General features: G+C 46.7%; 1 protein-coding gene and 2 pseudogenes across 1 annotated transcript; 1 reads left to right on the top strand and 2 right to left on the bottom strand.

The window, feature by feature from the left end:
- Positions 1-116,767: 116,767 nt before the first annotated feature.
- LOC147725655 (uncharacterized) lies at positions 116,768-117,790 on the bottom strand (annotated as a pseudogene).
- An 11,323-nt stretch (positions 117,791-129,113) lies between these two features.
- On the top strand, positions 129,114-676,853 carry LOC147725653 (matrix metalloproteinase-21-like). Its single transcript, XM_086964337.1, has 7 exons — positions 129,114-129,505; positions 336,651-337,398; positions 438,836-438,975; positions 510,480-510,621; positions 621,007-621,267; positions 649,922-650,094; positions 675,110-676,853. Exons 1-7 carry the CDS (start codon positions 129,335-129,337, stop codon positions 675,431-675,433), a joined length of 1,959 nt encoding a protein of 652 aa, XP_086820463.1. The 5' UTR covers positions 129,114-129,334; the 3' UTR covers positions 675,434-676,853.
- On the bottom strand, positions 187,381-187,827 carry LOC147725654 (cytochrome c oxidase subunit FA4 pseudogene; annotated as a pseudogene).
- Positions 676,854-1,005,708: the final 328,855 nt, after the last annotated feature.

Below are 1,005,708 nucleotides of genomic sequence, written 5' to 3'. Positions count from 1 at the left end.
CAATCCAAGTGACCTTCTTGGCCCCCAGTCCACCCACGCAACCTACAGGAAAAAAAGACATTAGTTACACAGCCTGAAATGTTCCACACCAATCCCCTTCCTTTACGAACACACCGCTCACAGCACCTAGATTTTCACCTCCCAACCTGCCGAATCCTATCCCAGGAAAAACTCAGCCGAGCTGCCGCTGTCGCCGCCCCTATATGGAAGGAATGCGTCCCAAAACCCGCCGGGTCCAGACCCAGGTGCCTCAATGCCATGCACAGAACCGCCAATAACTGCCCTGCTGTCACGTTCGCCCCAGACGCGAGACAAAAAATCTCACCACTCGCTGTTCGAGTGTTCAATAGAAAAGTCAGCCATTCAGCCACTGGGCACACACGCCCGCAACCATTCACACACAGCCAAACCCACTTTCCTCTCCCCAATTGATCCGTTTTAGACTGCTCCAACCAAATCCCCAGACGCCCCGCATCCAACCTGATCTCCTCATACCTTCTGCCACACACCTTCCGCATACCAAGCAACTCAGAGACCCAGAAAGCCCCAAAAAACATCCATATCATGCACAAACGGAAATCCCGAACCTCAAAACCATCATAACAACACAGCGGCAAAGCCTCAACCAATCTGACCAACAGATAAAACATAATCGCCTCCCTCAACATCCCTCCCCCTTCTCTCCCTGCCCCAACCTCCGAGTACCCTACTTATAATCACATCTTTTGTATGGTCAAAACTAAAAAACAAACAACAGTAAAACAACACTCCCACCAATTTTACCGTAATCGTCGCAGACGTCAGTCCTTTGTCAATACAATGCAATACAAACTGCAACACTCCTTGTTCCACACTTGAGTGATCTCCAAAAGCAGAAGCCCAGCGCCATCTCATAAAGGATCCAAAATCTGCCCAACCCAGTCGGTTGGTCTGTCGTGTAGTATCGGCTATAGAGTTCTCGACCAGGCCTATCACCCTCACTCCCCAAAGGCCCAGATGCCGTCCAGCAGCTCGGTCTTGAACCGATCCGCTCCTGGTGCCAATTGCCGGAACCACTTCCACTGCGAACGAGACAAAGCATCCGCAATGTCATTATTCGCCGCGGGGACATGCTTGGCTCGAAAAACCACATTAAATCTCAGACATTTCAACATGAAACTCCACAACAAATGCAGCACTCTCATTTCTTTTGCCCTCTGTCGGTTGACCAACTTGACCATGGTCATGTTGTCCACATGGAACAGCACTGACCTGTTCTGAAACTCGGACCCCCACACCTCCAGTGCCACCAACAAGGGAAAACATTCCAGAAACGCAATGCTCCTCCCCTGCTTCACCCAATGAGCCGGCCATTCTTCAGTGCACCACCTGCCATCCCAGAAGATCCCAAAAACCGCTGCCCCGGCTGCATCAGAGTAAATTTTCACTTGCCAAACCATCCTCTCATCATCAAAATCCAGTGACCCCCCATTGAAATCACTCAAGGACGTCAGCCATGTCCTCAAATCTGCCCAGACCCCCATGGAAATCCGGATCTTGTGGTGTGGTAAAACTGCCCCCGACATGACCATGCCGAGCCGTCTGCAGAACGTCTGTCCAGCCCTCACCACCCTGCATGCGAAGTTCAGGAAACCCAGGAGTTGTTGCACCACTCTCAACACGATCCTCTTTTTCCCAATTGCCCACAAAAGGCACACCTGTATCTCTGACACGTTTGTGTCAGGGAGTCGAGCGATCCATTGAATGGAGTCAAGCTCAATTCCCAGGAATGTCAGGCTGCAGCTAGGTCCAGCTGTCTTCTCTGGCGCCAAGGGGACTCCGAAATGCTGTGACATCTCCTGGAATTGTCACAGGGCCCTGCCACAATCCCCAGAATGGGCCTTCCCCAGAAAGAGGAAGTCGTCCAGATAGTGAGTAACGTCCCGATGTCCGCTGATCTGTGTAAAAGCCCAATGCAAGAATCTGCTAAACATCTCGAACAGCGCGCAGGAATTCGCACACCCCATGGGCAAAACCTTGTCCACATAGATGGCCCCCGCAAACTGCATCCCCAGTAGAGAGAAATCCGCTGGGTGTATTGGCAGCAGGCGGAAAGCGGATTTCACATCACACTTCGCCAGTTCCGCCCCCGGCCCACACACCCGACTTAAACTCCCCCCGGTTTGTCATCCACCTTAGGTCTGTCCTTCGTTAACCCTTCAACATCCCTCACAGACCCTGCCCCTACACCCACCGACCGGCAAGCCTTCTTCCTACTCCCTTTTGGCCTGCCATCCCAATATGCCCACCAAGCCCCCTCACCTGACAACAACAAGTGCGCCTCTCCGGACCGCCCTTTGGTGCTGGTGGCCATGGTTCGCTCCCCCTTCGCCTTGCCCATCGCTGGCTTAGAGGCCTGCAAAACACCAACTCCACTGTTGCTCTTCACTCCCCCGTCCTGTCATCGTCATCCCTCACCTCCCCGTCTTCCAGCTCCTTACTCTCCTCATCATGATCCAACTCCACCTCAGGCTCCCCATCCACAGGCGCCCACAACACCTCTCTCACCGCTCTCTTCACCCCCTTACTCTTTTTGGCACTCAACACACTCCCACTCGCCACACAGAACGCTGTTGCCCACTCCTGCGTTAAGGGGATGGCCGCTGCAGAACCCCCTGCTGCTTCAAGCCGACGTCCTGAAGCCACCTTGCACCCCGCCGTGCCACCCCGCACTCCACCGACCTCTGCCAGCTTGGATCCCTCCTACCCACCGGGTCGCTCCAACCTGGACGGGCCCCGGCACAATCGAGCCTCAAAGCTGTCTTGGCTGTCCCTACCTTGGACTGCAGCCCCCTGCTGCTGCCCCCCCACCTACCCTTATCTGCCCTTTCCCTCTCCTCCTGCTATGCCCACCTTTTCTCCTCCGAAGTGGGTGTAGGGGGCCCCTCCACCTCATTATCCCAGACCGCCCCCACCCTAGTCGCATTTAGCTCTGCCCAATGTGCCTCCATCTGCTGGACCAAGAGGCGCTGCTCCCTGATCCTGTCCTCCCTGGCCAAAGCCTCCCACCGGGGGAGGTGGAGGGGCAATAGCCCTGGGCCCCCCTACCAGGCTGCAGCATCCCTATCACCGGTGCCATAACCTGACTGGAGTCTCCCCTCTTACCCCCTTCTTTGCCAACCACCCCATGAGTCCCCACCACGCCCCCCTCTGGCACGGGTGTACTCACTCTCGACCCCATAGAGAGGTCAATGGGAGTGTCCTCCCATTGCCCCATATCATCTTCCAAAACCACCTTGTCCCCCCTGAAAACTGGTGCCTCCAAGCAGCGACCCCGGGACCCCCCCTACCCCATAAACCACATTGCCTTGCCCATGAATCAACAACGTTGCCGCCGGGCCAAGCAGAGGCCCCGCTGCCTCCTCCTGTTCCATATCCTCCTGTGCACGTCCCATGCTCCCCTTCAGCAGCTCCCCTGTGGGGACCGGCACTATCAAGGGCCCTTCCGCCCCCGGCGCCAAAAACTTGAGCTGCGGGAATTCGAGCCGCGAAGGCAGGCTCTTACGCCGGCCCCGCACCCAGGCTCCTTCTTCCCTGGGCCCCTCCCCCGCCCGACGAGCCTCTGCCCAGCGGCAGCGGCTCATCAAGGCAAGCCACTACTGCCGCCGAAACACCCGTGGAGGCCTCCCGCGGGGCACGCGACATCCCTACCCACGCCTCACCCAGCACGCCCGGCCGGAGGAGGTCCTCCCGGCCGGCGCAGCCCAACAGCCTCAGGGCCTCCCTCACCTCTTCCGCAGAAACCGCCGTCATGCTGGAAAACCTCTGCGATCTCGCCCGCAATGCTGACGCCCGCAATGCTGACGCCCGCTACCACCGGCCAGTGGCTCCGCGATTTCTCCTCCTTGCCCTACACACACCTAACTGGGCCTACTCCTAATCCCCTTTGCTAACTACACCCTCCCAAAGGTGCCGAGAATGCAGGAAGAAGAAGTTGCCTTCCTCCCCTGCATTCTTATATCCACCCCCTAAACCCCACCCCTTGACCCTGCCTGGTCCTCCCCTGCGCGAAAGACCCCGGGGGAAGACTAGTCTGCGACTGTGCTTCCCCCGGGGCCCACCATAAAGGACGTCCCAGACCACAGAAAGGCTGGCTCCTCAGAGCGCTTCAAGGGGGTGTAGCATGGTCCCTCCACCATCACAGCTGCTACAATTATGCATTTGACAACCCTCCCAATGGCACACCTGGATTGTAAGATAGGAGTGGGAGGGGTGATGGGGACAAGCACTGGGATAAAGGCGCACTGAACCCCCCAGAACTGTCCATTCATCCTTATTCAGCACTGCAGCATCACATGCCAACAAAGGAGGGGGACCATGCCCTCCCCACCAGCTCTTGTCTGGTATGTGTCAGGTGTATGCTAGAATATGTAACTGCTGTCTATATTATATTATGTACTTGTTAGGTGCCTGCTGGTTTATGTAGCTGCTGTGTGTTATGCTCTGATTTTTTAATAGCTCTTTATTGTCTTTTTATTTTTTTTATTCCACACTAACGTAAGTCAAGCTTAAGTTTTCGTCATCGTGAACACAAAGGCCTGAGCAACTGTTGTCTGTTATGTGGATGCTGTTTAAGTTCTGTTTTTGATTTATATCTGTTTTATCTGTTTAGTGTAGTATGAAGCAACACTTTTTATATTATGTAGCTTCATAACATGTCACTGCTGTCTGCTATGTTGTGTAGCTGCTATTGCTTTTTAATCTGCTGAACATGTTATGTTAACACGCTATGTGCAACTGAATAGTGCTTACCATACAGATCAGTCAAAAAGCGCTCTTACTAACACCGATCTTGTATTTGTTTTCAGCCCCACACCTTCCGAACAACTCCCCCTAACTCACACTTCAGTCAGACAGGGATAGGAGAGAGCCATACAACGAAGAGACATAGCAGGGAAGAGACTGAGATAAGAGGCAGAGTACGTTGGGCAGCAGCTAAGAGAGGACAGGGAGGGGGATACAGGTGGCAACGTTTTGAGTGACATGTGAGTGACAAATAGGGGATTTGGCATTGGTGGCATGGTGAGCAAATGAATGATGGATTTAACCCAGATCTCTTGAATGGTGGTGAATGTTTTGATTTGTTCTGCATTCTGTCCATCAATTGTGTGTCTTTTGCTTTCTCACCCTAAGTGCGCCAGGTATGCCCAGACGTGGGTCCTGGGCTCACTGTGCCACTGGAATCAAGCTATCCTGGCTGAAGAGGGGTGAAAACCTGAAACCGGTCCTAGGATGCTTGTTTGCGGTCCAGGTAGGACCTGGCTTGGCAGTTCGAACTGGACTGTACCCATGAGGCACAGGGTCAAGACTGATTTGCGTATGGACCGGTCTAAACTGGGGTGGCATGGTGAGAAAAACAATGATGGATTTAACCCAGATCTCTTGACTGTGAGTGAATGTTTTGATTTGTTCTGCATTCCGTCTATCAATTGTGTGTCATTTGTAACTTGCTAGGCATCGATGGCTGAATTTGTTTGCAGTGGCATTCAAAGAGCCTTCCAGATGTTGAACCACCAGAAATATGTGATGACGTTCCAGCCATCTCCTGATGTGAAGAGCCTCTTGACATAGGGTGCACAACATCACCCCATCCTTCTTGTTGCAGTACCTCTTAAGAGCAAACACGTAAGGTGGCAGCCTGCTGTTATGGGATTCTAAGAATGTTAAGAAAGATCCTTTCCTTGCTACCCTTCTCTGCTAGAAGACTGCTGGTACAAGTGTTGATCCTGTCATGCCTTGACTATGCTAATGCTTTATATCTGGGAGCCCTACTCACCACCACCCAAAAATTTCCGATAGTGCAAAACTGTGCAGGAGGTCTGCTTACAAATACTTCCAAGCGCCTATCAGCACTCTCAGGCAAAGGTCCGCCAATTATTAGCTCCATTATTCAGCCCTATTGCTCTAATAGGTCTCTAAGATCAGATAATAAACAATTGGCAGTAGTCGCAAAAATAAGAAAAATATGAAGCGGAGGGCGTAGCTTCTCGTACAACGCCACAAAACTATGGAATCTTTTGCCTCTTGGTATTCGCCTTGAGCCAAATTACCTGACCTTTCGAAAGCAGTTAGAAACGTATCTGTTTCCCTAACTACCACCCAAACTGAAGCTGCACTGCTACTAGCGCTGGGATGCCTTCGGGTAGCCATGCGCTTTAGAAATGCCTTTTCATTCATTCATTCATTCATTCATGGTGGTGGTGATGTCCGTAAACACCTTGCACTAGGCTTCACTTGATGAAAGAAAGAAAGGCTTTATATGCCAGTAGGATCTCTCTCAGTACCGACGGATTGATGTGGAGCGGAGATTCCACCAGAGATCAGAGGCCTCTGATCTCCACCTCTCCTGTCGTGTTGTTCCTACTAATTCGTAGGATCTGCGCAAGGTTCGGACAATATAAACTAAGGGCTTGGTGTTGAGATTGATTCCAGACACCCCCAAGGGATATGTTGGCCTATAGATCAGCTAGCTCACAGTGCCACCGTAACCCCCCTAACCTAACAGGGAGCAAATGGTTTCTGGCAACTACTGAACATGACAACCCTGATTCCTCAGTAATCATGGAAACAGTACAGTACCTTTCGCTCAGTCACTCATGCTTACTTTTTCTCAGAGAAATATACAGAGAATGCGCAGTGGGACGTTTTCAATCATATTTATTGAACCAACGTTATTCTCTTATAAAACACATGTGCTGCAATGATTAGGAGACAGAAACAGAGGAATGTGAATATAACCACCAAAAGCATAAATAGTAAGTAGAGTTCTACCATGGTGCTAAATGAATGTATATATGCAGGCAAATTAACAAGGTGGTAATCTGGCGTACTCCTACGATGGGGAAGAGTGAAGGAACCCATATTGGTCACAAACTGGACACCCCTCTCGACATGTCAGGCCACTGCATGATGATCTCCCAGCATGCACGGACCCTCAGTGTCAGTGGAAGTACCTCCTCTACTAATCTATCAGGATGCTCATCTTTTATAATAGAGAGCAGCCTTGTGATGCGCGTATGGATTAGTGATGTTGTGGATATACATAGTCCTGACGCTCCATGGATGAAGATTGTGCTGACATTTGTACACAGTAAAGAATGAGACCTTGTACATGATGTTCAGGGTGTTGAGATAATGTTGCACGAAGCTAAATGTAAAACAAGTTTAGTTTCAGAGAAACTAATCCAACATTGTCGTGCGTGCAAATGTATGCAAAAGGTCCCAGCTTGGAGACTGTTGTTCATGAGAACAATGTATGAAATAAGCTTGTTTGCTACATGGGCTCACCCGGGAATATAACACTCCCAAGTGGCTGCCCCAACCCAGAAGTGCTGCATCTGTCTCTACCTTGAGCTCTGGGTGGGGAAGAGAGAGGGGACTGCCGTTGACCCAATCAGTGTTACGTGATCCACCACTGCAGGTTGTTTGAAGTTCTGTCCAATATGTGGACAAGGCTGCAGAGATTTCCCTGATGCTGTACCCACTGGGTCTTCAAGCCCCACTGCGGAGCCCGCATATGCCATATTTTCCCAACAGGAGGAAGAAGGTGATGATACCTAGCAGCCTCAGAGTCAGTCTCACCAAAATCCAGGATAGAGGCTGAAACATGAAATTTATAGCCCAAATATCCTGGACTCGGTGTTCGGAAGGATAAGCCCAAAACTGCACTGTATCCATAAAAGCTCCAACGAAAGGGTGAGTTTGAAAGGCTGTCCGGAGTGACTTTGGCATGTTGACAGTGAACCCTAGCGAATGCACTAAGCCGGTAGGTGGGAAACAACTACCTGCCTTCAACAGCCAATCATCGAGGTAGGGGAGACAGGAACCCCTGACCTTTGCAGATGTGCTGCAACCACTGCCATCATCTTGGTAAACACCCAAGAGGCCCTGTTAAGGCCAAAGGGGAGCATAGCGCACTGATAATGCTCCTTGCCTACCATGAACCACAAGCAACGTCTGTGTGCAGGCAGGATGAGAATGTGGAAAAAGGTGCCCTATAAGTCTAACACTACCATCCAGTCTCCAGGGTCGAGAGCTGATAAGACCTGAGCCAGGGTGAGCATCTTGAATTTTTCCTTTTTCAGGAAGTTATTGAGGAGGAGCAGATCTAATATAGGAAGAAAGCCTCCATCATTCTTTGGCACCAGAAAGGTGCGGGATTAACAACCACGGCCTACATCTCTCTTGATAGCTCCTCTGGCCAAAAGAGCCAGTACGTCCTGTAGCAAGATCGCACGGTGGTCATTTGTCAGCTGATCCGGGGACAGAGGAAGTGACAGCGGAGTTTGTTGGAAGGGCAGGGCATAACCGCGGTGGACAATCTGGAGCACCCAATTGTCTGTCATAATCTGCCGCCATCTGGGCAGATGGTGTCAGGTTCTTCCACCAAGAGGGTGCCAATGCTGGATTAAAGGCACACCAAAGAGACTTTGTCTGTGTGGCTGCCAGAGGGGGAGTGGACTGGGCGGACCTCTGGCATTAAGGACCACGAGGCTTGTGGGAATCATGCCCTCAGCCACAAAAAGACTGAACATGCTGGCCATGGTAACTAGGGGGAATGGACATGGTTGATAGCCACTGCCATAGTCACGGAAGGGAAGTGAGGTGGAATGCAGCTGTTGCGGGTCAGTATAGGTATAGAGATTCTCTGATCCTCTCCATTTGTGTTCCTCAGCGAGCCACTCAGTAAATAGGGCTTGATTTCCAATGCGATAGTGTGGGCCTGGTCAGCACCGAAAGTGACATCTGTATTGGAGTCAAGAATCACGATGGGCTTGTCACCGCCACTGGAATGGTAGCTGGAGGAGGTCGCATCTGGGACTGATCCGGTCCCGCTAACAGATCCTAAGGGGTCCACTAGTGCCGAGAGCGGACCCGCCAGCAGGGCCCGAGTCAAAGGCCCTCTCTGACCCATGGGACCTGAAAGTGCACCAGTGTGATTCAGCTAGTTAAAAATGAGGCTCATTTTGTCATAAAACTCTTATAGTAGGGCGGAGATTGCCCCGGCTTCAGAAAAATCGGGAAAGCGCAGAGCGGACCCAGTTTTTGACGCTGGCTACACAGGAACCACCTGTGAGCAAAGTTCGGATTTCTGGAACTGTTTTCTTGCATCCTCTGAATAATGGAAGCTATGCAGAGAAGCAAAGAGTGCTTCGGCCTCCTGGACTTCTTCTTATGGGAGCGACCTGAAGAAGTCTTAGAGTGTGATGTGGATCAAAGCAAGTAACTCCGGGACTGTTCCCGAGACCTCATACCCGAACGGGTCTTGCAGCAACGCGGAGTCGCATGGCGAGCAGCCGCTAGCTTCATGGCCTGCTCGTGGATGGCCTTGGGGTCATAGTCTTGCACTCTGCACACAACACAAAGTCGTGGTCCCTCTCAAGGCACCACAGACACATCAAGAAGGGTCTGTCAAAGATATCGGTCAATGACAGGCTTTGCAAGGTTTGAGCCTGGTGGGTCTCTTTGGGGACATCTAAAAAAATAGAAAAAAGGCACACTAGTGCTCGACAAAAGTGTCAAAAGAAGTCAGTCAAAAGGTGCCTGAGGGGAGCTCCATCTGGATCCATGCTGACTGACCAATAAAAAAAGGTGCCTGAGTGGAGCTCCATCTGGATCCATGCTGACTGACCAAAACAAAAGGTGCCTGAGGGGAGGTCCATCTAGATCCATGCTGACTGTCCAAAAACAACAGGTGCCTGAGGGGAGCTCCATCTGGATCCATGCTGACTGACCAAAACAAAAGGTGCCTGAGGGGAGGTCCATCTAGATCCATGCTGACTGTCCAAAAACAAAAGGTGCCTGAGGGGAGCTCCATCTGGATCCATGCTGACTGTCCAAAACAAAAGGTGCCTGAGTGGAGCTCCATCTGGATCCATGCTGACTGACCAAAACAAAAGGTGCCTGAGGGGAGGTCCATCTAGATCCATGCTGACTGTCCAAAAACAACAGGTGCCTGAGGGGAGCTCCATCTGGATCCATGCTGACTGACCAAAACAAAAGGTGCCTGAGGAGAGCTCCATCTAGATCCATGCTGACTGTCCAACAACAAAAGGTGCCTGAGGGGAGCTCCATCTGGATCCATGCTGACTGTCCAAAACAAAAGGTGCCCGAGGGGAGCTCCATCTGGATCCATGCTGACTGTCCAAAAACAAAAGGTGCCTGAGGGGAGCTCCATCTGGAGCCATGCTGACTGTCCAAAACAAAAGGTGCCTGAGGGGAGCTCCATCTGGATCCATGCTGACTGCCCAATAAAAAAGGAACTGAGGTTAGCTCGCTGGGGTGGCGTGTATATAGGCGGAGGACACATCACTTCCGGCACTTTTGATACCACGTGTACCCTACCCATTCCACCTACCAGCACTGAAGGGGATTGTTCAAAACATTTCTAGGCCCAGTATGATTCTAGGGAATATTCTTGGAAAAGAAATCTGTGGCTGGAGTCTCTATCACATTAAAGAGGGGTGAGGAAAGTAGCGCCATAGGAGAGGGATGTAATAGGAGTGAGACAGTGGCAGAGTAAAGTGAAGAGAGACAAACAGAAACGTGAGAACAACAGGACAGATTACTAAAGAGAAAAGACACATGGGACACAGGAAAGAAAATTCTGTTTCTCTGGTGAGGTGGAATGTTAGTACGTCCCCTGTGATGTTTTTAAAGCTCATTTTCGAAAATCTAATATTTTATATAGCTTTTGCCACCATTTCTGACCATGGTTTTACTTGGCAGGCCTAGTCCTTGCAACAAATCATTATTGTGTGTCTCACTTTTGGAACTGAATACAAATCTTCACACTTAGGCACTTGCATACAGAGTGCGATCCATTGAAAGGCGTGCAGATCAGAAATTACCCGCCTGAAGCAAAATTAAAAATGCATGTGGTTACTAGGTGGAATAGTCTTTCTGCGATGAGAAAGAGGATATTTGCTCTTGATAGTATCATTAATGCTGCATTATCCTTCAGTCAGTTCTATGCGGTTTTTTGAGGACATGAGAGCCGAACATGGCTCAGACCTATAATTATTCACGTCTCCCCTACATGAGGGAGTACTTGATGTCCACAAGAGTTAACGGGACGTTCCAAATGGATCACGCTATCGGAGACACAATGGGCCCGATTCACAGAATGAACTTAAGACTCAATCCTAAACTTACTACTATTTTGGTATTCACAGAATGCACTTACTACTGTTGGCATTCACAGAATGAACTTACTACTTTTGGTATTCACATAAGTTAGGATTTTGTCTTAAGTTTGTCTTAACCTCATCAGCGCGGCGCAAATTCGTGCGCTGTGCTGAACGTTCCATTGGGCTTATGGACTCATGACGGAACGGTTCCGTCATGAGCACAGGCCAACCGATGCTCATGACGGAACCGTTCCGTCATGAGCATCGAAGGGGTTAAGACAAACTTAAGACAGACTTAAGACAAACTTAAGACAGACTTAAGACCGACTTAAGACAGACTTAAGACAAAATCCTAACTTAAGTCTGTCTTAAGTCTGTCTTAAGTCTGTCTTAAGTTTGTCTTAAGACAAACTTAAGACAAAATCCTAACTTCTGTGAATACCAAAAGTAGTAAGTTCATTCTGTGACTACCAAAAGTAGTAAGTGCATTCTGTGAATGCCAAAAGTAGTAAGTGCATTCTGTGAATGCCAAAAGTAGTAAGTGCATTTTGTGAATACCAAAATAGTAGTAAGTTTAGGATTGAGTGTTAAGTTCATTCTGTGAATCAGGCCCTATCTTTGCTTCCAATTGAACCTGAATCAACCCATTGAAGGTTCTTTATTGATTGACCCAAAGATCTCAGTATCTTGAGTGGGACATCCTTTCTGAAGTGACTCTCCACACCCCAAGAACCGTTTGGTGGTGTTACTGTTGCCATGATGAAGCCCTGTTTAGTTAGAGAAACGAGTTGGCTGCACGTGTACAAGCCAATAAAGAAGATCCTTATATATCATCTGAAGACTCAAGAACATTCCTTTGGCCATTTGACTGCCTATTTCTGCTGGCTCTCTTTTTGGTATATTTTAAATCCCTTAAAAGAAGTGTAAGAGCTTTTGGAGCCATTTTAAATTTTCCCAGAAAAATGATCTGGCCAGTCACATGCTACATGCTCCTTGGTGATTCCGATACTAAATGAATTGCTACTTACCTCTGAGTCAAATAATTGAATGTTGCACTGTCAGAGAAGTTGAAGAGGAACAGGACATTGATGATGGCAATGAAAGCCATGTTGATGCTGCAGTACCTCCACAGGAGAGTACCTACAACAGCCATAAATATGTCATTAGCTTGTAATGTTGAACTGAAAAGAATCTTGTATATGTTTGATTTGAAAACATTGAAAACCATGGCATTTTAAGTAGGCAACCATATTGTATCCTTGTTGAACATTGCCTTCTTAGGGGAAATAACTCAAAAAAATTTGCTTTTTCGTTCTAGTCTTTGCTGACTCTCTCTGCATGACCTTAGGAATGTGGGCACCTTGCCCTTGTTCTGCAGAGGGAAGGTGAGCAAGCCTGCCTTGCCCACACTAGGCAGGGTGTGCGCATGCAATGGGTTTTGGTGCCGAACCTCCGTTAGCCACATAAACAGGTACCCCACACACACAGGGCGGGTACGACACTGGCAAGTAGTGGGATGTCGCATTTAGGGTGCCATCCACTGGATAGCCTGTCAACTGTGTATCAAACCTGCCATCGCTGGCCTGAGGGGAGCCATTGCGACCCTGCGAAGGTTGGAATCACTTACGCCTTAGCCCAACCTTGAGTGGGCCATCCTTATAATGAGGGCACCCCCCTCACCCGGGAAGCCCTGATGGATGCAGGTGGGTGTGGTAAGTGGAAGGCCGGCGGGTACATATGGATGTTGCCTGCCCAGGTAGTGACAAAACCCCCATGGGTGACTTCCCCTGCCTTGGAGTTTGGCTCATCCCAGGAGGATGCGTGCACCTTCCTACACAAGCTAGGTAGAGGCGCTGACACGGCGTCCTGGAAAATGGACTAGTTTGCCAATGCAGACAAGGGAGTGCGCACAAGCCCATGTGGGAGGTCAACTATGCACCCAGCCTGCCATTACAGACCTGGGTGTATGCACCGGCCCTTACATTGTTTCGAATACGTGCCTAGCCTACCGTTGCAGGCTTGAGGTAGTGCCCTGACCCCTATGGAATTTTGGATAGGTGCCCATCTGGCCATCGTGGGCCAATAAGTGCATACCTGATTTCCCGGTTTGCTAACACCTGGGTCGGCCTGCTGTTGCAGGCCTGGGTCCGCGCATTTGTGCCCACAGTGCTAGTAGGATGCCCGGTACGCTGTCGCAATCACACCCATATAGAGTCAACCTTTGTCTGGCTGACGCATGCAGGGGTGTGTGTGCACCTGCACCTAAGGTGCTAGGGGCCTGAGAAACCTAGTTCACCCTTCCATCTCAGACCGGTGAGTGTGCACTGGCATCTATTATGATTAAACTCGTCAGCAGCCTGCCATTGCAGAACCCTGTGTGTGCGCACCCACATCTATGGTGCCCGTGATTGCAGGTGCTGCCTGCCAGGGGGGTGCGCAATGACCCCCGTATTAGTTAAACTTGTGTCCAGCCTGCCGTCGCAGACTGCTGTGGGCGCCCTCGCACCCTGGTGCTGCGGACTATGTGTCCAAACTGCCATTGCAGGCGAGTGTGCGCACTAGCGCACGTGCACCCGGCTAGTGAGGAATACCTGTGTGTGTTTTCACTGACTATGAGGCTCGCTCTTCCCTTAAGTTAACTTTGGGAAGTAGTTGACACTATTGCAGGCTACAGTAGTGGATTGCAGTGGAGCAGCCTCATGATGTTTCCTATCAATGGATTCGTTGTGCCAAACCCTTTCCTGTGGTAAAGGTGGTTCTGGCATAACACGCTTAGAAAAGCCACTTATAGAATATGGCCATTTTTATGGTCTCAGAGTCACGTGTGCTGTGGTGCCTGGCTCCAGTGGACACTGGGGTCAGGGAGCACATCTGTGCATTCCCCAGAAACAGCAAAAAACCATGGAATACAATGGGAAGGACAGACCTCTGCTGTTTGAAGGTCGGATGGATTAGATAGGAGAGAGAGGTTTTGACACTTGGCCACTAGGGGCCCGATCATGGCCCCACTAAAGATTAAGATCTACATTCTACTTCCAGGACCCCATTGCAGACAGGCCTACAATTTAGGGGAGGCGTCTGTGGTTCAAAGGGAAACCCTTAAACACTGGTAACTTCGAAGACACACAGTAGTATAACTATGGGTGGCATCTATCAGCACGCAGTGAGATACGCTTTTGGGGACGCGGGACGGAGAACCTGGACTGTTTGGTCCACACTGCCAGAGAACTCTGTTGTGCACATGGAGGATTACTATATTTGTAAAGAAAAGGGTACCCCGACTAATATTCCTGAACCGGGGCAAGTAAGTCAGATGTGAGAAAAACACGTTTAGGAAGATAAAATAATATTTCTGGACCTAAAAAACATGCACAATGCAATGCAATACAATATAGATGCAGCCTGTCAAATTCAAGATACATAACTAATGATTATTTTATTTTTATTTTATATATGAATAATTTGTATTCAACTCTGAATCTTCAAGACACTGTCCGGAAATTACACTTTTTAGAATTCTATTGCCTAATACAATTCTTATCACTGTGTTCTCATTTTTATTACTTGTTTTCACAGTTTTGAATTCCAAAATATAGATAAATTCCTAATTAATTGAATAAAGTAACACATTTACAATATAGAAACAACATTCAATAATGGCATGGCTATAAATTTTGTTAGATCCAACGTGCGTTTCGGCTGTAAGCCTTCATCAGGAAGCCATGAATATGGTTCAGTTAGAACCTTGTTGTAAATATGAGGCACTCTGACATCTAATTAGAGCAAACGACTGTGGCAATACTGCCAGTCTGTGTCTACTAAAAACTTTACAGGCCGTTTTTGAGCAATGAAAATGACCAAAGTTGATCATGTTTATGGATATAAGGTAAAGTAATTATCCACCAACAATTGCCTGGTGCATCAACACGGATGAACCTGTTAGAATTCTGATGTTAATCGCGCCTCCGGGATATAAGTACGATATAGTTCAATCTCTGGAGGGCGGATAACGTGTAAATCGGGTTCTCCGTTGCACAAACAATGAATAGCATAAATGCTAGTTAAAAATTGGGCCACAGGCACTGAAAAAGGTAATGGAACCGGATGCCAAGTAATTGTGGGGACCGTCTGACAAGAGCAGTCCGACTGTCCGAGCATAAATAGTGGAGATCTGCCTGTTCGGGATCACAGGACTGTGGGTAGCATACTTCTTCTACTCGTCTCTCTCCGTTTCTATCGCACATGAAGGATTACTGCCATTGAAGGGGACCATGTGCCCTTTCTGGACAGTGGATAGCCGGGGTTGAAGACCTGCTGAAGTGTGGCACCCTGAAGTGTGCTCTCCAAGGGCCCCCCTGCGGGCCTTCTGTTCTCTCTGGGATATCAGGTAACCCCGGGTGGAGACCATCGCTCCGCCCGTGGAGTGTGCGGAGATTTGCCTCCTCTGCGTTCCACAGAGAACGCAAATCTTTGCACACTCCGCAGCATAGCAGAGTGGGCCAGCCCCGCCTTCACTTCCCTATATTAATTATGAATTATACAACTAAAAAGTCCATTTAAACCACTTACCTGAACTGTGGCGTCCCCAGGCTGCTCTCCTCCTCTTCGTCACCGTTTCTGCTAATTCTTGCAAAAAATGCGAATGCACGCACATCCGCACATCTTGTGAGAAATGCGCATGCGCAGTTTTCGCAAGAATTAGAAGAAACGGTGACGAAATGGAGGAGGGCAGCCCGGGGATGCCGCAGTTCAGGTAAGTGGTTTAAATTTACTTTTTAGTTGTATAATTCATTTTAATAATATAGGGGGGTGGAGACGAGGGTGTAGCGGGGCTACACAGAGGGCCACGGACTTTGTTCATACCGCCGTGGCCCTCCGCGTAGCCCCACGCACACTATGCCCAGGGTTAATCTCAGGGACATCAAACATCTCCTGCAAGGGACCAGCACCATCTACCAGACATCTGGAGTGATGTGCCCTCTCAAGTGCCCAAATGAGGTACTAAATTGCAACAGGTAGTGCGGTGTGAGCATGGATCTAAGACTTGTGCCTAGAGATTGGATTGTTTAATGCAGAGCCCCAGAAATCCTGCCTGCATCTAAGGTATGTGGTTCCCATATTGCAGGAACCCTTACACTCATAAGCATCTTGTTGGTGGTGAGCAAATTCACCAGTTGCAGGATCCAAGGTGACCCCCTTTGTCGATTGTGTTGCGTCTCTCTTTCGTGCGACACGCCAACTGCATGCTCATTGCATGCGGTGTCCAATTCACAGGGTGCAAACTGTACACCCTGAAAGTGGGGGTCTTCCTGTAATAGTGCCTAATTCTAACTCATGTGGCTCTGCTGAACTTGCATCTGTGTGTGTGTTACCAGACTGGTCTAGCGCTACCTGATCATCGTGCACTGGACGTGGTGTCTCCTTTCACAGAGAGGTACGTACCTTTCAACTATTCGTTGTGTGTGATGGAATTGCCTGGTGCAACCCATATTAATATGCACCAGTCAATGTGCCTCATTTACGGGGAGGAACGGAATTTGTAACTCATGTTTGAGACCTGAAGTGTCTGGTGAGACTCATACTAATGTGCACCAGATGCTGTGCCCGGATTGCCTGGGCATGACCCTGATCATCGTGTACCTGCCGGGTTGCCTCCTCCTACCTAGAGACCCCTTGTGGCATACATTGGTTGCCCCCTTTTTGGCCCTCATCGCAGAAGACCAATGGTCCTCTTCACACCTGGCCCCTCCCAAACAGCTTAGCACCAAATAGGAGCAAGAACAATTGACTCGGTTGAAGGAACGCTTCAGAGACTGTTCGAGTCTAGAGACTGCGTGACTCCATTGTGTTTTGAGTCTTGTGGGTGAACTTCCTGAGTGGCTCCTAAACTCCCCTTGTTTAAGTCTACCTCTAAATTAAAACTTGCTACATATTCCCATCATCTTCCCGAGGACCCAGAGTAAGTGAGTTTGACCGCTTGTGGCCTAGTATCCGGAAAGTGGGGTGGGTAATCTTCCATCCGGGGTTCTAGGACAATCGAGGTGAAATGGATGGAGGCGGGAAGCTGGGGCTACAGAGTCTGCAGTGTTATCCATTGACCTGCCGGATACTAGTGGCACTGCATTAGAGTCCGTACGGAATGTGCTGAATACCTGTCGGACCATAGATTGGTGTGGAGAGAGTTTGTAGTCAGTGGCGCAACCATGCCCGAGCTTCAGGTGGGGATAACACTCCTTGCGAGGCTGTCCCTAGCACTGGTCGCACACGGTGCAACAGTCTTTTTTGGCACCCCCTCCCCCACTTCCCCTTTTCTCCATGAATTCCCTCACTACCACACACTAACAGTGCACCTCATCTCTCTATAGCACCTTTCTGACGAGCATTTCATTTTTTATAGCGCTTCCCACTCAGTTCTGTGATCTGTATGGTAGTTCAAGTTCAAGTTCCGGAATTTGTATAGCGCACTACTCACCCAGAGGGTCTCAAGGCGCTTGTGGGAGGGCGCTTTGTAGCAGACACATTAACCCTCTGCACTGTCCTGTGTAGGTGACAAGAGTGCCCATGTAAGTGCACAGTGAGCGATGCAACAGTGTGAGAGTAGGGTAAGAGGAGTGGCTGCAGGGTGAGTTAGGTGCCCATATGAATTTGAGTGAAGATGTAAATGCAGAGTGAGATTAATGAATGCATGGTTAGTGATAGGCTTGTTTGAGTGAGATTGCAGTTGAGCAGTGAGGTGGACTGGTGGGTGTAATGTCACATGAGTGCATGGTGAGTAGTGTGCTCGTGTGACTGCAGGGTGAGGTACAGGATGAACAGCGTAAGTGCATTGTGAGTACAGAGTGATTTTGTGGTTCTTCCACGCTATAGGATTTTGAGAGACCTTTCTCAGTCTGGTTCAGCTCCTTTATAAGGTGCCAACAATGAGAGTACAGACGGGTCCTTATATCTCAACCCTCATCAGAGTGAGGCAGGGGACCAGAAAGGGGTGTCCACTATCCCTGTTGCTATTCTAACTGGCCATTGAGCCGTTGGCAGCAGTCATTTGTGAGCGGTGGATGGGTTGTGGGATTTCGTTGGGTGATGGTGTACATAAGATTTCTCGCTATGCTGATGACCTCCTCATACATCTCAAAGACATGCATTCAATTCCCGAGAATGTGGCATACATCTTAGGTTAATTTGTGGACCTGTCTGGGTTAAAAGTAAACGCGGGCAAGTCCTGCCTTTATCCGTTCAACAGGGCATGCCCCAAACTACAATACACACTCAATGGTGTTGGCATAGACTGGCAGATGGATTCCTTTCGCTATTTGGGGGTCTGAGTTTATCAGCAGCAGACTGACTTGCTAGACTGTAATTTTGGTAGATCGGTTACCTCGATTAGCTCCCAAGTATCATTTTGGGGCACACTTCCCTTGACGGTCATGGGCCGAGTGGCCTTGGTCAAGATGGTCGTTTAGCCAAGGCTCTTGTATTTTTTTACTAATCTACCCCTATACATATCACCACCTTTTTTCTGATCTCGGAAAAGATTGATAAGGGAATTCATTTGGGGAGCATATCACAGCAGGGTCGCCCTCCGGAATCTCTACCTGCCGACAAATCAGGGGGGCTTGCATTACCCAACTTTGAACAATACTACATTGTGCCACAACTTCAAAGAATGACTTGGTGGCTTGCCGTGCTCTACCTATCAGACAAGCCAACACACGCACCACCCTTATCGCATCAATCTCTTCTCACATTATTCCACCCATACGACAGGCTGAGGGCCCCAACCCAGGTACTGCTTAACATAGTTTATAGATGTTACCGCAGAAGCTTATACATTAAAAGAGACACAAAACTATACACCCCTGCACTACCACTGTTAGGCATATCCAGAGGTCCCACAGCTATCCCAATTCACGAGATGCGGCACTTGAAGGAGGCTGGGATTCTTGACATTGGCGATTTTTATCATGAAAGCAGTCTCATGCCATTTGCCTCCCTAGTGGCAGGTAATGGAGTCCAGCCAGGCCATGTTCCTCATACACCACATGATAATATCAGCACTGAATAAACATTGGAGGGATATGTCTAGCGAACCCCCAACGCATCTAACTATTCAATACTTGCATGTCATACGACAGGGACGTCACCTCACTGGGTGGTTTGCGACATCCCTTAGGCATCACACGCAATAGTGCTACTTCCATTAAGCATGAGCTGGCAGAGAGACCTTCAGCGTCCTTTTCAGACTCTGAATGGATCAAGGTGATGGAAGGTCCCAACAGTGTTCCGCGTTATATGCGATTTTGCCTAATCCAATACTTCATTTCACAGAGAGCATATCTCACTCCAGCAAAGCGCACAGATTTAGGATGCCCGCCCTGCCATGCAATTGATGCTGACCGGCTCAACATGATTTGGAGCTGCCCAAATCTAAGCGGCCATTGGGAATCAATGGCTGCCTCCTTAAGTTCTGTACAGACCACACCGTGCCCCTATGCTGGAAAGCTTGAATTCTGCACATTTATAGTAAAACCAAGAGCCAAAAGGTGACTTCCCACTCTATCGCTTTAGAGCTGATAGTAGCCAAGCGTTTGATTACAAAAAGGTGGTGGTCCTCAGACCCCCCTCGTCATCGCTTGGAGGCGCTCCCTTCAGGTGTGGGCCAAGGCCGAAAGTGTTGCGTTGCGCAGAGAGGGTGCGCCGGGGTTGCGTAAAACACGAATTGCTATATCCTGGGACACGATTATGCAAGAGCTACAGGAGTTAGATGTCACAACTGATTTGGGGTTTGCGGCCATGCCGAACACGCATCCAGACTAGGTTCTATGGGCCTCATTTATGAAAAGTGACGCATCGCTGCGTGAAAACAGCGATGCGTCACTTTTCACTGCGCACTCCTTGCGACACCAATGATGCATCATATTTAATGTATGACGCATCATGTCGCAAGGACTTACTGATACATCAGTATTTCTGAAGTATCTGTAAGCGCAAAAGTGACGCATTGCTGGAGTGTGTCACAAAAGTGACGCAACTCCAGCAATGCGTCCTTTCACATGGGGATAGCCCCATGTGAAAGGACCTGCGTCAGTCTTACGCCTGCGGTGAGGCAGGCGCAAGATTTTGACGCATCAGCATCCTAAAAGTGACGCAGTGAAATCTCATAGATTTCACTGCGTCACTATTACGAGGCTTTTTGCGGGGGAACGCCCCCTCTGCTTACATTATACCTGACGCAGGTATAATGTGGCGCAGGGGTTTAAAAAGTGACGCATCTACCTAGATGCGTCACTTTTTAAATATGGTGCAACAAGGCGCATATTTTACGCCGTTGGTGCGTCACAAAAAGTGACGCACCGGCGGCGCAAAACTGACGCAAGGCCTCATAAATAAGGGCCTATGAGCGCACTGCCACGGTCCATTGCCATTACAAAAGCAGAGTTGGTACCCCAGATTGAGTACCCTGAATACAAACTTAGTAGATCTTACGCGCTGGGAAGTAGAGGTACACTTCTGGCTGTTGTTGAAGGGTGCTGAGGGGCGGGTCACCTGGACCCACAGCTGGTGCTATGTTACATAAGACATACAATCCTAGTTATGTTTGAGTTGTCCCCAATATTATTCCCTGTCTCCCAAGTTAGCAGCTCTCACTATAGTGTGCTTACTGCCACTCACTTGTCAGATCGAACAGTAGGAAGTCACTACCTTTCATTCTTAGCATGCAGGAAACTTGTATGAGCCACAAGACAGTAGACGAATTGAGGTAAGCAATGTCGTATAATACTGTGATAATTACATATGTAAGGGACATGAATGTATTTGCTTCAGCCTACTTGTAATTTGCACTGCATTGCAAATATTTGCTGTGTTATTTGTTATACAGAAAAACAATAAAAACAGATTGAAACTGAGTGCAGAGTGATCACTGTGAGTACAAGGTGAGCGGGGGAATAGTGTGAGTGTAGAATGGTGTGAGTGTATGGTGTTCAGAGTGAGTGCATTGTGATCTCTGTGAGTGCAGGGTGAGCACGTGAATGGTGTGAGTTTATGGTGGTCAGAGTGAGTGCATTGTGATCACTGTGAGTGCAGGGTGAGTGTGTGAATGGTGTGAATGTATGGTGGTCAGTGTGAGTGCATTGTGATCACTGTGAGTGCAGGGTGAGCGCGTGAATGGTGTGAGTACATGGTGGTCAGTGTGAGTGCATTATGATCACTGTGAGTGCAGGGTGAGCGGGTGAATGGAATGAGTGTATGGTGGTCAGTGTGAGTGCATTGTGATCACTGTGAGTGCAGGGTGAAAGGGTGAATGGTGTGAGTGTACGGTGGTCAGAGTGAGTGCATTGTGATCACTGTGAGTGCAGGGTGAGCGGGTGAATGGTGTGAGTGTATGGTGGTCAGAGTAAGTGCATTGTGATCACTGTGAGTGCAGGGTGAGCGTATGAATGGTGTGAGTGTATGGTGGTCAGTGTGAGTGCATTGTGATCACTGTGAGTGCAGGGCGAGCGGGTGAATGGAATGAGTGTATGGTGGTCAGAGTGAGTGCATTGTGATCACTGTGAGTGCAGGGTGAGCGGGTGAATGGTGTGAATGTATGGTGGTCAGAGTGAGTGCATTGTGATCACTGTGAGTGCAGGGTGAGCGGGTGAATGGTGTGAGTGTATGGTGGTCAGAGTGAGTGCATTGTGATCACTGTGAGTGCAGGGTGAGCGGGTGAATGGTGTGAGTGTATGGTGGTCAGTGTCAGTGCATTGTGATGCTGTGAGTGCAGGGTGAGCGTATGAATGGTGTGAGTGTATGGTGGTCAGTGTGAGTGCATTGTGATCACTGTGAGTGCAGGGTGAGCGGGTGAATGGTGTGAGTGTATGGTGGTCAGAGTGAGTGCATTGTGATCACTGTGAGTGCAGGGTGAGCGGGTGAATGGTGTGAGTGTATGGTGGTCAGAGTGAGTGCATTGTGATCACTGTGAGTGCAGGGTGAGCGGGTGAATGGTGTGAGTGTATGGTGGTCAGTGTGAGTGCATTGTGATCACTGTCAGTGCAGGGTGAAAGGGTGAATGGAATGAGTGTATGGTGGTCAGAGTGAGTGCATTGTGATCACTGTGAGTGCAGGGTGAGCGGGTGAATGGTGTGAGTGTACGGTGGTCAGAGTGAGTGCATTGTGATCACTGTGAGTGCAGGGTGAGCGGGGGAATGGTGTGAGTGTATGGTGGTCAGAGTAAGTGCATTGTGATCACTGTGAGTGCAGGGTGAGCGTATGAATGGTGTGAGTGTATGGTGGTCAGTGTGAGTGCATTATGATCACTGTGAGTGCGGGGTGAGCGGGTGAATGGTGTGAGTGTACGGTGGTCAGAGTGAGTGCATTGTGATCACTGTGAGTGCAGGGTGAGCGAGTGAATGGTGTGAGTGTATGGTGGTCAGAGTAAGTGCATTGTGATCACTGTGAGTGCAGGGTGAGCGTATGAATGGTGTGAGTGTATGGTGGTCAGTGTGAGTGCATTATGATCACTGTGAGTGCGGGGTGAGCGGGTGAATGGAATGAGTGTATGGTGGTCAGAGTGAGTGCATTGTGATCACTGTGAGTGCAGGGTGATCGGGTGAATGGTGTGAGTGTATGGTGGTCAAAGTGAGTGCATTGTGATCACTGTGAGTGCAGGGTGAGCGGGTGAATGGTGTGAGTGTATGGTGGTCAGTGTCCGTGCATTGTGATGCTGTGAGTGCAGGGTGAGCGTATGAATGGTGTGAGTGTATGGTGGTCAGTGTGAGTGCATTGTGATCACTGTGAGTGCAGTGTGAGCGGGTGAATGGTGTGAGTGTATGGTGGTCAGAGTGAGTGCATTGTGATCACTGTGAGTGCAGGGTGAGCGGGTGAATGGTGTGAGTGTATGGTGGTCAGATCGAGTGCATTGTGATCACGGTGAGTGCAGGGTGAGCGGGTGAATGGTGTGAGTGTATGGTGGTCAGTGTGAGTGCATTGTGATCAATGTGAGTGCAGGGTGAGTGTGTGAATGGTGTGAGTGTATGGTGGTCAGTGTGAGTGCATTGTGATCAATGTGAGTGCAGGGTGAGCGCGTGAATGGTGTGAATGTATGGTGGTCAGAGTGAGTGCATTGTGATCACTGTGAGTGCAGGGTGAGCGGGTGAATGGTGTGAGTGTATGGTGGTCAATGTCAGTGCATTGTGATGCTGTGAGTGCAGGGTGGGTGTCAAAGGGGAGGGCAAGAATGAGGAGTGAGTTGTCTGAATGCAGGGGGCATTCCCAGACACTTGAAGTAACTCAGCATGTTTTTGGCGGCGGCGTAGGGTTTCAGATAGAAGCTAAACTATTGCTATTATAGCATTAATCGGGGATCGAGGGTGGAGGAAATAAATAAGATGCTGATCCTGCAATAAACTGCCAGTCTTGTGATTAGGTTGCCAGCTCATTATTTTGATGTACCAGTACAAAAATAAGCAGTCACCTAAAGCCGTATTTTCAGAACTTATCTGTGCACACTTCGAACAGCAAATATAAATAGAAAGCACTTTTAATTGTGTTCTAGGGCTGCCTGAATGATCCATGACTGATAATTAAAGTGAACAAAGACAGAAAGTCACATTACAAATGAATACATACTTTTTAATGTATAACTTTATTTAGTGTCAAGATGAAGTCTTTGCAGGCTCTTCAACCCGTTGAGTGCTCATGACAGCACCCCGCCGTCATGAGTCATGGGCGGCGTGTGCTCAAGACGACGTGGTGCCGTCATGCCTCTGCCGCTCCGCCCATGCAGGACTAATTCACCACCTGTGCGGGCAAACTAATGAGCGAGTGCAGTCATGACGGCACTACGCCGTCATGAGCACACGCCACCTGTGACTCATGCCGGCGTGATGCCCGCCCCCTAAACCCCCGCGCCGCAGCAGAGTTTGCGCTGCGGCGCAAGGGTTAAAAACTACATGCCTGGCATTTTTCTTTTGGCAACCCTACTTTATATTCCTTTTCATGAAGTGCATTCTCACACCTCAGCAGTAAATATAAAATACAAATTGAAGGAATAGGCAGAGTGGGGGTCTATGGGGCACTGGAACCAGAAAAAAAACTAAGCCTCGGTATCCAGTTTACAGAGGTATGTAAATATGCTAAAGGTCTTTAAAGACCTGTAAAAAACGCAGGTGTTCCGGAGATAAACCTCCAGACACTTCCAAGCCAGGCCAACAGCAGCTCAAGCTGCAGCAGCCCAGGCTGGGAGACATGACTGGGTTGGGGGGGGGGGGGCGGCTGAAGCCCTTTTAGCCCTATGGGTGTTGTGTGCCTGTGGGAGCGATAGTGTGCAAACCACCTGAGATTCATGACACTGGGCGCCGGTGCCACGTTATACGTTGATTTCATGCTAAAAGCATAATTCATTTGACATTCGTTTTTTTTTATTATTATTTTTTATTATTTTATAAAGAATGCAATCATATCCATTGACATTAGTTTTATCTGCATTACTCCAGCCTGCAGTGCTGCTGAAAAGGGTTCTCATTTTGTGTATGTACATATTTTGTATTTCATTGTGAACTCGGTTGTGTCTTGTAACTGTGTGGAACGTTATTATCAGGATTGCCAGAGTGGTCCTGGGGTGGACAGCTTGTCGCATGCACACCGGTAGGCTCTCTGTGGCCCAGGGGGGAGGGGTGGGATTTAGATTAGAAATGGTTGCCAATGTGTATATTATTGATATCATAACTGTACGTGTGTGCCTGCTTGTAATAATTCCAAATGTTTTATGCCCAAAACTTTCTGATGTTCATGTTTTAATGACTGAATAAGTGTGTTGAATACAAGCATTTTACATACATCCTGTGTGAACTCTCTTTTGTGACGCTCAGTGTCTTTATCGCGACTGACTGCTGTGCCTTTGCTTCACACATTGCCTCTGGATTAAGCCTGACTGCTCAGTGCCAAGCTACCCATGAGTGAGCACAGGTTATACAGCACATGTAATCCCCCACCATTGATGGAGAGGTAGGTTCCGCCTGGCTTGGGGCATCGACTCAGCCAACCAGAAAGTGCTGGTTCCAACAATCCTAGGTCAAAACATGGGTTTAAGGAACAACATGCAGCTGATATACATGTTCAGGAACTGGAATTAGAAATACAGCAAATAATGGCTAAAACAATTTCTTGCACAAAATATTATGAGGATCGAACACCAACACCCCTAAAAAGTCAGGATCTGACCTCTGAAAAGAGATTCTAGAAAGATAAGAGGAATCAGAAAAAACAAAAAAGTCTTCCTAGTCTGAAGAAGATAAGTACATTGCTGAAGGTACAGAGAATCACACAACTGAGGTCTCTCTAGGGTGGGGGTCAACTCGACAAGCCATCCTCTCCTTTCACAATTACCCCTGAAGTATCTCTGTGGAACCCCAACCTCTGTTCCCACTGAACAGCAACTTAGCAAGATTGGTGACATCATTCGCAGCAGGTTGCAGCCTAAATCCTGCATAGGTTGATTTGCTGACCATGATAGAAGCAAACCACTGCAATTGTTGAAGAAGGTTGAAACTCACATGCTCACTAAACAGACATTAATTTTCAACATTTTAAGGAGTTGTAGCTTATATCTCCACTTATGCAGCACAATGTAGGTCTTTTCTGTGAGTTACACTTTCACGGTTCTCATGCAGCTTGTTTGTTCCGTGCTCGGCTTGTTCTTGGGCTCTTAGAGCCAAGCCTGACCCCTGGCTCGGCTCTTCCCATAAATTCTAGGGCTCTTCAACGCCTACTGGCTACATGCAAATTAGATACTCTGGTTTATACTAGATCCATTTCTGACAGCTAAAGGCATCACAGCAGTGGGGTTGTGAACCCACTTCCTTTTGCAGCTTAAATGGGTGTGTGATGATACACACAGTTAATTATGAGCATTTCCTGTCTGCAGCTGCAGGCCAAATTCCTTGAAAATGCAAAAATATGGGACACAGATAACAGAGGTCTAGCAAGGAAAGTTAATTACAACAAAGAAATGAGAGGGAAAGGGAAGGAAAGAACGGGGGCGAGGGGGAAGGGGAAGAATGAAATAAAAGGCATATGAAAGTAAGTAGGAAACGGTGATGAGAAGGAAGGGTAAAACGGATCATAGGGTGGATGCAAGAGCGAATGGACCGAAGGATGTAAGGATAAAACAATATTTGCATGAGCGAGAGAAAGAAAATGGCTGCATTGATAATGGAGTGGATGAATGGGTGAATGGATGGATGCCACCCTGGATGGAGGCGTGAAAAGATGGATTACTGGATTGATAGCCAGAGGAAGATTTGGTGGATGGATGAACAAGAATGGATGGATGGGTAAAAGGATGTATGAGTGTTTGGAAGTGTGAGAGGGTGGATGGATGGATAGATGAATGAAAAACTATCAATGAAAGGGTGGATGGATGGAATGGTGAAAGAATAGATGAAAGTATCAAAAGATGGATGGATGGATGTGTACATGAAAGGGTTAGAGATGAACGAGGGTGTTAAAGGCACCTCATCTAGAGTGGGTGGGCTTACTCGCTTCACTCACCCAATGGCATTCAAAGTGTGGATCAAAGTGTGGGGGGAGGGATATTTTAATTTGCTGGCTACACCCTTGCACCTCAAGACTGGGTAAATGGCGGTGCTGCCAAGGTACTAGAAAGTGCAACCTCCACTAATAATAACTAGCCGTGAAGAGTCTGAACACTGCACCCCGTAGAGCAGTGTGCTACCTGTCGATCAGTAGGCGCTATACAGACGCTGATAATACACACCTGGCATTGGTTTAGCATCAATCAGTGAATGAGTGAGCGAATAACACGTCTGTTGAAATTGGCTCGCAGTTGAAGAGGCTTCATGAGTAATCCTCGGCCACGCTCCGGGGGCAGTGGGATGGTGATACCAAGAAAGGAGGCCCGAGGGGGCTTCTAGGAATATCAGAGGTGGGCGCTGTGCCGGATGACACAACATTCCTCAGGTCGTGCCAAGGGACCTCCCCCATCCTCCCCGGCGTGTCTTGCTCCGGGGTGGGAGCGGGGTTCCCAGGCTCTGGCTTGCACCTGCGTAAGGGTGAAGCCTCGGCCTGATGGAGCAGACGATAGGAGGGATGAGAGAAGCGAAACACAGCCGGAGGGGCCGCGGAGAGGAGGGGCGGCGGCGCACTGAGAGCAGCTGAACGACCCTGCCCTATGCAGTAGCAGAGCTGCTTTTTATAATCTTTCATTTAATCTAACTTTTCACTTCCTGACGTTCCTTCTTGTCATGTTTCCCCTTCATACACACCTTATCTTTAAGGCTTCCCTACTTGCCTCTTCCTTCAGTTCTTTTTCCAATCCTACCTTTGTCCTACTTACCTTTTACCCTTCATTCTTTCCAACGTTCTTTGTATTATCTTCATCTCTTTGTCTTTCACTTCCTTCCATTCTTTCTTTTCCTTACTTTCTTTCTCTTTATATCTTCCCCACTTTCTCTATTTTACCACTTTATTTTGTGTTAGATCTTCTCTGTCTCTTTACTTATGTTTTCTTCCTTTTGTTGTTTCTTCCTATTTCGTTTCTCATTCTCTCCTTCTTCGTTTCTCTTTCACTTTGTTTCTTTTGTTTCTGTTTCGCTTCCTTTATTCATTCACGTCTTTCCATGTACTACTTTCTGTTCCTTGTGTTCTTTCTTACTGCTTCTTTCACTTTCCAGTTCTCCCTCTCCTTCTTCTCTTTCCTTTCAGTTGTATTCCTCCTCCCTTCATTTCTTGTCTCTTGATATATTCGCTCTTGCCTTTCTCTCTTTCTTCTCCGATCCCTTCTCCCTGCTCGCCCTTGCGGTCAGTGGGCGGTCAGCTGTCACTGGACAGGATCATTTAAAGGCACTGTGTTTCATTGACACCACTTCTACTGCACTCGAACTAGACTACAGAGTGGCTCCCTCAGGCGTCGGACTCGCCATCGTTAGCGAGAAGAGCCGTCCAGCAGTGCTTAAGTTGTGCCAGGGCCCTGCACCCGCCATTGCCCCTGCCAGCGCTGCCAATGACAGTGCGGACACAGCTATTAAACATCACATTCTTACAAGTGTGACAATGTAGATGATTCCAGGCGCCCACCACTATAAGAATGGTTTGGGCGGCAGGTATCCGTCCTTTATAATGTACATTGAGTTAGTAAACAACCTCGGTTTGCCCATTTCTAAATTAGACAAACAGCGCCGCCATGTGGTAGACTGTCAAAGGGCTAGTGTTGACAAGTTCCGGTGCTGAGTACCAAAAATCACCGGCTCAAATTAAGCACTGCTGTCAAGGTTTATGCAGGTGGCAGTAGTTAGAAATGCAAATAAAACCTGATATAGTAACTCATTTTAATGTCCAGTGGGTGCTTTTCCATTAAAGATGAACAGGTCTTTAATTTAAATGTGAGTGAAAGCAGCAGTTAAAAGTACTATATGCTAAATTACGACCTCAAACGTCTATAGCGGTTAAGTGGTAAGGCACAACTTTTCTATAACATTAGTCTTTCAGGCAGTGCTAACCCATTGCCAGGGCCACTGGAATTATGCAGCACGGAAAGGTCAAATTATGTGGCAGTGTTGACTAAATTATTCAGCAAGAAAAAGGAAATTATACAGCACATTTTGTGTTAGTATTACTTCATTATTTCATACTTGTTAAGCTTGTTAATACTATCTGAGCATTAGTTGTACGCCATTAGTACCAGTTTAACATCCAAATATCGCAATAAGCAACAGAAAGGTGGCCAGTCAACCTTTGCAAACAGCCTTCCATGTGAAGCAACACGTGTTCCTGTGTTTATATTAACGTTTGAACTGTTTGACATAGAAACTGTTAAAATCTGCAGATTATGCGGTGGACGATGGATTATTTTGCAAATCTCAAATTATGAGAAAATCGCTATGACCGAACAATCGCATAATTTCAGTGGTCCTGCCTACAGCGATGTCCTCTGGTCAAACTTGGAGGATTGATTGCAGCAGTTTTCAGTTTCCCTGCCACGTTTAATAACAAAGTCTCAGAAAATGGGAAAGAGGTGGCAGCCAAAGGCAATAGGACGATGCATGTCTGCCCATCTCTTTCAGTGTACTTTGGCTTGTGTTCTAACCTGTATAGATTGAAGGGCAGAAGCCCCTCCTGACAACTCTCAAGTGTAAAAGTAGCAGACATCCTGAAACCAATAACCTGCCACCAAGTCCAATGTAGAGCTTAGGATGCCAAGGTCATCAGGGAGCTACAGAGGAGCCGTTGTCCACACAGCACACAGTCAAACATTTCTAGGGACAAGTTAAGGAAACAAGAGGCTCAAATGTTCTCAGAAATGCAGACAGAATGTGCCCAAGAGGAACTTCCGCTCCGCCGACCTCGCCGAACCCCCAGCACATGCAGAGCAAGGACGGGTGAAAGAACCTTCTCCTACATCACAGATGAGACTTGGAAGGAGCTACCGATCAACATCAACGACAGAGGGAGAAAGAAACACTAACACAGGAGAATCCATTTAACATTTGTATACATTTTTTGACCAAAAGCAATATAAACATAATTTGAAAATCAAAAAACCGTAGTGCATTGTGTTCCAAGTGAGAACGGGAACCCAAAGTTAAGTGACAGTGTGAAACCGTTTGTATCACAGCTACACAGCACCTTGAGCATTGAAGGTGTGGCCAGTCATGAAAACAAGCATTGGCAAAGCCAATTAGTCTTAAATATTGGAGATCTATCGACTTTGTCAATATTTTTAGCCATGGTGTCCCGCAGCGCGTCTCCTGTGCGGCATGGTTGAAAGTAAAAAGAAAAAAAGTGCTATCTCGCAGCCAGTGTTGCTCGCATCATACTGCTTTTTTTTTGCTTGTTTGCATCCCCATTCTTACACAGCCTTGAGGCCCACAACCCGGAGGTCAGGCGGCGATAAGAATGAAAACTTTCCACTTCCTGGTAATATGTAGTCAGTGTAACCCTCCCTCTTAATTATGTGCTCTTCTGCTTTTCTGTAGTTCCACCCCATAAACTCCCCAAACCCCTACAGCATGACCTCAACTCCCCCCCCTCCCTTCCCAGACTTCCACCACCCACTCAGGAGTATTCACCTCTTTCTCTTCTATGGGTCCAATCAGGAGTCACCATCTAGTTTCTACCTAGTTTTGCGACGTCCCTGGTTCTGTGCTAGGGCCTTCCCCAATGTCCTCTAATTCTGCCTCTTCCTCTTGCAGTGCGCTGCCTCTCAGGGCTTGGATCAGTGTCTCCCAAGCCGCCGCAGTGTCCAATGCCCTATCAGTCGGTTTACGGCGCGCCATCTGGTATCTGTGTGTACTATCACAAGTGGCCCATTTCAAGAACTGATTAGCCCATCTCCTATGTGTGGGACCTACTCTCGCCTTCCAGTGACATGTGATTTCCCTTTTGGCTACCAACAAGCCCATGTCTATAAATTTGCTCGTAGTTTTGTTTTTAGGCGTGTGGGGAAACCAGTGCAACAAACAGACTGCTATATCATACTGAAATGTCCTCTCCGTCACCTCCTTCAAAGTGTCGCCCACCTCTTGCCAGTATTCGCGGAGGCTAGGGCAGGACCATAACATGTGTGCCAGCTCCGCTCCCTCGGAAGCACATCTCGGACATTTTGCATTATCCGTTCCGAAGTATTTCTTAATTTTCCCCAGTGTTAAATATGCCCTGTGCATCACATAAAAATGGATCTGCTGAAAGCGCGCGTTTCTCGTGCTGTTTCTGGCCCGTCTCACTAAACCGGCCCAAGTCGTTTCTGGGATCTCCCTGTCCAGATCTACCTCCCATTTGGCTTTCAGCGCCGACAGTGGTGGCAAATTTTCCCGCAACATTCTCGAGTACAGACAAGTCACTGCTTTATAGGTTCCGGCTGCCATCATAGTATATTGGCAGGCCATAGTTGTCTTTGGTTCTACAAGACCTTCCCTCCAATGCGCTTGAATAGCTCTAATCACAGCAGCGTGCACCAAGTATCCACCCCTAGGCAGCTCATATCGTTCTTGTAACTCCTGATACGGGATCAGTGCCCCATCCTCGTAAAGGTCGCCCACCACCTGTACCCCTGCTTCTTCCCAGCACTGCAGTTGGGACCAGCCCACGCCATGGGGGAGTGCCGTCAGCATACCTAAGGGAATCTCCGGGGCATACGGGTGCTGCTCTCCCGCCCTACGCCGAGATCGATCCCAGCAGAGTTTGAACGTTCGTTCCTCGGGTGACAGATCTCCCCGTGCTATTCTCTGCTGCAAAGCTATGAAAGCTAAAACGTGGCGCGGAGTGCCCTTAGTTCTTTCGCATTCCGGACCACGGTATACTCTCTCCACCTCCTGTGTAAAGATCTGCAGTTGTGCAGCCAAATAGTAGAGTTCAAAATCGGGTGCCGCTAGACCTCCCTCATCTTTCGGGCGGGTGAGTGTCGCCAGTGCAATCCTACGTCTGCCCGTCCCCCATATGAAGGAGGTCACCTGGGATTTCAGCTGAGAAAACAGGGAGCGAGGAATCCAAACAGGGAGGGTACGAAAGAAATAAAGGAGATGCGGCAGGGCAATCATTTTCAATAAGGAAATGCGCCCCGTGACTGTCAGGGGTAGCGTGGCCCAAAAGGCCATACAGCCCTTCAGCGCTCGTAAGCATCTGCCTATGTTGCCCTCTAGCGCCATGTGGTAGATATATACCCCTAAATATTTCAAGCAAACAGGCTCCCATCGAAGCGCCGGCCGGTGGTCGGGCCGTGCTGTGTTCCGCCTCAGGGGGAACAGGCAGGTTTTCGACCAGTTGACCTTTAGTCCTGATAGGTCTCCGAATCGATCCAGTAATCGTTCCGCCCCTTCCAGCGCTTCCGTCCCGTTTTCCAGGAATAACAACAGGTCGTCCGCGTACAAGGAAATGTACTGTTGCCCTCCTCTGCTATCTATTCCCCGAAAATGCTTTCCCGTGCGGGCTTCGGCCGCAAGGGGTTCAATCGCCAGGGCGAACAAAAGGGGGGACAGAGAGCAGCCCTGCCGGGTACCCCTTTCCACCGGATACTGATGTGAAACGAGAGACCCTATCCGCACTCTAGCTACCGCTGCCGCATATAGTACTTGCGTCCATCTGATGTATCCTTCCCCCAGTCCAAAATGCCCCATGACCCTATATAAATAAATCCACTCCAGGCTATCAAACGCCTTCTCTATATCCACCGATAAGACCAGGGGCGTCTGTGCTTCCATGTGTGGGCTGTCAACCAAGCATGAGAGTCTCCTTATATTTACTGTTGTGCTCCGAGCAGGTATAAACCCCGACTGGTCCTCGTGGACCAATTCGGGCTTGTGCTGTAGGAGCCTCTCTGCCAGTATGGAACTTAAGATCTTGTAGTCCGTGGTCAACATGGACAGTGGCCTGTAAGAGGCCGGGTGCACGCTCTCCCTCCCTGATTTTATTAGTGGAATCACTAAGGCCTCACGCATGGATTGGGGGAGTTGACCGGTCTTCTTAACCTCATTGTATACCGTCTGTAACCTAGGCGCCAATAGGTCTACGTATGTACTGTAAAATTCAATGGGTAGCCCATCCAGGCCCGGCGTTTTATTGCGAGCCATCCATTTGATTGCCCCTCTAATCTCACCTAGTTCTATATCCCTTCCTAGTGCGGTCGCCTGTTCCTCCTCCAAGTGTGGTAACTGAAGATCTCCAAGAAAGGCGTGTATATCGTCCTCCCGCCCCACTAGTTCACGGCTATAAAGGGTCGTGTAATAACTCTGAAAACAGTCCAGTATCCCCATCTGGGAATATTGCATTTGTCCGTCTGCCCCTTCAATCGCCAGTATCGGAGAGCTACGCCTGGCTGGATCAGCTAGCCGCGCAAGTAAATCTCCAGCCTTGTCCCCCTCCACATGGGCCCGAAGCATAAATGCCATATAATCGAAGCTGCAGAGGCGTTCCACCTCTACCGCCACTGCCTCCTTAGCCGAATTGACCTCTTCCTGCAAGTCAGGGTGCCCCGGCCTAGCCCTCTCAGCGTCCCTCAGTGTGGCGTCCACCTTCCGTAGATCCTCCAACAGTGCCCTGCGCGCGCCCACGTGTTTCCCCATGCACTGGCCCCTAACCACCACTTTAAAAGCGTTCCATTCCGTCGCCCTGGAAGTCGTGGACCCCTCGTTTTCCCCGAAGTATTGGGTGATTCCCTCCTCTAAGTCTGCTCGGAAGGGCGGATCTTCCAATGTTTCGGGTCGCAGTCTCCAGGTCGGGACCCGCGATACCTCCAATACCCAGCCCAGAGCAAGCAGCAACGGATTATGGTCCGAGATTGTCCTAGTCAGGTATTCGGTTCTTACCACCGTCTGCCCGACCTCCCTGGAGCACAACATTGTGTCGATGCGGACATGTAGGTCGAGGAGGCTCGAAAAGAACGAGTAATCTAGCTCCGCAGGGTGTTGTACGCGCCATGCGTCCACCAAACCCCACCGGTCCTGCCAATCTAGTCTTCCCTTCGTGAGGCGGTGAACGGGGGAATCTGCCAGAGGCGGGTGGGATCTATCCAGTGCCGTGTCCGCTACAGAGTTGAAGTCCCCCCCAATTAGGATCGAGCCTTTTAGGAAGTGTGCCAGTGACCCCGATAGACTAGTGAAAAAGGACACCTGATCAGTGTTTGGTGCGTAAATGCTACACAGTATAATGTCCCTGCCCCTCAACCTGCCCTCCACTGCCACATATCGTCCCTCAGGGTCTATTATGTGCCTGGTCGCCTGGAATGGGACCCCCGCTCTGATCCATACCAATGCCCCCCTAGCAAACGCTGAATAAGCGGTGTTAAATATCTGGCCCCTCCATCTCTTTTGTAGCGCTATCCCTTCCTGCTTTGTGATGTGTGTCTCCTGTAGCATAGCAATGTGTACCCCTCGACGGACCAGGTAAGCGTGAACTTTGTGTCTTCGTGCCATTGAGTGCAGCCCCCGCACATTCCAGGTTATACATCTCACCTCATTTACGCTAGTCATTGTCCCATAGCTCGTAGTTCAGTTCTCGTCACTGTCCTGTGTTATTGTGAGTGGTGAAGTCCCCCCAAAGAACCTTCCAAACGTCTGGCATAGTATTCCCCACCTGTTTCTGCGTTAACCTTTGCCCAAAAATCAGAACAACCCCAACAATACCCACTACCACCCCCCCAGAATAGGCCCCAATGTCAAACTATCAGTACCCATCCAAACCAGATCAATCCCCTCAACTGCCAGACTAATTCACGGTCGTAACCGTGAGCGCCTTAAGGGCAGGCGGGTTGTGGCTAGGACCAAAAGTGGAAACAATCGCCCTCCCCACCCCCACGCAGTAGCAGCGATCTGATCACCCAATCCAAGCCCCCCCACAGCAATACCTCACATTTCACGCCTTCCTTCCTCAGTAGGAGTGTCCCTCTAATGGTCGTTGCACATCAAATGTTCAGGATCTCTTCCGAGGTTTGTGGAGTCACCAGCTGGCCTCTGAAGCTGCATGTCTCTGAGGCCTCAGACTCCGACCCTGTGTCCTTTGTCTCCGAGTGCGAACCCCGCTGCGAGTGGGAGGCGTCTGCATTCGACATCAATTCAACTGCCAGCAGTGCAGCCTGTCTCTCCGCCTCTGTTTGAGACACCGATGGTTTTTTCGAGCCTTGTCGTCGCCATCGCAGCCTCTGTGATTTCCGTGTCTGTGTCTTCGCTCGCTCTCGCTTCTCCCGGATTTTGGCGCCATCCGTGCCCGCTTTATATGTTTCCCACCAGTCCCAGGCATCCGCCGACGTAGGAAAGAAGTGTGTTGTATCATCCAGAACAACCCTCAATTTGGCCGGGAAGAGCAGGGATTATCGAATTCCCTCAGTTCGCAGTTCCCGTTTTATGGACAGAAAAGAGGCCCGCAGCTTCTGCGTCTCAAATGTATAGTCCGGAAACAAAGTCACCTTACTGTTTGCCACTTGGAACGGCCCCGCTTCTCGGGCCCGCTGGAGCAGGAGGTCCCTGTCCCTGTAGTGTAACAATTTGGCCACTACTGGTCTCGGAGGCAAGCCTGGCTTGGGGGGTCTAGCCGGAACTTGGTGAGCTCGCTCCAGGGTAAAGAATAGCGATAGTCCTTCCGGTGCCACCGTAGTCTTGAACCAATCGTCCAGGTACCCTACCATATCTTCCCCTTCAGTTTTTTCCGGCAGCCCCACTATCCGGACGTTACTGCGGCGACTTCTATGCTCGGCATCCTCGGCCCTCCTCTCCAGCGTTTGTATGCTCTCCAAAGCGTCCGATAACGGTGCTTCCATGGTTTTGTGGGCCGGGGCTAGGACCTCTAAAGTGTCTTCCGTTTCTTTAACTCTGTCCTTAAGTTTGTCGTGGTCAGCTCGCAGGAGCCCCAACCCCGTCACCACCTGCGCAATGTCCTGCTGCAAGGCATCTCTGGTTGCAGCAATAGCCTCAAGGATGCGGTCCTGAAGTTGCTGTAGGTCCGATGGTCCCGCAGTGCCGCCCTCCAAGGAGTCAGTGGTCGCGGCCCCCTCGGTTTTGCCTTTGGTTTTCCCCATGGCGTGACAACTGTAGACGCCTGGGTGTCCGTAAACTGTGTTAGTATCCGCCCGTCCGCCACAATTTGCTTCTCCTTCCCCGCAGCTCGCCAGCGCCGCGGCCGGCACGTCACCAGTGAGGGTCGTCCTCTCCCGCGAGCTCAGCTAGGGCTTCGTGGCTTCCGTGTCCTCTCCAACCCTTTGTCACCGTCACTGTAGTAGCGCCAGCCACTGTGCGCTCGGTTCAAGCACTCCCCTCAGTGTGCCTCCACACCGGATCGCATAATTCTTTTCCTTAATACATGGGTCCGCATTCATCTCCGTCCAATGCAGTCAAAGGAGCTTTGGGCCCAAGTCTCATTCCTGGCGCTACAGGGGCCTGCACTCCGATGGCGTCTCCTCAATAGGGCGGCCCCCCGTGCCTTCGCCGCCGGCTTCCCCCCAGGGCCGCTCAACAGGGCAGAGGGTGCGCCGCAGCCGATCCCAAGTCAGGCCTATTAGTCAAGCTCCCGACGTCGGAGCCACTCCGCTCCCACAGGAGACCAGCCAAGCCCTGGATAGCGCCGACCGCGCTCGCTGATCCGCCACTTATCTCCAGCGCGGGCCAGGGATCAGGAGCCTCCACTGGGGGCCAAGTCCGCGAGGTCCCCTCACCGCTGGAGAGTTTCCCCGGAGGTATCCGGGTTGCAGGATCCAGGCTTCGCGTGTGCCTGTATGGCCCGGGCGAAGATCCCGCGAGGCCAATTCACTCAGCCTCCCCACTCGGTCCTCCACAAATCACCAGTGTTCGCTGGGCTGCCTCCGAGCCTCCGAGCCTCCGAGCCTCCGATAGTCCTCAGGGCCGGTATCCAAGGGCAGAGCCTCTCTCATGCCCCAGTGCGGGCAGCGATCCCCGCATCAAGCGCGTTGTCTCCTGCTACAGCATGTCGGCCCCATGCTCCCCTGCCTCGCAGAAAAAGTCATCAGGCGCCTCTCTCGGCTAGGGCCGTCGTATATGAACTCCGCTCTGCCCTCTCTGCGAGCTGGGAGCCTTATCGACCCTCAGGGACCCCTCGATCGTTCTACAGCCGCTTGGGGGGCAGCCGCCACCTCGAGTAAACCCCATCCCGCCAGGGATCGGGCAGGATTACCATCTCCTCCGCCTCTCAGCACCTCGCAGCACCCTCTATCGCCTTCTCAGCGCCGGAGTCCCAGCCCGATTCAGGCTGAAGCCCGGCAAACCCTCCAGTCAGCTCTGGGCTTACTGCAACCTCGCCCAGTCTCTCGCGTTGCGGGCAGGACGCTTCACCCGGCTGCACCGCCGATGATGAGGCACCTCCTTCGCAGTTATGCTGCTCCGTCTCCTCCGATCACAGCACCAGCTGCCATTTTGTGCTCCGCCGTGCTCTGGCCCGCGATGGTCCTGTACCCCGCTGGCAGGCTAACACTCCGCTTCTCTGTCCACCCGACGCTGCAGTTACAGTTCGTATTGCCTCCGGACTGCTTGCGGGGGCTTTCGCGGGTGTCTCCGCTTCTTTTAGCAGGTTGATTACGGGGATCGGGCGCGGAGCTCCAAGCTCACGTCGCCATTCCCTTCGGATCCATAGCCACGCCCCTCTTGCTTGTTCCAGCCATGCTACACACAAACCGAGCTGCTGTACAACATGGTTAAAAAACATTGACAAAGCTAATAGATCTCGCACAAGCAAGACGTACTGGCTTTGCCAATGCTTGTTATCAAAGCACTCTTCTCAGCACAATCAGCTAGCATTCCCACCCTCGCCCCTCTCCAGCCAGAAATACAGATCTCGAAAAATGGTGGGCTTGGGCATATTGAGTGCAAACTATTAAAAATGCAGTACCCAACTTTGCTCTTACAATGATCACACGAGCTACGTATCTCTTTCCACCTTGCCAGAGAGAGGACTGTTCTCTAGAATGGACGGGTGCCAGTTTACAAGAATATAGCACTTTACAATGTGGATTTTACACCGTGATGCATTCACAACGAGGTCGTTACAACGACTGCGTTGTTACAATGCATTGCCATTACAACGTTAGTTGTTACAACGACTTGCGCTAGATGGTGCGCTGGACTTAGGAATGGTATGATTTACTGTTCCAACTCCAGTGTGTGCAACAGGAGGGAAGGCGTTGGTATAGTAATTCATACTATTCCTTAGTCTAGCGCAAATCGTTGTAACAACTTACGTAGTAATGGCACTGCGTTGTAACAACGCAGTTGTAGTAATTACTGCGTTGTGAATGCATCACGTTCTAAAATCCACGTTGTAAAGGTTGTTTCCCAGTTAACACTGCCAGACTAGGGGGAGGAGCTTCGCGGGCAACCAAGATGGCCGCGTAAGCTCGGAGCTCCACGGACCTTCCGATCCTCCTCATATATCCTGCTTGCTATCCTGTTCCACGAGGGTGGATTCTTATTGCTGATGGTCTACTGAGGCGAGAACTGCTTTCCGTTTTCGAATCGGTGGTTCCTGCGCTGAGCGAGTGGAACTCCGTGCCAGTACTGTGCCATTGTCTCTCCGGTCTCCGCCGCTCCGCACGATTGATCTGCAGAGTGCCTGCCTGTCGCCTCTGCTGGCGGAGTCCCAGTGCCTGCAGCGCGTTCCTACGCCGGCCTGATCTAAATTTCCAGCCCGGACACCCCACTCGGCTCGCTGGGTTCGGGCTTGGCTGGCACAGCCCTTTGTCCTCATCGGAACCAACATGGCGGGCAGAGGTGACCCCGACAAGACATCGAATAGAGGAGTCCGCGGGAAATCACAGTCGCAACAGAGCAAGATTGAACGCTATACCCAGCCGAAGACCCCGCCTGTTACGGGACCCTCTGCCAAGGGCCTTCCACCTACGGGCTCGCCCGACGGCTCCGAGCCTACCCTGAGCGACATTATGGGAGCCATCACCAGTTTTCGGGCTGACATGCAACAGCAAAATGAGATCTTGGCCCACAAGGTGGATACTATGGCCGTTGACCTGACTCTCATTAGAGCCGATCTGGGCAAAACTAATGATAGAGTGAAAACGTTGGACATTAAGACCTCCAGCCTGACGGCCGATGTCTCGGACCTGCAAACTGAGGTCCGAAACCTGCGGATGACCGCTGATCAATTCTCGAGGAGGCTGGAGGACTTTGAGGGACGTGCCAGGCGGCAAAATGTACGCATTGTTGGTGTCCCGGAAGGATCGGAGGAAGCGGCGACGGACCTCTTTGTTGAAGAACTGATAAAGTCCCATTTGTCACCGTCTGGCCTTAGTAACTTTTTCTCTGTGGAGCGTGCCCACCGGGTGCCGGGCGGCCCGCCGAAGACAGGCGTGGCGCCTAGACCCATTGTGGCACGACTTCTCAACTTCCGCGACCGGGACGCGGTCCTGAAAGCATCCAGACGACATGGACCGCTTCAGTACCAGAACGCCGAAATTCATTTTTATCCGGACTTTACCAGGACGGTACAACGGCAGCGCCAGAGCTATGCCGGGGTGAAGAGAAGATTGCGAGATATGGGATATAAATATTCCATGATGTTTCCTGCCAAACTCCGGATCGAACATGAGGGCGACGCCCTGTTTTTTGACTTTGCCGAGAATGTGAGTGACTGGTTGGACACATTGTCGCCGCATCGAGACGCCCGAGATGACCATGATGGAGGTGCGGCTGGTGGCCCGGATCTATGAGACTTGGCTCTACAGTAGGGACACCGACGTTCGGTGACCCCGCTTCATTAGACTGTCGGGTATCGTTCTTTTACCCTGTTGGCTTTCCTGTTGATACATGGAGGGTGGCGGGAGGAGTTCGCGGGGATTCCTTACTCCTCTGGGTCTCTTTTTGTAGAGTAGTTTCTGGGGCGACAGGCACACTGCTGGTTGGGGGGGCTTTTTAGTCTAATGCAGGGGTGCAGGGTGGGGGGTGCAACTATGCAAGTTTATTTGTTTGTTCGTTCTTTCTCTTCTCTTTCCTTCAGGCAATGGATCGTTTTTACTGCTGTTTACTTGATGTCTGGGTTGGCTGGGATTGGGTGGGACGGGTTGCGGGACGATGGGGGGTAGGAAACTGAAAGTGATCAGTTGGAATGTTAATGGGTTGGGTGATCGAATTAAGAGAGGGGTGGTGATTCAACTGCTTAAACGACATATGCCCGATATTGTGTTTTTACAGGAGACGCATTTGGTAGGCAACTCTTGTAAGGCCCTTAATCGTAAGGGCTACAAGATGGTGGCCCACTCTGGGTTCTCTTCGGGCTCCCGAGGGGCGGGTGTCTTGGTGCGTGCGTCCCTTCCCCTGGAGATAGACGTCACTGTGATTGATGAGAGGGGACGCTACGCCGCAGTGGCGGGGAGGTGGGAGGGGTGTTCCCTAGCGCTACTTTCGGTTTATGTTCCCCCGGGCCTGCAATCTAGTACGTTCCAAGACCTTGGTGCCGCCATATTGTCTCTGCCCGCTGGCCTATTGATAATGGGGGGTGATTTCAACTCAGTCTGCTCTGGCTCCCTTGACCGCCAACCGCCGAGAGATCTCCGCAGTTCCCAATTGTGGTTGCCTTCCTTCCTTGATTCTATGGGTTTGGTGGACAGTTGGCGACTGCTACATCCCGCGCTCCGCCAATTTTCCTTCCTGTCGAGTGCCCACGGCAGCCTTTCCCGTATAGACTATGTACTGACCCTTGCCGCGCATGCATCTGCCGTGTCTGAGGCCCGCTTTCTGGCACGGGGTATTTCGGATCACTCCCCGCTGTGGGTCTCGTTTGATTTTACCATCGCGCTATCTGATCGTCCGGTTACGGTGAATCTGTGGTATTTCCGTAATCCCAAGACTCGGGCACTCCTTGCTAAGGCCATCGACCTCTATTTCTCCGAAAATGTGGGCTCTGTTGGCTCGGCTATCACCTTGTGGGAGGCTTTCAAGACTGTGTTGAGGGGTGAGGCTCTTGCTCTCATTGCCGAGGCCAGGCGAGTCAGAGATGCCGACCTCGCGCGTATTGAAGACGAGGTCTTGGACCTCGAGTCCCGTTTGGGGCCCGAGCCCGACCCCTCTCTCTTGCATGACCTTTCCCTTAAACAAGCGGAATATCACGATCTCGCCACAAATGTTGCCCTTACCCTTGCCAAAGAACAACAAGGTCGTATTTACGATGTTGGGGACAAGGCCGGAAAGTTGCTGGCTTGGCTGGACAGGCGTGAGAGGCCAGCCGTGTGGTACCCGAGATTCTGGGCGACGACGGTGTGGCCGTCACGGACCCGAGTGCCATTGTCGAGTCCTTTGCGGATTATTTCCGGGGTGTCTACACTTCCAACTCCGACCGCTCCGAGGCTGACTCGGCTGCGTTCCTCTCGACGATTGACCTTCCCTGTCTCTCTGAAGATGACCGTGCCGACTTAGATCGAGACATATCCGCTGAAGAGGTCGCCTTGGCGATCCGTGCGTTAAGGTCGGGTAAAGCAACCGGCCCCAATGGTATCCCGGTCGAGTTATATAAAATTCGTCCGGATGTGGTATCCCCGCACCTGCGGACTATGTTTTTGAAGGCACGGGACGAGGGCCTCCTCCCCTTAGATCAGCGGCTAGCCACCATCGTGGTTATTCACAAAGAGGGCAAACCGAGAGATGTGTGCCGATCGTACCGCCCCATCTCTCTCCTCAACGTGGAGCCCAAGATCCTGGCTAAATTACTCGCCAATCGGTTGATTGGAGTCATTGGCGATTTGGTACACCCTGACCAGTCGGGCTTTATTCCCCGCCGTAACACTGCCCTTAATCTGCGTCGGCTGCATGGTGTTATGGCCAGAGCTCACACCCTGAACGAACCGGCGATACTTGCCTCCCTTGACGCCACGATGGCCTTTGACTCCCTTGAGTGGAGTTATCTTTGGGCGGTACTAGCGAAACTTGGCTTTGGACCGGGCTTCCTGAGTTGGGTGCGACTTCTCTATGCTTGCCCACTGGCTAATGTCACAGTTAATGGCCGCGTGTCGGCTTCCTTTGCCCTTCACCGGGGTACCCGGCAGGGCTGCCCCCTGTCACCTCTCCTCTTTGCTCTGGCTCTGGAGCCGCTTGCGGCCATGCTGCGTGTACACCCGGACTTGCATGGCATAACCTGGGCCCCGGGCTTTGAGGATAGAGTTTCCCTATACGCAGATGACATCCTGCTTTACCTTACTTCCCCCAACAAGTCGCTCATTGTGGCATGCGACGTGATCAGACTGTTTGGCCGCCACTCTGGCCTGATCATCAATTGGGCTAAATCTTCCCTTTACATTCTAAAGGGAGACACGCCTCGCCTCCCTAGAGGCTGCAATATCCAGATGGCCGGTCAGGGCTTTAAGTACCTGGGAATTTACATTTCCGGTAGTCCTAAGGCGCGATATGATCACAATCTCCTTCCCCCTCTCCAGCGCCTACGGAGAGATGTGGAGAGCTGGCGCAAGCTCCCGCTCTCTCTCCTGGGCCGGGCAGCTTTGTTTAAAATGATGTCTTTGCCCAGATTTCTGTATGCCCTATAGAACACTCAGGACCCGGTTCCGGCTCGCTACTTTCGTGAAATTGAAAGCTTACAACGCGCATTGCTCTGGGAGGGTCAACCCCGTGTAGCCATCCAGAAGCTCACATTGCCGTGGTACGACGGGGGCATCGCCCTACCGGATGTGCGTCGGTACTACTGGTCCTCCCAGCTCACTGCAATCAACCATGGTTTCTATGGCCCCGTGGATAGTCCAGGTTATGCAATGGATAGATGGCTTTTGCGCGGTGGTAATTACTATCGCGCCCTTTACTCTAGATCCTTCGATCGGCGCCTGTCGGGCCCAACCAAAGCAGCGGTTCACACTTGGCGGACGATTACTAAAGCACAGGGTTGGCAGGGCAGACTGACTAGATTTACCCCACTGTACGACTCTGATATTCTGGGCAGGCTATAGCACATCAAGGGCTTTGACAAATGGGACCTCATAGGTATCTCCAGGGTGGACGACATGGTTATTAAGGGCGAATTCAAGACCTTTTCTCAACTGCAAGCCGAATATCAACTGGGTGGTTCGGAATTTTTCCGGTACGCTCAGCTGAGGCATGCGTTGCTCTCTGCCGGCCCGGCGGAAGGTGAGATTCCCGAAAGTTCCCCCTTGGAGGACAGGATTCTGGATGGCCATATGCCTGACAGTGCTATTTCACTGTCCTATAAAAAGTTGATCAATGTTCGAACTGACCTCCTCCTGTGCTTGAGAGATCAATGGATGGCGGACGGCCTGGAACTTGACGACGAGGACTGGCAGAGTGCGGTGGCCTCCCCTAAGGAGGTCGCTATCTCCTCCCGTCTTCGCCTGGTACAATTCAAAATCCTCCACCGGGTATATGTTACCGGCCCCCGTCTCTTGCGTATGGGATTTTCGCCCGATGGCCTTTGTCGTCGTGGTTGTGGGGCGCTTGCAACCTTTATGCATATTCTGTGGGAATGCCCCGTCATTGCCCCTTATTGGGCGAAAGTGCACCGCATTATGGGAGAAGTGACTGGTGTGGTCCTGGCAGCGGAGATGCCTTCTTAACGTCTGGGAACCGACTGATTGTAACACTGCGCAGACTCGTTGGACGACATTGGGTAATATGATTGCCAAGCGTGATATTGCACAAAAGTGGGGTGCTGCTGCGGCCCCCCTGGTGGTACAATGGAAAGCCAACATGGACTGGTGCATGTTCAGGGAGAAGACGGTTTATACTGCCAGGGGGAGGCCTCAGACATGGAATAAAGTATGGGGGGCATGGAATGCATACAGGGGAGATGTGTGTCTGCCACCGGAACCTGTCCCACTGGATGAACAACTATCACTATAGCCTGTAACACCAACTGTTTTCTGCAGTTTCTATTTCTCCTGATCTTTCCTCCCCCCCCCCTTCCCCATTCTACCACTAGTTCTTTCAACGAATCTCTACCTGTCCTCCCTTGCCTTTGACCGACTCCTATACATCTCTGTTGTTCCATTGGCAATCTTTCGCGCCTTTTGGCGTTTTCTTTCTTGGTTCAGTTATCTTTCTTATTAAAATGAAAAAAACAACCTGCAATGTTCTGATGTGAATAGCCTTGCACTGTTTTCCTCCTGAGTCTATGCTGCCTTGCCTCCGGGATGTTAGGCTGAATAGCTGTGTGCTCTTTCATAATAAAGGTTTTAAAAAATTTTTTAAAAAAAACACTGCCAGACTAAAAGGCCTGAGCAAAAGTGCAATGCGCACAACAAATAAACACACACACCCTATTAGCAGGGCGATGCAGATGAATTAAGAATGCACGTGACAGCCAGTGAACCAACTAAAAATACCAAGTGCAGTTCCTGGGACAGTCGAGGCTTGGGCAGGATGGGGGCGTGGGGGCAGTGGGTGAAATTCACTCTATGATATGGAGTTTGTTAATGAAAGTATGTGACTTATAAATATGCCCAAACTCTGAACTCAAGAAGTGGCTGTCCATCCCTGTCATAATGAGACAGCTCCTAATTTGTCACTCGACGGTCAGGTCTATTCGAAGAGATGCACTGCCTTTCCTGTGGTTTCAGAGAGCCCATGCTTCGAAGACACGTACGCATTAGCAGGGTGTAGCCTGGATGTTGCCCCACATAGTTGGGGAATACCCACGGTCCTTAGACATGGAAGTAGGTAACTTCTGGGCAACACAAGAATGCCTTATGAAGTCTTATAACTTTGTGGTGTGCCATATTTCACTTTATGTTCGGATATAAATACTACTCTTTTCATAAAAGCAAGTATCTGGCTGGAGATTCAATGATTGTGGTTGCAGAGTGCATTTAGAGTCTTGTGCCCTGCAAACATCACACCTACCTCCCCTAAGAAGCCTTGGACGGTCTGACCCACACTGCCACTGACAGTCAAATGCTGATAGGATAGTGCTTGGCCCAGTTAATCATAGGTAAAAAAAGAGATTTCTCCTGGGACTGTTTAGTTACCCTGTAATCAATATTATTGATGGGTAATACTCCTGCTAATGATCTCTCACTCTTTCATATCCTTCGTACATTCATCACATACTCAGTTCCTCAAAGGTAGATTATTAAAATCAATTTAATGACAGAACTGATTTGGAAAAACACAGTATATCTTTAATAAAAATCCATAATGACATATAATACAAAAATATATAATAAATATAAATAACAATTAAAAAGTCCTATTGACAGGAAGATATGACGGTGCATGAAATTAAAAACACAAGTTTGTGTGCAATAACAATGTACAATTTAGTTCTGTCATTAAATTGATTTTAATAATCTACCTTTGAGGAACTGAGTATGTGATGAATGTAGAAAGGATATGAAAGAGTGAGAGATCATTGGCAGGAGTATTACCCATCAATAATATTGATTAGAGAGTAACTAAACAGTCCCAGGAGAATTCTCTTTTTTTACTTACCAGTGGTACCACTTCTCTTGTGTGTGGGGTCGCTCCCATCTTATATTTTCACCAGTTACTCATAGCCCTTAGTAGGTCGGGCCCTGGGACATCAGAAGTAAAAGGCCCGCCCTGAACGCCCACCGTTGGGCCCAGAAGCCCCGCATGTCCTGTGGTCTTCTGAAAGGAGTTCTGACACTAGGCTACCTCCAGCATTCCTTCTCAGCTCTCACTGGGCTCCTTCACTCAAGGTGGTTTCAAGGCAGCTCTACCTAGCGGTTACTGAACAGTACACCGCCATGGAGAGTTGGCAGTCAGTAAACCCAACACTGGAACGCAGTAGCACCTATTGGCCTCCACTAGTGTGGAATCTCCGCAGTGATTAATGCAAAGTCTTGGCCCTTTGACTAAGGGTTTCTGCCCCACAGTTACTAGTTGCCGCTCTGGGGCTAGTTTCAGTCATTTGTGCGTATTCCTCCTAGACTAGCCATTCCACAGTGTTGTTCTCAAATGCCTGTAGGAATGATGAGTGGGGTTAGTATCACTGTGAGGAAGATGTGAAAAAAAGAAAGGCCTCCCCACACAGCTACCACTCAACTTCTTGGGGAAACACCTCTGTGGAAGATGGAGTAGGAAGTTAGCAAAGACTTACCCTGTGCTTCAAAGGTCCTCTCTGTCAACTAGCTTCTACACACTAGAGTCTGGTCCATTTCACAGGACCTAGAAAATGCTTTGGAAAAGTCCTGTGATTCACAATACTCTCTGGCATGCCGTCTCCAACATCCATCTTATACACTCTTCGTACATTGGTGATCAGAATTGGATTTCTCTGTTGGCACAATCGAGTACAGAAACATACTTCTGGGGAGAGGATGTAGCCAGGGCCGGTGCTAGGCATGGGCAGCGTGGGCAGCTGCCCAGGGCCTCGCACCAGCATGGGGCCACGCACTGGTGATGTGTCCAGTCGGTTCCCTGGCGATCCATTTCAAAGAAAGGTGTCACCTTTCTTTGAAATGGAGGGCCCCCCCTCCCTTGGCCTCTCAGGGATGGTATCTGGATACATAAGGGAGGGAGACGCTCCCTTCAATTGAAAGGAGACCCATTCACAGACCCTGTGGGAGGCCCATTGTCCATCATTTTGGCGCCCCCATAGTTTTAACTTTTAGCCCACAAGCGATTCTCACACCTATCGGACTGAAGGTGTGAGAAATGCTTATGGGCTCAAAGTTAAAACTGTGGGGGGCGGAGGGAGGAGCTTAGCGCGCATCCAAGATGGTCCCGTGAGCAAAGTGCTCCCGGGACCCTCGCCGCCTCCAGCATATATCCTGTCACGAATCCTGATACAGACGACGGGTTATCACGGACATGACCCTGCTGACATAAAAGCTCTTTTCAGGAATCGATTTGGATGCCGGGAACCGGAACTCACTCTACTCCGATAGTTGAAGGCCTACACCGAGGAGCAGCCGGGACTCGAGTCCCCGAGATACCCTGGAGGCAATTGAACAACAACGGCCAGTGGAAGTCGACTGATGCCCTTGATGTACTTTCGGTTTCGTTTTCTGGTTCTTGTTTACTGAAACCGGCTGCCCTCTGACTTTGTTGGCCCATGGTCTAATTGGATTGTACGCTTGCATGCTGCGCCTCGTCTTCTGACTTTTCTCAGCTTGATTCGCGAGGAGCCATTCACACCAGATCCCAAAGGCCCCTTCGGGGCGCGTCGCTCAACATGGCGAGCAAGCCTAAAAGTGAGAAACGGACGACCAAGACCACGCTCCGAGGGGGTGCCATTCAAACCAATATCATGGATCGCTACACTCGCCCTAAAGGATCCCCCAGTGGTATTGGTAAAACCTTGGACGAGCTTGGAGATGGCTCCCCAGTGACGGAGGAGTTGACTTTATGAGACGTCATGGGCGCCATTGCGAGCATGAAAACATCCATGGGCCAGCAATACGAGACATTGGCCTTAAAGCTTGAAACAGTGGCTATTGATGTCAACTTGATCAGGACTGATCTGGCGAAGACCAATGAACGGGTCAAGTCTTTGGATATCAAGACCGCCAGTCTTACAACCGACATGTCCGATCTCCAAACCGAGGTTCGTAATCTACGAACCTTGAATGATCTGTTTGCCCGCCGGCTGGAGGACTTCGAAGGTCGTGCAAGGCGCAACAATGTACGTATCATTGGTGTTCCGGAGAAGTCCACTGAATTGACGACGGATCTCCTTGTGGAGGACCTGATACTTAATTATCTCGCCCCTAAGGGCCTCAGTAACTTTTTTGCGGTGGAGCGTGCACACAGAGTTCCAGGCGGGAAACACAAACCAGGCGCCCCACCACGGCCCATAATAGCCAGAATTTTCAATTTCAGGGCTAGAGATGTCATCTTGCAGGCATCGAGGGCTAATGGCCCCACGAAATTTGAGAATGTGACTGTCAGATTCTACCCTGACTTCACTCAATCTGTACAGAAGCAGAGGATGGGATTTATGGGGGTGAAACGGAGACTGAGGGACATGGGCTTGAAATACGCTATGCTCTTCCCTGCCCGACTACGTATTGAATATAATCAATGAGCGCTCTTTTTCGATCGCCCTGAGGTTGTTGGTGACTGGCTGGATACTCTACCGACGCATCGAGACCGCACGGAGCAATCTGGAGGTGCAGATGGTGGCCCTTTGGAACAGGAGGAGTGAGTGATGACAGGTGCGTGCTCTACATGGACTTTGCAGCAGTGGTTTGTTGACTTTTTGTGTTTGTAAATATAATGGTATATACCCAGAGGCGGCAGGGAAGACGGGACTCTTCCTCCTCCCGGGGTGTTTTTCTCTCTTTTTGTAGACTAGTTTCAGGTCAGGGCGACAGGCACACTGCAAGTTGGGGTGGTTTTTTGGACTAACGCAGGGGTGCAGGGTGGGGGGATGTGTTCCGGGGTTTTCTTGGGGGCGGCGGGGGGAACTTAGCTTTATTTTGTATTGTTTCAGAGGCAATGTATCACTGCATAATTTGACTTTTGTGTCCTTTTCGTTTTTGGGGGGAATCCGCCTTCATTATTGGGATGGGGGGTAGGGGGTTGAGGGTACTAAGTTGGAATGTTAAAGGCTTGGGAGACAGGATAAAACGGGGGATAGTGCTACAGTTTTTGAAACGTCTTTTCCCTGATGTAGTGTTGTTACAGGAAACGCATTTGATAGGGAACACATGCCACGCAATGAATAGGTGAGGTTATCGTCTAGTCGCGCACTCGGGATTCACCACTGGGTCGAGGGGGGCTGGTGTCCTTGTTAGGAACTCCCTCCCCTTGGAAATAGATGATACTATCCTAGATGATAGGGGACGATATGCCGCTATCACTGGCAGATGGGAGGGGAAGACGATTTCCATACTCTCCGTGTATGTTCCGCCAGGTTTACAAACTGCGACATTTGCTGACTTGGGGAAAGTGGTGTTGGGGTTCCCCGAAGGGATTTTGGTTGTGGGTGGAGACTTCAACTCTGTTGTTTGTGGTAGAGCGGATCGCAGCCCCCCTAGGGATCTTGCGAGATCGCAATCCTGGCTGGGTAACTACCTGGAGACACTGGGTCTGGTTGATTGTTGGAGGCTGATGCACCCTGGACAGGCACAATACACTTTTCATTCAGGTGCACACGGGAGCCTCGCTAGGCTTGATTACGTCCTTATGCCGGCGGCGCAGACAGTCTCGGTGAGAGAGGTTAGATACCTGGCCAGGGGTATTGCGGACCATTCCCCACTGTGGCTTTCCATTGATATTCAGCTGGGAGCCAGGGGTCAAGTGGCCCCGATTAATCCCTGGCATCTCCGTAATCCTAAAACCAGGGCGGGCGTGGTCAGGTCCATTGATCATTATTTCGCTGAAAATGTGGGGTCGGTGTCCTCCTCCATTTCACTATGGGAAGCCTTTAAGACAGTAATCCGGGGTCAAACTCTGTGGTTGATTGCCTGTGCTAAGAAAAGCAAGACTGAGGAGGTTGTACGACTGGAGGCTGAAATCACTGCCTTGGAGAAAGAGTTGGAGTCTGGTGCCACACAGGATAAGCTGCATGCTTTAAACCTCAAACAGTTTGACTATAGAGCCCTGGTGACTGATGCTGCCAAGGCCATGAGTCGTGAGCAACAGGGGCGACTGTATGATGTGGGAGATAAAGCGGGGAAGTTGATTGCCTGGTTGGATAAAAAGGAAAGACTGAACCGTGTTGTGCCTGTTATTGAGAGTGCGGATGGAGTGCGTATTGTTGATCCTGTGGAGATAGTGGAGGGTTTCACATGCCATTTCCAAACGGTGTATGCGCCAGACTCAGACAGACCGGAGGAGGACTCGCACTTATTGCTTAGAGATATCACATTGCCTTGCTTGTCTGATTCTGACAGAGAGCTTATGGAGGCGGAATTTTCCAACGATGAAATAGCGCTCGCTATTCGCTCCATCCGCTCGGGAAAAGCTACGGGCCCAAACGGTATTCCTATTGAATTGTATAAGCTGTGTCCGGACAAAATGGCGCCGTATCTCCGTGAGATGTTTCTGGAGTCGCGAGATGTCGGGTCCCTTCCTCGAGACCAGATACTTGCGTCCATTGTTGTAATTCATAAAGAAGGGAAGCCCCGGGACCTATGTGCGTCCTACAGATCGACATCACTTTTGAATGCCGAACCTAAGGTCTTGGCAAAACTGCTAGCAAACCGGCTAATAAAGGTGATTGGCGACCTAATACACCCAGATCAGTCCGGATTCATTCCTCATCGCAATACCGCGCTGAACCTGCGTTGTCTTCATGGCGTCCTCGCGAGAGTCATTACGTGAGCCGGCCATCTTGGTCTCCTTGGATGCCACGATGGCCTTCGACACTGTGGAATGGCCATACTTGTGGGCAGCTCTCGCGAAGTTCGGTTTTGGCCCAGGGTTCATCGGTTGGGTCAAACTCCTTTACGAGGAGCCGCTGGCCCAGGTGGTGGTTAACGGCAGGGTCTCGGAGTCCTTTGTTCTCGGGAGGGACACGAGACAGGGATGCCCTTTATCTCCACTGCTCTTCGCGCTTGCCTTAGAACCCCTAGCTGCTTGGCTGCAGTGGGAACCATCGCTTAAAGGCATTAGATGGGCCCCCGACTTTGAAGACCGCATATCACTATATGCGGACGATATCCTCCTATACCTCACTTCCCCTCGGAAGTCACTGGGGGTACTGTTTGACGTACTTAGCTCATTTGGAAAGAACTCCGGCCTAGTGATTAACTGGGCTAAATCTAGTGTTTACTCACTCACTGGGGAGGTACCACCCTTGCCGCGTATCTGCCCGATACAGATATCGCAAACCGGCTTTAAATACTTGGGGATTTACATATCGCTGGACCCTGCGGTTCGATATGAACGCAACCTGCTTCCTCTGCTTCTTAGGCTCAAATCCGATGTAGCGGCTTGGTGTGGCCTGCCGTTGTCCCCGGTTGGGAGGGCAGCTTTATTCAAGATGATGTCCCTGCCCCGATTTCTATATGCTCTCCAAAATACGCTCGACCTCCTACCTGCCAGTTATTTTCGCGAGATAGAGAGCCTACAGAGGCAGCTGATATGGGGCGGGCGTCCTCGCATTGCCCTAGCGAAATTGACATTGCCCTGGTACGATGGGGGTATCGCGTTACCGGACATCAAACGTTATTACTGGGCATCCCAATTGAGTGCAATCAACCATGCAATGTACGGCCCTATGTCAAACCCTGCATTTGAAATGGATAAATGGCTGCTCCCGGGAGGGAACTACAACAGGGCGCTATACTCCAAATCGACTGGCAGGAAATTAACGGGACCCACTGGGGTTGTGGTGCGGGTGTGGTGTAGCGCGAACGTAGCTATGGGGTGGTCGGACAGATTGACTCGAGCGACCCCGCCCTACATTGCTGATAAATTGGGTAGTCTGTGGACAACTAAGGGCTTCGAGAAGTAGGATCTCATTGGCATCAGTAAGGTCGGGGATCTCTGGGTCAAAGGTAGGATCAAGACCTTTGAGGAACTGCAAGCGGAATACGCGCTCAGCGATAGGGAAGATTTCCGTTATATGCAGATCCGACACGCACTTGGTTCGGTTTTCCCGGCCGGAACCTCAATCCCGGAGTCTTCTCCTCTTGAGGATAGGGTGCTTGACGGACACGTCCCGGACAGCACTATTTCCCTAATATATAAAAAACTTATTAATGATCGAACGGATATACTCCTGCAGCTTCGGGAAGCTTGGACCAGTGATGGACTGGAGCTGGATGATGAGGATTGGCAGGCTGCGATATCTTCTCCTAAAGAGGTCGCGATTCCGGCCCGTCTCCGGCTGGTGCAATTGAAGATCCTACACCGTATCTATATAACAGGTCCCCGGCTGCTGCGTACGGGTTATTCTGTGGATTGGTTGTGTAAGTGTGGGTGCGGTATGATGGCTACCTTCCTCCATATCATATGGGAGTGCCCGGATGTGGTGTTATTTTGGAATCGGGTGCATGCTGTGATGGAGGAAGTTACGGGAGTCTCGCTATTGCCTAAAGCCCGACGATGCCTACTGAATGTGTGGGAACCAAATGATTATAATGTGGCACAGACGCAATGGGCTACCCTTGGGAATATGGTGGCTAAAAGGCACATAGCGCAAATGTGGGGGTCTCAAAGAGCACCTACGATCTCAGCTTGGAAAGAAAACATGGATTGGTGCATGTTTAGGGAAAAAACCGTGTATGTCGCACGTGGCAGACCCAAGAAGTGGGGGAGAATATGGAATCAGTGGAACCTATATCATGGGGAGATCTGCACTCCTCCTTTCGTGGATATCCTGGAAATGTCGCCGTCCCCATAGCCCAACATTCCTTGTACTGTGTAGATTCTTGCTGATGTTGTGATTGCCTGCTCCCGGACCCCGCTCCCCCCCCCTTCCCATGGCTTCATCTACTGACATCTGCATATATTTCTCTTGATACGGCTCTTCCCCTCTTGGGAAGGACACTCACCATATAGCCCCTTTTTTGCCTCGCTTTTCTTTTGGTTTGTTTTTATTGTTTATTTATATATGTTTAAAAATGTAAAACCTTAATTTCATCCTGCGTAATATCCTATGCTTTCAAGAACAATATGCTGAATCGCTGCCGGACCCCCGGGTTGTCGGCTAAAGAGCCGTGTATCAGTGTAATATTATGTTACTGTCTCGTTTTAGCGACTGCCGGCCCCTGTATTTGTAGGCCTGCAAATGTATTATTGCAACTGTAAATAAAGGTTTAAAAAAAAACAAAAAAAAACCGTGGGGGGCGACAACATGATGAACAATGGGCCCCCCAAAGTGTCTGTGAATGGTCTCCGTGCAAGGGGCCACTTATCTACATTAGAGGGGCCTCACACATTTTCTTTTAGCCCAGGGCCTCGCAAATCCTAGAACCGGCCCTGGATGTAGCCTTATGGTTAGAGCGGTTAAAGAGGTCGACCTAGAAGCTGGGGAACTGGGTTCGAGTCACCGCAACAACGCTCAACATCCTGTGAATCTGGGCATATCACTTAATCTCCCCGTGCCTAACAAAAATGAATGTGTCCTTATGTAATGCAACTGGTGCTCATGTAAAGCGCTCTGATACTCGATATCTCGGGTCTAGATTGAGCTAGATAAAAATCTGGGACAAAAAAAATTCCCATGTTATGTTATGTTATGAGATTTGTAAAGCACACAGCTGCCCCAGCAAAGGGGCACCCCGGCGCTAATCCTGAGTAAAACGAAACTGAGAACAGAAAGGACACAATTATTTTAAGGGAATAGATGAGTTTTGATGGCTTACCTGAATTAATACAGCTCCTTTATTTCTCGAATATGGAGTGTTCCATAACTTTGCTGCTAAGAAGCGGAAGGAATGTCCACTGGCTCTGCTTCGCTTGAACCGGGGGATCTCAACCAGATTCTGGCCAGCTGAACGTAGGGCCCGCGTAGGCACATACATCTTCAGCAAAGGCCTCAGCATTTTAGGGGTCGACTGTTTTAAGATTTTAAATGAGATACACAAGACCTTAAACTGTATCCGCTGGGCTACTGGAAGCCAGTGGAGTTTCCGGATGGTTTTGGAGGTAGAACTGAAACGAGGCAGGCCTATTAAGGCTCTAGCAGCCGCATTTTGAATGCGTTGCAGACGGGCAATTTCCGCTTTATTGGTACCGAGAAGCAGAGAGGAGGCATAGTCCAATCTGGACAACACCGTAGATTGAACAATTAGTTGTCTGGTAGCAGGGTCAAAAAATTTCAAAACTGCTTTCAAACTACGTAGTATGCCGAAGCAAGTAGCGGCGACTTTTTTTGTTTGGGTGCTAAAACTTAATGCTGAATCTAACCAGACTCCCAGGTTCTTAACTTCTGGCTTGGGTGTAGGAGCTTTCCCCAGAGTAGAAGGCCACCAGTGGTCTCCCCATAGTTCAGAGTTTCTACCTACCAATAACACCTCCGTCTTGGCGGCATTAAGTTGTAGGCAGTTGGCTGTCATCCACTCTGCTACAGCAGCCAGGCCTGCATTAAATTTGAGATGATCCATAGCAGTACCTTCCGATAGGGCGACCACTAGCTGCGTGTCGTCAGCGTACGACACGATGTTAAGGTCCCACGCTTTGGCGACAGCAGCCAACGGCTGAACGTACAAATTGAACTGGATGGGGCTCAATGCCGAGCCCTGAGGAACCCCCTGCTCAATGGAGTACGCCCTAGAAAGGAAGGGAGGAGTGGAAACACGAAATGATCTGTTGGTTAGGAAAGACCTAAACCAAGCAAGAGCCATATCTGTGATCCCTGCCTCTTCAAGCCGGCAGAGCAGGATCTGGTGGGAGACAGTGTCAAACGCGGCACTGAGATCCAGTAGGATCAGTGCCGCCGTTTGGCCCTGGTCAAGAGAGGCCCGAAGATGCTCCGTCATAGCCAGGAGCGCCGTCTCCTTGCTATGACCGGCACGAAACCCGTGCTGAGTTTCATCCAGAATGTCATTAGAGTTTAAAACATTGGTAAGGATGGAATTTACATGGGCCTCAGCAATCTTAGTGGCCCAGGGAAGCAACGATATAGGTCTAAAATTTTCGGGCTTCCGAGGGTTTAAGGTGGGCTTTTTTAGAATAGGAGAGACCCATGCCTGTTTCCACTTAGCTGGCACAGTTGCGGCTGAAAAGGAGTCATTAATAAGGCTATGTAATGGGGCAAAACAGTACAGAGAAGAGTCTCTGAATTGGGCAGGCTTAAGGGGGTCCACCGGGGAGCCCGATTTAATAAGCTTAGTTAGCTGATCGAACCTTTCATCAGAGATTTCGAGGATAGCTGATAACCTAGAGACAGAACTGAGTCTCGTGTCTAAGCCACAGCAGGGCTGAGTCTCAGGAGTGAAGGCTTGATAGATGCCCCGGCTCTTCTCCACAAAGAAGGAGGCTATCTCTTCACACTGAGCCACCGAAGTAACAATATTGGCAGCGGGTTTCTTTGTGTTAAGTTCCTTAAGAATTTTAAAGATCACCTTAGCCGGATTCGGGCTGATTTTTATTTCGGTGGCATAGTGTTCTGCCCGAGTCCTGCAGATGGCTTTGTGATATATCTTAAGTTGTTTTAGATAGCAGGCCTTTTTCTCGGTGTGCATTGCATTCTACTACAGATTTATAGTGATCAAACATCACATTCATAGTGTGAAAATATATACAAAATCCATGGCTCCCATGGCTGGAATGAAGGTCCGCCTTTGTAGGGACTAACAAACAATTTATCCAGGAGAAGCCAGTAGACAACTCTCCCAGTGCAGGCAACAGGTATAAAAAGGTCTGTCCCGAAGTATATTCTGTCGCAGCCACCACTGTCATTCCTCCCCAGCACAGAGACTTGAAGGAAAAGGAAGGGTGCACACGATGCGCCTGGGACGGCGGGATTTTTGATCTCGTATTTGATTACTCTAGATCTAAATCCCCACTTAGGTCGACTGAATCTTTGTTGCCTGTCATAGAGTAAAAAGCAATCCACTACCAGGTTAAGCAAACTCAAAAGTTGGCACGACTCTGAAGAATCACTTACCACGAATAAGTTTAAAAAGGTTTATTACAAAGCCAAAGATAACTGGAGATACAAACATCTCAATATAAGGTTCAAAAGGTATACTGGCACCAACACAAACATGAATTCTCTGAATGACCTTAGGCGACAGAAGAAAATTACCAAAACCAGTTCAAATACCAACAGGTTGGCAAGAATAGACACAAGTTGTAACTTAAGCGTCATTTACAAAAGAGGAAAATTCGGGTTAGACTGTCCCTACACTAGACTAGGTGACATCCCTACTTAGCAGGATTTTATCCTAAAAAGGTGTCAGCCGTGGTGACTTCCAAAGAAGTTCACTCACTTTCCCTTAGTCTCTGGTGTAAATCTGTGCATCACAGTCATGTCCTCTCTTCCTACCCATCCGCTCTCTAAGGGTCCTCAGGCCATCTGCTCTGCCTCCACCCAGGGGTGCTGTCCCTAATGCAAAAACCCAATTACAGTTGAAACGCCCCTTAGAGACGCCCATCACGTACACCCCTCACGTGGTTTCGGTTCTGGTTTCTTCCATGCTGATACTCCTCTGGGCCTTTCATTAGCGTTGACCTTGCTTCCCAGGCTTCTTCTCCGGCAAGCCGGTACCCCCCAGGAAATTCCTGAGCCCTCCTCCAGGCCCGTGCCTGTCTCCCAGAACAGAGCCCTATTCATTATTTTCCTGATTGGAACCCCCTCGTGTGGAAAAAGGTAGGGCTGATGACCTTTTTCAGAGTTGCCCGGCGTTAACCACCTCTATACCCACTCAAGTTACCAAACAAAGAGGCAGGCGCTGGAGACTGGAAGGCAGGAAACAGAAGTTTTATTCCGACGGAGCAGAACACATCAAATCAGACAACAAGGTATCTTCTCGAGGTGCTCCAACCGCATCTCTGAGGCCTAGCCTCTTATACACAAGTTTATTGTTTTATTACGTAAAACACATCTCTGTCAATACTTTGAAGTACGGAAAGACATCCTCGGAATCCCCGCTTCAGGCCCGTTCCCACACACATTTACAGTTGAAGTCCCCACCCCGGTCACAACAGATGATGATTATCGCGCAGCTGGACATTCCGCCGATTCACGGAATGTATGTGGTTGATCGGATCTCATGGGGTGGGGGCTTTGATCAACTCGTGGATCCTTTGATGGGGGAAGCTTCCTACTGTACAGGGGGGGGGGGCAATGAACAGTATCCGCAGGGCCAGGTGGCGGCCTGGGAACGAGTAGGACAAACGGGCTCACAGGAAAAAGGGGGTGTTATCAAAGGATCCGGGACCATGAAAGGAATGGAGGGAGGTGTCGCGCTGGGAACAGGATGGGGTTCCGAGGCAGAGCTGCGCTGAAGAGGGGTTTATGACCTAAGGCATGTGAGAGCGGGGGCTGTCAGCGTGCGGGGGATGCTTGCGAGGTCAGGAGAGAGAGAGAGAGACGCGCTGGCTATCAGCGATGGGCAGAGAGGCCATGGTACTCAAAATGGCTGCCGCTTACGCACACGAATGGGCTCGAAAAGGGGGCAAGATGGCGCCGATAATGTTGATGCTGCAGCCTAAGTTTTAACAGTCCTCCCTTTTCAACATATCTAGCCAGCTTGTCTACTTGATATCGATCTTCATTAAATTCCTGACCTCGGCATCATACAATGCTCCCATGCGTTCATTTCCAAAGTCCACAGTCTTAGGGCAAATACAATTCGTACATAATGAACACAGAGGCGGCAGGCATTGAATTCCTAAGCATAGTCCACATATTACAACTACAGGAATCAGAATAATGGTAAACAGTCTCCAGCCCCAGTTCTTAACAGTACTCCAGAACCATCCACCAAGCGACCATTCTTCCTGCTCCGGGTGGACTTCTGAAGAGAGTCTGTGGAGATGTTCGATGGCCTTGTACACTGAGGGTGAATTGTCCGGTATATATGTACAGCAGCTGGACCCAATAATGCGACATGCTCCACCACGGTCCGCAAGAACCACATCTAGAACAAGGCGGTTCTGGAGAGCCACCAAGCGGACCGCTTGAAGCTCGGCGGTGTTGTTAGCAAGGATACCAGCTGTGATGTTCATTGTTGTTTCGACTGCCTGAGTCAGATGTCGGATGGCACGGCTGTTTGCCATCGGGCCCCAGAGTGGAACAAGTCCCTTCATAGCATCGAGGAACTGTGCTCCTGTTGAGTCGGCTTGTTCAATGTCCTTGGCTCGTTTTTGTCTATGGTGATTCGCTGGAGCCACATAAGTCGGAGGAAGGATGAAGGAGATGAAACAAGTGCCCCCCCAGCCTTTGGGGAGCCAGGTGTAAGCCTTTGTGCCGCAGACGAAGTACGTGTTTGGAGACGATACGAAGGAAGGTGGATCGGTGGAGTCCAAAGTTCTGGTAAAACGGCAAGCACTGTGGCCTACCAGCTGTGTCCCAAGCCCTTCTATGCACATGTGGCCTGTGACGTTGATGACAGATAGAGCCACAGTCAGGGTGGCAGCCGTTCGTTTCCGTAGGTAGGAGAAAGTGGGTCTGGTTGGATTGTTGAACACCTGCATTTCAATTCGTTCTTTAGCAGGGATGTCCAAGTGGATAGAGTCGTTGGAGGTCTGCGGGCAGAAGTGAGTCTTGGTTTTGTTTCGCCAGACCTCATGAAAGAAATGTGTCATGGTTTTGCTGGAGGTGGCATTGTCCTTATAGCTTTCTTGCAGGAGGATCAGCCAAGCAAGGCAGGAGCCGTGAATTGAGAAGGGTGAAGGGATGAAAGGTATCGAATGTCCAGTGGCATGGGGTAGCAACCCACAGATCCAGCAGTTGGTGGCATTGGTGGCAAGATTGTGCTGGTGCAGCAGCTGTACAAAGGAGTTATTCCAAAACTCATTTCGCCTCTCTCTGAGTTGAGGAGAGAGCGAAATCAGATAATGTTCCTTCATGGTGGTAGGCTGTGCAGTGGTCAGGAATGTTTCATGAGCAGGTGCATTTTCTTCCACAATCCAGAGGGTGGTCATGAGGAGAAAGCAGAAAAGGATTGAGATGAAAAGTGCAATTGTCTTTGAGCTGTGGAGTCTGTCTGTTTTTGGGTTTCTGTAGTGGGTATTTCCAGTTGCTTCCATCATCTTCTTATTTGGCGCTTCCATCATCTTCTTATCTGGCGCTTCCATCATCTTCAAGGTGCTCGGTAGCGGGCAGAACCACAGACTTCGTTTGGTTTCTCTCCGGGTGACCCTTGGTGGTGTTTAGGTCACCGTTCTGAGATTTAACTTAGTCCGTGGTCTACTTAGCCGAAGCTCCCTCCTTTCGACGCAGGAAATACCCTTCTCTGGATGGCACAGTGGGATCAGGGAATTTTGCAAGTTCAAGTGCCTCGGTATCGGGATAGCAGTTCAGTGATGGTCGGTCTTTGTTCAGGAGCTCTTCCTGGTTGTCGATGTTTTCTGTTGTGGCCAGGGTCGAGGAGACCTTCTTGCAGTGGTGCGCGTGCAGCCAGTGCCGCTTCCCCTCCACTCGAAGAGCCGTCCGGGTGGTGATCAGTACTTGCCAGGGGCCCGTCCACCGGGGTTCCAGACTCTTCGCCCGTTGAAAATTCCGGACTAGCACATAGTCCCCCGGTTGGATGTCGTGGCCCGGACCCCTGAAAGCATCAGGGATGGCCTGCTGCACCTGCTGATGAATGACAGACAGAGTTTCAGTCAACTTATACAAATAATCAGACATTAGGACGTCCGGGACGTCATGAATGGAAATCGGTTTTGGTGCAGACCAGACGCTCATAGGTCGGCCGAAAACGACCTCGTAAGGTGTCAAGTGGTGTTTGGTGGGGGTGGAACGCATCAATAGCAATGCCAGTGGGAGAGCGTCTGGCCATTTCAGTCCTGTGGTAGCCACTATCTTGGCCAGTTTTAGCTTTAGTGTGGCATTGTGCCGCTCGACAAGTCCAGCAGACTGGGGGTGGAAGACTGCGTGGAACTTTTGCTTGATACCCAGCCCCTGTAAGATGAGCTGGATGACTTCGGCTATGAAGTGGGGGCCGTTGTCGCTCCATAAAATTCGACAAAGGCCGTAGCGAGGGAAGAATTCTTTTAACAGTACTTTTGCAGTGGCCATAGCAGTGTTGTCACGGGTTGGGTAAGCCTCCACCCACTTGCTAAATGCGCATACCACAACAAGTACGTATTTCAGGCCTTGGCATCTGTCTAGCTGGATGTAGTCCATCTGTTGGACTTCAAACGGGTGATTTGGGACCCCAAACCCTCCCCGGGGTACCACAGTTCCTTTCCCGGGGTTATGTTGCAGGCATATCAAGCATTGTTGGACCAGACGTTTGGCGGAGTCTGTGATTTTATCATTGTGCCAAACTCTGGAGACAAGTTCAATCATGGGGGCTGATCCTATGTGAGCAGGGGAGTGTGCCATAGTCAGTATGGGAATCAGGTATGAGTCAGGTAGCAACCATTTGTTTGTGTCCTTTGTCCGCCAGCAGCCTTCGTCGTCTTTCAATCCCACCCGTGCCCATTCAGTCAATTCGTGTTGTGTGCTAGCCATTTGAATGTCTCTAATAGTGTCCCTAGCGTCGGTCCATTTTTCTGCTTGTGACCTGGTCACGTACATACGTGTTGTCGTCCTATTTTCAGCTGTCGTTCGAGTAGTGAGGTCGGCTAGTGCATTTCCCTGTCCAATAATGTCTGTCACCTTCTTGTGTGCCTGGCATTTGATGACCGCAAGTCTTTTGGGGAGAAGGACAGCTTCGATCAAGGCGGAGACTAGATCTCCATGTAGGATGGGAGTGCCGTGTGAGGTCAAGAATCCCCTTTCCTTCCAAAGGAGCCCAAAATGGTGAACCACCCCGAAGGCGTACTGGCTGTCGGTGTAAATGTTCGCTGTCGTTCCTGCTGCTAGGATGCAGGCTCGTGTCAGGGCAATCAGTTCCGCTGCCTGAGCAGATCGTTACGTGATGCGGGCTGTCTCGACTACAGTTCGAGCCTTGGTGACTGCATAGGCAGCTGAAGTGGTGCCATCGGGGAGTTTGATGCAAGAGCCGTCCACCCACAGCTCTCCATCGGGGTCAGGAAAAGCCGTGTCTCTGAGGTCAACTCTACTTCTAGTCTGTTCGTCCGTGAGGGTCACACAGTTGTGTACAGGGGGCACATCAGGATCATTCTCTGGTAGGGGTAACAGAGTTGCTGGGTTCAGGGTGGTGCATCTTTTCAGGGTGATATGGGGTGCAAGCAGAGTCAGTTCGTATCCAGTCGTGCACTCGTCAGGTGTTGTGTCTTGGTCTGGTTCAGGAGGGTGTCAACTGCATGGGGTACTAGTACCGTGAGGGAATTCGAGAGCACGATCCCCTCACTCTGTCGGATTGAGATAGCAGCGGCAGCTACAGCTCGAAGGCAGGCAGGTAAGGCTCTGGCTACAGGGTCAAGAGTGGCAGAGAAGTAAGCGCACGGTCGTTGCTTTGGGCCAATGGACTGGGTCAGGACAGATAAAGCGCACCCCTCCCTTTCGTGAGTGTAGAGGGAGAAGGGCTTTGTGTAATCGGGGGTACCTAGGACAGGGGCCGAACAAAGGGCATCTCGTAATTCCGTGAAGGAGGATTGGCATTCAGTGGTCCAAGGGAGGGGGAAAGGGACATCTTTGGCTAGCAGAGAAAGCAGCGGTTTCACAATGAGGCTGAAGTTTGGCAACCACTGTCGGCAGAAGGAGGTGAGGCCTAGTAGGGAGCGAACCTGTTTCTGAGTCTTAGGGACAGGGGTTTCAAGAATGGTTTGGATCCGGTCGGGAGTAAGTTTCCTTCCGTCTTTGGACAGAAGGTGGCCTAAGTAAGTGACCTGGGGTTGGCAGAATTGCAACTTCTTTTTGGAGACCTTGTGGCCATTTTCCGCAAGGAAGTGCAGGAGTTGAATGGTGGCTGTGACTGCTAGTGGAGTGGTGTCAGCTGCCAAAAGGATGTCATCGACGTATTGTACTAACACCACTCCATCGGGTAACTGGACTTGATCCAGCTGTCTCTTGAGGGCCTGGCTGTAGATGCTGGGGCTTTCCGTGTAGCCTTGGGGTGCTCGGCAGAACCTATATGAGCGGGCTTTTAGGGTGAAGCCGAAGAGATATCGGCTGTCTGGGTGGATGGGGATAGAGAAAAATGCGTTTTTGAGGACAATGACAGTGAAGGTGGTGGCAGTAGAAGGAATCAAAGTCAGGATAGTGGTGATGTCTGAGACCACGGGGTACTGGGGTACAACCACTTTGTTGATCTCTCGAAGGTCAATGATGAAGCGGTATGCTTTCTCATCTCCCTCTCCTTGTTTCTTGATGATGGGCAACATAGGGCTGTTGCAAACATTGCTAACCACTTCCTCTACCACTCCTGCGTCTATCAGTGACTGAATAATCTTTGCCAATGCCTTCTCGCCCTCGGGCGATATCCGATATTGTGGAAGTTTTGGGAGTATCGTGTCCGGTCGGACAGTAATGTGCACTGGGTCAATCATCATGCGCCCTACGTCCGAATCTATCTTGGCCCACAGATACGGAGGCAGAGTGTCAAGCAGGGATGTGTCAGCGTCAGTGATGGAAAACATGCGTCGGGAAGGGCAATGTCTAAGCAGAACGGGGTTGTCGTACAGGAAAACTCGAACTCCGTCTTGGGAACATCTAATGGTCGCTCGGAAGTGTTTCAGTAAGTCAAGTCCCATAATGGCGTCAGGACTATTGGAGGAAAGCAAAAACGTTGTGTCAGTGGTGTTGTTTTCTAAGTCGAAGAGGATCGGAGCGGACAAAGGGTTAGTGGAGGGCGTTCCATCGAAACCTGTCGATGTTATAAGTGAGCCAGACAAGGGTGCCCTTGGAATCAGTCGTTTAGATAACGCACTACGTGTTGCGCCAGTGTCTACCAGAAATGGAGACTTTGTACCCAGGACCTTAGCAGTGACATAAGGGCCTTGCTGGTCAACATAGAGCTCGACTGGATCCCTCCCTTGCCCTTGGCAGTCCTATGCGAAGTCGTGGGCATCGTCGTAGTCAGATTGCTGGTACTGGTTCTGTCTGGGTCGGTCAAATGTATTTGGTCTGCTTGATCTATCGTTAGTCGTGTCATTTGCGGGCCCTCGTTGCTGTCCTCTATTTCTCGGTCCACCTGCTACGTCCTTGGGGTCCCTATTTCGGATCATTTCCAAAAGAACCGGGCACTGAGATTTCCAATGGCCGGATCCTTTACAGAAAGCACACTGGTCCTCTCTAATGTCTGTACGTCCAATGTGGGGAGTCGAGGTGCAGTCTTTAGGAGGTGCGGTCTTAGGGACATTCGTCTGATAGTTTCCTTTGTATTGGTCTCGTCCTATAGTCACCCCTTGCAGTTGTGCAATCATCACCCTCTCTTTCAAGTCTTTCTTCTTTTTCTCTGTTGCTCTATCGTTTTCATTTTTCTGGTGTTCGTAATATTGGGCCATCTGAAGGATAGCCGCAGGTTTGGAGGCTGCCCAACTACTCTCGCTGGCCTGCAGTTTCTGGGAGACCTCCGGTGACAAACCCTTAACATAATTCTGGACAAACAGATGGTGTCCGGTTGCAGTGGTCATGTCCTGGCCGCTGTAATCGGAGAACACCGTTTCAAACCGGGAGAAGTAGTCCGATATATCCTCCTGGGGTTTCTGACGACAAGCCGTTACTATCGACCAGTCCACTTTCTTTTCTGGAATCAGGGTTTTCAATTTCTGTACGATTTTATCTGGGAGGTCTAAAATGGATTTCAAAGGTTTCTGTCCAGGTTCCCGTTGTCTGTCTATGCCATCGAGTTGTGACCAGGTATGTCCAAACAGCTCAAGGTGGTCGACTTTCCGGATTTGCTTCCACACATCAGCTGGTAGACATAACCCGAAAAACAAGTCGATGTCAGCCAGGGTCATGATTGTTGAACCTAGGGCTGTACCTAGTTCGGTATAGAAGGCCGTGGGGTTTTTACGTAAATCAGGCAGAGATTTCCGGAACGTCAGAATATCTTGCCGATCCCATGGCTGGTAGACCCAGTTGTACACTACCCTCCCTCTTGCATCTTTGTGGTTGACGTCATCGTGAGTTCCTTCACCTCGTGGAGGAACCCAGTAAGGGGCAGCCTCTCTTATTGGCATCATGGCGTTAGCTCGCTCAGTTTGTGGTTCGGTTGCTACGGGTGTCGTGGGTTTAGCTTCCGATTCCTGTTCAGTGAGGTGGCGGAAAACCTCAAGCGTACGCGTAAGGAGGTCCGTCACATCACACTCGCCCTCATCCCCGATATCGACCTTCCTGTACAGAGTCGTTAGGCTCTCGGGACCTTTGTCTCGATATCGGTCCTCGTATGCGTTCAAGACGTGATAACACAGTCGTACGGTAAAATGTCGTCTGTGACTCCCTGCATACGAGTTGAACATATCCGTGATGTACTCTTCACTTTCCTTTCTTTCTACCAATGTCCTCACTATCTTGTCAATCCCTGCTCGCTCATCCTTGCTTAATCTGTTTGTTCTTGCGGAATCAGCCTTTCGGGTCTCAGGGTCACCTAACGCTGTCGCTTGTGTTGTATCTAATACAAGGAGTTCGGCCGGCACAGAGGCCATGGGGGCCGAAGCTTTGGTGCTACTCTCGTTTGTGTTTGGGGGTAGCGAGGGCTGTGCTAAGGGTTGGGAAGGGGCATATGGAGGGGGCATGTAGATGATTGGAGGGCCTAACAAAAGATCATCGTTGACCCGTTGTTTCAAGGGCAATTCAGGATAGAGCGTAGAGGGCGTTCTAACCGGACACTGGTTTGATGTTTCTGCCTCTGGTTTCTGTTTGGCTTCCTCTCTTTCCTTAATCTCTTCTTCTAGTTTCTTAGCAGCTAGGTGGGCTGCCTTTCGCAGCTCTTTTCCCAACCTACTCTCATTTCTCTTTTTACGCTGTTCGGTTTCTTTGCGCCACATGCCGAGACTATCAAGCATAGTGGGCGTTGTCTTGTGTTTCCCAAGGGCTGTTTCTAGCGCGCTTATTTTATCCTCATCAAAGGACCCTATCAGTGGCCACTGACTTTCTCGATCCTTTTTCGTATATTTATGCCACAGCTTGCTATACGCTATAGCGGTCAATCCATGCTTCATGAACATGTCCTTATTAGGGGTGCCTTCCAGTGGAGCTGGATGGTTCACCTTTAATAAGCGGTCCGGGCTAAACAGGCTACCAATCAGTGGGGAGAAGACAGCCATGACGGATTACAATAGGGACAAAAGTCTGCACTACCTATCTTATCACTGCGTGCAAAGACTAGACAGAATATTTCTATTCTTCGTTGTTTGCAGGCGGTGAATACCTCAAAAAGAACCAATATCGAACAGTCAATGTTCGGTCAATCAAACAATCAATGGGGAGAATAAGTAGGCACGACGGGTTACAACGGGGACAAAAGTCTGCGTTACCTACCCTTTCACTAACTGCAAAGAGAGAACCTGTTCTTCCCTGTTTGCAGACAGAGAATCTCCAGAAAACAATCCGCGAACAACAGTTCGGGCCAAACAATCAATCAGTGGGGGAGAAAAGATAGGCACGGCGGATTACAACGGGGACAAAAGTCTGCGTTACCTATCCTTCACTACTTGCAAAGAGAGAGCCTGTTGTTTCTCCGTTTGCAGACAGTGAATCTCCAAACAAATCAACAAAAGAGTAATACTAGTATTTTCCAAACAATCAAACAATCATTTCGCAATTCGTCGTGTTTACACGACCTTACCCGGACCGCTTGGACAGTTTCTTGTCTTCCGAATCCAGCGCCCGATCGTCCTCTATTCTTCGTGATCCTCGCGGCACTCCTGATGGTTCCCAGTCAGGACCGTAGATCACTCGAGAGAGGTCTGTTCAGAACCAGTGAAGTTCGGATGATCGGCTGTCAGACGAGGGTCTATCGGACAGGAGCTCTCCCGATCGTTGCAGTCGTTCACTCTGTCGTCGGGACCTCTCCCACTGGATCCACGAGTCGCTGATGGGCCCCACGTTTGGGACGCCAATTGTGGAAAAAGGTAGGGCTGATGACCTTTTTCAGAGTTGCCCGGCGTTAGCCACCTCTATACCCACTCAAGTTACCAAACAAAGAGGCAGGCGCTGGAGACTGGAAGGCAGGAAACAGAAGTTTTATTCCGACGGAGCAGAACACATCAAATCAGACAACAAGGTATCTTCTCGAGGTGCTCCAACCGCATCTCTGAGGCCTAGCCTCTTATACACAAGTTTATTGTTTTATTACGTAAAACACATCTCTGTCAATACTTTGAAGTACGGAAAGACATCCTCGGAATCCCCGCTTCAGGCCCGTTCCCACACACATTTACAGTTGAAGTCCCCACCCCGGTCACAACAGATGATGATTATCGCGCAGCTGGACATTCCGCCGATTCACGGAATGTATGTGGTTGATCGGATCTCATGGGGTGGGGGCTTTGATCAACTCGTGGATCCTTTGATGGGGGAAGCTTCCTACTGTATAGGGTGGGGGGGGGCTAGGTGGCGGCCTGGGAACGAGTAGGACAAACGGGCTCACAGGAAAAAGGGGGTGTTATCAAAGGATCCGGGACCATGAAAGGAATGGAGGGAGGTGTCGCGCTGGGAACAGGATGGGGTTCCGAGGCAGAGCTGCGCTGAAGAGGGGTTTATGACCCAAGGCATGTGAGAGCGGGGGCTGTCAGCGTGCGGGGGATGCTTGCGAGGTCAGGAGAGAGAGAGAGAGACGCGCTGGCTATCAGCGATGGGCAGAGAGGCCATGGTACTCAAAATGGCTGCCGCTTACGCACACGAATGGGCTCGAAAAGGGGGCAAGATGGCGCCGATAATGTTGATGCTGCAGCCTAAGTTTTAACAGTCGCACCTGTGAACAGACACTCTTGAAGTGGGCCCCAAATTCCGGCATCCATCTTATCTTCTTGCTCATAAAACTTCAAGCTTAGTTCACAATTTATGCTTAACAAGACCCAATTCCAACGAACACGTGCAGATCAAACGAAACGGCCTTATCTCATCCGGCCAGTTAGGATTGCATGAAATGGCCTGTGCACTCTATGAACCCTCGTTCTTAGTTTAAACAATATTCTAACTTATTTCACACTCTGGTTACATATAACACTTCTATAAGACTTATGATTTCAATTCTATGATTAATAATGGTATACATTGGGACATCAATACTCCATATCATGTGAAACTGTAAAGTACATTCTCTTCTCTTCAGCAACTGCCATGTGGCCTACACGTCCTACGTTTAGCAGCATTACATTTTGTCTCTTACCAGTCACATAATATGAACTTAATATCAGCCTAACATTGTTAACACACCTACATTAGTTTTGCACACACATATATGTATTATATAATGATTAAACACCCTCATCGTTATGCATTACTGTAAATTTAACACTCTAATACATTGCTTGATTATACTGGTGCACTTGGCCTATAGATATGGTGCACTTCTACGTTCTTCTTAATTTGCGCTCTCTCACGCCCTTCAAAGTTCATACAGCCCCACCTTGACTTCCAATGTCTCAAGATAATATTTTTTTGAGACATGGGAACTCAATATTAAGATCCAAACTCTTCTTTTAGTTATTTCTCTACTTACCCTTGCTTAACTTCTAGATCCCCTCCACATATCCAGCTTTGATTTATATAAGAACTCCTGCCCTTTTTTGGTTGAGTCTGTCCTGGTTGCACCATCATACCAGGGTGTGGATAGGCGCCGATGACAAAGCATAGCACTATGAAGTGAGTGAGGCGTCTACTCCAAAACCTTTGGATTTCCCCCACGACTAACCTTTCTGGCTAGTTTATCCTCGCTGCCCTTTTGTGTTTGTGAAGGCCTGGCACTGGTGTGGCACTGGCTGGGACGCTGGCACTGTGTCCCTCTGTGGCGTCCATGCCTCTTTGCTATAAATAGTGCCCCAGCTCTGCTCCTCCTGGCAGGTTGTGCATTCTCAGTTCTAATAATATCTGCGCATTCCTTTCACCTGCACTTGTTTTCACAGAGGCCTTGCAGGGGTAAGGACGTCTTCAGCAGTGATGGCTGGACATGGGCCAGGTGGGAGTTGAAGGCGCCTTATCTCCCTTCTCTGGAAAATGAAATATGTTTTTCACGTGAGTGAGCTTAGGAAGGAAAGATCGTTTTCACTTTGTTGCTGAGAAAGAAAGCTCTGGAAGAAGCAGCCCAGGGCAGGACTGAGGACCAGTCATATATGTTCGGAGCATGCAGATGTGTTGCAAAGGAAAGAGGGATTTAAAGGGACAGGAGGAGGGATGCCCAGCAGAGGACACAGCTGGGTGAGAGATAGGACAGGCTGCGAGGGCGACGGACACAGCCCCTCCTGTGAAGGCTCAACCAGTGGGTGTGACGCCAGAACCAGATTTAATTACAAACAGTTCATATTGAGAATGAGGAGACTATTGACACACCGGGTAATTTAGTTGGGACACACCGATTTTCGGCAGTCCAATTCGGATAGAAACTCCTTTTAGTGGTCAATTTGGAACTATATCCAGCACTTCGAACGAGAAGCACTTCGAATGACCTTTGCCATGTGACACCCTCTTAACTAACCTTCACGGAACAGGCACTTGAGAGCAAGGCAGCCACTCCGAGCAGCACTGCCCAATGCCACAACCATCCGAGGAGCCTAGAAGCCGAGGGCAGTGGGCCAACCTTGGGGACAGGCCCACCTCCACTCAGAACTAAGAGGGCAAAACCCCCGATCGGGTAACAGGGGACAAAGGGAAAGAGTCCGCAGGGAAGGATCCATCCAAAGCACTCCACAAGCCACCTTTGGAGAGGACTCCATCCTTCCCAGGATGACGTCAGCAGAGGTTTAAGGGACTGCCCAGAGCGAGCTATGAGGAAGGGGTCAATGCTGAAATGGTGTAATGCGGACAGCTCAGGTCTCACGCCCCGAGCGTGAGACTCACCCACACATGGCCACTCATTAAGCCCCTCTTGGCTATTATCAATGGGTTCACTGAATTGAAGAGAGGCCTGCAGCGGGTTAGCATCGTTGAACTGTCCCCTTATTCACTCTTTGTACAGATGCCTGCTCTTCGACCTGAAGCTCTTTGGCAGGTGTAGGCAGAGGCAGCATGAGGAACACTCCTTTTTAGGTGGGTGTGCACATGTGATGAGAAAAGGCCGTCATTCACAGGTCAAGAGAGCCATGGCTGCTGTGGATTGAACCGTTCACCACATCCATGAAGGCACAGTGTGAATGACACTCAGACGGACCAGCGGCAGAAGAAAGCAGTCCCAAAGGTCCTATTTGTAACTCTTTGGATACATGTTTATACACATGGATGCATGTGGTATTTAATGATTTTCTTGAATTATTACAGTGCAAATCTTCTCCCCGCAGGGTGTGTCAGCGACAGTAACCAGCACCAAAATCCTTCCCTACAAAGATAATTGGTGACATATCATTTAACAAAATACCTATCTGTGGGCTTTAAGAAAGAGAAATAACAATACACCCTTAAATACCTATTGATGTAAACATAAACATTTCACAATCAAAATATCAGGCCTACTGCATTAATCATAACTTTTCATAATAAATTGATCAGATCTATAGCATCGGAAGTAGTTTTTCATAGTGATCCAATCAGGCCTGCAGCTGGTATCATGGGGATGTCAACATGGCCAACTCAGACCTACTGTGAAGGTTATAACCTCCCCACAAAGCAACCATCAGATATACAATAATACAATTACAAAATGGGCAAAATGCAGTTGTCAAAACAATATAAATCCCTACAAATAGAGTCTTTAAAGGATTACCATAGTGCAAATCATCAAACCCCCATGGTTTGTTTGGGTGAGTCACCAACACCAAAACTCTTGTCGAAAACTGTTCAGGGTTTTTTTTTGGCAAAACTCAGATATCAGGGGCGCACTGCCTCAATTTCTACGTTACAGTGTGTCGTTAGGATAATCGATTTGTAGTGCGTAAATAGCAGGTGGAAAACACCCTTAACCGCCTAATGAGTCAAAGACCATACAATAATTACACAGCTGTGCTCTCGCAACTACAACAAGGTATCATAAATTTAAGTACAATGACAAAAAGTAAACAAATAAACAAAAGCAGATTCTTTAGTGTGTTTCTTGTCCCAGCAAGATGATGATTTATTGTGTCCAGACTTGAGGAATATCACAGTAAGCCGACACGTGTTTCGTCGTGTGCCGTTGAGTCAACTCGACTCTTCAGGGCTAAGACTCGACTCAAGATTGTGATTTGGAAATGGTCTGGAACTAGTAGTTGTGTTCTACGTAGGTAGATTTAGAGAGAGACAATGAGTTTATTGGAATCGGATTGATAAGTAAGTAGGAATGGAATTTCCAATGGAGTCAGATGCAAGATGTTGTTCTTGCCGTTCATGGTAGACGGCGACCGGGAACTAACAGAGGAGGGATACCGCACTACCGCATACCGCTAAAACAAGAAAACGAACCCGTTTTCTGGAGCATTTCGACTGATGGATCCCCTCCCGGTTAATGCCTGAAACATACCCGTATTCAGCGCCTTAATTTTGAAGACTGTAACACACCCAATAGGACGGATCACAGCGGCAAGAACAACCTCTTGCATCTGACTCCATTGGAAATTCCATTCCTACTTACTTATCAATCCGATTCCAATAAACTCATTGTCTCTCTCTAAATCTACCTACGTAGAACACAACTACTAGTTCCAGACCATTTCCAAATCACAATCTTGAGTCGAGTCTTAGCCCTGAAGAGTCGTGTTGACTCAACGGCACACGACAAAACACGTGTCGGCTTACTGTGATATTCCTCAAGTCTGGACACAATAAATCATCATCTTGCTGGGACAAGAAACACACTAAAGAATCTGCTTTTGTTTATTTGTTTACTTTTTGTCATTGTACTTAAATTTATGATACCTTGTTGTAGTTGCGAGAGCACAGCTGTGTAACCAAAACTCTTGTCCATTAAGATAATCTCGAGATTTCATGTAACAAGATACCTGCCTCCCGGCTTTATCATTGCGTCTTATAAAGTGTGCGTCTACCCCCGGAGGAGGGGGGGGTTCCGGCATGCTAGCCAAGTAGTCAGTGCAGACTCTAATCTAAAACAAACAGGTCGTAAATCCCTTGCGAAAAACCTTGTGAGAGAGGAGAAGTTTTGCAGAGACTCTGGGAAGATCATTTTTTAAAGCATCCATCGGGCCAAGATGCAAATTGTATTTGTTAGTATCAACTTGATTTTGATACAGTAACTTTTATTTGTAATGTTATTGGCTGTTGCAAAAGCTTTTTGTTTGACATGGTCAGGGTAACCTCTTTGAGCAAAGCGTTGACGAATATTAGCTTCTTCCTAAAAGTCAGGGTCTTTATTGCATATCCTGCGGCCTTTAACATTTCACCAAAGCTAATATTATGTTTCTGATGTATTGGGTGTGCTGAACTTGAGGGCAGGATACTGTTAACAGAATTGGGCTTTCTATGGATTTTTTTTAATAACTTCTTATCCTCAATGTAAAAAATACAATTCAAAAAGTGAATCATATTGTTGCTGAATTACAATGTTAATTCTCACAACTGCCTCACAGTGTCCTAAATCACTACTCAAATTATGATATGTGGTGCTGTGTCTGCTAGTCTGCCGCCCCATCAATGTGCAAAGTACCTCGAAGAGAAGAAAAAGGTGAGGGAAAGTTGGCAGAGCCTCACAAGAGTAACACCATGGGAGGTTACTGGCTGGTACTCGCCTGTGACCTCAGGTTCTCATCATTAGCATCTGCCAACTGTAAGAAATAATGAGTAGATAGTGCAGAAAAAGAAAAACCCATAAATGTGGTGTTTATACTAAATGTGACCCTATAGGGGCCCCAGGGATCTAGCGTGGAAACCCGGTATCCCCTAGTTTAAAAACAAGCTAGACAACACTGGCTATACTATTTTATTCCTTGCTGTGTGTCTGCTCAATTACAGCCAACATGTTTCATTGCCTTACAAAATTTGGAGGCTATTTCATCAGGGTTATGGTCAGTGTCTTCACTGCACCTCTTTTCTCTGTTTATTGTACCTGCAGGGAACAGCATACCACATTTCATCAACATATATACCAGACAGGCATCAGATTAAAAATATATAATATATCTGTGGGGAATCGAAGATACCACGTGTGGTGTATTTACCGGGTAGTTGCCACTCTTCGGCATACCTGCAACCCCTTAGAAGAAACTGATACACACCCTGTAAATTGTTTACAGGTCCCGTTTTGGCCGCTGCAATAAGTCAGTCTGTGTAAGAGAGATGGAGAAATTATTGCCAGTCTTATCACCCTCCTTGAATATTCATAATCCCCTCATCACTTTCATCGAGCCCTCAGGTCAGGGTGTGCCAAACGCTCTAACTCACACTGTTAGTTACTACTCTATGTGTGTCTCCCATTTATTTATTTATTTATTATTGACATTTATTGAGTGCATGGCTACCCCCAACGGGGGTGTCCCGGCGCTGAGGACCCGGTACGAAAGAAACCAAGGTTTAGCAGCTGTAGAATAGAAATGTCTTCAGTTTGCTCCTGAATTATGATTCTGCGTCAGTCAGGCGGAGATTAACTAGTAGGGCATTCCAGAGTCTGGAGGCCACCACAGCGAAAGCTCTGCCACCCTTTCTGGCTAGATAGAATCTGGTGGGGAGCAGGAGACGGAGGTGGTTAGATCTAAGGGCACGTGACGAATGGACTATCTTTAAGCTTCGTCTGAGATATCCAGGACCCTTTCCATTCAGTACCCTGAAGATAAGTACCAGGGCTTTAAACTGGATACGTGCTGCAATAGGCAACCAGTGAAGGTTCTTCAGATGAGGCGAGATCGAATGACGGTATGGGACCTTACAGATCAACCTGGCCGCAGCATTCTGCACGATCTGTAGCCGGTGTAGGAGGTAGGCTGGCACTCCCACGTAAAGGCTGCTTGAATAGTCCAGGTGGGAAGTGATGAGAGCATGAATTACTGTCTTCATTGCCTCCAAGGGGAGGTAGGGGGAGATCTTTTTTATCATATGTAGTTAGCCAAAGCAGGCCGAGGTAACTTTGTGAATTTGAGTTTTATAGGATAATTCGTTGTCGATTTGGACGCCAAGATTGCGTGCAACTTTAACCGGGGACGGAGGAGGGTTCAGCTCTGATGGCCACCACTTGGCAGGCAGTAGGGGGATCAATTGGTTAAAAAATAGCACCTCAGTTTTGTCGGTGTTAAGTTTTAGCGTATTCTTAGTCATCCATGTGACAATGTTGGAGAGACATGATTTAAAATTCTCCAGTCCATGGTCCGAGTGGTCTCTGAAGGAGAAAATAAGCTGCGTATCGTCAGCGTAAGAGACCACTCTGACCCCAAATGCCTCTATCACCTTAGCCAGGGGTGCCAGATAAATATTAAAAAAGAGAGGACTGAGAGCTGACCCTTGAGGGACGCCACAACTGAGGGGCTTTTTATCTTTGGACAAGAAGGGTCGACACCACACCTGTTGAGTTCGGTCCATCAGGAAAGATGCGATCCAGGCCAGAGGGGTGTCACAGATCCCAATATCATGGAGCCTATCCAGCAGTTTGGAGTGGGAGACCGTGTTGAAAGCTGCGAACAGGTCGAGGAGCACTAACATGGCTACGTCTCTCCTGTCCACACTTTCTCTTATGGTCTCTGTGACCTCCAATGTTGCCGTCTCCGTGCTATAACCGGACCTGAATGCGGATTGTGAGTCGTTGTAGTGTAGTTCCTATTTTCCCACTAGGCCCTGCGCATTGGAATAACATAAACAGTAGTATCGACGTAGAAGTGCGGATCTTCCAGGCCTCCACTGACTATGCTAAACTTAATTGGGTTTGTTACCAACTAGCTCAGAGGTCACTGGAAACTTTCTTCTCTGAATAGGAAGTGATCAGCTTCCTTGGTACAGACAAGAAGGGATTTAGTTTTCCAACAACCGTGCAACATGACAACTTTGCTCCTCAGATAAGAGTCAATCTCTAGGGTCGTGTGAAACAATAGACAGTTATTTTACTCAGTCAGTAGTTGTGCAGTTTACTTTCACAAAATGTAGAGAATAGAGAGACGGGCGTTGTCAATAAAGGGTAACATTTATTGAACAGTCTTTCTTCTCGTACAAGAGAAATGAATTGCCACAATTGCAAGACTTGTTATTATAAAAAGTACGTACAGTAAGATGAGTATTGCGAAATAATACTGTAAAAGCATTGATATGGTTTCTTAGCCATACAATGGTTTAAAATGAATAAAACATATATACATTCATGTATACATTAGGCTAAAATACTCAACTGGTGCTTCTAACTATGCCTACCCCAGTGTACCTGACCTAAGCCTAATACTTGGGAGGGGAGTAAGTAAGTAGCTTTAAGTTAAGTTGGTTTTGCCAAGGTTTGCTTCAAGAATTCTCCCTAAGGGTTTAGTCAACACCATACCTCTGGAATAGAATGATGGAGGTCTGGTATCTCCTTCAGGGAACTCGATATCCCAGTCACTCGCAAGAGTAGGCTGGAAACGCTGGAGCTGGATTTCTCGGCAAGAGAAAAGACAGCGTCTTTCTCAGCGCGTCGAGGAAGAGGAGGGGCAGCGTCCATGGGCAGCTTGCATCTGCTGGGCTCTTGCAGGGGACGGCTGTTCAGCTCCTAAGTATACCACACCATCTTTCGCTCGTTAGTAGCGATAGCAGTAGTGATAGCAGCGATGCTATCATCAGCATAACGATTCAGAAAAGGGGGTGGTGATGAACAGAGTGTCTGAATTAAGCAGACCACTCTTACCCAGTCCAAAGATCAGGGCTTGATCCATCACCGTTATTTATCTCACTGAACCATCCCAGCTCAGAACCTGACTATATGCAAATCAGTCTGTCCCTGGCCCAGTGCATCATGGGAACAGGGCAGAGTAAACTACCAAGCCAATTCTTCACCAGAAAGGAGACAAGCTACCGGGGACCGGTTTCTGGCATTTCAGCCGTCTTCGGCCCGGCTTGCTTGAATCCTGATGGTGCAGTGAGAAAGGGACTCATGTCTGAGTATACCCTGCCACACCTATAGTGGCCAAAAACGATTCAGAAAAGGGTGTGGTGATGAACAGAGTTTCTGAATTAAGCAGGCCACTCTTACCCAGTCCAAAGATCAGGGCTTGATCCATCACCGTTATTTATCTCACTGCACCATCCCAGCTCAGAACTTGGCTATATGCAAATCAGTCTGTCCCTGGCCCAGTGCATCATGGGAACAGGGCAGACTAAACTACCAAGCCAATTCTTCACCAGAAAGGAGACAAGCTACCGGGGACTGGTTTCTGGCATTTCAGCCGTCTTCGGCCCGGCTTGCTTGAATCCTGATGGTGCAGTGAGAAAGGGACTCATGTCTGAGTATACCCTGCCACACCTATAGTGGCCAAAAACGATTCATAAAAGGGGGTGGTGATGAACAGAGTGTCTGAATTAAGCAGACCACTCAAGCCCTGATCTTTGGACTGGGTAAGAGTGGTCTGCTTAATTCAGACACTCTGTTCATCACCACCCCCTTTTCTGAATCATTTTTGTCCACCATAAGCGTGGAAGGGTATACTCAGATGTGAGTCCCTAGCTCATTGCACCATCAGGATTCAAGTAAGCCGGGCCGAAGACGGCTGAAATGCCAGAAACCGGAAAAATACCCGGTAGCTTGTTTCCTTCCTAGTATAAGAATTGGCTTGGTAGTTTGGTTTGCCCTGTTCCCATCATGCACTGGGACAGGAACAGACTAATTTGCATGTAGCCGGGTTCTGAGCTGGGATGGTGCAGTGAGCTAAAAAACGGTGATGGATCAAGCCCTGATCTTTGGACTGGGTAAGAGTGGTCTGCTTAATTCAGACACTCTGTTCATCACCACCCCCTTTTCTGAATCATCATCAGCATAACAGCAGCAACTTCAGCGAGACAGCTTCAGCGTTTGCTTAAGGCAACGTTGGTAATATTTATACCTGAAAGGTGCCTTGTTTGACGTAAGTTTTTGGACATAAGACGTCAATAAAGATGTCACTAGGAAGTGATCGTCTATCAGTGCTCATTAGAGTTCTATTACTAATCAAAACATAGCACGCGGGGCTTTCCCAGGTTGCTGAGTTTTTATCTTGTTGAAGAACTCGGAGTGTTAATCTAGGAATCTTAGATAGTAACTTCTGCTATGTCATTGCACTAATTAGCTGCAAAGGAAGTGGCAGAGGAAGCGATTCTGAAATGTGGCTCTGTTCGTGTGAGGCCAGAGACGAGTTTCTGAATATTGCATTTGATCGGTTATGCCAATATAGGGGTATAAGGGGATTATAGCCGCATAGGGGCATACGGTCACAGTATCGATCAGGGTCCTGGATTAGAACGCAACACCCACTCCACGAATTCATGTCCATCAAATTACTAAAACTAGAGCAATAAGATGCACGTGTAACATTGCCCACCCCAAAACACATATATGCATTTGAAATAGGCGTATTTGTAATACGTGAAAATGTAGGTACTGTACGTTTTTGAAGCATAGAAATCATTCAAAATTATAGCACATGAAATCAATGAACGATTTTGCAAAAAGAATTACACATGAAATATCTCTGAATACAGAAAAGAAGGGCGAGATAATTTCATCACATATAAATGCATTGCAGTAAAATGTGCTAAAGGCTGGTGTAAAGTTATTATGTCTCTAGATGTATCTAAAAATAGAAGTAGAAGCTTCTGTTCTCTATGAATAGTTCTACTTTAAGCAAAGAATTTCTCGTGCCAGAAAAAAGGTAAATATTAAAAAGTGTTTAATTCAAAAGAATTATTGCTTGAACGGGGAAAATAGAGTTCCAACGCTTTTAGCAGTTTTTGTTGTTAAAAACTGAAGGCCGAATTCAGAGTTCACGGGAACGCTGTGTGTCGGAATGCTTCTCTAAAGTTATTGTTTCTGTTCGGGTGAGAACATCATATCAGACAGGCTCTCAAAGAATTGGTCTACAAAATCAGGTGACAGTTCGACCAAATTCGATAGTGCTGTAACTTGACAGGTGTGAGAATGATTGCTGTCATCAAAGGCTGGATCAGCAATGTTCACAGAAGGTCGTACCTGGGTGATGTTGCTTTTGTCACTCGCTCCACTGATACCACCTAGTCGTAGTACAGGAGTCTCAACGAATGCCGTCATCAGGATTGGTAGCCGCTGGGGACAACACAATGCGTGAGCCGTTATCGGACTTAGCAAAGTATCGATATCCATTGGTACTGCTGATGGAAGTGCAAGACAGGTGTCCAACACTTACTCATCTCCGCATAGCATACATCGAAGTACAGGTAAGATGCAGTTTTGCCATATAGGTCTGAATGAAAGGAACCAGGTCATGTTTAGATCTCTCAGCCTGGCCAATCCAAGGACTCTAGTTATTCTGTCCCGGTAGCGCACTGCTAGGATTGTTTCTTCCATTCCCATAGGAGTCATGTCTGAGCTATGGCTTGCCATATTGGAGCAGGAGGGTCAAAAATAAAATGCCTGCTACAAGTCCCAAAAATAGGGGTATGCCGCCAAAGACTGAATGGACAAAATTGGGAACGATTCCCAGAATTGCTTGAAATGGTGTTAGCAGTCCAGTAAAAATCGTCTTAAATATGCCTGGGATGCCTGTGGCACTAGACATGTTAAGGAGTTGGCTCAACATTTCTACGAAATGCACGGGGCAATTTGTTGATAAAAGGTCATGAACCTCCGTAGCTGTCCTTGCAACTAGGAGATCATACGTCTCTTTTGATGACGTGATGGGCACTGTTGTCTGCAACAGCACAGACTTCATTTTGCTTAAAGTATCAATTCGTATAGAAGAGAAATGCAGACGAGGCCAGATGGGAGTCTCTATGTCTCCAGGGCCGCTCGGGAACAATGCTTGCATACAGCATTTGACCATGGAAGTTACGCTTACGAGATACGCTTTTCCTGGCAAAAGGCCACAACATCTGTGATCCGTTCTTAGAATGTAACTCCCATTCGCTAGTTGCATAAAGAAAGGCTCTATCTGCGTTGCAGGTGTGACAAGCTGGTGGCATGAAAGGTTGTTAGAATTACCTTCACAGGCTCTGTGTAAATTAATACCCTGGCACAAAAGTATACCGCTTAGTGAACGTTTACAGTTTTCACCACTAAGAAATACATTTTTGTCGCTGTCACTGTAGCATGAATGTGTGTATGGTAATTTCCATGCTGACTTAACATATCCTTTACCTAATCGTTCATACTGGCCAGTAGGTATGTATTCAAGGCACTTTTTAAATCGGAAAGTTGTTATGGGAATAGTGATAATTCCGTGTATTATCCATTCAATGACAGGACTTTCTGACATTGTCAATGGTAATCTCTCAAGTTTTTTGATGCTCAGGATTGTATAGTCTGCTCCTTTCTGTGCCAAGCTGATTTGTTTATCAGTAAGGTTAAAAATGGAAAATAATGACGTTGTGTTGATTAAACGCCAAGGCACATAGCCTGAACGAAGATTTTGCAGCGTCCAGCCTAATTGTACAATAGAACGTAATTGTGACTGGCCATGCTGTAACGTTAGCAAGTCTCTGTCTATTATATCCAAGGCAGAGGATACAATATTGTCCAACGAATATATTCTGGAGGACAGAGTCATTAACCCATTGTCCACTACAGAAAGTGATTTTTCCAAATTAATACGGTCAATTTCTCGTATTTTTTCTGCTGTTTCAATTTGTGTGACTTTCCAAGCCTCGTTGTATGCAGCATAGATACTGGTCGCTATGAAACGCTTTGACGCTGTTTGCGTGGTCCTATATTAAAATCGCGCAAATCAGCACCCTCTTTAAGTAAAGACAAGTGTTGCTTAATTTCAGCCAGTGTGGATGATCCTAGCCATTCGAGGCATAGTTTCCTTACACTGTATGTTGTTACTATCCCTGGATGTTGTCTCTGGGAGCATCTTGGGTCTTGTCTGGTCATTTTTAACCCCTGCGTTTTATTCAGGAATCTATCTTGACAGTTGATTGTGTCAGTAGGCCAGATTAACCACTTTTTCCAATCAGGATGTGTTCTGTTTAAATGTAAAATTTTATATACGTCTATCTCAATATCTGTTGTATTTTCAGGTATTGGTTTTGGAATAGACGGTTTGTTAAGGTCTTTAATCTTAGCTAGGCCAAGACAGGATGTTTGGTGAATTGTGTCATTTAAAAACATCATTTGTTCTGGTATCATGCAGGTTCTGAATAATGCTTCTAGGCCTTGTACCTGCCAATCTTTTGTGCCCCAAATGGTTTTTGTTTCAATGTTATTTTTCCAATAATCAAAACCAAATGTCATCATTTTTTCATAAAATTCTTCTGAATATATCAATTTAGTGTTTGTCAGCATTGTTTTCAATCCTGTTTTATCTAACAGTTTGTAATAAAACGTTTCTGCATCACTGGTGTTAAACCCTGAGAAGTACTTGAATTTCTCAAAGAATGTTTTAGAACTGCTTTTAGGTGGAGTAGCATAATGTTCCCATTGATTATACTAAAAAACATTTCTAGGCTGTGCAGACTTATGCAAGTAATGATCGCCATAATGTGTAAAACAGAACATTTGTTCATAAGTAGACGAACCTTATAAATAATCATGTTCTGTGAATCTAGCTGACATTACTAAATCAGACATCATGTTATTAATACTGTCAAAGTCCCAATCATCAGAAAATGTACTAGGTTTTACAAAGTCACTTAAGGAAATCTTCAGTTGATGAGGATACTTCAGGATCTCGACCGGACCATAGATCTCATAATCAGTTTTCTCCCATACTACCCCACCGGGTATTGGAATGGCTGTGACATTCACTGTTGACAGTTCTCTTTTCTTCACGTGGGATGATTTGTGTGGTTTGAGGACTAAGTTGATGTTCTGACTTACTGTGTCCATTGTATTGTAATAAACTTTCCTAAAATTAAAACTAAAATTAGGCATAGCAGGAGTATAAATACCCCCGAAATAATCCAATGCTCAAACAATGGTGCATCCAGATATACTTCTTTGATTTGTTGAACAAGTTCTGTTGCTTTTTCTTTAAAAGTCTTTTTTGTTTCTGGCATCACTTCGGGGTTGCTTTGATCCTCGGAAAAGTTGTCGCAGTCGATGAAATAACCAGAGGCAGTTCTGTCAATTGTTGGAATTGTTCTTTCAATTTGTCTTTCGGTAGCACTTTCTGATGCCACATCATTGTAGATTGGTGTTTCTTGACGAACTGTTTCAATCTGTGTCTCAAGAGGCACGAGTTCCATGGCATTATTGCATAGTCCCTCTCTGTGCACTGCAGGCTGATCGAATGTGATTAGTCTTTCAGTTTGAACCTCTTGGATTGTTGCAAGTTTGGGTATTCTGTTGTTTCTCGGGAGTCCACTGGGCCTACTGTTGATTATAGGCCACATGCTTGTGGTTTTACCAGGTCGATTGATACAACTCTGTTCTCCTTTTTACCAGCAAGGGGCGGTAGTACTACTGATCTTGTTCCGGTGACTGCCAAGACAGGTACTGCTTTTCTGTAAGAAGGCCCAAATTCCTTCTTCACCGCTATTTTTTCTCTGACTAGATCCCCAATCTTTGGAATCCAGACAGGCCTTGCAGGGGCTGTTGCTTGTGGTGCCTCGTCAGTGGTAGCTGGCTGTTGCTTTAACTTTATGTTGCTTAAGGATTTTCTTGTTTCATTCAAGTCCTGTAAAACAGCCAAACGATCTTTGATGTCAAAGTCTGTTTTCTTATCTTCTACCACTGATACTTGACTATCTAGGTCCTGAACTCGCATTCTAGTTCCGAACAATAGTTTGTATGGGCTGAAACCTTTTAGAGAATTTCTTGGCAAATTATTAAGACTGATTTGGACACTTATTAAATGTTTGACCCACCCAGCACCCGAACCTAATACCTTCGCTGTTATAGATTGCTTTATGTCCCGGTTTTTTCTTTCTACCACACTATTCCCTTCGGGGTGTGACGGACAAGAATACCGCAACCCAACACCCATGCTGGCCATGGCCTCCTTATAAGCTCGAGAGCTGAAAGCAGGACCCTGGTCAGAATGGAACATGGCAATTGCGTATGTGCCGATAAAGACTCGCAGATCTTTTATAACCGTTCTGGCGTCAGCCGAGCGCTGGGGCCACATTTTTTAAGTGTGTTTAGCCTTAATGTTGTACAATGGGACGCGTTTCTCTTTTTTGATAGTGCAAATAGATTGCCTAATGCTTTCTATTAGGGCTTCTGACACTACACTTGCCGGTTCTCCACTGCGATCTCTGTTGCAGTCTTCACAGTTTTTTGCAAAGTCATGAATACCTTCACTCATTTCCGTCCACCAGTGCTCTGATTGCAATTCTCTCAGAGAGTCCCTGATTGTTTGGTGTCTCAGACCCAACCCCATATGTGCTTCCTGTAATAGGAAACCTCTCCGGTTCCTGTTTGGAATTACCCTATCCCCCACTCCAGGGATTCGAGCAAAAGGAACGGAGTTTGCATCGATTACGTATGCATAATTGAGTGGATAGTTCACGGGTAGTGCTGCACAGTCGCCTTTTACGGACGTTTTGACTGCCAGCATGGTTTCCCCGTCTATGTATTTTTCTGTACGCTTTTTTGTGGCTACTGAAGCCGGTTTAGTTGCTTCCGCCGTGGCTGTGTTAGCCAATGAATTCCCTGCAACGTGAACGCCATCACGTTGAAGACTCTGTGCGTGTATCACGTGAGTCTTTTGTAGTTCTTTCTGTAAAGGAGCTACCTGGTTCCAGAGCAATTTATGCTTTATTGTGGCACCTGTGTCATCTTTGTAATCGTTTTCAATCCAGCTCTGCAACTTATTATTGTAAGAGTTGACGCATAAATGAGAATCGCACACGATTAGTGTCGGGAATTCACGTTCTGCATTTTCGAGCGCCATCTTTAAAGATCTGATTTCAGCTCTCTGAGCCGAACAGTTTCTTACTGATTCAGTTTTTGTTATTTTCAGTCTGAATTTACTGCACAGCCAACGACCTTTAACAATCGCATAGGCTGCATTGTAGGATTTGTTCTCTACGTTGAAATGCTGTACAAATCTATCTGTATAGAATATACAGGCGTACTGTGGGAGAGGCAGAAGTTCGATTGGCAGAGGATATTCTTCTTCATATTCTAAATCATTCAGCTCTTCGAATTGCGGGGCGAAATAGTATTTCACATCTTTCGATCCAAGAGAATCTACATACTGTATCCATTTCGGATCCAGTGACACTGTAGGCAGGTTTACTGGGCTGAATAGCGCCTCAAAGGCGGATTCTGCTGTGAGGATATTAATCCGTTTGCTGTGTGCTAGTTCTCGTTCATTGGCTAATGCAATTTGCACTGCTTTCACAGTATTTTCTGTGTGACTGAATGTTTTTTCTGCTTGTATGTACAAGTGAGATTTAATTGAAATCGGTACCTTTTCTCCCTCATTAGAGGTCAGGTACATGAATCCGCATCTTCCTGGGATGACTCGGATTATAAGATTGCGTGTGTTGTCACGTGTATCTAATTTTGTTTTTGCTAACATGTCTGTTTGCAGTGATCTCAAAATTTCTGTGTGTTTTTGAGTCCAGGTGATTTGTTTAAAATCAGGTTTGATTAGTTCGTAGAGAGGTTTAACCCTCTCTGCGTAATTTAGAATGTAAGTTCTACCGAAATTCAGAAAGCCTAGAATCGATTGTAAATTCTTCAGCTTTTTTGGAGCTTGAAGTACAGCGCACTTCTCTAAGAAGTTGTCCGCTAGACTTTTCCCTTCACTTGATAATTCGTATCCTAAAAATAATACTGTCAGATGGGCAATTCGAGACTTTTTAAAGTTGAATTTGTAACCCTCTGCTGCGAACCCAAGTATAATGGTGTTCACTCTTTTCAAGTGAGTATCCAAGTCATCATCTGTGAGATAGATATCATCTACGTAAGATAATGCCTCATCATCATATATTTGTAGTAACTCCGTTACTCTAGCTGAGAATAGTCCTGGGCTGTTCTTGAACCCCTGTGGGAGCCTACAGAAATTTTTCTGAGACCCCATTACGGAGAAAGCGGTCAAATACCTGCTTTCTGGTGCAATGTTTTGACAAAAGAAACCATTAGATATGTCTAATGTCGTTTTATATTTTTTCCTAATTATGTTGTTCATTAGTGCAGCACTATGCGAATTTTGTACTGCAAAAGTTTTGCAACATGCATTAAGGTGTCTGTAGTCCAAAACTAGACGATATGAATTGTCTGGCTTGGAGACAGGAAACAAAGGATTGTTCATTTGAGAGGTGCATGTTTCAATCACCCCCTGGTATTCAAGTTGATCTAAGATCTCCCTGACTTGTTTTTTAGCTTCTTGCTTAATGGAATACTGCCTTTGGGCAGTTGGTTCACTTTATAACTGGATTTTGTGAGGAGGTGAGTCCTCATCCCATCCTACATGATTTTTATATAATGCCGGTGCCTGGGCTACTGCCCATTTCCTTGCATAAGTATATTTTTTGTGAATCGGAATGTGATTCGAGAAGGCAGGCATAATCATTTCTTCGCCACGAGGGCACTCCCTGACAAACTCTGGGGGCCAATCCTTTTCAGCTAACAGAATATCATAGCCTTTTGAGAGTTTATCCCAAAAGAGACCCTTTATTTTCCTAGTCTTATCACCCTCTATACGCAATGTTATTTCGTATATCTTATGGGGCTCGCTAAGTCTGGTGTCGGCAGTTTCAACCTGAATGTGTTCATTCGTGTCCATTGTCTCCAGATGACTCATCAAGATCTTGCGGGCTATACTGATTTCTGCTGCACTGTCTAGCATTGTCTGTGCCCACTCCTTGTTTTTCAACTGTGTCCTCAGTATTCTCGGCATGGTTGATTACTCTAATACTGGCTACCTTTTTTTTGGGAAATTGAGATTTTTTACTCTGAGCAGGTTCCTTGTCTTTGGACTTGGTGTGCTCTCCTGGGTCTGACCGTCCTCTTCTTTCCGATTTCTGCAAAAAAGATCGAGAGGGACGTGTATCAATACTTTGATATCTATCAGGTTTTTTCAAATTATCCCTATTTCTAAGGTTATATCTTTTCTCAGAGGGCTCCCTCTGGGGAGACTGGTGTTCTCGAGTCGGAGTTCTTTCCCCCCGTCGAGGAGACCTTCCTCTGGACTGGAAAACTTTTTCCTAGGGAGTGGATTGTTTATTTCCATCCCAGCTCTTTTTAGGAGTGTTTGAATTATTTTTAATAAATAATTTAACTAACTCTCTATATGCTTTTGTTAATTCTCTTATGTTAACTAAGAGTTCTTCTTTTGAAATTTTTTCAATTTCTGGATGTGGTGTGTAGCTGGCTAGAACAGGCCAAGTTGCTCCTGGTCTACCTAGTGGACCGAGCCTGGTAATATGATCATTATGTTTTAGGGCGCCTTTAAACCAAAGTAAATGTTCTTGGTATTTTAATGGGATTTAAGTCTCCTCGAAAGGAGCGTACTCTTCCGGTGGAACTCCTACTACATAGTAGTGGAACTCGTGTGTTGCGGCGTTTGCCGCTGGAAATTTTATCCATGAATAGAATACCTCTGTCTGCCGATATTCGTGTGCCTCTATCACGAAGACGACTGTGCCACCTTGTGTGGTCAGTCCATTTTCTATAAGTTTTAAAGTTATAGATTTTCTTAAATGTGCCGGGATGATTATTGCACCCGGTTCAGTAGTACCGTCAGGACCCTGCTGAGTCGCATCTGCTGCGGCATCAGCTCCGTTGTTTAACACTGACATTTTATAAATGCAGGTTTTGCAGAGTAGGTCTCCAAGGAGACAAAGATTAGGTGCACAATATTTTGGAACACTGTATCCTTCAACGTTGAATAAACCAGAGCTTTACATAGGAATTTCTTCCTACTAAGGTCGGGCGGATTTTAACCTTTCACCCACTCCAGACGTCTATTGGAGTATTTACGGGAGAAAGGGGTCTGTGTGAAAAATGCACGACTGAGTTACTCTAACGTCTTGCGTTAGTTTATCACCTTACCAAACGTTGGGCGCCATGTAGTGTAGTTCCTATTTTCCCAATAGGCCCTGCGCATTGGAATAACATAAACAGTAGTATCGACGTAGAAGTGCGGATCTTCCAGGCCTCCACTGACTATGCTAAACTTAATTGGGTTTGTTACCAACTAGCTCAGAGGTCACTGGAGACTTTCTTCTCTGAATAGGAAGTGATCAGCTTCCTTGGTACAGACAAGAAGGGATTCAGTTTTCCAACAACCGGGCAACATGACAACTTTGCTCCTCAGATAAGAGTCAATCTCTAGGGTCGTGTGAAACAATAGACAGTTATTTTACTCAGTCAGTAGTTGTGCAGTTTACTTTCACAATATGTAGAGAATAGAGAGCCGGGCGTTGTCAATAAAGGGTAACATTTATTGAACAGTCTTTCTTCTCGTACAAGAGAAATGAATTGCCACAATTGCAAGACTTGTTATTATAAAAAGTACGTACAGTAAGATGAGTATTGCGAAATAATACTGTAAAAGCATTGATATGGTTTCTTAGCCATACAATGGTTTAAAATTAATAAAACATATATACGTTCATATATACATTAGGCTAAAATACTCAACTGGTGCTTCTAACTACGCCTACCCCAGTGTACCTGACCTAAGCCTAATACTTGGGAGGGGAGTAAGTAAGTAGCTTTAAGTTAAGTTGGTTTTGCCAAGGTTTGCTTCAAGAATTCTCTCTAAGGGTTTAGTCAACACCATACCTCTGGAATAGAATGATGGAGGTCTGGTATCTCCTTCAGGGAACTCGATATCCCAGTCACTCGCAAGAGTAGGCTGGAAACGCTGGAGCTGGATTTCTCGGCAAGAGAAAACACAGCGTCTTTCTCAGCGCGTCGAGGAAGAGGAGGGGCAGCGTCCGTGGGCAGCTTGCATCTGCTGGGCTCTTGCAGGGGACGGCTGTTCAGCTCCTAAGTTCACCACACCATCGTTCGCTCGTTAGCAGCGATAGCAGTAGTGATAGCAGCGATGCTATCATCAGCATAACAGCAGCAACTTCAGCGAGACAGCTTCAGCGTTTGCTTAAGGCAACGTTGCTAATATTTATACCTGAAAGGTGCCTTGTTTGATGTAAGTTTTTGGACATAAGACGTCAATAAAGATGTCACTAGGAAGTGATCGTCTATCAGTGCTCATTAGAGTTCTATTACTAATCAAAACATAGCAAGCGGGGCTTTCCCAGGTTGCTGAGTTTTTATCTTGTGGAAGAACTCGGAGTGTTAATCTAGGAATCTTAGATAGTAACTTCTGCTATGTCATTGCACTAATTAGCTGCAAAGGAAGTGGCAGAGGAAGCGATTCTGAAATTTGGCTCTGTTCGTGTGAGGCCAGAGACGAGTTTCTGAATATTGCATTTGATCGGTTATGCCAATATAGGGGTAAAAGGGGATTATAGCCGTATAGGGGCATAAGGTCACAGTATCGATCAGGGTCCTAGATTAGAACGCAACATCGTGAAGGAGATCATTTGACTCTAAATAGTCGGAGAGTTTTTCTTGGACGAGTTTTTCTAAAATCTTTGCTGGTTTGGGGAGAAGCGATATTGGGTGATTATTGCTGTACACTGCCGGGTCCGCTTCTGACTTTTTCGGAAGAGGAATCAATATGGCCTGCTTCCATGAATCCGGGAAATGACCGACTGAAGGGAGGCATTCCATAATGTTGCCAGGAGTTGCACTACAGTTGGCGCCACGGCAGTGAACACCTGGGCGGGCATGGGATCTAACGGGGAGCCTGACTTACATTGCTGTATTTTTTGCACGGCCATATCCACTGAGATAGGTTTGAATGTGCGCAACCTTTTGTCACTAGTGGGAGTGTGGTACAGGGGAGAAATCGCTTCACTAGACCTACCAGCAGTGTAAAGGAGGAAAAGACAGGGCTCAATTGTGTGAGAGAGGTCCGCTGGTTTGGTAAAGTTTTTCACGATTTGATAAAGCATTTTTGTTGAGTTATCAGCGGTATAAATTTTGCTAGAAAATATTCTTTCATAGTAGTTTGTTTAATTTTGTGGAACTTTTTTAGGGCATCTTTGTACGATGTTTTAGCGGCAGGGTCATAGGTGCGACGCCATTGGCGTTCGAGCCTTTTACATTTACTTTTTTCTTCCCGGCGTGTCTGGGAAAATCAAGGCGCAGAAGGTTTAGTCCTGGCCGAAGAAAGAGTAATTAGGGGGGGCAATGGTCTCTATGGCTGTAGTAAAGTGCTGGTTGAGTTTCTCGACGTCGGCATTCAAGTCGTTAGAGGGTTGCCAGTTTAGCGTAGCCAGTGCGGGTTCGAGCGTATCACACGTGACCTTATACCACTTTCTTCCTACGTTCTTTGTCCTGCAATGGGGGGTAGGGAGGGGGAATGTCTTAAGGTTAAAAGGGATCAGAAAGTGATCTGACCATGTCAGAGGAAGTGGTGCTAGGGTGGTAAGGCCAGGAAGGTTAGAGAATATAAGGTCCAGGGTGTGACCCGCTATGTGGGTGGGACCATGTACTTTCTGGTCAAGATTTATACCCGCCATAGTTTCCACTAGGGACCTAGCTTTTCCGCAGGTATTGTCGTCGATATGCAAGTTAAAATCACCAAGAATAGTGAAGTGAGGGTTCTTTAGGGAAAGATCTGCCAAGGTCGCTAGTAAGTCTGTAGTGTATATGGGCTGAGTGTTGGGCGGATTGTAAATCAGCACCTCTGCACAAAAAAGGTGCGAAGCCTTGGAAATGCCGAAATAGATTGATTCAATCGGCCCAGTTTTAACTAATTTCCTGGATGTTATCTTCCAGTGCGCCTTAAGAATTATGGCGATCCCCCCTCCCATTTTTGTGCCAGGTCTATTAATCCCGACGAGTTGGTAGTCAGAGGGGACTGCTAGGGTGATGTTTGGGTTGGAGGTGTCTTTTATCCATGTCTCCGTTAGGAACATCACATCCCAGGAGTTGGAGGCAAGGGAGAGCCAGATGTCACTTGCATGCTTTGTCAAGGAACGGCAATTGAGAAGACACGCTTTGAGTTCGCGTGGGAGTGTAGGGCATGGTCCTTCTGTAATATCCCATCGCAGGCGTGGCACAGGCGGGGCGAGGGAAAAGGAGCAGTCCTTACATATAAACTACTTACTCAGCAGTACGGGGTTGCACTTGGTGTGATTGCCTTCGGTATTGGGTCTCAGTTCAAGAAGTTTCATTCTAGACCAGTTGCGATTCTTTATAGAATGGATTTGGGCAGCATGGTGACGCTGGACGCGGCACAGGCGCGGACGGGCTTGCCTTTGGCGCGTCAGCGGCGCGCCTACGCGCCCAGGCCCCTGGCTCCACCCTCCCAGCATTCAGAGTCTTAATTGGTCGCCCTACCCTCCACAACAATCGGGACAAGCCCGTGGTGGACCGGGGTAGGGGCAGTGAAGTTGTTACTTGCTGGCGTTACGAGTGGGCAGAGAACCGGCACATATACAGGTAGGATGATTACACAACAATAATTTTAAAAGGAGCAATGTGAAACTAATTTTAAACAGAGCTGCGTGAGCCGATCACCTTCTGCAGCAGCTAGCGCAACAAATTGCTATTGCGCCTCCACACCGAGCAGTTCGCGATCACTGCCTTAAGTGCACACACGCCCTGGCCCCTGGCTCCACCCTCCCAGCGTTCAGAGTCTTAATTGGCCGCCCTACCCTCCACAACAATCGGGACAAGCCTGGGGTGGACCGGGGTAGGGACGGTGAAGTTGTTACTTGCTGGCGTTACGAGTGGGCAGAGAACCGGCGCATATACAGGTAGGATGATTACACAACAATAATTTTAAAAGGAGCAACATGAAAGTAATTTTAAAAAGAGCAGCGTGAGCCGATCACCTTCTGCAGCAGCTAGCGCAACAGATTGCTATCGCACGTCCACAGCGAGCAGTTCGCGATCACTGCCTTAAGTGCAAACACGCCCTGGCGCCACCCTCCCAGCGTTCAGTCTTAATTGGCCGCCCTATCCTCCACAACAATCGGGACAAGCCTGTGGTGGATCGGGGTAGGGGCGGTGAAGTAGTTACTTGCTGGCGTTACGAGTGGGCAGAGAACCGGTACATATACAGGTAGGATGATTACACAACAATAATTTTAAAAGGAGCAACGTGAAAGTAATTTTAAAAAGAGCAGCGTGAGCCGATCACCTTCTGCAGCAGCTAGCACAACAGATTGCTATCGCGCGTCCACCCATATGTCGGCATGTGGCTCTTTCTACAATTGGTGCTCCTTAATTCTCATGCAACAATAGTGGGATACCCTCTGTCTTTTCTGGGCATATCCCTGTCACCAGGTGCGGGCTACAATCATTCACTGCCAATCGTAATACTCCACATTGTATGTACACTACTGAAAGGCTATCGTTATTAATATCGCACACTCTGCCCGGTGCTTTCACGCTACCTGATAACCCGATCGGGGGCGGTATCAACTCGTCTCATAAAATAGTACTGGATGCCTTCAGTACTCCGGGGACTGTTGCCGTTATAGATTCACCCACCCCAATGCAGGCGAGGGATTGAGCCTCGGCCGCACACCCGTGTTCAGTCCTCTAGTCCCTCTCTATCGAAAAGACTCAAATCTGCTTTGTTGTAAAGAGCCCAATGCTTGCGCTGTGTCTGTGTAAGCTTTGATGCCTTGAAGGGTCTCATCAATGTGTTTTCCGAAGAGATTTTCTCAGTCGTACGGCATGTCTATTATTTTTGCTTGGACTTCTGGTCTAAACGAAGTGGCTTTAAGCCATCCTTGTCTTCGTAGTGCCACTGCACCTGCCATTTGTCTGAATGCTATAGAAGACATATCCATCGCAATATCTATAGATTCGGATGCCGCTCTAGAGCCATCTTGTATTATGGCAGCAGCTTCTTCTTTTTTATCTTCAGGCAAATGGGCCAACAATGGTGCTATATCTGACCACATTTGCCGATTGTACCAATTTATGAGTGCTAAAGCATTCGCGGCTCTAATGGAAGCTACTGCCATCACAGCAAAGCGCTTCCCCACACCATCCATTTGTCTTCCTTCTTTGTCAGGGGGAGCTGCAGATGTTGAAACTGGATTTTTCGACTGTCGTTGTGCAGCTTGCATTACCACGACTCTGGCCGCGGATGCCCAATTAAGCATGCTGGAGAGGATTCTGGTGCCCAATACTTTTTCTCAATCTTGGGTACCGAGGCTGCAACTGAGGCCGGGTTTTTCATAAGTTTTAATCCCTCTTCCCAAATGTACTCGATAATAGGTATTGCTCTGATGATTTTTGTTGACTCCTCTTTAAAATCATAGAGAAAGCATTCCGTTTCCCTGCACTGGAAGTGGAAGTTCAAATCTTTTCGAGGCTTTTTCCATAATATCATGGAATCCTCCAATGTCCAGTGGAGGGGAGTTTGCTGGGTACGGCGATGGAGACGGCGTAGTAGGAAGAATATACTGATCCCATTCTATCCCAACTGGACTTTCCTATAGAAGTTCTCCTTCTTCTGGTTGTTTTCCATCACTGTCTGCTAAATCAACTCTAATTGTTATAATTGGAGGAGATCGAATCTTTTGAACTGAAGGTGGAGGTTGAGCTACTTGAACTTGAGTAGGACTGGCTGAAGTCTTCGAGGCTGGGGCGTTAGCTTCTGGAAAACGACGGTAGTAGTCGTTAATCATGTGACATAAATCAGTCACGAGAGAAATTGGCATTGAGACAGACTCTTCTCTCACTTCAGGATGTACTTCTTCCTCCTCCTCATAAACATAGGATTGTTGAAATGACTCATATCTTTTTGATTCAGGCACTGGACGATCCTGGAATGAAAACACCTCTCGAACTTCCTGATATTCCTCATCATCAGTTTCCTGACTTTTTATTTGAAGCTGAGAAGGGCTATAAGCCACTCCCGTTGACTCCTCATCCTCTGACTGCAATTCCAGCAGACTTGATGGAGGAAGCAGTGAATTTTTTGTACAGCCTGTGAAATCCGCTGATTTCTTCACCGTCGACGAGTCCGTCGAAGGTGGAAGGGACTTCAAAGTTATTGATGACTTTGCCTTTGGGGACTTAAAAGACGTTGTCGATGGAGCTGTTCCCGAGGACGACGAAATACGTATTATCGTTGACGAGGTAGTCGACGCCAACGGTGCCGTCGACGAAGATGTCGTCGACGTAGTCGTCATCGAGGTCGACGAACCTTTCTTCGATAACGTTGTTCTAGTTGTCGACGCAACTATTGTCGTCGAGATCGTAGTCGTCGACGAAGTTGTCGTCGACAGTGTCATCGACGAAGTTGTCGTCGATGGTGTCGTCGACGTTTTGTAAGATAAAGAACAAAATTCTTTGGTTGGCGCACAGGCTTTTAAGTGATCAATTTGTGCTGGTGGAGCGTGCTCCAGTGGTATCACTGTCTCCCTCTTAGAGTGTTGCACCTACAAAGATTTGAAGCATCCTCTGTGTAGAGGATGACCCTCTGGGCACAGCATATAGTTCGCTATAATGCGTTCAAAGTTTGTTCAAATATTTAAACCAGTCAAGGTGCACTTTTCAAAGTGTTTATTTGGTTGAAGGTAATTGTTGTCCTTAGCTTCAAAGTTAACTTCTTTTCAACATTATTCTCATGTTACTTCATGTTCACGATTTTTATGAGATGTTCCCAATGCATTTCGTGCACAGGGTGCACTTCATCAGGGGAATCTAAACAACAAAGATTACATAATCTCAGTATGAGGATAACTTCCTACTAAGCATGTAGGTAAACATATTTACATCATCCATACAAAATTAAAGCATCAAATAGAAAGACATTCTATATCCTATTGTTATTGACAAGCGAGATCTTTTCAGAATCAAAGCATAAATAAAGTTGTTGCTTAATGGCTAAACAAGATGTTAAAGGGTTCAGATTGTAAACTCCCTCACCCGTGTGTTGTTATTCTAAAAACCGATCAGACTATTCTTGGTATATAGCATCAAGTTTAGAAATGATAAACGAAAATAAAGATGCCCATTAGTTCGTGTTCGAGAAAATTGAAAGAAATGTGCGCCACGATCTATCATTAGTGAAACAAGTGAGATGCGTGCTCGTGCGGAATCTCCTACCTTCTAATCATGCGAATATAGAGTTGAGTTTGTCCGTGTTCATGCCGAGCTCAAAATGCGAACCGGCGATTCAAGCGATGTGGGTGTGTTTGGAGGTAAAAATAAGAATGGCTGTGGACACTCAGAGTGATCGCCATCTTGGAATGGTGAAAATCGTGCATTACGGAAAGGGTGGAAACAGATGAAGGAAAGAAATGTGATTAAGTGCCATATTGCAGTGAAGGAAATTTGGAAAACGTTAATATATAGAAGAATCTTAAAGATATGATGGGAAAGTGAAAGGAAGTGCAAACAAACATTTACTAGGTGAATTACCCTGTATTACTAAATCTGGGGATACCAACGTAGATGAAAAATAATAGTGATGAGCATGTGAGAAATTCAATGGCAAAACCAATAAAAAGGAATAACTGAATAAGGTTATTATACTGTAGTCACGCCTTAAGTCATACTGTCTATTTATCAAGTTATAGGTAGCAAGAGAATTCTACTCGGTCATTGAGCCCATTTGGTTTCATTGCATTCAAAAATATATCCAATGATTTTCTCGTTGTAATAATGTTCGATTCATGTCTCTGCCCGGGATTTTAACAATAGCTTCCAATATTGCAAACTTTAGTTGGCTGATATCGTGGTGTCTTTAGTTAAAGTGAGTAGCAACACTGGATCTCAAGTTGTTGGTTCTGATATTGCTCTTATGTTCAGATATTCGCACTTTAATTTTCCTGTTCGTTTTTCCCACATATATGAGTCCGCAAGAACATTTCAGATAGTATATGACATTTTGTGTGTCACAAGTTGCTGTAGTCTTTAGTTTGATCGGAGTCCCTCTCTTATAGGGTGTGTCATGGTATCACCCCGTATTATATTATTGCAACTACTGCGATTATAGCAAGGTATTGTCCCCTTGTGTTTAGGTGTCTCAATGCCTCCGGTGTGTTTTAAAATGTCTTGTATATTTTTACTTCGGGTATACCCAAATGTGGGTTGTTGAGCAATTAATTTTTGGAAATCTGGTTCATTAGTGAGCAGTGGCCAGTGTGTTTTGATGATTTTTTTGTATTGGTAGCTCGTGGTCGAAAATTTGGATATTATCACTGTTTTAGATGATTTATCTTTTATTGTTGGTTGTAGAAGATCTTTTCTAGTCTTGGTGATGCATTTTTCTAATGCTTTGTCCAGGATTGGTTTAGGATATTCTCTGTCCTCAAACCTAGCGATCATGTTTTTCAATTGTACTTCCAGTTCTTGTTTTTCAGATACTATTCTTTTCACTCTGTATAGCTGCGATGTGGGAAGATTGTTCTTGAGTTATGTTTGGTGAAAACTCCTGTAGTGGAGGAGATTATTTCGATCTGTTGTTTTTTTGTATAAGGTAGTCTCAATCTTGTCTCCTTTCCTTGTGAGTTGAACATCCAGATATGCTATGGTTTTGTTGTCTATGGTGTGGGTGAAATGAATACGATTGTTTATCTCATTAAGTTGATTCACTGATGTGAGTAGGTCTTGCAATGTCCCTTGCCAGAGTACAAAAATATCATCGATGAATCTGAAAAAGACTAGAGCGTGTTTCTTCCTGGAGTCTTGATTCAAAATGTACTTATTCTCAAAAATGTTCATGAAACTGTTCGCATATGCTGGGGCGGCACAATTGCCCATAGAAGTTCCTGTGAGTTGCAGAAAATGTTCATTCTCCCATCTGAAGTAGCTTTGATATAAGCTGAAGGCAAGTAGTTCCATTAAGAATATCTGAAAGTTTTGTTCAAGGTTAGATGACATGAGAATCTCCTCTATGGCTTCTAATCCTAAATTGTGCAGTATTGAAGTGTAGAGGGACTTGGCGTCAATGGTACACATCCAGATCTCTTGATCCTTCTGTAGTTGGACGGTGGACATTTTGTTAATGAAATCTGTTGTGTCTTTGATATATGTATTCATCTTTGTTATAAACGGTTGAAGATGAGTATCTAGAAATTTGCTAATGGGTTCATGTAAACTGCCTTTAGTTGATACAATGGGACGAAATGGTGGGTTGGTAGGGTGCTTATGCATTTTCGGCAGCATGTAGATAACCGGTGTTTTGGGATTGTCCTGTGTGAGATATTTTTTGGTTCTGTTGGTGATGATACCATCATCCTGGGCTTTCTGTAAAATTAGTCTCAATTGTTCTTGATATTCATGAGTGGGGTCTTGTCCCAACTTCATGTAGGTCTCTTCATCATATACATGTTGTTGAACTTTGGTTCTGTAAAATGTAGAGTTCATAACAACCAGAGCTCCCCCTTTGTCTGCATGTTGGCATATGATGTTGGGGTTCTTCCCCAAATTTTGTAGAGTGTTCCATTCTTTTTTAGACATGTTTTGTAGTTTGCTTCGTCGTTTGAAGTTTAGTTTGTTGATGTCATTCTGCACTATTTTTTCAAAGTTGTCAAGAGTCTTCTGACTTACTGGTGGTTGAAAAGTGCTCCGAGGTCTTAGTTCCTTCAGTTGGTCATCAGGTTCTTTAGCAGTTAATGATAAAACATTCTCAAAGTAGTTTCTTTAGCGAAGGTTTCGCATCAACTTAAATAAACTTACATCCAATTCTAGTTTGTCAGTGTTGGAAGTTGGAACAAAAGATGATCCTTTTTGCAAGCTATTTAGTTCCATTTTGTTCAACTGGTAGTCTGAAATGTTAATTACTAGTTGTTTTGTTTCTTCGGTTTGTTCCGACGATTCAGTTAAACTGGCTGTATGATGGGTGGAGTCGTGCTTCCTTTCTCTTTTTCTTCTCCTGGGTCTGTGTTTACTGTGCCCAGAGGGTCATCCTCTACACAGAGGATGCTTCAACTCGTCGTCGACGTTTTCACAGGAATCAGTGCCGGCGACACCCCAACTTTCGTAGACGGAGCTAAAGACACCTCCCTTGATACTGAGGAGTGTGAGGAAGAGAAGATGAAGAGGCTTCTTTGTCTTTGGTTTTTTGCTTTTTTGGTTCCACTTTCTCCTCAGGAGCAGAAGACTTCCTCTTCTTGGAAGACTGAATATCAACTTCTTCCTCAGAGTCAGAATCTGAAGTGGCATTCTTCTTTTGAAGCCACAATAGTAAACGGGCCTCCCTGTCTCTCAAGGTTATTGCCGAAAAGGTTCTACAGTGCTTGCAGTCTTTTGGCACATGTTTAGGGTGGAGGCAGTACAAACAGTCCTGGTGTGGATCCTCAGAATACAGTCTAGGTTTTCCACAGGATCTGCAAGGCCTGAAAAACCGTTTTTTAGAGCTTTCAGCCATAGTAGGTAAGAGAAGTAACACAGTACCTTAAATCCAGCAGAAAGAACTTTCAGTTGAAAAGGTGAAAAGTTCACACAGGAACAAAACTGAGCAGGGATCAGGGAGACTCCTTCTCACAAGAAGGCGGTTGGAAATCTGAGGTATGATGGCTCTGCTTGGGAGTGTGATGTCAGGGCTGGCAGTTGATTGGCTTAGTTTTGGACCAAATAATGATGAGGTTTGGTTACCAAATAATATGATTCTCTATGGGATTTTTTCTATGCAGTGTTCTAATACTGCTATGGTCATCTTGTTACTGTGAGACTCCCACCATGACAACGGAGAAGATACAAGCATGTGAATCTATGAAAGATTCAATACTGGAGAATCATCCATTCCACTCCATACCAATCTACCCTACCCTACTCTACCCCAAACGTCCATACTAAAATCTACCCCATCCCATCCGCCCCACTCCATTCGACTCCATTCCAATATACTCTACCTCACTCCAATCTACACTGCCCTAACCCAATCCAACCCACTCCATTCCAATCAGTCCCACACCACTCTATCCAACTCCACTCCAACCCACTGCACTCCAATCTGCCCCACTCCAAACGAATCCACTCCTATCTATCTCACTCCAATGTACCCCACTCCACTCCAGTCTACCCCACTTAAATCCAGTTGACCCTACCGTAATCCACCCAAACTATCCCACTCTAATCTACCCCACTCAACCCTAATCTACTTCACTCCACTCCAATCTACCCCAATTCACTGCACTTCACTCTTCCCTAATCTATCCCCACTCCACTCCAATCAACCCCAATATATCCCACTCCCATCTACCCCACTCCACTCCAATCTACCCTACTCCACTCCAATCTACTGCACTCCTCCACTCCATTCTACCCCATCTCCTCCACTTCAATCTGCTTCACTGAACTCTATTTTACCCCATTCTATCTCAATCTACCCACTTCAATCTACCACACCCCATCTCAATCGACCCACACCACTCCAATCTACCCCACTCAACCCTAATCTACCCCACTCCACTCCCATCTACTCCTCTCCAATCTACCCCAATCCATCCCACTCCATTCCTCCCCACTCCACACCAATCTGCCCCACTCCACTTTACCCCATTCCAACATTCCATTCTATGCCAATCTACTCCACTCCAATCTACCCCTTCACACCCTATACCAATAACTTGTTGCTGGGCAGCTGCCACACTGGTGTGTAACACGGGTAAAACACATTGCCAAAGCCATTAGCTCTCGCATAGGCGAGATATATTGGGTTTCCAAATGCTTTTTTTCTATTTTGTTCCTGCACTGGCACCTTCGTTCTCTTAAAGCGTCAGTGCTAAACGTTTTTTGATGGGGGGGGGGGGGGGGGTCGGGGGGCGGGGGTTTAGGAATATTAGAATTTCCCTTTTGTTATAGTGAACCAGTTCGTTTTAGAACCTTCGATGTTACTGCCAATAAAAAAGAAGTGAACGTGGAAGCAGTAGAAATGTAAAAATTGAGGCACTCGCTGTCTCAGAGCACCTGTTTACTTCTGAGAAGGCTCATATTCTCTAAATTAAAGTATGCACTGTCTCCTGCTAAGAAGTACGTCTCTGTCCTTCTGGAATGAAAGAGGTGATAGAAGGTGGAAGGATGATTTAATAATCTCTGGGGCACCTTTCCCCTATTTCCCCGGCTGTTGCTCTCTCTGGCCGTCCCAGATGTTCCTCCCACCCTATGGTTACTCCCCTGTACCTGCCACGTGTGTTTCCCAGTCACTGCCGGGTGGGTGAGCGGGGGGCTGAGTCCTGAGAGGGTTAAGGGCCTCTTACATCACTGGTTGTGGACGGACTCCCGCCCCTTGGAAGGAGCCTCTGGTGTGAAAAAGTGTCCGCAGGGCAGGAGCTGCTCAGAACCGTCCAACGCGCAGTGAAGATCCGCTGCAAGTAACCCCGAGAGCGCTGCGAGCCGGGCCCTTCCTGGCCAGAGAGGTGAGGGGGTCGCAGACTCTACTCCTTAGCCTGGCTGACAACGCTCCTCTTACAGACCTGCGCAGACCGAGGCACAGACAGGTGAGACCGTAAAACACCTGCTCTGCCTAATGGAGCTCGCACCTTATGGCCACTCTGCTCCCATACAATTAAAGAGGGGGGGGGGGGGCGATACACAACCTCCTGCCCAAGATTAGAACTGAACCCACGGCGTCAGAACTCTTCACAATCCATGAACTTTTTTTATGGTTCTTGAACTTGTTTGTTTGATTGTTTTTGTTGTTATGATGTTGTATGTGTCTCTTGGTCGAAAAGTATTTCTATGTCTGTTAATTGATTGTCGGTCTCTCCACCTCTCTCATTCTCTTGGGCTCTCAGAGTACCTGTCTGCTGCTGAAGAGTATGGGTACTCCGAGTGAAAGTATTGCATCTCTACTAAGAAATACCGGCCGGCCCCTTTTCAAATGACATCGGTGCGGGTACGGAGTACGCGTGAGCCCCGGCCCACTTACAGCAGCGCCCACATGCTATTCCAGAACCCTGCTTCGGTGCACGCTATGCCCTGGAGCCGCCCGATAGTTCGAGTGTGTCCGCCAGGCAGGGCTGTAGACCTGTACACAGCCCCTGCTTCACCCGCCAGCCACTGGCGAGTGGGCAGGATGGGGCGATGCGCTCTTTTCTTTCGGCCCCGCAGACGAGCCGCGCCGCTGAGTGTAGACTCATTTGAAGGGGGTGCGATGGGGCCAGAGAGTTACAATCCTCTCTCCAACGCCTGCTATAGCGCCGAGCGGTTCCACACGAGCACACATCGATAGCTCACTGTGCTCCTCGAGATGATGGAGACAACGAATACAATGATGCACAGCACAAGAGCAGCCGCGAAGCTAGCACCAGAACAGACCATATCAAGCAAGATGGGGACAAGAAGAAGACGCGAACAACCTGCCGGTATTTACACGCCAAACACCTGCTGAGCTCTCCCTAAGCCCCGAGCCTGCGGACCCAAGGTCACACAGACCGCTGCCGGAGGCGCTGCGCGGGTTCCAATCTGGGGCCAGAACTTTACACGTCTGTAGTTCTACGACCGAGACACTCGTCTGAGAAGAGGCACTACCAGCCGACGCATCTCAGGGGCCTGGAAGTTACATGGAGGTCTCTACAGCAGGCTCATTAACCTGCTCAGCTAGCAATCTGCAGCCCCCACGTGAGACACTGAGGCTAGACCCAGATGTAGCCAACAGGACCGTTAACAGACCGAGCATCGTAACCTTTCACCTGATGATCTTACCCATACGGTATGGCAAGTTGGTTCAGAAGGTTAGCATACGTGTAGGTATGCTGGGATCTGAACCCCTGGCCTGAAGCCTACACGCAGGCAATGGCAACAGGAACTCCAACCCGCTCGGCTGGCTTTCTTAGACTCCGTCAATCGTGGCAGTGCGTCCTGCACGCGGATCTATCTCTCCAGCGCGTGCTGTGCCAGCGATCCACCACGCGGTGCTCTGCAGGAGATCGAAAGAGATCCTCAGCAGGTGCGACAACCACATGAGCCTCCCTAAAAGGTATCTGATCTATGACACGACAGTCACACAGATCTCTGCAGCAGGTGGGTTATCCGACGAGTTATCTCGATGCCTTCTCAAGGTTAGGGCATTGCAACAGGCGCTTTGACCCGATACGTTTTGATCCGCAGCCAAAACTTGTGAAACGAAAAGGAAAGGCAGATCACCGCGGCGGCTGCGCGGATGCCCACGCCTGCCACTTGAGGGTCGCACCCACGCACATTTCTGCAGGAGGGGGGCTCACAGTCACAGGGATCGCTGTGGACCTGTCTTGCCGTCTCCCCTCTGAGCACGGCTCATTCTTTCTGTTTCGCTCTGATCTGTCGAGAGTCCTCTTCTCCTCGCACCATCTCTTGATACTTTCTGGTCCACCCCCCCATTCCATGAACCTGTTTAGATCTCCGATGAATGCCTGGCTTGGCACTTTCATGGCCGTCACTGTCACACCCTCTCTTCCGATCACCTCCCCTTGAGACTCGCGCACTCTTCTTCTCTAGTAATGCATAACTACTACACCATTCATCCGATCGCCATGAAACTTTGTGAAGTTGTTGAGTACACTCCAGCGAAGGTTTCTGGCAAAAAAAAAAAAAAAATTGTTAAATATCGGCCCCCTGGGGCCCTCATAATCTTTCTAATACTGAACGTTTACAGTTTCCGGTGCAACTCGTTTTTGCAATGACCATCAACAAAGCACAAGGACAATCACGGCAAGTGTGTGGACTAGATTTGGACAATCCGTGCTTCCCACATGGACAACTGTATGTGGCCAGCTCACGTGCCGGAAAACCTTCCGATTTATTCGTGTACGCACCAAACGGAAAAACAAAAAATACTGTGTATCCACAAGCACTCGAATAACTAAATAGAATTAAAACAACACTTCAAAATGTTTTCCATATTAAAATGAATAATGTTATGTTATGTTATAACAATTTGTTATGCGCACAGCGACTCCAGCGAAGGAGCATCCCGGCGCAGAGTTATAAATAATAAGAATAAGTTTCAATAAAAATGACACAATGTAAATTGAATGTTATCATAACTAGTTTCCTTAAATTTCCTTTCTTCTGAGATCGCAGCAACGCGTGACGGGTAAGCTAGTCCGATATAAAGAAACACGTTTCGTAATTTCAAAAGCCGTGCCTCGTCGTCCCTCTATGAAAGTGTACTCATTCTGGAAGGAGTTATTGTTACTCGCATGAGGCATTATCATACTTTACAGAAAGAACACATTTCACAACAAGATAGAGTTTTAGAATGAAGAGGAACTCTGGAAATATAGATCAAGTTGTAATGGCAGCCAGTGAATCACTTGCTTAATAAAAGCTGAAGAGCGGTGCCCCTTTCCCTCCATTCTCTCCCCCTCGATCATACAACCAGGGCAGGCCAGCTGGCACCTGTCCCCAGGTGCGCTTAATGTGCCGCTGTTAGATAACACTTAGTGGACATCACTCCCACAGCCATAAAACCACTTTTAAATCTGTTCTGTCCACGTAAAATTCAATCCTGAACAGTGCGTCCCACCACCACCCATTTGATTTTACGGCCCCCTCTCTGCCTCACTGTGAAAAGAACAATGGATCCGATAACAACTCTGCAGACCCTCCTTCCTTCCCCGCTCTGAAGACTTCCAAACTTCCAAAGCAGCTCATGCTGGTTCCTGGTGACAAGCGCTCCCATGAAGGAAGCTCTGCCTGGGTTGAAGTCAGGTCCCATGAGTACTGGTGCTCTCTTCCTTCTAGGAAAAGTGCCGGTACTCAAGGGGAGAAAAGGAAAAAGTGCCGGTACTCAGTACCGGCAAGTACCGGCCCATTTAAAGCACTGGGTCATACAATACAGAAGACGTAGGAAGCAAGGTGACGCAAGTGACGCCACTGACCTGGTAGAGGATACGGTTTACAGGTGATAAGACCAGCCTGGAGAAGATGCTGTGGGTGTTGTCCCCATGCCTGCAGAAGATGCTGTGAGTTTTGCCCTTATGTCTGTGGAAGGTGCTGTGCGTGTTCCCCCATGCTAGTAGAAGGTGCTGTGGGTGTTGCCTTCTTACATGTAGAAGGTGCTATGGTTGTTCTTCCCATGCCTGTAGAATATGCTGTGGGTATTACCCCATGCTTGCAGAGCATGCTCTGGGTGTTGTCCCCATGCCAGAAGATGCTGTGGGTGTTGTCCTTATGCCTGTAGAGGATGCTGTGGGTGTTAACCCCATGCCTCCAGAGCATGTTGTGGGTGTTGTCCCCATGCCTGTAGAGGATGCTGTGGGTGTTGTCCCCATGCCTGCAGAGGATGCTGTTGGTATTGTCCCCATGCCTCAGAAGCATGCAGTGGGTGTTATCCCCATACCAGTAGAAGATACTGCTGGTGTTCTGCCCATGCCTGAGGGAGGTGCTGTGTGTCTTGTCCCTATGCCTCCAGAGCATGTTGTGGGTGTTAACCCCATGCCTCCAGAGCATGTTGTGGGTGTTGTCCATATGCCTGCAGAGTTGTCCCCATGCCTCCAGAGCATACTGTGGGTCCTGTCCCCATGCAAGTAGAAGATGCTGTGGGTGTTGCCTCTCATCACTTGTGTTCTATTATATATGTTGTATGACCACTTGGTAGCTGGCCATTTGATGTGAGCAATATTGGTGTAGAAAGACATATTTTGTGACTTTATTGGGTGGTGCAGCGATTAAGTCCACCTAGCTGACACTATTTCTTCTGTTTGGTGTTGTCCCCAGACCCGTAGAAGGTGCAGTGGGTGTTGTCCCTATGCCTGAAGAAGAAGCTGTGGGCCTTGTCCTTATGCCGGTAGAAGGTGAGGCAGGTTTTGTCCTTATGTCTGAAGAAGGTGCTGTGGGTATTGCCCCCATGCCTGTAGAAGGTGCTGTGGGGGGTGTTCCCTTGCCCAAAGAAGGTGCTGTGGGTGTTGTATCTATGCCTGAGAAGAAGCTGTGGGTGTTTTCCAGATGCCTGTAGATGGCGAGGCAGGTTTTGTCCTTGTGGTTGTCGTTCTTATGTGTGTAGAAGACGCTGTGGGTTTTGTCCCCATGTCTGTAGAAGATGCCGTGGATAATGTCCTGTGGTTGCAGAAGATGATGTGGATGTTGTCCCTATGACAGTAGAAGGTGCTGTGGGTCTTGTCCTCATACCTGTAGAAGATGCTGTGGGTGTTGTGCCCATTCCTGTAGAAAATGCTGTGGGTTTTGGACCCATGCCTGTAGGAGAGGCTGAGAGTGTTGTCCCTATGCATATAGAAGGTGGGTGTCGTTCTTATGTGTGTAAAAGACACTGTGGGTGTTGTCCCCATGCCTGTAGAAGGTGCTGTTTGGATTTGTCCCCATGCTGTAGAAGATGCTGTGAGTGCTGTCCCTCTGCCAGTCGAAGGTGCTGTGGGTGTTGTTCTCATGTCTGTGGAAGTTGCTGTGTGGGTTCTCCCCCATGCAAGTAGAAGGTGCTGTGGGTGTGGTACCCAAGCCTGTAGAAGGTGCTGTGGGTGTTATCCCTATGCCTGTGGAAGATGCTGTGGGTGTTGTCACCATGTCTAAAAAATATGCTGTGAGTGTTGTCCCTATGCATGTAGAAGATGCTGTAGGTTGTGTCCCTATTCTGTAGATGCTGTTGGTGTTGTTGCCATGCCTGTAGAAGATGATTTGGGTGTTGTCCCCATGCCCGAAGATGCAATGGGTGTTGCCACATGACTGTAGAAGATGCTGTGGATGTTGTCCCTATGCCTGTGGAAGATGCTGTGGGTAGTTGCCCTATGCCTGTAGAATGTGCTGTATGTTGTTCTTATTTGTGTAGAAGGTGCTGTGGGTGTTGTCCCCATGCCCGTAGAAGAACCTGTGGGTCTTGTCCTTATGCTTGTAGATGGTGAGGCGAGTATTATCCCAATGCCTATAAAAGGTGCTGTGGGCATTGTGCCCATGCCTGTAGAAGGTGTTGTGGGTGTTGTTCCCTTGCCCGACAAAGGTGCTGTGGGTGTTGTCCCTATGCCTGTAGAAGAAGCTGTAGGTGTTGTCCATATTCCTGTATAAGGAGAGGCAGGTTTTGTATTTATGCCTAGTAGAAGGTCCTGTGGGTAGTGTCCCCATGCCTGTAGAAGAGATGCTGTGGGTATTGTCCCCATGCCTGTAGAAGGGGCCGTGGGTGGTGTCCCCATGCCTGAAGAAGCTGTTGTGGGTGTTGTCTCCATGCCTGTAGAAGAATTTGTGGGTGTTGTCCATATGCCTGTAGAAGGTGAGGCGGTTTTGTCCTTATGCCTGTAGAAGGTGCTGTGGGTAGTGTCCCCATGCCTGTAGAAGATGCTGTGGGTATTGTCCCCATGCCTGTAGAAGTGGCTGTGGGTGTTGTCCCCATGCCTGAAGAAGCTGATGTGGGTGCTGTCCCTATGCCTGTAGAAGGTGCTGTGGGTGTTGTTCCCTTGCCCGAAGAAGGTGCTGTGGGTGTTGTCCCAATGCCTGTAGAAGTTGTGGGTGTTGTCCATATGCCTGTAGAAGGTGAGGCGGTTTTGTCCTTATGCCTGTAGAAGGTGCTGTGGGTAGTGTCCCCATGCCTGTAGATTGTAGAAGATGCTGTGGGTATTGTCCCCATGCCTGTAGAAGTGGCTTTGGGTGTTGTCCCCATGCCGGTCGATGATGCAATGGGTGTTGGCACATGACTGAAGAAGATGCTGTGCATGTTGTCCCTATGCCTGGAGAAGATGCAGTGGGTAGTTGCCCTATGGCTGAAGAATGTGCTGTGTGTGTTTTTCTTATTTGTGTAAAAGGCTCTGTGGGCGTTGTCCCCACGCCTGTAGAAGATGCTACGGCTGTTGTTCCAATGCCTGTACAATATGCTGTGGGGTTTGTCCATATGGGTGGAGTAACCAAAAATGGAGAGCAAGGGTTTGAAGGGGCGAGTCCTTACCCCTGAGGTATAATCAAATAAACAACGAGGACTAGCCCACAGGATTGAAGAGATGGGATCTGGTTAGTATCCCATGTCACCTGTAAATGTAGCTGTGTCAGCTAGGCACAAACAGTCTTTGTTTAAAAACCCCTCACACACCAACCTGGTTGGTGTCATGCTTCATCATCGGGGTCCAACCAGGCAGCAGAGTGCCGCCTGGTTGTGCTTCAACGCCTGACTACAGCGGAGCAGGTGTCGTGCAGTAGTGTGAAGTGGGTGATGGTGAGTGTTAAAATACACCTCTGGGGATCCTTGCCTTATTATTTATTGGTGGCGGGCCAGGGTGTGGATAAAAAACTATGTGTTGCAACTAGTAGTAAAAAAATTATGATTACTCAGTTGTCTTTAGGTCGCGGTCTACATGTTTCAGTCCCTGTAGGATCTGGACGGGACTTTCTTCAGGACCAGAATAAGTGAGTGGCAAAAAGGAGGGCCACGTGTTTTAATATCCAACACACGCGCTAAGGTGTGTGAAAAAAGGTAGTGGGCGCGTCTGCCAGTTACAGGCGCCTTCGTTGAAGCGAAAAAATCCTGTAGGAAGGAAACAGAAAATGCACATCTAGGCGTTAACGAGGTTGCAGCGAACGTGCATTAAGTAGGTTACTACAGGTGTTCTATAGCGTGCGTTGTGATTGCTGATATCAAGAAGGACAGGTGACAGTGGGAAAAGCACAGCACGTTGTGAGTGTTGGCATGCCTGTGCTGTGGGCTGTAGAAGTGGCGCTATAGGGCCTGGTGGGTAATCGTTGTGACCTACATGCCATCAAAGTCTTAGCCGTAGTGATGCCGTCATCTATGGCGGCTGGCCCCTGCGCCACCCAAAATAAAGTGCATGGGCTTGTATACTCATATGTGCAACATATTTGCGCTGTTGTTGCAAAGGTGAGACTCACATACAATTACAAATTACGTGGTGACGAACACACATATAAAAATTATGATGACGTGCTCATACGTAGTGACAAGCACACATATGTATATTATGGTGAGACACACAAACAATTAAAAATTGCCAAAACGTGAATGTATAGATAGTTACATCGCTAGATACGAAGATCCAGAGAATCGGGGCACAGGGGGGAGTCACTCCTGTCACTATCTACGGATAGATGAGCAATATGGGAGTACGTGCTGTGCGCTCGGCAGGCGTTAGAAACAGAATCAGGGCGGGATGCGAGACCTTACTTGTGTCTAGAGAATGCTCCACTGGAATCCTATCCGAACAAAGAGGACTACAGAAAAGAATGCAACAGGCTCCTGAATGACACCAAGAACTTCAGAAGGCTAACAGAGGATCCAAGTACCAAACTGAGAGCCACCATTGCCAGCCTAATTGAGGACGCAGGGGGGAGTCACTCCTGTCACTATCTACGGATAGATGAGCAATATGGGTGTAAGTGCCGTGCGCTCGGCAGGCGTTAGCAACAGAATCAGGGCGGGATGCGAGACCTTACTTGTGTCTAGAGAATGCTCCGCTGGAATCCTATACCATATCCCTCCGTGGCCCGGCTGGTGTTGGGCGGCCGGTGGAGACCGAATAAGTAGCGGCCATAGCCGGGGGCTCGGGGGAGGTAACTCGATGGCGCGCATGCGCGGTGTACCTGTGTGTCGGGCGCATGCGCGAAGTGAGACACTTCTCGTTGGTGCATGCGCGTTGTCCTTTGCAGTGATCAGAGCGCAGGTTCGCGACTGCTGTAGGGACAGGGAGGTGTAAACTCTGTTTGCCTAAATCCAATGATTACTGGGGCAGAAGAGTAAAATGATTTAAAAGAGCTATTACAAGAAGGGGAGGAACTGGATCGCAATGGGATCTCAGATGCTGGGGAAAAGGGGTGTCAAAGGCGGCAATAAGGGGGCCTCACTGAAAGAGGAGTACTAATTCAAGGCGCAATAGGAAAATTGCCTAGTTTCTTGTCTATGGAGATATGATGAGACCGTGGCTGGGCTTAAGCAGTAGTCAGGCAGCCTGCATGTGCAGATGAGGTCATGATGCATAAAGGCACATCTCAGCAAATGCACGGGGGATCATTGCTCAGGGATCAGTAGCATTATAGGGGGGGGGTTAAAAGTAGTATTATTAGTGGACATGGAAGCTGTCACCATCAATGCAGGCCTCGGTGTGCATGAGGGGTTCGGAAGGGGTGGTGCACATCACTGGTCCGATGGACCAGTATCAGAACAGTGGTTAATGGTTACTGAGACTGTTCCATGGTATGTTATCATTAAGCCCACTCTGGTGGGTAGACAGACGGTAGACCCATCGCTGGTCCTTGTTAAGTAGTTTCTCATGGACATTAGCAATGTTTGGGTCAATGCTTTCGATCACAACCCAACGCATGTCGTTTGTGGTATGGCCCATTTCCAGGAAGTGATTGGTGAGTTTAGTGATGTTTTTCTTACACCGGATAGTGCTGCGGTGCTCACATATACGGGTCTTGATTTTCCTGCTGGTCATGCCAATGTACCACAGATTGCACGGGCAAGTGATGCGATAGATCACGTGTGTTCTGTTGCAGTTGGTGTGACTGCGCAATTCCCATTGTTCCCCTGGTTTGAGGAACAGGGTTTTGGTGGTGGTTGTAAGATGGCAGACACTGCAATCTCCGCATGCGTAGTGGCCTGTGACATTGGGAAGACCCCACATGTTGGTGATTGTCTGTTTGGGCTGCGATGAGTGTCTGGGTCTTGTTGACACTATGGCGTCCTTTATTGATCTGTCTTTTTTGTGTGAGATCAAAGGGTGGTCCCATTGCAATTTCCCAGTGTTTATGATATTCCAGTGTTTTCTTATAATTTTGGATACATGGATGGATACTGTGTTGAATGTGGTCACACAAGTAAGAGGCGGGGCCCTGGTTTCTCTTGTGCAGGTTTCGATCAACCTCTCACGGTTTTGGTTTCTTGCACGCTTCTGAGCTTTTTCTGTGATTCTTTTGGGGTACCCTCGTTGTTCGAGTTTCACACTGAGATCCTTGGCTTGCTTCTTATAATCTGTGGTTTCACTGCAGTTACGTCTGAGTCTCAAGAACTGGCCGTAGGGGAGGTTTTCTCTTAGTGGCCGTGGGTGGAAACTAGAGGAGTGTAACAAAGAATTACGGGCTGTCGGTTTGAAGTGAGTTTTGCTTTTGAGTAGGCGCCCGGATGCTTCTATGTCTAAGTCCAGAAAGGTGTTTTTTTCTGCATTGAAGCTGTGGGTGAATTTTAAGTTGCAGTCGTAGGTATTGAGCCATTGGCAGAAGTTGGTTAATGACTCCGTATCCCCCTGCCAGATCATGAGGATATCGTCTATGTATCGTTTATAAAACATGATCTCCGGGAATTTTGGCTCATTGTTATCAAACAAATGTACGGACTCAAAATGGTGTACATATAGTCCCGCTATGCTCGGGGCAAAAACACTGCCCATGGATGTACCATACGTTTGTAAGTACAGCCTGTTTTCGAATTCAAAGAAATTGTCTTTGAGGGCTAGTTTGGCACAGTCCCATATGAATTTGGGAGAAGTGCGGTAAGGCCAGGGAGCGCTAGCTAGGGCAGTGTCTAGTACTGCAAGGGTGTCGTCCTGTGGTAGGCTGGTGTATAGGCTTTCCACGTCTAAGCTGACCAACAGGGAGGTGGCCGGGTTGTACCTCAGTCCATCTAGGAGTTTGAGGAGATCCTTGGTGTCTTGTAGATAAGTGTTGGTAGATTTCACTAGCGGCTGTAGGAAGAAATCACAGTAGCGTGAAAGCGGTTCCAAAAGGGAGCCAATGCCGGAGACGATTGGTCTACCGGGCGGAGGGGTTTGATTTTTGTGTGATTTCGGGACGATGTAAAAATAGGGAATTTTCCCTTCAGTGGTGGTAACGAATTTTGCTTCACTTGATGTTATAAGATCCGCTGATTCTGCGTCCTCAATTAGGCTGGCAATGGTGGCTCTCAGTTTGGTACTTGGATCCTCTGTTAGCCTTCTGTAGTTCTTGGTGTCATTCAGGAGCCTGTTGCATTCTTTTCTGTAGTCCTCTTTGTTTGGATAGGATTCCAGTGGAGCATTCTCTAGACACAAGTAAGGTCTCCATCCCGCCCTGATTCTGTTGCTAACGCCTGCCGAGCGCACAGCACGTACTCCCATATTGCTCATCTATCCGTAGATAGTGACAGGAGTGACTCCCCCCTGTGCCCCGATTCTCTGGATCTTCGTATTTAGCGATGTAACTATCTATACATTCAAGTTTTGGCAATTTTTAATTGTTTGTGTGTCTCACCATAATGTACATATGTGTGCTTGTCACTACGTATGAGCACGTCATCATAATTTTTATATTTGTGTTCGTCACCACGTAATTTGTAATTGTATGTGAGTCTCACCTTTGCAACAACAGTGCAAATTTGTTGCACATATGAGTATACGAGCCCATGCACTTTATTTTGGGTGGCGCAGGGGCTAGCCGCTATAGATTACGGCATCACTATGGCTAAGACTTTGATGGCATGTAGGTCACAACGATTACCCACCAGGCCCTATAGCGCCACTTCTACAGCCCACAGTACAGGCATGCCAACACTCACAACGTGCTGTGCTTTTCCCACTGTCACCTGTCCTTCTTGATATCAGCAATCACAACGCACGCTATAGAACACCTGTAGTAACCTACTTAATGCACGTTCGCTGCAACCTCGTTAACGCCTAGATGTGCATTTTCTGTTTCCTTCCTACAGGATTTTTTTGCTTCAACGAAGGCGCCTGTAACTGGCAGACGCACCCACTACCTTTTTCCACACACATTAGCGCGTGTGTTGGATATTAAAACACGTGGCCCTCCTTTTTGCCACTCACTTATTCTGGTCCTGAAGAAAGTCTCGTCCAGATCCTACAGGGACTGAAACATGTAGACCGCGACCTAAAGACAACTGAGTAATCATAATTTTTTTACTACTAGTTGCAACACATAGTTTTTTATCCACACCCTGGGCCGCCACCAATAAATAATAAGGCAAGGATCCCCAGAGGTGTATTTTAACACTCACCATCACCCACTTCACACTACTGCACGACACCAGCTCCGCTGTAGTCAGGCGTTGAAGCACAACCAGGCGGCACTCTGCTGCCTGGTTGGACCCCGATGATGAAGCATGACACCAACCAGGTTGGTGTGTGAGGGGTTTTTAAACAAAGACTGTTTGTGCCTAGCTGACACAGCTACATTTACTGGTGACATGGGATACTAACCAGATCCCATCTCTTCAATCCTGTGGGCTAGTCCTCGTTGTTTATTTGGGTTTGTCCATATACCTGTAAAAGGTGCTGTGGGTGGTGTCCCCATGCCTGTAGAAAGTGCTGTGGGTGTTGTCCTTTTGCCTGTTGACGATACTGTTGGTGTTGTTCCTATGACTTTAGAAGATGCTGTAAGTGTTGGCCCTCTGCATATAGATTGTGTTGTGGTTGACGTTCTTATGTGTGTAGAAGACGCTGTGGGTTTTGTCCCTATGTCCGCAGAAGATGCCATGGATATTGTCCTATCGCTGCAGAAGACGATGTGGATGTTGTTCCTATGCCAGTAGAAGGTGCTGTGGGTCTTGTCCTTATACCTGTAGAAGATGCTGTGGGAGCTGTCTACATGCCTGTAGAAGGTGCTGTGGGTGTAGTGTCCATAGGTGTGGAAGATGCTGTGGGTTTGTCTCCATGCCTGTAGAAGATGCTGTGCATGTTGTCCCTAAGCCTGTAGAAGATGCTGTGGGTAGTTGCCCTATGCCTGAAGAGTGCGATGTGTGTATTATTCTTATTTGTATAGAAGGTGCTGTGAGTGTTGTCCCCATGTCTGTAGAAGAAACTGTGGGTCTTGTCCTTCTGCCCATAGAAGGTGAGGCGGGTATTGTCCCCATGCCTGTAGAAGGTCTGTCCAAAGTGTTGTGCGTGTTGTCCTCATGTCTGTGCAAGTTGCTGTACGTGTAGTCCCCATGCCTGTAGTGCTGCAGGATGTAAAGAAACCAGAAGCGGATGAGTGGGGCAACGGCACCCAAGCCATGGAGTATGCTCTGAAACTAGAAAAGACAGTCAAACAGGCAGAAGGTCTTGTCCTTCTGCCTGTAGAAGGTGAGGCGGGTATTGTCCCCATGCCTGTAGAAGGTGCTGTGGGTATTGTCCCCATGCCTGAAGAAGTGCTGTGGGTGTTCTTCTCTTGCTCGAAGAAGGTGCTGTGGGTGTTGTCCCTATGCCTGTAGATGAAGCTGTGGGTGTTGTCCATATGCCTGTAGAAGGTGAGGCGGGTTTTGTCCTTATGCCTGGAGAAGGTGCTGTAAGGTGTTGCCCACATGCCTGTAGATGCTGCTGTGGGCGTTGCCCCGTGCCAGTAGAAGGTGCTGTGGGTGTTGTCCCCATGCCCGTAGAAGGTGCAGTGGGTGTTGTCCCTATGCTTGTAAAAGACGGTGTGGGGGTTTTCCATATGCCTGTAGAAGGTGAGGCAGGTTTTGTCCTTATGCCTGTAGAAGGTGCTGTGGGTGTTGTACCCATGCCTGTAGTAGATGCTGTGGGTATTGTCCCCATGCCTGTAGAAGATGATGTGGCTGTTCCAATGCCTGCAGATTATGCTGTGGGATTTGTCCATACGCCTGTAGAAGGTGCTGTGGGTTGTGTCCCCATACCTGTAGAAGGTGCTATGGGTGTTGTCTTTATGCCTGTAGACAACACTGTTGGTGTTGTTCCTATGCCTTTAGAATATGCTGTGAGTGTTGTCCCTGTGCATATAGAAGGTGTTGTGGATGTCGTTTTTATGTGAGTAGAAGACGCTGTGGGTTTTGCCCCCATGTCTGTAGAAGATGCTGTGGATATTGTCCTATGGCTGCAGAAGATGATGTGGATGTTGTCCTTATGCCAGTAGAAGGTGCTGTGGGTATTGTCCCCAACCCGGCAGAAGATGCTGTGGGCGTTGTCCACATGCCTGTGGAAGATGCTGTTGGTTTTGTCCCCATGCCTGTAGAAGATGCTGTGAGTGTTGTCCTTATGCATGTTGAAGGTGTTGTGGGTGTCGTTCTTATGTGTGTAAAAGATGCTGTGTTTTTTCCCCCATGCCTGTAGAAGATGCTGTTTGGATTTGTCCCCATGCTTGTAGAAGATGCTGTGAGTGCTGTCCCTCTGCCAGTCAAAGGGGTTGTGGGTGTTGTCCTCATGAATGTGGAAGTTGCTGTGCCTGTTCTCCCCAAGCAAGTAGAAGGTGCTGTGGGTGTGGTAACCATGCCTGTAGAAGATGTTGTGGGTATTATCCCTATGCCTGTAGAAGATGCTGTGGGTGTTGTCACCATGCCTGAAAAAGATGCTGTGGGGTTTGTCCCTATGCCTGTAGAAGATGCTGTGGATCTTGTCTCTATGTTTGTAGAAGATGCTGTGGGTTTTGTCCCTTTCTTTGTAGATGATGTTGATATTGTCCCCATACCTGCAGAGGATGCTGTGGGTGTTGTCCTCATGTCTGTTGAAGTTGATGTACGTGTTCCTCCCATGCCTGTAGAACATGCTGTGGGTGTTATCCCTATCCCTGTATACGATACTGTGGGTGTTATACCTTTGCCTGTATAAGATGCTGTGGGTGTTGTCCCCATGCCTGCAAAAGAGGCTGTGGGTGTTGTCCTTATACCTGTAGAAGATGTTGTGGGTCTTGTCTATAAGCCTGTAGAAGATGCTGTGGGTTTTGTCCTTATGTTTGTACTTGTTGTTGGTGTTGTATCCATGCCTGTAGAAGATGTTGTGGGTGTTGTCCTCATGCCTGTAGAAGATTCTGTGGATGTTGTCCCCATCCTATTTATCAAAAGAGGGGGCTCTAGGACCTATTCAAAAGGTCTGCTGACCTGTGCTCCCAAAGTTAAACTTATACCAAAAGGGAGTCACCGTTCCTAAGTAGAGAGAGAAAAAGAAGGGAAGTAAGAGGTATTCTCGTCATGTGCTACTCTACTTGTGGGGGGCAGTGTGTCCTCATCTTGATGCCCTCACACACCCGAAGGATGTCATGCTTCATCATTGAGCTTTTGCTCCTCGTCAGGCTGGCGCTACAGTGCCTTACGGGTTTCCCGAAGGGTCTCTTTTTCGGAGATCTTTTGATGAAGCGGTATGGGTGCGTGGGTGTAAGTGGCAGTGAAGTCCTAGAAGGTGTATTAAAAATTAGCTGGAGGGAGAGTGATACAATTTTATTAAGGTGATCCGTCTGTCCTTATTAAAACACAGTGTATGTTGCTGCTTTTAAGGGGTATTATGTCCCTTGGTAGCTGGGTAACTATATGTCCCTAGGGGTCATATGTTCTGGTAAACATGTTTTGTGCTTTAATGTTCTCAGTGGGAGATCCAGGGCGCTTCGTCAGGACCGAGTGAGAAAGTTGTATCTACAGTGGCCCGGAAATTTCGGTGCCCCCAAATAAATGAAGGGAGTAGAACTTCTGAAACGACAAGAGTCCAGAAACAAAGATACAGTTTACCATTAGGGTATCTATACCAATGGAAGTTTTGCTAAGGCCTGGGTTCTCCATTGGAGGACCAGGTGCCTGTAGTACCAGGTGCTTGTAGTTTGTAGCGTGATCATTACTGCTAACAGTCGTGTTATATATACGTGAGCTAAAGGTGCTGTGTCATTCTAGAAATTATTAATAGGGAAGTTATAGCTCAGTGACAGACAGACACATATGATCAATGATTATTGCCAAGAGAATGGTGTCAGGGTTGTTCTCTGTATCAGTATTTTTATTTGTAAAAATGCCCTGGTTTTATCAAGTAGTGGAAAAATGGAAAAGGTTATATTATCCAGTAAGCCTGTGAACCTTTTAAATCTAGGTAATTGATACCGTTGGGCCCAACCATTGATGGCAAACCTCAAGACGCTGTGTTTATATGCACAAATGCTTAGATAATATATCTAATCCTATAGTAGGTAGAGTAAGATCCCATGAGATCAGTGAGGGTCTCTTGAGAGCTGTAATGAAAAAAGAAAACAAAAAACCACATGTGACATTTTGGAGGGCTTCCATAGGCTCTAAGGTATAACCCACATCTGGTTTTTCAAATGAAGGGAGGGGATGCAGCCATGTGCAGTATCTGTCTGGGACCGATCTTACATCTTAGTTACCCATGGTTCTCTCGGTGCATATGTGCTATGTCGCCTGTGTGTGGTGTCGTTCTTATGTGTGTAGAAGACGCTGTGGGTTTTGTCCCCATGTTTGTAGAAGATGCAGTGGATATTGTCCTATGGCTGGATAAGATGATGTGGAAGTTGTCCCTATGCCAGTAGAAGGTGCTGTGGGTGTTGTCCCCATGCCTGTAGAAGATGCAACGGGTGTTGCCACATAACTGTAGAAGATGCTGTGGATGTTGTCCCTATGCCTGTAGACGATGCTGTGGGTAGTTGCCTTATGCCATTAGAATGTGCTGTGTGTGTTGTTCTTATTTGTGTAGAAGGTGCTGTGGGTGTTGTCCCCATGCCTGTAGAAGATGGTTTGGCCCTTATGCCTGTAGATGGTGCTGTGGGTGTTGTCTCCATGCCTGTAGAAGGTGCTGTGAGTGTCGTCCTTATATGTGCAGAATATGCTGTAAGTTTTGTCACTATGCTAATCCTTTTTGGGTTCCAGCGTGGCCTGCTACTCTCCGAAAAGTTCTACAACACCTCATCAGGGGAGTACGCGCTATATAAATGCAAACCCTTCCTTCCTCCAACCTACCACTATCCTTTTCATATTTCCCTAGACTAATTTACCACTAATCTTTTTCTGGTTTCGGAGTAGCATTCTACTTGCAGAAAAATGCTTCTATACCTCATCAGGGGTAACAAGCCCTATATAAATGCAAACCTTTTCCTCTTCTATCCTTCTCGATTCAAATAACAGACTAACATATCCACCGCTCAAATTAATCTCATATTTCACTATACTAAATTCCCCACTAATCCTTTTTGGATTCAGGAGTAGTGTGCTACTCACGGAAAAAGCACTTTGACGCCTCATCAGGGTTAATAAGCGATATATAAGAACAATTGTTACTAACCTGTAAACAGGTGGTTCTCCAGTATTGGTGTCTTTCATAGATTCACATGCTTGAATATTCCCCGTCGTCGGAGTGGGAGTCCCACGGTAAATAAAATAGCAATAACATACTCATAATATGTATATGGAAAAACATAACAAATGAAATACACATTATAAAAGAGGCAGTAAATGCCTAGACCTAATTCCACATAGGAATACATGGAGAGAGAAAAAACACATGTAGTCTATTCCTGTCATTATGTTGGTCCAAACTGTAGCCAATCAGGCACCAGCAGCCCTCCAGAACCTTCTCCTCAGAGCTCAGTACCTCAGATTTTCGTAGCACAAGACTGACCATAGAGTCTATGAGGAGAAGAGAGCCTCTGAGGGGAGGAGGGTGGGTCGCATGCTAATCTATGAAAGACACCAACACTTGAGAACCACCTGTTTACAGGTAAGTAATAATTGTTCTTCTCCAGTATTAGGGTGTCTTTCATAGATTCACATTCTTGAATATAGAATACAAAGCAGTAATAGCCGGAACAGGCTTCCATAGTCATAATACACGTGAACAGACCTATAAGACCAAAATATATAAATATATATATAGTCATGAAAGTCATAACAGTAAAATGGTAAACCATAATGGAGGAGGGAAGACAGAGGCTCACCTTATTGAAAAAGATTGCGAAGCACAGCCTGTCCTACTGCAGTATCTGCTTCATTGATGGCACCCAGGCAGTAGAGTTCCGTAAACGTGTGCCTGCTGGACCACGTGGCTGCTCTGCAGATCTGATGCAGCGGTACACCGGCGAACAAGTCAGTTGAAGACGACATCGCCCTGGTGGAATGGGCCCACACTGAAGACTGTAGAGGCTTGCCTGCCTTTTGATGGCAGAAAGCAATGGTCGAGGAAACCCAACGAGCAACAGTAGGTTTGGTAACTGGACGCCCTTTGTGGAAGCGTCCATAAGCTATGAACAGTTGATTAGATTTGCGAAAAGGGGCTGTTCTGCTGATGTAGAACTTTAGGCACCTTTTAATGTCCAAGGAGTGCAAGCGCTGCTCCGCTGGCGATTGTGGGTTAGCAAAGAAAGTCTTTAAGAAAACAGGTTCGTTGATGTGGAAATCCGAAGGCACCTTAGGCAGGAAGGTGGTATTAGTGCAAAGCACTACGCAGTCTGGCTGAAATTGAAGAAAAGGAGGATTTATAGTAAAAGCATGAATATCACTTATGCGACGTGAGGATGTCAGTGCAAGGAGAAGAGCAACCTTCCAAGTGAGAAACTTCAAGTCAGCCTTGTGTATAGGTTCGAATGGTTCCTTCATTAGTTGTGCTAACACGATTTTAAGGCGCCAAGAAGGAGGAGGGCGCCGAATTGGTGGGAATTTGCGGAACAATCCTTTGAAAAATTGACGCATAATCCTGGAAGAACAGAGTGAGGTGGAGCCATCCCGGCGGAAGCGGGAAATTACCGCCAGAAAAACTTTCAAAGTTGAATGAGAAAGCCCGGACTGAGCCAGTTGTAAAAAGAACGGGAGGAGCTGCGCAGGCGTTGAACGAATGGGATGGACATCAGCAGCTGCACACCAATGGCAGAATATTTTCCATTTAAGCTTGTAGGTTTTAGCAGTGGACGGAGCTCTGGCCTGAGCGAGAATGTCTCTACAGTCTGGCGGGATGTTTAGATGGGCAAATTCAAGGTGCTCAGGTTCCAGGCTGACAAATTCAGAGAAAAGGGGTCCGGGTGGCAAATCTGACCCTTGTCCATCGTGAGGAGGTCCATCCGAGGATGAAGAAGGATGGGCTTGCACTGGGATAGAAGAAGTCGCTCCGAGAACCATGCCTGTGGAGGCCATTTGGGAGTGATCAGAAGAATGTGGCAAGGCTGTCTTCGCATCTTCCACAATACTCGGGGCACCAGAGGGATTGGAGGAAAAACGTAAGCAAACAGATTGCACCAGTTCATCAAAAGGACATTGCCCTGTGATGCCAGCTTGCATAAGACGGGCATTTCTGGTTCTCTGGTGTGGCAAAGAGATCCAGTGACGGACGACCCTATCGCCAAAAAATCAACTCGAGTGTTGGTTGATGTAACTCCCACTCACGGGTCGATGACGTGGACCTGCTGAGGGAATCCGCTAGGATGTTGGAGACACCTGGAAGATGAACTGCGGTGAGAGCGATGCGGTGACTTAGAGCCCAGTTCCAGATCGACTGTGCCAGTTGAGACAAGATTGGAGATTTTGTTCCGCCCTGCTTGTTTATATAACGCATGCTGGTTGTTTTGTCCGTCTGAATAAGGACTGACTCCCCTTGAATCAATGGATGGAATGACTTGAACGCTAGAAAAATGGCCATCAACTCCAGCCTGTTGATGTGCCAGGCTCTCTGAGGCAGAGTCCACTTGCCCTTTATGGATAGGCCTTGAAGATGTGCACCCCATCCTTCCAACGAGGCGTCCGTCTTTAGAGTAAGGTCCGGAGTGGTGGAAAGGAACGAAGTCCCTGCCGAAAGATTGGATGGCTGCGCCCACAATTTGAGAGCCGCCCTCATGCGAACAGTAACACAGACTATGTCGTTGAAGGAACCGGTGACTTGACGCCACTGTCCATCCAATTCTTCTTGAATGGGGCGTGTCCGTAGTCTGCAATTTGGGATCAGTGCGATTCACGATGACGCCATCCCTAGAAATGACTTTAATAGACGGCTTGAAACTGACTGTTTTGTTCGTAGAAGAGACACCAATTGAAGAATCGTTTGTTGACGCTCCTGAGACACAAATGCTTTTGCAAGAGTTGTATTCAATGTGGCCCTTAGAAAAATCTTGCAGGGAGCTGGATGTAATTGGGACTTTTCGGTGTTGATAGAAAGTCCGAGGGAGCAAAATACCTCCTGACAAAGGCATGTATCCTGAAGCAGCTGCATGCGAGATTGTGACTTTAGGAGACAGTCGTCCAGGTATGGAAAAATTTGTACACCCTGAAGACGCAGATAAGCTACCACAGGAGCTAACACCTTTGTGAAGACGCGAGGGGCGGAGCGTAGGCTGAAAGGCAGTACTTTGAACTGGAAGTCCCTCCGTCCCACGCGGAATCGTAAGTACTTCCGATGTCGTGGAAGAATAGGGACACAGAAGTAGGCGTCTTGGAGGTCGATAGTTGCCATGAAATCTCCCATTGAGAGTAAGCGCAAGATCTCCACCAGCGTTAGCATGCAGAAGGATTGGCACTTGAGATACTTGTTGAGTGCTCGCAAGTCCAATATCGGCCGCCAATTCCCATTCTTCTTGATGATAAGGAAAAAACGGGAATAAAATCCCTTCCCCCTTTGAGACTTGGGCACCACTTCGACTGCACCCTTCTGTATCATAAGGCGAACTTGATAGAAGAGTTTGTTGATGTGGGCTGGTGGTAGGCCGGAAGGTGGAGTGGGAGGAGGAAGTTTGATGAATGGCCCTTCTCTACAATGTCCAGAACCCAACGGTCCGAAGTGATGGAGGACCATTGAGAAAAGAACAGGAAGATTCGACCTCTAACTATTTGGGATAAAGGCAAGTCATTGTCTCTTAAGAAGATTTCCCCCTATAGGTCTTAGAAGACTGCTGACGGGAGGATTGTTGCTGGTTATTGGAGTAGAGTTGGTTGCCTTGGTTGTAGGAGCGATATTGATTGCTTCCTCCTCGAAAAGTAGAATAGGTGCTGCGTCCTCGTGCACCCCGAAAGGGCTGTTTCCGAAATTGTAAAGTTCCTAAAGAGCGAGCAGTGTCAGTGTCTTTTTTGGTAGATTGCAATGCCTCATCAACAATGTGCTCCAAAAAGTGACTCGCCGTCATACGGCATATCCAGGATCTTCGCCTGTACCTCTTGGTGAAAGGATGTGGAACGCAACCAACCTTGCCTGCGTAGAACGGCCGCTCCAGCGAGCTGCCGGAAACCAGTACAGGCAATATCCACTGCACAGTCGATAATCTCCTCCGATGTTCTCTCCCCTTCTTGGAGAAGTTGTAAGGCTTCCGCCTTGGAAGCATCTGGAACCAAAGCCACAAAAGCAGTCATGTCTGCCCACACCTGGCGGTCGTAACGCCCCAAAATGGCCAAAGCATTGGCCGTTCTCACTGTGGTGGAGGCCATTGTGGAAAACTTACGGCCTATAGCGTCCAGGCGACGACTTTCGCGATCTGGTGTGGCAGTAACAGCAGACGCAGGGTTCCGAGAATGAAGCTGAGCTGCCTGCGTAACCACCGAATCTGGGTTCGGCTGTCCAATGAGGCACGCTGGAGAGCCGACAGGCGCCTTATATTTCTTTTCCAATCGGAGCATCTGTGCCGGTAGTGAATTTGGGGTCTGCTTCAATTTCACCCCTTCAGACCAGATAAAGTCAACAATTGGAATGGTATGGACTTGTTTGAATGGTTGGTTCTTAAAATCATAGAGGAAACAATCCTCTTACCTCTGGACTGTTGGTAACTTGAAGCGTTGAGCCGCCCTATCCATCAGCTGATGGAAACTCGCAATGTCCACAGGAGGAGAATCTCCTGGCGTTACCAAAGAGGGGGACGGTGTCTGAACTTAATAGTCATCCCACTCCGCCATATCCTCATCATCATCTCGAACCTCACCATCTTCGCGGTCTGGAGGAATTTCATCCTCGTCGTCGGCATACACAGTCGTGTGTATCCGAACTGAAGTTTGTATTTGAGGAGCATAAGTTGGCAGAGGCGACAGAGGAGCCGAAGCAGGTACTGCAACAGGCTTCAGGACAGAAGGAACTGCAGGTACCTGTGGAGACGGCGGGAAACGCCTATTATAGTCGTCCAACATATGCTGGAGATTAGAAATGAGCGACCCAGGGAAAGTCGCAGTAGGAACTTGAACAGGCGTTTCCTCCTGTTGGAAATATTGGTCCTCATCATCATTATTATAATCCTTGCACTTGATGACTAAATCAGATGGACTACGTGCCGCTCTAAAGGACTTGTGTACATCTTCCTCCAAATCTTGGTCCGAATCCGTGGCAAACAAGGGCGAAGGAGGCTGTGGATCACTGGTGATAGAAATCTGGTCAATAGGCACCTTGGGGCGCTGGTGAAGTGGGTCGACAGTGGTTGATCCAGTGGATGACAGGGGCAGCAAAGGCAGAGAGGCAAATGCAGAAGAAGTCGTAGACGGAGCCGACAACGACAATGGAGTTGATTGAACCAAACTGGAAGAATCCGTAGTCGACGGCATCGTCGTCGATGGCAATGGCGCCGTCGACGGAATTTTCGTCGACGGAGACGACGAGGAAGATGACTTCTTCTTCGTCGACGGAGCGGTCGTCGAAGGAACGATCGTCGACGGAATACTCGTCGACTAGGCCGTCGACGAAGCTGATTTCTTAGCACTCTTTGTCAACGATGATTTGGTCGTTGACGACGAAGCAATCGGGATTACAGATGGCACAGTCTTGAAACTGAGGGTTACCTTCGTCGACGACGGTGACGTCGACGAAACAGCCGTCGACAATCCTGAAGCAGACGTCATCGTCAATGTCGTCGCCGACGAGCCGGAGATGGCAGATTTCGTCGTCGGGACGACCGTCGACGCTGAAACATGTTTTCTCACAAAAACATGAGAAGGAGACGCAGCAGACGCCTGAGAGCCAGGTCTCGTGGGCGTGGAAGTAGTAGGAAGAGGTGAAGACACTGCAAGGGCCAAAGAAAGAGGCAATATCTTCTTCTTAATAAATGGAGAAAGAAACTCCTGCACACTACTACGTTTTGAAGCTGCTTGGGAACGACCAGAAATGAGACTTTCAGCATCAGAAAGTACATTATCCTTACCCTTAAGTCTCTGAAGCCACAGCAGGAGACGGCCTTCTCTGTCCTTTAGAGTCTTTGTAGAAAAAGTTCTACAGAGCTTACATTTACCCACATCATGGTCGGGGTAGAGACAGTACATACACATACTGTGTGGATCTTCTGAATAAAGGCATAGCTTTTCACAAGAAGAGAAAGGTCAAAAAAGATACTTCTTACTTGAAGACATGCTGAAAACCCAGGAAAACCTGAAGGAGTAGAGAAAAACTGAGCAGAGCTCAGGGAGACTCCCTTTCACACGACGTGAGGTAGAAAATCTGAGGTACTGAGCTCTGCGGAGAAGGTTCTGGAGGGGTGCTGGTGCCTGATTGGCTACAGTTTGGACCAACATAATGACAGGAATAGACTGCATGTATTTTTTCTCTTTCCAGGTATTCCTATGTGGAATTATGTCTAGGCATTTACTGCCTCTTTTATAATGTGTATTTCATTTGTTATGTTATTACATATACATATTATGAGTATGTTATTGCTATTGTATTTACCGTGGGACTCCCACTCTGACGACGGGGAATATTCAAGCATGTGAATCTATGAAAGACACCCTAATACTGAAGAAATTAAGTTACGATACATCTAAAGCTGTTGCTGATTTATTCCAAGATATTTCACGCCACCATAAACAAGCTATATTTCTTTACTATACTGATACCACCTCATCCATGGATTATGTTCAGTTACCTTTTCATTTTATGTAGATTGATATATACTTTTCCACTCTCTTTAAGTGTCCTGATAATGTACTGTCTAATTACTCTGCAACCTCCCAACAGATCATTCATTTGTGACGATGATTCCCTTAATATTTCTATACCTCGATGCATGATCACAGTAATAGTTTTCCATTTTACAATCCAGTATGTGGGAGTGGTGTCTCGTTCCAGGACCAGGGTCTCTTTATGCTATTTTTTTTAATTTCTAATGTAGTCCAGAGACATCAGCCCACAAGTTTTCTTTAATTATTGTGTGCAAATTATCGAATGTCGAACACTACAGCATCACCATGAGCCCTTTTATACCATGTACTTTCAGTATTTTCACAACCAAACATGAGATAATTGCAACATTCCAAGATCAGGGGTCCTTCAGAGTATTTCTTTTATTTCAATTGTAGTCCTGAGACATCGGCCTACAAGTTTTGTAATTCAACACCTTAAATTGTTATGCATGCAATCTTCGATTGTCCAATAATACCATACCATTTTGAAAATCAATGTTGGAAACTGGGTTACTGTCTGAGAGGGTGAAACCCTACTAAAGCAGCAGCCACAATTTCTGGCAGAGTGAAGTCACAAGTGTCCTGCCCTCATGGTTGCTGGAGCGATAACAACACGGGTCAAGGGAGCTATTTCAGAACCGTCTTTTTCTCTTTAATAACAAACTTTTAACTGCTCTTGTATCACATGTGTATCCACTTTCAGCGAGCGGCCACGCCTATGCGGAGCCTCCGCGGAGCGGGATGACAATTCCTGCAGGGTCCTAATGACCTGACAGTACTTCTCCCCTCAGTTTAACAGAATAACAACATGTAAAAAAACTACACCTCTCAGTTAGTCTTCTAGGCGGATGCCCATGCTGACCGGACTACAGCTGGGCTAGAGTTGTCTTCATACAACCTCTCGGGGAGCACCCGGGTGTCAGGAGTCGCAGAAGACAGAAATGAGACTCATCAGTCATGGTTAAATGGGTCTGAAGAATGACTAATTCGTTTGAAGTGGGACACATCTCTGGGGATGGATTTCCCAGTTAGAGAATCAGTGACCATAGGCTAGATGTAGGTAATTTGGATTTACCGATTAATAAATACCGAATTTTACCAATTAGGTATTTATGAATCTGTTAAATCCAATGTAGGTAATAATTCGATAAAAAATACCGAATCCGTAGGATTCGGTATTTACCGAATCGGTATTTACCGATTCAGTATTTGCCATTGATTCCTATGGGCCTAGTGGCCCATAGGAATGAATGTCAATTACGAATCCTTAAAGCCCTGTGGCACTGTTTACAGTGCCACCTACATCTTAAAATACAGATTTGGTAATTTTACCGAATCAGTAAATTTACCGAAACGGTAAAATTACCGAAACGGTAAAATAACCGGTTCTGTAGTTTAAGATGCCCTACATCTCAGTATCCAAAACACCGGTCGGTAACGGCCGAAAATCGGTATTTTCGGCCATTACCAACCGGTATTTGCATACCTACATCTGGCCCCAAATGTCCTTTTCTCCTCATGACTTGTTGAGGGTCTTTGGCAAATGGGGTTTAATATTTCGTTCTTTGTTTTTGTTTGACGAGACCCAGTGCCCTTTAACAATGGCAATCTCTTGAGCTTGAAGTTACATGGTCCACATATACTTCAATTTTCTCTTTCCTGTTCCTGCGTGAGTCATTAGCTTAAAGCTTCTGAGTATCCATTGGCCTCCTAGCAGTCCACTCAGAAAGACTGACCAGGATTTCCCAGGCAAACATGACAGTGGCTGAGTTCTAGGCGGGTGTGGAATGAGGCTTCTAACGATAGGCATTCAGAACATGGCACAGTGCTGGATTCAACTGGATCTTCTCGGCAGATGGTCTCTGAATGGTTTCTCCATCAAGCTTATGAACCATTAAGCAACACCACTGGCTTGGGTCCTGTTGGGTTACACCCATTTGAGTTAGGAATTCTTTGCTGGTGAATGGAGGTCTGACTTTATTGTTTGAGGAATTCCCAACATAGCAAAGATGTCATCTAATATTGTGATGAGTGTTTCATGACTTGCTGATGAGATGGGCTCAACTAGTGTAAAACAAGAATATTCCTCGACCAGGACCAACAGGTATTGTCCATCAGTTAGTGGTAAAAAAAAGAATTGATGCCAACCTCATGCGCCATTAGGGCGAGCGCCACAGTGATACAGGTGGAGTCGCCTGACAAAGTGCTACAAATGAGAGAAATGGAATGTGCAGTGAATCAACATAAAACACAACGTGAAAGAGGGTCTAAAGGGGAAAATAGTTTAATGACCTAAGTGCACCCTATCCCCTAGTCTAACTCACAAAAACACAGAAGGGGTGCTACTGGTCTAAATAGGCTAGAGAGTGTCTGCTTTCTCATAAAGGGTGTGTGTATAAACTAAAGAGTGAAAAGAGGAAAAGGAAGAAAACCCATCAGCCCACCCATTGGCAGAGCTTCATCATCTGGGATTTTAAAGTACGAGTTGGTATCCACTAGGTTACTCACTATTAGTATCGTGAGAGAACCCTAGTATCGGATCCACTAGTGATGGAAAGCCAAACAGTAATTGTGTTTAAGAGCTGTGGGAAAAAGTTGCAGTGCTCAAAGAATATGTGCTAGTAGAAAAAGTGGTGTTAAAATTGACTAACATGGTGCCTAAGAACAAATTTTATTATGATGGTCACCATGATGACAAGTGTAGATAGTGTTTCAACAAATACTACTATCCTGTTGGTAAGTTAACTGGTCGACATGTTTCAGCCAAAAATGGCTTTCTTCAGGACCTATGATAACAACACTACTGCAACTGTAACCCAAGTATAGTGAGAACTAAATACCATGCATGAATGATTTTACCTACCATCTGGCGAGGTAGTAAATGGTAGGCTCTGAAGTTATGGTTATAAACAGTGTATACAGACACACAGTGTAACAGATGAAAGCAACATGTTATAATGAAGACATATAACAGCCAACGAGACATTGCTCATTCATTATTTCTTGTATAACCACTCACCAAAAATGTACTTGGGAGTGGCCTCACCTCGCCTGGCACTCGCTCAGGTAATGAGGCCCGCTCTGAAGAAATGGAAACAAAATACCTTTTGAGTCACTTTCATGGTATAGATTCACTTCATAAAGATATCTCCTGGTGTCAAAAATGGGCATAAAAAAGACAGCGGTTCTCAGCTACCCTAGCAAGCTGATGATTGATGATGTTAAGTATTAAAAGTTGATAAGACCAAGAGCATATGCAAAATTGCCGCATGGCAGTTATATCGTTTCAAATCTACAAGTGTCCGAGTAAGCACTTTTGACTCAGTCCTACGCCATGGTTAACAAGACCTGATATCAAATGGTTAGATTAGGTAATCAGTTATAAGTGTGTAACCAAGGTGTGGAGCGAAAAGGAAAAAGAAGCGCTAAAAAGACCGATCTTAAATGGAGGGTCCGTAGTTCTACCAGAAGTGCTAGGGAAATAGCAATAAAGAGTCCCCCAACAACAACTTTGAATAAATGGACCTCCAAAGGCCTATTCTGAAGGTGCCATAAGCCGCTGCACTCACCTGTCCGTCGGTACCTCGAACCCCTACTGAGCTGAGGGGAAGGAGACATGATGGACAGGGCGGGCCACTTAAATGCAATATCTGCGGACTGCAGAGGAAGCGTGTGGTTAATAGTTACCGCCTCCCAAGGCATGCCTCAATGCCGTACTGTTCTAATGCCGGCAAGAAGAAGCGGACCAGAAAGAGTTTTATTCGCCCGCAATGAAGCACTAATGAAGATAGGCAAAAGTATGTAAGAAAACACCTGATAGGTCTTCATCGTCAAGGGGGTGTTACCACACTCTCTATTGGTTCAGAGAATAGCCAATCAGAGACTAGCCTTCGCCAAATGGCTCCATCGGAAACCGGCAAGGCGTCCCGAGTCTACCTCACCCCTCTGCCCATAAGCAACTCAAATGTTTTACAATTGTCATGACAAAAACAAAATGAGTACAAAATCATGAAGCTGTCGCCCGGAAAGAACCTACAATGGTAGGCAAAAGGCGCGCGAGCACATAACCAAAGGGACTGCATCGTCAGAACCGGTACACCCGCGCTTGGTCAATTCCGGACGCTTTGCCGGTTCTAGATTGAGTCGTCTTGTAATGAGAAGGCTCTGATTGGCTACTTACTTAACCTATGTCAAGGCTGCACTTAGGTCCAGGAGAATAATAGCCGCCGAACCTCCTGTGTCCATAATTTCTCTGGTTTCCTCATTGACAGCGATCAAGGCTTTCTCTGTGCCCTGCTGGGGTCTAAAACCGGTTTGTGTGGAATGAAAACAGCTGATCTCTTCCAGATATGAGGACAGTATAACATTCACATGTTTCTCTGCGATTTTTGCAATTCCTGGCAACAAAGAAATGGGGCCAGAGTTGGAGAACACTTCTGGGTCGGCTCCTGTCTTTTTCAGCAGTGTTCTGATCATGGCTTGCTTCCATAAAGATGGAACCATGCCTGTTCTTAAGGATAGGTTGATGAGTTCTAGAATGGTGGGGGCAACTGTATGGGAGACTAGATTTAGGACGGTAGGTGGAGCCATGTCTTTTGGAGATCCTGACTTTAATTTATTCAAAAGAATTATTAGGGAGTCCAGGCCCATGAGAGGGAAGCCTTCTAACATGGTTGCTAATTGTCCCCACTCATTATCAGTCTGGGTGAGAATATGCGTGGTGGTAGGCGAAGGAACGGTTAGATAGATGGATTGAATTTTTGTATGGAAAAATTCGGCAATGTCATTACAGCGTTTGAATGTATCAGCTACAGGGGGTGCTGGTGGTGTCGGGTAGTTATTGTTTTAAAAATCCTAAACATTTCTCTTGGGGCGTTGGCGGCTCAGGAAATTTTTGTTTCGTAGAATTTAGCTTGGGTTTTTCGGATGTATATGGATTTATTTAGTGCATCATATTGTATGTGAGGACATACCTGCATGAGCAGGTATGCCCCTGTGATGTTTAGTTCTATTACTACATATATTACAAGTGAACAGGGAGGCTATCTTAAAGTATGTACTGGGTACGGTCAAAACGAGTTATCAATCTACATAATGGCTTCTCTGAAATCTATGGTGTTTGGTATCAAACACCTTGTCTTATACCAGTACTAGATTTACTGAGATTCACCTAGAGGGCACCTTAGAGGTGCCCTCCTAAATCCTTATTAATCTAATAGTGTGCTGTCTGACCGGTCTCTTCCAGCCTTCCATCACAGACCCCCAGCAAGTGAGAGCCCACGCTCTCAGAAGGCCATGAACAATGCCTGCTCTGGCAGGTGTTACCACCTCCTCCAGCAGGAAGGCTAGTGAATTAGCATGTCAAGGCCGGAGGCTTCAAAGGTCTCTGCCGCCTCTGATATGCGACCCTGCCTTCCCCCAACCTTTGGGAATGCCACCCCCTGCCCTGAGGTCCATTTGGCACTAGGTCAGGCAAGCCATTAGATAGTCAGTAGGCGTGTTGCACTGCCAAGCTGGACACACCTCTAGTGTGAGCAGCTTGAAGTGAACACAGAAGAAAGGATTCCACCATCCTGTGTGTTGTGGAATTAGGAACTCTGGGACAGGGTGATGCCCATTCCCCACAGGAAGAGGTCATCTAGGATGTGTAGCGACCCCAGGGGTAAGTAGCCCATTGCTACTACCCTTCAGTCCCCTTAGCACTCTTACATTGAGTATTTAGGTGGCCCCCTGACAGCAGGACATCAGATTTCTCTGCTTGAAGAAGAAAGAAGGACAAGGAAGAGCCTATGAAGCGAGAACTTGGGACTGCACCACCATTTGACGAAAACCCCTGCCTTGCTGTGGACATGGACAATTGCACGGACCCGGCTTATCCAGAAACGGGTGTCACCTTCCAAAGCTGTGGAGGAGCAAACTACAACGTCAAAATCATCTCTGCACCCAAGCTCCACAGCCCGAGCCTAAGTGAACCTCACGGTGCCAACGGGGTCCAGAGATCCTCTAAAGCCGAGTCTGGCTTTGGGTTTGGCCAGACTGGTCCCAACTGCAGCCTCTTTCTGCAGGAAACTGAGAACCGCAAGAGCCTCCTGCAGCGTGACCCCACTCAACAAAGCACCACTGCACACGAGCTCCCCAACCCAAGTACCAGTGAACAGACTGTGTCCCTGAGTGCCAGAGACCCTTGAGATCTGAGCCCCTCTGTGGGTTCAAATAGACTGCACCCCAGTCCCTGCTTACAGCCTCTTCTCATCAGGACAGTTTCACATTGACTTGAAAAGGGCATCCAACGCTGAAAAGCACCTCAGCACCCAGACGCCCGAGCCGACCGAGGTGACCTGTTGGTGCTGTCTTGGACCTTGCCCCCTACTTACCTTAAATCCAGAAGAACAGTCCTGTAAGTCGTTGACAACTGAACATATACAATGTATGTTTCTCGCTTATGATAACATTACCACTTCAAAGCTACAAATACAAATGTATTTTTGTATACTTAAAGTGACAACTCGAAAAGCACTTACCTAATTATGAGGATCTTGGTGTCTAAATTTATATAAAAATCAGTGTAATGTTTATAAATTGGTGTCAAATATCTTTGAGCGTGTGTCTCGCTTACTGACTGTGTGTGCAACAAGTGCTTAACACTATCCTCTGATAAGCCAAACTGTTCACCAACACTACCACAAAAGAGAGCATTTGGGATTATTATTATAACCCCTGTAAACAAATAAGGTCCACCTGGACTCTGCACAATGTCTCATTTTGGTGCATTATATAGAGAGCAAGCTTCCTATGCCTGCTCTATGGGCTGCTTAGGGCCTACCCCTAAGGGTGACCTTATGATTTTAAAAAGAAGGTAAGCCTGTTAAAACTAAGGTTTATTTAACCAGATCGAAATGGCAGTTAAAAACTGCACACAAAGGCTGCATTGGCAGGCATGAGACATAATTGAAAGGCTACTTAAGTGGGTGGCACACCCAGTGCTGCAGGTCCACTATTAGAATGTAATGTACAGGTCCTGGGTACCTGTAGTACCACTGCACTAGAGTCTTTCAAGTAAATGAAATGTCAATTGGCTGCAAGCCAGTGCTACCATGTTTTAGGGAGTGAGCTCATGCAGTGGAGCACTGGTAAGTAGTTGTAAAGAACACAGAGTCCTATGGCCAACAAAAACGAGATTAGCAAAAATGGAGGCGTAAGGCAAAAGGTTTGGGGGGTGGGGGGTGGGGGGGGAAGACATCCTATGGCTGCCAGGTCCAACAGTAGCCGTCAAAACACAGCACATTTCAGATAGAGCTCAACCTAACTTTGCAGCACATGCTGTTCTTACTCCATCTAACTCCACCATGTACGTTTCAGCTCCTATCTAATGATTACATCAACCATTGGCTAAATCAAAGCAATAAATGCCTCCTCTTTTCAGAGATTCACTAATTGCTTCAAATCGATCCACAGCATTACTTTGCCTGATGTAGTTTGTGTTTTATTCTACTGTATGTTTTATCCAATATCTGTATTCAGCATGACCCCTGGAACGAGGAAAAATTCAAATTAACTAATGATATGAGGAGTTTATACCCCATCTCGCTCTTGCCTGCACCTCCAAAAATCCTGGAGAAACCTTAAAAGGAAAATCTTTTATTGATGCCTGTGACATTCTAGATTCCTTGCAGAATGGCTTCAGAAGTGGCCATAACACGGAGACAGCGCATGTGGCCGCCACTGATAGCTTTAGGCACCAGGTTGGCCAGGGTGGGAAGGCTGTCCTTGTGCTGCTAGATCAGCAGCCCTTGACACTGTCTCACCTGCGCGCTGGTACAGCGTCACCATCAGACAGGTGTAAAGAGGAAAGCCCTTAATCTTCTCAATTCCTTACTATAAACAGGGTGCAAGTGGTCAGTTGTGTTGGCTTTAAAGCTAAGGCTTTTAGTCTTCATTTGTATGTCGCCCCGCTCGCTGAGCTAATCCGTTTGTTTGGCTTTCAAGCACTGTCTTATTCGGAGGACATGTAGATCTATAATATCTATCTCAGACGACCTGCTCATAGCAGCCAACACATTTAATCACTGCATGACAAGAATAAACATCTGCGTGAAGGAAACATTTCTTAAACTGAACATTGAGAAAACAGATGCTGGTGTTCCGAGGACAGGACTCCACCTGGTCTGGCAGCCAGAGGAATGCGGCCCTCTACCATCTGCAGCTAAAGAGGCTAAAAATCTTGGAGTGGGGTCTGATACCCTTTTGAATTTTGAGTTGTAGGTCAATCGACCACTGGCACCTGTGTCTACATTATTAAGACTCCTAAGAAGATCTTTCCTTTTTCCTGTTGAACTCGGCCATGTGGTGGTCCTTTCTTTAGTATTGTCTAGACTTGACTACATCAATGTCCTTTATTTGAATATCATTGTCTCCTCATTGAACAAGCTGTAAGTGATTCAAAACGCTGCTGAATGCATTATTCTTTTTTTCCCTAAGCATGCATCGGTTAGACCGGGTATCAAGGCGCTGCGTTGGCTCCCAGTTAGGAAGTGCATCTTCTTTAAGGCTATCAGCTTAGTCTTTCAAGCCGTCCATCATAAAGGGTCTAAACATTTCTCAGCCCTGTTTAACTGGTATATCCCGGGCAGGTCCCTCAAATCCTCGTCTGGTAGGAAAGTCAGTATCCCGGTAGTAGTGGGCCTGAGCAAGGTCTACCAGTGCTAGGGGTTCTCCCTTCTCTGCACAGAGTCCTCAGACCAATAGAAAGAAGTTGGCACAGAAACTGGAATAGAAAAGACAGAGTTTATTAAACCTCATGAGGTGGACCTACATTCACACAGCACCCTTTGGTAATGTATGAAGTAGCACACTGAATGGAAGGAGCTTGGTCCTTTTATACTCACACAGAGGCTCAAATGAAGGCGGTACAAGTACAAAATGCTGGTTGTAGGTACATATAAGGTCATACAGAAAGTGTACAGGCAACAAATGGGAGGAGCTAACACTTTGCTAATTCTAGTGGACACATCCTGACAGTTACAGACTACAGCAGCTGCAAGCTCAACTGAGAATGTGCGAAGGTGGAAAATGCTAAATATATCTCGTCTCTAGGCAGATTTCAAGAGCAGTTAACAGAAAGGTAGGACAGAGCACATGGCGAGCACATGGCAAACAAAATGGCTGACTAAAATACAAAATGGATTCCACAAAACGGACAAGATAGTCTCTAAATACAGGATGTCTTCTGCTAATGCTTAACTTAACTGCTGCCAAATTACAACATCCCTAGATTTTGAAAAGCTAGAAGGGCTGGCCGGTCTTTCTTCGGGCTGCTGCCAGGCTCTGGTATTCACTGCCTAACCAGATTATCAATTTGGATTTTTTTTTCTATGTGTTAAAAATCTCTGAATACTTGGCTTTTTCCAACTTAAATCTCTTACGTCTGCTGTGGTTGTGCTCTGTTTCTGGTATAGCGCTTATCAACCCTCAGATTTCATACGTTTTATAGATTTTTTTTACATTTCACTGAATCTATATTCCATGAAGTCCTGCAAAGATAACTATCATGTCATATCTTTTCCCACAGGCCGCCTGACGACATTCCCGGTTGGAATAGAAAGTGACATTTGCTGCTTCAGAGCGAAACCAAGGATACGACAGAGACTCAAAAGTGCTCCCACAAGCTCATTGAGTCAGACAGACAACAAGAGAATAAAGACGCCTACCATTTTCCAGTAATTCAGAAGACGACAGGCACCCTCTGCCCAAGACCTTTCGTTTCTGTAACAGCACTGTATTTTAACGTGGATGTCAGAAATGAGTTTCCAAGGTGTATATAAACTGGGCCTTCTGGTTAGCTCCCTACTGCTGCTGCCTTCAATGCATGGAGAAAGACCAGATAACAGACGGGACCACTCAGATTTCCAGCCAGTGGGCAGCAGGCAGACATCCTCAACGCTGATGCAGAAATTTGCCCAGGTGGGTCTTGTGTTTTATTCCTTAAACTCAGAGGGCTGGGATCAATGCCTCACAGTCAGAGTGAGGGAGATAAGAAGGGGTGTTGGGTATGAGAGTCAATATTCAACTCAGGCATATACTGAGCATATCACGTAAGCTTCCAGCTGTGGGTTGAGGCCATCTATTTCAGAAATGCAGGAAACCTCTGAAAACGAATCTCTTAAGATTGGATTGGACTAAGCCCTTGTCAGGACACTCTCTTTCATGTTGACTAGACAGGCAAGTACTCTCTAATCTGTGGTTTTTGTTTCATCGTTTCTCAATCTCTGGTCATTATCTCTGCAACAAAGGCTGCTGGCATTCTTAATGATCCACGTCTGACCAGAGGAAACTGCTATACTTTTACAACTACAGCATTCCTTCCAATGTGGAGAATGCCATAATAAACATATGTTTTGTGTTGTGCAAAACCATTTTGAGGATAACTATTTGATTGGTAGAGACTAAAGTGAGAAGCCTCTTTCATTTATTAATGAATATTTTTATAGGTCGTTCCGTAGTGGCAAGATCCAGAGGTGCTGATAGAAGTATAAGCATGTCAATTGATCAATAAAGTGTCTCATAACTGCAAAGGCCACTGACTATATCTTGACTATTGCAGTTGCGGCTGGCATGTCCCGAGGGTGGTGTATACAACAAAATAAAAAAAGCACTTACCTTTTCCCGGAGCGCAACGTCCTCCTCGATCCTTCTCTCCTCGAGGCAGGTAGCAGGCAGGCTCCCAACTTCCAAGCCAAAACTGGCGCTTCTCCCATGCAGGTTGAGAGCAGTGCTTGGATTGGTGGGAGCGGCCTCTATGAGAGCTCACAAGAGCACTAGAGGCTTTTGCGTTCTCAAACCCAGCTATCTTAAAGACAGCAGGGTTAGAGATGCTTAAAATGTGAATGCCTGGCTGGCCATCGTAAGATGGCAGGCAAAATAGACATGCAGATTTTAAACTCTGGAGCGCAAAGCTACCTGCTGCCACTCGGCAGCAGTGGCCTACCCCATCGTGACGCTTAGTTCTGGATGGGTCAGTTACTGAAAAATAAAATGTTCATAAATAAACTTTATTACCATTTTATTTTTCAGTTCTGGCCTTGGAGTTTTGTTTGTGGAGCGAAGATCCTCTGCTCAAACGGAGGAGCCGCCCGGCACTATTCCTGTATCATTCGAATCCTTGGAAAAGCCAAATAACCTAGTAGCCATTGATCGTTTGGTGAACTACAAATCGCTTTTTCACACCTAAGGAGAGACAACAGGGAGCCCATGTAGTTGTGTATATGGATGGATTTGAGCATGCATGCATACTCCCAGTGCAAAACTCAGCATTTGAATGATTAAAAGGATCTGTTGTGTAGTTCCTACTAATTCGTAAGATCTGCGCATTGTTTGGACAACAGAAACTAGGGGCTTGGTGTCAAGACTGATTAGGGCAAACCCCGCAGGATATGTTGGCCTATAGAACAGCTAGCTCACAGTGCCACTGTAAGCCCCCCTAAACTTACCAAGGAGCGAATGGTTTCTGGTAACCACTGAACATGACAACCCTGTCCCCTCAGGGATTGTGGAAACAGTGTAAGGTCCTTTTGCTCAGTCACTCATGCTCACTTATTCTTAGAGAAATATATAGAGAATACACAGTGGGACATTTTCAATAAATATATTGAACCAACTTTACTCTTGCACAAAAGGCGTGTGCTGCAATGATTATGAGACAGAAGCAGATGAACGTGATTACAAACACCTAAAAGCGTAAATAGTAGACATAGTTCTGCCACGGTGATAAACAATGGAAATATGCAGGCATATAAACCAGGCAGCAATCTACCGTACTCCTAAAATGTGAACCATACTCGAAGTGTACCTAGTGTGTGTGTAGGAGTAGAGCTAAGAATCCTCCATGGGACAAACCAACCCCATTACCTGATGGGATAGAGTGAAGGACCCTGTCTTGGTTATGAACTGGACCCCCCTCACAAGATATCAGACCGCAGTGTGGTGATTTCTCAGCCTGTGAGGACCCTCAGTATTAGCGGAAGTACCTTCTCTACTCATTTATCGGGATGCTCATCTTTTATAATAGAAATATGCCTTACGATGGACCTATAGATTAGTGATATTATGGATATGTAGATAGCCCTGTGGCTCTGTGTATGAAGATAGTGATGACATTTATACATGGTGAGCAGCAAGACCTTGTACATGATGTTCACGGTGTTGTAATATTGTTGTGCGATGCTAGATGTGTAAACAAGTTTAGTTTCAAGTAAACAAATCCATCATTGTCGGGAACCCAAATATGTTCAAAAAGTCACAGCTCAAAATGTTATTTGTGAGGACAATGAAAAAAAAGCTGCTTCGCTACATGGGCCTAACCTGGGAATATAACAGGCACATCATTTAGGAGTGAGAGTCCACTGATTGACCTCAAGTAAGGAATCAGCAGTACTTTGACGATGCCGATTGGAACAGGATCTTGGTGCCCTTGGACATAAAGAGAATGTGCAAAACCGAGCCGGTATAAGAAGGCACTAGAACTGTGATGATAAGGTTTTATACTGATGTGGGGACATTCAAAGTCTGCAGGTGGGGTTGTGTGAAGCTGCAAGTTTGTCAGTTTCTTACAACACTGCTTGGTGGTGTAAATTTCACGGCATATTTTTCCTGCAAAAAATATTTTGTTGTGATATTTTTCCTGGAAAACATGGATATTCAGGAATTTTCATCTAATTTTTTTAACTTTGTGGAAGTTGGCAACTTTTTAAAATAATCTTCCTAAATTTGACAGAAGAGTAGCTCACCCCTAGTTTGGCTTCCATCATTGTTATCATAACGGACTTACTTGACTCTACTGTATTTCTAACGTGAGAAGTTTGTTTAAATATCTTTGTGTAACACAAGGTATTTTAGAAAAATAACATAGGACCTTTCAAAATCTTTTGACGTACTTGCAACTGACACACAGGATTAGCAGAAGCTGCAAGAAACACTTAAAAAATTATGTTTATAGGAGTAAATATTACAAATATCAATGGGAGAAGTTGAGATGTAGTAAAACAATGTGTTTGTAGAGACACCCTGGTCATATGACTTAGCTAGGAAGAAAGAGAAAATGGAGACAGATTGAGACAATATATGTTAGAAGTATGAGAAGTGAGAAACCTCTTGTTCCCCTTGGGTTCTATACTTAGGTCAGCGAGCATGGCTCAGCGCGACATGTCCAAGGAGTAACCTGAACCTTGCACAAGGATGGTAGCCATAGGATGATCTTTAGTCTCAGCATCCTTTGAACCTCAGTCCTACTCTGAGGTCAAAGTGCTGCTGCTCACTCGAGCACATCAGCAGAAAGGACAAAAAGCAAGGCAAGCGAAAGTCGCGAGTTATCCTGCCGGGTTGGACTCTGCTCCAGTTAATAGATGATCTCATTGGTGCTTGTGTGACTGAGTAACTGGTGTTGGCCTTCGCTCACTTCCCCTCTCCTCACTCTACACTTCTGGCTGCAGGACTTTGGAAACTGGCGTCGTGTGAATGGTTTGATCATGGCCTCCATGAGTCAGAGGGGACATTAGTCCTAAGTCGTGGTGCCTGTTCTCTTTGTCCTCTTGTGCCAGTAAAGTACATGAATCCGCTTGACAGGCTGAGACAAGGAGGGCCACAGGCTTGATAGATGATTACATTGAGCTGTCAACCAACTTGGAAACAGAAGCTCGATCGTAGCAGATCATCCTCTTCTGCGAATGGTATCCCCTGGCCCATGTTTGCTAACTTGCCGGAGCAGAAAGTTAAGCGATGAAGAACTTAAAAGTTCTCAATCACGTTTTCATAAAAAAGAATAGAAATATATAACCTAGAAGCCACGAGATTATGTTCATGTAAAGATGAATAAAGAAAAAGTGATGAAAATAGCCATTTTAGTAATATTGGTAACAAAACGGCCAAAAAACAATCTCTTGGGGAAAAATGGGCCGAGCAGAAAACTGTATCACTATGAACTATTTTTCAGCAGGAGAGCACCAAAACCAGATGTTAGATGTTCTACTGAACGCACTAAAGCTTGATTGGAGCTTTTGTATTTGCTCATTCTTACATCTCCTCATCATCTGGTCTGTGCCCTTTTTTTTTCTAATTGTTCTTGTCTCTGCCATTATTTTGTTAGCTAAGTATAGTTTTCTGACTCCATATTTGCGTAGCATCAAATCAGCTCCACTGCTCATCAGCACCTCTGGTACTTCACACGTTTTCTTCATCACACTCCACGGCTTCTCCTCTCTAGCTAGGCTCTCCCGGGTACAACAACACTCAAGGTACACGGAGGACTCTCGCGGTGTGGACTGCGGCTAAGTACCAAGTGAAAAGGTGGCTATTGCGACCAAGTGTAGGTGACCCGCTCAGCACGCCTGATCATCCCTAAGCTGTCACAAAAATGGGCCTTGTAGACAAGGTTACATCTCAAGTATGACAGAAAGTCACTGGGTGATCTTTTTAAGTTTGAATACTCCTTGTTGCAGGATTACGCTTTCATCCTTACCAGTGGACAACGGCAGCAACGTTGCAGTGGGTTCAACGATTCCCAAAACAACTGGGGCCTCAGTTAGATCTTCAGGTTACTCCTCACAAGAGTGGTGGGAATCCCTTCCGACGAAATATAACGGGATTTTTACTTCAGCAGAAGGGATGGGATATCCGTCACCGTTGTGATGGAGTAACCCGTCCACCAAGATCTAAATCAGGACCATAGTTTATCATTCGACAAGCGCCAGTCCAAAGTGCTGATATACAATTTTATTAGTGAATAGCCACATGCTACCTAGTTAAGGTTTGGAAAGACAATTTCTATATCTAACTGGGCACCTAACCTCAGGCAGGCTATGTGAGGTATGAGGGCACCAACAGGTTTTGCCCAATTGTGAGAAAACATTAACAATGTTTACTGGAGCTAACTGGAGCGATGGCTATTCCCACTCTTCATCTTATTCTTTGCCAATCCAAAAGAGTTGCAATATGTTAGTTTCTGGTGAAAGAGATCACAGAGCGAAAACAGAGATACTGGAGAGTGCCACTCAGTTCTGCTGGTCATGAACTTCTCAACTAGTTATACACGTTATCTAAACGAGATAAGACTGCTAGTGCCTATGAATTATCCTGCATATTACTCTATGCACATAAATAACCTACAATGTAGTTTCTGTTTATCTCTAAATTATGACTCTGAGGAGGTGGTATTTTCTCAGGTAAAGTGGATTATCTGATATTTCTGAAATTGAAAACATCAATAGGAATTTAATGTCCTAAGTATGTTGTAGCCTTTTCCTGTGTCTCTCCTATAGTTTTACATTCAACTACTAATGTGTGTGAAAAGAGGGGCACATTTAACAAATAATCACGCAACGCACCAAGGCGCCTAGCTGTGCTGCACTGCGCTGCTAATAGAGAAATGTGCTGTACTTATCAATATACAACTCATTCCTGTAATTTTTCAGCACTGGCTCACAATGTGCTGCACAGCGCCACCGTAGACACCCTTGCACCATAATGCAAGAGTGCCTGCTTTGTGAAAAAGCAGCAATTCTCTTGTAAATACCAAACTGCTCGGCGCAAAACGCCTCTAATTCACTTTGTTGTTATCTATCAAATAAAGAGGCAGGCGCTGGCAACTGAAAAGCAAAGAACAGGTTTATTGCTCCAGAGGAGAGCACATCAATTCGGACACACAGAATGTCTTCAGGAACTGCCTCTCTGTGGCAGTGCTTCTTATACCCTGTTACATTGGTTTATAGCGTGGTTAAACATTCCTGACAGCAGTTTATTACATGTTCAAACATCCTTTGAATTCCCGCGTTCAGCTAGTTCTCACACAATTCCAGCATCAATCGTCCCTCCACCCAGATCTAACAGATGATCGCTATCTCGCAGCTGGATATTCCGACAGGATCTAAAAACATGTGGGATCGGTCAGATCTAAGGGTTTGGGTTATCGATTAAGTCAGGGCCCTTTGTTGGTGAAACATGTCCAGCTATGTGTAGGCAATAAACTATGGAAACAAACAAGAGTTACCTGGTCAGATCGCTTACCTAAGTGTTGTGTCATGCCCAAAAGACCACTAGACCAACATGTCCTCACAGTGATAATACTGGGTTAGAAAAGTTCCCATCAGCCCACCCTTATTGGCGGAGTGTCGTCATGTGGGATGCAAACCATGAACCATAGTTTCTCCCAATGCACCTGGTAATGATGCGGAGATAGGTTCTGGACGGTGTTGTTCTGAACCACAGTATTTCAGAGGTAGGACCGATGGAGTGCAGTGCTCGTGCAAAAAGAAACAGTAGTGAATAAAATTGGCTCCTGAGACAAAAAATATGTTTATTCAGTATTGTCCAGGGTCAAGAGTAAAAACAACGCCGCTTAGTCTAAAAAATAACTATGTCATGGCGTAGTGCGTGGAGGTCGACATGTTTCAGCTGGGAGGACCACTAGTCCAAGCTTTCTTCAGGACCATTAGATGTTACGCATCTGCACTGTGTAAAACATAAAGTGTGTGCACATTTTGGATTAATCCTACCAGATCTTTGAGCCCAAAGTATTCCCTGGTGTTTATCCAACTGGTCGTGATTTTCCTAAAGTGGAAAAAAGCGATGTGAGAGGCATTTGTGATATAATGGAAATTAAAAACACAACACAACAAAGATAGGCAGGGCGGCAGAAAACTATTCTCCGCCTATCAAAAGTTACATAGGTCTCCTGATTTGGAACTGATTCAGTTACACAGTATTAATTTATCTATGTTCTACTCACCCAACAATCTGTGGGAGAACACCTCACCTCACCCAGCACCTACTCGGGAAGAAGGAGGCCCGCTCTGTTAGGGATGGAAAAGTACAATGACCTCAGATGAAGGTTCTATTGAGGTACAGAGTGAGCATACTCTACTTATCCATATGTCTATACTAACAGATACTAGTTGATTAAAAAGAGAGACTCAACCCAAACAGAAGGCATGGTCATGACCAGGTTTGAGAATGATGCTGATTGTGAATGGTTCTGTAGATCAGCTATAGATACTGACTAAACCTATAAAAAACAATGTCTTGAGAGCATAGTATAGAAAAGACCAAAGGGTCTATATTGGTGCATACAGGACAACAAAAGTTAAAAATTAAGTAAACAGGGCTTCAGGTGATATTCCTAATTGCTAGATCTTAGGTTTGCAGGGAGCCATACCTGTCCGTCGGTACCCCAATGGCCAGCGTCCGAGTGGGAGTGGAGGGGGTTTGAACTGTGAAAACCTCCTTGTTAAATACCCACTTTAATTGGTCAATTAGCGCGAAAATCGGCACTTTTTATGGGAGGGCAATGTCTATTGGCTGGCGCTGCCTGACTATCATCTTCATTCGCAGCAAACGCTAAACGTGCATGTGCCGGTGATTAGCCTCAATCCTGCGCGCTGACACTCTAGCGCGATTTGTATTTTGAGCCGAATTCGATAGATCGCGCATGCGCCGAGGGGATAATGCATCGCGCATGCGCAAGGCGAAGACAACGCTCGCGTGTGACAGCGGTAGCGGCCGCACTGCAAACTTGTGGTGCGCATGCGCAGAGCGAACAACATCGCCCGCATTCGCTCGCGCTGTAATAGCTTTATTTCTTCTCTGCGCATTGCCATAGTGTTATTCTCGCCCTCAATTGAATGTATTTGCACAAGAGGACGTGTTAAAAATGAGCTATATTAAACATATAATTAACAGGCACGGTGTATGAAAAACGAGCCTCATGATTAATACTATGCATTGAAGCATAACAGTAATACAATTTGAAGGTTGTTAATCCACACACGGGGGGCTCAGAGGTTAGTGTATGACCCACAGGTATGTTTGTTGTGTGCGTAAATGACTGGTTCTGGAGTGCATATTCCAGATATATAGGGCAACACAAGTATAGGAATGTAAACCTAGCGAGTGGCTAGGGGAAGATGTAATCCCATGATACCTAATTGTATATGTCTATCAGTAATTGTATTGAATATAGTCCAAACTTCAAAAACACTGTATGTTTAAGAGGGCAGATAGGATGTTGTAAACGCAACCTTAGTAAGTTATAAGGATGCCCAAGGTATGTCGTCATTGAGCCCCCTGGAGTCACTTTGTAATTGGAAAACCCATTTCTGCTCTCTTCTGAATAGAAATTTCGAGACATCAGTTATATGGGTGGGGATGTATGGATGTTCTAGAACCACCCATCTCATGTCCTCTGCTGTGTGTTTGCAAATCAAAAAGTGATTAGTGAGTTTAGTTGCCTGTTTGTGATACCTAATAGTACTCTTATGCTCTCCAATCCTGAGTTTGATTTTTCGAGTTGTATACCCAATGTATCTGAGAGAGCAAGGACAAGTGATCATATAGATCACGTTCTCTGTATTGCAATTAGTGTGTTTCTTAAGGACCCAAGTCCTCCCCGAACCTAAATCAATAGTGTTGGTTTTACTAGTCTGGGGACAGACGCTACAGGATCCGCATGGATGATGGCCAGTGACCGGAGGAAGATCCCAAAGAGTGGTTGGTCTTGCGGTATTCTGTAACCTGGGTCTCGTATGGACCAACGTGTCGCGTAAGCTTGGTGCTCTTTTAAATGAGAAGAGAGGTAAGGGGATGTTGGCATTCGTAGTATTGAGAATACTCCAATGTTTTCGCACCGCTTTCTGAAGTCTGTTGGATTGTGCGTTGAAAGTACTCACAAATGTTAGTCTCTCAAGAGGTGGTTTTGGAGGACGTCTCTCCAACAGTGCCTCACGATTGTTGTTGGAGGCCCTTTTCCATGCTCTTTTCACAAGATGTTTTGGATATTCCCGTTCCTGTAGTTGGTTGGAGAGGGTCTTTGCGTGTTTTTTAAATAGCGCCTGAGATGAACAGTTCCTCCTCACTCTGAGGAATTGCCCCACGGGGAGGTTTTCCTTCAAGGAGCGTGGGTGGTGGCTATTGAAGAGCAGCAGAGAATTTCTCGCCATAGGTTTGGTGTATAATTCGCTCTGTAGACTGCCAGCCTCACAAAAGATGGACAAGTCTAAGAATGAGAGTCTGACACGACTATGTTCCAGCGTGAATTTAAGGAACTGATTACGTTCGTTCAGCCATTGATGGAAGGACTCGATCTCGCTCTCGGTGCCTCGCCATACCATTAAAATGTCATCTATATATCTCTTCCATAGTACCACTTGGTGGAAGAAGGGATTACTATGGTTGAGAACGAGATCTTGCTCAAATTGATGAACATAGAGGTTGGCGAGGCTAGGGGCAAAAACACTCCCCATCGATGTCCCGGAGACCTGTAGGAAAAATTGTTCCTCAAATTTGAATTTTTTTTCTTTCATTGCTATTTCAGCACAAGCAAGAATGAAGTTCACAGGAGTGATACTGTCCAACTCTTCCAATGATAGAAGGTGTCTGATGGTGTCCAGAGTGTCCTGCTGGGGTATGCAGGTGTAGAGGGACTCGACATCAAAGCTGGCTAGTAGGTCGGTCTCTGCATGGAACTCAATATCAGGTAGTAATCGAAGCACATCAGCAGTGTCTTCCAAATACGTAGGCATTTTCTTGACGAGAGGTCTAAGAAAGACATCTACGAAGGTTGACAGAGGCTCTAGCAGAGAGCCAATCCCGGAAATAATGGGACGTCCCGGTGGTGGTCTGGTGGCCTTATGGATCTTAGGTAAACAATAGAAACCAGGTGTGACCGGGTTCACTGTTACCAAAAATCTTGCCTCCTGAGATGTGATCCACCCTTCATTCAGTCCTTCATCCACCAGATTTTTAATCAATGATAGTAGACGAGGGGTGGGGTCTTCAGACAGACGGCGGTAGAATTGCTGGTTGTCTAGTTGTCTAAGACACTCTTGTCGGTATTGGGCCATGTCTAAGACTACCGTCGCACCCCCTTTATCTGCCGGTTTTATTATGATTGTCGGATCTTTAGTGAGACTGGTGAGGGCCTGTCTTTCTGCTTTGGAAAAATTCTGGAAGGTTCCGGACTCCATATCTTGTATTTGTGCTACGTCATATCTGACTGCTTGCTCGAAAGTGGTAACAAGCGATGGCACTTGATGACTCAGGGGGGTAAAGGTGGATTTTGGTCGCAACCCGGTGTTCCTGGGTTCATCACTGCTACTGTCAGGAGTTTCAGTTCTATTCCTGAAAAAGAAATGCAAGCGCACCTTGCGAAAGAATTTTTCAAGTTCAGTCCTCGTCAGGAAAGGGTCCCCCTTGTTGGTGGGGACAAAGCCTAGGCCTTTTCCCAAGACTGTCTGTTCAGCCGGTGTCAGAGTACGGGAACTTAGGTTCACTATTAGATCCCGCTCGTCTCTGCACTGTTGCTCTGTTGAGCTGCCTTCCTGCTCCGTGTGTTGGGAACTGTGATGTCGGGGTCCCATTGAACCGTTTGTTGTCCTCTTCTCTTGCCTCGGTTTTGTCCCCGGCCACGTCCTAAAAAAGACTGGTTAGGGAAAAACTGGGGAGGTTGTCCAAATGGATTCATTTGTTGCGGGAATGGTGGTGGAGGTTGAAAACCCCACGGCCCTGGATGCCACCAAGGTCCTGAGTGCTGATAATTTCCTGGGTATTGATTGTACATACCTCCTCTCTGTCTACCGCCCCTTCTAAAGGGTCGTTGTTGTTGCCCATCCAAACCGGCAGATGTACTTGCTCGGTTAGATGTATCTGAATCACTTGACTCGGATCCAGAGGTAGAGTAATTTGACCCGTATCGTTTATCCTTGTTATTAAACCCTGGGGGTTCATAATTGTCACTAGTATAGGGATAGACTTTGGTTAGGGAGAAGCGTTCTAGATCTTTTTTGAATTTCTCCATCTTGCTAGTAAGTATGTTGTCTTTGTATTCTTTGTTAGCTTTGTTAGTTTCATCCATGCGTTTTTTGAACAAAGTACTGCAAGTGGCCTTAATCTGGCCCTCTAGAGTCTGGATCTCTCTGAGGATGGCGTCCGCCACCCTCTTGGCCGTGTTGATTTGGTCTCTAATAGCGTGGCGCTGTACGCGAGATTGGCTCATATTGATCATCAACACGGCCAAGAGGGTGGCGGACGCCATCCTCATAGAGATCCAGACTCTAGAGGGCCAACAAAGCTAACAAAGAATACAAAGACAACATACTTACTAGCAAGATGGAGAAATTCAAAAAAGATCTAGAACGCTTCTCCCTAACCAAAGTCTATCCCTATACTAGTGACAATTATGAACCCCCAGGGTTTAATAACAAGGGTAAACGATACGGGTCAAATTACTCTACCTCTGGATCCGAGTCAAGTGAATCAGATACATCTAACCGAGCAAGTACATCTGCCGGTTTGGATGGGCAACAACAACGACCCTTTAGAAGGGGCGGTAGACAGAGAGGAGGTATGTACAATCAATACCCAGGAAATTATCAGCACTCAGGACCTTGGTGGCATCCAGGGCCGTGGGGTTTTCAACCTCCACCACCATTCCTGCAACAAATGAATCCATTTGGACAACCTCCCCAGTTTTTCCCTAACCAGTCTTTTTTAGGACGTGGCCGGGGACAAAACCGAGGCAAGAGAAGAGGACAACAAACGGTTCAATGGGACCCCGACATCACAGTTCCCAACACACGGAGCAGGAAGGCAGCTCAACAGAGCAACAGTGCAGAGACGAGCGGGATCTAATAGTGAACCTAAGTTCCCGTACTCTGACACCGGCTGAACAGACAGTCTTGGGAAAAGGCCTAGGCTTTTTCCCCACCAACAAGGGGGACCCTTTCCTGACGAGGACTGAACTTGAAAAATTCTTTCGCAAGGTGCGCTTGCATTTCTTTTTCAGGAATAGAACTGAAACTCCTGACAGTAGCAGTGATGAACCCAGGAACACTGGGTTGCGACCAAAATCCACCTTTACCCCCCTGAGTCATCAAGTGCCATCGCTTGTTACCACTTTCGAGCAAGCAGTCAGATATGACGTAGCACAAATACAAGATATGGAGTCCGGAACCTTCCAGAATTTTTCCAAAGCAGAAAGACAGGCCCTCACCAGTCTCACTAAAGATCCGACAATCATAATAAAACCGGCGGATAAAGGGGGTACGACGGTAGTCTTAGACATGGCCCAATACCGACAAGAGTGTCTTAGACAACTAGACAACCAGCAATTCTACAGCCGTCTGTCTGAAGACCCCACCCCTCGTCTACTATCATTGATTAAAAATCTGGTGGATGAAGGACTGAATGAAGGGTGGATCACATCTCAGGAGGCAAGATTTTTGGTAACAGAGAACCCGGTCACACCTGGTTTCTATTGTTTACCTAAGATCCATAAGGCCACCAGACCACCACCGGGACGTCCCATTATTTCCGGGATTGGCTCTCTGCTAGAGCCTCTGTCAACCTTCGTAGATGTCTTTCTTAGACCTCTCGTCAAGAAAATGCCTACGTATTTGGAAGACACTGCTGATGTGCTTCGATTACTACCTGATATTGAGTTCCATGCAGAGACCGACCTACTAGCCAGCTTTGATGTCGAGTCCCTCTACACCTGCATACCCCAGCAGGACACTCTGGACACCATCAGACACCTTCTATCATTGGAAGAGTTGGACAGTATCACTCCTGTGAACTTCATTCTTGCTTGTGCTGAAATAGCAATGAAAGAAAAAAAATTCAAATTTGAGGAACAATTTTTCCTACAGGTCTCCGGGACATCGATGGGGAGTGTTTTTGCCCCTAGCCTCGCCAACCTCTATGTTCATCAATTTGAGCAAGATCTCGTTCTCAACCATAGTAATCCCTTCTTCCACCAAGTGGTACTATGGAAGAGATATATAGATGACATTTTAATGGTATGGCGAGGCACCGAGAGCGAGATCGAGTCCTTCCATCAATGGCTGAACGAACGTAATCAGTTCCTTAAATTCACGCTGGAACATAGTCGTGTCAGACTCTCATTCTTAGACTTGTCCATCTTTTGTGAGGCTGGCAGTCTACAGAGCGAATTATACACCAAACCTATGGCGAGAAATTCTCTGCTGCTCTTCAATAGCCACCACCCACGCTCCTTGAAGGAAAACCTCCCCGTGGGACAATTCCTCAGAGTGAGGAGGAACTGTTCATCTCAGGCGCTATTTAAAAAACACGCAAAGACCCTCTCCAACCAACTACAGGAACGGGAATATCCAAAACATCTTGTGAAAAGAGCATGGAAAAGGGCCTCCAACAACAATCGTGAGGCACTGTTGGAGAGACGTCCTCCAAAACCACCTCTTGAGAGACTAACATTTGTGAATACTTTCAACGCACAATCCAACAGACTTCAGAAAGTGGTGCGAAAACATTGGAGTATTCTCAATACTACGAATGCCAACATCCCCTTACCTCTCTTCTCATTTAAAAGAGCACCAAGCTTACGCGACACGTTGGTCCATACGAGACCCAGGTTACAGAATACCGCAAGACCAACCACTCTTTGGGATCTTCCTCCGGTCACTGGCCATCATCCATGCGGATCCTGTAGCGTCTGTCCCCAGACTAGTAAAACCAACACTATTGATTTAGGTTCGGGGAGGACTTGGGTCCTTAAGAAACACACTAATTGCAATACAGAGAACGTGATCTATATGATCACTTGTCCTTGCTCTCTCAGGTACATTGGGTATACAACTCGAAAAATCAAACTCAGGATTGGAGAGCATAAGAGTACTATTAGGTGTCACAAACAGGCAACTAAACTCACAAATCACTTTTTGATTTGCAAACACACAGCAGAGGACATGAGATGGGTGGTTCTAGAACATCCATACATCCCCACCCATATAACTGATGTCTCGAAATTTCTATTCAGAAGAGAGCAGAAATGGGTTTTCCAATTACAAAGTGACTCCAGGGGGCTCAATGACGACATACCTTGGGCATCCTTATAACTTACTAAGGTTGCGTTTACAACATCCTATCTGCCCTCTTAAACATATAGTGTTTTTGAAGTTTGGACTATATTCAATACAATTACTGATAGACATATACAATTAGGCATCATGGGATTACATCTTCCCCTAGCCACTCGCTAGGTTTACATTCCTATACTTGTGTTGCCCTATATATCTGGAATATGCACTCCAGAACCAGCCATTTACGCACACAACAAACATACCTGTGGGTCATACACTAACCTCTGAGCCCCCCGTGTCTGGATTAACAACCTTCAAATTGTATTACTGTTATGCTTCAATGCATAGTATTAATCATGAGGCTCGTTTTTCATACACCGTGCCTGTTAATTATATGTTTAATATAGCTCATTTTTAACACGTCCTCTTGTGCAAATACATTCAAATGAGGGCGAGAATAACACTATGGCAATGCGCAGAGAAGAAATAAAGCTACTGCAGCGCGAGCGAATGCGGGCGATGTTGTTCGCTCTGCGCATGCGCACCACAAGTTTGCAGTGCGGCCGCTACCGCTGTCACACGCGAGCGTTGTCTTCGCCTCGCGCATGCGCGATGCATTATCCCCTCGGCGCATGCGCGATCTATCGAATTCGGCTCGAAATACAAATCGCGCTAGAGTGTCAGCGCGCAGGATTGAGGCTAATCACCGGCACATGCGCGTTTAGCGTTTGCTGCGAATGAAGATGATAGTCAGGCAGCGCCAGCCAATAGACATTGCCCTTCCATAAAAAGTGCTGATTTTCGCGCTAATTGACCAATTAAAGTGGGCATTTAACAAGGAGGTTTTCACAGTTCAAACCACCTCCACTCCCACTCGGACGCTGGCCATTGGGGTACCGACGGACAGGTATGGCTCCCTGCAAACCTAAGATCTAGCAATTAGGAATACCACCTGAAGCCCTGTTTACTTAATTTTTAACTTTTGTTGTCCTGTATGCACCAATATAGACCCTTTGGTCTTTTCTATACTATGCTCTCAAGACATGGTTTTTTATAGGTTTAGTCAGTATCTATAGCTGATCTACAGAACCATTCACAATCAGCATCATTCTCAAACCTGGTCATGACCATGCCTTCTGTTTGGGTTGAGTCTCTCTTTTTAATCAACTAGTATCTGTCAGTATAGACATATGGATAAGTAGAGTATGCTCACTCTGTACCTCAATAGAACCTTCATCTGAGGTCATTGTACTTTTCCATCCCTAACAGAGCGGGGCCTCCTTCTTCCCGAGTAGGTGCCGGGTGAGGTGAGGTGTTCTCCCACAGATTGTTGGGTGAGTAGAAAATAGATAAATTAATACTGTGTAACTGAATCAGTTTCAAATCAGGAGACCTATGTAACTTCTGATAGGCGGAGAATAGTTTTCTGCCGCCCTGCCTATCTTTGTTGTGTTGTGTTTTTAATTTCCATTATATCACAAATGCCTCTCACATCGCTTTTTTCCACTTTAGGAAAATCACGACCAGTTGGATAAACACCAGGGAATACTTTGGGCTCAAAGATCTGGTAGGATTAATCCAAAATGTGCACACACTTTATGTTTTACACAGTGCAGATGCGTAACATCTAATGGTCCTGAAGAAAGCTTGGACTAGTGGTCCTCCCAGCTGAAACATGTCGACCTCCACGCACTACGCCATGACATAGTTATTTTTTAGTCTATGCGGCGTTGTTTTTACTCTTGACCCTGGACAATACTGAATAAACATATTTTTTGTCTCAGGAGCCAATTTTATTCACTACTGTTTCTTTTTGCACGAGCACTGCTCTCCATCGGTCCTACCTCTGAAATACTGTGGTTTAGAACAACACCGTCCAGAACCTATCTCCGCATCATTACCAGGTGCATAGGGAGAAACTATGGTTCATGGTTTACATCCCACATGACGACACTCCGCCAATAAGGGTGGGCTGATGGGAACTTTTCTAACCCAGTATTATCACTGTGAGGACATGTTGGTCTAGTGGTCTTTTGGGCATGACACAACACTTAGGTAAGCGATCTGACCAGGTAACTCTTGTTTGTTTCTTCAGTTGATAAAGGGGTTTGAGTTACCGTGGTCGTTAAACTTTCCCCTTTTGACCCCCCTACCTTCTTTTTTCTAAGGCAATAAACTATGTCCACAGGGGTCAGTTAGTGCCTGGGACCAGGTTGAGTAGCCAGGTGCAGTGGAGGAGGATATCAAAGGGATCTGTCCATGCACGGGGGATGAAAGGACAAGTGGGTTTGGCACGGGAAGTGACTCTGGGGCATGGTTGCGTTGAGGAGGTTTTACGACCCAAGCATGTGTGCTCGGGTTTAGACAGCGCGTGCAGGGCCGGACTGGCAAGCCTGGGCACCGGGCAATCCCCCGGTAGGCTGCCAGGGGTGGGGGCCGGTTTTTTGGCCGGGGGCCGGTTTTGTTGCTGGCGGCCGATTTTTGGTGTGGCGAAAATCAGAGAATTTCGCTCACAGTAATCACTCATTATCCCTCGTGTCTGCTGGTCCCGCGCTCCGTGGGGGCATAAAAAAGCACAACTATCACCAATCTCTGCGGAGTGGATTCTGTACTACAATGATCCATAAACATAATGCATTGGAGAACCAACTGTGCAACGTTTAATAGGGGCGTACGCAGCACGCAGACGTCTCTGCCGCGTGCCTTGCGCAATAAAACGTGCGCGTGACCCCATGAGCCCAGGGCAGGTCGAGAGGAGCAATCCAGAAGTCAGCCAGAGTCCGTCTAAAATGAGTCGACTCGAGGTAAGGCAGCCCCCCTTAATTTAATTATTTCTAGCCCTGGGCTCTGCCTGTCCCTGCTGCCGCCCGCCGCAATCAGATTCCTAATGGCAATGTGGACTGGGGCGGGCCGGGATTAAACAAAAGGTATAACCCCCGCACCCCACAGCGCTGTCCCGATAACTCAGACGAGGCTTCTAATACTCCTCTTGTGCCTGTGCAAAGTCGGCCTGTGCATCGGAGCTACATGTGAAAGCGCTGCACGTTAACGGTACCATGATTCAGTGCTGTGTGATATCTTTTTGGCATCCCATGAACCTGAAAAGCAGGAGCAGCAGAGGCACGGAGATGAAATAGCAAACGAAGCCGCTGCATCGAATGTACTTTGACTTTCTCATAAGGTATGACGGTATCAATGTCAAATACATTTGTTATTACAGTGATGAAGATGATTTGAGGAAGCGGCCCTGGGGTTATCAGGCACAGCCTGTAAGTAAGAAAAGACAAGGATAGGACGTTATCTCTTTTAAAATCAAGTACATTTAAAAAAAAGAGTAATTTAACTGTAAGAAAAAAATACTAATTCCCGGCCCAGGCCCAGGGCCTCGGCCTATACTTTTTTGTTTAACCCCCGGCCCGGTTCGGCGCAGGCAGCACAGCGCACTTCTAGCACCCTGGCCCCCTGAGTGTGACTTCACTAATTTAAGAGTAAAGCTGAAATCTGTGATCTCAATCATTTCAGTGCAGCTAGTTCTGCATGATTATTATTTCAGCGAGTTGCCTCTTTCTCCATTTTAAATATTTTGTCATAACTATATTGGGAAACGTCATGCTGCTGTGCTGATTAAAGACTGTAGCGTTGATAAATACTGCACCGTGGTTACCGTTTGTCTGGGAACTAAAATCAACCCTGGCAAATATGTTTAAATCAATTGCACCGGGCCAGGGGCCGCAGAGTTAGCTTGGGCAACATTTCCCGGAGAGTTTGGGTGGGTTCGCCACAATAAAAATGGGCATAGTGATGTTCTCCAATAAACTTTGTTGTTCACCTTAAATGGATAAAAATATACAGAATTTGTAGCCAGATCTGGAGAGAAGCCTATGACGTTTTCCAAAAGTGCAGAGTCCACTACTTTATTACATGGGAGCTATATTTATCCAAAGCATGAAGTCTCGTGTGAGTGTACCATTGAGAAAATAAAAGTGACAGGTGAAATTGAACTGCATGCACAGAAGGCAAATATTAATGGCCCAGGAGATGCCATCCCCGTTTAATGCAGTGTTTCCTAATGAATATATTATTATACAACATCCTACACTGAAAAAAAAAGCACGAGTTTTAAATTGTGTCAGGACACAAGGCCCATCAGTGTACCTGTGCCTAAAGAGACCATAGTCAACTTGCGTTAATAATATGATCACAAACATGCCAGCGTTTCAGGGGCTCCCACCTGTTAGGCTTGATCACTGAATCACAAAACGATCAGTGCTGCCCACTGTGGCACAAGAGACAGCTCACATTGCCAGGGTGCTGGTCAGAGTGCCATGGTTGTTGTTCGCAATGCTAGGGCTGGCCGAGGTTATTCATTATAGAGGCAAACTCTCATATAGTTAGCAATTACGTTAAATGTATTCACATGATGCAATGATCTACAATTTCACAGAATGGAAAGCAGATATTGCACTGACAGTTTACTACGTTCATGCCAGCAATCACATTGTAGGGTTTGTAAATCACCATTGACAAGCCATTATCCACATTGCCAGCATATGAACAGTACCAGTGTCATGCCAGACATATTCCATATAAGGACCTGCTTCATTTTGGTTTTCTGTGGTCTCCCCTTCCAGTCCACAGGCCTTTACAATCCATTATGGACCGTGGTGGACCTCGGTTTACCTGGGGGCTCTTGAGCCCCAAGGGGGAAAATAAGGCATGCTTATTATGGCTGGTCTGTGAACATGCCCCACTGACTGGCATGTTCCCTGGACCATCTGTCCATTTTGAGGGGGTGGTGCGGGCCGCAACCAAGTTGCTACAATGCTGAAACTGATCTGTAGTAACTTTTGTTTGTCTGACTAGACACCCTTCATTGAGGAGATTGCTGTGCCTTTGCCATCTTGGAAACGGACTGCAGCATGTGCTTTGGGGGAGACCATGACCACAAAGTTATTATTTTTGCTGGAAATGGCTAGAATATTCATTTAAGGTCTATTTTTCATATTTATTAAACAGCAAATTAGTTAGTAAAATTTGATTTGCAGAAGATATTTAGGTAAAGGCCATTTGAGAAAGTTATGTTTTCCCTGTCTGTAGTTTCTGGAGGCTGATATCCATTAGCCTGCCAGCAACTGCCCAGTAAGTACATCACCTTAATGAGGTGTGTAAAAGTTTCCCAGAGCCGAACAATTGCTTAGGATTAGTGACAGGATAGACTGAATGTGAGACATTGGTCCATGAAGGACAGTTGGGGTGGGCGCAGGAACTTTACTAACTTGCAAGGGATAGAGATTAGGTCTCTACATTCATAGTTTAGTATATTGAGAGAGAAGGGAAAGACTATTTCTTTACGACCCTCACTAACCAGGGTGGCTCTGAATCAGTTGGGAGGGAAGGTGCCCCCAAGAACTGGTTTGGAGTAGATTCTAGGGTGGTGGCTTCTCATTTCCCTCGCTGCATCTCTGGGTGGAAACAAGAGCTCTGTAAAAGGGAGAAAGGGTTACCCCATTTTGAATTTTAGGTGTAAGGGGCACTGTGGGAATGTTTGCAGTAGGGCAAACGGGTACTGCTGGTGGGTAGGTTTGTCCCTGGGAACGTTTTCCCCGTTGGTTAGGGAGCCAAGGATTCACCCCTAACTACTGGCTAGTGTGAATCATAATAGTGGCACCCTAAGCAGCCCTCCTCAGACCAGGTTTTGGACCTGTGGAAAATCAGCGGAGGACTGGACCTGCTGTCTGTAATCTGAAAGAAGCCCTGAAGGGCTAGACCTTATCTCGCTTGCAACGAGGTCAAAGAAGCATATGCCAAAGGGTTATGAGGTTGACTTGTTCTCGGACATTACAAGCTGCAAGAGGGCTTTTTTCAAGGAGTGACCATTTGGCCAGTACCAACTGGATATGGACTGGACCTTGTTAGTGGCCTCTGTTGAAGTGATTCCTGGCCCCTAATTGCTGTCCTTTAGGTACTCAGAGCCTTAGAGGTGACCTAGAGGAGCTTCTCCAGAAACCCTGCAAAGTTGGGTCTCTGAACATTTTTGGACTTCCAAGACCTCTAGATCTGTTGGTGGGGGTCCTCACAGTAAAGATGTTCATTTTATTGCACCTGCCTCTGGTAGGGTTTCAGGCTTGCCCTGCTGGAGGCTTTAGAGCTCCATAAAAAGTCAGAAGTCAGGCAGTAAAACCTTTGACCTGGATGAAGTGGCTTGGTGTATCTGGTCATCGTGGTCTCCCCGATATCAAGCCTAGGTCTAGGTCGACCACTTCTATAGGCTATCATGGGTGCTTTGTGCTTTTAGGTACTATTTTTACTTATCCTCTTCGCCGCGCCGGACTTAAAAAATTACGCGTGCAGTTCGGACAGCCCCCGGCTATCTTCCGCACATGCCCACTGTGACGTCAAATGGCCGGGGGCCGTCCGACGCATCAACAGAGGTTAAACATTTAGAAATTGGCATCTCCGGATCCACTTGATGAATGTTTGTTGTTTTGGTGTCATTTTGATCATTAAAACGTACTCAATTTTTCTTAATTGGTTTCAGTCATTTTATTGTTTCATGTTTGAACTTTATTACTGTTTTGATACTGCATAATTACTCCTCTGTACAATAGCCACCTGGGGGTTAAGCTCAAGTGAATTTAATGACTTTAGGGTTCACCCTGACAATTGTGTTATTTTTCCTTGAGGTGGGTGACAGTCCACCACAAACAATAATCTACTACTTTCTTACAGTAAATAGGTAGGGATCGATTTAGCATTCTTAACTCCACATCTACATACTTTGAAGAAGCATAAATATATATTGTCAAGGTATATATATGTGGAGTTAAATATAAAAAATGCTTCCCTATAGATACCTACTTTCACAAACCTTTGGTTGTCAAAATCAGTATTTTGATATTGGTAGTATAAATCTGCTACACTGCATTTACTAGCTTATAAGGCATACCCAATTAATTTCAGAATCTGGGCTAATTAACGTACATTGGTGCTGGTGCATACCCAAGCTGATGAGAAGGGGACATATCAAACTAGATTAAATTAAATAATAAAATAGTTTGAGCTTGCTACAAAATACTTTGTAAATCAATGTATCTGTGAAGGTGTACTGTAAATTGCACCAGTTGGTTTAATTATATTCTGAATGTTTGTGTTAGCCGTCCATGAAGTAGTGGATGATTTTATTAGTGTCTATCAGAGCTAGAATCTTCAAATGATACTGTAAAATGTATCGTTTAATTAATTGTTTTGCATACTGTCTCATGGATAGACCCACCTCCCTTCAACCTTTTGCCCTTTGTGACAGTCAAGCTTACCTTCTTCCTTTGTTAACTCAGTGCAGTGCGGGCAGGATGTTCATGCGACAGCTGTTTGAATGTTCTCCATCCGCCACCACTCTATTGACATTTTACTGTTTGTAAGATGTGTTATTCAAAATGGCAAAGAGACAGATGCCTGATAGTGCATACACTTCTAAGCTCACTCTCAGTATACCATTGCAGCTGCAGATAACTGTATATTCTCATCAAAGACTGAGGGCCACACTTATCAAGGTTTTGTGTCGCCCTTTTTTGGAGTTGTATATAGCACGAACTCAACTTGAAGGTATCAGACTGCTTTACATGAGCACCAGTTGTGTTGCAGACATACACATTCATTTTGTTAGGTACGGGGCGATTATGTGATTTACCCAGAATCACAGGAGGCTGAGCAATGGAGCTGGCAGCCCTTTGGTTCCTCCTCTCAAGGCCCATGGGCCACCACCCCAGCAGTGCAGTACTGACCTCACACATGATCTCAGGTCAGATTCTGTATAAATGGGTTTTCTTTTTGTCAGGTGGAGTTTGTGTGTGTGTCCATCTCCGAGCAGGGTCAGCCCAGCTGAAATATTCAGATCCAGCAGGCAGGATATGTGTGCTGCTCCCTTTGGTGGTGCTGTGCTGCTTGACTCTTGGGGGCTGTAACTGGGGCGAAGGTTGGAGTCAGCAAGTCTGCTTAATATATATTTTTCAGCACAAGGCTTGTGCTGAACAATATATTTTAAGCAAACAACAGGGCTTTCTAGTGTGTTTTTTGGTTTGTGTAACACAACTGAGTCCTTTTGTGTTGTTTGCCACTGGTGTTGTTGCCACTGGCACTTGCCACTTAGGCTAACATGTACATTTCTGGGAGCCCTCAGTGAGTTCCCTTGACACTGGCTCAGTTGGTTCGTGACCTCTATATTTTTTTTGATTGTCCGGATTTCAGTCCGGATTTCACATGAAAGGAGTTTGCGCTGTTAAAATGTGCACACTTTGGTGTTCAGTGGATGGTTCACTTCTAAAAGATGCAATCGGCCACAGTGATGGTACAGTAGCTGCAGATCCCAGTGTGTAGTCTGACAGAGGTTTTCGAAAGAGACTTGCTGTTTCATAATACCCAATTCTTGTGTGTTCTATGATGTTTTGTTTTCAATGTCTAAGGAACAGATTATCCAGCTGAATAGTATTAGTGTTTTTTGGCCTCAGAAAGCTGAACGACTGGGTCTGCCTTGCATTGATTACAATCTGAAACAAATTAGCTGCACAGAGTTCTCTACAGAAGGCACAGTGTTAGGCAAATTACATCACCAATCCTCTGATGACATCACAGAGTTGATCTCTGATCCCAGCCCAAGCCCTTCAACAGCCTCCTAGTCCTACTTGCACCTAAGGGCCCGGGGCAGCAAGGGCAAGATGTGGAAGCTAGAAATGCTACCTCACGCGGTGTGAGTGTGTGTCTATTGGCTCCCTTCACATGGTCACCCGGGAAAGAGCTATTCTCATAGTGCTAGACAAGGTGAGCTAGAAACCCTTGCACAGAGCAGCCTTCCAGCTTGTGTGTGTAGGCTCTGCATTGCTGATGTCCATAAAGCGGGTTGCAAGCAACCTCCCTAGGAAATTAGTGGTAGCCTCTGAAGCTTTTGCTATAGTGTTTAGGGTAGAGAAGGGTGTGGCTCTCAGGCTACTTGCCAGCCATACCTCTCCTTGCTTATGCCCCTTCTCCTCCTCTCTCTTATAGTGAAAAGTTTTAAAAGTCTTCAGGTATGGGGCACTTCACACACTAATAGGCCCTTTAAAACATTCCGTAGTTTCTATTTCTGCCTCCCTTCTTCATTACCCCTTGTGCAGGGGTAGAAACCAACAAAGGCAGTGCCACACCATGAGTACCCAAGGGCAAGCCAGGGGTGGGAGCTGCTACTCCTGGCCAATGGCCACCCCTAACTGAGTTTCATTCTTACCAGCCAGAGTCTCTGAGATAAGGTACTTATATTAACTCACCTGAAAACGTATGGTGGAGATCAGCATTTGCTATATAACAAGCAATGACACCATTCAAATCATTGTGTTTTGTGCTAAAATACCAAGCTCATAACAGCAAATCTCCCAGTGACTGCCATGCAGCAAATGAACTCGAGTTTTGAATAGTGTTTAATTACCGTCACTGCGTTTAAGATTTAATAATACTGTGCTTTCAAAGTTAATTGGCATAAATCTTTATTAAGTGACTTTAGCCTTAAGCATATATTCTGCATGCGAATTTCATAAAGTTACTTGGTTGGCTTATCTGGAAAAAATGCAATTGAAGATGTGAAAGGAGATGTATTATAATCAACAGTTAAGGCTCTCTGTTTAAATAACGGCAGGAAGGTGTGGAATTGCAAGTGAACATTGTTAGAGCCTTTCTCGCACAGCCTTTGGGTACTAAGGCATTGTAGCACACAGAGCATAGAAGAAAGACAATTGGGAGCCAGATGAGGAACAAATTGTGCTGCAGTGATAAGGCACTGTGACTTACGAATGATGGGTGGTTCTAGTGTACAATGGCACATGGATATGATTTTTAAAACATGGCACATGGTTTAATAGACTTAATATTCAAGCTAAGAATGTTGCCAATTTTGTACATATTCTTTCTAGCTGCCAATTTAAAGTTGTATGGAGAAGGAAGCTTTACATTAACCATCAAAAACACTACATCTATTATTACAAAGGGGAGTAGGTCAGGTTTCAGTATGGTTCAAGTAAGTGGGTAGAACTGATTATATGTTCAAGGTCTGTTAGGTGCTTTGTTTCTCCCCTGACTACTGTATTAACGATGTATAATGAATTAACAAGGATGGCATGAGTAATTTGCATTAGATTTAACACATAGATTCAGAAATATCTGCTTTATAAGGGCGCCTGAGTAGTTCTTCTGTGCACCAAAATATATGTTGGACTCGGGCTGCCAATTTCTGGTAAAAAACACATAAATTAAGACACACTGTCATATTTTCTTCATGGACTGAAAAACAACGTAAGTAATTAATCCCATGATTGAACATGGAAAGGACACTAACTGATGATAAATGCCTGCATTCTAAACTGCATCATTTTCATACGGTACTCAAGGAGATATAGAAGGAAGCTATCTCAGAAAAAGTCCCAGCACCATTAGCAGATGTAAAATGTTTTTTAGATACATATTGCTCATACTGACTGCTGAGACATGGTTAGATAAGTCCTTGTCGGCCTCAGATTCCTCCAAATTAAAATCCGGTTTGATCTGCTTTATTACATCAAAAAAGGCCATTTTTGTTGGCTCTTAGGGCTCAGTGAACTTTACACCACCAACCAGTGCTGAAGTGCTTGCGCTTTCCTTTCAAACATGGTAAAATTGGCTTACACCGAATTGGCAAGTTCAACACCCCAAACTCCCCCTAGTAGAGGTTGCTCCCTGCGCTTGCTTGCTACACACCATGTGGGGGCTAGTCTCACTTTTACTTTGTTCTCTCTGATTCACAAAGTGTGTTTATTTTTGGTGCTCTCTGAAACAATGTCGATGGGTACATATGACTGGGTGGGTAACCTGGTGCTCCTTAAGGTCATCATCTACTATTTACTGTGCTTTGAAAGTTGATACAATTGAATATGTAATGAAATATGTGCTGTAAAATTCACCATTTTGGTCTGTCGTTTTCTAAAATTTTCTAGGGGGGAGAAGCCCCCCAAACCCCCCTAGTAGGGGTCTGGCTCGCTCGCTGCGCTCGCTCGCTACGCGCTAGACGGGGGCTGGTCTGGCAAAATTTGCCAGGGCTGCTTTCAATTTCCAGTCCGGCCCTGAGCGCGTGGGGGATGAAAGCGGGGTCAGGGTGACACACAAGTTACTAGCAATGAATGAGATGGCCGCGGTATCTAAAATGGTTGCCGCTTACGCGCTCACGGAGGCCTATGCTAAGCAAGATGGAGCCGGCAATGTTCACGTTATCATATTACATTTTAACAGCTTTGTAAGCAGGATTGGTTTTGTGCAGGAAGAGACACCTTCCACAATGCAGCACACATAGGAAAAGGAAGTAACGAGGAGAAATAAAGATATTTCTCCTCGTTATGTCTCACTTGGAAAGGCGTAGCATTTTGAGGCATTCCCAGTGTACCACTGATGGCAAACCTTAGAATGCCTGCGAAAGTGTGGTTTGGGGGCGCAAAACAAATTCTTTGTAATTTGGATTATCCTTCTTAAAAGATTGGGTGCTCCAAACAGGTGGCGTGTCGTCCGGCACACGTCTATGATAAATGCGATTGATGTGTCACCATATCACCTTGGTGACATCCCTGTATTTTGTGCACACCTTAGGTGCTTGAACAAGCAAGCTTCCACAATAAAGATAGTTTTCAAAATTTATTGAAATGTCGTCATTGATTTCATGATGTGGGACATCTTTTACAAATTATACGTTTTTGAAACGGCTCCAATGCATTTCGGGTGGTATACCCTTCGTCAGGGAGCTTCTGTGAACAAAAGTAGAAGAAATAGCTCTAAAAATGGGTTTGTGTCTAGGGTGTAATTAACGTAGCATGCGGGGAAGGTCAGTGAGATAAGTGACCGGCTTTTAACACGGTGTAATCGGGATTCAAGAAATAGTGATGTGCTCAGTTGTGCTTTATGTATCAAGGCAGGTGAAAAAGGGTAAGGGTAAGGGTAACATTTTTAAATTACAGTCCATGAAACCTATGGGACTGAATGATCGTTTGGAATTTTCTTGCTATTTATAAATCACCAATCCATGGTGCCATACTTCGCCTACAGACATTCCTGAAGTGCTGCTGTTTGTTTATTTACTTTTTGTAATTTTCACTTTTTATTTTTATTTTTTTCCTATTGTTAACTTCATGCTAATGTTCTACCGCACTATCCAGTGCCATTCTCAAGTGTTTTATTTACACTTTCAAGTGTCATTACCATTTATTCACCCAATATGGCTGCCACTCCCCAGTCCTACCTTTATATCTATTGCACCTCGCCTTGGCTTTACACACTCACTTCCTGGTTCCACAGGGATCACAAGCGCCGGAGAGATGCCCCACAGACACAGAGCACATTAACCCACGAGTAAGTCTATGCGTCGCGACCCAGTCATCTTACCCGTATAGGCACTTTTACGCGCTATGTTAAACGCATTAATAAATACTAATGCACCTTCGTGCGAACCTTTCTTTAGATATCCCGACCACCGTGGACACGCGAGTGCTTAAAACGCCCTCCTTATCTGCCTTCCTAACCGCATTTAGACACTTAAACCACAACCGAGCACGTTTTATGAACTAGTCACCGTTACATTTTTTTCACCTGCTTTGATACATAAAGCACAACTGAGCACATCACTATTTCTTGAATCCCGATTACACCGTGTTAAAAGCCGGTCACTTATCTCACCGACCTTCCCCGCATGCTACGTTAATTACACCCTAGACACAAACCCATTCTTAGCGCTATATCTTCTACTTTTGTTCACAGAAGCTCCCTGACGAAGGGTATACCACCCAAAATGCATTGGAGCCGTTTCAAAAACGTATAATTTGTAAAAGATGTCCCACATCATGAAATCAATGACGACATTTCAATAAATTTTGAAAACTATCTTTATTGTGGAAGCTTGCTTGTTCAAGCACCTACGGTGTGCACAAAATACAGGGATGTCACCAAGGTGATATGGTGACACATCAACCACAAACCTTAGAATGCGCCACATTCCATAGGTGAATGCGTGGGAACACCCACGCTCCACCCATGGAGCACCTCCCTGGGGCAGAATAGTGCAACACAGCGATTTGTGTTGTGTTACTGTAGATTTATCAAGCTACGCAATCTGGCCTTGCTTGGTTGATAAATCAAATTTGAGAGTTGCGCCGCTCTTGTGCCCCGTTGCGTGGCACAATGGCGACGCAACTCTTTAATGATTAAGGCCCCAGAATTTCTAGTTAGGGCTTCTGTGAACTGAAAAATACAACATGAATTAGTACTGTGTTGCCTTGCTGACCACAGTAATTACCCTGCCTTAATTATCAATTACTTAAAGCATTAGTTACTTACCAGTAATCCAAGTTCTCTTCCAGGGGTATCCTCATCAAATTCATAAGCACATAAATATTCACGCCCATGCGCGGGACCCCCGAAACACAATCATATATGTGATAAACATATATGCATCTCTCTCTATATAATATAATTATTGTATTGCCATTGTAAGTGGTATATACACAGCAGGAATCAACTGTTGTGGGACAGAAAGGTAAACGGTGAGGATATGACATAATGCATATAATGTTTAATGTCTTGAGAAACAATGGCATTTTCACTATTTTACCACAAAAAATGCATTCATCATTTTGAGCAATTTTAGAAAAATATTTGCGAAGCTCTGCTCACGAAATCTGAGCCATTGTGCAAGATATTATTAGTCTGTTCTCCAGTTTCATTAAGCAATGTAACACGTGATTAGTTTCAAATGCTGCACTGTCACTTTAAATAATGCACTAATGCACCTCACCATTGTCATGTGATCAAGGCTCTGGCAAGCCGAAACGCGTAATGGCGACGAGTGAGGAACAATAAAGAAATCTTCGGCACGAAAATTGGGTCCGTGTTTTGGGAGAGGCGATTTCCAACGGTGAAGTGTGATAGAATTGACCCGATCGTTCCACAGGGTCATACACGGACCCCCATCTCGGTTTTGATCGGCGCTAGAAGTGGAGCAACGCTTCCAGGGCGACCCGGAAGCACTTCAAAGATCTGAAGAGGATACGCAGCGCTTGACCCCCTGCACCCCCGGAGAAGCTGTGATAGACCTGTGGGAGGAAGCAGACGCCGAGTCGGAGGACTCAGAGGAAGTGAAGAACTCGACAGGTAGGAATTAACCGGGCAAACGCAGGGTGAGGTGGTGTGCCAAACGTTGTTCAGCGCAATTAACCCAGGCACCGCGAGCAACAGAAAAAAGTATATTATCCCTCCTCATGTCGGCCGACGTGGTAAGAGAACAGGAGATGGCGGCAGCGGAGATGTTCTCTGACTCTCTCCCGAGGATGAACACAATCAGTGAACACAAGCAAACAAACCCACAAGCCAACTGCACAATCAGGGATTTATTAAAAAAACTAGAAAAGAAAATGAGAACTGAACAAAATAAATGGTGGGAGTCAAGGTCATTACAACGTTATATAGATGTTGAAAGAATACCCAGAGGTCTGCGCCTACTCAATGCCCCGAGTTATGAAGAGCCCAATCCTGAACTAACGAAAGTGTGGGCAGCCTGTAACCTAGAATCATCGCTCAGACTCACACTTATCCTAGTCAAATATGCAGATATTGACCGTGCAAGGTTGTTAACAGAAATTGAGGAAATAGAGGAAGAATTGGAAACATTTGACAACAAGGATGATAAAGATAAACTAAGAGGTGAAATGGCAATTCGTCTTAAAAAAGAGGAGTAAAAAATTAAAGCAAGAAAAAACGTACAAATTTCAAAGAGACAAAAGTGACTAAGATCTAGGGCAGATATTCACTTTTGCTAAAAGGTATGATGCCATGAGGAAATCAAAATTTCAAAGCGGGGGAGCCACTACACAATTACTCGCAAAGCCAGCTATGAGCACGTCACAATTAGAACTCAGCTCTGGGGCAGTGAGTCTGAATCTGAAATGCGCAACACCACAGGAGCTGCTCAAAAGTTGATACCATCACCAGGTGAAGAGCTTGATTTTTTATGCGAGGAGCGGCGCGCAACGCTAAGACCAAGCCTGCATAAAAACCCAGAAGTTCCAACTACAAAAGGAGGCAACGACGCAAGGCAAGCGCAAGGATAACAGCCCAGAAAAAGAGGAAGGGGCTATTGGAAAAACAAGTCATAGAACCAGACGATAATCATAACACAATTGTGAATCTGGCCAATGTCGACCTATCAAAACAGGAACAAAACATTTTAAAATTGGGCCTTTTGTATGCTCCCCAAGCTGACTTTGACTATGCCTCATCTCTTTTTTATTTTTATTTTTTAACTTTTTTATTGCATCTCATGGATCAGAAGGTACGCCTTATAAAAGGAAATTAACAAGAAAAAAAAAAAGGAATACAGTGTGAAAATCTCTTTTGATACAAAATTCAACCATGAGTCCACACAAAGAAACCATATAACCAAACCGAATGTTGCAGGTAATAACAACAATTAGGACACTTACGAGATTTCTTTTACAAAAAGGAGTCCCAAATTTTCTCAAATTTCATTAACAATTTTGTACCTCTTTGTTTAGCCAGAGCAAATTCCATCACATAAATTTCGTTAAGAAGAGACCACCATTTCATGAAATGTGGAGGAGTAGGAGAAATCCATGCACGGGCAATGGTTAACTTAGCACATGACAACATAATCATAATTAAGGTTTGCTGGGTTACGTTAACAGAACAAATATCCAGTAAGATTAAAGGTGCAGTATTAAACGGGGGGCAAGTTAGTTTTTGTTTCATTGCTTTGTCTAGGGCCGTCCAGTACTCAGATAGCGTAGGACATGAAAATAACATATGTTCCTAATTCGCTGCGACCAGAGCACATTTGGGGCATTTAGTTCGTTCAGTATATAAAGCATTTATTGATCATTTTGAAATCTTACCGGGAGTGTGATACAGCATACAAGTAGTTTTAAATTGCTGAAGCCTCAAGCTAGAAGAATTTGAGCAATTGCTATTACGAAGAGATTGACTAATCATACTCGGGGTAACATTAATCCCCAACATTTGACTCCACTTTACCGCCAGCTTGGAGCAATCAGCTAACTTATACGTCCCAAAAACTTTATATCCATCTCTGATTAAAGCTTTATTATTATCAGAATACAAATAGTCCCAGATATCTGAGTCCAATAACTCAAAAAGTTTCATTTTCCGAATAAAAAAATCATACATCTGTATATATTTAAACCTCATTAGTTCCGTGACCTTGTACAAAACCTTTAGTGACTCAAAGCTCAGAAAACCCTGTGCCCCGTATAAGTCTCCCAATGTTTTTATACCACATGTAACCCAGCTGTTACTTGCCCCATCATTAAAAATTTCGGGAAGGCCGGGATTCCCCCATAATAAAAGTTTAGGATGATAAAAGGAAGTATGACAAAAAAACAAAATATGACGCCAAAATTTGACCAGATCCTTAACCGTCTTAAATTTCACTCTTTTAAAGTAGTTAGGATCATTTACCCTTATCAGAAATAAATTAGAATCCGTATATAACATGAAAATAAAAAAATTAGGTTTATTATCTATGCCAAGTAAACCCCGTAAGCGTCCTAAAAAAGTTGCCCAAAAATATAGTTTAAAATCTGGGAAGTTCAGCCCACCGTCTTCAGGGGCAACCTTAAGCAGCTCCATAGAACGCCGGGCTTTCCGATACCCCCAGATAAAGCTGCTGAAAATTCAGTCCAGCTTCTTAAAAAAAGAATTGCTCAATGACAGAGGGATAGAGCGAAATAAGTAAAGAAATGTAGGTAGTATTTTCATTTTAATCAAATTAATCTTACCTATAATGTTAAGGGGAATTTTATGCCATTTTTTTTAACATCGTTAATCTAGTTTTAACTAGGGGATCGTAATTGATAGTTATTATATCTTTAATTTTAGATGAGATTCTCACCCCTAAGTATGTAGCTGCTTTACACAGTCCAGATATTACAATCGCCGGTTTGTAATTGGCGATAATTTGGGTTTTGTTTAAGTTTAATTTGAAGCCAGAAACATCTCCGAATCTACTTGCCTCACCAATGATTACCTTCATTGCCTTTATAACATCCGTGGAGAATATGGCAATATCATTGGCGTATGTCGTAATCTCCAATAAGTGAGGACCCCGCTTGAAAAGAATAATATCAGATTGTAACTGTAAAGCATAAAGAAAAGGTTCCATAGATAAAGCAAACAAAAGTGGTGACAGAGTACACCCGACGAGTGCCGCGTGATATAGAAAAACTAGTAGAAGTCGAACCCGCGTAACACACTTTCGCAGTTGGATTATCATACAATCACTGAATCCAGCTTAAAAATTTGCCACTGAAGCTAAATCTAGTCATTACTTGCCAAAGGTAATCCCACCCCACTCGGTCAAAAGCCTTTTCTGCATCCAGCAAAATCATACCGAGTGGGGTGGGCTCTGTCTCTGCAATATCAAAAGCAATAATGGCCATATTATTGTGAGCCGTAGTGTCTCTACCTGTTACCAACCCATGTTGTTGCGGGTTGACTATTTTAGGCATGAGAGGGGCCAAGCGAGTAGCTAAAACTTTAGCAAACACCTTAGCGTCAGAATTCCCTAACGAGATAGGACGGTATGAGCCACAGTCCTCTGCTGGTTTATCTTTCTTTAAAAAGAAAACCAACTTAACCACATTCCAAGAGCTGGGAGCTTTTCCGTTATCACCAATAAAGTTAACAACTTGATGAAAGAGAGATAATATTTCTTCAATACAGATCTTATAAATTGTAAAGGGAATAGCGTCTTCCCCGGACGCTTTTCCGGAAGGTAAGGCATAGATCGCTTGCCTGATCTCTGACTGACTAATATGATCAGATAGCTGGTCTAGCTCAGGTAAGTTTAAGTTACCCGAAGTGTTATCAGATAGGTAATCCTGAATGCTAGTCATAGTCAGATAAATTTCAGGGGTGTATAGTTTCTGATAAAATTTAGAAAATTGATCCAATATCTGTGATGGTTCTTCGTATATAATATTATTTGAGCCAATCAGTTTTTTAATCCGGGTATTAGCTCTCTCATCCACCACCTTATAGGCTAGTAATTTCCCAATTTGGTCCCCGCTCTCATAATGGGTGATATGATATTTATTCCGTTTTATGCTACTTTTTCCCCAAAAAATTGTCTTAAAAGTCGTTTTTAACCTCCCTAGTTGTAATCCTAATTCAAGGGCATTAGGCGAACGTAGCCTAAGTGCCTCAGCCAACATACACTCGGCCAACAGGATCTCATTAATCAACAATTTATCTTTTTCCCGAGATTCGAAATTCTGTCTGAAGAGAAACTGCTGAGTGAACCCACGTATACTTGCCTTACAGGCATCCCACACTGTGATACAAGTAGTAGAATTAATGTTAAGCTCAATAAAGTCTAAAATATGTGCTTTAAATTGAGATATAAATAAGGTCTTTGTAAACAAGTGTCTAGGGAAAGAAAATGTCCGAGGTGTAGGGTGGGTGTGCTCGATATTAAATGAAAATAGAATAGGGTTATGGTTAGATGTTACACGAGGGAGAAGTTCTATAGAACAGGAGTTCAAGAGAGTATTTGATGACCAAACCATATCAATGCGTGAGCAAAGTCTATGAGGGGCCGAGTAGTATTTATAACCCGGTGCTTCAGGATAAATACTACGCCAGACATCTTTAACATCGTGCATGCGTCCTATTTCGAGGATGGCAGCCCGAGTTCTACACATACGTTGGAAGGCATCTCGCAGGTAGTATCAAGTTGGTAATTCATAATGCAATTGAAATCACCCATCATCACTAATTCTCCCTCCCATCCTAGCAGTTCTATATTCAGTTGGTCAACGATAAAGGCTTCATCAGTGTTAGATCTGTAAACCACACAAAAAACAAACTTACGTTTCTCAATTATTAATTAAGTAATAGCCCATCGGCCCCTCTTATCACACATGGATTTACAAATTTCCGTCTTAAAACGAGTATCTTTAAGAATAGCGACTCCCCTAGTAGAAACATTGTAGTTAGAACAAATTATAACCTCATACCCCAACTGTCCCAAAATCTTTTTATCCTTATAAGCAGTGTGAGTTTCTGATAGAAAGGCAAAGAAAAGGTTTATACAATGCTAATTCTTCCCTAACCAGTCGTCTTTTACTTTTATTATTAAGTCCGGCAACATTCCATGCTAAACATTTTAGCAATAGTGACATGTAAAAGTAGAAATCAAGTTAATCTTTTCACTATGTAATCTACCTTCATACAATTCTCCTTCAAACATTTTCAAAAAAAGAAAAACTTCCATCCTGAGAGGTTTTTTCCAAAGTAAAACCCACCACCCCACCCATCCCCTCCCCAACAAGCCCACCCCACTGTCACCCAGCTCCCGCCCCTCCTTCGAGAAGGAGCAACCCCCCAGGACCTACTGCCGAGGTTTTGGCAGCTAACTGGAGAAGCAGCATCGGCTCAATCTACCCTTAACATGCCTTTCTAAATGGATAAGCCTAAAAAATAAAATTAAAAAAAAGGAGGCATCCCAGAAAAAGAAAGAGAACACCTATGAGAGTACATAAACTAGAGCAAGAACTAGAGCGATAAAATTTCCCCGGCTATCTAATTCAAGAAAATGTGCTTAACACCCTTTCGGCTTTCTTTACATCTGTAAAAAGAAATGTATTTCCTCCTTTGATAACTTTTAGGCGAGCCGGTTCCTGCAAGAACACTTGGGCACCCAAAGATTTAAATGGATCAATACGTTTACACAATTGCCACCGTCTATCCATGGTGGCCTTACTAAGATCCGATTTGACAAAGAAGGACCAATTTCCTACAACAACAGGAGTGTTAGATTTAGCCTTTAGGGAAACTGCCTGTCTTAAAAGGAAGTTCCCGAAATAATGAGGAAAGGCCAGGGGAATTTACCCTGTTTATTCCCCAAAACAAAAGGTAGCCTATGAACTCTCTGAAGTTGGGAGTCCCAATCCCAATCAGAAAGATATGAAAAAGCCTTCTGAAATAGGCTCACAACAAATGCCCTAGAATCCGCCCCCTCGGCTCCCTCTGGTATTCCGAAAAGTCTCAGATTGGATCGCCGTTGGCGATTTTCCAGATCTTCAACCTTTAATTGTAAAGTTATAAGCTGGGCGTCATGCTGACTAATAACTGATTCTGTTCATTTCGATCCCTCTTCTACCTTAACCACATGCTGCTGTAACTCATCTATTTCTTGAGAGAGACTCCCAATTTTAAGGGTAATGTCCTGCAAGCTACTCTGTAATTTAGTATTATCGTCCCGTAGCAGCAAAAAATTTTCTTGAGCTTCTTTCCGATGGTTTGTTAATGTTTGCAGGATAATGTGAAAAGATGAGTTGGCAGATCCCTGCTCTTCTGTTGATGTTAATCCAGCAATATTTGCAGGTATTGAAGATCCCAAATGGGCTGGTAACGTAGATAGGGTTAAAGGTATCGGCTCAGCAGCATATATAAGATCATTAAACATTAAGGTATCCGAGGGGACCACCTCAGTTGGTATATCCATTTCGGGGTTCTTAGTTTCAGAAATCAGTTCCGGGGATAGCATTATAGGAGCAGAGTCTATACAGTATAGTGCGACAGATCCGCATTGGGTGAAGATTCTTCTAATAGCCCAGCAGACGCCTGAGCACCATCCTGATCAGAAGGGAAAGTGCCAGATAGCCTTAGCGTCATACTTTTTAACAGTCCCTTGGCTTGTATCCACTTCCTTAGGGGGCTTTTCTCCACCAATAAGGATTATTTTACGGGAGGAGCAGAGATTAATGGGGGAGCCCCTGTGTAACCAATGCCAAGGCCTTTACCCTTCTTATTTTTATTTTTTTAACTTTGCCTTATCTCTCCTTTTTGCCAGATATTTAGCAGAACCTGATAGGGAGCCAGTCTCGGTAAGATCTGCATCTTCATATTCATCATTTGATATCTCTCCCCCCCTACTGTTTCTTCCTCCAGTTGTAGATTTCTGGTAGTGGTGCTTCCTGCGGCTGTATTTGCATCCTGTAAGTTTCCCAATAGTCCAGCCTCAGTGGCGTCCTCCAGCAAAACATCAATAGGAGTAAAGTTTAGGTCTTGCTCTCCCCCTCCGATCTCTGCTCAGGGGTAATAAATCAGCATGAGCCCCTTCGAGCACTACCACCTCCCCAGGGGTTTCCCTGGTAGCATTTCCAAATACCTCTGCTTTCCGTTCGGTAGAGGCGGGCACTATCAGAACTGGCGGGTGGAGAACCTGTTTCCCCACACCAGGTACAACCACTTCCCTTCCCAAAGGTGAAAGTACCTCCTTTGTCGCCGTCAGTGATTCAGCTGCAGCCTAAAGAGTAGTGCTCCCGGTAGCCAAGGAGGGCGCCGGCATATCCAACACCGGATTCTTGGTTGCCCGTGTTGATCTTGGTGCATTTTTAGGCGCCATCATCCACCCGGCACCCGACGCCAAGCCCTTCGTCTCCTGTGATTCTGAGAGCACCTGTGCGGGTTGCAGCTGAGATACGAGCCCGAGTCCGAGCCTAGGCCAGCCAAGCGCCGAGCCCACGATCAGTCACGGAATGGAATGCCGGGCTATCGGGAAACAATAACCTAACAACCGCTGCATCCGTCCTCAATCCCCCGTTCAACTCGCTACTCAGCTCCGTGCACCGCACTCCGCTCTTTCGTTCTTTAAAACGGAAAAAGTATGTGATTGAGTCCAGGACAGCTACATCTGGGTTGCCTGCATTCAGAAGTTCTTCATGTGGGTCAAAGGTAGGGAGCACCAACTAGCCGCTGCTACTCCGCGGCGTCTTCAGTCCGCCATCTTGCCGACTCAAGGAGTTGAAAAAGAGGAAACCGAATATGCCTAATCTCGAACGGATCTATAGAAAGGAGTGCGGAAACTCAAATTAAAAAAATATTTTTTGACAAACAAAGTACCACCCGAGAACGTGATCTTGCTATCTGAGAGAGCAGGAACAGTATCACAGTCAGATGAACCCTGCCTAAGAGTGATGCAGGAATTATATGATGAGAATGCAGTTGGATCTACACCTACTAAAACAACTCCGACACATGAAGAACAACATAGAAATGCATCAGAAAAAATTTCCAGCCCTTTCAAACCCAAATCCTCATTTAACCCTATTGCTATACGAGATGCCATAGATATTTTCCATGAAGCTGTAACTGCACAAATGAAAAGTCTGAATAAATCAGTGCAGCACAAAAAGAACAATTCAAACAGGAGTAACCAGCAATACAAAAACCTTGTCACTAAATTACAAAAGAATAAAGAAATTGTTATTTGCAATAGTGACAAAGGCGGAAATATTGTAATTTGGTATAACAAAGAAGCATTTCACCAGTTAAATAATTGATCCTGTTACGTTCGTTCCAATGTCAACAATCTGAAAGCACCATACAAAGAATTTTACAAGAAGCTTTCAAATTGGAAAGGGGCAAATCTTATCAACATGGATGAATACAAATACATGAAGAATAACAATCTAACCACCCCCATTATGTATTTTATCCCGAAAGTACATAAAAATCCCACAAACCCTCCGGGAAGACCCATCATCAGTGCAAGAGATGGACTAGTGGAGCATGCAACTAAATATATTGACTATTTTTTGCAAGGTTTTGTGCAGGAGTTACCGTCTTATGTTAAAGACACTAGTGACTTTTTAAGAAAAATTTCCAAGTGTCCAAGTGTGACTGGCAGAGTGACTTTCTTCTAATTGCATTAGATGTAACTGCTTTATATACAAGCATTGAACATTCCGATGGTTTAAAGGCAGTTGAATTCTACCTGAAGAAGAGATCGAGGGAATTCAAGGATCATAATGACATGCTGATCCAGATGATTAGGTTTTGTTTATTTAACAATATCTTCATGTTTAGCAGTCAATTATACCAACAGACCAGCGGTGTTGCCTTGGGGGCCAGTTTTTCACCAAGTTATGCCTGCCTTCATATGGGCAGGTGGGAAGAACTGGTCCTCATGGAAGAACACGGTCATTTCATGCAAACGAATGTCAGGATGTGGTTACGATATATCGATGACCTATTCGTGGTTTGGCAAGGAACGGTTGATGAGGCAAACAGATTTGTAGAGGCAATTAATATGAACAATGTTAATCTACATTCGACTGCAACAATCAGCCAAACCAGCATTGAATTTCTTGACACCCAGGTGTACATTAACAACAATAAGATAGAAACCCTTCTATTCAGAAAGCCAACAGCAGGGAACTCTACTTTGCATGCGAGTAGCTTGCACCCCAAACATGTTATAAACAGCATCCCCTATGGGGAAATGCTACGTTTACGTCGCATCTGTAGTAACAGTGAAGACTTGAGGGTGGCACACTCTGATAGTAAGAGAAGATTTACACAGAGGGGCTACCCAATCAACATAATAGATAAAGCAATCATGAAATCTATGCTTAAAAGTAGAGAAGAAGCACTTCAGGAGAAGATCAATGTAACTAGAATAGAGACCGATCAAACCAATTTGGATAAAGAAGATTTCAGATTAATCATGAAATATAGCAAACAGAACAAGTCACTCGAAAAAAATACCCAACACAACTGGCCTCTGGTACTAAGTGATCCAGTGATTGGACCCCTGCTACCGCAGAGGGTGTCCATCACTTACAGTAGGGCTCCCTCTATGAGAGACACTTTAGTTAAGACCAGTGCTGAGGTAGTAAATGACAATAGTTGGATCAAGGCCAGCAAAGGGTTTTACAAATGTTAAACCTGTAAGGCTTGCATACATGGAATAAACTGAAGCACATACAGTACTCCATTTAGTGAGAAACCATATAAAATCTCGAAATTACTAACATGCAAAACTGAGTATGCTGCCTATGTCCTGCAGTGCCCCTGTGGCCTGCAGTACATAGGCAGCACCAAATTACCAGTACAAAAACGAGTGTTGCAACATTAAAGCGCGATTACAAATCAAGACAACACTTATCCTGTGGCACGTCACTTCAGGGAAGTACATGAATCCAACAATATGCACCTGAAATATTTTGTGATTGACACAGTCCCCCCGAGCAGAAGAGGTGGCGATAGAGAAAATAAACTCAGAAAACTGGAAACACGCTACATTCTGCAGTTAGATTCAAAACACCCAGGGGGGCAGAATGCCAGAGAGGTCTTGCATACATGTCTCACATAGAACAGACAGATGATGTGGTATATTGAAATGAGAGGATTGGTTTTAAAAAATGGGTTTTTTATAAAGAATATTTTCTAAAGAGTATTTCTAAGGCAGGGTATAGTTTTAGAACATTACATTGGTTTTCAGCTTTTTTATCTCTCTAATGTGTTTACATTTTTTTTACACTTTTTACAGGCTTTTTAGAACTTCTTTATAGGTTTTAAATGGTAGATAAACTTTGATGAGCAAGATCTAAGATATACAAAAGAATACGCATCTGGCACAATATTTTTTAGATTGTTTTCCTTCCTAGAATTATATATCATTTTCTAGGCATCTATTATTGAAAGATAGGAACTATATATATATATTTTTGTATTAAGCACAAAATTATTTATTTATACTGTTAATTATGTATTTATAAAAAGTGTTTTTTAGACAAAACTATGACATTTTGCACATATTTACGAATCAACAATTGATTATTTACTCGAGTGTTGTATTAGCGGGATTGAAAAACTGGAGAGATAAGATTTAGGTAGAGAACCAATAAGAATTGCCCTATATGACAAACTACTTAGATAGTGATAATATTACACAGTCGCTGGCGGAATTAAGACCAGTTGATGGTACCCCACCAATCTATGAGTTCAGGACACAACGATGAGGTAAATCCTTGTATATTTTGCACTAGAATTTGCCAATTTTGCACAGATCGATAAGCACTTTTATGTCACTTTAATTTACACTCAGGGGTTGGTTTGTCGCGGTTATTAAAGAATAGATGAGAACTAATGGAGAACTATTGTAAATAATGGATTTAACCAATTATTGTATTGCCATTGTAAGTGGTATATACACAGCAGGAATCAACTGTTGTGGGACAGAAATGTAAACGGTGATGATATGACATAATTCTTATAATGTTTAATGTCATGAGAAACAATCGCATTTTCACTATTTTACCACAAAAAAATGCATTCAAACAGTTTGATCAATTTTTGAAAAATATTTGCGAAGCTCTGCTCACGAAATCCGAGGCATTGTGTAAGATATTATCAGTCTGTTCTCCAGTTTCATTAAGCAATGTAACACGTGATTAGTTTCAAATGCTGCACTGTCACTTTAAATAATGCACTAATGCACCTTACCATTGTCATGTGATCAAGGCTCTGGCGAGCCGAAACGCATAATGGTGACGAGTGAGGAACAATAAAGAAATCTTCTGCACGAAAATTGGGTCCGTGTCCGTGTTTTAGGAGAGGCGATTTCCAACGGAGAAGTGTGATTATATATATATATATATATATATATATATATATATATATATATATATATATATATATATATATATATATATATATATACACACACACACATACACAGTAAACAAGCAAATGCAGCCTTCCACATCCTAGAGCTGACTAATGCTGTAAGGACTTCCCTGTATATCATAAGCAATGCATTAAAAAACAGGGAAAAAACAACAGCAAAGCATGTTTGAAAACTGTTTTAATGCTTAGCCCTCAGCACAAACCCATAGATAGGACTGAAAGCATTCACAGCTCACAGGCTGCATTGCAGAAAACATAGCCAAAGAAGGCTGAAAAGCGAACTCATGGCAATATAGTAATAAACTGGCACCGTTCCCTTAAAGCAGCCATGACCCCTAGCTTCACATCATGCCTCAGGGGTGACAGTTAGGTCAGTTGATCTTTGCGGAGACTCAAAAGCCATGGCACAAAGAGCTGACAATTTCTTTAAAAGACAAGGATCCTTTGCCCGGGGAGGCGGGAGGGTTGCTTATGACTTTGATGAGGATACCCCTGGAAGAGAACTAGGATTACAGGTAAGTAACTAATCCTTCTCTTCCAGGGGATCCTCATCAATAGTCATAAGCACATGAATAGAATAGCGAGCCTCCACTCTTCCACCTGCGGGCAAAGGAAAAAAAGGCACTTAATAATAAAGCTCAGATAACTAAACTTGAAAAAACATAGACATCTCATTATCTGAACAGATTCCTCAAGGAGGCTTGGCCAACTTGAGTATCCGCCCTGGAATCGGATTCAAGACAATAATGCCTCGTGAAAGTGTGCACCGATCTGCAGGTTGCAGCCTACAGATCTCTGCCATTGGAACATCATGCAAGAAGGCTATTGTAGCCGCTTTCCCCTAGTGGAGTGTGCTTTAGGTGACAACAATAGGGGTTTATTTGCTAACTTGTAGGCCAATGTTATACATGACACTATCCATCTTGAAATGGACCTTTTGGAAGCTGGAAAGCCTGTCCTCATGGAACCATAATTTACAAACAATTGATCTGATCTGCCTATGGACTTTGTTCCATCCAAATAGAACTTGAGCACTCTCTTAAGGTCTAATGATTGAAGGGACCTTTCCGCAGAAGTGGTAGGATTGGGAAAAAAGGATGGAAGGGAGATCGACTGATTAACATGAAAATCAGATACCACTTTAGGGAAAAAACCTAAAAGGGGGAGTCCTTAACACTACCCTGTTGTGGTGAAAAACAGTATATGGTTCCGTGGCACATAGTGCTTGGATCTCACTTACTCTGCGCGCTGATGTTATCGCCACTAGGAAAACGGTCTTCCATTTCAAATGCTGCAGCGTGGCCTTATGAACGGGTTCAAAGGGAGGACCCATTAATTTAGAAAGGACTAAATTCAACTCCCAAGGAGGAGATGGAGGCCGCAGAGGGGATAGACCTTCTTCAGCCCCTGTAGGAAATCCTTAACCACCTGCAGTTGAAAGAAGGAAGGCTGGTTGGGAGACTTTCTGTAGGCCGTAATGGGCGCCAAGTGCACCCTGATTGAGGGGTACTTCAAACCTGCTTTGCTAAATCAAGGAGGTATGGGAGAATCACATCTTCTTGCCCCGTTGTAGGATTCAAATGATTTTGCATACACAACAAATAGAATCTCTTCCACTTAAGAGTACGATGCCCTCGTGGAAGGCCTCTTTGCCTCTTTCAGGATGTGAATGCAGTCCTGCGGTAACCTCAAGTGTCCATATTGTAGGACCTCAGGAGCCATGCTGCCAAGTTCAGTGAGGGAAGGCTGGGATGGAGAATCTTCCCTTCCATCTTGGTCAGCAGGTCCGGTCTGTAAGGCAGCCTCTTGTGCGGGAGTACCGACAACTGCAACAGGTCCGGGTACCACCATTGACGCGGCCAATCCGGAGCTATCAAGATCCTCGTCATGCTGTATCGTAAGAGCTTGGACACCACCTTCGGAATCAGAGGCAGGGGAGGAAAGGCGTACGCAAATATTCCAGACCAATCCATCAAAAGCGCACTCCCCCTCGTCCCTGGACGATGGAAACTGGATGCGAAGGAGTGGCATTTTTTGTTTTGGTCGTCTGCAAACAAATTTGTGGAAGGTTGACCCCATTGATGGAAAATATCCGCCACCACCTCGTCGTTTAGTACCCAGCCTGGCTGATCTTCGTAGTGCCGACTGAGTGCGTCTGCCCGCAGGTTCTGCTCCTCTGGTAGATGCACTGCTGTGATGGAGAGGCCGCGGGCCAGGAGCCAGTGCCAAATCGCTGGAGCTTCCAGGGAGAGCGGGCGAGAACATGTACCACACTGTTTGTTGAGGTAATACATGGTGGTTGTGTTGTCTGTTTGGATCAAAATTGAGTTGGTTTTGATTGAGGGCTGAAAAGCTTTCAGAGCTAGGTGTATAACTCGCAGCTCTAACATGTTTATATGATAGGACTGTTCCTTGATGGACCACCGGCCCTGCATCTGTAGGCAATCCATGTGCGCCCCCATCCTTGAAAAGATGCGTCCGTTATCAAGGATTGCATCAAAACTGGTTGATGGAAGGGAACTCCCCCCAAGAGGTTCTTCGGTCGAGTCCACGATAGAATAGACGACCTCGCTGCTTGAGAGAGAACAATACGGTCTTCCCAGCGACCCAATGCTTGGTTCTACTTGTCCTCCAGGTCCTGTTGTAAAGGTCTCATCCTCAGCCTGGCGTTGGTAATGAGAAATATACAAGAGGCCATTGATCCTAGCAGAGATGCCACTTGCCAGACCGTTGGGTGATCTGACTGGAGAAGAGTCTTGCACTTCCGTTGCATCGAAGAAAGTCTCTCCTTTGAAGGAAACACTCTTCCTTTGTTTGAATCCAGAGTGGAGCCCAAATAATGGATTGTCTGGGTAGGGTGGTGAACGAATATGCTACTTACCAGTATGCATCTGTTCTTGGCATGTAGGGTTGCTGACATTCATAACTGTGCATAGATCGCTGCCTAGTGTTGGGTCCGGATGATCGCACATTGTTGTCCTGGAAGAGTCTTCAAAGTATCACGAGATAGGTGGCTCCTCCCCTGGACTACAGTGCGCATGGGCATCGACTCCATCCTCAGATTGTTTTTAGCCATTGTGGCCAAGATAGAGTGAAACTAAGTGAATGATGACCGTGCTAGAAGTATGTGTGAATGCAGCAGCTGCTACAGGCGCCGGGGAGGAGGGTGGGCGATATGAATGTCAGCAGCCCTACATGCCAAGAACAGATGCATACTGGTAAGTAGCTTATTCGGTTCGAGGCATGTGGGCTGCTGAATTCATATCTGTGCATAGAATACATAGCAGTCCCTCCATTTGCATATAGCCAGGTTCTGAGCTGGGTTGGTGCAGTGAGATAAATAACGGTGATGGATCAAGCCCTGATCTTTGGACTGGGTAAGAGTGGTCTGCTTAATTCAGACACTCTGTTCATCACCACCCCCTTTTCTGAATCGTTTTTGGCCACTATAGGTGTGGCAGGGTATACTCAGACATGAGTCCCTTTCTCACTGCACCATCAGGATTCAAGCAAGCCGGGCCGAAGACGGCTGAAATGCCAGAAACCGGTCCCCGGTAGCTTGTCTCCTTTCTGGTGAAGAATTGGCTTGGTAGTTTAGTCTGCCCTGTTCCCATGATGCACTGGGCCAGGGACAGACGGATTTGCATATAGCCAGGTTCTGAGCTGGGTTGGTGTAGTGAGATAAATAACGGTGATGGATCAAGCCCTGATCTTTGGACTGGGTAAGAGTGGTCTGCTTAATTCAGACACTCTGTTCATCACCACCCCCTTTTCTGAATCGTTTTTGGCCACTATAGGTGTGGCAGGGTATACTCAGACATGAGTCCCTTTCTCACTGCACCATCAGGATTCAAGCAAGCCGGGCCGAAGATGGCTGAAATGCCAGAAACCGGTCCCCAGTAGCTTGTCTCCTTTCTGGTGAAGAATTGGCTTGGTAGTTTAGTCTGCCCTGTTCCCATGATGCACTGGGCCAGGGACAGACTGATTTGCATATAGCCAGGTTCTGAGCTGGGTTGGTGCAGTGAGATAAATAACGGTGATGGATCAAGCCCTGATCTTTGGACTGGGTAAGAGTGGTCTGCTTAATTCAGACACTCTGTTCATCACCACCCCCTTTTCTGAATCGTTTTTGGCCACTATAGGTGTGGCAGGGTATACTCAGACATGAGTCCCTTTCTCACTGCACCATCAGGATTCAAGCAAGCCGGGCCGAAGACGTCTGAAATGCCAGAAACCGGTCCCCGGTAGCTTGTCTCCTTTCTGGTGAAGAATTGGCTTGGTAGTTTAGTCTGCCCTGTTCCCATGATGCACTGGGCCACGGACAGACTGATTTGCATATAGCCAGGTTCTGAGCTGGGTTGGTGCAGTGAGATAAATAACAGTGATGGATCAAGCCCTGATCTTTGGACTGGGTAAGAGTGGTCTGCTTAATTCAGACACTCTGTTCATCACCACCCCCTTTTCTGAATCCTCCATTAACGGCGGCCGCCCGTGCCAGCTGCAGCAGTTTGGAAAAGTGTTTTTAGAACAGCCTGCCCTACAGCTGCCTGCTGTTTGGAGTGCACATCAACACAGTAATGTTTTGTAAATGTGTGTGTGGTAGACCATGTGGCTGCTCTACATATGTCTTCAAAAGGAATATTTCCAAGGAAAGTCATGGAGGCCCCCAACTTTCGGGTGGAGTGGGCCCGTGGTGGAATGGTGAGAGTGCGCTTGGCTTTCTGATAGCAGATCTGAATATATTTAACGATCCACCTGGCTATGCCAGCCTTGGAAATGGGGTTACCTTTGTGTTGTGGCGCAAAGGCAACAAAGAGTTGTTTAGTTTTCCTAAAATCTTTGGTCCTATCAATGTAATACATTAGGGCCCTTTTGACGTCAAGTGTGTGGAGCATTCTCTCCGCCAGTGACTCTGGATTTTGGAAGAACACAGGTAGTTCTATAGTCTGGTTGATATGGAACTGAGAAAATACCTTAGGAAGGAATTTAGGGTTAGTGCGAAGCACCACCCTGTTGGAATGAATTTGAAATAATGGCTCTTGGATAGTTAGTGCCTGGAGTTCACTAACTCGTCGTAGCGACGTAATCGCTATAAGGAAAGCCACTTTCCATGTCAAGAACTGAATCTCGCAGGAATGCAGTGGTTCGAAAGGGGGACCCATCAGCCTGGTGAGGACCACATTTAGGTTCCACTCGGGAGCTGGTGGCGTCCGCGGAGGAATGACTCGTTTGAGTCCTTCCAGAAAGGCTTTAATGGAAGGCACCCTGAAAAGTGAGAGGTGCTGTCTGTTTTGGAGCTAAGCAGCCATTGCGGATAAATGTATGCGAATGGAAGCATAGGCCAGATTACATTTGTACAGATGTAAGAGATAACAAATGATGTTCTGAATAGATGCATCCAGCGGGTTAATGTTGTGGGCGGCACAATAAATGACAATCCGCTTCCACTTCGCCGCATAGCATGCTCTGGTGGTGGGCTTCCTTGCCTCCCGGATGATGTCCATACAGTCAGGAGGTAAGTTGAGGTAGCCAAACTCTAAGACCTTAGGAGCCAGATCGCCAGGTTGAGCTGTTGCGGATCTGGATGCTGAATGTCGCCATGGCTCTGCGTCAAAAGCCTGGGTGTGAGGCGCAGCCTTTGATGCGGTACCACGGACAGTTCCAGAAACGTGGTGTACCATGGTTGGCGAGCCCACGTTGGAGCAACCAGGATGAGAGTCATCGAGTGCTGCTTCACTTTGCGTGCCACCAGCGGTATTAGAGGTGCTGGGGGAAAAGCGTACGCAAATTGGCCTGACCAGTTCATCCATATCACATTGCCATGCGACTGTGGGTGTGGAAACCTGACGGCAAAGCTTCAGCATTTTGCGTTCTCCTTTGTGGCAAATAGGTCTATCTCTGGATGACCCCACCTTTGGAAGTACGGGTGGAGTACCGATGGATGTATCTCCCACTTGTGCATTTGGTGGCTGTACCTGCTGAGCAGGTCCGCCATCTGATTGTCTTTGCCTGGGAGGTGTTCTGCCATGAGGAAGATGTTTCTCTGAATGGCCCACTTCCACATGCTCTGAGCCAGATGAGACAGCTGTGGAGAGTGCGTTCCTCCCTGCTTCTGAATGTAGTACATGGCCGTCATGTTGTCCGTCCGGATCAACACGACCTTGTTGCACAGATGTACTTTGAAGGCTTTTAGTGCCATGAAGATCGCCATCAGTTCCAGAACATTGAAGTGCATCTTCCTTTGCTGTGGTGTCCATAGTCCGTGCACAGTGTAATGGAGTACATGAGCTCCCCATCCCTGGAGACATGCGTCCATCATCAGGATGATCTGTGGCACAGGCTCTTGGAACGGTCGTCCCTTGCAAAGGTTTTGTGGATTCCACCAATGCAGAGAGTTGTATGCCCGACCGCTCACCAACACTAGGTCTTTCAACTGTCCGTGAGCCTGAGTCCACTGACGTGCTAAGCACTCCTGAAGCGGACGCATATGTAGTCTTGCGTGCGGGACTATGGAGATGCAGGAGGCCATCATGCCGATCAACTGCATGAACACTCGCGCTGGAAGTGAGTGTTGAGGTCTGAATCTTTGTATCAGCGATTGAATGCTGTTGACCCTCACTGAATTTGGCTGTGCTGTGGCTGCCAGAGTGTTTATCGTCGCACCCAGATACTGCCGTATGTGGGCGGGTTGCAGGTAGGACTTTGGGTAATTCAGTGAGAATCCCAGATCGTGAAGAAGGTGAATGGTTTGGGACATGTGGGCGGCACACTGCTGGGCTGACTTTGCCTGGATGAGCCAGTCATCCAGATAAGGGTAGACGTGAATGTTTTGTCTCCTTAGGTGCGCCGCCACCGTCGCCAGGCACTTTGTGAATACCCTGGGTGCCGTTGTGACCCCGAAAGGCAAAACCTTGAACTGGTAATGTTGGTTTTGGATGGTGAACCGGAGGTATTTTTTGTGTGACGGGTGCAGCGGAATATGAAAATACGCATACTTCAGATCTAAGGTTGCGAGAAAATCCCCCTGACTGAGCAACGGGAGTACTTGCTGCAGGGTCAGCATGTGAAAGTGCTCCAATAGAATGTACTGATTGAGGGGTCTGAGGTCCAGTATAGGTCTGAGGGACCCATCCTTTTTTGGTATCAAGAAGTACAGTGAGTAAACTCCTGTGCCTCTTTCTTCCACAGGCACGAGCTCGATTGCCCCTTTTTGCAGCATGACGATGACCTCCTGCTGCAATAAGTGCAAGTGCTTGGCGGACATAGGACGGTGTCTTGGGGGTTTGTTGGGTGGAGTGGATGTTAACTCCAGGGTGGAGAAGTGTGGCTCAGGGGTTTGAGGCGGCAGACCCGGAAGCTGAGATCGGCCCTGGACAAGGGTTCAATTCCCCGCCTCGACGGGTCTTGGGCTCAATAATTCCACGGACTCGATAATTCTCGCTCCGGTGCCTACTCCACTCACGGGTTCACACTCTGGGCAATAGCTTGCTTAATCTCCACAACGGCCCCTCGTGGCGGGATGCCTGGCTTTCACCTTGTGGATACCCTGCCGGGGTCATCTCACAGGGGAATACCAGGACGGGTTCCCTAAGCAAGCGCTTAGATGCCTGCGATGTGGGTAATTTGCGCTATATAAATACATGTACATTTACATTTACATTTACATTTACAACTCCAGACAATAACCGTACTGTATGAGCTGTGTGACCCACCTGTCTGTGGTGATGGATTTCCAGACTGGCAGGAACTGTTGAAGTCTCCCCCCGACCAGTGTTGCGTGGTCGGGGGTAGTGACAAGGCGTCACTGTTTGTTGGTGGCAGAAGATCTGGAGTTGTTGTTTCCACGACCCCTGCCTTTGGCGCTGTTTCCACGATATCCACCTCGACTTTATTTGGTGTATGTGGACTGCGTGTTGCCTTTATAGTACTGCGTGGTTTGGGAGAGCTGGCCTCTGGAAACACCTCTAGTGCTTGAGCGACAAAAAGAACCACCCCTGAATTTCTGGGACTGCAAGGCCCCCATGGACTTAGCAGTTTCAGTGTTCTTTTTTATATTTTCCAAAATGGTGTCCACCTCTGGGCTAAACAGATGGTCAGGGTTTACTGTCTGATTAAGAATAGTGGTCTGTATCTTTGGCTTAAATCCCGAGATTCTGAGCCAGGCATGTCGTCTCAGCATGGCGCTAGTGTTGACAGCTCTGGCCGCGGTGTCAGCCGCGTCCAGTGCACATTTAATAGAAGCATTGGATATTAGCTTTCCCTCTTGGATGAGCATCTCAGCTGCCTCTTTGTAATCGTCTGGCTGGTGCTGCAACAGGGTCTCCAGTGTATCATAGTGTGCCCTGTCATACCTCGCTAGAAGTGCTTGTGTATTTGAAATGTGCCAGATATTGGCCACTTGAGCTGCCACCCTTTTCCCTGATGCCTCAAACACCTTATATTCTTTATCTGGGGGAGGAGCATCACCCGTTGTTTGAGAATTAGCCCTCTTCCGGGCATTTGAAACAACAAGAGAGTCCAAAGGTAACTGTCCCTTGATGTAAGTAGGGTCAGTAGGTGCTGGTTTATACTTCTTCTCAATCCTAGGGTTTATCACCCTGGCTCTGGTAGGCTCTTTAAAGATTTCCCCAGCATGTTTTAAGACACCCTTCAACATAGGCAGAGTCTTGACAGTTCTCTCTGAGACGGAAAAGGTGTCAAAAAGAAAGTCCACTTCAATGGGGTCAGCATGGAGCTGGACGTCATGATTTTTAGCCGCTCTTTCAATGAGGGCATTAAATGCCGCTGAATCCTCTGTAGGCAACGTTTTTACAGCATAGAGTTGAGTGTCTGGGGCAGAGTGAGGATCACCTGGGTCAGCACCAGCTGCCCAGGGTTCATTGGTATCTTCAGGGTCTGTGTAGACAGGATAGCTGTACTCTTCATCATCATCACCTTCCCCAGCGTCCACGTCAGAGTAAGTGGGTGAGACATCATGGCAATGTGGAGAAAGTGGTTCCACAAGAACAGGAGTTGAAGTGGAATCCTTCTTTTTCTTTAAAGGAATTTTATAGGACATTGGCTGTTCCGGGGCAATTTTCCGTTTATGGAGGGAAAGTCTGCCTGTTTCGGCATCGATAAAGTGTTCTTGTTGTTCTTCCAAGGAAGACTGTCGATGCTTTAAGGTTGGTACCACAGTCGTCGACTTCGGCACTGAGGGCACCTTCTCAGGCACGCTGGCGCCCATCCTAGGAGTGAAAGCCTTTGGCGCCACTTTCGGCGGCAACGTGAAGTGAATGGGCGTCGACGCTTTTTGACGTTTCTCGACCGGCTTTGAAGGTGGAGGATCTTACGGGCCGACAGTCGAGGCCTTCTCCTTGATGCGCTTTAGGGAGTCCGCCACCTGCTTGGAGAAAGCGGCGGCCGGCTGCGCCGAGTGGACGGGATCCTTCGAGGCACCACTAGACGTGGACTCGTGGGTTGTGCCGCTTTTGGCCTTGTCATGTTGACGCAGAGTCTCGAGAACCTTTGGATCACTGAGTCCCTTGTTTGTGTTGACCACCTTCGACGCCGATTTACTCGGTTCGACCACCTTGACCTTTGTCTTCGGCGTGGCAGACTTCGTCTCGACGCCCTTGACCTGTGTCTTCGGATCGACAACACCCTTCTGCTTCGTCGGTGCCGACGGCTCCGAGGCCTTCGATCCGCCCAAAGTAATGCGCACTTTCGGTTTCAAGGGGGCACCAGTGCTTTCGCTTGCGTCGAGACCGTTGGTTTTACTTTCGGTTTCGATTTTGCAGGGTGCGGCTCAATAGTAATGTCCGTAGCCGAGCCCGAAGGCGGGGCCGTAGAACCCATTGTAAGATCTTGGGTAAGGCCTAGTGGCGATCCCTCGACCTGAGCCTTTTGAAGCTTTTCGGCCCCAATGTCAGTTTGAGTTAGCTCTTCGCTTGAGCTGTCTTCCATGGCCCCAAAGGCCCCGTCGTCGTTTCCTATCTCGTCGACGACTTCTTCCGCTTCGAGCATTTCAGCGTCCGCGTCGTAGTTATAGTCGACCTCCGACGCGGGATTCGACAGGTTTTCACCAACTTCCCGGTCAGCTCCCTCATCATCCCCAGCATCGAAGATGTCCACAGGCGCCGGTGCAGTTTGCTGGGCCTCCTGGCGTGCAGCGCGTCGATGCTTAAGCGTCTTCTTGGATCTAAAACGGGAATAAGCCATGCAACTGGCTTCATCATGATCCGGCAACTGACACTTGCTGCACACCAGGTGGACGTCGATGTGGGGATACTTGGAGTTGCACATGGGACATCTCTTGAACGGGCTCCGTTCCATGATGATCAGTCGATAGGGTCTGTAGCGTCGACTGGGCCCTCCGCATCGAAAGGACGTGGTTCTCTGGAATCCGGCTCGGAACCGAGCTGGAAGAATCAGGCACCGAACGCAAGACTATACCGACGAAGAAAACTAAAGGCCTTTTGGCCATAAGAAAGTTTTTATCGATTCCGACTAGAGTGAACCAATATACATCCGAACCCAATGGCGGAAAAAAACAATCTGAGGATGGAGTCGATGCCCATGCGCACTGTAGTCCAGGGGAGGAGCCACCTATCTCGTGATACTTCGAAGACTCTTCCAGGACAACAATGTGCGATCATCCGGACCCAACACTAGGCGGCGATCTATGCACAGATATGAATTCAGCAGCCCACATGCCTCGAACCTGATTTTTCCATGTTCACATGAAGACCCAGCCTGCGGAGTTGCATCAGGCAGACTTGAAAATCGGTCCTTACTTTCTGAGGAGATGGCCCTTTCAGGAGCCAATCGTCCAAGTAAGGGTAAACAAACAGACCCCTTCTGTGCAGAGCTGCCACAACTACTGCCATGCACTTGGTAAAGACTCGTGGGGCAGATTTCAGCCCGAAGGGCAGGGCCTTGAATTGATAATGCTTGCTGCCGACTACGAATCGTAGGTATTTGGGATGACATGGCACGATAGGTATGTGCAAGTACGCGTCTTGGAGGTCCATCGAACACATCCAATCTACTGCTTGCAGATGTGGACATATTTGATGAAGCGCCAACATGCAAAACTTTCCCTTCAAGTTGAGTTTGTTCAGCAGTTGAAGGTCCAGGATATGTCTGAATAGGTACTCCTGATCTCGTTTTGGCAGAAGAAAATAACTGGAATAAACCCCCTTTCCTCACTGAGAGGGAGAAACCTGTTTGATGGCTTTCTTTCGTAGAAGGGTTATCACCTCCTGCCGGAGTAGCTATAGTTGGTGAGGACGAGATCTTTTCGGAGGAATGTCCTTTGGAGGCAAACGAAAACGTAGTGCGTATCCATTGCGCAGTATACTGAGCACCCAACGATCTTATGTTATGTTGCACCACTCTTTCAGTTGATGTGATACACTTCCTCCCACTGGAGTGGGCAACGGCGCCAGAGGAAGCTCCTGATTATTGCTTCCCTGCTGATCTGGCTGTATTAGAGGATTGCTGCTGGTGACCTCCTCTACCTCTGTTCGACTTACGGCCCTGGAACTGTGATTTGCCTTGGTTTTTGCTTTGGGACCATTGAGGGGTTTGAATCCTCTGGTGGTAGCCCTTGCGCTGGTTGGGTCTGTATCTCTGTTTGAATTTCTTCTTCTTCTCTAATCCCACCGCTTTGAGAGTGTCTAGTTCAGCTTTCATCCTAGCCATCTCTTCATCGGTGTGGGCGCCGAACAGGGAGGAGCCCCTAAAAAAGAAGGTTCAGAATTCACTGCTCTGCATCTGGTTTAAGAGCTGTTGGTCTTAACAAGGCCGACCTTCTAGCTCAAATCTCATGCGCATATGAATGTGCCGACAGAATAGCACCATCCGCTCCCGTGTTAATCATCTGGTTGGCCACAAGGGATCCCTCTGTGATGACCTCCTCAAAATCCTTCTGATCTTCTTTAGAAAGTTTCGCCTTGAAACGTGCAAAGGAGTCCCATAAGGCTCTGTCATAGCGGCCTAATAAAGCTGCTGCGCTAGATACTTTTAGCGATGATGCTGCAGACCCGCAAACCTTCCGTCCCAAAGAGTCCTGGGACCTACTTTCTTTGTCCGGAGGGACTGATGAAGATGCCGCAACTGTGTGCGTTTTTCTTGCCGCTGCGATGATAACAGAGTCCGCAGGCGGGTCTGATTTCAAGAATACAGGGTTTGTTCCTGCCGTCTTGTACTTCTTCTGAATTCTAGCCGGTGCAGCCTTAATAGTGGACAGAGTTAGAAAATGTCTATTACTGGTTCCAGAAGACCAGGAACCAGCGGGAGCAACGGTCAGGACGCAGATTTTTGATGCAACGTCTCTAAAATCACTGTCGTTACAACCTGAGGAGTTGACATCTCAATGTTAAGTCTTTTTGCTCCTCTCTGAAGTACATCGTGGTATGTATTTATGTCATCTATCGGAGACACTCTTGATAGAGGACTATCCGATAGAGTGGGTGAATAGTCCCTTTTAGAGGAGCGAGTGGAGGAGGAAGACCATGTAGGAGACCGTCTCCTTTTGTGACGGGAACTGGAAGGCCTGCGCTCTCGCGATCTGCCCATGCGGTCCCTATGTCTGGCTGAAGGCGATCTATCCACCTCTTGCACTAATCGCTGCAAAGGTGATCTGTGGAGAGGACTGGTGTATTCCTCTTCTCTTTGAGATGCTCCTGTAGGATTTTTGCTACAGTGATTGAGGGGAAGGAGCCATCTCGGAGATAGGTGAACAGAAGGGGAGGCCTCCCTGTGATGAGAAGGTGATCTTTGTCGCAACCTCTCTGAATGTCGCTATGGGGCTGCAGATGGCGAGTGCGATGAAGGGCATCTCAAGGAGTGAGAGGATGAGTGCTGTGACGCTGATTCAGTCACCAAAATCACGAGCCCTCTCTAGATATTACTGATGCCGGCCTCGACGTCGAGCGTATGACCTGCTCTGACAGAGCCTTCCTCGACGCCGACTTTGACCCCCTTCTCGACGTCGATTATCGGGCAGGTGTTGGAACCGGTCTCGACGTCGATTCTCTGTTCCTCGACGTCAACTCTCGCCGAAGACGTCGGAGTATCTCTGTGCCTCGACGCCGAATGCCATGGAGCCGGCGACGGCTTCTGCTCTTCAACGCCGATCGTCACTGTGTTGATGGCAGCGGAGGGCTTCTGATCCTCGACGCCGATCGGCATCGAGATGACGACGGCGGGACCTTCAACATCGAACGACGAGAAGACGACGGCGGTGGACTTCTGCCTCTCGACGCCGATCGTCGCCTGGTTGACGACGGCGGAAGGCTTTTGATCCTCGACGCCGATTGTCGCCGAGATGTTGACAGCTGAGGGCTCCTGATCCTCGACGCAGATCGTCGCCGGGTTGACGAAGGCGAAGGACTTCTGCTCCTCGACGCCGAGTTGACGACGGCGGAGGGCGTCTGCTCCTCGACGCCGATCGTCGCCAGGTTGACAAAGGCGGAGGATTCTTTGACGTTGAATGCATTGACATACCTGAGCGGTGTTCTCTCGACAGCGTGCCCGCCGTCGACGCTCTTCTTTTGGACATATGACCCACCGGTGGTAGCTTTCTCAGCGCCGAGCCTGACGCTGAAGAGGAAGAATGACGAATCCTGCTCCTAGCAGGAGATCTAGCCCTCTTGGAGCCCTTCCTCACCGGTGACCTGCCTCTGGAAGAAATCTTCTCTTTTTCTGCCAGTCCAAAAAAAGGGGTTCTTTCTCTGTCTTTCAGAGTCCTCCTAGATAAAGACTGGCAATGGGGAAAATTGTTGGGATCATGGTCCTTGGGTAGACAAAGTATACAGACTTCATGAGAGTCTGACCTGGCCTTTTTTCCACAAAAAGGGCAGGGGTCAAAAAGAGATGGCATATTGAGTGGAAAAAATGCCAAATCTTGTCAAAAAAAGACAGAACCTTACTTCCTAAGAAGTAAAACGTTGAAGTAAGGCACAAAAATCCAGAAAAGAAGATTATTTCTGACAAAAATCAGAAAGACGTGGAGCTGTGTAACCAGGGTCCTTCCTGAAGGAGCCGGAAAGAACAACTGACCTAATTGTCACCACTGAGGCATGATGGGAAGCTAGGGGTCATGGCTGCCTTAAAGGCACGGTGCCAGTTTATTACTATGTTGCTATGAGTTAGCTTTTCAGCCTTTTTGGGCTATGTTTTCTGCAATGCAGCCTGTGAGCTGTCAATGCTTTTAGTCCTAATGATGGGTTTGTGCTGAGTGCTAAGCATTAAAACAGTTTTCAAACATGCTTTGCTGTTGTTTTTTACTGTTTTTTTAATGTACTGCTTATGATATACAGGGAAGTCCTTACAGAATTAGTCAGCTCTAGGGTACGGAAGGCTGCATTTGCTCGTTTATTGCATATATATATATAAATATATATATATATATATATATATATATATGCACAGCAGATTCTGTCTCTCCGGTTCGCAGCACAGCAGAAATCATGGACCACCAGGCAGCATCGAATATCAGGTAAGTTTATTATCTCTTTGTTTCAATCAGGTATATATATATATATATATATATATATATATATATATATATATATATATATATATATATATATATATATATATATATATATATATATATATATATATATATATAAAGGCTCACGTGTAAAAACACAAGCCACACTCGCAGGGATTCCAGTCAAAAGCTTATTCTCCCAACAGCATGCTAGTATAGCTTGGAGACACAGGAAAAAGTTAATTAATTGTCCTGATTCGTCTTGTATATCCTGACGCGTTTCGAAGGCTCCTGCCTTCTTCTTCAGAGGACGACGAACTGATTACAGGAAGATGGCAGGATACACCATTCTTTAAATTTGAAGACACGCTTCTGGATGGGCTGGGCATTTGCCGCAGTGCCTGGTGGTACTTGTATTCCTGCCCTTAATCTTTATCGCGTATTGCGTCTTTTTTCCCGGGTCCTCAGCTGCAGTCGAAAAGCAGTTGTCTGGAATCCCCTCGCCAGCCAGGCGGCGTCGCGGTGATGGAGCAGGGAACGGATGTATAGCCATACTCCCAACAACCTGTATGCTTGCCGTTTGTCGACTCCTCCCTGGTCGTCGCTTGGCGGTGCTTAGCGTTTGCAGTTTCTGCTGCGAGGCTCCCTTTCCCATCAAGGTGCTCATGCACTCTTCCATGGCGGGTGCGGCAACGAATGGTGATGGGACCATTCTATGTATGAAGGCTCGCGTGTAAAAAACACAAGCCACACTCGCAGGGATTCCGGTCAAAAGCTTATTCTTCCAACAGCATGCTAGTATAGCTTGGAGACACAGGAAAAAGTTAATTAATTGTCCTGATTCGTCTTGTATATCCTGACGCGTTTCGAAGGCTCCTGCCTTCTTCAGAGGACGACGAACTGATTACAGGAAGATGGCAGGATACACCTTTCTTTAAATTTGAAGACACGCCTCTGGATGGGCTGGGCATTTGCCGCAGTGTCTTGTGGTACTTGTATTCCTGCCCTTAATCTTTATCGCGTATTGCGTCTTTTTTCCCGGGTCCTCAGCTGCAGTCAAAAAGCAGTTATCTGGAATCCCCTCGCCAGCCAGGCGGCGTCGCAGTGATAGAGCAGGGGACGGATGTATATCCATACTCCCAACAACCTGTATGCTTGCCGTTTGTCGACTCCTCCCAGATCGTCGCTTGGCGGTGCTTAGCGTTTGCAGTTTCTGCTGCGAGGCTTCCTTTCCCATCAAGGCGCTCATGCACTCTTCCATGGCGGGTGCGGCAACGAATGGTGATGGGACCATTCTATGTATGAAGGCTCGCGTGTAAAAAACACAAGCCACACTCGCAGGGATTCCGGTCAAAAGCTTATTCTCCCAACAGCATGCTAGTATAGCTTGGAGACACAGGAAAAAGTTAATTAATTGTCCTGATTCTTCTTGTATATCCTGACGCGTTTCGAAGGCTCCTGCCTTCTTCAGAGGACGACGAACTGATTACAGGAAGATGGCAGGATACACCTTTCTTTAAATTTGAAGATACGCCTCTGGATGGGCTGGGCATTTGCCGCAGTGTCTCCTGGTACTTGTATTCCTACCCTTAATCTTTATCGCGTATTGCGTCTTTTTTCCCGGGTCCTCAGCTTCAGTCGAAAAGCAGTTGTCTGGAATCCCCTCGCCAGCCAGGCGGTGTCGCGGTGATGGAGCAGGGGACGGATGTATATCCATACTCCCAAGAACCTGTATGCTTGCCGTTTGTCGACTCCTCCCAGGTCGTCGCTTGGCGGTGCTTAGCGTTTGCAGTTTCTGCTGCGAGGCTCCCTTTCCCACCAAGGCGCTCATGCACTCTTCCATGGCGGGTGCGGCAACGAATGGTGATGGGACCATTCTATGTATGAAGGCTCGCGTGTAAAAAACACAAGCCACAATCGCAGGGATTCCGGTCAAAAGCTTATTCTCCCAACAGCATGCTAGTATAGCTTGGAGACACAGGAAAAAGTTAATTAATTGTCCTGATTCGTCCTGTATATCCTGACGCGTTTGGAAGGCTCCTGCCTTCTTCTTCAGAGGACGACGAACTGATTACAGGAAGATGGCAGGATACACCTTTCTTTAAATTTGAAGACACGCCTCTGGATGGGCTGGGCATTTCCCGCAGTGCCTGGTGGTACTTGTATTCCTGCCCTTAATCTTTATCGCGTATTGCGTCTTTTTTCCCGGGTCCTCAGCTGCAGTCGAAAAGCAGTTGTCTGGAATCCCCTCGCCAGCCAGGCGGCGTCGCGGTGATGAAGCAGGGGACGGATGTATATCCATACTCCCAACAACCTGTATGCTTGCCGTTTGTCGACTCCTCCCAGGTCGTCGCTTTGCGGTGTTTAGCGTTTGCAGTTTCTGCTGCGAGGCTCCCTTTCCCATCAAGGCGCTCATGCACTCTTCCATGGCGGGTGCGGCAACAAATGGTGATGGGACCATTCTTTGTATGAAGGCTCGCGGGTGAAAAACACAAGCCACACTCGCAGGGATTCCGGTCAGACGCCTTGCGTTTCAAGGTTGCTGTACACAGAGCACTGGAACTAATAAAAGTCAGCTGCAGTTTATCCCGGAGATGTCTCGCTCTTTTGTCCTTACCTGGAGAAAGACTAGCTGTCGTGTTTTGCCAGCTTGCAGGTGCTGGCTTTAGCGAGACGCCCTCTCGTTCTGGCAGTATCGTGGGACACCTGCAACCCTTGGTTGAAGTATTGTCTACACCGCGATATCCCCCCGACGCTCTACATTTCCAAACGGAGGTTACCGGCACAAGGGGAGAGAGGAGGCAAAGCTTTTACCTGAAAAGGGAGACTGGAACTGACTTACACCCCTCAAAGGAACTGCGAAGGAGTGGGGCCCACCATCCAACCTGGTTTGGGGCTTCACCTGTTGCCTGAGAGACCCTATCACTGTATAGGCACTCATGGAGGACTCCAACTCCCAAGATGCAGCAGCCGGGGGGTGGAGAGCGAGATGTCCTGCAACCCCTTAGGTGGAGGAGGGGCAAGTAACCACCTGACTGGGCGTGGCCACAATATCAGCTTAAACATCAGCAGATCCCAAGGACATTGTTTTAACTTTGAAACGGGCACTGAGGAAGCTATTTATGCGAAACGCGTCTGCCTTGCGTTTCAAGGTTGTGGTACACAGAGCGCTGGAACTAATAAAAGTCAGCTGCAGTTTATCCCGGAGATGTCTCACTCTTTTGTCCTTACCTGGAGAAAAACTAGCTGTCGTGTTTTGCCAGCTTGCAGGTGCTGGCTTTAGCGAGACGCCCTCTCGTTCTGGCAGTATCGTGGGACACCTGCAACCCTTGGTTGAAAATATATATATATATATATATATATATATATATATATATATATATATATATATATATATATATATACTAATATAATAAAGAGAGAGCCCAAACCTTTGAGGCGGGTAATCTCAGGAACCACAGCACCAATCACAACACCCAATACAGCATTGGAAAGGGCAGTTGCAGCAGAAGGACGTAGGCTATGCAGACGCCCACCATATACATTTAAAAGGTAAAAGAACCATGCCAGCAAAGTAGTCCCTTGTGGGCGTGTCTGCGTTGTGATGTGGGCGTGTGCTGGGGGCATGACAAACGCTGGGGGCATGTGGTACGTTCTGCCCTTAATGCCATGTCTAATATCGTGTGCTGGGAGTGTGTGCTGGGGGCGTGGGCGTGTGCGGGGCGCGGGATTATGGAAGCAAAAGCGAGCGTTGTGCCCGATATTTCCTTGTTTTTTCTTCCCACGTTCTGTACATTCCAGCTCCGGGTGTCCACCCTGCTCCCTTTAAATACCCTTGCACCCCATAATCAGAACCCACCCTTACTCCTTAAATACCCCAACACCCTTAAACACTAACCCATCTTAACCCTATACATTTGTAAATGTATTCAATGTATACACCCCAAACATGGAGCAGTAGAACACATTTTACAAATGTGTTGGATTAAATAAAGCAACTTCAATTTACATCACATAACCAATCACAAAGCAACAGAAAACATTATTCGGACTGATTTGTGTTAATCGGCTTGTGGAAGACCATCATTCTTCTGTACAGATCACTGGGGGGGGGGGAGGGGGGTGCTTTAATAGTCAGGTCCTTCCTTCTTCAGTTTCTTGTAGTCTATGGTCTCAGAGTAAAACTTGTACTGGTAGTTGGGGCTGTTTTTGCTCCAAGGTTCTGGGTATTCTTCCTGTCCCAGGAGACGTCAGGGCTTCTCATCGTCACACAAAGTGCATACATAACTGAACCAACAGCTCTGAGTCCAACAAAGGCAAACAGAGGGATCAAGCTCGGATGCTTCTTAGCATGGTTCAGCATGGTAGGAAACATGGTGGAGGCTGTCCTCTGTCATCTTAACCCTATAAATATACCCTGTACCCCAAAACCCAAACCTACCCCTAAACCCTAAAAATACCCCTGTACCCCAAAACCCAAACCTAGCCCTGAACGCTAAAATAACCCTGTACCCCAAAACCCAAACCTAGCCCTGAACCTAAAAAATACCCCTGTACCCCAAAACCCAAACCTAGCCCTGAACCTTGAAAATACCCCAGTACCCCAAAACCCATAGCTATCCCTAAACCCTAAAACTACCCCTGTACCCCATAACCCAAAACTATATCTGAACCCTTAAAATACCCTAACACCCCAAAACATATACCTCAGTACCCCAAAACATATACCCCAATACCCATACTTACCTTATCCAAACATTTAACAAAAACATGCTTTTACCATTCATGCATTTACAACAAATTTCGTTGTAAATGTATGCGTGGTAAAAGCATATAAAATGTAATGCCATACGTTATAATGGCATTGCGGAGTCATGGTACTTTCGTAATGAAAGTATGCGGAGAGATGGTATGCAGAAAGAAAGTTGCGGAATAATGGGTGTTCACCCTCCCCCGGTAAGTACATTGGTGGCACGGCGGCCCACTTCTCCAGCAACATACTCATATTTTTTCACCACCAATTTTAAAAACGCACAGGTCTCTCTCATTGATGGCCAGCACCGACATACACTTTTAGACACACCTCCCGCCACAAGTTCTAGAATTGCGAACTTTAGAGCTGGGGAGCTAAGTTCGAATCTCGGCATCAGCTCAACATCCTGTGATTCCAGGCAAATCGCTTTGCCTCCCCGTGGCTACCACAAATCGATGTGTTCTGTAATGTAAATTGTGCTCATGCCATGTTGTCGAGTTTGCGCTATATAATATTGCAAGGAAAAATAAAGTAGGGAAACTCGAGTTCACACACTACTGAACGCGCACTCTTAAGTGCATCAGAAGTGCACTGTGAATTGGAGCGTTTCACAGGCCTGTCACAGATAAAAAAAATGCTATCAAAACGAAATCCTACAAAACAATATATATATATATCACAACAACTTTTTTCCCGAAGGGGAAAAAACAACGGGTCGCACAACCAGCTTGGATTTAAACAGCAATCCTTTTTATTTATTTCTTTCAAAGGGCAACAGGCGCATTAGATCTACGCGTTTCGGTGGAGTGACACCGAAACGCGTAGATCTAATGCGTCTGTTGCCCTTTGAAAGAAAGAAATAAAAAGGATTGCTGTTTAAATCCAAGCTGGTTGTGCGACCCGTTGTTTTTTCCCCTTCGGGAAAAAAGTTGTTGTGATTATTAGCGGCTTGGTTCTGCCGCAGGATACCGCACATGCGAGAGCGCTGCAAAAAACTCCCGCGAAGGAACCGCTCTGGAGGTGATATATATATATATATATATATATATATATATATTTCACACGAGAAAATTAATTCCAGCACTCCGTTAGTTTTAAGTTTTAGGGTTTATTTCAGTGCTCAAGTACAAGCCTACGCGTTTCGAACCTAATGGTTCCTTCTCACGGCGGCATAAACAGTTGTCCTACTTCACTTTCAGTATTTAAGTGATTGTAGTTACTTAGTGCATTATGGGATATGTAGTTTTTTTACTTACATTTCAAATATAGTAAATTATACATTTGTTCATGAAATTCAAACACAAGCATCTTGAATGTCTCAATTAAGGCTGAGTGCCCTAGATGTAATTAAAGTCCCAAAATTTGCACTTATTGGCAACCAGGCAGTGTTCAGATCTGCACCTTTTGTGAACAACGCATGTTCCAATTTACAAGAATTGACATGTTTTTTGTACTATCATGTGTGCAGAGTTATTTCGTCACTCGGGCTGAGTGCCCTTGCCACTGCCACTATAAGGTCGCCATGAACAAAACTAACATCAAATGTCAGCCAAGAAAAGAATATATAACATTAAGGTAATGATTGCTGTGTTATATGCAATTCTGGAGTCTGTCAATTGATTGCATATCTCTAACAGTGACACAATTTATACTGATACATAATCATTTGCAGTATATAGGAGGTGTCAAGAAATGTTTTTACAGGTGGAAATGAAGCTCCTCATCCCCGTTCAGGCCTGTCGGGATCTTAGTCCTGAACCTCATAATTAGTTTGGATTCCATTCTGCGTAGTTTTTGTTTTCTGTTTCCTCCACGTTCATGTTGTGGGATGGTTGCAAGACCAAAAAATTGCACATCTAGCCATGATTTGTTGGCGTGGCTTGCTATGTGTTTGGCCATTGCATATGTTGAGTCCCCATTTTGTATCGCACGAATGTGCTCCAGGATGCGCTTCTTTAGCAGGCATGTAGTACTACCTACATATCTCTTTCCACAATAGCATTGCAGCATATATATCACAAAGCTGGTTTCACAGGTTATGTTTTCCCTTATTGTGAATACTTTGCCCGCTGGGTCTGTTACAGTCTTGACATTTTTTCCTATTTTGCAAGCTTTACAGTTTTTGCATCTTACAAATCCTTTATTTTTGTCTGATAGCCAGTTGTTGGTTTTTTTAGAGTTTTCAAAATGGCTATGCACCAAATGATCGGAAAGGTTCAGTGCTCTCCTATAAGTTACTAGAGGTCTTTCTCCAATGTTTTTGCCTATGTCTGGGTCTTTTTGAATTAAATGCCAATATTTTTTCAAGATTGTCTGTATCCTATAGCTTTCTTTACTGTATGTGACAATCATCCTTGGCAGTTCGTCATCTTTGTCTCTATCCTGTTTGGTGAATTTTTTCGTGGGTAGTAGGGTTTCAGCTCTGGTTTTCTTTCTGGCTTTTTCTTCACCTTTTTTGATATCTTGATATTTGTATCCTCGTTGTGAAAATCTTACTGTAGTTTCCCTGAAGTTTTTTTCTTTTTCTGTTTCCTCCGAACAATTTCTTCGCATTCTTAACAGTTCTCCATATGGAATGCTTTCTTTCAATTTTCGAGGATGGAAGCTGCGTCCGTGCAATAGGCTGTTTGTTGCTGTTTCCTTCCTGTGAGTTGTTGTCTGGATTTGATTATTGTTAACATATACTTTTGTGTCCAGGAACACAACTTCCTTATTGCTGATGGTATGTGTGAACCGCAGGCCTACAGTATTATTATTCAATTCATCGAAAAAATCTTGGAATTCTGACCTGGTTCCCTTCCATAATAGGAAAAGGTCGTCGATGAAGCGTAGCCATAATGCTACCTGTGCCATGTACTGGTCGTTTTCTTCTCTCCAAGCCACGCTCCTCTCCCACCACCCCATCATGAGATTCGCATAGCTTGGAGAGAAGGAAACTCCCATGGCTGTACCACACTTCTGCCTGTATACCTTTTTGTTGAAGAGGAATACATTGTTATAGAGGCAAAGTCTGATCATTTCGATCAGCATTTTGGAGTGTTCTCGTTCTTTTATTGGGCACTGCTGCAAGAAGTACTGTATCGCTTTCACGCCTGTCTCGTGCTCTATTGACGTGTATAACGAGACGACGTCTATTGTCACTAGTAGGTAATTGGACTGCCATTCAGTGTTCATCAAAATACGCATGAAATCCCCCGTGTCTCTGATATACGAGCTCAAAGTCGGAACTATGGGGGCCAAAAAATAATCAACAAAGATTGACACATGTTCATACAGGCTGCCACAACTGGAAATTATGGGTCTTCCGGGAGGTTTTTCTAAAGTCTTATGAACTTTGGGGAGGAAATATATTGTGGGGGTGATTGGATGTTCCACCATCAGAAATTTTCTTTCCTCCTCTGAAATAAGTCCATTGTGACGAAATAACTCTGCACACATGATAGTACAAAAAACATGTCAATTCTTGTAAATTGGAACATGCGTTGTTCACAAAAGGTGCAGATCTGAACACTGCCTGGTTGCCAATAAGTGCAAATTTTGGGACTTTAATTACATCTAGGGCACTCAGCCTTAATTGAGACATTCAAGATGCTTGTGTTTGAATTTCATGAACAAATGTATAATTTACTATATTTGAAATGTAAGTAAAAAAACTACATATCCCATAATGCACTAAGTAACTACAATCACTTAAATACTGAAAGTGAAGTAGGACAACTGTTTATGCCGCCGTGAGAAGGAACCATTAGGTTCGAAACGCGTAGGCTTGTACTTGAGCACTGAAATAAACCCTAAAACTTAAAACTAACGGAGTGCTGGAATTAATTTTCTCGTGTGAAATACAAACACGGAGCCCTGTCCTGGCTTCGACTCCAGCACCAACCAGCTAAGCGCTCCCTCTGCGACAGGACAAATTGTGTTGAGTGTTTATCAACAGAGGAGAGCCCGACATGTAACCAGCCCATCTCCCTTCGTGACAAGCGGAAACCCGGCGAAACCCGCCTGACCCGTGAAAACAACGAATAAAGCGGTGTCGAGCGAAAGGGCTTCCTGACCGAAGAAGAGGAAGAAGAGAGATCGTGAAGCCGGAAAAATTTCCTCCCACCGACTGGTAGAGCGCCGGAGTGCCGAGTCGGAGGACGCGGACACGACCGGGAGTCTCCCAGGTAAGCGAGCGTTTGTGTGTGGGAGTGAAACGCGGCGAAAGCACATGTCGAGGTGCGGCCGAATCTACCAATGACTCTAAGTAAAGAGATTTGAAGTGACAGTAGCGATACATTATCGTTTTTACTGAGGTCGCGTTAGTGAGAATACAGTGCAGTACCAAAAGGTTCCCAGCAGAGGGAAGACTTTGTTAAACAATAGTAATTGGAGCAAACAACAGCAGTTCCTACGCTACAAACTACACCAAAACACAGCCAAGTGTGAAAAAATTGAATCAGATATAACAATTGGAAAACAATCAGTAATTCATCATGGAGGAGCGCGTAGCAAAAAGAGCAACAGCAGCAGAGAGTCTGTTTGAAAAAGGAAAAGACAGACCAGAACGCAGGGAAGAAGCCGGCAAAGAACAACAACCAACAGTAACCTCTGGAAAACAACTGTTTGCACAATTAGAAAAACTAATGCGCAAGGAAATTTCCAGATCTTGGGAAATAATCACTCTGGAAAAGTATATAGAATACAAGATGGTTCCGAGAGGCTTGAGAATTTTCACACTTCCCAATCACCCTGACACCAAACCAGAGATGCTTGAAGAATGGGGCATTAACAACATGGGTTGCTCGCGCAACATGATGCTAATTATAATAAAATACGCTAGGAAAGATGTGGAAGAATTTCATGACAAGATAAGGGATATAGAAAACCAAATTACAGCCATCAAGGAAGATGAGAGCACCCTTAAAAAATTACGCAGTGACATGGAAAAAAATCTAGACAAACACGAGGAAGAAGTCAAACTGAGAAAGCAAAGAAAGTTCCGCAGGGACGAGGATGACTATGAATTTGGTACCATCCTGACGTTTGCGAAGAAATTTGACATCCTCAAACAACACTGGAAACCAGTGGCAGATCCCACAACCTCTGGAAGTGAGCCATAATCTGAAGTCAGTGATGGCGAACAACGACCCAGCAGAAACATGAGAAGGTTCACTTTTTTAGAGGAACTAACCCTGACTTATCAGGAACAACAAGCTCCGAAAGGAAAATCAAGAAACAGAAATTATCAAACATCCAGACCAATGGGGAGAGGAACATTCCCATCAAGAGGACAAAACGCAAAACAAGGAGAGGACGAAACAAAATCAAGCGGGTACAACCTGCGGAATCGCAAACAAACCAAAAAATAAGAGTAAAACAGCCTTGCGATAAAACACCACCAAATCTGATTATAAACTTGTCCAACTATAAACCAAATCAAGCGGAAACAACTCTCTTGAATAAGGGTCTATCGTTCTGTCCTGAATCACATCAAGACATTGTGGATACGAAAATTGATCTGTACAAATATGTGAGGAAGTTGAAACTCAGGAAACATTTTACCAAGCATCCTCAACCGAGCAAAGAACCGGCACAACAAGAGGTCCAACCCACAGATGAAACAAGTGGGGAACTGATTATAGGTGAAATTCCATGTCTACGCACTGCATATGAACTGACTCATGACATCACATCATCCCAAATCACGGACACGCAACTACTAATTGAAATGGACACCACAACTAACAAAAGAAGATCGACCGGACTTAAGAATAAATCCAAATTTTGTCCAATCATGAACCCAGGCAACAAGATAGACACATTCTATGAATTGGTATTGGATGATTTGGATAAAATGAAATCGATCTCATCAAAAGGAAAAGAAAACCTCAGTAAACAAGAACGGCTAGCCATAACAACTTTGAAAAATAACCCAACTATAGAAATCAAACCAGCCGACAAAGGCGGAAACATAGTGATAATGAACAAAACAGATTATATCGAAGAAGCTATGCGCCAGCTGAAGGATCCCAAAAACTATGAATGTCTATCCAAGGACCCAACATTGACCTATAAAATAGAACTGGGAACCAAACTGAATGAATGGAAGGACAATGGACTTATTTCAGAGGAGGAAAGAAAATTTCTGATGGTGGAACATCCAATCACCCCCACAATATATTTCCTCCCCAAAGTTCATAAGACTTTAGAAAAACCTCCCGGAAGACCCATAATTTCCAGTTGTGGCAGCCTGTATGAACATGTGTCAATCTTTGTTGATTATTTTTTGGCCCCCATAGTTCCGACTTTGAGCTCGTATATCAGAGACACGGGGGATTTCATGCGTATTTTGATGAACACTGAATGGCAGTCCAATTACCTACTAGTGACAATAGACGTCGTCTCGTTATACACGTCAATAGAGCACGAGACAGGCGTGAAAGCGATACAGTACTTCTTGCAGCAGTGCCCAATAAAAGAACGAGAACACTCCAAAATGCTGATCGAAATGATCAGACTTTGCCTCTATAACAATGTATTCCTCTTCAACAAAAAGGTATACAGGCAGAAGTGTGGTACAGCCATGGGAGTTTCCTTCTCTCCAAGCTATGCGAATCTCATGATGGGGTGGTGGGAGAGGAGCGTGGCTTGGAGAGAAGAAAACGACCAGTACATGGCACAGGTAGCATTATGGCTACGCTTCATCGACGACCTTTTCCTATTATGGAAGGGAACCAGGTCAGAATTCCAAGATTTTTTCGATGAATTGAATAATAATACTGTAGGCCTGCGGTTCACACATACCATCAGCAATAAGGAAGTTGTGTTCCTGGACACAAAAGTATATGTTAACAATAATCAAATCCAGACAACAACTCACAGGAAGGAAACAGCAACAAACAGCCTATTGCACGGACGCAGCTTCCATCCTCGAAAATTGAAAGAAAGCATTCCATATGGAGAACTGTTAAGAATGCGAAGAAATTGTTCGGAGGAAACAGAAAAAGAAAAAAACTTCAGGGAAACTACAGTAAGATTTTCACAACGAGGATACAAATATCAAGATATCAAAAAAGGTGAAGAAAAAGCCAGAAAGAAAACCAGAGCTGAAACCCTACTACCCACGAAAAAATTCACCAAACAGGATAGAGACAAAGATGACGAACTGCCAAGGATGATTGTCACATACAGTAAAGAAAGCTATAGGATACAGACAATCTTGAAAAAATATTGGCATTTAATTCAAAAAGACCCAGACATAGGCAAAAACATTGGAGAAAGACCTCTAGTAACTTATAGGAGAGCACTGAACCTTTCCGATCATTTGGTGCATAGCCATTTTGAAAACTCTAAAAAAACCAACAACTGGCTATCAGACAAAAATAAAGGATTTGTAAGATGCAAAAACTGTAAAGCTTGCAAAATAGGAAAAAATGTCAAGACTGTAACAGACCCAGCGGGCAAAGTATTCACAATAAGGGAAAACATAACCTGTGAAACCAGCTTTGTGATATATATGCTGCAATGCTATTGTGGAAAGAGATATGTAGGTAGTACTACATGCCTGCTAAAGAAGCGCATCCTGGAGCACATTCGTGCGATACAAAATGGGGACTCAACATATGCAATGGCCAAACACATAGCAAGCCACGCCAACAAATCATGGCTAGATGTGCAATTTTTTGGTCTTGCAACCATCCCACAACATGAACGTGGAGGAAACAGAAAACAAAAACTACGCAGAATGGAATCCAAACTAATTATGAGGTTCAGGACTAAGATCCCGACAGGCCTGAACGGGGATGAGGAGCTTCATTTCCACCTGTAAAAACATTTCTTGACACCTCCTATATACTGCAAATGATTATGTATCAGTATAAATTGTGTCACTGTTAGAGATATGCAATCAATTGACAGACTCCAGAATTGCATATAACACAGCAATCATTACCTTAATGTTATATATTCTTTTCTTGGCTGACATTTGATGTTAGTTTTGTTCATGGCGACCTTATAGTGGCAGTGGCAAGGGCACTCAGCCCGAGTGACGAAATAACTCTGCACACATGATAGTACAAAAAACATGTCAATTCTTGTAAATTGGAACATGCGTTGTTCACAAAAGGTGCAGATCTGAACACTGCCTGGTTGCCAATAAGTGCAAATTTTGGGACTTTAATTACATCTAGGGCACTCAGCCTTAATTGAGACATTCAAGATGCTTGTGTTTGAATTTCATGAACAAATGTATAATTTACTATATTTGAAATGTAAGTAAAAAAACTACATATCCCATAATGCACTAAGTAACTACAATCACTTAAATACTGAAAGTGAAGTAGGACAACTGTTTATGCCGCCGTGAGAAGGAACCATTAGGTTCGAAACGCGTAGGCTTGTACTTGAGCACTGAAATAAACCCTAAAACTTAAAACTAACGGAGTGCTGGAATTAATTTTCTCGTGTGAAATACAAACACGGAGCCCTGTCCTGGCTTCGACTCCAGCACCAACCAGCTAAGCGCTCCCTCTGCGACAGGACAAATTGTGTTGAGAATATATATATATATATATATATATATATATATATATAGAGAGAGAGAGAGAGAGAGAGAGAGAGAGAGAGGAGAGAGAGAGAGAGAGAGAGAGAGAGAGAGAGAGAGAGAGAGAGAGAGAGAGAGCGATGCATATATGTTTATCACATATATGATTGTGTTTCCGGGGTCCCGGGCAATGGCGGGATAATTCATGTGCTTATGACTTTGATGAGGCTCCCCTGGAAGAGAACAACATATTTATTGTAAACTGTAAATATATACATATTGAGCTTAAACAATAAAATAGTTCAGAAATCTCTCTTAATTGTAGTCCATTTTTCGGTTCTAGTTCTAGTAGTGGATCAAATGGAATGCTGAATACAAATGTTCACAGTCCCTTCCTTTATACGAGTGCATCCTTAGAATAGCCTGGTGCTTTTTCAAGGCGAAGCAAGAAATGCGTTACTTACATGTAACTGCAGTTATCCAGTATTGGTGTCTTTCATAGGTTCACATGCCTGAATCATTCCCCGTCGTCGGAATGGGAGTCCCCGGTACATAAATAAAGTAATGTCCTTTAGACATATAGAGAAATAGGCCTACAGGCCTCACATTAGAAACATATCTATGTAATTTTGTAAAAAGGACCACACTCTAGAAAAGAGCCAATCAGCCGTCACCTCCCTCTAGAACCCTCCTGGAAGGAGCCTCAGTCCCTCAGATCTTCGTACGCACAAAGCTAAGTAGGCGTATCACTGAGAGAATTAGGTGAGCCCTTCCAGGGGAGGCGGGAGGGTTGCATGTGAATCTATGGAAGACACCAATACTGGATAACTGCAGTTACAGGTAAGTAACGCATTTCTTATCCAGTATTATGGGTGTCTTTCATAGATTCACAAGCCTGAATCAGAGTAGCAAGCAATGCACAAAGCACATTTCGGATGGTACAGTATATGCAAGTCATTAGATAATAACATATCCAGCGACTAATAGGAGCACATAGTTGCAAACAATAAATACCATCAAATTACAAAATAGAGAAATGTGCGTACATGAGAAGGATGGAGGGATGAAAGAAGGCTCACCTCTAGTGAAATAGATGACGAAGCACTGCTTGTCCCACCGCAGCATCCTTCATAATCTCCGTGTCCAGGCAGTAATGCCTAGTGAAGGTATGCGGCGACTTCCATGTTGCCGCTCTCCAAATGTCAATGACAGGCACACCTGCGAAAAGTGCCATGGATGTGGACATCGCCCTAGTAGAATGAGCTTGTACTTTAGAGTGCAGGGAATGTCCTGCTTGTTCATGACAAAAAGAAATAGCTGCCGAAATCCAGCGGAAATGCTCTGTTTAGTGAGCGGAAGACCTTTCCTGGGCGTGCTGTAAGCCACAAATAGCTGATTTGACATCCTGAAAGCCTTTGTCTTGACGATATCAAATTGTAAGCACCGCTTGAGATCCAATGAATGCAACAACCTTTCCGCTACAGTACTGGGATTTGGATTGAATGAACGCAAAACCACAGGCTCATTGAGATTGAAATCTGATGGGACTTTTGGAATAAACTTCGGATTTGTCCGCAAAATCACTCTGTCTTGTTTAAATTGCAGAAAGGGATCCTGAATCGAGAAAGCTTGCAGCTCACTCACCTGCCTTGCGGAGGTGAGCGCAAGTTGGAGAGCTGTCTTCCAAGAGAGATATTTCAGGTCAGCCCTGTGCACCGGCTGAAAGGGATGCTTCATGACCTGAATAAGGACTTTATTAAGGTGCCAGGTAGGTGGCAATGTTTTCACCGGAGGGAAAGTCCTGTATAATTCTTTCAAAAATTGTTTGACCTGTCTGTGAGACCAGAGAGAAAGACCAGCTGAAGATCTCTTGTAACGGGATATTGCAGCCAAGTGGACCCTGATGGAGGAGTGAGCAAGGCCCGACGTTGCCAAGTGGAGAAGATAAGGCAAAACTTGTTCCGGAGAGGAAGAGAAAAGGTGTATTCCTCGATCTTTACACCAGATGCAAAACCTCTTCCATTTCAAAGAGTCTGTTTTATTGGTGCTATCCGCTCATGCTCGAGCTAGGATGGCTCTACAGTCTGGTGGAATATTAAAATTCTGAAGCTCTCTGAACTCAGGAGCCAGGCGGCTAACCTGAGATATGCCAGATTTGGATGCTGGACTTGCTGGTTTCTTATCTTGAGCAGAGATGGACACTGTTTCAGTGGCTCCAAAGATAGGCGGTGGAGTTCCGTGAACCAATGTTGGCGTTGCCAAGTTGGGGCTATTAAAATGAGAGTAAAAGGCTCCGCCTTCAATTTCCTGAGGACTCTGGGAAGCACCGGGAACGGCAGAAAGGCGTACGCAAAGACGTTGCACCATGCGATTAAAAATACATTCCCTAGAGAATCTGACTGGGGATGCCAACTTGCGAAGTGTGGGCATTTGGCGTATGATCTTGTGGCGAATAGGTCGATCTGTGGAGTGCCCCATCGTGAGAAGATTTGGTTGAGGATCTCCTGATCCAGTTCCCACCCGTGAGATGTTGTCTTCTGTCTGCTCAATGAGTCGGCGAGTACATTGTCCATCCCTGGGACGTACTCCGCCCGAAGAGATACCTTGTTTGTGATTAGCCAGTTCCAGATTCTCTGCGACTCGTGAGAGAGTGTCAGTGAGCGCGTCCCTCCCTGCTTGTTGAGGTAGTGCATCGTCGTAGTGTTGTCTGTCCGGACAAGCATAACAGAATTCTTGATTCTTGGAAGGAAAGCCTGAAAGGCCAGGAAGACTGCCCGCAGTTCGAGGAGATTGATATGAAGCCCTTTCTCCAAGGGAGACCACTTCCGCTTAACCGCAGCTCTTGCAGAAAGGCTACCCAACCTTCCAAGGAGGAGTCTGTTGTGATAATATGAGGAGCAGCTGGAAGTAGGAATGTCAAGCCTTGAGAAAGGTTCCGAGATGACATCCACCATTGCAGGGCCTTGACTATCTGGGGAGTCACTTTTATGAGGTTGTCAAATGACCCTGTGCATTGGACCCACTGCTTCGAGAGTGCCTCCTGTAGAGGTCGCATCCGTAGACGACAGTGAGGAATCAGGAGGATACACGATGACATCATCCCCACAAGGGACTTGAAAAGGCGTACCGGCAAGGCCTTCTTTGAAGCCACTAGAACAGCTTTGCACCTAAGAAATTGATGCACTGAGAAGGTTGCAGTACTAATTTTCCTGATCGAGTACGAGACCCAAACAATTGAAAAGCCGTAGACAGGCATCGGAAGTCCCCTGGACGCATCTTCTAAGGATGAGCCTTAATCAGCCAGTCGTCCAGATACGGACAGACTTGGTGATGACGCTGCCTGAGATATGCAGCCACTGGGGAAAGACATTTTGTGAAGATGCAAGGTGCAGACTTGAGCCCGAAGGGCAGGACGCGAAATTGAAAGTGTCTGCCTGCTACTGCAAATCTTAAATATTTTTTGTGATTCCTGTGAATCGGGATAAGGAAGTAAGCATCCTGAAGGTCTATCAAGTTGTAAGACCTCCTGGATCGTCACCATGCGAAACGACTGCTTCTTCAGGAATTTGTTGAGGGCCCTGAGGTCCAAAATCGGTCTCCACTTCTTCTCTTTTTTCTGGATCAAAAAGAAGCGAGAATAAAATCCCTTTCCCCTTTGAGATGGAGGTACCTTCTCTATTGCTCCTTTCTGAACCATAATAGAGATCTCTCGCAGAAGCAGCCGTAGATTTTTGTGATGCATTGGGTGGGGAGGGGTTTGAGTAGGGATTTGCATGAATTCCATAGAATGGCCGAATTGCACTAATTGAAGGACCCAATGGTCCGTGGTAATCTTTATCCAATTTGTTTAATAAGTGGGAAATCAATTTTTAATGAGTGAAATGAAGTCTGGACTGGCTGAAGAAACATGTCATTGTCTACGTCCGTTGTTCTTTCGCTGTCCTTTACCACGAAAGGACGACTTGCCATAAGAAGATTGCTGACTCTGTTGTTGGTGCTGTTGATATTGGGGTCGACCATGGCCGGAAGAGTATGAAGACCTGTATTGGAAATTTCCTCTATAGGAAGACTGCCCTCTTCCTCTAGTTCCACGAAAGGACTGGTTCTTGTACTGGAGAATGCCCAAAGCTCTCGCAGTGTCCGTGTCCTTTTTTATATTCTGTAGTGCTTCATCAATTTTGGAGCCGAATAGTACCTGGCCATCATAAGGCATGTCCAATATCTTCGTTTGCACCTCAGGTCGGAATGAAGTTGTTTCAGCCACCCCTGGCGTCGCAAGACTGCTGCTCCAGCCAACTGGCAGAACCCTGTCATAGCGATATTCATCTCACAATCTATTATTTCTGACGCCGATGTTTCACCATCTAGCAAAATCTTCTTCACCTCCTTTTTGAATGTATCTGGTTACTCTGACAGATATGGGGCTATATCCGCCCATAATTGCCTATTATAGCGTCCCAAAAGCGGTAAGGCATTTGCAGCCTTCACCGTCATCGCAGACATTGAAGAAAACCTTTTCCCAATGTTGTCCAATCTTCGTCCTTCTTTATCAGGAGGAGCCGATAAAGGGGCCGAAGGATTCCTGGAGTTCTTCTGGGCCGCCTGCGTTACCACTAAATCCGGTTTGGGATGTCCTGTCCAACAGACCGGTGCAGTATCAGGCGAGGTATCACTGGAGGTACAGAGGAGGGGGTCTGAATGATTTTAACGTCCTGGCTCCATAGATAATCGATAACAGGTATTGACCTAACTTATTTTTTGAGAGGTTCTTTGAAGCCATACAAGAAGCAGTCTTGTTCTTGAGAGACCATTGAGATCTTAAAACGTTGAGCAGCCCTCTCAACCACATTATGGAACCCTCCAATGTCGCCTGGTGGTGAATCCATGGGCGCGGGCACTGGAGATGCGGCAGAGGGAATGACAGTCATCCCAGTCATCATGTACGGATTGAGTATACTGCAGCTCTCCCTCTTCCTGTTGGTCTTCCTCTTCTCCTTCCTCATCAGACATTGGAGGATGTGGTAAATCAAATCTTTCCGGCTGAATATTCAAGGGTGGAGGCCGTGGTCTTGGAGACGGAGTTACTGTGGCAGGCGGAGGAGCCGGAGACTCTGGAAACCTCTGTTTATAATCCTGAATGAGGTACCGCAAATCCGTAACTAAAGATGCTGGAAGACAAACCATAGGAGTAGGTGGCGGATGATATACCTCCTTCTGATCTTCCTCCTCATCTGAACTCTGACATTTCACATGAAGTTCCGAAGGGCTTGTCGCCATCTGGAACATGTCGCCCTCGTCTGAATCTTCCTCCTGGAGGAGACATGCTGGAGGAATTTGTTGAACCCGGCCCGGTGATGTTAACGCCGGCGTCAGCGCCCTTTTTGTGATTTTTAGGCGTACGCATGTCTCTTGTAGGCCAGATTCCATCATCGTCGACGGGCTTGTTGGCGGTAGAGCGTCGACAGTTGTCATAGTCGGTGGAGTCATCGTCGACGGGGCCGCCGATGACGGCAGAGATAATCCTGTCGTTGACGATGTCTTCGTCGACAGTTTTTTCGTCGACGAGCCCTTCGTCGACAATGCTTTCGTCGAGGGTGTGGACATTGACAATATTGGCTTCGTCGTCGAGGTCGTCGCCGATAATGTCGTCGGCGAGGTCAGCGTCGACGGGGTCTTTGACGTCAACGGTGTTTTCCTAATGGCTTTCATAGACGACAAAGCCTTACCTGCCGTCGACGATAGGGTCTTAGTCGTCGACGAGGATAATGACGATGATGCCGTTGATGTAGAAACAGTCCTCGTCGACGTAGATACATATGAAGCTGCAGACATGGCTTTCTTCGACGATGAAGATGTCGTCGACGATATCGTCGTCGACAATGTCAAAACTGGTTTCTTGAAGGTGTGAACTTCCTTCATAGAAGTTGTCTTAGCCAGAACCTCTGAAGACTCCTTTGATGTCTTCTTTTGAGGAGGAGCCATAGGGCTAGGAGAAGCCACCCTTGGTCTCTTCAGAGATAATTTTGAAGAGACCGAAGAACCTTCACTTTCATCAGAGGAATCAAGGTGGTCTCTGTCGTTCAGCCTCTGGAGCCAAATTAAAAGGCGTCCTTCACGGTCCTTGAGGGTTTTAGTGGAAAAGGTACGACATACCTTGCAGTCCTTAGCAGAATGGTCAGGATACAGGCAATACAGGCAGTCTTTATGCTGGTCATCAATATGTAGCATTTTATTTCCACAAGAACCACAGGATCTAAAAATACTCTTTTTTGGTGTGTCAGCCATATTAAATAGCAGTCACTGAAGAAAATAGGAGAAAAATATCCCAGAACACTGGAAACCAGTTGAAGAAACAAACCTGAGCAGAGCTCAGAAGAGACTCCCTTAGCACAACGTGCAGTAGAAAATCTGAGGGCCTGAGGCTCCTTCCAGGGGGGTTCTAGAGGGAGGTGACGGCTGATTGGATCTTTTCTAGAGTTTGGTCCATTTTACAAAAGGACATAGATATGTTACTAATGTGAGGCCTGTAGGCCTACTTCTCTATATGTCTATAGGACATTACTTTATTTATGTACCGGGGACTCCCATTCCGACGACGGGGAATGATTCAGGCATGTGAATCTATGAAAGACAGACCATAATACTGGATAATAAACATATATACATACACATGCACTACTAATTTGCCTATTGTTGCAGATATTATCCTTTAGAAAACATACAAACCTGTGTATTTTACCTCTTCCATGCGTCAGACGCCCGGGGGCTGTCCGACGTCACGGTGGGCGTGTGCCTTGGATGGCCGGGTGCCGTCCGATCTGCGCATGTGTGGAATTCGCCCGCACAAGGGGAAATCTTGCGAGCAGCGAAGTGGTTAAGACACTGTAAACAAGTGCAAACATTACCCAACAACAACCAAGAGTCATGTAGAATCCCTTGTGCTCTAGACGTAGGATACAGTCTACAGAAACTGGTTGCTGAGGCACGCTGGTTTTCAACTCAGATTAGTTTAGGTGCAGCAGGCTGGGATTATGATGCAATGAGGTTTTTTGTTTGTTATGTTTTCTCCCTCCTTTTCTGATATTTTAACAAATACAGGAGTAAAAGTTTTACATTTAGTAAAGTGGACTGGTATAGGCTACAATTTCTATGTTAGTGGTAGCACGTTGGCTTCTGTTAAATTCACCATTTATAGATGTTGAACAAGAGTTCCAGGACCTGGCGTGGCATAGAACAAATACCAGTGTTTGTGACTGCAGCAATGATCATGCGATGCAGAACTGTCATTCCAAAGGGAAATGCTGTGAGCAGACCCACAGAAAGGTAGACAACGAGTCGATGGAAAAATAAGTTCTTAATTGTGTTGTGCGCTTTCTATCTAAAGGTTGTATTGAAGTCTATGTAAATGATATGCATACTCCATCTGTAGATTTGTAAATGTTTATTTTCATGGAGAATGAGGATATCCAATTTATTAGTATTAGCATGTTCGCAAGCTTTTACATTTTGAAGTACAGAAGAGTATGGGCTGCATTCTGATATATGGTAATGTTTTTATCTAGCAGGACTGAACATACTGATTCCAGGTGTAAGTTGAGAGTGAGCAAAAGGGTAGACCCTTGGTGTACACCAGATTTAAGGGTGATTGTAAAAGGCAGTTTTTACTAACTGGGTTCTAGAGGACAGGATGAAGGAGACTATATCAGTATATAGCCCTCCATCTCCCTTCTGGGTGAGTGGGTATTTAGTAAAGTCTTATAGTCAGGGGAGTTGAATGCTGCTCAAAACCTAGAAACTTAAGAAAGACAATAACAAGCATTTACAATGCAATAGGTCTCACAACTGCGAGTTTTAGAGCTATTGGTATTGTAAATGGCAGTGCCTTTTTAAAAATTAACAGGTATTGTAATTTATAGTAGTACTTTTTCACCAGTACCATAACTACCACTATTGTTATTACTATCACAACAGAGTAGTAATAGTAATAATTGTAGTGGTGGTTATGGTACTTGTGGTGGTTGCAGGGGTGGCGGTAGTGGAATTGGTACTGAAGGTGGTGGTACTGGTGGTTTTAGTGGTGGTGGTACTGGTGGTCTACGCGGGTTTTATTTCATTACTTATGCTACTGCTGGAATATTTTTTAACAAAAGCTAACAAACATTATCATTTGCAACACCAAAAGCTCAAACCTTTAGTAATGCCAGCCCTATTGCATTGCAAATGCTTGTTTTATGTTGCAGGCATGAGGTGCATCATCTACTTCCCAAAATCAAATCGTAGACTTGTAGACACTCGTAACAGTCCTATGGTAGGAGGCAGTTGTTCAGCCAGTGTAAGGCTAATAGCTCACACAACTTTGTATTTTGATACCTAATGTTTTAAATTGCAATAAATGTAGTAGACCTCAGGCAGGAGACTTGAGTTACCGGTAACTGTGGAAAGAGCAATAACTTTAGAAACTGGTGCTTTATTTCACATTTATTTTCCGTGGTGTGAAGGTTACATAACTGCTTTATTACGTTCGAATGGGCACAATGGGGCTTATTTACAAGGCCCTTGCACCGCCGGTGCTTCACTTTTTGTGTGGGAAAAAGTGATGCAGCGACGGCGCAAGGGGGGTTGTAAATAAGCCCCAATGTCCTGTTTCTCTGGCTCTAAAGCAGCTTTACTGACCTGGTTCTCTCCCTCTAAAGCAGCTCTGCTGACCTGGTGTCACTGGCTCTATAGCAGCTCTGCTGACCTGGTTCTCTGGCTCTAGAGCAGCTCTGCTGACCTGGTACTTAGGCTCTAGAGCAGCTCTGCTGACCTAGTCCTCTCCCTCTAAAGCAGCTCTGCTGACCTGGTTTCTCTGGCTTTACAGCAGCTCTGCTGACCTGGTACTTAGGCTCTAGAGCAGCTCTGCTGACCTGGTTCTCTTGCTCTAAATCAGCTCTGCTGACCTGGTTCTCTGACTCTAAAGCAGCTCTGCTGACCTGGTTCTCTCCCTCTAAAGCAGCTCTGCTGACCTGGGGTCACTGGCTCTATAGCAGCTCTGCTGACCTGGTTCTCTGGCTCCAGAGCAGCTCTGTTGACCTGGTTCTTAGGCTCTAGAGCCGCTCTGCTGACCTAGTGCTCTTAGAGAAGGGTGGGGTTTGTAATCAAATAAGACTGCATTGCGAGAGCCCCCTTTTCTTTCTAAATGCTAGACGATGCCCCCTGTAATTCTGGTGGGTATAAACAGACTGTGTTTTTGAAAGTGCAGAGATCTTTGTGAGGAAGTAGAGGTAGGAAGAGTGCGTGCATATGTTTTAGCAGAGTGCGTGCATATGTTTTAGCTGAGCGCATGTATATGTTTTGTCCTGGGTGCGGAGAGAGGGAGCAGAGCGCTTGCATATGTTTTGTTCTATGTGCGGAGAGAGGAAGCAACCGAGCAGAGCCATTCGCGTGCACATCTTGTTTAAGCCGTACGCGCACATCTGTTGTGTCTTCAGCTAAGATGTTAGACAGACGTACGCGTGCACATGTCCCGTCTTGAAAGCGTGCACATCTCCTGTCCCCTTCGCCCACCAAAACGACAACAATAGGTCTGGCCAAGGCGAGCAGCGCCTTCACTGGGTCGCTAGGAGGGACCTAAAAAGTAGTGTAGGTTGCTAACTGTAATCTAAAGCCAATGAGTGGGCGGAGATCTTTTAAATCAACAAACATATTTTCATTTACCTAGCTTCTTGGCTAATGTGAATAACTAGAATGGTTGGCAGCACATTATTCATGGAAAGTTTGTTGCTCCAGAGTCATGGATAGAGCACATCGAAACATATACGTTATAAGCTGCCCAGTAAGGGAACAACACTTACAACGCAACTTTTACAACACGCTACCTTTACAATGAAACTTTTACAACGCAACATCCTGTAGGAAAGTGGATATCTGACTATGGTTGCCCCCAACTTTTTGCCTGGTGTTTTGCTGGTTTTTCGACTTAGTTGACCTGGGACCCTGCTATTCAGGGCCCCAGGCCTACTGCTCTCTCTGTAAAATGGATTCCATGTACCTTAGGTACATATCTAATTGGATACTGAGTCACCTTATCAGTCCCTGTACAGTGTACCTTAGGTACCCAGGGCATAGGTGTTCCCAGGGCCTACCAGGGGCTGCAGCATGTATTATGCCACCCCTGGCTGGCCATCTAAATCTGACACAACTGGCTGCACGACAGCTGGGGCAAGGTGGTGTAATCACCCTTTGTTTTAGATATAGTATACCTATATCTAACCCTAAAATGGACACATGTATTCCTATCAGTCACTCCTATGGCAGGCCTTATCAATCCTGAAGGCAGAGTGCTTGGAATTATGTGAGATGGTGCTTTGCCATGAACTGAGCCCGTTTGCATCTTGCGGAACCAAGTCCTAATAGCTGTTCCATGATAACGCGTACCATATACTCTTAAGTGCATTATAATCCTCGCGCTTATTTGCCAACTTTGGTATCGCTTTATCAAAACATGTCGAGTAAGGTGTCATACGAATTGGAATACTAACCCCTCGCCAGTGCGCCGTTATATAGTCATTTGTTAAGACTATTAGGCGTTGTTTTTAACCTTTGACCCTGAGATAATACCTAATAAACATATTTTTTGTCTCAGGAGCCAATTTTATCTACACTTTACCTTCTTTTTCACGAGCACTGCACTCCATCAGTCCTACTTTTGAAATACTGTGGTTTGGAAAAGTATTTTTCAAAATCCATCTCCGCATCATTACCAGGTGCGCTGGGAGAGATTTGGGTTTATGATATGTATCCCACATGACGATACTCCACCATAATGGTGGGCTGATGGGAATTTTTTCCAACCCAGCATTATCATAGTGGTGACATGTTGGTCTAGCGGCCTTTTTGCGCAACACAACACACAAGCAATCGTTTGGACCAGGTAACTCTTGTTTGTTTTTTCAATAGGCATAGGGGTTTGAGCTACTGTGGTCGTTAAAAATTCCCCTTTGACCCCCCCACTTGTTTTTTTCGCTAGAAGAATAACTACCATATAACTTTTGGTTGTGTCCGAACATTTCACCAAGGGATCCCTTTCTTTTTACTATGTACTAGTACCCTATTCCCCTGGCTTGTACGGGGTCTCTCTCAATTTATTACTCAGTATTGCAAACAACACTTTCAAAATGGCCAAAACAAACCTTTTAAAAAAAAAAACGCCCACCGCCGCAATGACGATCGCAAAGGGGCGGAGAGCGAAAAAATCGCCGGAACGCCCATGAATCTGCTCCGACAATGACGGACAGATCTCTCTTCCAATGGCTAGCCTCCATTTATGGAGCTAGACAATGGAAGAGAGAGGCGGGGCAAAGCCCTGTAGTGGTAAACATAAGATTTCGCCTGCACGAGCATTGCTGCGCAGTGCTACGCCAGGCGAAACCTAAAAAGTGCACCAAACTAACTTAAATTAACAGAAACAAAACTATACATGTACCAGAGCCATTCGCCATGGGTGTAAAAAAACCACAAAAGGCGGGAGAATTTGGACGATTTCACCACCCAACATACACGGATTTTACAAGACACACAAAGGCACCAATGAAAAGCGAGAGATGTGATGGAAGCCCATAGCGGATATACACCATGACTCGAACGAGACAGCGCATGTGAGTCCAATTATTTTTCACTTTCCAATTGCAACGTTTGTCTGAAAGAATTTTGCATAAAGCTTCGTTTCGAAGTCAGCCAGTGAAATTAAACAGTAAATAGATGGTATACCCAGAGAACCCTTCTGGCACAGTGGATGTAGCATATGGAGCCTGCCTGTAAGAACAGAATTTATTTAGCCTGCAGATAGCCACGAGATAGTAGGCGAAAAACACTGTGCCCAGAATTTTTAAAATTCTTTAATAAGGTCTGTGGGCTTCAGTTTGAATTGGGTAGAAGATTTGAGTGACTGCCCCTAATTAATGGTTCAATGTCATATAGTGTAATAATAAAATCTAAGTTGCCTTACACTGTTACTGGGGGATGTATGTCGTTACACCGCATACTTTTACAACGCCTACCATTACAAAGCAGTTTTTTACACCGCAACATCCATTACAACGCATTCCATTACAATGCATGCCTTTACAACAAATTGTTACAACGCATACTACATTTACAACGCATACCATTACAACGCATAGCATTACATTGCATGTATGGTAAGTATTGATAGTGTAGGGGTAAAAATTACTATTCTAACTCCAGGGGGTGCAACAGTAGGTTAAGTGTTGGATAGTGAAGGGGTAAAAATTACTATTCTAACTCCGGGGGGTGAAACAGTAGGGTAAGTATTGGATAGTGTAGGGGCAAAAATTACTATTCTAACTCCAGGGGGTGCAACAGTAGGGTAAGTTTTGGATAGTGTAGGTATGCGTTGTAATGGTATGCGTTGTAATGACTGCATTGTAATGACATGCGTTGTAGTGGTATGCGTTGTAGTGACATGTGTTATAATGGTTGCGTTGTAATTGCATGCGTTGTAATGGATGTGTGAGAAGTTGGCCTGATATATAGTGCTCACTATTCTAGTGATCACTTTGTATCATACCAAACGACCCTTATTGATGATTGGTTGTAAGTCAACCTTATAGACCAGCTATCCTAGTAGCATGGACAAGAGCAGTCTTTAGGCTAAAATCTAGAGGGCGTGTTAAGCCAGCTGTTATACCATCACATATACCCCTTGAACACCAAGTGAAAGGACACCACACAAGTTGTTATGAAAATAAAAGGATATTTATTTATAACAAGTCTACCCTGAACTCTTTATGAGTCAGGGAGCTAAGCACACAACAAAACTCTTAAGAAAATACTTTAAGTTGCACAATTTACACAAATGCCCGAGGGGCACGAAAAACCATATACTACAAAAGTGGAATGCGAAATACTAGCAGGTAAGTAACTAGATCCAGAGGCTTCAGGATCGCTAGGACTACACTACTGAACCTTCAGGTTAGGAGCAGGAGGCCTAGGGAGATCGGGTGCAGAGTGTGCACTCTCACGCGGGATGCGGGACAAAGTCTATGGAGGCTAGATTTCGTAAAGTTAGTGTTATCGGACGAATCCGACTAGTTAGGCTGAAAACGAAAAAGGATCTGGACACTTAGATAGTGAACCTACGTTGGAGCACCGAAATGCTCAAGTTACCTAGCCCAGGGGCTGCGGCTGCATAGGGTTCAAAAGAGGTCGGGAATCCTCGTTACAGTTTATGGAGCCTGAAAGAAGAAGTTGCTGGCAGGCGACCAGTGATGAAGTTCGATGTGATCCAAGCCTGGATCGATGATGGAGACGACCTGAAAGCAGAGGGGACTCAGTTCTTAATCACTAGCCAGTGATCAGATGGGCACCAGGATGGCACCGGATGAAGTCACCTCGACCAGGTGAGTGGGCGACGCTGGGCTCTGCAGTCTCTCGGACCAGAGGGGCGTTGTCGGCGACCAAGATGGAGGTGCGAGCTGTCCCACGAAGGTATCTGCTGTCAGCATTATCATAGTGGTGACATGTTGGTCTAGCAGCCTTTTTGCGCAACACAACACACAAGCAATCGTTTGGACCAGGTAACTCTTGTTTGTTTTTTCAATAGTTATTCTTCTAGCCCATATATTAGAAGTGAGAATGACTCACAAGTCCGTAAAATTCTAAAAAAACTTTAGAACTTTAAAAAAAGATTTGTGTGTATGTTACACGATTTTAAAAACAGTACATAATAATTGTATTCAAAAATACATCTGTATACACTTCAATAAAAAGGATTTTACAATAAAATACACAATTTTTGTTAAAAAGGTTCCTAAACCAGTTCTAATCATAGACGAGAGAAAGACAGAGGCGAGAACAAATAACAGACAATCCTATTTGTCATTTTAGTACATATCAGGGAGTTTTAATATAAGAGGCTAATCCAGGACACACTCTTGTAATGTCTATGGAGAGAGCTCTATCCCTTGATTATGTAATTCAAGACGCCTGGAATTACATAGTCAAGGGATAGAGCTCTCTCCATAGACATTACAAGAGTGTGTCCTGGATTAGCCTCTTGTGTATTTTGTTGTAAAATCATTTTATTGAAGTATATACAGATGTATTTTTGAATGCAATTTTTATGTACTGTTTTTAAAATTGTGTAACATACACACAAATCTTTTTCTAAAGTCGAAAATAAAATATGATTATAAGAATTTACGGACTTGTGAGTCATTCTCACTTCTAATATATGGGCTAGAAGAATAACAACCATATAACTTTTGGTTGTGTCCTAACATTTCACCAAGGGATCCCACTTGTTTGCAATACTGCCATGTTTTGTTTCACCTTCAGTGCAGTGGGAAGTGCATGGTTACAAAGGCCTCCCCGAGTGACTGCCTCTCATTCTTCTACTGAAACAACTCAAACTCCGGCCCAGGGCGCTGCACTTTATCGTCCTGCGGTTTATGGAGCCAGCTCTTTACGAGCTGCCATTCTCGCTTTCATTGAGGCGGCGTATCTTCATCTCTCGAGAGCAGGCGGGAACAAAGGACAGCGCAGCACTGGCACAGACGCGCAAGTGTTATCTGTACTCCTCGGCGGCCAAGTCATAATGACTTCTCACGTGCACTGTATACTAGCCAAGGCTCCTTACCCTGCACTGCTTGAAAGGACGAGATAGCATTCCGTGCATGGTGCACCGGGACGATTGACGGAATGTGCTGCGCACACAGAGACAGGCTAGGGCGCCTCTTGGGTAGCACGGCATTCCCAGGCATGCCCCCTGATCACCCTGTAGTGAGGGCGCGCTTTGCAAGGGATCATTCTAGTGCTCAGACAGGAGCCGATATGCTATTTCACCACTTTGGATCACTTCCGGGGTGGAGGCATAGGGGCTACGAGTAACCAGCTCCCACCTGTGACCTCCCTTTCTTTTGGCAGGTGCAGCGAGGAGCACAAGTATCCCCCTCATCCCTTAATTCTTCGTCTATGGTGCCAGTCGCTCCCCAGGACAGATGTAGTTCACATATGTTTGTGCCCCCAACATTGTATACTCCGTTACAGTGGGATCATGACAGTCAAGTTGGAGTTGTAGAAACAATATTTTAAATTTTGGAAAAGGTGATGGACAGAGTTTCTGAATGATGCAGAATTCTCCTACCCAGTCAAGAGATCAGGGCTTGATCCATCACCGTTTTTTAGCTCACTGCACCATCCCAGCTCAGAACCTGGCTACATGCAAATTAGTCTGTTCCTGTCCCAGTGCATGATGGGAACAGGGCAGACCAAACTACCAAGCCAATTCTTCACCAGAAAGGAGACAAGCTACCGGGGACCGGTTTCTGGCATTTCAGCCGTCATCGGCCCGGCTTGCTTGAATCCTGATGGTGCAATGAGCTAGGGACTCACGTCTGAGTATACCCTCCCACACTTAGTGTGGATAAAATCAATTTTGGAAAAGGTGATGGACAGAGTTTCTGAATGATGCAGAATACTCCTACCCAGTCAAGAGATCAGGGCTTGATCCATCACCGTTTTTTAGCTCACTGCACCATCCCAGCTCAGAACCTGGCTACATGCTAATTAGTCTGTTCCTGTCCCAGTGCATGATGGGAACAGGGCAGACCAAACTACCAAGCCAATTCTTCACCAGAAAGGAGACAAGCTACCGGGGACCGGTTTCTGGCATTTCAGCCGTCATCGGCCCGGCTTGCTTGAATCCTGATGGTGCAATGAGCTAGGGACTCACGTCTGAGTATACCAGAATGCCAGAAACCGGTCCCCGGAAGCTTGTCTCCTTCCCAGTATGAGAATTGGCTTGGTAGTTTGGTGGGGTGGGGAGTTAGTGGGGTAGTTCGAGTGAGGGCAGGTCCATGAAATGACCCCCTGCCTTGTGATGGCGACAAGAAGAAAGGCTTTAGGCTACTGCTTACTGGGCATGTTTATCAAAAAGGCGGCTCTCGAAATTAGTTGCTTTGCTAGCTCTCCCGAGAGTAGTTGTGCATCCCCAGTCAGATGAACACTGAGATGCGAGCTTGTGCCATTTCAAGATCGCTCTTGCCCTTTATTTATAATTGTGCACTGTCAAATAAATATTATTCACTCTACGTTTGAAGTGGTAACATTCAGTTTCCGACTTCTCTTATTTTGCAGGGCTGCTGCTTTGCAATTTTAAAATAACCACCATCTTGTGCTTTATTCTATGCTTTATGTTTAGTAATTCAAAAAACGAAACTTTAGCATTATATTACAGTGCAAGGTATTTATGATAATTAATGCTGCTCTGTGTCGTGGCTTGCTCTTTAGCTTCATATTTAGTCATAACATACCTATAAATTGTCCAGGCACAGCATGTTAGTGGGGGTGGATATCATTTAAAAGCAGGGGGTCTGTGTGGTGGGTGGGTGCGTGTGTCTCTGTGTGTGTTTGTGGGTGTGTGTGGCTCTGTGTGGTTCTGTGTGTGTGTGGGTGCAAATGCAATAGGTCACGCATTTGCGAGAGATTAAGCTATTGGCATTGTAAATGACAATGCCATTTATTTATGTTTTCAAAAACAACAATGTTTGTCATTTACAATGCCAATAGCTCTAACTTTTGCAAAGGCGAAACCGTTGCATTGTAAATGCTTGTTTTTGTTGCTTTCTGAAGCCCACCACAGGAGTCAACCTCCGATAACAGCAGATTAATGTATGTGTGGTCAGTTTGCAAAGGCAGCCTGGCTAGTTCCAGCCTGAGCACCGCAGGAGCAATGCGACACTCCCGCAGACAGCTTATCTCTTTAAACACAGTTGCTTTTTTTATTACAGCTTTAGATGATGTAATATTCTTTACTTACATTTTATTGGGAATATATTATAACTTGTTTAGATTTGGCCCCAATTCCGAAATAATTTGTAATAACAAAACATGCAACATCTCTCAGAAGTCCAGTGCTGGAAGTTTGTCTGTGGTTCGTCAAACTTGGAACAACATATCCAATCAACCTCCAATGCCATGCCGAGATGACTCGTAATGCGATAATGCCATTGTCCCACAACACAGCACACCAGTGAATGTTAAATGCCGGCCTTTGCACTCAGGCACATACCCTTGAAGATGTAAGTGGGACCGGGGTAGATAGTGGTGGCCGGCATGGCTTGCAGGTGGGTAGGTGTGTACACAGTAGTAAAAAAAACCTTTTAAACTTACTTTGCCGCCGGTTCCTGCATCGCTGCTCCTACTCTCTTCGAACTAGAGGAACAGGGAGCTTTGTGATTGTTAAGCACCCAGGCTCCCTGACCAATCACAATGATGCAGTGCAGATTGTGATTGGTCTGAGCGTCCTGTTTCGATGCTCAGCCAGGGAATGGGGGCCTGGGCATATCCCGCAAAGAGAACAGGGAAAGTGCGCATGACTGGTTTGAGAGGCATTGCGCACTTTGGAGTTGGCAAACCACTCCTCCCCTGCCCTGCTTCTTGAGCTGAGCGGAGCTGCCCCACCCACTTGCCTGCCCGCAAGGAGGCAGGAAACATAAAATGATAACTGAAATGTATGATCATTTTAGGTTTCTGCTTCTCGCACTGCTTGAAAGCAGTGGGGCGACGCTCCTCTGCCATAGTGGAGGATCTGCCATTGTGGAGTAGGGTTAATATTTGGATCAGACCTTATGGATACTTAGGGCTAGATGTAGGTGGCTAAATACCGGTCGTTAACGCCGAAGTTCGGTAATATTCAGCCTTACTGACCGGTATTTAGCCATGTGCGATGTAGGTATTACTGAACGCCATCAGTAATAAGGAATCTGTAAAAATAAGGGAAACCAGACACGATTCCTTATTTATCGATTGGCGTTAAAAAATACTGAATCAGTAAATAAGGAATCAGTAAAAAAATCACAAATGCGATGTAGAAAAAATCGGTAATCCCGGATTAGCTAAAAATCGGTATTTAAGAATCTGTATTTAGCACAGATTCAAAGCAGGTGGTAATCAGGTGCACTGCATAAAAACAGCCCCAAAATGCAACAGTGTGAACACAATGGCGGCCCTCTACGTGATAGCAAGACGTCACCGTTTGCGAGCAGCAGGACTGAGGATCTGGAGACGAAATGAGCGCGTGTACAGACTGCGTGTTACACTCTTCAAACTAACTGAGGCTGAAATCCATGTGAGGTACAGGCTACACCCAAACACCATCCTGGACCTGATACAAGACCTGCACCCACTCCTGGAGCACCAGACACCGAGGGCGCACGCAATACCCACTCATGTACAGGTACTATGTTGCCTGCACCTCCTGGCATCTGGCAGTTGCCAAGGGGTAATAGCTGTGACAGGTGGAGTCTCGCAGAGTTGCCTGTTGCATTTTTTCAATAAATTCCTGGATGCCATGTTGCAAAGGATGCCACGCTACATCAAATTTCCTGGGACACAAGCAGAACTGCTGAAGACCAAATTGGACTTTTATCAGAAGGCCCAGTTCCCACATGTCATTGGTTGCATTGACGGGACACATATACCAATCTGCCCCCCTGCTGCGACTAATTTCCAGGTCATATGTGATGCATCTTTCATCATCACCTACATCGTCGCAAAATTCCGAGGGAGCACCCATGATTCATACATATTCAGGAACAGTGGGATCTATACCTGTCTCCTTTCAGGGGTATTCGGAGAAGGCTACCTGCTAGGTAAGTACATGTGACACCCCCTGAAGTATACACCTATTGCTGCGAATGTACACTGAATTACTTACTTACTTCTCACACACAGGTGACTGTGCCTATGTGGTGCGCTCTTTCGGTGCACAGACAAAATATCGACTCCAAAATATCGAATGGACAAAATATCGAGTTAAAAATATAGACAATAATAAAATATCGATAACAAAAATATCGTTGGTCAAAATATCGAATAAAATAATGATAAAAAAATATCGAGTACAAAAATATCGACTCAAAAAAATTGACAAGAGAAAATATTGATAAATAGTCAAAGTAAAAAATATAGATAATATGTAGAAAAAAGGTTAAAAAAAAAAATGTATAGTAATATAAATTGTAGTTAATGTTTAGGAGCGGGATGTTGGGTTAATAGGGGATAAGGGTGGGGAGTAATTTAATAATAATTAATTAATTAATATATGTTTGTAAATATTTTTATTAATAATTAATTGGTAATTAATTATTATTAATTAGTTAATTAATTAATATAATTTTGTACATATTTTAAATGAGTAATTAAATAATATTAATTAGTTAATTACATTAATTCGAGTAATTTATTTATATATATAATTTTTTGTTATTGTTAAATAATTAATTGGGAAAAAATAATATTAATTATTAAATTAAATTAATTACAGCTAATGTGCTAATATATTTACTTTATTGTTATTGTTAATTAATAATGAATTGGTAATTAAATAATAATTAATTTTGGGTAAAGGAGTATTTTTAGGGTTCAGGGTCAGTTTTGGGTTTTTGGGTAAAGGGGTATTTTTAGGGTTCAGGGTCAGTTTTGGTTTTTTGGGTAAAGGGGTATTTTTAGGGTTCAGGGTCAGTTTTCAGTTTTTGGGTAAAGGGGTATTTTTAGGGTTCGGGGTCAGTTTTCAGTTTTTGGGTAAAGGGGTATTTTTAGGGTTCGGGGTCAGTTTTCAGTTTTTGGGTAAAGGGGTATTTTTAGGGTTCAGGGTCAGTTTTCAGTTCTTGGGTAAAGGGGTATTTTTTGGGTTCAGGGTCAGTTTTCAGTTTTTGGGTAAAGGGGTATTTTTAGGGTTCAGGGTCAGTTTTGGGTTTTTGGGTAAAGGGGTATTTTTAGGGTTCAGGGTCAGTTTTCAGTTCTTGGGTAAAGGGGTATGTTTTTGGGTTCAGGGTCAGTTTTCCCTACTGTTGCACCCACTGGAGTTGGAATAGTAATTTTAACCACTACGCTATCCAATGCTTTCCCTACGCTTGCACTCTTTGGAGTGGGAATAGTATTTTTTACACTTCTGGTATCGTATGGTAATATAATAGTATCTTATTTAATTATAGTATGTTACTATATATATATGTTTTAACAAATAAGATTTTAAAAAATTATTTTTATTATTTTCATTTAATATTTAATTATTATAAGTTAATTTAAGTATTTTTAAGTATATTTTAGTAATTAACTTTGAATATTAATTTAATTTAACACTGTTTTTAATAAAGTCGATATTTTTTACAACTATATTATTGTAAACGATATTTTGTACTCGATATTTTTGTACTTACCTGTTTGTAGATACAAACTCGATATTTTGACTGTCGATATTTTGTCCACGATATTTTTGCAAGTCGATATTTTGTCCCTCGATATTATTTCAGTGATCCCGCTCTTTCATCCTGACTCCGTACATGCACCCATCAACCCCAAGTGAAAGGCGATACAATGTTGCACATAGAACAACACGCAATGTGGTTGAGCGAACATTTGGACTCCTCAAAAGCCGGTTCCGCTGCCTGCACAAATGTGGAGGTGCACGGCTGTACCAGCCCCTGGTCTGCTGCAAAATCATAGCTGTATGTGCCATGCTGCATAACCTTGCCACTAAGAGGGGGACACCTGTGTAAATGTGTGATTCTGAAGAGCAGGATGAGGATGAGGAAGGTATACTGCCACAGCACAGCACAGCAGGCGGCGCAGCTGCAGCAGATGGGAGACAGAGACAATAGGAGATCACTCAAAATTATTTGAGTAAGTAATGAGACAAAGCCAGTTACTGCATTTGTGTCAGAGTGTTTAATAGACCTTACAACAGGCAATTGTCCAGAACACCGTAACACCAGCAATGTGTCCAATGGGTTACATCACCCACAACTGAATGAGATTAGAGGGCCGTGCCTATCTCCTGCGCCCCCGCACAACAGTGCTGCGTTCAGCATGCACACTGTCCTCACCAGCGCTGTGTCGTGCAGCAGAACCATGCCTCACACTGCGCCTCCTGCTCTCTGGCAAGGGGGTGAAGGGGGTTTCAGTGCCGCGACTGCTTGCCTCCTCACTCTCGTCCACATCCCCTGTACCAGTGGCAGCAATTTGGCTAGTCTGCATCACCTCCATGGCACTGGTGACTGTGACCAGGCCCTGAGTAACCTCACGGCTGCACTTTGCCATTTCAAGTTGCATGGCCACTGATCTCCAACTGAGCACGTGGGTAGCATTGCACAGCCTGTTCACAGACTTGGTGAAGCCTACAAGTACCTGCCTGTCTCTCCGCCTTGCAGCGCGCTCACCATCCATCCTGCCACCTAACTGCCTCACTGCCTCCAATACCTCCTTCATTCCCTCTGCCACAGTATTGTTTAGGCAGTAGATGGCCTCCTTCATGTCGTCAACCTTCCTGTTGTTAGCCACCGTCTGTCTTTGAATAGCCCTCATTGTCTTCCCCTGCAGGTGCTGCACTTTGAGCATCTGCCCCTCCAGTCCAGAAAAGACACTGGATCCATCAGCATCAGGACTCTGTGCCTTCTGTCGCCGTCTACGGGCACCTGTGGTGGTTTCCTCCACGGGGTACTGTGCCCTAGATGCCTGTGTGTCATCGCCCGTTGTTGGCTGTTGGGATTCTGTGGCATCCTCTGTGGCATCCATCTCCTGGAGTGTAGCCACTGTGTGCCTCTTTGATCGTGGTGGTGGTGGTGGTGATGTTGGTGTAGTGTCTGGTGGTGACATGGCTTCCTCCACAATTGTGATTTCCTCTGTGAAGGCCTCGCCAGTCTCCCCTTCTGCAGCCTGGGGCGCTGTTCCGCCTGTGGATACAGAATGTACTATTACTCACTTTTCTGCCAGCATCTATCTGCAAATAAATTTCACAACTGACATTCAAGCTGTCTGTCCTCTGCTATCATCTATTGATGTGTGTGACATGCCTATGCTCATTGGGGACTGGCTGATTTGCTACCACTTGATAGGGACTACATTTCCCATGATGCATTGCTGATCTTATACAAAACATGTTCGGGAGTGGGATTCTTGCAGGGGTATTGGGGTTAGGGAGGGGAGACAGCATGCTGTGCATGCATCTTACCTTGTCTCGTTGATGCTGTTGCTGAGCTATCCACGTCCTCGATGCCACTGACACTCTCTGGCTGGAGGGTGGACTCTACCAGTTGGTCTAGAGCAGTTGGAGCAGGCGCTGTGGAGCTTCCCCAGCCTGTCTTCCCCCCTAGTTTCTGACGGTCAGCCACCCTCTCCTTTGCATGTGCCCTCACGTCATACCATCGCTTTTTTAAGTCCTCAGTTGTGCGATGTGTGACACTAATCGCATTGATCTTCTGCTGGATTGTCAGCCAAATGCTCCTTTCCTGGGACTCAGGGACGTTCAGTGATCTCTTGCCAAAGAGCTGGTCGTGGTCTTTGACTACTTCCTCGATGAGGACCTCCAACTCCCTCTCACTGAACTTGTGCTTCCTTTTCCTTCCTGCAGCATCTTTCCCCTTCTCCTGTGAGGACCTGGTGCAGTTCCTCTGTGTAAGCTGGGTGGTGGCTTTGCAGCTCCTCTGCTGTTGCTCCTGCTCCAGGTCTCTCCCACAGCTACAGATTCAGTGCACCTTCATGAGTGTGGCCACTTCCTGGTTGGGAGGTCATGAGGATGCACAGGATTGGCTGATTCGACAATTACAGAATTTTTGAATTACCGATTTGCTAATTACCTATTTGGTATTACAGATTCGGTAATACCGATTCGGTAATGGTGAATCGGTAATTTTTTTAATTGATTTGTAGGAACTCGATATTATTTGCGATTATTACAGACTCTGTATTTTTGTATTTTATATCGATTTTTTTACCTCCATCGGAAATACCGAGTCCTTAATAGCGATTCAGTAAAAATCGCTATTAAGGACTCGGTATTACCTACATATAGCCCTTAGTGGTCTGTGATACGTTGGGCCGCTCATTTTTTATATTAATATAGTAAGGCAACTGGCAGCTGACAAGCACCCAGCAGGGAGCAGCTTGCCGATTTTAGTCACTCTTGGTAGATTATAATAGACGCAGGATACCACCGGGTTTAAAAACATGCTAAACCCGTCTCTACCACCAATTACGGTTCCTACGCATATAATACAATAAGTACCTTGAATGTCATTATGTATGTTTGGCCTACATGTTTGCTTGGCTGTCTAAGTTCAAGTGTAACACATCCATGAGGTGGCAATGTAAACCATACATTTGCGAAAACGATATGCACATCGTATCATAAAACGGATTAGAGCAAAATATGTTCTCCCCGTCCTGTTGTTTCTATTTTAAGGACATTTATTTCCAAGTTTCAGCGTCTGGAATGACGCAGGCCGGTCACCATGTACCCTTTATATGTGATGCACGCAGCCAAGGCCCAGTGGTTCTCTTGTGCACTTATTTGTTATGGGGGTCTGATGTTGACATTAGCAGAGTGATTGTAGGACCCCTTATGCAGGGCTTTAAGTGGGATGAAAAAACTGGGGGGTCTCTCAAAGGGGCGTGGCCAATGTAATTAGGGGCGTGGCTTTAAATCACTTACGCAAAAAATCTGTGCTTAGCATAGTGTGCTGCCCGACTTGTATTTTGCTGTTTCCGTCATTGCATCCAGCTATTTGATACAAGTAACATCATACCTACAATAAGTAAGGAATATTTGCTTTGTCAATGGTTATTACCTGCAGAAGATAAATAACTATGACTATGACTTGTATATAATATTGACAAAGCTTCCAATTAAATCCCTGGTGACCCTACCACAATGTTGCTGCTCCCGAGTTTCAGAAAGAGAAGGGAAATCCAGAAAGAAAATGACTCTTAAAGGATTTCCCTTAATCCACAACGCTCCCCTGGCATGACGTCACGCTGTAACTTCTCTACTACTGAGAAGTGAGCAGTGTGAGCAGCGCACATCCATGTGCCTGGTGCTGTCTCGAAACGGGTCTCTCTCTATCAGGCTTTGTTTTGAGCCACGGCACTTTTTTCCGGACTGCAGTGACAGCAAACAGCGGTCATTGCAGTCCGGGAAAAAAAACGGGGCCGCCTGTGTCAGGGCTCAAAACAGAGCCCGATAGGATAGAGACCCGTTTCGAGGCCCCCTGAAAAAAACTGCCGGTGCTCAGACCTTAAAGCCCTGCCCTTATGACCTTACAACCATTCATCTCTAGCAGTACAAGGCGGGCTGCGGTAATCCAATCGCTCCCAACAAATACCGCCTTCTCTAGCTCCATTGGTCGATCCCGTTTGATATTTCTTAATCTCTGCCCTTTTTCGTAATTGATCTGTTCATTCCATCTAACGAATACTAACATAACCAGGAACATCAGCAGCCGCATTTATCAATATGGAATGTAATAATCAATGACCTTTCAACAAAAAGAAACATAAATATGCAAATAAGGGCTCATTAACATTTGCATGAGCTCTGTGAATAATCACGGTGCGAACAAGGCTGTAATGAAGTGAAACTGATGCGGAGTTCGGGGTTGGATAGTGTTTTTTTCTCAGTATTTGGGCTTTGTCACTGCGGGGCTGACATAGTGCTGCTCTACCTGCACCTTGCCTCAACTGGGATGTGATGGGACTGGCAGGTAGCAGATGCTTCTGGGAGCCCTTAACTCGTCTGTGACCTGCACTTCACAAAGCATCGCTTACTTTCTTTTATTTTTAATGACCATGCTTTCTTTTTACGAGCTGTGCAGAGGTGGCAGGAGCGAGAAATTGACACACAAATAATATTAAACTTTCCACTGTAGTTCACAATAAACTGACCATTCATATTAATGGGGAATCGTTTTTTCTCCTGCCCAGCACAATTCCTTTTCCATCATCATCTCGCAGAAAACTGGGTACCAGTCACTCTTGGTGCCTTTACTCCACGAATTCTGCACTCAGTGTTGGCCTACAGAAGTGTGCGTCACTCTGTGACTGAAACAACAACGAGGAGGGTGGAGGTTCTAAGGAAACATTTTCAGACCACGGCATGGACATATTCCCCAACCACAATATAACAACAAACAAGAAGTCCGTAGGTCTAATCAAGCACGAAGATCAAGCTCAGCACTACTGGCACAACAAAATAGACCAAGAGAAAAGGAAAAGGAAGAAAAAGAAGCAAACCATATTATCTATGGAAGTCCTTTTAAAAGGACGGAGTCCCATCACTCACCGTGGTGACATGCTTCATCATCTGGGATCTCCTCCTGACTGCAACCTAGTGCAACCAAGGCCTAAAACACCCTCTCTAAAAGGGAGGAGCTCAGGGATATTTAGAAAAGAGAAGCCTCAAGAATTTACTACAATCCAACAGATGTAAAGGACTAAAAATTCTGAGAGTGATGGCGCAGTGCAAAAAATGTGAACAGTAATGTTCAGCAATAGAGAACAACTTTATTCCGCTTCTATTGATCACCAAATTAAAAACAGTGCAAAAGCAGTTTGAAAAAATAACTGCGTTAGTCTAAAACAACAACGCAGGTATGACCAATTACTACGTACTAACCGACGTAAGTTCTCTGGTGAAGTATGGTGCAATGATGACACCTGTATTTGAGTGAAACTATCGACTTCAGCCTTGACGAAATTGAATAAAACAGACACCATATGTCCACTAGTGAAATCCTATCCTTAACACTTGGAGAAATGTGTGAATAGGATTAGGTTTATACAAAATTGTACCTTTGGAATGAAATGAGATGTATTGTATTTTAAATTGTATATAAATAATGAAATATAAGTGTTGATTTTTCAGTATTAAATAATGGGAAAATTAGAAAAAATATTTATATCTCCAAATAAAGAATTAATAAATAATGAAAAAGATTTGTACACAGTAATTGCATTTGTTATGTAATTGGTTGCAGTTATGTTAATGTTCCACTTAATATTCTGCTTCCTAAATGTTTTTCACTCAAATGTTACTTTCTCCATGATTTAGGATTAGTATTTTCATTTTCTCAAAAGCAAAGACGACACTTAGACAGGAAAGGAAAAAGAGAAAGAAAAACAATAACAGAGTTGTGCATGTGTGCCTAATACTTCAGGGGGGTTAAATTAACCCTTCATTACTGCCAACACTGAGAGATGCTCCTGAGAGTATGCAACATCTTATGCTTACCTATAATGCACAAGGAAACTGCCTCGCCTCCCCTGGTTACAACTCAGGAAATGAGGCCCGCTCTAAAGACAGAAAGAAGAAGAAGAAAGGCACTAGGTGATATCAAACGATCTTTCTCACTTAGGCTGCTTGCGTGAATACAGAAACCAAACGATATATGCAGAGTTGGACATGGCGATGTTCTAATTTGGGTTGTTGTCAAGGCATTGTATTAGTTTGTGCTGATGAGTATCTCAATGTTATGCTTGTATGGTAGTCCTGGATGGAGGATGGAGCTACCAATCCAGCTGCACGTTGAGCACAAACGAGGGTGTACAGTGTACCGTAAATAACAAACATTTAGCCCGCTGAAACTGCACAAAAAGCACTTAAATATGATTATCTTGGGCAAAGTGCAAATACCAGTCAGGTTATGCAAGGCTTGAATTAAATCCTGACCTAGTCTTAGTATTTAATTTGACAATTTGCCATGCTTGGCACGAGAGCGCACTTTATTTGTTGCTGTAAGATGGGAGTGGACCTTGTGTGGCTGGAAAGGCAACTGCTGAGGAAAATTGACTTTAGGCCCTAGAGAATCTTGTCCCACTACGCGGCCAGCAAAGCACACCTCTCCATATATACTTGCATGTACATATTGTTTTGTTTTTAGCCTTCATAGGGCCCCAGTGCTATGTGTTTCAACACATATTAACCACACGTTGGCTTCAGTACAATATATTGAGCCATAAGTGTCTGCTTTTTTAACAAGGAACAAAAACATGAAAGCCATTACAGAGCTACTTATTTCTTGAACGGGATTTCTGGACTAAGACTAATGCAGATTTGTTGAAACTATATTTGCAGTGTTATCTGCTCCCTACTTTCTCTACACACTCATAGCATAATCTGAGGGTGCAAGAAGGGCAAACATATAATAATGCAGGGAAGAGGTGTGGCGCCGCGGCTAGGGCGACTGACTCCGGAATCTGGGGATCACGGTTCGACCTCCGGCACCGGTGGCAGATTATCCCAGCACCATGTAACTCAGGGCAATTGCTTGCTTAATCTTCCCGACGGCCCCCAGTGCCTAGAGACCCTGACAAATGTGGATTATTATTATTAACTCCTGCCACTGACGTCTTAAATATCTCGAGATCATGTCATTGATGTTAGCTTCACAAGAAATGTATAGCGTCTTGAAACTGAGTTGAAGACAGTTTGCCTCCGTGAATATACGCAGAAATCCATACCCTTCAGAGCTGGTGCAGCAGTTACAACAGACATAGCAAAGTATTACTTCCTTGGAAAATGCAGGCAATTTGTGTGGATGCTCAGTATTTGTTGCAACAACACCTTGGGGGGTGGAGAGAGAGAGAGAGAGATATGGCTTGGCCTCCTGAGCCCTTTCGAAGCTCAGCACACAATAATGAGAACTGGTTTCAATGCAATTATTAAGACTACCTTAGACTAGCTCTTTCCCTGATGGGGTCGTGCGTGTCTCGATGGACAAAGTATCAACGCCTGTACAATGCTCCATGATCTCCACACAGTGATTGCTTTTGGGTTCGGGTCCTGTTCTGTGTCAGATCCCAAAGTTTCTTGTGAGGGGGTGGCCTGGGAGATACATTGCCAGGAACCTCACATATGACTGATGGACCTGCTAATTTCTCCTGGAACATGAGCCAGCTGGACTGGCATCAGCCATACCCAGAGAGACAAAGGTTGTGCCTCACCTGGTCTTTTCAGGGGCAGGGAGGACTGCGGAAATCTTTTTCCTGGAACTGTATCCATACTGCAGTAACCTACAGAGCAGCCTTATGCGAAGGATTCAGAATAACTGCCCAGGCTTTCAACTTATCCCTAGAGGCATATAGAAATAACTCCGAATCTAGGAGTGATGCCATCGTTTTGGAAAGCACAAGTTACAGAGGGAAGCACAGCAGATTAGTGTTTCATCTGTCGATCAAGGAACTGTTCTTCCCAGAGAGGTGGGGGACAGCACAAGACTCTTATTCGTTTTCGAGTCACGAGAAGAACTACTAAGACCGATTTTGATTCAGAGGAGAGCTGAAGCTTCATATTATATTTGATGCTATGATGTTACCTTTCGCCCCCAGCAGCATCCAGTGCTAACTAGAGAACCGTGATCTCCTAGTCCCCTGGGTCTGATGCTCTGCATCATAGCGAGGGGGCTACACTGGGTATTGCAGGCTTCTTTCTCTGCCTCTTCCGAAGAGTCCCTTCACTTGTCTGCAATCTTCTTAACAGCCTCCCACAGACAGCCAGAGCTGACCTCAGCTGTCAGCTGCTGTGTGTTTCAGGTGGTCTGGAGAAGTGTGGCTCAATGGTTAGAGCGGCAGACCCTGATGCATAGGTCCGGCCCGGGACCAGGGTTCAATTCCCACCTCGGCGGGTCTTGGGCTCAATTTCCTCGGACCTGATAATTCTCGCCTCTGTGCCTGTTCTAATCATGGGTCCCACTCTGCAACTCTGGGTGCGGAGTAGTTTCCTCACAGCTTGATTACTCCTGTTAATGAAATCCAATGCTTCCAGTGGACAGGGTCCCCCCTGTTCCACATGCTGGTCAGGGTTTCGAGAAAGACACCACCTGAAGTTACCACGTGGCTCAGGCATGAACCATGTATGGACGACTGTTCTGAAAACTAGAGGCCTGCGGTATGCACACAAGCTATTGAAAATGGCTGCAACATTAATTAATAAAGCTGAAAAGAGAAAAATGGCAAGCTAAACAAGCATTGGCATTGCCAATAGGTCTCGCCTTAGGGACCTTATAAGTAATTCGCATTTGTAGAGCGAGTTATCAACGTCAGGTCTCTAAGCGCTGTCAGGAGAGAGAGGCACGTCCTTGCCTGGGGATGCTTGTAGATTTTGGAAAGGCTCCAAGCTTCTGAAAAGAGAAGTGTTTAGCCTTGCAACGGTTGATGTTGTTGCACCAAGGATATTGTGCTGCATAACTAAATACTTATAAAGCCCCAATGGCGAGACCTTTGGCTATGCCAATGCTTGTTTTATGCTACTCATGGGTGTCATAGTGCATTTACAGGAGAACAAAAACATTGACTGATGCCACATACACATGTAAATAGGTCTTTTGGGCAGCACCTTTACATTCCCCAGTTATATGAGTAATTAGCTCCTCCATTGACGGATTTTTCTTTACTTTCTAGGACTTGTAGTCTTGATTTCATAACTGGACCAACAAGACACCAAATCAAAGAATACAGTGGAAAAACCTGGAATTTCTCAGCTACTTATAAATTCGAGCGCTCTGTTCCAATGATGACTTGGATCATAATAAGTGGCAGTATTAAGGTTCCTGTATTATAATATACACGCTGCATCTCCCTGCACAAACGGTGCAACTTATGGAGCAGGGAATGCAGCTTAGCATTACTTTCTCCAAACCGTATGCACTGACTAATATCCACGCCCACTGCAGTGATTTTCTGTACATGTGATTACATACAGGGCCACCGGGGACCCAATATCTGAAGACTGATAAAAAATTCTTCAAAAAGAAGGCTATCCTTGATGTTTATAAAAGTGCAGGTACTTAATTATGTTTGCTACTGAGAAGTGTTAGTACTCGCCCATTAAATGTATAATCTGCTGGCACTCCCCTTTCAAATTAAGGAAGCACAGGTATTTAGTACCTTAAAGCATCTACCCATTTAATGCCCTTTGGTAATCTCTTGAACCTAATTTTATGTTCCAATTGCAGATTTGCAATCTGTGAGCCTTGTTACAGGTGACTAATGTTTGGGGCCATATTTCCTAAACTCCAGCTACCGGGTGTGGGAATTCATCAAGTGTGATAAATTTCACCTGTTACAAATTTTTAGAGGACTAACTATTTGGAATTTTTCTTGTGGTAAATTTCAGCAGATTTGATTGGGTATGGTGTTAGTAGCAAAATGTATATATATTTCAGAACCTGCGGTAAAGGGCATACCCAAGGCAGAGAGGAGTACAGACGGGAGAAGGGTGTCTAACTGCACGGCCAGCTAGCATTGAAAAATACAAATGAGTACCCTGACCAGAATACGGCTCTCGCAGCTCAGGTACACCCGATGGCCTGCTAACCGGGTTGGCAAGGTAATGAGTTAAGTTTAATAGTGGGCGCAATTAGGACCCCTTCATCAAAGGATGAAATGTATGAGGGGCTTTTGAAGTCCTTATGAACATTTGATTGTTTCAAAGTGATAGCTAGTAATGAATAAACTTTAAAAACGTGGCCAACTGAGAGCCGGCACCATGATTTGTGCAAATGTGAAAAAACTGGGGTACAACGCAGGCTGCTTGGTAAATGGTCCTATATGAAACAGGGCATAGTTGGTTCTTAGCTCACAGTCCGGGTGGCCGGAGTGCACAAGTATATTAGGCCTATTCCGTTATTTATCACTCCTGTTAAAGTAAACACAGGAGTGAGCTATACCAACTACACTATGAAGGGGTGTGGAGGACATCACTCAGGTGCTGAAGAGCCGGTTACGCACAAACTACTCCCTGAATGCTGCCTTCTTGTCCCTCCCGAAAGATGTGCCATGACAGGCCAGCACGGTGGCGCAAAGAGCTCCGTCTGCAATCTGTATCCAATGGAGAAGATGGGTATCCTGCCTTGGCAATAAAGTGCTTTTGTCTTCACCGCAGTAAAGAGGGAACTGCTGACAGAGCTGTCATTTATGCAGTGGAGCACAGTTGGATGCAGCAGTGTCGGGACGTGCCCGCAGGAATCTCCTCTGCACAGGCCTTTGCTTCAGCTGCACGTCCTCCCAGCATGCCTTTGAACAACAAGTTTGACAAGGAGAGGAGAAGGCAGCAGGGGCGTGCACGTTTTTTGCTGAAAAACTGAACCGATTTCTAAAGGTCTCCTTCTTATGCAGCCCATGCGAGCTGCATAGGCAAGACCTAAAAACCATAAAACCTCACACCGGAAGTTACTTATGAGAGCAGTCTGTTCCAATCTCTTCTGACAGGCAGAAAAGAGAAAACTGGGAACGGAACGCACACACTTGGGGAAAGGTTAGCGCGTGCTTATAAGGCGCAACATTGAGCTAGCTATTTGAAGTGCAGGGTGTAAATTAACTACAGCCACATGGGGGCTTGGCCCCGACTAATTCAGAGTGTGAGAGATCTGGAAGGTATACAGTTTATGTTGGAACCAGGAGCATATTTAACTCCTTAACTGCGGCTCAAATTCCGCCGCAGTGCGGGAGTTCTGAAGAGTGGGCGGGGCAACGTCGGCCAACAGACGTGCGCAGAACTACCCAGGTAGTGCTCGCGACGGCCGTTGGGCGACGTGCGCATTACCAAGGTAGTGCTCGCGATGACCGTTGGCCGACGTGCGCAGCAAAGGGGTAAAATGAAAATGGCGCAACGCAGTGCCAGAAGCAAATTTGCTGCGCTGAGCTTTGCCATTTTCAAAAAACCCCGATCTCGGCTGCATTATTATTCTGGTTCCATTTTGTTGTGCCTCTCGGCCCGTCCCTGCCGCTGCTCCCCCGCGGCTCCACCCCCGTCCCCTACAGCATCTCCAAATCGATCCCTTCCCCACTCGCCACACCGCTCCCGCCTCCCAGCTGCTCCTCCCTCGCTCCGCCCCCCTCCACTCTCCACTTATATTAGAGCGACATACGCACAGCGGACGCACCGAGGCGCGCCAAAGGTAAGCCCGTCTATGCCCGTCCGAGCCTGGACCGCTCCCAGCGCCAGATCCCCTGGCCCCCGCAAAACCCACTCCACCCACCTAACGTACGACGCCGCAACCCTCTCTGCACTCAACACCGGCCGTCTCCCCGACTGCCACCAAGCCGCCCCAGGATGCACCCATGGACCCTTCACCTGCCAATCCTGCAAGTTTTGTTGCATCAAGACCCACACTACATCCACAAACGCCAAACAGAGCTCCGACAATAACCACCTGAAGTGCATCCTGCTCAACACACGCTCGGTCCACAGACACGCCATTGAACTATGGAACCTACTAGACACCACAACACCGGACGTCGCCTTTCTTACAGAAACCTGGATATACGCCTCATCAGCGCCCGACATCGCCATAGCCACCCCGGACGGTTACAAGATCATCCGAAAGGACCGCATCAACAAAACAGGAGGAGGCATCGCCATCGTCCACAAGAACACCATCCGCATCACAACAAGCTCCGACAACACCCTCACAGCCGCCGAACACCTTCACTTCCAGATACACACCGACCCCAAGACCATACTTAGAGGCACCCTCATCTACAGACCACCAGGACCCCGCACACAATTCACCGAAGACATCACTGACTTTATCAGCCCACACGCCCTCCCCTCCGAGGACTACATTCTCCTAGGGGACCTCAACTTCCACCTGGAAAAGAACAACGATAGCAACACCATCACCCTTCTGGATAACCTCGCAAATCTCGGACTCAAACAACTGGTAAACACCCCCACCCACTACGCCGGACACACGCTCAACCCAATCTTCTCCTCCAGCAAGCACATCTCCTTCAATCACGCCACAGGTCTCCACTGGACGGACCACAGCTGCGTCCACTACAACTTCAGAAAGACCACGACCCACCACCACCCACAAGTTCGCCGCAGAAACTGGAACAAAATTACCACAGACCAGCTCACCACATTGCTAACCCAAAACCCTCCCGCCAAATCATTGGACCCAACTCAAGCAGCCATCAATCTCGCACAATGGATCACCCACTGCGCTGACGAATTAGCACCCTTGAAAAACCATCACAACGAGCCAGGAAGCAAAAAAGCCTCCTTGTTCAATGACAACCTCAAGAACTCCAAAAAGAACTGCTGCACCCTCGAGAAAGCCTGGCAAAAAAACTCAACCACAGACAACATGACCGCTCTCAAGGACGCCACTCGCAATCACCACCAGTTGATCCGATCCACCAAGAAATCAGCTTTCAAGGATCTACTCGACAACAACGCCCACAACAGCAAGGAACTCTTCAGCATCGTCAAAGAGCTTACCAATCCCAGCGCCGGCACCAACGACATCACTCCCTCTCAAGACCTCTGCAACTCTCTAGCCTCGTTCTTCCACAGCAAAATCGCTGACATACATAACAGCTTCAGCGACCAGTCTAACCCCCTTACCACCGAACTGAAGCCCCCCACCACCACCCTTTGCGCCTGGAACCCGATCAGCACCGAAGACACCATCCGCCTGATGAACTCCATTCACTCCGGATTACCAACCGACCCATGCCCCCACCACATCTTCAACAAGGCCGACTCCATTATCGCACCCCATCTCCAGGATATCATCAACTGCTCCCTCAACACCGCTACCTTCCCGGAAAGCTGGAAAATGCTGAACTCAGTGCCCTCTTGAAGAAACCTACAGCAGACCCCACTGAACTTAAGAACTACCGCCCCATCTCGCTCCTCCCATTCCCTGCCAAAGTCATAGAGAAGACCGTCAACAGTCAGCTCGCCGCCTTCCTCAAGTCTAACGGTTCCCTCGACCACTCACAGTCCAGCTTCAGAGCCAAACACAGCTCCGAGACCGCCCTCATCGCAGCCACAGACGACATCCGAACACTACTCGACAACGGGCAAACGGCTGCCCTCATCCTCCTGGATCTCTCCGCAGCATTTGATACGGTCTGTCATAGCACCCTTGTACAACGCCTCAGTAACGTTGGGATACAAGGAAAAGCATTGGATTGGATCATCTAGTTCCTCGCCGGAAGAACCCAGAGAGCCCGCCTCCCCCCTTTCAGATCAGAGGCTACCGAAGTCATCTGCGGCGTACCACAAGGTTCATCTCTCAGCCCCACCCTCTTCAACGTCTACATGAGCCCCCTCGCATCCATCGCACGCCAGCACAACCTCAACATCATCTCCTACGCCGACGACACCCAGCTAATCCTCTCCCTCACCAAAGACCCAAACACCGCCAAAACCAACCTACACGAAGGGATGAAAGACGTAGCCGAGTGGATGAAGAACAGCCATTTAAAACTGAATTCAGACAAGACGGAAGTCCTAATCCTAGGATCATCCCCCTCTGCATGGGACGACTCATGGTGGCCACCGGCCCTGGGCAGCGCACCCAAACCAACGGACCATGCTCGCAACCTGGGAGTCATTCTAGACTCCTCCCTCTCGATAACCAGACAAGTCAACGCCATCGCATCATCATGCTTTAACATCTTACGCATGCTCCGAAAGATCTTCCGATGGATCCCCACCGAAACAAGAAAGACGGTCACCCAAGCACTTGTCACAAGCCGACTGGACTACGGAAACACCCTCTACGCCTGAACCACAGCTAAATTACAGAAAAAACTCCAACGTATTCAGAACGCCTCCGCCCGACTCATCCTAGACATACCCCGCCACAATCACATATCCGGTCACCTGAGAGACCTTCACTGGCTCCCCGTCAACAAGAGAATAACATTCCGTCTCCTCACCCACGCAGACAAAGCCCTCTACGACCTAGGACCCAGATACCTCAACACGCGCCTGACCTTTTACACCCCCACCCGCCAACTATGATCGTCCAATCAAGCCCTCGCCACAATTCCACGCATCCGAAGAGCCACCATGGGAGGAAGATCATTCTCCTACTTAGCGGCCAAAACCTGGAATTCTCTCCCCACCCACCTCTGCCTTACACAGAACCACCTCTCCTTCAGAAAACAACTCAAAACTTGGCTATTTGATAAGTAGCGAACCCCCCCCATCAAGCGCCTTGAGACCCTCTGGATGAGTAGTGCTCTATACAAATTTTGACTTGACTTGACTTGACATATTGACAAGAATACGGCGCATCCCTGTGCTCACCACTGCACCAGCGCTAAAAAGGCCACCAAGCGCCAATGCAGGCACCCTTGCTCCATGGATCGGCTGATTGTGTTTGGGCAGGAAGTGATACCTTCCTGCACAAAAACAATCATTAATGGTGTTTTGCAGAGTGCAGCACACAGCCATATTTACAAGGCAGTGTTAAGCCATGCTAAGTGGTTTAGCACAGCCTTGTAAATATGGGCTAGCAAAGAGCGCCACCAAAGCTGCAAAACAATGAGGCTTATGTGGTGCTAGGGCTTGAAAGCATGCCCCCAGGTCTTTCTGAATTTATTACAATTGTGTCCACTTTGACTCGAATGTTGGCGGTATTTTATTTACCGCAGCAGCTCAAAATACATATGCATTCCTTTTCTGAAGTCATCCTTGGAGAAAGAACTAGCAGTAGGTGATGAAATGGATGGGGTTCAGCCTCTGCCATGAGTAACCTCCGACTAGAAGATCCTGTGAGGTAAACATGGGGCTGACGGCCAGGCAGTCTGTTGGAAGACATTTATATGGTGCCAATGAATTGGCTCATAAAACAGTACTACTACTAACAATCTCTGTATATAAAGCTCCCACATCAATGGTCTCGAGGTACTGAAAGCGGAGGGCTGTCAGCAGCAGTGTGCCCCCATTACAGATGCACGGTACATCCAAGTACAAGGAGAGGGGGGTGGGCAGCCAGGGCGGCACCAGGACTCGCTGTGCGCATCATCAGCACAGAGCAGTCGAGCCCCCACCCCAGGTGATGGAGCGCATCCAGGTTCCTGTTCTACATTTCCAGGCCAGCCCTGTCATAAATCTAGCACCTGTTACATTGATTTGACAAATGATCATTTCTGTTTACGATCCCGAGTTTCTTCACATGTCGGAGGAATTTCATTTCACAATTCCCGTGTGATGCCAGATTTCACCCTAATCCCATAATTGGAGCATAGTAGTGAATGCGCAAACATGTGATTCCCTCTGTTGAAGGAGAATACAAATTCTGGTACATTTTACAGGTCCGGGCTTAATTATGGGTTATAAAGGATGGAGATAAACGAAGGAAATGGTTCATGCGTCCATCGATGAGAGCACAGCCTGCTCCCTGCAGGCCACATGTCTCCACCAATGACCACGAAGGGCAATCGGCGCCTCCGGTGAGATGCTGGCGTGACGTGTCGGTTCTGATTCCACCCACAAGGCTCATTCCTCATTTCACCACCTTCTCGCATCTTTCCCGCTTCTTATATTTCTCCTTTTCAACGGTATTGCGGCTTCAAACACCGTAGAAATGCTCAATATAACCTAGAGGCTTTTTTACAAGCCCCTTGCGCCGTCGGTACGCCACTATTTAGGTCTCGCCTAGGCAGTGCGAAAGCACTGCTATGAGGGACCTCTTGGGATCGCTCCAGGCTTTAGTTGAAACTCGTGCATGTTTTCCACAGTTTCCTATTAGTACTCGTGCATGTATGGCATTTACCGCGCGGGAGCCAGCAGCAGCGCCATCTGTTAGTAATTATCGTGCTGGCTCTCGCGAGGTAAACGCCATACATGGACTTCCTGCTGCGCGCGCCACTGAAACACCTTTGAATGCTGCCATCAGCGTCGCTTTAACTTTCGCGGCTGCGGGCCACCCTTGTTTTTTAATGTGTGTGTGGGTGTGTAAGTGCGTAGGTGTGCCTGTGAATGTGACTATATGCGTGTGTGAGTGTCATGTGCATGCATGTGTGAATGTGTCTCGCATAAGAAGTGCTAACGTCTCTTCATCAATGTATGTGCTGGTGTTCATTTGTTATAACGCCCCGCTTTAGTGACACTGCATGAGTGACATTCTGCGCCTCGTGCTCAGCTTTAGTGACACTGCGCGAGTGACATTCTGCGCCTCGCGCTCAGCATACCCCACCCTTGATGGGCCCAGCTCGGCCGACAGCAGCGGGTGGGGGTGGGGGGGGAGAGGGTGACCAGGGCGAATCTAGCAGCTTCACTGTAACCCCCCTGGCCCGGCAGCCATGCTGCTTCAAAGCTCGCAGAGGCTCACAAGTCAACCAAAGCATTTCTCGAGCTCCTGTACCAGAGGAGAGACGCTGACATGTAAACCCAACAGAAAACACAAGTGGGCAGCCTATGAGGAGCCGGGGCTCTCAGTAGTCTAGTGGCTAGAAACGGATCCTGACACAAGGCGCGGACATCAGCTTTGCAAGTGACACAGTTTGTGATCTTCAGCATGTGCTGTAGTGTAGTTCTTATATTCCCAATAGGCTCTGCGCATTGGAAAAACATATACTATAGTTTAGATGTAGGACTGAGGTCGACTAGGTCTCTATCGAAAATATTAGACTTAATAGTGAGTGCCAGCTAGCTCAGAGGTCACTAGAAACTTTCTCGAATTCATAAGAAGGGATTAGTTTCTGACAACCGCATAAACATGACAACTTTGTTTCCCAAGAAAAAGAAAAGTATCTCTAGAGCCGCGGAAACAATAGATAGCTATTTCACTCAGTCAATCGTGCATGCTTCGTTTCACCAGAGGTGCAGAGAAATAGAGAGACAGGTGTTTTCAATAAAAGTATTTATTAAACAGTCTTCTTTCTCATGCATAGGAAATGAACTGCTACAATCGTAATACTGGTTGCAAAGTACAATGTGTGCAGTACGAAGAGTATTATAAACTAATACTGTAAAAGCATGGTATGGTTTCTAAGCCATATAAAATAACATAAAATACATACATTAATAAATAATGACTAAAAGTACTCAACTGGTGCTTCTAAAATACGCCTACCCCGGTGTACCTAACCGAGGTCTAGTACAAGGGAAGAAGTAAGTGAGGTGTAGCTTAAGTTTAGTATTTCTTTTGCCAAGAATCTATCCAAGAATTCTCTAAGGGTCTAATCAGCTCCGTACCTTGGTTTCAGAATGAAAGAGATCTTGTATCTCTCTCTCATGACTCGATTTCCCAGCAACCCGCAAGGGTAGCCTGGGAACACTGGAGCTGGATTTCTCGGCAGGAGAAAAGACAGCGTCTCTCTCAGTGTGTCTGCTGGAGGGTCGGTTCCTTCGGCACTTGCTGCGGCGAGATGCGTTGGGCAAGTAGATAGTCGAACTGCTCCAAACCACCATGTGTTTGCCAGGGCAAATGTGGGCATATTTATACCTTGAAGGTGCCGAGTTTGACATAAGGTTGGACATAATAACGTCATCAAAGACTCAGTTCTTTGAAAACTCCATGAGTTTTAGATGAATCAATATTCAAGCGAAAGGAAGTCCCTTACTGCTGAAGGCGGGTTTTTCCAAGAAATCGTTGTGGATTCTCGGAACTAGTGGAAATAGCCATGCCGTATTTGGACTGCATAGGCTAAGTCTAAATATGGTTATGATTTCTATGCCTATATCAGGATAGGGTGATGAACAATAGTTACTTAACTGTAATCTGTGGTTCTCGAGTATTGGTGTCTTCCATAGATTCACATGCCTGAATCATTCCCCGTCGTCGGAGTGGGAGTCCCACGGTACATAAAAAAGCAATAATATGCTATAGTAACATTGGAAAAACCAGTAATTCCCAACCAGGAAGTAAAGTAGCCCAAGCTACAGGGGAAAAAACTTCCACACTCAAGACTATCCTAGTCATTTTGTATAGTCCAAACTACAGCCAATCAGGCGACAGCACCGGTTCTCCCCAGAGGCTCAGGCTGTCAGAGTTTCTCGCAAGGAGTGATGGTAAACCAAAGTAGCTGAGAGCCTCTGAGGGGAGGTGGGCGGGTTGCATGTGAATCTATGAAAGACACCAATACTGGAGAACCACAGAATACAGGTAAGTAACTATTGTTCTTCTCCAGTATTAGGGGTGTCTTTCATAGATTCACATGCCTGAATTAGAGTAGAAAGCAGTACATATCCGTGCATGGCAGACGCTAAAGGTAGCTTAAGCTTGTCAATATTAAAAGCACATAGCAATGCAATATGTAAATAAGCACATCATTAAAAGCATAATAGAATGCAATCACTTGAGCATGTGCACCATAGAAATATAACAAGCGTCTGACAGCAGTAATAGGAGGTGGGAAACAGAGGCTCACCTTAGTTGAAAAGATTTCGTAGAACTGCTCGACCCACTGAAGCATTGGCCTCGCTGGCTGCATCCAAACAATAGTGTTTAGTGAAAGTATGGCTACTGCTCTGCAGATGTGCTGAAGAGGGACTCCAGCGAATAAGGCCGTAGAGGAAGACACTGGCCTCGTAGAATGCGCTCTAGGAGTTGCTTGTAAAGGTCTTCCTGCTTGTGCATGGCAAAAGGCAATAGCTGCAGAAATCCATCTTGCAATTGTTTGCTTGGAAACTGCCTGTCCTTTACGAATTGCACCATAGGTGATAAATAGTTGATCAGATCTGCGCAATGTAGATGTTCTTTGCAAATAGAACTTTAGACATCTCTTAATGTCCAGAGTATGCAATGCCCTTTCCGCAGGTGTTTGTGGGTTAGGAAAGAATGTCTTTAAAATTACAGGTTCGTTTAGATGGAAATCCGAAGGCACTTTAGGGATGAATTTCGGATTAGTGCGGAGCACTACAGAGTCATTTGTGAATTGTAAGGAGGGATGCTGAACAGTGAAAGCTTGGATATCGCTGACTCTCCTAGAAGAGGTCAGGGCCAATAACAGTGACACTTTCCACGTAAGAAATTTCAGATCGGCTTGGTGGATAGGTTCGAATGGGTAACGCATGAGTTGTGCCAACACTACCTTGAGATGCCACGATGGAGGTGGACGACGTACCGGAGGGAACATTCTAAAAAGGCCTTTAAGGAATTGTTGTTTAATTCTCGCAGAATAAAGAGAATTGGTCCCATCTTGTCGGTATCTTGAAATCGCTGCTAGGAACACCTTTAGGGTTGCATGAGACAATCCCGATATTGCTAGATGTAGGAAAAAAGGCAGGATTTCCTCTGGTTTAGCTGAAAAAGGATGAATTCCAGCTGAGCGACACCAGACACAAAAGCATTTCCATTTAAGACTGTACGTCTTTATGGTAGCAGGTGCCCTTGCTTTGGCTAGAACTTCCTCGCAGTCCGCAGGGATGTTTAGATGGGAGAACTCACAGTACTGAGGCACCAGGCCGCTAATCTCAGCGATCTTGGATCCGGATGGTAAATCTGGCCGTCTTGAATGGAGAGCAAGTCCGGAATTGGACTCAACTGAATCAGTTCGCACTCCGATAGGAGAAGGAGCTTGGTGAACCAGAACTGGCGAGGCCATCTGGGAACAATGAGAACCAGCCGACACGGTTCCTTCTTCATCTTTCGCAGGACTCTGGGAACCAGCGGTATTGGTGGAAAAGCGTACGCTTATATCAGAGACCAGTTGATCGAAAACGCATTCCCCTGAGAGTCTTTGTGGGGATGCCAACTTGCAAAGAATCGGCATTTGCTGTTGTTCTTGGTTGCAAAGAGGTCTAGGTCTGGATGACCCCATAGATGGAAGATCCGATCCACAGTCTGCTGATGAAGTTCCCACTCGTGAGTGGACACTGTTGTCCTGCTGAGTGTGTCTGTAAGGATGTCCTCTGTTCTAGGAACATGAACCGCCTGAAGATTGGTTTGTGTCTTATTGACCGTACCCACAGCTCCTGGGCTTCCTGCGACAAGAGAGCTGATCTTGTACCTCCTTATTTGTCGACATAGTGCATGCTTGTTGTATTGTCTGTGCGCACCAACACATTGGCTCCCTGGATGATTGCACAAAATGCTTTGAGTGCAAGGAAGATGGCTCTCAGTTCTAACAGGTTGATGTGCCAACACCTTTGCTGAGGGCTACACTTGCCGCTGATTGTCAGGCCCTGAAGATGAGCTCCCCAGCCTTCGAGGGATGCGTCCGTGGTGATTGTAAAGTTTGGCGCATCCTGAAGGAATGCGCAACCCTGTCGTAGATTTTTTCTTGGTGTCCACCAGAGGAGGGAATCCCGTATGCGAGGTGTAATCTGGATGAGATTCTCGAAGGAGTCAGAGACCAGCAGCCATTGTAAGCTGATTTCTTCCTGAAGAGGCCTCATTCTGTGCCGGCAATTTGGTATTAGCGGAATGCACGACAATACCATCCCCAGAAAAGACTTGAACCGTCGGACTGAAACTGACTTTTTTGAAAGCAGAGTCCGAACAATATTCTGTATCTTGTCTTGTCTTTCGTACTAGACGAAGGCTTGGAGCAGCTGGTTGTCTAAGGTTGCTCCCAGGAAAGCCCGTCTTTGTGATGGTAGCAACGGGGATTTGCTGATGTTGATGGAGAGACCCAGAGACCGAAAAAGGTTTAGACACTGTTGTAGATGGTTGTCTGTGTCCTCGTAAGAACTGGCCTTGATAAGGCAGTCGTCTAGATATGGGAATATTTGTATCCCCTCCAGCCGGAGGTGAGCCGCTACTGGGGCCAAGACTTTTGTAAACACCCTGGGTGCCGAGCGCAGCCCAAAGGGAAGTACTCTGAACTGATAATCCCTGCCAGCCACTCTGAATCGCAGGAACTTTCTGTGGCGAGGTAAGATGGGGATGTGGAAATACGCATCTTGGAGATCCAAGGTGGCCATGTAGTCTCCCGCTACTAGAAGATGCAATATTTCCTGTAGCGACAACATTCTGAATGTTAGTTTCTTCAGATATTTGTTTAGGGCACTGAGATCCAGAATCGGATGCCATTCTCCGGATTTCTTCTTTATTAGGAAAAATCAGGAGTAGAATCCTGTTCCCCTCATAGTTTGAGGAACTCTCTCGATTGCTCCTTTCTTTAGCATCAAATTTATTTGGGGAAAGAGCTCTCTTAGGTGAGCTGGAGGTGGGCCTTTTTTCGGGAGAACATTCGGAGGAAACTGTTCGAATTCTAGGGCATGGCCCTTGGCTACAATGTCCAGTACCCACCTGTCTGATGTTATCGATGACCATTTTACGTAAAATTTTGATATTTGTCCTCCAATTTTTTCCTGAGAGTGGGGCAGTAGCGGTGGCAGGTGACAAGTCTCATTGACGTTTATCCTTTCCGCGGTAGGCCGGTTTCCCCCTGTTCTGGGAACAAATATTTTTCCGTTGGCCGTAGGATTGATAGCGATGTGTTTGGTAGCGCTGATTTCCTTGTCTGTAGGAGGATTGTTGCGTGTATCCACCTCTGTTGGAGGACGATCCACGTCCACTCGCTCCTCGAAAGGGCGGTTTACAAAATTGGAGGGTGCCCAAGGATTTCGCCGTTTCTGTATCCTTTTTTATTGTCTGCAAGGCTTCTTCTACTTGCAGGCCAAACAGAAACTCTCCGTCATAAGGCATATCCAATACCCTTGTTTGAACTTCCTGATGGAATGAAGTGGATCGTAGCCACCCCTGTCTATGTAAGACAGCAGCACCTGCTAATTGTCTGAAACCAATTGAGGCAACGTCAACCGCCGAATTGATAATCTCAGCCGAGATTCTTTCCCCTTCCTGTAAGATCTTCTGCGCTTGAGATCTAGAAGGCTCAGGAAGCTGGTCTATGTATGGCGCAATATCGACCACATCCGCCGGTCATATCTGCCCAGGATGGCCAATGAATTAGCAGCCCGGACCGTGGTAGCTGCCATCGCCGAAACACGTTTTCCAATGCCATCGAGGCGCCTGCCATCTCTGTCCGGTGGGGCTGCAATCGGAGATGAAGGGTTCCTAGACCTCTTCTGAGCAGCTTGAACAATAACTGAATCCAGTTTTGGTTGTTCTATAAGGCACGCAGGTGACGTTTCCGGTGCCTTATATTTCTTGTCAATCCCTGGCAGGAAGCTGGAGTAGACATGACCTTAATACCCTCCTGCCAGAAAAAGTCTATAATGGGTATAGATTTGACTTGTCTTCTAGGCTGATCCTTAAAATTATAGAGAAAGCATCCCTGCTCCATATGTTCCATGCAACGGCGTAGCTAGGGGGCGGGGGGCGGGTGGGGGCGGGCTTCTGGTCCGCCCCAGGTGGCACTATTTTTGGGGCGGCGGCCGTGGGCACTGCTGGCCCATTGGGCCGGCCTTTATCATTTATTTGGGGACACTCATGACACTCATAACAGTAGTGTCAGTGTCCCCAAATAAATGATAAAGGCATTCGCAACGGGCCACCAGTCCCGCCCGCGCGCGGCCTCGTTTTAAATGCAAGGGCACCACCACCTGCAGGTTGCAACTGCTGCCTGCAGCAGCGTGCAGCGCACGTACGCATGCACGCACGCCAGCCATCCCACCACCACCATCACCTAGCATAGGCCCATGATGGGCCCGTTCTGGGCCAGTGAAGTTCAGATTATCGGTGAAATGAAGAAGCGCAGGAGTTTAGTACAGAAAGGAAAAGCGGTTCAGAATCCCTCTGCACGCAGTAAGTAGGAAGATTGTTGCACAAATGTGGACTTTCTCTCCGCTCGGTGGGTCCCACTCTTTCAAAGTAGGGGACGCAGGTGGGGGGCACGGGAGGATGCCGCCACAGGCCCGTGTTTGTTAACTGAGCTGCAGTTGTTATTTTCCCCAAACCACGTTAACAAAGAGCTCTCGTAATGAATATGTATTGCTCACTTTCTTCTTCAAGCCCCCTAGTTTGTGTTAAACTTAAAACCAATGTCATGTGAAACATTCTCTCATTCCACAACATTAAGACAGGCAATCAATATTGAGTCCATTTAACGTTTGCCACGGCAGCCTGATTTACTCAGGGAGCTATCTGTTTTGGACAGGTTCTTTATTAAAAATGACTTGCCAATATCCGGTAATTTATTGTGTATGTTATACTGTGAAAGTTGGGAGTTTCTGGGCATTGTATGGGGCACAATTGTGGGTCATGCCGCAGCAAAACAAATGACCAAACCACGGAACATCTTTCTTATGAGAAATTGCTGATTACCAAAAAGTAACTCCTTTAAATGCACTGAGTTTAGCATTAGGGTGAACTGAATGAATAAGAATGCTACTCTTTCGGCTGCTTCATATTGTATTCAGCTGTGGTCAATTCCTGCTGCAAAAGCATTTCAGGAAAGTCTCGAACACCATCTGTCCAGTGATCAAGCCTCCAACCTTCCTTGGTTAGTCAACATTTGAAATATTTTCCTTAGTCGTGGTATGATTAACATCAGTGCAAGCTGTACCACCCTCGTGCATCACGTTTGACTGGTTTTGAGAACTCACTCTTTCTGAGATTATAATGACATCTGCAGATTGCAGCTTGGTACAAGTAGTGTGATTTTTATAACGATGCTGAGAAGAGAGCTAAACCTGGTAAAGATGGTTCTGGATCATGAGCATGTGTTATGTTTGAAAACTATGCACCGTTTTTTATTTTATTTTGCACAGACTCAGCCCAAGTGCATTCGGGCCCTATAAACAAGCACCAGAGCGCATACCATAAGGCCAGGTTATTATTCTTTTTTTTAGTTTTGAGGCATGGGGAGATGAGATGATTTGCCCCAAATCAAAGGACATTAAGCTGACACTGGTGCTCGAAACCCGGTGCCCTAGTTCCATAGTCAGTAGCTCTGGCTATTAGGCCACATCTCCTCGCCACTTCTTCTTACATTCTTTCCATTAGGTTATACGAAGGCAAAAGGGCTAGTTGGGTCTATCTGCTCAGGTTAGAGGAAAATATGTTTTATTATAATGCCCTTTTCACTTAAAACATAGACGTTATTAGATAAATCCCTATGCAAGAGATTAAACATTCCAGCAACGTTTTAAGGCATAGGCACACTGGGCTCTGGCCCAGGGCCCCAGCCTCTCGCAAGGCCTCCTGATAGAGCCAGCTCCATTGTGCAGTGAGTCTTGCTCTGATGACCTTGAATAATTCTTAAACAGATTGTTGTACATAACATTTTCTTTTCATTTATTTTGCAGATAAAATGTTTATATTTTTCAACACCATCCAACATCCTTAAACAAAGTTTCTTTTAGATCAAAATAGTACCTCACATATGAAAAATGGGTGGAGGCCAGGAAGATTATTTATAAAAATATTAGTGCTATGCTATGCTATTCTAATATTGAAAAGACAGGTCACTGTCCCAGAATATTACATGTAAACACATTTAGAATTTGGACCAGTGTGTCTGTGCAGTGTCAGTGACTTGGTCAAAGAGGACATGAAAGAGGGACATACATTGAGAGCTGTTAAGAACAGGGGCCTCCAAATTACTTTTGGCACAGGGCCCCTGAAATCCTTAAGATGTCCCTGAAACATTCCTTTATGGAAGGATGCCTTTAAATTATGTAAAGGTACTGAATATTGAGTTACCCAGTTTACTACAGCTAGGTTTATCAGCAATCCTTGGAAATAGCAGAAATAAACTTTCCCCAAACCACGTTAACAAAGAGCTATCCTAATGTATACGTATTGCTCACTTTCTGCTTCAAGCCCCCTCGTTTATGTTGTTAAAACCAATGTCATATGAAACATTCTCTCATTTCACAGCATTAAGACAGAAAATCAATACGTATACATTCGAAGTGCTCCGCTATTTAATTGTTAACCTTTCATATGAAACCGATGATAATTATTCATGGCCTTGCGCCAGCTCATCTAGTCACACGTCAATGCACTTTTTATTTTATTGTCAACACTACATAACCTCAAGCCAAAAATTTCCTATAAAAATAAATAAGTGGACAAGTATTTCACATAAATCTGAAGAGATTTTATTGTATCTGTGTGACTCATTTTTTTTTTTTTTTTAAGTTGGTCCGTTTTAATGTTAAAGTGTAAATTGCTAGTTTTAAGATTTACACACAAAAAAATTTACTTTGAATAAACTGACGTTATGTATATAGTTTGAATGTTTGAAGACAGTTTCTTCGAGCCTATTACTCTGTGATGGGAATTCAGTTTCTGGCATATTCGGTTTGGTATCCCCCCTGCCCCTGTCTCAGAAATAAGGAATCTTGGATTATACTTTGAAGATTGCTGCAATTTTTCCAAGTATGTTTCAAATGGCAATTTATATGCATCTTTTAAATTGGATGATACAGCACCTTTGAGTAGGGTAATAATATGTTATAAATTCCAGAGGCTGCATCACACGTAAATGTGAGCCATAGAAACCTTGCAGCCTATCTCAGATTACTGAATTGTGATTGACAGACTACAGGTATTTTAAACTGCACAACCCTTCTTTTATGGAATTAGAACAGCAGTTATTGTTTTAGCCTGTGTTGGCATCCCTCGATTAAGCTACTTGTTCATAGGCGGATCAGTAACAAGCTGCTCTGCCAAATACATAAGGCACTTAACATGCCAGTTCTTTGCATCTTGTTCTCCAAAATCGATCCTGGAGGGCCGGATCCATGCCAGATTTTTTTAGATGAATATATTTATCTAGGGGGGAGAGGAGTTGGCCAAAAGGCTAGGGCGGTCATCTCGAATCTGGGGAACTGAGTTCGAGTCTCGTTAATGACCCTTACCATCCTGTGATTCGGGGCAAATAACGTAATCTCCCCATGCCTAACAAAAAATTAATGTGTCCTCATGTAATGCAATTTGTGCTACGTAAAGCGCTCTGATACCTGATTCGGGTCAAGTTTGCGCTATATAAAACTCCTCAAAATAATAAATAAATCTAAATGGGGATATACTCAAAATCTGACATGGATCTGCCCCTCCCAGACTAGCTTGCGCGTAGATCCCAGTCCACCATGCATCACCTCCTACCTTCAGTTCTGAGACGCTTAATCGGATATTTATGTTAAGGTTGACTCCTTCTGAAATTCTTTTCCTGAAACACTACATTAACAATCCAAGCATTTGAAAGTCAGACGAACCTCAATGACCTGTCTTCACCTGCATCAGTCATATCATACCTTCATCTAATCAGAATGTGCTTAAAGAAGGGGTAGTCTAGCACTTATTAGAGAATATATAAGAAAAAAAGCATCAACGGTGGTCACCTGGACTCCTGAATATCAAATGACATTGCAACATTAAAGAGTGTGATTGCACATATCAGAACTAAAAGCTCCAGGCTACTGCCAAGATGCTATTGTGCAGATGCATGAATTTATAGAAGCTTCTAGAACAAGTGGTACGACTCCCATGCACAATGAAGTGTTCTTGTCTGAAGACAAGTTACCCGACCTCTCGCCAGACAGTATGGTTACACTTCCTGCTCATCAGTATCTTCAGATAGGTCTTCGCTGTTGTGTGTATATAAATAGTGAATGTGTCCATATACAGTGAGTGTGTGCATGCGCGCGCATCCCTGAAAACACTTGTTAACTATTTACTCAAACAACTGAATTATATAAAATACTTTAAACATAGTTTACTGATCTCTGGCATCTTTTTAGTTGTAAATTGCACGTTTTTAAAATCAGAGCTCTCGCCTTGATTGAAGAAGCCTGGAGATTTCCTGCTGCTCCCATTGTGTCCCCTATTTCTTTTCCACACTCCCTCCGCCCGCGGACCGCTCTCGGCTGAGCATTGACGTTGAGAGTCGGTCTCCCGGGTTTGGCGGCCATATTGAGTGTGGGCCGGGCAGGTGACGCGCTCTAGTAGCGCTTATAAGGAGCCTGTTTTACCGGCGCGAGTGCTGACTGATAGATGCATTCCCCCTCCTGAGGCGGAAGCCGAGAGGTTTCTACTGCCGATCTCTGGCATCTATTTAATTGTAAATTGCACGTTTTTAAAATCAGAGCTCTCTGCTTGATTGAAGAAGCCTGGAGATTTCCTGCTGCTCCCTTTGTGTCCCCTATTTCTTTTCCCCACTCCCTCCGCCCGCGGACCGCTTTCGGCTGAGTATTGACGTCGAGAGTCGGTCTCCCGGGTTTGGCGGCCATATTGAGTGTGAGCCGGGCGGGTGACGCTCTCTAGTAGCGCTTATAATGAGCCTGTTTTACCGGCGCGAGTGCTGACTGATAGATGCATTTCCCCTCCTGAGGCGGAAGCCGGGAGGTCTCTACTGCCGATCTCTGGCATCTTTTTAATTGTAAATTGCTCGTTTTTAAAATCAGAGCTCTCGGCTTGATTGAAGAAGCCTGGAGATTTCCTGCTGCTCCCTTTGTGTCCCCTATTTCTTTTCCTCACTCCCTCCGCCCGCTGACCGCTCTCGGCTGAGCATTGACGCCAAGAGTCGGTCTCCCTGGTTTGGCGGCCATATTGAGTGTGGGCCGGGCGAGTGGCGCGCTCTAGTAGCGCTTATATGGAAAGGACCATGACTCCGCACAGCGGACGCGTACAGCGGGCGCGCCGGAGTCGTGCCAGAGTCCTGCCCGTCTGCGCCTGTCTGCGCACGACTGGGCCCAGGGACCAGAACCCCTGGTAGGCGAATGTCATACTCTGCGAGTGAGCTACTTCTATTAGACCTAGGTGGGCAGACTCTAAATCCTACGACGTTGACCACACTAATGGAGACTAACATCTTACGATCCCCTAGTTGTAGGGCCTCTATCCACCTGCCCTCTCTGAAGCTCGCCAGCCTGAATGCAAGGTCACTTCAGAAACACCACCTTGAAATTTTTACTCTTCTTCAGGATGAGACCATAGATGTATTAACCCTCACTGAAACGTGGCTAGGTGACAACTCCTCCCCTGACATTATAGCAGCCCTCCCAAATGGATACGACATTGCCTGGCACAACCGTCCGGATAATGCTCGAGGTGGGGGTGTAGCAATTATTTTTAAGAAACATCTAACAGTGGTTAAAGTCTTAGCAGAAACAATAAATTCAGCGGACATACTTGGAGTAAAAATCACCCTGAATAATACATGCTTCATTGTCCTTACCGTTTATCGTCCACCACAATGCACCTCAGTGTTCAATGAACTATTTTCCCCAATCATTTCTGATATTTGAACTCGATATAAAAAAGTCTTGGTGACAGGAGATTTTAATGTCCATTGGGATAGTGTAGGTAAAGGTCTGCCAACCCGTCAGCTAGAGACCTCTATGACCTCGCTAGGTATAGAACAGCTTGTGGAAGCTCCAACGCATATTAAGGGTCACACCCTTGACCTAATCTGGACTTCCGATCCAGAGGTGGTCCTTACGAGCATCGTACCCTGTATTTGGTCCGACCACTATCTAATCCTGTGCGATATTCCTATAGATAGCGTTCCGGTCAAACCACCTTTAAAAACCAAAAAAGTGCGTCAATGGAAAAAAGTCGATTCGAAAACCTTAACTGACGCCCTTCCTAAACATACACAATCAATGGTCCCCCACTGTGATCTAGACCAGGACTATAATACCATAAGGCGAACCTTAGACAGGCTATCGACCAGATAGCTCCTGAAAAGGTACAGAAAATAAAGGGTGCCGAAAAAGGGGCCCCTTGGTTCACCCCGCTTCTGAGGGATCATAAAAGAAAGCTTTGCCATCTTGAGAGACGTTGGAGGAAGACAAAAGATTGTACAGACCGAGAACAGTATAAAACATCTCTGAATGTATACAAAAAGCTCATTGTGTCAGCCAAAGGGGATTACTACGAAACTCGTATAAACAATGCAGCCAATGTACAGAAAGAAACATTCAAAATCCTAAAAGAATTGAGTAAGAAAGATGAAAAGGTTGAAATAACGATAGACTGAAATACCTTTCAATGTTACTTCCTTGAGAAAGTGTCAACCATTTTGTCAGATATTAAGAAGGACACTCTTAATATTTCCTTTGCACTACAGGTCCCTCAAGCCCCTCCAAGATCCACCATCACTAGGTTTCTAGGCATAGATTCTACAATTCTTGGGCAGCTTATGAATACAACCAAGTCAGGCTCCCCTGCAGACCTCTGCCCCCCCCCCCCCCGAAATTTTTTGTTTGGCACTCCCTGTTCTAGAGGACCATATCATCGGCCTCTTAAACAACTCACTAGACACCGGTCTTTTACCAGCTAGCTTTAAAGAGGCACGTGTCAAGCCCCTGATAAAAAAGCCTGGGGCGGACCCGGCTATTCTGAAAAACTATAGGCCAATATCCCAGCTGCCTTTTCTGTCCAAGATCCTGGAACAACATGTGCTAAAATCCCTGTCTTCGTTCCTGGAGTCACACCATCTACTTCAGGAGCGTCAAGCGGGGTTTCGTGCACATCACAGCACCGAGTTAGTAATGCTCTTGGTGCTGGATGAGCTCAGATGCATGGCTGACATTAAAAAACCAAGTGCCCTGATACTTTTAGACCTTTCAGCGGCGTTTTATACTGTCAGCCATGCCCTGCTCCTGGACAGACTGGCCGCATTTGGGATAAAGGACCTGGCATTTCAATGGCTAAAATCCTTTCTGTCAGGGAGGACCCAGAGGATTCAATTAGCGGATTGTATATCTGAGGTGGGTGTTCTTGAGTGGAGTCCCGCAGGGCTCTGCATTGTCACCACTCTTATTTAACCTTTATCTACAACCACTGATAGACTCCCTGGCATGTATGGGCTGCAGAATTTTTAACTATGCCGATGATACTCAGCTGTTGCTGAGTATTGACAACACATCTGCCCAGACCCAGGCCCAGAATATACTCAGGTTTACGGTGAACTGGATGACGGCAAATTTGTTGAAAATAAATCCCGAAAAAACAGAGGTTCTAGTGGTCTCAACTGCTGCCTCGCCCTGGGGTGATTTTTTCTGGCCCCAAGAGCTTGGCCCCACCCCGAAACCATGCCCTAACGTAAAAAGCCTTGGTATTAAGATCGACCATGAGCTGACAATGGCCAGCCAAGTATCTTCTGTTGTCGGAACTTGCACCAACTTAATTAGGCAGCTGCGCAAGCTAGTTCCCCTACTTTCCCTAAATATGCTCCGAACCATTGTTTCGGCAACAATAATCTCAAGGATTGATTATGGGAACGCACTTTACCTAGGTTTGCCAAAAAATTTGATCAACTGCCTGCAGGTTATTTTGAACGATGCAGCGCGACTAATTTTTAAATCACCCAGACAGACCCATGCCTCCCCATTACTGCACAGGCTACACTGGCTTCCCATAAAGCAAAGGGTGAAATTCAAAAGCCTATGCATTGCCCATAAGGCAATATATGGACGCGCCTGCCTATATAAAATAACGGCTTGAGGTCTATAAGCCCAATCGAGCGTTGAGGTCTTCCAACTCCCAACTGTTGTCTTGTCCGCATTTCAAAATGGCAACCTAGGGTGGGAGATCCTTTTCTGTCCAAGTCCCACAGATGTGGAACAAATTACCGGAGCCCCTCCGCAAAGAAACTAATCTTCTCCACTTCAGGAAGTCATTGAAAACGCTTTTGTTTAGGGAAGCTTTTTGTTCCATCTGACCAAGGTTGTTACATCCGTACCTTCTGTTCACTTATTCAATTGTTGTTACTGCATCTGTTAGAAGCGCCTAGAGACCTGACGGTGATTTGGCGCTATACAAACCTCAGATAACAATAACAATAGGTATTTGGCAACCTCTAGGACAGCCTATAATTAAACTGTGTTTATTGTGCTGCTACTTGTAGTAACGTACACCACTACAGTGGCTCGAGTTTAAAAGCTATAAATCTCGGGGCCTGTGTTGGAAAGGTTGTGGAGCTTACAGACCCCTTTGTGCTGCGTTTACTTCTAAGGGCACACAGTGAGTCATTCCCTGTGAATAATAAATTAGCTGTTTTTGAAAGATAAAGATTCACAGGCTTTGACACTGTTAAGTTGGTTTTGGGTCCCCAGAGCACGTAACGATTATGGGCGTCCCCACTGGTTTAATGTGGGGACCATGATGTTTGGTCATTTAATGTTAGCTGTCGATGATGGATCCCTGAACAGTGTCATGTATGTGCATGTTTGCATTGTGCTGAGGGGATTACCAGGTAATCATTCACGCAGCTCTCTGATGGATGCCACATGTGTTTTTTCTAAATCCCCAGATAGATCATGCAGTCTGTGTGTTCTCCTTTGTACTGCCAGTCACCGGTGTATTCAACTGTGTAGCCTTGAACCGTGTCATGTATGTGCATGTAACTTGCATGATCGAGGTAACTATTAGTGGCGATACTACGTGTCTCTTGGACCTCTTTCAAGTTCTCGCTGTCCTTTTTCCCATCTCCCCCCACGCCCCCGGGGGCGGCAATCTGAGGGATACCCCCCGGGCGCCACAAGCTCTAGCTACGCACCTGGTTCCATGTTCATATGGAAACGCCTAGTAGCCCGCTCCGTTAAAAGGTGGAATCCACCTACGTCTACTGGTGGTGAATCCGAGGCAGCCGGAGGTGACGGAGAAGGAGTCTGTACTTGGTATTCATCCCACTCCGACATGTCATCAACCTCTCCTTCCTCTCTCTGTTCTTCTTCGTCAGAAGACTGTTGTCCTTCTGGCTGATTGGACGGTGCAGGTGGAGGACACCTTGGTGGTCTAAAGTCTGGTAAAGGCGCTTCCACCGCAGGAGTAGGAGGCAGAGAGCCTGTAGATTCAGATGGCGGAAACCGCCTGTAATAGTCATCTAGCATGCATTGGAGGTTGGTGAGCAATGCAATTGGCACCTGAGTGGCAGGGACACTTGTTACAGGGGACATCATCTGTTCAGATGACTGTTGTTCCTCTTGGTCGTCCTCCTGATATTTAATATTAAGTTCGGAAGGACTTGTAGCCGTTCCAAAGGATTCTTCAATTACAGAATCCTCCTCACTGTCTTCAGAGTCAAGAAGTTTGTCTGGAACCTGCAGGGGTACCCTTTGTGGTGAGATATGCAGAGGTGATAACTCCAAGGTCGAACCACGTCTCTGAAGCAAAGATGGTTTTGGCATCAGAAAAACCGTACATGGTGACCATACCTGTAAAGTGGTACAAGAGGATAGTTGCGGTGTCGACGGTGGGTCCACTAAAGGACTCGTTGCACTGGATTTGCCTTTAGATGACGACGAGGTCATCGTCAAAGGTGCAGTCATCGTCGTCTACAATGATGGTTCAGTCGACGGTGTTTTCGTCGATGATGTAGGCTTCGTCGACGGTATTGACTTCGTCGACGGAATTGGCTTCGTCAACGGAATTGGCTTCGTCGACGGTGTTATCTTCGTCGACGATGGAGCCTTCGTCGACGGAGCTTTCCTCGACAATGGTGTCTTCGTCGACGGAGTGGAACTCGCCGACGAGCTACCGTCGACGGGAGAGCAAGCGTCGACGACGATGTCGTCAACGGTGTCGTCGACGTGATCGTTAGAGTAGCCGTCGACGAGGGTCCGACGATGGCAGATGATGAAGACTCTGCCGTCGACGAAAGAGGTTTAACAGTGACATAGACCATCGTAGTCGATGAAGATGCCGTCGACATGATCATCTGTGGCTTAGGAGATGAGAAAGTTACAGTCGACGAAGATGTAGCGTCAACGGAGATCTTCGTCGACGACAGTGCTGAATCTGAGGTAAAATCTTCTCAGATGTCTGAGGTAACTTCTTGGTGGATCTTCTCAGGGGCGTAGATGGACCACCTTTCTCCTTAACAGGGGGAGTAGCCTTGGAAGCAGAAGGCCTCTCAGACCCCTTAGATGGAAGTTGTTTCTTTCCACAAACTGTCAAGTTTCGTAACAAAAACCCCCATTAAATCATCCAACCAAATAATTTTTAATGAGTATTGGTCCTGGCAAACTGACCATACGCCCGATTATAGTAGATGACCATAAGATGATGGTGGTAAAATCCTTTGTATATTTGGGTTTGGACTTTGCTGCGAACGGCTCCTGGAGTGAGCATCTAACTCACACCAGGAGCAAGTTCTCAAAGGCCAACAACTCGATTTTAAGCATCCCACACCCTAAGACGATGGGTGCAGTATTAGTTGTTCAAAGGATTTATAAACATCAGTGTGCCCCGGTATCAACCTATGGCGCTGAGATCTGGGGGACGGTTAACTGCTCTGGTATACAGCAGGAGAAGAATAGACTTTGCAGAAAATTATTGAACGTTCCTATCTCAACCTTCCATTATATATCTCATAAAGAGATCAATATTAGTTTTATTACCGATTTTATCAGGGCTCGCCCAGCACTTATGTGGATTGCTATATGGAAGAACGAAGCAGCCCCAATGACCCAGTCAATTATTAAGGATTGTCTAGAATGTGCCAGGGGGCTAGACATCCCGTGGCTGGATGGAGTGTTGAGCAGTTTGCGCAGTATTAATATGAAAGTATTTTTTGGGCCCCTTCACTTGCTGCCTTAGTCGCAAAAAAGGATTTGCAGAATGCTCTGTATTCCTTATATAAGCTTGAGCGCGAGGCAGCAGAGGCCAACAAAACTACAGTGCGTAACTATATGACTATTGAACATTATAGGCATCCACTCCACACCTACTTGTTATTACCAATGACTCGCTGGGAAATAAGTTTATTGTTTCGTTTAAGGGCTGGCACAATTCGCTTTGCATTCTCCTTCCCACTTGGTTATAGCTCTAATTCAAACTTAATCCCATGTCCATGCGATGGGAGGAGTGAGCAAACTATAAAGCACTTTATATTCTCCTGTAAATTTTATATTAAATATTTTAGGCAGTTTTTATGTTCCTATTTTAATAAAAGAAAACCAATTAGCTTAGAGGCAGTATTTAATTCCATGTTAACTTTAGACGACAAGGACCTTATTTTCCGCACTTGCACTTTTTAAAAAAGGCAATAAGGACACGCAGATGTATGGTTGAAGATTGAGAGTGATACAAACAGTCTTTTAATTGTGATGTTCCTACATTTTGCACTATGTGATCTATGATCTGTATAACGAATGTATTTAAACTGGTTACAATTTTTTTATCTTTATGTAATGTACTGTGCTTTTGTGGGTACTGTGGTACCCGAATAAAGTTGATTGACTGACTGACTGACTGGAAGTTGTTTCTTAGCAACTTTAGCCCCAGGAGAAGTTAACACCTCAGTAGCAGTAGAGGCTGAAGTAGAATCAGAGGCAATACTGCCTACCTCAGACGCAGGATAATCCGAATCCTTAAGCTTTTGTAGCCACAAAAGCAGGCGGCCCTCTCTGTCTCTGAGGGTCTTCTGAGGGAAGGTTCTACAGATCTTGCAGTCCTTTACTTGATGTTCAGGATAAAGGCAATAAATGTACTTCTTGTGGGGATCTTCTTTAAAAAGCCGGAGCTTACCACAAGAGTCACAAGGTCTGAATAAAGATTTCTTGGAAGACATCTTAAAAACAATAGATTCCAGAAGGAAAATAGAGAAGAACTGAGCAGAGCTCAGGGAGTCTCCCTTCACACGACGTGCGGTAGAAAATCTGACAGCCTGAGCCTCTGGGGAGAACCTTCTGGTGGGTGCTGTCGCCTGATTGGCTGTAGTTTGGACTATACAAAATTACTAGGATAGTCATGAGTGTGAAAGTTTTTTCTCCTGTAGCTTGGGTTACTTTACTTCCTGGTTGGGAATTAGTGTTTTTTTTCAATGTTACTGTAGCATATTATTGCTTTTTTATGTACCGTGGGACTCCCACTCTGACGACGGGGAATGATTCAGGCATGTGAATCTATGAAAGACACCCCTAATACTGGAGAATTATACCTATATATGGGCATGAATCGGGAAAATTACACTAGGGTCCTAAATTCATATACAACACCCACTCCACTTTATTAAGTTCAACATTACTACATTATAAGTACTGAAACATATCTAAAGCATGTGTTTACAATCCCACCCAAAACACAAAATTTGCATTGGAAAAGGCTGTACACGAAATGAGCATAAACTGTACGCAATTGAGAAAAGTGTTTACATATAGGATATATAGCATGAAATGATTAATGCTAACCTAATGAATCATGAAATTACATTCATGAAATGGCTCTTAAGTACAGAAAGAAAGTCGAGCCCATCCCATAGCAGAATATATAAACTGTTTTGGTTTTGAGGACAAGGCAAAATATTGTCACTAGGAAGTGTTTCAAAAGAATTCTTGTTCTCTAAGAATAGTTCTACTTTAAGCAGATTAATCTGTGCCCCCAAAAAAGTTTTATTTTGGAAAAAGTTCAAATTGAATCATAGAAAAATAGAGTTCCCATGTGAGAATGTTTGTTTTAAAAAAGCGAAGGTCGGATTTCAGTGTTCATGATTCAAAAGTTATTTTCGGTGTCAGGAGAAAACATCAGATCATCTAGGCTGGCAAAGAAACCGTCTACCATATTAGGCGAAAGTGGAACTACTTCAGTTAGTAGATCAAATGTGCACAGATGAGAAGCATCGCTGTCAGCGTTAGTTGCATTAGCAATGTTAGCAGTAGCTGGTACCTGTGTGCCTGTTGTTTCACATATCTCACCCTCAGTTAGACTTACCGGTGGGACCTCAATGAATGCCGTCATCAGGATTGGTAGCCGTTGCGGGCAACACGATGCTTGAGTGGTTACCAGACCTAGCAAGGCGGCAACATCCGTTGGCAGTACTGATGGTAGTGTAAGACAAATGTCCAACACGCATTCTTCTCCGCAAAGCAGGCATCGTAGAACAGGTAAGATGCAATCTTGCCAGATTGGTCTGAATGAAAGGAACCAATTGGTATTCAGATCTCTTCAACGAGCCAAGCCAAGAATCTTTGTAATCCTGTCACAATACCGCATGGCTAGGAGAGCTTGTTCCATGGTAGTCTGGGTATAGTTGCTGACTGGACTTGCCATATCGGAGCAGAAAAAAACAAAAATAGAATTCCTGCAACGAGTCCCAAAATGAGAGGCAGGCCGCCGAACACAGAGTGCACGAAATTTGGAAAAATGCAGAGGACTGCTTCAAAGGGTGCTAACAGTCCAGAAACAATCGTCTTAAATACATGTGCGATGCCGCTGGTATCAGACATGTTTAAGACTTGACGTAACATTTCTGCGAAATGTACTGGTCAGTTTGTTGATAATAATGCATGTATCTCTGCAAAAGTCCTTGCAACTTGCAGATCATACGTTTCTCTAGAAGAGGTCAGTGGCACAGTTTTTTGATCAAGAATGGCTTTCATTCTGCTTAAAGTATCAGTTCATATAGAAGAGATATTCAGTGAAGGCCATAACGCCGACTCCCTGTCTGTCTTGCTTTTTGGAAACAATACTTGCATACAACAAGTGACCCTGGCTGACACACTAACTAGATACGCTTTTCCTGGCAACATGCCACAACAGCTGTGATCATTGAGCATAACGTAGCTGCCATTGGAAAGCTGCCTGAAAATTGGTGCTATCACTGCTGCTGGTAAACCGTGCAGGTGGCAAGAAAGGTTATTTGAAGAACCCTCGCAGGCTCCGTATAAATTAATACCTCAACACAAAAGTGTACCGCTTAGTGAGTTCTTACAATTATTACCGCTAAGAAATACCTCCTTTCCCCCACTCTAACATTTGTGTGTGTATGGTAAATTCCAGGTTGACTTGATGTATTCTTTACCCAACCTTTCATACAGGCCTGCTGGTATGTGTCTTAAGCAATACTGAAACTGGAAAATCGTCACTGGTATCGTGGTGGTGCCATGTATTATCCATTCAACGACTGGTTTCTCAGAAACAGTTAATGGTAATCTTTCCAGTTTTTCATTGCTCAGCACCGTATAGTCTGCTCCTCTTTGTGCCAAAGAGATTTGTTTATCTGTAAGGTTAAAGACAGTAAACAATGACGTGGTGTTGATTAGACGCCATGACACATAGCCTGAACAGAGATTTTGTAACGTCCAGCCTAGTAGCATTATAGAGCGTAATTGAGACTGGCCATGTTGTAACATTAGCAAGTCCTGCTCTATTATGTCAATGGCAGAGGATACAATGCTGTCCAAAGAATAAATTCTGGAGGACAGAGTTGTTAACCCATTGTCCACTACAGAGAGAGCTTTCTCTAAATGAATACAATCAATTTCTCGTATTCTTTCTGCAGTTTCCATTGGCGTGATTTTCCATGCTTCATTGTAAGCAGAGTATATACCGGCGTACATAAAACATTTTTGACGTGGCTTACGAGGTCCAAGTAAGAAGTCTTGTAAATTAACGCCTTCTTTAAGTAAAGTTAAGTGTTGTTTAATTTCTGGAAGTGTGGATTTCTGCAGCCACTCAAGGCATAGTTTATCTACACTGTAAGTTGTTACTATCCCTGGATGTTGTCTCTGGGAGTATCTTGGGTCTGGCCTATTCACTACGAACCCTTGTGTTTTGTTCAGGAATCTATCTTGCCAGTTATTTGTGTCTGTGGGCCAGATTAACCATTTTTTCCAATAAGGATTACTTCTGTTCTGTTGTAAAATCTGTTTTACGTCTACCTCCTCATCTGCAGTGTTATTACTGTCAGGCGTGGGCTTAGGTATGGACGGTTTGTTTAAATCTTTTATCTTAGCCAAGCCACGACAAGATGTTTGTTGAATTGTATCATTTAAAAATATTATTTGTTCTGGGATAATGCAGGCTCTGAATAAGGTTTCTAAACCTTGTACCTGCCTATCTTTTGTGCCCCAGATAGTTTTTGTCTCAATATTGTCTTTCCAAAAGTTAAAACCTAATGTAGACAGCTGAGCATAAAAGTTTGCAGAATAAATTTGTTTAGTATTGGTCAACATGTTTTTCATTCCTGTCTTATTCACATTTTTTAAATAAAACATTTCTGGATTTGTGACATTAAAACCTGAGAAGTATGGAAACTTATCATAAAATGTTTTTGAGCTGCCCTTTGGCAGTGTTGGACAATGTTCCCATTGATTGTAAGTAAAAACATTTCAAGGGTTTGCAGATTTGTGCAAATAATGGTGACCATAATGATTAAAACAATACATTTGTTCATAATCTGATGAACCTTCTAAGTATTCATGTTTTGTGAATTTAGCTGACATTTCCAAATTTGTCATCATGTTATTAACAGTTTCAAAGTCCCAATCATCCGAAAACGTTCTGGGTGAAACAAAGTCACTCAAAGAAACCTTAAACTGGTGTGGAATCTTCAACAGTTCTACCAGGCCATAAATGCCACAAACAGTTGTATGTTTACAGGGGGGAGGGGGACTCAAAGAAGTACGCTAGCTGGCAAACCTGTTGGTTTGTTCATGAAGCCCTCACCCACCAACCTGGTTGGTGGCATGCTTCATCATCGGGCCCACCACAGTGACACCGAATGTGTCCCGGGTGTGCTTCGACGCCAGATTACTGCGGAGCTGGTATATTCGCTGAGTGTGCAGTGTAGTGAGTGAGAAAGTGAAGTTTAAAAGCTATACAGTAGGTCCCAGTACCATGTTTCAGCCAGGCCTGTTTTAGCTCACCACAACAATCGGTTCTTATTAAAACCCATGTAGGTCAAACATGACCACACCGTATCCGCATATAGGTCGTTCACTCACCTTACAAGTCGGCTACAAAATGTGATTTTTCCTTACAATACTAAAATGACTCTCCTTCGTACGTTTGTCTTTGTCCTCGTTATATGTAGCAAAACTAGAGGGAATCCCCCTCTTACATGTAATCGCACCTTAGAGAGTGCGACACATAAACCAACAACACAAACACTATAATTTAGTTTTTTTGCACCTTATACACATACTCACTTGGTCCTGAGGAAAGCCAGTTTTAAATTTAATAAGGCCTGGCTGAAACATGTAGACCACACAAGACGCAGGAGGTCTTAACTCGCACTCCACCGCGTCTAAACTGCCTTTTTATTGCTAACAGAGGCCTAGTTATTAAACTTATTTATTTACCCTCGGGTACTGGGACCTACTGTATAGCTTTTAAACTTCACTTTCTCACTCACTACACTGCACACTCAGCGAATATACCAGCTCCGCAGTAATCTGGCGTCGAAGCACACACGGGACACATTCGGTGTCACTGTGGTGGGCCCAATGATGAAGCATGCCACCAACCAGGTTGTTGGGTAAGGGCTTCATGAACAAACCAACAGGCTTGCCAGCTAGCGTACTTCTTTGATTCCCCCTCCCCCTGTAAACATAGCTAGTCCTATTTTGATCACTCCTGGCAGAATTTAATATCTCCACCACGATTGCACAGACAACAGAATGGGACACTTTGACTGAGAAGAAGAGGAACAGGATACGGACCATACTACACGGTGTTATACTGGCACAATACCTGCATACCAACACAGCACCCACAGGACTTCTGGTGACCAACGTCCCCAGGATATTCCTGGACGACGCCAACTTCAGGAAAGACTGGACACAAATTGCCTGGCACTGTACCAGATACTGGCTACTACTCATCATTAAAACAGCCAAACGCCTATCCGACGCCATCATGGTCGAGATACCAACAACAGAAAGCCACTTTAAAACTACACTGACTGGATTCAAAAAGAAACTAGATGACTAGAACCCAGAAATGATAGAGTATAAGGAATATCTCACCCAGACCAAAATAAAGAAATTCGAAAAAGACCTGAAAAAATTCAGCTACGTAAAAACTTATCCATACGCAGCTGATGATTACACTGCCCCAAGCAAAAACAACTCCGACAGCTCTGGGGACAACACCTCCATTTCTAGCAATTCCAGTATGGGATCTAACAAATCCAGAGGCAGGGGAAAACGGGGACAACATTGGCAACAGCCCTGGCAGGGACTCCCACAAAACCACAACTTTAGACGCCCCCCCTTTTGGACCTATGCAACCCCAATACTTTGGTTACCCTCCCATCTATGCCCCAGGACACATGCCCTTCTACCAAGGCAACCAAAACCAGAGATATCCTTTTTTATCACAGGGCCGAAGACCACGCGGCAAGAGACGGAACACCGCACAAGTCCACTGGGAACCGGAAGAGGAACCAGCGAGCTCCAACACCAAGAACAAGTCCTGAGAACAAGCAGGACCGAGCAAGTGACACCTTCCAGAACCTTTATGCCCTTGGTATTTAACATCTCAAGCACACAGCTGACCGATGAAGAAACAGAAGTCCTGAATAAAGGCCTTTCCTTCGTCCCCACATCCAGGCTTGACACTTTCAAACTACACGTAGAACTTGCTGAGTTCTTCCGAAAATTGAAGCTCATAGCCTTTTTTGAGAAAAAAGAAAACACAACCAGCCCTGAAGATGAGGTCCCTAATGAGACAGGCCTCAGGCAAAAATCCAACTTCATCCCACCACATGCCAGCATCCCTGTGGAAATCGCAGGCAGTCTACACAGAGGTGGAAAAACTGCAACATAAGAACACATTCAATAACCTGTCTCACCGAGCACGTGAGACGATCAAACGCCTACAAAATGACCAATCTCTCGTCATCAAGCCAGCAGACAAGGGTGGAGGCATTGTCCTCATGGACAAAACGGACTACGATAAGGAATGCCGTAGATTGCTGAGTGACACCAGGAATTACAAGTGTCTTAAAAAAGACCCTACAGAAGATCTACGCAACACCATCAACACCCTGGTAAAAAATGCGAGTGATGCGGAGCACATCTCAAAGCAAGAGGCCGACTATCTTTGCACAAAAAATGCAAAAGTCCCGTACTTCTACACAGTCCCAAAAGTTCACAAAGGAGTCACCCCCCACCAGGAAGACCCATTGTGTCTGGGATCCAATCCCTCCTGGAACCACTGTCACGATTTTGTGACTTCTTTCTCAACCCCTTTGTCCAAAAAACACCATCCTATATAAAGGATACCAAACACCACCTCAATACCATCTAAGACACCAGCTACAACCCAACTACCCAACTTCTGGTAGGAGTCGATATTGAGAGTCTATTCACCAGCCTACCTCAAGACGCAACATTACAAGTACTGCATGATGTCCTCATGGAAAACACCTGGGACTACCATACCCCAAGAAGCTTCATATGGACTGCGCCACCCTTGCGCTAAAAGACAACTATTTCGAATATGATGGCAAATTCTTCCTACAAACCAATGGAACTTCGATGGGCAGTGTTTTCGCCCCGAGTGTGGCGGGCCTTTATGTCGCCCATTTGGAAAAAACCCACATAGAGTCCCCGACCAACCCGTTCTCAACAAACATAAGAACATGGCGACGCTACATTGATGATATTTTCGTCATATGGGAGGGCAACCAGGAAGTCCTAAACAACTTCCTCCTCTGGATCAATAGTCGGGACAACTACCTACGTTTCACTAGCACCAGCAGCCCAACTGAACTGGCCTTCCTAGACCTCAACATAAAAGCAAACCAAAACGGACTAACCACCACAACTTTCTACAAACCAACAGCAAGAAACTCTCTCCTCAGATTTGAGAGTTTCCATCCCAGACCCCTAAGGGAAAACCTTCCCTACGGGCAATTTCTACATCTCAGACGCAACTGCAGTCACATCCAGGACTACAAACAACAAGCTACAGCCCTAGTCCACAAACTGGAGGACAGAGGATACCCCGCCAGAATTATAAAAACCACCTGCAAGAGGGCTCGGAACCAAAATAGGGAGGCACTACTGGAAACAACCGTCAGGGCCCCTGAGGAACCCAGACTTACCTGTGTGACAACATACAACACGGCATCGAACCAGGTTTCCAACATCTCATCAACAAGAACTGGAAGATTATTAACTCAGGTACAAGAAACTGGGAAAAACCCGCTTCGCCTACAAGAGAGAGAAGAACCTCAAAGACCAACTGGTCCATACAAGACCAAGACCCACTTCCTCTCCGCCCAGCAGTACAATCCTCAACGCCTGGGACCTTCCCAAGCTCACAGGCAACCAGCCATGCAATAACTGCAGCGTATGCCATTTGACATCAGCATCAAAAACCCTCAATCTAGAAACAGGGAAAACCTGGACACAACAACAGTTCACCAACTGTAACTCCTCAAACCTAATATACCTGATAACGTGTAGATGTGGACTCCGCTACATCGGGATGACCTCTAGGAAAGTCAGGACAAGAATGACAGAACACAGAAGTACCATCCGATGCGGCAAAAACATCAGTAAACTGACGGATCATTTCTTAACCCACAACCATACCCCAAACGACTTCACATGGACAGTCATCGAACAATTTGACCCCACAGAAAATAAAGAAAAATTCCTCCTCCAGAAAGAACAGCGATGGATATACCGTCTGTCCACCCATACAAGGGGCCTGAACGATTCCATCCCGTGGAACTCCATTAACCTGTGATAAACAATAGGTCTCTTATACCCTCTGTCTCTCAGTCAAAAAACAGAGTCCCCCTCTGATACTCCCAACTATAAAAAGAGAACAGTGCTCTCGTACTTAGGCGCTTACACAGCGCCATATCTTCAGAATCACCGCACGTGCCCTCAACGTGCAACATGACACGAGCTAATCACGCGCACATGCGCCCCGCGCCCCTTTGGAAACAACTGCCAGCCTAATGCGCGCATGCATGCAGAACGCTCCCGATCGCATAACAAACAATGACAGTGCAGTCAGCGCAAGCGCATCCCTCCCTCTATTTCCACTTATCCCAGGTGGAACCAACGACCGGGGCTACTTAAACCCGATCTCAAGGTCCTCACTCACTCGTTCCGGGCACCGCAGAAGGACGATAGGTCCAAGGAGGATCTAGACCGGGAATTCCGTGAGTAACTCAACACTACCGTCACAAATGGGGTAAGCAACCTTTCTTTCCCTACAGGTTGGATGTAAACCATTAGTTTTACTATCCTTGTCTTAGGGTCTCTTTCTCTGCCAGGTGGCCCAAGGAAGCTTTTGAAAGCAAACAGCCTGCTTAAGAATCCCAACCTTTACTTACATGTACCTCACAAATGCTAATATCCGTTGTTTTAGCTCACCACAACAATCGGTTCTTATTAAAACCCATGTAGGTCAAACATGACCACACCGTAGCCGCATATAGGTCGTTCACTCACCTTACAAGTCGGCTACAAAATGTGATTTTTTTCTTACAATACTAAAATGACTCTCCTTTGTACGTTTGTCTTTGTCCTTGTTATGTGCAGCAAAACTAGAGGGAATCCCCCTCTTACATGTAATCGCACCTTAGAGAGTGCGACACATAAACCAACAACACAAACACTATAATTTTGCACCTTATACACATACTCACTTGGTCCTGAAGAAAGCCAGTTTTCAATTTAATAAGGCCTGGCTGAAACATGTAGACCACACAAGACGCAGGAGGTCTTAACTCGCACTCCACCGCGTCTAAACTGCCTTTTTATTGCTAACAGAGGCCCAGTTATTAAACTTATTTATTTACCCTTGGGTACTGAGACCTACTGTATAGCTTTTAAACTTCACTTTCTCACTCACTACACTGCACACTCAGCGAATATACCAGCTCCGCAGTAATCTGGCATCGTAGCACACCCGGGACACATTCGGTGTCACTGTGGTGGGCCCGATGATGAAGCATGCCACCAACCAGATTGGTGGGTGAAGGCTTCATGAACAAACCAACAGGTTTGCCAGCTAGCGTACTTCTTTGAGTCCCCCTCCCCCCTGTAAACATAGCTAGTCCTATTTTGATCATTACATATAATCCTGGGGATATGGACTAGCTTTTCTAGTCCTCGCTCTCTACTTTGATTTGGTGATAAACAGTTGTATCCCATGCTACACCACCAGGTATAGGAATGGCTATAATGTTTACTGATGACAGGTCTCTTCGCTCACAATGAGATGGTTTGTGAGGTTTCAGGAGCAAGTTGATGTTCTTACTTGCTGTGTCCATTGTACTGCATTTTCCATCTATCTTTCCAAAACTTGAAACAAGAATGAGTCAAAGTAGGAGAAAAAGTACACCTAACACAATCCAAAATTCAACCCATGGTGAAACCAGATATGTATTTTCAAGTTGATGAAAGAGTTCTGTTATTTTTTCTTTGACATTTTTATTTGCTGGCGTAGTTTCAGGTTCAGTGGGATCCTCAGAAAATGTATCAACGTTGATGAAATAGCCAGAGGCAGTTCTGTCAATTGTTGGAATAGCATCAGGATTGTTTTGAATCGTTGGAGCTGCTTCTTCCTTTGTCATATTTGCATAGTCCGAGGCTATTTCATTGTAGACAGGATTTTTTAGACAAACTGTTATTTGGGTATCAAGAGGCACAAGTTCCATGGCATTGTTGCATAGTTCTTCTTTTCTCACTGCAGGTTTATCAAAGGTGATAAGTCTTTCAGTTTGAACCTCTTAGATTGTAGCAAGATTTGGTCGTATGCTACATCTTAGGAGTCCACTCGGCCTGCTACTTATTATCGGCCACATGATGTGGTTTGACCAGGTCGATTGATACAACTCGGTTCTCCCTTTTACCAGCAAGGGGCGGTAGTAACACTGATCTTGTTCCGTGGATTGCTAAGACAGGTACTGCTTTTCTGTAAGAAGGCCCAAATTCCTTCTTCACCGCGATCTTTTTCCTGAATAGATCCCCAATCTTTGGAATCCAGACAGGTCTTGCTGGGACAGGTGGTTTTTCTTCAGTGGTTGTTGGCTTTTGTGTTGTGTTGCTCAGACTTCTTGTTTCATTTAAGTCCTGCAAAACAGCCATACGATCTTTGATATCAAAGGGTTTTTGTTCCAACACTGAAGTTTAACGATCGAGGTCTTCGATTATCATTCTAGTACCAAACAGTAATTCACATAGTGTGATTCCTCCCAGAGAATTTCTTGGTAGATTTTTAAGACTACGTTGGACACTTATTAGATGTCTGACCCACCCATCACCCAAACCTAATACCCTAGCTGTTACAGATTGCTTTATGTCATGTTTTTTTCTTTCCAATACCACATTTCACTCAGGATAGAATGGACTTGAGTACCGCAATGCAACGCCCAAGCTGGCCATGGCCTCCTTGTAAGCTTGAGAGCTAAACGCAGGACCCTGGTCTGAATGTAGCGTGCCGATTGATTATGTGTCGATAAAGACTCGCAAATCTTTTATAACAGTTTGGGCGTCAGCCGAGCGCTGAGGCCACATCCAAATGAGTCTTGTCCTAATAGTTATGGGATTGCATTCGTCCATTGTGACGTTTGCGTGTACATAGTCTAATGCTGTCTAACAATGGTGTCTGAACTGGGCTGGCTACTCTGTAGTCAGGTATCTGGTGGCTTTCAAAGCTATGATCTCTGTAACAGACATCGCAATTAATTCCAAATTCATAAACTTGGACGCTCATTCCTGGCCACCAGTACATCTCTTCTAATTCTATTAGAGATTTTAAGATCCCTTGATGTGTCAGACCCTCTCCCATATGTGCTTTGTGAACCAAAGCACCTCTCCGAGTCCTGTTTGGAATTATTCTGTCCCCCACTCCAGGGATTTGAGCAAAAGGAACAGAGTTTGCATCAATTATGTATGTATATGTGAGTGGATAGTTTAGAGGTAATGCTGCATAGCTACCTTTCATTGAGGCTTTTACTGCTAGCAATGTTTTACAGTCTATTTCTCTTTTTGAACGAGTGATTGCAGCTACGGAAGCCTTTTGCACAGCTGCCTTTGCGGCCTCATCAGCCAATAAATTCCCTGCAACGTGAACGCCATCACGCTGATCACTCAGTGTATGAATCACGTGAGTTTTTTTTAGTTCTTTCTGTAATAGAACTACTTGTTCCCAAAGCATTTTATGCTTGATTGTGCCACCTTTTGTATTTTTTAAACCATTTTGAACCCAATATAATTCCTGACGCAGTTATATGAATCGCACACTATGAGTGTGGGGAATTCGCAATTAGTATTTTCAAGCGCCATCTTGAAAGCCTGTAGTTCAGCTCACTGAGCTGTACAGTCTCCGAGCGATTGAGTTTTAGTGACCATAGGTCTGAATTTACCTTCGTACCAGCGACCTTTAACAATCACGCACGCAGCACTATAGGCTTGTTTACCCCCAATTGTGGGCTGTGCTGATCCGTCTGTATAGAATATACATCCGTAATGTTCTAGAGGCAAAAGTTCGGTCGGAAGAGGACCTTCGTGTTCGTTTTGTAGAAATTCTTGTGTTTTCAAGTAGTGGTCAAAAACGTATTGAACGTCTGTTGCAGTAAGAGAATTAACCCATAGTATCCATCTCGGATGTAAAGCTTTTGTATTCGGAATGCTTGCTTTCGTCACTGCCTCTAGGGCAGGTACAGGTGTAACGATCATTATGCGTTTACCCTGCGCGAGAGCTCTCTCTTTTGCTTCTGCAGTTTGAACCGCTTTCAGAATATTTTCTGTAGAATTTAATTTCATTTCAGCTTGTGTGTACAAGTGCGATTTATATGCTATTGGTACTTTTTCACCTTCATTAAAGGTCAAGTATGTGAATCCGCATCTCCCTGGGATGATTCGGATTACAAGATTGCGCACATTGTTGCATGTTTGTAACTGTGTTTTTGCTAACATGTCTGTTTGCACTGAACGCAAAATTTCTGTGTGTTCTTGAGTCCAATTAGTGGGTTTGAAATCAGGTTTGATTAGTTCGTAGAGAGGTTTAACCCTTTCTGCGTAGTTTAGAACATAATTTCTTCCAAAATTCAGGAAACCTAGAATTGACTACGTTTTTCAGCGTTTTTGGAGGTTGGAGCAACTCACATTTCTCTAGAAAGTTTGCTGCCAGGCTTTTGCCTTCACTTGATAACTCGTAGCCTAAGAATAGGACGTTGGGGTGGGCAATTTGTTATTTCTTAAAATTGTATTTGTACCCTTCAAAAGCGAACCGCAGTGTTATGGTGTTCACTCTTCAAGTGCACGTCTAAATCATCGTATGTAAGATAGATGTCATCGACATAATATAATGCCTCATCATCGTACGTTTGTAGTAACTTTGTTACTCTGGCTGAAATTAACCCTGGACTATTCTTGAATCCCTAGGGGAGACGGCAAAATTGTAGCTGTGTCCCCATTATTGAGAAAGCGGTCAAGTACCTACTTTCTGGTGCAATGTTTGGACTAAGAGAAACCATTAGAAATGTCTAATGTTGTTTTGTATTTTTTATGTAGGATGTTATTCATCAGTGCTGCACTGTGTGCATTTTGTACTGCAAATGTTTTGCAACAAGAGTTTAAATGTCTGTAGTCCAAAACTAGACAATATGAATTGTCTGGTTTGGAGACAGGAAACAAAGGATTGTTCATAGATGAGGTGCATGTTTCAATCACCCCTTGGTATTCAAGTTGATTTAAAATCTCCCTGACCTGTTTTTTTGCTTCCTGTTTAACAGGATATTGCCTTTGCATTGTTGGTTGAGTTTTTAACTGGATTTTATGGTGAGAAGAATCCTCATCCCATCCTACATGATTTTTATATAATGCTGGAGCCTGTGCAACTGCCCATTTTCTAGCGTATGTGTATTTTTTATGAATTGGAAAGTGATTTGAGAAGCCGGCATAATTATTTCTTCGCCATGTGGGCACTCCCTGACAAATTCAGGTGGCCAGTCTTGTTCAGCTAGAAGAATGTCATAACCCTTAGATAGCTTCTCCCAAAAGAGTGCTTTTATTCTTCTAGTTATATCCCTCTCCATCCGGAGTGTTACTTCATATAACTTATGGGGTACACTAACCCTGGTGTCGGCAGTTTCAACTTGAATACATTATTTCAAGTCCGCTGTCTCCAGATGATCCTTCAAGATCTTGCGAGCTATGGTGACTTCTGCTGCGCTGTCTAGCATTGTCTGGGCCCACTCCCCGTTCTTGAGTTGTGTCCTTAAGATCCTTGGCATGTCTGATCTTTAGACTTGCTACCTTCTTCTTGGTGAATTGAGTTTTCTTATTTTTTGGAACGTGCTGTTCGTCTTTGGACTTCACGCGTTCCTCTTTTTGTTCTGATCGTCCTCTTCTATCGGATTTCTTCGAGGAAGTCTTAAAGGTACGAGAGGAACGTGTATCAGTATCTTGATATCTAGCAGGTTTTCTCAAATTATCCCTATTTCTGAGGTTATACCTCTTTTCAGAGGGTTCCCGTTGGGAAGACCTACCTCTAGACTGAGAACGCTTCTCTTTAGGAAGTGTTTGTTTACTGTATTCCCACTTCTTTTTAGGAGTAGTGAGATTATTTGTAATAAATACTTTTTCAGGATTTTCTGCTAGTTGGGGTTTTAATGGTTTCCCACCCAAACTATCTCTACCTAGTTCTTCATATGATTTTTCAATAATTCTTGCAAGTTCATATGGTTGCTCTGTTATATCTGTTTCTTTTAATTTTTGGCGGATTGCCAAGGAAGCTGCTTCACCTTTAATGTTTGCTAATAGTATAGCCGAGACCGGTTTGAAATCTTTTAGCAACTTCATACCAAGATTTAAAGCAGGTTCTGGTCCGTATTCATTTTGAATCTGTCTTAGGACGTCTGGTATTACCGCCACGGACGGACAACCATGTGTTTTTGTGTAGATTGAAGCAAAGACTGTACCCCAAGTCTCACAGTCCTCCACATGTGGTGCTATCCCCATTGGTAAACATATTGTCAGAATTCTGTGTTTATCAGGAAATACTGCCTCTATCTGAGTAATTGTTTGGGCTAACCAAAAAGGAATTTGTTCCCTTTTTGCGGGCAATTTACCAATGACTGATTGTATAGTCTGTGGTGTGATTTTGTTTGTGTTCCCCTGGTGAGGGGTGTGCTGTTGAATCCTTACAGTAGGTTGGACTGCTAAGGTCCGCATGACATATTGAACCAATTGTCTATGCATTTTAATTAACTGTTTTAGGTGGGCTAACAGTTCTGGACCTGTCATGTTTTCTCTGTCAGGATGTGGTGTATAGCTGGCTAGTACCGGCCATGTTGCTCCTGGTCTACCTAGTGAACCTAGCCTGGTAATGTGATTTTGATGTTGTAGGGCGCCTTTAAACCAGAGCTGATGCTCTTGGTAAATTAATGGAATTTCAATGTCCTCGTAAGGAACGTATTCCACTGGAGGTTCCTCTACTTTGTAGTAGTGGAACTCACGTGTTACTGCATTTGCTGCATGAAACTGAATCCATGAATAGAATACCTCTGTCTGCCGATATTCATGTGCTTCTATGACAAATATTACATTACCACCCCTCGATGATACTCCATTATTTATGAGTTTGTAAGTTATGGTTTTTCTTACATTTGCCGGGATGATTATATCATCATCGCCGTTTTATTGGAGACTTGTGTCTTCTAAAACTGCTTGAGCAGCTCTAGCTAATTCTTCGTCACTTTTCATTATTTTTTTGCCTGAAAGTTTGCAGAGCAAGTTTCAAGGAAACAAAGATTAGGTGTACAATATTTTGGAACACTGTATCCTTCAATGATGAACAAACCAAAATCTAATACATAGGATTTTTGTCCTACTCAGTTTTGGCGAATATTATCCTTTCACCCACTCCAGACGTCTATTGGAGTTTTTTACGGGAGAAGGGGTCTGTGTGAAAAGCACGACTGAGTTACTCTAGTATCTAGCGTTAAATTATCGCCTTACCAAACATTGGGCGCCATGTAGTGTAGTTCCTATATTCCCAATAGGCTCTGCGCATTGGAATAACATATGCTATAGTTTAGACGTAGGACTGAGGTCGACTAGGTCTCTATCGAATATATTAGACTTAATTGTGAGTGGCAGCTATCTCAGAGGTCACTAGAAACTTTCTCGAATTCACAAGAAGGGATTAGTTTCTGACAACCGCATAAACATGACAACTTTGTTTCCCAAGAATAAGAAAAGTATATCTAGAGTCGCGGAAACAATAGATAGCTATTTCACTCTGTCAATTGTGCATGCTTCATTTCACCAGAGGTGCAGAGAAATAGAGAGATGGGCGTTTTCAATAAATGTATTTATTGAACAGTCTTCTTTCTCATGCATAGGAAATGAACTGCTACAATTTTAATACTGGTTGCAAAGTATAATGGGTACAGTACGAAGAGTATTATAAAATAATACTGTAAAAGCATGGTATGGTTTCTAAGCCATATAAAATAACATAAAATACATACATTAATAAATAATTACTAAAAGTACTCACCTGGTGCTTCTAAAATACGCCTATCCTGGTGTACCTAACCTAGGTCTAGTACAAGGGAAGAAGTAAGTGAGGTGTAGCTTAAGTTTAGTATTTCTTTTGCCAAGAATATATCCAAGAATTCTCTAAGGGTCTAATCAGCTCCATACCTTGTTTTCAGAATGAAGGAGATCTTGTATCTCTCTCTCAGGACTCGATTTCCCAGCAACCTGCAAGGGTAGCCTGGGAACACTGGAGCTGGATTTCTCGGCAGGAGAAAAGACAGCGTCTCTCTCAGTGCGTCTGCTGGAGGGTCGGCTGCCTTCAGCACTTGCTGCGGCAAGATGCGTCGGGCAAGTAGATAGTCGAACTGCTCCAAACCACCGTCTGTTTGCCTGGGCAAATGTGGTAAATATTGAGACCTTGAAAGTGCCGAGTTTGACGTAAGGTTGGACATAATAATGTCATTAAAGACTCAGTTCTTTGAAAACTCTATGAATTCTTGGATAAATCAATATTCAAGCAAGGGGAAATCCCTGACTGCTGAAGGTGGGTTTTTCCAAGAAATTGTAGTGGATTCTCGGAACTAGTGGAAGTAGCCATGCCGTATTTGGACTGCATAGGCTAAGTCTAAATATGGTTATGATATCTATGGTTATATAAGGATAGGGTGATTTATACCTATATATGGGCATGAATTGGGAAAATTACCCTAGGGTCCTAAATTCATATACAACAGTGCCTTTAGCACCCATGTCTCAAACACCGCCTTAGTATCGAGGACTCAAGTAGAGGGCAGATCTGTCGCTGCAAACAGATAGATGAAAGGACAGAGCACCAGATGATGAAAGGTGCGCTCGGTCAGGCGTGTCCAAGGTTGGCACACAAGGGCCAGATCCATGCTGGTGTTTCAAAATGACAGCTTTGTAAGGTATTCCCAATTAGATTAATTAAAAGTGAATTTATGCCATTTCGAAATCGCATCTAACTTCGATTCGGCCGGGGTGGCCCAAGGTCGAAAAGCAGGAAGATATCTTTTATCCAGTATTTTTTCTGTAAATTAAATATTGCAGGAACATATTGTTTTTTTATACGATCCTGCCATGCGCTCCTCTGTGCCTGTGTGCTTTTTCACCATGCTTGTCTCAAACCTGCATGTGACCAGGGGAAACGAACATCCATTTTATGTAGTGGAAGAAACCAGACCTGAAATTACCCAGCACACAGAACGATTTTCAGCTCTTTGTTCTGCACCTGAAATCACCCGGAGGACCACGTGACTGCTCTTGCATTCTGTAAGAATGTGTGCTTGGCAGTTGTGAGCATTCTATGGGAATGTGTGTGGCGCTGTGAGAAATCTGTGCAAATGTGTGTGTATGGCCGCTGTGAGCATTCTGTACGAATGTGTGCCTGGCTGCTGTGAGCATTGTGTGTGAAGGTGTGTTTGGCCACTATGAGCATTCTGTGTGAATGTGTGTGTGTCTGCTATGAGCATTCTGTGAAAATGTGTGTGTGTCTGCTGTGAGCATTCTGTCGGAATGTGTGTGGCTGCTGTGAGCATTCTCGGGGAGCAAGCCTTCCTGGCCTCCATGACTGGTAGAGCATTCTACACTCTGCATTCCTTCGGTTCTAAGTACAGAACCTCAAGTACGCAAACCCCAAGCATTCATACAAAGCTTCTCCAGAAAGTGTTCCACTGCTCATTGAAGCTAGTTTGGCCCTACAAGAAATAAAGAGAAAAAAAAAGTAGTATGGCTAACAAGATTGACATCGGTACAATTTTCTTTAGGCCGTCCTGGGGTAAATTGTGTCTTGCCGTCGATGTACAGAAAATCTAAGAGTAAATAAGACCCCAAAGCAACCACCGAAAGATGCCCTGACCTACCACTGAATAACGTGAACAGCCCCAGGTGCTATTCTAAAGCCGCTTTGGATTGGCTGATATAGTGGTTTCTTAATTCGCTGTGAAGCGCCTATCGAATTCCCACACCCAGGAGTACTGCTTTGAGTCACTAAGAGAGAAGACATTACATAGTGGGTTAGGGAACCAACCATTCCTGTGGCGGTTCGGGAGTCATGTTTTGACCACAAAATGGATTGCCAACGTGGGGCATCATAGATCTAAGCGTAGGCGGATCAAAGATGCTGATTTTTAAATACCTGGGGCAGGGGTGACACAGTCATTGGTGAACGGCTGGGGGAATCCACTACCGCAATTGTCCCTGGCCCATGGTATGCCCCGTGGGAGTAGGGGGGATGGTGGCTGCGGGGACCACGGTATGGCCCGGTCACCCAGCCTCACTGTAGGTCCCTTTCAAAACATGCTGTCGAAATCAATCTACTGGTCCAAGATCTGAAACTAGATCTATTGTTTTTAATGGAGACATGGCTGTCACCGAATTCAGGAGCTGATATTGTCATGGCACTTCCAGGCGGCTTTAATATGCAATGTCAACATAGACCTCACGGAAAAGGGGATGGGCTAGCGATAATACATAGAGACAGATTTGTCTGTAGAGTATCAGAGGGTGGTGCTAAGGACTGCGAAAGCACTCATTTTAATTTACAAATCACACCGAATAAATCTCTATCAGGCCTATTAATATATGTTATGTTATGTTATGTTATGCTGTTTTGTAACGCGCTCAATTACTGCCGGAGTATCCTGGCGCGAAGATGAAGAAACAGATTAAACAGCCAACACTACAAAGAAGAGAAAACTAGAAGGCCTGCCAAAACAGATGGGTTTTCAACGCTTTTTTAAAAGAACCAAAATTCAAGGTAGCTCGCAGGGATAGAGGAAGCTCATTCCAGGCCAAAGCGGCCTTCACCGCCACTGATTGCGCTCCCAGCCAGGTGAGCCGGAAGCGCGGAACCTGCAGCAGATGTTGAGCGGCAGAGCGCAGGAGTCGATTGGGAGAGTAGCGACTAAATCGTTTCATCAAGTAGGCGGGTCCTTGCCCATTGATAGCTTTATGAGCCAGTGTCAACATTTTAAAAATAATCCTATGAGAAACTGGCAACCAGTGCAGACTCGGCAGGTGATTCCTTACGCTAACCCGGCTGGAAATATTACCCAACAGTCTGGCGGTCGCATTTTGGATCACCTGGAGACGCCTCACCATGTAAGCCGGGGAGCCACTCAGCAGAGCGTTGGCATAGTCGAGACGCGAGAGAATTAAAGCTCTCGCGACTGACTCTCTTGCTGAGGCAGGAAGATAAGGGAAAAACTTCCGAAGCGCCTTAAGAGTCCCGAAGCAGCCTCCTGTCAGCTTCTTGATATGCCCCTCAAACCGGAGGTCTTCCCCAAACCAGACCCCCAAGTTCTTAGCGAGGACATTAACTGAACAGGGCATCGGGAAACCCACCGGCCAAAGTGATTCTCTAAAGTTAGGGGGGAATTGACCATAGAGCAGTATTTCCGTCTTATCCTCAATGCACTTCAGTTGTGCGGAAGCTAACCAATTGAAAACTGAGGATAGACAGGTCTGAATCCGCTCGGTATCTAAGACAGCGCTGGGCCAGGTGAACAACAGCTGCGTGTCATCGGCATAGGCGATGATTTTGGCCCCCAGTTGTTCGGCTAGCTCTATCAGGGGGGTCAGATAAACATTAAAAAGAAGAGGGCTCAAAGTGGAGCCCTGAGGGACCCCAGTCGTGAGAGGCTTAGCCAAGGATGAAAAAGGAGGGAGCCAGACCTGCTGGGATCTAGACGAGAGAAAGGAGCTCAGCCAGTCCAGGGCAAGGCCGGAGACCCCAATATCAGCAAGTCGAGCGAGAAAACGTTGGTGCGGCACTGTGTCGAACACGGCAGAGAGGTCCAATAAAATTAGAGCCGCTCTACCGCCACAGTCCAGACACTCCCTAACTGCCTCAGAGATCTCCACCAAAGCAGATTCCGTGCTGTGAGCAGCACGGAACCCAGATTGAGCCGGGTGGAGAGCCCCAGATGATTCCACAAACTCGTTAAGCTGCTGAAAAGCCAATTTTTCGTGAATTTTTGCCATAGCCGGGAGCAGAGAAATTGGCCGGTAATTGGCCAGCACAGCAGGGTCCGCTCCAGCCTTTTTCAGCAGGGGTAGGAGCTTAGCCTGTTTCCACTCATCAGGCACTATGGCTGATTTAAATGAAAGGCCGACGATATGCGTCACTTCCTGCACCACCACTTCAGCTACACATGCCAACACCCTCGCCGGTCAGTCCAGGTCAATTTATAGGTTCACTCTTAGAGAACACTATTGCTTTAGCCACCGCTGTACCTAATTTCATCTTATTAGGGGATTTAAATTTTCACTTTGATGATTCCTGTGATAAGGGGGCTATGGATCTCAAGCTCGAGCTAAAAGCTATGGAGCTGGAGCAAAAAAATGAAGATGCCACACACATTAAAGGGCATCTTCTTGATCCTATATTTACGAATGCTCCACATTTGGTATCAAGGCCCCCCCTCGCTCTACCTTGGTCTGACCATTTTCTGGTCCCATTTGAGTGGCAAAATAATATTGACCTCCCACAGATACAGGCGCCACGCACTTTAGAGAGAGTGTGGTCCAAACACCCTTTGGAAAGCTGGATTCACAGACTGGAGCAGACAATTCCCCTTTCGAATCCTGATCCCGTAGAGGCGGATATAAACCTCATAAACTGACTCAATAGATCCCTCGACTCCGTTCATCCTAAAAAAACATTGGAAAAGAAGAGCAGGGTTTTTAAAACTCCTTGGTACACCCCTGAACTCCGAGAACGAAGGAAAATTTGTAAGAAAGCCGAACGTACTTGGAGAAAAGATTGGGCTTCCCACAATAAACTAGAGTATAGAGCAGCCATGAGGACCTACAAATTATCCCGGAAATTGGCTCAAGCCACTTATTACGAGGAGAAAATTAGAACCTCCTCTAATTCATCTAGAGAGACATTTAAGATTGTTAAAGATCTCCTCAAAGCACCAACCCTTCCGATGGTGCAAGTGGCATCGGAAACCAGGTGCAACCAACTGGCCGCTTTTTTTTAAAGCAAAATTCAAAATATACTCAAAACTCTGCCACAGAGCGACCAAGCCTCTGACTGGGCTCATTCTTTGGCCCCTACTTCCGGCCCTCGCTTTGACTCGTTTGCCCCGATTTTAAGGGATTACCTCCTAAAAATTCTGCACACCGTAAAGAGTGGTTCTCCCAATGACCAATCCCCTATGCACATTATGAATCAGGTAGCCGCCACCACTGCCCCAATAATCACAGACCTTCTCAATGCCTCCTTCACTCAGGGAATTGTCCAGCCCAGCTGGAAGCGGGCCATGGTTAAAGCGCTCCTTAAAAAACCAGAGCTCGATCCCGCAGAGTTGGCTAATTTCCGACCAATCTCGCTGCTGCCGGGCATCAGTTAGATGACAGAAAAAATAGCCAATCAGCAGCTTTCATCTTTTTTAGAAAGTAATAAGCTGCTTCGTAACTCCCAGACTGGTTTTCGCCCAGGGCTGGGAACAGAGTCTGCCCTATTAGCAGTCGTGGAGGAGGCAAGGTGCATCTTGGATTCAGGGGGATCAACGACGGTGATCCTCCTGGATCTAAGCGCAGCTTTCGATACGGTAGACCATAAGATCTTAATCCACCATTTGAGCAACTTGGGAGTATCAGGTACAGCGCGGCAATGGCTCACATCTTTCTTGGAGAATCGTCCCTTCCAGGTCTGGGAGGGTGCAGCACGCTCCAAGATAACCCCCCTTGAATGTGGGGTCCAACAGGGATCATCATTGAGCCCTACTTTATTCAATGTCTATATGGCCCCCCTCGAGGATGTAGTGAATCCATTTGGGATTAAAATAGTCACTTATGCCGGCGACACCCAACTGGTCGCCTCCCTCTCCCAAGAAAAACACTGTGCGGAAAATCTTCACACCTGTCTCTCAGAAATCCATTCCTGGATGAATGGCTCACGTCTTAAATTGAATGGGGCTAAAACAGAGCTTATGTTGCTAGGCCACCATATAACATCTTTACCTAACTCCATCTGGCCTGCCTGTCTGGGACCTGCGCCCACCCCAAAGAATGAATTAAAAAGTCTGGGAGAATGGTTGGAGCAGGATCTGACATTTAAGAGGGCTACTTCGTTCTGCTCGTAAAATTCTCCCCCTATTGCCAGAGCTCTCGAGGAGGCTACTCATTCAGAGTCTGATTCTATCAAGACTGGATTATAGTAATGCCCTTCTCCTGGCAGCCCCTGAATCTACAATTAATACTCTTCAACAAGTCCAGAACTCGGCAGCGAGACTCCTTACTGATACTCCGCGCAGATCATCAGCCAGACCTGCACTCAAAGCCCTCCATTGGCTACCAATTCGTGAAAGGGTCAAATTTAAGTCCCAATGTATTGTTCACAAGTCCCTGCAGGGGAACGGACCCCCCATTTTAGGGCATCTTGTTCGCCCCTACAAGGCCACTAGATGGCTCCGTTCCGTTCATGCCAATCTTGCAATTGTTCAGAGAGTGAGGCGGACGCGGACTGGGGGTCGCCATTTTTCAGTGAACTCAGCGACCTTGTGGAATGCTCTCCCACCCAGGATTCGGATGGAGCTGAGCCATCTGAAGTTCCGAAAGCTCCTTAAATCCTTTGTTTCCCCAGGACCCCTAGACGCTGGTACTGTCCCTGGCATTCCTTGTTCTATAGCGCTGGGACGCTCTCGGGCAGCCATGCGCTCTATAAATCCATTTTCATTTCATTCATCGCCCCGATTGTGTGCCAGGGGTGTCCCTTTACTGGGTTGCTCTGGCACGATTCTTTTTAGGGGGGCAGCTGCCTTGCTGGGCCTAGCTCCCTTTATACTGAGGTAGTGGAGAGTTCCCCTTGTAAACGATGCCATTAGGAACCGAGAGGTGGTCAATCATCACTCCTAAGGGAGTGTGAGAATATGTGAGCAGGAGATCAGCTGTATTAGTAAAAGTTTACTGTATTAAACTGTGTGAATTTTGGGAAAAGTTTTGGAAATGTTATGCAAAATGAAGGCAACTGTTGAATTTTAATGTCGTGTTTATGGAGGACATTCTGGATGCAGCTGTAATGTTGTTCTGGTATTGGGAGGGCAATTTCAGTCTTGCATCTTCAGTACACCGGTCTCGTGACGGTCCCTCACCTGTTAAATTCCCACACCAAGGAGTACTGCTTTGAGTCACTAAGAGAGGAGACATTACCAGCTACTGAGCCTGCTCAATGAGTTCAGGACTGTGCAAGCCTTGGGGATTACAGCTTCAAAGTGTGATGTGGCCAACTCTGCGTTTCATGCTTCTGAGGATGAGGAACAAGGGATCACTGAATCGAGTAACAGCACCATGCATTACACACACAGCTCACAAACTACAGAGAGAGCAGTGTGCACAGGGAAATAAAGGCACAGATAGGAAAACATTAACTGATCTTCTAGCAGGCTGCAGGGGACTCGGCCATGCACGGGAGCCTGCAGATTTCATTTGTAATCCTAATGCAAAGCCTCTGTCCACGAGCTTGCGTTCTCAGGCAACCTTGGAAGCAGGCAGCACATTATATGCGCACCAAGCGTGCATGCAATATTCATTCACAAGCCATTTCCAGGGGCGTCCTCGTAGTGAACAAGCTGGAGCACTACAAGTCTCCCCTGTGGTGCAGCAGCAACACATAACAACAAACACTCTGCAATGGCAGAGCCCAAGAGCCTGGTAGACCACTTTAAAAAAGCATTGGCAAGGCCCACAGATCTTGTCATTCAATGGTGTTACCCGACCTTTTGGCTTTGCAAATGTTTTTCGCTAATGCTGTTCCACATCAGCAAAAAAAAAAAAAAATCTAAAGGGCTTGTTTGTCGATGTGGAACAGCACTGGCAAAAACAACCGAAGTGTACCAGAATGCATCGGGTTGTTAAACAAACACCCAGGACTGGAGCACCACGCCCTTTTTATGTCATGGCGTCTTTAACAAGCATCACCAGAAATGGAGATGGAAGACAGGCACTATCTCAGGTAGATCTTGGAAAGCATAGTTGTCATGTTCTCAGAGTTCCCTCCTTCGGTCCCTAGCTGTCACCAGCACCCATCTCTATTCCCTTGGGAGTGTTTGTTTTGTTTTTAGGTCTCGCTAGAGTCAGCGCGCATGCACTGCTCTTGCAAGAAATGTAGTAGCTACTTTGAAAACTGCTACCCAGGCCGGCCACCAGCTTGCTAGAATGCGCACAGGCGCACGCGACGTGCACAGCACTTTTTGCCGTCGTGAGCGCGCGTGCGCACAACTCCCGTCACCACTCGCGTTTTTTTGCCAATGCTTGTTACATTTTCGTTCGATTCCGGAGTTCTTTTACGATAGCTGCTACGAGCACTCTCTACCAGTCCTATTTCCAGCTTCATGTTCCCGTCCGGCATTCAACGCCATATTAACGTCACGCCAGAGCCGTTGAGTATTTTCCGGCTAATTATTGGGAGGGTTACTCAACCAGGATGGTGTACTTTGGTCCTCGGCTTGATTAGGTAAGTGTAACCTATCTTCCTTCTTTTTTGGTTATCATAGTTTTCTACGCACTCACAGTGCAATACCGCTCATTATTTTCATAATTTCTTTTTAGGTCTCGCTGAGCCAGCGCATGCAAGCGCTGGTGTGCGAGACCTCAAGTGAGTGAGTTTCAAAAGTGCTACCCACCGGTTTTGCTGGCCTAAAGTTTGTGTTCACGCAGCCTAGAGCTTGCATTCACGCGAGCGTGAACGTGCATAGCTGCCAGCTTTCAGCGCCCGAGGTGCCATGCGGCGCACGCACCACTCAAGTGTTTGCTGGCGCGCGCACCCACCCCTGCTTTCACTTTTGCCGTCACTCAACCTTCATCTATACACAGTGTACTTTATGAGAGAAGGAAACGAGGTAAACAGACGTTCTGGTTACGGGAAATCGTTGATTTCTCTTCGGTGTAAAACTAATCTTCCCTTTTCTGGGCTTCATACACAATTTACTTTAGTTGAACGGGCGCACGTGCACACATAACCGCCCCTTCTGCGACCCCCTCTTCACTCTCATTTGTGACTGCATGACACGGCCCCCCTTCCCCTCCTTGCATATAACTTGCTGGGATTGCGATGCTTCATACATAATTTACTTTAGTTGAGCGGGCACACACATACACATTACCGCTCTTTCTGCCACCCCCTCTTCGTTCTCATTTGTGATTGCATGACACGGCCCCCCTCCCCACATATAACTTGCTGGGATTGCGACTTGCCACGTGCACACAAATGCCTGCAACAAGTGCACTAACCCCCAAATTAACTTGCTCAGTTTGGGATTTACCATTAATGGCCACTGATCAGTGCATTAGGCCGCTGATCTATTGCGTAAGGATTTATTCAGAAATGTCTGGCATAAGCACAATGGTACAGGATGCGGATTGACCCCCCCACCCCACACACACATGATTTTATTGTCATCGCCTCCCGCCATTCAGCCACTTTTCTGTTTCTTTCAAGACCACAACTCTCAGCGTTCCGTTGGTATTCTTTCTGGGCACGTGAAGGTGTGGGCCGGGTGTTACTGAATGTGGCCAGTAGGAACGATGGTGGCGTAGCCCGTGTGAAGAGCCTATGCAGCTTCAAGGCAGTCGAGCTGGGCTCCCAACTCCGTGAATTAAACCGGTGGCAGGGGCTGGGTAATGTGGGCGTCATTTCAAGACGGTAAGGACACTCAGGGTTAATGCACCTGCTGCATAAGTGTAAGTACCTGCACGTTTATGGGTGCAGTTCAAATATATCTCAGCGGGTTAGTGCACATGCTACTTCGTTCTGTGTGAAGGTCACGGTGATGAATCAATGTTGGGGCTGAAGTGTGCGCGCCCTTCGTGGCGGACTCTGCATCCCATGTGATGGCACGTGCCGTAGAGAAGCATTGTGTTAAGGGCTTGAGATCATAAGTCTGGATGTAGATTACATTATTGTAACATCCTTGCCTCGCCTGGTGGCGTTCACTGACTGGCCCCTGGTATAGCTGCAGCACCATTGTCTGCTGCTTTCCACAACGGAGGCCATGTAGCAAACGACCCCATGTGGCCAGGATGCTGATTGGTCTGATACTACAAAATGACGATGCCAATCGAGTTGACTTCTGTATAGTGCTTGCACTCAAACACAGTGTACGTGTACGCAAGCACACCCAAAGCATGGGCAGAGATTACACTGTTCTCACAAACCTGCGGCTCACACACGCACACAGCAGCAGTGATCGATACCGGTTTGCAGTTAAGACACTGCTGTACATTGACGCCAAACAGGGTGCTTTGCAAGACTTTACCCTAGGCCCCCTATCAGCGCAGAGGGAGGGTGATGGACACCACGTGAGCATAAGTGGTGCACTCTGGGTGTAGTGCATTAGGGCTATCAAAGCCTGTGCATTATGGATGCACAAGGAAGTGTATGTCTTGTCATTTGTGGCACTTTCACCGAGCCCTCATTTTTTTCTTTCAGTTAGCAACTTTTTCAAGGTTATATTGGAAAAAATATAAAGAAAGAAACAAAAACTAAAATTTTCTTTACACTACATATAACTAAAAATTTCTGAATGCATCACATAAAATACGTGAGACTTTGCATCTGTACACATCGAAGATGCACGGAAAATACCCAAAAGCGGTCATTTCCTCTGATAATTCAATTTTTTTTTTAGTTTGCAGTTTTAAAGTTTTCTCTGGTTGTTGGCATGGCCAGGGGCGTTTAATTCCTAAAGCCCGATTCCCAGCACATATTGTTTGGGAACAAGGTCAATAAAAGTTCATGTTTATTGTGTCCCCTGCACTTTCTCCCTGCACACCATCTTTCATAACGTTAGTGTCTCTCCACTGCTTTTGTGAACCTTCCCCTCTTCACCTCGTCCCTCCCCTTTACCTCCTTTTTGCACTTCTTATCTCACTTTTGTTTTATGGCTCCATTGAGATCCCTTCTTCCTCCCTCATTTTCGTTCACCTCTCCTCCCCTTCCTCTTGCTACACACCTCTTTCCTATTGATCCCTGTCTTCCCTTCAACCCAGTCTCACCCGCGCTTCTCTACATCTGTCGTTCTTTCCCCTCCAGCATCAGATTTCCTTGAGCTCCTTTTTTTACCACCTGTTCTCCTTTTCGACGCATCCCCTTCCACCTTCTTCCCATTTCACCCACACACTTAACCCCCCACTCTTTCGCCTCCTCGATCCTCTGATCTCCCCTTCTCTCCTATTCGTCGGCCTCCCCTTTGTCCGTCTCTATATATTCCTGGTCCCCCTCGGTCTTACCTGTTTCCCCGCTACTGACCCGCTCTCATCTTGCCCAGCACCCCCTTCTTGCGGCCTCTCTGCACACCCGGCCTCTTCCTTACAGTCACATATGCTCCCTCTAGCCTCTCTTTTTCCTCGTTCCTTGATATCTCTCCAAGGCCTTTCGCTCACCCACTTCCTTCTTCCACCATACCTCATTTACCCACCTGCTCACTGTCTCTCTCCCTGTCTGCATCGGTTTCATCCTCAGTCACTTTCTCTTGGTCTCTCCGCCTTGCACCCTTCTGGCCCTCCCCCTTGCACCCTTCTCCCCCTCCGCCTTGTACCCTTCTCCACCTCCCCCTGGCACCCTTCTCCCTCTCCGCCTTGTACCCTTCTCCACCTCCGCCTTGCACCCTTCTGTGCCTTGTACCCTTCTGTGCCTTGCACCCTTCTCTGCCTTACACCCTTCTCCGCCTTGCACCCTTCACCGCCTTGCACCCTTCTCTGCCTTGCACCCTTCTCCCCTCTGCCTTGCACCCTTCTCGCCTCTGCCTTGCACCCTTCCCCCCTCTGCCTTGCACCCTTCCCCCCTCCGCCTTGCACCCTTCTCCCCTCCGTCTTGAACCCTTCTCCCCTCCGCCTTGAACCCTTCTCCCCTCCGCCTTGCACCCTTCTCCCCTCCGCCTTGCACCCTTCTCCCCTCTGGCTTGCACCCTTCTCCCCTCCGCCTTGCACCCTTCTCCCCTCCCCCTTGCATCAAAGCATTGGCATAGCCAATAGGTCTCGCTTTTGGGACCTTTTAAGTATTTAGTTAAGCAGCACAATATCCTTGGTTCAACAACACCAACTGTTGCATGGCTAAACACTTATAAGGTCCCAAAGGCGAGACCTATTGGCTATGCCAATGCTTGTTTTCCATGCTAAAAGTGACACACCGGTTGCACAAAGGGCTTGAAAATAAGCCCCCTAATTTGTAAAAACACAGGACTCATTTATGAGGACCCTCCTGCGCTGTTTCTTCTCTTTTCAGTGAAGCTGCGACGGCGTAAACACTGTGCCACATTGCGCCCTATTTCAAAGTAACATGTAGGCAGATGCGTCACTTTGTACCCCCCCTGCGCTACATTATACCTGCAACAGGTATAATGTATGTAGGGTGGGCATTCCGATACAGAAAAGCCTCGTAGAAAGTGGCATAATGAAATCAATGAGATTTCAGTGCCACTCCTACTTTGTCAAATCCTTACACCTGCTTGAAGCAGGCCTAAGGGATCATGCAGTGCTTTTCACATGGGGCTTGCCCCATGTGAAATGACATATTGCTAGAGTTGCGTCTCTTTTCAGACGCACTCCACCAATGCGCCATTTTTGCGCCAACAGATACGTCAGGATTACAAACATAGCTGTAAATCCTTGCGACATGGAACAGCGTACGGTAAATACAGAGCATCCAAGGTGTCGCAAGGATGGTGAAATGAAAAGTGTTGCATCTCTGTTTTACACCAGCAATGTGACACTTTGCATAAATAAGGCCCACAGTCTAATGTAGATCAGCCTCCTTTCCATCTGGCGACCCGATGGCATCAATCAGAAACTAAGGGCTTATTTACAAGCCCCTTGCGACGCCAGTGCGTCACTTTTAATGTGGAAAAAAAGTGACGCACCCGCTGCACAAGGGGCTTGTAAATAAACCCCTAAGCTCCTTATATGTTGTCGTTACCAACAAGCTTGTTTAAGATATTATACAACTGACTGCGAGTTTGTTCTCTGTCTGATAGAGTGGAGCGCCGTTCAACATTGAAATGTAGACTTCCAGTGAAGAGAAATCCCCGTACCTGCCCACAACAAATAATGCTCCCAAGATTTCACTGTAATTTCCCACCGCCAATGCCTGGGTCTCTTAGTACTCTTGACGTAGGCCACCTTCTTGGCTACATGACTCTCGCTTCTTGCAGACTGATACATTCTGTAGACTTCCTCAGAATCTGTGTTTTATTCAGCGATCTCCTTGACAGATTTCAGCCTCCTCTAAGCCCTTGGTTTTGGGAGTTGAGAACACTAAAATGCCTCTTGTCCTGGTTTTTTTTTTGTGTGAATTGTATATTCCTGTCATCCCCACCACATCTAACTTTCTCCATTTTGTGCATGAAACAACTCATTCCTTTACTCGTGTCACCCAAAACAATGAACATAACGTAAGGGGTTCAAGAGAACTCGGCAAACATAATCTCTTCAAATAGTTACCTTTTTAAATAATATGAACAGAAATGATGTCGAACTGCATGATCACAGCATATAAGCATAATTAAAGTATACATCTCTTGTTTAAACTTGCACTCAAGGGATCATATTTACAAGAAAAGTGACAGAGCGCAGTGTTAGCCTTCTTGGCTTAACACAGCGCTCTGCCACTTTTGAGACGTAGGGCTACGCCGTATTTACAAAAATACGGTGTAGCTTGCGTTTCGTCCTGCACTGGCACTAATCACAGCTGCCTAGTGCCAACGCAGGCACCCTTGCACCACTGTTCAAGGATTCCTGCATTGTGGGGAATGATTGTTATTGTGCAGGAAGATTTCCCTTCCTGCACATAAACAATCTTAAATGGTGATTTGTAACCATTATGTGTGCTGCTTTGTGCAGCACACATAGAAGTTGCAACTTATCACTTTTAAAATAGCAGGTTAACTTATTGCATTTAATAAGTGATAACTTTCAATTGGGAGCAGTTAGGATTGTCGAGTTTGGTGTATAAAGAGTTGTAATTTAAGGTCCTAGGGGACCTCAACTTCCACCTGGAGAACAACAATGACAGAAACACCACCTCCCTGCTAGACAACATCGCCAACCTCGGACTCAAGCAACTGGTGAACACCCCCATCCACTACGCCGGCCACACGCTTGACCCCGTCTTCTCATCCAGCAAGCACATCTCCTTCAGCCACTCCACCGGACTCCACTGGACCGACCACAGCTGCGTCCACTTCAGCTTCAGAAGAACTACGACCCACCACCACCCGCAACAGGTTCCCCGCCGGAGCTGGAGCAAGATCACCGCCGAGCAGCTCGCCGCCTCCCTCAGGCAGAACACTCCCACCAGCACAACGGACCCCAACGAAGCAGCCCGCAACCTCACCAAGTAGCTGACCACCTGCGCCGATGACCTTGCACCACTAATGAACCCTCCCAGCAAACCCGGCAGCAAGAAAACCCCCTGGTTCACCGACGAACTCAAGGACTCCAAGAAGAACTGCTGCACCCTCGAGAAAGCCTGGAGGCTCGACCAGATCACAGACAACAGGACCGCCCTCAAGCGCGCCACCCGCAAACACCATCAGCTGATCCGCGCCACACAGAAGACGGCACTCAAAGAACGACTGGACAACAACGCCCACGACAGCAAGGAACTCTTCAGCATCGTCAAAGAGTTCTCCAACCCCAGTGCCGGAAACAACAACATCACTCCCTCGCAAGACCTCTGCAATTCACTCGCCTCGTTCTTCCACCACAAGATCGCTGGCATACACAACAGCTTCGACGCACAGACCACGCACCCTACCTCGGAACCAACGCCCGCCACCACCACCCTCTGCAATGGACCCCGATCAGCACCGAAGACACCACCCGCACGATGAACTCCATCCACTCCGGATCACCAACCGACCCCTGCCCACACCACGTCTTTAACAAAGCCGACGCCATCATCGCACCCCATCTCCGGGACATCATCAACACCATCTTCCACACCGCCACCTTCCCGGAGAGCTGGAAGCACACCGAGCGGACCCCACAGACCTCAAGAACTACCGTCCCATCTCGCTCCCTCCTTTTCCCGCCAAAGTCATCGAGAAGACCGTCAACAGACAGCTCGCCGCCTTCCTCGAGACGAACGGATCCCTTGACCCCTCGCAGTCCGGGTTTCGGGCCAACCACAGCACCGAGACCGCCCTGATCGCAGCCACCGACGACATCAGAGCCCTGATCGACAATGGGGAAACAGCGGCCCTCATCCTCCTGGACCTCTCTGCGGCGTTCGACACTGTCTGCCACCGCACCCTAGTGCAGCGCCTCAGCAACATCGGATTCCAAGAGAAAGCACTGGAGTGGATCATCTCGTTCCTCGTCGGAAGAACCCAGAGAGTCCGCCTCCCCCTATTCAGATCCGAGGCCACCGAAGTCATCTGCGGCGTACCACAGGGATCTTCACTCAGCCCAACCCTCTTTAACGTCTACATGAGCCCCCTCGCAGCCATCGCACGCTAACACAACCTCAACATCATCTCCTACGCCAACGACACCCAACTGATCCTCTCCCTCACCAACGACCCCGCCACCGCCAGCCTACACGAAGGGATGAAAGACGTCGCCGACTGGATGAAGAACAGCCGCCTGAAACTGAACTCAGACAAGGCGGAAGTCCTCATCCTGGGATCATCACCCTCCGCCTGGGACGACTCCTGGTGGCCCCCTGCCCTGGGCACCGCTCCCAAGCCAACGGACCACGCACGCAACCTAGGCTTCATCCTGGACTCCTCCCTCTCGATGACCAGACAAGTCAACGCCGTTTCCTCATCATGCTTCAACACCCTGTGCATGCTCCGCAAGATCTTCAGATGGATCCCCACAGAAAGCAGGAAGACCGTGACCCAGGCCCTCGTCACCAGCCGACTGGACTACGGGAGCACCCTCTACGCCGGAACCACAGCCAAACTTCAAAAAAGACTCCAAGGCATCCAGAACGCCTCCGCACGACTCATCTTGGACATCCCCCGACAAAGCCACATCACCGAACACCTGAGAGACCTGCACTGGCTCCCCGTCAGCAAGAGAATCACGTTCAGACTCCTCACCCACGCACACAAGGCTCTCTACGACCTGGGCCCCAAGTACCTCAACGATCGCATGACCTTCTACATGCCCACCCGTCAGCTACGATCGACCAGCCACGCCCTCGCCACCGTACCACGCATCCGCAGAGCCACAACGGGAGGAAGATCCTTCTCCTACCTAGCAGCCAAGACTTGGAACTCCCTCCCCACCCACCTTCGGCGAACCCAAGACCATCTCTCCTTCAGGAAGCAGCTCAAGACCTGGCTGTTCGAGCAGTAACATACCCCTCTCCCCCAGCGCCTTAAGACCCTCCTGGGTGAGTAGCGCGCTTTACAAATGCCGTGATTGATTAATTTAAAGCCTTCTTTAATGGTAAAGTGAGATTTTAAGTCATAATTCTGAAAATGCTATATTTAGAATGTTATTTACAACAAGGGGTGGTGAGGGACAGAGTCTCTGAATTAAGCAGAAAGCTCTCACCCAGTCAAGAGATCAGGGCTAGATCCAACACCGTTTTTTAGCTCACTGCACCATCCCAGTTTCAGAACCTGGCTGTATGCAAATTAGTCTGTTCCTGTCCCAGTGCATGATGGGAACAGGGCAAACCAAACTACAAAAGCCAATTCTTACACTGGGAAGGAAACAAGCTCCCGGGGACCGGTTTCTGGCATTACAGCCGTCTTCGGCCCGGTTTGCTTGAATCCTGATGGTGCAATGAGCAAGGGTCTCACATCTGAGAATACCCTTCCACGCTTAGGGTGGACAAAAATATTTACAACAAGGGGTGGTGAGGGACAGAGTCTCTGAATTAAGCAGAAAGCTCTCACCCAGTCAAGAGATCAGGGCTAGATCCAACACCGTTTTTTAGCTCACTGCACCATCCCAGTTTCAGAACCTGGCTGTATGCAAATTAGTCTGTTCCTGTCCCAGTGCATGATGGGAACAGGGCAAACCAAACTACAAAAGCCAATTCTTACACTGGGAAGGAAACAAGCTCCCGGGGACCGGTTTCTGGCATTACAGCCGTCTTCGGCCCGGTTTGCTTGAATCCTGATGGTGCAATGAGCAAGGGTCTCACATCTGAGAATACCCTTCCACGCTTAGGGTGGACAAAAATATTTACAACAAGGGGTGGTGAGGGACAGAGTCTCTGAATTAAGCAGAAAGCTCTCACCCAGTCAAGAGATCAGGGCTAGATCCAACACCGTTTTTTAGCTCACTGCACCATCCCAGTTTCAGAACCTGGCTGTATGCAAATTAGTCTGTTCCTGTCCCAGTGCATGATGGGAACAGGGCAAACCAAACTACAAAAGCCAATTCTTACACTGGGAAGGAAACAAGCTCCCGGGGACCGGTTTCTGGCATTACAGCCGTCTTCGGCCCGGTTTGCTTGAATCCTGATGGTGCAATGAGCATGGGTCTCACATCTGAGAATACCCTTCCACGCTTAGGGTGGACAAAAATATTTACAACAAGGGGTGGTGAGGGACAGAGTCTCTGAATTAAGCAGAAAGCTCTCACCCAGTCAAGAGATCAGGGCTAGATCCAACACCGTTTTTTAGCTCACTGCACCATCCCAGTTTCAGAACCTGGCTGTATGCAAATTAGTCTGTTCCTGTCCCAGTGCATGATGGGAACAGGGCAAACCAAACTACAAAAGCCAATTCTTACACTGGGAAGGAAACAAGCTCCCGGGGACCGGTTTCTGGCATTACAGCCGTCTTCGGCCCGGTTTGCTTGAATCCTGATGGTGCAATGAGCAAGGGTCTCACATCTGAGAATACCCTTCCACGCTTAGGGTGGACAAAAATATTTACAACAAGGGGTGGTGAGGGACAGAGTCTCTGAATTAAGCAGAAAGCTCTCACCCAGTCAAGAGATCAGGGCTAGATCCAACACCGTTTTTTAGCTCACTGCACCATCCCAGTTTCAGAACCTGGCTGTATGCAAATTAGTCTGTTCCTGTCCCAGTGCATGATGGGAACAGGGCAAACCAAACTACAAAAGCCAATTCTTACACTGGGAAGGAAATAAGCTCCCGGGGACCGGTTTCTGGCATTACAGCCGTCTTCGGCCCGGTTTGCTTGAATCCTGATGGTGCAATGAGCAAGGGTCTCACATCTGAGAATACCCTTCCACGCTTAGGGTGGACAAAAATATTTACAACAAGGGGTGGTGAGGGACAGAGTCTCTGAATTAAGCAGAAAGCTCTCACCCAGTCAAGAGATCAGGGCTAGATCCAACACCGTTTTTTAGCTCACTGCACCATCCCAGTTTCAGAACCTGGCTAAATAACGGTGATGGATCAAGCCCTGATCTTTGGACTGGGTAAGAGTGGTCTGTTTAACTCAGACACTCTGTTCATCACCACCCCCTTTTCTAAATCGTTTTTGGCCACTATAGGTGTGGCAGGGTATACTCAGACATGAGTCCCTTTCTCACTGCTCCATCAGGATTCAAGCAAGCCGGGCCGAAGAAGGCTGAAATGCCAGAAACCGGTCCCCGGTAGCTTGTCTCCTTTCTGGTGAAGAATTGGCTTGGTAGTTTAGTCTGCCCTGTTCCCATGATGCACTGGGCCAGGGACAGGCTGATTTGCATATAGCCAGGTTCTGAGCTGGGATGGGGCAGTGAGATAAATAACGGTGATGGATCAAGCCCTGATCTTTGGACTGGGTAAGAGTGGTCTGTTTAACTCAGACACTCTGTTCATCACCACCCCCTTTTCTAAATCGTTTTTGGCCACTATAGGTGTGGCAGGGTATACTCAGACATGAGTCCCTTTCTCACTGCTCCATCAGGATTCAAGCAAGCCGGGCCGAAGAAGGCTGAAATGCCAGAAACCGGTCCCCGGTAGCTTGTCTCCTTTCTGGTGAAGAATTGGCTTGGTAGTTTAGTCTGCCCTGTTCCCATGATGCACTGGGCCAGGGACAGGCTGATTTGCATATAGCCAGGTTCTGAGCTGGGATGGGGCAGTGAGATAAATAACGGTGATGGATCAAGCCCTGATCTTTGGACTGGGTAAGAGTGGTCTGTTTAACTCAGACACTCTGTTCATCACCACCCCCTTTTCTAAATCGTTTTTGGCCACTATAGGTGTGGCAGGGTATACTCAGACATGAGTCCCTTTCTCACTGCTCCATCAGGATTCAAGCAAGCCGGGCCGAAGAAGGCTGAAATGCCAGAAACCGGTCCCCGGTAGCTTGTCTCCTTTCTGGTGAAGAATTGGCTTGGTAGTTTAGTCTGCCCTGTTCCCATGATGCACTGGGCCAGGGACAGGCTGATTTGCATATAGCCAGGTTCTGAGCTGGGATGGGGCAGTGAGATAAATAACGGTGATGGATCAAGCCCTGATCTTTGGACTGGGTAAGAGTGGTCTGTTTAACTCAGACACTCTGTTCATCACCACCCCCTTTTCTAAATCGTTTTTGGCCACTATAGGTGTGGCAGGGTATACTCAGACATGAGTCCCTTTCTCACTGCTCCATCAGGATTCAAGCAAGCCGGGCCGAAGAAGGCTGAAATGCCAGAAACCGGTCCCCGGTAGCTTGTCTCCTTTCTGGTGAAGAATTGGCTTGGTAGTTTAGTCTGCCCTGTTCCCATGATGCACTGGGCCAGGGACAGGCTGATTTGCATATAGCCAGGTTCTGAGCTGGGATGGGGCAGTGAGATAAATAACGGTGATGGATCAAGCCCTGATCTTTGGACTGGGTAAGAGTGGTCTGTTTAACTCAGACACTCTGTTCATCACCACCCCCTTTTCTAAATCGTTTTTGGCCACTATAGGTGTGGCAGGGTATACTCAGACATGAGTCCCTTTCTCACTGCTCCATCAGGATTCAAGCAAGCCGGGCCGAAGAAGGCTGAAATGCCAGAAACCGGTCCCCGGTAGCTTGTCTCCTTTCTGGTGAAGAATTGGCTTGGTAGTTTAGTCTGCCCTGTTCCCATGATGCACTGGGCCAGGGACAGGCTGATTTGCATATAGCCAGGTTCTGAGCTGGGATGGGGCAGTGAGATAAATAACGGTGATGGATCAAGCCCTGATCTTTGGACTGGGTAAGAGTGGTCTGTTTAACTCAGACACTCTGTTCATCACCACCCCCTTTTCTAAATCGTTTTTGGCCACTATAGGTGTGGCAGGGTATACTCAGACATGAGTCCCTTTCTCACTGCTCCATCAGGATTCAAGCAAGCCGGGCCGAAGAAGGCTGAAATGCCAGAAACCGGTCCCCGGTAGCTTGTCTCCTTTCTGGTGAAGAATTGGCTTGGTAGTTTAGTCTGCCCTGTTCCCATGATGCACTGGGCCAGGGACAGGCTGATTTGCATATAGCCAGGTTCTGAGCTGGGATGGGGCAGTGAGATAAATAACGGTGATGGATCAAGCCCTGATCTTTGGACTGGGTAAGAGTGGTCTGTTTAACTCAGACACTCTGTTCATCACCACCCCCTTTTCTAAATCGTTTTTGGCCACTATAGGTGTGGCAGGGTATACTCAGACATGAGTCCCTTTCTCACTGCTCCATCAGGATTCAAGCAAGCCGGGCCGAAGAAGGCTGAAATGCCAGAAACCGGTCCCCGGTAGCTTGTCTCCTTTCTGGTTAAGAATTGGCTTGGTAGTTTAGTCTGCCCTGTTCCCATGATGCACTGGGCCAGGGACAGGCTGATTTGCATATAGCCAGGTTCTGAGCTGGGATGGGGCAGTGAGATAAATAATGGTGATGGATCAAGCCCTGATCTTTGGACTGGGTAAGAGTGGTCTGTTTAACTCAGACACTCTGTTCATCACCACCCCCTTTTCTAAATCGTTTTTGGCCACTATAGGTGTGGCAGGGTATACTCAGACATGAGTCCCTTTCTCACTGCTCCATCAGGATTCAAGCAAGCCGGGCCGAAGAAGGCTGAAATGCCAGAAACCGGTCCCCGGTAGCTTGTCTCCTTTCTGGTGAAGAATTGGCTTGGTAGTTTAGTCTGCCCTGTTGCCATGATGCACTGGGCCAGGGACAGGCTGATTTGCATATAGCCAGGTTCTGAGCTGGGATGGGGCAGTGAGATAAATAACGGTGATGGATCAAGCCCTGATCTTTGGACTGGGTAAGAGTGGTCTGTTTAACTCAGACACTCTGTTCATCACCACCCCCTTTTCTAAATCATATTTAGAATGTTGGCATTTTCTTGTCCCAACCATTTTGTGTCTGCTGCCTGTATCCTAGGTCACACAAGAAAACAAATGTCTTACCTGTAACTTTGGTTCCCCAGTATTGGTAACTTTCATAGATTCCCATGCTTTGAATCATTCCCCTGTGGTCGGATTGGGAGCCTCAGTAAATAAAAACTACCATAGCAATAGGCACAAAAGAGAAAAATTAGGCCTAGGCCTCATCTCATTTTGTAGCTTATACACCTCTTAGTGTAAAAGAGCCCAAACTCTCTGCGACAACCAATCAGAATAGCCTCACCCCATAGAACCCTCCTGAGAGAGTCTCAGAGCCTCAGATTTTCGTAGCCGTTGTGCAACAGCCATTATCTCAGTAAAAAGGCCGAGCTTTCCCGGGAGGAGGTTGGGCGCATGGGAATCTATGAAAGTTAACAATACTGGAGAACCAAAGTTACAGGTAAGTAACTTGTTTTCTTGCTCCAGTAATGGAACTTTCATAGATTCCCATGCTTTGTATCAGAGTAGCTAGCAGTAAGCCCTAAAAGCACATTTTGTTATAAGAATATCACCACCTTGCCACATAGATACTCACATTGGAAAACCAAATATATATACTTGTTACCTTAGCAAGGACTATGTAAATGTAAATGTAGTATACTTGTAAAGCGCACAGCTGCCCCAGCAACGGGGCGTCCCGGCGCTGTATAACGCTGTGGAACCCTTCCTAGCTCTTCCTGTGAGATGCCCCTCCTGGGCACCCCAAGGTGAATCCAGGCATCCCAGTGTTGTTGCGGCCGTTGTGGAAATTAAGCAAGCTATTGCCCAGAGTTGCAGCGTGGGACCCATGATTAGAGTAGGCGCCGAGGCGAGAGAATTATCGAGTCCGCGGACATTGAGCCGGACCCTGCCACGTCGGGAAATGAACCCTGGTCCCGGGCCTGATCTCTGCTTCAGGGTTTGCCGCTTCTAACCAGTGAGCCACACTTCTCCACAAGTGATACAAAATGTGCAAAACAGGAAGGAGGGATTGTAGGGAAAGCTCACCTTTCATTGAAAAAGATTTCTCAGGACTGCCTGTCCAACAGCTGCGTCATTCTTCGTAGAAGAATCCAGGCAGTAGTGCTTCCCGAAGGTATGCGTACTGCTCCACGTCGCTGCCCTGCATATGTCCTTGACAGGGACTCCTGAAAATAGAGCCACTGATGATGCCACGATCTTGTGGAATGTGCATGGACTCTTCTTTTGAGTGGTTTGCCCGCTTCTTGATGGCAGAACTGAATAGCACTGAAGATCCAGCGAGAAATGCTGTGCTTGGACAGCGGAAATCCCTTCAGCGGGGCACTGTAGGAGACGAACAGCTGTGGGGATTTCCTAAAAGGTTTTGTGCGCTCCAAATAGAAGTTTAGACACCTCTGAACGTCCAGAGAATGTAAGGACCTCTCTGCTGGAATAGTAGGTCGCGGGAAAAAAGACTTCAAAATCAATGGTTCATTCAGATGGAATTCAGACGGAACCTTCGGGATGAACTTTGGATTTGTCCGTAGGATCAGGACATCCTGCTTGAATTGTAGGAAAGGCTCCACGATTGTCAGTGTCTGGAGCTCGCTAATCCTTCTGGCCGATGTCAATGCCAACAGAAGAGCTGGCTTCCAAGATAGGAATTTAAGGTCCGTTTTGTGAATGGGTTCAAACGGTGCCCTCATTAGCTGAGCCAAGACCAAATTAAGTTGCCAGACTGGTGGAGGAGGACGGACTGGAGGAAAAACCCTGAACAGGTATTTTAAGAACTGCTTGACAATCCTCGTGGACCAAAGCGAAGGACCTGAAGACGTCCGTTTGAATCTTGAGATGGCTGCCAGATGAACTTTAACAGAAGAATGAGCCAACCCAGATTTAGCCAGCGACAGGATATGTGGCAAAATCTGATGCGGAGCTGAAGTGTAAGGGTGAAGATGTTGTTTCTGACACCAGAGGCAGAGTCTTTTCCATTTTGCTCTATAAGTTCTGTTCGTACTTGGAGCTCGAGCTTGAGACAAGATGTCCCTACACTCCTTGGTGAGGTTCAGATTCTGGAATTCCCTGTACTCAGGAGCCACGCTGTCAAGTGAGGCGAGCTCGGATCCGGATGGAGCACTTGACCCTGAGACCTCGTCAACAGAGAAGGAACCGGCTGCAGGCGAATTGGATGGTCCTGAGAAAGCAGGAGGAGTTCCGTGTACCAGAACTGTCGGGGCCACGCCGGCGCAATCAAGATCATTCTGCACGGCTCCGCCTTGACTTTCCTAATGAACCTCGGGATTAGGGGTATCGGAGGAAAAGCGTAAAAGAATGCGCCGTACCAGGCAATCGAAAGCGCGTTTCCCAAGGACCCCGGATGGTGATCTCTGCTTGCATAGAATCTGCATTTGGTGTTCTCCGGAGTTGCAAACAGGTCTATGGTCGGGGTTCCTCAGACCGAGAACACCTCCTCCAGAATGGTTTGGTCTAACTACCATTCGTGACTGATCGATTTCTGACGACCCAGCGCATCCGCTGTTACATTGAACGAACCTGCGAGGTGTTCTTCTGTCAGAGCAATATTGTGAAGAATCACCCAATCCCAAATCAGTTGAGCTTCATTGGAGAGAATCTGGGATTTTGTCCCGCCCTGCTTGTTGATATAGTGCATGGCCGTTGTGTTGTCCGTCCGGACCAGCACTGAACGATTCTGAATTTGTGGCAGAAAAGCCTGCAAGGCTAATCGAATGGCTTTGAGTTCTAACAGGTTGATGTGGCACTTGCGTTGAACTGGATCCTAGTGACCGCTCACGCGCAGTTCCTGGAGCACCGCTCCCCAGCCTTCTAACAAGGCATCCGTGCTGAGAACCATGGGAGACGGAGTAAGTGTGAATGTTAATCCCTTTGCGATGTTGTTTTTCACCAACCACCAGCAGCATGCTTTTTTATTGCTGGTGTTACCGTAATCCTGTCGTCGAAAGAGCCCTCCGCCTGGTACCATTGCTTGTCGAGCTGCTCTTGCAGTGGATGCATTCGCAGCCTGCAATGTGGAATCAATAGTATGCAGGATGAGATCGATCCGAGCAGGGACTTGTAGAGCCATACTGACAGGGATTTCCTCTTTAGCAAGAGGCGAGCCGATAGCATCAATTTGTTTTGACGTTCCTCCTTTGGGTACGCCTTGCAGCACTTCGTGTCCAGAATGGATCCCAGAAACCTTGCTGACCTGGATGGGTGAAGAACCGATTTGGCCTTGTTGAGCTGAAGGCCCAGGTTGTTGAACAGTTGGATGCGGGTCGTAATGGCCTTGGAAGTTCCCTGGAAAGATGGAGCCTTGACGAGCCAGTCGTTCAGGTAGGGAAAAACTTCCAGAGATCGTTTCCTGAGGAATGCTGCCACCGGAGCCAACACCTTTGTAAATATCCTTGGTGGAGACCGGAGACCAAAAGAAAGTACTTTGAACTGAAAATGGCTCTTGCCTACTGTGAAGCGCAAGTATTGTCTGTGAGCTGGATGGATCGGCACATGGAAATAAGCATCCTCTAAATCCAGAGTCGCCATGTAGTCTCCAGGATTTAGCAGACGAAGAATATCCTGGAGAGTGACCATCCTGAAGGATAGCTTGATGAGCTAGGTGTTGAGCTCCCGTGGATCTAATATGGGGCGCCATTTTTCTGTTGTTTTGCGAACCAGGAAGAACCTGGAATAAAACCCTTTCCCACTTTGTGAGAGAGGTACAGGTTCTATTGCCCCCTTGATGAAAAGCTGGTGGGCTTCGAGACGTAGCAGTCCCAGATGTTTCGACTCGTTGGCGCCTGGAGCTCTGTTTGGAGGAAGATGTTGAAATTCCAAAGTGTGGCCACTCTGAACGATATTCAGGACCCACTGGTCTGATGTAATAACCTTCCACCTGCTTAGACAATGAGAAATCCTGCCCCCCACTGATGTCATCGGAGGGGTAGGAACAGTAGAAAGAGCCGTGAGGCCGCTATTGTCGTTTGGAGTTATCCCATCCTTGACGACCTTGACGCCCTCTCTGTGATTGACGAGAGAAAGACACCGACTGGCCTTGGTGTTGATTGGAGTATTGGGGTTTGTAAGATTGGGAGGATTGCGAGTATGAAGAGCACCGCTGTTGGTTGCCACCTCTGTATGAGGAAAAACCTCTCCCTCTCGCACCTTTGAATGGAACTTTGCGGTAATTCAAAGACCCCCAAGGACTTTGCCGTGTCCGTGCCCTTTTTGATGCCTTGAAGGGCTTCATCCACATGCTTTCCGAAAAGCATTTCTCCATCGTATGGCAAATCCAAGATCTTGTTCTGGACCTCCTGGCGAAACCAGGTTGCCCGCAGTCAGCCCTGGCACCTTAACACAGCTGAACCCGCCAGGGCACGAAAAGCAGTAGTCACTATGTCCATAGCACAATCTATCACCTCCGAAGAGGAACGCTCTCCTTCCATCATCATTCACTACCTCTGGAAGCTGATCCACATACCTGCCCAAGATGGCAAGAGCATTAGAAGCACGAACTAGGAGGCTGGCCATGGTAGAGAATCTTTTGCCCACATTGTCCAGACGTCTCCCTTCTTTGTCTGGCGGTGTTGTAAGTGGTGTCGATGGATTTTTAGACTTGCTTTGCGCCGCTTGGGAAATGACGGAATCCGGTTTTGGTTGTACAATTAGGCAAGCTGGACTGCCCTCTGGCGCCTTATACTTCTTCTCCAACCGGGGAAGAACAGGGATGACTGTTGCAGGATTTTGCATGACTTTAATACCTTCTGACCATACATGTTCTATTATTGCGATTGACCGAATGGACTTTCTGTAAGGTTCCTTAAAGTCATAAAGGAAGCAGTCTGTCTGAACAGTAGTAATCGGCAGGCCAAACCTCTTAGACGCCCTCTCCATAAGGTTATGGAAACCTCCAATGTCAGCTGGAGGGGAGGTAGCAGTATCCGGCACTGGGGCATCCGGATCCTGAAGGCCATCATCATCATAACTTCTATCTGGATCATGAGGAGGATCTTCCTGAAGATTTTCATCAGAGGAGACATCGTCATCCTGAACGGTTACAACCTCTTGGTAACTCTCTCTGGGTTCTGGTTCTGCAACTCGTGAAACCACAGGTGTCACTGCCACCGCAGGAGTAGTAGGAATAGATGGAGAAGGAGGACGCTCCTGATGTACTGCAGTTTGCAATGGAAACCTCTTCCTATAATCCTGCAACTGAAACTGCAAATCCGAAATTAAAGAAGACGGCATTGCCACCATATCCTGACGTAAGTTCTGTGGAGGCCTGTCTTGTTGGACATATTGGCTAACTCCATCGTAATATTCCTCAGAATCTGTATCCTGACACTTTACTTGTAGGTCCAATGGGCTGTAGGCATCCCCATAAGGATCATCATCACCCTGTTGGTCAGACTCCTCATCAAATAGCAGAGTGGGAGGCAAAGGTGTTACCCGCCTAGGAGAGCGGTACAAAATGGGGTGGTGATGGACGGAGCATCCGAATCAATCAAACACTCACACACAGTCAAAAGATCTGGGTTTAATCTATCACCGTTCTTTAGCCCACTCTGCCACCCCAGTTCAGACATGGCTATCTGCAAATCAGTCTGACCCTGTGCCTCATGGGAACAGTCCAGCCCGAACTGCCAAGCCATGTCTTCCCTGAACCGGAAACAAGCTTCCGAGGACCGGTTTCTGCATTCCAGCGTCTTCAGCCCGGCTTGCATGAATCCAGTGGCAAAGTGAGCTAGGGACTCACGTCTGAGCATACCCTGCCACACTTATGGCGGCCAAAAGCGGTACAAAAGGGGGTGGTGATGGACGGAGCATCCAAATCAATCAAACACTCACACCCAGTCAAAAGATCTGGGTTTAATCCATCACCGTTCTTTATCCCACTCTGCCACCCCAGTTCAGACATGGCTATATGCAAATCAGTCTGACCTTGTGCCTCATGGGAACAGTCCAGCCCGAACAAGCTTCCGAGGACCGGTTTCTGGCATTCCAGCCGTCTTCAGCCCGGCTTGCTTGAATACAGTGGCAAAGTGAGCAAGGGACTCACGTCTGAGCATACCCTGCCACACTTATGGCGGCCAAAAGCTTTTCTTTTGCCAGAAAACGGTGATGGATTAAACCCAGATCTTTTGACTGGGTGTGAGTGTTTGATTGATTCAGATGCTCCATCCATCACCACCCCCTTTTGTACCGCTTTTGGCCGCCATAAGTGTGGCAGGGTATGCTCAGACGTGAGTCCCTTGCTCACTTTGCCACTGGATTCAAGCATTTGTTTGGATTTATTGTAGAAAAATCAATCAAATATAATAACAACAAGCAATGTCAGTTAATCACAATGCATGAGCCATATCATTTAGTAAAATAAAAGTGCCCCAAGAAAGGGAGGGGAGTGGGATAGCGTGATGCTGTGAAGGAAAAGGACAGTGAGGGAATAGAGTTGGTGACAAATTATATATTGCAAAGTTAATTCAAAATGCAATATGGTTTCATGGCTTCAGATCCCTGAGCCGTAGAATCGGGGGATTATAACATATCCCAAAGTTTTTAAACTGTTTCTGTTGACACCGAAGTACTCAAAATCATGTGGGAGTGTCAACCGAACAAGATATGGAAGTAGCCGGCTACTTCCATATCTTGTTCGGTATTGTTATTATATTTGATTGATTTTTCTACAATAAATCCAAACAAATGCATTAAGCTCTACTGGGACCCCTCTTTTCTACACCATATAGCACCCAGGTCCCATGTGGATTCCTTGGGTAGAACCCCCCCCTTAGTACAACTGGATTCAAGCAAGCAGGGCTGAAGACGGCTGGAATGCCAGAAACCGGTCCTCGGAAGCTTGTTTCCGGTCCAGGGAAGACATGGCTTGGCAGTTCGGGCTGGACTGTTCCCATGAGGCACAGGGTCAGACTGTTTTGCATATAGCCATGTCTGAACTGGGGTGGCAGAGTGGGCTAAAGAACGGTGATGGATTAAACTCAGATCTTTTGACTGGGTGTGAGTGTTTGATTGATTCAGGTGCTCCGTCCATCACCACCCCCTTTTGTACCACCCGCCTAGGAGAGGTCATCTCAGGGGTTATTTGTTGCCCTCGTATGGAAATGCGGACTTTTTGGATCGTGGTCGTCGACGGACTCGCCGTCGACGGAAACGTCGGCGTAATCGTCGTCGATAGAACCGTCGACGGAGAAATGGATCTCGTCGACGGAGTTTTCGTCGTCGACGAGCTTGTCGTCATCACCATTATAGCTGCCGTCGTCGTCCTCGTCGTCGTCGCAGCCGCCGACACTACTTTGCTGTCATAATCGTCGACGTCGAGAATGTAGACACCATCGTCGACGAGCAGGAAACAGGCAATTTAAACGTCGACGAAGCTATCAAGGCTGCAGTCGTCGACGAAGCCACCGTCGACGGAGCTATACGAGAACTCGGGTCTTTCTTTAAAGTTGTCGTCGACGTACCAGCTGATTTCGTCGTCGACAGACGTTTCTTGTCAGGCTTTCCTTCCTGAGGGACAGTAGAAGGTTTCCTGCCTTCCTTCTCCTTTTGAGATGGTGGAGAAGTAACAGAAACATCTTTTTTCACTTTCTTGGCTGTGTCTGTCTCAGCAGCCTGTCCCAGCCTCTCCTTTTCACCTCGGTGAGAAGATTTAATGGGACTAGCCCTTTCAGACCTATCAGAGGTCTTTTGTAAGGCTTTGACAGGGGGCTCAGTAGAAGCAGAAGGGGATGACCTACCCCTCTTTCTGGAGCTTCTGGAGGACGCAGCTGATGAAGAGTCCTCATCGTCAGATGAAATAACTTCCTTACGTGATTTCATCTTCTGCAGCCAAGTTAACAGGCAGCCCTCCCTGTCTCTCAAGGTCTTTGTAGAGAAAGTCCTACAGATCTTACAATCTGTGGCCTTGTGGTCCGGGTACAAGCAGTAGATACAGTCATCATGATTGTCCTCCACAAACAGTCTCTTTTTAGAACAAGTAGCACAAGCTCTAAATAATGCCTTCTTCTCCTTGTCAGACATTGTAAATTTGAAGAAAATGTAAAAGAATCCAGGTTAAAGAGAAAAAACTGAGCAGAGCTCAGTGGAGACTCCCTAGCACAACGTGCAGTAGAAAAATCTGAGGCTCTGATGCTCTTTCAGGAGGGTTTTATGGGGTGAGGCTATTCTGATTGGTTGTTGCGGAGAGTTTGGGCTCTTTTAAACAAAGAGGTGGATACGCTACAAAATGAGATGAGGCCTAGGCCTAATTTTTCTCTTTTGTGCCTATTGCTATAGTATTTATATAAGTATATTATTTAACGAGGCTCCCAATCCGACGAGGGTGGAATGATACAAAGCATGGGAATCTATGAAAGTTCCAATACTGGGGCAACTAGGTGTAACTGGCAATTGGTCTTTGGGTGTTGCTCCCTGAAAGTGAGACAAAGATAGGTGTCGGCAGGAAGGACCATCTTTGACTTGATAAGGGGGAGGATCTGTCAACTATCACACTTACACATCACAAAGGCTCTGCCCATCAAACAATCAAACAAAGGATCTGCCCGAGTACACTCACAAAAGGTGTGCCACTAATGTATTATGACCCCGACATCTGGGACCAGGGCAGAGAGGAAGGAAATTCGAAGCACTTCTGAGGTTGGAACCCTACAGTACCTTCTCCTACTTAAAAGTGGGCACTAGGTATACATATTGGATCCTCAGACCCAACTATTCAGCACACCTGTGGAGGATTCAGCAGGACTGCTCTGCTGCTCCTAATCAAGGACTACTCTTTTGCCATGCTTCCTGAGTGAAGGAACAGACCTGCATCTTGAACCAAGGATCACCAGTTTGACTAATAGCTAGTTGGCGGGGATCCTTATCAGGGTCTCATGGACAGACAGGCTCCCACAACTATGTGCCTAGCACCTGGACTATGTCAGCTGTGCGTCCTGTCCCTTCATGTGGTGCCACTTCAAAACTCACACTGCATTATGCATCACTAAGCAAGACTGCATCGGAACTGCTGCGCAATGCATCCTGATTGCAGGACTTCGCATTGCACCCTACAGTGCAACGGAACTGCCATTGCAGGACACATCTGCAAGTAGGATATTGCATCACCACCACAGCTTCTCGAACCACCACTGCTTCTCCCCGCACGGACCCTGCATCGCTACCGCAACTCGAACTGCCACTGCACGATGCATCTCCATGCAAGATCTTGCATCACCTCTGCTGCATGAGGTTTCCTTGATACAGGACTTCGCATCACTGTACAACCAGAATTTAAAGTACTTTTGTTCAGCAGACCTAACTTGGTCCCTGTAGCCAACCTGTGCTCTATTACAATCAGCCTGAACTGATGACTTTTCAAAAGTCTGGTGCGTTCAGATAACGACAGTTAGCGCTTTGTGCTACTAGGCACTATTATTACTCAAACTTTAAATTTGCAATTTTGGCCTCAAATAATGTATTATATTGTATTCTAGGTTTCTAAGTAGGTTTGGATTTTTCTTGTGTTGTGCTTTCACTTTATTAGTGTTTGCATAGCTGCAAACATACTTTACATATTGCCTCCAGGTTAAGCCTGGCTGCTTTTGTGCCAAGCTACCAGAGGGTTAAGCAGAGGTTATTTTGAGGTTATTTTGTGTTTCACCCTGACAGAGATTGCGGTTTCTGCTTGAATAAAATCCCTCAACCGATAATCCCATCTTTTTTTACAGAGGAAATGGTTCTTTTGCTTGTTTTTGGAGTGGAGATTTTACCTCCTTTTTTAATTGCAGGACCTGATGTTGTGGTGCTGGCTTTGAAGGTATTGAAAGTGGAGGATTTCTGAACTGGACAGGCTAGCTGTTCTGAATGATCCGTAGACCCATTTGTCAGCAGTTATAACCTCTGTTAAATGATGTGATACACTCCTTTCCACCGGAGGGGCAAACAGTACACGGGCAGTGGGATTTTCATTGGTTTGACAGTGCTTGCCACTTGGAAGAATATTGGCGCTGTATATGCAGCTGTTGATGCTAATTTCTTCCTCGATTGCTCCTAGGATCAAACTACTGTTGCTGATGTTGTTGTAGAGCCTCAGATTGAGGATAGAGACACCATTGTGGGGATAGAACTGTCTGTCTGGACTGTAGACTCTGCGATGGTATTGAGAGTGGTAGCAGGGTTTCTGCCCTCTTCATCCGCTCCATTTCTTCCTCAGTGTGAGGCCCAAAAAGGTCTGGTCTGGGGGAAAGTAAGGTTCCTGATCTTCAATTGGGCAGCTGGTTTTAGAGACGTTATTCAAAGCCAAGACAACGTTTGAAGTGCGGCACAGTTGCAGAATTGTGTTATAGCCAAATATGCCTCACCTGTGGATGCACTCATAGACTGTTTCGAGACCATTTGACCCTCTTGCACTATTTTCATGAAGTATTGCAGTCAAACTTGTGGAGGAACATCTGCAAATGCAAGAAGAGATTCCCTCAGTGCTCTATCATACCTTGCTAATAGGGTAGATGCATTTGAGTTCTTCAAAGTCACAGCTGAAGGGTGCCTTTTTCTTTAGCAGTAACTATTAAGGAAACTGGTTTAGGATCCTATATCAAATAAATAGGATCTTGGTCGGAGTCTATGTATTTTTAAAGAAGGCAAGTACTTGCGGCTCAGCAGCTGGTGTAAAGAACTCCTTTGTAAGATCCACAAACTCTGGTACCAGAAGCAAAATAGGTCTTGGGGAAGCCCGTGGTTGAAGAGTCTCCATTATTACAGAAACTGCTCCTTGCAGTGTTTAAACTTGTATGTTTAATGTAGTTGCACCTCTGACTAATACATCTCCAGCCGGAGCCTCAGAGGGAGTCTGTTCCACTGTTGAGCTGCCAGAACACGAGAGGAATGCCCTCCCATTCTCACTCTGCTAAATTTCGGAAGCTGAACCTGCCCCGTCCCGCTAGATCTCAGTTGACGGGTCGGGTGGTATGGGGTTAGCAGGTTCTGAAGGTATGTGGGTCCTTTCCCCTGTAAGATTCGGTGGCCAACACAGAGGGCTTTGAATGTCACACATTCCTTGATCGGAAGCCAATGCAATGTTTTCAGTGCTCTCTTTGAAGAAGCTCTCTTGGGGAGCATCAAGACCATTTTGTATTTTGTATGTGCTGCAACCTCTTAGTGCACTTAGCACAGGCTCCTAAATAGAGGACATTCCCATAGTCCAGCCTATATGTTAGTAAGGCATGGACCATGGTCTTTCTGGCTGTCAATGGCAGTAAGTCCAATGTCTTCCTGAGGACCCTCAGAATGCCAAAGCAGGTGCCTGTCACCTATTTGGTGTGGTTGCTCGAACGAGATCTCTTTATCGAGCCACACCCTGAGGTTCCTCACTTGATCACTGGGAATGGGTAGAGGGCCCAGCGCTGGAGGCCACCATGCCAAGGCTCCATTGATGGAGCCTTCCGCACAATCAATACCTCCGGCTTATTTCCATTCAGTTTGAGGCAGTTATTTGTCATCCAAGGCGCTAGTTCCTGCAGACACAAACTGAAATTATTAGCGACCTGCTCCTTTGGCTGTGTCAAAGCCACAACCAGTTGTGTGTCGTCTGCATAGGACACAACTTCCACCCCAAATTTTTCTGTGATCTCTGCTACTGGTGCCACATACAAATTAAAAAGGGTTGGGCTAAGACTGGACCTTTGTGGCACCCCCTGTTTCAGGCTGATGTCTTTGGACCGGAAGGGTCCATGTGCCACTTGGAAACTGCGATCTGACAGAGAGGATTCCAGCCATTCCCATGCTTTGTCCACCACTCCTCCCCTTTTTAGACATTGAAGGCGATCTTCTTGGAGTCGAATGACTTCGACAATTGGGCTGTCAAGGCCTATCATTTTATGGTGAAACTGCATCTCTTGGTCTTATTTGTGACACCAATGGTTGTGTAGTAGGACTTATTGGAGAAATTGGCCTTGAAGGCAAGTCTAGATGTAGAAGATGTTCCTGACCTAGGCAATAAAGTTGGGCAATTGGATCTTATAATCATGGATGGTCTAAGCAGAGCAGTTGTTTCTTTTTTATATGGTTGATGACGAGCAGAAGAAACTGAAATAATGGAGACTTCAGACTGTCTCAACATTGATCTTGACATCAACAACATAGCAGCTAATTTTCTTGACATTGACCACGAGGTTTAGGTGTTGAGTGTTCCACCATCGAAATCTGGCATTGATGGCTGATGTGGGTTCAATGGTACCTGCAATCGACGTCAGCAATGTTGTTGTTCTCTTCAATGGCATGCATGTCAATGCCGACGCCTGCCTCAACATCAACTGGTATTCTCAAGACTTGATTGTGATGGTGGCGATGATTTTACACCTCCTCTTTTCAGAACTCCCTCTATGGGAGTGTTTATCATGAGAGGTTCTGGTTTCAGAAGAGGAAGCCCCTCTGTCATTTTTTGCTGCATTTTCCTACCCTCTTCACACACAGGTTCTTAAGTTTACCTATGAGGCGAATGCCCTCATCATCTTTTAGGGCTCTTTTTGACATCTTTTGGCAACATTTGCACTCCTTTCTTGTGTGTGAGGCAGGAAGACAGACAACAACCACAGAATGTGGGTCTGATAAAGTCTTCTGTCTCCCACATAAAGGGCAATTTGTGAAATGTGAAGACATTTTCGTGAACACATCACCCTTCTAGATAGTAAAAAAGGGTGAAAAATGTAGAAAGTAAAAAACATTAAATAAAAAAAAATGTCTATGGAAACCCAGAGAGTTTTCTTAGATCCTTTCAGCATGAGTAGGAATAAAGAACTAGGGCTGTGAGGCAAACTGTCTTTGCAGCTTCTACACTCTGTAGCATGGAAGCAATTCGTTTTTCAAGGCTTGAACACAACATTGTCCTTGGTCATTTACTGCAGTGTGGTCATACTCTAGTAATAAAGGCCATTTTATGGTTCAAAACAATTCAGTAAAAGCTGTCCTAATGGACATGACACCTATTTTATGGACATTAGGGTAACTACCTGCATTCAAAGACTTTATATTTGTGTCCCAGACACATCCAAGATGGCAGACGACTGAGACCTGCTTCTTGATCTCTCTATGCCTCCGCCCACATAACCACTTCAAATATGCCCGCTGGACCCTAGCCCGCAACCCCAGAGCAGCCCCACTGGTAGTGGAAGGTGGAGGGTCAACTTTCAGGTTGAGAGGAAGGCGGAGAGCTCAGGATCTCCAGCGGGACGCCGGAGGAGGAAAGCACAGAAGGAACCGTGATGCTGCAGTGGCCGGCCACGAAGAAGCTGGATGGAACGGCCCTGGCCATATCTAAGGAGGCCTGCGTAGTAGGGTTAGTGGATGGCGACCCAAAAGGGAAAGAGCCTGGCTCTGCCCCCGGAGATCTGGCTGCGACATGTTCTGAGCCCAGAGGAAGAGAACAGAGGACGGCGGGGGTCTCCTCAGCGACTGTAGTTCCTCAGAAGGCGGCTGCAACATGGAGAAGGCCACGAGAACAGAGGCAATCCTGCAACAGACAGCACAATGATCCCAGGATTAGGCAGGTCAGAGGGCTTGGAGACACACTGAGGAACGGATCAGCCTGGGGCCCCGTACCCCTCCTCTTTGAGCCAAGAGAGGTGGAACCACCCCTCTAAACGAGAGCCAGATAGGGACGGCACAGACTTCAGGGAAGGCAGTGCCTGACATCCAGAGAGCGACCGTGGCTCAGGGCCTTTTGGCTATGGGGCACCATAGCGTGGCTGAGGCCCACTGCGCCACTGCAACCCCAGACCTGGACAATCAAAACCAAGGGCCCATCCCAACGCCAAAATACAGGAGGACGAGTCTGTGGGGTAGCGAGGTCCCAGAAAACGCGGCATGCATGGACAAAGGTGCAAGGAGAGGCGGGGGGAAGGCATGCCTGGCCACCTGACCTCTACTTTGAAGCACTAGCAGCCGTACCAGCCAAGTGACCGCATCCTATTCAGGGGAGCAGAAGGAGCACAAGAAGGGGGAACAAAAGAAGGCACAGGACCAATACTCCCCTGGGGGATCCAGGTTCAGCCTCCCAGCACCGCACCGCCACAGAGAGCAACACAAACGTGCCTGCATGGCCTTCCCAGTCAATTATTGAAGACCGTTTGCCCAGCCAACAAGATCTAAGGTGGGTGAAACAGTCTGGGACACTAGGGGCCTACAATCGGAAAACTATAGCGTTGCAGAGGGGTCAACAAGACTGGAATCGGATCTCAAAAGCCCATATGGGCACTAATATCCCGGCTACCACAAAGAAGGCGGAGAAGTAGGCGACAAAGTAACCACACTAGAAGACTGGGAAACGAACTGAGGGGAAGAGTTGGAGTGGCAGCAACAAGAAGTGCTGTGACTCAAGGAGCAACATCTAGATCTGCATGCGAACAACAAAGATCTAGAGAATCGATCTTGCATGTATAATATTCGCATCAGGGGCATACAGTTGAAAGCAGAAGGATCTAGCCTCCAAGACTACATTGCAGAACTCTTCTGCCACATACCTGGCCAAGGAAATGAGACAAAACGCTGAAGCTCGACTGGGTCCATAAGGTCGGACCGCCCATATCGGATAAGAACCCCCCGCCAATATCCTGGTATGCGTTCGTGACTTTCAATTAAAGGAGGACATCCTAAAGAGGGCCAGAGAGACACATCCACTCCAATTTCGAGGTCATTCCACTGTGCTTCACCAGGAACTCGCCCGGATCACTCTGCAGAAACGTAGAGACTTCCGCCCGCTGACATATCACTTGCGAAAAGCAAACATCAGTACTCATGGAGTCACCCTTTCTGAATCATCTTTTGCCAGAAAGGAACTTTACATCAACTGAGATCCCTCGGAAAAGCCTGGGCCCTACTACAAATTGACGTTCCAGTCGAAACACAGGGACGGGCACATTCCCCACAGCAGTCAAAGACAGAAGTAGCAAAGCTTGAGGCAGGACAAGAAAGCCCCTGTCAGAATAAACCTGGATCCGTACACCATGAGTAAAGAGACAAGCAGTACTCCAGGCACTCTTTGGAGAATCTACCCTCTGGGAGGCCTCCTGCAGCTTAGGGAAATCAGTGACTGTGGGTCATGGGCTGACGGAGGACGGAACGGCGGCCGCGGGGAGGTCACGATTCAGCAGGAAGGTATCTCTAAATGCCTCGCTTGATATATGTCTCTGATGATGTGGAGGGCCTCCCCGCAGCAGATGGAAACCTGGACTGGACACTGCTACGCACCAACCAGGTTGATATGACAAACTGTGGACGTACATTGTTATTACCATATTTTACACACACATTACATTTGGGGTTCTTTCTGTCTTTTTTGTTTCTTTCTCCTCCGTACCGCCATTACTACCAGGAACAAGGCTTTTGCATCCCGAAGTGGAGTAATACTCATGTGTCCGTTGCCCTACCCATGAGAACCATGGGAGGTGAACCTAAATATGCCTTGCAGACCCCAGCCCCACGTTTCAGGCTCTAAACATAGTTAGTCTAAATGTCAGGGGCTTAAATAGACCAGTGAAGCGCGCAGCGGTGCTGTCTCTTCTGGAGACGTCTGGTAGCGATATCTGCTTGCTCCAGAAGACGCATTAACCGGCTCAAGATACCACTGCATGCCCTTGCACTGGTTCTACCTGCAGTACAGGTCCTTCGACCCGATAAAAAACAATGGCGTAGCTATCCTTCTTGACCAGAAGTTTAATGGCTAGGTTATTTCCACGTTCATGGAAGTTAGAGGGAGGGGCCCATGGAATAGATCACAAAGGGGGCCATCACTTTCTGTCAGGGTTCGGAAGAAAAGAGTTTGCCCCCTCCATTGTGCCCCTGTAGTTTTTGGAGAACAGGTTCAGAAACGATCTCCCGCTTGAAGAATATCGCGGGTGATCGTAGCGCCAAATAAGAGCACAAGTCTTGAACTCCCAACAGGGAAGAATGCACGTGCGAGCTCTCGGCCAGCTGTGAAGTGTGTCGGTTGAATTCCAAACCGCGCACTTCAACAGAATTTCTCTGTCAGGATGAATCTGGAGTCAGTGTTAGTTAGACGGGTTATTATTAGTGGAATTCTTGCTAGGCTTAGGCGTAGGTTAGAACGTTTCGTAACGTCGGTTAGATAGTTTTAAGGCATTAAATTAGATACAAACTATAGGCTGAGGATATACTTATTTAGGAGATAAGAATTACTCACCCACCGGTCTCACGCTGATCCTGGTCATCTGGTGAACGGCTACAATCGGACAGCAAGCTAATTCACCTGAGGAAGAAAGAAATTAAAAGGTTAACAAGACTGCAAGTAAGAGTAAGAGTGAGAGAGTGAATATAAAAGTTTAAACTAAACTATAAATGAAAAATACTAAGGTTTGTTTGTAATGACAGGGAATTTGAAGTAAGAAACCTTGTTAAGAGGAGGAGCTACGCGGGCATCCAAGATGGTCGCATGAGCAGAGGGCTCCCGAGACCCGCGCCGCCCTCATCTATCCTTTTGATATCCTGATTATTTTGATGGGCTCTTGAAGTTCTACTTCTGCTGATCCTGCTGCACCTTTCAGGGCTGAGATCGGACTTCGGGAACCATTTCTACGTCGTCATACATTTTCTGGCCTAACCCCGGACGGGACCGGGGTCTCTGCTGCTCTGGCTGGCCGAGACGTAACTCAACAACAACGGTCGCCAGACATCTGCTCCATCGGTGCCACTGTCACTTTCACTTTCGGTTTTCCTTCTACCTCCGAGCTGACTGCCTAGGACGTACTCCTCATTCCTGACCACGGTAGCCCGACCCGCTGTGCTTTCTGGCCATAACCCTGGTCTCGCAGGCTACAATTCTTGGCAGAAGTGCTGCTTTGGCGACCTGCAGATCGCTGCCATTTACACCAGGTCCGGGAAGACCCTGCGGGGCGCTGCTTCCAATATGGCGACTAAACTCGATACTGAGAAGTGCAAAACAAAGGAGCCGACTCGTGGGGGCTCGGTCCAGTCCAACGTTATGGACCGCTACACGCAACCGAAAGGCTCCCCCAGTGCTGCTGGCCGTAGTCTTGAAGACCCGAGGACGGACCTGGCGGCGACATCGGAGGTATCCCTCCAGGATCTCATGGCCGCCATCGCTGGGATCAAGACGGACATGGGACAACAGTACAAGGCCATTGTATCGAAGATTGACACGGTGGTGGTCGATGTCACCCTCATTAGAGCGGACTTGGCTAAGACCAATGAGAGGGTCAAAGCCTTGGACCTTAAGGCCTCCAGTCTTGTTACCGACATGGCGGACGCGCAATCGGAGATCGGCAACCTGCGGTCTTCGCATGATCTAATGGCTAGACGTCTGGAGGAGTACGACAATAGGGCCAGACGGAACAACATTCGCTTGGTTGGGGTACCTGAGGACAGTGGTGCTACTTCTGTGGATTTATTGGTCGAGAACTTAATTGTGACCCATCTTGCTCCCGCAGGCCTCAGTAAGTTCTTTGCGGTTGAGCGTGCGTACCGCTTCCCGGGTGGACAGACCAAGCCGGGGGCTCCCCCGAGGCCTATTATCGCTAGGCTATTCCACTTTCGGGATAGGGACGCCATCCTTCAGGCCTCTCGTAGGCATGGCCCACTGAAATTCGAGAACAGCTCCATTTCTATTTACCCTGATTTCACTCCTCAAGTGCAGCGGCAACGGATGGGATTCGAGGGAGTGAAACATCGATTGCGGGACTTGGGACTTAAGTGTTTCCAGCTCGCCTTCGCATCGAGTACCAAGAACGTACTTTCTTTTTTGACTGACCGGACAGTGTTGGCGACTGGTTAGACTCATTGCCCAAGGAGGACGCTGGGAGTGGAGGCCCCGGAGGCGCGGACGGAGGTGCATCGGCACAGGAGTGACATTTTGGTTCCGGAGGTCCGGTTCTGGGTCGCATTTATCGACAGAGTAATGTTTATAAATTTTTTGTACTGCTTAGGCCCGGGGGTGGGGCGGGTGGGACTGTCTCTCCCTTCCTCCTCAGGGGTTCTTTGTGTAGAGTTTTATGAAGGGGCGACAGGCACACTGCAGTTTGGGGTGGCTTTTTAGTCAGCAGGGGTGCAGGGTGGGGGGTGTTGTAACGGGTTGTTGGTTGGGGGTGGAGGTTGGGGTTGTTTTTGTTTTTGTGTATGTTCGTTTCACGTGGTACCATCTCATTTACCTTTAACCTTCTGTTCTGGGGTTTTGAGAGAGGGTGGTTCGGGGGCTCTACTGGGACCGGGGGGGGGGGGGTGATTTGAAATTGCCGTCCTGGAACGTTAATGGTCTGGGTGACAGGATCAAGCGTGGTATTGTGCTTCAATTTGTTAGACGTCATTCCCCTGATATAGTTCTGCTACAGGAGACCCATTTGATAGGGAACACTTGTAAGGCCCTCGATCGACGAGGCTACCGACTAGTGGCGCATGCTGGCTTTACATCCGGCTCCCGGGGGATTGGCATAATGGTTAAGTTCTCCCTGCCCCTTGAAATCGATGAGGTCGCCCTTGATGATCGGGTCGATATGCTGCTGTCTCGGGCGGTGGGAGGGGAAACTGATTATAATTGTCACTGTTTATGTTCCCCCGGGACTCCAGGCCACCACTTATGCCGATCTTGGTAAGACTCTCCTAGGGCTCCCGGATGGTATCCTTATATTGGGTTGAGATTTCAATTCGGTGGTTTCGGGTGAGTGTGACCGGCTGCCCCCCAGGGTTTTGCCGTCGTCCCAGCTGTGGCTGACTGAGTTGCTTGAGACTTTTGGGTTTGTGGATGTCTGGCGGATGTTGAACCCCACGCAAACTCAATACACTTTCCACTCTGGTGCACACGGCAGCCTCTCGAGGATTGATTACTTTCTGATGTTAACTGCCCATACCTCCTTGGTGCGTGGGGTTCGTCATCTTCCTAGTGGTATCTCTGACCATTCCCCCCTGATGCTTGAGGTTTCGGTGGGAGGCTTTTGTGGGAGTAGGGTTCCCTCCCTCCATCCTTGGCACTTTAGGAATCCTCAGCTCAGTTCGGAACTTGTCAGGGCTATTGACTGCTATTTTGATGAGAATGAGGGATCCGTCTCTTCCCCTATTTCCTTGTGGGAGACCTTCAAGACCGTCATACGGGGTTCTGCACTGTCCTTTATTGCCGCTGACAAGAAGGCCAAGAGGGAAAATTTGTTAGCCCTTGAGGCCGAAATTACCTCGCTTGAAAGTGAATTGGGTGGTGATGATACCCCTGCAATTTTGCACTCCTTAGCGCTGAAACAGGCTGATTATAGGGCCCTGGTGACCGATGCTGCTAAGGTAATGCGCACGAATCAACTGGGCAGGCTCTATGATGTGGGTGATAAGGCTAGTAAGCTGTTGGCATGGTTGGATAAATCTGAGAGAATGAATCGTGTGGTGCCCGTGATCAACCGTGAGACTGGGGAATGCGTGTCTGATCCGGGGGAGATTGTCGAATGCTTTGTGGACCATTTCCAAACAGTATACCGATCGGTGAGTGATAGAGACGAAGCTGACTCCGGCTTGCTTCTGCGCGATATTACGCTGCCCTGTGTGGTGGAGGAGGATAGGTCCGCTCTGGACGCGCCCATTACGGTGGATGAGGTTGCAACCGCCATACGATCCTTGCGTTCGGGTAAGGCTATGGGGCCTAATGGTCTACCATCGAGCTATATAAGCTCTGGCCTGACAAGATGGCGACCCATCTGCGCAATATGTTCGTTGATTCCTTTGAGGCTGGCCTCCTTCCCCTTGATCAGCGCTTGGCCACTATAGTTGTCATTTACAAGGATGGTAAGCCTCGTGATCGTTGCACTTCTTATCGCCCTATTTCGTTGCTCAACACCGAGCCTAAGATCCTGGCTAAAGTCCTTGCTAATCGCTTACTAACAGTTATTTGCGACTTGATCCATCCGGATCAGTCCGGTTTCATTCCTCATCGGAATACGGCGCTCAATCTCCGCAGACTTCACGGCGTTCTCGCGAGAGCTGGGACCCTTACTGAACCCGCCATCTTGGCCTCACCGGATGCCACGATGGCCTTTGACACCATTGAGTGGCCGTATTTGTGGGCCGCCCTCTCGAAGTTTGGTTTTGGCCCTAACTTTATCGCATGGGTACAGCTTCTGTATGAACGACCGTTGGCCCAGGTAGTTGTTAACTGCAGAGTCTCTGGATCGTTCACGTTGGGGCGTGGCACCCGACAGGGATGCCCGCTCTCTTCTCTCCTCTCTTCTTTGCTTTGGCATTGGAACCACTGGCGGCGTGGCTTTGATGGGAGCCTTCGATTAAGGGGATCCGGTGGGCCCCGGACCTTGAGGATCGCGTCTCTCTCTACACAGACGATATTCTTCTTTACTTTACTTCCCCTCAGAAGTCCCTTAACGTGCTCTTTGATGTCCTTACCTCATTTGGGAAGAACTCGGGGCTCGTTATTAACTGGACTAAATCGTGTGTGTACGTTATAGCGGGGGAGCTGCCTCCGCTACCCCGTAGATTTCCGATCCAAGTGGCAGAGACTGGGTTTAAGTATTTGGGAATTTTCATCTCCCTGGATCCCTCTGTGCGATATGACCGTAATCTCTATGTTCCTCTCCGGCGCCTTAAACGGGACGTTCAACGGTGGTGTGGCTTGCCTTTGACCCCATTGGGACGTGCGGCCCTTTTCAAAATAATGTCTCTTCCTAGATTTTTGTACGCCTTGCAGAATTTCTTTGACCCTGTTCCCTCTCGCTACTTTCGCGAGGTTGAGGGACTTCAGAGACAATTGATTTGGGACGGGCGGGCTCGTATCTCCTTATCTAAACTCACGCTTCCATGGTACGATGGTGGCATAGCCCTCCCGGACATCAAGCGTTACTATTGGGCCTCACAGTTGAGTGCGATCAATCACGTGACGTATTCCCCGGGCCCTGTTCCCGCCTTCGCTATGGACAAATTACTGTTGCCGGGCGGCAACTTCAACAGGGCTTTGTATTTGAAGGCGCCATTCCGACTCCTGACTGGACCCACAAAATGCGTTGTGCGTGCGTGGAGAGATGCGACTGTGGCTACGGGCTGGAGTGATAGGATGACACGGCTGACTCCGTTGTATGACTCAGAGCGGTTGGGCGGCCTGTGGCGAACGAAAGGGTTTGACAGGTGGGAAATGATCGGTATTAGCAAGGTGGAGGATCTTTGGTCCAAAGGCACAGTTAAGTCCTTTGAGGCCCTTAAGTTCAAGTTCAAGTTCGGGCATTTGTATAGCGCACTACTCACTCAGAGGGTCTCAAGGCGCTAGGGGAAGGGGTTCATTATTTGTCGAATAGCCAGGTTTTAAGTTCTTTTCTGAAGGAGCTGTGGTTCTGAGTAAGGCGGAGGTGGGTGGGGAGTGAGTTCCAGGTCTTGGCAGCCAGGAAGGAGAAGGATCTGCCACCCATGGTGGATTTTCGGATGCGCGGGACTGTGGATAGGGCTTGATTGGACGATCTTAGTTGGCGGGTGGGTTTGTAGAAGGACAGTCGAGTGTTGAGGCATTCGGGTCCTAGATTGTAGAGGGCTTTGTGTGCGTGGGTGAGAAGGCGGAAAGTAATTCTTTTGTTGACGGGAAGCCAGTGGAGGTCTTTTAGATGTCCGGTGATGTGATCTTGGCGAGGGATGTCTAATATGAGTCTCGCTGACGCGTTTTGGATGCGCTGGAGTTTTTTCTGAAATTTTGCTGTGATTCCGGCGTATAGTGTGTTACCATAATCCAGTCGACTCGTGACCAGTGCGTGGGTGACAGTCTTTCTTGTTTCGAGGGGGATCCAGCGGAAGATCTTTTTGAGAATGCGAAGTACGTTGAAGCAGGAGGACGAGACTGCGTTGACTTGTCTGGACATCGAGAGAGAGGAGTCTAGGATGAAGCCGAGGTTACGTGCATGGTCTGTGGGTGTGGGTGCTGTGCCCAGAGCGGAAGGCCACCAAGAGGGGAGGGTTGATCACTGGGAGTATTCTCGAAGCTGTTGTGGATGTCGGCAATTTTGTTGTAGAAGAAGGAGGATAACGCGTCGCAGAGGTCTTGGGAGGGAGTGATGTCGTTAGATGCTGCGGTGGGGTTGGTGAATTCTTTGACGATGTTGAAGAGTTCCTTGCTGTTATGGGTGTTGTTGTCGAGGCGATCCTTGAATGCTGATTTATTGGCGGATCGAATCAGTTGGTGGTGTTTGCGGGTGGCTGTCTTGAGGGAGGCCATGTTGTCGGAGGTTGGTTTTTTTCTCCATATCTTCTCCAGGGTGCGGCATAGCTTCTTGGATTTTTTAAGTTCGTCATTGAACCAGGGAGCTTTTTTGCTGGCTGATTTCATCTGCTGCTTTTTCAAGGGTGCTAATTCGTCAGCACTGTGGGTAATCCATTGCTTGAGGTTGGTGGCCGCTTGGTTTGGGTCCATTGTGAGGGTGGGGGGGGTTTTGGTTGAGTGATGTGAGGAGTTGGTCGGAGGTGATTTTGTTCCAGTTTCTCCGAGGAATAGGTTGTGGACGGTTGTGGGTCAGGGTGGTTTTGTAGCTGAAGTGAACACAGCTGTGATCCGTCTAGTGGAGAGCTGTAGTGCGGTCGAAGGAGATGTGCTTGCTGGAGGTGAAGATAGGGTCGAGCGTGTGGCCGGCTGTGTGGGTGGGGGTGTCAACAAGTTGTTTGAGTCCGAGATTGGCCAGGTTGTCCACAAGGGAGTTGGTGTTGCTGTCGTGTTTGTTTTCAAGGTGGTAGTTGAGGTCTCCTAGAAGAATGTAGTTCTCGGAGGCGAGGGCGTGTGGGCAGACGAAGTCCGCGATGTCATCGCTGAATTGAGTGCGGGTATCTGGAGGCCTGTAGATGAGGGTGCCTCTCAGTGTGGTCCTGGGGTCGGTGTGGATCTGAAAGTGGAGATGTTCGGCGGTTGCAAGATTGTCGTCGGAGTTGGTTGTGATTTTGATGGTGTTCCTGTGGATGATGGCGATGCCTCCTACTGTTTGATTGGTGCGGTCTTTTCGGATAATCTTGTAAGTGTCCGGTATGGCTATGGCGATGTCGGGTGCTGATGATGTGTTCATCCATGTTTCAGTAAGGAAGGCGATGTCAGGTGACGCAGTGTCGAGTAGGTCCCAGAGTTCTGTTGCGTGTCTGTGGACCGAGCGGGTGTTGAGCAGGATGCACTTTAGGCGGTTAGAGTCGGAGCTGTGTTTGGGGGACGTGGATTTGGAGAGGGTCCTGAGGCAGTTGTACTTGCAGGAGAGGCAGGCGAATGGGCCGTGAGTACGTCCCGGAGTAGCTTCGCAGCATAGTGGTGAACGTCCGGGGTTGAGGACGAGGAGAGTAGTGGCATCATATGTGATTCTAGAGGGTTGGGTGCGGCGAGGACCAGGGGGACAGGCGCTGGGCGCGGTCCAGGCGCGGACGGGCGTAGACGGGCTTACCTTTGGCGCACCTTCGGTGCGCATGGGGCGCGAACGCTGCGCGCAGAGGCATCTGTCATATGTGGATAGTGGAGGGGGAGGGGCGAGGGAGGGTCAGCTGGGAGGTGGGAGCGAGGCTGAGAGGACGGGGCTCCGGGTCACAATAACAACAAGATGGCCGCAATACCAAATCGGGAGCAGGAAGGGGCACACAGACAAAAGGGGGATCTGTAAACACTCTCACAACAAAGCGCTACAATTTTTCACTGTGTACAAGCGAGCGAAGCTAGATTAGGATCGAGGCTATGAACACTGGACAATGAGCCTGAGCCTGCGCATAACATACAGCAGTAAAAAACGAATCACTCAATACAGTTTTGCAATTATAGCGCTATGGCAAGCAATCTTCAATCAGTGTAGCGCTATAGCAAGTGGCCGCTAGCGGAATTGCAGAGCGAGACAGCAGTGGATGCAGCCAACGATACCACAGAGGAGCAGGGAGCAGGGAGCGCGGGAGCGACCGCTTCTGGAAAAGATCCCTTCTAGGGGGACAGTATCTCGGTTCCCAGACCCTAGGCCTGTGCCTGTTCCATCGGCCCACCTGATTCCAAGACCAGTCCGAGCCTTGATCCCATATCGAAGTGGCTCCGTGGTCATGAATGTTGGGAGATGGATAGAAAAAAGATAGGCGAAGAGCATCGACCCCCCCCTTTTTCTCTAAAGAGGGCCATGAACAGATGTAATCAACTGCAGATGGGTCATCGCAGGTGACTATCACACAATCACCTTGTAGGCTTTCCCTGGTGTCTCCAATCCACGAAACTCTGCGTACAGTGGAAATTCTACACGCGGAGTGTGGATGGAGTGGTCTGTTGAGACCCTACCATTGTAGCACTTTATTTTGGAGTGACCAAGATGGTTCGTCCACGTTGTCTGCCAATTCAGGCACCCCCGTGAGTACGACAGTATAGGGGGATGACTCTGGGGCGCCTGGGTCTCGCTCCTTGCATACCACCCACTGTAGACTGAAACACAGCTGCATTCGGTGGTAACAACGGGGTGGCTTTTTGTGAGCGACCTTTTAGTGCAACAGGGTTTGGCTGAGACTCATTGCGGGGTGTATTCATCTGCACTTGTCTGGCTTTTGGGAGAGCCTGAGGCGTAGCTTCGGGTATCGGGGGCTTTGGCTGCACTTTCGATGCCTTTGCAGTTTGGGGCGTTTTTTTTGGGGGCGTTTTTTTAGCAGGGGGGGGCCAGATTAAGTGGATTGCCTTGAATCTTATTGGATTTTTGCTTGTCCCCTCCCACCTCCTTAGGGCCCAGGGTTTTCTGCGTGAATGGCTGAACAGTCAGCTTAGCTAGCTGTTTTTCTACATTCATGAGGCTTTTCTCTATAGGTTGGAAATGACGTTTGAGAAGCTCCCCCAGCCCTACTAAGAGGGAGTTATTAGCTGCGCAAGTTTTACAAAAGGACCCCTGCGCCCCCATGCTGGATGCTGTTTCCAGCATTTCAGTTGGAAGGATGGGGAGGTTGGAGGTTCTCTTTGACTGATGTGTGATTAGCTCAGTGAAGTCAGGCGTGGGTGATATGTTGTTCATGGAAGTTGAATTGGTGTTATTTTTCTTTTTCTTGTTTTTTGTGTTTTTTCCATGTTTTGGTATGGCTCCCTCTCTACACCCGAGAGATTGATCCTCAGTATGATCGTTTTGTGTTTGATAGTGAAGTAGATCTGGTGTTTTTTCCAGATCTTCTGTCGATTGTGAATCGAGGGAAAGGTGAGTAACCGAAAGATCCACGGTGCCAGGGACAGTGTGAATCTCTGCAGTAACAGTGGAGGGCGGAAGTAAAGGCACAGTTGACCCCAGCTGAGTTGGAGTTTGAGCAGCAGCGAGCGGGCCCAATGATGACCTTCTCGCTATTGCCAGGTCTCGGGAGACCCTGCGCTCCAACAGGATGATGCTTTGGACAATGACCTTGTTGGCTCTAGAGATGAAGTGGTCTAAGGGGCCGGTGATTTGTGCAGCGTTCATGGCCGTCTTGCTTCTGCTCCCTCTAGTCATGACTACTGAATATAAGTAAAGAAGGTGATTATTGGATTCAACAAATCAGCAGACAGATGATTCTAACAGCACCTGGTGGGAGCTAGCTAATTTCTTTGACAGCTAGTCTTTAGCAGGGTATGTGGGACCACTAGGGGGCCGAGACGAGTAAGGCCTGGTGCAAACACGAAAGACTATGCAATTAAAAACAGAATTTTGACAAAGGATTGAGCCTGCCCAGTCTCACCGGTCCAAGGTCCAGGGTCCTGATGGAATAGATGATGACTAGGTCCCCAGGCGTTGGACCAAAGGGGGTGGGGGGGCCAGCCCGGCCTAGTCCGGTCTAGAACGGGCTAAAACGGGCCCGCCCTTGGCCCGGGCTTCGCCCGGTGTCCCGCGAGACGGGGCCGGTGCAGAATTTAAGCGCCTCCTGGCGCTGTGACGGATGGTGATGATGCTGTGGCCTCAAGGGCTCCTGGACCTTGGAGTCCGCCCCTCGCCACACTCTGCACTGCGGCCCCTCGCTGAGATGTTAAATGCGACGGGCGGCGGGAGGCAGGCCAGAGGTCCGCTGGCAGCACAAGAAACACAAGAAAGACAGGATGCCCCTCACGAGCAAGAAGTGGCGGTAGGGTCTCTCTCAGGAACGCTGTATGGGTGTCTCCTTTAGGTGAACGGCTCCCCCGCTCAATGGGGCCGGTGCAGAATTTATGCGCCTCCTGGCGCTGTGACGGATGGTGATGATGCTGCGGCCTCAAGGGCTCCTGGACCTTGGAGTCCGCCCCTTACCACACTCCGCAATGCGGCCCCTCGCTGAGATGTTAAATGCGACGGGCGGCGGGAGGCAGGCGAGAGGTCTGCTGGCAGCACAAGAAACACAGGATGCCCCTCACGAGCAAGAAGTGGCGGTAGGGTCTCTCTCAGGAACGCTGTATGGGTGTCTCCTTTAGGTGAACGGCTCCCCCGCTCAATGGGGCCGGTGCAGAATTTAAGCGCCTCCTGGCGCTGTGACGGATGGTGATGATGCTGCGGCCTCAAGGGCTCCTGGACCTTGGAGTCCGCCCCTCGCCACACTCCGCACTGCGGCCCCTCGCTGAGATGTTAAATGCGACGGGCGGCCCGCTGGCAGCACAAGAAACACAAGAAACACAGGATGCCCCTCACGAGCAAGAAGTGGCGGTAGGGTCTCTCTCAGGAACGCTGTATGGGTGTCTCCTTTAGGTGAACGGCTCCCCCGCTCAATGGGGCCGGTGCAGAATTTAAGCGCCTCCTGGCGCTGTGACGGATGGTGATGATGCTGCGGCCTCAAGGGCTCCTGGACCTTGGAGTCCGCCCCTCGCCACACTCCGCACTGCGGCCCCTCGCTGAGATGTTAAATGCGACGGGCGGCGGGAGGCAGGCGGGAGGCCCGCTGGCAGCACAAGAAACACAAGAAACACAGGATGCCCCTCACGAGCAAGAAGTGGCGGTAGGGTCTCTCTCAGGAACGCTGTATGGGTGTCTCCTTTAGGTGAACGGCTCCCCCGCTCAATGGGGCCGGTGCAGAATTTAAGCGCCTCCTGGCGCTGTGACGGATGGTGATGATGCTGCGGCCTCAAGGGCTCCTGGACCTTGGAGTCCGCCCCTCGCCACACTCCGCACTGCGGCCCCTCGCTGAGATGTTAAATGCGACGGGCGGCGGGAGGCAGGCGGGAGGTCCGCTGGCAGCATAAGAAACACAAGAAACACAGGATGCCCCTCACGAACAAAGAAACTCCTTTGATTGTGAACCTTAAACATACAACCTGGAGTAGGATTCAACTATCTTGAAAACCTGTGTATTTTCTCTTTTTAATTGGAATTATTTTCCTTGTGTATTGTCCCATTTTGTTTGTATATTTATTTATGATGTCACAAAATGATTTTTACATTGTTTTTAATCTACCAAAATAAAATGTCCATTTTTTGTATGACTGTATCATGTTTATCATTTTCTGCTTCTAGTTTGTGGTATTGAAACTATTTGTATGCATGCATGTTTAGTTCCGAATTGTGGTTAGCCTATAAGTTCTCCCAAAGGGGAAACTTTATTGACAGAGCTCTTCTAGGGAGCCTAAGGACCAGCCGAGCCGCTGCATTTTGCAGCAACTGCAGTCGGTCTAGGCTCCTAACAGTGGCACCTAAATACAATAAGTTACCATAATCTAATCGTGAGGTGACAAGGGCGTGCACCAGCGTCCTTCTAGCTTCTGTAGGGAGATGGTCCATAATTTTGCGTAGACCTTTAAGGACACCAAAGCACACCCCCTCCACAAGACTGATCTGCGGTTCAAATGTAAGGTCCGAGTCTACCCATACACCCAGGTTCTTAGCCTGGTGGCAAGGCATGGGGACTGGGCCTAAGCAGGATGGCCACCATGCCGATGACCACACAGACGGGCCTCCCCCCCCCCCACCACGAGCACCTCTGTCTTGCTACCATTCAACCTCAGGCAGTTGTTGGCCATCCAGAAGGTAAGCTCCTGCATGCAAGCTCTGAAGTTGGGTGCCGCCAGATCAGGTGCCCGTGATAGCGAGATGACCAGCTGTGTGTCATCGGCGTATGACACAATCCGCATTCCAAAACCCTCAACTATTCTTGCCACAGGGGAAACGTATAGATTTAATAAGGTGGGACTCAGGTCCGAGCCCTGGGGCACACCCTGATCCAATTTCACCGCTCTAAAATAATGGGCGCTCTGTCTGACCTGGAACCTACGTTCCGTCAGGAAAGATTGAATCCATTTTAGCGCCGCACCTGAGACACCGCTCTTATTCGACACTGCAGCAAGGTGTAGTGTGCTACAGTGTCAAAGGCGGCGCTCAGGTCCAAAAGGATGAGAGCCATTCTCTGTCCCTCATCCACTCCCTGTCTAATGGTCTCAACGGCCATAAGTAGAGCTGACTCCGTAGAGTGGAGCGATCTAAACCCAAACTGCGTAGGATGGAGAAGATTGGCTTCTTCCACATAGGCCATAAGTTGAAGATTAGCGGCCTTCTCCGCCTCTTTAGCAAAGTAGGGTAGCAGCGAGATCGGGCGAAGATTATCCAATTTCTCCATACTGATGTTGGGCTTCTTCTGAAGTGGGAGTACCACCGCCTGCTTCCAGCCGTCAGGCACCGTGTGCGTCCTAAATGACACATCTAAAAGATGCCTGATATACTGCTCAAGAATGTCAAGGCTTTCCCCGAGCAATTTGGGTGAGGCGGGATCCCTGGTTGAGCCTGACTTTATAGAACTGCAGATCCTGCAGAGCATCTCGGGGGGAGGGGTGGTAAAGCTATCCAGCCTAAGGTCTCCCCCGTCATCCCACTTAGGCTCCACAAACTCTACACCCGTTGTCTTTGCTCCCGGAAAGGAGGAATATATTTTTGCCACTTTCTCTGAGAAGAAGCCTGCAATACGATTGCAGGATTCCTCCGAACTTTCCGTGGGTATAGCAGACACTTTGAGTGAGGAGATTTCCCTACAGATCTTAAATAATTCCTTAGTGGAATTTTCTGCTTTCCCCAATTCTCTCTGCAAAGTAAGTGGCCTTAGCCCGTCTGATTAACTCATGATAGGTTCTCTGTTTTTCCTGATATTCCGACTTGGCCCGATTGAGAAAGGCTATCCTCCACTGCCTCTCTAGGCATTTGCACTCTGTCTTTGCTAGGCGCAAGTCGTCGTTGTACCATGGTGCCGATTTTTGAGACCTACTCATTGACTTATTCAGACGTAGCGGGGCAGTGCTGTCAAGAGCATCTCTTATGCGTCTTTCAAGATTACGATTCAGAAAAGGGCGTGGTGATGAACAGAGTGTCTGAATTAAGCAGACCACTCTTACCCAGTCCAAAGATCAGGGCTTGATCCATCACCGTTATTTATCTCACTGCACCATCCCAGTTCAGAACCTGGCTATATGCAAATCAGTCTGTCCCTGGCCCAGTGCATCATGGGAACAGGGCAGACTAAACTACCAAGCCAATTCTTCACCAGAAAGGAGACAAGCTACCGGGGACCGGTTTCTGGCATTTCAGCCGTCTTCGGCCCGGCTTGCTTGAATCCTGATGGTGCAGTGAGAAAGGAACTCATGTCTGAGTATACCCTGCCACACCTATAGTGGCCAAAAACGATTCAGAAAAGGGGGTGGTGATGAACAGAGTGTCTGAATTAAGCGGACCACTCTTACCCAGTCCAAAGATCAGGGCTTGATCCATCACCGTTATTTATCTCACTGCACCATCCCAGTTCAGAACCTGGCTATATGCAAATCAGTCTGTCCCTGGCCCAATGCATGGCCCAGTGCGATGGTTTCGCTGAATTGTGTCCGTGGGCCCAGGCGTCTGTAGATGAGTGTTCCTCTGAGGGTGGTCTGGGGGTCGGTGTGGATCTGGAAGTGTAGGTGTTCGGCGGCGGTGAGTGTGTCTTTGGAGTTGGACGTGACGCTGATGGTGTTCCTGTAGATGATGGCGATACCTCCTCCAGGTTTGTTGACGCGGTCCTTCCGGGTGATTTTGTAGCCGTCCGGGGTGGCTATGGCGATGTCTGGGGCCCAGGAGGTGCTCATCCAGGTTTCCGTGAGGAAGGCGACGTCTGGTGCTGTAGTATCAAGGAGTTCCCAGAGTTCGATGGCGTGTTTGTGGACGGAGCGGGTGTTGAGCAGGATGCACTTGAGGTGGTTGTTCTTGTCGTTGCTGGGTTTGCTGGGCGGGGTGCAGGTTCGGAGGCAGGATAATTTGCATGTTTGGCAGGTGAAGGGTCCGTGGGTGCGCTTCCGGGTGGCTCGGTGGCAGGTCGTCCGGTGTTGAGTGCGGTGAGGGTGGCGCTGTCGTACCTCAGTCGGGTGCCCTGGCATCGGCTGGGGCCAGGGGTTCTGGCGCTGGGCGCGGTCCAGGCGCGGACGGTGCAGACGGGCTTGCCTTTGGCGCACCCACTGCGCGCGTCCGCTGCGCTTCCGCGCGGTGTCCTCCATAAGAGGCGAAGTGGGAGGGAGGAGCAGCTGGGAGGCGGGAGCAGGGCGGCCAATGGCCGAGGGTATTGGGCATAGAAGGCAAAAGGGGGCGGGCCGCGGGAAGCAGTGGCGGGAAGCGGGGAGCGGGTGGGGGCACAGAGGGCAAGGGCAAATGAGCGGCAAACAGAGGGGAAGAAAGACTACAGAATACAAGCCATGAATGGGGGAGAAACAAGTCAGCAGCAGTCACAGGCAACCAGGAGGAGACGTGCGGCGTGGGGAGCGACCAGAGGTCAGGTCACACTCACTGCTGCGCGGTGTCCTCCATAACAGGCGAAGTGGGAGGGAGGAGCAGCTGGGAGGCGGGGCAGCCAATGGCCGAGGGTATTGGGCACAGAATGCAAAAGGGGGCGGGCCGCAGGGAGCAGCGGCCGGGAAGCAGGGAGCGGGTGGGGGCACAGAGGCCAAGGGCAAACGAGCGGCAAACAGAGGGGAAGAAAGACTAGAGAATACAAGCCAGGAATGGGGGAGAAACAAGTCAGCAGCAGTCACAGGCAACCAGGAGGAGCCGTGCGGCGTGGGGAGCGACCAGAGGTCCTTTCACAGTGATGCGCTGATTAACCCTAATTGTAAATGCACCCGCCTTGCTATCCGCTATGGTTAAGGGTTCCATTTGGCAGCTTAGCGGCTGTTTAAAGGCAATTGCTATCCCACCACCTCTACCGGACGTCCTATCCAGCCTGACAATCATGTACCCCATGGGAAGTGCCCCAATAATATCTGGCTCCGAATCGGAGTCCAGCCAAGTTTCCGTAAGGAATAGGTAGTCAAGCTTTTTGTCTGTAAGTAGATCAAAGATATCTAATTTATGTTTACACATTGATTTAGAATTTATCAGATCGCATGAAAGCTTAGTTGGCCCTTGCTTTGACTTATCTTTCATGCGAAAGATAAATTGGCAGTGTTTACATCCCATATCCTCATCTACTTTCATGCTGTGGCAGCATGCACTAGGGGTCTTGGGGCAAAAATCAAAGAGTTGATTTGCACTCCACTAAACTCTTGCAACATTTTGGCCAGGGGTTTTGGCCCCGGTCCCCGAAAGGCCGCGGACGGGCGCAGACTGGCTTGCCTTTGGCGCGCCCGCTGCGCGGCCGATTGAGCATCCGCCTTTTATCCCACCAAGCCTTTACAGCTCGGGAGCACTAGACCGCTAACAGGCCCCCCGCCCTCCGGAAGTGACTGTCTCTACCCTTCCTCGCCCTCCGCGCAACGGTGCTAATCACCACGTCGGGCCGGGGCGGGAAGGAAGGAAATCGAGACCAGACTTCAATCAAGTGTGCAGCCCCACTCAGGTGAGCTACCGACGTATGTTTGCTCAATTCAGTTTTTAAAAATCTTAAAACCGCTGTCCCACAAGATAACAGCACACGCAAAGCAATAATTATTTAAAATGAACAGCCAGGTAAAATGAAGGCGCCGTACGCAGCAGCTCGGTGGCGTAACGATAATTGAGGGGGCCCGCCTGCCAGCTACGTGAAGGGGCCCCCTCCGGACTCTATTAGGAGCTGTCAGGCCGAAGTGCAGTGCTGAGGGTGCCCCCTTGAGCTTGAGGGCTCCCCCGCACTGCGGTGGATGCGTGGGCCTGTGTTACGCCCTGCAGCAGCTAAGGGCACTGCCACTGCCCACTCACCACTCATAAATGCAAACTTTCTAAAAGTGGCATTTGCTAAACTTTAATTTAAAATCAAACTTCACCATATGTTTTGATTTTAAATTGTGAGTTGACACCAAAAATTAAAAGTCGATCTCTTCCCAATTGGGAATTACACTTAAAAGATGTATTAAGGTAATCCCATTGTGATTCTACGGTACAGATAGGCCTTGCGGTAATGAAAAACGAAATTAGGAGTTTTTCACTAACAAGACATTTACAAATGTAAAGGTTCATGCTCTGCCTTTTAAATACATTGTGCCCTGCCGTGTGGGTCATACAAGGCCTACCATAGGGGTGTATAATAAAAAAGGATGGTTTAGGCCTGAGAAGAGGTTTATCTTGCCAGGTCAAATTGGCAGTGTAAAACTGCACATACAGGCTCGGCAGTGGCAGGCCTGAGCCATGTTAAAGTGCTACTTAAGTGGGTTGCACTGTTGTAAATGAATCTCAAACCCTAGTATAAATTTCCCGATTCATGCCCTCATATAGGTATACTTTATCATTTCCTTACATAGGCATAGAAATCATTACCATATTTGGCCTAAACCATGCAGCCCAAATACGCATTGATACTTCCACTAAGCTCCAAGAATTAACAAAGTTTTCTTGGAAAAACCCGCCTTCAGCAGCTCGGGACTTCCCCCTGCTTGAATATTAAGTTCTCCTAGAACTCCCGGCGTTTTCCAAGAAATGAGCCTTTGAATGACGTTATTAAGTACAAACATGCGTCAAACTCGGCACCTTCAAAGTATAAATATGCCTTGATTTGCCTAAACAAACACACAGTGGTTTGGAGCAGATTTACTATCTACATGCCCGACGCCCTGCAGCAGCAAGTGCCGAAGGAAGCCGACCCTCCAGCAGACGCACTGCGAGACTCTGTCATTTCTCCTGCTGAGAAATCCAGCTCCAGTGTTTCCAGGCTACCCTTGCGGGTATCTTGGAAATCGAGTCCAGAGAACGAGATACAAGACCTCCTTCATCCTAGAACAAAGGTACGGAGCTGATTATACCTCTTAGAGAACTCCAAGACTTAAACTCCTACTCTTATACTCCCTCCCTCTTACCAGACTTAGGTTAGGTACACCGGGGTAGGCATATTCTAGAAGCACCAGTTGAGTATTTTAGTCATCCTTTTATCGTTGTATGTATTTCATGTATTTTATACATTTTATGCACTTTATGGCTTAGAAACCATATCATGCTTTTACAGTACTACTTTATAATACTGTTCATCAAGGAAGAGCTTTGAGCGCAACCAGATGGCTGCGTGAGCACAGGGCTCCTGAGACCCTCGCTGCCTCCTGCAATTATCCTGTAATATATCCTGTCCTTAATTGATGACTTTGTGTAGATGAACCACGGGTGAGGCGAAACCTGTGATTGGATTTTGAATCGGACACTGGGAACTGAAGCCACAGCGCTCTGAAAGGCGAGGGCTGCTCTGAGATGACGCCCGGGGCTCGAGTTGGCATGGTGCCCATGCTGTAATCGATCAACATCTGCTCTTTAGGGAGACGGACTGGCGGTCCGATGAACTTTCACTTTCGTTTCTGGTGATCTTGTCGGGTAGCTATCCCCCCGGGCTGGAGGCTATTACTATACGTGGCACACCAGAGTGCTTTCTTGACTGCAGTATCGGTAATAAGCCTGGCCTGTTCCCTCTGACTGCCACTGCTCCTTTGTTTCAAGAATCCGGGCTCGCCACCTTTTGCCACTGCACATCCGCCTCAAGTGCCTTGCAATGGCAAGCAAGTTTGAGGAAGACAAGCCGAAAACTAAGACCACGCGGCTAGGTGGCTACACCCAGTCCAATAATATGGATCGGTACGCCCAGACTAAGGGATCTCCCAGCGCACCGGGTAGGTCACTGGAGGACACGAGAGGCACTCCCTCCTCGTCAAAGGAGTTAACCTTGCAGGACGTTATGGCCGCCATTGATGGAACTAAATCCTCCCTTGGACAACAGATGGAGACCCTCACTCTCAAATCGGACACTGTGGCTATAGACGTCAACCTGATCCGAACTGATTTGTCCAAAACAAACGAGAAAGTTAAGTCTTTGGACATCAAGACTGCTAGCTTGACGGGGGATGTCACCGACCTGCAGACAGAGGTCCGCAATCTGCGGACCTCCAACGATCTCTTTGCTTGACGGCTGGAGGAGTTCGAGGGGAGAGTTAGACGGAATAACGTCCACATTATAGGGGTCCCGGAAAAGGCGGAGGATCCTGCAGCTGATCTTTTTGGGGAAAACCTCATAGTCACCCACCTCGCACCTAAAGGACTGAGTAAGCTTTTCACAGTCGAGCGAGCCTACAGAGTTCCGGGTGGCAAACCTAAGTCGGGGGCCCCACCGTGGCCTATTATTGCTAGAATATTCAACTTCAGAGATCGGGACGCTATTTTGCAGGCTTCATGGATGGGTGGGCCTATGAAGTTTGAAAATACTACTGTGAGTTTCTACCGGGACTTCACGCAAGCGGTTCAGCAACATAGATTAGGTTTTATGGGTGTCAAAAGGAGACTGAGAGACATGGGCCTAAAGTATGCGATGCTCTTTCCGGCCAAATTGAGAATTGAATTTGAGGAGCAGACATACTTTTTTGACCGACCCGAGGTGGTGGCGGACTGGCTAGACACTTTGCCTAATCAAAGTGGCCAAGAGGGACAATCTGGCGGAGCAGAAGGCGGATCGGATGAGCAGGAATAGGCGCTTGGCCTTCGATTTCTGGATCCTCACGTTGTGCCTCGGACAGTGGTTCGCTAATTTAGTTGTGTGATCTAAAGTGATAGTTAGGGGGTGGCGGGGCTATTGGTGGGTCTTCTCCTCCTCTGTTTTACTTTTTGTAGTTTAGTTTGATGCTAGGGCGGCAGGCACACTGCAAGTTGGGGTGGCTTTTTAGTCTCACGCAGGGGTGCAGGGTGGGGGGTCTGTAACGGGTTGTGGTTTGGGGGTGGGGGGTTCCTGTTTGGGTGTTTGGGTTCTTTGCAAGGCAACGTATTGTTTCATCATGTGATTGAAGTGCTGAGTTCTGGAGAGGGATGGGTCTGTTTACATTTCCGGGATGGGGGGTAGGGGATTGAAATTGATTAGTTGGAATGTGAATGGGCTGGGGAATAGGATAAAACGTGGGGTGGTGTTTCAATTGTTGAAACGTTTTTACCCTGATGTGATACTCCTCCAAGAAACACACTTGATAGGCAACACTTGTCATGCTATGAATAGGAGGGGATATTGTTTGGTCGCCCATGCTGGGTTTACCCCTGGATCTAGGTGGGCAGGTATCCTTATAAAGAATTCCCTCCCGCTAGAGATTGATGCAATGGTTATGGATGATAGAGGGTGCTATGTCGCTCCTACTGGGAGGTGGGAGGGTCGCACCCTTTCCCTGGTTTCGGTGTATGTTCCCTCGGGCTCGCAGTCAACTACCTTTGCGGGCCTTGGGGGAGTCATCTTTTCTCTTCCCGAAGGGACACTATTAATGGGTGGCAACTTCAATTCAGTGGTGTCCGGTAGAGAGGATCGACATCCTCCTCGGGACCTCACGAGTGCCCAGACCTGGCTCCGCGGTTTCATGGATACGCTGGGCTTGGTAGACTGCTGGTGGCTGTTACATCCCGCCCAGCACCAATACACTTTCCATTCGGGCGCTCATGGTAGCCTTTCTAGAATTGATTATGTATTGAAGCCCGCCGCACAGGCCCTCTCTGTCACCGAGGTCAGGCATCTGGAGCGGGGTATATCCGACCACTCTCCTGTGTGGCTTCAAATGGATTTACAAGCTGGGGCTTTGCGGGGGATGGCCCTGATCAACCCCTTGTATCTTCAGAACCCTAAAACCTGTGCTGCCCTGGTTAAGTCTCTTGACCAGTATTTCATGGAAAATGAGGGTTCTGTATTGTCCGCTGTGTCGCTTTGGGAGGCTTTCAAAACTGTTATTAGAGCCCAGGCGTTGTCTTTGATCACTGGTGCTAAAAAACGTAGAAATCAAGAAGTCGTAAAGATTGAAACTGAGATTGTGGATCTGGAGTGGGACCTGGAGCGGGGGGTTACCCGTGCAAAGCTGCATGTTTTGCGTCTCAAGCAACTGGATTACAAGGCTTTGGTCACGGATGTGGCTAAGGTTATGAGTCGGGAACAGCAGGGTTGTTTGTATGATGTTGGAGATAAGGCCGGTAAACTGATTGCATGGCTGGATAAGAAAGATAGGCCGAGTCGTGTGGTGCCGGTGATCGAGAAAATGAATGGCGAGCGGGTTACCGACCCCGAGGAGATCGCTCAATGTTTTGCGGAGCACTTTCAGGCAGTCTATTCCCCTGTGTCGGAGCGGCCGGAGGACTCGCATTTGTTATTCCATGATATCGCGTTGCCGCGCCTGTCTGACGCATATAGGGAACTTATGGAGTGGGCGATAACTGCGGATGAGGTGGCTCTTGCTATTCGCTCTTTGCGATCGGGGAAGGCTATGGGACCTAATGGTCTCCCCATTGAACTTTATAAACTGCGCCCTGACAAGATGGCTCCTCACTTGTGGGATATGTTTGTGGAATCGCACGAGAGAGGCTCCCTTCCCGGTGATCAGCGTTTAGCTACCATAGTGGTGATTCACAAGGAAGGGAAGCCAAGGGATCGGTGTGCTTCTTATAGGCCGATATCTCTTTTAAACGCTGAGCCTAAGATTCTCGCGAAACTGTTGGCTAATCGATTAATCACTGTGATTAGCGAGTTGATTCATCCAGATCAATCTGATTTTATCCCGCACAGAAACACAGCTCTGAATCTTAGGCGGTTGCATGGTGTTCTCGCTAGGGCTGTGACTTTGCATGAGCCGGCCATCCTGGCTTCCTTGGATGCCACGAAGGCGTTTGATACCGTGGAATGGCCGTATTTGTGGGCCGCCTTGGCTAAGTTTGGATTTGGTACAGGTTTTATCGGCTGGGTGCGGCACCTCTATGAAGACAACCTGGCGCAGATCGTTGTTAATGGGCGGGTTTCCAAGCCGTTCGGTCTGGGGAGAGGTACGCGACAGGGTTGTCCCTTGTCGCCGCTTCTGTTTGCCTTGGCTCTTGAGCCCCTCGCTGCATGGATTAGGTGGGAGCCCTCGATGAGAGGTATTCAGTGGTCTCCTGATTTTGAAGATCGTATCTGGCTCTATGCAGATGATATCCTACTGTACTTAACGTCGCCCCGGAAATCACTGATAGTGTTTGATGTATTAACCTCCTTTGGTAGGAATTCGGGCCTAGTCATAAATTGGACAAAGTCTTATCTATATGTACTTTGTGGTGAGGTCCCCCTTCTTCCGCGTGATTGTCCCATCCAGGTGACGCAGTCAGGGTTTCGGTACCTCGGTATTTATATCTCACTGGACCCTGTGGCTCATTATGAGCAGAATCTGATCCCTCCGTTGAATAGGTTGAAATCAGTCGTGGCGGGATGGCGTAAGCTCCCGCTTTCGCCGCTCGGCCGTGCAGCTCTTTTCAAGATGATGTCTCTGCCGCGTTTCCTCTATGCTCTCCAAAACACTCTAGACATAGTTACGGCTAGTTATTTTCGTACAGTAGAGGGTCTCCAGAGGAAGTTAATCTGGGATGGTAGATCCCGTATCGCGCTCGCTAAGCTAACACTCCCGTGGTACGATGGGGGTATTGCTCTCCCTGCCATTAAGAGGTATTATTGGGAGTCTCAATTGAGCGCCATTAATCATGGCATGTATGGACCCAAATTGAACCCCGCGTTTGCTATGGACAGGTGGTTGTTGCCAGGGGGTGATTATTATAGAGCACTGTATTCGAGATCGGCGGGTAGGGATCTGTCGGGACCAACGAGGACCGCGGTGCGTATGTGGTACAATGCGATGGGATGGAAAGATCGCATGACTCTGGCGACCCCGCTTTTCGCATCTGAGAGGCTGAGTAACCTGTGGAAGACCAAGGGGTTTGAGAAGTGGGACCTGATTGGTATCAGCAAGGTGGGGGACCTCTGAGTTAGGGGAAACATCAAATCATTTGAGGAGCTGAAGACAGAATTTAAATTAAGTGACAGGGAATACTTTCGATATGTTCAGGTCCATCATGCCTTGAAGCCTGTTTACTCAGAGGGTGAGAAGATCCCGGAGTCGTCTCTGCTTGAGGACAGGGTGCTGGATGGTCACGTGCCTGATAGTACTATCTCCCTGATCTACAAGAAACTAATTAACGATAGGGCTGACCTACTGATACAGCTCCAGGACTTATGGACCCGGGACGGCATAGAGTTAGACGACGAGGACTGGCAGTAGGCGATCTCCTCCCCCAAGGAGGTTGCGATTCCGGCTCGTCTCCGGTTAGTGCAGCTCAAGATACTCCACAGGATCTATGTAAATGGCCCCCGTCTGGTTAGAATGGGATTCTCTGAGGAGGGATTGTGCGGGCAGGGATGCGGGCTGGTTGGGACGTTTCTCCACATTATCTGGGAATGCCACGATGTGACAGTCTTCTAGAATGAGGTGCATAAAACGATGGAGGAAGTTACAGGTGTTGCTCTTTTGCCCGAGGCCAGGCGCTGTTTGTTAAATGTTTGGGAGCCGACAGATTACAATACGGCGCAGACTCAGTGGGCAACCCTTGGGAATATGATCGCTAAAAGGGATATAGCACAGTTGTGGGGGTCCCAGAGGTCACCGACAGTGGAAGCATGGAGGGAAAGTATAGACTGGGTGATGTTTAGGGAGAAAACAGTATACGTTGCTCGGGGGAGATCCCGAAAGTGGAGTAAGATATGGGGTCCCTGGAACAGTTATCGTGATGACATTTGCACTCCTCCTAATGTGACCAATACTGATGCTCCACTTTCCCCCTAACCTCACATTCCTACCACTGTATTATCTTAACATCGCATTGTCTCTTCGCTCCCCTGCTTCCCTCTCCCATTGTCGATTTAATATGATTCTGTACTGCCTTTTCCTCCCTCGTATGAACCGGTATTTTGTACATTGTATTTTATTGCCTTGTTTGTTTATAATTTTCAATAAAAAGAAACAAAAAAAAGTATATAATACTGTTTGTATTATATGCATTGTACTTCATAGTAAGCTTTACTATTGTAGCAGTTCATTTTCAATGCTTGAGAAAGAAGACTGTTCAATAAATACATTGTTATTGAAAACGCCCGTCTCTCTATTTCTCTTGCACCTCTGGTGAAACTAAGCATGAACAATTGACTGAGATTTGATTTCTTATTGTTGGGAAACAAAGTTGTCATGTTTTATGCGGCTGTCAGAAACTAATCCCTTCTTGTTTATTCGAGAAAGTTTCTAGTGACCTCTAAGCTAGCTGGCACTCACAATTAATAATTAGTCTAATATAACCGGTAGAGACCTAGTAGACCTCAGTTCTACGTCTAAACTACAGGCTATATTATTTCAATGCGTAGAGCCTATTGGGAATATAGGAACTACACTACAGCACAATGACTGCTGCAGGCCCACTATTATCATTTCATTTACAGCCCCATGGCACATGTATGACACTTCACGAGGGACATGTAACTAAATTAAATATGCCAACTGGGTTTAAACCAATGTTACCATGTTTAGGGGAGAGAGCACAAGCATGTTAACACTGGTCAGGAGTGGTAAAATGTTGAGAGTCCTAAAACCATCAAAACAAGGTCAGAAGATGGAGGGAGGCAGACAAAAAAAGTTGGGGTAAGACCAACCTAATGATGTTATGTTATGTTATGTTAAACTTTATTTGTAGAGCGCAAGTACACCAGGTTGGTTTCTTGGTGCTGATCTAAGGGAATTGTACTAAGGTGTTACTAGTATGCCAGTTTGAATAGCCATGTTTTCAGGAGTTTGCGGAAACTCATGAGGTCAGTGCAGGATCTGATCTCCAAAGGCAGCGAGTTCCAGAATTTGGGACCTATGGTGGCGAACCTTGTCCCCCCCGGCACGTTTTAACCTGAAAGGAGGTGTGAGCAGGAGATGCAGGTGTGCAGATCGCAGGTTACAGGCAGGGATGTATCTACTGATCAGGCTGTTGATGAATTTTGGGTTTTTACTATTCAGGGATTTATAGATGATACATCCTACCTTAAAGTCGCATCTCTGGGTTATTGGGAGCCAGTGTCGTTTTTTCAGCAGAGGGGTGATGTGTTGGCGCCTGTTACCTTGGAGGATCAGCCTTGCCGCCTGGTTTTGAACCATTTGAAGGTGGTTGGTGAGGTAGGCCGGAATGCCAAGGTAGAGGGAGTTGGTATAGTCAATGTGGGATATTACCATCGCGAGAACTGCCTGTATTTTTGCTTCCTGATTACGGAACCTGCTGATTTAGTTGAGATCACAGATCCGATTTGATTTTTCATGGTCAGGTCGTTGTTGACTATGACCCCCAATGTTTTGGCAGATGTAGAGGGGACGGGTGATTGTCCCAGTTATTTAGGCAAGAAGTGGGAGCTCCAGGGGTTCGATGGGCCACCTGTGAGGATGACTTCTGTTTTGTCCGGATTAAGTTTGAGGTGGTTGCTGTTCATCCAGTCACGGATGAACAGCATTGTCATCTGGAATTCGTGAGCAGCGGTAGGGGAGTTGTTAATCGGAAAAATTAGTTGGAAGTCATCTGCATAGTTGAAAGTTTGGACTTTCCTTTCTTTTAGTGCGTGGATCAGTGCGAGAAGGTACAGGTTGAATAAGTGGGGGGAGAGTGAGGAGCCCTGGGGAACCCCGCAGGTGTTTTTAATCTTGGAGGTTGTGAAGTTTCCCAGGCGAACCGCTTGGTAACCGTTTTTTAGGAAGGAACTTATCCATTTGAGTGCTGGTCCTTGGATTCCTGGTTCCATAACACGGTTAATCAGGGTGTTATGGTCGACCGTGTCAAAGGCGGCGGAGAGATCCAGCAGCACTAGTGCTTGGGGTGATCTCTCGTCTGCTTTCTCCCGCAGGGAATCCAGGACTGCTAGTACCACTGATTCTGTGGAGTGAGCTGGGCGGAACCCTGCTTGATGAGGATCCAAGTAGTCTGACTGCTCCAGAAAGGCAGATAGGTTTTTAGCTATGTGTGCTTCGAGTAGTTTGGCCAGATAAGGAAGCAGTGAGATGGGTCGGTAATTAGTGAGGATCCCGGGATCAGCTCCTGGTTTTTTCAAGAAAGGGTTGACAGATGCCTCTTTGAAGGTATCAGGTTCTTGGCCCTGGGATAGTGAATTATTTAAGAGGGCCATGGCTGGCTCTGGGCAGGCCGAGAAGGCTTCTCTTAGAATCCAAGGGGGGCAGCAGTCTCTAGGAGAGCCTGATTTTACTTTGGGTCTAACACTGCGGATGCACAATAATACATTCAGTTTATGGTAATATGGTGGTGACATTTTAATATTCCTCTCTGAATTGCTATTATCCGATTAAGAGGCAGAAAAGATCTGGCCTGGTTGGGCAATGGAGGTTATGCGTGCGTTTGGTAAAGGACATAATTTCATCTCCCAAACATGCATTTGCTATATTTTTGAAAATGAAGCTCTTCAGGCAGAAATATTCTAGGTTTATTCATTGAAGATCCTACAATGGAGAAATACCTATATTTGATGTTTCGGTTGAAGGCATTGAGATTACGTATAACACACACCAGATTTAAGTTGCAAGACCATTAGAATTGACCTAATAAACCATGCAGCTTCGTCACCCAGCAGGCAACAACATTTCACCACAGGTTGAAAAAAGGAGATGATGGGTACTTCTCTTAAGCATGCATGTGTAAAGAAATGTGGAGTTTATTTTAACCAACAGTATGAAGTCCTGAATACCCAGGGTGCTTAAAAGCTGAATTTTCAACTTAAGCTAACTAGAAATATTAACCCTTCCTCCAGATTGGTGCACACTATTTAGAGAAATCATACTGTCCCAGCTGGATAATTGGAATGTACACTGGTCTCCTTGCCGACCAACTATAGAAACTACAAAACAAGGTGCTTACAGCATTATTTATGATGCCCAAAAATGCTCATAGACCTCCAGCTCTGAAGCACTTGTACTTGTTCCTGATTAGATAAAACGTAAACTTTATTACTTATTGAGTACATTTACCTATAAGAGGCATCAGGGCACTAGAAGCAAAGACCAATTTGGCATAGAAACCACAAACAGACAAAACTGGAACCAGATTAAAAGTCACCAGAGACAGAAAAAAGGTTATAAAAAAAAAGACTTATAATGATTTTATAAAATCAAGCGCAAGTGTATGTTTTAGAGATGAAGGGAAGGTTATTCCAAAGCTAAGTGCGCAAAAAGTTGAGCATGCTGCCTCCTGTCTGCGATCTTTGAAATCCACGTATTGCCAATAAAAGGCTGGAGCTGAAGTGTTCAGGGCAGTGGTGGGGTAAAGTGCACTCCCCTGTAACCCTGCTCAGTCGGGGTCGGACACCCCTGTCGCCACTACCACAACAGGTCCCTGCAAATCAGTAAGAAGAGGAAAGGGAAGGCAGGCTAGCAATCAGAGAAACAGAGGAAGAAGATAAAGGAGAACGGAACTAACTAAGAAACTGACTATCCCTGTTAGGGAACTCTCCAGCAGGAAGAAGAATGCCATCTTGAGGGAGGTTGGCTTCCCAACAAACCCAACAATGCCACCGAAGGCTCTTGCTCCCACCACAGCTTCTGCGAGGTTCGTGGCTAGCCAGGTGGGGGACAGGGAAGGGTTGGTAGTGGTCTGGAAGAACACTGGTGGTGTCAGCACCGGGGAAATGGGTTTGAACAGCAGACAAAATCTGATCTTGAAAGGAGGACTGACAGGAAAAGTAAAAGGCAAAGGGCAGCTACAGCGGCATAAAGGGGTATTCAAGGAGATCTGCTTCAAGGAAAGGCCTCATTAAAGGATTAGGGCTGATGTAGGTAACAGGGAAATACCAATTCCCAAATACCGAATTGTACCGATTCAGTATTTAGGAATCGGTATTCCAGATGTAGGTAAGAATTCGGTAAAAAATACTGAATTCTTAATGGGCCATATGTAGGTAAATCGCGAATACCGAATCCTTAATACCAAATTTTACCGAATCGGTATTAAGAATTAGGTAAACGTGATGTAGGTAAAAATTCGTTAAACATTACCGATTCGTTGCAAATCAGTATTAAATGCCGATTGTGAACAGATCGGTAATAAAAATAAATACCGAAAGGCTATTACCGAATCGGTGTTACCGAATCCATTACCGAATTCGGAAATACCGATTCGGTAATTCAAAAAATAGTGTTTTGTTGAATCAGCCAATCCTGATACACCCAATTACTTCCCAAACAGGAAGTTGCCACATCCAGCCAGGTGCACAGGGCCTGGAGCTCACTGTGAGGCAGGCAGGCAGGAGAGCTGAGGAGCCAGCAGCAACACAGCCACAATAAAGGAAGAAAAAGTACTGAACAAGCATTGAAATGGCAAGCCAGGACAGGGAGAAGGAGGGAGGTGAAAGAAAAAGAAAACTCAAGTTCAGCGACAAGGAGCATGAGATCCTGATACAGGATGTCAGCCAAGAGTACCACAAGCTGTTTGGATCCCAGTCCCACCAAGTGCCAGAGGCACACAAGAGGCAAATATGGAGTGGCATTCGGGACAAGATCTATGCCATAGGTGTGACCCTGCGCACCATAGAGGACATCAGAAAGAGGTGGTACGACCTCAGAAAAACAGCAAAACTGAGGATGGCAGAGAGACATAGGCTGGCAGGCAAAACTGGAGGAGGCAAAAATCGAGCCCCAGTACCAACACCACTGGAACAGATGGTGGAGTCCACCATCCAGCGGGAGAGTGTGAGTGGCGTGGGAGACGCAGACAGCTCCGCCAGAGCATCTAGAAAACAAGGTAAGAAGCATGCCCAGCATGCTGCCCTACCCCCTCCCCAACCCCAACCCCAATAGTGGAAAAAGTGCTCCCACTCCACACCATGTCTTACTGGTTACCTGCAATGCATTCTGGGTGATGTAGTCAGTGTGAACTCATGATCAGGACTGTCAGGGCAGCTAACACAATAGCATGGTAAAAGAATTGGATAGGTCAGGACAACCACTGTGCACTGTAGGCATGTACTTTAATGCAATGGCATTGCAGACAGAGCATTGAGTATATTTACATTTGTGTCATTACAGGCGAGTCATCTCGCAGTGCAGCTGAGGGCAGCAGAGGCAGGTCAGCCAGGCCAGAAGGGAGGCAACAGGATGAAGACAGCATGCCTGCAGGGAACACCAGCTCTGCGCCATCGCAGCCAGCCAATCCTCCACCACAGCCATCACCACAGCGCCAGGGAGGGCCGCAATCCCCTCTCACTCAGTCACCACTGCGATGTTCACCAACACCACCACCACCACCACCACCACAGTCAGGCAGGAGGCATGCCGTGATCACCCTCCAGCAGATGGAGGAGTCGGAGGAGGAGGGCAGACAGGGCGAACAAAGTTCTATCGGAGATAGATCCAACAGGGAGCGGGCTGGTTCTGCATCCGAGGGCGCCCACATCTCATCACGACGCCGCAGGGCAAGGCCGGACAGTCCAGTGGCATCTGAGCAGGGTGACAGTGTGTTTGCTGGACTGGAAGGCAACATGCTGAAGGTCCATCGCCTGCAATGGAGGGAGATGAAGTCAATTCACAGGGAGGTGGCAAACATTAACAGACATATGCACAAGATGGAGAAGGGCATCAGTGCCATGGGGGAGAATTTGTCTGCAGGGATGGAGAGGGTAGCTACCTCGGTGGACAACCTCTGCAGCCAGCTGGAGCAGGACCGTGTTGGCAGGCGCCGGGAGAGACTGAGACTCCAGGACTATACCAAGTCGGTGAACCGGCTGGCCACTACGACATCACTGATGTGTCGCCGGTCCATCACCATGCAGGAGGAGATGGCGCATTGCAGCAGGGATGTGGCCAGGGGGATGGTGTCCATGACCTCAGTGCTAGAGCTCATGCAGAATGCCAAGGCCTCCAATATGGAAGGGGGGGGGGGGGGGGACAGTGAGGAGGCTACCAGCCGTGGTAGCATTACACCCTCACCCACCGAGTGCAGGAGGCGTAGTGGACGAAACGTCCCAGCACAGGAACAGTCCAACTCACAAGACAGTGTCGATGGGGAACGTGCACGTGCAGCACGGGGACGCAAGAAGTGAAGGACAATGGCTGTCTACATGCATGTGATGGGTGATGTAACCCATGTCCAATTGGACAATGCTCGCAATGCTGGAGGTGTGCCAAATAAACACCTCTACATGTAATTTGAAATGGCTCAGTGTCGTTACTCACTCAGAAATAGTTTGACGTAATCTCTGCCCGTCTCTGTCTCCCATCATGTTCAATAGCAGCACCAGCTGCGCTGGGCTCTGGCTGAGGGTTGTCCTCGTCCTCGCCCTCTGACTCAGTTAGTTCCACTGCTGTTCCTTTTTTAGTGGCCAGATTGTGTAGCATTGCACACATAGCAATTATCTTGCAACATTTGATGGGGCTGTACAGACGCGCACCTCCTCTTTTGTGGAGGCAACGGAATCTGCTTTTGAGCAAACCAAAAGTGCGCTCCACCACGTTGCGTGTGCTCCTATGTGCCACATTGTATCTCCTCTCCCTTCGGGTGGTTGGGTTCAGATATGGTGTGAGTAGATACGGCCGGAGGGCATATGCGCTGTCACCTATGAACAGAAGTAAGTGGCATTGATTGGTGTGACCAACAACTTGTGCCAGGGTGTACATCAGGGTGTGTGACATTTACTTACCTAGTATGTATCCGTTGGCAAATTCACCAGCAAGCAGACGTGTATGTATGCCACTGTTCCTGAAGATGTAAGCATTGTGGCTACTCCCGGGGTATTTTGCCACGATGTCTGTTATAATGTGTTTGGCATTGCAGATCACCTGCACATTGATTGAGTGGGTGGATTTGCGGTTTCTGTAAATGTATTCACTTGCTGCAGGTGGGCAGATGGGAATATGGGTCCCATCGATGCAGCCGATCACGTGGGGGAAATGGGCAAGTTGATAGAACTCCAGCTTGCTTCTCTGCAGCTTCGCCTGTGTACTGGGGAAGGAAATGTAATGCTCTATTCTGTCCATCATGGCGTCCAGGAAGGTGTTGAAGAAACGGGATAGACAGCTCTGTGACACTCCACCCACTGCTGCTAACACACCCTGGAAACTTCCTGAGGAGGTGCAGGCAGCAGAGTACCTGGACATGGGTGGGGATAGCGTGGGCCCTTGGCGTCTGATGCTCCAGATAGGGTCTTAGGTCCCGTATTAGCTCCAGGATGGTGTCTGGGTGCAATCTGTATCTCTCATGTATTTCTGAGTCTGTCAATTGGAACAAAGTGATGCGTAATCTGTACACCCGCTCCTCACGTCTCCAGATCCTCGTTCCTGCTGCTCTCAGGCGTAGCCGCCTTGCAATGAGATAGAGGCCTGCCATTGTGTTCACACTGATGCATTTTGGGTCTGTTTATATAGACTGCTCCTGATTACCACATGCTCCTGAAACGTGCTAAATACCGATTCGTTATTACCGATTTTGGTCAAATTCGGTATTACCGAGGTTTGCTACACCGATTCGGTATTCATTGTTTCGGTAATTTCAAGTCGGTAACTTTTGTTTTTTACCGATTCGTTATTATCAAATCAATTTGGTATTACGTACATCTCACATGGCTAAATATATGTCGGTAACACCGAAAAAAAAAACTTTTTCGGTGTTACTGATCGGTATTTGGCCACCTACATATGGCCCAATATTCGATATTACCGAATCGGTAATTGAGATTCAATAATAATAAATACATACCCATTCATTCCTAGCGGCTTGGAGGCCCATAGGAATGAATGTGAAGACATTCTGTATTACCGAATCGGTAATACCGGGAGGTATTCCAAGGGTGCCAGGGTGTCCATAGGACACCCTGTTGCACCCCTGAAATGCACATGTGTGCACATGTGGCACACATCCATGCCCTAAGGGCATGGATGTGAGCCACATGGCACATTTCAAAAAGCAAAAAAGTGCTTTTTGAAAGGAAATCGCTATTTACCACCAACTTGGAGTTGGTGGTAAATAGCGATTCCTTAAGGCTGAGGTGCACTGTTTAAGTGCTACCTACATTGCATTTAAAGAATCGGTATTACTGATTCCTTAAATGCAAGGTCATTATGAATCGGTATAAAGGAATCAACATTTACCGATTCCTTAATACCGAATCCTTCCCTACATCAAAAATGCCTCAATACCGGTTGGTAACGGTGAAATTTAACGAATTACACAGTTACCGACCGTTATTGGGCCATCTACATATGGCCCAAAGTCTAATACTGGGAAAATAAAGAACGAGAGAGAGAGAGAACGAGAGAGAGAGAGAACGAGCGAGAACCAGAGAGAACCAGCGAGAGAGAACGAGAGAGAACGAGAGAGAACAAGAGAGAGAGAGAGAAAACGAGAGAGAGAAAGAACGAGAGATGACCTGGGGTGGCACCCCAGCCTTCCTTGCTTGCGTCTATCAAAGGAAGGCCTCTGGGTAGAGTTGTGGGATTTAACCACCAATACAGTTTCCCCTAAATCGTGTTTCTTGTAGGTACCATATCTTCTAGATTCTGCATTTAGAAATATAGAAATAGTTCAGGTCCTTCAAAGCTTGAATAGCCATATCTTAAACACAATCCGCAGTATAGAAATCACTCACGTTTTAGCTTCTATGTTTTAGTCTAGCCATAATATGCCCAACAATGGTTTAACTGAGGCTTCTCACTGCCTGTCTGGTAATAGTAATGTGTCCATCTACTCCCTACGATGTTGATTGGATCTTTAAGGCCATTAAAATATTGAGTTACAAATTGTTCTCGTAGTTTTTGCCTTTGTGTCACAGTAATATTAAATTTCGTTCCTTGGTGACCGCAAGCGCTACCTGCAATTGCAGTATAGATGCTACATGGTCATTATGCAGCATTTATTACAGCAATATGTATCCAAATAAATAATAAGGCAGCCACTGCTGAATATTAAACACTTGTTTCTTTTACAGAGATACCTGCGTAAGTATGGCTGGACCGAGCCAGTGAAATGGGAGTCCTTGCGTTACCAGATCCCCAGCACGCCTGCGACTGAAGCGAGAACGCCAGCAGACATCACTGTCCTGACAGAAGGACAGTCAACAGCCACACATTCAGAAGCCACTGATCCATCAGAGACCCCCCTCAACCCCAACTTTGTCAATGCCCTCAAACGGTTTCAAGAGGCCAATGGCCTGCTGGTGACAGGCACGCTGGATGAGGCCACGCAGAAAACCATGAACAGTCCACGCTGTGGAGTCCCAGACCACAAAGCGCCTGAGACCAGTGAAGAGGATTACAAACCTAAAACCAATGCCTCCAATAATTCCAACACAAGTGATTCTTATGAGCATGCTAACATCACCAATGTTGAAAACCCCACACAGGTCAACTCCAGTACCCAGCCGAAGGTGGCCAACAGCTCTGTGAGTGACATGGAGCTACCACCGGCAGGGCCATTCCTCAAACGTCTGCTGGCCCAAGTGCGAAAGAAGAGAAGCCCCTCCAACAGGACGGCGGCGCAGCTGCTTAGGTTTTCCAAGCCCACGGTTAAATGGCGTTTACTGGATGAGGGCTACAGTGTGCAGCTCCCGCACGATGACCAGAGGTACATCCTGAAGCTGGCCTTCCGCATATGGAGTACCGTGGTGCCCCTGGACTTTGAGGAGGATCGCACGTCTCCGGCCCATTCCGTCGACATAAAGCTGGGATTCGGAACACGTGAGTAGAGGGCAGCATGGCATACAGAGGGCGCAGCATTGTGACGTTACTGTACTGTGAATGCTACTATATGCAAAGGAACAATAACCCGATGTGTAACCCTTTCTTGTTCGAATGGTGAAATGGCTATGCAGAGGGCCTTTCACCCTTCTGAGCCTAGGGATTGACGGAGATGGCAGGGGAGTCCCATCCCCACGCACCAGGGTACTGCCCCTGAGTTAAGAGGTCACTCTAAGGTTAGGGCATTAGCCAACACAAACCAGAGTTTCACTTTTTACTTCTGCTTGGATGCTGCTTCAATTCGGTCAGCTTGGGTTTTGAGATGGGAGGTCGGGGATTCACAGCTTTAATATGTTGGCTACAATGACTACTTCTTGGACTACACGTGATGTCTGACCTACAATCCTTTTCTGCCCCTAGCCATGAGCCCGACATTCATTAAACTTCCTCTTTGTGTGAACTAATAAAGCGTTGTTTATAAAATTATACGAAGATAGCGCATAGCAAAGCATGTGAATTGCATACTAATACACCCCTACGCCCCACTCTTATGTCATCGCCTCTTGGATTAAATGCCCATTAGCTATAGAAGCCCTTGTTGCATATCATGGCAGTTCTTTCCCACCTCCTGCTAAGATTCTATATAAAGAAGTAATGAAAAGATGTGAAAATAGGAATATATACTATCAGATAAAATAGCAGATACCAAGGCTGCTGTGAAAACCCCCCAACTTTAGATAACTCTGTATTCAACAGAAGCGAACTCATCATCCGTGTTTTTCCATCTCCACCCTTGGGAGCATGCAATGAGATCATAAGAGACAATATTAGAAAGGGGAACCTGGAAAGAGAGATCCAGGATACTGCCGTCCTGCTAGGTACTGACGTCTGTACATTAAATTAGGTATCTAAGGACAATTGGCCATATCGTAGTAAACTGTCCTGAAAGTTCTACATCTCTCACCAACAGTGGAAAGGATGCACCTTAACTGCTTCTTTATTTAACTAACTCCCTGTACTCTGGTATGAAGCTGCTATGTCTTTAAATTAAAGCAGAACAAGGCATAAATACTGTATATGTTCATTAAAAGTTCTATTTTTATTACTAAGATGACCACCTGGGGCTTTTAAATCAGTACTCTCTACTGGCGATATGGTTAGTTTCTACTTGACTCTTGTCCCATTAAAAAGGATTGAGCATGCATTTGCATTAATATCCTGTGGTTCCTTTAATCAGCAGTTCACATTATCACTCGCTAAGAACTCGTTCCTTATATATAATCATATCTACATATGTTTAACCATTCTTCACAGGATCAAACCTAGATCCTAGATTCATTAACCATATTTAAAGTGAAATTTACAAACTAGTTAAAGAGCATCTCTACAAAACTTGAATTTCAGATTACTTCTCTGAATTCACAAACTGTCCCCCAGCAAATTTTCAAGGAAGCAACTGTGCTTTGCACAACATAGTCACCAATCCAAGTACCAAGGTCCTTGCTGAAGCAACATTGCAGCCCGAGTGTCTTGCAAGGATGTGATGAAAACCAAGAAAAGTTATACCCAATGGTCCATGACTGCCGCCGTCCCCATACATTGGGAAAATTCAGAGACTGCTAGGAAATGTAGCTTGTCATTGAAGCACTATCGCTAGTGATTTCTCCAAACATGAGACGCCTCACAACAGATTAAGCAATGCGAACACTACTAGGCTTCCTTTTCTGAAATGAACTCAGCCTGAGCAGGTTTGAAGCATTGCATCCACTGAGCCATAAGCAGTCAGCCATGCCCCCTGACATCTGTCAGCATCAACAGTCACACATGACTCCTTCCCAAAGTTTCTCTTATCTATTTATTCCAAGTTTTCAGGATAGAGCACACCAAGAAGACACCATATATCTTCACCTTCAAAGAAAAGTTAAAGATAAATTATGCAAGTTATACAAACAGAAAATTTCCAGGCTTGAAAAGCAGTCTGTATAACCACCCCCCCTGCCGCCCTCCCCCAAATCCCCACCAACTGTGCAAGCATTCCACAAGCCCTGCTACTGCTCACTTTCTTCCATCATTTATGAACGCCAAGGCCTTTGTGGTGTTAGAACGGTTGCAGTTAATTCACATCAGGAACTAGTACATAAGTTATCACGATTGCATTGGTCATTAATATGTTCAGCTCCTTGCTTAAATAGCCATGTATGTAAAGCATATGGGAAACAGCCTTTACAACGCGGGCTGGGCCACGCTTGCCTTAACCACGCGGTCTAGATGAGCGGATTTGCGGGTACATGAATAGGAAGGATTGGGAGAGGATGCGGTCTGGTAAGTGGGGTTGTGGATGGGTTTTGAGGTGGTGGGGGTAGTTTTTTGGGTTGGGGGAGTTTTTAAGGCTCGGGGGTCGAGGTTGTTTTTAGGGCTCAGGGCAGGGGGGGGGGGGAGAGGTCCGGGTAGTTTTCAGGGGTGGTGGTCAGTTTGTAGGGCTCGAGGGGTCTGCGAGGGTTGGGAAAGTTTTAGGACCTGCTGGTCCGCTTTAAGGGCTCATGATGGGGAAGGCACAGTTTTCAGGGCTGGGGGCAGTTTAAGGGCTCCTCAGTACAGGGAGGGCTGGATCGGAGAAGTTTATTGAAAGTGGGGGCAAGTTTTAGGGCCAGGACGGGGGGGGGGGGGAGACTGTTTTTAGGATCGGTAGGTTCAGGGCTCACAGGTGGCTCTGGGGTCGTTTTAGGACATGGGGCTGGGTTTTAAGGCTGAGGCCAGGGGGAGGGTATTATCTTTACATACATATCCGTTTACCAATTATGCCTTCACCATGAAATGGCATGGTATAGGCATGCATGTTAAAGGCATGCGTGGTAAAGGAATATGTTTTTAAGAAGCCATTCCCTGTTGGGGCAGCGTTGTAGAGACATTCGCGGTTTTAGCCATGCATGCTTCTACCATACAACCAAAGCGTACGGTTTTTAATTTGACCTTTATTGCATATTAAAACCATAACTCCCATAATTCGCAATACATCATCCTACAAATCATAAGGTCTCTTGAGTGGGCGTCATAAATGACTGTTTTTCAGCTGCTGTGACAGCTCACCTTCTGTCAATCAACTTAGTATAGGGGGTCCCAGCTTCGAGGCTTCCCTTGCTACAGAATGTCTGGCTACTGTGGCCCCGAGGCCATGCCTGGACTGCAAGTGCTGTGTCTGCCCAGCGCTGACCATTTCTTACCCCTTTTGTCAGCCCTGAAGTGTCCTTCCCTTGAGGCCTACCAAGGGCCTTGTTTGGACAGGTGTCCTTTTATGTCCTTGTGTGAAGACATTTATTGTTTAACCTTGTAGCTACCTGTTCCCGGCTTTTGCGGCTGCAATGCCTACGTTATCTGGAATGGAGCAATCAGCTTTCCACTGGCCAACAAAACAACACAATGCTGACCACTTCTCTCGACCGCCTTTTGGCAGCATTCCCCTCTGATTGACTCTAATACAAACTTGTGTTTAGGCCACTTCTATGCCCCTTGTTTTGCGCGCTTTTTTCATGCCATCTGCTGCCGTGCCTCTCAGGTCTCTCTAGGGTCGGTCTCGGTATGGTGGGACAACCTCCCCCCCCAGCTGTGTGAGCATCCCACGGGCCCTCCGCTGTTCACTTTTTCCCCATCAATTAGGGGCACCAAGACCTTTGTGGGGTTAGAACGGCCTCAGTTTATTCACTTCTTAATTTGGTAAATATTTTATCACAATTGTGCTGGTCCGGAGGACCTTGTTCGGTCCTTTTGTGTGAAGATATTAATTGTTAAACTTCGCAGCTACCCGCACACTAGTGGTGGTTGACCGACCTCCGATAGCCCCCCAAAGCCTAAGAGAACTCAGTAGTTCCAATGCCCCCACGATGTTCAGGAGGAACATATTACTGCCTACACTAGACAGATGGACCTGGTCGTCCGCATAATAGCTAGGCATCCTTAGGCTGATGAGGCCAGGCCTCACAGATTCCCAACCCTTGCCTTTGCAGACCTTGCACCTAGATCTTACCAGTACTCCCTGGCTCACCGCCCCCAACACCCGCATTGCACTCTGATTTCTAACCATAATATCTAGGCCAGACACATCAACCTTGTAAATTACCACTGTGGCAAGCTTTCAGTGAGCCCTTTGCGCGTCCCACACTGCAGAAAAGAGCTGGCTCCATTTCGTGCCTGGTTTTTCCAGCCATATAAACCTGGTTTGTGCAGCCATATGCCACCATACAGATTACTGGCGACCACCCACCGATGTGCCGTCGTGATGAAAGAGTGTCCTACTATCCACACCATTCCTTTTTTCGTGCCATCCCCAGCACTGAAAGAAAAAGCCCTACGTTAGTTTGATGATGGCCTAAATGTATTCTTTAAAGGCAGGGGATTTCCGCCTCCCTAAGTGCTTAATCCCTTTGTCCACTATGCCCTGTGCCATCGCTGTGGTGACTGTCCCAAACTATGTAAAGCAAATCGTGCCCTGGTGAGGCTCTCCCTTGCCAGGGCTTGGAGCATTACTGCAGTGAATTGAAATTTGCTGGGGTAGCTAGCTCCTGCTCTAATGTATGAATAGAGGGGGGTGCCTCCCGACCTGACCTGCATGTAACTGCGGGTCAAGCATACCGGACAGTGACTCGAGTCGGGTGTGCTTCCCTTTCCAGTCCTGGTCAGTTTCTGAACTCCTCAAGTACACTACCAAGTGCGTGTCCCCAAACTGTAGGCCCCACACCCCGAGGCAAGCCAAGCCTGGGGTGGCCCTTTGCGGGGCAACCAGCTCGCTCCCCCTTAATGCCCCACAAAAAGCCAGAGCGATAGCTGTTTTGAACACGTGTGTCTCCCCCGCTGACCTACATATGCCCAATAGAGTCAGTAAGATCGCTTCAGCCTCTCAAAGTCAATTGGTAGTCTGATGAAGTGGTTCATTCAGCCCAAGCCCTTCAATCCTGCGTGGCAGTAAAAAGTGTTAGTTGGATGCACCCCCCGTACAAGTTTGAGTGGTACACCATGGCACTCAGATATGACCACGCCCACACTCCGGACTTGCCCTACTCAAAAGAACATTGTATACATTCTTCTACTTTTGTCGCTGAAGCAGGCGCTAGTGACACACCCCTCCCCCCTCCCGTTGCCCCCCTGAAACGTTCCACACACTTACGGTAGGTGCTGGCGGTTTTTGAGGCCAGATTAACGCTAGGTCTGCTCCATTGCATCCCATATGTCTTCTGGTATTTCGGTCATTGTCTAGTCTGCCCACAGCTCCAGTTGGCGGAACCTATTCCACTGAAAGCTAGTGAGAACGATCGAGTTACCACATCCAGTCACATGCCTAGCTTTTATTACCATGTTGCTTTCCAGCTGACAGCCCACTAACACAACATGTGTATTTGTAAAGCGCATGTTCACCCAAGGGTATCTTCACACTGAAAAACAGATGTTTATTATTACCTGACTCAATGGTACTCATTTATGGACCTCAGAAAGATGAAAGGCAGAGTGTAACTGATCGAACACAGACCCCTACAGTGGACGCATTAGTCCACTGAGCCACCAGACCTGGCTTTTGCCATTGAAGCAGTTTTAGCACTCTTGAGCAGTGCGCTGCTCCTACGTTTATTGCCCAGACTTCTGCGTGATTGTCTGATCAATGTTACCCACCTGTTCGCCAGGTGCTCTTGCCACAGTGGAAACGCCACCACTATTGAGAATAGCTCCAGCAGCGCCACATTTGTGGTCAGTCCAGTCTTGCCAAGTGGCGCCTAGAATGGCACCGAAGCCCTCGCTACCTCTGCATTCATGTACAGGCTCAGTTGCTCTGCCGTCACCCAGGGGGCCGCCATACCAGGGTCCCAAGGAAGTTCTGCCACTGCTGTAGGTCCCTCCTGACCCCTGCAGTCAGTCTTATTCTGTGATGCTTCCATGTGATGCCCTTTGTCAGTCAAGCCAAACGCCTCACGATTGTGTGGCCTGCCGGGATAACCCTGCCAGCAAGGTTAAGCTTCCCAAGAAGCCGCACAAGTTCTTTGAGTGTGGAGCCCACTGACCCCCTCCTTTGAATTAGCTATATCCCCAGAAATGTCTGATACTTAGTGGGGCCTTCCATCTTATTCTAGGTTAGTGGGATCCAGAGTTGCCTCATCAATACCTTGAATTGTCCCACTATCACCTTGCACTGCTCGTTGTCTGGTGCGCCCACAAACAGGAAGTCGTCCAGGTAGCAGAACTTCCCACCCTCTGGGCATCTTTCGCCAAGTTGTTCCCAAGTGTTCCCAAGTGTTATCCTGGATTTCTGGCTTTCTTTTTACTATGGACTGTTTATATAGAAGTCTCTGGTTTTTGATGAGTTCACTATCTCTGGTTTTTAAAGCGTTTTTTAATGACTGGTTTGCCTTTGTGCATTGTGGGTCAAACCAGCCAACTATTTTCTTTATTTTCTGTCTTACTCTTAGTTTTCAGTCCTCTAGAGATTTCAGCAGTAATATTACAGAAGGCCCCCATAATCTGATTGTCGGTGAGGTCCACCCTATTACAAACTTCTATATCTTGTTTACAGTTGTTTGTTAAAATCTCCATATAATCTTTTGAATTTACTCCTGACCATTTGATAGATATATTATTCCCCCCCCCCCCCACTCCCACCCCCGAGTAGAAATAAACGGAGCTAAACGCGGTCCAGTCTGATAGGTGTCTTCTATTCTAACTGTTAAAAGAAGTGGATGGTGATCACTAACACAAACTATTTTCACCTCCATTTTCTCTACTTGCTCTTGGCCACGTGCCGAGATTAGAATGTGATCAATGATTGGACCTTGGCCATGTCCTCCGAAGGTAGGTCATTGAGGTTGCCCATCCGATGTATACTGATCTAGTAATTCTGGATTGAATTTGGACATTACCTCACTAATGGAGTCACCATAGTGATTAGGGGGGAAAGGCGAATAACTATCCCCATACTCATTTCCATACCCATAGAGCTTTCCGTCTGAAATACTACACTTTTTGCTATTAAAATCTCCGAGCCAAATCAAAAGATAATCACCCTTTATTTCTTTTAAAAATAAATCAATCTCTCACAAGTACCAATATCACTTTATTTAGGGCGTTATCAAAAACATTATTATAAAAATGAATTACTATAAAACCTCGCCAACCTTGGACTCAAGCAGCTGGTGTCCACCCTCACCCACCTCGCCGGACACACACTCAACGCCATCTTCTCATCCAGCAAAGACATCGCCGTCAGCCACGCCACAGAACTCCACTGGACAGATCACAGATGCATCCACTTCACCTTCAGAAGAACGACGACCCACCACCACCAGCAACAGGTTGCCCGAAGAAGCTGGAACAAGATCACAGCCGACCAGCTCGCCGCCTCCCTGAGCCAGCACCCTCCGGCCAGCTCAGCGAACCCCAGCCAGGCCGCCGACAACCTCACGAAGTGGATCAGCAACTGCGCGGACGAACTCGCCCCACTGAGGACCCCGCCCAGCAGACCCGGCAGCAAGAGAGCCCCATGGTTCACCGACGAACTCAAGAGCTCCAAGAAGAACTGCCGAGCCCTCGAGAAAGCCTGGAGAAGAGAACCCACGCCGGACAAAAGGACCACCCTCAAGCTCGCCACCCGGAAACACCACCAACTGATCCGCATCGCCAAGAAAACGGCTTTCAAAAACCGACTGGACAACAACGCACACAACTGCAAGGAACTCTTCAACATCGTGAAAGAGCTCTCCAACCCCAACGCCGGAAACAACGACATCACCCCTTCGCAAGACCTCTGCAACTCCCTCGCCTCCTACTTCCACAACAAGATCGCGGACATACACTACAGCTTCAGCACTCAACCGACGCACGCCACGACCGCAGCATCGCCACCCACCACCACCCTCCGCGCCTGGACCCCGGTCAACACCGAAGACACCGCCCACACGATGAACTCCGTCCACTCCGGATCTCCGACCGACCCCTGCCCTCACCACGTCTTCAACAAAGCCGACGCTGTCATCGCACCCTACCTGCGGGACATCATCAACACCTCATTCGACACCGCCACCTTCCCCGAGAGCTGGAAGCACGCCGAACTCAGCGCTCTACTGAAGAAACCTACAGCAGACCCCACCGAACTCAAGAATTACCGCCCCATCTCTCTACTCCCGTTTCCAGCCAAAGTCATCGAGAAGACCGTCAACAAACAGCTGGCCGCCTTCCTCGAGACGAATGGATCCCTCGACCCATCGCAATCCGGATTCCGTGCCAACCACAGCACCGAGACCGCCCTCATCGCCGCCACTGACGACATCCGAGCCCTGATGGACAACGGGGAAACAGCGGCCCTCATCCTCTTAGACCTCTCCGCGGCTTTCGACACGGTCTGCCACCGCACCCTAGTGCAGCGCCTCAGCAACGTCGGAATCCAGGAGAAGGCGCTGGAATGGATCGTCTCCTTTCTCGACGGAAGAACACAAAGAGTCCGCCTACCACCGTACAAGTCAGAGGCCACCAAAGTCATCTGCGGCGTCCCTCAAGGATCCTCACTGAGTCCGACTCTCTTCAACGTCTACATGAGCCCCCTCGCGGCCATCGCACGCCAACACAACCTCAACATAATCTCCTACGCCGACGACACCCAGCTGATCCTCTCCCTGACCAACGACCCCGCCGCCGCCAGAGCCAACCTGCACGAAGGGATGAGAGAGGTAGCCGAGTGGATGACGACGAGCCGCCTGAAGCTGAACACAGATAAGACGGAGGTCCTCATCCTGGGCTCCTCACCCTCTGCCTGGGACGACTCCTGGTGGCCCCCCGCCCTGGGCACCGCACCCAAACCGACGGACCACGCACGCAACCTGGGTTTCATCTTGGACTCCTCCCTCTCCATGACCAGGCAAGTCAACGCCGTCTCCTCGTCGTGCTTCAACATCCTGCGCATGCTGCGGAAGATCTTCTGGTGGATCCCCACAGAGACCAGGAAGACCGTCACCCAGGCCCTCGTCACCAGCCGACTGGACTACGGCAACGCACTCTACGCCGGAACCACCGCCAAGATCCAGAAGAGACTCCAGCGCATCCAGAACGCCTCAGCCAGACTCATCCTCGACATCCCACGACACAGCCACATCTCCGGACACCTTAGAGACCTGCACTGGCTCCCGGTCAACAAGAGAATCACCTTCCGCCTCCTTACCCACGCACACAAAGCTCTCCACGACCAAGGCCCGAGCTACCTCAACAACCGAATCAACTTCTACGCTCCCAAACGCCACCTCCGATCCGCCAGCCACGCCCTCGCCGCCGTCCCACGCATCCGCAGAGCCACTACAGGAGGAAGGTCCTCCTCCTACCTAGCCGCCAAGACCTGGAACTCCCTCCCGGCCAACCTGCGCCTGACCCAAGACCACCTCTCCTTTAGGAAGAAGCTCAAGACCTGGCTGTTCGAGCAGTAGCGCCCCCCCCCCCCCCCCCCCAAGCGCCTCGAGACCCTACGGGTAGGTAGTGCGCTCTATAAATGTCTTGATTGATTGATTGATTGGTGGTCAGAAGAATAAAGCCACAAGAATTGGAAAAAGGGAGAATCAATTTAAGCTTTCTTCAGAATCAATGGACATGTAACTGAAAGTAAAACGGCTAGACCACCCTTTGCTCTTCCATTCCGTGAAGGGGTTGCTTAAGTAGCCACGGCTGCAAAGCCATCAATGTAGAAGGGTTCCGTGTGCCAAGTCTCTTGCATGCAAATGATTTCACAGTCATTTAAAAAAAAACAGGGCATGTATCATCATTTAATTTCTTATTCATACCGGCAATGTTCCAAGTTACTAAAGTCAATCTTCTTGATTTCAATTTTTGAGTTGCAAGTAGTATCTCAGGTAGTATCTCATCAATGGGGCAAGAATCTTGTGCCGTATCCGGTTGTAGTCAGTCTACATCACTACATCTTATGATGGGTAAAAATCTATTAAATAAATCAAGTGGTCTAGACTTCTCCACTTTTGTAGAACCATATCCAGATTGACTAGAATTTCTCGTATCCGGCTCGTACAAAAACCCTAGTGGAACCCCTGTGATGGTTTTATTCTGATGTTTTAATGATATCTCACAATTATTGCATAGGTCTTCCAGCAGGGTATTAACCATCTCAGGGTGTCGAAAGGAGAGTACAACACAGTCCACTTTGCAATTTTTTAAATTGTTTCCCTACTCAGAGTACTCCTCTTACCATGTTACAATTACAATTGCTTGATTTAATAAGCTTTTTAGTCTTCCCCTCACCTCCCTGATGCCTGGGCCACTCGCAGCCGAGCATAGATGCTGACGAGTCGGCCCCAGGTACTTAGTTACGGCAGACATATTGGGAGAGTTCTGGTGCTCTGACGCGCTCTAGTCGCGCTTAAAAGGAGCATCTCAGAGCCCGTCGCCTGATTAGCTGGTTGTCTGTATCCCTCCTGAGGCGGAAGCCGGGAGGTTCTGTTCCTGTGTTTATCGTGATTTCTGTATTTTAATTACTTCATTGTACAATTACAATTGCTTGATTTAATAAGCTTTTTAGTCTTCCCCTCACCTCCCTGCTGCCTGGGCCACTCGCAGCCGAGCATAGATGCTGACGAGTCGGTCCCGGGTACTTAGTTACGGCAGACATATTGGGTGGGTTCTGGTGCTCTGACGCGCTCTAGTCGCGCTTAAAAGGAGACAGGCATGCCTCCGCGCAGCGGACGCACCGGACCTGCGCCGGAGTCGTGCCAGAGTGTTGCCCGTGTGCGCCCGTCAGCGCTAAGGAGGTGCCAGGGGCCAGTCCAGCTGCGGATTTCAGTCCCTCGCCCATTATATATATTGCATATTCCATCAGCACCTTGAGAACACTACGGCCACCCAGGTTAACTTGTCACCATAAATTCCGGCCGGAGGAGTTAGATAAAGGATGTAACTGTTGGTGCTTTAAGAAGAGGCAATATACGTCTCCCCCATACCTACGGTCGTTACGACTGTCATTGAGACGCACACTCCTTCTCGCCACTCTGGAGAAACGGGCTTTCTTATAAATGCTCGCTCCTTGGTGAAAAATAATATTGCATTTAGTGACTTCGTCTCAGACAGAAAGCCCTTGTGGGTTTTTGTCACAGAAACCTGGGGCTCAGATTCAGCTGGTCCTGACTTGGTTGATGCTATTCCCGATGGCTATGCCCTCGTGAGACTGGATAGAGTTGGCCGGAAAGGTGGGGGCATTGGCATTCTGCATAAAACCTCATCTAACTGCCGTATCGAATGCCTCCCCACCCCTCATAACTCCTTCCAGGCCTCTCATTTTTTACTTAGCCCTTCCCCCACGGTGTCCTTTACAGGCGTTCTAATTTACAGACCCCCTGGTCCCAGGTCGGCCTTCACCGCTAGTCTTTTGGAAGTCCTTGAACCTTTTATTGATGTGCCCAATTTTACTATCCTTGGGGATTTCAACTTCCATCTTGAAAACTCCAACTCACCGGACACCATATCGCTTGTGGATTTCCTGGCTTCTTGTGGGCTTCTTCAAAAAGTGAGATGCCTCACCCACTCAGCAGGCCATACTTTAGATGGGGTCTTTACAAATGACCCCAGATTGGAAGTAGGCCTTCCTATTTCCCTCTCATGGTCTGATCATATGGCAGTCCCCTTTGAGTTCGATCCTGGACGACGGGATCTGCCTCTAAAGGAAAATTACTTCTGGACTCTCAAAAGGAACTATAGAGGCCTCAACAATGAAGCCCTTAGCCCCTTCATTGCTAAGCTCATGTCCTCTTCTAAAACTGATACGGATACTGCCGCTCAGGAATTGATCAACACCATTTCAGAAGCAGTCAATACCCTTGCCCCGGTTAAACCCCATTACTGTGCCAGGAAACGTCTGTCGGCCCCGTGGTTCTCTGACTCCCTTAGACTACATAGGCAGGAATGTAGGAGACAAGAAAGACTCTGGAGAGCACATTCTGACCCTGATGATAGGATCAAACATAAAAATCTTATTATAGGTTATAAGGCCGCAATTCTAGTGGCTAAAAAAATCCTACTTTTCCAACGTGACCACTTCTCTCAGTTCCCCTAGAGATCTTTTTAAAATTGTGGACTCTCTGTCTCTCACTCCGTCTCCAGATCCCACTATCCCGTCTCAAGAACTGTGCGACCAGATCTCCACGTTCTTTCACACCAAGATCGTGGATATTCATTCTGCTTTAGAAGCCCTCAACTCCACTCAGGATTCCGCCCTACCTTCGGACCCCCTGCCCCGTCCAGCTTTGCTCTTGGTATCTCTAGGACGCTTGTCCAATTTCCCCCTCCTATCCTATGAAGGCTTGAATGTTCTTCTTGATAAACTTAAATCGGGATCCCCTTTGGACCCCTGCCCTCTCAAAATATTGAAAGACTGCAGAGAAGTCCTGCTCCCCCCTTACCTTGATGTAATGAATTCGGCAATTTCTAATGACGTCTTCCCTGCATCATGGAAGCTGGCTATTGTAAAACCCTTATTGAAAAAGCCAACTTTGGATCCTGGTATCCTTAAAAATGTTCGTCCTATATCCCTTCTCCCTGCCCCAGCTAAGATGCTTGAGGCCCACCTCCATTCTCATCTCAGCGCCTTTCTGGACAACGCCAACCTGCTAGATTCTTCACAGCATGGCTTTCAAAAGGCGCACAGCACCGAGTCGGCCCTCACAGTGGTGGTCAACAACATCTGCGCTTAGGTCGACAGAGGTCACCCTACCATCTTGATCCTGCTCGAACTCACAGCCGCCTTTGACACCCTGTCTCCATCCATCTTGTGTAGGCGGCTCGGTGAGACTGGAGTGGAAGGACCGGCCTTCGGTCTCTTGACATCCTTCATTAACCAACATGCCCAAAAGGTCAAACTGGGTGACTTCCTTTCCTCTGCTAAGCCTTTGCACTGTGGGGTCCCACAGGGCTCATCTTTGAGCCCCACATTGTTCAACATATATGTGGCCCCACTTGCAAGGCTAGTTAGATCTTATGGATTGGAAGTCTTATCGTATGCTGACGATACCCAGATCATGGTCTCCCTATCTCACTCTGTGGAGTCCACGGCCCTTAATGTTAAGAAATGCATGGAAGCCGTGGCAGGTTGGATGTCCTCAAATTTCCTCAAGCTCAATGGGGAAAAGACAGAGATCCTCATCTTTGGTAGCAAACAAGATCTTTGGCCGGATGACTGGTGGCCACCCTCCCTTGGAACCTGTCCCAAGCCGTCCCTGGTTACCAGAAATTTGGGGTCACCTTTGACACCTCACTGGCGTTTGATAAACAAGTGAACAAAACTGTTTCAACCTGCTGTGGGGTTTTGAGGACCCTCAGGAAATTAGTACACTTCCTCTCCCCTGATGCTCGGAAACAGGTTGTTGTGGCCCTCATTTCTCCTCGTCTGAACTATTGCAATGCCCTCTACCTTGGCATTTGCAAAAAGCTTTTTCACCGCCTCCAGATTATCCAGAACGCTGCAGCCAGGTTCGTGGTGAATGCCCCCAGACATGTTTCTGTCACAGGAATCAGGAAAAATCTTCACTGGTTGCCTGTTCAGGCCAGGGTAAACTTTAAGGTTCTGGTTTTGACTTACCGCGCTCTTCACGGCCTGGGTGTTGAGGACATTGGGTCCCTCGTATCCTTCTATACTCCGACCAGGGCCCTTAGATCGGCTCATAAAAATCTTCTGACGATTCCCCGGATCGCCAAGGCCAGGTGGGGAGGGAGGGCTTTTTTCTCCCTCGCCCCCAAACTGTGGAAAACGCTTCCAGCGGACCTTAAGGGCCAGCCATCTCTTGCCCTGTTCCGGAAAATTCTAAAAACCTGGCTATTCGCAGAATCCTTCCTGTAACATCTGCTTCCTCCAGATGCCTCGGACCACTCAGCTGTTTCTTTTTTTCCATCAGATGCGCCTTGATGCCTTCGGGTTAAGTTGCGCCTTATAAATTGCCAATTCATGTTAATACTATGAGACAAGGTATTTGCGTCCTATGCGTCAGCGGCGGGGAGTACTGCGGCGCTTCTGACCAGTCCCCCCAAGCTGTTTTGCTTCTTGAGTTTTGGGGAGGCAAGCCCTCCTGGTCCCCGCCGCTGCCTCCACCTCTCCGGGGCTGTTGCCTGGCCACCGAATCTGACTTTGCCCCGTCTTTGAGGCATTCTGAATGGTGATGCTGCTGTGATCAGCGGTGTCCTGCCCTCATCCCTCCTTGGTCATGTGGCTGCCTCCCCCATCCGACCCTGCGTGAAGCATTCGAGTCTGCTGCCTTGTTGTTTTCGTGTTGGATTCTTGTGTGTTCTGCCATTTTGGGTTGATGCTGTTGGTTCCCATGGCCTGGGTCCTCCATCTTGGCGGTTTCGACCTATCATTGTTACTGGACTGCTCCGTGTTCACCTGTCTGTTGTTTTTCTCAAGTAGCCCCCCCCCCCCACCACCTCTTTGGTCTCCTACTCCCCTCTCATCTTATACTATCACCGATTCATGGGATGTTTATGATTGTTGGTCCCCAGCCAGTTTGTATGTCTTTTACTGTGACTTTTTTTGTATGTACTTCCCCTCTGCCTGACCCGATTATGCATTCCTTACCCCTTTTTACCATTCCCCCCCTACCATCCATGCCCCATTTGACGTGTCTCTTGGCTATGCTATGTGCTAATAACCCATGTTATTGTGTATTCACTGTTTTTAACTTGTAACTCGCTGATCCTCATGTAAAGCGCTCTGATACCTCCAGGTCTAGCCAGTGCTATATAAACCTCTGCAACAAAATAAATAAATAAATATTCATAATGATTATAAAACCAGAATACAACCTTATTTTTCAGTTCTTCCCAATCCTCATTTACACTATCCTTTAATTCTGGCACATTTTTCAGGATTATCGTACAGGGTGTAGCCTCAGGGGTAGATGTAATGGTCTTTGGGGCCTTATGGGTAACGGTTTTTGACCATGTTTGGCCGCTTCTATAATGTTTGGTCTCGCCTTTTTTGTCACTTGATTGGCCAATGTCATAGGGCATGACCCAATATTGGTTTTTTTCTTGTCCCTTGGCTTAAAAGTATTTTTGCCTTCACCCAATGCTGGTGGCCCCTGTAAACCGTGTGAGGGATCATTTGTAGTAATTCTGGGATTATTAACCATAGCTGTTATGTTATTTGTAGCGGATTGTATATTTCCATTTTGGCTTTTCTCCTGCATTATCGACTCCCCGATTTGTTTACAGATACTGGCAACATCATTCTTAATTTTTAAAATTTCGGATAACAAATTTTTCTTGATTGAGTCCATTTTTCCAATGTAACTTTTTAAAAACTGAGCCCAAGTTATGGGGATAATCATGACTTTGAACGGCCCTTATGCCCCATTCTGTTTTTGAGGCAATGGCTGTTGTTGTATTTGAGATTGTTTACTGGGTTGTTTTTCCCTTCCGTTGCTGTTTGCCTTTAATTGCAGGGGGTATAGATGGGTCTCAGCCTTCTGTTAATACTGATATCTCTAATAGTGACGTTGATACACATTAGTGACTAACGGTGTGATATTTTTTGTTGAGGATTAATATTTGTATCTGTCTCTAAAGCAGTTGTATCCACAAATGTTTCTTCAACCACATTATTTCATGCGATCTTTGTTGCTGCTTAGCGCTCCTCGACATTAACAATCTCGCTATTAATTAGTCACATTGCAGTATGTAGGTAGTTCGTTATAGGTGCACTTAGTGTTGCATTCTTATTGTTACTCTCAGATGCAGCACCCGCAAGCTTACGTTTTCCCATGATTATATTCACCAGTAATGTTCAAAAAGGCACGCAAGAGAGTGAAAAACTATATGTACGAACATATAACAATGGTTTCAGCCACTCTTACCATGAGTTCGGGAGGTTGGTAGTGGAGCCTTAGGGACATGGGCCGGGCCAGCCCAGCCTCTTCCGGCCGCAGACAGGCTCGCACGTCCCGCGCTGTGGGATACCTGGCGGCAGCGTACCCACTGCTTGGTGGCCTGGGTAGTGTAGTCCCGGCTTTCCTGTGCTCTACCCGGGTCTCTGGCGGCAAGTGGCAAGCTGTAGTAATAACATTCTACCGCACTGCGGGAGACCTGGCCTGATTTTTAAGCACCTCCTGGCGCGTGAGTTCTCCGTAGGCGGCGTGCGCGCCGCTTGGTAGCCTGTGTAGTGTAGTCCCGGCTCTACCCCATATGTGCGCCTCTTCCCTGAAGGGACGCATCCGTCAGCAGAGTCTGTTGAGGCATTTCCTCTTGAAAAGGCACTCCTGCGATGAGATGAACCCGTCGCATCCACCATCGGATGGAGAGTCAGACTGACAGAGGTATTGATAACTTGTCCTCCCAACGATTGGAGATTTGGGACCACTGATCCTCCAGAGTTTGTTGCAGAGGTCTCATGTGAAGCCTGGCGTTTGGAACGAGAAAAATGCACGAGGCCATGGAACCCAGCAGAGATGAGATCTGCCTGACAGTGGGCCGAGGTATCTTCAGGAGACTTTGACCCTTGTGGAGAATGGATGATAGTCTCTCCTCCGAAGGATACGCTATTGCGTTGACAGAGTCCAGAGTTGTGCCTAGGTAGTGTATCCTCTGTGTTGGATTGAGGATCGATTTTTTTTAAAGTTTACATGGAGATCGAGCTGATGCAACTGGTGAATGCAGTGCGTGAGGTGCTGTTTCAGAAGAGTTGGAGACGCACTCTTGAGAAGCCAGTCGTCTAGGTAAGGGTCGACGAATATGTGCTGTTTCCTCAAGAAACCAGCTACTACTGCCATGCACTTTGAGAATGTGCGAGGAGCCGACTTCAAAGCGAAGGGCAGGACCGTGAATTGGATATGGTTTGATTGGATGCAAAATCGTAGAAACTTCTGATGCTTGGAGAGATTGGTATGTGGAAATAGGCATCTTGAAGATCTATGGAACACATCCAGTCCCCTTGATGTAGAAGTGGTATTATTTGATGTAAAGCCAGAATTCAGAATTTTTCTCCTAGAATTAATTTGTTGAGACATCTGAGATCTAGTATAGGCTTCAACTCCTTGTTTGGACCTTTCTTTGGGACCAAAAAGTAACAAGAGTAGATCCTTTGCCGACGTTGATGCCATGGGACCTCCGTCGAGTAGAGCAGACACCTCTTCCCTCAAAAGATTTATGCAATGGGTGACAGTCTTTTGAGGAGGAATGGAAGGTGGAGGGGACTTGAACTTGATGGTATACCCATTCCTTACAATATTCAGCACTCACTTGTCTAGTGTGATTTTTGTCCACCCTTCCAGGTAGAAACGGACCCTCCCTCACCCCCCCACCAGAGTGGGTAACAGAGATAGGGGAAGCAAGCACTCACTGCTTTTGTTGTTGCTTGGCAGCAGGTGTGGACTGTCTGGAATTACCACCTCTTCCTCTACCAGGACGACACTGGGAGAATTGTGACCTTCCTTGATTTTGCTGGGAGGACCATTGAGGGTTTGAACCTTCTGTTGGTTTTGTTGCCGATCGTAAGGGCGGTAGCATCGCCTGAAGGCCTTCCTCTTCTTGAGCCCCACAGCTTTCACTGTATCCAGCTCGGTCTTCACTCTGGCCATTTCATCATCAGCATGAGAGCCGAAGAGTGATGTGCCATTGAAGGGGAGTTAAGAACGAGATGATGTGCTTCTGGCTTGAGCCCCGTCAATCTCAGTCAGGCAGAGCGTCGGGCATAAACCCCATGAGCATAGCTATGTGCTGCTAGATCAGAGGCATCAGCCGCTGCACTAATGACTTGATTGGCTACTAAGCCACCTTCATGCAGAATTTCCATGAAATCTTGCTTGTCTTCCTTTGGGAGCTATTCTGTGAAACGTGAAAGGGAGTCCCACAAGGAACAGTCACATCGACCCAGTAGGGCTGAGGCGCTGGCTACTTTCATGTAAGAAGCCGAGGTTGTGCACATTCTCTTACCCACAGAATCCATGTCCTTACTGTCTTTATCTGGGGGCACTGCCGATGATGCTGACCCTGTTTGATTTTTTCGTGCCACTGAAACAATAACAGAGTCCGGTGGAGGGTCCGCACTCAGAAAAAAGGGGTTATTTTCAGGAGCTTTATATTTCTTGGTAATCCGAGATGGTGAAGCTCCCACCGATGCTGGAGAGAGAAAGTGTTGCAGAGCAGGCTCCAGCTATCCAGGGACTAAAGGGAGCAAAGGTCTAGAGGAAGGCTTTTGGTGCAAGGTTTCTAAAATTAGTGATGTTTTGGTGGACCAGTATTTCAATGTGGAGTTTCGCAGCCCCATGGCAGAGAACCTCATTGAAGGTCAGAATATCATCAATGGGCGATATTCTACTTGGAGGAGAGGAAGACAGAGTCAGAGAATAGTCAGCCTTGGAATCCGACGACCATGAAGAAGATCTAAGGCTTCGTCTTCTAGGAGGTCTATGGCGAGATCTGGATGCCTGACTCCTAGGAGAGCGTGATGATCGCCTTCTTACCGATGGAGACCTTCTTGGAGTAGTACGTTCGTGTCTTTCCGAAGAATGCACAGACTGAATCAGAGGTGACTTGGACCTTGAAGGACACTGTGGTAGATTAATCCTGTGGATCTTCCATTCTCCTATGTCTCGTAGCCATCTCGGCGAGATATTAGTTGGCGGGGCTGGAGACCGCACTGGTGAGGGTTCGGGAATGACGTGCACTATCTGAAGCCCTGGGGAGGAGGAAGCACTCCCTGACGTCACCACCTGAGAGTCCTGCGTCGAACGGCCCTTCGACGTCCCCCTAGGTCTCCTCGGTGGCGGAGATCCATGATCTGATTGTGATCTCCTCGATGTCGACCTCCTCGACGTAGACCTAGATCTCGACCTTCTAGACCCAGATGGCCTTTTCCTAGATCTCAACGTCGATCTCCTAGACGGTGATCTCCTTGATGTCGACCTCCTCGGTGACGACGTAGATGGCATGTCTCGACGTCGAATGTCTGGGTCTCTTCAGCGTCGAAGCCCTTGGTGTTCGGTGTAGGAAGGTGGATATCTGACTATGGTAACCCCCAAACATTTTGCCTGGTGTTTAGCTGGTTTTTGACATAGTTGGCCTGGGATCCTGCTATTCAGGGCCCCAGGCTGATTGCTCTCTCCTTAAAATGGACTCCATGTACCTTAGGTGCATACACAATTGGAACTGGTTCACCTTATAGGCCCCTGTAACAGTGTACCATAGGTACCCAGGGCATAGGTGTTTCCAAGGCCTACCAGGGGCTGCAGCATGTATTGTGCCACCCCTGGCCTGGCCTCCATATTTGACACAACTGGCTGATCACTCAGCTGGGGTAAGTTGGTGTAATCACCTCTTACTTAGATACAGTATCCCTATATCTACCCTTAAACTGGACACATATGTTCCTATCAGCCACTCCTATGGAATGCCTCTTCAATCCTGGAGGCAGAGTGCTTGGAAATATGTGAGATGGTGCTCTAGCATGAGCTGAGCCTGTCTGCAGCTGTTGGGAACCACTCCCTAAGCTGTTCCGGGATATTGCCATACCATATACTCTTAAGTGCATTATAATCCTCACGGTTATATGCTATCTTTGGTTTGGCTTTATCAAAACATGTCGAGTAAGGTATCATACAAATTGGACTACTATCCCCTCGACAGTTCTGTTGACGGGGATACCAATCCACCCTTCTAGAGGGACACGACATGTGTGTAGCCTTAACCCCGGTTAAAGTTAACCAGAGCCTCAGCATCACAAAATGGATGCTGCCACCACAGACACAAGTCTGACCTCCTGCTGCTGGGAGTCCTTCCAGCGAGGGAGGCTTGGACAAAGGGTTTTCTGCCTTGGGAGGTGCGAGCACCACCCCAGACAGGGTTTTGTGTATTGGGTAGAACAGGGCTGAATAGATTGAGACATGCCCGGGGCACACAAGGAGTCCCCGTGCATAAGCCAGTCCAAACCGGTCCTGGGACTTTCCAGACCCAGGCCTGGCGAGGAGCTGGACAAAGGAAAGGGGGTGTAACCGCCCCCCTTCCTGGTTCCTCCCAGAGGAGGGACCTAGTAGGTGATCCACCCCTCAGATTGGGAATAAGAGTGGGAGCAGTGCCATTGCACAGCAGATCATCCTGAATCAACTTTACACGAAGAAGAAGACTGGACTTCGACATTCTGCTGCACAGAAGACCGAAGAGAATCTCCCTTGTGGCCTAGGAGTGGCCACCCTGTGAACACAGGCACCAACCAGCAACTCGACGTCTGCTTTGCCGTCGCCTCCCGCCGGAGCCCGAGCCCAGAGCCTGACAAGACCCAGACTCCCAGACCTCTCACAGCCCGATCCACAGTCCCTGCAAAGAAGGGACCCGTGGAGGCACCGAGTGACGTGGGACCGGACCTCTTGGAAGACACTCGAAAAGCTGACTGCGCAGCAACCGATTCATCCTCGACGTTGTGCTTTGGGGACTGAGAACCCCCACCACCGAGCAGCCCTTGCACCGAAGAAGAGCCCTCCAGCATCTCCACGATCTGCGTGGGGCCCTTTTGCATTGTGCCACTCAACGCGCCATCCCGGCCACTAGCCACGTGGTCAGCGGCCATCTTGGTGACAAAACCGACGAACTACACTGCGGGTCTGGTTGCTCCAGACTTGCCCTAGCTCCTGTGAAAAGGAGCACCCGCTCTGACCTTGCTGGTCCGAGTGTTAAGCATCTTTCGATTCCTGCGTGGCTTGCATTAGCCAAGGCCTGTTTGCTCCGATCAAGTTGCCGACACCGCTAACAGCGAGAAGCCTGCGTGGAACAGCTCGTGACCGACTCCTGGACGTCCTCGACCCCCGGTGTCCACGTGGCTGCAGAGAGAAGCTACACCTCAACGCCTGTTTGCACCCGACATCGCCTGGTTCCAATCTGGTTCCACGGTAGTCACTGGCTAGTGACTTTGAACATTGTCCCCTCTACTTTCAGGTCTTCACATCTTCAGATCCACCCTTAGATCCACCGGAACTCTTCACATCGAGCCGCCTGCAGCATCTTCAGCTCCAAGCACCATCGACCAGCGTGACGAAACCCGACACTACTTCGACCCTGTGCACCCGCTTCCTGTGGGTGAGGTAACTCAGCTCCGCCGGTGTTCCTACACTGGTACACATCTCAAGGGCCTGTGTCTTAAGTTTCAGCGTTCTAGGTCACTCGGAAGGTTCCGAACTAACTAACTTTGTACTTTTTACGCACCATAGACTTTACATTGGTGAGTGCGTGCACTTTAAACACTGCACCCGAGTCCCGCGGGCCTTTCCCGACTTAGTCACTGCTAGTCTCGAATAGCTCCAGCGATTCCCAAGGCCCTAGGCCTGTTTCCATTCTGATTGGTATCTCTTATACCACTTTCTTAGTATATGGTTTAGGTGGCCCCTAGGGCTCATCCATATTGTACAACTTTTGTGTATTTTAAACTGTCTTGTGTTTAACGCTTGTGCTTCTGTGCTCATAAAGAGTCCAGGGGATACTTTTAGTTAATAAATCAATATATATTTTCAATATATATCTGTGTGGTGTCCATCATTTGGTATTCAAGGGGGTTGTGTATGGTAATACAGCTGGCTTCACATGCCTTTCAGAGTTTAGCCTAAGACTGCTTTGTCCACGTTACCACTAGGATAACTGGTCTGTAAGGTTGACTTACAACCAATCATCATAAGGGTTGCTTGGCATGGTACAAAGTGATCACTGAGCATTATATACCAGGCCAACTTCTCACATTCGGCTCGACATCGATGCCATTGGACCTCTTGCCGTCGACGGCGATCTCGACGTTGGTCCAGTTCCTCTCGGCGGCGAACTTCGACGTTGATGTGACGACATTGAGCCCCGGCCTCTTGACGTCGTAGGTGAGCCAGACTTGGACTGCCTAAGTGTTGAAGACTTCATCCTATCTAAATTCTCACCTTGTTTCGATGTCGACGGACGTCTCGGCCGCGATTTCGACGCCGACTCTGAGAACAAAGGTATCTTGGATGTTGATCTGTCCCTCAACGGCTTAGAAGACCGATGCCTCTTTTTCTCATCTTTTTCTTTGCGCTCTATTGATTGAGAGAAGGGCTTCCTTGAGTGATGTTCTTCTCGCCCACTCACAGTTTCCTTTCCTCTCTCTTGCATGGAATGCAGCTTAATCTTCTCCCTCTCTCTAAGGGTTTTCTTGGAAAACTTGCTACAGTGTTAACACTGGTCTGGCTTGTGAGATGAAGGTAAACAAGCAATGCAGACTGAATGAGGGTCTGACTTAGCTATCTTTTTTCCACAGGCCGGGCACTTATTAAATAAGGCTGGCATTTTGAGAGGAAGAAATAGACCTAAGTCAGAAAAATTAGTAGAATTAGTAAGCTAAGTGCTAAAGATGTTGAGTGAAACCAAAAAAGTTCACTTTGTACCAAAAAAAAGTGATACAAAATCACCAACTGGCGAGCTCAATGCTCCAGGATCCTCAAAGAAGGAGCCAGAAAAAATAACTGACCTAACTGTCACCTGTGGCGCATGATGGGAGCCTGGGGGTTCCTGGAGGTCTTAAAGTCACGGCGTCAATTTTCCAATTGTTTTCTATGCAGCCTGTCTAGGCTAATCTGCCTCTATGATTCTGCCTTTTTTACCTTTGAAAATAAAGGTTGTGTATTTTCAAAGCAAACTCAGGGCAGTTTTTTTATGTATATATATATATATATATTCTTTACCACACCAAACTTCGAATAAAAGGCAGCGCTGACTCTGTGAATCTGAATCCAAACAATTTATTTAAATGATCAGTTGCTGCTTAGACGCGTTTCGGCGGCTTGTTCCCGCCTTGTTCACTACATCTGCATTACATTTTCCTTAGGTATTTATACACATACATGTTTCCATGGGTTCAATTACCAAACTGGTTTCATCTAGCTGTTGCTAAGGTTACATGGTTACTCCCCATGTATGGACACAGAGAAGTTCATGACTTGCACATTTTAGGGGCATGGCAGTCTTTTTACCCTCTTTATCAAAAAACGCAACTCAATTAAAATAAATTAAAACATTCCTTTATGCCCTTTTTTCAATACGTTCCTTAATATGCTAAATGTTAAATCACATCCGCATACCAATACACGCTGCACCTCTGTGTTATTTAAAAAACATTTCTGCTTGTTTACACAAGTCCGGGTTGAGTGCGTGTCAGACGGCTCATACCTGGCCCGGTTCATGTGTGTGATGATGTGGGCCGTGATCGGTTATAGTGTTACTGCGGCTTGTATTACTTCCTGATTATGTGCGGCCAGGTGGGGAGGTGATACTGAATGGCGGCTTGCTTGCGTGTTTACTTTCTCTGACCTGCTGCAAAATACAACATCAGAAAGGTACACAGAGTAAGTGCTAACCTGATTGTATTGCTTATAAACATTTAACGTGGACAGTGCCCGTTATATTCGCATTACCTCTCAGTTTCTCAATGTGTGCCACAGCCGCGGTCATACCTCCCGAGTTTTAAAGCATAGTGCATGTGTGTATATGCCACCCGCAATGATCAAGGCATTTGTTCCACATTCAAAACTCCGTATTATATCCAGGTTCGCGTGTGAGCCTCTTGGCTCCAAGTGGAGCTACTTAATAACAACTTGTGTTTGTTGTGTCCGTGGTGATAAGTGGTGGGTGATTGTGACAGTGACATGAAGTGGTGAGTATTAGAAAATATTGTGAGTGCGATGTCCCTTATTTACATGTGAGGTGATTTATATTATTAATATATATACATACATATACCATACAAAAATAAAGTTGCGGCACACTTCTTGATTATAAGCAGTTATTTATTCCAAACGTGACAAAAGTTCCTACGCGTTTCGAACCGTAGTTCCTGTTCACGGCAGTGTTTGTCAATTGTCCCTTTTCAGTTTCTGTATTTATACCCTAACAAGCACATATAATGCCTGGTGCATGCTGGACCTTGTAGTGTTCAAATTATTCCAACTTTATTGAATATGCATATTAGTGCTATTACATTGAAGGTGGTGTTGTGCAACGGGGTATGGAGTACGTTACTACACTGAAAGACCACTGGCATCTGCCAGCCCCACACCGGCTTAAACAACCCTCCCCCCTTTTTGAACGCCGCTGGTCGAAATTGGATACAGAAAAATGGAACCATCTCCTTGAATGCTCAGTGCCACCTCATGATCCTCTTACTCACTCAGCAGATACCAAGTTCTCTGCATGGATCAAAAACTCTCTTGATTCAAACCTCCCCAAGACCCTGGTTCAGACCCCTATAGGCAAGACGAAATCCCCATGGTTTAACCATGAGCTCCGCTTACTAAAAAAACTCTGCACAAAACATGAAAGAGCCTGGAGGAAAGATTTCGCACCTCAAAAAAAAGAAAGACTATAGCTGCACAATCCTCAGCTATAAAAAAGCTCTCAAATCCGCTCAAGCAGCTTTCGTTGAGGAAAAAATCATAACTTCCTCGAATTCAGCCAAAGAAACGTACCGTATAGTAAACAAACTTTTAAAAATACCAGACCCCCCCACCTGCCGACCTCCTCAAAAACCGTTGCAATGAATTCGCAGAATTTTTTGATGTAAAAATTCAAAACATTCTAAAATCTCTCCCCCCCCCCTCACTGAAGACACTTGTCCCGATCTGCTGCCCCCCACTCAGTTACAACCCGGCGTAGGTCTTAACGCCTTCTCCCTCGCCACGGAAGAAACCCTTCACCCTATTTTTTCATCCATCAAAAGTGGTTATCCCTGCGACCAAGCCCCCCTACATATTCTCAAATAAGTCATACCAACTATTCTTCCACCTTTGGTCCAACTTATAAACTCGTCCCTCATCCAAGGTACGGTACCCCCAGGTTGGAAAAAGTCCATTGTGAAGCCCCTCCTGAAAAAGCCACATGTATGAAGTAAATGTATGAAGCTTATATAGCGCATGACTTACCCTGGGGCATCTCCGCGCTTGCTTAGGGAACCCGTCCTGGTATTCCCCTGTGAGATAACCCTGGCAGGGTATCCACAAGGTGAAAGCCAGGCATCCCACCGCGAGGGGCCGATGTGGAGATTAAGCAAGCTGCAGGGAATTGAACCCTCTCGATCCAACAGATCTGGGCAATTACCGTCCCATCTCCCTTCTGCCGTTAGTGAGCAAAACAGCTGAAAAATGTGTTAATAATCAGCTCTCAACCTACCTGGAACATAATAACCTCCTTCACCCCTCACAAACTGGCTTTCGTCCAGGTCAGGGGCGGAGACTGCCATAATGGCAGTCGTGGAAGAAGCACGCAAAATCTTAGACTCAGGAGGTGGCAGTTATCCTCCTGGATCTAAGCGCGGCGTTCGATACCGTCAACCACGACATTTTGACCCATAGGCTAAGCACACTGGGCATCTCAGGGTCTGCCTTAGTGTGGTTGAAATCCTTCCTTTACAACCAATCCTTCCAAATTTGGGAAGGATCCTCTCAATCACACTCCACTCCTTTACACTGTGGCGTCCCTCAGGGCTCCTCCCTAAGCCCGACCCTTTTTAATGCCTATATGTCACCTCTCCAGGACATAGTGTCCCCCTATGGACTCAAACTAGTGACGTACGCCGACGACACGCAGCTTGTAGTATCTCTCAGCCACCCAGACCGTTCCCCTGACAACCTCCATTCCTGCCTTTGTGACATCTCACGCTGGATGGACCGATCCCATCTTAGGCTGAACGCAGAGAAAACAGAGATCATGCTACTAGGCAACCCAGCCCACTTTAAGTCAAACTTGCTGTGGCCTCCCTGCATGGGTGAAGCCCCAACTCCTAAACCCTCCATTAAGAGTTTGGGCATATGGCTGGACCAGGATCTGTCGTTCGTAACCCAGGCTAGGAAATCAGCAGGCGTATGCTATGGTATTCTCAGGACTACTCGAAAAATCCTGCCTCTGCTTCCCCAAGACACCAGGAAACTCATCATCCAGAGCCTTTTAATCTCTAGACTCGACTACGGCAATGCCTTTTATCTTGGCGCCCCTAAAAAAGTAATTGCTAAACTTCAGGGCGTACAAAATGCGGCAGCTAGGCTGTTAACAGGCACTACACGTAGGAGCTCCGCAAAATCAGCCCTTAAGCTACTTCACTGGCTCCCAGTGCAAGAACGGGTCAATTTTAAGACACTCTGTCTGACCCATAAAATCCTCCACAACAACTGCCCTCCTATCCTTAAAAACTGGATCAGACCTTATGAAACCAACAGAAATCTGCACTCTGCTCACCTTCACCTGGCATTTGTACCCAGGATCAAAAAAGCTCGCTCAGGAGGTCGCCTTTTCTCCTTCATCGCTCCCAAACTGTGGAACTCTCTTCCCCTCACTCTGCGAGCGGAATCAAACCATCTCACGTTCCGCAAGAGTTTGAAAACCTGGCTTTTCCCCTGATCACTCCTGCCGTCGCATTCTCTTTCTACTACCTTTCTATTTCTATTTCTATTTCTATGCGGAATTTGTTAAGGGCGCGGACACCCAGGGGTTTCATGGCGCTGAAGAAAGCAGATGAGAGATGGATAATGAAGGGTCAGAAGGTGTAATGTTCTAGCCGTACGCTTGTTTGAATAGCCAGGTCTTCAATGCTCGCCTGAACTCTGTCAGCTTGGAGCAGCTCCGGATAGACAAAGGCAGAGAATTCCAGGTTTTTGGGGCGAGGTATGCGAAACTGGATCCACCTAGTCGTTTCTTTTTAAATGTCGGCACCGTGAGAAGGGATAGGTGGGCAGACCGAAGCTCGCGGGTCGGGACGTGTTTGTTGATGAGTTGGTTGATGAACCAATGGCTTTTTCTGTGAAGAGCCTTGAAAATTATGCAGCCTGTCTTGAAGGTGATCCGATGGGTGATGGGGAGCCAATGGAGGGAGGCTAGCAGAGGTTTGGCGGACTTCCTGCGGTTGCTCTTGAAGATTAATCTGGCTGCTTGATTTTGCACAATCTGCAGGCGTTTAGAGATGGTGAGAGGGAGGACGAGGTAGGTAGAGTTAGAGAAATCTAATCGCGAGAGGACTAGTGCGAGTACTGCCTGGATGAGGGCAGAGTGGGACAGCAAATGAGCAATTTTTTAAATCTTTCTTAGTTGAAAGAAGCAGGAGGAGATCACTGTTCCGACCTGGGTTTTCAGAGAGAGATCAGCGCTAAGAGTGACCCCGAGGGTTTTAGCTGATTGGGAGGGGGATGGGGGTGTGCCCATTGAGGCTGGCCAGAAGTGGGGCCCCCAGCTGAGTGCGCTGTTGCTAGGGAGTACTAACTCAGTCTTTCCTGGGTTTAGCTTAAGGTGGTTCCTATCCATCCAGCTCTGAATATGCAGCATGGTCTTTTGGAATTCCTCGACGGAGTCCGGGGAGTTGAGGGGGAATACCAGCTGTAAATCGTCTGCGTAGTTAAAAATGATTACTTTTCTGTTTCTCAGGGAGTGCAGTAGGGGTTTAAGATAAAGATTAAAAAGTAGGGGAGACAATGAGGAGCCCTGTGGGACACCGCAAGTGGTTGGGAGGGTGGGGGCTGTGAAGTTCTCCAACTTTACCGCCTGGGATCTGTCTGTCAGAAAGGACTTAATCCAAGAGAGAGCCGCGCCACTGATGCCGGCTTGTTCGACACGGTGTAATAGTATAGTATGGTCCACCGTGTCGAACGCGGCCGATAGGTCGAGTAGTACGAGGGCCTGATGAATTCCATTGTCGGCGTTGGTCCTTAGGGTGTTCTGCACGGCGAGGATCACAGCCTCGGTGGAGTGTGCCTGGCGGAATCCCGCTTGGTTGGGTTCGAGATAATCTGACGTTTCGATGAAGTTGGATAAGTAGCTGGTTGCATAGGCTTCCAGTAGTTTTGCGCAGTAAGGGAGAAGGGAGATGGGGCGATAGTTAGAAAGGTTGGAGGGATCGGCACCTGGTTTTTTGATAAGAGGGACCAGGGTGGCATTTTTGAAGGAATCGGGTACTATTCCTCGTGATAGGGAGGTGTTCAGGATGGGGAGTATGCTCTGAGGGAGTATGGTATATACCTCTTTCAGAATACGCGGGGGGCAGGGGTCGTTGGGTGAGCCCGATTTTACTCGGTTCATTAGTTCCAATAATTTAGGTGGGTCAATGGGGGGGATGTCTTGCAGGATATTGGGGTTTCTACAGATGTCCGAATCATCTGCTGCAGGGTGGTTGGTTTGAATGCTGTTTTTTATGTTGTCGATCTTCTCCTTAAAGAAGTCGTTGAGTTGGTTACACAACATTTGTGATGCAGGTTGGGAGGGGGCGGTTCTGGCGTCATTACAAAGGTCGTTGACGACTCTGAAGATTTCCCGTGATTTGTTTTTGGCATTGGAGATTTTATCTGAAAAGAAAGTAGCTTTAGCAGATAAGATAGAGTCCTTGTAATTTTTGCGGGCAGTCTTATAGCGTGCTCTGTCTGTAGCGTGGTAGCTATGTCTCCACTTCCTTTCGAGTTGGCGGAGTTCTAGTTTCCGCTCTTTTAATTCAGCGGTAAACCATTTGTGGGCGTCCATGCGACGGGCGCGAGAGAACTTGGTAAGGGGAGCATGTTCATTGCATGCGGAGAAGAGCCACTCGGAGTGCGCTTTGTCCATCAGATTGATATCTGGTCCCTGGGTAGGGATGGAGTTGGACAGGGTGGAGAGAAAGTCTTGGAGGTTTAGAGATCCCCATTTCCTGACTGATCCTCCCGGGGGCGCGTGGTTTTTTTGGTGACCCTGAGTGGTAATAGAGAATTGCAATAAGTGATGGTCGGACCATATGCATGGTGAGGCCGTGAGACAGGAGGTAGAGATGTTATGAGACCAGATATGGTCTAGGATATGTCCCTTTTCATGGGTGGGGATCGAGACATGTTGGTGGAAGTTTAGATTGGAGAGGAGTTCGAACAGTTCTGTGGCGTGAGGTCCAGCATCTGCGTTGTTGTACCAGTAATTAAAATCTCCTATGACCATAACCTTGTCGTAGTCAACGACTAGGCCTGCTATTTGCTCAGACAAGGAGGCAGGAAAGGAAGGCATAGATGTGGGTGGACGGTATATCAATGCTAGCACCATGGTGCCTGTCTCGGTATCGGATTTGATAACTAGGTTATCCGTGTCTGGTAGGTCTAGGGGGGGTGAGGAGGTAAATGTGTGGTCTTTATGAATAATAGCGGCGACACCTCCCCCAGCTTTACCTGGTTTCCTATTTGCAGACAGGATGTAATAGTCTGATGGTAAGGCCGAGAGTATATCTGGCAAGGAGTCTATGGTGAGCCATGTCTCAGTGACAAAGAGTATGTCAGGGCTATCCGTTTTCTGGAGCAGGAATATGTCGAGTTGGTGTTTGACCAGGGATCTGGTGTTAAGATAGAGACATCGGAGGGTCCGGAGATTGGGTTTCGGGGGGGGGGTTATTTTCATCAGCGCTGGGACGCTCAAGGGCAGCCATGCGCTCTATAAATCCTTATTTCATTTCATTTGATTTCAAAGCGTTTTCCTGTGTTTAAGGAACAATCGCTTTCATTCATCCGTGATTTACACAAATATCCTAGATCAGAGATCAGTGTAACTGATAAGTGATCATGTATGTAACTTCAGACTAAGTGTCATGTCAGGTGCAGGGCTGAGTACCCTTGGTCCCCGCTGTGTTTTACCACCCTCCTGTGAGTTTTCTACTTGATTATCTTCTGGTCCAGGTCACCAGCAGTATGGGTCTATCATTTGATGGTGCTAATCAGAAAAAATCGACATAACTGATTATTTTCAATGTTCAACTTTCAAGGCTTCATTTAGCAATCTTAGTGTCAGTATGTGATGTTTCATAGATGAACATACAGTTCCTCGTCTCCATTCAAATCAGCCGGCTGTTTGGTTCTGAACCTCATGATTAGTTTAGATTCAAGTCGTCTCAGTTCTGTGTCCGATTCCCCCCTCTTTCATGCTGTTGGATAACATGCCAGTCCAAAGTATTTCACATCCAACCATGTTTTTCCTTGGTGACTGGCCATGTGTTTTGCTATTGCATAAGTGAAATCACCATTCTGAATAGCACGGATATGCTGTAGTATCCATATTTTAAGGGGGCATGTAGAACTGCCAATGTAAGCTTTTCCACAAAAGCATTGCAGCATATAGACGAGAAACGATTATTCACATGTATATATATATATATATATATATATATATATATATATATATATATATATATATATATATATATATATTCCAACAAAAGCGCCTGCTGCTTAAGGACGCCACTCCACGAAAAATAAGTTCACAGAACCTTTTATTTTCTGAAACCAGGTCAGCTTTCCAATTGTTCATTACCTTCCCTGACGCGTTTCAAAGCAACATGCTTCTTTTTCAAAGGGAAAACACAGTCTGTCAGCCACAGATCAGCACAGCACACCCTCCAGCCTTCAGTTCTTTTTTTTCTCTTTTTCAATTAACCTCTCCAGAGGCCTCACTTAAACAGGTGTGGAAATTCGTGTGCATTCTGGGGTTTGAAGTTTTTGTGCTGTGCCCAATTCTTCCCCTCCAGTGGGGTCTGTGTAATTTGCTTGCAGATGAAATATTTTAAAACAGTGTTCATTATCCGGTTATTTTAAGCCCTCCAGTGGGCCTCAGAAAGGCATGCCGGTTCCTTTTATTTATTTTATTCCTCGTGCTGCAGACAGGTTAAGCACAGTTCCAAACCTTGCAGACCCATCATTTAATGGCGGTGCATGCTCCACGGTGAGGCTACCGTGTATGAAAATTCCAACAAAAGCGCCTGCTGCTTAAGGACGCCACTCCACGAAAAATAAGTTCACAGAACCTTTTATTTTCTGAAACCAGCTCAGCTTTCCAATTGTTCATTACCTTCCCTGACGCGTTTCAAAGCAACATGCTTCTTTTTCAAAGGGAAAACACAGTCTGTCAGCCACAGATCAGCACAGCACACCCTCCAGCCTTCAGTTCTTTTTTTTCTTTTTCAATTAACCTCTCCAGAGGCCTCACTTAAACAGGTGTGGAAATTCGTGTGCATTCTGGGGTTTGAAGTTTTTGTGCTGTGCCCAATTCTTCCCCTCCAGTGGGGTCTGTGTAATTTGCTTGCAGATGAAATATTTTAAAACAGTGTTCATTATCCGGTTATTTTAAGCCCTCCATATATATATGATGACTTGTGTGTCCTTATTTTTTCAAATGTTAAAGATTTACATGCAATGATGGCAGTTTTGGAGCCTAGTAATGTGTTTTCAGGCTGGCTGCATATGTATATGTATATGCAGAATATATATATATATATATATATATATATATATATATATATATATATATATATATATATATATATATATATATATATATATTCTGCATATACATATATACGTATATGCATATATATGTATATATCGACACACAAAGGGATCCAAAAGCCAGTTGAGAGCGCTCAGCAGTGTGTGCTCTGCCGAGGGGTCGGATCCTGACCCTGGAAACTCTCGGTATACAAAAGAGGCGGCACAACCAGGATACTTTCAAGCCTGTTTATTAGACTTCACCCCACCAACGCGTTTCAGCCACAACTGGCCTTGCTCACGGTCGGTTAGTCCCTCCACAGTGTTACATTTTATACACTCCATAGTTCACCATTTATGAGGCATTATGGGATTTGTAGTCAAATTCAGTGAAACAAAATTTAAAAACAAAAGAAAGACTTAGTGTGCTGTCTTAATTATTACACTGATGTGACTAGTAGTCTACTGTGGCTGATTTCAACAGAACATTTATCGGGTGCAGTACCCTTAGTCTTTAGTTCATGCAGAATTCAGGGTGTAGTACCCATTTCCTTTCTTGAACATTTTAATCCAGATGAACATGCAGATCCTCTCCGAAATTCATCCCTCTCGGATGCTTCGTTTTGAGTCTGACAATCATTTTTGATTCCATTTGACGGAGTTTGCGGACTGTGTCTCCGCCTCTCTCCAATTTGTCCAACATTTTCACTCCATAGAACTGCATTTGTCTCCAGTCTCCATTCTGACATAAACTCATGTGTTTAGCCGTGGCATATTGCATGTTTGAGTTTTTCACTGCTCGGATATGCTCTAACATTCGTTTTTTAAGCATACAGGTTGTACATCCCACATATTTCATCCCGCATTTACATTCCACAATGTATATGACATTTTTAGAGGAACATGTGATCTGCTGGTCAATCTTCATTATTTTTCCATCCGGTTCTTGGATTGTTTTCATGCTTTTACCGATTTTACACGCCTTGCATGAATTGCAAGGCTGAAAGCCTTTTCGTTGATTCTGTAACCAGTTTGGTTTCTGTTTCTCTTGAAAATAACTTCTGACCAGTAAGTCCTTCAGGGATGTATTCTTTTTGTAGGTTATTAGCGGCGCTGCACCGAGGGTGATTCCAATGTCAGGGTCTCCTGACAGAAGGTGCCAGTATTTTTTCATGATACGGGCAATATTTCCACTCTCTTTGCTGAATGTCGTTATGAATCTTGGAGACTCACTAGTTTCTGTTTTTTTGTTGTTCTGCTCTATTAGTGTTTGAGTTCTAGTTTTCAGATCGATTTTTCTTTTACATTTGGTTAGCACCCTTTCTTTGTATCCTCTTGATCTGAACCTGCATTTGCTTTCCTCTATTACTCTTTCAGCATCCTCTGGTACTGAGCAATTTCTCTTTAGACGCGTGAATTCACCATACGGTATGCTGTCAAGAAGGGATTTTGGATGAAAACTTGTACCATGCAGCACACTATTTGTTGCTGTTTTCTTTCGAAATAGTGTGGATTCAAGTCTATCATTAGACACGTATATCTTGGTGTCTAAAAAGTCTATTTCTTTAGCATTGGTGTTGCAGGTAAATTGCAGACCTAAATCATTTTCATTCAGTTTATTGAAATAGCTTTGGAACTGGATATCTGTCCCATGCCAAATAACAAATAGGTTGTCTATATAACGAACCCATAATATTATTCGGTCTAGATCTTGTTGATTGTTTTGGTTCCATGCTATAGTTTTCTCCCACCATCCCATGGTGATATTTGCATAATTGGGAGATAGAGAAATGCCCATGGCAGTACCACATATCTGTTTAAAGAGTTGTTTTTCAAAGAGAAATACGTTGTTTTTCAAACATAAATCAATCATTGTGATTAACATTTTTGAATGTTTCAGGTAAACGATATTACGTTGTTTAAGGTAGTACTCACATGCTTGCATCCCGACTTCATGCCGGATCGAAGTGTAAAGCGACACCACATCTATAGTCACTAGCAGGTATTCTGGGTTCCAATTTACGTTCATTAGAGTTCTCAAAAAGTCGCCAGTGTCCTTGATATACGAAGGTAGACTTTGGGCAATAGGAGCTAGGAACTTGTCAACATAGTTTGACATATTCTCATATAGTGATCCACACGATGAAACAATAGGTCTTCCCGGAGGGTTTTTTAGAGTCTTATGAATCTTCGGAAGAAAGTATATGCAGGGTGTTATTGGATGATCAACAGTTAGATATTTCTTTTCCTCTTCATCAATTAGACCGTTTGCATACCAAATTTCCAAAAGTTCCTGTACTTCCCTCTTCATATTCATAAATGGGTTTGTTTCCATTATCTGATAGTTGTTTTCTTGTTTTAGTTGTTTCATGGCTTCACGTTTGTAATCTGTTGTTCTCATCAGCACAATATTGCCCCCCTTGTCAGCCGGCTTTATGGTGACTTGATCATTTTCCATTAATTTTTTGAAGGCTTCACGTTCAGGTTTTGAGAGATTTTCACGTGTGCTGTTCCTCACTTTCGACAAGTTGTCCAATTCCTTTATAATCGCTTCCGAAAACATATCTATTTTATTTCCTGGTGATAGTTTTGGATAGTATCTGGATTTCCTTTTTAATCCAGTAATTGGTCTCTCATCCGTTGGGATGTTTAGTTCCTCCAACATCTCTTTGTCTGACAATGACGTGCCATCAGTGTCGAAAAGTGATTCAAAGCAGTTTCTTAAATCCGGTATTTCCGCAATGGTGTTAAACTGGACCATATCTGTTAATTCTTCTTGCACGAGTATTGGTTCACTCTGTTTTCCAGCATGTACTTTGGCTAATTTGAGTTTTCTGATATATTTGTAGAAATCAATCCGGGTTTCTGTGTAGTCGAAGTGAGCTTCAGGACAGAATGACAATCCTTTGTTCAAAACACTCCGTTCTGTTTCAGTTAACTGATAGTCTGAAAGATTTACTATTAAGTTGGTCTCCGATTGCGATTGCGAAGGGGGTACTGTCGTTTTTCTCCGCTTGGACCTGCGGGTTTTTCTGATGCTGGGGCGGGGGTTGTTTGATTTGAAGTCCCCTTTCCTCTTCCTCTTCTGTTGGGGTACGGTCGTCTCCCCCTTCCCCTTCCTCCGCCTCTCGCAATGCTTTTCTCCAGGTTGATAAGCTCTACTTCCTCTAAAACAGTCCAGTTTTTTGCCTGGTATGTGCCACGTGTTGAGCCATCATCGCTGATACTTGACTCACTCGCACTTGATGCCAGTTTCTGTGAAGGGTAGTTATTTTTTAAATTGTCATATCTTCAGGCGAACGTTAAGATTCTACCGTGGATATAATCTTGTTCATCTCTTTGAAATTTTCGCTCTTTTCGTTCTTCAATTTCACTCTCATAGGAGTCCAGTCTTGCTTCCATCTCTTTGCGTAATTTCACGACTTCATCTTGGTTGCTGTCATTTGAGATTTTATCTTCTAGTTCTTTTATTTTTTGAGTGATCTCGTCCACTTCAATGCGTGCATGTTTTACCAGGATGCGCATCATGTTTAGTGAACATTGCGTGTTGTTATCAATCCATTCTTCTATTAGATCTTTCTTTACTTCAGAATGTGTTGGCATCGTAAAAATCCTTAAACTACGTGGAATACGTTTCACTTTCACATATTTCTCTAAAGCAATGGTGTAGGAAGGTACATCCTGACTATGGTTGCCCCCAACTTTTTTCCCTGTGTTTTAGCTGGTTTTTGACATAGTCGACCTGGGACCCTGCCAATCAGGACCCCAGGCCTACTGCTCTCTCTGTAAAATGGATTCCATGTACCTTAGGTACATTTCCAATTGGTACTGGGCCACCTTATCAGACCCTGTAACTCAAGGCATAGGTGTACCCAGGGCCTACCAGGGGCTGAAGCATGTATTATGCCACCCCTGGCTGGCCTCCTAAATTTGACACGACTGGCTGCATGACAGCTGGGGCAAAGTCGTGTAATCACCCTTTGCTGTAGATATAGTATACCTATATCTAACCCTAAAAATGGACACACAGATTCCTATCAGTCACTCCTATGGCAGGCCTTAACAATCCTGAAGGCAGAGTGCTTGGAATCGTGTGAGATGGTGCTCTGGCATGAGCTGAGCCTGTCTGCAGCTTGCGGAACCAAGTCCTAATAGCTGTTCCATGATATCGCATACCATATACTCTTAAGTGCATTATAATCCTCGCGGTTAAATGCTATCTTTGGTATTGCTTTATCAAAACATGTCGAGTAAGGTGTCATACGAATTGGAATACTAACCCCTCGCCAATTCTGGCAACGGGGTTAGCATTCCACCCTTCTAGAGGGACACGACATGTATGTAACTGTGAACCCCGGTTAAAGTTAACTCAAGCCTCAGCTCCACAAAATGGATGCTGCCACCACAGACACGAGTCTGACCTCCTGCTGCTGGGAGTCCTTCCAGCGAGGGAGGCTTGGACAAAGGGTTTCCTGTCCGGGGCGGTGCTAGCACCATCCCAGACAGGGGTTTGCGTATCCTGGGTAGGCAGGGCTTTACAGGAAGGTGACTGCTGAGTGGCACCCCGGTGCTCACTACGCATAGGCCGGTCAGAACCAGTTCCAGGGGCACACCAGCCCCTGGCCTGGGGAAAGTCCGGCATGGGAGAGGGGTGTAACCACCCCCCTCCTAGTCCCACCCATAGGCAGGACCTAGTCACCGGGTCAGCCCCCTTTTTTAGTTTAAAGATGGGAGCGGGCCCCCTGTTCAAATTAGATCATCTTTGGAATCAAGACACGACTTTCTGCGAAATCACATCAAGATTTCTTCTTCAAGATTCTCCCTTGTGGCTAAGGAGTAGTCACCCTGCATCCGCAGGCACCATCCTAAGAACACTGCGGTCTGCTGCAAGTCCTTCCTCAGGAATCCGACGACACAGCTCGACGAGACCCGGCTTCCCTGGCACCTCTGACCTCTACTCACCTCTACAGCCAAGCTGAGAACCGTGAGTGCGACGAGACCTCGAGGGACCGACGATCGCCAAGACTGCACGACTTCTTTGCAACAAGCCCACCGAGTCTTCCACTGGTGAGTGCTTTGGGGTCCGAGAAGCCCCAACCCTGAGCAGCTCCAGCACCGAAGATCAGCCCTCCAGCATCTCCACGATCTGCGTGGGGCCCTTCTGCTTTTTGCTGCTCACCGCGTTGTTTGGCTACTAGCCGGCTGGCTTGTGGCCTTCTTAACGACGCCCGACGACATCACTGCTGCTGGTCTGGTTGCTCCAGACTGGCCCTTGCTTCCTTCTTCAAGAGAAGCACCCCGGACCCTCCTGGTCCACTTCAGACGCCATTTTGAGTCCACCGCGTGGGCTTGATTTTGCCAAGGCTTTGTTGCCCAATCCTGGGTCCAGCGACGCCGACAGCTCCATCCATCGTGGGACAGCTCGCTCCTCCATCCTGGTCGCCGACAACGCCTCCTGGTCCGTGAGATCTGCAGAGCACAGCGTCACCCACTCACCTAGTCGAGGTGACTACCATCCGGTGCCCTCCTGGTGCCACCTGACTACTGGCTAGTAGTCACGAACTTGGTCCCCTCTGCTTTCAGGTGTCATCCATCTTCAAGATCCAGGCTTGGATCACTTCGAACTCTCTTCACTGGTCGCCTGCCAGCATCTTTCTTCCAGGCTCCTTGTCCGTCTACGAGGATTCCCGACGTCTTTCGAGACATATGCAGCTGCAGCCCCTGGGCTAGGTAACTTCGGCATTTCGGTGCCCCAGCATAGCCTCACTATCCAAGGGTCAGAATCCACTTTCGTTTTCCTCCTACCAGGTCGGGTTCGCCCGAGAACACTAACTTTCTGAAATCTAGCTACCATAGACTTTGTCCCGCATCCCGCGTGAGAGTGCACACTCTGCACCCGAGTCCCCTAGGCCTCCTAGAAGTAATCTGAAGATTCTATAGTCAAGACCTAGCGATTCCAAAGCCTATTAGTACTGTACTTACCTGCTAGTAATTTCGCATTCCACTTTCAGAGTATATGGTTTTCCGTGCCCCTCGGGCATTTGTATATACTGTGCTAACTTAAGTATTTTCGTAAGAGTTTTGTTTTGTGCTTAGTACCCTGTCCTCATAAAGAGAACAGGGCTGTTGTGATTTTAATAAATACACTGTTTATTTTCATAACACTTGTGTGGTGTCCTTTCACTGGGTGTTCAAGGGGTACATGTGTGGTATAACAGCTGGCTTAACACGCCCTCTCGGGTCATTAGCCTTAGACTGCTCGTATCCATGCTACTAGGATAGCTGGTCTATAAGGTTGACTTACAACCAATCATCAATAAGGGTTGTTTGGACTGATACAAAGTGTTCACTAGAATAGTGAACATTATATATCAGGCCAACTTCTAACAAATGGCTTCCCAGCTCTTGTTGATTTCTTTCTTGTATAATTTTTCCAAAACATTCACCTGTTGCTTCACAGTGCTTTCAGATGTTGTGGATGTGGCTGGAGCAGCCTGAGTTTCATCTGGTTTAGCCCCAGTTTTAAACATAGTTGTCACTTTGGAAGCTCTCTTGGCTATACGAGCTTCCATTCTTTCAGTGATTTTCTTGTTGCACACTTTAACCTTAAGGGTGAAAATACATTTGAGTCTGTCTCTTTAAGGCTTTTCTCCCGGTCTGGCAAACTTCGCGGAACCGCCCGCACTGTTTACGGAGTCGGCGTTTTCGTTGCGGAGTTTTTCGGCCAGCCACTTCAATGTCCTGCTTTCATCAACGGAGATTCGTCCTCCGCTTACCTTGTGCGGAACTTCTCTGTTAACGGAGTTTGTCGCTCACAGCTCCTCCGTCGGTTCGGCACAGGTAATCTTGTTTCAGCTGCTTTGCAGTGCAGGAGATTGGGCGCTTCTCTCGGCTTAATTTGTCGACACACAAAGGGATCCAAAAGCCAGTTGAGAGTGCTCAGCAGGGTGTGCTCTGCCCAGGGGTCGGATCCTGACCCTGGAAACTCTCGGTATACAAAAGAGGCGGCACAACCAGGATGCTTTCAAGCCTGTTTATTAGACTTCACCCCACCAACGCGTTTCAGCCACAACTGGCCTTGCTCACGGTCGGTTAGTCCCTCCACAGTGTTACATTTTATACTCCCATAGTTCACCATTTATGAGGCATTATGGGATTTGTAGTCAAATTCAGTGAAACAAAATTTAAAAACAAAAGAAAGACTTAGTGTGCTGTCTTAATTATTACACTTATGTGACTAGTAGTCTACTGTGGTTGATTTCAACAAAACATTTATCGGGTGTAAATGTACTAAAGACTAAGGGTACTACACCCGATAAATGTTTTGTTGAAATCAGCCACAGTAGACTACTAGTCACATCAGTGTAATAATTAAGACAGGACACTAAGTCTTTCTTTTGTTTTTAAATTTTGTTTCACTGAATTTGACTACAAATCCCATAATGCCTCATAAATGGTGAACTATGGGAGTATAAAATGTAACACTGTGGAGGGACTAACCGACCGTGAGCAAGGCCAGTTGTGGCTGAAACGCGTTGGTGGGGTGAAGTCTAATAAACAGGCTTGAAAGTATCCTGGTTGTGCCGCCTCTTTTGTATACCGAGAGTTTCCAGGGTCAGGATCCGACCCCTGGGCAGAGCGCACACGGCTGAGCGCTCTCAACTGGCTTTTGGATCCCTTTGTGTGTCGACAAATTAAGCCGAGAGAAGCGCCCAATCTCCTGCACTGCAAAGCAGCTGAAACAAGATTACCTGTGCCGAACCGACGGAGGAGCTGTGAGCGACAAACTCGCGTTAACAGCGTTAACAGAGAAGTTCCGCACAAGGTAAGCGGAGGACGAATCTCCGTTGATGAAAGCAGGACATTGAAGTGGCTGGCCGAAAAATTCCGCAACGAAAACGCCGACTCCGTAAACAGTGCGGGCGGCTCCGCGAAGTTTGCCAGACCGGGAGAAAAGCCTTAAAGAGACAGACTCAAATGTATTTTCACCCTTAAGGTTAAAGTGTGCAACAAGAAAATCACTGAAAGAATGGAAGCTCGTATAGCCAAGAGAGCTTCCAAAGTGGCAACTATGTTTAAAACTGGGGCTAAACCAGATGAAACTCAGACTGCTCCAGCCACATCCACAACATCTGAAAGCACTGTGAAGCAACAGGTGAATGTTTTGGAAAAATTATACAAGAAAGAAATCAACAAGAGCTGGGAAGCCATTGCTTTAGAGAAATATGTGGAAGTGAAACGTATTCCACGTGGTTTAAGGATTTTTACGATGCCAACACATTCTGAAGTGAAGAAAGATCTAATAGAAGAATGGATTGATAACAACACGCAATGTTCACTAAACATGATGCGCATCCTGGTAAAACATGCACGCATTGAAGTGGACGAGATCACTCAAAAAATAAAAGAACTAGAAGATAAAATCTCAAATGACAGCAACCAAGATGAAGTCGTGAAATTACGCAAAGAGATGGAAGCAAGACTGGACTCCTATGAGAGTGAAATTGAAGAACGAAAAGAGCGAAAATTTCAAAGAGATGAACAAGATTATATCCACGGTAGAATCTTAACGTTCGCCAGAAGATATGACAATTTAAAAAAGAACTACCCTTCACAGAAACTGGCATCAAGTGCGAGTGAGTCAAGTATCAGCGATGATGGCTCAACACGTGGCACATACCAGGCAAAAAACTGGACTGTTTTAGAGGAAGTAGAGCTTATCAACCTGGAGAAAAGCATTGCGAGAGGCGGAGGAAGGGGAAGGGGGAGACGACCGTACCCCAACAGAAGAGGAAGAGGAAAGGGGACTTCAAATCAAACAACCCCCGCCCCAGCATCAGAAAAACCTGCAGGTCCAAGCAGAGAAAAACGACAGTACCCCCTTCACAATCGCAATCCGAGACCAACTTAATGGTAAATCTTTCAGACTATCAGTTAACTGAAACAGAACGGAGTGTTTTGAACAAAGGATTGTCATTCTGTCCTGAAGCTCACTTCGACTACACAGAAACCCGGATTGATTTCTACAAATATATCAGAAAACTCAAATTAGCCAAAGTACATGCTGGAAAACAGAGTGAACCAATACTCGTGCAAGAAGAATTAACAGATACGGTCAGTTAAACACCATTGCGGAAATACCGGATTTAAGAAACTGCTTTGAATCACTTTTCGACACTGATGGCACGTCATTGTCAGACAAAGAGATGTTGGAGGAACTAAACATCCCAACGGATGAGAGACCAATTACTGGATTAAAAGGAAATCCAGATACTATCCAATACTATCACCAGGAAACAAAATAGATATGTTTTCGGAAGCGATTATAAAGGAATTGGACAACTTGTCGAAAGTGAGGAACAGCACACGTGAAAATCTCTCAAAACCTGAACGTGAAGCCATCAAAAAATTAATGGAAAATGATCAAGTCACCATAAAGCCGGCTGACAAGGGGGGCAATATTGTGCTGATGAGAACAACAGATTACAAACGTGAAGCCATGAGACAACAAAAACAAGAAAACAACTATCAGATAATGGAAACAACCCCATTTATGAATATGAAGAGGGAAGTACAGGAACTTTTGGAAATTTGGTATGCAAATGGTCTAATTGATGAAGAGGAAAAGAAATATCTAACTGTTGATCATCCAATAACACCCTGCATATACTTTCTTCCGAAGATTCATAAGACTCTAAAAAACCCTCCGGGAAGACCTATTGTTTCATCGTGTGGATCACTATATGAGAATATGTCAAACTATGTTGACAAGTTCCTAGCTCCTATTGCCCAAAGTCTACCTTCGTATATCAAGGACACTGGCGACTTTTTGAGAACTCTAATGAACGTAAATTGGAACCCAGAATACCTGCTAGTGACTATAGATGTGGTGCCGCTTTATACTTCGATCCGGCATGAAGTCGGGATGCAAGCATGTGAGTACTACCTTAAACAACGTAATATCGTTTACCTGGAACATTCAAAAATGTTAATCACAATGATTGATTTATGTTTGAAAAACAACGTATTTCTCTTTGAAAAACAACTCTTTAAACAGATATGTGGTACTGCCATGGGCATTTCTCTATCTCCCAATTATGCAAATATCACCATGGGATGGTGGGAGAAAACTATAGCATGGAACCAAAACAATCAACAAGATCTAGACCGAATAATATTATGGGTTTGTTATATAGACGACCTATTTGTTATTTGGCATGGGACAGATATCCAGTTCCAAAGCTATTTCAATAAACTGAATGAAAATGATTTAGGTCTGCAATTTACCTGCAACACCAATGCTAAAGAAATAGACTTTTTAGACACCAAGATATACGTGTCTAATGATAGACTTGAATCCACACTATTTCGAAAGAAAACAGCAACAAATAGTGTGCTGCATGGTACAAGTTTTCATCCAAAATCCCTTCTTGACAGCATACCGTATGGTGAATTCACGCGTCTAAAGAGAAATTGCTCAGTACCAGAGGATGCTGAAAGAGTAATAGAGGAAAGCAAATGCAGGTTCAGATCAAGAGGATACAAAGAAAGGGTGCTTACCAAATGTAAAAGAAAAATCGATCTGAAAACTAGAACTCAAACACTAATAGAGCAGAACAACAAAAAAACAGAAACTAGTGAGTCTCCAAGATTCATAACGACATTCAGCAAAGAGATTGGAAATATTGCCCGTATCATGAAAAAATACTGGCACCTTCTGTCAGGAGACCCTGACATTGGAATCACCCTCGGTGCAGCGCCGCTAATAACCTACAAAAAAAATACATCCCTGAAGGACTTACTGGTCAGAAGTTATTTTCAAGAGAAACAGAAACCAAACTGGTTACAGAATCAACGAAAAGGCTTTCAGCCTTGCAATTCATGCAAGGCGTGTAAAATCGGTAAAAGCATGAAAACAATCCAAGAACCGGATGGAAAAATAATGAAGATTGACCAGCAGATCACATGTTCCTCTAAAAATGTCATATACATTGTGGAATGCAAATGCGGGATGAAATATGTGGGATGTACAACCTGTATGCTTAAAAAACGAATGTTAGAGCATATCCGAGCGGTGAAAAACTCAAACATGCAATATGCCACGGCTAAACACATGAGTTTATGTCAGAATGGAGACTGGAGACAAATGCAGTTCTATGGAGTGAAAATGTTGGACAAATTGGAGAGAGGCGGAGACACAGTCCGCAAACTCCGTCAAATGGAATCAAAAATGATTGTCAGACTCAAAACGAAGCATCCGAGAGGGATACATTTCGGAGAGGATCTGCATGTTCATCTGGATTAAAATGTTCAAGAAAGGAAATGGGTACTACACCCTGAATTCTGCATGAACTAAAGACTAAGGGTACTACACCCGATAAATGTTTTGTTGAAATCAGCCACAGTAGACTACTAGTCACATCAGTGTAATAATTAAGACAGCACACTAAGTCTTTTTTTTGTTTTTAAATTTTGTTTCACTGAATTTGACTACAAATCCCATAATGCCTCATAAATGGTGAACTATGGGAGTATAAAATGTAACACTGTGGAGGGACTAACCGACCGTGAGCAAGGCCAGTTGTGGCTGAAACGCGTTCGTGGGGTGAAGTCTAATAAACAGGCTTAAAAGTATCCTGGTTGTGTCGCCTCTTTTGTATACCGATATATATATATATATATATATATTCTCCAACCACACCCGATTTCTCTTCATAAAACCGGACACCGACACAGAAGCAGATTGGGTCATCAGCCTTTCAGGGTTAATTTATTGTAAAAGCATGACGCGTTTCGGCACACCTGCCTTGTTCACATACATACATACATACATACATACACACATATATATATATATATATATATATCCAACATGCAGGTTAGTCCCACCCAAGAAAGAGTGAAGCCTCTCAGAAATTTGCATCGCACTTCATTTATTTGCATCCTGATCCTGCAGGCAGGCAGCCTTCGAGTACAAGCTTCCAATGTTAACATCAGCCAAACGCGTTTCAGGATTTCTAATCCCTTCTTCAGTGGCGTGGTCAAGAGTCGCTGAGACCACCGATTTGTAGCACAATTTATTTCACAAGTGTCAGCCTCAGTGGGCGTGTCCATCATGTGGCACTCTGGGTATTGTAGTGCTACAGGTTTTCCCCATGTGGGGCGGCTTCCCAGTCTTGTATTATGACACTATTAACCCCCAGTGGGTCGAAGTCTTTGCCCTTGAATTCTGCCTGCCCTGCTTTGCCGATGCAGATTTCTGCGTAAGCCAGAATCACTCTGCTGTGACCCCGTAGCTTAATTCCTCTCATCTCTGCCAGCAACAAATGAAACCAGCAATGAGCCCGCGTGGCAGCAGTGGGCCTCTCTCCACGGCCAGACCAAGCCGTAAATAATCCAACATGCATTGCTGGTTTCATTTGTTGCTGGCAGAGATGAGAGGAAATTATATTTTGATGGTTTGAATTTGAATAATCTGTAAAGATATGCTATGAGATAAGCATTTATGTCAGTTTCATGGTTAAGTACAGTTTGAGGGTTCTCATATCTCCACCTTTGGGATGCGGTTCATTTCATTTACAATTGTTCACTCTGGTTCAGGACCAATCTTTGAAAGTATTCCTGTGCACATTTTAATTGTGATTTATAATCAACGTAGTGAGGATTACAGTTGCAACGTAGGGGACTTAGCAACCCCAGCTGGGTTGCAATAGCCGATCCACGGCTTGATTTCTAGTACTAATGAGTCTTTCAATTGCAATTATGTACAATGAAACATCTCATTCTGCGAGAATGTTGGTAACCCTTAAAAATACTTCTCATGGCGCTAAATTAATGTTTAGCGCAATTTGTCCCCAAAACGCTGTTGTCTGTTTTCTATTTTGTAAATATTGCACAGGAGTAAGTTTGCGACCCGGCTGGGTCGCGATTGCCGATCCACGGCTATATGACATGATACAGTGATAGACAACTAGGTAACTTGTTGTTGTCAGTAAATGCGTAAACTGTAAACATCCTACACTTACAAATGGCGCTTCCAGCATGAAATGATGTATGGTTGTCCCTCGTTTGTGTTTGACTTTTTGGTCCAGATACTTGTTTAAAAATGGCGCCACGCAGAGCGTGAATGTTTGACACTGAGGAAGGGAGTTTTCCCGAAACGCGTCTGTCTAGAAAATAAAAACTCATCTGTGCTGAAATCCCGGAAGTGCTGCCTTTCTTTTCGTTGAAGTTGAAAAGGAGTTGAGCTTTGATATATATATATATATATATATATATATATATATACATGTGTGTAGATATATGCATATTATTGGCTATTGCTCCGGGGTCCCCCGCACGTGGGCGGGACTATTCAGTGCTTATGACTTTGATGAGTATCTCCTGGAAGAGAAGCAGCTTTTTACAAACCCCTGCTTGATTGATTGATTGAAGGTTTCGTGCATAGTCGGTCGGTGTGGGTGTATGTCAGAGTTCTGCAGGCCACCAGCTGTAGTCCCATGGGGAGGTGTCCTTCCCAAAGATCAGTACTTCGGGTTTGTCAGAACTGGGTTGGAGGAAGTTGTCTCTGATTTGGCTACATTGGTCATTGTGTCGCAGAAGTTGGATTTGGCGTTGGAAGAGTTCTCGGTGGGCAAGAGGACCAATTGGGTGTCGTCTGCTTAGGAGATTATGTAGAGTCCATGGGATCTGACTATGTCTGCGAGGGGGGTCAGGTATATGTTGAACAGGGTGATCCTTGTGGTACACCGCATGTGAAGTCTTTGGGTGCCGAGGTGAAGGGATCCAGTCAGATGCTCTGTGTGCATCCTGTGAGGAAGGAGGCAATTCACTTGAGTGCATCTTGCTGTATGCCTCTTTTGTAGAGTCTGTTGAAAAGGGTGTTGTTGGAGATGGTGTTGAATGTCGAGGAGAGATCAAGGAGGATCAGAGCCACAGTTTCTCACAGTGTTCTGATGTCTGTGGTGGCACTCTTGTCGACTGTGGGTCAAGAAGAATGGCAATGCCAATCCTAGTAGGAGCCCTTCACTTGCATGTCTACTCCTGTGGCCAGTCCAATCATGGTTGTGGTACCACTGGCATAGGAGATTTAGAGATTTCAACAGCATCTGACACTATTAACCTTTTTATCTAGGTCTCTCAATCAGACATGGGTGGTATCCATGACAGGGATCTAAACTGGATCTTGTCATTAGTCGAGAGAGTGTCTAGGTGGTTTGTCTGCCTTCATTTACATCTATTTAGACAACAGTATTCAGGGGCGTAACAAACGCCCCCGCAGCCCCGCGGTGAGGGGGGGCCCACTCTGAGAGAGGCTTGCGCTGAAGCAACCATCTCTCCGCCTGTGTCTGAAGCAGGTGCAGCCTGCTCTGAGCCCCTCGCCCCCTCCCTCTGACTGAAGAGAAACAAAGTATCAACATTGTTTCTCTTCAGTCAGAGCCAGAGGCAGGCCCAAGACGAGGGTGGGGGTGGGGGCCCCAGAGACAGCAGTCTACACTGCTCCTCTGAGGCAGCACAGAGCCCGGCCCCCACTCTCTCTTCTCCATAAGCAAAGCAAGCCCACCCCACAAGAGAAGAGAAGAGAGGTGGGGGGCCCCAGAGAGCAGGAGGCAGAACAGAGCAGGGACCCTGACCAGGAGGGAGGGGGGCAGCACAGAGCAGGGACCCTGACAAGGAGGGGGGCCCCAGAGAGAGAGGAGGCAGCACAGAGCAGGTGCCCTGACAAAGAGGGGGACAGAGAGCAGGAGGCAGCACAGAGCAGGGACCCTGACAAGGAGGGGGGGCAGAGAGCAAGAGGAAGCACAGAGCAGGGACCCTGACAAGTAGGGGGGGCAGAGAGTATGAGGCAGCACAGAGCAGGGACCCTGACAAGGGGGGCAGCGAGCAGGAGGCAGCACAGAGCAGGGACCCTGATATGGGGGGGGGGGGCAGAGAGTAGGAGGCAGTACAGAGCAGGGACTCTGACAAAGGGCGGGGCCGAGAGCAGGAGGCAGCACAGTGCAGGGACCCTGACAAGGAGGGGGGGCAGAGAGCAGGAGGCAGCACAGAGCAGGGACCCTGACAAGGAGGGGGGGGGGGCAGAGAGTAGGAGGCAGCACAGAGCAGGGACCCTGACAAGGAGGGGGGTCAGAGAGCGTGAGGCGGCACAGAGCAGGGACCCTGACAAGGAGGGTGGCAGATTGCAGGAGGCAGCATATAGCAGGAACCCTGACAAGGAGGGGGGCCCATAGAGCAGGAGGCAGCACAGAGCAGGGACCCTGACATGGAGGGGGGGGGGCAGAGAGCATGAGGCAGCACAGAGCAGGGACACTGACAAGGAGGGGGGGGCAGAGAGCAGAAGGCAGCACAGAGCAGGGACCCTGACAAGGGGGGGGAGGGGCAGAGAGCAGGAGGCAGCACAGAGCAGGGACCCTGATAAGGAGGTGGGGGCAGAGAGCAGGAGGCAGCACAGAGCACTGCTCAGGATCCTGACAAGGGTGGGAGTGGGGGCCCCAGAGAGAGGAGGAGGCAGCACAGAGGAGAGCTGACAGGGATGCGGATGGGCTGGGGGTGCCAGAGAAGCAGGAGGCAGCACAGAACACTGCTCAGGACCCTGACAAGGGTGGGGGTGGGGCCCCCAGAGAGAGCATTCCCCAGGGCAAAGCTCATATGAGAAGGGATGAAGCAGCAAAATGGTGCCCTCAGGTAAGCACTCTTGTTAGAACACCATGTGGGTGTCCACGCGGGGGAGAGGGGGCCGAGAAGGGTGCAAGGGAGAGGGGAGAAGGGTGCAAGATAGAGAGGAGAAGGTTGCAAGGCAGAGAGGAGAAGGGTGCAAGGCAGAGGGGTGAAGGGTGCAAGATAGAGAGGAGAAGGGTGCAAGGCAGAGAGGAGAAGGGTGCAAGGCAGAGGGGTGAAGGGTGCAAGGCAGAGGGGAGAAGGGTACAAGGTAGAGAGGAGAAGGGTGCAAGGGGGAGGGGAGAAGAGTGCAAGGCAGAGGGGAGAAGGGTGCAAGGCGGAGTGGGGAAGTGTCCAAGGTGGGGAGGAGAAGGGTGCAAGGTGGAGAGGAGAAGGGTGCAAGATAGAGAGGAGAAGGGTGCAAGGGGGAGGGGAAAAGGTTGCAAGGCAGAGGGGAGAAGGGTGCTAGGTGGAGTGGAGAAGGCTGCAGAGGGGAGAAGGGTGCAAGAGGGAGGGGAGAAGGGTGCAAGGGGGCGTGGAGAAGGGTGAAAGACAGAGGGAAGAAGGGTGCAAGGCAGAGAGGAGAAGGATGTATGACGTTACAACGCAAACTTTCACAACACATAACATTACAACCAAACTTTTACAATGCAGGATCCATTACAACGCAGGATCCATTACAACGCATGCTATTACAACGTAGCTGCTATTACAACGCATGCCATTACAACGTAAGTATGGGTAATTATTTATTATTTTTTTAATTAATGGGAATGTAATAGTATTCTAAGTGTTGGATAGTATAGGGGTTAAAATTACTATTCTAACCTCAGGGGGGCGTAATAGTAGTTTAAGTGTTGGATAGTGTAGTTGTTAAAATTACTGTTCTAACTCCAGGGGGGCGTAATTGTAGGGTAAGTGTTGGATGGTGTAGGGGTTAAAATTAAAATAAATACTTACCCATACTTACGTTGTAATGGCATGCGTTGTAATAGCAGCTGCGTTGTAATGGCATGCGTTGTAATGGATCCTGCGTTGTAATAGTTTTGTTGTAATGGTAGTGCGTTGTTATAGTTGCGTTGTAAGGAATGTTTCCCGAGGAGAAGGGTGCAAGGCAGAGGGGAGAAGGGTGCAAGGTAGAGAGGAGAAGGGTGCAAGGTGGAGAGGAGAAGGGTGCAAGGTGGATAGGAGAAGGGTGAAGGTGGAGAGGAGATGGGTGCAAGGTAGAGAGGAGAAGGGTGCAAGGCGGAGGGGAGAAGGGTGCAAGGTGGGGGGAGAAGGGTGCAAGGCAGAGGGGAGAAGAGTGCAAGGGGGAGGGGATAAGGGTGCAAGGCAGAGAGGAGAAGGGTGCAAGTTAGAGAGGAGAAGGGTGCAAGGCAGAGGAGAGAAAGGTGCAAGGCAGAGGGGAGAAGGGTGCAAGGCAAATGGGAGAAGGATGCAAGGCAGAGGGGAGAAGGGTGCAAGGTAGAGAGGAGAAGGGTGCAAGGCGGAGGTAGGAGAAGGGTGGAAGGCAGAGGGGAGAAGGGTGCAGGGGAGAAGGGTGCAAGGCACAGGGGAGAATGGTGCAAGGTAGAAAAGGGTGCAAGGTGGCGGTGGAGTAGGGTGCAAGGCAGAGGGGAGAAGTGTGCAAGGCAGAGGGGAGAAGGGTGCAAGGCAGAGAGGAGAAGGGCGCAAGGCAGAGAGGAGAAGGGTACAAGGTAGAAAAGGGTGCAAGGCGGAGGGGAGAAGGGTGCAAGGTAGAGGGGAGAAGGGTGCAAGGCAGAGGGGAGAAGGGTGCAAGGCGGAGTGGAGAATGGTGCAAGGCAGAGGGGAGAATGGTGCAAGGTAGAAAAGGGTGCAAGAAGGAGGGGGAGAAGGGTGCAGAGGGGAGAGCGAGAAGGGTGCAAGGCAGAGGGGAGAAGAGTGCAAGGGGGATGGTGATGAAGTTAAAAATTTGCCCCCCACCCCCGCAAACATTTCTGTGGACGCCCATTGCAACGCCCACTACTTTGTGAGAGAGAGACGAGTGAGAGAGATAGTGGAGTGAGAGAGAGAGAGTGGAGTGAGAGTGAGAGAGTGGAGTGAGAGAGAGAGTGGAGTGAGAGTGAGAGAGTGGAGTGAGAGAGAGAGTAGAGTGAGAGAGAGTGGAGAGAGAGAGAGTGGAGAGAGAGAGAGTGGAGAGAGAGAGTGGAGAGAGAGAGTGGAGAGAGAGTGGAGAGAAAGAGTGGAGAGAGAGAGTGGAGAGAGACAGCGGAGAGAGAGAGTGGAGAGAGAGAGAGGAGAGAGAGTAGAGAGAGAGTGGAGAAAGAGAGGGTAGAGAGAGTGGAGAGAGAGTAGAGAGAGAAGGGAAAGTAGAGGGAGAGAGAGTGTAGAGGGAGACAATGGAGAGAGAGTGAGAGACAGTGGAGAGAGAGAGACAGTGGAGAGAGAGACAGTGGAGAGACAGTGGAGAGAGTAGAGAGAGAGTAGGGAGAGAGAGTGGAGAGAGTGACAGTGGAGAGAGAGACAGTGGAGAGAGAGAAAGTGGAGAGAGAGACAGTGGAGGGGGAGACAGTGGAGGGGAAGACAGTGGAAAGAGAGTGGAGAGAGACAGTGGAGATAGAGTGGACAGAGTTGAGAGAGAGACTGGAGAGAGAGAGATAGAGTGGAGAGAGAGTAGAGACTGACTGACTCAGAGACTGAATACTGACTGACGGAAAGACTGACTGGCTGAGAAACTGACAGAGAGAGAGAGACTGACTGACTGAGAGAGATAGAGAGACTGACAGAGAGACCGACTGACTGACAGACTGACAGAGAGAGAGAGAGACTGACAGACTGACTGACAGACTGACTGAGACTGAATGACAGAGAGAGAGACTAACTGACTGAGAGAGAGAGAGAGAGAGAGAGAGAGAGAGAGAGACTGTGATGGAATTGGGGTCACAGCGTGTATGAAGCTATGCAATGCCTCTTAAGATTGCTATTGTCTACAAATAAAAGTGTATTATCAAAATGTGCTTTTTGTAGTTACATCTGCTTTTGAAATACTGCATTGTCGCATTGTCTAATGTTTTAAAACGGAAACACAAGGAGCAGTGGATGCACTTTTGTCAAAACTGAACGATGAGTGAGCTCGATGTTGTATATCATGACAGGAGTCTGCATCAGGAAACTCACCTAAAATTGGGCAAACTTCCCCGGCGTACTGTTGGCAGGAATGAATGTAATGAATGGACCACCACTTATGATAGCCTGCTGGCAGACTAAGCACAACTTCATCATCCAGTGTTACTTATACAGCTGGATTGGTGACAGTGGCGTAACAATAGCCCCGCATCCCCTGCAGTATGGCGGGTCGCTGGCCTGAGAGCTCTAGAATGGCACAGAGGATGGGAGGGGGGGCTCTCCATGAAGATTGCAAGGGGGCCCCCTCAAGTTTCGTTACGCCACTGACAGTATTGTCCTGAGTTTTGTTTCAATACCCCTCGGTTTCACAGCTGTATACAATCTTACAGTGTGGATGAGAGACAATGCTTTAAAAAGTGAAATTCTCATGATGTTGTCCACCCACTGTAGGGAGCTGGCTCTGTATATACTATAACAAAGCAAGGTATACTGGGCTCCCAGAGGCTCAAGTAGATAACATTAATTTTCTCTTTTGTGCCGGTGTGGTTGAGCAGTTAGGCTTATCAAAACTCTGTTTGTGACAATACAACTTTTTGTATGCTTATTATTTTAAAGCAAAGATACGTTGTTGCACTAAAATACATTTTGCAATATCTCAGTTTTCCAGTATGAAAAGTGGACAACTCAGTCCATTTTTCTAACAGTTCAATGTTAACGTATGGGAGGAAAACAATAATGCAATTTCACATGTATGTATAAGACTTTCAAATCCAGCCTTTGGGTTTCATGATCAACAATGGGCAAGAGTCAGGTAAGTGTAAAGACTGCACCACCAGTGGCACTGGGCCGGCTGGGTGCAGAGGTCATATTCAGTGACGGGGCCTAAATGTTACTCATTTGAGACTGGCGACACTCAAAGAGGTGCCGGTTGAAGGTAAGTAAAATCAGAGTTGGGTCAATCTACAGGGGTTAGGAGCAGCAGGTGGGGGGGCACATGGCAGCACCAAACACACACCCTCCGTGGCACAGAGGCACCCGGGAGCAGGTTTGGCCGAACTTAAATCATACCATAGAGCCGTCTGTAAGACTCGGGCAGCCTATTATGCCAATGAGATCATGCTTAGCTCCAATCCTGCTAAATGCATTTTTAAAATCTTAAAAGATCTTAGAGCCAAGAAAAATTTGGCGCCTATAACCACCTCTGAACTTCATTGTGAAGAATTGGCCTCCTTTTTTGTGGAGAAAGTGCGTGCTATTCATAGGTCCTTTCCTTCTACGACCTCCTCCCTTGCTCATACTCCTTCAAGACCAGGGCCGACTTCCTGTCTTATGGTCATTCCTGAGATTTCTTATGAGAAGCTTATAAGGCTGAGTGCGAAAATTAAATCCGGTTCTCGAGCCGACCCTCTAAAGCGTGATCAGTTTAGGGAGTCCTTTCTGCTTTTTCTGACGCCTCTTCGTCAGATAATTAATTCCTCTTTCTCATCAGCCATGGTGCTGGGGCAGTGGAAACAGGCATGGATGTCCCCCATTCTTAAAAAACCAGCACTGGACTCGACTAAACCTGAACATCAGGCCTATCTCTCTTCTTCCCTGGGTGGCGAAGGTTGCAGAGGCGCACGTCAACAGCATACTAACCAACTTTTTGCACTCCAAGAACATTCTGGATGCATCACAACACGGCTTCCGTTCGGCCATAGTACAGAGACAGCGCTCCTGGCCATGACTGAGCACCTGCGGACCATTCTCGATTCTGGTCAAACGGCGGCACTGACCTGCTGGATGTTACTGCCGCCTTTGACACGGTCTTGCATGGTGTTCTGCTTCAACGTCAGGAGGAGGCAGGTATTTCGGGCCTGGCTCTGGAATGGTTTATATCTTTTTTGACCGGAAGATCTTTCCATGTCTCTACTCCCCCATTTCTATCACAGGTCCGTTTCATCGAGCAGGGGGTCCCTCAGGGCTCGGCTCTAAGCCCCACATTGTTTAACCTCTATGTTCAGCCGCTAGCGGCGGTCGCCAGGCAGTGGGATCTTTCTATGGTCTCATATGCCGACGACATGCAGCTAGTGGTTGCACTGGCGGAAGGTCTTATCCTGAACGCCTCTAGGTTCTGAAGTGGCCTGACGGCCATGGCCGAATGGATAACTTCTAATTATTTGCAACTAAATGCAAATAAAACTTAAGTCTTGCTAGTCGGAAAGAATGCTAGCCTGTGGGGTGAGCATTGGTGGCCAAATGCTTTGGGCAAGGCTCCGGAACCTAAGGAGGAGTTTAAGAACTTGGGGGTGTGGATGGACTCTTCTCTTAGTTTCCGTATCCACACCAAAAAAGTGGCAGGTACATGCTTCGGCCTTTTGCGAGGTCTTAAACCTCTTTTGAAGTTTTTCGATCCTTCAACTCGTCAGCTGATAGTCCAGTCGACAATTCTTTCTCGTCTGAACTACGCTAGTTCCTTGTTATTGGGGGCTAATCAAGCTGAGATTATCTGGATGCAGCGTATCCAAAACGCGGCGGCGAGAGCCTTTGCTAGGGCTCCCTCGGTTCTGTCCTATCGCCGATACCATCCGGAAACTTCCTTGGCTCCCTAAGGTGGAGCAGATTCAATTTAAGACTTTATGTCTTTCTTTTAAGATTTTGCAACTTGCCACTCCTAATCTGCTCTGCAATTTGCTGACCCCATATGTTCCGCCCTGCATTCTTTGGGGCAACATTTGGTCACTGTTCCCCGGGTGAAGCATTGTCGAGCAGGAGGATGTTCCTTCAGCTATTTGACAGCCAAATTATGGAACTCCTTGCAGGTTCATATACGTGGATTGGAGAGTCTGTTGGATTTTAGGAAGGCTATCAAAACATACCTTTTTCCTTTAAAATAGTTATTTGGTCTTTGTTATGTTAGGGCGTCCTGTTGTAGTAATCAGATCTGTTTCTCTGTTGTTGGAAGCACCGGGACGCCCCTTTGCTGGGGCAGCTGTGTGCAATATAAGCTCTTATAACATAACATAACATGACATTGGTCGCAAGGGGACCCGGATTTGCATTTCTGAAGCTCTGTCAGCGATGTTTCTATGGGGATAACAGCAAATTCTGAGAATACTGGCCTAAGAGTTTGCCCCGGTTTATGAGCATTTGTCACCTCAGTGAGGCAGGGTAATGCTGGAAAGGACGCATAAATCAAGGAGATTCTTTTCTTCGAAGAAATCCGAGATCTTTTTACATAGTTTCTGTGAGGGAGGACAAACGCGAGTGAGCGTGAGCAGGTTCGTAAAAGACTTAACTATTTTGAAAATTTCCCTAGATGAGTTCTTTGCGCTAGAAATGCATTCGGCAAAAGAAGTCTTTTTTTTTACAATAGGATTTTACAGAGGGGGAAGTTCTTGCGGAGTTTACCGGCCTCAAGGGGGCAATTGAGTCGAGAGCATCATCAACCCATTTATTTAGGTTTGTGATGATAGTCTCCAAGTTGTTAGATAAAGAGGGCATGGGGTCCTGCAAATGTTGGGCTAATGACTCTGGGGTAACCCTACTCCAACTCCTTCTGAAATCTTTTGGTATGAAGGTGGCTCTCCCTCCACTTTTCAAATGTAGCCGGAAAAGGGATCAGACAGTGGACTGTCCAGATCATCGGTTCAGGAGGATGAACTGTGATGTTGGGTAGGTTTGAGCAAATAAGGTCCAGTGTGTAGCCTGCCTTATGTGTTGGAAATAACACTTGTTGCGTTAAATTGCAGCCGGCCACTGAGGAGATGAAGTTAGCACTGTGCTGGAGGTACTGGCATGTAGTAGCAAATGGGCTACATACCTTTAGGGTGACTACATCCTTTGTAGGTCCCCTTCATTTGGGGAGGGGTATCCCTTAATCCCATTGGATAAAATCCTCACCTCCAATATGGAGATTTTCTAAGGAGGGGCCACTACAGTTCGGGACACCTTAGGGGTTGTCCTGGCTGAGATGGGACACACTTATCCTGATTACTAATTTTCCCGTACATCTTGCCCCCATTAGTGGGGTTTGCTCAGGGAGATGGGCATTTACACTAGCTGGAGAGGCCCTGGCTAGCATAACAACGGGCAGTAAGCCTTTGAGGCTCACTGCCCTGAATGCTGTCCATGCTTGGGGGTAGATGACAAGCACCTCCACTCAGACCAGGCTCCGCTTCTGACCCAGGAGAGCACAAAGCTCCTACCTCAAAGGATCCGAAACATGTCTGAAAGTGGCAGGCTGATGCAGAACAGTCAACTACACACTCGCAGTTGGGTAGCTTTTCAGGGGACACCTTTGAGGTGTCCTCTGAATGCATGTATAAATTAATCCAACACTGGCATACGTGTGGGTTCATTAAACTGAGCTGTTTGATACCAAATATCTTGGGATTTAGTGAAGCCATCATGGAACTGTGGAACTCATATTGACAAGTTCACAGCCAATGTACTTGGTATGGCTTCACTATACACTTATATTGTCCAAGAATAGACTTACAGCCTGATTCATGAAAACGGGATTCTGCGATTCTCAATTAGCGATTAACTGCGAATCGCAATTGAGAAATCGCAGAACGGTATTCATGATGTTTTGCGATAAAAAAAGCGAATCGCACGCGGCGCAAAAACTGTTAGCGATTATCGAAAAGCGCAGAAAAATCGCTATTTCCGGCTACATCCGTGTCGGATTTGCGATTTCGCAAATAGCGATATCGCTAATTGCGAGATCGCAAAAAGCGCGATCGCAAAATCGTGAGATCGGGAAAACGGGAAGTCGCATTTTGAGCACAGTGATGACATCACAACCAGGAAGCAGCCAGTTCCCACCCCCATTCACCACAGTGAGGCAGACCTCAAGGCAGCCACAGAGACAGCTCCTGCAATTCAGCTTGGATTACCACTTTCCAACTACACTGCAGCTATGTCTGAGGAGGCAGTACCTGGGACCAGCAACACCACAGGGCGCAAGAGAAAGCTAAAGTTCTCCGAGCAGGAGTTGGAGCACTTAATTGAAGGGGTGGTGGAGAACCACTCCAAACTGTTCGGGAAGGACTCAAGGAGGGTGCCCGAGCAGGAGAAGCGCAGGATCTGGGTGGGCATAGCGGCCACTGTGAACTCTGTGGGTGTGGCCGACAGGTCACTCGATGAACTTAAGAAACGTTGGTATGACCTCCGAGGTCGTGCCAAAGAGAAGGTAGCTGAGAGGCTTGGAGAGTCCCTGGGCACTGGAGGGGGAGGACCTATAGTCCCTCCAAACACCCCCATGGAGGATTGAGTAGAAGACACGCTGGAGGCTGAGGCATGCGTCGGAGTCACCCGTTTGGACTCATCCCGCCCCACCCAAGAGATCCAAGGTAAGTGGCATGCGACTGCGACCCTGTCCCCTATGAATGGCCATGACCATATAGCCTCCCATAATGTTCCATAATCATGCCATCGGTGCACATTAGGTAATGCCCTAAAGCATTGTGGGACATGTAGTGTGGCCACAATGTAGAAGTACCCCAATGCAGCCAGACAGGTTCAAAAGTACGCAAAGCCATAGGCAGTCAGGGAATGTCACCCAGCATGCATGTAGCAACTGCACGTGTGACAGATACATGCAACTAATGAACGTCCACTTCCCCTCACAGGTGGCGCAGACAGCAGCGACAGCGAGAGGCTGCAAATAGATGAGGAAGCACAGGATGACGAGGAGGTGCCGTTACATACACAGCCTCCTGCGTCTGCTGCAGCAACAACCCATGCAGCCAGGTCCACCACCAGTGTGCCTCCAGCCCCTGCCGCAGCAACAACCACCCCTGCAGCCAGGTCCACCACCAGTGTGCCTCCAGCCTCTGCCGCAGAAACAACAACCCCTGCAGCCAGGTCCACCACCAGTGTGCCTCCAGCCCCTGCCGCAGCAACAACAACCCCTGCAGCCAGGTCCACTACCAGTGTGCCTCCAGCCCCTGCCGCACCAGCAATGCCTAGCTTGACTCCACCATCAGCTGGAGCATCAACATCAGGTCCCGCGACAGCGTCGACACCCGGCCACCCACTGTGTCAGGCCAGCAGAGCAGGCGTGGCAGGTCTCGCCTGCAGACCAATGCTCCCAGCACCAGGAGGGGGAATGGACAGCGGCTGCCGAGCATGAGTGTTGAACGTCGCATGCTCAGGATTCACCAGCTGCAGGCACGCCGGCAAGGGGCCATACAGCTTCAGCTTTACAACATTGGCCGCAATGTGGCAGGTGTGGGGAACCGGATGGACCGCATGACGGCAGCCATGGCAGGTGTGGGGGAGGGGATGGCCCGCATGACTGCAGCCATGGAGGCCAATACAGCTGCAATGATTTCGCAGCGCAACACAGCCCGCCGCCGCCACCGTCAGCTACTGACCCGGCTGACGGCTTACACCCGGTCGAACTATGTTGTTGGCAATGCCACCTCGCAGCTATCGCGCCGGTCCCTGGCGCAGCAGCAGCAGCTCATCCAGTGCTGCGAGGATGTGGCCAGGGTACTTGAGCACCTGACCACTGCCGTGACCACACTTCACCCTGCTCTACCTGTCACTGTCGGGGGTGATGATGCCAGTGAGGGGACATCAAGTGTGAGCAGCCACTCTGCCTCACACCTAGGGGCGCTGAGACGCAGCACCAGGCCCACTGCAGGGACACGTGCGGAGGCTGAGGTGGAGCCAGAGAGGCGCGTGGGTGCTTCGCGCACATGACTCAATAGTACTTGTACAGGCACAGGCTGAACATAAGCCTGCCCTGTGTATTGGACGCAGCAGTATGCTGAAATACTGTTTGCATTTGAAGAATGGCAACTGGAACATTTTTTGTGATTCAAACAATAATATTTAATTTAGCATCCCACATTGGCGTTGTGTCATTATTAAATTTTGCATGCAATTGTGATTTGTTGGGTGAGGGGAGAGGGTGCACTAGAAACTGTTCATTGTGATGTGGTTGCGACGTCTGTGGCCTTCAGCTGGGTTCTCCCCGCGTGCATGGCGCGCATGTGCAGGTGGCCGGTCGTCCCCTTCCGATTCACTGCCAGAGATGTCGACAGGTATCCGGCGCTTGGTAGCAATGTTGTGTAGTATAGCACACACAGCCACAATGCGACAGCAAACTTCAGGACTGTAGTACATGGCCCCACCTGTCTTGTGAAGTATGCAGAATCTGCTCTTCAGTAGCCCAAAAGTTCTCTCAATGCAATTCCTTGTGCGTATGTGTGCTACGTTGTAACGCCGTTGCTGTGGTGTAGCAGGGTTGAGGTATGGGGTGAGGAGGTATTCACGCAGGGCGTAGCCACTGTCACCTGAATGAGAGGAGCAGAGTGTGAGTGCCTGTGCAGCGCAGCTACTTCATCGCAGTGTGACATTGTAGTGTAGTTCCTAGTTTCCCACTAGGCCCTGCGCATTGGAATAACATAAACAGTAGTATCGACGTGGAACTGCGGATATTCCAGGCCTCCACTGACTATGCTAAACTTAATTGGGTGTGTTACCAACTAGCTCAGAGGTCACTGGAAACTTTCTTCTCTGCATGGGAAGTGATCAGCTTCCCTGGCACAGACAAGAAGGGATTCAGCTTTCCAACAACCGTGCAACATGACAACTTTGCTCCTCAGATTAAGAGTCAATCTCTAGGGTCGTGTGAAACAATAGACATGTATTTCACTCAGTCAGGTTAGTGCAGTTTACTTTCACAATATGTAGAGAATAGAGAGACGGGCGTTTGTCAATAAATGGTTAACATTTATTGAACAGTCTTTCTTCTCGTACAAGAGAAATGTATTGCCACAATTGTAAGACTTGTTATTATAAAAAGTACGTACAGTAAGATAAGGATTGCAAAATAATACTGTAAAAGCATTGATATGGTTTCTTAGCCATACAATGGTTTAAAAGTAATAAAACATATATACAGTCATATATACATTAGGCTAAAATACTCAACTGGTGCTTCTAACTAAGCCTACCCCAGTGTGCCTGACCTAAGCCTAACACGTGGAAGGGGAGTAAGTAAGTAGCTTTAAGTTAAGTTGGTTTTGCCAAGGTTTGCTTCAAGAATTCTCATCTAAGGGTTTAGTCAACACCATACCTCTGAATAGAATGATGGAAGTCTGGTATTTCCTTCAGGAGGAACTCGGTATCCCAGTCACCCGCGAGGGCAGACTGGAAACGCTGGAGCGGGATTTCTCTGCACGAGAAATGCAGCGTCTCTCTTCAGCGCGTCGAGGAAGGAGGGGGGACAGCGTCCGCGGGCAGCTTGGAATCTGCTGGGCTCTTCTCAGAGGGACGGCTGTTCAGCTCCTAAGCTCACCACACCATCGTTCGCGCTTTAGCAGCGATAATGGTATCAGTAGCTTCACCACCAAAGGGACAGTAGCAGCATCAGCGTACTGCATACAGCATACAACAGCAATGGGACACCAGCAATTGCTCAAGGCAACGTTGGTAATATTTATACCTGACAGGTGCCTGGTTTGACGCAAGTTTGCTGGATATAAGACGTCAATTAAAGATGTCACTAGGAAGTGATAGCTATCAGTTGCTCATTAGAGTTCCATTACTAATCAAAACACAGCAAGCGGGGATTTCCAGGTTTGCTGAGTTTTTATCTTGTTGAAGAACTCGGAGTGTTAATCTAGGAATATCAGATAGTGACTTCTGCTCTGTCATTGCACTAATTGGTTGCAAAGGAAGTGGCAGAGAACTATGCTGGAATGTGGCTCTGTTCGTGTGAGGCCAGAGATGACTTTCTGAATATCGCACTTGAACGGTTATGCCAATATAGGGAATAAATGGATTTATAGCCGAATAGGGGCATAAGGTCACAGTATCGATCAGGAACCTAGATAAACACGCAACACCCACTCCACGTTTTCATGTCCATCAAATTACTAAAACTAGAGCAATTAGATGCATGTGTAACATTGCCCACCCCAAAATACATAAATGCATTCGAAATAGGCGTATATAGTAATACGTGAAATTTAGGTACTGTACGTTTTTGAAGCATAGAAATCATTCAAAAATTATTGCATATGAAATCAATGAACGATTATGCATAAAGAATTACACATGAAGTATCTCTGAAACAACAGAAGGGCGAGATAAATCATCACATATAAATGCATTGCAATAAATGTGCGCTAGAGGCTGATGTAAGTTGTTATGTCTCTAGATGTGTTTAGAAATAGAAGTGTGAAGCTTCTGTTCTCTAAGAATAGTTTTTACCTTAAGCAAAGAATTGTTTGTGCCAAAAAGGGGTCAATATTAAAAAATATCCAATTTAAAAGAATTATTGCTTGAACGGGGAAATAGAGTTCCAACGCTTTTTGCAGTTTTTGTTGATCAAAACTGAAGGCCGAATTCAGAGTTCATGGGAACGCTGTGTGTCGGAAAGCTTCTCAAAAGTTATTGTTTCTGTACGGGTGAGAACATCGTATCAGACAGGCTCTCAAAGAATTGGTCTACAAAATCAGGTGACAGTTCAACCAAATTCGATAGTGCTGTAACTTGGCAGGTGTGAGAATGATTGCTGTCATCATAGTCGGGTTCAGCAATGCTCACAGAAGGTCGTACCTGGGTGATGCTGCTTTTGTCACTCGCTCCACTGTTACCACCTAGTCGTAGTACAGGAGTCTCAACGAATGCTGTCATCAGGATTGGTAGCCGCTGGGGACAACACAATGCGTGAGCCGTTATTGGACTGAGCAAAGTATCGACGTCCATTGGTACTGCTGATGGAAGTGAAAGACAGATGTCCAACACGCATTCATCTCCGCATAGCATACATCTTAGTACCGGTAAGATACAGTTCTGCCATATAGGTCTGAATGAAAGGAACCAGGTCATGTTTAGATCTCTCAGCCTGGCCAATCCAAGGACGTTAGTTATCCTGTCCCGGTAGCGGATTGCTAGGATTGTCTCTGCCATTCCCATGGGAGCTATGTCTGAGTTTCGGCTTGCCATAACGAAGCAGGAGGGTCAAAAATAAAATCCCTGCTACAAGTCCCAAAAATAATGGTATGCCGCCAAAAACAGAGTGGACAAAATTAGGAACGATTCCCAAAATTGCCTGAAAAGGTGTTAGCAGTCCCGTAAAGACTGACTTAAATATGCCTGGGATGCTTGTGGCACTAGACATGTTAAGGAGTTGGCTGAGCATTTCTACGAAATGCACGGGGCAATTTGTTGATAAAAGTTCATGAACTTCAGTAGCTGTCCTTGCAACTAGAAGATCATACGTCTCTTTTGATGACGTTATAGGCACTGTTGTCTGCAAAAGCACAGATTTCATTTTGCTTAAAGTATCAATTCGTATAGAATAGAGATTCAGACGAGGCCAGATGGGAGCCACTGTGTCTGCAGGCCCACTCGGGAACAATGCTTGCATACAGCATTTGACCATGGATGTTACGCTTACTAGATAACTTTTCCCTGGCACAAGGCCACAACATCTGTGATCCGTTCTAAGAATGTAACTCCCGTTTGCGAGTTGCATAAAGAAGGGCTCTATCTGAGTTGCAGGTGTGACTAGCTGGTGGCATGAAAGGTTGTTAGAATTTCCATCACATGCTCCGTGTAAATTAATACCCTGACACAAAAGTATACCGCTTGGTGAATGTTTACAATTTTCACCACTAAGAAATACATTTTTGTTGCTGTCACAATAGCAAGAATGTGTGTATGGTAATTTCCATTCTGATTTTACATATCCTTTACCCAATTGTTCATACTGGCCAGCAGGTATGTACTCAAGGCACTTTTTAAATCGGAAAGTTGTTATCGGAATTGTGATAATTCCGTGTATTATCCATTCAATGACAGGACTCTCTGACATTGTCAATGGTAATCTCTCAAGTTTTTCGATGCTCAGGATTGTATAGTCTGCTCCTTTCTGTGCCAAACTGATCTGTTTATCAGTAAGGTTAAAAATGGAAAATAATGACGTTGTGTTGATTTAACGCCAAGGCACATAGCCTGAATGAAGATTTTGCAGCGTCCAGCCTAATTGTACAATAGAACGTAACTGAGATTGGCCATGTTGTAACATTAGCAAGTCTCTTTCTATCACGTCAAAGGCAGAGGATACAATATTGTCCAACGAATATATTCTGGAAGACAGAGTCATTAACCCATTGTCTACTACAGAAAGTGATTTCTCCAAATTAATACGATCAATTTCTCGTATTTTTTCAGCTGTTTCAATTTGTTTGACTTTCCAAGCCTCGTTGTACGCAGCATAGATACTGGTCGCTATGAAACGCTTTTGACGCTGTTTGCGTGGTTCAAGAATGAAATCGCGCAAATCAGCACCATCTTTTAGTAAAGACAAGTGTTGCTTAATTTCAGCCAGTGTGGATGATGTTAGCCATTCAAGGCAGAGTTTCCCTACACTGTATGTTGTTATTATCCCTGGATGTTGTCTCTGGGAGTATCTCGGGTCTAGTCTGGTCATTTTTAACCCCTGTGTTTTATTCAGGAATCTATCTTGACAGCTGTTTGTGTCAGTAGGCCAGATTAACCACTTTTTCCAATCAGGATGTGTTCTGTTAAAATGTAAAATTTGTGTTACGTCTAATTCAATATCTGCAGTTATATTTTCAGGTATTGGCTTTGCTATAGACGGTTTTTTAAGCTCTTTGATCTTAGCTAGGCCAAGACAGGATGTTTGGTGTATTGTGTCATTTAAAAACAACATTTGTTCTGGTATCATGCAGGTTCTAAATAGTGCTTCAATGCCTTGTACCTGCCAATCTTTTGTACCCCAAATTGTTTTCGTTTCAATGTTATTTTTCCAAAAATCAAAACCAAATGTCATCATTTTATCATAAAATGCTTCTGAATATATCAATTTAGAATTTGTCAGCATTGTTTTCATTCCTGTTTTATCTAACAGTTTGTAATAAAACGTTTCTGCATTACTGGTGTTAAACCCTGAGAAGTATTTGAATTTTTCAAAAAATGCTTTAGAACTGCTTTTAGGTGGTGTAGCACAATGTTCCCATTGATTATACATAAAAACATTTCTAGGCTGTGCAGATTTATGCAAGTAATGATCACCATAATGTGTGTAACAGAATAACTGCTCATAACTAGATGAACCTTGTAAATAATCATGATCTGTGAATCTAGCTACATTACTAAATCAGACATCATGTCATTAATACTGTTAAAGTCCCAATCATCAGAGAATGTACTAGGTGTTACAAAGTCACTTAAGGAAACCTTCAGTTGATGAGGATACTTCAGGATTTCGACCGGACCATATATCTCATAGTCTGTTTTCTCCCATACTACCCCACCAGGTATTGGAATTGCTGTGACATTTACTGTTGACAGTTCTCTTTTCTTCACGTGGGATGATCTGTGTGGTTTCAGGACTAGGTTGATGTTCTGACTTGCTGTGTCCATTCTAATATATTTTCCCTCAATGAATTTTCCCAAAGTACCATGATGAGCCAAAGTAGGAGGAAAAACACACCTAGACCGAACCAGAACTCTAACCAAGGTGAAATAAGGTAGATTTCCTTTAGTTGATGAAAGAGTTCCGTTGCTTTTCTTTAAAAGTCTTTTTTGTTTCTGGCATCACTTCGGGGTCGTTTTGATCTTCAGAGAAGTTGTCAAAGTTGATGAAATAACCATTGGCAGTTCTGTCAATTGTTGGGATTGTTCTTTCAATCTGTCTTTCGGTAGCACTTTCTGATGCCACATTAGTGTAGACTGGTGTTTCTTGACGAACTGTTTCAATCTGTGTCTCAAGAGGCACGAGTTCCATGGCATTATTGCATAGTCCTTCATTGTGCACTGCAGGCTGATCGAATGTGATGAGTCTTTCAGTTTGAACCTCTTGGATTGTTGCAAGTTTGGGTATTCTGTTGTTTCTTGGGAGTCCACTGGGCCTACTGTTGATTATAGGCCACATGCTTGTGGTTTTACCAGGTCGATGGACACGACTCTGTTCTCCTTTTTACCAGCAAGGGGCGGTAGTACAACTGATCTTGTTCCGTTGACTGCCAAGACAGGTACTGCTTTTCTGTAAGAAGGCCCAAATTCCTTCTTTACCGCGATCTTTTTTCTGACTAGATCCCCAATCTTTGGAATCCAGACAGGCCTTGCTGGGGCTGTTGCTTGTGGTGCCTCGTCAGTGGTATCTGGCTGTTGCTTTAACTTTATGTTGCTTAAGGTTTTTCTTGTTTCATTCAGTTCCTGTAAAACAGCCAAACGATCTTTGATGTCAAAGTCTGTTGTTTTTTCTTGTACCACTGACATCTGACTATCGAGGTCCTGAATGTTCATTCTAATTCCGAACAATAGTTCGTATGGGCTGAAACCTTTTAGAGAATTTCTTGGCAAGTTATTAAGACTAGTTTGGACACTTATTAAATGTTTGACCCACCCAGCGCCTGAACCTAATACCTTCGCCGTTATAGATCGCTTTATGTCCCGGTTTTTTCTTTCTACCACACTATACCCTTCGGGGTGCGACGGACAAGAATACCGCAACCCAATTCCCATGCTGGCCATGGCCTCCCTATAAGCTCGAGAGCTGAAAGCAGGACCCTGGTCAGAATGGAACGTGGTAATTGCGTATGTGCCGATATGGACTCGCAGATCTCTCTTATAACAGTTCTAGGCGTCAGCCGAGTGCTGGAGGCCACATTATTTAAGTGTGTTGAGCCTTAACTGATTAATAGGACGCAGGTTGGGGTGCAGGCAGCGTTACGCTTTTTCTGATCGGTAGCCGGTAGCATGGTTCACTACTGCGATCCCTATTGCAGTTTTCACAGTTGTTTGCATATATTTGGTGTTCTACACTCATTCCCGGCCACCAGTATACTGATTGTAATTCAGTCAGTGATTCCTTGACCTCTCTGTGCCTAGGACCCAAACCCATATGTGCGTCTGCTATTAAAAATATTCTCCTGTTCGTGTTTGGAATTACTCTGTCCCCCACTCCAGGGATTCGAGCAAAAGGAACGGAGTTTGCATCGATTACGTATGCATAATTGAGTGGATAGTTTACGGGTAGTGCTGCACAGTCGCCTTTTACGGTCGTTTTTACTGCCAGCATGGTTTCCCCGTCTATGTATTTTTCTGTATGCTTTTTTGTGGCTACGGAAGCCGGTTTAGTTGCTTCCGCTGTGGCTGTATTAGCCAATGAATTCCCTGCAACGTGAACGCCATCACGTTGAAGACTCTGTGCGTGAATCACGTGAGTCTTTTGTAGTTCTTTGTGTAAAAGAGCTACCTGTTTCCAGAGCAATTTATGCTTTATTGTGGCACCTGTGTCATCTTTGTAGTCGTTTTCAATCCACCTCTGCAGTTTATTGTTGTAAGAGTTGACGCAAAAATGAGAATCGCACACAATAAGTGTCGGGAATTCACGTTCTGCATTTTCGAGCGTCATCTTTAAACATCTGATTTCAGTTCTCTGAACCGAACAGTTTCTTACAGATTCAGTTTTTGTTACTTTCGGTCTGAATTTACCGCACAGCCAACAACCTTTAATAATCGCACATGCTGCATTATAGGATTTACTCTCTACGTTGAAATGCTGTACAAATCTATCTGTATAGATTATACAGGCATATTGTTGGAGAGGCAGAATTTCGATTGGCAGAGGATATTCAAATTCATATTGTAAAAATTCCTGTGTTTTTAAGTTAGGATCAAATTCGTAAACTACGTCTGTTGCCGCAAGAGAATTAACCCACTGAATCCATCTCGGATGCAAAGCTTTAGCATTAGGAATGCTTGCTTTAGTTACCGCTTCTAACGCCGGTATAGGTGTTATAATTATTATTCGTTTACCTTGTGCTAGGGGCCTTTCTTTTGCTACAGCAGTCTGAACCGCAGTTAGAATTTTTTCCGTTGAACTGAATTTTATTTCAGCCTTTGTGTACAAATGTGATTTGTAAGCTATTGGTACCTTTTCTCCCTCATTAGAGGTCAGGTATGTGAATCCGCATCTTCCTGGGATGACTCGGATTACAAGATCACGTGTGTTGTCACGTGTATCTAATTTTGTTTTAGCTAACATGTCTGTTTGCAGTGATCTCAAAATTTCTGTGTGTTTTTGAGTCCAATTGATTTGTTTAAAATCAGGTTTAATTAGTTCGTAGAGAGGTTTAACCCTCTCTGCGTAATTGTTCTTCAGAAATTCAGAAAACCTAGAATGGATTGTAAATTCTTCAGCGTTTTTGGAGCTTGGAGTACAGCGCACTTCTCTAAGAAGTTGTCCGCTAGGCTTTTCCCTTCACTTGATAATTCGTACCCTAAGAATAGTACTGTCAGATGGGCAATTCGAGACTTTTTAAAGTTGAATTTGTAACCCTCTGCCGCGAACCCAAGTATAATGGTGTTCACTCTTTTCAAGTGAGTATCAAAGTCGTCGTCTGTGAGATAGATATCATCTACGTAAGATAATGCCTCATCATCATATATTTGTAGTAACTCTGTTACCCTAGCTGAGAATAGTCCTGGGCTGTTCTTGAACCCCTGTGGGAGTCGACAGAATTTTTTCTGCGACCCAAATGCAGAGAAAGCGGTCAAATATCTGCTTTCCGGTGCAATGTTTTGACAAAAGAAACCATTAGATATGTCTAATGTTGTTTTATATTTTTTCCTAACTATGTTATTCATTAGGGCTGCACTATGCGAATTTTGTACTGCAAAAGTTTTGCAACATGTATTAAGGTGTCTGTAGTCCAAAACTAGACGATATGAATTGTCTGGCTTGGAGACAGGAAACAAAGGATTGTTCATTTGAGAGGTGCATGTTTCAATCACCCCCTGGTACTCAAGTTGATCTAAGATCTCCCTGACTTGTTTTTTAGCTTCTTGCTTTATGGGATACTGCCGTTGGGCAGTTGGTTCACTTTTTAACTGGATTTTGTGAGGAGGAGAGTCCTCATCCCATCCTACATGATTTTTATACAATGCCGGAGCCTGGGCTACTGCCCATTTCCTTGCATAAGTATATTTTTTGTGAATCGGAATGTGATTCGAGAAGGCAGGCATAATCACTTCTTCGCCACGAGGGCACTCCCTGACAAACTCTGGGGGGCAATCTTTTTCAGCTAACAGAATATTGTAGCCTTTTGAGAGCTTATCCCAAAATAGACCTCTAATTTTCCTAGTCTTATCACCCTCTATACGCAATGTTATTTTGTATATTTTATGGGGCTCGCTAAGTCTGGTGTCGGCAGTTTCAACCTGAATGTATTCATTCGTGTCCACTGTCTCCAGATGACTCATCAAGATCTTGCGCGCTATACTGATTTCTGCTGCACTGTCCAACATTGTTAATGCCCACTCCCCGTTTTTCAACTGTGTCCTCAGTATTCTCGGCATGGTTGATTACTCTAATACTGGCTACCTTCTTTTTCTGAAACTGAGATTTTTTACTCTGAGCAGGTTCCTTGTCTTTGGACTTGGTGTGCTCTCCTGGGTCTGACCGTCCTCTTCTTTCCGAATTCTGTGGAAAAGATCGAGAGGGACGTGTATCAATACTTTGATATCTATCAGGTTTTTTCAGATTATCCCTATTTCTAAGGTTATATCTTTTCTCAGAGGGCTCCCTCTGGGGAGACTGGTGTTCTCGAGTCGGAGTTCTTTCCCTCCGTCGAGGAGACCTTCCTCTGGACTGGAAAACTTTTTCCTTGGGAGTGGATTGTTTATTTCCATCCCAGCTCTTTTTAGGAGTGTTTAAATTATTTTTAATAAATAATTTTTCAGGATTTTCGAGCAGTTGGGGCTTTACCGGTTTTCCACCCAAGCTGTCTCTACCTAATTCTTCATAGCATTTTTCTATGATTCTGGCAAGCTCAATTGGATCTTTTATATCTGTTTCCTTCAACTTCTGGCGAATCGCCACAGATGCTGCTTCTCCTTTTATGTTGGCTAATAATATAGCCGAGACCTGCTTGAAGTCTTTTAGTAATTTCATACCTAGATTTAAAGCGGGCTCTGGACCGTATTCAATTTGAATCTGTTTTAGCACTTCTGGTATTACCGCCATAGACGGAACACCGTGTGTTTTTGTGTAAATGGAAGCAAAGACTGTACCCCAAGTGTCGCAGTCCTCCACGTGTGGTGCGATTCCTATAGGAAGGCAGATGGTCAAGATTCTGTGTTTCTCTATAGGGGTAGTATCACGAAATACTGCCTCTATTTGAGTGATTTTCTGTGCTAACCAGAAAGGAATTTGTTCCCGTTTTACGGGTGTTTTACCAAGACATGACTGTATGTTCTGTGGTGTGATTTTATTGGTGTTCCCCTGATGAGGGGTCAGCTGTGGTACATTAACAGCTGGTTGGACTGTTGCAGTCCGCATTACATATTGCACTAATTGCCTATGTATTTTAATTAATGTTTTTGGCTGTACTAACAGCTCTTCTTTAGACATTTTTACAATGTCCGGATGTGGTGTGTAGCTGGCTAGAACCGGCCACGTGGCTCCTGGTCTACCTAGTGGACCGAGCCTAGTTATGTGATCATTATGTTTTAGGGCGCCATTAAACCAGAGCAGGTGCTCTTGAAATTTAGGTGGAATTTCAATCTCCTCGAAAGGAGCGTACTCTTCCGGAGGTTCCTCTATTTTGTAAAAGTGAAACTCTTTTGTTGTATCGTTTGCCGCTGGAAAGTTTATCCATGAATAGAATACCTCTGTCTGCCGATATTCGTGAGCCTCTATCACGAAAATTACTGTACCACCTTGTGGTGTCAGTCCGTTTTCTATAAGTTTTAAAGTTATAGATTTTCTTAAGTGGACCGGGATGATAATAGCATCCGGGTCTGTGTCTAGGAGACTCGAGTCTTCCTCTATTAGTAGGGTTGCCAGTCTAACTGCTTCCCTTTCTTCTTCACTGTCTGTCATTTTATAAATGCAGGCTTTGCAGAGTTGGTCTCCAAGGAGACAAAGATTAGGTGCACAATATTTTGGAACACTGTATCCTTCAACGTTGAATAAACCAGAGCTTTACATAGGAATCTCTTCCTACTAAGGTCGGGCGGATTTTAACCTTTCACCCACTCCAGACGTCTATTGGAGTATTTACGGGAGAAAGGGGTCTGTGTGAAATATGCACGACTGAGTTACTCTAACATCTTGCGTTAGTGTATCGCCTTACCAAACGTTGGGCGCCATGTAGTGTAGTTCCTAGTTTCCCACTAGGCCCTGCGCATTGGAATAACATAAACAGTAGTATCGACGTGGAACTGCGGATATTCCAGGCCTCCACTGACTATGCTAAACTTAATTGGGTGTGTTACCAACTAGCTCAGAGGTCACTGGAAACTTTCTTCTCTGCATGGGAAGTGATCAGCTTCCCTGGCACAGACAAGAAGGGATTCAGCTTTCCAACAACCGTGCAACATGACAACTTTGCTCCTCAGATTAAGAGTCAATCTCTAGGGTCGTGTGAAACAATAGACATGTATTTCACTCAGTCAGGTTAGTGCAGTTTACTTTCACAATATGTAGAGAATAGAGAGACGGGCGTTTGTCAATAAAGGGTTAACATTTATTGAACAGTCTTTCTTCTCGTACAAGAGAAATGTATTGCCACAATTGTAAGACTTGTTATTATAAAAAGTACGTACAGTAAGATAAGGATTGCAAAATAATACTGTAAAAGCATTGATATGGTTTCTTAGCCATACAATGGTTTAAAAGTAATAAAACATATATACAGTCATATATACATTAGGCTAAAATACTCAACTGGTGCTTCTAACTAAGCCTACCCCAGTGTGCCTGACCTAAGCCTAACACGTGGAAGGGGAGTAAGTAAGTAGCTTTAAGTTAAGTTGGTTTTGCCAAGGTTTGCTTCAAGAATTCTCATCTAAGGGTTTAGTCAACACCATACCTCTGAAAAGAATGATGGAAGTCTGGTATTTCCTTCAGGAGGAACTCAGTATCCCAGTCACCCGCGAGGGCAGACTGGAAACGCTGGAGCGGGATTTCTCTGCACGAGAAATGCAGCGTCTCTCTTCAGCGCGTCGAGGAAGGAGGGGGGACAGCGTCCGCGGGCAGCTTGGAATCTGCTGAGCTCTTCGCAGAGGGACGGCTGTTCAGCTCCTAAGCTCACCACACCATCGTTCGCGCTTTAGCAGCGATAATGGTATCAGTAGCTTCACCACCAAAGGGACAGTAGCAGCATCAGCGTACTGCATACAGCATACAACAGCAATGGGACACCAGCAATTGCTTAAGGCAACGTTGGTAATATTTATACCTGACAGGTGCCTGGTTTGACGCAAGTTTGCTGGACATAAGACGTCAATTAAAGATGTCACTAGGAAGTGATAGCTATCAGTTGCTCATTAGAGTTCCATTACTAATCAAAACACAGCAAGCGAGGATTTCCAGGTTTGCTGAGTTTTTATCTTGTTGAAGAACTCGGAGTGTTAATCTAGGAATATCAGATAGTGACTTCTGCTCTGTCATTGCACTAATTGGTTGCAAAGGAAGTGGCAGAGAACTATGCTGGAATGTGGCTCTGTTCGTGTGAGGCCAGAGATGACTTTCTGAATATCGCACTTGAACGGTTATGCCAATATAGGGAATAAATGGATTTATAGCCGAATAGGGGCATAAGGTCACAGTATCGATCAGGAACCTAGATAAACACGCAACAACATTGTGGGCAAAGTGTACTTACCAAGTAGGTGTCCTTCCCCGAAGTCTCCCCTGGCCAGTCGTGTGTCGAGGCCGCTGTGCCGGAATATGAATGAGTCATGTGTACTCCCCGGGTACTGTGCCACTATGTCCATGATGTATGTCTTTGCATTGCAGACCATCTGGATGTTGAGGGAGTGGTAGGACTTGCGATTGCGGTACATGTACTCCGTTGCAGCTGGTGGGCAGATGTGGATGTGGGTACAGTCAATGCATCCGATCACGTGTGGGAAATGCGCAACATTGTAGAATTGAAGCTTGGTCTCATCCAATTCCTGTTGGCTTGTAGGAAATTTGATGTGGTGGTGTAGCTGGGTCAGCATTGCGTCAAGGAAACTCCCTAGGCAGCGGGACATGGTGGGCTGGGATATCCCCCCAGCAGCCGCAACTATCCCCTGGAAGCTCCCGGAGGCCAGGAGGTGCAGGCTACACAATACCTGGACATGTGTTGGCACGGCATTGGTCCGCCTTGTTGGGTGCTGCATCAGGGGGTCAAGGTCCTGAATTAGCTTGATGATCATTGCCCCATTCAGGCGGTACTTTGCGTAAATTTGCTCTCTGGTTTGGCCCAGCAGGGTGACCCGCTGGCGGAAGATCCTGGCCTGGATTCTGCGTCTCCTCCGTGCTGCTCGTTGTAGCCTTCGCCGCCTGACCACCATGTACATTCCTGGCATTGTGATGCTCCTTATGCTGATGCTGCTTCTCCTTAAGTGTGTTTCGTCAGGCCAGCACCAGTTGCTGATAGGCCAACGGTTTTTCAAATATTTTTTTACTATGGGTTTGATGGTTACCACCTGCTTTGGGTTGTCCTTAAATTGCGCCTCGCAAAATGCGATGTTGGGGTTTTTCGCTAATTGCGATTTTTCATGAATCCCGATTGCGAGGAATTTGCGAAATCGCTATTATTTTCGCAGAATCTGTGATTTCTCGCTATTTCCGATTCGCAAATGGTCTACTGCCGGGATTCTGCGAATATTTTAGCGATTTCGCAATTCTGTGTTTGCGAATTCGCTGTTTTACATGGTGAATTCCGATTATGGGAATTGCGCCCGCAATAGCATTTTCGCAGCTATTGTGAGCTCAATTTAGCTTCCGGAATCAGGCTGATAGACACTGCAGGGGCATATCTGCTCATGAAGTTATGCCCTCACAAGAGGTACAGTGCACCCTTCCTTAGGGCTAAAACGATTGCGGTAGAGGCGACTTACCTTTGCCTCTTGCATTGTTGGCAGGCCTAGCACACAGGGATGTGTGCCAGGTTAACTCTTCACTTTTACCTGCACCAAAAGATGCAGCTGCAGTAGCAGTGTGCATGTGTTTGCTGAGGGTTCTCTTAGGGTGGCACAATACATGCTATAGCCCTTAGAGACCCACTGGTCACAAGGCCCTTGGTACCAGTGGTACCTTTTACAAGGGACTTTTTATGTGTGCCAGAGGTGGGCCAATTGCGAAAGGTACAGTTTTGGAAAAGAACACAGGCACTGGAAACCCGATTAGCAGAGACCCAGTGCACATTCAGTCAAAGTGCATCAGAAAGCAGGCAAAAAGTGGGCGGTAACCATGCAAAAAGGGGCACTTTCTTACACAAACCTGCCCGCAAACGAAAGAGGATGAGACTAACCTTTCCCAAGAGAGTATTCATTGTCTAAGTGGAAGAACCTGGAAAGTCATCTGGATTCGCATTTACAGCCCCAGGTCTGAGTTCCACAGTAAAGTCCATTCCCTGTATCGAGATGGATCACCTCAAAGGTTTTCGTTCTCACCTTTCATCTGCTTAAGACATCTGAGAGGTCTGTGGTCAGCCTGAATAAGGAAGTGAGTACCAAACAGGAATGGTCTCAACATCTTCAGGGACCACACCACAGTAAAGGTCTCCCTCTCAATGGCACTCCAACGCCGTTGCCTGGGGTGTAACCTCCGGTTAATGAAAGCAACAGGCTAGTCATGGCCATCACCACTGGTTTGGGATAGGACTGCCCCTATCCCTAGCTCAGAGGCATCAGTCTGTACAATGAACTGCTTAAAGTAGTTTTGAGAATTGGTGCTAGGGACATTGCCTTTTTCAGGGTGGTAAAAGCATTTTGACAACTAACTGTCCAGTTTATGTACCAGAAGGGAGGATTATTTTAAGGAGGCCAAGGTCCTACAATAGAAATTGGTAATTAGAAACTACCCCTTTAGATCGCTGAAATGCTCCATGAAACAGGCTTAGTATTATGACCGACAGGCCTTGTTGGAAGGAAAAGATCATCAGGCAAATGAACATGATTCTATCACTTGTGTTACAACCTTTGGAACTGAGTCAAACACAATAAAAAAGATTGTGTTAAAAAACTGGCACCTTATTCAAAATATCGAACCGCAATTGAAGCAACTCCGGTTCGCTTTCAAACGGGCTAGACATTTAAGAGATCATTTCGTAAAAGCATACAATGACCCCTCCCTTGTAACTATACAAAATATGTGGGGATTGACGCTTGTAGTAGGGCATTATCCATGTGGGCATTGTGCAGCTTGTGCCACCACAGTGGTAATAAAATCTTGTACCTTGAATGGAAAAGAATGGACTTTACGACACCTTTCGAATTGCTTGACCAAAAATGTTATTTATTGTATACAATGCCTCTGTTCCCTATTGTATATCGGAAAAACAACACAAGAGGTGAAGAAACGTATTATTCAGCATCAATCGCGCATTCGGTGTAAAATCACTACTGCATCATTGGTCGAGCATTATTTACATACCTCACATACTCCTGCAGATATAAAATGGTTTGTGATGGCGATTGCTAACAGTTCAAAGAGACGACAGAATGTCGATCGTCTGCTCACACTCAAGGAGAATAGATGGATATGGTCAGCCAAAACTGTGGAAAAGGGACTAAATTTGTTTGCGAGTGATACACATTGGCAACTCTGTAGTACTTCAGGTGTCAATGTTTGTTCTGAATTGAGTGTTGTTGATCGGATTCTACCTGTATGAAGGCATACTGTATGACTCTTATGATTTTTGAGATGCACCATCTAGTGATTCCAGTGTTCGATACAGTCTTTGAGCTTGGTGCTGGTGATTGGATTCACCTTATATATAGGCGTACTGTACTGAATACATGACTTCCAAGATGCATCACCTAGTGTTTATTTGTTATGAGGATTTAGGCAGCCCTTGATGATTCCGGGCTTCATCGTTTTTGGTATGGATTTATATCATTTTTCAATTTTACTCTTTCTCAATATTATCGAGAGTGAGTGGGAGCAAGGACAATTCTGATAATGTTCATGATTTTCGTGATTTGTATGCCTTAAGTTCAAATGTGTGAGTGAAAACTTTAAATATCCCTGAGGCTACTACCGACACTATTGACACTTTGGATACCGCATTTGAATGCTACAGAGAGTGAGTGGATGTAGGGATAATGTTGTTAATCTTTTTGATTTTTGTCTTTCAAAGTCTAAGTGCTAATGAACAGTAGAAATATCTATTTGGGTCGATTACAGTATTGACACTGTGTTTCTCGATCCGTTTGAGATGGACCGGTTCCTGTGCTATAGGATCTGTGTATGAATATTCATGCTCTAGTTGGCTTGATACACACCTAAGATGGCGGACGTTTTTACATTCGTGGGAAGACAGAGGTGAGAGGCCAATTGCTAGGTGATAAATATGTTGGATTTATATTTATGTTTTAGGACATATTAAATTTGTGCCTAGTTATTTGTTTTATTCTTATTTTTGTTTGATTTATGTTGTAGTCTTTCAATCAATCAATCAGAACATTTGTAGAGCGTGCTACTCACCCGTGAGGGTCTCAAGGCGCAGAAGGGGGGGACAGGGGGGGGGGGGGTCGCTACTTCTCGAATAACCAGGTCTTGAGGTGTTTCCTGAAGGTGAGATGGTCCTGGGTCAGTCGTAGGTGTGCGGGGAGGGAGTTCCAATTCTTCGTTGCCAGGTAGGAGAACGATCTTCCACCGGTGGTGGTTCTGCGAATCCGTGTGACGGCGGCGAGTGCGAGGTTGGTGGAGCGGAGGTGGCGGGTGGGTGTGTAGAACGAGAGTCGGTTGTTAAGGTATTCGGGGCCCATGTCGTGGAGTGCTTTGTGTGCGTGGGTGAGGAGCCTGAACGTGATCCTCTTGCTGACGGGGAGACAGTGCAGGTCTCTCAGGTGGGCAGGTATGTAACTGTGGCGAAGGATGTTGAGAATGAGTTGTGTGGAGGCGTTCTGTATGCGCTGGAGGCGTTTCTGAAGTTTGGCTGTGGTTCCTGCGTATAGGGCGTTCCCGTAGTCCAGTCGGCAGGCGACGAGGGCTTGGGTGATTGTTTTTCTGGTTTCGGTAGGGATCCACCGGAAGATCTTTCGGAGCATGCGTAGGGTGTTGAAACACGAGGACGAGACTGCGTTGACTTGCTTGGTCATCGTGAAGGAGTAGTCCAGGATGGATCCCAGATTGCGTGCGTGGTCCGTGGGTGTCAGTGCGGTGCCCAGCGTCGTGGGGATTGCCCGAGGATGAGGACCTCAGTCTTGTCCGAGTTGAGCTTCAGACAGCTGTGCTTCATCCATTCTGCAACATCTTTCATTCCGTCCTAGAAGTAGGCTTTGGCGGTGAGAGGGTCTTTGGTGAGGGAGAGTATCAGCTGAGTGTCGTTGGCGATGATGTTGATGTTGTGTTTGCGTGCGATGGTGTCGAGGGGGCTCATGTAGATATTGAAGAGGGTTGGGCTGAGTGAGGAACCCTGGGGTACGCCGCAGATGATCTTGGTGGCCTCGGAGCGGAAGGGAGGGAGGCGTACTCTCTGGGTTCTGTCGGAGAGGAACGATGTGATCCAGTCCAGGGCCTTTCCTTGGATCCCAGTGTTGTGAAGTCGGGTTATTAGGGTGCGGTGGCAGACGGTGTTGAAGGCTGCGAAGAGGTAGAGGAGGATGAGAGCGGCTGTCTCTCCGTTGTCCATCAGGGACCTGATGTCATCGGTGACTGCGATGAGGGCGGTCTTGGTGCTGTGGTTTGCTCGAAAACCGGACAGGGATGGGTCAAGCGAGTTGTTTTCTTCGAGGAATGCAGTCAGCTGTTTGTTGACAGTATTCTCGATGACTTTAGCCGGGAAGGGGAGGAGAGAGATGGGGCGGACGTTCTTGAGGTCTTTGGGGTTTGCTGTTGGTTTCTTCAGAAGGGCGTTGATTTCTGCGTGTTTCCAGCTTCCTGGGAAGGTGGCTGACGTGAAGGAGCTGTTAATGATGTTCCGGAGGTGGGGTGCGATGATGGTGTCTGCTTTGTTGAAGATATGATGAGGGTAGGTATATGGAATGGACGATCAGTGGACTTCAAACATGGCCGATACGCTTTCACACTCGAGCGTGACACGTAGTAAGGGTTAAAGGTCAACGTAGGCAGAGCTTTGTGCACTCGGACTGTTAGTCGGGCGTACAACTGATTAAATCCGGTTCTCTAGCAAGCAAGTCAGCGTCTTATACGCTCAAATAGGCGTGTATATCAACTATAGATGCCATGTTTGTTTATTAAGAGGATTTGCCAATTACAGTTTGACTTTATATTGCAGGTCAATAGCCACATATTTATACGTATGGATGTCCTGTGAGTACTACGTCTCAGAGATGCATGTTGCTGATTTATCTAATATGCATTTATCTCCTTGTTTGTAAATTAAATTAGCATGCTTGTGACATGCTTTTGGTTTTAGATGTCAAGACATGGGTTCTGATATTGTTCATAGGTTCAAGAACTACCAAGAGATATCTGGTTTTTAAACAAGTAAGACTGTTTTGCATTTTGATGTGGTTTTGGTCACTGCCTACCACCGGCCTGTTGATTAGTTTTTCGATTGGTTAGGGGTTTTGACATCGGTAAACACCGTTATTGTTTTTGGGTCACTTTTGGAGTCTGTTGGGTTTACGTTGGTATTTTAATTTGACACTCGGTGTGGTGTAGGCACCTAGGGTGAATTTTTACTTCATCTTCAATTTGAGTAACGAGCAGACGATACATTTGAACTCGGGGTTTTTCTTTATGTTGACTTTGGATGTTTCTATTGCATTAGAATTACGGTGCAATATTACCATCCTGAAGATGGTCTTGTGGATCGTTTAGACAGTTAGGGAGACCAAAACGTTGACGCAACTACACCTTTTTGTTTTCCTTGATGTTTGTTGATACATAATGAAATGAATGTAAACAACTGATTAATTTCAATATATAGTTGATTCTGTGTACTATCCATATGTCTGTTTAAAAACAAAAAGGGGTTAGCTACTACTATATATCATAGATGTATATTGACTCAGTAGTAGATTTGTTGCCGTACATGATTTCATTAATTTATTCTTTGCTGTTTTTTGATAAAATTGATTGAATCAAATATACAAATATTTATGATAAATTCCCTGACTGTTAAATATTCTGTTCATTTTTGTGACGTTCCAAAATATCAAGTCCCAGTTAAATGATTCCTCAAGGAGCATCTGTATTTTGTTACAGTTTATATTCTTGGGCATGTTCCTGGAGGTGAGTTGTGTGAGGGGTGCGACAATGGATCCATACCCCTTCACAAACCTCCTGTAATACCCAGTCGAGCCAAAAAATGCCCTCACTTGGGTGAGGGTTGTTTCAGCTTCTCAGTCCAGAATTGTCTGGATATTTGGGTTGTAAGAGTTAAACTTGGCCGCCGCTGACAAGGTGGCCTAAGGATACAACAGTCCCCTGCCCTATGTGGCACTAGAATGCTTTGATAGTTAGGCCTGCAGGTTGCAGGGCCTGCAAAACCATCCCCAGATGGACTAGGTGATCCTGCTAGGAGGAGCTGAAGACAGCAATGTCATCAGGATATACTGCACTAAAGGTCTGTAGCCCAACAAGGACTTGATTCATCAACCTCTGGAAGGTGTCAGGGGCATTCTTTAAGCCAAAGAGCATAACAGTAAACTTATAATGCCCATCTGGTGTGGAGAAGGCTGCCTTTTCATCAGGTCCTGGAGCCATGCCAATCTACCAGTACCCTGCAGTTATGCAGAGGTAATTTTCAATCACTAGGTCCAATGTTAATCAATGGAGACTAGGGACACCCAAAGAGGTGCCAGACGCAGGTAAGTAAATTCAGAGTTGGGTGTCAATCTTAGTGGTTTAGGACCAGCACTGGGGAAGTAGGTAGCACCAAACGCACCCCATCAGAAGCACAGAGGAGGCTGGTTCATAGCTGTCAATGTTTCAGATTGCTATGTGTGACATTTTCATAATTTCAATGTAATTATGAGTGGCATATCAAATGCAATGAGTGACACTTTTTCACAAGCAAAATTAAGCAATGAAGTCGAGGGAAACGTATATCACAAATCATACCCATCTTCGGACCCTGGCCAAGTCTGTAACAGGGTCTGTAACAGGGTGTGAAAGGCCCCAACATGGATCTCAGTAGTCAGATAACTCTTGGATTCCAGCTGCCGCAGACCAGCATGGCATGAATGAGCAGCCCCTCCTAATGCACTGCAAGGCTTCACCAGGGAGAGGTAGCAGCAGTTTCCCAGGGAAGGATTTTAATTTATCTTGATTTTAGAATGTTTATAAAACATGAAGGAAGCCTGAGGAGGTCAGGGCGCCTCGTGGTAAGCAGTTAATATCACTAGAAATGTACAAGAAGAGATACACACAGTACAATATTCCCTAAAGGTGCAGACTTTAGTAGTGGGGTACAATGCCAGCTGCACAACACACAAGCGTTACCACAGAAGTCATAAATACCCCCAATGAGATCTGCCGCCTCCAAGAGTGGACATGTCCTGGGTTAAAGGTCACTTTGTTGGAAACTGATAATTAGGGGGCAGCTGCAGCATCCAAGGAACCAGGTAACGGTGTTGAAAGATGCAAAATGGATCAAGACATTGTCATTTCCCTTATTTTAAGTGAATAAATACTTTAAGTGAATTCTGAAGTAGTTTGTTTTACTTTTATTTTGCACTGCTGCCTTTAGTTTTTATGCAGCTGGTGTAATTGCTTGTAAGAGTGTACCACTTAGGTGTAGAGTATACCTCTCTAACTATCTTGACCATTTGGGGGGGCATGACCTATATTGTCTACAACCTAGATAAACAATTACTGACAGGAGCAGTTAGTTGGTTACTTACTAGCTTAACTAGTTCACTTCACTCCATAGTTGTCTTACATGAATATAGATGAAGCAATTACAGGCAAGGCATATCAACTTCACAAGCGTGGTCCCGCTTCTACCCAGGTGAGCTCTAACTCTGATTAATCAAAAGGATTATCCATCACAGGCACTCAATGGAAATAAAAACACTGAGTTAATGGGTTATATCAAAGATTTATAAAGAATTGAGACCAGACTACTACATGACAACAAGAATTCCTGACAGTGATAATTAACAAAAATTTGCAATAGTAGTAACTTGAGCAGTAGTGAGCTACTCGTAACTTACAAAATAGATTAGTTACTTACCTGAAATCCTAGTTCTCTTCCAGGGGTATCCTCATCAAAGTCATAAGCATTAGAATATTCCCGCCCATGCGCGGGACACCGGAATCACTACAATATATGTGCCCCACATATATATAATTATATAGATACAAATATATATATACACAAATAAGCAACTGCAGCTTCATACACATCAGAGCTGAATCATGCGGTAAGGACTTCCCATTGCATTACAAATATGGAAAAACAACAATAAAACATGTTTTGAAACTGTTTTAATGCTCAGCAGACCGTAGAAAGTCCCATAAAGGACTGAAAGCATAGCCAGTTCCCAGGCTGCATTGCAAACCACAGTCTAAAAAGACTGAAAAGCTAACTCATAGCAACTTAGAGATAAACTGACACCGTGCCTTTAAGGCACTCCTGACCCCCAGCTTCCCATCATGCCTCAGGGGGACAGTTGGGTCAGTTGTTCTTTGCGGAGACTGAATAAAGCCGTGGCACAAAGAATGAACAATATTTCCACAAAGGAAAAATCCTTTGCCCGGGGAGGCAGGAGGGTACTTATGACTTTGATGAGTATACCCCTGGAAGAGAACTAGGATTACAGGTCAGTAACTAATCTTTCTCTTCCAGGGGATCCTTATCAATAGTCATAAGCATTAGAATAGAATAGCGAGCCTCACCTCATCTCCCTGCGGGCAAAAGAGAAAAACAGTAATATAACCAATAAGCTTTAGAAGAAACTAAGCTTGAACAGATAGATGGCTATCCAAACAGATTCCTCAAGGAGGCCTGGCCTACTTGAGTATCAGCCCTGGAATCGGATTCTAGGCAGTAATGCCTCGTAAAAGTGTGAACTGATATCCAGGTTGCAGCCTTGCAAATTTTTGACATTGGGACATCATGTAAGAAAGCCACTGTGGCCGCTTTCCCCCTAGTGGAATGCGCCTTTTCGCCAGTTGATAAGCTAAGTTAATGCAGGACACGATCCATCTGGAAATGGATCTCTTAGCTACTGGGAAGCCTGTTCTCATGGCGCCATAGTTGAAAAACTGATCCGTCTTTCTTATGCCCTTGGTACTCTCTAAGTAAAATTTAAGCACCCTTCTGATGTCCAAGGAATGCAGCGACCGCTCAGCAGGGGTCGCTGGGTTGGGAAAAAAAGATGGAAGTGAAATGGACTGATTAATATGAAAATCAGACACAACCTTAGGGAGAAAAGACGGATGCGCCCTCAAGACCACTCTGTTATGGTGGAAAACAGTGTAAAGCTCTTTCGTACACAGCGCTTGGATTTCGCTTACTCTGCGCGCTGATGTAATGGCTACAAGAAAATCGGCATTCCAAGATAAGTGCTGCAAAGATGCCCTGTGGATGGGCTCAAAAGGTGGGCCCATAAACTTAGATAACACCAGGTTCAACTCCCATGGAGGAGAAGGGTTTCGAATAGGCGGATAAACCTTCTTCAACCCCTGTAAGAAGTCCTTGACCACCTGCATTTGGAAAAAAGAGGGTTGGCTAGGTGACTTCCTGTACGCCGTAATGGCGGACAAATGCACCCTGATAGAAGCGTATTTCAACCCGATTTAGCTATTACAGAAGGTAAGGAATAATGACATCCTCCTGTCCCTTCGTAGATCATAGTGATGCTCTCTACACCAAAGAAAGAACCTCTTCCACTTAAACGCATATGACGCTCTTGTGGAGGGTCTCTTAGCCTCTTTTAAAATGTGCATGCAATGTGGAGGCAGGTTCAAATGTCCGTATTGCAGGACCTCAGGAGCCATGCTGTTAAGTTCAGCGAGGGAAGGTTGGGATGAAGAATCCTCCCGCCCATCTTGGTCAGTAGGTCGGCCTGCAAGGTAGTCTCCTGTGTGGAAGTACCGACAGATGAAGAAGGTCCGGGTACCACCACTGCCGTGGCCAGTCTGGAGCTGTCAGAATCCTCTTCATGTTGGATCTGATGAGCTTGGACACCACCTTTGGGATCAGAGGCAGTGGAGGAAAGGCATGGGCAAATGTCCCTGAACAATCCATCAAAAGCTCATTCCCCCTTGTCCCTGGACGATGGAATCTGGACGCGAAGGCGTGGCATTTTTTGTTTTCGTCGTCTGCGAACATATCTATTGCCGTACGACCCCATTGATGGAAAAGGTCTGCCACCACCTCGTCGTTTAGCACCCAGTCTGGCTGATCTTCGAAGTGTCTGCTGAGTGCGTCTGCCTTGATATTTTGCTCTCCTGGAAGGTGCACTGCCACCACCGAGAGGTTCCGGGCTAGCAGCCAATGCCAGATTGCCTGGGAATCCAGGGAGAGAGGGCGTGACCTTGTACCACCCTGTTTGTTTAGATAGAACATGGTGGCCGTGTTGTCGGTTTGGACCAGGACCGAGCTGGATTCGATGGCAGGTAGAAAAGCTTTCAGAGCAAGGTGAACTGCTCGCAGCTCCAGCATATTGATGTGGTAGGATTGTTCCTTTGCTGACCACCGCCCTTGCATCTGAAGGCACCCCATGTGTGCCCCCCATCCTTGTAGCGATGCGTCTCTCACCACTGATTGTACCGGAAGTGGCTGATGAAAGGCGTCTCCCACCAACAGATTCCAAAGCTGAGTCCACCATTTGATGAAGGATCTCGCTGCCTGAGAGAGACCGATCTGATCTTCCCAGGGACCTGTCGATTGATCCCACTGGTCCTCCAGAGTTTGCTGCAATGGGCGCATTCTCAGTCTGGTGTTGGGGATGAGGAAGATGCAGGAAGCCATGGATCCCAGCAGGGACGCCACCAGCCAGACTGTTGGATTCTGCGTCTGGAGTAGAATCTTGCACTTCTGTCGCATTGAAGAAAGTCTCTCCTCCAAAGGAAACGCTCCTCCCAAGTTTGTGTCCAGAACGGAGCCTAGGTAATGGATGGTCTGGGTGGGCTGTTGCACTGACTTTTCCATGTTGACATGGATGCCGAGATTGTGTAACTGCTGCAGACAGACTTGGAAGGCGTTTCTTACTTGCAGAGGGGATGGTCCTTTCAGAAGCCAGTCGTCCAAGTATGGATAGACGAAGAGACTTTTTCTGTGCAGGAAGGATGCCACCAGTGCCATGCACTTGGTGAAGACTCGTGGAGCTGACTTGAGCCCGAAGGGCAGGAATTTGTACTGTAGTGTTTGTGGCCGACCACAAACCTAAGTACTTGCGATGAAGTAGTGCAAATGGAATATCGAAGTACGCATCTTGGAGGTCCACCGAACACATCCAATCTCTTACTTTTAGATGTGGACATATTTGGTGAAGGGCCAACATACGAAACTTCTCCTTCACTATGACCTTGTTCAGAAGTCGAAGGTCCAGGATAGGTCGGAACTCGTGCTCCTTATCTTTTTTGGGGACAAGAAAGTATCTGGAGTAAACTACTCTTCCTCTTTGAGAGGGAGGAACTTCTTCTATAGCCTGCTTTTGAAAAAGCGCCTTCACCTCCTTCCGCATAAGCTTTAGTTGGTGAGGGCGAGATTTTTTCGGCGGTATGTACTTTGGAAGCGCACGGAAAAGTAGTGTGTATCCATTGCGCAGTATATTCAGAACCCAACGATCTTTTATGATGCTGCACCACTCTGCCAGATGTTGTGAAGCACTTCCTCCCACTGGAGTGGGCAACGGCGTTAGAGGAAGCCGCTGCTCATGACTTCCCTCCTGCCTTCGCTGTGGTAGAGGATTGTTGCTGGTGACCACCTCTACCTCTGTTGGACTTCCGTCCTTGAAACTGGGTCTTGCCTTGGGACTTGTTTTGGGACCACTGAGGGGTTTGAACCCTCTGCTGAGGCCCCTTGCGTTGGTTAGGTCTGAACCGACGCTTGTACTCCTTCTTTTTCTCCAAGCCGACTACCTTGAGAGTGTCCAGTTTGGTTTTCATCCTATTCATCTCCTCGTCTGCGTGCGTGCCGAAGAGAGAAGAACCAGAGAATAGAAGGTTCAAGATTCTCTGCTGTGCATCTGGTTTGAGGCCTGTCAATCTCAACCAGGATGATCTCCTGGCGCATATTCCATGTGTGTAAGAGTGCGCCGATAGCACCGCACCGTCTGCCGCTGTGCTAATCATTGGTTTGCCACCAAAGATCCTTCGGTCACTATCTCGTCAAAGTCCTTTTGGTCCTCCTTTGGCAGCTTGGTCTTGAAGCGCTCCAAGGAGTCCGATAACGCTCTGTCATAACGGCCTAACAACGCAGCCGCGCTGGAGACCTTTAGGGTAGAAGACGCAGAATTGCAGACCCTGCGACCCCATGAGTCTTGAGACCTGCTTTCTTTATCCAGTGGAACCGAGGAAGTAGCAGTGACATCATGTGTTTTTCATGCTGCGGCTACGATCACCGAGTCTGCAGGTGGATCAGTCTTAACAAAGTCCGGATCAGAGGCAGCTGGCTTGTATTTCTTTTGGATGAGAGCCGGCACCGCCTTAATGGTTGCTAGAGACAGGAAAGTGTCCATGACAGGGTCAAGAATCCCTGGAACCAAGGGAAGCAATGGTCGAGATGAAGCCTTCTGATGAAGTGTCTCGAAAATCACTGTCGTCGTGATTTGAGGAACAGACATCTCGATGTTGAGTGTCTGAGCCCCTCTCTGCAGAACCTCATGGTAGGTATTAATGTCATCTATTGTAGAGACCCTAGAGATAGGACTGTCCGAGAGCGTGGGGGAATGATCCCTCTTTGAGGAGCGGGTAGAGGAAGTAGAGGAAGTGGATGGTGTTCTTCTACTTCTGCAATGATTACTGTGCCTTCATTCTCGTGATCTGTCTGCGGCGTTCCTCCCGTCTGGGGGAACGTGATCTATAGCGCGCCTCTGCGTGGGCTCTCTGTCTGGGAGAGCTCTCCCTGTCCACTTCTTCCACCAGTCTTTGAAGAGGAGACCTGTGAACAGGACTGGCATACTCCTGCATTCGCCTCGTCACCCCTGAATCCTGCTAGTGATGTAAGGGCAGTTTCCATCCTGGGGACAACAGAACAGCAGAAGGAGCCTCCTTTTGTCGTGGAGGAGACTTGTGGACATGGCCTCTAGCTTCTGGAGGGGCTGATCTTGAAGAAGCCCGCCGGGAAGAGTGAGAAGATGAATGGCGTGAGGCTGACTCCGTCACCAGGACCACCGATCCCTCTCTAGATCTCACTGAGGCAGGTCTTGACGTCGGGCGTGCGCCTCTCGACGCCGAACCAGCACGCATTCTAGATGTCGATCTTGGTTCCAGACTTCTCTGCGTCGGTGACGATGCTGCATGAATCTCCTGTCTGCTCGACATCGAACGTCGTCTCGACGGCAAACGCTGCTGGTGAGAAGCAAGGGAAGAATGTTGATGCCTCGACGTCGAACGGCGGTGTGAAGCCGACGGCGGAGGACTTCTCTCTCTCGACGCCGAGTGTCGCTGAGACGACAGCGGAGCAGTGTCCAATCTCGACGTCGAAGGTATGCAAGACGACGGCGGAGGGGTATGCGCCCTCGATGCCGAACACAGTCAAGATGGTGACAGAGATCTTATCCTAGACGCAGATCGCTGCCGAGTTGACAACGGCGGAGGACTCTTGGCTCTCTCGACGTCTATCGCTGATAGATCTGCGATGACGGAGGTGAACCTGCTCTCGACGCCGAACGTCGTGTTGACGACGGCGGAGGGCCTCTACTCCTCGACGCCGATCGTCGCCAGGTTGACGACGGCGGAGGGTGATGCATCTCAACGCCGATCGTATCCTGGTTGACGACGGCGGATGTGTGATGCTCCTCGTCGCTGGGTTGACGATGGCGGAGGGGTGACGCTCCTCGACGCCGATTGTCGCCGGGTTGACGACGGCGGAGGATCACAAATCTTCAACGTCGACGACGTACCTGAATGACTTTCTTCTCGATGGCGAGCCCGCTGTCGAAGGTCTTTTCTTGGATAAATGACCCACCTGTAGATCTTTTCTCTGCGCCGAGCCCGACGCTGAAGTTGAAGGACGTGAAGTCTTGCTTCTAGATTGTGTTCTAGACCTCTTGAAGCCCTTCCTCACTGGAGACCTTCCTCTAGATTACTTATCTACCAGGCCATAAAGGTGAATTCTTTCCCTGTCCTTCAGGGTTCTCTTGGACAGGGTTTGGCAGTGAGGACAGGTTTTAGGATCATGATCCTCAGGGAGACAAAGAATAAAGACCTCATGCGAGTCCGTCTTGGCCTTCTTTTTACCACAAGAAGGGCAGGAGTCAAAAAGAGATGGCATTTTAAGATGTTAAAAATGCCCAAAACTCTCAAAAACAGACAGACCCTTACTTCAAAAGATGAAAAACGTCGTAGTGAGGTATTAAAGTTGTGAAAAGTGAAGAGAATTGCTGACAAAAATCAGAAAGAAATGGAGCTGTATTGCCAGGATCCTTCCTGAAGGAGCCGGAAAGAACAACTGACCCAACTGTCACCACTGAGGAAAGATGGGAAGCTGGGGGTCAGGAGTGCCTTAAAGGAACGGTGTCAGTTTATCTCTATGTTGCAGCACAAAAACTGGTGGCAGGTACTATTGCTGCACTAACGGACAGTTATAACAACCGTTCCTTGGTTCTGGCTGCAGTTTACACTATTGCCCACCTCCTAAGACCAGCCACCAATGTTGGTCTTTACCTTGACATATAAGCTTTTTTACACAGATGTGGAGAGGCAAAGTGTATCAAGAAATATTATTGGCTTCAGATGCCATACATTAAACATAGATAGATGACAGGAGTGATGAATCTTCCAAGCGATGACGTAATTTTCAAAATGCTTTTCTTGTGTTTTTATACAATCCACAGCCTACCCGTTTCGCCCAACACGGGCTTCTTCAGGGCTTATTTTTGTATCTTGGCACTGAAACGTAATGTCTCCAAATTAGGGTATCTTGATTAATTTTCTCCAGCATGGGCGAATATATCACAGTTCACAAAATCGCCCATTCATTAAATAGGTGGGTATTGTATCGAAACCCCTCCTATGTCGGTGGAGTCCTTGCTTCTTAGGGTGAAGGGAAAACTTTAATAATAGCCGTGCCGCTATCACGTGCCGATTAAGGCACAATGTCCTATCTCCTACGTCGGAGCCCTTCTCCTCAAGTCTTCGTTCCGGAAAGCGCGTGTAGAGGCACGGTGTCAGTTTATCTCTATGTTGCTATGAGTTAGCTTTTCAGTCTTTTTAGACTGTGGCTTGCAATGAAGCCTGGGAGCTGGCTATGATTTCAGTCCTTTATGGGATTTTCTACTGTCTGCTTAACATTAAAACAGCTTCAAAACATGTTTTATTGTTGTTTTTCCCTATTTCTAATGCAATGGGAAGTCCTTACAGCATGATTCAGCTCTGATGTGTATGAGGCTGCAGTTGCTTATTTGTATATATATATATTTGTATATATATATATATATGTTAATGTTAATGTTAATGTTAGCATGTATTTATTGAGCGCTCGTACGCCCGGGGGCTTCATGGCGCTATAGGAGGGAACATAGCACATCAGTCACAGTAGGAAAGAGGCCCTTCAGCAAAACGCCTGAGAGAAGAGCCATGTTTTCAGGGATTGTCTAAAACTGAGGATGTTATCATTCAGTTTCAGATGCAAGGGGAGAGAGTTCCAGAAGCCAGCTGCGAGATGGTCAAAACAGCTGCCTCCAAGACGCTTCCTCTTGTAAGAGGGAACGATCAAAAGGGATTTGTGGATGGACCGGAGGTTGCGGGAGGGAGTGTATCTCTTAAACATGTCCCTAATGAATAGAGGAACAGAGTCATGCAGAGACTTAAATAAAATGCATCCGGTTTTAAAAGCCACACGTTGCTCAACAGGCAGCCAGTGTAGTTGTTTCAAACCGAGTCTAACAGACTGCCTCTTAGAGAGATTTAAAAGAAGTCTAGCAGCCTGATTCTGGACCAGCTGTAGGCGTTTAAGCTCTCCAATTTGAAGCCCAAAATAGAGACTGTTGGAAAAATCTATTCTGGACAGGACCAAGGAGATGACAATCTGTGTAAGGGCATCCGGGGAAAAGAAGAGAGCGATTTTCTTAATTTTCTTCAATTGGAAGAAGCTGGATGAAACTACTGCTCCTACCTGTTTGTTCAGGGAGAGGTCTTCGCTGATAAAAATTCCCAGGCTCTTGACCGAGGATGACTTAGAAGGGGGGACTCCCATGCTAGAAGGCCAAAAGCTGGGGTTCCAGCTAAGTGCACTCTGTCCAGGCAAGACCAGCTCGGTCTTGCCTGGATTTAATTTCAAATGATTGCAGTTCATCCAACTCAAAATGTGGGACATGGTGTTTTGGAATTCTACCACAGAGTCTTTGGTGTTCAAAGGGAAAATGAGCTGCAAATCATCTGCATAATTGAAGATGGTGACTTTGGCTTTTCTAAGGGAGAACAGAAGGGGACGTAAATACAAATTAAAAAGCAAAGGTGATAAAGAAGAGCCCTGGGGAACTCCGCAGATGGTGGGTATAGTAGGGGCAGTAAAGGGACCCAGTCTGACGGATTGAGTGCGGCCAGTGATGAACGAGCGAATCCAGCTCAACGCCGGGTCCCTGAGACCTGCCTGCTCGACACGGTCGACCAAGATGGTATAGTCGACCGTGTCGAACGCAGCAGAGAGGTCCAGTAGCACCAGAGCCTGATGGATCCCTTCATCAGCATTCCGCCTCAAAGTGTTCTGCACTGAAAGAATGACTGCTTCAGTGGAGTGGCATGGGCGGAAGCCGGCCTGGTTAGGTGCGAGGTACTCTGATTCCTCCAGAAATTTAGAAATGCTGCTACAGACATGGGCTTCCAAAAGTTTGGCACAGTAAGGTAACAAAGATATGGGCCGGTAGTTATGCGGGTCTAACGGGTTAGCTCCTGCTTTTTTTATCAGAGGGATAAGAAGAGCCTTTTTAAAATTGTCTGGGACTTTACCCTGAGTGAGTGTTCCATTCAGCATGGGAAGTATGCCCGCAGGGATGCTGGTTCCCACTTCTTTCAGAATGTGAGGGGGACAGATGTCATCAGGGGAACCTGATTTGACCTTGGCGAGGAGTTTGGATAAAGTGGCACTGTCAATGGGGGGAAAGGATTCCAGGGTCACAGAATTATAAAAGGTATCATCCAAAAGAAGAGGGGACTGGATAGTAGGGATACTATGTTTTATGGTGCAGATTTTGTCGAAGAAAAAGGAGTTTAGCGAATTGCAGAGCTCCTGAGTGGGGACCACCGGGAGAGAAGTTCTATCACTAGTGCTCAGATTCTCCACGATGTTAAACAATTCTCTAGATTTGTTGCGAGCATTAAGGATTTGTTTAGAAAAGTAGTCTGTTTTATGTGACTGAATACGTTTTTGATACTCCTTTCGGGTCTTGCAGTAGTTAGCTCTGTCTTGTTCTGAGTACCCACTTCGCCATTTCTGCTCCATTTGACGGACTTCAAGTTTAAGAGACTTCAAAAGAGGTGTAAACCACCTATGAGCGTCATTGGGGCGAGAGCGGGGAAAATTAGTACAGGGAGCATGAGCATCAGCTGCCTGAAGTAGCCAACTAGAGAAAGCTTCTTCCATTTCTTCAGTGTCCTGATCTAATGGGGGGAGGGAGGAGGTTAAGGTGTCAAGAAAAGCGGGGATGTCTACATTCTTCCATATTCTGGTTTTACCTCCTGTCTGAAAAGGGGGCTTTTTACTTCTTTCTATAGTCATGGTAAAGTTGATCAGAAAATGATCTGACCAAATGCAGGGCATGATGGAATTGATAGCCAGGGGGATGTTCTGAGACCAAATTTGATCGAGGCTGTGCCCTTTTGCATGGGTTGGGAGGTGTATCTGTTGAATGAGATTCATGTCATAATTATATATATGTGGGGCACATATATTGTAGTGTTTCCAGGGTCCCGCGCATGGGCGGGAATATTCTAATGCTTATGACTTTCATGAGGATCCCCTGGAAGAGAACCTCAAGTCTTAAAAAACAGACTCAAAGTCTGGAGGGGACAAGCTTAGGTTACGCGTTCACGGTTAAGCAAAACAAGGCCTGAAAGATGATGCTGACGACTGATGCTCTTTGTTCTATATCTAAAATATGGATCCATTTTTATACGAGGGTGTGTAAATGGGGCCAGTGTGGGCTATTGCTTAGAATATCCTGAAGTGAGTTGATGTTGCTTTCACCACATCCACCCCTCCAAATGTGATTCATTGATAGTGTAAATTAAGCCAACCTCAATAAATCACACAGCCCTGGAGAAGAGGATTAGGGGTCTGATCAACGGATGGGAAAATGGAATTGGGGGAAAGGTTTGACAAAGACCAACACTACACAAGGACAACATTCTTCTGGGCAATAAGCAGCTCATCATTCGTCATCAGTCAGTTGTGGAAGGAAACAAAGCAATGGGTATGACACAGTATAGTTAAATGCACTGCAAATAGTCCTTCTGGCCCCGAGACCCAAGTTATCAGATATCTAAACATTCTGTCTCTAGGTTATGAGTGAACCCACCCACCCAGTTCTCCAAATAAGATTGTGAAAAGAAAAATTATACTGTATTGAAAAATTGAGGGGTGCATCTGATTTCTCCTCAGGAATGTTCATCACTCTTGCATGCCTATCTGGACTGGTCCGGTAGGTAAGCAGGGATGTTGAGTTCAGCTTTCGCCTTTTGTTCGTGCAGGAGACTAGAAAGCCTGTGGATTGTAAAACAGAAACTGTATTTCAGAGACAAGGAGAAGGACAGAAGGAAGGTAAGCTAGAGAAAAAAAAAGAGGGACTCAGTTTCACTTATGCCACCAGTACAACACACAACCACACACACCATTTCACAAAGCAACACACCTCTCTCCGTTCCACATAGCTCAAAAATAGGCCTCAAACTCATTGTTTTCCTTTGAAGTCGGCAATTCCTTGCTTCTAGCTGTTGATAGGGAAGTCCCACGGCTTTCAACATGAGTTCTTCCATCTCTCTCCTGACTACGAGTAACTTAGTCCCAGACCAGTCATGACCCGAGCAAGATAGACATATAGTGCACTGCTACTGAAGAATAAGTAGAGAAACAGAATTTCAGTATTTTGCATAGGTTTTTGTTAACTGAAGTGACCCTTTCTGTCCTCTGAAGAACCAGAAAAATGGAGAGGAGCAAGGAGGCAAGTAAATTAGTACAATTGTTACCTGTCCAAATCTGGCAGTCTTGTAAATCAACAGATCTGGGGCAGCCCTCCTAGGTGATGACAAACTAGAAGGAGCATAGCAGTGGACCATTCAGCTCAATACATTTTCGCTAAGTACGTTTGTAAAGGCCAATCACCTCCAGGGTCTGCCACCACGAGTCACCAATCATCATTACTCACTCACCATTGCAATATTTGTAGTTACCTCTTCCAGTCCAAGCACATGGTTAGGTAGTAGGTGTTCTTTTTTGACACAGGCAACCCATTGGAATTTGGTATTGGCACTCGTGTAATTCAACAATCTTCTGGGGCAGTCCTACTAATGCAAAAAAAAGTAATGTTCCACTAGCTACTATTTGTTTTTGTTTTGCAAAGATTAAACGTGAAATTATTAAAACGTTCTATGGGGCACTGGCATACTCAGTCCAGGAACCAGAGTTAAAACTCAGGTGGTTCACCAAGAGGTTAGTCATCTAACACATCACCCTCCTTCGCCTCCTATGCTGTTTCAGGAATGGTGTAATTGTGTGGTATGAAATGTTGGTTCATTTTGAACATAGTCAGTCTCTCCATATTTTGAAGCGAGCGACTTGTCCTTCTCACTTTAACAAGTGCACCAGCTGCACTGAACACATGGTCATCAGATACACTGGCTACAGGACAAGCCTGATACTGCATTGCCAGCCTATTGAGCTCTGGTTATTGGCACATCTTTCCATACCAATACATCAATGGGTTTTGATTCACAGAGGCCTTTTGGATCATCCAGATACTCTTGGAACATCCTGCCACTTGCTCGACAACTTTTGCCATCGCCTCTGCGTTGGATTTAAGCCCTGCCGATTGAAGAGAACAGAATGAAGAGGTTGGGTCTGGTTTGTATGTTGATGGTGTGCTGTTCTAACAACAAAAATCTAAATTAAAAAATAACAAAAATGTGAATGTCAATAAATGAGAAAATTAAAATAAACAAAAAATGTATTACAATATTAAAAATAAATACTTCAGATAAAAAAAATTATATTTATAAAATTGAAAAGATAAAATAAGTTACAATAAAAAATCAGAAATTAACTAGGTTTGTTTATATGGGAGGATATAAAAAACAAAAAATGCATGTCATATATATAATCACTGTTCATCAAAATCATATTAATATACATACTACAATGATCCTCAAGCAGATTTTTTTTTTTGAAAACAGATTTTATTTGTCGCATGATAGGAATACATCAAGTAATCCTCTGATATCCAGAGGCAGTCACCAGAACAAATTATCGCAGGCTTTGACATGCAGACAGTTACAAATGCAATAGACAGTCGAATTAATAACCAAAGAAATGCAATACTGTACAACCCCCCCGCCCCCCTACCCTCAACTCCCCCCTCCCTCCCGTCCGTGTCGTGCTAGGCGCAAGGCAATGTCCGCCATACCATAGGCCATCCGGCCGTTAGAGTAGTTGTGCCGCATCCTCATCTGGAGGTGGGTCCAGGTCCAGGCCTCAATAGTCCGCCCACCGCTTCCGGCCGTTAGAGTAGTTGTGCCGCATCCTCATCTGGAGGTGAGTCCAGGTCCAGGCCTCTATAGTCCGCCCACCGCTTCCACATTTTGTAATACTTGAGGGGGCACCCTCTCGCAACATACACAGGCTGTTCCAGGCCCATACAAAAGTCCATGCCATTCTGCCAAGCTATGAAGGAAGGGGCACGGGGCGCCTTCCAAGATCTCGCAATGTTCCTTTTGGCCAGGGTCAGCCCCAACAATAGCAAGTGGCGCTTAGAGCGATTGCCCCCCACCCCAGCCAGCACATGGAGGAGAGCCAATTTGGGGTCTTTCTGCAGCTCCCAAGCCAGAACCTCATTCAAACATCGAAACACCCTGTCCCAGAATCTCTGGAGAACCCCGGAGTCCCACACCGTGTGCAGTAGCGTCCCCACCTCTGTGTGGCACCTAATACAATCGGGGGAAGCTATCAAACCCGCCTTCCACAAGCGCTGTCTAGTGTAGTAAGTGCGATGGAGGTACCTGAATTGTATCAGTCGCAAGCGCGTGGAGATGGTCGCTCCCCTAGGTCCCTCTAACGCCTCCACCCAATCTTCCTCGTCTAGCTCCCCAAAATCCTGCTCCCACTGGGTCCTAAGATGGGAAAGGTCCGAAGCGCTGTGTTGCACAAGGGTTTGGTATATGCGGGATATCTTTGTTTTTGGCAGTTCCCCCATAAAAACCTTGGCCTCAATAGGGCTAAATTCTGGGACGTCTTCCACTCCCTGGAGATACGGGGCCAGAGCGAGGCGGAATTGGAGGTATTTGTAGAATTGTGTGGGTGGCATTTCGAATTACTCCCGCAACATGGCAAAGGACTTGAGCGCTCCCCCCCGACAAGACATCACCCAATGTAGAGATGCCTATCGCATCCCATCCCCGGAAGCCCACCGAGGGCCGCTAGCTGAGGCAATCTACCATTTTGCCACAGGGGGGTCTCCAGCGTCAGAACATTCCACCAGCCAATCCTGCGCAGGGCCTGTCGCCAAATCTGAAAGACCACCTGTGTGACGAGCGGCAGAGACCTCCGAAGAGAGGCAGAGTACAGCAGCGTGTGTAGGGAGGCAGAGCCCATGAGGACACGCTCCACCGCATAAGCAGGATCTCTCCTGTCTGCGTACTACCAGTCATTCAACACTAAGAGGTGGGAAGCCTGGTAATAGGACAGCAGGTCCGACGTAGCCAGGCCTCCGGAATAGGTGGAGCGAAAGCAGGTCCGCAGCGCAACCTGCACAGCGCCCCCTCCCACAGAAAGCCGCTCAGCGCCGCATTCAGGCGCCGGAACCAAGTTTGCGGAACCAGTGCCGGGTGATTCTGTAATTGATATAACAAGCGCAGGAGCGCGACCATGTTAAAAATAGCAGAACGCCCCTGAATTGAGAGCGGCATACTGGCCCATGCCTTCAGATCTCCCCGTGTGCGGTCCCAGACAGGGGTAATATTGCGCTCCATGGCCACGGATGCATCCTCCGAGAGGTACACCCCCAGATACTTCACTCCGGTTACAGCCACTTGAAGCCCACCTGCACACTCACCAAGCATTTGCGGGCCTCCCAAAGTCCAAAGGGTGGACTTCCCGGGGTTCATAAATAGCCCAGATGTTTCCCCAAAAATCTGGAGGATCCGCAAAATGCGGGGCCCCGATCGATCCAAGTCAGTAAGAAAAAACAGTACATCATCGGCATAGAGGGCTATCCTATCCGCCACTCCAGTCGACCACTGAAAGCCCCTCAACTGGGCGTCAATTCGCACCCATGCAGCGAGGGGTTCCATTGCGAGTGCGAATAAGTACGTGGAGAGAGGGCACCCCTGTCGGGTACCCCGCTGTATACTGAAGGATCGGGAGATTCCGCCGCCCACGCGCACCGCTGCCGTGAGATCCGTATACAGGAGCCGTATATACGCCAAGAAGCGGGGACCCAAGTACAGACGGCTCAAAAGGGCAAATAAGTATGTCCAGCTCAAAGAGTGGAACGCCCTATCCATGTCCGCCAACAGCAGCGCAGCCCGCTCTCCCAGACCCCGCCAAGCCGAGATCGCCACTTGAGCTCGCCTAATGTTATGCCGAGTGGCTCGCTGGGGCATGAAGCCGGCCTGGTCCGGGTGGACCAGGTCCGTGATATGGGGCTTGAGCCTGTTGGCGAGGGCCTTCGCCAGAATCTTGGCCTCGGTATTGAGCAGCGAGATAGGTCGGTAGGAGTCATGTCTCTCAGGGGGCCTCCCCGGCTTCAAAAAGACCACTACCTCCGCATGTCTCCAGTCAGGAGGCAGCGTACCCCTCTCGCGTGCCTCCTCGATAACAGGCCGAAAGTGTGGGGACAGCTGTGTCGCATAGTGGCAGAAGAATTCGCTCGGAAATCCGTTCGGACCCGGTGCCTTGCCCGGGTTCAATTCTCCCAGGACCACAGCCAGCTCGTCGTCTATCAGTGGCCGGTCCAGCATATCACGCACCTCATCCGATACGGCCCTTGGTGGGAGGTCATCTATGAACCGCTGTACCATTTCGGCATCCAGGCACTCTCGGGGCGCATAAAGATTCTCATAGTAGGATGCAAAGCTACCCGCCATCTCGCCGGGTTCCAAAATCGGACCCCCATCCGGGGCAGCTATATGGGGCAGGGGCTGCGCGTGCATGATGCCCTGACACAGGCGATTTCAACACTAGCTGATGTCTCTCTCGTTCCCCGTCTGCCCCAACTCCTACGTTCTAGATCCTCCAATTCCGCCTCCCGCCGCACCAAGTCTCTACGCTTTTCTTTCCGCGCCGCTGAGCACCACGATATATCAATGCCCCGCATAGCGGGCTTCATGGCCTCCCATAGAACCGCCGGGGAAGCCACCGATCCAACATTGGTGGAAAGAAAGTGCGCAAGTTCACAGGCAATGTGGGCGCGATAGGAAGGCTGCGTTAACTGCCAAGGCGACAGGCGCCACCTAAACGGCTGCCTGGAGCGGCCCGTGTTGAGCAATACAGAGATCGGGTATGGTCTGACAGCGCCCGAGGCAGGATCTCAGCCGTCAGGAGCCTGTGGGCCATCGCCCGCGGAAGGAAGATGTAGTCCAGGCGCGAGAACGAGTCCCGCGCGGAGGAAAAGTATGTGTATTCTCTGCATGCCCCTCGTTTGTATCTCCATAATTCAATCCAATCCAACCCCATGACCATGGCCTTCAGTCGGGACACCTGCCCCTCCCTCCCAGTTGCCTCGCCTGCAGCACTCCGCTACCTATCATTCGAGACATCCATGACATCGTTCCAATCCCCCCCACAATAGAGAGAACTGCAGGCATATCAACCCATAGAGACATCAACTTCTCCACCAGGGCCCATTGCAGCGGGGGCGGCGCATAAACACTACCAATAATGACGACCTCGCCACCAATCTCTCCCTGCACGAACACATACCTGCCCTGCGCATCTAGCCACGTATGTATATGGGTAAATGGGACTCTACGATGTATCAAAATGGCCACTCCCAGCGATCCCCTCGTAAACCCGGAGTGGAAAGCCTGCGTGAAGCCATTGCGCTGAAGACATAACGCTCTTGTGCCAAATAGGTGGGTTTCCTGAAGTAATAGTATGTCAGTTCCCCTTCTTTTAGCCCAGGTAAACACAGCCCCTCCCTTCACCTTGTCCAACATTCTACGTACATTCCAGCTTAGTACACGTGTCTCTCAGGGACCTAGTCGTGAACCCCCAGCATCAGAAGACATTTGCGTAAAAGCATATACCTCAAACATGTCGCGCCACTGGTATCAAGCACAGCACTCATCACGGATCGAAAGCAGCACAGCAAGCACAGACCCTTCCCCTGAACCAGAACAACCCCAACTCCCAACAGTCCCCCCTCCCCCCCCCCACCCCGCACCTCCCAAACATGGAAGCACCTGTCATGGTCGGGTGTGTTCCCGGTCCCAACGGGGAGCCTGGGAGCACCCCCTCCAATGGATCCCCTCAACACAGCCCATGGTAACTAGACTGTGGCCCCCTCTCAACCCTGAGCAAGCGTGGCTCCCAGCCAAGCTAAAGCGCCCTGGTCAGCGCTAACAAACAAATAGTAAGGCAATTGTTCCGTGCACCCTACAGTCATGGTACTTCGTCCGTGGCCTCCTGCGTCTCATTGTCCACGCGTGTCTTGGACCGCGATTGTGAGCCGCGGTTCTATCTGGACCTGCCTCTGCGTTTACGCTGCTCTTTCGGACCCCTACCCGAGGGGCCCCCGGTAGAGGAGTCTGATTCTCCGCCTCTTGCCGTGTTGACCCGCACTCGGACAGTAGTCTCGTCCGTCCACTGAAAAACGGCTTCCGGGGTGTCGAAGAAGAAGGTACGAGACTGGAAGATAACCCGCAACCGAGCCGGGTACAGCAGCGCATAGGGTAGTTTCAGGCCCCGGAGACGGGCCTTTGCTGCAGCGAAGGATTGTCTCTGCTGCTGCACCAGCTTCGTATAATCTGGAAAGATGAGGATATGAGAGTTCTCAAACAGAAGTTGGCCCTTCAGTCTCGCCTGCTTCAGGATAGCGTCTCTGTCAGCATAGTTCAGCAGTTTTGCGATCATAGGGCGAGGGCGTTCTCCCACCGGAGGTTTCTCGGTCAAGGCCCGATGGGCCCTCCCCACCACGAAGCAGCGCGAGAGAGTGTCGGCCGGCATCCATCCCTCCAGCCACTGTGTGAGAAAGCGTTCAGCATTGCCCTTTTCACAATCCTCTGGGAATCTCAGGAAGCGAAGGTTACTGCGCCTGGCACGACCCTCCGCCTCCTCCGCTCTCGCCACCAGCCCCTTCTGCGTCCTCTCAAGGGCGACGACCCTCTTCTTCAGGGTAGTCATGTCATCTTCAACGGTTGAAATGCGCGTCTCCGTGCCCGTTATGCGTTCCATGGAGTTTTGCAGGTCCTGCCGAAGGAGCATAACATCGGAGCCCACTGCCCCAATTTTGTAAACCTTTTATTTTAGAATAAATCTTAAAACACATTGCCTTTTTCTGGATGGAAGAACATAAATGGAGTGGAGGACGAAACGCGTTGGCTACATGAGTGAAGAATCAAAGAAAGACTAAAACTTCCAAAAAAACATCCAAAGACTCTGCTACTAAACCTTTTTTTCGTTTTTGACTTGTGCATAGTGACTATTGCTATATATATTTTCAATACATTGATTTGTGTGCTGGATCATTTGTTGTAAAAATTGCAAGCTCAGGCAGTGTTTCCCTCCTCGACAGGCCCGGTGGATCGTCGTTCAAGGATGTGGGCCAAGAGGAGCCCGGGGCCCGACTCGACCCCCGATAGGGCGAGGTGGCACTACAACCCGCCCCCGCCCGCCCGTCGTCTCGCCTGGCACTACTCTGACCTGGCTCTGCAGCAATTCCACGCCCAGTCCCAGTCCGTCTCTCGTCAGTAGCTCTCTCCACACCCACGGCGGCCCGCCTCGCGGTGAAAGATGGCGGCCGCTCACCCCCGGCTCCTCACGTTGCCGGGATCCGCCAAGTACACTCCACCACTGTCGCCTGCAGCGTCGTCCGGCGAGGAGCTCCTCTCCAGGGGCCTGGATCCGTCGGCCCGCAGCAGCGCCGACACTCCAGCAGCACTCGGCTCGGGCGCCCACGCAGCTGTCAGTACGGCCCCTGCTGTCCGGTGGGACACTCCGAAAATCGAGGCCCCGGCTTCACAGGCCGCCGCAACCAGCTCAGCACGCGGTTCTTCTCCGGGGCGCCTCACAGCCTCAGGGTGCAACGCAGGAGGTCCCGGCTGCGGAGTCCAAGTGCCCCGGGGTTCGGGGTGAGAACGGTGCGTAGGGAACCTCGTCAATCGGCCAGGGCTAGGATATTTAAGTAAGGATGACGATCGGCTGGTCGGAGCTCTACACTACCGCCATGTTCGCTGGCTAAGCCAAGCCCCCCCTCAAGCAGATTAATAACCTGAAATCTCATCTATCCAGGCAAGCCTATGGCTAAAGCACACTAGATGGACGCACAAAATGGATACCAGCGAGTGCCACATAGTCACAACAACAACAACCAGAATGGAAGCATAGCCATAACAAAGAACACATGCAGGCCTATGATTAACGCACACTGGCTGTCTACACAAAATGGCCGCTAGCTACATGGGCATGGTCACAACAACAATCAGCGAGGAGGAATGGCCACAACAAAGAAATTATGCAGTCCTATGGCAAAAGCACACTGGCTACCAACCCCAAATAGCCTCCAGCCACTTGGTCAAAACAAAAATAACCAGCAAAGAGGCATGGCCACAACAAAGAAAACATCCATACGTATGGCAACAGCACACTGGCTGCCTACAAAAATTGCACATTCAGGTCTAATGCAAACGCTGCCTAGACAAAATGACCACCAGCCACATGGTCAAATAAGCAGGAGGCATGGAAAACAAAGAATACATACAAGCCTTTGGACACCGACTATACAAAAGAATGGCGACATGGCATGGGTAACAAAGACAAATGGTGGTCTGCGGCAAACACACTCACACACTGACTAAACAAAGGAGGCCTGGTAAAACAGGAGAACACCGCATTAATTAATCAATGCCAAAAACTAAAATTAACTGGGCTAAACATCCTGCAAAGAAATCAAATATATCACCCCACCTATACACTGTATGCAAAAACAAAAAATGCGAAATAGCCCCAAAAAACATTTTTTCATTTAATCCAATGCCATCCATGGCCTAAATGTTTCAATACAACAGGCTCCACAGAAACAGTTGTTTTATGCACCCTTGACTAGTGCTGGGGCTACTGGCTGGCAGGCCCATTGGCAGACTAGGCCACATACTGAATTAAATGAACACTGAACATTTATTTTAAAAAACATGATGAAAATGTGCTAAACTGTTCAACATTTTTCCTTTGCAAAACAAGAAAAATGACATGCAAAAAAATAACTAGGCCCCTACTTAAACTGCAGGCCATCCACCACAATAAATCGAATAAAAGCACAAATAAATCCTTGTGCATGCCCCCAATCAAAAAAGTTGGATTTTTTTTTTAAATAAAGTCTTTTCCCACAAAAAACAAAACAAAAAAAACTTCTACGGCCCATTGGAGAAGAAAATCCACTCAAAAAGGATTTCAACTGCTTCTTGAGCACATAAACTGCTAGAGTGGTATTACGCAATTGGCACTACATTGGCGCCGTTGCAGTCGGAAGCCATGCAAGTTAGCGTAAAGTATCACATAAGCTTGATAGTGGTCAGTGATTATCATAGCGCCCTCCAATTTGCGCTCGGAAAGGCAGAATTCAGCAACTCTGTGCTCCACTGCAGAACACAGAGTACCCGAATTCCACAAACTTAGCGAGCAAAGTGGAGTTTATTGCCCGTGCTTGTGCTTTGCAGCAGTTACAAAATTGTCTTGGAGTTTCTAATTGCTCAAATGGGTGTCATTTCTGAAGTTTCCCTCATCTTCTTTGCTTGATTTTGCTCATGAGAAATTGCCACTCACCGTCATTGAATGTCACTCATAATTACACAGAATTGAAAAATGTCCTAGCTTTCGTAACAGAAAGTTTCAATTCTATTAAGGACACAGAGGCGAGGATTAGGCTATTCTTTCTTCTTTAATTTTAACAGCAGCCATTTACAATAAAAAACAGAAAAAAAGACTTAATTTCCAATGAAGCTTGGGAAAAGCCATCACGCTCGTTTTACAGTCTCTTATCCAATCAGGCGCCTCCTGGCACTATAACTGATGATGACTCCTGCTGGGCTTCTTCTTTCTTTCTGCGACCAAGCCAAATGCGCACGTTTCTTAAATCCTGCTTCGAGCGGTAGGGAGTTGCTCACTATCAGAGGGTGTGGATTGCCCGCTAGATCGCTCAGGAGATGAGGAAGTGGGAATAGACTGACTGGAGAAGCCCAAGAAAGTTCCATCAGAACTGGGAACCATTCTTGCACTCTCCAGACCTGGGTGATCCCCACCAGATCAACCTTCTGCTGGCGGGTCTGGGTCGTCAAACGCATTATCATGGCAAAGGGGGGAAAAGCATAACCATATTCCAGATACCAATCCTGAAGGAACGCGTCGGTGGCTGTCACCCACGGGTCCAGTCTCCAGCTGAAGTACCTGGGAAGCTGGCGGTCGAGATGCAAAAAGGTTGACGGACAAGGGTCCCCACCGATCCTGAAAGACCTAGAACATCGGCGGAAATAATTTCCATAAGCTCAAGTCTCGAAGATGGCGGGATTGCGAGTCTGCCACCTAGTTGGCTACCCCCCAGAGATGCTCTGCTATCACTGAAACCTGATGTGTCCGACAATATTCCCAGTAGTCCTTGGCGAGGTCTGCCAGGGCTTTATCGAGGTCTTCTAGGGTCTTGGAGTGAGTCCCCCCAGGTGGTTTATGTAGCGGCTTCTCGTTTCTCTAGACTTGCAGTCTTTCTTCCTTTTTATGAACCTTTTATGAATTTTGAACATTTCCCTATATGTGGATTGACTTGCAGAATCCTAATGAATCCTAATGAAGTGATTTTTACAAAGACAGATGTTCCACAAAAACCTGACTGATTATATCAAAGAAATAATTACTCATTCTGAAAGGTGACAATTGATTATCTAATATTTGAATAAACGCAAGAGCTATATAAGACTTGTGTCTTGTGTTTATTCTATCGGGCACTTTTAATATTCAGATATCCTCACCCCACATATTGGGGTGAATAGGTTTATACTAACAAGATCTTTGGTGGTTGTGATACTAGTCTTCATCACTCTTTCGGGGTCTTTGAGATAAAACCCTTAGGGTTTGACCCAAAATGAATGTATCCGGCTTGTACTGTAATTCTTGGTGGTGGTTCATCGCACGGATGGTTTTTAAAGTTCTTGGAAAGTTGAACATGTCTATGTTATATAGGTGATTTCATACTGATGAGAATTAAATGGAGAGGTATAATATGATGTTTTTTATATGTGATTTTCGCAGACTTGATGAAGCCCTGTCAGGCGAAACGCGTATCGGCTGCTGTGTGTATTTGTTATAAAGATTGATTACTGAAATTGTGACGTGGATTTGGATCACTGTTTTTTTCTGTGTCATATAGTACAAATTCTGAATAGACAGTACAATTGTGAATATGTTGCATTGATAATGATAGAACTGTTCAAGTAACTTCTACAGTGACTTGACTCTGGTGTGCTACAGTGCTTATGAGGTGGATTCGGATTTGGACTACTTTGTAGATCCAAAAGTGTAATACTCACGGTGGATGAGTATTTGGCACCGTTCTAGCACCCAATACTAAATGGTTGGAGAGTGACACATTGCAATTCACATGATTTTTGTACGTATGGTGATGTAAACGTATCAACAGTTATTGTGCCAGGAGGCGCCTGATTGGATAAGAGACTGTAACACAAACTTGTTGGTTTTTTCCAAGCTTCATGGGAAATTAAGTCTTTTTTTCTGTTTGTTATTGGTTTTAATTGGCTGCTGTTCAAATTAAAGAAGAATGAATAGCCTAATCCTCGCCTCAGTGTCCTGACATGGATTATAAAAATGTCACACATAGCAATCTGAAATGTCTGCTACAGATTTTAGGTATCGGAAAATGGCACTCCATTTCCACAGCGTTAGTACAATTTTGTTGCTCATCATAGTATCAGTTTCAAAGCACTGTGTTTTATTCACAAATTACAACAGACCCTGCTATTAAACAAAAAAATATTTTTTACATCCCAAAACGAAGTTTGCCATCCGAGAAATTGATGAAGTACCCATTTTCCATAAAGTAATACAGCGTGGAAGATCTTTCTCGATGGTGGCAGCTGGACACGGGGAACAGCCGTCCCCGTGAAGTTTACCTAGAAAACCATTGCTGGAGTTCAGGAAAATAACGACCTGGCCTATTCTTTATGGATGTTACTTCTTTTGTTACTAGGAGCATCAACCTGTAGCACCAAGATACCCATGGGTGAATATTTCTGCTCTATAAATGCCAATAAATCAATGGTACTGTCATTTAAAATAATAAAGCCCACTGAAAACGTGGCAAGGGGATCTAGTTCGGCATTGCGACCAGTTAAGAGGTTGTTGACTGGGTGCCATCGGAGTGGATTGGAGATTTTGTGTAGGTGGCATGTTAATGACTCTTTATAGAGATCTATATAATCCCTTAGCAATGGAGGTAGAGCTTGGTGGCAGGCTATTATTTTCTTTCCTCTGAGGGCTTTGCAGTAGGATTCGAGGACGTTTTTAGGTTGTGGTGTTTTGGGGGGGGGGGGTCTCTTCTTTCACCAGTTTGCCTCGGTTGTCCACTACTGCGTGGATTGGAGAGTTTGGGGGATGAGCACATAGGATTTGGTCTCATGGATTAAATAAGTTGCTATCTTGCTAGAGCCTGTGAGAAAGTGGATATGGTGTGGTGCACAAGGCCAGCCAGGAATGAACTGCAGAGGACCTAGTGTTATATGATGCACTGACTGCTCTCATGTACTGCTCAATACCTCTCATCTCATCAATGCGGTGAGAGTCTGTCAAACAATCTACACTGCTCTAGCCAGAGGGATCTGTGGGCGCAGTAGTGAAATGTGAACATCCCATATGGAATACCTGCTCTAGTATATGAAATGTCCTTTGTGGTCTCTATATTATATTTCCTCTGCCAGCATTTCACAACAGCTAAAGACTATTCTCTTCCATCAGGTCGCCACCTGGGCTGTGCGCAGGTCTTCGATGGGATGGGACAGGAGTTTGCACATGCCTGGCAACTGGGTGACATCCATTTTAATGACGATGAACACTTTGTGCCTCCAGACATCGAGTACGGCATCAGTCTTCTAAAAGTGAGCGACTACCCATTAAAATAATATTTTTGTTCTGCTGCACGTGGAAGGCGGAAGGGCTGGGTGCCAGGGTCAAAATGAGATGAATCACCAGAATAGCCTGGTGACCTACAACCATTCATACGCACACATAAATTGCAAACCCATCTATAACGCAAAAGAGAGATTTACCAACAAGCACTGGCAAAGTCAATAGATCTGGCTTTAATGCACTAACACGTGTAAACTCAAGCATGTGCAACTGCTGTTTCCTTATTAAAGACAGACTTGTTGGATCTGCCAATGCTTGCTGTTTTTGATAGGAAAGAAAAAGGTGCTGTGGATGGAAGCCAATTTCATATAGTTAGCAGAGTAAATTCAATTAGAGAAATGGTAGGTGGATCCCTGGCTGAACAGCTTACTGGTGGCAAAACTACTGAGAAACATCTGCAGCAATGAATTGAAAAGACAGGGAGCACTGCTACCCACTGGGGAATATATTCGTCATGTTAAATGCAGATAAATGCACAAACAGAACTAGCGTAAGAAAAATACATATGTTGTGTTTGTGTTAAGTTTCACCGAAATATGAAGCAACCGGACAATAAGAAACAAATACAGTGACATGCAGTTTATCCGCCATCAAAAGCTTTCTGATTACCCATCGCGGCAAGTTCTGCACACAGATGTTGAGGGCTCTTTGCTCAGACAGTCACATTAAAGAAAGCTTGCTTGGCTGCTGGCCTTGTGCCTAACTTGTTCTCTGTGCGAGAGAAGCTTGCAGTTCTTGTATGGTAACAGAAAGGTACAGTGAGTGAACACAATCTACGCTCGTCGCCATTGTAATGAGGACCAGATCCGAAGAGTTGGTGGAGTAAGGGTTTTATTCAAGTCTATAACGAAACCCACAGGTGAAGAAAAACGGAGCACAAATCTACAGCCAGCCTGCTCCACACCGTTACTGTCACATCGCTTACATTTCTCCCCATCACCTGGCAACAGATCAATGACATGTTTACAGAGATAATATGCATACATACAACAGGTGCTCTTAGCTCACCTTGGGCCGCAGCACCTGGAAATGTGATCAACAAGGAAGTGTCAGAGGTAGGGGCGCAAAAGGAGGAGGAAAGGGGGAAAAAATGGTAGGAAGGGTTTATGTTATAGGTATTACAGTTTGGAGGTAGTGGGACTAAAACACATAGGCAGCGCCAACGCACCAAACTAGCCAGAGGGACCATGAGGTGCGGAGCGTATGAACAATGGCAGCTCCTCCGCTAAGGCGGAAGAGCGTCGCCCCACTGCTCATAGAGAAGTGAAAAAGTAAAAAAATAAATGATAAAGTTATTATCATTCTAAATGTAAATGTATTTGAGCTTATATAGCGCACAGCTACCCACAGTGGGTGTCCCGGCGCTTGCTTAGGGAACCCGTCCTGGTATTCCCCTGTGAGATAACCCCGGTAGGGTATCCACAAGGTGAAAGCCAGGCATCCCGCCGCAAGGGGCCGTTGTGGAGATTAAGCAAGCTATTGCCCAGAGTCGCAGAGTGTGAACCCATGAGTCGAGAAGGCACCAGAGTGAGAATTATCGAGTCCGTGGAATTTTTTAGCCCAAGACCCGCCGAGGCGGGGAATTGAACCCTGTTCCAGGGCCGATCTCAGCTTCCGGGTCTGCTGCCTCTAACCCCTGAGCCACACTTCTCCACCTATTTTTCGTTGCTGCAGCGCTGGGTTAGCGTGGGACGTGTGGCTGGTGTCTCAGTGGTTTGTGTACGGCCATCTTGGGCCAGCCAAAAAGTCATGCGCACTTTGCATGTTCCCCACCAGGCTGTAATGCACAGCCTGGTGGGGAATATGCACAGGCTTCCTGTCCCCATCTGCGGCGCTCTGACCAATCACAACGCTGCATTGCAGAGTTGTGATTGGCTTAAGGGAGCCTATGTGCTTCCTGCTTCTTACGGACTGGAGACAGGAAGAGAAAAGAAGTGGCGACGGAGGAGAGATGGCAGAAAAGGTGTTTTAAAAAAATATTTTTCAACCACACCTGTTTCCTACCAGCCAACACTGAGTATGAAGACCTAGTAATCCGAATGGCATTGAGCACGGAAAAACATGAGGGAAATTATGACACATGGGCAAGAATGGAAGTTGGTGACATAAGCCATACCTATGCATCTTTTTAAAGGCAGTTATACTTCCCACAGATGTAAAAGTACACTGCAAAAGTAAGGAAAGAAGAAGAGCAAACCAGTTTGGAAACCTTAGCATAAACTACCCAATCTTTAAGGGCCAAATTTCTCCTGGTACACAAGCTTGCCAAAATGTTGAGCAGGAGTTCACTCCCCAAGCCCATTTCATGTTACAAAAGTCAGACAAGCCCCAGTTGGACTAGCCATGGTTGGGTAATGGCTCAAACACTCGCCAGCACAGTGCCCAGCATATGCAAGGGTAAGAGACAAAGCTCTCTGTAGCATGCTGTCATGACAGCACAACAACAAATCTTCCTGAACTGTCTCTTACCCTTCTGTACTCACCCATCCACAGGAGCCTAATCCTTTTTAGGTCTCGTAGAGAGACCTATTAATGTTAAACCAGAAAATTACCTAACCAGGCGGATTTCTAACAGTTCACGTGAATCAAGTGACCTAACAAGCACGAGCATTTCCCCATATGAAAGGCATCAGCCTCCCTCCCCTAATTATTCACTTCACTTTTCACGGCCACAGGCCGTGACTCGCATTTCTAATCCCCCCTGCATCAGCCTCCCACAGGCTTCCCTCCCCATGACTTCAAAGGCTCCCCCAGCGTGCGCTCGGCCGGCCTCACACCCCATCACCATATGCTTGTTCCCTCCCACTCACTCGCTCCCCCGCAACCCCCACCAGGCTCTTGAAGCGCGGCACTCCGCAGGTCAACCTGTACCATCACTTCCAACTCTCCAACATGTCATGTGGTAACTACTCTTTCTCCACGTCAGTAATTCAAAAGAATACCATCGTAGATTTTTTTTCCGTACCAATTTCAGTTGAAGCGCATCAGGTCGGCTGCCGGGCGCTCCCCCCTCCCCATTCGCATTAACGTCTCCTTCACTAAAGGAAGGGGTGCTGTGCGGAACCAGTGAACCAATTATGCCCCCCTCGTTAGACCCACTAGCTGCACACCTCTCACTTTGCTCTTGGAGATGCCCCCCACTTTTAAATTACTTTAACCAGCTCATCATTCCGAATGTTTCACAGACTTGAAATAACCGATATCTACAAGATGGCTGCCCCCCCACCACCAAAGCGTTTGCCAGATGTGAGCTACTATACCCCCGCCCAAACGCATGCTATACGACACTCGGTCTCTATTTAATTATCCCACTCATCCAGAAGGGACAAAGACGCAGAGCTCACTCACACCCCACCCCATATGCTGGTTCCCTCCCACTCGCTCGCTGCCCTGCTCCGCCTCGCACACCAGCAGAGCTCCCCGCCATCTGCTGCTTTTTAGGTCTCGGAGAGAGACCTATTGCCCTCAAACCAGAAAGCTAAACCAAGGCTCTCAAAAGGCTCTCCTCAAGCGGCGGATTTCCAACAGTTCACGAGAATCCACAAGCTCCTCGTGCACGAGCTTTCATCAAAGGCAGCCCAGCCTACCTCACACAAGCTTCTCCCAGCAGGCAGCCCACCCCCCTCCCTCTCCATATGGTCGCTCGAGTTGCAGGCAGCCCACCCCCTCCCTCTAATCTGACATCTGCCCGAGCCTTCTGCCTATCAGCCTCCATCCCACCTCCCCCCTAATTGCTTTAATTTTCACGGCCTCAAGGCCGTGAGCTACTTCAAAGAGATCCGCTCCGCAGCTTATCAGCCTGCCCACCCCCTCCCTGTCTGTGCCTTTATCTCCGTGCCCCTGCACCAGGCCGCACTGTACCATGCTACACAGCATGTATATAGGATGTTAGATTATGGATTTGCCACGTTGCCACATAAACCACCACCTGAGGTAACATGCAGATTATAACAAGAACAATTTTGTTTCTAGCTCAAACAGATCAAAAGTTACTAAAAACGTGGTGATGGGGTTGGGAGTAGAGAAAGCCCTTCGCAAAGGGAAACTGGTCATCTTTCAGTAGCTTATTTCTGTATTTGGCTGTTAAATTGCTACTAATAAGGTGCAATATTTGCTAGTATTTCTTAGTACTGCCATATGAAAAAAATGACTACATTGTTTGGGCAAACAATGTACCCGCATTATACAGTACTGCATCATTTGCCTTTTCTTGCCACACACATTACACTTTTAACCTTGATGAACGTTTGATAATGCTGCATTCACAACTACATTTCGTGTCTATTTCTGATACATTTACTCTTCAAATAACGTAATCTACATTTAAAAAAAAGTTTGTCGATGAACACAAATGTAATGACATTAAACAAAAAGTTTGCTGGTCATGCTACTGAGGGTTTGTCAATGTTAAACTCCTTTGTGTAATTTCAGTACAAATAAATGTGCTGTTTTACTACGGATCGGATTAAAAAGTAATATCAAGCAACAACTCCCTCCAGTGGCCCTTAACTGCAGTAGCATTACAGACAAAAATCAGTTTGTTGAGGTCTGCCTATGCTCGCAGCAGGAGTACTATTCAGAACTACTTACGCGTGTGTGCAATTCACGTATTAGCAGTTCCTGTTTCCTTATCCCTAACGGAACACAGCACTGGGGAAGTATTACGGCTGAATAGTTCCATTAAAGTTACAGGAAAGGACCACTTTTTTCCTGCCCAGTTTAAGTGTACACCTTTTACTTATACCGGTCAATTCTAACTACCGGCTGCCATACAGTTGCCATTAAGAGTACAAGAGTGGGATACACTTATTTATTTATTTTATTAGTTGCATTCCAACTTCACGTGATATTTAGAGACACTCGGGAAGTTTAAAAAACCATACGCGGGACTGGACTTTATGTTCTGATTAACACTTTAGACAATCGTATTAAAGGCACGTTAATATAAATACTTTCAGCATAAACCAACGACACGGGAACGCTGCACTTTGAAGTATTTACAATTCTGTAAAACACAATTCAATAAAATAATTCAATTATTTCTAAATGGCCCACGCGAAGATATATACAGATAGAGGTGCCGATCGTTGAAAACTGTAAAAGAACGGCAAGTTGGATTGCCTGTGAATGCAGAAAACAAGTGCAAAGGAACGGTTTAAAAGACCGGGACAGAGGTGCAGGCACGAAATCGAAGTAAAAGTTGCATATTTTACAGCTGGATCAAGTCACCCTTCTCCTTCTGGACCCCTAGTTGTCTTTCATCAGAACTCCAAGGCAACACTTGCTGCGTACACGAAACTAACACTTCCATCAGAACAGAATTTTGACTTTACTTTTCAAAAAGAGTATGTACAGTTTATTTCACATTTCGGCTAAAATGCAAATAAGCAAGCAAGAATGTGTACAAAATATTTCTGCTGAGTTTTTCTTTTTTAAATTTTACAACACGGTCAGAGAATGGTTCATCAACGGGTGAACTGTCTTCGGTCTGATGTGTTCTTATTGATGTGTTTGAAGATCTTTGATTTGTGAACACTGTTAGATTTCTGGTAGCCAAATCCTCCACCAGCACCTCGTTTTTGCATTTTCTTCCCTTTGCTGCTATTTACGTCTGGAAAGTTCATTAAGGAAAGCTAATCGGATGAAGAAACTGACATCACATACATCTCTGTATATCCCGAGTGATTCTATAGCAATTTCATACCTGTATACATTGTTTTTAAAAAAACAAAACATTTATGGTGTGTGCTGTTTATTCATTTTCGAAGGCTGTAGAATTACTTTATGAAAATATCAAGTCCGATTATCTGGTGTATGTTAGCAACCTGAGTAGTACGCCAATTGCCTCAAAACTGTTCTCACAGCCAGCAACAAAGCCTTTCCCGCTCCCAATGTCCCAATTGTTTTGACTTATTGCAGCATGGAGTCAAGGGGGTAGGCAGCAATTTTGCTGGGCGTTGTATTTTAACTGTTGAATGCCACATATTGTTGCATGAAAGACGCTAGTACCAGGTAAATATGGAAAAGCACATTAACATGCAGCCTCCAGCCTGCACAACTTTCTGAGGCGAGCTGGACTGTTGCCTTTACAAACGAAGACAGTGCAAAACCAGACTGGAGTTTAGAAGCCATGTAGGAGGAGTTCAAGGTTCAAGTCTTTCTCTCTATACTTGGTCAATAACCTTAATATCCCTGACTTTTTATTGCCTTTCTTTGTAATACGATCCGAACACATTATGCTTCGTTTAATTTGCAACATGCACTGGCAAGCCATGGGCATTCTGCAGCTCCCGATTTATGTGACTGCTGCTTTCAAGCTTGTGAACAGAAGATGCTCGGTTGCAAGTTAAATGATAATTCAACCCCCCACACACACAACCCCACGCACAACCCCACACACACAACCCCCCACACACAACTCCACACACACACACAACCCCACACCCACAGACACACCCCACACACACCCCCACACACACACCCACACACCCCCACATATACAACCCCACACACACACAACCCCACACACACATACAATCCCACACACACAAATTCACACACAACTCCCCGCACACAACTCCCCACACACACAAAACCCAACACCAACACACCCCACACGCACACCACAAACACACCCCCCACACACACACCACAAACACACCCCACACACACTGACGCCACACACAAACCCACACCCCCACCCCCACCCCCCACACACCACCCCCCACACACAAACCGCCCCACACACAACCCCACACACACAACCCCCTACACACAACCCCCCCCCACACACAACCCCCTACACACAACCCCCCACACACACAACCTCCCACACACAACCACCCACACACACACAACCACACTCAACTACACTCAACCACACAGACAACCACACACACAACCCCAAACACAACACAACCCCACACACAACACACACACAACCACACACACAACCACACACACAACCACACACACACAACCATCTATCTATCAATCGCACTCACTCTATCTATTGCCCTCACTCTATCGCCCTCACTCTATCTCTCTATCTATCTCCCTCACTCTATCTCTCTATCTATTGCCCTCCCTCTATCTATCAATCACCCTCCCTCTATCTATCGCCCTCCCTCTATCTATCTATTGCCCTCCCTCTATCTATCGTCCTCACTCTATCTTTCGTCCTCACTCTATCTTTCGTCCTCACTCTATCTATCGTCCTCACTCTATCTATCGCCCTCACTCTATCATATATCGCCCTCACTCTATCTGTCTATCAACCACTCTTATCTATCTATCGCCCTCACTCTATCTATCTATCGCCCTCACTCTATCGATCTATCTATCTATCGCCCTCACTCTATTGCCCTCACTCTATCTATCGCCCTCACTCTATCTATCCCCCTCACTCTATCGCCCTCACTATATCTATCTATCACCCTCACTCTAGCTATCTTTCGCCCTCACTCTATCTATCGCCCTCACACTATCTATCTATCAGCCTCACTCTATCGCCCTCACTCTGTCTATCTTTCGCCCTCACTCTGTCTATCTATCGCCCTCACTCTATCTATCCATCGCCATAACTCTATCTATCTGTCTATCGACCTCACTCACTCTATCTATCGCCCTCACTCACTCTATCTATCGCCTTCACTCTATCTCTCTATCTATCTCCCTCACTCTATCTATCTCCCTCACTCTATCTCTCTATCTATCGCCCTCACTCTATCTATCTCCCTCACTCTATCTCTCTATCTATCGCCCTCCCTCAATCTTCTCAACCTCCCTCTATCTATCGCCCTCCCTCTATCTATCGCCCTCCCTCTATCTATCGTCCTCACTCTATCTATCGTCCTCACTCTATCTATCTATCGCCCTCACTCTATCTGTCTATCGACCACTCTTATCTATCTATCGCCCTCATTTTATCTATCTATCGCCCTCACTCTATCGATCTATCTATCGCCCTCACTCTATCTATCGCCCTCACTCTTTCGCCCTCACTATATCTATCTATCACCCTCACTCTATCTATCTATCACCCTCACTCTATCTATCGCCCTCAATCTAGCTATCTTTCGCCCTCACTCTATCTATCTCCCTCACACTATCTATCCCCCTCACTCTATCTATCTCTCTATCTATCTATCGCCCTCACTCTATCGCCCTCACTCTATCGCCCTCACTCTATCGCCCTCACTCTATCGCCCTCACTCTGTCTATCTATCGCCCTCACTCTGTCTATCTATCGCCCTCACTCTGTCTATCTATCGCCATAACTCTATCTATCTATCGCCATAACTCTATCTATCTGTCTATCGACCTCACTCAATCTATCTATCGCCCTCACTCACTCTATCTATCGCCCTCACTCTATCTCTCTCCCTCACTCTATCTCTCTATCACCCTCACTCTATCTCTCTATCTATTGCCCTCACTCTATCTCTCTATCTATTGCCCTCACTCTATCTCTCTATCTATCACCCTCCCTCTATCTATCGCCATCCCTCTATCGCCCTCACTCTATCTATCTGTCTATCGGCCACTCTTATCTATCGCCCTCACTCTATCTATCTATCGCCCTCACTCTATCTATCTATTGCCCTCACTCTATTTATCTATCGCCCTCACTCTATCTATCCCCCTCACTCTATCTATCGCCCTCACTCTATCTATCTATCTATCTATCTATCGCCCTCTCTCTATCTATCGCCCTCACTCTATCTATCTATCGCCCTCACTCTATCGCCCTCACTCTATCGCTCTCACTCTATCTATCTATCACCCTCACTCTATCTAGCTATCGCCCTCACTCTATCTATCGCCCTCACTTTATCTCTCTATCTATCCCCCTCACTCTATCTCTCTATCTATCACCCTCACTCTATCTCTCTATCGCCCTCAGTCTATCTCTCTATCTATCACCCTCCCTCTATCTATCGCCCTCCCTCTATCTATCGCCCCCCTCTATCTATCTATCGCCCTCACTCTATCTATCTATCGCCCTCACTCTATCAATCTATCGCCCTCACTCTATCAATCTATCGCCCTCACTCTATCTATCTGTCTATCGGCCACTCTTATCTATCGCCCTCACTCTATCAATCTATCGCCCTCACTCTATCAATCTATCGCCCTCACTCTATCTATCTGTCTATCGGCCACTCTTATCTATCGCCCTCACTCTATCTATCTATTGCCCTAACTCTATTTATCTATTGCCCTCACTCTATCTATTGCCCTCACTCTATCTATTGCCCTCACTCTATCTATTGCCCTCACTCTATCTATTGCCCTCACTCTATCTATCGCCCTCACTCTATGTATTGCCCTCACTTTATCTCTCTATCTCCCTCACTCTGTCTCTCTATCTATCACCCTCCCTCTATCTATCTATCGCCCTCCCTCTATCTATCTATCGCCCTCCCTCTATCTATCTATCTCACTCACTTTATCTATCTATCGCACTCACTCTATCTATTGCATCACCACAGCATCACTCAGCACCACCACAGCATCACTCAGGGACACCACTACATCACTATGCGCTACCACAGCATCCCTGAACACCACAGCATCACTCGTCGCTACCACATGATCAATCTGTGCAACCATTCTTCAACAGCAACTGCTTCAAATATGTTCTCTCAATGTTTCAAGCTTTATTACAAATGTCACAAAAAAAGTTAATATTTCACTTCTGTTCTTGGATTTTCGTCACAATAAAATACACTGAACATAATCTTCACAAAAGTTATTTACAAAAGTTTAAGCTATTGCCATTATAAATTACAATAACTTTTATTTAAGTATTAATATTTTTTTTAAATTAATAGCCATTGTTATTTGTAATAGCAATACATCTAAGTCACATAAATACAACACATATTGCATTACAAATGCTGTAGGTGTCACATTTGCAAAAGTTATAACTATTGGCATTGTAAATGACAAAGCTATTAATTTCGCTATTTTCAAAACCAACACATGAATAAAAAATTTGTCATTTACAATACCAATAGCTCAAACTTTCCTACTGCGAGACCTATTTCATTGCAAATAGCCCTCACTCTATCTATCGCCCTCACTCTATCTATCGCCCTCACTCTATCGATCTATCGCCCTCACTCTATCTATCTATCGCCCTCACTCTATCTTTTGCCCTCCCTCTAGCTATCTATCGCCCTCACTCTATCTATGGCACCACCACAGCATCACTCAGGGTCACCACAGCATCACTATGAGCTACCACAGCATCACTGAATGCCACAACATCACACCACAACATCACTCAGCGCCACCACAGTATCAATCTGTGAAACCATTCAACAACAACTGGTTCAAATATGTTCTCTCAATGTTTCAAGCTTTATTACAAATGTCACAAAAGATGTTAATATTTCACTTCTGTTATTGGATTTTCGTCACAATAAAATACATTGAACATAATCTTCACAAAAGTTATTGATAAAAGTTTAAGCTATTGCCATTATAAATTACAATAACTTTTATTTGAGTATTAATTATTTAAAAAAATTAAAAGCCATTGTTATTTGTAATATCAATACATCTAAGTCATGTAAATACAAAACATGTTGCATTACAAATGCTATAGGTGTCACATTTGCAAAAGATAAAAGTATTGGCATTGCAAATGACAAAGCTATTCATTTTGCTATTTTCAAAACCAACACATAAATAAAAAATGTGTCATTTACAAGACCAATAGCTCAAACTTTCCTTATGCGAGACCTATTGCATTGCAAATGCTTGTTAGATCAAGCATTCGAGACCTCTTGTAAATACTTTAGTATATACTTATATGTGTATGTACTTTGTGGGCTCTGGGCATCAGCCCTAGAACTTGTCTGCTTCCGCTTAGGGCCTTTTTTTCTGTTCAACTGCCTCTATTTAACGGTCTTGATGGAAAACGACCAGCAGAGGTCAGTAAAATACCAGATTTGTTTTCTATTGAGGGACTTTAGTTTTTTTTCTGGCAACTGCTTCTATTTACTTTCTTGATAGAAAATGACCAGCAGTGGTCAGTAAAATACCAGAATCACTTTAGCATTCTCTAGATTCCAGTCCAAAGGAATTGTCTTTCACAAGCACCGTAGACAATAATTCTTTTTCAAATCTTGTATTTTCAGTGATATGACCATCAAAGGCCCTGTTTTTTTTATTAAAAACAGCTTTGGACAACACCATTTCCAGCTAAAAGGCAATATTTCTCTCCATGTGTTCCCATACCTGGCGTGCCATGCAGTTTTATGCTTACTTTCCCTCCATGTTAAAGAACAGTAGATGTTTCAGCACCCAGGCTAATGTGCAGTATAGGTAAATACATATAAGGTCCCAAAGGCGAGACCAACTGCATTGCAAATGCTTGTTCGTAGCTTCTTAAGACCCTTGTTCTTTCTAGTTCACACGAGAATGTATCTTCCTGCCCTTTTAGAATTTGCTCCCAGGCAACTTCCACTTTCATTATTGTAAGGAATACAATTTAAGGGGGAAAATAGGATATGTGGTAAAAGGAGAGAATGTATGCTTCGACTGTATCAGGTGCCAGCAGAACGGTACAGATTCTTTTTTTTTTTACTATCTTAACCTAACTCTTCTGTGATGTGTGAGTCGAGTGATTATTGTCTCTGCAAGTTAACTTTCATTACAATTTTATCTGCCTGATCCCTTCCACTCACTCATCCATTTCTCCTTCCCCACCCCTCATTAACTCTGCTGTTAACTTTACCAAGAGGCCTTTGATTAAAAAAAGAATAGACAAACAGGTGTAATTTCCTGTTCTGAACATCTCTGAATTAAGCCTGTCTGAATGCCAGTACCAGGCAGCCAGCAAACTGTGGTGACGACTCTAGTGGGCACAGCAGTTCATGTCTGCCACTGGAGAAGAGAGCTTTTTTTCTCATTCCTATTACAGCATTGTAACACTCCTATAACACCTTATAATGCCAAATGGAAAAGTCTCATGGAACATGTAACATGCCACACTGTGGGACAGGATGTGTAGTTCACAAGCTCTTGTATTTTTTGTGATTCAATGTAGTGTGTACAGACAGCAGAGCTATCACTCAGGTCACACACATTTTATAGATAGGGTGTAAAGACAGCAGTGGTACTTCTCAGTAAGGTGCAAGAGAGATCTGTTGTAAGAGATGGAGTAAATTAAGTGAAAGGCCTTTGTCAGAAGGGTGAAGGGCGTTGGTAGGAAACAGTTTGCAATTAGCATTCTATATTTAAGTGCAGCTACATTCTACAGGCCATGCTTCCACCTGTGCAATCAAACCTCCACAGACTCACCATGTTAGGATACAGAGGCGAATACATACAAAACTCTTTCAACGCTGTACTCCAAGGACACTCAAACCTGGTGCAAATCAGAGTGCTTCAAAATCTTGCCAGGGGTATGAAAAGCAGTATAAGTAATACACTCAGATCACCCAAAATGCACTTTGGGAAAGTGCTAAAAAAAGTACCAAGGTAATACTTGATTCAACATAAAATATATACCGAATGCAGAAGGCCAACGGTGGACTCCAAATGCCGCACAACCCCTGGATATTTCCCAAAGTATATTGAGCTATTAGTATTTATGTGGTGTGCATCCACAACTCCAGTGCCCACCGTTGCGGGGCACAACCCGTGATCGGGAAACAAAATTCCAAGGTGATGGAGTTTTGCACTACCCAGATATTCACAAGTTAATAAAGAAGCTCAATCAGTTCCTTCTTAGAGAAAGAAGCTTTATTCAAATAAATCCAAATGTGTGAGTATGAAACTTCGTCAGGGCGAGTATAAATGTAGGAAGGAAGGAACCAGGCGATGTAGAGTCGATTTCAGGTGAAGAGGTGAAACTTGTCTCTGTAGTCACGAGGACCAGGAGGTGTCGACGACGACCAGGAGCTGGATTCGAGCTGTCCCACGAAGGATCTAGTTGACTGCGGCATCGGTATCCGGATTGGACCCAACAAGCCTTGGCAAATGCAACACACGCAGGAAGTGAAGATTGGCTTTGAGTCAGACCAGCAAGGTCTGGGGCGCTTCTCCTTTGGAGGGAAGCTGGAGCAAGCCTAAATTCAAAAAGAAGTCGTCAGAGGGCTAACTAGCCAGCGGGCTAGCAACCGGGAAGACGCGTCGAGCTGAAATGCAGGAGCAGGCCCCACGCGGCACTCGTGGAGTGTGGAGGGCTGAGCTTTGGTGCAAATGTTGCTCGGGTCTGGGGCTTCTCGTACCCCAATGCACAACTGTGAGTTACCTCAGGAGTTGATGCAGTTAGCAAAATGAAGGATGTCCAGGGTGTCTGGTCCAACGTCTCTCGTGTCCGCCACGGATCTCAGCTTTGCTGTGGATGTGGATCGGAGTCAGAGAAGTCTGGAAGTCCAGTTCCTGTATCGCTGAGTCCGGCAGGAGCGTCGACAAAGCAAGCCGGCAAGTTACTGGTGGTGCCTGTTTGCACAGAGTGGTCACGCCTTGACTACAAGGGAGATGTTTTCAGTCTTCTAGTCGAAATAGAATGTCGAAGGTCCAAGAGTTCTGTAACAAAGTTTCGTTCCAGGATAATCTAAAGTCCTGAGGACACAGCTCCTATACTTATACTACGAAAAGGGGCAGGATTACCTGCTAGGTCCCTCCTTTGGGTGGACCTGGGAAGGGGGTGCTTACACCCCTTTCCCTTTGTCCAGTTTCGCTCCAGAGCGGGGCAGGAGTGCCCCAGCAACTGGTTTGAACCGGGCTATGCATGGAGCACCTTGTGTGGCCCAGGCAGTGTCTGGAAAAGCATCTTTCCATGTAACCCACCCTACCCCAATACACTACAGGCTGTCTGGGGAGGTGCTGACACCTCCCTGGACGGGAAACCTATTGTCCAGGCCTCCCTTGCTGGAGTTTTCCCCAGCAACAGGAGGTCAGACTTGTGTCTGTGGCAGCAGCATCCATTTTGTGATGCTGAGGCTCTGTTTAACTTTAACCGAGTAAAGCAGCAACTACAGGTCTTCTCCCTCTAGAAGGGTGGAATGCTACCCCCGCCACCAGGACTGGCGGGGGGGGGGGGGCGGGTAGTATTCCAAAGTGTTTGACACCTTACACAACATGTTTTGATAAAGCCAAACCAAAGTTGTCAATAACCGCGAGGATTATAATGCACTTAAGAGTATATGGTATGGCTATATCATAGAACAGCTATAAGGAGATGGTTCCGAAAGCTGCAGAGGGGCTCAGCTCATCCTAGGGCACCCTCTCACACAAAACCAAGCACTCTGCCTTCAGGATTGTTAAGGCCTGCCATAGGAGTGACTTATAGGTTACTATGTGTATATATATATATACAAGGTAGACATAGATATACTATATCTAAGTAAGGGGTGATTACACCACCTTACCCAAGCTGAGTGATCAGCCTGTGGTGTCAGTTTAGAGGGCCAGCCAGGGGTGGCATAATACATGCTGCAGCCCCTGGTAGGCCTTGGATGCACCTATGCCCTGGGTACCTATGGTACACTATACAGGAGCTCACAAAGGTGACCCAATACCCAATCAAGGATGTACCTAAAGTTCATGGAATCCATTTTATAGGGAGAGCAGATAGTTGGCCTTAGAATCCTGCTATTCACGGCGCCAGGCTAAGTCGAAAACCAGCAAAACACTAGGCAAAAAGTTGGGGTAACCATATATTCAGATATCCACCTTTCTACAGTGATGCGGTTGAATTTTCTAGATCCCGTGACAAGCCTAGCCACTGAGTTCAGCGTGGTCCTCAGTAAACTTGCAAGAGTACCACTCGCGTAATCTAATAGGGACTGGACTGCTAATTGAAAGTCATCAAGGGGCACAAAAGGTTTGATTTTCCTTAGTATGTTCAATTAGTAATTGTCTACCCTGGTGGTTGCACTTATATGATCTTGCACATTCAGGTATTTGTCCAACTTTATACCTATTGATAGAGTAGCGTTAATGCCATGAATTTCAGTGAGATCCATCACAAATTGAGTAGCATGGGTGAGAGCGTGGATCATTGAGGCACCCTAATCGAGACTGTGGAAAGTGTTTAATTGACTTTGATTCTTTGAGCTCTGTTAAGTAGGAAAGGGGCAAACTAGCTTATGACATAACAGGATAGCCCCATCCTTGACTCCAAATGGTCAATTAAGCTCTCATGTTTGACCGTATTGAACCCAGAGGAGAGATCAAGAAGTATAAGCAGGCACAAGTTGTTATGATCAAGCAGTCTCAGGGTGCCATCTACAATGTGTGTTAGAGCTGTTTCTGAGCTATGTCCCGGTCTGAAGTCAGATTGGCAAGGGTCAAGGTGATGACACTGTTGAATGTGGTTACAGGTGTACGCATTTCTCTAGTAACCTTGCTCTTTGCTAGTGTCGGGAGGTTGGTCATGCGACAGAAATTGAGGTCAGACGGTTCTGCCTTTTTTAGGATAGGGCTTACGGGTCCTTTATATAGCTAATGTTTTTTTTAGATATGGCATTAACCAAAGCCTCTGACTGTATTATACAAATACAGAGTGATCTTTGGGTCATTACACTTCAGCTACTCGCTTGCCTACATTTTGCCCCTTTAATCACTGACTTGTCTAACAGCCTTAACTTAGGCCCAGCATTTTGCTAGGGTGACCAAGGTCATGAACTCTGCCAAACATATGCAAATCATTGCCTGCCATTTTAGGGATCCCGATGTGCCGGACGGGCATCTTTAGACAGTGAAGTGCAATGAAGTTTGGTGAGCAGGTACCATGTTTAAAGTGCTTAATTAGCAGTTTTTGTTCAGAGAACACATACCCCCAAAGCAGAAGAATGTTTTTCTGAACGGAATGTAAATGGTTCAGTTACATAAAGAGATTTTATCCTGTACATCGGAAGCATTCTACTTTTATTCTGCCAATGCATGGTGAATGTGTCATATAAAAGGAGTTAAAGTCGTCCCACCCTCAACAGAGCAGGACGACTATTGCTATGCTACAATAGGGGGAGATGACTGTCACTGTGACCTCAATAGAGAAGGATGATCATCACTGTGACCCAGTGGTCCTGTGGCGGATGACTCACACGTCGGATTACCATCTACCACTCTGGTGAGAGTGGTGTGGCTAACTGGTTAGAGGCGACAGACCCGGAAGCAGAGGACAGCCCGGGACCAGGGTTCAATTCCCGACGTGGCAGGGTCGTGGACCGGGGTCAGCGGACTCGATAATTCTCATCTCGGTGCCTACTCTAACCAGGGATCACACTCGGCAACTCTGGGCATTAGCTTGCCTTATCTCCACAACGGCCCCCCACATACGCCGGGGATGCCTGATTTCACCTTGGAGATACCCAGCAGGGATCATCTCACAGGGAAAGCCAGGACGGGTTCCCCAGCGGTCTACAGCGCTGAGATACCCCATGGCGGGGTGATACATGCGCTTTACAAGACACCATTACATTACATTACATTACATATCCAGTGGAGGCCCCGCTGATGATGACCCAGCGGTTCCCAGCAGAGAACAACCACCGGTCTACAGTGCTCATCTTGATCCATCAAACCCTCAATAACTCCCTAAGACTCCATCCCTTTTTAGATCGAACTGAGGCATATAACTGATGTTTACATTCTTGTATTTTCAAGAAAGTAGTCCTGTCTGGGATTAGTACCACAAATGGAAAGGTGCACCCTGGAAAGAATTATAATCCATAGAGATCCATAGCATTTTTTAATCCATATATATCCAAAAACATCCAGCTAACGCTTTTCAGTCAGAATATCTCTCAGGAACTTCGTCAGGGCTGTGGGTAACGTACAAAAAACATAAATCAGACACCTCACAATTGGCACATTATGAACAAAATAAAGTTAACATATACACATAACAACAATGAATTAGAACATAATGATGACAGTATTGTTTTAGGAGATCTTAAGACAAAACACACCACAGGTCATATAAATAAAATGCCACAATAGTGACACACAACTAGTAATACAAAATTAATGACACATTGAAAACACATAGAAGTACCTGTTCTGACAACTTCAAACACGTGGTAAGTTCAGTCCCACCTACCAAAGTGGTACGTTTACTTCCTCAAGTAGCGTATTAGTAGAGAATTGTTATGCAAACGTGGTTAAGTAACACACTTACAGGGGCAATATCAAATATACAAATACTTAGTTTGATTTGGAGTAGTCTAATTTCCTAAAAGATATGTATATTGCACAACCACAAGCAATCATAATTCGAAGACCTCAAGAAAAAGATGCAGGTGATCTCAACATACCTCATATGTCTTGATATTAAATGGCAACGCCTCCTATTTGTATTAATGAACTCAGATACCAGATCAATGAATCTTGAATTCAAAGTAAGTTACATCTTTGATTATATGCACTAGATGTTAAATCCAAATATATTTCCAGCATATTGTCCATTAGTACGGTGAAAAGGGTACAATGACCCCAGATCTGATACGTATCGTAGGTTATAAAAATAAGAAGCTTTTTTTATTTTCATTATTTTTTATAAAATTAGAAAAAAAGAAGAGAAAAAGGAGCATAGCACACAGCACACATGTCAAACATAGTGAGCAGCGGCTCAAAATGATATGACCTTCCTATTTCACCGAAAATGATTTTAGAGCTCCTACATCTTATAATAAACCCATAGGCTGATTGGCAGAGAACATAACACATATTCATATCCAGTGATGGAACATACTCCATGTGAAGAGGCGATAGGCGTCAAATCATATTGTTGTAAGATCTTGCCCATGACTTATTTAATTAAAGATAGCCACGTGAATCAGGTTGTAAAACAAGTAACTAAACAAGGTCCCTACAACATCATGTAGTATGAGCATTTTAGGAGGCTGGCTTAGTATATGGTGTTCAATTATGTAGATGTAGCACCCTGCACTAATACAGACAACCGTTATGGTGACTGCAGTCGTCTTAGACAACCTTGGAAAGCTCTCTAAGTGATATCTGTGGAGAGCAGCCTTCAGGCTTAGTCCAGAAGGAGTGTTGACCGCATCGCTGCTGCGGTGATTTTTGCGCTACGCGGCTTTTTTCGAAAAGCCGCGTTAGATGACGAGCTCAGCTCGTCATCCGCACATGCCCCCCGTGGCTGATGACGAGCTCAGCTCGTCATCAGCATCGAAGGGGTTAAGCAGCTTGTTTTATCACAACATAATCTTATTGGTATAGATTAAAAGAAAAATAACCATAAAGTGTATTTATAAAAATATGCATTTATTATAAGACACTCACTAACACATACGAAGATCTCCTACCCGGAGATTTACACAATGCACACAATACTTTGTAAATAAATCAGATAAGAAGCACAGATACACCATGGTCGCCGGGGAGACCAAACCATATACTAAAATAGTGGGATGAGAACCATGACTCAAGTCAAGACTATACCCAGAATACATAGAAGTGCTGGGGACCCAAGGAACCACCCGAAGTAAGTAACCAGGAAACCCACGGAGGCCGTGTGCAGAGTGGGACAATAACCGCATGCTCAATTCAAGTCCATGGGTAAGTGGTGGTTGCAATTTTAAAGAAGAAGGACGCTTCCCAGTCCTTCTTCTTTAAGAAGCTCACCGAAACCCAGAGGAAGACAGTAGGTTGAAGAGCCACCCCACCCATGGATACCCGAGGAATGAGGATACCTACACCAGGGAAGCCCAGTGCATAGGTTGGAAATGGTATCAGAAACCACAGTCAAACTCAATGGAGGACTTCGGGCAGATGCCGCTGGCTAAGAAGTTGAAAGTGTGATGGAACCCAAAGGTGTATTCAAGTTGAGAAGTACCTACAAGCAGAGGGGACATAGTTTATGCAACTAAGGAGTGACCAGGAGGCGTGGAAGACGAGTGCCCACCGGTGTTGGGAGATGAAGGAGAGTTGACGATGAACTCGGAGTTGCAGCTGTGTGGGCCAGGCGACGCTGTGGAAGAGGAGGAGCTGTCCCACGTTGGCTGTCGAGAGTTGAGTGGTCGTGTCCGCCAGAACCACCAAGAAGCTATTGGCAACTGCAAACAACGTGGCAAGCGAAAAAGGTGCAGAGTTAGGACCAGCAAGATCCAAAGGGGAGCACTCTGGAATCAAAGAAGACCCTCAATAGGACCCACTGGCCAAAGGCACTGAAGTCGCAAGAGGACCTCGAGCAGCTCATCATAGATGCAGGCCCACACTGCAAAGGATGCGGTGAGGGGGGTCTGGATCCGGCAGTTCTGACGAGGGATACTGGCCTCAAACTTAGTGAGAGGACAGGGCAGACCTCAAGGGAGTTGTAGAACCTTCACATGTGTTGCTGAGCCTTTCAGAGTCCGTTGGAGCCCAGGAGCAGCAGACCGGTCAGCTTGGTTGTGGTGCCTGCAGATGCAGGGAAGTAAATCATTCACTTCAAGGGAGATTCCTTCAAGTGTCTTGGACGTTCACAAGCCTTGGAAGGATCATGTTTGGAGCACAGGTACGGACGTTGCAGCAGACGAGCCAGATGACGGAGGCCAGATGCAGCAGGAGTCTTCCCCGTTACAGAATTGGTGCCCAGTGCAGAGTCCAGGGAAGTCCAGAGTGCCCAGACGGTCGAAGATGAAGTGGTATCTTGATCTGAATTTTTCTCCAATGACAAATCCTGGGACCTACCCACAGGTAAGCCCTTAAGTACCCTAAGGAAAGGGTTGGACGATTCAGGGATCCCTCCCAGAGGAGGGGCTGAACAGTGGGGAGGATATCCAGTGTCCTTAGTCTAGTTTCGCACCAGGGCAGGAGCCAACGGCTCCCTGAACTGGTATGAACTGGACTATGTAGGGAGGGCACCAAATGTGCCCTTCAAGCAGTCTCAATGGCGCTGGCATGGGCCTACACCCTGCCCCATACACTAAACCCTGTCTGGGAGGAGGTCACACATCCCTGTGACAGGATATCTATTGTTCTGCCTTCCCCTGCTCAAGTTTGATTCAGCAGGAGGAGGACAGATACAGGTCTCTGGTCGGCAGCAGCCCTAGCTTGCTCTCCGGTTCTGTAAGACTGGTGCCAGGAGCACTGAGTGCCTCTCGGAGCAGCTTTACAGTGCATGGAATCATACCTTCCACACCGTTTACAGTGTAAGGGTAAAATTCCAACATGTTTGATACCAAACACAACAGGATTCATTACAGCCAGTTTATAGATGGTCATTGCGTAATGGAGAATGGCCACTCTATAGATCATAATGGCTGATGCACTTACAATCTGGAAGAATGGACTCCGTGGATTGTAGGGGTGTCCTGCTCATTCAGAGGCACACTCCCACTTAGAACCGAGCACCCTGCCTTCAGGATTGAAAGGCCTGCATCAGGGGTTACTTACAGGTCTTAAGTGCAGTGACCTCAGATATCGTGGAACCTATATCTGTTGTAAATGGTGCTAGCACCAGCATACACAGGCTGCAATGGCAGGCCTGAAGTCACAATTTGAGTGGTCTCTCATGGGTGGCATAATACACGCTTCAGTCCATGGGAGGCCCTGGTGTACCTATGCCCTGGGTACCTCAGTACCATATACTAGGGACTTAGAAGTGTACACCAGTAGCCAATCTGGGATGTACCTTAGAACTCACCAATTTAGGGGAGAAAGCACAGAGACCGGGGTCTTGATTAGCAGGATCCCAGTCAGACACAGCATACCACCAGGTAAAAAAAGTGGAAGTAACCATAATGGCAGATTCTACTTTCCTACAGGCATGATGGAAAAGATGCAGCTCCCAAAGTCAGCATCGAATGACTATCGTTATGTGTCATCTGCGCTAGTACTGGACCTCACTATATTAGTAAACAACATAACCGTCCCATGTGAGTGCACCCAATGAGATTTGAATCGACCCATGGAGACCAACCAAGAGGTATTATAAAGCAGAGTAGCAAAGCAAACAAAAGCACAACCCCGTGCACGTGAGATTAACGTAATAACGCTTGTGTGTCTAAAACATAGCGATCATATTAGAAATATAACATCCCTCACAATTCAAAAAATGGCACACCGTGAAAACATGCCCCTGTGCAACGACCACAATTAGGATGTACCTTTATAAATATCACAGCTGAAAAAGTCAGAAAGTAAACAGAGAAGACCTACAGTGCTGCCCCATTTGAATGTTGTCATGTGCCAACTTGAGCCAACTGAGGCACAAAGCAGGCATTGAATCAAACGTATCCAAAAACTTCAGAGATGTGCAAGTGCAGCAGCTATTATGGAGTGGGTCTAAGCAGCTTAAGTGATCATTTCCATCCACGAAGTTACAAAATTAAAAAAACATGATTGAGGATCAGAGGAGGCATGTAGTAAGAAACATGAGGAATATCGGATGTTTAATGTGATCCAATGCTCATAATCCAAATCAGCCGATATTAGATATATGTAGCAAGGTCGAGGGACAGCGAAAAAAAGACTATCAACTAGTGACTTGAGGTGCAGCTTACATCTTCGATCAGTAAACTTCGTTCACAAGTCACAAACACCAATATTAACAATTATATGCAATTACCGAGTATATGTCAAATAGTAATGCAAAAGTTATAATGAGTTATTGCATGAACATGTAGTCGCAAATCCTGTGTAACTATTCATCTTCTGAGAAACAGAGTCCAACTTAAAAAATGTTTGAAAGTCAGCAAGATATATATAAGATGAGATGATCCTGAGCGAAAAAACTACCAGTTCGTGACTTGTTAGTACGACAGCAAATTCAAATGGGCCAATGTTGCATAAGCATGTAGTCTGGGGGCGGGGGGGGGGGGGGGGGGCGGGGTAGGGGGTACGATCGTCGATACAATGGCAGTTGCACTTTGAGTGTGCTACGGACCTCTCCATCATCCGCTTGCATCCAGCCCAAAGACAAGAAGCCGCTATTGTCCCCAGCTGTTCCTGAGTGCCGTAGCATGGCGCAGGGGTGTCCTGATCCACTGCGGCTGCAGAGAAGCCAGGCGGCTGCAACGGATAAACAACAGGGTCCAGGCGCAAAATGGCCGCGCCCAGGCTGCAGTGAACTCCGGCCCCGGGATGGTGCAAGTGCACCACCCGGCCTGTCACTTGTCTGCTGATACTTCACATCTATATTCATCCAGTGTTCAGCCGAAAAAAGACATGTGTAGATCACTTATTAGCAACAATGGCGGAGCTTTCAATGAGAATGCTAAACGGGAGCAGCCCGACAGACAGTCCAGCTGCATACACCAGGATTACTCAAAAATCAGCCTCAACAATAGACTACACTTTCACGGATCATGAGTTCTTCCCATTTAACACGAATTTTCAAATATTGGATAGGACCGAAAGCGACCACCTACCGCAAACATTTATGTTACTAAGTAACATAGATAACCTAGTGACATCCAGAGTATTATCACATCAAATGCAATGCTTCAATTTAAAACATTTGGAATGGAAATCAAGATTCGATTAATGACATCATGGGGACATGCATCCACCTCTTAGAAAGATTTCAAACAGAACCCATAAACAATCAGGCATGGGAGCGCTTTACCCTAGAATTAATTCAAAAATTCTGCAAGCAGGCCATGGGAAAAAAGTAAAAATACATCAAGGGGCTGAATGGTTCACAAAAAACCTCAGGATGCAAAAACAACAATTTAACAAACACCTCAGGAGACTACGCACCCAGTGCTCCGCCCCCTCCCAGGACCTCTTGCATCTAATTACTAAAGCCAGAAAAGACCTAAAAAAAAGACATTAAGGCAGCAAAAAAAGCGTTCCAAGAACAACTCTGGGCCAAACTCCACCATTCCACCAAACAAAGGGACTCAAGGCAGTTCTGGGAAATAATCAACCAGTTAGCAAACAGCGAGAACCGGCATCACAACTCAGACATCATGGAGGACTCCTGGAGTGCCCACATTGATTACCTATACAACGATATGTCAATGGTTCGTCCGGTAACTCATGGCCCAGAACCAGGCGTGAAGCCAATTGTAGCAGGCTGTATCAAAATCACCCCCAACTCTGAAGCATTAGAATATTCTCTGCAAATCCGGAAGGAGCAAGTACTAAAACTCATTAAAAAACTGAGACCCGAGAGAGCCCCAAGACCCAACGGGTTGCCAAACGCCTTGTTCCGGCATAACCCCCAATTCTGGTCTGAACTCCTCACGCAACTTTTTTCTTCAATCCTAGCTTCTTCTACCATCCCGGACTCCTGGAGGGGCATTATTTTATATCCAATATACAAGTCGGGTGCCCGCTCCGACCCCTCCAAATACCGTCTGATAGCCTTAATCGATGTGGAGGCTAAAAAGTATACATCAAACTTGCTGGCTGACTTGGAGGATTGGGTCGGAAGTAGTAACCTCATCCCCTACACCCAAACAGGATTCAGGGCAGGGATGGGCACACTCACGAACATCTCCGCGGTCACCCTGCTAGCCAACCAAGCTCTCGTAAAGTCCAGGCCTTTGTATGAATGCCTCATAGACCTGAAAGCAGCCTTCGACAAAGTCCCAAGAGCTAAGCTATGGGTAAAAATGCACAACTGGGGTGTCCCAACCAAACTCCTGGAGGCCATTATCAACTTGTATTCCCAGACGTGGGTTCAGGTCAGGATAGGTGACGGGCACAGCATAACCAAAAAGTTCCAAACCCTTAACGGGTTAAAACAAGGGTGTGTGCCTCTTTAACATCTACATCGCCGACATAGATAATCAACTACGGTCAATTCCATCAAACCCCCCCAAAACTGGGTAACGTCCCCACACCCCGTCCTTAATACGCGGACGATATTGTGCTCCTCGCTCTAACACCCGTAGGTCTGCAGCGACTCATCACCAAACTAGGAGCTTACACCACCAATGCTCAATTAACCATCAATCACCAAAAAACAAAAGTGATGTTTTGCCAGACGAGTTAAAACCAAGGCTCAGCGCAAATTTACCTGGTACTTGGACAGGCAACCTCTGTCCCCGGTAGACTCATATAAATATCTAGGTTTCCTAATAGATCGTAACCTCAACTTCAAATTACAACTGGGGCCAGGCCGTATCAGAGCTAAACAACTGCAGTTCGCCTTCAGAGGTTTAAGGAAAAAACTCACAGGGTGTTCTACAGGCCAATTGCTTAAAGCCATTTCAGCAAAATTCTTACCCTCGATTTCATACGGCTCGGAAATCCTAAATATGAAAGATTTCATCTCCCTAAACTCACCACAATTAACCATCTTTAAGGTCCTCTTCTCAATCCCCTGACACATTTCACAATCCCAAATTCGTCTTGAGTACGGCCTGAGAAACCAGACTCCCGACAGACAAGGGGCATTACCTAAATACTACTGGAGAATGAGGGATGCTGAGGACAACACCCTTGCACACTACTGCTGGAAGGAAATTTAAACTCAATCCAGGCTAAGTAACTCAATGTTCAGTGTTCTGAAAGACTCCCTCGCGGCATTGCAGGTCGAGGAGGCCTGGCTCCCCCTTCCCACGGATCATTGACATAATATAGAATGCCAAAATATCGACCTACCAAAATATCGAGGTGAAAATATAGAATGCAAAAATATCGACCTCCTAGCTCCAAACAGGTAAGTACAAAAATATTGAATCAAAAATATCGATGTAAAAAATATAGTTAGTCAAAATATCGAATTTTTTTAAAGGCTTTAAATCAATTAAAAATTAATGAAATAATAAACATAATGAACTTAAACATACTTAAAATACTTAAATAACCTTAACATTAATAAATAATTAATGTAAGTAAAAAAAAAACATACAAATTGATTTGTTAATACATATATATATATATATAAACGTAATATTAATTAAAAAAATACAATATTTTTACCGTAGGATAGCGGAAAGGGTAAAATTGACTATTACCACTCCAGTGAGTGCAACAGTAGAGAAAGCGTTGGATAGCGTAGGGGTAAAAATTACTATTCCAACTCCAGAGAGTGCAACAGTAGGGAAAGGGTTGGATAGCGTAGGGGTAAAAATTACTATTCCATCTGCAGTGAGTGCAACAGTAGGGAAAGCGCTGGATAGCGTAGGGGTAAAAATTACTATTCCCACTCCAGAGAGGGCAACAGTAGGGAAAGCGTTGGATAGCGTAGAGGTAAAAATGACTATTCCCACTCCAGAGAGTGCAACAGTAGGGAAAACGTTGGATAGCGTAGGTGTAAAAATTACTATTCCAACTCCAGAGAGTGCAACAGTAGGGAAAGCGCTGGATAGCGTAGGGGTAAAAATTACTATTCCCACTCCACAGAGTGCAACAGTAGGGAAAGCGTTGGATAGCGTAGGGGTAAAAATTACTATTCCCACTACAGAGAGTGCAACAGTAGAGAAAGCGTTGGATAGCGTAGGGGTAAAAATTACTATTCCCACTCCAGAGAGTGCAACAGTAGGAAAAGCGTTGGATAGCGTCGGGGTAAAAATTACTATTCCCACTCCAGAGAGTGCAACAGTAGGGAAAGCGATGGATAGCGTAGAGGTAAAAATTACTATTCCCACTCCAGAGTGCAACAGTAGGGAAAGCGTTAGATAGCGTACGGGTAAAAATTACCATTCCAACTCCAGAGAATGCAACAGTAGGGAAAGCGTTGGATAGCGTAGGGTTAAAAATTACTATTCCCACTCCAGAGAGTGCAACAGTAGGGAAAGCGCTGGATAGCGTAGGGGCTAAAAATTACAATTCCCCCTCCAGAGAGTGCAACAGTAGGGAAAGCGTTGGATAGCGTAGAAGTAAAAATTACTATTCTCACTCCAGAGAGTGCAACAGTAGGGAAAGCGATGGATAGCATAGGGGTCAAAATTACTATTCCAACTCCAGAGAGTGCAACAGTAGGGAAAGCGCTGGATAGCGTAGGGGTAAAAATTACTATTCCCACTCCACAGAGTGCAACAGTAGGGAAAGCATTGGATAGCGTAGGGGTAAAAATTACTATTCCCACTCCAGAGAGTGCAACAGTAGGGAAAGCGTTGGATAGCGTAGGGGTAAAAATTACTATTCCCACTCCAGAGAGTGCAACAGTAGGGAAAGTGTTGGATAGCGTAGGGGTAAAAATTACTATTCCCACTCCAGAGTGTGCAACAGTAGGGAAAGTGTTGGATAGCGTAGGGATAAAAATTACTATTCCCACTCCAGAGAGTGCAACAGTAGGGAAAGCGCTGGATAACGTAGGGGTAAAAATTACTATTCCCACTCCAGTGAGTGCAACAGTAGGGAAAGTAAATAATTCATATATAAATAAAAATAAAATAAATAATAATACCAATTACAAATTAATTAAAATACTTAACACTTTTATATAATATATTAATTATTCAATTAAAAATGCAAATAAAAATTAATTAATAAAAATAATTACCTACTAATACAAATTATTTACCAATTAACAATAAATTAATTAATTGAAAAATATTTAAAAATTTGATCAAATTAAAAATATAATTACTCACAATTAAATTACTCCCCACCCTATTCCCCTATAAACCCACAACCCAATACAGAGACTAAATTTTTTAAAATTAACATAATCATCAATTAATAAATTAATTAAAATTAATTACCCATTATATTTTAATTAATTACCAATTAATAATTCATTAACAATTATTTTACAATAAATACAAATAAATAAATTAACATATTTAATTATTTATAATTAAATATTTTCCCACCCTATTCCCCTATAAGCCCACAACCCGCTACTGAAAATAAATTACTAAAATGAACATATTTATCAATTAATCTATTCATTTTAATTAATTACCAATTATATTTTAATTAACAATTAATAATTAATGAATAATTAATTCAAAATAAATACCAATACATAAATTAACATATTTAATTAATTACATTACTTCCCACCCTATTCCCCTATAGACCCACAACCGCTACAGAAAATAAATTACTAAAATTACCATGATTATCAATTAATCAATTAATTAAAATTACCAATATTTTAATTAATTACCAATTAATAATTAATTAACAATTAATTCAAAATAAACACCCAAAAAAAATTAACATATTTAATTAATTATTATTAAATTGCTTCCCACCCTATTACCCTATAAACCCACAACCCGCTACAGAATTATATTACGCAAAAATTAAATACCATAAAAATAATTTATTATAAATAATAAAATAAATATACACGTTTCAAACATATACTAACATAAAAAACACTTTAAAAATTGATATTCACTTACTTACCTCAAATTCGATATTTTTGTAGTCTATAGTCTGCCCATTCTATATTTTTGTAGTCTATATTCTGTCCATTCTATATTTTTGTAGTCTATATTCTGTCCATTCGATATTATGTCCATTCTATAATTTTTAATTCGATATTAATGCTATCCTATTAGATATTTTTGTAGTCTATATTCTGTCGAGTCGATATTGTGTCCATTCTATATTTCTTAATCAATATTAATGCAAATCGATAATAAAAACTCGATATTTTGACTATATACTCCTTCCCACTTACTCCAGTTTTAAAATCGTAGTGAATAACGCAATCAAAAGGACCTCCCTATTAATGGACAAAACAGCTGTCTCAAATAAAAAACATGCCTGGGCCATGATTCAAGGCTATCAGCGGCCGAAACCTCAACCATATTTACTTGACCACTTCTCCCAGGAGAGAAAACACTACTTTACGTTACTGTGGCTGGGGTCATTTCCATCAAAAGACCTGACACCAAAATGGAAATACCCCTGGCAATCAAAGGAATGTCGCTTATGCGGAGGTCGGGACGAGTCTCACTTACACTTACTATGTATATGCCCTTCCCTGGCAGTGACCTGAAAAACGGTCCTCCGGGAAGCCTTCAGGAAGGAACAAATATGGACATGCAGAGCAGCCGTCATCCAATGCCTCGGGGGCTATCAATCCAACTGTCCTGTACAGCAATAAAGTTTCTCAAAATGGCAGCAAAAGAGCTGGTAAAAAGAAAGTCATTCACTAATTTAATAAGTTCCAGCATACCCATTAACGGCATAGTCTAAATGTTTCAAACTCTCCTGTTTTTAAATTCAAAATGTATTTTTACTTATGGTGGTTCCCCACCCTTTTATTTAATTTCATCAAAAAAATCATAAAAGTATTTATGATGATGGTGCACCACCCGGCCTGTCGGGAGTGGGGAGGCTAAGTCTTATCGCGCCCATCCTACCCACTCTGAATATCGGTGCCACAAATGATCACGGTACTGACCCTCGGGCCGCCGCAGGCTGGAGAGCAGCAAGACACCAGAGGACAAGCAAACAGCAGGGCCAAGCTGGGGTACCAGCGGACTCCTGCCACCGAGGAAAGGATGTCTCAGCTGAGACGCGCCCTGTCCTGGTGAGAGGGAGGGATCCCTCTGCAGTGCAAAGGACCAGCGCAGCCCACAAAAGACCCAAATGGGTGAGGGTCCCTGAAAGGCAACTGAAAAGTGATTGCGACACCCGCCGACCGGAACTGCAGCCCTACGGACAGGTTGAGAAGACGTGGTGGGCCTAACACTGTGGGTTCCACAACGGGGGGCTGGGGAAGCGACAGTTTGAAGCCCGGATCATTGACACTCCTGAATCACCATCCCTGCAAGTGAGGAGCAACAGGAGTAGCTGAAGCAGACATTGGGCTGCACCTGTCTTGCTGCAGCAGAGGCATCCGGACATGGTGAGACGGTAGGGGCGGTGAGCCGGTAAGGGGGGGGCCTGGTCCCAACAGACGTGTCGGCCTAGATGTGTCGGCCTAGATGTGAGTGCTGGCAAAAGGAACCAAGATAAAAACATGGAAGGGGCTGAGAGGAATACAAGGAGGAATACATAGGGACACCACTGAATGCATCAGAAGTTCCCCACCCGTGGCCCAGTCTCTGTAGCCCTACACTCAACCTGGAACTGTTTGTGATTGTGTCCCTATAGCCAAGACACCTGGAGTGAGCTGGTCCTGGATCCCACAGTGGAAAGCCCTGACCCCCAATGACGTGGAGAAGCGTGGCTCAATGGTTAGAGCGGTAGACCCTGATGCAGAGGTCTGGCCCGGGACCAGGGTTCAATTCCCGCCTCGCCGGCACTTGGACTCCATCTCCCCGGACCTGATAATTCTCGCCTCGGTGCCTAGTCTAATCATGGGTCCCACACTGTGACTCTGGGCAATAGCTTGTTTAATCTCCACAAAGGCCCCAGCAGCGCTTGGATGCCTGGCTTCACCTTGGGGGGGCCCAGGAGGGGACATCTCACAGGAAAGCCAGGAAGGGTTCCACAGCGGTATGAATACAGCGCTACGAGACCTCTGGGTAGAAGGCGCTATATAAATACAAACACATATAAATACAAACACATTTACAACAGGACCCAAGGAGGAAAACAAACACGGATAGGCCTTCCCTGGGCCTATCCTGGGCATGCACTTCACGGGTTGGCACACCCTCTCCCTAACTACACTGGGACCCCAAAAGTTCTGCCGGCGCAGACTCAGAACTTGCCGAAAAAGTGACTAGGAAAGTAGAAAGGAGTCGAGACAGACGAAAAACCCCAAGAATAAGGTGCCACCCTTGTGTATGGAGGGACACTACCAGTAGGCCAGAGCCTTAAAGATGGAGTGTCGGGGACCCACGAGGCAGGGCGAAAAGAGGGCAGTGAGAGACTCCCCAGGCAATTCCTGCCCCTTGCTGGCCTTCCCGGGCCTCTGTCTACAGGGGTGAATGGGGGGACATATAGAGGACCAACCATGGGAAAAGACAGGCAGTCGAAGCCGCCTCCCTCCCAGACTCGTATGGAGCAATACGCCACAAGCAGCGTGGGCGCCGGATATGCTACCTCGTCCGGACCTCCGGCGCCCAAAGGGGACCAGGCCACTATCCTTTCAGCACTCCGTACTTCACAGGACTCAGTGGAAATAAATATTGGTGAGGTGTGTGTGGACATGGCACTCATTAGGCAAGATATCCGCAATGCTACTGCTAGGATCTCAGAGGCTGACCATTGAAGATGAGGTATCAGTGAGTCGAGCTACATAGTCGGGCGGAAGACGCCGAAAATCATCCCCGCAAGAACAACCTCCACCATGTGGTATTCCAGAAAGGTCAGAGCCCATTCAGGTGGTGGCTTTCATTGAAACTTGGGTTAAATCGTAGATGCCTACGGAACGTCTCTCCACATGGTACGTGGTGGATAGGGCCCATCGCGCACATTGCGCTCTTGCGCCTAAACTACCTCTGGGGGCCCCCCACAGGCCCATCATAGAATGCATCCTTAACTTCAAGGGCATGGACGCTATTCTGCAGGGAGCACGCTGCTCTTGCATGCTAATCTCTCATACCAAGGATCTAAAGTTAAGGTATTCTTGGACTATACTAAAGAGTTCTGGACACAACAGAGATCCTACACTGCAGTCAAACAGAAGCCACAAGCTCTCAATCTCTCGTATCGACTCCTGTTCCTGGCTCGTCTCAGGGTAATCCATAACAAGAGCCATTTCTTTGACTCCCCAGAGGCAGAGTGGGCTTGGGCCACAGAAGAACGTCCCCTTGCTGGACGCAACGTAGTATCCTCCTCTCCCACACAAATGCAACCTAATATTGCAGCGGTAAGAGCGTCAAAACCACAGCGGAGGTGCACTCAGTCCCGGTGGGGACGCAACACACAGGCGAAAATCCTCCTCACCACAGGTGACCATAAGAAGCACCTCCGGCTCTCCTCTGGCAGTGAGATCATGAGCATATATATAATCAACAGGAGAGAAAGGGCTTGTAAAGCCACTCTTGTACCCCTGTATGAGCAATAGTTATAAATCAACAAAAGAGTGACTCAAAAACTAAAAGGGATAGTCAATAGCTACCACCAAGCAAAGGGAGAGGAACAGACAGGGAGCAATCAGACACAAAAGGTTACATATAGAGTGCCACAAAAAGAACCCTCAGGCACCAACAAGACAATTGGTTGCCATTTGTCTTCATTGGGTTCTGTATTGGAAATAGTGATTGAAAATTAAAAGAAGTATGGACTACTCCCCGAACTAATTTATTAGGGGGTAGTTCTAACCTCATTAAAAGTTGTTGGTGAAAGTAATAACGGACAGGAAAGTGGTTATGTTAATTTGAACCACCCAGTCCTAAACAAAAAGCAACAAAAAACAAATATAGGTCGACATGTTTCTGCTAAAACGAACCAATACTCAGCTCAGCGTTCATCAGGACCATATATTCCATGCAACAAGTGAGCGAAGCACGCTAAGGCTTCACCACCACTTGAAGTAGGGAAAAGATAGTAACAAAAGGGATTACAACCGTATGTGTAATCAAGTCACTGGGATTTCCTGGTCTCTTCTCCTCCTACGAGTGAGAGATTTATGTGTGTGTGATGATTTCACAGCACCACATAGGCACGTGGCTGGGGGAAATCTTCACGCTCGGGCATCTGGCTCCCGGCGACTCCCCGCTTCTGAACCTGCTCATTTGGCCAGAACCGCGGCCTGAAAACACAGTGAGATCATGAGTCCTATCACAAGAGAGGGACCCGAGTAGAGAGGTGCCTCGCACCCAATCGCCAACTCAGGTGATAGATGGAGCCGGGGACTCAGACCTGTCCCGTAGCCCAGCATTATGACTGGTCGCTCCAGAAGGCGGTGGGTATGGGAACATATCGGCCTTGACGGCCACAAACAATTCTGGACTTCTGACTAATCATAAATCCTACAAAATGGATGGGTCCACCACTCTGCCCTCATTGTGCAACGATTGCACTTCTTGTTAGGGTGAAAGATGCTTTATGGGACAAAATATGGGGGGGGGGGGAGGTTGGGAGGACAGTTTGGGGTTTTGTTTGTTCTTATTTTACTCATCCGGTTGCTTTAGACACAAGACACAATGTGCCTCCATCGCTCACATGCTAACACTGACTCTGGGACATTCCAGTTCTCCCTCCCCATAGACCTTGCACACAACAGCCTGTGAGCCCATGGGATGTCATAGGCAGCCTCCCCAAACAATAACACCCATGGCGGCATCCCACCTTGACCTGGAACCCCTATGCATCCTTTCCAGGAATGTCAATGGTCTCCTGGACACGCTCATGCTTCAGGAAACCCATCAATTAGGTAATCGTTGCCCATTCCTAGCCCCCAAAGGATCTGACAGGGTGCACCATGCAAGATTCACACGGGGGTCTTGAGGAGTAGCAATCCTTGTCCGCCACTCCTTTCCCTTTGTAGTTATACTAGAACCCAGCGACCCTCACGGACGATTTTTAGCCCTCACTGGGACAGTGGTGGGATGTGCCCTTAATCTGATCATGGGCTACATACCTCCAGCAGTTCTCATGCCCTCCCTTAGCGATCTCGCATCTTTGCTGATGTTGCTCCCCCTGGGATCAACAGTGCTCGGAGAGGACTTTAATGCTGTCCTGAACCCAGACTGGGATGCCACTAACACCCCCCTTCCCACATCGGAACATGAATGCCAGGAAACACGTGGACTGGGCCTCCCACTTTGGCTTATGCGTTGTCTGGAGAGTATGGAACCCACATCTCCACCAATACACTTGCACGTCAGCCGCCCACCATACCAGATCGCGCATGGACTATTTGTTTATGCCTGCACCTGACTGGCAACTGGTCTCAAACATGGACACGATTGTTGGAGGAATCTCGGACCACGCACCCCTACTTCTGGATCTTAGTAGGCCTAAGGGCATTTTTAGCCCCATCTTTTCCGGCAACATACAGAGTGCAAAACAGCAATCAGAGACAAGCTGAGACAATATTTTCAAATTAATGAGGGCAGAGTTTCATTCCCCCGACACGCTATGAGGGACCGGTAAGGCGACAGTCAGAGGCTTTACCAAGGGGTACATCAAAAAGACACACCAGGCTTGTGACGAGCGCCTCTACCTGTTGGAAGCCCACACAGTCCAATTGGAACAGGCAGCAGACACAGATGCCGGGGGTAATACAACCCGCCAGCTTGACTTAATACATGAAATACATTTGTCCTACTTCCTTTGAATCGGCCAAGCAGATGTGGAGGTCCTTACCAGTCCGTCTACGAATGGGGTGACAAAAATGGCAATCTTCTTTACTGGCTAGCATCTCGCCAATCGGATAATTCCTGAAATAGTGGATGCGGACGGTAAAAACCAAACGTGTGTCGGAGGAGATAGCCCAAGCATTTGCATCTTAATACAACCGTCTCTATTCCAGGGCGCCGAGTCCGGACTCAGATATTGAATCTGACTTCTTGAGGGACGTTCCGCACCCGTGGATCCCTGAAACGGATAGTGAAATGCTCGTCTAAACTCTATCACGGGAAGAGATAAGCTAAGCCATATCAGCGCTGGCCACAGGTAAAACCCCAGGCCCTGACGGCTACCCAGCGGAATCCTACTATTCTGCTGGGTAGCCGGCTAGAGAGATCCTAGTACCACAGCTCGAGGCACTACACACCGCGGCAATAGAGGAAGGGAGTTTTCCGCAAGTCAGACGTGGCTACAATAGTGGTCATTCCTAAAACAGACCCTCCCTCCAATATCTACTCTGACTACAGTCCGATTTTAATGATCATTACTGAAGTAAAATTGTACGCCACGATTCTCCCTACCCGTCTCAAGAGAGTATTCATGACCCTAATACACCCTGACCAATGTGGATACATGCCCCGCCATACCACAAGACATTGCCTGAGATGTCTACACGTGACCCTAGCTCACCTTCATCTCCTTCCACCGTATCAGGCCCTCTTATTGATTGGCTTTCGACTCGGTGCACTGGCCGTACTGATCCATGCAGGATTTGGCCCATATTTCAGAGGGCTTGTAAGGGTGTTATACTCTAGGCCATCGGCTCGTGTCCTGACCAATGGGGTCCTATCGGATAAATTTCACATCAGTCGAAGAACAAGACAGGGTTGTACCTTTTCCCCTCTTACTTTTTGTTCTCTCTATAGAACCATAAGCCTGACTTATTAGGTGTGGCACCAAAGTCCTGGGATGGCAATGGAGTGCGACCCATGAAGAACGTATCGCCATGTACACGGATGATGTGCTATTATTTATGGCTGACCCTGCTTGCTTGGCCCCCATTTCCTGCAAATACGGACACCATTCAGGGAAGCTTCAGGTTTGAAGCTTAACCCTGCCTAATCAGTACTGGTTCCACTGCATATCTCCCCGGTATTTGGGGAATGACAAACAAACATTCCAATCAGACGGCTCAGCTTTCGTTACCTGGGGAACTGGGTAGCAATTCACCCAGAACTAGCCTGGTCCCTCAATCTCACCCCGTTACTTAAAAAGACCAAGGACGATCTTTCGGAGGTGGCAGACCCTACCATTGAACCCGATTGGGAAAATTGCATTATACAAGATGATGATACTTCTCCGATTCTTACACATTTTGCAGAACATATCTCTCTGTCTCCCATGGCAATGGTTTTGCGCCTTGAATAAAAGGACGATCTCGTTCCTCTGGGGCAATTTGCGACATAGTGGCATTGATCCACTGCCAAAAAGCTCCATATGATGCTGGAATGGGGATGACCAACCTCTGCCTGTATTACATAGCCATGCTCCTCCTGATCAACGACTGGTTTGGGGGTGGTCAGACCCAGCATACCAGCTAGAATTTGAGGTTTGGGGATATTTGCGGATCCAAGCAATGCTGTACGGCTCTTCAGTTCCCCACAGCATCCCATACATAACCATATCAGTCTTCCTTGCTTGGCAGTCGGCGCTTCGGCACACCCAGTGGGAACAAAATAGATGAGAAAGGTGGCGCAATTGGAGGGGTTGCAAAAATGGCACTTAATTGGTATCACTCAAATAGGAGATGTTTGGAAGGGGTTCAACACCGAATGTTTCAAGACCTGCAAACCATTCACTCCCTTAACACACAATTTTATAATTACCTGCAGCTTCGGCAGGCCCTCACAAAGCACATCCCCTGCTGTACCACTCTTCCAGAGTTCAGTCCCTTAGAGGCCAAAATCCTTATGGGTGAGATGGGAAAGGGGTCTTCCAGATCAATAAAACTCTTGTCAATAATTGCCCTACCACTTTAGATCATTTGAGAACCGGATGTGAAAGATGGATGGGGCCAATGGAGGACGTGAACTTAGATGGACGCCCTTTTGGCTTCCGGGTAATCACTATCCCAGCTCGGCTGCGATTGACCCAAATCTACCATCTCCATTGAGCAAACCTTCCCCCAGTCAGGTTATACCGAGCAGAATGTCTTCCAACCCCACGGTGCGCACAATGTATGGAAAATCCACAGATTTCTATCACATGACCTGGTCTTGTGCTATCATATTGAAATACTGGGCAGTGGTGGTGAGTGAGTTAAGTGGAATTCTGGGATGGGAGGTTCCACTCACGCCCCAAGTTCTACTTCTGGGGGTCCTGGATGGCATTAGAAGCTCCAAGGTGGACCAAACATTTCTGGGCACGGCCACCATGGTAGCCAAGAGAGACAGCGACCAGATCGAATGACCAACCCCCCTCCCCCCACCCAATGGCGGAGAGAACTGGATTTGTGCACCACACAAGAAGTACCTGTATATAAGGTAAGGGGTTGTCCAACCAAGTATACACGAGTGTGGGGTAAACTGTTGGGATTGTTGGAATGAAGGGGTGAGGGCGGTATAGGGGGAACTGCAACTTTGGCCTTACTGTAGAACTGCAATGTGTTCCTAAGGTATTGTAAGGGCCGAAAGTCCGGCAAAGTAGATGTGGTTGGAGACGAATGGGGGTGATCTATCATCATGAAGAGTCTTTGCCTGTTTAATAAATCTATATATAAAAAAACCGAATGTATGTCTCTCTGTTTGTCCTTTATGCATTACTACACCATTCATCCGATTGGCATGAAACTTTGGGAAGTTTGTTGAGTACACTCCCGCGAAGGTTTCTGGCAAAAAAAAAATAGTTAAATATCGGCTCCACGGGGCCCTCATAATCTTTCCAATACTGAACGTTGACCATCAACAAGGCACAAGGACAATCGCTGCAAGTGTGTGGACTAGATTTGGACAATCCGTGCTTCTCACAAGGACAACTGTATGTGGCCAGCTCACGCGTCGGAAAACCTTCTGATTTATTCGTGTACACACCAGACGGAAAAACAAAAAATACCGTTTATCCACAAGCACGCGAATAAATAAACAGAATTAAAACAACACTTTAAAATGTTTTCCATATTAAAATGAATACGTTTCAATAAAAATGACACAATGTAAATTGAATGTTATCATAACAAGTTTACTTAAATTTCCTTTCTTCTGAGATCGCAGCAACGCGCGACGGGTAAGCTAGTTTAGGTATAAAATAAAAGGATGTAGTTGTGAGTACTGTGTTCCTATTCTGGGAGAAGTGTCCGACACCTTTCTTCCAGTCCATGCAAATGTGGAGTCCGTGTAAACATTCAGTGGCTCACCGCCCCCCTCCCCCCCTCCCGCACCACTATTTGCATGTTCAATAAACTTGCCTGGGGCAGTCGTTGATACAATTATAGCATAGCTTTTCCCATTGCAGGAAAATCCAATCATCACTAACAAGTGTCATGTGATTCTTTCTCTTTCAACTCTGAACTTCTCGCTATTGGAAGATAAAACATTTTGCTCCCTCTACCCACGGTTCACTCACCTGTGGGGGCAAAAGTAGTGACGCCATTGGCATTATAAGCTGAGCACAACACATACAGAGGCGGGGGTGCACAGGACACATTAACAGCTCTCTGCAAGCTGCAGGCATCTGTTGGTGAGAAAGCACAAGAGTAGACAGTTGAAGCCCTTCCACTTGACAGCACCCCTTCTAGAGCTGTAGTGAGACTGCACCTCACCAAGATGCTCAGAGAGTGTGAGCAACCATGGCAGTGGGAGAAGCAGTCTTTAGCTGGGGGATTGGGCCCTACAACCCTTCTTCCAACAGATGCAAGGTCGGCTATTGTCAACATCCCTGCATCTGACTTAGTGCTGAATTTCTAAAAAAAAATTAAAAAGTAGGTGCCAGAGCCCTTCTCGGGAGGCTACTGCAGCCTGCACAACTTGCTGTCCCTGCCAACGCTGCAACTGGCAGTACAAACACAACTACTAGCCGTCGCACTCTTACACGTGTGACAATTCAACTATTCCAGGCCACCCAAAGCTATAATAATGGTGGGAGCAACAGATATTATTCTGTTTTAATGTATATTGACTTAAACACTGTTGTTATGCAAATCTCAGAATGAAACAGACCGTACCACCATGTGTTGATCTGTCACTAGAGCTGATGCGGACAATAAAGCGCCAAGCACTGGAAACCACTGGCTGAAAATAAGCACTGGTTTGACCTGGCTCAATGGCTGACCAAGCTGCACTTGTACCTAATAATAAGCACCCTCTTCCCCATAGTCAACAACCATTGTAAGGTACAAGCCTGAGCAAGATGCCTCACCTCCAACTGTGCTTAACTTGTAATGAACATATGCACCAAGGCTCTCATCGGGAGGCCGCTGCAGCTTGCTCCACACATTGCCCCTACCATGCTGCCAATGTAAGTAACAACACAACTACTAACCATCACACTCTTACACGTGTGACAGTTCAGCCTATTCCATGCCCCCAAAAGCTATAGGAATGGCTTGGTAGGCAGGTAATAGTCATTTTCAATGTATATTGAATTAATAATTAACTGTTGGAGTGTTCATCTCTAAATTAACCAGACAGTGCAACCTTGTGGCAGACTGTTGCAAGCGCTGGAGTTGGGAATTAAGTGCCAGTACCGAGCACCGGAAACCACCAGCTCAAATTAAGCACTGATGTGCCCTGCCAGCTGCATAATGGGGAAGATCTTGGAGTGCCCAACCTTCTTTAATAGCCGCTGTTACACATTCTCGACGGGCCCGTAGCCTATGAAGAGTTCTCGTGGGGGTTTAGTGAAGCACACTTTTGGTCACAATGTACACAAGGCATGTTCCCTAGTCTATTCTTAATGATGGGGTAACAGTGCGAGGACTGGAACCTGCCACTTTTAGAAAGCCGTCTTTGCTGCCGTCAATGTCTGAAGCTAGCTTCATTGCAGCTGTTCTGTCAATAAACACATTGAAATAGGACACTTTATATATGTTTGAAAAAGGCAAAACTTTACTGTAACCTCTTTTGGTCTGGCTTCCACATGGAACAGCGATGTATCGTGAAAATATTTTCAAAATGCTGAAAGGGAAGGGACTCCCCTTCCCAGGCTTGTTCTAATAATAGCTGTTGTCATATAGCTCTTAAATTGGGAGTTTTTGCCATTTTTGGAGCTGTTCCTATTATCCAATTCTAATGACGGGTTCTTACTTGCAATATGATTGCAGCACGTCCACTGCCATTTTTGTGTTGCATTACCTGCTACCAGGGGTGTTTTACTCTTTAGCACAAAAATCTCTAACTGAAGTGTCTCTGAAAAAATGGATTCCACTGCAGCAAAGATGGTATAGAACGCATGAACTGGGGTGAGTGGAGTGCAAAAGAACGATGGATTTAGGCCCAGATCTCTGTACTGGGGTGAATGTATGACATTGTTCTGCATTCTGTCCATCAACTGTTATTTTTGCATACAACGCATAAAAACACACATCAAAAGTACACCGCACAAATTGCGGCGCATGCACCACAATTGCACACATCACGCAGACACACAACGCAGCACAACACACCACAGACATCATACACACATCTTTTAGAAATCCTTGAAAATCATGCCCAGTGAAGAATTCAACTTGACAGTTTGCAAATCCAGGCTTGCAAAGTGTTGACTGATTCAAACTTGTGCCTGCTCCTTCCTCCTGATTTACAGACCACCTCTTAGCAACGGCTCATTCGAGGAAGCCTAATTGGATGCAGTAACTAAACATTTGCCAAATCATCCCACTCTGTCCATGCTAGGGAATTGTAATAACTGGTTGACAACCAACATCCACCAAGAACAGCATTCACCGCATCAATTTTGAGGGCCTAAGCTACCCAGAAATTGTATCAAACCTCTCATTCCACCAGACACATGGTAGACGTCATTTTCTTGACTTCTGGATATGCCACGTTAACCGGTGCCCCGCCCCCCCCACAATCTGCAGGTAGCCATCGAGACGTGGCCTTTAGGATAAACCTTCCAGCCTACGGAACAAACACAGGCAGCTCATAACAGATACAGCATGAACACAATGACATACATTTGGACCTCCCTAAACAAACAACCACAAGATGCATTATTCTTCATCAGATAGATATCCACAGGTCTGCACAGCCCGATATCATTAACATTGTCAAAGAACCCCAACCTCAAGAAAAGGATCTAATGGAACATTGACAAGATCGAGAAATTAAGACCAGAACTCTGTATCCCAGAAGGCAAGTAGGGGGAATAACAGGATGAGCATGACAAAACCTTACTACCTATTTATACATCAGCCTACAATGTAGCAATCAGAACTATAAAAAGGTAATGCTACTCGACACTTAATGATATGTGCTGGCGAAATATATCCTTACAATGGTCCTTCCCATGTCAGTTGAAAAGCTCCATCACCAGAGCACTTCTCAACAATAATCTTGCAGCATCCTACTGAGAAACCTACAGACCAGTTTTTACTGTCCCATTCCTGGGTAAGTTGACTGAAAGAGTGATCTTTAATCAGCAGTCCAACTTTACTGAGAAAAATAACCCAATGTTGTCTCAGCAGTCAGGTTTCAGACCAGGCAAAGGCACAGAATCAGCTATCATATCCATATTACATGACATAAAACTTACTGTTGATATTAACAGTGTGACTGTAAGCCTACTTCTGGACTTATCAGTGTGTAACAGGGTCTGCACTCACACTACTACTCCAAATGCAACATATCTGCTTACAGCGCTCTCTAAAATGGATTTACTCCTATCTCAAAGATAGAAAAAGCCTGGTATTAATGCCAACTTTTACACCTGCATCTCACACACTGCACTGCGGCATTGTAAGAAAATGGCCCATTGGCTCTGCACATGTAATGGGAACCAAACCCCCATTTGCAGCACCTGACTCTCGCAAGGTAGAAAAGCAGAGCTGTCCAAGGCCTACTCACGGGAGGTGGTGTGGGCTAGTAATCACTATTCACTGGCAAACAGTAACTATACTCAACTGATTGTCCTGTCTGGGCTTTTTCTTTATAATAGGAAAAGCACATTTATTATAAACACGCACACACTACTAAATACTATGTAGTAATATACAAATATACATAAGGCTGGTGGAAATACCTTTTATAACATTACATTTGACTCCTAAAGGGTTATGACCCCTAAAATCACAGTATAACCCTCCCGCACAATATAGCACATTACCATATTGTGAGGTGTCCCTTTAAATCAAGCAGACCTATGAGTCTTATCAATAATACCAGACTTCGAGACCAGCATCACATGTCCTAATGCATCACTATATCACGGATATCAAGAACTGTGGGTGGGTTCTCTTCTTGGATGCTGCAAAGTCAGTGTCAGTCCCTTTACATTCCTTGGGGGGAGCTGCACTCCTGCAGCTCCCCACTATCTTTTTGGTGTTGGTGGTGTCTATGCTGCATGGGGCCACCACAACCAGCAGAAATCTTGGCTCAGTATCGAGACCCACATGGCATTATAGAGTGCTCCCTCCTGGGAGTGTGTATGTTTAATTAACCGCTCTAGCAACACTCCTTTTTGCTGGCTGGCTGCTTCTTTCTTGTTTTTTTATCCCCGCCTGGCTGGCATTCTCCCCTACTGGCGTGGGCAGCGTGCTTCTCCTCTGCCCTTTCTATGTGGGCAGGGTGTATCTTCGTGGTGGCTGCCCCGCTCCTCCCCCCTCCTTATCACGGCCCTGGGACGTGCTCACCACAGTAGGGGCAGAGCAGCAATGCGTCCCTGCCTCCTCTTTTTGTCGGGGCCAAGAGATGGAGGTACCTGGCCCTGGCGCATTGTCTGTGAACGGAGGTGTGATGGTACTCCTCTCCTTGTGATGCAGGGGAAAACAGATGGGGTTTTTGGGCCTTTTGCTTCCTCCTCAGGGGGAGGGGGAAGGGCCATGACGGCGTTCCCCTCTTTCATTTCATGGAGGAAGACGTGAGTTGGGGTCCTAGGCCTCCATAGGTCAAGTTCTGGGGAGCAAGCCCCACACATGCTCCCTGCAGGCTTCATTAAATAATGATGATCCTTGTAGCGACCCCTGGGCCTGGTCCATTATTGCAGGGAGGGAGGTTTTTGGAGCGGCTGGGGAGATCAACAGTCAAGTCTTTTTTCCTAATATATCTCTGGCCTCGTCGAGTCGATCTTCTAAATTTTGGGCTCATTTTGTTCCGGGTGGTGAGTCCTAGCCTCCTGGAGCTTTTAAGGTCTCGCTTAAGCCATCTCATTAGACATGCTTTGGCGAGATTAAAGTGAGGGCTTTCAAAAGTGCACCCAAAGTGCGGATCGGGTACAGTGCATGTGAGCATAACCATGCGCATTGTGCACAGCTTCCATTTGCCACCAGATACTTTGTGTGCGCGCGCCAAGCTCCGCCTCTGCTGCCACACGCATTCAGCTAACCAGGCTGCACACCCCCTCACCCCCATATGCTCGCTAACCAATGTCCACCCACCCTACATTTGATCTCCGCCACGAGTTCTCACAGGCTCCTCTCCGCCCCCTTCCTTTAATGGTCCTTCCCCCAGCACAGAGCGCGCATCGCTTGTTGTTGGAATGTATCAAACAGTAGACAGTAAAGCGGTTTGTAACTTATGACAACAGTTTTACTGTCCCTTTGATCTCCGTGGAGAATACTTTTCCCCCCTTAATAAGTACTTGCATTTCCTTTGAAAGGCACATCTGGGTGGCCTCTTATCTAGAGCATGCTAATGCCACTTCATCGAGACATCGATAAGGAACCAGCGCCTGTCGATAAATTGAGCACGATCAATGCCACAGACTGTAAAACATCTTTCACGATAATTATTGAAAGCCCAGAAGACATTCCAAGCGTAGGTGTGATGCATTAAAACTAGAGCCATTAAACAAAAAGAACTCATTTAACGTTGATTCTGAATATGTTTAGCCCCCTCCCCATACTACCTCCTTCAGATCTTTGTTTATTCATGCAGCGCTTTTCAGCAATTTCCGTCTGAAAGCGCTTACGTTTGAACAGTAAACCTGTTTATCCCGGCTTGCTACGTCAAACGCATTTTCGGTTAATCAGTTTGCCCCAAAGTGCGACCAATACGGAACTAAAAGTCATCCTGATTGTAGGGTTTCCTCTGCAGTAAAGTTGCTGTGTAGTCCCAAGAGAACATTCCAAAGATTAAATATTTCCTTCATTTTTCTCAATCAAGGAAATGTTGGGATGAAAGCTTCCCCTTCAAAATGATCCTAAAATGGCCTCTGTATTGATCATGGTTGCTAAATGCAAACACGTGTGTAACATAATAGGCTGTAGAACTGACCCACGAGCTTGTAAACATTCCACCTTCCGTGTACAATCAAAGCATGCTCGGGTGAGCCTTTCTTACCAGATAATATGACCCACATTAGTACGCAGCAGGCATGGGAAAATTATACACTCCTATTAACACTGTTATGGTAACTGACAAAAAATGGCCCCGGTAAATGAAAAGCGGGGATCTTGTCCCTTTCTTCGGTCTGACATCTGTTGCTTAACTCACAGATTGTATTATATTCCAGGTTGCTCACCATTTACGAGGGACATTTGGAGAGCAGCTTTACTTTATGAATGAACTCTGTTTTACCTCGCCAACCTCGTGTTGCACCGTACGTCAGACTGGATCACACTCACATTACTTCCGCAAAAACAGAATTTTTCAAATTGCCTGGAGTGTGTTTATTATTGTATAAAAATAATACTGACGGTAGTAAGCTGGCAATGCCTATAATATTCGACCATGAGAATGCCTGAATGCAAAGAGTAATTTTCATTCAGACGCAAACTTTTCCTAAGCAAGTTGCCCTCCATAGGTGTCTTCTATACAAAGTACAAGAAGACTACAAATCAGGCGCACCTCCCTATCGAATCAGCAGCAGGTAATTTTTCACAAGTGATACACGATTACATGCATGAACAGTATAAAACAATAAAGGTAAAGCCAATAGGTTTGACAGTGATTGTCAGCCTTTGGGCTTTGTCAATGCTTGTTGTTGTGAGCTGCCTACTCTCTAATGCACGGGTACTCCTAATAGGGCCTGCGGGCCACCAGCTGCCCGGCAAGCCTTTCATGGCGGCCCGCGGACCTTGAAACATTGTACTCGTGTTTAAAAAAACTTTTTTAAACAGTGTCTGCAAACACCCCCGCAGCAGCGCAGACTCTAAGAGACTCGACTGCGTTGTGGGGGCCAGGCGATTCATTCCATCGATAGTCAGAGTGGGGCTGCTGGGGCGCTAAGAGGTGAACAAAGCCTCATTGACATGCAAATGGTCTTTTAAAGACCTGTGAAGTACTCGGGTGCAGCTGTGGGTGCGGCTGTGTGTGCCCGGGAGCTGTCTCAGCCCGGGCTGTCACACAGGCAGGGTGAGATGAAGAGGGTGACAGAGGGAGGTAGAGGGAAGGAGACAGAGGGGGAGGGAGGGAGTGAGGGAAGGAGAGTGAGGGAGGGAATGAGAGAGGGAGTGAGGGAAGGGGAGTGAGGGAAGGGGGAGTGAGGGAAGGGGAGTGAGGGAGGGGAGTGAGGGAAGGGAGTGAGGGAGGGGTGAGGGAAGGGGAGTGAGGGAGGGAGTGAGGAGGGAGGAAGGGAGGGAAGGGGGTGAGGGAGTGAAGAAAGGGGAGTGAGGGAAGGGGAGTGAGGGGAGTGAGGGAGTGAGTGAGAGAGGGAGTGAGTGAGGGAAGGGGAGTGAAGAAAGGGGAGTGAGGGAAGGGGAGTGAGGGAAGGGGAGTGAGGGAAGGGGAGTGAGGGAAGGGGAGTGAGGGAAGGGAGTGAGGGAGGGGTGAGGGAAGGGGAGTGAGGGAGTGAGGGAAGGGGAGTGAGGGAGGGAGTGAGGGAAGGGGAGTGAGGGAGGCAGGGAGAGAAGGGGAGTGAGGGAGGGAGTGAGGGAAGGGGAGTGAGGGAGGGAGTGAGGGAAGGGGAGGGAGTGAGGGAAGGGGAGTGAGGAAAGGGAGGAAATGAGGGAAGGGGAGTGAGGGAGTGAGGGAAGGGGAGTGAGGAAGCGAATGAGGGAAGCGGAGTGAGGGAAAGAGAGTGAGGGAGAGAGGCAAGGTGAGGGAGGGGAGGGGAGGAGAGGAATGGAGAGGGAGGGAGACAGAGAGAGACAGACAGTCAGAGTGAGGGAGAGAGAGGGAGAGAGAGTGAGTCAGTCAGAGTGAGACAGAGGGAGAGAGAGAGGGATGGAGGGAGGAAGACAGAGAGAGAGCGATAGAGAGGGTGAGATGTGTGTATGCCGGGTCTGGTGGCTTAGTGGACGAAGGTGTCCACTGCAGGGACCTGTGTTCACCCTAATGGTCACAGTTTTTTTTGTAGCTCTAGCCCCGCCCCCTACCCCACTGACCCCGCCCCCACAGGTGCGGCCCTCGGACACAAACCACACTGTAAATTCGTCCCCCGAGAGAAAGTTTGCGAGTACCCATGCTCTAATGAAGCTTTTTAGCACTTGGCAGTGTCACGCGTGCGTACCACTCGCGTTTCTTTTTTATTTTATTTCGCGGCCGTCAATTCTTGTTTACTGAGAGCTCAGCCTTTTTGGAGTCTGTGCATTGTCCAACTTTCACAACTGCCTCGCTTTTATTAAAATATCCCTTCCCTGTCATTGAAATTGCGTTGGGCACGTAATATCACTGTGTCCCTCTATATTCACTTCTGTATTCAGACAGACAGTCCCTATCCTAAGATCACATCTGCAATCACATTGAAGACAGATGAGTTCCGTCTTGCAGCAGGTCCACACGAGATTGTTGCTCTGCTGTTGGGCAAACGCTTACAGTGACTGGCAGCCACCTAGCGTGCCAGCAGCGAGGTTTTTGTTGTGAGCTGCCTACTCTCTAATGTATCTTTCTAATGCTAAGACATGGTATGGATTCCACAAACCCGCGGGTATCTTTAAGGAAGACTGTTGGACCTGCGATGGGCAAGCCCAGCACAAAGGGGGTAGCTTGGCTCAAGTGTCAAGGCAAGTGAAGGCTGTTGTGTTAAGCCGGCTTTGACCCAATAATATCTCCTTGTACAACCACCAAAAAGAAGGACACCACACCACTGTTGTAGAAAAATACGATTCCTTTATGTAAAAGTTCTCTGTTGTGAATGGGGATCAATTAGGAAAGCACATTTATATTTCTTTTGGTCACAATTTGCTGGGTTTCGATTTTGGAATAGATACAATAAATAAGCTCAGGATTACAATTCATCAATAAATAGAATAAATATCAGGAATAAATATCGTCAATAAATAGAATAAATATCGGGAATAAATATCTTCAATAAATAGAATAAATATCACTTTCTGTTTAGCAGAATAAATACTGGTTCAGTTCAAGAACATTCACAGGTTCATTCCGGTATCACTGCCACCAATTAAATACTTCAGGAACATTACATTTGCAAATACATTTCAGGTTGGAAAGATAACTCTTACAGTTTATGACGATTTCACCATTAATGTACACAGGCTTCTCTGGGCACAAAAGGAGTGTTGGGACTCTTTATGAATCACACGGGGGTTATGCGCGTGTATCTAAAAGGCAAGGAAAGACAGTGAACACTTCATTTACACTCGGCTGCCACCGGGTTGAGATCTCTGTTTGCCGGTGGGGTCTAAGCGCGCCTAGGGGCTTTACCACTGCTAGCACTCAGGCGGCACCAGTTCAAAGTCTGTAGACTGACGAACGGGGTTGCCGAAGAGGTCACACGAACTTTGCGCTCAGTCAAATAAATGCCGGTTCACAGTTCCTTTACATCACCGCTTCCCACCTGAAGAAACGGGCCCACCTCACATCGGCTGCAATCGGAAAGCGATTCAGTCGGGTTCAGCACTTCTCTCACCAGCGACGGGTTCTCAGGGGCTCCACGGACCTCCCTCCGACTTCCTCAAACAGGGATGGTTCCCGCCCACAGCTACAGCCGCCGATTCACTGGGGAGGGGCAGAGACAGTAGTCCCGCCCAACGAAGGCCGGCCTTTCCCCGCCCCGGCGCACCACCTCACCTTAGTCTGCGCAGGAAGCACTCTACGCCGGTGGAGCTCGGAGACGTCCGAGCTCCTCGCTGGAGGCGCCTGTCACAAGGAGGCACAGAGGACGCTCGCGGTCGCGGCGAACTTGCTCTCGCCTCGCGACCCGAGTCTGAAGTAATTCACCACTTGGGGGGGGGGGGTGGGGAAGGCACACGGAAACGGCCACAGTCTCTTGGGGGTAACGAGGCAATTGCTGGGCAGGCGCTGTAGGCGCGAGGTCACCGCACACACAGCTGACTGGAACGCCAGTCAGGATCCACGCCAGTGACCCTTGCTTGCTCTACTGCCCGCACTACCAGCCGCCTCAGGGGTCAACAGGGCAGGTGTCAATCTGGTGTCAAGTCTGGAATCTTCTTCTTCACCTAGATCTGGAACATCATTATCCTATCTAGTCTTCTGGTCATCTAAAATGGCCGCCAGGGACTAGACCTTATATAGCCAGTGCCCTGAGGTGCTGGCTCGTGCCAGTAGGTTCTAGAACCTTCTTTGGGCTAAGCCAATGACATGGCACTTCTAAGAGGAATTTGGGACCCTAACAGCCACCATACTGGGGTTCTAGAGCAGCCATTTTGTGTACCTGAGGAAAATAAAGTAATTCCTGTCAGGAATGCGCGCCAAGTAAAAGGGCGCCAAAACCTTGAAAGGTCAAGATTCATGGAGGCTCCAAGGGGAGTCACTCACATGAGGAAAAGGGATGGCCACCATTTTGAGGCCATTCATACAGGTTGCCAATCCCAGTCTATAATGTTACAGGTTTCGCGAGGCGCCTTGTAAATAGGTGCCAAAAACCTTGTGAACAACTGGGCGTCAAGGAACATCTAGCCCCATGAAACTGCACACAAATGGTCCTGGTAGACAAAGAAAAGCGACAAATTTTGGGAGGTACAGGGGAACAAACGAAATCATAGTGGTGAGGGGATTCTCAGAAGCAGATGGGTCTAACAAACACTAATTGCATGGTAGGTTGGAACACCTTCCACAAGAGTGCTTCAGCCGTATGCATCTCAGGCTGAACTAAGGGCAAGCCTTTTCTGACCTTACGTCTTGTGTGAGGTAAAATGTGATCACCATTTTAACTGTTTGTCGTCCAGATGGTTAAGAAATATTGCAATTAATTTAATTGTGTACCAATTTAAAAAAAAATACAGAAACCCTCTTAAAATTGTATTCAACGTGCTTTCAGCTATGTCTCTGTTCAGAGTTAAAGGTCATGTTCACTAAAGGCATTAACACTAAGTGTTCCACTGATTGGAAGACAGAGAGTACAAGTGTGCTAAAGCAGATTGAGCTCACTGGTAGTGCAGATGCCACAAAGTGATTTTACACTATTTTGCTCCTTCTACACTACATCATTAACAGAAAATTACATTTTCTCCACATTTCAATGTGGAAGATGGAACTGTTTTTAATTATTCTCACTTTTGTTATATAGGCTGCGGAACAAACAATTGGTCAAGGCTCTGTACTTTGCTAACTTTGAAAGTTTCAAAATTTCAGCTATGCTGTTATAACGACTATCCCAGATGTACACTCACGAAGGGAGGGCTGGCGCTGCAATAGGACTGTTGTTGTCAACACCCTAATGGTAAAACCAACAAGCATTGGCATAGCCAATAGGTCTAGTTCTAGACAAGTCCCTTTCTCTGAGGTTATTGCAAGTGTTAACTTAGAGACAGTCTCTTGGCCTTTAGTATTGCACGTTACTTTGGGCGCCCTGTTTGTTGTTAACAAATCGTGCATTTCCTTCACTCATTTAAAAATAGAATTATATTGTTTTTCCATTGAAAGGGAGGGCCTCCTTTACTTTTTAAAGAAAATATGTGTCATCTTGTAAGCAGGTATTAAAAAAAAAAGTGAGTGCTGCTCTCGGAGATACAATACTTTCAAAATTGCATGTACAAATTGAATGACCTTTAGATACAGAACTCAGTGTGAACGATGTGGCTTGTACACACACAATCACACCCACACACACACAACCACACACACACACACAGTACAACACACACCAACACAACCACACTTACAACCACACCCACACAACCACGCACACACACACAACCACAAACACAACGACACACACAACCACACACACACACAAACAGACAAAACCACACACACAAAACCACACACACAAAACCACACACATAAAACCACACACAATCACACATACAACCACACACAACCACAAACATACAACCACAACCACACATACAACCACACACACACACAACCACACACAACCACACACACACAACCACAACCACACATACAACCACACACACACACATACAACCACACACGCAACCACACACACACACAACCACACCATCAGTTCACATTTTCACCAGGCACAGACCCCATCAGTCGTCAGAGCGCACTTTCACCGGGCACAAACACCACCACTGTCAGTGCACGCTTTCACCGGGCACAAACACCACCAGCCGTCAGTGCACGCTTCCACCAGGCGCACCACCAGACGTCAGTGCACACTTTCACCATGCACACACACACACACCACCAGACGTCAGTGCACACTAGTGAACTGTTGATTCTCTGCCACCTTAGGTAATTTCCCCATTGCCCTCTGGGTTTACCCAGGAGAATATTTCTTTCACTCTCGCACCGCGCCGTTTTTTGTTCCTCCTGACTCACTGGGAACACCTTGCTCATGATCAGGCACTGCGCCGGTTCGTCGTCTTTTAATATGCTGACTGGTTTTATCATACTCACTTGTCTTTTCTCCGTTGAATCACTGCAATAATTCACTATGTCATGACGAAGCTGTACTAAGCACCACAAATCGGCATCAATTCAACCAACTCCTTTTTAACGTCGTCACTGCGACACGCATTTCAATCCTCACTCAGTATAAACTAGAGAAATGTCACCACTTCTGCATGAAATTCAGTCCATACTGATCACGCAAATCCAAGCACCTAAGTCACAAACATTATGCTGAAAACATGCCTAGTATATTGTTGTCAAATGTGGTTAAAATTCTTCCTTTTCATTTTTATCCCCCCTTTTTTCTCCCCTTCTTCCTTTTTTGTATGTAAAGAATTGTTAAAAAGGTGAGATACATTATTATCAAGACAGCAATGCATTATTTGTTTGTCCTGAAGATGATGCCCTAAATGTAATGTTGGCATCGAAACGTCGTCGACACCCAAACACCCTATGCACCAGACTCAAGCTACAACACATTGTGCAACGGTGTTAAAAGATTAATTTGTGTCTGTCTATACTGAGTACAAGTGTACAGACCCATTTTGGCTTGCCTTTTGGCCAATTCTGTGTTCATTGTTCTGTCTTGTGTTCTGTGCGTCACGGCTGTGCCCACTTGTCATTTGAATGTTTTATTTGATACTACTTTTGGAAAATACTATGAAAATAAATTCTTGTCCGGCTGGACAAAAGACATACATTCTATTCTAGTGTATGGTTATCTATCACACTGTATTCCCCCTGAAGAGGGACCACTGTTCTCTATAACATGAAATTGCCCAAGGTCCCTGTCTAAAATTCCTTTGGGTTCCCTTGTTCTGTATAATAGTCAATGGTTAGAGCGGCAGACCCTGATGCAGAGGTCTGGCCTGGGTTCAATTCCCGCTTCGGTGGCTCTTGGACTCAATCTCCCTGGGCCTAATAATTCTCGCCTCGGTGCCTAGTCTAATCAATGGTCCCACTCTGTGACTCTGGGCAATAGCTTGCTTAATCTCCACAACGGACCCAGCAGCGCTTGGATGCCTGGCTTCAGCTTGGGGGTGCCCAGGAGTGGACATCTCACAAGAAAGCCAGGAATGGTTCCACAGCGGTATGAATACAGCGCTACGAGACCTCTGGGTAGAAGGCGCTATATAAATACAAACACATTTACATTTACCCACCCTCCTGCACAGCATGCTGGGGCAATTCAAGATGGAGGGTCATCTCTCTTTTTTTCAATCCAAGAATCAAGCTGGATGCCGCCCCTGCTCATGGCAATAGCAGCGCGTATCTGAAAAATTTCCCTCACATCAGGAGGATTTTTCTATCAGGCTATTAGTGTGCAGAGCGTTTTGTCTCTCATTGAATTAACCAGGAGGCGAGTCTCGTTATTATCACATTTCAGATCGTTATCGTTTTTAATCAAGTCTTGATGGACATGTTTACATTGTTATCACGTAAAATAACTCTTCGACCACTAGGATGATCAAACACCAACTATTGAGACAGTCGTAAATTCTATGCGGACGGATTACTGTGCTGTTGATCGCTAGAAAAAGAGATCTTAATACTATTCTTTTCAACAAAACCGTATAAATGTTTCCAGTTAAGAATTGAACCCAAAATTATCGCTGAAGTTGATACATGCTGGACGAATTCGAAATAATAAAAACTACAAAATTATTCACTTTATCCGCTTTTAAACCAAAGATTGCTGGCTCCTGTATTCGGCTGAGCTTCCAATTTTCATTGATCTAGCAGTATGTGGCTACTCCTGAGGAAGGCGCTGGTCGCTGAAACGCGCGTAGATTTTTGGTCATTTTGCCACTTTTTAACTATTTTAGAGGTATATCTAAGGTTGTTTGTTCATTATTCATGTGAACGGTTTTAATAATTCATTTTTTTATGAAATATGTACTTTTTTGATTATGTTAATAAACATGAGATTTTGAATTATGCCTAGCTCTCTTCCTCTCTATTAATATCTATGACAAGCCAGTGTTAATTGCCTAGGTTGTTATTTTTCATATATGTTTTTCCCTGACCTAGGAATTATTAGAATCAGTTACTCAGGGGGTCCTTGATACATATGCGAAGCAATTCAAGATGGAGCCATTGTCAGCAGTCACTGGTCAAATCTCCTCTGTGGGCCTCCGCTTTGCCCCTTACTGACATCACTGCCAGTGCCTTTCCCCCCGAAAAACTTCGAAGAGAAGCTCCCTCTTGTGTTGGCTCCAGAGGTTTGGGCTCTCTCCTTTATTCAGTGGGTCCGGGTTGTCCCAACCCCGGTGAAGTGTTATGTTATGTTTTTTTAAATTCTTTTTATTGTTCAGCAAAACACTGTCACAGTTTACATTTGATAGAAATCATAAGGCATGACACATTACACACAATTCCACAGTATCCTGTGAAGTATTCTTTACAGTGCACAATAGAACATTAGGGCCCATATGTAGGTATTAGCAAATTACCGAATGGTAAATACCGAATTTTACCGATTCGGTATTTACTAATCGGTAATTGCTATGTAGGTAAAATATTCGGTAAAAATACCGAATCGGTAAGATTCGGTAATTACCGATTCGGTAATTACCGAATCTGTATTTGCCATTGATTCCTATGGGCCTTGAAGCCCATAGGATTCCATAGCAAATATCGATTCGGTAATTACCAAATCGGTAAATTTACCGATTTTACAAGGGGGACAGGGTGTCACTTTGACACCCTGTTTCACCCCTGTTTCTGGCTTGTGTGCCATGTGACACACATACATGCCCTTAGGGCATGTCTGTGTGCCACATGGCACAGGTGTACATGCACAGATGTGCATGCACACTCAAATTCGTTATTTACCATGGAATAGTATTCCATGGTAAATAACGATTCAGTAAGGGCCTGTGGCACTGATTACAGTGCCACCTACATATGGATTTACAGAATCGGTATATTTACCGATTCGGTATTTTACCGATTCTGTAAATTTACCGAATCGGTAAATATACCGATTCTGTAAATATGAGGCCCCCTACATGTCAAATCCCAAATACCGGTCGGTAACTGCCAAAATCGGCCGTTACCGACCGGTATTTGGCGACCTACATCTGGCCCTTGGTTATTAGATCCTATAGGGGTGGCTGTGCCGGTAACACGGGTGGCTCACATATTACCTCTATAGTCGTTCCATTTCCCCCATATTTGTATCCATATTTATGGGCATCCTTTTGTTACATACACCGTTTTTTCTCAAAACATAGACCAATCCATGTCTCCTTTCCATTCCCTCAGTGTCGGGGCAGTGTGGACTCCCCACTTCCTTGCAATGTTCCTCTTAGCGACAATCAAGCCTAGAATTTTTCTCTTTACTTCCCCAGTCAGTCAGCTCCCATATATTTAGGAGGCACCGCTAGGCCTCCAATGGTAATCTCTGCCCCAGAACTTCTCCTATACATGAGGTAACCGCCCTCCAATATCTCACTATATGAGGGCATTCCCACAGTACATGAAAAAAGGTGCCTTCTTGGCCATATTGCCATCTGCAATTTGCACCATTTCCATACCCCATCCTGACCAAAGCTGGCCCTGTTACATTTTTCCTGTGCAGTATTTTCAGCTGCACCAGTTTCAACTTTGAGGATATTGCCCCTTCCCTCGGTGATGCCAGCGTTCCTTCCACTCCTCCTCATCAAGTTCTGTTAGGTCACTTTCCCACGGTGCACGGAGCTGCGGGAGGGGATCAGGTGAATGAGTTATAAGTTTTAGGTGTGTCAGGGAAATTACCTTCTTGGGCATATAGCTGTCCAGAAGCTTATCCTCAAGAGGAGATGCCTCAGGAGCGGTCCCCACTTCAGAAAAACAGTGTATAGTGCGTGTCGCACCAGCAAGAATCTGAATCTTTCAGTATCAGCAAGCCCAAACTTGTGTTGGAGGGCTGTTTAGGGCCTTCCCGCTCCTTTTTTCGAGAGCTCGCCCACTTGAGAGATCCCTATCATGTCCTACCCATCAAACCCGTTTGTCTTCCAGAGATCTCCCAGTCTTTCAGAGTTCCGTTATGGTTTTTGTCCACCCCATATATTTCTGGACCTGGTGCCAGACCTGTACTGAGTGTTTTGCTGGGCCAGTCAGAAGAAATGTGTCCAGTTTATAATATAGTGCTCTGTATAATTCACCCCAGGGAGGAGACACCTATCCAGGGCATAGCCAGGATCCGTAGGGGGACGGCATATACAGTGGTTCATAGCTGCTTGATGTGCCGCCAAGTAGTATTTTTTTATATTTGGCAAACCGATACCTCCATCATACCAGCTTCCCACTAACCTCAGGAACGCGATACTCGGCCGACCACTCCCCCAGAGCAGCAGTCGCTGTGCACTTTCCACCTGTCTGAAATATGATGTGGGAATTGGTGCAGGTGAATTTTGTAAGACGTATTAGAAGCAAGGCTGAGACATCATTTTAAGTAATGCGGCTCTCCACAATAGTGCCAACGGAAGAGATTGCTAATGTTCTACATCAGACTTCAGTTGCTGCAACAGTGGTAAGAGTTTAGCACCATAAAATAATTTGGGATCGTTAGGGATACAAATCCCCAAAAATGTAAACCCCTCTGTTACTATCTTGAGTTGATATTCTTTCGGTAGGACCAGCGGTGTGCCCTGAAGCACGAAAATTAGCAACTTTGACCAGTTATTAGTGCACCCGGAGTATGTACCCGAAATTAGTAAAGATGTTAAGGACTCTACTGAGGGATCTATTTGGGGAAGACAAGTATAACAAAATGTCATCTGCGTAGAGTGATATCCGGTCCTCCCAGTCATCAGCCCAGAGCATGCCCTCTTATTACGGACTCTCGTCGGATCCAGCAGGCCAAGGGTTCTAATGTAAGGGCAAACAGCAGCGGGGATAGGGGGCACCCTTGTCTAGTCCCTATGTGGAGATGGAATATAGCAGTTTTTTTGTTGTTGACCACTACCTGCGCTCGTGGGTCAGTGTATAAAAATCGGACCCAACTGATACATTTAGGACCCAATCCCAACCGTTCAAGTATGGCGAACATGGCCACTCTATTGTGTCAAACGCCATTGTGGCGTCTAGAGATACCACAACTGCATCTTTCATTATAGTGTCAGCCCTACCCATAATACCATGTACCCTTCTTAAATTCAGGGATGTGTTACGTGACTGCATGAAGCCAGATTGGTCCGGATGGACCAGCTCCGGAAGGACGTGAATCAAGCTGGTGGTAAGCAATTTGGCCAATATTTTGGCTTTGGAGTTCAGCAACGATATGGGTCGGTACGACGTGCAGCTGTTTCTTTGTTTACCCTCCTTAGGTATCACTACCAGGGTGGCCAACCCTTTGGTCCTGGGGAAGGGATCCGTCCTCAAGACTTTCTATGAACATTGCTCTGAAGTAGGGGGCTATCTTATCAGGCTGTAATTTGTGCAATTCTATTGGGAGGCCATTAGGGCCCATTGCTTTTCCAATCTGGAGGAAACGAATAGCCTGTGCTATTTCGTCTGAGGCGATATATCCCTCCAACGAATTTCTGTCCTCGTCCGCAATACTGGCAGACGAATTTCCACCAGTCATTCCTTAGTTTCCACTTTCTGTCTGATGGACCTAGAAGTGTGGACCAAGTCATAATATCTACTAAACTCGTCCGCGAACTCCTGCGGGTATGTGAGCTTTTACCCGTTTGCTGCCCAGAGTTCCATGACAAGTCGGCTCGCTGCTTCCCTCCTGTCTAACCAGGCTAACAGTTTCCCAACCTTGTCTCCCAGCTCGTATATGCTCCCTAACTTGCGGCTGAGCATTGTTTTGGCAGATTCTCTCGCTTCGGATCTATATTTCTTGTGTCAAGTGTAGAATATGTGTTGCGTCCTGGTCTGTTGACATCGCGAGGCCCTCCTCCTATCTGAGAATTTCCTCCTCCAATCGGAGGAGTCTAGTTTGTCTTTTTTCACCCCGGAGATCTGAGATAGAGCGTGTCCCCTTATCACTGTTTTAACGATCTCCCTAAGGACCCGAGCCAAGACAACTGTGCCATCATTTTCAACAAAGTAGTGTTCAATTTCTTGTACTAACTTTGATTTAATTGTGAGGTTTCGAAGATACCAGGGGCTAATAGGTGCAACCCGAGTACAGTATCCCTTCCCATACTCCATGTGTAGCCAAACTGGGGAGTGGTCAGATATTCCCTTAGCTAGGTGTCTTACTTCTTTTACATAACCAACCTGTGCCGCGGGGGAGAAGATATAAACTAGGCAGGAAAAGTTTTTGTGGTCCCCAGAGTGAAACGTGTATTGCGTCTCTGTAGGGTGATACACCCTCCACATGTCCACCAGTCCGCCGGCTTCCAGGAAACGCGGGAGGTGCCGTCGTGAGGGAGGTATTTCTCTAGGGGGGGGTAGCGATCCACCGTCCCAGAAATCACTGAGTTTAGGTCTTCTCCTATTACCATTCTACCATTGGGAAATGTAAGTAGCACCCCCCCAGGTCTTTAAATGTAATTTCCTGCAATTCTGGTGGCAAGTGCAGTGACAGCAATGTCCGCGCCTCACCCTTCCACTGCCCAGATATTACTGCATATCTCCCCATATTTTCAGGGTAAACCTGCTCTATTGCCATTGGGAAAGTGCATTTTTTCAATTTGCCAACTCCCCTGGAGCCCGTCGTGAGCCATTAATTGGTAGTCCCCTCTAGCTAGGGCCTTGCACATGTTACCTATGAGTTGGGTCTCTTGAAGCAATATCACTTCTAGGACATGTCGCTTAAGAAACTTCAAAATAATTCCTCTCAATGTTATCCCGCAAGCCATTTACATTTCAGGATAACAACTTAATCTTTTTCTCACTTGTAGTGCCCATGTCTTTGGTTATTCTTCACTATTGGGGGGGAGGGGGGGACCAAGCCATGTCTCCGCGACAACCACCCTCACACAATAGAACTGTGTGCGAACTGTCGTGATCTCAACACCGAGTTCCTGGTCGCTGCATTTCCCCTGCTTAGACATGCTAATTACAATTCTATAACAAACGAAAAATAACCCTATAAGAACAAGACTCCTAAAACCCCCACCCGTATACCCTCCCTGCTACCCCACACTCTGGGCTCGGAACTGCCCATGACCCTAATAGTGCAGAGTGCCTGTCGCCCTAACCAAGGAACTAACTAGAAATTGGAGGGGGAAGAAGCAGTGGACTCCCGCCCAATGGACACCCAACTGCTACTATGTGCTCCCCATTAACCATATATGGCCATGCATCATATATAAATATAATCATATAGTGCAGTAAATGTACACTTGACCTGCTCAGCACAGCGTCTCGGTTCCTTCGGTGTCGTCAGAGGTGAGGGCGGCGTAGAAGTCTCTTCGTTAACCGCTTCTGGCGTGGCAAAACTGTCATTGGTGAGTTCCAATGCTTAAGTATTATTGTGGTTTTTTTTTTTGACAGGCCGAAAGCAGCACAATAATAGATGGAGGGCTGGAGACCAGCGAAGATTCACAACCTAAGATAACATTTAGGCATTGGAACTGGACAGTGACACTTTTGCCAAGTATTGCCATCCGCTTCTACTCGCAGCTTAGACGGGAATAACATCGCATAACAAATGCCTTTATCCCTCAGCAATTTTTTAACGTCCAGGAAGGTGCGGCGTTGGCGTTGAACCGCAATGGGAAAATCTGGGAAAATGGACAGTTCACTGCAGTCAATCTTTAGAGGAGGGTTAGCAAGCGCTGTTTGTAGAATACTGTCTCGGTCCCTGAAGTTAAAGGAGTCGTGCCAGGATAGGTCATGGAGGGGCCCCGGGCTTAGGTCTTCTTCCCGGCACTTAGTGTGGCCTTTCAATTGTAAAGAATTCCGACAGCATTTTGGGACATAGGTGGTTCATTATTAACTCTTCCACAAACAGGTCTGCGGCTGGCCCCTCCGCTCGCTCAGGGACCCCAATAATTCTTATGTTACGTCTTGCGTGACCTTTGTAGTCATCCAGTTGGGCATCCAACCTTTTCTGCGCCAATTGAAGAGCCTTGATTTCTTTACCTATTCGCTGGGTGTCGCCACTTAGTTCCTTAGTCACCCCGTCCATGGTTTTTCACTTTTTCGCTAGTGTTTTTCAAATTGGTCCTGTGCAATGCCATTTAGATGGATACGGTGTCCCTTCTGTGTTCCAGCGAGGCACACACCCCCGCAATGGCTACCAATACGTCTTCCAGTGTTTGTTCCCCTTCGGAGGGTGTCGACGACTTTTCCGTCTCCCCCTTGGATGCCCCCTCTTGTTTGCATACTTTGTGAGTTGTGTATTTGTCCAGCTTCGTGTGGAGTGTAGACCTCTGTCCTTTTGGTCCTTACATGACGCAGCTGCGTAAACGGAGTATAGATCACCAACACTAGGTGCTCGGGGTACACGCTCCACTCACTTCCAGAGTGCCGTCTTGCTAGGGCTGCCAAATGTATGGCGTGCTGACCTCAGCGTTTCATAGATGTCATAACTTGTATTTACACCTTCCTCCAGCGAAGTATATGCCAACCAGTGGCTACTAGCTGCGGGCTACTGTCCTCAGTTTGTGTGTGCTGTGCCCACTGTGGCTTTGAACTCCGATCTTCAGTGCACAGAGTGCAGCTTTGCACAAATTTGGCCAGAGTTTACTGCCCCCAAAGTGACTTATGCGGACACGTCGGGGTGTGGCTCACCCATCCTTCGGTCCCGATCCACTGCTGTTGGGTAGGGCGTTGAATCAGATACCGCCTTCCCATCTGGAGATTGCGGTGCGTGTGGGCTCTACCCCCTCAGTTTGCGCAAGCCTACTAGACAGCGGCCCTGCCTGTCAGCTTCCGACAGGGCCGGGAGATGCGGGGCTGCGCCACGGACTGCCGATGTGTGTCCGGTCCCCGAGGCAGTTACTCCGGTAAGGATTCCGTTGACAGGAGGGGGTGGGAACCTACAAAATAAACTGCTCTGAGGTCCCTTGTGCCTGTAGGGGTGCGGATGTGAGACTTTGGGCATGGGCCTCCGGGGCGCCGCCACAACCCAACAACTGCGGCAGCCCCTCACGGAGGTCCTGGCTGGCTGCGCAGTCACTCGAGCCCGGGGATTCTGGGCCCGATCTTCGCTTTGTTCCACTTCTGCCAGGAGGCTCAGTGCGACCACCTTCCAGCGCACAGTGCCACAGCGGAGGTACCACACCCACCCCGCCAATCATTTGGGGGGATAAAACAGATATTTGTGCCGATATTAAGGCGGTTTCAGGTCGTCGGCGTCATGAGCTTCACCGCCTCGCAGCCATTGCCTCTGGCGGTCAAGCCACGCCCCCAGTGTTATGTTCTATTAAATAAAATGTATAAAGCGCACTATCGCTTCAGGGAGCATCTTGGCGCTATACAAAAAAAGAGAACAATTGAGACTTTAGGCTACTATGGGCCTATGCAAGGATCAGCTTTGAGAAAAACATAGGGAGTCCGGAGCTGCAAAGCCACAGGTTTCAGCAGTTTCCTAAAGGCGTGTTCTGAGGACAAGTGGTCTGGGAGCAAGTTCCAGGCTTTAGCTCCAAGGACCTCTACCGATTTGCCTCCTGTGGTTTTGCATCTGAAAGGGGGTGGAATGAGAAGATTTGCAGAAGATCTAAGCAGTCAAGAAGTGAAATATGAAGTAAATCTGGCCACTAGATATTTTGGACCTAATGCCATTTTTGCACTAAAGGTAATAAGCAAGATTTTGAATAACACTCTTATGAATAGGCAACTAGTGTAGTGATTTGAAGGCTGCCGTCACAGAAGATCAGCAAGGTCAATTCAACACCAAGCGAGCTCTAGCATGTTGTACCATCAGTAATTTTTTCCAGAGTTGCCTTATTGGTCCCTGCATACAAGCTATTGCAGTAGTCCAATTGCGAGGTGTTAAGGGCAATGGCTACTGATTTTCTCGCCATAAGAATAAGTACGCTGAAAATGTATTTTAGGGATTTTATCATCTGGAAACATTTCCCAGCTACTGCTAGCACTTGTGGACTAAAAGAAAGTAGGGTATCAAATTTTACTCCTAAATTCTTTACCAATAAGATCTTAGTTTTCTCAGTGTTACATTTCAGGTGATTAAATTGCAGCCAGCGGATGACTTCTGCGAGGCAAATTGGTCTTCTGCAATGGTAGAATTTTTGTCCAGCACCAAGATCAACTGAGTATCATCAGAATATGAAGTAGTTTCAATTTTAAAGGAAGATATTAGTGCAATGAGGAAAGCCATAAATATATATAGATTGAATTAAACCGGCTGAGAGCGGATCCCTGTGGAAAGCCAGACTTGAGTGACTTTTCCAATGATTGGTAGTGACCAAGCGTAACCACTTGCCTGCGATCAGTAATCAAAGACTTTAGCCAGGCCAGGGCTAGGTGGGAAATGCCACAAGTCTTCAGAAGACACTTTAGAATATCGTGGGAGATTGTATCAAATGCAAGTGATAGATCTAATCGAATAAGGAATGCTTTTTTCCCAACATACAGTGCAAATTTGAGGGTCTCAGTGATTTCTAGGCGCTGTTTCGGAGAAATGGTTAGGTCGAAAACCAGACTGGCAAGGGTGGAAAATGTTGGTCTTTTCTAAGAAAGTGGTTAATTGACTATTGACCAATTTCTCAGTGATCTTACTAAGGTAAGGCAGCAAAGTGATGGGCTGTAGATTGGAGATGGTGGTAAGATTCGTTAGTGCTTTTTTTGAAGGGGCTGTACCGCAGCAACTTTCCAATCAGTGGGAAAGTCTGCAGTTTTTAGGGAAGAGTTGAGTATATCATTGATAACCGGGTTGACAACATCAATGATAGTGTGTAGCACTTCCGATGGGCAGGCGTCAATGGGCGAACCAGACTTGCAGGAAAGAATGACTTGGCGTTACTGTTCTAGACTAATAGTGTGACAGCTAATTAAAGAAGGCAGATCTTCTTCCCCACCCCTTCCTACTCAGGAACCGATGTATAAAACTTGGACCAGCAGGGTGATAAAAGGCCTGGTCTTTGGTCCTGAGCTGAGCCTGAGAAATATGACAATTCTGGATGACCCATAAGCTGTATATATGTGTTGGATGTGCATACTTGATTTTGGCACATATTTTTCATCCCAGTTTTATATATCTCTGGACTTTGTTGTCCAAAGAGAGAGAAACTGCACTCTAAGGCAGATTTCCCCTTAAGTGCATATTAAAGTGGTTACTGAAGACAAAACAGCAAACCACACTGACTTTCACTATGAGTGTCCACTAATATTATAAGGCCTATCCAAGTCAACATCTAACCCTAAAGAGTCCCGTTTGGTGCCAGGCTACCTGTGCACAGTTAGTGGGCTGCACACAACGGTGGTCTCAAACATTCAGCCTGCGTGTTACCAGGCAAGTGCCCCCTTACGCTGCTGCGTCGCAACAGCCTTCTCTTAAAAGGTAAACACTGGCAGTAAATACGTACAGCCCGTTTACCGTGGGTAAGTCACCAGTTATGAGGCTCATCCTCAGTAAAAAGTCCAAAACCAGGTAATCCAAAAGACAAAAATCTAGGCGGATAACAAGGGCAGAATCCATATCTCTACAGGCATCACAGAGGGATCCATTACAACTACTCTTCTATTTAAGATATAACTGAGCCCTTTGCTGCATCTGATTTAGGGCCATATGTATCATACTTCCGTTTTGCGAATTTAAAATAGCGAATCTTAAGGAATCGCTATTTGGAATTCGCAAAACGGTATGTATGTAGGTAATCTAGGAATTTTAGCGATTCCTTAATATTCTTTATTTGCGAATTCGCAAATTGCGAATTCGCAAATAATGAATACTTCCCATTCATTTCTATGGGCCAGGAGGCCCATAGAAATGAAGGGGAAATTTGCTAATCGCAATTTGCTAATCGCAAATTGTGCGAATTTTCAAGGGTGCAGGGGGTGTCTCAAGAACACCCTGCTGCACCCCTGAAAATGACATGTGTGCGCATATGGCGCACATACATGCCCTAAGGGCATGTATGTGCGTCATATGCCACCCTCACAAATGCACAATTGTGCATATTTACAAGAAATCGCAAATTACCACCAAGTACAGGTTGGTGGTAATTTGCGATTCCTAAACCTGAATTTGCATTTTTAAAAAGCTTCTTACATAGCATTTAAGGAATCGCAAAATTGCGATTCCTTAAATGCTATAGCAAAATAAGGAATCGCACATTTTTGCGATTCCTTATGATGCTATTTTTTGATACATTACAAAAATGCTAAAAAGCCCTTTTGCGATTCGCTAAGGCGAATTTCGGCCTTTGCGAATCACAAAAGCCTTGATACATATGGCCCTAAATCTTTAAACCTGATGTGCTATGATTATGTACACAACACATCAATCATCCTAAAAATAGGCAATCCACACCAGTTCCGCATACCGATATTTGATTACTGGATAATAACTAACAGCATAAAACTAAGCACTGCAGAACCGGACATCATACCCTATGGACACTGGCACAAACACCAATCTACCACCATACCTCCAAAATGAATTGATGCTTTGGCAGCCACCTATATAGAAGTAACCATGAACTTACACCTGTCACAGATGCCACCAATCAACTACATCTTTACATACGTTGTAAACCAACAAAAGCTGGTTATTATCCTCGCAATCTTCAGATAGACAATGTCAACTGCCTGTATCCAGGTGGCAGGTGCTTTCTTATCCACACCCTACAATAAATGCAGAACGCCACAGCAAGGCTTCTTCTTCACTGAGACCCAAAGGAAAACATTACCTCGGTCCTACAAGCCACTCACTGGCTACCTATTGCTAAGTAATCAATGTTCAGGGCAGCCTGTATCTTCCACAAAGCCTCCCACTGAAAAAGATTACTATGCTTACAATGGATGTTTAAACAGTACTCACAAAACAGGACTCTTCATTTGAGATCAGTGCTGTGGACTGCTCGACCCACTTATGAAAAGAAATACATTAAAGATTTAGCATTCTCGGTCAAAGCAGAAAAAACTCTGGAACTCCTGAAGTATTGGGGGTGGAGGGAGGGGTTGTTTGTTTTCAATGTTATGCGCAGTGCCACTACACACTCACTCCTAGAGCCTTGTGGGGCGGCACGGGATCATCGAACTGTAGTCTCAGGTGTGTGACATAGTCTGATGGCGCCACTGGGCTCTCTGCATTGTATCGTGGAATGAGAGGAGGGTTCTTCACAAAAGTAAACACAGAGAGGTCTTGAAACATGCAAAGTGGTTTAGTGCGGATATCCTATTGCTGCAGGAGACTTACCAACTTGGCGCTCAGGTCCCACGTCTTGCAGGATATGGGTAGATTCAGGTCTTCTCCTATGGGTTTACGCTGGGGTCCGGGGCACCTGTGTCTTGATCCAACATCATGTTCCCTTCATTTCCAGTAAAATGTAGATAGACAGAAATGGCACGTACACTCTGGTCTTTGGCACTATTTATGGCGAATTCTTTACAACTGGCAGAATGTATACCCTACTGCCGATAGGACAGTCCTTCGTAGATCTTGTGGAGGGCTTGTGGGGGCAACGACCTGGGGGTGTTTCTTTGCTTGGAGGTGATTGGAATGATGTAATCGACCCCCAGGTTGATCGCTGGCATGCACACCAGTGATGGTGTGGTTGAGGTGGGCAGGTCCAATCTGGGATCATTGACATCGGCGCTGGGCATGGTAGAAGCATGGCAAACCTACCATCCTACTGAGACTGGTTACACATACTTCTCTGCAGTTCATGGCTCATTCTCTTGGATTGATTATTTTATTGTCCCCTGCACGCTTATTCACAGGGTGTGTCGGGTCTAAGCTTTGGCCAAGGGCTTGTCGGATCAGTCTCCAATGTCCCTTCGACTCCATGTGGGGCCCAGGAGACCTGCATTTTGTTAGCGACTCTTCCCATGGCATTTGTGGGCTCCTGTTCTGGTTCACTGACAAATACTTTGCCCTCAACCGGGCGCCAGCCACTTCTGCAACAGTCCTATGGGAGCCTTTAAGCCCATAATAGGGGGAACTGATATTAGTTATTGTGCTGAAAGTGGGGTCTTGTGGCCCTTGAGGACCAGATACAATCTCTTGAGTCGTGTGGTCATCAGTCAAACAGGGGTGCTGCGCAGCGTCAATTGGCACTGGTGCAACTTCAATATCACCAGTTGCTACTGGAGAACGCTAAACATGCCTGGTGGGCAGCACAGGGTCGGAGTATCAGTGGGGTGACAGATCGAGGAAGATGCTTGACTGAATGCCCGGGTCTGGTGGCTCAGTGGACTAATGTGTCTACTGCAGGGGCCTATGTTGGACCTCACGGTCACAGGTTCAAATCCTGGTGGGTCCACTCAGCCTTTCATCCATCTGAGGTCGATAAAATTAGTAATATTGAGTTGGGTAACAACAAACATCTGTTATTCAGAGCCAAGATACCCGTAGTGGTGAACGTGTGCTTCACAAATACACATGTTATGTTATGTTATGATATGATTGTATCAAGTAGCCCACTACAGTGTCTCTATATCAATACTGCAAGTTTCACAGGGGTGCTTAATGTCAGACTCCAACAACATCGAGCAAAAGAATATTTATCCTTTGGAGTTAAGGGTGAGGCAAAATCTTAATCTCACTAGAAGCTCTGGAAAAGCTGAAGAACTCACTAAAAAAGTCCAGAAGCATAAGGAAACCCACCCACCTCAACGGACCATGCCATGAACCTCTGCATCCTCCTAGACTCCTCCCTCACCATGATCCGCTACATCAACGCCGTTGCCTCAACCTGCTTCAACTACCTCCGCATCTTCTGCAAGACCTTCAAGTGGGTCCCCCGAATGCAGAAAGACTGTCACCCACACACTTGTTACCAGCAGACTAGACTACAGTAACACTCTCTATGCCGGAATCACCAAAATCCTGCTACACAAGCTCCAAACCATCCATAACACCGCAGCCGGACTCGTCCTCGGATCCCCACGACACAAGCACATGACCCCGCACCTACAAGACCTCCACTGGCTCCCCATCGAGAAGAGAGTAACCTTCAAGCTACTCACCCACGCCTACAAATCCCTCCACAACATCGGACCCAAATACCTCGACGAAAGAGTCTCCTTCCACGTACCCTAAAGGACTCTCTGCTCCGCCGACCTCGCCCTGGCAGAGACTTCACACATCCGCAGAACCAGAGCAGGCAGAAGAACCTTCTCCTACGTCACAGCAAAGACCTGGAACAAGCTTCAAATGCTCACCCACTCTGCACACCTTCAGGAAAAGCCTCAAGACCTGGCTCTTCAACTGATGCTGAGCTGCACCCCCCCACCCCCTCTCAGCGCCTTCAGATCCTCATGGGTGAGTAACGCGCTTTATAAACCCCTGATTAATTGAGATGAAAATACACACTGAGAGAAGCCTTTCCTCAGACAAGGACAAAAGTTTGAAGAAAGTCATCTTCTTCTAAACCTAAGAAATTCAAGTCAGAGTTTCCAATAAAGCGTACTTTTATGCCTCATCGGCGAGTCACAAGTTGTCAAACAAACAGTCATTGTTTCCACTATACCTTGGCTTCGTCATCAAGAAGCTCGACTGCAACATCATCAAAGTCTGTACTGGTGAGTGTGATAGGCCCATTGACGAAGATGATTCAGAAAAGGGGGTGGTGATGAACAGAGTGTCTGAATTAAGCAGACCACTCTTACCCAGTCCAAAGATCAGGGCTTGATCCATCACCGTTATTTATCTCACTGCACCATCCCAGCTCAGAACCTGGCTATATGCAAATCAGTCTGTCCCTGGCCCAGTGCATCATGGGAACAGGGCAGACTAAACTACCAAGCCAATTCTTCATCAGAAAGGAGACAAGCTACCGGGGACCGGTTTCTGGCATTTCAGCCGTCTTCGGCCCGGCTTGCTTGAATCCTGATGGTGCAGTGAGAAAGGGACTCATGTCTGAGTATACCCTGCCACACCTATAGTGGCCAAAAACGATTCAGAAAAGGGGGTGGTGATGAACAGAGTGTCTGAATTAAGCAGACTACTCTTACCCAGTCCAAAGATCAGAGCTTGATCCATCACCGTTATTTATCTCACTGCACCATCCCAGCTCAGAACCTGGCTATATGCAAATCAGTCTGTCCCTGGCCCAGTGCATCATGGGAACAGGGCAGACTAAACTACCAAGCCAATTCTTCACCAGAAAGGAGACAAGCTACCGGGGACCGGTTTCTGGCATTTCAGCCGTCTTCGGCCCGGCTTGCTTGAATCCTGATGGTGCAGTGAGAAAGGGACTCATGTCTGAGTATACCCTGCCACACCTATAGTGGCCAAAAACGATTCAGAAAAGGGGGTGGTGATGAACAGAGTGTCTGAATTAAGCAGACCACTCTTACCCAGTCCAAAGATCAGGGCTTGATCCATCACCGTTATTTATCTCACTGCACCATCCCAGCTCAGAACCTGGCTATATGCAAATCAGTCTGTCCCTGGCCCAGTGCATCATGGGAACAGGGCAGACTAAACTACCAAGCCAATTCTTCACCCGAAAGGAGACAAGCTACCGGGGACCGGTTTCTGGCATTTCAGCCGTCTTAGGCCCGGCTTGCTTGAATCCTGATGGTGCATTGACGAAGATGGCAACTTCACCAATGACCTGGATGTGGATGGCAACAACATCCTAGCCTACAACCTATTTTAAACATAAAAAGTATTGTCGACGACACTGTCGATGGGCCGTCGAGGTGGGTGGGTTTCCTTATGCTTCTGGACTTTTTTAGTGGGTTCTTCAGCTTTTCCAGAGCTTCTAGTGAGGTTAAGATTTTGCCTCACCCTTATCTCCAAAGGATAGATATTCTTTTGCTCGATGTTGTTGGAGCCAAATAAGCAGCCTCCCCTCCCTCTCTTTGAGAGGCTTAGCAGAAAAATTATAAAAGTAATTACAGTTTTTGCCTTGTGCTTTGGGTAAACGCAATGAGGTCACTCCTTATGGGGGGTCTACAGTTTGAAACCTAGTATATCAATATAAAAATAAATAATATATAATAATTTAAATAATTGAAGTAATACTTTTTATGTTAATTAATAATTTACACTACATTAAATATAACAAAATAAAAAACATTACATAGCTAAGGGAATATAATTAGTAATCACACTCCAACAAGTGCAAAAGTAGAGAATTTGTTGGATAGCGGGTAGGTAAAAATTACTATTCCCACTCCAGTGAGTGGAATAGTAGGAAAAGAGTTGGATAGCGGGAGGGTAAAAATTACTATTCCCACTCCAGTGAGTGCCACAGTAGGGAAAGTGTTGGATAGCGTAGAGGAATGATTTAGTAGACCAAGTCCTACAATGTAATTAAAATTAATTTTAAAAAAATGTATTTACCTCCCACTATTTTCCACTATAAATATCACCTCCAATAATCTAAAATATTAATACATTTACATAATTAATTAACATTTAATTAATTAGCTAATCATAATTAACACAAATATAAAACTATGATATATAAATTAACACAATTATTATAAAATAACCGTGATGAAATATTACGTAAATATTAATAAACATTTATTTTCAAATATTTTATTAAACATCATACTCCCCTATATACACTCAACACATTCCTCAAAAAATTAACATAATACATGAAATATTAAAAGTTAATATTTAATTAATTACTAATTACTAACAATTTACACAATTTACATATTTATCAATTAATTAAAAGCTTTTATCAATAACTTTTTAAATAGTTAATACATTAATTAACTTAATTAGCAATATTAATTATTAACCATAAAATTATTAATGAATACATTATTTTTTAAATTTAAATTAAATTACTTCCCACCCTATTCCCCTATAAACCCACAACCAGCTACGGAACTAATATACGCAAAAATTAATGACCAATATTCAGTATTAAACAATAAATTATTAATTAATACATTTTTTTAACTTAAATTAAATTACTTTCCACCATATTCCCCTATAAACCCACAACCCGCTACAGAACTAATACACGCAAAAATTAATTACCATAAAATTGATTATCTTGAAAAAATTGTAACATACACTAAAAAAATTATATACTTTTCACACATATACTAACATAATATAATATAAAAAGAAATCAATATAATACCATTCTATATTATGATATACTATATAATGACATTTGATATAATGACATTCGATATTATTTACCTATATGTCGATATTATTTCCAACTATATTATGTCCATACTATATTCTGTCCTCTCGATATTTTTGATTCGCTATTATGTCCTCTCGATATTTTTTATTCTATATTTTGGGTGTTTACCAAATTATGCTTGTAAGAAGCAGAGAACTCTGGATAGTTCTTAAGTTTAGGTTGAAAGCAACCCCCTCTCCATACCTGTGACACACTAGATCTGTTCACCTCAAATGTCTGCTTTTCTATCAAAGTCTTTACGCACAGTGCCATCCACACTGACACAGAAAGGGACAAAGTATTTTGCCATTTCTACACCAAGAATATGGAATTCCCCCCCTCCTGACATCAGAACAATCCCCTCCCTTGCACGCTTCAAAAAAGAGGCCAAATCCTTCCTCATGGATAAATTCCTTGGATAAACCTGCTCCTCAGCTACCTAAGAGATTATTGCCTCATCCTGCGACCTTGTACAGCACTCGTGTGATTTCCTGCCTATTGTATGACTCTTGTCTCTGTAAAATGCCTCGATGTATAGTCTCTCCTTCCCCAAATGTATAGTATTGTTGGAATCTCCTGCCTACCTTATGACCCCTCAACTCTGTAAGCTCTATGATGTACAGGTCCTGTGATATACTACGCTCTATACTACCCTTTGAATATGTAAAGCGCTCCGATACCCTCACGGGTCAAGTTTGCGCTCTATAAAACCTTAAAATAAAATAATAACATAAAATAAAATAAATACCAACCAAAACAATACCCTTTCACTTTCCTACGCCTCCACCCCCCTGCTGATGAGCATAACTCAGCAGGAGAAGCTGAACAAAGGATTTCCTGCTACGGAGAGGTGTGACCACCTCTCCTTTAGAATTATGTAGGCTAGGGGCCACCAGACCACATTGAAGGGCCCCTTTGGTGCTCTCCTTGCATACACCAGTTTCACCCAGTCCAGGAGCCCCTAACTCCCGCTCTCTTGTGAAGCCACCCAAAGAATAGTAGAGTGTCCACAGGCAGGCACATCAGAGCTCCTATCGGTGGCCACTTGATTCTGCCATGTTGAATATGGGCCCCTGGGAACATATGACTGGCTAGGACATCTGACCCCTTCTGATACATGGGTTGTCACAGAAGAGGTTCTTCCCCTTCTTGGGATTACTCAAGGGCTCCCCTAAGGGTAGGCCTTTAAATTTGTCCCGACAACAACTTCTAGAACGGACTGCCCGTCATCCGAAGATATTTCAAAGACTCGTCTCCTGGTGGACACTGTAACTCTGCTGTTCTTCAAGCTAGGACCCACAACAAGACAGCTCCCCGTAGGAAGAATCCTGCTACATCTTTGTCCCTGTTCTTTTCCGAAGATCTGCAAATCCCTGGCGATGCATCCTCTGAGTCACCAAGGACTTAGCCTGCATCCCAGCCGGAAGCAATCTGTCTCGAAGTAAATGTGTCACTTCCCTGCACCCACAGGTTCCTCATTACAACACTGACGGCCTGTTTGCTGCTCATTTGTGCTCTGAAACGCAGGTGGTGGTTTGTTGGTTCTCCAGAGGCCTGACTAGTCTTCTCTACAAGTTGGGAGACTTTAAACCCTCTCCAATCCATTGTAACTGCCTCCATGAACACCTTGTCTATCGTTGCCAAGGCTTGTTGGTCCCAAGGAGCCCCTGCCTCCAGCACTGCACAGCCCCAAGCACCTCATCCTGCCTGCATCCCTTGCACAATTGGGCCTCTTCTCCTGAGTGCAGCTGGGGCTTCCTTGCGACTTCCTGTGCCTGCTGCCAGAGGGCCCAAGGGGGCTTCACCGATTCCTTCTGCCTTTCCATCGTGCTGAGGGCCTGTCCTGACTTACCGTTGCTGGGTTAGTCCTTCAGACCTTACTGGTCTGCATCCTTGCATCTTCACCAGCAAACCGTTGTTTGCGTTTGCCAAGGATTGTTAGTGGTCCTGCTGGCAACTGACCTTCCTGCACTCGACCAGAGTGGGACAGCTCGAGAAAGGCTCCTGGTCTTCTGCAACATCACATAGCCCCCACAGCTGCTGTTTGCTTCACACCGCACTTCAGCAAGAACCTTCAACCAGGCCTGGTATTGTGCTCCTGTATCTCCTAGTCAGCTCCAGATGGTTTGGACTCCCGTCTCCTCTGCTTTCAGGTTCTTCTCGTCTGCATTCTTCTTCCTGGTTTCAACAGCCTAGTCCACAAGATGCAGCACTGCCATGACCCTCCATTTATGTCGACAGAGATTTCTGACATCATTTCACACCTATGCACCTAGGTTTCCTGGTGTAGGTATCAGTCTCTCCTGGGAATCCACCTCCAACCTTCCCCCCTTCAAGTGGTTTCTTCGGGGTCCTTTGGGAAGGGTCTTAAAACTGTAAAATCCAAACCGCAACTTACCTGTATTGTTCTATGGACGCTGACCCCGTGTAAAGCGATACCAAAGGGGATGATGGACGGAGCATTTGAGCAAATCAAACACTCACCCCCAGTGAACAGATCTGGGTTTAATCCATCATCATTCTTTAGCTCACTCCACCACCCCAGTTCAGACATTGCCATATGCAAATCAGTCTGACCCTGTGCCTCATGGGAACAGTCCAGCCCGAACTGCCAAGCCATGTTTTCCCTGGACTGGAAACAAGCATCCTGGGACCGGTTTCGGGTTCATAACCCTCATCTGCCAGGCTATCTTGAATCCAGTGGCAAGTGAGCAAGGGAACCACGTCTGGACATACCCTGCCAACTTAGGGCGTACAAAGTGATACCAAAGGGGATGATGGGCGGAGCATTTGAGCAAATCAAACACTCACCCCCAGTCAACAGATCTGGGTTTAATCCATCATCATTCTTTAGCTCACTCCACCACCCCAGTTCAGACATGGCCATATGCAAATCAGTCTGACCCTGTGCCTCATGGGAACAGTCCAGTCCGAACTGCCAAGCCATGTCTTCCCTGGGCCGGAAACAAGCATCCTGGGACCGGTTTGGGGTATCGCTATATTTTTAATACTTGTACTATTCATTTAGAAGCTGTTTAAATGTTGTGTTAGAAAAAAATCCTGGCATTTTACAGCCTTTCAATTCACAATTATTGTCAGATAACTCACTTGACAAAAAGCACTAACTATAATAAAAGAGAAAAAATTAAACACAATTTTCAAGGAACAGATGAGCAACAATTAGTAAAAAGATAAACTGACATTTGACCTCTGTCCTTAGACAGGAAATGTGTCAAGACAAACAGGATTTAAAGGCTTTTTATTGTACATTCATATTTTGAATGAACAGAGCAACTGCTCCTTTCAGCTTAAGTTAACTCGCCAGCACAGACAAGTAAATGCTGAAAATAACTCAACCTGATAAAATCTGACTCGGAATTGCAAGTGGGCGAGTGGATTTTTCTAGGCCTGAATTGCCTTTGTGTTTTTAAAGAAAATTATTGAGAACTGACCAATGTAGCTCGCTATGCACGATTATTTAGATTTTAAAAACCTTTTTTTATTTTACAGAAAAAAGGAAAGTTTGATGTAGGTTTTGTAAAAGAGTGTTCTCGCATCCTATGCCTGGGTGAAACAATTTAGTGCTTCTGACTATAGTCAAGATTTCCCTGAAAGAAAACACAGATTTCCAGGCCTATTGTGACTTTCCAAAGCTGTATGTCATTTTACGTTATGATGTGTTATGTTATGTGTATTTGTAAAGCACACTATCACTCACAAGGGTGTCCTGGTACTGAGCAGGTGTGTGACTAGCCACTGCCTATGGTAAGTTGTTCAATTGAAAAGTCATGTCTTCCGCTTCTTGATGAATTTAAGAATAGAGGAGGCTCTGAAGGGGTCTGAAGGCTGTTCCACACTTTAGGAGCCTTGTCCCAAAGGTTTAGGGTTAAGGGAAATATGGGCAAGTTCACTAATATCTGCAGGTGTTCTTCGCCAGTGCCACTGTCTTAAGGGCGAGTTGAATGTGGCTCTGCCGTGGGTATGACCTTCCCCACGCATTCTAAATAGTGTGAAGAACGTGCAGGGGGCAAAGGATATCTATAGTTTTTTGGCATATGTCCCATTACCATCCATCTAAAACAAATAAACAAGGGCACAATAAGTGCATGGCAAAACATTTAGGTGCCAATGTAAAGTCTAAAAATACCTTGAGCGATAACTGTCAGTAGACTCCATGGGAAGGAGCTTTGAGGGTTGATTGTCAACAAGCCGAGCTTTAGAGCTCAATATCACAGTGCTACCTTCAATGCAGACCAAATAGGTAGAACCATCAGGCCACATTTTGCTGTTTGGTACATGGAAAACAGAGTGGAAGAAGAACAGTTTGATAGTTTCAGTTTGCTCTCTAACACAAAGCTAAAGTCTTACCATACATAATTTTGCTTGCAGGTAGCAGTACATGAAATTGGTCATGTTTTGGGGCTGAGTCATGTGAACCAGATGGGCTCAATCATGCAGCCAAACTATATCCCAGTGAACAGTAAGGTTGAGCTGAGTAGAGTCGACAGGAATGCCATCCAAAAGATCTACGGTAAGGATTAGCATTTTATCATTTAAAATCTGGATTATTTTAACTTGAAGTTCCTTGGATAAGCCTACGAGGCTAGATTGTAGTTCATATTAATTTTACACAAAGAAGACAACTGAAAGAACCCCAGAAACCCGACACACTCCACCACCTGACACAGCTATATCGAAATTGATGGCACATCCTCTATCTATATAAATGAGATGCAGAAAGTGATGACAAGACATAATATGGCATATCTGCATAGAATGTAACAAAATGCATAACAATTCTCATCACACTTGATCATGCGATGTGCCTACATAAAATATATTCAGAGAAAAAGGAAGGCTGTTTACTGTTGATGTTTTGCTACTATCATAGTCAAGAGATTCAGCGCTCCCCTCCAGCACCTCTAATGGGGAGTTGAATCTGGGACAACTGGTAACTGTTATTAACCTCATGCGCGCGGGCCGTTTTCCCGCTGTGCGCTGAGTTTTTTTTTTAAAACGTGTTACATGACGAGCTCAGCTCGTCATGAGCGTACAACAGGCGTAACTCATGACGAGCTGAGCTCGTCATGAGCGTCGAAGGGGTTAATATCCCTTCTTAACTTTGATATTTGATTCACAGATTTTGAGACAAAACTTAAAAGTTAGCAGTGCAAAAGCATGACAGCCCAGTGGATTTGGGGGGATAAAGAAGCCAAGCACACTAGAGAGAAAAAGAGAATGTGGACTATTAATTAGGGTGGTTGTGTGACATCACCAAGGAATAATGACACTATTCTGTATCAGGTCAAGTTAGGCTTCTTTAAATCACACCTTAGCTCAGTCCTGGGTAGCTGTGGCACAGAGAAGCCAGGTTTATCTCAAAGGAAACATGTGTAAAGCATTTATCAGTACTGTTAGAAATGGGTTTTCTGGTTGGCTAAGGCTTGCGCCAAAGCCAGGCAGAAACCACCACTCTAGTCAGGGCAAGGGAGTCACTTGCCAAGATAACCCCTGCTCACCCCCTTGGTAGCTTGGCACGAGCAGCCAGGCTTATCCCAGAGGCAATGTGTAAAGCGTTTGCGCAACACACACACACCAGCAACACACTAGGTACACCACAAAAAGGAACTCCACACAAGGTTATATATAAAAATAGCCTTTGTATTACCATAAACACAGTATATCCTAATCACATAATTACACTGTGCCAACTGGCACTGGGGGTGAGCAGGGGTTATCTTGGCGTGTGACTCCCTTTCCCTGACTAGAGTGGTGGTTTCTGCCTGGCTTTGGCACAAGCCTTAGCCAACCATAAAACCCATTTCTAATATTGGTGATCAGCGGTGGGATTTGGACTTGTGTTTGCGCGATACCACAGCAACAGCTGGTTGCACTACAAACTCTGCAATTAGATAATCACTTATTTGGTGATTGACTATTATACACAGGTGTATATAATCCCCTGTAAATACTGCCCAGTGCCAGTTGGCATAGTGTAATTATGTGATTATGATCTAATGTGTTTATGGTAATACAAAGGCTATTTTTATATATAACCTTGTGTGGAGTTCCTTTTTGTGGTATACCTAGTGTGTTGCTGGTGTGTGTGTTGCACAAACGCTTTACACATTGCCTCCGGGATAAGCCTGACTGCTCGTGCCAAGCTACCAAGGGGGTGAGCAGGGGTTATCTTGGCGTGTGACTCCCTTTCCCTGACTAGAGTGGTGGTTTCTGCCTGGCTTTGGCACAAGCCTTAGCCAACCATAAAACCCATTTCTAATATTGGTGATCAGCGGTGGGATTTGGACTTGTGTTTGCGCGATACCACAGCAACAGCTGGTTGCACTACAAACTCTGCAATTAGATAATCACTTATTTGGTGATTGACTATTATACACAGGTGTATATAATCCCCTGTAAATACTGCCCAGTGCCAGTTGGCATAGTGTAATTATGTGATTATGATCTAATGTGTTTATGGTAATACAAAGGCTATTTTTATATATAACCTTGTGTGGAGTTCCTTTTTGTGGTGTACCTAGTGTGTTGCTGGTGTGTGTGTTGCACAAACGCTTTACACATTGCCTCCGGGATAAGCCTGACTGCTCGTGCCAAGCTACCAAGGGGGTGAGCAGGGGTTATCTTGGCGTGTGACTCCCTTGCCCTGACTAGAGTGGTGGTTTCTGCCTGGCTTTGGCGCAAGCCTTAGCCAACCAGAAAACCAATTTCTAACATTGATGATCAGCGGTGGGATTTGGACTTGTGTTTGTGCGATACCACAGCGACAACTGGTTGCACTACAAACTCTGAAATTAGATAATCACGTATTTGGGGATTATTGTTTTTGAGTTCTATTTTTCTTTCTCCTAAAGGTGTCCTTTGTGAATTGTGTACTCCAGTTTTAGCTCAGACACCTAGGTTCCTTGTGTTGAACTTTTCTGGAGAACGTCCGCCAAAATGGAGCCTGCTTTTGATTTCTGTGGTATGGTTAGATACAGTATGTTAGAGTTGTTAAGGTTCTGTGAAGAGAGAGACATAGAGGGGGGTGAGTCAGACACCCAGTCTAAACTGAGGGACAACCTGATCCTATGGCAGAAGGATGAATGGGAACCTAAGCGCAGTGAGGAGGAGGGGGCCCGGGCCGTACGCCATGAGGGTGGTGGGTCTGAGGGGAGCCCTGAAGAGTCTGAAGAGGAGGAAGAAGATGACAGTACATGGATGCCAGTAGATAGTGAAGACCCCATAGATAGGGAGTCCCTTGCTGGATCCAGTGAAGGGTTGCAAAAGGGAGGGCCCCAGTCAACGTAATTCACAAAAAACAAAGAGATTATTCAAAAGTCACATACATATGATTCCTACCACAACTTGAATGAGAGATATTGTTTATTCTCATCCTCATTTTTATACATATCATGTATATTTGCTTTACATATTTCAAATGGTGCCCAGGGTGAGGCGAAAAGGAGGGAGGAAAGAGGTACGTATTCGTGAATAATATTTAACACAAAACCCAGTCGGGTTGAAAACAGAATCAAACACAGAGGAATAAAAAGGCATTGTCTCGTAATTCAAGGGCAAGCTACAAAAGGGTTCAGCTGCGTGGAGATGATTAATTGTATGGAACCGTCCGGGTTCTAACAACCAAACCCTTAATGAATACAGAATCGAGCATGCGGGAGGAAAAGAGTGGAACCGCACCCAAAGACTCAGTTAATACAAAAAATCGTATCATAAAAATGAAGGGCCTCACAATACAGTGTAAACAACTGTTGGTTATTGTTAGTATAAGGAACTCATCGTAGTTTGACACTAAACCGTTACTAAAAATGCAGATATAATGTGTCTAAAACAAAGAATTAGTAAAATAATAAGGGCCCAAGTTGAAGCATGCTTGTATAAACATGCTTCCTAGTCCTATACCTGGAAAATTAGTATCTTGGTTCACGTTCGTTTAGTCTTCAAAAGACGAGCATAAAACGGACTCAAATCTACAAAATGGAAAGAGAGCTTTGCATAATCTCCGAAATCGCGTGGGGGCAACATCTCACAAGGAATACGAGCGAGTGTTTAAAATATTGCTTACCGCCGTATGCTTCGTCTAGCTGTCACGCATTAGTCGTGAAGAGTGCGGGCGGGCGGCGTAGTATCCGTATTTAAGCTAAGGAGCGCGTGCAGGCGCAGCCGCTAGATTCTGGCGGTGCCCGCACCTCGTGAAACAGAAAAAAGACTCAGATTGCCGGTTTCACTAGCGACGATAGGGTGATAGATGGAGGGTTGCAAACTACCTCAAATATGTCTAGTATCATGGTTAAAGATTGTGATAGAATGTATAAACTTGAATTATGACAGCTGAGGCTATTGAGGCTGATGGCAAGTGTATACGAACTAGTTTATGGGCAAGATACCTCAAAATCGTCAGGTGACATGGTATTAATTGTTATAGAAATGCCCAGATTGCTAATACATTGGATTCAACATCATGTAAAAAAGTCAGCTAAGGCTATTAACAAAGGCAGTGCATAAGGACATGTTTAAAGGCATGATCTACGTTGAGGCTATCTACATATAACAGTGTTTCATATGCCAAACAAAAACCAAGATTAGTAACAAAGTAGCTGGTTAAGTTCCTCGAAGTATGATCTGCAGAGGGAAAAAGAAGGAAGAACAGTCCCACTTATGCACATTACAGACTACTTACAGATTCTATTACGGTAAACATGCTAACTGTGCAAAACTAGCATCTTGTTCATTCAAACCCTCATATACAGTATTGAAACAGGTCATCCATTTGCTCTCTCCGAGTGTAAGAATAGCACCTATATTCCCTCCCCTGGGGGCCTAAGGATACCTTTTCGAGTACCACCCATTTCAACAACTCAGGTGTGTGATCTGATATCTTGCAATGTTCAACAAGGAGTGCACCTTGGGTGTCACATCTTATTCTGCTGTGATGTTGTAGTATACATGCTTTTATCTTTTGTTGAGTTTGGCCAATGTAGGCCAGACCGCATGGGCATATAATGCAGTAGATCACACCGCTAGTGTTACAGTTCGTGAATGCTCCCAGGTCAATAGTTTGTTGTCTATACGTGAAATGCTTCGTTTGCATAGCGGTTTCGCAGGCCTTACACTGGCCGCATTTAAAGTGGCCCACTGTCGCCGGCAGAGTCCACCTTGATTGCAATGTTGGTGGTCTAGGGGTATCCAAGAAAGAGCAGACCACATGGTCTCTTACACTTTTCGCTTTCTTAAAGGAATGCATAGGAGGATCGTGTTGGCCAATGTCATCAGCAATCAAGGCCCAATGTTTATTAATCGTTTTGCAAATTGCATTACTCTTAGTGCAATATGTAGTGACACATATCATCCGTGTGAGACTGTCATTATTCTTGTCCTTGGTGGTTAGAAGTGCATCACGGGGGCTATACAAGGCCCGCTTCTGTGCTCTTTTAACGAGTCATCTTGGGTATCCCCTGTCTAGGACTCTCAATGTTAGATCTGCTGATTCCTTAAAATAGTCTCCTCTGTTCGAGCAATTCCGGCGTATTCGCAAGAATTGGCCTACAGGCAAATTGTCCCTCAGGCCACGCGGGTGGTGACTGTTGTATTGCAGTAACGAATTCCGTTCCGCTGGTTTCCGGTATAGTGTAGTATTTAATTGGTTCTCTTCGTGGAATACAGTAATGTCTAGGAAGTCAACCTTGTTGTAAAGTGAACTGTATATCTTCACTCTGTTAGTTCAACCAAAGGTTAAATGAATCCAAGGAGTCCTTAGTGCCTGTCCATAGCATGAGCACATCGTCGATGTAGCGTTTCCACCATACAATATAACTTCGGTGGGGATTGTTGCAACTTAAGACATGTTTTTGTTCGACGTCATCCATGTAAATTATCGCCAAGTCAGGTGCAAAGGCTGCCCCCATGGCGACACCCTTAGTTTGGAGGTAAAAACTATCTTGGAAGATGAAAAAGGAAAATGCTACTTACTAGATGCATCTGTTCTTGGCATGTAAAGCTGCAGAGTTACACACTATGCATAGATGGCCACCTAGTGTTGGTCCCGGATGTTTCCAGTTTGTTTTGTTGTAGAAAAGTCTTTCAGAGTCACAGGATAGGTGACTCCTCCTTAGGATGATACTGCGCATGGGCATCGGCTCCATCCCCAGATTGTTTTTCGCCAGTAGGGAAGTGATGGAGCTGTACAAGAAGTAGTGATGCCCATGTGATTTGTATCTCAATAAGATAATACTGGAACAGATAAAGGTAGCCGGGGAGGCGGGTGGGCGTGTGTAACTCTGCGGTTCTACATGCCAAGAACAGATGCATACTGATAAGTAGCATTTTCCGTTCGAGGCATATGAGCTGCAGATTACACACTATGCATAGATTGTATAGCAGTACCCACACCTAGCGGCGACCACCCGTATCTGTTGCAGTTGTTTGAAACAGTGTTTTTAATACAGCTTGGCCCACAGTGGCTTGTTGTTTAGTTTGCACATCTACACAATAATGTTTAGTGAATGTGTGCTGTGTAAGCCATGTAGCTGCTCTGCATATGTCATCTAAGGGGATGTTCCATAAGAATGCCATTGAAGCCCCTATCTTTCTTGTTGAGTGGGCTATTGGAGGAATTGTTAACGTGCGTTTTGCTTTTTGGTTACAAATTTGTATGCATTTAGCTATCCATCTGGCGATCCCAGATTTTGAAATAGGGTTGCCCTTTTGTGGCGTCGAAAATGACACAAAAAGTTGTTTTGTTTTACAAAAGGATTGTGTCCTTTTGATATAGTACAGCAGTGCTCTTAACGTCTAAGGTGTGTAGAGCCCTTTCTGCGACAGCTTGAGGCTGCGAGAAGAATACGGGCAGCTCCACCGAATGGTGAAATGACTTTAGGCAGGAATTTTGGATTAGCACTAAGAACCACTTTGTTGTGATGCATTTGCAAAAAGGGTTCTTGAATGGTAAATGCTTGTAGTTCACTAACCCTTCTAAGAGAAGTAATTGCTACCAGGAAAGCTACTTTCCAAGTTAGGAATTGCAATTCACATTTATGTAATGGTTCAAAGGGAGGACCCATTAACCTTGTAAGAACAATGTTCAGGTTCCACACTGGTGCTGGTGGCGTTCTGGGAAGAATTATTCTTTTGAGTCCTTCCATGATAGCTTTAATAGCTGGTACTCTTTAAAGAGACAGGTTTTGTCAGTTTTGTAAGTATGCTGCAATGGCAGCAAGGTGTAGTCTGATAGACGTATAGGCTAAGTTACACTTTAGAAGGTGTAATGGATATACTATGATGTGTTGGATAGACACGTCTAAGGGATCGATTTGGTTGTTTTGGCAGTAATTGACAAAGCATTTCAACTTGGCAGCATAACATGCTCTGGTAGTGGGACGTCTAGCCTCTTGAATAATGTTCATGCATTCTGGAGGAAGGTTGAGGTAACCAAACTCTATGACCTCAGGAGCCAGATCGCTAGGTTGAGCTGAGCTGGGTCTGGGTGTCTGATCTCTCCATGGTTCTGCGTTAATAGGCATGGAGATAGATTTCGTTTTTGTTGTGGCACCACAGACATTTGCAGCAGCGTGGTGTACCACGGTTGTCTGGCCCAAGTTGGAGCGACTAGAATGAGTGTCAGGGAATGCTGTTGTAGTTTGCGCACCACTAACGGAAGTAGTGGGAGAGGAGGAAAAGCGTACGCAAATATTCTTGACCAGTTCATCCATATCGCATTGCCCTTGGACAATGGGTGTGGGTATCTGGTGGCAAAGTTTGGGAATTTTGAGTTTTCGTGGGTGGCAAAGAGGTCTATCTGAGGTTGTCCCCACCTTTGGAAGAACGGTTGAAGAACTTGCGGGTGAAGTTCCCACTCGTGGATCTGCTGTGCTTGTCGACTTAGCAGATCTGCGATAGTGTTTTGCACTCCTAGCGGTATAGCCCATCTCCATATCTGCTGAGCTAATTGAGAGAGCTGCAGAGAGTGTGTCCCCCCTTGTTTGTTTATGTAGTACATGGCTGTCATATAGTCTGTGCGGACTAAGACAGCCTTGCCTGATACTTGAGTTTGAAATGCTTTTAGAGCTAGAAACAAGGCTAGCAACTCCAAATGATTGATCAGCAGCGGTGCGTCCATTGGGGCGTAGGGGCGTAGCCCCACCAGCCACCACACGGACCCGCATCGCTGCCGCCGGCCGCAATCCTTCTCTAAATAAAATAAATACATTGCAATACATTCATTGCAACAATCAGCCGCCAGGTGGCCTGCTGCAGTTGCGCAATCCCGATAGTTGCGCAATCCCGATGTGGAACTTACAGTGCGCATGCTTGGGAAAGTTGGATACTTCCTCAAGCATGCGCACTGTAAGGTCCCCAGCGGGACCCAGGGGTGCTGTTCGCCTGCCACAGCCCGGGTTCACAAAGGGCGACAGGGCGAGCAGCAAATAAGCCCCCCTAGCCAATCATGGCGCTGTATGCAGCCCCAGGATTGGCTTGTCAGCCCCGCAGCTTCCATCATTGGATGCCGCGTGTGGGGGTATTTGGAATTGGCTGGTTTTCTTTTGTGACGTGGCAGCCGCAAGCTGAGGAGCTAACAGGATGTGGAGCGCATCGGAGCAGCTTGACTGCAGCAACAGGTATTTCGTGTCTGACTCGGCGCTGATAACTCCAATGCTGTGCCCCGGAGTATTTCAAAAGCGTTCCAAAAAAGCCTTGGTTTATTATTCCCACTACTATGATTGTCCTTGGATGAGTGAAACCTTAGGGATCCTGTAGCCCGGTCCGACCCGGGCACCTTTTATCCAAATTATCCTTCGCTTATTCGTGGGTTTGGCACGTTCATGCACCCTGACTCGCATAAATCAATAATTCTCCCAAACTCTTGTAATGGCAGTATCCCACTCGTTTAGGGCTTTCTGGCAAGTCGCTGAGGCGGTAAGAATGTCAGTCGTTAACCTTCACCGTATTCAGACTTTGATGAAAATGAATGCCACGGAAATAGAAATGTGCGGCTACTCAGTCTCCAACAGTACCTTGTTTGTTGTTGAGAGGTGCCAGTGCTCTCTCAGAAAAAGCATTGCACCCCTGCTGAGAAGTGCGTGTACTCTCCTCAGCTTTAATGCAGCTACATGGTACACGGTACATGTTACCTGTTCTTTTATAGCACTGAGTTAAACTGTCAGCCAATGCACCTGCTGCGGAGGTCTCTGTGGAGCCTGTAAATCAGGTCCCAAATCCAATGCGAAAATGCAGTGGGCTAACGCACCTGCTACAGGTGTATGAGTGACATGCCTATCAGCCTCTGTAAGATAGCTCAGAGTTGATGCCCTGCTCCTTCCATCTGTGAATGGCCTCGAAGTCTCAGAATTCAATCCCTGTATGATACCCCCGTAGGGTAATATACCTGCTGCAAAGACATGGTTTTGACAGGTCAAAGACTGCAATCTTTGCAAGGCTAAATCTGCCTTTAATCCTTCCTGAGAGTGATAAAACTGGGCCTAGTGAGTTGTAAAGATAATTTAAAAAGTACCTTCATTGAGTTGAACGGTAGTAATCATTATTGGTCATGTTCCATAACAGTTCTTGTTGTTTATATTGTTTTGTTGGTAACAATTGTGTTTAATTATTGGTAGTAGTAGTGTTGTTAGCAGTACTAATGCTTAGTAGTAGTGGCCACACATACACAGTCGCGCTGGCGGGGTTTCACCATAGCCCAACAAGCCGGGCGACAGCAGCCCGTTATGGATACAGAGGATTAACGCCTGCTTAGCCACATTAAAGCATCATTAACACTGACCCCTAGAAGGCCGATTGCCCTCCGGCTAAGAACGTTAACTTAAGTAGTGTGTGCACACCAGTGAGCGGTTACAGTGGCTGTGGGTGCTAAAGGGAGAATGATTGCTAGTTGTGTGGCGCGGGGTGCAGGCCCTGTGAACGGGGTCGCGGAGGTGTTTGAGGGGGGTACAAAGGGGGTACAGAGCTGGACTACTCCACAAGTTCGGGGAGCAGAAACAGTGGTAACCCCTTCCTGCTAGCTGATTCTTGTATACCTCCAGGCAGCAATATTCAACACTGACAGGCATGGCGTTATTTACAGCTTTAGTGACGCAGTTCTATACCGAGGGTTCTGCGGGCCTCGGCACAGTGAGATGGTGGTAACTGCTCGAAAAGTTTAACACCTTTGAATATGAGAAGGGAAAATTCACTGTGAAGATGGAGAATTTGCTGGTAAATAACCTTATTAGTGCAGGCTGTGTTTCATCTTTTCCGGCAAAAGTCTAAATACAGTGTTTCTTCCCGGCATTATGATTGGTTGACATCACTGTTCTATGTGGATGTGAAACGACTCTGTAATTAGTGTATTGGTAGTTCATCAGACGGATACCAACCTAGATTGGGTTTCTTTACAATCAGAGAGAAAGTGTTGTAGGCCGATTACGTGACCTAAATTGTTTTCTTATTACAGGAACGTTCTGACATCTCTACCAAACAAATAACGTCACTAGTCACTTGTAATAACTTATTACAAGGTGGTAGAGAAATTGCAGCATGCTTGGTTCCACATTTGGCCAGTTGACTATGGCAGGCATGCACTTGAATCACATCATGACGTACTTTCCAGAAATATATGCTTTGATGTAATATAAATGTGCTTGTCCCCACTAATTATATTAAAGAACGTACCCCCAGCTAGGCCTACATGATAGGAATGGAGCAAGTCACCTCTGTGTACCCCTGCATCTATCTACAAAGGTCTCAGCCATGTGCATCTATGTGGTCATGTAACTCCTCAGTGACTTGCAGTATCATTATGTACAGTTGGGTGTACATTATCCCGTATATGTTTAGGAGGTTCGACAGTCCAGCTGGAACGCCAGGCGATAACGTTTTTGAGCTTAGATCTAGAGAAGAGTGATATATGAATTAAACATGCCTTCTCAAAATGAACCTTGTTTACTTAAATCAAAATCCTACAGCTCACACGACCATTGCAGCAGCACTTTATTCATTAACTATGGTCATATATTAGGGGCGTGGACAGCCTGCGATTGGCCTAACCCAAATCTATCAGATGCCTGGTTTCTCCTATAGGGCTGGACGCCACGTGTTCACACGCAAAGAAAATCGTTTTTAACATCTGTTTTAAAACATATTTTAACGAGTTTAATGCAATTTCATATTCCAATTAGTACTAATAGTCAATGATGTTTAAGTATTTTGTGGGTTAATTGTATCACACTTTTATGATTTTAAATGAAATGGAATAAAAGTATTTCTTTCAATTCATGATAAAAATCCAAGGCTGTGTTCAGCGACTTTTGATGGAAACACATGTATACAATTGAGGTTTGCAATCACTAGAAGCTATACTATCATTTTATCCGGGTCCAGAAGTAGTATGTTTGTAATCTAAAAACATGCTTTCACTATTTAATGATTTTAGTTGTGCCACTGTCGTAAACCTCCTGAGAGGTGTAACCTGCTCTGATTGCTAGACTTTCTCTAAATATTACATTTCTTGGGTTCAGTCTTGCGGTGTTGCAGAATCTCTGCCTGGGTGTTTTGTTAAAGCACTTCTTTGGTTGAAAAAGGCCTGACATGCTAATTAAATCAATTCATCCATAAGAACCGCCTGTGGTAGAGGTACATGCATTAACCCTCATCCTCTATGTCAATCAGATTGACTTGTGTTTTTCAAAGTAGAAAAGGTTGAGACCTGCATATGTCACTCTCTGACATGGCAATTGGAGAGAACGTTGGCACAAACATTCTGCATCTGTTTATATTAAATGGTTCCTGGATCTTTGAGTGAGCACCGGCCTAGTGTTGTATCTAAGTCAACCGAAAATAGGGGAAAGTAGTGACTGTGTAAATACCTTCTTCCTAAATGATTGTTGATGAGGGGTAATGAGCCCATGGAACAAAATGTTTTTTTCTTTAAATATCGTGTGTCATATTATGAGTCATTAAACAATGGAAAATGTGAACCGAAGTGGATAATAGAAGAGATGATGAATTCTACAATTTATCAATGGTATAGATATCGTTTTGATAAATTAAACTTTAGTTAACAGTGGACAAACGCAATTTCCATCTGGCAATTTTTATTATTTTGTGAAATGATTATATATTCTCATACAAGACAATGAAATGATGGCCAATAGAAATTAAGCTATATTTGTTTTGATGTTGGTGTCCATGTTTTCAATATTGCTGTGAAAAGCATTACTTGGCATTGCATAGGTACACAATATTGGTAAAGGTATAGCGAACGGTATTTTTAATCCTATTTATACATTCAGGTTGATATACTACCTTCAAGTTTAACAGCTCTGCTAAACAAACATTAATGTGTCAGTGAGACAATAGAAATATATGATTTACAGAATGATTTCTTTATTTAGCAGCAGATATTAGACTATTAGACTCTAAATACTATTTTGACAGCAGAAACCTTTCAAGTATTATAAATTTTATTCTGTCGTAAATGTATGGTTCTGGTTGAGAGCTTGGCTGCTCCTGGAGAACATGTCAATCGATTAGCCACCAGTAAGAATTTTGTCCTCATCGACAAATGTTTTACTTTTTGGGCATTCACAAACATTTGCAATTTGTTGCTGTTTCTCTCTTCAAACAAAGCTTCTGCCTTTGTCGCCTATAAAACACAAAAATTGTGAAACCGTTCATATCCGGATGTTTCCCACTGGATGGAAGCCAGTACCAGTCCATATGATTGCAGAGAAAACGCTTCTTGAGTTCTTTGTAGGGACTTTGCTGTCAGGTTTGTCCTCTGGTTTTAATCGTTAGCTGAAGACAATTATTTTCTGTAGGTCTCTCATACTATATAATAATATGCACTAATTCCCCAAAGAGAGTCACATTTGTTACATGCCACTGTCGTGAGGATGCTGGGGCGATGCCATGATTAGATGCCCCATTGGCTATGCTTGATACTAAAGGTAATGGACTCCTCGCTGCCCATCGCCTAGCATCTGCAGGATGTCAAAACCTGATAAGAGCCAGAGCAGGGAGGCATCATGGACACATTAGCAGCATTGACTCTTCTTGATCATTGGCATCCCCCTGTTGCCACCAGCATGTGGCAGTAGGAGCAGTGAGACCATTCTGCCTGGGGCAGTAGGAGAGTGTGCACCCTTTTGGCTTCCTCCAACCAAAGGAAGGTAGCCACAGTACATTTTGAGTCTAAAGCTCATGTAATTGGTGACGAGAGGGCAGGTGTTGTGTGTGTGTGTGTGTGTGTGTGCACGTGGTGTGTGGGTTTTATTTCATCTTCGGCTCTGAGCTGGATGGAGTAAGGGGCAGGCTTTTGTCAGGCAGAGGGGCACTGAACTCCAGAAGCTCATTCACGCCTCAGTGCAGGGGAACAGCATATGCTGCGGTGACTTGTTACAATATCAATTGTGAACTGCACGTTTTGAAAGTGCAAGGTGTCACTGCAGCTATATTCAAAGGTCTTTTTAATTGTACCCCATAAATGTTTAAACATCCTTTCGTTTTTTACTGCAGTGCGTGTGTTGTACTAAAGTATGTAAACCGTTGACCCCTTTGTTTACTGGGTACCAGTGAAGCCCCGGGTAATGTTTGTTGCCACCCTATATTCGTCCCTCTGTCTGTCCCTCTCTAAAAGATGCTGGAAATTCAGTTGTTTAGTTCGGCAGATTGTGGGTCTGCAATAGCTCGGATTCACTTATTTGTTTCAAAGTCAAGTTTTTTTCTCAATGGGCCTTTGATTAAGATGGATTAAATGATTTTAAACTGACCGACAACAGGGTATTTATTCAAATTTTGTGATAAGGTTTATTATCAATATTATTAAACACAATTGTTTTATTACATTTATGTATCGTTACATGGAGCACAGAGGGGCTTCCTGGCACCTTTATTAGAAAACAAAAAAAATGACCACATTTCTTGTCAAATTAATTCACGCTAAGCAATAACCAACTGAAAATGAAAGTGACTTTTATTGGTGTGAAAGCTGTGGGGTTCTCTGAAAGGAGTGAAGCACTTTGAATTAAATAACTAAGCTCTGTGTATGTGGTAAGGTCTTCAGTGTGTCTCACTCTCTCTCGCTTTCTTTTTCACACCATTTTCCTCTGCACTCTTTCTCTCTTTGAAACATGCTCCCATGTCCCTCCCCATGTATTCCTGGAATCTTGCACCTGCATGCAGCACATGGTGGTTTCTCACAGTACACCACATGTCGACTGCCCCTCCACCTTTATTCATGTTTGAGGGTAGGTTATGTGTATTTGTAGAGCGCTCCACCGCCCACGAGGGTATCCAGGCGCTGTGTACGGGTCCAGCCTCGCCTAGAGGACCTAGGGAGAGTTATTCGAAGGACCAGTTCTTCTTCAGCTGTATGTGTGGTGGGAGTAAAGCACAACTTGTTCTTTATCCATCACATCTTTTGTTTTTGATGTGCGTGTAAGCCACTGCTAATCGCCTAACATTGGCCTCCGAGCACCTGGAGGAGTACATACAGAGCCGGCTTTAGGGCGGTGAGACGGGTGCAGCAGCACCTGTTGCTGACCTTGGTTGGGGGCACGGTTTAAATTACTTATGGGTTTAAAAGGACTGTGATTCTGGGCAAATAACTTAATCTCCCTGTGCCTGAATGTTTCCCTGTGTAACATAACCGGTGCTTATGTAAAGTGCTCCAATACCTATGGGTCGAGTTTGTGCTATATAAATCTGCATTAAAAAAAGGCTTATTGTATGTTGATGGCAAGGAAACCAGTCACATCTTTTCTGCTGGTGCGTTTGAATTACAAGGCTCATCTCTCCCGTTTTGTCGCTTTCACTCAGAGTTTTTTGGGAATATCCTGATTAAGTGATTTGTAATGAATCTGTCACACATATATTCCTCATTGCCCCATTGCTTCCCCAGTGACTTCCCTGCCAAAAGACAACTGGATCCCCTTCCAGCAGTATCTGAGTCTGAAATGTGTCTCTGTTATGTAATGCTCACCTTAAATTTAGCCTTTACTACTCACATCAGTGGCACCTCCTGTTGTGGTTGTGGGCAAAGTTTTATAATTGGGTAGCTCCTGTGCATTTTCATAACTAATAGGTGGGACAGATGCTAGTATATAAGCGATCCTTTGGGATGGTCTGAGAACGGTTCAATACATTTTACTCCTCTGCATGTACCATTGTTGCTTGCTTGGCATCAGTCATGGGCCATTGACATCCCATTCTAGTTGCTAAATATTCTGATTTAAAGCTGTGAAAACACAAGGAATCTATTTACTCCACATCAAAAACTGTTTATTGGTAATGGGGTAACAGTCAGTGCCAATGTTGTAGGGCAGGATCTTGATATGGCTGCCATCCTTCCATCATGCTGCCTTATCCATGGTTGCTGAGTCCATCTTAGATTAACTTCACTCTGTCAGTGCCACCAATTGCAATGATTTGATCTTTCCTTGTGTCATCACCCACAACAAATTCTTCTACTCTTAGAGCTGAAATTTTCATGAAAGTCTTATAGTCTGAATTCAGCACCTGAGCGTAATAGGACGGAATGTATGAAGCTCTGTGGTTATACTGAATAAGCAGCTACCTATGTTATGCCATCTATTAATGTAATAACTGCACTTTCACAATTGCTTTATTAACCTTCCTGCTTTCTCAAATTTGCTTGAAAATGCACGATTTTTCTTCCTTTTTTTCAAAATTTTCTTGGGGGGGGTTATTCCCCCCAAACCGCCCTTTTGGGGTTCAGGCTCGCTCGCTACGCTCGCTCGCTACGGTGCAGTATGCAAATCACTTTGCGCCCCAACACTTTCAAATGTCACCCACCGCCCCTGTGATTGATATGGAGTAACTTTTGTTGCTGTGTCCACCTGACCTGCATGGTGTGATGCAGTAGATGGGCTCCCCAGCCGGAGAGCGATGCGTCCGCTGTCATGACTATTTGGGGAACTGGCTCTAGAAACGGTCGTCCCTTGGAAAGGTTTTTGGTGTTCCACCATTGCAGAGAACGATGAGTCCGACCGTCTACCAACACTAGGTCTGTTAATTGACCTTGAGCCTGGTTCCATTGGCGTGCTAGGCACTCTTGAAGTGGACGCATTTGCAATATTGCGTGAGGTACTACAGATATGCAAGATGCCATCATTCCTATGAGTTGCATGAACACTCGAGCTGGTAGCGAGTGTTGTGGTTTGGATTTTGTTAGGAGAGTTTGTACTCTTGTTATCCTGGCTGGAGGGGGATAAGCTAGTGTTAATTGGGTGTTTATTGTAGAGCCAAGATATTGTTGTGTGTGCGAGGGGTGAAGGTGCGATTTGACGTGCTGGAGCACAGCAGTCTCCGCTCCTCAGAAGCAGGTGCGATTTGACGCACCGGAGCACAGCAGTCTCCGCTCCTCAGAAGCATTTTTAAAATCTTGTTTTGTTAAAAATTGTATTATCTGTTGCCGTATTTTAAAATTCACAAGCCCGATAGCCCTCACCTGCACTCCTGTACCCTCGGACGCTTGGCTACCCGCACCTCCCCGGTCCACCATGGGATTCTTCCTGATTGTTGCGGAGGGACGAGCGGAACAGTAATTAGATCTCTGGGTTAGAGGGGAGGAGGGAGCAGCGCTATTGGCTGACCCCACGTGTACCTCCCCCAGCACCACCCTCAAAAGACATATGCCTTTCTCCGCGCGTAGCGAACGCGCGGCTACCCGCACCTCCACGGTCCACCACGGGATTCTTCCCAATTGTTGTGGAGGGAGGCGCGGAACAGTAATTAGATCTCCGGGTTAGAGGGGAGGAGGGCGCAGCGCTATTGGCTGACCCCACGGACACTGCTCTTAAAACCAGAGGCTCCTCATTTGCGCAGCTGAGGCGCGCTGGTGCACAGCAGTCTCCGCTCCTCAGAAGCATTTTTAAAATCTTGTTTTGTTAAAAATTGTATTATCTGTTCCCATATTTTAAAATTCACAAGCCCGATAGCCCTCACCTGCACTTCTGTACCCTCGGACGCTCGGCTACCCGCACCTCCCCAATCCACCATGAGATTCTTCCCGATTGTTGTGGAGGGAGGCGCGGAACAGTACTTAGATCTCCGGGTTAGAGGGGAGGAGGGCGCAGCGCTATTGGCTGACCCCACTGGCACCGCCCTTAAAACCAGAGACTCCTCACTTGCGCAGCTGACGCGCGCCGGAGCACAGCAGTCTCCGCTCCTCAGAAGCATTTTTAAAATCTTGTTTTGTTAAAAATTGTATTATCTGTTGCCGTATTTTAAAATTCACAACCCCGATAGCCCTCACCTGCACTCCTGTACCCTCGGACGCTTGGCTACCCGCACCTCCCTGGTCCACCATGGGATTCTTCCTGATTGTTGTGGAGGGACAAGCGGAACAGTAATTAGATATATGGGTTAGAGGGGAGGAGGGAGCAGCGCTATTGGCTGACCCCACGGGTACCGCCCCCAGCACCACCCTCAAAAGACATATGCCTTTCTCCGCGCGTAGCGGACGCACCAGCTGCGCGCCAAAGGCAAGCCCGTCTGCGTCCGTCCGTGTCCGGCCGGGGCCAAGGGCCATAACCCCTGTCCGCCCGCCCGCCATTACGAGGAGATATAGCCCAAGGCATTTACTCCAATTAAGAAGAAGTCCCCCTACCTCCTGCCATAGCTCTGGGGACCTAGCAGCTCAAGACTCCACCAGCTGCCACAAATGCGGCTTTTGCCTCTGCCCCACGGTCCTACCTAAGGCAGTTCAACATAACATGTATCTGCTGAACTGTAGGTCCCTCCCTAAACACTTCATAGAAATCTCAATGTTGCTGGAAGAGCTTACACCCGACATTCTATTCTTAACTGAGACATGGCTGCATGATCAGTCGGAACCTGACCTCGTTCAAACTCTTCCCCAGGGATTCCAAATTCTCCGCAAAGGGGGAAGGAGAGGGGGACTAGCAGTAATCTACAAAAACGGAATTAAATGCCGGAGGTCCCCTGTCTCAATCCCGGATTGCGAGAGCCTTGCTTTCACCTTAGAGCTTTCACACACCAGCACCTTCTCAGGGATTCTCTTTTACCGCCCACCGGGTCCGCTAGGACAGTTCCCTAGTGCCTTTCCATCAATTATTGCAAATCAGGCCTTCAGCCCATCTAACTTTACCCTCCTAGGGGACCTCAATATTCATTTTGATGACTCTACAGATGCTACCGCCCAAGAAATGACTAGTAATCTTGCAGCCCTGCAGCTAAAACAACGAGTGTCCAACCCAACTTATAATAAGGGCCATCTTCTCGACCCCATATTTTCTAATTGTCCAGACTTGCATACAGAAACACCCCTCCCCTTACCATGGACAGACCACTTTCTCATTCCAATATCCTGGTGCACTTCTGAATCACACCCCCTCACGCTTCCAGAAGCTTGCAGAGGGCGCAACTGGTCAAAACTCCCCTTAGCTGAGTGAAAGACAGGCCTCGAATCCACTAGACCTTCCAGCTCCTCTGATCCCCTCCTGGCCAATGAGAGATTCAACAATTAGATCTCTGCGTCACTCAACCTTCTGCTCCCTATCGAACCCATCAAACCTAAACGCAGCAACAAGACAGCGTCCTGGTACTCCCCTGAACTCAGAGACCAGAAACGCGCCTGTAAAAAATTAGAAAGAAAATAGCGCCTCCACTATTCCCCTGCCAGAAAAACTGAATACAGAGCAGCAATTAAAGCTTACAAAGCTAGTATTAAACTCACACAGGCATCCTTTTTAGAGGGTAAAATAGCTGATGCTGAGTGTAAGCCAAAAGAAATATACCGTATTGCAAAAACGCTATTACATTTACCAGAAAAACAGCAGGACGTCCCAGATGTCCAAACCCACTGTGACAACCTGGCTGACTTTTTCGATCAAAAAATAGGAAAAATCTACAGATCCTTTCACCTGCCTCTGAATGATATTAAAATCCCGCCACAATCCGAGCCCCAACCCTACGCCACACTTGACCACTTCCCCTCTTTGGATGTGAACACCTTAGAAATTATTATGCACCAGGTGAAATCTGGTTCCCCCAACGATCCAGCACCTCCTCGAGTCTTACTCTCAGTTGACACCCATATTATACCCACCATCTTGGAATTAATTAATAATTTTCTCGTCTCAGGTATTGTCCCCCTTCCATGGAAATAAGCCATGATAAAAGCTCTCTTAAAAAAGCCAAATCTGGACAAAGACAACCCGGCCAATTATCGACCTATTTCCCTGATGCCATGGATGAGCAAAATCCTTGAAAAACACATAAACACTGTGGTAACGAATTACTTGGAGACTAATAACATTTTAGAACCCACTCAGACCGGCTTCTGTCCCCTTCATGGGACCGAGACTGCCCTGGTGGCCGTAACAGAGAAAGCTAGGAAGATCTTAGACAATGGAGGCTCTGCCGCCATTATCCTCCTTGACTTAAGTGCCGCCTGAGACACAGTGAATCACAACATCTTATTGCAGCAGGGGAATCACGGGCCTGGCACTAACCTGGCTTAAATCCTTCCTGTCTAACCGCTCTTTTCGGGTTTTTGAGGGCAACAATAATTCATCCAGCAAACCCCTCAACTATGGTGTACCGCAGGGCTCTTCTCTGAGCCCTATGCTTACATTTATATGAGCCCCCTAGCTGAGATCGTCCGTCCTTTTGTCGTAAAAATCATCACTTACACAGACGATACTCAGCTAGTGGTGGCTTTCAATCCCCCACAAGGCGCACATAACCAACCCAAGGAATGTCTGGAAGCAGTCCACAGTTGGATGACCTCCTCTTGCCTTAAACTGAATGAGGAAAAAACAGAGCTGATGCTCCTGGGTACGCCCACGAATAACACCATCGACTCACTATGGCCCCCATGTCTAGGAGCTGCCCCCATACCGAAGGATAAAATCAAAAGCCTAGGAATATGGCTTGATAAGCCCTTAAACTTGAACTGCCAGGTGGCCAAGCTTACCGCCACCTGCTTCGGCCTGGATTTTGGAAACGCTCTGTATCTGGGTGCACCCCAGACTACTATAAACAAACTGCAAATAATTCAAAACTGTGCTGCAAGAACCCTCATTCAAATCCCTTGTCGCTCCTCTGTCAAAACCAGACTCTGGGACCTACACTGGCTCCCAGTCAGGGAAAGGATCCAGTTTAAAGCAATGTGTATTACGCATCAATCCTTTTGGGGGACAGGTGCTACTATCAACCAACCCTTGATAACCACCTACCACCCAACCAGACAGCTCAGATCAAGCACGTCTTTTTTGGCCCTCATACCTAAGATAAAGAGGTCCAGATGTGGAGGTCGCTCTTTCTCTTACAATGCGGCCGGGCTGTGGAACTCCCTTCCCCTCGAACTCAAATCGGAACCCAAATTGCTAGTTTTTCGGAAACTGTTGAAAACCTGGCTGTTTAATAAACCTGACTAGCTCTGATTGCTGTTAACCAAGTGTGACGTCTGAGCTATAGGACGCCTGAGGGTAGATACTGCGTTATACAAATAGTCTTTTCATTTCATTAATTTCAATGTGAATCCCAAGTCGCAAAGCAGTTGAATAGTAGTTTAAGTGTTTTGCACACACTGTCTGTATGAGCTGGCTTTTATGAGCCAGTCGTCCAGGTATGGGAAGACGTGAATGTGCTGCTGTCTTAAGTGAGCTGCTACTACTGCTAGGCATTTAGTAAACACCCTTGGCGCTGTTGTGACTCCGAATGGGAGCACTTTGAACTGGTAGTGTTGTCCGTCTAGCACAAATCTGAGATATTTTATGTGTGCTGCGTGGATGGGAATATGGAAGTATGCGTCCTTGAGATCTAGAGTGACAAGGAAGTTGTTTAATAGTAGTAATGGGATGACCTGTTGTAGTGTGGCCATATGAAAATGATTCGACTGCATGTAAATGTTCATAGGTCTGAGGTCTAGGATGGGTCTTAGAGATCCGTCCTTTTTTGGTATTAGGAAATATAGGGAATATACTCCTTTGTTTTTCTGATGCTCTGGAGCTATTTCTATTGCATTTTTCTGCAGGAGGGATATTACCTCCTATCTGAGCAGTGTTAAATGTTCCTGTGACATTGGACGTTGCTTGGGAGGTATATTTGGGGGGGGGGGGCGAGGGGGTAGATGTTAGTTCCAGACAATAAATAACCTGATTTAATTATTTGGAGCACCCACCTGTCTGATGTCATGTTTTCCCATGCTGGCAGGTACTGTTGAAGTCTTCCCCCAACAGGAGTGGAATGAGGCGGGGGAAGGGTAAGGGAGTCATTGGGCATGGGTAGAGGCAGAGCGTGAGTTATTATTTTTGCCTCTGCCTTTGTTATTGTTACCCCTGTACCCACCCCTTTGGTAGCCTTTACTGTAGGTAGACTGTGTAGGGGCTTTGTATGAGGAGGAAGCGGTCTCTGAAGTATATCCCCTGGTGGCACCTTGATAGTTTGAGCGACGAAATGAACGTCTGAGAGCCTGCGACTGCAGGGCTCCCATAGACTTGGCGGTGTATGTATCTTTTTTAATTTTCTCTAATGATACATCTACCTCGGGTCCAAATAGATGTTATTGGTCAAAGGGTTGGTTAAGAATGGCGCTTTGTACCTTGGGTTTGAACCCTGATATACGCAGCCAGGCGTGTCTGCGTAGCAAGACGCTGGTGTTAACTGCCCTGGAGTCTGTGTCTGCTGCATCAAGGGCGCACCTAATGGAGGTGTTTGTGATGTTCTTCCCTTCCTGGATGAGCTCGTTTACTCTATCCTTGTACTTGTCAAGGAGGTGCCTCATTAGTGACTCTAGCTCATCGTAATGTGCCCTGTCTTATCTACCAAGCAGTGCCTGTGTATTGGCGATACGCCACATGTTTGCTGCTTGAGACGCTGTTCTTTTGCCTGATGCTTCAAGTAGCTTATACTCTATCTGGTGGTGCAGCCTCACCCGATGTTTGGGAGTTTGCCCTTTTGCGTGCGTTGGAAACTACCAGTGAGTCTAGTGGTACTGGGTCTTTAATATAAGCTGGGTCAAATGGAGCAGCCGTATATTTTTTCTCTATCTGAGGGTTAATGACCCGAGTTCTGACAGGGTTCTTAAAGACTTCGGGAGCATGCTTGAGCACTCCCTTCAGCATGGGCAAGATGGAGGACGACCTTTGTGCATTATCAAATGTATCCATAAGGAAGTCTTCCTCAACAGGGTCTGTATAAATGTCTAAACCATGATAATGATCAGCCCTGTGAATTAATTTGTTAAACCCAATGGTGTCTTCTGGTGGGGAAGGCCTTGAGATTAAATGTCGTCCTGAGGGACAGTTGGGACATCTGGGGTGGTATAATTGTCCCAGGGGTCTGGGGATCCTGTGGGAGTTGTTGGATCAGGTGTGATACCCCCCATGTCATCAGAACTATCATCCCTGTGTGGTGTGATAGGGGATGCTGGTGAATGCTGTGGTGGTGGTGAAAGAGAAGGGGAAGGCAGTCTCAAGGGCGAGGTAGCCATGTCCTTCTTGAAATGCGGAGCTGGAGCTGGAGCTGGAGCTGGTGTGTCCAGTGGTCGCTTCCTTGGAGCCAAAACTAGGTGTCCAGTGACTGGGTCCTTGGCCAAAGGCTTTTGAGCCGGGTCTGGGTAGGATAAATCCGCGATAGGGGATGGATCTTTCGGTGCGGAGGAAGTCTTGTGCACCGAGGCGGCTTGTTTTGGCTTTTTAGCAATGTCTTTCACTGGGGAGGCAGCCGTCTTTTTTCGGCTCCGAAGCTTTCCTCGGTTCCGAGTGTTTTTTCGGTTCCGGTATTGTTTTTGGATCCGATGACTTTTTCGGATTTGATGATTTTTTCGGTTCCGGTGGAGTCTTGGAACCTGAAGCTGACTTGCTTGGTTCCGGCCTGGTATTCGGTGCCGAAGGAGTAGTGGTGTGCTTCGGTGCCGGTGGCTTGGATGTCGGGCCCGTTGTCTTTTTCGGTGCCGGTGCGTGTGCGCCGGCACTGTGTGAAGGTCGACTCGAGCTGGAGTCGCCTGAAGGCTTGGCTAGCTTCTTAGCCGTGTAAATACAAAATATGTTCTAGCGTCTAGGATCTGATGGAACAAAAGGAAACAACAAACTCAACAAGAATCAAAGTGTCGTTTAGAAAATTACATATAATCTTATATGTGCAGATTCCCATCATACACCAGAAACGGTGATCAGCTTCATCATTTGGGTATCCTTTGTCTATAGGAGTGACAAATATGCTCTATGAAAATCAGAGCTTGCAGGTGTCACAAAGGTATAGAAACCAGTTTGACCACTTTTATTTAGGACAGCTATTTAGTAAAACTGGTCCTAGTATTCACGGTTTTAGGTCGAGCCTGGGAATACGCATCCGAAGGATGCGGTCCAGGTGGAGAACTATAGCTAGCTGACTCGGGGGAATAAAGGACAAGAAACTGCCACGCGCTTCTCTCCGGCTGGATTTCACTGCGTGCACGCGCACCCAGACTCACGCATGCGCACATACACATACACACACATACACAGCCACACGCATACACAGCCACACGCATACACAGGCCCCCCCCCGTCGCCGCCGCCGCCGCACCTACACATACACTAGCGCACCTACACGCACACACAGAGACCCCCCCCCCACACACACACACCAGCGCACACACATCCCCCCCCCACTCACCGGTCTCTTTCTGCGTGTTCTGTGTCTCTCTCTCCGTGTTCCGTGTCTCTCTCCCTCGGGAGCCAGTGGGTCAGTCTGAGCATGGGAGGTCCGCACTGGTATCCGCTGGTCTTCACCCAGGCCCCCTCCTGGGACCCGGGACTTCAGCTGCCACTTTGTTTTCGCTCCGGGGCTCGCTCCTAAAAAACGAAACTTTGGAATGACGCGCATGCGCAGGCAGCTCCCGCCCGGGTTACAGCCCAGTACTGAGCTGCTTTCGGTTTGGTTTCGTAGTCTTTCGTGTTCGCTGCGGTGGCTGCCGTTACCAATATTTAAGATGACTACACTTTCGTGGCCGCAGATGGTACGTACAAAGTGCACTTTTCCCATTACACATACTGCAGAGGGACTGGAACAAAAACCCTTCACGCAGTGCACTTTTTGTATTTACATGCAGCTTGACGCCGTTGCTGGGCCTTCTGTGACTGTATTTAGTGCACACATACTGCCCTGTTTGTTATTACGTAGCTCACGTGAAGTGTACCTCGTGCACTTTCACCACAGGTGCGAACTTGGTGCCAGTACATACGATTTGTATTTCTCAATTTTCCACAAGCAAATCTACACGAAGTGAGCAAGGGTTGGTCCCCGCATGGAGATTTGCACAACTGTGAAGGTGTGGTGGCGTTAAGAAAAGGCTACTACATGTACCTGAAATGGCGCATCTATGCGTGATTTATGTATCGGCTGTCACTTTGGAGTTAGCAGTGCAGTTGTGCCTTTTTAGGTGTGCATATCAGACACGTGGGTAGCAGTTAATGTTTGTCCTGTAACGTGTATTTTTGCGACAGCACAGGTGTCCCGGTGCAGATGAAGGGCACTTTTGTCTCTGGTCCTGTTTCCCTGCCTCACTTTCTCTTCCATCTCCTGGCCTATGTCCCTCCCTTTTTTCTCCCTTGCTCTTTTCATTTCCTAGTTTTTATTTTATTTTAAGGCTAATAACATTGCTGGTGCAGAAGGGTCATAAGCACAGTACATTTGTCAGCGTCCTTGCAGGTGTGACCCTGGTCAAACTTCCCACACTAGTCGCGCAACTGTCTTGCGAGGTTGTAGACTCGAGCTGTGTTTTGGAGGCCAGAAAATGCACAGGAGTGTGTTTCACGTAACCACTACAAAGAAGGATTGTGGCGGAATGGTATTAAACATGGTTGCCGAGTATTTGCATTGCAGCCAAGATTCACGTTGTGCAGTGTCTGGCGGGGCGTAATGTCCTGCTGTTCTCTGTTCAGTTCGCCTGTTGCAGCTTTCCTTTTTGGTTAAAAACAGCTGAGCGTTTGGCACTCTGATAGAAGGATGCCCAGGGGCAAAGGCTTTAATGAAGCTGCACTTAGACTTCGTAGAAGGTGCTTCGTGTGCAAAACACTTCTCATTCGCAAGCATAGCGCCACTGACTTTTGTACATTGCAAAGTTCACCAAAGTGCTTTGCCCTTCGTAATTAACCATATGAATTGCAGACCGCACGTTGACATCCAAAGGTGGCATCCCAGTGGTTCCTCGCACAGTGTGACGCAGGCGCGCAACACCCATTGGGCTCACGGGGCTTCAGCCCCCCCCCCCCCCCCCCCCTCGTGTGTGTCAGCCCTGGCGAAGACAGCTTCGTGGACTGGCGAGCATCTAATTGCAGCCACACCTGAGCACTTAACAGGTCTTTAAACAACCATTTACATGTAAATGAGGCTTTTGTTGTGTGCGCACCCCTTCTTACAGCCACTCTGAAGAATTAGCCCCCCCCTAATCTTGTTCACCCCCCCCTTACCCCCCCCCCCCCCCCCCCCGAAATATGGCTCTCGTTGCCCGCCTGGTGTGACGTGCTTGGCGACTGCTTGCGAAAGCATAGAATTATTCCTGCCTTGCTCGGGCTCCCGGTCACCATTCACACAGTGTAAACTGTTCTTACTTGACAGCCTGCACTGTGCTTGTGCACTCTGGGGAGCTCACATTAGTGCCCGGTTTGACCCCTGACCTTTAATGGAACACGGGTGGCGATGCAGGCATATTCCAAGTGCTGTACTGGAGTTCTGCCTTACAGTGCAGGCATGTCACATGTCAGCAGTTGCTAATTCTCGCACCGTATCTCAAGCAGAGCCCCGTGCCATCACTATTAATGAGGAGGGTGCTTAGCAACTTTCTGAAAAGTCCCTTTTCACTGTGAGAAGCTGTGAGACTCTTTGAGGCTTCTCGCAGCATAAATCAAAATATTGTGCTGCAGAAAGTGGAGCCAGGTGGTGTGTATTTTAATCCAATTTTTCCAAATTGTGCAGTCGGGGGATGTGGCAACGTGTCCGTGCTTTGAAACCATATTAACAAGTACTAAGCATTAGGTGCAAAAGTGGGCACGTGCAGGGGTTTTAATCACGTGATAAAGGTGATTCGAAGAAACGTATGGAAGGGCATTGGGGGACACGGGGGGTAGGGGGGGGCAGCACTAATCTACCTAAACCAATACCAACAACACATCTTTACAAGCGGAATCAGCTATGTACTAAATGGAAAGGCCACGACAGGCTTCCACTAGCACTAAGGTGCCATTTAATGTTAGATAGTGCACTCAATAAGTGCTTCTAACAACGCAAATGAAGTGTCCATTTGCTTTTTCTCGTGGATACATTTCCTGCTGTGGGACCAGAAGGCCTGAGTTCTGTTTGTAGATTCTCTGCTTGCCTTGTATTCAGAGCCCCAGAGGAGAGCCAGGGTGCACGCTGGTGCCCAGGCTCATTTCCCCAGCTGCCCAGCACTTAAGTGGGCAGCTGCATCGTTTAGGCCCTAAAAACCCTTGCGCATTCTTCTTTGGCTGCCTGCGCAGCCTGCCCTGACTCTGCTGGACAAAGGGCGTTTGAGCCCCTGAGAGGCCAAGTTGGTCTAGAGGTCAGTATCTAATGTAATTCTACGCAAGTTGATGGTATTTGTGTTCATGTTGGTAATGACCTGACGCCTAGGCCTATTTGTGTGTCACTTAAAATTGTGAGTGTGGTAAAGGCTGATGGGTGTTGTATGTCCCACCTGCGACTCCTACCACTACCCTGCAAGGCCTAGATGTGCAGTGCGCCTGGTCTCGCATTAGTGGTTGTTGACTACCACCACAGTACGCCCCCACATGTTAGCTGAATCCCGCTACGGAAGCACACCTATGGATTTGAAATGCAGCGGCCCCGGCTTCACAACGCAGTAATCCACTGCCTCACGGCCGCGCCACTCTTATGAAGCGCTGTTCAAATACACAGTGCAGTCCTGTTTACCGGACTTGCACACGTTCTCTGCACTCAAACATGTAAAGCTATGGACTTTTTGTTCCTTTCCTCCATGTCCATAGCCTCTGTAACACTGAAGCAATAGAAAGGCGGTAACTGGGTGATGTGGGTTGGTTGGAGGGGTGCTTAGTCAGTAGGGGGTTGGTTCCAACTTCACATTGAAAATGGGTTCCGAAGTAGCATGCTACTCGCCAAAAAGTACTTCAACACCATATCAAGGGTAACAAGCGCCATATAAATACAAACCTATTTTCCGCTGCTCTTCTTCCACTATCCTTCTCAATCCAAATAACTGATTAACATATCCACCACTCATTACTTTCATATTTCACAATACTAATTCACCACTAATACTTTTTGGGTTCCGGAGTAGGGTCCTACTCGTCGAAAAAAGCGATTTGACGCCTTGTCAGGGTTAGTAAGCATTATATAAATACAATTAAAACACAATACAAAAGTACTGGAAAGAAGAAAAAAAAGATGAAAAAAGAGAGGTGAAGATCTTCAGAAATAAGCAAGAGTATCTATCAATCAGAAGGGTGGTTGCATATGAACTATTCATGAGTTAGCCTATCGACGAAGAGTGAACGCTGTCATTAGTCATGATTTGTAAAGTGCTGCGCATGTGTGCTGAAATGTATTTCCGGAAATAAACAACCCAATTTCCTTCAAGTCAGAATAACTGATATTTTAACCCTATCCCCTCACTGCCCCCCTCCCCCCCACAGCCCTTGGAAAGTGACACATCTATGTCTTACTGTGAAATCTCTTTTCTGCAGTTGCCTATGATGCCTTTGAAGTAAGCCTGGGTGTTAATGTTTGAATAGTGCAGGTCTTGGGTGTTGGCAGAATAGTGGAAGATTTCTTTGGCATGCGGAAAATCCACTTCATGCCTTACCCTGAGAAGATAACACTGTGTAACAAGGTGCCCGTTCAGGTAGAAAGAAAATTCCCCTTTTCAGACTGGTGGAATGCTGACCTTGCTTCCCCTCCCTCTCTGCCCCATTGCCAGAATTAATGGAAAACTGAAGGAGTCAGCCCATGGCCGGAAACAGAAGAACAGGAGGAGGACTGCTCCTTTAACTGGAGGATCACGGAGAACGACGCCCGCCCCTCGATGACGACGTATGCTTTGGATTGGGTAAAACCCAGGAAGGACAGCGTCTGGCGTGTGATGACACCCCTGTGGAGTTCGGTGCAGGCGTGTGGAGCGGAGAAGACACGGAAGGAGTGCTATCGGCCGAGACGAGGGGAGAAAGCCAGGAGGCCAACGGATCTGCGAAGCGCCGTGCCACACTCCCGAGGGAGGAGTGTGACTGCAGCAGGTATGGCAGCAGTTTGCGGGGAGGGTCGGGAGACAGGGTTCCTCGGCTCCGTAATACCTCACATTTGTCTATCCAACCGCATAAACGTCGTCCCCAGTTATCCTCCCTCTTATAGTGTAAATAATCCTTCCCTAACACCTACCTTCACATAGAGGCACTAAGAACTGTTTTGTTTGTATAGCACAACATCACTGGTGTCCCCCACACCCCCCGGTTTCCCTTTGGGTATCAGACCTAGAACCACGTTCCTGATAGTCTGTTTCTTTCCTTCTGAACGTGGTGGGAACGGCCAAGTTACAAGAGTAAAAACTTCCACACTCATGACACTCATGACTATCCTAGTCATTTTGTATAGTCCGAACTGCAGCCAATCAGGCGACAGCACCCACCAGAATGTTTTCCCCAGAGGCTCAGGCTCTCAGATTTTCTCGAACAGGAGTGAAGCTAAAAACATCCTAGCATAAAGAGCCTCTGAGGAGAGGTGGGCGGGTTGCATGTGAATCTGTGAAAGACACCAATACTTTAGAACCACAGATTACAGGTGTAAGTAACTATTGTTCTTCTCCAGTATTAGGGTGTCTTTCATAGATTTACATGCCTGAATCAGAGTAGATTGCAGTACCCAAATAATGCTTGGAAGACGCTATTTGTACCATAAGTTTGTACATAGCAAGTATATACATTTACATAATAAAATGCCAACATTCATATAGGCATGAAAAAAACTTGCAATCACATGAGAATGCACTCAATATTAGGCATGGAATAAGCGTCTAGAAAGCAGTACAGAGGAGGAGGGAAACAGAGGCTCACCTTATCTGAAAAGATTGCGTAGAACCGCTTGACCCACTGACGTATCAGTCTCACTGGCAGCATCCAAACAATAATGCTTGGTGAAAGTATGTCTGCTGGACCAAGTCGCTGCTCTGCAGATTTGCTGAAGGGGAACTCCAGAGAAAAGATCAGTCGTGGAAGAAACAACATTTGTAGAGTTCTGTAAAGGTCTTCCAGCTTGTATATGGCAAAAGTCAATAGCTGCAGAAATCAATCTAGCTATGGTTTGTTTAGACACTGCTTGTCCTTGCCGAATCATTCCATAGTCAACAAACAGCTGTTCGGATTTGCGAATGGCAGAGGTCCTAGAATTTTAAACATCTTCTGATGTCAAGGGTATGCAATGCCCTCTCCGCAGGGGGACTGCGGATTAGGAAAAAACGTCTTTAAGATGACTGGTTCGTTCAGGTGAAAATCCGAAGGCACTTTAGGCATAAACTTTGGGTTTGTACGTAGCACCAAAGAATTGGACGTGAATTGTAAGAAAGGCGAATTGACGGTGAAAGCTTGAACATCACTGACTCTTCTAGATGAAGTCAATGCCAGCAAAAGAGAAACCTTCCATGTTAGGAATTTGAAATCCACCCTGTGAATTGGCTTAAATTGGTGCTGCATGTGCTGCGCTAACACCACATTAAGATGCCATGGCGGACGACGTACAGGGGAAACATTCTGAATAGTCCCTTAAAGAACTGTTGTATTATCCTTGAAGAATAAAGATAGGTGGACCGATCCTGACGGTACCTTGAAATGGCTGCCAAAAAGACCTTCAACGTTGCATGAGATAAGCCTGATCTTGCTAAGTGTAAGAAAAAAGGTAATATCTGGTCCGGCGTTGCATGAAATGGGTGAACCCCAGCAGATTGACACCAAATGCAAAATCTTTTCCATTTAAGTCTGTATGTCTTTATTGTTGCAGGTGCTCGTGCGTTAGCCAGTATCTCCTTACAATCTGCAGAGATATTCAGATGAGCGAATTCAAGGTGCTCAGGCGCCAAGCTGCTAATTTTAGAGAAGCCAGATCCGGATGGCAAATTTGACCATTCTGAATTGAGAGGAGATTCGGTATTGGTCGAAACTGTATTGGATCGCACTCTGAGAGGAAAAGAAGTTCGGTGAACCAGTATTTGCGAGGTCACCTGGGGGCGATGAGAATCCGGCGACACGGCTCTTTCTTCATCTTCAGGAGAACTCTGGGAACCAACGGTATCGGAGGAAAGGCTTAAGCTTATATTTGAGACCAGTTGATGGAAAACGCATTCCCCTGAGTGTCCCTGTGGGGATGCCAGCTTGCAAATAACAGGCATTTGCTGTTCTTCTTGGTCGCAAAGAGGTCCAGATCGGGATGATCCCAATGCTGGAAGATTCAATTCGCCATTGGTTGATGCAGTTCCCATTCGTGGGTGGATACCGTTGACCTGCTGAGGGTGTCCGCCAAAACATTTGCAACTCCCGGCACATGAACAGCCAAGAGATTGATCCTGTGTCGTATTACCCAAGCCGATATCTCTTATCCTTCCTGAGATAGAAGAACCGACCTCGTTCCTTCCTGTTTGTTTAAGTAATGCATACTTGTAGTATTTTCTGTGCTAACCAATACTGTGGCCCCTTGAATGATTGCCAAAAGGACTTGAGGGCTAAGAAGATGGCTCTTAGCTCTAGCAGATTGATGTGCCATGCCTTTTGTTGAGGGCTCCATTTCCCACTGACCTTCAGCCCTTGAAGATGTGCTCCGCAACCCTCGAGGGATGCGTCTGTGGTGATTGTGTAATTTAGCGCCTCTTGAAGGAAGGCAGACCCCTTCTGCAAATTCCTTTCTTGGACCCACCAAAGAAAAGCTTCTCGCATCCGAGGAGTGATTTGAATGAGATCTTCGAATGAACCGGAGAGTTGCAACAATTGCAGATTGAGATCTTCCTAAAGGGGCCTCATTCTGAGGCGGCAATTTGGTATCAACGGGATGCAAGAAGAAACCATTCCCAGAAAGGACTTGAACTCTCGGACTGAAACTGACTTTCTTGATAGTACCATCTGAGCCATGTTTTGTATCCTCTCTTGCCTTTCGTCCGATATGAAGGCTTGAACCAGTTGTGTGTCCAAGGTTTCTCCTAAGAACGTTTGCCTTTGGGAAGGAACAAGGTGTGATTTGCTGAGAGTGATAGAGAGACCCAGCGACTGGAAGAGAGACAGAGAATTTGCCTTGATAAGGCAATCGTCCAGGTAGGGAAATATTTGAATCCCCTCCAGCCGGAGGTGTGCTGCTACTGGAGGTAGGACCTTCGTAAACACTCTGGGTGCTGATCGTAGCCCAAAGTGGAGGACCTTGAACTGAAAATCCCTACCAGCCACTCTGAAACGCAGGAACTTCCTGTGACGGGGTAAAATGGGAACGTGGAAATATGCATCTTGAAGGTCCAGGGTGGCCATGTGATCCCCTGCCAATAGAAGATGCAATATTTCTTGAAGCGATAACATCCGAAACAATAGTTTCTTCAAATACTTTTTGAGGGAATGAAGGTCTAGAATTGGACGCCATTCTCCGGACTTCTTACTTATTAGAAAGAACCGGGAATAGAATACTGTTCTTCCCTGCCCTTGAGGGACTTTTTTGATCGCTCCTTTTTTTAACATCACATTGATTTGGGAAAGCAACTCCTTGAGGTGCGCAGGAGGCGGGCCTTTTGGAGGGAAGTTTGGAGGAAACTTTTCAAATTCGAGAGCATGGCCCCTGGCCACGGTGTCTAGGACCCACTTGTCCTTTGTTATTGAGGACCAGTTTGAGTAACATTTTTACATTCTTCCTCCAATCTTTACATGGGACTGCGGCAGTAGCGGTGGCAGGTGAGGACAGTCATATCCTTTTATTGGAATCTTTTCCGCGGTAGGCTTGTTCCGGGAATAGGATGTGTTGTGCTGGCCATAAGATTGGTAATGTTGGGACTGGTAGCGCTGATTCCCTTGATAAGATCTCTAGGAAGATTGTTGGCTATAGCTTCCTCAATTAGAGGACGATCCACGTCCTCTCGCACTCTGAAAGGGTGGCATCCGAAACTGTAAGGTGCCAAGAGATCTGGCTGTTTCAGTGTCCTTCTTAATGGTTTGTAAGGCTTCCTCTACCTGTGGGCCAAACAAAAACTCCCCATCGAAGGGCATGTCTAGAACTTTAGCTTGCTCCTCCTGACGAAACAAAGTCACCTTTAACCAGCCCTGTTGGTGTAGGACAGTAGCTCCCGCTAGCTGTCTGAACCAAGTAGAAGCCACATCCACTGCAGAGTCTACAATCTCGGCCGAGATCCATTCTCCCTCCTGCAGTATCTTCAGAGCTTCAGATTTTGAAGGTTCTGGAAGCATTTCGATGTACGGTGAGACATCCGACCACATCTGTCGATCGTAACGACCCAGAATGGCTAAAGAATTGGCCGCACGGACCTTTGTCGCTGCCATCGTAGAGACTCGTTTCCCAATAGAGACTAGACGCCTGCCGTCTCTATCAGGAGGGACTGTGATCGGGGATGATGGATTTCTGGCCCGTTTTTGGGCAGCTTGCACGATCACAGAATCTGCTTTTGGGTGTCCTATAAGGCAAGCTGGAGATTTGTCAGGTGCCAGATATTTTTTGTCTAGACGCACTAGTTACTACTTGTGTAACGAAATATCTGTAAGAGACATTAGTTAGTGATAGATTCCTTACCTTGGAATATCCCCAGGTGTCAGACTGGATCCGGAAATTGTTGCGTAGCAGTACCCTTGCTCGTCGGTAGGCGTCGTCTGCGGCTCCGCGCCCGTCATCGGCGCCGTATTGACGTCGTCGGAGTACTTAGACGCCGCCTCCGCGTGCTGACGTCAGTTCTTAGACACAGCTTTTCTGCGCCAGAAACGCAGAGCTATGCTAAAAACCAACACTGGTGCCTTGAAACTAGGGCCCTGAAAGGGGATGACCTTAACCCTAGATATCGGTTCGCAGAACGGGGAGGATTGGTAAGGAATCTATCACTAACTAATGTCTCTTACAGATATATCGTTACACAAGTAGTAACTTGTGCATCTGAAAGAGACACGTTAGTGATATATTCCTTACCTTAGAATAGATACCCCAGCAATACCAACCCCGGTGGTGGGTCTGCGAACCAATAATCACACCAGAAAGACCTGGAGGACGGAACGGCCAAAGAAGCAATCCCTCATGACTTGGCTGTCCAGGCAATAGTGTCTTGTAAACGTGTGCAGCGAGGCCCACGTAGCCGCCTGGCAAATGTCCTGCAAAGGCACTCCTCGTCCCAAGGCAGTCGTAGTCGCTGTGGCCCGAGTGGAATGAGCCCTAAGCCCAACAGGGGGTTCCTTCTTAGCCAAGGAGTAACACGCCTGGATACACTAGATGATCCACCGCGAGATGGTCCGCTTGTGCACCGCTTTCCCCTTCTTAGCGCCCACGTAACCAACAAAGAGTTGGTCATCCACCTGGAACTGGCGTGTGCGATCCAGATAGAACGAGAGCGCACGTTTTGGGTCAAGATGGTGGAGCCTCTCTTCCTCTCTCTCTCGAGGGATGCGGAGGCGGAAAGAAGGTGGGCAAGGTGATGGATTGCCCGATGTGGAAGGCCGTGACTCCCTTGGGCAGGAAAGAAGGCCTTGTCCGCAACACAACCATGTTCGGATGGACTGAAAGGAAAGGAGGTAGCTTGGGATACCAGTACCTTCGTGCCCAGTCCGTAGCCACAAGGATGACTTGTGCCCGGTTGCGCCTGATCTTCTTCAGCACTCTGGGCAGAAGTGGTATAGGCGGAAAGGCGTATAACAGACCGCAACCCCACTCGCGACGAAAAGCATTTCTCAGCGAGTGCCGCCTTGGAAATTCCAACGCGCAGAACTGATGACATTGCGCGCTCTCTTCGGTGGCGAATAGATCTAACCAAGGCTCTCCCCACTGCAGAAAGAGACCTTGCGCTACGTCCGAGTTCAGACGCCATTCGTGATCCATCATGCACCTGCGGCTGAGTTCGTCCGCCCTGGCGTTCAGAGAACCTGCCAGGTGTTGAACCACCAGGGTCACTGGTGGTGTTCCAGCCACTGACAGAGGCGCAGAGCTTTCTGGCAGAGGGTCCACGACCCCACCCCGCCCTTTTTGTTGCAGTACCACATGGCGGTGATGTTGTCCGTGAACACCTGCACTGCACTTCCCCGGACAGAGGGGAGGAATGCCTTCAGTGCTAGACGAATCGCCCGCAGCTCCAAAAGGTTGATATGGAGCCGGGACTCCGCCGGAGACCAGAGGCCTCTGATCTCCGCCTCTCCCATGTGGCCTCCCCAGCCCTGGAGGGACGCGTCCGTCACAACTACGTGCTCCGGTTGGGGAAGGGAGAGGGATCTGCCGCTGACCCAATCGCGGTCCGTGAGCCACCACTGCAGTTGTCTCGCAGTGCCCTCCGAGATCAGGACATGGTCGGACAGGTTGCCCTGATGCTGGGCCCACTGAAACTTCAGGTCCCACTGCAGAGCCCGCATCCGCCAACGGGTGTGATGCACCAGAAGGATGCAGCAAGCCATCAGCCCCAGAAGCCGCAGCGTCAAACTGACCGAAACTCGGGATAAAGGCTGAAAGATTGGAATCAGAGCCTGTATATCCCGAACCCGCTGTTCGGGTGGGTAAACCCGAAACTGCGCCGAGTCGAGAACCGCTCCGATGAAAAGGAGCTTCTGAGAGGGGCACAGGTGTGACTTCGGCACATTGATGGAGAACCCCAGCTGGTGCAAGAGGTCTGCCGTCGTCTGGAGGTGGCTGACGACTATCTGGGACGAGCCCGCCTTCAACAACCAGTCGTCGAGGTAAGGGAAGATTGAAACCCCTAACCTGAGCAGATGAGCTGTGACCTCCGCCATCACCTTCGTGAACACCCGTGGGGTGCTGGTAAGGCCGAAGGGGAGCACAGTAAACTGAAAGTGCTCGTGGCCTACCGTGAACCGCAGGTAACGCCAGTGGGCCGGCAGGACGGGGATGTGGAAATAAGCGTCCTGCAAGTCCAACGCTACCATCCAGTCTCCTGGGTCCAGGGCAGCTAAGACCTGAGCCAGAGTCAGCATCTTGAACTTCTCCTTGCGGAGGAAGCCGTTGACGTTCCGTAGGTCCAAGATATGGCGTAGGCCCCCTTTGCCCTTCTTGGGTACCAGAAAGTAGTGGGAGTAGCAACCACGTCCTTCTTCTGGCCCAGGAACGCGCTCGATGGCCCCCTTGGCCAGGAGGGCCGAAACTTCCTCCTGCAGAAGCCGCAAATGATCCCCCGATACGCGGTGGTGTTGCGGTGGCATGGCTTGAGGGGTCATCTTGAAGGGGAGGGAGTAGCCTCTTCGGACGATCTGCAGCACCCACCTGTCCGAAGTGACAGTGCGCCAGTGAGAGTGGTGATGGCGAACCCTGCCCCCCACTGGCGTCACATGGGCTGAAAAGCACGGACTAGGAGGGTTTAGAGGCGGATGCTGTGGGGGAGGGTGTGGACTGGCCTCGCCGTTGTCCCCGACCGCCTCCACGGCGATTTCCACGGCCACCACCGCGCTGGATGTTAGTCTGCGGCGTGTGGCTGGCAGCACGTGTGGAGGCGCCCCTTCCTTGGCCACGAAAGGAGCAAAAGGCACCTGTTTGCTGGCGCGGGGTCGAAAGGTCCAAGGACTTGGCCGTAGCCCTGGAGTCCTTAAAGCGCTCAAGCGCATGGTCTGCCTTGTCGCCAAAAAGGGGACGCCATCAAACGGCATGTCCATCAATGTGTTTTGGACATCGGCCAAAAAGTTGGCGGACCTCAACCAGGCGTGGCGTCTAATCACCACCGTCGTTGCCATCGCTCTACCTAGTGAGTCGGTGGTATCCAGCCCACACCGGATAGAATATCTGGCTGCATCCCGGCCCTTTACAACGGTTTGGCCGAGTTTTGCCCGTACCTCCAACGGACACTCTGGTAGAAATTCCGCGACCGTATCCCACAGAGAGTGGGTGTAGCGGCCCAAGAGGCATGCGGTGTTGGAAGACCGCAGACCCAGACTAAGGGAGGAGAAGACCTTTTTACCGTACATCTCGTACCTCTTGGATTCCCTGTCTGGCGGAGCCGACGGGAATGCGGTCTGGGAAGTGGACGCCTGGATGACCAGGCTCTCGGGGGTGGTGTGGGTGGACAGGAAAACTGGGTCGCCCGGGGCTGGGCGGTGGCGTCTGGCCACATTCCTATCTACGGGCGAACCAGTAGCGGGCCTGGACCAAGTGCCCAAAAGAACGTCGGTTAAGGGCTCATTAAACGGCAGGAGAGGCTCTGTCGGGCATGACTGCGGTTTAAGGACCTCAGTGAGGTTAGTCCTCACGGCCGCGACGGGGAGCTCAAGGCCCAAGGCCTTGGCAGCCCTCGTCAACACCACACTGTAGGTTGCCCCCTCCTCCGAAGCCACGGTAGGAGGTGAGACAAAACCAGCGTCTGGAGAGGTGTCCAGACCACTGGCCTCCCCAAATTCCCCTGTCAGTCCTTTTGAGACTGACACTCTCGGGTCAGAGGGTCCTCAGACCCTTCCCAATACACCTCATCACCCATCTCCTGATACTCAGGATTGTCAATTAATGGGGCCGGTTAATTGAAGTAAAAATCCCAAAGCGCAGTCGGGTACGGCGCCCAGCGGCGCCGTTCCGACGTCGGAACCGGAGCGAGGGAGGCCTCGGGGACGGTGCCGCCCGAGGACGGCGCCGGAGGTGACACCTGACGGACCGACGCCGGGGGGGGGTCATAAGGTCCACCGGCGACGTCCCAGATCCCGAAGCGGGTCCAGTGAGGTCCCGCGGTGCCGGACCCGAAGGTGCCGGCGGCGTCGGGACCGTGTGGCCCTGCGGCGCCGGGCCCGAAGGCGCCGGCGGCGTCGGGGCCAAAGCCCCCGACCCGCTAGGGGCCCAAGCGGGTCCGCTGAGCCCGAAGGCGCTGCGGAGCCCGTCGGAGGAAGAGGGACCTCATGGCCATGAGGAAGCGTCGATCTCCTCCGGCGTCGCGTCTCGCCCAGGGACCGGAGGGTGTGGAGCTGGACGCGACGCCCGCGACTCCGACGGAGCCGCGTAGGCGGTATCACCCGAACCCCCGGCCGCGTCACGCGAGCGTCGGGGGGAGTCAGAAGAGTGATGGCGCCTCTTCGACTTTTTGTGTTTCTTACCTGACGACGACTTCGACCCGGAGGAGTGGTGCCGACTCTCGGAGCTGTGGTGGCTCCGAGCCCACGACCTGTCCCTTGACCTCCCGTGGGACCGGGACCTCTCGCGGCGCGGGACCGACTGCCGGAGTTCGAGTCGCCTGCGGGACCGCTCCCGCCTGGCTTTCGAAGAGCAGGAGCAGGCCTTGTCGTCGAGGTCGACGCCTAGACAAGTTAGACACAGGTGATGAGGATCCGTGACCGACATCGTGCGGTCGCAATCCTCGCAGTGTTTAAATCCAGGCATCCCTATGGCACCGATCGGAGTCGTACGACTTCGAAGAGATGATCAAAATGATCCAAAAAGTTAGTCAAAAAGTGACCAGAAGTACTGCTTTTTCCACATCTGTGCTTGCTGGCGCAGAAAAAAGAAGAACTGACATCAGCACGCGGAGGCGGCGTCTAAGTACTCCGACGACGTCATCACGGCGCCCACGACGCCGACGACGGACGCGGAGCTGCTGACGACGCCTACCGACGAGCAGTGGCGGTTTTTGCCTTAGGGCGTCGGGGCTCCGCCCCCCTTACTTTCACCCCCAGGGTCACCATTAGATAAAAGGTATTTTTTACACTTTTTCATTTTTTAATTTTAAACAATGCATTCATACCTCTTGTTTTTATTGCTGTGGCCCTGATGAGTCTTGTGTGACAGCAAGCATTGCTTATGCTGATCCGGGACCAGTGCATTCCCTAATGCTGAGTCTATAGTATTTGCCGAGCGGACGAGCTCACAGCCCTGAGGTCTGTGATGTCATCAGCTCGTCAAATACCATAGCCTCGAGGAGCAGTCTCCACCTCCTGATGACGTCTGGGTAAAGTTTGCCCCGGGCGCTTCAGGCTGAAGCCCTGTAGCACCAGGGGCTTAACGTCAGTCAAGGAATGGAGACGGTGTTCACCCCCACCCTTTCCCAACTCGTCACAGGGGGGTGGTCCCTCCCTGTGACGAGTTGGGAAAGTGGGATCGAGGCTGCAGGCAGGCAGAAAGCAAAGAAATCGAGTCTGCGCAGTTTGTCATCAGTATTTCTGAAGACACACTGCGCAGACTCGAGGTGTCTGCTTCCCGCGCTCCTGTTAGTTGCAGGACGGGGTGAACGCCATTTGGAGCTCCTGTGCCTGTGCTTTACTGGCAGTGGCAGTCGGGGGAGCAGCTGCAGCATTCAAAGTTTAGGCACTGCTGGTGTGCGTCACCATTATATAGAGGCATGTTAGATGGTTCGCTGCAGCCCCAAATCGGTCAGTGCACCAGGCACCAAGTCAAGGTAGGTGCGTAAAAAAAGCTAAGTGGTTGACGCATTTCCAAATAAATTCATAATCACATTATCACAGTCAGTAACAAAGCATAATGCTCTGACAGTAACTCTGTAATGATAAATCGAAGTCCGGACTCTGCCTCAGCAGTACCACCACCAGCAGCAGCGAGTTTAGTACTTATTTGTAAAATTTCAACACTGTTGGAGGAAGTGCTAACTCGTGCTTGGGGGAGAAGGGGAGGTGAGGGGTATCAGAGGGCAGATATCAGAGTTTATCACTGGGCCATAAAACAGCCACAGTGATTGCACGTTCCAATCGGATGTCGACTTTTTCAAAATGTTTAATGTTCCTGTGGCTAAATAGTTGTGCTCCATAGATTGCTGCTGCTTGCACCTGCTTTCTTTTATAATACAAAATATCTTTGCATTAATGAGTAAAAGCATGATCATCATTTTTTAAAAGAATTTACGTCTCAGTTCGTTTTGGAAAACTAATTAGGCAACAGCAGCTTTTTGGTGAAAGAATCGAATCCTATGAATGACTGTGTTAAGTTTCTAAAATCTGGGCACATTAATTTTCGTCTATTTGTCTTTGGGCACTGTCACTGTTAATCATGTTAGTGACAACAACAGACTGAAAGAAGTGCAGTGTCGCTTTTGTTTGGACTCAGGAGGGTTTTGGTGTTACTGGCAGCATGTTGCTGCTATTTACATAAACCAGAGGCATAACTTGCTGCGAGATTTCTTTCCAGGTCTGTGGAAGAAATTGAGCTCGTGCTGTGAGGTGTAAACCCTCTGCTTGGTGGTGGTGGGGGGAGCGGGGGTCAGGTAGGAAGATAGCACTGGTCAGTGGTCATAAATCAGCAGCAGTGATTACATGTGGCAGTCTGCAGTCCTGGCCTCAGCATTTGTTGATTCGATTTTACTTCTAATGTGTTCCTGCACATACATTTTTTGTTGCACTTTTCTGAACTTCTTCAAGCTCAGTCATGGCCTGCATGATGTTTTAAAAAGATCTGTCAACCATGTACTGGAAACTGCTTTATTTTGTTTTAAAATCTTTGTCCATCAATAGATTGAACATCTTTGAGAAATGTTAAAACTTTCTGTGATTTGAAAGCATTGCTTGAAACCGTATTCTGGATTTTCATTAAAAATTAAAGTCTGTTCATTTTGGAAAACTTGCTAAACAGCAGCTATTTGGGTGAAATCATCCAAACCAATGAAGGGCTGTGAAGAGTGTGCGATGTCCATATAATCTTGCCGACATCGATTTTTGTGCACAAGTGCTGTGTGGCCTTTGTGTAGAGGGTTCTACTATCACTTAAAGCATGTTGCTGTGCACAGAAAGCAGAGCCCAGACTCTGCCTCAGCAGTGAATTACTTGGCTTGGTGCATGAAGTATTTCTTTTCAGCTTTGTGGGGGCAGGGCTGGATCCAGAAGAGGGGCAACTAGGGATGGTAGGATTGTTTGCAGCATCAACACAAGAATGCAAATTACTTTGGAGAGGGTGACTTTCGGACCACATTTTGCTGTTTAGTTCAATAAGATGTTCATCCCTCACAATGAATCACTGTCTCCTGGCCATTGGTCCGTCAGATCCTTGAAATAGGTGTGGTAACTGGCATCCAAGTTCGAGGTCTCTCCCACTGAGAAACCTATCACGAAACGTCTTGCCAGCTCCACACATTCCTTAAGAAGGAAGTCTGGCTTACCTACAAAGCCAGGAAATTTCCAAGGCACTTTGTTGTTCCTTTTATTTTAAAGTTTGCTGGAAAATGAATCATGTTATCTCATTGTTAAAAAAAGATTTGCAAGGGAAATGGTGAGCGACCTCCCAAAAATGATGTATCCCGTTAAAGTGAACCCCGATGCTACACCCCCCCACACACTGCCCAGCCCCACCATTTTAAAATTTCACCAGCCGCCACTGCCGACGAGCAAGGGTACTGCTACGCAAAAATTTCCGGATCCAGTCTGACGCCTGGGGATATTCTAAGGTAAGGAATCTATCACTAATGTGTCTCTTTCAGATGTGGCAATACTGGAGGGATAGATGCAGGAGTTGACATCAGCTTGAGTCAGTCCTTACAATGAATTCAATGATTTGGAATTGGGGGTGCCGCTCGTAGTTCGAGGAAAGTGAATAGAGGTGTTTGAGTGTTTCTTACAGTTACCTGAGCCCGGACCAGCGCTTTGGGGGTGATATCAGTGGCCATTGCACAGAGCGGGACTGCGAGTCCCAGTGGACATTGCGGCGTCCAACTGGCCGCACCTGCAGACTCTTCCCGCCCCGCCTCCCGGGCCCTCAACACGACTCGCGGCCCCCGCTCCGCGGGAGCCGCTCGTAGTCGAGGACACTGAATAGAGGTGTTCGAGTGTTTCTTACAGTTACCTGAGCCCGGACCAGCGCTTTGGGGATGATATCAGCGGCCATTGCACAGAGCGGGACTACGAGTCCCAGTGGAGATTGCGGCGTCCAACTGGCCGCACCTGCAGATCCTTCCCGCCCCCGCCTCCTTCATAACTCCTCCCAATACCGCGCACAATACCGGACTGGGACCCCCCTCTTGCCTTAGACATTGTAAACCTACTACTAACTTTGTGAACCATGTCAGGGCGCGAATTGAGGAGTAAGTCAACGCTTGTTGGAGGCTCAATTGTGGGAGGCATGGAAAAATTCTTAATCAGAGCAAATTCCCTAATCGAAACTGAAATCTCTGTATTGGAAAAACGCCTGTCACAAGAAATCACAGTAAATAAAAGATCCTCCCTGGGAGCAATTGCTAATGCCAAAACGCCAGATAGGAATCTGGTTACCGCCATTACAGTGCCTTGTATAGCAGAGCAAGACATTACTTCTGGAGTGGAGGAGCATGATTCGCAGGACTTGGATATTCTAGTCAATGAAATCTTGCCCGAAATTAACTTAATCCTTGATAACCGTGTAATTACACCGTCTGACCCCGGGGATTCCATTAATAACGCTTTGCCCCAAGGGACCAAAGAAGGGGCTATCCCCAAAAGGAAACGGGCTTATAACAAGAAAGATGGGAATAAAGCTAAAATAGCAAAGCGACAGAGTGATAGTAATTCCTCAGCCAAGCTAAAAGAGGGGCCAAAAGAATCTGCGAATGGGTTGATCGATTTAACTATGCCCCCTCCTGTCAACAACTCGCGGACCCAGCCCGGCAACGATTTGTCCATTGAAAGCCTGGGAGTGCTATTTAAATCTATTTTATTCCCCTTAGAAGCTAAAATTGAACAAATTGAACTTGGATTGGCAAATATTGAGAAAGTTACATCTGCTTTATTAGCCCCCCTGCCCAAATTAAAAATGCTGTTGCTAAACTGTAGATCCATGGTAAAACAAACGGAAATACGAGATCTACTACAGAAACGAGACTATGATGTGCTGTTTCTCACAGAAACATGGTTAGAGGAATCCTCATCCCCCGATATCTTAGAGACAATACCTTTGAGTTACAGCCTACTAAGAATCGACAGACCCAAACAACACGGCGGTGGAATTGCACTGATTTGCAAAAAGGAATTAGAATGTACGCTCAACAATAAAGTCATCATTAATAGCGAATGTGGGACTTTTTCTATAAAAATGACTCCGCTGATGACCGTTACTGGTCTCCTTATATATCGCCCCCCTGGCAATGCAACCCCTTTTTGCAACCAGCTTATAGAATCAGCTACTCAACTAGCCATAAAACACAACAACTTTATGATTTTAGGTGATTTGAATCTTCACCTTGAAGACAACAATGCTAAAGAAGCTCAAATACTTAAGACTGCACTACACGCGTTGGGAATAACATTGCTATCAACCTCCCCCACGCATCAACAAGGCCATCTTCTCGACCCTGTTTTTGCCACCTGGGAAGGTATTGAAATGTCCCCCCCGGTCCCAATAATCTGGTCCGACCACCATGTAATTACTTTCAACATCCCTACTAACAAGACTAAGATGACTCCCAACAAACCATTGTATACAAAACGTCGAAATTGGAAAAACTACACCCCTGAACGCTTGACCAGCGAATTACAGAAACACCCTCCGCCCATAGGACAATCCTTACAAGACACTTGGAATAATTACGAATTATGGCTGAGTAAGATGTTGGAACTGGGGTCACCAGTCCCCTAGGGTAGCATGGCACGAGCGGGTAGGCATCCGAAAGCTTATGTGTTAAGCAACCATGCAGCACACGCAACCACTGAGTCAGAAACATGGGCACGCAATTAGGGACACCACTCCAGTGAGCTTATGTAAAAACTCAAGTTAACTTTATTAAGATAGATAATCAAGTAGATGGAGCAGGATCAGGGTAGAAGAAATTCATCATAAAATTAGCTTATTAGCTTTCCACTAAAATACATGTGTGAGAACACTTGGCAATAAATACTGGATGAATAAATAATAAATATTAGATGTTCCATAAATATTAAATAACCACAGGCCCGACTTTGGCCTGGTTTCTCATCATCACCTGTAAGAAATACATTATAAGGTCATGAATACAACACTGCGTTAAGTGATGAGAAAACATTTAACTAAAGGTGTAACATCCTAATAGCCTCAGCATTAGACTCCTCCTCCCCTATTAGGGGTAAAACTTATGAATGTATAAAGGATGTATCATAAATAACTTTAGGCTTCAACAAATATAACACTCAAGAGGCAAAACATTTCATTATAAATAAATGACCTCTCGTATAGGTTAAATCATTCTATGAGTTATTCTTAGTAGGAGTGAACACTTTCCTAGATTGGAGCAATGTATTTCAGTAGGTAAGGGTACTGTTTCTGACCCAGGAATACACTTTTCATTTAACCAACATTACCCATTTCGTCAGATAAGAATAACCTTTCTTTTAACTAGGGTAACTATCACAACACCTGAGGCTGGAATAGCAGTGCCTTATCCCTATTAAACAGGAACAAACCTCTCCTCAAATGGGAGTAACCACCTCCTTATATACCTAGAGGTCTTTGGGAACCATTGCATTAGGCAGGAGTATGCATGACATATGACCCAGGAACCATGTACTTATATAGTATAAACATTTCCTGAGGAAGCAAACAGCATTCAGATAACAGTGCCTTGGACAGTAATATACATGTCATGAGAATAAAGGCAGAACATTTCATTAGTCATAAACTAACCAGTCAGTTAGTTAACAGTTTCACTTGGGAGGAATAACCATTCCATTACCTAGAGCATTACTCAAAGCATATTTGAATGAACCTTTCATTGGGCATTCACTAAGGCATTTATAAGTGGTTATTCACTAAAGCATCTTTAAATGGACCTTTCATTAGGCAAACTACACATCGGCTGGTGCATGAGTGAGCAGTAAATTGCTCCTATTAACCAGGGAACATTCCCATAAGGCAAGGGAAAAACATTCATCAACAATGCAGCCCAATTTAATAATTATCTCACTGCAGGAGTACAAGGTTCCTACTGCAGGGGACCCACAGCGACCTTCGTGGGCCCAGCCCCCATGCCTGAAGAGCTTCTGTAATGAATTAGGGCCAACAGGACCCAGTCACCATTTCTCCGCAATTAATAAGGGCCAACGGGGCCCAGTGACATCTACCCCCGGGGAGGGGCGAACACGGGGCCTTACCCGGCCTTCCGCCCTCCTCCCCTGGGGGATTACCTTTTTCTTCGGCCCTCCGGGGCCCTTGCGCCGGTTCTGGAGCCTCACACGACCGGGCGCGGTGCAGGGAGCAGCTACAGAGCACCAGCGCCGGTCGCGAGGCAGTTCCAAGACGTTGTGGGGCAAATCGGAGGGGGCTCTCAGGCTTCACGGCCCCCTCCCGTTGAGTGCTGGGCCTGGCCAGGCTTTCCCCCGAGGTCTCCTACACGTAGGTTTCCTCAATGCAGGGCCGGCCGCCGATCACAGCGCGGCCGGCAGAGACCAAATGGTGGAGCGGCTTCCGGCGGGGCGCGGCCTATGACGCGGCGCCCCCATCACGTGAGAGGGGTAGGCTTGCTTCAGGCCTAACGCGGCCCAGCTGGAATGCGCGGAGGCCTCCTCAGTGATTTACAATGCGGCGGCCCTCTCCTGGCACATGGGGGCCGCCGAGGGGGGTCACGATGATGACACTGGCTCTGCTAGGGCTCAGGGCTCAGTGCGGTGGCGGCAACGACGCCGGACGACCAACAGCGCCTCAGGGATCATGAGCAGCTCCGGGCTTGTAGCGGTGAGTGGTGCCGGTAGCGCGTCTTGGGCTCAGCGCTTTGGGCAATTCAGCAATAGCGCCTGGAAGTGACAGCGCTTCAAGGGGCATGCAGCACTTGGTGGGCCCCGCAGTTTGATAACAGAATAGCGCTTGGGAGACATATATAGCGCTCCTCAGGGGCAGTACCTCACAACAGGTGAGCGCTTCTCAGGGGCAACAGTTCACAGCGCTTACAAGCAGCTTGACAGGGCAGGCAGTCTCTGATACAGCGCTTCATCCATAGTGGGTTTAAAATAAAAGCAGCTCACAGGACAACAATCCAGGCAGATATAGCGCTTCAGGATTCTAGCGCTTCAGGATTCTAGCGCTTCAGGACCACTATAGCCTCAAGGATCACAGCGCACTCTGGCAATATCAGCAGGCTCAGTGCTTCTCACAGGGATACAGTAGATGAGCGCTTGGAGGGCAATGTAGCGCTTAGGCAGTTTCTAGGAGGCTAGCGCTTCAGCAGTAGCTGTCTTCAAACAAGGGCAGTTCACAGGTCAAGCCACACAGCAGTGGCAGGTTAGCGCAGGAACCCCAGGTGGCGTCAGGGGGGCACAGGGAGCGACACAGCGCCAATACCTGATGGGTTCCTCAAAAGTCCTGTGGTGATTTCGTTTTCTTCTTGGCGTGATGTTTCTTGCGCCCTTAGTTCAGTTACTTGGTTTCTGGTTCCTTGATTTCTTCTTGGCGCAGCTGTTTCTGGCGCCCTTGTAAATAGCAGTTGGGTTCTTATTTCCTTGAAGGGGGTTAAGTTGGTGGCTGGTGTTGGATCTCCTCAGCCAATCCCCTCAAGTGGTCCCTGGGGGTTCCCTTCCGCCGGGCTAGGTCAGGGGGGATTAACAGGTGTGCTCAATACTTGAAAGGCAGCACTCAAAGTACTGTCACTTCCAGCATCATAGTCCCTGACTAGGCCCCTCTGCCTAAACTCCTGCGTAGGTTCCTCCCCCAGGTCTTCTCTCCTTCTTCTCCTCAGGAAAGTTCCCTCCCTTTCCTTTTATAGTGCCAGTTGGCAGTTGATAGTGTCAGTTGGTGTCAGTTGGTGTCACCTCACCTCTTCCAGAAGGTTCCAGAGGCTTCCGGAGGTTCCACCATTCTACCTGTGGACAGGCTGGCAGGCTAAGATGGATACATTGCCTGAGGGTTCCAGCCTGCCCCTGGCTACTAGAATGCGCCCTCTAAACCACGCTGCTGCAGCAGAGGTCTGTGGCGGCCATGTTAGGGGTAGGAAGTACCTGTACTTTAACACTAGTTTTACACTACACATGCCCTTCCCCACTACACAAGTCCTACCCACTGTTGTTTCAAGGGGGGCATTCTAAATTAACAGGGGATAAAAAGCGAAAAATTTCTGGGGAAAGGGCCAAGTCTCACACATCTCCCCCCCAGCCAAAAGCCAGGGTAGACTGGTCATTCCCTTGACGGGCTTCCCTGCTTGGGGCGGAAAAAGGTGGACGCAGGCCCAATACCACCATGACATCCTCGCTAATCCAACCACCCCACTGGTGTTCCTAGTGGGATGCGGCCAGGACAGACCTCCAATCCAGATGTCTCTGGCCCTTACTCTCCCTCAGAGTGGGGGGCAGTCGCCCCAGGCCCGTGGTACCTTTTTCCACTCTCCTCCTCAACCTAGGGTCTAAACCCTTAAGTTGACCTGGTGACAGGGGCGAGACCTCCCTCTCCCTGCACCCCCCTCCCAGGGTTCCGCACCCTCCCACCTGGAGTAGTGCCCCTGAGAGTCACAACCGGAGGACTCTGAATACAGAGATTCCTCCCGCCAGGTCAGGCAACCCCTGAACCTGGCCACCCAACCCAGGATCTTAACCCCGTGGCTGGACCGGTGCCAGAGGAGAGTCCATCCTCCCTCTGCACCCCCTCCCAGAGTTCCGCACACCCCCCTACCCGGAGAGGTACCCCTGGGAGTCACAACCGGAGGACTCTGAATACAGAGATTCCTCCCGCCAGGTCAGGCAACCCCTGAACCTGGCCACCCAACCCAGGATCTTAACCCCGTGGCTGGACCGGTGCCAGAGGAGAGTCCATCCTCCCTCTGCACCCCCTCCCAGAGTTCCGCACACCCCCCTACCCGGAGAGGTACCCCTGGGAGTCACAACCGGAGGAACTCTGAATACAGAGATTCCTCCCGCCAGGTCAGGCAACCCCTGAACCTGGCCACCCAACCCAGGATCTTAACCCCGTGGCTGGACCGGTGCCAGAGGAGAGTCCATCCTCCCTCTGCACCCCCTCCCAGAGTTCCGCACACCCCCCTACCCGGAGAGGTACCCCTGGGAGTCACAACCGGAGGAACTCTGAATACAGAGATTCCTCCCGCCAGGTCAGGCAACCCCTGAACCTGGCCACCCAACCCAGGATCTTAACCCCGTGGCTGGACCGGTGCCAGAGGAGAGTCCATCCTCCCTCTGCACCCCCTTTCAGGGTTCCGCACCCTCCTCCCCGGATAGGTACCCCTGGAAGTCACAACCGGAGGAACTCTGAATACAGAGATTCCTCCCGCCAGGTCAGGCAACCCCTGAACCTGAAACCCCAGTCCAGGTTCTACACTCTGTGACTGGTCCAAACCCCGAACCTCGGGTACGCTGCCACCATGGAAGTACCTGGCACACATGATTTCAAGGTCTTCAGCTCTGTCTCTGTTAGCTGAAGCCTGTGCACCAGCTTCCTCTCATCCATTGCAAGGCTCTCACTCTCCCTCTCATGCTCTAACCTCTCTGACGACACACACCCCCTTCCAAGGTTCTCTGGTGTGCCCGCCTCCCTGGGTGTGACCTGCCCCTCCTGTCCCCATCCCCTCTCCCCTCTGGGTGGGCTCCTACCCGTGCCCCAAAAGTGGTACGGAGTTCCTTCTTCCCTCCGCCCAACAGGCACCCCCATCCCCTGACAACACTCCAGTACGCCAGGTGGGGACTCAGATAATTCAGGAAAAAGGTTCTAGGATGTGGCGACAGAATGGGGTCCCACAGGCCCTGATACACTCACAGGCTAGACAATGGAGGGGTCAATTACTTTGGCTTACACACAATAATTGTGCAGCCCAATTGCTGTGCACCCTGTCCCAATGGAGGGTGCTGCATGGTCACAAGTCCTGGATCCCACCGCTCGACACCAATATGTTGGAACTGGGGTCACCAGTCCCCTAGGGTAGCATGGCACGAGCGGGTAGGCATCCGAAAGCTTATGTGTTAAGCAACCATGCAGCACACGCAACCACTGAGTCAGAAACATGGGCACGCAATTAGGGACACCACTCCAGTGAGCTTATGTAAAAACTCAAGTTAACTTTATTAAGATAGATAATCAAGTAGATGGAGCAGGATCAGGGTAGAAGAAATTCATCATAAAATTAGCTTATTAGCTTTCCACTAAAATACATGTGTGAGAACACTTGGCAATAAATACTGGATGAATAAATAATAAATATTAGATGTTCCATAAATATTAAATAACCACAGGCCCGACTTTGGCCTGGTTTCTCATCATCACCTGTAAGAAATACATTATAAGGTCATGAATACAACACTGCGTTAAGTGATGAGAAAACATTTCACTAAAGGTGTAACATCCTAATAGCCTCAGCATTAGACTCCTCCTCCCCTATTAGGGGTAAAACTTATGAATGTATAAAGGATGTATCATAAATAACTTTAGGCTTCAACAAATATAACACTCAAGAGGCAAAACATTTCATTATAAATAAATGACCTCTCGTATAGGTTAAATCATTCTATGAGTTATTCTTAGTAGGAGTGAACACTTTCCTAGATTGGAGCAATGTATTTCAGTAGGTAAGGGTACTGTTTCTGACCCAGGAATACACTTTTCATTTAACCAACATTACCCATTTCGTCAGATAAGAATAACCTTTCTTTTAACTAGGGTAACTATCACAACACCTGAGGCTGGAATAGCAGTGCCTTATCCCTATTAAACAGGAACAAACCTCTCCTCAAATGGGAGTAACCACCTCCTTATATACCTAGAGGTCTTTGGGAACCATTGCATTAGGCAGGAGTATGCATGACATATGACCCAGGAACCATGTACTTATATAGTATAAACATTTCCTGAGGAAGCAAACAGCATTCAGATAACAGTGCCTTGGACAGTAATATACATGTCATGAGAATAAAGGCAGAACATTTCATTAGTCATAAACTAACCAGTCAGTTAGTTAACAGTTTCACTTGGGAGGAATAACCATTCCATTACCTAGAGCATTACTCAAAGCATATTTGAATGAACCTTTCATTGGGCATTCACTAAGGCATTTATAAGTGGTTATTCACTAAAGCATCTTTAAATGGACCTTTCATTAGGCAAACTACACATCGGCTGGTGCATGAGTGAGCAGTAAATTGCTCCTATTAACCAGGGAACATTCCCATAAGGCAAGGGAAAAACATTCATCAACAATGCAGCCCAATTTAATAATTATCTCACTGCAGGAGTACAAGGTTCCTACTGCAGGGGACCCACAGCGACCTTCGTGGGCCCAGCCCCCATGCCTGAAGAGCTTCTGTAATGAATTAGGGCCAACAGGACCCAGTCACCATTTCTCCGCAATTAATAAGGGCCAACGGGGCCCAGTGACATCTACCCCCGGGGAGGGGCGAACACGGGGCCTTACCCGGCCTTCCGCCCTCCTCCCCTGGGGGATTACCTTTTTCTTCGGCCCTCCGGGGCCCTTGCGCCGGTTCTGGAGCCTCACACGACCGGGCGCGGTGCAGGGAGCAGCTACAGAGCACCAGCGCCGGTCGCGAGGCAGTTCCAAGACGTTGTGGGGCAAATCGGAGGGGGCTCTCAGGCTTCACGGCCCCCTCCCGTTGAGTGCTGGGCCTGGCCAGGCTTTCCCCCGAGGTCTCCTACACGTAAGTTTCCTCAATGCAGGGCCGGCCGCCGATCACAGCGCGGCCGGCAGAGACCAAATGGTGGAGCGGCTTCCGGCGGGGGCGCGGCCTATGACGCGGCGCCCCCATCACGTGAGAGGGGTAGGCTTGCTTCAGGCCTAACGCGGCCCAGCTGGAATGCGCGGAGGCCTCCTCAGTGATTTACAATGCGGCGGCCCTCTCCTGGCACATGGGGGCCGCCGAGGGGGGTCACGATGATGACGCTGGCTCTGCTAGGGCTCAGGGCTCAGTGCGGTGGCGGCAACGACGCCGGACGACCAACAGCGCCTCAGGGATCATGAGCAGCTCCGGGCTTGTAGCGGTGAGTGGTGCCGGTAGCGCGTCTTGGGCTCAGCGCTTTGGGCAATTCAGCAATAGCGCCTGGAAGTGACAGCGCTTCAAGGGGCATGCAGCACTTGGTGGGCCCCGCAGTTTGATAACAGAATAGCGCTTGGGAGACATATATAGCGCTCCTCAGGGGCAGTACCTCACAACAGGTGAGCGCTTCTCAGGGGCAACAGTTCACAGCGCTTACAAGCAGCTTGACAGGGCAGGCAGTCTCTGATACAGCGCTTCATCCATAGTGGGTTTAAAATAAAAGCAGCTCACAGGACAACAATCCAGGCAGATATAGCGCTTCAGGATTCTAGCGCTTCAGGATTCTAGCGCTTCAGGACCACTATAGCCTCAAGGATCACAGCGCACTCTGGCAATATCAGCAGGCTCAGTGCTTCTCACAGGGATACAGTAGATGAGCGCTTGGAGGGCAATGTAGCGCTTAGGCAGTTTCTAGGAGGCTAGCGCTTCAGCAGTAGCTGTCTTCAAACAAGGGCAGTTCACAGGTCAAGCCACACAGCAGTGGCAGGTTAGCGCAGGAACCCCAGGTGGCGTCAGGGGGGCACAGGGAGCGACACAGCGCCAATACCTGATGGGTTCCTCAAAAGTCCTGTGGTGATTTCGTTTTCTTCTTGGCGTGATGTTTCTTGCGCCCTTAGTTCAGTTACTTGGTTTCTGGTTCCTTGATTTCTTCTTGGCGCAGCTGTTTCTGGCGCCCTTGTAAATAGCAGTTGGGTTCTTATTTCCTTGAAGGGGGTTAAGTTGGTGGCTGGTGTTGGATCTCCTCAGCCAATCCCCTCAAGTGGTCCCTGGGGGTTCCCTTCCGCCGGGCTAGGTCAGGGGGGATTTACAGGTGTGCTCAATACTTGAAAGGCAGCACTCAAAGTACTGTCACTTCCAGCATCATAGTCCCTGACTAGGCCCCTCTGCCTAAACTCCTGCGTAGGTTCCTCCCCCAGGTCTTCTCTCCTTCTTCTCTTCAGGAAAGTTCCCTCCCTTTCCTTTTATAGTGCCAGTTGGCAGTTGATAGTGTCAGTTGGTGTCAGTTGGTGTCACCTCACCTCTTCCAGAAGGTTCCAGAGGCTTCCGGAGGTTCCACCATTCTACCTGTGGACAGGCTGGCAGGCTAAGATGGATACATTGCCTGAGGGTTCCAGCCTGCCCCTGGCTACTAGAATGCGCCCTCTAAACCACGCTGCTGCAGCAGAGGTCTGTGGCGGCCATGTTAGGGGTAGGAAGTACCTGTACTTTAACACTAGTTTTACACTACACATGCCCTTCCCCACTACACAAGTCCTACCCACTGTTGTTTCAAGGGGGGCATTCTAAATTAACAAGGGATAAAAAGCGAAAAATTTCTGGGGAAAGGGCCAAGTCTCACAGTAAGGCACTAGACATAATCGCCCCGTGGACTTCCAAGCCCCCAGTCAGGAGAACCAAGTCTGAACCATGGTACTCGGAAAAACTAAAAATCGCAAAAACTCACTGTAAAGCGACAGAACGCAAGTGGAGAAAAAACTACTCTCCTGAACTTAAGGAAATCTATAAACTGGAATTAAAATCATACCAGAAAATGATAAGAGAGGAAAAAAGTACGTTTTATCAGACAAGAATTGAAGAGGCAACCAACCCCATGAAAGAACTATTCAGCATCTACAAGGAACTTACAGATACTACCAGTCTAGATATGCAGGACACATATTCAAATGACATATGCGAACAAATAGCTGATTTCTTTGTCGAAAAAGTTGAGAAAATACTCGCTACTTTTCCTAAACCCTCTATATCAGGAAAGGAATCACCCCCCATACAAAAGACCACCCTCACCTGTTTTACCACACCCGACAAAGAAAATCTGATCAGCATTATTAACAGTATCCACTCAGGATCCCCTAATGATGTGTGTCCTCTAGTAAAAAGTAAAGACATCATGAACAATGTTCTTATTGATCAAATTAGACACATGATTACCCTGTCCTTCCAAGAGTGCTATGTTCCAGAGGCTTGGAAGACAGCACAAGTCATTCCTCTAAAAAAAAAAACTAATATTCCGGTTACCCAATATTAAAATCTCAGGCCTATCTCCCTCTCGCCACAATGCGCTAAAATTATAGAAAAAATAGTCAACAAACAACTAATGGCTTTTTTAGAAGAAGAAAATGTACTTCATCCCACACAATCAGGTTTTAGACCTGGCTATTCCACGGAATCAGCTGTTCTATACTCCACGGAATGTATTCGCAAGATGGTGGACGAGGGTGAGACAGCAGCGTTGGTCATGCTAGACTTAAGCGCAGCTTTTGATACTGTGCTACATGACATGCTGCTGTCCCGACTTTCGGACATTGGAGTGAAGGATCATGCTCTGGCTTGGTTCAAATCTTTCCTCACCAAAAGATCATTCCAGATACATTGCCCACCCTTTATGTCATCTTCTCGCGACGTGAGCTATGGGGTTCCACAGGGCTCTAGTTTGAGCCCCACCTTGTTCAACATCTATATGGAGCCCCTGGCTCGAGTCGTAGAGAACTTTGGGGTGGGCATTGTCAGCTACGCTGACGACACCCAGCTCATGTTTAAGCTCACTCCAGATAGCGAGAAATTTGCCACCAATTTCTCTAGCTGCATGGCTGCTGTCGCCACTTGGATGGATAACAACTGCCTCCGTTTAAACGGTGATAAAACTGAGGTGTTAGTGGTAGGGAACAAAACTTCAATATGGTCCCAGGCTTGGTGGCCTACTTCTCTGGGCGACTTCCCCCACCCAGTCGAAAAAGTAAAAAACCTAGGGATTATGATTGACTCGGATCTTTCGGGAAAATCCCAAGTCAACAAAATAATAGGTAAATGCATGGGCACGCTAAAAATCCTGCGAAAAATCATCGATCTCATCCCTACTGAAGCAAGAAAAACTATTGTGCATGCACTTATAACACCCCACTTGGACTACGGAAACGTTCTCCTATTAGGCCTGAACCAAAAGCAATTGCACCAGCTTCAATGCATTCAAAATGCTGCCGCCCGCATGGTATTGGGTCTACCAAGAAGAACATCTTCCAAAGCGGCCTTGTCCAAACTGCACTGGCTCCCGGCTAGGGAAAGAATTAGATTTAAAAGTATTTGCTATGCCCACAAAATTGCCCACAACAAAAGACCTACCTATCTAAGAAATCTTCTCACTATCCATCGTCCAACCAGAGACCTTAGATCCTCGGGTATGTCACAATTTAAACTTCCCCGTATCCATAGAGCGAAAATGGGTGGCCGCTCCTTTCGCTTCCTTGGAGTAAAACACTGGAATGCCCTCCCTGTTCATTTGAGAATGGAACCTTCAGAAACTCTTTTTAGAGCCAAATTAAAAACTCTCCTTTTTCCCCAATAATACTTTTCTGCACTTTTTCTTTCCGTTTGTCCGTTAGGAGTTTTGTCGGCAGTCAGCGCAGGGATACACAGTTGTGCAGCCATGTGCTTTATAAATGCTTTATTATTATTATTATTATTAGCAAACTCAAGTATGGTCAACAAGCCGGGTGTAGCTTTAATCCCTGCATGCCAGTCTGGGGGGACTATATCTTCTGTAGATGGTGGAGCCCCTATTTCTAATAGTAGACTGCCTGGTTTACCAGGCTCTAATCCTGTACATCAGGGACCCCCTAAGCAGATTCCAGCCCCTTTGCCCAGTGGTAGTGTTAACCAGGGGAGTGCTGAAGACTTATCTTGCACCACCAGCGTTAGTAAAAGAATGTAGAGTTAAAAGACCCCGACTACCAGACCTCCCACCCGAAGCTAATCGTTTTATGGTGGTTTTGGTGGGCGCTCCTGCTCTAGAAGAGGGGGAAGGAGAATCTTTTAGCTCACTAAAAAATAAGGTTGTCAGATGGTTAAACTGGAATAGACCCTTGCCAGCTCACTTATCTAGTGAAATTATAATGGTAAGAAGGTTACCCTGGCTGGGTAAGACAGCCAAGACCATAAATGGGGACTGTATAACAGTTAATTTTAGAGACCCCCGAACTGTCTCCCACATTTGTGCTGGTTTTATTAGGTTGTTTGACTCAACCATCCAGACACTGCCATTGTCCTTCTTTCCCCCCCCTAATTGCATGGCCCATGGAAGAGGCATGGATGATTGGACAATGGTTGACCGTAGGGTAAGAAACAGAAGATTTGATGGCAGAATAGCCCCTATGCCAACCCGGATCCCCTTTTGCGATTATAATCACTTTAGTTGTCTCGATGCAGTAGACTGACTACCCCCTGTAGCCGAGCTGCCACCCATGGGAAGAACCTCTGATTTGAATAAAGTAGTACTGGTGGGCAGTATTGATCAATTAGAGTATGATCCTGTGGAGCATCTACCAATGGCTGCAGTTCAACCGGGGATAAATGATCAGTTGGCCCCTATTATCCGCTTGTGTGACGACCATGTAGAGCTTCCATTAATGTCAATAGCCATAAACTCGGACAAGCTGTGATAAACGATCTTGTAGTCCAGAGGTCCAATCACAAAATGTACCCCCTTCTACGCCCCCACGGGAGCTCATAGGAGTAGAGGACGATAATCATGGCACTGGGTATAAACTAGTGAGTTGGAATATTGCTGGCTGGCGAAAAAAGGAAGAGACTCTTGGTTGGAGGGAATCTGTTATTAATTACGACATACTCTGCCTCCAAGAGACGTGGTCTACGGTAGAGATACATTTTGATGGATATGTGTCTTATAACTGTCTGGCACAGGAATCAACCATGGGCAGGGCCAAAGGTGGGCTGGTGATTTTATTGTCCATGAACATTCCGGTTCGAGTTAAATCCCATACATCATTGGATTACATTCCTAAGTGCTCTGGTTGCAGCAAAGTGGGGGTCGAAACATTTTGTTAATCAATCACTATAATATTGTGTTTGACTCCTCTAGCTCTATAGTAGTTAACGAACTCGAGACTGTAGTTGATAAAATTTGTAGGGCCAACCATGTCCCTTTTGATATCATTTGGGGGGGGGGGGATTTCAATATCTTTATGTGCCCCTTCTCTTTTATGAATGTCTGCGGGCTTGATGGGGCCTGAGGGGAGGATCGGGCCCATTTTGTACATACCCCATATGGAGAGTCTCTTAATATACTCATGCTTAAACTAGATTTGTTAATTCATCAGCCGGCAAACGATAGCGAGGGTAACCCGGTCCCTACCTTTGTTGGGAGGAATGCAGCTTCTGTCATAGACTATTTGTTGGTCTCTGTTAATATGAGCTCTCTCTGTGCTATTCCGGAAATTGTCGACTTGGCCCTAAGTGACAATAACGGCATTACTATGTTTACGTCAATTTGGGGGAGGAAGGCTCAAGCCGCTCGAAGGACTGTGACCGAAATAATTCCCTGTAGACAGAACGGCATCAGGATTAAATGGTGCGGGGATAACTCAGAGAAGTTGCTGATTAAAATCGTGGCAGCTAGTCTCCAGGAGTTACAGCGCTGCCTAGATGTTAATACAGGTGCTTTATGTATTCTTGCCGACTTCGAGAAATTAAATGAAATAATTAAAAGGACTTTAACCATTACCAAGACCAGTAGTACTAGGGTGGCGGTAGGCTGGTTCGACGGGCCTGCACGAAGTCCTTAAGAGAATTAAAGAAAGCTCTCTCAAGCCGTCATAGGGATAGGGAAGTTGTTAAATCTCTTAGGGCAACCTATAAAAACCATCTAAAAAGTAGGAAGCAAGAGCTAAGGGAGGAAGCTTGGGACAATCTCTCAAAAGCGGCAGAGCGCCGGGACAGTAAGCTCTTCTGGAATACTGTAAATAGCCCCTTCCTTCAGAAAGAGGAATTCCCTGTATTGTCTGCCCAGGTCAGTGAGGAAAGCTGGGTTCTGTACTTCACTGGAATTTTTAACCCGGGCGGGGAAGATTCTATATGTTCTAGGGCTGTAGCCCTCGGCCCAAATTTACCCCTCAATAATACAACATTAGAGGTAGATAATGCTATCCGGAATAGCAAAGGAGGGAAGGCACCTGGACCTGACGGGGTGCCGGTCGACCTGTATAAGCTGATTCATTGCTATGGGGCCCTCTTTTGACCCATGTTTTTAATGCGGCAGCAAAGGAATGCACTCCATCCACATGGGGCGAGTCCATAATTGTACCTATTTACAAGAAGGGATATAGAGGCGAGGCTAAGAACTATCGCCCTATATCCCTTCTAGACTCATCTTTGAAAATAATGAGCAGGGTGCTCTTGTTGCGACTGGAGGAGTGGGCAGAGGCTAATGGTATCCTTGCGGACTCCCAATTCGGGTTCCGCAAGGGCCTTGGTACCATCGAGCAGTGTATTAATTTAGATTTAATTTTTGGTAAATACACCCGAGCCAAGCAGGGCTCGCTATTCCTCTGTTTTGCTGACCTTACCAGCGCATTCGATCTGGTGGACCATGCTTTATTGTGGTCCACATTATTAGATCTGGGCGCCCCTGCTGCAATTATTTATTTCTTGGCTAGACTGTACAGTAAGTTGTCGGCCCAGATCCGATTTGGCCAAGCGGGGGAATGTACCAATAACATCAAGGTCAAATCAGGTATTAGGCAAGGATGTGTCCTTGCCCCACTCCTTTTCTCCCTTTTTATCAATGCCATGGATTCCGAGTTGAAATTGGTTAATGCTGATGCACCGTGTGTTGAGGGCCAAGCGATCCCCGTACTGCTTTATGCAGATGACACAGTCCTATTATCTAGAACACCGGTCGGTCTGCAGAGACTAACGGACAGTTTTTCTGATTTTATCAGGGGTAGGAAACTAAAAATTAACAACTCGAAGACTTTTATCATGGCTTGTGGGAAGAAGATAAGGAAGTTAAGATCATTCCAGTTTGAGGATCAAAAAATTGATGTGGTGGACAAATTCTGTTACCTAGGCATTACTTTTAGTAGCAATGGCACGTGGGTACAGGAGATGCTTAATATTAAGACTAAGATTAGGAATTGTTCACAATCTGGTGGCCTTCCCCCAGAGAAAAAAGCATATGTCAATTCCCTGCCCATGTGACGGAACCTCGAAACAGAGCACTGTGCACTTTTTGCTTATTTGTCCTTTGTATCTGCATCTCCGTATTGCCTACCTTAAACCGCTTTTAAAAAAATACTCTGTGTCAACTGTTAAAACTGCCATGAGGTTTTTATTTGCACTTGATGTACCGGATGTGTGTTTTTTTACAGCGAATTTTATTCAGAAATCCGTGTCCGCTAGGAAAAGCATGGACTTTACAACTCAACTGTGAATGTATCGTTCTTTCATAAAATTAGCTGCTATTGTCCACTTCTTACCTCTCCTTTTCTTGTGATTGTAATGAACTTTTTACCCGTATATTTTAAAATTGATATGTAATACTGATGTAATTTCTTGTGTGCTTTTATGATTGTTTTTTTTAAATGATCGAATAAAGCTTTTTGAAATGAAAATGATTTGGAATTGTCCGTATCTGTTTCCTTGGCTGGCCTTTAAAGTCATTGAGGAAACATTCCTCTTTCGTAGTTTCCATAGGAATAAGGAAACGTTTGGTTGCTCTCTCCATAAAAAGGTGAATCGGCAGGAATCGGCGGTGAAGGAGAAGGCGCCTCGATTTGATATTCATTCCACTCCGACAACAAGGATCTGTCATCAACTTCACCTTCCTCACTCTCGTCATTCTCTGATGATTGTGCTCCCGCAGGATGATGGGAAATCAGTGGCGAAAGAGGTCTTGGAGACCTGAATTCTGATGTGGAAGCCTGCACCACAGGTGTAGGAGGCACGGAATCCGCTGATTCAGATGGCGGAAACAACGGTAATAATCGTTTAGCATATGTTGAAGATTGGTTAACAATGCTACAGGCATTTGAGCTGTTGGAACATTCGTAGTAGGTGACGACAAATGTTCAGGCGAAGGTTGATCATCCTGCTCTTTCCCTTGGTATTTAATGAGCAGTTCTGAAGGACTTGTAGCTGCTCCAACCCTACCATCCAAATCAGAATCTTCCCCACTGTCTTCTGTGTCCAACAATTTGTCAGGAACCTGTAGAGGTACCTTATGAGGCGACAGGCGCAATGAAGATAAAGGTTCCAACCCAGAACCGCGCCTTTGTAGCAAGGAAGGCTTTGCCGTAGACGGCGTAGAAGTTAAAGCCGTAGATGGTGACCAGACCTGAATTTCTGTACATGTAGACAATGTTGGCGTCAATGGAAGAGCAGTCGACGGGCTGGTCGACGGAGGAATAAGTCCTGAAGATGATAACGCTGACGAGGGCGTAGTCGTCGATAAAGTTGCCTTTCGACGACGAGGAGGGTTTCGTCGACGATGAAGTCTTCGATGATTTGGCGGTTGGCGATGTAGTTTTCGTCGACGATGGAGCTGCCGTCAACGAGGCGGTCGACGATGAAGTCGGCGTCGACAAAATGTTCTTGGACTTAGTCGTCGACGGTGCGCCGACGATGGCAGATGTAGTTTCTCTCGTCAACAAGATAGGTTTTACTGAGATATAGATCAGCGTCGACGGTGATGTCGCCGATGACATGATCATCTCAGGTTTAGGTGATGAAAAAGTTACTGTTGATGTAGACGTTGCGTCGACGAAAATCTTCGTCGACGAAGGGGTTGTCGACGGTGTCGTTGACGACGGGGTCTTATTCTGAGGTAAAATCTTCTCAGATGTTGGTTTAGGAGGCAAAATCTTGACCACTCTTCTTGGGGGCGTGGAAGGCAAAGGTTTGCTCTTGACAGGAGGAGTAGGCTTAGAAATGGAAGGCCTCTCTGACCCCTTAGAAGGTTGCTGCCTCTTCACAACCTTGGCCCCAGGAGAAGATAACACCTCCTCAGCAGCTCTCTTCCTAGAGGCCACAGTAGACCAATAGGCAATCCTGGCTACCTCAGACACTGGATTGTCCTGGTCCTTGAGCTTCTGTAGCCACAGAAGTAAGCACCCTTCTCTGTTCCCGAGGGTCTTTTGAGGGAAGGTCCTGCATATCTTGCAGTCTTTACTTGATTATTAGGATACAGGCAGTAGATGCATTTCTTGTAGGGATCTTCTGAGAAAAGCCGGAGCTTACCACAAGATTCACAAGGCCTGAATAATGATTTCTTTGAGGAAGACATCCTAAAACCAATAAATCCTGAACATTTTCAGAAGAACTGAGCAGAGCTCAGGGAGACTCCCTTCACACGACGTGCGGTAGAAAATCTGAGAGCCTGAGCCTCTGGGGAGAACATTCTGGTGGGTGATGTCGCCTGATTGGCTGCAGTTTGGACTATACAAAATGACTAGGATAGTCATGAGTGTGGAAGTTTTTACTCTTGTAGCTTGGACTACTTTACTTCCTGGTTGGTTATTACTAAGTTTTTCCAAGGATATTATTGCATATTATTGCTTTTTATATACCGTGAGACTCCCACTCCAACGACGGGGAATGATTCAGGCATGTGAATCTATGAAAGACACCCTAATACTGGAGAACTTCCCTACCTCATCTGGTGTTTGTCCCTACCGTGAGCATTGCTTCTTTACCATTTTCTTATTGTAGGATTCCTATCCTTCCATTACTTACATTCAGAAAAATAATTTTTTAAAATGTTTTTTTGACAGTGAACCTATCAGACAAAACTACTGCTAACAATATATGTAGAGGGTTGCTTTGGGTCTGTCCCCTTCAAGCATTGGCTGTCTTCAACAAGCCTTTTTTAGCCATTGGCCTGAGACATTGCCAGTCATGCCTTTGCTCAGCACAGACTTCATATCTCACTTATTGCTATGGCTATGTGGATGTACACCCACCTCTCTTAAGTGCTTGCACTGAAGTGCATGATGGCCTACTTTGTAACTATAGCCATGTCTGTCCTCCTCTGCCAGAGCTCTCTTGTGTGCATCAGTCTACTAGGTTAATGCTACATGCAGCAGTATATTAAGGCCCGAGACCTATTGGCTTTGCTATTACTTGTTTATTTGGCTGTCATCATTCCATGGGAAGTACATGTGACTTCTTACTTTCTCCCCACCTGGTGCTGCCTCACCATCACATCCCAGCCCTAGTATCTTGGTATCTTGCCCCAGCTTCTCTACTGCTTCCCTCATTCTTGCCCATTGGGATTTTACGTCGCGCCTAGGTAGTGCTTGCACTGTCTCTTCGAGACCTGCTGTATTCAGGTATGGACTTTAAGCTCCACCCACTTTTCACCCATGTTTTCAATTGACTTCGGTTAAAGTCCTTTGTAAATGATGGCTTTTGGTTCGTTAATAGGTTCAGAAGTCCCTCCTTAGTACAGCCTTTTCTCTTGTTGTAAGCTCCCATGAGGATTGCCCATTACATGTGCTACTATTCAGTATGTTGCATTTACAGTTTCTAAGCACTATTTTATTAATGACTTTCTCCTAGCTGTTGATGTAGGCTGGACATGCTCTCCCACTTCTGCTACCCACCCTGCGGTTTAACTGCACGTTAAACTGCGCACGACCCATCATCTTTAACAATGGCGGCAGCACCTTTTTTTTTTCTGCGCAGTTCATCAACATCTATTTTTTAATAATTGATTTTTTTATAAGTAGCAAGGCACGCCACCCTTAATCTCGAACAATGGCGCTTGCACCTCTATTTTTCATCATTCAATTTTTAAGCAGCACAGCATGTCTTCTAATCACCAACATAGGCGGCAGCGTCTTGCTTTTCTTCTGGGTGGCTTGCTCAACTATTTTTTCAATAGTCTAATTCTTTTTAAATAGCGCAGCACACCGCCATTATCTCAAAAAATGGCAGCAGCGCCGCTCGCACAACTCTATTTTCTTGTCATTTACACTTTTTTTGTTAGCAGCCCGCCTCCTTATCACCAACCATGGCGACCGGCCGCGCGGGCTTACGCGACTTGCAGGTGCATTTTTGTCACATGATGTTTTCACACAAACTTAAATATGCACGGGTGCTGCTCTTTAGCTTTCAGAACAGTGCCCACTTTAATATTAACATGGGTGCCACACTTTATGTTGCAGCCCAGCGTTCGCTTTGAATTCCTCCCTCAACAATGTCACTCTCCAGAGTGTGTTTCTGTGTTAATTATGCAGCATATCAAAAGTGTCTTTATTCAGCTCCTGCTCATTTGCTTCCCATCTTTAGCCTGTTCATGGCAGATTCCTGAGGCCGTTACACTGTTTGGTGCACCTTTAATTTGATGCGCGGTCCGTGCTTAGATTACTCAGCATTTGTGATAGGACAGATTCAGGATTAATACGGTGCAACCGTAATGGCAGCAGTGTAAGCACTACTCGTAAATGTAAATGTAAATGTACAGGAATTTATATAGCGCAAATCACCGAGCGGTTTCTAAGCGCTTGCTGGTATTCCCCTGTGAGATAACCCCGGCAGGGTATCCGCAAGGTGAAAGCCAGGCATCCCGCCGTGAGGGGCTGTTGTGGAGATTAAGCAAGCTATTGCCCAGAGTCGCAGAGTGTGAACCCATGAATCGAGTAGGCACCGGAGCGAGAATTGTCGAGTCCAAGGACATTTTAGGACTCAAGACCCCGCCGAGCCAGGAATTGAACCCTGGTCCCGGGCTGACCTCTGCTTCCAGGTCTGCCTCCTCTAACCAGTGAGCCACACTTCTCCACTACTCGTACCACCTCTGCTTTCCACAGTTTCTTCTCCATCCCCTTTCCTTCCTATCTCTTTCCATAGGTTAAATAATGAGTGCGCTGCAAACAAAAAAAATAACTAAAAACATCGTAATTTGCAACGCCAATAGCTCTAGCTTTCACTAATGCAAACCTATTGCACTGCAAATGCTTGTTAATATTTAGCACCATCCCTTCCAGGCAACTAAGGCCTTTATTAAAAATGCATATTTTTAATAATATATAATTAGATTTTAAATATTACAAAGGAAGGCCTGGGCTTGGATAAAGGGTTTATTTTGCCATGTCAGTTTGGCAGTTTAACACCTGCCCAACTAAGCTGCACTGACAGACCTTGAGCCATGTTTTCACTTTGTCACTGCAGTGGTGGCACAATAAGTGCTCTAGTCCCCTGGTAACATCCAACGGACAGGCCCCGAGTACACTTTGTACCATATACAAGGGACTTACAGGCAAGTTAAATCGCCAATCAGGAATGGGCTAGTAACACATGAGTTTTGAGTGGTCCCAGTGTACTTCAGAGATGAAAATCCAGCAGAAACAGTCCAGGGATTGGGGGCTGAGGGGGGGGCTGTAGTGATCATACCAAAAACAAGTATTTTCCTTACAGGGAAATATGAAAAGGGTGTGGAAATACTAAGGTGGGAAATAAGGAGGAACAAAGGAAAGGAAGAACAAGCATTTGCAATGCAATAGGTCTTGCAGTTGTGAGAGTCTGAGCTATTGGCATTGTAAATGGCAATGCCTTTTCTTTACGTGTTGGTTTTCAAAACATAAATAAAAGGCATTGTAATTTACAATGCTGCCAATAGCTTAAACTCTCGCAAAGCGAGACCTATTGAATTGCAAATGCTTGTTCTAATCTGCTCCACTTTTCTAATAAAGTCTCTTGGATGCTGCACCATTTCGCCATACATGGGGGCCATGGGAGACTATTTTTAAAACGTGCAGAGGATTGTTAGCACTGTGGATAAAATGTCACTAGGGTTTATAATATACTGATTTCAGACTCTGCCCACACAGTTTCTAATGTGCCCCACTGCCATAAGTACAGTCTGCCCTCAGAATCTGGCATCTATTGATTCTCCCCTAGTGTCCGTCTGCTTCTCGTGTTGGTACTATTTCCCAACCTTCACCTTCTCGTTGTTTATGGTAATCCTCTCCCCTTTGTAAAAAAACAAACAAAAAAAGCTATAAAAAACAAGCAGGAAGAAATTGCCAGCATTGCAAGGACAACAAAACTAGAAGTTATTTTTTAAATAGGGTTGTTCAGTTGTCCATAATGTCTTCTTGATTATAAATAAGGTAGCAAAAATGCGTATAACACTTATTATAACTTTTCAACATGCTACACAACAACATAGCTTTAAGGACATTGGAAAAGCCCCTAGCGGATCCCAAAAGCAAAACCTATTGGCTATGTCAATGCATGTTTAGAAGTTTGTGGGCCTTTTTTATGGCCAGGTGTGCTTGTTTTTCCCTGTTGGTTTCACTGATGTTGCAACGAGCATTGCATGCAGTAAACACAAATGCTTGCATAATCGTCCATACCTTTCAAAATACTCATACAGCCTGCCTTTACAAGTTCAAAACTGGCCTGATTTGCGAATGGGGGGGGTTAACTTTTTCAGCTCTTGTTCGCTAACAGGGGCAACTATTATTTTGGTACCTGAGCCTTTTTTTTATCCGTACAACCCTGCTTGCCAGTCTTATACAAGTTATAGAAAAAAAGTTAAGATTTGATAATTATTTTGCTGACTTTATTTTTGTTGTTGTTTAGTGCTAAGGCCCAAAAAAGGAACTTGCAGGCAGTAAAAGACTTCATTGAGGGGCAGGTTGTTCAAAAGAGTGAAGTTTGACGTAGTCTTGCTCGTTTCCGCTGGGACTTGGGCCAAACGCCAGCGCTTGTACATTCTAAAGAGAGTAGGCCCTGCCTTGAATCATTGTTTGTGTCGAAGAGAGTCTTTATAATGAGGTGAGCGAGGCCCTTCACCTCAGACAGCCTTGAGACGAGGGGGTGCTGACTTAACTTCCCGCCCTCCACTAAAAACGCAGTGTTACCTATCAGGGCACGGGAGGGTGGGGGCAGGTCGAGATTACACTTGTTAGTGTTTGCCATTCCCATTGTCCAGACCTGGTTTCATCTCTTTATCGCCATGTAATCAGCAGTTATATCCATTTCCAGCCTCTAATTTAACGCCACGAAGAACGCGGCTGGGCTGTTAAGCTTCGGCTTTGCCCGGTCTTTGTGCCGGCGCGGGCAATCAGGAATGCGAGCTCGCATAATCCTGAGGGCCCCGTTTCAAGCTCCCTTCGTCCCTCCTGGAAATTTATATGCAATAACATTTTCAGCTGAAAGGGTCCTTTCTCAGGGTCTAATGTTTAAGTATGCAAATGAGGCGTTTTGTTCCCTCTGTCGACTCGAGGTGTTGTGGAAGAGCACAGAAAGGGGAGTTTGGGGATTAGTTGCACATGTTTTTTTGTGTCATGTAAAACCCCCCTGGGCGGGTTTTCAGGGCTAAAGAGAAGCAATGAAGAAAACACATCCATCGAAGAATGTACACAGCCCCCTTTGTTCCGTCCAAAATTCCCTTAACTCAGAGTGCCCTTCTCCTTCAAAAACCAATAGCCTGTTAATAGCCTCCAGTTCATATGTGCGTGTTAAGCGAGGTTCGCCATTGGATCCCACATTCGCCGACATACACAACAGCTTCGGTGCACAGACCACACACCCAACCACCGAACCGACGCCCCCCACCACCACCCTCTGCGCCTGGATCCCGATCAGCACCGAAGACACCATCCACACAATGAACACCATCCACTCCGGATCTCCAACCGACCCATGCCCCCACCAAGTCTTCAACAAGGCCGACTCCGTCATCGCACCCCAACTCCGGGACATCATCAACTGCTCCTTCAACACCGCCACCTTCCCGGAGAGCTGGAAGCATGCCGAACTCCGCGCCCTCCTGAAAAAACCATCAGCAGACCTCACCGACCTAAAGAACTACCGCCCCATCTCGCTCCTCCCTTTTCCTGCCAACGTCATCGAGAAGACCGTCAACAGACAGCTTGCCGCCTTCCTCGAGACGAACGGATCCCTCGACCACTCGCAGTCCGGCTTCCGGGCCAACCACAGCACCGAGACCGCCCTCATCGCAGCCACTGACGACATCCGAGGCCTGCTCGACAACGGGGAAACAGCGGCCCTCATCCTCCTGGAGCTCTCCGCAGCATTCGACACTGTCTGGCACCGCACCCTAGTGCAGCGCCTCAGCAACAGCGGTATCCAAGAGAAGGCACTAGAGTGGATCATCTCGTTCCTCGCCGGAAGAACTCAGAGAGTCCGCCTCCCCCGTTCAGATCCGAGGCCACCAAAGTCATCAGCGGAGTACCACAAGGATCATCACTCAGCCCCACCCTCTTCAACGTCTACATGAACCCCCTCGCAGCCATCACACGCCAACACAACCTCAACATCATCTCCTACGCGGACGACACCCAGCTGATCCTCTCCCTCGCCAACGACCCAACCACCGCCCAGAACCAACCTACACTAAGGGATGAAAGACGTAGCCGAGTGGATGATGAACAGCCGCCTGAAACTGAACTCAGACAAGACGGAAGTCCTCATCCTTGGATCATCACCCTCTGCCTGGGACGACTCCTGGTGGCCCCCTGCCCTGGGCAGCGCACACAAACCAACGGACCACGCACGCAACTTGGGCTTCATCCTGGACTCCTCCCTCTCAATGACCAGACAAGTCAACGCCGTCTCATCATCATGTTTCAACATCCTACGCATGCTCCAAAAGATCTTCCGATGGATCCCCACCGAAACCAGGAAGAAGGTCACCCAGGCACTCGTCACCAGCCGACTGAACTACGGAAACACCCTCTAGACCGGAACCACAGCCAAACTACAGAAAAGACTCCAACGCATCTAGAACGCCTCCGCACGACTCATCCTAGATATCCCCCGACACAGCCACATCTCCGGACACCTGAGAGACCTGCACTGGGTCCCCGTCAGTAAGAGAATCACGTTATGTCCAACGCACACAAGGCCCTCCACGACCTGGGCCCCAGGTACCTCAACAACCGCCTGACCTTCTACACTCCCACCAGCCAGCTTCGATCGACCAGCCACGCCCTCGCCGCCGTTCCACGCATCCGAAGAGCCACCATGGGAAGAAGATCCTTCTCCTACCTGGCAGCCAAGACTTGGAACTCCCTCCCCATCCACCTCCGTCAGACCCAAGACCACCTCTCCTTCAGGAAGCAACTCAAGACCTGGCTGTTCGAGCAGTAGCGGACCCCCCTCCCCCAAGCGCCTTGAGACCCTCCGGGTGAGTAGCGCGCTATACAAATATCTTGATTGATTGATTGATTTTGTTTTGTGTGACACCTCAGCTGATTCCGCTGTTGGGAGAGCTGCGCCAATGTGGATTCCAGTACATTTCAGGTGTTTGCCAATTAACTCGCGTGAAGAAAAGTTTCTCTCAGGCCTCTGTTGCTGCGCTATTAAAAGGAGTCTGAGTCACTTGATCACTTTTGCGGGCAACCTTTACCCATCACAGCAGGAGATGCCATCTCTGCCCATTGTTCTTCCATGCCAAGGGTATCGTCGTCAGACGCACACAGTGTTTAAAATCAATGTATTCCCTTTTTTATGTTCTGTGTTAACAATTTTCAGGAGTTGTGTAAAGGCCAGACCGAAAGATAATAGGTAAGTATTTATAATGTTTCTCTTTTATGAGAGCATGTGTGCTGAAAGTAGCAGGATTTGTCAGCAGACCAATATTTTTGTCGGAGTGTCTGTACGGCCTACCCGGTAAAACGTCGGTAGAGAAAGCCCTAGTCTTGGATTTTAAAATCCCAGGCTGGGAATGGACCGAATTCATAAACTTAACTAAGGTGAGGTGATTGTTGGTCTAACAGAGGTTCTGGGACGACGCTCCACTTCTCAGCGCCAAGGTAGTACAGACCTATCTGCTTCTTTAATTAATACGTCAGCACACTTATGTTGGCATGTGACGACCGTCGACGGCAGCTTCGTCGACGGTGGCTGCAGTGATATCTTCGTCGATGTTTAAAGTACCTGTTCTCTCCTCGTCGACGATGGTGCTTACATCTTCGACGTCGACTATGATGACATCGAAGATAGCGTCGACGGCTGCAGCGTCGGCGAGAACGACGACAACAGCTGTAGTGATTCTGACGATGAGCTCATCGACGACACAGTCGACGATCAGTCCACCGTCGACGAGGTCCATCTCTCCATCGACGACGAGTTCGTTGACGTTTCCGTCGACGACGTGTCGACGATTCCGTCGACGATTCAAAGGGTCCACATTTCTATAGAGACAGCAGATCACTCCAGAGATGACATCTCCTTGCAGAGTAACACCCTTGCCTCCAACTTTGCTTTTGGAGGAGGAATCAGATGATGAGGATGGCCCTTATGGGGATGCTTGTAGCCCATCCCAACTTAAAGTGAAATACCAAGATTCAGACTCTGACGACTACTATACGGAGGAGAGTCATTTTGTTCAGCAAGAGAGGCCTCAACAACAATCTCGTCAATACATGGTGGCAATGCCGTCCTCTCTCATAACGGACTTGCCGATGATGCTACAGGACTACAAGAGAAGGTTTCCGTCTCAAGCTTCGGACCAGCAAGCTCAGCCTCCTCCTCCATCCATTCCTGCTGCTCCTCCAATTACAGTGACACCTCATGTTTCTCGAGCTTCGGAGCCAGAACCAAGAGAAAGCCATCGGGAAGTTTTTGCTGTTCAGGATGATGAATACTCATCTGATGAAGATCATCAGGTAGATCAACCCCAGACCAGGATAGAGATTGGGAGGAGTATGTTCTTCAAGATCCAGCCTCACCATTGCCGGATCCTGCTACCTCTCCTCCAGCAGACATTGGAGGTTTTCATAACCTTATGGAGAGGGCGTCCAGGAGGTTTGGTCTTCCTATTACAAAGTACAGTCTCAGACTGTTTCCTTTACGATTTCAAGGAGCCTTACAGAAAATCCATCCATTCAATACCGATAGTTGAACATGTGTGGTCGGAAGGAACTAAGGTGATGCAGAATCCAGCTACAGTCATTCCTGTTCTTCCCCGGCTGGAGAAAAAATATAAAGCTCCAGAAAACAGTCCCGCTTGCCTGACTGGTCAACTGAAGCCGGACTCAGTTATTTCCCAGGCAGCGCAAAGAAAGTCCAAAAATCCATTAGCGCCCCTTACGACACCGCCAGACAAAGAAGGGAGACGCCTGGACAATGTGGGGAAAAGGTTCTCCTCAATGTCTAGCCTACTAGTTTGAGCTGCTAATGCTCTTGCAATCCTGGGTAGATATGATCGCCAAATGTGGTGCGATTTATCCCCGTTTGATGACCAACTTCTAGATGGTGCAAAGGAAGAGGCCAGAAAGATACTGGAGGAAGGAGAACGTTAATCTTCGGAAGTGATAGATTGTGCTATGGACATAGCAACCTCCGCTTTTCGAGCTCTAGCGGGATCAGCAGTTTTAAGGTGTCAGGGCAGGCTTCGGGCAACCTGGTTTCGCCAGGAATTTCAAAATAAGATCTTGGACTTACCTTATGACGGAGAAATGCTTTTTGGAAGGCATATAGATGATGCCCTTCAAGGCATCAAGATGAACACGGACAGGGCAAGGTCCTTGGGGACATTGCATTACCGCAAGGTTCCTTTCAGGGGTGCGAAAGGGAGAGGTTTTTCATCGTTCAGAGGTGGCAACCAACAACGCTACTCTTCTTACTCACAGTCCTCCCAGTCATACAAGCCCCAATACTCACAGCGCCATGGTCAATCGGCGTCTTTCTCTCGCCAACCATCAAGAGGACGACAGGGACGTCAGGGGAGAGATATTTCTAAACGACAATAGCGGCTTCATGGCTATGTCTACAGTTCCTCCACCTCTAGTAACATCAGTGGGTGGCAGGATATCGGAATACCTCCACAACTGGGAAATTATTACATCGGATCGGTGGGTCCTCAACATCATTCAATTCGGCCACACACTGGAGTTTCAAGAATTTCCACCATCCAGAGCTCCTCGCGCCACAGAATCAAAACATCTAAATCTTCTGCGTCTCGAAGTTCAACAACTAATCAAAGGAGCGATAGAATCGGTTCGTCAGACCCAACGAGGGAAAGGATTCTATTCCAGGTTCTTCCTGGTTCGCAAGACAGAAGAAAAGTGGAGCCCAATTCTAGACCCGAGGGAGCTCAACACCTATCTCATAAAACTCTCTTTTCGGATGGTTTCTCTCCAGGATATATTGCGTCTCCTAAATCCTGGCCATTATATGGCAACTCTGAATCTAGAAGACACATATTTTCATGTGCCCATTCCTCCGGCCCACAGGAGGTACCTTCGCTTCACAGTAGCCAAGAGCCACTTTCAGTTCAAAGTCCTACCTTTCGGACTAAGATCTGCACCGCGGATATTTACAAAGGTATTGGCACCAGTGGCAGCTTTTCTCAGAAGACAGTCTCTGCAGGTGTTTCCCTACTTGGACGACTGGCTGATAAAAGTTCCATCCTCTCAAGCAGCCTCAAAACCAGCCAAGGATTGTATTCAACTTTTCCGTCATCTGGGTCCAGGTCTAAACAGAAGCAAGTCTGTTCTTCTTCCGTCCAGGTCGGCCAGATTTCTGGGTGCCATTCTGGATATTTTTTTTTTTTTTCTTCACAGAAATGTGCGAGATAAAACAGCTTTTTCGCAAAGTACGCCTCAGGGCTTATTTCCAAGATCAACCAGCAGCCGAAAAGACCGATACAGGGCTACGGAATCCCTCAACTTTCACCCCAACAGATGGGATGGTCCCTCCAAAGGTGCTTACCTTTGAGAGGGCTGTATTAAAGTCCTTGGAGAATAAACCGCATACCAACAGTTTCAATAACCTGAGCAGAGCTGAAAGACAGGCAGTCCTGTCTCTGGGTAATGACACCTCCATCGTCATTAAACAAGCCGACAAGGGGGGAGCTACTGTCATACAAGACGCCATTGACTACGACACAGAGTGTAAGCGTCAATTAGCCAACATCACCCACTATAGACCTCTTCCGGCAGATCCAACCAACAGACTAAGTACAGACATTTCCAGCCTTATCATTGAAGGTGAGACTAACGGCTGGATCACAAAACATGAGGCAGAATTCCTACTGACAACGGACCCAGTGGTCCCTTATTTCTACACCTTGCCTAAGATCCATAAAGGTACCAGTCCAGTCCCAGGAAGACCCATTGTCTCGGGAATTGGCTCACTATTGGAACCATTGTCCAAGTTCTGTGACGTATTCCTCCAGCCCATAGTAAAGAAAATACCCTCCTTCCTGCAGGATACAAGGGATGTCCTACGCCTCATAGATTCCATCGATGGCAGAGAAGGAGTGGACCTCCTCCTCACGCTTGATGTGGAAGCTTTATACACGAACATTCCCCAAGCAGCCACACTAGAAGCCGTAGAAGCTGCCCTTAGGCAGGAGGAATGGTCTTCACCCACCCCCATACCATTCATCATGGCCTGTGCGAGTATTGCCTTAACGGAAAACTTTTTCCAATATGGACAACAGATGTACCATCAAGTCAGGGGTACCTCAATGGGTTCTACTTTTGCTCCCAGCATAGCCTGCATCTATATGGCAGCCTTTGAGAACCAGTTTATCTACCCAGAATCAAACCCCTACAGTCAACACCTGACTCTATGGCGTCACTACATTGACGACATCTTGATACTATGGAAGGGTGACCGCGACAGCTGCACCCAATTTTGTACTTGGATCAACCAACAGAACCCCTATCTGAAATTTACAGGTTCTATGTCTGAGACGGCTCTGCCTTTCCTTGACCTTACGATACGGCTGGGCCCAGCCGGTCTTAGTACCACCTTGTTCCGCAAGGATACGGACAGAAATAGCCTTCTCTTGTTCAGTAGTCACCACCCGAGAGCACTACGCGAAAACCTTCCCTTTGGCCAATTCCTGAGGGTACGCAGAAACTGCTCCTCGAGGGAAGACTATAGACAAGAAGCCAATACCCTCCAACATAAACTTCAAGACAGAGGATACCCTACCAAGCTGATACGTGACTCCAGCAAGAGAGCCCTTAATAATCATAGGGAGGCCCTCCTTGAAATACATCAAAAGGAACGTGATGACCTAATTACGTGCGTGACAAGCTTTACCAGCAACTCCAACTTCATTAAGGAAACTGTGAATAAGCACTGGGGCATCCTTAACTCAGGAGGCACTGAGTTACCCAAACCTAGGTTCGCTTTTAAACGCACGGCCAACCTCAAAGACTCCCTTATCCACACACGACCTAAAAGACAACCCGGGGGCGGACAACGTACACTCTGGCACCTCCCTCCTGTAGTCGGACACTACCCGTGTGGTGGGTGTGCGGTCTGTCCTCAAACTAGACAGTGTAAAGAAATCAAGCTCACTGATTCTTTTACGTGGAAACTCAACAGGCACACAAACTGTCACAGTACTAAATGTATATACCTCCTAATCTGTCCTTGCGACAAAATGTACATAGGAATGACCATGAGACAGGTCAAACTCAGAATAACGGAGCACAAGAGTAACATACGGTGCTCCAAAACTCACACGAGATTGTACGAACACTACCAATTACACAACCACTCTGCAGACAGCATCCAATGGTTAGTGCTTGAGTCCCAACCAGCCATGACAAAACAGACACTGTTCAGGCTTGAACTTCAGCTGGATGTGTTGGGACTGAATGACGCTATTCCCTGGGCAACCGTCTCTAGATAACATCTCCTAACCAGCCCATGCATTTGGTGATTACCATACTCATCCTAGTCAGGCCCTGATCTTCCCTCCACATAGGATTAAGAATATGACATAGTGACTCATGGTCCACTTCCCTGGGCTTCCGCTTCTAAGTGTAATTCACGACTGAGCCCAGTAACTTAATTCCCAAATGGACCAGTCAAACCCCTCTTTGTCGCAATATGTTATCCCATGACATAGGATCCATGACATGTCCCGTCATTGACCCTTCACGATTGAGTCCCCCCGACCTCATGGTCCATGATTACCGACTCTCCCCCTGCCTTCCTTACACTACGAGCCTGTCAATCTGACCAGAGAAGGACCTTCTCCCACGATCAAGTGGCCTTACTTTGGCACAAGCCCCGCGCCAGCCCGATCGCCCCTCCCCCCCTTTTTTTCCATTATGGGGCACTCATTAAACGAAACCCCGGCACCCCCTTGCCTTTCAAACCCCCCCCCCCTTACCGTCACCACTGCTTGACCGGTACCACCGGCTTGACTGGGAGCCACCTGTACCATCACCAATCCTCACTGAGCCTAAACGCGGCATCAGCGACCTTCCCAACATGGCCGCTATGCTTTGCCATCGCGATCCGGTAGCAGGGCTAGCCAACGCTCTGCTCCCACGCATGCGCGTGACTCGAGACAGGCGCGACACTACTGAACGGCGTTATGGTTGATCACCATTCAACCTACTTAATGGCGCACTCTTCTTTGACCCCTCACCAGCTGCTCCTCACCCTGACCAGGTGCCGCGAGCGTGAGGGGTAGGTGTTCCGCCGTGCCAGCGCCCACACTGAGGTAAGCTTGACTTTAATTGCTTTGACCACCCGAGGCTTGTCCGAGGGTATGTAGCCCAGCCAACATTCCCCGTCGGGTGACTGCACCTAACTCCGCTCTGTAACCGCGTTTATTTTTGCAAGTTACCGGTTACTGGCGACTCTTTACCCTGCAGATCCCCGGCCCGGACTGTTACTAATATTACTCCCCACCTTTCCATTGGTTGACGCCCAACAAGGTCACCAGTCTAGCGGAGCCGCAGAGAGCCCTTATCCCCTAGCTCCCTCCCCCTCTCTCTTCCTCCGTCTTCCCGCCCCTGCCCCCCACTAAACCAACCTCATGTTAACCATTCTGTGTAGGCATGTAATAGCGTGCCCTCTACTTAACCAACCCTGTGTTAACATTGTGCTGGGGGCATTACACAACGTAGCGACCTTAGGAACCACGGCGCCAGTTTAATGATATATTCTAGACCTGCCAGCATGTATTGACAGTATACTACAGATCTTCATCACTGGACTCCACCCTGGGGCCCCGCTGCCCTCTATTCAAATATATGCTGTATGGACAGAGTGTGTGTCCCGACTCCCCCCTCTCCCCCTCCCTTCCCGTTTTTAATCCCCCCCCCCCTCAAATTTCCTCCTACTCTATGAGTAGCCACAGGAATCCCTGGATTAAACCTTGGAGGTCAATTGTCGCACTAGCCTCCGTTTTCAGTTCTTAACTCAACTATCTTATACAAACCCCCCCCTTGGGGTGCAATACACTTGTTAACTCCCCACCCCTCCCTGCAGGTTTACCCACCAGACAGTGCTGGCCTCACGGGAGCATGCTGCGAAGCCCGTGTTACTTTCCCTTAGGGTAAGATTTTTCCTACTACTCTCCTAGGAATGGGTGTCACTCTGAAATATTCGGCTTCACACTTCAGACTAGGAGTTTGTCTATATTCTGCTTGCTCTAAATAGAGATAATAATCGTGCCATCTCCTGACCGATTATGAAGGGAAATTGCACCCAGTGTTCGGTATGATCAGTTTCCCTCCACATCCCCCTTCACCCTTCACAGTGTGGAGAGCGTTCACTGAAGTCACTCAACTAAGCCATGATTTGACTTGTCTGTTTTAACCCTTTTTCCTCTACCTCTAGGTCGCCTAATTAGAGCAGGACCCCGTGGCCCTCTTTGCACCCGACCCTGAGAGGTTGTATTTGCTCTTTACTTAGTGCATGAGCACACCACTGTTTCGTTTTGTTGTGTAGTACCTTGTTTTAGGTCCTGACGAATCGCCGGTTGGCGAGAAACATGTTGACCACACCAGGGGGTTGAGTTAGATGTCTGTACACCCCCTCAGCCTCTAACTCCCCTCCCACCCCTTTTAATTAGGGAATCAGCCACGTCAATAAAGTTTATTGTGGACTGACTACCCTTTTTAACATTCACTCACTTTACACTGACTACACTCCACTCCATCCTCACTCACACTCACCATCGGCAAGGAACAAAAGATCCCCGCCAAAAGAGTACCCTAGGGGACTCCGTCGGACATTGCAGTGCCGGTCTGACGAGGGGCAGTGAGCCGATGATGATACTGGACATCCTTCAGTCAGGGTGTGTTTCACACCTAAACGCTCTGGGTGTGTGAGGCTCTCTAGTTCCGACAAGGGAACCTTCCTAGTTCCCTGATCCTTCATGTTAACTCTCTTCTCCACACTGTTTCACGATCCCTGGGGAACTTTGTACTCCTCTGTGTGCCATTCTGGATACAAATCTTTGCAAAGCTTTCCCTTCAGAGGAGAGAGAGAACAGACTGATTATTTCTGCCAACCAATTTCAAAGGAAACAAACTCTTTCAGTCCGTCAGTACAAATCCCTTCTACGATCGATGTCATCTTGCATTGCATTGATTCCGCACTGCAGGCTTCACATGCGTCCCCTGCAGGAACAACTAGACTTGCAATGGCGTCAAGCAGAGGGTTCTTTCGAAAACAGGATAAAAATTACTCCTGTCATGAAGAAGGCAATCAGGTGGTGGACTATAACAAGCAATATCGAGGAAGGTCTCTCCTTCACGGTTCCTCCCTCTCCGTTAGTCCTGACCAATCAATCAATCAGGAGTTTGTTAAAGCGCGACTACTCACCCGTGAGGGTCTCAAGGCGCTAGAGATGAGGGGGGGCGTGCAGGTTCTATTCCATCGAGGGGGTCTGTCGAAGAGCCAGGTTTTGAGGTTTCTTGCGAAGATTGAGAGCGATGTTGTCTGTCTGAGGTGGAGCGGAAGGGCGTTCCATGCTTTGGCCGCGAGGAAGGAGAAGGAGCGGCCTCCCAATCTGGTCTTTCTGGTGCGAAGGACCACGGCGTAGGAAAGCTGGGCTGATCGTAGGGTTCTTTGGGGTGCGTGGAATTTGAGTTGGCTGTTCAGGTATACTGGTCCGGGCCGTGGAGGGCCTTGTGTGCGTGGGTGAGCATCTTGAAGGTGATTCTCGCCTCGACGGGGAGCCAGTGGAGTGTGCGCAGGTGCTGGGAGATGTAGCAGTGTTTTGGGAGGTTGAGGACCAGTCTTGCGGCGGCGTTCTGGATGTTCTGTAGCTTGCAGATTAGGTTTTTGTTTATTCCAGCGTAGAGTGCATTGCTGTAGTCGAGTCTGTTGGTGACCAGGGCGTGAGTGACTGTCTTTTGGTGTTCGAGTGGGATCCATTTGAAGGTCTTACGAAGGAGGCGGAGGGTGTGGAAGCAGGAAGATGAGACAGAGTTGATCTGGCGGTCCATTTTGAGCTCGGAGTCCAGGATGATTCCCAGGTTGCGGCGTGGTCTGTGGGGGTTGGCGGGTTTCCGAGGGCGGTGAGCCACCAGGTGTCGCTCCAGGCGTCGGGGTTTGGGCCCATGATGAGTACTTCTGTTTTGTTGGTGTTTAGTTGTAGGCAGCTGTTTTTCATCCATTTGGCGACACCTTCCATGCCTTCTCGAAAGTTGCGTCTGGCGGTGTTGGGCTCGTTGGATAGGGAGAGGATGAGCTGGGTGTCATCTGCGTATGACACGATGTTGAGTCCGTAGGTTCTGATGATGGGGGCAAGTGGAGCCATGTAGACGTTGAAGAGCGTCGGGCTGAGGGAGGAGCCCTGGGGGACTCCGCAGGTGGTAGGTGTGGGGTCCAAGAGGAAAGGGGGGAGTCTGACCCGCTGCGTCCTGCCGGAGAGGAAGGAGCAGATCCAGTCGAGGGCCTTGTCCTGGATTCCTGCATCGTAGAGTCTGCGTATTAGGGTGCGGTGGGAGACTGTGTCGAACGCCGCTGATAGGACGAGGAGGATGTGGGCTACTGTTTCTCCTTTGTCCAGTAAGGTGCAGATGTCGTCTGATGCGGCGAGGAGGGCGGTTTCCGTACTGTGGTTTTTTCTGAAGCCGGTTTGGGAGGAGTCGAGGATGTTGTGTTCTTCAATGAATGTGGCGAGTTGGCTGTTGATGGCTTTCTCGATGACTTTCGCTGGGAACGGGAGCAGGGAGATGGGTCTGTAGTTTTTGAGGTCGGTGGGGTCCGCTGACGGTTTCTTCAGGAGGGGGTTGACCTCGGCGTGTTTCCAGTCGTCGGGGAACGAGGCAGTCGCCAGGGAGCGGTTGATGGTAAGACAGAGCATGGGTGCGATGGTGTTGGCGGCTCTGTTGAAGATGTGGTGGGGGCAGGGGTCCGTGGGGGCCCCTGAGTGGATTGACTTCATTGTCTTCAGTGTGTCTTCGGTGGTGAGGGCTGTCCAGTCATCAATCGCTGGTTTCGGGTGTCGGGTGTGGTTGGTGAGGGTTCAGTGTGTTGGTTGTCTTCGTTGAAGTTGTCGTAGATGCTCTTGATTTTGTGGTGGAAAAAGATGCTGAGTTTGTCGCAGAGGTCTTGTGAGAGAGGGATGTCGGTAGACTCGCTGGTGGGTTAGGCGAACTCCTTGGTGATGCTGAAGAGTTCCTTGCTGTTGTGTGCGTGGTTGAAGATTCTGTCTTCAATCGCTTTTTTCCTCGTTTCTCTGATGAGTTGATGGTGGGCGTTGGTGGCGGCTCTGAAGTTGTTGTGGGCTTCTGTGGATTTGGTGTTTCTCCAGGTCTTTTCGAGGCGGCGGCATGTGCGTCTGGACTCTCGAAGCTCGGTGGTAAACCATCTGGCTTTCTTGGCACGGGTTTCGTTGTTTTTCTTGAGGGGGGCTATGGTGTTGGTGCTGTCCGAGATCCATCCATGCAGGGTTCCTGCTGCGGTGTTGGGGTCGTCGTTTTCCGCGATGGTTGGGGTGGAGTTGTTGAGTGAGGAGGTGAGCTGGTCATCGGTGATTTTGGTCCAGTTTCTTTATGGAAGCAGGTGCTGGTGTCTGTGGATGGTGGGTGTTCTGAAGGTGAAGTGGACGCAACGATGGTCGGTCCCTGACAGTTCGATGGTGTGGCTGAAGGTGATGGAGTTTCCTGTAGTGAAGAGGGGGTCGAGGGTGTGTCCTGCTGAGTGCGTGGGCTCAGTCACGATCCGGCGGAGTCCAATGTTGTGGAGGTTGTCCAGGAGGCATGTGGTGTTGGGGTCCAGTTTATTGTCGAGGTGGAAGTTGAGGTCTCCCAGCAGGGTGTAGTTGGTGGATACGATGGCCTGCGGGGAGATAATGTCCGTGATGGAGTTGGCGAAGGGTCCGCGGGTTCCAAGGGGTCGGTAGATGAGGGTTCCTCAGAGGGCGGCGGTGGGGCTGGCCAGTATCTTGAAGTGGAGGTGTTCCATCGGTTTTGTGGACTCGTCAGGGAGTGTGCTCAGGCGGAGGCTGGATTTGTAGACAATGGCGATTCCTTCGCCTGGGTGGGTGGGGCGGTCCTTCCTGGAGATCTTGTATCCTTGGGGGACGGCGATGGCGATGTCCGGTCCCGAGGTGGTGTTGGTCCAGGTTTCGGTGAAGAATGCTACATCTGGGGTGGTGCTGTCGAGGAGGTCCCAGATTTCTGTGGCGTGTTTGTGGAGGGATCGGACGTTGAGGAGGATGCATTGCAGGGTCTTTGGTTCGGTTGTGTTCTTGTGGACGGGTTGTGCTGGATCCGTGTTCTTGGCGGTGCTGCAGGTGTGCCGGCAGCGGTGACAGCTGAAGGGTCCATGGGTGTCGGCTGGTGATGCTAGCTTGCAGTTGTTGTTGCAGCCTGGGTTGAGTGCGTGGAGTGCTGCTGGGTCGTAGCGTTGGCGGGGCGGAGGTCCAGGGTTCCTGGTGCTGGTCGCGGACGGGTCGCAGACGTGCTTGCCTTTGACGCGCCTTCGGTGCACCAGCGGCACGCCCGCAGCCCGCGGCCGCAGTGGCCGCCATTAAGTAGGGGTCGGGGAGGGCTGAACAGCTGGGAGGCGGGAGCGGGGAGGGGAGCTGGATTGGGCCGGTCGCGCTGGGGGGGGGTGTGGGGCCGCGGGGGCAGCAGCAGTGGGGAAAGGTAAAGGGAGGAAAGAAGGGATAAAGAAAAAGGGAAAATAAGCAGAAATAAGGCACAAAAGAGCAGAGATGCAGAAAAGAGCAGAAAGGTGAAAGATAGAAAGGGTAGAAAAACGAGTGAAGGAGCAGAGGGAGAGAAAGGGAAAATGGGCAGAAATAAGGCACAAAAGAGGAGAGGTGCAGAAAGGTGAAAGATAGAAAGGGTAGAAAAACGAGTGAAAACGAGTGAAGGAGCAGAGGGAGAGAAAGGGAAAATGGGCAGAAATAAGGCGCAAAAGATCAGAGGTGCAGAAAGGTGAAAGATAGAAAGGGGAGAAAAACGAATGAAGGAGCAGAAAGAAAGAAAGGAGACAGAGGTCCACTGGACCACCAGGGATGAGGCGCAGGGAAACCTGCGGGTGGAGGAGGGCCTCGATCACCAACACTCAAGAGTGCAGGGGCAGGGGCACCTCACTTAATGGTGGAGCTGCGAGGGTGGGAGAGCAATTTCACTGACAATGAGTCAGTGGTCTTGCTCGCCTGTCCCCGCAGTGGCCGCCATTAAGTAGGGGTCGGGGAGGGCTGGACAGCTGGGAGGTGGGAGCGGGGAGGGGAGCTGGATTGGGCCGGTCGTGCTGGGGGGGGGGGCGCGGGGGCAGCAGCCGTGGGGAAAGGTAAAGGGAGGAAAGAAGGGATAAAGAAAAAGGGAAAATAAGCAGAAATAAGGCACAAAAGAGCAGAGATGCAGAAAAGAGCAGAAAGGTGAAAGATAGAAAGGGTAGAAAAACGAGTGAAAACGAGTGAAGGAGCAGAGGGAGAGAAAGGGAAAATGGGCAGAAATAAGGCACAAAAGAGCAGAGGTGCAGAAAGGCGAAAGATAGAAAGGGGAGAAAAACGAGTGAAGGAGCAGAGGGAGAGAAAGAGAAAATGGGCAGAAATGAGGCGCAAAAGAGCAGAGGTGCAGAAAGGTGAAAGATAGAAAGGGGAGAAAAACGAGTGAAGGAGCAGAAAGAAAGAAAGGAGACAGAGGTCCACTGGACCACCAGGGATGAGGCGCAGGGAAACCTGCGGGGTGAGGAGGGCCTCGATCACCAACACTCTTGAGTGCAGGGGCAGGGGCACCTCACTTAATGGTGGAGCTGCGAGGGTGGGAGAGCAATTTGGTTGACAATGAGTCAGTGGTCTTGCTCGCCTGTCCCCGCAGTGGCCGCCATTAAGTAGGGGTCGGGGAGGGCTGGACAGCTGGGAGGCGGGAGCGGGGAGGGGAGCTGGATTGGGCCGGTCGCGCTGGGGGGGGGGGGGGGGGGGGGGGGGGAGGGACCGCGGGGGCAGCAGCGGTGGGGAAAGGTAAAGGGAGGAAAGAAGGGATAAAGTAAAGAAAAAGGGAAAATGGGCAGAAATAAGGCGCAAAAGAGCAGAGGTGCACAAAGGTGAAAGATAGAAAGGGGAGAAAAACGGGTGAAGGAGCAGAAAGAAAGAAAGGAGACAGAGGTCCACTGGACCACCAGGGATGAGGCGCAGGGAAACCAGCGGGTGGAGGAGGGCCTCGATCACCAAATCTCAAGAGTGCAGGAGCAGGGGCACCTCACTTAATGGTGGAGCTGCGAGGGTGGGAGAGCAATTTCACTGACCACAGACGCTTCTCTAGAAGGCTGGGGATCGGTATTACAGGATCTTCAAGTGAGCGATCACTGGTCACCAGAGCTTCGCACCTCTCACATCAACCTACTGGAACTGCGAGCAGTTCGTTTAGCTCTATAAGCTTGCCTTCCAAAAATGCCAAATTCTACAGTCCTGGTGCGTACAGACAACACAACAGCCATGCATTATGTGAACAAGCAGGGCGGAACAAAATCCAAACTTCTTTCAAAGGAAGCACAGGAGATCTGGGAATGGGTTATTCGACACCAGATATATCTCTCAGCAGAACATCTACCAGGTTCCCTCAATGTGGAGGCGGATTCTTACAGCCGCCTAAGGTCAGTCTCCCACGAATGGGAATTGGATCAGAGAACTCTCGAAAGAATATGCTCTCGTTGGGGCACTCCTCTTATAGACCTGTTCACGACTCCACAGAACAAGAAATGCCAATTCTACGCAAGCAGGTATCTCCATCAAGGGTCGTTGGGGAATGCCCTTTCGATAGCCTGGTCAGGCGCATTTCTTTACGCCTTTCCACCGATTCCTTTGATACCAAGGATACTGAGGAAACTCAAGACGGAACCCTGCACTATGATTTTAATAGCGCCAGCTTGGCCCCGCCAATTTTGGTTCACATAGCTCCTCCTTCTATCTCAGGATCAACAAATTCTCCTACGTCCCATTCCTACCCTGCTGACGATGTCCCAAGGCCAAGTAATGCATCCGGACCCGAGCTCTCTGCAATTGACAGCTTGGCTCCTGAGCACCGGGAGTTCAGTGCTTAAGATATCCCTCAAGATTGCAAGGACATTTTAGCTCAAGCTCAGGCTCCTAGTACAAACAGGACTTATCGTGCAAAATGGAAGCGTTTTTGTGCATGGTGCCATAAGGAAAATCTTCATCCTTTTACTTCGGCTCCTCATAAGATTTTAACGTACATATTGTCTTTGGCCAAATCAGGTCTTCAACACTCTTCCATTAGGGTGCATCTGGCAGCGATCTCTAGGTTCAGACGAACAACCTCTGGCCCTTCTCTTTGGTCCGCGAGGGGGATCAAGCAATTCATGAAGGGTCTATTCTGGGCTTTCCCTCCGGTGAGACCTCCTCCTCCAATTTGGCAATTCAACTTGGTCCTTGCCCATCTCATGAGGGTTCCTTTTGAACCGATACATAAAGCTGACATGAAGTTTGTGTCCTAGAAAATTGCTTTTCTTCTGGCGAGAACGTCAGCCAGGAGGGTTGGAGAGCTTCAAGCTCTCACAATTGTTGAGCCTTTCTTACAGTCCAAAAAGGAATCTTTGATCTTACGGACAAATCCGAAATTTATCCCAAAAGTCCCTTCGGATTTTCACCTAAATGAGCCTATTGTACTAAAGACTTTCTTTCCTCGACCTTCATCTCTGGTGGAGAGATCTCTCCACACTTTGGATGTCCAAAGATGCCTGAAGTTCTATCTTCTACGTACAAAAGAATTCAGGAAGACTTTGCAACTTTTTGTCGCTTTTAGCGCTCCAAGGAAAGGTTTGCCCCTGTCAAAGCAGGGGATATCACGTTGGATTGCTAGCACAATTCATTTTTGTCATCAACAGCAGGGAAGCCGCTGAAGGGACGGATCAAAGCTCATTCTACGAGATCAGTGTCATCATCTACGGCTCTGTTCTCTGGTGTCCCTATCAAGGACATTTGTAGGGCGGCTACATGGAGTAGTGCCCATTCATTCACGAAGCACTACTGTTTGGATTCTTCCACAAGGAGTGATACAGCAGTCGGACAATCAGTCCTGAGGAATTTATTCCAGGGAGCGGTGAGCTTTCCCTTCTATACCTCCTTCCTTTATTGCATATTTTGTATTTGATAATATTGCCTATCTATTGTTACAAAGTGTTTTGACTAATTATGAGCCTGGGAATCTATGAAAGTCCAATACTGGGGCAAGAAAACAAGTTACTTACCTGTAACTTTGGTAACCCAGTATTGGTACTTTCATAGATTCCCATGGTCCCACCCGCCTCCCCTGGGAAAGCTCTGCCTTCAGCAAATATGGTTACTGTTACACAACGGCTACGAAAATCTGAGGCTCTGAGGCTCTCTCAGGAGGGTTCTATGGGGTGAGGCTACTCTGATTGGTTGCTGCAATTTTTTGGTCTCTTTTACAAAAAGAGGCGGATAGGCTACAAAATGAGATGAGGCCTAGGCCTGTCTTTCACTTTTGTACCTACTGCTATGGTATTTTTCTATTACTGAGGCTCTCATTCCGACGACGGGGGAAAGATACAAAGCATGGGAATCTATGAAAGTCCAATACTGGGGCAAACAGAGTTATATATATTTTACAAGTCTTTATTCAACATTATGCTGGACCATCAAAGGTGCAGGTTACAGGGAATTGAAGTATCAGGAAGTACTGCTCTTATGAAAGGATGAAAGCAAGAAAGACGTTAACTGCTTCGAAAATAACTTCCCATCGAATCGGTCAAATCAGCAATTAACATCAAATTTGGATATTTCTGCAGCACATGGGGTATCTATTGTTGATAGAATTGCTGGAGAAGCATCTGTACAGGATTCTGGAAGCAACGGTGGAAAATGTTGATAAATCAAAAAACACAAACTGGGTATCTCAACTGTATTGCAATGGAATTGAAAGCAATAAAGAATGTGTGTGCTGGTGCGACCAGTGGGGTCTGCAAATGACTTAAATATCCCAATGCCATTTGGTAAATGAATCAGGAGCAAGTGGCGCACACAACAGTTCTGTGTCTTATGTCCCAATGCTTGTGTGGAAAAGGGGAGACTTTTTTTTTTATAGAAGAAGGGCTCTGTTACGAAGGGGGAAGCAAAGGTAGAGCAAAGGGGTGAAAAATCCAGGGTGCAAAGGGGGACACAACAAATTAATTCAAGGGTGATAATACTTAAGGTTATTAGCTTGCAAACACGGGTAATGGTACACCGTTAGTAAAGAGAACAAGGTTTTGGGGAAACATTCGGGTAGCGTACTACCCCATTACAAAATAATTTAGAAAAGTCAACTCATATGGTGAAGTCGGTGCCATTGGCTTCCTTTTCCCGGTGCCAAAAGACATTGGTCATATTACAGAATTTGTTACAGAGCAGAAGCTATCTCTGCTTCAAAGGCCGGACCGCTACACTTCAGATACATTGGCGCAGTGGACTTATTGACATGGTAATAAGGAAGGGCACACAGATTACATTCTTACCTCAGAATGGCATTTCTCCCTTGTTGAGGACTTCAAGGTTCTGCCGTATCAGATGACCATTCTCTGTTAACATGTCAAGTTTTATCTAAAAATGTCAAGAAAAGAAGTGGTTATGCCAATAGATATTGTATTCCCCAAGCACCTTTCAATGCAGATAAGTGCTCAACATATCCAAGCTGTAGTGGAACTGAAAATTGATCCATACTCCCATCTATCTCACGAAGAATACCTGGTAAATAGGTATGTAGCTACAATAAAATCTACAGTTACATGCTTAGTTATAAACTGGTGCAAAAACAACAGTTGATGGACAGAATGCATACCTGTTCGTCCTATGTGGGAAGGGTATGCCCAGAAGTGGGTCCCGTGCTCACTACGCCGCTGGAGTCAAGCTATCCTGGCTGATGACAGCTGATAGCCAGAAACCAGTCCTAGGATGCTTGATTCCGGTCCAGGGAAGACATGGCTTGGCAGTTCGGGCTGGACTGTTCCCATGAGGCAAAGGGTCAAGACTGATTTGCATATGGCCATGTCTGAACTGGGGTGGCGTGGTGAGCAAAATAACGATGGATTAAACCCAGATCTGTGACTGGGGGTGAATATTTTGCTAATGTGCAACATTCTGTCCATCATCTTGTGTGTTTTGCTGTTCGCCCTATGTGGGAAGTGTAGGAAGGTGGATATCTGACTATGGTTGCCCCCAACTTTTTGCCTGGTGTTTTGCTGGTTTTTCGACTTAGTTGACCTGGGGCCCTGCTATTCAGGACCCCAGGCCCACTGCTCTCTCTCTGTAAAATGGATTCCATGTACCTTAGGTACATATCTAATTGGATACTGAGTCACCTTATCAGCCCCTGTACAGTGTACCTTAGGTACCCAGGGCATAGGTGCACCCAGGGCCTACCAGGGGCTGAAGCATGTATTATGCCACCCCTGGCTGGCCATCCAAATCTGACACAACTGGCTGCACGACAGCTGGGGCAAGGTGGTGTAATCACCCTTTGCTTTAGATATAGTATTCCTATATCTAACCCTAAAATGGACACACATATTCTTATCAGTCACTCCTATGGCAGGCCTTATCAATCGTGAAGGCAGAGTGCTTGGAATTATGTGAGATGGTGCTCTGGCATGAGCTGAGCCCATTTGCAGCTTGCGGAACCAAGTCCTAATAGCTGTTCCATGATAACGCTATACCATATACTCTTAAGTGCATTATGTACCTCGTGGTCAAATGCTAACTTTGGCATAGCATTATCAAAACATGTCGAGTAAGGTGTCATACGAATTGGAATACTAACCCCTCGCCAATTCTGGCGACGGGGTTAGCATTCCACCCTTCTAGAGGGACACGACATGTATGTAACTGTGAACCCCGGTTAAAGTTAACTCGAGCCTCAGCATCACAAAATGGATGCTGCCACCACAGACACAAGTCTGACCTCCTGCTGCTGGGAGTCCTTCCAGCGAGGAGAGCTCGGACAAAGGGTTTCCTGTCAGGGGCGGTGCTAGCATCATCCCAGACAGGATTTTGTGTATCCCAGGTAGGCAGGGCTGAGAGGAAGGTGACTGCAAGTGGCACCCCGGTGCTCACTGTGCATATGCCGGCTCAAACCAGTTCCAGGGGCACCCCAGCCCCTGAGCTGGGGAGAGACCGGACAAAGGAGAGGGGTGTAACCACCCCCCTCCTGGTCCCACCCATGGGCAGGACCTAGTCGCATGCCAGACCCTTTTCTTAGAATAAAGGTAGGAGCGGGCCCCCTTCCCAAATTAGATAATCTTGAATCTTGAACTACTTTCCAAGAAAGGAACTCTTGACTTTCTCTGAAGACTCTCCCTTGTGGCTAAGGAGTAGCCACCCTGCACCCGCAGGCACCACCTAAGCATCGCGGATGGCTGCACGTCCATCCTCCGGATCAAGACTGACCAGCTCGACGAGACCCGGATTCCCTGGCATCTCTGACCTCTACCTGCATCATCAGCCCAGCTGAGATTCGTGGGTGTGACGAGACCTGAGGGACCGGCCATCTTCAAAACCTGCACGACGCTTAACCAGCACGACCGCCGAGGGATCCTCGAGTGAGTGCACTGGGGTTTGAGAAGCCCCAACCCAGAGCAGCTCCAGCACCGAAGTCCAGCCCCCCCGCATCCACGAGATCTGCGTGGGGCCCTTCTGCTCTTTGCTGCTTTCCACGTTGTCCGGTCACTTGCCCGTTGGCTAGTGGCCCTCCTGACGACGTACCACGACGTTTTCACCGCTGGTCTGGTTGCTCCAGACTGGCCCTTGCTCCCTTCCAAAAGCAGAGCACCCCGGACCCTGCTGGTCCACCCCAGACGCCATCTTGACTCCACCGCGTGGGCTTGCCTTTGCCAAGGCTTGTTGCTCCAATCCTGGTTCCAGCATCGCCGACAACAGACACCCTCGTGGGACAGCTCGCACCTCCAGCTTGGTCGCCGACAACGCCTCTTGGCCCGTGTGACTGCAGAGTCCAGCGTCGCCCACTCACCTGATTGCGGTGACCTCATCCGGTGCCATCCTGGTGCCCACACAATCACTGGCTAGTGATTAAGAACTGAGTCCCCTCTGCTTTCAGGTCGTCTCCATCACCGATCAGCCTTGGATCACACCGAACATCTTCACTGGTCGCCTGCCAGCAACTTCTTCTTTCAGGCTCCATAGACTACAACGAGGATTCCCGATGTCATTTGAACCCTATGCAGCCGCAGCCCCTGGGCTAGGTAACCCAAGCATTTCAGTGCTCCAACGCAGGTTCACTATCCAAGTGTCCAGATCCTTTTTCGTTTTAAGTCTACCTAGTCGGATTCGTCCGGAAACAGTAACTTTAGAATTACTAGCATCCAAAGACTTTGTCCCGCATCCCGCGTGAGAGTGCACACTCTGCACCCGATCTCCCTAGGCCTCCTGCTCCTAACCTTAGAGTTCCGTAGTGTAGTCCTAGCGGTCCTGAAGCCTCTGGATCGTGTTACTTACCTGCTAGTATTTCGCATTTCACTTTTAGAGTATATGGTTTTTCGTGCCCCTCGGGCATTTGTGTTATTTGTGCAACTTGAAGTATTTTCGTAAGAGTTTTGTATTGTGCTTAGCTCCCTGACTCATAAAGAGTTCAGGGTAGACTTGTTATTAATAAATATCCTTTATTTTTATAACAACTTGTGTGGTGTCCTTTCACTTGGTGTTCAAGGGGTATATGTGATGGTAAAACAGCTGGCTTAACACGCCCTCTAGAGTTTAGCCTGAAGACTGCTTTTGTCCACGCTACTAGGATAGCTGGTCTATAAGGTTGACCTACAACCAATCATCAATAAGGGTCATTTGGTATGATACACAGTGATCACTAGAATAGTGAGCACTATATATAAGGCCAACTTCTCACATTGGTGTGCAGCGGTTGGGATTTGAGCTTGCTGTTGTTGTACCTCGCACGTATCCTAAGAATATCATTTGAAAGATCACATAAGTACCAAGGTACATATAACCTAGCTTAGAATACTCTGAGTTCTACTGAACCAGCTGTTGAAGTGTAACAGGGCCTAGCACACCCTGACTACAACTCTTAGCAAGGGATCAGTAGGTAAACCCATAGCGTAGGTAAGTGCACCACTTACACCCCACTACAAAAAGCATGTCTACCACAGGAGGGAACACAGAGGGCCCCCTTGTGGTTGATGACCTTCCACAGGTCACTTCCAGATATGCAGCTCTTAGCTTCCAGGAGATGAGACAATTCTTTACCTCCAGGAAACTAAAACAGGGTTCTAACCCTACCACTCCTTTTCTGATAGGTCTCTTAGAGACTTATGATGCAAGGAGGGCTTCTAACGCAGGCCCTGCTAATCCAGATGGGAGCATGCCCCCCTTAGAGGGAACCCTTGGGGACCCTGACCTCAACCTCAATGGAACAGAAAGTGAAGAGGAGGAAGAGGAACAGGAGTTGTCAGGGGATGAGGCAGAAAAAGGTCCAGTAGTAGTCAGTAGGCTCACCAGGACCAACTTAAGCATGCATGAGAATGGAACTGGGGGACCCCCAGGCCCACTCTCAGGCAGGCTTAACCTTGGGAATAGACGAGTTAGGTCTCACTCCAGAGGCTCTAACAGATCTATCCATTCCCATGCCTCTCAGGCATCTTCTCACAGAGGGATGACATCCCCTCAGAGAAGAGAAAATGAAGCTAACATGAGGGAAGTCAATCTGAGGATTGAGAGGAAAGAACTTGCCCTTGCCAAGGAAAGACTTGCCTTTGCCAGAGAGCAGAAATTGAGTGGGACAGACCCCACTGGTGGCAGCATTATCCCTAGAGATAAGGACAGGAGTTTTGATACTAGACACCTGAGCAAAATAGTGCCTCCCTTTAAACAAGGGGATGACATCCACAAATGGATGACTGCTTTGGAGAGGGCCTGCACTGTCCTGTGCATCCCACAGAGTCAGTGGGCAGCTATACTGTGGCTCTCCTTTGAAGGTAAAGGTAGAGATAAGCTCCTCACTACTAGAGATGAGGATGCTAACAATTACCAAGTCCTGAAGAATACACTGATTGATGGGTTTGGCTTAACAACTGAGCAGTACAGGTTGCTGTTCAGATACACCCAGAAAACTCAGTCTCAGGATTGGGCTGACTTTGTTGATTGTGCCACTAAGGCTCTAGAAGGCTGGCTATTGGGTAGTAAAGTTACTGACTTCACAGGATTGTACAATCTTATTATGAGAGAGCAAGTCTTAAATAATTGTCAGAACCAGTTATTACACCAGCACCTGGTAGACTCTGATCTGACCTCTCCACAAGAATTGGGTAAGAGGGCAGACAAATGGGTCAGAACTAGGATTAGGCCTAGGAACCAGGGTGGTGACCAAAAGAAAGAATCAACCAAGCCTCAAGAGAAGGGTGGGAATAAATCTTCTGATCAAACCACAGGGCCCCAAAAATCCTCTGAAAAGGGTGGGTCCCAAAATCCTTCCAATACCCAAAAGAAACCTTATTGTCATACCTGCAAACAGGTAGGCCATTACAAAACTGACAGCAGTTGCCCAAGGGCCAACAACAATAAGGAGAACATACCCCCAAGTAAAACTTCCCAGCCTCCTGTTCCTACTAGTAGTAATCCCCCAGGTGGTAGGAGTGCCCCCAAGAATCTGGGTGCATTTACTTTGGGAGTTCCTGGGGACTCTGGCCTAACCAGGTCCCCTGACTTAGATACTCTTGTCTGTGAGACTGGCATGAGGTTTGCCAACTTCACAGCTTGTCCCAACACTTTGGACAAGTACAGACAGGAGCCCCTCATCAATGGTTCAAAAGGTGAGGCCTATAGAGATACAGGGGCTAGCATCACCATGGTGACTGAGAGCCTAGTCCCCTCAAGGCAACTTATACCTGGAGCCACATACCAGGTAACCAACATTGATGGAGTGCGGAGAGATCATCCCATAGCAGTAGTAAATCTCAGCTGGGGAGGTGTCACTGGCCCCAAGAGAGTGGCAGTGTCATCAAAGGTGCCTGTAGATTGCCTACTGGGGAATGATTTAGAGATCTCAGCCTGGGCTGAGGTAGAACAAGAAACCCATTTTAAAATGGTAAACCTCCATGGTAAGGTTAGTGGGGCAGTGATAGCCACAGCCCCAGTCCAAGATGTCCTCCCTGAACAGGTCAGGAGGGCTGTGCCAGTCACAGCCCAATCTCAGACAGATTCCTTCCCTGAACAGGTTGGCAAGGCTGTGATGGTCACAGCCCATACCCAAACTTAGTCCCTTCCTGGAAAGGTTGGTGGAGTTGTGATGGCCACAGCTCAAACTCAGACAGATAATAGTGTTGTGAAGCCTGAAACTATGGATCACTCCACTCAGACAGAGAGCATTGAGGAGGAAGAGTAATCTCCCTCCCACCAGACTCTAGGAAAGGATCAGCCTCCTCAAGGAACTGATCTGACCCCTTGTGAAGGAACTGCCCCAGAGGTAGTCAGGCCTAGCCTGGCAGAGCCCCTGACGTCAGTGGAACCTTCCAAGGTGGGACCCAGTCTGGAGCAGGTAACCTGCCCCTCTCTACCCTGCCTCAGTGAGCCCAGGGCTGTGGAGGTCAGGGAGGCCAGTGGTGGACCCCAATGGCCCCCTGTCCAAAAGAACTTCCCAATCAGCAGATTAAGGGCACTGAAGCTAGTAGTCCTAGCCAAGTGAAAATAAAACAGACTCCTGAGGAATCCCCCTTAAACCTAGTTAGGGACCTCCCACAGATGGACACTGCTGGGCACAGCCAAACCTGGGACCTGAGGGCCCCAAACCTGACCTGTCCCTCAAGTAAGCCAAACAGAGGGACCCAGCCTCCAGCTTTAGGTAACCAGAGGTTGACCCTGAGAGCTCACAGCAACTCAGTCCTGGAAAGAAAGGCATATATGGTGGATAGTGATTGGAGGAAGTTGAGCCCAACATTAGTGGAGTCTCACTTAAGTACTCCATCCCAGCACCAGCATTTTACTTTGCCAAAACACACCACAGGTAGAGATTCCCTATGGTGGAGACCCACAGATACCGTTAGGGTGAGGGATTGCTTAGTGGACCATGAGATAGGGGGTAACCATGCCAGTGCATATACCACCTCATATGGCCACTCAGGCAATATAGGCTTACCTGGTCAAGGAAAGCCTTATCTCCTTTCGTTTGGGGGGGGTTATGTAGTAAGGTGGATATCTGACTATGGTTGCCCCCAACTTTTTGCCTGGTGTTTTGCTGGTTTTTCGACTTAGTTGACCTGGGGCCCTGCTATTCAGGACCTCAGGCCCACTGCTCTCTCTGTAAAATGGATTCCATGTACCTTAGGTACATATCTAATTGGATACTGAGTCACCTTATCAGCCCCTGTACAGTGTACCTTAGGTACCCAGGGCATAGGTGCACCTAGGGCCTACCAGGGGCTGCAGCATGTATTATGCCACCCTTGGCTGGCTATCCAAATCTGACACAACTGGCTGCACGACAGCTGGGGCAAGGTGGTGTAATCACCCTTTGCTTTAGATATAGTATTCCTATATCTAACCCTAAAATGGACACACATATTCCTATCAGTCACTCCTATGGCAGGCCTTATCAATCCTGAAGGCAGGGTGTAACCACCCCCCTCCTGGTCCCACCTATGGGCAGGACCTAGTCGCGTGCCAGCCCCTTTTCTTAGAATAAAGGTAGGAGCGGGCCCCCTTCCCAAATTAGATAATCTTGAATCTTGAACTACTTTTCACAAAAGGAACTCTTGACTTTCTCTGAAGACTCTCCCTTGTGGCTAAGGAGTAGCCACCCTGCACCCGCATGCACCACCTAAGCATCCCGGTTTGCTGCATGTCCATCCTCCGGATCAAGACTGACCAGCTCGACGAGACCCGGATTCCCTGGCATCTCTGACCTCTACCTGCATCATCAGCCCAGCTGAGATTCGTGGGTGTGACGAGACCTGAGGGACCGGCCATCTTCAAAACCTACACGACGCTTAACCAGCACGACCGCCGAGGGATCCTCGAGTGAGTGCACTGGGGTTTGAGAAGCCCCAACCCAGAGCAGCTCCAGCACTGAAGTCCAGCCCCCCAGTATCCACGAGATCTGCGTGGGGCCCTTCTGCTCTTTGCTGCTTGCCACGTTGTCCGGTCACTTGCCCGTTGGCTAGTGGCCCTCCTGAAGACGTACCACGACGTTTTCACCGCTGGTCTGGTTGCTCCAGACTGGCCCTTGCTCCCTTCCAAAAGAGGAGCACCCCGGACCCTCCTGGTCCACTCCAGACGCCATCTCGACTCCACCGTGTGGGCTTGCCTTTGCCAAGGCTTGTTGCTCCAATCCTGGTTCCAGCATCGCCAACAGCAGACACCCTCGTGGAACAGCTCGCACCTCCAGCTTGGTCGCCGACAACGCCTCCTGGCCCGTGTGACTGCAGAGTCCAGCGTCGCCCACTCACCTGATCGCGGTGACCTCATCCGGTGCCATCCTGGTGCCCACACAATCACTGGCTAGTGATTAAGAACTGAGTCCCCTCTGCTTTCAGGTCGTCTCCATCACCGATCCAGCCTTGGATCACACCGAACATCTTCACTGGTCGCCTGCCAGCAACAACTTCTTTCAGGCTCCATAGACTACAACGAGGATTCCCGACGTCATTTGAACCCTATGCAGCCGCAGCCCCTGGGCTAGGTAAACCGAGCATTTCGGTGCTCCAACGCAGGTTCACTATCCAAGTGTCCAGATCCTTTTTCGTTTTAAGTCTACCTAGTCGGATTCGTCCGGAAACAGTAACTTTAGAATTACTAGCATCCATAGACTTTGTCCCGCACACTCTGCACCCGATCTCCCTAGGCCTCCTGCTCCTAACCTTAGAGTTCCGTATTGTAGTCCAAGCGGTCATGAAGCCTCTGGATCGTGTTACTTACCTGCTAGTATTTCCCAGACGTGGGTTCCGTGCTCACTACGCCACTGGAGTCAAGCTATCCTGGCTGATGATGGCTGATAGCCTGAAACCGGTCCTTGGATGCTTGATTCCGGTCCAGGGAAGACATGGCTTGGCAGTTTGGGCTGGTCTGTTCCCATGAGGCAAGGGGTCAAGACTGATTTGCATATGGCCATGTCTGAACTGGGGGGACATGGTGAGCAAAATAACGATGGATTAAAGCCAGATCTGTGACTGGGGGTGAATGTTTTGCCAATGTGCAACATTCCGTCCATCATCGTGTGTTTTGCTTGTTACAAACTGGTGCACCAATCTCAGATAGTAAAGCCTTGCTCCTATACAAGTTAATTGATGAAGCAAAATTTAAGAAAGTTACAGTGCGCCCAGAAGCCAATTAAAGATAATTTGGCTTATTGTGAGTTGTTACAAGAGTACAAAAACAGAATAAGGCATAACAAAGCAATATTTTAAAAGGAAAACTAGGACAAATTATGTTGGCTGTTTTGGGAAGGAATGTCTGTAGGAAAATGCCCCTTCTCCCATGGTCACCCCTCTACTTTTGCCTGATTTCTGATGCACTTTGACTGAATGAGCACTGGGTCCCTGAAAACCAGATTCCCAGTGCTGGTGTTCTTTCCCAAAACTGTACCTTTATACCACAATTGGCATAGCACTGGCCCACATAGAAGTCCCTTGTAAAAGATGCCAGTGGTACCAAGGGCCTTGTGACCAGAGAGGGTCTCTAAAGGCTGCAGCGTGTTTAGTGCCACCCTAGGAGACCACTCACCAAACCTATGCACACTACTACAGCCTGCGTGTTTTGGTGCAGATAAAAGTAAAGAGTCGACCTGGCACTCATCCCTGTCTGCCAGAACTGCAAGAGGCATACGTAAGCCACTCCTACAGCAGGCCCCTAAGGCAGGGTGCACTATACCTCTTATGAGGGCATAACTGCATGAGCAGATATGCCACTTTAGTGTCTATGTCCATTCTTAGACATTATAGGAGCTTGACAATACGAGTTCCACTGTTTCACGATGGCTTCACCGAATTCCATGACGTTTGGTACAAAACATCTCAGATTCATGAACCCACAAGGATACCAGTGTTGGACTCATTAATACATGCACTCAGAGAGCACCTCAGAGGTGCCCCCTGAGAACCTACCCAACTACTAATGTGTAGCTGACTGGTCTGCATCAGCCTGCCACTATGCTCTTGTGTGTCAGAAACAAAGCCTACTTGGGGTGGAGGTGACTCACCTACCCCCAAGCAGGAACAGCCTTGAGGGTGGTGAGCCTCAAAGGCTTCCTGCCCTTTTTTTTGCTAGACATGGCCTCTCCAGATAGTGGAGATGCCTGCCCCCCCCTGACAAATCCCCACTTTTGGCGGCAAGGACGTGGCAAAATTAGTAAGCAGGAAAGGTCTAACCCCTCTCAGCAAGGGCCACCCCTACGGAGTCCCAAGCTGAAGTGCCCCCCTTTTTGGAAAATCCTCCTATCTGGATGAGAGGATTTTAGCCAATAAAATTAGGGGTATGCCCCGCAACAAGAGGGGACAAACAAAGGGGGTAGTCACCCTAAATGTAAGTAGCCCATTGGCTACTACCTGCCGCACCTATAAAACCCCCTAAATTGCGTATTTATGTAGCACCCCTGAACCTTGATCCTCAAATTCCTGGCAACCTAAAGAAGAAGGACCAAAGTACAGTGCAGCAGTGAAGACTCCAGACGACAACTGACTTTGCCCCAGCCCTACTGGCCTGTCTGCAGCCCTCGAAGAAACCTGCTCCAAAAAATGACTCGTCCTGCATGCCCAGCGACCTCCACAACTTTGGGAGTACTGCCTGCCTTCCCTAAAGACTAAGAACTCCTGATGACAGCGGCCCTGCACATAAAGAAACAAACAAGAGCTCCAGTGCCCTGCATAGCTGCCCAATCAGAACTCCAGACCCACCTCTGCACCGGCCCGAGTCGAAATGGCCTAAAGTGGCTAAGAAGGTTCCCCAGCAGTCCTAAGTTTAAGTCCACTCCAGAGGTGACCTCTCCTGAACTCCACGATGATGCCGCAGCCTGAACACGAAAGGTTCCCCTAACCACGACTGGCTCCGGTAAGACTTCTCTGATGTCCAAAGACACCCCGGGCACCTGCAGCCCCCCGTCCTTCAAGAGCTCCACCGCCTGTGTCCCGGAGTTTTTCAGAATCCCAACTTACCTCCAGAGCCACTGATTCCCATTGTCCAGCTTCCTATTCCGAGCCTGCAGCCTTTTCTGAAGTTCTTCAATCTCCATTGATTTGCATTGGCCACTCTGCACCCAGCCACGTCTACGCTGCTGAGAGTGTGTGTTTGGTGCTGCTTTATGGCCACCCCCCTGTGACCAAATTTGACTTCTGCACCCAGCCGCCCCAGTGCCGCTGGTGGTGCAGTCTTTACACTTATTTGACTCTTGCCCAGTATTGATCATAAAACCAGAAAACTGGATTTTTAAGTTGTGTTCTTACTTGTGAAATTGCTTTATTGTTTTCCTCCCATAGGTTAACATTGAACCGCTTGAAAAATGCACTAGGTGTCCACTTTTTATATTGAAAAAAAGGTGATATTGCAAAACGTATTTTACAGCAACAAAGTATCTTTGGTTCTATGTAATAAACACACAAAAAGTAATATTTACACAAACAATTGGTCGGATTTAGTCATTGAATGTGTGTAATCATTTCTTGCCCGAGTGTGTCCAACAAATGATTAACACAGCCCTCTGATAAGCTTAACTGCTCGCCCATACTGCCACAAAAGGGAGCATTAGTATTATCTACTTGAGCCTCTGAGGATCCACTGTACTCTGTGCACACAATACCTTACTTTGGTGTAGTACATACAGAGCCAGCTTCCAACTAAAGTCCGAAAATGTTAGAGGCAGAGTAACCTTGGGTAGAGTTCATAGCTGCTATATACAAGGGAAATGGGGATGTTGCCCCCCCAGATTTTTAGCCCCATAGCCAATACGATCCTAGCACTCTTGTCATCAGTAAAGAATTCCATATCTAGAATCAGGCTCACTCGATCTGCAGGACCAAATGATCTCCCGGCAATAGCAAAGAAATATAATCTGGACTGGTGGGCACAATTCCTCTTTGATGCATTTAAAGCTTTTACAGCTGCAGGTGTTCACCCCTTTAATTGGAAAGGGTCTATTATCAGACTGTGGTTATCACGCTAGAGACTTTTGTTTCAGAGCTAGGATTTATTCCAATGTTACACGGCTGTGGAGGACATCAACAGACGTGCCTCCACCAGTACAACACCCAGAGAAAACAAATGCATAATTCAAACACAAACATTCTGAGCACCTGCATTTTACACTATGACATAGTGCTGTTCCGTGGGCCTACCTGCCATTGGATATAAGCAAAGCAGAATACAAACAGAGCACTACACAGCCTACACATGAAAGGGTGACCTGATGGTCCCGAAAAACTATCATCTTATTAAGCTTATGGTTATAGGGGCTAAGATATATGTGAAAATACTATTGAATAGTCTTAAAGTACGGATTGAACAGGGGAACTTGATTTCAGTAGAACAAGGGAGCTTCATAAAGGTTATTCCATCACTGATCACTGTTTGGGTCTCTGAGCAATTATCTGTAAGGGGAGTCCTTTATGCTTGTTTTGTGTTTCAATTTAGATGTCCGTATATAGATTTTCCTGAATCATGTCCTTATATAGGCACAATTCGCATTGCCTTTATTTAGGCATAAGATCCTAGTCCTTATTTAGGCATTAGACATGCTATCCAAATACAGTCATGGTCAGCTACATACGTCCACCCCAACGTCATGAGTTCTTAGAAACCAGACCCTTAAGCCATTGGGAGTTTCCCTAGCCTAGGATTATTGCTTTTCCCAAGAACTCATTTATTGTGCATGAACCGCTATGCCTTAAGGGTTCATTCATGACGTCTTCCTCTGCTCGACTTTCCGTCAATACGAACATTCCAAGGCACCTACCAGCAGGGCACAAGTCCTAAAAAAAGAAGGGCGGGGACGCTGACGTCTTGACATAAAGTGACGTCAAGAAAGGTGGCTTGCACCACCAGACTCGTTGCCTTCCCTCGCTCACCCCTTAGATGCAATTGCATCAGAGAAGCCAGCGTGTGAGCAGCGTTCTGAATGGGCTTCAATCTCGCCCCAGAGAGACCAAAGAGTGAATGTGTGGCTCCACTTTCTCCAGTTATCGAGCTCCCGGTAAAATAAGTGGGGGGCGCCGCCCACCCGCGTGGTACCCCAACTCGAGCCCTGCCGACCAGGCATAAATATACCTTCCCTTACCAAGGCAAACCACGGCTCGGCTGCACGGCTCGATTCGGCTTGGCTCGCCTCGGCAAGATCGGAAGAGACTACGACTCCAGGGGATTTCGTGACCCAACCTGACACACTGACAAGAGACACAGTTATGCCTGCTCGCAGAGAATCCAGCTTCCAGTGTTCTGACTAATTTCGCGGGGTGTTCAAGTTCAAGACCCGGAAAGAGATTCCCACCTCTCTCATTCTAAGGTATGGAGCTGACTAGAACCTAGAGGGACTCTTGGCATACAAAACTATAGCTTACCATACTATAGAATACAGCACCTACTTCTTAACTTGCACTACACTTAGGTTAGGTACACTGGGGTAGAACTAGTTAGAAGCATCAGACGAGTATCCACTTTTTAGCCTGTTTTATTTATGTATATGAATATGTGTCATAGCTAAAAGACAATGCTATTGCAGTATTATTTCTTCCTACTGCTTACGCTGTACATAACATCTTGCATACTGTCTTTCGATTGTAACAACTCATATCACTTACACGAGAAACAAGACTTCAATAAATCTTTTTATTGAAATGCCGGTTTACTATTTCTGTGCAACTCTGAAGAAACTAAGCATGCACGTTTAGCTGAGTGAAACTGTTATCTATTGTTGCCACGATTCTGAGACAAGTTCCAATTCTAAAGGGAAACAAAGTTGTCCTGTTTATGCAGTTGCCAGAATCTACTCCCTTCTTATTTACAAGGAGTTTCTAGTGGCCTCCGAGTTAGCTGATACAAAGAAAATTAAGTTTAATATACTCGATAGGGGCATACTGACCTCAGTCCTATGCCAAAACTATAGTGTATATTATTCCAATGCGCAGAGCCTATTAGGGAAATAGGAACTACACTACAGTTTTGTTAATTTTGATTAGTGTGTGACCAAGTAAACAGTGAAACCGTGTAGATAAAATTAAAAACTATGCAAATCTCAGAAGACATACTGAGAATCTTCAGAGACTTCCACACTAATAACTGGGCCAGAGTGAAATTGGGACAAAAAGGGGAGCCTCTCAAGGAAAATAAATAAAGAGAATGGTTTGCGCCAGGGATCTGTGCTGGCTCCAATACTCTTTGCATTGTATTTAACCAACCAATTTCACACTATACAGGCGGAAACAGTTGTTTTCACCAATAAATTGGATGCTCTCACATCCCCTGCCTCCTGTATGCGGATGATTTGATAATCCTAGACAGCACTCCAATTGGCCTCAAAAGAAAAGTAGAAGAATTCATGAGGTATTGAGGAAATGATGATCTAGTAATGCATTTTAATAAGACTAAAATGATATTATTTTGAAAAAGAAAATGAGGAGGAGATGGAACATTGGGAATACTCCAGTGAAGTAAGTATTAGAGTATAAGTATTAAAGAATGATCTCGACTCTACTCAATCTCTTTCATGGAGTTTGAGTGGGTATCGAGGTTGGGCAAAGATGGAGGGTTTGTATCTAAAGATTTTGCTCTTTCTACCTAAATGTGCAGTGGCCCAGGCAATAAGGTTGGAATCATGGCCAACTATTTCCTTGCCTACTCCTTGAGATTCTGCGGGGAAATTAATACTATCTGAGCAGCCAAAATTAGTCTCCGTATGTAGAGAAGAAATAATGAAAAGTGAATTAGGTTTGGCCAGAGAGAATAGCAAGCTTTTACTTGACATGGCAAAAATATTACAAATTAAAGCTTATGGTGTTATGTACCCCACAGCCCTTTCAAAGAATGAACTAAAGACGTGGGGGAGAGGGTCTGGAGAGAAAAGGATCTGGAATAACGAAGACGAAAAAGGCCTCTGTTGATCTCTGCGAAGTTTTGGGGATCCATTACCTCCATTCTTTCTCTGCACAAGCTACCCAACCCTGCAATGCACAATGCAATTTTAAGGTTCAGAATTTGTCTAGCCCCACTGCAATCTCACTTGGCCGGGACAACATCCTTTAAAAAAATCTGAATATTCATGTAGTTGTGGGTTAAATATGCATTTAACTACCCTACATACTGTATTGGTCTGTCTCAATTTTTTAAATGCATGTTGGAAAATGTAAAACCTGTTCTTTTAAACTACAAGCCCCCAATATCAGCAGAGACAGTCTGCAATCTGGGTGTAGTCTTTGATATCAAACTCGGCCTTAAAGCCCAAGTGAGCAAAACTGCGGGAACCTGCTATTCTCTCATTAGAGCATAACCAAAGATTCTTCCTATGCTCCCTGTATCGGCCAGAGCCCTAGTTGTAAGAAGTGTTACCCTAAGCTGATTAGACTGTTGTAATGCTCTACTATTAGGCCCCGACTTCCTAATTGAGAGACTCCAGAGAGTTGAAACAATGGCTGCCAAGCTGGCCTTGAATAGACCGTGCATCCCTTCCGTGTCATTAAGATGCTTCAATGGCTCTCCCTGATGCAGAGGATACAATTCCTTTTTTTATTTCAAATCTTTTTTATTGAAGAGTAAGGATGAAAATAAAGACAATACAATAAATCTTTAAAGGTACAAATGAACAAATTCTTGGTAACATGACACTTACAATAATCAAAAAGCAAATCAAGGGAAGAAGATAGGAAAAAGGAGAGAGAGAAAGAGAGGGAGAGGAGAGAAAAGAGAGAAGAGAAGAGAGAAAAGAGGTGAGAAGAGAGAGGACAGGTGTATCCATAGGGCAATAGTAGTTGGTTTACCCAGACTTGGCACACTGTGTGTGTAGCAGAGAATATACAGTAAGCATACAAAAACAAACACCTCAAATTCCATCTAGATTCTATCTAGGAAAGCCGAGTGTTGAGATGCATATCATGGTGGTTCAAAGTGGGAGGATGACGCATCCAGGGATGTCCAGAGTTTTTTGTTCAAAGGCTTCCAAGTGGCTGACTGTAGTGCAGGATTATCTGCCCCTCTTAAAAATGAAAGCCATTCCAGCCACATTTTGAAGTTGACTTCAGCAAAATTTTTCCATTTGTAAAGTATGACCTTGCACGCCAATGTCAGCATAATATCAAGCAATTGTCTGTCATGAATGTCCGGCAATTGTGCCTCCAGAGGACCCAAAATGACATATATGAATTCCTGGATAGGCGTGATTCCAAGCACCTGTTGAATGTATGTAAATATTTTACTCCAAAATGATCGCAATAGGGAACAATGAAAAAACATGTGTGCCAAGTCACCAGGTGCTTCTTGACAGTTCCAACAGGTAGGCGTATCCCTCAGTTTACATTTAAACAATCTCTGGGGGGTCCAGAACACTCTGTTTAACAGCATATATTTCGTTTGACATAAGATCGGGGATATCTTGTTTGTCAGTGCGGTGCTGTGTATTATCTCCCAGTCTAATGCAATGCCTGTGGAATTAGGTTCCGATTCCCACTTAATTTCGGTCAGCCTATGTGGTTTCTTGGGCAGGGGGAGGAGCAATTTATATATCCTTGATACAAAATGGTCAGCATGGTACAGTATTCGTAGCCGGGTCACAAGCCAGGGTAAGTCTGTATTGAGGGGGCATTTGGAGATAGCGGCCTTCAGTTTTAGGAACTGGTAAAATTCTATGGGTGGTAAGCTAAACTTTTCTTGCAATGTCGAAAAGGGCAGGGGTCTGCCATTATCATAGAGGTCATTCACTATGTGTATACCTTTTCCAGCCCACATTTCCCAGTAAAGGGTCTTCCCCTCTATCCGGATCTTAGGGTTATGCCATAGTGAGAGTAGGGTGGATCTCTTAATCACCAGAGCAGTCTTATGGTACTGGTCAAGTCGGAGAAGTGGTCTTCTGGTATTTAGAAGGATGCATTTAGAGTGAGGTATATGGGCCAGGTCCAGGGTGAGGAGAGACGAGAGGGGTGCATCTGCCATTAACGACCGTTCAATAGTTAGCCATACTGGAGTGTAGGATGTATCCTCAACCAGCCAGAGGGCCCCTTGCTTACAGAGGAAAGCCGTTTGGTAGTTCCTAAACGAGGGCAGGCCCAGGCCGCCCTTATCTTTTGCTAGTTGCAGCTTTTTAAGTGATATCCTGGCTTTTTTCCCTCGCCATAGGAACTCTCCGAACAGCTTGTCTACCTTCTTGATAAATTCGTCTGAGAAAGTCATGGGGAGCATGCAAGCCAGGTAGTTAACTAGAGGCGTGCACATAATTTTTAGAGTCTCAACCCTACCCCACCAGGACAAAAATTTTGGTGACCAGCTGTCTAGCAAAGTGGATATCTTTTTTAATGTTGAGTCTTCATTTAACTTCAGAGTCGTAATCAAGTCCTTCTCAAAGTCTAGGCCCAAATATTTAAAAGCTTTCGGCTGCCAGGTGAGGCCAGATGCTCCCAGAATTCCTTTATCCCCGATGTTGTTTGGTAACTTAACTTCTGTTTTATCCTTGTTTAATTTATATCCTGAGACTCTAGAGAACCCCTCAATTGTGTCCATCAAGGCCGGGATAGCCTCGTTAGCTTTTTCCGTCAAGATCAGGACATCGTCGGCGTATGCAGTCAATTTTACAGTGCAATCACCAAATGGAACCCCAGCAATGGCTTCATTGTGTCTAATATGCCACAAAAAGGGTTCTATTGCCAATAAGAACAGAGAAGGCGATAGTGGGCAACCTTGTCTCGTCCCTTGTTTTAGGCAGAAAGAGGAACAGAAGGAGCCGCCCGCTCTGACCTTAGCAGTAGGGCCGGCATACAAAGCCATTACGAGTTTAGTAAACGTCTCTCCTAGGTTGAAGTTGCGTAAAACTGCCTCAAGGTAAGACCAATCTACCTTGTCGAAGGCTTTTTCCGCATCTAGTGTGACTGCCACCGTGGGGGTTGTCAAAAGCTTCGCCTTTTCTAGGGCATGGGCCAGTACTCTGGTGTTATCACTAGATAGTCTATGTTTTAAGAAACCCGCTTGAGACGGATGTACTAGGGTAGGGAGGACTTTTTGCAGACGGGCTGACAAGATCATGGCTAGTAATTTACAATCAAGGTTAATCAGGGTAATCGGCCTGTAATTCTTTGGTAGTGACGGGTCTTTGCCGTCCTTAGGCAGGACTGCAATAGTCGCCTCTGCCAACGTGCCTTTGACTTCTCCTGACTCCGTAAATTCGTGAAAGAGGTTTAGAAGAGGATCAACCAAGTCCGTTGCAAAACTTTTATAAAATTTGGCCGTGAAGCCGTCCGGACCTGGTGCTTTCCCACATTTTAACCCCCTGATCGCTTTTTCCACTTCATTAGCCAAGATCGGCCCATTCAGACTAAGTTGCTCCTCAGGCTTTAACTTTGGTAGTACACATTCTTGTAGATATTCCTGAATTTTGTCCTCCACCACCAACTCGTTTTCAGCGTATAGGTCCTCATAAAAGTCTTTAAAGACCTCGGTTATTTTTTGGGGGTCCGAATGAGCAACTCCCGCCGAGTCCCTGATAACATTAATAGCATTCTTTTGTACTTTAAATTTTAAGTATGCTGCCAGGCTCTTACCGGCTTTATTAGATTCACATAGCTTAAACCTTCGCTTCCTATCCAGCCACACTCCCGCCCTTTCGCTCACTAGCTTGTTATATTCGTATTTTCTGTGAGTCATGATATTGAACGTTTCCTGGTCCCTTGTCATTTGGTGTTTGTTCTCTAAAGTAGCTATCTCAGCTTCCAACCCTTCTAGCTTCGCATTACAATCCCTATTCATTGCTGAACGGATTTTGATGCACACCCCCCTTATTGTACTTTTCAAGGCCTCCCATCGCACTAGTTCTGAAGTGTCCCCTCTCACATTAGTGTCCAAATAAGATCTAATAGCTTCCAGAATTTCAGTCCTATTTTGTTCTTTGTGCAGGATTTCTTCATTGAGTCTCCAAGACGTTTGTTTAGGGGACGGTTTAATGTTACTGATGGATAGAGATATACATGAATGGTCCGACAGTACCCTTGGCTCAATTGAAGTATCCTCTATCCTTGCTACGCCATTTTGTGTAATGAAAATGTAGTCAATACGGGAGAACGAGTCGTGAGGGGAAGAGTAGAATGTGTAGTCCCTATCAGTAGGGTTTTGTATTCTCCACGCATCAATTAAATGGAATTGTTGGCATAATTTGATGAAGGCATTATGTGACTTGTTTGGCTTGAATGTACACTTAGAATCCCTATCTAAGGCCGGGTCAAACGGAAGATTAAAATCACCCCCAATTATGTGTATTGCCGTATCAGGTACCGTTGCAATCTGCTTGACTAAATCCTGCCAGAATTCTAAATCATTAGTGTTAGGTGCGTAAACATTAGTGACAAAGAATTCCGTGTTATCCCTAGTGAGTTTCACCGTAACCCAGCGACCTTTTTCATCTGATGAGGATGACAGTAGCTCTACCTTGGACTTCTTTGATATTAATACCAGAACCCCATTCTTTTTACCGAGTGCACTAGATCCTACAACCTCTGAATAAAACTTGTTGCGCAGAGTGTAGAATTGTTTAGCATCCAATTTGGTTTCTTGCAGCAGAACAATGTCCCCCTTTTGTCTCCGCAAATAATCTAATATCTTTTGTTTTTTAACGGGCTGATTCAGACCCTTAACATTCATGGACAAAACTTTCAATCGATCAAGAGAGGTTGTACCAAGTGGAGTGGACAGTGTTCTATGTGACATTTACAACGGTGTATGTATCATGGTTGTACCAAGAGAGCCAAGGGGAAACATAGTACTTGCCGCATCATGTAAAGGACATATTGTTCTGCTACTTAAGATGAAATACGGTCGAAAACCATAACCAGATACTTGGGTACCCAAGGATATAGCACGCCTGGTCTGAGTATAGATATACAAACACATCATATGCATGATACAACTTGTCCAATCAAGAGCAAAGAGATATATCAGAAAAGAAAGAAGTGGTACGGAGAGGAGAAGAAAAAGAAGGAAGGAGAATGAAGGAGAAAGAAGGAAAAATAATACAAACCATAGAACACAGCACCCATCCCCCCCAATCCCACGCAACCCCCCACCCCACCCACCCCAATTGTGATACAGAAGCATGGCGACGTGAGGAAAACCGCAGTAACCCCCCCGCCTAAACTTAGTCATGTATAGACATTGGAACAACAATACATAACGAAAAATGCATGTAAAAGGCTATGCAAGTAGTGGAACGTTGGAATGATGCAGCAAAACCGACATGTGATCAACAGCGCACACTCACTATACATTCTTGGTAAATCAGAATAATTCCTGAGTGCTCACTAAACTATGATTCTCGAACAGAAATTTGAGAATACAACATCATGGCCCATTGGAAGATATTATAGCGTCATATCCTACATTAAAGGCACGTAGTGGCTAGTAATATCTAAGTCGTCGCATCAGTGGTGAATAACCTAAGCAAAGAACAGTAGAACATCAGTAATCAGTAATCAAAGAGTCACAGTATTGCCAGAGCGAATCCGGTCTACTCCAAGTAACCTGACAGTGTACCAAAGTCTGGAGTTAGACAACACGTTATAGTTTATATATCACCGGCCACCGTCTCATTGGAGCCAACAAGGCGAGCCAGCTTTAGTCAAGAGGGTCAGATCAATAACAGCTGGACCACGCCAGCTTGAACCAGAAAGGTAAAGTAAAGAGACTTCCAGGACATCATAGAGCTTCTAGTGTTGGAAGGTTTCCGTAAACTTGAGACCTATCCTGTAGGAACCCAGCAATAGTTAAGCGCATCAGACTTTTAGTAACAACAAAGCACAGAAAACTTTATGATAAGACTTAACGTGGTCACTTGTATCCTGAAGCAGAAGCCGAGGCTGATAGACCATCCGGGTTATTAGTTTCCATGTCGCGCTCCATGTCTCGTTCTTCCACGTCCTCAAGCATGCGTTTGAGCCTCATTGGGTCCGTAAAGTAGTGAGACGACCCTCGTATCGTCACCCGGTATTTCGCTGGGCCCACAAAGCCAAATTGGTACCCCTTCACTGACAGATGTGGACGAAGAGCGAGGAAGGCCTTCCTTGTTTCGACGGTCTCCTTACTGTAGTCTTGAGAGATGTAGACCTTGGTGTCCTTCCACAGAATATGATTGTGTTTTCTCACGAAGGCTAGGATTTGCTCCACGTGTTGGTAGCGTAAGGGTTTACATACGATGGGTCTTGGTCCTTTCTGTGTTTTAGTGATTCTCCCTGGCACTCTATGCGCTCTGTCAAATTCCAGAGGATTTGCAAAAGTCATGTTTGTGGCTTTAGTGAACCAGGATTCCAAGAACTTGATGCATGAACCTTCGGACTCTTCTGATCCTTCCGGAATTCCAAAGATGCGTAGGTTCCCCCTCCTGTTCCTGTCTTCCAACTCGGCTAGTCGTCTGGTTGTCTGGTCAGAGGAGATGTGGAGGTGTTTCAAGGCCGTTGAGGTTTTAACCTCTATGTCTTCCAGGCGACTGATCCGGGATTCTGTTTCTGTTAGGCACGCATTAGTGTCTCGGATATCTTGACGGATTGCCACCACTTCCTCCTTAGTGACCTTGGCTAAGTCCTTCACCTCGTCTAGCCTATTTAATATCATGTCCAGTGCATCCGGAGTAACTTTCTTTGGCTTGTTTGGTGACCCCGGGTTCGAGTGGTCCGACTTAAGTCTCTTAAGGGTTCCCTGATCTTTGGTATCCATTGTAACCTTCTCTGGGATGCTTAGGTGTTTAGGCAGCGACTTGAGAGCTCTCTTCCGGTACTCACGCAGCGCAAAGCAGACAGCACCAGCCTAAATAGGAGATTAGTCAGCCAGAACCCAGATCACTGATATTAATAACATTGCGCAAAAGGCATCTGAGGAGCAGAGCGACCCACTTGTTCATTTATCATGTGCACATGGTGTTAGTTGAGACTGGGACATTAGGGAGCCCCCTGTGGGTTGATGTCAAGCAATTCAGGTGTTCGCTTCAGCAGACTTGGGTTTCCATGCGCAGAACATCAGACAGCATGAGCAGCACGTGCACCGGAATCATTAGAGAGTGCTTTGTAGGTTAATGATATGCATTCCAGGCACACAGCGTAGCAATAATCACCTCTCTTTGAAATTTCGGAATGTGCGACTAAATACTCTCCCACATGTCGAATTGGTTCCCAGCAATGCTCGCCTGGCGCCAAAAACGGTCTATTTGGGCAAAGTTAATGAGGGAAGGAACCTTGCTTCGGTGCTCAGGCATTACCGAGTAGCGGCCGCCATCTTGGTAAAGGTTAGGGAAGTCTCTGCATGGCCGATCACACTGCACTCACGCGATCGGTAAAATCAGCTGTCTGCCCCGGTGCGCTAATGTCCGTGAACGCGCTCACCTATTTCAGCTTTCCTTGCGCTGTCGGGTTTTCCGCTGTGTTTCTGTAGGAGCTTACTTCGCGCTCCGCTGTCCGTCCCTCAGTCGCGCTGCTGTTATTAATGTCCGAAGCCTCAGTCAGTGCAGCTCTTGATCCACTGCAGCCCCGGACACGGAAATCAGCTCATCACGGTCAGGGAGTGATCCGATGCACGAATCTTCGGTCACATCCCCGCTGTAGGCATAGAAAGGCGTTCCAATTCCAGGTAAAGACGCTCGTGGCGGGAGGAGAGACGCTCTAAACCGCCATCTTCCTCGGCGTCCAAGCCACGCCCCGCAGAGGATACAATTCCAATCACTCTATCGTGTTTACAGCACTACAGGGGGCCGGACCAAACAAATTTAAATGGCACGCCCCGATGAGACACCTGCAATCTTCATCGGCCAACTTGGCAAGCAGATCCAGGACTAAAACGATGAGTTTTGGAGGAAGGGCTTATAGTATCTGGAATGAGCCTCTGTTAACTCTGAGACAGACTGAAGATCTACTGCAGTTCAGACAGATTTAAGACATGGCTCTCTCCTAAGGAGTAACACAGGTCGCCTGTCCTAACAAGTGCTCCTCGCTTCGGGTTATGTGTTGTAGCAGTAACAGCGCAATACAGCAGCAGGAGCTGCTGCTGCGAGCTCTGGCTTGGATGATGATTGCCGCTGCCATCTCCGTTTAGGTTCCAAGTCCTCTTCTCCGTGCAGCCAGACCGCGCTGATGAATATACGGGAGCCTGGCCGTGGCAGCTTCATTTAACCCCCCCAAACCTCCCGCAGGGGTTACTTTAAAGATTGCTTTGTCCTTCTACTGGCAGATTGGGGCTTGCGGAGTTTGCTCTTTCCTTGGTTCCTTTTTCACCCTTCACCTGAGGGGTGCCACATCCAGTGTCCTTTTCGCACCCTTCAGGGACCATGATCCTTTGCTGGGGCCTTGGCGGTGTTTCCGCTGCAGCCCTTTTATGTCCCCTGCCGGTCCATGGCCTTTGAACCAACTGACTAGAAGGGACAGCAAGAGCTGTCAAAGAAGGGAGTGAGGAGCATCTGACAGCCAGGAAAACTCTAAAATGTACAATGTCTGCTGGATAGTTTTTTTTAATTCTCACTTCTACCATCAATGAGCTAGCGAGCCTCAGAGCACTATTCCAGCCAAGTGAAACAAGCATTTGCAATGCAATAGGTCTCGCATTAGGAAAGTTTGAGCTACTGTTATTGTAAATGACAATTTTTTTATTTATGTGTTGGTTTTGAAAATAGCGAAATTAGTAGCTTTGTCATTTACAATGCCAATAGTTATAACTTTCGCAAATGTGACACCAATATGATTTGTAATGCAATATGTGTTGTATTTACGTGACTTAGATGTATTGATATTACAAATAGCAATGGCTTTTAATTTTTTTAAATAATTAATACTTAAATAAAAGTTATTGTAATTTATAATGGCGATAGCTTAAAATTTTGGAAAAAACTTTTGTGACGATTATGTTCAGTTATTTTATTGTGACAAAAATCCAAGAAGTGAAATATTAACATCTTTGTGTGACATTTGTAATAAAGCTTAAAACACTGAGAGAACATATTTGAACCAGTTGTTGCACAGATTGATGCGGTGGTGGCCCTTAGTGATGTTGTGGTGGAGCTGAGTGATGCTGTGGTGGCGCTGAGTGATGCTGTGGTGGCGCTGAGTGATGCTGTGGTGGCTCTGAGTGATGCTGTGGTGGCGCTGAGTGATGCTGTGGTGGTGTTGACTGATGCTGTGGTGTGGTGGCATTGAGTGATGCTGTGGAAGTGCTGAGTGATGCTGTGGTGGTGCTGACTGATGCTGTGGTGGCACTGAGTGATATTGTTGTGGCCCTGAGTGATGCTGTGGTGGCGCTGAGTGATGCTGTGGTGGCGCTGAGTGATGCTGTGGTGGCGCTAAGTGATGCTGTGGTGGCGCTGAGTGATGCTGTGGGGGTGTTGACTGATGCTGTGGTGTGGTGGCATTGAGTGATGCTGTGGAAGTGCTGAGTGATGCTGTGGTGGTGCTGACTAATGCTGTGGTGGCACTGAGTGATATTGTTGTGGCCCTGAGTGATGCTGTGGTGGTACTGAGTGATGCTGTGATGATGCTGTTTGATGCTGTTGCGCTGCAGAGTGATGCTGTGGTAGCATTTAGTGATGGTATGGTGGTAGTGAGTAATGCTGTGGTCGCAAAGTGATGCTGTGGTGGTACTCTGGTATTCCTGAGTGATGTTGTGGTGGTGATGAGTGTTGCTGTGGTGCCCCTCACCGATGCTGTCGTGTGCTGAGTGATGCTGTGGTAGCATATAGTGATGTTGCGGTGGTGCTGAGTGAAGCTGTGGTGGCGTTGTGTGATGCTGTTGTAGCGCTTAGTGATGCTGTGGTGGTACTGAGTGATACTGTGGTGCCCCTGAGTGATGCTGTGGTGGTGCTGAGTGATGCTGTGGTCAAGCTGAGTGATGCTGTGGTAGTGCACAGTGATGCTGTGGTATTCCTGAGTGAGAGAGAAAGGGTGTACAGAGAATAAAGGGTGGAGCGATAGAGGAGAGAGAGAGAGAGAATTAGAGAGGGTGGAGAGAGAGATAATTAGAGAGGGTCGAGAGAGAGAAAGGGTGTACAGAGAATAAAAGGGTGGAGCGAGAGAGGATAGAGAAAAAATTAGAGAGGTAGTGGCGTGGATTAAAGTAGAATGGAGTACAGCACAATGGTGTGGAGTAAAGCAGAGTGGAATTGAGTGGATTGGAGTTGAGTGGAGTAAAGCAGAGTGAGGTGACGCAGAGTGGCAGTGAGTGGAGTGAGTTAAAACAGAGTGGCGTTGAGCTGAATGAAGTATAGTAGAGCTGAGTGGCATTGAGCTGAATGGAGTGTAGTAATGCAGAGTGGCGTTGAGTGGAGTAAAGCAGAGTGGTGTTGAGCGGTGTGGAGTAGAATGTACTAAAGCAGGATGGAGTAAATTGGAGTGTAGTAAAACTGACGTGGAGAAAAGCAGAGTAGTGGGGAGTGGAGTAAAGCAGATTGGAGTGGAGTAAAGCAGAGCATAGTGGAATAAAGCAGAGTGGAGTAAAGTAGAGTGGATAAAAGCAGAGTGGCGCTGAGTGTAGTGGTGTAAAGCAGAGTGGAGTAAAGCAGAGTAATATGGAGTAAAGCTGAGTGATGGGGAGTGGAGTAAAGCATGCACAAAAATGATAGTATGAATATTAAATTTTTCCTTCATTAATTTAAAACTTTTAATCCGCCCAAATCACACTAATGTAATTTGTAATCTACATCCAATAACTAAGCCTCTTGAAAAGTAAGTTCCAATGCTGTGGAAGTTGTAAAAAAAAACATATGTTTTAGCAGTGATAATCTTAACAGTTGTGCTAATATCGTCTTTTATATAGTGTACCTATCGCCTGTTACCAAACTGCAAAGTATACAATGTTGTTTTCGGACAGCAGAGTCCTTGTCGCAACCTTCTCGCTTTGAATAAAGTGATTGCGTGCTAAAAATAGTCTAAAGGCTTTAAAATACAGAATTGACTCCAAAAAGCACCTTTGGAAAGTATGTAATTGCTGAAGAGTAAATGTAGTGGTGAGAGACTGAAGAATCCTTTGTGGCTGTGCTTAGCTGTAAAGATTGTTATCGTCCTTCTAACCAGCATATGGTTTTTATTGCCACATTTGTCTGTAAAGGTTCTCAACCGTAAACACATGCCAGGGGACGGAACTGGGATTGGGGGTGTAAGAGGGAAGGAAATGACACAGGTGGAAGAGTTTTTAACAATAAATGTAATTTAAACATTTTGATGAAGGTTACAGCGGAAAGAATAAATAAAACAGCCTGGTGTGTTTTCGGGTGCAGCAGCAGCGGTGTTATTTTTTTTAAAGGAGTCTGTTTTTTCACAGATCATGTCCTTGTTGATGTTTACCCAACAAGGGCCGTTAAGAATGCATATTTTCACTTTGCAGGTTCTTGTGTTGCTAAGGAACAAGTCCAAATTAAAACGGTGTGGCTGCACTGTTTATTTATCCACGAACAACTTCCAAGCATCTCCTTATGCCACATATATAACTACAGACACTGCTGCAACAAGTAGCCCAATACTAACATAGATGGGTTCAAAATACAATTATTTCATCAAATCAGGCATTAATGGCATCACAGTGTTTTGTGTATGTGCATTTAAATGGCATTTATCAGTTGGAAACTGTTCAGCATTTATCAGTTGGAAACTGTCCTGAAGAACTAAAATCTATTTCGAGTTTACTCGACTGACGTCCGTGTGATCTTGGGCACAACGCATGACAGCCTTGGTATCACTGGAAAAATTGCGCATTAAGCCTTTGACACATCTGGATGTTTATGCAGATGTTAGGCCTACTGCAGAGGGGTGATCAGCTCTTGAGCTGAGCTTTGAAGTGAGCGCCTGGGGGCGGTGGGAGGTGAGCGTGTGCCAGCAGGTACAGGAACTGAGAGCTGCTTCATGAAAGCAGGGCTGCCCCAGCACCCCCAGGGACATTCCTCCAGTCAGGTGAGGGCTAGAGGTCAGCAGCCAGAGCTCCACGGCAGGGAGATCAAAGGCAGGGAAGGAGCTCGGTATCCGGGGCACAGGGGTGGAGGCAGAGGGAAGAGAAGGGTGAGAGTAAGAGTGGAAGGGGAGGAGGGAGCGAGGAAGATCGAATGGAAAGGGAGAGACTATGAACGGAGTCAGGGAAGAGACAGAGGGAAGGGGAAGAGGGAGAGGGCATAGATTATAGGGGGAGGGTGGGATATAGAACCAGGGAAGGGATGGAAAGAGGTGAGAGACAAGGAGGGAAGGCAGGGGAAAGGAGGGTGACTGGGAACGAGTGAGAAAAAAATCAAAGGCAGCGAGGGCGAGGTACGGGTGAGAAGAGTGAAGTGTGAGACGAAGTGGAGACTGTGGGGGAAGAGTAATAGGGTAGGGAAACAAGCTTTTAAAACGCAAGAGGAAGAGAGCTGTTCACAAAAGTGTGCATTGAAGACATTTGAAACGATACCGTTCACAACTCTGCGTTATTATTATTAAACTAGAGGAGCTATGTAAAGTTCGTAATGGAAATTACAAGCATTGGCAAAGCCAATAGAGCTGTCCTTAGATTCTGCCAATGGGTGTTAGCAATACTGTGCAGCAGCCACGAAACTGTGCAGCATGGCTAAAGCAAAATTAATAACAAGGCAGCGCTGGGAGGGGGGCTGGGCACGAACTGAAGTTCTCTGGGTGATGTTTGTGCGAGGCGGGCAGAAAGGACGGCCGTGGGAGGAGAAGTAATAGGGTGGTGCAGGCGGGGGCGGGGAGCAGAGCCTTTGAAGAGCGGAGAAGCAGATGCGAGTCACGGCCTGCGGGCGTGAAAAGTGAAGTGAATAATTAGGGGAGGAGAACTCGCAGAGGCCGGCCGAGCGCACGCTGGGGAAGCCTGTGGGAGGGAGGCTGATGCCTTTCATGTGGGGAAATGCTTGTGCTTGTGGTCACGTGATTCATGTGAACTGTTCGAAATCCACTTTTCAGGAGCCTTGGGTTTAACTCTTGGTTTCACTGCTATAGACTCGTCCTATTCATTCCTGCAGAATGGAATAGGCCGAGACCTAAAAACATAGACTCAGGCAGGGCTTTAAGTGAGATGAAAAAAACAGGGGGGGTGGGGGGTCTCTTTAAGGCGCGTGGCCAATGTAATTAAGGGCGTAGCTTAAAAACACATAAGAAAAAAATCTGTGCTCAGCGTATTGTGCTGCCTGAAATGTTGCTGCTTCTGTCAGTGCATCTACATTTATAATACATCAATTAACAGACCGACAACAAGCCAGGCCTATTGGCTTTGTCAATGGTTGTTAGTTGCATGAGATAAATGAGCAACAACTATGGCTTCCTTTTATAGACTATGAAAATCCTTTAGTTCTGAAATGATGAGTTTTGAAAGAAGTACAAGAGTCTCTTTGAAGTTACTTCAAAGGCAGTGAAAGGTGGTCCTACTGCAGAGTTAAGATTTTTTTTCCACCCGGAGGGTAAGGGCAGAAATGGAGAACCCGATAGGGACCCGTCTCAGCACCTGCTTTTTAGAACTGCCGGTGCTGAGCACCGGCAGGACCGGGCCCACCTAAAGTCCTGGGTTCAGGCCTCTAATTGAGGCAAAGTCCAGTGCAGCAAGCTATAACGCTATATTGAAACAATGCATTTCAATTTGTATTTTAAGGAATTGAAAGGCTAGTGTTTAGAAACAAAATTATTATGAATGCAGTAGAATAGGTGCCAATATCAATTATAAAACAAAATATTTTCTTCCTCCCTCGGTTTAGGAAAATGTAAGGGCCGCTTCAACACAGTGTTTGACTGGGTGTGGAGAGAGAAGAAAGCGAACGGAGAACTGGGCGATTACCAGTACAACACCTATTTCTTCCGGAACAGCTGGTACTGGATGTACGAGAACCGCCTGAACAGGACGCGGTATGGTGACCCAATCCAGCTGGCAGTGGGGTGGCGTGGCATTCCACAGTCCAACATCGATGCTTTCGTCCACATCTGGACCACGGACAAAGACTACACTCTATTCTTCAAAGGTGAGTTTCCACTTCCTACTCTTGGATTTGCATCTTCAAGTCCCTTCTGTTTCCTCAGAGTCTGCGCATCCCCCAGTAGAACAAAGATCTCGTCGCCATCCTGTGTGTATATTCACAAATTAAAATCTCCATAGCTCATTTCTTATGGAAAAGCCTTGACAAACAGTTTTAAACTCCATTTTAGAGTGTTTTTCATCCAGCTTAGATGAGGTGGACATATTTATGTACGATTCTCGTGGCATGCGTACATGTTTCATCGGGTAAAAATACAAACTTTGATGAGCCTGGGCCCAGGTGGAAATGAAAGAATGGAGTTACTGGAGTCCAAGTTTTGGGAGGTGGGTATTTTCAAGCCTCCAGGGGATGACAGCAGGCCGTCTGTATTGGTTCAGAAGTAACTGTAGTTGATGGTCAAAACGAATAGCAAGATCTGATTGCATCTTCCTACCAGTTAGATGAAATGGCCAGCCCTGTCTCTGATCATGAATAGAAGAGGGTATCTTCTGCAGCATCAACGTGACCAAAAGCTTGCCAGAAATGTAAGCCTTCCGCTCTTTCCTCTATTCTAGTAGTATAGTTGGCCTATAGAGGCCGGACCAAGTAGATTCAAACTTTGAAGTTTGGGCTGATGTAAGTGTAATGTGCAAAGATGATGTATAGATGTTTATTTACAATGTTCTGCACAGTACGACAAAGGCCCAGGGGCTTTTAAGTGCTCTACCACATGGAAGCACATACATACACATGCACTTATAGAGCCATCACACATACATGCCCTAAAATATTACTGAAGTGGAAGCTAGTTACATATTCATGTCATGCCAGCACACCTAAATGTGACAATAATGTTACTTACTGTGCTGTGCTGTCATTGCATTTATATGGCACTTACAGCCCCTGAAGCATTGAAGCACTTTACAGCGGGCAGCACGTAGCTGCAGAACCCAAGGTCAGTGGTTATTCCAGTGGATATTGTTGGATACTGGGATTGGTCTTGTACCCTAAAGTGTTTGTGTTAGATTATATTAATAGGATTCAGTTGTGATCATTGCTGGGGGAACGTGTGAGTTTATGCAGGTGACTGGTGGGATTGATAGAGAATCTAGAGGAGATTAGATATTACTTTCAAAGAAGGCTTCCATTTTTGAAATGAAGTATGGGCAATTTGCAAAAAGAAAGAGATTCATGCAAACATATAAGAGACTAACAGCCACATGCATCATTGTTGCCGTTTGCGATTTCTTAATTGCGAAAATTAAGGAATCGCAATTAAGAAATCGCAAACGGCTATGCACAAAAGAAATCACATTTTTTTTGCGATTTCTTAAATTTCCTTAATTGCGATACACAATTTGCGAATCGCAATTAAGGAATCCCTTCCCATTGATTCCTATGGGCATTTGCGATTAGCAATTTGCGAATCGCAAATTGAAAATGCAATTTCAAGGGGGCAGGGGGGTCTAAAGGACCCCCCCCCTGCACTCCTGAAATATAACTTTAAGTGCATTTTTCACACACACATGCTCTAAGGGTATGTGTGTGTGTGTAAAATGAAACTTTCAAAAATGCACTTTTGTGCATTTTTGAAAGTTTTCACAAATTACCATGAAGGTCAACTTCATGGTAATTTACCTCTCCCTATTTGCGAATTCGCAAATTTAAAATGTTCATGCATTGCATTTAAGAAATCTCAAATTGCGATTTCTTAAATGCAATCGCAATTTTAGAAATCACAACTTGATTGCGATTTCTAAAATTGCGAAAAACATGATGCATCCCAATTTTGTAAATTGCATTCGCAAACGGCCGAAAATTGCGATTCGCACCGTTTGCGAATGCAATTTACTTTGATGCATGTGGGTATTACAATAGACTGTTCAGAGAGAGCAGGAGCTCAGAGGGTGGAAAAGGAGAGGGTCACTAGAAAGAAGAGGAGAGGCGGAAGTTGGAAGTTTTAAGTCCAGGTCAGCTTCTCATGGCGGGTGTTGGGAATGTAAAGGTTTTTTTTGAGGCACATGCAGTCCGAGAATGGAAAACTGTAGAAAGAAACATTTGCACATGAGAGTGCCATTTTAAGTACTTTTAGGGACCAGAATCAGATGAAGTCTGTGAACTGCTAGCCTGCGTTCACACTGTAACATTGAAAAGTACAGGTTGGTTCTCGACTTCAAAGATTTCATCAATGCAGAGCGAGGATTAAAAGGCTCTGCCTCGTAGGACCTTCACCGATAATAATGAATGTAAAATATAACAGTAAGGTTAATAGCAAAACAACCTAGGGCCAGATGTAGGTAAAGTACATTTAACAATTCTAAAATATGGAATTTTACCGATTCGGTATTTTAGAATCGGTAAATGCTATTTATTAAAATAATCGGTAACCATTACCGAATCGGTAAAATTCAGTATTTACCGAATCGGTATTTACCGATTCGGTAATTGCCAGTCATTCCTATGGGCCTGGAGGCCCATAGGAATGAACGGCAATTACTGTAAAATGGGGGAAACATTCAAGGGTGCCAGGGTATCACTTTGACACCCTGTTGCACCCCTGAATCGTGCTTGTGTGCAGATGTGGCACACATACATGCCCTAAGGACATGTATGTCTGCCACATGGCACAGTTGAAAATGCACAGATTTGCATTTTCAAAGGTATTCGTTATTTACCACCAACTTATAGTTGGTGGTAAATAACGAATCCTAAAATGGGAAAAGCACTCATTTGAGTGCTCCCTTCATTGCAAATTCGGTAATTTACCGATTCGGTATTTTAAGGAATCGGTAATTTACTGATTCCTTAAAATACCGAATCGGTAAAAAAACAAGTTACTTACCTGTAACTACAGTTATTCAGTATTGGTATCTTTCATAGATTCACATGCCTGAATCATTCCCCGTCGTCGAGGCAGGAGTCCCTGTGAGAAGTTGGCCTGATATGCAGTGCTCACTATTCTAGTGATCACTATGTATCAGTCCAAACAACCCTTATTGATGATTGGTTGTAAGTCAACCGATAGACCAGCTATCCTAGTAGCATGGACAAGAGCAGTCTTTAGGCTAGACTCTAGAGGGCGTGTTAGGCCAGCTGTTATACCATCACATATACCCCTTGAACACCAAGTGAAAGGACACCACACAAGTGTTATGAAAATAAACAGTGTATTTATTTAGATCACAACAGCCCTGTACTCTTTATGAGGACAGGGTACTAAGCACACAACAAAACTCTTACGAAAATACTTTAAGTTGCACAATTTACACAAATGCCCGAGGGGCACGGAAAACCATATACTATGGAAGTGGAATGCGAAATTACTAGCAGGTAAGTAATGGACTAATAGGCTTTGGAATCGCTAGGACTACGTTACTGAACCTTCAGATTACTAGTAGGAGGCCTAGGGGACTCGGGTGCAGAGTGTGCACTCTCACGCGGGATGCGGGACAAAGTCTATGGAGGCCAGTAAAAGCAAAGTTAGTGTTCTCGGGCGAACCCGATAAGGTAGGTTGAAAACGAAAGTGGATCTGGACCCTTGGATAGTGAGGCTATGCTGGGGCACTGAAATGCCGAAGTTACCTAGCCCAGGGGCTGCGGCTGCATAGGTCTGAAAAGACGTCGGGAATCCTCGTTGACGAACCAGGAGCCTGAAAGAAGGAGTTGCTGGCAGGCGACCAGTGAAGATTGTTCGATGGATCCAAGCCTGGATCGAAGATGGAAGACACCTGAAAGCAGAGGGGACCAAGTTCTTAACCACTAGCCAGTGATCAGATGGTACCAGGATGGCACCGGATGGTAGTCACCTCGACCAGGTGAATTGGCAACGCTGGGCTCTGCAGTCTCACGGACCAGGAGGCGTTGTCGGCGACCAGGATGGAGGTGCAAGCTGTCCCACGATGGTTGATGCTGTTGACGTTGCTGGACCCAGGATTGGGGCAACAAGTCTTGGCAAATTCAAGCCCACGCGGTAGACCTAAAATGGCGTCTGGAGTGGACCAGGAGGGTCCGGGGTGCTCCTCTTTTGGAAGGGAGCAAGGGCCAGTCTGGAGCAACCAGACTAGCAGTGGTGTTGTCGTCGGTCGTCGTCGGGAAGGCCACAAGCCAGCGGGCTAGTAGCCAGACTACGCGGTGAGCAGCAAAAAGCAGAAGGGCCCCACGCAGATCTTGTGGATGCTGGGGGGCTGGACTTCGGTGCTGGAGCTGCTCAGGGTCGGGGCTTCTCGGACCGCAAAGCACTCACCAGAGGATCCCTCGGCGGTCGTGCTGGATAGAAGTCGTGCAGTTCTGATGATGGCCGGTCCCTCGAGTTCTCGTTGCACCTACGGTTCTCAGCTTAGCTGTAGAGGTAGGTAGAGGTCAGAGGTGCCAGGGAAGCCGGGTCTCGTCGAGCTGGTCAGTCGGATTCCGGAGAAAGGACGTGCAGCAAACCGCAGAGTTCTTAGATGGTGCCTACGGATGCAGGGTGACTACTCCTTAGCCACAAGGGAGAAATCTTGAGAAGAAGTCGAGAGTTCCTTTCGTAGAAAGTAGTTTCTTGATTCAAAGATGATCTAATTTGGAAGGGTCCCCGCTCCTGCATTTATCCTAAAGAAAGGGGTGGGTACGCGACTAGGTCCTGCCCTAGGGGTGGGACAAGGAAGGGGGGTGGTTACACCCCTCTCCCATGCCGGACTTTCCCCAGGCCAGGGGCTGGTGTGCCCCTGGAACTGGTTCTAGCCGGCAGATGCGTAGTGAGCACCGGGGTGCCACTTGCAGTCACCTTCCTGTAAAGCCCTGCCTACCCAGGATACACAAAACCAGTGAAACAAAAGCAAAAAATCTGGGTGATCATAGGATTGCAGACCCTACTCTCCTACAGTCCCACGTTAATAATATATACAATAGCAGTGCCTTAGAAAATTATTTGTAATAGGCTGAAAAGACTATAGGCCCAACTGGGCCCAAAACTTCGCAGCCTATCTACCTCATTATGTAATAAGGACTGAAAAGTAGTCCCAACCAATCGGCTGACAGCACCCTCTAGAACCTTCCCAACAGAGGCAGTTCTCCTCAGATTTTCCCAGCACAAGTGAGAAGTATGTATCCCTAATAAAGAACTGCCCTGCCGGGGAGGAGGGTGGGTGCATGTGAATCTATGAAAGATACCAATACTGGATAACTGTAGTTACAGGTAAGTAACTTGTTTTCTTATCCAGTATTGGGGTACCTTTCATAGATTCACATGCCTGAATCAGAATAGCAAGCAGTAAAGTCATATCTGACGTTAGCGGAAGGTGGGAGACAAACCGTAATTGTACATATCCCCCACACAACCGGAAGGTTATAGAACACTAAAATGTAAGTATACACACATGCAGAAGAACCTTCTTATACTATCATTCATAATAAAGACAACATTTGATAAACAGAGCATTACAGTAAATCATACATATTTACATAACATCCATATAATGTAAGAGACCTTTGAAAAGTCTAACCTTAACCCCTTCCATGCTCATGACGAGCTCAGCTCGTCATGAGGCACAGTTGAGCTGTGCTGATGACGAGCTGAGCTCGTCATGAATATAGCCTAAGTACAATTTCCAGCACAGGGGAAAAATAACCACAGCAGCGATGTGGTTAATGAAGAAGATGCTGCAGTACCGCCTCTCCAACTGCTGTATCATCCTGTAATGTCGACTGCAAACAGTAGTGCCGTGTAAAAGTATGGACACTCTTCCATGTAGCAGCTCGGCAAATGTTCTCCAGCGTAACTCCAGCAAATAAAGCTGTTGACGCCGACATCATTCTGGTGGAATGCGCTCTGACTTTTCTGACTAAAACTATTAGCCTTTTCATGACAGAATTGTATCACTGAGGATAACCATCTAGCTTTCGTTGCTTTAGTTACAGCTTGTCCTAGCGTGACCTGTCCATAAGCAACAAATAGCTGGTTAGATTTTCTTATGTCCTTAGTTTGTTGAAGGTAAAACTTTAGACATCGTTTGACATCAAGAGAGTGGAGGGCCTTCTCAGCCGGTGTGACAGGGTCCGGGAAAAAGGTCTTCAACTTTACCGGCTGGTTTAAATGAAAATGAGACGGTACCTTTAGTATGAATTTTGGATTGGTTCTCAATGTGACATAATCCTTTGAGAAATGTAAGAAAGGTTCTGAAATGGTGAAAGCCTGAATTTCACTAACCCTCCGGGCTGAAGTGAGAGCTAGTAAAATAGCCACTTTCCAGGTTAAGAATTTCAGTTCAGCCTTATGGATAGGCTCGAACGGTCTCCTCATTAATTGGGACAAGACAATATTGAGGTCCCATTCGGGAGGCGGAAGTCGAATTGGAGGAAAGGCTCGAAACAATCCTTTCAGAAATTGTTTTATCAGTGAAGATGAACATAGTGAAGGCTTGTTCGCACTTCTTCTGAATCGGGATATGGCGGCAAGATGTACCTTAACAGAAGAGCATACCAGACCCGCCTTGGCTAGAGAAAGTAAGTAAGGTAGAATATCCTCAGGTGGAGCTTGAAGAGGATGAATATTATTTGCTTCGCACCAGCAACAAAAGCATTTCCATTTGAAACGGTACGTTCTGATAGTACTCTGAGCACGGGCTTGAGATAGAATTGCTCTACAGTCTTCAGAGATTTGGAGATCTTTAAACTCTAAGAAGTCAGGAGCCATGCGTGCAAGTGCAGCGATTGAGGATCCGGGTGCAGAATCTGACCTCCTTCCCTTGACAGCATGGAAAGAGTCGGTTTGAGACGAATTGGAGGTTGTCGAGATAACAGGAGCAGTTCTTGGAACCAGTACTGTCTCGGCCAGCGAGGAGCAATGAGAAGAAGAGTGCAATGTTCCCTCTTCATCTTCTGCAGAATCCTTGGTATCAATGGTATCGGGGGAAAAGTATACGCATAGATTCCTAACCATCTCATGGAAAGGGCATTCCCTCTTGACCCCCGTTGTGGAAATCTGCTGGCCTAGAACAGGCATTTGCTGTTTTGTCTTGTCGCAAACCGATCCAGAGTTGGTGTGCCCCAACTTTGAAAGAGTCTGTTCACCTGTTTCTGTTCTAGCTCCCATTCGCGGCAGCCTGTGAGGGATCTGCTGAGGTTGTCGGCTAAGGAGTTTTGAACCCCCTTCACATGCTCCGCTCTGAGTGTTATGCCGTGCGGTATAATCTACTCCCACATCTCTTGAGCTTCCTGCGATAGGGATAGAGATCTCGTTCCTCCTTGCTTGTTTAGGTAAAACATGCTGTTGGTATTGTCCGTACGCACCAATACTGATGAATTTGCAATTCTTGGAAGGAACGCTTGCAGAGAAAGGAAAATGGCTCTTAATTCGAGACTGTTAATGTGCTTCTGCCGATACTGATGAGACCATCGGCCTTGAATCTGGAGGTCCTGAAGATGACCTCCCCATCCCTCCATTGATGCATCTGTGGTCAGAACGAATTCCGGGATAGCCTGAAGAAATGTGAGGCCCGGAGACAGATTGCTTTCTTTCGACCACCACTGGAGAGCTTGCCTCATTTTGGGTGTCACCTTTATGCGATCGTCGAAAGATCCTCCTAGTTGTTGCCATTGTTGTTGTAATCCCTCCTGCAGTGGCCTCATCCCAAGTCTTGCAAAGGGAACTAGGTTGATTGCTGAAGAGCACATCCCTAGGACAGACGCATACGACCGGACAGAAATTGACTTTTTTGCTGAGATCTGCTTTGCAAGTCTTCGAAGTCTGTCCTGACGCTCCTGAGACAGGAATGATTTGCACTTTCGAGTGTCCAGAGAGACTCCCAGAAAGGTTAATACCTGTAGGGGCTGTAATTGTGACTTTTTCGCATTTAGAGTGAGGCCCAGACTTGAGAATAGACACAGGGCGCTTTTGACCGCTTGTCTTGTGATCAGTTTCGATGGACCTTTGAGCAACCAATCGTCGAGGTACCAGAAGACCTGTATTCCGTGGGACCTCAACGCTGCAGAAACTGGGGCTAAGCATTTTGTAAATATTCATGGTGCCGACTTTAGCCCGAATGGAAGCACCTTGAATTGAAAGTGGACGCCAGCCACTATGAATCGGAGGGATTTGCGATGTTTGGGGTGTATAGGGATATGGAAGTAGGCGTCTTCCAAGTCCAGAGAAGCCATAAAATCACCTTCGCTGAGACAATTGAGCACATCTGCCAATGTCACCATGTGAAAACTCTTGTTTCTTCAAGAATTTGTTGAGCCTGCGCAGATCCAAAATCGGGCGCCACTCTCCCGATTTCTTCTTTATCAGGAAGAAGCGAGAGTAAAATCCTCTTCCCTTCTGCGAGATTGGAACCTTCTCTATCGCATTCTTGCGAAACATGTTCAAGGCCTCCTACAGTAAGTGAAGATGAGGGGGAGGGGGGACCTTAGACAAAGTCGTAGGCGGTTTCTTTAGGAATTCCAGAGTGTGCCCTTTTTCCACTAATTCTAGGACCCACCGGTCCAATGTGATGTTCCACCAATGATGGTAAAATGCAGAGATCTTCGCGCCCAAAGGGAGGAAAGGATGTTAAACTGGCTTCCGGCAAAACTCATTGATGCTTGTTTGAATCCCGTCCTTGATTGTTTGCTCTTCGTCTTCCTCCCTGACGAGAGAAATTATTGGAGGTAGACTGACGATATGATGACTGGTAATACGGTTGCTTGTACTGTGATTGGTATTGCCGGTTCTGTTGGTTATGGTAACTTCCTCTAGAAGAAAAGCTACGACCTCTTGCTCCTCTAAAAGAACCTCTCTTGTACTGTAGAGTACCAAGCGATTTTGTGGTGTCCGTATCAGTTTTGATGGCAAGCAAGGCATCATCTATGTGCTTACTGAAGAGTGAGTCCCCGTCGTAAGCCATATCGAGGATTTTTCTTTGAACCTCAGGTCTGAAGGAGGTTGCTCTAAGCCAACCTTGGCGTCTGAGCACCCCAGCGTCCGCTAACTGACGGAAATTAGCATTTGCAATGTCCAGGGCACAATCTATTATCTCTGAAGCTGCTCTTTCTCCCTCAAGCAGTATCTTACGTGCCTCTTGTTGACGGTCCTCTGGTATCAACTCCAGGAATTCAGACAGCTCCGACCACATCTGTCAGTCATAACGGGCAAGAATCGCAAGAGAATTTGCTGCCTTGATAGAGGATGCAGCGTTGATGAAAAACTTCTTGCTTATTAAGTCCAATCTTCTGCCTTCTTTATCCGGCGGCGTTGAGATTGGAGTGGACGGATTCTTGGACCTCTGTTGAGCGGCTTGAGATATCACAGAGACCGGACGAGGGTGACCCACCAAACAAGATGGCGTTTCTGGTGGAGCCCTGTACTTTTTCTCTATACGAGGAAGGACTGCAGGGATAAAAGCGGGTGTCTTCACAATCTTTAGACCTTCTTGCCAAATAAAGTCTATAATGGGTATGGCCCTTGTGATCCTTCTATACCCTTCTTTAAAATCATGTAGGAAACAGTCCGACTGCTCAATGGTAACTGGCAGTTCAACCCTTGTAGCAGCCCTTTGCATGATATTATGAAAGCCTCCAATGTCCTCAGGCAGAGAATCAGAGGGCTGTGGCAAAGGAGGTGAAGGCATGGGTATTACGTATTCATCCCATGGATCCGTAGGCGTGTTGTCTTGAGGCAGCTCACCTTCCTCTCTTCCATCTTCATCCGAAGAGGAGGTATCCCCTTGTTTTTTGTTTTTTTTTAAATCTGTTTTATTGATACACTTGGCATACAGTTACATTTCTTGTGTGCATAATTCAAAGGGGAAACAACAATTGGAGCAGCTCGTACATCATCAATGCGAATGTTGGCGACGGTTGAAAGTTAATAAATGCGCTCGTTGTTAAAGAACTGCATACGTTGTCATGGGGTGGTCACTGCATTCACCAGACCATTCGCTTCACTGTTATCGTACTGCGCAATGCGCCCCGCCTACTTTTCTCTAGTGCCTGACCTCACCTGCCAGGGCGGGTAGCCTGATGGCCAGCCGCACCCTTGGCGTTCGTAGCTCGCTAGCAAGTGGTATAGCTCGATGCCCCTCAGTGGTGTGAATAACCTGCTGGGCTAGGTTCCGGGCGGCTTGTATTTGTGCTGTGGTCGGCTAGGAGGTTCGGTGGTGTGCCTCCGTGTGGTGGATGGTTGCGGCAGTGGTGTGTGAGTGTGCTGCTCACCTGTGTTTCGCCGCCGTGTATCAGAAGTGGGAAGTGTGCGTGGGGGAGGTAGAACCAGCGCGGACAACTGGGGGGCGTCCTTTGCCGTAGATGCCACCAATTCGAACTGGGGAAAACCAGGAGAGTGGGGGAGGGCGTAAAGACTCCGTTCTCGGGGTAAGGGGGGGGGGGTGCTGCAGTGTGGGTCCTGTCTAGACAGTTTCGGGTGTAATAGTCTCGCAGGGTGCTGGCCTCGAGTGTGCTCGGGGAGGAGGTCCTAGTGGTGTGTGGTTGTTCCTGGTCTCGGGTGGGGGCGTATTGGTGGGGTCGACTGTGTATGTGGGCTCCGCCGACCAGCGGAGGGGGGGGGGGGGGGGGGTGGGGTAAGGCGGGATGGGCAGAGATGTTGGGGGGGGGGAGGGGAGTGGAAAAGAGAAAGAGGGGGGGGGGGGAAGGCCATGGGGGCGAGTAATGGACCGCAGGGGTAGTGTGACATGCCCGTATGTGTGTGGTTCCCGATTCTTCCCTTTCCCACTACGCAGCCTGTGATCCAGTCATGCCCCCCTTGCTCCACTGGGGAGGAGTCATCTCCTTACGACATCCCTTGGCCGTGGCAGGCCCTGGTGAACGCTCTCAGGAAGCCCTCCCATGTCTCGGCTATTGGTATGGCCCTCCGCCCCGCCGTCTCCTCCCTACGTAGCACCGTGCCCTCTGCGGTTGCCCAGTAGATGAGGGAGGCACTCCAGTGTTTCGTCAGGGGTGGTTCCGCGGCCTTCCAGCGACGGGTTATGAGCCTTTTGGCGGTTATCAGTCCCAGATCCCAGAACCTCATATGTGCCTTGTTGTGTTTCGTTCTGGCGAGGAGTCCCAACACACAGGTGTCCCAGTCGTGACGTTGGCCCAGCGCCGTCCCTTTTGTCAACAGCGCGTTAACATCCTGCCAGTACGTCCGTAGCTTGGGACATGCCCACAGCATATGCAGGAGATCCGCATTCAGTAGTGCGCATCGCGGGCATTTGGAGGTATCCAAACCAAAGTAGCGGTTAATCTTGTCCGGGGACAGGTATGCTCTGTGCATGATATAGAACTGTATGAGTCTGAATCTCGAATTGCGGGGAACGTGTTGCGGTCCCTCCAGGATCCTCTCCCAGTCTTTATCCGACCAGTCCCTCCCTCTGTCTGTGGTCCACCTGTCCCTGAGCGACTGAAGGGAGGCCGCTGTGTGGGATCTCAGCGCCTGTGTTAGCCAGTGCACCACGTGCGAACCCGCCCCCATTACGTGTAGGTATTGTACTAATAGGTGTGTCTCGGGTTCCACTGACATATCGCCCCAGTGTTCCGTTAGGACCCGCAGCATTGATGTGTGCAGCAGGAATTGTCCCGCTGGCAGACCCGGATTCTCCACTAGCCCCTCGAACCGTACCAGGGCTCCGTCGTCATATAAGTCCGCCAGAGTCTCAAGCCCCACTTGCGCCCAGTCTTGCAGGCGTGCTGCAGTCACCACTCCCCCGGGCCTCGGCAGACCCTCAAGTGGCAGGGCTGGAGCGTAGGGGGCAGTGTCCTTGGTCAATCGCAGTGCTCGTCTGTAGCATCTCAGCGCTACTGCTAGGTGTAGTTGCGTCTCGCGTGTCGCACGTCTGAGGGGGTGGAACAGTGCGAGAGCTGCCGCGTGGGTCAGTGCTGGGACTGTTGAGGCCGTGTCATTTAGGTTCCTACCCGCCAACCAAGCCACCACCCATTGGAGCTGCGCGGCAAGGTAGTAGTGCTCCTGGTTCGGGACCGCGAGCCCCCCCGAGGATGTCGGGGCATACAATTTCTTCAGGGCCACCCTCGGTCTCCCCGCATTCCAGATTAGTGTTCGTGTCAGGGTCTCCAAGTCTCGAAAGACCCGAGCTGGGACATACACCGGTATGTTTGAAAAATAGTACAGGAGTCTGGGTAGGACTATCATTTTGGTCAGGGTGATTCTGGCTGGGACATTGAGCGGGAGTGTGCCCCAGAATTGGATCTGGGCTCGCAAGGAATTTATGGCTCGAATCAGGTTGCCATCCAGTATATCTGCTGCGTTCCTATATACGTGGATGCCCAGGTACTTGAAGGTACCGGCATACCATGTCAGCGTTGCGTCTCCTAGTTGTACTGCGCAGTCCTGCATTTCCGGGTGAAAGGGGAAGACCCCAGATTTGCCCCAGTTGACCCTCAGTCCCGAGTGTGTTGTAAATTCGCGGAGGGCGTCGGTGAGTCCCGGGGGTATCCGTGTCAGGTCTCTGACGTAGAGGAGTAGGTCATCAGCATACAGTGAGACCGCGTGTATCCCATCTATCAACGGGATGCCCCATTCGGCGCCCTGCATCCTCAGCACCTCAGCCAGTGGCTCCATGGCCAACGAGAAGAGTAGAGGCGATAACGGGCAGCCTTGCCGTGTGCCCCGCCCCACCCGTATGGCCTCCGATATCAGACCCCCTATCCGGACCCTGACGGTTGGCGTTTGGTATAGGAGTCCCACCATGTCCAGGTATGCGTCTCCCAGGCCAAACCTTTGCATAACTGCCCTAAGAAACGGCCACTCCACCGAGTCAAATGCCTTCTCCAGGTCTAACACTATGCAACCCGATCGTGGCCAAGGGCTTCTCGCGTACTCCTGTACTCTGAACAGCCGGCGGATGTTGTGCGATGTGCTGCGTGTGGGTACGAACCCGTTCTGGTCTGGGTGGACCAGGGTGGAGGAGGTATCCCCTTGTGGCACGGGTTCTTCAGTGTGTCTTGGTGACACTGGAGGCTGCGGTGGAGGAGGTGCAGGTACGTCCGCTGGTACCGGAGGTACACCTTGCGTGGACGGTGTCGGTGGGAACCTCTGGCGATAGTCTGCCAACGTGGCTTGCAAATCCTGTATCAAAGAAGGAGGTAGATGACTTGTCTCCTCCGAACGTGGAGGTCTATATGGTTGTCTATAGAAAGGTGTAGACAATTCCTCTTGGTAGCAATGCTCTTGCATATCCTCTTCGTCCTCCTCATCCTGGCATTTTATGTTCAATTCGGATTGATGGCGAGAATCCTCTTCTTCTTCTTATTATTATATTTAAATTTGTAGAGCGCTCAGCTACCCGAAGGTTTCCCGGCGCTAGGAACATGACGAGTGTCAGGATAAAGCAGAGATGAGACACAGGGCCAATTAATTAAGACAGCATACTGATTAAACAACTAGGTTTTTAAGTCCTTGCGAAATTTGGTATAGCTAGATTCTGTGCGAAGGTGAAGGGGGAGAGAATTCCAGAGGGATGGAGCCAGATACGAGCAGGAGCGTCCGCCCATTCTGGCTCGTTTTATCCTGGGTACCTGGAACTTATGCTGGTTGGAGGAACGGAGAACACGTGGGGGACAGTATTGGTGAACTAGGGTTTTAACATAAAGGGGAGCACTGCCAGAGTTTATTCTATGCATATAGCACAGAGCTTTGAACTTCGTGCGATTTTCAATTCGAAGCCAGTGGAGATTTCGTAGGGAGGCTGATGTAGAGGATTTGTTTAGTAGTTTACAGAGTAATCTGACCGCAGCATTTTGTACCACCTGAAGTTTCCGCATAACTGCCTTGCTGGCACCTGGGTACAAAACATTACCATAGTCTAGTCTTGATTTTGTTAGAGCTTGGACTACGGTTTTTTTGTGTGTCCAGAGGAAGCATCCATATGATCTTCCTGAGCCATTTAAGGATGACAAAAAAGGTAGAGGAAACTCTGACAACTTGTTGCTTTATAGTCATTTGGTCATCCAAAATGATGCCAAGGTTGCGAGCAGTTTTGGAGGGGAAGGTAGAGGACCCATCTGAGGTGGCCAGTGATGGGGGCCCCATAGAGTAGTATTGTTGCCAAAGAGAAGGAGTTCGGTCTTTCCCCCGTTAAGTTTGAGTTTGTTATCGTGCATCCATTTGGCAATGTCATTAAGTCCGGAACATAGTGAAGATGAAGTGGAGTGAGGATTTGCGGAAAGTGAGTAGATGAGCTGGGTGTCATCAGCGTATGAGTAAATAGTGAGCCCAGCTTGTTGCGCAATGGTGGCTAAAGGGCTGATGTACAGATTAAAAAGTAGGGGACTCAAGATGGAACCCTGAGGGACACTGTATTGTGATTTGTGTATTTCAGAGGTAGATGTGGGAGAGAAAACTTGAAAAGTTCTGTCAGAAACAAAGCTCGAGAGCCATTTGAGGGCCGGACAAGTGATGCCGCAGGAATAGAGTGTATTGAGAAGGATGGTGTGGGAAACCATGTCAAATGCGGCACTTAGGTCTAGCAAAATAAGTGCCACAGTTTCCCCTTTGTCGACCTGACTACGTATGATCTCGGAGACACCTAACAGTGTTGATTCTGTAGAGAATCCTGCCCTAAAACCAGATTGAGAAGTATGGAGGAGATTTCTTGATTTAGTGTATTTAGTAAGTTGCATGTTAATGTGCTGTTCTAAAATTTTTGAAAAGACTGGGAGAAGGGAGATAGGGCGAAAATTGGAGGGATTTTCCGGGTCTGCATTTGCCTTTTTTAACAAAGGAACTATCATAGCATGTTTCCATGCATTAGGGACCTCTGCTTCCCTGAGGGACGTATTGAGCAGTTCTACAATTAGATTGAGGGTCAGGGTATCCAAAACATGTAAGATTTGTGGGGGAATGGGATCCATAGGAGAACCGGATTTAATGGTACTGATGATATCGCGTAGTGAGGTGATATTGGGGGGATTCCATGTTGCTAAATACCTGTTGGTATTGCTAAGGGTGAGCTCTAGTGGGCCATGTTCAGGGGAGCTCGCCGGGTCGGGATATTCAGGAGGTGTAAGAGTATGAGTTGAGCCATCAAAGTCAGCATAAATATTATCAATTTTATTAATAAAAAAGTCAGCTAGAACATTGCATTGTGTAGAATTCAAACATGGGGCTTTTGGTTGGCGTGAAGCTCCAGAAAGTTCTTGCACGGCTTTGAAAAGTGCTTTGGGGCGATTTTGTGCATTCAAAATGGTCGAGTTAACATGGTCGGTCCTAGCCGTGTTACAAAGTGCATGGTATTTGGTTAGGGCTGATTTATACAATCGCTTAATGCAGGGGTCATATTGAAAGCTCCACCGCCGCTCCAAGTTTTTGCATATGGTTTTTTCCCTTTTGTGTGTTTCAGAGAACCACGGGGCAGGAGGATGGTGCTGATTGTACTTCTTTTTATTCTGGGGAAGACATGCATTGACGCAGAGCTAAGCCAGCTATTGATGACCTCTTCCTCCTCAATGTTAGTTATAGTGGTGAGGGACCTGGTGTTGTCTACACATAAATTGAATTTGCTGGTGTCCAGATTTTTCCAGTTTCTAGCCATCTTGGGTCCTGTGGGAGGTGCTTGGGTTGTGGGGGATTGCTGGATAGAAATAGAAAATTCCACCATGTATTGATCCGACCAAGGGATAGGTACATGGGGTTTACATGTGATGGTATCGAGGTTAGAGAAGATGGGGTCGAGTAGATTACCTGCTTTATGTGTTGGGCCTGAATTATGGAGGGTGACATTCATTGCAGCTAAGTCCGAAATGAGATTGGCACTAGTAGGGCAGGAAGTGTCATTCAGATGGATGTTAAGGTCTCCCACAATCAGGATATTAGTGGCGTCTAACAAAAGGGGCGCAATGTGCTCAGGGAGAGAGGCTGCCCATGAGCTATATGGTCCTGGGGCACGGTATATAAGAGTTCCGGAAAGGGTGAAGTTCGGGGACAGCAGGAGCTTAAAAAGACTGGCTTCACAGTTCGGTATGTCAAGGTCAACCCATTTACATTTATAGGTTTTTTTGAAAATAGCTGCTATCCCTCACCCTCTTTACCCACCCTGTTTCTGCAGAGGTATGTGTAGTTATCGGAGAGGGGTGACGCTATGTCAGGGCCGGAACTGGCGTTTAGCCAGGTTTCAGTGAGGAATAAAGCAGCTGGTTGTGAGGTAATAAGCAGGTCAAAAATATCTCTTTTGTGCTTACAATTCAGACTGATAAAAGTGAGTTCCTGTCTGAGGGCTGTATATTTGTACGTCGGAGACGGTTTCAGAAAATCAGAGGTATCCAAATTTAAAGTGGAGGGCAAAGATAGAAGGGAAACACTACAACCTGGGCAGTTGGAGGGATTTAGATGGCAGCAGAGGGGCGTAGTCTGCAGCACTGATTAGACTTAAAGCTAAGAAGGGATTCTCTAGAGTACTTACGGGATATAGAAAAGATTTCGGCAGTTAGCCTGGCGCCGTCCGGTCGCGGACGGGCGCAGACGGGCAGGACTTAGGCTTGCCTTTGGCGCGACCTCGGGGCGCCCGCTGTGCGCGTCCGCTGCGCGACCGGCGAAGCCTCTGAGATTATAGGTTCAAGGGGAGTTAGCTGCTGGCCGCTGATTGGCTGCTAGGCAGGAAGTCGTAATCACTTCCTCCGTGGGCTAGGTTCACCGTCCCTCCACTCAATCCAAACTTTTGGTGGTGGACCGGGGACTCGAACACAGTGCAATAAATACATTTAGGTGAGTGCGGCGATTTAAAAACAAAATAATCACAAATTAAGAATAATTTTAAAAAAGGTGTCAAAGCCTTTTCCCAAGCTTTCTGAAATTACTAGAGTATCCTTGTCTTATTTCCTTCACTCGGCGCGTCAACAGTGCGACTGTAAAGCAAGCTTCCACATAAGACTCTAAGATCTGCGATGGCAGCAGTGGGGAAAAATTATAGTAGTCCTGCCTATGATAGGTCTTGAGCTGAAAGTGTGTATAGGCCACAGGTGAGACATGAGACACCTGAGGTGGAACAGGCCAGGGTCTTGTTGGCGGAGTTTTGGTAATAGCTGAACTCCTTGAAGATTTAGGCATCTTAACAAGCTGCGCTGAAGGCGGCTGGCTTATTGGCAGAAGCGCCGTCGACGAGTTCGTCGTCGATGGGGTCATCAATGGGGTCGTTGTCGACGGTGGTACTGTGGATTGACTCTTCGTCGACGGGACCGTCGTCGTCGACGGACTCTTCATCGGCGGGCTCTTTGTCCACGGAGCAGTGACGTGGCTGTCGTCGACGGGCTCTTCGTCGACGGGCTCTTCGTCGACGGGCTCTTCGTCGTCGACGCGCTCTTCGTCGACGATGATTGGACTTTTATCATCGATGACTTCGTCGACGAAGGTATCGTCGTCGATGGAATGGTCGACTATGATTTTTTGTCCTTAGTCTCTGAAGATTTCTTAGAGGAAATCTTAGCTGAAACAATAGGTGAGGTAATGGCAGATGTAGATACCGTCACCGCAGAGCTTGAAATGGCAGAAGTCACAGAGACTGTGTGAGAAGACACCATAGAGACAGTCTTAGTCTGGGCTTTACTCACAGTTTTTGATGAAGATCCTGGAGAAGCTGGGGATTCCATAGGAGGAGAGGACAACCTCCTTGAGAGTTCAGACACTCCATGAGAGGACTTGTGATGTTTTTTCCTCTCAGGAGAAGAACTATCTCTTGATCTGGCTCTTTTGCTGGATGTTGAAGCCTTGTCCTCATCATCTGTGAAAGATGATTTGAGCCAAAGTAGAACCCTTGCCTCCCTGTCCCTGATGGTTTTGGCAGGGAAGGTGCGGCAAATCCTACAATCCTTCACAACATGAGAGGGATGTAGGCAGTAGAAGCAGTCTTTATGCTGATCATCTACATGGACCCTCTTCTTATCACAGGTCCTGCAGGCCTTGAAATAAGCTTTCTTCACAGACATTTTGAAGAAAAAAGGTTAAAAAACTGAGTAGGCACTCAGGGAGACTCCCTTCCACACGACGTGCGGTGAAAATCTGAGGAGAACTGCCTCTGTTGGGAAGGTTCTAGAGGGTGCTGTCAGCTGATTGGTTGGGACTACTTTTCAGTCCTTTTTACATAATGAGGTAGATAGGCTGCTAAGTTTTGGGTCTAGTTGGACCTATAGTCTATTCAGCCTACTACAAATAATTTTCTAAGGCACTGCTATTGTATATATTACCGTGGGACTCTCGCCTCGACGACGGGGAATGATTCAGGCATGTGAATCTATGAAAGATACCCCAATACTGGATAAATTACCGAATTTGCAATTTAGGTCACCTACATCTCGGTAGCCTAATACCGGTCGGTAACGGACGAAATTCGGTAATTTTGGCCGTTACCTACCGGTATTGGGCGAACTACATCTGGCCCCAAGTCTAGAGATCTACATACAATGGAATGAGTATTTGTCAAATATCTCGCGGTTCCACTACTGCCAAATTGTATGTTGTCTTGCATGATTTTTTCACTAGATTGAAAATGCCGAATGTGAAGACTGTGTTGTACATCGCTAAGCCCTCTGTCTTTAGTATTTTTTAGGAAATGGCTCTGTCACATGATCAGAATGTAATAATGTCTTCCCACACACCACTGTTTTGTTTTTGTTTATGAAGAAGTCTTCATTTTGTTTTGAATGCAATTTGAAAATCAATAAACAAATTTAAAAAATATATATATATATATATATTTGTCAAATATCAACCACGGAACGCTAACCAAGGGGTTTCTTGAGCATGGGAATACATGCTCATTCTTACATTTACTTATTATAGTGGAAAGACAAATACCATGTTATTTAAGCGGAGCTCCTGAAGAGCTGCCTCAAGATCCGACGAAATAACAACTTATACCTTCCCAAAAACGACGGTAGTGAGGCTGAAGGTGTCCTGCGCCAGATAGGGGCGAGAGATAAGAGATATTTCGGCGCTCCGGAGGGAAAAACGCTCCGGATCCAACCGCTCGTGTGCCCGACTACACCAAGATGGCGGCCGTCAGCACCCGGCATACCGAGCGCCGTATACTCTGGTTCCTCGCCCCACTGCTCGAGGCTACCGAAGGTGGGTGACAAAACTGTGAGCAAACACACCCCGAGCAGACCCTTGAATCAGCCCCTGCCTACGGAGAACGAACACCACGAGGGGGCCTGCACCAAGATGGCGCCCGGAGTTGTGCTGGAGCGCCGGCAGCTCTGAGAGCCACTATCCTGGTCCCCGACTGGCTGGCGCGGGAAGACTGGTGGCGGCGGTGGATCTGGCGGAGCGCGGACGCAGGCTTGGAAACGCTGCCAGTCGCCCTTCCACCGACAACGAAGCACCCGGTAGGCGAAGGTCTGACCCCGCCCAGAGCATTGTACACCGGGCTATGAGACGGTAGCGACCTCCCCGCCGTCGGGTCTCAACGCAGGTCTGACCCCGGTGGAAACGAAGGTAGGAGAACAGAAACGGCAGGCCTGGGCCGGGATCGTGGAGACGGAGAGGGTGACTGGCGGGGCCCCGGGACCTCCACAGACCACGCGGCATCCAACCTAACACACCCCTGAGAGTTTTAGTGCTGGAGGGGTTACAGTGGTGCGCAAGAAGCGGACTAAAGGCACCAATGGATTGACAAACACAGGTGGCTACGGTATGGCGGAGGGACCTGCGGTCTCTTTCCGGCTGAATTGACCTGTCCTGGGACTGGCAACAGCAACCACTGCTGGGGGCGACGAAATCATAAATGTGCACAACCAATTACGCATGAAGCCGCCGCACACCTAAGCATCGCAGGGGATTGCCAGTACGCGTCACGCACAGTGACAATACAGGGGTGCAGAGAGGCAAAGGCGCAAAAAAGAAAAAGCTAGAGGTGAACGGCCTGGGGGGAGCGAGAGGCCCGGAACATCCCCGACCTGTCGGCAGTTGACCAGCAGACGTTCCTGGCCGTGCGTGATAACCCGCAGTCCTGCCCGACACACAGGGTGGACCGAGGAGACCCCTGAGCTACTTGGAGACGCGGGCGAGGCTGCCGCCGCCGCGGTGTAAAGCGGGGGGGGTCCAGGAACCCGGCGCCTGGGAAGAGGCGACAAGAGAGAGGAGGCGAACGGTGCTCCTGGGCCCTGCCAGACGGAGACCTGACCGGCATCTACAGGCGATCTGGACTGCGGAGGCTCTGAGAAGCGAGTGATCGCCCTGAGATCACGTCCAGCGCCCGGGTGGAAGGGGGCGATCTGCATACGGAGCAATCAGGTCGCGACGCCCTTACAGAACATGGGAAAAAGGATATCCCACCTAAAGGACCCAAACAGGGCCCAATGGACAACTTTTCCGCGCCGCCCCAGGTGGCGGATGGCCTTCCCGCGGCCCCTGGCGCACGTTCAGACACCGAACTACTGATGGAGGCCATCCAGGCTTCGCGTACTGATATTCAGGAGTCCAGGGCGGCCCTGGAGGTCAAAATAGGCGAGGTGGGTTTGGAAGTGACACCCCCTAAGACAGGATTTTCGAAATTTGTCCGGCAGGGTCACCTCCGCGGAGGCATGGATGGGTGAGGCCGAAGATTTGATAACGACCCTACGAAAAGACATGGCGGAGCTTCAGGCCTCCCATCGCCAGCTCCTCTGGAAAGTGGACGACGCCGAAAACAGGGCCCGGCGCAACAACCTGCGCTTTGTCGGTTTTAGAGAAGGGATTGAGAAGACTGATATGGTGTCCTTTCTACACGCGTGGTTAATGGAAACATTCCCAACGGCACAATTCTCGCCATGTTTCATAATAGAGAGGGCACACAGGACTCTCCTCGCAAAACCGCCAGAGGGGGCGAGACCGCGTCCGGTTATTGCACGCTTTTTAAACTTTGCGGACAGAGACTTGATACTGAAAGAGGCAAGGAAGATGGGCGAGATCCGGCTGGAGAACTCACACATCATGATATTCCCAGACTACAGTCAGGAGGTGCAAAAACAGAGGCGATCCTTCGATGCGGTGAAGGCTAAACTTAGAGACTTGAAAATTGCATACATGCTACTGTTCCCGGCGAAACTCAAGGTGATATACAATGACCAGACACTCTTTTTCCCACACCCAGAGGACGCCTGGCAATTGCTGGAGGAGCGTCCGATCCTTAACAGCAGAGAGATCGCCAGACGCGATCTGCTAGATAGATCCCTGAAGAACGCGACTCATTGGGAATTTCCGAGGGCTCAGAGACTGAAATCCAGGAGATCCAAGAGGCAAACCCCAGCGACGCCGTACAGAGGTCGAGGCACTGGGATGGCGCGAAAAGGACGTTCCGCCTCCCCAAGAGGTGCAGCCGCAACAGGGTCGAGATTTGCAGTACTGCACATCACGGCACGATCGGAAGGCGAGGAGGAGGAGGCTCTCGATAGCCTCACGTCAGGTGGGGAGAAGGAAGAGGAAAAGAGACAATCTGATCACCCGCTGGTACGAGAGATCCGTGTGTTGGAACAGGACTTGTCTGGACAGCACAGTGCACCCGAATCTGAGACTCAAGACTCCAAATCCTAATAGATTAGGGCCCGAAACGCAGAGCTGACCACGAGTCTTGGGACGTGGAAATGTAGATGGAGGCCCTGAAAGTTGGTGGACTTGAAGAACTGTAGTGGCAGCCAGGTACAGGGAAGCACGCAAGTTGACACCCCCTTTTGTTTTGGTTGACACGTTTGTAAGGTTTTTTGGTGTTTGATAGGGAGGGTTTGGTGGGTGGGTGACAGGCCTACACCTACGGAAAGCCATGTCCTGTTTTGGGACACATCTGGAAGGGGAGGGAGGTGGGGTGGGGAGAGGGGGTTTCCAAGTTTGTTTGGGTAGGGGATCCGGCGGAATTATTGGGAGACAAAGAAAACTCAGGTAAGGGGTCAGTTGCGCATGCCGCGCCTCCGCATCACCTCCAAATACAGGGGTTGGGTCACACATAGTCACAGCATCCTCCAATGGCAGGTACCGTAGACCCATCGCAGGAGGAAGGCAGGAGGTTGAATATCCTGACGTGGAATGTCAATGGACTAGGCTCTAAGATCAAGAGAGGTCTAGTGAACGCCTATATTAAAAAGATCGACCCTTACATTATTTTCCTGCAGGAAACACACCTCAAGGGTACCCAGTGTGCCTTCATCGCTAGAGGCCGGTACAGGGTATTGGTTCATGCGGGATACACATCTGACTCTAGGGGAGTGGCAGTCATAGTTAAAAAAATCCCCACCCTTCTCCATTACTCACACGTGGATTGACCCACAGGGAACATACGCTGGAGTGCAGCGTAATTGGAACAGACGCACATATACCCTGATTTCAATCTACGCACCACCCAAATTACAGTCACGCACGATTACAGCTCTCGCAAACATACTCTTAAACTCAGCAGACACTGTACAAGTGATAGGGGGAGACTTTAACGACGTGATGAATATAAACCTTGATAGGTCTGGTAGCACAGTTGGGGAGGAGAATAGGACTGCGTTGTTTAACCAGATGACCACCCTAGGACTGACTGACATATGGCGATGGCTCCACCCGACACAGCACACCTATTCATACTACTCTGGGGCGCATAAGACGTTCTCGCGCCTTGATTATGTTTATGTCCCGACAGTATTTGAGAATAGGGGATACCGCAGACTACAGGGCCAGAGGGATATCCGACCACTCACCGTTATACGTGAGAGTGGGGCGTGACAGAGCTAGAGACACGGGGTCCTGGCGCCTCGCGGCCTGGGATCTTCAAAACACGGCAATCCTGAGAGACGTGAGGACAGACATAAAGGTATATATTGCAGAAAATGAAGGCTCGGTGGACTCGAATATCACTCTCTGGGAAGCCCTAAAACCGGTCCTACGTGATAGGTTTAGATCTAGATTGGGCGAGGATAGGCGGAGACTTCAGGCCGAGGTAGCGGCCCTGCAACAGGCTATTCTGAAATGGGAGGGAGAATACTTAACCCATAAGACCGAAGACACCCTACGACGGTTACTTGACGCCCAGAAACAGTATAGGGATCTGGTAACCAACGAGGCCAGGACCCAATCGGTATCCACCCTCCATAGACTATATGACGTGGGAGACAAGTCAGGGAAACTCTTGGCATGGCTCAGCAAAAAAGAGAGAGCTGCGAGGTGGATAGACAGTATTGATACGGCTGAGGGTACTGTGGTCAGCAACGACATAGAGATAGCAGAGGCCTTTGCTACCCATTATGAAACCTTCTACGCAGCTCGAGACCTAGCTACTCATGAAGTGGCCCTCCAATACCTAGATGATACCACCTTACCGGTCCTCCCCCCAGAAGACGTGGAGGCTCTGGAAGCAGACATAACGTCTGATGACATCACGAGTGCCATTGCCAGGCTCCGACCGGGCAAAACCCCAGGACCCGAATGGTTTCACTGCAGAGCTTTTTAAGCGCACGGCGGACCTACTGACCCGCCATCTTAAGGGCCTCTTTACCAGTGCCTTTGAGGAAGGAGAGCTCCTGCCGGATCTCACTATGGCCAGTATAATTCCGTTATATAAGGAGGGCAAACCGCGGAAGAATTGTGCCTCCTTCCGGCCGATATCCCTACTAAATACGGAAGTGAAATTGTTGGCAACCATCTTGGCTGTCCGCTTGAGGGCGGTCATCACGGGCCTTGTACATCTGGACCAATCGAGCTTCTTACCTGATAGAGCAACGAAGCTGAATCTCAGGAGAGCCCACAACTGGCTCCAAGAGGTGAAGGAGAGAAGTGATCCACACTGGTTCGTCTCCCTGGACGCCGAAAAAGCGTTCAACGCGGTTCATTGGCCCTTTTTGTTTGCAGTGCTTCAGAGGTTTGGATTCGGGCCAAAGTTTATTAAATGGATCCCATTGCTTTATACTGACCCGAGGGCCAGGGTGAGGGTGAACGGGATACTCTCACATGAGTTCCAAATCCAGAGAGGCACCAGACAGGGTTGTCCCCTATCCCCTCTCCTCTTCACGCTCGTCATTGAAGTGCTCGCGGCCAGAATCCGGCACAATAAAGACATTCATGGCTTTACTCCTGGTGATAAGACACTGAACCCTGAAAAGGTCTTGCTTTATGCGGACGATGTCTTGCTCTACATCACCAAGCCGGAGACCACTGTGCCGGAGCTCTTCCAAGAACTAGAATGGTACGGAGGGATGGCGGGCCACAATATAAATTGGCACAAATCAGTACTCTATGACCCGGGGGGACGCAATCAGTGGGGGAGACTGCCAGAGGAACTGATGACAACAGCTGAGGGCTTCCAATACCTTGGGGTTTATATAACGACGGATGCGACCCTTTCGTTCCAAAGAAACCTGGAACGAATCATCACTAATGCAGTGGCGGATATGGACCGCTGTAGACAGCTCCCATTGACGCTTCTGGGCAGGGCGGCCATGTACAAAATGATCATTCTGCCGAAATTCCTATACGCCCTACAAAATGAATATTACCCACTACCAGTGGCGGTCTTCAACAGGATCCACGCAGATCTGAGATCCTTCCTTTGGCTGGGTAAGCAGGCTAGGGTGGCCCTGTCCACGCTACAGAGGCACCAATACAGTGGAGGGATCTCACTCCCCAATTTGGAGGCTTACTATTGGGCGGAACATCTGACTCTGATTAATGACTGGCTCCATGCGCCGGTAGAGCACCCGACATACGCGTTAGAAAGAACTAAACTGGCATCCAATAATATACTGAGATATCTCTACGGGAAAACTAGGGGGGCCCACCTTCTCCCTGCCACATCTAAAACGCTTAGGGCATGGACGAGAGCTACACGACGCATGGGCTGGGAAAAGAAACCCACACGGCAGACACCGTTGTGGCACTGCCAATGGTTGACAGAGTTGCATAAACTGCGAGGATTCCAGAGATGGGACGACATCGGCATCTCCACCATAGGAGATGTAATAGCCTGGGGGGAGTTGAAATCGTTCCGAGTCCTCCAAGCAGAGTTTGGGTTAAATAATACGCAGCATTTCAAATATGTTCAACTACGGCATGCTTGGATAGCCCAAAATATCACGCTTACTGATATCCCTGAATACGCGCCACTGGAGGGGAGGCTCCTCCAAGAACAGATGGTGGGAAAGGCGGTCTCCCTAACTTATAAAACACTGACTAATCACATGCTGGGTGACTTAACAAAACTTAGACACACTTGGGAGGCAGAGGTGGGGGAGATGGAGGACCTAGATTTGGGAGATAGTCCTGATGCATCCCCGGGAAGTGGCTATCAAATCTAGACTGCGACTTATTCAATTTAACTTTCTCCATAGAACATACTTTGACAGAGAGCGTCTGTACAAGATGGGGAAAATAGAGGAACCACGATGCCTTAGGTGCCTGCAGGGGGAGGGAGATTTTTTTCCTACTGTATGGACCTGTGGTGTAATACAGAGATACTGGACTCAGATACTGGGGGAATTGGAGGAGGTCCTCGGGGCTTCAAACCCTCTAGACCCCAAGTTAGCACTGCTTGGAATGACGAACAAGGTTGATCTGACCCTCCCACTACTCACTTTCCTAGTCCTGGCATTGGTTGTTGCCAAGCGAGATATTTCAAAACACTGGGGAGCACCAGAACCCCCGGACCTAGAGGAGTGGAGAAGAGGTTTAGACCTATATATGGCAGCGGAGAGGGTCACATATAAGGCCTGGGGTTGCCCCAAAAAATTCCGGAGAGTTTGGTCAAAATGGAGACATTATCACGGGTTGGATGGGGGGGCTGTAGAAGGGTTGTTAATGAGAGGGAAGGCGGGAAACAACTCCTGGACCGCAGGGGTATACGTTGGGCCATGACTAAATAATGTTGATCACATAGGAAACAGTGAGCCACCCATTACTGTGGGCATTGAACAAATGAGTGTCCTTGGCTGATACTGGGGAGGAGGGGGAGGAGCAGGGTAGCGTAACTGATGCATTTTTTTTCGTGTATGTATTCTTTGAAGGATTTTAATTGAGTTTTCTACCTTTCACCAAGGGGAGAGGGGAGGGGGGTATGCGTTTTAAAATCAAAAATGCAGAAACTTGGAACGCCTATGAAAGATTGCAGCTGGGTAATCTTAGGTAGACATACTACATTAATAATGCGCGCCGCCCAACCTCCGGGGTGTGGGCTAACTGCTGTGTGTCCCTCCCGGCAGTGTGTAGCAACAGCTGTGATGCACTATTGTAATCTACGACAGATTGTATATCGGCTCCCTGTGTATCTGCAATAAAAATTTTATTTAAAAAAAAAAAAAAAGCATATGAATCTATGAAAGACACCCTAATACTGGAGAACTTCTTTTCCTGGGGGCAGAAATCCCACTAAGCAAGAGGGCTGCATTTAATTCATATTGTTTTGGAGGGAGGAGCACTCTTGGGCCTGCACTCTCCCCACCCCAGGGTGCAATAGATTTTCTACCCCTTGGGAGTTGGATAGAGGTATTCACTCCAAATCTGCCCTCCCCCTTTGTAGGCGTTGCACTCTGGCATTGGCCACACCCAACCCCAAAAGGGACAACCTAATCTTTCTGCCACTTCCCCCAGGGGTAGACTGGGGGCACTGGGGGTTTCTATCAATTTGCCCCCGGAGAAGAAAGCCTAGTGGATGACAGAACTACTTTGTTTCTTTAAATAATGGGGTGATCTGGCCCATCCTTGCACCAGGCCCCACCCTCACCCCTAAATCCTCAACAGTGTTTCTGCTTTCTTGGGGACTTTAACATCCCATTCCACAGGCAAGAGAGAGGACATTTGATTATTTTGTGTGGTTGGATCCAGGGCACGAGACAGGAGCGGATCAATCCAAGCTCCATAGCAGCCCTTGTGAGAGGGCTCCTATTTACCTCAATTTGATCAATTCACGTTTCATTTACTAGGCTCAGCCACACAAGTACTGCAGCATTTGTATCCGCAAAAGTGGGGTAACACTGGGTGGGAGAAATGTTGTGGATTCCTCCTGATTCTGGACGTTCGGTCACAGAAATTCAAGGAAAATGCATGATTTCAGGCAATGTATAAGGTTTGCAGGGCATTGTAGTAAAGAAAACCTAATGGGATCCAAGCAAGTCAGTCCGCCCTTGAATCTCCTGATATCTTGTTTTTAAAAATGTCAATGGTTGATAGGTTTCCGATGGTGGCGCCACAGCATGGCCGCCAACTACCACAGCTACCCTTACTGCTTATCTATCAATGTAACACTTTAGTGCCTTTGGTGTTATAGTCTCTTGGCTCACCATTCTCATCACATGTCGCAACTCAGAGTGGTAGGAAATGTGTGGCTCCTCGCTGACTCCATAATTTTTAATTACAGGAGAGTGTGCTTTTTATTCAAAGTTTGAGGTCTGCAAGGGATTCTGGGAAAAGAAAAAAACCCTGGTGAGATCCATGCAGGTACCTCTTTTGACACCCCCGGGTGTCTAGCTTTCAAAAATATACAGGTTTGCTAGGTTTCCATAAGTGCCTGCTGAGATAGGGCCTAATATCCATAGCGAGCCACTTTGCAAAAAAAGGGTTTGTTTTGAGTGGAAAAATCTGATGTAATCATGTTAAGTTTCCTGTCGTGAGCACTAGGCCTATCTATACAAATTAGGTACCATTTTTTGACAGGAGACTTGGGGGAATGCTGGGTGGGTGGATGTTTGTGGCTCCCAGCAGATCCTAGAACTTTCTTTCCATCAATGAAATGTGAGGAAAGTGTGTTTTTTACTCAAAGCTTGGAGTTTGCAAGGGATTCTGAGTAACAAAAACTGGTGAAAGCCACACAAGTCACACCATTCTGCATTCCCCCAGTTGTCTAGTTTACAAAAATGTACAGGTTTGCTAGGTTCCCTAGGTGTCGGATCAGCTAGGGCCCAAAATCCACAGCTAACCCCTTCGCCAAAAAAGGCTTCTTTTTGAGTGGAGTTTTGGGCTGTTTTCTGTCGCGGGCCCTAGGCTACCCATACAAGATAATTACCATTTTTATCAGGACTCTTGGGGAAATGCTGGGTGGAAGTAATTGTGTAGCTCCCCACATATTTCAGAGCTTTTCATCACAGAAATGTGAGGAAAATATATTTTTGTCAAAGTTTGAGGTTTGCAAGGGATTCTGGGTAACAAACCGTGGTGCAAGCCATGCAAATCACCCAACCCTGGATTCCCCCAGGTGTCTAGTTTGAAAAATTTTGCAAGTTTGCTAGTCTTCACTATGTGCCAGCTGAGCTGGGGCCCAAAATGCCCAGCTACTCAAATTATCAACAAAAAACAAGGTCAGGTTTCAGTGGAAAAATGTGATGCATTCATATTGTGTTTCGGCCCATTTCCTGTTGCTGGCACAAGGCCTACTGATACAAGTGAGGTACAATTTTAATTGGAAGACGTTGGAGCATAGAATAGTATTACATTTGTTATTACCAATTGGGTTTCATTGCATTTATACTTTTCACATGTAAGCCAGTTTGTAAGAAGGAAGGCATTTTGAAAAATATTGGTGAGAATTCCCCACACAACTCTCCCTTTTACCAATTCCTTACTCCCCGCTCCACTTTTTTTTAAACCACCTTCTCGATTGTCCCCCCAGGTATTTAAAAATGTTGTTCTAGTATATCTCCCGATGTACTAGGTTTGGTAAATCTGAAGATATCACAGTCACTATGGTCATGATTACTATGTTCTTTACTTCCTTCTCCTCTCTTCTGCATTACTTCTCAGTGACGGACTACCTCCTTGTTTCCACTCTAGGGACCCAGTACTGGCGGTATGACAGTGTGAACGACGTTGCCTACACTGAAGATCCACAGGGATACAGGTACCCTCGCCCCATCAGCGAAGGCTTCCCTGGGGTTTTTAGCACCCTCGACACTGCCTACTATGACAAACTGGACAACAACATCTACTTCTTCAGGGGATATAATGTAAGAGCTCTTGCAAAGCCATTAACTTCTGTTCATAAATATTGGTTGCAAAGCCTTAGTGGTGCAGAATGCATGACTCCAACTTTCGAAACCTGCTGGAACTTAGAAAATTCACCTTTCTTATCAACTAGGGAATGCAGCAAATGGATTGGAAAATATAAAGTTGGTTAACAGGTGTTCTATCAATGTCCTAATGCATATTAATTAAAAATCTATCAATGTCCTAAATGATATGAATCAAAAGAGAAATACCAATAAGTGAAATTGTGTGAGGTACGAGGATGCTTGCGTCTTTGCTTAAGATGAAGCATTTCATTTCAGTAACTCCCTTCTGTCCTACATCCATGTCCCCTTCCTCACCAGAGGGAGTGGGCTGGAGTATTCAGCGTGTACAAAGAAAAAGGACTGATAGCCTAGTCATACATACTTTATTTTATTTAATTACTGTGCAGTACTTTACAGCACAGGGAGCCGCTTCTGGGTAGTACAGTATGTAGGAGTATGCACTAAGATGATTGCATGTACAAGCAAGGGAGTAGCCAGAAAATGACAATACCCCCACCTTCGATCCATACTTTTGAATGCCATCGGGTGAGCGAAGCGAGAGAGCCCACCCAACCCCAAATGAAGTCCCTTCATCCCACCTTCCATCCATCTATTTCTCTATGCCTTTAATGCATCCATCCATCTTTTCATGCTTCCATCCTTTACCATGCTGCCTATCCACCCTTTCATCCATCCTTTTATCCTTCCACTCACAATTCCAGCTATGCATTCTTCCTTTTCCTATTTATACATCCCTTCTTTTTCATCCACACATCATTTCACTTTTCTTTTATCAATTTACTCATTTAATCTTCCAGCCATACATTATTCCAGCATTTCATAACGCACAAAGTCTTTCCTTCCACCCACCCATTCAATGTTTTTCATTTCATCCATCAATCCTTTCACCGCTGCATTCATTTTTTCATGCTTTCGGACCTTCCCTTTTGTCACAGTTTATTTCTGCTTTTCATATGCTCTTGGTTTTACTATATAGCAATAAACAAGGTTTAGTGGGGTCCTCAGGTTATGCATGGTTATAAGTGTGACAGAGCCCTTTGCACAAGTAGAGACAGGCCTACAAACCCTAAAATCCAATATCTGACTTTGTAAGTTTGGGTAAGCCGTTTTAAGGTATGTAGTGGACACTTGCCAAGTCGAGATGTCCAGTTACATAATGGCTTCACCAAATCCGGTCATGTTTGATATCAACCATGTTGGAATCATGTAACCACACAGATTCGAGTGTTAATTGCATGATACCACGTACTGGGGGCTCCTTAGACGATCCTCCATGTCTACCTGTGTAGCCTTGCAGGGTCTGTGTGCCAACCCCAGACACTGTTCTGCCCTCCTACAGCTGAGTTTAACTCGAGCAGGGAAAGGTAGAACAAAGGATTTCCTGTAAAGGGGAAGTATAGCCACCTCTCATTGGAAATAGGTGTCTTAGGCTAGGGTTGGGGTGCTTCCAAGTGCCTCCAGACTGCATTGAAGGGCACATTTGATGCCCTCCTTGCATAAACCAGTTTGACCCACTCCAGGAGCCCTTAACCACTGCTCTATCACCAAACTACACAAAGTAACCACCCCTCTGTTCAGCTCCATCTTCGGGAGATGCTCAGAGCTCTTTCAGGTGGCACTTGATTCTGCCCCCTTGAATATTAGATGGGTAGAGGGCTCCGGGAGCATCTGATTGGTTAGGCCAACAGAGCAGCATCCCAGATCCCCCTCCCCCAATAGACGGGGCACTGCAGATGTAGTCCTACCCCTTTCTGGTTACTTAAGGGTTCCCCTGAGGGTGGGTCCAGACTCCGTCTTCAAGAACTGACTGGCTTTGCATGAAGATTTGTCTAAAGACTCTCCTGCTGCTGGACAAAATTGCCTCTGGTTGGAAGACTCCTACTACAACTTCATCTCCGTGCTCTTCCAAATTCTGCGACCTCCGTGGCTGTGCATCCTCCTGAGTCCCCCAACTCCGCCTGCATCAAGATAGCAAGAATGAATCTTCTCCCTTGGAGTGAAGGAGTCACTTCCCTGCATCCAAACACACCTTGACGGCCAACTTGTGCATCCTGCTTCCCATGGACACCTCCCGGCTCTACAAAACAGGTGGTATTTTGTTGGCTCTCTAGAGGCCTGACGAGTCCTCCCTGCAACTTGGGAGACTGTAATCCCTCTCAAGGCCGACCAGAGCCACATCCCTGTGCACTGCGTCTGCTTGCTGTTGCCAAGGTTTGTTGTTTTTCCTGACCGAAGATCTTTGAGCTCCAAGAAGCCCCAGACTCCAGCATTAAATAGCTCCTAGAGTGACATCCTCCATGCTTCTCTGAGTATTTGATTGGTTCAGATGCTCCGTCCATCACCATTCCCTTTTGTACCGCTCTCTAGCGATGTGGGCATCCATTTTCTGTGTGATGCCCAGGCCTCCCTGTGGCTGCTACCAGAGGGTCCTCCTGGGGTCTCTACCGATTCCTTGTGACTCTCTTGCTTGCTGAGCACCAGTTCTGACTTACCCCTGCTGGGTGAGTCCCTCAGACCTTGCTGGTCTGCAACTAAGCTTTTCTTCATGCAACACGTCTGTTGCGTTTGACAAGGCTTGCTGGTGGTCCTAGAGGCCACTGACCTTACTGCATCCCGTCAACTGACGCGGGACAGTTCATAAAGTCTCCTGTGCCTCTGTATTGTCACCTGGGCTCCACAGCTGAATCTTTAAGACCTCCGTGCTACAGTAAAATACCTCCTACAAGGGCTAGCATTGGGCTCCAGCTCCTAGACACCTCTGGATGGTTTGGACCCTGTCCCCTCTATTTGCAGGTACAACTCATCCGGAATCCACGTTCCACCAACCTGGTCCACAAGACCCTGTAGCAGTTGAGCAGCCAAGGTTCCCCACTGATGACAATTGGTGGTTCTGACGCCACTTTGCATCTATGTACCCAGGATCCCTTCTGTAGGTATCCTGGTTTTCTGAGTATCCACGGGTGGTGGGTTCCTCCAACTTTCCTGGCTCCAAAGGGTTTCCTTTGGGTCCTCTGGGAAGGGTCTTGAAACAGTAAAACTCCAACTGTGACTTCCCAAAGTTATCCTGTGGACATTGACCCGTGGTATCACCTCTGCACACAGACGCCAAGCAACTCTGTTACCTACCTGTGGTGGTGGTTCTGTGCTTCCCCTAGACCCTAGTTCCTTGGGTGTTAGTCTTGATTTGGTACTCACCTTGCATATACCTTTTTTAGTATATGGTTTGGCACCCACAAAGGGGTCTATGTATTTCCTATGCTTTACTTACCTGTTTTGAGGTATATTTTATTGTGTATTGATATCTCCAGGTAGGCGATATGCAAAGTGGTTTTAATGTTGGTGTATAATAAATACAAGGCATTTTTCTCACACTGGTGTGGTTCTTTCTTGTGTATAAGCTTCACTAACTAACTGTGTGGTAATGTACCCACTAGCTGCTCTCCACAGCAACCCTTGAGAACTTTGGTCATCAGGGATCACTACAACTATGACAAAGGGTTGCCTGGACTCAGTACAGGGTACCTCACCAACAGGTGTACACCATATACTGAGCCAGCCTCCTACTAGACGAATCTCCATTCAGGTCATAAGCACTGAATAGTTCAGCTCACTTGCGGGAATCCCTGAGCAGTTTTCCATAGTATGTGTTCTAAAGGGTAGACGTTTGCCTTTCTTCAGGAAGGCTTGTAGAAACACGTACGGTAAGAACATTATGCAGCCTATAGGGAAGGCTACAATGGCCCAATTCTTCAGATTATACTTGAAAAGGGGTAAGGAAACCCACATATATTTAAAGCCAAATACTTTTGTAGACGGCTTAAATCTTTCTCAAACCTGATTTTGTAAAAGTACAGAGATGAAGGATAGAAGGACAGTGAAGCCTTATAGGCTTCCATTGGGCGAGTGTAAAAACAGCATCTGTGCCTTTAAGGGCTCGCAGACCATCAGTATCCCATCATGCCCAGCAGGTGTCAGCTGCTTCCATTGTTTTTGATGAGATGTGGCAGCGATAGATAGGAACAATTATTGCCTCTGTCCTTCCTCACCAGCAAAGGGTGTTTGGGGGGGGGGGGCAGTGGGGGGGTTAGAGATCTGGGTTGCTTATGACTTCAATGGGCATTCCCCTGAGAAAAAAACTGAGATTAAAGGTAAGAAACCAATCCTTCACTCTCAGGGGATCTCAACTGATAGTCATAAGCACCGAATAGAGTAACAAGCCCATCTCCACTAAGAGCGGTGGAAAAAAATCTGATATGATTTTAGGAAAGAATTTCTGGTGAGTCTTCATACCTACCTTGTTTTAGTGAAAAACTGTATTTTGTTTGTGAGAGCACAACACCTGGATATCGTTAACCCTACGTGCAGATGTGATTGCTACACGGAAAGGAGTTTCCATGAGAGATGTTGCAAGAACAATTTGTGAATGCGTTCAAAAAGGACCGGTATGAGATGTGAGAGACCTACATTGAGTTCCCAGGAAAGACGAGGTCCACTAATAGGAGCAAAGACCTTTTCCAAACCCCTGATAATGAGGATTTTGGAAAAAAGAGGTTTGTGAAGGACATTTTCTGTAGGCAGTAAGAGCTGCCAAATGAACTTTTATGGAAGAGAATTGTAAGCCAAATTTTTCCAAACGAAGCAAATATGGAAGAATGACATCTTGGCAGGTTGTTGGGTCCACGTTCTTGTTAGAACACCAAATGAAAAAAATCTTTTCCACTTGAATGATTTGGCTGAACGAGTCGATGGTCGTTTAGCCTCCTTGGGATGGTTCATACATTCTTGTGGAAGGTTCACATGTCCAAACTCCTCTAGCTCAGGAGCCATGCTGCTAAATTCACAGAGGAGAGATTGGGGCAAACCTTCTGGCCTCAATCAATCAATCAATCAGAGGTATTTATAGAGCGCTCTACTTACCCGGAGGGTCTCAAGGCGCTAGAGAGGGGGGGGGGGTGCTGCTGCTACCCGAACAGCCAGGTCTTGAGCTTCTTCCTGAAGGCGAGGTGGTCTTGGGTCAGGCGCAGGTCGGTCGGGAGGGAGTTCCAGGTCTTGGCGGCCAGGTAGGAGAAGGACCTTCCTCCTGTTGTCGTTTTTCGGATGCGGGGGACGGCGGCGAGGGCGTGACTGGCTGATCGGAGGTGTCGTTTGGGAGCGTAGAAGTTGATGCGGTTGTTGGGGTAGCTCGGGCCTTGGTCGTGAAGAGCTTTGTGTGCGTGGGTAAGGAGACGGAAGGCGATTCTCTTGTTGACCGGGAGCCAGTGCAGGTCTCTTAGGTGTCCGGAGATGTGGCTGTGTCATGGGATGTCGAGGATGAGTCTGGCTGAGGCGTTCTGGATCCGTTGGAGTCTCTTCTGGAGCTTGGCGGTGGTTCCGGCGTAGAGGGCGTTGCCGTAGTCCAGTCGGCTGGTGACGAGTGCCTGGGTGACAGTCTTCCTGGTCTCGGTGGGGATCCACCGGAAGATCTTCCGTAGCATGCGCAGGGTGTTGAAGCATGACGAGGAGACGGCGTTGACTTGCTTGGTCATGGAGAGGGAGGAGTCCAGGATGAAGCCCAGGTTGCGTGCGTGGTCTGTCGGTTTGGGTGCGGTGCCCAGGGCGGGGGGCCACCAGGAGTCGTCCCAGGCGGAGGGCGAGGATCCCAGGATGAGGACTTCCGTCTTGTCCGAGTTCAGCTTCAGGCGGGTGGTCGACATCCACTCGGCTACCTCTTTCATTCCTTCGTGAAGGTTGGCTCTGGCGGCGGCGGGGTTGTTGGTCAGGGAGAGGATCAGCTGGGTATCGTCGGCGTAGGAGATGATGTTGAGGTTGTGTTGGCGTGCGATGGCCGCGAGGGGGCTCATGTAGACGTTGAAGAGGGTTGGGCTCAGCGAGGATCCTTGAGGGACGCCACAGATGACTTCGGTGGCCTCTGACTTGTACGGTGGTAGGCGGACTCTCTGTGTTCTTCCGTCGAGGAAGGAGATGATCCATTCCAGCGCCTTCTCCTGGATTCCGACGTTGCTGAGGCGCTGCACTAGGGTGCAGTGGCAGACGGTGTCGAAGGCCGCGGAGAGGTCTAGTAGGATGAGGGCCGCTGTTTCTCCGTTGTCCATCAGGGTTCGGATGTCATCGGTGGCAGCGATGAGGGCGGTCTCGGTGCTGTGGTTGGCTCGGAAGCCAGACTGTGAGGGGTCGAGGGATCCGTTCGTCTCGAGGAAGGCGGCCAGCTGCTTGTTGACGGTCTTCTCGATGACTTTGGCTGGGAACGGGAGCAGCGAGATGGGGCGGTAATTCTTGAGTTCGGTGGGGTCCGCTGTTGGTTTCTTGAGTAGAGCGCTGAGTTCGACATGCTTCCAGCTCTCAGGGAAGGTGGCGGTGGTGAAGAAGGTGTTGATGATGTCCCGCAGGTGGGGTGCGATGACGGCGTCGGCCTTGTTGAAGACGTGGTGAGGGCAGGGGTCGGTCGGAGATCCGGAGTGGATGGAGTTCATCATGCGGACGGTTTCTTCGGTGCAGATCGGAGTCCAGGCGCGGAGGGTGGTGGTGGGGGGCGGTGGTTTGGTCGAGTTGGACGTGGCGTTCGTCGGTTGGGTGTTGAAGCTGTTGTGTATGTCCGCGATCTTGTTGTGGAAGTAGGAGGCGAGGGAGTTGCAGAGTTCTTGCGATGGGGTGATGTCGTTGTTTCCGGCGTTGGGGTTGGAGAGCTCTTTCACGATGTTGAAGAGTTCCTTGCTGTTGTGTGCGTTGTTATCCAACCGGTACTTGAATGCAGTTTTCTTGGTGTCGCGGATCAGTTGGTGATGCTTCCGGGTGGCAAGCTTGAGGGTGGTCATGTTGTCCAGTGTTGGCTCCCTTCTCCAGGCTTTCTCGAGGGCTCGGCAGTTCTTCTTGGAGCTCTTGAGTTCGTCGGTGAACCACGGGGCCTTCTTGCTGCCGGGTCTGCTGGGCGGGGTCCTCAGTGGGGCGAGTTCGTCCGCGCAGTTGCTGATCCACTTCGTGAGGTTGTCGGCGGCCTGGCTGGGGTTCGCTGAGCTGGCGGGAGGGTGCTGGCTCAGGGAAGCGGCGAGCTGGTCGGCTGTGATCTTGCTCCAGCTTCTGCGGGCGACCTGTTGCTGGTGGTGGTGGGTCGTCGTTCTTCTGAAGGTGAAGTGGACGCAGCTGTGGTCCGTCCAGTGGAGTCCTGTGGCGTGGCTGAAGGCGATGTCTTTGCTGGATGAGAAGACGGCGTCGAGTGTGTGTCCGGCGAGGTGGGTGGGGGTGGTCACCAGTTGCTTGAGTCCGAGGTTGGCGAGGTTGTCGAGCAGGGTGGCGGTGTTGCGGTCGTTGTTGTTCTCCAGGTGGAAGTTGAGGTCCCCCAGGAGGATGTAGTCAGCGGAGGGGAGGGCATGCGGGCTGACGAAGTCGGCGATGTCCTCGCTGAATTGGGTGCGTGGTCCCGGGGGTCAGTAGATCAGGGTGCCTCTGAGGGTGGTCTTCGGGTCGGTGTGGATCTGGAAGTTCTCAGAGTTTCGTGAGATTTGGTCTGCACAGCAGCTTAAGATGTGGACAGTCTGACCGCTGAAGAAAGTCTGTGAACCACCATTGATGTGGCCACTACAGAGCAATCAAGATTATTCTAGCTCTCAAGTAAGACAGTCTGATGAGGACTGACAGGATCAGGGGGATCGGAAGAGAGGGGTAGAGAAATTTGCCAGACCAGTCAATCCATATGGCATTCCCTTTTTTTCCCAAAATTGTATTCATTACCCGGTACAGTCCATTAAATACAGTATACAATAAGCATTAAAAGCACAAAAACCAATATACATGTAACAAGGCCATAGAGAGAAAAAGAAAATGCAGTACAGATATATCAACTGTGTCTAATATCATCATTCATTTCACTGTTTTACCGCTAGAATGTCATAGAAATAGGGATATATTCTGGAGTCTCTCCAGATTTTTAGCGGGCCCATAGTTTTAAACCTGATTTTTTAGTTTCCCTGCTTCTTACCCCATAGAGGGCGGTCTCTATATTATGGAGCCAGTGTAATCCGCAGGATAGCCACAGAGACAAAAACAAACCCTTCTTCATCCTTATTCCGTTTTAATTTGTTGTCATACCCTGTGTTCCTGCTTGAAAGAACCTCCAGGCGAAACCTGGGCATTTTCTGTTTTATGCGGTGGCGGACAAGTAAATGTGTGGAGTGCCCCACAATCTGAAGATGGGTTGCAAAACGTCATCGTAAAAGACCCATTTGTGGTTTTCCTGCAGGACTTTGCTTAGGGAGTCTGCTTGAACATTTTGAACACTTGGGAGATGAGTTGCAATTATCCATAGGTCTCTATCAGCCACTTTCTAATTGTCTGAGCCTCTAGGGATCAAGGTCTGAACCTCGTCGTCCCCCCCCACCCCTGCTTGTTGAGGTAGTACATGGTTGTTGTGATGTCTGTCTCAACAAGCAGGGAGTTAGTTGTCAAGGATAAGAGGAAAGCTCTTAACACCAGGTGAACTGCGCGTTGCTCAAGGAGATTGATGTGTTAGGTCATCTGTCTCCGAGACCATGTTCCCTGGATTTGGAGGTGATCTATGTGTGCTCTCTATCCTAGTAACACGACATCTGTTACTATGGCCTGGGAAGAGACATCTTGATGAATTGGCATCACCTGAAACAGATTCATCAGAAAACCCCACCATTTCAGAAACTGTCTTGCATAAGGGGGGGAAGAGTGTGAACCTGTCTTCCTAACAGCTCGTGAGTTGGCCCCACTGATCCTCGAGACATTTCTGAAGAGGACGCATGTGGAGATGGGCATTCAGATATAGGAAGATACATTAAGCCATCTATCCAAGAAGAGATGACACTGTCCTCACGGTGTGGTGAGAGGCTTTCATAAGAGATTGAACCTTCAGACAAATTGAAAACATTCTCTTCTCCCAAGGAGAAACTCTTGCTAGACTAGTGTCAAAGGAGACCCCCAAATACTGCAGTGTCTGAACAAGAGTAGATGTTGATATTTGTTGGAGGAGACTGCTTGTCCACAGACACTGCAATCAGGATTCCTGAGTTGGGGATGCCTTGATGAGCCAACAATGTAGGTAGGGGTAGATGAAAACGTAATGCTCCCTTAGGAGAACAGCCAACACTGCCATGCACTTTGACAAAGTTCTGGGGACTGATTTGGCCTAATCCTGAATGATTACCAATATCCGGAGCTCATTGAGGCAAAAATAATTCCTCACCAGATAGTGAAGCCGAGGTACACCAGCTGGTTGACACAGCGGCGAGTATTGACACCGGGAAGCTCAAGACTGGAGGTAGGGCCTGCGCCGCGGGCAGACTCTGGGGAGTGCAGCAGCCCACTGCTGCAGAGAAAAGGACAAGGCCTCTCTGACGGAGTGCTGAGGATGTACCGAGGGCCGTGGAGGGTGCCGACTGCCTCCTGCTCCCCCCCCACTTGCCTGCTGCCCAGGAGGCTGGAGCGGGGGGTGCAACTGCGGCTGGAGGCCCCGTTGTGGGCCCAGGAGGAATGGAGGCCTACAATGAGGTGTCGCTAAATCTCCGGTAGACTCCTCGCAGGCTTCCTCCCCCGTATGACCACTGGAGAGAGTGAGACTCGTTCCCGCATGCGGCAACCCTCGCAGCGAAATACACAGCGGCCAGAAAAATTGCACGCCGGGTGCGAGGACCACGATTCACATGCAGTCCAGACAGCACTGGTGCTGATGGAGGATTCGTGAGCAGACCAAGGAGTACTGCTGAGGCTCCCTGAAGTGGCGAGGTGGACGAGGACTCATCAGTGAAGCACCGAGGGTGAAGGAAGGATTGTGGGGGGCGCTGGTGGCTTTTCTCTGCCCCTCCCGCTCGCCTTCTGCATGTAGGGCTGAAGCGGAGTGAGTGAGCGAGCCAGTCTGAGGCTCTGGTGAGGGCCTAAGAGTAAATTGAGCCTGTAGGTGAGACGCGGGCAGGCACCCCGGAAGGCCTTATGGCTGATCACTGCCTCCCCTCCCTATCAGAGAAACATGAGACTCCGGCCCTGTATAGACTGACCCACGAGGCTGAGGGTGAGGGCTGCAGTCTTCGAGTGGCCTGGCTGGCGCCGATAACGTAGGGGGGCCTGCGGCGCACACCAGGGGCCCAGAACCATGGGGCGCTGCCTGAGACAAGTTTGCTCCAAGAGATCAGACATAGCGCAAACAACAGCGGGGGAGTCCGCACCAGCCGTACGAAAGAAGAGCAATCAATGCTGCATTAGAGAAAGAGGTGAGAGAGGAATGGAGAGGGACAACGCAGCCTGAGGTGTGCATGGTGACCCACTGGGATAGATTGTGACAGATATTGAGCGGGGGTGCTGGACGAGAGAGGGGCTCTGCATGAGGTATATCAGCAGATGAAGGAAGCTGATGCTATAGGAGTACTAGTGCTGGCGAGAAGCGACTACCGAGCAAATACTCTGAAGTGATGCCAAGAGTAAAAAGGAGCAGGGCCTACACTGCAAACACCAGCTCAGGATCCACAAATAAGACTGAATGCACAACAAATATCTGAATACTTGTGTCTCAAAGCTGCCTGGAGGGCTAAGGCAGTGCTACTAACTTCAGCTGAAGAAGCCACAACCACACAATGGCTCACTGAAAGAGGGAATTCCCTCTGGCTAGCAGTATCACAACCAGCCACGGAACCTAGAAAGGAACAGTTGATGCAAGTAGGGGCGGCCAACATAAGTACCACCTCCTACACACCAGTAATAGACACAGACTAACCCCCACCACCCAGAGTAAACATAATACACCATGGGGCACCATTCAGGGAAGCTGCCGGAAACAACTTCCTCTAACATGCAATAGCCAGAAGAACCGGAGCACTCCACCCAGCCACTCTCGCTCAGCTGTATCCTGCCCAGAAATAATTAAGTTGCCCCGGACAAGCTGGACTTAGGCTCACTCATGACTGGCTTTACGCTACTTAAAGCAGACCGCTGCAAATTGGCAGCTACAGTACAGGTCAGTACAGGCCAACAAAACAACATTGGCGTAGATACTACCTCAACATAAAGACTATGCGACACAAATTCAGCAATTACAAAGACAAGTGTCCGGTCTGCAAGACAGAGTCGCAGATGCAGAGGGCAGAACAAGATGAAATAACAGCCGCATCATCGGACTTCCGGAGTGTAGTGAAAGGCTCGAACGCCACCAGTTTCATCGAGTAATGGTTCCGTGAACACGTGGCCCCAGAGGGCTTATCAGACTTCTTCTGTGTCGAAAGGGTCCACAGAATCCCTACCGGCAGACCTACAGTGGGTGCCCCCCCGCCGGCCATGATAAGGGGTTTCTAAATTATCCTGACCGGGATTTCCTCCTTCAAAAGACTACGGAAAAATTCCAGATACAATATGAGAACCACAGCATATCATTTTACCCTGACTATACGCTCCTGGTCCAACGCCGTAGGTCCTCATATCAAAGAGTCAAAAAGAAGCTCCGAGCCCTGGAACTTAAATATGCACTCGTATTTACTGCCCGCCTGAAGATTATCCATGAACAAAAGTCATATTTTTTTGGTAGTCCAGAGAAGGCAAAGGAATGGAAAAGAGGTAATGAATCCATCCGCGCCATCCGGTGCCTCATCGCAGAGCTTGCTCCACAGCGTAGAAGAGACACAGGGACAGCTATCACGCAGCAATGTGAAAACTACCTGCAAATCGCTAATCAACAGCCCTACTCATGAGCTAGCCCGGAGGAGCAAAGAAGAGGCCCTGGCAACGGCTAACACATTCAGAGAATGCGGCCCCCACACAGCATCCGAATCTTCAGAGGAAAGTACTGTGCAATCAGACTCAGATAATAGCATTGCCATGTTCCCCACAGTACCGCTCCGGACTGTGGACGAACTGTAAGGCTAGCGACGCATGTGATAGCGAGTTTCTTTCGCCACACAGACAAATGTAGTAATAGAGGTGGCAACTACTGCTACTAGCATGAATATATAATACCTGGTTACATGGGTAATGTATTAAGACAAGTAAAAGGCCCGGGCACGGAGGAGCCCACAGTAAGCTCAAAATATCATGCTTTGCACGAGCATCACTTCTCACATTGCCAAAGCACTACCCAAACGCACTCATGCTAATTTAGATTTGTTTTCAGTTTGGGCCAGCATAGTTCAAAGGCTGGACCGAGTATTCACAGTTAACAGGGAGTTTAGGGGTTCTGGCTTACATCAGGAAACACGTTCCACACAGATCTCGGTAAGTCACAACAGTGACTGAAATAAATGCTAGAATCTACCAGTACACAATTGCTAAATATTCTGGAAAAACTAGATTACACTAATTTCAGCTCGCACATTCTAATATATGTAAGGCCCAATTATGTGCAAATTGACGAGGCGCTTCCTGCTTTACTCTGTGATAATTTTATGGCTCTTGTAATGCTAGCAGCCTCTGAATTTCTGCTTGGTCTATTTTTAACTTATCTACATTTAGAACTGTAGTAAAGAGGATGGATTTAATTTTAATAGAAATGCTACTGGACTGGATATTACCACCTCTGACTAGTCTCCTGTCTAGCTTCAATTCAGTACGCTACACTCTGCTGTCTGTCTACCTGCTGCCCTCTGGGCCTCCTCTGCTTGTTTTTTTGCCTGCTGTTTTGCCTTTTTCTGTCCTCTGTTTGGCCTTTTCTGCTCATTCTTCTAGCCTCCGTTTTGCCTTTTCTGCTAGTTTTTCTGCCCTTTTTCTGCTCAATATTTCTGCTGTTTTGCCTTCTCTGATCATTTTTCTGCCCTCTGTTTAGCCTTTTCTGTGCTCTATTTTTCCCTTGTCTGCAATTTCTGGCTCTTCTGCTCGTTTTTCTGTCCTCTGTTTTGCCTTTTCTGTTCACTTGTTACCTCTTCCCACCGTCTACTCAAGATCTGTTGCAGGGGGATCGGACACAATGGAGACCTCGTCAAGATAGCAACGCGGTGAGGGGCGGGTAATGCTGCGCTCTACAAATGCAGATTGATTGATTAGAGGTGATACAGGAACATAAATATAACACCTGACTAACCTGTTGCAAGAAACAGTACCGAATCTGACACAGGAGAAACAGAAGTAATTCCTAGTACTGCTCAGTACTCTGTGTGCCAAAGAACCGTCAGATGGGGAAAACATTTCACTGCCTATTTTAGGAACGCATTGTAACCCGGCCTGGGGAGGCAAACCCAGACTCATTAGGGGCCTGGGCCAAACACCAGCAGGAGGCAGGAAGCCCCTGACCCGCACATCTGAAAAGTCTGCTCGAAAGGGGGCAACCAGGATTGGTCGCCCCAGGGCATGAGCGAACCCTCCAATCTGGGGGAGAGCTGATGAGGCAAGTGGGGGACATAAATAAGGGCCTACAGTACCACGCAAACACAAACCACCCTCCTCGCAGTTGGAAGAAAGAATCGGTCGACGGGAAAGAGCAACGCCCCATCAACAACGAGGCTTCAGGGTACCCGAGTTTTCCGGGGCTGGAAGCAGAAGGAAGGAGCTGCGGCCCCACCCCTCGCCGGGACATCGAGGCAGCCGTGCATCTGGGATCTGCTGGGAAGAAATGCCGACCAGCCGTTGGGGCCCCCTCTCGTCTGGCAGCGTCAGCAGCGGAGGATCTAGGGAGCGGTATCCAGCAAAGCGGGAAACAGGAGAAAGGAGCGGCAGCCCACCCCTCACCTGAGCATCAAGGCAGCCCTGCAACCGGGAACAGCCAGGAAATTGAAGGTGGGAAAATTTGCTTCCTCTACCCCCCACAACCCCTTTTTTGGCAGGCACAATCAACAGCAGAAAAGGCAGAACAAAGGTGTAAAGGGCTGTGGTGGGCCCTAGGCCCTCATGCTAGCAGGCACTCATGCACTGAGCAGGACACACTGGAGGTCTGGTGCAACTGGCCCAGAGCACGTCCGCTCGGCCTCTTTTATTGATGCTGTGTCACATGACCAGTGACATCAGTGGTGGGTGGGTGTTCAGTGTGAATACAGGCTTCAGCACTAGATTGCTGACTTGTGCTGGGCATTACATCCCTTCCCAAATTGGTTAAAAATTAACCCAAACAGAAAAGTCCAAAAACCTGTGGGGGAAAGAAAACACAGAAAATAACATTGGACTTACGCTTTCAAAATGAGTGTCTTTGGTTGCTTGCAAACCGCAGGCAGTATAGTTCTTGCGTTTTGAATTAGCAGTTCTTGGTGGCACGGTTCGCAGTTGTTCGGCGGGTTCATTCTTTGTCTGTGCTGTCTGTCCGCTGTTCTCAGCCCTGCATTTTGCTTTGCTCTCTTGGTGATGAATAGTTAAAGAGAGATGGATGACATGGTGGTTGTTCGTCTTCCGGCTTCTTCTCTCCATGCTGGGTGCGTGATGTTTCCGGGTAGGCTTCAGTGTGTTTCTTGGCAGGTGAAAAGAGTAGGTGCGAACATCCCTCTCACTAGGATCCCACCCTCGTCGCCATTGTAAAGGGCTGTGGTGAGCCCTAGGTCCTCATGCTGGCAGGCACTCATGCACTGAGCAGGACACACTGGAGGTCTGGTGCAACTGGCCCAGAGCACGTGCGCTTGGCCTCTTTTATTGATGCTGTGTCACATGACCAGTGACATCAGTGGTGGGTGGGTGTTCAGTGTGAATACAGGCTTCAGCACTAGACTGCTGACTTGTGCTGGGCATTACAAAAGGCAAATAGAATACAGAAACGGCAACTATTTGGGCACAATCCACATCACCAGTGCCAAAGGTTTTTGGAGGATGGCAAGCAAGCACGTGCAAGCGAAAAGGAAGGCACGGCCTCCAGGGCGCTTCAGGGAGAAGCAGGACATCCTAGAGGCCAACGTGAGGAGTTGGAAGAGGCGCAGAGCGGTCAAAGGGTCCGACCTGGACAACGATGTGCAGGAGATGTTGGGGAAGGCGAGAGCATTGGTGGCGCTGAAGGGAGCAGCATGGATTGACCAACAAATCCAGGACAGGCGCATGGGAAGAAGCGGCGACAAGCAGCACCGGAAGGACCGCCCCCCAGGAAACCCGGGGGTGGGGGGCAGGCAGCCAAAACCGCGGCCCCTGCAGCCGGCAAGACGGTCACAAGAAGCACCCAGGACAAGGTTGGGTACAGAAGGGGAGGAAACAACCGCAGGCAAGGAACAGGGTGGCCGCAACTCCAGAGCTGGTGTCCAGCTCAGACATGGAAGGTAGCAGCATTGACACGGGGTGTGTAGCCAGCACGGCGGCCCCTCAGGAAACATGCGGACGGCAAGCCAACAGGAGCAGAAAGTGTGGAGTAAGCATTGCTTGCAAAGCGGCAAACGGGGCGCGCAAGGGCGCAGCAAGACGAGGCAGCAGAGGGGACACCAGGGCACATGGGAGCTAGCAATGTGGCAATGCAGGGGCCGTGGTCCATGCCACGCCAGCGTCTTGGATGCTTTGGTGGCAATGGCCGGGGGCAGGGGCCCCCTTCCAAGGAAGCCCCCAGTGGGACACAGAGGGGAAAGGGGGCAGCAAGAGGCCGAACCAGAGGGCCGACTTAGGGGGCAGCAGGAAACGGGCCACAGGCAGGTAAAAAGGGGGACGCCAGACAGACTCCACATAATGAGGAGGCAGGACTGGGGGTGACCACTAAGAAAGGGACAGAGTCCCCGGCTTTAGGGGCACCAGCGGGGCTGGGGAGGGCCTGGACCAGGGCGGGAAGCCGGCCAGCAAGTATCTGCGCCCTTACCTGAGCGACACCCCCACAACCACAAAACTGTTAGGGCTGGCCAATCTCATCCTACTGAAAGTTAAGGAGAGAATATGGAGGAAGTAGTTCATAGACGTTTTCTCACTGCTGGAAGTATGCCAGGTGGGTTTAGACTTAGAGGTGCAAGATAAAAAGGATGAGGATAGGAGGGACCGCCGGAAGCCCAGAGTAGAGAGAACAATGGAAAATTGGCTGGAAGCCTTCAGAACATTGGCATGCGTTTTCATTGAACAAGTTCCAGAAAGCGCAACAGCGCTAATTTTATACGAGCAGAAAATACATGAGGCGCAGCACCAATATCAGGGTGATGCATGGCTGAGATACAATGAGGGTTTCAGAGAAAAGATGCAGGTTTGGCTGATAATGGGATGGGATTGCCAGGACATTTAAGGGTTCACGACACACATGGTGCATGGTGGCGGACACGGAGAGCGTCAGCAGCAAGGAAAGCTATTTTTATCCCTATGGGAGTAAAGGCAACAATGAGGGGCAGGGCAAGAGTTCAAAGAGAAGCACCAAGGTAATAACAAATCAGGGAAAATATGCTGGAAGCTTGGAAAAGAGGAGTGCAAATGGGGGGAATCATGCAGGTTTCAGCACGCTTGCAGGGCGGATCACCCCGCTAACCGTTGTAAGCAGGCCCACAAAGGGAAAACTGGGGCAAGGGAATGAGGTTTTAGGCTGTCTCCCACCCCCCTCCGACAAGGGCGGCAGGGGCGGGTGGACCTGGGTTGAAGGGGGAAGTTCTCTCTGATCGTGGAACCATTAGGTAGCGTGGTGAAAGGAACACAAGAAAGGAGTAAAGGAAAGAGAAAATTACTAAAAGGTAGAGGGAAGGCTAACACAGGGTCCTTGGGATTCCACAAGGCATGGAAATAGGAAAACCATGAATTTGCAAAAGTATAAACATGTTATGTTGAATAAACTGACCTTTTTAGGCACCAAAGCCCTGTGTCACTGGTTTGATTTGATAGGGGGGTGGAAGGAGGCAACTCTCCTCCTGGAAGGGGTTTGGGTTTTATCTTCTGAAAAGGTATTGCATTATTCTGTTTAAGAAGAAATTATCTTATATTGAACGAGAAGGATAAGTTACTTACTTGTAATCCTAGTTCTCTTCCAGGGGTATCCTCATCAAAGTCATAAGCACTGAATATTCCCGCCCATGTGCGGGACCCCAGAAACAATAAAAAACATATATATTTAAAAACACATACATCTAGCTCCACATATATGTACGTACATATATTATTTTTCTCACACCAATGCAGCCCCAAAAAGAGGCTAACACAATGTAAAACCTTGTACATGTACTGCAATTATAAAAGAAACAAAGAACACATTAAATCAAATATCCTTTGAATTTTGTTTTAATGAGTAAAACCACTCATAACTCCTGAAAATTGCTCATAAAAAGACATTGTTAGCCTCAGGCTGCATTGAAAAGCAATAACATAGAAAATGAAAGCATTTTCAACAAAAACTGGCACTGTGCCTTTAAGGCAGTCCTGACCCCAGGCTTTCCATCATGCCTCAAGGGTGACAGTTAGGTAAGTTGTTCTTTGCATAACCCTGATGTCAGGGCTAAATACAAATATAAAAACGTACAGCTCTCATTTACCTGGGGAGGCGGGTGGGTTGCTTATGACTTTGATGAGGATACCCCTGGAAGAGAACTAGGATTACAGGTAAGTAACTTATCCTTCTCTTCCAGGGGATCCTCATCAATAGTCATAAGCACTGGATAGAATAGCAAGCCCAACAACCACCTTCAGGTAAATGAGAAGTACATCTTCTACCTTAAAAGACCCAACATCACAGCCCAGACTGGCTGTTAAACAGATTCCGCAAGGAGGCTTGGCCTACTTGGGTATCTGCTCTCGTGTCAGAATCAAGACAATAATGTCTGGTAAATGTATGGACGGACCGCCAGGTCGCCGCCTTACAGATCTCAGACATGGGCACATTATTGAGAAAAGCCGCAGTTGCAGCTCTTTCCCTGGTGGAATGCGCCTTGGGAGAAAACCCCAGGGGCTTTTGCGCTAGCTGGTAAGCAAGTTTAATACATGAAACGATCCATCTGGAAATGGAAAGTTTTGAGGCATCATGGCCTGTCCTGATCGATCCATAGTTAACGAAAAGATGATCAGAATGACGAACCACTTTAGACCTGTCAAGATAGAATTTTAAAACCCTTTTCAGGTCTAAAGAATGCAGAGCCCTCTCAGCTGGAGTAGAGGGGTTGGGAAAAAAATGGGCACAGAAATGGTCTGATTTACATGAAAATCTGACACCACTTTAGGCAGAAAAAATGGATGCGTCCGCAGCACCACCCTATTCAAATGGAACACCGTATAGGGTTCTGAGGCACAGAGGGCTTGAATCCCGCTCACTCTGCGAGCTGACGTGATAGCCACCAAAAAAGCCGCTTTCCATGAAAGATGTTGTAAAGTAGCTTTGTTGATCGACCGTGTCCACAATGCCGGCATTCAGGGAGTGGCCCTTGACTGGCTCAGATCTTTCCTTCACCAGCGTTCACAGTCCGTCCACCTCTCCACCTTCTCTGCACCCTTCACTTCCCTTTCATGTGGTGTCCCACAGGGCTCTGCACTATCCCCTCTCCTTTTTAATTTATATCTTCAACCACTTTTAGCCTCCCTCCGCAACTCCCCGGTCACCATCTTTAATTATGCGGACGACCTTCAGTTAATTTTTCCCATAGACTCCCTCCCTTCCTCCCGCATCAATTTTCAGTCCACAATGCTGACCATTGCAGAGTGGATGTACCACAGCCACTTAAAGCTGAACCCCACCAAGACTGAGCTCGTCTTGGTGGGCGGCCCCAATCACCCATGGAACACCACCTTCTGGCCCACATCTCTGGGGACTGCACCCACTCCTGTGAGCTCAGTCTAAAGCCTGGGGGTGATCATCTCCGAAAATCTATCAATGAGGCCACATATTAACGCGGTTACCTCTGCCTGTTTCTTCCACCTCAGACGGATCCGCAAGATCAGCAGGTTTCTTACCAAAGAGGCCCTGACCCAGGTTGTCATTACGCTCATCACCTCCAGGCTTGATTACGCCAACATTCTGTACGCAGGAATTCCTGCATGTCACCTCCACCGACTTCAGCTGGTGCAGAATCAGGCTGCCCGCCTGATTTTCTGCCAGCCCAAACACCAGCACATCACTCCCCTCCTCCGAAGTCTGCATTGGCTCCCTGTCTCCAAACGCTGCACCTTCAAACTGGCTTGCACTACTTTCAAGGCCCTATCGGACGCAGCTCCCAGGTTCATCTCTTCGGCCTTATCCCGCCACATTCCTCCCAGAGCCCTTCGCTCAGCATCACTAAACCTTCTCAAGGTCCCAAGATTCAAAAGAAAAAAGCACGGAGGTCTGAGCTTTTCTGTCCTAGCTCCCTCCACCTGGAACGCCCTACCTTCCTCTCTCCGTCTCTGTCCAACGTACGACTGTTTCCGTACACTTTTAAAAACCTTGCTCTTTCAAGCTGCTTATGATTAATCCCTCACCCTGGATCAACACTATATGTCATTGAGCGCCAAGAAACCGATGGTGATAGTGCGCGTAATAAATAATTTTAATAGAATAATAGAATAGGATTTGTGAATGGGTTCAAAAGGAGGACCCATAACTTTGATAGCACCAGGTTCAACTCCCAGGGTGGAGAAGGACGCACTGGAGGGTGTACTTTTTTCAACCCTTACAGGAAGTCCTTGACAGATGTTAGCTGGAAAAAAGAGGTTTGAGAAGGTGACCGCCTATAAGCCGTTATGGCCGCTAGGTGCACCTTGATGGAATTAAATTTTAAACCTGCTTTAGCCAGATACAACAAATAAGGAAGAACTGCTTCTTCTTGACATTTGATCGGATCATGACTATTCTGTATACACCACATATAGAATCTCATCCACTTGCATGCATACGAATGTCTGGTGGAAGGGTGCCTTGCCTCTTTTAGAATGAACATGCAGTCCTCTGGCAAACCTAGATGGCCGTATTGGATATACCTCAGGAGCCATGCTGCCAAGCTCAGTGACGGAAGGTTGGGATGGTAGATCCTCCCGTCCATCTTGGACAACAGGTCCGGCCTGCATGGTAGCCTCTTGTGAGGAGTCACTGACAGGTGAAGCAGGTCCGTGTACCACCACTGCCTATGCCAATCAGGAGCAATCAGAATCATTGTTGTGCACGAGTGTGTTAGCTTGCTCACCACCTTCGGAATCAACAGGAGAGGTGGAAAGGCGTACACAAATTCGTTTGACCAGTCGATCAAAAGAGCATTCCTTCTCGACCCTGGCCGGTGGAACCTGGAGGCGAAGCTTCGGCATTTGGCGTTTTGGTCGTCTGCGAACAGGTCTATGGTGGGACGACCCCAGGATTGAAAAAGTTCCTCTACCACTTCGTCGTGAAGAACCCAGTCTTCCTTGTCGTCAAAATGACGGCTTAGAGCGTCTGCCCTCACGTTTTGCTCTCCTGGAAGATGAACCGCCATGATAGACAGCCTGCGAGCCAGAAGCCAATGCCAGATCCTCTGCGCTTCCAACGACAACGTCCGGGAGCGCGTTCCCCCCTGCTTGTTCAGTAGTACATCGTGGTGGTGTTGTCCGTCTGTACTAGCACGGATGCCTCTTGAATTGAGGGGAGGAACGCTTTGAGAGCTAGGTGGACTGCTCTCAGCTCCAGCATGTTGATATGGGGTAAGTGCTTTCTTTGTGTGACCACTGACCTTGCACCTGCAGTGGGCCCATGTTCGCTCCCGAGCCCAGAAGGGAAGCGTCCGTGATCAGTGTCTGCACAGGGGGAGGTTGATGGAACAGGACTCCCACCTGCATATTCTGAGCTTTTGTCCACCACGGAATAGAAGCTCGAGCTCCGTCTGAGATGGCGATGTGATCGTCCCAGCGAGTCGATTGTTGAACGCACTTGTCCTCCAGATCCTGCTGAAGAGGACGCATTCAAAGTCTGGCATTCGGGACCAGGAAGATGCAAGACGCCATCGACCCTAGCAAGGAGGCAATCCTGCGCACTTTCTGAGTCTTGCCACGAAGAACCAGTTGACATTTCTGGGTGATTGATGATTGTCTCTCCTCCGAAGGAAACACTTTTCCTGCTTTGGAGTGGATCCTCTGGGTGGGCTGAATTACTGACTTTCCGAAGTTGACATGTAGCCCTAGTCTCTGGCAGAGCTGTATACAAGTCTGGAACTGATTTCTTACGCTGACTGGGAAAGGACCTTTGACCAGTCAATTGTCCAAGTATGGGTACACGAAGACCCCTCTGCGGCGTAGAGCAGCTGCCACCACTGCAACACACTTCGTGAACACCTGAGGGGCCGACTTCAACCCAAACGGTGGGACTTTGAACTGATAGTGGGAGGTCCCCACCCTGAACCGAATAAATTTTCTGTGGCTGGGGTGTATTGGAACATGAAAATAAGCATCTTGAAGGTCCAGCGAACACATCCAATCTCCTTTCCTGAGATGTGGATATATTTGGTGAAGCGCCAACATGCAAAATCTTTACTTTTTGCTGTGCAGATTTAGTGTTCGCAAGTCCAGAATGGGTCTGTATTCTGCCTTCTGTCCTTTTTTCTTGACCAGAAAATAACGGGAGTACACCCCTTTTCCCCTCTGAGAGACCGGCACTCCCTCGATAGCTGACTTTTCGAGTAGAGTGGCGACTTCTCTTTGCAGTAGGTGCAGCTGAGGATTTGATGTTGACATTGGGGGAACCGGTGGTGGCAGATGATTGAAACGAAGACAGTACCCATTCTGAAGCGTAGACAACACCCATCTGTGATGCTTTGCCACTCTTTCAAATGATTTGCTAGGCTTCTCCCCCACTGGAGTGGTCCACGGCCCTGGGGGAAGAAACGACTCATTGCTTGGATTGAGTCTTGCCGGTGTTGTTGCCTTAGCGTTGATTACCTCCTCCCTTGTAATTACGCTTTCCTTTGTACTGAGACTTTTGCTGCCCTTGCTGATCGTGGCTCTTCTGCCAGTTTGGGGTTTGAACCCGCTGCTTTGTAGAGCCCTTGTTAAAGGAGTGAAATTTCTTCTTGAACTCCTTCTTCTCAAGTCCCACCGCCTTGAGAGTTTCCAGCTCTGCCTTCATGCGCTGCATCTCTTCGTCCGCACTTTTGCCAAACAACGAAGTACCTGAAAAAGGCAAGTTCAATATGCGCGCTTGGGCTTCTGGTTTCAAAGCCGTGAGGCGCAACCATGATGACCTCCTTGCCGTTACCCCAAGAGCATACCCATGAGCTGCTAGGGTAGCCCCATCCGCTGCGGCACTTATCACCTGGTTGGAGACTTGACTGCCTTCCAGGAGGATTTCTTCAAAGTCCTTACGATCCTCTGCTGGGAGTTTCTCCACAAAACGCTGCAGAGAATCCCACAGGGATCGGTCATAACGCCCCAAGAGAGTTTCCGCATTGGCAACTTTGAGAAAAGCCGCTGATGTATTGCAGACCCGCCTTCCCCACGAGTCTTGCATCTTACTGTCCTTATCCGGAGGCACAGTGGAGGATGAGGCGACTGCACTGGACTTCTTCGCAGCCCCGATAATCACGGAGTCCGGGGGAGGATCAGCTCTGAGGAATAGCGGGTCGTCCTCTGGAGATTTGTACTTTTTAAGGATCCTTGCCGCCTTGACCGTCGCTAGGGTTAAGAAGACGTCCATAACTGGTTCCATAATCCCCAGCACCAAAGGCAGAAGAGGTTTGGGGGCAGACCTATGCTGTAGTGTTTCAAAAATTACTGTGGTTTTGATCTGCGGAGCTTTTAAGGTAACTCCCAGCTTAAGAGCTCCCCTACCAAGTATGTCCTGAAAAGTGAAGATATCATCAATCGGAGATACCCTCGATGTAGGAGAGTCTGTTAGGTTAGGAGAGTAGCCTCTGTGAGAGCGGGTCCAGGAAGAAGAAGTAGAAGGAGTTCTTCGCTCTCTCCTTGTGCTCCTTGATTATGATCTACGCCTGCTGGTTCGCACCAGGGAGCGTGATCTTTCCCTCTGGCGAACTGGGGAGCGTGATCTTTCCCTCTGGCGAACTGGGGAACGTGATCTTTCCCTCTGGCGAACTGGAGAGCATGATCTTTCCCTCTGGCGAACTGGGGAGCGTGATCTTTCCCTCTGGCGAACTGGAGAGTGTGATCTTTCTCTCTGGCGAACTGGGGAGCGTGATCTTTTTCTCTGGCGAACTGGAGAGCGTGATCTTTCTCTTTGTCTCACCGGAGGGCGTGACCGTTCTCTAGGCCTAGAGAGCGGTTGCTGCATCCGATACGCTGCTTCCTCGTCCTTAGCCCAGTGATGAAGTGGCCTGTACCATCTCGGTGAAAGCCTGACAGTAGGCGACTTTGGAGGGGAATCTTTCACTTGAGAGTGTGATGGAGGCGTTGCATCCCTTTGCGAATGCCTGGATTCCTCGCTGCCCGACTTATAAATAATTAAATCCGGGCCAGACTCTGAACCTGAGCCAGCCGCAGACCTGGAGCGACTGCGAGAGTCCATCTGCTCTGGAGACCTCTTCCGCTTGGCAGCGTGACTGTCACTCACTTGCGAGCCCTGGTCATCCTCCGCAGCTGAAGCGGATCCAGAAGACCTCAGAGACTGCTGCGCCACTGGTTGAGGCTGAACCACTCGAGTTCCATGCCTCGACATCGACTTCCGAGGAGGTGAAGTCCATAAAGGCTTTTCCAACGTTGAACGTTGTTCATCTCTCGACGGCGAGTGTCAATGTCCTGCCGACGATTGTGAATGCCTCGACGTCGAGCGTCGATGGTGTGACGCCGACGGAGGAAGCTTCGACGTCGAACTCCCATGGTCCTTCGACGACTATGAATGCCTCGACGTCGAGTGCCGATGGGTCGTCGACGGAGAATTCCTCAACGTCGATCGCCGATGACCTTGCAACGACGGAGGATGCTTCGAGGTCGATCGCTTCTTCGGCGTCGATCGCCGATGACCTGGCGACAACGGAGGTTGCTTCGACGCCGATCACCTGGCAACGCCGGAGGCTTCGACGTCGAAGACTGTACCTGAGCCTTCAACGACGGAGGTCTAGACGTTGAGCCGCCCTGCTTCAACGGTGACCTCTCTCTTGACGCTGCACGTCGCCCGGTTGACGGCAGCTGAGTTTTCTTGACTCTCGACGCTGAAGACTTCACCTTCTTCGTCGTTGGAGACTTCGATGCCGATCCCGACGGAGAGCAGGTCAGAACTTTTGTCGACGTCGACCGCTTCTTAAGTCTCTTTGGAGACCTACCTCTCTCAGAAAGCCCATAAATCCTGTTTCTTTCTCTGTCCTTGATAGTTTTGGATGACAAGGACTGGCAGTGGACACAAGATGCTACCTCATGAAAGTCAGGTAGACAGCGAATACACACTGGATGTGTATCTGACCAAGCCTTCTTATGCCCACAGGCAGGGCAGGTGACAATAAGAGCCTTAGGCATTTTGACAAAAAAATAACCCTTTTTGAGCCCAAAAAAGGTAGAACTATCTCTCTAGGGTAAAAACCTGTCAAGTAAGATCAAAAAAATGAAGAAAACACCAAGTAATTATGACAGAAAGTCAAAAAACGGTGGGAGCTGTTAACCAGGGTCCTGACAGAAGGAGCCGGAAAGAACAACTGACCTAACTGTCACCCTGAGGCATGATGGGAAGCCTGGGGTCAGGGCTGCCTTAAAGGCACAGTGCCAGTTTTTGTTGAAAATGCTTTCATTTTCTATGTTATTGCTTTTCAATGCAGACTGAGGCTAACAATGTCTTTTTATGAGCAATTTTCAGGAGTTATGAGTGGTTTTACTCATCAAAACACAAAATTCAAAGGATATTTGATTTAATGTGTTCTTTGTTTCCTTTATAATTGCAGTACATGTACAAGGTTTTACATTGTGTTAGCCTCTTTTTGGGGCTGCATTGGTTTGAGAAAAATAATATATGTACGTACATATATGTGGAGCTAGATGTATGTGTTTTTACATATATATTTTTATATTGTTTCCGGGGTCCCGCACATGGGCGGGAATATTCAGTGCTTATGACTTTGATGAGGATCCCCTGGAAGAGAAGTTATTATGTCACAGCATAAGGGAAGGAATTGTATACACCTTCCAGTAAGGACTGTACGTAAAAGTAAACAGGTCAATCAAACTAAACACTGTAAACCATTTTCCCTCTTTGTCAAAAAATGCTATATTGATTATTCTTTTCTTTCTTCGCTACTAGGTTACTGCCTTCAATGTGGAAACAAACCAGGTAGTTCCAGGCTACCCGAAGCTGATAACAGATGAATTTCCAGCTGTGATTCCAAACAACCACCCTTTAGGAAACCTAGACGCTGCCTACTTCTCCTTCACACATCGGCACATTTTCTTCATCAAAGACACGTATGTTTGGAAGATGGTTAGTGACAATGATCTGAAAGTAAACGCCACCCTTCCACTCCATGGCCTTTTCCCGGGATGCCCAATCAGCGAACAGTGGTATGACATCTGCGACGTTCATCCGTCCATGCTGTCCATGCCGAAGAGAGAGCCTGCCTGGTCCTGATGCCACTCCACCAGACAAAGAGCTCTGAGTCACTGGTCATCGTTACCGTAGAGTGTCGGCGCTAAACACATCACCAGCATCACTTCTCTTTCCATGGATCCATCTCACCTGCACAGTCATGGGCGAGGAATGCTGGATGCAAATGAGAAGCAAACTGGAGTCGCACGAAAGAAATCACTTCAAAACCGACTCGATTGAGGCCATCTCCTCAAAGTCTTCAAAAGAAACATGAAAGCAGACAGTAATGCCTCAAGAGGAAAAGGAGAGAGCCCCGGAGTACATTTTACGTGCACTTCGAGCAGTAACAGAACTTCTTTCTGTCACAATTACCGGTCATAAGCACTCTGGTTAAGAATAGTGTATTCACAAAAAAACCTCCCGAGCTTTGGTGACGTCTTACGAAATGTTTGGAGATCTAGAACGTCCCACAGAGGTATAGAGCAGATTGAATGGCTGAACCAGACAGACCAAAGCATTAAGGGAATATCATTTCTGTAGTTATTAACGTGTCTATAGCGCTTGAAGAGGTATTTTTGGAATATGGTTTGGTTAATAGTGATATTGCTGCTCGCATGATACAGAATAACAGTTTACGCAAGGAAGTCACATGGTTTTGCAACTACTTCACCCATGTCGGAGGCCTACAGTTACATGCTTAACAAGCTTTGACAAAGCCAAGATGTCTGGATTTTTTTAAGTGATGAAAGCGCTTGTTCAGTGACTGAAAAGGTAGCGATTTTGGTTGGTTGCGGGTGAATGCGAGAGTCAATAGTTAGAAAAATGGCAAGATGAGCAAGTTCAAGGATGGATGGTTGTAGGGTCGCACAAGACCATAAATGGGTGAGTGAGTGTATGTATGGCTGATTGGGTAAGTTGGAGAGCAAGTGTATGAAACAGTGAACAAATTCATGAATGTGAGGAGTTAGACATGGTTACATAACGTAGTTTGTGATTTGCCATCAACAAAGTAAAGTGCAAGGAGTCCCTGTTCATCGATCCATACATCAGCAATGAAAGTTATAAAAATTAATGTCTGATAAATGTGGGCGAATGTTTACTGGCAGCAGAGTATTTTCTAAAATGGCTGCTACATTCACACAAAGAAGCGAGGCTACCTACATCTGAGGTATTCTAAATCCCAAAAGTAACGCAGAGAAAGCGTCACAGATCGTGGCCTCTATCATCTATGTCCACGAGTATTCAAGCGTTTAGAATTCAGCAGTGAATGTATTCTTTTTTTTTTATTGCAAAGTGTTTTATTCGCTTTTTTTTTTTTACAAACAAATACAATTACATTTGAGTTGTGGGGTTAGCCAAACGTAAAATGTTTGCGTTGGTTACAGGTACTTGAAGGTAAGATATATGTTCTAGCTATTCCCCTCTACATTGACTTGCTGGGAAATTAGGCAAAGGCTGATAGAAAGAGAGAAACAGAAAAGAAAGAGGTGAAAGGAAGATATGAGAGAGGTTCTGTAGCACTGAGTTTAATAGGGGTTTAGTCATGTGACAAATCTGACACCCCATAAACCCTAATCCTGTTGCGTGTATGTGGGTTAATGGAGTAAAAATGCCAGACACAGCTAGTAAATGCTAATCAAAACGTAACTTTCATTGTCTCAAGTATTTCAGCAATTCCTCAGAACATGCCATGGCAGTTAAAACATTTGTATCAATATAGCCTTATAGCCCACTGCTAGGGCTAAACTGGTTGTTAACGGTCATTATTTGCCCTGAGCTATTTCTTTCTCTTCAATGGAGCTCCCAACATTTCAAAATGAAATCACGGTGGATACCTTTGTATTTCGGATACCAAGCGGGACGTGCTCTTTGAACTCAAACATCGTTGTGTGTGTCCTTAAAAGAAGGGTTTACTGCAGGATATGCCCTGCACTTGAGTAAACTAAAGCTATGGATGGAATCCTTGAATTAATGTCAGCCAGTGGCAAATACTGGGCCGTAGACCGGGGCAGCATTATTACACTCACTGTGCCACCTCAGTTTAGACTCAGTCATAAGCAAATGGGATGCGGCGTCGAGTAATTACCAGTGGCTGACATTTGCTCAAGCTTTTCACCGATCACTTTTTTCTATACTTCAGTGCAACACCCTGTGTGCGATGAGCATTCCCAGATGTGGGTCCCGGCTCTCTGTGCCACTGGCACCAAGCCACACCAGACTGAGCAGCCCTCATCAGGTCGAAAGCGGTCTTGGGTTGCTTGTGCTGTGTGAAGTCCAGGCCAGGCAGTTAGGGGTGCATAGTGCCTATTGGAGTAGGGTCAAGAATGATGTGCGTATGACTGGGTCCAAACTGAGGTGGCATAGTGTGGAAAATAACAATCGTCTTGGATACCGCCCCGAATAATTACCATGGCTGAGATCAAGTCAAGCACCTCACCCATCACTTTTTTGTGTACGTCAGTGCGACGCCCAATTCATGGCGGAAGCAATCCTGGTTTGCTTGGGTTCTGGTTCAGGGAAGATTTAGCATAGCAGTTTGGGCTGGACTATTCTGATTGGAGCAGTGCCAAGTCTCATTAAGCAAATGGCTGGATTCACACTTGGATGGTACAATGAACCAAAAACGATGGCCTTAGGTGAGGCTATGAGTAATTTACCAGTGGCTCAGATTAACTCAAGCATTTTATCCATCACATCTTCAATACATTTTTTTAATTGTCTTTTTTGGCTTTTATAACAAGAAACAAAACAAGTCAGAGTTGGGGTGACCAGCACAGACCGATATCATCAGGGCCGTTTCTGCCATTAGGCAAGACTAGGCGGCCGCCTAGGGCGGCAAAAGGGGGAGGGCGGCAAAAAAAGCGGGCAGCAGCACCTGTGAGTGACGTGCAAGTGCACCTGCTTGTACATGCTGCACGCACCCTAGCTGGTGGTGTGTGGAGCGGGCCGGTTGTACACACGTGTATTTATTTGTCCCCAGGGCCGTCAATCTTGTCGGCTGGCGCTGCTCTGGTGCCTTAGATGATGGTGAATTGATTACTGGCTGCAGTGCTGCCAGTGCCCCACAAAGTCCTGTCCCGGCCGTCTTTTACTCCAAGTGCCTCGGCTCCCGCTTTGAGACCCCAGACCAGAGTCTCACTAGTGCCGTAGTGCAGAGTGTCTGAGGCCAGCACGAGGCTGCAAACAGCACATTCGGGGTCTGTTCCACATCTCACATAGAGGAGCGATTGGACTCGTGGACATGACTTTCACCCGAGCACAGGTGAGTCACCGCAGTCAGTGAGAGAAGCCAAGTTACGAACGCGCAGGCCTGGGAACGAGTAAAATAATTCAGCTGTAATGTTGTAAAAGAGGCCTGTGAGTCTCCAAGCTCATCCTCACAGCCCCAGAGACGGGTGTACAACAGAGGGGCAAACTTGTCAGCTCTCACTTCCCAGAGATGACCATGCCTACTTCTTCCGTGGGTCATAAATCTTTTGCACTTCACATGAGCCTCAAAGACCCTGAACGATCAATTTGAGGGTAAAACTAGCCTCACGCTCCAAACTTCATTTTATTGAAGATAGTCCATAGTCCATGAGGGTGGCTTTATGGATACTGGTGTTATTCATAGATCACTAATTGTCACGTGTTGCTTCGAGTAGGCCACTCAGCTGAAAGTTTCAGAGACTTGTGAAGGCCAATAATTGTTTTAAGAGAATTACCCTCAGAGGCGTGACAACTGCACATTATCTCGGCGTTGTGATGTATTGTGAGGCAATGTTGAGAAACTGAAGAATGTTCTGATTCAAAGCCGTCTGAATAACTTTGGGGACCATTTAAATTTCCTCTATCTTTCATTCACTGTATTGCGATGGCAAAAACAATTAGCTAAATTAAAAAAAAAACCAAATGCAAAAAAAAAAAACGTAATAAAGAAAATCATTGAAAGCTGTTGCAAACCTTCAAAAGTTGCATGTCCTTAATGAGCAATGGCATAATGAAAAATAATGGGCCCCCTGAAGAAAGTGAAAAGAGGCCCTTGAGTGCTTATTGGCATCTCGTAGATGGCAATTGTGGTGCTTGAGGGCTCTACAATGAAAATGTAACAACATATTCTTTATAGACTGATTTCCTATGCCAATAAGCAAGAAGTGGCGCTGAAAAAAAGAGCATTTTTAAAATATAAAGTATGGTCTGCTGTTCCTTCAGGGGGCGTGCAGTGATTCCTACGTGGAGTATGTTACCGTTGTCCAGACCTCCAGTCGGTGAGGTGATGGGATCCCTCTGTGCATGTGGGCGAGGCTGGAGGACAAGAGAGAGGGGGTCAAGGAAGGCAGGCAAGAGTGTGTGCCTTGAAGAAGAGCCCTTCCCTTGAGCTGAGTGCAGTCCAGCAGTGCATGGAACCGGGCCTGGTGTCAAGATAGACACAGCATTTCACACAGCCAGCACTCGTACCTTGGGTTCTTCCCTTTCCCCAGGCAGGGGAAGTATAAGTCTGCAGTTACCCAGGCCTGTTGATAAGAGATGTATAAAGGTGAGTGATTCGCAGTGGCGTTGCTAGAGGTGACCAAATATGGCCTGTGCACCAGCCGTCTTTGTCCTGGCCACCCCTGGTAATGTACCCCCATAGCTGTTGAATGTTCTATGAGGAATCACAGAAACACCACGCACATTTATTTGTCCATCTACCCTTCACTGCAAAGTAGTGTTTGAGGCAATGCACAAGCCTACATACAAAGCAAACAATATATACACATCCATAAAAAGGAGGGGGCGGCACTTTTCAATTCTCGCCTAGGGCGGCAAAACACCTAGAAACGGCCCTGGATATCATGCATGTCATATACCTTCCAATCAAGTGAAACATCATAATAAGAAGGGGAGAAGAAAGAGAAGGTGAGAGAAATAGAAAGGCAGAGCAAAGGGAAGGAGTGCAGAACAAAAGGGATAGCACATTTGGGCATCTCATAATACTCAAGTATTGAAATCAGCCACAAGGCTGTGCAGCAAAACCCAAAACAAGGAAAAGCGCTGGGCCATATATACACACTTGAATTTGGAAAAAGGGACATGTCCTAATTCATCATGGGTGTGGTCATAGAGGAGCTGGGGGTCCAGACTCTGGGCATTTATAGGGAGGTAGTTCTATTTGGCTGTCTAGGAGTAGGCTCCTTTGCGAGTTAAGTACAGTAGGAGTGGTTCCCAGATGTCATTGGGTCGGGAGGCTGGAGGCATCTGCTCCCAGTATGCGGCCAGTTGTTCTAGGCACACAAGACATGCAGAGCTGTATGAGATGTACAGCACTGACAAACTAAACTGTAAACTAAAATGTATCTGCAGCCTGAAAAAAACATTCAAGGATCGAATGACCAGGTCACGCTGTAGTCTCCACCGGGCCAAATAGTGGCCCAGTTATGCCTGTAACTGAAAGTGAAACCAGGCATATCCGAAAAATACTGGTGACAATTGCATTTGTGGATGGTGCTCAGCGTCACAGGGTGGCTAAGGCAAAGTATCGACAAGCTGCAATACGAGTTCCAGATTACCAAATAGGCAAAGTAGGCACCAGCTTATGGACCCCACTCCTTTTAGGGGCCCTGCGACAACGGATCAAAATAATATTGATATGATCTTGAAAGAAAATTACATCCAGATTTCTTAAATATTGTTTCCAAAAGATAGAAAAAATTATTCAACTCGAAAAAGGAAAACTTTACATTAAAGACTCTATAAAAAATTATGTATTAATGTAAGGTACCCATTAACAACTTAAAGTACATAAACCAGAGACATCAGATTCACATACGTTTGTCTCTCAAAAGCTCTCCTACTGGCAGCTGGTGGTTTGTAAAACAATCTGATTCATTGGGTATTAGGAGATAATTTGCAAGGAGAGGGCCGAAATTTGGACTGCTTAAGGTCCTCCACAGGGCTTAATCCGGCACTGTGTAACACTCAACCATTGGCAATCTCGTCACCGGAGAGGCATCAAACAAACAAAAGCACGCCATGCAAAAAAAAAGCTTTTAGGCCACTGAGGCAGCTACAACAGAAAGCATCAGGGTTAGCTCTACTACTCCCAAAAGCACAGATGCCCTTTGGGCTGCCTGCCTCAAGGCTCTGCACATGCCGGGCACAGGAGGCCGCATCCAATGGGCTTCACTGCTGACGGTTACCATAGACCACTTTGCATGTCTGTGCTGTCTCTTCCCAATGCACAATGCGGTGGTAAACTGACACAATACCGCTAGTCTCACAGCCTGATGCCTCAAACAACGAATCGCTGTCCTTCCTGGGTGGGGATACAAACCTTGATGGACAGGGGTACGTTGATCAGTTGTCTCGGATCGATTTCCCCAGCAGTCCTGGTTTTTGGTGGACTGTCCCGGGGTCTTGACACATTTATTCATTTTAAATACATGGCCCAGGTCTTGGGACTAAGGTCAGGTAATTGTAAGGAGAATCGGAAGGTATGCTCTCACAGGCGCCTCAGCCGACTGAAAAAAAAGAAAGTAACTCATTCTATTTCCGTCAGGAAGCAGAGGAGGAGTTTGGTTGCATGCGCCCAGCTGAGGAGAGACAGGGTGGAGGAGGGGCAGGGGCTCCATGCAAAAGTCACTGGACAGGGTGACATAAAGCCACTCTATCAGTATGTATTTTTAGTTGATGAAATATTTTTAGTTATTACAGGAGCATAGCAGACTGCTATCGCCATTTGTATGTCAATTCTAAAAAAACATGTTTGCAACTCTTTAATAACCAATGTAGCCAAATAAGCTCTTCAAAACTTCAGTCGATAATCTCAGTGTTTGGAATTCTAAACTTATTTTCCTAAACAAAGAAACCCAACTAAAAATGTTTTATTCCTTTTCAAGAAACAATGGCAAGTAAGGAAAAGTGGTTTGCTTAATTTGGGGCGTTTGAAATGTGGAATTGTGAATTAGAAACCCAATAGGGAGATTTAGACTCCCATTCCTTAAACGAGCATCAGGTACGCGGAACTGCAGCACACACGTGTTGCAAATGGGTTACACTCCTGTAGCAAAACCTTTGAATGGCAATTTACTCCTACTAATTCAGTATATAAGTCTTTCCTTTAACAATAACGAAGAGCAGGTAGCTGCTTGAATCTGCATTGTCTGACTGTGAGTATAGTACTCACTGATTAAGTATTAACTGGAACATATTTATTTTTAAATGTTAGATTATATTTATGGCCTGTAATCTGCAATTGTTTGTTTGATGTATATTATTTTCGTAAAGGTCCTTCTTAGCGAAAACAACAAGTGGCTCTTCAAAACTTGGGATCAAGTGCATCACCCCTTCTCTAGTCTCTTCTGTAATATGGATCTTTAAATAGAGCCCCTGTTGCTTATCCTGAGAACCACTGAAATGAATGTCCTTTCCTGAGCCAAAAAAGTTGCCAGCAGGGCTTACCAAAGTCGAGGGCTGGTAACTACTCAGCGAATAAAATGTGTTGTGCATTCACATTAACAATTATCTCTGTTGCATATTGTATTTATATATATTTTTAAATGTTTAAAGACCATTTTGTTAATTAAATTTTTTCTATTTACTATTGCATTTGTTTGACGAATGACAACAGTGCTCCTAGCTGGACCACTACTTTTGCCAGAATAAAGAAACTTATTATAACAGGAACACTGTGTGTATACTTTCACCAGTCCCACGGTCACAATGTGATGGCATGCAACCATTTGTGGGGGGGCAGAGGGTATACTGGGGACAGTGCATGTCTGTTTACAAACACATTCAAATCATTCTATAAATCAGTTGGTGGTGCTGTCTTTCACTTTCTTTTATTCAACAAGTGCAAGGTGATGGATGGATGGAACAATGAAACGAATCTCGGTCACTGGCGATCGCCTTGGGCCACCTCAGTCACTGGTGATCGCCTTGGACCACCTTCCAAGTCCACTGTTTGTCGCCCACCCTGCCAATCTAGGCAGAGGCCCGCCTTATGCAGATCAGTACTGACCCTGCTCCTCACGGGAACAGACTGACCCGAATTTCCAGGTGTGGCCCCTCCAGAAGGGAGCGCAAGCAGCCCCAAACCGGTACCAGCTTATCTGGCCCTCGTCAGTAGGATGCACCTCCAGTCTTACACTACACTAATCAGTCAGTAGGATGCAACTCCAGTATCACACTACAGTGAGCACTGGACCCAAGTCTGGGCACACTTGCACGCACTTAGGGCAACAACTGCACCAAACACCCTGGCATTTCGGGCTGCACTGTTCCTGCTGGCACAAGGTCAAGACTGCTTTGTAAATGGCTGCAGTTGGGATGGTGGTAAAGAAACAATGGACTAGACTGCTGTCCACAGTGATCAGGAGTGGCCGAGATCAATTGAAACAGTTTATACATCAGTTTTATGTTTTTTCAACGTGATGCTTTAAGCGCAATGGGTCTGCTCAGACGTGGCCAAACCGGTCTGGGCTTGATGGGTCTTCTGTCTAGAGAGGAAATGAACTAGCAGCTGGAGCCTGGAGTGTTCCTATTGGAGCAGGGCCACGCCTGCTTTGCATAGTGCTGGGAGTCAAAAAGAAATAATCGGACTAGTTTGTGGCCCAGATTAATTCGAGCAGCAGGGACCTACGGACATAAGGCATAGGTGTGGTTGTATGCTCGTCGACTGGCGGGCAGGGAGCTGCTTCCGGAGAAGCAATGGAGGAATAATGACCCCAGAGGGATTTTTGTTTGAAGATAAATCACTCATCGGAGGAGCAGTTGTCCATCTATTCTCGTTCGTTTTGCATACTGCTACACAACTGAAATAGATGGTGTGTCAAGAGCCCGATAGAGGCAGAGAGAAAACTCGAATTCTACAGCATGGTGATCTTTATTTAAAACAAAAACATTAGGAAAAATGTTGTGCTGTGGAACACTTCATCCACATCCTGCTTTGCAAGAGGGCGCCGAATCCAACAAACACAATGCTACAGAGCACCCTCCAATGCTTATCAAACTCTGCCAAGTAAAAAAACAAGCATTTGCAATGCAATAGGTCTCGCATTAGGAACGTTTGAGCTATTGGTATTGTACATGAAAAATATTTTATTTATGTGTTGGTTTTGAAAAAAGCGAAATTAATAGCTTTGTCATTTACAATGCAAATAGTTTTAACTTTTGCAAATGTGACACCGATAGCATTTGTAATGCAATATGTGTTGTATTTACGTGACTTAGATGTATTGATATTATAAATAACAATGGCTTTTCATTTTTTTAAATATTAATACTTCAATAAAAGTTATTGTAATTTATAATGGCAATAGCTTTAACTTTTGTAAAGATTATGTTCAGTATATTTTATTGTGACGAAAATCCAAGAACAGAAGTGAAATATCAACATCTTTTTGTGACATTTGTAATAAAGCTTGAAACATTGAGAGAAGATATTTGAACCAGTTGTTGTTGAATGTTGCACAGATTGATGCTGTGGTGGCGCTAAGTGATGTGGCGGAGATGAGTGATGCTGTGGCGTTCAGTGATGCTGTGGTAGCGCATAGTGATGTTGTGGTGCCCCTGAGTAATTCTGTGTTGGTGCTGAGTGATGCTGTGGGGATGGGACAGATCGAGTGAGTGCGATAGATAGAGTGAGGGCAATAGATAGATCGAGGGAGGGCGATAGATAGATCGAGGGAGGGCGATAGATAGATCGAGGGAGGGCGATAGACAGATCGAGGGAGGGCGATAGACAGATCGAGTGAGGGCGATAGACAGATTGAGGGAGGGCAATAGACAGATCGAGGGAGGGCGATAGATAGATAGAGTGAGGGCGATAGATAGAGTGAGGGCGATAGATAGAGTGAGGGGCGATAGATAGAGAGAGGGGCGATGGAGAACCGCAGCCTTAAGGCCCAGCTGCGCAGGGTACGCCTAAATCCCCGGGATTCACCTGCCTTGTCAAATACAGAGACACAGACTCTTCGTCTGGCGTAGAAGATGGTATTTATTAGCTGCAGCTAATACAGTGGTCTTAGAAGCCGTCAGTACAACGAGGTTCAAAAGAGACTGCCACCTAACTCCGTGGCGCACATGTTTATATACGATACAATACAATGCAAAAAGGCAATCGCGCAAGAGCATGAGCTATAGGCAAACGTTATAGACAATGTTTTAAGACTAAGGCAACTCAAATTCTCGGTTCCGTTTGTCACTCGACCCCTTAAGTAAATTACAAAATGAATCCACATTATTCAATTTACAAGCAGAGAAAACACAGCTGTGTGTCGTAGAAGGACAGTCGTGATACAGGAGAATGCATGAGACATGTAGCGAAGGACAGCAGATAAGATAACTTAAAGGAAACAATGGTGTGAACCAACATGTAGTCCGGACGGAGATTAATCAGCTCAGACAGGAATTAGTGTACTCGGCCTGACACTCGTTAGTAAACATAAGCAGAGAAGCCACCTGACACGCAAAGGCAGAGAGACAAAAACATTGCCTTCGCCGAGCTGCCTGAGTGAGGGCAACATAAAATGGCGGCGATCACAAAATGGAGGCTGAGTACGAACGAATTCGTAATTTTCAGAACCTCAGCCCCTCCTTTTGCCATTACTCAGGCAAAAACAAACCAACTCACGCTAATCTGAGACAGAATCAACACTGATGTTCATAAGATCTTCAAGCTGTTGCTGCACCATCATTCTAATATTCTCTGTCTTCTGAGTAGCAGTTTGTGGAGCACATAAAGTAGCCAACAGGCCACAAACTGCAGGCCCACATTGAGAATATGATGGCCAAGATTGGTCCAAGGAACGTTAAGATCTTCCATCCCCAAGCTGACAATATTCCCCAAAACCATCCCATAAAAGACCAATCTCCTTCGTCTTGATGAATCGACTCGGAGACCGTGTGCAATTTGGAAATGGCTTGGTATACTGCCGGAGCGTCGTCTGGAATATAAATGCAGCAACTAGATCCGATCAATCTACAGACACCTCCTCGGTCCGCTAGGATCACATCTAACGCAATTCGATTTTACAACGTCATGAGACGGTCAGCCTGAAGCTCTGCTGTAATGTTACCTATCACACCTGCAGTAACATTAATAGTGGTTTCAACCACTCGGACCAGTTGCCTGATGTATCTGCTGTTAATCATCGGGCCCCAAAAGGGAAGGAATCCTTTAAGGTAATCTCCTCCCTCTTGTTCTACCGTGTCTTTGGCATCAATTACACCTCTGCTATGCCTAACTCTGTGATGGTCTGACGGAGCCGTATATGTAGGGGGAAGGAGGAAAGCTATGTAACAGGTTCCAGAAAAGTTGTAAGGGAGCCAAGTATAAGCTCGGTCATTGCAGACAAAATATGTTCCTTGAGACTGAACCACCGGAGGAAAATCAAGGGACGAAAAAATATATGTGTATGAACATTTCTGCTGCATGTCAGCTTTCTTGCTATTGACTTGAAGACAAAAATTACCTTGATGGGGCACAGTCCATACTGGGGAAGACTCACCCTTCTTAGTTTTGTCACCAAGAATAGAGACATAGTGGGTAACGTTCCATCAGTCATAAGCTCTCTTCTCATCTAATGGAATCTTATTCCTCTCTATGATCTTAGCCATTACCACTATACCTTTAATCAGAGAGCTATGATTGAAATCTAGTCCATTCCCAGAAGTTCTTACGGGGCTTCTAAGTCTGTAGTGGTATGCGGCTGAAAACATCGTCAGATAAGCCCAAGCTGAACCTTCATATGAGAAGGGAAGAACCAGATATGGCATTCCCTTTTGCACATTATGTGGCATGAGTCCGCACACCCAACAGTCAGTCATATTAATAGCCAACTGATGTTGGTGCAACAACTGAATGAACGTATTATTCATATACTCGGCTCTCCTTATCTGCTCATGAGGGGGTAGAGTATGCATTTTGGGTGAAAAGACAGAAAGACGAGAAGACAAAGAAGTTGTAGAATTAGCAACATTTCTTGATTGCAAAACATGTACGATCCAAACTGTACAGGCTAATAAAATACACAAAAACATAAAAACACACAAAGTTACGCCAAATCGACCACTCAGTAATTTACAATACTTTGATCTCATTTCCTGCTTCCTATTTTCCTTACCTATGGTTGTTGTACCATCCATCTTTATCTAAAAATAATGTCGCTCACGGCAATCTTCCTTAATCACTCAGCTACTCACTTCTGTATATCCTGAGGTACTAGCCACTTACTAAAGAACAAAATTAGGTTACAGTCTGAGTCTCCTACCGTGACCCTGCGACAGAGACAGATGGCACATCTAATACTAAAAAGGGAAGCAAAAAGGGACCCAAACAGAAATGTCTTTAAATAAAAAGTGTTCAAAAAAAGTTCAGTTCTCTTTATTAGTTCTTGGTCTTAAATTGTAACGTGTTTTGCTTGGCACGGTTTGATCCTGGAACAAAGCTGCTGGATTGGTAGTGTCTATTCGACGATGCAAAGGCACAGCGGCTTGAAGAATATCATCATCTGCTTTTTCAGACTGAGTCCCATAGATTTGAGCATCGCTGAAAGGAATGAAGCAAGGAACTGCTGCAGTGTCCGATTCTCTTACACCACTACGAATCCACTGGTCAAAGGACAACGGCAGTGGCACCTTCTTACAGTGCACGCCGTGAATCCAGTTGCGCTTGCCACCACTTTCACAGCCGTGCGAGTGCCGAGCAAAACTTGCGTAGGCGCAGACCAACGAGGCTCCAGAATCTTGGTCCGTTGAAAATTCTTCACACAGACCCAGTCGCCAGGTAGGATGGTGTGACCTGGGTCTGTGGAGGCCTCCGGCAAAACACTTTGCACCTGTTGGCGAATAACACTTAATTTAGTAGTCAAATTGTGCAAATAGTCCATTAACAAAGGATATGGTATGTCAGAATATCTTTTGGGACGGGGGACGCCCCAAACATTAGCTGGGCATCCAAATATCACTTCATATGGGCCAAGCCCCATACGAGAGTGCACAGTAGTTCTGGTAGACAAAAGAGCTAGGGGCAAAGCATCAGGCCAAGCAAGACCCGTACTGGCTTGAATCTTGGCCAGTTTAAGCTTGAGTGTACCATTGTAACACTCAACAAAGCCTGCTGATTGTGGATGGTTTGCCGCATGGAATTTCTGTCTAATACCAAGACCATAACATACTTTCTGCATAATCTGGCCCTCTAATTCACTTCCATTGTCACTCCAGACAATGCGCGTCAAACCAAATCTAGGGAAGAACTCCTTAATCAGTACTTTAGCAGTCGACAGAGCAGTGTTATCTTTTAAGGGGTAGGCCTCTATCCAGCGGGAAAAGGCACATACCACCACCAGAACATACTTGAGGTTGTTGCAGGGATCCATATGGATGTAATCGATCTGCAACACTTCAAAAGGATATGACGGAGGAGCAAAATGACCTGCCGGAGTTGGGGTACCCTTTCCTGGGTTATGCATTAGACAAACAATACAATGCTTAACCACATTTTCTGCACATTTCAGAATTCCTTCATTCTGCCATGCCGGGGCCAAGAGCTTACATATGCCCTTTGCACTAATATGAGCTGGACCATGAGCCATAGTCACGACCGGTAACACCCATCGCTGATGTTCCGACAACTCTGTCCAACAGCCCATTGAATCTAACATTCCAGTACTTTCTTTCCACGTACTCAATTCCTTCTCAGTAGCTTCTCCCTGAATCGTTTTCACACTCTCAACGTGTCTTCACACATACCAATTTCCCTAACCCAATTTGCAGGGCCTGCCACATACATTCGGCTAGTGGTGTTTCTGGCTGTTGCTTTCGCTACCTCGTCTGCAAACGCATTTCCACGACCCACATCATCTGTGACTTTCTTGTGAGCGCTACACCTTATGATCGCTATTTGTGTAGGTAAGGTAAGTGACTCAAGAAGATCAGTCACTAACTGGCCATGCTGAATATTCGTCCCATGGGAGGTAAAGAATCCTCTTTCCCTCCACAACTTACCAAAACTATGTGCAACGCCGAAGGCGTACTGACTATCCGTGTACACATTCACTCTCTTTCCTTTCGACAACACACACGCTCTAGTCAAGGCTATTAATTCAGCTGCTTGGGCTGAATTATGTCCAATACGTGCCGTCTCAACAATTGTGCATAAGGTGGTGACAGCATAGGCAGAAGTAGTTTCTCCATTTGGAAGTTTAAAACCAGAACCGTCCACCCAAAGGATCCCATCCAGGTCCTTGAGCGGAGTGTCATTTAGATCAATCCTACCCTTCGTTTCTTCTTCTGTTCGGAGAAAACAATCATGCTTTGCCTGATCATCTTTCTCATCTGGGAGCGGCAACAGTGTGGCAGGATTTAACGTGTTACATCTTTTGATATGTACATGACTCGCTAAAAGTGTCAGCTCGTAACCGGACAAACGAGCACTCGTAAGATGCTGCGTCTTAGTTCTGTTCAGCAAGGTATCCACTGCATGTGGAACCATAACAATGAGTGTGTTATCCAATACTAATCCAGCAGACTGTTTAATAGAGATTGCGGCAGCTGCTGTGGCTCTGAGACAACTGGGCAAAGCTTTAGCTACTGGGTCTATTGTAGCGGAGAAATAGGCATATGGCCTTTGCTTATCTCCGAATTGCTGTGTCAGAACTGACAATGCACAACCTTCTCTCTCGTGAACGTACAGTGTAAAGTACTTGCTATAATCTGAGGTACCCAACACTGGAGCAAAACACAGGGCAGTACGTAAATCAATAAAACTTTTCTGACATTCATCCATCCAAGGGAGCGGATGAGGTGTGTCTTTCAACGTTAGTGCCACCAATGGTTTCGCCAAAAGAGATAAATTGGGAATCCATTGTCTACAGTAGGAAGTGCTACCCAAAAAGGCACGCACTTCTCTCTGTGTGGTAGGTACAGACATCTGTGAAATAGCATGAATGCGTTCTGGGGTCAATCGCCTTTCCTCCTTCGACAAGAGATGACTTAAATAGGTCACTTCTTGTCGGGCATATTGCAGCTTAGAGGGTGACACCTTATGATTTAAAGCAGACAAATGACGCAACAATGCAACAGTCACACTCTTACACACTTCTTCCGTATCAGCAGCCACCAGTAAATCATCCACATACTGAATAAGCGTAGCACCTGGAGGCAAAGAAAAAGCATTAAGCTGAGACTTAAGAGCTTTACTGTAAATAGAAGGACTTTCACAATAGTCTTGAGGAGCTCGCTTAAAGCGGAAACTTCGGCCACCCAAGGAGAAACCAAAGATATCCCTACTTTCTTCAGCAATCGGAATGCTAAAGAAAGCATTCTTTAGATCAATCACAGAAAACCAAACTGCCAAAGCAGGAATCATTGTTAACAAAGCTGTAATGTCCGGAACAACAGGGAACTGTGGCACCACTATTTTATTGACCTCTCTCAGGTCAATAACAAATCGATAGAAAGGAGGCTGTGAAGGATCCGTTCTCTTAAGGATCAGAAGAACAGGACTGTTAAAAACATTGCCTCTCGTTTCTTCGACCACACCTTTCTGAATAAAATCATAAACAATAGCCAATAGTGCTCTTTCTCCATCACTAGAAATACGATATTGCGGAATGCGTGGCATTCTAACATTATCTTTAATCGTAACAACGTACGGTGGGATCGCATGACGACCCACGTCATTTGGGCCCGTGGCCCAAAGGCTTTCCGGAAGAGAAAGCAACTCAGGTGGAAACTGGTCTCGGGACAAACACATAGAAGACATCGATTTCTTTCCCAACGTAAAATGTACACCAGAAGGGGAACAATACAATGTTACATGCAGTCTTTTCAACAAATCCAGACCTAGCAAATTCTCACTACAACCAGTTGTCAGGATAAGTGAAGCTTCCAAATCATAAGGACCAATCGAGACAGGCAAGGGGCAAGAAACCGGATTACGAACTGGTGCCCCAGAAAATCCCATAGAGGTATTCATTAAGCCAGACAAAGGTGCCCCAGGGAGTTTAGAATGCATGATAGAACTTCTCATCGCACCAGTATCCAAAAGAAACGGTTCTGAAACACCCATAGTATTGACAGTGACATACGGCCCATTTTGATCTACTGGAATCGACACAACTCCCTTACTTTGTCCATGGCTGTCCTATTCAATCTGAAAATCGTTGACCCTATTTTCGACTTGATAATCATCATTGTAATATTGTGTGGACGGAACTGCCTGTTGGTCAAAGTAATTCGAAGTAGATGAAGGGAAAGAACGCTGCTCCTGAGAGGACGCACCTAGTCCTCTACCTCTAGATCCTGTCTGAAAATTACCACGACCTCGGGGAGCAGACATCCCACTATTACGCTGTAATAAAACCGGGCAACTATTCTTGAAATGCCCTTCTTCCCTACAATATGCACATTGATTAGGACCTAACGAAGGTCGCGGCGTATAATACTCGGGCTTCTGCAACAATCTCTGAAACTGGGGGCTACTGAAACTGGGAAGGTTGCTGATGCTGATTCGAACGAGGCGGGCTGATTCGAACGAGGCGGATACGCCTGTTGTAAAAGAACCTTTGTTTTTAAATCTCTGTTTTCCTTCTCTTGCTTCTCCTTCTCCTCATCTCTATTCTCATAATACTGTGCAGTAGCCAATATTTTAGCAGGAGAAGAGACAGCCCATGCGCTTTCAGAACTCTTTAATATATTGGATAATTCGGGAAGCAAATTGTATACAAACTTGTCCACAAATAATTGCTGACCACCCTCTACACTCAAATCCTGACCACTGTGGTCAATAAACGTCTCTTCAAAGCGAGTGAAGAAATCCAAGACACTTTCCTCTTTCTTTTGCTTGCATGTGGCCAGCTTATCCCAATTTACTCGCACCGCAGGCATCATTGTCTTCATCAATTCAATTATTCTACCTGGAAGAGCCGTAATCAAATCCTCGGGTTTCGCACCACCCACCTGATTCGCATCCGCGGCTCCGATAGCAGCCCAACCACCACCTAATTCAGCCAAATTATTTTCTTTACCAATCCGTGCCCATATACCTTGTGGAACAACATTTCCAAATAGCATATCAATGTCGGCCAAATTCATAATACAAGCGTCAACTGTTTGGGACAATTCTTTGTAATATCCAGCAGGATTTTTACGAGGGTCTGGAAGAGTGTTCTTACGTGCCAACACTTCAGACCTTTTTCATGGTTCGTGGACCCATATACGTTGGAAATGAGCAGGGACCAGAGGTGGACCAATCACCTCTTCTCTCCATACAGGAGGAACTTCACGCATCGGATAATTCTTACTACCTTGTTTATTGCTGGTATTTGTCTTGGAAACGGACAAGGACAAAAACATTGTTCGAAACGCAATGAGTCTATTCACTGCCTCTTCAACTCGGTGTCCTACAATAAAACCTTTATTAAAGTCAGCTTGTAATTTCAGCAATTCAGAAGGAACTGTATCTGACTCCGTATCTTCCCAACCTCTAATAAGCGTTTGACACATAACGTTGAAAACATATCTCTGCGTGGGCTCCGGCCATTGATAGAAGCAACTCGTAATATCTTCGGTACTATATTCTAATCCCTGCTCAATCCACTTACGAGCAAGAGAGCCCAAAACTACTTTCTCATCCGTAAGAGGAAGTTGACAACGAGATTGTCGTCTAGAGAAAGCTGGAGACAGATTTAAAGACCCAAGAAGAGGAGAAAAGAAACTCAAGACAGCATCCGCTATCCTCCTCTGCGAAGTAGGAGAATCCCTTAAGAGAATAGGAGGCATTACAGATGTAGAAGGCAGTGGAGACTGAAACGTAGCAGGCTGAAGAGTAAGAGCAGGAGGAGGTGGGGGGCGAATTACAGACTGTGAGGATGGAGCAGAAGCAGGCCAAGAAGCATTAATAGGCTGAGCCTGTTGCTGGACAATCGGCAACTGAGCAACCACTTGTTGAGCAACAGGAGGAGGTAACGGAGGTGCGGTAGCATTTTGGACATAAGGCGGAGGGGAATTCAATAAACAAGACATTAGGGCATCTTCTTCTAATTCCTTATTTTTATCTGAAGAGGAATTAGGCAGCATCGGATAGCATCTATCTATCGCCATACGATGTTGTCTCTGTAGTACCTCCTTTGCACTATCTACTTCATTATCTTTAAACTGTTGGGCAGCCTGTAAAATCGACATGTCTTGTGCTTTCTTATCCTTTTTTGCTTGTTTGATTTCTTTCTGTTTGACTTCTTTACGCCAAAGGCGAAAGGAGTCAAACATAAACAGCCGGGCTTTTCTTTTAAATAAAATAGTTTCCAAATGATCTAATATAGCGGGATCAAAGCTACCATTCTGGGGCCATCTTAAAACTCCACTATTTTCGTATATCGGACCCATGTCTCGTTAAAGGTAATGGGACCAATACTGTGTTTTGAATAGAGCTCATAAGTGGGAGTTCCAACTGGAGGGACCGGACATGATTCCTCTAACTGGGAATCCCTTGTACAACCTAAACAACAAAATCTCTTAAACGTACTCAGCCCAGGCATCGTCACTTCTCTAGACTGATCACAAACAACAAGGGGTATAGATCAGTGAAACAGTACAATCGTACTCACCCCTTGGCTTCAGCTATTGCAATACTTGAATAAACCAAAAACAAAACAAAACAAAGGTCTGTAGGAGCGACGCACCAAATACTTACCTAAGGATCGTTCTACACCAGCGAAGGTCCGTCTATCGTCTCGCTTTACCAAACGTCATCAGAAGGGTCCAAGGCAGGGCGACAGTCGGGGCAGCAGTCGTCAGCAGCCGTCGGAGAGGAGTAGCCGCGCTGTCAAAGACCTTCGGTCCACTTCCGACATACAGGGGTCGATCACATGGTGCGCTTCCTCCAGAGTTTTCTGGCAGGGCTCCTCACGACCCTCGGGCTCAACCGCTACAGCTGAAGTTGGCCCACGTTGGGCGCCAGTTGGAGAACTGCAGCCTTTAGGCCCGGTGGCGCAGGGTACGCCTAAATCCCCGGGATTCACCTGCCTTGTCAAATACAGAGACACGGACTCTTCGTCTGGCGTAGAAGATGGTGTTTATTAGCAACAGCTAGTACAGTGGTCTTAGAAGTCGTCAGTACAACGAGGTTCAAAAGAGACTGCCACTTAACTCTGTGGCGCACAGGTTTATATACGATACAATACAATGCAAAAAGGCAATCACACAAGAGCATGCGCTATAGGCAAACGTTATAGACAATGTTTTAAGACTAAGGCAACTCAAATTCCCGGTTCCGTTAGTCACTCGACCCCTTAAGTAAATTACAAAATGAATCCACATTATTCAATTTACAAGCAGAGAAAACACAGCTGTGTGTCGTAGAAGGACAGTCGTGAAACATGAGAATGCATGAGACATGTAGCGAAGGACAGCAGATAAGATAACTTAAAGGAAACAATGGTGTGAACCAACATGTAGTCCGGAAGGGGATTAATCAGCTCAGACAGGAATTAGTGTACTCGGCCAGACCCTGACACTCGTTAGTAAACATAAGCAGAGAAGCCACCTGACACGCAAAGGCAGAGACGACAAAAACATCGCGTTCGCCGAGCTGCCTGAGTGAGGGCAACATAAAATGGCGGCGATCACAAAATGGAGGATGAGTACGAACGAATTCGTAATTTTCAGAACCTCAGCGATAGATAGAGTGAGGGGCGATAGATAGAGTGAGGGGCGAGAGATAGAGTGAGGGGCGAGAGATAGAGTGAGGGGCGAGAGATAGAGTGAGGGGCGATAGATAGAGTGAGGGCGATTGAGTGAGGGCGATATATCAATAGATAGAGTGAGGGCGATAGATCGATAGATATAGTGAGTGAGATAGATAGAGTGAGGGCGAGAGATAGATTGAGGGCGATAGATTGAGGGCGAGCACTTTACAAACACTATAAATATATAAAAACATCAATCAATCAACAATCTTCCTTTTGTTTCACAAAAACCATAAAAGCACACACATAAAATACAAATAAAGACATCCTCTTATAGAATACATACCAATTTAAATAGTATCCGAGACGGTGTGTAGAAGACACAATACAAAAGGTACAAGTCTGCCACAGACAGCACTAGATAGGAAAGATAAATAAATTAAAACAAATAATCTCATCGGGTATAAACCATTGGTGAACAAGTGCCAAGCAAAGTTTGAACAAGATACACCACTATGAACCATGATAGAATATGGCACTTTCTTTGGTTTTTGTAGTGTGTGCAAGACATGATAAAGTGCATTGTGCCTTCGACTATATGGTTTTTACATCTGCATTAAAAAACTAAAACACAAAAAACTGCTATAAAAGACTGCTGATAGATGATATGTTAATTTTACGCTGATTAGTCACAACTGGATATAAGCCTGACTGTGGATTTTAAAAAACAAAGCACATATAAACCTGTACTGCCCATAAGCATTAATAAAAAAATGTAGGTGAGGCACACTTGCCTAAAATTAACCTTTTTCACAATCTGGATGGTAAATCGTTAAAACTACAAAACTTTAAAAAGTGAAGAATGTCCTGTGGGGACCTTCCGTCCAGCCACAGGGCAACAGCCTCTGGCCCTTACTCTGACCCCTTGGGTGGATGAGAAGAAGATGGAAAAGGGTCAAACTGGAACATGGTCAGTAGAAAAGAAATTGTAAGAATTAACAAACCCAATAAATAAGGTGCATTTTTCTAAGCATAATAAAACGACGTACACTGGGATTCATTAGTGCCTTATGTTTTCTAGCTGCTGACTGCTGTCTAAAGAAGCTCAAAACGAGCTCTAAATCTTGAAGAGACATGCTTTTATTTTATTCCAGAAGGCCAGGAAGTTTTGTAGCATCCTTATCTGAATGCTGATTGAGTTCCAAGGTTGATGGCTTTGGGAACAGCATCTTGGTTAGGTTTTTTTTAAATGTGGTCCTGTAACTCAAAGGACTTTCAAATAGACTGCTTACTATTCAGGAAATACATATTCAAATCTGTGCAAAATTGCATATTACGTAAAATCGTGACCATGCAAATAAAAAAGTGACACCTGGTCAATTAGCAAAATACCACGGAAGAATGGTCCACGGCATGTATGCTAACTAATATGCTCACCCGAATGGAAATTTAAGAATAATTCACTATAAATACTTGCATCAAATGTACTACACACCACACAGATTACTAATGGCTAAACGCAGAATCTCGCTACACTGGAACAGCACAAAATGCCCCACCCAGAGGAAATAGTTGGTAGACCTCACATACTGTAAAGACACACTAGTCACTTATGAGGAGGAACTGCCTGTGGGTTCTAGACCCAAAGACTACGGGATGTACCTAGTTGAATATCTAAAAGAGAGGCCATTGACAGACGCAGAGTAAACTGACGATTGTCAGACAGGCACGTTGGTACAAGGAAACACCATGTCTGGGAATAACAACACAATAAATAAAACCCGGAAGGAGGGAGAATGTTGTGATGCAGTGATCATTGTATAGTTATAGAAAGGTTAAGTATGTTTATTTTCATGAAACTAAAAAGAGTTCTACTGCAATGCCATGTCAGATATATTTGCCACAGATACATGACGAGTAACACCTATTTATATCGAACGCCACCGGACCCCCGGGTTGCCGGTAACGAGGCTGTGTCAATCTGTTAAATACTTCATTATTGTTAAACCTGACATGCTGCCGGCCCCAAGGTTGTAGATACAAAGCTGTGTACTGTATGAAAGACTAATAAAGCAGTTTGAATCCCCCCCAAAAAATAGCAAAATACCAACAACTTGGTGGATACCTACGAGTGGACACCACAAAGGCAACATATTACACGTGGGTACAATGTATCACCATCAACAATAGGATTCTCGCAATTCATTGGCTTCTTCACACTTGGCTGGGCCAACAGCAAATTGCAGAAAAAAATATTACGCAGCCCAACAAACATGTGATATGAAAAAAAAGCCTGTCATGTTCTGCTAAAGTCATTGTTTGTAGCAAGATATTTTTCAATCTTCAAACTAGTAGAAACAAACCGCGAGGCGTGAAGAGGAAATAAAGGTCTGCATTTAAAGCTGGTGGGAGGGCGAGCACATGAGCAGATACTGATCTTAAACAGCTTCTGGATCTCAATACGTTGGGAAGAACAGCAGTTTTGAATACCAAGGGCACGATGCACAAAGCACCTTTGTGGTTTCAAATCCTGTGATTTGCAAAATGGAAGCGGTTGCAAATTCAAAAGGGCTTTTCATATTGTACAAAAGCCCACAATTATTTGATACTTTTGCAATCCTTCCAGAATCGAAAATAGGAGACAAGAAAGGGCAGCATGTTAGGTTTTAGAAACCGTTTCTCACGCAATACATTTACGTTGGTAAATCTCAACACCACCACCTGGATAGTGCTTAATAAGTCAAGGTTGTACCTTAAAACTATTCCCTCCATGCGGGCAATGGAATCTCAAGCCTATCGAGGGCCACCACAAGTGTGGTAACTGCGTCGCCTGCTCCAGCACAATAGAAGGCGACGAGTTTGTACATCATGCGATCAAGTGGAAGCACAAAGAATTTTCTAATTGCAGAACAAAGAACGTTGTGTACATGATTCTATGTCTGTGCCAATTAATTTACATTGGAAAAACCAGTCAGCAAGTCAACCAAAGAATAAGCCAGCACCGATCGCGAATTAAGAAAAAGGTGATGTCTGCTCCAATGGTGGAGCATTTGTGTGAGAAGTCCCACAATGAACAAAAATTCAAATGGTCTGTTCTGTACACTATTAATTCCAGGTCAAAATGCCACGACGTTGAGCGCGTTCTGTTACAAAAGGAAGCGTATCTGATTTTAAAATTTAACAGTGCACAGACTGGTTTGAATAACATGTCTGAAATAGCGCATATCTAATTACATCTGTCCTGATTTGCACCGGTTAGACATCCCTGGTTTGCCCGCTGGTCTTGGTCCTCTATCTCATGAGAATAGGTCCCTGGCCCCGAGAAGTCACCCAAAACGCTAGCACATCCTAGCAGAGTCATTCTTTGCCTTAAAACAAACAATACATCAAATATTTGGGAGTGATGTACCCATTACTTCCAAACTACGATAAGGTGTTGACGACAATATGCTCAGCACCTACTCATGATTTTTCTGACAATAACAAAAAAATTATTTAAGTAATTGCGATTTATGGGACTACATGCCCCATAATGCATCAGCACAGTTTCTGCATATAACAAACAGGAAACAGCGGCGGCCATCTTGATTGAGAGAAATTCGAATCCAGCAGCACAGAGCAGGAGCTCCAGCAACAGGTATTTGCCCCACTTGCACTAACACGCGCTCGCCTAGCGCTGAACTAGCAAGAACATCCCACTAAGGTCGCGCTTTGTTTTTCCCTTTAAAACGCTGAAATTAACAACCCCTTTCATGCGCAAACGAGAGATCAAATCAAGGTAGGCAACCTTTCTTTGAATTCTCCAAGCGAGTGTGAAACACCATTTGCAGGCCGCTAAGCCTCTGAATGTCAATCTCTCCCATATCTCAGAATCCAAATTGATGGTTACGCCGCTCCTAATGGATCCTGCCAGCACTCGGCACTACCCAAAGTAAAAGGTACGCTTCCACTTCCCCAAACTGACTCAGCCACTAGCACATTGAATGAATCAATCATGTAATTAAAAAACATCCTTAAAATCTTTCTAGGCTTCTCTGTTCGGCCACGCTATTCATTTAAACGGACCTCCAAAAGACCTCCTCTGAAATTCTACATTGAGCAGCCTTGGTATGTAGCGCACACCGTCATTATAGCTACTTCATGGTAATAAGGAGCCCACACACTAGACTAAGCAAAACATTGCTTTTGTATCCTACAGATACAAGACACATACAGCCCTGATGACAGACCAGTGACTCCAGTCTGGTCTAGAAACGCGTCGGCAGTGTTGTTTGGGAGATACAAAGTATCATTGCTGTACAAAAGCTAGGACCGGCTGGTCCAGCATTAAAATATATACAAGCCATTTAATTACTTATATTCTATCCTCCCAACCCCTAGTTTCTCTCATTCAGTGTTTGCATGTTTTTTGTTGTTTGTGATAAAAATGTTTGTATTATTTTTTCAATAATTGTTTTATTTAATGTCTGATGTGAGAATACTTTCTAATGTGTGACATAATGGTTTCTAAATGTGTAAATGGTCTTTGCCTTTAATGTTTGTTAAAGTTTGTTTAGCCTTGTAAATAGTTGCAATCAATGTCCTTTTCTGTCAGCAATTCTTTGAAAATTTAAAAAATACAAAATGATTGACACAAAATAATGGTGTCTAGGGAAGCGACAATAAATTGGTTTCTTACCCTGTATCAAAAAAAATATTGAGTCACTGTGGTTTGGGTACTTTGTGTTGTTCACTATTGATATTAGGTCTAGCCCTCACCACATAAAGGACCTAACCCCTTTTGTTCCCAAGTGCTTAAAATATAAAGCGCAGCGTCTGTGCCATGGCTAGAAAAAAAAGTCAAAAAAAACAACACGAGCCAGGAAACTATTACAATACATTTCAAAAGTGGGCGCTGTGCTAAAATATAAGTTGCGGAGCCAGTGCCATGGTGACAACTAAGAACAAGGAATGACGGAAACTGTGCCAGTGCCGCATGCTTAGCTAAGTGGAGCACTGAAGCGCTTTGAAGCCGCGTCCGTTGGTATCTTGCAGAGCAGGCAGGTTTAAGTGGAGGGCTGAAGCCAGCATCTGCCTGCATGACACCCGCAGTGCACTGAATACAGAACACAACTGCTCTCCTGACCTAATCAGGAGAGCCGCGAGCGCCTCGGCTTGTGCCCACCCCCTCGCCGCTACAGGTGGTCACTAATGCAGCGATGGTAAACACATCTACAATGGCGGTTAGGTTAATGCCCTCTCGAGTCGCCATGAAATCCACCAGTTCCCGCTTTATCGTTTATAACTAAACTGCAATTAAGACACATGCTTTTACAAAACAAGGGCGGTCGCGAATGTTAAAGCAACGCTGTTCGCACCACTCAAAGGTGTTTCAGTGGCGCGCGCAGCCGGAAGTCCATGTATGGGCTTTTACCTCGCGGGAGCCAGCGCGATCATTACTAACAGATGGCGCTGCTGCTGGCTCCCGCGAGGTAAATGCCTTACATGCACGAGCACTAATAGGAAACCGTGCAAAACATGCACAAGTTTCAAGTAAAGTGCTGAGCGATTACAAGAAGTCCCTCTAAGTAGTGCTTACGCACTGCGTAGCAAGACCTAATGATTACTCAAAACTACATTGCAGTAACTTAAAGGCTAATGATGCCCAAGCCTTTCTACAATGAGAGGAAAACATGAGGCCAGATAGGCTTGGCTTTAGAAAAGTCAGGAAAAAAGGTACCCTGTGCCTTAAAGAGGTCTACAGAATTCCAATCCCAGGTTGCCTTCTTCAGGTAGTTGGCTCTCATTTTGTTCAGTTGAACCAAAATAAAGCTTCCAGATCCTACAAGGCCGAGAAAACAACCAGAGAGACAGGAGGGTAATTGATGACTTTAATAAGAACAACAGTTACTTACCTGTAATTTGTGGTTCTCCAGTAATGGTGTCTTTCATAGATTCACATGCCTGAATCATTCCCCGTCGTCGGAGTGGGAGTCCCACTGTACATAAAAAAGCAATTATATACACATAAAAACCAAAACACCTTGGTAATAACCAACCAGGAAGTAAAGTAGTCCTGAGCTACAGGAGCAAGAACTTCCACACTCATGACTATCCTAGTCATTTTGTATAGACCAAACTGCAGCCAATCAGGCGACAGCACCCACCAGAATGTTCTCCCCAGAGGCTCAGGCTCTCAGATTTTCTCGCACAGGAGTGAAGCCAACATAATCGCCTGAGGAGGCTCTGAGGGGAGTTGGGCCGGTGCATGTGAATCTATGAAAGACAACAATACTGGAGAACCACAGATTACAGGTAAGTAACTATTGTTCTTCTCCAGTATTGGGGTGTCTTTCATAGATTCACATGCCTGAATCAGAGTAGGTAGCAGTACAAAACATAATGCTCATTAGACGCTCCTTGTATCACAATATACATGCATGCTTGGAAAAAGAGAATAACATGTAAGAATAAGCGTCTAAAAAGAGCATAGTGGAGAAGGGAGAACAGGGGCTCACTTTATTTGAAAAGATTACGAAGAACTGCTCTTCCCACTGAAGTATCTGCATCTCTTGCAGCATCCAAACAGTAATGTTTGGTGAACGTATGTCTGCTGGACCAAGTTGCCGCTCTGCGAATCTAATGGAGAGGCACACCAGCGAAGAGAGCGGTAGAAGAGGAGACCGCTCTTGTAGAATGTGCTCTTTGCAAAGACTGTAGAGGCCTTCCCGCTTGCTGATGACACAGACTAATCGCAGAGGACACCCAACGTGCTATAGTCTGTTTGGATACAGCGTATCCCTGACGTAGCCTTCCATATGCTTCAAATAATTGATCTGTTTTCCGCATTGTTGCAGTTCGTTAGAGATAGAACTTGAGACATCTCCTGATGTCTAGAGAATGCAAGGCTTTTTCTGCCGCTGTTTGCAGATTTGGAAAAAAAGTCTTTAGAATTACTGGCTCATTAAGATGAAAGTCAGGGGGAACCTTAGGCATGTAACTTGGATTGGTACGAAGCACCACTGAATTTGAAGTGAATTGTAAGAAAGGAGACTTGATCGTGAACGCCTGAATGTCACTGATCCTTCTTGCTGGTGTCAGTGCTAATAGTAGAGAAACCTTCCAAGAAAGGAACTTGACATCCACTTTATGAATAGGTTCAAAGGGGTGACGCATGAGCTGGGTGAGCACCACATTTAAATACCAGGATGGAAGTGGACGTCGAATAGGAGGAAACATTCGGTATAGTCCTTTAAAAAATTGTTGAATGATTCTAGCAGAATAAAGAGAGGTAGATCCCTCTTGACGGAATCTGGAAATGGGTGCCAAAAATGCCTTCAGTGTGGAATGAGATAAACCCGATCTAGCCAAATGAAGAAAGAATGGCAAGATCTGTTCTGGTTTAGCATGAATTGGATGTAAATTCACAGAGCAACACCAGGTACGGAACCTTTTCCATTTGAGCTTGTATATCTTAATCGTGACTGGTGCTCTAGCAGTGGCTAAAACCTCTTGACAATCCACTATCTAAATGGGCGAACTCAATGTGTTGAGGAGCCAAGCTGTTAATTTCAAGGAAGCTGGGCCAGGGAGACAAATTTGACCCCCTTGCATGGTCAGAAGATTCCGTATTGGTGGAAACTGAATAAGATCGCACTCCGAGAGGAGGAGAAGCTCGGTGAACCAATATTGGCGAGGCCATCTGGGCGCAATGAGAATAAGGCGACACGGCTGGCTCTTCATTTTTCTGATGTCTCTGGGAACCAACGGAATTGAAGAAAACGCGCATGCATATATCTGAGACCAGTTCATCGAAAGTGCATCCCCGCATGAGTCCTTGTGGGGAAGCCAGCTTGCAAAGTGTGGGCATTTGCGGTTCTGAATTGTTGCAAATAAGTCCAGGTCGAGGTGACCCTACTCCCGAAAGATTCGGTCCAGTGTCTGTTGATGGATCTCCCATTCGTGATTGGATATTGCAGATCTGCTGAGAGAATCCGCTAGTACATTGGATATCCCTGGAACATTAACCGCTGAAAGATTGACCTTGTGATCCAGAGCCCAATCCCAAATCTCCTGGGCTTGCTGAGAGAGAAGGGCCAATTGTGTACCCGCCTGCTTGTTTAAGTAATGCATACTTGTTGTATTGTCGTTCCGAATTAGAACCGCGAACCCCTTGATGAGTATTCGAAAGGACTTTAAGGCTAGAAAAATGGCTCTCAGCTCCAGCAGATTTATGTGCCACTTCCTTTGTTGCCCATTTCACTTTCCATTGACAGGCATTCCTTGAAGGTGTGCACCCCATCCTTCGCGGGAAGCACCCGTGGTGATGGCAAAACTTGGCACTTCCGTCAGGAAAGTACATCCCTCTTGCAAATTTTTCCTTTGAATCCACCAGTGAAAGACTTCTCTCATGCGAGGAGTCATGGTGATGCTGTCGAACGACCCCGAAACCTGCGACCATTGTAAAGGCCTCATTCGGAGACGACAGTTGGGTATCAGAGGGATGCAGGAGGAGATCATCCCAAGAAAAGATTGAACATCCAAACTGAAACTTCTTTTTGTTGCAGTAGGAAAGCCATCTTGCAGATCTTGAGCGGTCTTTCTTTTGAGACGAAAGCCTGAGTGAGTTGAGTGTCTAGTGTGGCTCCCAAGAATGACTTTCTTTGAGATGGAGTTAAATGGGATTTTTCGAGACGGATTGAGAGACCCAGAGACTGGAATAGTGACAGGCATCTTTGAACATGCGCTCTAAAGAACTGGCCTTGATAAGGCAATCGTCCAAGTATGGAAAAATGTGAATAGCTTCCAAGCGAAGATGCTCTGCCACTGGAGCCAATATCTTTTTGAAAACCCGGGGCACTGAACAAAGTCCAAATGATAGAACTTTGAACTGAAAATCCCTGCCAGCCACTCTGACTCTTAAGAACTTTCTATGCCTGGGAAGGATCTGTATATGAAAATAAGCATCCGGAAGGTCGAGGGTGGCCATGTGATCCCCTTCCGAGAGAAACTGGAGGATTTCTTGAGCGTTAACATCCGGAAAGATAATTTTTTGAGGTATTTGTTGAGGGCACGCAGGTCGAGGATGGGGCCCCCATCTCCTGACTTCTTGCCTATGAGGAAGAACCTCGAATAGAACCCCGTTCCCTTTTGCAATTGAGGAACTTTTTCGATTGCTCCTTTCCGAATCATTACATTTATTTGGGAGAACAGCTCTTTGAGATGAGCTGGTGGTGGACCTTTGGGAGGAGAATTTGGAGGAGTTTTGACGAATTCTAAAGCGTGGCCCCTGGCCACTACATCCAGGACCCACTTGTCCATAGTAATTTTAGACCAATTTGAGAAGAAACTGGATATTTTTCCTCCAACTTTCGACCTGGGAATGGGCAGTGATGGTGGCAGGTGGTACGTCTCATTGTTTCCTGGAGGAATCTCGTCCCCGGTAAGAAGACTTCCTTTTTGCTTGCGAGTAATTGTTAACTCGCTGTCCGTATGTTTGCTGTTTGTACGGTTGGTACCCCTGGTTACCTTGCAAGGATTGGTACGAGCGTTGCTGAGAGTAGCCCCCTCTATTGGAAAAGGAGCCACGTCCTTTGGCACCATGAAAGGACGACTTACGAAACTACACGCTTCCCAGTGACCTTGCCGTTTCTGTATCCTTCTTTATGGCCTGCAGGGCCTTATCAATATGCTGGCCAAAGAGAAACTCCCCATCATATGGCATATCGATGATCTTAGCCTGGACCTCCTGGCGAAAGGATGTCTACTTCAGCCAACCCTGCCTTCTCAGCACTGCTGCCCCCGCCAACTGCCTGAAGCCTATAGATGCCACATCTACTGCTGCATCGAACATTTCTGCAGAAGTACACTCCCCTTCATGTAATATTTTTCTGGCTTCTGATCTTTCAGGTTCTGGAAGCTTTTCAACATATGGTGAGATATCCGACCACGCTTGTCTATCGTATTTCCCTAATATTTCTAGGGAGTTTGCAGCACGAACAGTAGTTGCAGCTATAGTTGAGACTTTTTTGCCAATGGAGTCCAGACGTGTGCCATCCCTGTCCGGTGGAGCGGTAACCTGTGAAGAGGAGTTTCTGGCCCGTCTCTGAGCAGCTTGGGTGACGACTGAATCCGTCTTTGATTGCCCTTTAAGGCATGCAGGCGAGGTGAGAGGTGCCTTATACTTCTTGTCTACGTGGGGCAAGACTGCAGGGAGAGAATTTGGTGTTGACATGATTTTAAGACCCTCTTTCCAGATGAAGTCTATTATTGGAATTGACTTCACTTGCCTCTGCAGTTGGTCTTTAAAATCATACAGGAAACAGTCACCCAGTTTCGTTTCCATGGAAATTACAAACCTCTTCACTGATCTTTCCATTATGAGATGGAATCCTCCAATATCTATAGGCGGAGAGTCGGCAGCAGGTGGAGCAGAAGGTGATAGTAATCCCACTCCGTACAGACTTATCATCGACTTCCCCTTCCTCCCTGTCTTCATCAGTGGTGACAGCCTCCTGAGTATGGTGAGATGGCGCAGGAGAAGGTGGAATTGTAGCTCGTATTTTGGGTACTGGCATTAGAGAAGATTGTCTTGGAGGTCTAAACGCCGCTACAGAGGCTTTAGGCATGGGTGTTGAAGGAAGCGACTCTGCCGATTCAGATGGAGGGAACCGGCGATAGTAGTCGTCCAACATATATTGCAAGTTGTTGAGGAGAGCTAACGGCATCTGTGCCGTCGGCACCGTGGCAGGAGCCTGACCTGTAGGCTCAAGGAACTGCTCTTCTTCCTGATCCCCGTCCTGATATTTTATAAGAAGCTCAGATGGACTCATAGCTGCGCGGAACCTCTCATCCACATCTGATTGTTCTTCATCCTCTTCAGAGCCCAATAGCTGTTCAGGCAACTTCAGCGAGGAGCGAGCCGCTAGGGAAGAGCCCCCTCTTTCCAATAAAGAAGCTGCCGTAGACTAGAGGCAAAGGAAACTGCAGACGGGGCAGCAGACCAAACATGTAGATCCTTACAAGATGGAGAAGCGTGGCTCACTGGTTAGAGCAGGCAGACCCTGAAGCAGAGGTCAGACCCGTGACCAGGGTTCAATTCCTGACGCGGCAGGGTCTTGAGCTCAAATGTCCACGGACTCGATAATTCTCGCTTCGGTGCCTGACCTAATCATGGGTTCACACTCTGCAACTCTGGGCATTAAGCTTGCTTAATCTCCACAACGGCCCTCCGCGGCGGGATGCCTGGCTTTCACCTTGGGGATGCCCTATAGGGGCTATCTCACAGGGAAAAGCCAGGACGGGTTCCCAAGGCAAGCGCTTAGAGACCCCAGGGTGATAAGCGCTATATAAATCCAATATACAATACAATACAAAGAAGAGTTGTCAACGGTAGAACCGTCGACTGAGATGATGTATGGACAGTGGCCGCCGACGAGACCATGAACTTCGTCGACGGGGAAATCATTGTCGACAATGTTTTCGGCGACGAGGCCGTTGACGGCGATGTAATTCTCGTCGACGGTGAAGTCGTCGACGGCAAGGTGAACTCAAAAACAAAAGAGGGTCCCTGGATACCATAAATACCAGGAGAGGGAGGCAGGGAACAAAGTAGAACAAGAACAAACCTCTCCTAGGTATCACAATATATCAGTAGTATATCCTTCATTGAATATATATCAACATTGTCCCACAGCAAAGCTTATTTAGAAAAAATATTTTTTATTATAATTTTCTGACATAAAAAAATATAATCATAACATAATAGTGTCATCAACATACTCATTCTATTTGTACAGTATTTTCAAATTTACAAATATAATATATACAGTAACCCCCAAAGAAAAATAGCAAAAAATGTCATTCATCTGATCACACCAAGCATCCAAACATTCATCCAGAACTACCAAACACAACTAAGCCACAGTGAAGCAAATAAGACAAAACATGACAGTGAAAAATTACATACATTTTACACATACAACATAGCAACAAAAATAAGGAGCCAACGTAAGTTTCAGAAAAGGACCCGTGTCCACAGGTCCTTCGTCAGGGCGCAGTAGATAAAGTTTTTGGCTGACGTAACTTTTCCTTTGAATTTTGCGAAATAAATCAAGATAATAGAATAACAACAAGGGGGCGCATTCCTGAAATTGAATCAGACATGATAATATCATCATGTGTTCCGCTATAATCAAAAAATATATAAAGACGGTAGGCTTGCACCACACAGATTAATCGTGCTAAGTACCGTAATCCAGAAAGCCTGATCCTGGTAGGTGTAATGCCAAAACCTATCACAAAAGTATCCAAGGTAAGGTAAAAGGCGGAGCGAATGCCCCAGCAGTTAGCAGGACGGCCGATGTCCTAATGCGCTATAGGAATAGCTGACAATGGTAGCTCAGGAAAGTAACTTTAAAGTTGACTGGCGGGGTCAATGATAAACCTCCGTAGAATTTCGTAAGCACTGAATGAAACAAGCGAAACCTCGTCTGGCTAGACGTCCTCAGGCGGCATAAGTAGCGTCAACGGTAAAGTCCTCGACGGCAAGGTGACCGTCGACGAGGAATCCGTCAACGGGGTAGGCTCCGCCGATGTGCTTTTCGTCGACGATGCACTCGTCGACTGGACCTTCTTACCCTTCGTCGATGATGGAGGTCCACGATCGATGGCATTACCTTGGTCGATGGGTCGAACTGAAACTGAGACCAGCGTCGACGGGGAAGAGGCCAAAGACATTATCATTTTAGGCCTCGACGATGAAAAGGTGACCGTCGAAGTTGAAGAAGCGTCAATGATGATGATAGTGGACGGAGGAACCGTCAACGACGCTGTCATTTTCTGAGGTAAAACTTTCTGTGACAGTCTTTTTGATGACAAAGTCGTTCCAGACTTTCTCGGGGGCGTACCAGGTCCAGAACTTGAAGGTGAAGAAGCCTTCTTTGAGATGTAGGAGGAAGGCAAGCTAGAATCCTTAGTGGATTGAGCTTTTCTCGACACCATAGCCCCAGGAGAAGATATCTCTTCCTCAGCCTTCCTCTTTCTAGAGGACATAGTTGACCCCGAGGCCACACTTCCTACCTCAGATAGGGGGATGTCCTGGTCCTTGATTTTCTGCAGCCACAGGAGAGGACGACCTTCCCTGTCCCTGAGGGTCTTCTGAGGAAAGGTCCTGCAGATCTTACAATCCTTTACCTCATGGTCTGGATACAGGCAATAAATACATTTCTTGTGGGGATCGTCCTTAAAAAGCCTAAGCTTTCCACAAGATTCACAAGGCCTGTTTTTTATGTGTATATAATTGCTTTTTTATGTACTGTGGGACTCTCACTCAGACGACGGGGAATGATTCAGGCATGTGAATCTATGAATGACACCCCAATACTGGAGAAAGATCAATATGCTGCAGAACCAGAATTTCAAATCAGTAATCATTTATTCTGCATCACATCGTCATCAATAGTCACAAACATTTGCTAGAGTAGCAAAGAAATGCCCATATTCCATATTAAGAAAAACAAGCATTTGCAATGCAATCGCTCTTGCCTTTGGGGCCTTATAAGTATTTAGCCATTCACCACATTTTTTGGAGCTGGGGAACCAGTAGCGGTTCCACCGAGAAGCAGGAAAAGGAAACAGTGCTCTAAAACAGCCATGCTTTTTGTTATTAATAGCCAAATTTAAAAATTGACATTACGAAATGCAAGGCTAGAACAACGAAAAAGGATATGAGTTAAATGTTTGAGTCTGTAGGGAAAAATCATCGGTCAAACCACAGGAGGTCTACCAACCCAGCTCCGATATCTGAAAAACAAAAAGAAATGTGTTGGCAAGAAAGGTAGAATCAAAAGTACATTAACCTAAATGTCTAATTGGCTTTACAGCGATAAACTCAGAAAGAAAAATGTGACCTCAATGGGTCACAGAAGGAGGTCATAGCTGGACCAAATGAGGCATAAAGACACTTAGAATCCACTAGGTGGCCTAATGAGGCGCTTCGATGAGATGGAAAAAACTGTGCCGGGACCTCCCTACACCCCACCTTCTGTCCGTGCGCATTTAAACATCACTGTAATCATCCATGTCCCCTGTGCCTGCACCTCAAAGATCACGGGTTGTGGCATATGTGTGGCCTGAACACAGTAAACCTTTGAACGCCTCTGAATGGCACTTGAATCCCCGATGTGCCACCTCCAGGTGTTTTGTGTGCACTTGCATTGTCTCGATACCGCTAACCATACCACACGTTAAAGCAACCCAATCATATCCACCACCCTCTATAACCACACTCACTGCATACTCAGATCCGCCTGGTGCCCACCCAAGCTCTACCTGGTAAGGACGTAGCCACGCTCGCTAGTGGCAAGCACCGCAACTCTTGCCCTCCCCCACAGCCAGCAGGCGTATACCGACTTTGTGGAGGGACGCCTGGCTGCAAGAATGACATTACAGACTTCGGGAGGCAAGACAAATGGCCTCAACTGTCGCCGCTCAATCTCCAAGCTTGTAGGTGGAGACTGGACAGGTTCGGGTGGAGGACCGTGCCCTGCTGCTGCGACAGAAGGTCCTCCCGAAGAGGCAGACGAATCGGGGAATCGACTTACATAGCTGAGTAGCTCGGGATACCAGTATCTTCGTGCCCAGTCCGGAGCCACAAGGATAGCCTGGGCCCGGTCGCGCCTGATGTTTTTCAGCACTCTGGGGAGAGGTGGTATAAGCGGAAAGGCATACAATAGACCGCAACTCCACTCGCGATGAAAAGCGTCTCCGAGCGAGTGCCTCCTTGGAAAATCCAACGCGCAGAACTGATGACATTGCGCGTTCTCTTCTGTGGCAAATAGGTCTAACCAAGGCTCTCCCCACTGCTGAAAGAGGCCTTGCGCCACGTCCGAGTTCAGACGCCATTCGTGATCCATCATGCACCGACGGCTGAGTTTGTCCGCCTTGGCGTTCAGGGAACCTGCCAGGTGTTAAACCACCAGAGTCACGCCCTGATTTTCCAGCCATTGCCAGAGGCGCAGAGCCTCCTGGCATAGGGTCCACGACCCCACCCCGCCCTGTTTGTTGCAGTACCACATGGCGGTGGTGTTGTCCGTGAACACCTGCACTACACTCACCCGGGCAGAGGGGAGGAATGCCTTCAGTGCAAGTCGGATCGCCCGCAGCTCCAGAAGGTTGATGTGGAGCTGGGACTCCGCCGGAGACCAGAGACCTCTGATCTCTGCCTCTACCATGTGGCCCCCCCAACCCAGGAGGGACGCGTCCGTCACAACTACGTGCTCCGGGTGGGGTAGGGAGAGGGATCTGCCACTGACCCAATCACGGTCCGTGAGCCACTCTTGTGAAAGTTGCAAGTGATCCCACGACATGCGGTGGAATTGCGGTGGCACGGCTGGAGGGGTCGCCTCGAAGAGGAGGGAGTAGCCCCTTCGGACGATTTGCAGCACCCACCTGTCCGACGTGACGGTGCACCAGTGGAAGAGGTGATGGCGAACCCTGCCCCCCACTGGCGTCACATGGGCCTGAAAGCACGGACTAGGAGGGTTTTGAGGCAGGTGCGGCGGGGGAAGGTGTGGACTGGCCGCGCCGTTGTCCCCGACCGCTGCCACGGCGGTTTCCACGGCCACCACCGCGCTGTTGGACATTGTGAGGTGCGTGGCTGGCAGCACGTGTGGGGGCCCCCTTCCTTGGCCACGAAAGGAGCGAAAGGCACCCGTTGGCGAGGGGCCGAGAGGCCCAAGGACTTCGCCGTAGCCCTGGAGTCCTTAAATCGCTCAAGCTCATGGTCTGCCTTGTCGCCAAAGAGGCGACGGCCATCAAACGGCATGTCCAGAAGAGTGACCTGGACATCGGCCGAAAAGTTGGCGGACCTCAACCAGGTGTGGCGTCGAACCGCGACTGTCGTTGCCATCACCCTGCCCAGTGAGTCCATGGTATCCAGCCCACACCGGATGGAATACTGCGCTGTATCTCGACCCTCCGCAAGGGTTTGGGTGAGTTTTACCCAGACCTCCTCCGGACATTGTGGCAGCAGGTCCGCGACTGAGGGACGAGAACACCTTCTTCCCGAACTGCTCATACCTCTTGGATTCCCGATCGAGCGGAGCCGTCGGGAATGGGGTCTGGGAAGTGGAGGCCTGGATGACCAGGCTCTCGGGGTGGGGTGGGTGGACAAAAAGCAAGGGTCGCCCGGGGCCGGGCGGTAGAGTCAGGCCACGTTCCTATCCACAGGCAGACCTGTGGCGGGCTTGGACCAAGTGCCCACAAGAACGTCACACAAGGCCGCATTAAACGGCAGCAAAGGCTCACTGGAGCTTGCCTGCGGTTTAAGGACCTCTCTGAGAAGGTTAGTCCTCACGGCCGCGACAGGGAGCTCAAGGTTTAAGGCCTTGGCTGCCCGTTGTTTACACTACACTATAAGCAGCCCCTGTGAGAAGTTGGCCTGATATGCAGTGCTCACTATTCTAATGATCACTATGTATCATACCAAACGACCCTTATTGATGATTGGTTGTAAGTCAACCTTATAGACCAGCTATCCTAGTAGCATGGACAAGAGCAGTCTTTAGGCTAAACTCTAGAGGGCGTGTTAAGCCAGCTGTTATACCATCACATATACCCCTTGAACACCAAGTGAAAGGACATCACACAAGTTGTTATGAAAATAAAAGGATATTTATTTATAACACAACAGCCCTGGACTCTTTATGAGGACAGGGCGCTAAGCACAATACAAAACTCTTAAAGAAATACTGAAAGTCGCACAATTTACACAAATGCCCGAGGGGCACGAAAAACCATATACTCTGGAAGTGGAATGCGAAATTACTAGCAGGTAAGTACTACTCTCAGAGACTTTAGAAACGCTGGACCTACAATGCTGAACCCTTAGATTAGAAGCAGGAGGCCTAGGGACGTCGTGTGCAGAGTGGAAACTCTCACGCGTAATGCGGGACAAAGTCTATGGATACTAGTAAATGCAAAAGTTAGTGTTCTCGGGCGAACTCGACTAGGTAGGTCAAAAACGAAAGTGGATCTAGACACTTAGAGAGTGGATCTACGCTGGAGCACCGTGGTACTCGGTTTACCTAGCCCAGGGGCTGCGGCTCCATAGGGTTCAAGTGTCGTCGGGAATCCTCGTTGACGAACCAGGAGCCTGAAGTGGAAGTTGCTGGCAGGCGACCAGTGAAGATGTTCCGGGCTGATCCAAGGACTGGATCAGTTGAAGAAGAGTACCTGTAAGCAGAGGGGACCAAGTTCTGAATCACTAGCCAGTGATTAGGTGGGCACCAGGATGGCACCGGACGAGGTAACTCAGCCAGGCGAAGAGGTGACACTGGATTCTGCTGCTGCACGGACCAGGGTGCTGATGTCGACCAGGCTGGAGGTCTGCGAGCTTGCCCACGTCGGATGTCTGCTGCTGGCGATGCTGGATCCGGTGAAGGAGGCAACAAGCCTTGGCCATGGCAAGCCCACGTGGCGACACAAAATGGCGTCTTGAGTGGACCAGGAGGGTCCGAGGAGGGTCCCCTTCAGGAGGAGACTAGGGCAAGTCTAGAGGAGCTAGACCAGCGGTGAAAACAACGTAGGTAGTCGTCTGGAGGGTCACTAGCCAACGGGCAAGTGACCGGACAACGTAGCAGCAACCCAGGAGCAAAAGGGCCCCATGCAGATCTGGTGGATGCTGGGGGGCTGGACTTTGGTGCTCGTGCTGCTTGGGGTTGGGGCTTCTCTTACCCCAGTGCACCCACTCGAGGGTCCCTCGGTGGTCGTGCTGGTTCAGTGTCGTGCTGGTTCTGATGATCGCCGGGTCCTCTGGTCTCGTCGCACCTATGGTTCTCAGCTGTGCTGTAGAGGCAGGTTGAGGTCAGAGAGGGCAGGGAGTCCGGGTCTCGTCGAGCTGGGCAGTCTGGTTCCGGAGGAAGGACGTTTCAGTAAACCGCAAGATACTTAGGTGGTGCCTGTTGCTGCAGGGTGACTACTCCTTAGTCACAAGGGAGAAATCTTAAGAAGAAGTCTTGAGTTCCTTTCGTAGAAAGTAGTTTCAGGATTCAAAGATGATCTAATTTGGAAGGGTCCCCGCTCCTACCTTTATTCTAAAGAAAGGGGCTGGTACGCGACTAGGTCCTGCCCATGGGTGGGACCAGGAAGGAGGGTGGTTACACCCCTCTCCCCTGTCCGGACTTTCCCCAGCTCAGGGGCTGGTGTGCCCCTGGAACTGGTTCAAGCCGGCATATGCACAGTGAGCACCGGGGTGCCACTTGCAGTCACCTTCCTATTCAGCCCTGCCTACCTAGGATACACAAAACCCTGTCTGGGATGGTGCTAGCACCGCCCCTGACAGGAAACCCTTTGTCCAAGCTCTCCTCACTGGAAGGACTCCCAGCGGCAGGAGGTCAGACTTGTGTCTGTGGTGGCAGCATCCATTTTGTGATGCTGAGGCTTGAGTTAACTTTAACCGGGGTTCACAGTTACATACATGTCGTGTCCCTCTAGAAGGGTGGAATGCTAACCCCGTCGCCAGAATTGGCGAGGGGTTAGTATTCCAATTCGTATGACACCTTACTCGACATGTTTTAATAAAGCGATACCAGAGTTGGCAAATAACCGCGAGGATGATAAGGCACTTAAGAGTATATGGTACGCGTTATCTTGGAACAGCTATTAGGACTTGGTTCCGCAAGCTGCAGACGGGCTCAGCTCATGCCAGAGCACCATCTCACATAATTCCAAGCACTCTGCCTTCAGGATTGTCAAGGCCTGCCATAGGAGTGACTGATAGGAATATATGTGTCCATTTTAGGGTTAGATATAGGTATACCATATCTAAAGCAAAGGGTGAGTACACCACCTTGCCCCAGCTGTCGTGCAGCCAGTTGTGTCAGATTTAGATGGCCAGCCAGGGGTGGCATAATACATGCTGCAGCCCCTGGTAGGCCCTGGGGACACCTATGCCCTGAGTACAGGGACTGATAAGGTGGCCCAGTACCAATTGGTAAATGCACCTAAGGTACATGGAATCCATTTTACAGAGAGAGCAGTAGGCCTGGGCCCTGAATAGCAGGGTCCCAGGTCAACTAAGTCGGAAAACCAGCAAAACACAAGGCAAAAAGTTGGGGGTAACCATAGTCAGGTATCCACCCTCCTACAGCCCCCTCCTCCGTAGCCACGGTGGGAGGGGAGACAAATCTAGTGTCTGGCGAAGTGTCAATGCCACTGGCCTCCCCAAGCTCATATGTCAATTCCTGCGGTGACTGGCACTCCCGTGTCAGAGGGTCCTCAGTCCCCTCCCAATCACCCTCGTTACCCATCTCCTGTAATACAGGTTCAACAGATGGGTCCTATTCATGGAAATAGAAATCTCCAAATGCCGTCGGTAGCGGCGCCCATCGGCGCCGCTCCGGCGCCAGAACCGGACCGGGGGTAGGATCGGGGACGGCGCCCATAGCAGGCGCCGGGGGCGACACCGGTAGGGCCGCGTCGGCGAGGTCGTGAGGTCGATCGGCGACGACCCGGATCCGGAAGCGTATCCAGAGAGGGCCTGCGGCGCCGGGACCGAAGTCGCCGGCGGCGCCGGGGCCGAAGCACCCGACGGCATCGGAGCCGAAGCACCCGACCCGCTAGGCCCTCCAGCTGGGGCCGTTGGGCCCGGAGGCGCCACGGAACCCGGCTGAGGAGGGAGGGACCTCAAGGCCATGAGGTACCACTCGATCTCCTCAGGCGTTGCGTCTTGCTCATGGATCCGAAGGTGTGGGGCAGGCGGCGACGACTGAGACTCCGGCGGAGCCACGTGGGTGGTGTCACCCGAACCCCCGGCTGCATCGTGCGAGCATCGGGGTGGGTCGGAGGAACGATGATGTCTCTTCGACCTCTTATGCCTCTTACCGGAGGACTCGGATCCTGACGACCGATGACCACTCCAGTCGCTTGCGAGACTGCTCTACCCTAGCTTTAGACGTTAGGGCCCGGCAGTCGGAGCAGGTGCGGTCATCGTGGTCGAAGCCCAAACACTTGAGGCACCAGCGATGGGGGTCGGTAAACGACATCAGTCGGTCGCACCTGGAACAGGGTTTAAACCCGGGCATCCCTACCGGCACCGTTGGAGTCGGAGACTCGAGTAGAGAAATTATCAAAAAGATCAAAAAGTTTAGTCAAAAAAGACTAAGGGGTAGAGCTCCTCCGGATCTGCGATAGCTGGCGAAGGAAAAAAAAAGAACGGACGTCAGCGCGCATGGGCGGGGCGTCTAAGTTCTCCGATGATGTCATTTTGGCGCTAACGACGCCGACGACGAACGTGGAGCCGCGGACGACGCCTGCTGGCGCGCTGGGGTATTGCTACGCAAAATTTTACGGATCCAGTCTAACGCCTGGGGATATTCTAAGGTAAGGAATCTATCACTAACGTGTCTCTTTCAGATACATTATCCACTTAACACGCTCAGGAAAGCCCCAATTTCAAAGTTAGGATGTAACTCCATTCCACATTTTCCTGCCCACCCAACAATGCATCATGGGAGATGTAGTCACACACAACACAGTTGAGTAATAAAACACAGCAATGATTCTGCAGTTGACATTAAAAAGTACAACCAAAAATGTAACAGCAAAATTGTTACCAAATTTATTCAGTGAACAATGTAAATCAGGACACACAAAAAGTAGTGCTTTTGTATTTACATGTGAACCTGCAACAGAGGGTGACAATACAGATGCTGAGGAGGCACAACAGCCACAGGACCAGGGAGGGAAAGAGGACACAAATCAGACCACACAGCCAACACCTCTGCCAAAAATATGCTGTCACACTGCCTCCATCCCCAGAGATGGAGGTAGAATTTGAAGGCACACAAGATGAGGCACATCCAGAGCAAGGAGAACAGGCACTTCAGGACCATGAGCAGCCCCCTATGCACCGTAGGGATGACAGTTGCAGGAGACACAGGCCCAGGCCACAAACCAGCATATTGGTAGGAGATGATCCTTCCGTATTCTCAGGCCCGGATGACACAATGGTCAAGGTCCAGCGTCTGCAAGCTAAAAGCATGAGATCAATAAACAGGAATCTGGTGTCTGTCAACCATAATCTCACAGACATAAAAGAGGGCATTAGAGAGCTCAATGACACAGTTGCAGAGGGCAATAAGGCCTGTGTAGACAGCATTATTGAAATGAATGGAGCAATCAAAGAGCTCTGTGCTACAATGTAAAGGGACCATGCATCCAGACGCAGGGAAAAACAACGTCTGCACACCAGTCTGGATGTTTGCAATAAGGCGGTCATCAGATTGTGCAATGCCACCTCTGTACTGTCTAGGCGCACAGTGGCGATGCAGATAGAAATGGCACACTGCAACCAGGATGTTGTTAAAGGTTTGGTGCAGATCACAAATGCAGTTGACCAGCTGCAGACAGCAAATATAGGTGGCACAGGTCTCCTGGGGGCAGGGGACAGTGAGGTCTCCAGCCGCGGCAGCATCACCCCACCAATGTACATTTGTCATAACATTACTCATGTCCTGTGTACATGAGATGTGAGATGCAACAGCATGTGCCACACATACGGTGTGTTTGTGGGCTGTGGGAATGCAATTTACCTGATGCTAAAGTACGTTAAAATACAATCAATCTCAAATCATTATTGGTTTTGGGTCAATCATTACTCACCTAGAAATAGTTATTTCTGCACGTCTGTGTCGGTCATCAGCTACTCCTACATCATCTGCTGGTCTACAACGTGGACCTGGTACCTCATCCTCATCTGATTCGGTATATGCAAGTTCCAATTCCAATTTATAAACTTTATTCGACAATTAAGTCATAAAAGCAGTACATAAAATACACAATTCCAAATATATAAAAGTCCATTAAGAAATTCATGCAATAAATATTTTAAAAAAGATTAAACTGCAAGGACTATTGCCCCTAGGGCATTTATTATTGTCGTTTTCTCCGTCCCATTTAGCTGTAAATGACCTTGTTGGAAGGGAGCCTACTCTAAGTTGAAAGTAGAGTTTACGGTCATACTGCTACTCTATGGCATCCCAGTATAATTCCAGCTTTGGTTGGGCCGTAAAATTCCAGAAAACGGCCTGTTAAATTTAAAGAAAGACCCTTTGTACATGCTTTTAGGTTAACCATCTCCCAATACTTTGCCTTCAGAGTTTGTTTTGAAGGGAATACAGCATTTGCAGGGTCATCCCACAGTTCCCCCATTCCCAGGCTGAACAACAGGGACCTAATAGCCTTCAGCCAGGGAATAGGGGAGTAATCTTTAGCAATTATTTCCTTTAGGCCCCCGCATAGTGCTGTAATTCTTCTGTGGTCCATATCCTACGCCAATACAATAGCGGACGCAGGGAAGCAAGATCTTAAACAGATTTTTTTCCAAGATCCCACAATAACGGGGTCAATGGGGTACTTAGCGGAACGCTGGTTGCCTTTCTCAAAAATTCATTTTCCGCTAGCGTCAAATTTCTTACGTTCTCGAACCCCCAAAGTTCGGCTCCATAAAGGGCCGAACTAAGCACCTTCATTCCATATACCTCTAATAATGGGCTAATGGGTTTTGATACTGAGGAGCTAAACCTTTTCAGAAGACTACCTGCCTGCTGGCGATGTTTTAGCACTGCAATGTCTAATTGGCTAGTCCATCCCAGGTCTCTCTGGAGGGTGACCCCCAGATAAGTAAAGGCGTCAACCCGCTCCAGCGGAGATTTATTCATATATATCATCCCTCTGAAAGGTTTAGCAGACCCAGCGGGCTTACGGTCAGTAAGGACCATGTACTTTGTTTTCGCTGTATTCATTTCAAGGCCCCGGTCCAAGCAAAAGTCCTCAAAGCGCCTTAAGGCACACTGGACCCACTTGGGGTTTTTGAGATTATCAAGGTGTTGTCCACAAACATGAGGATCGGAACTCGCTCACCAGACATCACAGGGGCATCGGTCGGGACCAGGGAGAGGAAATCCGCCACCCCGTTCACAAAGAGCGAGAACAAGGTAGGCGCCATAACGCAACCTTGCCTCACTCCCCGCTCAACAGGGAAGGATTCCGTAACCTCTCCCTGGCGACCCCACCGAACCCAAGCGAACGTATCCTCATGCAGGCGGACGATCAGACTCAACAACTCAGGGGCCATCCCCAGCTCCCCCAGGACTTGCCACAATTTGTTACGGGGAACCAGGTCAACAGCCGCCCTTAGTTCAACAAAGACGGCATATAGGGTACCTTTCTCCAAAACCACTGTAGGCCAATATAAAATAATGAACCGGAAAACCTGATCTATGGTACTTGTCTTGGGTCGAAAACCAGCCTGGAGGTGACTCAAGATGTTATCATCATCCATCCAGGTCTGGATTTTCCCTAGTACCAGCCGGACCATAATTTTTTGAATGGAGTCAATCAGACTTATAGGCCTATAATTGCCTGCTGACGACTTGTCCCCTTTTTTATAGACAGGCACTATTTCAGCACCTTTCCACGAAAGGGGAACTTCCATACCTTGAGCTATGGCATTTGCCAGGTACATAATGTAGAACCGCCATCTATTTTTGTCATTCAAGAATAGGTCGGCGGGGACACAATCCATACCTGGTGCGCGTCCCTCAGTAACTAGATCTAACGCCCTATCTACTTCTCTTACAGTGAAGGCGGCCTCATTATAAAAAGTGTGAACATAAGTCCCTTCGCTATTGCCAGCTTCACTTCTAGCGTATTGTGGCTTAAAATACTCAACCCATGAGCTTTGGGCAACATTATTTTGAGGGCTTTCCCGATGCCCTCCCCTGACCCATTTAAAAAGACTCCAAAAAATGTTGGGGTTCTTAGACTCGCATGCCGCTTTAAGGTCCTGCCACCTACTCTCTTCCCCAGCTTTTTTAGCAATATACTGTTTTTGCCTATAATTTGCTCGAGCCGCCTTTTATAATACTAGAATCTTTAGATTGTAGTGCTTGGCCCAACTCCCCCCTGGCTTGTCGGCAAGTGCCATCATACCAGCTCTCCACTTTTCTAGGTTGGGCACTATCAGCTTGGCTAGGTTTACAGAAATATGTTTTCAATTTAATAAAAAAGATATCATGGGCATCCATAAAAGGTTTGTACTGGGGCCCATGCGTTGTAGCCACCTCCATAGTTGCTAACACGCCTTCCAGGCCTAGCACAATATCCGTCATAATATTCCGATGCTCTGCAACTTGACACCACTTAAGGTGGCGCTTGTCATTTTATATTTTTAAATCAGACGGAATGGGTCCCCTGGGCATTTCATCCACTTTATGTAAGCCCAGGTTGAACACTGCGGTAAGGGGATTGTGGTCACTCTCGGTGCGTGCCATTACCTCCATATCGAGAAGAGTGTACCACAACTTGAGGGGAACAAGTAAATAATCAATATTACTTGCCCTAACACCATTATCGAAAGTTTCCTTGCCCATCCTGTCCGACAATGTACGGCCATTGGCAGCCCTCAACTGATACTCCATACAGAGGCCCTTCAACTGTATTGCAGCCTCTGTCCATTTTCTTATAGGTTTGGTGTCCAGTTGAGGGACTCCCCACCGACAATCCTCGTCCTCTGTTAGGTGCATATCGTCAAGACCAAATGGTTCGAAAGTGGTGTTAAAATCTCCTGCGATTAGTGGCAGTACATTAGATGGGGTGCCCTGAAGCAATACTTCCAAGGCTATTACGACATCCGATTTCCTACCACCTAGTAGGCCCCGAGCATAAACATTAGAAAATACCAATTCTTAAGTTCGATGGAAAGCTGAGCCTAACTGCAAGAATATCACTACTTGTCCCAGGGAGTAGTTGGATGTCACACTTAATGCTCTGCCTACCCATATCACTAGACCACCCATAGGACGCCCCTGTTGTTTTTTGACTGCAGGGACTAAAACGTTCAAATAACCCACTTTAAAGACAGGTTCAACCGCCCACACCTCCTGAAAAAGACAAATATCAAATTTATCAATAAATTCCATCCAAGCGGGTGAATTAAGTTTAGACCCCACACCCGCCACATTCCATGAGATAAAGGATGTCTGGCATACTACCCATCAGATCTAAGAGCAAGTTCTCCCGAGACAGGAGAAACACTAGGGGCTTGGTATACAGTGTTCTGGTTTTCCAGTGGCCGCTCTCTTATGACCACCTCTACACTTTCTAAACATGTAATATTTTGACTGGAACCACCATTCCCTTCGTGCCTACTACCCTGGGCGGTCACTTGCCCTGCCCTCTTTTCTACATCCTCCCCATTTCCTAAGGCTATGCTATTCAAAACAGGACTGTGGGACACATACCATCAGTCGCAATCCCCAAGTCCCAACAAAGCCTGGATTCTATTGAACAGCCTTATGTTCCCCAAGGGGCAAGGATTAGGTGCCTCTCCCAATGGCAGAGTATCCTTCTCAAAGGAAACCGGGGGGCCATAAAAATAAGACAGGGGGAGTGCTTGTATCCCAGTGGACCAGTCGTTTTGAGGCCAGTTACAGATGTGATTAACACACTTTCAGTCTCTAAAGTTAATGACGACACAATCCCCTGCCCCCGACTTACATCTCCTTCCTAACCAGTTCACTCTCCTGGAAAACATAATTTCTGCATGAATATTAACCAGCAACGGTCGATACTTATTAAGCCAGAAGATGCACTTATGTTTGAGGTCAGTGTATGACTCCCGCTTATCCTGCGCTAATGAAGGAACCCCCACCAGGACTACCACAAAGGGGGCTGATTGAGGAGGGAGATCAATATTTGGTAAAGTAACCACGCTATGTGCCGTAGGCATTGAGGGTGATTTTTGCTGTGTGGCTACCAGACTGCTCTCAGCCACCTAGTGCATCCTGCTGCTCAGAGCTATATTCCCAGCCCCTGACAAGGTAGGAGGCGGGGATACAACAGTGGACACCATGGTGGCTGGCTAGCTCGAACTGCCCCCCCCCCCCATTACAACACCAACAGTACAAGATTCGGTTATACTTTGGACTATAGTAGTTTTCTGCTGGCAGGTTGGAGCACTGGGTCTGGATCCCACCTGCTTCTGGGCTGCTGCCAGCGAGAGTTCAAGACACACCAGTCTGTTTTCAATAGAGTCCAGCCGGTCGTATATTGGAAGACATATCTTCTTGAAGGTGCCCTCCAGTCTTTTCCAAAACAATGGACCCAAGTCAGAGTATGCTTCCTCCACCACACTTACTAGGTGGCCACTGTGCCCTTCTTTGGCAAGTAAAACAGGCTGTGTAGGGCTAGTAAGTGACGTAACCACTAGGTCCTCAGTGGGTGCAGCATTTTTAGCGATTTTTGCTTTCCTCCCCCGAGCATGTATTGGTGCCCCAGGACGCTTTCTTTTTGCTTGTACCCCCCCTCTCCTGCTCAGCAAGTCCCAATTTTGCATGGCAGGCTGAGCGAGTTTTAATATTCAGGGAAGGGACTCTTCTTGCAACACTATAAAAGCCCGTGCCCTTAGGGGAGCTCGCACTTGTTTCAAGGATAATCACTGGCTGTGGTGATAAGCTTCTCTCCTCCACCCCCGAAGGAGGAAGCATACCCTGGAAATCTGCCTGGTGATTTAGTGGCGATCTAGCCCTTGCCAGATTTCCCAAAGAAGATCTCTTGTTAAATGGGGTATCCAAGGATAGTCTCTTTTCTGGGAGTTCTATGTCCTTGGCCAAGGCTGACGATACCCTGATAAGAAAATTATCTAGGGTGCCCATTGATGTTCCTCCAGTGGACTTCCCGCCATTTGAACCTGCATTAGGCAAGGTAGCCAGATTTGCTGAGGTGGGGCTGCTACTTCGCACTTTTTAGCTTGCAGGCTATATCACACCACAACTTAATTAAGGATCACTGACCTTGGGCTGCTGAAACAGATGTTAGGGTGGTGGCCCGTCCCGTCCTTAACCGGCCTTGAAAGGGCTTCGCCCGGCCCGTCCCGCACGTGTCCCGCGACGCGTGTGGCTGTTCCCGCTAAATGCGCCTCCTGGCGCGATGTTGCAGAGTCAGTCACGCCGCGCCACTGGGACTGCTGGGAAGTGTAGTCCCAGCGCGGCTGCAGCGGTTTCTGTGGCGTTTATGTTGCTGCGGCGGCGAAAATAAAGTGTTCCCGCTCCTTCCTGCTGCCCAAACCGACTCTTGGCAGTGGCGGCGAATTAAAAATGACGCCCCCAAGTTCCAGTGTTATGCATTTTCTTGTTACAATGTTGTGCAGCATGGCACAAGTAGCCACAATCTTGCAGCAGGTCTCTGGCCCTTATTGCAGTGCTCCTCCGCTCTTGTGCAAGCAGCGGAACCTGCTCTTCAGTATACCAAATGCGCGGTCGATTACACAGCGCGTTGACTGCTGTGTGTGCGACTGTATCTTCGTTCACTAGAATTAGCCGGATTGAGGTAGTGTGAGGATGAATGCACGCACAGCATATGCACTGTCACCTATAGGTTGAAATACATATGGTTACTCACTGTTCTATCACTGCAGCTCTAAAGTGTATAACAGAGTGGTTGACATAAATTTAATTAGCAGGTATCCCTCTCCAAAGTCGCCCCCAGTGAGACCTGTGTATATTCCACTGTGTCAAAAAATGAAGGAATCGTGTGTACTGCCAGGATACTTTGCAACTATATCAGTTATGATGTGTTTAGTGTTGCAGATGACCTGTATGTTTAGTGAATGGAATGATTTCTGGTTCCTGAATACGTACTCATTGTCTGAGGGGGGTGAGAGGGCTACATGTGTCCCATCTACGCAACCAATGACAAAGTGGGCAATCTGGTAGAAGTGCAGTTTGGTCTGTTGCAATGCCTGTTGTGTGTTGGGGAATATGATGTGATGGCCTCTGGACCATAGCATCCAAGAATGCACGGAAGAAGCGTGATAGCTACAGCGGTAGGGGTGTTCCAGAGTTGCCTATCACCCCTTGGAAGCTCTCTGATGCCAGTAAGTGCCGTCCGCAGAGGACCTGCAGATGTGGTAAAATTGTGGTCCTGCGGATTGGGAATTCAAGCATAGGCTTTAGCTCAGCAATAAAATCTAGTATGGTAGCTGAGTCCAGCCTATACTTCTCTTCCTCTGTCTGCTGGAACAGAATAATGCTCACTCTGAAGACCCGTTCTTGCCTCCTCCTTCTCTTTGCTGCTGCTTGAAACTGCATCCTCCTGGCTATGATAAACAGCGCTGCCATTGTGGAAGTCCCTGGGCCTTCTGAACCTGTTTAGATAGGTTGCACCTGGTTACCACCTGGCTTGAGTAGGTGGTAATTTCCAGGTGCAAAATTGCAAATGGTAGTTATTCGCAAATTGTGATTTTTTGATACATTTGTTTGCCAATTTGCAACAATCAATGTCGCGAATTCGCAGATTGCGGCACAGTAATTGCAAGTTCGCAATTGAGTTTTTGCAAAACGATGGGCTCACAAAATTAGAATTTGCTATTTGTTCAAATTTCTATTTTGCGATGCGAATCGACATACATTAGAGAAGGCAATTTTACGATCGCAAACACTTTTTGTAGCGATTTGCAGCGTTTGCAACCTCAATATTGCTTGATATATATGGCCCCTACATCCTTCCCCACTTAGCCAAGGTCTGAGTAATGTTGCACGTTGGATGAACCGAAATGCTTTGAAGCTGAATGGCAATAAAACCGAAGTAATGATTTCTGGGTAATAATCCCGAACTTTGGTGAGTTAACCACAGGCCCGTCTCTTCGGGACCGTTACCCATGCCGGTTGATAAAGGTATAAATCTTGGCTTTATTATTGATAAGAACCTTTCACTTGAGCCGCAAGTCTCCAAACTCACAGCCTCTTATTTTTTCCATTGCCAAACGGCTCAAGAAAATCCTTTGGCTGATTCCTTTGAATACCCAAAGAACGGTTTTGCAGGCCATGGTAACAACCAGGTTGGACTACAGGAATGTTTTGTATCTGGCCCGATAAATCAGTGATCCACCGGTTTCCAATTATCCAGAATGCGTCCGCTTGCCTCTAGGCCTCCTGGTTGCCTTGACATACTTCTGTCTCTCCCTTGCTCCACAAACTACACTGGCTTATGGTAGACTAGCGTATTAAATGTAAGGTTTTAAGCTATGTGTTCCAAGCTAAAGCAAAACCAAAGGGGATGATGGACAGTGTGTTGAACATTGCAAGCACTCACCCCCAGTCAACAGATCTGGCTTTAATCCATCATCATTGTTTAGCTCACTCTACCACCCCAGTTCAGACATGGCCATATGCAAATCAGTCTGACCCTGTGCCTCATGGGAACAGTCCAGCCCGAACTGCCAAGCCATGTCTTCCTGGACCGGAAACAAGCATTCTGGGACCGGTTTCTGGCTAATCAGCCGTCATCAGCCAGGCTTGCTTGAATCCAGTGGCAAAGTGAGCAAAGGATCCACGTCTGGGCATACCCTGCCAACTTAGGGTGAACAAAGCAAAACCAAAGGGTATGATGGACGGAGTGTTGAACATTGCAAGCACTCACCCCCAGTTAACTGATCTGGGTTTAATCCATCATCATTCTTTAGCTCACTCCACCACTTCAGTTCAGACATGGCCATATGCAAATAAGTCTGACCCTGTGCCTCATGGGAACAGTCCAGCCCGAACTGCCAAGCCATGACGTGGTTCCCGTACTTTCCATGCCACTGGAGTCAAGCTATCCTAGCTGATGAGGACTGAAAGCCCGAAACCGGTCCTAGAATGCTTGTTTTCAGTCCAGGGAGGACCTGACTTGGCAGCTCGGGCTGGACTGTTCCCATGGGGCACAGGGTCAAGATTGATTTGCATATGGCTGGGTTCAAACTGGAATGGCATGGGGAGCAAACAAACGATGGATTTAGGCCCAGATCTCTGTACTGGGATGAATGTACGACATTGTTCTGCATTCTTCCCATCAACTGTTGTTTTTGCATACGTTCCGAGCTAGGCATGGCTTCGCCTCTTCATATATCCAAAGTGTGGTGTTACCCTATGTGCCAACTTCGACCTGTGTACCATGCCCAGGGTTCGCTTGGCCCGCATGAATAGCCACCCGTTTTGACACTTAGGCCCTAAACTCTGGAACTCTGGGGCCGATTCACAGAACTAATCTGAGACAAAATCCTAAAGTTACTCCTTTTGGTATTCCCAGAAGGTATTTAGTAGTAGTAAAGGTAGAATTTTGTCTTAAGTTAGGATTTTGTCTTAAGACCTAAACTTAAGACAAACTTAAGTTTAATTTAAGACAAAATCCTAACTTTACTACTACTAAATGTCTTCTGTGAATACCAAAAGTAGAACGTTTTGGATTTTGTCTCAGATTAGTTCTGTGAATCGGCCCCTCTCTTCCTATAGCACTCAGGAGTTGCAATTCTCTACTTACGTTTCGTAAAAATCTGAAGTCTATGCTCTTAAACTGCCCTTAATGAGCTCAGTGGAATCTGCTTTTGGGCTTATGCACCATGTTGCCGTCTGCTCTAGCACCGGGAGACCCTTTTGGGTAGCTGCGTCCTCTAAAAATGCTTTAATATTCAGACCTTTCTACAAGATCACAAAATCCTGCTTTCACTTCTTTTCTGGAGCCCATCCCGCTTATAGAACTCATCCAACATTTTGCATTGACTTCCATGGGGATCATTCAAATCTCCATAAAAGTACTGTTGGCCATGTAAGCTGTTAAAAAAGTATTGCATGCAGTGGGGAATTCATCTAATATTTATTGCTATCAATGTAGATCCTATGATGTAGACCAGAAAGATCAATTGCAAGGTTCATAGCAAGATAAATGACGCGCTTTTAAGTTGAGTAGTATGTCTTTTACCTCTCACAAAGACAGAATTAACGCCTTGCGTTGTTGCTGCACCATGTCCTGGGAACAGATACTCCTTTTTCTAGTCCTTTATCATCCTCCAAACTCGGAAGCAGAGACCCTTTATACTCCTGTGACAACTTAGGACAAGCCTTACTTCACACCTCTAACTTGATTATCCTAGATTTTAACATCAACTTTGGTTACCTCTATGATTCTTAGGTGCAACATTGTCTAGAAACAATACATTCTTTTGGGGGTTTTACAGCTTGTGCAGAGGGCATGCACTTAAGACCACATTTTAGGACATATCAGGGTGCAGAAAGAGTTACTCTTTTTCTGAATCCCAACCCCTACTTTGGGCGAACCACTATTTAATATGCCTTCAGTAAAACTTCTTGTACCAGAACGCCTACCCGGAAACGTCCTATGTCTGGAAGTGAATCAATATTTACAGAAACTTTGGGGTCCTAGAGACTTTTTTGGCCTCTAATCTCACTTTTTCTAAGGTTATAGATGTTATAGCCAATTTTGACAGAACTCTTATTCAAGGTCTATACTAAGAAGGAATGGTTTCTTAACTGGAATCCTGGTTCTCTCTCGGGGAAGTCTCCATTTAAGTCATAAGCACACCCAAATGCGGGGATCCCAGAGTAGTTCTTTACAATATCTCATCTAAAGTGTAGATGTCCAGTTCAAACCAACATAAAGAAACTATGTAAGGATATTGACCAGCTCTTCTCCAGATGGCAGAACCTTCCCCTTACAAGATATGGCAGAGTCAACCTGGTCAAGATGATAATTCTGCCTAAGTTAACCTATTTGTTTAACGCAATACCCCTCATTTTTCCAGATACAATTTTGGCAGATATTCAGGGAAAGATCGGCAGTTTTATTTCCAGGTTATCTTGGAAAAAGCTGAAAAGAAGATTATTAAAGGGGGGGCTAGCACTACCAGATATCAATTGGTATGCTTTATCTTTCCAGTTGAAAAATATTCGATGTCTTCTTTCATGCCCTGACGATTCTAAGTGAGGGAGGATTCTGAATATAATGGTTGGTCAAGAGGGAGGCGAGTCCGGGTTTCTATATACATTTGGAGCAGTAAAATTCTACAAAAAAGTACGCCTAAAGGTTTTAAAATCAGCTCTTTTTGTATGGAACAAAGTTAAAGCAAGATGGAGCATCAAATATTATTTTGAGTGTGCTCCAATCTGGGAGTCTCCAGGTTTGCCCCCATGCCTTAGGGATAGCCTGTCCCTTCCTATTAGGAGAGCAGGAATAAGTATCTGGTCTGATTTAATAACATCAGAAGGGGTCCTTCCGTGGGAGGTACTGAGATCTAGGATAGCGGACTCTCTCTCTAGATTTAAATACATCCAACTCTGCTCCTGGTTCACGGGCGAGAAAGAGAACATCGGTGGTAACTGGGAAATCGAGCGTGCTCTGCTATTTCCAGGGCCTAGGAAGAAGGAAGTTGGGCTCTGGTATAGGAAAATGCTGGAAGCGGAGGAAATGGAGTCCCCCCATTATACTGGGGTTGGAACTCTACTAGGCTGGAGGCAGACTCAGCTACTTTGTATGATAACTCTCTTAAAAGTACTGTATAAATATGTCAGGACAGTTTTTTTTAAAAAAAATCACTTCTACACTATAAACAGGCTCTATTAGACACCGAAAAAGCTGGCGAAGTTTGTAAACCCATCTCCTGTCTGTCCAAGATGTGGACTTACAGAAGCGGATGATATTCACATCTTTTATGACTGTCCGGTAGTGGGACCCTTCTGGGGTAGAGTGGAGAGGGCTATTGAGAGTATTTTTAAAACAAAATTATGCTTGAACTTAGCCAGAGTCATGTTTGGTATGGATGCAGAACTCATTGCTGGATTGAGTGAGACACAAATTGTTTTATTCTTTTCTTTCTTTTCGATTGCTTGAAGAGAAATTTGTAAGATCTGGAAGGATGCCAGCCCTCCATTATATGAAAATTGACTTCGAGCTACACTTAGAATTGCACGTTTAGAATCACTATTAACTCACAATGTAAATATCACGGAGTGGAAACCTTTTATTGAATGGGGGAACGCAATGAGGCTGTTATAGTATATGCAAGGTCCAATGATTACACCATGCCTTGGTATAAAAAGGCAGGCCGGGTTGGCCCCAGGCGAAAGCAAGATCTCCGGCCCGGGGCGCCCAGGATAAGATTGGGCCATGGGAGACAATTTGCACTCGTCCGTGGTGAGATGAGGACAAAAAAAAAAAGTGTAGATATCCATCTTTTTTCAGTAAGGCCTGGAAAGACACTTGGGACATTAATGTTTTGCAGCTTATGAAGAACACTACATTGGTCAATTGGTTCAGATTTCATTAAAAAAAGTGTAAAAACTACATGAAACAATTCAGGCACTTAACTGGATTGTTAAATTTTGTGTTTAAATGTCATTCACAAACGCTTTTCTTAAAGGAAAAAGCTGAAGGAGGAGAGGACAATGTAGCCCCACAGCATGCCATTATGTAAATGTAAAAAGAGCATCTGCTCCTTTAGAGGCTCACGCCCGCCAGTATCCCATCATGGGCAGAAGGTGGCAGTAGCCTCAGTTCTTTATACCGTGACAGAGTTACATATAAAAAGTGTCCAACAATCGGCTCCGCTACCTCCACCAGGGGAGGGTGCATTGCTTATGACCAAGTTTTTTACATTGAAATCAATCCTTCTCAGTCAGGAGCGGGTTGACTACTCCATCGTCCCGCCTGGTTCTGGAGCTCTGTTTTTATCTACATTAGGGGAGGAACTTTCCTCCGCTACGTTTTAATATGCGAACTTTAATGCTCTGGAAGATCTAAATTTGTATTCTGATGATCTACTCAACCCAGGCGTAATTAATCTGTTAAACACCCATAGGATTTTAGGGCTCTCCCAAAGGGTAAGAGCCCCACTCACTCCCTAGGTTATATTCTTGATGGCTTCTGTCCAAAGAATCCTGGGCTAATCGTCAATGTTCCATCTCCCAATCTTTGACGTATCACTGCCTAATTTTATTTAAGCTGGCTGGTACTATACATCATTTTTCGATCCAACATAATGACCTGAGCATTAAGTACCACAAATGGGGAGCAATAAAAACCAAACCCAAGTTTATCACCCGTCTCTCCTAGCACTGCCCCACTGACTGGAAGACTCACGGAAGTACAAGTTACTTACCTTCCGTAACGCTTTTTCTGGTGGATACAGTATCTACCTGTGGATTCCTCACCTTGTGAATATCCCCTGCGCCAGCAGCCATTCGGAAATTTTTGTAGCTCTCCACGCCGGCGAGGTCATGGACGACGTCACAGAGGGTACGACTCCGCTCATGACCCCACTGACGTCACTGGATCCATAACAGGGCCTCGTTGGCGTGATGACGTCAGTTACGCCCCTTTTTTTCGTGCCCCGAGGCACACGGACGGACCGACATAAACAAGTATAGTATACACAATACACAGTATTTGAACCAACACACATAGTGTGAAGACAATTCAAAAGGTAAAAATAATTAAATATTCCCATTGTAAGATACAGTATAAATACTTGCAGGTATAGAAGAGTGGACAATGGGGAGGCGGGTGGGCATGTGAGGAATCCACAGGCAGATACTGTATCCACCAGAAAAAGCGTTACCGAAGGTAAGTAACTTGTTCTTCTGATGGATACATCTGCCAGTGGATTCCTCACCTTGTGAATACAATCCCATAGCAGTCCCCACTCCCGGAGGAGGGTGTCCACTCCTCTATACCAAGAAATCCTGTAGGACGGAACACGCAAAATAACCATCCCTCCTGACTTCGGAATCTAAGCAGTAATGCTTCGCGAAAGTGTGGAGGGAGGCCCAAGTTGCCACTCTGCAAATGTCGTCTACAGGTACACCCCTAGACAAAGCAGATGTAGAAGACTTTGCTCTAGTAGAGTGAGCTCTTATACCCTCTGGAGGTTCCTTACCAGCCAGGGCGTAGCAGATCTTAATGCACAAGATAATCTATCTTGAAAGTGTGCGCTTGTGCACTGCTTTTCCCTTCCTGCAGCCAGCAAATCCCACAAAAGGCTGGTCGTCCACATGATAGTCCTTAGTCTTATTGAGATAAAAGCTGGTGTCCAGACCCCGGTCCAGACACTCCTCACGCCGCACGGCTCCTCCCGAGGGCTCCTACTGATGCTGCCGCCGCAAGTTCGCGGGCTCCTGGTGACTGCTGATTTATTGTTCTGAGTGTATTTTTGTCCTCTGTATTTCTGGAGTTCTGCTCGCCTTTCTGCATTTCTTTACTGTATTTAGGCTCCTGCCTTACTGTTTCCCCCTGCTCTGCCGTTGTTTCCACGTTTTCCCGCCGCTACCCCCCTGCGGCTCTGCCCACTTTGCCTTCTGTAACCCTTCCAATTCGCCGTCCCTCTCCCGCCTCCCAGCTGCTCCCTCCTACTTCGCCTCTTATGGAGCACACCGCCAGGACGAGCAGCAGACGCGCGCAGCGGGTGCGCCAATTGCGCGCCGATGGCGCGCCAAAGGCAAGCCGGTCTACGCCCGTCCGCGCCTGTACCGCGTCCAGTGCTAGAACCCCTGGACCTCGCCGGACCCAAACCGACCGACTGAAATATGACAGCGCCGCCCTCATTGCACTCAACACCGGACAACCGGCCGCCTGCTATCAAGCCACCCCAGACGCACCCACGGACCCTTCACCTGTCAAGCCTGCAAATTCACCTGTCTCAGACCCCGCACTCCGCCCGCCAAAGCCAACAGCAACAACAACAACCACCTCAAGTGCATCCTCCTCAACACCCGCTCCGTCCACAAGCACGCCATCGAACTCTGGGACCTCCTCGACACAACAGCACCTGACGTCCCCTTCCTCACGGAAACCTGGATGAACGCCTCCTCAGCCCCCGACATCGCCATAGCCATCCCGGAGGGCTACAAAATCACCCGAAAATATCGCATCAACAAAACAGGAGGAGGGATCGCCATCATCTACAGGAACACCATCAGTGTCACGACCAACACCGAAGACACCATCTCCACCGCCGAACACCTACACTTCCAGATCCACACCGACCCCCAAACTACCCTCAGAGGAACGCTCATCTATAGACCCCCAGGCCCACGCACACAATTTAGCGAAACCATCACCGACCTCATCAGCCCGCTGTGGCGATTTTGAGATCACGAGGACTGTATTCCAGGTATGCAGAGAAATCAGGAAAACTCATGGAAACTACAAGTCCCAGACTGCCCTGGGATTTCCTAGTGGGATATAAGCACTTCCTTTCCAAGGGGAAAGTGCTTGTCAATTAACCTGGAGGAGAATCGGAAGGGCGGATGGTGTTCCCCGCCGGATCCCAGCGTGAAGATTACAGCCTTTTTGGGAAGCCTGTTTATCCTGGAACCGAGTGCTTGCATGCCGGCTGGTATTGTAACCACTTTCTAAATGTTTGTGAGAAAAGCGCGGGCTCGCCTTTTCTCTCCGTGTACAGAAATCTTGGAACTTCTGATACTTTGTTGCAGATCTTTAGTAATTGTAGCCGCGGTACACTGTGAGGCGCGAGACGCTTCTAAATCAACCCGCGAGATAATTGAAAGTGTATCAGTTTCTGTAAGCGCGACCGGCCTTTGGACGCGCTTAGAGAAAAACGCTTCGAGTTTGTAGAAAGATACATTGTGTGTATTTAGCAGGTACTGAACCCAGAAGCCTATCGCCTGCTCTTTTTTCACCGAGACTTTTGTAGTACAATTGAGGATAACAGTATCTTATCTTTGTGCCGGAGCCAATTAATCCGGTTGTGGATCTTTCAGCCCCTGCATTGTGAAGGAAACAATCTTAGGGAGCACGAGGGACAGGAAAGTGCCTTTCTTGAAGGGGACTAGTGCTGAGGAGAGGCACGTGTTATTGATATTTAGCCTCCGGACCTGGCATTGTTTGGAGTTCCTGATTTTGGCATAAGTGATAAAAGACTGGGATTACACTGGATAATAAAGGAAGGGAATAGAGGAATTCTGGTGAGTGAAGGAAAGGCCCGGTCATATATAAGAGAAGGAGGGGTCATTGAGTATATTAGTAATTGTGTGTTTTGTCATCCCACCTACAGCGTTGAAGGTATCCTAGACCCAGCCCAGAGAGTAAAGCAAGTCCCTGTGAGAAAAGGAGAGAACACACCTTCATCCTCTTTCCCTTTTTTCCACTGTGGCGCGGAGTCTGACAGAGTTGTTTATATTCTCTGTTGGGTTTTTGTGTTGTGAGGAAATAAGGGGCTTAGCATCAGATATCGTCTCTGCTTGGCTACAGGACAAGGTTAGTGGTGTTCATGGTTCTTACACTACTGCCAATCACGACAGATTGACAAGCCCAAGTGTATGAGCCCGGCCCAGACGATGAATATAGAAAGTGTGTTGAACTCTGTAGTAGAGAGCCTTGCTGCTCTGCAACAGGAGGTCGCTACTTCTAGAACGGAGAATCAGGTGTTATATAAGGAAGTGGGGGTGCTTCGGACAGAAGTGGCAGGGTTAGCACGTAAACAAACAGGAGGGGCGTCTTACATCAAGCCAGCCACATTCCAACCCCCTGCATCTACGGTCTCTCAGGGAGCTGAAGGGGGGGGGGGTTTTCTCTGTCCTCCTCAGACACTTCCTCACCTCCTGACACTGTACCCACCGTGCATGTGATACAAAGCACGGGTATTCCTCTTGCGCCCCCTGAAAGGTTCTATGGGGATCCCCGTAAGTTCGAGACCTTCCTGAACCAGTGTAGGTTACACTTTTTGTGTAAACCAGGGGTGTTCCAGGAAGATGGAGCAAAAACGGCGTTCATGATGTCGTATATGGGAGGCAATGCATCTAGTTGGTCGATTCCCTTGGTGGAGAGAAACGATCCTGTGCTGCACAATTTCGAGGACTTTTGTTTCGAACTCCGAAGACTTTTTGATAGGAAGCTACACATGCTGTCCTTGGATAGAGAGCTATTAACATTGCGCCAAGGGTCTCAAGACTTGCTTTCTTACATCACTTTGTTTAATCGACTAGTGGTTGAAACAGAGTGGCCCACGGCGAAAAGAATATCTATCTTCTATCAAGGACTAAGAGGGGAGCTTAAAGACGTGTTGGCACAAGTAGTGCAGCTCCCTTCTACCTGTGAAGAGTTGATCGACCTGACAGTCCAATTGGACCACCGACTTCTGGAAAGAAGGGGTGATAGGAACAGAGGAGAAGGACGTTTCTTCCATCCCCGGTTCAAGAATACCACAGAGGAGCATCCGAAATCGCCTGATGGGGTAGAGCCTATGCAGATCGGAGGTATAAGGGGACCCCTCTCAAAGGAAGAGAAGGAGAAGAGAAGAAGACTGAAGCAATGCCTGTATTGTGGCAAGGGAGGCCATTTCATTAAGGACTGTAGGGCGAGGAATGCCTTGCCGGGAAGATTCCAAGGGCCAAATACCCAAGCGATGATTCAATCAGGACGACCGGCGGAAAACTAGAACGCCCAAATCAGGAAGAGGTCTCTGCCTTGGGTTGTAAATTACAAACGATCTCACCAATACTTGCAAACACCTTGCATCCCGCAGTAGCTCATATGAACCTGAAGGTCACCCTTTGGGTTAATTCTCGTGAAGCTATGGAAATCGATGCATTACTGGATTCAGGTGCTACAGGCAACTACATCGATCAAGAATATGCGATGAAGATCGGAATCGTCTGCGAGAAGAAGGACAAACCGGAGTTAGTGAAAGCAGTCGATGGGACTGTCTTGTCATCGGGCCCTGTGTCCTATCATACACGTGCGTTATTGATGCAGACGAACCAGAATCATCAGGAACATATACAATTCGATCTGATTGACGCGCCACAGTTCCGACTCATCCTTGGTATGCCGTGGTTGACCCTTCACGATCCTAAGGTTAGTTGGGCGGCGCGAACCATCACTCTATCATCGGATTTTTGTAAAGAGAATTGTAGGCAAGCTTTGCCTGACCTGGAAAAGAATAACATCACGCCCTCTGTGTGTTTGGCAACAGAGTGTACCCGAGGACACTATTGTTGCGCCACGGTTCTTCCTGAAGAATACAAGGCTTACCGATCATTGTTCGACAAACAGAAGGCAACGGAGTTACCTCCACATCGAGTGTATGATTGCCCTATTGATCTCGTTCCGGGAGCAGACATACCGTGTAGTCGAGTATATGCCTTGACTGAAAAAGAGACGCGGTATCTGAGGAATTACCTCAATGAGAATTTGGCTACGGGATTTATTCGGCATTCTACATCGTGTTGGCACAAGTAGTGCAGCTCCCTTCTACCTGTGAAGAGTTGATCGACCTGACAGTCCAATTGGACCACCGACTTCTGGAAAGAAGGGGTGATAGGAACAGAGGAGAAGGACGTTTCTTCCATCCCCGGTTCAAGAATACCACAGAGGAGCATCCGAAATCGCCTGATGGGGTAGAGCCTATGCAGATCGGAGGTATAAGGGGACCCCTCTCAAAGGAAGAGAAGGAGAAGAGAAGAAGACTGAAGCAATGCCTGTATTGTGGCAAGGGAGGCCATTTCATTAAGGACTGTAGGGCGAGGAATGCCTTGCCGGGAAGATTCCAAGGGCCAAATACCCAAGCGATGATTCAATCAGGACGACCGGCGGAAAACTAGAACGCCCAAATCAGGAAGAGGTCTCTGCCTTGGGTTGTAAATTACAAACGATCTCACCAATACTTGCAAACACCTTGCATCCCGCAGTAGCTCATATGAACCTGAAGGTCACCCTTTGGGTTAATTCTCGTGAAGCTATGGAAATCGATGCATTACTGGATTCAGGTGCTACAGGCAACTACATCGATCAAGAATATGCGATGAAGATCGGAATCGTCTGCGAGAAGAAGGACAAACCGGAGTTAGTGAAAGCAGTCGATGGGACTGTCTTGTCATCGGGCCCTGTGTCCTATCATACACGTGCGTTATTGATGCAGACGAACCAGAATCATCAGGAACATATACAATTCGATCTGATTGACGCGCCACAGTTCCGACTCATCCTTGGTATGCCGTGGTTGACCCTTCACGATCCTAAGGTTAGTTGGGCGGCGCGAACCATCACTCTATCATCGGATTTTTGTAAAGAGAATTGTAGGCAAGCTTTGCCTGACCTGGAAAAGAATAACATCACGCCCTCTGTGTGTTTGGCAACAGAGTGTACCCGAGGACACTATTGTTGCGCCACGGTTCTTCCTGAAGAATACAAGGCTTACCGATCATTGTTCGACAAACAGAAGGCAACGGAGTTACCTCCACATCGAGTGTATGATTGCCGTATTGATCTCGTTCCGGGAGCAGACATACCGTGTAGTCGAGTATATGCCTTGACTGAAAAAGAGACGCGGTATCTGAGGAATTACCTCAATGAGAATTTGGCTACGGGATTTATTCGGCATTCTACATCGCCTGCCTCATCCCCCATGTTTTTCATTCCGAAGAAGGACTGCGACGAGTTACGACCATGCATCGATTACAGATCCATCAATAGAATGACCATCAAGAATCGATATCCGCTCCCTCTTATACAGGTGCTGTTGGATCAATTGAAGGGTGCCCGTTTCTTTATCAAGCTCGATCTTAGAGGGGCGTATCATCTGGTCAGAGTCCAGAAGGGAGATGAGTGGAAGACGGCGTTTCGAACAAAGTTCGGGTTGTTCGAATATAGAGTGATGCCATTCGGGCTCTGTAACGCCCCTGCCGCCTTCCAATATTTCATGGATGAAGTATTGAGAGGTTGTCTAGAAATCTTTTGTATTGTGTATATCGATGACATTTTGATCTATTCGTCGACCCTTCATGAAAATGAGGAGCATGTGAAGATCGTTCTCAGGAAGTTGCAACATCATTCCTTGTATGCCAAGCTTGAAAAATGCCTGTTTCATGTCACGGAGGTCGCATTTCTTGGATATGTCATCAACGCCAATGGATTCCAAATGGATACTAGTAAGATCGAGGCGATCATCGGATGGAGTACGCCTACAAATGTGAAATCCGTTCAAAGTTTCCTTGGCTTTGCCAATTACTATAGACGGTTCATCAAGGATTTTTCAAAGATAATCCATCCCATCTCCAGCTTGTTGAGAAAAAACACACCGTTTGTATGGAACCAAGAAGCTGCTATCTCCTTCCAGTATCTGAAAGATCAGTTTACCCAAGCTCCCATCCTTCGCCATCCGGATCCTCAAATACCCTTCGTGTTGGAAACGGATGCTTCGCAATATGCAATAGGGGGTATACTATCACAACGCCATCCTGACACTGGTCAACTGCATCCTGTTGCCTTTTTCTCCAAGAAATTGACGCCTTGCGAGATCAACTATTCCATCTCGGATAAAGAACTCCTGGCTATTAAAAGGGCATGTGAAGAATGGCGTCACTACCTATTGGGAGCTGTTCACACAGTTGAAATCTACACAGACCATCGAAATCTTCTGTTCTTGAAAACCACGAAGGCGCTTACGCCTCGGCAGTTGAGATGGACATTGTTCTTCTCAGATTATGATTTTATTATCAAGTACAGACCTGGACCACAGAATGGTAAAGCGGATGCCCTGTCTCGCATAGGTGAAACTGAAGACCAACATGCAGGAACCACGGAAGAACCCCCACTAATCCTGAAAGAAGCAAGTGGTTGTCTACCCGCTATAGCCTTGTTGGCTACACAGGACTTTCTGGACGACGTGAAGATAGCCCTGGCAGAGTCAGATGTACAAGCATGGATACAAGAAGATCCGGCACATCGAATGGAGAAAGATGATCTTGCTTACCATGGGTCCGCTATCTATGTACCCACTGAGATCTTACAGCTGCAAGTCCTGAAATGGGTACACGACTCCCCCCTAGGAGGCTATTTGGGAATCTACAAGACCATAGTAGGTGTGGAACGTGAGTTCTGGTGGTCCAACCTTAGAGTTGATGTGAGACAGTATGTCAAAAACTGTACTGTCTGCATGCAAGGGAAATCCGTCCATGTCAAACCCATGGGACTTCTGAGGCCTCTGCCTATTCCTCCAAAACCCTGGCACACATTGTCTATGGACTTCATCGTTGAAATGCCACCCTGTAATGAAAAGACCGTGATCCTGGTGGTCGTTGACCATTTGACAAAAATGGGTCATTTCATTCCGTTGACGAGTCTTCCTACTTCAGCTGAACTGGCGCAGGTGTTTCTGCAACATATCGTTAGAGCACATGGCATTCCTTGCGTGCTCATTACGGATCGAGGAACCCAATTTACTTCCCAATTCTGGAAGGCTCTTTGTAAGACCATGGACGTCGATGCTCGTCTCTCTTCCTCCTATCACCCCCAGACTGATGGCAAAACTGAACGTCTGAACCAGACGTTGGAACAGTATCTACGCTGCTTTGCTCTGCAAAATGATATGGACTGGACGATGTTAATTTGGATGGCTGAGTTTGCATATAATAATGCCATACACTCCACCTTGGGTTGTTCTCCTTTCTTTTGTTTGTATGGTTATCATCCCAATGCCCTTCCCTTTGAGGTACCCGTGCATGCCCCTGTGCCCAGCATTCATGAACATCATGCCCATCTCAAGGCGGTGTTGGTGGCAGCCCGTAACAGCTTGGCGAGTGCTCAGTCTTCCCAGAAACGCTTTACTGATAGGAAGAGATCACCAGCACCTGAATATGGGGTGGGTGGCAGGGTGTGGCTTTCCACTAGGCACATACATTTGTAAGGGGAAAACAAGCTGAAACCTAAGTATGTGGGGCCTTACAGCATAGTGGAGGTTATTAACCCTATGGCTCTGAGATTGTCCCTCCCTGATTCCTGGAAGATACATCCCGTATTTCATGTTTCCCTACTCCTTCCTTGTCCTGATGGTGCAAGAATACTGGATAGGCCACTTCCTATTGACATTGATGGGCAGGAGGAATATGAGGTGCAGGCTATCCTTGACTCCCGTATGGTTAGGGGTAGGATCCAATACTTGGTTGGGTGGAAGGGTTACGGACCTGAGGAAAGAACGTGGGAGCCTTTGGCCAATCTGAATTGTCCTGAGTTGGTCGCGCACTTCCATGAGACGTATCCTGGGAAGCCGGGACGACCGCCGGGACGGCAGTCCTCGAGAGGGGGTTCTGTGGCGATTTTGAGATCACGAGGACTGTATTCCAGGTATGCAGAGAAATCAGGAAAACTCATGGAAACTACAAGTCCCAGACTGCCCTGGGATTTCCTAGTGGGATATAAGCACTTCCTTTCCAAGGGGAAAGTGCTTGTCAATTAACCTGGAGGAGAATCGGAAGGGCGGATGGTGTTCCCCGCCGGATCCCAGCGTGAAGATTACAGCCTTTTTGGGAAGCCTGTTTATCCTGGAACCGAGTGCTTGCATGCCGGCTGGTATTGTAACCACTTTCTAAATGTTTGTGAGAAAAGCGCGGGCTCGCCTTTTCTCTCTGTGTACAGAAATCTTGGAACTTCTGATACTTTGTTGCAGATCTTTAGTAATTGTAGCCGCGGTACACTGTGAGGCGCGAGACGCTTCTAAATCAACCCGCGAGATAATTGAAAGTGTATCAGTTTCTGTAAGCGCGACCGGCCTTTGGACGCGCTTAGAGAAAAACGCTTCGAGTTTGTAGAAAGATACATTGTGTGTATTTAGCAGGTACTGAACCCAGAAGCCTATCGCCTGCTCTTTTTTCACCGAGACTTTTGTAGTACAATTGAGGATAACAGTATCTTATCTTTGTGCCGGAGCCAATTAATCCGGTTGTGGATCTTTCAGCCCCTGCATTGTGAAGGAAACAATCTTAGGGAGCACGAGGGACAGGAAAGTGCCTTTCTTGAAGGGGACTAGTGCTGAGGAGAGGCACGTGTTATTGATATTTAGCCTCCAGACCTGGCATTGTTTGGAGTTCCTGATTTTGGCATAAGTGATAAAAGACTGGGATTACACTGGATAATAAAGGAAGGGAATAGAGGAATTCTGGTGAGTGAAGGAAAGGCCCGGTCATATATAAGAGAAGGAGGGGTCATTGAGTATATTAGTAATTGTGTGTTTTGTCATCCCACCTACAGCGTTGAAGGTATCCTAGACCCAGCCCAGAGAGTAAAGCAAGTCCCTGTGAGAAAAGGAGAGAACACACCTTCATCCTCTTTCCCTTTTTTCCTCTGTGGCGCGGAGTCTGACAGAGTTGTTTATATTCTCTGTTGGGTTTTTGTGTTGTGAGGAAATAAGGGGCTTAGTATCAGATATCGTCTCTGCTTGGCTACAGGACAAGGTTAGTGGTGTTCATGGTTCTTACACTACTGCCAATCACGACACCCGCACGACATAGCCTCACCAGAATACATCCTCCTAGGAGACCTGAACTTTCACCTGGAGAACAACAACGACAACACCACCACCATCCTGCTCGACAACCTCGCCAACCTCAGACTCAAGCAACTGGTATACACCCCCACCCACCTCGCCGGCCACACCCTCGACGCCATCTTCTCCGCCCGTAACCACGTCGTCTTCAACCACTCGAAAGGACTACACTGGACCGACCACAGCTGCATACACTTCACATTCAAGAAGACTACATCTCAACGCCACACACATCGGATCCCCTGCAGATGCTGGAGCGAAATCACCACCGAACAGCTTACCACGTAACTGAGCCAGAACCCCCCTGCCGACACCAATATAACCGACACCAACGACGCAGCTCTCATCTTCGTACTGTGGATCACCAACTGCGCCGACGTCCTCGCTCCACTGAAAAACCCCCACAGCAAGACCACCATCAGAAAACCCTCATGGTTCACCAACGCCCTCAAAGCCGCAAAGAGATCCTGCCGAACGCTCGAATAGACCTGGCGCCAAGAACGGATGACAGGAAACATGACAGCCCTCAAAGCCGCCACCCACGAATACAGCAGATCCGGACCACCAAGAGGACATCGTTCAAAGAGCGACTGGACAACAACACCCATAACAGCAAGGAACTCTTCAGCATCGTCAAAGAACTCTCCAACCCCAACGCCAGCAACAATGACATCACCCCCTCGCAAGACCTCTGCAACTCCCTCGCCACATTCTTCCACCGCAAAATTGCAGATATACACAACAGCTTCGGACCCCATACTCCAATCCCGGACACAACACCAGCGACCCCCACCATCACCATCAACTCCTGGACGCCCATCAGCAACGAAGACACCATCCACACCATGAGCACAATCCACTCCGGTTCCCCCTCCAACCCGTGCCCCCCATCAATTCTTCAACAAAGCCGGCACCACCATCGCACCCCACCTGCGGAACGTCCTTAACAGCTCCTTCACGTCAGCAACATTCCCTGAGAGCTGGAAACATGCAGAGATCAATGCCCTCCTGAAGAAACCCACAGCAGTACCCAAGGACCTCAAGAACTTCTGACCCATCTCCCGGCTAAAGTCATCGAGAAGACCGTCAACAAACAGCTGACTGCTTTCCTCGAGGACAACAACTTGCTCGACCCTTCCCAGTCCGGCTTCCGAGCCAACCACAGCACCAAGACCGCCCTCATCGCAGCCACAGACGACATCAGAACCCTGATAGACAGCGGAGAAACCGCCGCCCTCATCCTCAGCAGCCTTTGACACCGTATGCCACCGCACCCTAATACACCGCCTCAGCAACACTGGAATCCAAAAAAAAGGCCCTGGAATGGATCACCTCGTTGTGGTAAATAATTAATTACCCTGTCATAATTTCTATACATTAATAAGGATCATGCATATAATGAGAGGCAGAGTCCGTGGTGTCCGATTCAGAAGGGCTTTAATTCAGAAATTCGAGTTACTGGAGAATCGGGTTCCATCTCCACTAGGGATCAGGAAGGATCGTCATCTAAATCTTTATTCACAGAACACATTATATATAGTTAAAACATACATTGACTTGGATAGAGAAGGCGGAGCGCTCCAGGCGGAGCAAGTGAAAGAGAGAGATAAGAGCACATGGGCGTGAAAGAAGGCGTACACATGGGTGTTCACTAGATGAGTCATAGGTATGTCATAGGTGGGTGGATGCATAGAGGGGGTCTGCATGGTCAGCAGGAACCTTTACCCTACTTGTGCGCGCAAAATTGGTCATGACGTGGAATTGACGTGTAACTGGGGAGAGCTGGAGGGAGCTGACTTTAGTGCTAGTAGAGGAGTCTTGGATGTCAGAACGACCTGCACCCCTGGTATTATCTGATATCTTGTGTTTGGAGGATGTATTGTCTGAAGTAAAGGTCGCTCGAGCAAAGGCTGCTCATCACTAATGCTAGTGTGTGCATATATTTCTTTGTGCATTGCGGGGGCCATGGGCCTTCTATGGCAGCAGGTTCAGTAAATCACTTGGATGGAGACAGGAAGGCTAGGCCCTATTTTCCGCAGGCGGAATATGTTTACCCTTTTCATGAGACAGGAATGTGTTTCTGTAGAGCAGAGCAGATAACTGTAGGCAAAATACGGTCTTGGCAGGCCTAGCTGGGCACCTCTCGGCTGAGCAGGAAGTAAGTGAGAGGTCAGGGATTCATAACTAAAGTATGTCAGGAGACTTGAAGCCTGAATTCGGGTCCTGGCTCGGCTGAGCCACAAAAACGAGTTCATCTCGATTTTTAGACGTGTACCATGTAAATGCATTGGCAGCATAGGCCTCAGTGCAGAATTAACGTTTCATTCATGGAAGGCCTGGTGACTGACATGCTAACATTGGACGGAAATGCAGAGCCATTATTATTACAGGCATGAGGAGGAATTGCATGATGACATGATCATACATGGGGAATATGTACATACATAGGGTGCGTGTAGGGGACACACTGGCCACGTAAAATTTCTATTTCCTCATCCCCTCCTTGTCCCCTACTGTGCCCTTCAGGACACATCTATATTCATGATACCATATATCTGATGCTACAGCATCATTTGCTCGTCTTTTTTCTTTTGTACACGTGGACGTGGAATACAGGCAGTGGCACACAAGCCGCAAATCACTGGGCCACATTGCAGACAGAGACAGCAACTGAATATAACTAGTAGTATCACACCTAGGAATGATAATACTTTCCATCCCCATGCTGATATTACACTCCAGAGCCAACCGGACCAAGTCCATGTGCCTGGATTTTGGTGTATCTCGTGAGCTATCTTATGGAGTCTTGTTATTGCTGCGTATACAGATGGCGCGTTATTAGGAATAAACACACAACAACTGGAGCCGATCACTCTACAAGCCCCGCCCCTATCTGCCAGAATGACGTCAAGAACAAGGCGGTTCTGAAGAACAACAAGTCTCATAGCAGACTGCTCCTCGGTCAAGGTTCCTAAAGCAGAAGTAGTCTCATTCACTACTGCTTCCAAAGTTCTTGTTAACCTGCGTATGAGTTTACTGTTTTGGACGGGACCTATGAAGAAATAGAATCCTTTATTGAAATCTGTATATTGCTCCAAAGCTGTCTCAGTCTGATCGACAACTGGGGATTCGGTCTCCCTCGTGAGTCTCGATGATAATGGGTTGGGGCTAGAAAAACAGGTGGTAGTAGGAACGCTATATAACACGTCCCACCCCAGTCTAAGGGCAGACGCACATAGGCAGTCTGACCGCAAATGAAATAGGAATGGCGGGAAGCTTTGAAAGTAGACTTTCCTTTATCATTAAACTCGACCACAGTATTACAATCACTGTGACCTAAATGCACTGAGCCTTTCTTTCTAACGCATAATTCACCTTTTACTGGTAAAACTGTTATGAACGGTGAACCTATATTTGTCTCGGACTGGACATTCAGAATCATAAGGTTAAGGGAAACATTTCCTAGTTCATATACTTCATTTTCTAGATCTGTTCCTTTCCTTTGGGGAAAACCATCTTTGTCTGGAAAACATGTCTTATTCATGACTATATTCAAATCTCCCCAAATCCATTCACTCTGGGAATCTGCGAACCTTCTGTCTTGTGATGATGACATTAAAGCAAACCATGCTCCGCACGAACCATTGTGCGAGAACGGGTAAGGAAAGAGGGGCAGAACTCCCTTCGTTTTCTGATAAGGTGGGAGTCGGCCACATACCCAGCAATTCGTTACATTGCTGGTCTGATGAGAATGGTGTAACATGCGAATAAAAGTATTGTTGCGCAGTGCTAGTCGATATGACAGTTCATGAGGTGGCAGATCACTGAATGTGTGCTCTACAGTGTCATTGAAGGAAGAATGTATATGTGAACCAAGAGGAAAGAAAACATGTAGCGTCAAGCTTATACATATAATCGATATACTTAGAAGAAACATAATAATCAGAGTTACTATGCATCTGCTGCGTAGGGTCTTGCAGTATTTCTCTTTCTTATCTCTCTGTCTAGTATTTGGGTCTACGATCTTATACATGTCAGGAACCTGTCTAACCGATTCACCACAGGGTGGACTTAAACAATTAAACGCTGTCTGACTTACTAGACCGTAGCTTTAACTTATACTCCTGTTGCGTAGTCTTTTCTAGCAAAGGGAGTTTTGAGTCACTGGTTTCTGGGCAGTCCTTAGTTTCGATTACAGTTCCGTGTCCATGGAATCTTTTAACGTGTTGGGCATGGATCCAGCCCTTCCTTCCCTCGACCTTGACGGCGGTCCTCGTTGTCAGAAGCACTAACTTCGGTGCTCGCCAGCGGGGCTCGAGAGGACTTGAACGATCAAATTTCCGGACAAAGACAGTATCCCCTGGAACGATGGAATGGTCCTTCACTTGGGTGTTGTCGGGGGAAGGCGGCTGCAACCTGTGAACGACAAGAGAGGAGTGCAGACATCAAGGAAGCCAGGTAATCTGTCAGCATATTACTGTCAACATCGGTAATTCTTTTTGGCATAGGCGTACCCCACATATTCGGCGGTCTACCAAAAACCACCTCGTACGGGGACAGTCCTGTTCTGGAATGAGCTACCATACGCATGTAAAAGAGGTCAACCGGCAAGGCTACCATCCAATCCATGCCTTTTTCTGCACAGACATTCGCTAATTTTGTCTTGAGTGTCTGATTGTGTCTCTCAATGAGTCCGGCTGTCTCTGGGTGTCGTACACAATGGAACTTCCACTGGTACCCTAACAGAAGAGATACTTGTTTCATTAATTCAGAGGAGAATGGCTGACCGTTATCTGAGTACACGACACGGGGCAAACCGTAATGCGGAAAGAACTCTCGAACCAACTGTCTGGCAGTGGTCACAACAGTGTAATCTGGGACTGGGTACGCTTCTGTCAATCTAGATAGTGCACATACAACTACTAGGACATACTTGTATCCTCGACATCTGTCCATCTGGATATAATCCATCTGGAGGACTTCAAAAGGGTGGTCAGGAGGATGAAATCCACCTTGTTCCACGGGAATGCCTTTGCCTGGATTGAACTGGCAACAGATCATGCAGGTACGCACTTTCTGTTTTGCTGCTGCACGCAGGTGCTTGTTGAACCAAATATTCTGTAAACTGTCTAACATAGCCTTTTCTCCTAAGTGTGCTGGACTATGTGCTGTATTTATGATAACTTGTACCATGGAGTCAGGAAGAAACCATGTGGCTTTGCCTTTTGTCATCCAACCCTGGTCAGTCTGGACCCCTCCTTGTTCAGTCCATTTCTTTATTTCGTCTGGAGTGGCATGTGTCTGTATGTCGAGTACATCTTGTGAAGGATCCCTGACTGTCATGCAATTTGTCAGTGATGGTACTTCTGTCTTTGTCGTGTCTGTGGGAGTGTCCGTTGGAGTCTGAGCTGTAAGTTTAGCTGTTCGATCTGCCAGATCGTTACCCTGGGAAATGGTGTCTGTGACTTTAGTATGTGCTTTGCACTTCATGATAGCTATGGCTGTAGGCAAGTGTATTGCATCTAACAGAGCCTGAATGAGGGGACCATGCTGAATTTTGGCCCCATGAGAGGTCAAGAAACCTCTCTCCTGCCACAAAACTCCGAAGTCGTGAACGACTCCGAAGGCATACTGCGAATCTGTGTATATGTTTACTTTCAAGTTCTTGGCTCGTATGCAGGCTTGGGTCAGAGTGATGAGCTCTGCTGCTTGGGCTGACAGTGTGTCAATTCGATGTGTCTCTATGACTTCAGTATCAGTGGTCACTGCATATGCGGCCACTATCTCTCCTGTGCTTGTTCTCATGCATGAACCATCCACATAAAGTGTCAGGTCTGGGTCTGGCAGTGCAATGTCTGTCAAGTCTTGTCTTGGCTTCGTCACTGTATTTACTACTTCCACACAGTCATGTGGTGCAGTGTCTGTTGTGCTTGAGGGCAAGAGTGTAGCAGGGTTTAAAGTGTTGCATCGTCTGATCTCTATGTGTGGCTGGAATAATGTCAGTTCATATCCTGTCAGTCTTGCTACAGTCAGATGTTGTGTCTGAGTCCTGTTCAAGAGAACTTCCACTGCATGTGAAACCTGTACTGTCAGGGGGTGTCCTAACACTATGGAATCACTCTGTCTTATTGCTAGAGCTGTTGCTGCAACTGATTTCAGGCACGCAGGCAGAGCCTGGGCCACTGGATCCAATGTACTAGAAAAATAAGCACAAGGCTTGTGTGTTCCTGCTTGATCTTGTGTAAGGACAGATAATGCTGTTCCATCTCGTTCAGTGACAAAAAGTGTAAAAGGCTTACTGTAACAAGGAGTCGCTAAAACTGGTGCTTGACATAGAGCTTTTTTCAATTCTTCAAATGCAAGTGTATGTTCTTGTGTCCAAGGGAGGACAGTCGAAGACACTGCCTCCTGTGTTGTTAGCTGTATGAGTGGTTTGGCTAGATATGCATACTGGGGAATCCATTGTCTGCAGTAAGAAGTGAGGCCAATAAAGGCCCGTACTTCCTTTTGTGTCTTGGGCTGTGAAAGATTTGCAATTAACTGAATGTGGTCTTGTGTTAGCTGTCTACCCCTCTTGGACAGCAAGTGTCCAAGGTACACCACTTGCTGTGCACAGAATTGCAACTTCGAAGGGGACACTTTGTGCCCCTTGTCTGCCAGAAAGTATAAGACTGTCAGTGATGCATGTTCGCAGTCTTTTTCTGTTCGTGCTGTAATCAAGATGACATCGACATATTGAAGCAGTGCGGTGTCGGCAGGCATGTGAATACTGTCTAGTTGTCTTTTCAATGCTTGGCTGTAAATACTAGGACTTTCTGTGAATCCTTGAGGAGCCCTCGTAAATTTAAAACTGCGTCCATTTAAACAGAATCCGAAAAGGTACAGGCTCTCTGGATGTATTGGGACACTGAAGAAGGCATTCTTAAGATCGATTACAGTAAAGAACGTCGCCTCGGAATCAATTGCAGTCAGTAATGAAGAAATGTCTGGGACCACTGGGTACTGGGGTATTATGCACTTGTTCAGTTCTCGGAGGTCAATCACTAGTCTGTAGACTTGTGGTGCATTCGGGTTAGTTCGTTTAAGAATAGGGATGACAGGTGAATTACATACATTTGAGTCAGTTTCTACTACCACTCCCTGTGCAATGAGTTCGTCAACAATTTTCAGTAATGCTACTACGGCATCAGGTGGTAACTTGTATTGCCGGATTCGTGGCAGTACTACTCCATTTTTGAGAGTGACACGGTGTGGTGTAATGTGCATGTAACCTACATCAGTCGGACCTTGCGCCCATAAGTGCTGTGGTACATTCTGGAGTCTGGGATCAAAATCTTTCAACACATTATGTCCTTTAAAATCACGTAAAAACAATCGCACTCCTTCCGGAGAACAACAAATTACTGCTCCTAGTTCTTTCAATGTCTTTATACCAAGCAAATTTTCTGGACATGACTTAGTAAGTAACAAGTCTGTGGTACGGGACAATGGACCGACTCCTAGGGAAACTGGCTTTGACACTTCGTTAACAATAGGCTTTCCTGAAAATCCCAGGGAAATATTCTGTGAGCCTGAGAGGGGTGCCCCTGGAACCTCGTCATGACTGATGGTAGTTCTGCTCGCCCCTGTGTCAATCAGAAATTTTCTGTCTTTTCCCAATACACGACTATGTACATAGGGACCCTCTTGATCTACAGGAACCTCAATAAGGGGCAAGCCAACCTCCCTCTCTAGGCTATTTCATGAGTACTGTTGATATTCTGGATAGTCTGACTGTGCGTACTGGTACATTTGTTGCGTGACATGTTGTGTGGCAGCTATGGGTTGCGGTACAGCTACTGTCTGTTGCGTGTTCTGTGGCGTTTGCGTGTTCTGTGGGGTGCTATTCTGTCTAGGAGGATGCGGTCTTTCTTTTGTCTTGCCTGTAGCTATATTGTGTTTCAGGACGGCACATTCATTCACATAGTGACCTGGTTGCTTGCAATACTTACAGTTCCCTTTAACAGGAGCTGTGCCCTTTTTATGTCCATCAGCTGGTACTGATTGTGCGACTAGCACTTTCATTTTCGTATCTTTCATGCGTCTCTTTTCATGTTCCTGTTCCTCTCTAATTCGGTTCTGGTGGTATTGTAACATTTGCAACATTTGGGAAGGGCTATTTGCTTGCCAGGTACTCTCAACCTTCAGTACTCTATTTCTGATCGGGGGTAAGGAATTCTCCACTAATTTGTTCACAAAAAGATGTGGATACGATTCACTATTTGTCTTAAGGCCACTATTAATAGTAAAACATTTTTAGAATCTAGAATAAAAATCACTGGTGTCTTCGTCTTGTTTCTGTTTACAGGCTGAAATAGCATCCCAATCTTCCTTTTTAGTAGTCAATAATCTCGGCAGGACCTGTATCAATAGCTCAGGTAATGCTTTGGCTTTGTCCCCAAGACCAACACCAGGGTGCCGGCCTTTATCCTCTGCTTCCAATTCTGCCCAATTTATCTTTTTCTCTCCCACCTCCCAGTCTTTCTCTTTAAGCTTTTCGTAAATGCCTGCTGGTAACAGTACTTTTAATAATTTAATGATGTCAGCGTATGTGTAATCCCCTATGCGGAGAATGTCTTTTAATTCACTGTGGAATCCCCTCGGGTCTTTATCATGGCAGGGCAGCATCTTTTTCATTTCCAGTATTTCTATTTTCGTCAAGGGTGTGTAAACATATACTAGTTGAAGCTCATTATTTTCATTTTTGACGGGATGTACCTCTCGTAGGGGGTTCTGTCTGTCTATGTGTAAGATCTTCCTGTCGTGGTGTGGAGCAGGAATCATGTGCGTGGTCAGAAAAGACAAGTACTTATGTCGTTGGTCTAGAATGACATTAATTAATTCGGTACCTAGGCCTCTCCATCTTTCTAGGAGTATATCGTCCAGTAATTTATACAAGGGACCGGGATCAGAACGTTGACTCTCGTACAACGTGATCAGATGTTGAACCATGTAAATACCAGCCAAACGCTGTTCTTCCGGAGGAAGGCTTAAAAAGGTCTGAGCCACTACGTCATCATTATATATATTAGAATTAGACGCCCATTGAACGGCTGACCGGGCTAGTTCCTGTTCATGTATAGTATGGGGTCTATCGCCCCCGCCCCCTGCTCGTCTTTTCAGTGAGTTCTCAGTAGCTTGGAATAGATGTTCGAGAGAATATCTTTCTGGTATGGGAGGTCCATGTTTGCTGTAATCGAGGCCCTTAGGCCTGTCAAACTGTCTTGCTCTACCTACATAATTCAATTTATCTACTTCCTCTGTTTCAAGCTCAACATCATCTGATGCTGAGTCGTCCTCTTTCTCGTCTGACTCTTTCCTGTGTAAGTTTAGAATTTCTTTACGTATTTTCCTGTACATGCATTCTATCTTTGACATTGTATCATGTTTACAGGCAGCTATGTTGTCACTCCACTCAATCATACCGCTAGTTACTCCTTTATCTGGCTGGTCTTGTTCCCTAATCAGACAATTAACTAAAAAACGTAAAAGTGCGCGTTGAACCTCCACTTTTCTTTGTGCCATGGCCTCATGTGTACTCTCGGGTCCCTCCCCCGTTCGAATGAAGTGGTATATTCTGTCTAAATTGCCCTTCATGCCTGGTAATGTGATCAGATAATCTGCAACGCGTCTTAATCGTAGTGAGAACATGAGCATTGGGCCCACACCTGGTACTGGATCATATATACATTGTGAAATCGTTACAGTTTGTTTATGGGGTGTTGCTGTCATTTGTGACGTTCGTTGTAATGCTAGCTCTTGCAGTGTTCGTGTTGGTGGCGGTGTTTGCGGTATGTTTGTGGGCCCCCCACCCGTTGCCCCTTGTCCTAAATCGTCTTTCACTGTCACTGGAGGCTGCGGTTGGGTAAACTGATCCTGTGATGCGGGCGGGGGAAGAAAAGGATTGTTGCCAGGAGGAGGAGGGGGAGGAGGAAAACCTGCATTAACATAATCCGGAGCGGCCTCTTCTAAATAGGAGGAGAGAAAAATGTCCGCTGCTGTCTGTTTATGACTATGTACTTTGGTCGAGATCAGTGGTGGCGGGAAATTACTGGGTACTTCCGGGGTCACTTTAGGTAGTCCTTCAGCGAAGACGTGATACATGCCTCTAATAAGGGCATTTCTTTCTCTATCTGCTTGTTCTGCCTTGACCCGTTCCCCTTCTTCCTTTAGTTCTTGTTCTCTGGCTTTTTCTGCTGCTTCTTTACTTCGCTCTGCTTTATGGAATTCTTTCTCTGATCTCCTATGCGCTTCTTTACGCCATAACTCAATGGCATCTTTCTGGGATTGTCTAGCTTTCCTTTTCCATAGCGCTTCCTCTACTCTCATGATGCAATCAGCATCCCATGTTCCTGAGGCAGGCCATCTATACTTCTCTTCCAGATCCTTCGTATAATCTACCCATAAGTCTAAAAACAGTATGGCATCTAACCCATGCTTTTGGTACATGAAATGGCCAGGAGTGTCTCTAGGCCGGACGGGAACTGCCTCTTCGAGTATCCCTTTCCTGGTCCCTATCTGACGTAATTTCGAAAACAGTGGCATGTTGAAACTAACTTGAACGAAAACACAATATGCACAAGAATAGACTGGAAACAACCATTCACACTACGACATTAAAACATTTAAAACAGATACATCCTAACTAGTACATAGAAAAAAAAAATGATCCTGAAAAACTGTTTACTTTATCCACTGCAAAACAGTACAACCATACCGGTCTCGTAAAGAGACACGTCTCTACCGCGTCCACAAAAATGGACACGTCTCTACCGTGCCTGTGTACCCAGACACGTCTTTACCGGGCTCAAATAAATGAACCCGTCTCTATGCGTTCCCAATAATCACCGGGAAGCAGAACTGAAGGCCTCGGAAACTCGATACTGCGTGACTGCTACTGCTACTGGTGATGCTGATGCTTGCTGCTTGCTGCGCATGCGCCTCGGAACAGGTGGGCCTCGTGATACCTCAGACCTTGCTCTCTCTCGGCTTGGGCTCTGGTCGGGATGGTCCGCGATCCTCACCGCCTCGTGTGGATGCCTGGTCGCAGTCTCCGTCTCCTCCGTGGGCCTGAGGGAGTAGGCAGGAAGTCCCGCTGTCGTGTACACTTGAAGTGCGTCACGGCTGTAGAAGGGGGTACAGGGCTGGACCTACATCGCCGGCGCGTGGGGAAGGGGACTTGTTCCTATTCGGGCGCCAGATCAATGAGGTAAATAATTAATTACCCTGTCATAATTTCTATACATTAATAAGGATCATGCATATAATGAGAGGCAGAGTCCGTGGTGTCCGATTCAGAAGGGCTTTAATTCAGAAACTCGAGTTACTGGAGAATCGGGTTCCATCTCCACTAGGGATCAGGAAGGATCGTCATCTAAATCTTTATTCACAGAACACATTATATATAGTTAAAACATACATTAACTTGGATAGAGAAGGCGGAGCACTCCAGGCGGAGCAAGTGAAAGAGAGATAAGAGCACATGGGCGTGAAAGAAGGTGTGCAAGAAGGCGTACACATGGGTGTTCACTAGATGAGTCATAGGTATGTCATAGGTGGGTGGATGCATAGAGGGGGTCTGCATGGTCAGCAGGAACCTTTACCCTACTTGTGCGCGCAAAATTGGTCATGACGTGGAATTGACGTGTAACTGGGGAGAGCTGGAGGGAGCTGACTTTAGTGCTAGTAGAGGAGTCGTGGATGTCAGAACGACCTGCACCCCTGGTATTATCTGATATCTTGTGTTTGGAGGATGTATTGTCTGAAGTAAAGGTCGCTCGAGCAAAGGCTGCTCATCACTAATGCTAGTGTGTGCATATATTTCTTTGTGCATTGCGGGGGCCATGGGCCTTCTATGGCAGCAGGTTCAGTAAATCACTTGGATGGAGACAGGAAGGCTAGGCCCTATTTTCCGCAGGCGGAATATGTTTACCCTTTTCATGAGACAGGAATGTGTTTCTGTAGAGCAGAGCAGATAACTGTAGGCAAAATACGGTCTTGGCAGGCCTAGCTGGGCACCTCTCGGCTGAGCAGGAAGTAAGTGAGAGGTCAGGGATTCATAACTAAACTGCAGCTTTCAGCATGTCAGGAGACTTGAAGCCTGAATTCGGGTCCTGGCTCGGCTGAGCCACAAAAACGAGTTCATCTCGATTTTTAGACGTGTACCATGTAAATGCATTGGCAGCATAGGCCTCAGTGCAGAATTAAATTTTCATTCATGGAAGGCCTGGTGACTGACATGCTAACATTGGACGGAAATGCAGAGCCATTATTATTACAGGCATGAGGAGGAATTGCATGATGACATGGACATACATGGGGAATATGTACATACATAGGGTGCGTGTAGGGGACACACTGGCCACGTAAAATTTCTATTTCCTCAGTTCCTCTCCGGAAGAACCCAGAGAGTGCGCCTCCCCCCCTTTCGGTCCGTGGCCACTGAGATCATCTGCGGCGTACCTCAAGGGTCCTCACTCAGTCCAACACTCTTCAATATCTACATGAGCCCCCTCGCCACCATCGCACGAAAACACAATATCAACATCATCTCCTACACCGACGACACCCAGCTGATGCTCTCCCTCACCAAAGACCAAGACACCGCCAAGACCAACTTCCAGGAAGGAATGAAAGAGGTAGCAGACTGGATGAAGCACAGCCGTCTCAAGCTCAACTCAGACAAGACGGAGGTCCTCATCCTCGGACAATCCCCCTCTGCCTGCGACGACTCACGGGGCCCTTGGCGATGGGCACGGTCCCGACGCCCACGGACCACGCACCCAACCTGGGTTTCATCCTGGACTCCTCCTTCTCGATGACCAAACAAGTCAACGCCTTCTCATCTGCTTGCTTCAACACCCTGCGAATGCTTCGAAAGATCTTCTGATGGATCCCCACAGAAACCAGAAGAACAGTCACCCAGGCCCTCGTCACCAGCCGACTGGACTATGGGAACGCCCTATACGCAGGAACTACCACCAAACTTCAGACTTGGCTCCAACGCATACAAAACGCATACAAAACGCCTCCACACGACTCATCCTCAACATCCGACGCCACAGCCACATATCCACCCACCCACGTGAGAAAACTCCACTGGCTCCACGTCAACAAAAGGATCACGTTCAGACTGCTCATCCATGCACACAAAGCGCTCCACAACATGGGCCTCAACTACCTCAACAGCCGACTCTCGTTCTACACCCCCACCCGCCAGCTTCGCTCCACCAGCCTCACCCTCGCCATCGTCCCACGATTACGCAGAACCACCTCCGGAGGAAGATCATTCTCCTACCTGGCAGCGAAAACCTGGAACTCCCTCGCCATTCACCTAATAGGGACCAAGGACCATCTCAGCTTCAGGAAGCACCTCAAGACCTGGCTCTTCGAGCAGTAGCAGCCCCCCCCCCCTCCCTCTCACCCCCCCAGCACCTTGAGACCCTCACGGGTGAGTAGCGCGCTCTATAAATGTTCTTGATTGATTGATTGAAGCTCACTGCCCTCTTAGGGTCCAGGCGGTGAAGCCGTTCCTACACCTTGGAAGGGTGAGGGGGAGGATAGAAGGTAGGAAGGGTAATGGACTGCCCCAGATGAAAGGGAGTTACCACCTTAGGCAGAAAAGCAGCCCTGGTCCCGAGTACCATTCTTTCAGCATGAATGGTCAAGAATGGGGGTTTAGAACTAAGAGCTTGAAGCTCACTTACCCTCCTTGCCGAGGTAATTGCTACAATAAAAACAGTCTTAAAAGACAACAGTCTTATGGGACACTTGTGCAAAGGTTCAAAAGGTGAACCCATCAAGTAGGTTAAGACAAGATTTAAATCCAATTGAGGCACAATAAAAGGAGTAGGAGGGAATTTGTTGGTAAGTCTGAGACTGTCTGCAAGCACCTTCAGAACTCCGGCCAGATGATTTGCCATCAGACAAATCTGATGGTCCTGGACCCAGGACCAGAGACGCAGAGCCTCTCTGCAGAGACACTGCAACCCTACCCCTCCCTGTTTGTTGACATACCACATCGCTGTAGTGTTGTCCATCAGGACTTGAACCGACTGCCCACGAAGGGAAGGGAGGAAGGCCTTGAGCACTAAACGTATTGCCCGCAACTCTAGAAGGTTGATGTGAAGCAACCTTTCCTCTGGAGACCAAAGACACTTGATCTCCAGTTCCCCCAGATGAGCACCCCACCCTGGAGTGGTGCATCCGTTATCACTGTGGCAACCAATGGAGGAAGATGGAAGGGCTTTCCTTGAGACAGATTGCCCTCCAAGCCCCATCAAAACAGATCGGCCACATCTTCTCTGGAGATCCACACCGACTCCCTGAGATCCCCATTGTGCTGATACCACTGTCTGCGGAGGCACCACTGGAGCGCCCTCATGTGCCAAGCGTGCATGGTTGACCAACAGAATGCAGGAAGCAAACAGACCGAGCAGACGAAGGACCTTCAGGACTGGAACCGCTCCATTGTAAAATAAGGGAATCATTTCCTGAATGTCGAGAATCCTTTGAGGAGGAGGGAATGTCCGACACACAGTAGTGTCCAGTACTGCCCCTATGAACCGGTTGCGCTGTGAGGGACCAGGTGAGACTTGGGTACATTTATTGAAAAACCCTAATTGTACAACAGCTGGGTTGTCACCTGCAAATGATGAAGCACCTTCTCTGGAGACTCCGCCTTGAGAAGCCAGTCGTCTAGATAGGGGAAAACTGGAATACCCAATCTTCTGAGATGGGCTGCCACTACTGCCATCACCATGGTGAAGACTCGAGGTGCAGTAGTAAGTCCAAACGGGAGGACCGCAAATTGATAGTGCTGCGAGCCCACCGTGAAACAGAGATACTTCCTGTGCGACTTCAGGATAGGAATGTGAAAGTACGCATTCTGCAAGTCGATCGACACCATCCGGTCCTCTTGCTGCAGCGCCTGAAGAACCTGCGCAAGGGTGAGGATCTTGAACTTCTCTTGTTTCAGAAAAAGATTCAAGATCCTGAGATCCAGGATTGGACGTAACCTGCCATCCTTCTTGGAATCAGGAAATACCGGAAGTAGCCCCCCTGACCCCTTTCCTGCTCTGGAACAACCTCTATCGCACCCTTTTTCAGTAAGGTTAGAACTTCCTCCTGCAGGAAAAGGAGATGTTCTTCCGAGCAAGCACCTTGGCAAGAAGGGTAATTTGGAGGAAATTCCAGAAAGGGAAGAGCATACCCATTCTCTACAAGATTGAGAACCCATAGGTCTGTAGTGACCGATTCCCAATCTTGCAAAAAATGAGTAAGCCGACCCCCTACAGGACCAACATGATCCGGAATGGGGAATCTAAGGCTGCTTTGCTGCGGTGATAGGAGGGGAGGTAGAGGAAGAGGAGGAGGAGGAGGGTTGACTGCCTCGGGGGACGACCTCTACTTTTTCCTCTATATCATTTGTATTCTGTTGTTGTTGCTACTGCTGACGAGTTTGGCCATAGGAACGACAGGACGATCTTCCAAACCCTTTAAATCTCCTGAAAGCTGACCCTCTAGGTTGAGACTGTAAGCCAAGAGATTTACCTGTTGCCTTATTGTCCTTAAATCTTTTTAAGGCAGCGTCAGCCTTCTTTCCGAAGAGCTATGAACCATCAAAGGGTACATCCAACAGAGTAGCTTGAATATCTGTTGAAAAATTCGTAGACTTCAACCAAGCACTCCTAGTAGCCACAGAAGAACCCATGATACTTGCTACCGAATCAGCCGTGTCTAATCCACTCTGAATGACTTGACGGGCAGCAGCCTGGGTATCGTATAAAAACTCCTCAAAATACTTCCTGTCTTCCTCAGACAGCTAAGGCAGCAATTGTTTAGAAGAGTCCATAAAAGCATGGATGTAGCTATCCATCAGACAGGTAGCATTCGTTGATTTCAATATCATGCTTGCAGAGGAGAACACTTTCTTGGCTGATTGATCAAGCCTCTTTGATTCTCTGTCAGCCGGAACTTGAGGGAATGCTCCCGAAGATCTCTTTGAACATGCAGCTTGAACTACTAAGCTCTCTGGGAAAGGATGAGCCGATAAAAACTCTGGGTCCCCAGGAGCCACCCTGTATCTTCTTGCAATAGACCTGGAAACTGCAGGCGCAGAATGAGGTTTTTGCCAAACCTCCAGCACAGGCTCAAGAATTGCCTCATTGAATGGCAATAGAGGCTCAACAACTGAGGAAGGTGAATGGAGAACTTCCGTTAACAGATTAGATTTAAACTCAGTAGTAGAGTTGAATGTCCAATAATTCTGCTGCCTTTATGACTACCACATGATATGATACTACATCTTTTGAAGGTGCATTAGAATCAGGAGAAAACTCCCTTTCAGGAGAAACGTCTAGGCCACTGGCCTCTCTCAATTCAGCAAAGCACTCCTCTGAATCTTGCAGTTCACCTTCCTCCATTTCTTCACGATACTGTTACTCTTCTAAGATCCTCTGGGCTTCTGTCCTGGATCTTATCCGCGGCACAGGCGTCGATGGATCCATAATCGGATTCGGAGCCGGCGTCATGCACTTATGCGATGGCGCCGCTTGCGCCGGACGAAGGCACCGGTGAAGATGGAAATGGCGTCGGAGCCCTCGGCACCGGGAAACTCCAAGAGGGTGCCGTCGGAAGGAACGGCATGAAAGGGGCCTGGGCATAGGCTTGAGGAACCCCCAAATTGAAAGCTAATGGACCCATGGGACCCGCAGGTGCACCAGAGGGGTACATAGCCCTGTCAAAGACACCATACATAGCATTAAGATAATGCGATGGGTCTTGTCCTGGAGCTGGAAATGGAGGGTGCGCTCCCGGGACTGACTCTGAAGCAGGTGTTCCTGTATTCGGAACAGCCGGCGCCGATGTCGGAACTACTTCTGGAGTTACTGCTCTTCAGTCAAAGGGTGTTCTTGATCTGGAGCCGGAAAATGAACCGAATCCGGTGACGGAGACGGTGATCGACGTGGAGAGGCTTCAGGCGAAGCAGACTTCTCTGGTGAAGCTGGAATCGATAATGAAGGAGACACATAATCTTTTCTATGATGTCGAGGCGAGGTCAATCTCGGCGCCGCTTCTTTATCCGATCGATGTATCGAAGAGTGCTTCTTCTTCTTGTGTTTTTTAAGCTTCTAGTGTCCCGACGTCTACTTCAAGCCTGATCTCGATTCGGAACGAGACCTCGACCTAGACCTCCTCCTTCCTCTCTTCTTTTCTTCCCTCATTTTGGCCATAAAAAGCTTCGCTTCTCTCTCCTTTAATGCCTTAAGATTCATCTTCCTGCAGCATGGACATCCATCGACGTCATGGTTGGAAGACAAGCACCAAACACAATCTTCGTGCGAATCAGTGATGGACTTCTGTTTACCGCACTCCCTGCAGGGCTTGAAACCATATTTCCTCGCGGACATCTTCGAAGGAAACAAGAGAAACACAGCAAAACAGCTAGAAATACAAAGTAACTACAGAGAGTCCCCAAAAAACCGTTGGCGTCGACGGTGCGGAAAAAAGGGAACTGACGTCATCATGCCGACGAGGCCTTGTTATGGATCCAGTGACGTCAGTGGGGTCGCGAGCGGAGTCGTACCCTCTGTGACGTCGTCCATGACCTTGGCGGTGTGGAGAGCTACAAAGATTTCAGAATGACTGCTGGCGCAGGGGATATTCACAAGGTGAGGAATCCACTGGCAGATGTATCCATCAGAAGACCTTGATTTATTTAAAATGTTTATTTTTATTTGTACTACTGAGTTTGTTCCAATTACTTACTCGAAGAATCGCTGCAAAAAGGACTCCGCCTCATGGCTTTCCTCAGCTTAGCTCAGTAAAAACGTCATTGCAAACGACTTGAACGTAGATGGCGCCTGGCCAATAATCAAGATGACCTTGCCCAATTTAAGTTGGCACGAAAAATGTATCGTAAGTCTATCAAGAAGTCAAAAAACTCATATTACAAATCCAAAATTGAACAGGACCTGTACAACTCTAACACCATTTTCACTATTTATAAAACATTTCTCCAACCTCAAACACTTGTCATTGAGATTCCTCCCTCCCACACATTGTGACCAAATCTCTACTTTATTCGAAGACAAAATATCTGCCATCCAACAAGGCTTCAACTTAATCCTCAGTATTTACAGGTCAAAAGATCCTCCTACAATCGGAATTAATAATCCCTCAAAGGCAGGATTAACTGTATTTCAGGAAATCTCTCCAGACCACTCTTGTCAGGCTAACCCAATTGCAAATATGGGTCTCCCCTCAACCGTTGTGCACCATCAATATTGCATGCAGCTGTTGACACAGTCAACCCTATTGTCAATCAGATCTTAGCCGCATCACTTATGGAGGTGGAAGTTCCCTTACAGTGGAAACTGGCAATTGTGAAGCCTATAAAAAAAGAAACCTCTAGCCGATCCTACCACCCTGTCCAAATTAGCACCAATCTCCCTTCTCCCAATGCTATGTACAATTCTGGAAAAAATTGTAAATGTACAACTTATGACCTTCCTTGAAAATTTTCGGCACTCTCCACACCCGGCAATCTAGCTTTAGGCCCAAACATTCAACAAAGTCAGCACTTCTTGAAGTCGCGGAAACAATCTAAAATGACTCTAGACTTGAGCAACAGTGCGGTGTTGATATTGTTAGACCAATCCGCTGTCTTTGATACCATCTCGCATTCAACTCTATTGCTGCAGATTCAGGACATCAGAATCTCTCACAAAGGCCTAGCCTGGATACAATATTTCTTGACTAATAGAAGGCAATCAGTATTGTATCCCTGGGACTATTTCTGTCACCAGAAAGAGCAGTAATGTGGGGTGTACCACAGGGCTCTTGTCCGAGCCCCGACTTTAACATCTATATGGACCCACTCAGATAACTTAACGGCCTTATATGGGATTGCTACTACCACATATGCTGATGACACCCATTTAATTTTGTCCTCAGATTAAAGTTCATTTATCTCCAAAGTCAACTTCCAGAACTGCCTTGCCAACATAATCTTATGGATGCAGGATAACAATCTTAAATGTAATTCCGACAAGATGGAAATACTTCTTTTCGGAAAAACCAACATTTTCTGTCCCATAAAATGTTGGCTTACTCTGTTACTCCTCCCACTGCCACGGTAAAGGTTGCAAAAAACCTTTGAGTTAAATTCAACTCTGACTAGTCTTTTTCCACAAGCCTTTGGAGTTACACATAGTGATTTAGCCACCAGGAAAACGGTAGCCTTTGCTTTAATTGCATCCAGATTAGACTATTGTAGTAGTCTTTATGCCAGCTGCTTTAAATGCCTCATCCTCAAACTCTAGATGGTACAGAATACAGGAGCCAGACTGGTTCGACAACTTTCTAAGTGGAGCACAGCATCGGCAGCATTAAAAAGAAACTACACTGGTTCCCAATTGATAAGAGGATCCTGTGTAAAATCAGTCTGCTCTCTTATAAAGCCTTCAAGTCCATGGGACCCCAATATCTTAACCACATGACTGCTAAGGCAATTCCCCTCCTGTGCTGGAAATTGTAATAGTCCATGTAGGAGAGTAGGGTCTGCAATCCTATGATCACCCAGATTTTTTGCTTTTGTTTTACTGGTTTACGACTTTCTCTGGCTGTGGGCCTGCTAATCAGACCCACAGCCTAGCTGTTCTCTCACTAAATCGACATGTGTACCTTAGGTGCATTATCCAATTGGGACTGGGCCACTTTATCAGACCCTGTAACTCAGGGCATAGGTGTACCCAGGGCCTACCAGGGGCTGAAGCATGTATTATGCCACCCCTGGATGGCCATCTAAATCTGACACAACTGGCTGCACGACAGCTGGGGCAAGGTGGTGTAATCACCCTTTGCTTTAGATATAGTATACCTATATCTAACCCTAAAATGGACACACAGATTCCTATCAGTCACTCCTATGGCAGGCCTTGACAATCCTGAAGGCAGAGTGCTTGGAATCGTGTGAAATGGTGTTCTGGCATGAGCTGAGCCCGTTTGCAGCTTGCGGAACCAAGTCCTAATAGCTGTTCCATGATAACACATACCATATACTCTTAAGTGCATTATAATCCTCGCGGTTAAATGCTATCTTTGGTATTGCTTTATCAAAACATGTCGAGTAAGGTGTCATACAAATTGGAATACTAACCCCTCGCCAATTCTGGCGACGGGGTTAGCATTCCACCCTTCTAGAGGGACACGACATGTATGTAACTGTGAACCCTGGTTAAAGTTAACTGAAGCCTCAGCTCCACAAAATGGATGCTGCCACCACAGACACGAGTCTGACCTCCTGCTGCTGGGAGTCCTTCCAGCGAGGAGAGCTTGGACAAAGGGTTTCCTGTCAGGGGCGGTGCTAGAACCATCCCAGACAGGGTTTTGTGTATCCTGGGTAGGCAGGGCTTTACAGGAAGGTGACTGCTGAGTGGCACCCCGGTGCTCACTATGCATCTGCCGGCTAGAACCAGTTCCAGGGGCACACCAGCCCCTGGCCTGGGGAAAGTCCGGCATGGGAGAGGGGTGTAACCACCCCCCTTCCTAGTCCCACCCATAGGCAAGACCTAGTCACCGGGTCAGCCCCTTTTCCTAGTATAAAGTAGGAGCGGGCCCCCTTCCAATTTAGATCATCTTTGGAATCAAGACACGACTTTCTTCGAAAGGACTTCAAGATTTCTTCTTCAAGATTCTCCCTTGTGACTAAGGAGTAGTCACCCTGCATCCGCAGGCACCATCTTAAGAACACTGCGGTCTGCTGCAAGTCCTTCCTCCGGAATCCGACTGCCCAGCTCGACGAGAACCGGCTTCCCTGGCACCTCTGACCTCTACTCACCTCTACAGCCAAGCTGAGAACCGTGAGTGCGACGAGACCTCGAGGGACCGGCCATCTTCAAGACTGCACGACTTCTTTCCAGCACGACCGCCGAGGGATCCTCTGGTGAGTGCTTTGGGGTCCGAGAAGCCCTGACCCTGAGCAGCTCCAGCACCGAAGTTCAGCCTCCCAGCATCTCCACGATCTGCGTGGGGCCCTTCTGCTTTTTGCTGCTCACCGCGTTGTTTGGCTACTAGCCCGCTGGCTTGTGGACTTCTTAACGACGCCCGACGACATCACTGCTGCTGGTCTGGTTGCTCCAGACTGGCCCTTGCTCCCTCCCAAAAGAGGAGCACCCCGGACCCTCCTGGTCCACTCAAGACGCCATTTTAGGTCCACCGCGTAGGCTTGAATTAGCTAAGGCTTTGTTGCCCAACCCTGGGTCCAGCGACGCGGACAGCTTCATCCATCGTGGGACAGCTCGCTCCTCCATCCTGGTCGCCGACAACGCCTCCTGGTCCGTGAGATCTGCAGAGCACAGCGTCGCCCACTCACCTAGTCGAGGTGACTACCATCCGGTGCCCTCCTGGTGCCACCTGACTACTGGCTAGTAGTCACGAACTTGGTCCCCTCTGCTTTCAGGTATCGTCCATCTTCAAGATCCAGGCTTGGATCACTCCGAACTCTCTTCACTGGTCGCCTGCCAGCATCTTTCTTCCAGGCTCCTGGTCCGTCTACGAGGATTCCCGACGTCTTTTGAGACCTATGCAGCTGCAGCCCCTGGGCTAGGTAACTTCGGCATTTCGGTGCCCCAGCATAGCCTCACTATCCAAGGGTCAGAATCCACTTTCGTTTTCCTCCTACCAGGTCGGGTTCGCCCGAGAACACTAACTTTGCTGTTACTAGCTACCATAGACTTTGTCCCGCATCACGCGTGAGAGTGCACACTCTGCACCCGAGTCCCCTAGGCCTCCTAGAAGTAATCTAAAGATTCTATAGTCAAGTCCTAGCGATTCCAAAGCCTATCAGTACTGTATTTATTTATTTTATTTATTTATTTATTTATTTGTTGACATTTGTAGAGCGCGGCGAATACCCGTGGGCGTCTCGGCGCTAATTACTTACGCTGTACTTACCTGCTAGTAATTTCGCATTCCACTTTCAGAGTATATGGTTTTCCGTGCCCCTCGGGCATTTGTATATACTGTGCTAACTTAAGTATTTTCGTAAGAGTTTTGTTTTGTGCTTAGTACCCTGTCCTCATAAAGAGTACAGGGCTGTTGTGATTCTAATAAATACACTGTTTATTTTCATAACACTTGTGTGGTGTCCTTTCACTTGGTGTTCAAGGGGTATATGTGATGGTATAACAGCTGGCTTAACACGCCCTCTCGAGTCTTTAGCCTTAGACTGCTCGTATCCACGCTACTAGGATAGCTGGTCTATAAGGTTGACTTACAACCAATCATCAATAAGGGTTGTTGGACTGATACATAGTGTTCACTAGAATAGCGAGCACTGCATATCAGGCCACCTTCTCACAGTCCATAATTCATGACGAGCTCAGCTCGTCATGAGCACACGACCAGTCTACTGCATGACGAGCTGAGCTCGTCATGAGCAGCGAAGGGGTTAAAGAACAGATCTGCCGTGATCAGCCCCAGCGTATTTTGAGATCCAAATCCAAATCAATCAGGTGTTTGTTAAGCGCAACTACTCACACGTAATGGCCTCAAGACGCTGTGGGAGGGGCGGGGGGTTTCGCAGGTTCCAGTCCATCAAGGAGGGGGTCTGTCGAAGAGCCTGGTTTTGAGGTTTCTTGTGAAGATGGGGAGCGATGTTATCTGTCTGAGGTGGAGCGGAAGGTCGTTCCAGGCTCTGGCCACCTGGAAGGAGAAGGAGCAGCCTCCCGATCTGGCCTTTCTGGTGCGGGGGACCACGGTGTAGGAGAGCTGGGCTGATCGTAGGGTCCTTTGGGGTGCATCGGCTGTTCATGCATGCTAGTCCGGTGTCGTGGAGGGCCTCGTGAGCGTGGGTTAGAATCTTGATGGTGACTCTAGCTTCGATGGGGAGCCAGTGGAGTGTGCGCAGGTGCTGGGAGATGTGGCAGTGTCTTGGCAGGTGGAGGACCAGTCTTGCGGCAGCGTTTTAGATGTTCTGTAGCTTGCGGGTGAGGTTTTCGTTCATGCTGGCATAGAGTGCGTTGCCGTAGTCGAGCCTGCTGGTGACCAGGGCGTGAGCGACGGTCTTTCTGTGTTCGAGGGGGATCCATTTTAAGGTCTTACGTTGGAGGTGGAGGGTGTGAAAACAGGAGGACGAGACAGTTGATCTTGTGGTCCATTTTGAGCTCAGAGTCCAGGATGATTCCCAGGTTGCATGCATGATCAGTGGGGGTGGACGGGCTTCTGAGGGTGGGGGCCCACCAGGTGTTGTTCCAGGCATCTGGGTGTGGGCCCATGAGGAGTACTTCCGTTTTGTTGGTGTTTAGTTGTAGACCGCTGTTTTTCATCCATTTTGCAACGCCTTCCATGCCTTCTCGAAATTTGTATCTGGCTGTGTTGGGTTCGTTGGATAGAGAGAGGATGAGTTGGGTGTCGTCTGCTTTTGACACAATGTTGAGTCCGTAGGTTCTGACGATGGGGGCGAGCGGAGCCATGTTAACGTTGAAGAGCTTAGGGCTGAGGGAGGACCCTTGGGGGACTCCGCAGATGGTTGGTGTAGATTCCGAGAGGAAAGGGGAGAGTCTGACCAGCTGTGTTCTGCCGGAGAGGAAGGAGCAGATCCAGTCGAGGGACTTGCCTTGGATCCCTGCGTCGTGGAGTCTGTGTAGTAGGGTGCGGTGAGAGACTGTTGAACGCCGCTGAGAGGTCAAGGAGGATGGGGGCTGCTGTTTCTCCTTTGTCCAGTAAGGTACAGATTTCATCTGTTGTGGTGGAGGGCGGTTTCCGTATTGTGTTTTTTTCTAAAGCCAAATTGGGAGGAGTCGAGGACTTGTGCTCTTCGATGAATGTGGCGAGTAGGCTGTTGATGGCTTTCTCGATGACTTTTGCTGGGAACGGGAGCAGGGACATCGGTCTGTAGTTTTTTAGGTCGATGGGGTCCACAGAGTTTCTTCAGGAGTGGGTTGATCTCAGCGTGTTTTCAGTCATCAGGAAACGAGGCGTTTCCAGGGAGCGGTTGATGGTGTGGCAGAGCATGGGTGCGATGGTCTAGGCGGCTCTGTTGAAAATGCAGTGGGGCAAGGGTCTGTGGGGGCCCCAGAGTGGATTGACTTCATTGTCTTCTGTGTGTCTTTGGTGGTGAGGGCTGTCCAGTTGTCGATCGCTGGCTTCCAGGTGTCGGGGGTGGTTGGTGAGGGTTCAGTGTGTTGGTTGTCTTTGTCAAAGTTGTCGTAGATGCTCTTGATTTTGTGGTGGAAAAAGGTGCTGAGTTTGTCGCTGAAGTCTTGTGAGTGAGGGATGTCGGTGGACTCGCTGGTGGGTTGGGCGAACTCCTTGATGATGTTGAAGAGTTCTTAGCTGTTGTGTGCATGAGTGGAGATTCTGTCTTCAATTGCTTTTTTCCTCGTTTTTCTGATGAGTTGGTGGTGGGCGTTGGCGGCGGATCTGAAGTTGTTGTGAGCTTCAATGGATTTGGTGTTCTTCCAGGCCTTTTCGAGGCTGCTGCAAGTGCGTCTGGACTCTCGAAGTTCGGTGGTGAACCATCTAGCTTTTTTGGCGTGGGTGTTGTTTTTCTTGAGAGGGGCTATGGTGTTGGCGCTGATGGGAGATCCATCTGTGCAGGATTCGGGCTGCGGTGTTGGCGTCCTCATTTTCCGCAATGGTTGGGGTGGAGATTAGCTGGTCGTTGGTGATTCTGATCCTCTACTGCTAATTTCCTGAGATCGCCTTCCTTCACATTAAAATCTCGAGGGGGTAAGTCTTTCGCAGTATTGGGCACCAGCTCATGGAACTCGCTTGCAAGCACCTTTTGTGCAACTGAATCAAAAGAAACCTTTAAATCTGAATTAAAAACCTGGCTCTTTTCAGCTTCTGACACTTTTTGTAGCTCATTAATATAATCCGAAATCCATAGTAATTCAGGAAATGTAGTAGCCCTTAGTAAAGCGCCAGGATGCTCTCTTTTGAGGGACAGTTGCGTTTTACAAATACTCCTTTTAATTTACAGTGAAGATCCCTAAAGAACAAGGATTACAGGTAAGAAACCATTCCTTTTCTTTCAGGTGATCTCAAATAAAAGTCATAAGCACTGAACAGAGTAGCAAGCTCATTTACATGAACTGCAGTGGAAAGGAAACAGAGACGAACTATAGACCAGAATAAAATGAATACGTTTCTCAGAGATGCCTGTCCTACTGGAGCATCTGTTCTAGCATCTGAGACTAAACAATAATGTTTAGCAAAAATGTGAACAGATCTCCACATAGCCACTTTACATATTTCAGCAATTGGTATATTCCTTGTGAAAGCAGCTGTAGCCACTTTGCCTCTAGTGAAATGAGCTTAGGTTTACCAGACATACCTGATTTGCTTTATGTTAGGATAACAGAATGCAAAACACTATTCAACAGGATATAGACTGTGTAGGCGTGGTTAAACCTGTACGGACGTGCCAGTAGTTTAGAAGCAATTGGTTTGACATGAGGATTTTCTTTGTTTTATCTAGATAGTACTTTAAAACTCGTCTGATAAAGTTTGGAAAGTTCTTTCAGTTGGAGTCTAAAGTTGCTGAAAGAAAGTAAGCACAGAAATGTACTGGTTGACGTGAAAATCCGAAACCACTTTAGGTAAGAATTTCGGATGAGTCCTCAATACTACTTTCCCACTAACAAACATCATACATGGTTTGTGAGAGCACAGCGCCTGAATCTCACGTACGCCTAGGTGCTGACCTGATAGCTACTAGGAAAGCAGCTTTCCAGAAAAGGTGTTGTAATGAGGATTTATGAATGGGCTTAAAAAGGGCCCTGCATAAGATGTGGAAGGAATATGTTCAACTCCCAGGGAGGACAAAGACGCCGTATTGGACAGAAAACCTTTTTCAAGCCCCCTAAGAAGTGATTAACAGAAAAAAAATTCAAAAGACGTTTGTGAAGGACATTTGCTGTTGGCAGTATTTGCTACCAAATGAAGTGTGAGAGAAGAGAACTGTACGCCTGATTTGGCCAGGTAAAACAAAAACATGGGAGAATTGCTTTGTTCTGGGCACTTTGTTGGATGAAAGAACTTGTTAGAACACCAGACACAGAATCCCTTCCATTTAACAGAATAAGCTAAACGTGTTGAAGGACGTTAAGCCTCTTCGAGAATGTTCATGCATTCCAGGTTGTGGAAGATTCAAGAGCCATGCTGCCAAACTCCAAGAGAAGAGTTTGGGGTGAACCACCTGGCCTCCGAATTTCTTGAGTTGGTCCGATCTGCACAGCAGCTTCATGTGCGGACTCTGAAACATGTGGAGAAGGTCTGTGAACCACCACTGTCGAGGCCACTCCGGAGCAATATGAAAAATGAAGGAATCAGGGAGATCGGAGGATAAGCTTACAGAAATCTGCCAGACTAGTCAATCGATAGGGAATTCCCCAGCGTCCCTGGTTGGTAGTACCTCAAGGATAAGTCTGGCAATTTTTTGTTTTCTTCGATTGCAAATAAGTCTATGAGAGGAGAACCCCACATGTGTAGTTGGTTTGTTCGACCTCATTGTGAAGAACCCACTTTTTGTTCTCCTGAAGAACCCTGCATACGGAGTCTGCTCAAACATTTTGAGCCCCTGAGAGTGATTATCAGGATTCTGGCTATCAGAAAATCACAAATGGTCTAGGCTTTGTGTGATTATGGCCTGGATCTTGATCCCCCTTGCTTGTTCAAATAGTACATTGTTGTGGTGATGTCTGTCTGGACAAACATGGATTTATCATGAAGGACAGGGTAAAAGCCTTTAACGTGAATCACACGTAGCTCGAGGAGACTGATGTGATGAGTAAATTCCCTCAAAGACCATGTTCCCTGTATTTGACAATGATCCATATGCCCTCTCCAACCTAAAAGAGAGACATCTGTTACTACTGTCCGAGAGGGAATATCTTGATGAAATGGCATCCCTTGTAGTAGAGGTCGGGGATTTCGGGGGTTGTTTTGCTTCGTAAGTGTGTGTTCTCCAGTATTACATCTTTCATAGATTCACATACTTGTATCATCCCTGTCGTCATGGTGGGAGTCCCACGGTAACAGAATGACCAAAGCAGTATCATAGAGAAGAAAACTGCATAGAAAAGCCCATAGGGACTGAAGTATTTGGTAACCAGACCTCCTTATTGTTTGGTCCAAAAGTTAGCCAATCAGCATTGCTGCCCTGCCCTTACACTCCCCAGCAGAAGCTTCCTGCCTCAGATTTCCAACCGCTTTCGTATGAGAAAGGAGTCTCCCTGAGCTCTGCTCAGTTTGCTGTTCCTGAGTGAACTATTGACCTTTTACTTCTACTGTCTTTTCATCTGGATTAAGGTATTGTGTGTACCTATTTTCTTCATAATGGCTGAAAGCTCTAAAAAGAGGCTTTTCAGGCCTTGCAGATCCTGTGGAAAGGCCAGGCTTTTCTCTGAAGATCCTCACAAGGACTGCCTATATTGTCTTCATCCTAAGCATGTGGCCAAGGATTGTAAATATTGTAGAACCTTCTCTGCTAAAACTCTGAGAGACAGAGAGGCTCATTTGCTGTAGTGGTTTCAAAAGAAGAAGGCCGCATCAGACTCAGATTCTGGGGAGGAATCTTCTAACCTGACACCTAAAAAGAGAAAGGCCTCTCATTCTGAGGAAAAAGTGGAGCCTAAAAAGATTAAACCTAGGGAGAAAGCAGCGTCATCTCTCCCTATTACTCCTCTCAAGAAGCTGTCAGGTCAGAAAGGAACAGGGTCTGCTCCGTCGACCAGTTCCCTGGTTTCTGCTGCAAAATCTGTGGTAAAATCTTCAGCTCCGTCAACGACTTCGCCGTCGACGACGACTGTTTCGACGACGACAGCTCCATCGACGACAGGATTTAAAGCAGCGTCGCCGGCGACGTCGACGACTACAACGTCGACGAGTATGACCATCCCGTCGACGAAGAGACCGTCGACGAAGAGACCGTCGACGACGACGAGGTCGTCGACGAAAGGCTCGACGACGAAGACATCGACCGAGACCCCGTCGACGGTGGTCCCGTCGACGATGGCTTTGGTGATGGCGGCTCCGTCGACGATGACTGTCGTCGACGACACCGTCGACGAAGATTATACTTTCAACGGCAAAGGCATTTAAATCGCCCCAGTCGAAGACTATGATTTCTATTCGATCATTTCAGTCGTCGAGGGGTTCGGCGACTATAACCAAATCTGCAGAATTCACGTTGTGGACGCAGATTTCACCTTTACCTCCATCTTCTTTATTGGAGCAGGATTCAGATGGAGAGGAGTCATCAGGTGCTGCCTACAGCCCCTTACAACTCAAAATAAAAAGCCAGGACACAGACGAGGAAGAGGTCTTTTCCTTCATAGAGAGAGCTCAATCTTTAAGATATGAGTCTTTCCAGGAAACATGTAATTATAAGGAAGATGACGAGCAACAAGAGGAGTCGCGAGAGGAGGAGCGAGAGGAGTCAGTCACCATACCTGTGTCTCTTGTCTCTGACCTCAGGTTCATGATAAACGATTATTATCGCCGTTTTCCGGAGGCGAATGCTCCTCCGTCATCTATGCCGGTGACTTCATCGCAACCTCCAGAGACCCAATCTTCTTCTCAGGAGCAAGTTGTGAGATCACCGTCAGTGATAACAATCCGGGATGACCTAACGGATTCCGATGAGGATGATCAGCCTGAGGAAGGTTAGCTTGTACATGATGCTACGGAGCAGGAATGGAATGAGTACATTTTGCCGTCGACCCCTTCACCTACTCCGCTGCCGACCACTTCTCCTCCTCAAGACATTGGGGGGTTCCATGACATTATGGAAAAGGCAGCTAAGAGATTTAATTTGGATATGGAAGTTAAAGAAACTGAATGTTTCTTGTATGATTTCAAAGATGACGCCAGGAAATCGACTCGCTCAATCCCGATTATCTCTCACGTTTGGGAAGAGGGCCTAAACATTTTAAAGACACCGGCTTCTATAGCGGTTTCGGTTCCAAGGATTGAAAAAAAGTATAGAGCGCCGGAGTCTGCTGCAGCCTGTCTAATAGGACACTCGAGACCAGAGTCGGTAGTGACGCAGGCGGCACAGAGGAATTCTAAGAACCCGGTTGCTACTTCTTTGGTGCCTCCAGACAAAGAAGGACGGAGGATGGATGGAGCCAGGAAGAGGTTTGCGGTCATGGCAGCCTCTACGATTGAAGCAGCCAATGCTATGGCCCTTATTAGCCGCTTTAACAGACAAATGTGGTCGGATCTGGCACCCATTCTGTCTGCACTACCGGAAGATAGGAAAGAAGAGGCAGCGGCTATCCTCAAAGACAGGGCAAAGTCAGCTGCTGAATCAATTGACATTGCCATGGACGTTTCCTCTATGGCTTTCAGGCAGATGGCTGGAGCAGTTTCGCTTCGAAGACAGGGTTGGCTTAAAGCAACATCATTTCGTCCGGAGGTGCAGGCGAAAATTGTAGACATGCCATTCGATGGCGAAAATTTATTTGGAAAACATGTAGACGAAGAGCTACAGGGTATCAAATCTGACACGGATACTGCTAGAGCGCTGGGATCCCTTCAACAAGGACGGTTCCAGTCCTTTCGTAAAAGAGGTGCAAGAGGCCAATTCAATCAGAGATCTTCATATCAGACCAACAGATATCAGCCTTATACCTAACAGGGATATAGGCAATACAATTCAAGCAACCAGTACAGGCCCTCCAACTCCTCTTACCAGCAGCAGTCTAGGGGGAAATCTTCCAATAGAGGGAAGAATCAACAATCTAACAGACGTCAATGATTTCAGGCCGGCGCTCCCCACACAGCAGATCCCGGAAAACGACCACTATCTGTCTCAATACTTCAACAATTGGATGTCCATAATTTCGGACAAATGGGTTTTGGATGTAATAAGCAGAGGCCATACCCTAGAGTTTGTAGAAATGCCACCAGCTCATCCCCCGGTGCTCAGACACCACCAACATCGTCAGGAGCTGCAAAAGGAAGTCCATTCACTGTTGCAGAAGGGGGCTATAGAAGAAGTGCCGCATCAACACAGAGGGAAAGGCTTCTATTCGCATTTCTTCCTCATCAAAAAGAAACAAACTCTGAAATGGAGACAGGTATTGGATTTGAGGGATCTGAATCAATACATAAAGAAGATTCCCTTCAGAATGCTCTCATTGCAAGAGATCCTTCTAATGGTAAAGGAGAAAGACTACATGGCGTCATTGGATCTCATGGATGCGTACTTCCATATTTCAATTCATCGGAAGCACAGAAAATATTTAAGATTCGTAGTGGAGAGTCGCCATTTCCAATTCAAGGTGCTGCCATTCGGCCTCAAATCGGCCCCGAGGGTGTTTACCAAATGCATGGATCCGGTGACGGCCCATTTAAGGTTGAAAGGGCATTACATTTACCCATATCTGGACGATTGGCTGGTGACAGGTCCATCATTCAAAGAAACCAGAAGGTCTCTTCAGTGCTGCATCCGGCTATTCCATTGTTTAGGCCTAAGGACCAACTTGGAAAAGTCTTCACTTACACCAGCTCAGGGCATCCACTTCTTAGGAGCATGGATATGCACCAAGGCAGTGAAAGCTTACCCTTCCGAGGAACGGATGAAGAAGATAATAGGTCTAGCAACAACCCTTCAGACAAAAAGGTTCACTTCTGTGAGGATGTACAAATCCATGTTGGGGATGATATCTTCTTACATCCCACTGGTGCCAAACTGCCGTCTTCGAATGAGACCCTTGCAGGAACATCTGGACGAGCAGTGGGTTCAGTCCAAAGGAACCTTCGAGGATCGGATTACCATCACTCACCGTATGAAGGTGGCCATGTCATAGAGGAAGGTTCAGAAGAACTTAAATCAGGGTCTGAATTTTGTACCTCAGGATCACGATTATCTGATGACATCGGATGCCTCGTTGCAAGGATGGGGCGCGCACCTTCAAAAGCTGGAGATCCAGGGCCGCTGGTCAGAATGGGAAGCACAGCTTCACATAAATATGTTGTAACTCAAAGCGGTGTTTCTGGGGCTTCAAGCCTTCCTGCACAGAATCCAGCACTCGTCGGTGCTCATTCAAACAGACAGCACCACAACTATGTTTTACCTTCTAAAGCAGGGCGGAACAAGATCCAAACAACTGTCTGCGCTGGCGCAAAGAATCTGGAAATGGCTGATAAATCACGGCATTTCGATTCAGGTACAGCATATACAGGGCATCCTCAACACACGGGCAGATGTCCTGAGTCGCACAGAGAGCGTGACACACGAGTGGGAACTGCACGACACTCAGCTTCACAAACTGTTTCAAAAATGGGGCACTCCCACATTAGACTTGTTCGCAACCAGAGACAATTCAAAATGTGTCCAGTTTGCGTCCAGGTATCCTCAGCAAGATTCCAAAGGAAATGCATTTCACATGGACTGGACGGGAAGGTTTGCCTACGCGTTCCCTCCAATTCCCTTAATACCGTGAGTGCTTCGCAAAATGAGGTTGGAACCATGTCATGTCATTCTGATAGCACCAGCTTGGCCGAGGCAGGCATGGTTTTCAGATCTGCTGCAGATGTCGAGGGGCAACAAAGTGCAACTCCCGACATACCAGAATCTCATTTCCATGAGCGACTGTCAGATTCTGCATCCAGACCTAGCATCGCTAAAATTGTCAGCATGGAACCTCATGAGCGGGAATTCCAAGATTTGAGCATTCCACAAGACTGCAGACATATTCTATCGCAAGCCAGAGCTATGTCAACCAACAAGACATACGCAGCAAAATGGACTCGTTTCTGCCACTGGTGTGCCAGTCAAAGCCTACACCCGTTGACGGTACCGCCTGAGGGTATTCTGCCTTACCTGTTGTCGTTATCTAAGGCAGGTCTATCACATGCCTCGGTGAAGGTGCATTTGGCGGCAATATCCCGTTTCAGGAGACAGCCAGATGAGCCGTCTCTCTGGTCTAACAGGCTAAAAAAGGAGTTTATTAGAGGACTTTTTAGAGTTTTTCCACCTATTCGGCGCCCGCCAGTGCCCTGGCACCTCAATACATTTCTGGCACAACTTATGAGGCTGCCTTTCGAGCCTATACACAAGACAGACTTACAGTTCCTCTCGTGGAAGACAGCCTTACTGCTCGCCCTTACATCGGCGAGGAGAGTTAGCGAAATTCAAGCCTTTTCAGTTGAAGAGCCCTTTTTACAATTTCGCCAGGACAGGGTTATATTACGGACAAATCCTACATTTATACCCAAAGTCCCTACGTCTTTTCACCTCAATGAACCAATTATTTTGCCTACTTTTTTCAGCAATCCCTCATCTGAAGCAGAAAGAGCGTTGCACTCTTTGGACATTGCTAGATGTTTGAAGTTCTACATTGAACAAACAAAGACATTCCGCAAATCCAAGCAATTATTCATCGCATTTGAAGGACAAAGGAGAGGTCTCCCTCTGTCAAGACTGAGTATTGCCAGATGGATATCGACTATCTTGAAATGTCATGAAAAAGCGGGAAAGCCGCTTCTTTCCAATGTGAATGCACCTTCCACAAGGAAGATGGCGACATCAATGGCCTTGTTTGCGGGAGTGTCGCTGCCCGACATCTTCAGAGCGGCGATGTGGAAGAGTGTGCATTCGTTTACCAAGCACTACTGTCTTGACACTGCGTGGAAAGAGGACACGGCAGTGGGACAAGCTGTTCTGAAACGCCTATTTCAATGAGTTATAATTTGATTATCTTTTAATATTCTATACGGTACTTTGATATATGTATATATATATATATATATATATATATATATATATATATATATATATATATATATATATATATATATATATATATATATATATATATTATGCTATCTTTATAGATTGTTTTGTTCTATTATGTTTTCTTTCAAGAACTTACACAATATGTTTTGAATGGGAATTTGGTTCTTATTCCTATCTGACTTGTGTATTTTTAGATCATGTTCTAACTTTATTTGCTGCAGAACTTCCTTCTGGGTTCTATCCTGGAAACGCTGCAGCTCTGATACAAGCATGTGAATCTATGAAAGATGTAATACTGGAGAAGGAATTAGTTACTTACCTGTACACTATAGTTCTCTAGTATTATCTTTCATAGAATCACATGCGCCCGCCCACCTCCCCGTTTCTCAGGCAGAACCTGTTTCTCTGTATTTTTCCATGTCTCTCACTTGGGGACGGAAAATTTGAGGCAGGAAGCTTCTGCTGGGGAGTGTGAGGGCAGGGCAGCAATGCTGATTGGCTAACTTTTGGAGCAAACAATAAGGAGGTCTGGTTACCAAATATTTCAGTCCCTATGGGCTTTCCTATGCAGTTTTCTTCTCTATGATACTGCTTTGGTCATTCTGTTACCGTGAGACTCCCACCATGACGACGGGGAAGATACAAGCATGTGAATCTATGAAAGATAATACTGGAGAACTATAGTGTACAGGTAAGTAACTAATTCCATCTTGTCCTCCCAATTGCCCGAATATTGAACCCAGAATTAGAAGGAAAAAAAATCAGCAATTGAGCCTACGAGTGATGACCCTTTTCTCACTGTGGGATGACAGACTTAAATTAGAGGCTTTCTCCTCTGACGGGTACACTCTTGCTTGTATGGTGATGATGGTGGCATTGAGGTAATGCAGAAACTGGACAGGAAAAGAGGTTGTCTTGTTGTGATTGACATGCAGCCCTATATCGGAGGAGAACACTGATAGTTATTTGAAAATGGGGTTTAGACTCTTGTGTTAATGTTTTGTTAAGTCAGTCGTCTAGGTAAGGATACATGAATATTCTGAGTCTCCCGAGATGTGCGTCGACCACTGCCATACACTTTGTGAAAGTTCTGGGGTCTGGCTTGGGGCCAAACGGAAGTACTTTTTACTGGTAGTGATAGCAACCGGCTACAAATCTCAGACATTTGCAGTGTTTTCTGACTATGGAAACATGAACGTATGCATCCTGGAGGTCCACTAAACACAGTCAGGTGGATTTGAGGATAAATTTGATGTAATGCTAGCATTTGGAACTTTTATCTCCAAAATCATAGTTGGCTAGTTTGAGATCTAATATGGGTTTTAATTAGTTTTTGGAGTACTTCACTGTTTTGGGAATAACGCTCTCCAATGCTTGCTTCTGCAGAAGGATGTTTACTGCTGAACTTCACATTTATAGATTGTGATTTAATGGTTTTGGTGGGATACTGTGAGAGAGCTGGTAAACCTGAGACAATACCCTTTCCATACAATATTTAGAACGCAGGCATCTGTTGTGATGGATTGCCCCTCTGCCAGGAAATAAGAGAATTCCCCTTACTGGAGTGGGTAACAGAAAAGAGGGAAGCAGAGATTTATTGCATGGAGCCTGCTGTGGACTTTCCTGCTTGTACAGTCTGGTGGTCAGTTCTTTCATTAGGAGGATGACGTAGGTGTTGCTGATAAAGTCTTGGTAATGTTATTGAGAATTTCTAAAGCGTGTGTTCACCTGCAGGTCTCTAGGCGCTGGGATTAGTGTTGGAGTGATTGAAACAGGACCAGTCTAATTGTGTGCTTGAGTGAAAAGCCAAGTCTTTAGCAATTAACTGTAAATGCAGATAATCCACTTCGAGTCTCAGTTGTGGGCAGAGAGTTCCACAGATGCAGGCCCAGTATAGAGAACTGTGACCCACCTGTCTGTTTGCGTCTGAATCTTGGAACTGCCAATAGATTCACGTGCATGGATCTCAAGGTGCGCTGAGGGGAATATTTGAGGATTCTCGACGATATGTATTTGGGACCCATACCGTGTATGGCTTTGTATAGGATGCACCCTGTTTTAAACAGAGAACACTGCTCCAAATGGAGCCAGCAAAGCTCTTTCAGCAGCAGTCTAATATGACATTGTCTGTCTTGTTGGTAATCCAATTCTTGATGAATAGCATTGAGTTTCTAAGAAACTCCTCAGATTTTGATGACTCTTCAATGGTAAAAATTAGCTGCATATCGTCAGCATAGTTGTAAATCTTGATCCCCATCTGACGGAGTCTGGATATGGTATATTCACATTGAAGATAATCGGGGAAAGAGAGGAGCCTTGCGGAACTCCACAACTCATATTTACTGTATTGGACTTGTAGGCTGAGAGCCACACCAATTGCTTGTGGCCCTCTAAAAAGGATTTGAACCAACTCAAAGCAATGCCTCCGAGACAAGCTGTAGCAATACGATCCAACAATATTTCATGGTTAACGATATTGAAGGCTGCGGACAGGTCCAGGAGAATCAAGGCCTGCGTGGAGTCCTCATCCGCCTTTTCCTTTTAGATCATCCATAACAGAGTATGACAGATTCGGTGGAATGTGATGGACGGAAACCTGCCTGATGGGTGTCTAAGAAATTAGTTTCCTCTATGAAGGAGCTAAAAGATCTGGGTACATGCGTCTCCAATTTAGCGGGAAAAGGAAGGAGAGATATAGGTCCGTAGTTATCCAGCTCATGAGGACCAATGCCTTGCTTTTTTTGCAACGGGATGACCACTACTTCTTGAAAAATGACAGCACAGTACCTTGGGTTAAAGAAAGGTTCAAGAGGGCAAGAATGGTATCTGGATAAGCCAGATAGATGGATTTTATTATATGGAGAGAGCATACCTCCTTAGGGAAGCGAGAAATTCTCTATTTAGGCAAGGAAAGGTGGCCAGGGAGGTAGAGTTGGTATTACTTAGTGGTTCTTCTACAGCATTTTGGCTAGAGTCGATTGAGACGTGGATTTTTTTTATTTTGTCTACAAAGAAAAAGTTCAAATTGTTAGTGTGTCTGTGTGGCATTGATGGGGCGGGGGGGTCACAGTCCGGATTAAATAGCTCTATTACAATCTTGAAGAAATCTTCTGTCCTATTATTTGAATTGAGTACTTTGTTAGTATAAAAAAAATTGCCGCCTGGATGGCTTTTTTATATGCCATGAGGCTCACAATGTATTGCTCTCTAACCGGTGTTATGTAGGTGCTTCACCATTTCCTTTTAGCTTGGCGTACACTGAGTTTCATAATGTTTATAATCGGTATTGAACCATTTGGATGCTTCACTTTGCCTTATTCAAGAGCTTTTAATCTGTATAGGGGCATGGATATCAATAGCATTCAATTGGCAACTAGCAATCACCCTCTCAAAACAGCAATATTGTCCTGACTAGTGGGCTGCTCAAGATTCAGCATATCCCCTTTGTTGATGTTGCGCATGGTGACCTTGAAACCGCTGAGGGGTTTCTGTGGACAAAAGTCTCAGTTGTAATCTTCCTCCTGCTTCCCCCTGTACCTTCCCCTCTGTTGTTTTCCTCTTCTCTTTTCCCTTTGGTATCTTCCTCCCTCCCCCGCCCCTGTACCCTCTTGGAACGTTCCTCCAGAGTTCACTGTGGAATGTTGGTCAGCCTGTCAGTTGCGGAGAGTGGATGACAGAAAACGAAATTGAACTTACCTTGCCTCAGAACTTACCTTTATTACCGCCTTTATACGCATTCCTCCCCTTCTAAAGCAGTGGGTGCACCACTACAAGGTGACACACACACCTTCGTCATTGGACTAGTGGACCTTATATTTTATTGCATAATCTCCACCCCTTCCGGCCACCCTGCATTCCCCTTTACATATTCACGTCCTCCCCTTACCCTATTCAATATTGATGTCATCAATTACATTTTTGATACCTCCAGTCTCAAAATGCTGGAACCTGACATTTCTGCTGTAGGGTATACTGAGAACATTCCATTAGTGGGGATGATGAATGTGTGTATTAAATTCAAAGGAAGAACTACATGGGGCAAAGTTTATATGGTAAGGAAAGGGTCAAATCTGTTGGGTTGGCATCATCAAAGAGAGCTGGGGAGTGTACTCGATCCTAACAATAAAGATCAAGTTCTCGTAGCGGGGGAGAGGAAACCAGCTGGGATATAAATAATGGTTCTGAGTTGTTCACTGGTAATGGCCAAAACATCAATTCTAAACAAAATGCCAAAACCCTGGTAGAAGGGGCGGGGGTACCAGAGATGGTTCATGCTGTTTCAGGATCTGATGTTGTTTAAAGTAGGCCTGCAGTGAGAATTGGTAACCTGTCTGATAATCCCACAGCAGTTCCTAAAACTCCATGGACTAAGTTGGCATTGGAGATAATCGGTACCACAGGACAATTAGGAGTCCAGAAGAGAGTGTTGATGGTACTCATGGATTACACATCTCACTGGATCAAATACAAGTATGTTTCACGTTTCTCGACAAAAGTCCTCATCTACTTCTTAAGAGACTCATTCGCATGCGAAGGTGTGCCAGCTTGCTTAGTCACTAACAATGCCATAAAATTCTCATCTAGGGAAATGAAGACATTCCTTTATGAGCTGGGTATCAAGCATGAGGAATCTACTGTATATTGCCAAGGAGACAATGACCCAATCCAGATGTCAATGCGCTGGATCAAATATCTCACTCATCTAGCTTGTACCAACAACATGGATGTAGATAAAATGTTAAGAGAAAGCATTTGGGCATATCACACCTCTTCCGACTTGATAGCAGGAGTTACCCCTTTTGCTTCTATCAGGGGATGAGATCCGATTGCCAATTCCATACCCTCTTATTTGCCTTGCATACAGCCTTCACCCAAAATGTTTTCATCATAATGTTAAACAACAGTTGATGGACAGAATGCAGAACAATGTCATACATTCACCCCAGTACAGAGATCAGGGCCTAAATCCATCGTTTTTTTGCACTCCGCACCACCCCAGTTCAGACATGGCCATATGCAAATCAGCCTTAACCCTGTGCCTCATGGGAACAGTCCAGCCCGAACTACCAAGCCATGTCTTTCCTGGACCGGAATCAAGCATCCTAGGACCGGTTTCTGGCTATCAGCCGTCTTCAGCCAGGATAGCTTGACTCCAGTGGTGTGGAGAGCATGGGACTCACGTCTGAGTATACCCATCCCACTCGGGGTGACAAAATGCAAAACAACAGTTGATGGACAGAATGCAGAACAATTTCATACATTCACGCCAGTACATCATAATGTTACCATGACGTCATATTCCTTCCTTTGAGAGCTGGGGGCCAGGGGTTTCCCGGTTACTGATATGTTTATGCTTTTTCTCTTCTCAGGATCCTCTTGCCCTTTCACCCCTTCCTCTTTTCAGCCTGCTTCTTGTGCCTTCCCTTTCCCCTCAGTAGGGAGATGTGTTGTAATCTTCCTCCTGCTTCCCACTGTACCTTCCCCTCTGTGGTTTCCTTCTACTCTTTTCCCTTTGGTATCTTCCTCCCTCCCCCCACCCTGTACCCTCTTGGAATGTTCCTCCAGAGTTCACTGTGGAATGTTGGTCAGCCTATCAGTTGCCGAGAGTGGATGACAGAATAGACGTTGAACTTACCTTGCCTCAGAACTTACCTTTATTACAACAGTCTCTTGGTTGGTTTGAAAGTGTGTCTTTGTTCCGTACGCTTACCCAAGACCAATCTTTTTAAGGTCTCCATTTCAGTCTTTATCCTAGGCATTACATCATTGTCCGGCTGTCGAATAAGATGTCTGAAAAGGGTAGATTAAGGATCGTCTGCTGTGATTCTTGTTTTAGTGCAGTCAAACGAAGCCAAGATGCCTTTTTAGGGCCAACCTATGGCAGCATCTATGTTCTGCTAGTAGTGAAGTCTGCAGCCGTACTAACGATTTGGTTAGAAATCATTATGCTCTCATTTACCACTGAGGAAATCTTCCAATCCAGCTCTCAAGAGGTGATCTGCAAACTGCTGCACAGAGTCCCATAAAGCCCTGTTGTACATGCCCAGCATGGCAGATGCACTTGCTGCCTTTATTGAGTGGCCGCTGTGCCACACATCTTGCGTCCTACAGAATCAAGTTTTTTAATTTCCTTTTCCAGAGGAACTGTAGATGAAGAAGTGATAGAATGTAGCTTTTCTGCAACTAGAATAACCACAGAATCAGGGGGAGGGTCAGAATGGAGGAATAATGGGTCCTGCTCCAGAGGTCTACACTTTTTCTGTAGTCTCGACTGAGCTGATTTGGCTGCAGCTGGTATGAGGAACAGTTCCATTGCTGATTCCAATAAACCTAAGACTAAGGTTAGGAGGGGTCTGGAGCCCCTTTGTTGGTGAAGCGTCTCAAAAATCACTGTTGGTGGTGTCGGGCAGACAACGGAATTTTTTAATTTTGATGCCACTCTCAAGCAAAAAAGGAGAGGGCCCTTGTAAGATACTAATGACAGGCAGGCAAATCAGGAGAATGAGGCACAATAGAGAATACAAAAATATCCTGCCTGTATTCATTTTTATTTGGTGGAATCTCTCGCCATCTTGACAACGGTTGCTAGGAGTCCTGAGGAGGCCAAGAAACAACAATGACTATCAACACAGCTGAGGTACAGTCACATATATTAAAGATCCAAAAATGTGAAAACAAAATAAATGGTATCATTTTTATTGTCAATATTAGATACAAAATAATTTAAATAGTATATAGTTACATCTGTATACAGATATATATAAATAGATAGAAACAAATAATATGACATTTTCATTCTTGGTGTCTGTTTTCTATTTGTTTCTATCCATTTATATATAAGCATATACAGATGTGACTATATACTATTTTAAAATTATTTTGTAGCTAATACTGACAATAAAAAATTATATTTATTTTGTTTTTCCATTTTAGATCTTGTTTTATATATGTGCATGTACCTCAGCTGCGTGGATAGTCGTTTCTTGGGCTCCTCGCGAGCGTGGTCAAGCCAGCGAGAGATTCCGCTAACTAAAAATGTATACAGACAAGATATTTTTGTACTCTCTATTCCTCCTCTCACTAGCACCTCTTGAAAGGTGTTAATATAAATCGATCGAAGAAACCCTTGACTGAGGAGAGTCAGACAGATTAGGAGATATCTTCCAGCGCTAGAAGTCGTCGAATAAGGTGATCTGTGTAATGACTGTGTCCTAGATTTATATCTGGATGTAGGATGGTAAATTTTTGAATCCCGGGAAGATCGCCTTGAAGAAGAGTGCCCAGTTCGATGGCGATGCCTTGAAGTTATTCATGCCCTTCACCTATGTCGAGCTCTGGAGTGAGAAGAGCTTGATCTCATAGGAGTGGTAAAAAATCTTGCTGGAACAGGTTCTTCCAACGGTGTTTGTAGAAGAGGAGCTGGTGAAGTAGGTGGCCAAAGCTTAGAGTGTCCTGAAGCAATATAGGCAGAATCAGAGACAGGCCTCGAAAAATCCCAAAAATGTTACTAGACCTTCAGGTCTAATGACTTAAAAACCTAATTATAATGCTCTTGACCCATAAACTGGTTTCAAATTATTGATTCTAGGCAAGTATTTTAATTCACCGAGATGCCATTATCTTCTTATCGCATATGAGAGCATTTTCAAATACGCAAGTTCAGCATGTCTGCTGTACAGAAAACTCATTTAGTTTAATTAGACCAAACGTTTGCTCCATATATAATACAAATCCAGCCACATATAGGATGCACATGATCGTTGACTTGCCTTAGTTCATTAACCGCATGGGCATTAGTGAAGGGGTAGAAATTTTTCTGAACTCATGCTTAAAATCTGTAACTTTTATTAGATACAGAACTAAAGCATGAGGTAGCAGCACACTGTCATTTGAAATCAGCAGATTTTAAATTGAAATGGCTACAGAATTTACCCTGGAATGTGGTCTTAGAACTTTACAGTGAACAATGTCTGGAAAGCCAGATTCTGTAAATCTTTGTCATTTGCACATCACCAAGTAAAGTTTTGTGATTTGTATTGTTGCTATGTAAACATTTCTTTGCATCACACTTCTGAATTACAACAAAAAGTTATTTCATAATTCCCGTTATATTTTGAAGTTAATTTGAAAGTTTTATATAGCGCTGGCTAAATCCAGAGGTATCAGAGCACTTTACAAAAAGAAATACCATAGATTTCAAAACATAGCTACACAGTTACAACATTTCAGGTAAATAATAACTGGAGAAACAGGAGTTACAACGGCATGGGTCAGGTAAGAGGAAACAAGGAAGACACGGTAGTGAGGTTTGGGGAAGAGAGTAGAAGAGAGTAGAAGAGGAGGGAAAAGAGTGAAAAAGGAGAGAGGAGAGGGAGAAGGTAGGAAACACAAAGGAGCAACGAGAAAAGACACAGTGACTGATGAACGGATGGGAAGGTGACAGCCAAAGGGGAAACCTGACCAAACTCCTCAGTAGCTGCGAAGGGCAACAACACCTGTCATCGGCCAAAGGTTAGCTTGGGCGCCAAAGTACATCAGAGGGTTAAGGTAACAGCCGGGTTCAATGAGTGAGTGTGTGGTCACAGGGACTGGCGTTCGGCTTGTGGAATTCCCTCTGCTTTCTACACTGCTGAGGCAGCCGTTGCTGGGATGTATATATATATATATATATATATATATATATATATATATATATATGCAAAGGGGTTTCCCGAAGCACGGTGTACTGAAGGCAAAGCCTCGAAGGATCGTAAGCTGCACCTCTGGTAGTGAAACTTTTACCTGCGCATCATGTCTGAGGTATAGAACTATTCTTACAAAAGCATGAATTGCACTCAGTACAAGATGCAAACAGTATGGTTTTACCGTTATCTGCATTGGAAACCAGTTAAAAAAACGGAACAGTTGTGGAGTATTATGGGGCCTGGAGTCCAAGATGTGAAAACGGAAAATGAATCTGATAACAGAGCAAAGTAACCTGCATTTCTTTACCACTTGGAGGTTAAAAGACAACTTAAAGCAAGAAATGGTACCCAACTTTGCTGTCAGGATTGTAAATACAGCGTGTAAACCAGAAAAGACTCGACAACTAACTGTTCCTTTAAATCTGGAGGAAATGGACTTGGTCCCTTTTCAATGTTTAAAAGTCCTGTTATTTAAATCTGAACGAACCCACAGTTGCGCAGTAAATGGCATTTGAGAAAGAGTCTTGGACTCGAAACGCGTCATGCCTACTAACCTTTTTAATAAAGAGAAACTTTTAAAGTACTGCTGGTGTGGCCTGGATTGCGTGACAGATGGTGCACGTATCGTTGCAGGATTCAATGGAGGTGTCTGACACACATCGAGACCGGGCCCCGATCCGCTGGAAGTGGCACTCTCCTGGTCAGGTTGCGTAACAGAAGCGAGACGCTTGTTTAAAGAGTGCCCCCCGGCTGCGAAAGGCACAGAAACTGAGTATGTGACGGAAGGGCTACTATGAAAGGTGGCCCGCCTCAAACGAAGTGAATGGAGTTCAGCAGCAGCGAGCATATGCAGAGGGATTTCCCGAAGCACGGAGTACTGAAGGCAAAGCCTCGAAGGATCGTAAGCTGCACCTGTGGTAGTGAAACTTTTACCTGCGCATCATGTCTGAGGTATAGAACTATTCTTACAAAAGCATGAATTGCACTCAGTACAAGATGCAAACAGTATGGTTTTACCGTTATCTGCATTGGAAACCAGTTAAAAAAACGGAACAGTTGTGGAGTATTATGGGGCCTGGAGTCCAAGATGTGAAAACGGAAAATGAATCTGATAACAGAGCAAAGTAACCTGCATTTCTTTACCACTTGGAGGTTAAAAGACAACTTAAAGCAAGAAATGGTACCCAACTTTGCTGTCAGGATTGTAAATACAGCGTGTAAACCAGAAAAGACTCGACAACTAACTGTTCCTTTAAATCTGGAGGAAATGGACTTGGTCCCTTTTCAATGTTTAAAAGTCCTGTTATTTAAATCTGAACGAACCCACAGTTGCGCAGTAAATGGCATTTGAGAAAGAGTCTTGGACTCGAAACGCGTCATGCCTACTAACCTTTTTAATAAAGAGAAACTTTTAAAGTACTGCTGGTGTGGCCTGGATTGCGTGACAGATGGTGCACGTATCGTTGCAGGATTCAATGGAGGTGTCTGACACACATCGAGACCGGGCCCCGATCCGCTGGAAGTGGCACTCTCCTGGTCAGGTTGCGTAACAGAAGCGAGACGCTTGTTTAAAGAGTGCCCCCCGGCTGCGAAAGGCACAGAAACTGAGTATGTGACGGAAGGGCTACTATGAAAGGTGGCCCGCCTCAAACGAAGTGAATGGAGTTCAGCAGCAGCGAGCATATGCAGAGGGATTTCCCGAAGCACGGAGTACTGAAGGCAAAGCCTCGAAGGATCGTAAGCTGCACCTGTGGTAGTGAAACTTTTACCTGCGCATCATGTCTGAGGTATAGAACTATTCTTACAAAAGCATGAATTGCACTCAGTACAAGATGCAAACAGTATGGTTTTAACGTTATCTGCATTGGAAACCAGTTAAAAAAACGGAACAGTTGTGGAGCATAATGGGGCCTGGAGTCAAAGATGTGAAAACGGAAAATGAATCTGATAACAGAGCAAAGTAACCTGAATTTCTTTACTACTTGGGGGTTAAAAGACAATTTAAAGCAAGAAATGGTACCCAACTTTGCTGTCAGGATTGTAAATACAGCGTGAAAACCAGAAAAGACTCGAAAACTAACTGTTCCTTTAAATGTGGAGGAAATGGACTTGGTCCCGTTTCAATGTTTAAAAGTCCTGTTATTTAAATCTGAACGAACCCACAGTTGGGCGGTAAATGGCATTTGAGAAAGAGTCTTGGACTCGAAACGCATCATGCCTAATGACCTTTTTAATAAAGAGAAACTTTTAAAGTACTGCTGGTGTGGCCTGGATTGCGTGACAGATGGTGCATGTATCGTTGCAGGATATATATCTCAAGTCAGAAAACTTTGTCTTTTTCGGCGGCAGTAAGACAGAAACACAATTCTTTCCAGTTAGCCTTTTAATTTTGCAGATTAAAGGCGATCTTCACTATACGCGTTTCGGGTGAAAAAGTTTTTCACCCGAAACGCGTAGAGTGAAGATCGCCAATGATCTGCAAAATTAAAAGGCTACCCGGAAAGAATTGTGTTCGTGCCTTACTGCCGCCGAAAAAGCGAACGTTTTCTGACTTGATGCTGAAGGTTTGCCACCGTACACGAACCGCTGCCGAAAGTGTCTGGAACATGGCACTCCTTAGCGGCTGCTGAGCGCAAAGATTTTCGGAATATATATGTAGAAGGTTTTGAAAAAGAAAAAGGAATAATGATGAAAAGGTTTCTGGACAGGGGTTACTCAAAGAAAACGATCAAACAGGCAGAACAAAAAGTAGCTCAAATGGAAAGGAAAGATCTCCTAACCCCAAAAAAACACGAAGAGGAAGAAACGATTCGGTTCATAACCACATATAACTGCCAATCTTGGGAAGTCAGACGTGGATTAAAGAAATATTGGGAGATCCTCAGATTAGACAAAGATCTAGAAGAAGTAATAAATGCTACTCCATCAGTCACCTATAAAAAAGCAAGGTCTTTGAAAGACATGCTGAGCACAACATTGATCAAAAATTACCCCAAACCAAATGCAATACAAGGATTTTTTCCTTGCAAAAAGTGCAAAGCTTGTAAAACTAGTAGAAATTGTAAATCAATAAAGCTTTCACCTGATCAAGATGAACACATCATCATTAAGCATCTAAGCTGCTTCACTGATTATGCCATATACGCATTACAATGCCCGTGCAAAAAATCCTATATTGGGTGCACGACGAAACAAGCAAAACTCCGGGTCTTGGAACACCTAAGGGCCATAAAAAACCTGAATCAGCAGTACCCAGTAGCACGGCATTTTGCCCTGGAACATAACCAAAACCCCAATTTGCTCACATTTGCTGTAATTGATTGTGTAGAAAACAAGGAGAGGGGTGGCAACAGATGGCTAGACTTGAGAAAACTGGAGTCCAAATACATAATTAAGTACAACACAATCCAACCGGGGGGTCACAACCTCGGAGAAGAGTTAGCAATACACCTGTATGATTGAATGCAATGATATATTCTTCATCTTGTGGACTGATGTTGCATACTGTGTCGGCGTTTGAAACATATTACTGTGCGTTTTAATAGAAAAAATTACTTGTCACCACCTGCTGAGAATATCTGCTAACTTTTAACAGAGTTATTTTTCTGCACAATGAAAATCACAAAAATAATTGTTATTGAAGACCCAAATGCTAAAATATACACGTTGTCCTTTTGTTACAGATTATGGATGCCTGCCCACTGGGGCTTGATGAAGAATGTTTTAAATACGATCTGCACGTCATTTCTCACTGTTTATGCCCACTGGGGCGTTATAGACTTTGTCACAACCATGGATTATGGTTAAAAAATTGCTTGATCGCATCTCTTTTGTGTATTATACACATGAGTATCTTGAAGTCTTTATTGTTTGGCTGGCAAAGATATCAGAATGACACTCGATCTGAATAATAACACATTCGCCAATTGTGAGATATCATCAGTTTTGGTTGAAATGCATATTGATTGTTTAATTAATTTCGTGGCATCATGGTGAACATATGAATTAACGCATTGTTTATGTGCTAAATATGGCACAGCGATGGGCTTTTCTTTTAGTCCTTCGTATGCATGCCTAACAATGGGGCATTGGGAGAAAATGTGGGCATGGAGATCTGAACATGATGAAGCTGTATCAAAAACAGTGGCGTGGCTAAGATATATAGACGATTTATTGTTGATTTGGGACGGAACCACCCAGGAATTTGAGACCTACTTTGAAATCCTCAATAGTTCGGACTTTGGTCTCAAATTCACATACACAATCAGTGAGTCAAGAGTAATCTTTCTGGATACAGAAATCTTTATTGAAAACAATGAAATACAAACAACATTGCATCGCAAGGATACGGCAACAAATGCAGTCTTGCATGCTCAGAGCTTTCACCAACCAAACTTAATTCACAATATTCCTTACGGAGAATTTTTACGAATAAAACGAATCTGTTCAAAAGAGGAAGACTGGAACATGAACAAAAAACTAGCCAGCAAGAGATTTGAGAAACGCAAATACAATCCCTCAAGCGTCCAAATTGCTTTAAATCGCTCCTCCAATATCAAAAGAACTGATCTACTCAAGGAAAAACCAACATCAGACTCGGATGACCAAAAGATTCGATTCATCACTCATCACCACTCACTCCACAGCCAACTAATCAATAATCAAAATTCTAAGAAAGAATTGGCACATTCTTCATATGGATACAAAAATTGCGGAAATCGTGGGGGACCATCCCAATGTGACATATCGAAGAGCAAAGAATCTAACGGACAAACTAATCCACAGTCACTTTCAAGAAAAGAAAAAGCCGGAAGCTTGGTACAAACCGAAAGGCTTTTACAAATGCTCTGGATTCAAAGTTTGCTGCATTGCCAAACATGTCAAAGAACTTGAAATGACAAACAAAAAAACATGGAAAATTGATCAATTAATCAATTGTAAAACACAATTTGTCATTTATATTTTGGAATGCCCTTACTCTCTAAAGTACATTGGAAGCACGAAAAAGGAACTAAAACTGCGTATCCTTGAACATGTTCGTGCCACCATCAACTCGGATCCCAGTAACGCAATGGCAAAGCATATGGAATTAGAACATAACAGCAATTGGAAAGAATTAAAATTCTATGGAATTGAAAGTGTTGGGCCAAATCAACAAGGTGGTGACCGTGAAAAGGTAATGAGACAAAAGGAATCGAAACACATTATGAGTTTCCGAACATTGAGCCCGTATGGGCACAACCAGGACGAAGAACTACATTGCCACCTTTGAACTAAATCTTTCCACAAACAATGAACATTGATGAGTATCAAAAGTACCTCTCAGAACACAAACAATTTTAACTTACACTAGAGTCACTCTCTTAAACACAGATCTCTATAATGGGGACATGTATTTTGTTTTATTATTGAAATGTGCAGATTGATTTATGGGTATTACATTATGATTGATATTGACTCTTAATAATGAAAACTATAGCCCACCGGAGGGCATTCAAGAATAAACCAAGAATGACGAAAAATTGACTAAAGTATAGACGATTATGTAAGAATTCATTTGAATAATGGTTTGGAATGCCCACTAGAGGGCTTAATGAGATTGATATTGTGTAAAGATCAGGATAAAATACGATTGTGGGTCAAAACTCAGATCGATAAGAAATGCACATCAAAAATGGTTATATAGGATTAACATGTGAACAAAGGTTATTATTAAGACTACATGTCCCATAATTCCTGTGGAGCAAACAGGAAGTGATGTAAACACATGAACGCTTTCACGTAATTTAAAAAACGACATTTTGTTGATTCAGTTTACCTGTGAGCAAGGTCTCCGTAAGGTGTTGCTGGCTCGCTGTAATGAATAACGATTAAAACTGGATTACTGAAACAAAGAAACGTGTGGTGTAATTCTGATATACACGAGAGTGCATTATTATTATTATTATTTCTGAATTTGTATAGCGCCTGGTTACACTGTCAGTGTGTCCCCGCGCTGTCAGAAGAGTCAGTTGCTCCGTCAGTCAGAACAAGACGGGCTAATCTTTAGGAAAGAGGAATGTTTTAAGTTTCCTGCGGAAGATGAGCTCCGATGTTTCCACTCTTAAGCTCAGGGGGAGAGAGTTCCATTTGTGTGCCGCCAAAGTACGAAAGGATCTACCTCCCATTCTGGCTTTCTTGTGTCTGGGGACAGCGAGAAGGCCTGCTCCTAATGAGCGGAGTTGACGGGTGGGCGTATAGGGGCAGAGCAGGTTCCGAAGGAAGGCCGGGCCCTTGCCATGTACGATCCTGTGACCAATACATAGGACCTTGAAGTCGATCCTTTCATTGATCGGAAGCCAATGTAATGTTTGTAGGGATTTTTTTGAGGCGGCTCTTCTGGGCAGCCGGAGGACCAGGCGAGCGGCAGCATTCTGGATTGTCTGCAGTCGCCGCCGACTAGTGGCGTTGGCGCCTAGATACAGGGCATTGCCGTAGTCCAATCTTGACGTGACAAGAGCGTGGACCAGGGTCTTCCTTGAGGATTCTGGGAGCAGGTCGATGGTTTTGCGGAGTTTCCGTAGAATCGAAAAGCACGTACCAGCTACCCGTCTGGTGTGGTAGTCGTAGTCAAGCTTTGAGTCCACCCATACTCCAAGATTCTTGACCTGATCACTGGGGGTAGGGAGGGGCCCCAAGGTCTGCGGCCACCAGGCAGATGACCAGACTGAGGGGGGTTTTCCTACAATCAGCACCTCAGTCTTGTCACCGTTAAGACGGAGGCAGTTCTTCGCCATCCATCCAGCCATCTCCTGGAGGCATGCTGAGAAGTTCGCGGCGGCTTGTTCAGCAGGTTGGGTCAGAGCGACCACCAGCTGGGTGTCGTCTGCGTATGTCACTACTTCCACCCCATAGCGTTCCGCAGTAGTGGCCACGGGGGTGACATATAAATTGAAAAGTGTTGGACTGAGGCTTGATCCCTGCGGCACTCCTTGACCGAGGTCAAAGGTGTCGGATCGAGCTCCTCCTTGCTGCACCGAGAAGCTACGGTTGGTAAGAAAAGATTCCAGCCATAACCAGGCCATGCCTGTCACTCCTCCTTTCTTCAGACACTGTAGCAACGTATGATGTGCCACAGTGTCGAAGGCTGCGCTGAGGTCCAGGAGCACTAGTGCCGCCACATGCCCGGCGTCCACGTGCTTCCTCAGTGCCTCAGTCGAAAAAAGGAGGGCTGATTCTGTGGAATGGCGGGCCCGGAAGCCCGATTGGTTAGTATGCAGGAGGTCTCTGGACTCTATGTGTGCTGAGAGTTGTTGGTTGACTAGCTTTTCCGCCAGTTTAGAGAAGAAGGGTAAAAGCGAAATGGGGCGCAAGTTGCTAAGCTGGGACGCACTGATGTGGGGTTTTTTCTTAAGAGGTAGTACGACTGCCTGTTTCCACCCGTGAGGGACCTTGCCAGTGTTAAAAGAGGTAGACAATATATGGCCAACATAAGGTGCCAGAAGACTCATGGCACTGGCCAGGAATTTGGCAGGGGCAGGATCGTGAGGGGAGCCTGATTTGATTCCTTTAGCCGTGGCTATCAGGAGGTCCTCCGTCGGAACCTGGAATACTGTGAGGCAGTCTTCGATCTTTGCCTCCCAAGTCGCTTCTTCCTGAGGAGGAAGAAGGTTGGAGCCAGTTCTGGCATCATCAGGGAAACTGGTGTAAATGTCGCGTACTTTTTTGTAAAAAAATTCCGCGATGGCGTTACAAGATTGTGCTGAGGTGTCAGCCTGCTCAGAAGATGGGGGAGGTGTAGTGATCTCTTTATAGATCCTAAAGAGTTCCTTGGATGAGCAGTTAGCACTATCTATTCGATCAGTGTAGAAGGTCGCTTTGGTTTTCCTGATTTGGAGGTGGTATTCTTTTAAGCTAGCTTTGTACACATCTCTTGCCTCTGGTGAATAGTTCTTTCTCCAGGCGCGTTCGAGCCTCTTACAGACTGCCTTGGTTTCTCTAAGAGCTGTGCTGAACCAAGGTGCAGTTTTAGTTTGTCGCTCCGGGCCCTTATTGGCCCAAGGGGCAGTGATGTCCAGGGCTTTAGTGATGTTTCCGTCCAGGGCCGTGCAAGCCCTGTCAACATATACTCCTAGGTCTATGGGGGAACCGTTTAATAGGAAGTGATGTTCAAAAGAGTCCATGGAGAAACGGGCATGAGGAACCAACTCCCTGCAACGGGAAAACAGAATTTATATATGTGTATATATATATATATATATATATATATATATATATATATATTGCTTCAGATTCCTTCGTTTTTCCACGTATGGTACAAAAGTCACGGCACCACAGCAGCAGTAAGCTTTCAAATATTTATTCTTTTAAAACCCCATGTGCAAATTGCAAGGAGAACGGCCAATATATATAGTATATATAGTATATAGTACTATTAATTTACGAGCTGTTTAAATGAAAAAAAAAAAAAAGAAAAAGAAAAGTACAAAACATTTTCCAGGAACAGATAAGAAACCATTTCTAAAAAAACTGACCTTTGACTTCTGTCTTTGAAGAGAAAGGAAATGTGTCAAGACAAAAACAAACAAGATTTAAAGGCCTCTATTGCTTACTCACTTTCTGCATGAACAAAACCCCTGTTCCTTCCAGTTTAAATAAACTTGTCAGCAAGGTCGAGTAAATGCTAAAAAATCTCGGCCTGATAACATCGCACTCAACATTGAGAGTGGGCCAGTGGATTTTTCGAGGCATGGGAGAATACGCCCTGGTCAGAAGTGTCCTTGATTTTCTGACTTATTTTTTAGGTCTGGAGTGTCTCAACATCGAGAGACTCCCCAATGTCAATTTTTTCCAACTTCGACAAACTTCTCGATGTCGATCTTCACGTACATCTCAACATTGTGGTATCCTTTGACGTCGACCTATGTATTGCCGTCAAATGTTATCCACTGTTCAACAGGGACCTAGCTCTCAATGGCGAACATATAGGGACTGAACCTTGTCTCAATGTCAATGCCCTCAATGTCGACATGGAACAATGTCATTTTTGATGTTGGTATATCTTTTTGGATCTCCAATGCCTGGAGTCCCCAGAGGAAGGTGGGACTGCCCTTATAGAGGACTGACCCTCTCCCCACTCCCTTGACGTCCCATCTTCAGACTCATCCTGCTGCCTGTGTTGCTCTTCTTTTCAAAGGAGGGAAATCTTCCCCTTCGCTCAAGGTTTGCCTGGAAAACTTTCTGCATGGTGAACACCTGTCAGGAATGAGACTTTCAGGAAGGCGGATGATGCAGACTTCATGAGAATCTGTCTCTGCCTTTTTTCTTCCACAGCAGGACACTTGACAAAGAACAATTGCATTTCATTTGACAAATTAAAAAAAATGTCAGAAAATACCAAAAAACACAGATACTGATGAAATCTGTAGAGTGAAATAGTTGTCAAATATCTCCTGGTGAAATTACTGAGCGAAAGAAAAAGTAAAAAAAGGCTGAGCTCAGTGCTCCAAGATTATGTCACCAGGAGCCGGAAAACAGAACTGAGGCAACTGCCACCTGCTGGCCATGATGGGATACTGATGCAGGCGTGTGGAATTTAATCAAATATCTACTTGTCCATGGGGCAGGTTGCTTTTTAAATCTACTTGTCCTGTAACAAAATCCACTTGTTCCTTTGGGGCCATGTAGTGCAGTGACAAATTATGGCGGCAGTCTCACTATATATGAGCTTTGATATAGCCCGTCTTATTATGCCAGGGCTCACACCATAGTAGTGTTTGAATACTTGCAGTCCCCAGCAGTCTCATTATATAAGAGCTCTGATGTAGCATCTCTGATTATGCCAGGGCTCATACCATAGTAGTGTTTGAATACTTTCAGTCCCCAGCAGTCTCATCTCATACTGGGGTTGAAGGTAGTGGTAAGCAATAGTTCCAGGGTTGGAATGCCCTTTTGAGTCTGTGCAAACCTACTAACTTGCATGTTTTAAGGGTTTTCAACAACTCTTCTCAAATATTTTTCTATACTAAGAAATGTTGGAAATGTTCTCTTGACAATGGCAGACGTAAACCTTCTGCTAGAGTTAGTAAAAAAGTGGTTGGAGGGAAAGTGAACTTGCAAACACTCAGAATTTTGCATGAGCAAATCTATACATGCCTATTTGCTCATGCTAAAATGCAGTTTACAAAGATTTTTCTAATAGTGCTATTTCTTGTCCTATTGCAAATTCCTGGGAATTCATGAAAGCTGTATAGCTGCACTTAATGCAAGAACATACACCAAGGGTACACTTTTGAGGCTTTCTTGAATAATTGGCCCCCTAATTTGATCTGGCGTTGACCGTGAACTTTTGTGTTTATTAAACTTCTGTCTCCCTCTCTCTCTCTGTATCGGCTGGCTTCATTGTGAGTGACAGCATTCTGCCCTTTCACAAGGGGCATATCGGCACACAAAGAAGTTTTGTTCAGTGGGTTGTATGACGTTACAACTTATGCCATTACAACGCATACCGTTACAATGCATACCTTTACCCCTACTTGCAGTCAGGGTACCATGGAAGTTGGAATAGTATCATTTACAATTCCAACTCCAGTATGTGCAACAGTAGGGATTGTGTTGGAGTTAACTCAAACACCTTCTACCCCCTGCAACAAGCCTTTCGCATTGTAACAACAGGCCTGGTAATAGCATGCATTGTAACGCTTCTTTGTAAAGGCTGTTTCCCATTCAGTGCCAGTAACAACTGTGGCAGTGTGTGATTTTTGAGACCAAAAACAACTTTTGCTTTTGCCAATGTTTGTAATAATGGTGAGGGCCCGGGGGCTCCCACACCAATAAGGGTTTACAAAAACCATGCCAAAACAAGTCACACATTGACAACACTAAAAAGCTGACTGCCAATTTCAGACCACCTGGCTTTGCCAATGCTGGTTTATTTTTGTTTTCCATAATCTCATTTTAAACTGGTTACACTGATTTTCCATTATGAATATTTTTGGGAAATGCTAGTATGCATCAACACGTTACTAGATGATGCTGCAAATAAATGTACCTAAACTTTTACAGTAGTTTAAAGATTTTTTTTTTTCCTGCTTTCATTTTTTATGAGCATTTTATTTTGAAAGCAAAGAATCATCAATCTTGCTTTCAATCTTCTGCAAATATTTGCATCAAATCAGAGAGTATTCTGGGAGCATTATACATAGCCTCATATTGTTACAATAAAGGTGGTGTTTAATATGAAAGAGGGACAGGGCCGGCCCTAGGCATGTACAAGCTGTGCACCTGCACAGGGCCTCCAAACCCCAGGGGCCACCACACCAATATATATCCTTAATATAATAATCCTCTGAGGATGGATACATATTTGCGTGGCGGCCCCTGGCAGGGATTTGGGTCCTCCTGCTCTGTTCCACTTCCAAACAACCTGAACCCCCATCTTCACTGGCCACCGCGCACCGCCCCGCCCGGACCCCCTCTTCCGGGCCCGCTACCTACGCTCCCTGCCCAGGGCCACCATGAACCTAGAGCCGCCCCTGAGAGGGACGAATGTTCTGAACACATCTCCAAGTCATGGTTTAATATGACCATACGTCCTCTAAAGGGTCTGACCTACAATACCGACAACGAATATAGAGTGACAAGAGCGTCTTTCGAACAAGTATTCCAATACCGTAGGGAGACAGAATTTTTGCAAGGTCTACTCAATCAGAGAGGAGGGATCACACATACAATAGAACGGACATTTGAGGAGCCCTGAAGAAGTCCCTAAACAGGAAGAACATTTATAGAATAAAATACATTTTCAACGACTTTACTTGTTGGAACTGTACCTTTCCCCTTAATGTGAGCTGATCAAATCTTTATTGTAAAAGTTTGATGTGGAAATCTTTCAAATTTTTAGGAAACTATGGGGTCTTGTTGTCTTTGATCTTTGCACCATATGTCGTTACTTGATTTCCCGAAACACAAATAAGTGCGGTATTAAATCCCAGACCTCGTTTGTAAATCATAGCCTCATATTGCTAAATTTTGAAAACGTGTTTGCGGTTGTTTATACTGGAACCACTGTCAGTAGTGCAGTCAGAGCTTACAACGTTTACTTAGAGTACTCACCCTAAAAATAAAGGTTTTCAATTAATGAACCATAAATAAAAGTTTGAACAGCATTAACATATGGACAAAAAGATTACCTTAACTGCAGACACTACCCTCCCGTGATCCATAATGTGGTACTGCAAACTGCCAGCCAAAATCTTTGTGCTGCAGGGGGTTGGGCCTACTTGACCCAAGGACAAAATATACATGAAAACTTGTTGCCCTCAGCCCCTAAAAACATGTCCTAGACGTGGGGATATCGGAATTCCACATCCCTGCAGGTGGGCTGTGAACCCTTAAAGATGCAGAAGCTCTTTCGCAATTTGCATAATGTAGTCCTAGGGGGCTACATTGTCCTCTCCTCCTTCAGATTTTTCCTTATAAAAAAGGGTTTGTGAATGAGATTTAAAAACAAAACTTAACAATTCAGTTAAGAGTCTGAATTGTTTGATATACTTCTAACACGTTTGAATGCAATCTGAACCAATTGATCAATGTAACCTTCCTCACAGACGGCAAACATTAATATTTTAAGTGTCTTTCCAGGCCTTGCTAAAGAAAGGCAAACATCTAAATTGAAGATGAAAAATTGTAAAGAAGTGCTCCGAGATGCCCGCACGTAGGATTATCAAGTGCTTATGACTATCAATGGAGATCCTGAGGGAGAAATATGTGTCCTATTGTACAAGATTCATAGTCACAAATGGTTTTCTAAGACAACCCCGTATGAAGCTGGCTCTATATATACTATACCAAAGTGAGGAAAAGTGAGCAGAGTCCAGTGGAACCCCAAGGGTAGGCAGAGGTAGAAGTAGATAGCACCATACTTTCTATTTGTGGTTTTATTAGAGGGTAGTATTACGCAGCTGTTGTACACACTCAATCAGCAAATGATATCATACACTCAAAGACTGAACTTCAGACCCAATGGATTTTGTATAAAACTATTCTTTTAGCTATTTTATTTCCTAGAACCAAGCAAGCCTGGCACAGGTAAGTGATAAGCACTTTGCAGTAGTAATGCAGTTTGTAAACAGTTTAAATTGCAGTTGTATATATACTTTTGGTTTGATTGCAATAGATCTACTAGTAATGCAATGCTTTGAAATATTGTATATATACTCTTTTTATTGTTTTTTTAGTAGAATAACAAGTAGATTACTGTACAGATTACTTTTCTTACACAGTATACCTGAAAACTGCACTTGGACATGTCCTGTAAACAAGTAAGTTAAAGTGTTCTTGTTATTTGGTTACAGTTTTGAAGACTTGTATAGATTTTCCAACTCCACACTAAAACTTTTCACAGAAAAACAGTCAGTGTTATCCTATGGAGGTAAATAGGGTTATTGGTTCAAAGGTAAGGATTTGGTTGTGGGAGCTGGTATTTTGGGGGTAGACTCTGGAGTCTCCCAGTGTCAAGGATGCACTCTTGTTACACCCTCAGCGGCACTAGGGCAGCCAGGTGCAGAGTGCTGTGGCCCAAAGTTATCAAATAGGTGATAGGGGACCTCCGGTTGGTGGCTGCTTACGAGCAGGCCACAAGGTTGTGGGAGCAAAACTCCAGGACTTAAGCTCAGGACAAATAGGGGTTCAAGCCAGCGCAAAAGGTGCACCCTCAGCGGCCCGGTGCAGAGTGCTGTTTTGGCGTCCGACGCCCTGTAGCTTTCAATGGGGAGTCTCCGCTTTGCAAACACACTGCAGGCTTAGGGGCGAAGGTCTTCTGGATGCGAATACCACTTGGAGAGGTAAGTTAAGATGCTGGGGTTGGTTAGGCACCCTAGGCCGTGGGGCATCAGGTGCAGAGGTGCTTTTTTGGGTCGGATCTTCTTACCAGCTCTTGGTAGCGGTTGGGGGGGCTTTTAGTTTGAGGCTGCATGCGTCGGCTGGAGGCTTGAGGCAGGTTAGGGGTCCCAGGATCTCGGGTCAGGATCACCTGGGAGACCTCCTCGTGGTGTTGGGCCACTCGGACCGTGGGCGCAGGTGCAGACTTGCGGATCCTGCCAGAGCTGGAGTCTGTTGGTGAACAAATCCGGTGAGAGTATTTTATTTTGATGGCAGGGCAGGTCCTAAGGGTTCTTGAGGCTGCCGTCTGCAGGACACATCAGAGTTTTGCTTCTGCAGGTTTGAGGAGGGGTCAGGCCGACAGGGCTGGGGCCAAGTCAGTGGGCGTCCTCCTCTTCTTCGGTTCTGCACAGCTGTTCAATCCTTCTTCTTTTCTTCTAGTTGTTTCTTTTATGACTTCTTGGTTCAGGGCTGCGCCTAAATATTGTATTTAGGGGGCGTTTTTTGGAGTCTCGAGGTCAGTAGTCAATGGGCTACTAACCTCAGGGTAACTACACCCTTGGTGTGCTCGCACCACGTGGGGCAGTGAGCACAATCCCTAATCCTGATTGGGGAGTGCCTGGGGAGTGCCTGCCATCTGCCCGATGGCGGGCACTGATGAGTGGGCTTCACCTCGCCTCCCCCACCTGAGGGGTGGGGTTGGCAGAGGTGGGCACACCTCCTGGGTTGGATAATTTTTCCCAATTGTCTTCCAGCCGAAAAGAAGGGTAACAGGAAGGGGGCCTGCTCTTGATAGCATGAGAGGCTGGGGGCTGCATTACAAAGGCTGCAAGGCCTTTGAAGCTCCCGGCCACAGATGACTCTCCCGACCTGGGGGAGGTGTGACTACCTCCTCCCAGGAAAGGCTTTGTTTCTGGGCTTGGGGAGCGAAGGCTCCCACCGCAGGGGTCCACAAACATGTCTTGTGGTGGAAGGCTGGGGTGTGTCAGTCAGGTAACCCACCAGAGGCCGGTTGTTTTTCAGGGGGCATCTTCGAAATGGCCTCTGAGTGCCTTTTTTATTAAATCCCACACCAGCATCAGTGCTGGGAAGTTTGATACCAAACTTCTCAGTGCAGCCATTATGGTACCCAGCACCATATACTCTTCATGGCAGCACTGCGCTTATAATGTCTACGAATTGACTTAGACACTGTAGGAGTACTGGGCTCCTGCACCTGTTACCTTACCAAGGATATAGTGCACCCAGCTAGAGGGGCGACTGATTTATGCCAGGACAGTGTGTTGTAGGCATGACACACAGGGAGGTGTGATTAAACAAAGAGGACTAGCTTAAGTTGACCAAAGTGTTACAGTATTCAAAGTAGTTCTGTCACGGGCACCTTGTTGGTTTATTCATGAAGCCCTCACCCACCAACCTAGTTGGTGGCATGCTTCATCATCGGGCCCACCCAGTGACACCTATATGTCCCGGGTGTGCTACGACGCCTGATTACAGCGGAGCTGGTATATTGCTGAGTGCAGTGAGGTTGGGTGAGTTGTGATTTAAAACGGCTTGGTGGTGGTCCCAGTACCCGAGGGTAAATTAGATTTTAATAACTGGGCCGTCAACAGCGGTTAAAAGTAAGGCTGCAGGACGCGTGAGGGTAGCGAGTTACTGCCCCCTGCGTCCTTCAGATGGTCGACATGTTTCAGCCAGTGCCTTAGAGTATTCTGGCTTTCCTCAGGACCGTTTTTTACAAAGGTGTGGTGTGATAAAACAGACTTAGTGTTGTGGTACAGACTATGTGATACACTCACTAAGGTGTTTTTCTATATGTGAGAGGGGGATTCCCTTCTCATGCATACCTGTACAAACAAACATTAAGAACAAGTGCCATGTCGACTCTTCACTCTGTTCTGCACCATAACATGCAGCCTGCAATGGGGGGGGGGGGTGCACATGTGCGTGTGTGTGTGTAAAGGTACATGGCGTCTAAGGGTGGCACATAAAAAGTTGCAGCCCTTAGAGGCCTTCCCTGGCCACAGTACCCATGGTACCTTTTACAAGTGACTGACATGTGGCCAGAGAGGTGCCAATGGGGGTAAAAGGGACAGTTTGACAGTTTTGGGGAAACAACACAGGCCCTGGGAACCTGGTTGGCAGGGACCCAGGGCACATCAAGTCATAGTGCATTAGTAGTCTGGCAAAAAAGTGTGGGGTGTTACTGCAACAGAAACCCAGCTCCCTACAAACTCTTTGAGAGCTGGAAAGTAAATGGCAGAACTCTTAGGCGGGGGCTCATGATTCAAATACAAGCAGCAGCCAGTGGTCTATAAAAGACAATTATCAGACAACAAATTCAGAAATTTTCTGTTACCAAAAAGCTTACAATCCAACTATAAATAAAAGAAACAATTTCAGACTTAGAAATCACTTGCATCATTTCAGACAAGAATTCTGTGAAGAATTAGTACAATTCTTTACCTTGAAAATAATGTGTATATATATATATATATATATATATATATATATATATATATATATATATTCACTTTAAAAAAAACATAGGTTTCAGGCCTTATATAGTTAGGAATTAGCATTTAAAAAAACATTGAAATTGCTCCTATATAGTTAGTTGTACTAACTATATTTCGTGCACCCGCAATCCACTGCTGATGATGTCACATATTACATCATTCATGACATGTCAGTGACATCACTGATGACATCACTGATGACATCCCATTTGACATCACTGATGACATCATCCAGTGACTGTGTGTTTCTGGAAAGTTTAAATATGTTTTACATATTGAAGAATGAGTGGATGTATAATTGTCTGGATGAAGGATTTAGTAAGTACGTGACTGACTGTATGAGTGAGTGATTAAATGTGTCTTACTAAATGCATGGGTTAGTGACAAAACTGTCTGTATGTGTGCATCAGTATGTCTGTTGTTGTATAAGCTGCTGCATGTGTTGATCAGTAGCTATATGAGTGGCTATGTGGGTTATTGATTGGTTGCCCAAGTATTTGAATGGGAGACTGAGTGTGTGAGTGCGTGGCTGGGAGGTTTGCGACTCTGTGCATAGATGTGTGAGCAGTTGATTCACTAGGTGTATGAGTTCAAGAGTGCATGTGGAAACAGCTATATGGGCGGTTGACTGTGTGCATGGGTGTGTTGGTGAGTGAATGGATATCTCAGTGCTACATGTCCAAGTAAGTACATATGTAAAACACAGTGCATGTGAGAGTTGGCATATATAAATGACTATACATGAGAGCCAGTGAATGTGCGAGTGGCTGTATGGATCATTGTGTACTTGTATCAGTGATTGTATAAGAGAGTAAGTAGGTGTTAGTATATGTTTGAATAAGTAAGGTGTTGTGTGTATAACTGTATAGTTGAGGAAATGGAAGTGTGATTGATTCTTTGCATGACTGACTAGGTGTGTGAGTAACTCCATGGATGAGTGGCAGTGTGTGAGTGTCTGTATAGGTGTATGAGTGCATATGATAGTGTTGTATTGATGAGTGACTGTATGTATGATTCTATGGGTGAATGTGTGTGTAGACCTAGGAATCAGTGAGTGCGTATGTAGTAACTAGTGTTGGTGTGTCAATGGTTTCAAGAATGGTAGTCTGTATTTAACACTGGGTGTATCAAAGGTTATATTAGAGTGTGAGGAGGTGCATCGTATTATCACATGAATGATATCATCAGTGATGTGATCAGTGATGTCAAATGAGATGTCATCAGTGATGTCATTTGAGATGTCATCAGTGATGTCATCAGTGATGTTACTGACTATGTCATGAATGATGTAATACGTGACATCAGCAGTGGATTGCGGGTGCACGAAATATAGTTAGTACAACTAACTATATAAGAGCAATTTCAATGGTTTTTTAGATGCTAATTCCTAACTATATAAGGCCTGAAACCTATGGTTTTTTAAGTGAATTTGCAAGGTTTTTAAAATGCGAATTCCTAACTATATAAGGCCTGAAACCTATGTTTTTTTAAGTGAATTTGCAAAGTTTTTTAAATGCTCATTCCTAACTATATAAGGCCTGAAACCTATGTTTTTTTAAGTGAATTTGCAAGGTTTTTTAAATGCTAATTCCTAACTATATCAGGCGTGAAACCTATATTTTTTTTCAATAAATTTCAAAGGTTTTGTAAATGCTAATTCTATTAGCGGATAACGTTTATATATGTTATTATCCTTCTGGGACCACCTGAGCAGCCATCTTGTTTCTCAGGAGAAGTGAGGCACAAGAGAGCACAAAACAAGAGTGAAAACGCGAAAAGGGGGCAGGGTTGAGACCCCCTGACTCCCTAGCCCTTCTCAGGGGATCCAAGAAGGACCACCAAGTGCAAAAAAAAAATGTTGTTTTAAATCGCGGGTACGCGCACGGTACGCGTACCGTACGGTGCGCGTACCCCACGATTTTTTTGACTTCTTTTTTTTTGCCCTTGGGGGTCCTTTTGGGACCCCCTGAGAAGGGCTAGAGGGTTGGGGGGTCTCTACCCTGCCCCCTTTCCGTGTTTTTCACTCTTGTTTTGGGCTCTCTTGTGCCTCCGTTCTCCTGAAAAACAAGATGTTGGCCAACACTTCCTGGTTTGGACAGTTTGGAATGTTGACAGTCGACTGCCAGCCAATCAGAAACTCGCTCGCGCACGTAAGGGTACGCGCACGTACGCGTAGCATACGCTTATGGTGCGCGTACGGTGAGTGCATATAGATATATAATTTGCTCAAATTCAATTTTCTCAACAACTACTGGAGGGATTTTCACCAAATCTAGAAAAGGCACTACTGCATACCTGTTCCTACCATTTTGCCAAGTTTGGTGTAATTCCGTTCAGCCGTTCGGGCTGTAGCCGTGTCTAAAGGTCCCATAGAAAATGCCATTTGAAAAATTTCAAATTCAATTTTCTCAAGAACTACTGGAGGGATTTTCACCAAACGTAGCAAAGGCACATCTGCATACCAGGCCCTACCATTTTGCCAAGTTTGGTGTAATTTCATTCAGCCGTTCGGGCTGTAGTCGTGTCTAAAGGTCCCTATGGAAATTAACATGGGGAAAACACGTTTTGGGACCCCCCTGCTTGACGAATCTTCCCGAAACTTTCAGGGAAGGAGCGGAGCGGAGCTGTCGAAAATTCTGGAAAATTACACACGGATTCCTCAATCACCGCCAAAGTTATTCCCAATAGAATGTTGAGTGCATATAGATATATAATTTGCTCAAATCAATTTTCTCAACAACTACTGGAGGGATTTTCACCAAATGTAGAAAAGGCACTACTGCATACCTGTCCCTACCATTTTGCCAAGTTTGGTGTAATTCCGTTCAGCCGTTCGGGCTGTAGCCGTGTCTAAAGGTCCCATAGAAAATGCCATTTGAAAAATTTCAAATTCAATTTTCTCAAGAACTACTAGAGGGATTTACACCAAACATACAAAAGGCACTGCTGCATACCAGTCCCTACCATTTTGCCGAATTTGGTGTAATTCCGTTCAGCCGTTCGAGCTGTAGCCTTGTCTGAATGTCCCTATGGAAATTAACATGGGGAAAACACGTTTTGGGACCCCCCCATTTTTTCTCGGCCCCCGCTTGACGAATCTCCCCGAAACTTTCAGGGAAGGAGCAGAGCGCAGCGAGGCAAATTTAAGGAAAATTATAGGCAGATCCCTCAATCGGCGCCAAAGTTATTCCCAATAGAATGTTCGGAATTTCCTATGGAAACTAGGTCCTAACTATATATACCTACTGACGACCGCCAGTAGGTAATAGATATATACATGTGATCAAGGCTGTAGGAACAGTCAAAACGCGTTATGGCGGACAGGCTCAGCAACATACCTAAATAAAACACCCTGTTGTAAGCACTGAAGTTGGGTTCAGCTCTTCGTTCTTTCTTTGCCGATTGATTGGAATAATTGGTGGCACAGGCTTGTGCCGGAATGAGTTTTGTTTCATATATATATATATATATATATATATAAAACCTACTGGCGGTCGCCAGTAGGTAGTTATAGTTAGGACCTATTATACATAGGAAAATCGTAACATTCTTTTCCCAATAACTTTGGCGCCGGTTGACAAATCTTCACAAAATGTTCATAACTTGTGGGACGCTCCGGTCAGCTCCTATCATCAACAATTTCGGGGTGATTCAGCAAGCGGGGGCCGAGAAAAAAGAGGGGTCCCAAAACATGTTTTCTCCATGTTATTTTCCGTAAGAAACTTTCGACGCGGCTACAGCCCGAACTGCTTAACGGAATTACACCAAATTTGGCATGAAGGTAGCCCTTGCCTCAGAAAGAACTCTTTTTCTTAAATGGTGCAAATCCGTCCAGTATTTCCACACACCTTCCTGATCACGAGCTTCATGCTAATTGGCTGTCAACACTCCAAACCAGGAAGTGTTGGCAGCCATCTTGTGCCGGGGGCAGTTAAATGTTTGAGGGGACCAATCCCCCCACACTGCCCCGGGACCGCCACCCCCCGGGACATTTCAAAAATATTTACGGGGCCACACGACCCCCGCAGCTCCGGGGACCGCCGCCCCCGGGGATTCTTTTTCAATCTGTGGGGGGCCTCTAAGGCCCCCCCTAAGCCCCGGGTACCGCCTCCTGGGTTAAAAAAAAAATACTCCTGTGTGGGGGGAGGGGGTTTAAGCCCCCCACATGCCCCAGGAACCGCCACCTCCCCGGGGCTTACTAATATTCTAATTTGGGGGTCTGTTATGGACCCTAGAGCCCCAGGAACCACCACATCCCAGGGCTTTGTCAATAATGGGAGGGGGGGGGGGCACACGGCACCCCTACTGGAGCCTGTGATGGCCCAGAGGACTCAGAGGACTGCCACCCCCCAGGGCCAACTCCTGCAGTGTCCCGGGGTGCCCACCCCTGGGACACTGCTGTTTGCTATGGCATAGCAAACTCTGGTTTGGTTTTTGGAAGACAGAGAAGGGAAACCTTCCATTTTCTTATTTTTTTAACAAAAAGGGTTCAGGCTTTGGATGAATGGGATCCCCAGGGCCCCTAAAATAGAACAATTAGGGGCGCTGTGCTTAAAAAGAAAAAATATATATACATGCGATCGTGCCGGAGGCTCTGCCCCCTCCCAGCAGCAATCTACAAATGCGCCCCCTGGCACGCTGTAAGATGGGGGAAGTAATTCCCCTTGATTACTGGGGTCCCTGGGGGCCAACTAGCCCACCAGGTACCTCCAGTATGTGCCAGGGAACTGCATTGCAGAGAGGTCTTAAGAGGCCACGCCCCTTTTTACACCTCTCTGCAACGCAGCCTTGTGGCACTTACTGAAGGTACCTGGTGGGCTAGTTGGACCCCAGGGACCCTCAGGATTCAAGGGGACTTAATCCCCCAACTTGCACAATGGTGAAGGGAGGGGGCTGGCCTTTCTGCACCTCTGACTTAGAGGTAGTTTAAATCCCCCTGCCCTATTATGTACTAGGGCCTTACAGAGGAGGTCACGCTAATCACAGGGGTACGCCAACACATAGTGTTCCCTAGTGTATGTAGGTGTTTTCACTGAATTCTAAGTGTCTTTTAGCATAGCACTGGCTCTAGGCCTGGTTAGTCAGAGTCAGTTACCACCAGTACCGATCTGAAAAAGTTGAGGGCACAGGATGATTTTGCAACATGGCCTCTTTCTGCTCCTCTGTTTGTTGTTTCGGCACATCTTGCTTCTTCCTGCACTTTTCTTCGTCTTTGAGGACTTCTGTTGCTTTTTTCTGCATTTCTTTTGCTTCTTTCTGTGCGTTTTACCTTCTTTCTTCACATGTCTTACCTCTGTAGGCATAGTTAGAAACTAGCATTTAAAAAACCTTAGAAATTCAAAGAAAAAAAACATTTCAGAGACGTTATAGTTGGAAATTAGCATTTAAAAAAAACTTTGAGATTCACTGAAAATGCTATAGGTTTAAGAAACGTTACAGTTAGGAACTAGCATTTAAAAAACCTTAGAAATTCACTGAAAAAACTATAGGTTTCAGGGGTGTTATAGTTAGCTGGACATTTCACTCGTACAAAGCCACAGAAATTCCTCCGTTATAGTTAGTTCTGCTAACTATAAGTTGCGCGCCCGCAATGCACTGCTGATGATGGCGCATATTACATCATTCATGACATGGTCAGTGACATCACTGATGACATCTCAAATGGTAAACGGTGGTGCGTGATTGGATATCCTGCTTTGTTGTTACCGCCCTGTCGCCTTTTGGGATGGCCCATGGCGACTTTGTGCCGCTGTAGGCAAAAAGGCTGAATCAATCAGCCAAGATTCCCGGTCGTCGTATTCTTGCATCAAGTGATTTGACCAGAAACACAGGATGTTAAGCTGATGCGGAGACTAGAATTTGTTCGCCTAAGGCTAAAGTCAACAGCTCTGGGCGTTACAACACATCCTCTCCCCTTGTAAATTATAATTGCATTAACCACGTACCCTCGCCTCCACTCTATTCCGCGGTAAACTTACATTATAGCATTAGCTAAAACACCCTGAAACTGGCATCACTTTGGAGCCCACAGGAACTGAAGAAAGACTGGTCAGCGAAAGCCTGTGACCATCTTGCCATAGCGATATTTTACGGACAACAAAAAGGAAAGGCCGGCACAGGCAACAATAAAGCTATAAAAAATATATTAATAAAGTGTTACTTGAGTCTTATTTTCTAAACAACTGTTTAAAAATGCATGGATGCTTTAGTACTATATGTGTATAGGTTTGAAACAGCAAACATTTCTGTACAAAACGGGAAAAATGATCATAACTATTACATTTAGAACTACACAACAAGCATTAGAAATGCAATAGGTCTCGCAGCATTAGAGTTAGTGCTTTTAGAATTGTTTATGGTTTTTTTTGTAAATCTTTAGCATGAGGTTGAGGGTGAGTGAGGGTGAGGGGTTGAGGGTGAGTGAGGGTGAGGCTGAGGGGGTGAGGGTGAGTGAGGGAGGGTGAGGGGTTGAGGGTGAGTGAGGGTGAGGGGTTGAGGGTGGGTGAGGGGTTGAGGGTGAGTGAGGGTGAGGGGTTGAGGGTGAGTGAGGGTGAGTGAGTGAGGGTGAGTGAGGGTGAGTGAGGGTGAGTGAGGGTGAGGGTGAGTGAGGGTGTGTGAGTGAGGGTGAGTGGGGGTGAGTGAGGGTGAGTGTGGGTGAGGGATTGTGGGTGAGGGATTGAGGGTGAGGGGTTGAGGGGTTGAGGGTGAGTGAGGGTGAGGGGTTGAGGGTGAGTGAGGGTGAGGGAGGGTGAGGGGTTGAGGGTGAGGGGTTGAGGGTGAGTGAGGGTGAGGGAGGGTGAGGGGTTGAGGGTGAGGGGTTGAGGGTGAGTGTGGGTGAGTGAGGGTGAGGGGTTGAGGGTGAGTGAGGGTGAAGGTGAGTGAGGGTGAGGGTGAGTGAGAGTGAGTGAGAGTGAGGGTGAGTGAGAGTGAGGGTGAGTGAGGGTGAGTGAGGGTGAGGGGTTGAGGGTGGGTGAGGGGTTGAGGGTGAGTGAGGGTGAGGGGTTGAGGGTGAGTGAGGGTGAGTGAGTGAGGGTGAGGGTGAGTGAGGGTGAGTGAGAGTGAGGGTGAGGGTGAGTGAGGGTGAGTGAGGGAGGGTGAGGGTGGGTGAGGGTGAGTGAGGGTGAGGGTGAGTGAGGGTGAGTGAGAGTGAGGGTGAGTGAGAGTGAGAGTGAGGGTGAGTGAGAGTGAGGGTGAGTGAGAGTGAGTGAGAGTGAGGGTGAGTGAGAGTGAGAGTGAGGGTGAGTGAGGGTGAGTGAGGGTGAGTGAGGGTGAGTGAGGGTGAGTGAGGGTGAGTGAGGGTGAGTGAGGGTGAGTGAGGGTGAGTGAGGGTGAGTGAGTGAGGGTGAGTGAGGGAGGGTGAGGGTGAGTGAGGGTGAGTGAGGGGTTGATGTTGAGGGGTTGAGGGTGGGTGAGGGTGAGTGAGGGTGAGGGTGAGTGAGGGTGAGTGAGAGTGAGAGTGAGGGTGAGTGAGAGTGAGGGTGAGTGAGAGTGAGTGAGAGTGAGGGTGAGTGAGAGTGAGAGTGAGAGTGAGAGTGAGAGTGAGGGTGAGTGAGGGTGAGTGAGGGTGAGTGAGGGTGAGTGAGGGTGAGTGAGGGTGAGTGAGGGTGAGTGAGGGTGAGTGAGGGTGAGTGAGGGTGAGTGAGGGTGAGTGAGGGTGAGTGAGGGTGAGTGAGGGTGAGTGAGGGTGAGTGAGTGAGGGTGAGTGAGGGAGGGTGAGGGTGAGTGAGGGTGAGTGAGGGGTTGATGTTGAGGGGTTGAGGGTGAGTGAGGGTGAGTGAGGGGTTGAGGGTGAGTGAGGGTGAGGGGGAGTGCGGAAGCAGCACGGAGGGCAGGGAAGGGCGGAAGCAGCACGGAGGGGCGGAAGCAGCACAGAGGGCAGGGAAGGGCGGAAGCAACAGGGAGGGCAGGGAAGGGCGGAAGCAACAGGGAGGGTAGGGAAGGGCAGAAGCAACAGGGAGGGCAGGGAAGGGCGGAAGCAACAGGGAGGGCAGGGAAGAGCGGAAACAGGGAGGGCAGGGAAGGGCGGAAGCAACAGGGAGGGCAGGGAAGGGCTGAAGCAACACTGAGGGCAGGGAAGGGCTGAAACAAAACGGAGGGCAGGGAAGGGCTATTTTGTATTTTATTGTAAATATGCGGACACAGAGGCATCAATAATAACAAAAACAGTGGAGTCAAAGGATTTCTTAAGCCTTCATTGTTGAAGCAGCATCCTTCTTTTAATGTGTGGATTCAATACATGCGCAGCCAATGCGTTTCACCCTGTTTAGGTGGTGCGACTTCGAATTCCTTGGCTGCTTGATACAATTAATTATACGTTAATGTCACTGAGATTGAAACATTAAACCTGCATACTACAAAATTCTCTGCACCTAACTTACGTCCTTATTGTGCGGTTTTACTTAGATTTTAACCGTAGAACTTCAGTTGTGTGCAGATCTCTGCGGCAAGTCCATAAATCCACTGAGCTTGTCACCCCTGAGCTACGTCACTAGATGCAAACCCAGCTCTGACAGGTTAGAAAAAGATTTCCGCAGCATACACATTAGTCTACTGAGCTATCTCACCGATTTTGGAACATGGACTCGCAAGTTAACTGCAGGTTACTGCAACAGTGAGCTAGCTAACCGGAAACAGAACCATATAGCTGCACGGTACCTCACTGAGGAGCTGCCTAGCTTGGATCATGACCTTGGACATGCAGGTGTTCTTTCCCTAGCTGTCACGCTCGAACTTGAACCTTTGACCTGCAGATCACACTCAAACCGAACGTATATGTAGCTGGCGCATTACCCCGCTGAGGTATCCAGCTGCTTTGGGTAATCTGAGATCTCGCTGAGTGCGAAAAACATTAAGTAAAGTATGTTTTTTCAAGTAAACCTCCTTTTCCACCGTACACCCCTTGGTCTTCGATAGTGAAAGCTGGTGTTGCGGATGAAAGTCTTTGTGTCACGAAGGGGTTAAGGGGTGCATTCCGATCCCGTTCCTCAGGGGCCGCGGCGGAGCGTGTGGGTGTCTGCGCGCGCTGAGTCACGCCTGGCCGCCGCGAGCTCCCTGTAAGCGCGCGCACGGGCGGGGAGAGTGCGAGGAGCGCGGAGGGAGCAGAGGCTGCAGGCGCTCGAGCCCCTGGGACCGGAAACCGAGGCACCGTCGCGACCCTTCCGGATCTCTGTGAAGAAAGACTTCCCTTGCACGGTCGTTGGATCAGAGAGATCTCTATGGAAACAATTGCACTAAGGTTTAAATCTTGCACAGTGGACGGCGACATATAGTCCAGGAAACTCGCGCACATTGGAAGATCTGCTTGGAAACTCTTTGGGGTCCCTATCAGAAATTCGTGGAAATAAATTCAAACTTAAACAAGAGGAAATCAGGGGACGATCGGGGTGCAAGGGAAATCGGAACCCCGGCAGGAGAAGATCAGGAGCTAGGAAAAGATCGGGAGGCGGAGAGTTGAGGCAGGCAGGCAGGCATGGGAGGGGAGGAGGAGGGGGGAGGAGAGCGAAAGGATCGGAGACACGGCGACACGGCGGGTAAAATAAACAAAAAAAAAGCCGGAGGGAAGAGAGGGGAGGGGGGAGGAGAAATGCGACACGGCGGGAAGGGGAGGGGGCGGAGCGGGTCAAATAAACAAAAAACAAGCTGGAGGGAAGAGAGGGGAGGAGAAGTGCGACAGGGGAAATGCGAGACGGCGGGAAGACGGACATGCACGCGCCCGTGACTTTTAAGGTCAATGCGCATGCGCATAAGCTTAATGCGCATGCGCATTGACCTTAAAAGTCACGGGCACTGCAAGGAATCGCCACGATTCCTTGCAGTGCAGATAAAGAGTGGATAACTCGCAATACTCTCGCCTTGCTCGATGCGCATGCGCATCGACAGGCGAGACCTAAAAACTAGGTTATTTCCCTTCCTTAGTCCATCTATTTTCAATCAAAGCGCACACATTACAAAATGGCCATCAGTTAGTAAGCAAATATTCCATTTGAACAAGGAAATGTACAACGACGCCCCGAATATTCTTCAAAACGAGGCTTGCACCACACTTCTTTGTCGTCTTTACGCCCATCGCCTGACTGTATACTATAGTATCTCTGCCAAGCGGTTGCGCGACAAGGAGAGTTTTGGAGGTCATGATCACATGCCAAATTTAAAAAAAAAACTTTTTGTGACAATGACGTTCTTCAGGACTTTTACTTGTTATTGCAGTCATTGAAACGGCGAATGTGTGCAGTTTGTTAATTACTCAACTTTTGTAGGCTTTTATCTGTGCATCACCTAGTGGCACGTTTCTGTCGATTGAAACTGTTTAGAGAATGAAGAACCATACAACCCATCCGATTTACCCTCAAGTGTCCTAGAAAACCGATCCCTCAGGCATCTTATCCAAACACAGTACGGAATCCTTGCTTAGTTATGCTTGGTTGGGTGACTGAGCCTGGCTTTCCTAACAAATACTTATTTACATCGGTTAGGCAAGCACAAATCATTGGCATAGTGTAGTGAACAGTCGATTCTGGGTCAGAGGGATATCGTCACTGCCTGAAGGTCTACAGACTTTCTCTCTCTCTCTCCTTTGTCCCTGCCCAATCTTTCTTGTAATGTACATAAGAAGGGTTCACCCAAAATAAGTCACTGGGACCTGGGTATTAGTAGCACTGAGAAGAGGGGTCCCCGCAAAAAATTAATACACAACTATATATCATAAGTAACAAAATAAATATACAATTAATTCACAAACATTGTTGTTTATTCACATGTTGTCGTATTTAAATTGCCAAACACGATTATAAATATAATTCAAAAAGTATTCATAGTGCCCCTGGAAGGGAGGGAAGTGGTAAGGTGAAGGGTGGTGAAGGTAAAGGATAGTGACATAAAACCGGCCAAGCGGCCTCACTGTACTATGTATTATAAGTCAGACCTAGACATATACATCATCAATGCAGAAAATCCTTAAATTGTGAATAAACAACAATGTTTGTGAATTAATTGTATATTTTTTTTGTTACTTATGATATATAGTTGTTTATTTATTTTTTGCTGGGACCCCTCTTCTCAATCTTTCTTGTAGGCATATCACCCATCCAAACTTTTGTAGAAAATCAGAGGAAAGAAGGTTAATTTGCTTTGGTTGGTACTGGTTACTTTTCTTATGTACATTTCCCTGTACATGAGAGCACCCAACGCTTAACTTGCGTGAAATTATGATAAAATGCCAGTTTGAGAATAGATATGCTTCTCTCATTGTGTTGCAATAAAAGTTCGAGGACAGCATGTCAAGAGCAACCACCTGCAGCATACTAGCACACTAAAACTGAAAATCACGAGAAATTATTTTAACAACTTCGATTGGTTTGTTTTTTGCCACTGAGACAATTGAACTGAGCCTGTTTTTTGATGGATTTAGTGTATTTTTGTAGACAGTGAATTCCAGTGGTTGTCGATACCTTAAGTATTTTATTTGGTGTCACTCATGATTAGACAAGACGAAAAGTAAAGGATGGAATTCTTGAAGTAAGCTAAATCACTTGTAATTATTTTAACTATGTCAGTGATTTATTTTCTTTGCAACTGTAAATTATCAGAGTGAAACCACCCCTCAACTCTCAAATTAGTCAGTTGTAATGCTTACCGTTCTCTAGAACATAGCTTACACACATTGGCAAAGCCAATAGCTCTGGCATGCATTTTCAATAGTTTGACTTATTGGCATTGTAAATGATGGTGGCTTTTATTTATGCGTTCTGAAAACCTGCAAGCGGTGTGTAAACATACAATTTGTGCTTAAATTCCTTACTTACGCTTGCAGGTTATCAAAACACATAAATTAAAGGCATTGTAATTTACAATGCCAATAGCTCAAACTCTCACAAATGCGAGACCTATTGCATTGCAAATGCTTGTTCTGTTTTAGATTACAAGTCAACTGGAGTCACAGCCATTGGTTTCCTAACACAATACACAATAGTTATTAACCTTGGACCTACTCAAGACAGGACACCATCCCTCTAATAGCTAAAACACCTCCATGGCTTCCTTTAAATTTATGTTGTGGAACGTAAACATTCTAAGTGACCAGATCAAAAAGGGACTCCATCCTTAGATTTACCAAAAGGCACAAACCAGGCGTGCTGCTGCAAGAAACTCACCTTATAGGCACACGCTTTTCCCTCCCAGGCAGATTTGGACATACTGTTCTCCATAGGTCACACCAGAGGCTCTAGGGTGTAGCTATTCCATTACATAGATGCCTTCCGCTGTCTGTCCCTTAGATTACTGTGGAAAACCACAGCAGGTTTATGGCCCCAGAGGGTTGGATGGATTGTAGGTCATGTAACTTGTGTTTACATTGCTTGTTGACTTTCTACACAAACTCGTATGGCCCTGGAGAGGGTATTAATGGCCGTACCGCACAGTCTCACTATTGCTGGGTGCAACTTAACACAATACAATGCGAAGAGCTGGATGTAACTGCAGCGCGGGCTGGAAATCTCCAGGGAACCACTGCTCTAGGTAACTGGGCAGACTCTTTGGGATTGTGGATTGTGCAACGCACGGAAGCTCTAGAACCCCAGGTCAAAGAATACACACACATCAGCTGCCCACAAAACAATCATTAGCAACACAAACAGTCCTTGTGCGGGAAGTGTGGCCCTTGACTTCCATGGCAATAGTAAATTAATTGCTATTACCTTCTTACAAATAAGGTATCTCTGTGAAATTAATGTATTTCTCATTTCAAAAAAGGATTTGAAACCACGATTAACTTTTGATAATTTCGACGCCGGACTAAGGTTCTTCCATTAAAGTGAAGGATAGTGAACAGTAGATAAGGTGCGCTAGTGATGTATACAAAGTTATGTACAAGTGGCCTACGGGGATAATGTAATGTTATTATGAGTGTCGCAATCAAATTTAACTTAAAAAACAGTTGTGAAGGCTGGTGCAATGAGGCAGAGTGGTCTGAAAAGCAGGGGGGCTTATAAGCCAGAGAAAAGTAATGCTTCCTGCCAGGATGAGGCGTTTTGACTCATGCTTTTAAAGAATTCCTCGAAGCTACCATTGCGTTCACCAAGCCCTTGATTTTTTTTTAAACACACCGTTTTCCCATGTTCAAGCTGCTGTATGGAGCACAACCAGGAGGCTCGGAAGCATCGGTTGCCTTGGTGGTAGACACAACACACACATGAGCCTCTTGCTCACGAATTCCGCTGCGGTGAAGTCAGCCTCACTGCAGTTTTTATCTTTGTATATTTACACATTCCCCGCCTCACAATAACGAGAAGAGGTTTGAAGTCATCTGCTCACTATGTGCACCTCTGTTCCACCTTCACATTAGGAAAACAGAGGGTCATAGCGTAGGCAACCGCGTTTCTCTTTATAAAAAGAGGTAAGGAATATATCTGAGGAGACAGACAATTACAGAAGTGACATGCACTGCACGCCCCACTGAGGGAAGAGGACTAAAAATACCGAAAACGGGTAAAACTCAAATTCACTTTTTAGCCACATCTGAGTGCCAGACCGGGGTGCGGATTTATGCTAGATATGACCTTCGTGCCAAAGCAGTGTACAATAAACAGTGAATGAAGTATTAATTACTCTCCCATTTCATTCAGCAACGTCACAAAAAAGAACAAATGGCTTATCTTGAACTATGGTTCTCCTGCATTGCTATTATACACATGCTTGAAATAATACCCATCGCTTTACTGGGAATCCTGGCAAATATTGACGACACAGTATTAAAAGAAGGTGATGTTGGTTTTATTGACCTCTATATGCTGTACGTGTTCTATTACACATGTTAGGAGTATTCAATGTACTGACCTCGGAACGTTGGCTTTGCACGTGTGCTTCAGATCATGACAGGTGCTCTCAATTCACAGAGCCATGCTTTAAAATACAATAATAATGCATTGCAGCCCATCCAGGTCACTGTAAGGTTCGGCTCCGCAGCCCGTGAGATGGAAAAGGTGTGAAGGATTAGTTACTTAACAGTTCTCTTCCAGGGGTATCCTCTAAGCATTAGAATATTCCCGCCCATGCGCGGGACCCCGGAAACAATATATTATATGTGCCCCACATATATATACTCATATATATATATATATATATATATATATGTATATATATATATATATATAGTAGGTAGGTAGTTATAGTTAGGATTTTTTTCAAAGTTAAATCTCAAAATTCTATTTGGAATAACTTTGGCGCCGGTTGACGAATCTGACTGAAAATTTCCTCAAAATGGCCTCTTCGAGCTCCGGTCCTTCTCTGAAAGTTTGGGGGGGATTCGTCAAGTGGGGGCCGAGATAAAAGGGGGGTCCCAAAACGCGTTTTCACCATGTTAATTTCCATAGGGCGGTCAACCTCACTTTTAGCCCGAACGGCTGAATGGATTTCCACCAAACTTGGCAAAATTGTAGGGACTGGTAGCCCGATGTGCCTTTGCTGTCTCAAGATATGTGCTCCAGTGGATTTTGAGTAATTTAGGTTCAAAAAAATATATATATCTAGAAGCGCGCCCTGGTACGCGCACCGGGGAGCGCACCGGGCGCGCCACGCGACTTGCGCACGGAAAGCGGATTGGCTCACGGGTGTCTGCAAACATTCGAAACAGTCCGGAGCGGCCGACATCTTGTGTCTCTGTAGGATCAAGACACAAGAGATGACATAAAAAAAAGGGAGAAATGACTATAAGGGGGCAGGGTAGACCCCCTCCTGACCCCCTAGGCTTGATGTGGGGGCTAAAATAGGGTCCCGCTGGGCATTTTAAAAAATAAAAAAATTTCGATTTGCGCGGGGAGAGCGCCCGGTGCGCGCACCGGGAAGCGCACCGGGGAGCGAAGCATGGGGAAAATCCAGGCCTTATTTATGAAGGCCTTGCGACAGTTTTGCGCCGCCTGTGCGTCACTTTTTGTGACGCACCAGCGGTGGAAAAAATTTGCCTCGTTGCGCTATATTTCAAAAGTGACGCATCTGGGTAGATGGGTCACTTTTTAAAACCCTGCACCACATTTTACCTGCGTCAGGTATAATGTATATTCAGAGGGGGCGTTCCCCCGCAAGAAGCTTCGTAATAGTGACGCATTGAAATCTATGAGATTTCACTGCGTCACTTTTAGGATGCTGTTGCGTCAAAATCTTGCGCCTGCCTCACAGCAGGCGTAAGACTGACGCAAGACCTTTCACATCGGGCTTTCCCCCATGAGAAAGGACGCATTACTGGAGTTGCATCACTTTTGTGACACACTCCAGCAATACGTCACTTTTGTGTTTACAGATACGTCAGAAATACTGACGTATCTGTAACTCCTTGCGACATGATTCGTCATACATTAAATATGACACATCTGGAATGTCGTAAGGAGTGCGCACAGAAAAGTGACGCATCGCTGTTTTCACGCTGCGATGCGTCACTTTTCAGAAATGAGGCCCCCAGTTTATTCACTGTGTCACCTCTACGTCCCTTTCTTGCGTCAATACGTCCCTTTTGCATACATTACACCTGCGGTAGGAATAATGTGGCGCAGGGGCTTACAAAGTGACGTAACTACCTAGATGCGTCACTTTGTAAATATGACTGAATAAGGTGCATTTTTTACAGCACTGATGCGTCACAAAAAGTGACGCATCGGTGGCGTATGGCCTCATAAATGAGTCCTTCAGTCTTCTACTCATGCGTCATATTAAATTTATGACGTATTATGTTGGAAGTTTTTAGATACGTTAGTATTTCAGACGTATCTGTAAACGCAAAAGTGAAGCATTGTTGGAGTGTGTCACAAAAATGAAGCTACTCCAGCAATGCATCCTTTCACATGGGGCCAAGCCCCATGTTAAAGGGTCTGCAAGCCTGCTGTGAAACAGGCGTAATATTTGGAAGCAACAGCGTCATAAAAGTGACGCGGTGATATGTCATAGATTTTACTGCGTCACTTCTACGACCCTTTCTTGTGTCAATACGTCCCTTTTGCATACATTACACCTGACGTAGGAATAATGTGGCGCAGGAGCTTACAAAGTGACGTAACTACCTAGATGCGTCACTTTGTAAATATGACTGAATAAGGTGCATTTTTTACAGCACTGATGCGTCACAAAAAGTGACGCATCGGTGGCGTATGGCCTCATAAATGAGTCCTTCAGTCTTCTACTCATGCGTCATATTAAATTTATGACGTATTATGTTGGAAGTTTTTAGATACGTTAGTATTTCAGACGTATCTGTAAACGCAAAAGTGAAGCATTGTTGGAGTGTGTCACAAAAATGAAGCTACTCCAGCAATGCATCCTTTCACATGGGGCCAAGCCCCATGTTAAAGGGTCTGCAAGCCTGCTGTGAAACAGGCGTAATATTTGGAAGCAACAGCGTCATAAAAGTGACGCGGTGATATGTCATAGATTTTACTGCGTCACTTCTGCGACCCTTTCTTGTGTCAATACGTCCCTTTTGCATACATTACACCTGACGTAGGAATAATGTGGCGCAGGAGCTTACAAAGTGACGCAACTACCTAGATGTGTCACTTTGTAAATATGACTAAATAAGGTGCATTTTTTATAGCACTGGTGCGTCACAAAAAGTGACGCTCTGGTGGTGTTAAAGTGACGTATGGCCTCATAAATGAGTCCTTCAGTCTTCTACTCATGCGTCATATTAATTTTATGACTTATTATGTTGGAAGTTCTTACAGATACGTCAGTATTTTAGACGTATCTGTTAGTGCAAAAGTGATGCATTGCTGGAGTATGTCTCAAAAATGAAGCAACTCCAGCAATGTATCCTTTCACATGGGGCAAAGCCCCATGTGAAAGGGCCTGCACGCCTGCTTTGAAACAGGCGTAAGATTTGGACGCAACAGCGTCATAAAAGTGACGGAGTGTTATCTCATAGATTTCACTGCGTCACCTCTACGACCCTTTCTTGCGTCAATACGTCCCTTTTGCATACATTACACCTGATGTAGGAATAATGTGGCGCAGGGGCTTACAAAGTGACGCATCTACCTAGATGCACCACTTTCTAAATATAACGCTCTGGTGGTGTTAAGGTGACTCATGGTTTCATAAATGAGGCCTTCAGCCTTCAACTCCAGCAATACATCTTTTCTTACCCTTCCACACCCCCGTTCCTTTTCAACATTTTCTTTGAATATCAACATTCCCTATATTTACTCTTCTTCTCCTTACTTTCCTTCCCAACATTCACCTTCTTTCAGTCCCCCTACTTCACTTCCTTTCTCCTCTCATACCTTTCTTTTCTTTCTTACTCATTTTGTCACGATTCTCGTCGCCTCAGGATCAGGGTGATGCTGAAAGGGGTCCACCTCCTGATTTCCCCACACTCTGACTGTACAGAAAACACAGAGCGTAGAGGTAATCAAGCGAGGGATAAATCAGGGAAGGTAAGGAAAGGGACTGGAACGGATGGGACAGCAGAAATGACAAGAAGAGAAGAATTATCACATCAGTTCTAACTACTCATTCAATTCTCGCTATTGAAACAATACATACCAAATAAATCAGGAGGGGACCTCTGCCTCTCTATACCATAGATACTTCTCTATAGACCAGTGCCGCCTGCAAGAAAACCACTGATTACCAATAGTTTGAACACACCTCAGAATACATCAATGATGATATTATACCACACACATACCCATCTTAATCTTCCCTGGAATTGATAAAAAGTTCTCTCCAGTAACCCAGCGAAGTAATGTGTAGAAATGGAAACTTCAGTTCCAAAACAAAAAAGTGAAATGGCTTCAAGATAGTCTTGCAAACGAAACACGTTCCTTACGAACAAAAATGTAGCAAACGAAAGAGTATTCCTAGTTGGGCCCAACTAATTAGGGAACACTAACAAAAATAGAAACGAACAAAAAGATTCCTCCGTAGAGGCCTACCAGTTCGTAACCGATAGATACACCAGTCAGAGTTCTTTGGTTGCAAGCCTTCTCGATAATCCTCCAGTGGCCGTTCTTCCTCGCGATGATCGCTTGTGGAAAGAAACAAACCCTAACCAGTTTCTTCTATTCAAATCCCAAGGTACTCAGATCCAATCGGTTCCTGGAAACAAATCTCCAACCACGGTACACCTTCCCTCGCGGCAGCCGCACGCGAACGGGTAAGGCTAGGACAAGAAAACGCCCTCTGTAGTTCTTGCTCGCAAAACCAAGTTCTTCGCGGCTACTAGTTTCCTTTTTCCGCGGCAGCCGCTCGCGGAAAGATAACGGCAAACTCCAAATGTTCCAAAGTCTTTGATCCTGGATAGTAGTTCCCAAAACGTAGAACTCGACACCAACACTCACAGGTTCAAAAGAGTAATCACTTACGAAGCCCCCTAGTGGACATCCTGAATATATAGAATCAGTTCTCCACCCATTTTAGCATTATGGGAGTTGTAGTTCTGTAGGCGCAAATACGCAAACCCTGACACATTTTCCTTTCCATTATCAATGCACTCCATTTCACTTACTCTTTTTAATTTTTTAAAGAATATAGCTCTTTGATGAGAATTGGAGGTAGTTCTGAAAAGAACTTTTTTTTCTTCTTTTTTCAAAACAGGAACAAAAACAGGGAATGGAAACTCTCAACAGGAGCAAAAAAAACAAAAAAAAATAGGGGTGGAAAGGGCAGTGACGGTTTTCCAATGCTCGAACCATGAGCTGGACACTTTGCTCCCCAAAGATAAGGAGTTGATTGCAGTATCTGCATCTCAGGACACCAGGGTTAAAAGCAGGTTGGATATTTGGCACGAGCTCCTGCGATTGCCCCCTCCCAGAAGTAGTTGCTCCTCCGGTGGATGTAGAGGCCCCATCACTGGGAACCTCTTGTGCCAGAGCCCTGACACTTTCCCGGGCAAAATTCTGGGGGTGCATCCTCTCCACATGCCGGATCATCGTAAAATTCCCAAATGAATATTTTTTTGGGGGGTCACCCCGTGACAGGACTGGTTTGCAGATCCTGCACTCCACTTTTGGAGCATTCACCTTTTTTTGGTTAGGTGGTATTTTAAAAAATTTCCAAATAAAATGTTCCTTCACCTTTGGGGTAGGAGGCTCTTCATTGATGAAATCAGGTTCTTCATCACTGCTGGATTCTCTGGCAGCCATGGTAAACCAAGAAAGATCCAGGAGCAAAAAACAGGTCTTTCAGTCACAAAAGTGAAAGACGAAGTGAAGGAAATGGGTGGGGATTTCATTCTTTGTAAAAAAAAACTGTTAGCAACCAATGAAAAGTGTTATTTTAAGGTCACATGACTTGACGCGCTGACGCTGCGCGCACCGGAGCGCTTCCGGGGGCGCATACGCGGCGCGAACGTAGGCGCTTCCGGGGCGCATACGCGGCGCGAACGTAGGCGCTTCCGGCGGCGCTAACGTAGGCGCTTCCGGGGGCGCTTACGTTGCGCGCCGAAGTGACGTCTTCATAGTTTTACGGAAATGGAAAATCATTTTCATTTCCTTATAAAAAAAACTTCTTTTATTTGTATGGTACGAAATTTTTGCGTTATTAACTTTTCATTCATATTTTTTTCACGAACGAAAGTAGCGCTCTGGGTGCGCTTTCCGGAGAGCTTACCGGAGCGCGCACCCAGAACGCCCCGGGAAAAAATGTTTAAAAAAAAAACGTAAAAATTAATACTTACACAAAACAGCAAATTGTAAAAAAAAACATAGGTTAGAAACTCGATATTGAAAGGAATTAGCATTTAAAAAACCTATGACATTCACTGAAAAAACCATAGGTTTCACACCAGTTATAGTTCGGAATTAGCAGTTAAAAAACCTATGAAATTCACAGAAAAAAAACAAAGGTTTCACACCAGTTATAGTTAGGAATTAGCATTTAAAAAACCTTTGAAATTCACTGAAAAAACCATAGGTATCACACCAGTTATAGTTCGGAATTAGCATTTAAAAAACCTATCAAATTCACTGAAAAAACCATAGGTTTCACACCAGTTATAGTTAGCTGGAAATTTTACTGACATAAAACCATTGAAATTCCCACGTTATAGTTAGTTGGACTCACTATAACTTGCGCGTGTAATGCACTGCTGATGACATCACATATTACATCACTCCTGACATGGTTAGTGACATCACTCATGACATATATATATATATAAATAAGCAATTGCAGCCAAACAAACAGTAGAGCTGTATTATGCTGTGCAGAATTTCCACCATACATGGACATCTGCATTAGAAACATGAGAAACAACACCAAAGATTGCTTAGAAACTGTTTTAATGCTTAGAAAGCAGTAGAAATTCTTATAACTCACTGAAAGCATGGAAAGCTCCCAGGCTGCATTGGAAACACACAGTCTAAAAAGACTGAAAAGCTAACCTGTAGCTGCATGTAATACAAAAACTGACACCGTGCCTTTAAGGCACTCATGACCCCCAGTATCCCATCATGCCTCAGGGGTGACAGTTAGGTCAGTTGTTCTTTTCGGAGACTGAAGAAACCAAGTAACAAATAGGTTAACAATATCTCCTTATTAACGAATGTCCTTTGCCCAGGGAGGGGGGGTGGTTGCTTATGACTTTGATGAGGATACCCCTGGAAGAGAACTAGGCTTACAGGTAAGTAACTAATCCTTCTTTTCAGGGGATCCTCATCAAGTCATAAGCATTAGAATAGAATAGCGAGCCTCTCCTCATCCCTGCGGGCAAAGGAATAACAAGACAGTAATCTCATCAATAAGCCTGAGCAGGCCATAGGGTACCCAAATAGATTTCTCAAGGAGGCTTGCCCTACTGGAGTATCGGCCCTGGAATCAGATTCCAGACAGTAATGCCTTGTAAAGGTATGAACTGATTTCCAGGTTGCGGCCTTGCACATCTCTGACATTGGAATGTCATGTAAGAAAGCTACTGTGGCCGCTTTCCCTCTGGAAGAATGCACCTTGGGTGACAACAATAAAGGCTTGCCTGCAAGCTGATAGGCCAATTTCATGCAGGAGACAATCCACCTGTAGATGGATCTCTTGGCCGCTGGAAAGCTCGTTCTCATTGAACCATAGTTCACAAACAGCTGATCCGTCTTCCAGATCCCCTTGGTCTTTTCCAAATAGAACTTGAGCACTCTTAAGATCCAAGAAGTGCAGTGACCGCTCGGCTGGGGTCGTAGGATTTGGAAAAAACGAAGGGAGGGAAATGGACTGATGTATATGAAAATCAGAAACCACTTTAGGCAAGAAAGATGGATGAGTTCTCAGGACTACTCTATTGTGGTGGAAAACAGAATATGGTTCCTTTTCACAGAGCGCTTGTATCTCACTTACTCTGCACGCTGACGTAATCGCCACTAAAAAGGCTGCTTTCCAAGAGAGATGTTGCAAAGATGCCTTGTGGATGGGTTCAAAAGGAGGCGACAATAACCTGGATAGAACCAGGTTCAATTCCCAAGGAGGAGAAGGATTTCGCACAGGGGGATAGACTTTTTTCAACCCCTGGAGGAAGTCCTTTACCACCGGAACCTGAAAGAAAGAAATCTGATTGGGTGATTTCTTGTACGCTACTATGGCTGACAGATGCACTCTAATGAAAGCATATTTCAACCCAGAAGTTGCCAAGGAAAGGAGGTATGGAAGGATTACTTCCTCCTGCCCTTTAGTAGGATCTAGGTGACGATCCCTACACCATATGTAAAACCTTTTCCACTTGAACGCATAAGACGCTCTCGTGGAAGGTCTCTTAGCAGCTTTTAAAATGTGCATACATTCGGGAGGCAGGTTCAGAAGCCCATATTGCAGGACCTCAGGTGCCATGCTGTTAGGTTCAGTGATGGGAGATTGGGATGCAGTATCCTCCCGTTCATCTTGCTTAACAGACAGATGCAGAAGGTCCGGGTACCACCACTGTCGTGGCCAATCCGGAGCTATCAAGATCATCTCCATGTCCGACCTGAGGAGCTTGGACACTACCTTCGGAATCAGAACCAGGGGAGGAAACGCGTAAGCGAATGTTCCCGACCAATTGAGCATTCCCTGCGTCCCTGGCCGGTGGAATCTGGACGCGAAGGCGTGGCATTTTGCGTTTTGGTCATCTGCAAACAAGTCTATGGCTGGACGACCCCAACAACGAAAAAGTTCTTCTACCACTTCGTCGTTTAGCACCCAGTCTGGCTGATCTTTGAAGTGTCTGCTGAGTGTGTCTGCCTTGGTGTTTAATTCGCCTGGAAGGTGCACTGCCACTACTGATAGGCCTCAAGCCAGAAGCCAGTGCCAGATTGCCTGAGCCTCCAGGGAGAGAGGGCGAGATCGTGTGCCTCCTTGTTTGTTCAGATAGAACATGGTGGTGGTATTGTCTGTCTGAACTAGGACTGAGTCAGTGTTTATAGCTGGAAGAAAAGCCTTGAGAGCCAGATGAACTGCACGAAGCTCCAGCATGTTGATGTGATAGGTTTGGTGCTGAGTCGACCACCGACCTTGAATTTGAAGGCACCCCATGTGTGCACCCCAGCCTTCTAGAGAAGCGTCTGACCAAGGACAGTGTCGGAAGAGGCTGGTGAAACGGCACTCCCAGCAACACATTCTGCCACAGGATGAAAGACCTTGCTGCCTGGGACAGACTGATCCGATCCTCCCATTTCCCTGTCGCTTGGTCCCACTGGTCCTCTAGAGCTTGCTGCAGATGCCGCATTCTCAGTCTGGCGTTTGGTATCAGAAAAATGCATGAAGCCATGGAGCCCAGCAGGGAAGCTACCTGTCTGACTGTTGGATTCCGAGACTGGAGGAGAGTCCTGTGCTTCTGCTTCATAGATGATAGACTCTCCTTCGAAGGAAACACTTTTCCCAAACTTGTGTCCAGAACTGCCCCCAGGTAGTGGATGCTCTGGGTTGGTTGTTGGACAGACTTCTCCATGTTCACATGGAGGCCTAGCTTGTGTAACTGCTGAAGGCACAGTTGGAAGTCGCTGAGTGCCTGTCGGGGAGATGGGCCTTTTAGGAGCCAGTCGTCCAGGTATGGATAGACGAGAAGCCCCTTCTTGTGTAATTAAGCCGCAACCACTGCCATGCATTTGGTGAAGACTCATGGTGCTGAATTGAGTCCGAAGGGCAGCACCTTGTACTGGTAGTGCTTGCTTCCTACCACGAACCTCAAGTACTTCCGATGGCGAAGGGCGATTGGAATATGAAAGTACGCATCTTGCAAATCCACCGAACACATCCAATCCCCTAATTGAAGATGTGGACATATTTGGTGAAGAGCCAACATGCTGAACTTTTCTTTGACCACCACCTTGTTCAGAAGGCGAAGGTTCAAGATGGGTCTGAACTTGTCCTCCTGATCTTTTTTGGGGACAAGAAAGTATCTGGAGTAGACTCCTTTTCCCCTTTCAGAGGGAGGCACCTCCTCAATGGCTCTTATTCGAAGAAGAGTCTTGACCTCTCTTTGGAGAAGGTTTAGTTGGTAAGGGCGATACTTTTTCGGAGGTATGGACTTTGGGATCGCACGGAAACGTAGTGCATATCCATTACGCAGTATATTCAGCACCCAACAATCTTTTGTGATGCTGACCCACTCTGCCAGATGTCGTGAAGCACTTCCTCCCACTGGAGTGGGTAACGGTGCCAGAGGAAGCCACTCCTCAAGCTTTCCCTCCTCTCGACGTGGAAGAGGACTGTTGATGACCTCCTCTACCCCTGCTGGATTTGCTTCCTCGAAAGTGGGTTTTTCCCTGATGTTTGCTCTGGAACCACTGAGGGGTTTGAACCCTCTGTTTAGCCCCTCTGCCCTTGTTGGATTTGATACAAAGTGGTCCCAGATAGTAGAACAAATAAATCGAAAGTAACTTGAATAAATACAAGAGAAATTATAACACCATTGTTTTTAATCACAACGTGTTTCGTAAAAAATTATTCATAAAATAGATACATAGTAAATCACATATAATGCCCCTAAAGGGTTGGACAGGGAAGGGTAGTGATGGGATAGTGAAGGTATAGGAATTACAACACTGGTCAATTAGACCTGAGTACACCAGAAATAATAATAGGTTAACACAATGGAAAGAACAATTCATCAATTGATTCAACAATCATGCCCCAAATAAAGTAGAATCACAAATGATAAGTCAGGGAAGAGGCTGAACACAGGAGGAAGTGTCGACGTTTCGACCCAAGTAGATGCAGGCGTAATGTAATCCTTGCTAGAGGGTCTTCATCAGGACAAAGGGACGTGGATGTGATTTACTATGTATCTATTTTATGAATAATTTGTTATGAAACACGTTGTGATTAAAAACAATGGTGTTATCATTTCTCTTGTATTTATTCAAGTTACTTTTGATTTATTTGTTCTACTATCTGAGACCACTTTGTTTGTATCAACTATTCACCCAGGTCCCAGTGACTTTTTGGGTTAACCCGTGTTTTTTCAGCAGATGTTGGATTTGAAGCGTTGTTTGAATTCTCTCTTCTTCTCCAAACCGACCGCTTTTACCGTGTCCAGTTCGGTCTTCATCCGGGTCATCTCCTCATCTGCGTGTTCCCCGAAGAGAGAGGACCCAGAGAAAGGAAGATTCAAGATGCGTTGTTGAGCATCCGGTTTAAGGCCTGTTAAGCGCAACCAAGAGCACCTTCTGGCGCATACTCCATGTGAATAGGATTGCGCCGCCAACACTGCACCATCCGCCGCGGTGCTTATCATTTGGTTTGCCACCAGACTGCCTTCCGTTAGAGTTTCTTCAAAGTCCTTTTGGTCTTCCTTCAGGAGCTTGGCTTTGAAGCGCTCCATCGAGTCCCATAAGGCTCTGTTATACCTTCCCAGCAGTGCGGACGCACTGGATACCTTCAGGGTAGAAGCTGCAACATTACAAACTTTGCGACCCCATGAGTACTGTGTCTTACTGTCCTTATCTGGCGGGACAGAAGATGAAGGAGCGACTGCATGGGTCTTTCGAGCAGCCGCCACAATCACCGAATCTGCTGGTGGATCAGATTTGACAAAGACTGGGTCTGAGTCAGCAGGCTTATATTTCTTTTGTATACGAGCCGGCACCGCTCTGATGGTTGCCAGGGTGAGGAAAATGTTCTTGACTGGATCCATGATTCCAGGGACTAAAGGAAGTAACGCACGGGAAATGACTCAAAAATTACTGTGGTAGCCACTTGTGGGACAGCCATCTCAATATTTAATTTCTTAGCCCCTCTTTGCAGGACATCCAGATATGCATTGATGTCGTCCATTGGAGAGACTGGAGATAGGGCTGTCTGTGAGAGTAGGAGAGTAATCCCTAGTGGACGATTGGGTAGAGGAAGTCAAAGAGGTGGAAGGAGTTCTTCTACTCCTGCGATGGGTACTGTGTCGCCTCTCGCTCAATCTTCTGGAACGCTCTTCCCTTCTTGGAGAACGAGACCTTCTGGGACGTTCCTCTCTCCTAGGAGAACGAGATCTTCTTGGACGTTCCTCCCTTCTTGGAGATCTTTCTGGCCTCCTTTCAGGTGAACGTGTTGTCTGTTGTCTGGGGGGACTGACTGTCTACCTCAGCAACCAGCCTTTGCAGCGGAGATCTATGTTCCGGGCTGACATACTGCCGAAGGCGTTCCATAGCCCCTGCCAATTTTGCAGTGGTGCATTCCATCTAGGGGATAGCCTCACCCCAAGAGCAGAAACCTCTGACCGACGTGGAGGAGATTTCCGAACAGGACTTCTGGTGTTTGCAGATGATCTGCAGGAACCCGAAGACTGGGAAGATGAGTGATGCAAAGCTTATTCCGTAACCAGAATCACAGAGTGTCTTGACATTGATCCCGCTCTCGACGGTGAAGAATGACGCCTCATCGTCGAATCACCATGCCTCGACGCTGGAACTTTTTCCCTCGACGCCGACTGCCTCCGGGGCGTCGACGGAGCAATCACTTCCGACGTCGGATGTCTTGACGACGAGTGATGCGAAGAACGATGGTCTCTCGACGTCGAACGGCGATGACTTGCAGACGACGGAGCTCTCTCCCTCGACGTCGAGTGTTTACGTGACGACGGCGGAGGAACCTTGGACGTCCTCGATGCCGAACGTTGACGAGACATCAACGGAGATCGCCTCCTCAACGCCGATCGACGCCTTGTTGACGGCGGAGGGGTCTTGGTCCTCGACGCCGGACGTCGCCTTGTTGACGTCGGCGGGGGAGTCACTTCTCGACACCGATCGTGGCGATGGAGACGGCGGAGGTGTGCCGCCCCTCGACGCCGATCTTTTCCGGGTTGACGACGGCGGAGGGGTCTTGGTCCTCATCGCCGATCGTCGCCGAGTTGACGATGGCGGAGGGGTCCTGGTTCTCGACTCCGAACGTCGTAGAGCTGACGGCGACGGAGGGATCCTTGTCCTTGACGCCGATCGTCGCCTGGTTGACGACGGCGGAGGGGATTTCGCTGACGGAGCTGGCATCCTTGACGTTGGTGACAAACCTGATCTTTTCAACGGCGAGCCCTCGTCGATGGTCGTTTTTCAGCTGGAAAACTCACCGGAAGATGTTTCTTCAGCGCCGAGACCGACGTTGAAGTAGAAGGACGTGAAGACTAGCCTTTAGAAGGACTTCTGGCCCTCTTGCTGCCCTTCTTCACTGGAGATCTTCCTGTGGTGGATCTTCGAGCCAGTCCATAAATGCGGTTTCTTTCTCTGTCCTTGAGAGTTCTCTCAGACAGGCGTTTGCTTGCCTGATCATCATGATCCTAAGACTGTTCTCACTCCAATCCTGACCCGGAGGAACTTCAAGGACTAATTCATCCCAAACATCAGACAGAACAGTTTGTACAGAAATATAATCCCACCCTATCAAGAGGAGCTCTTTTTAACTGGCTCAGCCATCAGAAGTAAACAACCTTTTATTAAAGGTTAAAACATAAATTATAAAAGGAACTTGGACCTTGACGTCTTTAGGTGCAACTGGAAACCGAAAACTATCCTACCCGACAGAAGCAGTATATTAAACGGATTAACTTGATAACTTTAAGGGAACAACCCATATATATCCAGAGCGCCTGCATTGGCAAACTAGGATCAGAAGTACCACGTCGGATTCAAGACGGATATATACGCATAAACAGTTAAAGATAACCGACGCTGGAGAAACAAAGCCTGGTCCTATGGTAACCTTGACACAGACCTAAAAAGCAAATCTTTTGGAAGCCATGATGTCCAAATAATTAAGCCACGGGTATGATAATAAAGACCAAAGCAGATTTCCTGACGAAGGCGACCGCCGAAACGCGTTGAAGGAATTAATTCTGCGTTTATATGAAGTTTCAAACAGGAATGATGTTTTTTATATAATTCAGATTTTATGTGAAACTACCCTAATGTTTTGTATGTGAAAATGTCTTTTGTAAACTAAATAATCAAAATATATATATGAAAAAGATAAAATAAGGAGATAGAAAAAGAGAAACATAAAGAGAAAAGAATATCAAAGATGCATAAAAAATAAATAACATCAAATAGATCTTTATGAGTGGAAAATGAATTATTACATACATGTCTAATATACTCAGAAGTAATTAGTACACATAACCCGGTGTGTTCTTGCCTTTTCCAAAAATACTTTACCTTGCCAGGGTTCATCCTTTAAGGCAGGGGCCCCAAACTTTTCCTACAAAAAAAAACTCACTGCAAAGTATACAGACATCATGACGGTCTGATTTTGCCTTCTTGTTGCCACAAGAAGGACAGTTGTCAAAAAGAGAAGGCATTTTAAAACAAAATGCCACACAAAAACTGTCTAAAAGACAGAAACCTTACTTGACAAGGTGTTAAAAGTCAAAGTAAGTCCAAAAGTTAGAAAATTGAAGCAAATTTCTGTCAGAAAAGCCAGAACTGAGTGGAGCTGTGTTACCAGGGTCCTTCCTGAAGGAGCCGGAAAGAACAACTGACCTAACTGTCACCCCTGAGGCATGATGGGATACTGGGGGTCATGAGTGCCTTAAAGGCACGGTGTCAGTTTTTGTATTACATGCAGCTAAAGGTTAGATTTTCAGTCTTTATAGACTGTGTCTTTGCAATGCAGCCTGGGAGATTTCCATGCTTTCAGTGAGTTATAAGAATTTCTACTGCTTTCTAATCATTAAAACAGTTTCTAAACATTCTAAACAATCTTTGGTGTTGTTTCTCATGTTTCTAATACAGATGTCCATGTATGGTGGAAAATCTTTACAGCATAATTCAGCTCTGTTTATTTGGCTGCAATTGCTTATATATATATATATATATATATATATATATATATATATATATATATATATATATATATATATATATATATGTGTGTGTGGGGCACATATAATATATTGTTTCCGGGGTCCCGCGCATGGGTGGGAATATTCTAATGCTTAGGACTATTGATGAGGATCCCCTGGAAGAGAACTGCACTCTCTGTAGAAGCCAAAGTTCACTTTTTCATAGCATGAGACTGGAAGGACAAAAGTCTCAAAAGGGAAGGTGGGAAGATTGCATTTGAACCTATATACGATGCCAACGATGGAGAACTGTAGTTACGTATAAATAAGGCTCCCGGTTTTATGGCATTTATTTTTTTGACATTTCAGCCTGTATTTATCCATATTTATTTTTTGCTATTTTTATCTGTATTTATCCATATTTATTTTGGGTTTTGTGGGAAAAGTAAGCTGAAATTCATATTTTTCCACATTTATTTGACCTATAATTATGCGCTCATGCTTGAATGTCTTTCAGGGTTCAGAGCTGTGAACACCAGCAGAAGATAAATCAGTGCACTTACATAAAAAAAATATGCAAATTTCAGTTTCAACCTTGTGCTGATCTACTGTTGTTAAAGCCGCTTTACTAAAATTCCTTTCTTTTTTAACCACTTTATCTATCAATCCACACATGTATTGGCCTGACAGTCATGGTATACAGTATTCAGAATTACTTAAAAAGCAAACCAATTTCCGTTTTTCATCCACTTTTAAAAATTAATACAGACAAGAAAATTAATGTTTTCTGTCTGTATTTATCGGTAAAAATCTGTCAAAAACGGAAAACAGGGAGCCTTGCATATTAATAACCTTTTTCAGCACAAGCATTAGGTCTTTAATTGATTTAATTTTTTGAATTTGGACAGCAGTGAAGAGGAACGAGTTTCACCTTCAAATGGATAGACTAGTCTTGCTGTGAGGATGAGCTGAACAGGTTTCTCAAGCAGCAAAAAACTCTGCAGTACTAATTTGATTTTCTTCCCCAGCGAGGCAGAGCCTTGAGCTAATTGACACGGGCAGTTGCTCCCAGTCCTCTGAAGGTCTAGAAGTCCAAAATGTTAGCAAGTCCAATGTGGGAGCCTTTTTGGAGGGCCATGGAACATGCTGGAGCTGCAGGACCCAATCTACTATAGATCCTGCTAAACGGGCCAAGTACCCCTTCTGCATTGGACTCTCAGTGGTAGGTGTGGTCAAGCAGTCACACCTGCCTTGAAAGGTTGGAGTGGGGGTGGAGGAGGACTGGAGACACAGGTCAGTGAAGATTACTTATAACTCAAAGTGGAAGCAGTACATACAGGATTTTCTTTTACATCCAAAAAATTGTCCAGTCAAATGTTTGCTTCTATAGGAAAAATAAGTATTTGATGTCTAACTGTACACATGCAAAGGAATGTGGCATTCAGAAAAACTCAACCCACTCTAGGTATGAGCCCTAGTAGTTGTCAGGCAAATCCCTGTCTCACCCTCTTTAGTGTAACAGGTTTGGGGTTATTCCCTATTTGGTGGTGGCCACATCTAGGGAATACAAACTATTAGGCCATAATCAAGAGTTCCTCCCTTGACTCTTCACAATTTAGTCAAACAAGTTTGTGGTGCAGTTAGAAGCAGGTCCCCTGGGGCCTAACCGGGCCAGTTTATGTCTCATCTGCTCTCACAGCATGGAAGAGTCTTGCAGTTCAGCAGATGTTGGGGGAATGAGTTGGTTGGAAATTCTCTGTCAGCTCCCGACTGGAGCCGAGCAAGGGTGCAACACTGTCCTCGGCATCCTATGCAGTCCTCGGTTGTCAGTCAGGGGCAGTTCCCTCGCAGAGAGGGTCTAACACACTAAACCTCAGTCTCTCCTTCTAGCGGCAGCCCGAATTCTTCAGCAAGGTTGAAACCAGCATCCCCTCCTGGTATATGGGGTTTGTGCAGTATGGGACAGAAAAGGCACAGGCTCCTCTGATACAGACGCCCCAGCCACAACGGTTGCAAGTCTTAGCATTTCTCACAGAAGCAATTTTACATGTGGACCTTTCTGGCACACAGAGTCACCACAATTCAACTATGCAGACTCATCCAGTCCCGCATGGCGCTTAACTCTTGGCTCAGCCCACGGCGGCCAGCTCCTGGCATACAAGGGAAGGGGTTGCTGAGCAGCGACTCCTGCACACGGGCTACAGCCCAACCAGTGCACAGCTGAATCCTCGCACAAAGTCCTCACGGTAGGCCTCCCACTGGGCCTTGCTATCTCCAACGCTTCATTCTTCCTCACAGGGTACACTGGTGCTCTAAGTTCCAGGGCAGATGGTCTTGGTTTCCTGTATGATGGGGATGTTCCCTCGCCCACCAAGGAGACTAGCAGGCCTTTGCCCGCAGTCCTGGTCCCAGGCAGAAGTCTTGCAGAACATTCTCTCTTCAGTCAGCCCATCTGGCTGATTGGCAAATGGGAGTTTCAGGTCTCAACCTCTCCTTCCTACAGTCCATTTCCAGACACAAACTGTAATTTAGAGTCTTAGAAGTTATATGTTGAAGTCACGCTTCTGTGAACACTTCTCTCATTTTTTCTTTCCACATGAAACACAGTCTCTCACAGCAGGTATGACTCCAAAGCTGATTGATACACAACACAATTCATGGGATTGACCAGAGATCACACCTGGATGTCAGCCACAATGAAATGTGCATCAAAAGAATAATCTCAGTTTCCCAGCCCTACTCTTTATGATGACCTTATCAGCCCCCTCTCCTTTCCTAAGATGTGTTGAGGCCCCTTCCTTGTGTGATTTATCACCGAATCAAAGAGCAACCCCTTTCAAATGTAAAGGGAGGGTCCTTTCTTCCAGTGTCCCACTCAGATTTGTTTATTGCAGCATTCCTGTAACCTGTCTCAGGGGTGCGGGGGATGCAATACTCTATTCCTCGTGCTTTCACCAGGCAGACCTGGGCTTTCCAAAATGGAACCTAAGGCCGTCCATGTAATGCACCAATGCAGGCACACTTAGTGTACATTCACAGCACAACTACATTACAGCACTATTACCTCCATGCATTGTTACAAGTTCCCATACATTCCGTACACACATTTAGAGTGTGTGAAATGTTCAGCACTGAAGCTTTTCTATAATGAACCAGGGTGCGCAAATTACAATGCACACACTGCACAACACTTAATCCTTCAAGTATTGTACTCTAGGAAAAGGTCTCCTGCAGCACGTGACGTCCCTGTAACCACACAAGAGGTCAGTCAACTGACCCTGGGAGTACACTTCTTTCTCCTGGGTACAGGAGCTATTGGCAGCATTAGATGACCTACCTGGTTTCGCTCAGCATTGAGCTAAGTGAATTTAGTGACCATAATCCTCTAACAATCTGTCTAAAGGGACCCTGGGTTAAAAAGGGAAACCAGAGCTGTAGCACAGGTAGGCTGTGCACAACAGATGGGAGGAGGCAACTTAAATGGTCAATGGTCACCCCGGATCTTCTCTATAAAAATATCGCTGATAAATGTACTGAGGATATTAAAAACTGTACCCGAGGGGGGAGATCCTAGGCAGGTCCTAGCTGCTTATCAAAACTTATCGGAGAAGGTGTCAGAACTACTGTCAGTCCCCCTCAAGAACATGGTGAAAGGGGGTCCTAGGTGGTTTCACCACGACTGTACTAAAGCTGCACGCAAACTTAGGTTTGCTTTGTCAGCCACCTCGAGAAATCAGGAGGGTGTAAAACGGTGTAGAAAAGAATATAAGGCTGTCATCGCATCCCATCAGGAGTTTTTAAGAAGAGAGGCCTGGGATGAAACACTTGACCCCTCCACCTTAAATTGTAGCACCAAATTCTGGGCGCTAGTTAAAAGACCGTTCTTGGCAGAAGAACCGGGTGATGGACTAGATTGCTGCATAACTAAGGAGGAGTGGGAACTTCATTTTAAAAAACTGTATTACTCAGCGGACCCTGTAACAGTTGATGCTTTACCTTATGCCAGGGGAGGCAAAATTAAATTTGATAACAGTGAGGTAATGGACGCCATAGGGGGTCTCACAGCAAAGAAAGCCCCTGGACCTGATGGAATTCCACTGGATCTTTATAAATCAGATCCAGGTTTTTGGGCACCTATCTTGGTAGCTGTATTTAATGCTGCTGCTATAGTGGGCTGTCCCTTGTCCTGGGGATTGTCAACAATTGTCCCTGTGTTTAAGAAAGGAGACAAGGGCAGCCCTCTTTGCTATCGTCCAATTTCATTAATAGACTCGATGGTCAAGATTATGGGGAGAATCTTACTGCAGCGTTTATCAAGCAACAATAATAGTATGTCCATTTCCCAATATGGCTTCTGTGAAGGCCGTTCTACCATAACACAGTGTCTCAACCTGCTCCTCATATTGAGCAAATATACTGTCGAGCAGAAGGGAGCCGTCCACCTCGCCTTCATGGATCTGTCATCAGCCTTCGACTGTGTTAACAGGGGAAGGCTGTCGCAGACCATGAGGGAGAAAGGTGTGGACAGAGGGATTTTGAATTTTCTGGTGGACTTGCACACTGACACCAGAGCTAATGTTAGGTTTTCAACTAATGGGGAAACCACTGGTAATTTTAACATCAAAAAAGGGAGTGCGTCAAGGTTGCATCCCGGCCCCATTTCTTTTCAATTTTTACATTAATGACTTAGATGCCGCACTACAGGAGGTAAAATCAGACTGCCCCAGAGTCGGCAGGCGGGGTATTCCTGTACTTTGATACGCAGATGATGCAGATTTAATTTCTAGAACGGAAAAGGGTCTCCAGGCACTTTTGAATGCGTTTAATAACTTTATGACTAATAGAGACCTTTTGGTCAACAATTCCAAATCTTATATAATGCATGTTGGCCGTCAACCGAAAAAGAACTTTATTTTTAAACTAGATGATGTCCTGATCCCCATCACTCATACATTCTCATATCTTGGTGTTTTATTTGACACAAAGCTTAGCTGGGCCCAACACGTGGCAAGAAAGAAAGGGGAAATGACAAGGGTAAATGCCTCTATCTTTAACTTCGCCACTAAATTGGGGAAAAAGCCAAATACTGCTATGATGAAACTCTATAATGCCACATCGATAGCTACCACTGTTTATGGCATTGAGATATGGGGCTATGTAAGTGGTGAACAGCTACAGGTTACTGAAAACAACTTTTTAAAGCGTCTTCTCTGTGTCCCAGTTAGTACATCGAACCTAGCGGTACACGAAGAACTGGGAAGTCAGTACCTATCTGATATATTTGCGCTAAGACCACTGACATGCTGGGTAAAATTATGGTTAAACCAAGATATTCCCTTAACCCACCTGATTGTGAAAGACCTTGTATCTCATGATAATTCAATGTGTGTGCCCTGGCTAAAATACCTGAACTCTCATTTTCTGAAGCTTGGATGTCTGAACCTGTTTGAAAACCCCAGTGGGATAGTAAAGGGTGATGTGGCAGCAATTAAGCGGGCTTTTTACATGGATAGGAGGGCCCAAAGAGAAGAGGTTGAGCTTATGAAACCTAATGTTAGGAAATATGTCATGTTAAAAACTTGTGATACTATGGAATTATATCTAACATGCTCCTTCACTTCTCATGAAAAATTTCTGCTGACGAGGTTCAGGTTTAACATTTTCCATCATCTTTTAATTAGACCAAAGTTGGACATTTTTAATAAAACTGCTGCTCCCTGTGGCTGCGACGGGAAGTCTCCACAGGATATGCTGCATTTTATATTTTTATGTAGGTTTTAGGAATACCCACGAAAACGTTATCTTGTTACCCTTTTAAAGAAACTAAATTTTAATCAAATAAGACCAGCACTTATGTATCTACAGCTTTTGCACAGTGATAGTGTTCTTCATGTGATAGAATTCTTAAAATTAACTGTTAAATTGAGAAAGTGCCTAGACGAGTGATTATATACCTCTGAAGGATGATGAACTTCCTACTGAACGATTATGTATCTTGTTGTAAAATCAGTACTATTTGCACTTTAATTATGATTTTGCCTACTTACTCATCAATGAAATATGTATAATTTGTCTTTAAGTGACCGTGATTTTAATTATGAAATGTCTAATGTATTTTACTTGTGTACTTTTATGGATTGCAATATATCCGAAATAAAGTCTTTATTGAAAAAATTGACCTACCTGGTCTCCTTTTACTTGCAGTGACTGTCCCCGTTCCGCCGCGGCTCGTGCTGATTGTGCAGAGTGAAGCGCACTCACTTTTTCCTCACTTCCTGTGGTAAGGAGAAGAAAACAAGTTACTTACCTGTAACTTTGGTTCCCCAGTATTGGTAACTTTCATAGATTCCCATGCTTTGTATCATTCCCCGTCGTCGGAATGGGAGCCTCGGTACATAGAAAAAAACCATAGTAGTAAGCACAAAGTGAAAAAATAGGCCTAGGCCTCATCTCATTTTGTAGCTTATCCACCTCTTTTTGTAAAAGAGACCAAAATTCTGCAGCAGCCAATCAGAGCAGCCTCACCCCATAGAACCTTCCTGAGAGAAGCTCAGAGCCTCAGATTTTCGTAGCCGTTGTAAATAGCTATCCATCAATACCAGAAGACTGAGCTTTCCCAGGGGAGGTGGGTGGGCGCATGGGAATCTATGAAAGTTACCAATACTGGGGAACCAAAGTTACAGGTAAGTAACTTGTTTTCTTGCCCCAGTATTGGAACTTTCATAGATTCCCATGCTTTGTATCAGAGTAACCAGCAGTAAACAGAAAAGCATATTTTGCCATACATGAACCTGAAAATGCTAAACATCTCTGAAAAGAACAGCAGAACACATAGGATCATAAAGTCTGACAATAATGCAGTGATACAAAATATGCAATAGGAAGGCGGGATAGAAAGGAAAGCTCACCGACTTATTGGAAAAGATTCCTCAGGACTGCTTGGCCCACTGCTGCATCCTCCTTCACAGAAGAATCCAAACAGTAATGGCGGGTGAAGGTGTGGACACTGCTCCACGTTGCCGCCCTGCAAATGTCCTTGATAGGGACTCCTGCGAATAACGCCGCAGATGAAGCCATGGATCTGGTAGAGTGAGCACGAACTGCTCGCTGCAGAGGTTTCCCAGCCGCTTGGTGACAAAATTGTATAGCACTGGAAATCCAACGTGAAATACAAGCTTTAGAAACTGGACAACCTTTGCGTGGAGCGCTGAAGGAAACAAACAGCTGAGAAGATTTCCTGAAATGCTTCGTTCGCTCCAGGTAGAATTTCAGGCATCTGTGAATGTCCAGAGAGTGCAAAGTTCTTTCCGCGGGTGAAGAAGGCTTTGGAAAGAATGGTTTCAAGACTACGGGCTCATTTAGATGGAATTCCGAAGGTACCTTCGGGATAAACTTAGGATTTGTCCGTAGAATCAGCACATTATTCTTAAACTGGAGAAATGGTTCCTCAATCGTGAAAGCTTGGAGCTCGCTTACTCTGCGAGCCGATGTCAGGGCCAAGAGAAGAGCCAGTTTCCAGGAGAGAAACTTAAGGTCAGACTTATGAACAGGCTCAAAAGGGGCTTTCATGAGAGATGACAAAACTAGATTCAAATGCCAGGCCGGAGGAGGCGGCCGGACTGGAGGAAAAACCCTGAATAAACCCTTCAGGAATTGTTTGACAATCCTTGCTGACCATAGGAAAGGACCTGAAGATGAACGTCTGAATCTAGAGATGGCTGCCAGATGGACTTTTACAGAAGATGGAGCCAACCCAGATTTCGCCAGTGAAAGTATGTAAGGCAAGAGTTTGTGAGGAGAAGAAGTGTATGGGTGCAAACCTTCCCTCTGGCACCAAACACAGAATCTCTTCCATTTAGCACGATAGGTCTTGTTGGTACTAGGGGCTCGAGCCTGAGCCAGAATGTCTCTACATTCCCTTGAGAGATCTAAACCCTGGAACTCTCTGAACTCAGGAGCCACGCTGTCAATCTCAGTGACTTCAAGTCCGGATGTAGAACCTGACCGTGAGACATTGTTAGCAAAGTTGGAACAGGATGCAGGAGAACTGGCTGGTCCTGGGAGAGGAGAAGAAGTTCCGAGTACCAAACCTGTCTGGGCCATGCTGGAGCGATCAGAATCATCCTGCACGGTTCCACCTTGAGTTTGCTGATCAACTTCGGAATCAGTGGAATGGGAGGAAAGGCGTAAACAAAGGCGCCTGACCAGGCAATCAAAAGCGCATTCCCCAAGGATTCCCGATGGTGAACCCTGCTTGCGAAGGATAGGCATTTGGCGTTCTGGGGAGTCGCAAACAGGTCGATGGATGGTGTCCCCCATCGCGCAAAGAGCTCCTCCAGAACGGTCTGATCCAGTTCCCACTCGTGAGAGACTGTTCTCTGACGACTCAAAGCGTCCGCCCTGACATTAAGTGTCCCCGCTAGATGTTCCGCTGAGAGGGAGACATTGTTCTGGATTAACCAATTCCATAGCGTTTGGGCTTCCTTGGAGAGGGTGGAGGATCTTGTTCCACCCTGTTTGTTTATGTAGTGCATGGCTGTAGTGTTGTCCGTACGAACCAGCACTGCACGGTTCTGAATCCTCGGAAGAAAAGCTTGAAGCGCCAACCGGATAGCGAGAAGTTCCAGGAGGTTGATATGGAACTTGCTTTGCACTGGACTCCAGTGACCGCTGACTTTCAGCTCTTGGAGGACCGCTCCCCATCCTTCCATGGAAGCATCCGTTGTTACAATAAGGGGAGATGGTGGAAGGAGGAACGACAAACCCTTGGAAAGATTGCCTTTCTGCAGCCACCAGCTGCCTGCTTTTCTCATTTCCTTGGTAACGACAATCTTGTCGTCGAAGGATCCTGTGACTTGCCGCCACTGTCTGTCCAATTGCTCTTGTAGTGGACGCATCCTGAGCCTGCAGTGCGGAACTAAAGGAATGCAAGATGAAATCGATCCGAGAAGCGATTTGTACCTGCGAACTGTTAGTGTCTTTCGAGATTGGAGAAGACGAGCTGAACACATTAGTTTGGTCTGGCGTTCCTCCGATGGAAGGGCTAAGCAACTGTCCATGTTCAGGATGGCCCCTAGGAATCTTGCTGACTTGGATGGGCATAGGACCGATTTCTGCCTGTTGAGTCGAAGACCTAGTCGCTCGAACAGATCTTTGCATGTCCGGACTGCACTGGACGCTTCTAGAACAGATGGAGCTTTTAGCAGCCAATCGTCCAAGTATGGAAACACTTGAATAGCTTGCTTCCTGAGAAAAGCTGCCACCGGAGCCAGAATCTTTGTGAAGATCCGTGGGGCGGACCGGAGACCAAATGGCAGTACTTTGAATTGAAAGTGGCTCTTGCCCACTGTAAATCGAAGATATTGCCTGTGAGCTGGATGAATTGGAACGTGGAAGTATGCGTCTTCCAAATCTAGGGTTGCCATATAATCCCCTGGATTGAGTAGACGAAGGATGTCCTGAAGAGTGACCATCCTGAAGGACAACTTCACGAGATAAGTGTTGAGCTGCCGTAGATCTAAAATTGGACGCCACTTGTCCTTTGTCTTCCGAACCAGGAAGAACCTGGAATAGAACCCTTTCCCCTTTTGCGAAAGGGGTACAGGCTCTACCGCCCCCTTGGTGAAAAGTTGGTGGGCTTCGAGATGAAGGAGCCTGAGATGTTTTGGAGGGAAGGCATCCGGCGCTCTCGTTGGAGGAAGGTCTTGAAACTCCAATGTGTGTCCTTCTCTGACAATCTGTAGGACCCACTGATCCGATGTAATAATAATCCAGTTGTGTAGGCAATGGGCAATCCTGCCCCCCACTGATGTGAATGAGGGAACAGGAAGAGTGGAAAGAGCCACCTGGCCGCTATTGTTTCCTGGTGTTGTCTCTTCTTTGCTGCCCCTGACGTCCTTTAGGCTGCTGGCGAGAGAAAGAACCCCTTTGCGAGTATTGAGGCTTATACGTTTGGTTGGACTGAGATCCAGAAGAGTAGCGATTTTGATTTCCTCCCCGATAAGAAGAAAAACCTCTACCTCTAGCCCCTCTGAAAGGCACTTTACGATACTGTAATGAACCCAAGGACTTAGCTGTATCCGTGTCCTTTTTGATGCCTTGCAGGGCCTCATCGACGTGCTTGCCAAACAGCATCTCACCGTCATATGGCAGATCCAAGATCTTATTCTGCACCTCCTGCCTGAACCATGTGGCCTTTAACCACCCTTGGCGTCGCAGAACCGCTGAGCCAGCAAGTGCTCGGAATGCGGTGGTTGCTATATCCATTGCCACATCAATCACCTCCGAAGAGGCCCATTCCCCTTTGAGCAAAATCTTCTTCACCTCCTCCTTAGAAGAATCCTGCAGTTCTTCTACAAATGGAGCCAGGTCGCACCACATTTGCCGATCATAGCGTCCCAGAATCGCTAAAGCATTGGCTGCTCTAACCAGGAGACTGGCCATAGCTGAAAATCTTTTGCCTACATTGTCTAGGCGCCTGCCCTCCTTATCCGGCGGTGTAGTCATCGGCGTAGAAGGATTCTTGGATTTGCTCTGGGCAGCCTGCGAAATGACCGAATCCGGTTTTGGTTGGCCAAGCAAACATGCCGGACTGCCATCAGGTGCCTTGTACTTCTTTTCCAGTCTCGGAAGCACCGGGAGGACTGTGGCCGGATTATGCATGGCCTTCAAGCCCTCAGACCAGACATGCTCAATGATCGGGATGGACCTCACCGATTTTCTGAATGGTTCCTTAAAATCATATAAGAAGCAGTCCGATTGAACCGTGGTCACTGGGAGACCAAATCTTTTAGATGCCCTGTCCATTAGGTTGTGAAACCCTCCAACGTCCGCTGGAGGCGAAGTAATGTTATCTGGATCGGTGTTGTCCGGATCTATAGGGTCAGTAGTATTCCATGGCGCCTGTTGATCTTGATCAGGATCCGCTTGCTGGTCTGCATCTGAAGACGCAGCGTCATCATCAGTGTCCTGCACCTGTACCACCTCTTGTGGGTGCACATCCGGCGCAGTGGCCCGCTCTCTTGGGGGCAAAGAATGGTCTGCCACAGGTCGTAATGTCTGAGGCGGAGGTGTAGGGGGGCGCACCTGTTGGGTGTCTGGAGGCGCAGGGAAACGTTGCCGGTAGTCCTGCAACATAAGTCGTAAATCCGCCACTAAAGTGGACGGTATTGCCACCATCCCTTCAGGAACCTGACGTATAGGCTGCTGTGGAGGCATGTGCCTAGTAGTAGTGCGCTCCTCTTCATAATAATGCTCTGGAGAATAGTGCTGTCGTTCCAACTGCTCTTCCTCAGAGCTAACGTCCTGCACCTTAACCTGGAGGTCAGAAGGGCTATAGGCCTGACCAAATTCACTGAAAGTCTCTTCATCAGAGTCCTCTTCTAATAGCAGGCTTGGAGGTAATTTCTGAACCTGGCGAGGAGACGTCATCTCTGGCGTTATTTGCCTTCTTTTCCGTGAAAAAACATGTATTTCAGAAAATTCCGTCGTCGACAAGGTCGTCGTCGACGAGGCCGTCGTCGATGGCAAGCTCTTCTGGGTCTGTGTCAACGGTGGAAGTGCAGACGTAGGCACTATATTCATCGCCGAGGGCTGCGTCGTCGACGAGGTGAAACACGTCGTCGACGATGGTGGTATCGTTGACGGGACTGTCGACGAGCTCGTCGTCAGCAACATGGTAACCGGCGTCATCGACATCGTCGTCGTCGAAGTCGTCCTCGTCGTCGACACCGCCGTCGACGCCAGCCTTGCAGTCATTGTCGTCGACGTGGAGATGGTCACTCTCGTCGACGACGAGCAGGATTCCGGAGCCTTGAAAACCGTCGACGGTGTAGGCGTCGTCAACACAGCCGTCGTCGACGAGCCCGTCGACGAGGCAACCTTGGCAGAGCTGTCCTTTTTAACACTCGTCGACGACGTACCTGAGAGTTTGGTCGTCGACGACTTCTGCTTCTTGTCTGAAGCGACCTCCTGAGCAGGAGTTGAAGGCTTCTTGACCCCTCGATCTTTTTCTGAGGGAGGTGAAGAGATTGTAGAAGTCTTTCTCACCTTCTTTGAGGGCTGTTGCTCCTCAGGCTTACCCTGCCTCTCCTTTTCACCTCGGTGAGGAGATTTTTGGGCAGCAGGCCTGTCAGACCTATCAGAGGTCCCTGGTAAGGCCTTGTGACGGGACTCGTCTGAAGCAGAAAGGGGGGACCTACCCCTCTTCAGAGACTTTCTGGATGACACCATCGACGAGGAGCCCTCACTGTCCGAAGAGATAATTTCTTTCCGGTCCTTCATCTTCTGAAGCCATGTGAGGAGATGTCCTTCCCTGTCCCTCAAGGTCTTTGCTGAGAAGGATCTGCAAATCGGACAGCCTGTTGGTTTATGGTCCGGATACAAACAGTAGATACAATCATCGTGTTTGTCATCGACAAACAACCTCCTCTTGGAGCAGGTGGCACAGGCTCTAAAGAGGGCTTGCTTCTCCGACATGATGAGAAAATATCCAAGTAGTTGAAGAAATAACAAGAAAAAACTGAAGAAAACTGAGCAGAGCTCAATGGAGACTCCCTTGCACAACGTGCGGTAGAAAATCTGAGGCTCTGAGCTTCTCTCAGGAAGGTTCTATGGGGTGAGGCTGCTCTGATTGGCTGCTGCAGAATTTTGGTCTCTTTTACAAAAAGAGGTGGATAAGCTACAAAATGAGATGAGGCCTAGGCCTATTTTTTCACTTTGTGCTTACTACTATGGTTTTTTTCTATGTACCGAGGCTCCCATTCCGACGACGGGGAATGATACAAAGCATGGGAATCTATGAAAGTTCCAATACTGGGGCAACCAATGTTTGCGCAATAGCAGCTTTCACGCTTCCTCCCCTCCTACCTACTTAAGGCAGGTAGGGACGCGGACGTGCGCCGCCGCCAGGACCCCTGGACGTTTATTTTTGGAATGATAGGTAATTCAACCTTACTCAGCCCAGACATGGTTAAACTTTACTACTCAATCCAAGAGCTTAAATCATTAAATAAACCTTCTGCTACCTCAGTATCCAAATGCGTGTTAGATACTGCGGTGTATACTGCCACTCCCAAAGTAGACAGTCAAAACACTACTGATAAGTCAATTACTTTCCCTGCACCTCAATAAAAAAATACTAGGGACACCATTGAGACCCCTAAACAACTAAAAGGGCTTTATTTTAATGCCCGGTCAATCCCAAAGCACGCGTTAAAATATGGAGCCTTCTCGATCTAGAAAAGGCAGATTTCTGTTTCATTACTGAAACATGGGTCCATGAACAGACCTCCCCTGATTTGGCAACTGCATTTCCCCCAGAATATCATCTAACTAGACTAGATAGAGTTGCTAGAAGAGGGGGAGGGATCGCAATAGCCACCAGGGAAGGACTAGAAATCACCACACTAGACTCCTTTACCACAGAAACATCTGAAATGCTTATTTGTAAAATTGTAACACCAAAGGAACATGGAGAGGTGCTCTACTTTATAGGCCTCCATTCCAGAAAACTAATTTCATAAACCTTCTCCTTGAGCTGATTGCCCCACATGTATTAGCTGCTGATAACTTTCTCATCATTGGCAATTTTAATTAGCATGCAGAACTGTTATCAGACCCAGACGCAAGTAAACTAGTAACAAATTTGAACACACTGGGAGTATTCAGATGGTCGTGGGACCCACTCACCTGGCTGGCCGCACTCTGGATCTCTTGTTTACCAACTCAACCAAAGCTAGAGTTGAGCTATCCCTCCCCCTGCTTTGTTGCGATCATAATTTACTAAAACATTTTTTTACCACCTCAAAAAAATGTCCCAGTAGCAAATCCACCTGGATAAGGCCATGGCGTAAAGTCACCTTAGCAACTTTCTCGGCCCATTTTAACCCTCCGTCCCTATCTCACACCAAGAATATTGATCATGCAGTAACATCCTTTGAGGATGCAATTACATCTGCCCTGAAAATTGTGGTGCCTCTGTCCAGGGTCAAGATCAAGCCTAGAGCATCACCCTGGTTCACATTAGCACTGAAAACCGAAAAACTGTCTAGTAGGAAGGCCAAGCGTCAATGGAGAACAAGCATTGGTAATGCAATAGGTCTCGCATTAGGAAAGTTTGAGCTATTGGTCTTATAAATGACATTCTTTTTTATTTATGTGTTGTTTTTTAAAATAGCTCAATTAATAGCTTTGTCATTTACAATGCCAATAGTTATAACTTTCGCAAATGTGACACCTATAGCATTTGTAATGCAACATGTTTTGTATTTACGTGACTTAGATGTATTGATATTACAAATAACAATGGCTTTTAGTTTAAAAAAAAATTAATACTTAAATAATTTATTTAATTTGTAATGGCAATAGCTTAAATTTTTGTAAATAACTTTTGTTAAGATTATGTTCAGTGTTTTTTATTGTGACGAAAATCCAAGAACAGAAGTGAAATATTAACTTTTTTTGTGATTTGTAATAAAGCTTGAAAACAGCTTGAAACATTAAAAGAACATATTAGAACCAGTGATGCTGTGGTGGTGCTGAATGATGCTGTGGTTGCGCCGAGTGATGCTGTGGTGGCACTGAGTGATGCTGGGGTGGCACTGAGTGATAATGTGGTGGTGCTGAGTGATAATGTGGTGGTGCTGAGTGATAATGTGGTGGAGCTGAGTGATGCTGGGGTAGTGCTGAGTGATGCTGGGGTAGCGCTGAGGGATGATGTGGTGATGCTGTGGTGATGCTGTGGTGGTGCTGAGGTGGTGCTGAGTGATGCTGTGGTGGTGCTGAGTGATGCTGTGGTGGTGCTGAGTGATGCTGTGGTGGTGCCGAGTGGTGATGTGGTGGTGCTGAGTGATAATGTGGTGGTGCTGAGTGATAATGTGGTGGTGCCGAGTGATGCTGTGGTGGCGCTGAAAAAATGCGTCCAGCACCTGAGCTTAATGTCGTGTCTGCAGTCTTTAGTTATTTCAAAAATATTCGCTATTAAAATGGTATCATGATCATAGGCGGTGCAGTTCCAATGTTTATAAACATAAAACAATATCCTGTGTTGGACAACTGTTGGGTTTGCAGCGTCGTGCCAGAGGACAGAACTAAATACCGACAGTCAAAGTATAATAGATGAACAGTTGAAAAAGGTCCATCAGAGTTCACATAACTGTAGCATGACTCGAAGCTCCCAGGGCCGCCAAGGAATGAGTTGTTAGGACCAGCAAGTGAGAAAGGGTTTCGCAGGCTTTACTACACGGGGAGGCTGCACCACACCAGCATGAAATGAACAGGGAAAAACATTTTCTCAGAACAGCAAAAAACAAGTGTTGGACACATTATTTTAGCTCGGTGGAAAAACTGAAATTACATAGGATACTGTATGCAGTGCAAGATAATAGGAGCGAGCGTTTGTGCCACACAACATTTTAACTATATAGTAAAAAATAAGTCTAAAAGTGTATAACAATTCCAAATCGGAAACAACCTGGTCAAACTCGCTTCCTACATATGTACAGGTCGGTCCATATTTAGCTTACATGGAGTTCAGCCAACAGACACCAACCACGTGTGGCAGAGAATGAAGGCGAGAATGTGCTAGCATAACATGCTCTTGGCATTGCTGTGGGGAGGGGGAGGGGAAATGCGAGACACAGCCGCCAAGACAGACTGTGGCATAACGGCTGGAGCGGTCGCTTTTGAAGCTGGGGAACAGAGTTTGCGTTTCGGCGGGAGGGTCAAAATCCTGTGAATCTGGGCAAATCACTTAATCTCGCCATGCATTAAAAACAATGAATCTGTCTGTGTGCACTGCAACTGGCTCATCATGTAAAGCACTCCGATACCATCAAGCCGAGTTTGCGTTATATTAAAGTGAAGAAAAAACACAGGAGACGGAGTTCAAACACATGCACTTCTATGGAGTGTGGGGGCAAAAGGACGGCCGTATGTGCTAGCATAACATGCTCCTGGCATTGCTGGGGGGAATGGGAGGGGGAGGTGAAATGCAAGACAAGGCCGCCAAGACAGGATGTGGCATGACGGCTAGAGCGGTCGCTTTTGAAGCTGGGGAACAGAGTTTGAGTCTCGGCGGGAGGGTCAAGATCCTGTGAATCTGGGGAAATCACTTCATCTCTCCATGCATAACAAGTCGGGCGGCATACAGGGGCATAAAGAAAAAAAAAATGGCAGCGAAATGAAAGTAAAAAACGCGGCCAAGAACAAACTGAAAGTGCCATTATTGGGTGATACTGTGGGTCAGCCAAATATAAGATAAAGTAAACATGCTTGGCTTACCAAGGTCCATTAGATGAGGTAAATGCAACTAGAAAAATAAAGAGAAAGGTAGGCGATTGTCAGAAGAAAGACGGGAGGAGAAGAGGCACAAAGAGAAACGGGGACTGGAGTCAGGTAGCGACCTTAGAAGCAACATACAACAGCAGAAACTGGCCGCAGTCTAAGGGTATGAGCGTATATGAGCGTGGCCGTAAGCTTGTAAGCCAAAGGGCTAGGGCTAGAGCTGGTGAGCTAATTCTCGCAAAGGCACAAGGAGAGGGGCGGGCGGGCGCAGAAAAAAATAAAATGTAAACGCTCGACAGAAAAGGCTTTATACACTTATAATCGGGGGTGAAAAAGTAAGGTCAAGGTATGACTTACTTATGCTAGACAAGTCAGGTGGCACAACAGGGGCAGAAAAAAAAACCCGGACGCGAAATGAAAGCCTTTGATGCAGCAGGGGGCGGAGCGGATACCTTTGAAGAGCTGCTGGAGGCACCACTCTGGGGAACAGATGGCTGGCTTTGATGTGCACGTGCTTTTTAGGTCAATGCGCTTGCGCATTAAGCTTGCTGTTCAAGGGCACAGTATCAAATCGCCCGTTTGGTTAAGCTCTCGATAAGCCCCTATATCTCTCGCCAGCTCAATGCGCACGCGCATTGGCAGGCGAGACCTAAAAACCAAGGCCAATGAAGATCGTCAAAAATATAAACCGATCCATCGAGGATACTCAGGCATCATCAGACATGCCAAAAAGTTGTATCTTCCTAACAGGATTAATAAAGCTGCCAATTCCAACAAGGAGCTTTGCATAATATTAAAGGAGTTTACTACCCCTCTCTCTGACCAGCCCGGCAGTACATCCTCGCAAGAATGGGTTGACACGCTGTGTACCTTTTATGATGATAAGATTAAATCTATTCATAGGTCTTTTCCCAACTATGATATCAAAATCATCCAGTTATTAACTGTGACCCCACTTTGCCTCTCTCACTGGAATTCACTGTGCTGACATCAGAGGAAGTTTCCATCGCCCTAGCTAATATTAAATCAGGTTCCAAAGCAGACAAGGTTTCACCAGCTTCTTTGCAACTATTGCCCCTTTGCTCACGGATAAACTCACAGACTTATTCAACATGTCACTAACACAGGCTATGGTCCCCGCTAGATGGAAAGCAGCTCATGTTCAGCCAATCCTTAAAAAGCCCTGTACTGTCCAATTTCGCTGCCTCCATATTTCGGAAAGGTACTCGAGTCCTTAGTTAATAAACAGCTTACCACCTATCTGGAGAGTCACAGACTCCTGGGTCCATCACAGTTGGGGTTTAGGGCGGCACATAGTACCGAAACCTCATTGATGGAAGTTGTAGACAAAATAAGGCTGGTCCTGGACAACGGGCAGTCAGCCATGCTTGTCCTGTTGGATTTGTCAGCCGCTTTTGACACTATCTCCCATAGCATTTCGGACCAGCAACTCTGGGAGGTTGGTGTCAGGGGTACGGCCCTGGACTGGTTTAGGGACTATCTAATGAATCGAACCACCACACTACAAATAGGCACCCTGGCCTCATGCAGTCGGTCTGTAAGCATAGGAGTCCATCAAGGCTATAGAAACAAGTCTGACAGTGGAACCTTCAGATCTCTTGGGTGGGGGAATCATATCGCCCGAACCATGTTGATTTCTATGAAGGGCAAGAAGATTTAATGTCTATTTTCTCCGACGTACAAGTAGACATTAAATCACTTAAATAATATACGAACTGTGGGCACTCTGGGGCCCACTGCCAATCAAAAATGCTGCCAGAGAACCTTTGGCATGTCATGTCTCTGCTTGAGGTAGTTTGCTGCCCCGGCAGGCTTACGCATAAATCATAAACACTGCCAGTGTGTCAAAAAATTGTCCCCATTCCAGGCCATCACTTTGCCGTCGAGGAGCATATTTATAAATCCAAATTCTGGGGTGCACGGGGTAAGCACATTTATCTTTGTTGCCCTATGAATAGTGCTAAAATTCAGGCTTTGACGGGAGCCGGTGTGTTGCACATTTGTATGGATAAACACTTACGGGACCAGGAGGTCACGTTTTGTTTCCCTATGAAGAGTAAGGAGTTTGGAGCCCCTCACAGGTAATCGGATGAGGTGTTTTGGATTTTCACCCTCCACAACAGTAGATAGCTGCCAGCTTTCTACAGAATGCAGCATTAACTTTTGGCAGGACGAGAGAGGTCTTTCTTCATATCCCTGCATTATTTATGTATGCTAATTATATTTGCAGAATGCAGATGTCCTTTTAAGGAATGTTGGGCCCGATGTAAGTGGCCATTTACCAGCCGGTAACGGCCGATTTCGGCCGTTACCGACCGGTAAATGGGTTTTTGGGATGTATGGGGCCAATTTTACCGATTCTGTAAATTTACCGAATCGGTACTTTTACCGATTCGGTAACTAGATGTAGGTGGGACTCTTCTGAGTCCCAAAGGCCTCTCAGATTCGGTATTTTCCCACCCAATCCAATTGGGTGGTAAAATACAGAATCCAGGTGTGCATGCACATGTGTGCATGTACACCTATGCCATGTGACAGACAGACATGCCCTCAGGGCATGTCTGTGTGCCACATGGCACACATGCCTGTATTTGGGGTGCTAAAGGGTGTCAGAGTGACATCCCCCTGCACCCTTGCTGGAATCGGTATTTAACGAATCGGTAAATACCGATTCAGTAATGCCCAATGATTCCTATGGGCTTCAATGCCCATAGGAATCAATGGGCATTACCGAATCAGTATTTACAGAATCGGTAAATACAGAATCTTAACGATTCGGTATTTACAGATTCTGTAATACCTACATCCCCCCCACCCCCTCTATTTTACCACTTCCTAAATACCGAATCGGTAAAATTCGGTATTTAAGAAGTGGTAAAATAAAATTACCTAGATCTAGCCCATAATCTCCCTTCAGTTGTACTGACCCACGGAAACAAATCGAGGCTGATTTGAGTGCACGTGTGCACATCAAGGTAGCGGGACATTTATTTATTTCATTTATGTGCAGTTCGGTACATGCAGACTAGTAATCTAAGGACATTCTTTTGCTTTGTTTGAGGAATCATGTTCCAGAGAGGCCCGTAAGGAAAATTACATTTAGAGCCTCCGGATTGCCAGATGATAATCACGCTCACCTCTTTGTTCTAATAGTAAGACTTGTTTGTCTGCACATACCTCGTTAGGTGTTCTCTGTGTTCCGCTGGACTAGTCCCACTATGCATGTTTCCAGTCGAGGACCTTTACATTTCCTACTATAACCCTATACACTGGCCTTGGGGTAGTGAATTCAAGCACAGGTGTCTTCTCAAGTTCTCTGCTTTGGTGGTTTATATTTTGTGACATTTTTGATGACTGAGGATTGTAAATCTAATGGAACCAAGTAGCACTTTACATTTAGTGTTCATATTTGAATATGTGGCTTAGTGATATTTTCTCATTACAGGCTTAGGGTGGCCTTTGAGGTCGTACAGATGTGGCAACCCAGAGGAAGGCAATTATGCATGCATAGAGGAAGATTGATTAACCACATTGGGATATAATAACATTAACATAAGAACTAAGAACACTGTACAGAAAAAGAGTATATAATTGTCTTGACCCGAAGGTGTCGATTTATGATTTGTTATACTTTAAGAACATAGAAGCAAAGTTCCACAGTGAACAACTTTTCCAAGTTGGATGCAGAAATGTTTAATTTAAACCACACATATGAACTGATGATTTAACCAATGACTTGTAATTTATCAAACCTTTTAGTGTAAGGAATGCAGTTGATTCAGACATGAATGTGGATGTGAATAAGTGTGTTAAAAAAAATTCTTAACATAAAACTTTTTGTATTAGTCAGAGTTTTGTAGAAAAGAAAATTATCATGCCAAGTCAAGAAATAAATATTGTTGATGTGAACATCAAATAATATTTGACTGAGCCTTTGTCACATTCATGACAAATTGGTGACGGTTGTGCATTGAGAGTCGGACGGGTTTTTTTGTGTGCGTTTTTTGTCTGTTTCCCTGCCCCGTCGACTAATTCCAAACAGGGTGTCCTTAGCGTTTTTCAAAAGGCTGGCACTGTCACCATTGGCAGAGTGGACTCAAACCCCCTTTCGCACCAGGTGTGTAACAACCTCATTGGATGGCTGATGCCGCCTTTGTGGTTGTCAGTGTGTTTGCATCCGAGTTTGAATCACGAGGCAGAGTGACAGCTGCACGGACACTTCAGTCAGTAGCCTGGGGCCACATATCCTTCCTTGCACTAGAGCCCAGGACACAGTGGGTAATTCACTGCTTGAGCGTAGGTATGCAGAGATTTAAATATGCAAATATCACACATATGTCTGGAGGGAGCGATGCACTAACTTAACCTAGGATTGCCTGGTCCCCATCAGCACAGCTCTCAATATAAAATGAGCCTATACCCTTGGATCATGACCCTCTGCAGCTATAGGTTTTCAGTTTGCCATGTAAGCATTGCTAACTTGTACCTGCACAGCACCCTGGACACTTGAATTGTTTTTAAAAAAGCGCATGCTGATTAATAAACTATATATTTAAAGTGGCAAAAGTGTACATTATATTTTAGTCATGTACTAGGATCTGCACATTACAGTGAATGTACACAAAATGTGCAGGGGGATCTCATTTTCAATTTCAGGTTGCATTTTTGGCACTTTTGCCCGGAAAAATACAGTCTTAAAGGTGTCTGTTACCCTGTTACTATTGACTGTCTTGATTGAGGTGGTTTGCTTTAAATATATGCAGGTTATTGGGATTTAGGTTTCGGAGTCCCCCTTTTGTTGTGTTCCCTGTTTATTCTGCTTTCTTCAGCCTCCAGGGTGTCGACCTACTGCCAGCAGGGGAAAAAGATGCTTCTATAACCCAGAATATTGGGGGTTAAACCAGATTGCTCTGTCTGTGCAGAATAAACCGTCCCCTGACCACTTGCCAAGAAAAGTGAAGCCATCATCTTACAGATGCCTGCCTCCTCATCCTGATGCCTCCTGTTTGCCTTAGATCTTTCAGTTGCTTGTGGCGATAGTCCCTTCTTGACGCCACCATCTGTCCTTCTGCTACTCACTTCTTGATTAGCGCCTCCACTCCTGTTCTACAAACCTGCCCACCTCTCTTCCCAGCATCCTTGCATTCCTGTACACTACTTCATCACTGTAGCTCCCCACCTCTCACTCAGATCCCACATATTTCCACTCTGAACTCATTGCAACAACCATCTGTCCCTGTACTCCTGGCTAGTAAGTCAGCAACCAGTGTATTTTTTGCTACATGCTCACGAGCCACACCACTACTCTCCCCTAGTACTACATCATTCTTGCATTCCTTGAGGTCTTCACTATTACTAATAACTCGCTTTCCCCACTCCAGTTTTTAATGGCACTCCATTTATCGACCTCTGAGTATGGCAGGCAACCTATCATACTTCCAATCATGGCACTTCGATCACACCAGTTGTCAGGGCAGATCCAAAATACACTGACTCACCTAGCCGGTTCACAGATTCTGCTTTTTATCTGTTTATGCTGCCTGTGTGCGGTACAGGCAAGGACTCACGTCTTCCCCTTTGTGCCCTAGTCTAGTCACTTGCTCTCTCTGTTCCAATATTATCCGACTCTTCATTTCATGTTTATTTCTCAAGGTAGTCTGGTTTTGTCAATGTTGTTCAGTATTGCTTCCCAGTATTTCTTTCTTAACACTTCACATCCCTTTACATTGAGGTCCCCCATGTCATTAATTTTCTGTGGCCTTGCCCTCTGCCTCAATCCAAACCTCTCGTTTTTAATATAGCCATTCATAGCACACGTTTTTTAAGAGCTATAATTAACAGATTTTACTGGGGCTCAATTTTATGATACTCAATTTACTGAACTTGAACGATGGAAGGTGGATCCTTGTCACGATTTGAACTGCCACCTGCATATCACACTACTTGTCAGGTGAGCCCCAACCTACTGAGCCATCTTGCTGGTTTGCAGATGTTGCCTAGCAATGGTGCTAGTCTTACCCACTGTGGTATGATTTAGTCTCCTGCTCTTCCATTGTCCCAGAATGCTCTTGACTTCCTGCACTTTCACACCCTGTACGTGACCTGCATAACTTTCTCTCATGATCCACAGTTTATTTCTGCCCCTGCTATCGACACTGCATTTTCCCATTCAGAGTCAGCCCTATCTCTGTGTCCTAGACCTATGGCCGACATCGCATCCCTCAAGTCAACCCTCAATGTAGCCACAGGATCTCCTTGTAAGCCTCTAAAACTCTCCCTATCCTGCCTGCCCTCATACTCCCTTTTATCTGGTTTGCTGGTCCTCACATTCATCAGTGCATAGCTGGTGCTACCTTTCTCCCTTTATCTAGCTTAACACTTTCAAGTATGCTTAATGGTCCGATATTGGTCTCATGGCCATGCCCTCACTGATGCAGGTAGTAGGCTGCTGGAATAGCCTGCCAGCCTGCTCAGTTTCGTTCAGTATTCACTTAGTCTTGCTTCACCGTTCCATGTTCTGCTTTTTGCAATTGGCCTGTCCCTTATGCTGCTTTCTTTCACCCAGGAGACAGTTATACTGCTTTTTCACCTTCCTTTCACCTAGTTGTTTTATCACGAAGTATGCCTCCAGCCATGATGCTTGGCATGTTCCTGCTGATGGCTAACGTCCTGCACCAGCAGGAATTTACTTGCTCTGTTTAAATAAAGAATGCACACTTCTACATGAGATTTTGTTGATGCCAATGTTAGTGTGGACATAAATATATCTTTTGTCACCTCTGCACTTGTCACATTAAACCGAAATGGGTTTGTGCCTCAATCAACACTTGTCGTTTACAGCATGCCTCTAGGACTGTGGTTGCTGTAGGGGCAAGTTGCAGGGCTCATGGTGTACAGGGAGGGGTGGTTCTGTGAAGAGGTATCAACTGCTGGCTGCCTTTCTGTTAGCCAAGCACAACTCGCAAACAGTCTTAAGAAATGCTGGTAGCTTGTTGTGAAAGAGCGGATGGCAAGGGTTTTAACCCCTCCCATGCTCATGACGAGCTCAGCTCGTCATGAGCCACGGTTGCGCTGTGCTCATGACGAGCTCAGCTCTTCATGACCCACCCGGCGCTCACACGTGGGGATAATTCCCCTGCTGTGCTGAGTGCTCTAAAGAAACGGGCGTGGTCATAACGAGCTCAGCTCGTCATGAGCACAGCGCCACCGTGCTGCATGACGAGCCGAGCTCATCATGAGCACCAGGGCGCTGTTCGCGCCCCAGCACAGCGGGGGAATTACCCCCGCGACCAAGGGGTTACAGCAGTTAACAAAACTACAATAGAGTGACTTGGTGTCGAGATAAGATATTGGAGTGGAAGAGGTATGGAACCTGTGAAGAAAGGGGCATAAAACATGTAGTGAGCTGGAGGCAAAGGGACCAAGCATGAAAACTGTATTGTATGTAGTGGATGAAGGGGAATGAGCCTGTGGCCTGCAATGAGAGAGTGGAGGTAAAACACTATTCAGTCTGTATTGAGAGAAATGGGTAAGGAGATAAAGCTTATAGTGTGAAAGATCAGAAGCAAAGGGCGATGGAGCCTATGATGAGTCTGTGGAAGGGTTATGGACTGTAATTAAGAGGAAAGGGGACCAGTTTAGTATATGGTGAGAGGAAAATGGAAGCTTATAGGTTACTATAAGCGAATGTGTGTGGTTGCTTACAACTGATGGGCAGAAGCAGAGGGCAAGTTTACTTAGGAGGCTGTTGATTAATAAAGCAAGTGTGCTGCCTCATCTAAATGATTTAGGTAGTAAAGGGGGCAAGTGGATTTCATTATAGGACAAGGAGATTTCTCTAACACTTTGCCTCTTGGACAAGTACATTTTTTCAAAAATTCCACACCCCTGCAGATCTACAGCACCTGGCCTGCTATCCCTCTGATATTCTAGCCCATCTATTCTTATTGGGGTCTGTGTGCACACTGAAATTGTAGTGTAGTTCCTATTTTCCCAATAGGCCCTGCGCATTGGAATAACAAACAGTAGTATCGACGTAGAAGTGCGGATCTTCCAGGCCTCCACTGACTATGCTAAACTTAATTGGGTTTGTTACCAACTAGCTCAGAGGTCACTGGAAACTTTCTTGGCTGAATAGGAAGTGATCAGCTTCCCTGGCACAGCCATGAAGGGATTCAGTTTTCCAACAACCGTGCAACATGACAACTTTGCTCCTCAGATAAGAGTCAATCTCTAGGGTCGTGTGAAACAATAGACAGTTATTTTACTCAGTCAGTGGTTGTGCAGTTTACTTTCACAATATGTAGAGAATAGAGAGACGGGCGTTTTCAATAAAAGGTAACATTTATTGAACAGTCTTTCTTCTCGTACAAGAGAAATGAATTGCCACAATTGCAAGACTTGTTATTATAAAAAGTACGTACAGTAAGATAACTATTGCGAAATAATACTGTAAAAGCATTGATATGGTTTCTTAGCCATAAAATGGTTTAAAATGAATAAAACATATATACATTCATATATACATTAGGCTAAAATACTCAACTGGTGCTTCTAACTACGCCTACCCCAGTGTACCTGACCTAAGCCTAATACTTGGGAGGGGAGTAAGTAAGTAGCTTTAAGTTAACTTAGTTTGGCCAAGGTTTGCTTCAAGAATTCTCTCTAAGGGTTTAGTCAACACCATACCTCTGGAATAGAATGACGGAGGTCTGGTATCTCCTTCAGGGGGTCGATATCCCAGTCACCCGCAAGGGTAGACTAGAAACGCCGGAGCTGGATTTCTCTGCAGGAGAAAAGACAGCGTATCTCTCAGCGCGTCGAGGAGGAGGCGGGGCAGCGTCCGTGGGCAGCTTGCATCTGCTGGGCTCTTGCAGGGGACGGCTGTTCAGCTCCTAGGTTCACCACACCATCGTTCGCTAGTTAGCACCGATAGCAGTAGCGATAGCAGCTATGGTATCATCAGCATAACAGAAGCTTTGTCAGCAGCGATGGCATTGAGGCACATAGCGTTTGCTTAAGGCAACGTTGGTAATATTTATACCTGAAAGGTGCCGTGTTTGACGTAAGTTTTTAGACATAAGACGTCACTAAAGATGTCACTAGGAAGTGATCGTCTATCAGTGCTCATTAGAGTTCTATTACTAATCAAAACATAGCAAGCGGGGTTTTCTCAGGTTGCAGAGTTTTATCTTGTTGAAGAACTCTGAGTGTTAATCTAGGAATCTTAGATAGTAACTTCTGCTACGTCATTGCACTAATTGGTTGCAAAGGAAGTGGCAGAGAAAGCGATTCTGAAATGTGGTTCTGTTCGTGTGAGGCCAGAGACGAGTTTCTGAATATTGCACTTGAACGGTTATGCCAATATAGGGAATAAATGGATTTATAGCCGAATAGGGGCATAAGGTCACAGTATCGATCAGGGTCCTAGATTAGAACGCTACACCCACTCCACGAATTCATGTCCATCAAATTACTAAAACTAGAGCAATAAGATGCATGTGTAACATCGCCCACCCCAAAATACATATATGCATTTGAAATAGGCGTATTTGTAATACGTGAAAATGTAGGTACTGTACGTTTTTGAAGCATAGAAATCATTCAAAAATTATAGCATATGAAATCAATGAACAATTATGCAAAAAGAATTACACATGAAATATCTCTGAATACAGAAGAAGGGCGAGAATTTCATCACATATAAATGCATTGTAGTATAATGTGCTAGAGGCTGGTGTAAAATTATTATGTCTCTAGATGTATATAGAAATAGAAGTAGAAGCTTCTGTTCTCTATGAATAGTTTTACTTTAAGCAAATAATTTTTCGTGCCAGAAAAAAGGTAAATATTAAAAAGTGTTCAATTCAAAAGAATTATTGCTTGAACAGGGAAAATAGAGTTCCAACGCTTTTAGCACTTTTTGTTGTTCAAAACTGAAGACCGAATTCAGAGATCATGGGAACGCTGTGTGTCGGAATGCTTCTCTAAAGTTATTGTTTCTGTTCGGGTGAGAACATCATATCAGACAGGCTCTCAAAGAATTGGTCTACAAAATCAGGTGACAGTTCGACCAAATTCGATAGTGCTGTAACTTGGCAGGTGTGAGAATGATTGCTGTCATCAAAGGCTGGATCAGCAATGCTCACAGAAGGTCGTACCTGGGTGATGTTGCTTTTGTCACTTGCTCCACTGTTACCACCTAGTCATAGCACAGGAGTCTCAACGAATGCCGTCATCAGGATTGGTAGCCGCTGGGGACAACACAATGCGTGAGCCGTTATCGGACTTAGCAAAGTATCGATATCCATTGGTACTGCTGATGGAAGTGAAAGACAGGTGTCCAACACGCACTCCTCTCCGCATAGCATACATCGAAGTACAGGTAAGATGCAATTTTGCCATATTGGTCTGAATGAAAGGAACCAGGTCATGTTTAGATCTCTCAGCCTGGCCAATCCAAGGACTCTAGTTATTCTGTCCTGGTAGCGCACTGCTAGGATAGATGCTGGCCGCTATGAAACGCTTTTTAAGCTGTTTGCGTGGTCCCATAATAAAACCACGCAAATCAGCACCCTCTTTAAGTAAAGACAAGTGTTGCTTAATTTCAGCCAGTGTGGATGATCCTAGCCATTCGAGGCAGAGTTTCCCTACACTGTATGTTGTTACTATCCCTGGATGTTGTCTCTGGGAGTATCTAGGGTCTTGTCTGGTCATTTTTAACCCCTGTGTTTTATTCAGGAATCTATCTTGACAGTTGTTTGTGTCTGCAGGCCAGATTAACCACTTTTTCCAATCAGGATGTGTTCTGTTTAAATTTAAAATTTTTGTTACGTCTATCTCAATATCTGTTGTGTCATTTTCAGGTATTGGTTTTGGAATAGACGGTTTGTTTAGGTCTTTGATCTTAGCTAGGCCAAGACAGGATGTTTGGTGAATTGTGTCATTTAAAAACATCATTTGTTCTGGTATCATGCAGGTTCTGAATAGTGCTTCTAGGCCTTGTACCTGCCAATCTTTCGTACCCCAAATGGTTTTTGTTTCAATGTTATTTTTCCAATAATCAAAACCAAATGTCATCATTTTTTCATAAAATGCTTCTGAATATATTAATTTAGTGTTTGTCAGCATTGTTTTCATTCCTGTTTTATCTAACAGTTTGTAATAAAACGTTTCTGCATCACTGGTGTTAAACCCTGAGAAGTACTTGAATATCCCAAAGAATGTTTTAGAACTGCTTTTAGGTGGTGTACACAATGTTCCCATTGATTATACTTAAAAACATTTCTAGGCTGTGCAGATTTATGCAAATAATGATCGCCATAATGTGTATAACAGAACAACTGTTCATAACTAGACAAACCTTGTAAATAATCATGTTCTGTGAATCTAGCTGACATTACTAAATCAGACATCATGTCATTAATACTGTTAAAGTCCCAATCATCAGAGAATCTAATAGGTTTTACAAAGTCACTCAAGGAAACCTTCAGTTGATGAGGATACTTCAGGATCTCGACCGGACCATAGATTTCATAGTCCGTTTTCTCCCATACTACCCCACCGGGTATTGGAATGGCTGTGACATTTACTGTTGACAGTTCTCTTTTCTTCACGTGGGATGATCTGTGTGGTTTGAGGACTAGGTTGATGTTCTGACTTGCTGTGTCCATTGCACTATATTTTCCCTCAATGAATTTTCCCAAACAAAGTACCATGATGAGCCAAAGCAGGAGGAAAAATACCCGTAGACCGAACCAGAACTCTAACCAAGGGGAAATAAGGTAGATTTCCTTCAGTTGATGAAAGAGTTCCGTTGCTTATTCTTTAAAAGTCATTTTTGTTTCTGGCATCACTTCGGGGTTACTGTGATCCTCGGAAAAGTTGTCGAAGTCGATGAAATAACCAGAGGCAGTTCTGTCAATTGTTGGGATTGTTCTTTCAATCTGTCTTTCGGTAGCACTTTCTGATGCCACATCATTGTAGACTGGTGTTTCTTGACGAATTGTTTCAATCTGTGTCTCAAGAGGCACAAGTTCCATGGCATTATTGCATAGTCCTTCTCTGTGCACTGCAGGCTGATCGAATGTGATTAGTCTTTCAGTTTGAACCTCTTGGATTGTTGCAAGTTTGGGTATTCTGTTGTTTCTCGGGAGTCCACTGGGCCTACTGTTGATTATAGGCCACATGCTTGTGGTTTTACCAGGTCGATTGATACAACTCTGTTCTCATTTTTACCAGAAAGGGGCGGTAGTACTACTGATCTTGTTCCGGTGACTGCCAAGACAGGTACTGCTTTTCTGTAAGAAGGCCCAAATTCCTTCTTCACCGCTATTTTTTCTCTGACTAGATCCCCAATCTTTGGAATCCAGACAGGTCTTGCTGGGGCTGTTGCTTGTGGTGCCTCGTTAGTGGTATCTGGCTGTTGCTTTAACTTTATGTTGCTTAAGGATTTTCTTGTTTCATTCAAGTCCTGTAAAACAGCCAAACGATCTTTGATGTCAAAGTCTGTTGTCTTTTCTTGTACCACTGATACTTGACTATCTAAGTCCTGAATTCTCATTCTAATTCCGAACAATAGTTCGTATGGGCTGAAACCTTTTAGAGAATTTCTTGGCAAGTTATTAAGACTCGTTTGGACACTTATTAAATGTTTGACCCACCCAGCGCCTGAACCTAATACCTTCGCTTTTTCTTTCTACCACACTATTCCCTTCGGGGTGTGACTGACAAGAATACCGCAACCCAACTCCCATGCTGGCCATGGCCTCCTTATAAGCTCGAGAGCTAAAAGCAGGACCCTGGTCAGAATGTAACATGGCAATTGCGTATGTGCCGATAAAGACTCGCAGATCTTTTATAACCGTTCTGGCGTCAGCCGAGCGCTGGAGGCCACATTTTTTAAGTGTGTCTAGCATTAATGATGTACAATGGGCCGCGTTTCTCTTTTTTGATAGCGCGGATAGATTGCCTAATGCTTTCTATTAGGGCTTCTGACACTATACTGGCCGGTTCTTCACTGCGATCTCTGTTGCAGTCTTCACAGTTTTTTGCAAACTCATGAAAGCCTTCACTCATTTCCGGCCACCAGTACTCTGATTCTAATTCTCTCAGAGAGTCCCTGATTGTTTGGTGTCTCAGACCCAACCCCATATGTGTTTCCTGTAATAGGAAGCCCCTCCGGTCCCTGTTTGGAATTACCCTATCCCCCACTCCAGGGATTCGAGCAAAAGGAACGGAGTTTGCATCGATTACGTATGCATAATTGAGTGGATAGTTCACGGGTAGTGCTGCACAGTCGCCTTTTACGGTCGTTTTTACTGCCAGCATGGTTTCCCCGTCTATGTATTTTTCTGCACGCTTTTTTGTGGCTACGGAAGCCGGTTTAGTTGCTTCCGCTATGGCTGTATTAGCCAATGAATTCCCTGCAACGTGAACGCCATCACGTTGAAGACTCTGTGCGTGTATCACGTGAGTCTTTTGTAGTTCTTTCTGTAAAAGAGCTACCTGTTTCCAGAGCAATTTATGCTTTATTGTGGCACCTGTGTCATCCTTGTAATCGTTTTCAATCCAGCTCTGCAGTTTATTATTGTAAGAGTTGACGCAAAAATGAGAATCGCACACGATTAGTGTCGGGAATTCACGTTCTGCATTTTCAAGCGCCATCTTTAAAGATCTGATTTCAGCTCTCTGAGCCGAACAGTTTCTTACTGATTCAGTTTTTGTTACTTTCGGTCTGAATTTACCGCACAGCCAACGACCTTTAACAATCGCACACGCTGCATCGTATGATTTGCTCTCTACGTTGAAATGCTGTACAAATCTATCTGTATAGATTATACAGGCGTACTGTGGGAGAGGCAGAAGTTCGATTGGCAGAGGATATTCTTCTTCATATACTAAATCATTCAGTTCTTCGAATTGCGGGGCGAAATAGTATTTCACATCTTCCACTCCTAGAGAATCTACATACTGTATCCATTTCGGATCCAGTGACACTGTAGGCAGGTTTACTGGGCTGAATAGCGCCTCAAAGGCGGATTCCGCTGTGAGGATATTAATCCTTTTGCCGTGTGCTAGTTCTCGTTCATTCGCTAATGCAATCTGCACTGCTTTCACAGTATTATCTGTGGGACTGAATGTTTTTTCTGCTTGTGTGTACAAGTGAGATTTAATTGAAATTGGTACCTTTTCCCCCTATTTAGAGGTCAGGTACGTGAATCCGCATCCTCCTGGGATGACTCGGATTACAAGATCGCGTGTGTTGTCACGTGTATCTAATTTTGTTTTTGCTAACATGTCTGTTTGTAGTGATCTCAAAATTTCTGTGTGTTTTTGAGTCCAATTGATTTGTTTAAAATCAGGTTTAATTAGTTCGTAGAGAGGTTTAACCCTCTCTGCGTAATTTAGAATGTAAGTTCTTCCGAAATTCAGAAAACCTAGTATGGATTGTAAATTCTTCAGCGTTTTTGGAGCTTGGAGTACAGCGCACTTCTCTAAGAAGTTGTCCGCTAGGCTTTTCCCTTCACTTGATAATTCGTATCCTAAAAATAATACTGTCAGATGGGCAATTCGAGACTTTTTAAAGTTGAATTTGTAACCCTCTGCTGCGAACCCAAGTATAATGGTGTTCACTCTTTTCAAGTGAGTATCCAAGTCGTCATCTGTGAGATAGATATCATCTACGTAAGATAATGCCTCATCATCATATATTTGTAGTAACTCTGTTACTCTAGCTGAGAATAGTCCTGGGCTTTTCTTGAACCCCTGTGGGAGCCTACAGAAATTTTTCTGAGACCCCATTACGGAGAAAGCGGTCAAATACCTGCTTTGTGGTGCAATGTTTTGACAAAAGAAACCATTAAATATGTCTAATGTCGTTTTATATTTTTTCCTAACTATGTTATTCATTAGGGCTGCACTATGAGAGTTTTGTACTGCAAAAGTTTTGCAACATGCATTAAGGTGTCTGTAGTCCAAAACTAGACGATATGAATTGTCTGGCTTGGAGACAGGAAACAAAGGATTGTTCATTTGAGAGGTGAATGTTTCAATCACCCCCTGGTATTCAAGTTGATCGAAGATCTCCCTGACTTGTTTTTTAGCTTCTTGCTTAATGGGATACTGCCTTCGGGCAGTTGGTTCACTTTTTAACTGGATTTTGTGAGAAGGTGAGTCCTCATCCCATCCTACATGATTTTTATATAATGCCGGTGCCTGGGCTACTGCCCATTTCCTTGCATAAGTATATTTTTTGTGAATCGGAATGTGATTCGAGAAGGCAGGCATAATCATTTCTTCGCCACGAGGGCACTCCCTGACAAACTCTGGGGGCCAATCTTTTTCAGCTAACAGAATATCATAGTCTTTTGAGAGTTCATCCCAAAATAGACCCTTTATTTTCCTAGTCTTATCACCCTCTATACGCAGTGTTATTTCGTATATTTTATGGGGCTCGCTAAGTCTGGTGTCGGCAGTTTCAACCTGAATGTATTAATTCGTGTCCACGTTCTCCAGATGACTCATCAAGATCTTGCGGGCTATAGTGATTTCTGCTGCACTGTCTAACATTGTCTGTGCCCACTCCCCCTTTTTCAACTGTGTCCTCAGTATTCTCGGCATGTTCGATTACTCTAATACTGGCTACCTTCTTTTTTGGAAATTGAGATTTTTCACTCTGAGCAGGTTCTTTGTCTTTGGACTTTGTGTGCTCTCCTGGGTCTGACCGTCCTCTTCTTTCCGATTTCTGCGAAAATGATCGAGAGGGACGTGTATCAATACTTTGATATCTATCAGGCTTTTTCAAATTATCCCTATTTCTAAGGTTATATCTTTTCTCAGAGGGCTCCCTCTGGGGAGACTGGTGTTCTCGAGTCGGAGTTCTTTCCCTCCGTCGAGGAGACCTTCCTCTGGGCTGGAAAACTTCTTCCTTGGGAGTGGATTGTTTATTTCCATCCCAGCTTTTTTTATGAGTGTTTGAATTATTTTTAATAAATAATTTTTCAGGATTTTCGAGCAGTTGGGGCTTTACTGGTTTTCCACCCAAGCTGTCTCTACCTAATTCTTCATAGCATTTCTCTATGATTCTGGCAAGTGTAACTGGCTGATCTGTTATATCTGTTTCCTTTAACTTCTGGCGGATCGCCACAGATGCTGCTTCTCCTTTTATATTGGCTAATAATATAGCCGAGACCTGTTTGAAGTCTTTCAGTAATTTCATACCAAGAGTTAAAGCAGGTTCAGGACCGTATTCATTTTGAATCTGTCGTAGTACATCTGGTATTACCGCCATAGACGGAACACCATGTGTTTTTGTGTAAATGGAAGCAAAGACTGTACCCCAAGTGTCACAGTCCTCCACGTGTGGTGCGATTCCCATAGGAAGGCAGATTGTCAAGATTCTGTGTTTCTCAATAGGGGTAGTATCCGGAAATACTGCCTCTATTTGAGTGATTTTTTGTGCTAACCAGAAAGGAATTTGTTCCCGTTTTACGGGTGTTTTACCAAGACATGACTGTATGTTCTGTGGTGTAATTTTATTAGTGTTCCCCTGATGAGGGGTCAGCTGTGGTACATTAACAGCTGGTTGGACTGTTGCAGTCCGCATTACATATTGGACTAATTGCCTATGTATTTTAATTAATGTTTTTAGCTGTACTAACAGCTCTTCTCTAGACATTTTTGCAATGTCCGGATGTGGTGTGTAGCTGGCTAGAACCGGCCACGTTGCTCCTGGTCTACCTAGTGGACCGAGCCTGGTAATATGATCATTATGTTTTAGGGCGCCATTAAACCAGAGCAGGTGCTCTTGGAATTTTAGTGGGATTTCAGTCTCCTCGAAAGGAGCGTACTCATCCGGTGGATCCTCTACTGTATAGTAGTGGAACCCGTGTGTTGCGGCGTTTGCCGCTGGAAATTTTATCCATGAATAGAATACCTCTGTCTGCCGATATTCATGTGCCTCTATCACGAAAATCAATGTACCACCTTGTGGTGTCAGTCCGTTTTCTATAAGTTTTAAAGTTATAGATTTTCTTAAATGTGCCGGAATGATTATTGCACCCGGTACCGTAGTAGTGTCGGGACCCTGCTGAGTCGCATCTGCTGCGGCCCCAGTGGTTCCGTTTTCTCCTGGCATTTTATAAATGCAAGGTTTGCAGAGCAGGTCTCCAAGGAGACAAAGATTAGGTGCACAATATTTTGGAACACTGTATCCTTCAACGTTGAATAAACCAGAGCTTTACATAGGAATCTCTTCCTACTGAGTTCGGGCGGATTTTAACCTTTCACCCACTCCAGACGTCTATTGGAGTATTTACGGGAGAAAGGGGTCTGTGTGAAAAATGCAAGACTGAGTTACTCTAACGTCTTGCGTTAGTTTATCGCCTTACCAAACGTTTGGGCGCCATGTAGTGTAGTTCCTATTTTCCCAATAGGCCCTGCGCATTGGAATAACATAAACAGTAGTATCGACGTAGAAGTGCAGATCTTCCAGGCCTCCACTGACTATGCTAAACTTAATTGGGTTTGTTACCAACTAGCTCAGAGGTCACTGGAAACTTTCTTGACTGAATAGGAAGTGATCAGCTTCCCTGGCACAGCCAAGAAGGGATTCAGTTTTCCAACAACTGTGCAACATGACAACTTTGCTCCTCAGATAAGAGTCAATCTCTAGGGTCGTGTGAAACAATAGACAGTTATTTTACTCAGTCAGTGGTTGTGCAGTTTACTTTCACAATATGTAGAGAATAGAGAGACGGGCGTTTTCAATAAAAGGTAACATTTATTGAACAGTCTTTCTTCTCGTACAAGAGAAATGAATTGCCACAATTGCAAGACTTGTTATTATAAAAAGTACGTACAGTTAGGCATGGGCGGATTTTGCGGATTGGCAATCCGCGAATTTGCGGATTGCAAAAATCCGCAAAATCCGCGAATCCTCGCGGATTTCTTTTTTTGTGTGTTCGCACGGGTTTCTGCAAGTTCGGGAGGGTTTTGTACAATTTCACAAATTGCGAAATTGTACAAAACGCTCGCGAACTTGCAGAAACCCGTGCGAACACAATGTGCCTACTCATGTATGTGCCTCTTGTGTGTATAAAAGGTCAGAGAAAGATCAGTTCAGCAGATGAAGAGAAAGAAGCTCCTGGTCACAGGAACAGCATGGGTATTGCGCTCGTGAAAGTCAAGGATGCAAAGTCTATCCAGCATCACAGCTGATTTTCCACTGTAGATTTGGGAAGAAGGCACACCTGTCCTGCCTCGACAACGCTCACGATTGTTTTTGGGCTAATGAATGAGTCACTGAATTTGAGCATCAACTAGTTCGAGCGACCATGTGTGTGTTACTATGCAATCGAAGGGCGCAGGGGTCCCTTGAGTGAGCTGTAACTATTTTACAATGGCGCCAGCAAGCTGCCAGCGCCGTTGTAAAATAGTTACAAAGTTAGCTTGCACAGGAAGCACTTAGATAAAATAAAGCAGCACCTGCTTCGTTTTATCTAGTGGTTCCTGTGCAAGCTAACTTTGTAACTATTTTACAACGGCGCTGGCAGCTTGCTGGCGCCATTGTAAAATAGTTACATGAGTGGGGGGGTTCAACTTTTGAACCCGTTACGTCCGCTGATTTTTTTTTGCGGATTTTGCGGGAAATCCGCGGATTGCGGATTTCCCAAAAATCCGCGGGCGTAACGGATTTCCCGCTCATGCCTACGTACAGTAAGATGAGTATTGCGAAATAATACTGTAAAAGCATTGATATGGTTTCTTAGCCATACAATGGTTTAAAATGAATAAAACATATATACATTCATATATACATTAGGCTAAAATACTCAACTGGTGCTTCTAACTACGCCTACCCCAGTGTACCGGGCATAAGCCTAATACTTGGGAGAGGAGTAAGTAAGTAGCTTTAAGTTAAGTTGGTTTTGCCAAGGTTTGCTTCAAGAATTCTCTCTAAGGGTTTAGTCAACACCATACCTCTGGAATAGAATGATGGAGGTCTGGAATCTCCTTCAGGGGGTCGATATCCCAGTCACCCACAAGGGTAGACTAGAAACGCCGGAGCTGGATTTCTCTGCAGGGGAAAAGACAGCGTCTCTCTCAGCGCGTCGAGGAGGAGGAGGGGCAGCGCATCGTTCGCTAGTTAGCAGCGATAGCAGTAGCAATAGCAGCTATGGTATCGTCAGCATAGCAGCAGCTTCATCAGCAGCGATGGCATTGAGGCAGCTAGCGTTTGCTTAAGGCAACGTTGGTAATATTTACACCTGAAAGGTGCCTTGTTTGACGTAAGTTTTTGGACATAAGACGTCAATAAAGATGTCACTAGGAAGTGATCATCTATCAGTGCTCATTAGACTTCTTTTACTAATCAAAACATAGCAAGCAGGGTTTTCCCAGGTTGCTGAGTTTTATCTTGTTGAAGAACTCGGAATGTTAATCTAGGAATCTTAGATAGTAACTTCTGCTATGTCATTGCACTAATTGGTTGCAAAGGAAGTGGCAGAGAAAGCGATTTTCTGAAATGTGGCTCTGTTCGTGTGAGGCCAGAGACGAGTTTCTGAATATTGCACTTGAACGGTTATGCCAATATAGGGAATAAATGGATTTATAGCCGAATAGGGGCATAAGGTCACAGTATCGATCAGGGTCCTAGATTAAAACGCTACAAAATGCGCCCACCCTCATAGTGCATATCCCTATGGGATCATAACAATGTAAAACCTAAGCACAAGTGCACCACACATTAATTTGAGACTGGAGAAAAGACTGTTATTTTTGATCCAACACTAATCTTATTCAAAGTTTTTTTTAATTCCAATTTCATCGCTTTTCACAAAGATACAGCCAACGCGTTTCGTCCTGTTAAAGGACTTCTTCAGGGCTGTTAATTTAAACCAATATAAAATGCATATCAATGCACAAAAACGAAGATCACATATAATCCATTCATACTATACATACTTTTTCTAAAAATGTTCCTTACAACCATACGGCTATATTAACAATCCGAAACGAAACGAAACGAAATGAACAATCCAATACACAAAAACAATAACACTAAACACAAAATCAGAAAAGACAGACCAACATTTTTACTAGTTCAACATATAATATGTTCCCTTTTCAAAACAACATTTTACAACAGGCAAATTTTTCTATATATACGACATATCTACAAGCATAAAAAACCCCAACAAAGGAGAAACAAGCATTTACAATGCAACGGTCTCGCCTTTGCAAAAGTTAGAGCTATTGGCATTGTAAATGAGAATTTTTATTTATATGTTGGTTTTGAAAACAGATAAATAAATGGCATTGTCATTTACAATGCCAATAGCTTAATCTCTTACAAATGCCACACACAAACACACATACCCACACCCACACAGAGACCCATACACACACAGAACTACACACACAGAGCCACACACACACAGTAGTATGGTTTCTTGAAATCATACAAATCTATCACAAAAAGCGGTACTATTAATGGAAGATTTACCTAATATAAATATCAGTGTCTGAAATTAAAAAGTCTGGAAATATCATACACAAGTCTGCTCAAAATGCGCCGCCCCCTACCAGCCCCAGGAGGCCATCGGACCGGTCTGCAGGAGCGATCGACATAAAGGCTGCCTGAACAAGCTTCTTTGGACAACACAGTAGAGTTTTGTCGCATATACCCCATAATGCTTTAAAATATACCCAATAATGCTTCTTGTCTGAGTAGTGTCTCTTGCTTGACTTACAGTGGAAACGCCGTCTAGCACCTCTGCACCACCACTGATATATGTTTTAGGAACTATTTCTATAGTTTTATACATGCAGTATTGACATTTGTATGACAAACAATTCGACCACGCTAGAGTGTGTGTGTGGGGGGTGGAGGGTTAATTGCTTGACCATGGCACATATATCTTATTGAAATACACTTGGGGCATTAGTGAGGGGTTGGCCTAATTACACTTGTTTGCACGTTTGCTGAGTGCATGTGAACTTCAAGTGTGCAAAATCTTCACAACTAACTTGCGTTTTTTCCTCGTGTTTTCTTGAAATCGGAGATGCACTCTGAAACAATTGCACGTTTTATAGCATTTGAAATCACTAGATACCTGTCAATGTCAAAGCAATGTCACATGTTTATTATTGGTTTACAGTGGCCTCTTGCCCGTGTGTTGAGTACCACCCTCTAACTGCTGCTCTCTCTGCAGACATAAGAGGTGAGGTTTTTATTAGGATCCTCGTGGACGCAGAGCAGGCTTGTTGGGTTCTCAGAGCAGGGCCAACCCAGCACAGTCAGCTGCACCACGGATTATCTAGCTCTGTGAGGAGTAGCGTCATTCTCTGAATAGGGTGACCTGCCCATTTCACTCAACGGTAAGCAGCGTCTCTGTGGTGTTGTGAAAGGGAGCGTGGCATGCCTTGTAGGTCACTTCTAGAGTGCTATTGTTCCGTCAAAAGCGTCACACTCGCTGGTTGCTCATGTGGTGGTCTTAAATTGCAACAACAAATGCAAGTGAGGCTCACTGAAGCCATCCACGCTTGATAAAGCGATCTTGCCAACAGCGCGGGATTTGGAAGAAGGCTGTGATGCACCACTGCCCTGTTTTGTATCTTCTGTGCTAGAGCACACTGTGTGCCCCCACCCCGGGGCTGACACTTGCAAGGCTCTTCCTGCAGAAAGAGGAGCACGCTGCAAAAGAGTAGTTAAAAACATCAGACAAACCGAAACACGGAAGTGGTGGTTTCTGCCGCCAGCCCCTCCTCTGCAAGCACCCCTGCAGCGTGCACTGTGAATGCGCTGAAACTCCACTGCCACACCTTCCGTGCAGCGCCTGACATACATACCCACAGTCCGCGCACGCTCGGCTCCTCTTTTCTCGGTCTGGTGGGTGCAAAACCCGGCGAACTCTGTGTCTCTTACCACCTCCCGTGCGTCTACAAATCGGCCACCCGATATTTTTACACTGCACCACTAATTGCCATGTGGTCAAGAGGTGGAATGTGCCTTCTGTCAAAATGTCTATCTGAAGAAAGAGTGCCTGCAAATATCTAGGCTCATGGCGCAGCATTCTTGAGTAATATATGGCATGCCCCCCCCCCACTTTAGCCCCCCCACACCCCCATGGTTCGTCACCCCTCACTGTATTCTCCCTCCACGCAGCAAGAAGCCGTTCCCGCCCTCACACCTCTGAAGCCGCGGTTGCACTTTGTGGATTTCCATGCTGGCTGGGCACTTTCCTCGGTATTGCAAGAGTTCGCGCGGGGAAAAAACGCCGGCGGCCCTCGGTCCACTTCTCGCTGCATTTCATTCTCTGATGCACTTCCAGGGGCACCGAAAGAAACGCGAACGGGGCTCGGAGGGGGCCCAGGTCGTTTTTTTTCCTGTGGAAAATCATGGGATTCCTGCTTTTCGGCTCCGTCCCCGCCATGTTGAAAGTGTCAGATTCGACCAGTTCTCAGCACTGGAAGGTGGGGGGTGGGGGGGAGCTGAGGCTAAGGGGCTGACAGGGAAGATGGGTTCAGGGACTAAGTGGCTGACGGACCGAGGGTCAGGGGGTCCGAAGGATTGGAGAGCTGGGTATGCGGGGTGACAGGCCGTGCTCTGCGGGGCCAGGCCCTGAGGTATTCATGAGTTAGGGGTATGCAGGAAATGAAGGGCTGAGGAGGAAGAACGCCAGTTTTACAGCCAGATATTTAATATTGTTTTTCCAGTTCGCGCTTCCATTAAAGGTATCACCAACATCTTAAACCAAAGAGATAAACTTGAAAGTGTGTCTTGAACCCTAAAAGGGTCGTGCACGTGACATTACCTCTTTGGGACCAAAAATACACTGACATTTGTAACACTCACAAGCGCCTCGGAATATAGTTCTCCTAACCTGGTGTTGATGGAGGGGTGGGGGAGAGGGAGAACAGGCGTCCGGATCATCATTACCAGAACATCGTTGTAAACACCTTTGCTGTCAACTGTTATCGATACACACTGAAACAATTGTTTTGTGACTAAGATCACGTTTGTAAATTGGTGATAGAGCGACCGTGCCGGGACACTGATGCAATTGTGTCTATGCAATATTAAAACTGCACCTGATCAAAGTAATGCCAACTGCCAATGCCCATCCAGCCACCCTTTATGACGTGGAAGCATAAAACACCATTGAAAACCCACCGAAAGAAAAGCGACAATCAACGCGGCACACACTGCAGCCAAGCGAACACTTTGCAGAACTTGCTCTCAGCATTTCTGTTTTTAGACAGAGAGGGGAAAAAAACAGCCGCCTCCGATCAGGAAAAACACCCTGTAGAAACCGACGCGGGGTTTGGGCAATAGGGGACATCGGGCCTTGGAGGGGGTCCTTTCATTGAACCTTACCTGCTGAAGTTCTGCCCCCCCCATGGGTCTGTTTCAGGCCGCCCTGGGCAGGAGGGTACGAAGGCGAGCTCTGCCTGTCTCTCTCTCTCTCTCTCTTTGCACAAGCCTTATTCCAACATGGCATCCGCTCAGTGCGCATGCGCGCTGCCTCAGTTTATTTCCCACACAGAAGTCTCTCGGGCGGCTCCTTCAGCGACACTCTCCAGTGCTTGGAAAGTGTCTCGGTTCGAAGTGAACTGTAAGGAGCGCTCGCCCCACTGCCAATTCGATGTTTGCGGCTGGATCCTTTCCAGGCACTGCCAGAACCCAGTGCCAGGCAGGCAGAACAGCGCTTTGAAGTCCCTGGAGGCGGTGGATGTAGGCGTTCAACTTTTGTGTCAAAGAGACGAGTACTGGCAGTGCCTTCTAAAAGACAGGGCAGCAAATCACAATCGCACGAAAAGACAATGACATGAAAAACTTAAACAGAAATGTGTTAAGTAAAAGCCAACAATATTTCCTGGTTTTTAACAATTAAAAAACTACAAGCTAAGCGGAGGAAAAACACACATACAACGAATGACATAGAAACCTAACACATCTCCATATATACTGCGTCATTCAGAAATCGCCCAGTTGGGGGCATTGGCAATGTCCTCGGTAGATGCTGCTTGGAAAGCACAGCACGCCCTGTAGGGATTCGGGGGCGTGTTTTCGTGCTCTCCCCTTCCCATTGGCTGGAAGGTAAAATTCCAGCCAATGGGAAGAGGAGAGGGCGGGACTTAAAAAAAAAACACGGAAACGCCCCCGAATCGCGTTCTGACGGGGAAAGAGTGATTGACAGCCAATCTCTTCCAATGGCTAGCTTCCATTTATGGAGCTAGCCAATGGAAGAGAAGGCGGGACAAAGCCCCACACTGTAGGATCATAAGATTTCGCCTGCTCGAGCACTGCTGCGCAGTTCTACGGCCAGGCGAAACCTAAAAAGGAGAAAAATCCTTTGGTAACGTTAAATATCGACTGACACACGAAAGCAGGAAAACTAGGACGGGAGCAGAGTGAAAGCCAACAACTTGCGGGTTATACTTATCTGCTAAATTATTTCAAAGAGAACTGGACTTAGAATTGTATGGAAAGAAGGGGAGAAGAACAAGGATTGTGAGCAGCAATGGGCATAAGAGAGTATAACTGGGCCTCTATGCCCACAAACACAAGTAACTCAACTAGTGACGATAAACACAATGACATACCCACCACTATGGAAGTAAACGGATCAATACCAGGGAGAACAGGCCCTCAAGGCTCCATCATAAGTCCTATACCTTTAGACCTGTAAGTAACACCCCTGGCCAAGGTAATCAGATCCTATGGTTTTGATTAAAGTGTCATATGCTGATAACAATCGGCTATTAATTACTTTTGGCCCTGACCCCCACCGACACAAAGATTCCTCATGACCCATATTGACAACTGGATGTGTACCAATCATTTAGAACTTAATGGAAGCAAGACAGTGGTCATTCTTTTTGGCAAAGCGGATGAACACTGGTCCAGTGACTGGTGGCCTCAGAATCTAGGCCCATGTCCATCCCCCAAACCTGTGGTGCGGAACCTCTGAATGATGATTGACAATCAGTTGCCAATGAAAAATCATATACATTATGTAATTGACATCTGTTATAGCATTTTGCATAAACTACGCAAAACTTTTCAATGGATTCCCATTTAATTCAGGGGCTTATCATAAGTCGTATGGACTATGGCAATGCCCTATTGGCCTCCGTAAATGAGGCGCTCTACTCCAAGCTTCAGGTTGTGCAGAACGCCGGTGCTAGAGTGATATTAAACCTTCCATCAGCACCCAGTTTGAGGACCCTTCACTGGCTTACTGTTAAGAAGCTTCTGCATCATCTTCTTTCCACATCTGATCACAACTTCTTCCGTAAGGAAATAAAAACTTGGCTATTCGACCAACTATAATGCCTTCTTATCTGATTGTCATTCCTCACTGAGTCTTCGCCAGCGCCATGTGACCTTTTGGTGATATGTGCGCTTAATACGTTCCTCTGACTCGACTTCTGCAGTCCTTTGGAATTTTATGTCTTGAACAGCAGGTCCAGAGCGTGTTGTAATGAGTTATGGGCGAGATGTCACTTTTGTCAAATTCATTAACCAGTGCGTGGAGGTGACTCTGGACACTCCCTAGCCAATGGAGGGAAAGTTACTAAGGCTAAATTCACACACTTTAACAGCACATCCATTTGCCTTACTACAAATTATTCAATTCTGGAGAATTTGTATAGCGCATAGTTACTCAATGGGCCTCCCAGCGTTGAAGACAACACAACTGCCCAATAACTTGAGTGCACTTCCAGGTAAGGGACTATAAAAGAGTTTGGGTATTTTCTAAAGCTGAATTCTGACTGGTTCATTCTGAGATCAGCAGGGAGGGCGTTCCAGAGTCTGGGAGTTAAGTAGACAAAAGATAAGCACGCTCCTTGCCTTTTGTATCCTGGGGACTGTCAGCAACGTTAGATTCTAGGACTGCAGAGACCTCGTAAGAATATAAGGTGTGAGCAGTCGCTGTTATGAGCTGTGGGCCCATGCCCACGCATAGCACAATGGGCAAAGCTAAGTACCCCAAAGTGGATTATTTTCTACACAGTTAAGCAGTACAGGGCTGATAGAGCTGGTACCCCCAATCAGTGCTTTGGGATTTTTAGAAGAATCCAGACCGCAGAGTACTGAACAACTTGCAGCCTCTTTATCACAGCCTTTTCCCAGATAAAGGCCATTTCCACAGTCAGGGTGAGAATGAACTAGTTCTTGCACAACCACTTTCCACAAGGAGAGCTGTAATCAGCATAGCAGTTTTCTCAGAATTCTTAAAATTCCAAAGCAGCTACCGGAGAGTTTCCTGGCTTGTATCCCTTTGGAAGTTTTATCAATGATCTAAAAGCCAAGGCTTTTAACTGCTGGAATGGGGTTAGGATGCACACCAAGGTTGGCCGGCCATGAAGGTTCTAGCCAGCGTGAAGGATTGTTTCCGATGACTAATACTTCCTTCTTTTCATTCACAAATCAAGTTTCGGCTACTTGTGGATATCCAATGTTGGACCTATTTTAAACAGGCATTCAGTAGGTTAGAGGATTTTCCTGTTTCTGGAGTAAGAGCTATATCAACCTGAGTGTCATTTGCATAGGATACAAGCACAAGGCCATGTGCTTGCACTATCTTAGCTAAGGGAAGTACATATAGGTTAAATAATGTGGGGCTCAGGAAGAGCCATGCGAGACCCTGCATTTTAAGGGATGACTAGCAAAAAGCGTGGATTCTTCACTAATCTGGAAGCTTTCATTTTCAAGGAAGGCTTTCAGCAATTTGAGTGAGGCTTCGAAGATTTTGGCCTCTTCCATCCTTTGTATTTGGATGGGAGATTGTATCGAAGGCCGCGCTCAGGTCTAGCATAATCACAGCTGCTAAGGGACGTGATCCAAGATTGACCAGAGTTCTTCTGTGACTGCTAGTAGGGCAGTTCAATCTCAGTACTATTGCCCGGTCTAAAGCCTATTAGGGTGGGGTGTAAGATGGCTTGCATCGCTAGATAGGAAGACAGGTGTTTTATTCATGAACTTCTCTAAGGCTTTCTTCACCGCCGGGAGCAAGGAAATTGGTCTTTAGTTCTTGGCATGTAAGGGATCTGCTGAGGGTTTTTTTCAGTAGGGGTTTCACAATTGCGTGTGGGGGACTTTGCCCACTGTCTAAGGAATGATTCAAGACTGCATTACTCAGTTTCCTCAGTATGTCTGGGGGTGCTGTGTCCAGCAGTGAACGCGATTTGATGGTTTTTAGGGATTCCTTCAGCGACATCTATGCTGATGGCAGGAAACACAATCAATTTGTCCTTGGCCTGATATTTAGCATGTAGGAACATAATAGGAAAATTAGCAATCCCCTACTCCTACACTAAACGTGTCCTTGGACCAGTCCCCCTCTACCACCCATGCTCCACCATCGAGACAAAGCCCAGTTCACTACCCTAGGTCTAAAGAACAAATGTTTCCCCTTCCATAGGTAAACTAAACTATGAATGGGCAGGCTTCACCTCTGACACTTTCAAGTTAATGGAGTCCCTGGAAACTCCCCAGCTGCACTTCTTGAGCTGATCTAAATCACCCGCCCCACACCTTTCTCATCCTGTCACCAGGTCTAAGCCACTGTAACAATCTGGGAGTTGTTTTCACTCTTCATTAAGGTCGAGCATCAACAGAGAATCTGCTGGCAGACAAATTTAATTTAGCCACCAGGATTTCTCGCAGGGATAAGGTAACTTTCTAAGTTACTTTTCCTGAATATTTATTAAAAATCTTAACTTAAATTGATTTTTAATACATATTAAAACAAGCATTTGCAATGCAATAGGTCTCGCATTTACGCAAGTTTGAGCTATTGGCATTGTAAATGACAATGCCTTTTATTTAGGTTTTGGGTTTTAACACCTAAATAAAAGACATTGTCATTTACAATGCCAATAGCTTCAACTCGCATAAATGAGAGACCTATTGCATTGCAAATGCTTGTTTCATCCCAGCTACTTGGCGATGCCCTGCATGGGAATTCCTACCTGGAGAATGACAATGCTGTCCTGAACTGCCCATTCCTTCCTGACTTCAGTGACCTTTCATGGTCTCCACTTTTACCCTTACTTTATCAGTACCACAGAATCAGTACTTTGAGGTTATTTTTTGCCCAAATATTCTTCTGGGGGACAGTTCCATGGATTTACAACACAGTCAGTAAATCAAGGCCATTATACTACAAGTCCTTGCTTGTAGTATACTGGAATAACGCAATTTTGTGGCTTTTGCGTTTTCGGAGTATTTACATATTTTCCACACTTGCCGCATGATTCAGATCTTCTGTATCAGTTGCAAACATTGATTCTAGCTCAGATGGATCAAATGAGGCTTTCAAAAGCATCAGCCGTGGTCCCCCGGAGGGCAGACACTTTTCAAAGATGAACTGTCACCAGTTCATGACGGCTGTATTCAGGTTTTAGAGTGCTGCTGACCTGGGTCTCAGGATCTACAACGGCTCGGCTGACCTGGTTCTCTGGCTCTACAGCAGCTCTGCTGACCTAGTTCTCAGGCTCTAGAGCACCTCTCTTGATGTGGTTTTCTGGCTCTACAGCAGCTCTGCTGACCTGGTTCTTTGGCTCTAGAGTGGCTCTGCTGGAACAAACCTAATACTTGCCACTGGTTTCGGTGAGGAATTATCCCTATAACTCAGGGCAACGGCTTCCCAGAGGGAGCTCAGGAGGGAGGCTTTATTGTCAACCTTTCATCAGAGTTATTCCCTTCTATGAACCTGTTTCCTCCATTAGCTCCCCGGCTTGCAGTATTAGGCTTGTATATACCAAAAAGTGGGAGAGTGGTCATCCACACCAAAGGGACAGGACACAATACTGATACCAAGTCAAAGAAAATTCCCTTTGGTACACCTCAATAGCATACAACGGTACTCAAACCTCAATCACACCTCACTCATATATGAACTGTTGAAAATGCCAAAGAGTAGCATATAAATGTTTTATTCACCAAGTGAATGCATAAAAAAGCTCTATTTTATATCTAGCAAGATATATTAAACTAACATATAAACAACAAAAAAAATGGCACAAAATATTAAGAATTACTTGTTAAACGCATCAAGAGGATGACTGTTTCACAGTTCAACATTAAAAACAATCAACATTAAATTCACAATTAAAAACATATATATATGTGAACATTTCATATAAAAGCATCACAAGAAAAACATGACAAATGAATACAAAATGACCAAAGGCAACACGTTTCGGTGGAAGTAACTGGTCCAAACCACCTTCTTCAGGCTGTCTTATAAAAATGTGTCCAAGGATCCTAACATCGTTATGTAAGAATGTGGATTCAATGACAGGAGACTTCACTCTTTATCTCCTCCTGCTAGTACCAACCAGACCTTTTGGTAGTAGATTTGTTACCAATACGGGAATCTCACACGTTAATACTGAACAGTTTGAACACTTGGTGGTCACAAAAATAATCCTACTCAAGTATCCTTCCAGGGGGAATGTTCAATTTTAATATGTAAAGTGGGTAAAAGACACCACCACGGGTTGTCCTTAGTTGTTGTTATTTGAAGCCACAATATTCTTCATGTACTAAAAAGGCAGCCAGGCACCTCTTCCCTTCAGTTTTCCACTATATCTTAGTACTGAGAAATGGGAATCGGGATATAAAAATCTCCAAAAATATGTGCACGTAGCATCACCTTTTCCAAATGCGGGTTACACTTGATAAAAGATACAAAACCTGAGTGGCTTGACTCACAGGGCATTGGCAAACAAAATGGTTGCTTGTATTAAAAAAGGCTACTCAAGAATAGCCAGAAACAAGCAGTTTGGTGAACTATAAATCAAGGTGCGTGCGCATACACACTCTAATTGTAGGATGCAGAACACACAAGATGACTACTTTTAAGTTTGCCTTAGGGGACTTGATTTGCCTCTGTACTAAGCTTGGTTTTAGGACTAAAACACTGGCTATACTATGAGTTTGGTTCAGGCAAAGGGGGCATAGCTGTGCTTAGCATAGTGTCTCTTGTCTTTGAACTATTTTGGACCCTTCAAAGTGAATCTACTTTATACCCTCGGCCAACTATTCTCACTGCAGCATCCCAACAAAGAGAAAGAACCCCAAGGATGGTGGAGAGCCCTGCCACGCAGGGTTAAGAGCTCCGATACCCCAGCTACACCACAACAAAAACCATAATCACGGAGTGTCTTTGCTCATTGAGACCCATACGACAGGGTCTATGTGCCATCTCCTTCATCATAAGAGGCCTCAATCACTAAAATGGACTCTGTGATCAAATCAGTGTGGAGATTTCTGCGTGTTGAGAATACTGGCACTATGCATGGACAACCTCACAAATGGATTTAACAGATCATGGGTGGGAGGGGTTACCTAATGCCACCACCTACACGAAATGGTGCTGAGGCATATACTGTCCGTGTAGCCTGTGGGTCAAGCTGCAGAACTAGGTGTTCCTGTCACAACCAGTTATTTAAGAGGAATTTTCCAGGAGCTCCCAACATCAAGGTAATGATATCAAGATGCCCCACATTAACACATATGTGCCTGGTCATCAACTATTTTCTCAAGCTGCAATTGATGCTGAGCTCTGCATCCACTTCCACAAAAATACATCACATGAGTTCACAGGGAGGCACAGAAAGAACCCCTGAAAACCGATGCAAGTACCCCCCATTCCTACAATTTTTTTAAAAAAAATGATAATGGCTGCGGTATGGAGTTTATAGAATGTCTCCCGTCCGACAAGTTTAAAGAGAATGTTTTGTGAAAGGATTCTCGCCAAAAAAAGTAACTTAATTCGAAGGATGGATCACAGTTTCAATATTTCCCGCTTAAACATGAAGTTATCTGCAGTTCGCAATTTCGAATCCCAGAAAGTCCGGCTCGGAATTCCATCTTTCTGAGATATTTAATTTCAGCACTATTAAAGTGGATAATAGTAATTCTGATTGTTCACACAGCTTTAGAGCACAAGTGCACTATGAAACGCTAATTAAAAACAAAGTGTTAATTTAAATAATCTTTTGTTGCCTCTGACACTACGTCAGTGGCAAGAAGAGATTATTTAACAACGTCGAAGACATAGCGAGCATGCTCCAGACTCCACTGGTTTACGGTTCTTTTTTTAAACAAATACCCCAGCAAAAGTCACCCACATGGATCTCGGACACCACCACCGCCCTTGTGAATACCTGATCCTGTTTCCGTGTGAAAAAAGGTCACCGCTGGATTTTTAAGACTCACAGTTTGCTGTTTCTATGTAAAAATTGATGCGCACTGCTGCTCGACACCCGAAGTCCGCCCTACTGTCTGATCAACACATCCGGCAGGCATCTAAAATCCCAGACCGATGCCCGCTGGCCCTCACGGGGTACTGCAGAGGGACATCTACGGCCCTGTGTAACAAGCCTTTGGCTGCGCACCAATGACACGTGCTCTGCTTGTGTTATTTGTACAATGGTATAAACCAGCCTGACTGTCAGTTCTGTCTCAGGGCTGCGCAGGGAGGAATGCGGGCGAGCGGCATTCCACCCGCAGCGCCTACCCACCCACTCACTACCCATACACGCCATGGCGGCAGCGCCTAGAAGGACAGACTCAAGGGATTAAAGAACCCTGACCGACCCGACCATGTCCCAGGCTAGAGACAGGGCGGCTGTGCCAGCCTCCATCTGTACCGCAGACCCTATGTCCGTGACAGACGCGCCACTGTCCACAGGGAGCCGGGCGAGCGAGAAACCGGGAGACACAAACTGATCTTAGCGGGTCCGATGCCAGTTTAACAGCCGTTAGGCTGGCATCAGATGCCAACCGTCCCGCCTCAGATCAACTTCTGAACGTGGCACTTACCTCTAGTATTCCAGTGGAGGTCAGTATTGTCAGTTCAGAAGTGAAAACAAGCCCGGAACACCACAAGAGCAGCGCAAGTGACTGGCTGTTGTGTTGCCATGCAGTGGTCTGGGGCACTTCCGCTGTGCAGCCAATTTGCATTCACTACACGAGCTTGGTGTCAAGACCAGTCTCCTCCCGCAGCGCTGCCTGCCTGGAGTCATGAATCTCCGCTAGCAGCCCCACAAACACAACGACGATATAACTGTTCAGTGCCATATTCACTTACCAAGGTTTCCAATGTGCCTGGGTGTTTCATTGTGAATATCAGAGGCAGGAGGTTGTGCTTTACAAAGTGGACATTGGATGTTTAGGGGAGAAGTCTGTCTGCTATAGGAGGACTGTTATGTTCATTTTGAAAGGGGCTGTCGGGAGCAATCATGCTCTTTCGGACCACTGGGCTTTACTATAAGTGCGGGAGGGTGCATGTGATAATGTTAGCAATGAGTATTCCATAATGCTTGTTTCCTCAGAATGCGAACTTCACGGCGCTGTAAAGAGCCGGGACCCTTGTTGCACGGTGTGGGCTCTGGAGGTTTGGCGTCCGAATGGGCGAGGACGAGTCCCTAGGTGGCACAAGAGTAGAGTGCCCACTGGAAGTCAGCGCGTGGCACCTGGAGGGACTGCCAGGGCAGAGAGCTGGTTGGTGGCAGACTAGTCTGGCACGACAGAGCCCATAAAGTATCCCCTCTTCAAACCCTTGCGTACTCCATGCTACAACCGTGCCCTCGCCCACAAAACCACCAGACACACTAGGGCAAAAGGTAACATTTACTGGGATCCCTCTCCTGCCCACTCCCAAGACACGACCTCAGCCTCTTTCTGACCTCCCCCTGCAGGCACAGACCCATCGAGCGGTTCCTCACGCGTTCTATCAATCCCATGTTTCAAATTAATTACTCTGCAGGGGTGCACAGAGTGAAGCTGCATCAAAATCTCACTTCCCAACGATGCTGGTATAGTAGTTTGGGATGGTTGTATAGCGCAACATGTCAAGCACTGGCAGAGGATGCGGCGCTTATAAACGTAAATCGATACGCCCAGGATCACACAGTGCTGTCCAATTGCGGAGCCAGGATTAGAGCCCGGTCCTACGGTGGTAGGCTAATAGCAAGCAGCACACCTCCCGCCACATTCAAAGTGCAGCTAGTGCAGTTAAAACAAAAACAGAGTCCGCAAAAATGACTAAACAATGATCAGGTGTCGTCTCCTCTGCTTTTCTCCCAGCCCTGGCGCGGGACTCCGATTTAATGAACTATTCTTTACTCAAAGCTCTGCAATTGTCAGGCTGTGAGTTATTCCTTGGAAAAAAAACTTGTAGTTCACTCTTGCTGGCCCAAGCAGAAAACTAGTCGTTGTCTGATTTCTTCCTACGTACTCCAGCATTAATCATCGACACAGAAGAAGGACCAGTGGTGCGCATGCACCAGAGGAGCGGGGGTAAGGGAGCACGAAGACGCCGAGACGAGGTAGGGGATGTGTGTGTAAGCGCCGGGGGGTTCTCTGTGTATGTGTGTATGTATGTGTATGTGTGTGCGTGCGTGGGGGTCTGTATGGGTGTTGTATGTGTGTTGTGCATGTGTTGTGAAAAGCCTGCGGGAATCGGAGCGCGTGTTGACGCGCGTGACCTGATCCCGGCAGGCTGCTGCTGCGTGCGCGTGACAGTCTGTTGTCCTCTCCCTTTCAGTCCTTGAAAGCCGGAATGATAACAATAGTCTCGCTCTGCGACAGCAGGCCTTTGGCCTGCGATTCGCAGGGCGAGACCTAAAAAGTAGTTGAACAATTTCTTAAGCTTGTTTCAAAACGGAGATAGCATAATTAATATTTTATTCTGTACTTTACTTTTCCTCATAGGGCAGCCAGAGCCTTTCACAGTGAAAACCTTTTGGGGACAGGTCACTGTAGCGACACAACAGCATCAAAGTTCCCCATGTCCCAATTTTAAATCATACTATGGCCTCATAGGAAAGTTAATTAGGTGAATTGGGAGTTAGACAAGTTTACCATATTGAATGGGTCAGTGTCCAGCTGACAGTGTCCCAGTGCACAGGGCAAAAAAAAACAAAACATCATCAGTCCAGGTAAAATGGGGTTATGCGCTGCAAAAACAGGTGCTTTCTCACACTAAAGAATATCAATACTTATATTAATTGCACCAAGGGAAGGAACATTTATCATTGAGGGTAGTTACAATGTCTCCTAGGAAAGATAGGAACATTAATCACAGGTGCAGCTACTACCCCTTAAATGAGGCACCCCGGCCTAGCTTACCTCAATGGGAATTCAATTCCTGGGAATGACTCAAATGAAGAGAATAGAAGAAATCAACAAAGTTTCATCATCCTGAAGAGAAGATATAACCAATTACTGAGCCCTTCAAATGCTGGAGGCAGTAGAAAAATCCACTGCCCGTACTTTAAGCATGTCCAAAGAAGCAGCTATTGCCCAAAAACAGGGATACTATCAAGAAGGTGTAAGGGAAGTTAGAGGATGAGTGCACAGCAAAGTGTTGGCACGTGTTTTGTACAAGACATAATTCAAAACTCTGCTCTGGTCACTGCAACAAGGACTACTGCTCACTACCACCTACTGACCCATCACCTCTCACTCTGAATAATCTCTGTGAATGAGACAGGGACAGAGTGGAGACAATGGAAATACTCCGCATAGTAGAATCCTACCCCCCTCAACACTTTCTTGCCAGAGATGAAAATATTGTTGCTAAGAAAGGACCCAGAACTGGTATACAACTGCCAAAAATTGCACAGCGCAGCCAGAGGAGTGGCACGCCAGGTGTGTCACGTAAAGCACTCGAAGAGTGTATTAGGCCACCATGACATCGATCTGTATGGCTAAGCCCCTCTTATCAGACTATAAAAACTATTTAGGAACTGGCTACAAACTAAAAAGAACTTCAGACACTGAACTTTTGTACAGCACATCCTAAAGAAAGCAAATATGTAAATACATTTAAAAAACACACAAACAGAGAACGTACATGGAAATTTTTGGTACTGCAAGTAAATTTTCCCTTTTGGATCAACTCATTTTCCCTACAAATAGGCCATTTTCACACATTTTACAGCCAGTTATGTCAATCCTTATGAAAGGAGAGCGGCAACCTTGTCCATTACATTTAAAAGACTGACTCACTTGCAATGTAAGGAATGTCACAGAGTGATAAAGAAGAAATGCAAGGAACAAGCGTTCTGGCTTTCACAGTAGAATGATCAATGCTGCTGCAGACAGGCTTATTTGAGCATTTATTAACAGCCCATCTGACCTGGGTCTAGCTATCCCTTTTCCACATTCTTTGCAGCTGTCCGAGGCCCCCGCAAGGGGCCACTAAAGAGGGCAGCCCTCAGGTACCATCTGGGCACCTCTTAGGGGCAGGGACTCAGGGAGGAGTCCCCCCCACCCCCCGCAGCCTTGTCGCGGCGCGCTAGGTAGGAGTCACTTCCTGGGCACGAGGAGAGGGGGAAGGGTATATAGGCCTCCCCCACAATCTTGTCCTCCTCTTTCGCACACCGGAACATAGGGGGACCTCTGCGCGGCACCAGGGAGCGCCAGAGCCAATTCCTAAGAGCTTCATGCAAGGTTCATGCCCCATGTCGGCACCCTGGTAGTCCTTCGGGCGGTTGTGGGCCTGAACAACCGGGGTTTTGCTATGCTACGCTCGGCCCTGAAAGGAGCATTAGTAAGAAGGGGCCGTGTGTCACGTGATCCGGGAAGAGATTCACCAAAATGAGCAGCACTGATGGAGTTCGCGCCAGTGCTGCTTGGCTCATCAGGCGGGTAGGCGGCCCAGATGGTTGCCTGCCCTTGGATCACCCGTAAAATAACCCAGCATATTACATAACTGTGTATGTAATAAACCTGCAGCAATTTTACCTAAACAAGAAATGTGTTGTGTGTTTATTTATTAGCATGCATGTTACTTTGGAGGGGTGGGGAAGGTTGCCAAAGGTGGTACTATAGGCCTCGGGTATAAGTGCTGACAGAGCACTTATTTGAAGGAAAAAACATTTCTGATTCATGGGGTGGCACATTAAGGAAAATAGGTGTTTAACCATATTTTAGCAAAGGGAACATCTTCAGTACTCTAAGAAGACACTATAACATACAGGTGCAAAATCCAGACCATTTCTGTAGCAGAAAATGCATCACACAGGCCTATCGGCAGGAATATTTTGAAAGGTTCTCCAGTAGAATACCTTATCCTCCCCTTAGAAGAAAGCACTTCCACCTTTTCTGGTGGATGAATGTCAAGCCAAAATGTACATCTATATCCACTATTTCATGTATGAAAAATTGATAGAAAACTAGTCCATTCCATAGGATGACCACATCCCATTAAGTAACTTCCATCAAATTTCTCCCCAGTAAGAGTATATAAACAGTCTGCCTCCAACCCCCAAGAAGATGCAAACACTTCAGCCAAGCACAACAGAAGAGCACCCTCAACGAAGGAAGCTCAGTTGCAAATTACAGGTGGAGGTCCGTTAACAGGTGTTGGATAACACACCAGTTGCTAAAATTATAATCAACTTTAATCTGTAGGTAACCACTAAATAGCTCATCCATGACAGGAATGCACTTCACGTTAACACTAGTACCCCTTGTTGTAGTTTGACACGAATAGTTCTGGTTTTTAAAGGAAAGACAACATGCTAAACTATACTAAAAAAAAAGAATACATTTGTTGAAAGATCTGAAAAAACTGCAAGCTATAAAAATATACAAAAATAAATTTGCTCAATCTACAACAATTAAGAACACTGTGCAAAAAAATATTATGGAAGCAACCACACAACGCCAACATTTCACCTACATCTGTTAACTTTGTCATGGTCATATGTAAAATCATCCGTTTTTCTAAAATAGTCCTCATATGACACCGGTGTTGCACAACAGTGAAAAATGTACAAATTACTATGATCATACACCTTTTAAACTAACTAGAGACACGTATTTTAAATGGCAACACAACTGTACTGTTTTTCTGCTTGCTACATTAGTGAAAGAAAAGAAGCAACTAGAGAACCCCTTTGTATGTTTTTTCTCTCTTGGTTCTGCCAAATCATTCAGTACATATTGCCCGCTTACTTCTTAACAGGCATATTCAATTTTAAATTAAAATAATACGGTCAACATGTATGCAAGCTGAAACATTTAGCAATACACATTTCGTTTCAAACTGTAACAATCTAGGTATGTGGGAATTTGTTGCTCTGGACATATCATGCAACGGCCAGGAAAATGGGTCTTTTTATTTCTCAACTTGAAAAATATTTTAGGACACGGTTACACACTCCATAATGAACAGTGAGCCCAACAAACCATTGAGCTGTCTTTTTTCTCTTGGAAGGTGTATGCCAGGATTTCTTTTAGGTCATTCTGGTGGACATCTTCCCTTCTGATTCTTCTCCGAGTTCTCCAGTCAGAAGATTCTTATGGTTCCCTAGAGTCTCAGGAAGAAACGGGAATACTTCCACTCATAGGATTTGGCTTCCTTCCATCGCTAGTCAGCGTGGTTCCTTCTAGTAACAATTGTGTCCTCTTCCCCTTTCCACTGCAATTTCACCTTTTTGGGAAACGTTCTCCCTGCTTTGCTCTCTGTAAGGTCTTGTCTACGCATCGTGCAAGCGCTGCTTAGAGGGACCTCTTAGCATTGCTCTGTACTTTCTTGGTTTCCAATGAGTACTCGTGCATGCAGAGCATTTGCATTGCGGGAGCGAGGAGCGGCGCCATCTATTTGCAATCATCGCACCTGCCGCTGTTCGCTCCCGCAAGGCTGGTGGTTCGTGCAAGATGGCGACTCTACCCCCAGCTGTGCCAGTGATTGAACACACAGTGCCTCTGTGCCCGCGCTGGCCGCAACGCAGACCGAGGAGGAAAGCGCAAGTGGGCATCCTTCACCGTGGTGGGGCCCACTCCCAGTGGAGCATCTCCACTTTCCCCTGTGATGGGGTGGTCGGGGTCTGGGGGTGACTGAACTTCCGGGCCTGTCACATACTAGAGTAGGGTCAAAGCGCGCGGCAGCAGGGTAAGACGCCCATGGCTCCTCAATCCAGCTTGCATCTGCTCCGAGGTGCTTGTGCGATATTAAGCTGTATGGTCGCATCCAGTGCTAATGTTTATATGGAGCCGGGTGCGGTGTCTGCCTGATGGGAAGAGCACCTGCCTGGGTTAATGATGAGGGCGTTGGACGCCTTACAGGGGTCCCTCTCCGTCCCGGTCTGTGCTCTCTTGGTGCAGTATATAGCTCCAAATCCCACCTGGTCCTACTTTTCTCTCTTGGCGGAAGGGAGCGTGGCACGATTAAGTAATAATTGTAATAGAAAGCATCGAGTTTATGAACTGCTAGCGTGCCAGTGCGCTACTTGCCACCTCTTCATAAACCTATGGAGTCTGCGGATGTGCCCCTGTTTAGCCCGTGCTGTGCCTCCTGCTTGTCCCAGAGGAGCGGACATTTCCTGGTGGGAGCTCCTCTCCAGGATGGAAAGGCGGTTGTTTGGGGTGGATGCTGTGCGGTTGGAAGAGGACCCGCGTCTCTTGTGGCTGACAATAAATAGGTGTACACGCCGCTCAAAAGTACTGCCCGACATTTAACACTGTGTTTAATTTACGTAAATTTATCCCAAGCAGCTCCTGTCAGATGAGTGCTGCTCATGGTTTTACCTCATTTGGCGCAGTTCAAGAAAGGTTATTGCATGTTTGACCCGGCGATCTGACGTCAGCAGCCTCGTGTGAGGCACCTGGGGGCAGGTACCGCTGTACCAGATCGATGGAGCCTTTGATTGTACATCATGGCATAAACCGATGCCGGGCCAGAGGTCGTCTGACACTCACCGGCTGCTGAGGCCTGGATTCAGGGTGATAAAGGCCCCTGTTGTTCACAGCTGGCCTTTGGTCGGGTAAAGTCCGGGGCGAAGCCACACTTGGCACTCCTCCTCTTGAATTATCTCTGGGCCCCAGGCTGGAGGGGGCCTTCTGCAGTCAGCTTCTACACCCCTATTGGGGTGGGAGAGGAGGGGAGTGTGCCTGGGCGTGGGCCCAGGAAGCACATACTAAGAGCTGGTCCTCTTACAGGGAATGTAACTTCCCTTCTGTGCAATACTCCGGGATAGGGTTCCTGATTTCCTTTTTCATATCCCTGTATGTTAAATTGCATTTCTTACCAAACTTCCAAACACCTCTGGCAAAACACTTATAAGGTACCAGAGCGAGACCTATTAGCTATGCCAATGCTTGTTCTGCATGCTCTCAGCCCCGGTTATTTGGCACCTGCACCATAATAAAAATTTCAAAGGAACCAAACGGTGAAGAATGGAGAAAGAAATCCTTCAGAAGAAAAACGTGGCTGAGTAAGAGTGAGTTAGTAAAATGGATGGATTTTTCGGAGAGCCACCTGAGAAGCCACGACCCTCCTGCCTTGGCTCCTCAACTTGGTAGCATGCTGTGGGCTTCTCAATGCCCAGCATTTTAAGATGGCATAGTCTGGCTGGTTGATGGCGGATTCCTAACCTGCGAAAGACCATGTTGGTGTTTGTAAATGAAGTACTAGTATCAGGCACTGTGTGGACTGCCTTGTCCTCTCATACTTACAGCTGCCTCTGCGATAGAAACCAGAATACTAAGAAAAAATGATGATGTAAGCATTTTACCGCTGGGGATTGCTTTCCTTGCAGCCGTGAGGGCTGAACTGTGTAATCCCAAATACACTGCAGCAACCTAAACACGCATTTGCAATGCAATAGATCTTGCATTTGCAAGAGTTTGAGCTATTGGCATTGTAAATGACAATGCCTGTTATTTACCTGTCAAGAAAACCTGAAAAGTACAGTGTGGGAGGGCCTGGCCAAGATGGTGGGCTGAGAGGACGCACTTGCCGAGAACTCCCGAGCCCCTGGAAACCCTGCACCGCTTACATCCGCTGATCCCCCCCCCCCGGATCGAGCGGTAACCACACCTGGTGACCCCCATGGTGGTGTAGAGCAGTCGGCGAGCCCCAGGTGTCCCGCCACAGTGGTGATTCCGCCCAGATACCGACTGAGACGGCGCCCGCTGATCGGCTTGTGAGAAGCCCGAGAACCGCGAAACCTTCAGGCTTGGGGTCCCGGCGGCGTGATCCAGCGACTGCGAGTGGCCTGCCGGAGTACCTGCGCTGCAGCGACCAAGTGGGTGCCGAGGCGGCCTTCGCCGACGGAGCGGAGCCGAGCGGAGAAAGGCGACGGAGGCGTAGCCGGCCTATGACTACTACGCAAGACCGGGGCTCGAGAGCGCCTGATCCACGTGGCTGCTCTGGCCCACCCCTGGCCATGGCGGAGTAGAGTCGCGCCTCCGGAGTATTTGCACATCCAGGCGAGCCGGCCCTAGTTGCCTCTCGCCCTGCGGGCCGGCCCTTCGACTGTTTGTGTCACATTTGGATCCGTGACGGAGGTAGGCCTCATTCCCTGGGCGTTGGCCCCACTGACTGTAATGGGCGGCCATTTTGGAGACCTCGGACCGGCCGCACGGCCTTGATCGGGGCCTCTGCGCAGCAGTGCTTCCTGACCGACGACTGAGTGCCCGGCCGGCTTCCGCTGCTCGGCTGCCCTGACCTTAGGTGCCTCTTCACCAAGCTGCGGCCATCGGTGACTCCCGCCCCGCCAAGATGTCGAATGCCAGGGGTCAGAGGAAAGGCGACCGTACTTTGCCGGACATGTTGGGACGTGGTGCCCTGCGCAGCGGGGGAGCCAGGCCGCCCCGAGCTCCCCGGCCCATTCCAGAGGCGCTGACGGCGGAGAGCCCCCAGTGACTCGATCGTTCCTGGAGTCGCTGTTTAGCTCCTTGAGGGAGGATTTTCAGACTTTGAAGCAAGAGGTGGCCGGAGAGGTCCGGGAAGTCCGGAGAGAGGCGGACTCCCTGGGGGAGCGAGTTAACACTGTGGAGGAGGCCGGTCATTCCAGAGATGAAGAGATCACCCACCTGCAGCAGGAGGTCTTGCGGCTGCGGGAGCAACAGATTGAGCTGCAGGCCCACGCCGAAGACCTCGAAAACCGGTCCAGGCGGAACAATATCAGGGTCCGGGGCAGGCCCACGCCGAAGACCTCGAAAATCGGTCCAGGCGGAACAATATCAGGGTCCGGGGCGTCCTGTCCAACGAGGAGGGTGACGACGTGACCGCCTACCTGGAGGCCCTCTTCTGCGCAATCTTGGGGGAGTCAGAGGACTCTTGGGGGAGTCAGAGGACTTTCAAGTCCGTATCGACAGGGCGCACAGGGTGGCCTTTCCGCTTCAGAGATCACCCGGTGGCTCTCAATCAAGACTTATCCACGGTCACGCTGCAGAAGAGGAAATCTTTTAAAATCGCCACGGACTTCCTTCGGGAGCATGAAACGCAGTATTCTTGGGGGCACCCCTTCCGCTTGATCTTCCGGTGGAACGGGACATTGCACCAGCTCCGGTCCCTCCAGGATGTCTGCGCAGTATTGGGAATCACGGCTTCGGATGCAGACACCCCGGCGCGCGCCGCAGGCGAAGCACTCGAGACGGTTGGCAGCAGATCGGGGAGAGGCGCTCCCCGCCACTGGAGCGGCCTGACTCGCCCACGATTCGGGCGGACATGTCGAGCGCTATCCAGGAGGCCTCCAGAGCAACGGCGAACAGTGATGTGGCCTTGACGGCCTGAACTTACTCCGGGGAGTCTACATTAGCTTTTCATCACTGCAGGTGCAAGGGTTCTGGGGGTAGGGGGGAACGGGGTGCTGGTGGTGATGGTGGCTGGACGTCCACTCAATCGACTTTCCACGGCCTTGTCCGATAAGGACCGGACTGGGACAATGACTTTTTTGAATGGCTTGAGAAGCGGGGGGTGGGAAGGGGAGTTGCAGGGGAATGTTTCGAGTTGGGGGGATTGTTGGGGGGATGGGAGTTGGGGGCAGTGTGGAGCTGGGTGTGCGAAGTTCCGGGGGAAGGGGGGGGGTCCACTTAGTTGGGGGGTTTTGGGGTTCGGGGACTGTACTGTGCCGTAGGGATGTTTGCTTTCGCTGTGTGCTGAGGTTTTTTGTGGTGGCCTCTGTGTTTCGCCCGCTGGGCCTTGCCCGCCTTCATGTGCGTTTCTGGGGTTCCCCTCCTTGATGGCTCTTAAAGTTGTTACTCTGAATGTGAAGGGGCTGAATAACCCGGTTAAAAGGCGGCCCGTCCTGTCCCTGTTGGAGAACTCTCAGGCCGACATCTGCCTACTGCAGGAGACCCATCTGCTGGCCAAGGATTGTCCCAGAATGCGTACCCCCAAGTTCCCCACGCAGCTCTTTTCCTCCAGTGCTTCTAAAACGGCAGGTGTGGCGATCTTGTTCTCTAGGGGGTTCAGAGGGGAGGTTTTGCAGAAGGTAGCGGAACAGAGGGGGAGGCTTCTAGCATATAGGATCAAGGTGGGGGGTTTGGTGATGACTGTAGGCTCTATATACGGCCCCAATGACCACCAGGACCAATTTTTGCACAGGGCATTGGAAGACGTGGCATTCACCTCTGACAGGCACATAGTGCTAGGGGGAGATTTGAATTTGGTCTTTGATGCGACTCTGGACAGGTCTGTGCAACGGCGCCACCAGTTGGGAGAGCTTTCGGGCTCGGTTCATACCCGACTGGAGGAGCTCGATATGCACGACATGTGGCGCCGCCTCCACCCCGCGACCCGCGCGTATTCCTATTTCTCTCATGCACACAAGTCCTACGCGAGACTGGATCATCTCCTAGTGACGGGCCCGATGTTCGCACTAGCCTCGAATGCCGACATGGGGGTCCTCTCTCTCTCCGACCATGCACCGGTGGAGGGTACCTTCAGTCTAGCCCCGGTGGCTCGTCCGAGAGGGGTCTGGCGTCTACGGGACACGCTGCTGCACAGGCGTTCGACGGTGCAACAGATCCGCGCGGCCATAACGGACTTCCAGCGGGTAAACGACAACGACGACACCTCCCGCGCGACGCAATGGGCTGCCCTGAAGGCTGTGCTCCGGGGCGAATTTATCGCTATCTCCTCGGCGGAGAACAAGGATCGCCAGCTCAAGAGGGACGAGCTTACTCGGCAGGTGCGGGAGCTGGAACAGGTACATCACAGAACGGGCGCCCCCAGAGTTTGGAGGCAATTGAAGGCCGCCAGGAAACTCTTGTCTGCTCTTGACACAGACCGGGCGGAGTACGCGGTGCTTCGCTTGAAGCACAAGTATTACACCGGTGGAGACAGGTGCGGCCGGCTCTTGGCGCACAAGCTCAGGGTGCAACATCAGCAGCACCGGGTGAAAGAGCTGGTTACTCCTACCGGAGGGTTAGTCACGGAGGACGAGCAGACCGCGGACGTTTTCCGTAACTTCTATGCTGATCTCTACACTGGCGAGGCCCCCTCCGCCCGGGCTGAGGCGGACTATCTGGAATCGGTGTCGCTCCCATCGTTGACGCCGGATCAGGCCCAATATCTGGAGCGGGAGATTCGGATCGAGGAGGTGGTTACGGCGATCTCCCGGCTTAAGACTGGTAAAGCCCCGGGACCGGATGGCTTCATCCCTCTTTTCTATAAGACCTTCTGTCAGGAACTTGCGCCTCTGTTGACACGCCTCTTCAATACGTTTTCGGAGCCGGGTGCCATCCCCCCCGAATTTCTCCAGGCCACGGTCTCCGTGATCCCGAAACCGGGCAAGGACAGGACTGCCTGCAGGCCCTACCGCCCTATCTCACTACTGAACACGGACCTGAAGGTTTTCACTAGCATACTGGCAGCACGTCTGGCACTTCATCTCCCGGGCATGGTCGACTCGGATCAGGCCGGCTTCGTGCCAGGCAGGCAGACAGTGGACAATACGAAGAGGGTGACTCATATTCTTGAGAAGGCCTCCAGGATTCCCGGGGAACGCATGCTCCTCTCCATAGACGCGGAAAAAGCGTTTGACAGGGTGCATTGGCCCTATCTAGAGTAGGTCCTGGGCAAGTTGGGGGTCGGCGAGAAGTTCCGGCACCTGATTTTCAACTGCTACCGGTTTCCGTCCGCGGTGGTCCGGGTGAATGGGGGCAGCTCCCGACACTTTCCAATAGAACGTGGTACGCGACAGGGATGCCCACTGTCCCCTCTGCTCTTCGCTATTTATATGGAGCCGTTTGCTCAAAGGGTCCGACAGAACCCCGACATCACAGGGGTCAAGATAAGAGAGTTTCACCATGCGCTTAGCCTCTACGCGGATGACGTCATTTTGACGCTCGATGACCCACGGAGGTCCCTGCCTGCATGTATCGCGGAACTGGACCTCTTTGCCGCGGTGGCGGGCTTCAAAGTGAACCTCGGGAAGTCTGCTGCCCTCGATATCTCGCTGACTAGCGCCACCAGAGCTGACCTGCAGAGGCTTTTCCCTTTGAGCTGGTCGGGGGACCGGATTCCGTATCTGGGGATCCTCTTGGCACCCTCACTCCCTGCGATGGTCACGGCCAATTACACGGCTTTGAGCACGAAAATCAGAGAGGAATTGGCCCGGTGGGATAAGGGCACGTTATCGCTGCTGGGCAGGGTGGCCGCAGTGAAGATGACCCTTCTACCTCAGGTGCTATACCTGTTTAGGGCGCTCCCGCTACAGCCCCCCAAAGGATGGCTCGTGGAGACTCATCGCACGTTTTGTGTGGCAAGGCCGTAGGCCTCGGATCAAACTGACCATAGCTACGCTGGCGCCTGAGTCTGGAGGACTAGGGATACCAGACTTGCAGAAATATTTCCAGGCCGCCCAATTGCGCTATTTGGTGGAGTGGAGCCGGTGGCAGTCGGATAAACACTGGCTGTTTCAGGACCAGGCGGTAGCAGGCAGAACGCTACAGGAGGTGCCTTTCCTGAGACGGGCCCATCGGCCCCCTAACCTTTACGCCTCTTTTGTGACGCGGGTCCCGCTTCGGGTGTGGGACTCAGTGGCTACTAGGCATGAACTCACTACCTCTACCTCTCCCTTCACGCCGCTGATTGGCAATCCGGACTTTGGCCCGGGTATGGAGCCTGGCGCCTACGATCACTGGCGGGCGGCCCGCTGCTACACCTTGTATCATTTATATGGCCCAGAGGGTGTCGCACCCTTCCAGGATCTACGTCGGGATTATGGCCTCCCCGAGACGGAGCGCATGCGGTATATGCAGGCGCGCCACTGGTCGCTACAACCTCAAGTGCGCGCGACGGCAGACCGGGAGATCACGGTGTACGAGCGCTGGCTAGTCACTCGCACGTCGGACGCTAAGCTCATCTCCGATTTGTACAAGATGCTGCAGCCCCCCCCCTTCATATCCACAACCCGGGTAGGGAGCGCTGGGAGCGGGAGCTTGGTCGAGTGCTGAGTCATACTGAATGGGACCACATCTCCTACCGGGCGCGCCACTCTGCCTATCACACGGGGCTCACGGAGACCTTCACCAAAATTTCCACCTATTGGTATCGCACTCCTGAGAAACTACATGAGATGGATAGATCAATACCGGGGACGTGCTGGCGTAACTGTGGTCAGCATGGCACGCTTACTCATATCTTGTGGGACTGTCCCCTTTTGGCTTCTTACTGGGAGGAGGTCCTTAATGAGGTTGACAAATGTTTTGGGATAGAGCTGCCCCGCTTCCCTGCCTACGTCCTATTGGGATTGCCGAATGGATTGATGTACCCTCTCAGATCTAAAAGGGGTAGACAGATAGCAATAGCTTTGGGGTCAGCTGTACAAAACATACTCATACACTGGCGCTCCACCACGCTCCCCACTGTTGTCGGCTGGCTGCACAGATTGTGGCATGTCCTTGGCATGGAGAAGCTGTCCTTAGTGGTGGCAGGGGACGTTGATGCTTTTGAGGATCTGTGGGCGCCTTTCCATAATCTGTTGTGCTCTGAATTCAAAGAAATCACCTGCCCTAGGTATCTCAGACTGTTGCGGCTGACACCGCCGCCGGACCCGCCTGTTTGATTGGTCTAAGCCGGCATCTGGTAGAGGGGGCTAACGATAGGTTGCTGCGAGGGGAGGGCGAGTGGTTGATGGCACAGTACAGGGGGTGGGGATGGGGTGTGGGAGTTGGGGGGTTGTTGCCTGGGTAGGAAATGGGGCAGGATTGTTTTCCCCTCCCTTTTTTCTTTCTCCTTTTTCCCTTTCCTTCCCTTCCCCCCCTTTTTTGTCTCCACCCACAGGTGCGCGAGCTGTGTTTCCAAGCATGATGGTGCCCATTGTGGCGAAAGAATTGCTTTGATGTATCTAATGTACCGTACGCACTGAGTATGAGGGCACCTGTGGTTTTCTTTTTCATGTACTTTGTTCTTTCCTTCCTTACCCTGCTTCAATAAAATACTTTAAACCTAAAAAGTACAGTGTGTGTGTTTACGCACTGCTAATTGCAGGATTTTAAAACACAAACAAAAGGAATTGCCGTCTACAATGCCATTAGCTCTTTTATGTATTATTGTTGGAGCTGCTTTATGAATATGTTAACATATTTACAGTTCAAACATATTTACAGTTCATACAGTGAAAAGTTAAAGCATGTTTAAACACCAACTTCAGCAACACAAATATTGAAGTTACAAATCTCGCTCAATGCAAAGGTAGATTAACATCAGCAACGGCCATCAAATATTAAAACAATTTTAAAGTTTTCACTCTGCAGTCACAAAAACACCATTTTACCTTGTCACCCTGCTCCTTCCCCTTTTCTCCTGCAAAGATTCCTATGGTTCCAAAACGGTCCTGGCAGTAAAAGCGTTTTATTAGGGTAAATCATTGGAATCCTACAACCCACCCATGCCTTTCTAGATTTTATTTACAGTGCTATTCAAGTTAGAAACCATTCACAGTTGAGCCCTTCCTGACTGGTATTAAATGCGTGTTTTTCACAACAGATAATTGTTTTATTTGTCCACTCAGTACTATTACCATTTGAGTATATATATATATTCACTGAAAAAACCATAGGTTATAGACCATATATAGTTAGGAATTCGCATTTACAAAACCTTATTTTACTCACACAAAACCATTGAAATTCCATATATAGTTAGTTGCACTAACTATATATCGCGCACCCGCAATCCACTGCTGATGATGTCACATATTACATCATTCATGACATGGTCATTGACATCACTGATGACATCACTGATGACATCTCAAATGACATCACTGATGACATCTCAAATGACATCACTGATGACATCTCATTTGACATTACTGATCACATCACTGATGATATCATTCATGTGATAATACGATGAACCTCTTCAGACTCTAATATAACCTTAGATACAATCAGTGTAAACAGACACTCACAGACTGTCACTCATCCATGGAGTTACTCACACACCTAGTCAGTCATGCAAAGAATCAATCACACCTCCATTTCCTCAACTATACAGTTATACAAACTTTACTTATTCAAACATATACTAACACATATTTACTCTTATACAATCCCTGATACAAGTTCACAATGATCCATACAGCCACTCACACATTCACTGGCTCTTATGCACAGTTATTTATATATGTCAACTCTCACATGTACTGTGTTTTACATATGTACTTACTTTGACATGTAGCACTGAGATATCCATTCACTCACCAATACACTCATGCACACAGTCAAGCGCCCATACAGCTGTTTCCACATGCACTTTTGAAACCATACATCTAGTGAATCAACTGCTCACACATCTATGCACAGAGTCATACACCTCCCAGCCACCCACACACACACTCAGTCTCCCATACAAATACTTGGGCAACCAATCAATAACCCATATAGTTACTCATATAGCTACTTATCAACACATGCAACAGTTTACATAACAACAGACATAATGATGCACAAATTAAGACAGTTTAGTCACTAACCCATGCACTCAGTGAGACACATTTAATCACTCACTCATACAGTCAGTCATGCACCTACTAAATCCTTCATCCAGACACTTATACATCCACTCATTCTTCAATATGTAAGACATATTTTAACTTTACAGAAACATACAGTCACTGGATGTTGTCATCAGTGATGTCATCAGTGATGTCACTGACCAAGTCATGAATGATGTAATATGTGACATCATCAGCAGTGGATTGCGGGTGCGCGATATATAGTTAGTGCAACTAACTATATATGGAATTTCAATGGTTTTGTGTGAGTAAAATAAGGTTTTGTAAATGCGAATTCCTAACTATATATGGTCTATAACCTATGGTTTTTTCAGTGAATTTTCAAGGTTTTGTAAATGCTAATTCCTAACTATATATGGTCTATAACCTATGGTTTTTTCAGTGAATTTTCAAGGTTTTGTAAATGCTAATTCCTAACTATATATGGTCTATAGCCTATGTTTTTTTCAGTGAATATATATATATATACATACATATATAAACATATATCATCTGTATATCTATATAAATACAAACATAAATGCATGCATACATATACTTATATGCATACAGATGCATGTTATTTACATGAAAGTTGAAAAAAAACACTAATAAAAGCAAAGCTAAAAAGCCACCTCATTACAAACAGAATGGCTTTAACTTAAACGAGGGCGAAATCTATTGCATTTTCAATGCTTGTTTACTTTGGTTCCATCAAGAAGGCATTCAGCTGTCTCACACATTTGCCATAAATTCTGAATGTTAGCACTCTAGTTGCACATTGGATCACTGTAGTAAAGCTACTGCTCACCAGGGACGTCTGCTGCTGGTATTCAAAGTGCATGTTTCAGTCTGCATGTCAGAATTTTTTTAATGAAATAGAAGAGGATTTGAGAAGTCACTCAAAATGATCCCTAATTTTTCTTTCTGAAGCACTAATCATACTTTCTATGGCAAAATTAACCCCCTCATGTTGTTCCTTTTTAAATTGAGTGTTTTCAGACTTACCACTTCATTCCAATCAAGATGGCTTCTGGTGTGCCATACTTTTGTCATAAGTAAGACTGTTAGCGCTCTAGTTGTTCTTTAGAACACTCTGGGACATTCTGTCATTGGGCTATACTTGGGGTACATCTGGGTGATATTTGGGCTACATTTAGGCTCTTTTGTCTCTGGTTTTAATGAAATTGAAGAGGGTTTGAGAAGTCACTCAAAATGTGCCCTAATTTTTCTTTCTGCAGCACTAATCATAATTCATATGGCAAAATATACCCCCTCATTTTGTTCCTTTTTAAATTAAATGTTTTAAGAGTTACCACTTGATTCCAATCAAGATGGCTTCAGGTGTGCCATACCTTTGTAATAAGTAGGACTGTTAGCGCTCTAGTTGTTCTTTAGAACACTCTGGGACATTCTGTCATTGGGCTATACTTGGGCTACATCTGGGTGATATTTGGGCTACATTTGGGCTCTTTTGTCTCTGGTGGCCATTTTGGGAGACTGCATGTCAGAATGTTTTAATGAAATAGAAAAGGATTTGAGAAGTCACTCAAAATGTGCCCTAATTTTTCATTCTGCAGCACTAATCATACTTTCTATGGCAAAATATACCCCCTCATGTTGTTTCTTTTTAAATTAAATGTTTTAAGAGTTACCACTTTATTCCAATCAAGATGGCTTCAGGTGTGCCATACCTTTGTAATAAGTAGGACTGTTAGCGCTCTAGTTGTTCTTTAGAACACTCTAGGAGGCTGCAGTAGAACACAAAGGAATCAACTGACAGTCTCTGTCCTTGTTGGATGTACATGTTTTACTGAGAATGTCAGACTTCATTTTCACATGACTGAGAAAGATAATGTGAATTTACAGAAAATATGCTTTCAGTTTAGCTTATAGTTCCCCTTCCAAACCACTGTGGGAAAATCATGAGATATTCGTTTTCTTTCAAACAATATTCATGATATCACAACAGAAGGTTTTTTCACATGGTAAAATCACCTTAGAACCCACCACAATTCCTAAAACGAGTATGGTACCATCAACAAATGATTTATAATGTAACTAAAGTCCTAAAACCCTCTATTAACTACAATGCTTTTTAATGAGGTGCTATTATGTATATTGGTCCCAAGATGGCTGCCAACACTTCTTGGATGAAGTGCCGACAGCCAATCAGATCAGATGTGTGGTTAGGCTCCGCCCAGATATATATCTTTTTTTTTAACCTAAATTACTCAAAATCCACTGGAGCACATATATTGAGACCTAGCAAAGGCACATTGGGCTAACAGTCCCTACAATTTTGCCAAGTTTCGTGCAAATCCATTCAGCCGTTCGAGCTAAAAGTGAGGCCAACCGCCCTATGGAAATTAACATGGGAGAAACGCGTTTTGGGACCCCCCTTTTTTCTCGGCCCCCCCTTGATGAAACCCCCCCAAATTGTCAGGGGCTGCTCAGAAAGAAAATGTTCCATTTTCCTGAAAATTTCAGCCAATTCCGTCCACAAACGCCAAAGTTATTAGACATAGAATTTTCAAAAATCCCATAGAGAAAAAATCCTAACTATATATACCTACTGGCGACCGCCAGTAGGTTATATACATATATATATATATATATATATTGGGTAGTAAGTATAATGCTGGAAGCTTGGGGAATTTACATTCTAAAAATGTATATTCATTCTGTTCAATGAGCCCTTGTTTATTCCATTCATATAATTGGGTCTGAAATTGTCTGATAGCATGCTCATATTCCATCCTATTGCTCCTTTCATACTTGTCTACCTCTGCCAATTGTCTAAGACCCTCTTTGATGTAATTTTCTTTTGACATAACGACGACATTGCCGCCCTTGTCAGATTTTTTTTATAACTATAGAGTTATCTTTCTTAAGATTCTCTAAAGCTATTCTTTGTGCCTGACTTACATTACGACATCTATTTCAGTTTTTGCGCTTTGCAATTTTTCACAGTTCTTCACTTACACCTTTCTCAAACACATCAATTGCTTCGTTCTTTATTTGGGGCAAAAAAAAAATGTTGGTCTTAAGTCACTCTTAACGTTAAGGTGGAACGGGATATTCGCATGTGCAAGACTCTTAGTTGGATCATAGTTATTGAGGTTTTCTTCAGCCAACACATTCATAGTGTGCAACAATCCTACATAAGATATTCGCATGTTACTTATTACATTTAATGGTGTACTAACATGAGTATCTACTTTTGTAGCATGCCATTTCCTTAAACGTAATTTGCGAGTAAAAAAGAAAAGATCAATGCGACTCTGCGTGTAATTAAAATTATTAATGGGGCAAAAAGAGAGGTCCATAGACAACAATTCTACCTCTGTCTTACTTAATGTCTTTTCCGATAAGTTGATCACCGTCTTCTTATCCATCATTTCGTTTTGATTTGGCCCCTCGTTCTGCTTCCCACTGGGCTTCCAAGAGTTCCTAATGGTGCATTGGTGCCTCTTTTGCCTCTGTTTCCTCTTCCTCGCTTTGGAAATCCTTCCTGACTGTTGCTTGACTGTCATCCCTTGGCAACCAAATCGAGAGTGTTTTTGCCGGTCATCTGTGCAAATATTTTGATTGCTGCTAAAGACCTTCGTTGTGTCCGTGACTGCTGTTTGGTGAAACGCAAGACAGCCTTCTTGTTGGATTTATTGAGGCTGCCTGCCTCGTTGCCGACCGCTGTCTCGAAGTGGCCAGGGATAGGCGCTACAAGAGATTTCGCTTGCGTTTGGTTTGATATATATATCCTGAAGACTCCACAGCAAAGCGGCTATGTTGTTCAACAAAATGGAGCACGGACCACAAATAGATGCGCAGAATCTAGTTTATTTCCTCCAAACTCTGTTGGCCATTACGCGTTTCGGCTCAAGGGAGCCTTGATCACATGATATATATATATATATACACCCACACACATACACACACACACACACACACACACACGCACACACACACACACACACACACACCAAGTCAGAAGCCTTTAAATCGGGAAAAAGAACATCGTTTTACCTTTTGACTTGCACTGTGAATGAAAGTTAATAAGCGTTGACTTTTTAGGGACCAAAACCCATCATTGTAAAAAGTCAAAGAGCAATCAGCTGCAACCTTTACTGGTTGGGAGGTATATATGCGTTTGGCCTATTCAATCTCACAAATAGGTACTACCCTATACTCACCATGAACTTCATATTGGTTGCTGGTGGATTCACATTACAACAAAATTTGTTTTGTTTAACTAGGGTTTTCACAAAGTTGAAGTCATTAGGAGGCGGCACGTCTTGTGGAAGACAACAGACGAAAAGCTCTAGTAATGCACACACACCAACTGCTACCCTGTCTCCGCCATGCTTCCTGCACTGTACGTATTTCCGACGTACATTCCAGGTGTTCCACCTCAAACAAGTATTGGCAAAGCAAAAATTAACAATAGTACTACTTTATAAAGGGGGCACTTAATTCACAAAATGTTTTCATGAGTAAGCTTATATAACGTTTACTGGCATTGGTGTGTGAATCACAAGAGGAAGCACTGACGAGCAGCGGAACAATTACACATAAGCGCACCCAAGAGCAAGCACTGACTAGCGGCGGCGACGGGAGAAAGTTAAGAATTAAAAGAAAATAGTTCAACAAAACAGCTGAAAAAGCAAACCACAGAGAAACTGTACTTTACCAGTGCGCCTCACCCTTGAAGGGAAGTGACGTTCCGGCAAAGCCAATAAAGTAGAAGGTGGCAAGGAAGAACGACAGTGGAGTCAACCAATGGGAAGTAGCAGGCTGGAAAAAAGTCATAGTATTGACTACAACAGGCCTTCTAGCAGCGCATACGTGCTGTAGCTGAACCTAAAAATGGTTCTCCATTGTGAGGACCACTACGGACGCCCCACAAATGACATCAGGACAGTATTATTGTAGGTGTGTTTTGGGTATTTACAAAGCATAAACTTAGCAGAGATATAATAAGAAACAATCCAGGCTGCTGGGTTCCATCATGGGAGTCAGACTGTTAATATATTGTAGAGTATAGCTCTTTAAAAGTGATTTATTAATCTCTTTCCTATAACGAAGAATGGTAGATCTCTGCATTTTGCATTTAGCACCAAGTTTTATCTGAATTGTGTTAACAGATCATTTTTTTCTGCCGAGATAAACCCAAAACTCACCTTCACCTTTACCCTTTACCTGAGCAGATTGACTATTCTAGATCCAATACTAGTCAATTTGGGCACTAGAGCATAACTAACCTGTGTTCCAAGTAATTTCTTAACTTTTAGCCAAATGCCATAATTGTCATGCCCGAGATATAAAATATCTGTGTAAAGTTTGTAAAGTAAAAAAAGACCCGCAGAGTGCTCGCAATAAACTGTCCTCCAAAGCTCCATCCTTATCTCTGCATGCTTTAATGTATACTTTGAACTACACTGCATCTCGGGCATATCTGACCACTAAGATGCCAACATTTCCCCCAATCCTACAGAAAAGGTACAATACCCCCTCCAGTAACCAGGTTTGTGCCATCCTGTTCAATCATGAATTCGGTTTCTCAATATTTTGAGATGCAAGCACACCATCAATAATTGATCCAAATCTCCAGCTTCCATCTTCAAGAGGCTTAATCTCAATTACCACAAGCTTGTTTCTTGAGAAACAAGTGCAACATTTAATGCTTCTTGTGTATTAAATTGTTTATAGTAATTAGACAGTTTTTTATACATAACGTTTTGGAATGAGATGTGGGTGAACCACTTTTCTCTACATACCCATAAACAACTTGGCCAAGAAAGCCCAGTGCCAAAATCATTCTTAGACAACGCCTGGAGAATAAAGACGCCCTAAACTCGGGGTTGTCTCCATCCATTGCTCGTGTCAAAGACCAAAATATAGCCACACTCTATCTTGGCCACCTTAACGCCTACCCTTCTGCCAAGTATGCAGTCTGAGCGTCACTGTAGCTATTCGCTCCCTAGACAACCAATGCTAAAGTATTCAGGTGTACTGTCTAAACAAAAACGTTGGACATTTAATGAAATGGTGAGGATAATTGATATTACTTTACAGGTAACGATTGATTGATGTCATGAAGAGTTCAAAAATTAAAGTAAATACAAAGAAATTAAAGTGAGAACAGCCAACAAATGACAGGATGTTTGGAATTGCAATGCTCTTTAGGCATGGTGTACAGGATTGAAAAATATTGTTACAATACTTGAGGGTTTGCGAGGGGTTTTCTAATAACTCGCATCAAAAAATTTAAACAGGCATACTATAAAACGGATTCACAAAAGCATCTGCAAGTGTGGTAACTACTACTACTACTCCAATGCTTTTACATGCCTTTTTTAAAGTGGCCCTGAAAAGCCCAACTCCCCATAAGTAAAAGTGCAATGAGGAAACAATCTTATTATTTGTACTATTTATAAGCATGTGTTCCATTTTAGATGGGCTGGGGCCAATCCAGAAGGGCATATAAGAGTACATGAAAAAGTACTGCAGCAATACTACTTTACGTGATCCAAATAGCTTTGTGACTAAGCACCAGTGAATCCTAATTTCTAGCGAAAACCCTGAATCCACAGAGCTAGACTACATCTACCCCAGCAGAATTTTCTAGTATTAAAAATAGATTGCTTTACAGCATTTGACAAGAGGATGCTGCTATACAACTTGAAGAAAATAACTAATGAGGCAGCAGGAATATAGCAACTATTATTTCCCACAACTGTACGCAAGTTGAAGATAAATTAATACATTTCCCTCAGACCGCTCTTTACACTTGCAAACACCCAATAAAGCCATCAAAGAATTACCAGTTTTATAGCAGACTAGCTTACCCATCGCGCGTTGCTGCGATCTCAGAAGAAAGTAAATTTAAGGAAACTTGTTATGATAACATTCAATTTACATTGTGTAATTTTTATTGAAACTTATTCATTTTCATTTTAGTATGGAAAACATTTTAAAGTGTTTTAATTCTGTTTATTTATTTGAGTGCTTGTGGATACACGGTATTGTTTGTTTTTCCGTCTGGTGTGAATAAATCAGAAGGTTTTCCGACGCGTGAGCTGGCCACATACAGTTGTCCATGTGAGAAGCACGGATTCTCCAAATCTAGTCCACACACTTGCAGCAATTGTCCTTGTGCTTTGTTGATGGTCATTGCAAAAACGAGTCGCACCGGAAACTGTAAACGTTCAGTATTGGAAAGATTACGAGGGCTCTGGGGGGGGCCGATATTTAACAATTTGTCTTTTTTGCCAGAAACCTTCATGGGAGTGTACTCAACAACTTTTAACATTTTTTTTTTTTTTTGCCAGAAACCTTCGCAGGAGTGTACTCAACAACTTCCCAAAGTTTCATGCCGATCGGATGAATGGTGTAGTAATGCTTAAAGGACAAACAGACAGACATACATTTGTTTTTATATATAGATTAGAATACTAGTATAGCGCATGGCTGCCCCGGCAACGAGGCGTCCCAGCACTAAACTGGTTGTGCAACTGATTATAGTTCAAAGAAACCAATCAATCAAAAGATTTGTAGATTGCTCCTTGTCACCCAGGAGAGTATCCAAGCACGGGCAGGATCCAGTTGATTAGAGAGGTCTTCAGGGACTTTCGGAACTCTGAAGATCTTGGCTTGGAACACACTTCCACATCAAGATCAAAAACTTCGACAACAACTCTGCCGACCATCCACCAGAAGCCACAGCTGGCCCGCCCCCCCAGACACCTCAGCCAGCCCACCATCTCCACCTGGACGCCAATCACAGCCAAAGACACTGCCTCAACCATGAAAGGCATCCACTCAGGATCCCTCACAGACCCCCGCCCTCCACACATCTACCACAGTACCACCATCGCACCCAAACTACATTGCACCATCAACACCACCTTCGAAACAGGCACCTTCCCAGATGACTGGAAATGCGTAGAAGTCAGTCCCCTGCTCAAGAAGCCCACAGCTGACCCCACTGACCGCAAGAATTACTGGCCCATCTCGCTCCTCCCCTTCACGGCCAAAAGTTGCAGAGAAAATAGTCAACAGGGAACTGACACGATTCATCGAAGACAACGCTGTCCTCGACCCGTCCAAATCCGGAAGCAACCACAGCACTGAGACCGCCCTACTTGCCGCCACAGACCACATCCACTCCCTACTGGACCAAGGCCACTCCGCAGCCCTCATCCTACTCGACCTATCAGAAGTCTTCGACATGGTCTCCAACCGCACGCTCGTCGCCAGACTACACGATGACGGCATAAAAGGAACATCCCTAGACTGGATCTGATCATTCCTCACCAGAAGAAGCCTAAGAATCAGACTGCCACCCTTTCTCTCCGATCCCTCGGAAATCACCTGCGGAGTCCCACTGGGGTCATCACTGAGCCCGACCCTCTTCGCCATCGTCCGACAACATGGCCTCAACATCGTATCATACGCTGATGACACCAAACCAATCCTCTCCCTCACCAAAGACCCCACAACCGCCAGACTCAACTTCCAGAAAGGGATGCAGGACGTCACACTCTGGATGACCAACAGCTGCCTAAAACTCAACGCCGAGAAACAGAAGTCCTCGTCGTTGGAACCACCCCATCAGCATGGGCTAACACCTCATGGCCAACTGCCCTCGGAAGCCCGCGGACCATGCCAAAAACCTCGGAATCGTACTCAACTCATCCCTCACCATGAACCGACAGGTCAACGCAGTCACCTCCAGCTGCTTCACCGCCCTCCGCAAGACGTTCAAGTGGATCCCCCCTGAGTCCAGGAAAAGTCACCCACGCACTCATCACCAGCAGACTGGACTATGGAAACACGCTCTATGCAGGCATAAACAAGTCCCTACTCCAGAAATTCCAGCCGATACAGAACACCGCCGCCCGACTCGTCCTCGGCATCCACCAGCACGAACACATCAACCAACACCTACGAAGGCTCCACTGGCTCCCCGTGGAGCAGTCACCTTCAAAATCCTCACCCATGCCTACAAATGCCTGTACAACACCGTACCCGAATACCTCAACAAACAACAGAATCAACTTCCGTGTACCCAAAAGGAACCTCAGATCTTCCAACCTTGCACTGGCTGAAATCCTGCGCATCCACAGAGCCAGAGGAAGATTCTTCTCCCACATTGCAGCCAAGACCTAGAATGAGCTCCCGGCAGACATCAGACGTGCCCCCTCCTTGACTTTCAGAAAGACTCCAGATCTGGCTCTTCGGCTACTCAGAACTGCTGACCTCCCCTTCAGCACCTTGAGACCCTCACGGGTGAGTAGCCCACTTATAATACCCTGATTGATTGAAAGAGATGGGGAGGTCCGAAGATGAAATGGTAGTTCATTCCATGTTTTTGCTGCTAGGTAGGATAACGAGTAGCGTCTGCATTTGCTAGGTCAGATGCAGGGTCAGGGTTAGAGATAGAGATGCAGATGTGTTATGGGCTGATGGAAGTTTAGGCAGTGGTTCAAGTAGGCTGGTCCACAGTTGTGTAGGGCCTTGTATGCATGGGTCAGGTGATTGAACTACTTTTTGCATACTCCTGGTGAAGAAAACGACTATCTACTTGAGAGCGATGTTATTGAGCCTTGGGGGGAGTGTGGTGGGAGACCATATTGAAGGTTGTAGAGAGGTCTAGTATGATCAGAGCTGCAATCTCTCTTCAGCCTAGTAGGGCTTGGATGCAGTCTGTAGCTGCAATGAGGGCTGTCTCTGTGCAGTGGTTGCAGAGAAATCCAGAATGGGAGGAATCTAATAGGTGGCTTGTTCCAGATATAAGAGTTGGTTAATGGCTTTTTCTAAGACTGGCTAGGAACGCGAGCAGGGAGATATCGGTAACTAGTTATAGAGTTCACTGGGGTCTACCGATGGTTTCTTCAGTAAGCCATTGACTTCTTCCCCTTTCCAGTTCTCTGGGAAAGTGACCATTGCAATTGAGGGGTTGAACAAGGTGGCACGTACCTTGCGGATTCTGGTTTCGCCAAGGTTGAAGACACAATGATGGCATTGGTCTGTTGGGGCACCAGAGTTCATGATTAACAAGTTCATGTGGACCGAGTTCAGGCGGTGTAATGAGAAACGAGCTGGCTCTATTCGGTTAGTCGGATGTCTGAAGGTAGCTGGGTCGTGGTGCTGCCTGAAGAAGTTGGAGGCCTTGGGCTGGGGTTTGAGGTGTTTCCAGGTGTTAGCAACCTGGTCATGAAAGAAGTTTGCAAGTTTATCGTAAAGTTACTGTGAGGGGGTAACGTTGTTTGTTGCAGCTGAGGAGTTAGAGAATTATTTGACAATTTTGAAGAGTTCTTTGCGGTTACTGGAGTTTGATTTGATGCGTGAGGCTAGGGCCTTTTTCAACTGTCTCTATGGTAGAGGTTGAAAGCGGTCTTGAAGGCAGTTTTGCTAGTCGTGTCCTTGCTGGTGGGCCATCTCCTTACCAGTGGTTTATAGTGTGGTTTAGTGTTTGAGGTCTTCAGTGTATCAGTTAGCCTGCTTGGTAGACTTATGTGGGTGTTGTTGCCGATGAGAGCTAAGCTGCTGGCACAGTTGGTGATACAATTATTGAAGTTTGACGTTCTGGTCTTGGCTGTTGGAGGAGACGGGGTGGGTGGTGTTGAGGGTGTTGATCCATGTCCTTTGAGACTTTGCACCAGAGGGCAGACTGGAGTCTGAAGTCCATGAGCTGGTGATGCTGAAGTGGACAGAGTGGTTGGTTCAGGTGAGTTCCTTAGAGTGGGAGCACCTAATGCGGTTGCTGGAGGTGAAGATGGGGACTAGTGTGTGTAGCCTGCAGTGTGCGCAGGGTTATGAACCAGTTGGGCGAGGCTGATTTTGTTCACGCTGTTGCGGAGGTTGGTGGAGTTGTCGTCACTTTGGTCATCGAGAAGGAAGTGGAGGTCGCCAATGAAAATGTAGTGGAAGTTTATGGCAAGGGGGGGTGGTTGAAGTAGGTGATGAAGTTGCAGAAGGCTGGACTTAGTTCTTTAGGATGGTAGGTGAGGGTGACCCTGATGGTGGTTTTCCTGTCTGTTTGGAGTCTGAAGTTGAGGTATTGCATGGCAGCGGTGATATCATTTGTGGTGGTGCATTGGATGGATTCCTTAAGTATGATGGTGATGCCTCGGCCAGGCTTGGTGTCGCAGTTGTGGTGCAATACTGCAGGTCATTGATCTACAATTTTATGAAGCAAGAACTCATATTCCACCCATGAATCATCACACCATGGCAATCACTCATAAAAAGTGCCCTCCTCTCTTTTAAATTACCTAAATGGCTCCTTTCTATTGCAGCTAATCCTTCTTTCTAAACACTACATGGATATTAAGAGAAATGCAGCGCAAAAAAAATTATGGACAGTGTTGAATATATCAAACATTTACCCCCACTCAAAAGATGTGTGAAATTCACTGTTCTTTTGCGCACCAGGCCACCCTAGTTTGAACCCAGCCATATGCAAATCAGTCTTGACTCTACTCCTCATGGGAACAGTCTAGCCCAAACTGACAAGCCAGGTTCTCCCTGTACGTTTTGTACTATTGGATATAAAATGAAGCACAAATGTAGAGAGCAAAATGATAGAATTCACCAGAATAGTCACAGTCTTTAGAGGTCTGTATGAGCATCTTGCAAGTTTTCTGTAAAATACAGGTCAAGAATAAATGCGAAACCAATTTTGTATAACCATACCAAGAATCTTTATATACATTTTAGATGCAAGACTTCAGATTGGAAATGTACTTCATAGTTTTAATATTCTAATAAATACTCTGTATAATTGTGAACAAAATAAATGCAGTGCAGTTCATGGTATGCAGTACTTTCAGTATCTAGGCCCTCAGCCGTCAATACCGTCAAATATTTACCAGTGCGGTCAGCAGGGAAAGCAATGAACGTGTATAACCGTAATGAAATTAAGTCGGCCGCCAACACAGTTACCATCATGGTCGCCAGCAGCAAGACACTGGATGCCAATGGATTCGGAATATCGCCAACCCAGAGGACGCAGTTGCTGGAGGATGGTGTGGATTCTTAAAAGCGGGAGACCGCCAATTCGGTTACCACTGCAGTCGCTGAAATGAGGACTCTGCCAAGGAGTTTCGAATGACCAAGGTCCCTTGGATGGTCAGAGCGGTCTTTTGGGGCCCAAGATTCAGGAACAGCAGGCAGTCTGGGTTGTACCTGTATCAGAAGTACAGAGGGTCATGGGTGCCGATTACAGAGGTTACCGGCAGCAGTCAGGCCACAGGTGTGATGCACGGTAGACCGTCATGGAGAAAGTAGTTGTGTCAACATTGCTGCTTTATGCAGTCCAATGCCACTGGCAAGAGGGTTTGGGCTCTCAGTAACAGGGCTGTTTCCAGTGTCGGTCCTTGTGCTAAGAGAACCCTCGAGGTGGAGGCATGCAGGGGTCGTTTCACCGGACTGGACTGGTGGACCAACAGGTCTCTTATTTTTAGGGGGAGGTTTTTCCCTGCTTTAAGAGCAGCGTAGAACGCCTTAGCCCCGAATCTGTACTTTTTATTTTCATGGGACATGAGCTAGTAGGAGTTCGGCGGAGCATAGGTGCCGGTGTGGCTGATGGAGGTTGAGGCAGCGTTTGAAATAGACAAGGCCTAGATGGTGGAGAGCCTTGAATGTATCCTGGGGAGATTAGGTACGAGCCTTGATGCTGAGTTTTGGATGATGTGTAGTCTTCGGGTATGCTGACTGGTTATTACTGTGTATAATGTGTTTCCTAATTCCAGTGTGCAGGTGAGGAGGACTCTGGTGACCATTTTTCTGGTGTGGTCAGTTAGCCATTTGAAGACCTTCAATAGTTTTCAGAGTGTGAAATTATGACGAGACGGAGCTGATTTGGTGGGTAATGTCGACCTTGCTATCTGGGAATATTTCAAGGTTCTTTGCACGCATACTGGGTGAAGGTGTGGGAACTCTTCGGCAGCTCACCAGATAGGGTTCAAAAGTGAAGTCTTGGTGTCAGAGATAGGAGTGTGTGGTGTTGCTTGTGACGGCGAGCTGCTGGGAGGTGCAGCCTTTGTCTATGGCAAAGATTTATTTGCATACACACGCCAACCAGGTCTGTGATGGCTAAGTACTTATTTTTGTATTTGGGAATCGTGCACAGCTTGATAAGTTTTTGAAAAGTTTTTATCCACTCTATATGAATGTTGTGGGTGCTCCGTAGGTGGTAATCACGTCCCTGGGTACCAACATAAATCACAACCAGTGTCTGTAGTAGTGCACTACAGACATCCCTTTGGGCACACCTTCTCTCCTCGGTGTGAATGAGGATTCCAAAACATAAAGTTTTAAGTTATTTCCTTTATTGTAGTAACGCTTGTCTCCTTATATCTTATGGTACGTTATTTTGATGATGAATTCAATTTATTCATATTTATTCATATTTGCATCAACGACACAATAGTGGTTAAAATCCAATGCATTTCGGGCATGTGTGTCCTGCCCTTCATCAGGGAATCAATTTTATAAATGAAAATGAAATGCAAACCATAAATAACGTGTGTGTATCTCCAATGGGTCAAAACACAATATTCAGCAATCATGCATATGTCGCGGAACAATTCTAGAAGAACGTGTATGTATTATCGCTAGCACCAGGGTGTAACCTTATTAGCCCGTGTCCGTAACGACCAAAATGGTCACTTCATCAGCACTTACGTGTCGTGTTGTACCAATGCTTGACTAGAACGTGGGAGTTATTCCAAATTTCTAAAGCAACATCTATTTCGTACTCTCTAGTGTATGTAACTGACCTTAAATCGCAGTGAGACAGCATAATCGTCTTCCGTTCCCGCCACTCTTCAAAGCAACATTGTGTTTCCTGCGCTCACCTAAATCGAACAACGATCTCCTCCATTGGTCTAAGTTCCGATCACGTGACCATAGAGTGCAAAAACATACTCAGTGTTTAATACTTTCTAAATTGCGGTGATCTGACATAGTGTTCCGAAGGAATATACATGAAATAAACTAAATAAAAATAAAAATAATGATAAAATTGGCCTCTCAACGTGCCAGTCTAATTGTAACCAACAACAGTGTTACGCTTAAAGCGAAGCTGTGTGGTAGTTTAAAAACAATTCTAACCAGAGGATCGAACTCCTATAGGTACCGCGTCCAAATCTAATTCCTTGACAGGTGTGCTATATCTATGGACATAGTGGTGTATGTGTTATACGTGAATGAAGTTCCACTAAGAGTGTTGTTTCTTCTTATGTCAAACCCTGTGGGTGCATACAAATTATAAGTAAAACGAACATAAACAATGGGTTGAAATGCCATAGCAGGTTATCCGTTCCAGACCTAGGAACCACATATAAAGTTCATTACTGTTCGTTTGTTATAGATAACGAGATAGTTCCATTCTTTCATTGAGCCCGTGAGGACTCTGGGTGCACAGTTTGTGAATCCAAAAGTTCTCTCTCTGCAGCATGTATTTAGTATTATCTCTTCCTTCTATTTTTGTCACTGTCTCCAGAATCATGAATTTTAATTGAGAAATGTTGTGTTGTGCCTCCAAAACATGGGTGGACACTGAAGACTTTGTATTTTTCGTGCGGATGTTAGATTTGTGTTCTGACAGCCTGATCTTGATAGCTCTTTCCGTTTTGCCGACATATAGTTTCCCACATGGGCATTTTAACGCATAGATCACGTTTTTGGTTTCACATGTGGCGTTGACTCTTACTTTGATCTTGTGCCCTTTCATGGGGGGATTTATTGTATTGCCTTTTATGATGCTATTGCAGTTTCCGTAATTCAGACATGGGTTTGTACCCTTGTAAATTCCGGTTGGGGGTTTAGGTTGTTTCAGTAATTCACCCAGGTTTTGGGCTCTGGTGTGAGCGAATAAGGGTGGTAGCTCAAAAGATTTGCCAAAGTCTGTTTCAAGTTTAAGCATTGGATGATGATTTTCTTGAAGTTCTGACTCTGTGTTGAGTATTTTGAAACTGCTACTATCCGAGCTTCCTCCTTTTTCCTGATTGGTTTTAAAAGTTCTTTTCTTTCTATACCCTCAACCCTTTTTTTTGCACTCTCCAAAACTTCTTTCGGATAGCCTCTGTGTGAGAACCTGGTTGACATTTCCTCTAATGATGTATGAACTTTTGTGCTGTCTGAAGTGATTCTTTTCACTCTCGTCATTTGTGAATATGGTAGATGTCTCTTGAGACTTGGTTGATGAAAACTTGCAAAATGCAGCATATTGTTTCTGTCAGTGTCTTTTCTGTAAATGCTGGTTTCAAATCTTCTATCTTTGATGGTTATTCTTACATCCAAGAAGGTGACGGTGATATCAGAGATATCCCATGTAAGTTGGATTCGGCTGTCTGTATTGTTGAATTCACGAAGAGCTGAAAGTAACGACTCTTTAGTGGATTTCCATATAATGAATATGTCGTCAATGTATCGCACAATGAATCTGATGTTGTTATTCCATGTTGGTTTTGAGAACATATTTGATTCTTCATAGTCCTGCATGAAGATGTTTGCGTATACCGGCGCCGCCGGATTTCCCATGGCTGTTCCTGTGAGTTGTTGATACCATGTGTCCCTGTATTTGAAGTAACTTTGATATAAAGTAAAAGTCATGAGCTCCATCAAGAATGTTTGGAAGTCTAGGTTCAAGTTTGTATTAAGTAGCGCTTTTTCTATGGCTTCCATACACAGCTTGTGTGGTATTGAGGTGTATAAGGAACGCACATCTGCTGTGCACATAATGAGGGTTTCTTCCGGCTCCATCACTACAGATTCCAGTTTGAGTAGAAAATCCGTTGTGTCTTTGACATATGTTCTCATGCTTCTGACAGTGGGTTGCAAGTGTTTGTCTAACATTTGACCAATAGGTTCATGGATGCTTCCTCTTGTTGAAACAATTGGGCGTAAAGGAGGGTCCCACAAGTTCTTATGAATTTTTGGTATCATGTAGAATACCAGACTTTTTGGATTTGTTTTGTTCAAGAAATTCTTAGTCTTGAGGTTGATGGTGCTCATTTCATAAGCTTTTTCAATGATGTTTCCTATTATTTTGGAAAATTCCAATGTGGGGTTTCCACTTAGCTGCATGTAAGTATTTTCCTCCGAGATATGTTCTAACACTTTTGTTTCATACATGGAATTGTTCATGATAACCAAAGCACCGCCTTTATCAGCTTTTGTGAACCTTAAATTGGGATTAGAGGAAAGTTTCTTTAGACAATCCAGATCCTTTTGGGTCATGTTCTTTTTGATGACTTTGTCATATTTCAAACGAGATAGATCTTGTTTCACCATTTTTTCAAAGATGTCCAACGTTTTATGACTCAGTGGGGCTTGAAAGTTGCTGTTTGCTCGCAGGCCAAGTAGTTGATCCTCTGGTTCCTTATCTTGTTGGGGTAGGATATTATCGAAGTAATGGCGCAGTCTGATTTTTCGCATGAGTTTGAAAAAACTCACCTCTATTTCCAACATGTTCGTAACAGTCGTCGGTACAAAAGATGTACCTCTTTGTAAAAGATTTAGCTCATATTCGCTGGGTTGGTAGTTACTGATATTTATAACCAGTTGATTTAGGTTTGAGTCTTTTTCTTGTCCTTGTCTTTCTTTGGGATCGTGGTGCTCCTCGTGTTGGGGTGTTCCTTCTCTTTGTCTTTTTCTTTTGTTCTGTCCTCTCCTGGGTGGCCTTTTTGGGCTTGGCCCTGTTCTAAAAAAGGATGAGTGGTTGGTGGAACGCTAGTGGTGGGTTGCTCAGTTGAAACATTTTCTTGTGTTCTTGATTCCATTTGAGACCTTTGGTCAGTGCCAGTCGGTGCTTGTTGTTTGGAACTAGGATGTGGACGTTGAGATCTTTGTGAGGTATCACTCCCTGAAGAGGATGTATCAGTATTGGGGGAGTATGGACGGTTTCTTCTTTTTTGGGCATAAATGTCAGCCCATGTGTACACTTCCCCTAATTTATAATCAAGGGTATCCCTCTTGAATTTTCTTATTTTTCTTTCGTTAATATCCCTTGTGTGCTTTTCCATTTGTTCTTTAATATCATCCAGGGTTTGTTTGAGTTCCTCCTCCGTCAACATTTTGGATAGTTCCTTTGAGACATCCGATATTTCTTTTGTTAGCTCATCCAATATTCCGGATAGTTCCTCTATTATTAGTAGGATCAGGTCGAGAGAACATTTATTGAGAATAGCGAACCACTTGTCCTGAAACGTCTTCGAATTCTTACAAAGAGAAGGTTTTAGGGAGATCCTTAGGCCTCTGGGTATACGTAAAGCACGATGATATCTTATGAGGGTACTGGCATGTAGCCTCTGATTTATTTGTCTTTTGGTTAGATAGATGGTACACCTGACTATTAGACAAATGTACCTAAGACCAAGAAAGTGTCGTTATACTTATATTTTATTTTGAAAAATCAGGGGGGTTATATTTTATTATTAGAATATAAACCGTTTTTTAGAAGATTTTTCAAAGTATAATTTTTAGACCTTTATGTACAACTGACAAATCAACATATTATAAACACAACAATACTTTTTCGGATGGAAATCTTTTAGACTTTATGCACAACATATACAACAGGACACTCAGTCATACTCCTCACAAACCACACTATTTACATATCTAGACACGGTACAAAAAAAGAACATGCTAGTTCTATCAACAATGTAATCACTGTGGATTTACAAATGAAGCCTAAAACCTAGTTGTCTATTTACAAGAACTATTCAAAAATAAATCTCATCCATTTTACAGGTTGTCAAAGGCTTGTTAAGTCTACGCGTTTCGAACTCATAAAATTGAATGAGTTCTCATCAGGACCAAGGTCTGTGAAAAGAAAAAAGGGGAAACTTATTGGTATGCTGTTTAAGTGAGGACTAGTGTCTACCGTCCCTACTACTAGCTTGTGTCTCTTACCTCTCAGTCACTCAGAAACCAGAAAAAAGCAAGTAATCTGGACACCCAACCATCTGTTGTGGAGAGAATAAATGACTCCCATCAATGACTGCTATAAACAATAACCATGTTGCTTTATGACCAAACTCAAACCTCAATTTATGCTTACATAATTTTGGTGGGGCCAGGCTCTCTGACGACTTTGGGCGGTGGCGCTCCGGCTGTATGTGACAAGGAGGATGTGTCAATTGTGGCTCATAGTTGGGCAAAACTTATTAAGTAGCTTGACCCTGAGAATATGCTCACCTCGGGGTATGGTGCTGTACCTTCGCGCAGCCGGTATGGGGTCAATAAATGGTCCGTGGCGCCATAGAGTGGCTTAAGGCGATCGAGCTCGGGCTGTGTGTTAAAAAAACGGAGTGATGTAAATAGCGATTTTTAGGCACCCATGGCGAGTAGCTTAACCCTGCGTATAGTCTCACCTCGCGGCTTGGTGGTGTTTCTTCACTCAGCCAGTTTGGGATCCAGCAATGGTCCGTAGTGCACAGGAGTTAATCTACGAAGACCAAGATGGGAAACTGAAGTCAAAACAGCGTGGTCTACATATGCTCAAGTTTCAGAAAAGGATTGAGCCAGCGCGTTGAAAACTTACCGGCAGTCAAGCCGCGTTCTGTGTTGCCGATCGTCTGGGGCTTCCGGGTCCGCAAAGGGTCCTGGGAGTATGGGCGGATGCCTACTCTCTTGAGTAGTCCGTCTTTTATTTAGCGGGAGGACTTGTGCGGGAGTTGTAGTTTCTTACTAGTTATTGGCCGAGTACGACTCCGTGTTTGTTTTTCTTTGGGATTGAAACTTTATGCAAATTGACCTTTTTACGTTTGAAGTATATTTTTTGAAATTAGAAATGCTGCATTCATGCTTTGAATGTGGTTCGTCTGGGCTATATGTGGATATTCCAATAGCGCATGGTCCAGTGAAAAAAATCGTGTTTGTAGTTTCTTACTAGCTTTTGTGACCAAGTACGACTTCGTGTTTGTTTTTTCTTTAGAATTGAAAACTTTATGCAAATTTGACCTTTTTAAGTTTGAAATATATTTTGATATTGAAAATGCTACATTGATGCTTTGTATGTTTTCCGGTACGTCTGGGGTATGTAAAGATATTCGAATAGCGCCTGGTCCAGTACCAAAAATCGAGGTTAGCCGCTGTTTATAACGAAATTATTTGGTCGATTACGTGTGGCCATTCATGAACAAACTGCGACTGCATCGCGCTTGGTTCGTATTTAGACGGAATCATGCTGGAGGGAAATGAGTGTTTAAAGATTCCCGCTTAAAGCTTATTGACAGGGTAAGACACTGTGTGGTGTGTCCTATTTGATTCAATAAACTGAGGTACGAGTATTGTAGTACCCCGATTTCGAGTAGTCAAATCTCGTGACTACCGCGTGAAATTTATTAGGAAGAGTTTAATATGGCAACTGGTGTGCTGCGGGGTAGCGTAATTTGATTAGAAGATTGTAGCATGGAGGGAGGATGGGCTGGAATGTAGTTGGCAATGCATCCAAACACGGTTTTGAGTTCGCAGTGGTCGGGGTTCAGGTGTGATGGGGAAGTTTTTTGCTGGTGTCATCAGTACCTCGCCATGATTACAATTTGAACATTTCGGACATCTCGTTAAGGCCCTGGAATGCTGTGTTGAATTTCACTATTAACATAGCTTCCATTCTTGTAAGTTTTGCATCGAGATTGCCACCTCTGGTGTCACTTTCCACTTTAGCGATTACTGTCCAAATGACATCTGACTCTTTATGTTGTTTTTCTTTCCAGTGGTTGACTAAAGGGGCTGTGGCCACACTATTGCGGATTCTGGATTTATGTTGTTGTATTCGTAGGCGCACTTCTTGATTGGTTTTGCCGATATATGCCAATTTACAGGGACAGATGATTCCATATACCACATTTCGTGATTTGCAATTTGAGAACTTTTCGTGTTTCCAACTGATGTGATTGTGAGTGAAAACTGTTCCTTCAATCGTAGTGTCACAACAGATGCATGTGCCGCATTTGTGGTGTCCCTGGACTGGTGGAAAATTGAGCATAGTCCTTAAATCCGGATTTGTTTTTTTGGGCAACGCTGCTCTGATCAGCTGATTGGCCACACTGTAATCCTTTTTGAACGCGAAGAGTGGGTCTTGAGTGAATACTTGGTCGAGGTTACGCAAAAGATGCCAGTTTTGTTTAACCACTTTCTTTAGGTCATTAGAATTAGGGCAAAATGTTGAAACAAACAAACACCAACCTGTCTGTAGCATTTTTTGATCTTCTTTCTAGTAAGCTTTCGCGAGGCGTCCACCAAGCTCTTTTAGCAGATTTGATTAACAATTTTTTTGGGTATCCTCGCTGCAGTAGATTATCTGTGAGTTTATCTGCATGCTTCCAATACTCGGCTTTGAATTGGCAGTTCCGTTTCAACCGTAAGTATTGTCCGTAAGGGAGGTTTTCTTTTAGGCTCCGCGGGTGGTTGCTCCGGAAGTGTAGTGCCCTATTGCGGTCAGTTGATTTTTTGTATAGCGTTGTTATTAGTTCTCCTTCATATGGGTATACTTCTACGTCCAAAAACGGCATTTTTTCAGATGAATGTTCCATGCTGAATTTTATAGTTGGTACTCTGTTATTTATCCAATCATGGAATCGTTTGAGTTCTTCAATTGGTCCACTCCATATGAAAAAAATATCGTCGATATAACGATACCAATGGGTTATCCATTGTACATAGGGATTATTGTTGTAGACGAAAGCCTCCTCATATCTAGCCATGAACAAAACCGCTAGTTCCGGGGCAAAAGGGCAACTTATTGCCACCCCACCAATTTGGAAAAAGAATTCACCGTCAAAATTGAAATAGTTCTTTTTTAGTGCGAATTCTGCAAGTTTTAGGATGAAATTCGTTGGTATCGGGCTAACCCGATAGCCAGAACATATTAAGTGACCTGCAATGCTGAGACTCAAACCTGGTCCCCAAGGTTCAAAGTTGGCAGCTCTGGCTGTAACAGGGGAGTCAGGAGCGGGGTGGGTATGTGTGGGGTCTTTGTGTGAAGGGCATAGGGATGGTGGTTGGTTAAATGGTGGGGCAGCCCCACTCTTTCTTCGTAATAGGGGACTCTTTCCTCCCTTCACCCACTCTGGAGTCCGTGACATGAGGCCCTGGCCCTACCTCTTCTCCTGCCCTGCTCTCTAAGCCCCATGGCAGCAAGTCTTGAATCCTGTATTCAGAGGGCAGTGAGAGGGCAGGTGTGGGAGCAGAAACAGCTTGAGAGGCTGGAAAAGGTGCTGACTGCTCAGTGGTTGAATTGCATTAAAAATGTATAGGAACTGTGATGCTGCACAAAACGGGGGAAGCAGGGTTAGTGAGTCTGGGGACTGGGTCAAAGCAGTGGCTAATAAACCCTTAATATTTTCTAACTTTTTATGGTCTTTCACCTTCAGGTAAACAACATGTATAATAATGGACATCTTTAATTGAAGTGAAAGTTATGTTAATCAGTGGAACACTATGAAACCTCTATTAGTTCCTGCACTGACCAACCGATGAACATTTAGCACAGCAGGCAGGAATCTCTGACAGACCATCCTAGGCACAGGCACCCACATGTGCAGACTGCACATGCATCCCTGTGAACAGGTAGCTGTGCATGTTTCGCTGTAGACTTCTAATGCTAGCCACAGGCATCCATCCTGCAGGGCATTGAACTCCACCAGAGACAACATCAAACTATAAAAAGAGCCAGGCAAACCTTTGAGTAGCTATGGTTGAAGTGGAGGCTGTGAGATGCAAATTAGTCTCTGCTGAAGGTGGGTCTGGCCACCGGAAGTGTAAGGGGTAATTTAACAGCTCTGTATCCGCACGGGCCTGTCCTGGAGACTTTGATGCCACCTAGTGGTGACACTGAACCAGTGAAAATGAGGGGTTATGACCCTGAGATCCCCTGAACATCATTTTTTTGTCCGAATAAAAAATAATGCGGATGGGAGAGTGCAGGCATCGAGTGGGGTTTTGGGCTTGGCATGAGCTTCAGGGGTGGCAATAGGGGGGAGGACAACAGTCTAAACATTCTTCATGTACTTCTAACGTACCCAAGCATTGATGGCTCTTTGCCTAAATAGAGCTCGAGAAAATCTGATCACATCACAAGCTACTGTGATGCTTACTGATTACAGCCTCGATTCCCGATAGGACAGCCAATGAGGTCGAAGGTCTGCTGCAGTGATCAGTTTGTAACCTACGTGCCATAGATAGATATAAGTATGGTAGTTTGGTGGGCTTCTGTGCCTACTACCACACACCTGCAGTTCCCCAGCCCTGATCCTAGTGAGTTAGATCAGCAGGCTGAGGCTTTTCTTCTGTGATCTGTTTACAATGTGCCTGTCTTAGGCTCCAAAGCCAGTATGCTAGTTTGAAGGGTTGATTAACCTGTTGGAGAGGGAGAGGGGTAAAGGGAAAGGGACGGGGGAGAGGAGCGGGCAGGGGGGAGAAAATGAACAATAAACTGCATGTGAGCGTGTATTAGTGCAAGGAAGCGTGGAGTCGTTGGTATCTTTACTGCATGTTTAGTTGTTGATACAGTCGAACTCCCTGGAACAACGGGGGGACTACAGAGAACATTTTTATAACATTAGGAACACCCTAACTTGAGGTGCTTTAGCAAGAACCGATTGGTGTGCATGGAGTATGTGAAGAGTGTGCGAGGACTAGTAGTAGCGAGGAATTACTAGGTTGTGCACTCGTGCAGTTCGTTTTGATATTTCCCCCTTTTTTTCTGTCACACAGTCTGAGCAACAGGGAGAGAGAGAGAGAATTATTTTAGAGCAAAATTACACCTGCTACAATCAGAATATAACCAAGGTGTGCGGGTTCCAAGACTGAAGGGAGTACATTTAACTATGATGAAGTAAAGGAGCTCAGCTGCTGCAAGCTGACTCGTGACTGGGAGCTCATGGAGTGCTCCTACAGAGCGCTGGGGTGTCTCTTGAAAACCCTGCATGCCTCCCGTGCAGCCCACATGCAGGATATTCTGTGCCAGTTGAGTGTTAAGGGGAATTGCGCAATTTTCAGCGCTATAAAATTAATTTCACCAGTTCCGTTGTAGCTTGTTAAAACACCTAATTATCACAAATGTCGTTAGAGCACAAGTTGGAAATCCTTTTCTTTGTGGTCTCCTGGAAGAAAGCAGACAATGTGGTGCTCCGAAGACGCAACATGTAATGTGCAAAATGGGGCGGGTGCCAGGCGTCCTCTTGATTGGACTGATGTGGTTTGATCCATACAAGTCAACCAGTGAAACTGCAAGTAATGAGCTGCGAGAATCATCCTAGGAGGGGGCTTTGAGGAGGAAGAGACCGGGCTGAGGCGCTTGCAGCATGTGGCTGCATGCATCACTCACGACCCTCACGAGCCAAGCAGTTATTTCAAAATGTGCTTACACAGGCACATGGTCCCGAAAAATACCAGAAAAGAGAGCATGAAATGTTGGTGTGTGAGAGAAAAATAAGGCAACGGAGAGAGAATGAGACCGTGTTAACTCATGTCACATTGTGTGCAATGTGAGCTGCGCACTATATTAGCCTACCAATGAATGAGTTTCTGCGCTATGTTACTGATTCGGGACACTGTAATTTCAACATCTCTTCGTCTTTTTACATATTATATAACAGCATACAGAGCCTTACTGTCGCATGGTAAATTCTCATACCGGCAAAAAGAAGATTGCTTCGATAAAGGCACTGTGCCGGTTAACGGTTTGCAACTTCTGTCCCTAAAGTTAATAAATACAAATTGCCTATGCGCCCCAACAGTTTTAAAATCCACCAGCTGTCACAGACAATACGAGGTAAAACAAAGATATTGCTCATTTGCTCTAATGCTAACGTGTGGTGATGCGGCGATACTGAGCGCGGGAATTTTAAATGTTTACGACCCAGTATAATTCTTTAATGGCAAATTTAATATAATATGCATAGTTGCATAGCTGAGCTCCACTTAGTCAAGTCAAGTTAAGTCAATAAATTTATATAGCGCGCTACATACCCAGAGGGTCTCAAGGCGCTTGAAGAGGGGTGGGGAATTACTTCTCGAATATCCAGGTTTTAAGTTGCTTTCTGAATGCTAGGTGGTTTTGAGTGAGGCGAAGGTGCATGGGAAGTGAGTTCCAGGTTTTGGCCGCTAGGAAGGAGAATGATCTTCCTCCCATGGTGGTTTTGTTGACGCGCGGAACAGCAGCGAGGGCTTGGTTGGAAGAGCGCAGCTGGCGGGGGGTGTAGAAGGAAAGACGTGTATTGAGGCATTCGGGTCCAAGTTCGTAAAGAGCTTTGTGTGCGTGGGTGAGGAGGCGGAAAGTTATCCTCTTATTGACGGGGAGCCAGTGGAGGTTTTTCAGGTGACCAGAAATGTGTTCTTTACGCGGGATGTCTAAAATGAGTCTGGCTGATGCGTTCTGGATGCGTTGGAGTTTTTTTCCGAAGTTTTGCGGTGGTACCGGCGTAGAGGGTGTTTCCGTAGTCCAGGCGGCTTGTAACCAGTGCGTGGGTGACCGTTTTTCTAGTTTCGGTGGGGATCCAGCGAAATGTTTTTTTGAGCATGCGAAGAATGTTGAAGCAAGATGAAGAGACGGCGTTGACTTGTCTGGTCATCGAGAGTGAGGAATCCAGGAGGATGCCTAGATTCCGTGCGTGATCCGGCGGGATGGGTGCTTTTCCAAGGGCCTCTGGCCACCAAGTGTCGTCCCAGGCGGAGGGGGAGGTACCTAAGATAAGGACTTCTGTTTTGTCTGAATTCAGTTTCAGGCGGCTCTGCTTCATCCACTCGGCTACTTCTTTCATTCCTTCATGTAGATTGGTTTTGGCTGTGTTAGGGTCTTTGGTGAGTGAGAGGATCAGTTGAGTGTCATCAGCGTAGGAGATGATGTTGAGGTTGTGTTGGCGTGCGATAGTCGCGAGGGGGCTCATGTATACGTTGAAGAGGGTGGGGCTGAGTGAAGATCCTTGTGGCACGCCGCAGATTACTTCAGTGGCCTCCGACTTGAATGGTGGGAGGCGTACTCTCTGAGTTCTTCCGGTAAGGAATGAGGTGATCCATTCCAGTGCTTTTCCTTGGATTCCGATGTTTCTGAGTCCTTGTAACAGGGTGTTATGACAGACTGTGTCGAAGGCTGCGGAGAGGTCGAGGAGGATGAGGGCGACTGTGTCTCCATTGTCCAGTAGAGTTCGGATGTCGTCTGTTGCTGCGATGAGTGCGGTCTCAGTACTGTGTTTGGCTCGGAAGCCGGACTGTGAGGAGTCGAGGGATTTGTTGGCTTCGAGGAAGGCGGCGAGCTGGTTGTTGACAGCTTTCTCGATGACTTTGGCCGGGAATGGAAGGAGCGAGATGGGGCGGTAGTTTTTGAGTTCGGTGGGGTCAGCTGTGGGTTTTTTCAGAAGGGCGCTGAGTTCGGCGTGTTTCCAGCTTTCTGGGAAGGTGCCGGAGTTGAGGGAGCAATTGATGACGTCTCGGAGGTGTGGTGCTATGATGGAGTCTGCTTTGTTGAAGATGTGGTGAGGGCATGGGTCTGTGGGGGATCCTGAGTGGATGGAGTTCATCAGGCGGATGGTGTCCTCAGTGGAGATTGGGTTCCAGTCATTGAGGATGTTCAAGGGGGGTGAAGGTACGGCAGAGGGTTGGGTGGGTTGGTCTTCGGGTTGGTTGTCGAAGCTGTTGTGGATGTCTGCGATTTTGTCGTGGAAGAACGAAGCTAGTGAGTCGCAAAGGGTTTGAGAGGGGGTGATGTCGTTGGAGTTGGCAGTGGGGTTGGTAAACTCTTTGACGATGTTGAATAATTCCTTGCTGTTGTGGGCGTTTTTGTCTAGTCGGTCTTTGAATGCGGTTTTCTTGGCAGTCCAGATCAATTGGTGGTGAATGCGGGTGGCGTTTTTGAAGGCGTCCCTGGTGTTGGTGTTTGGGTCTTTTTTCCAGGCCTTTTCAAGGGAGCGACAGAGTTTCTTGGATTTCTTAAGATCCTCGTTGAACCAGGGGGCGTTTTTGCTGCCCAGCTTGATTTGACGTTTTTCAAAGGTGCTAGGTTGTCGGCAGTGTTGTTTAGCCATTGAGTGAGGTTGATGGCTGCTTGGTTGGGGTTCGATGAGTAGGCAGGGGGGTTTTGATGAAGCGATGTGGAGATCTGGTCGATGGTGATTTTGTTCCAGTTTCTTCGCAGGGTAGGTTGAGGATGGTTGTGGTCTTATTGTAAACGAAGTGAACGCAGCTGTGGTCCGTCCATTGGAGAACTGTGGTGTGACTGAAGGAAATATGTTTGCTGGAGGTGAAGATAGGGTCGAGAGTGTGTCCTGCGTGGTGTGTGGGGGTATTAACAAGTTGTTTGAGTCCGAGGTTGGCGAAATTGTCCAGAAGGGTGGTGGTGTTGTTGTCGTTGCTCTTTTCCAGGTGAAAATTGAGGTCTCCCAATAAGATGTAGTCCTCGGAGGAGAGGGCGTGTTGGGTGATAAAATCAGTGATGTCTTCAGTGAATTGTGCACGGGGTTCTGGTGGCCTGTAGAGGAGGGTGCCTCTGAGTGTGGTCTTGGGGTCGGTGTGGAGCTGGAAGTGAAGGTGTTCTGCGCTGGAGAGGTTGACGTCCGAGCTGGTTGAGATGCGGATGGAGTTCTTATGGACGATGGCGATGCCTCCTCCTGTTTGGATGGTGCGATCTTTTCGGATGATCTTGTAGCCTTCCGGGATGGCTATGGTGATGTCTGGGGCTGAAGAGGCGTTCATCCAAGTTTCTGTTAGGAAGGCGACGTCTGGAGAGATGGTGTCTAGTAGATTCCAAAGGTCGATGGCGTGGCTGTGGACCGATCGGGTGTTGAGTAGGATGAATTTAAGGTGGTTGGCGTCAGATCTATGTTTGGTGTTAGTAAGTGAGGAATTGGTTTTTGTTCCGTCAAACCTGCAGGAGTTGCATGTGAAGGGTCCATGGGTGTGTCCGGGTGCGGCTTGGGCGCAGTTGGGGAGTCGGCCGGGGTTTAGTGCAAGGAGGGAGGAGGCGTTGTAAGTAATGCGGGAGGGGTAGGTGATGCGGGGGTCAGGGGGTCTGGCGCTGGGCGCGGTCCAGGCGCAGACGGGCTTACCTTTGGCGCACCTTCGGCGCGATTTGGGCGCGACCGCTGCGCTTGACCGCTGCACGAGAATGCTTCTGTCATATATGGATGGTGGAGGGGGAGGGGCGAGGGAGGGTCAGCAGGGAGGCGGGGCGGGCTGTGGGGGCCGGTCTCTGGGGCACTAACAACAACAACAACAAGCGTAAGATGGCGGCAGCTATGTAGAAAGCGCTACTTGCGTTATGCTGAGGCTCAGGTAACTGACTAAGCTTGCAGCTGAAGCGTCCTGTTTAAATAAGTGTACAAAGAGAGAGCGCCGATAGTACAATGCCCCCAAGCGTTCCGAAGTCTATTTAAATGGTCAATGAGCGCCGAGTCAGCACTCCCCCGAAGTAATTTCAAAGTCCCAAATGCGTGTGGCAGCACTCGCGCTGCAGCGCTATGAAAGCAAATCAAGTTAATGCAGGCAGAAGATTAATCAATGCACATCCAAATAACGATACCACACAGGAGCAGGCAGCAGGGCAAAGGGAGCGGCCGCTTCTGAACTCGTCAGGGCGGTCACAGAACAGAACAGTTCTCTCCGAACCCCAAGTTAGCACTCTCTGTTTTCTCTAGTGTAATCTGAACTGGGCACTAGCGTATTGCCGCGTTATTTTGACTGCTATCAGTGGAGCTCTCAGCAGGATGTTTGCATTTCTTTTTCTCTTTGCGAGCAGAGAGAATAATGTGAACTGTATTCCTATGACCCTGATGCCGCAAGTTCACTTTGCATTAGCCTAGTAACATTAATGTCACACTTTCTTCTCACCTCGTTCTAAAGGTCGCGCCCCAGCATCGAGCTATTTGTGCTATCCTCATGTGTTAAAATGGAAACGGCTTCCTCGTGGTTCTCTGCACGTCCAACCCATTGATATTGAGAAAGCGAGACATCAGATTGCTGACATTGCCGCTTGTTGAGACTGACGCTTCAGTCCCCCAACCAATCACAGGCTACAGCCAGTCACGGGCTGCAAGCCAATCAGAGGCCTTAAAAGCATGTTCGGGCTTCCCGATTGGTCGTGAGTCCCAAAGTGCGCAAAGCCTGTATTTTATGTACGCGATTAATGTCTACTTGTCCATCGAACAAAATAGACATTAAATCTTCTTGCCCGTGATAAAAATCAACATGGCTCGGGCGTCGGGCGATAGGATTCCCCCAGCCCTGCATAAGATATAAGGAGACAAGAGTTACTACAATAAAGGAAATAACTTAAAACTTTATGTTTTGGAATCCTCATTCACACCTAGGAGAGAAGGTGTGCCCAAAGGGATGTCTGTAGTGCACTACTTCAGACACTGCTTGTGATTTATGTTGGTACCCAGGGACGTGGTTACCACCTATGGAGCACCCACAACATTCATATAGAGTGGATAAAAACTTTTCAAAAACTTATCAAGCTGTGCACGATTCCCAACTACAAAGGTATTGCTATTTCAAGTCCCCCGGGAAACAGTAGCACGCAATCATCATCATGAGTAATTATGAGGAAATAACCAAGAGCACAGAAGCCAGAGCAGATACATTTGCATTCAAAGACACTGAAATAGACCGAATATACGCCCTAATTAGGGAAGAAATACCGCAGGAATCCTCAACCCGGACCAAGGAACAAAATGTTAGGCAATTGATCTATCTAACCAAAAGACAAATAAATCAGAGGCTACATGCCAGTACCCTCATAAGATATCATCGTGCTTTACGTATACCTAGAGGCCTAAGGATCTCCCTAAAACCTTCTCTTTGTAAGAATTCGAAGACGTTTCAGGACAAGTGGTTCGCTATTCTCAATAAATGTTCTCTCGACCTGATCCTACTAATAATAGAGGAACTATTCGGAATATTGGATGAGCTAACAAAAGAAATATCGGATGTCTCAAAGGAACTATCCAAAATGTTGACGGAGGAGGAACTCAAACAAACCCTGGATGATATTAAAGAACAAATGGAAAAGCACACAAGGGATATTAACGAAAGAAAAATAAGAAAATTCAAGAGGGATACCCTTGATTATAAATTAGGGGAAGTGTACACATGGGCTGACATTTATGCCCAAAAAAGAAGAAACCGTCCATACTCCCCCAATACTGATACATCCTCTTCAGGGAGTGATACCTCACAAAGATCTCAACGTCCACATCCTAGTTCCAAACAACAAGCACCGACTGGCACTGACCAAAGGTCTCAAATGGAATCAAGAACACAAGAAAATGTTTCAACTGAGCAACCCACCACTAGCGTTCCACCAACCACTCATCCTTTTTTAGAACAGGGCCAAGCCCAAAAAGGCCACCCAGGAGAGGACAGAACAAAAGAAAAAGAAAAAGACAAAGAGAAGGAACACCCCAACACGAGGAGCACCACGATCCCAAAGAAAGACAAGGACAAGAAAAAGACTCAAACCTAAATCAACTGGTTATAAATATCAGTAACTACCAACCCAGCGAATATGAGCTAAATCTTTTACAAAGAGGTACATCTTTTGTACCGACGACTGTTACGAACATGTTGGAAATAGAGGTGAGTTTTTTCAAACTCATGCGAAAAATCAGACTGCGCCATTACTTCGATAATATCCTACCCCAACAAGATAAGGAACCAGAGGATCAACTACTTGGCCTGCGAGCAAACAGCAACTTTCAAGCCCCACTGAGTCATAAAACGTTGGACATCTTTGAAAAAATGGTGAAACAAGATCTATCTCGTTTGAAATATGACAAAGTCATCAAAAAGAACATGGCCCAAAAGGATCTGGATTGTCTAAAGAAACTTTCCTCTAATCCCAATTTAAGGTTCACAAAAGCTGATAAAGGCGGTGCTTTGGTTATCATGAACAATTCCATGTATGAAACAAAAGTGTTAGAACATATCTCAGAGGAAAATACTTACATGCAGCTAAGTGGAAACCCCACATTGGAATTTTCCAAAATAATAGGAAACATCATCGAAAAAGCTTATGAAATGGGCACCATCAATCTCAAGACTAAGAATTTCTTGAACAAAACAAATCCAAAAAGTCTGGTATTCTACATGATACCAAAAATTCATAAGAACTTGTGGGACCCTCCTTTACGCCCAATTGTTTCAACAAGAGGAAGCATCCATGAACCTATTGGTCAAATGTTAGACAAACACTTGCAACCCACTGTCAGAAGCATGAGAACATATGTCAAAGACACAACGGATTTTCTACTCAAACTGGAATCTGTAGTGATGGAGCCGGAAGAAACCCTCATTATGTGCACAGCAGATGTGCGTTCCTTATACACCTCAATACCACACGAGCTGTGTATGGAAGCCATAGAAAAAGCGCTACTAAATACAAACTTGAACCTAGACTTCCAAACATTCTTGATGGAGCTCATGACTTTTACTTCATATCAAAGTTACTTCAAATACAGGGACACATGGTATCAACAACACACAGGAACAGCCATGGGAAATCCAGCGGCGCCGGTATACGCAAACATCTTCATGCAGGACTATGAAGAAACAAATATGTTCTCAAAACCAACATGGAATAACAACATCAAATTCATTGTGCGATACATTGACGACATATTCATTATATGGAAATCCACTAAAGAGTCGTTACTTTCAGCTCTTCGTGAATTCAACAATACAGACAGCCGAATCCAACTTACATGGGATATCTCTGATATCACCGTCACCTTCTTGGATGTAAGAATAACCATCAAAGATAGAAGATTTGAAACCAGCATTTACAGAAAAGACACTGACAGAAACAATATGCTGCATTTTGCAAGTTTTCATCAACCAAGTCTCAAGAGACATCTACCATATTCACAAATGACGAGAGTCAAAAGAATCACTTCAGACAGCACAAAAGTTCATACATCATTAGAGGAAATAAATGTCAACCAGGTTCTCACACAGAGGCTATCCAAAAGAAGTTTTGGAGAGTGCAAAAAAAAGGGTTGAGGGTATAGAAAGAAAAGAACTTTTAAAACCAATCAGGAAAAAGGAGGAAGCTCGGATAGTAGCGGTTTCAAAATACTCAACACAGAGTCAGAACTTCAAGAAAATCATCATCAAACACTGGCAAATGCTTAAACTTGAACCAGACTTTGGCAAATCTTTTGAGCTACCACCCTTATTCGCTCACACCAGAGCCCAAAACCTGGGTGAATTACTGAAACAACCTAAACCCCCAACCGGAATTTACAAGGGTACAAACCCATGTCTGAATTGCGGAAACTGCAATAGCATCATAAAAGGCAATACAATAAATCACCCCATGAAAGGGCACAAGATCAAAGTAAGAGTCAACGCCACATGTGAAACCAAAAACGTGATCTATGCGTTAAAATGCCCATGTGGGAAACTATATGTCGGCAAAACGGAAAGAGCTATCAAGATCAGGCTGTCAGAACACAAATCTAACATCCGCACGAAAAATACAAAGTCTTCAGTGTCCACCCATTTTTTGGAGGCACAACACAACATTTCTCAATTAAAATTCATGATTCTGGAGACAGTGACAAAAATAGAAGGAAGAGATAATACTAAATACATGCTGCAGAGAGAGAACTTTTGGATTCACAAACTGTGCACCCAGAGTCCTCACGGGCTCAATGAAAGAATGTAACTATCACGAACAGTAATGAACTTTATATGTGGTTCCTAAGTCTGGAACGGATAACCTGCTATGGCATTTCAACCCATAGTTTATCTTCGTTTTACTTAGAATTTGTATGCACCCACAGGGTTTGACATAAGAAGAAACAACACTCTTAGTGGAACTTCATTCACGTATAACACATACACCCCATGTCTATAGATATAGCACACCTGTCAAGGGATTAGATTTAGACGCGGTACCTATAGGAGTTCGATCCTCTGGTTAGAATTTTTTTTAAACTACCACACAGCTTCGCTTTAAGCGTAACACTGTTGTTGGTTACAGTTAGACTGGCACGTTGAGAGGCCCATTTTATTTTTATTTAGTTGATTTCATGTATATTCCTTCAGAACACTATGTCAGATCACCGCAATTTAGAAAGTATTAGACACTGAGTATTTATTTGCACTCTATGGTCACGTGATCAGAACTTAGACCAATGGGGGAGATCGTTGTTCGATTTAGGTGAGCGCAGGAAACACAATGTTGCTTTGAAGAGTGGCGGGAACGGAAGACGATTATGCTGTCTCACTGCGATTTAAGGTCAGTTACATACACTAGAGAGTACGAAATAGATGTTGCTTTAGCGTTTTTCTTTAGCGTTTTTTTTGGATACATAGACTTGAGTTAGTGCTGATAGGAAATATGGTTTTTGTCTTTGATCATTTCTACAGTATATGAAATTTGGAATAACTCCCACGTACTAGTCAAGCATTGGTACAACATGACACGTAAGTGCAGACGAAGTGACCATTTTGGTTGTTACGGGCTAATAAGGTTACACCCTGGTGCTAGCGGTAATACATACACATTCTTTTAGAATTGTTCCGCGACATAGGCGTGATTCCTGAATATTGTGTTTTGACCCATTGGAGAGACACACACGTTATTTATGGTTTGCATTTCATTTTCATTTATAGAATTGATTCCCTGATGAAGGGCAGGACACACATGCCCGAAATGCATTGGATTTTAACCACTATTGTGTCGTTGATGCAAATATGAATACATTGAATTCATCATCAAAATAACGTACCATAAGATATAAGGAGACAAGAGTTACTACAATAAAGGAAATAACTTAAAACTTTATGTTTTGGAATCCTCATTCACACCGAGGAGAGAAGGTGTGCCCAAAGGGATGTCTGTAGTGCACTACTACAAACACTGGTTGTAAGTTCTTATTTTTTCTCTATCCTTAGGACATCATTTTATTCAATTTCAGTCTGATGATGACCTAAAGTTACATAGGTTGAAAAGCTGTCAACATTTGTTGCTCTTAACACTCTACATGATCTTGATACATTACCTTTTCGTGTATTCGTGTTCTGTATCATTTTAAATGAATGCTCACTCGCTGTTAGTTCACTTCTTCGCATGCTTCTCATGTGCCGTTTACAGTTTATCCCAAACACTGTGTCCACCAAACTATTTGCAAATTTTTAGAGTAACAGTAATTTGTTCATTGTGTTTAGAGTTGTTCTCCATCTGTGCTCCAGTCGTTTCCAGTGGTGCTTGGACAGTCTAAGGTTTTCCATATCCCAGCTGCATTGTGGTCTAAATCTTCTTGAGCCGTTTCATCTGAAGGATATTATGATGTTGGCACGGTGAGTAATCACATTTTTGAAGTTTTTTTAATGCATTTGGCAATTGGTTGAAGTGTTTGGGGCTGGCTTGAGAAGAGGATGGAGAGCCTATTGGCTCTCTGATTCTTTCGAAGTTTCTGCTTGCTGGTTCAGTGGCAGTTGTGGTTTGGCGATTGTAAGCAAGAATGTTGAAGTGGATGAGTGTGTGGTCTGTCCAGGTAAGGAGAATGGGCTTGTCTATAGTGATGTTGCTCAGGGATGAGAAGATGGGGTCCAGGAGGCGATTGGCAGCATGTGTGGTTTAGGAGATCTGCTGCATGAGGTCTCGATTGCTCAGTTGTGTTAGGGTTGTTTAGGGTGCCTGTGTGGAAGCTGGAGTCTCCAAGGAGGATGTAGGTGTTGATCAGGGTTTTCTAAAGTCAGTCCTGTAGAGCCGGATCCATGCCAGACTTTAAGCATATTCCCATTAGGATAAATGTAGTTCTCTTAAAAATCTGGCATGGATCCAGCCCTTCAGGACCAACTTTGGAGAACTTTGTAGTTGATAACTGGGGGGAGGGCGTGCTATTATGAAGTAGGTTTTGTTAGAAAAGTTGATGCAGGGCCCTGGAGGTCTGTAGATTAGTGCCATGCAGGAAAAACTTGGCCATGATGAACAGTATTAAGGAGAGGTGTGCCACGAAGTTGGAGGTGGTGGAACAGCTCAGGCAGTACTTAAATTTGATTACTACACCTCCACCGGGTATGTGTTGCCTATCCTGTCTGATAATCTTAGAGCCAGTGGGTAGGGGATCGAGGAGGCAATGTCCAGTGAAGTTGTGGCGTTCATGGGAAAACAGTAAATTAGGAGCGTCTTCATGTAGCAGGTTACAAACTGCTACGGTGTGTTCAGTGAGTGATCCCACATTGATGAGCATTCGAGTAAGGGGGGGGGTGGTTGGGCTTGTGGGGTGGTCAATTTGTAGGTGTCTGAGCTTCATGAAGCACAGCAGGTTTTGAAAATGAATACATTAGCATTTGCTCTATATGTAGGGTGACCACCTTTCTCCAAGTCATTTCAGAAAGCTTCCAGTCCTGTAAATGTGTGTGGAAGACTACTGCATTCTCACAACTGTGGTCGTGTTTAGATTAGATTGAACTAATTAGACTAAAATGCCTGAAATCAATAATTTGGAGGGAAAAAGTTCAAGACTAAGGTGCCCATTATGACCCGGAGTAAGCTAGTCACTCTTACTGTAAGTCTCATCGCTCAACTTTTTCAGTCTTAAAAGACAGCAAGATCAAAGGTTTTTGGAGGGTATCCCTCATACAAATTAATGGAGAGAAAACATTTTGGAAAGTTGACACAAGATTTCAGAGTGATCACTATGGATGTTATGGAGAACATCTCACCTGTTCAGCAGTTGACTCCCTTCATATGCAAACTGAGCCGTATAATAGCATTCAGACAACATCTGAAAGCAGAAAAGAGGGATATTTTGAATAATAAATCATGAAAAATGCCCCTACCACCCCAAACTCTTTTTAAATGGATGCAATTTTAGGTAAGAGAGCTAAAATAATTCACCAGTTAGTTGCCATCGGACTCCAGAGGCAAAACATGACATTGCTCAACACCGGATAGCACCAGCACCCCTCACCTACAATTGCAGAGTGGACACTTGGGATAGCCATATGTGCATCAGATGAGAAATCAGTCAGCTTACCACAATAACACAACACGATAAGGCACACATAATAGGACAGTTGACTTAACATATCTTTCTTGAATAGAAGCCGGACTGATTTGGAGAAAAAAAAACATATATATTCTCACACATACACACACATAAAAGAATTCTAAAAATAATAATAAAGAGAACCAAAAGAAATTTTTTGGGCTGTAAAAATCAGGAATGACTTGCCTGAGTTGGGTGTGTTGGCACATACGTATTTACAAATCAAGAAATGCTGACCCAATCACAAACACATAGGAAGGGTAGCCACATTTACATGAAAACAAACATCCGTTTGCTCACCGTTTGCCATGAGCTCCCTCGCAGGGGTTGCTTCAAGCATTGGCAGCCTCAACTCATAAACGGAGAAAACCCCGCATTCTGTTGATTTTCAGACTTTAAAGGTCTTTACACAACAGTTGAGGCGATAAAATAAATACTGGCCAGGTAGCAACTATTAACTAGCACGCCAATAATTTTTCCTAAAAAATAAAAAATGTCTACTACCCGACTGAGAAGTCGGACGCTTTTGCGTGGACAAGGGAAGGACAGGCCGCCCCGGAGGCAGGGCCCAGGGGCCGGCTGGAAGCGCCTCTGCTGCGACGCTTGTGAGGGAGCAGCGACCAACGGCACGCCCTCGACCAATGTGCTGCCACGCTATAATAAAGTTGGTGTTTATTGGCTGCAGTGCCAAGTTGAATGCCAGCTGATTGGCTGAGTAACCTTTGCTGCCCTACCCAAGCGGTGCCACTCACCAGTAACAATGGTGTTTATTGGCTGCACGACGAGCCATAGCACGTTGCGCCAAGGGGACCGCCCGCAGATTGGTTAATTTGCCTTTGATGCCCCACCCAAGAGGTGCCACTTTCCGGAAACAATGGCGTCATTGACTTCGCCGTCGTGCGTGCTCTGGCGCGAGCGAACTGCCGCTGAACAGCCAGGCGCTTTGTGATCCCGCCCAAGCGCTGCCACTCTCCAGTTGCAAAGGTGTTTATTGGCTGTGGCGTTGCGCGCACTCAGCTACAGTCCCGCCCAGGCGCTGCCACTCTCCAGTTGCAAAGGTGTTTATTGGCTGTGGCGTTGCACGTGCACACTGTCCTGCCCAGGCCGCTGCCACTTTCCCGTTGCAAAGGTGTTTATTGGCTGCCTGACATTCCTCTGGCCAAAGAGACGCATTCTGATTCATACGTGATGACGTTTTAGAAGAGGAAAGAGGGAGATAAAATACAATGATAGAGAGAATATATTTCCCCTTAAATCTCGGAGAATATCAAACGGAAGACAGCCAAAATAAATCCATATCAGGAATCTAATTATGGCAACCATTGTTGCCCAGCCTTAACTATAAGGTAAGTCTATTTTGATAACCCAGTGACATTATTTCCATTAATATCACTCTACTTGGCATTGTGCACTACACATGACAATTAGTCCACCCATGTTGGTTTTAGGACCCATATTCTGAGGTGGGTGGATGTATTCTGAGATACATAAGCTGAGGTTAAGTCCAGTGATGCTCAAAGTACGGCCCGGGGGGCGCATGTGGCCCACCTGACCTTTACATGCGGCCCCCTGATCAACAGCAGCACTGAGCTGCTGTTCATTTGACTCCGCACTAACATTAAAACAATGTTAAATAAACAGGCAAGCCTGTATTTACTGTTTAATTGAAGTTAAAGAAAGGAGAAAACGAGGTTTTCCTGCACAATTTAACTGTAGGAGCACCATCGTTTTCAAAGTCATTTTGCAGCAAAAGGGTAAAAACACGATAAGGTTTGTTCAAAAGTTCAACATTTTATTTTATTGACATGTAGAATGATTTCACCTTAGTATATCAGAATACATAAGTGCATTGAGAAGTATTTTTTTTAAGTGATAGTATTCAAATACGATTTTAGAAAAATACATTCTTCCCCCACACTGACAACAATGCCAATATTGAGCTAAGAAGTAAGTCAGTTGTTATATGCACTCTTAGGGTGTCCTCCTATTATACATGAACAACATTATAATGCAGCTGGGAGGGTTTTAGGTATTCCAGATAAGGACAGGCGCACAACCGTGTGTTCGCAAGGTTATAAGGTAGGCTCAAGTAACAGATTCCAGGCAAAGGGGCGGGCGGTAATCCCTCGTGACCGCTCAAGGTGGATAAATCCACACAGGTAGGCACAAAAAGCAGCAAATACCCCTGCTCTAGGAAAAAATGCAGTATATATGTTGATGTGCTTGTTCTACTACTGTTTCCAAAACCAGAAACTACTGTGACTTTACTGCATTTTTTCCTAGAGCAGGGGTATTTGCTGCTTTTTATGAACAACATTATATTTTATTAAATTAAACACAGGAAGAGGTTTGGTACATTCCACATCTTGAAGTGATGTATTACAAAGTCCTCTTATATGTGATAATAAAAGAAAGGAGGGAAAGTGAAACAAAACAATTGCCTAGGATCACACAATCTGATAAAGTGGAGAAGCTGAGATTAATCACAGATTTTCTGGTTTCACATTGCGCAATTAAGACACTACATGCATATGCTTTGCTTCCCCTATACCCACCTTACAGGCACCTTCCGCGCCAAATAACCCCCCCCCCCAGCCAGCCCCCACAGATCGCCCTCCTGCTGGCATTGATCCGGCCTTCGGTCACATCACAGACCAAAGATCGCGTCCCTTGGGGAAAATGTTTGCGAGTACCCATGGCCAAACGCACAAAACGGATGGGAAATTATGCTTGTGATTGATCAACACACACTTATGGGGCGCAGGGGGGGGGGGCTCAAGGCTAGATGGGTACATATGGACGTTCTCTTCCCAGGTAGTTAGGAACCCCTCACGAGAAGCTTCCCCTGCATTGGAGGTCTGCTCTTCTCATGAAGATACTCCTGGGGTGTTGCTGATTCTCTTGTGGGGCCTCCAAAAAAGGTCCTCACCATTGGGGCAGTGGGGAATTGCGTGCGCCTTCCTACACAGCCTAGGAAAAGGCGCTGACATGATGTTCCGGAACATGGGCCGGTCTGCCAATGCAGACCTGGGAGTGTGCACTTGCTCCTGTGTAACGTTCGCTATGCGCCCAACTTGCCATTCATTACAAGACCTGGTATGCAACCCGCCCTCGAGCTATTTTATATACGTGTCCAGCCTGCTGTTGCAGGCTCGAGGTGGCGCCCATGGCATCTATGGCATTTTGGATAGGTGCCTGGTCTGCCAATGCCAATTCGGTAACTGCCTACCTGCATATCTGTTGTTATCACACTCTGGTCAGTCTGCCATTACAGGTCTGTAATCGTGCGCTTGCACCTATGGTGATAGTGGAGAGGTGCCCTGTCCACAGTATAGCAGGCCAGGTGTGCGCAATCGCACCTGTAAGGGTCAACCTGTGACTGGCATGCCTGGGCAGGATAGTGTGTGCTCTTGCACCTAAGGTGCTGGGGCTTGGGTAAGCCCATGTGACCTACCTGTCTGTGCAGGACGGTGTGAGCACCCTTACTCCTAAAGCAACTTGGGCCTGAGTAAGTCCATGTGCCTGGCCTGCCATTGCAGATCAGCGTGTGCAAACAGGCATCTATAATGATGAAACTCCTGAACAGCCTACCAGTACTTGCAACTGAGTGTGCATCCGAATCTATCGTGCCAGTGACCGCATGTGCAGTATGCCATCACAGGCTAAGTGTGCGCCCTGACCCCCCATGTTAATTAAACCTATATCTAGCCTGTTGTTGCATCCTGGTGTAGGCGCAGTTGCACCTCTGGTGCTGGCGACTATGTGTCTGACCAGCAATTGCAGGTAAGTGTGCGCAGTATCGCACGCGCGCCAAGGTAGCGAGGAACACCTGTGTGTGTTTTCACTACCTATGATGCTTGTTCTTCCCATAGGTTAACAATCGGAAGCAGGTGACATTGCTTTTAGCTGCAATAGTGGATTGCAGTAAAGCAGTATCATGATGTTTCCTATCGTTGGATTCGCTGCGCCAAACCCTTTCCAGTGGTAAAGGTGATGTTGGCATAACTCACTTAGCAATGCCACTTTTAGAATACGGGCAGTTCCATTCTCTCTGAGTCTCATGTGCCATAGTGCCAGGCTCCAGTGGACACCAGGGGTTGATAGAGAACATCTGGACATTTCCCAGTAACAGCCATAAACCATGAGCATACAATGGGAATGGCAGACCTCTGTCATTTGAGGTTCAAATGGAATAGATAGGAGAACAAGGTTTGAACACTTGGACTTTAGGGGTGGGATCATGACACCTCTAGATATTAGGATCTACATTCCATGGTAGACAGACGTACAATTAAGGGGAGTCATCTTTGGCTCAAAGGGTAAACCCTACACCACTCCCTAACTTCAGAGGCACACAATAGCATAACAATGGATGACATCCTTCAACAAAAAGGTGTGTTATGCTTTTCGGGGTGAGGGACCGGAGAACCAGACTGCGTGGTGCTCATTTCAGGAGGATTCTGTTGTGCACATGGAGGATTACTGCCATTGAAGGGGACAGTGTGCCCATTATGAATAGTGGCTGGCCTGGGCTGAGACCTGCTGAAGTTTGGCAACCTGAAATGTTCTCTCCAAGGGCCCATTGATGAGCCTCCTTTTCTCTCGGGGTTCTCAGGGGCATCAAATATTTCTTGTGAAGGACCTACACCATCTACCATACCTTTGGAGTGCGCTACCCTCTCAAGTGCCCACAATAGCCACTAAATCCCAATGGGTAGAGTGGTGTGAGCATGGAACTTATCCTTGTGCCTGGAGACAGGATTGCGGAGACCAAAAATATTGCCTGCTTCCAAGGCATGTGGTTCCTGAATCCCAGTAACCCTGACACTCATATGAGTCTTGTTGGTGAGCTGATTCCCTTGTTGTGGAATCGAAGGTGACCCTCTTTGTCAATCGTGCCGCATCACTTTCCTGAGACACGCCAACTGCATGCTTATTGCGTGCGGTGTCGGATTCACAGGGGGCAACCCTCAAAGACGGGGATGTACTGGTTGTAGTGCTGCATTCTTTTGTGTGGGTCTGCTGAACCTGCGCCTGTGTGTGTGACTTGATTTGTCTGATGCCACCTGATCATCGTGCACTGGATGTGGTGCCTCCTTTTCAGGGACGTACAGAATTCGCAATTATTTTTGTGTGTGACCGGAATTGCTTGGTGCAATCCACATCCACGTGCTCCTGTCATAGAGCCTCATATTCAGAGAGGCATGAAATTGCAACTCATCGTGTTTGAGATCTGAAGTGTCTGGTGCAACTTATACCAACGCGCACCACACGATGTGCCAGGATTGCTTGGCATGACCCTGATCACCATATATCTGTTGGGGTACCTCATCCTATTGAGAGTCTCCCCTATGTCACTCTCCATTCATCGGCTGTTCCCTTTTTGGCGCACATTGTGACGGACCTACAGCCCTCTTAGCACACCTGGCCCTTCACGAAGACATCTTTGCATCTGATAGTAGTGAGAGAGATTAACTGGGTTGAATGAACGCTTCCGAGACAGTTCAGAAGCGGGTCAAGAGCTTACCTGACTCCATTGTGTTTTCAGACCCTTGGGTGAACATCCAGAGTGGCTGCTAAAATCCCCTTGTTTATGTCTACTTCTTAATTAAAACGTGCACCATATTCCCAACTGCTTTCTGAGGACCCAGACTAATTGACTTGGGCCGCGTGCAGCCTAGCACTGGGAGGCGGGTTGCCTGTTTACCATCCAGGGGTATAGGACAATCTGGGTCAACTAGAGGGTGAAGGGAGGTTGGGCCCACAGAGTCTACAGAGTGTTATCCATTGACCTGCTGGATACCAGTGGCACCGCATTAGGGTGCTGAGTGCTTATGAGTGTGAGAGCGTTCTTTACAGACTGTGCTGGATACCTGTCGCACTGCGTAGCGATGCGGAGTGAGTGTGTGCGAATCGTAGTGATAGTGTGCAAACCGTTTGTGATTTGTGATACATGACACTGGCCGGTGGTACTGCGTTATGCGTTGATTCCGTGCCAAAAGCACAGTTTATCTGACAATGGGTTTACCTGCGTGGCTCCAGCCTCCGTGCTGCTAAAAAGTGTTCTTGTTTCATGTATCAACATATTGTTAATATTGTTGTGACCTGGGGTGTACCATATAACAGTGTGGGACTATTTTATCAGGATTGCCAGGGTAGTCCTGGGGTGGGCAGCGTGTCGCACCACATTAGGGTACTTCCAATATGGGGAGGAGGGGTTAGATTAGAAATTGGTATCATAACCATACGAGTGGGCGTAGTACTGCTAGTAATAATACCAAATGTGTTTTATGCCCTAAGTCCCTGATTTTCATATTATAAAGATTATGTGTGTTGAATACAAATGTTTCTGCATACATCCTATGTGAAGTCTCTTTTTTGACGCTCAGTGTATTTATCGCGAGTGGCTGCTGTGCCTTTGCTTTACGCATTGTCTTTGAATTAATGATGCTATCTTACTGTCAGCTCACATTGTGTACAGAAATATCGTTAGACATGGCATGTGTTAGCGAATCCACTACATTGTATCTTATGCATTTTCATGGTCAATACTGACCGAATAAAGTTTCTTGACTGACATGGCCTACTCACACAAGTGAAGTACCATTTTTATCGGGAGACTGGGGGGAATGCTGGGTTGGTGAAAGTTTGTGGCTCCCCGCAGATTCCAGAACTTTCCTTCACAGAAATATGAGGAAAATATGTTTTCTGACGAAGTTTGAGATTTGCAAGGTATTCTGGGTAACAGAACCTAGTGAGAGCCACACAAGTCACCCCATCCTGCATTCCTCAGGATGTCTTGTTTTCAAAACTGTACAGGTTTGCTAGGTTTCCCCAGGTGCCGGCTGAGCTGGGGTCCAAAATCCCCAACTCGGCACTTTGCGAGAAAAGGGTCAGTTTTGAGTGGAAAAATATGATATGCCCATGTTGCGTTTTGGGACATTTACTGTCGCGAGCACTAAGCCTACTCACAATAGTAAAGTACCATTTTTATCGAGAGACTTGGGGAATTGCTGGAAGTGTGGAAATTTGTGGCTCCCTGCCGATTCTATAACCTTCCTTCACTGAAATGTGAGGCAACTGTGTTTGTTTTCAGTGGCGGCTCCTCTATGGGGGCGTTTGGGCACCGCCTCCTGCTTTCTCGCCGTGCGAGAAGGCAGAAACAAATAGTAGTTATTGCCGTAATAACTACCATTTGTTTCTTCCTTCTCGCACGGCGAGAAAGCAGAAGTTCCTGGTTGGGGGTGGATGGAGTTGCTCGACGGCAGGGGGGAGTGGCTTTCCCACTGTTGTTCATAATGACTGTTTGGGCAGCCTGAGGCCGCCCAAACAGTCAGTATGAACAACAGTGGACAAGCCACTCCCCCCTGCCCTCGAGCAACTCCGCCCACTCTCCCTGTTCTCTCTGTATGCTGCAGCATACAGAGAGATAATGACGCGGGTGGGGCAGCGGCTTCACGAATCAAAAAGGCAGCGGTGGAGGGGAGGGAGGCTGCCTGCCGCCTTCCCGATGACGTGCACAGTGCTGCAGGAATTGAAAACCAGGACGGCGGTAGTCGGTAGTCTCGGGACGGTAAGTATACTTTAATTTATATATATATATATTTGTTTCCATTAAACCCCTCCCGCCTCCCCCCTCATCCCCTCCGGTCGTCGGGACCCCATTTTCCCCACCACCCCCACCCGCCCGTAATGCCGGCCATGACTGAGTGAAGCATAGCATTGGATCTGGGCCTTGTTAGGCCCTCTAAAATTGACCCAATACATCATGCTCAGCTCTCTATTTGACTCCCAAATAAAGAAATATGATTCAAAACTTTCAAGTACGTTATAGAGCAATCCCAGATAGTAACCAGGCACGTTAGCTTATCAGTGAATCTTGAACCAGGGGAAGAGATCTTTTTAAACTACGTCTGATCCAGCAAACACCCACATGGCTCCATTAAATATGCCTTCCACAGTGCTGTGCCCCCCTCTGCAGTGGAAACTTGAGCTTGGTCGGGGACACACAGGCAGTAGAGCCCCCAGGGACAAGTTCTCTGGTGTCCTCATGCGACCCTCCCCGTCCTAGGCATTAACCCCCTCCTGGGCCCCAGCCCCCTCCTGCCGAGGAAAACAATATCTCCCAGCTTCTTCCAGAGCCCCATGCAGAAACCGTGTTCTCACGTTCACAGCAGAGGCTTTCACATGTTTTTCGAGTCAAGAGCCCCCGTTGGAAATTCCATTTGCCCAGTAACAAAGGGTTCCTACTGTATCAAGCATGTTTTTTTTTAAAAAATACGTGGGTAGTGGGTAATGGCTATTGACTGGAATCTCAGAGCTAGATATTGTTCTTTAAATATGATCATTCATTTCAGCTGCCATTTCTACTTAACCAGTAGAACCTCCACTGTATTCTCCGTTGAGCACGCGCAGTTCAATGCCCCAAGTCAGATATGCTGTGAGTGGGCTGAGTAGAAACTGCTTGTAAGGCAGCAGAGGACCCGGTCTATGCTTGCTTCCATCTATTGTTGGGATATCATATGTGGCTGTGTCTTATTGAATCAGGTCTTTTGGCTTCAGTGACCTCTTGGAGCAGGGGATGTTGGCTGTCGATATATCCTTACGACGCTGGAGAACCGTTTGACCCGCTCAGATAGTTCGTTAACTTCCTTCCTGGTTTCAAAACACATTTTAGTTGCTGTTCCAGGGGCTAGTCCTGGATGCGGTGCAAAGGACTGGTCCCGCGGCTGCGTTTCCCCATGCATTCTATTGTATCTCATTAAGTGAAATTTCGGGGATGCTTCCATCAGGGGAGCTCTTCGTTGTGAACACCGACAGGCTGGCACTGTTGTGGTGTGTTGGTTTGAATTATACATTGTATATAGCGCTTATTACCCTAAGGGACTCACTGAGACTGTCTCACTGCTGTGAGACAGTCTCAGTCTCACAGCAGTGTTTAGCATGTGTCAGTTGTCGTGTTTATTGTATAATATGTCCGCTGTCTTACACTTTTCTGCAGCATCTATCTGCCAGTCATCTCTTGTCACGGTTTACAGTATGTGATTTGTCTCAGCCAGTGTACAGTGTTTACCAGTCATCGTCCCCGTGTATATAATGTAACAGATGTCTCACAACGCTGCACAGTATGCATAAGCCCTATTGTCTCAGACGTCTCACACCAGTATGTAGGTTGCCTCATACTTATTTACCGTGTCCCGCTGCACGGTACGCGACAGTTGTCTTGGCCCAGGTCACAGTACACGTCACGCCTCTTTGTTGTTGATCATCATTATTATTATTATTATTATTATTATGTTTCTTATATAGCGCCAGAATCGACCCCCGAAGGGGTATCTCCGCGCTTGCCTTGGGAACCCGTCCTGGCTTTTCCCTGTGAGATAGCCCCTACAGGGCATCCCCAAGGTGAAAGCCAGGCATCCCGCCGCGGGGGGCCGTTGTGGAGATTAAGCAAGCTTAATGCCCAGAGTTGCAGAGTGTGAACCCATGATTAGGTCAGGCACCGAAGCGAGAATTATCGAGTCCATGGACATTTGTGCTCAAGACCCTGCTGCGTCGGGAATTGAACCCTGGTCCCGGGTCTGACCTCTGCTTCAGGGTCTGCCTGCTCTAACCAGTGAGCCACACTTCTCCACACTCATCCAGCGTGTCATACGCCCTCACGTACAGTCTGTGCAAATTACCTCAATGCCTGCTTGTTTAATTTCACATAAGTACACGCCGATCGTCAGATGCCCATTGGCATAACGGAGCTCTGACACTGAGGTCGGGAGGGTAGGGGGTAACGCAATGGAATGCCATAAAGTGAAATATTGGTCTCCCGTAATCACTTTACTATGTTTGGTGGTAAGACCCAGTAGGTGACTCGTAGGCGGCAGTGGAAGAATATTGATTTTAATTCTTAGAATGTGTCAGTCGAGATGTCTAAAGGGGCTGTAAATGTATAATTGCTGTATAATCGCCTTGATGGGTAAAGGGCCTTTGGCTTGGTAGAAGTTCTTACAGGCCGTTATCACTTTACCTTCAAATATTTCAACTACCATGTCGCCAGGGGTAGCACTTTGGTAAGCTTAAGCCCCATTTCTTTTGAGACAGTGCAGTACGATAATAATGTTACTCCTCACCACTTTCAAATGTCACCAGCCACCACTGTTTGTTTTTATAAAGTTTGAGGTTTGCAAGGGATTCTCAGTAATAGAACCTGAGGAGAGTCACACAAGTCACCCCATTCTGGATTCTCCAGGATGTCTAGTCTACAAAACTGTACAGGTTTGCAGGTTTCCACAGGTGCAGGCTGAGCTATGGTCCAAAATCCACAGCTAGGCACATTGCATAAAAAAGTCAGTTTTCATGTGAAAAGTGTGATGTGCCCATGTTGCATTTTGGGCCGTTTCCTGTCCCGGGCACTAGGCCTACCCACACAAGTGAGGTTCCATTTTTATAGGGAGCTTTGGGGAATGTTAGGTGGGTGGAAGTTTGTGGCTCCCCGCAGGTTCCAGAGATTTCCATCACAGAAATGTCAGGAAAATATGTTTTTTGGACAAAGTTTGAGGTTTGCAAGGGATTCTGGGTGACAGAACCTGGCGAGAGTCACACAGTATTCCCATCTGGATTCCCCTGGATGTCTAGTTTTAAAAATTGTACAGATTTGCTAGATTTCCCTAGGTGCCGGATGAACAAGGGTCCAAAATCCACGTCTGGGCACATTGCGAAAAAAGGGTCAGTTTTGAGTGGAAAAATGTGATGTGCCCATGTTGCGTTTTGCATTAGTTATAATGGGGTATCCTAGTAACCCTCAGAACCTGGGTCCTAAAGTGAAACAAGAGTAGTGGTTCTGTCAGGGATAAGGCAATTTCTTAGTTAATCTAAATAAATCGTCAGTCTTTACATATATTTGCAGGGAAACATTCAATGATCAAATTGTTAATGATACACCACCTTTCTTAGTATTTGAAAGATTTCCTCATTTATACGTATCAATAAGGTATACTGAAGGGCTGTCCGAAACAAAAGTGATACGGAAACACATATAAGGTGAAAAGGTTTCAGTGACTGGTGGTGACAAGTGATGTGTGGATTATACCAGGATCAAAACAAATAACATATACAATACTGGAAACATAAATTATCATCAGTCCATTTGAGGTTCATTAGTCAAAACTAAATGCATTCTTTTTCTTTATATGTTGTAACTTGTCATGGACGGATTGATTTGAATAACGTCGACGTTTCGACCCTAAGTTGTGGTGCAGAGTTGATTGCATCCGAGGCGGGTCTTCATCAGGACAGGTGGAGTGGACAGCCTGTAATTGTAAGGCAGGAGTTTAAAATCTGTGTGTGTCTTATGGGGTTAAAAATTGTGACCATTAGCCATTTGGCCAGCTCATCTGGGAGAGGGTGATTACTTTGGCGATCTCTCTGCACTTTCGAGGACAAGGTGTCAGCCGACACCCTTCCGTGGGATTTCTGTGTTGATATTCTTTTACTGAGGTAATCTTGAGAGGTAGATATGAGGCTTACATTATCTAGCCATCCTGTAAAAAATCTCAAGGTAGAGGCCTAGTGGTATTGTACGTACCTTTTATTAGATGAGTACCAATATCTTCACCAGCCGGTGAAGGAATAAGAGAAGTGCTGCATTAGCGATCACCTGTAAAAATAAAAACGGTGGACAATCTGAGTCCATGGAACCTCCTTTGCGGTGGTTGCTCAGTTGACTAATCATGGTGGGCGGAACAAAGCTTGAGTGTAAAGAGTTGGCAATAATCAGTTAGTGAACACATCTTAAAGAACGTTTTGAAGGACCGTGATAGCTGAAGGGGCTCTAACTGTGCAGAATATATAGTCAAGTAAATACATAGGTGGCCCAATACATTGTGCGTCTAAGTCAAGAAGGCTAGAGATCTAAGTGGTTACGGTATGGTGATTGATGGAGTGACTGCGCCGACTTATATTCACGGCTAGCACCATAGTATCTTTTCAACATAAAACACTTCAAAATCCTTTTTAATTCACTTGTGCGTCAAGAATTGGGACCGTAAATTTTCACTATTTCCCAACTCACTGGTTGTTGTGCTCTTGAGGCGGAAGCCGGGAGCAAGGTATTGTTTTTAAATATTGTGTCACAGATTTCACTTGTGCTTTTAAAAACTCACGCTCTTTGGGAAATTGCTGTCCTAAGCAGCCGAGTCATTGTTGTTGCGACACCGCTCTCCAGAAACACCCCTTGGCGCTGTCGCGCTGAAACCGGAGGCCACGCCCCCTTCCGTGGCCATGCCCCCTAAAGCAACCACTACTTAAGACGCCAATTTATGGCGCCAGGTAACTCGCTGGTTGTTGTGCTCTTGAGGCGGAAGCCGGGAGCAAGGTATTGTTTTTAAATATTGTGTCACAGATTTCACTTGTGCTTTTAAAAACTCACGCTCTTTGGGAAATTGCTGTCCTAAGCAGCCGAGTCATTGTTGTTGCGACACCGCTCTCCAGAAACACCCCTTGGCGGCGTCGCGCTAAAACCGGAGGCCACGCCCCCTTCCGAGGCCACACCCCCACGGACCCCACCTGAAGCTGCATGAATTATGTGCATATTCCGGACGCGCAGCGGACGAGCGCAGCGGGCGCGACGTTTGCGCGCCTAAGGCAAGCCCTTCTGCGCCCGTCCCCACGAGGCCAGAGGCCATCCCCCCTGCCCAACTACCGAGCCACATCATTACCTACAGCTCACACTCCCTTCGGCAACTTTACCAGCCTCCGACGCCATCCTGCCTTCACGCGTGGGACCCGTCAATAAAACATCCTGCCTGCAGCAATTGCAGCTTTCATTTCTCACCCCACCCCCCTTTGAAACCAAAAACATTCTCTATGCTACTGCTTAACTGTCGCTCACTCCCCAGACATTCTACGGAAATCCACCTTATGCTAGAGGAAATTAACCCAGATATTCTCTTTGCCACAGAGACGTGGTTACATGACCATTCGGAACCTGATCTAGTACAAGCTCTCCCGCCTGAATATCAAATTTGTCGCCTCGACCGCAAAAAGGGAACCGGAGGTGGCCTAGCAATAATCCATAAAGCTATTTACGAAGTTGCCAGCACCCCGGTGCTCCTCCCAGATAGTGAATGTCTCTCCTTCTCTATAAAATTCAGCCCTATTCATACCCTCTCCGGTATACTTATATACCGTCCGCCAGGACCCCAGGGCCCTTTCCTTTCAAAACTCGCCCCTACAATTGCGGACCTGGTGCTCAGCTTTGCTAACTACACAATCATGGGAGATCTCAACATCCATCTGGATGACCCGACCGACCCCTCTGCCAGAGAACTTACATCAAGCCTACAAGCCTTGGAGCTACATCAACTTGTCCTCGGGCCCACACATCAAAAAGGGCATCTCCTAGATCCCATTTTCAGTAACTGTCCCAACCTTCTTACCAAAAACCCCTCCCCACTGCCCTGGTCTGATCATTTCCTCATCCCATTCACTTGGACCCCCCCCTACCTCCCTCCTTCAAAACCCCGACGACTCTGCTATCAAGGAACTGGCAAAAAATCCCCCTACCCGAATGGCAAACCTCCTTACAATGTACGAAACCCCCTAACTCATCGCACCCCATTCAGGGGAACGATGACTATAACAGGTGGATCACCAACTCCTTAAATCTGGTACTCCCCATGAAAAGTCTTCGTCCCAAGCGGGGCAATCCAACTGCCCCATGGTACACAGACGATCTACGGAAGGCCAAACGCGCCTGTAAGCAGATGGAAAGAAAATGGCGCCTTCACTACTGCCCTGCAGATAAAATCAGTTACAGAGCAGCTATTAAAAATTATAAAGCAGACATCCAACAAGCTCAGGCCTCATTCTACGAACAAAAAATAGACAATGCGGCGAATAAACCCAAGGAGATTTACCGTATTGCCAAAACCCTCCTGCGACTTCCTGAGACTCCTAAAGTCCACAACAACACCCAGAACCATTGCGAGGAAATAGCGGAATTCTTCCATCAAAAAATAGAATTGATCAATTCCTCCTTCCCCCATCCCACCTCCCCGCCCAGAGACCCTACCAACATTGACCCTATGGTAGCCCCACCCAGTGTTCTCAACAACTTCCCAGCTCTTGACAAAATCAATCTGGAAAAGTATATGAGAATGGTAAAATCTGGATCCCCAACCGACCCAGCCCCTCCCAGGGTTCTCACCCAAATAACCAGCCAGATTTCACCCACCATCCAAGCTCTGCTCAATTCCTCCCTCAATACTGGCATTGTTCCCCCCTATGGAAGAGAGCCATGGTCAAAGCACTATTAAAGAAACCTACTCTTGACCAATCAAACCCTTCCAACTACCGACCCATCTCCCTTCTACCCTGGCTCAGCAAAATTCTGGAAAAACATGTCAATTCTATTCTGACAGACTTTCGAGAATCCAACAACATACTGGACCCCACCCAGACAGGTTTCAGGCCCCGCCACGGAACTGAGACTGCCCTGATTGCAGTGACGGAGGAGGCAAGAAGGATCCTGGACGGTGGCGGCTCCACGGCCATCGTCCTACTTGACCTGAGTGCCGCCTTCGACACTGTAAATCACAGCATCCTAATCCATCGCCTCAGTAGGATTGGAGTGTCAGGAATGGCGCTCACCTGGCTGGAATCATTCCTCACAGACCGATCCTTCCAGGTATTCGAAAAGGAGTTTACCTCCTCTAGTAAACCTCTTAACTGTGGAGTGCCTCAGGGCTCTTCCCTGAGTCCCACCCTTTTTAATGTTTACCTCCGTCCCCTAGCTGATGTCGTCCGCCCTTTTGGGGTGAAAATTGTCACCTACGCGGACGACACTCAGCTGGTGGTAGCACTGGACCCCCCTCTCAACTCCAACCACAGCCTACACAACTGCCTGGAAGCTGTTGCGTCCTGGATGTCGGTCTCCCATCTAAAACTTAACGGGGACAAGACAGAGGTAATGCTCCTTGGAAACAACATCTCCAAATCCATCGATACCATCTGGCCCCTCTGTTTAGGTAGCCCCCCCCAACCTAAGGATCAAATTAAGAGCCTTGGGATCTGGCTCGACCGCAATCTCACCTTCAACTACCAAGCCACCAAACTAGCCGCCATCTGCTTTGGGCTGATGAGATTGCTCCGAAAGATTCTCCCCCTTCTCCCGTTTCACTCCAGACGAATCATGGTCCAAGGGCTAATCCTGTCACGCCTCGACTGCGGTAACGCCCTATACCTAGGCGCCCCACAGTCCACACTGTCCAAACTGCAAGTTGTCCAAAACTGCGCAGCAAGAATCCTCTTGAACCTCCCTCGCCGATCCTCAGTAAAAGCCAGATTGAAGGACCTTCACTGGCTACCCATGGAAGCTAGAATAGAATTCAAGAGCATGTGCGTCGCGCACCGCTCCTACTGGGGAACAGGCCCCGCCATAAATCAACATTTGGTTGAAGCATACCATCCTCCTCGAGCCCTCAGATCCGCTACCTCCTACCTAACCTCCGTACCACGTATAAAAGAGCCAGATGCGGAGGCCGCTCGCTTTCCTACAACTTGGCCAGGATCTGGAACACTCTACCACTCACAATCAGGTCAGAATCCAACCTGCTCACATTTCGAAAACTCCTAAAAACTTGGCTTTTTAATAAATCTCACACTTAACCCACACTCTGCTCCCCCCACCCCCGCCCTACAGTTCAACCCTCTAGTTTGTCTACAGCGCTGGGACGCCTTTGGGTAGCCATCGCGCTTTACAAATTTTCATTCCATTCCATTCCATTCCAATGCTACACAGTATATAATTTTGCTTGTACTCGGAATAGGACCTACCTCTTTTTTAGCTAAGAAATAGCACAGGATGTCTTTCCTCCAAAGCGCCTGTCAGACATTTACCTCTTTGAACTGGTACGATGTCTCACGACTCGGAGCAGTCACTCCATCAATCACCATGCCGTAACCACTTAGATCTCTAGCCTTCTTGACTTAGACGCACAATGTATTGGGTCACCTATGTATTTACTCGACTATATATTCTGCACAGTTAGAGCCCCTTCAGCTATCACGGTCCTTCAAGACGTTCTTTAAGATGTGTTCACTAACTGATTATTGCCAACTCTTTACACTCAAGCTTTGTTCCGCCCACTATGATTAATCAACTGAGCAACCACCGCACAGGAGGTTCCATGGACTCAGATTGTCCCCCGTTTCTATTTTTACAGGTGATCGCTAATTCGGCACTTCTCTTATTCCTTCACCGGCTGGTGAAGATATTGGTACTCATCTAATAAAAGGTACATACAATACCACTAGGCCTCTACCTTGAGTTTTTTTACAGGATGGCTAGATAATTTAAGCCTCATATCTACCTCTCCAGATTACCCCAGTAAAAGTATATCAACACAGAAATCCCACTGAAGGGTGTCGGCTGACACCTTGTCCACGAAAGTGCTGAGAGATCGCCAAAGTAATCACCCTCTCCCAGGTGAGCTGGCCAAATGGCTAATGTTCACCGTTTTTAACCCCGTAAGACACACACAGATTTTAAACTCCTGCCTTACAATTACAGGCTGTCCACTCCACCTGTCCTGATGAAGACCCGCCTAGGATGCAATCAACTCTGCAGCACAACTTAGGGTCGAAACGTCAAAGTTATTCATATCAATCGGTCCATGACAAGTTACAACATATAAAGAAAAAGAATGTATTTAGTTGTGACTAATAAACCTCATGGACTGATGATAATTTATGTTTCCAGTATTGTGTATGGTATTTGTTTTGATCCTTGTATAATCCACACGTCACTTGTCACTACCAGTCACTGAAACCTTTTCACCCTATATGTGATTCCGTATCACTTTTGTTTCGGACAGCCCTTCTGTATACTTTATTGATACGCATAAATAAGGAAATCTTTCAAATACGAAGAAAGGTGGTGTGTCTTTACAATTTTTTCATTAAATGTTCCCCTGCAAATATATGTAAAGACTGACGATTTATTTAGATTAACTAAAAAATGGCCTTATCCCCGACAGAACCACTACTCTTGTTTCATGTTGCGTTTTGGGCCGTTTCCAGTCGCAGGCATTAGGCCTACTGTTGGACCCGGCCTCGTGGCGTGGTCCTCGCTGAGCTCCGCAGCCCCAGATCTACGGGTGGGACTGATTCCCGTCCACCCAGAACTGTACATGACACTCCTACACTGGACCTGAGACGATCCCCAGACCGCGTGCCTGCACCCGTGCACGTGACCATCAGACTCCATGTTTGGCCACCCCGGCAGGCCGGCCGCCTTCTTTCCTTTCGGCAGCCCTGGCCTCTCCTGGCTGCAACTAAGCCTGCGCGTCCGGCGCGCCCAGATCCACCCGGGGGGGTGGACGACTCACCAAGTACCCGAAACCAAGACTTCCATCACACCTCCGGCCCCCTTCCGAGGAACTGGTTTCCCTCACACCTCTGAACCATCCCTGGGGGCTGGTTTCGATGGCACCTTGGGCCTCCTAGTGAGCTGGCTCCAGGCCCTGATGGGCGTCTGGGATTCCCGGGGCGCATGGTCCAAAGCATCAAAGAACCAACCGCCCAGACGATCAGGCGCCTGGCCCTCGGACCTCCGGCCTCCTGCCTATGAGGGTCCGGACATCAAAGAACTCGTCGACTATAAGACAGCCTGCCTTCCACCTAATCGGCAGTTGTATCTTGGACAAGAAAGCCCTGCTGATCTGATCGCGGCTGACTTTAAGGAGAACAAACTCTGACCTACCGAGCCCTGCTGACGTCGTCGCGGCTCCCTCTAGAACCTACGGAACGGAACCATCGGAGTCCTGCTGACGCTGTTGCGGCTCCCTCTCGAAGCACAAGACCTGAACCATCGGAGCCCTGCTGACGCTGTCGCGGCTCCCTCACGAAGCACAAGACCTGAACCATCGGAGCCCTGCTGACGCTGTCGCGGCTCCCTCTCGAAGCACAAGATCTGAACCATCGGAGCCCTGCTGACGCTATCGCGGCTCCCTCACGAAGCACAAGACCTGAACATTGGAGCCCTGCTGACGCTGTCGCGGCTCCATCTGCTTACGAGTACGACGGAGTACTCCTGCCCAAGCCCTGCTGACCTCGTCGCGGCTTGACGAACTCTCTGGTCCGGCTGGACCACCGACGCTACCCTCACGATCATCTTGACCCCGAAGTGAGTAGGACAGCAAGTCCCATCGCCAGCCCCCGTACCCCCCCAGTTCGAGGATTGAGAACTGTGCGCAGGGTACGTGGCGTGCCAGCTGGCCTCCTAAGACTGTCCCCCTTCCCCGATCCCTCGTTACGAGACTTTCGTGATCCCTCGATCACTGTGTATTGCTCCTTACTTTAATCTTGATAAAGTCTGCCTTGATAAAAAATCACGGTGTAGTGTCCGTTCATAAGTGTGGTGTGTCGACAGTGTGTACGATCAGTCCTCCCCGGTGGGGACTCCCCCTCGATAAGACTCGGCAGTAATTGTGGGAGAGGAAGTTCCAGGTGGTTAGGAGAATCCTCTTGACCCCTGGGGTCTCCGCCTTCCAACACCTACCCACACAAGTGAGATACCATTTTTATCGGGAGACTTGGGGGAATACAGAATTATAGCACAAGTGTTATTACCAATTGACTTTAGATGCCTTTCTCCCTTCCAAATGTAAGACAATGTGTAAAAACTGAGTCCCTTTGAGAAATATATATCAAAAGGAGGGGAAGTGGATCAAATCAAGATCCAAGGGCTCAAATTACCATTCGTGAAAATTTCAGAATGGAAGGTCCAGCCACAGTCAGAGCCCAAAGGGACAATGTCGAGCAAAGATAGACTATACTGTTCCTACAAATCAGAAGTAAAGAGAAGTAAGATGAGGTAAAGGTATGGTCACAAGGAGGGTAAGGGTAGTGCTCTGTGGAGGACTACTCTGGGTATCCACTATGTTGGTAATAATGGCCTCACACACCCTTGCGAGTGTCATGCTTCATCATTGGCGTTTGCTCCTCGTTGGGCAGGCGGTGCAATGCCCAACGGGCTCACCTCTGGGAGGGGCTCTTTAGCGGAGATCTTTTTACCAACTGCCTACAGGTGAAGTGTGGGTGAGGGGCCAGAAAGGAAGGGATAGTGTAATACGTGAGTTAAAATGTGGCACAAGGTACCGGAGATCAATTTATTCTGGTGGTCCCTTGCCACACTTCACCTGTAGGCAGTTGGTAAAAAGATCTCCGCTAAAGAGCCCCTCCCAGAGGTGAGCCCGTTGGGCATTGCACCGCCTGCCCAACGAGGAGCAAACGCCAATGATGAAGCATGACACTCGCAAGGGTGTGTGAGGCCATTATTACCAACATAGTGGATACCCAGAGTAGTCCTCCACAGAGCACTACCCTTACCCTCCTTGTGACCATACCTTTACCTCATCTTACTTCTCTTTACTTCTGATTTGTAGGAACAGTATAGTCTATCTTTGCTCGACATTGTCCCTTTGAGAAATGTCAGCTAATTCCCATGCTGGGTATGGGTACCCACAATTTTGGAGATGTGAAATAACTACTGCTTCTAAACTCTGTATTGTTTTCCCATTTTGGAAATACGTAGGTGGCCTTGATACTTATTTTTCACTCTTTTTATTTTACCAAATGAATTGCTAAATACCCGGTACACAATGAAAACCCATTGCAAGGCGCAGCTCAGTTATTGGCTCTGGGTACGTCGGGTTCTTGGTGAACATACAAGTCCAATATATCACCACAACCAGAAGGATCCAGCAGATGTAACAGTATATTGCTTAAAAAAATCTACCATGTTTAGAAGAAGTTATAGGTGAGAACTGTGACACAAACGGCTGTTTTTTCAACTCAATTTCAATATTTTGTTATTTCAACTGTTATTTCTATATGAAAACCTTGAAGGATCTACACGCATGACCACTTGCCAAATTCAAAATTGTGAATACTTTTCAGAAATGTATAGCTTTCCGGGATCCATTATTGGTTTTATATCATTTTCTACCACCACACTCCTGCATGTGTAACAATTATGACTATTCCAGACCCCCAAAGCTATCAGAATGGCTTGGGTGGCAGATAATAGTCATTATTATTGTATTTAAATTATTAATTAACTGTTGTTCTGGTCATCTCTAAATTAGCCAGACATCGCCACCTCGTGAAAGACTGTCACAAGCACAAGCACCAGAGTTCACAATTAAGTGGCAAGCACAAAAAACCACCAGCTCAAATTAAGCACTGAATGGTGTTGTGCAATAAGAGAACGACGTTGTTATAGAAGAGGGCAAAATGGCAGGGATGAGAGTGGTGGGGGAGGAGCCAATCCAGAGATGAACCCTCACTTGACTCACCCACATTTGGCGCCCAATAGGAAGGGGCCTATGATCCGAACTGGGGAGAATGGGAGGGCAAGGACTTCCAGGTTGATTTGTTGGGTGAGAAATGTTGGAAATGTGATTATTAATTGGTTAAATGTTTCTATGCTTACGGGAAAAGGGGAATCTGTGTGTACTACATACACAAAGATAACTTACACAATAGTGAAGGACATAAGCAATAGCTTGAAATCACCAACTTAGGGGAGAGAAGTAACCATAAGAACATTTGGGCCTCACTTCACGTCAAGGAGTTGAACTCACCCATCAAGAGAAGCTCAATATGGAACTACGTAAAAGCTCCTCTGCTGGATATTATATGCATGTAGGAAACTCACCTGAAGAGGAGTAACCAGAAGAGGATGGGACTAAAGTTATATCCCAATGCTTCTCCATCGGCAGGGTCTAAACATAATCCAATGGTGATGTTCATGAAAGAGGACCTCCTGTTTACATTAAACAAAACTGATAAAGAAGGCTTACATCTGATACAAAGGGAACTTCTAAGTTATAAATGAATGATAGCTACAATGTATGCTTCCAATATAGCGCAGGAGTCCTTCCTAGAAAACCTTTTATGAGACCCTTACTGGTTTTGCGTTTAGTGAAAGCATTCTCACTGGGGATTTTAATGCAATTCAGGACCCTGAATTAGACAGAAGACACAAGGGAACAAGGGAGTAGCATTTCTAAACGGAATAAAAGAATTAAGAATGAGAGATATATGGAGAGAGCTGCTTTTGCTAGATGCAAAGTATACATTCCACTCACATGAACAAATCTCAGTCGTGGATCGATTAAATTTTCATAAGCAATTACCTGTTTTCGGAGGCAATCACAGCTGGCATTAGCACAACACCAGTTTCATGTATCCTCGATCGTGCACCTACTCATAAAGAAAAACAGACACATCGTGGTAAGAGAGCTCCATTGTGGCGCTAAGATGCTAAGAGATGAACTATTCAGAGAAAAGTTGAGCAAGCACATAGATGATTATTTTACGTATAACAAATGTGGCGAAATATCTACTGCAACGGTATGGCCTGTCAGTCAAAGAGCTTTATTATCGGTTAAAAAACATAAAAGCGGAAAATACATGATTTGAATAAAAGAGACCTTTAGACAACAATTGAAGGTGCACATAGTTAAACAATACTCCTAGTACAGTATATAAATAATGCTTAAAAACAAGAGGTAAAAACAGGCCATTCACAATTTAAAAATGTCCTAGTGAGTTACAGGGTTGTGCTAGCACAGTTGTAGTAGCTTGTCATTTTTAATTTTAGCTCCTCTAGTACACCACATAGAAAACAGGTATCTGGAGGTCGCAAACACAGTCAAGGGGGAAGAGTCGTATTTCAATAATCAAAATACTTCCCTAAATTCCCTGAAACCCCTGGACTTGCATAACTGAAGGAGCCATTTGGCTCTGGCCTTAGTGTACAAAGGGCAGAAGAGCAGAACGTGCAGATCCGTCTCTTCAGCGATTTCACACCCTGGGCATAGGCTAGGTACATAATGAGCCATTGACCACTTGTTAGTCACTGCCCTCACTGGGAGAGTTCCGTGTCTAAATTGAACACATAATTTCTTCGCCAGTGGGGGCTGGATATCGTCCATGAATTTCTCAAGTTGGTAATTATCCTTGACCTCGAGAAAGGTGCTGATCAACCTACCCAGAGATGGTTTTGATACCATCTGGTCCATTCGATAATTTTTGAGTGCTTTGGCCAGCATCCTCATAGGGGCCAAGGCAGATGATTGTTCCGGAGATAGCCACAGGTCTCCCTTCCCCAGAGCCTGACATAGGTGTTTAACATGCTTTAGCCAAGAGATTTTCCCCACACTCCTTATGGTCAGTAGGTGCCTAAGGTCCTCCCTGTAACTTGAAAGCTCAGGCGTGGACCAGAGTCTCCTCCTATACAATAAAGGACGATTAAGGATAACCTCCTGTATGGGGGCCAGGCCCAAGTCGAGCTGTAGCAGAATCAAGGGTGTGCTCTGTGGGAGTCTCAGTAGGCGCCTAATAAAGCTATTCTCAGTAATAGAGAGCGAGGAGGCGTTGGCGTAGCCCCATAGCTCTACACCGTAGAGCGCCCCACCTCTCGCCTGTGCTTTAAAGATTTCCACTGCAGGTCCCAAGATTTTGGATGAGCACTCGTTATGGACCTTTAAGATTCCTCCCGCGGCTTGGGCCAACTTCATATTTGCCTTGGCTATGTGGGACCCAGATTCCATCTTGTCATTCAGTGTTACCCCTAAATATTCAAAAGTGGAGACTCTTTCAAGCACCGTGCCATCCAGATGTGGACGGGGGCAGTTGGGTGATTTGGGATTAAAAACCATGAATTTGGTTTTAGAGAGGTTGATCTCCAGGTTTTTTATTCTGCAAAAGGAGCAGAAAGCCTCCAATGTTCGCTGTATACCCGTGGCAGATTTTGATAACAAAAGGGTATCATCGGCAAACATCAGGGCTGGTATCTTTCGGGCTGCTAATCCGGGAGAGTCTAAGTCCCTCGCGCCCAGTAGATGTTTGATCAAACCATTGAGGAACAGAGAGAAGAGCGTGTGGGCTAACACGCACCCCTGCCTCACCCCTTTTTCCACCGGGAAAGCGGCCAAAAGCTCCCCATTCCTCCCGTACCTCACCCTTGCAAAAGTGCCCTAATGCAAGCGTTTTAATAATTGGCACAGATAGACTGGGGCGCCCATCTCCAACAAGATCAACCATAGCTTCTCCCTCTGGACCAGGTCAAATGCGGATCGAAGATCTACAAAGATCAAATACAAACTACCGGCCCCCATAGTCACCGTCTTCCAGTAGACCAACTGTAGTCTGAACAGTTGGTCGATGGTGGAAACTTTAACGCGAAAGCCCGCTTAAAGGGAGGTCAGGATGTGATGATCCTCCATCCAACACTACAACCTTGTTAGTAAAATGCGGGCGAACAATTTCTGCAAGACGTCAATAAGACTAATGGGGCGGTGGTTGACCGGGTCCAGCGGGGAAGCCTTTTTGTGGATAGGAATAATATCTGCCCCCAGCCAAGTTGGAGGAATTTCCATGCCAAGGAGAATGGCGTTAAAATATAGACAAACATAGGGAGCCCAAACCTTTTGCTCACTCAAAAACAAATCTCCCGGTATGGGATGCCTCCAAGGTTGTAATAAGGGGGAGATGTATAGCATTCGTAGCCCACCTTAAAAGAATTAGAAATGTAGAAATAATTGTCTTTTATTATTTTAGAATATTTATATTACATATCATGTTTTAAGTGGTTTAAAGACCAATGGTATAAATAAACTTTATTTTTTTACTTGACTTGACTTGAGAAATACAAAAGATAGAAAAAGAATGGTGGGAGGTGGAGGCTGAATATAGGTCCAATCCTTCCATTCAGTTGTGGTGTAGGTTGGTGGCACATCGCTGTGAGCTGCAAGTTGCATTTGCTAATAGGGTGGAACTGATGCTCTTATATTTAAAACACAGGAGATATGTGTCTGGAGATCTAGTGGGCACACCTCTGGCAAGGCTGTTGGGTCCTAAGTGAGCAAGGGAACTCATGAAAGTGGTACATTCAGCGCTTGGCAGACATGTCAGCAACAGGATAAACTAGTGGAATTTCATTATTTTTATACGTTCATAAGTCCCTTTACATGAAAAGAGCCCACTCTCTATATTCCAGAAGACCCACATTAAAATTGCTCAGTTACCTACTATAACGCCAACTCAAAAAGAGATGCTTAAGATGCCAAGAAGTGAGGAAGAGGTAAAAAAGTTAAATCCTCGCGTTAACACAGTAATGGGTTCTTGGGTACGTTTTAAAAAAACTGTAATGATAAACTGACCCAGAGGCTAATTTACCTCTTTAATCACTGTTCAGAAACAGGAGAACTTACTGCACCTATGCAAGAGGAAATTATCACAGTTGTGCCTAAACCAAGGAAGGACAACAAATATTGCACCTCATAGACACTCATTGCATTGCTAGGCACAGATGCAAAGTTTTTTCCCAAAATTTAACCTACAAGATTGGATCAGATCCTACCTGAGTTGGTTTCACAGAACTAAAGTGGATTTATCACCAATAGAAAAATCACATGATACTATTCTTAAGAAATCCCACCTGGAGAATAAGACAGCTAAAAAAAATGTCAGCAGTCTTCCCGTTATTAGATGCAAAGAAAGCCTTGGAATGGTTGGAGTGGAATTTTCTGACAGAAGTGAAGTGACAAATGTGAATTGGGGATGGGGCCTTGAAATCTAAATATGATCTTTGGGAATTACAGAGCACCCAGGGGGCAAATCTCACTTAATGGAAGCTATACAATTCGAAATAGGTACCTGACAGGATGCCCCCTATCTCCACTTTCATTTACATTAAATATAGAACCCTATACGTTCATGATTCAGCAATCCAAGGAAGCTGTGGGGGTAGAGTTTGGTCCACATGAACCCAATATTATCCTCTACGCTGATGATGTCCTTCAGATTCTCGTTGCACCTGAGTACTCTTTGGCCGCCATGCTCAGTTACTTATATATAGACCAAGACGACGAACGCAACAGTCCAAACTTGGGGGTGGAATGGCTCTTTCCAATTTTAGAAAGTACCATGAAGCGACCCAACTTAGAGTTGTTCTACAGTTGTCTCATCAGGAAATAGACCTAGGTTTGAAGCATGTTTAGTATGGAATCATGGACATACCACTATTGGATCATATATGGTTACCACAGCAAATCTATATTTGATCACTCCTGTGCCACATCATTTGAAGTATGGCATAAAGTGGTAAAACAAAGAAAATTGACAAACTTCCCTTCAACTTACATCCCAGTACATTGAAACTCTGCATTTTCTCCTGCAATAGGGTGAGCAGGAGTCCCATATATGGAGGAGAGGAGGATGTCCAATGATAGCACATATGTTTGAAAAAGGTATGATCCAAACCTTCCCCCAGTTTAGGTAGGAGCTTGGTTTCGATGAGAAAGAGACGTTGTCATACACTCAAATTTACTACTGAACAGATAAGCTAGTTGAATCCACTGTACTGCGAATGATGGGTTTCAGGGGTGACTTTGTTTGCTTTATAAAATGTTAATGGTACCATCTGCAGATTCAGTTGATGCACATTGTCCTGGGAACAAACACTCCAGAAAGACATCCAGAGAAAACAATGTGAATTACTAAGGCAAAATATCCATAAAAGCTCAATGTCAAAAATAAGGAAATGCACTACAAAATGTAGGCTGCTACTATACCATGTTTAAGTCGCATATAGCTGAATACCGCTGTCGATTCCTGGAGAGGCTGTGGGTGTGCCGTACGTCCCATTGAGGGTTGGATTCCTCAGTGGTGCGACCATTCTGGGAGGAATTAGGGAGAAAATGGACAAGAGGTTTGCATGTGCAATCCCAGAGGACCCCTCAGTAATGATACTTGGATTGAAATCTACGGTATATAAATGCTTCAGCAAACAAGACTGATAACCAGTTCTTCAATGCCTGGGTGGGGCAAAACCAACACTAGCTTTGAACTGGATAAAGAAAGACTTCTCCGATAACACAATGGTATCACAGGTGGTGGTCAATGGTATCACAGGTGGTGGTCAATGGTATCACAGGTGCTGGTCAGTGGTATCACAGATCAATGGTATCACAGGTTTTGGTCAATGGTATCACAGGCGATGGTCTATGGTACCACAAGTGGTGGTCAATGGTATCACAGACAGTGGTGGTCAATGGTATCACAGACAGTGGTGGTTAATGGTATCACAGGCAGTGGTCAATGGTATCATAGGTGGTGGTCAATGGTATGACAGGTATGACAGGTGGTGGTCAATGGTATCACAGGCGGTGGTCAATGGTATCACAGGCGGTGGTCAATGGTATCACAGGCAGTGGTCGGTCGTATCACAGGCTGTGTTCAATGGTCTCACAGGCGGTGGTCAATGGTATCACAGACGGTGGTCAATGGTATCACATGTGGTGGTCAATGGTATCACATGTGGTGGTCAATGGTATCACGAGTCAATGGTATCACAGGTGGTGGTCAATGGTATCACAGGTCAATGGTATCACAGGCGGTGGTCAATGGTATCACAGGTGCTGGTCAGTGGTATCACAGATCAATGGTATGTAATATAATGTAATGTAATGTAATGTAATTTTGACTTATATAGCGCACAAATCACCCGAAGGTCTCAGGGCGCTTGCTTAGGGAACCCGTCCTGGTATTCCCCTGTGAGATACCCCGGCAGGGTATCCACAAGGTGAAAGCCAGGCATCCCACCGCGAGGGGCCGTAGTGGAGATTAAGCAAGCTATTGCCCAGAGTCGCAGAGTGTGACCCCGTGAGTTGAGTAGGCACCGGCGCGAGAATTATCGAGTCCGTGGAATTTTTGAGCCCGAGACCCTGCCGCGTCGGGAATCGAACCCTGGTCCACGGCCGCTCTCAGCCTCCGGGTCTGCAGCCTCTAACCACTGAGCCACACTTCTCCACTGGTATCACAGGTTTTGGTCAATGGTATCACAGGCGATGGTCTATGGTACCACAAGTGGTGGTCAATGGTATCACAGACAGTGGTGGTCAATGGTATCACAGACAGTGGTGGCCAATGGTATCACAGGCGGTGGTCTATGGTATCACAAGTGGTGGTCAATGGTATCACAAGTGGTGGTCAATGGTATCACAGGCGGTGGTCTATGGTATCACAAGTGGTCGTCAATGGTATCACAGGTGGTGGTCAATGGTAATACAGGTAGTGGTCAATGGTATGACAGGTCAGTGGTATGACAGGTCAATGGTATCACATGTGGTGGTCAATGGTATCACAGGCGGTGGTCAATGGTATCACAGACAGTGGTGGTCAATGGTATCACAGGTGCTGGTCAGTGGTATCACAGATCAATGGTATCACAGGTTTTGGTCAATGGTATCACAGGCGATGGTCTATGGTACCACAAGTGGTGGTCAATGGTATCACAGACAGTGGTGGTCAATGGTATCACAGACAGTGGTGGCGAATGGTATCACAGGTGGTGGTCTATGGTATCACAAGTGGTCGTCAATGGTATCACAGGCGGTGGTCAATGGTAATACAGGTAGTGGTCAATGGTATGACAGGTCAGTGGTATGACAGGTCAATGGTATCACAAGTGGTGGCGAATGGTATCACAGGTGGTGGTCAATGGTAATACAGGCAGTGGTCAATGGTATGACAGGTCAGTGGTATCACATGTGGTGGTCAATGGTATCACAGGCGGTGGTCAATGGTATCACAGGCAGTGGTCAATGGTATCACAGGTGGTGGTCAATGGTAATGCAGGCGGTGGTCAACGGTATCACAGGTCAATGGTATCACATGCGGTGGTCAATGGTATCACAGGTGTTGGTCAATGGTATCACAGGTGGTGGTCAATGGTATCACAGGTGTTGGTCAATGGTATCACAGGCAGTGGTCAATGGTATCACAGGTGGTGGTCAATGGTAATGCAGGCGGTGGTCAACGGTATCACAGGTCAATGGTATTACAGGCGGTGGTCAATGGTATCACAGGTGTTGGTCAATGGTATCACAGGCGGTGGTCAATGGTATCACAGGTGTTGGTCAATGGTATCACAGGTGGTGGTCAATGGTATCACAGGCGGTGGTCAATGGTATCACAGGCAGTGGTCAATGGTATCACAGGTGGTGGTCAATGGTAATGCAGGCGGTGGTCAACGGTATCACAGGTCAATGGTATCACAGGCGGTGGTCAATGGTATCACAGGTGTTGGTCAATGGTATCACAGGCGGTGGTCAATGGTATCACAGGTGTTGGTCAATGGTATCACAGGTGGTGGTCAATGGTAATACAGGTGGTGGTCAATGGTAATACAGGTGGTGGTCAATGGTATGACAGGTCAATGGTATGACAGGTCGATGGTATCACATGTGGTGGTCAATGGTATCACAGGCGGTGGTCAATGGTATCAGAGGCAGTGGTCAATGGTATCATAGGTGGTGGTCAATGGTATGACAGGTGGTGGTCAATGGTAATGCAGGCGGTGGTCAATGGTATCACAGGTCAATGGTATCACAGGCGGTGGTCAATGGTATCACAGGCAGTGGTCAGTCGTATCACAGGCTATGTTCAATGGTCTCACAGGCGGTGGTCAATGGTATCACAGACGGTGGTGGTCAATGGTATTACAAGTGGTGAACAATGGTATCACAGGTGGTGGTCAATGGTATTACAGGCAGTGGTCAGTCGTATCACAGGCTGTGTTCAATGGTCTCACAGGCGGTGGTCAATGGTATCACAGACGGTGGTGGTCAATGGTATCACGAGTCAATGGTATCACAGGTGTGGTCAATGGTATCACAGGTCAATGGTATCACCGGCAGTGGTCAATGGTATTACAGGTGGTGGTCAATGGTATCACAGGTGGTGGTCAATGGTAATGCAGGCAGTGGTCAATGGTATCACAGGTCAATGGTTTCCTGTCACAGGGAGGTGTAACCACCTCCCAGACAGGCTTTAGTGGTTGCACTCCAGGAGTGCTTTGAAAGTCTGCACTGGGGCGCACTTGGTGTCCCTGTGCATTGCCCAGTTCAAACCGGTTGCAGGGGCTACCTGCCCCTGCTCTGTAGCGAAAATGGACAAAGGGAAATGGGTGTAACCACCCCTTTTTCCAGACCCTCCCATAGGTGGGTCCCCAGAGTATGTCCAACTCCTTTCTTCAGTATAAGTAAGGGACCTCTGGCAACAAGACTTTAGATTATACCTGGACAAAACTCTGACACTGAATCCTGGAACTTCGACGCTCTACTCAAGACTAGAGGACGGAAGAATCTCCCTTGGGGTCAAGGAGTGACTCCCCTGCTCAAACAGGCACCAGCGAAGCATCTTGCCGGTCTGCATTTCCGAAGCTCCAGCCCGACTCCGAAGTATTTGCGACACAGACATGGACTTCCAGACTTCTCAGAGGCTGACACAAGATCCCAGCAAAGCTGAGACCCGCAGCCCTCACGAGTGACGTGGGACCGGAACTCCTGGACATCGTGCACATTTGCTAGTGCATCGACTTCCCGAGCTTTCCCAAAGTTGTGCATTGGGTTACTTATAGCCCAAGCCCCGAGCATCATCTGCTCCGAAGATTGTGGGCCTACACTCCACGAGTGTTCTGTGAGTCCGCTTCTTGCATTTCAGATCGAGGCCCCATTGCGATCCCTGGTCGACTGGTTGGTCCCCTCCAAGGTAACTCTACTTTTCCTTGGGCTTCCCTGGTTGCTTCAGACGTGCCCTGACTCCACACCATGTGCTGAGTCCCTCAGACCTTGCTGGTCTGCACCGAAACCTATCTCTGCTTTCTGTGTGGCTTGCTGTTGCCTAGGCTTGTTGGGTCCAATCCGGAAACTGACACTGCAGCACTTGACATCCTTCCTGGGACAGCTCTAATCCAGAAGCTGGTTGCCGTCAACACCTCCTGGTCCTCGTGGCTGAAGAGTCAAGCTTCACCTTCTTCACCTGCAAGCACCCCACATCGGTGGGCATCCGCCTATCGTTTTCCTGGTCACTGGCAAGTGACCCAGACTCTGTCCCCTCTGCTTTCAGGTTCTTCTCATCCTTGATCCAGGCTTGGATCACTCCGGACACTTTCCACTTGGACACCAGCAGCACTTTGCAGCAGATTGCCATTGAAAACGACGACGAAACCCACCACCAAAAAATACCTATGCACCCGGTTTCCCTGGGTGAGGTAACTCGAGTACTCCGGTGCTCCCATGGGTATTGACCCTAGAACCTCTTAGTTTTAAAGGGGTTTGCTCCAAGTCCTCTTCTAAGTGTCCTTTAACCTTAAAATTCCAACAGCGTTTTTCCCCATAGAAGTTAATGGTGATTCGCGGATGTGTTTAGACACTGCACGCGTCACCATGGGTCCCCTGTGTCACTACCTTGGGTGGTTCCTGGTGGCCCCAGCGGTTCTACAGGCTCTAGGCCTTGTCTTTATGCCAGTCGTGGTTCTTATACCACTTTCTTAATATATGGTTTTACTGTGTGCTAATTAATTTTACTGACTGTACCTTTGCCTCTAGCCTTATAAAGAGACTTGAGGAATGTGTTTAGAATAAATACATATATTTTATATATATATATATACCTGGTGTGGTTCTCCTTTCATTTGGTCATTCACGAAATTATAGACTGGAAAAACAAGCTGCTTTACATTCCTTCAAGACTTAGCCTGAAGGCTTTTCTCCACAGTTACAACTAGGATAGCTTTCTATACAGGTTTTCTTTAAACCTACCATCAATAAGGGTCGTTTGGACTGGTGCAAGGTGCCCACTAGAATAGTGGACAGCATATGCCAGGCCAACTTCTGACAAATGGTATCACAGGTGGTGGTCAATTGTATCACAGGTCAATGGTATCACATGTGGTGGTCAATGGTATCACGGGTGGTGGTCAATGGTATCACAGGTCAATGGTATCACAGGTGGTGGTCAATGGTATCACAGGTCAATGGTATCACAGGTGGTGGTCAATGGTATCACAGGTCATTGGTGTCACAGGTGGGTGGTGGTCAATGGTATCACAGGTGGTGGTCAATGGTATCACAGGTGGTGGTCAGTCGTATAACTGGCTGTGTTCAATGGTACCACAGGAGGTGGCTAATGGTACCACAGGTGGTGGTCAATGGTATCACTGGTGGTGGTCAATGGTATCACGGGTGGTGGTCAATGGTATCACAGGTCAATGGTATCACAGGTCAATGGTATCACAGGTGGTGGTCAATGGTATCACAGGTCATTGGTGTCACAGGTGGGTGGTGGTCAATGGTATCACAGGTGGTGGTCAATGGTATCACAGGTGGTGGTCATTCGTATCACTGTGTGTTCAATGGTACCACAGGAGGTGGCTAATGGTACCACAGGTGGTGGTCAATGGTATCACAGGTGGTGATCAATGGTATCACATGTGGTGGTCAATGGTATCACTGGCGGTGGTCAATGGTATCACAGGTCATTGGTGTCACAGGTGGTGGTCAATGGTTTCACAGGTCGATGGTATCACAGGTCAATGGTATCACAGGCGGTGGTCAATGGTATCACAGGTCAATGGTATCACTGGCGGTGGTCAATGGTATCACAGGTCATTAGTGTCATGGGTGGTGGTCAATGGTTTCACAGGTCAATGGTATCACAGGTCAATGGTATCACAGGCGGTGGTTAATGGTATCACAGGTCAATGGTATCACTGGCGGTGGTCAATGGTATCACAGGTCATTAGTGTCACGGGTGGTGGTCAATGGTTTCACAGGTCAATGGTTTCACAGGTCAATGGTATCACAGGTTATTGGTATCACAAGCGGTGGTCAATGGTATCACAGGTGGTGGTCAATGGTATCACAGGTGGTAATCAATGGCATCACAGGTCATTGGTGTCACAGGGGGTGGTCATTGGTGTCACAGGAGGTGGTCAATGGTATCACAGGTGGTGGTCAATGGTATCACAGGGGTGGTCGCGCTGTCCCATGGAGCTCTTGACGCATAAGTTGGAGGGCTCCCACTTGGAATTTAGGGATACGTGGGAGACCTTCGCAGATGTGCTTAATGGTGGTCGTTCACATTATTTATGTCCATCCAAATGGAGATCCATTGGAACCCTTGACCTTGATACATGAACGGAGACTGCTGGTTTTGGTTGCAAGGCATCTTTCACTGATCCATAATGTGGATGTGTAATACTACTGGGAATTGGGGAAGGGATCTACATGTTATGTGTTTACAGTTGTATGGGGACCAATGGACAATAAAATATTCAATAAAAAGAAATTTGATAAAATATCAATTTTTTTTCTTACGAAATACACAGTCGCCAAACATCAGCCTGTCATTTTCAGTGAGTACTCACATCTGCAAATGCCTCACATGGACAGGTTTTGCCTCAAATGCTTAGGTACTACACACATAGGCCATGAGTTGTTCACCATACATACAGAGGATGTCTATAATGTGCCACAAACGCTCACCATTGTACCAGGCCCACCACTGTGCCAAGGCTGGACGCCATAACGGCCATAATGACCACCATATATCAGTCCTGGCTACTATCAGGCAACAGGCACCATTATGTAGGGGATGGGTAAAAGTACGTCAGTCATGCTGTTAATATGTAGTGATGACTGCCACTATTTCACCACTAGACCGAAATAGTCCAGGATGACCATTGGCACTATTATGCCGTGATCGGACACGGCTGTGCTAGAGATGTACGTCTTATGATTAAGGGTTGCATATACTTCTGGGGGTCCTTGACACCAGGCATAGCTTCTTGAGAGAGATTGATGTTTATCAGGGAGGGACACAGTGTCACACGCAGAGATACACATAAATGTGCACACTTGCATACAAACGCAGATGAATGCACACGAGGCATTAACTGTCTCAACTCTGGACCCATAATCCACTGCCTTCAGATCTTGGGCAATCATGTACCCAACTAACCCATTTTCACCTTGTTGGTCAGCACTGGTGAGTGCTCAGGCTACCGCGTGTATTATTCTGCACACACAGTGCAACTGTTGCGGCTTAGATTGGGAGTAGTTACAGACGGTCATGAAGCAGATGTTATAGGCTGACTCTCAGTGTGTTTGAGTGGTATCATGAGGCCCTCCCACTAGCTAGGTGCGATTCTAAGGGTTTTCGATGAGCAGTGCTCTTTTCATAAATATGCACACACCCTCTGAATGAGGTACTGGTCTTGGCTTTTCCTCTGAGAGCTACCTGTAGGGTGCTGGTGAGCGAGCAATGGCTCCCGAGCTGCTCATTGGACACCCCTGCGTTAGTCTCACGTGTGATGCGTGACACTTGGCAGGACGGTAAATTCAGGTTTAGTGCTGCGTTGAAATCCTGCCCACTGGTGAAAGACTTCTTTCTGAGGAACGCTCCTCGGGCATTCAGACCCGTCTGTGCCACCATGACTCAGCGCAGTTCCGGCCTGCAGAAGTCTTTTTTTTTTCCTGTAGACTGCAGGAATTTCCTCGGTGCTTACAGAAGCTGTCAGAACTCGGCGATAACGGAGCAGTTATCTAAATATCTCGGCTTTCGTGGCATTTAGACGAGGCCTTGGAGATTAAAAGTGCGTTTCCTGTGGAGGTTGATGACGTAGCAGGGCCCTCGGTGCGCGCCACCGTGGGTGGGTTCACCGGATGCTGACGGAAGAATGAATGCTTGAGTGATGATGATGGGTGTGGGCAATACAGTGTGAAACACAAACACCACAACAGAGAGAGAGGGGAGGGAGGGAGAGGAAAGGAATCTGACGAACAGGAAGGGATGCAGGAGGGGAGGTAGAGGTGGGAGGGAGGGAGAACAGCATACTCCAGACATGGAGGGAGGGGTGAAGAAATGAAGGAGGTAAAGCAGGCTTGGGGGAGATGTGGAGACACTGTCGCGAGGGAAGAAAGATGAATGGGAAATGAGAAGTGGGAGGGGCAGACAGAGAAGTAGGAAGAAAATGAGGGAGCAAAACAAGGAAAGAAGTCATAAATGAAAGTGAGGGAGGGCGAGAGGGTGCATGGGCATGAGGAAGGAAGAAGGCCTCAGCCCAGATACTGTGGGAAAAGCGTGGTTTCCATGCCAGCTGCCACACAGGTGCACCAAGATCACACTGGGAGACACAATACATGCCTGGGGTGGAGGAATGGGGAGGCTCAGAAGTTGTCTCTGGCTCGGCTCTGGGCTCTCAATGAAGACCGAGCCAGAGACGAGCCAAGGCCCTGCTGCAACTCTCCCCCTCATTATGCATCTTTTTGTCACTTTGCAGGGCGCCGCTGGTTTCGTTTACTAAGAGAGGCTGATGCACATTATGAGCATGAATTAAATAGAAATGTGTTTTTTAGGTCGAGCAGACCTACATTCAATGCGTAAGAATTGATGGTGTCTGCTTTAGACCTATTGTCACCCGTATTTAGGAATGAATGAAGATACGAGTCAGACGCGCGCTTTTGCAGTCTCAGTTTTGACCGCGGGAGTGCGCGTCTGAGCCTCGCTTGCCCAGACGAACTCCTAGCCCCTGCTTTCGCTTCGCTCGCATACATTAACGGCGCACACACACACACACAGACACAGCCAGCCCCCACCCCTCTGCATGCACACACACACAGGCGCGCTCATGCACACGCAGGCACACACATACAGGCACACAGCCCCCCCCTCCTCCTCACCTCACCAGAGTCGGACTCGGGCTCGCACCATCTGCCAAGGGAGCCCCGCAGAGCACTCGAGCTCCTCTGCCACTCTACTAAGAAGCGGAGCTCTCCCCATAGGCATGTGGGCCCGCAGTCTCCCCGCTGGTCTTCACCCGGGCCCCCTCCTGGGACCCGGGACTTCATGCGGCACTTCTCTTCTCCGGGCTCGCGCTCGTCAAAACGAAACTGGAGTGGCGCGCATGCGCAGGCAGCCCCCGCCCTTCCACTCCTCACAGGCCGGTGAAGAGCTGATGGTAGCGCAGGACTGGTTTTAAATTTGAGAATAGTGCACCTAAGAGGACCGACATTGCGCTCGAATTGCAGGTCCTATACAACCGACTTTGTGGTAGGTTGGTGGGATGCGTGTACTTGCTTGATGGTCATGCACAGGACATGATCGTTTTTGGTCTGTGGCAGTCTTTCCTTGTAGCACTTCTGAGAGCAACACCAAGCTATTCTGAGGTACACACAACGCCCTGAGACCTGTCTGACGGTGGTGGGGGGAGGAGAGATTAATGATGTTATTTGCTTGTAATGTAGGGACGGAGACATCAATATACCTGGCTCCAGTCCGAATTAGTGGGCAGGTGTCCAGTTTGCACCCTCTGCCAACCGACAACCTCTGCTGAAAAATCAAGTGCTGATTACGTATCAAAACGAAGCATTCACACCTGCAGAGACGATTGGTCGGTTCATTTATGGGCCGAGACAAACTGGCAGCATATGAGGATGCCAGTGCGTCGATGTGTGCGCTGAGCGCGTGAAGGTCATGTGAGCCCGTTTTCATGCACACGCTTGTGTACTTGTGTGTTAGTGTATCAACTGCTCCCAGATAGTGAAATAGTGAAAAATGGCTAATGTCCTGCTTATGTTAACTATCCCCTTTGTGTGTATCATTCTCTCGTTTCTCCGCAATGCTGCCCTCCTTCGGGGCGGAACACAATTGTCTGTAGAGTTTATCAACAATTATTCTTTGTTTTGGCTGGTTATTTATCTTGCAACAAAGGATGTTTATTTTGTAAGATTCAAGGCGGGACAGGTCTGTAATTGACCAGCGTCCCTTAGAGATGTCCCACTGCCACAATAATATTCAAAGTGCCGCTGCTTCATCACATATCAATTGTGTGAAGCCAGTGAAAACGTTTGTGCCAATACCTTGGTTTTGGTGTAAAAGTTTAAAGGACAGCACATGATGTGGGAATGTGTTCAAGCGCAATGCTACTTTTGCCAAAATGTGTTTCTAAAATAGGAATCGGTCAAGAAACACAAGGAAATGACCTCAACAACAAAAACAGTGTATTAAACTGAACACACCTCTCGGGGGCGTAGCTTTGCCAGTAAGGGTGGCTGGATTCAGATTTTTCAACAACCACACTGGCTTATGATGTTAAAATGCATTATCGGACAAGCAGGGCGCATACGAGGGGCTAAAAGTGCGGTGGTATTGGAGACTCACCCTCACATTCTCACATCCTCACACCCCTCACCCTCACAACCCTCTCACCCACACTCACCCTCACCCCCACACACCCTCACCCTCAGAAACCACATCACTCAGGGACACCACCACATCACTTAGGGGCACCACTCAGGGGCACCACCACATCACTCAGGGACACCACCACATCACTCAGGAACACCACCACACCATTCAGGGGCACCACCACATCACTCAGCGACACCACCACATCACTCAGCGACACCACCACATCACTCAGGGACACCACCACATCACTCGCGGACACCACCACATCACTCAGGAACACCACCACATCACTCAAGAACACCACCACATCACTCAGGAACACCACCACATCACTCAGGGACACCACCACATCACTCGGGGACACCACCACATCACTCTGGGACACCACCACATCACTCTGGGACACCACCACATCACTCTGGGACACCACCACATCACTCTGGGACACCACCACATCACTCTGGGACACCACCACATCACTCAGGAGCACCACCACATCACTCAGGGGCACCACCACATCACTCAGGGACACCACCACATCACTCAGGAACACCACCACATTACCCGGGGACACCACCACATCACTCAGGGACACCACCACATCACTCAGAAAGACCACCACATCACTCAGGGACACCACCATATCACTCAGGGACACCACCACATCACTCACAGACACCACCACATCACTCACAGACACCACCACATCACTCGGGCACACCACCACATCACTCAGGCACACCACCACATCACTCAGGGACACCACCACATCACTCAGGGGCACCACCACATCACTCAGCGACACCACCACATCACTCAGCGACACCACCACATCACTCAGGGACACCACCACATCACTCGCGGACACCACCACATCACTCAGGAACACCACCACATCACTCAAGAACACCACCACATCACTCAGGAACACCACCACATCACTCAGGGACACCACCACATCACTCGGGAATACCATCACATCATTCGGGGACACCACCACATCACTCTGGGACACCACCACATCACTCTGGGACACCACCACATCACTCTGGGACACCACCACATCACTCTGGGACACCACCACATCACTCTGGGACACCACCACATCACTCAGGAGCACCACCACATCACTCAGGGGCACCACCACATCACTCAGGGACACCACCACATCACTCAGGAACACCACCACATTACCCGGGGACACCACCACATCACTCAGGGACACCACCACATCACTCAGAAAGACCACCACATCACTCAGGGACACCACCATATCACTCAGGGACACCACCACATCACTCACAGACACCACCACATCACTCGGGCACACCACCACATCACTCAGGCACACCACCACATCACTCAGGGACACCACCACATCACTCAGGGGCACCACCACATCACTCAGGGACACCACCACATCACTCAGGAACACCACCACATTACTCTGGGACACCTCCACATCACTCGGGGACACCACCACATCACTCAGGGACATGACCACATCACTCAGAGGCACCACCACATAACTCAAGGGCACCACTCAGGGGCACCACCACATCACTCAGGAACACCACCACATCACTCGGGGACACCACCACATCACTCAGGGACATCACCACATCACTCAGGGACATCACCACATCACTCAGGGACACCACCACATCACTCAAAAAGACCACCACATCACTCAGGGACACCACCACATCACTCAGGGACACTACCACATCACTCGCAGACACCACCACATCACTCGCAGACACCACCACATCACTCGCAGACACCACCACATCACTCACAGACACCACCACATCACTCGCAGACACCAGGGGCACCACCACATCACTCAGGGACACCACCACATCACTCAGGAACACCACCACATCACTCAGAGGCACCACTCAAAGACACCACCACATCACTCAAGGGTACCACTCAGGGACACCACCACACCACTCAGGGACACCACCACATCACTCAGGCACACCACCACATCACTCAGGGACACCACCACATCACTCAGGGACACCACCACATCACTCAGGGGCACCACCACATCACTCAGGGACACCACTACATCAGTAAGGGACACCACCACATCACTCTGGGACACCACCACATCACTCTGGGACACCACCACATCACTCAGGAACACCACCACATCACTCCGGAACACCACCACATCACTCAGGGACACCACCACATCACTCTGGGACACCACCACATTACTCTGGGACACCACCACATCACTCTGGGACACCACAACATCACTCTGGGACACCACAACATCACTCTGGGACACCACAACATCACTCTAATACACCACCACATCACTTAGCCCAACCACATCATCACTCAGCACCACAACAGCACTGTCCTTGCTTGCTACCAACAGCATTGACATACCCAATAGGACTCGCATTAGGAAAGTGTAAGCTATTGGCTTTGTGAATAACAATGCTAATTTATATATTTTCAAAGCCAACACAGATTAAAAAAAATGTAATTTACAATACCAATAGCTCACACTTTCCTAATGCGAGACCTATTGCATTGCAAATGCTTGTTTTCTTTGGACATTGAAAGTGAAAATCTCTCTAGCAGACATGATGGGGTTTTGAAGGCTCCTTTCTCTCTGTATCCCGGCTCTGTGGCAGCTCTCCCTCCCTCTCTGCAGACAGAGATCGAAGACATTCACAGCTGCAGCAGCATCGCTAACAGAGCACACTGCTGCCAGATCAGAGCTGGCCTCCTGGCACAGCAGGGTGCAAAAGTGATGGGTGGAAGGCTTGAACTAATCTCAGCCACTGGCAGTCACTTGGTGTTGGGCCGGAAAACCCTCTGCATGGCAATAGAAATGCCCCCCCCCCCTTCCTGGAGTGCCCAACCCTACTGTTTTCTGGATCCCTAATGCTGATTTTCATTGTCAAAGGTGAACATAGATCATACTTGTGTGGGATGACTTAGTCCTGTCTCATAGCTTGGTCTTCTCGTACTGGGAGGGGCCCCCAAGGCGCTACCCTCATAGTGGTGGATGCTACCGCCTTCCTCAGGAGTTGAGCAGCCCCAGCGCGGTGGTGGCAGCATACAGTGTAGTGATCAGTAGTAGTGAACATTCTGAGTCACTGGAGTGGGTCCTACAGGCTCACTGCTGTGTGCTTAACTCAGCCTTGGCTTACATCACGTTTGTTATGGAGCGTTGTGCAGCGCAGTGCAGGATTAGTGACTCCACAAGGTGCAGTGTGAGGATGGAGCAGTACTGTGCAGTGCGTGTGTGGCTATGCACTGGGTGTATGTATGCAGAGAGGAGTACATTATATGAAAGATGTAGTGCTGTACTATGCAAGTATGGATAAAGCATGTGCTGGGAGTATGTGTGCTTGCGGGGAGTACAGTATCGAGGGTGAAGTGTTGTGCAGCACACGTGTGTGTATTGGCCGTTTGTGTGTTTGTAAAGAGCACACCCTTGTCAAATATAGAAAAGTTTCAGTGCTGAACAGGGCGCACAGACTAAGTGTGTGTGCTTGATGCACGGGCACATGTAAGGGTACATTGCATGAAGGTATAGCTTGATTCCAGTGACACAGTGTGCGGTAAAGTAGCAAAGCAGAACCCCCGATACGCCGCCGGAATAGGAGCAGGGAGGCCGAATACAATGATACAGATGATGTGAAAAAATTCTCAGGCTTAAACATACATATGAGCAAAGAACGCCAATTGAAAGAGCGTTTTTGAATTAAATGCCAGTCAACTAAATCTGGCAAATTTCGCTAAACAATATCGGTGGCTCCTATTACCAGAGCGCTAGCCTCATTACTAATGAACAGAAGATACCAGAATTCCTCCAATCATACTGAGGATACTTAAACCAATCAGTACAGCTAAACCCGGATTGCATAATCGGGCCCCTGTTCTTCTATGATCAATGTGGAAGAAATATATAATTCCAGAACTGGTCCTGAAGAAGGTTGTTCATTAATCTTTCCAACCGAAACGCTGCGTCGACCCCTGTTCTTGTGAACATTTTAACCATTATTGTCTCTTTTTGTGTATATATAATTTGATTTTATATGGTTTTAATTTAGTGAAAATGTTTTCAAAATCATTGTAAGAATTTTTCTTCTTTGAATAAATAGAGATATATATATTTTTTATAACACTTCTGCCTGTCGTGTCTTAAATTTTAGGAACAAGTAGTAATTCTATGTGATATGTATTAATTGCTTTACTGTGTGGTCATACATTAAGCCGTCAGGTTTTGATCCATTGTGAGATTGGTATTCTCAAAAATAGGTTGGGGGCAACATTTGATTAACAATTACCATCTTTATGGTAAGTTAAGGGGACTTTCTCTTTTTTCACAATTCGTGGAATGACACTGAGCATAACACTGATTACATACACTCTTAAGAGACAACGAAGTTATGGAATGGTTGTCAGTAATAATTTAGGTTTCCTTATGTTTTATGATTGTTATAAAACAATGCAAAAGTTTTTCTGTTTACCATGGTAAGTCTGTCTCAATTTTATTTTCTTCATTTTTTACGGATTACATAGGAAATCAACTGCATTCCTTTGTGGTTTTGGACGACCGCTCTTTTCCTAGACATGCGCTGAGGACGTAAAGCCTAAGCTAAAGCGAAACACGTGTTGTCATCTTGATTCCAACCAACAATAACTATTGTGGCTCCCTAATTCCTCTGAGCTAAACGACTTGATGAATACGTCATTTGGACAGCATCTTTATTCCTGCACAGCATTATCTGTGCAGAAGACTAAATGCAGCAGCCATAGAAAAGCAGTGTATGGTCTGCAGTGTCACTGACTGAGGCATATGTTCTTAACGTGAAAGGAGGAATCCTTCAGCAAATCTCAGGTAACAGCAGAAGCTGGAGGGAGAGACCTCTGCATGTGCAGCATCTCCCAGGTAGAGGCAGGAACTTTGGGGAGAGACCTCTGAATGTCAGGCAACTTTCAGCAGACAGCAGAAGCTTGACAGAGAGTGCTCTGCATATGCAACAATTCTCAGTTAATAGCAGGAACTTGAGGAGAGGCATTTGCATGTGAAGCAACTCCCAGGAAACAAGAGAAGCTTGAGAGAGAGACCTCTGCATGTCTCCCATGTCAGCAGAAGCATGGGGGAGGGACCTCTGCATGTGTCACGTGTCAGCAGAAGCATGAGGGAGAGATCTCTACATGTCTCATGTGACAGCAGAAGCATCAGGGAGAGACCTCTGCACGTCTCACGTTATGTTATGTTAATTAAATTTATATCATATGTAGATACTCGAAAGTGTCCTGGCGCGTACCTGAGGGGTTCAGAGTCTAGTATTAAGCGAAGAAGTGTGTGTTTCAGGTTCTTTTTAAAGAACCGCAGGTCCTGAGTATTCCGCAGGCTGAGAGGAAGGGCAATCCAAGCCTCAGCTGCCTTCTGGGCAAAAGAGCTGCCTCCAAGCCTCTTACATTAAAACGCGGAACCTGAGCAAGGCGTTGGGACATGGATCGCAGGGGGCATAGAAAGAAAGCTCTTTTTGGAGGCAGCCTGGGCCAAGACAAAGAAGAGCATGGTGGGCCATAAGTAAGACTTTAAATTTGAACCGAAGGGCCACCAGAAGCCAGTGTAAAGAGCGTAAGTGGCAACTCACGCTCATCTTAGAAGGAATTTCAAGAAGAAGTCTGGCCACCCCATTTCGGACCACTTGGAGTTTTTTAAACAGATGGCCTGGAATGTCCACCAGTAAAGCATTATCATAGTCCAATCGGGACAGAATAAGTGCGCAAAAGACAGTTTCTTTTGCCTCCCTGGGCAGAAGAGGAAGACATTTTATTAGAGTTTTCAGAAGGCCAAAACAAGTCCCCGCAAGTTTCTTGATATGCTTGGAGAAAGACAAGTTATCCTCGAACCACACCCCCAGGTTTTTGGTGGGATTGCCTATATAAGTTGGTAGGGGGAACTTGGGTGCCTAGAGAGTTTCCTTAAAATTGGGAGGGAACTCCCCAAACAGGAGGATCTCTGACTTCTCCTCGTTGCACTTCAGTTGCTCCCTGACTAGCCATTTAAAAATGGAAGACAGACAGTGTTGGGCAGAGAAGACCGAGTCCCCACTCCTATCCCAGGTAAAAAGAAGCTGAGTGTCATCAGCGTAGGCCATGACCTTAGCCCTAAGACATTCTGGCAAAATACACGAGGGGAGTTACATAAATATTAAAGAGAAGGGGGCTAAGGGAGGCCCCCTGGGGGACACCGGTAGTCACGGGCTGGGTAGCAGAAGAAGACGGCGGGAGCCAAATCTGCTAGATCCGCCCTTCCAGGAAGGACCTAAGCCAACCCCAGGCAGTGCCTGACACCCCAATCGCGGCCAAACGAGAGAGAAGGAGAGAGTGCGGAACCGCATCGAACGCTGCCGACCGGTCGAGCAAAATTAATGCAGCCCTCCCGCCGGCTTCCAAACACTCAAGAATTGCTTTTGAGACCTCCACCAGGGACTCACATATCAGCGGAAGCATGAGGGAGAGACCTCTGTCTGTGCAGTAAATTCAGGAAGCCAGAAAGCTTTAAGCGGAGACCTTCGTATGTGTAACCACTCTCGACAGGCTGCAGAAGCATGAGGAAGAAACCTCTGCATTTGTCACGTGTCAGCAGAAACATGAGGGAGAGACCTCTGCATGTCTCACGTGTCAGCAGAAGCATGAGGGAGAGACCGCTGCATTTGTCACTTGTCGGCAGAAGCATGAGGGAGAGACCTCTGCATGCTCTGCATGTCTCATGTGTCAGCAGAAGCATGAGGGAGAGATCTCTGCATTCTCAGCATGTCTCATGTGTCACCAGAAGCATGAGGGAGAGACCTCTGAATGCTCTGCATGTCTCATGTGTCAGCAGAAGCATGAGGGAGAGACCTCTGCATGTCTCACGTGTCAGTAGAAGCATGAGGGTGAGACCTCTCTCTGTGCAGTAACTCTCAGGAAGCAGGAGAAGCTTGAGGCAGAGACCTTTGCATTTGCAACCACTCTCAGCAGGCTGCAGAAGCATGAGGAAAAGACCTCTGCATGTCTCACGTGTCAGCAGAAGCATGAGAGAGAGACGTCTGCATGCCATGCATGTCTCCCGTGTCAGCAAAAGCTTGGGGTAGAGACCTTTGCATGTGTCACGTGTCAGCAGAAGCACGAGGTAGAGACCTCTGCATGCTCTGCATGTCTCACGTGTCAGCAGAAGCACGAGGTAGAGAGCTCTGCATTTCTCACGTGTCAGCAGAAGCATGAGTGATTGACCTCTGCATGTCTCACGTGTCAGCAGAAGCATGAGAAAGAGACCTCTGCAGGCCTCATGTGTCAGTAGAAGCATATGGGCGAGACCTCCGCATGCTCTGCATGTCTCACATGTCAGCAGAAGCATGGGGGAGAGACTTGTGCATGCCTCACATGTCAGCAGAAGCATGGGGGAGAGACCCCTGCATGCTCTGTATGTCTCACGTGTCAGCAGAAGCATGGGGAAGAGACCTCTGCATGCCTCACTTGTCAGCAGAGCCATGGGGAAGAGACCTCCTCATGTCTCGCATGTCAGCAGAAGCATGGGGTAGAGACCTCTGAATGTCTCACATGTCAGCAGAAGCATGAGCGATAGACCTCTGCATGTCTCACGTGTCAGCAGAAGTACAGGGGAGAGACCTCTGCATGCCTAACGTGTCATCAGAAGCATGGGTGAGAGACCTCTGCATGCGCTACATGTCTCACATGTCAGCAGAATCAAGAGGAAGAGACCTCTGCATGCCTAACGTGTCAGCAGAAGCATGGGTGAGAAACCTCTGCATGCTCTACATGTCTCACATGTCAGCAGAAGCATGAGGGAGAGACCTTTGCATGCCTCACATGTCAGCAGAAGCTTGAGGGAGAGACCACTGCATGCTCTGCATGTCTCCTGTGTCAGCAGAGCCATGGGGAAGAGACCTCCTCATGTCTCGCGTGTCAGCAGAAGCATGGGGTAGAGACCTCTGAATGTCTCACATGTCAGCAGAAGCATGAGCGATAGACCTCTGCATGTCTCACGTGTCAGCAGAAGTACAGGGGAGAGACCTCTGCATGCCTAACGTGTCATCAGAAGCATGGGTGAGAGACCTCTGCATGCGCTACATGTCTCACATGTCAGCAGAATCAAGAGGAAGAGACCTCTGCATGCCTAACGTGTCAGCAGAAGCATGGGTGAGAAACCTCTGCATGCTCTACATGTCTCACATGTCAGCAGAAGCATGAGGGAGAGACCTTTGCATGCCTCACATGTCAGCAGAAGCTTGAGGGAGAGACCACTGCATGCTCTGCATGTCTCCTGTGTCAGCAGCGGCATGGGGAAGAGACTTCTGCATGTGTCAAGTGTCAGCAGAAGCATGAGGGAGAGACCTCTGCAGGTCTCACGCGTCAGCAGAAGCATGAGGCAGAAACCTCTGTCTGTGTAGTAATTCTCAGGAAGCAGGAGAAGCTTGAGGCGGAGACCTTTGCATGTGTAACAACTCTCAGCAGACTGCAGAAGCTCGAGGAAGAGACCTCTGCATGTCTCACGTGTCAGCAGAAGCGTAAGAGAGAGATCTCTGCATGCCCTGCAGGTCTTCCGTCTCAGCAAAAGCTTGGGGTAGAGACCTCTGCATGTGTCACGTGTCAGCAGAAGCATGAGGGGGAGACCTCTGCATTGATCTGCATGTCTCACATGTCAGCAGAAGCATGAGGTAGAGAGCGCGGCATTTCTCACATGTCCGCAGAAGCATGAGGGAGAGACCTCTGGATGCTCTGCACTTCTCACTTGTCAGCAGAAGCATGAGGTAGAAACCTCTGCATTTCTCTTGTGTAAGCAGAAGCATGAGGTAGAGACCTCTGTAAGTCTCACGTGTCAGCAGAAGCATGAGGGAGAGACCGCTGCATGTCTCACTTGTCAGCAGAAGCATGGGGAGAGACCTCTGCAGGCCTCATGTGTCAGTAGAAGCATGTGGGCGAGACCTCTGCATGTCAAATATGTCAGCAGAAGCATGGGAGGGGGACCTCTGCATACTTTGCATGTCTCACGTGTCAGCAGAAGCATGGGGAAGAGACCTCTGCATGCCTCACGAGTCGCAGAAGCATGTGGAATAGACCTCCTCATGCCTCAAATGTCAGCAGAAGTATGAGGGAGAGACCACTGCATGTCTTGCATGTCAGCAGAAGCATGAGGCAGAGCCCTCTGCATGACTCATGTGTCAGCAGAAGCTTGAGGGAGAGACCTCTGCATGCTTTGCATGTCTCCTGTGTGAGCAGAAGCAATAGGGAGAGGCCTCTGCATACTTTGTGTGTCTCACGTGTCAGCAGAAGCATGAGGAGAGACCTCTGCATGTCTCACATGTCAGCAGAAGCATGGGGTAGAGCCCTCTGCATTTCTCACATGTCAGCAGAAGCTTGAGCGATAGACCTCTGCATGTCTCACTTGTCAGCAGAAGCAAGAGACCTCTTTGTAGGAGAGTTGGGTCTGCTTCCTATGGTCACCCCCACTTTTTGCTGTGATTTTCTGGTTTTTCGACTTTAGTGTGGGTGTGGACCTGCTATTCAGACCCACAGCCCAGCTATTCTCTCTCTAAATTGATACCATGTGCTTTGGGTACATACCAGATTGGATATTGGGTCACCTTTGTGAGCCCCTGTATAGTGTACCATAGGCACCCAGGGCATTGGTGCATCCAAGGCCTACCAGGGGCTGCAACATGTATTATGCCACCCCTGGCTGGCCATCTAAACTGACACCACAGGCTGATCATTCAGCTTGGCTAAGGTGGTGTAATCAACCCTTACTTAGATATAGTATGTCTATATCTACCTTATATATAGACACATAGTAACCTATAAGTCACTCCTACGGCAGGTCTTATCGATCCTGGAGGCAGAGTGCTTGGTTTTGTGTGAGAGGGTGCCCTAGCATGACCTGAGCCCCTCTGCAGCTTTCGGAACCATCTCCTTATAGCTGTTCTATGATCTAGCTATAACATATACTTTTAAGTGTATTATAATCCTCGCTGTTATTGCTAACTTTGGTTTGGCTTTATCAAAACATGTCGTGTAAGGTGTCAAACACTTTGGAATACTACCCCCCGTCAGTTCTGGCGGCAGGGTTAGCATTCCACCCTTCTAGAGGGAGAAGACATGTTGAGGAAATGGAAAATCTTCATTCTCAGGGGTCTTACTAATATCAATAAAGAACTTGGCACAGAAGCTGAAATATGAAAAAGACATCTTAATTAAGTGAGGCTACGTCACCCTTAGCAATTGAATGAGGCAGTCTAAGGAATACAGATAACAGAGGCCTTATATATGTTTTGGGTTAGATAACTCAGCACAAAAGTAAGGGGCAGTCCTAGCTTATGCAAGCATGCAAAAAACCCAACATACCTTCTTACACAATCTGGACAAACCCATATCGTAAACAGGTCATAAAAAGAGGGAACAGAAACAGATGAGACGTAAGATAGAGGGGTGTGTGCATGTACCATAAACTCAGCAATGTCCTGCTTTTTGATCTCTATCGGACCAGCTGCCTAACAAGGAACTGGCTCAACGAGGTCTGCCTCGGGCAAGGGAGTCAGTTCGTTCAGGTCAAACAGAAGTCAGCACAAACTCAAGCTAAGGTGCATGTGTCCCAGAGACTTGTTCAGCCACAGTCATAAGCCTATGTGAGGGCAACCAGAAAATGGCTGCTGTGCACAGAATGGAACCCATGGTTCAGAACGAAATCTTCAAATACACAGTGAATCCATTGGTGTAACATGATGAAAACACTCATACTTGCTGAACTCACTGTTTACGGTTTGCTGTTACCAAATTCGTAACAGAACCACGACCTTTATGACCCAGGTTCAGAATTCACTGAACCTCAATGTAGTTACTGTTAACCCTGGTTAACATAAAACAGAGCCTCAGCATCACAAAATGGATGCTGCTGCCACCGACAGGAGTCTGACCTCCTGTTGCTGGGGAAAACTCCAGCCAGGGCGGCATGGACAATAGGTTTCCTGTCCAGGGAGGTGCCATCACCTCCCCAGACAGGGGTTTGTGTATTGGGGAAGGGAGGGCTGCATCAGCAGATGCTTTTTGAGACACTGCCTGGGACACACAAGGTGCTCCATGCATAGCCCGGTTCAAACCAGTTGCTGGAGCACTCCAACTCCGCTCTGGTGTGAAACTGGACAAAGGGAAAGGGGTGTAACCACCCCCTTCCCAGGTCCACCCATAGGAGGGACTTATCAAGTAATCCAGCCGCTTTTCCTAGTATAAGTATAGGAGCTGTGTCCCCAGGACTTTAGATTATCCTGAAACAAAACTTTGATACAGAACTCTTGGACCTTCGACGTTCTATTTGGACTAGAAGACTGACAACATCTCCCTTGTGGTCAAGGAGTGACCACCCTGTGCAAACAGGCACCACCAGTAACTTGCCGGTCTGCTTTGTCGACGCTCCTCCTGGAACCCGAAGACTCAGCGACACAGGAACTGGACTTCCAGACTTCTCTGACTCCGATCCACATCCACAGCAAAGCTGAGACCCGTGGCGGACACAAGAGACGTGGGACCGAACACCCTGGACATCCTGCATTTTGCTAACTGCATTGACTCCTGAGATAACTCGAAGTTGTGCATTGGGGTACGAGAAGCCCCAGACCCGAGCACCATTTGCACCGAAGCTCAGCCCTCCACACTCCACGAGTGCCGCATGGTGCCTGCTCCTGCATTTCAGCTTGATGCGTCTTCCTGGTTGCTGGTTTGTTGGCTAGTGAGCCCTCTGAAGACTTTCTTTCGAAACCAAACTGCTTTCCTGGTTGCTCCAGGCTTGCTCCAACTTCCCTGCAAAGAAGAAGCTACCCAGACCTTGCTGGTCTGCACCGAAGCCAATCTTCACTTCCTGCATGGGTTGCGTTTGCCAAGGCTTGTTGGGTCCAATCCGGATACCAACGCTGCAGACAACTAGATCCTTCGTGGGACAGCTCGAATCCAGCTCCTGGTCATCGTCCACACCTCCTGGTCCTCGTGGCTGCAGAGACAAGCTTCACCTCTTCACCTGAGATCATCGCAACATCGCCTGGTTCCTTCCTGGTACCTTCCTGGTCACTGGCTAGTGACCCAGACCCTGTCACACACTTCAAGGTGCACAACACATGCCTCTAAGGTTCAACAATGAAGTAAATGTTTTTAACCAATATTTTTAAACAGTTTTGTTGGGATTTATTTCAATTCTTTATCTTTTAGTTCATGATCATTATTGCAGCTTGATATCATACAATGAACATGATACAGTCTTCTCATTATATTGTATTACAAACAAATGACCATTACGGTGTATCCATTGCCGTGTTCCCAATGCATTTTGGGAAGTCCCTTCATCAGGGGAACTCTACGAATGACAGATAATATATGTATTCAAGCAAAAATCCAAAACAAGAAATTTTCAAAAACATAATTCTTTCTCCCATCCCCTACTGATTAGAACAAGAGTTCTTGATGCAGTTGTCCGTCATTATTTGTGTATTTCCTTGTAAAAATCTAAAGTGCCCATGATATCGCTGTGTTTTGCGTGCTCACATAGATATCAAGAATAGCCACATTAAACACAACGTGTATCCATAACTGCAAATCTGCAAACCTTATAGCCTGAGTGAGGGGTGTCTTGTGATGTGTCAATGCTGTGTACAAAGCAAATTAATTATAGAAATTATGCTAATCCTACCTAAGCGTTACGTAGTTCAGCTGACTCAAAGATTTGGAAAACTCTATAATGCAACAAGAATATCCATCAGAGCGACTATGATGCTTCAGGTGTTATTGTGTGAATTGCATGCAAAATGAACTTACTAGGTCGACAACTGTCAGAAAACACGTCAACAATAAACTTTTCATCTGTCGTATTGCCACTTTCTGAACAACAAACAATAACGTGACCTAATCATCTGTGCTGTCAAGTTTGTGCAGCACTATCGTACTTACTGCAAATCGAAATGCAGCTGTGTCTCTCGTGTTAACTCCAAAGTGACTTGAAATGAGTGCCCGATCTCGCTGAGTTAATTACGTGTTACATTAATATGTGCGTCCCGTCTTCATGCGGTGCTCCATAAATAAGGAAAACAGACTCTCATTAGTTCTGTATCCGTGTAATGCTATGTGATAGTGATGTTGGATAATAGCCCAAGATACAAAATAAAATAAAGACTATATGAATGAAAAAATATGCGATAGACTTATACTAACCAACGTGTGATCCATCATCCTTGCAAGTAGCTATATTATGCACAAATCATTTTGATCATCCACATTTAAAATTTGAGAGAACATGGTATTCCAATTCACAAAGGAGAGAACAAAGTACATGAAAATGTTCAAATTAATTCAGGTTACTAAAAATATATCACTGCAGTGCTTGATGACTCCATGTTGAGAATAATACACCCGCAGTCCAAGGTGTACCCTCAAAACTACTTCTGTTTAATTTTCTTTGAGTTCAAAGAAAGAAACCATTTCAATTTTGTCGTTCAACCCATGCGGTATTAAGGTATTTAAGTGTTTAATCCAAATTGTTTCTCTCTGCGCTAACACTTGATTGATGTTTCTATGTGGTGTAGAGAGTATTTTATCAAGAATGGTAAATCTAAGTTGTGGTATGGTGTTTTTTTTTCTCCAACCAGTGTGTGGCGGAACAAGAGTTCATGTACACTGTTCTGATCATTCTTTTATGTTCTGTAATGTATGTCTTGATTTTTCGTAATGTTTAGCCCACGTAGACCAATCCGTATGGGCATTTGATGGCGTAGGTTACTGTGTCTGTATTGCAGTCCGATGTGTGTGCCAATTTCATCTTCTTCCCTGTATGAGGGTGAGTGAATGTGTTCCCTACAATGACATTGCTACAATGGCTACAGTTGAAACATTTTCTCATCCCTGTTGTCTGGACTATTTGCTTGGATGTCGTACTTCTTTTCAACAACTCTCGCAGGCTTTTTGTCCCGAGAGTGCTCAAATAGAAGTTTGGAAAGAAACACATGCTTAAAATCAGGTTCATGTTCAATGATTTCCCATCTGCGTAAAAAACTCTGTTGGAAAATTTCAAGACACACACCTCTCTCTTGGTGGGGTGTTTAATGGACCGTGCTAGTAGATGCTCCCTGTCCATATGTTGAACTTTCAATCTTGCAGTTGCTAATATTTCTTCTGGATACCCCAGTTTGCGATATTGATGAGATATGTCTTCGATTGCTTGCAAACATTTAACCGGGTCTGAGGTAATTTTCTTAATTCGAATGAATTGAGATAGAGGCAGATGATTCTTTACGTTTTCCCCCTCCTGTGCTGAAAATTGCTATTTTTCTTTATTCATGAAGAGCTCAGCTCGTCATCAGCACAGCTCAACTGTGCATCATGACGAGCTGAGCTCGTCATGAGCATCGAAAGGGTTAAGGATGGTGGGTGAAAGTTCGCAAAATGCAACACATTTTTATTCGTAGGCTTTTTATAAACATGTGCTTGTAGACTGCCATCTCTTTATTCCAACTGTATGTCTAGGAAATTGATAGAGCATTGCCTCATTTGATATGTTAATTTTATGCTGGGATTCTGTTTGTGAAGAGTCCCAATCAGATGTTCAAGATTCTGCTGTGAGCTTTTCCTTACCAACAGGATGTCATCTGTGAACTTCATGTAAATCAGTAAATCGTCTTACCATGCCTTCTCTTGCAAGATATAGGTGTCTTCGAACTTGCCCATAAAAATATTTGCATATGTGAGTGCCCCCGGAAAACCCATAGATGTACCCATCGGTTGCAGAAAAAAATTCTCCTTCCATGAAAAATAGCTAGGGTATTAGCTAAAGTGCAACAATTCCAACACAAAAATGTTCTGCCCTTCTTCATATTCACCTTTTAACAACATCCATTCAACTGCTTCCAAGCCTTCATTATGAAGGATAGATGTTTATAGCGCCACTACATCAATGATACATAACCACATGTCTTCTTTGATCATAGACTGTATGTCTGCCAACTTATTCAGATAATCAGTTGTGTCTTGAATATAAGAAGTCCAAGACTGTACTGGAGCTTACAAGAAATAATCCCGATATCTACCCACTGACTAATGTGTAGAACCACATCCTGCCACGATGGGCCTAAAAGGAGGGTCCACCGGATTTTATGCATTTTGCGGAGCATACATATATGCAGTCTTTGTGTATAATCGGATGTTAAACATTTTTTTGTGTTGTCATTGATCCAACCCAACTCTAATGCTCTTTTTAAAATGTCATTCAAAGTATTCTTGAACATCGCCGTGGGGTCACTTTCCAGTGGTATGTATGTCTGTTGATCCGACACATGTTCTTGTACCTTTTGTTCGTATTAATTCCTATTATTTACAACCAGGGCACTGCCATTGTCTGCTGGTTAAAAAGTGATGCTGTCATCTTCTGCTAGTTTTTTTAAGTATTCTGTGTTATTTGGCTGTGAGATTTGTTTGTGCCTTGAATGATGCAAGTGTTCCAGATCTTTCTTTATTAGGAATTCAAATGTATCCAGCGTTTTGTGTGATGTGGGTGACATAAAGGAACTTTTGGGTTTGAAGTTATGACTCGCTATTGGTGATTGATTATCAGTGGACGGCGCGATATGATGAAAAAAACAACGCAATCTCAATTTCCTCATGAACTTAAATATGGATACTTCAGTTTCCATTGAATTAGTCGAATATATTGGTACATAAGACATGCCTTTGTTGAATACTGTTCATTCCAATGCATTAAGGACCAGATGTAGATAATCCCAGTTTACCAACTCTTAAATACCGAATCATACCGATTCGGTATTTAAGAACAGGTAAATGGGATGTAGGTAATTTTTCTGTAAAAATTACCGAATCGGTAAGTTTCGGTAATTACTGAATCGGTATTTACCGATTCGGTAATTGCCATTCATTCCTATGGGCCTGCAGGCCCGTAGGAATGAATGCCAATTACCGAATCTGTAAATACCGATTCGGTAAAATACTGAATCCTACAAAAAATGACACCTACATCTGGAAAGCCCAATACCGGCCAGTAACGGCCCTTAGGGCCAGATGTAGGTCACCCAATACCAGTCGGTGACGGCCGAAATTACTGAATTTCGGCCATTACTGGCCGGTATTGGGCTTTCCAGATGTAGGTGTCATTTTTTGAAGGATTCTGTATTTTTTTTTTTATCCCAGTTTACCGACTCTTAAATACCGAATCATACCGATTCGGTATTAAAGAACAGGTAAATGGGATGTAGGTAATTTTTCTGTAAATACCGATTCGGTAAAAGGGGGAAACATTGAAGGGTGGCAGGGTGTCACTTTGACACCCTGTTGCACCCCTCAATTGGGTATGGGTGCATACCAGGCCCATAGGAATGAATGGCAATTACCGAATCGGTAAATACTGATTCGGTAATTACCGAAACTTACAGATTCTGTACTTTTTACAGAAAAATTACGTACATCCCATTTACCTGTTCTTAAATACCGAATCGGTATGATTCGGTATTTAAGAGTCGGTAAACTGGGATTACCTACATCTGGCCCTAAGTTCTTTTTGGATTCCTCCGTGGGTTGTCCTGGTTTTGAATTTTGTCCCCTCCTGGTTCGCTTGCTTTTGAGGGTCCTTTGTCTTCCGGTGTGTGATTTGAAGTGTTGCCTGGTTCTAACAAAGAATCCTTTGGTGCTGCCCTTGTTGCTTGTACATCTGTTGTTGTGTTTCAGGGCTCGTTACTTGTTGTAAACGTGTGGGTGATGTTTATAGCTCCTGGCTCCTCGCCACATTTTTCTTGGATGATGATGCTCTAGGTTTTTTGAAAATGCGCCTTTGGGCGTAAGCGTCTGTCTATGTATAAACTTCGTCCAATTTATAGTCAATGCTATCTCTTTTGAATTTTCTAAGTTTCCGTTCATGTACTTCTTTAGCATGATTTCATTGATCTCATTTAAAGTTTTTCTCCAACTGTCACCATCCATTCTTTTTTCTAATTCTGTTTTTAAACCGGGAATCTCTTCGGCCAGCTCCTTCAAAACCTGAGAGAGTTCCTCTATGATTAAGAGTATCAAATCAAGTGAACACTTGTTCAAAATACCATTCCACCTTGTCATAACATTTTTGTTGAATTTAAACAGCATTGGTCGGAGAGAAATTCTCAAGCCTCTGGGAATGCCTTTACCTTGTGGTATTGTATTAGCGTTGTGGTATGTAGGTTTTGGTTTACTTCCTGGTGTTAGGTGTACTCCAGCTGTTTCAACATTTGATGGAAAATTGATTGTTGACGTGTTTTCTGACAGTTGTCGACCTAGTAAGTTCATTTTGCATGCAATTCACACAATAACACGTGAAGCATAATAGTCACTCCGATGGATATTCGTGTTGCATTACAGAGTTTTCCACATCTTTGAATCATCTGAACTACGTATAGGATTAGCATCCTTTCTATAAATAATTTGCTGTGTACACAGCATTGATACATCACGAGACACCCCTCACTCAGTTATACGGTTTGCAGATATGCAGGTATGGATACAAGTTGTGTTTAATGTGGCTATTCTTGATATCTTAATGAGCACGCAAAACACAGCGATATCATGGGCACTTTGGATTTGCACTGGAAATACACAAATAATCATGGGCAGCTGCATAAATCTCTCTTGTTCTAATCAATAGGGGATGGGAGAGCCTATTATGTTTTTGAAAACTTCTTATTTTGGATTTATGCTTGAATACATGTATTATCTGTCATTCGTCGAGTTCCCCTGACGAAAAGACTTCCCGAAATGTATTGGGAACACAGCAATAGATACACCGTAATGGTCCTTTGTTTGTAATACAATTTAATGAGAAGACTATCATGTTCATTGTATGATATAAAGCTGCAATAATGTTAATGAACTGAAAGATAAAGAATTGAAATAAATCACAACAAAACTGTTTAGAAATATTGGTTAAAAAATGTTTACTTTATCGTTGAACCTTAGGGCCATGTGTTGTGCACCTTGAAGTGTGTGACAGGGTTATGTTATATGTTATGTTATAATAGATGTATATCCCGCACAAATACTCAAGAGTGTCCTGGTGCGCAAAGTTACCATGACCTAGTGGAGCGGGGAGTTTAAATCAGATGATTAAAAAGGAAGGTTTTATGTTGTTTTTTAAAAAGTCTAAAGTCCTGAATATATCGTAATTCCACGGGAAAGGAGTTCCATGCTTTAGCTGCTTTCACAGAGAGGGATTGGCCCCCAAGCCGCATCCTGCGGAATCGGGGGATCACCATCCGTCATTGGGTGGCTGAGCACAAAGATCTGCTGGGAGCATAGAAAGCAAAACACTTCCTGATATACATTTGTCCAAGACCATGTAGGCTCAATAGGCCAAAGTGAGGGCTTTGAATTGCACTCTGTGGGCCACAGGAAGCCAATGTAGATCTCGTAAATGCTGACTTACGCTTGATCTTCCAGAGATGTTAAACAGAAGTCTAGCCGCAGCATTCTGTATGGTCTGCAATTTTTTTAGTAAATATCCAGGGATGCCAATGTACAGGGCATTGGCATAATCAATGCGGGAAAGAATAAGAGCCCGATTGACCATTTCCTTGGCCTAGGAAGCAAGGGGACGAATCTTAATGATTTAATAGTGCTGAAGCACGCTCCGATGAGTTTCTTGATTTGCACCAAAAACCAAAGGTCTTCTCCAAACCATACCCCCAAGTTCTTTGCTGGATCGCCCTCAGAGTTGGGTTGAGGGAAGTCTGGTGGCTACAGGGATTCTCTAAAAGCAGGCGGAAATTGACCATACAGAAGGACCTCCGACTTGCACTTCAGTTGGGCATGTGCAAGCCACTGAAACACAGACAAGAAACATTTCTGGGCAATTTCTGTCGATAGGTCGGAGTCTTACCAGGTAAATAGGAGCTGGGTGTCATCGGCATAGGCTATTATTTTTGCTCCCAGCTCCTCTGCCAGAAAAATCAAATGAGTCAAGTAGATATTGAAAAGCAGAAGGCTGAAGGTAGAACCCTGTGGGACTCCAGTAGACATTTTCCTGGCAGCCAATGAAAAAGGTGGCATCCAGACCTGCTGAGTGCGTTCTTCCAGAAAATATTTCAACCAATCCCAAGCGGTGCCAATGATGCCAATGTCTGAGAGTCGAGTAAGAAGTAATTGGTGGGGCACTGTATCGAAGGCGGCAGAGAGATCAGACATTCCCTGATCGCCTCAGCCTTTTTCCACCAGTGCGGTCTCGGTGCTATATGACGCCCTAAAACCGGATTGCGCCAGGTGGAGAACACCGGATGCTTCAACATAGGCCTCAAGCTGAAGAGAGATAGTGTGATAACTGGCAAGTTTAAGCGGATCTAAAGAAGGTTTTTCTTAAAGTGGCAGAAGCTTAGCCTGTTTCCAATTCAGAGGTACAGTAGTAGTCTGTAGGGATAGATTGATAATCGTAGTAACCTTTGGATAGACCAACTCAGCAACCCCAGCCAGAACTCTAGCTGGACATGGGTCTGTTGGAGAACCCGACTTGAGTGATTTGAGGATGGCCAATGTATCAGACCCAGCTAAGGGCAAAAACTTCATAAATGGATAAGCTTAAGGGGTGGGAACTGAGAGGGGCAGAGGAGAAGAATCCCTCAGCCCTCAGGACCCCATCCCCAGGCTATCTTGAATGGTCTGTATTTTTTCAATAAAGAACTAAGACACCTCCTCGCACCATTGCGATGAGGCTGGAAGGGCCGATTGTTCAGCGCAGGGTGTCCGAAAGCGTCTAACAATGGAGAAAATCTCCTTACTATTGTTATTAGCTTTAGCAATCCGCTCCGCATAAAACCTAATTTTCGCCTCCCCAATGGCTGCATAGTAGTCTCTCTGGGCTTTGCGAAGAGCAATTTTGGCCAGGGGACAATACTCCAGACGCCAGCGTTGTTTCAGTTTTTTACAGCCCAGTTTAAGCTCTCTGAGGGTACCCGAGTACCAGGGTTTAGGAGGAAACAGTCTTGGTCGCCTATTGGGCCGGAGTTTAGAAGCGGAGTCAACCCCTTGGTTGATCCAGGTGGTAAAACTATCTACAGCTCTTTCAAGATCAAGGTCTGCCGGCGGACGTGAGCGTAGAAGGGCCTTAGAGAGGGCCGGGATATCAATCTTCCGTAGCCGATTACTTTGGGCCGTGGCTAACGAGACAGGGGGCTTCCCTATAGTCCAAGAGAACCGGACCAAATAATGATCTGACCAAGTGACCTGAAGGGGGTCAGTAACGGAGAGAGCAAAGTTGGAACACACCAAGTCAAGCGTATGTCCTCCCTTGTGAGAGGGAAACCTGATCTACTGGGTCAATTGTGCCACATCAAACAAATCCATTAGTTCCCTGGAGTCAGAAGCCTCCGGGCAATCTAAATGGATCTTGAAATCGCCCAAGAGGAGGAAACTTGAGAAGCAAAGGGCTTGGGGGACAATGACATAATCCAGGGCTTTCAGGAAAGCTCCGGAAGGGCCAGGGGGACGGTAAATTAGAGTACCATCCAGCGTGTGATAGGGGGGCATAACAATGGTAAAATCAAGAGCCTCCCCATCCACTAGCCCCGCAGATACCTCGCGAGAGAAGACCCAAGTGTCCCTGAACACCACTGCGATCCCGCCCCCTCTCCCAATTTTACAGTCCGCTCTTGCAATTCTATAGCCTGCTGGGATGGCCAGCTCAACCACAGGGGCACAGGACTCATTGAGCCAAGTTTCAGTTATAATAAAACATCTAAATGTTCATCAGAGAGAAGCTCATGGATATCAGATGCATGTTTAACCATAGAACGGGAGTTAATAAGCGCTGCCCGAATCCTGTTCTCCCTCTCAATTCGAGAAGCAGGGGCTGTCTGCTTAGTTTGGAAGCAGAATTGGCACGTGGGGCATATCCTAGAGAGACTATGAAGGACTGCCCACTGATCGCCCCCCTGCACTTATAGTTATCAAGCGCCAAAAGTTCCTTACGGCTGAAGGACCTCCAACCATCCTGTTACTCAGACGTGTGCCGGGCATCGTGGCTGGCGTTGGGCGAGGTGCGGACGGGCGCAGACGGGCTCGCGTTTGGCGAAGCCTTCGGCACGCCCGCTGCGCGCGCGCTCCAGCCTCATAATTTATACTAGGAGAGCGCTAACAGAGAATCAGGTGTGAGAGCAGGCAAAGCCTAGACTACTCACCCTGACTCAACCCAAGATGGCGGATCGACACCACGGAGCGAGAACCAGCTTCTAGGAACCAATACTAAGCCTCAAAGTAAGTGCAGTTTCAAGTATCTATTCTTAAAGCAGGTTGCTACACACTATTTCAAAGTTGTTATCCTGACAGGAGCAGGTCAGGTTTTTAGGTAGTACACAATTTATTGAATTTTGTTTATACACGGATTATAGGTTTTAACGGATTACACTAGGTGTGTAGGCTATATTAACCATTAGAATTTATACTAGTTAGGTCTTGCCTATGCAGCGCGCTTGCGCTGCCTAGGAAAAATACCTTTTGCCATCGATTCCCTTTTTCAGGCCAAAATCGAGCACGCGTTGCATTGCTTTGAATGCAACGCGTGCACGCTTGGCGATTCCCTTGCGGGAGCGAGCAGCGCCAGCTGGTAGCAATTATCGTGCTCGCTCCGCAAGGGAAACGCTGCATGTCCCTGCTCTGGGCCGCACTCCCCCCACTTGTGAGCGCCTGCTTGATTTCACGTTAGTTTCAGTTTCATACCATTATCCCAGCGGATGCTCGGGGATGGCTTCTGCGAGTATTCAACATGCAGGCAAGATGCCAATAGATGAGGGTTGTTCTCCTCTTTGCAGGATCGCCCCTTCCATGTTAGTACAATTTATGGCAGTGTTGATGCTTCTCTTCTCCTCAATCAACTTAACCGCATCTGAGTCTGAGCTTCTCGTCCGTGCCCCGCAACCGTGGCACACAGAGGCGCTGTCCGTGTCGCAGCTGCTGAACAACCAGGACTGGTGCAGGCTGGAAGGGTGGGTCAGGCACCAGGTCTCCATCGCAGCTCCCATCTCAACCCTCGTCAGCGAGTGTGTAATCTCTGCACTGAGTCCAGCGGGGAGGGAGTACTGGTGGGGGTGTCACTTCCCTACCAGTTTAGCCGCTCTGGGATCGGCGCCTCACCCTCCGTTCCTCTTCGAGGACCTCCACAGGATCTCCTTTATTCTCTCCACTGATCATTGTCTGTCCCAGCAAACGTTGTCACCGAGGCTCTGTACTCTCGGTCCCTCCTGTGCTCCCACAGCTCACTTTGCGCATTGGTACACAGCTTTATTCTGTGCTGCAGTTTGCGGGAGTCTCACCTTGATGTTCGGTTGTTGGTTGCCATGTCGGGTCAGTTTTTGTGGAATACATGCTTATTCATCTTGGGTAATATCCTATTCAACTAGTGAGTCGGTGCATATAATAGGTTTACACTTCTGAGAACATGGAGGGTCTCATGTGTGCAAAAGATTTCAGAGAATAAACAGTAAGGTGTTGAATTAATAGTTATTTTGGAGCGGCAGTCCCAATCTGTGGTCAAAGGGGTCATCAGGTTTGCTTGATGTACTACCTAGGAGCCCTCGGAATCAGCGATTCTGCAGCCGTCGCTTTTTCTGCATAGCTTTACATTTGACATCTACTCTATCACCTACTGCATAATTTGCATATGTGACCAAAAAATATTATTTTTTTTCATTCTTTTTTTTCTCAAACGAATCAAAAGTTACTAAAAATGCAGCCACATGTGTTGCTGTGCAGTGGAAGACCCTGTGCAAACATTGAATGGTCACCTTTCACATGGCTATTGCTGTAAAGGAGCATTAGACTGTTACTAATAAGGTGGAACCTTAGCCCAAACAGTGTTAAGTGTGTTTAATTTTTTTTTTTAAAAAGCACAATCATATTGTAAAACGATCACAAAATGTATTGCATTGTGCTGCACAATTTGATTTTTCTTGTTGCATAGTTTAGTCATCATTGTCTCATAATTCGGCCTTCCACAATTGCGGAATTCCAGTGGGCCTGGTGAAAAGCAGACGACAGTCATGAGGCAACCAGAATGATTGTTAAGGTTTAGGGATGCAGCCAGATTACAAGTTATTTGTATTTTTTTTTCTCTTTTCCGATTCTTCAATCATGTCTGTGTAGTGTGTGGTCTGATATAAAGATTTATTTGTCAAGTAGTTTGGGATATTATGGAGGATAACTGTGTGTGCCACATAGGTTGTCTTGAAGACAGAGTGGATTTTAATGAGAAGCCGGTGCCTCGTGTGGCCAACATAGCCAAGATGGTAGACGCACTCTACAGTGGCTATATTGATGGAACCTCGCCAAATATTCCTTAATTTGCTTTGGGCAGGAAAGAAGCAAGACGTTCCAAATAATTTTGTCTAACATTGCCTCCCTAGCAAGCTAACAAATGATCATGACCTCAAGCACCAAATCCAAGAGAGAATATAAGAATAGTAAATTAACTAGATGATATCCATCTTTATGTCTGAGAACTTGACAAACTAGGTGCTAACTTTCCTGTACACTCCAATCCCAACTTGTCCTGTCTTGAGACACAGGAGCCTATTTACAACTTTAAATCTAGACGTGTAGGTTTACTAATAGTACATTTATTCTTACATTTTTGAGTGACTTTACTATTTTGGGCTACACACAAAATCAGTGTAAAGTTATTCAAAATTGTGGATTTGCGGGGCGTGGCTTGGACGCCGAGGAAGATGGCGGCTTAAAGCGTCTCTCCTCCCGTCACGAGCGTCTTCAATCAAATTTGGAGCACCCTTTTATGCTTGCAGGTGGGATGTGACAGAAGGATCTAGTGTCGGATCACTCCCTGACTGCAATGAGCCGACCCTCGTGCCCGTGGCTGTAGCGGATCGGGAGCTGCGCCGAGTGAGGCGTCCATGGCGGCAGCGCGATCGGAAGAAAGGAAACGGAGCGTGAAGTGAGCTCCTGCGAAGTGCAGCGGTAAATCCGAAGTCGCGAGAGGGGCGGATGTAGGTGGACACGTCTACGGAGGAAAAGTGCACACCGGGACAGTCAGCTAAATTACCGATCGTGTAAGTACAACCTGATCGGCCATGTCGAAGCTTCCTCTACCTTTACCAAGATGGCGGCCGCCACTCGGTAATGCCTGAAAAACCGAGGCAAACTGTCTCTCCTCGCTAATTCTGCCCGATCAGCCGGTTTTTGATGCCATTTGAACACTGTGGAGAACTACCCTGTTATGGGGTGAAGAAAATAGACACACATTCTTGCACTGGTCAGAGGAGTTGGTTGCTGCTACGCTGTGTGCCTGGAGTGCCTGCCTTTAGCCCACAATGCCCACTCTACAGTCACAATACATGGCGGACTCACAGTATCTGACAATATACTCATGAGGACTTAAATCTGCTGAAATGAGCGCCTGGATTGCCTAACATCAACTCACAGTGGGCTCCCTAATGTTCCGGTCTCAGTTAGCGCCACGTGCACACAGTGAATGAATGAATGGGACGCCCTGCTCCTCAAATGCCTTTTGCAAAGTGTTATCAACAGTGAGCTGAGTTCTGGCTGACCAATCTCCTAGGTAGGCTGGTGCTGGTTATTTTGCCCCGCGTGAGTGCCGAGGGGAGCTTTCAGGTCACTATCTACAATTCTAAGCAGCCCAGAGAAGGAGCCAGTGACCGCAATGGATACCAAAGACCAGGGAACCCTTAAGAGACTTAAATCTGATCACTCGAACCCGGGATCGCCAAACAAGCCAAAGAAAGTTACCCCGGACGCACTTGACATGATATTGAACAGGCTGGATGAGGTGAAGGACCTAGCCAAGGTCACTAAGGAGGAAGTGGTGGCAATCCGTCAAGATATCCGAGATACTAATGCGCGCCTGACAGAAACAGAATCCCGGATCAGTCGCCTGGAGGACATAGAGGTTAAAACTACAACGGCTCTGAAACGCCTTCACATCTCCTCTGACCAGACAACTAGACGACTAGCCGAGTTGGAAGACAGGAACAGGAGGGGGAACCTACGCATTTTTGGGATTCCGGAAGGATCAGAAGAAACGGATGGTTCATGCATTAAGTTCTTGGAATCCTGGTTCACTAAAGCCACAAACATGACTTTTGCAAATCCTCTGGAATTTGACAGAGCGCATAGAGTCCCAGGGAGAATCACTAAAACGCAGAAAGGACCTAGACCCATCGTGTGTAAACCCTTACGCTACCAACACGTGGAGCAAATCCTAGCCTTCGTGAGGAAGCACAATCATATTCTGTGGAAGGACACCAAGGTCTACATCTCTCAAGATTACAGTAAGGAGACCGTCGAAACAAGGAAAGCCTTCCTCGCCCTTCGTCCGCAATTGTCAGTGAAAGGGTACCAATTTGGTTTTGTGGGCCCAGCGAAGTACCGGGTGACGATACAAGGATCGTCTCACTACTTTACGGACCCAATGAAGCTCAAACGTATGCTTGAGGACGTAGAAGAACGAGACATGGAGCGCGACATGGAAACTAATAACCCGGATGGTTTGTCAGCCTCGGCTTCTGCTTCAGGATACAAGTGACCACGTTAGGTTCTATCATAAAATTTTCTATGCTCTGTTATTTCTAGAGGTCTGATGCGCTTAACTATTGCTAGGTACCTACAGGATAGGTCTCAAGTTTACGGGTCCCTTCCAACACTAGAAGCTCTATGATGTTCTGGAAATCTCTTTACTTTACTTCTCTGGTTCGAGCTGGCGTGGTCATGCTGTTAATGCTCTGATCCTTGTGACTAGAGCTGGCTCGTACTGTGGATTCCAATGAGTCGGTGGCCGGTGATATATAATTCATAACGTGTTGTCTAACTCTAGACTTTGGTTCACTGACAGGTTACTCGGAGTAGAACGGATTCGTTCTGGCAATACTGTGACTCTTTGATTACTGATTACTGATATTCTATTGTTCTTTGGTTAGGTTACTCACCACTGATGCGACGACTTAGATACTACTAGCTATTACGTGCCTTTAATGTAGGATATGATGCTATAATATCTTCTGATAGGCCATGATGTTGTATTCTCAAATATCTGTCCGATAGTCATAGTTTAGTGGGCACTCAGGACTTATTAAGATTTACCAAGAATGTATAGTGAGTGTGCGCTGTTGATCTCATGTTGGTTCTGCTGTTTCATTCCAACGTTCCACTACTTGCATAGTCCTTATATGCATTTTTCGTTATGTATTGTTGTTCCAATGTCTATACATGACTAGTTTAGGCGGGGGGGTTACTGCGGTTTTCCTCACGTCGCCATGCTTCTGTATCACAATCGGGGTGGGTGGGGTGGGGGGTTGAGTGGGGTTGGGGGGGATGGGTGCTGTGTTCTATGGTTTGTATTATTTTTTCTTCTGTCTCCTTCATTCTCCTTCCTTCTTTTTCTTTTCCTCTCCGTACCACTTCTTTCTTTTCTGATCTATCTCTTTGCTCTTGATTGGACAAGTTGTATCATGCATATGCTGTGTTTGTATATCTGTACTCAGACCAGGTGTGCTATACCCTTGGGTACCCAAGTAGCTAGTTATGGCTTTCGACCGTATTTCATCTTAAGTAGCAAAACAGTATGTTATTTATATGATGCACCGTGTACTATGTTTTCCCTTGGCTCTCTTGGTACAACCATGATACATACACCGTTGTAAATGTCACATAGAACACTGTCCACTCCACTTGGTACAACCTCTCTTGATCGATTGAAAGTTTTGTCCATGAATGTTAAGGGTCTGAATCAGCCCGTTAAAAAACAAAAGATATTAGATTATTTGCGGAGACAAAAGGGGGACATTGTTCTGCTGCAAGAAACCAAATTGGATGCTAAACAATTCTACACTCTGCGCAACAAGTTTTATTCAGAGGTTGTAGGATCTAGTGCACTCGGTAAAAAGAATGGGGTTCTGGTATTAATGTCAAAGAAGTCCAAGGTAGAATTCCTTTCATCCTCATCGGATGAAAAAGGTCGCTGGGTTACGGTGAAACTCGCTAGGGATAACACGGAATTCTTTGTTACTAATGTTTACGCACCTAACACTAATGATTTAGAATTCTGGCAGGATTTAGTCAAGCAGATTGCAACGGTACCGGATACGGCGGTGCACATAATTGGGGGAGATTTTAATCTACCATTTGACCCGGCCTTAGATAGGGACTCTAAGTGTACATTCAAACCAAACAAATCACATAATGCCTTCATCAAATTATGCCAACAATTTCATTTAATTGATGCGTGGAGAATACAAAACCCTACTGATAGGGACTACACATTCTACTCTTCCCCTCACGACTCGTTCTCCCGCATTGATTACATTTTCATTACACAAAATGGCGTAGCAAGGATAGAGGACACTTCAATTGAGCCAAGGGTACTGTCGGACCATTCATGTATATCTCTATCCATCAGTAACATTAAATCATCCCCAAAACAAACGTCTTGGAGACTCAATGAAGAGATCCTGCACAAAGAACAAAATAGGACTGAAATTCTGGAAGCTATTAGATCTTATTTGGACACTAATGCGAGAGGGGACACTTCAGAACTAGTGCGATGGGAGGCCTTGAAAAGTACAATAAGGGGGGTGTGCATCAAAATCCGTTCAGCAATGAATAGGGATTGTAATGCGAAGCTGGAAGGGCTGGAAGCTGAGATAGCTACTTTAGAGAACAAACACCAAATGACAAGGGACCAGGAAACGTTCAATATCATGACCCATAGAAAATACGAATATAACAAGCTGGTGAGCGAAAGGGCGGGAGTGTGGCTGGATAGGAAGCGAAGGTTTAAGCTATGTGAATCTAATAAAGCCGGTAAGAGCCTAGCAGCATACTTAAAATTTAAAGTGCAAAGGAATGCTATAAATGTTATTAGGGACTCGGCGGGAGTTGCTCATTCGGACCCCCAAAAAATAACTGAGGTCTTTAAAGGCTTTTATGAGGACCTATACGCTAAAAACGAGTTGGTGGCGGAGGACAAAATTCAAGAATATCTACAAGAATGTGTACTACCAAAGTTAAAGCCTGAGGAGCAACTTAGTCTGAATGGGCCGATCTTGGCTACTGAGGTGGAAAAAGCGATCAGGGGGTTAAAATGTGGGAAAGCACCAGGTCCGGACGGCTTTACGGCCAAATTTTATAAAAGTTTTGCAACAGACTTGGTTGATCCTCTTTTAAACCTCTTTCACGAATTTACGGAGTCAGGAGAGGTCAAAGGCACGTTGGCAGAGGCGACTATTGCGGTCCTCCCTAAGGACGGCAAAGACCCGTCATTACCAAAGAATTACAGGCCGATTTCCCTGATTAACCTTGATTGTAAATTACTAGCCATGATTTTGTCAGCCCGACTGCAAAAAGTCCTCCCTACCCTAGTACATCCGTCACAAGCGGGTTTCTTAAAACACAGACTATCTAGTGATAACACCAGAGTACTGGCCCATGCCATAGAAAAAGCTAAGCTCTTGACAACCCCCACGGTGGCAGTCACACTAGATGCGGAAAAAGCCTTCGACAAGGTAGATTGGTCTTACCTTGAGGCAGTTTTACGCAACTTCAATCTAGGAGAGACGTTTACTAAACTCGTCATGGCTTTGTATGCCGGCCCTACTGCTAAGGTCAGAGCGGGTGGCTCCTTCTCTTCCTCTTTCTGCTTAAAACAAGGGACGAGACAAGGCTGCCCATTATCGCCTTCTCTGTTCTTACTAGCAATAGAACCCTTTTTGTGGCATATTAGACACAATGAAGCCATCGCTGGGGTCCCATTTGGTGACTGCACTGTAAAATTGACTGCATACGCCGACGACGTCCTGATCTTGACGGAAAAAGCTGAAGAAGCTATCCCGGCCTTGATGAACACAATTGAGGGGTTCTCTAGAGTCTCAGGTTATAAATTAAACAAGGATAAAACAGAAGTTAAGTTACTAAACAACATCGGGGGTAAAGAAATTCTGGGATCATCGGGCCTCACCTGGCAACCGAAAGCTTTTAAATATTTGGGCCTAGACTTTGAGAAGGACTTGATTACGACTCTGAAGTTAAATGAAGACTCAACGTTAAAAAAGATATCCACTTTGCTAGACAGCTGGTCACCAAAATTTTTGTCCTGGTGGGGTAGGGTTGAGACTTTAAAAATGATGTGCACGCCTCTAGTTAACTACCTGGCTTGCATGCTCCTCATGACTTTCTCTGACGAATTCATCAAGAAGGTAGACAAGTTGTTCGGAGAGTTCCTGTGGCGAGGGAAAAAAGCCAGGATATCATTGAAAAAGCTGCAACTAGCAAAAGATAAGGGTGGCCTGGGCCTGCCCTCGTTCAGGAACTACCAAACGGCTTTCCTCTGTAAACAAGGGGCCCTCTGGCTGGTTGATGATACATCCTACACTCCAGTATGGCTAACTATTGAACGGTCGCTAATGGCAGGGGCACCCCTCTCGTCTCTCCTCACCATGGATTTGGCTCATATACCTCACTCTAAATACATCCTTCTAAATACCAGAAGAGCACTTCTCCGACTTGACCAATACCATAAGACTGCTCTGGTGATTAAGAGATCCACCCTACTTTCACTATGGCATAACCCTAAGATCCGGATAGAGGGAAAGACCCTTTACTGGGAACTGTGGGCTGGGAAAGGTATACACATAGTGAATGACCTCTATGATAATGGCAGACCCCTGCCCTTTTCGACATTGCAAGAGAAGTTTAGCCTACCACCCATAGAATTTTACCAGTTCCTAAAACTGAAGGCCGCTATCTCCAAATGCCCCCTCAATACAGGCTTACCCTGGCTAGTGACCCGTCTTCGAATACTGTACCATGCTGACCATTTTGTATCAAGAATATATAAATTGCTCCTCCCCCTGCCCAAGAAACCACATAGGCTGACCGAAAGTAAGTGGGAATCGGAACCTAATTCCACAGGCATTGCATTAGACTGGGAGGTAATACACGGCACCGCACTGACAAACAAGATATCCCCGATCCTATGTCAAACGAAATATATGCTGTTAAACAGAGTGTTCTGGACCCCCCAGAGATTGTTTAAGTGTAAACTGAGGGATACCCCTACCTGCTGGAACTGCCAAGAAGCACCTGGTGACTTGGCACACATGTTTTTTCATTGTTCCCTATTGCGACCATTTTGGAGTAAAGTATTTACATACATTCAACAGGTGCTTGGAATCACGCCTATCCAGGAATTCATATATGTCATTTTGGGTCCTCTGGAAGCACAATTGCCGGACATTCATGACAGACAGTTGCTTGATATAATGTTGACATTGGCGTGCAAGGTCATACTTTACAAATGGAAAAATTTTGCTGAAGTCAACTTCAAAATGTGGCTAGAATGGCTTTCATTTTTAAGAGGGGCGGATAATCCTGCACTACAGTCAGCCACTTGGAAGCCTTCGAACAAAAAACTCTGGTCATCCCTGGATGCGTCATCCGCTCACTTTGAACCACCATGACATACATCTCAACACTCGGCCTTGTTAGATAGAATCTAGATGGAATTGATGTGTTTGTTTCTGTATGCTTATTGTATACCCTCTGCTACACACACAGTATGCCAAGTCTGGGTAAGCCAATTGCTATGGGCCTATGGATACACCTGTCCTCTCTCTTCTCACCTCTTCTTTCTCTCCTCTTCTCTCTTTCTCTCCTCTCCCTCTCTCTCTCTCTCTCGCCCTTTTGCTATCTTCTCTCCTTGATTTGCTTTTTGATTATTGTAAGTGTCATGTTATCAACAATTTATTCACTCGTACCTCTGAAGATTTATTGTATTGCCTTTATTTTTATCCTTATTCTTCAATAAAAAAGATTTGAAATAAAAAAAAAAAATTGTGGATTTGCGTCTCAACTCCCTTAAGTGGGTGATGAAGCCAAATTTTGAAATGTATAGTTACTACAAGTGTAGCCAATAGGTCTCGCCTTTGGGACATTATAAGTGTTTAGCCATGCAACAGTTGATGTTGTTGCCCCAAGGATATTGTGCTGCATAATTAAATAATTAAATTCTTATAAGGAGGCTGCCCACTCTACCCACTACTCTTCTCCCTGGCAATATTTCCACCCAGCGATCATTCCGTTTCTCTTCATGCAGATGACCTGCCCATCTATCTTAGAGATGTACATTCAATCCCTGCTACCATCACCTTGATTCTTATCCACTTTGCTTACCTTTCGGGCTTAAAGGTCTACTGGGCTACGTCTTGCCTGTTCCTCTTCGCTCCTGCACTGCCAGACCCACACTTCTAGCTCAATGGGGCTCTCATAATCTGGCAACCCACCACGTTCTGGTATCTAGGCGCCCTGGTATAATACTCTTCCTTGACCTATTTGATGATAATCTCACAAGAGCTACCATGTCCCTACAGGCACAGATGACATTTTGGCAGATGCTTCCGTTGTCTGTAACAGGGCCGGTAGTACTCCTCAAAATGGTTGTCCTCCCCTGCCTCCTATATTACTTTACCAACCTCTTCCACTACATTCCATCACCCTTCTTTCACCCTTCTTTCACTCCTTCGAGAAGCTAATGAGGGAACTTGAAATTATACTTACCCACAGGTCAGGGTGGGTTTGCGGTACCAAACATCGAACACTATTACCTCGCATCCCAACCCCAATGGGTAGCTAAATGTTGGGTGGGCTAACTCTGCTGCTACAATGCCTGCCTTGTACCTGCCAAGCGCCCTTCAACTGTTCCCCCCTTGCGCTTGTGCATCAATAGTGGACCCCTTGTATCTGGGAATAGCATATTGCTGCTTTCGTCAAGGCCCTTACCTCAAAATATCGGTGTCCACCTATGCTCTGGTGCTCTGGCAACAGCCCTACTTGGCACACCCAGAGGATGGACCACCACTTCATCAGTGGAACTAGCTGCTTTCCACACGGTAGGCCCTCACACTCTGGGTGATCACAATCACAACAGAGCCCTCCTACAATATGAGTCCTTGAAGGAGCAGGATGGTCTATCCCTGGCCATTTCCTCCTACACAACTCCCTGATTGCAGTGCTGGGGAACAAATGGGGCAACATGGCACAGGATCATGCGATACAACTCACCATGCAGTATGTTCCTTCGATGGGACCAGGCGGGAACTTTGCTGACTTGCTGTGAACCCACACTGCATTACCGCTCATGCCCTTCTGTCACCGTTTTGAAGACGATCTAGCACGGACAAAGAATGGACTGCATTGCTGCAAAGCCCAGTCCTCATCCCATGCAACACCCACTTCTGTCTTATACAGCTTTAAATTATACACAGAGCATACCTCACCCCTGCCAAGATAAACCGCTATTTCCACTGCGCGGACACTGCCTGCCCTTGTCACTTGGTAGACGTTGATTTCCTCCATATATTATGGATCTGCTGGTCCCTAAAATTATATTGACAAGGGTTCATGCACGATCTGTCCAGCTCCACAGAGCCCCTGCATTACACACATGGGAAGTATGTCTTCTGGGCCTTCAGCTCAGGGACAAGAAGCAAAGGGTCACATCCCTCACCCTTGACCTACGGTTCTTGACAGCTAATCAGTTCATTACTCGGCCATGGAAATCCTACAACCCCCCAGCTCTTGTGGCCTGGATGAAATCCCTCATCGCATGGGCTCAGGTGAAAAGCATCACCTTGCACATGGAGGACAGTCTAAGACAATGTCTTTATAGATATCAAGGTAATTATAAGTCAGCGCTGCCCAAAATGACTACTCTTCTGTGATTTAGAAGTCATTCACCTGCAGTATTTCCTGTGCCCCTGTGAATTATATACATTGCCCTAAAGATTAAAAAACGATAGCATACAGATTAAAGATTTACAATACACTAAAAACATTTCTACAAGTGTTATTTATCCAACCAAAATCAATCAAGCTAATCTTCATATGTTTGATATTTGTTATATGTTGCTCAATATAAACCAATTAGTTTTATTGCTCTTGCTTATTGGTTGCAAATAATGTTTAGTCTTCTTAGAGAGCTGAAAGATTTCTGTTGAACATCTTGCGCCTGGCATAGTGCACAACAGTTTTGTTAGTATTGAGTCTGAAGATAAAATTCCAATGATCTATACATCTTGACTCCACAGATAACACCAGATGGCAATCGGCACTCTAAATATAACAAGCATTGGAAATGCAATAGGTCTCGCATTAGGAAAGTTTGAGCGATTGTTATTGTAAATGACACTTTTTTATTTATGTGTTGGTTTTGAAAATAGCAAAATTAATAGCTTTGTCAGTTACAATGTCAATAGTTTTAACTTTCGCAAATGTGACACCTATAGCATTTGTAATGCAATGTGTGTTGTATTTACGTGACTTAGATGTATTGATATTACAAATAACAATGGCTTTTATTATTGTAAATAATTAATACTTAAATAAAAGTTATTGTAATTTATAATGGCAATACCTTAAACGTTTGTAAATAACTTTTGTGAAGATTATGTTCAGTGTATTTTATTGTGACGAAAATCCAAGAACATTGCATTTGCACCTACACACACACAGAGCCACACACACGCACACACACACACACACACACACACACACACACACATAGATGTGGTGGTGGTGGATCTGGGGGATATGGTGGTGGTGGATGTGTTGGTGGATGTGGTGGTGGATGCGGTGGTGGATGTGGTGGTGGTCATGGATGTGGTGTTGGTGGATGCAGTGGTGGTGGATGCGGTGGTGGATGTGGTGGTGGTGGATGCGGTGGTGGATGTGGTGGTGGTGGATGCGGTGGTGGTGGATGTGTTGGTGGATGTGTTGGTGGATGTGTGGTGGATGTGGTGGTGGATGTGGTGGTGGTGGATGGGGTGGTGGTGGATGGGGTGGTGGATGTAGTGGTGGTGGGTGTGGTGGTGGGTGTGGTGGATGTGGTGGTGGATGTGGCGGTGGATGTGGATGTGGTGGTGGATGTGGTGGTGGATGTGGTGGTGGATGTGGTGGTGATGGTGGATGTGGTGGTGGATGCGGTGGATGTGGTGGTGGTGGATGCGGTGGTGGTGGATGCAGTGGCGGTGGTGGATGCAGTGGTGGTGGTGGTGGATGGGGTGGTGGATGTAGTGGTGGTGGGTGTGGTGGATGTGGTGGTGGGTGTGGTGGATGTGGCAGTGGATGTGGCGGTGGATGTGGCGGTGGATGTGGCGGTGGATGTGGCGGTGGATGTGATAGTGGATGTGATGGTGGATGTGGTGGTGGATGTGGTGGTGGTGGAGGTGGATTTGGAGGTGATGGTGGATGGATGCACACATGGATGGATGCAAATGTGAATGGGTGGGTGAATGGATGCATGGATACGTTTATAGTTGAAGACTAAGCCACGGCTGTGCCACTGAAAACTATCGAAGCTGAATTGTGACGAGCCCATCAGAAGCTATCAGATCATTTTCATCAACACCCGCCGCTCCCCACCTCCAACTGGGCAATGAGGGCGTGTTTGGTGATGCAAGCAGGAGGAAAAGGTTCAGCTACCTGCGGAACTGTAAACAACCCCCATTTGAACAACAGACTAGACAGAGCCGAACACGAATCAAATAAAGCCCACGAAGTCCATATATTACAGTAAAAACACAGTTGAAGGCAAGCAGACATGGGCTGCAGTCTCCAAGGTTGCTTACCCGTAGAATAAACACAGCTGTACACGGGGTAAAATTAGACAGACATTCAGAATAACAAGCTTTGAACAAGGGGCGGAGCGAGGGGGAGGTGTGCTGGGAGAGAGAGTGGGGAAGGGGAAGAGCTGCTGGCGGAGTTCCAAGCGCTATATGTCAAAAATATTATTGTTAGTAATTTGATGGGCAATTAATTTGCAGTGGAGGAAATACGCTAATAACAGAACATTCAGTATATAGACCTAGACAGAGGGAGGGAAGACAAGAACGCTAGTTGCCGTAATGAAAGAATCAAAGTTTGGGATGAGGATTAACCAGCTGCTTTAATAGTGAAGGACCTCTTGGCAACAGTCATAATGAAATCTTCCTGAAAAAGGCAATGAGCAGAATAGTCCACGGAACCTGGACACAATTCTTCCTGCTGAATTCCGTGCTGTATGCTGGAGGGGGAGGTGTGCTGGGAGAGAGAGTGGGGAGGGGGCGGAGCGGGAGGAGCGTCGCGAGGGGAGAGAGAGTCGGGAGAGGGCGGAGCAGGAAGAGCTGCTCTCGGCAGGCTGGGGAACAGATGCTGCTGTTCGTGTGCCAGCAGGAGAGGTCCGCAGTTGTGCGTCTCCTCCCTCATCATCTGGCTCCTGGAGGAGGGTTAGCGGCTCTCGTGATGTGTTCGGGCAAAGGGAGGAGGGTGGGAAGAAGCCGGGGGGAGGGAAGGAAGGGGGAGTAGAGGCGGGATGTCTTTTCAAGGTTTAAACAAGGGGCGGATCGAGGGGGAGGTGTGCTGGGAGAGAGAGTGGAAAGGGGAAGAGCTGCTGGCGGAGCCTGAATTCCGTGCTGTATGCTGGAGGGGGAGGTGTGCTGGGAGTGAGAGTGGGGAGGGGGCGGAGTGGGAGGAGCGTCGTGAGGGGAGAGAGAGTGGGGAGAGGGCGGAGCAGGAAGAGCTGCTCTCGGCAGGCTGGGGAACAGATGCTGCTGGGGAAGTGATGAGGTGAGGTGCCCTGAAGAAATGCAACACGGCAGGCAGGGGAGGGGGCGGAGCGGGGGTGTGGGAGGAGTGCGGCTGAGGGAAAAGACGTGCAAGGCAGGGGGCTGGGGGCATGTGCACGCGCTTTTAATGTCAATGCGCATGCGCATTGAGCTTGAATTTCATGGGCACTGCAAGGAATCGCCATCGATTCCTTGCAAGTTGGTTAAAGTCTGTTTAAGCCCCCATAGTCTCGGAAGCTCAATGTGCATGCGCATTGACAGGCGAGACCTAAAAAACATAAACATTATTCCTAAGGAATGCCTTTATTTGACTTTGGCAACGTTGGACCTGCCCCTTTCTGGAAGGTCACCCCCCCAAACTTTTTGCCTTCCTCATCCTACTTTTTGCTGAATTGGTTTTTGCTGGCCTTAGGACTCTGGGAATTTTACAACTGCTAACCAGTGCTAAAGTGCATGTGCTCTCTCCCCTAAACATGGTAATATTGGCTTTTCAAAAATTGGCATATTTAATTTACTTATAAGTCTTTAGTAAAGTGCACTATATGTGTCCAAGGCTTGTCAATTAAATGCTGCTAGTGGGTTTGAGGCACTGATTGTGCCCCCCACTTAAGTAGCCCTTCAAACATGCCTCAGGTCTGCCATTGCAGAGTTTGTGTGTGCAGTTTTAAACTGCCGTTTTGACCTGGCAAAATAAACCTTTTAAACCACTTTGGAGTGAAGTTTCACTCCAATGCCGGACGCACAGCTGAATCAATGACTTCTTACAGAAGATCCATTTATCTTTGTTTCATATTGGTTTATTCCTTATGTTTCAACTTCTTTTTCAATTTTACTCATGTCAGTTCATCATGTCACATGAGGGACAAAGCATATTTTTAACATCTAATACGTCAGATATGCCAATCCAGGCCTTTTTCTGAAGCAAGAATTAATACGCAAATCATCCTAAGTGAAAAAAGTTCTTCCCAATGCATTTCGGGCATATTTTTTTGCCCTTCGTCAGGGGTTTCACTAAAAATAAAAACAACATTTAACATTTAGATTGTGTATCCAAAACATGATATTTACTGAATTTTGTAGTTTGCAAATGGTTAAGGAAGGCTTAACAAGGAGGCATGTGAAATAGGGAATCATTGGTATACGGGCACCTCTTGTAATGTAATGGAGTGTTATGGGAGTTGTAGGAAGGATTAAGGATGGTTTTTGCAGATTTGGGGAGGGAGTATGTGGGGTGTTTATGTGAGGGCGAGAACAAGATGGGAGGGAACGAGCTGTTATCTGACAGTGGTTGAAAATACAGTGGCACGTTAACGTTTCTGGGAAAGTGGACTATTTCATTGGGGTTTGGCACAAGCTGGTGGGGACTATTCGTGGAGGGTTATCAAAGGCACAAGGAATGTGAATAGGGAAGATAGTAAATAATTTGAAGGAAGCTTGTTTGGTTACCAGGTTGCGTGTAATCACGTAATTAGAGGGATAACAGTGCTTATGTGGTAAAGTAATAATCAGCAAAAGGGGTTAGGAGTAAAAAGGTTGCTTGTAAATATCACGTTTTGGATACACAATCTAAATGTTAAATGTTGTTTTTATTGTTAGTGAAACCCCTGACGAAGGGCATAAAAATATGCCCGAAATGCATTGGGAAGAACTTTTTTCACTTAGGATGATTTGCGTATTAATTCTTGCTTCAGAAAAAGGCCTGGATTGGCATATCTGACGTATTAGATGTTAAAAATATGCTTTGTCCCTCATGTGACATGATGAACTGACATGAGTAAAATTGAAAAAGAAGCTGAAGCATAAGGAATAAACCCATATGAAACAAAGATAAAATGTGTGGAATCTTCTGTAAGAAGTCATTGATTCAGCTGTGCGTCCGGCATTGGAGTGAAACTTCACTCCAAAGTTGTTTGAATGTCTACACGTGGTAACAGGGCTGATCACGAACTGGGCTGCACGCTAAAAGGATTAAATTGAGCAAATTTTGTGAAAGCTCGAAAGATAGGTGTGCACTTGGACACTCTCTCTCTTGTGGAAAATAAACCTTTTGCCAAGCCCAAACCTTCCTTTTTAATACACATAAGTCACCCCTAGGGTAGGTCCTGGACAACCTAGATGACAGTAAGCCATCTAGATTTAAGTTTAACATGTCCTGGTAGTGAAACCACGTAAATTCGTTTTTCACGACTGCAAGGCCTATCTGTACCATAAGATAACAATGGAGTTATCTTATTACATTTTAGTGTAATTTCCAAAAAGCAAGAGTTAACCCCTTTAAGTTTGGCATCTCTTGAACCACAAATTAAAATCGTAATTTATAGTAAAGTCGGAATTTGAATTGCAATTCTGAAAATACCATTTGCCATTTTCTTGCCTTAGCTATGTCGTGCCTGCAGCCTGTCTCTAACCACATGCCTGGCTGTAGTAGGCTGTTGGGCTTTGTGTATTTCTCCTAAACAGCCTTACGGAATGGGGAGCTTAGGCGTGACTGGATGAGCCATCATTGGCAGGATGAGAAGGGGTAGCTGGGCAGAGCCCCACTTGCACTTGAACAGGTTGTGTCCTACCACCACACAAAGGGCCTAATGGCCCTGCATTGTCACTTCAGCAAGCTCGAGCCAGGGCAGGGGAGATAGGGAATTCCATGCACTTCAAAGACACTGTGTAGAAGCCTTTCCCACTTTCCAGAACTAGGGCACCAGGGTATAAAAAAAGGACCTGAGACACTACCACTTCAGTACACTTCTGGACCTGTGGATACCTTGCCAAGAAGAAGGACTGATGTGCAGTTGAAAAAACTGCCACTCTGCTGGACTGTCACTCTGAAGGAGCTGCTGCCTTGCTGTGCTGATTTTCTGCCTGCTGCCCTCTTGCTCATAGAGGAACAACTGAACCTGGCACCCATCTTGAACCCAGGACCCCAGAGTGACTCAAAGGGTTAGTCTGCTGTCCTCCAGATCCGAGCCTCAGGGACATAACAGGCACCCCACAGCTCCTGGACCTGTCTACACTGAGTTCCTGACCCCAAGAGATGCCTCTCGGGTCCTGGATCCTCAGTGTGGCACTTGAGCTCTTAAATTCAAGCTTTTGTGCTCCTTGCAACCGCAAATGGGCCCGTTTGCACCTGAACCGCACCGCTCCCACCGAAAATCAGCACGATCCATTGCAGGCCTTCCTCCGCTCAGCAAGTATCGATTGCCCGCACAGGACCGTCAACACAACATACTATCCCGCCCATCTGTGATGCCCAGCCTGCTCCTTGCGCCACACCTACCACCATCAACAACACTCTTTTTGCTCCCAGAGACTTTCTTCATTGTGAATGGGACTCTTGGCACAAAACTTGAAAAGGTAAACCTTCAGTGTGACTAATCTGGGACTGTATCTGACCCACTCTCCACTTTTTTTTAAAACTAATTTTATTGGGTTTCATTCACACAGCATATAGCAGCAATTACATGACCCGCACTGTCTAAACCCCTAAAAGAAACCCCCTTGATAACAGTTACAGGGAAAGGGACGGGATGAAAACTAGTGCAAGTCCATGAGTCCTAGTAAAAATTACTCTCAGTGTATCCCCAGTTAATAACCCAATGCATTCCCCAACAACCCACCCTCCTCCCCGGATCCCCATCATCGATGTCCACAGCCGGTTCCAGTCATTGCAATGTATGTGAACAGGAGCTGTTAATAAGTGCTCAATGTAGTGTGCCTTTCATGTCCCGGGGATGGCCATCAAAAGTGTCACTACTCTGCTGTTTCCTCATTTGTGCCATAGTCACGCAGTGATTGTACTAAAGCTTCCCATGCCCGAGCTGCTTCTAATGCCTTGTCATTGCTTTGTCTTCGCGCATTTTGAATTCTCAGCACACTTTCACCATTAGCCCACCTAAGAAACTCGTTCCTCCAACTAACGCCATTAGGTCCTACCGCTGCTTTCCAGTGCCGTGTGATTTCTCGCTTTGCTAATATGAGCCCCATATCTATAAACTTGCTTGCGATCTTGTTCCTGGGAGTATGGGGAAACCAGTGTAGGACACCCACAGCCATATCAAGTACCAAACCCCTTTCTGTTATCGCATTAAGAGTGTCACCCACCTCCTTCCAATAGAGCGCCAGGTTGGGGCACGTCCAAAGCATATGTTCCAACTCCACTCCTATCTTCGTACAGCGAGGGCATGCTGCAGTGTCCACATTGAAGTATTTTCTAATCTTCCCTGGCGTTAAATATGCCCAGTGGAGGATGTAGAAATGTACCAGTTGGAATCTGGCATTACGCGTGCTCTTCCAGGCCCTCCGCAGTATCTGTGCCCACACTGTTTCAGGGATATCCCTCCCTATATCAGTTTCCCACTTTAGCTTCAGCGCCTCTAGTGGTGGCAGCCCTTCATTAATCATTCTGGAGTAGAGGCACGTGACCGCCTTGAAGGTCCCCGCCACCATCATAACATACTGGCAGGCCATTGTCGTCCTTGGCTCCGTTGGTCCCTCTTTCCAATGTCTCTGTATTGCTCGTGTCAGTGCTGCATGTAACAGGAAGCTTCCCCCTGGTAGATCGAACCGTTCTTGAAGTGTCGGATATGGCAACAACGCTCCATCTTCGAACAAATCTCCTAATACCTGGATTCCTGCCTCTTCCCAGTGTTGGAGCTGCTACCAATCGCCACCGTGTGGTAGTGCTGTTAGCATCCCCAGTGGAATTTCGGGGGCATATGGGTGGAGTACTTTCCCCCTACGCTGTGATCGATTCCAGCACAACCTGACCGTTTTTCTTCCTGTGTGAGATCCCGAAGGTCCAATTTCTGCTGAAGCGCTATTAAGGAAAGGACATGGCGAGGTATACCCAGGCCCCTCTTCTGTTCTGGTCCCCTGAATTCTCATGCTATCTCTTGCGTGTAGATCTGCAGTTGGGCCGCTAAATAGTATAGTTTAAAGTCGGGGACCGCCAATCCCCCCTCTAATTTAGGTCGTAATAGGGTGGTCAGTGCTACTCTTCGCCGTTCCGCTCCCCAAAGAAAGGATATTGTCATGGACTTCAGGAGTCGGAAGGTTGCAGCAGGTATCCACACAGGCAATGTCCTGAAGTAGTAAAGGAGCCTTGGTAGCGCCACCATTTTCGGTAATGCTATTCGGCCTGCCACTGACAGTGGGAGAGTAGCCCAAAATGACATGCTACTCTTCAGTGCTCTCAAGCTACGGTTAATATTACCCTCCAATAAGTCAGTTGTCGCATGATAGATGTGCACACCCAAGTATTTCAGGCATCTGGGCTCCCATCGTACTGCTCTGGTCGTGCGGGGTTGGGTCTCCCCCTGACGTACAGGAAACAAGCACGTTTTGGACCAGTTCACCTTCAAGCCGGATATCTCGCCAAAGCACGTTAGGAGAGTCTCAGCTCTCCGCATGGCCTCATCAGCATCTTCAAGAAAGAGTAGGAGGTCATCGGCGTATAACGAAATGTATTGTTGCCCGGTCCGGCTAACCCCCGAAAGTGGTGACACGTCCGAATTGTCATCGCAAGAGGCTCCACTGCCAGAGCAAACAGCAATGGAGACAATGAGCACCCCTGTCTCGTGCCTCTCTCAACTGAATATTGTGACGATATCAGCATGCCCGTTTTTACTCTGGCCACCGCTGAGGCGTAGAGGACTGTCATCCAACGCAGGTAATCCTCCCCCACTCCGAAGCGCCTCAGTACTGCATAAAGATACTCCCATTCGAGGCTGTCAAACGCCTTCTCTATGTCCACTGACAGTATCATTGGGTGTCGGGTCTCGTGATGGTCACCCTCTAGTAGGCGCATCAAACAGCGTATGTTTGTGGTCGTATTTCGTGTTGGAATAAATCCAGCCTGGTCCTCGTGGACCAGTGTGGTCATGTGTTCCAGCAGTCGAGACGCTAAGATTCTGCTTAGTATTTTATAATCCGTGGTTAGCATCGACAGTGGTCTGTACAATGCTGTTTCTCCACTCTCCCTCCCCGGCTTCAGTAATGGTATCACCAGCGCTTCCCACATAGAGTGTGGCAACCGTCCCAACCGCTTCGCTTCTTTATAGACCTCAAGCAGTCTGGGTGCTAGAAGGTCAGCGTATTTTCCGTAGAATTCTATGGGTAGTCCGTCTAGGCCCGTAGTTTTATTACGTGGCATGTGCTTGATGGCACGGCGTATTTCCCCAAGCTCAATATCTTTGCCTAGGTCTTTCGCTTGTTCGTGATCCAATTCAGGGAAGCAGAGCCCCTCCAGAAAGATATCTATGGCTGGGGTTCCATTCGTCAACGTTCGTTTGTATAGGGTTTCATAGTATTCTGTGAAGCACTGTAGGATCTCTGGTTGGGTGTAAACTTCCTCTCCATCTCTCGTGCGCATTGACACTATTGGGGGACCTCTCTTCATGGGGTTGGCAAGCCAAGCCAGCAGGGTCCCGGCTGTGTCGCCCTCTGAATGGGTCCTGGCTGTATAGGCCTTATAGTCAAAGCTGCGTAAGCGCTCTGTTTCCACCGCCACCGCCTCCTTCGCCTCACTGACCCTTTCCCGAAGTTCGGGGTGACCAGGTCTTAAGAGTTCTACCTCGCGGAGTGTCTTCTCAGCCTTATCTAGGTCTGCCAGTAGCACTTTCCGCACACCTACGTATTTTCCTATACAAAACCCTCTTAAAACAACCTTGAAGGCGTCTCACTCTGTCGCTCTTGCCTCGGTCGTGCCGGCATTATCCTCAAAGTATTGAGTAATCCCCTCCCCCAGCGCAGCTTAAAAGAGGTGATCCTCCAACGTTTCGGGGCGCAGCATCCAAGTGGGGACCCACGAGGCGCTAGGAGACCACTGCAGGGCAATTAACAAAGGATTATGGTCGGACAGCGTTCTCGATAGATATTCAGTCTTCAGAATCGCTGGCAGCATTATTAGGGAGCATAATATGGCATCCAACCTCACATGAAGTTCATGCATGCCAGAAAAATAGGAGTAATCTCGGTCCTGTGGGTGTTGCGCGCGCCAGGCATCTATAAGTCCCCACCTAGCTTGCCATTTCATTCTGCCTCTAGCCACGCGGTGCGTCGGGGAATCCGCCAGACGGGGGTGTGATCTATCAAGGGCAACATCCAGGACCGAGTTAAAATCGCCTCCCAGTATTACCGGCCCCACAAGAAATTGCGCCAAGGACCCAGGTAGCTTTGCCAGGAAGGCCACCTGATCAACATTTGGTGCATAGATACTGCAAAAGGCAATGTCCCTTCCCCGTAGCTTCCCTGCTATAGCTACAAACCTTCCCTCCGGGTCTATGATTTGCCTGGTTAGCTGAAAAGGAACCCCATCCCTGATCCAAATTAAAGCGCCCCTAGCGAACGCTGAGTATGTGGTGTTAAATACTTGGCCCCTCCATCTACGCTGTAATTCTATCCCTTCTGTCTTTGTCAAGTGTGTTTCTTGAAGTAGGGTTATCTGTACCCCCCTCCGTGTCAAATAGGCATGAACTTTGTGGCGACGTGACATGGTGTGTAGTCCCCTCACATTCCAGGTTATACATTTCACATTAGCCATTTCACCCATTGTCCCACAATGTCCTGTGCTGTCCACTCCCCAAGAGCCTCAAGTGTGGTAATTCGTCAACATCGATGATGAGCCCTCCCTTTAACACCCCAAAACATCCCATACCCCCCACCCACCCCCAGAACAGGGCCTAGCACTTTCCATCTAGCTCCCGTCCAAACATCCCCAAATAGCAACATATGACTAATCCCAACAGTAGCCACTGTGGGTATGCATAAGGGCAGTAAGGGAGGGTCGGTCACCAACGGGCAGCCACCCAAACTCCAGGTCCTCTACCGCATAATCTAGCCTTACGGAAAGAAGCATTTCAATGGCCACCCACTTCCCATAAACAAGCAAACACTCCCTCCCAACAACATAGGAAGCGACCCATTTAAGTCTGTATATCGAACTCATACAGCTCACCGGGTACCTCTAACATTCGTCCAGTATTGCTTCTGCCGTCGCCGGAGTGACCACAGGCAAAGGCACACTGTCCGTCTCAGATCGCTCAGTGTCCGAGTGTTCATCATCTTTTTCTGATCCCGCTTCTTCCTGCGATGGAGACCCCGGTTGAGCTGATAAAGCGTTCATCGCCTCCAGGACTCCCTGTCGTTCTGCCGCCATTTCCGAAAGTGATGGCCTCTTCAGCCCTCTTTGCCTATTGCGAAGTCGCCGCGATGTCCGTTGTGGCAGTCCCTCAGACTCCAGCCTCGGTCGAGGGGCAAGGACATCTTTGCCGGATTTGTACAGTTCAAGCCAGGCACAGGCATCATCTGGCGTATCAAAGAACCTAGTGGTATGGTCCACAATCACAAGCAGCCTAGCTGGGAAGAGTAAGGAATATTGTAGTCCCTCCGCTCTCAATTCTCTTTTGACTGCTAGGAAAGAGGTCCGTCGGCGCTGCGTTTCATAGGTGTTGTCCGGGAAGATATTGACTTTGCTGTTTTCCACCTGATATGGACCGTTAGCTCGTGCTTTCTGGAGCAGCAGATCCCTGTCCCGGTAGTGTAGCAGTCTAGCCACCACTGGGCGTGGGGGACGACCCTGTTGCAGCGGCTTGGCCAGGACCCTATGCGCCCGCTCCAGTGTGTAGAAAGATGACAGTCCTTCCGACGCCACCAACGTCTGGAGCCACTCTTCAATGTAGCGAACCATGTCTCGCCCCCCACTTTCTCCGGTGGGCCCATTATCCAGATGTTGTTCTGGCCGTTACGCCCTTCTGCCTCCTCAGCTCACCGCTCTAGCACGTCCATGCGATCTAGCACGTTAGTCATCGTGGATTTGAGTTCTTTTTGCGCCGGTTCTAGGGTTTGGATTATTGTCTCTACCAGCTTGACCCTATCTGACAGTTTGCCATGATCGGCCCGCAGAAGTCCCAGTCCTGTAGCCACCTGCACGATGTCCTGCTGCAACGCCGTGCGGGTATCCGCTATCGCTGTCAGGATTTTGTCTAGTGTCAGATGCAGTTGGGGGTCCCGTTAGTGGCTGGGTTCAATGTGATCTCCTTTGTCCGACGCCTTAGTGTCCGACGTGGGTTGAGCACCACCTTTGTTTCCTTTAAGTTTTCCCATGATGGTGCTGTGTTGTCCGCTGCACTTGTAGTGGATAGGGAGATATTGCCCAGGACCTGGGCACTCCACGCAACTAGCACTCCTGGGTCCGTAGTCCAGCAACCGTTCTAGGCGCTATCTAGGCGCGCCGCACACACTCGTCCCCAGAAGCAGTGTGGCAAAATGTCCCCAGGAGGTAGTAGGCAAGATCCCACTCCTTCCGGGCGCAGCCGCAGCAAGGCTAGGCAAGCCGCGCCTCAGCAGCCCGCCGGGACCCAAGTATTGGACTAAGTCCTTGTGATGCAGTGGACAGTCCAGCTCCGCATATAGGTTCAGCAATTGGCCAGTTGTTGGCGCAACACCTGCCCGGGATAGCCCCTCCGTGGGCCAAGTTACATGCCAAGTTGCGTGCGACTCCCAGAGTCGGCCCAGCAGTTCGTTATCCCTCGCTGCAGTCGCCGATGGGGCCTTGCCCTGCAGTATCGCGTGGCGCGCCCACCCCTCAGAGGTCCAGGAGGAGGCCAAATTC

This window comes from Lissotriton vulgaris, chromosome 3_2, assembly GCF_964263255.1.
Source record: "Lissotriton vulgaris chromosome 3_2, aLisVul1.2, whole genome shotgun sequence".
NCBI lineage: Eukaryota > Metazoa > Chordata > Amphibia > Caudata > Salamandridae > Lissotriton > Lissotriton vulgaris.
The sequence above is the reverse complement of the archived record's forward strand: the minus strand, read 5'-3'. Positions and strand labels throughout refer to the sequence as shown.

Bases quoted from the DNA above. Each gene is read 5' to 3' on its own strand.
- LOC147725653 (XM_086964337.1), top strand. From the start codon at position 129,335: ATGTCAGAAATGAGTTTCCAAGGTGTATATAAACTGGGCCTTCTGGTT. The intron at 438,976-510,479 runs GTGAGCGACTAC...TTTTGCTTGCAG, and splicing joins ACGGCATCAGTCTTCTAAAA to GTAGCAGTACATGAAATTGG. The intron at 510,622-621,006 runs GTAAGGATTAGC...CCCTCGGTTTAG, and splicing joins TGCCATCCAAAAGATCTACG to GAAAATGTAAGGGCCGCTTC.